General features: G+C 41.0%; 7 protein-coding genes, 2 long non-coding RNA genes, 1 other non-coding gene and 11 pseudogenes across 32 annotated transcripts; 12 read left to right on the top strand and 9 right to left on the bottom strand.

Moving 5' to 3' along the window:
* The window catches only part of LOC149744355 (ferritin heavy chain pseudogene), a 1,035-nt pseudogene extending 289 nt beyond the window's left edge, over positions 1-746 (bottom strand).
* Positions 747-24,596: 23,850 nt separating this feature from the next.
* PRRG1 (proline rich and Gla domain 1) lies at positions 24,597-254,078 on the top strand. 15 transcript variants are annotated; one of them, XM_089905006.1, is made up of 7 exons: positions 113,758-113,878; positions 182,289-182,339; positions 188,609-188,696; positions 190,314-190,393; positions 190,954-191,046; positions 200,432-200,592; positions 243,365-254,078. In XM_089905006.1, exons 5-7 carry the CDS (start codon positions 191,043-191,045, stop codon positions 243,848-243,850), a joined length of 651 nt encoding a protein of 216 aa, XP_089761132.1. In that variant the 5' UTR covers positions 113,758-113,878; positions 182,289-182,339; positions 188,609-188,696; positions 190,314-190,393; positions 190,954-191,042; the 3' UTR covers positions 243,851-254,078. The 15 variants fall into 15 exon arrangements, with proteins under 15 accessions (XP_089761121.1, XP_089761119.1, XP_089761120.1 ...); XM_089904994.1 differs by lacking the exons at positions 113,758-113,878; positions 188,609-188,696; positions 190,314-190,393; positions 190,954-191,046 and adding exons at positions 24,655-26,558; positions 95,384-95,555 and having other exon boundaries at positions 243,365-243,727; positions 244,342-254,078; XM_089905003.1 differs by lacking the exon at positions 113,758-113,878 and adding an exon at positions 95,537-95,555 and having other exon boundaries at positions 188,609-190,393.
* LOC149744354 (protein FAM47E pseudogene) lies at positions 38,181-40,742 on the bottom strand (annotated as a pseudogene).
* On the top strand, positions 59,936-64,686 carry LOC149744353 (MOB kinase activator 1A pseudogene; annotated as a pseudogene).
* On the top strand, positions 200,507-221,484 carry LOC149744352 (ferritin heavy chain-like). Its single transcript, XM_089905016.1, has 2 exons — positions 200,507-200,592; positions 220,453-221,484. Exons 1-2 carry the CDS (start codon positions 200,582-200,584, stop codon positions 221,078-221,080), a joined length of 639 nt encoding a protein of 212 aa, XP_089761142.1. The 5' UTR covers positions 200,507-200,581; the 3' UTR covers positions 221,081-221,484.
* A 73,067-nt stretch (positions 254,079-327,145) lies between the features above and the next one.
* LOC111170910 (protein FAM47E pseudogene) lies at positions 327,146-329,289 on the top strand (annotated as a pseudogene).
* An 11,152-nt stretch (positions 329,290-340,441) lies between these two features.
* Positions 340,442-758,597, bottom strand: LOC149744345 (interleukin-1 receptor accessory protein-like 1). Of its 7 annotated transcripts, none has more exons than XM_089905012.1 (8): positions 758,136-758,597; positions 723,493-723,624; positions 706,889-706,950; positions 616,960-617,146; positions 614,261-614,414; positions 434,204-434,265; positions 402,094-402,154; positions 340,442-341,487 (listed from the first exon to the last, which is right to left on the bottom strand). In XM_089905012.1, exons 2-7 carry the CDS (start codon positions 723,589-723,591, stop codon positions 402,134-402,136), a joined length of 585 nt encoding a protein of 194 aa, XP_089761138.1. In that variant the 5' UTR covers positions 723,592-723,624; positions 758,136-758,597; the 3' UTR covers positions 340,442-341,487; positions 402,094-402,133. The 7 variants fall into 7 exon arrangements, with proteins under 7 accessions (XP_089761138.1, XP_089761139.1, XP_089761140.1 ...); XM_089905013.1 differs by lacking the exon at positions 340,442-341,487 and adding an exon at positions 366,930-379,159; XM_089905014.1 differs by lacking the exons at positions 340,442-341,487; positions 402,094-402,154 and adding an exon at positions 674,279-674,339 and having other exon boundaries at positions 433,137-434,265.
* On the top strand, positions 367,220-368,254 carry LOC149744351 (ferritin heavy chain pseudogene; annotated as a pseudogene).
* LOC111171344 (17S U2 SnRNP complex component HTATSF1 pseudogene) lies at positions 382,154-392,887 on the bottom strand (annotated as a pseudogene).
* On the top strand, positions 427,164-428,414 carry LOC149744350 (ferritin heavy chain pseudogene; annotated as a pseudogene).
* Positions 485,748-497,046, top strand: LOC149744349 (lanC-like protein 3; annotated as a pseudogene). The gene is made up of 2 exons (XR_016391439.1): positions 485,748-486,903; positions 496,926-497,046. The product of XR_016391439.1 is annotated as a lanC-like protein 3 (transcript).
* On the top strand, positions 498,436-502,750 carry LOC149744348 (ferritin heavy chain pseudogene; annotated as a pseudogene).
* On the bottom strand, positions 650,780-662,233 carry LOC149744347 (17S U2 SnRNP complex component HTATSF1 pseudogene; annotated as a pseudogene).
* On the top strand, positions 699,764-701,098 carry LOC149744346 (ferritin heavy chain pseudogene; annotated as a pseudogene).
* LANCL3 (LanC like family member 3) lies at positions 758,447-857,767 on the top strand. Its single transcript, XM_022565602.3, has 5 exons — positions 758,447-759,622; positions 835,898-836,021; positions 836,939-837,136; positions 844,946-845,153; positions 851,956-857,767. The coding sequence occupies exons 1-5, from the start codon at positions 759,050-759,052 to the stop codon at positions 852,113-852,115; spliced, it is 1,263 nt and encodes a 420-aa protein (XP_022421310.2). The 5' UTR covers positions 758,447-759,049; the 3' UTR covers positions 852,116-857,767.
* On the bottom strand, positions 773,324-773,396 carry TRNAA-UGC (transfer RNA alanine (anticodon UGC)). The gene has a single exon. It is a non-coding gene; the product is annotated as a tRNA-Ala (tRNA).
* Positions 857,768-863,792: 6,025 nt separating the features above from the next.
* On the top strand, positions 863,793-919,073 carry XK (X-linked Kx blood group antigen, Kell and VPS13A binding protein). Its single transcript, XM_022565603.3, has 3 exons — positions 863,793-864,521; positions 871,499-871,761; positions 915,021-919,073. The coding sequence occupies exons 1-3, from the start codon at positions 864,277-864,279 to the stop codon at positions 915,845-915,847; spliced, it is 1,335 nt and encodes a 444-aa protein (XP_022421311.1). The 5' UTR covers positions 863,793-864,276; the 3' UTR covers positions 915,848-919,073.
* A 35,036-nt stretch (positions 919,074-954,109) lies between these two features.
* On the bottom strand, positions 954,110-959,705 carry LOC111170451 (uncharacterized). The gene is made up of 2 exons (XR_002643457.3): positions 958,170-959,705; positions 954,110-954,589 (listed from the first exon to the last, which is right to left on the bottom strand). It is a non-coding gene; the product is annotated as an uncharacterized LOC111170451 (long non-coding RNA).
* CYBB (cytochrome b-245 beta chain) lies at positions 956,008-991,769 on the top strand. Of its 2 annotated transcripts, XM_022565595.3 has the most exons (13): positions 956,008-956,136; positions 958,331-958,426; positions 960,032-960,142; positions 969,347-969,431; positions 970,109-970,254; positions 972,815-973,005; positions 976,570-976,699; positions 978,819-978,911; positions 981,554-981,807; positions 982,666-982,828; positions 984,478-984,624; positions 986,913-987,037; positions 988,978-991,769. In XM_022565595.3, exons 1-13 carry the CDS (start codon positions 956,092-956,094, stop codon positions 989,102-989,104), a joined length of 1,713 nt encoding a protein of 570 aa, XP_022421303.1. In that variant the 5' UTR covers positions 956,008-956,091; the 3' UTR covers positions 989,105-991,769. The 2 variants fall into 2 exon arrangements, with proteins under 2 accessions (XP_022421303.1, XP_022421304.1); XM_022565596.2 differs by lacking the exon at positions 958,331-958,426 and having other exon boundaries at positions 956,045-956,136.
* LOC149744344 (uncharacterized) lies at positions 961,030-963,435 on the bottom strand. Its single transcript, XR_016391440.1, has 2 exons — positions 962,861-963,435; positions 961,030-961,092 (listed from the first exon to the last, which is right to left on the bottom strand). It is a non-coding gene; the product is annotated as an uncharacterized LOC149744344 (long non-coding RNA).
* A 22,889-nt stretch (positions 991,770-1,014,658) lies between the features above and the next one.
* Positions 1,014,659-1,025,342, bottom strand: DYNLT3 (dynein light chain Tctex-type 3). Its single transcript, XM_089905017.1, has 6 exons — positions 1,025,229-1,025,342; positions 1,022,739-1,022,780; positions 1,017,554-1,017,677; positions 1,016,818-1,016,895; positions 1,016,402-1,016,524; positions 1,014,659-1,014,948 (listed from the first exon to the last, which is right to left on the bottom strand). Exons 1-5 carry the CDS (start codon positions 1,025,256-1,025,258, stop codon positions 1,016,448-1,016,450), a joined length of 351 nt encoding a protein of 116 aa, XP_089761143.1. The 5' UTR covers positions 1,025,259-1,025,342; the 3' UTR covers positions 1,014,659-1,014,948; positions 1,016,402-1,016,447.
* Between the last annotated feature and the right edge of the window lie 128,091 nt (positions 1,025,343-1,153,433).

The raw sequence follows: 1,153,433 nt of genomic DNA, 5'->3' as shown, positions 1-1,153,433 counted from the left end.
TCGCTGTCGCTCAGGGTGAGCTTGTCAAAGAGGGATCCTGCCAGGTCGACGTCCGGGGCCCCCATCATGCTCAGGGTGGTGACATGACCCTCCAGCTCGCTGATGAACGCCACCTGCTGGCTGGAGTAGTGAGTTGCCAGGAAGCGGTGGAGGTGGGGGTCGCTCTTGTCGATGGCCAGCTGGTGCAGGCGGTTCAGGCTGTCGTTCACGAACTTCTCCAGGAACAAGGTGCACTTCATGGCCTTGAGGCTGCTCTTCCACTTGACACTGACTGGCCTCCTGATGTCTTGGAAGTGGATGCGGCTCCCGCGCTGGTTCTGCAGGCGCATCAGGCCCTGGGCCCAGTCGCTGTGCGCGAGGGAGCGTCGCGCGAAGATCCAGCTGAAGTGCTTCAAGGCCACGTCGTCGCGGTAGAGGTAAATGGCCGCGTTCAGGCACACGAAGGAGGCGTGGAGCTCCAGGGTGAAATGGCTGTTGATGGCGGCCCCGCAGTCGGGGTGGTAACTCTGGCGCACCTGCGAGGGCGGCGCGGGCAGCGTGGCGGACGGCAAGGGCATCGTGGCGGGCGTGAAGGCCAAGGTGAAGGTGAAGCCACGGGGCCTGCGGTAGCTGCTTCGGAGCGAAGAGGTAGGCCGCTCTGGGGTGGGCCGGAAGTGGCGTTCGTTGTGGGACTCAGGCGGTGGGCTCGCGGTCCTGTTACCGGAAGAGGTCGCGTGGCGTTGGCGGGGCAGGAACGCTGCACCCACGTTCCATCACAGCCTGGGTGAGGCAGGGTGACTTTGACCTGCGCCCCTGGTATCTATTACGTTTTTAACTCTGCAAAAATATTTCTGTTTCCAAGGGCTTTCTCTTGTTCTCCAATTGCGCCCTCTTATAGCACCCTGTTCTCATTTTATAAACCCACTGTCTTCCTTAAAATTCTGAGAATATGAATTTGTAAGTTTTGGTAATGTTCTCTTCCGTTTCCTGTATTATAGTTGTTTTTTTCTCCAGAAATAGTTCTGTTTGTTCATCATGATCTTCTCTTTCACTTTCCTGCAACATCTGGCAAACATTTGTCCATTCGTATTTGGGAGTAAAGGAGTCATGTGATCAGCCAAGGTAACTGGCATGGATCTGATCTGCAGTTGGGATGCCCATTTCATTAACAGTCTTCTCCTCTGAATGGAGGAGCTCAGTGTGTCAGTTAGGGAGTCTTTTCTATTTGGGGTACATGGTGTGGAAGCTTGTAGGTAAGATAGGAACCATCCCAAGTGCCCAAAGTTTGGCATTTTCTGACATTAGAAGACTTCCGTGTATCTCTTCTGTAATAGATTGTGTCGTTCTCTTTTGTTTCTTCCTCTTCTGCTGAGCGGGTCTGCGGTTACCTCAAACCTGCTCTCATACGGGTTCCCTTCCTGAGCCTTTGAATGACACAAGGAGAGTATCACCCCATCGCCTGCACCACCACTGTGCAGTGGATCTTGGTAAGAAGAAAAAATAAAAATGTACCGTCTTAGGCCAGCAAGACTTGGGATATTTGTGACAGCAGTTAGCCTACCCTGACTAGTTACCCAAAGGAAGTTCTGGCTGACTACGGGTTATAAGCCATTGTAAGCTTATAGCATTTCCTCTTGGTGGAAATGCAGATGCAAAAGTTAAAATGTCTAGATAGAGCTGAATCATCATGCTCTTCTTTCTTTTGCTAAATTCATCAATAATATGTATCAGGCCTGCTCCCTTTTTCCCTCATGGAGAGTGGAATGAAAAATCCCTCAAAGACCCATGAAGCTCAAGGAGTAAGTTTTTCCGTTTCCCTCAGTGCTGGGGAACAAACCCAGGCTGGTCCTCAGGTGGCCGGCCTTAAGCCGACAACAGGAGGCGTAAGGGGTGGGACTGGGACTGGCTGACCCCTGAACCAGTCAGCTGTGGTGAGGGAGATGTGGGTCACGTAGGAACGGGGGGCGCCCCCGGAATCACATAACCGGAGGATGCGTTTGTGTGGGGCAGCTCCCCCGAAGAGGAGGATACTGGTGCAGTCTGGCAGCGGAGCTGAGGAGATGGTCCAGGGATTGTACCAGTTAGCCTTCCCGATTGGAGTGTGAGGGCTGTAGGCTGGAGGGGGTCCCAGACCTGTGTGTGTCCTCTCCACCACAGAGCACGCCGGGCGCTGAGCACCTCATTCCCTGAGCAGTTCTTCGCCTTTGGAAAAGAGTAGGGAGAGAGAAAGGAGCAACAACAGTGGGCTCAGAAAGGCCTGGAACAACCAGTTTGAGCCATCTGTGGGGGTGGAAAATGGTTTCAGCTCCCAAACGCAGCCTCGGGAGGCCCTGGGGCAGAGTTGCCTGGCAACGCTGTCTATGAAGGCCAGGGTTCGGGAGCCTGGCCGCAGTGAGCACCGCCTAACCAAGGGGACCAGGGCGCCATTCCCAGTGAAAGATTTGATGAGTCCTCACCAGACCCGGTGATTCCCTGCCTTCTCACTAATCCTCGCGATTCTGTGAGGGAGGATTGTTTTTATTATCTCCCACACGAGGAAACTGAAGTCTGCGATATAAACTTCTTGAGCAAGATGATGTGGAACCTGGAGTAAAGTCAGATCTGACTCTCAGCTACACCCCTGGTGACCTCAGTCAATAAAATGGGGTATACACAGGACACTGTCATGTGGTTTCTTGAGGCCTCTCCCAGGTTTCCATAATGAGAGAACAAAGAGGTGCAGACAAACAGCTGTTCTGCTTCTCTAGCAGCTCAGTTACCCGCCTGCCCCCCTTCTCGGCACAGGCCTAACCTTCAGCAAGGCAGGCTTCCCGTACGCAGCCATACAGGACAGTCTCTTCTAGCTCAGTTTCTAATAGGAAAGAAGTTTAAGTAAATTTTTGAAAATTTGTGAAGGACCACAGGTTGAGATGGAACAAAACTTTTCCTCAGCAGGCCGCCAAGTCCCTGACCAGGGCCGGGACGAGGGCGTTGAAGTTGGGCATCACTCCTGTCATGTGCCTCCTGGCCAGCCCCTCCAGCTGGGTTGTTCTTGATTTACATTCTGCTGGTCTAATTGATAGGTGACATTTCCTCTGGAGTTTGTGATCTCTCATCCTCTTTCAATGGGGGTAATCAATATTTCATCCTAGGGTTAGAACAGAGACTTGGCCTGCCTTTCCACGTAGACTAAAATCAGTTTTCTAGAGAATTATTTAGCACCTCCCTCCCAAACTCCTGTCCCTTGGTCGATTCTCCAAATAACCATTGACACGTGTGTATGCTTCTTCCCAACCAGACTGTACTTGGTGAGGTCTTGTGAAGATCACCACCCGTCTCCCTCTCTCCACAGTTTGATGCACGTAACTCCACCCAAATTTGCTTACTGGTTCTGTGTACCTGTTTGGTGTAACTAAACCACACTTCTCAAATGTGGACGGTAAATCTTCACACCTGAGTTTTTAATCGGGGGGGGAGGGGTGGGGCTGACATGTCCGAAAACCACCCGTGTTCTGCACTTAGTGGCCAGCAATGGACTCAGACCCATTTCTTGGAGAAACGAGCGCAAAGAGCGATGGGGATCATCCCTGGTCCTCCGTGCTTTCCTGACGGTTACTTTATGATTGAGCGCGTGTTGTTCAAAAATCCAGTACCTCAGTTGTAGTTCTTCATGCAGAGGGAGTTCAAATGATTCGTCTGTCACGTGTGGCCAGAGACTGTGACTCTCTTGTGGAGAGTTGTAGTCTAGGTGTGGTCCTGTGATTACTGACTGCGTATCAAAGGATCTATTTGACCCAAGGAGGGGTGAGGAAGAACCCCTCCAGGAGGAAGGTAAACAACAGAAGTCTTGGGGGTGGGCTCAGCCTCTCAGTAGTGATGCTATCATCCAGAAATGCCTGGGGCACTCACCTGGGCCATACTGCTTGAGGCAGCCCTCACAGACATTTCCCCTTTGGGAGCCAGTATTGTGATTGGACCCGCCCTTCCCCACCCCCACCCCCCACCCCCCGCCACCTTGCGGTTCTTATTATGATTGCAAGACACACTTCAGTAACAGCCATCAGAGAACTTTGAAGAAAAAACATGGTTTATTACTCACAGGTCCTGGAGGATACATGGCATGCGTGGAGCCACACGGCGAGGTCATGGGTAGAAAGAGAGTACGTGTGCAGGCCTGGGCTTCTTTTATTGGGGTCTAGCACGGGATGCCTAGGGTTTCACAGGTTCAGTCTTTATTGGTGAATTTAAAACATGAGCGGGAATTAAAATGCCAGAAGGGAAAAACAGGTGGTCAGGTGGTCAGTTCCTTCTGTCGAAGAGAGATCTCCAAAACAAAGGAAGCTTCTGGGGCGGGGCCGCCTGACTCTTCCTCTAGTCCTGTAGCCGGCAGTGTGTTTATTCAAGATAGCTGTCTTTGATGTGGGTGCCTAGGCAATCCGAAGCTTAAGGTCAGGCACTTGCATTACAATAAAAAAAATTAAAAAAATACTAACTCAGCTGCCTACAGTAGAATCCCCCCCCCCCCGTGATGCTGAAGCATCTGAGTTAGTGGTGAGGACGTTAACAACCTTCAGTCGTTTGTAGGCGGGGAGCCTCCTGGTTGGAGCGCACATTGTGGCCTGCTTCCGTGGGGAAATATGATACAGTGCTGTCCTGCTGTCGGCGGGGGACAAACTCACAGTCTGGCGAGCCTCTTGGTATAGGGTAGGGTCAGCCAGCAAGGACCTAGCAAGTTCTGCAAAATCATATCATAGTAGGTCATCCCCCGATGCCATCGGGGCAATGTGTTTACTCCAGTGTTTCTGGGAAGTCTTAGTCTCCATGGCAGCGTTCCGCAATATAAACTGGGAAGTCGGGCCATCTGGGTGAGCAGCTAGGTCTCCAGCTGGTGCCACGGCCCTGGGGTGTCATCTCTGGTATAGGACGCATAGGCATCTCCAGTGGTGAAGTCTTGGGCTGGGGCGGTATTGTGTGGAATGGTATCCTCTCCAGCAGTGAGTCTGTCTCACTCAGGGGTGAGGTCCTCTGGAGTGGTGGCCACCCAGGGGCGGGTGCATCCTCCCATGTGGCTGTGCATTTGGGGTATTGATCATGGGCTGGGCATAGGCTAGCCTGATATAACTTAGAGGCTTCCCCGAGGACCGAGCTGCACGTCTGGTGCCTGCTGCTAGTGGAACAAACGGTTAAGAGCTCTCTGGGGTCATCAAGGGCACCTTTAGCAACAGAGTGGGCTGCTGTCCTTTCCTTCCCGGAGGAGCTCATCCAAGCACATAAAGATTCTGGGCACATTTATATCCCAGGCTACGGGAGATCTTATGGGTGCTACTTAGGCATTCCTGGGCTCAACCCGTGAGGGCAAGCAGTGGACAAATCCTGGGAGCACAGTCCCTGTACCCAGGTGGGTATTATGTACGGGCAGTCATAGGGCCAGTTAGCTTGTAGCACTGTTTGATGTTGAAATTGGGCAAGTGTCATTTAGACATTGCTTCCAGCGGGCCCCTTGCCTATAAAGGGATGCGATCCCCTTGCCGCTCAGACTCAGTGGCACACTAGCCTGAGCCCTTCCAACAGGGCTCGCCGGCATTCCCTGCTTTTCCACCCTGTGGTGCTACTGTGGGCCGCAGCAGTGTTTTTACAGCATTCTATCTGGGTGAGGGTTAGGCCCAAGGGTTCTACCAGTAACCCTATCACCCAGGCGGTACAAAGCAAGAAGAATAGCCATCAGCAGATGGAGCGCTGACGTTTGATTGAGCTCGGGTCAGGTTCCTTCTGGATGAGCTATCTGTGTATTGCTTAAGGGCTGAGCGCGGTTGCTTGGTGGGGGAAAGTACTGGGTCGCCTTTTCTGGCGTGGGGTCAGGCCACGACTTGTAGCTTGCTCGGCATGTTCTCATCCCCAAATGTGGCCTGCGTCCACCAAGCAGAGTTCTTTCCCTCTTTCAGGCACCCAAAGTGCGCCACTGGTTGGTCCCGGGGCGATGACTTCTACTTCCTCTAAATTAGCCGGGGCGTTCAGTTTCATCAGCCAGCTCTTGTAGCCACTGTATTTGGTGAGAGCGGCCGGTGTGGAGGTGGCTGCTTTTGGAGAGTCGTCACCGTTGGCAGGATTTCCAAAGAGATGATCTCGCACTGACTTGGTGGGCTTGTGGCCTGTGGGGCATTCAATGGTGAGGGGACCATATTGGACTCTCTGCCCTCGATCAGGCTATATCAGAGGGAAGCAGATGGTCAGATGATGGAAAAGAAAATCATAGCAGCATAGGGAAGTGGAGTCAAAACGTAAAGGGCGTCGTGCTAGAGTGTGAAGAAAGCTTGAGAACTGCCAGAAATGACCCGAAGTGGCATTTTGGAGGGTGTGTGATAATTGTGTAATAATTGGTATGAGGGGTATAAAGGCTCAGGGGGTGAGAATTAAGCAAGATGAGGGCCTGCGGCAAGAGTTCCATCCATTTCGAGAACCACTTGCTTGCAAATAATTTAAGTAGTGTCTCTTTAAGGAGGTCACTAAGATGCTTGAGGAGGCCAGCCACCTGGGGGCGGGATCCTAGATGGAAGTTTGGAAGAATGTTGGGTGGGAGAGCCCACTGTTGAATCTCCTGAGAGGTACAGTGGGTGCCCTGGTCAGAGTCAGCAGTGTTTGGCGATCTGAAGGGAGCAGCATTGAAGGTAGTAAGGAAAGAGATTACCTGTTTTGAGGAGGAATTGTGGGTGGAGTTCACCAAGAGAAGCCTCGTGTTAAGTGTCAGTGATGGTGATGGGTTATCTGGAAGCCCCAGCAGAGCGGGAGTATGGTCGGTCTCCCCGGGGGAGTGGGTCCCCGTTGTTCGGTTTGGGTGCAGAGAACGCGCTCATCTGTCACCACTTTGGCTGCCGCTGAGGAGGGGGGCGTCCCCTCGCATGAGCACGAGTTGTTAAGGCACGAATTCCCCGATGACCTGAGGTTGTGCGGGTCCATTTCGCAAGCTGGGGAGAAGGGTCGGTACCCTGAGGCATCTACAGGGCAGAGAGTGGAGGGCTGAGTGAGGGGGTCTGACCGCAGTATTCCTAAAAATGGCCTCGGGTGTGGAGCGGTTAGCGTGAGCGGAAACGTGAGAATTGATGATAGGGATGGGGGATTCTCCTAGTTCCTTGCGTATCTTGGAGCCCCAGATGGCCTTGCCTTGTATGAGAAAATTGTCCCTTAGCCATTGGCCAGACCCAACTGCAAGGCTATTAGCAACAGCCGGGGAGGCTGTGAAAGGCCCCTTTTTGTGGCCTCCTTAAGGGCTGGGTGAACAGCTGCAGGTTCTGCCAGTTGGGCTGAGCCAGGAGTGTCCTCCTCCACTAGAAAGGTGCCCGAGGCCGGGTGGATGACGCAGCCCTCCAGCGAGCTGCATGGCATGCAGCGACGGCACTGCCCTTGGTGAAGAGCACTGACTCCCTGTCCATTTCAGACAGGTGGTCCCAAGGGGCTCCCCAAGTAGCCACAGGAGGAGAAAGCGGGGTGGGGTGGGGATGGGGGCTGTCACTTCTCGAGGCTCTCCGGCAAGGGGCTGAGCATGGGGGAAACCACATCCTCCTGTCATCTGGAAAGGCCTTTGACATCAGGTTTAGCCCTCCCCTGAAGGTACCATTTCCCTGTTACCAAGGAGGCATCGGTGGCCGTGCTGAGCTTTTCTCTTAAGAGGCATCTCTCACCCAGGGCACTTGAGGAACTTGTGTTCAGAGTGATACCGGGGGTGGGGTGGGGGGCTGGCTAGGGGCTCAGTTCCTGAAAGAGCCCGAGAGGCTGCCGAAAGCTGGTGCCCAGGGGGAGTCTGCGGGCCTGCCGCTGGGGTAGGTGCTTAGTCCACAGCCCCATAGGAAGCCAGGTAGACTCCTGCTTGGTCCCGAGACTCCAGGAGGCCACTTGACGTGGAATGTGGAGCCAGTGGGGACTAAAGGTAAGACTTGCTGGACTGCGTGCTGCGCACCTTGCAAAGCACACTTGTCGGGCTTTGCCCCAGTGGAAGGTGGGTGACTTGTGTGTGATTGCGTGTACGATAGGGCGGGATGAGGGATGTGTTGCCTCCAGAACAGGAAAAGGCCTGATATGTGTTGTGCTTGTCTGAGTGTAGTGGGTGGTTGAATGGTGAGTAATTGATGTTTGGCCATTGGGGAAATTTCTCAGCCCTTAGAGGACTAGATGATGCCCAGAAACAAGACAGATGAGGCCGGGCCTTGGCTCTTGAGGTCCAGGTGGTGTGCGAAGGGATGCGAATCTGCTCGTACTGCTTTCTCAGAGGCACCCCTGAGCGTAATGTCATCAGCGTAATGCCAAAAGCGGCACCTTTCCAACTGTAAGGTGCTTAAGTCCTGGTGGCAGAGGTTATGTATGGCTGCAGGGCCGTGTAACTATCCCACTGGGGAGCTCGTAAATGTATAATCTGCCCCCTTCAAAAGTGAAGGCAAACGGAGCCTGGGATTCCTCCAAGGTGGGAACAGAATAGAAGATGTTAGTAGGTCAGTGAACACAGAGGACGCTCCTTGGGCCGACTGGACATCCTCAGTCAGTTCTATATTATTAGGAATTGGAGCCTCACTGGGGAACCTGAGCCACTGAGGTTTTGATGGCCAACGGTCAGGTGCCTTTGGTTGGTGGCTGGCTTAAGTACTGGCCAAATGGGGCCACTGAACGGGGAGATGGTGGCTTCATGACTGCAGTCTCAAGCATATCTTTAATGACGTAGGCGTAGGCCTTCAGCAGCCTGTTTAAGTCCCTACTGGGGAAGGTTTACCGTCTTGACCGGGGGAGGAAGAGTCCCTGGCGTCCATTTGGAGAGTCCCACCAGCAAGGCCAAGAACTTGGGCTTATTCCATGTGGCACGGTGTTGTGTCAGTGCCTCCATGCCTATAATAGGAAAGAACGAGCTGGGGGGCCACCACCAGAGGAAGCCATTTGAGGTGACGGGTCCCAATAGTGATATCCGAATAGCTTTGTGAAGCTTTGATTGTTTTACCAGCAGTGCCCTGTAGGTAGAAGGGCTTCCCTTTTGGGGATACAGAGGGATTTCCTAGAATGACAGTGACTTGGGTCCCCATGTCTAGTAGGGCCAAAAAGGACTGTGCATTCTTATTGTCCTAATGGACGACCAGAGTGGTACAGGGGTAATTGTCCCCAGGTGGTGGGACAAGCCCCTGGGAGCGGCTGATTTCCTAGGGTAGGAGCTTAAGCGGCTGCCAGTCCTGGAGGTTAGGGAAGGGGGCAGAGGGGGTAGCGGGGACGGGCTTGGGGCTAGAAGATGGACGGCAGAAGAGGGCCGTAGCTGGGAGAATGTGAGTTTCGGGGCCTGGAGTTTAGAGAGTGGCTGTCCAGAGGTTAAGTAGCCAGGAACCCCAGGTTTTCCTAACTCCCAGTAGAGGTTTTGCCTGTGTATTCCCATAAGGGACAAAATTAAATCAGAGGTTTATTAGGAAGGGAGTGGGGAACCCTTCCCATGGAGGGAAATTTGTTCGAGGGAGACCTTCCTGGAGCGGTGGTGACGGAGGGCCTTGAGTGTGACGTATTGGGGCATCTGGGCAGCAATCTCCTCTGTGTCTAGCAGCTATGTCAGTGCCCTCCAGTTGCCTGATGGATGGTTTCAGGAGTCCCCCCGAAATGTAGTAGCGCTTCCCTGTAATTAGGGGGGTGCCTTGTAGAAAAGAATTCTCTGGACTTAGGGTCAGATGGGGCCTATTCAGGGTTGGAAATTCAGGGAGTCATTTGGGTCACTGTAGTGATGGAAATGACAAAGCCATTGGATCATGCCAATTTTGCACAGCAGGAGGCACGGAGGACCCTCACGTACGTTAATGGTCAATTAAGGCCTTTTAAATTAGTGGTCTGACTGTCTCATTAGACCGTATGGCCTTGATCACGGCTGCTCTGGGGAGATCACTGAATTATTATGGCAGCAGTGACATTTTGGCGTGGATACCGCAGGCAACACACGACAGAGGCAATATGCAAAAGCATGTAGCAGCATGGGAGACCTCCAGCAAGCGGTGTTCCGTTGCCAGGTGGTGTGACCCACCTGGGTTTGTCAGCTAGTAAGCCAGTCGCAGCTAACGGGTATTCCTCTTGATTAACTGCACAGGCAATCATGCAGTCCTGCCAACAAGGCCAATTGTTTTGTGCTGGTCTCAACCTATCAGTAGTGATCTATTGGCTAGAAATGCCTAGGGGCACTCACCTGGGCCTGAGGTGAGCCCTGACAGACATTTCCCCTTTCAGAGCCAGTGTTGTGATTGGACCCGCCCTTGTGGTTCTTAAGATGGCAACAACCATCAGGGAACTCTGAAAGAAAAAGAAAGAAAACCAAGGATTATTACTCACAAATCCTGAAGGATACATGGTACACCTGGGGCCACTCAGCGAGGTTGCGGCAGAAAGGTAGTGGGCCTGGGGTTCTGTCTTTATTGGAGTCTAGGATGGGGTGCCTAGGGTTTCACAGGTTCACTCTTTGTTGGCGAATTTAAAACATAAGGGTGGGAATTAAAACTCGGGAAGGGAAAAACAAGTGGTCAAATGGTGAGTTATCTAAGTGGACCAGAGATCTCCGAAACAAAGGAAACTGCTGGGGCCGGGCCGCCTGGCTCTTCCTCTAGTCCTGTAGCCGGCAGTGTGTTTATTCAAGATAGCTGTCTTTGAAGTGGGTGCCTAGGCAATCCGAAGCTTAAGGTCAGGCACTCGCATCACAGACACAAAACAAAACAAAACCCAACTGTCCGGTGCTTACACTATATTTACATAAAGATGCCCTAATCTTATTGTACATCCTCTAGGGCAGGGATTGGTTTCAGAAATGGCTGAGGGAACAAGAGTGTCCTTCAAATGCGTAAGTCTGCCATAGGGTTTTTCTTCCAGTTTTACTGAGATATAATTGACATGTAGCAGTGATAAGGTTAAGATGTACAGCAGAATGGTTTGACTTACATAGATCATGGAGTGATTGCCAGTATGAGTTAGCATCAATCATCACATACAGATACAAGGGAAAAACATGTTTCTCCTCGTGATGAGAACACTTAGGATTTACTCTTAACAACTTGCATGTATACTATAGAGCAGTGTTAATTATATTCATCATACTGTATATTACATCCCCAGTACTTATTTATCTTAAAGTGGAAGTTTTCACTTTGTGACCGTCTTCATCCAATTTCCTCTCCCCACATGCCCCACCTCTGGTAACCAGAAATCGAATCTCTTTCTCTGTGAGTTATTTTGTTTTGATTCCATTTACAGGTAAGATGATACAGTATTTGTCCTTCTCTGACTGATTTCACTTAGCACAATGCCCTCAAGGTCTATTCATGTTGTCACAAATGGCAGGATTTCCTCCTTCTTTATGGCTGAATAATAGTCCGTTGTATATACGTATCCCATGTCTTTGTCCATCTACAGATGAAAGGATAACATTTAGGTTGTTTCCATGTCTTGACTATTGCAAATAATGCTGCTCTGAACATGGGGCGTGGGGTAGGCACAGGTATCTCTTCAACATAGTGTTTTCACTTCCTTCTGATGTATTCCCAGAAGTGGAATTGCTGGATCACATGGTTGTTAATTTTTTTGAGGAATCTCCATACTGTTTTCCATAGTGGCCGTACCAATTCGTAATTTCACCATCAGTGGATAAGGGTTCCCTTTTCTCCGCATGCATGGTGGCATTCGTTATCTCTTGTCTTTTTGATGCTAGCCATTCTAACAGGTGTGAGGTGGTATCGCATGTGGTTTTGATTTGCATTGCCCTAGTGCTGTTGAACATCTCTTCACGTACCTGTTGGTCATTCATGTATCTTCTTTGGAAAAATGTCTATTCCAGTCCCTTGCCCGTTTTTTAGTTGGATTGTTTGTTTGCTATTGAGTTGTATGGGTTCTTTACATATTTTGGATATTAACCCCATATCAGATATTTGGTTTGCAAGTATTTTTTTATCATTCCATAGGTTGTCTTTTCATTTTGTTGGTCGTTTCTGTTGCTAAGCAGCTTTTTAGTTTGATGTAATCCCACTTATTTTTTAAATTTTGTTTGCTTGCGCTTTAGGTGTCATGTACAAAAAATCCATTGCCAGTACCCATGTTAAGGAGCTTTTTACCTATGTTTACTTCCAGTAGTTTTATGGTTTCTGGGTTTACATTAAAATCTTTAATCTTTTTCCAGTTAACTTTTGTGAGTGGTGTAAGATAGGGGTCTAATTTCATTCTTTTCCATGTGAAGATGCACTTTTCCCAGCCACAGTTATTGACGAGACCGTCTTTTCTCCACTGAGTATTGTTGCCTCCCTTGTCAAATATGACTTGACCATGTATATTTGGGTTTATTTCTGGGTTCTTGATTCTGTTTCAGTGGTTGAGGTGTCTCTTTTTATGCCAGCACCGTACTATTTTGAAGACAGTAGCTTTACAACATAGCTTGAACTCAGGAAGTGTGACGCCTCCTGGTTTGTTCTTTTTCAGGATTGCTTTGACTATTCAGGGTCCTTTTTGGGTCCATCTAAATTTTAGGATTGTTGCTTCTATTTCTGTAAAAAATGCCATTGGACTCTTGGTATGGATTGCATTAAATCTATGGATGGCTTTGGGTAGTATGGAAATTTTAACAATATTAATTCTTCCAGTCTATGAACGAGGAGTCTCTTTCCCTTTATTTATGTCATCTTTGATTTTGTTCATCACTGTCTCATAGTTTTCAGTGTAGAGACCTTTTGCCTGCTTGGCTGTATTTCTTCCTAAGTATTTTATTGTTTTTGATGCTATTGTAAGTGGGATCATTTTCTTTGCTTCATTTTCAGATAATTCTTTGTTAGTGTATAGAAACACTACTGATTTTTGCATGTTAAATTTGAATCCTACAACTTTATGGAATTTATTGATTATATGGTAAGTTTTTTGGTGGAGTCTTTAGGAATTTTCTTAGATATAAAATCATGTCTTCTGCAAATAGAGACAATTTTACTTTTTCCTTTAAAATTCTGATGCATTTTATTTGTTTTCCTTGCCTGATTGCTCTGGCTAAACCATCCAGTACTATGTTGAATAGAAGTGGTGAGAGTGGACACTCTTGTCTTATTTCTAATTTTAGAGGAAAGCTTTCAACCTTTCCACCCTTATTATTATATTAGCTGTTGGCTTGTCAACATTATGACCATGTTATGTATTGTTACTAAGTTGAGGTAAATTCTTTCAATACCTAATGTGTTAAGAGTTTTTTTTTAATCATGAACAGATGTTGAGTTTCATCAAATGCTTTTTCTGCATCTATTGAGTGGATCATATGATTTTTATTTTTCATTCTATTAATGTGAGGTATCACACTGATTAATGTGGGTGTGTTGAAACATCCCTACATCTCAAGGTAAATCCCACTTGATCATGGTGAGTGGTCTTTTTAATGTGCTGCTGAGTTGAGTTTGATAGTATTTTATTGAGAATTTTGAATCTATATTTATCAGGTATATTGGCCTGTAATTTTCTTTATTGGTGGTGTCCTTTTCTGGCTTTGGTACTAGGGTAATATTGGCCTCGTCAAATGAGTTTCAGAGTGTTTCCTTCTCTTTGGCTTTCTTGGAAGAGTTTGGGAAATATTGGTGTTAATTTTTTATTTTTATTTCTTTCTTAGTTTTAAAAATTTTATTGGAGTATAGTTGATTTACAATGTTGTGTTTCAGGTGTACAGCAAAGTGATTCAGTTATACATGTACAGACAGGTATTCTTTTTCAAATTCTTTTCCCATTTAGTTTATTGCAGAATATTGAGTGGAGTTCCCTGTGCTATACAGTAGGTCCTTGCTGCTTGTGTTTTTAAAATATACTAGTGTGCATGTATGTGACCGCCAAACTCCAAGTTTATCCGTGAGCCCCACCTTTCCCCTTTGGTAACAACAAGCTTGTGCTCTAGGTCTGTGAGTCTGTTTCTGCTTTATGCATAAGTTCATTTGTATCGTTTTTTTTAGATTCCGCATGTAAGCGATATCATCTGATATTTGTCTTTCTCTGTCTGACTTACTTCACTTGTGAAGTAAGTATGAAGTATGACAATCCCCAGGGTCACCCATGTTGCTGCAAGTGGCATTATTCATTCTTTTTAATGGCTGAGTAGTATTCCATCATAGATATATGTACCACATCTTCCTTATCCAGTCATCTGCTGATGTACATTTAGGTTGTTTCCTTGTCTTGGCTGTTGTAAATACTGCCCCAGTGAACATTGGGGTGCATGTATCCTTTTGAAGCATGACTAACTTTACTGTTGTGTTTGGGTTCCTTATTCTTTTTTGTGTTTGTACCTTTCGCAGATTTTCAGTTTTTGGTTACCATGAGGTTTTGACATAGCAGTCTATATACAAATAAGGTTGTTTTAAGTTGCCGGTCTTTGAATTTCAAATGCATTTCCAATATCCTGCATTTGTACTCTCCTGTTCTCACGATTGCTGGTTTTGATATCACGTTTGTGTGTGGATGGTTTCGTACCTTTACTTTATGTTTGCCTTTACCGGTGAGCTTTCCCATTCGTAATTTTCTTGATTCTAGTTGTGGCCTTTTCTTCTCCTCCTAGAGAAGTTCCTTTACGATTTCTTGCAAAGCTGGTTTTGTGGTGCTGAATTCTCTTAGCATTTGCTTGTCTGTAAAGCTTTTGATTTCTCTGTCGAGTATGAACGAGAGCCTTGCTGGGTAGAGTATTCTTGGCTGTAGGTTTCCCCCTTGTATCACTTTAAATGTATTGTGCCACTCCTTTCTGGCCTGCAGGGTTTCTGCTGAAAAATCAGCAGATAACTTTATGGGGATTCCCTTGTATGTTAGTTGTTGCTCTTCTCTTGTTGCTTTTAATATTTTTTCTTTGTATTTACTTTTTGTCAGTTTGATGAACATGCGTCTCAGCATGCTCCTCCTTGTGCTTATCTTGCACGGGACTCCCTGTGCTTCCTGGGCTTGAGTGAGTGTTTCCTTTCTCGTGTTAGGGAAGTTTTGGGCTATATTCTCTTCAGATATATTCTCAGCCCCTTTGTCTCTCTATCCTCCTTCTGGGACCCCTGTAATGGAAACGTTGGTGCGTTTAGTGTTGTCCCAGAGGTCTCTGAGAGTGTCCTCATTTCTCTTCACTCTGTTTTCTTTATTCTGTTCCATGGCAGTGATTTCCACCATTCTGTCTTCAAGCTCACTTATTCGTTCTTCTGCCTCAATTATTCTGCTACTGATTTCTTCTGATGTGGTTTCGTTTTTAGTTATTGTGCTCTTCATCTCTGTTGGTTTGTTCTTTAAATCTTCTAGTTCTTTGTTAAACATCTCTCGTATCTTCTCGATCTGTGCCTCCATTCTTTTTCCGAGACCTTGCATCGTCTTTGCTGTCATTACTCTAAATTCTTTTTCAGGTAGGTCGCCTATCTCCACTTCATTTAGTTGCTATTGTGGGTTTTTATCTTGTTCCTTCATCTTCCACATATTTCTCTGCTGTCTCATTTTGTCCGACTTTCTGTATTCGTGGTCTCCTTTCTGCTGGCTGCAGGATCATGGCTCCTCTTGCATCTGGTGTCTGCCCCCTGGTGTGTCAGGTTGGTCCTGAAGCTTGTGCAGGCTTCCCGGTTGGGGGGGACTGGTGCCTCCCCATTGGTAGGTGGAGCTTGTCCCTCTGGTGGGCAGGGCCGTGTCAAGGGGTGTGTTTTGAGGTGGCTGTGAGCTCAGGACAACTTTAGGCAGCCTGTCTGCTGATGGGCAGGGTTGTGTTCCTGTGCTGCTGGTTGTTTGGCCTGAGGCGTTCCAGCACTGGAGCCTGTAGGCTGTTGGGTGGGGCCAGGTCTTGATGCCAAAATGGTGATCTGTGTGAGAGTTCACACCAATCAATATCCTGTGGGTCCTTTGCCACCTGTGCCCTTGTCCCCCCACCAAGTGAGCCACAGCTGACCCCCACCTCCCTAGGTGATCCTCCAAGACTCATAGGTATGTCCAGCCCAGGCTCTTATGGAGTTACTGCCTTGTGCTGGGTCCTAGTGCATATGAAACCTTGTGTGCACCCTTCTGGAGTGGCATCTCTGTTTCCCCCAGTCCTGCACTCAAGCTCAGCTGGCCTTCGAAGGCAAACGCTGTGGGAGTTCCTCCTCCCGATGCCAGGCCCTCAGGCTGGGGAGCCTGAGGTGGGGCTCAGGACTCTCACTCTTGTGGGAGAACATCTGTGATATAATTATTTTCCCGTCTGTGGGTCACCCACACCTGGTGGGTATGGGATTTGATTATGTCACGCAAGTGCCCCTCCTACTGTCTTGTTGTGGCTTCTTCTTTGTCTTTGAATGTAAGGTATCTTTGTTGATCGGTTCCAGTCCTTTTTGTCAATGGTTGTTCAGCAGTCAGCTGTGGTCGTGGTGTTTGCATGAGAGGAGGTGAGCTCAAGTCCTTCTGCTCTGCCGTCTTTTCCAGAATCGACGGGCTGCTTTCAGTTTGCATGCTTGCTGCCTCTTTCCTCCGTGCGTACTGGCAGTTATCCCCTTGATATGGGGTGTGCAGGTGCAGCAGCCCTTGCGTGCTCCCAGGATGGCGGGGGCAGGGCTTGGCACCTGCTCACAGGTCTCCTAGGGTCGGCTGCAGTCCATGCACTCCCGGGACATCAGGCGTAGGGCTTGGCGCCTGCCTGTGGGTCTTCTAGGGGCAGCCGCTCTCTGCGCTGTCCCAGGACAGCAGGAGCAGCGCTTGGCACCTGCCTGTGGGTCTTGTAGTGGTATCCTGTGCCCACTTCTGGAGCCCACAATGGCGTTGGTGACTCGCACCTGCCCCGGGAGCTCCTGTAGTTGGTGTCTCGTTGCCTGGGAGTGCTCACAGGGAAAGAAGCTCTTATAGTGGTCCCACCCCTCTTCTCGTGTGCCCCCCAATAATGGGACCTTGCCTCTCTGGCAGGCCCTGGCTTCTTCGGAGTACACCCTGAGTTGCCACAGTCCAGCCTCTTCAGGCTGTCTCCGCACAGCCAACCCCAGTCCTGTCTCTGGGCCTGACCTCTGCAGCCTGAGCTTCGGCACCCAGCCCCCACGTGCAACAAGTGAGGCAGGGAGACTGCACTGAGCTTCTGGCCTAATCTTTTTAAGTGTTATTCACGAATGTAAGTGCAAGCGTTTTGAGTTAATCACTTGCGTGATTTCTTATTTGAATAGTGCCCTAATGTGATTCTTTCCTTAAACTGTTCTTTTGTGGTATCATCGGTTATATTTACTGTCACGGAGCTCTATTTGAAGTTAGCTCTCCTCAGTGACTTCAACACCCATACTAATGGCACTTCTGGTAGCCTCTTCACTGGGTTCCTGGACCTTATTAACTCCAGTGATCTCCACTTTTCTTTTTCTGTTTCTGGTCACGTTCACACTTGTGTGACAGCAGAGCACCACCTCCAAAGTCTCAGTGAATCTTGCCACCTCTCCAGCTTTCACTCGTTTTGAACTTGGTCTTCGCTCCCTTTGTTGTCTCTCATCTCTTAATCTTTCAGCACAGCCCTAGAATCACAGCCCCTTTCACCTGATTTACCAATTCCTTCCTCTGGGCTAAGTGCAGACTTCTGTTTTTTCTGTCAGAAAACAAAAGGCTTGGATGCAGTCTTAGAGAAAGCTCTTAACCACGTGGATGTATTCATCCTCTCCAACCTCATTTGTCCTTTCACTGCCACTCAGCCAGCATGTTTTTAACCCCTCAGTTATGTTGTATGGAATGAGCCACAGTGGTAGGAAATACCATTGATCTCAAATTATCTTTCATTCATTCATTCAACAAATATTTATTGAATATTTATTATCCCTACAACTTTACTCCACAGATTTTTAAAATAATAATACTCTTGAATGGTTATATTCGTACTAAGGGGTGATAATGGATGGTGTTTCTCAGATATTTTATACCTCAGCATTACTTCCTAGGTAAGTAGGTAACAGTAAAATCTGTGTTGTAGCTAAGAGAAACCTAAAACTTAAAAACTAACTTTTCTAAGGGAAAATCAACAAAGAAGCATGGACTGGGACCTCAAATTTCCACAAAGGAGGTATGCATATGTATAAACAAAAGCCTTTCATCCAGTGTTTCTTAAACGAAGAATGTAAACTAAGTAGAAACACAGAGTGAGAAACCTTCAGAGCAGATAGATTGTATTTTTTTTAATGTGATTATAGGACCATAAAATGAAATGTTTGTGGTCAGTATTTGTATGAGTCAGGGATCTGCAGAGAAACAGAACCAATAGGATTGATTGGCTCATGCAATTATGGAGGCTGACAAGACCCAAGATCTGCAGTCAACAAGCTGGAGACGCAGGAGAGCCTGAGTAGAAAGAGAAGCCAGAGGAGCTGATGTGTCAGTTTAAGTCTGAAGGCAAGAAAAAAACTGATGTCCCAGATCGAAGGCAGTCAGATAGGAGGCGTTCCCTATGACTCAAAGGAGGGTCAGCCTTTTTGTTCTTTTGAGGCCTTCAGCTTATCCACACTAAGGAGGGCAATCTGCTTTGCTCAGTCTACCAATTCAAGTTTGGTTTTTTTTTTTTTCCCCTTGCGGTACGAGGGCCTCTCGCTGTTGTGGGCTCTCCCGTTGCAGAGCACAGACTCCGGATGCGTGGGCTCAGCGGCCATGGCTCACGGGCCCCGCCGCTCCGCGGCATGTGGGATCCTCCCGGACCGGGGCACGAACCCCTGTCCCCTGCATCGGCAGGCGGACTCTCAACCACTGTGCCACCAGGGAAGCCCTCAAGTTTTTTTAAGGCAAGATTCTTTTTCGAGTTTTCTTGAGTTATAATTATCATATCACTTTGTATTAGTCCAAGGTGTATAATTTGATATATGTATATATTACAAAATGATTGCCACAATAAATTTAGTTAACATTAATTACCTCACATAGTTATAAAATTTTTTCTCTTGTGATGAGAATTTTTAAGATCTGCTCTCTTAGCAACTTTCAACTATGCGATACAGTATTGTTAACTATATAGTCACCATTGCTGTACATTACATTCCCGGAACTTATAATTGGACATTTTTACCTTTTGACCACCTTCACCCATTTCTCCCACTGCCCATACCCACCTCTGGCAACCTCCAATCTCTTCTCTGTATCTGTGATTTTTTTTGGGGATACCATTTATACGTGATAGCGTACAGTATGTGTCTCCCTCTATCTTATTTCCCTAAGCATATCGGCCTCAAGGTGCATCCATGCTGTTGCAGTTGCAGGATTTCCTTCTTTTTTATGACTGAATAATATTCTGTCATATATATGTACAGCATTTTCTTTATCCATTCATCCAACGATGGACATTTGGGTTGTTTCCATATCTTGGCTGTTGTAAATAATCTGCAGTGAACATGAAGGTTCAGATATCTTTTCGAGAGAGTGATTTCATTTCCTTTGGATATATACACAGGAGTGGAATGCTATATTCCAATCTGTTATTTCTGTTTATGTCAGTAGTAGTTCATATTGTACTTCATAGTTCCCAGTAGTATTTCTATGAGTATATGGTAGTTTTATTTGTAATTTTTTGAGGAACCTCCATACTGTTTTTCATAGCAGCTGAACCAAATTACATTCCAACCAACAGTGCACAAGGGTTCCCTTTTCTCCACATCCTCACCATTACTTGTTATTTCTTGTCTTCTTGGTGATAGACATTCTAACAGGTGTGAGGTGATGTCTCCTTGTGGTTTTGATTTGCATTTCCCTGATAATTAGTGATGTTGAACATCTTTACATGTATCTGTTGGCCATTTGGATGGCTTCTTTGAAAAAATGCCTGTTCACTTCCTCTACCCATTTTCAAATCAGATTGCTGTTTGGGTATTTGCTGTTGAGTTGTATGATTTCTTTATGTATTTTAGGTATTAACTCCTTATCTGATAAATTATTTGCAAATATTTTATCCCATTCTGTAGGTTGCCTTTTCATTTTGTTGATGGTTTCCTTTGCTGTGTAGAAGCTTTTCAGTTTGATGTAGTTCCACTTGTTTATTTTATATTTTGTTGACTCTGCTGTTGGTGTCAAATCTGAAAAATCATCACCGAGAGTGATGTCAGAGAGCTTACCTCCTATGTTTTCTTCTACTAATTTTATGGTTTCAGGTCTTATGTTTGAGTTTTTAATCCAGTTTGATTTTTGTGTATGTGTGTAAGATAAGGATCCAGTTTCATTCTTTTGCATGTGGCTGTCGAGGTTTCCCTATACCATTTATTGATGTGACTATCCTTTCCCTTTTTTATATTTTTGCCTCTTTTGTCATAAATGAGTTGACCATATATGTGTGGCATTTTTCCTGGTCTTTGTATTTTCTGTTCCATTGATCTATTTGTCTGTTTTTATGCCAGTATCATATTGTGTTGATTACTGTAGCTTTGTAATATAGTTTGAAATCAGGAAGTGTGGTGTCTCCAGCTTTGTTCTTCTTTGTCAGGATGTCTTTGGCTAGTTGGGTTCTTTTGTGGTTCCATACAAATTTTAGGATTGTTTTTCTCTATCTGGGAAAGATGCCATTGGAATTTTGATAGGGATTTCATTGAATCTGTAGAGTGTTTTGGATATTATGAATATTTTAATAATATTAACTTTTCCAGTTCATGGGCACAGACTATCTGTCCATTTGTTTGTGTCTTCGGCAGTTTCTTTTATCAGTGTTTTATAGTTCTCAATGTACAGAACATTCACCTCCTTGGCTAAATTTATTCCTATGTAGTTATTATTTTTGTTGCAATTATAAATGGGATTGTTTTCTTAATTTCTCTTTCTGATCGTTTGTTGTTAGTATATAGATATGCAACTGATTTTTGTATATTCATTTTGTACCCTGCAACTTTAAATTTGTTTATTTATTCCAACCGTTTTAGGGTGGAATCTGATTTGGTTGCCTTTTATCTGTTTTTTTTTCTTTTTTTGACTGATTGCTCTGGCTAGGACTCCCAGTACTTTGTTGAATGAAAGTGGTGAAAGTGCTCATCCTTGTCCAAATCACATGTTAATCTCATCGCAAAACACCTTTACGGATACATGCAGAATAATGTTTGACCAAATATCAGGACACTCCATGGCCCAGTCAAATTGAGACGTGAAATTAACCATCACGGTATTATTCATATTAAATGCAGAGTCAGCAAATGAAAACTCTAGTGTCATAATCTGTGAAAAGTCTTTGTTTTGACTTTCAATTCCTTTCATTATTTAAAAACGTAAAATAACTAATAGTTCCACACCTGATATTAGTAAGTTCTTACTCGGTGTCGGTGATTACCTCTTATTCGTTCATTCAGTATATTTCTGTTGAGTACCCTTTTATGCTAGGTATTTTTTATAGGTACTATCACAAGACCTTATTCTATAAACTCTTCATATTTGCATTGTTTTGGAGATAAGTGCTCTTCAGTCTTTCATGTTAATCCCTTGTTTAAAAATTAATAATGCAGGTGGCTCAATGATGCATTCATAAGAAAGTGGACCATACAGCAGCAGCTGGTGGCTTATCATCCTCTCCAAATATATATAGCAGATGTGCATGCATATATATAAACAAATCATTTAATGAGGGGTAGTTCAAGTGACATATCAATCTAAAATGAATATTGTCTGTCCCTGTGCTGTTCACTCTACATTATCTTATCATTACAGTTACTTTCTGAGTTAATTTTTATTGTTATTACCCGTATATTTCAGATAAATTGTGAATTACAGAGTATGTCACATGCTCGAGCACACATCGTATAAATAGCAGAGAGTGGCACTCTGACCTGGATTCCTTTCTAGGTAGTTTGGAAAGTGTGGCTGGACCATGAGGGTTAGAACAAAGACTGTTTAACTTGTTTGAGCCTAGATTTCACATAGTAGGGGCTCAAAAACATGAATTAGAGACTGAGTAGCCTTTGAAAGTTTTAGTTTCATTATTTGTCCAAATTAAAGCAGTGAGTTGGAGTGGATGTTGATATATGTACTTAAACTATGTTTCCTTTAGAAGAAAGAAAATCAGTCACCCAATCGTGACAAATTGTTAGAATTTTACTTTAATATGCACAAACAAAAAACTAGGTACAAAGCTCTGTAGGTTTAAAGTATGCTTTTATAACTGTAAAGCTAACAATTTGTAAATGTATGTGTATATATATCTCATGTCTCTCATATAAATATATGAGTATATATATATCATATACATGAGATATACACATATAGGTGTATATATATGTATATATGTGTATAGACGTATACTTGGAAATATATCCGTGTGTATATATCTCTTGGAAGAGAGACTGAACGCCAAGACAAAACCTCGCATTCCTTTACAGGACGTGCAATGCAGATCTGTTGTGGAGTAACTGCTGGATTTGGGAAGGAAGGTGAGGCCAAAGGCAGCCCATTAAAAAGGGAAGAGGCTGTTGGAACTGGGAATTGAGGTGAAGAGAACTACTGACAGGATTTTAAGGGATAACACTCTTGCCTTTGAGTGTCTGTGTGGTAGAGTCCGTGGCCTGGAGTATAAGGGGAAAGCTGTACTAGAGCAGCTTCTGCTGGCAGGAATATTATTTTCTTATACGTGCAGCTATGGAAACATTGCTGAACATTCCTCAGATCTTAACTGTCAAGGACAAGACAACAGTAGTAATAACTGGAAATGTCAGTTCCATGTCCACAGTAATCTATTTACAATTGCTTCCCTATTTCACGAGTTGTCTATCAATTATCCATGCTTTTCTTCCCCCCAAATCATCACATTTTGACTTAATCATGTGTATTCCTCAGTTATGCTGTAGAAAACAGCAATTTTCCCTATGTGGCCCTTCCCCCTTAATTCTCTCTTAATTTTCCACATCAACAATCCCTAAGGTTTGAAAAAAGACAATAGCGTATAAATGAATTAAGGTGCAGAATTCCTCCAATTATGAAGATCAATCCCTGGGTTATTACTGATTGATAAATATATTGATCACATCAGTGTAAGTATTTTAATCCGTTTGTCTACAGAGGCTGCAGCTACAAGATGAAAAAACATAATCAGTTTATTCAGTTGTTACAAATGTAGGAGGGGGAAATGGAAATAGGATTAAGAAGATTTTATGTAGAACCAAGAGTCCACTTCCTGTCTTTCCAGAGACACTGTTCTATAAACCATGGTATTGATTTTCCTAGCCAGGCTATTAAGCACGTTTGGTTAGATTACATTTTGAATTAAAGCAGTGCATTATAGTAAATGTCTTTATGGGACACTTCTTGCAAAAGAGTGCTGTTGGGTCAAATGAACAAGAGAAAACAGGTAATAATATAATATTAGAACTCTTTTTACAAAATAACATCTCAATTCCCGTTTTGTGGTAGATTCAATAACATGTTAGAAAACCGCAGTACGTGTAGGCGTGTATGGAACGCATACATTTGTATGTGCATATTAGCCTTTGATTGGTAATATTAATGTTGCTAAAATTTGGACCTTCACGTGGATCGTGGTATGGATATATATTAGCTAGGTAATGTAGACGCTAATGGGAACATGCCTCGTAGCTGCTTGTATGTGTGTGCATTCTGTGAAGTTGTAATTTTTAAAAAACTATAAATGTTGTACTAGATGCCGTGGATCAAGTCAGCACTAGTGGAAAGCTAAGGTTACTGATGATTCTGCATTTTTCATATCTGTAATAGGAAGTGATTCAGGAAGTTTTTGGCTAGCTACTGAAAAGTAAGCTAAGATATTTAAATGTCATCTCTCAGTAAGTTCTATGTAATGAGCACTTCAATCTTGGGAATTTAGATTATTCATGATCCATATTCTCAGTATACTGCTGCATTGCTTAAGGTACATAGGTGCAGAAATGAGTGCAATATGCATTCTTTACTCCCTTCTTAGGAGGAGGTGAAAGGTGTGGGGTTTTGTGCCAGATGGTCGTCCGTTTGGAAGCCTGACTCCATGCCTTCCAAGCTATGTGAACTTGCCTATAGTGATCTACTCATCAGAAAAATGGTACTAACGATATGAGATGTTATGAAGTTTAACTGAGACGATGCATTTATGATGATGCTAATATGACACAGCTCATTGATTGCAGTGAATCCACAGTAGCTATTATTTTAGGAACTAGACTGACCCTGAGAAAGTAGTCTACTCACTCTATAAAAGCTCACCTTGGGGCTTCCCTGGTGGCTCAGTGCTTGAGAATCTGCCTGCTAATGCAGGGGACACGGGTTCGAGCCCTGGTCTGGGAGGATCCCACAGGCCGCGGAGCAACTAGTCCCGTGAGCCACAACTAGTGTGCCTGCGCGTCTGGAGCCCGTGCTCCGCAACAAGAGAGGCCGCGATAGTGAGAGGCCCGCGCGCCGCGATGAAGAGTGGCCCCCGCTTGGCACAGTTAGAGAAAGCCCTCGCACAGAAATGAAGACCCAACACAGCAAAAATAAATAAATTAATTAATAAACTTCTACCCCCAACATAAAAAAAAAAAGCTCGCCGTAATTTTTATATTTTAGACTCTTCTGTTAAAATCCTGGAAGGCTAATATAATGCTTTTCTCCTTCCCTCTTATTCGGTTCTTTTTCTTTCTTAGCTAGTCACTGAAATCTGCTTTATGTTATTTCTGGTGGAAAGGTTAGCAGGTAATGCAGTTCCAAAATATGAATAGCTTTTGGAATTAATAAATCCAAAATAAAGATGAGTGTGAGAAAGAGGAATTAATGTTCAAAAAGTAGCTTATGAAAAATATAAATTTATATAGCCTTTAGACATTTGTAATATTATAGCCCTGAGCTGCTGTTTAATTTCAAGTGTATCTGTCTTTTCATTGTAAGGAAATTGCCAACTTCCTAAGGTCAGGGACATTAGATCATGTCTATTTATTTCTATTGCAGAGCTTTCTCTACTTGGGGCGTAATAATAATAATGGTGCAAAGAGTAGTAGATCTTAATTTTAATGCTTTTATTTTAAATTATTTTAGTGTAGTAGTAAAGTAGTAGATATTATTTAAAATTACTCCAAGAGTATAGACCTTTAGTCTATTGAATCCAGATCCATTAAATACGGGTACTGGTATTCTGTACTGTATGATGAAAAATATGATAGCTCACAAAGCTGAATATGTTTTTATTTAAGGCTATGAAGGAAAGAATGCAAATATGCAATGTATAGTAGATTTGAGGGTTTTTTTAAATTTTATAGTCTTTTTTTTGGCCACACCACACGGCACGTGTGGGATCTCATTTCCCTGACCAGTGATAGAACCCGCATCCCCTGCAGTGGAAGCGCAGAGTCTTAACCACTGGACCACCAGGGAAGTCCGTTGAGTGTTTTTTAGAAGTTAGTTACTTTCCCTACATGCTAGAAAGAAGGTCTGATTGGGGAAGATGGGTGTGAAATCAGCAAGATGGTGGAATCAGAGGTTCCCGGCTTTAGTGTTCCTCAAGGAAATACAAACTAGCAACTCTCCACAGACAAGAAGGCCTCTGTGGGAAAAAAAAAAAAAAATCCCAGGAGCCAGAAGTGAGGCCGAAGCACCTCCCTGTGGACCACAAGGCAGCTTCACTTTGACCACGTAGCCTTTCCTGCAGGCCAGCACGCAGCCGCACCAAGAGGCTTCTCCAGTAGAGAAAAGAGACCCCAGCGTGAGCATCCGGGTTCCACAACATTCTGGGAAGCTTCCCAAGAGGTCCACATCCATCCGTCTCGAGGAACACTGGGAGAAAAGGGAGAGCTCAACCACCTGGTATCAGCTTGAAATAAAGGAGGCGGGGCAGTGCTTCCGGCTTCCAGCATGGAGATTGTGATGGACTGTGTATCTGACGGCAGTGGTACCCAATCAGAGAGCACAGCCAGCAGTTCCTTCCACCTGTGGTGTGGAGCCAGTAATCTCATCTGGCCAAGGAGCACATGGGCAGCTCTAGCCAGATCGGGTCCCCAGCCAGCAGTCTGGCCCAGCCATGGAACTTGTCCTCTATCCTGCTTAGGCAGGGTTGTCAGCCAGCAGCCCCATCCAACTGCAGAGCGCAGCCTCTAGGCTTGCCCAGCCAGGAACCCAAACAGTGACTCTGCAAAATCTTGGAACCCCGTGCACAGACTCGCCTGGCTTAGGAGCCCAGCATACAGCCCCCTGGATGGCTGAGCAGATTTCCCATTATGTAAGCTAGTGAACTGTAAGAGTAGCTATTTCATTATCTTTCAGTTCTTCCATGTGCTATCAATTTCTTCCTCACAATGCAAAGATTTGTTGGGTATGCTATAAATATCACAGATGGTGCTATAAATATTTTCCTTACTTAAAGGCCTGGTTTTTATCATACGTACTAAAGATTCTTTAGTTGCTATAATGATAGATTGGAAAGAGAACAACATCCTTATCCTCTGCTTAAATGGGAAGAGGTCAGGAGAGCATGACATGGGTATCGCTGGCCATGATATCCAATTCTAGTGGGTTTGTGATTTTTGCATCCTTCCAGAGTTGAATCTAATTTATCCCTGCTCCTGCCACACAACTGACAAAGCTGTGGTGGCTGTAACAGGCGAGATGGAAGAGCAGGGTACAACTGGTTCCAGAAAATGAAAGTCCATCTTTATGTTTCCTTTCCTAGAGGCCCTGGTGCTGGGAATGATCTTCCTGTACTTTCAGTGGTTGGGGTCCAAGGTTTCAAGGTGAGTATTTCATTGTCCATGATACTGCTGAGTGTCAGTGTGGAAATAATACACACAACTAGAAGACTTTGACCTCACACTTGACCTTAGATAATTCAGTTACCTGGAGTTTTCTCAGTTATAAAATGGAGATAATAAGTCTTTGGGGTTTCTCTGTGTTATAAACCTCAAAACAAACAAAAAGCCCCCCAAAGATTGTGAATGTGTTACTAGCTACACTAACACAGTTATACATCAGGCTCTCCCTAATTTCTTCTCCTTCGAAAAACTATGGATTTTGAAGTCTCCCTGGTGTTAAGAAGTCTAAATTCTGTTTGCGTCTGTTTATACCTGTATGACAACTAATACCAATGTGGGTAATTGCTGCAGTGAAGGAACCCATATAATTTCTCCAAGGAAAATTTTATTTTCACCGATAAGCGATAGGAGGCCTTATTAGTGACTCTTATTTTGCAAGTGCACATTTTCATCTGAAGCAAAAGCTAGGATTGAGTGAGGTTTAGTTGAAGGCTATCACCCTGGATAAACACCATCAAAAAGTGTTTTTTTTTTTTTTTCTTGGCTTCTTTCCTGGGTACCTTTTTAGGACCCTTCTTCCTTACTCCCGCCTCTTTCCCAAATGTATGCTGAGTATCTGTTCTGTGATGTTGGTGGTATTAGGCACTTATATAAAGTAACCCTTCAATTTTCAGCAAAGTCTGAGTTTGCTAATATAGCCTCCATTGTATAGATGAGGAGACATGCTTCTTGAAGTACAAGGTCATATAACCAAAATATGGAAAAGAAGATATTCTAGTATGTGTCTTCTGACTATAAATGTGTTGCTATATCTATGACTTGTGCATATTCTTGAATACACTTTTAAAATTGAGGAAATTGTAGATAATTGATTCTACTTTTGACTAAATGGGAGACTTAAATGTCCTTTCTTACCTGTCTTGCACATCACAGCTCTTCTAATGAACTACTGCCTGTGGAGTCATTTCACACTACAGTTTGATTTACCTGATTTATTTATTTCAGAGATAAACTCATTCATTCATGCAGTTGAGTATTTGAGGGCCTGTTATTTAAGAGGGGGTGATTTGTGTTAGAATCCAGTGGGGTAAAGTAGATAATGAGCACATTGACTGGGACATATAGTATTAACCTTACATACAAAGGAAATGACACGTAGCCCTTGTTTTGGATGTGACTGCAGTGGAAACTCTGAGAAAGGCATGTATTATAATACGAGAAACTCTGATAAATTGTATTTGATCAGTAAAAAGAAGGAAAACGAATGAGATCTTTTGAAGAGGAAGAGACCACTTCTGGTAGGGATTGTTTCACATTATGGGAAAAGAAGATGAGGGTAGAACGGGTTTTCATTGTTAAAATGTGAGGGAAAAATTGTAGACTCTTAATCAATCCTATCATTTAGAAAAGCGTCTCCTCTATTAATTCATTCAGCAAATAGTTATTGAGCATCTACTTTGTGCTCTGCATTTTCTATGTAGTGAGAACTTAGAGGCTAATTTAAAATGTCTCCGTTTTCACAGAGGGTTAAGCCTAGCGAAGAGAGGAAGTACAGTCATAAACATAGATATACATACCACATCTCGTAGAGATACATTTAAAGATAAAGCAGGGGAAGGTGGTAGAGAGTGATAGACGGTGATAATTGGGGTGTGGTAGTGTGAGAAGGACTCTCCAGAGAAGCGACATTTGAGCGATACCTGAATAAAGCGAACCGTATGAACATCTAGAAAAAGAACATTGCAGACAGAAGGAAGAGCAAATTCAAAAAGCTCTGAAATGGGGTATTTCTCATTCTCCATGGAGACTTTAGATTTTCTTCCAAGTGTAATGGAGCCTTCTGAGCATTGTAATTGGGGAGGAATGGGACCTGATGTTGATGTTTAAAAGATGACTCTGGTTTACTGTGTGGAAACTATTGTACAGTGTGAAAAGAATTGCAGTCGGAAAGCAAGGTAAGAGGCCCTTGCTATTGTGTGGCAAGATATGGTGGCTCAGAGAAGAGCAGTAAGGGTAGAGATGGTGAGAAGTGCTCCCTTTGGGAATATATCGTGAAGTTATATCCAACTTCAGCATGGAATTAGAGAAGTCAAGGCTAGCCTGAGCAATTGGCCGAGCGGTGATGCCATTTACCAAAATGGGGAATATGGCAAGAAGGGCAAATTTAGAAGTAGGAATTTATGTGTTCTTGTGATAACGCCCTTTCTTTCTTTCTTTCATTGAAGTATAGTTGATTTACAATGCTGTGTTAGTTTCAGGTGTACAGCAAAGTGACTCAGTTATACATACATATATTCTTTTTCAGATTCTTTTCCATTATAGGTTACTACAAGATCTTGAATATAGTTGCCTGTGCTATACCGTAGGTCCTTGTTGTTTATCTATTTTTTACTTTTAGTAGCGTATATCTGTTCATCCCTAACTCCTAATTAATCCCTACCCCCACCTATCCCCTTTGGTAGCCATAAATTTGCTTTCTATGCCTGTCAATCTACTTCGTTTTGTAAATAAGTTAATTTGTGTCATATTTTTGATTTCACATGTAAGTGGTAAAGAAGATGTGGAATGAATATACACACACACACACACGCATACACACACACACACACACACAACGGAATATTACTCTGCCATAAAAAACAATGAAATAATGCCATTTGCAGCAACATGGATGGAACTAGAGATTATGATACTAAGTGAAGTCAGTCAAACAGAAAGACAGATGTCATATGATATTGCTTATATGTGGAAGATAATGCTTTATTTTAAATTCCTATTATACATGCTAGTAGAGGTGTCATATGGGAAACTGATTATACAGATCTGGAGTTCACCACTGAAGAGAAAAATCGGGGGGTCACACCTACAGGGGTGGGATAGGGAGGGTGGGAGGGAGACGCAAGAGGGAGGGATATGGGAATATATGTATACATATAGCTGATTCACTTTTTTTTTTTACATCTTTATTGGGGTATAATTGCTTTACAATGGTGTGTTAGTTTCTGCTTTATAACAAAGTGAATCACTTATACATATACATATGTTCCCATATCTCCTTCCTCTTGCGTCTCCCTTCCTCCCACCCTCCCTATCCCACCCCTCTAGGTGGTCACAAAGCACCGAGCTGATCTCCCTGTGCTATGCAGCTGCTTCCCATTACCTATCTGTTTTACATTTAGTAGTGTATATATTTCCATGCCACTCTGTCACTTTGTCACAGCTTGCCCTTCCCCCTCCCCATATCCTCAAGTCCATCTTCTAGTAGGTCTTTGTCTGTATTCCCGTCTTACCCCTAGGTTCTTCATATAGGATTTTTTTCTTAGATTCCATCTGTATGTGTTAGCATACGGTATTTGTCTTTCTCTTTCTGACTGACTTCACTCTGTATGACCGACTCTAGGTCCATCCACCTCACTACAAATAACTCAATTTCGTTTTTTCTTATGGCTGAGTAATATTCCATTGTATATATAAGCCACATCTTTTTTATTATTATTCTTAATTAGTTTTAATAAATCTGAATGCTTTTTTGTTTTAATATCTTTATTGGAGTATAATTGCTTTATAATGGTGTGTTGGTTTCTCCTTTATAACAATGTGAATCAGTTATACATATACATATGTTCCCATATCTCTTCCCTCTTGCGTCTCCCTCCCTGCCACCCTCCCTATCCCACCCCTCCAGGCGGTCACAAAGAACCGAGCTGATCTCCCTGTGCTATGCGGCTGCGTCCCACTAGCTATCTACCTTAGGTTTTGTAGTGTATATATGTCCATGCCTCTCTCTCACTTTGTCACAGCTTACCCTTCATGCTCCCCATATCTTCAAGTCCATTCTCTAGTAGGTCTGTGTCTTTATTCCTGTCTTACCCCGAGGATCTTCATGACATTTTTTTCTTAAATTCCATATATATGTGTTAGCATATGGTATTTGTCTTTCTCTTTCTGACTTACTTCATTCAGTATGACACACTCTAGGTCTATCCACCTCAATTTCGTTTCTTTTTATGGCTGAGTAATATTCCATTGTATATATGTGCCACATCTTCTTTATCCATTCATCCGATGATGGACACTTAGGTTGTTTCCATCTCCTGGCTATTGTAAATAGAGCTGCAGTGAATATTTTGGTACATGACTCTTTTTGAATTATGGTTTTTCAGGGTATATGCCCAGGAGTGGGATTGCTGGGTCATATGGTAGTTCTATTTGTAGTTTTTTAAGGAATGTCCATACTGTTCTCCATAGTGGCTGTACCAATTTACATTCCCACCAACAGTGCCAGAGGGTTCCGTTTTCTCCACACCCTCTCCAGCATTTATTGTTTCTAGTTTTTTTGATGATGGCCATTCTGACCGGTGTGAGATGATATCTCATTGTAAGTTTGATTTGCATTTCTCTAATAATTAATGATGTTGAGCATCCTTTCATGTGTTTGTCGGCCATCTGTATGTCTTCTTTGGAGAAATGTCTCTTTAGGTCTTCTGCCCATTTTTGGATTGGGTTGTTTGTTTTTTTGATATTGAGCTGCATGAGCTGCTTATAAATGTTGGAGATTAATCCTTTGTTAGTTGCTTCATTTGCAAATATTTGCTCCCATTCTGAGGGTTGTCTTTTGGTCTTGTTTATGGTTGCCTTTGCTGTGCAAAAGCTTTGAAGTTTCATTAGGTCCCATTTGTTTGTTTTTCTTTTTATTTCCATTTCTCTAGGAGGTGGGTCCAAAAGGATCTTGCTGTGATTTATGTCATAGAGTGTTCTGCCTCTGTTTTCCTCTAAGAGTTTGACAGTTTCTGGCCTTACATTTAGGTCTTTAATCCATTTTGAACTTATTTTTGTGTATGGTGTCAGGGAGTGTTCTAATCTCATACTTTTACATATACCTGGCGAGTTTTCCCGGCGCCACTTATTAAAGAGGCTGTCCTTGCTCCGCTGTACATTCCTGCCTCCTTTATCAAAGATAAGGTGACCATATGTGCGTGGCTTTATATCTGGGCTTTCTGTCCTGTTCCATTGATCTATATTTCTGTTTTTGTGCCAGTACCATACTGTCTTGATTACTGTAGCTTTGTAGTATAATCTGAGGACAGGGAGCCTGATTCCCCCAGCTCCGTTTTTCGTTCTCAAGATTGCTTTGGCTATTTGGGGTCTTTTGTGTTTCCATACAAATTGTTAAATTTTTTGTTCTAGTTCTGTGAAAAATGCCAGTGGTAGTTTGATAGGGATTGCATTGAATCTGTAGATTGCTTTGAGTAGTAGAGTCATTTTCACAATTTTGATTCTTCCAATCCAAGAATGTGGTATATCTCTCCATCTATTTGTATCATCTTTAATTTCTTTTTTTAGTGTCTTATAATTTTCTGCATACAGGTCTTTTGTCTCCTTATGTAGGTTTATTCCTAGATATTTTATTCTTTTTGTTGCAGTGGTAAATGAGAGTGTTTTCTTGATTTCACTTTCAGATTTTTCATCATTAGTGTATAGGAATGCCAGAGATTTCTGTGCATTAATTTTGTGTCCTGCTACTTTACCAGATTCGTTGATTAGCTCTAGTAGTTTTCTGGTAGCATCTTTAGGATTCTCTATGTATAGTATCACGTCATCTGCAAACAGTGACAGCTTTACTTCTTTTCCGATTTGGATTCCTTTTATTTCCTTTTCTTCTCTGATTGCTGTGGCTAAAACTTCGAAAACTATGTTGAATAAGAGTGGTGAGAGTGGGCAGCCTTGTCTTGTTCCTGATCTTAGTAGAAGTGCTTTCAGTTTTTCAGTATTGAGGATGATGTTGGCTGTGGGTTTGTCATATATGGCCTTTATTATGTTGAGGAAAGGTCCCTCTATGCCTAGTTTCTGCAGGGTTTTTATCATAAATGGGTGTTGAATTTTGTCGAAAGCTTTCGCTGCATCTATTGAGGTGATCATATGGTTTTTCTCCTTCGGTTTGTTAATATGGTGTATTATGTTGATTGATTTGCATATATAGAAGAATCCTTGTATTCCTGGAATAAACCCCACTTGATCATGGTGTATGTTCCTTTTAATGTGCTGTTGGATTCTGTTTGCTAGTATTTTGTTGAGGATTTTTGCATGTATGTTCATCAGTGATATTGGCCTGTAGTTTTCTTTCTTTGTGACATCCTTGTCTGGTTTTGGTGTCAGGGTGACGGTGGCCTCGTGGAAGGAGTTTGGGAGTGTTCCTCCCTCTGCTATATTTGGAAGAGTTTGAGAAGGATAGGTGTTAGCTCTTCTCTAAATGTTTGATAGAATTCACCTGTGAAGCCATCTGGTCCTGGGCTTTTGTTTCCTGGAAGATTTTTAATCACAGTTTCAATTTTAGTGCTTGTGATTGTGATTGGTTTGTTCATATTTTCTATTTTTTCCTGATTCAGTCTTGACAGGTTGTGCATTTCTAAGAATTTGTCGATTTCTTCCACGTTATCCAGTATATTGGCATAGAGTTGCTTGTAGTAATCTCTCACGATCTTTTGTATTTCTGCAGTGTCAGTTGTTACTTCTCCTTTTTCATTTCTCATTCTATTGATTTGAGTCTTCTCCCTTTTTTTCTTGATGAGTCTGGCTAATGGCTTATCAGTTCTGTTGATCTTCTCAAAGAACCAGCTTTTAGTTTTATTGATCTTTGCTATCGTTTCCTTCATTTCTTTTTCATTTATTTCTGATCTGATCTTTATGATTTCTTTCCTTCTGCTAACTTTGGGGCTTTTTTGTTCTTTTTTCTCTAATTGCTTTAGGTGCAAGGTTAGGTTGTTTATTTGAGATGTTTCCTGTTTCTTAAGGTAGGATTGCATTGCTATAAACTTCTCTCTTAGAACTGCTTTTGCTGCAACCCACAGGTTTTGGGTCGTCGTGTCTCCATTGTCATTTGTTTCTAGATATTTTTTGATTTCTTCAGTGATCACTTCGTTACTAAGTAGTGTATTGTTTAGCCTCCATGTGTTTGTAGATTTTTACAGATACTTTCCTGTAATAGATATCTAGTCTCATAGCGTTGTGGTCGGAAAAGATACTTGATACAATTTCAGTTTTCTTAAACTTACCAAGGCTTGATTTGTGACCCAAGATATGATCTATCCTGGAGAATGTTCCATGAGCACTTGCGAAAAATATGTATTCTGTTGTTTTTGGATGGAATGTCCTATTACTATCAATTAAGTCCATGTTGTTTAATGTATCATTTAAAGCTTGTGTTTCCTTATTTATTTTCATTCTGGATGATCTGTCCATTGGTGAAAGTGGGGTGTTAAAGTCCCCTACTATGAATGTGTTACTATCGATTTCCCCTTTTATGGCTGTTAGTATTTGCCTTATGTATTGAGGTGCTTCTATGTTGGGGGCATAAATATTTACAATTGTTATATCTTCTTCTTGGATCGATCCCTTGATCATTATGTAGTGTCCTTCTTTGTCTCTTCTAATAGTCTTTATTTTGAAGTCTATTTTGTCTGATATGAGAATTGCTACTCCAGCTTTCTTTTGGTTTCCATTTGCATGGAATATCTTTTTCCATCCCCTTACTTTCAGTCTGTATGTGTCTCTAGGTCTGAAGTGGGGCTCTTGTAGACAGCATATATATGGGTCTTGTTTTTGTATCCATTCAGCCAGTCTGTGTCTTTTGGTGGGAGCATTTAATCCATTTACATTTAAGGTAATTCTCGATATGTATGTTCCTATTCCTATTTTCTTAATTGTTTTGGGTTTGTTATTGTAGGTCTTTTCCTTGTCTTGTGTTTCTTGCCTAGAGAAGTTCCTTTCACATTTGTTGTAAAGCTAGTTTGGTGGTGGTGAAATCTCTCAGCTTTTGCTTGTCTGTATAGGTTTTAATTTCTCCATCAAATCTGAATGTGATCCTTGCTGGGTAGAGTAATCTTGGTTGCAGGTTTTTCTCCTTCATCACTTTAAATAGGTCCTACCAGTAACTTCTGCTTACAGCGTTTCTGCTGAAAGATCCACTGTTAACCTTATGGGGATTCCCTTGTGTGTTATTTGTTGTTTTTCCCTTGCTGCTTTTAATATGTTTTCTTTGTATTTTATTTTTCACAGTTTGATTAATATGTGTCTTGGCGTGTTTCCCCTTGGATTTATCCTGTATGGGACTCTCTGTGCTTCCTGGACTTAACTAATTCCGTTCCCATATTAGAGAATTTTTCAACTATAATGTCTTCATATATTTTCTCAGTCCCTTTCGTTTTGTCTTCTTCTGGAACCCCTATAATTCGAATGTTGGTGCGTTTAATATTGTCCCAGAGGTCTCTGAGACTGTCCTCAATTCTTTTCATTCTTTTTTCTTTATTCTGCTCTGCAGTAGTTATTTCCACTATTTTATCTTCCAGGTCACTTATCCTTTCTTCTGCCTCAGTTTTTCTGCTATTGATCCCTTCTAGAGTATTTTTAAGTTCATTTATTGTGTTGTTCATCGTTGCTTGTTTCATCTTTACTTCTTCTAGGTCCTTGTTAAATGTTTCTTGTATTTTCTCTATTTCCAAGATTTTGGATCATCTTCACTATCATTATTCTGAATTCTTTTTCAGGTAGACTGCCTGTTTCCTCTTCATTTGTTAGGTCTGGTGGGTTTTTATCTTGCTCCTTCATCTGCTGTGTGTTTTTCTGTCTTCTCATTTTGCTTATCTTACTGTATTTGGGGTCTCCTTTTTGCAGCCTGCAGGTTCGTAGTTCCCGCTGTTTTGGTGTCTGTCCCCAGTGGCTAAAGTTGATTCAGTGGGTTGTGTAGGCTTCCTGGTGGAGGGGAGTAGTGCCTGTGTTCTGGTGGATGAGGCTGGATCTTTCTGGTGGGCAGGTCCACATCTGGTGGTGTGTTTTGGGGTGTCTGTGGACTTTTTATGATTTTAGGCAGCCTCTCTGCTAATGGGTGGGGTTGTGTTCCTGTCTTGCTAGTTGTTTGGCCTAGGGTGTCCAGCACTGTAGCTTGCTGGTCGTTGAGTGACGGAGGGTGTTGGTGTTGAGATGGAGATCTGTGGCAGATTTTTGCCATTTGATATTATGTGGAGCTGGGAGGTCTCTTGTGGACCAGTGTCGTGAAGTTGGCTCTCCCAGCTCAGAGGCACAGCACTGACACCTGGCTGCAACACCAAGAGCCTTTCATCCACACGGCTCAGAATAAAAGGGAGAAAAACAAGAAAGAAAGAAAGAGAGAGAGAGGGAGGGAGGGAGGGAGGGAGGAAGGAAGAAAGAATGAAAGGAAGGAGCAAGAAAGAAAGAAAGAGGATAAAGTAAAATAAAGTAAGGTAAAATAAAGTTATTAAAATTAAAAATAATTATTAAGAAAATAATTTTTTAAAAAGAAAAAAAACAAAACGGACGGATAGATCCCTAGGACAAATGGTGAAAGCAAAGCTATGCACACAGAATCTCCCACAGAAGCATACACATGCACACTCACAAAAATAGGAGAAGGGGAAAAAATAATAAATCTTGCTCTCAAAGTCCACCTCCTCAATTTGGGATGATTCGTTGTCTATTCAGGTATTCCACAGATGCAGGGTATATCGAGTTGATTGTGGAGATTTAATCCGCTGCTCCTGAGCCTGCTGGGAGAGATTTCCCTTTCTCTTCTTTGTCCGCACAGCTCGCGGGGTTCAGCTTCGGATTTGGCCCTGCCTCTGCGTGTAGGTTGCCGGAACAGGACGGGGTTAAAGGAGCCGCTGATTCGAGGGCTCTGGCTCACTCAGGCCGGGGGCAGGGAGGGGTACGGAGTGCGGGGCGAGCCTGCCACGGCAGAGGCCGGCGTGACGTTGCACCAGCCTGAGGCGCGCCGTGCGTTCTCCCGGGTAAGTTGTCCCTGGATCCCAGGACCCTGGCAGTGGCGGGCTGCACAGGCTCCCCGGAAGGGAGGTGTGGAGAGTGACCTGTGCTCGCACACAGGCTTCTTGGTGGTGGCAGCAGCAGCCTTAGCGTCTCATGCCCGTCTCTGGGGTCCGCGCTGTTAGCCGCGGCTTGCGCCCGTCTCTGGAGCTCCTTTAAGCAGCGCTCTTAATCCCCTCTCCTAGCGCACCAGGAAACAAAGAGGCAAGAAAAAGTCTCTTGCCTCTTCGGCAGCTCCAGACTTCTCCCGGACTCCCTCCCTGCTAGCCGTGGTGCACTAACCCCTTCAGGCTGTGTTCACAAATATTTAATTTGGCAAAGTGTTGGGATCCAGTGCACAAAGGAAAGGCTTTGCCTCAGTAGAAGAAAGAGTTCATCCTTTATCTCCGAGGGGATAGAGGATATGGGTACAGATGTCACTGGCCTGGTAGATGTGGTGATGGGAGGAAAAGACGGTTCTCTTCTAAATTTTTTTATTTTATCCGTGAAGTACAAAGCAATGCTTTGAGAAGGAGAAATGGAAACAGGGTGTTGGACAATTGATGACAGATATAAGATGATCATTGGAAAATGGGAAAATATATTGATGAGGGAAATGGGGCAGAACTTTCAGCTAGTGTTGAAGGCTCATTTAGGATTCGTGCCATATGTAAGCAGTCAGTGTGGTATGTGTTTTTCTCTAGCCGTATCTAACTGTTTGGATGCAAGTACAGATTAAGATTTAACCAGGACTGGGGTTTTCTCAGAAGAATATAAGAGCGGGAGAGAGAGGCAAAGGAGTTAATTAAAAGTAGACTCAAAGAAGGGATAGGAGAGGACGGTGGAGTCTAAGCTGGGAAAGTAAGGAACTGAAAGCAAGGCGCGATTAATGCTGAAAGAGTGGTAAGGGTCACTGGATTGGAAACGTGTTGGAATTGAAGGATTGGAGGTTTGGGAATATGAAAAGGGGTGATCAACTAGGTAAAAAGCAGGGATCGGAAGGTGGAATAATTGAAATTGAGATTTGAAGTTGGTGTAATTATTGCCCAGAACAAAGTCTAGAGTCTGACTGTAGGGATTGGTGTCTCTAGTGAGATGAGGGCCAGACGAATGGAGCTAGTGCCAGGATTTGAATGGATAGTCTTTGTGAATATTTAAATCAAGAACGTGGATGAGAGTAGTCACAGGGAGCAAGTCAGGAATTCAGACACTAAGTAACCTCAGAGAAAGTGGGGAAGTGAGTGAAAAGGGAGTAGTTGATTGCAGTGCGGATGTTGGTGAATACTACAACCTGATGGCTGTGTTCCCTTCTCACGAGGGTGAAGTATATACACATACTTCCATTTACAGATAAATTCCTTCATTACTGGAAACAGAAGTGTGCTGCAAATCTGTGCTACAAATCTTTCTAGCTACAAATTTCCTGTCCCAGACAATTTTACCTGTTCTTTTGGAAATGTAAAGAAGTTGCTTGATTTCTTATTTTACATGTATGAGTGCGTTTTAAATCGCTATTCATGAAACGCAAAGATTAATCTTACTTGAATAGATATGTGTGGGGATTTGATGGTGCTGTGTAGTTTTGCTCGCGCAGACCTATTCTGCACACTAGATTTGCCGAGAACTTGAAGCTCCCTGCTATTCTGCACCTGTGTTATATGATACGGAAAGACTCTTTCACAGTGAATTTTTATGAATATGGTAAAAATTTTAAGTATGTTCAGTTGGGAAGCATGACGAAAGAGCATAACTAAAGTTTCACCTATAATTTTGGTAAATAGTTTTCAGTCTGTTTTGGGGGGCTTGATGCAATGCTAATAAGGGGGATAACCATTTCATTATTAAATGGGGCTAAATATTATTTGGGCTACCGATTTCAAGTTTTGCTTAAGAAAGTAAATGTCATAATTAATTCATTATAATTTTAATACAAGTAGAACTCTCTGACTCCTTTTTCTCAGCACAGTTATTTTGAAATTTATCCCATTTTGTAGCTGACCTAACTAGATCATACTTTTAAAAAGTAATTCTTTTTTTAATGGTCTTATTTTTACAAATAATTGATACAACAATGTAGTATTCACATTATAAAATGTGAGAAGAGTATATGTGAATATGGATTTCATAATTGATAAAATTTATATAATATCGATGAACCCAAGCAGAAGGTCACTGAGAAGTATTTATAAGCATTAGGTGTTAAATGAACAGATGTAGAATCAAAGTTGTACATACATGGTGGGATGGACACTCACCATGAATTCTGATTGGTATTAAAATGAGAGAGGGAAATAGCCAAGTAAGTAGTAAATAGAAAACGGTCTAAACATCTTCCCGTGCATCATCTCCATTTTGGCTGGTTTTTATTACTTTGTGTATAGGAGTCTTAACAGAATCATATTTCCATCCCTTTCTGAGGACCAGCCTCTCAAGGATGTCTGGTATCCTGTAGCCCTTGCTTAGAAGGAAACCTTTAAATGCTCTTTGTTCCATAAAGATCTTCAAGAGTGTCGTGTTCAGGAAGCTCCTTTCTAAAACTCCCATCTTCAAGTAAGACGTTGGGGTCAATTGAAGGTTCGTCATTTACTAGCTTTTTCCACAACTTGGGCTTCAGGTACAATGCACCATACCTCATCTCCACCGAGTTGGGTTTTTAAGGATTCTGTGGTTTCTGGGGCTTCCTCTCCCAGTTTCCTTCCTCTCTGGGTAATTTTATCTTCTCCATTTTCTCTATCCCGATGCTGTACTTTACCTTTGAAGGGACCTGGGTTACTTTCCTCATGTAGACTGTATCCTGGGCTGGTGGCCACTCACAGCCAACCTCACACAGTTTCGTGATGAGCTCTTCATCAATGCCCAAGTTTCCAAAAGCAGCAGCCCATCTGAAGGATTTACGAGTTGCTTTCGGTACTTCTCTGTGAACAGGAGGATCAGTGAGTGAATCCTTTCTGCTTGACTTCTTGTCTTCGTGATGCAAACTGGCTGGATGTGACACAGGAGCCTTCTTTGGAGGTTCCAGGTAGACCTTGGCAGGACGTTTTTTACGAAGCTTTGTGGGGGACTTCGTTCTTTTCCTGGGGCCCTGACAATAAGCCCATGTGTCCTCCAGCTTCCCGTCAGGATCGAGCACTTCCAGCACCTTCAATAAGAGGTCTGCAGGTAGATTTTCCTGCAGATTCGGGTAGAGAGCCAAGGGATGCTTGGTTAGCTGGGCTTCGATGTTCTCCACGAATGCCTTCTGTGCTAGCTGGGCTGGCGAGAGCGTGGAAAACAGGTTTGCTTCCTCGGGCAGCTTTTTCTGACCCTTTTTGGGGGCATGCTGGGGAACTCTGTGAACAATCCAGGGGAGGAAGCCGTCCTTAGGGCTGCGAGTGATCAGATCTTCACAAGGTGGGCAACCCTTCCGGAAGTCGTCCAGCAGCTCTTTCACAAATATCCACCGCCGGCTGTCCAGGGAGGTGGGGAACTTCGGGAGCACGTTCTTGTGCTTTGCGAAACACTTGGAGAGTAACTTGTCTTTGTACCAGGGCTTGCAGGTCATGTCCAGGGGCATCGGTCCCAGTGGCCCCGGTCCTAGCAGCCACTTCTTGTCCGCCATGGTTCCCCTGGCCTCTGGGGGGGACCACCGCTTCAATAGTTTGCTGTTCCGGCCTCTCCGGTTGCTAGGAGACTGTGTAGCCAGGTGCAGCCAGGTTCTTCCCGGAGGCGGGTCAACGCAGGCGCCCTGTGAAGCCTGCATTTCTCCCAGGATGGGCGGTGGGTGAAAGCACATTCCTTTCTGTTGTAGTTACTGTTCTGTTTTATGGACATAGTGCCATTTATTTATCCATTCACCTTTTGATGGACATTTGGGTTGTTTACAGTTTGAGGCTATTAAGAATAGAGCTGCCACAAATATTTGTGTTCCTGGTTTTATATGTCCATGTACATACTTTCATTTCTCTTGGGTGAACTTTAGCGATGAGTGGCATGGTGGGAGCAGATGATGTTTTATGTTTTAGGCCACCACCAAACTTTCCCAGAGTGGTTGTACTAATTAATATTCCTTCTAGTTGTATATGAGAATGGCGCTCTGTCCGCATACTCCCTAACACTCGGTAAGGTTAGTCATTTTCGTTGTGGCTGCTCTAATAGGTGTGTAGTGGCATCTCATTGTGGTTTTAATTTGCATTTCCTTAAGGACTACTGGTGTTGAACATCTGTTCCTGTGCTTATTTGCCATTCATATCTCTCCTTTGGTGAAGAATCTGTTCAAACTTTTGCACTTCTTAAAATTGTTCTGCTTGACATCTCTTGTTTTGAGGATTCTTTGTGTATTCTGGATGCAATATGATTTGTAAATCTTTTTCTCCATCTGTGGTTTGTCTTTCCATTGTCTTAACACTGTCTTTCTAAGGGCAGTTTTTACACTTGATGAAGCCCAGTGTATCAGTTTGTTCTTTTATGGACTGTCTTTTTGTGTTGTATATAAGAAAACTGCCTATTCATAGGTCATGAAGACTTTTTTCATTCTGCTAAAATTTGTATGATCTTAGCTTTTACATTGAGATCTGTCATCTATTTCAATTTAACTTTTTAGGTGATGAATGATATGGATCAAAGTTATTATTTTTAGTCTTATTTTTTGCCTGTGGATATCCAGTAGTTCCAGAATTTTATGGGAAAGAGGAGCTTTTCTCCACTGAATTACTTTTGTAGCTTTGTGAGTGTAAGTTGTCCCTATTTTTGTGGGTCCATTTCTAGACATGCGTTTCAGTTTCATTGAATCTTCTGTCTTTACACCAGTTCTGCTCTGTGTTGATTATATTTTACAGTAAGTTTAAAATTAGGCTGTATTCGTCCTCCAACTTCTTTATTCTTTTACAAACTTGTCTTGACTCTTGTAGGTCTTTTGAATTTCTATAGGAATTTTAGAATCAATGTCTTAAAAAAAACCTGTGGGGATTTTGATTAGGATTTTATGGCATCTACAAATAAATGTTGAGATACTTGACAGCTTAACAATATTGAGTTTCCTGACCCATGACAGAGGTACATCTCTTCACTTATGTACGTATTCTTTCATTTATCTGAGCAATATTTTTTAGTTGTCAGTGTATAGGTCTTTCACATCTTTTTTCTGTTCAGCCTCTCTGAACTTCTATTTCATCTCTTTTTGCCTTTAATTTCTACTATGGAAAGATATAAAGTTTGTTCTTGCTGAACTATCAAGAAAGCTCTTATTACTTAAATAATTAAATGGAAAGAGCATGACAGTGAAAATCTATATTATTTCCAGACTTGCAAAAGAAACCACAACCAAGATGATGTGTTGTGTAAAGTACGTACAACTTTAATAAAAGAAACAAAACAGCCACTATAACTTATAATTGGAAGCGTACTAGAATACTGACAAACCAAAAGTTTTATGAGTTTTAGGAGTTAAAGAATTACGTCATTGAAACTCAGCTTTAAACTGTCAGGAGAGGCGCAAATTATTTCCTGTAATAATGCACTAATATTTGGTATAGGGAAAGATATCAAAGGATAAACTATCATTCCTGATTTCACGAAGGAGAAACATTTCACAGTGGTACCTTGGTATCCACCCGGGATTAGTTCCAGGACTCCCCTCGGATACCAGAATCCACAGATGTCCAAGTCCCTTATATAAAATGGTGCAGTATTTACGTATAACCAATGTACATTCCTGTATACTTTAAATCATCTCTAGATTACTTATAATACCTCCTGCAAAGTAAATGCTATGTAAATACTTGCCAGCGCGCCGCAAATTCATGTTTTGCCTTTGGGGATTTTTTGGAATTTTCTTTTTCCAAATATTTTCCATCTGCAGTTGGTTGAGTCCATGGATGCAGAACCCAAAGACATGGAGGGCCGACCGTACTACACCATTTTATATAAAGGACTTGAGCATCCACGGATTTTGGTATCTGCGGGGGTCCTGGAACCAATCTCCTTCAGCTACTGGAGGACAGACGGCCGTATTCTTCTGGACTCTATTCTTTCTAGCTCGTCTCCTCTGCTGCACACTGATGTAGATTCTTCCTTTTTAAAATAACAGCTTTATTGAGATATAATTGACATATTAACAATTCACTCATTCAAAGTGTACAGTTTAATGGATTTAGTGTGTTAACAGGATTGTGCAACCATCAAAACAATCAGTTTTGACACATAGTCATGAACCTCAAAGGAACACCATACCCATTAGCAGTCACCTCGTCCATCCGCCAGCCACCTCAGCCCTTGATAGCCACTAATCTACCTTCTGTCTCTTTAGATTTACCTATTCTGGACATTTTATATGAATGGAATGATAGAAAATGTGGTCATTTTTGACTGGCTTCTTTCCTTTAGCATACTGTTCTCAAGTTTCATCCATGGTGAAGCATGTATATGTACTTCATTTCTTTTTATTGCCAAATACTAATCAATTATGTAGATATACCATATGTAACTTATCCATTCGTCTGTTGATGAGCATTTGGGTTTTTCCACTTTTTTGTTGTTATGAATAATGTTGCTATGAATCTTCATGTACAGAGTTTTTCTCTATTCAGTCTTTTGAAATTTATTAATCTTTTTCCCCCCGCTTTAGTGAGGTATAATTGACAATTTAAAATTTCATATTTTTAAGGTATACAACTTGATAATCTGATAAACATATACCTAGTGAAACAATCACCACAGTCAAGCTAATTAACATATTCATCACCTCAGATAGTTACCATCTTCTGCTGTGGGCATTGAGAACAGTTAAGATCTACCCTCTCAGAAAATTTCAAACATACAGTATTGTTAACTATATTCACTGTGGTATACATTAGATCTCCAGAATTTATTCATCTTAACTGACTGAAAATTAGTACCCCTTGACCAACAACCTTCCCATCTCCCCCTCCCCACAGCCTCTGACAACCTACTCTCCTACTACTATTCTCTGCTTCTAGGAGTTTGACTCTTTTAGATTCAACATATAAGTGAAATCATGCAGTATTTGTTTTTCTGCATCTGGATTATTTCACTTAGCATGATGCCCTCCAGATTCATCCATGTTGTTAAAGGCAGGATTTTCTTCTCTTTCAAGGCTGAGTAATATTCGTGTGTGTGTGTGTGTGTGTGTGTGTGTACCTCATATTTTCTTCATCTGTTCATCTCCGAACACATATTTAATTTGTTTCCATATCTTGGCTATTGTGAATAGTGCTGCAGTGAACGTTGGAGTGAGTATATCTCAATATACTGATTTCATTTCCTTTGGATGTATACCCCAAAATGAGATTGCTGGATCATCAGGTAGTTCCATTTTTAATATTTTGAGGAATCTCCATACTGTTTTAAAGAATGGCTATCCCATGTTCTTGGATTGGAAGAATCAACCTTGTGAAAATGACTCTACTATCCAAAGCAATCTACAGATTCAATGCCAATCCCTATCAAACTCCCAATGGCATTTTTTCAGAGAACTAAAACAAAAAATTTCACAACTTGTAGAGAAACACAAAAGATCCCGAATAGCCAAAGCAATCTTGAGAAAGAAAAACAGAGCTGGAGGAATCAGGCTCCCAGACTTCAGACTATTCTACAAAGCTAGAGTAATCAGGACAGTATGGTACTGACACAAAAACAGAAATATAGATCAATGGAACAGGATAGAAAGGCCAGAGGTAAACCCACGCACATATGGTCACCTTATTTTTGGTAAAGGAGGCAGGAATGTACAGTGGAGAAAGGACAGCCTCTTCAATAAGTGGTGCTGGGAAAACTGGACAGGTACATGTAAAAGAATGAAATTAGAACGCTCCCTAACACTATACACAAAAATAAACTCAAAATGGATTAAAGGCCTAAATGTAAGGCCAGACACTATTAAACTCTTAGAGGAAAACATAGGCAGAACACTCTATGACATAAATCACAGCAAGATCCTTTTTGATCCACCTCCTAGAGAAATGGAAAGAAAAAACAAAAATAAACAAATGGGACCTCACGAGACTTAAAAGCTTTGGCACAGCAAAGGAGACCATAAACAAGGCGAAAAGACGACCCTCAGAATGGGAGCAAATATTTGCAAATGAAGCAACTGACCAAGGATTAATCTCCAAAATTTATAAGCAGCGCATGCAGCTCCATATCAAATAAACAAACAACCCAGTCCAAAAATGGGCAGATGTCCTAAGTAGACATTTCTCCAAAGAAGATACACAGATTGCCAAGAAACATATGAAAGAATGCTCAACATCACTAATCATTAGAGAAATGCAAATCAAAACTACAATGAGGTATCACCTCACACCGGTCAGAATGGCCATCATCAAAAAATCTACAAACAGTAAATGCTGGAGTGGGGGTGGAGCAAAGGGAACCCTCTTGCACTGTTGGTGGGAATGTAAATTGATTCAGCCACTATGGAGAACAGTATGGAGGTTCCTTAAAAAACTACAAACAGAACTACCATATGACCCAGCAATCCCACTACTGGGCATATACCCTGAGAAAACCATAATTCAAAAAGAGTCATGTACCACAATATTCACTGCAGCTCTATTTACAATAGCCAGGACATGGAAGCAACCTAAGTGTCCATCGACAGATGAATGGATAAAGAAGATGTGGCACATATATACAATGGAATATTACTCAGCCATAAAAAGAAACGAAATTGAGTTATTTGTAGTGAGGTGGATGGACCCAGTGTCTGTCATACAGAGTGAGGTAAGTCAGAAAGAGAAAAACAAATACCATATTGCTAACACATATATATGGGATCTAAAAAAACCAAAAAAGTCCTGAAGAACCTAGGGTCAGGACAGGAATAAAGACGCAGATGTAGAGAATGGACCTGAGGACACGGGGAGGGGGAAGGGTAAGCTGGGGCGAAGTGAGAGAGTGGCATGGACTTATATATACTACCAAATGTAAAATAGATAGCTAGTGGGAAGCAGCCGCATAGCACAGGGAGATCAGCTCGGTGCTTTGTGACCACCTAGAGGGGTGGGATAGGGAGGGTGGGAGGGAGGGAGATGCAAGAGGGAAGAGATATGGGGATATGTGTATATGTATAGCTGATTTACTTGGTTATAAAGCAGAAACTAACACACCATTGTAAAGCAATTATACTCCAATAAAGATGTTAAAAAAAAAAAAAAAAAAGAATGGCTATCCCAATTTACATTCTCACCAGCAATGCACAAGGGTTCCATTTTCTCTACATCCTCAACAACACGTTATCTTTTGTCTTTTTGATAATAGCTATTCTGAAAGGTGTGAGATGATATCTCATTGTGGTTTGATTTGCATTTCTCTGATGATTAGTGAGGTCAAGCACCCTTTCCTACGTTTTGGCCGTTTGTATCTCTTGTTTGTAGAAATTTAGGTCTTTTGCCCATTTTTAAATTGAGGGCTGTTTTTTTATGGCTATTGAGTTGTATGACTTACTTATAAATATTGGCTATTAAGCCTTATGAGATACACGGTTTGAAAATATTTCCCCCCATTCTGCAGATCGCCTTTTCACTGTGTTGATTGTTCCTTTTGCTTTGCAGAAGCTTTTGCTTTTGATACAATTTCACTTGTCCACTTTTGCTTTTGTTGCCTGTGCTTTTGCTGACCTGTCCACAAAATAATTGCCCAGATCAACGTCAAGAAGCTTTTTCCCCATGTTTTCTTCTGGTAGTTTTACAGTTTCAGGTTTAATGTTTAAATCTTAATCCATCTTGAGTTGTTTTTTTTTAAATATGGGGTGAGATAATTTCATTCTTCTGCATGTAGATATCCAGTTTTCCCAGCACCATTTATTGAAGAGAGTATCTTTTCCCCGTTGGGTGTTCTTAGCAGCCTTGTCAAAGATCAGTTGACTGTAGATGTATGGATTTATTTCTGGGCTCTCTGTTCTGTTCCTTTGGTCTCTATGTCTGTTTTTAATGCCAATATCATGCTATTTTGATTACTGTAGCCTTGCAATATATTTTGAAATCAGGAAGTGTGATTCTTATTTCTCAGGATTGCTTTGGCTATTTGGGGTCTTAAATTTGTTAAGATTTGTTTTGCGACCTGACGTGATCTATCCTGGAGAAGGTTCTGTATACACTCGGGAAGAATGTGTGTTCTTCTACTCTTGGATGCTAACTACTGTATATGTCTGTTATGTCAGTTTGGTCTATAGTGTTCTCAAATCAGCTGTTTCCTTCTTGATTTTCTGTCTGGATGTTCTATCTACTATCGTAAGTAGAAGTCTCCTACTGTTATTGTCCTGCTGTCAGTTTCTGCCTTTAGATCTGTCAGTATTTTTTCCAACTTAATTGATGTATGATTGACAAATAAAAATTGTGTATATTTAAGACATACAACATGAAGATCTATCAATATCTGCTTTATGTATTTAGCTGTGTATATATTTATAAATGTTATATCACCCTGTTGAATTGACCCTTTTATCATTATGCAATGACCTTCTTTGTCTCCAAAGACAGTTTTAGACTCAGAGTCTGTTTTGTCTGATGTAAGTGTAGTTACCCTTGCCAGGCTGGAGAGGCTGAGCCAAGCTGGCCAGGGCTAATATGAGAGCATCCCTTTGGGGGCCCACCCTGTAACCCCACCTTTTAAAACTGCGGTGCTGCTCCACCAGGGTCAAGGACAGGAACTTGGCACTCTCCATGCTCCTACTGCACTCCACCTGGCACCAGCGTCACATGCAAAAAAAAAAAAAAAAAAAAGCCAGTGCCTAGAATTGACTCTCCTTTTCTCTCCTGTAGCAACCTAAACATATGTCCAGTAAATACATATCCATGTCAACCAACTCTTGTGGGAATAATAAGTTGACATGAGCAAAAGCTAATACATGAGTTTCATGCTAAGGAGGCTTGAGAGGCTAATAGGCTTTTCTGGGATTTTTTTGTTTGTTTTTATTATTTTACTAATATGTTGACCTGCACCTGTGAATCCATATGGCTCACGTATGCCACAGAATCTAACAGGAGGAAGGACGTGCAATGCAAAAAAATAAACAATGGAGGAGGAAAAAACGAGGCTGTCAGAGGAGATATGAGTGTGGATTTATCGCAGTATTTTTGGGTGGCTATCAGTGGATCAGCTCAGAATTCAGTTCGAGATTTGGTATCTGGGCATTGTCCTGTGTAGGCCCTCCTTACTTAGCTATCAGAGCTTGTAGCACTCCAAACAAGCTCACGATCGAAAAGATTTCAAAAAACAGCTTGTATATATTGATAAGAAATGCTTTTCTTGCTCCCTTTTTTAAAAGCATGTACATTTAAAGAATAATAGACAATCTAGAGCTGTTTCCTTAACCCCTGGGGTCCTTTTCTCAGGTGTAAAATGAAGTGGTTGAAGCAGATTATCTGACTTTGTGGGCCAAGATAGTTTCTTTTCTTTTCATTTGGGTTTTTTTTTTTAATTGAAGTATAGTTGCTGTACAATATTACGTATGTTATAGTTGTACAATATAGTGAGTCGCAATTTTTAATGGACGAAGATAATTTAAATCAGGAAGATTTTTTCATAAATATCTGAAAAATCTGGGTGTGAGGAGAATATTAAAGTATCACCTTAATGATCTCTAACCAGAAACAAAGAGCTTTACCCTTTCTTTCAGAACAAAATGAAGTTCTTCTACCTTGGAGATAAGCAGACTTTTTAGGAGCTTGGATCAATGCATTTAGAAAATAATTTACTCCTCTGTATTAAAGAGTTCCTGGTTTCCAGGCAGGGGTGCAGCTGCCTCCCAAGATATAAGCCTTTTGCCCCATTGTCACCCAAGATTAGCGCTCTAAGGAAAGAGTTGTTTACTCTCCTTTTAAACAGTCACCTTATTGTTTCTTTCTTTCTTTCTTTCTTTTTTCTGATCCAAACAGTAATTGAATGAGGCACTCATTTATCTGCAGTTTAATTGTCCTTACCATCTTGCCTCCAAGAGTTTTAAATGTTCAAATGGGTTACTGAAATAGCACTTTCTGTTAGGGATAAAGGTTACATTGACTGCCCCCTCCCTCTCAGAACATATTAACTCTATGTATTAAGGACTGGCTGGATTGGAGTTTTTTTTCCTCGTCAACACCAAGAATGGCATGGATCAGTGAACACCTCGATAGGCTTGATAGCAAGAGTATTATACAGCCCTTAATATATATTTTAATATTTATCAACTATTACTTGTCAGTGTTGTGTCCCAGTATCTCTGTGATTCTTTCACTTACCCATGTAAATGGACCAAGCAAATTCAATGGAGAATTTGAACAAAAAGCACTTTTTATTGAAATATAATTGATGTGCAATATTATTTAAGTTACAGGTGTACAATATAGTGATTCACAATTTTTAACGGTTATATTCCATCTATAGTTATTATAGAATATTGGCTATATTCCCTCTGTACAATATATCCCTGTAGCTTCTTTTATACATAATAGTTTGTACCTCCTACTCCCCTATCCCTAGGGGAGTTACTCCTCCCCCCCTTCCCTGTCCCCACTGGTAAACACTAGTGTCACTAGTGTGTTCTCTATATCTGTGAGTCTGCTTCTGTTTTGTGATGTTCAGTGATTTGTTGTACTTTTTTAGACTCTACATATAAGTACTATCATACAGTATGTGTCTTTGTCTGACATTTCACTTAGCACACCCTCTGAGTCCATCCGTGTTGCCCCAGATGGCAAACTTTCATTCTTTTTTATGGCTGAGTAACATTCCATTGTATGAGTGTATGTATGTATGTGTACACACACACACACACACACACACACACACACACACACACACTACATCTTCTTTATCCGTTCATCTGTTGATGGACACTTAGGTTGCTTCCATATCTTGGCAATTGTAAATAGATCTGCTATGAACATTGGGATGTATGTATCTTTTCGAATTAGTGGTTTGGGTTTTTTTTTTTTTTTTTTTTTTACCATATGTCCCAGCAATTCCCAGTGGAATTGCTGGGTCATATGGTAGTTCTATTTTCAGTTTCCTGAGAAACCTCCATACTGTTTTCCACAGTAGTTCACCAATTTACATTCCCTCGCACAGTGTACAAGAGTTCCCTTTTCTCCACGTCCTTGACAGCATTTGTTATTTGTGTTCTTTTTGATGACAGCCATTCTGACAGGCGTGAGGTGGTATCTCACTGTGGTTTTGATTTTCATGTCCCTGATGAGTAGTGCTGTTGAGCATCTTTTCCTATTGGCCATCTGCATTTCCTCTTTGGAAAAATGCCTATTCAGGTCTTCTGCCAGGTTTTTTTGTTTGTTTGTTTGTTTTGGTTTTGTTTTTCAATTTTTTGCCTGTGCGGCATGTGGGATCTTAGTTCCCCAACCAGGGGTCGAACCCGCGTCCCCTGCATTGGAAGCGTAGAGTCTTAACCACTGGACCGCCAGGGAAGTCCCTTCTGTCTGTTTTTTAGTTGGTTTTTTTAAAATGTTGAGTTGTATGAGCTATCTATATATTTTAGATATTAACCCCTTATCAGTCATATGATTTGCAAATATTTTCTCATTCAGTAGGTTGTCTTTTTGTTTTGTCGATGGTTTCCTTTGCTATGCAAAAGCTTTTAATTAGGTCCCTGTTTTTTTTTTTTTTTTTTAGTTTTACTTCCTTAGGTTTAGGAGACAGATAAAAAAATATTGCTATGGGGCTTCCCTGGTGGCGCAGTGGTTGAGAGTCCGCCTGCTGATGCAGGGGACACGGGTTCGTGCCCCGGTCCGGGAGGATACCGCATGCCGCGGAGCAGCTAGGCCCGTGAGCCATGGCCGCTGAGCCTGCGCGTCCGGAGCCTGTGCTCCGCAATGGGAGAGGCCACAACAGTACGGCCCGCGTACCGCAAAAATAAATAAATAAATAAATAAATATTGCTGTGATTTATGTCAGAGAGTGTGAGCAAGAAGGACTTTGAATTATCACCAGTAGAATGGTAGACTACATTTTAACATTATGAAATTGTCTTTAAAAGCAAGAAAATAAGATCTAATTAATTGTCAAACACTAATAAATGTTTCTGTTTTTTTTTTTTTAAATAATTTATTTATTTTTGGCTGTGTTGGGTCTTCGTTGCTGTGCGCAGGCTTTCTCTAGTTGCGGCGAGCGGGGGCTACTCTTTGTTGCAGTGCACAGGCTTCTCATTGCAGTGGCTTCTCTTGTTGTGGAGCACGGGCTCTAGGCATGTGGGCTTCAGTAGTTGTGGCTCACGGGCTCTAGAGCACAGGCTCAGTAGTTGTGGCACGTGGACTTGGTTGCTCTGCGGCATGTGGGATCTTCCCGGACCAGGGATGGAACCCATGTCCCCTGCATTGGCAGGCGGATTGTTAACCACTGCACCACCAGTGGAGTCCCAATGTTTCTGTTTTTAAATACACTCCTGGGTTCCTGGTCCCCGCTGACCCCCTAGCCTGGCATTGCTGCCCAGATCTTGATTTCCTTAGAGAGTGAGTAAAGATGGGGGCTAGAAGGAATCCTAACAGATCCTGAGGAAGAAAACCAGTGAATGTTCTTTCTGGTTTTGCCACTGGTATGCAGAGTGCATGCATTTTATACACATAGAAAAGTGCCTGGAGTCTTCACTTAGAGTCATTCTATGTCTGATTGCTTTCTAAAGGAATCTGTGTAGCTACATTCACAGATTCACTTTTTTGTTACCTGAAAGGAGAAGATGAACGCAATAGTGTAATTAAGAGCTCACATGTTAGGTGTGAAAAGAAAAAGTGCTGATGGTGATATTTGATTTGTTGCATGTGTTAGAGAATGTTTGATTTTATTTCTGAGAATAGAGTTAAAATAATAAGGTTGGTCATTTCATTTCATAATTATGTGATTTTTACATGGGATTGGACATCTACATTAAGAATCTCAACACATTTTTTTTTTTTTTTTTTTTTGCGGTACGCGGGCCTCTCACTGTTGTGGCCTCTCCTGTTGCGGAGCACAGGCTCCGGACGCGCAGGCTCAGCGGCCATGGCTCACGGGCCCAGCCGCTCCGTGGCGTGTGGGATCTTCCCGGACCGGGGCTCGAACCCGTGTCCCCTGCATCGGCAGGCAGACTCTCCGCCCCTGCGCCACCAGGGAAGCCCTCAAAGCATTTTTTACAATATATTTTCTTGGCCGCTGCGCCGCGCAGCACGTGCAGTCTTGGCTCCCCGACCAGGGATCAAACCTACGCCCCTTGCATTGGAAGCACGGAGTCTTAACCACTGGACCACCAGGGAAGTCCCTCAAAACATTTTAAAAAGTAGGTTCATTGGCTCATTCATATTGGGGAACGAATTAGGGACAACCAGTTGTCAACCATCACCTGCAAAAAATGTTCACATAAAAATAGCAAAAATTGGGAATTCCCTGGCGCCCCAGTGGTTAGGACTCAGTGCTTTCATTGCCGAGGGCGTGAGTTCAGTCCTTGGTTGGGGAACTAAGATTCCACAAGGCACACAGCAAGGCCGGGGGAAAAACAAAAAAAAAAAAGCAGAAATTGTAGAAGAGGGAAAAGACTAAAGAAAATACAGAGTGACTGCGGAGGGGACAAAGATGTAAAAAACTGGGGTATTGTGTGATGTTGGGACCATGCAAATCACTGGACTTCTTTATTACATTTATTTTATCACAGGTCCCTTGGTTAAGAAAATCTTTGCACATGGTCACTTCTATCTCAGTGTGTCTTCTTCAGACACTGACCACCAGGCAACTCTTTAAAGGAGCAGTTGCACAAATTAGTTGCATTCAAGGACTTTCATTTCTTCAGTTTGGCCCAAGGCTCTTGATCTCAGCAACAAAGTATATCTGAGACTGGTGCACTCAAGGAGTGTGTCATCTCAAGACAAAAACGCAGAGCGCCATTCATCCATTGCTTTCTGTGCCACTGCCCACCTTCTACGTCTTAATACCTTTGATCTATGGCCAGGGCTCCTTATCTGGTTGACTTCCCTTTAGTCTCTTTCTCACCCCTCCAATAAATCCTCCATACTGACTCTGATTGTGCATCTTTCCAGAACCAAGACCCAGCATGGCGTTCTTCCTTCATTGGATTTCTGCAGCTAGAAAAAACCCCAGCTTCTCAGCTGGCCGTTTAAAACCTTCCACAGCCTTCTCCTGACCTGCCTTTTCTACTTTGTCTTCTTTACTCCCTGCGTTCTATACAACTCCATGCTGTTGTAGCTACTGTTTCTGAATGCATCCTGCCCTCATCCACTTTCTGGGTCAAGCTCAAGCTTGCTTCTCAGCCTTGCTGCTAACCCCATCCCTTTACTGCCATTCTGACAATGGAGTCCTATCCGTCCTCCGTGACCTTGTTCAAATAATTCCCTAGAGAACCCTCCTAGATGTCTGCAGTTGGAAGCAACCTACCTTTTGCCTATATTCCCAGAACACTTTGCACCTTTTTCAGAAAACTCTTCAGCAGCTGGCCTTTTTAGTCAATTACTAGCACTGACTCCCTTTCGCTAGTTGATGAGTGCCTTTGGGGCAAAGCCTGTGTTGTAGTCATCATTGTGTCCCTGATAGTACCTAGCACAGTATGAATATTTGATGGGGATTCAGGAAACATTTGGTGACAACCTAAGGTAAGATTACAGCAAGACTATCACACAAGTAATATCCAGGAGGTAATACTGAACATCCTGTTAGTTTTAATGGTAACTTTATCTCTGGCCCTATTTGTAAGACTGTTAGGCAGTAAAGAACTTGCTAGATAAAACATTTCTATCCCCTTTACTGAAGATTGTCATTCTATCCATTTATGCTAAATCTTTATTAGGGGGGTCAAAGTCAAATAGCAGAAACAGTTGAGATTGGCATTTTAAGTAGAATTTGGTGTTACCCAGGTGTAACGAAAATTTCTAGTATATGATTATTGAAAGTCAGTTCTCCTACCATTGTGTAATATATTTTTTAGCGCATTGGTCAAGTGTTCTTCCCTGTTTGTTTTTAGAACCCTCTCCCTCCCGTACCATGGCAAACAGACCAGAGAGAGTTAGTAAAGAGTACTGATAAGTATCACTTATATATCTTTTTATCATGTTCTGAGCACTTTACTGTATTTTAGGTTATTTAAACCTTCTAAAATCTCTTCAAGGAAGGACTTGTTTCCTTTCTGTGAATGATGAGCATTAGGCTCAAAGAGCTTAAAATTTCTTGTCTCAGATCTAACAGTCAGCAAATGGCAGAACCAGGTTCCAATCCAGATTTTCTGACTCAGAATAGCCTACTCGACCTTGGACGAGAGAAAGAAGAAGAGTTGGTCTATAGAAATATCATTTGCAGTCCATCCCCAGACCCAGCCAATATTCCCAGAATGTATCTAACCTCGAAAAAATCCGTGTAATGACTAGATTTCCCTGTATAACCAAGCTTATCTGTTTGTGTTTCAGCAATACCTGTATTACACTGGAAACTATCTGTGACCATTTTCCAAGATTAGTGTGGTTTGTTCTCTGAAAGAAAAACTTATACCAGAGCTTATTAGAGCTCCAAAATGGGGAAGATGGAGCTAATGCAAGTCTTGTTGTAAATTATCTAATTATCTTGACCTTCAAGAAAAGTTCAGAAGGAGCTTCCTTCATTCTCTCTTTCTATTATTTTACAATTTCACCGTTTTCTCAGTACCAGAGAAATGTTTCTAAGGAGCTCCACTCCCGAGAACAGCCTGTCCGGGTCCTTTTGCTCCATCTTCTCCTGTATTCAGAGCCATCCCTATCTTTGCCTTCATGATCCTCAAATTCAGTATTTCTTAGCGAGCCTTTAATTTGCTCTCTTTTTGTTCTCCTCACGGGACCAGCAGGTCATTAGATGCCCTCTCTGTGTGTCTGCCAACCTAGCTGTACTTCCCAAGTCAAAATCGGGCTGTGTGGTTTGACAAATACAAGCATGCTCTTCGAGATAAGGGAAATGGACATTAAAATTGAGATTGTCCCAAACCCTTTGGATGTATGGCACCATACCCATCTATGTATATTTTGTGTTCCTTTATTCTGTAGCTGTAACTTACCTTCACATGAGAGCAGAGGAGAGGGACTTGGATACCCCCGTTCCTGACTAGATACGCGATTTAATTCTGTTACTTCTTCTTATTCACAACACCTCTCCACAGATTCCCTTGGAAAATAGAGACTGGCTAATTTAGAAGTGTTTCACGGATATGTCATCACCCTCTTTAGAGTGATCTTACTCCAAATTCTTGCACATAGCATTCAATAAGTATTGTTGAATGAACGAATGAACGAATTGAAATGAAACTGAGTTTATTTTAACCGTAGCACACAGGTACTCTTTGTGCTTAATATTCTTCTGTTGTCCATTCTCTGATTCTTGGCATGTGCCGCAAAGGTGAGGCAAAAGCTAACCCAGACTCTGAAGTTTCCTGATAGTGTCTCTGATAAGGTTGGGCTACTTAGTGACATTAGTGAGGTGTAAAAATCTCAAATGTTTCTGATGTGCATATCTCTCCCTCATCACCACAGGTGATTCAGCCCCAGTTTTATTTGATCGAGACCCCTTGGATGTTGGGGATTTCCCCACTATGCATCTTTATCACTGCAGACTTACACCAAGACTCAAGGTGCTTTTGTTTTATGACTTAAATCTGTAATATCCAGATCCTGACATATTTTTCTCTGCACTAAGTGAACTCAGACTTGCCCTGAAACTCAAGATGTGACCCTAGAAATGTAAAAGGAGCCTTTATGAGAGGCAAAAACACATCTTCATTCTGCTGCCTGCACATCAAATTCATTAGCTTGTTCCCGAGTCTAAAAGGAGGCTAAATGCTGAAGGTAGATGATTCACTGTGAAGTGTAGAGTTAATTAAAGTCGTTGGCAGATGTTATATGACAACAGGGGACTCTATGGAGTCTTAGTACCTCCTCAGTACCTTTCATATGTCTTGTGGTTGGGTGACCAGACATGATGCAGCCTAAACTTGAGTTGTCTCTTGCTCCTTTTCATTTCTTCCAGTGGTCATGCAAGATTGTTAATGTTGTTTTCAAAGAAATTCTAGATCGGTTACTTATACCACTGAATTAAACTAGCTGGAGATCATGATCCTTTTGCTTTCCCTTGTCAGTGATGTTACGACCGGGCCCGAGGCTCACAGTTTTCAGTGTTCGCCGTCTCAGGACGTCTTTAGCCCACGTTCCTTCCTTAGGTCTTTGTGTGAGTCTCACGTGATGGTGAGGAGATGGCCAAGATGAAGGGAAGCCGAAGGGGGTCGGGAGTGGGCATTCTGAGCTCAGCAAGGAGCATAAACAAAGGTATCAGGGAGGAACAGCACGGGATGCTTGGGAAACCGCAAACAGTTGCGCGACCTCTGTAATTAGTCCAGAAATGGGAGGAGATGAAGCCGGACAGGTCGGCAAAGCCAGGTGGGGAACGACAAGGCCAGGTGGGGAGGGGCAAGGACGCAGTGCGGTGCTGTGTGGGGGCGTCCTCACCTGGTACAGGAGCCCCCCAGGGGTGAGCCAGGAGCAATGCTGTTAGACTTACACTTACAAGAAAATAAATAATTAATTTAAAAAACAGGGAATTCCCTGGCTGTCCAGTGGTTAGGACTCCGTGCTCCCACTGCAGGGGGCCTGGGTTCTATTCCTGGTCGTGGAGCTAAGATCCCGCAAGCCGCGCAGTGCAGCAAAAAAATTACACTTACACTTACATGCGTGACTCGGGCAGTTGTGTGTGGGGGGGGGTACTTTGAAGAGCACAGGCCTGGAAGAAGGAAGTCAGATGGGGAGGGAGCATGGAAGCCCAGGAAAGAGATGATAAGGGCCCACAGGAGGGTAATAGAAATGGGGAGGATGGGCTGAATCTGAGGGATATTCTAGGGGTGGGGAGGGGCGGGGCTGTTTGGCTGGCTGGTTGGGCGGATCTGGGGAGGGAAGGAATGAACCCCAGTTCTGGCGGGTGCAGGGCGAGACCACGGTTGTTGGCAGCTGGGACTGACAGCTCAGGAAGAGCAGCAGCAGGGTCGTCCTTCAGTTCAGCAGGATTTACAGAGGGCCTTCCTCAAGGTCAAGTAGCTGGAAGATGGTGAATGGGGTGCAGGAGACGTTGAGTTTGAGGTTCTGGTGGCATACCCACGGACAAATGTCTGACGGTGGGAAATGGAACTTTGAAGCTGGAAGGAGGGGTGTGGGCCAGAGATAACAGATCTGTGAGTCCCCAGCTCATAACTGGTAGTCGAAACTGAGAGTCAATTTATCTACCCAGGGAGCACGTGGCAGAAGGGGAACAATGGGCTTGGTAAAACTCTAGAAGATGTACACATTAAAATGTTTATAGAAGCCCCTTTATTGTTTAATAGGTAATCCATGCACATTATATGAAATCCAACGGGTCCGAAAGGCACGTAGAGAAAAGTGAGTCTTTCTCCAACCTCATCCCCTGGCTGTAGTGCTCCCAGCGCTGGGGGCTGCCACCTCTACTGGTTTCTTGTGTACCGTTTGAAAGATATTCTCTACATATGCACATATTTGCAAATATGTTTGTGGTTGTTGGGGTTATTTCACACAGTGCCGTCTAGTGTTCAGTCTGGTCGAGCTGCGGTCCTGGGGACCCACCCATGTGCAGATGTCTAACAGTCAGTGAGAAATAGACCTTTGAGGCTTGCAGGAGAGGTGTCAGCCAGAGATAACAGATTTATAAGGCATCAGCTCACAGGTGGTAGTTGAAACCCTGAGAGTGGATTATCTAGTCACGGAGTGCTTATTTCCTCCTAGAAATGCAACAGAGAGGGGAAGAGAGGAGGGAGCAATAGAAAGAAAAAGGGGGAGAGAAAGGGTGTGAACCTGAGGAGAAGTGAAGAAGGGGAGGGACGTTATTGCTTTTAAGAAAATAAATTATGAGAGGAAAAAAAGAGAACAGTTCAAGTTGTGTTTTGTTCCAGATAGCTAACGGGGTGGGGGAAATAAAGCATTATGATAAAACGGACAGCATAGGGCTTTTGGAAGAGGTGGAGGGACAGGCACCACAGAGACACACTTTCTCTGCTTGTTTAATTTCCTTAAGACTTACATTCTGGGAAGTCTCGCGAAGCCTTCAAAACTAGAGGCCTCTCAGTAGTATGCATTGAAAATACATGGGACGTTTTCCTTTTAAAAGCATTCTAGCAACACCCTCCTCCTTTTGAATGAACCGGCCTCATGATGTCAGAAGCGGCGCACTCCAGCTCGGAGGTTCTGGGCAGTGGCTTGCTGGCCTCTAGTGGCCAGGAAGGAGCCTCGCCGCTCCCGGCTCCGCCTGGCTTCACTGTGATTTCAGCGAGGAGAGGGGGATGTGGACAGGGGTTTATGCTAAGGGTCTTAGTTACTAACCACGTGGAGGGCTTCTTGGGAATACTGGAGACGATCGGCTTCCTCATGCAAACCCCCATTTACCTGGATAACAAACTTGCTTTGGCCCAGAACAGATTATGGAGGCAGCAGTTAGGCCCAGACTCGAATTCCTTGTTTCTAAGATGTAGAAAATATTCTAAAGATAATGCTTTCCAGTTTCTCTGGTGGAAGGTGCAAAAGTAGATGGCAGGTAAGGTAGGTTTGGAGCAGACTCGTGAGCATGTGAGGAAGCAGATCAAATGGAAATAACGAAAACCAAACAAGTGTGTAAACTCTAAAGGAGGATGTACATAGACAGCATTATTTTGAGGAAAACTCAGTGATCATGTGGCCTCCCTAATAGTTTCTTGAGCAACCTTTGCAACTTCTCCAAGCTTCAGCTTGCCCATCTGGGAATAACGGTACGTCCCACGTGTATGCGTTGCCAAGATTACACGAGTCAGAACGTGAAGGGCTTACTTTACCTTTCACTGTGCAGCAGTGACACTTATTAAAGTTTTAATAAATTTAGCTATTATCATTATTTTACTGTTTTAGTATTATTATTCTCTAGGAGATACAGTCCCATCTTCAGTTTTAGGACAGACCGGGAGAATCTTGCCCTAAATTGAAATTCTGCTTGACAGTTTATACAGGTCTTCAAGTACATGTTGATCCCACTTAATTAAGGCAGCGCCTAAAATTCCTCATAAACTTCTCCTCAAATAGATGGAATGCTCCTTCTTCTAAGGGGAAAGATGTACTTGAATGGCCTCTTTTTTTTTTTTTTTTTTTTTTTTTTTTTGCGGTACGCGGGCGTCGCACTGTTGTGGCCTCTCCCGTTGCGGAGCACAGGCTCCGGACGCGCAGGCTCAGCGGCCATGGCTCACGGGCCCAGCCGCTCCGCGGCATGTGGGATCTTCCCAGACCGGGGCACGAACCTGTATCCCCTGCATCGGCAGGCGGACTCTCAACCACTGCGCCACCAGGGAAGCCCTGAATGGCCTCTTGATATGAAGATACTACAGAAGGTATCTAAGTGGACTTTGAGGGGGTTGACAAAATGGACTTCAAAGCCCTTGCAGGCCTAAAATTTTAAATCGCATGACTCTCTGACCTGCTTATTGCCTGCAAATTCATGAGCAGAGGTAGACAGCACAGGAGACCAAGAGACACATCTCCGCACAAGCCCGTGGTTGACCCCGCCCTCCACTCTGGAGGGAAACTCCATTCTTTCCTCCTCAGAGACGGGCAGTCCGGTCCCTCCCAGTCACACAGGGATGCTCCTGCAATGGCACAGAGGATGCCCGTGACGGCAGCCCCCCTCCCAGCGCCACGCGCCAAGCATGCTTTCCAAGTGGAGGAAAGATGGGCATCAGGCTGAAGTAAATCAAAATAGTAAGACTTTGCAGGATGACTGGACAAACGAAGAGACCTAAGTGAATAACAGAGTAGAAACTGGCAGGGATGATTTAGAGGTCAGTCTGATCTTTGCATGATATAACCATTATAACTTCTAGTGTCTTGGCAGAAAACAATACCAATAATGTCACACAATTTGTCAGTTCTGTCTGATGGCAAGAGCGGTAATAGAACGCTGTGATTAGTGTGCAGAGGGAGAAACTATACATGCTTGTATTGTGACATAGAACCCCCATATACTTCGTTCTTCTTTATGGAAGGGTAGACTAACAAGTTGGTGAGCTGCCTGTAGTAAACAATAATAATGGACTGTGAATTCCTAAGGAGAATCCATGACTATAAATCAGCAAACATTTCAATGTAGAAGATATCAGAGGCTGGAATTACAGGGCAGAATCATAATAATATCAAAAGAGCTCATATTATTGAGCATTTACTGAACACCGGATGCCGTGCCACGTGCTTTCCATGCATTTTCTCAATTGCTCCTCGAGACTTATGGCACATTTTCGTATTTTACAGCTGTGGATATGGGGGTTCTTTAGAGAATTTCTTTCTTTCCCTTCATCTAATTTAGCACAGTTCATAACTATATATTTATTTGTTTGGGTACTTGATTGGCGTCCAACATTATAATGGCAATGTAAGTGAAGCCTTTTCTTGTGCCATGTAGCTGGGTCCATTTTCCTGGCTGGGGAGGTGGGGGAAGCAGCCCAGGTGTGCACCAAGTTTGACCCCTGCTCGGAGCAGCGCTAGCCTGGGTTTTGCTGTCCGCAGACTGAGGACTGTCTACCCCTCCCGGTTCCCAAGTGCTGCCTCTGAATACTAACTGCACTGCAGTCTAATGGCCTCTCCCTCCCCCACCTCTACCCTCACCCTCAAGAAGAAAAGAAGAGCTTCCTCTTCAGCAGCCATTCTTCTCATACGTTCAAGTCCAAGAAGAGCACCCCCGAAGGAGCTCATCAGTACGAACACTTAAAACCTGCAGAAGCACCGTAGGAAGTGGGAACGTGAAGGGAGCTGTCATGTTGTCCTCAGGAAGAGGACCTGAGTGAGTGGATGACAGTTAACACTGTGGATTTCTTCAACCAGATCAGAACTCTGCACTGAAACAAGCTGTCTAGTCACGGCTGCAGGTCCAAGATCGGAATGTCATTAGGAAGATGGTGCTAATTTTGACACCAGGCACATGTTCTGCTCCGAAATATATGGACCCTTTGATGATTTGAGTTCAGGATGAACTTGACTGTGCAACTCTTTCTCCTTCTAAGATTGGCGTCACAGTTCCCCCAAGTCTTATATCGGTGGTAAAGACTATTCTAAAGCATCTGTTCAAAGTTTACTGCCCATCTTTCTTACCGGCACCGTGATTCTGTGATGCAGCTGCCAGAAAAGGCCCACCATAACGTGTCCTTTAAGTACTTTATTTTATTGGTTCAAGAGTTCAATTTGATTGATAGATGAGAGTTGGCACCACTTCAGCAATTCATTGAGAAGCTTGCATTGAAAGACAGATTTCTTTCACACAGTTACCCTCTTGCTTCATGTACTGCTAGAGTTACCTTATTGTTAATCTGTCCTAGACTTGTGTCAGAGGTTGAATTGCATCCCCCCTCCCCCCGCAAAATCATATGTTGCAGTCCTAACCCCCCCAGTACCTCAGAATGTGACCTTATTTGAAAATAGGGTACTTGCAGATGTAATTGAGTTAAGATGAGGTCATTAGGACGGGTCCTACTCCAGTATGACTCGTGTCACGTAAAGGGGAAATTTGGACATGTAGACGTGCACAAAGGGAGAATATCCTGTGGACGTGAAGACAGAGAACAGGGTGATGTGTCTACAAGTCCAGGAGGGAAGCCATAACAGATCCTTCCCTCACAGCTCTCAGAAGGAACCAACCCGGCCCATACCTCGATTTTGAACTTCCAGCCTCCAGAATTGTGAGACGATGCCTTTCTGTTTTTCTAAGCCATCTGGTTTGTGGTACTTTGTGTCCTGGCAGCCCTAGCTAATACAACTGGTGATACAAAGTTTGAGAAAACAAAGACACCCGTTGTCTGTGTTTACTGATAAAAGGATTCCCAAGGTAGGTTGGCTTCAAAGCAAGAACTGAAGAGCATAGCTGACTTTGACGTACTCTGAGACCTGTTATTTCACGAACTCACACTTGGTTGTAATACTTGGTGACTAACCTGTACTTTATTAGTTTACCCATTGTTCCTTTGCTGAACAAGTTGATTGACTCTGTTTCAGGTGACAACATAATGGGTAGTGAGCATTTCGGCCAGTAATTTATTAGTTTCCAAAAGTTTCCAAATCAAATTTCCTAACAATGCAGTCACACAATCAGATAGGTTTTTACTGCACTTCAATTTAGACATTAAAAAGAGACGTGTTTAGGTTTTCTTAACATTTAGAACATTTGTATTATTTTGTATTTTGTTTTCAAGTTTGTGTGGCAGTGCTTTTATAGATAAGAATCTACCTATTTATCTCTATCTCTCTATGTATCTATCTTAAAAAAAATCCGTGCTTGCCATTTTAATAATCATCATATGTCATGTATGGTGTAGGAGCAACCAAAATGTTTTCCTAAAATTCCTTTTTTATTTTATAATCTTTATTTGAGATTTGTATCAATATAAACCTACCTAAATTGTCAGGAGGGCATATATGTATCTATCAGAAATGCTATCTTTTACGTCTTCTAAGGATCATCGTATAGATTTTTATTTTGAAATGCCTCATTCAAATTGATTTTAACGTATGAAGAGTTTGGTTAAGAAAAAAAATCTTGCAAAAAATTGTCACAAACATAGCTTGTCAAACGAAAGCTTGTCATAGTGTCAAAGCTACTGTTTTCATTCATGTTGTAGTGTGGGAGTCCACAAGCTTTTTATCCCAATAAAGGTAAGTTAAGGAAAACCACAGTAAAAGTCATGAAGGTGTGCCAAACTCATAGCACAGCTAAAGTGCTTATCTATAGAAGAAGAGTAAGTAAAATACCTTCCTTCAAGTTGGTAATATACAAAGGCTGAATTGAGCCCTCATAGGAGGGTTCTTCTTTTTAACTGTTTTTGTATCCAGAGCCAACTTACTTTATTTCAGTTGAGATGAAAAGGATCTTCCCCTTTCACAAGAAAACACCTACTTTTCATTTGGGTCCTAGGACTTGGTAAACTCCAGCTAACTGTTTAGAACATATTGAGACACAACAAGTGTACTGGAAGATGTGCCAGACAGAAGCTTTAAATTCCCCTACGTCCTCTATTTCAGAGCTGTGATTTTTGTATTCAATCGCGGACCTCCTTGATGGCTTTGGTGAAGATTAGATTTGATAGTACTTTTTTGCGGTACGCGGGCCTCTCCCTGTTGTGGGCTCTCCCGTTGTGGAGCACAGGCTCCAGACGTGCAGGCTCAGCGGCCATGGCTCAGGGGCCCAGCCGCTCCGCGTCATGTGGGATCTTCCCGGACCGGGGCACGAACCCGTGTCCCCTGCATCGGCAGGCAGACTCTCAACCACTGAGCCACCAGGGAAGCCCTGATAGTACTTTTTGTTATTTATTTTTATTATCCCACTAGACTCTAAAGAAAATGGTTGTTTAGAAAACTCCGTTTTTAATAACTCAGTTTTAATAAATTCTCAAATACATAGGGACTTTAAAGGAAGAACTTTTCATCTAACTTATATCATTATTTGTGGCGGTAAAGAGTGGGTTATCAATTGTTAGAAAAGAGAAAAGCCCTACCTGAAACATTCCACGATGAATGCTGAAGCTAATCCAAGGTTCCCTGTCAGCCATTCTGCAGGGTTCCATTGATCACTTAGGAGCAAGAAAGCGAGTGTCTGGATACTGTTTCGAAAGTTACTGCCTTTCGGGACTTCCGTGGTGGTCCAGCGGTTAAGACTCCGCCCTTCCAATGCAGGGGGCGTGGGTTCGCTCCCCGGTTGGGGAACTAGGGTCCTGTATGCTGCGTGGCGTGGCCGAACAATAAAAAATAATTTAAAAAAAGAATGTTACTGCCTCTCAACTTTAAATAAACCTCGTCAATTACCTTTATTTTTCCAGAAGAAATTAACTTCTAGTTTTCAACTAGCGTTGCATTTTCATCTTCATTTCTACTATTTCCGGTATTCTCCAGCACAAGGGTCCTCACTTTTCTCCACGTATCTTCAGAATAGAAATCCTGTCTGTCCTCATGACTAAGCTTCGAACCACACGTCGTCATATCCCAAAGACAGATTCATTCCTGGTTAGACACAAATCAAAAGTTTGTTAGTGATTTGACACTTATAATGTCCTTTATTATTTTGAATAAGTACATTATCACCAGGTACACCAAAAAACTGATATTGACATTACTTGTTTGCATTCAAGGCCAGGGAACCAAGAGTAGGATGAAAACTGGAAGTGGAGAGAACGGGAGAGGATGACATCTTCCTGACTTGGCTAAGGAGCCAAACTTGGAGGAGTCGCAAGAAATCTGTCTGTCTTTGACTGCTGTCTCACTTTCCATGTATCTCCCAGTGCCCTAAGCCAGAGTTTCTTGCTCCCCAACTCACACTCCCCTGCCCCCCTCCCAATCAGAAGTCCTCTATTCTCAGTATCTGTGATCTTTGCTCCTTGTACCTAATCACACTCATGGGGTGGACAGTGCTTGCTACATTGTGCAGTTCATCTGTGGTGCTTTAATCTTCAGGCCTTTAGAAGAAAAGCAAAAACTTGTGGATAATGATGCCATCACGGATCTTTGTTTGAACATGGGCAATTCCTTGTGCCACAGTGTTTGTTTTGGCAGCCAAATGTATCTGATTCTTCTTCAGACTGTGAGTAAATCTGGAGATTTTACAGGGCTGCTAGCTCACGAAGTGTTTCATGTTAGACTTGTGGAGTCCTCGCTCACGTAACTTCCTAGTTACCCTAGACAAGCAAATCTGCGCTCACCGTGACTTTCATGACAACAAAGGGAAGGTTTTTCTAGTATGGCAGAGGCCCCAGGGACAATTCTACTGGTGATTTTAAGTTTTCCAAACACTGCTGAGTTTTCCCTATTATTCTCTTGGCCTTCTCTCTGAGTGGTGAGGTTACACTAGAAGTGGAGCTTCTTAATCATAACGTCACTACCTCATTAGCAGAAAGAAATCAGGCCCAAAGAGCATAAGTCCTAGAAAGTTGTTTGCAAGCGGCCTCAGTAGTGGTGCTGCTGTCCTTGCCTGTCAGTGTAGAAGCCCAGCCGGAGAAGGCCTGGCCGGGACAGTAAATTAAACAAGGAGGCCCCTGGGCTGAGGTGGCTCGAAGGCCACTGTGGAAGTGAACTGAAGTCTAAGCCTGCATATGCCTCAAGGCTACTAAATTGAAACCTAAGGGCAACCAACCAATCACAACAGGCCAGCTAGGCTTTAAGCTGTAACCCATCGAAGCATTTCCTTTCTTTGCTTCCACACTTCTCTGTATAATCTTTCAGCAGAGCACCCCTAACAACTTCCGGTTTGGCACTGTGCCATTGGAATCAGTGTTTGCTCGGATAAGCTCTTAAAATTTTTAATATACCTCAGTTTATCATTTGACAACACCAGACGTGGAACACCTTCAGACAGGGACATTTATTTCCTCCCGAACATGCAGTTCAGTGAGCAGATTTGATTTCTGCTATGGTAGAATTCTGGCAAACAGGGAAAATGATCATCTTCTGTTTTCAGTCTTTCTATGTTTTGCATTATATTTTTGATGTACCAGGGCGTAAAAGGCTTCCGACAGTAATAGGGACATTCCATGAGGTGGCAGTAATTTTACTGAAGCAAGTGCATTGAAATTCACTTGAGGTTTTTCTCATTATCAAATTCTATGCCAAATGAATATTCCATAAATCCAAATGGATTACCAGTGGGATATACACTTGTTGTAGAACAACATTACATATTTGGTCTACATCAGAAATAGTAAGCCTTGTTTGCCATTGAAAATGTCTTTATATGTTCTTTTTTAAACTTTTAAAACCATTTTTAATTGAGGTGTAGTTAATTTACAATGTTGTGTTAGTTTCAAGTGTACAGTAAAGTGATTCAGTTATTCATATATGTGTATATATATATATATATATATACACACACACATACATATTCTTGTTCAGATTCTTTTCCCTTATAGGTTATTACAAGATATTGAGTATAGTTCCCTGTGCTGTACAGTCGGTCCTTGTTCGTTATCTATTTGATACATAGTAGTATATGTATTTTAATCCCAGCCTCCTAATTTATCCCGCCCTCCCCACTCCCCATCCCCTTTGGTAACCATAAGTTTGTTTTCCATATCTGTGAGTTTATTTCTGTTTTGTAAATAAGTTCATTTGTATCATTTTTGTAGATTCCACGTGTAAGTGATATCATATGATAGTTGTCTTTCTTTGTCTGACTTCCTTAGTATGATCATCTCTAGGTCCATCCATGTTGCTGCAAATGGCATGATTTCATTCTGTTTTGTGGCTGAGTAGTGTTCCATTGTGTGTGTGTATGTATATATATACATACACACATACCACATCTTCTTTATCCATTCCTCTGTTGATGAACATGTAGTTTGCTTCTGTGTCTTGGCTATTGTAAATAGTGCTGCTCCGAACATTGGGGTGCATGTGTCTTTTCAAATTAGAGTTTTGTCTGGATATATGCCCAGGAGTGGAATTGCTGGATCATATGGCAACTCTATTTTCAGTTTTTTTGAGGAACCTCCATACTGTTTTCCATAGTGGCTGCACCACTTTACATTCCCACCCACAGTGCAACAGGGTTCCCTTTTCTCCACACCCTCTCCAGCATTTATTGTTTGTAGATTTTTAAATGATGGCCATTCTAACTGGTGTGAGGGGATACCTCATTGTGGTTTTGATTGGCATTTCTCTAATAATTAGCGATGTTGAGCATCTTTTCATGTGCCTGTTGGCCATCTGTATGTCTTCTTTGGAGAAATGTCTGTTTAGGTCTGTTCTTCCTGAGAGGCGCGTCTTAACTATCTAGGGCCCATTTTTCCAAAGCACAATGCTGTTGCATACTTAATAGACTCCAGCGTAGTGTAAACATAACTTTCGTATGCATGAGGAAACCAAAACATGTGTGTGACTGACTTTATTGCAATATTGGCTTTATTGCAGAGGTCTGGAACTGAACCTGCAACATCTTCGAGGTACGCCTGTGTTTGTAAAAAAGACTGCAGTAATATCCTCCCACTGTCCATACCCATGAGCACTTCCCTCCCACACTGGCTCTGTGCTTGCCCGCGTGACTTACTTTGGTTAATGGGGCAATAGCAAATGTGACATGAACGGAGACTTGAAAAGTGCTTGCCCTCTTTTGCTGCTCTTGGGAACCCTGTAATCACCACCATGCAACAGGCCCAGACTAGCCTGCTGGATGATGAGGGACACACGGCCAAGTCATCCCCTGCCTCACCTGACATAGAGCCAACAATCAGACACGTGAAGGAGGCCATCTGGAACTAACCAGAGAAAGAACATTTAAGATAAGATCTGAAGCCTACTAGGAGTTAGCCAGCAAGTCTCTCTGTGCCAACCAGTGCCCAATATCAAGCCAGGAACTGCCTCTCAAAGAAGGTGGGCTGGTGCCAGACACGTAACAAGACCCTCCTCAGGAGGATAATAGTTATGTATAATGCCTGCACTGAAAGATCCTGGTAGATAACCTTTGATCAGGTGGTCACCTGGCACAGTCATGTGTGTAATACTCATGTGATAAACTGTATTCAGCATTTGAAGCTGTAGTAAAATGATAGCCCAAAATTAACTTAAATTTGAGATACTTTATTCTTTAATAAAAACACAGGATCATGCTATAAAGAATTTAAATATGCGTGAATCTGAACAATTTCTTTTATCACAGTGAGCATGCAAGTGCCTACAAGATGAGCACTCTTAAAATTAGGGCCAGATGATAGCTTCAGTTAGCTGCTTCCAAGTTTCTTTTAACTCTTAATGTCTTGGAATAGAATCTCGAGTGAAGAAGTCCTATATTTGGCAATATCTTAACACACTTATTTGTATCTCAAGAGACCTAGTTACTACTACAGATGTGAATAATTCTAAACAGCAGTACATGATTTACTTAGCTTCTGTACTTGTAAACTGGGAAAGGGGAGAAAAACAAAAAATGTGGAATCATTTTAACATCATTAATTGTTGACTCTTAGTAAAAGTTACATATGGCCAGAAATATACATGGGATACAAGAACAGTAAGAAAAAGTCCTGCATCTTATTCCACTTAATCATCACACATGTAACGAATACTTGTAACTTTTATTGATATTTCATAAAACCAACTCTTTCACTCCCTTTTAAGCCCTCAACTTCATTTTCTTTTTTTAAGGAAACTTTATTTATTTATTTATTTATATATAAACATCTTTATTGGTGTATAATTGCTTTACGATGGTGTGTTAGTTTCTGCTATATAACAAAGTGAATCAGCTCTACGTATACATATATCCCCATATCCCCTCCCTCTTAAGCCTCCCTCCCACCTCCCCCATCCCACCCTTCTAGGTGGACACAAAGCACCGAGCTGATCTCCCTGTGCTATGTGGCTGCTTCCCATTAGCTGTCTATTTTACATTTGGTAGTGTATATATGGAACTTTACTTTTATTTATTTATTTATTTATTTTTGGCTGCATTGGGTCTTCGTTGCTGCACGCAGGCTTTCTCTAGTTGCGGCGAGCAGGGGCTACTCTTCGTTGCGGTGCGCGGGCTTCACATTGCGGTCGGTGGCTTCTCTTGTTGCGGAGCATGGGCTCTAGGCGCGCGGGCTGCAGTAGTTGTGGCTTGCGGGTTCTAGAGCGCAGGCTCAGTAGTTGTGGCACACGGGCTTAGTTGCTCCACGGCATGTGGGATCTTCCCAGACCAGGGCTCGAACCTGTGTCCCCTGCATTGGCAGGCAGATTCTTAACCACTGCGCCACCAGGGAAGCCATCAACTTTATTTTCAATCCCTGCTGTTAGCTTCATGCTTGGGACTTGCCAGATTAAAAATTTTATAACCATAATCTTTCCAGAAGGAATTGTGATTAATTTTGGTAGATTGTATAGTGGATTACCACCATCTTTATTTCCTCTCCCCTACCGTTTAATTCAGTTAGGCCGTAAAGCTTGTGAAGGATATGTTTGCTCTTTCTTTTTTGGCCTCTTCAGCACTTACCACAGTGTTTGGTAGGAGCTTAATAAATGATTGTTGAATACTCAGATGAAGTGCCTAATCCGTCCCTTCTTCTCCCTGACTTCCTCTTAGTCCTCAGTAAATTTTGGCGAATATGACTAAGACATGCTCAGAATCTGCGAGGGGGTTTAAATAGGGATGCTTTAATGTCTCTGCACTTTGTCTCCATATTTTACTGCCTGTAATTCCATGACTAGTGATACTCCCCTAGGGATCTGGACCGTATGCTTTCTTCTTTCTGTTTCTCATGCTCTCTCTGTGAATCCCCATCCATCCTACGCATCAGGGCCAGGGCTGAATAACGTGTGTATCTTTACCTGGGTCAGTTTTGCAAATGTAAGGAATTTGTTGCTTCAGTGATTTGGACAAATCAGTTCAGGTGGTTTCATGCACACATTCAAAACTGTGCCCATGTAATCATTGGAAAGAGTTAGCAAGGAAGGAGGCAAGCCTGGGAGAGATGGAATGCACTTACATTTTTCATTTCCCTCTGCATAAATACGTGTCATAAATACATTTTCTGAAATTTCTCTCGAGACTTCCTCTTTCGCTGGATTGTTTAGAAGTGTGGTGTTTAATTTCCAAAAGATTGGAGATTTTCCTTTCTGTTAATGATTTCCAGTTTAATTCCATTACGATCAGAGATTTTAATTCTTTAAAATGTGTTCATGTTTTATTTATGACCCAGGATGTGGCCTATCTTAGTGAATATTCCCTGTGTGCTTGAGAGGAATGGGTATTCTGTTGTTGTTGGGTAGAATGTTCTGTAGATGTCAGGTGGATCCCATTTGTTGATGTTGTTCGGTTCTTTTATACACTTGCTGATTCTTTATCTGGTAGTTCCATCAGTTACTGAAAGAGAGGTGTTGAAATTGTCAGCTCTAATGTGGATTTGCCTATTTCTTTTTCAGTCATGTCAGTTTTGGTTTTGTGTATTTTGCAGCTCTGTTGTTTGGGGTATACATGTATGTGGGATTGCTACATGCTCCTGGTAGACTCATCTTTTTATCATTATATAGTGTCCCACTTTATCCGTGGTGATGTTTTTTCCCCTGAAGTCTACTTTATCTGATATTAGTAGGTCACCTCTGCTTTCTTTTGAATGGTGTTTGTATGATATATCATTTTGCATCCTTTTATTTTTAACCTACCTATATCATTATATTTGAAGTGAATTTCTTGTAGACAGCATGTATTTGGGTTTGGGGAAATTTTAATTATTGTTTATTCTGCTCTTCCTTCCTGTTCATAGTCTCTCAATCTCCTGTTTTCCCATTGTACTTTATTTGTATTTACGGTATAGCAGTTTATCACATTTTGTCTTATGTACATATTCGAATGTGATTGTAGAAGCAGTTTCTTATGTATTTGAATGCGATTATAGAAGCACTTTCTTATACCTTTGATCCCCCATATGGAAGACAGGCAAATTTTGGTGGCTTGAGTTCAATATAGTACTATTTTTAAATTCGCTGTGCTCTATTACCTGGTTTTCTTTCATTGAAGTGCAGTTGACTTACAATGTTGTGTTAGTTTCTGGTGTCCAGCAAAGTGATTCAGTTATACATATATATACACATTCTCTTTCATACTCATTTCCATTATGGTTTATCACAGGATACTGAATATAGTTCCGTGTGCTATACATCAGGACCTTGTTGTTTATCTCTCTTACCTGTTAATGGTAAACTTAAAGTGTAAAATCCATGAAAGAAATGAGATTTTACATTTTGAAAAATCTCATCCTTTGTTTACTTTAGGAAGGCATATTGATGTTTGGTTGCTACACATAAAAATGCTTATGTAAAAGATTTAAAACTTTATTTTTAATTCCATCAAAGGGAAATATTATATCAGAGAGTCATAGTCTCAAATTCTGAAATCTGGGAAATTTAAATTTAAGAAAATACAAACTAGAGTGTATTTGACATGAGAACTTCTTGGGTGAATTAACGTAAGATTGTTAGAGGATGAAGAACTGTGGTGAAGGAGGGGAGTAGGTGGGAAGAAGCAAGTGAAAACTCCTTTCATTGCCAATTCATACCCATTCTCTGCAACAAATCAAATATTCTTACTCCCTAATTTAATGTCAATGCTAACATTGCCCCTCATATATATATATATATATATATATATATATATATATATTTTTTTTTTAATTTTGTTTGGAGTATAGTTGATTTACAAGGCTCTGTTAGTTTCAGGTGTACAGCCCTCATATGTTAATAATAGCAAAATATAGGGATTTCTGTTGGCTCATAAAATAATAGCCTCATTGATGAGAACTAATAATTTTCGCAGAAGTGTTTTAGTAACATGTAGACTATGGTAACATCAGGGAACATTTTGCTTTTCCTTCAAGGGTTGCAAACTCCACCGCCCACCTGGGTCAGGGAGGTCATTTAAATGTGTGAAATGGGTCAAGGGTTTACCAAGGAATGTTGAGGACTGTGGTAAAGTAGCAAGCGCACGCCCCATATAAAGGCATTCCATTTAAAACATTTTAAAAATTTTATGAAGGACGTACAAAACACGTCTCCTGGCCAAGCCACCTTTGTGCGACCTCCAGTTAAATTACTTAGCCATTTCAATGGAGAAGAAAACTAGTCTGTCTTTATCGCGTTCAGGGTGCCTTTACCTCACATGTAACTTTCTCGTTTCGGAGTCATGTGGAATCTCTGAAAATGGAATCATCATATGGGGACATTTTACAGTATGTAGTGACTCTAAGACATGATGCTATGCCTCAGGAATTTCTGACCCCTGGAATCTTAAAATCAATAGGCAGATTAAAAAAATCAGGGTTCCAAGAAGGTCTAAATAAATAGTCATTTTTACTTTAAAACTTATTTTGTATATGAACATGTATAATCTTTCTTTAAAATTAAGAATGGGACTTCCCTGGCGGTCCAGCGGTTAAGACTCCATGCTCCCCCTGCAGGGGGTGCACGTTTGATCCCTGATCGGAGAACTAAGATCCCACATGCTGCGTGATGCGGTCAAAAAACAAAAAACTTAGGCTAAGACAGCAAATAATTAAAACACTTAGCAAAAAAAAAGAATAACAATTATTTTTAAAAATTAAATTAAGAATGGCATCAATAATTTAATATATATTTTGCTCTAGATCAGGGGTCAGCAAAATTTTTCTGTAAAGGTTCAGATAGTAAATATTTTAGGCTTGCAGGCCACATGATCTCTGTCGCGAGTAGTCAATTCTCTCATTTGGCTAGTACAAATGTAGCCACAGACAATGTATGTGTGTGACTGTGTTCCAATAAAAGTTACTTATGGACTTGGTGATATTTTCAAAGAAAAGAATTGGGGTACTAGTTTTTTAAAAACAAATGGGTAAAACCATTAATAGTTACCCAAACCTTTAATGCTCAGCCAAAATTAAGTTGATATGAATCTTGTTTCTACACTCTGAAGTGAGCTCAATTTACTATCAAAATCCCACAGGATATTTTCCAGTTGTTTTGGAAAGAAGGCAATATCATGTCTCAGAGCCAGCCCAGTGGCGTACAATGACCAGGCAGTGGGAGTGTCTGCCCACATGGGAAGGCTTATGACTTGCACTGTTTTGCTGTGCCTAGTGATAATAAAATGCAGACAGATTTTAGTCAGGTTTATTTTTTATTATTCTTGAAATTGTCTGTAGTCAGTGAACCCTATTGTTGGCTGTACTCATTGCGTACACCAAGGGGCAGACCGCTTCCACTGGCCCATCCTTGGAATGCCGCATGGGGCCAGCCTACATGATGTTTGCCCACATGGTATCATTGGAGGGCTGTAGGAAAGCCTCAGACAAGTCTACCATAAAACAGCTGAAATTCTGCCATTGATAACAGAAATAATAATGATAGAAGTGGAGAATTAGCATTCATTGACTGTCTACCATGTGCCAGAAAATATGTGTTAAATGCTTTATTTATATTTGAAAGATGAGCGAGTGGACTTTCTGAGAGGTGAAATAACTTATCCAAGGCCACAGGAGGGGGCCAGATTCGGGGGGATTCGGGACTGGGTGCAGGGAGTGAGTAGGGTTGAGAAGGCGATGTGAGAAACCTCAGGAAAGAGGATGCGTAAAGTCATGAGAAGAAACGGTTCTGAAGAACCTAGGGGCAGGACAGGAATAAAGACGCAGATGTAGAGAATGGACTTGAGGACACGGGGAGGGGGAAGGGTAAGCTGGGACGAAGTGAGAGAGTGGCACGGGCATATGTACACTACCAAAAGTAAAATAGATAGCTAGTGGGAAGCAGCCACATAGCACGGGGAGATCAGCTCGGTGCTTTGTGACCACCTAGAGGGGTGGGGTAGGGAGGGTGGGAGGGAGAGGCAAGAGGGAGGAGATATGGGGATATATGTATATGTATCGCTGATTCACTTTGTTATACAGCAGAAACTAACACACCATTGTAAAGCAATTATACTCCCATAAAGATGTTAAAAAAAGAGAGAAATGTATGTGAACAAACAGCTCACGAGATGGGAACTTGAAGTGGCTATTAAAAATTTAGGGAAAAAAGAAAAGAAAAAAAGCCGTGAGAAGAGAGAGTTGCATGAGGAAAATATGAAAGGGTAGGGTTGAAATGAACGAGTGTGTCACAAGTTTCCCATGGCTGCCTTTGTTCCCCAGTGTGTCCTTTCTCCTCATCTTGAGCAGTGTATTTACAGCTAACAATATGCAGAATGCTTCCAGATTGCTGCTATCACAGGAGCCAGGGTTTTTCTGTGTCCGCTGAGCCTGCAGAATGCTCACTTGTTCAGTTTGTCAGCTATGCTGCAAACAAAGACTATGAACCATGTGACCAATCGTCATATAGAATTGCTCGAAAAGAAAACTTACTCCATACACATTTATAAAGAAGCTCAGATAATCATTCAAGCCTTCTTCCTAGCACTTTGACATAATATTAAAAAACAACAACACTGAAGCAACATTCACAAGCATCAGCATATTGTAGAAGAATTAATTACCATAGTTTGATTGTTATATAAGATCACCTTTTCTAACCCCTAAAAACTACTTAACACCTTTTGAAAAGTGAGGTGATTGCATAAGATGTAAAGGTAGTTTTGGTCTCATAGAAAGATTTCAGCACTTAACAGGCTCAGGGCCTTCCTCGTTCAAAAGAGGTGTGTCTTATTTTGGCAACCCAGATCTTTTTCCTACGACTCTGTAAACATTTTAAGTATGGCCATAGCTGTCATGTAGTAAAAGACCTCAACTAAGATGAATACTAAAAGCACCTCTAGTGAGGAAAAGAAAAGAATAGAAAAAATAAGATGAAAGCATGTCTACAATTGGTAAGAAGGGAAGGGAGAGACAGGGAAGTTATCGTCGTATTCACTGAAATGGAAAGTAAATGTAAAATGGATAGAAAGTTTTAACGTTAGGAGACTAAAAGTGGTCCTGCAACTTCAGTGTGCATCTCTGTCACCTGGAGGGATTGTTAAAACACAGATCACAGGTCCTCACCGTGAAAGTCTCTGATTCAGAAGGTCTGAGGTGAGGCCCGATAATCTGCATTTTTAGCAAGTTTCCAGGTAATGGTGGTGATGCAGGTGTGGGGACCACCCTTTAAGAACTATTGGACCAGAGCAATGCTGCTGACTCTTTTCAAACTAACTACTCCTGATAGCAGAGGAGAGCAGGCCACCATGGGCTGCATGTGTGAATCCTGTATCTACCATTCACCAATTGTATGACCTTGGCCTAGGTACTTGACTGCTCTGTGAATTTTGCATTCTACTCTGTGACATATCCCTGTTTTTTTTCATATAAGAATGACACCCCCCTAAATCTTTTGAGTAAAATGTTAAGTTCTAGGGTAAGGCACTGATCTGCAAACCCCACAGCACGCTGGAGTCACCAAGGAGACTCGAAAAAATACTGATGGCTGGTACCCATCCCCAGAGACTCTAACGTATTAAGTATAAGGTTAGCTTGGGAAGAGGCATTTTAAGAAAGTGGTTGGTGTAGTTATAACAGTACATGGTATATAGATCAGTGAAAATATATAAGCCGAGGCTGCATGCATCTACATGGAGAAATAAACCCTCAACAAAGCAATAGGAAATAATCACATGATAACACAATAATACTTCTGTAAGGATCAAACACATTTAAAACAACTCCACATACATAGATGGTAAAAGAGTGAGAATGTGGACAGGAAACATAACGTACACCCCCAAGGTAATATTTACCTCTCGTTAGGAAGGGGCTTGGAGGATGCCATTGAAGCGGCATACAAAAGAAACTTCTGGTGCAAAAATATTTAATTACTTTTAAAAAAAGAACGGGAGCAAGTGTGACAAAATGTTAACATCTAATACATCTAGGTGGGAGTTAGATGAGTAATTTTTATATCATTGTATACATTTCTGTTGTGTATTTGCAAGTCATAGAAAGGGAAGCTACATCTTCTATGCTCAGGGAGTGTGTCAGTTGTGGACCCTGCTGTGTGGTACTGGAAAAGACAAAGGGGAATCTGTTGCACTGAGAATTCTCAGAAATACTTGACATGGGGCCCTGTTATTCAAGGAGAGTCTTGTAGGATGAGAGCTGTCAGAACACATTTGGGAAGCACTGCTTTATTGAATGGTAGACACCATCATCCAACGTTCGGTGTCATTATATGTCACCCCCGATGAGTGAAGACACAGACTTAAGCTTGTAAAGGATGGACTGTCATAGTCATGCTTGAGCTCCCACCCCTGCTTGATAGTAGGAATCAGGCAATTTAGATCTGCAAGTAGTTCAGAGTCGGGAGGTAGGTCACGGGTCCTCAGTGTTGCACCCACGTTCAGAGATTCACTAGGATTCTTGGAAAAGGATTCTTGGGAATCAGCATATAGTTGCAGTCGGGGCTGAGATTTATCACAGCCATGTCGTAAGGATACAGAGCCAGATCCTACGGGGACAAACACAGGCGGAGTCTGGAGGAATCCATGTGTACGCCCCCCATGAGGGGCCACACACAACATCCTCTTCCCCCAGAAATTAAAATGCAGCATCATGTGTGCAGTGCTTTTGCCCAGGGAAGCCCTTTGAGACTCAGTTTAGGGTTGTTTTTTGTTTTTTACTGGAGGCTGGTCACATAGGCACCCTCTGCCTATCATGTAGCAGAAGTCCAGACTTCCAGAAGGAAAGTAGGTGTCAGAATAAAAGACGATGTTTGTATTCGGTCCAGGCACAGTAAAAAATCGTATCAATTAGGGAGTATTAAGTACCCCCCCCCCCCGAAATCGAAGATCCCGGACACCAGCCAAGGGCCAAGTTTGCAAACAGGCCTTTCTGAGGGTAGCAGTCTCAGGACTGCTATGTTCTTGTGTCTGCAGAGGACAGTTGGCGGAAATCTCAGATACTGCCATCGCTAGTATTAAGGAACCCTACAGGATAGAATGATGGGGTGAAACCAACAAGGTGAAGCCTATTAAGGGAAAACAAGAGCTTTGCCTTAATGTCCAAAAGATCAATTCTGAGTACTGGCTGGAGGAGACCCAGCTTGACAGCAATTAACGTGAAAAACCCCCAGGGGGTTTGCTGCTCAATATCAATTAACAGTGTTAACTGAGCCATTGGAAAAACTAATTGAAACTTATTCTAAATTAATGGGCGTGTCATGTCCAGATCAATGGATGTAGAACTCCCGTGGTATTCTGAAACGACCAAACATCATTTGGAAAATGTATGCACTTCTAAGGCTTTTATTCTAATACATGGATGAATAAATAAAAGATGTGCAGTAGGTAGTGTGGGCTGCTAGAGTGACACATGTATGAGCAGCTTTATCTTTTTTTTTTTTTTTTTTTTTTGCGGTACGCGGGCCTCTCACTGCTGTGGCCTCTCCCGTTGCGGAGCACAGGCTCCGAACGTGCAGGCTTAGCGGCCATGGCTCCGCGGCATGTGGGATCTTCCCAGACCGGCGCACGAACCCGTGTCCCCTGCATCGGCAGGCGGACTCTCAACCACTGCGCCACCAGGGAAGCCCAGCCTTATCATTTTTGAAATGAGGTTTTGAACATTTTGAAATGAGTCTGGGAGATTCTCTTTTGCTCCATTTGGCAGAACTGAGACCATGGAGGCAGCTTTAGGAGACGGATACGGAGACAATATAAAAAAGGAATGAGAACAGCCCAGCTATGGAATTAGCTGACTTGGGCAAGAATGTCTTCCCCAATAATGGAAATGTACACACAGCTGGATGAACATGTGTCTGTAGACTGGAGGAGACATTGAAACTGAAGATCTGTAGAGTCTCTTTCTACTCTACAATGCTTGACCCTGTGGTCCTATTAATTTAGACGTTTCCACTGTGCCCGTGGCTCAGAGGCTGCTGAATGGACGGTCAAAGGAAGAACAGGAGTCATGACCTTTGTCCGGTGTCTCAGTCTCGTTTTGAGTGTTGCTGCAGGAACCCCGGGGATGCTCCCAAGCCCTGGGGGGGCTCATTTCATAACATTGCCTCATACAGGCAGGCCCTAAAAGTTTTGGAGGCAAAACTTTTCACTGGCAAGATTCATGCTTGAAATTCTACCTCGAGAATTAATCTTCTAAGGATTCTGTGACAGACATCAAGACACTACCTCAGTGAAGGACTCTGTTAAATTTGAGATGCAATTTCAGTATACACCAGGAAGTTCCTTAGTCCCAACTGACCAGAGCTCCTCACGTTATACCATTAAACATTCATTTTTCTGCATCTTACTAATATGTCAGCTTTCACAAGTCACCCACTAAAAATAAATACCCCTGGGTGAAGTAGTGCTTTAGCTAATCTCATGTAAATCAGGGTTCTCTAAATGTTTCATATTATGTAAAAAATATTGATTTCTATCAGGAAAAATTCAGTTGTATCAGTAAAAAAAAAAAAAAAAATTGTGTCCCCACCATGCCTATATCTATTTTATTTCCTCATATACTTGCCTCCCTGGACTCAGTCTCATTCAAACTTACTTCCTTGAAACAACCAGAACCCTAGTCACAGCCAGCTCTCTGCCTGCCCTGCAGCTGTACCCTGCTAGTGCCTTTGGCTGGAGTAAAACTCACCGCCATGCAGACGGGTCTCTCTTGAAATTCATAGTGCAAACCTCACGTGGGCCCTTAGTGCAGCTGGGCCATCAGACTGTTCTTCCCCAATCTTGTCACTCTCCCGAAAGTATATCTCAGACTTGAGTGTGCTGTCAATCACCCGGGGGTCTTGATAAATACACTTTCTGATCTTGCCATTGAGTATGAGAGCCTGTGTTTCTAAACAGGCCTCCAGGTAAGGTACAACACTGGTGACCCTCGAGTAGCAAAGTCCTAGATGACTATTTCATACTTTATTATCTCTCTTCAAGCTTCTAACACTTGCTCCCCGACCCCTACAACCAGCTAGTGACCTGCTTCTTACCGTACCGAGAAAGTGGTAGGAATCAGAGGAGGGCATCACAGACTCCGTCACCTCACCTACTGACCTGCCAGGACCTGGACCCCCACGCATTCTGCCTTCCCGTCTGTTAACAGACATCTCAGACATACGTTGCTCAAGAGTGAACTTCTCATGTTGTCCCTACTATCTCTTCTACCAAGTTCCATGCGCCCATCTCTGCTGGGCGCATCTCTGTCATTTCTCCAGTTGCTGAAATCAAAAGCCTTGAAGTAATCCTTTCTCATGTTTCTTTCCTTCATACCCTATATCCAATCCTGTTTGCTTTACCTTCAAAACACATCCATAGTCTGACCACTTCTCACTACCTGTACTGTTGCCACCCCGTCCAAGATACCTGGATCACCATAATCATCTGGTAAATGGCCTCCCTGCTTCTAACCTTGGCCCATTAGGGTCTATTTAAAACTAAGCAGCGAGAGTGATCTTATTAAACTTAGCATATGTTATTGAATCTAAGATGCCATCAATTGTAGGAAGCAGCCTTATTTTATGTATAAGTAAGTAAAGTAAGGGACATTGCCTTGAAGTAAACTATGACGCTTTGCCTTAATAATAATCTTGTGCAAAACATCACTTAGTCTCACCAGAATCTGCCTGCTTTGAAGATACTTCACAATTCCAGGATACTTGACACTTTTTACTGCATGCAGATTCATTCATTGCTTGATGGAATGGTAGGCAATCCTTTCGGATGTATATCATGAACAAAAGAAAACCCAAGTCCATCTACTCATTGATACATTTTTAAAGCACTTACTTGGTAATTGCTTTGCAAGAAGTTATGGACTTTCAGTCATTCCTCCAACGATGAACATTCATTTCACTAGTATCCAATTTTTACGCTGCTGCTGTGTTTCCCTGACTTTCTGTTGCACCTTAACTTTTTGTTCCAGTACCAAATCATCATATAATCTTTTGGAAGGCACTTGAAAAAGCAATTAGACTCAACATGCGTAGTACGGATAATGCACAGAACTCGCCTAAAGGGAGGAAAATGAGAACTTTCCTGAACAAGTTCCTCTGTGCAGGCAATGACAACTATGCCTGAACTGCCACTTGCCAGACAGGTATTCTAATACAATTTCTACAAGGATAATCCCGATAACCCCAGTGATAAAACGTGCGGAAAAAGTGATAAAATTCAGTACGTCAGATCACGTCCCTCCTATACTCGAAACTATCAAAGGCTGTCCATTGCATTTACCAGAATCCGTACCGTCCCCTACAGAGTGTTATGCGTGAGCTCCCTGGCCCCCGCCACAAGCACCTGGGTCTTTGCCCTAGAGGGGGTTTGTCATTAGAGTAACCAGGTGGGTGTTTGGAATCTAGCCACGAGGATACTGAGTTGAGGATATATTTAGTTTGGACTTCTGCGCTGTATTTCAGTGCTTCACAGTCCTACCTAGAGGTAAGCTACTGCTAGCTTTCCCACGTACGAAATGGCTTCCAGAAATTCTCCTCATGTCCGCTGTGCTGACTCACCTGTGTTAAGACATGAGGATGCAAGGCCAAAGGCTGTTTGGTAACATAACCATGTGCTCTGGCTCCTGGCACCGGGAAGAAGGGACGGACTGGCAGAGAAACAATTATCGAAATGCATGGTGCCAGAAGCTAGACCATGGGAAACTCTTCTAAGCACTAGCATATAAAATTGTAGGCAGAGTGGTTTACTCACATCAATGCTTGTCGAAACAGAAGTTCTCTCCTATCAGGAACATACATGAAACTGCAGCCGTAAACGCCACCCCATACTTCAGGATTCTCAATGTGTGTGGTGTTTGTCGGATGTTAGGGGTGGTAATATACTGCAGTTTCCTTTGTCATTCTACATAAATCTTTGATTTTGTGCCTAATTTTGTATTTGTGCCTTTGAATTCTTTTTTTTGCTAACACCCTTATTGGTGTATGATTGCTTTACAATGGTGTCTTAGTTTCTCCTTTATAACAAAGTGAATCAGCTCTACATATACATATATCCCCATATCTCCTCCCTCTTGCGTCTCCCTTCCTCCCACCCTCCCTATCCCACCCCTCTAGGTGGTCACAAAGCACCGAGCTGATCTCCCCGTGCTATGCGGCAGCTTCCCACTAGCTATCTATTTTACGATTGGTAGTGTATACATGCCCATGCCACTCTCTCACTTTGTCCCAGCTTACCCTTCCCCCTCCCCAAGTCCTCAAGTCCATTCTCACCATCTGTGTCTTTATTCCTCTCCTGCCCCTAGGTTCTTCAGAACCATTTTGGTTTTTTTTTTTAGATTCCATATATATGTGTTAGCATACGGTATTTGTTGTTCTCTTTCTGACTTACTTCACTCTGTATGACAGACTCTAGGTCCACCCACCTCACTACAAAGAATTCGATTTTGTTTCTCTTTATGACTGAGTAATATTCCATTGTATGTATGTGCCACATCGTCTTTATCCATTCGTCTGTCGATGGACACTTAGGTTGCTTCCATGTCCTGGCTATTGTAGATAGAGCTGCAGTGAACATTGTGGTACATGACTCTTTTTGAATTATGGTTTTCTCAGGGTATATGCCCAGTAGTGGGATTGCTGGGTCATATGGTCGTTCTGTTTTTAGTTTTTTAAGGAACCTCCATACTGTTCTCCATAGTGGCTGTATCAATGTACATTCCCACCAAGAGTACAAGAGGGTTCCCTTTTCTCCACATGCTCTCCAGCATTTATTATTTGTAGACTTTTTGATGATGGCCATTCTGACTGGTTTGAGGTGATACCTCATTGTGGTTTTGATTTGCATTTCTCTAATGATTAGTGATCTTGAGCGTCCTGTGTTTGTCGGCCATCTGTATGTCTTCTTTGGAGAAATGTCTATTTAGGTCTTCTGCCCATTTTTGGACTGGGTTGTTTGTTTTTTTGATATTGAGCTTCATGAGTTGCTTGCATATTTTGGAGATTAATCCTTTGTCAGTTGCTTCGTTTGCAAATATTTTCTCCCATTCGGAGGGTTGTCTTTTTGTCTTGTTTATAGTTCCCTTTACTATGCAAAAGCTTTTAAGTCTCATTAGGTACCCTTTGTTTATTTGTGTTTTTATTTCCATTTCTCTAGGAGGCAGGTCAGAAAGGATCCTGCTGTGATTTATGTCATAGAGTGTCCTGCCTACATTTTCCTCTAAGAGTTTGATAGTGTCTGGCCTTACATTTAGGTCTTTAATCCATTTAGAGTTTATTGTCGTGTATGGTGTTAGGGAGTGTTCTCATTTCATTCTTTTACATGCAGCTGTCTAGTTTTCCCAGCACCACCTATTGAAGAGGCTGTCTTTTCTCCACTGTATATTCTTGCCTCCTTTATCAAAGATAAGGTGACCATATGTGTATGGGTTTATCTCTGGGCTTTCTATCCTGTTCCATTGATCTGTATTTCTGTTTTTGTGCCAGTACCATACCGTCTTGATTACTGTAGCTCTGTAGTATAGTCTGAAGTCAGGGAGCCTGATGCCTCCAGCTCCGTTTTTCTTTTTCAAGATGCTTTGCCTATTCGGGGTCTTATGTGTTTCCATACAAATTGTGGAATTTTTTGTTCTAGTTCTGTGAAAAATGCCATTAATAGTTTGATAGGGATTGCATTGAATCTGTAGATTGCTTTGGGTAGTAGAGTCATTTTCACAGTGTTGATTCTTCCAATCCAAGAACATAGTGTATCTCTCCATCTGCTTGTATCATCTTTAATTTCTTTCATCAGAGTCTTATAGTTTTCTGCCTACATGCCTATTGTCTACTTAGGTAGGTTTATTCCTATGTATTTTATTCTTTTCATTGCAGTGGTAAATGGGAGTGTTTCCTTAATTTCTCTTTCAGATTTTTCAGCATTTGTGAATAGGAATGCAGGAGACTTCTGTGCATTAATTTTATATCCTGCTACTTTACCAAATTCATGGTTTAGCTTTAGTAGCTTTCTGGTAGCATCTTTAGGTTTCTCTGTATAGTATCATGTCATCTGCAAACAGTGACAGCTTTGCTTCTTGTTTTCCGATTTGGATTCCTTTTATTTCTTTTTCTTCTCTGATTGGTGTGGCTAAAAATTCCAAAACTATGTTGAATAATAGTGGTGAGAGTGGGAAACCTTGTCTTGTTCCTGATCTTAGTGGAAATGCTTTCAGTTTTTCACCATTGAGGACGATGTTGGCTGTGGGTTTGTCATATATGGCCTTTATTATGTTGAGGAAAGTTCCTTCTATGCCTACTTTCTGCAGGGTTTTTATCATAAATGGGTGTTGAATTTTTTCGAAAGCTTTCTCTGCATCTATTGAGATGATCATATGGTTTTTCTCCTTCAGTTTGTTAATATGGTGTATCACGTTGATTGATTTGCATATATTGAAGTATCCTTGCATTCCTGGGATAAACCCCACTTGATCATGGTGTATGATCCTTTTAATGTGCTGTTGGATTCTGTTTGCTAGTATTTTGTTGAGGATCTTTGCATCTGTGTTCATCAGTGATATTGGCCTGTAGTTTCCTTTCTTTGTGACATCTTTGTCTGGTTTTGGTATCAGAGTGATGGTGGCCTCATAGAATGAGTTTGGGTGTGTTCCTCCCTCTGAATATTTTGGAAGAGTTTGAGAAGGATAGGTGTTAGCTCTTCTCTAAATGTTTGATAGAATTCGCCTGTGAAGCCATCCGGTCCTGGGCTTCTGTTTGTTGGAAGATTTTTAATCACAGTTTCAATTTGAGTGCTTGTGATTGGTTTGTTTATATTTTCTGTTTCTTCTTGGTTCCGTCTCAGAAGGTTGTGCATTTCTAAGAATTTGTCCATTTCTTCCAGGTTGTCCATTTTATTGGCATAGAGTTGCTTGTAGTAATCTCTCATGATCCTTTGTATTTCTCCAGTGTCGGTTGTTACTTCTCCTTTTTCATTTCTAATTCCATTGATTTGAGTCTTCTCCCTTTTTCTGTTGTTGAGTCTTGTTAATGGTTTGTCAATTTTGTGTATCTTCTCAAAGAAGCAGCTTTTAGTTTTACTGATCTTTGCTATCGTTTCCTTCATTTCTTTTTCATTGATTTCTGATCTGATCTTTATGATTTCTTTCCTTCTGCTAACTTTGGGTTTCTTTTGTTCTTCTTTCTCTAATTGCTTTAGGTACAAGGTTAGGTTGTTTATTTGAGATGTTTCCTGTTTCTTAAGGTAGGATTTTATTGCTATATACTTCCCTCTTAGAACTGCTTTTGCTGCATCGCATAGGTTTTGGGTCGTCGTGTCTCCATTGTCATTTGTTTCTAGGTATTTTTTGATTTCCTCTTTGGTTTCTTCATGATCTCTTGGTCATTCAGTAGCGTATTTTTTAGCCTCCATGTGTTTGTATTTTTCCTGGAGTTGATATCTAGTCTCGTAGCGTTGTTGTCAGAAAAGATAGTTGATGTGAACAACCAAACCAAAAAAGAAATCCACCAATGATAACAAGCGCTAAAAACTATACTAAGAAAAAAAAAAAAGGACAGACAGAACCCTAGGACAAATGGTAAAAGCAAAGCTATACAGACAAAATCACACAAAGAAGCATACACTTACATACTCACAAAAAGAGAAAAAGGAAAAAAATATATATATAAAAGGAAGAGAGCAACAAAAGCAATAAACAAATGTACCAATGATAATAAGCTCTACATACTAAATACAGTAAACATAAAACCAGAAACAAATTAGATGCAGAAAGCAAACCTGAAGTCTGCAGTTGCTCCCAACGCCTACTGCCTCAGTCTGGGGATGACTCGTCTATTCAGGTATTCCACATATGCAGGGTACATCAAGTTGATTGTGGAGATTTAATCCGCTACTTCTGAGGCTGCTGGGAGAGATTTCCCTTTCTCGTCTTTGTTTGCACAGCTCCTGGGGTTCAGCTTTGTATTAGCCCCACCTCTCCGTGTAGGTCACCTGTGGGCATCTTTTGGGAAGTCTGAGGTCTTCTGCCCACATTCAGTAGGTGTTCTGTAGGAGCTGGTCCACACACAGATGTATTTTTGATGTATTTGTGGGGAGGAAGGTGATCTCCATGTCTTACTCCTCCACCATCTTGAAGGTCCCTTCCAATTCTTTCTTTTAATTGTGCAAGATTCAGGCCCCATGAAACCTAGATCTGTCCATGCTGTGACATCTATACCATTAGCCTTGGGCCCCTGTCCCCACACACTTGCCCTGAGCTTCTGCCGTGCTGGCCTTCTCACCATTCCTCAGACAATTCTGTCGTTCCCTGGTCTCTGCACTGGTCCCCCTGCCTGGAGCCTTCTTCCTCCAAACATCCACATTGCTTGCTTCTTCCCCTTTCAGAAGTTTTTCTCAAAATTGACATTTACACGGAAACTATATTCAATATCCTGAGATAAACTGTAATGGAAAAGAGTAGTTTAAAAATGTCTATGTATAACTGAATCACTTTGCTGTACAGCAGAAACTAACAAAACATTGTAAGTCAACTATACTTCAGTGAAGAAGAAAGAAAAAGTAAAATTCACCTTCTCCGTAAGGCGCTCCCTGTCCTCTCCTCTCCTTTGAATATGAAGTCCATATCTGTACACACTCCTGAAATTTCTTATTCCGCTTTCGTTGTCTCCTTTCTGTAGCATCTTTCACACTCTAAAGTAGATAGATTGATAATGATTGATCAAGCAATAGATAGATGATAGACACTATCAACCAACAATCAGGTTATTATGCTTCAAGCTAATTGCCTGCCCCTCCACAAGAATGTACTCAATAAATATTTGTTAAATGAATGGAACACTCCTTACATCAAAACCTGTGAATCATTTACTTAGGTCTCTCTCACACACACACACACACACACACACACACACACACACAAAACGGTCTTCTAAACCAAATGGATAACAACTTCTAGGACCTTAAGTGAAATGAAAATCAAGATGGAGTCACTATTGCTAAGAGAGCTCTCTAAAATGGAGCTGGGAGGCCATTAAGGAAGTGTGACTTATGCATGTCTCAGCCTGGATGGAATCTGATCTTTGGACCTGATGAAGCCCCCCAGAACACCGGCCAGAAACTCAAGATACTTATCTGACCGTGACCCTAAAGTAACTCGTGACAGTCTATCTATTATCGGACCCCTACCCTAAAACAACTTGTGTTCCTTAAGGACAGATATTTTCTGACTCAAGTCAGAGTCAGTCACCGTTCTCTCTCTCCAGGCAACTTTTAACCAACCATCATGTGGCTTTTTGTCTCTATAAGCCCCTGACTCTTTCTCTTCCCCAGAGCATTCTTTAGGGGTTACCCGAATGTGGGGGTCTCCCAAATTGCAATTCTTAGGATCCCAGATAAACACTTTTCTTATCTGCAGCCTCCTGCATTATTATTATTTTTTTGGTTGACACCCTTTACTGTGCCTTGTAGAAATTTAGAATCAACATGATACTCTGTGCCCCAAAATGTGAAAGTGTGGATAAAATGTGACTCTTTGATTGAAAAGGCCCAGGGAAATATTGTAGGGTTGAGTTGTAGTTGGTGGATGCATAGTCTTCTTTTTGGATTGTGTGAGGATTTTTCTTTTAAGACCATTTTTTTAGAGCAGTTTTAGGTTCGCAGAAAAATTGAGGAAGGTACAGACTTTTCCCATATACCCCCTGCCCAGAGGTTGCAGGTTCTTACTACAGAAAAAGGACAGGATGATTTTTATAGTTGAATGACTGCAGGACAAAAGACAAAAGCTGCCTTTGAAATAAAGCTTCTCAGACGCATGGCTCTCGGTTCAGGAAACCAGAGAATTCTATGGTGGTCATTATTTAGAACAGTGAGGAAAATGAGTACAGCAGAAAATGTGGAATGCTGTGAGCATTGGATACAAGCCAAACGTTTGAAATGATTGTTTATTAACTTCTTTTCTGCCTGAATTTGTTTAGCTTTTTTTTTTTTCTTCTTTTCTCGCCCGAGAAGTGAGGATCATTTTTCCACACCTGCATGATAGGGTAGCATCCAGGGCTCCATTTCCATCACAGTGCAGGAGGGGATGGCGGCAGGATCCTGACAGATCTTAATTTCGCTTCTGTCTCAGAACTTCACGTTTCAGGAAAAATCTTCCTCCTTGTCAACAGCAAATTAAGTTAGAGTTAATAGCTATGTTTCTTGTGTTTCCCCTGGCTGTGGGCGGCTTCGAGCAGCTTCTGTCACCGTGTGAGAGGCTGAATGAGAGGTCACGCTTCTCCTTCTCGCTGAAACAAAAGAAAGATTCAGTCATAATGTTTTCTGCTTGGCTTAGCACATACCCTGGGATGCTTACATATTTTGCATTGCGATTCTAGGGAAATGTTAATTTCAAGAGCAGGTATCCCCCATGAGGATCAGTTATCAGGGTGGTTAACCATGTTTGTTCTTCATTTATATTTTACAAACGTATTTGTAGCTTTGGTTCATGTCTGATACTGAGCCTTGCCAGTTGTCAGAGAGCTGTAGCTTTCTGTTCACAGCATGATGAACTGGCAGGAGGGGGCCTCCAATGGGAGCTGATGGCTTGTGGGGGCCGAGGGAGGGGCCACACGTGCCAGGGCCTATGAGGGCTTATGAGGTTTGTTACTTTGTATAAGACACTAGTCTTACTGCCTTCGTCCTGGCGCCCACACAGCAGGCCGAGGGACCCTGTTGAAACCGGAATCAGATCATGTCACTCCACGGCTTCGCACGTTCCCCTGGGTTCTCATTTCACTCAGAGGAAAGACAGAGTCTTCACAATGGCTCCCAAAGCCCTCCTCGATCGGACCCATGCCCGCCTCTTACCTCTCCAGCCTCTTCTATTATTCTCCACCCCCCTCGCTCCATCCACTTGGACCACACTGGTCTTCTTGCTGGGCCTAGGACACACCAAGCCCATACCCTCCTCTGGTCCCTTGCATTTGCTGTCTCTTCTGCCTGGAATTCTCTTCCCCCAGATTTCCTCAAGGCACCCTCCCTCATCTTCCACAAATCTCTGCTTAGAAGTCATCTTCTCACGGAGGCTTACCCTGACTGCTACATTTTAATTAGCACCCTCCAGACACCGCACTCACACATATATACCTAACTTTTCTCATCTCTGCTTTCATTGTCCCATAGCCCTCTGTCATCATTTAACATTCTAGATTATCTTTCTTGATGGTTGTATCATCTGTCTTTCCTACTGTGTACAACGTAAGCTCCAAGAAGGCATTGATTTTTACCTTGATATGATATTCACTGCTCTAGTCCAAGCCCCTGGAATAGCACTTGGAATATAGCCAGGTTGAGCATCCATTAATGGTTTGCCAGGACCGTTCCAGTTATGCCTGAGGTCCTGGTGTGATTATTAACGGCACTCCCTTCGCTGTGCAAAGTGTTAATGATTAGATTTATGGTCACTGTACACAGAGGAGAGGCTCAGTAACTATATCTTTATTTATTTGTTTTTTTCATTTCAGTTTATGGACAATGTATCTGCTAGGGTTTTTTGGTTATTTTGGGGGTTTTTTTGTTTTTTTGGGGGGGGGATACGCGGGCCTCTCACTGTTGTGGCCTCTCCCATTGCGGAGCACAGGCTCCGGACGTGCAGGCTCATCGGCCATGGCTCACGGGCCTAGCCACTCCGCGGCATGTGGGATCTTCCCGGACCAGGGCTGGAACCCGTGTCTCCTGCACTGGTGGGCGGATTCTTAACCACTGCGCCACCAGGGAAGCCCTCAATAAAGACTTTTAAAATGGTCCACATCAAAAAAAAAAAAAAAAAAAAAAAAAAGAAAGAAAAACAGGATCCTTAATGCTTTACTCTCTTGAATGAACTCTGTGAAGCCTTTACGTATATTCAAAATCATCCTTTTCTTAATGAAGACTGTGGCTCCCCTTCTATTTGCCTTGTTAATCTGTGACTTTCCCTTGTTTCAAAATATATTCTTGAATATCTTTTTTAATATATCTTTCACCTTGATTTCTCTTATTCCCTGTATTAGTTTTCTGTTGCTGACCTAGCAGCTGCCCACAAGCTTTTAGCAGCTCAAAACAACACAAATTTATCATCTCACGTTTCTGCAGGTCAAAAATATGGGTTGGATCAGCGGGTTTTTCTACTCTGGGTCCCACAAAGCTGAAATCAAGGCATTGGCTGGCCTGGGCACTTACGTGGAGGCTCTGAGAGCTATTCCCCTGCTAGGCACATTCAGGTTTTTAGCGGGATTCAGTTCCATGCTGCTTTAGGACTGACGCCCCCATTTCCTTGCCGGCTGTTGTCTGGGAGTCGTTTACAGCTCCTGGAAGCTGCCCACATTCCTTGGTTTGTGGTCCCTTTTTACCTTCAAAGCCAGCAAGAGGTGGTCGACTTCCTCTCCCAATTGGAATCTCCCTGACCTGTTCCTCCCTAGCATCTCTCCTCCATTCTCCTCTGCTGCTGCATCTCTCTGACTCACTTTTCAGCCTTCCTCTTTTGTTTCTCTGGATTCATTTGTTTCTAAAGGGCCCACATAGATAACCCAGAATATTCTCCCTATTATAAGGTTAACTGATTAATCGCTGTTCATCAGTTATTGATGAACTGGTAATTGTAATAAACTGTAAGAAACAGATTAATTACATCTGCAAAGCCCCTTCACAGCAGCACCTAGCTTAGTACTGGGTTGAATAAGCAGGAAAGGGGACTCTTGGGGGAGTCACCTTTAAGAATTCTGCCTGTCACACTCCTCCTGCTTTTGAAAATGTATATTTGAATCTCGCTTCAAAATGTTTACTGTCAGGCACTTGAGGTGTTTTTACTTGTGAGTATGAGGGTCTCCCTGCCCTGCAGCTCCCCAAATGATGCCTGCGAAGGTGGTAAAATGGGTGGGCAGAATCTTGGGCTGGACTTAAAAAGTAGACTCATTTGGTGAGAACTGATTTGTGAGAGTCCTCCGGCTTCTGGCTGGTACTCAGTAGCTTCATTCCTTCCTACCAGCAGAGTGTTCAGTAAATACCAAAATTCGATGTCAACAGTATGTCTCCAAGTCTCTGATTTCCCAGGCAGGGGAAACGGGTAGGAGGATGTGCACAGGGCTTAGAAAACTCCAGCACGGGAGCATAATTATCAAAACGGTGCACCCGGGGGCTTCCCTGGTGGCGCAGTGGTTGGGAGTCCGCCTGCCGATGCAGGGGACGCGGGTTCGTGCCCCGGTCCGGGAAGATCCCACATGCCGCGGAGCGGCTGGGCCCGTGAGCCCTGGCCGCTGAGCCTGCGCGTCCGGAGCCTGTGCTCCGCAACGGGAGAGGCCCGCGTACAGCAAAATAAATAAAAAAATAAAATAAAAAGAAAAACGGTGCACCCGGGAAGTGGAGGTGGGAGGATCCCACGGAACTGAGGCCCACCAGATAGATGTGAATTGTGACAAGGGACATGTGGGTGATGATTCTGAAACTGCCGCAGTAACTCCTCTCTGGAGCTAGGATAGGTCAAAGGCGGTGGTTCTCCAAGTGTGAGTCCTAGACCAATCAGCGTCACCTGGGAACTTGTTAGAAGCGTCAGTTCTTGGGCCCCATTCCCGACCTATTGACTCAGAAACGCTAGGGCTAGGGCCCAGGTGTCCGTGTTTTAACATGCCCTCCAGGTGATTCTGATGCAGGCTGGAAGGAGTCCAACAGTGATTTCAAAGGGATTCCAAGAGGTTCCCCTTTCTGAAGATTAGGCTGCTCTCAAGATAATGGAGAGAAAGGAAAGGGGTTTGCTCCCTGGTTGGGGTCCCCTTCTGTTTAGCCATCACACTGCACAAGAAACGGAAAGAGACACATTATCTGCAGGAGGTAAGGGTGTAAGGTTAAAATATCACGGACACTCTCAGTTACCTTTCATGCATAACACCGTGTTAGTGATTTTCTGAGAAGACGTGAGCACAGAATTATTTCCTCTAGAAATTTATACGCAAGACGCAGTTCCTTAACATCATATTTGAACATTTCCTCTAGAACGGGAGTTTTTGTTGCCCGGAACCTCTGGGAACATTTTCCAACTTCAGTAATCTAGGGCTATACTTAGTGCCCAGGGGAAAGAATATTTAAAATTTGAAAAACATTCCCCAAGAGATTCTGATCAAGTTCAGCGTTTCTCTGGTCCTGGTGAAAGCCACGGAGGAAAGAGTGATCACGTCACGGTTCCAACCTGAGCTGAAGGTATTCCTAAGTCGTTCAACTGAAGCCCTTCAGGTCTGTCAGCTTTTCACTCACGACCCAGGGTGTGGAGGGCCCTGTTACCAATTTGGCTGCTAGATGGCTGGTGCTGAAGAAAAGTAAGGGTCTAAACAGCAACAGTGAGCCCTGGCTCTCTACAGTGAGCTTCTCCTTTGATTGAACTTGGATGTGGGGCTGGCAAGTTGCCCAGACCATCAGAGAGTGAAAGAATTTATTGTGAGTAAGTGCTGGAGGCGGAGGGAGTGGAAAAGGTCAAGGACACGGTTGAACTCAGACATCAGCTTGGCTTCATAAAGAGAGGCGTGGGCCGTGTTAAAGGAATTGAGGCTTTTGTCCTCTTTTTCTTTCTTTGCTAAATGCTGATTGACTCCCTTTTCACTGAGACGGTATGCTTTGGCTTTTGTTTTCCTCTGTTTTGTTTTTTGGTTGGCCTGGAAGCTCCATGACCAAAAGAAATGGCTTTTCTTGATGTTTTGTCTTCAAGTTTTGACATACCCAAGTAGCAACTCCTGAAACTTGTTCCTTGAGAGCTGCCTGCCCCCCAGCTCTGCCATTTCCAAACTCTGTAAGCTTGGGCAAGTCACTTAGCGCCTCAGCGTCTCATCTGCAACATACAGATATAATAGTTCTTACCTCACTGGGTGACTTTAAGGGCTGAATGGTTCATAAGTGGCAAGTGCTTACAACCACGCCTCACATAGAACAGGCGCACAGCAAGTATGAAAATTCTTATTGCTGTTGTGGTGGCTGTTTGCCCTGCCCTGGGTCTCTTACTTCTCACACTTCCCGTCCTTCACCCAGTATGTACCACGTGCCTGGTGGCCATAACTAGGGGAGAAGACAGACGCCATGGATTGGGGGTGAAATAGTTCCCCATAGGCCACATCCCATCTGCATTCATAGTACCTCCTTGTCTTCTCTGACTGACCGAGAGTTCCTGAATGAAATGGTAGGAGAGTGAAAGAATAGCAAAGAATTACTTTAATGACCTGAAAATGTGGCCTTTTAGCATCTAGAAATGTAAACAGTAGAAACTAGCACAAACAAATTTTAAATCATTCCAACATAACGTACAGACCGTGTCAGTCAGAATAGGCAACGTCTTGTGCAGGGAAGCCCAGCATTGTAAGAATGTATGATAACAAGGGCTTATTCCTTGCTCACATAACCAGTCTGTCCTGGTGAAGCTGGGTCCCTCCTCCATAGCTCTCTTCTCTGGCCGACTTGGGCTGGAAGGGCAGCCAGCATCTGGAGGGTTGCCATGTTGTAACCGTGGCACATGAAGAAGGTCACGAGGGACTTCCCTGGGGGTCCAGTGGATAAGACTCCGGGCTCCCAATGCAGGGGGCCCGGGTTTGATCCCACACGCTGCAACTAAGAGCCCGCACGCATGCTGCAACTAAAGATCCCTCACGCATGCTGCAACTAAAGATCCCGCCCGCCACAAGGAGGATCCCATGTGCCGCACTGCACTAAGGCCCGGTGCAGCCAAATAAATAAATAGATAAAAGAAATATTAAAAAGAAAAAAAGAAAAGTAAAGCTTAAAATAGGATAAACAAGAAAAAGAAAACAGTCACGAGGCAAATCATGTACTCGCTCTTAAAGCTGCAGCCCAGAAATCAGCCACTTCTCCTCACATTCCTTTGGCTAAAGCAAGTCAGCTGTCTATGCTTAACTTCCACAGGGTACTTTTTTTTTTCTTGTGGTACGCGGGCCTCTCCCGTTGCAGAGCACAGGCTCTGGACGCGCAGGCTCAGCGGCCATGGCTCACGGGCCCAGCCGCTCCGCGGCATGTGGGATCTTCCCGGACCGGGGCACGAACCCGTGTCCCCTGCATCGGCAGGCAGACTCTCAACCACTGCGCCACCAGGGAAGCCCCACAGGGTACATTTAATCTTTGAAGCAATATCCTAAAAACTATAAACATTGTAAACTATTGCTTCAAAAGAAATAATGAAAAATATTTCATATTTAACAGTATAAGGACACAAATGAACCTGAAGTGAATCATCTCAACCCCAGGTGCAAATTATACCAAGTCAGTTTTTTCAGTCTTAACTCCCTTTATTTTTGGCCGCACTGTGTGGCACGCGGGATCTCAGTTCTTCGACCAGGGATCAAACCCGTGCCCCTGCATCGGGAGCATGGAGCCTTAACCACTGGACCACCAGGGAAGTCCTTCATGTAATATTTACATGATTAGTATACTTTTTCAAAACCATCACCATAAGCAGAATGATACAATTTTCAAACACTTCAATTGTCTAAGAAAGAACTGCATAAAAAGATCAGTCTCATTCCCATTTTAGAACAATAGAGAGATAAGTGGAATTTCTCTCCCTGACTTATTTGTATTATCCTACATTTGTAGATATATAATTCCTAAAGTATATTTTTCTGTAATGTCTTTTGTTCCTGGTGTTCAGTGTATGCATATATGTATTCCAATTGCTTTAATTCAAAGAAACTACTTAAAATTTAACTAAGGAAATATATTTTTGAGAAAGTCTATCAAGTTTACTAGGTTGTAAACATGGACTACGGTCTTTTTCCTTTTAAGTTAACCTTGGTAATTCCAGCTGTATAATTCAGTGTTTGCATTTAAAGCCAACTCTGAATTATCCACAGCCATGAAATGAGAATAATAATAAACAGTATCTTAAGTTACTGTTTTATATACTTATTTAATCCCTTCAATGCTCAGAAGGAGGTGCTATTATCCCCCCCCGCCCCCATTTTACAATTTTAGCGATTGAGGAGAGGCTAAGAGACTTAACCAGGGTGACACAGTAAGTGGCAGAGAGAGCATGCAAATCCTAGTCTCCCTGGGCACCAGAGTCGGTGCTCTTAATACCACGCTATGCTCAGGCGCTGACCAAGCCCCCCCAAAGTGAAATAAGACCATTTTGATTATCCAACTGAACTTATCCACATGGAATCCCTGAATATATAAAACAAAAACAGGATTACTTAGGGCCAGATAAAAATACATCCCAGTGAGTTAAGAGTAGGTATAATTTACCCAAAAGCATAATGATCACCTACCCACACAGGTAGAATGGGTCCAATACAATGATATCTATGTTTAAAGTATATAAGTAGGGAGTAGCAGGCTTTTGTAGGCTAAACGGATGAAAAAACAGTTGTGCTTATAGATAAGCAGCCGAATTCTTAATATTAAAGGAAAAACAACTATTTAAAAAATTGGGTTAAACTGGTAGGTATGTCAAAGGCTTCTTTAGTAAAAGTAGAGATGAACAGCAAGGAATGTGCATTAACTCCAACTCACCTATTAACACGTGAACCTCCAGGCCTGCCAAGAGACTTAGAGTGGCCAGACGTGTCATAATAGGCTTTTAGTTTTCAGCAGGATCAGAGAGAAATCACATTTTAACTCCGATTAATTCCAACATCCTGTTAATTGAATACCTTGACAAGCTGGTTAATGAGACCGTGGACGGAAGAATGTAAGAGCACTTGTTTTTTATTGTGGCTTTTCAGTTTACATTTCCTTCATAAAGAAAAGCTGATAAATTACACTGGAACATCTATATTTGTAACCAGAAAATAAATTGCTATTACAGTAACTTTGCTGTGGTAGGCAGGCTACAGTATAAAGGGCATTTATTTTTAGGTAGATTGCTGGTGTTCAAAAATGTTCTATTTGCAAGGCTAGCTTGGTTAGCTACTATGCAGAAAAGAGTTAAGATAACATGCCTGAGACTGCTTTCGGAAGAATGGTCTGTTAGTAAGGTTGGACCTTGCCTGGCATCTGGGAACTTGGGTTTTGGGAGGGTTCCCACCAGTCCCAGAACTGATAAGGGTGACTCACTGTGTCTAAGTGGTTTGTGCAGTGTAGTGCCTGCTGAACTCTGCTTTCCTTCTGGGGGGAGTTTTGATGTATGGTTGACAGAGGGGACCTACGTGGCCAGCCCCCAATGAAAAGCCCAAATGCTAAGTCTCTAATGGGCGTCCCAGGGCAGTAACATCACACACGTGTTGCTGCATTTTTGTTGCTGGGGGAAGAGTGCGCTCTGAGTGACCCCTCATGGGAGGAATGAAACCAAGTAGGACCGTGTGGGCCCTCCCTGGTGGAAAAGCGCCTCTGTGTCCCCCGTTTCTTGTCTGTAGAAAAAGGCTTTAGTCTCCTAGACCCTTCGTGAGTTCCAAAGAGCAGACTCAAACATTTGCTCATTGGGGATGTGAGGGAATGCAGAAACAAAGGAGGAGCAATCAAGCAAGAAAAGTAATGACAGCTTAAACAGTAGTTCAGCAATAAAACAGAGTCTTAGTTCCTCCTCAAGAGATCCACATAATAATCTGACGTACATCTTTGAGTTGTTCTGCACAAACTAAGACTCCCCACCCAGGTGAAGGAGGGTGACTACACGCTGACCACAAGCAAGTAGACCTGAGACTGATTGGAACCAGAAGTTTGATTAAGATTACTGAAACATCACCCTGTTACCTCGCCACCAACCAATCAGAAGAAAGTCTTGCATCCTGCAGCCCTCCCCCCAAATGTTGCCTTCAAAAACCCTCCCCTGAAGCCACCAAGGAGTTCTGGTCTTTTGAGCATGAGCTGCCCATTCTCCTTGCTTGGCGTCCCGCAAATAAATGCTGTACTTTCCTTTACCACACCTGGTGTCAGTAGACTGGCTTTGCTGCTCGGTGGGCACACGGACCCAAATTTGGTTTAGTAACTGGAAGAGACTAAAAGAAAGCCTGCATGTGGATTCCTCTAGATTCTGCTTGTGTCTTTTTCCCTCGTGATCTGGCTGTATATCCATACTGTATCGCCGTAATACATCTTAGCCATGTGTGCCACTATATGCTGAGTCCCGTGAGTCCTTCTAGTGAATCTGAAGGTGGGGATGGTCTTGGAAACCCTTCAGCACAGCTATTTTCTACAGGCATTTTATAACCACAGGCTTTAGTTTGAAAAGCAGTGCTAAGTACATGTGTTTCATCAGAAAGATGATGTCTTGCCCCTGTTCTGACCAGATAAATAAAACTCCAAATATATTTGCAATCTTTGATTTCAATACATCAGCCCGCAACAAACATTTTACACAGTAGGAAGCTCTGGAAGAGAATCAGGAAGGCAGTGAATGCACACAGCAGAAACAATAGTTCACTTTTGAAGAAAAGTAAGCAGAAATGTCATTGTTCCTTTAGCCTTGGGGCACAATTATTCTTTGTTCTGAGAATTGTAAAAAGAATAAAATCCAAGAAGCCATATGAAGATCTCCTGTGGACTTTTAAAAATATCAGCCAGGGGAGAAAGTGGGCAGAGATAGAGGGATCGTGTTATCAACAAATGTTGTCTTTTTTGCTTGTTTGTTATTTTGTAATGCTTTTCTCTTCTTTTAAAAATTTTTTGCGCTTTGTGAATGTTGTCTTTTAAAATTACAATAACATTACCTTCACTACAATATCAGTATGTGTTTTATCTACTCTCCTTTTTAGGTACTGGGGGGCTGTGAAATATTTGTGAACAAAGGAAGAAAAAGCATTCACACTGTATGTTTTGAAATGGAATTGAAAACAAAAGAAGAGAACAAAGCAGAGCATTCACTGAGATCATCACATGAAAAGAGAAGATGCCTGACAGGATTAAAATGCCAGTGCCTGGCATCAGGTAAAATTAAAATGTCAATTTCATAATAAATATGTCATGAAGAGATCCTGTAACACAGTATGAAATGTTAGAAAACGACAGTGTGGTGCAATGTACATCTTCTAAGCATCACTGTAGTTTTTTTCCTCATCCTTTAAAGCAATGTGGTTTTTCAGAATGCATAAAATACAATGTTAGGACAGCGTTTAACACGTTTCATATAGTTTCACAGGGTATTTCCAGAATATGAGTAATAATTTAAGGAAGATATTTCATCTGTTGAGAGTATGGTTTGAAACTCTCTTCCTTTCCTCTACGATTCCTGTAACATTTATGCATCTTTAGCATCGGCCTCCCGTGTTTTTCCGCTTGCCACCCACTGACTACTTTGTAATTAAGTTTATTTTTTTCTCCACAAACTGAAGATTTCTTAATGGAAGAAATGGTGAAAGACTGGCCTTAAGGGGCAACGGGTTTTGCCAGAAAGTTGCAAAAGGATAAGGTTAGAAAGAAGAAAGATAGTGAGAGTAATGAATAGTTTGAGGACTAGAGATGGCACGGAGTTACTCGAATTGCAATGTGAAGCCTATTGAAATGATCTGTCGTTAAAATAGAAGTGATGTGACAAATAGCTATGTCTATCAAAGAACTTTAATATTGTCTCAAAAAGGATTATTTTCCAATACTCTCAGTTCAGTTAGAATATATAAATCATTTGTAACAAAGATATTTTTATTTCTGTTACATTCCTCATAATAAAGGTGAGTAGATTTGGCTTCACAAAATTATTTCTAAGACCGTAAACTCCTTTAAGGAAGGGAAGTGAATCCATTATTCCTTACTTATATTTTTCTCCCCACACCCTCAGGCTCTTCTCAATGCTTAGTTCATAAAAGGAATTTGGAGAAAAGTGGAGGGGGTGATGGGGGCAGGTTGCTCCTTTTGTTGATAGGTCGACTTGAAGAAAAATGCACAATATAAGAGTTGTGAGTTTGGTGTTTGTTTTTAACTTTTTATTTTATACTGGGGTATAGTTGATTAACAATGTTGTATTGGTTTCAGGTGTACAACAGAGCGATTCAGTTATACATATTACATGTACCTGTTCTTTTTCAAATTTTTTTTCCCAATTAGGTTGTTACAAAATATTGAGCAGAGTTCCCTGTGCTACACAGCAGGTCCTTGTTGGGTATCCATTTTAACTATAGCAGTGTGTACATGTCAAGACCTTACTGGGGACTATTGCCCAGGAGACAGCCTCTCAGTAGTTCCGAGGGAACTGCCCTGAAGAGGAAGAGGAAGAGGAAGAAGCCTAGTTTATATATGATTTTTGGCTAGGGAATCTATGCAGTCAAGCATGCATCTTGGTAGAAGATTACTGCTATTCGCAAAGAACAGGTATCTCAGGTTAATGATTTTAGTGCTTTTCTATGTATGGGTCTAACTATCTAAGGGGCTTGTTTTTTCCAAAGCACAGAGTGCCTCATCCTGTTTTTCATCCTGAATTTTTCTCAGGGTACACTGTCAGTCAGTAACGACTTAGAGCTGGGTGCTGAGCAATGCTCTTTGCTCTTCTTTGTTTACAGCTATGTTATAAAAAATTAATTTTACTTTGTAATTCATAATTGAGAGGTGGACTGCAGCTCTATCTGATTTCAGTTCTAGAATTTCCACTGGGTTCTATTTATAGTTCATACTTCTTTGCTGAGAGTCCCTGTCTGTATATTCATTGTGAGGGTATTTTTATTTACTTCCCCTGAGCATAATTAAAATAGCTCCTTTAATATCCTTTAATAATTTGGACAACTGAGTCATCTTAGGGTTGATCTCTGTTGATTAACTTTTCTCCTAAAAATTGGGCCACGTTCTCCCGTTTTGTTGTATAATTTTGGATTTTTCCCCGGATGTTGTGAATGTTATATCATGGAGACTCTGGATTCTGCTCTAGTCTCCTGAAGAGTTGATTTCGATATTTTGCTTGTTTGTTTGTTTTTAAATCGGGTATGTCATTTGGTTGGTTTCAGACTTCATGGTCTGAATCTCCGGAGGTGGCAACATCTCAGATTTCAGCTCTCTTAGATTTAGCTGTGTTAATTTGAGCCTACCCTAGCACCTGTGCAGTTCAGGGGTCAGCCGCAGAATTGAGCAAAATTTGTAGAGAGAAATCGATGCACCCCCCTCTCTTGTCTCCTTTCCATTGTCACCCCCTTGCTCTCCAGTGGCTGTGGTTGCCCTGGATTCTATCCTCTATTTCTTCAGGCCAGAAATTCTGCAGATTTTCTGAGTTTTAGCCACTCCAGGTAGAGATATCTTTGTTTCTTCCTCAGTCTAACGGATGGAAAACTGGTACTGTGCTCTGTTCCTTCTTCCGAGTTTCAAATTCCCTCCAAGATCTACTGTTTTTGTTTATTCTCCTATGCCTCCCAGTCACTGTTTGTTTTATATTATTTTTGGTATTTTTTCCCCAGCATCTTAAATTGTTTCCTGTGGCAGGGTTGGATCTAGTAGAGCTACTCAGCTGTACTGATAGCAAAGCTGATAGCTCTATGTGATTTCAAATATGACAACTATAAAATGAACTTTGTGACTGTAAAAGTTCCTATGGTGTTTTCGCTAGTGGGATATTATAATAAAAATAATCGGCCTAGCTATTAAAAGTGAGCCTACCAAATATAACTTTTCTATAAGCTATTTAAATATTTTAAAAATAGAATTTTCAAAAGATAGTAAAATAAAAAGTAACCAGAACTATAATTACTTGGAAATTCATATTCTAAATTAAGGATATTTGAAGGAAGAATAAGTGGCATTACAGAAGACATAAGGTGAGAAGTAAACACAAAGGCTGTGACCTTGATTCTAAGTCATTATAGATAAAGACATTGGACTTCAGTATAGGTTTTCTCCCTCAAAGTCTGATGTGGGTTGGCAGGGGCTCTCGTCCATTTAGTGACTCAGGGATCCAGCTTCCCACCATCTTGTGATGTTGCCATGTAAACACGTGGCTTGCATGACCTCTGCTATAGGGAGAGAAAGAGCCAGAGAGTTGCTTGCACACAGGCTTTTTATAGCCGGACTTGGAAACGGCGTGCCATTTTTGTCTACATTCCATTGGCAAGAACTCAGTGAAATGCTCCCAATCCATCTGCAAGGGAGGTTGGGAATGTTGTCTTTCTGTGTGTCCAAGAAGAGGAAATGGTACGGTGAACACATGGCACCGTATGTGCAACGCTCTCCTTTTAATCGAGGCTACAAGAGGGAAAAAAAAAAAGATACGGTTTTTAAGTCCACATTTCTCTTCTTAATGGGAAAGAAAGTTGCTACTTCTTGCATATTACAAGAATACTGATAGGATCAAGATTACCTCAGAAAAGTATTTATGCAGTTGATCCAAAAGGAGCAGTGAGGCCCACTTACAGTAAAGAGTGACATCTTTAGTTATAGACAGACTGGTATTTGCGTACGAGGGCGGTGTTCTATAAGATGTTCTTTCTGCTCCCTTTTCTCAGTAGTTTTAGCAGCCTGCTCTTATATTATAAGGGCAATACGGAGTCTGTAGTTCTTGTACAATAAAAGATATAGGATATGTAGCTTTTATATACAAGAAGGTAATCTGCAGCCTATATGGAGGGTAGGAGCACTGAGAGCTTGCCACTGAGGGTTGGTGCAGCTGGGCTACCTTCATGCTGATTGTCCTTCAACCCCAGGGAGGCTGGTGGGCTGGGCTTTGAACTTTCTCTCCTGGGGCTCTCTGCCCTGACATGTGGGAGTGGCCTACGTGTAATCCATTCAGGAATCCCAAAGCTTGAAAAGTTCTCCATTGATTACTGATTCTCCCTTCAAAAGTATTCCCTACGTCAGATTTGGGACTTACTGTGCATGGTTTGTTTTATTGTTACAGTTGGGTTTTAATTTTTTTTTAACTTAGAATATCTTAGCTGATCTTTCATAGTTTCTCTGGTGGGGTTCTTTGTATTATTGTAACGAACTTTAACCTCTTTCCTGTTTTACTAAGTAAATGTTTAACACAGTTTTTTTTTAGCTCCTTTCATCCCTATATACAGAGAGGGAGAGAAGTGGAGCGAGAAACCAAAAGATAAAGGAATAGATGGCAATTTCTGTACACGATACAGGATTTTTGTGCAGAAATGATCAAAAACTATTTTCTGAAAGAGCCAGTATCTCTGTCACAATCATTTTATGAAGAAATTATTTTATTATTTTAATACCGTACATAATACTTTCTGGAATTTATAATATATTTCTAGAATTATAATACGTTAATATATTCTTGTATATTAATATATTATATATCATATTTTCTAGAATTTATACAATATAAAGTATACAAAAAATGCCCCAAAAAATCAAAAAGAAAAAATTTGCTCACAGTCCCATCATTCATTCACTGTTTACAATTTAGAAAATGTGTGCACTGAAAACTTGATGATATTTGTAAGGAGATAGAGGGCAAATCCGTTACAAAATCATGAACAGCTGGTTAGCTGAGGAGGCAGTCTGTAGAAATGGAGAGAATGGAAGATTTGAGACAGTGATATTAGAAGAGCATGAAGCAACTAAATGAATGAAGAGGCGTCAGAGAGGAAAAATTTTTCCTCTACCCTTCTGAGTTCTTCTTGCCGGTCTAAGAATTAATCTGACATGAGACAGATTGACAGCAGAAAATCAAACAAAAATTTAGTAGCATGTAGACATGGGAGAGACCCAGGAAAACTGAGTAACTTGCCAGAATGTCTGAAGCCCTCACCTTAAATACCATCTTCAGCTAAAGACAAAAGAGGATGTTGGGGGCAGTGGTTTGGAACTTCAACGGGGAGGAAGGCAATTCACACAGAGATGGAAAAGCAAATGTTCGCTAAACAAATGTTTGCTGGGCCTTGCAGAGATGATGCAGAAACAGAGTGGACCCTGATCTCTAGGCCCTGCTGAGTTTCCCCAATACATCTAGCCTGTGTTCTTTAGATACCTCTAGTGATAGCTCTATTCTGGGAACAGGACTTCTGTCTAAATTCTTTTAGGTAGTGAGGTGGAAGGTCAGAGATTCTTCCTGAGTCTTTTGGGTCTTGATGGTTTTCAGCTTGAAATAATCCGCATGTCAAAGAGATACATTTTGGTGTGGCGAATTTTGTTCCCCTATAGAGTAAAAGTGTTATAAAGGTATAGTGTTAGGGCTTCCCTGGTGGCGCAGTGGTTGAGAGTCCGCCTGCCGATGCAGGGGATACGGGTTTGTGCCCCGGTCCAGGAAGATCCCACATGCCGCGGAGCGGCTGAGCCCATGAGCCATGGCCGCTGAGCCTGTGTGTCCGGAGCCTGTGCTCAGCAACGGGAGAGGCCGCAGAAGTGAGAGTCCCGCGTACTGCAAAAAAACAAAAAAACAAACAAAAAAAACAACTTTCTTAACCTCAGATGTGCAATGAGGATGATAATAAGTGCTACCTCAAAAAGGTATGGGGAGGACTAAAAGTACATGACACATTGTAAATGTTCACATGTTATTATTAATACTGTTACTGCTACTATGTATATGGTTTATTCAAGAATGACTACGGGGACCATCTATTGATGGAGCCATACTCAAAGAAGACCCCCGGGCTTTAAGTCAAAAGACTGATAAATAAATATACATATAGCTTTATGTTAAAATGAAGTTTTCAATTCTCCACTTTAGCCAGCTTTGCCAATTACCAAACCAATTCCAATCCTAATTGCTTTTTTTTTTTTTTGGTACGTGGGCCTCTCACTGTTGCGGCCTCTCCCGTTGAGGAGCACAGGCTCCGGACGCGCAGGCTCAGCAGCCATGGCTCACGGGCCCAACCACTCCGCGGCCTGTGGGATCCTCCCGGACCGGGGCACGAACCCGTGTCCCCTGCATCGGCACGCGTACTCTCAACCACTGCGCCACCAGGGAAGCCCCCTAATTGCTTTTGATGAGGGAATTCTCCTACAAGTTGGTTTATTTTTCTGCAGATTATTAGCTTACAAACACAAAAATAAGATCCAAATCCTATGAAAATACAAAGCTCCCATGACAGATAAGTATCACTTCACTCAACCCTTCCTTCCATAGTTTTTTAAAGATTAAGAGTTTAAAAGAGTAAAGCCATGTGCCTGTGGCCCATGGCATCCTGTACCAGTCCGGCTCCACCCTTCTGTCCCTATGCAACATTCATCTTATAAAACAAGGGCCAAGGTCTTTTCAAGCTGAGGTTGCCTTCTGTAGCTGGTGCAGGATTCCCGTTGCACCTTGCTTTCAAACATTTCAATGTTGCATCTCTCTTGTTATCTTACCTTAAAAAATCATATTGAAGTAAATGGTGTCAGTAGTATCCTGAGACCTAGCCTATTGTATTGGCCTAGGTCACCCAGAGGCGTCTACCCAGGAGAAATGAGGGAAATTAATCACTACCTCCCGACAAAATAAACAGAATTTCCTTTTTCTTGTCCAGGATCATAATAATAACTACTTCTGGTTAGGCTATAAAGGGCTCAAGTGAAGAGGGCGATGGAATCCCAGGTTGCTTCTGATAGAATCATCTCAATGTTTTAGTAATTAGCAATTGGGCTTTTCTCAAATGTCTTAAATGGAAAATTTGTAATTATTTGGAGAAAAAGTTCCGTATTTTGGGGGTCAGATGGGGAAAAGATACCCCAACGTCTACAGCTATTGATCCTAAGGGAAGACAAATCAGAAGGAAACAAATATCATCCAGTAGTATTTATTAAGGTAGGGCTCTGTTGGGCTTCTTCCCAAAGGTAAAAAGAGACTCGGCCCCTCTTCTCCCAGTGATAATAGATTTAAGAAAATCAGCTCAGATTGTGATGAAACAAAAGACGTATTAGAGCTGAAGACAAAATGGCCAACAAACACTCAGACCAAACAGAGAGCAAATACAAAATCACTGAACGTTGTATCGATTTTTCTGTCTGAAAGCTGGATGTATGTTTGACTATAGGATTTCAGAATTCGATCGAACGTCTTAGATTAAGAATCATAACTCTTAGCCTTAAAAGGGATACTCATGATTTAGAGGCAAGAGCAGCAAATGAGGTTTCAGAAGACCTGAATTCTAGTCCCAGCTCCATTCTGTATTTAGGTGAAGACACTTAACCTCTCTGAGCTGAGTGAATTAAGATCAGACATTTATTGGATTCTAATCTAGTCCTTGACCCTTAGCAGCCACGACCTTGGGCCCAGTGCTTAACCTTCCCTAGCCTTGGATTGGCTATTTGCAAAACAGGGATAATCATAGAAATAAACTGTAGTAGGTAGAAGTGATGATTCCATGGAATAAACATATGTAAAGAGCATAGCACTGTGGCCAGCATACAAGTACTCAACAAATAGTAGCTGGAATTTACTTATTCACTTGTTTGGGAGGTGGTTAGAGAGACTGGCAGGAAGGAATGAGTGTCAGAATCGGTGGGGTAAGCTCACTGAAAGGGAGCTATTTTTTAAAAATTATTTACAGTTTTTCAGCCTCTAAAGAAATGCTGGTACCCTAAGGCATCGTCCTGGGTGACCACACCCTAGTCAAACCTCTCATAACAGATCTTGCTCTTTTGCATGAAGATCCAGGGTCTGTGAATGCCTTCTGTGTAGTACTCATTCTTTTTAACCAGAAACTAGACAGTTAGCCTGGGGAATAAAAGAGCATGCAGAAGTACAATTTATATTTATAGTAATTATTTTAGCTTTTATTCCAGTATTGACAATGCCATATTAATAGTATCCTTTTCCAACAATTGAGAACTGTTTAGCCACCAAAAAGATGATCCAAATTTAATGCACTTAGGGCTTAGAGAGTGCCTGTTTGGGACCTCCAGGAAGTCAACTCTGAGACAACCAGGATAAAAAGAGGTTTGGGGGAAGGATGGAGAAGTAACATCTCTGAAAGGTAAATGGCGAGGGAAGGCTTGGGCAGAGAAAACCTTGATCCTGAGATGCTGATTTGACACTTCTGAAAGGAAAGCGAGGAGCTTCAGACCAAAATGCAGATGTGATCAAGTTTCAGCCAACCCGAGAGGGAGCTCCAGACCAAAGATTGCTCCTTACAGGAGTCCCACATTGGGCAGGAAGGGCCAGGTACCAGTGACCCACCATGCTCATTCACATGGTGGGGACTGCCCATCAAGCATGCATCGCCTCTGCCCCCACCTCCAAAGTTGAGGCGCATCCTGAAGGTGATATAGCTGGAGGCTGCCCGCTAAGCCTCCTGTGTGTAGCTGAGCAACAATTTTCTTTCTTGAAGGAAGATCTGAGAGGCATACCTGAATGGCTGCCAAAGAGGGTTCCCATAATATACACACCCTCAGTATATTTTATTAGAATACAAATTTTTCCTGTTTTTATACCTTACATCATTTAATGTTTTGTGATTTAAATCTTTATATTTTTTCTTGAATTTTTTTTACCAAATTCTTGAGTAGTTAAATTGAAATAGCAAATTACAAATTATAGTAAAGGACTTTAAAATATATATTTAAAAGTTGATTTATTTTATTTTTAGAGGCAACTAAGTAAATATTCATTCCTGTGTTCCCAAGTGTACCGATAAAGTTGGCATTTAAAATGCTGAGGTACCTAACCATAAAATTTCATTTATATTTTGTATTGAATTAAAATTCGTACTTTTGAAGTCACATTTTTGATATTGCAAGCACATGTTAGATGCAAAAACAGCATTCTCTTTTAGTTTTCAGGTTCTTTGAGGATAGGCATTGTATCCGTATTGCCAAGTATTTTCCAAGAGGTTCTGTAGCCCAATTATAATGAACAGAGAATCACCTCATTTCTTGAATGTGATGAAGGATTATTTAAAATAGACCTTTAACATTAGTGAGATATATAAAACATTCATTGAAAATGAAATATGTTTTTTACGTAACCTTACCTTTTAGTGAATTCAGGAGGATGATAGACTATGCTTTTGGATTACTCTGTGATACAATGAAAGTTGTAAACAAAATGAGCCATGGACATTAGAAATGGAAAGCCATACTCTCTCCATCATGACAGTAAACCAGAGGATATTCTTTCGTATATAGTTTTACAGACATGTATGGACAGACAGATTGAATTCTGTTGATATACGTTGGAATTTCCAATGTGCTTTAAGACCTTTTTAAAAATGTAAATATTGGCTCCCTGGATTATCTAAAGATTTAAATAAGTTAACCTGCACATACATGGCAGTCATAGTTATTATGTAACTAACTTTTGTATTCTGCAGCCAAAAGAAATTCCTGTATTCTGATGAGACTCAGTAAATATGGATAGAAAAAAATGTTTATTTATTTAACATCTCCTAATTATATCACATTTTGCTGAGTGTTTTTCCATACACATTCTTTCTTTTCTTTTCTTTTTGGTTCGGTTTTGTTTTTGGTTTTGTATGTTTTAAATTAATTTTTAGTGGAGTATAGTTGATTTACAGTGTTGTGTTGGTTTCTGCTGTACAGCAAAGTGAATCAGTTATACATATACATGTATTCACTCTTTTTCTAGATTTTATTCCCCTATAGGTCATTACAGAGTATTGAGTAGAGTTCCCTGTGCTATACAATAGGTTCTTATTAGTTTTCTATTTTATACATAGTAGTGTATATATGTCAATCCCAGTCTCCCAGTTGATCCACGCCCCCCTTCCCCCGTGGTAACCATAAGTTTGTTTTCTACATCTGTGACTATTTCTGTTTTGTAAATAGGTACGTTTGTACCGTGTTTTTAGATTCCACATGTAAGCAATATCATATGATATTTGTCTTTCTCTGTCTGACTTACTTCACTTAGTATGATAATCTCCAGGTCCATCCATGTTGCTGCAAATGGCATTATTTCATTCTTTTTAATGGCTGAGTAATATTCCATTGTATATATGTACCACATCTTCTTTATCCATTCATCTGTCGATGGACATTTAGGTTGCTTCCATGTCTTAGCTATTGTAAACAGCACTGAAATGAAAATTGGTGTCATGTATCCTTTCAAACTATGTTTTTCTATGGATATATGGCCAGGAGTGGGATTACTGGATCATATAGTAGCTCTATTTTTAGTTTGTTTTTTGTTTAACACCTTTATTGGAGTATAATTGCTTTACAATGGTGTGTTAGTTTCTGCTTTATAACAAAGTGAATCAGCTATACATATACATATATCCCCATATCTGTTCCCTCTTGAATCTCCCTCCCTCCCACCCTCCCTATCCCACCCCTCTAGGTGGTCACAAAGCACAGACCTGATCCCCCTGTGTTATGTGGCTGCTTCCCACTAGCTATCGGTTTTGCATTTGGTAGAGTATATATGTCCATGCCACTCTGTCACTTTGTCCCAGCTTACCCTTCCCCCTCCCCATGTCCTCAAGTCCATTCTCTAGTAGGTCTGCATCTTTATTCCCATCTTGTGCCTAGGTTCCTCATGACCATTTTTTTTTTTAGATTCCATATATATATGTTAGCATACAGTATTTGTTTTCCTCTTTCTGATTTACTTCACTCAGTATGACAGACTCTAGGTCCATCTACCTCACTACAAATAACTCGATTTCATTTCTTTTTATGGCTGAGTAATATTCCATTGTATATATGTGCCACATCTTCTTTATCCACTCATTTGTTGATGGACACTTAGGTTGCTTCCATGTCCTGGCTATTGTAAATAGTGCTGTAATGAACATTGTGGTACATGGCTCTTTTTGAATTATGGTTTTCTCAGGGTATATGCCCAGTAGTGGGACTGCTGGGTCATATTGTAGTTCTATTTTTAGTTTTTTAAGGAACCTCCATGCTGTTCTCCATAGTGGCTGTATCAATTTACATTCCCACCAGCAGTGCAAGAGGGTTCCCTTTTCTCCACACCCTCTCCAGCATTTATTGTTTGTAGATTTTTTGATGATGGCCATTCTGACCTGTGTGAGGTGATACCTCATTTTAGTTTTGATTTGCATTTCTCTAATGATTAGTGATGTTGAGCATCTTTTCATGTGTTTGTTGGCCATCTGTATGTCTTCTTTGGAGAAATGTCTATTTAGGTCTTCTGCCCATTTTTGGATTGGGTTGTTTTTTGGGTTTTTTTGTTTTTTTTTTTGTGCAGTACGCGGGCCTCTCACTGTTGTGGCCTCTCCCGTTGCGGAGCATAGGCTCTGGACACACAGGCTCAGCGGCCATGGTTCACGGGCCCAGCCGCTCCGCGGCATGTGGGATCTTCCCAGACCAGGGCACGAACCCGTGTCCCCTGCATCGGCAGGCGGACTCTCAACCACTGTGCCATCAGGGAAGCCCTGTTTTTTTGATAATGAGCTGCATGAGCTGTTTGTATATTTTGGAGATTAATCTCTTGTTGGTCACTTAATTTGCAAATATTTTCTCCCATTCTGTGGGTTGTCTTTTCATTTTGTTCCTACATAGTCTTTTATGTAAGGCTTTCTTCACTCAGCACTTTTTTTTCAGATTCATCCACATTGTTACTTGTTTCAGTAGTTCATTTCTTTTTCTTTTTTTTTTTTTTTTAGTGAGTTATACCTCCTTGTGTGAAGATCGCAGTTTGTTTATTCATTGTCTTACTTATGGGCAACTCTGTTTCCAATTTCAGACTACTGTAAATAAAGCTGTTAAGAACCTTTTCATACTAGTCTTTTTTGTACACATTTGTTATCATTTCTCTTGAGTAAATACTGATGAGGGGAATTGTTTGGTTATAGAGTAGGCATATGTCTAATTTTAGAAGAAGCTGCCAGATCTTTGTCCAAAGTAGTTGTATGTTGTTTCACTCCCACCGACAATGTTCCGATTGCTCCATATGTTCACTAACATTTGGTGGTGTTGATCTTTTCAATTTTAGCCAAACTGGTGGGTATGTTTTGTGAGCTAATTGTGGTTTTATTTTGCATTTCCCTGATGATTGATGATGTTGGGCGCATTGTCATGTGCTCATGGACCATTTGTATCTCTTCCTTTGTGAGATCTCTACTCAACTTTTTTGTTCATTTTTAAATTGCTTTTTTCTTTTTATTATTGAGTTTCAGAAATTCTGTTTGTATATTGATGGCAGTATTTTGTGAGATATATGTTATGCAGAGTTTTCTCCCAGTGTGAAGGTTTTTCATTAATTTTCTAAATGATATCATTTGGTGAACAAAAGTTTTAAATTTTCATGAAGTCTAATTCATCATTATTTTCGTTTATGGTTATTGCTTTCTTTGTTCTGTCTTAGAAATCTTTGCCTACCTCCAAGTCACAAAAATATTCTATGTTTCCACATAAATGATTTATTTTATTTTACTTTATTTTTTAATATTACTTAACTAATTTATTTTTGGCTGCATTGGGTCTTCGTTGCTGCACGCAGGCTTTCTCTAGTTGGGGCAAGCGGGGGCTACTCTTCATTGTGGTGTGGCGGGCTTCTTATTGTAGTGGCTTCTCTTGTTGCGGAGCACGGGCTCTAGGTGCGTGGGCTTCAGTAGTAGTGGCTGCAGGCTCAGTAGTTGTTGCTCGCAGGCTCTAGAGCGAAGGCTCAGTAGTTGTGGCGCACGGGTTTAGTTGCTCCACGGCATGTGGGATCTTCCCGGACCAGGGCTCGAACCCGTGTCCCCTGCACTGGCAGGTGGATTCTTAACCACTGTGCCACCAGGGAAGTCCCCCACATAAAAGATTTATAGTTTTACTTTGTACATTTAGGTCTATGTTCTATCTCAAATTAAGTTTTTATTGTGTGAGGTAGGAATCAAGTTTCAATATCTTTGCATATGGGTACCCCGTTATTCCAGCATTATTCATGGAAAAGGCTCTCCTGTCCCTAACAGATTGCCTTGGCTACTTCGTCAGAAATCAAATGAGCATATAAGTGGGACACTTCTGGGCTCTCTATTTAATCTGTTGATATTTCTATTGGTCTGTATGCCAGGCTGTCTATGATGTTATAGTAGGTCTTAAAAGTCAGTTATTGTAAGTCCTCTAAGTTTGCTTTTCTTTTTCAAAATTGCTTTGGATAATTTGCATTCTTCCTTTACATTCCTATATGGCTTTATTTTCCTATATTCCTTTTGTAATCAGTGTGATTATTTTTTAGGTCTGCTGGGATTATGATTGGGAATGTGATGAGTCTAAAATCAAAACTGGGAGAAATATATCTTAACATTGAGTTTTCCAGTACATGAACATGGTGTATCTTTCCATTTAGTTAGGTCTTTCTGAATTTCTATCAGCAGTTTTTTGTAGTTAATAATAAAGAGGTCTTGCATATCCTTTGTGAAATTTATTCTTAACCACTTTATAGTTTCTGATGTTATCATAAATTAAACTGTTTCCAGTTTTATTTTCTAATTGTGTGCTAGCATATAAAACATGATTGACTTTTTCTATTATTTTATTTCCAAATATATGGATTTTGTCTAAATATCTATTGTACTTATTTCTTTTTTAATGTTTTGATAATTTTATTTTTTATTATTTTTAATTAATTTATTTGGCTATGCCAGGTCTTAGTTGCGGTTAGTTGCCTTGTGCGGGATCTTCGTTGTGGCATGCGGGATCTGTTAGTTGCGGCATGCAGGGTCTTTAGTTGCGGCATGTGAACTCTTAGTTGCAGCATGTGGGATCTAGTTCCCTGACCAGGGATTGAACCCGTGCCCCCTGCATTGGGCATGCCAGTCTTAGTCACTGGACCACCAGGGAAGTCCCTGTTGTACTTATTTCTAATTTAATCTCATTGTAGTCAGAGTGCATACTCTGTTTCATTTCAGTCCTCTTAAGTTTATTGACCTTAGTTTTATGGCCCATCATATGGTCTTCCATGCTACCTGTATGTTTACCAAGATTGTTTGAGATGATACAAAAGAAATACAAAAATTAAACTGCTTTCTTGCAGTTTCCCAACCACATGGGAGTTAGAAATGTAAATACATGGAACAATACAACAAAGTCAGGAAAAACTAAATTATATCATCAGTAGGGTTTAACCACATAAGTGATGAAAAGTCCTAAAGGAAAGGATTTACCATAGTAGGGGCACAACAGGGTATGCACCCCTCCACTTATTCTGGACTTGAGTGTTTAAGCCAATTCTTGAAGCAAGTGCTGGGTGCAAACTATTAGATTGGAAATTGGAGAACTAATGAGTGAAATGATTAAAGGATGAAAAAAGGATCTGGCAAGTCATGAGCAGAAGACAGCATGGAATCTTATTTCCTTGTGTTCCTTCTTTATTTCCCACAAGAATTTTTTCTAACCTTGTATGTGTCAGGCTTTGTAATTAATGCCAGAGCTACATTGTTCCCCTGCCTCAGAGGTCTGGGTGAAGTGAAAGATTCAGGCATAAAGAAGAGGGGGTTGCTGGTACTAGGAGAGCAAGGGGAATAGCAATAACTACTTTACTTTGCATGTGACTTTCCCATTTCTAATGTGTGATGGGGTGCGTAGGGGCTTCATTAACAAGGAAAGAAATTGCAGGACAAAAGCAGGATTTGGAAGAAAAACTGAGTTTCATTTCTTATCAATTGAGGAGGAAAGATCCATTAGTCAATTTTAACTACAGAACTGAAGATTAGGAGAAGGGGAGGCCAGAGATTTGATTTGCAAGTCATTTACTTGCCAGCAGTCAAGCAGAGAACTAGAACTACATCCACCTGGTGTGTCTTGTGGAGACTGGACTAGTGAATGAGAAAAAGGCTGAGATAACTTGTGAGTCCCCTTCTGGGCCTTTGAGTAACTATTAATAGGAAGGAGGGTAACCAGGAGGTGGGGTACTAGTGAAGTAGACAGCTCTGGAATACCAACTCTGACAGTTTGGTTCTGAAATTTCCTTCATTTCTTAAACAAGAGGCATCTCATAAATAAGCAATTGGGGGAAAATTAAGCTCACATCATGTATTAATGAGAACATTTGGGGGTTTATGCAAGAGAAACCAATTTGAGCTAGCTTCAGCAAAATAAGATTATCTTATGAGAATGCAGGGGTGCATCATAGCAGCCAAGGGTAAGAATGCCACTGTAACCAGGAGGTGGACAGCCACTGAGAATCCAGGCTTGGCTCCACTCTGTTTACCTCCTTTCCCTTTGTGTCTCTTCCCTTTCTTAACTTGTTTTTTATCTTTCTCCTGATGCCATAGGTCCTAAATTTATATTATAGCTCCAGACACCCAGTGTTACTAATTTCCCCTTTCTAATCCCCAGGCAAGTTCTAAATCCCATTCTAAATCCCCAGGCAAGTTCTCTGATTGGGCCAGCATGGGTGAGAGGGTCCATCCTGATCCAATCAAGTGTGTGTGTGTGTGTGTGTGTGTGTGTGTGTGTGTGTGTGTGTGTGTGTGTGTGTGTGTGTGTGTGTGTGTGTGTGTGTGTGTGTGTGTGTGTGTGTGTGTGTGTGTGTGTGTGTATTTGGAGCGTGGGAAAACCTATGAACGTGTGGAAGTATTTCCAGGCCAACTAAATCATTAGACCTGGGGGTGGTATCCAGACATCAGTATCTGTTAGAAGTGTCCCAGTTTGGGAACCAATGCCTTAGGCTCTATTATTTTTATGAAAATAAAGACTATGGTAGGGTTAATAATGCCCCCACCATGTCCATGTGCTAGTAGCGAGAACCTGTGGAAATATTATGTTAAATGGCAAAGGGGCATTAAAGTTTCAGATGGAATTGAGGTTGCTAAAAAACTGACCTTAAAATAAGGAGATTGTTTTGGATTATCTGGGTGGGACTGATATAATCACAAAAGTCCTTAAATGTGGAAGAGGTAAGCAGAATTGTCAGTGTGAGAGAGGAATGTCATTGCTGGCTTTACAGCAATGGAAAGGAAAGGGCCATTATCCAGGGTGTGTGGATGGTGTCTGGAAAGTGGAAAAGTCAAGAAAAATCATTCTCCCTTAGAACCTCCATAAAGGAACTCAACCCATCTGGCACCTTGATTTTAGCCCAGTGTGACGCTTTTCAGACTTCTGACCTCTAGAGCTGTAATACATTTGTGTTGTTTTAAGCCATGAAGTTTGTGGTGATTTTTTTAACAGCAGCCATGGAAAACCAATACAGAGACATTATTGAGAAGACTGGTTAGTACTTGAATAAAAGAGAGAGAGATCAAAGATAATTCCAAGGCTGTATTCGTTAAATACAGTTGTTCCATGGTGAATATTGAACTTTTTTTTTTTTTTTGGTCTCTCTAGCGCTTCTGTTCTGAAGATAGCATCTCCTTCTACCTTCTGTTTTCATTTAGAAATTTTCTCTTCATTTTTTTCCTCCAACTCTGAGTTTCTACTGGGGGGTACCATTCTTATGTCCCACCTGCACTTTCTCTCCAAGAATGGTTATATGACTCAGCCTCACCCAGTCATGCTCTTTATCTGGTGTTCTAAAAATGGAAACTTCGGGAAGAGAGGTACTTTCTGTCTGCTGACAGCTTGGTAGATGTGAGCCCACAATTTGTCCGAAGCCATGGTTCCAAGTGTACAGAACATGACTTGGAGGTTCTGAAGAGTGAACCCTTCCAAGAGAGGCAGGGTTGAGAGCCTAATCTGGAATTTGAAGCATTCAGTTACTGGTTCCATTTATTCTTAAGGCCAATCATAGACTTCCCTTTCGCAACTTGGGTTACACAATAACTTTCTTTTTGCCTAAGCTACTTCATTTTAGTTTTCATCACTTCAATCAAAATATTCAGACAAAAAAAATATTCAGACAAATTCAGACATAAAATAAGAAAATAAATCCATAATCAAATGAAAGTGAACAAACATATATCTGCATCTATTAAAGATGCAAAAAGTATCTTTATTAACACAGTGTTATTGTTTTTTTCTTTTAGCACCTTCTGTATGCAAAACATTTTACCAGTGAAGTAACTAGGACAAGGTCCTACTTCCAGGCACTTACAGATTTATTCAGCCTACAGAGTCTGTCTACATTTACCAGTATACATACCCTCTTGCAGTCTGTTCTTACTGCAGTCCCCCTATGCTTATTTGACAAAAGCAAAACAGAAATGAGTTCAGAAAGTCTGGTTTGTAAAATACACAAACGGAAGAATCACAAAGGTTAATGGGAAGAATTTCAGGATATTCAGATCTCTAAGGGCAATGACCAGTCTCTCCCCAAAAATGTTCCTTTCCCATTTCGGTCAGAATACTTGCTGGGAAGGACTATTGGTGTGGCCCTGTGGCAATTCTATTATCCTTAATAAGCCAAATGTTTCTTAGTTCCATCATAACTAAAGTAAAAAGAAGAAAGGAAAAGTAATTTGGAATAAATCACTTCAGGCCCACAGGCCAATTCACTTTGGATTCACTCAGGTGTGTTTGTTTTAATAGCTGATCTGAAGGCATGTGAGATACCACAGCTTACCAGATTTTAAACAGAAAAGTACAGAACTTAAAACTAAGCACGCATGCAGCATGGAATAATAATCAAGTTAGGCTTCTTAAAATGCTAACTGCCAGAAAACCTGAAACCAATAGAGCAAAATTCACAGGACAACACAGGCTGAATATTCTGTTTCTCAGAGGGGCTTTTAAGAAGGCTCAAATTCTGAGGTAGCTCCCTAAAAAGCAGGGTCAGTAATGGGTCTTATTTGACAACATGTGTTCTTCTCCCCAAGATATTCGGGTAGGTTTGTTCAAGACTTTTTTTTTTTTTTTTTTTTTTTAAGAAAAAGCAGATGTTGTCAGCAAAAGGCCAGAACAGCAGAAGAGTTTGTTCTCAGGGAAAGGGCTGAACTGTAACAGTGGGCAACGGTTGGAAAGTCACCAACCACGTTCTGGGCTCACACAGCAGAGACATGTTAACTAGGGTGCCCTGCACAGGCGGTTTGTGGGTGAGAAATTTCCATGCCGCTTACCATGGGCTGAGGACACCGCGCAATGAGGAGAGAGGCCAGTGGGCGGAATAGTGTGTGGGGAGGTAGGCATGTAAAAGGGTGAAAGGCTCGCGAGGATCTAGGGTGGGTCCAGGGAGAGGCGTGCTGACGCAGGGGGGCTGGCTAGCTTGGCCCCGCGCCATGCTGGGCTTTCTGGAGTGTGAATGTGCGTGGGGTGCACCCAGGGGCCTCGACGACTTCTCTTGCCAGTGATATTTATAACAGATCTCAAGAGTGGAAAGCTCTAACGCGGTGCCCTGAGCGCTAAGTCTTCCGAACCTAGGCGGCGGAGGCCCCGCCCCTCTGTTTCCCACCCTGCCTGGCCCCTCCCCTCCCCTTCCTAACTCCGCCCGGGCCCCGCCCCCGCCGCTTCCCACCGCCCTTCCCGTCGGCTCCTGGCTCCTCCTGGGCTCGGCGGCAGTGGGAAGGCGCAAGCGCGGTTGGCGGCCGGCAGGAACGCGGAGTAGTGGCGCGGGACGCGCGGTGAGTGCGGTGGCGGCGCGGGGCTCGCAGCCGGGGAACGTGGTTCGGGCGGGCGTCCGGGGAGGGTTCGGAACGTATGCGGGTGGCGGCCCGGGGAGACGTCGGCCCCATAAGGAGAAACCTGCCAGACGTGCGGCAGCGGGGCTGGTCTCGCTGCCGGACAGTGTCCGGCCCCGGCCGCGTGGGGAGCTGAGTGCGTGGTGGCGGGAGCGGGAGAGGGTATGTGTGAGGAGAAATTGAAGGAAAGAGCTCCAGAGGCTGGAAGTCCGGACTCAGGCTTGGCAGAACCGGGAACCTCGCCAAGAGCGCTGGAGGGTGTCCCAGCTTCAAGTTCAGTACCCTCGCTTGGTGCCCCTGAGCGGCGGGCGTCCCGGGCCTGTCCCTTCCCCCGCGCTGCCGTCTCGGAGTGCAGAGTTGCCAGGAACATTCCGCGTCGCGGGGGGAGAGGATTTGGAGGAGGTGGGCTGTCGCCGCAAGCTTGTGCCAAGGAGGGAGTGGCATTCGTGTGACTTTCTTCACCCCGCCCCCGGGAATGTGTCCGTCTTCTGGTACATTGTGCTCATGGACGTTTTAACAAAGGCTATGACTGTTTTCTAGGCAGTGGCTGGTGACAGCGGGGGCGGGTCGGTGGAGGGGGGGCGCACGAGGTCGCTGTGCGGCCCTGGGGGAATGGGGAGCGGGGGGGCAGGCTTGGGGGGAGTGGAAGGAAGGGAACAACCCTCCTGGCTCAGCTTTTTCCTCCTTCCTGGTCCGCTGATTTTGATCAGTGGTAGAAACAACCTCGAGAAGGATGTGAGTGGAAATGAGTGTGTGTGTTCAGACTGGCTGCAGCCATTGGTTTTGTAATTGTGCTGTTGATGTATTTTCTAAGTGTCCCTTAAGGAGAAAGGCGAAATTAATGGAATTTAAGAGGAAATACTTGAACGGAAGGTTGAAGAGGTGGAGTGCCAAAACTTAGAACTAAATTAATGCTTTGAGATAGTTATACTATAAATTAAGCCAAACTTTGAAGGATGTGGAGATGTGAAAGTTAGAGTAAGTGGAAGTTGGTTAGGGTGTGGTTGATTGTTTGGTATTGGGGATATAAAACACCAGGGCAGGGGCTTCCCTGGTGGCGCAGTGGTTGAGAGTCCGCCTGCCGATGCAGGGGACCGGGTTCGTGCCCCGGTCCGGGAAGATTCCACATGCCGCGGAGCGGCTGGGCCCGTGAGCCATGGCCGCTGAGCCTGCGCGTCCGGAGCCTGTGCTCCGCAACGGGAGAGGCCGCAACAGTGAGAGGCCCGCGTACCGCAAAAACAAAAAAAACGACCAGGGCAAATATTGTAATTTTAGATAAGATTCTGAGGCTTTCATTTTCAAGCTTAGGATCTTTATGGAAAGTAGTATGTGTTCCCAAGCATAGATGTTGATATTTTTACTCATTTGTTTAACTTAATACAATAAAACAAACTGAACTTCTTCCTCCTCCACCCCTTTCCCTCGATTGTGAATCCTGTTTTATAAACATTTACTTTCAGATCTGAAGTGTGTTTAAAGGCTCAGTACCCCCTCCAACCCCCAAATCATGAAGTGAGCACGATTTCTTCTTGTGTTATTGTCATTTTATTCTTTCTTTTACTGTTATTTTAAGTTAAATGCCACTAACATTACCAGATTTGGGGAGGGAGGTGCTAGGGATACTTCCCTTTTCCAGTGGCTAATGAACTCCTATTCATCCCTTCAGACTCAGCCCAATTCACCACTTGGAAAAAGTGCCAGATCCATCAGAATGAATTAGTCACCCCCCTTTTCTGCTAAACTGATACTACTGGCCTTATTTCTCTCTTGCTACTGGAACGTCAGTCTTCTGTGTTATCCCAGTACCTAGGGCTGCTGGGTAGGTACTAAGTGCCTAATGAATACACTTAGATGTTAATAAGTGCTGTTGGAAAGATAGTAATTTGTATCACATAAAGTTCATGGGGTAATGGAAGAAATTCAAAATGCTGAAATTATTTAGTATTTGAACAACATTATTTGGAATATGGATAAGAAACAAGTATGGAAATATGTTCCCATGTATTAGTCTGTGGATTATCCTTCTAAAAGAGGTGAAAAAGCTTTGCGGATATCGACAAAATAGACATCAGAAAAAGGCCAATTCTTTTAAAAGGTCAACTTCTGACACTGAAACAAGTGAAAAGTCAACATGAAAGGAAGATTAATCATTTGTAGAAAGACACAAATAGGTTGCTGCTGGAATTTAGGAAATTTGTAAGCGGATTAAGCTGGCCAGATGGTATGTTATGAAAGCTAATGTAACTAAAGAAGCTGTAACCTATTAGACCAATTAGAGAGACTAGTCAATTGCATTATACTCCTCCTAAAAGGTGATTTGAGTATTTGGCTAATGAGTCTCTTCACTTTAGAGTGCCCTCAATAGGCTTGTCCTATTTTCTGCCAGCCAGTTCTCTTCAGTGCACCAGCACCACTGGCCTTCTAGTCACCTCCGGCTCATAACAGGGATTATCTTCCTCTTGCCCCTCAACACTCAAGCTCATCACCCCTACACCTAGCTTTCGTCTGCTAGATGGATTTACCCATCGCAGAGAATACCGTGAGCAAATGTTTACTCAGCTTATAAGTGAAGAAAATTGATACTTTAGTTTTAAAAATGAGTCAGGATTGACTACTTGGTTACTCCAGGCTTCTGTGCCTGCAAAGCAGAAAACCTATTCTGGCTCTTAGTAAACTTGTAAGGTTTCTCCCCTCAATTTATCCCCTCTCCACCTGTATGTAAAAGCCCTTTTTCTTCATGTCACTTTTAAAATATATATATAATATTAACCACTGTTCCCCTCAAAACACTGCAAGTTAGTGTCTGGTTTTTGTCAGTAAAACTTGGGAATCAGAGAGAATGAATGAGTAGCCGCCATAAAACATATTCTAAAAAAGTTCTACATCCTCTGTGGTCTGTAGATTCACTGAAAAAACAAAAAAAAAACCCAACTACTGTGATTAAGGCTTCCTACTTAAAACTTTCCTCACCTGGACTTCCTCCCTTTTTTCTGGTTTTTCCTCTCATTCTTTGACCAGTCAACCTCAGTCACTTCCACTGAGTCTTCTTCTTAGGATTCTGTCCAAGACTCCTTCTTTCCCACTCTTTGCAGGAGACAATAATATGGTGGTCAAGGGCGTGAAATTTGGAGGCAAGATGTTAAAAATCTTTCTCTAAGTGTCAGTTTCCTCATCTGTAAACATGATAATTATAACAGCTGATAAGTGAGATCAAGTGTATTAACAGCTTACCATAATATCTAGCACATACTAATTGCCCTAATAATGGTAGCTATCGTTATTCCTAATTGCCATTTCTTATGACAAGTACTATAATTTCACTAGCAGTTAACTTCAAAATATGGATATATTGACATCTACTGTGTTGGAGCTTCAGTCCTGTGATTGTAGATTCCTCCCATATTTCTAAAACAGGTGGCTTAGCACAGTGGTTCCCAAACATCAGCATGCATAATAATCACAAGAATGTGTAGATTTCTGGGCCCCATCCCTGGAGTTTCTGATGTCTGGGATGGGGCCTGAGGAGTTTTCATTTCTTACAAGTTTCCAAATGATAGTGATGCTGCTGACCCTTGGATCACATTGAGAGACACTGATCTAGATGGATTAAGACAAATTGGCAGGGAGGAAGGGAGACCAAAAATATAAAAGACCAAAAAGTTATCGAAGAGAGGAGCATACTTAAAAGCGGGTGGTATCAAATATCTTGTAAAGTTTGGAAAGGATAAAACTAAGAGAACACAGTTGGATTTGGTGACCAGGAGCCTTTTTGTTTGTTTTTCATGTGTGTCAGATACAGAGGGTTGATTTAATTATACTCCTCAGTTGGTGGAATATTATTATTATGACCAGAAAAAACATATGGCAGGTATTTGAGGTAATGGTTCTTAATCTGGGGTGTGCATTAGACTCTGTTAGGGAGTTGTTTTCACCAGCATACTTATGTTTAGTGCCCTTCCCCCCAATGCAAACTCATCAAGTCAGAATTTCAGTGTGTGGAACCTGGGCATGAAAAAATTCCAGGAGATTTTCATGTACGCCCTGGTTAAGAACCACTTCTTTGAACAATGATGGTCAGGAAGTAGAAGCAGTGAAAATAAACCAAGTTTTTGGTAAATTGTTGATGAAGTGAGAAGGGAAGAAAAAAACTGGAGTTTGAGAATTTTAAGGGATCAAGAAAACAGGAATGTGTAAAAAGAGGTAAAAAGCCTGCTGGAGTGTTTGAAGGTGTAATGCTAAGGGGATATAATTGATGAAATAGAGAACTGGAGCCAGAGGGCAGGAGGGAATAGAATCGGGCACCAAGAGAATAGAGGGGAAAAGAATGAGTGAAGAAACATAAATCTAAAAGTAGAGAGGGGAGAAGTTGAAGGAACACTCCTTAAGGGAGGTTGTTTGCACACTACTGTTCAGTGGAACTTAAATAGTCCATGAACTCTATGGATTTTTCAAGGTTAGTAATGCTGGTAAATAAACTAGTCAGTTCAGCTACTCCAGCTGCCTCTAATGGTTACACAGTTGTGTTTTTTCACAACTTTTCTCATTTAGAAGAATTTTTTGAAATTAAGTCTAGACTTGCTGTGCTGTAATGCTGTTGCCCCAGCCCTTGCCATAAGATGACATATCGTAAGTATTTATATGATTATTTTTCAACAAATGTTTGTGTGCCTCTCAGTTGCCAGGCATTGTTCTAAGAACTAAGGATACAGCAGTGAATAAAATATTTGTATTTTATTGGAAATTTCTGTCCTCAAGGAGCTCACATCCTATTTGAGGGAGGAAGATAACAAAATAAATAAATAAAATACAAGTGTGCATGTGTGTGCTCTCTCTCTCTCTCTGTGTGTGTGTATATATATATACATATATACATACACCTATATGTATATATGTGTATGTATGTAAAGTTATAAAGTGTTGCATTCTTTGGAGAAATACAAAGTAGGGAAAGTGAATAGTGGAGCATCTATAGGTATTCACCAGTAGTTGAATAGAGTCTATTGGAGGGTGGTGATCAGGGAAGACTTCGCTGTCAGCAAAGACTTGTAAGAGATGAGAAAACCATTTATTTGGAGGAAGAGCTTTCTGGGCACAGAGAACAGCAAGTATAGAGGTCCTGAGGTGGTACCTTTTTGAGACCTTTTTGCTAGGAATCACAAAACAGTCCTTGTGGTTAGAGTAGCATGAATGAGTGGGGATGAATAATAAGAAACAGGATCAGATAAGTAAGAAGGTGTGTTGGAGGGTGGGAAGAGCATGTAGGGCTATTCAGCTCCTTGTGAGAGGACATTGTAAGGTTATTGAGTGAGAAGGAAAGCCATGAAGCGTTTGAAGAGTGAAATGATGTGATCTGATTTATTTTTTGCAAGGATCAATCTGAGTGCTTTGTGGAGAATAGATTATAAGGGGAGCAAGAACAGAAGAGACCAATTTGAGGAGAGGTTGTGGTGGCTCGGACCAAGACAGTATAATGCTGGAGGTATGATAAGTGATCAGATTTCCTGCTCACTTATTGGAAGTGGAATTGGAAGGGGAATGTGACGAAGCATGAGAGTCAGGGATGACGCCGAGGATTTTGATCTGAACAACTAGAAGGATGGAGTAGCTATTTAGTGAGATATGGAAGATTGTTGGAGAAGAAAATTTGAGAGAAGGAAGACCAAGGATTCAGTACTAGGCATGCTGAGTCTGAGATGACTGTTTGATATCCAGGTGGAATTCAGGAGAGTGGCATGGGTGGACAGGAAGCTCTGGGAATGGAACAAATCATTACAAGGAAAGAGAAAGGGTTACTCCTTTGCTTTAAAAACATTAATGAACTGGTTTTTAGAGCATTTTAGGTTCACAGCAAAATTGAGCAGAAAATACAGAGTTCCCATATACCCACAAACACACACGAACTCTTCCACTATGAACATCCTGCAACATAGTGGTACCTTTGTTATAAGCAGTGAACCTGCACTGACACATCATTATCACCTAAAGTCCATAGTTTACATTAGAGTTCACTCTTGGTGTTGTACATTGTGTGGGTTTGGATAAATGTTTAATGACATGCATCTACCATTGTAACATCATACAGAATAGTTTTGCTGCCCTAAAAATCCTCTGTGCTCTGCCTATTGATCCCTGGTAACCCTGGTCTTCTTACTGTTTCCATAGATTTACCTTTTCTAGAATGTCATATTGTTGGAGTTCCACAGTACGTGAACTTTTTACATTGGCTTCTTTCATGTAGCAATATGCGTTACTTTCCTCCATGTCTTTTCATGGCTTGATAGCTCATTTCTTTTCAGTGCTGAATAATATTCAGTTGTCTGGATATATCACAATTTATCCATTAATTTACCAAAGGACATCTTGGTTGCTTCCCAGTTTTGGCAACTGTGAATAAAGCTGCTGTAAACATCTATGTGTAGGCTTTTTTGTGGACACAATTGCTGGATAATATGATAAGAGTATGTTTAACTTTGTAAGAAACTGCCAGTTTGTATTCCAAAGTGGCTGTACCATTTTACATCTCCACCTACAATGGATGAGAATTCCTGTTGCTCCACATTTTCACTAGCATTTGTTTTTTTCAGTGTTTTGGATTTTGGTCGTTCAAATAGGTGTGTAGTAATATCTCATTGCTTTAATTTGGAATTCACCAATGATATAAGATATTAAACATTGTTTCATATGCTTACTTGGCATCTGTATATTTTCTTTTTCAGGTGTCTGTTCAGATCTTTTGCCCATTTTATTTATTTATTTATTTTTTGAACATCTTTATAGGAGTATAATTGCTTTACAATGGTGTGTTAGTTTCTGCTTTATAACAAAGTGAATCAGTTATACATATGTTCCCATATCTCTTCACTCTGGTGTCTCCCTCCCTCCCACTCTCCCTATCCCACCCCTCTAGGTGGTCACAAAGCACCGAGCTGATCTCCCTGTGCTATGAGGCTGCTTCCCACTAGCTATCTATTTTACGTTTGATAGTGTATATATGTCCATGCCACTCTCTCACTCCGTCACAGCTTACCCTTCCCCCTCCCCATATCCTCAAGTCCATTCTCTAGTAGGTCTGTGTCTTTATTCCTCTCTTACCCCTAGGTTCTAAATGACATTTTTTTCCTTAAATTCCATATAGATGTGTTAGCATATGGTATTTGTATTTCTCTTTCTGACTTGCTTCACTCTGTATGACAGACTCTAGGTCCATCCACCTGACTACAAATAGCTCAATTTCGTTTCTTTTTATGGCTGAGTAATATTCCATTGTATGTATGTGCCACATCTTCTTTATCCATTCATCCGATGATGGGCACTTAGGTTGTTTCCATCTCTGGGCTATTGTAAATAGAGCTGCAATGAACATTTTGGTACATGACTCTTATTGAGTTATGGTTTTCTCAGGGTATATGCCCACTAGCGGGATTGCTGGGTCATATGGTAGTTCTATTTGTAGTTTTTTAAGGAACCTCCATACTGTTCTCCATAGTGGCTGTACCAGTTCACATTCCAACCAGCAGTGCAAGAGTGTTCCCTTTTCTCCACAACCTCTCCAGCATTTATTGTTTGTAGATTTTTTGATGATGGCCATTCTGACCGGTGTGAGATGATATCTCATTGCAATTTGATTTGCATTTCTCTAATGATTAATGATGTTCTGCATTCTTTCATGTGTTTGTTGGCAGTCTGTATATCTTCTTTGGAGAAATGTCTATTTAGGTCTTCTGCCCATTTTTGGATTGGGTTGTTTGTTCTTTTGATATTGAGCGGCATGAGCTGCTTATAAATTTTGGAGATTAATCCTTTGTCAGTTGCTTCATTTGCAAATATTTTCTCCCATTCTGAGGGTGGTCTTTTCGTCTTGTTTATGGTTTCCTTTGCTGTGCAAAAGATTTTAAGTTTCATTACGTCCCATTTGTTTATTTTGTTTTTACTTCATTTCTCTAGGAGGTGTGTCAAAAATGATCTTGCTGTGCTTTATTTCATAGAGTGTTCTGCCTATGTTTTCCTCTAAGAGTTTGATAGTTTCTGGCCTTACATTTAGGTCTTTAATCCATTTTGAGCTTATTTTTGTGTATGGTGTTACGGCGTGATCTAATCTCATACTTTTACATATACCTCTCCAGTATTCCCAGCACCACTTATTGAAGAGGCTGTCCTTTCTCCACTGTACATTTCTGCCTCCTTTATAAAAGATAAGGTGACCGTATGTGCCTGGGTTTATCTCTGGGCTTTCTATCCTGTTCCATTGATCTTTCTGTTTTTGTGCCAGTACCATACTGTCTTGATTACTGTAGCTTTGTAGTATAGTCTGAAGTCAGGGAGCCTGATTCCTCCAGCTCCGTTTTTTTGTTCTCAAGATTGCTTTGGCTATTCGGGGTCTTTTGTGTTTCCATACAAATTGTGAAATTTTTTGTTCTAGTTCTGTGAAAAATGCCATTGGTAGCTTGATAGGGATTGCATTGAATCTTTAGATTGCTTTGGGTAGTAGAGTCATTTTCACAATGTTGATTCTTCCAATCCAAGAACATGGTATATTTCTCCATCTATTTGTATCATCTTTAATTTCCTTCATCAGTGTCTTATAATTTTCTGCATACAGGTCTTTTGTCTCCTTAGGTTTATTCCTAGATATTTTATTCTTTTTGTTGCAGTGGTAAGTGGGAGTGTTTTCTTGATTTCCCTTTCATATTTTTCATCATTAGTGTATAGGAATGCCAGAGATTTCTGTGCATTAATTTTGTATCCTGCTACTTTACCAAATTCATTGATTAGATCTAGTAGTTTTCTGGTAGCATTTTTAGGAGTCTCTATGTATAGTATCATGTCATCTGCAAACAGTGACAGCTTTACTTCTTCTTTTCTGATTTGGATTCCTTTTATTTCCTTTTCTTCTCTGATTGCTGTGGCTAAAACTTCCAAAACTATGTTGAATTAGAGTGGTGAGAGTGGGCAACCTTGTCTTGTTCCTGATCTTAGTGGAAATGCTTTCAGTTTTTCATCATTGAGGACGATGTTGGCTGTGGGTTTGTCATGTATGGCCTTTATTATGTTGAGGAAAGTTCCCTCTATGCCTACTTTCTGCAGGGTTTTTATCATAAATGGGTGTTGAATTTTGTCGAAAGCTTTCTCTGCATTTATTGAGATGATCATATGGTTTTTCTCCTTCAATTTGTTAATATGGTGTATCACATTGATTGATTTGCGTATATTGAAGAATCCTCGCATTCCTGGAATAAACCCCACTTGATCATGGTGTATGATCCTTTTAATGTGCTGTTGGATTCTGTTTGCTAGTATTTTGTTGAGGATTTTTGCATCTTGTTCATCAGTGATATTGGCCTGTAGTTTTCTTTCTTTGTGACATCCTTGTCTGGTTTTGGTATCATCATGACGGTGGCCTCGTAGAATGAGTTTGAGAGTGTTCCTCCCTCTGCTAGATTTTGGAAGAGTTTGAGAAGGATACGTGTTAGCTCTTCTCTAAATGTTTGATAGAATTCGCCTGTGAAGCCATCTGGCCCTAGGCTTTAGTTTGTTGGAAGTTTTTTAATCACAGTTGCAATTTCAGTGCTTCTGATTGGTCTATTTATATTTTCTATTTCTTCCCGATTCGGTCTTGGCTGGTTGTGCATTTCTAAGAATTTATCCATTTCTTCCAGGTTGTCCATTTTATTGGCATAGAGTTGCTTGTAGTAATCTCTCATGATCCTTTGTATTTCTGCAGTGTCAGTTGTTACTTCTCCTTTTTCATTTCTAACTCTATTGACTTGAGTCTTCTCCCTTTTTTTCTTGATGAGTCTGGCTAATGGTTTATCAATTTTGTTTATCTTCTCAAAGAACCAGCTTTTAGTTTTATTGATCTTTGCTATCATTTCCTTCATTTCTTTTTCATTTATTTCTGATCTGATCTTTATGATTTCTTTCCTTCTGCTAACTTTGGGGTTTTTTTGTTCTTCTTTCTCTAATTGCTTTAGGTGCAAGGTTAGGTTGTTTATTTGAGGTGTTTCCTGTTTCTTAAGGTAGGATTGTATTGCTATAAACTTCCCTCTTAGAACTGCTTTTGCTGCATCGCATAGGTTTTGGGTCGTCGTGTCTCCATTGTCGTTTGTTTCTAGGTATGTTTTGATTTCCTCTTTGATTTCTTCAGTGATCACTTCGTTATTAAGTAGTGTATTGTTTAGCCTCCATGTATTTTGTATTTTTTACAGTTCTTTTCCTGTAATTAGTATCTAGTCTCATAGCGTTGTGGTCGGAAAAGATACTTGATACAATTTCAGTTTTCTTAAATTTACCAAGGCTTGACTTGTGACCCAAGATATGATCTATCCTGGAGAATGTTCCATGAGCACTTGAGAAAAATGTGTATTCTGTTGTTTTTGGATGGAATGTCCTATAAGTATCAGTTAAGTCCATCTTGTTTAATGTATCATTTAAAGCTTGTGTTTCCTTATTTATTTTCATTCTGGATGATCTGTCCATTGGTGAAAGTGAGGTGTTAAAGTCCCCTACTATGAATGTGGTACTATCGATTTCCCCTTTTATGGCTGTTAGTATTTGCCTTATGTATTGAGGTGCTCCTATGTTGGGTGCATAAATATTTACAATTGTTATATCTTCTTCTTGGATCGATCCCTTCATCATTATGTAGTGTCCTTCTTTGTCTCTTCTAATAGTTTTTATTTTCAAGTATTTTGTCTGATATGAGAATTGCTACTCCAGCTTTCTTTTGGTTTCCATTTGCATGGAATATCTTTTTCCATCCCCTCACTTTCAGTCTGTATGTGTCTCTAGGCCTGAAGTGGGTCTCTTGTAGACAGCATATATATGGGTCTTGGTTTTGTATCCATTCAGCCAATCTGTGTCTTTTGATAGGAGCATTTAGTCCGTTTACATTTAAAGTAATTATGGATATGTATGTTCCTATTCCCATTTTCTTAGTTGTTTTGGGTTCGTTATTGTAGGTCTTTTCCTTCTCTTGTGTATCCTGCCTAGAGAACTTCCTTTAGCATTTGTTGTACAGCTGGTTTGGTGGTGCTGAACTCTCTCAGCTTTTGCTTGTCTGCAAAGGTTTTAATTTCTGCATCAAATCTGAATGAGATCCTTGCTGGGTAGAGTAATCTTGGTTGCAGGTTTTTCTCCTTCATCACTTTAAATATGTCCTGCCAGTGCCTTCTGGCTTGCAGAGTTTCTGCTGAAAGATCAGCTGTTAACCTTATGGGGATTCCCTTGTGTGTTATTTGTTGTTTTTCCCTTGCTGCTTTTAATATGTTTTCTTTGTATTTAATTTTTGACAGTTTGATTAATATGTGTCTTGGCGTATTTCTCCGTGAATTTATCCTGTATGGGACTCTCTGTGCTTCCTGGACTTGATTAACTATTTCCTTTCCCATATTAGGGAAGTTTTCAACTATAATCTCTTCAAATATTTTCTCAGTCCCTCTCTTTTTCTCTTCTTCTGGAACCCCTGTAATTCGAATGTTGGTGCATTTAATGTTGTCCCAGAGGTCTCTGAGATTGTCCTCAGTTCTTTTCATTCTTTTTTCTTTATTCTGCTCTGCAGTAGTTATTTCCAGTGTTTTATCTTCCAGGTCACTTATCCCGTTCTTCTGCCTCAGTTATTCTGCTATTGATCCCTTCTAGAATATTTTTAATTTCATTTATTGTGTTGTTCATCGTTGCTTGTTTCATCTTTAGATCTTCTAGGTCCTTGTTAAATGTTTCTTCCATTTTGTCTGTTCTATTTCCAAGATTTTGGATTATCTTTACTATCATTATTCTGCATTCTTTTTCAGGTAGACTGCCTATTTCCTCTTCATTTATTAGGTCTGGTGGGTTTTTACCTTGCTCCTTCATCTGCTGTGTGTTTTTCTGTCTTCTCATTTTGCTTATCTTACTGTGTTTGGGGTCTCCTTTTTGTAGGCTGCAGGTTCGTAGTTCCCATTGTTTTTGGTGTCTGTCACCAGTGGCTAAAGTCGGTTCAGTGGGTTGTGTAGGCTTCCTGGTGGAGGAGACTAGTGCCTGTGTCCTGGTGGATGAGGCTGGATCTTGTCTTTCTGGTGGGCAGGTCCACGTCTGGTGGTGTGTTTTGGGGTGTCTGTGGCCTTATTATGATTTTAGGCAGCCTCTCTGGTAATAGGTGGGTTTGTGTTCCTGTGTTGCTAGTTGTTTGGCATAGGGTGTCCAGCACTGTAGCTTGCTGGTCGTTGAGTGAAGGTGGTTGCTGGGGTTGAGATGGAGATCTCTGAGAGATTTTTGCCGTTTGATATTATGTGGAGCTGGGAGGTCTCTTGTGGAACAGTGTCCTGAAATTGGCTCTCCCACCTCAGAGGCACAGCACTGACTCCTGGCTGCGGCACCAAGAACCTTTCATCCACATGGCTCAGAATAAAAGAGAGAAGAAGTAGAAAGAAAGAAAGAAAGGAAAGAAGGAAGGAAGGAAGGACGGAAGGATGGAAGAAAGGAGGAAGAAGATAGAAAGGGAGGGAGGAAGGGAGGGGATAGGGAGGGAGGAAGGAAGGAAGGAGGGAAGGAAAGAAAGAAAGAAAGAAGATAAAATAAAGTAAAAGAAAAAAATAAAGTTATTAAAATGAAAAGTAATTATTAAGAAAAAAAAATTTTTTATGAAAAAAAATGGACAAATAGAACCCTAGGACAAATGCTGGAAGCAAAGCTATACAGACAGAATCTCACACAGAAGCATACACCTACACACTGACAAAAAGAGGAAAAGGGGAAAAAATAATACATCTTGCTCTCAAAGTCCACCTCCTCAATTTGGGATGATTCGTTGTCTATTCATGTATTCCACAGATGCAGGGTACATCAAGTTGATTGTGGAGATTTAATCCGCTACTTCTGAGGCTGCTGGGAGAGATTTCCCTTTCCCTTCTTTGTTCTCACAGCTCCTGGGGCTCAGCTTTGGATTTGGCCCCGCTTCTGCGTGTAGGTCGCCTGTAGGTCCTGTTCTTCTTTCAGACAGGACGGAGTTAAAGGAACAGCTGCTTCGGGGTTTCTGGCTCACTCAGGCTGGGCGGAGGGAGGGGTACGGAGGGCGGGGCGAGCCTACAGCGGCAGAGGACAGCGTGACGTTGCACCAGCCTGAGGCGCGCTGTCCATTCTCCCGGGGAATTTGTCCCTGGATCCCGGAACCCTGGCAGTGGCGAGCTGCACAGCCTCCCCGGAAGGGGGGTGTGGATAGTGACCTGTGCTCTCACAGAGGCTTCTTGGCGGCGGCAGCAGCAGCCTTAGCGTCTCATGCCTGTCTCTGGGGTCCGCGCTTTTAGCCATGGCTCGCGCCCATCTCTGGAGCTCCTTTAAGCAGCACTCTTAATCCCCTCTCCTAGCGCACCAGGAAACAAAGAGGTAAGAAAAGGTTTCTTGCCTCTTCGTCAGCTCCACACTTCTCTCGGACTCCCTCCCTGCTAGCTGTGGTGCACTAACGCCTTCAGGCTGTGTTCACGCCACCAACCCCAGTCTTCTTGCTGCTATCGATCCGAAGCCCGAGCCTCAGCTCCCAGCCCACCCCCCGTCCCGGAGGGTGAGCAGACAAGCCTCTTGGGCTGGTGAGTGCCCGTCGGCGCCGATCCTCTGTGCAGGAATCTCTCCGCCCTTTGCCCTCCGCACACCTGTTGCTGTGCTCTCCTCCGTGGCTCTGGCTCCGAAGCTTCCCTCTCCGCCACCCGCAGTCTCCGCCCGCGAAGGGGCTTCCTAGTGTATGGAAACCTTTCCTCCTCCACAGCTCCGTCCCACTGGTGCAGGTCCCGTCCCTATCCTTTTGTCTCTGTTTTTTCTTTTGCCCTACCCAGGTACGTGGGGACTTTCTTGCCGTTTGGGAGGTCTGAGGTCTTCTGCCAGCGTTCAGTAGGTGTTCTGTAGGAGTTGTTCCACGTGTAGATGTATTTCTGGTGTATCTGTGGGGAGGAAGGTGATCTCCGCATCTTACTCTTCCGCCATCTTGCCCTCGTCCTCCAGGAAACACAAGCTTTAAATGATACATTAAACAAGATGGACTTAATTGATATTTTTAGGACATTCCATCCAAGAACAGAATACACATTTTTCTCAAGTGCTCATGGGACATTCTCCAGGATAGGTTATATCTTGGGTCATAAATTAAGCCTTGATAAATTTGAGAAAATTGAAATTGTATCAAGTATCTTTTCCGACCACAACGCTATGAGACTAGATATCAATTACACGAACAGATCTGTAAAAAATACAAACACATGGAGGCTAAGCAATACACTACTTAATAATGAAGCGATCACTGAAGAAATCAATGAGGAAATCAAAAAATACCTAGAAACAAATGACAATGGACACATGACGACCCAAAACCTATGGGATGCAGCAAAAGCAGTTTTAAGAGGGAAGTTTATAGCAATACGATCCTACCTTAAGAAGCAGGAAATATCTCAAATAAACAACCTTATCTTGCACCTAAAGCAATTAGAGAAAGAAGAACAAAAAACCCCCAAAGTTAGCAGAAGGAAAGAAATCATGAAAATCAGATCAGAAATAAATGAAAAAGAAATGAAGGAAACGATAGCAAAGATCAATAAAACTAAAAGCTGGGTCTTTGAGAAGATAAACAAAATTGATAAACCATTAGCCAGACTCATCAAGAAAAAAAGGGAGAAGACTCAAGTCAATAGAGTTAGAAATGAAAAAGGAGAAGTTGCAACTGACACTGCAGACATACAAAAGATTATGAGAGATTACTACAAGCAACTCTATGCCAATAAAATGGACAACCTGGAAGAAATGGATAAATTCTTAGAAATGCACAACCTGCCAAGACCGAATCAGGAAGAAATAGAAAATATGAACAGAGCATTCAGAAGCACTGAAATTGCAACTGTGATTAAAAAACTTCCAACAAACTAAAGCCTAGGGCCTGATGGCTTCACAGGCGAATTCTGTCAAACATTTAGAGAAGAGCTAACACGTATCCTTCTCAAACTCTTCCAAAATCTAGCAGAGGGAGGAACACTCCCAAACTCATTCTACAAGGCCACCATCACCCTGATACTAAAACCAGACAAGGATGTCACAAAGAAAGAAAACTACAGGCCAATATCACTGATGAACATAGATGCAAAAATCCTCAACAAAATACTAGCAAACAGAATCCCGCAGCGCATTAAAAAGATCATACACCATGATCAAGTGGGGTTTATTCCAGGAATGCAAGGATTCTTCAGTATATGCAAATCAATCAACGTGATACACCATATTAACAAATTGAAGGAGAAAAACCATATGATCATCTCAGTGGATGCAGAGAAAGCTTTTGACAAAATTCAACACCCATTTATGATAAAAACCCTGCAGAAAGTAGGCATAGAGGGAACTTTCCTCAACATAATAAAGGCCATATATGACAAACCCTCAGCCAACATCATTCTCAGTGGTGAAATACTGAAAGCATTTCCACTAAGATCAGGAAGAAGACAAGGTTGCCCACTCTTCACCACTATTATTCAGCATAGTTTTGGGAGTTTTAGCCACAGCAATCAGGGAAGAAAAAGAAATAAAAGGAATCCAAATCGGAAAACAGGAAGTAAAGTTGTCACTGCCCATTTTTTAAATCAGTTTGTTAATTTTCATATTGAGTTTTAAGAGTTTTTTGGTATTTTTTTGATAACACTCCTTTTTCAGATATCTATTTTCCAAGTATTTCCTCTCAGACTGTGGCTTGTCTTCTCATCCTTTTAACATTGTCTTTCACAGAGCAGAAGTTTTTAATTTTAATGAAATCCAGCTTATCAGTTTATTTCTTCCACACATCATGCCTTTAGTGTTGCATCTCAAAGTCATTGCCATGTCCAAGGCCAATTAGGTTTTCTCCTATGTTATCTTCCAGGGGTTTTGTTTTGTATTTTACATTTGGTCTTTGATCATTTTGAGTTAAATTTTGTGAAGGGTGTAAAGTCTGCATCTAGATTCTTTTTTTTTCTTTGTAGGTGGATGTTCAGTTGTTATAGCACCATTTGGTGAAAAGACTATGTTTGCCCCGTTGTGTTGTCTTTGCTCCTTTGTTAACAGTTGACTATATTTATTTGGGTCTTTTTTCTGGGCTCCTTGTTTTTTTCATTGATCTATTTGTGTGCTTTCTCAATACCACAGTCTCTTGATTACTGTACCTTTATTGTAATTCTGTAAATGGGGTCGAGTCAGTCTTTTGACTTCGTTCTGCTTCAGTATTGAGTTGACTCTTTTAGGTCTTTTGCTTCTCCATATAAATTTTGGAATAAGTTTGTTGATATCCACAAAATAACTTGCTAGATTTTCACTGAGATTATGTTGAATCTGTTGATCAACTTGGGAAAAACTGACATTTTGACACTATTGAGTCTTTCTATCCATGAACATGGCATAATTCTCCATTTATTTAGTTCTTTGATATCTTTTGTCACAGTTATGAGGAATTTTCCTCATACAGATTTTGTACAAATTTTTTAGATTTATACATAAGTAATTCATTTTGATGGGGGGAGTGCTAATGTAAATGGTAATATATTTTTAATTTCAAATTCCACTTATTTATTGCTGGTATATAGGAAATTGATTAACTTTTGCATATTAATGTTGTATCTTGCAACATTTCTATCATTGCTTATTAGTTCCACGAGTTTTATTGTTGTTGTTGTTGTTGATTCTTTTGGATTTTCTACATTGATAATAATGCCATCTGTGAACATTTGATTTCTTACTTACCAGTCTGTATAACTTGGAAAGGAGTGGTGAAAGGGCACATTATTTCTTTGTTCCTTATCTTAGTTGGAAAGCTTTGAGTGTCTCCTTATTAAGTATGATGTTAGCTGTATGTTGTTTGTAGATATCCTTAACACATTGAGGAAGTTCCCCTCTATTCTTAATTTTCTGAGAGTTCTTAATCATGAATAGGTGTTGGATTTTGTCAAGTCCTTTTTCTGCATCTACTGATAAGATCATGTTATTTTTCTTCTTTAGCCCATTGATGTGATGGATTACATTAATTGATCTTCAGATGTTGAATCAGCCTTGCATACATGGGATAAATCTCTCTTGGTTATGGTGTGTAATCTTTTTTATACATTGTTGCATTTGATTTGCTAATCTTGAGGATTTTTGCATGTATGTTCATGAGAGGTACTAGTCTGTAGTTTTCTTTCCCTGTAATGTCTTTGGTTTTGGTATTAGGTTAATTCTGGCCTCATGAGTTAGGAAGTATTCCCTTGGTTTGGTTTCTGTCTTCTGGAAGAGATTGTAGAAAATTGGTATAATTTCTCCTTAGGGGTTTGATAGAATTCTCAAGTCAGCCCATCTGGGCCTGTTGCTTTCTGTTTTGGAAGGTTATTAATTTTTGATTTAATTTCTTTAATATATATAGGCCTATTCATGCTGTCTATTCTTGTGTGTAAGTTTTGGCAGATTGACTCTTTCAGGGAATTGGTTTGTTTAATCTAGGTTATAAAATTTGTGGGCGTGGATTTGTTCATAATAATCTTTTATTAACCTTTTAATGTCTCCATGCAATCTGTTGTGATGTCTTTTATTTCATTTCTAATATTGTAATTCGTCTTTTTTTTCTTAGCTTGGCTAGAAGTTTACCAATTTTAAAGATCTTTTCAAAGAATCAGGTTTAGGTTTTACTTTCTCTGTTGATTTCTTGTTTTCAATTTCACTGATATCTGCTCTAATTTTTATTATTTCTCTTCTTTTGCTTACTTTGAATTTAATTTGCTCTTTTCTGGCTTCCTAAGGTGGAACCTTAGATTGTTAATTTTAGATCTTTCTTCTTTTTTAATATATGCATTCAATGCTATAAATTTCCCTCTAAGCACTGCTTTCACTGCATTCCATAGTGTCTGGTAAGTTGCATTTTCTTTTTCATTTAGTTCAAAATATTTTAAAATTTATTTTGAGAGTTCTTCATTGACCCGTGTGTTGTTTAGAAGTGAGTTGTTTAATCAGCATATATTTTGGGATTTTGCAGTTATCTTACTGTTAACTGATTTCTAGTGTAATTCCATTGTGGTCTGGGAGCAGACACTGTATGATTTCTATTCTTTTAAATTTGTTAAGGTTGTGTTTTATGTTCCAGAATGTGGTTTGTTTTGGTGCATATTCCATCAAGCTAGAGAAAATTGTGAACTCTGCTGTTGTTGGATGAAGTAGTCTTTAGATATCTATTATATCCAGTTGATTGATGGTGCTGTAGGGATTGACTGTGTACTTACTGAATTTGTGCCTGCTGGATCTGTCCATTTCTGTTAGAGGAGTGTTAAAGTCTGCAACTATAATAGGGGATTCATCTACTTTTCCTTGCAGTTCTGTCAGGTTTTTTTTGCGGTACGCGGGCCTCTCACCGCTGTGGCCTCTCCCGTCGCGGAGCACAGGCTCCGGACGCGCAGGCCCAGCGGCCATGGCTCACGGGCCCAGCCGCTCCGCGGCATGCGGGATCCTCCCAGACCGGGGCACGAACCCGTGTCCCCTGCATCGGCAGGCGGACTGTCAACCACTGCGCCACCAGGGAAGCCCAGTTCTGTCAGGTTTTGCCAGATATATTTTAACACTTTGTTATGTGCATGCACATTGAGGATTGTCATGTCTTCTTGGAGGATCGACCCCTTTATCATTATGTCATGGTATTATCCTATTATTGCTGAAAACTTTCCTTGCCCTGAAGTAGTTCTGTCTGAAATTGATACAGCTGCTTCTGCTTTCTTTTGATTAATTACTAGCATGGGGTATCTTTCTCTATGCCTTTACTTTTCATCTATATATGTCTTTATATTTAAAATGGGTTTCTGAATAATGCCATTTGCAGCAACGTGGATGGACCTAGAGATTGTCATACTGAGTGAAGTAAGTCAGAGAAAGAAACATCCTGTGATATCGCATATATGTGGAATCTAAAAAGAAATAATACACATGACCTTATTTACAAAACAGAAACAGACTCACAGACTTAGAGAAACAACGTATGGTTCCCCGGGGGGAAGAGTTGGGGGAAGGGTTAGTTAGAGAGTTTGGGATTGACAGGTACACACTGCTGTCTTTAAAATAGATAACCAACAAGGACCTTCTGTATAGCACAGGGAACTCTGCTTAGTGTTGCAGCCTGGATGGGAGGGGAGTTTGGGGGAGAATGGATACATGCATATGTATGGCTGAGTCGCTTTGCTGTGCACCTCAAACTGTCACAACATTGTTAATCAGCTGTACTCTAGTATAAAGTAAAAAGTTAAAAAAAATAATAAAATGAGCTTCTTGTAGACCAGCAGTCCCCAACCTTTTTGGTATCAGGGACCGCTTTCGTGGAAGGCAATTTTTCCACGGACAGGGGTGGGAGGAGGATGACGGTTCAGGTGGTAATGCGAGTGACGGGGAGCGAAAGATGCAGCTTCGCTCACTTGCCCACCACTCACCTCCTGCTGTGTGACCTGGTTCCTAACAGGCCACAGACCTGTTCTGGTCTGCAGCCTGGGAGTTGGGGACTCCTGTTGTAGACAACATATATTTGGGTTTTGTGTTTTTCATCCTCTCTGACAATCTGTCTTTTCATTGGTATATTTAGATCATTGACATTTTAAAGGGATTATTGTTATAGTTGGATTAATAACTACCATATTTGTCACTGTTTTCTATTTGTTGCCCTTGTTCTTTGTTCCTGTTTTTGTCTTTCATACTTTTTCTGGCTTTTTGTGGTTTTAATTGAGCACTTTATATGATTCCATTTTCTATCATTTGTTAGCGTATCAGTTACGCCTTTTTGAAAAAACTTTTAGTGGTTTCCCTAGCATTGGCTAAATATACATTTCTAACTAATCCAATTCCTCTTTCAAATAATACTGTATCACTTCGTGGGTAATACAAGTACCGTATAATAACAAAATATTCCAAATTCCTCCCTCCTATTCCTTGTATCATTGTTATCATTCATTTCACTTATACAAAAGCATATTACATATATAAGCATTCATAATTGAATACATTGTTGCTATTATTTTCAACAAATTGTTATCTTTTAGATCGTTTAAGAAAAATAAAAGTTTTTATATTACCTTTAGTTATTCATTTTTTGATGGTCTTCCTTTCTTTATGTAGATCCTTGTTTCTGACCTATATTATTTCCCTTCTCTCTGAAGAACTTCTTTTAACATATCTTGTCAGGCAGATCTACTGGCTAAAAGTTTCCTCAGTTTTTGTTTGTCTGAGAAAGTCTTTATTTCTCCTTCCCTTTTGAAGGATAATTTCTCAGGGTACAGAATTCTGAATTTGTGGGTTTTTTTAATCTCAACACTGTAAATACTTCTCTTCACTCCCTTCTTCCTTGCTTCGTTTCTGAAGGAAGGTCAGATGTACAGTTAAGCCTTGCACAATGTGGGGGTTAATCCAAGTGAGTATAACTTACAGCCATCCCTCTGCATCTGCGTCCTCTGCATCTGCAAAATCAACCAACCATGGGCCGTGTAGTACTTCAGTATTTACTATTGAAAAGTATCTGCATATAAGTGAGCCCGGGCAGTTCAAACCCAGGTTATTCAAGGATCAACTTACCTTTGTTCCTCTATAGGTAAGTTTTTTTTTGTCCCCCTTTGGCTTCTTTCCAGATTTTTTTGCCTTTGATTTTCTGCAATTTGAATATAACATGCCTAGACATAGCTTTTTGTTTGTTTCTTTGTTTTTGTATTTTTTAAACTTTTTGTTTTTGGTTTAATTAATTAATTAGTTTATTTTTTGGCTGTGTTGGGTCTTCGTTGCTGCACATGGGCTTTCTCTAGTTGCAGCAAGTAGGGGCTACTCTTCGTTGTTGTGCGCGGGCTTCTCATTGCGGTGGCTCCTCTTGTTGCGGAGCATGGGCTGTAGGCACGTGGCCTCAGCAGTTGTGGCTCGCAGGCTCTAGAGCACAGGCTCAGTAGCTGTGGCGCACGGGCTTAGTTGCTCCACGACATGTGGGATCTTCCTGGACCAGGGCTTGAACCCATGTACCTTGCATTGGCAGGCGGATTCTTAACCACTGTGCCACCAGGGAAGCCCTGTTTCTTTGTTTTGTTTTGTTTTGTTTTTAAGCATTTATCCTGCTTGTTCTCTGAGCTTCCTGGATCTGTGGTTTGGTGTCGGACACTTATTGGGGAAATTCTCACTCACTATTGCTTCAGATACTGCTTCTGTTCTTTTCTCTGTTTCCTCTTTCTGGTATTCTCATTACACATATATTACATCTTTTGTAGTTGTCTCAGAGTTCTTGGATATTCTTTTCAGTTTTGGTAAGTTTTTATTGTCATATTTTCAAGCTTAGAGATTCTTTACTCACCTGTGTCCATTCTACTAATGAGCCCATCAAAGGCATTCTTTATTTCAGTTACAGCGTTTTTGATTGGTAGCATTTCTTTTTGATACTTTCTTAGAATGTCCATCTCTCTGCTTACATTATCCATCTTTTCTTGCATGTTGTTTACTTTTTCCATTAAAGCCTATAGCATGTTATTCTTAGTATTTTAAAATTCCTGGTCTGATAATTCCAGCATTCCTGCCATATCTGACTCTGGTTTTGTTTTGATTTTTCTCCCTTTTCACGGGGTTTAGAAGACAACCTCTTGGTATTGCAATACCTTTCCTACAATGGCAAAGTGATTGGGTTATCCTGAAAACCTTGAAATAATATTGTCAGTGCAAGTTGACTTTTAGAGTCTCTTAAAGAAATGGCTTTATACAACGTTTGTCAAACTTTTATTTAGCATTTATTGAACACCTTTGCTGTGAAAGGGGTATGTTTTACCCTTTGGAAAGCAGAAACATAAATATTTCTCAAGAATGTTATTGAGCATAATGAAGTGAGAGTCGAATAAAGTTCCACAAGGCAGAGATAATTAGAGCTCTTAAAGATGCTCAGTGGTTGCTTTGCTTTCTCTAATATTGCATGGAAACAGCTGGTATGCTTCTTTTCAAGCTCATTTACATACTTATGATGAAGTTTTGATAGCATTCATTATCTTCTTGAAAGTCTTGGCAGTTAAATGGGCCAGAATTTAAATAACAATTTGAGCTTCTTAGGTACTTTTTTTCAGTGCCTCAGAATTTAAAATCTAGGATTTCTTTAGGAAAATGTATTCTCTTTTATATTCCTGCCTTGGAATAAGTTCCTTGCATTCTGTTTTTTCCCTTCTTTGTGTCTTAGAAGATATGTGTTATTTCCTGGAATCCTAGGTAACCAAACTCCTCCTTTTTGAGTGACAAAACCTTGTTACTCAAAGCACTGTATGTTCTGTGTATGTGCTCCAGTCTGGCTCTAGAGAGCCTGTTCTTTGTGGTTTGGTTTCTAATGTTATGCGTTACCATTTTGTAAAAAAAAAAAAAAATCCATATGACTAACTTGCCACAGTAATCCTCTCTGACACGTTTGCTTCAGGGAGAAAGCTGGCAAAGTTAGAAACACATGCCTAGTTTAAAATTTGCTGTCACTGCAGAAAAAAAGTTAATGGAATATAGTCCTAGTTTTTTCCTCTGTGTTAGTATTACTCATGGGACCAGAATAATGATTTTGGCAAGAGTATATTTACTTTCCTGTGTAATTTTATCATACTTCAGTATCTCACTCATATTTTCCCTAGGATTTGTCAAGAAAATATTATTATATAGAGGAGTAAAAATAAAATTCTTTCTTTAGGCTCATAAGCAGTTAGTCTGAAAATACAGATGTTTTATTTTGCATTAATATGAACTATACAAAATTTAGTGTTCCTTGTATTTTAAAGTTCCTTTAACTTAAAATGCAAATGGTAGATATTAATATTTATTATTAGCATCTTTTTATATTTCATTTTCTCAACTCTGAATGTTCACCTAGTTTACAAAATTGACCTTTGCAAAGTTTTCAATAGTCCATCCCCACTCTGTTGTCCTTGTTCAGGGTTCATTACTTCTTTCCTAACACTATAAGCATATCCTTTTTACTGGTCTCCTCAGTCATTTCTTACCAGTGCTTAATGCAGATGTGCCCATCCACAGATACTGAAAGCCTCCAGCCTACAGGTACCACCCTTCACAGTGCTTCTAGAAAGCCCCACCAACGCCTAAAGTCTGACCTCTTTACTTTCTTAAAAGGTTGTATAGGGCTTCCCTGGTGGCGCAGTGGTTGAGAGTCCGCCTGCCAATGCAGGGGACGCGGGTTCGTGCCCCGGTCCGGGAAGATCCCACATGCCGCGGAGCAGCTGGGCCCGTGAGCCATGGCCGCTGAGCCTGCGCGTCCGGAGCCTGTGCTCCGCAGCTGGCTTCTGCTTTTTCTGTCTGATTCCTCATTTGCATTTCAGTTCTTAACTAATGAACTGGTGCTAGTTCTCTGCCAGAATCTCAGCCTCATTAGCCAGGGATCAGAGCATCACTGTTGTCTTTGACTACTTGGTCTCTGCCTGGTTAGTGTTGGGAATCAGGATTCTGAACACCCCGCGACTCCTTGCCACTAGAGTGGGTGGCCTCTAGTGTACTTCATCGGGGCTGATAAGAGGAAGAAGATAATCAGGGCCTTCAGAAGACCAGGAAGGGCAGTGGAGTAAATCCTGCTTAGAATGGGATTTTGTTTTTTCCTCTGGGACCCAAGCACACTCTTAGCAACCCTGTCCTTCATGGGAGTATAGTGAGTTCATTATTCAGAAGGTTGCCCACATTATTTTTTCTTCTCATCTCTCACGCAACTCCTGACCGCACAGATTATCTTCCTTAATAGTGATAATAACAGCAATGACAACCCCTCTGTGTTGTACCAGACATTTTACTTTTATTATTTTTGTTGCCTTGCAGGGGATATGACATTTACCCCCACTGTATACTGAGGACACTGCAGTTCAGAGAGGTTAAGAGCTCAAGGTCACTTTGGGGTATGTGGTAGAGCTGGAATTCCAGTCCAGCTCTCTGACACTAAAGCTTGGAGCTTTTTTCAGGAGGGCCCAGTGCATGAAGCATGCTTTTGGGCTGCCTCTTTCCATTTTCAGCTTTATACAGTAAAACTCTTGTGTTCAGGAAGAGAAAATATATATTGAACACTTACTATGCATGCATTTCAAGCATCAAGCATTATGGTCTAGCAAGCATTAGGTGCTTAATGATTGTTGAATGAATTGATGAATGAATGAATGAGAGGATACTATGTAAATTTGTTAGAAAGGGCAATCTCTTTGTGCTTAACACAGTGGCAGGCATGCGGTAGGTGCTCAAAAATATTTGAATTAATGAGATTATTCAGATATTGTTGAATTAATGAGATTATCCAGTGCACCCTTCTATTAAAACATGATGATGAATATAAGTATTTGAGTGATAGATCTAGTCTTCTGGTGAAGAAAAGATGGGTTTTAATGGATGTTTTTTCCTTTGTATCCCTCAAAGAGTAGTTGATATCCTATGATGAGCTCCACTTCCAGTAGAAGGCTTCATTTACCTACTTCATCTTACTCGACCTCTCACTTATTCACTCCTTAAAACTCCTTCCTTGACTTTGGCCCTTGCCCTTGGATAATGCCATTAATTCTCATAACCAGCTACATTCTGCACACTGACAATTCCCACAGCTATATCAGAATTTTTTAGGCAGAATTTTTCCTTGACGATCCAGGGTCATGTAAATGACTGTCTACCTTAAACTAAAATGTCATAGAACTTTCCCACCCTGCCCACTACCCCGTGTATATATCTGCTGCTTCTCCTTTGTGTCTCGTATTGTTAAAGGGGAGGAAACTCTGTATTCAGGACAGAGACCTCTGGGTAAGAAGCAGCCTCAGTATAATCACGAATGTGACCACATGGGGTTCCCTTAGCCACTGCTTTGGAGAAATCAGTGTTGACCTAGATTTAAGACCCCCTAACTTAAGGGGCTAACAGTGGTCTACATCACCCCCTCCAAACAAGTTTTGTCTTTTGGTGCTTTTCTGTGCCACTGACCTTCTATTCCTCCTTGCTGATGCAAGCAGGGATGACAGGAGAGTGAGGCCTCTTTCTCATTACATTCCTTTCTCAAGCATGATGTGTGAGAGAATGTACTTTGATTATCACATCCACAGAACTCTCTCAAGGTTTGTGTAGATTTTTCCCCCATTGTCTGTTTCTTTCCTGGCTGGATAATAGACCATAAGTTGTTTTGTGAGTTATTTTTCCTGTTACTTGCAGTCCTCGCAGCAGGCTTGCCCAGTGACACAGTGCAGTTAACTCTTACCTATTTCTCTGGGCCTATTCATGGTTTCCCTTTCTTGTGCTAGAGTCACTGGACTTCAGCTGATAGTGTTATGTTTTTTCCTGTTACATTACTACAATGGCATGTGGTTTTGCTTCTCTTTTTTCCTTCATCACATTTGTGTGGGACCCATTTGTCTAAAACTGTATATGAAATGTCTTCAAACAGCCTTAATCAAGTCAGTCGCTGTCTGTGTATAATGTTGGCAAAGAAATCTTAAGCATTTCCTTCCTACATTTAGTCATATTAAAGAGAAATTTATAAGGAGCATTTTATTCTTTTTATTACAAAATGTTTACTATAAGATGACCAAAAGTTAATGCAAATCTAGCCTCCACTTTGGCATAGGTAAATCTTAGTTGCTATGTGACCATTTGCTGTCTGTCTGTCCATATCTGTATTTGAAGAAACGTAATTCAAACTCATTTTGTTGAAGTGAGAGAGTGGTAGTGTATATATGGACATATATACACTACCAAATGTAAGATAGATAGCTAGTGGGAAGCAGCCACATAGCACAGGGAGATCAGCTCGGTGCTTTGTGACCACCTAGAGGGGTGGGATAGGGAGGGTGGGAGGGAGGGAGACGCAAGAGGGAGGAGATATGGGGATATATGTATATGTATAATTGATTCACTTTGTTATAAAGCAGAAACTAACACACCATTGTAAAGCAATTATGCTCCAATAAAAATGTTAAAAAAAGGTAAATGTAGTGTTAGATTGGTGAAAGGTGAAAGTTGTTTGATGTTATTATCATTTTTATAGTATATGTTATTTCACTGTAAGATGAAAATTTGTCAGTAAGCGGTTGGGACACAAACATAATTAAATACCTTTGTTCTCTACATTTCTTAAAAAAATGAGAATATTAAATAATTTGTTAGTTGTTTCATGCAGTGTGTGATCACTGATCACAATCAGTATTTTTAAGCTACCTGTAATGATTAAGTTCACTGTTTATTTTAAGGGTATATAACCGTAGTGTTCATTTTCTAAACTTAGTAGAGAGAGAGCTCTCTTAGCAAAACTGTGCATCAGTGTTTGTTTTGATTTTGGTTCACCGCTTAGCATCTTGTCTGGTCTTTAATCAACATAAAGCTTGTCTAATTCATTGGCTCAAAAAAAAAAAAAAACCAAACTCATTTTGTTGTAGGTTCCCCAGCTAGCCAGGGCTAAGGCAGACTGTCTCAGAGAGCTCTGAGATGGGTTTGTTTATAGCCTAAGGTTCTCACACTGTCTGGGGTAGATATTGCTGATTATAGTGCGCTGGTTGTTTTAGAACCACAGCCTTTGATCTGACCTTATTCTTTTTGACCAGAAGTAGCAGCATTAATTCCACACCACAGAGTATTACAAGACCCTGAGAGTATCCTTCTGTAGGACCAAGAGTGAGTGGTTAAGGAAGTCATATAGCTGGTACACAGCTTCCTTCATTGTGCACTACACATATCTCCCACAAATAGGCCCCCTGCTTCAAGGGTGTTTGTGTTTGGAGTGGTTAATTCCATTAGCCTGTATGGGTAGGTGACAGAAGATATTCTGTTAAAAACTTCACACTTACTGTCCTCCTCCATGACTTTCTTTCAGTTAATTCAGGGCCCAGCTGAAATGCTCAGTATCACTTCTTAGTGAGTGCTTCAGAATTCTTGGCATTGAATATCACTGTAGTAAAAGCACATAAAATCAACATATTGTGGAAAAGCTTCTCTGTGCAGCACCCTGCCCACCTTGCACGTCTTCATTCAGGCCACGTGGGCAATGCTTCACCACAGTCTGACTCAAGTCTTGGCGAAATGCCCTGTGGTTCCTCCCGGAGCAAGGGGAGATAAGCGGCTTGGTGAGGAGCTGTCACTAGGTGGTTTCTCCTAACGTACCTTGTGGGAAACTGTCATAAGTCCATTTCTCATCCATCTCCTCGTTCAGCTGAGTGCAGGGGTCTCCACCTTGTACCTTGTACCCTTGAGGTGTCTCTGTAAGTCTGTAAAACTGCTTGGATTTAGTTTAGAGGTGGCTCCTTGACAGCAGCATGACACATCGCTTGAACACATCTGGCCCTTCCTGTTTGATGTCAGCATGTGGGATTAAGGGCTTGGTACACTGACACCGTGCTGTTTTTGCTTTTGCTGTGTGTTTGAGTAATAAATTGTCTGAATCCATTTGAGCACATTGTCTCCTTACCAGACTAACCTGTGGAAGTGTGGCAAGCCAACCTAATAGCTGTACTAGTAATACTTGTGGCCCTGTGAGCCATTGAGTTGCTGCTTTGGGAATGTTTGACTGTGTGACACAGTGGGGCAGTGGGGCTCTCACTGGCCAAACACTCGGCTCCTATATGTACCATGGGTTACCCTTTGAGCCTTTGAACTCGTCTCTGGGCAGAGTGAGGCCCCTATTGGAATTACCCTTTTCTCACATTGCCAGGCCAACAAAAATACTAAAATCTGCTCATCAGAAAGTCTTTTTATACAACTGGAAGGACCACACAAATTCTAAAGCTGACCCCTAACACCTGCCTCCCGCCTCCCTCCCTCCCCCCGCCCCCAGCCTCTACATCTCTCTAAGTGTGGTAGGAAGCAGAGAATAATCACAGTGTTTGGGCCTACTCAGAATGGTGTACTTTATTTTTTAATTTTTTAATTTTTTTGGCTGCGTCGGGTCTTAGTTGCGGCATGTGGGATCTTCGTTGCAGCACGCAGGATCTTTTCATTGCAGCGAGCAGGCTCTTCATTGCGGCATGCAGGCTTCTCTCTAGTTGTGGCATGCAGGTTCTCTCTCTCTAGTTGTGGCATGCGGGTTCCAGGGCGCGTGGGCTCTGTAGTTTGAGGCACGCGGGCTCTAGTTGAGGTGCGCGAGCTCAGTAGTTGTGGCGGGTGGCCTTAGTTGCCCCGTGGCATGTGAGACCTTAGTTCCCCGATGAGGGATTGAACCCGCGTCCCCTGCATTGGAAGGTGGATTCTCTACCACTGGACTACCAGGGTTAGGGTTAGGGTGTACTTTAAATGGTACATTCCTACTCAGGAGGTGGTTCCCTCTTGCTCATAGATTTTGTGATATTTTGGTTTCCAAAGAAACCAAATGTTTCACCCTACAAGCACCTACAAACATTTCTATTCTGGCATTAGCTCTGGGAAAAATGGAAGACAACACGGAGGGTAATTTCTACTTATATATTTTTGAAAATTTTTCTATATAGTACTTATTGATTTTGCATTATTATCTTTTTTAATATAGACATTTAAGGCTATAACTTTCCTTCTAAGCACAACTTTAACTGCATTCCACAGATTTTATGTTGTATTTTCATTACCATTTAGTTCAAAATATTGTCTAATTTCTCTTGTAATTGATTTTTTGTGTGTTTCCCTTTGTTGAAAGCTTTTCATCCAAATGCAGTCACATACATTGCACTACATACTACTATAATTTTTATTCTAGTACAGTAATACTCCTTCAACTTATCAGATCCCTTTCATAAGAGAAGTTAGCATATATGTAATTTATGTTTTGATCCAGTGATTATTTAGAGTTTTATTGTTTACTTTCCAAATATGTAGTGTTTTCCTGGTTTACATATTGGTATTTGTGAGGACAATGTTAACACAGGGGGTCTGGTTGCTGACTCCTTCATGTCTCTAAGGGAACCTGGAACCATGATTGACTCTTGGTTAACCCCTGGGAATGTGGCCCTCCGCATGTTGTTATGTTAATGGTTGATTTAGTTTTGAACACCAGGAGCAATAGACCGTGCTGTACCTGTTTGTCAGAACTGCTTTGTACAAACATCCAGATTCATGAAGTGTACCTAGTTTCATTGTTGGGGTCCTGAGTTTCAATTACCATGGCGGTCAAGTAGCAGGATATGCCTGTATGACCAGCCTTTCTTACAAGCCATGAAAGCTGAGACTCAGTTGCTCTTTCTGCTCTTCCCTCGTCAGAGGTATTTTGCATATATCCCTATAGTTTGCTTCTAGAGAGAGTATGTATAAAAAGGTCTGTGACCTCTCTGGATTCTACCCAATGCATATCTTTTGCCTCCTGCTTTTACTCTGTACCCTAGACTGTGGTAAATCTTAGCCATGAGTATAACCTACTGTTGACTCTTCCGTGGTGAATCACAAACTTGAGGGTGGTCCTGTGTGCCCTAAAATGGTATTCTAATTTGATTCTTTTGTGGTCAGAGAACATACTCCATATGATTTCAGGTTTGGTTTTTTTAAGAAAAAAATTATTGAGGCTTGTTTTATAACCTAGAATATGATCTCTCCTGGTAACTATCCCATGTAAATCTGAAAAGAATGTGTATTCTGCCATTTTGGGGTATATCATTCTATAAATATATATTAGGTCAAAGTGGCTAATAATGTTGTGCATGTCTTCTATGGCTTTGCTGATTGTTCTTTTTTTTTCTAGTTCAATCCATTGATGAGACAGGAGTGTTAAAGTCATCAGCTATGATTGGAGAATTGTCTGTTTCTCCCTTTAATTCTGTCAATTCTTGTTTCATATATTTTGAAACTCTGTTATGGGATGCATACACATTTGGGTTGGTCCCTTCCTGTTGAATTGACTCTTTTATCATTATTGACTCTATTATCATTCTCCTTTATTTCTGGTAATACATTTGGTTTTGAAATTTGTCTTGTGATGTTAATGGCCATTCCAGCCTTTTGCTTATTACTCTTTGCAAGGTATGTTTTTCATCTGCTCATTTTTAACCTGTCTGTGTATTTATATTTAAAATGAGTGTCTTGTAAACAGTGTAGACTTGTGTAGTTTGTTTTATTTTTGCCTTCTGACAATTTCTGCTTCTTAATTGGAGTGTTTAGTTCAGTGATCTTTAATGTAATTATTGACATGATTGGGCTTAGGCCTAATATTTTTTATTTTCTACACATCTCTGTTTTTCCTTCCTCTCTTCATCCTGCGTTGTTTGTAGAGGATTTGAATATGTTTTCAGAATTCTCTTTTATTTTGTCTTTTGATATTTTAGCTATTCTTTTTCGTACTATTTTTATAGTGGCTGCCCTAGGGATTATAATATACAAAAATAACTTTTCACAGTCCACTTAATTAGTTAATAATGTACTACTTAGTACATTAGTTAATACTGTACTACTTCAAGTAAAACATCGAAAACTCACAAACTTATAGGTCCATACCTCTGTCCTTTTTGTTATAGTTGTTACATGTAAACACACACACACACACACACACACACTCCACAAGACACTTACCATTTTAGTTTTAGACAGTTATTTAATTTATAAAGAAATTCAGAGGAAAAAAGCAAAATATAGTCCTCTGTATCTATTCCTCCATTTATCACTTCTGATGCTCTTTATTCATTTTTGAGTGTCCCAATTCCATCTAGTATCATTTGCCTTACATCTAAATAACTTCTAGCATTTCTTACAGTGCAAGTCTGCTGCCAGCAAATGCACTTCTTATAGTGATCTGCCAGTGACAAATGCTTTTAGTTTTCTTTTATCTGAAAGTATCTTTATTTTGTTTTCACTCTTCAGGGATATGTTTGCTGGATACAGAATTCTGGGTTAACATTTCTTCCCCCCCCCCAAGACTTTAAAGATGTTCCAGTCTTTCTGTTTTCCATGGTTTCTGATGAAGTTAAGCATTAATCAGATCATTGTTCTCTTGTTGGTGATATGTCATTTTTCTCTGGCTGCTTTCAATGTTTGCTCTTTATCTTTGCCTTACAATGGTTTATTATGTACCGTGGCTGGGCTTCTCTGTGTTTATCCTGCTTTGATTCATGTATTTTGTATCTGCGAATTTCTTTCATCAATTTTGGGAAATTTTTATCCATTATTTCTACAAATATTTTTTCTCTCTCCTCTTCATCTGGTATTCTATTTACATTTATTTATGACTGTATAATATCATTTAACAGTTCTCTTAGCTTCTGTTCATTTTGTTTAATTTTTTCTCTCTATTCTTCACCTTCTGTAATTTCTATTGATTTGTCTTTAAGTTCACTTACTCATTCCTCTGTCATATCCATTTGGATGTTAGTCAATCTAGTGATTTTTTTCAGAAATTATATTTTTTTGTTCTAAAATTTCTTTTTTATTCTTTCTGTTTCTCTGCTGAGACTTCCAATTTCTCTGCTGAAGTTTTCATCAATTGATCATTCCAACATCTCTGCCATAATTGAGTCTAGTTCTCATGCTTTCTTTGTCTCATCTAACTAGATTGTTTTGTTTTATTATGCTTTGAAATTTTTTGTTGAAAACTGGACATCATGTACTGAGTAATAGGAACTGAGGTAAATAGGCCTTTAGTGTGAAGTTTGATGTTTATCTGGCTAGAAGTTAGACTGTGTGTAGTATGTACTGTAGCTGTAGGTGACAGAGGATAAACCTTCCGCTGGTGTCTTTGATTTTCACTCCCCTATTGTCTTTAGGTTCTCCTAGGGACTTGTTCTTAAATAAGGTCTGGGATGAGCTATTCGTTCAGTTTTATTCCCCTGTCATTATACAAGAGTTCTACTGATGTAGTGGGAAGGTGTGGGGAGAGAGGAAGTGTTTTATAATCCTAAGACTGGGTCTCAGTCTTTTAGTGAGCCCGTACCCCTGGGCTGTGACCTTCACGACTGCTTCTCAGCATTTGTTTTTCACCCTTAGGTGAAATAGGAGGGCTAGATAGGGGCTGGAATTGGGTGATTTCCTTCCCCCATGTGGAAGGCTAAAGGGGGTTAGAACCAACTAGGTATTTGGGTATTTTGAGCCAATTTGAGTATTTCACTTCCCCAAGGTTGATTAGGCTCTGTTAAATAGTTTCTCTTGAGGGCAGACCTTGTTAAGAGGTAGAGAATGTTCTGGGCATATTACAAAGTGGCTACTTTCCCCCTCCCACTTCTGGAAGCCTGAGGGAATTTTTCTCTGATCTTCACTGTGAGAACTTGGCAGGGCTCCTGGTGGTAAAACTCACAAAAGTATGAGGGTCCCCCTAAGATCAAGCCCCCCTGAAGTTTTTAACTCTCAAACTTGTCCACACTGAGCTTCTAGCAATCAACTACAGTTTAGGTTTTCTACTCTGGTACTGGTTGTGGAGTTTTCTGTTCCTGGGCCTCTGCTTTGGTAAGTTGGATTTTCTGTATGCACCTGTCTGTCTCTATAGTTTTGGGGGCAGTGTTTTGCCCTGTGACCTCAGTGCCCTGCTGGGTCTAGAAAGAGTTGTTGACTTTCAGTTTGTTCACCTTTTTTCTTGTTGTGAGAATGGGAGTGATAAATTCCAAAGTCCTTCTATACCAAGGTCAGAAGTCAGGTTTTTATGAATTGAAAACATGTCTTCTTGTATTTCATTGAGGATAGCCACTTTAACATCCTTGTCTGTTAGTTCTGGTTCATCTTGGAGTTGGACTAGAATGATTTTCTTTTCTCCTGATAATGTGTTATATTTTGTGTGTGTGTGTGTGTGTGCGTGTGCGATATTTTCTTGATTCTTTGTATGCTGGCTACTTTGGGATTATATCTTGGATGTTATGAATGTTAAATTGAGGAGATTCTGGACTATGTTATTTTTATCCAATAAGTACTGTTTCTTTATCTTAGCAGCCAGTTTTCTTGGCTGAGCTTGAACAGCTAACTCCTGTGTAGTAGCTCTTGTCTTTGTTCAGATCTGCTGTTTTTGGATGGGCTGTTAATAGTCTAGCCTGTGCAAGTGTTGTTCAGGGTTTAGTCAGAGATGTGGGTAATCAGGGATTAGGGATCTACTCTTTGGGTCTTTCTCTTCAATGCTCATGATTTCCTGGATTCTTTTTATCTGGTTTTTCAGGTCTGAATGACTGGGTTTTTCACACATGCTTATACTTCTGCTGTGAGCACTTGGGCTTCACCTAAATCCAGACTAAAAGGCACATCATCTCCTCTCCTTCAACTGAGTGCACAATCTGCCAGTGTCTGTCTGCTTCTCTTCACTCATCAGCACCTTCTGGGTGGCAGTTATAGTCTTAGTTCAAAATTTGTTCTTTTGCTTTGCATTTATTCCATAACCACCATAGTTAGGATTCAATTACAGATGTAATTGAATACAGAGCTTGGGGGTTCCCTCTCTGGCTGTCTTCCTTCTGGGATTCTCTCACTTCTTCAGCATTTTCCCAACTCACCTTTTCTGATTCCCTACGCCAGGATTATGTCGGGTTTTTTCTATGTGTGCCGTGTGTCCTCCACTAGCTGCTGTTCATCACAAATGCTGCACTTAGCCCCAGGCTAAAAGCCATGGTGACTAAAACTTATTGATATAGTTCCCTGTCTCTATTCCTCCCAGCAGTTGTGAGTTCCCTGTGAGAGTCTGTATGCTTTTGCTCACTGTCCAGTGCCTTAAGTTCATTTCTCTTTCTATGGTACCTAGGTTTTGTGGTTGTTTTTTGTGTGTATATGTGCGGGGGACGGAGAGAGTCCTATAGGTTCTGAGGACTATAGGTTCTGAGTTTATCATATCCAGAAATGGAAAGTTTTGAGGAATATTTCCATGAGGGCAAAAAACCAATTTACTTTACTGAATAACCTCTTAGAGTCCAAGACCATGTGCTCCTTTAGTGAATGTTGGTAAGACAGAATCCTGTGATGTCCTAGCCTCTTGTTTTCCATACAAAAGGGAGTAGGGGGCAGAGACATTTTAGAGATAAGCAGAATCCTTTAAGGGCTATGAGCAACCTATATGATCCCACCTCACTAAGTTGTATTGAAAATAGCATAACTTTTCACCAAGCCTGGAGATTTTTAAAAAACCTATTTAGAGCTGTTTTAAGTCAAATGCTAGATTCTACTCTGCTTAGTACAATGCTTGTAGTAGGTAGTCAGTAAATGTTATTTCACCATAATAAATTACTCACCATTAATAAATTAACTAAGAGTGAGCATTTTGATTATCTCAGAAATAAGAAAATTAAAGAAATATATTTGTATATTTTTTCTTCTTGTACTCATGTAGATATGCAGCTGATATATTTCAAGCCATTTTAAATAAGATTACTTTGTCCGTGATATACTTTGTTATATAGTGCTATATAAATGCGTTTGGGAGGAAGTCCCTGTAATGGTTATTTCTTCTAACTCATTTGCTGAAGGACTGTAAGGAATAGTGAGCTAGATAATTAAATAAAGTTCGTTTTGTAGTTTCTACCTTATATGACAACCAGAGTAAATGAGATTATTAACTTGAACACCTTAAGAATGCATACAGTAATTAGGAGGCTTATAGAAATCATCAAGGAATTTACAATGATAGAAGAGCAAAGAATTAAGGTTTCTCTAATGATGGGGTTAAAGTGTTCTGCATATATGTCTGCACACATACAAAGTGTAAAATTCATCAAAATACAACTCACAATACTTTTGGCTCATTACCCTCTTGTAAATTCACATGTAAGAGATTATGTGGGGTCTTGATAGCATTATGGTAAATCACAGGCTGTACTGTAGGTGCTACTCACTATTGAATGGGAATGAGATCAAAGCAGCCATGTTGGCCTGTCACTAAAATGAGAGATTTGGCATTGACTTGTCAGTGTGGTTACTGTAAAAGAGATGCAGTATGGAGCTATTTCCTAAGATTAATCAAAGTGTTCAGCATCATAACTCAGAAACTCATTCAGTTCTCTGCCCTAAGTCTCCATTTACTTAGTGCTGTAGGCAGATTGGTGGACCCTGAGAAGGCTTAGGACTTTGAAGGGGCTGTGGTAGCTATCTTGCTGTTGGCTCTAGTGACCTGTAGCTATGGATCCCCCTGTATGCACCCCTTTTCTGGGGTTGAAATCCAGTGCCCCAAAGCTGCTTTGAGGCCTGAATTGCATGAGTGAGCACTCAAAATGTGAAAACAATTATAGACCAGAATAACAAGGTAAGGCCAAAGAATGTTTTTATGGATATTCATGCATGTTGCCAGCAGGATTCAGTTTTTTTCCAGATGATTCTGAAAGATTCGCTTATAATTTAATGAATTTATATTTGATTCTTCTGAGCATCCAGTTACCTTCCTATTGGTTCTGTACCAGACCACATCATTTTATGTCCCTTTGTCCTACCCATCTCTGAGGTAGATGAATGCTTCAGTTCAACAGGTGGTAAGGGGCTGTATTTTCACGGGACTTTCCTTGTGTTTCACAGTGTCTGTGTGATAAGAAGGACAGGAAGAAAACCTGTTTTAGAATAAACTGCATGAGGTGTTAGAATCCTATAATGCTTATTATGAAGTTTGGTGAAACGCTTTTCCAAAGAGAATTTTCTCCTCAAATTAGTAGCTATCAATAAATTGGTATGTGGGAGGAACCTTCCTTAAGATTGGTGTTCCTTGGTAGCTAAAGCAAGACGTTGCAGACATTTCAGAAGCAGTTTCCAAGGAAGTGAATAGATGGTGAGGTAATTTTCTTTAGTACTTGTATCCTGATTGTCTCCAGAGGCTTTGAAGCTGTGAGTTACAAAATAGACTGATTTGATCTCCTGGGGATATTTGCCAGCTTCCTAATTGCACCGAGATTTTTAATGAAAACAAGTCACAACACGATGTCTTTCCCTTTGTTCTAGGAGGGAGGCGATTCCTCGGTGATAAGGAACAAAGTGTAGGTTTTAGTTTGGAAGACTTGGAAAACCAGACTTCTTATAGGCCAAACACAGCGGTATATCTGTGATAGTTATGCAGCCACCAAGTTGTGACTACTTGTTTTGTTGAGATAGCCTTGACAAAAGTCAATTAGACTAAGCAACATGAAGGCAGGTTTTATGTTGTTTTGGTAATCAGACTCCTGGCACGACGCTTGGCTGTGGTAGATCCTGTTACATTTTTATTAGAAGAATGGGAAGTCTGTTGTGTCGCAATGTCCTAGGTTGCTTGACGTGTAGACTTTCCCTCCTGCCCCTGGCAAACAAGTCATTTTTCAGGACTCTCAAGTGTTGCCTGGTCTGTGAAGACTTCATATCTTTTCTGGTTACCACTAACCTGACCATTCTTCCCTTAATGTATACTTTACTTCTTTTATAGCATCTATGACATTTTAATTTCATTTTTGATGTGTATCTGCCTGTTTATACCACAGTGGGGAGCTCAATTACAGTTTGTTTGTTTACCCTTGGTATATTAGTAGGAATGAGTTTGGCTGCAATTAGCAGAAATGCAATTAATAGAGGCTTATATAAGAGTGTAGTTATCTCACAAAATTAGTTTGGAGGTAGGCAGTTCAGGGTGGATGTCTTCAAGGACACATACCTTTCAGTTTTTCCAACCCATTAAGTTTAGCATGTGGTTCTCATTCGCATTATTGTACAATGGCTATACTCCACACCTCACATCCGTATTCCATGCAGGAAGAAAGAGGGCAAATGGCAGAAGGGTTTGCAGAGGTATGTCCTCTTGAAAACAAGACTCTCCCCTTACATCACATTGGCTAGAACTGGGTCACATGTACACCCTTAGTTACAAGGGAGTCTGAGAGCTTTTCCAGCCCTCCTCCTACAGAAAGGCTGGGGGGCAAAGGCATTGTGGATGGCATTTGTGTAGGTAGTCTACAATTTCCTGTTGATGATTGGGGTCTCCCTCAAAAATGTCCTGGCACATGTCCAACAATGTCACATATTGAGCATATTTTAGTAGTACGCTTACCATCTTAAATCTCAAGAACAAAATCTGTTTCTTTGCTATTTCTTCAGATTCTTTGCATCTATTTTAAAAGTGTGGTCTGGCTCTTGGTTTCAAATTAAACTTACTTTGGCCATTTTCAAGATGAAGGTTATGGTCAGAGATGGAAATAAGCAGTAGTACAAGAGACTGTGGTTCTAGGAACTTGGCCCCAGCAGTATGGAAACCATTTCCCTGTAAGTGATGGACTCCATAAATAGTCTCTCTGCTTCCTAGGGTTCTGTGATTTCTAGATGTCCTTCAATTCCTTTTTCCTTTTATGAATTGCATTTGACAGAGGGAGGGGATGCAGCACTCGATGGGTCCCCTTATTTGTAGTGTCAGTATATTTAATTTCTGTATGAACACATAGTTTCTGGGTGTCCTCTTTAAACTGGTTGGAATGAAGCTGAGGGCATCTGGGAACCCTTAGGACCCTCTACTCCTTGCTGCTGCTGCCCCCACTCCTATTCTCTACTGCCTTCTTAGGGCACTCCTTCCTGTGATTCGTGACTTTATTTGCATTCCTTATTGTGTTCTCTAGATAGTTGTGAATTGTAATGTCTCTTTCTTTATCCAAGTATATGTTTTTTTTCAGCCATAAATTCCCTTGTCCTTACTTACGGCAGCGACAGGGAAACACTACAGTCATATCTATTAGACAAATCCCTTTCCTCAGAGACCAAGCTTTCCTCCACAGTCCTTCCCTTTAGTTGTTCTAGGAAAGGCAGGAGGTTTTCTGAAGCAGTTTTTAAGTTGCTTCTAGGAAATTTATATCCATTTTGGTAGTGGACAATTTTTTTTCCTTCGAAGGCCACATACATAAGGAGGAAGAGATCAAATAAGGGCCACACATGTAAAGATCCTACTTAGAAGGTAGTTCTTTTGGGTAGAAGTTTTATTTTTGAGAGAAAATGTTCTTCATCCATGCTTTTGCAATTAAAAACAGAGCATAAATGCCCCAAAAGAGCAGAGAGCACAAAATTTTAACCAAAAGCTATAGGTTTATAAAAGAAGAAATACAGCTAGCTCATATATACATTATATATAATCTGTTCAACCTGATTGTGATCAAGGAATTGTAAACTAAAGCAATGAGATACCATTTTTCATCTATTGAATTCACAAATTTGAAAAACAAAATGCTCATACTCATTGTTGACAAGTGTGAGAAATAGTCTTTAAAAGTTTTTTTTTTTTAAATTATAAAAGGTTAGGCACACTGAAAAGTAGAGAAGCCAGTATGATGAAAACTTCTATGTCTACTATTTTATTTATTTCGAATCTTTTTTTAAAGGCCTAATCCTCCCTAATCTGGTTCCCTTTCTTCCTCCCTCCTTCCTTCACTGTCAACCTCCCTAAAGCCAACCTGAGACAGCCACTTTCTGTAAACAAGCATTCTCGTATACTGGTGGTAATAATGAAATTGCTTCAAACTTTCTGGAGGGCAAGTTAGCAATATGTATCAATCAACCTAGGAATCTCAGAAAACAATAAGATGTGCATAAAAATATAGGTGGGTACATATCAACATTATTTATAATAAAGAAACAGAACCATCCTAAATGAACACCAGTAAAGCACTGGTTACATAAATGATAAATATTCATACAGTGGATTATGAAGTAGTGATGAAAATTTATGTGTGTTCCAAGTTGTCTGCCCTATGTATATATCATTGAGTAGAAAATATTTCCCATACATGTCATGCAAGAATTGGTAGTCAGTGCAATGGTAAAACATAAAATTTGGTTTTGTGTTATGAACAGTTAAAGTAGAAAAAGAAAGGTAAAGGGGAAAATGGAAAATTAAAAGATTGGTTGAGTTTATAATGAAAGAAAGTGAAGTCGGCAGCTGGTTTGTTTAGGCTGTTCAGGGGTCTTGGTGTCTTAGCCATCAGTTATTGAGTGTTTTTTCTCTGTGTCACCTGGGTGCAGAAAGGCCAAGTGATGGCTTCATCCGTCAAGCAGCTTGTGATCTGGGGGAGATAATACACAGAAAATTGGTGAACAAACAAGAGAGAGTAATATTTGACAAGTGAGTACTGCAGATTTGAATGCTATAGAAATTCGGAAGACAGAGAGATTATGTCCTGCTGGGCTGATAGAGATGCATTTCTAAGGAGGCAGGAAATTATACTGTCATTAATAATGACTTTTGGATTCAAATATGCCAAAAGGAAGGGACATCATATTTAAATGAAGGGGAACGGTATGAACAAAGGCTTGGAAGTGGGCAAGTATATAGTATTTGTAGACAGCTGGCTTGACTTGATTTGTAGGATTCTTGTTGGAGTGGAAAAACAACAGGGACCAGTACTCAGCCTAGAATGTCACCCTTGTCTTCAGACCTCTGATGCAGCTTTGCATGTAGTTGTGTTTGTTGCTTTTAATTGCAAGTCACAAAAATGTCCGTTTTAGTATTAGAAAATCCACTGTAGGACATATGGCATTAAGCTGAGAGCTGAAATTTTTCCATTCTTGGTTCACTACTATAGTGGGGACAGCATTAGAGTGAGAAGCAGATCTAGGATGTGCTACAGGGTCTACCAAGCAGCAACTCTGCAGAGTTTGGTTACAACCAAACCAAGCCTTGGTTTCCTCATCTGTAAGACAAATATGATATTATTCGCCTTACTGAATTCATAGGGTTTCTAATGTGCAGATCAAGTAAAATGATATAAAGATTCTTCTTGATGCAGTGTTGGAAGGGCAAAAAAAATCTTCAGACAGAACCCTCTCTGTACCCTCTGCTCCCTCAACCTCAACTCTGATGAAAAGGTATGTAACTAAGGGAAATAAAGGATTTATAGAGAAATTTGAAGCCACCTGAAAATTGAGTACTGACATGACAATAGTCCAGAAAAATGTTCCCCCACCCAATACCAGAATACTTAGTGCGTTGTCCCCAGACAGTTGGACTCCAGTATAGATTTGGGGGTTGCTTTTTAGCCATGATTATATTGTAACAAACATCCTCTTTTGTTTTGGCCAGTTGGTCCCGGGGCTGTACTGATTTGGTAAACTCACTTGACAGGCATTCACAATGTATTTCCGAGGTGTAGTAATTCTGAGGGACCCAAGGCTACCCCCAGATGAACTATAGTCCCTCATCCTTAATTATTTAGTATAGAATGGTATTCTGAATTCTCTTGGCTCTTGGGTTTGCTTATTGGCATTTTTTCCAGGGCTGCCACTCTTTTTTGGCTAAGGGCCAGCAGAGTGAGACAGATCATTTAGGATTTGTTTATAGAGTGGCCATCAGGATATTTGTCAGAATCAGCCAGGTGCAGTGAGTTTCCTTTGGCATGGGCATTCCTCTGGGCCTGGTGTGTTTTTGATTGTATCTAGGAAGTTTTAGGAAGCCATTTGAGTGGGTCCATTTCTAAATATATTATACAAATGTAGAGTACACTGCTTCTGTGCTATCTTGCCGTTGTCCTACTTATAACAAAGAAGCTATTGAAATTGTGTTGTAAAGTGCCTTATAGTAGGGACTTCCCTGGCGCTCCAGCAGTTGAGACTCTGTGCTTCTGTTGCAAGGGGGCACCAGTTCAATCCCTGGTCGGGAAACTAAGATACCACATGCCATGTGATGCAGCCAAAAAGTTAAAAACAAAACAAAACAAAACCTTATAGTATTTACCATATGGATGCTGAAGATATTGTTCATTACAATATGACACTAGGGATAATTTTTCTCTCTAATCTCAAAATCGTAAGTGATAAGCGTTCTAGGCAATTGGTTTGTTTTTATCATAGGGATGCCATGGCTTATGTAACTAATAGTGTTTTTCTCTTGGCATTAGCTACTAAGAGGTTTATCTCTTTCTTTAACAAAGATACAGAACCTTTCAGCAAGTTTTTTGTATACAAATCTTAGTTCTCTCTCTTGAGGCTATATTATCCTGAAACTTTTCTATTCTTGATTTTTACCTTTGTCACATTTTCCTCAAATGCTTTTTGTTTTTTAATTTTATTTTATCTTCTTTTATTATCTGATTTTATATAGATCATCTTTAATTCTTTCCAGAACTAGGTAGGGTATGAGTAAATAAAATTAATTTGATACTGAAATGTTAAGTTTAATGTGTTGAAATGGTGTCTGTTATTTATTATGACTTGGTGGTGATATAGGATGCCAACGTAGGTGATCTACTGAAGTATATAACAATTGAACTTTTAGATAAGATAGCATGAGAGGTAAAGCAACAAATGATCATATGCCTACAATAACCCCTGCAGTGAATACCTCAAGGTATGCACAAGTTATATCTGCCCTTTCCTGTCAAGCTTCTCAAGTCTCAGTTCATTTCACCAGGAAGCCTTATATAGAAGAGGAAACCCAGTTCCAGATATTTCTCACAACTCACTAAGTAACAAGAACAAAGGAGTAGCACAGTGCACATTCCTTGATCAAGATCAATTCTCCCGGGCTTCGCTGGTGGCTCAGTGGTTGAGAGTCCACCTGCCGATGCAGGGGACACGGGGTCGTGCCCCGGTCTGGGAAGATTCCACATGCCGCAGAGCGGCTGGGCCCGTGAGCCATGGCCGCTGAGCCTGCGCATCTGGAGCCTGTGCTCCGCAACGGGAGAGGCCACAACAGTGAGAGGCCCGCGTACCTCAAAAAAAAAAAAAAAAAAAAGATCAATTCTCCCATACCCACCCTATATGATCCAACTCTTTCATTGCCATATCATCTCTGTTTTAGCATGGGAAAACTCCAATTTTTGTAGTCTATTTCAGCTAGGTATTAAGAAGCAAGGTACACATGTGTGAAGAGTTGATAACTCCCTCTGATTTTTCTAGTAATATATGCTGGTTTGCCACAAAGGATAAGATAGCTCTATCTCTAGATATCTAAATCCAGTTTCTCCCATTTATCTGTCCCAAGGCAGTAATGAGAAATGAGGATAACAGTTTATATTTTAAAATATACACTGCTACATTATTTATGACAGCAAAAAATAGAATCAGTTCTTAATGGCTGCATAAATTTTTATTGTATGAATGTAACAAAGTTTCTTTTTTTTTTGTCTTTTTTTTTAACATCTTTATTGGAGTATAATTGCTTTACAATGGTGTGTTAGTTTCTGCATTATAACAAAGTGAATCAGTTATACATATACATATATTCCCATATCTCTTCCCTCTTGTGTCTCCCTCCCTCCCACCCTCCCTATCCCACCCCTCTAGGTGGTCACAAAGCACCGAGCTGATCTCCCTGTGCTATGCGGCTGCTTCCCACTAGCTATCTATTTTATGTTTGGTAGTGTATATATGTCCATGCTACTCTCTCACTTTGTCACAGCTTACCCTTCCCCCTCCCTGTATCCTCAAGTCCATTCTCTAGTAGGTTTGTGTCTTTATTCCCGTCTTACCCCTAGGTTCTTCATGACCTTTTTTTTTTTCTTAGATTCCATATATATGTGTAAGCATACGGTATTTGTTTTTCTCTTTCTGACTTACTTCACTCTGTATGACAGACTCTAGGTCCATCCACCTCACTACAAATAACTCAATTTTGTTTCTTTTTATGACTGAGTAATATTCCATTGTATATATGTGCCACATCTTCTTTATCCATTCATCTGTTGATGGACACTTAGGTTGCTTCCATGTCCTGGCTATTGTAAATAGAGCTGCAATGAACACTGTGGTACATGATACTTTTTGAATTGTGGTTTTCTCAGGGTATATGCCCAGTAGTGGGATTGCTGGGTCGTATGGTAGTTCTATTTGTAGTTTTTAAAGGAACCTCCATACTGCTCTCCATAGTGGCTGTACCAATTTACATTCCCACCAACAGTGCAAGAGGGTTCCCTTTTCTCCACACCCTCTCCAGCATTTACTGTTTCTAGATTTTTTGATGATGGCCATTCTGACTGGTGTGAGATGATATCTCATTGTAGTTTTGAGTTGCATTTCTCTAATGATTAATGATGTTGAGCATTCTTGCATGTGTTTGTTGGCAATCTGGATATCTTCTTTGGAGAAATGTCTGTTTAGGTCTTCTGCCCATTTTTAGATTGGGTTTTTTGTTTTTTTGTTATTGAGCTGCATGAGCTGCTTGTAAATTTTGGAGATTAATCCTTTGTCAGTTGCTTCATTTGCAAATATTTTCTCCCATTCTGAGGGTTGTCTTTTGGTCTGGTTTATGGTTTCCTTTGCTGTGCAGAAGCTTTTAAGTTTCATTAGGTCCCATTTGTTTATTTTTGTTTTTATTTCCATTTCTCTAGGAGGTGGGTCCAAAAGGATCTTGCTGTGATTTATGTCATAGAGTGTTCTGCCTATATTTTCCTGTAAGGGTTTGATAGTTTCTGGCCTTACATTTAGGTTTTTAATCCATTTTGAACTTATTTTTGTGTATGATGTTAGGGAGTGTTCTAATCTCATACTTTTACATGTACCTGTCCAGTTTTCCCAGCACCACTTATTGAAGAGGCTGTCTTTTCTCCACTGTATATTCTTGCCTCCTTTATCAAAGATAAGGTGACCATATGTGCTGGGTTTATCTCTGGGACAAAGTTTATTTCTCAATAGTAGAACATTTAGGGAATGATTAAATTATGGTACATGAATATAATGTAGCCATCAAGGATCATGTTTATGAAATAATTAATTTCATAGGAAGATTATTATGATGTATGAATGAAAAAAGTTGGACACAAAATGGAGTATCATATGAGCTCAATTTGTTAAAATACAATATTTTATTTATTCAATAAATTTTTTATTCAATAAATTTTGCATGTCTAGTGTGTGTCAAGTAGAGTGATGAGTGTGAGGATATAGAATCAAACAAGATATGCATGATCCCTGCCAGCATTAAACAAAATAGGGCATGATTATGAAATTAAATCTCCCTTTGGGAATTGGTGATTTGTAGTCAAGTGTGATTAAGCTCATTTTCTAGTTTGTGGATTCTCCAGGACCTTGGTTTCATTTCTCTTCTGCTTTTTGTCTGGGAATTCATAGCTCTCCAGTTCAATTAGATTGAGTGGTAGAATTTAAAAATAATAGCAACAGACAATTCAAGCCTAACATTCCGCATCATCTTGAGATTTTTATTTTTTTTAACCTATGTGGTCAGTGCTGCCCAGTGGCATCAGTATAATAGCTTCTCCTAGAAATCTATCCTTGTGAGTTTGTGTGGGCTACTTCTGCAGGAGAAGATACTAGTTTGCAAAGGAAAAAAACATTTTTTTAGTTTTACCTGACACGAGCCTTTATAGAATGTGATTCTTATTATTGGGTCACATTATGAACTTAATTTTGTTTTTGAGACAAATTTCCTTTAAAAAATTTGAATGATGCTTATAGGAAATGGACCTTTACTCAGAAATAGTTTTTATTGAAGAAGGTATAAATCTTACTTATTTAGGAAAGTCATCCTGCAAAATAAACCTTCTTTAGAATTGAGGTTAATGTTTTAATTTAATGTTTAATGGTCTGTGTCAAACCATTAAATTTTGGTTCTCCCAGTAGCTTTACTGTAATATCCTTGAACATATTCACTACGGTGATACGCTTTGTTAAATAGTGATGCAACTTATTACATGTCATAGAAAGAGCTCTTCCTTCTAAAGCCTTAGAGGTATATCAGATTTGTTCGATATACTATTTGTTATGATATTTCAATGCCATTTTTGTCATGTGCATACACAGTAGGATAGTGGGAATGTTAAAAATGTGAGAACGGATTTTTTTTCTGGTTGAATTGTAAATGTTGAGCTCTTGAAGTTATTTAGTATATCTGACCTCATTTATTTAAAAAAATTGTAAACCTGAATTACTTATATGATCACATTTAAAGCACCAGTATTGTTGCATTTAGGGCTAAGATTTTGTGCTGTGGTTTGCGTAAGGTAATACAACCAAAGCCACATTGTTTGTTCTTCTACTTTTTCACTCACACGTGGTGTCCATTATGCATTGATCTTGTCCAGCAGTATTAACTTTCTTTAACTGACTGTTCTATCTGAAGAGTCGTATTAAAATTTAATCAGTAAACTAAAAATAAGCAGCTAATGCCATAGTGCATTCTGGTAACTCATAAAAGAGAAAAAGAAAGTGAAACCTAATGTGGGCCTGTGAGGTTAAAGGAAGGTGAGTATGTATTTATTGGCTATTCAAAGATGTATGTAAATTACCATTTTTTCTCTCTGAGAAGTGTAATGTAATGGGACCACACTTGTAGGTGATACACTTTTCCACTTGCAGATATTTACTGTTTTCCCTACTAGCACTGAACTGCTCTGAATTATATAGCACTATATAATAGGGGTAAAGCCCATCTGTACCCCTTGTTTTCCTCAGAAAAGCTTTCCTGGACAGTGACTATGGCTAACATGGTTCTTGAGTTCCTGTGTGTGCTGCACTTCCCATCCGCCAAAACGAAGCAAATCCTACCCACATGCATCATCTTCATAGTAGCCTCTCCCTTTTTGTCTCATTTCCACGTTGAAGGTTCTTTCTGACTTACTGCTTTCCTTGTTTCTCTTTTCAAAACATTTCTAGATTTAGAAGAGGTACCTAACCATATTCCTGCTGTTAGTTCTAACTTTCCTTTTATTTTTGATGGCTCTCTTCTGCTCAAAGGTACTTGTTTTCACAATACCACAGGGAACCTATTAGTTTAGAAAATTATGGCATTTTGCTCATCTTAAAAGTAATATTTGCTTAAATGGGCAAAAGATTTGAATCAGGCACTTCACATAAGATGTCCAAATGGCCAATTAATGTTCAAAAAGGTGTTCAGCTTCATCACTCATCAGGAAAATATGATATGATACCATTAACACCCACCAGAGTAGGAAAGATGAAAAAGACAATACCAAGAGTCTGTGAAAATGTGGAGTAACTGGAACTCTGCTCTAGTGCTGCTGATAGTGTGTATTGGTCCAACCACACTGGAAGAGTGTTGATCGGGTAATGAGTGGAGCTGAATATAGGCATGCCTATGAACCCATTAATTCCATTTTTAGGCATAGACGCAGAAACAGTTACATACATTCATAAAAAAACAGGTACAAGAATGTTCATAGCACTATTTGTAGTAGACCTAAACTTGAGAAAACCCAAATGTCCATCAGTAGTAAAATGAATACATTAACGGGGATATATACCTAACATGGAATTGGTAGTGAGAATGAATGAACCATAACTACATGGAATAATATGGATGAAGCTTATAAACATTATGTTGAGCAGAAGAAGCTAGATCCAGAAGAGTATACACTGTGATTCTACTTATATGAAGTTCAAAAACACTCAGACTTCGTCTATGATGTAAGAAATCAGGCTGGTGGCTACCCTTGCTGTGAGGTAGTGACTAGACAGGAGGGGGGGTTGGGGGGCTTCTGGGGTGCCAGTATTCTGTTTGGTGTTCTGGTCTGGGCACTGGTTACATGGGTTGTGCTCACTTTATGAAAATTCAACAAGGAATATACTTACAATTTGTACACTTTTATGTATGTATGCTTTATTTTAATAATATTTTATATAAACGAATAATAAGTACTGTATTATTTATCTACTGCTACATAACAAATTACCCCAAAACTTAGCAGTTTAAAATAATAATTATATCCCACAGTTTCTGAGAGTTAATGATCCAGCAGTAGCTAAGCTGGGTGGTTTTAGCTCAGGGTCTTTCACAAGGTTGCTAACAACATGTCAGCTGGGGCCTGCAGTCATGTGACACCTCGAATGGGGCTGGAGGATCTGCTTCAAGGTGGCTCAGTCACCTACCTGTTGACAGAGGCCTCACTGAAAGCTCCTTATATTACCACAGACTAGAAAAAAGGAAAACCCCACAGATAACATTTATTTGCTCATTTATTTATTTATATCCCTATATGTGTGTATAATGTTTTTACACGTTTAAATGTATTTAATGAATTATAATGAATACTGTCATAATTTTTTTCTCCACTCAATACATTGTGGGCATCCATTTTTTTATGACTGGCTCATCTGTAGGTCTATTTCATCATTTTTGCATATAGTTTTACTGAGGTATAATCGACATACAGTTGACATACATGCACATAATTAAAGTGTACAACTGGATAATTTTTTGTGCATGTATACACCCATGAAATTGTCATCACAATCAAGATAATGAGTAACTTCTCACCCCAAAAAGTTTCCTCCTGTCTCTTTATCATAATCCCTCCTCTCATTCTTTTTAATGGCTGAAAAGTTTTATTTACATATGTAAAGCATCTTTAAAATCCACACTTAGGTATGCTCACAGGTAGCTCAATCTGATTTTTTGTTTAAATTGTAGAACTCTCACCCCATTTGGTGGAAGAAATCCCCCTCTCCCAGTCAAGAGCATGTTAGCCAGATTGCCTCGGTTAGAATTTGAGCTCTGCCACTTTGCACACTGTATGACCTTTGACAAATTGCTTAATTATTCTGCATCAGATTCCTTATCTGTACCTCTCGTGCTAATGCTAGTACTATACCTAACTCATAAGATAACAAAGATTAAAGGAATTAGTATACATAATGATCTGATGACAAAGCACTATGTTATTGTCTTCTGTTGTTATTGTTCTCGTGGGTTGCTATGCTAAAAGCCTGGGTTCTCAGTTTCTCTTGATGATATTAAAACTGTGAGTTGATAGTGTCTTACCTTCAAATATATTACTGGCACCTACTCCTTCCTTTCACTCCTATTTCTTCTGTATCACCTCCCTCTGAGCTCCTTACTAAAGATGAGGAAATGTATGTATTTAATGCGAGGCTCTTTTGGTATTTAGGTGATGTCTTAGGGACATTTAATTTGCTGAGAGATACCCAAAATAGGATGCTTTCAAAATCCCAAGACCTTATGAGTCAAGATGTCAGAATGCCACTTGCATTTCTACCTTAAATGTTGTTAGTGGTCACTTTGATAGTAGTGGTTATACATGTACAATAATTATTCCTTGAATATATACTAAGTATATATCCTGTGAAAGATCCAAAGAATTAAGATATTTTTTGTCCTTGGGACGCTTACTATCAACTTGAAGAAATAAGATTATGTTTTGAAGTAGTGAGTGTGGAAAGACTGGGATCAGGTATTAGAGATACAGCAAAGGAAGAGTGAAGAGGTCTTACTGATTGTTTATGTTAGATTGAGCCGAGGATACTGCCACTGCTGTAAATCATGTAACAGGGGTGTGTTTTACTACTTCCCCTAAACTGGAAACAACCCAAATTTCCATCAGTGATAGAATGAATAAATAAATAGGAATGTATAACTAATAGGGAGTGGGTAGTGAGGATGAATGTACTACAACCACATGCAACAGTATAGATGTTCACAAACATGAAGTTGAGTGGAAGAAGCTAACTCCCAAAGTATACACTATGATTCCATTTAAATGAAGATCAAAAAACACGCAAAACTCATTTATGGTGTAAGAAATCAGGTTAGCAGTTACAGGTGCCTACCCCTCCACCCCCACTTTCCTCATCTTGCTAATTCAGAGTACTGGGCTTGCCCTGATCACCGTAACCACCATTACCACCATCGCCTCCAAGGAGTGATCGGGGCTCTGTTCTTCAGGATTTATGGTCCAGGGGAGTTGCAGAGTGGGCTATCTACATGGCACATTGGATGGGGACTGAATAAAGCCTCAGGCATAGGTAGGCATCCTTCTAGCAGGGAGGTCGTCAGCAAGGGGATGAGCACCATCCGAGAGAAGCCCTCACCGTGCACCACCAGGAAAGATTCTGTCCATATGCTTGCACTTGTGGTCTTTTGATGCTAAAACCACTCCTAAGGGACTCTTGGGCATTCAAGTAATGCCCCTCACTAAGATCGCCCAGTGTTACTCACCTGTTTGGTCCCTGCAGATCTGGCCCTTCTGTCCTATGGCCCACTGACTTCTCCCTTTTACCTAAGGGAGCCTTTCTAGCCTGGGATGGGGGAATGAATGGATGGGATTGAAGGGGGAACCTATGCTCTCGTTGCATTCTTCAGTCATATTGTCTCTGCTGTACCTTGGAAGACAAAGTTAGGAATTTTTTTTTTCTCTTTTTCTGACCCAAGCTTATCTTTCATTTGAAGCAGTGAGCAAAGAATGGCTTAGCTACTTGTGGAGGCAGTAGTAGGTAAGGGTGAAAGAAAAGGAAAAAAAAATGAACTCTTGGGAGAAATAAAACTTTAAATACCTTAAAATGTCAATCCCGGGCTTCCCTGGTGGCGCAGTGGTTGAGAGTCCGCCTGCCGATGCAGGGGACGCGGGTTTGTGCCCCGGTCCAGGAAGATCCCACATCCCGCGGTGTGGCTGGGCCCGTGAGCCATGGCCGCTGGGCCTGCGCGTCCGGAGCCTGTGCTCTGCAACGGGAGAGGCCACGGCAGTAAGAGGCCCGCGTACCGCAAAAAAAAAAAAAAAAAAAAAGTCAGTCCCACAACACTTGGGTTGAATGAGATAATGATGATATCAATAATATAGTTATGGAATTTAGAGGGGAAGCTACTTTATATATGTGGTGGAGAAAATACTTGGTTTTAGATCTGTGATGTTTCAGGTGGTGGCACGATATCCAGGTGTAGATTTCTCTGAGGCATTTGGAATTATGGAAGTTAGGGGAAAGGTCAAGGCTGGATATATGGCTTTGTATTTTATTGGGGTGGAAGTGATAATTGAAACATTACTGTGGATGAAATAAATGGTTTCTGTTAGGAAATACCGATGACTTCATCAAGTGATTTATAGGGCATCTAGATTACTTGATGTAAGTTGTGATGACTTCTTTTTATTCACTGAGGTACTTCTATAGCATTAGCATGATTTATTTAGATAGCTACACCATTGTCTTTAATATTTTATTCTGTACTTGAAATATAAGTCCCACTATCATATAAAATTAATATCTCTAACTTAAAAGTTATTAGAGAATTTTCTAACTGTTGTTATTGATAGTGCTAGATCTTTATATTTCAATAATATTTATCCTGGGCCTACTTGTATTTCTTTTGACTTGTTGATTTATGGAAATTCAGTAAGCCATTTCACAGTATAATCCTGGGGTTGGCAAATAATGGCTTGCTTCCTGTTTTGTGTGGCCCGTGAACTGAGAATCGTTTTTACATTTTTAAACGGTTGAAAAATTTTAAAAGGAAATTTCATGACACGTGAAAAATGATATAGAGTTCTAATTTCAGTATCCATAAATAAAGTTTTATTAGAACACAGCCACACATAAATGCATTTCTGTGCTTGCTTTTGTGCTACAACAAAATCGAATCGTTGTAGCAGAGACCAATTGGCCTGCAAAGCTCGAAATACTTACTCTCTGGCCCTTTACGGAAAAAGTTTGCTGACCCCTGGTATACACCACCAGCAGTTGTGTCATTGATAAACTACTAAAAGACAAGTATTCAAAAAGAAGTGCTTGTTTACACAGATAGTCATTTTAATTCCATCTTCCTTTCCTGCTTTATTTGTTTATCCTTTGTATGCACCACTATTTATCACGATTTAGTATGCTATATGTTTTGCTTGTTTCAATAAACAAGCACAGGTTTCCATCTAGGTTGTAACTTTCATGAGGGCAGGGATTTTTGTCTTTTTTATTTACTGCTGTCTCTCCAGTACCTAGGCATGTGGTAGACACACAATATTTATTTGAGTAGTCACATAGGGTATATTTGCTGAATTGAAGAAATGATTGTGCTGAATTGGCTACGTATTACTCTACCCAAATCTGAGGATAACTGGAGAACAGGCCGAAACAAAGCCTTTATGTCAGTTATTATATTTATACATTGAGGTCGACGGGCTAGTGAAGTGAGTGGCGTGGAGTAAGTACCCAAAGGTTAGAGTAGTTGAAGAATTAAGCAAGCTCTTTAGGAATAGGTTGTTTTATGAATGCAGGGGTATTGTTTATCAGTGTTCCACTACATTTAGAATCCAAACTATTTTTCAACCAGTAAATCCTTGTATGATTTGATGTTTATCTCTTTCTCCAACCTCTTCTCTCTTGCTTGCCATGCTGAAGCCATACTGAGCTTCTTTAAATTCCGTTAATAACATGAATTCCTTTATGTATAGGTTTTTTTTGTAATATTTATTTATTTTATTATTTATTTATTTGGTTGTGCTGGGTCTTAGTTGCAGCAGGTGGGCTCCTTAGTTGTGGCTCGAGGGCTCCTTAGTTGTGGCATGTGAACTCTTATCCACTGCACCACCAATGAAGTCCCGATGTATGGGGTTTTTTTTGTTTGTTTTGTTTTTTAACTATTATGGCCCCCTATAGATTCTAAGCTCTATTAAGGCAGGGATCAAGTCTGTCTTATTCACCATCAAGTCTGCAGTGCTTACCAAATTTCTGACGTTTAGTAAGCAGTAAGTAAATATTTGTTGAATGACTACATACATGATTTAAAGAGCGCTAGACTTGGTGTCAGAACCCCTAGGTTAAAACCCTGTGGAATGTGTTCTGAATCTTAATCTGGATGCCAGTTAGACAGGTGTGTTTGTGAAGTCATTGAGCTGTACATTTCCGAGCAGTTTTGATGCAGATGTGTTGATGAGTTAAAAACAATTCTGGGATGCCCCTGCTTACTGATGATGTGAACATGAGTGAGTCAATTTCTTTGAAATTTAGTTTTATCAGTTATCAAGATATATTGTTGTACCTATCTCATAAGGTTGTTGTGAGCACTGATAAGATGATGTATGTGAAATGGTCTTAACTGTTGTAGATATTCATCATATACCAGTTGAATCTTCATTATTTGAAGGATGTGGAAGTGGAGAAGGTACAGAGAGGAAGCTCTGAGAAACCTAGTAGAATAAACCCATCTCTCACAGAAGGGCCCTTAGGCAGCTGAAGAGAGCTGGGGCTTTAAGAGACACCATTAGGAGACAATGGACTTCATCTGTCTCTGGAGTATGCCACAGGGCCCTTAGGCCCTCTTACTCTTAAAAATTGGAAGGACTTTGGGGCTTGGGGAAGAGCAGGAGACTAGGACTGGCACAGCCTTTAGTAAGGTGGCCAGAAATTAATGCAAGTGCATATCTGTGTCCTCCACAGTGGAGGACAATGGAGTGATTGACCTACCTAATCAACCATGAGAGAGCCATGTGGCTAAAAAATAAAACCATCATTGAAGTGCTTCTCTACAAATTAAAATGTACCCTGCAGTGTTTCAGAACTAATAAAGAGCTAGATATAATTGAATCTCAGAGGATTACTGGAAGAAGAATCACTACTGGGATTAGGAGTTTCCAGGCTGTGATTGTCACTGAAAGGCTGGGAGGAGAGAGGCAAGCGTGTAAGGACATCAAAAACGGCGAAGGAGGCTCTTAAAGAACTGAGGGCGCACATTTCAAACTTAAATAGGACATGCAACTGAAGCTAAAACTTTAAAATCAAATTTTATTTTTAAAAATTCAGGTCATAAAATATATATTATTCTACCCTCTGTCTTAAGTAGTAATATTTACACTTAATGTAGTGAACCAGATTGACCACCAGAACTACATTGAACCAAGACATTTTGGGAAAAGGAAGTCTTTGTTATGATCCTCACAGGTCCTGCTCACTGTTTATTTATTGTTATCAAGAACTGTTCTAGCTGTTCTCATTTAATCTTCCCTCAAAGTCTGTGAAATCAGGGCTACCAATAATAACTCCATTATGGATGGAGAAACTGAGACTTAGAGAGTTAAATAACTTGCACAAGGCCACATAGCTAGTGATTGGCAAGGCAGGCCTCAAACCCTGGTACATGTGGTGGCAAAGCCCACACTCTGACCTTGTGGGGGATCTCGTGTCGGGATGTACGTAACCTGCCATTATTTAAGAGGCCACAGTTCTGGAAATTTGCTCAGTACCAGCATGCCTTCCGTATATAAGAAATTCACACCACAGAGAAGAAATCCTAAAAACTGTAGACTGATGAATGTTACTTGAATGTACTGGAAGACAGTAGCATCCGTAACATTGTTACTGGATTGTAAGCTCCAAAAAAGCAGAGAATTTGTCTCTCTTTTGTTTACCATGTTTCTCTGAAGCGGGGTTTCTCAACTTTGACACTGTTGACATTTTGGACCAGGTAATTCTTTGTTGTAGGGGACTGTTCTGTGAATTGTAGGATGTTTACCAGTATTCCTGGCCTCAACCCACTAGAGGTTAGTAGCACCCCTCCTCAGTTGTGACAAGCAAAAATATCTCTAGACATTGCTAAACGTCTTTTGGGGAGAAAATTGCCTCCAGTTGAGAACAAATGCCCTTTTAAAGAATAGAACAGTGCCTGGCAAGTAAAAGACCCCCAGTATTTTTTTAATTGACTGAAGACAGGAGTGAATGGTGTTCCACAAAGTATACTGCTTGTGATATGCAAGATAACTAGAGGGAACCTTGAAAAAGTTCTAGAACTTTAATAGTTATGCATTTTTATATGCATTAGAAAAAGATTAACGTTTTGAACCCATGATTTCACATAGTATTTTACAGGACAAGGCTAAAGTGGATACTGAAGTTTAAAAAAATGGCTTAATTGAAGGAAACATTAAGTGTAGACAATAAATGCGTTTAGCAAATATCATAAAATTGATTAAGGTGGTATGTAAATGACTGGAGTCATTTACTGGACTGGAGTTTGATGCATTGCTCTATACTAAGGGCAAACAGTGTGTCCTGAATATACCAGGTATGAGAGCCTCCTCTAAGTCTGGCCCCTAGAGCCCTCATTGGGAATGATCTGGTGTCCTGTACAACCTAGGCACAGATGTTGAAGACAAATTGCTTACCCTCTGAAAACTGGACAGTCTGATGGATACTGTAAGGTACGCACATCTGTATGACATAGCACCTAAGTTCCATATTGTATGAGAGTTCAAAGGAAACAAAGATTACTTCCTGTTCATGTGATGAGGAAAGGCCACACTACTGATAGTGAAGGATGAATGGAATCTTAGTAGGTATGTACATTGCAGAGAAAAAATACAGAGGAGTAGAGCTGGAACAGTTTAAAGCATACTTAAGGGATGAGTAGAGGCCACTTGGCTGCAATGTAGGGTGACTACTGATGATGAAGGTGGAACCTGCTTGTCGAGAATGTTTAATGCCAGGCTGGGTAAGTCCATGGAACAGTGATTTTCATTTAGATTTCCTAATGTCTGGCTAAAAGCTGCTTTGTTGTTGTTTTTAAGTGTGTTGCCATTACTTTAGAAGTGATATTTAGTTTGGGATGAGGATCTGACTAAGAGTCAAGATTGATGAATACTGCTGCTTAGAGAGGTATACAGACTTAGATACACACACACACAGAGCAGCCGAAAGAAGAGAATAAAGCAAGAGGGAATCAGAGTAGAAAGAAAAAGCTAAACCCTGGCAACAGGAGAAGAAGCAGGGTAGTAACCTGGGACTGGGGGAATACAGGGTTTTGGGGGCAATATTGGCAGTAGGCCTTAAACTCCATACCTCTGTAAGGAAACTGTCTTCTTTAAAACAAGATTTGGATCTTTGCAAGTTTACTACTGGAACACTAGGTGAGTCAGCCGACGGGTAATATTGATCTTTACCTCCTTGGTTTTGTCTTCGCCTGGAAGAGAGCTGCCTCTGAAGCCTATTCTCTCCACCATGTTGACCTCTGGAGAGGCAAGTCCTCTTGAAAATCCTGGCCTATGCCTGACAACCCTTTCCTTTGTGCTTCCCCTAACACAACTGAGAATGGCTTGATTCTTTTCAAAAAGACTATTAAATATTAAAGAATAAACAAGAAATAAAATACAAGAAGGCTTACCAGTCAAATCTCCTTTCCCTGCTGCCACCACAGACAACTTCTTAAAATCCAAATTTAGCCATGTGACTCCCTGGCTTAGCTCTTTCATAGCATCTTGTTTGTGTAGGGATTGCATTTTAGTGTATTGACTTTCTTGTGGTTTTTCTTGGAGTCAAAAAGGTTTTATAATTCTCTTTACATAATGCTTATTTTACTTATCTGATTTGGAGGGGTGACAGTGAAAATTGAGATGATACTGGGAAGGGTGAAGGACTTTCCTGTGAATATGTATGAGAGTTCCAGCTCTTTCCTAAAGCCTTCCCAGAATAGTTTCATCCGAAGGGTCAGGGCTCACTAAACTCTTGCTTTCTGACGAGGTGTTTCTAGGCTACCTCAAGGAGAAATCCCAGTGAGTGGGACTACAGCCCTCCACTTCAATTCAACCTGAAAACTTTGGCCCTAACCCATTTTATATATTAGTGTTCTGCATAAGATTTTTTGAGAGTGAGTCTGCTGCTTTAAATAAAAGGTGAGGTGATGAGAAATCATTACATGATTTCTCAAGTTCCTTTTGGCTCCAAAATTCTCTGAGAATCAAGCCCCCTTGACTTCTTTCTTGATTCACCTTATGTTAATTTTGTTCCATACAATTAATGCCTTGTTAGAAAGTAATGCAATTTCAGAGCTGCGAGAGTTTTTAGCAGTTATCTTGTCCAGTTTCCCAAACTGAGCTCCCAAGAATAGAACTCCTAAGAAATACTGATTGCTCACAAAAAGGATTGTATAGCCAAATACATTGAGAGACTATACTTTTGTCACATTGCTTATTAGCATTTTTAAGGCTCTGAAAAGTTTTATAATAAAGAAACCTTAAGACAGCATGTCTTACATTTATTTGATCAGAGCCCTATTTCTGGATAATGCACCTTTTAACATCCTGTGGACATCAATTTGGGAAACACTCATCTAGTTCTGCTCCCTCCTTTTGCAAAGAACTTGAGATAGAAAATTTTCCAGTGTTACACAACTAGTTCTCAGGTTTCAGTCGCATATTTATTCCCTGATTGTCTCTATTTCATATATGCTTTATTTCTTTCTTTCCCAGCTTTATTTGAGATATAATTGATATATAATATTGTATAAGTTTAAGGTGTACAATGTGATGATTTGATACATAGATATATTGTGAAATGATTGCCACAATAATGTTACTTAACATATCCATCACCACAATAAGGTTAGTTAGCAGATCCATCACCTCACATAGTTATAATTTTTTGTGTGGTGTGTTGAGAACTTTTAAGGTCTACTTGCTTAGCATCTTTCAAATATACAGTAAGTATTGATAACTATAATCGTCATGCTCTATATTACATCCCCAGAACTTACTCATCTTAAAATTGGAAGTTTGTACCTTTTGACCATCTTCACCCATTCTCACCACCACTCCCTGCCCCCACTCCTGGCAACCACCAGGCTACTCTCTATTTTTATGAGTTTGGTTCTCTTCGGATTCCACATATAAGTGAGATTATACAGTATTTGTCTTTCAGTATCTGACTTATTTCACTTAGCCTAATGTGTTAAGATTCATCCATCTTGTCACAAGTAGCAGAATTTCCTGTTTTATGGCTGAATAATATTCGTGTGTGTGTGTGTTTATCCATTCATCTGTTGGTAGGCATTTAGGTGTTTCCATGTCTTGACTATTGTAAATGATGCTGCAGTGAATATAGTGGTACAGAAATCTCTTCCAGATAGTGATTTCATTTCCTTCAGCTATATACCCCAAAGAGGAATTGCTGGATCACATGGTATTTCTGTTTTTTTTATTTTCTTGAGGAACTTCCATACTCCTTTCCACAGTGGCTGTACTAGGTTACATTCCCACCAACAGTGTCCAAGGGTTCCCCTTTTTCCATGTTCTCACTAGCATTTATTATCTCTTGTCATTGATAATAGACATAGTAACAGGTGTGAGGTGTGATGTATCATTGTGGTTTTGATTTGCATTTCTCTCATGATTAGTGACGTTGAGCACCTTTTCATATACCTGTTGGCCATTTATATGTTCTCTTTCGAAAAATGTCTACTTAGATTCATTGCCCATTTTAAAATTTGGTTGTTTTTCGGCTTTTGAGTTGTGTAAGATCATTGCATATTTTGGATATTAATCCTTTATTGAATATGTGGTTTGCAAATAAAATCTCCCATTCCTTTGGTTACCTCTTCATTTTGTTGATCATTTCTTTTGCTATGCAGAAGCTTTTTACTTTGGTGTAGTCTCATTTATTTGTGTTTTTTCTTGCCTGTGTTGTTTCCCTTTCTTTTCTTCTAGGACTTTTATGAGTTCAAGTCTTACATTTAAGTCTTTAATTCATTTCAAGTTAATTTTTGTCGATGGCGTAAGGTAGGTGGTCCACTTTCATTTTTTTGCATGTGAATATCTAGTTTTCCCAGAATCATTTATTGAAGAGACTGTCTTTTCCCCATTGAGTGTTCTTGCCTCCCTTGTCAAATATTAGTTGACCTTATATGCTTGGGTTTATTTCTGGATTCTGGATTCTTTTCTTTTGGTCTTTCTGGTTTTTTTTTTTTTCCTATGCTAGTACTTCTAGGTTGTTTAATTTGTTGGTGTATAATTGTTCATAGTAGTCTCATGATCCTTTGTATTTTTGTGGTATTAGTTGTAATGTCTCCTCTTTCATTTCTGACCTTATTTATTTGGGTCCTTTTTTTTTTCCTTGGTCTAGCTAAAAATTTGTAAATTTCGTTCATCTTTTCAGTGAACCAACTTTTAGTTTCGGTAATCTTTTCTATTGTTTTCCTATTCTTTATTTCATTCATTTCTGCTCTGATATTTAGTATTTCCTTCCTCTAATTTTGGGCTTAGTTTGTTCTTCTTTTACTAATTCCTTGAGGGGTAAAGTTCGGTTGTTCTTTTGAGATCCTTCTTTTCTCTTAAAAGTTTACTGCTATAAACTTCCTCTTAGAACTCATTCCTCTCAAAAGCAGTGAGATGCTTTGTTGCATCACATTGGTTTTATTGTGTTGTGTTTCTATTTTTGTTTTCGTTTTTCTTGGTTTTTTTTGGTTTCATTTATTTTTAGTACCTTTTTTAACATATTTATTGGAGTATAATTGCTTTAAAATGGTATGTGAGTTTCTGCTTTATAACAAAGTGAATCAGCTATACATATACATATATCCCCATATCTCTTCCCTCTTGTGTCTCCCTCCCTCCTACCCTCCTTATCCCACTGCTCTAGGTGGTGACAAAGCACCTAGCTGATCTCCTTGCGCTATGCGGCTGCTTCCCACTAGCTATCGGTTTTACATTTGATAGTGTATATGTGTACCTGCCACTCTCTCACTTTGTCCCAGCTTACCCTTCCCCCTCCCCGTGTCCTCAAGTTCATTATCTAGTAGGTGTGCATCTTTATTCCCTTTATCCCTTTATTCCCTTTATCCTCCCTAGGTTCTTCATGACCATATTTTTTTTCTTTTTTAGATTCCATATATATATGTAAGCATACAGTATTTGTTTTCCTCTTTCTGACTTACTTCACTCTGTATGACACACTCTAGGTCCATCCACCTCACTACAAATAACTCAATTTTGATTCTTTATATGGCTGAGTAATATTCCATTGTATATATGTGCAACATCTTCTTTATCCATTCATCTGTCAGTGGTCACTTAGGTTGCTTCCATGTCCTGGCTATTGTAAATAGAGCTGCAATGAGCCCTGCAGTACTTGACTCTTTTTGAATTATGGTTTTCTCAGGGTATATGCCCAGTAGTGGGATTGCTGGGTCATATGGTAGCTCTGTTTTTAGTTTTCTAAGGAACCTCCATACTGTTCTCCATAGTGGCTGTATCAATGTACATGCCCACCAGCAGTGCAAGAGGGTTCCCTTTTCTCCACACCCTCTACAGCATTTACTGTTTGTAGATTTTTTGATCATGGCCATTCTGACTGGTGTGAGATGGTACCTCATTGCAGTTTTGATTTGTGTTTCTCTAATGATTAATGATGTTGAGCATTCTTTCATGTGTCTGTTGGCAATCTGTATATCTTCTTTGGAGAAATGTCTTTTTAGGTCTTCTGCCCATTTTGGGATTGGGTTGTCTGCATTTTTGGTATTGAACTGCATGAGCTGCTTGTAAATTTTGGAAATTAATCCTTTGTCAGTTGCTTCATTTGCAAATATTTTCTCCCATTCTGAGGGTTGTCTTTTGGTCTTGTTTATGGTTTCCTTGGCTGTGCAGAAGCTTTTAAGTTTCATTAGGTCCCATTTGTTTATTTTTGTTTTTATTTCCATTTCTCTAGGAGGTGGGTCAAAAAGGATCTTGCTGTGATGTACGTCGTAGAGTGTTCTGCCTATGTTTTCCTCTAAGGGTTTTATAGTGTCTGGCCTTACATTTAGGTCTTTAATCCATTTTGAGTTTATTTTTGTATGTGGTGTTAGGGAGTGTTCTAATTTCATTCTTTTACATGTAGCTGTCCAGTATTCGAAGCACCACTTATCGAAGAGGCTGTCTTTTCTCCATTGTATATTCTTGCCTCCTTTATCAAAATAAGGTGACCATATGTGCGTGGGTTTCTCTCTGGGCTTTCTATCCTGTTCCATTGATCTAGATTTCTGTTTTTGTGCCAGTACCATACTGTCTAGATTACTGTAGCTTTGTAGTATAGTCTGAAGTCCGGAAGCCTGATTCCTCCATCTCCATTTTTCTTTCTCAAGATTGCTTTGGGTATTCGGGGTCTTTTGTGTTTCCATACAAATTGTGAAATTTTTTGTTCTAGTTCTGTGAAAAATGCCAGTGGTAGTTTGATAGGGATTGCATTGAATCTGTAGTTTGCTTTGCGTAGTGTAGTCATTTTCACAGTGTTAATTCTTCCAATCCAAGAACATGGTATATCTCTCCATCTGCTTGTATCATCTTTATTTTCTTTCATCAGTGTCTTATAGTTTTCTTCATAAAGGTGTTTTGTGTCCTTAGGTAGGTTTATTCCTTGGTCTTTTATTCTTTTTGTTGCAGTGGTAAATGGGAGTGTTTCCTTAATTCCTCTTTCAGATTTTTCATCATTAGTGTATAGGAATGCAGGAGAGTTCTGTGCCTTAATTTTGTATCCTGCTACTTTACCAAATTCATTGATTAGCTCTAGTAGTTTTCTGGTAGCATCTTTAGGATTCTCTTTGTACAGCATCATGTCATCTGCAAACAGTGACAGTTTTACCTCTTCTTTTCCAATTCGGATTCCTTTTATTTCCTTTTCTTCTCTGATTGCTGTGGCTAAAACTTCCAAAACTGTGTTGAGCAAGAGTGGTGAGAGTGGGCAACCTTGTCTTGTTCCTGATCTTAGTGGAAATGCTTTCAGGTTTTCACCATGGAGGACAATGTTGGCTGTGGGTTTGTCATATATGCCCTTTATTATGTTGAGGTAAGTTCCCTCTATGCCTACTTTCAGGAGGGTTTTTATCATAAATGGGTGTTGAATTTTGTCAAAAGCTTTTTCTGCATCTATTGAGATGATCGTATGGTTTTTATTCTTCAGTTTGTTAATATGGTGTATCACATTGATTGATTTGCGTATATTGAAGAATCCTTGCATTCCTGGGCTAAACCCCACTTGATCATGGTGTATGGTCCTTTTAATGTGCTGTTGGATTCTGTTTGCTAGTATTTTGTTGAGGATTTTTGCATGTATGTTCATCAGTGATATTGGCCTGTAGTTTCCTTTCTTTGTGACATCTTTGTCTGGTTTTAGTATCAGGGTGATGGTGGCCTCATAGAATGAGTTTGGGAGTGTTCCTCCCTCTGCTATATTTTGGAATAGTTTGAGAAGGATAGGAGTTAGCCCTTCTATAAATGTTTGATAGAATTCACCTGTGAAGCCATCTTGTCCTGGGCTTTTGTTTTTTGGAAGGTTTTAAATCACAGTTTCAATGTCAGTGCTTGTGATTGGTCTGTTTGTGTTTTCTGTTTCTTCCTGGTTCAATCTCAGAAGGTTGCCTTTTTCTAAGAATTTATCCATTTCTTGCAGGTTGTCCATTTTATTGGCATACAGTTGTGGGTAGTAATCTCTCATGATCCGTTGTATTTTTGCAATGTCAGTTGTTACTTCTTTTTCATTTCTGATTCTCTTGATTTGAGTCTTCTCCCTTTTTTTCTTGATGAGTCTGGCTAATGGTTTATCAATTTTGTTTATCTTCTCAAAGAACCAGCTTTTAGTTTTATTGATCTCTGCTGTTGTTTCCTTCATTTCTTTTTCATTGATTTCTGATCTGATCTTTATGATTTCTTTTCTTCTGCTAACTTTGTGGTTTTTTTGTTCTTCTTTCTCTAGTTGCTTTAGGTGTAAGGTTAGGTTGTTTATTTGAGATGTTTCTTGTTTCTTGAGGGAGGATTGTATTACTATAAACTTCCCTCTTAGAACTGCTTTTGCTGCATCCCATAGGTTTTGGGTTGTCGTGTTTTCATTGTCATTTGTTTCTAGGTATTTTTTTGATTTCCTCTTTGATTCCTTCAGTAATTTTTTGGTTATTATGTAGTCTATTGTTTAGCCTCCATGCGTTTGTATTTTTTACAGATTTTTTTCCTGTACCTGATATTTAGTCACATAGCATTGTTGTCAGATAAGATACTTGATACAATTTCAGTTTTCTTTAATTTATCAAGGCTTGATTTGTGACCCAAGATATGATCTATCCTGGAGAATGTTCCATGAGCACTTGAGAAGAAAGTGTATTCTGTAGTTTTTGGATGGAATGTCCTATAAATAACAAGTCCATCTTGTTTAATGTATCATTTAAAGCTTGTGTTTCCTTATTTATTTTCCTTTGGATGATCTGTCCATTGGTGAAAGTGGGGTCTTAAAGTCCCCTACTATGATTGTGTTACTGTCGATTTCCCCTTTTATGGCTGTTAGCATTTGCCTTATGTATTGAGGTGCTCCTATGTTGGGTGCATAAATATTTACAATTGTTATATCATCTTCTTGGATCGATCCCTTGATCATTATGTAGTGTCCTTCTTTGTCTCTTGTAATAGTCTTTATTTTAAAGTCTATTTTTTCTGATATGAGAATTGCTACTCCAGCTTTCTTTTGATTTCCGTTTGCATGGAATATCTTTTTCCATCCCCTTACTTTCAGTCTGTATGTGTCTCTTGGTCTGAAGTGGGTATCTTGTAGACAGCATATATATGGGTATTGTTTTTCTATCCATTCAGCCAATCTGTGTCTTTTGGTGGGAGCATTTAGTCCGTTTACATTTAAGGTAATTATGGATATGTATGTTCCTATTCCCATTTTCTTAGTTGTTTTGGGTTCGTTATTGTAGGTCTTTTCCTTCTCTTGTGTATCCTGCCTAGAGAAATTCCTTTAGCATTTGTTGTAAAGCTGGTTTGGTGGTGCTGAACTCTCTCAGGTTTTGCTTGTCTGTAAAGGTTTTAATTTCTGCATCAAATCTGAATGAGATCCTTGCTGGGTAGAGTAATCTTGGTTGTAGTTTTTTCCCTTTGATCGCTTTACATATGCCCTGCCACTCCCTTCTGGCTTGCAGAGTTTCTGGTGAAAGATAAGCTGTTAATCTTATGCGGCTTCCCTTGTATGTCATTTGTTGTTTTTCCCTTGCTGGTTTTAATATTTTTTCTTTGTATTTAATTTTCGGTAGTTTGATTAATTTGTGTCTTGTCATGTTTCTCCTTGGGTTTATCCTGTTTGGGACTCTCTGTGCTTCCTGGACTTGATTAACTATTTCCTTTCCCATATTAGGGAAGTTTTCAACTATAATCTCTTCACATATTTTCTCAGTCCCTCTCTTTTTCTCTTTTTCTCCTGGGACTCCTATAATTCGAATGTTGGTGCGTTTAATGTTGTCCCAGAGGTCTCTGAGACTGTCCTCAATTCTTTTCATTCTTTTTCTTTATTCTGCTGTGCAGTAATTATTTTCACTATTTTATCTTCCAGGTCACTTATCCATTCTTCTGCCTCTGTTATCCTGCTATTGATTCCTTCTAGAGAAAGTTTAATTTCATTTATTGTGTTGTTCATCATTGTTTGTTTGCTCTTTAGTTCTTCTGGGTCCTTCTTAAACGTTTCTTGTGTTTTCTCCATTCTATTTCCAAGATATTGGATCATATTTACTATCATTACTCTGAATTCTTTTTCAGGTAGACTGCCTATTTCCTCTTCATTTGTTAGGTCTGGTGGGTTTTTACCTTGCTCCTTCATCTGCTGTGTGTTTTTCTGTCTTCTCATTTTGCTTAACTTACTGTGTTTGGGGTCTCCTTTTTGCAGGCTGAAGGTTCGTAGTTCCCGTTGTTTTTGGTGTCTGCTCCCAGTGGGTAAGGTTGGTTTAGTAGGTTGTGTAGGCTTCCTGGTGGAGGGGACTAGTGCCTGTGTTCTGGTGGATGGGGCTGGATCTTGTCTTTCTGGTGGACAGGTGTTTTGGGGTGTCTGTGACCTTAATATGATTTTAGGTATCCTTTCTGGTAATGGGTGGGGTTGTGTTCCTGTCTTGCCAGTTGTTTGGCATAGGGTGTCCAGCACTGGAGCTTGCTGGTCATGAGTGAAGGTGGGTGTTGGTGTTGAGATGGAGATCTCTGGGAGATTATCGCCGTTTGATATTACGTGGAGCTGGGAGGTCTCTGGTGGACCAATGTACTGAACTCGGCTCTGCCACCTCAGAGGCATAGGCCTGACACCCAGCCAGAGCACCGAGAGCCTGTCTTCCACACAGCTCAGAATAAAAGGGAGAAAAAAAGAAAGAAAGAAAGAAGAGAGCAACCAAACCAAAAAACACATCCACCAATAATAACAAGTGCTAAGAACTATACTAAAAAAAATTTTTTTTAAAAAAGGGACAGACAGAACCCTAGGACATATAGTAAGAGCAAAGCTATACAGAGAAAATCACACACAAAAGCATACACATACACACTCACAGAAGGAGAAAAAGGAAATATATATATATATATATATAGTTGCTCCCAAAGTCCACCGTCTCTATTTGGGATGATTCGTTGTCTATTCAGGCATTCCACAGATGCAGGGTACATCAAGTTGATTGTGGAGATTTAATATGCTGCTCCTGAGGCTGCTGGGAGAGATTTCCCTTTCTCTTCTTTGTTCGCACAGCTCCTGGGGGTCAGCTGTGGATTTGGCCCCGCCTCTGCGTGTAGGTCGCCTGAGGGCGTCTGTTCTTCACTCAGACACGAAGGGGTTAAAGGAGCAGGTGATTCGGGGGCTCTGGCTCACTCAGGCCGGGGGGAGGGAGGGGTACGGAGTGCGGGGCGAGCCTGCGGCTGCAGAGGCCACCACTGACGTCGCATAAGCCTGAGACGCGCCGTGCATTCTCCCGGGGAAGTTGTCCCTGGATCCCGGGACCCTGGCAGTGGGGGGCTGAACAGGCTCCCTGGAGGGGAGATGTGGAGAGTGAGCTGTGCTTGCACATAGGGTTCTTCGTGGCTGCAGCAGCAGCCTTAGCGTTTCATGCCCGTCTCTGGAGTCTGCGCTGATAGCTGCGGCTCGCGCCCGTCTCTGGAGCTCTGTTAAGCGGTGCTCTGAATCCCTTCTCCTTACGCAGCGTGAAACATATAGGCAAGTAAAACTCTTGCTTCTTTGCAGCTCCAGACATTTTCCCAGACTCCCTCCCAGCTAGCTGTGGTGCACTAGCCTCCTTCAGGCTGTGTTCATGCAGCCAACCCCAGTCCTCTCCCTGGGCCCCGACCTACAAAGCTGGAGCCTCAGCTCCCAGCCCCCGCCCACCCCGGCGGGTGAGCAGACAAGCCTCTCAGGCTGGTGAGTGCTGGTCGGCACCGATCCTCTGTGCGGGAACCTCTCCTCTTTGCCCTCCGCACCCCTGTTGCTGCGCTCTCCTCCGTGGCTCCGAAGCTCCTCCCCACCCTCCCCACCACCCCCGTCTCTGCCCACGAAGGGGCTTCGTAGTGTGTGGAAACCTTTCCTCCCTCACAGCTCCCTCCCACTGGTGCAGGTCGCATCCCTATTGTTCTGTCTCTGTTTATTTTTTTTTCTTTTGCCCTACCCAGGTACGTGGGGAGTTTCTTGCCTTTTGGGAGGTCTGAGGTCTTCTGCCAGCGTTCAGTAGGTGTTCTGTAGGAGTTGTTCCACATGTAGATGTATTTCTTATGTATCTGTGAGGAGGAAGGTGATCTCTACTTCTTACTCTTTCGCCATCTTGGAGCTCTTCTCCATTTTTGTATGTCTCAAAATTTGTTTTATTTACCCTTTGATTTCTTCTTTGGTCCATTGGTTGGTCAGGAGTGTGTTGTTTAATTTCCATGTATTTGAAAAATTTCTGGCTTTCTAACAGTTATTGATTTCTGCCTTCATAACATAGTGTTTGTAAAAGATGCTTGATAAAATTTCTGTCTTCTTGAATTTGTTGAGACTTATTTTGTGGCCTACCATGTCATCAATCCTAGAAAAATTTTCTCTGTACTTGAGAAGAATGTGTATTCTGTTGCTGTTGGATGGAATGTTCTATATATGTCTGTTTGATCCATTTAGTCTATAGTGTTATTTAAATCCACTGTTTCCTGATTGATTCTCTGTCTGGATGATCTGTCCGTTGCTGAGAATGGGATATTAAAGTAAACTGGTGTTATTATATTGCTATTTCTCATTTTATTTGTGTTAGTATTTGCTTTATATATTTAGGTGCTCCAGTGTGGGGTGCTAAAACATTTACAATTGTTATATCTTCTTGATTAATTCACCCCATTTTCATTATATAATGACCTTCTTTGTCTCTCATGACTATATTTAGCTTAAAGTCTACCTTGTCTGATATTTGTATAGCTATCCCTGCTTTCTTTCAGTTACCACTTGCTTGAAATATCTATCACTTCATCCTATATGTGTCCTTTAAACTAAAGTTGAATCTCTTGTAGACAGCATGCCATTGGGATCTTGTTTTTTATCCATTCAGCCATTCTGTCTTTTGATTGGAGAATTTAATCCATTTATGTTTAAAGTAATTTTTGATAGGTATTGCCATTTTGTTCTATTGAATTCTTCAGCCATTGTATTCTTCAGCTCTAAGATTTCTTTTTTTTTTGATAGTTTCCATTTCTTTCTTGAACTTTTTGTTTTGTTTGTGTACTGTTTTCCTAATTTTCTTTAGATGTCTATGTGCTCTTGTAGTTCACTGAAGTTCTTTAAGAGTATTATTCTGAATTCTTTCTCAGACAGCTTATAGACCTCCGTTACATTAGGGTCAGTTATTGGAGCTTTATTAGTTTCTTTGGGTGGTGTCATGTTATGTTTACCTCTTTTCTTCGTGATCCTTGATTCCTTGCATTGTTTAAACAGTTTCCTCCAGACTTTACATGTTCACTTCTGTAGGGAAAGACCTTCACCAGTCATGACTGCTTGAGACTACTGGAGAGGTCAGCTGGTAGCCTTCACAGTCAGCAGGGCTTGCTGTTGGGGTCTCTAGTTAGATGAGGCCATTGCTTGTGCTCTGAAGTTGGGGGGATGCCACTGGCTGGGCTCCACAGTTGGGTAGGCCTTTTGGCTGGGCTCCATGTTCAAGCAGGACCACTGGGTGACCATCTCCCTGTTTGGGTGGGGCTACTGGTTTTGCTCAGCAGTCAGATGGGGCCACTAGCTGGCTTCTGCAATCACCTCCAGTTGGGTAAAGTCCCAGGCTGTGTTCACTGCTAGCGTGGTGCCACTGGTTGGATTCCCTGATTGAGCAGGGCTGTGGGTTGGGTTTAGCAATCACCCCTTGTTGTGTGGAGTCTCAGACTGTGCTCCACAACCAAGTGGTACCGCTGGCTGGATTTTATGTTTAAGTAGGGCCCCAGGCAGGACGTATTGGTTCGACGTGGCCTCAGGCTGTGCTCTGCGATTAGGTGGGGCCGCAGACTGTGCCCTGAAGTTGAGCAGGGCTGCATTCTGGTGTTCCTGACCAGTAGACTGTGCTCTGCTGCTAGGCTGAGCTTCCTTGTTGGGTGGGACCACAGGCTATGCTTCTTGGTTGGGCAGGATTACTGGCTGGGCTTCCTGCCTGGGCAAGGCCGCAGACTGTGTTCAGCAATTGGGCAGGGCCGTAGACTGGGCTCCTCTGCTTATCAGGGTTGTAAGGCTGGGATCCATGGCTGAGTGGGATTGTAGGGTGGGCTCTCCCTCTCTAGCAGTCCCATAGGCTGGGTTCCCTTGTCACCCAGGGTCACTGTTCCAGCTCTCTGGTTTTGCAGGGCCAGTGGCTATTCTCACCAGTTGGGCAGGGCTGCTGGTTTGGCTGCCTGACCAAGTGGGGCTATACGATGGGCTTGTGGCTGCTCTAGTTCCCTGGCCAGGCTTCCTGGAAGGAGAGACTGGAGGCTATGCTCAGCACTTGGGCGAGGCTGAGTATTTGCTTGCCTTCATGGGCTGGATGGTAGAACAGGCTCCATTTCCAGTCTGGCCCATTGATTGTGGGTCCAAATCAGGTAGAACTACCAACTGAGCTCCCTAGCCAGAAGGGGCCACTGGCTCAGCTCTGCAGATGGCCAGAGTTGCTGGCTGGGATCTTTGCTCAGGCACTGATATGGAATGCCGTTTTCCAGAGCCTGAGCACTTTTTGCTGTAAGCTCTGCCCCCCTTCTCCACCTCTCTCTGATCCCCAGTAGTCAAGCCCAGCAGATTCCTCTGATGATCTCCATGAGGCAAGACCCGAGTGGGCCTCCTGGAAGTGTCCCATATGCTGGTTGTCCACCTCGGGCTCTCTTTTCCCATTATGGAATCCATATTCCCACTTCTCCCCACAGGGAGGAGGGTGATGTGGTCAGGGTATATCCAGTCCTCTCACCCTTCTAATGTGCTCCTTCTCAGTCTCTGTTGTCCAGCAGGGTGCTTCAGCCTTACCCTCAGGTTCTAACATCTTCACAGTGGAGTCTTTTCTATGCATAGTTGCTAGGTGGTCTTCTTGTGAGGGAGACTGAAGTTGGGAATGATCTATGTGACCATCTTGATGACATCACTCTCCTCTTCATGATTGACTTCAAGTAGATTATATATTCCTTAACGTATTGATAAATTATGTCTTATAATTTTGCCTCTCTTGGTGCTTTAGCTCCATACTGGGAATGTGGCAGGTGAACAATAGATGTGTGGTAGTTCTGTGATTAAACCCTGTGAGAAAATAAAGCATTATAGTATAAATTGCTGCTCCTCCATGCACACCTGCATTTGCAATATGTATTTTTTTCCTCTAGAGTTTCTGTTGTCAGTAGCTCATAGTTATTGATTCATACTGTTTATTGGTAGTAACTCTGTGGGCTGCTTTGCTGCAGGGATAATTTGATTAGAGGTACTGCTGTTTGACACCATTCAGGAAAATGTTACACTATAAATGGTATTGGATTTGTCAGAGAGTGACATTGAAGAGAAACCAGGGATAGGCAAACTAATAACATGCTAGCCTTGTTATTAAAATTGGGCCTTTTGGCATTTTTGTCCACCATTTTTTATTGATATCACTGCCTTCCTAAGAGATAAACCATGTGACCAATTTGATGACTTTTATTTGGCAAGGGCAGAAACTAATGCTAGATAAACAAGGTCATAGTAAGCTGATGTAGAGCCCGTGCTTCCAGAATACTGTGTTTCTGTCCTCTGAGGTTAGATATCTGTTTTATTTAGGTAAGGGGGCAAGATTGGAATGCACTGGAATGAAATGCTCATGTTGACAACATAAGTTTTAATGGAACTTGAATCTGACTGTGTGTGTGTGTGCTGTGTTTTTTTACAGGGAATCATCATCAAAGGACCTACCAGAGACCACAAGAAAACATGGGGAGAAGTAAGTTTCTCTTTACTTTTAAATAACTTAGATTCTCTCCACATTAATCCACTATATCCAGGAAATTAGATTTGCAACTCAAAGCTTGTATTTTTCTTTTTTTGTGGACACCTAAATCATATTTCTGGTTAGTGTTAGAAAGGTTTCGTTTGAAGCAGGGCTGTGCAGAAAAAGACCAACAGATCACATGTTGCTCACTGGAAAGGGTCTTTTGTTTCCCCTGCTCTTTTCTGGACATCTTCCAGTACAGGGAGAGAAGGCTCAAACTTGATATTATATAAACCTGCCCTAATCCCAGCTTCTTTACAACTCTTAGCAAAGTAACCCATATGCTGCTAATGGTTTCTGAGCCTTGCTGATAATAACCAAAACAAAAATATGATTGTACTATGCAACCAATGATAATAGTAAAAAAATTCATCTGTGGGGTTGACTTATAAATGGCTTTGGTTGCCCCTAAAATGTTTAAGCCTGGCATTAAGAAGCATTAGATGAATTCTTTTTATTTTTCCTTTCTCATAAGGCTGTTATATGGGCAGTGAACAATAGACAAATTTAAGGTCATTTCTTTCTTAAGTTGTTAATAACCAGCCACTGCAGTGACTTCATAAATAATTCTAATCAGTGTAGACCATAAAAATCTGATGCTATAAAGGACCTCAGAGGAAGACTTGGTATTGGGGAAGTATAATGAGAAGAGTACTGGACATAGGTCAAAGACCTGAATTCAAGTTCTACCTCTACTGTCTTGATCAAATCCTACTGTTCCCCTAAACTTGTTTGTTCATCTCTGAGGTGGGATTAAAAACATTCTGCACTATTAGCCTCAGGAGATTGTGGTTGTCATAATGTGATAATATATATGAAAGCGTGTTGAGAACTCTGAAGTATAATGGAAGAGTGCAGTGATGTACTCGTTGCTGTCCTTACTGTATATCTTCATTGGTTATGTCTTTCAGTAGTTAAAATGAAGTTATTTGATCAGATGCCTCTGTAGGCAGCAGGGCTGGGACCAGGGTTGTGCAAGTGACAGAGAGTGCTTCCTTATGTTTATGCTCTAGGCATCTTTCTCGCCCCATGTCAGTATGGGCCCTGGTAGGCAGCCCCAAGGATTATAGATAGAAAATATCTTCCTGAACCTTGATGAGCCAGCTTTTGTGTGTTTTCTCCAGTGCTTTCCTGGGTACTCTGGTTCTTTCCCAACCTTCACAAAAGATACCAATCTCTGATAGTTTAGAAATTTTTTAAAAATGACTAAATAAAAAAAACTGGTCAAAGTTCTGGGACTAATCCATACCACGTCCTAACTCCAAGTCAGCTGTCAACAGAACCTTCCAGAGTGACTCCTCATGGTTTGATCCTCACTTTCTCCAAGCTTCAAGTGAATTTGGAGAATGTTGTGATGATTGGATTTCATCATGGCCATATGGTGAAGAAAGCTGCACTGAGACAGGGCAACATATTACTTCTTGTTTTCATTCTTCCTTTTCAGAATGGTCATCAGGTTATTAGCAGGGAGATCATTCGGTGCTTGCTTTAAAAGGCGCCCCACCAAGTATTTGTTTAAATGGTCAGGTAATTACTAGAGTTCTTGCTAAAGGACAGGGTATGGTACTGTAATCTGCAAAGATGGGCATGTTTCCAACCTGGAGATGAGATAAGGGAAGTGCTTCAAAAGAAATACTGCTTTTACAAACACATGGAAGTGTGTAATAGCAGCATTTTGACTGTGTTAAGCACTTTAAAAACATCCTTAAAATCCTGAATCTCAAAGAATCTATCCTTTACACTCTAAGCTTTACTTAGTTTGTCTGATTATACTTGTTAATTGCTGAAAAAAAGGATGCTTAGTGAAAAAAAAGGTGCTTCTGTGGGCTCTTTTTTTTCCTTTTCTGGCAGTGTACAATGGAGTTTTTAGTAGATTTGGCAAAGATTCTCACAAACATAGCTCAATGTGTCATACATACAAAGGGACAGCAGAGGAAAATATCACAAAGACATGGCACTAGCCTCATTAATTAAGGAGCCATGAAAACAAAGAACACAGCTGGGAAACCATACAGTATAGATGAAAAATTAAAATGAAATTGAGGTGAATTTCTTTTAGTATTCTTTGATACTGGATGAAGAAATTATTTATAAATATGTTAGAGGAATCATTCTTTTATTTGTGTGATATGAAAAAATTCATAAACAAATTCTTACAAATTGTGTCCTTGGTATGTGGCATTGAAATCCCATTTACTATATAGGGATTTAGTATTTAGCTAGAATTTAGTATTTAGGACTTTTATGAATATATAATTATTTTGATATTAACAAGTATCTGTAGAGCATTTCATAACTCGTACATATTTCTCCTTCATTATCTTATTTGAGTTGTAAGAGAACCCTATAATGTAAATAGGGATTATTATCTTCATTTTATGTATTATAAAACTGAGGGTCATGAGAGAAAGTCTTATCTAAAGTCCACAGTTTATAAATGAAGAGTCAGAAGACAAACCTAGGTTTCCTTATGTCATATCCAGTTTTTATTTTCTTCCAACGAATTGTATTCTGAACACCCTAGTCATCAGCAGTGTATAAAGTTGATTAAAAACTTAGGAGCTATCTGATGCTGTGAAAGGTATGGAAGAAAATATTTTCTTAGAACTACGATGATATTCATGTTTCTCACAGCATGGGGGAGTGGGCAGATAGGAAAAGAGAAATGCCTCAGTGTTCATCAACATTTATGGTAACAGCTAAAACACGTGTGTCAGATAGTAGAGTGCCTCAAATATCAAAATCCTCTGAGCAGGGCTTCCCTGGTGGCGCAGTGGTTGAGAGTCCGCCTGCCGATGCAGGGGACACGGGTTCGTTCCCCAGTCCAGGAAGATCCCACATGCCGTGGGGCGGCTGGGCCCGTGAGCCATGGCTGCTGAGCCGGTGCTCTGCAACGGGAGAGGCCACAACAGTGAGAGCCCTGCGTACTGCAAAAAAAAAAAAAAATCCTCTGAGCAGTGGTGGTCCGTGGCTGCAGTAATTCAAAGGCAGCAGCAGTAATTGGCAGTCACCAAGCTAGGTGACAAGATAATTCAACTCAGAAGCTTGCTGTACACAGCCCACAGTGGGAGGTGCCCAAAGTAAGGGGCCTAAGACACCACTTCTGTGGTGAAAGTCAACCTTCTTGATTGATAGGTTTTTATATTTGTGGTTCTTCATAACACAAAGAATAAAATACAGCATGGAATACCAGAATAGCATGTAGACGACAAGGGGAGATGCTGTTACAAAAAAACAATAGCATGTATAAATAAAACTATGTGTAAGATTTTAGTAGAGAATTAGCATTTTCACAAAGAAGAGAATGTAAGGATTTTGCAAATATGTATATATAGGCTTACCAAATATTATGTACTAATACTAGAGAGTATATATCAATAATCATCTTCAGATGGAAAGTAAAACTTTATCCTACCTTTTCATCCCCGCCCCTACCCCTACCCTCCCCGCCCTGAATAACTGGTACATTCACGATAAAAATGACAAAAGTCTCAGTATTCCACAAAGCAATTTCTTGGGAGATGTCTTGCTAAAAAATTTGGGGGTTGTTGTTTTTGTTACAATGTTTGAGTAGAATTTGACTTTGAATCACACCTATTTTCCATCTGATTTTTTTCTGTCAGAACACACTTCCTGCATATTTTAAGTGCTATAGCAGCAATTTATGGTATTTATTACTCTAATAGGCAGTTATGATGGCTAATTTCACTGTCTTTACCTTAATAACAAAGCTTCTGGAAGAAATTCATCATGTTTCCTCAATAATAGCAAACCACAAGATGTTCCTACTCGTCTTTTACAAAATAGGAATAATATTTAGCCATGAATCTTCAAACTGATTAATTTTGCTTTGTTGTGTAGAAAACAATATCTGGAATAGCTGAATGATAGCAGGCAGACAGGTCTTATTTGTGAAGAATAATTAACATAAAAATATAAAGATACCTTAGCATTTTTTCTGTTTCTCCTCTTTCAGTATTTAATCTTTGGAGATAGCTTTTACCTAGCCTAGTATGTAACCCTAGGTCTATAAATTCTTAATCTGCAAAGTCAGTTTCCATCTTCATTTTCCATGCTTAATGGTAACATGCCCTTGATGTCCTAGTATACATGAACATATTGTTGTGCTGTAGAGAAACAGAGACAGTGCTACCAGTTACACTCTTTTTATTATTATTAAAACATAGCAGCATCATTCCTTTGGGTCACTGGATGTACTTGGCTCCTTTAGTTCAAAGAACCCAAACATGTCCCCTCCACTTACTAAGACTTAATGGAAGGAAAGATGGTTTATAGCTACCACAGTAAATTTCTAAGCTCTTTGAGTCACTGCTGAACTACTGTTCAGTTGAGGCCAATCCTAAACTTTCATTCTGAGCATACAGCTCCATGTTTTCAAACAGGGAATGAGTGAGTGTTCAAACTGACAAGCCTTGTAAAGTGACTGTCTCGTAATGTAGTGCCTAATTTTATTTGACAGCTCCCAGGTTTACAGTTCAAGTGAAGGCACACATTTAAAGACAATTATTTCATTTTCTGGCCTATATTAAATCTGAGAGTCTCTCTATTATGGTAGCATATTCATGCCTCTGCAGTTCAGATGATGTCACCAATTTATTGTAAACCCTTGTCTAGCTTCATAATTTTATAACAGTAAAACAAATCTGCTTGGGGTTGACAACAGCCATTATTTTTTCCTGGCAAGTTTTTCCCATCAGAAAAAAAATGAGCTTACTATTTAAGGGTCAGGCTGCTTTTTTTTTTTTTTTTTAAACTCATTATAGTGCTTGATGCTTTTTGTCTTTGATGGAATCCTCTTTGCCTTTTACCTATTCAAGAAGAAAATAACTTTGGTACGTAAGTTTAGAATGGTTTCTCAACCTTAGCACTATTGACATTTTTTTTTTAAAATTGAGGCAAAACACGTAATATAGGCAAAACAATTCACATAACATAGAATTGACCATTTTAAAGTGTGCAGTTTAGTGGCATTTGTACAGTCACAGTGTTGTACAACTATCTTGTACCAAAACATTTCCATCACCTCCAAGGGAGACCCTCTACCCATTAAACAGTCTCTGTTTCTCCCTTCCCAGGCCCTGGCAACCTGTGATCTGATTTCTAGCTCTATGGATTTACCTATCCTGGATATTTCATTTAAATGGAATAATACAATATGTGCCCTTTTGTTGTGTCTGGCTCTTTTCATGTAGCATAATGGTTTTTAGGTTTATCCACATTGTATTAGTACCTTATTCCTTTTTATGGCTGAATAATATCCCATTGTGTGAATATACTACAATGTGATTAGTCATTCATCAGTTGGTGGACATTTGTGTTGTTTCCACCCTTTGGCTATTCGAAATAGTGCTACCGTGAACGTACAAGTTTTTGTTTGAGTATCTGTTCTCAGTTCTTTGGGGCATACATGTAGGAGTGACTGTTGACATTTGGGGCCAGGTCAGTCTTTGTTGTGGGGCCTCTCCCCACTACATGCCAGTGGCACCTACCCCCCAAGTTGTGAGAATCAAAAATGTATCCAGACACTGCCAAATGTTCCCTGGGGTGCGATGTCTCCCAAGACTGAAAACCACTGATTTAGAATAAAGGGAAGGAAATCTTTAGAGATAAGCCATAATTAACATATTATGATTTTCATAGAAGTAATTCAGGTCTAAAGGAGAGCACTAGAGTTGGCCCTCTGTGTCTTCAGGTATCCACAGGTTCCACATACATGGATTCAACCAACCATGGATCAAAAATATCGGAAAAAAGTAAAAATTCCAGAAAGGTCAAAAAAGTGAAACTTGAATTTGCTGCATGCCAGCAACTATTTACATAGAATTTACATTGTGTTTCCAACTATTTATGTATCACTTACATTGTATTAGTTATTATAAGTAATGTAGAGATGATTTATAGTATATGAGAGGATGTGCATAGGTTATATGCAAATACTATGCCATTTCACATAAGGGACTTGAGAATCTGCAGAATTTGGTATCCATAGGGGGTTCTGGAATGAATCCCCCATGGCTACCGAGGGACAAATGCATATGGTTGTCAACAGAAATAATCAATAAACTGATCTATGATAGGAACAGAAAGAAGTTTTATTTGAGCCAAACTAAGAACTGAAGCCCAGTAGACAGCAGCTCAGGTAACTCTGAGGAACTAGTCTGAAGAAGCATGGTTTTCAGCACAGTTTTATATCTTTTCAGAACAAAGAACATCAAAGAAGTCAGGGATCCATTCCTTCAAGATTTCAAAACAACAGCCACAACAAATCAGCATATACACAAGGATTCAGTATGGCCTTGGCACCTGGGAAGGGAGTCTTATCACTGAAGGCATACCAGCATTGGCGACCCAGGAAGGGAGGCATTTCACCTTTATTTTTAACATGGACATTTTTTACTTCTGGCCAGTGCACCCTTTTCTTTAAGGATTAAGGCAGCTGTACAATGCATGTTTGATAGGCCACAAACAGGCAGTTTTAGTTAGCATAAAGTTCGAGTTAAATCATATATAAGCCAGAATGACTTTCCCATACCGCAGTATGTGAAATTTTCTTCCATTATGGTTCTAGAAACCAAGGTGCAGTCCTGGTCCTGTAATCAAGCAGCTGTGTCCTTGGATAAGTCACTTAACCTCTGGATTTCAGTGTAAAATGAAGGGATTGAGATGGATCAGTGGTTTCCAGTGTTGCTCAGTGAAGCGCCAGGTTTTCTAAAGGGGCCCCTGAGGAGCCACTATGAGAGAAGGGGAGGAAAAGAGAGCTCCTGGTATGTAGTACCTCCCCTTCAGACAGAGCAAGCGAAGGTTTGAATTCTATCATTTCTAGAGCAGATTCACATATAAATAACATTGATTTCACCAGCGAAAAGTCATTTCTGAAATCCATGTGCTAATTAACAAAGGCACTAATTTGTCAATGAGACGCCATTTCTGAAGTCCACCATGCTCTGCTGTTTGTGCACAGAAGAGAAAGATAGCTGAATACTATCTTTGAACGCTGTCTGAACAACCACCTCTGAAATGTGGCTTTTTGATTAAATGTAGTATGTGTTCTATTAGAACAATTATTCACTCCTAACATCTAGACTACAGCTAACTATCACATAGATAATACCATACTGTCTATGTTGACAGATTGTGAAGCATTGATTATAACATAGAGCTATGTATTTAAAACTATATTTCACATTTGCTGAGTCTCTCTACATGCCTTTCCCCCCATTTAAATGGTGATTGTTATAGTTGTTTCCATTTTCTTCCATATGGGACAGAACTGTAATCAGTGTAAATCAGATCCATAAGCTAAAAACAAAGTTTTATGGTCGTGACAACTATAAACTCTAAGACTAATGATATTCTTGTTGATAATAGTTGAGGCACTAGTGATAGGAGAAATACCTATCTTTGGAATTCCCGTGTTTTCATGATTCCACCTGATCGTGTGCTTAATTTTGTGCAAATTAGACCATTTTCTAATTCCATATTTGTTTGTTTCCTGTGGGTAAGGCACAGCCCCTAGTCTATAAATATCATGTGTTAGAGTACCATACCGTACATTTAAACCAGTTATTGCAATTGCTATTAACTTGATTGCTGTCATCCTTATTTCATGAAGAATTCTTTTTGATAAGGCGTTATGAATTGTAAAACTCCTTCAAAGAAAATTTGGCCTTTTACCTTCCTTTATGGGAGAATCTATTAGATCTTTTCTCTGTATCTCATTATTCCTTGCAAAGCGTAAAATTGTTAGACAAGAGACATCTGAATATTTGATGTAAAATTTGGCTTTTAAGAAAACCATATTGAGTTAGCAAGACCCAGTCGGCAGGGGGGAACCATATTTGTTTTGTTTTAAAAAAATATTGGCTTTATAGACGTACGTTACCTGTTTTGTCTTCTCTCTTATAGAAATCCATTTCTGGCATTTTCTCCACAGTTATTCCAGGAAACCTGCCTGTTATCATCTGGCGTTTCACTGCATACCTCCGGTAGCACAAAGATATCTTTTTTTAAGTTTTAGTTAGTGATCATAACCACTACATTGTCCTTAAGAAGCAGGTTCAGGATATTAAAGATATTAATTACTTCTTCTCTCAAACCCTGAGACTCCCCACTCTAACTAGCTCAGTCCTGTAACTTCACATTATTTTTCAAATATCTCAGTCCTTGAGTGGGTTTCAGCTTCCTAATTCCTGTGAATACATAAACTACATGCCATTCTAACTAAGCTGTAAGTTTGTGACAACCTGTTTGGGCACATGAGCACCACTGTACAACAAATTCTGAATTATAAACCTACCTGCTATGAAAAAATTAACCTTTAATTTCCACAAATAGGTTACAGTGGTGAAATACAATTGGGAAATAATCTGATTTTTCCACCTCCCTAACTAAGATAAAGATAATCCAAATAGGATCTTTTTATTTTGCATAATATTGGTTTTTAGGAGGTGAAATGTCACTTTAGAATTCTAGTGAGACTTTGTTTTTCTAGGGAAAGTTATATCCATCAGTCTGATAAGAAATGCCTATTTAATACCCATTTCAGCAGGAAAAAAACCTTGAAGGCATCGTATGCACGCACAACTGAGTAAATGATGGTATCAAAATGGCTTAGAAGCAAGAAAACAAAGAATTATGAGTATGACACTTCATAAGATTTTCTTTTATAGTATATAAATCTGAGCACAGGATTTAGTGTGCTTCTTGTTGATTTTTGCTTCTTGTTTGTTTGTTTTTTTTGGTTGGTTTGTGGGATGGTGGTTGCTTGGCTGAAAAATAGTGTGTTCATATCCCCAAAGAATTTGGATGTGATACACTACTCCCACTTAACAAAAATCTTTCCAAGTATAGAACTTCACAGTTACAACTCAAAGGACCTAAGAAATCATATATATACAACACCTTAGGTTCACAAATTAGGAGACAGGCCCAGATAAATTAAGCAACAAATGCAGAATCATGCAGCCAGGTTAGTGCCAGAGCTGGACAGGAATCTGCATACCTGACTACAAATTCGGGACCTTTTCACCCTACCATACTCTTCTCTTTGCCTGCAGTTTCATTTGTTTCAATAAAGGGTTAGTGAAAGTGGTGAACGGATATTGGCTTTCTCAGACTTCAACAAGATAGCCTCAAAAGGCAGTTTTCATATGACTAACAGAAGGCTCAAATAAGTGGATAGCTTAGCATCTTATGCAGTCTTTTATGAGAAATTCACAACTAAACAAGATATTAGAGATTTATTCAGAAAAGAAACAGCTTCCTGGTTAGCATGTGGACTCATTATGTAGTTTCAGTCTGTGGCACACCAACATTTACACAACACTGTCTAGGAATGAACTTTCCACTTGAAAAAATACATTTTGCAGACTGCTCATGCTCACCTTTTTTAATTGTTAAGAAAAAACTTTTTAAAAACTATTTTTATGGAACTAGTTCTAAAATAGATCATATACCTTACTACCTTCTTAAACAACATCGTGAACATCATGTGGTCCTTTCTTGGTGACTCAGGTTCACCATCATAAACATAATCATTGATGCCTACAGCTTTGGGAGCTGTTAGTGTGAGCAGGGTTAGGACCTACTCTAAATAACCCTCAAAGGGCCTTCTGTCTGTCTTTCCTCTTGTCTTCAGATTCATCAGCTTTCACTTCTTGTTGCTGTCAGTGTGTTGGTCTAGTTCAGCCCACCCCTAGTCCCTTCTACTTCTCAGCTTTAATGTGCAATGAGGCTTTCAAGTCTTATAGCCAGGCTCGTGGATGAGGGTTGAGTAAATTGATCCTTGATTAGTCTAAGGGAGCTGAGGCTCCCCTGTAGGTAAAACATAAGATAAGTTATAATGCATGACCTTGGTCATCTTTTGTTTCTAAGTTTTATGAGACTGGATTTATTTGAGTGACTTCTGCATAAATCATGTCTTACTGTCCTTAATATCCACAGTGATTATGTCAAATATTGAATAGCTACCTGAACTATCAAATAACCCAAGTATCAATGGAAAATGATTTAGTATATTTTGTTATAGCTACTCATTCATGATTAACTGAACATATATATCTGTCATGTGTATGATTCTCATTTCTTAATCTGTCCTTCTTAAGAGCTTCTTTGTGATCTATTATTAAAATTCTCATGATGATAGACTATCAGCATACATTTAATCAAAGTTGAAGTTAATAAAAGTAAACATATAAGGTATGGTAAAGGATACTTGCTTATGAGTTTCTTACAAAATCAAGTCCTTCTAAATAAGGACCAGAGATAGTCCTTAATTTACATTCTGAAGAACTTCTGAAATTTTTAAATCTCATGATATCCTCAAAATATTTATGGCTCATCAAAGTAGGCACTATTCAACATTAGCTAATTGAAAGGACCTATGAGACTCTCATAAGGCTTTAATAATGGCTAAAGATATGGTGCAGCAGGAGAAAGATGGCTCCTAAGGCCATTTTTAGTCACACAGGGCAGGCTTTTTCTTCTAATTGTGAACAGTCGAGATACATGCAAGATAACCTTGGACTCAGGGAAGCCAAGGCACATGTTTACTGAGAATCTTTGATACCCAATGGTCATACAGATGAAATTAGGCTGCATACCATCAGTGCAAGCCATCAATCTGTACATTTTCAATCAACAGTGTAGGCAAGCTAGTACAGAGTGCCCCCAAGGGCTTTAAACAGCACTTTATAAAGCTAGTACATTTCATCCCAATCTTGACCAAGGGGACCAAACTTCTAGGCATCTCTGGAGTTAAACATACAGACTGACTGAAAGCTAACCCTATCCTTTATAATTTATTCTTTATTTTCTAAGTGTATTTTTTTTATCATCTTGGTAAATCTCTTGTTTTTCCTTTAATGGAGTAACTGCCACCATGACAGCTGTCATGGTGACAACAAATCACACTCTTGTTTATTGAGCTCCATTTTTTGCCAAGCTCTGAGCAAAGCACTTTATGTCCATTACCTCATTTATAACTATGATGTCGGTGCTGTTATTCCAATTTTATGGATGAGGAAGGGAAGTGTAGGGTTCTTGCTTTCCTCACATAGCTGTTTGCTTTAACAACGTTTTCTTACTGTCTAAATGCATAACTGATGTGTACCATTTAACAAGCTTGGAATACCAATGAGATCACATTTGTTACTCAGATTAAATAGCCACAGCCCCTGGAAATATGAGAATGTCTGTCTTCCTTCCCTGACCAACCCTATTCCCATGGGAAATTGAAGAACTCTAGGGTTGCACCTTAGGTCTAGAGGAGTACGCCCTGGGAGGAGCAATCAAGATGGCAGAGTAGTAGGACATGAAGCTCACCCTCTCCCACAAACAGAGGAGTATGCCCTGCCTCCTGCACTGAAGAAAGATAATGGAATGCTAGGTGCATTTGTAGGAAGTCCCCATTCTCTCTTGCTCTTCATGTTCTTGCTGTTGTTGCCGGCGTATAGTCTTACATTAAAACCAGGGCACTCAAACCAGGCTTTCTGGTACCCAGGACAATTCCAAGGACAGTAGAGGAGTCACTTTGTGAACTGTGGCATAGGTTGCCTTTGCTTGGCTGGTAGTAATTACCAGCAGCGCCAGGAAAAGAGTAGGGCACCTTTCCACCCAGCATTTCACTCACCTGTGCTTGCTCCATAACACAGGAGGCCCGATTGCCCGGTGTTCCGGCTACCTAGTGACCCTGTTGTTTCATTTTCATCTCCCTGGCCTCTTTCCCAGGCAAGCTCACAGAACCAGAGTGGCTAATTGAGGGAGACCTTAGGATAACCTACAATTGAGGGGTGTGACTGGATGCGGGGGGACTGTACTGTATTCTTTTCCTGCTAGCTCTTATCAGGGCCACAGTAAACCCATGTGACAGGTTTCAGTAACTGTAAACTTTCAAAAGGGATTTCAGTTCCCTTCCTCAGAGAAGGAACTTCCCAGCCCATTCAAGCATGGTGTGTCAGATGTATTTGGGAGAGCAGTGGCAGGACTCCATCAGCCTCTAGAACCCCTAGGTCAGAGGTTCCCAAACTTTCTGAGTTTAAGGTGCCCTTAGTTACTGCAGAGACTTTTTCACAGCAGCCGTAGGCCAAAAGAAATGCCTAATAGTTCCATTTATTAAGTAATTAGGTCCAAACAACTTAATAGGTATTTATATCCTGACAGCTTGGTAGCCATTTGAAAAAATAATACAGACATACCTCCTTTTTTTTTGCGGTATGCGGGCCTCTCACTGTTGTGGCCTGTCCCGTCGCAGAGCACAGGCTCCAGATGCACAGGCTCAGCGGCCATGGCTCACGGGCCCAGCCGCTCTGCGGCATGTGGAATCTTCCCGGACCGGGGCACGAACCTGCGTCCCCTGCATCGGCAGGCAGACTTTCAACCACTGCGTCACCAGGGAAGCCCGAGGCATACCTCCTTTTATTGCACTTTGCAAATATTGTGTTTTTTTACAAATTGAAGGTTTGTGACAACCCTGTGTTGTCAGGTAATAGTTAGCATTTTTAGCAATAAAGTATTTTCTAATTAAGGTATGCACATTGCTTTTTAAAGGCATAATGCTATTGCATACTTAGTAGTCTATAGTATAGTGTAAACGTAGCTTTTATAAATGCACTAGGAAACCAAAAACACTCATGTGACTTGCTTTGTTTCGATATTTCTATCTTAAATAGCCATGCAGTTACTTACTAATTGGATGTGTGTACCTGTTGGGCACCGCACTTCTCAAACCTCACTTCTTGTCAAACACAGCTCTTTTTTTTAAAAATCGTAGCCGAAAATCCAGTTTCACAAAGGAAAGGAATGTAGAACTATCTAATAATGAAACTGTGAATTACCTTAAGCTCATAGTTTGTGTGGTGTCCAACAGATGTTAAGTATCAATGCATTTCTCCAGAAATGTAAAATATCCTGCACATTCTTCATGAATTCACTGCAGCACCCTGGAGAGCCAAGGTGCTAGTTCCTTGCCAAGCCAAAAAGCATCTGGCTGTGCCCTCTTCCCACAACAGTAGTTGTCCAGCTACTCTCCCTCTACATAAGTATTACGGCAAATCAATGGTTCTTTCAGAACAACAAAAAACGTGCTCCAAGCGGAGCCCAAACAGAAGTACTGTACAAATTTCAAAAGGTAGTTTCTCTTGCAAAAGGATATTCAAGTGCTGTCTCCCTAGAAACTTTGCAGTGAATGTATTGATTTCATAATCATATATTAAGTTTGCGATGCTGCCTCATAATTAGAGGCATGGTCCATGGCTTCCCAGCTTCTAGTCATTCAGATATCAAGTTTCTCCCATTCTGCCTTTTCCTTTATTCCACGCTTATTGAATCATGTACTGTACCAAGGTCTTTACTAGGTATTATGAAAGACAGATGTTGGATCAAAATATTAATAATACATGGGCCCTGCCCTCAAGTCTTGAGGGGGAACCAGATAGGCATACCAAAAATTTTAATAAAATTACAATATAGTTTAGTTAATTGCTATAATTGAAGTATACGTAAATACTGAGAGTCTATAGCAGCTCTGTCTAACGAAGTGGGGAGTACAATCTGGGGAAGGTTTTTAGAGGATTTTACATCTGAATGGAATAGGAGTTTGCTAGGCAGAGGAAATATTAGGTACAGAATTATGGAGGCATAAAAGAACCTATATGAAGGATGGTAAGATTTGGTTTGACTGAGGAATAAGGTACATGATGGGTGTAGTGGCCAAAGAGATCACCCATATTTCACATCTGTCCCTTTCTTTCCCTTCCTATTGCCACCATTCTAATGCATGATCTCATTATTTCTTAACCTGGTCTGTTGTAAGTAGCCTTTTTCCTGCCTTTATTCCTCCATTTTCTCTTCATCCTACCCCCAAATCTGTTGTACTTATACATTTTTCTAGGTTATTCTCCACGAAGTATCGGTTTAAACTCTTGAATGCTGTCGAATAGTTTAAATATCTTAGCCTAACATTAAATGCCTCCATGACATGGCTATCAGGCCCCTTTCCAGTTTCATCTCCCTCTCTTCCTCTTTTGAATCGTGTACTCTGGCCCTACTGACCAGCTCATATTCCTCATTTATGGCCATAGGTTTATTCAGTTTCAGGCCCTCACTCACTGTTTTGTCTTCCTAGGATGTCTTTCCTCACCATCTTTGCATGCCCCAATCCTGCCAATTTTTAAAAGGCCAGCGCAAATATACTTTTTACTTGCCCTTCTCCAGGTCCCTCTCCCATCCCGAAACACACCTACCCAGTAGAAGTACGCCTGCCTGCTGACCTCAAAGAGCATCTACCTTGTTCATCTTGTGTTAGAGCTGTTTTTGTATCTCTTTTATCTTCATTATCTCTTGCACTGAAGAACCCTGAGGTCAAAGGCAGTCTCCTACTCATCTTTGTGACTTGTCATGATCTCATTGTACATAGTCTGTGTTCAGTAAATATGTCCTAAAGAAGGAATTTTGTTCACTTAAAAGAAAAATGTAAACATTTGCAACTTTAAATAATGACTATTTCAATGAATCCAGACCCAAGATTAGAGAACTGATTAGATAAGTGGAGTAGAGATTTTCCATGTGGGCTGTTAATTTTCAGGCCTTACCATCTGCTGTTTTTCAGCAAATGTATGGACATGATTTTGCCTAGATAAAGATTTTTGGCATTAAAATGTCAGTTTTAGTATGCTGCAATGCATTAAAAATATATAACATGACTACATATTTCGGTTTAAGGCAGTAATTTAGAGAGTTACTTGAGAACCTATCTTATTTCATTTATCTTTATTCTTTTGAAGAGAAAGCATGGGCGAGAGCTATTTATTTTGAAATTATGAAAAAGTAGTTACGTTTTTTGAATTAATATACTTATTTTGTGGTCGTTTATGTGTTTACCAGACTTAGAGTTTAAATATAGTAAGGGTGTTTCCTAACTGAATCTAAAGAAAACAGCTTAGGTTTTTCTTTATGTCCTTTAATGAGAAAATAACATGTTTGATTAATACCTTAGTGTTGTGTTCTCAAAGTAAATTTACAGTCTGTATACTTGCCACATCATGTAATCTCTGATGAAGGCATACACATGATTCTGGACAGCTGTGGGGTAACTCACACCTTTTTTTTTTTTTTTTTTTTTTGCGGTACACGGGCCTCTCACTGTTGTGGCCTCTCCCATTGCGGAGCACAGGCTCTGGACGCGCAGGCTCAGCGGCCATGGCTCACGGGCCCAGCCACTCCGCGACATGTGGGATCTTCCCGGACCGGGGCACGAACCCGCGTCCCCTGCATCGGCAGGCGGACTCTCAACCACTGCGCCACCAGGGAAGCCCAACTCACACATTTTGATGAGAAGGAGGTAGAGGGAAGTAATCAACTTTAGTTTCAAACATTAAGTCCAAACACAAGCCCTAGCATTGTGGAAACTGCCCAGTGTTTTAGGAAGAAATAGTCTGATCTTATCCTATAGGTCCAAGCTGCCACCTTTCTCTTTATTTTGTTTCCACATAGAAAGAATCCCAATTCTGGTATCACCCATGAGATTTCCAAATTACCTTGATGAGGAACAGCAAATACTCTGCCACAACTTCCTATTCCCTAATATATGGCAGACGGAACTAATCTGTAACAGTATCTTTCCTACTGGTCAGACTCTTACTCTAGGTGGTATCTTCTAAGTGAGCACATTTGGCAGGTGAGATAAAATCTGCTTGCCAGCTTATTCCATCTAGAGTTCTCTGTATTATATCATGTTGCCTCCCAGTACAAGAAAATACACAGAAGGTGTTTGTGGAATGCTCTTGGTAATTTGATTAGGCTGGAATAAGAAGGGCTGTGTCTTGCTATATTACCTTATAGTTGCTTAACCTTCTGAATTAGCCTGCTTTCTGGTTTCAAGAGTTAGCTGCTTTCCTTCACCCCTTTATGGAGATAGTGTATATAACATTTTCTCTTAGGAGAATTTAGGTTTCTTTTTTCCTCTTAAAAGCTTAAAATACATTATTACTGATTGGCTTATTTTCAAGAAAACTGTCCCAAAAGCCAAAGATGCGTTAGACTTTATTGACATATCTGTTGTGTTTAGAAACAAGGAAGCCAATAGCCCTGATCAGTGTTTTACTTGTCAGACCACACTGAGTGTAGAATACAATATTTCATGAAGTAAAGACGGTACGGAGACTCCTATCTATTTTATATGACCAACAGATGAAGGAACTAGACATGTTTATCCTAGAAAAGAGAAGCCTCAAGAGAAATCAGTTACTGTCTTCATGAATTAGTTGGCCTATTATATGGAAGAGAATTGTTTGTCATGGCATAAATAAAACCAATGGCTAGGAAGTTGTTAATTCAGTGAAATGTTCCTTGAAAAGGGGCTCCATAGTCAAATATGCCTGTGTCATGTTCGTTTTCCGGAGATTTAAAATATATATTAAATGCATATTAAGGGTCCTGAAAAGTCATGCAGTAAAAGATCTTTTTTAAATTTGTTAATCCCAGCATTCCATAAACACCTTCCTCAGAACTAGTTTTCTAAGGAGCTCCCATTTGAATAGTGGTTTCAAACTGTGGGAGTGGGACCAGCAGCACCAGTGTTACCTGGGATCTTACTAGAAATGCAGCTTCTTGGCCCTACCCGAGACCTATGAAATCAGAGGCTCTGGGAGGTCGGCCCAGCAATCTGTGTGATAAGTCCAGCATGGGATTCTGATGCTGCTAAACTGTGAAAAGCACTGATAGAAAATTCTACTATTACTCTCCCACTCAATAGCATCCTTTTATTTTTTTATTTTTTAAGATTTCTTCTAATGATATTTTATGACTGTGTGATTAATTTTTATTGATGGTTACCCTTCTGAAGTACAGAAGGAAGGAAACACTTATGGAAGGCCTACTGTAGTTTTCAGTGTAGCCATCTAATTGGTATCAATTTGGATACTTTAAAGAATCCTAAGTAATGAATCCATATCTTCTATGAAGTGAAATACACATTTCTAAAACGAGGTAAACCTTAAATTCATTGCTATTGTGGCCATTTTTAAAAGAGCATTTACCGGTTTTCATTTTACTTCAAAATGTTTTTTGCAAAATGTAGACTTTTTTTTTTTTTAACTACATCTTGAAGGATCTGTAATGCGCCTTCTCTCATGTCAGAGGTCTTTAAGATTAGGGAATTTTGTAATTTCTTTGCATTAGCAAAGATTAAATTCTGGTAGCATTCTATTTATCTCTCCAAATAAGCAGGACAGTTTTAGAAAAATGTAATTGAAGTATAGTTTAAAATGAATCTGTATGTAAAAAAAATTAATTCCCCATGAGTATGCATATAACCATTGCCTTATTTTACTGGGTATCATAAATGTGCATTTTGAATGTTTCTATGAAATGCCCCTGTAAGTCATGCAGAACAATTTTCTTTTTCTGAAGGACATTGAAGTGGGGTTAAATATATTAAAGTGTCAAAATATATTTAAGTGCATTTAGAACAAAATTATTACTAATATCCCTTGGAATGAATTATGGCCAGATTTGTCTTAATTTCTTGATATTATTTTGTCAACTCTTCCTTTCATACAAGTAAGTGTTCTCTGGGTTTCTATTAGGTCAATTGGAATTTTATTTTTTTTTTAGTTAGGGGGACAAAGACTGATAGTCCACAGACTGGATTTTGATCTCATTGCTGCTGTCCAACAGCAGAACGCCTGGGGGCATCCTCTTACAGTAATGAGCACAAGTACTGGTATCATTATTGCTATATTTAAACACCCATGGTTGGCAGAAATGTGCTAAAGTCTGGATATAACATCGTTAATCATGTCGTTGTCCCTGCCCAGGGCAACTGCTACTGAAAGGACACACTCACATGACGAGGAAGACAGCAGATTGGTGGTTGAGAGCTGAATGTCACTTTGCTGACCTAGAGAAAGAGGTTTAGGGTGTTGGCTATGTTTTCTAAAGAGTATCCAGCAGATTTCATCTTGTTTACTAACTTTCCATATTTTTTTAAATTACAGTTTTATACTTATTATTATATCTCTTTTTAGTTTTCCTCACAGGAGAAAAAGCCAATTCAGTATTAAAACGCTACCCAAGAGCTAATGGACTTTTTGAAGAGATAAGGCAGGGCAATATTGAACGTGAATGCAAAGAAGAAGTCTGCACATTTGAAGAAGCAAGAGAAGCTTTTGAAAATAATGAAAAAACTGTAAGTATATCGGCAATCTTTTTTAAATGTTCACAGATTTGCCTACCTTTGTGATGTGTATTTGAAACCTGTATTCCCAAATTGTGTGCATTGCTATCATTTAAAAACTACCCTCCCAAAGAACTAACTCTGAACGGGGCCTCTAACTAAGCCACCCGACTCTGCGGGTCGGAGGTCTAGTTTCACTTCCCTGTGTGCTGGTCTGTCTTTGAGGGCTCCATTGCCATAGGACCCTGCTGAGTTGAGATCGATCATCTGAGCAAGGGGGAAGCATGATTTACACAAGGCTTTGTTCGGGAAAGTTATAGATACCATTATGACCATACCGTGCTTCATGTGGGAGAAAGTGCAGAGGAAGCTGACGGATAGTGATGCTGTTTTAAAATGTTTTACTCCTTAGGTAGGTTTATTCCTAGGTATTTTATTCTTTCTGTTGCAATGGTAAATGGGAGTGTTTCCTTAATTTCTCTTTCAGATTGTTCATCATTAGTGTATAGGAATGCAAGAGATTTCTGTGCATTAATTTTGTATCCTGCTACTTTACCACATTCATTGATTAGCTCTAGTAGTTTTCTGGTAGCCTCTTTAGGATTCTCTATGTATAGTATCATGTCATCTGCAAACAGTGACACCTTTACTACTTCTTTTCCGACTTGGATTTCTTTTATTTCTTTTTCTTCTCTGATTGCTGTGGCTAAAACTTACAAAACTATGTTGAATAAAAGACCTGTATGCAGAAAACTATAAGACACTAATGAAAGAAATTAAAAATGATACAAACAGATGGAGAGACATACCATGTTCTTGGATTGGAAAAATCAACATTGTGAAATTGACTCTACTACCCAAAGCAATCTACAGATTCAGTGCAATCCCTATCAAACTACCAATGGCATTTTTCACAGAACTAGAACAAAAAAACTCACAATTTGTATGGAAACACAAAAGACCCCGAACAGCCAAAGCAATCTTGAGAAAGAAAAATGGAGATGGAGGAATCAGGCTCCTGGACTTCACACTATACTACGAAGCTACAGTAATCAGGACAGTATGGTACTGGCACAAAAACAGAAAGATACATCAACGGAACAGGATAGAAAGCCCAGAGATAAACCCACGCACCTATGGTCAACTAATCTATGATGAAGGAGGCAAGGATATACAATGGAGAAAAGACAGTCTCTTCAACAAGTGGTGCTGGGAAAACTGGACAGCTACAGGTAGAAGAATGAAACTGGAACACTCCCTAACTCGATACACGAAAATAAACTCTAAATGGATTAAAGACCTAAATGTAAGGCCAGACACCATAAAACTCTTAGAGGAAAACATAGGCAGAACACTCTATGACATAAATCACAGCAAGATCCTTTTTGACTCACCTCCTAGAGAAATGGAAATAAAAACAAAAATAAATAAATGGGACCTAATGAAACTTAAAAGCTTTTGCACAGCAAAGGAAACCATAAACGACGAAAAGACAGCCCTCAGAATGGGAGAAAATATTTGCAAACAAAGCAACTGACAGAGGATTAATGTCCAAAATTTACAAGCAGCTCATGCAGCTCAGTATCAAAAAAACAAACAGCCCAATCCAAAAATGGGCAGAAGACCTAAAAAGACATTTCTCCAAAGAAGATATACAGATTGCCAACAAACACATGAAAGGATTCTCAGCATTACTAATCATTAGAGAAATGCAAATCAAAACTACAATGAGGTATCACCTCACACCAGTCAGAATGGCCATCATCAAAAAATCTGGAAACAATAAACGCTGGAGAGGGTGTGTAGAAAAGGGAACCCTCTTGCACTGCTGGTGGGAATGTAAATTGATACAGCCACTATGGAGAACAGTATGGAGGTTCCTTAAAAACTAAAAATAGAACTACCCTACGACCCAGCCATCCCACTACTGGGCATATACCCTGAGAAAACCATAACTCAAAAAGAGTCATGTACCACGATGTTCATTGCAGCTCTATTTACAATAGCCAGGACATGGAAGCAACCTAAGTGTCCATCGACAGGTGAATGGATAAAGAAGATGTGGCACATATATACAATGGAATATTACTCAGCCATAAAAAGAAACAAAATTGAGTTATTTGTAGTGAGTTGGATGGACCTAGAGTCTGTCGTACAGAGTGAAGTAAGTCAGAAAGAGAAAAACAAATACCGTATGCTAACACATATATATGGAATCTAAAAACAAATGGTTCTGAAGAACCTAGGAGCAGGACAGGAATAAAGACGGAGATGCAGAGAATGGACTTAAGGACTCAGGGAGGGGAAAGGGTAAGCTGGGACAAAGTGAGAGAGTGGCACTGACATATATACACTACCAAATGTAAAATAGCTAGCTAGTGGGAAGCAGCCACATAGCACAGGGGGATCAGCTCAGTGCTTTGTGACCACCTAGAGGGGTGGGAGGGAGGCACAAGAGGGAGGAGATATGGGGATAGATATGTGTATACCTATAGCTGATTCACTTTGTTATAAAGCAGAAACTAACACACCATTGTAAAGCAAGTATACTCCAATAAAGATGTTATAAAAAATAATAAAACATTTTAGTTCTACAAAAGAAGAGACATATCAGAACTCCCCTACCCACTCTGACAAGATACCTCTTCATCTCTCCTTACTCTAGACCAATTGCTGTGCAAGGAGAACAGGGATGAGAAAGCACAAGGCAGTGGTATACTTTCTCTGGAACTGCTTTATGGTAGGAAATGACATTACCAGTGGTTGCCATTATATAAAGATCCATTCCTGTACGCTAACCATGAAAATAACACTACATGCGAAACAAGTGATGTCAGATGTGATAAAGGGACATCAAATAATCTCAGGAGCAGTGGATGCAGAAGTTTTAAAGAAAGAGGATTTGTTCTCTTGTTAGGTAGAGAAGGATCCAGGGCGTAAGAGGAAGGAGTTCAAGGAGAGATTATCAGAGAGGCAGCATTGCTAGATTCCAGGGTGCACAGCAAAGGTAAAATCAGTTTATAAAGTGATAAGTTGTGAGCATCATGGCTTTTAAATCTTAAGTCCCACAGTTAAAAACAGGGGAAAGAATATATCACCCATGATGCCATTATGCAATCACAAAGCACTGTTGGCTTTTTAATTTCTTTCCAGCTTTTTCTTCTGTATCTGCTTACTTCTTGCAGGGTTTTTTTTACACATTTTTTCTTCTTCTTAATATATGTTCATTGTAGAGAAATTGAAAATGTAGTGAAACATAAAATGAATAAAATCACTTGAATTCTTAGCACCATCAGTTTTATACTTTTGGTATTTATCATTCTAGCCTATTTTTAGTATAAATTTTTAATAAGAACAATAGGATTATAGTATAAATGGTGCTTTGTAGCATGCAGATTTTAATTAAAAACTAGCTCATGTACTTAAATGGAACTTAGTTTTTGATATTGTGATTTTCCAAAAAAAAAATTTTAGATATTCTACTGTGGTTTTCATAAAGCTAATGGCTTTTCATCCTGCTTTATCATTCTCCTTTAAAGGAATGGTAAGAACTTTAGTGGGAAGATACTTTGAGACTGTGTAAATATTCTGTTCTCCACCAAACTTCTACCTACTAGTTTTTGTGGGGTTTTTTTAGTGTGTAATCTTTTTATTGCATATAGAATTTTGAGCCTGAATTTCCCTTCTGAATCCAGAACATTATTGAAAACAAGCATATTTAAATGTCATTAGGCTTTTCTCCAGGTACTAGTATTTTTACAGTCATCAAACAGCATTCTTAGTACTACATGAAGTATATAATACTTTGAGATTGAACTATGGAATATGTCAGGACTTAAATAAACTTTGTAAATATACACTGGCTGTGGATCGTGCACATTAGTCAGACATGATTTCTGCCCACCTTACATGGCATTTTGCTCTCACATACATTTCCCCTCTCAGCTAAGTTTAAGTTCAGATTATCATAGCAATATGTATAACGGGTTTATTAAAAGTCCTAAGATTTGTGAGATACAAGTAGAAATCAACTTTATTTTTCCTTTTCAGTAGAATTTCTCCTTCCACTCGTTCCTAGAGTTGATCTTGAGTGCAATCAGTCCACAGCTTTTTTATGTGTTGTTTCCCTTATTTTGTATTTTCAAATGAGTTCCAACCTTACCCTCTAGTTTTAATGTCTGCTGTTGATAGTTCTTGACTGAATCAATTAAATTCTAGTTTAATATAACGCTAAATGGTGGATTTCTGACTCAATCATTCTGTGTACGTTTGTTAGTTGGCATTCCACTATGGGCAGGAACTTTCCCTTTATCTATCTTTCATAGATCATTTTATTCAGTGAGTTATAATTCATTGCTGTCAGTGTTTTTTGTTTTTTGTTTTTTTTTCCGGTACGCGGGCCTCTCACTGTTGTGGCCTCTCCCGTTGCGGAGCACAGGCTCCGGACGCGCAGGCTCAGCGGCCATGGCTCACGGGCCCAGCCGCTCCGCGGCATGTGGGATCTTCCCGGACCGGGGCACGAACCCGTGTCCCCTGCATCGGCAGGCAGACTGTCAACCACTGCGCCACCAGGAAAGCCCAACTGTCAGTGTTTTGATCAAAATGTCTCAAATTTGGTTAATGGAAGTTTCTTCAAACTGGCTTCTCTGTCTCTTTGACATGTCCCTATCAGTTTTTCTAGCACTTTTTAACTTTTTGGCCCAACAAGGTGTCCAGGATAATCTTGTACTTTCTCTGCCCCAATCTTGGAATTGGCTGTTTCTCTGAGGAGCCTTTCTTACTTATAGTTAGGAATAATATTTAGAAACCAAGATCTGGGAGCTAGAGTGTTCTCATTGCTATCAGAGTATCATTGCTTCTGGGCCTTCCAGCAACAGAGCTAGGAAAATAATTACACACATGTATGCACATAAATGTGTGTATGTGCATGTGTGTGGTGTATGGACTTGCATATTCATCCTGCTGATCTCCGATTCCAATACCCCTCAGGGTTCTTCTTTGTTTTCCCCATTCTGTATTTGTAGGTGCGATGTAGATATTCTTTGTAGATATTCTTCCCTGACTTTCAGTAACATCAATATATTAACTCATTTGCCCAGTTCTACAACACACATACAGTGGTTTCAGAATTTTAATACCCATATCGTAATAGGGAGGGAGAAAACATTTATATTCATCCATCCATCTATCCATTCTGGAAGTCACTCCATATGTATTCACAGAGATTATCCTATTTTTAAAAATCTGTATAGTACTTCCTAGTAAGGATGTGTCACAGTTTATTCAACCAGTCTACTGTATTTAGGCATTAAGTAGTTTCCAGTATTTTTGCAATTACAGATAATGCAATTACAGATAATATCTGTATTTTGCAAATACAGATAATAGTAAATAATTTTGCATTATTGGAAGTATATCTTCAGGGTAAATTCTTAGAAGTGGATTGCTCATCAAGGATTGATGCATATGTACTTTTGTTAGATATTGCCAGAGTACCCTCTGTAAAGCTTGTACTATTTTACATTCCCACCAGATATTTGAGAGTGCCTATTTCCTCACAGTCTGACCAGCAGAGTGTATTTTAAAAGCGTTGACATTCTTTTCAATCTTTTGGGTGTGACGTGGTATCTTGGTGTTGTTTCAATTTACATTGCTCTTATGAGTGAAGTTGTGTATTTTGCCATGTGTTTATGGGCCATTTTTATATCTGTCTTGTGAATTGCCTTTTGCCCATTTTTGTATCAGATTTATGGTCTTTTTTTCCCTGAATTTTTAATAAGTATATTAGAGATACTATAGCTTTTATTGGTGATATATTTCAAATATTTGCTTACAGTTGTCATTTATATTTTGACTTTGCTTATGGATTTTTTATCATGCAGTTTTTTTTTTTCATTTTCATTGTAGCCATAAATTAAATATTTTATTAAATCCAGATTTTTAATCATAGTAGAAAACCATCCTCTTATGCCCTGGTTATAGAGGAATTCACCCAATCTCTTCTAACATATTTGAGTTTTTACATTTAGATCTCTGATTCAATTACAGTTTATTCTTGGGTGTGGTGTGAGTTATGGATCTGATTTTTTTCACATAGCTATCCAGTTGTCCAAACACAATTTATTATGAAATCCTTCTTTGCCCCAGTGATTTAATTACCCTTTATCATATACCTAATTTCAGTATGTGCCTAGTCAATTTCAGGATTTTATATTCTAGTCCATTGGTCCATCCTTCTGCTCAAATGCCAGTGCCACACTGTTTTATTTATAGAAGATTTTTAGTATACTTAGTATAAATTAGAACTAGTTCTCCTTATAAGCTCTTCTTTTTCAGTGTTTTGTGAGCTATTCTTACATGCCTATTTTTCCATATAAATTTTAGTATTAATTTTTCTAGCACAGAAAAAACCCATTTGTCAGTATTTTTATTGGGATTTCTTTCAGTTTGTAAATTGATTTAGGGAGAACTAACATCTTTAAGATATTAAATCACCCTCTACAAGAAGAGATTTCTATTTGTTGAAATCAGTATTTCTCTCTTTCAGGAATGTTTTATTGTTTTCATCATATAAGTTTTGCACAGTTCTTAGGTTGGTTCCTAACTATTTCTTTGTTGCTACTGTACATGGGTTCTTTTCCATGATATATTCTAATTGGTTATTATTTGTGAATGTGTAAGCTATTGATTTTTTTAAAACTTATTGAGTTATAATTGACATACAATTAACCACACATATATAAAGTATACAACTTGGTAAGTTTTAACATATGCATACACCTATGAAACCATTACCACAGTCAAGATAGTGAACAGATTCATCATTCCCAAAAGGTCCTTCTTGCCCCATTGTAATTCCTCCTTCCCACCTCTCCCCATGATCAAGAGCACCCCAAGGCAATGATTCATCTGACTTCTGTCACTGTAGATTAGTTTATATTTTCTAGAGTTTTCTGTAAGTGAAATCATACATTATACACTGTTTTGTCTGACTTCTTTTACTCTGCATGATTATGTTCAGATGTCCATAGTGCACATATCAATAGTTATTCATTTTTATTGCTGAGTAGTATATCATTATATGTATATGGACATTTGGGTTGTTTCCTGTGTGGGGTTATTACAAATGAAGCTGCTATTAACACTCATGTACTAGGTTATTGATTTTTTAAAATTAATAAACCATATATTTATTTTGACTTGAGTTCTGAGAAATCCTGTGGTCCAAGTTATACTTACAAGGATGCATTAGATTTTTTAAAACTTTTGAGATAATTATAGGTTCTCAGAAAACTGCAAAGATAATACAGAGAGGTTCCATGTAGCCTCTACCCAGTTTCCCTCAGTCATTACATCTTACATAATTGTAGTACAGTATCAAAACCAGGAAACTGACATTGGTACAATCCGTGTGTATAGTTCTGTGCCATTTTATCACTTGTGTAGACTCCTGTAACCACCACTACAGTTAAGATGCAGAATTCTTTCATTTGTACAAAATCTCCCTTAATAGTCGCACCCCCCCCACACCACCACCATCCCTAACCTGTGGTAATCACTAATCTGTTCCCCACCTCTGTAATTCTGTCATTGCAAGAATGTTATATAAATGGAATCATATATATGGAACCTTTTAATATTGCCTGTTTACACTCAACATAATGCTCTTGAGTTCACCCAAGTTGTGTGTATATCAATAGTTCATTCTTTTTTATTGCTGAGTAGTATCCCATGGTATGGATGTATCACAGTTTGTTGAACCATTCACTCGTTGAGGGACATCTGGGTTGTTTCCAGTTTGGGGCTATTTTAAATAAAGCTGCTGTGAATATTTGTGTACAGGTTTTTGTGTGAACATAAGTTTTTATTTCTCTGGGGTATAATTGTTGTATGCTAAGTATATGTATAGTTCTTTAGGATACTGACAGACTAAGTTGTCATTGTATAAATTACTGTTTTAAATTCCCACCAGCAGTGTTTGAGTGATCCAGTTTCTCTTCATACTTGCCAGCACTTGGTGCTGTTACTGTGTTTCCTTTTGTAGTCATTCTGATAGACGTGTAGTGATACCACATTGTGGTTTTAATTTCCATTTCCTTAATGGCCAGTAATGTCGAACATCTTTTCATATGCTTATTTTCCATTTATATATCCTCTTCTGTGAAATCTCCTTTCCTTTTTTTTTTTTTTTTCTTTTTGCGTTACGCGGGCCTCTCACTGTTGAGGCCTCTCCCATTGCGGAGCACAGGCTCCGGACGCGCAGGCTCACGGGCCCAGCCGCTCCGCAGCACGTGGGATCTTCCCGGACCGGGGCACGAACCCGTGTCCCCTGTATCGGCAGGCGGACTCTCAACCACTGCGCCACCAGGGAAGTCCCCTTTCCTGTCTTTTGGTTATTTTCTAATTGGATTGTTTGTTTTCTTGTATTTTTGAGTTTTGAGAGTTTTCTGTATATTCTAGATACAAATCCATTGTCAGGTATGTGTTTTGTAGGCTATTGATTTTTATGTGTTAATCGTATACCTTACTACCTTACCGACCTCTTTTATTGCTTTCAAGGTGAAGGATGATGTTTTTATTGCTTCCCTCTCTGGCCCTTATGCGTGTCAGTGCTTCTCTGTATCCTTTCCTGCCCTCAGAGACAGGATGCTGCATTTCAGCAATCTTCGAAACAAATAGAAGAAGAAACTCTTTCAGCAATTGCTCAAGCAATTCTCCGCCCTCTCCAGCATCACCTCTTCCTCTCTATAGAATCATTCTCATTAGCCTACACACCTCTTAGGAAAAAAAACTCTCTTCACCCTACATCTCCCTTCAGCAATCAGCTCATTTCTTGAAACTCTGCTCTGTCTGTACTCACTCCCCTGGTGAGCTTTCCTAGTTTGTGGCTTGAAATGCTAATAACTCCCAAATTTATATCCTGGAGGGTTACCTTGAACTGCAGACCTGGGTGACTAACTGCCTACTCAACATCTCCTCTTGGAATTGGATACATTTCTACGTAGACAAATTTGTGTCCCTTCCCTCCAAATCTGCTTGTGCCACAGCCTTTCTGATCTCAGTATGCAGTAGTAACGCATCCATCCATCTCTTTGCTAAGCCCCAAACCTTGTTGCCATCCCTGACTCTTCTCCCTTTTTCATATCCCCACTCCATCTGCCAACAGTGTTGGTTCTTACATGAAAGTATATTCAGAATAGAGCCACCTCTCAGCCTCTCTACTTGTTACCACTTTACATCCAAGCCACCATCACTCTGTCATTCGTATGATTTCTTGGCCCCCTCCTCATAGGTCATTCTCAAAAGAGCAGGCCAGAATGATCCTTTAAAGTGTCTTCTCTGTAACGGCTTCCTGTCTTCCTCAGTACACATCCAAGTGCTCAGAATCACCCACAGGCACTAAACGATCAGTCCTCATCCCTCTCCCCTCCACACCTCCACTATGGCTGCAGGTACTTCTTTATCTCATCTCCTATGACACATCACCCCTTAATCACTTTTCTGTGGATTCCTTGTGGCTCCTTACACACACATAGCACGTGTCCTGTCTCAGGGCTTTGGCACTTGCTCTTTCCTATTCCACATGGATGTTTCTGAGCTCCCTCATCACTCCCCGTCAAGTTCACTTTCTCAGTGAGGAAGTATCCTACTTTAAATTGCAACCTCTTGCCCCTTCTGGGAATTATTTTTCTTCTCAGCACTTACCACCATTTGACATCTATATGTTGTATTTGTTTATCGGTGCTCTCCCCCCAGAACTGTTAGCTCTGTGACAGCAGTGTTTCTCTTCTGTTTTGTTCATAGCTGTGGTCTTTAGCATCTGAGACAGTGCTGGCACATAATGGGAATTAAATAAATATTTGATGAAGGAATGAACGAATGGATTGGCATATTATGAAGTATATTTAATTCATAGGAAGTAGTGATCTGAAACTTGTTCACAAGTTAGCTGATAGATGTGGACTTAATTTAAAACGTATTTTTTATTATGTTGGTGTTAGGTTCCTTTCCTTCTTTCTGGTTTACGGCCTGTCATCTGAGTTTGCTTATGCCATTGAAACCATACCATTTACAAAAAGGTGTAATCAGGGGATTTTGGTCTAGTAAGTGTAATAGAAATGGGATTCTGATCATCTATTTCAGAATATTGTTTGTTATTTGTTAAGAAGGATCTGCTCTGTGTTAAGAAGCATTTGAATAACATAGTATCATCTTTGAAGTTCACTTGATTAATCCAGGCAGTGAAGAAAATTATTGACTTTTGGCATTTGCTTTCTAGTCTTAGAGTACATACTAACTATCTTTTTGTTTACTAAAATTTATCACTCAGGACAGTTTTACTCATACTTAATTTTCATCATCCCCACATTTGAACTGTGTGAAGTTAGAAGTATGCTTTCAGTAAAAATTCTTTTTTGGTAATTTCTTACCTAATTTGGAACATAAGTCTAATTATAAGATACAATAGAAGAAAATGTGTTATACCTCATGGTCCTCCTCTTCACCAATGTAGAAATTTGGTCAGATTTATTCGGATGTTATCTGCTGAGTGCCTACTGTATAACAGACACAGGACATACAACAGTGAATAAGCTGACCCTCCCTCCTGACATTTGAGATCTGGGAGAAACAGCCTGTATACTCACATAAGCAGTACTTAACAGAATGCCCTGCACAAATCCTCTGCTTGGAAGATCACATGGACCTGATTTGGTGTCTCAGCTCTGCCACCTACTGACTCTATTGCTTTGTGCAAACATTTCACCTTTCTAGGCCTCAATTTCTGTACCTTTAAAAAAGGAGAAATTACACCCTCAGCATTAGGTTTGGAGCTGTGCGCTTAGCTTAGTGCCTGGCACAGAGAACGCCTTTGATAAATATATTTTATTCTAATTTTTAGGTGCTGAATTATAATCACTTTATTTCAGAATCATTATTCGATCTCTACCATTGTTTTCTCTCTTTTCCTCTCTACAGGTCCCCCAGGGTACTTTGCATTTTGGAAGTTTTAATCTTGAACTAACATGAACAAAATAGTAGTAATTCTTTAAAACAACCATTTCAGAACTTTTCTTGACAAATTATTTCTAGTTTATTTGTGCTTGACTTTCCAAAATGGCTGTCCTCAAACTTGAGAGTGCATTAAGAATCGGCTTGGTTGCTTCTCGAAACTGCACAGTCCTCCTCAATGCCCAGATCTGGGTCTCTTATACTATACCACAGCAAAATAAATCAGGACTCTTTGGGGGAAATGGCTGATTCGAGGGCTGGAGCAGGGAGAATACAAGATGAGCTGAAGTGTACTGTAGTAACAGAAAGTAAGGAAGTACTCAAAGAGCAAATGAGAGCATGTCCAAGAGGCACAGGAGCCAATCTGAAGGAGTTCTCAGAGGCCAAAGGCAGAACAATTTGAATAACAAAATAAGTGATGTAGTATTGGATTATAACCTAAAGCATATAATAAATGCTTGAGTCCATAATGATATAAATAAATGAATAAATAGGTGAGAAGAGACAAATCTACAGTACACAAGAATTCCAAACTGTGTATGTAAATACCCCCCTCTCCAGGAGGCAGAGCTTAATTCTCTGCCTCTCTTGAGGGTTGCTTGGTCTTAATGATCTGCTTCCAAAGATTAGAGTATGGAAAGTGGAGGGAAATACCTTACTTCTCCACTTACTTTGCCAGTGGAGAAAGCTGGCAAACCACTACCTTGACAGGGTGATCAAAGTTAGCATAACCAGCGATAAGTCATGTATAGCATGTTATGAGAAGGGACTTCACCTCTGTGATATTTTCCCCCCAAAGCAATAACCCCAATGGAATTATGAGAAAATTACCAAAGACATCCAAATTGAGATATATTCTACAAAATACCTGACCCCTCATAACTGTCAAGGTCATGAAAAAGAAAAAAAGACTGAGAAACTGTCATAGAACAGATGAGACTAAAGATATATGACGATTAAGTGCAATGTGGATTGGATTCTGGAACAAAAAGGTCATTAGTGGGAAAACCAGTGAAATCCAAATCCATTGTTAATAGTAATGGACCAATATTAGTTAATTAATTATAACAAATGTGCCATCCTAATGTAAGATGCTAACATGAGGGGATACTGGGTGAGGGGTACAGAGGGATGCTCTGTACTATCTTTGCGATTTTGCTGTAAATCTAAAATTATTCCAAAATTAGAAAAAAATTTATTTTAAGAATGCATAGTCCAGGGTCCACAGGTCTCCATAGGGCCAGGGAATCTGCTTTAATGAGCAGTCCTGGGGATTCTAATGTAGGTGATCAGCAGATTACATTTTGTTAGATTGTAAAGCAAATGGTTTAACTAAAACTGCTTAGTTGGAATACTCAAAAAGCTTTGCAGCGGGTAGTATTTGTGGGGGTGCGGACGATTGTCCTGTCTGGGGCTGTCCCATGCCCTGTGCACTCCATGCTCCACTCCTCCCCCAAGCTGTGTCTGCAATTTAGAAACTGGGTCCAAGGATTTTAGTCTAAGTCCAGCTATTCCTTTTTGGATAATACCTCTCATTCCAAAGTGTTGCCTTAAATTTGTCTTGTGTGGGAATTATTAAAAGAGAAATTGAAGAAACAGATATGCAGTGCTCCTTCATACTAGGATATGCTACAAAAGCTACATAGGGCATCTCTGAATTCAGAGCCCATGGCAGGACGTACGTAGCATGTAGACACTTTTGGGTGAAGATGGTGATTAACAAGAAGTGCTCAGTGTCTGAGGTATTTAACAGTTGGTCACTAGTTCCCTGGAGATTACTCGTCACACCTGCAGGCAGAAACTTGGATTCTTTGACATTGTTAGGGGAACTCCTATTTCACTTAGCTTCTCATGATCCACTGATGGCCCTTGAGCTACTGATTCAGAGCTTTGCCCTTTGAGAGCTGAGGGAATTTAGGAAGGTAGAGTCGAGCCTGGGCATAGACATATAGGGGCCAAACAGGGGGCATCAGTGTGGCTGTCTCCCAGTCATACTCTATGCATTTCCATCCAAATCTTTCCACACCTTCCCTGGACCCATCCCAGACCCTCTTGGAGGAGCCAAATATGAAGTTCCCTTTCAGCCACAAGGGGTCTTTCCTGGGGCTCCCATGGGCTTTGTCACTGTTTCTTTTCTTTTTTTTTTTTTTTTTTGTGCGGTACGCGGGCCTCTCACTGTTGTGGCCTCTCCCGTTGCGGAGCACAGGCTCCGGACGCGCAGGCTCAGCGGCCATGGCTCACGGGCCCAGCTGCTCCGCGGCATGTGGGATCTTCCCAGACCGGGGCACGAGCCCACGTCCCCTGCATCGGCAGGCGGACTCTCAACCACTGCGCCACCAGGGAAGCCCTGTCACTGTTTCCTTTGGGATCTCTTGAGAGTAAGTTAAACAGGACCAAAGTCTGTTATTTTGTGGAATTGGTATTCTGAGCTACCAGAAAGATCGGGAAGGTCTGACAGCATGTTGTCCATTATATGATCATTTAAGGTAAGTTTTTATTGATTATATTGTCGATGTTGTTTTTAAATTTGTGGTGAATTTTATTCTCTGGCAGTTGGGCCCTTTTGTAGATTATAAATCCTATGTAGTTTCAGTTATTCTTTTCAGGTTATGGTAGTAACTTAATTTGGAGGGTTTCAGCCTGCATATTAACAAAGCAGTGGACTTGCTCCAGTGTGGGTCTCTCCTGCCCATGCCAGCAGTCTGTTAACCTTGACCTGAAGTTACCTCAGCACGTTTCTTGTCTTAATGCCAGTTAATCTTTTTTCAGACCTCCCCTCAGAGACTGGGTACTGGTGGGGCTGAGGGGTCCATTGTTTTGTCATTTGTAGAATCATCTGCATCATAGATTTAATATAACTCTGCGTATCTTAGGCAGCGATGTCCAGTTAGTGACGCCCTGTTTAACCTCCAAATATGCTGCTATTTACCCCCCGATTACCCTCGAGACACATGTGGAATTTCAGAGCTCATCAATACTCATTAGAATTAGTTTGCCCAGAAGGAGTTCTCCTAATAGAGCTGGTAGAAATTCAAGGGTTCCATGGGAATATCACACCAGAGTTTAAGGTCACATAAGTGATGAATCAGGTGTCTGAAAAGACCCTGCCTTGCATGACCACTCTAGTTTGATAGTGTAGACTCTTATTCGTTGAAGACAGGCAAATCTCTTACCTTTCTAGGCACTTTGGGACATAAAAATTCCTATCCATTCTCTTCCACTTGAAAGTTGAGTGTTGGATTCGCTTTAGGTGCTCACCTTTTCCTCCTCTGCTCCTTCAGCTTCTGCTAGACCTTGACCTGAAGATCGTGGAGGAAGGAAACGGTCATGATCTACTCTTTAACCCTTGCCCCTTCCCATTTCTCTCTCCTCTGGTATTTTGAGGACCTGGGAGAAGGAAGCGGAAAGGGGACAGATGTCTCTAACTTAACTGGTATTGCTGTCACCCCCTCTTGGCTGTTGCTGATTCTTTGGTGGGCCTAATTATACGTTGGGTGGGAGATGCACAGTGTTCTTCAAGGGCTCCTAGAAGAAGCCTCCCCACAACACAGTTCCAAGAATAGGACTCATGACTCTGCACTGGCCTCTCTTGCACCCTTCCCCAGCTGGCTCCTATCCTGGTATGCACACCTCACTTCCTCGTTGTTGAGGCCGTCTGCCTGGCAAACAGCCCTCTGGGGCAGAGTAGCAGCAACATAGCTCAAGTTTTGCACAGTATCCACCTAACTTATGGGAAGTACTTACACCCTCATTTTAATCCTTGGAAGTAGTCTGCTCTATTGCTGACCCTGTTTCCCACCTTGCTTTTCCTCATATCCACCCTGTGGGCACAGGGGGCAGGAGTGGGGCACATCGGCCATTCCACTGCTTAAGCAGATGTCCACTTGGGGAATGGTTGTTAGTGTTCTCCTCTTGCAAGTACCCTACATGTGGCTTTCTTAGAGCTCCCCTTAGTAGTTCAGGGTCTTAGGGTCTAAACAACTTTGAATTTATGAAAGTGTGACCAACCAACCTAGCATGTGCAGTGGTGATCCTAGTGGCCTCGTCAGCCACCATGCCACTGCTTTGGAGTGCCTGATTGCTTGCTAGGCAGTACTGTCACTGTTAGAAACGGCTCATGCTATCCAATAGTGGCGTTCAGTCAGTGGAATTGATGAGAATGAAACTTTCACATTCAAGCTGGGATTTGAGTAGAACCCTAAATCAGCAACTTTGCTTGGTAAATGTTTAACGCACCTATTATTTCATCTGAAAGATGGTGTCACATGCCTCCCATGGCATGCTAGGAGGAGGTTAGCTATGAATTCAGAGAACAGGGGTTTACCTGTTACCCAAGGAATTATATTCCTTAGCCTAATACATTAAACCTCTCTCTCCAAAGAAGTAAAAGAAAGAAGAAAAAAGTCAGAAACCACCCATTCTAGGATGAGGCTGAAGTGTTGTAAAATGATACAATATCCAACGGAAAATGCCAGTTTTTTTTAAATTAATGTTTTCCATATTTATGCATAATACTGTGGACCATTAGGGCCACAAATAAATTACCAAAAAGTTTAAACAATTATGAATAATTTAAAAAAGTAGCTACTTTGATAAATATACTAAGGCAAGTGGATGACAAAACCCAATATGTTTTACCATATTTCATCAATTCTCTAATCACTTATTCACATTTTAACTTCTGTGAAATTGAGGTGCTGCAGCTTACAATCAATGACATGTGTTTGAAAGCATGTTTTTTTCTTTTTTAATACAGAAAAAAAGTGTGCTTTTCAATCCATGGTATATTTGATAAAATACAGCAGCCAATCACCACCCCTGCGCACTCCTCAGAGATTCCCATCTGGATGGGGCCACTACTGTAAATCAATTTCTGTTACAGTGGGTGGCTGCTGATTTAATATTGGGGGTGGTAACTGGTCCTTTCCCCCAGCGTTAGGGCACAGTTCCTCTAGTGTTAGGGTGCAGCTCCCCCAAGGCAAGACTTCTGACCATGGTTCTCATGGTTGGAATATCAGCAACTGTAAAAATAAGATTCAGTTTAGTGGGATAGGGAGGGTGGGAGGGAGACACAAGAGGGAGACGACATGGGGGGATATATGTATACGTATAGCTGATTCACTTTGTTATACAGCAGAAACTAACACACCATTGTAAAGCAATTATACTCCAATAAAGATGTAATAAATAAATAAAGTGACTATTGATTAAAAAAAAGATTCAGTTTAGCCACTTGCAAGGTACAGTAAAATCCGTGGCAAAGGAAATTAGAACTTTGCAATAGCCCTATATTGTCAGCCATAGGTCTTAAGTACCATCAAGCTGAAACAGGGCATCTCTTCCCCTAGTGCACAGACAGCCACCTGCAGAGCAAAGAGGGCTCCGCCTTTTCTTGAATTGTATGCTTCTTGAATTGTATGCTTCAGAGGGTTGCACTGTCATAACTTAACATAGCATTACTATCTGAATGTTAAAATATTACCCCATTCCCAAAGCTAATATTTGATACCAATCACTGCTCATCATGAATAGACTAAAGCCTGATTTTTCTTTCCGTTCTATTATTGAAGAAAGGACTCATGGAATAGGCTCCAGTCATTGTTATAACTGATAGGGTCCAGGAAAACCAAATAGGTCACGCTCTTCATTTCACAAAGAAGGAAATAACAGCCTCAGAGAAGTTGTCAGTTTGCTCATTTCCCCACAGCAAGATATTGATTGGTCCAGCCCCAAGTAGGACCCAGGTCTCCCCGCCCTGCCCTCCCCTCCCTCTGCGTTGAACACAGTTCCCTCCTAATTTAATGGGTGATGGTTATGCTGGGGTTTCACAGTGGAGCAATTTACCTCTAGGCTTCTTATGCCAGTTCTTATTAGGCCATTAGTAAAGGCACATCACAATATGCTTATTCAAGCCCAGATATGATCGAAATGGAAAAGCTGGTGGCTGGTTCATACTCTTAGCTGTATTTTTATTTTTACTGTTTTAAAATGCATTAGAACAGGCAAAGCAGGTGACATTCTTTGCATCTGTAGACCAGTATTGTGAGTGCCAAAAAGACCAATGATGCGCCCGATTTCTGACTGGAGTTGGAACTCGTGGCTTTTGATTCCTAGTCAAGTACTCCGGAGCATCATACCATGTAGCTGACATAGTTGGAGCACAAGGCAGGAAGAAAAGAAAAAGAAAACCTAATAGAACTTGCAATATAATAGGGACAACTGGGAAAGAATATAGAGGTTGGCTGAAATTTCCTGTTACTATCTGAGAAGTGGCAACCTGAACTCTTGGACAGTTTTGAACTTGTTTGGTTTAATGGTGAGATCATTTTCAAGGGAGCTGTCTTTAAGCTAGATAAACTGATGAGGTTTCATTATAATTCTAGAGTAATGTCTGAAGAGGTAGAAGAGATGATAAAGAATTCTATTTAAAGTTAGTGAAACTTTTCAATTCTATAGAGATTCATTTTTATTACTTTGAAAGACGGATTACATTATAAAGATCCAGGTACATACTAATGACTAAAATGAGATAAAGTAGTAAGAACAACAATTCCCCACAAATCTAGGATTTATATTAGTTTTTCATTAAAACTGTTCCATTTTGCTGTTTTGTATTTTAAAATATTAAAATCCAGAAACTAACACAACACTGTAAATCAACTATACTTCAAAAAACAAAAAGAAAAAGTATCCAGGGTAAACTTTAGACGAAACTGAGATAAATAATTATTTACTAAGAATTGTAATGTCTCTTCAACTTACTATAAAGAGGTACTTTGTTCCAGTATATGCCATTCTCTTTGCCTTTTCCACTCCACCGCCTGTTGTATTACTCATTTCCATTATACTAGAAATCCTGTGCTCATTGCAGTTTGGTCTGAATTGTCCTACCACCAACATTCTTGGTGAGAAAAGAAAGTAATTGCTTGAATTAATGTATTCTAAGTTGCAATCTGTGTGGCAGATAGTTGATCTAAGAACCATTTTACCCCCTTCTTCCTTGCTAAGAGAACCCCAGTTTGGGGGAGTAATAACATACCCAGGTGCTAGAGGTGAATCATAGTCTAATCATGATTCTGGTCTAGTCTAGTCATTGCCATGACTAATCACAGCAATACTGTTCCCTTTCCATAATCTGTAGTAATGTTTTCTCCCTCATTCTTGATATTGGTAATTTGCCTTCTCTCTTTTTTCCTGATCAGTCAGTCTAGAAATTTCTTTAATCCTAAAGAGTCTGTGTTTGGTTGTATTTACTTTCTCTATTTTTTGTTTATTTTCTATTTCACTGAATTTTCCTTTCTTGATTGTTCCTGACTTATGCTTTATTTGGGTGTTTATTGCTCTTCTTTTTCTTGTTCCTTAAGGGCGATGGTTAGATTTTTGATTTTACATGTTTTTTTCTTTTTTAATTTAATCGTGTGTGATTTGAATCCTTTGAAATATACTGAGACTTGGTTATGGCCCAGAATATGATTTATCTTGGTAAATATTCTATGTGTACTTGAGAAGAATGTGCTTCTAAAGAATATATTTAAAAGTTTCTTCTCTTCTGTTTCATGTGTATTATTTCTTCCTCTTTTCCTTTTCTCCTCCTGATTTATAAGAAGTAATACCATACTGGTTGCCTGCAGAAAGGAGACCAGTGTGGCTTTGAACCATGTGACTATATTACCTATTCAGAAAATTTACAGTTTTAGAAATTTTAAAAAAATGATAATTGAATCATGGTAGTGGTTAAACACACCAAAAACATCTACGCACACGCATGCACCCACACGCACACACCCCACATACCCTAAAGGGTATCATTAGCACACCAGAAATATGAGGAATTCTTGGAAGATAGGAAATGGCAGATACAGTCAAATTAGTTAATTCAGAGAATTTGAAACATCTGCGGTAGAAAACTGAGGCCATTCAGACACACTTCAGGAACAGTCACCAAAACTGAAGCATTGTACAGAGTCCTAGGTCAGCAGTGAGATGAAAGACCTAATCTATGAACGGTACATGTTTCATCCTGCCCTGAGCCTCCCCCACCCCTGCTTCCATTGGGCATAAGCACCTGTGCCATTTGACCACCTTTAATCTCCCAAAACTGCACTCCAAAGACAGTGAATGAGCTTAAGATACCTGTAGACCTGCACAGAAGGGAAACATCAGGACACAGTTACCTCGAAGGGAAAAACATTTGTCTTCTGATGTGAGAAATTACATCTTTCTTTTGGCAACAGTGAGGGTCTCTAGCCTACCTGAAAGCTCCATGCCATGTTCCCGCAAAGGAGGCCACTGAATAATTGACACGCTCTGCCCTCCCATTCCAAGGAGGAGACTATAAGTGAAATGGATGTCCGAACTCTAGAGCTTATCCGTGCTAATTACCGAGGCTAATCAAATGAGTCCTTTCTTCCTAAGTTTAAATGAACAAAAAGGCTTGCCAGACATTGAGGAAAGTAAAAGAGAAGATCATGATGAACAAACACAACTATTTCTGCAGAAAAAGCAAATATAATACAGGAAACAGAATAAATCCAAATTCATATTCTCAGAATTTTAAGGAAGATAGTGGGTTTATAAAATGAGAGCAGGGTGCTATAAGAAGGAGCAATTAGAGAACAAGAGAAAGCCCTTGGAAGATAGAAATATTATTGCAAAATTTAAAGATTAATAGATGCCAGGTGCTCGGCGCAGTCGGCCTGCCTCACCCAGGCCTGGATGAAACCTGGAACACAGCTTTCGTGCCCCGCCCTCCGTGCACATCGACCCTCCCAATCCCCCTCCCCCCCCCCCCGTAACGGAACCGGAACCTCCTTTCCCCCCTCCCAAACCTGGGTAATGGGCCGCTCTTTCCGTCCATCCCAGAGCGGCCGCCCTCTTCGACCACATGGGAGCGCTCCGAGGCAGCTACCGCAGGCCCCGCGGCTTCACCTTCACGCTCGCCACACTGCCCGCGCCGCCCTCGCAGGTGCGCCAGAACTACCACCCCGACTGCGAGGCCGCTGTCAACAGCCATTTCACCCTGGAGCTCCACGCCTCCTTCGTGTGCCTGGCCGCAGCCTTTTACCTCGACCGCGACGACGTGGCCTTGAAGCACTTCACCCGGTTCTTCCTGCACCGCTCCCACGAGCACAGCGGGCGGGCCCAGGGCCTGATGGGCCTGCAGAACCAGCGCGGGGGCCGCCTCCACTTCCAAGACATCAGGAAGCCAGACAGTGACGAGTGGAAGAGTGGCCTCAAGGCCATGAAGTGCGCCTTGTTCCTGGAGAAGCTCCTGAACCAGAGCCTGCTCCACCTGCACCAGCTGGCCACCGACATGAGCGACCCCCACCTGCGCCACTTCCTGGCAACTCACTACCTCCGCCAGCAGGTGGCGTTCATCAGCGAGCTGGAGGGTCATGTCACCACCCTGAGCATGATGGGGGCCCCGGACGTCGACCTGGCAGGGTCCCTCTTTGACAAGCTCACCCTGGGCGACAGCGACAAGAACTGAGCGTGGACTGGACTTCCCCAGAGCCACGGGGTGACCAGAGTGCTGGTCACCATGCCTGCCATGCACACAGCAATAGTGCCCTTGCAGAAGAAATTCGATTTTTTTTTTTTTTTTGCAACAAGTGCAGGACTCTCTTTTCCTGGACTTTATCACTTAAGTTTTTTTCTTCCAGTTTTTCCGTTTCTTCCAATAAAGTTATTGGTTCATAAATAAATAAAGGTCTCTGGTTGATTCATGTGGGCAAATCTCATTTTTTAAGCTTTAAAACAGGTATCCAGGAGTCTCTGAACACAGCCATGCCCCAACCATATGCAGCTCAGGATCTCCACTGGGAGGGAGAAGGTGTTCCATGGGGCCCTGGAACACACAAAATCAGTCTTGCCCTTATAAATAATGTGGGTATATGGGGGTAGACTGGGGTGGGGTGGGGTGAGGTAGGGGTCCTTGGTGAATGTGGGTGCATGTGCATAGTAAAAGTATAGAACCATAGCCTGAAAATCATGATTGCAGTTGCCTCTGGGGAAGAAGTGAAGGGAATAGGATTGCGCAGGGATTAAAATAAAGGGAGTCTTCAGTTTCACCTGAAATGTTCATGTTCATTAAATTATGCAAATACTATTGGTTAAGTATGAGTAGCAAGATGGGGGGTGGAGGGGTTTGGAAGTCTGAATGGTGGAGTATCTCTTTGACAAGTTCACTCTAGGCAACAGTGATAATGGAAAAATGAGTGTTAGGCTGTCTTGCTCAGAAACAACGGGGGTGACTTCCCATGGTCACCAATGCCTGGCATGCATGTTATAATAACAAAACATCCACTTATATATATGTTTTCTTTCCTTTGTATCGTATGTGTATATGCATGCATGTGTGTGTGTGTGTGTGTGTGTGTGTGTATGTGTGTATTTTAATTCCAACCAGCAGCAGAGTTCATTTTGAATCTCTAGACTACATTCTGAATGTTTGCTTAGGAAGACGCCCTTTGTTGAAAAGCAGTTCGGCGATCACATTACTGGAAATGATATAGCTGCTTCCTAGACCTTTCCTGAGCCTGGCTGTATTTCTGCCCTTGGGTTTCATATATCCAACTTTGATTTAGTTTTTGTTATTTGCTACCAAGAGAACCAAAGCTAATATGTCTTATTATCAACACGCTTTTACCAGCCTCCACTGTATTTACAGTAGAGTAAATAGCTCTTCTAGGGTAATAAATGACATTTTTCTCTTTATCCCTACTACGGAGCCCACTGAAAGGGAAAAGGATCAAGGGTAGAAGGGATCAAATAAGAACAATTGCCCGGTTGATTCGTGTGTGCAACTCTCTTGCCTTTAAAGTTTTAAAACAAGTATCCAGGAGTCTCTCCAGCTACCCATGCCCGGTCCACATGTACCTCAGGATCTCCACAGAGGGAGGGAGAAGGTGTTCCATGGGACCCTGGAAAACACAAAATCCGTCTTCCCCTAATAAAGAGTGTGGGGGTGGCCGGGGCCCTGGTGAATGTGGATGTCTCTACATAGTTGAAGTATAAAAACATGCCCTGAAAATCATGATTGGGGTTGATCAGGGGAAAGAGTGAAGGGAATGAGACTGGGCAGGGGTTGAAATAAAGGGGGTCTTCACTTTAATGGTTAATTCTGGATTAGCAAGATGGGGGGCCCTGGAAGCCAACACGGCAGAGTCCCTCTTTGAAAAGCTCACCCTGCGCTACAGTGTTAAGGGAAACTGAGCCTTAGCCTGTCTTCCCCATAGATGTGAGGGTGACTTCCTCTGGTTCCCTATGCAGGACATGCAGTTGTCCTTAGAAAACCTCTACTTTCCCCTTATAAACAGTGTGGTTATGTGGGGTGAGGTGAGAGAGGCGGTTTGGGGCTCTGGTGTCTGTGGGTGCATGTGTATGGTAAAAATGTGGATAAAAACATGTTCTGTAATGCATCATAGCGGTTGCCTCCCAGGAAGAAGTGAAAAACGGGATTGGGCAGGGGTTAAATAAATGGAGTCTTCAACTTTATCTGAAGTATTTTAGCTTATTAAATTATGCAAGTGTTAATGTTTATTACTTCTCAGTAATTCTAGTTCATTCTAGTTAACAACATCAGGATTTCCTTCTTTCCCATGGCTAATACTCCATTGTGTATGTGTGTGTGTGTATATATATATATTATATGTATATTATATATATATATATTTTATATATATATATAATATATATATATATATTCTCCCGGACCAGGGCACGAACCCGTGTCCCCTGCATTGGCAGGCGGACTCTCAACCACTGTGCCACCAGGGAAGCCCGGTTCAGTTTATTCTTAAATATTTTATTGCTTTTGATTTTATTGTGAATAAGATTGTTTTCTTTATTTTTCAGATGTCTTGTTAGTGTATAGAAAATACAACTGTTTACGTTAATTTTGTATCCTGCAACTTTCCTGAATTCCTTGATTAGTTATAACAGGTTTTTGGTGGGGTCTTTAGGACTTTCTATATATAAAATCATATCATCTGCAAAGACATTCTGACTTCTTCCTTTCCAATATGGTTTCCGTATACTTCTCTTTCTTGCCTGATTGCTATGGCTGGGACTTCCAGTACTATGTTGAATAGGAGTGGTGAAAGTGGGATTCTTGTCTTGTTCCTGATCTTAGAGGAAAAGCTTTCAACTTTTCATCATTGTGGATGATGTTAGCTGTGGACTTGCTCTATATGGCTTGTATTATGTTGAGGTGTCTTCTCTCTATACCCAATTTAAGAATTTTTATCATGAAAGAATGTATTTTATTAAATTATTTTTCTTCATCAAGGTGATCATATGATTTTTATCTTCCATTCTATTAATGTAGTGGATCAGTTTTTGATTTGCATATGTTAAACTATCCTTCCATCCCAGTGATAAATCCCACTTGATCATAGAACGTGACCTTTTTAATGTGCTGCTCAGTTCAGTTTGCAAAGGTTATGTTGAGGATATTTGCATCTATACTGAACAGGGATATTGACCTGTAGTTTTTTTTCTTGTAGTGTCCTTACCTGGCTTTGGTATTAGGGTAATGCTAGCCTTGTAAGACGATTTTTGGAATGTTCCCTCCTCTCCAATTTTTTGGAAGTGTTTGAGAAGGATTGGTGTTAATTCTTCTTTAAATGTTTGGTAGAATTCACCAGGGAAACCATCTGGTCCTGGCTTTTCTTTGGGAGAGCTTTTTCATTAGCGATTCAATTACCCTACTCATTATTGTTCTGTTCAGATTTTCTGTTTCTTCCTGATAAAAGTCTTGGTAGTTGCATGTTTCTCAGAATTTATCCATTTCTTCTAGGTTCCAATTTGTTGGTGTATAGTTGTTTATAGGATCTCTTATGATCCTTTGTATTTCTGTGGTATCAGTTGTAATGTCTCCTCTTTCATTTCTGATTTTGAGTCTTTTTTTTTCTTAGTATAGCCAAAGGTGGTCAATTTCATTATTTTTTTTCTTGATGTATGCATTTGTCACTATGCATTTCCCTCTTAGAACTGTTGTTTGTGCATCCCATTTGTTTTCATATGCTGTGTTTCCACTTTTGTTTGCCTCAAGATAATATTCTATTTCCCTTTTGAATTGTTCTGTGACCCTTTGGTCGTTCAGGAGTATGTTTTTTTAATTTCCACATATTGGTGATTTTTCCAGCTTTCCTTCCATTGCTGACTTCTAGTTTCATACCATTGTGCTCAGGAAAGCTACTTGGTATGATTTCAGTCTTCTTAAATTTGCTAAGACTTTTTCTGAGACTTACCATGCGATCTATACTGGAGAATGTTTCTCCTGTGCTTGAGAAGAATGTGTGTGTTCTCCTGCTGTTGGATGGGATGATCTGTATATATCTATTTGACCCCTTTGACCTAAAGTACAGTAAAGTCCAACCTTTCCTCATTGATTTTCTGTCTGGATGATCTGTGTTGAGAGTGGAGTATTAAAGGCCCCAACTATTATTGTATTGCTATTTATTTCTCCTTTTACATCTCTTAGTATTTGCTTTATATTACTTAGGCATTCTGTGTTGGGTGCCTAAATATTTACACTTGTTATATCTTCTTGATGAATTGACTCCTTTATCATAATGACTTTGTGTCTTTTGCCATATTTAGCTTTAAGTCTATTTTGTGTGATAGATGCATAGCTACTTCTGCTTTCTTTTGGTTATATTTGCTAGAAATACCTTTTTCCACCCCTACACTCTCTATATATGTCCTTAAAGCTAAAGTAATTCTCTTGTAGGCAACTTATCACTGGATCTTGTTTTTTTATCCATTCAGCCATCCTATGTCTTTTGATTAGAGAATTTAATCCTTTTATGTTTAAAATAATTATTTATAGGTAAGGACTTACTATTGCCATTTTGTTCATTGTTTTCTGACTGTTTTGTACATCCTTTGTTCCTTTTTTTGCCTCTCTTGCTGTCTTGATTTGATGACTTTTTGTAGTGGTATGCTTTGATTCCTTTTATTATAATCTTTTTTTTGTATCTAACACAGGTTTTTCCCTTGCATCTTTGGGGTTGGTTACTGATGATTATTGTGATCCTTTGGTCATGTCATGTTTCCTTGATGTTTTTCATGTTCCTTGAAGTTTTGCATTGCTGTCTTTTCATTTGAAGCAGCAGTCACCTCCTACAGTCTTTACTAATTGCCTTCAGGAGAGAAATACCTGCTCTGAGCCCTGGTAGTGATTCTGAGGCTTTCTCAGACCTTCTATTGATATAGCTGCTCCATACTTCTTCCTCCCTCTTGTGGCAGAAGTCTTAACCTTTTTCTTTTTTTCTTTTTTTTTCTTTTTTCTTTGCGGTACGCGGGCCTCTCACTGTTGTGGCCTCTCCCGTTGTGGAGCACAGGCTCCGGATGCACAGGCTCAGCGGCCATGGCTCACGGGCCCAGCCGCTCCGCGGCATGTGGGATCTTCCCGGACCGGGGAACGAACCCATGTCCCCTGCCTCGGCAGGCAGACTGTCAACCACTGCGCCACCAGGGAAGCCCCTTAAGGTTTTTCTTATGCCTTCTCTTGTTCTTGCGCTGCACCAGTACAGGTGATGACAGTCTCACTTTTGTTTTCCAAAAAGTGGCACTAAATCTCAAGTTTGTGGTGTTTCCCTAGCCTGCAGATTTGGGCGATTTTCTGCACATGCTCACTAGCCATTTTCCAAAGCTCACCCTGCCACCACCACTGGGAGCACACACAGGGAGCTGACCAAAGTGTGGGTGTGTGTGTGTATAGAGGAGGCATGCTGAGTACTGAGGGTACCCACAGGTCAATTGGGGTCATCCATGAGCAAGGCCCAACCAGTGTTTGTGGGCAGGCTTCTTGATGGAGTCCAAGACACAATTATTAGGATCCATGTCCCTTTAATGCCCTCTAAGAGGCCTATCTGCCGCTCTCTCAGCTTCTTCTTGACCCCCAGTCATGAAGCTCACAATTCAGTATTCCTCTCCAATGTGTCTGAAATTTGTATTATTTTTTCCAATGGTGTGTTGGAACTTTTCCTCTGGAAACCTGGACTTCCACAAAGGTTCTCACATCTGTGGGTGATTGTCTAAGACAGTGTTTTCCAGGGGCTCCTGGACTGTGGCCAAGAGAAGCTGGAACTGGTTCACAGGCTACCCCAGGAGCCATAACCTGGGACCAAGTCAATATGCCCTTTACCCAGTGTGTGGGTGGTTGAGACTCCTTCTGGGACATTTAGCATGTGGAGCTGCATCATCCCACAGCTCCCACAAAGGCACTGTTGTCCATGAATGGATGCCAAATTGTTGTTGAGGGGGCACGAAAACAATAAATCTCTTATTTCACCATGATGCTGACATTACTCTTGCTAATATTTCTACTTATGATTTTTCATCTGTGTTCATACTTTAACATGTAGATTTTTAAAAAATATGTGTGAGTAACATCCCTGTCCTGCTTTGGTGTTAGGATCATTCTGCCCTTGTAAAACAAATTGGGAAGTTTTCTCCATTTTTATATGCTCTGGAAGAGTTTTCGTATCATAGGTGTTTTGTTCTTAGGAGGTTTAGTAGAATTCCCATTAACATTATCTGGATTTGCTTTCTTTTTGTTAAGATAGATACGTTTATTTCTGTGAAAAAAATGGCTTTGGGATTTTGATAGGGATTGCATTGAATCTGTGGATTGCTTTGGGTAGTATGGATATTTTAACAATATTAAGTCTTCTAATCCATGAAATGGTATGTCTTTTCATTTATTTGTTTCTTTTTAAATTTCTTTCAGCAGTGTTCTGTGTCACATTGATTGATTTTCATACATTCAACTATCCTTGTATCCCAGGGATAAATCCCACTTGGTCATGATATATGATCCCTTTAATGTGCTGTTGAATTTTGTTTGCCTAGCATTTTGTTGAGGTTTTTTGCATCTATATTCATCAGAGATATCGGCCTGTAGTTTCCTTTTCTTGTAATTTCCTTTTCTGACTTTGGAGGTAGTGTAATACTGGCCACATAAAATGAGTTTAGAAGTGTTTCCTCCTCTTCAGTTTCTTGGAAGAGTTTGAGAAGGATTAGTATTATTTTTTCTTAAATTCACATGGGGGCTTCCCTGGTGGTGCAGTGGTTGGGAACCCACCTGCCAGTGCAGGGGACACAGGTTCAGGTCCTGGCCCGGGAGGATCTCACATGCTGCGGAGCAACTAAGCCCATGCACCACAGCTACTGAGCCCTGGAGCCCGCGAGCCACAGCTACTGAGCCCACGTGCCACAACTACTGAAGCCCACACGCCTAGAGCCTGTGCTCCGCAACAGGAGAAGCCACCGCAATGAGAAGCCTGTGCACCGCAAAGAGGAGTGGCCCCTGCTCGCCGCAACTAGAGAAAGCCCACGCACAGCAACGAAGACCCAACACAGCCATAAATAAGTAAATAAATGTATTAAAAAAAAATTCACATGGAACCACAAAGGACCCCAATGAATGCATAAGGAAGAAGCAGTGAAGAAAATACAAATAGGAAAGAAAGAAATCCTCTCATATGCTGCAACATGTATGAACCTTGAGGACACTATGATAAGTGAAATAAGCCAATCACAGAAGGACACATACTGCATTATTCCACTAATAGAAGATATACAAAGTAATCAGGCTCATAAAAAGAGGGTTGGATGGAGATTTCCAGGCGCTCGGGGGCAGGGAAAACTGGGAATTTGCTGTTCAATGTGTATAGACTTTCAGTTATGCACAATAAAAAAGTTCTAGATATCGTGCTACACAATATTGGGATTATAGTTAAAGATACTGTATTGTACACTTAAATTTTAATTAAGAGGGTAGATATTGTGTTACATGTTTTCTACCACAATAATAAATTACTTGTAATAGATGCCTTGTAAATATATCTGTTGAATAAATGAAAAGTAAAAATAGGTAATCTTATTTATTATACTTAGTAATCTATCAAGATTCTTCCTTAGATTTCAAGATATTAATTGCCATTACATACCATTTTGGCCATCCTAACATATTTTAATATGTAATTCTCTTACTGCTTTTAGTTTCTAAATAGCTTAGAATATCAAATTTTATTTTCCCTTTAACTCAAGAAATTTAGAAAGATGTTTATAAAATTTAAAACAGATGTTGGGATTACCACTTTTTGCTAATTTCTAATTGTATATGATATTGAGTGAGAATATAATTGCCCTAATTTCATTCATTTCTTTTTGTTCATTGTTCATTTAACAAGTATTTATTGCATGCCTACTGTGTATCACGCACTATACTCATCAATGAGGATATAGCATGGTCAGACAAAGGCCCTTGTCTTAAAGGAACTTAAAGCCTAAAAATAAGTAAATAAATATGATTAATTTCAATTGGGATTAAAACCATAGATAAGTATTTAGTTTACTGTGATAGAGAATAGCTATTGCTGGAGGAGACATTATTATTATTTTGAATAAGGTGATCAGGGATACTTCTGTGGGTTGATGTTATATTGAAGGCCAAAGGATAAGTGAGAGTCAGCATATAATAGCCAAGGGAAGGCATTTTAGGTGTTAGGGCATCAGAAAGGAGGAGGTGTATGTCACTGAACCATAATGAATTGAGGTAGAGTTGTACAAGGTAAGGTGGAGATGTAGGGTCTTGTAAGCGGTATTAGAGTAGTCCAAATTATATTCCAAGTGCAACAGCAAGGCTGTACAGGGGTTTAAGCAGGCAAATGATTCTGGCTGTTCTGAAGGATGTTGGGTTTGGGGAAGAGTTGAAGCAGCAAGAGGACCAGGTAAGAGGTATTGCAGAGGTCCGGGTGAAAGACCATGGTAGTTGGAACGACAGGGGTGGCTAAGGAAATGAGATATAGACAGATTCACATGGATTTTGGATAAGCTGATAGGATTTGTTCATGGATTTGAAAGTGAGAAATAAGAAATGGAGAAAATCTAGATTCAGAGATTTGGGCTTGAGCACCTGGGTTGATGGTAGTGCTGTTTATTAATCTGGGGACTTTTGCTGGGGATACATTGGAGGTGGAAGGGTGGGGGAGGTATGTCATCTAAACAAAATCTGAGATGCATATTTTAGACATCCAAGTGGAATTGTCATGCAGGTAGCCAGAAAAATGAATCTGGAGCTCAGGAGGAGGTCTTGTTTTGAAATATACATATGGGAGGCATCAGCTACAGATGATGTTGAGGTCAAGGTACTGGAGAAGCTTACCAGAAAGAGAGTGGAGAGAGAGTATGGCGCAACCTGCCACACACCCAGGGCAGCTAACATTAGAGAGCTGCTGGCCCCACCTGGACCATTACCTCATTCCAGACTGTGACCACCTGTGTCCACACCCAGTGGCCCCAAATCAGCCTGGCTTCTGGTTTCTCCTTTCAGGATGTGAAAAAGAGTTAGCTCTTTACGTTGTCTTCAGGGCTATGGATAGAAAGAAATTGTTTCCTAGTTAAAAGAAGATTCCCCAAGGAAATGATCTCCTTTTTCCATATGTCTTTTGTTTTCTGTTCCCTTTCAAAACCTCAGTCTCTCACTCAGTCCACTGTGTTTGACCAGATGAAATCTGTACCCATGTAAAGTCTAAGGTTGTCCATGTCTGGGGAAAAAATTCTCAAAATATTTTGTTTCTTCTGAGCCGCCTGTGTGTTACAAAGATGAAAGTTGAAAGTTACAGATTTTTGTATGCAGTATTCAAGGTTACAGGAATAGTGTGTGTCTTTTTAAAGCTAGCAGATTGCTTTGAACATCTAATAAAACGTGAATAAGTTTATCTACATAGTAATTACCATCCACAATTCATCACTGCATTTTAACACTTTTTTAAAAAATGAAAATTATGGCCCTGTGAGTTCAGTTTCCAGAAAATGCTATTGGCATTTACCTCTTCTTAGTCAAAGTTGGTCAAAGTTTTTACTTTCTTTCTTTCTCTGCTTGCTTGAAGGACCCCTCCTCTCTCTGACCTCGACTCAGATCCTACCTAGTAACTGTACTCCTCTAGATATGAGGAAGCACGGTGTAAGCAGCTGTGTTTATAACTGTAAATTGACTGAGGATCCTTATTTTCCTGACCTGGAGAGGCAGTTTGCTGTACTGATTTCTTAAGCTCAGATTACCTGGCTTCAAATCCCAGTTTATCCACTTACTTATCTTGGGTGAACTTGGCCAAGTTATTTAACTTCTCTGTGCCTCAGTTTCCTCACACCTAAAATAGAGAGACTAAAAGTGTCAATCCCATTGGGTTTTTGCAATTAAATGAGCTATATGTAAATCATTTTGAACAGTGTCTGGTATATAGTAGGTACATTATGTGTTAGTCATCGTTTATCATCACCATCCTCATTGTCCACCCACTTCTAAGTTTTTTTGTGCTGTTTATGCTTTGGGGAGAAGATTTCATGTCTGTACTTTGCCACTGGTGGGTCTCTTGCATTTTGACCAACATTCGTTACCCTGCATATTTAGAAGGAAAAACTCTTTGTAGCTGCTTAGTTGTCAGGTGTTGCCAGGATTCAGGAGGGTAGATCGTTATTTTCACTAACCCAAACTCAGGCCCAAGACTACAAGCGAATTTTGCTATGACAGTTCTCCCTGGTAATCCTCCCCATTCTGTCTCAATGAGCTTCCCTTTTAAATCACCCCGTAGAACACTTTTTGCTTATTCTTCCCAATTCCAGGTTGCCCAAGTCTGTGTTTTCCATCCTGAACTACCTCTCAGTTCTCAGAGATGGAAAAGAGCAAAAGGATGAAGTGCTAATCGTTAATCGTAATCCCCCTGTCATCTGGAGGTTGGGATCTGGAAAGGAGAGGAATGGGTGGGCACAAATGGGGGGCTGAGGAGTAGGCAAACAGGATCACATTAGAGCTACTAACAAAATAATAACTAAAATTGATAAATAACCACACACTTCGCCATGGGGGTTCTCAAGCTTTGTTGCACGTTAGAATTACCTCCAGGGTACATCCCAGACCAATTATACCAGTCTCTGGGGGCTGGACCTAGGCATCCCAGGCAGTCAAACCAGCATGAGCACCTTGCTACTTAAAGTGTGGTCTGTAGAGCAGCAGCAGCAACCTCACCTGAGAGCCTGTTAGAAACTCAGTAGTCTTAAGCACTACCCCAGACTTACTGAATCAGAATCTACATTTTTTTAAATTTTTGGCTGCGTTGGGTCTTCGTTTCTGCGCGCGGGCTTTCTCTAGTTGCGGCGAGCGAGGGCTACCCTTCGTTGCGGTGAGCGGGCTTCTCATCGCGGTGGCTTCTCTTGTTGCAGAGCAAGGGCTCTAGGGCGCACGGGCTTCAGCAGTTGTGGCTCGTGGGCTCTAGAGCGCAGGCTCAATAGTTGTGGTGCACGGGCTTAGTTGCTCCGTGGCGTGTGGGATCATTTCTTTTCAGTCTTTATTCTTTTCTGCAGCGGTGAATTCCACCATTCTGTCTTCCAGGTCACTTATCCGTTCTTCTGCCTCAGTTATTTTGCTATTGATTCTTTCTAGTGTAGTTTTCATTTCACTTATTGTATTGTTCATCTCTGTTTGTCTGTTCTTTGATTCTTGTAGGTCTTTGTTAAACATTTCTTGCATCTTCTCGATCTTTGCCTCCATTCTTTTTCCAAGGTCCTGGATCATCTTCACTATCATTATTCTGAATTCTTTTTCTGGAAGGTTGCCTATCTCCACTTCATTCAGTTGTTTTTCTGGGGTTTTCTCTTGTTTCTTCATCTGGTACATAGTCCTCTGCCTTTTCATCTTGTCTGTCTTTCTGTGAATGTGGTTTTTGTTCCACAGGCTGCAGGATTGTAGTTCTTCTTGCTTCTGCTGTGTATGTGCCCTCTGGTGGGTGAGGCTATCTAAGAGGCTTGTGTACGTTTCCTGATGGGAGGGACTGGTGGTGGGTAGAGCTGAGTGTTGCTCTGGTGGGCAGAGCTCAGTAAAACTTTAATCTGCTTGTCTGCTGATGGGTGGGGCTGGGTTCCCTCCCTGTTGGTTGTTTGGCCTGAGGCGAGCCACAGCCACCCTGCCTCTGCAGGAGACCCTCCAACACTAGCAGGTAGGTCAGGTTCAGTCTCCTATGGGGTCACTGCTCCTTCCCCTGGGTCCCGATGTGCACACTACTTTGTGTGTGCCCTTCAAGAGTGGAGTCTCTGCTTCCTCCAGTGCTGTTGAAGTCCTGCAATCAAATCCCACTAGGCTTCAAAGTCTGATTCTCTAGGAATTCCTCTTCCTGTTGCCGGACCCTCAGGTTGTGAAGCCTGACGTGGGGCTCAGAACCTTCACTCCAGTGGGTGGACTTCTGTGGCATAAGTGTTCTCCAGTCTGTGAGTCACCCACTCAGCAGTTACGGGATTTGATTTTACTGTGATTGTGCCCTTCCTACCATCTCATTGTGGCTTCTCCTTTGTCTTTGGTTGTGGGGGTACCCTTTCTGGTGGGCTCCGGTGTCCTCCTGTTGATGATTGTCCAGCAGCTAGCCATGACTCTGGCGTTCTCACAAGGGGGAGTGAGAGCACGTCCTTCTACTCCGCCATCTTGGTTCGTCTTTTCTGTTTGTACAATTTTTGATGGTCATTCTGACCAGTGTGAGGTGATGTTATAGAGATTTTTTTAAACAAATTAATTTTGGCAATATAACCCAGAGGTAGATAAAAGGTCACATATACATAACATGCATCCATAGACATACATTGACCCACAGAGACTTATAGCTTCCATTCCAAATTTTAGCCATGAATAAGATACAACAATACAAAACTCACTTGTGTATAAATAATGATTGAATCCAAATTGTGTCTGGCAGATGGAACAAGTTAGGATTACCTGCTCCAGTGGCTAAAGCTTTTTACTAATATTTTCGGAGAAGACTTTAAAGATTTGTATTTGTCCTTGACAAGTAATATTATGGAGGCTATGGAGTAGATTTTGTGCAACAGAGCTTTGAAGGCAGTTGCATTATTAAAAGCATCCCCCCCCACCCTCTTTTTCTTCAGTCTTAGGTGATTATGAGCAGTGTTTTAGTTACCATGTCTTTGAAATATAATCTCCCCAGGAGCTAAGATTTACATCTTCAAGGGACAGAGAAAGATTGTAAGTTTTCTCCTAGGAGTTTTAGTGCCCTTTGGATCGTTTCAGGAATCCCAATAAAAGGTAGTGGCACACACACCCCAGTAATTAGGGGAATACACCCTGTAAAAAGAATTCTCTGGACTCAGGGTCCAGGGGGGCCCATTCAGGGTTGGAAATGAAGAAGGGGTCATTTGGGTCACTGTGGTCATGGAAACCATCAACCCATTGGACTGTGCCAATTTTGTGCAGCAGGAGATGGTTCTTGTCTTAATGTTTTCCATTCACTGTGATGCTTAGCAGTGATCACTGTGGTGGAAGGCTGGGGATGGTGCTAGGCAATAAATATCCAAGTAAGGAGAGGGACGGCTCTGGTACAGGTATCGGTGGCTCTAGGAACCTTTGCCTTCTCTTCTCCCTCCTCCTCCTCAATAGAGGCCCCAATAATCTCGTCAGCTTTTCTTTTGGTGGCAGGAATGTCTCATGAGGCATGTTTCTCCATTCTGCCTCATTCAGGGGAAAGCTGAGGGGCTCAGGATCTGTGGTATCATACAGGAGAGGGGCAGGTTATAGATTTTAGGATCTTCAGAGATACCAACCAGTTAACACGTTTTGGCAGCCATGAGTAGCAATTCAGAGTTTGTTCCCCCCCAAAAAACACGAAAACCTGCAATGGCCAGTTAGCTTCCCCTTCTTCTTCCTCCTGCACAAAATCTTTAGGAAAGGTTTGGATTTAGTTAAGGTATAGTTTCTGATCTGTTTCTGTTGCACTTCTTGATTTTTTCCTATTGCCTCAATTGTAAGTATTATTATTGGAAAATTTTGAATGACATCACTGTGAGCCCTTTTTGTGGGCAGCTGCTTTCCTTTTCAGGGTGTGCCTCCACTAGCATGATATGCACAAGGTCTTTGGAAAAAGCCTCTGAGCCTCTGGAGCATAATACCACAGTCTTGGCGTGTTGGTGTGCTGGCACTGAGTAATGCCCTGGAAGCTTCCATGGGGTTTTACATTTATCAAGGAGCTGGTACACCTCCTTAGAGTTGTTAGGAGGTGCTGGCACCAGGTGCTCAGGACAGGACATTTATAAATATTTGTCCATTAATTGTTTAGCAACATCGTGGCCAGGATGATTATCTCATCAGGTCTGGGAGGCGAAGAGCAATAGGTAGTGAGTGAAGCAGTGACACAGAGACTGTAGGCCTCTGTTGTATTTTCCCTTTTGTGGTGCCATCAGTTTCCTGTCAGGAGGCTATTTCACTGTTCTGGGTTAAGGCTCACAGTCCAAGCGTGACCCACCAACTCAATTTTCAGAAGTCTCCTATCTTCCTTACCTATAGGAATCCTTTCGTCCTGCCTTTAACCGAGAGCCTCTCCTTGGTCAGTGACAATAGCCTGGTGATCCAGTCCACCTTCCTAAGTTCTCCTTGGCCTTGAGGTGTGGAGCACCCTCACACACATTCATAGTCAATTAAAGCCCCTACAATTAGTGGTCTAATCACCTTATTAGACCACATGCCCTTGATCACACTGCTCTGGGTATACTGTTGAGTTATTATAGCAGCCATGATATGCAAGCAACATGCAACAGAGGCAGTATGTGAAAGCACATGGCAGCTCAACAGACCTCAGGTAAGCAGTGCCCTTTCTCAGATGGGGTTACCCACCTGAGTTGGTTAGATCATGGTGTGTGATCCTTTTCATATATTGTTGAAATCAGTCTGCTCGTATTTTGTTGAGGATTTTTGCATCTGTGTTCATCAGGGATATTGGCCTGTAACTTTCTTGTAGCATCCTCGTCTGGTTTTGGAGTCAGGGTTATGCTCACCTTGTAAAATGAGTTTGAAAGCGTTCCCTCTCCTTTTTTTGGAAGCCTTTGAGAAGGATTGGTACTAACTCTTCTTTGAATGTGTTGTATACTTCACCAGTGAAACTGTCTGGTCCTTGTCTTTTGCTGGCAGGTTTTTTGTTTAATAATCTCTAATTTAATTACTGGTAATTGGTCTGTTCAGATTTTCTGTTTCTTTATGATCCTGTCTTGGTGTTTGTACATTTCTAGGAATTTATCCATTTCTTCTAGGTTGTCAAATTTGTTGGCAGGTAATTGTTCATAGTAGTCTTGTGTTTCTTTGGTATCAGTTGTTATGCGTCCTGTTTCATTTCTGATTTTATTTTAGTCCTCCCTTTTTCTTGGTGAGTCCAAAGGCTTGTCAACTTTGTTTAGCTTTTCAAAGAACCAGCTCTCAGTTTCACTGATTTTTCTATTGTCTTTTTAGTCCCTAGTTAGTTCATATTTAGTTCATATATTTCCACTCTGATCTTTGTTATTTCCTTCCTTCTACTAACTTTGGCCTTCGCTTTTCCTTCTTTTTCGAGTTCACTAAGGTATAAAATTAGGTTTCTTACAATTTTTGTTTCTTGATGTAGGAATTTATTGCAATGAACTTCCCTTTAGAACTGCTTTTGCTGCATCCCGTATGTTTTGGTATGTTTTATTACCATTTCATTTGTCCCAGGAATTTTTTTTCTCTGTGATTTCTTCGTTGACCCATGGGTTGTTCACATGTTGTTTAATTTCTGAATTTTCCAGTTTTCTTCTTGTAACGGACTTCTAGTTTCATCCCACTGTGGTTGGAAAAGATGCTTGATAGCAGCTTTCAATCTTCTTAATATATTAAGGTTTGTTTTGTGTCCTAACATATGAACTATTCTGGAAGAAATTAACAAGAATGTGTATTCTATTGCTTTTGGATGGAATGATCTGTATCTCTCTCTCAAGTCCATCTGTTCAAATGTATCACTCATTTAAGGCTGATGTTTCCTTATTGATGTTCTGTCTGGTTGACCTATCCATTGATGAAAGTGAGGTATAAAAGTCCCCTACTATCATTGTACTGCTATTTCTCCCTTTAGGGCTGTTGATAATCTTTGCTTTATATATTGAGGTGCTCCTATGTTGGGTGCATAAATATTTACAAATGGTACATACTCCTGTTGGACTGACCCCTTTATGTAATGCCCTTCTTTCTCTCTTATTACAGTCTTTGTTTTAAAGTCTATTTTGTCTGGTGTAAGTATAGCTACTCCAGCTTTCTTTTGGTTCCTGTTTGCATGGAGTATCTTTTTCCATCCCTTCACTTTCAGTCTCTGTGTCCTTACATGCAAGGTGAGTCTCTTGAAGGCAGCATATAGATAGGTCGTCTTTTTTTTTAATGCCTTTTGATTACAGACTTTATTAGTTCATTTACATTTAAAGTAATGAATTATAGACATTTAAAGTAATGAATTATAGGTATATACTTACTGCTGTTTTGTTAATTCTTTTCTTACCATTTTATAGTTCTCATTTCTTCTGTTCTTTTCCTTTGTGATTTGATGATTTTTAGTAGTATGCTTAGATTTCTTTTGCTTTATCTTGTGTGTCTACTATAGGGTTTTTGCTTTGTGTCTACCATGAGGCTTACATATAGCAACTTACAACAACTTAACAGTCTATATATTTTAACTTTGAACACATTCTGAAGTTCTACATTCTTACTCCTCCCCCTGCCACGTTATGTTTTTCATATCACATTTTACATCTCTTTATCTTGTATATCCCTTACATACCGTTGACCCTTGAATAACATGGGTTTGAACTGCCCAGGTCCACTTACACATGGATTTGTTTTCACTAAATATGTACTACAGTACTACAAAATATGTACTATAGTACTACACAATGTACAGTTGGTTGACTCCACGGATGTGGAACTGGTATATGCGAATTTTCAAGTGGGTGGAGGGTCAGCACACTTAACCCGTGTTGTTCAAGGGTCAACTATGTCTGTAGTTAGTTATTTTTACTACTTTTGTCCTTTAACATTCATACTCGTTTTAATCCACCATTTTACTATATATTTACCAGTGAGATTTATCCTTTCATATGTTTTCTTGTTACTAGTACCCCTTTTTGTTCAGCTTAAAATTCCTGTAACATGAACTCCTTTACCTTCTCTTTCTGTCTCCAACTAACTAGCAATACTTAGATGGGGAGAGTATTCTTGGTTGGAAGTTTTTCTTTTCAGCACTTTGACTATATCATGCCACTCCCTCTGGCCTGCAGCATTTTGCCTAAAAAACCTACTGATGGTCTTACAGGGGTTCCCTTGTATGTTACAAATTGGTTTTCTCTTGCTGCTCTTAGAAGTAAGTAAGTCTCTCCTTAACTTTTAATTATAATGTGTCTTGGTGTGCGTCTCTTTGGGTTCATCTTGTTAGTTTGGAACTCCCTAGGCTTCCCAATCTGGATGTCTGTTTCCTTCCCCAGGTTAGGGAAGTTTAAGCCATTATTTCTTCAAAATATCTTTCTGTCCCTTTCTCTCTCTGCCTCCTGGCACCTCCCTAAAATGTGAATATTAAGTCAGCTTGATGTTGTCCCCACAGTCCCGTAAGCTATCATCTTCATTCTTTTTTTCTTTTTGCTGCTCTGACTGGGTGAGTTCGACTGCCCTGTCTTCGAGTTCACTGACCTTTTTTGCTTCATCTAGTCTGCTGTTGAACCCCACTAGTGTATTCTTCAGTAGTTATTGTATCCTTCCTTTTGAAGTGATCACTGAGTTTATCCATTCCTTTCCAACATCTTTATGACATTATTTATTTTGAACTCTTTATCAGATAACTAAGTCACTTACCTCAGTTTCATTAAGGATTTTTTTCTGAGGTTTTTATCTTGTTTCATGTGCAACATATTCCTCTGTTTCTTCACTTTCCTTGACTCTTTGTATTGGTTTCTATATAGTAGATGAAACAACCACCTCTCTGTCTTGAAGGAGTAGCCTCATGTAGGAGATGAACCTTATCATTCAACCCTGCTCTATAGCTCTTGGCTGTCTCTCAACCAGCAATCATGAGAAGAGGAGAGTACAAATGCAGGATATTGGAAATGCATCAGAAATTAAAGACCAGTAACTTCTAAAACAATCTTGTTGTTTATATATAGACTGCTATATCAAAACCTCATGGGAACCACAAACCAAAAATGTACGATAGATAGATACACACACACACAAAAAGAAAAAGGAATCCTAACACAACACTGAAGATAGATAGATAGTCATCAAATCACAAGAGGAGAGACCAAAAGAGGAAGGGAAGAAAAAAGACCTTCACCACAAAATCCAAAACAAAATGGCGATAAGAAACATACATATTGATAATTACCTTAAATGCAAAGGACTAAATGCTCCAACCAAAAGACACAGACTAGCTGAATGGATCCAAAAACAAGACCCGTATATATGCTGTCTACAAGAGCCCCACCTCAGACCTATGAGACACATACAGACTGAAAGTGAGGGGATGGAAAAAGGTATTCCATGCAAATGGAAATCAATCAATCAAAAGAAAGCTGGAGTAGCAATACTGATATCAGACAAAATAGACTTTAAAGTAAAGAATGTTAAAGAGACAAGGAAGGACACTACATATGATCAAGGGATTGATCCAAGAAGACGATATAACAATTGTAACTATTTATGCACCCAACAGAGGAGCACCTCAATATATAAGGCAAATACTAACAGCCATAAAAGGGGAAATCGACAGTAACACAATAGTAGTGGGGGACTTTAACACCCCACTTTCATCAATAGACATACACAGGCCTTAAATGACACACTAGACCACATGGACTTAACTGAAATTTATAGAGCATTCCATCCAAAAGCAGCAGAATACACATTCTTGTCAAGTGCACATGGAACATTCTCCAGAACAGATCACATGCTGGGCCACAAAGCAAACCTTGGTTTACAATTAAGAAAATTGAAATCATATCAAGCATTTTTCCAACCACAATGCTATGAGATGAGAAATCAACTACAAGGAAAAATGTGTAAAAAAACACAAGCACATGGAGGCTACAAAATATGCTACTAAATAACCAATGTATCACTGAAGAAATCAATACCTAGAGACTAATGAAAATGAAAGCATGACAATCCAAAACCTATGGGACGTAGCAAGAGCAGTTCTAAGAGGGAAGTTTATAGCAATACAGTCTTACCTCAGGAAACAGGAAACATCTCAAATAAACAACCTAACCTTACACCTAAAGCAATTAGAGAAAGAAGAAACAAAACCCAAAGTTAGTAGAAGGAAAGAAATCATAAAGATCAGAGTAGAAATAAATGAAATAGAGATGAAGACAACAAGAAAAGATCAAGGAAACTAAAACTGGTTCTTTGAGAAGATAAACAAAACTGATAAACCTTTAGCCAGATTCATCAAGAAAAAAAGGGAGAGGGCTCAAATCAATAAAATTAGAAATTTAGAAATGAAAAAGGAGAAGTTACAGCACATGCCACAGAAATACAAAGGATCATGAAAGATTACTACAAGCAACTCTATGCCAATAAGATGGACAGATTCTTAGAAAGGCACAATCTCCCATGACTGAACCAGGAAGAGGTAGAAAATACGAACAGACCAATCATAAGTACTGAAATTGAAACTGTGATTTAAAAACTCCCCAAGAAACAAAAGCCCAGGACCACATGGCTTCACAGTCAAATTCTATCAAACATTTAGAGAAGAGTTAACACCTACCCTTCTCCAACTCTTCCAAAATAATTGCAGAGGAAGGAACACTCCCAAACTCATTCTATGAGGCCACCGTCACCCTCATAGCAAAACCAGACAAAGATCCTACAGAAAAAGAAAATTACAGGCCAGTGTCACTGATGAACATAGATGCAAAAATCCTCAACAAAATACTGGCAAACAGAATCCAACAGCACATTAAAAGGATCATACACCACGATCAAGTGGGATTTATTCCAGGGATGCAAGCGTTTTTCCATATCTGAAATGACTGTCAGACCTGTCTGGTCCCTTCCGATTACATTTATTATCTGTATCATTTAGCCTTATCTAAAACTACTGAATCCCTTTAATCTTTTTCATTAAAATTTTTTCTTCATTAAACAAATGTTCATTCCCTCTAAAGCACTGTTTTACCAAGTCTTTTTTTTATATTTTTATTAGTTATAATATCACATTGTAATATAGTGTATCATTATTATATTTAGTTATAAATTATTATTTTCCATGCAAGTTAAATTTGATCCTTACATGTAATCTGAAAGATCCAGACCAGGGTTAAGAAAAGTAAAAGCCATCATGGAAAGAAGGAACAAAACAAAACAGGAGCATCAGTAACAACAAAACCTGTTACCTCACATTGGAGATCAATAATACCTTCTTCATAAAGCAGGCTGCTTGCCACTCACCTGGTCGGCAAGTCTTAATCCATATGAATACCTTCTGCAGTAAAGATTAAGGATTTTTACCAAGTCTTGAAATCACTTATTTGCTTTTTCTGAATATCTTCTGGCTGTTTTCAGTGAGACAGAGAAGAATCTAAAGAGCTCAGAAACACATAAACTGGGTTTACTTGTTTGAAGGACAGTTATAGTATTTTACTTGATTTCATGTGACTATTTCTCCAATTCTCTTGCCTCAAAGACAAAGTAAGGCTAGTTTCCCAAGAAATAAATCTGTCAGTACCTTTTATTCAGATCAGTGTTACTTGCTTTCAACTCCACATTTAACATGATGAGAAGATTGAATTTTCTAGGAAAGTGTCCAGGTTTAAAATACCTTATACATCAGGGCAGGTTGCTTTTTGGTTTGCTCTGACGCCAGGCCTGTGGCATTCTAAATCCCAGCCTCAACATTTGTGTGTTAAATGACCTTGGTTTTATTATTCGGTAACATCTCTGAGCCTCCATTTCCTCATCTGCAAGTAGGGATGATAATTATACCTTCATTATTGGGTGTGGCTTAAGATAGGTAAAGTAAAAATCGGTGTTGTAATTCCATTTTTGCCTAAGCTTTATTTTTAACCCTGGAAAATACAAGTGTGACTTTGTTTTAAAGTTATTTTTCTCCCAAAGAAAAAAATCACTAGTCTGTAGATTTATTTCTGAGCATGCCGAAGAAACCTCAGAAATTGAATCACACAAGCCAAGCATGAAAAAAAAAATCATTTTCATATGCATCATTGATGCTTGATTATCGCAAAGTGACTGGACAAGATTAAAAAGCCACATTTTATTGTGTTTATCTAAGATTAACATTAGATAATTATCTGAAATCACATACTTATTGTAAGATTAAATGCGGGGCGGGGGAAGGAGATGGTGATCTGAGAGATTAGGAAGAGAGGAGGGATCCTCATCTATATAGGTAAAGAAAATCGACTACAAATCAGATACTTGGTAGGTCTCTGTAAGTACATTATTAAGAAGTTTATTGTGGTTTAGTACAGTTTGATTCCAGATTTCTAAAGAATGTGTATGTGTGTAAGGATTCGAATGTGAGTTGGAAGTAAGAGTAGATGTAAACCAAAAATGTTAACAGTGATTCTATCTTTGCAGTGTAATTAATTGCACATGATTGGTTTTCTTTTTTAGATGTTTCTGCATTAGTAAATTTTTATGTAATATATATTTTCTGTAGTAAAGTTGGCAATCCTAAAAGTAACAGTTATACAAAAAGATAATAGTGCACAGTTTTATTGTTTAAACAAACTTCATGTATCTGTGTTTCATGAGTTTTCAACTGGTGATTATCAAGTGATTGTTTCACTAATAAAAATATAATTTCCAGTTTGGGGTATTGTCCTAAAATAAAGCTGTATCATTTGGGATTATACTGTCTCTACTCTTGGCTTGTTTTAATAGTGCACCTTGTGTATTTTCATCTGTACATAGCCTTTAGTAAATACCACATTTCTTATAACATTGAAATTTTATCTTAGAATCACAGAATGTTGGAATAATTATGTACCTTATAGGAGATTGAGTTCAGGGGTGGAACATTGATGACTGTGGGTCATTTGTTATACCCAGAGAATTTTAAAAGCCTTTATGACTAATAAAATATAGTACTATAAAACAAGCAGCTTTATAGTGCCCACCGTCTTACTTTCTGCCAGATATTTAAATAATATCAGTGACCTGTAGTGCCTGCAAATATTGTTTAAAAAAAAAAAAAGCTACTATTGGCTAAGTTTAAGCCTTGAAAACAAAGTCAGTAGTACTGGGGGTGGTGTCTGTACCAAGGTTTGGGATATAGATTAATCAGGCAATTTGAAGCAGAGGCTTGATTATGATATACAAGAATTCATTATAATCACTACTACTCATTGAATGTTTATATGCTAGGGACTTACTTACTTAGATGCACTAGAGCTGTGTACTTTGGGGCTGGGGAGGAATATCTGGTAGAAGAGGATCCCAAACAGAACCATTAAGAAAACAAGGCATTCATCTGTGAAGCATTTGAACACTAAGAGCCTACAACAGCCAGAAATAGCACAATGACGATGGGATGCCTGAACGAGAACCTCGTAATGGGACATGGAAAATGGTATTTAACTTATATTTTAAAGGGAAGATTATGTTCTATATTTGGAAAGAGGAAATCCCTTATGCTTTTTTTCCCCTTCTAATATGTCATAACTGAAAATACAAATAACACCAAGGCTTGAAGACTTTTGGTTCTGACTGGCTATTGTAGGGGAGGATCCGGAGTGAGCACCATGATTTGTAACTTCTTGTCAGGGAAAATATAGGCTGTAGGTCATCTGAACCAGCGAGTCTGGTTTTGGGTTTTGTCTTCATCATGTTAACAGAACCCAGATATGTGTTCATTGGCTATCTCCTATCTTTTGATTACACTGATTTTCAATTCACTTCGTCTTGTATTTTCAGAAGGAGTTTTGGAACACTTACACAAAAGCACAACAAGGAGAGAGTAACAGAGGAAGTGACTGGTTTCAGTTTTACCTTACCTTTCCATTAATCTTTGGCCTCTTCATTATCCTCCTTGTCATTTTCCTAATCTGGAGATGCTTCCTAAGAAACAAAACTCGCAGACAGACGGTGACTGAAGGCCATATTCCTTTCCCTCAGCACCTCAATATTATCACTCCGCCTCCTCCACCAGATGAAGTCTTTGATAGCAGCGGATTGTCGCCAGGCTTTCTGGAATATGTAGTTGGGCGCTCAGATTCCGTCTCCACTCGTCTGTCCAACTGCGATCCCCCACCGACCTATGAGGAAGCCACTGGTCAGGTGAACCTGCGGAGGAGTGAAACAGAACCTCATTTAGATCCACCCCCAGAGTATGAGGACATCATCAACTCCAACTCAGCCAGTGCCATTGCTATGGTGCCTGTGGTCACCACCATCAAGTGAAACTGCACACTTCTTTTTATTATAATCATTTTTAAAATACTAATGAAAGAACTTTCTAGCACTTTACCACTACATAAATGTGCATTTGACTTATTGGATTCTGACAGCATACCACTTCACATCCTCTGATTTGATTTTCATTAGTTTTGTTTCCTACTATAAATTCATTATCCATGCTCATTTTTGCTAATGGAAATATGTTAAGAGGGAAAAATACTAGTGGAGGTCTTCATGTGAGGAGATGTACATGTGTGTAGGCATATGTTTATGTATATATGTACATGCACATATGTGTGTGTGTACATCAGCCCAGTGTATGGGCAACTGTCTTAAAAAGTCATTAACATCTATCTAAATCACCTGTAAAGTTAGAACATTACTCACCAAAACCGGGGTGGGGGAGAAGGCACCAACAACTTGTGTAACAGGTAGCAACATGCTGTTGAATTTTGAAAATAAGATGAACTTAGCATGTTTTCTGATTCTTACAGGCTTTTGTTAACCACCTTCAACTACCTTAAAAGGAAAAAAAAATGCATGTAGTCAATCTTGACTTTAGGAGCAGCTCAGAAGGCGACAGAGAAGGAAGGCACAATAAACAATACCTTGCTTATTTCAGTGGACAGCAAGAAAATCATGGGTCCTTAGTGGCATTTGGTTGGTTTCGTAGGAGGGATTTTTGTTGCTGTTATTGACTGCCTCCCCCACAAAAATTAAACAGTATTTGCTCAGTATCTTTGCATGTCTCATGCTATTTGTATTAACATCTTGATGGGGTGGATATCCTGGCAAAAGAATAATTTCTCAAGTAGATACACGTATTAATGACAGGGAACAGATGCAGATTTCTCCTTTGCCCATTGGCGACAGTATTTGTTTCTCGTTGTTTCATTGCCCTTTACTCTACTCCTTCTCCTACCACCACAGAATCTTCAAGCACCTAAGAATTTAGTTACAATTCCTGAAATTATTTTCTTAATGTTTTTATATAGGGTGAAGCCTTTGTCTCAAGATGATTAGGAGGCAATTTTCCATTAAATTAAGAACTGTGATTTTTATATTGTTCTCCAGTTGGTGGAGGAAGATTGCAAAGCCTGTGCTGTGCCAGGTGCACAATAAATCTAGTTATACCTGCACACAGACCTCATTGTTGCTATTTCATTTTGTATTTTCATCAGATTTTTTTTTAACTGCAGGATTTTTACTTTTCCCTTGGAGCAGGGGGAACAGGCTGCGAATGAACTGCCAACATAAACTGGCTCAGAAAGGAAAAAATAAAAGTTATACATGCACTGATGAAAAATTCATTATATCGGTCAGGGAAATGTCTGTGCCACTCCCATGACTGCGTAGTGTTGGATAAAATGGTTGAGCAGGCAGAAGGAATGCAGGTTTTGGAAGTGTCATACCGTGCTGCCTCCATCTCCAACCCAGCCAGACTCCCCCAAACCCAAGGAAGGAGGACCCTGAACTAAGGAGTCAGATGACCTGAATTTGAATTCCGCTCTGCCATACACTTGCCAGTCTACCTTGGCAAAGACCCACATCTGACCCTCAAATTCCTCCCCTTCTGAAACAGCAATAGTATCCTTTGCCCTGCCTTTCTCCTGGGGCTTAAAAAGTATCGAATGAGATGGTGTGCATGAAAGTCATTTGTAAGACGTGAAGAGCTCTCTAGGTGAAAGGTCATAGCATCGTTCTCATTGCTCCTATGAAGGGAGAATTTTCTCCCCGTTTCCCTAAAATGTATCTGAGTTTTCACATAGTGAGGAAGTAGAGTAGGCGGCTCCATAAATGACTAACGTGTTCCTAATCTAAGTGTGTGGGCTCTTAGTTAAACACCTGTCATTCTCTGGTCTCTACCGATGCTGGGCCTACCGAATGACGACTGCCAGCTCAGCACAAACAGGATTAAGCAAATGTTGGAAAGGGAACTAAGATGTCTGTGTTTAGATAATAGGTTTTATAGCTTTCATGGACTAAAAATGAATAAATCTTGAACCTGGTCTCAGCAGAAATGACAATATTATTTTGAATTTGGTCATGAGTACATGGTGATCTGTGGCTTCTATTTAAAGCTGAGAGTGGGAGTGTTGGAGCCAGTGATTTGTGTGCATGTGTGTAGGTATGTATTTTGGTTTATTTTTAAAGCAAAAGTAAGGCTCCTTTTGTGTGGACTTTTTTGTCATTAATAACAGGCCTTAGATTAAACCAGCAGTTTTCCAAGTGTGGCCAGTGAACCCCTGGGTGTCCTTGAGAACCTTTGAGGGGATCTGTGGGATCAAAAGTATTCTCATAATAATAACCAAGACATTAGCTGTCTTTCCACTCTCTCTCAAAAAGTAGTTAAAAATGTAAAAGCCATCTTTCCATGAATTTTTTTTTTTGTTTTAGAAAATATAACTATTTTCTTTAAAGTGTTATTTATGTTAGCATGTAATGGACTTCTTACTTTTTAAATGAATACTTAAAACTTTTTTCAGTTTTACTTTCTTAGATGGCAAATACTGGTAGATATAAACTCCATAAACAAAAGCTCTTTGGTGTCCAGATCCCCAACGAATGTTGAGTATAAAAGGGTCTGGAGACCAGAAGTTTGAGAATTACAGGATTAGACAAAGAAGCAGGATGTTCTATTACTAAGTATGTATTCTTGCAATTTTATTTTACATTCTAAACTCCTGGTATTGGACTTAATGCTGCCTCTTAGAGATACCCGAATTTCAGTATAAGAATGAATGTTGATCCTTGAAGGAAAAGCCAAATGATTAAACTGATCAATGACTACAGCTTTTTAGACTGTTGGTCACAGACCACACTACTCCACAGTGATAACTGGCAACAGCCACAGGTCTCCTGGCAGCATTCAGGTGATAATGACAGAAGAAGTAAATTGTTAAGATAAACAAAATACTTTCTTCAAGAAACAGTCTCTTCCGTTACTTTGTTTTGTTTGATATTGGTTTGGGTTTGACATTTTTAGAAACCCTTTTGCTACCCCATCTGGTTTTATAAACTGCGTTTCTTAACATTTGTTATAATTAAAGGGGCTTATCTGGAATAACATATTTTTTATGCTTTGGCCTTTCTTACCTGATTATTACATTCACCTTTGATTATTTTTAATAAAGGTTTATTTTTACAGATATATTTAGTACCTTCCTTAAGTAGTAACTAAATTGAATCAACCAATGTGCATTTAAATGAAAGAATGGGCTTCTGGGCCTTCCAGTGGACCCGTTTCCAGGCCTCCACATGCACTGCTTGTGTCTGGAATCCTAGAACTGGCACTTTTCTGCCTCCCTGCTTTGAATGTTACAATGAACTGTATCTGTTTAAAGTAAATTAAATGATTTCTTGTTTTCCTATTGACCAGTACAAATACAGATGCTGTGTTTGATTCACTGTTACTGATGACTTCAAGATTGATGATCTGATAGGATAACTGTGGAGGTAGCTTTAACTTGGTTCTGTGTAAATAGCATGTATTTTATAATATTACACATTTTTAAACACTTGGTTTACATTAAATTATGGTATTTAACTATTTTTATGTTATTCTAGGTAAGTTTTTTCTTATGTTTCTGTGTTTTTGGTATGCTAAATAAAGCTATTTTTAAACCCAAGCAATTTCTTCTGCCATGTGTTGACTATATTATGGTTAGGTGACAAACAAGCTCTTATTAGTTGTGATCTTTTTAACATGGTAAACTCATTACATTTTTTCTTATGAATTTAGGGAATATTGGTCAGTAAAGAAATCAAAAATTACCTGGTGAAAACTTCAGGCTGTTCTCAGCATAAGAAAGAACCATCTGTACTAGTTGTAAATGATGCTGGAATGATACAGAATGGGAACACTTGCTCCAAAGGGATACACTGAGTTCCCCGCTATACTGTGGTTTGTCAATTATTCGGACTAGTGTTGTCTGCAGATACAAAGGAGCTGGGTTTTTCCTCCTTAGCAGAATAGCTTGCATCTGACAGGAGAAAATGAGAAAGGAAAGCAAAGGATAGAAACATATGTGACCACAGGGCATCTCCCTAAGTGCAGTTACCTCAAAGACTAAAAGCTGATGTGCCATGTCATTAACCAAGCAAATGTAAATATGACTTGAGCTTTATGGTATAAAAAAATTTAAACTGTTTACTTATATCCAAGGAAGAATTTTAAGTATAAATTATAAGTCTAAATATACATTTTATAAGCATAAGTTTTCAGAGAATTGTCCAGAATGTCATAGAAGGTACTTTTAAAAACATATAGCAATTTCTAAAAATTACATAACTTACATCTTAACACATCCATGAAACCCAACACCTGGATCAAGACATTTCCAGGACCTGAGAAGGCTCCCTCTTACCCCGCCCCCTCCTTAAAGAGAACACTATTCTCACTTTGATCATAAAAGATCAGTTTTTAAAATTTCATACTTCGCTGTGGCCATATGGCCTTGACCCTTTTCCTTTTTTTTTTTTTTTTGCAGTACTTGGGCCTCTCACTGTTGTGGCCTCTCCCGTTATGGAGCACAGGCTCCGGACGCGCAGGCTCAGTGGCCATGGCTCACGGGCCCAGCCGCTCCACGGCATGTGGGACCTTCCCAGACCAGGGCACGAACCCGTGTCCCCTGCGTCGGCAGGCGGACTTTCAACCACTGCGCCACCAGGGAAGCCCAACCCCTTTTCCTTTTTTAAAGAATTTCCAAAAACGTCAAGCAAGAAATTCCAGACCTGCTCTTCCATCTCTTGGCCCTCCTTGAAATCACCTACTCATTCTAAGCCTTTTCTACACACCTGAAGCTCTTTGAGGGCCAAAATTATGTTTAATGCTTTTAACTCCCTTCCACAAATACACCAAATACCTAAAAGTGAGGACTCTTCTAATACTATAAATTGACCAAATGATCAGTACCTTTCTGGCTGGTCCCCTTAATGCTTGTCTTCGTCCTAAAATTCTTATCACATGCCATTTCCTTAAACTTTGTATGATAACATTTTGTTCTCAGGAATTTTATTTACTTTATCCACTACTTTTTTTTCCTTCAGATCAAAACCTGCTATAATCTGGCCCCACAGCCTTATCCAACCTTATTTCCTTCCATAGCTCAGGTGATAGGTATTTACAAAAGTACCTACCTTGTGTTAGACACTAATGGGATTAGAAGGCAATGGTGTCTATAGCCCTTCTCCCTGGGGATTAGACTGGGATAACTTCCTAATCTTCTAATTTAGTGCAACCCTAATTCTACCCCATCTCACAGAGATTCTTTTTGCCCAAAGTTCTGTGGTATTTATAATCAGTCATCTTTATCATGTAGTCCTTCATAGCAGGCTATGTTGTGATTTTTATAAGTTTTTAACAATGGAAACTAAGTTTGAAATTTTTTTTCATAGAGCCCTAATATATTAAACAGATGAGACTATTGTGGTTGACTACAGAAGTGGGAAGCTTGGAACCTCACCATCTGTGACCTTCCTTGTCAATCCGCCTTACTTCAAGTCAGTCCAAGTTCCCTCTGCAAACATTCGAATTTGATGAACATAACTGGAAAACCACTATAACATCTCCTTGGAAAACCACTATAACATCTCCTATTGACGTCCAATTTCTTAGTCCCTCATTTTTCCACACACGCAAAAAAGCAATCTACAGAATCTCCTCCACTAACACACAGCTTAGGGTCCAAAATGTTCTTTCTGGTCCAACTGTTCCTAGCATACTGCACTGGACACCAACAAACACTATCAAAATTTTGTCAGAGGAGAGCACCATGTAATGTTAATAGTCCTGATTCTTTGGTTACATCATTTCCATCCTCACCATACTTTTTGCTACATTTTCAATACTCAGTCCGTTTGCATTTGTGGAAATGATAGTTTGATTGTATCCACAAACCACATTTTAAAATAAGCATGTAATGTCAGTAATGTCAGTGAAAATAGTATAGACAGGGTACTCCAAAAGCCTGTTCTTCCACAAAAGCAGCAAATAAACTGCCAAAAACTGTCAGAATCAACTTCATTAGAACTCTGGAAATAAAGTTGATAGCAACCAATCAAGAAAAAAACTTTCACTTACCCTGCCCTTATCCCCTGCTTCCCTTCTCAGTGGCATCTTGGAAGACAACAGCTCACATTCCAGGTATAGGTTCCTAGTACCAGAAGGAGAAAAATGAACCTTATTCTCAAAGAATTGAGGTTGGTTGTTTAGCCCTTTATTTTGGCTTCCTGAAGTACCAGCTCAAAGGGCTGATGTTTATTTCACCTCACTTAGAACTTGCCCAAGGTGGAGGCAGCTACCAGGGTGGGGTGGGGACATTCAAAACTACTTAAAACGTAAAAGCATTAGCTGCTACCTGCTGGACAAGGAGTAACAGTTGGGATAAACAATAGACAAAATGAAAAACTTGGGAGGAAAGGCTAGGGAATGAAGAGAATAAGGACTTTGAAAAACTCCCACATAGTCTTAGGAATCTATTAATAGAAGGCCAAGCACATATCCAAAGCTAGGTACATGCTCTAAAAAATCTGAGAGGCTGGGGCTTCCCTGGTGGCTCAGTGGTTAAGAATCCGCCTGCCAATGCAGGGGACACGGGTTCTAGTGGTCCGGGAAGATCCCACATGCTGCGGAGCAACTAAGCCCATGTGCCACAACTACTGAGCCTGTGCTCTACAGCCTGCGAGCCACAACTACTGAGCCTGTGCTCTAGAGCCTGTGAGCCACAAGTACTGAGCCCACGTGCCACAACTACTGAAGCCCGCACGCCTGGAGCCTGTGCTCCGCAACAAGAGAAGCCACCTCAATGAGAAGCCCGCGCACTGCAACAAAGACCCAACCACAGCCAAAAATAAATAAATAAATAAATTTTAAGAAAATTGAGAGGCTTTAAACTCTCACCTTTGTCTGACCTTCAGGTTCTCCATAAGCAAGAAGTGAAGTTTATGATAGAGTTGTATATTATTTGGCTGACAGTTGAAGGTTTCCTCCAACACAAAGAGCCCATCTGCCAAAACTAGGACACTTTTTTGGGGGGAGGGGCATTTAGGGAACTCTGTCAAGTCACTACCTGATCACTACAATAACAGAAACGAGACTTCTATCACATGACAAAGAGTACAGACTTCAGCCACATACGACTTCAACCACATATGACAAAGAATACAGACTTTACAAAATGAGTTTAAAATGTTACTAAAACAACAAACAACAACTAAAACAAGTAGCAAAATCAAACCCTGAGGAGGGGGAAGAATCTGATTTCCAGAGTTGCTATCCTTTAATATTAATTCATAGCTCCACCTTATTGCTTAGTCAGTATAGTACCCAGTCCCCACCATCTAGGAAGCCTGACGAGAAAACTCAGGCAACTGTGGAGCCCATCCTACAACCTCATGTGGGCAGGGTACAAAGCCAACAGTTCTATCCAACAGTTCTCAGCCAGCAACACACACACTCCCAACCTTGGAGCTCATGTAGTGGCCTCACCCCAAAATAGACCCAGCAAGCCCCAGTGGCCCAAGGATGTTACCAGCAGACATGTACAGGAACCCAACAGCTGACTGGTGAAGAACTGTCTCTGACAAAGCAAACCTGTTAAGTCTGGAAGAGGAAACCACTTACTCAAATGTGCAGATACCAATGTAAGGAATCAAAGATCATAAAAAAACCAAGTAAATATGAAACCAAAGGAAACTAAGAAAACTCCAATTACTAACTGTAAAGAAATATAAATTACGAACTGTCAGACAAAGAATTCAGAATAATCCTTTTAAAGAAGTTTAGTGAACTACAAGAAGACACAGAAAACTCAATGAAATCAGTAAAACAATACATGAACAAAAACAAAACTTCAAAGAAATAAAAACCATCAAAAACAAAAAATAAAAAATCCTAGAGCTAAAAAATATAATGAATAAACTGAAGAATTCAGTAGGGAGCTTCAAAAGCAGACTCAACCATACCAAAGAAGGAATCAGTGGCTGAGAAGACAGGAGTATTGAAATTATCCAGTCAGAGGAGAAAAAAGAAGAAAAAGAGTAAAGAAAGTTGATGGGACACATGGGACACAATGAAAAGAAACACTATCCACATTATAGGATTCCAGAAGGGGAAGAAAAAGACAAAGGGCCAGAAAGTATATTTCAAGCAATAATGGCTGAAAAAATTCCCAAACCAGGGGAGAGAAATGGACATCCAGATCCATGAGTCTTTAAAGGATCCCAAATAGGTTGACCTCAAAGACACCTACTCCAAAACACATTATAATTAAGTTGTCAAATGTCAAACACAAAGGCGGAATTTTGAAAGCACAAAAAGAAGAGAAGTTATGTACAAGGGAACCCCCATAACACAGTCAATGGATTTCTCAACAGAAACGTTTCAGGTCAGGAGAGAATAGCATGATATATTCAAAATATTGTAAGGAAAAATAAAAACCTGTTAACCAAGATTCCTATACCCAGCAAATCTGTCCTTCAGAAATGAAGGAGAGATAAAGACTTTCTCAAACAAACAAAAGCTGAGGGAGTTCCTCGCCACTAGACGTGCCTTACAAGAAATGCTAAAGGGAGTTCTTTGAGTGAAAGTAAAAGGACAATAGTAAACATCATAAAAATGTAAGAAGGTAGAGTAAAACTCACTGATCATGGTAAATATATAGTCAAAGTTAGATTCTTTACTATGATAATAGTGGTGCATAATTCACTTACAGCTCTAGTTTAAAAGTTAAAAACCAAATGTAAAAGTTACCAGAACTATAATAATCTGTTATTAGTTATACAATATAATAATATGTAAACTGTAATATCAGTGACCAAAACTGTGAGGGGAAGGAGAAGTAAAAATGTAAAGCTTAGAAATTCAGGTGAAGTTAAGTTGTTATCAGTGTAACACAGGGTGTTATAATTTTAAGCTATTTCATGTGAGCCTCATGGTGAGCACAAGGAGAAAAACCTTTAGAGTTACACAAAAGAACATGATAAAGAATTCAAAGCATACAGATACCAAAAGACATCAAAACACACACACACACAAAGACAGCAGGAACAATGGATCTACATAACAGCCAGAAAACAATTTTAAAAATGACAATAGCAAGTCTTTACCTATCAATAATTACTTTAAATATAAATGGATTAAATTCTCCAATCACAAGACATAAAATAAATGAATGGATTAAAAAAAAAGATCCAGAGAGGAGCTTAAAGATGGCGGAAGAGTAAGACACAGAGGTCACCTTCCTCCCAACAAATACATCAGAAATACATCTACATGTGGAACAATTCCTACAGAACACCTACTGAACGCTGGCAGAAGACCTCAGACCTCCCAAAAGGCAAGAAACTCCCCACGTACCCGGGTAAAGCAAAAGAAAAAAGAATAAATAGAGACAAAAGGATAGGGATGGGACATGCACCACTGGGAGGGAGCTGTGAAGGAGGAAAGGTTTCCACACACTAGGAGCCCCTTCGCGGGCAGAGACTGCGGGTGGCGGAGGGGGGAAACTTCAGAGCCACGGAGGAGAGCACAGCAACAGAGGTGCAGAGGGCAAAGCGGAGACATTCCCGCACAGAGGATCGGTGCCGACCAGCACTCACCAGCCCAAGAGGCTTGTCTGCTCACCCCCCGGGACGGGCAGGGGCTGGGAGCTGAGGCTCAGGCTTCGGTCAGATGCCAGGGAGAGGACTGGGGTTGGCGGCGTGAACACAGCCTAAAGGGGTTAGTGCACCATAGCTAGCTGGGAGGCAGTCCGGGAAAAAGTATGGAGCTGCCAAAGAGACAAGAGACTTTTTCTTGCCTCGTTCTTTCCTGGTACACGAGGAGAGGGGATTAAGAGCGCCGCTTAAAGGAGCTCCAGAGACGGGCACGAGCTGCGGCTATCAGCACGGACCCCAGAGACGGGCATGAGATGCTAAGGCTGCTGCTGCTGCCACCAAGAAGCCTGTGTGCGAGCACAGCTCACTCTCGACACCTCCCCTCCCAAGAGCCTGTGCAACCTGCCACTGCCAGGGTCCCGTGATCCACGGACAATTTCCCTGGGAGAACGCACGGCACGCCTCAGGCTGGTGCAACGTCGCGTTGACCTCTGCCGCTGCAGGCTCACCCCAAATCCGTACCCCTCCCTCCCCCAACCCTGAGTGAGCCAGAGCCCCCGAATCAGCTGCTCCTTTAACCCCGTCCTGTCTGAGCAAAGAACAGACGCCCTCAGGCGACCTACACGCAGAGGCGGGGCCAAATCCACAGCTGAACACCGGAAGCTGTGTGAACCAAGAAGAGAAAGGGAAATTTCTCCCAGCAGCTTCAGGAGCAGTGGATTACAGCTCCACAATCAACTTCATGTATGCTGCATCTGTGGAATACCTGAATAGACAACGAATCATCCCAAATTGAGGAGGTGGACTTTGGGAGCAACGATATATATATATTTTTCCCCTTTTTTTCTCTTTGTGAGTGTGTATGTGTATGCTTCTCTGTGTGGTTTTGTCTGTATAGCTTTGCTTTTATCATTTGTCCTAGGGTCCTGTCTGTCCATTTTTGGTTTTATTACTTGAAAAAAACTTTTTTCTTAATAATTATTTTTTATTTTAATAACTTTGTTTTACTTTACTTTATTTGATTTGATCTTCTTCTTTCTTTTTTTTTCTCCCTTTATTCTGAACCGTGTGGAGGACAGGCTCTTGGTGCTCCAGCCAGGCGTTAGGGCTGTGCCTCTGAGGTGGGAGAGCCAAGTTCAGGACACTGGCCGAGAAAAGACCTCCCAGCTCCACGTAATATCAAACGGTGAAAATCTCCCAGAGATCTCCATCTCAACGCCAAGACCCAGGTCCACTCAATGACCAGCAAGCTACAGGGCAGGACACCCTATGCCAAACAACTAGCAAGACAGGAACACAACCCCATCCATTAGCACAGAGGCTGCCTAAAATCATAACAGCCACAGACACCCCAAAACACACCACCAGAAGTGGACCTCCCCATCAGAAAGACAAGATCCAGCCTCATCCACCAGAACACAGGCACTAGCCCCCTCCACCAGGAAGCCTACACAACACACTGAACCAACCTGAGCCACTGGGGAAAGACACCAAAAACAACGGAAACTACGAACCTGCAGCCTACGAAAAGGAGACCCCAAACATGGTAAGTTAAGCAAAATGAGAAGACAGAGAAACACACAGCAGATGAAGGAGCAAGGCAAAAACCCAACAGACCCAACAAATGAAGAGGAAATAGGCAGTCTACCTGAAAAAGAATTCAGAATAATGATAGTAAAGATGATCCAAAATCTTGAAAATAGAATGGACAAAATACAACAAACGTTTAACAAGGAACTAGAAGAACCAAAGAGCAAACAAACACAGATGAACAACACAATAAATGAAATAAAAAATTCTCTAGAAGGGATCAATAGCAGAATAACTGAGGTAGAAGAACGGATAAGTGACCTGGAAGATAAAATAGTGGAAATAACTACTGCAGAGCAGAAGAAAGAAAAAACAATGAAAAGAATTGAGGACAGTCTCAGAGACCTCTGGGACAACATTAAACGCACCAACATTCGAATTATAGGGGTCCCAGAAGAAGGAGAGATAAAGAAAGGGACTGAGAAAATATTTGAAGAGATTATAGTTGAAAACTTCCCTAATATGGGAAAGGAAATAGTTAATCAAGTCCAGGAAGCACAGAGAGTACCGTACAGGATAAATCCAAGGAGAAATACGCCAAGACACATATTAATCAAACTACCAAAAATTAAATACAAAGAACCAATATTAAATGCACTAAGGGAAAAACAACAAGTAACACAAAACGGAATCCCCATAAGGTTAACAGCTGATCTTTCAGAAGAAACTCTGCAAGCTAGAAGGGAGTGTCAGGACATATTTAAAGTGATGAAAGAGAAAAACCTACAACCAAGATTACTCTACCCACCAAGGATCTCATTCATATTTGATGGAGAAATTAAAACCTTTATAGACAAGCAAAACCTGAGAGAGTTCAGCACCACCAAACAAGCTTCACCTCAAAGGCTAAAGGAACTTCTCTAGGCAAGAAACACAAGACAAGGAAAAGACCTACAATAACAAACCCAAAACAATTAAGAAAATGGGAATAGGAACATACATATTGATAATTACCTTAAATGTAAATGGATTAAATGCTCCAACCAAAAGACACAGACTGGCTGAATGGATACAAAAATAAGACCCGTATATATGCTGTCCACAAGAGACCCACTTCAGACCTAGAGACACATACAGACTGAAAGTGAGGGGATGTAAAAAGCTATTCCATGCAAATGGAAATCAAAGAAAGCTGGAGTAGCAATTCTCATATCAGACAAAATAGACTTTAAAATAAAGACTATTACAAGAGACAAAGAAGGACACTACATAATGATCAAGGGATCTATCCAAAAAGAAGATATAACAATTGTAAATATTTATGCACCCAACAGAGGAGCACCTCAATATATAAAGCAAATACTAACAGCCATAAAAGGGAAAATCGACAGTAACACAATCATAGTAGGGGACTTCAACACCCCACTTTCACCAATGGACAGATCATCCAAAATGAAAATAAATACGGAAACACAAGTTTTAAATGATACATTAAACAAGATGGACTTAATTGATATTTATAGGCCATTCCATGCAAAAATAACAGAATACACTTTCTTCTCAAATGTTCATGGAACATTCTCCAGGATAGATTATATCTTGGGTCACAAATCAAGCCTTGGTAAAATTAAGAAAATTGAAATCATATCAAGTATCTTGTCCGACCACAACACTATGAGACTAGATATCAATTACAGGAAAAATCTGTAAGAAATACAAACACATGGGGGCTAAACAACACACTACTTAATAACCAAGAGATCATTGAAGAAATTAAAGAGGAAATCAAAAAATACCTAGAAACAGGGCTTCCCTGGTGGCGCAGTGGTTGAGAGTCCGCCTGCCGCTGCAGGGGACACGGGTTTGTGCCCTGGTCAGGGAGGATCCACATGCCGCGGGGTGGCTGGGCCTGTGAGCCATGGCTGCTGAGCCTGCGTGTCCATAGCCTGTGCTCCACAACAGGAGAGGCAACAGTGAGAGGCCCGCGTACCGCAAAAAACAACAACCAAAAACAAAAACCGAGAAACAAATGACAATAAAAACACAATGACCCAAAACCTATGGGATGCAGCAAAAGCATTTCTAAGAGGGAAGTTTATACCTATACAAGCCTACCTTAAGAAGCAAGAAGCATCTAAAATGAACAACCTAACCTTACACCTAAATCAATTTGAGAAAGAACAAAAAAAGCCCCAAAGTTAGCAGAAGGAAAGAAATCATAAAGATCAGATCAGAAATAAATGAAAAAGAAATGAAGGAACGATAGCAAAGATCAATTAAACTAAAGGCTGGTTCTTTGAGAAGATAAACAAAATTGGTAAACCATTAGCCAGACTTATGAAGAAAAAAAGGGAGAAGACTTAAATCAATAGAATTAGAAATGAAAAAGGAGAAGTAACAACTGACACTGCAGAAATACAAAAGATCATGAGAGATTACTACAAGTAACTCTATGCCAATAAAATGGACAACCTGAAAGAAGTGAACAAATTCTTAGACATGCACAACCTTCCGAGACTGAACCACGTAGAAAGCGAAAATATGAACAGACCAATCACAAGCACTGACATTGAACTGTGATTAAAAATCTTACAACAAACAAAAGCCCAGGACCAGAAGGCTTCACAGGCGAGTTCTATCAAACATTTAGAGAAGAGCTAACACCTACCTTTCTCAAACTCTTCCAAAATATAGCAGAGGGAGGAACACTCCCAAACTCATTCGACAAGGCCAACATCACCCTGACACCAAAACCAGAAAAAGATGTCACAAAGAAAGAAAACTACACGCCAATATCACTGATGAACACAGATGCAAAGATCCTCAACAAAATACTAGCAAGCAGAATCCAACAGCACATTAAAAGGATCATACACCATGATCAAGTGGGATTTATCCCAGGAATGCAAGGATACTTCAATATACGCAAATCAATCAACGTGATACACCATATTAAAAAACTGAAGAAAAACCATATGATCATCTCAATAGATGCAGAGAAAGCTTTTGACAAAATTTAACACCCATTTACGATAAAAACCCTCCAGAAGGTAGGCACAGAGGGAACTTCCCTCAACATAATAAAGGCCATATATGACAAACCCACAGCCAACATCATCCTCAATGGTGAAAAAGTGAAACCATTTCCACTAAGATCAGGAACAAGACAAGGTTGCCCACTCTCACCACTCTTATTCAACATAGTTTTCGAAGTTTCAGCCACAGGAATCAGAGAAGAAAAAGAAATAAAAAGAATCCAAATTGGAAAAGAAGTAAAGCTGTCACTGTTTGCAGATGACATGATACTATGCATAGAGAAGCCTAAAGATGCCACCAGAAAACTACTAGAGCTAATCAATGAATTTGGTAAAGTTGCAGGATACAAAATTAATGCACAGAAATCTCTAGCACTCCTATACACTAATGATGAAAAATCTGAAAGAGAAATCAAGAAAACACTCCCATTTACCACTGCAAAAAAAAGAGTAAAATATGTAGGAATAAACCTACCTAAGGAGACAAAAGATCTGTATGCAGAAAATTATAAGACAGTGATGAAGGAAATTAAAGATGATACAAATAGATGGAGAGATATACCATGTTCTTCGATTGGAGGAATCAACATTGTGAAAATGACTCTATTACCCAAAGCAATCTACAGATTCAATGCAATCCCTATCAAACTACCACTGGCATTTTTCAGAGAACTAGAAAAAATTTTTTCACAATTTGTATGGAAACACAAAGGACCCCGAATTGGCAAAGCAATCTTGAGAAAGAAAAACGGAACTGGAGGAATCAGGCTCCCTGACTTCAGACTATACTACAAAGCTACAGTAATCAAGGCAGTATGATACTGGCACAAAAACAGAAATACAGATCAATGGAACAGGATAGAAAGCCCAGAGATAAACCCATACACATATGGTCACCTTGCCTTTGAAAAAGGAGGCAAGAATATACAGTGGAGGAAAGACAGCCTCTTCAATAAGTGGTGCTGGGAAAACTGGACAGCTACATGTAAAAGAATGAAATTAGAACACTGCCTAACACCATACACAAAAATAAACTCAGAATAGATTAAAGACCTAAATGTAAGGCCAGACACGATCAAACTGTTAGAAGAAAACATAGGCAGAACACTCTATGACATACATCACAGCAAGATCCTTTTTGACCCACCACCTAGAGAAATGGAAAGAAAAACAAAAATAAACAAATGGGACCTAATGAAACTTAAAAGCTTTTGCACCGCAAAGGAAACCATAAACAAGACCAAAAGACAATCCTCAGAATGGGAGAAAATATTTGCAAATGAAGCAACTGACAAAGGATTAAACTCCAAAATTTACAAGCAGCTCATGCAGCTCAATATTCAGAAGAACAAACAACACAATCCAAAAATGGGCAGAAGACCTAAATAGACATTTCTCCAAAGAAGATATACAGTATGCCAGCAAACACATGAAAGAATGCTCAACGTCATTAATCATTAGAGAAATGCAAATCAAAATTACAATGAGATATTATCTCACACCAGTCAGAATGGCCATCATCAGAAAATCTACAAACAATAAATGTTGGAGAGGGTGTGTAGAAAAGGGAACCCTCTTGCACTGTTGGTGGGAATGTAAACTGATACAGCCACTATAGAGAACAGTATGGAGGTTCCTTAAAAAACTAAAAATAGAACTACCATATGAGCCAGCAATCCCACTACTGGGCATATACCCTTAGAAAACCATAATTTAAAAAAGTCATATACCAAAATGTTCATTGCAGCTCTATTTACAATAGCTAGGACATGGAAGCAACCTAAGTGTCCACTGACATATGAATTGATAAAGAAGATGTGGCACATATATACAATGGAATATTACTCGGCCATAAAAAGGAACAAAACTGAGTTATTTGTAGTGAGGTGGATGGACCTAGAGACTGTCATACAGAGTAAAATAAGTCAGAAAGATAAAAACAAATACCATATGATAACACATATATATGGAATTAAGAAAATGGTCAGAAGAATGTAGGGGCAAGACGGGAATAAAGATGCAGACCTACTAAAGAAGGGACTTGAGGATACGGCAAGGGGGAAGGGTAAGCTGGGACAAAGTGAGAGAGGGGCATGGACATATACACACTACCAAACATGAAATAGGTAGCTAGTGGGAAGCAGCCGCATAGCACAGGGAGATCAGCTCAGTGCTTTGTGACCACCTAGAGGGGTGGGATAGGGAGGGTGGGAGGAAGGGAGATGCAAGAGGGAAGAGATATAGGCACATATGTATATGTATAACTGATTCACTTTTTTATAAAGTAGAAACTGACACACCATTGTAAAGCAATTATACTCTAAAAAGATGTTAAAATTAAAAAAAATACGTAGAACGATAAAAAGCAAAACAAGATCCAGTCATATGCTGCTTACAAGAGACTCACTTTAGCATTACAAACATACTAAGAGTTAAGGGATAGAAGAAGATATTTCAGCAAATGGTATCCAGAAAAAGCAGGAATACCTAATTGACTTTACACTAAAAATGGTAAAAAGAGACAAAGAACATATAACAATTTTCAATATTTATACATCCAACATTGGTGTACCCAAGTATATAAAGCAAGAACTAACAGAGTTTAAAGAAGAAATAAAAAACAATACAATAATTGCGACTTTAATTACCCACTCTCAACAATGGATAGATCATCCAAACAGAGAATCAATAAGGAACCAGTGGATGAGAACAACATACAGCAAATGAACCTAACAGATAAAAACAGAACATTCTATCTGACAACAGCAGAATACACAGTCTTCTCAAGCATGCATGGAACATTTTCTAGGACACACCATATGTTTAGCCAGTCTTAGAAAATTCAAGAAGATTGAAATCATACCAAATATCTTCTCTGACCACAACTGTATGAAACTAGAAATTAATAACAGGAGGAAAACTGGAAAATTCACAAATACATGGCAGTTTAAAAACACTTTCCTGAACATCCAATGTATCAAAGAAATTGCAGAGGAAATAAAAAGTAACTTGAGGCAAATGAAAATGGAAACACGGCATATCAAAATTTGTGGGATATAGCAAAAGCAGTTGTAAGAGGATGTTCATAGCAATAAACACCTACATTAAGAAACTAGAAAAAAAAAGAAACTAGAAAAATTTCAAATAAACAACCTAGCTCTATGCCTTAAGGAACTAGAAAAAGAAGAAAGCTACGCCCAAAGTTTGCAGACAATGGAAAATTATATTAGAGCAGAAATAAATGAAACTGAGAACAGGAAAACAATACAAACAATTAAGCAAACTAAGAGTAGTTTTTTTGAAAGTATAAACAAAATTGGCATACCTTTAGCTAAACAAGGAAAAAACAGAGAAGATCCAAATCAACAAAATTATAAATGAAAATGGAGACATTACAACAGATACCACAGAAATACAAAGAATCATAAGAAGCTACTGTAACTATATGCCAACAAACAGGACAACCTCGAAGAAATGGAAAAATTCTTGGAAAAATAAAATCAACCATGACTGAATCAGGAAGAAAATAGAAACTGAACAATCCAATTACTAGTAAGGAGACTGGATCAGTAATCAAAAATCTCCCAAAGAAGAAAAGCCCAGGACGAGATGGCATCACAGTTGAATTTTACCAGACATTTAAAACATTAATGCTGAAGGGGATCAAGATGGTGGAGGAGTAGGATATGGAACTCACCTTCTCCTACAAAAACATTAAAAATACATCTACAAGTAGAACGATTCACACAGAACATCTACTGAACGCCGATAGAAGACCTCAGACTTCTGAAAGGGCAAGAAAACCTCCATGTAACTGGGTAGGACAAAGGAAAAAGAAAAATAAAGGAATTGGGACAGGCCCTGTGCCCCAGGGAGGGACCTGTGAAGGAAGAAAGGTTCCTGCACTCTGGAAAGTCTCCTCACCAGCAGGGAGATCAGCCTAGACAGAGGGGGAGCTTCAGAGCCTAGGAGGAGAGTACAGCAACTGGTTTGCAGAAGGCAAAACAGAGAGTAACCTGCACAGAAGGTCGGCACTGCCACCCTGTACTCCTCATATATACATATCTACAATGGAATATTACTCAGCCATTAAAAAGAATGAAATGCCCTTTGCAGCAACATGGATGGACCTGGAGATTATCATACTAAGTGAAGTAAGTCAGACAGAGAAAGACAAATATCATATGATATTGCTTACATGTGGAATCTAAAAACACAGTACAAACGTACCTATTTACAAAACAGGAATAGTCACAGATGTAGAAAACAAACTTATGGTTACCACGGGGGAAGGGGGGCGTGGATCAACTGGGAGACTGGGATTGACATATATACACTACTATATATAAAATAGAAAACTAATAAGAACCTATTGTATAGCACAGGGAACTCTACTCAATACTCTGTAATGACCTATAGGGGAATAAAATCTAGAAAAAGAGTGAATACATGTATATGTATAACTGATTCACTTTGCTGTACAGCAGAAACCAACACAACACTGTAAATCAACTATACTCCAATAAAAATTAATTTAAAACATACAAAACCAAAAACAAAACCGAACCAAAAAGAAAAGAAAAGAAAAGAAAGAATGTGTATGATACCATTTACATGAATTTCTAGAGCAGGCAAAACTCATCTATGGTGGAAAAAAAAAACAATGGTATTTCCCTGTGGGGTGTTGGGAGATTCACTGGGAAGTGGTACGCAGGCATGAGAAAATTTATGGGATGATATTAACATACTGTATTCTGGGTGCACAGATCTGTGCATCTGTGGAACCTCACCAAATGGCACACTCAAGACATTTGCATTATATTGTATCGAAATTTTACCTCAAAAGAAAAAAATATAACCAAATATTAAACTCTAATGAATTCTAATGTACTTTAGGGGGAATATACTGATATGTACGATCTACTTTCAAATGTGTTGAAAATCATTTGGACTGATGCAAGGATGAAGTAATGGATAGATGGACAGATAAAAGCAAGTAAGGTTAAATGTTATTTGTAGAATCTCTTTGGTGAGTGTTCACTGTACAATCCTTCCTACTTGTCTGTATCATTGAAAATTTTTATAGTAAAATACTGGAAAAACACTCAGCAAAATGTGATATAATTAGGAGATGTTAAATAAATAAACATTTTTTTCTATCCATATTTACTGAGTCTCATCAGAATACAGGAATTTCTTTTGGCTGCAGAATACAAAAGTTAGTTACATAATAACTATGACTGCCATGTATGTGCAGGTTAACTTATTTAAATCTTTAGATAATCCAGGGAGCCAATATTTACATTTTTAAAAAGGTCTTAAAGCACATTGGAAATTCCAACGTATATCAACAGAATTCAATCTGTCTGTCCATACATGTCTGTAAAACTATATACGAAAGAATATCCTCTGGTTTACTGTCATGATGGAGAGAGTATGGCTTTCCATTTCTAATGTCCATGGCTCATTTTGTTTACAACTTTCATTGTATCACAGAGTAATCCAAAAGCATAGTCTATCATCCTCCTGAATTCACTAAAAGGTAAGGTTACGTAAAAAACATATTTCATTTTCAATGAATGTTTTATATATCTCACTAATGTTAAAGGTCTATTTTAAATAATCCTTCATCACATTCAAGAAATGAGGTGATTCTCTGTTCATTATAATTGGGCTACAGAACCTCTTGGAAAATACTTGGCAATACGGATACAATGCCTATCCTCAAAGAACCTGAAAACTAAAAGAGAATGCTGTTTTTGCATCTAACATGTGCTTGCAATATCAAAAATGTGACTTCAAAAGTATGAATTTTAATTCAATACAAAATATAAATGAAATTTTATGGTTAGGTACCTCAGCATTTTAAATGCCAACTTTATCGGTACACTTGGGAACACAGGAATGAATATTTACTTAGTTGCCTCTAAAAATAAAATAAATCAACTTTTAAATATATATTTTAAAGTCCTTTACTATAATTTGTAATTTGCTATTTCAATTTAACTACTCAAGAATTTGGTAAAAAAAATTCAAGAAAAAATATAAAGATTTAAATCACAAAACATTAAATGATGTAAGGTATAAAAACAGGAAAAATTTGTATTCTAATAAAATATACTGAGGGTGTGTATATTATGGGAACCCTCTTTGGCAGCCATTCAGGTATGCCTCTCAGATCTTCCTTCAAGAAAGAAAATTGTTGCTCAGCTACACACAGGAGGCTTAGCGGGCAGCCTCCAGCTATATCACCTTCAGGATGCGCCTCAACTTTGGAGGTGGGGGCAGAGGCGATGCATGCTTGATGGGCAGTCCCCACCATGTGAATGAGCATGGTGGGTCACTGGTACCTGGCCCTTCCTGCCCAATGTGGGACTCCTGTAAGGAGCAATCTTTGGTCTGGAGCTCCCTCTCGGGTTGGCTGAAACTTGATCACATCTGCATTTTGGTCTGAAGCTCCTCGCTTTCCTTTCAGAAGTGTCAAATCAGCATCTCAGGATCAAGGTTTTCTCTGCCCAAGCCTTCCCTCGCCATTTACCTTTCAGAGATGTTACTTCTCCATCCTTCCCCCAAACCTCTTTTTATCCTGGTTGTCTCAGAGTTGACTTCCTGGAGGTCCCAAACAGGCACTCTCTAAGCCCTAAGTGCATTAAATTTGGATCATCTTTTTGGTGGCTAAACAGTTCTCAATTGTTGGAAAAGGATACTATTAATATGGCATTGTCAATACTGGAATAAAAGCTAAAATAATTACTATAAATATAAATTGTACTTCTGCATGCTCTTTTATTCCCCAGGCTAACTGTCTAGTTTCTGGTTAAAAAGAATGAGTACTACACAGAAGGCATTCACAGACCCTGGATCTTCATGCAAAAGAGCAAGATCTGTTATGAGAGGTTTGACTAGGGTGTGGTCACCCAGGACGATGCCTTAGGGTACCAGCATTTCTTTAGAGGCTGAAAAACTGTAAATAATTTTTAAAAAATAGCTCCCTTTCAGTGAGCTTACCCCACCGATTCTGACACTCATTCCTTCCTGCCAGTCTCTCTAACCACCTCCCAAACAAGTGAATAAGTAAATTCCAGCTACTATTTGTTGAGTACTTGTATGCTGGCCACAGTGCTATGCTCTTTACATATGTTTATTCCATGGAATCATCACTTCTACCTACTACAGTTTATTTCTATGATTATCCCTGTTTTGCAAATAGCCAATCCAAGGCTAGGGAAGGTTAAGCACTGGGCCCAAGGTCGTGGCTGCTAAGGGTCAAGGACTAGATTAGAATCCAATAAATGTCTGATCTTAATTCACTCAGCTCAGAGAGGTTAAGTGTCTTCACCTAAATACAGAATGGAGCTGGGACTAGAATTCAGGTCTTCTGAAACCTCATTTGCTGCTCTTGCCTCTAAATCATGAGTATCCCTTTTAAGGCTAAGAGTTATGATTCTTAATCTAAGACGTTCGATCGAATTCTGAAATCCTATAGTCAAACATACATCCAGCTTTCAGACAGAAAAATCGATACAACGTTCAGTGATTTTGTATTTGCTCTCTGTTTGGTCTGAGTGTTTGTTGGCCATTTTGTCTTCAGCTCTAATACGTCTTTTGTTTCATCACAATCTGAGCTGATTTTCTTAAATCTATTATCACTGGGAGAAGAGGGGCCGAGTCTCTTTTTACCTTTGGGAAGAAGCCCAACAGAGCCCTACCTTAATAAATACTACTGGATGATATTTGTTTCCTTCTGATTTGTCTTCCCTTAGGATCAATAGCTGTAGACGTTGGGGTATCTTTTCCCCATCTGACCCCCAAAATAGGGAACTTTTTCTCCAAATAATTACAAATTTTCCATTTAAGACATTTGAGAAAAGCCCAATTGCTAATTACTAAAACATTGAGATGATTCTATCAGAAGCAACCTGGGATTCCATCGCCCTCTTCACTTGAGCCCTTTATAGCCTAACCAGAAGTAGTTATTATTATGATCCTGGACAAGAAAAAGGAAATTCTGTTTATTTTGTCGGGAGGTAGTGATTAATTTCCCTCATTTCTCCTGGGTAGACGCCTCTGGGTGACCTAGGCCAATACAATAGGCTAGGTCTCAGGATACTACTGACACCATTTACTTCAATATGATTTTTTAAGGTAAGATAACAAGAGAGATGCAACATTGAAATGTTTGAAAGCAAGGTGCAACGGGAATCCTGCACCAGCTACAGAAGGCAACCTCAGCTTGAAAAGACCTTGGCCCTTGTTTTATAAGATGAATGTTGCATAGGGACAGAAGGGTGGAGCCGGACTGGTACAGGATGCCATGGGCCACAGGCACATGGCTTTACTCTTTTAAACTCTTAATCTTTAAAAAACTATGGAAGGAAGGGTTGAGTGAAGTGATACTTATCTGTCATGGGAGCTTTGTATTTTCATAGGATTTGGATCTTATTTTTGTGTTTGTAAGCTAATAATCTGCAGAAAAATAAACCAACTTGTAGGAGAATTCCCTCATCAAAAGCAATTAGGGGGCTTCCCTGGTGGCGCAGTGGTTGAGAGTACGCGTGCCGATGCAGGGGACACGGGTTCGTGCCCCGGTCCGGGAGGATCCCACAGGCCGCGGAGTGGTTGGGCCCGTGAGCCATGGCTGCTGAGCCTGCGCGTCCGGAGCCTGTGCTCCTCAACGGGAGAGGCCGCAACAGTGAGAGGCCCACGTACCAAAAAAAAAAAAAAAGCAATTAGGATTGGAATTGGTTTGGTAATTGGCAAAGCTGGCTAAAGTGGAGAATTGAAAACTTCATTTTAACATAAAGCTATATGTATATTTATTTATCAGTCTTTTGACTTAAAGCCCGGGGGTCTTCTTTGAGTATGGCTCCATCAATAGATGGTCCCCGTAGTCATTCTTGAATAAACCATATACATAGTAGCAGTAACAGTATTAATAATAACATGTGAACATTTACAATGTGTCATGTACTTTTAGTCCTCCCCATACCTTTTTGAGGTAGCACTTATTATCATCCTCATTGCACATCTGAGGTTAAGAAAGTTGTTTTTTTTTTTTGTTTTTTTGTTTTTTTGCAGTACGCGGGACTCTCACTTCTGCGGCCTCTCCCGTTGCTGAGCACAGGCTCCGGACACACAGGCTCAGCGGCCATGGCTCATGGGCTCAGCCGCTCCGCGGCATGTGGGATCTTCCTGGACCGGGGCACAAACCCGTATCCCCTGCATCGGCAGGCGGACTCTCAACCACTGCGCCACCAGGGAAGCCCTAACACTATACCTTTATAACACTTTTACTCTATAGGGGAACAAAATTCGCCACACCAAAATGTATCTCTTTGACATGCGGATTATTTCAAGCTGAAAACCATCAAGACCCAAAAGACTCAGGAAGAATCTCTGACCTTCCACCTCACTACCTAAAAGAATTTAGACAGAAGTCCTGTTCCCAGAATAGAGCTATCACTAGAGGTATCTAAAGAACACAGGCTAGATGTATTGGGGAAACTCAGCAGGGCCTAGAGATCAGGGTCCACTCTGTTTCTGCATCATCTCTGCAAGGCCCAGCAAACATTTGTTTAGCGAACATTTGCTTTTCCATCTCTGTGTGAATTGCCTTCCTCCCCGTTGAAGTTCCAAACCACTGCCCCCAACATCCTCTTTTGTCTTTAGCTGAAGATGGTATTTAAGGTGAGGGCTTCAGACATTCTGGCAAGTTACTCAGTTTTCCTGGGTCTCTCCCATGTCTACATGCTACTAAATTTTTGTTTGATTTTCTGCTGTCAATCTGTCTCATGTCAGATTAATTCTTAGACCGGCAAGAAGAACTCAGAAGGGTAGAGGAAAAATTTTTCCTCTCTGACGCCTCTTCATTCATTTAGTTGCTTCATGCTCTTCTAATATCACTGTCTCAAATCTTCCATTCTCTCCATTTCTACAGACTGCCTCCTCAGCTAACCAGCTGTTCATGATTTTGTAACGGATTTGCCCTCTATCTCCTTACAAATATCATCAAGTTTTCAGTGCACACATTTTCTAAATTGTAAACAGTGAATGAATGATGGGACTGTGAGCAAATTTTTTCTTTTTGATTTTTTGGGGCATTTTTTGTATACTTTATATTGTATAAATTCTAGAAAATATGATATATAATATATTAATATACAAGAATATATTAACGTATTATAATTCTAGAAATATATTATAAATTCCAGAAAGTATTATGTACGGTATTAAAATAATAAAATAATTTCTTCATAAAATGATTGTGACAGAGATACTGGCTCTTTCAGAAAATAGTTTTTGATCATTTCTGCACAAAAATCCTGTATCGTGTACAGAAATTGCCATCTATTCCTTTATCTTTTGGTTTCTCGCTCCACTTCTCTCCCTCTCTGTATATAGGGATGAAAGGAGCTAAAAAAAAACTGTGTTAAACATTTACTTAGTAAAACAGGAAAGAGGTTAAAGTTCGTTACAATAATACAAAGAACCCCACCAGAGAAACTATGAAAGATCAGCTAAGATATTCTAAGTTAAAAAAAAATTAAAACCCAACTGTAACAATAAAACAAACCATGCACAGTAAGTCCCAAATCTGACGTAGGGAATACTTTTGAAGGGAGAATCAGTAATCAATGGAGAACTTTTCAAGCTTTGGGATTCCTGAATGGATTACACGTAGGCCACTCCCACATGTCAGGGCAGAGAGCCCCAGGAGAGAAAGTTCAAAGCCCAGCCCACCAGCCTCCCTGGGGTTGAAGGACAATCAGCATGAAGGTAGCCCAGCTGCACCAACCCTCAGTGGCAAGCTCTCAGTGCTCCTACCCTCCATATAGGCTGCAGATTACCTTCTTGTATATAAAAGCTACATATCCTATATCTTTTATTGTACAAGAACTACAGACTCCGTATTGCCCTTATAATATAAGAGCAGGCTGCTAAAACTACTGAGAAAAGGGAGCAGAAAGAACATCTTATAGAACACCGCCCTCGTACGCAAATACCAGTCTGTCTATAACTAAAGATGTCACTCTTTACTGTAAGTGGGCCTCACTGCTCCTTTTGGATCAACTGCATAAATACTTTTCTGAGGTAATCTTGATCCTATCAGTATTCTTGTAATATGCAAGAAGTAGCAACTTTCTTTCCCATTAAGAAGAGAAATGTGGACTTAAAAACCGTATCTTTTTTTTTTTCCCTCTTGTAGCCTCGATTAAAAGGAGAGCGTTGCACATACGGTGCCATGTGTTCACCGTACCATTTCCTCTTCTTGGACACACAGAAAGACAACATTCCCAACCTCCCTTGCAGATGGATTGGGAGCATTTCACTGAGTTCTTGCCAATGGAATGTAGACAAAAATGGCACGCCGTTTCCAAGTCCGGCTATAAAAAGCCTGTGTGCAAGCAACTCTCTGGCTCTTTCTCTCCCTATAGCAGAGGTCATGCAAGCCACGTGTTTACATGGCAACATCACAAGATGGTGGGAAGCTGGATCCCTGAGTCACTAAATGGACGAGAGCCCCTGCCAACCCACATCAGACTTTGAGGGAGAAAACCTATACTGAAGTCCAATGTCTTTATCTATAATGACTTAGAATCAAGGTCACAGCCTTTGTGTTTACTTCTCACCTTATGTCTTCTGTAATGCCACTTATTCTTCCTTCAAATATCCTTAATTTAGAATATGAATTTCCAAGTAATTATAGTTCTGGTTACTTTTTATTTTACTATCTTTTGAAAATTCTATTTTTAAAATATTTAAATAGCTTATAGAAAAGTTATATTTGGTAGGCTCACTTTTAATAGCTAGGCCGATTATTTTTATTATAATATCCCACTAGCGAAAACACCATAGGAACTTTTACAGTCACAAAGTTCATTTTATAGTTGTCATATTTGAAATCACATAGAGCTATCAGCTTTGCTATCAGTACAGCTGAGTAGCTCTACTAGATCCAACCCTGCCACAGGAAACAATTTAAGATGCTGGGGAAAAAATACCAAAAATAATATAAAACAAACAGTGACTGGGAGGCATAGGAGAATAAACAAAAACAGTAGATCTTGGAGGGAATTTGAAACTCGGAAGAAGGAACAGAGCACAGTACCAGTTTTCCATCCGTTAGACTGAGGAAGAAACAAAGATATCTCTACCTGGAGTGGCTAAAACTCAGAAAATCTGCAGAATTTCTGGCCTGAAGAAATAGAGGATAGAATCCAGGGCAACCACAGCCACTGGAGAGCAAGGGGGTGACAATGGAAAGGAGACAAGAGAGGGGGGTGCATCGATTTCTCTCTACAAATTTTGCTCAATTCTGCGGCTGACCCCTGAACTGCACAGGTGCTAGGGTAGGCTCAAATTAACACAGCTAAATCTAAGAGAGCTGAAATCTGAGATGTTGCCACCTCCGGAGATTCAGACCATGAAGTCTGAAACCAACCAAATGACATACCCGATTTAAAAACAAACAAACAAGCAAAATATCGAAATCAACTCTTCAGGAGACTAGAGCAGAATCCAGAGTCTCCATGATATAACATTCACAACATCCGGGGAAAAATCCAAAATTATACAACAAAACGGGAGAACGTGGCCCAATTTTTAGGAGAAAAGTTAATCAACAGAGATCAACCCTAAGATGACTCAGTTGTCCAAATTATTAAAGGATATTAAAGGAGCTATTTTAATTATGCTCAGGGGAAGTAAATAAAAATACCCTCACAATGAATATACAGACAGGGACTCTCAGCAAAGAAGTATGAACTATAAATAGAACCCAGTGGAAATTCTAGAACTGAAATCAGATAGAGCTGCAGTCCACCTCTCAATTATGAATTACAAAGTAAAATTAATTTTTTATAACATAGCTGTAAACAAAGAAGAGCAAAGAGCATTGCTCAGCACCCAGCTCTAAGTCGTTACTGACTGACAGTGTACCCTGAGAAAAATTCAGGATGAAAAACAGGATGAGGCACTCTGTGCTTTGGAAAAAACAAGCCCCTTAGATAGTTAGACCCATACATAGAAAAGCACTAAAATCATTAACCTGAGATACCTGTTCTTTGCGAATAGCAGTAATCTTCTACCAAGATGCATGCTTGACTGCATAGATTCCCTAGCCAAAAATCATATATAAACTAGGCTTCTTCCTCTTCCTCTTCCTCTTCCTCTTCAGGGCAGTTCCCTCGGAACTACTGAGAGGCTGTCTCCTGGGCAATAGTCCCCAGTAAGGTCTTGACATGTACACACTGCTATAGTTAAAATGGATACCCAACAAGGACCTGCTGTGTAGCACAGGGAACTCTGCTCAATATTTTGTAACAACCTAATTGGGAAAAAAAATTTGAAAAAGAACAGGTACATGTAATATGTATAACTGAATCGCTCTGTTGTACACCTGAAACCAATACAACATTGTTAATCAACTATACCCCAGTATAAAATAAAAAGTTAAAAACAAACACCAAACTCACAACTCTTATATTGTGCATTTTTCTTCAAGTCGACCTATCAACAAAAGGAGCAACCTGCCCCCATCACCCCCTCCACTTTTCTCCAAATTCCTTTTATGAACTAAGCATTGAGAAGAGCCTGAGGGTGTGGGGAGAAAAATATAAGTAAGGAATAATGGATTCACTTCCCTTCCTTAAAGGAGTTTACGGTCTTAGAAATAATTTTGTGAAGCCAAATCTACTCACCTTTATTATGAGGAATGTAACAGAAATAAAAATATCTTTGTTACAAATGATTTATATATTCTAACTGAACTGACAGTATTGGAAAATAATCCTTTTTGAGACAATATTAAAGTTCTTTGATAGACATAGCTATTTGTCACATCACTTCTATTTTAACGACAGATCATTTCAATAGGCTTCACATTGCAATTCGAGTAACTCCGTGCCATCTCTAGTCCTCAAACTATTCATTACTCTCACTATCTTTCTTCTTTCTAACCTTATCCTTTTGCAACTTTCTGGCAAAACCCGTTGCCCCTTAAGGCCAGTCTTTCACCATTTCTTCCATTAAGAAATCTTCAGTTTGTGGAGAAAAAAATAAACTTAATTACAAAGTAGTCAGTGGGTGGCAAGCGGAAAAACACGGGAGGCCGATGCTAAAGATGCATAAATGTTACAGGAATCGTAGAGGAAAGGAAGAGAGTTTCAAACCATACTCTCAACAGATGAAATATCTTCCTTAAATTATTACTCATATTCTGGAAATACCCTGTGAAACTATATGAAACGTGTTAAACGCTGTCCTAACATTGTATTTTATGCATTCTGAAAAACCACATTGCTTTAAAGGATGAGGAAAAAAACTACAGTGATGCTTAGAAGATGTACATTGCACCACACTGTCGTTTTCTAACATTTCATACTGTGTTACAGGATCTCTTCATGACATATTTATTATGAAATTGACATTTTAATTTTACCTGATGCCAGGCACTGGCATTTTAATCCTGTCAGGCATCTTCTCTTTTCATGTGATGATCTCAGTGAATGCTCTGCTTTGTTCTCTTCTTTTGTTTTCAATTCCATTTCAAAACATACAGTGTGAATGCTTTTTCTTCCTTTGTTCACAAATATTTCACAGCCCCCCAGTACCTAAAAAGGAGAGTAGATAAAACACATACTGATATTGTAGTGAAGGTAATGTTATTGTAATTTTAAAAGACAACATTCACAAAGCGCAAAAAATTTTTAAAAGAAGAGAAAAGCATTACAAAATAACAAACAAGCAAAAAAGACAACATTTGTTGATAACACGATCCCTCTATCTCTGCCCACTTTCTCCCCTGGCTGATATTTTTAAAAGTCCACAGGAGATCTTCATATGGCTTCTTGGATTTTATTCTTTTTACAATTCTCAGAACAAAGAATAATTGTGCCCCAAGGCTAAAGGAACAATGACATTTCTGCTTACTTTTCTTCAAAAGTGAACTATTGTTTCTGCTGTGTGCATTCACTGCCTTCCTGATTCTCTTCCAGAGCTTCTTACTGTGTAAAATGTTTGTTGCGGGCTGATGTATTGAAATCAAAGATTGCAAATATATTTGGAGTTTTATTTATCTGGTCAGAACAGGGGCAAGACATCATCTTTCTGATGAAACACATGTACTTAGCACTGCTTTTCAAACTAAAGCCTGTGGTTATAAAATGCCTGTAGAAAATAGCTGTGCTGAAGGGTTTCCAAGACCATCCCCGCCTTCAGATTCACTAGAAGGACTCACGGGACTCAGCATATAGTGGCACACATGGCTAAGATGTATTACGGCGATACAGTATGGATATACAGCCAGATCACGAGGGAAAAAGACACAAGCAGAATCTAGAGGAATCCACATGCAGGCTTTCTTTTAGTCTCTTCCAGTTACTAAACCAAATTTGGGTCCGTGTGCCCACCGAGCAGCAAAGCCAGTCTACTGACACCAGGTGTGGTAAAGGAAAGTACAGCATTTATTTGCGGGACGCCAAGCAAGGAGAATGGGCAGCTCATGCTCAAAAGACCAGAACTCCTTGGTGGCTTCAGGGGAGGGTTTTTGAAGGCAACATTTGGGGGGAGGGCTGCAGGATGCAAGACTTTCTTCTGATTGGTTGGTGGCGAGGTAACAGGGTGATGTTTCAGTAATCTTAATCAAACTTCTGGTTCCAATCAGTCTCAGGTCTACTTGCTTGTGGTCAGCGTGTAGTCACCCTCCTTCACCTGGGTGGGGAGTCTTAGTTTGTGCAGAACAACTCAAAGATGTACGTCAGATTATTATGTGGATCTCTTGAGGAGGAACTAAGACTCTGTTTTATTGCTGAACTACTGTTTAAGCTGTCATTACTTTTCTTGCTTGATTGCTCCTCCTTTGTTTCTGCATTCCCTCACATCCCCAATGAGCAAATGTTTGAGTCTGCTCTTTGGAACTCACGAAGGGTCTAGGAGACTAAAGCCTTTTTCTACAGACAAGAAACGGGGGACACAGAGGCGCTTTTCCACCAGGGAGGGCCCACACGGTCCTACTTGGTTTCATTCCTCCCATGAGGGGTCACTCAGAGCGCACTCTTCCCCCAGCAACAAAAATGCAGCAACACGTGTGTGATGTTACTGCCCTGGGACGCCCATTAGAGACTTAGCATTTGGGCTTTTCATTGGGGGCTGGCCACGTAGGTCCCCTCTGTCAACCATACATCAAAACTCCCCCCAGAAGGAAAGCAGAGTTCAGCAGGCACTACACTGCACAAACCACTTAGACACAGTGAGTCACCCTTATCAGTTCTGGGACTGGTGGGAACCCTCCCAAAACCCAAGTTCCCAGATGCCAGGCAAGGTCCAACCTTACTAACAGACCATTCTTCCGAAAGCAGTCTCAGGCATGTTATCTTAACTCTTTTCTGCATAGTAGCTAACCAAGCTAGCCTTGCAAATAGAACATTTTTGAACACCAGCAATCTACCTAAAAATAAATGCCCTTTATACTGTAGCCTGCCTACCACAGCAAAGTTACTGTAATAGCAATTTATTTTCTGGTTACAAATATAGATGTTCCAGTGTAATTTATCAGCTTTTCTTTATGAAGGAAATGTAAACTGAAAAGCCACAATAAAAAACAAGTGCTCTTACATTCTTCCGTCCACGGTCTCATTAACCAGCTTGTCAAGGTATTCAATTAACAGGATGTTGGAATTAATCGGAGTTAAAATGTGATTTCTCTCTGATCCTGCTGAAAACTAAAAGCCTATTATGACACGTCTGGCCACTCTAAGTCTCTTGGCAGGCCTGGAGGTTCACGTGTTAATAGGTGAGTTGGAGTTAATGCACATTCCTTGCTGTTCATCTCTACTTTTACTAAAGAAGCCTTTGACATACCTACCAGTTTAACCCAATTTTTTAAATAGTTGTTTTTCCTTTAATATTAAGAATTCGGCTGCTTATCTATAAGCACAACTGTTTTTTCATCCGTTTAGCCTACAAAAGCCTGCTACTCCCTACTTATATACTTTAAACATAGATATCATTGTATTGGACCCATTCTACCTGTGTGGGTAGGTGATCATTATGCTTTTGGGTAAATTATACCTACTCTTAACTCACTGGGATGTATTTTTATCTGGCCCTAAGTAATCCTGTTTTTGTTTTATATATTCAGGGATTCCATGTGGATAAGTTCAGTTGGATAATCAAAATGGTCTTATTTCACTTTGGGGGGGCTTGGTCAGCGCCTGAGCATAGCGTGGTATTAAGAGCACCGACTCTGGTGCCCAGGGAGACTAGGATTTGCATGCTCTCTCTGCCACTTACTGTGTCACCCTGGTTAAGTCTCTTAGCCTCTCCTCAATCTCTAAAATTGTAAAATGGGGGCGGGGGGGGATAATAGCACCTCCTTCTGAGCATTGAAGGGATTAAATAAGTATATAAAACAGTAACTTAAGATACTGTTTATTATTATTCTCATTTCATGGCTGTGGATAATTCAGAGTTGGCTTTAAATGCAAACACTGAATTATACAGCTGGAATTACCAAGGTTAACTTAAAAGGAAAAAGACCGTAGTCCATGTTTACAACCTAGTAAACTTGATAGACTTTCTCAAAAATATATTTCCTTAGTTAAATTTTAAGTAGTTTCTTTGAATTAAAGCAATTGGAATACATATATGCATACACTGAACACCAGGAACAAAAGACATTACAGAAAAATATACTTTAGGAATTATATATCTACAAATGTAGGATAATACAAATAAGTCAGGGAGAGAAATTCCACTTATCTCTCTATTGTTCTAAAATGGGAATGAGACTGATCTTTTTATGCAGTTCTTTCTTAGACAATTGAAGTGTTTGAAAATTGTATCATTCTGCTTATGGTGATGGTTTTGAAAAAGTATACTAATCATGTAAATATTACATGAAGGACTTCCCTGGTGGTCCAGTGGTTAAGGCTCCATGCTCCCGATGCAGGGGCACGGGTTTGATCCCTGGTCGAAGAACTGAGATCCCGCGTGCCACACAGTGCGGCCAAAAATAAAGGGAGTTAAGACTGAAAAAACTGACTTGGTATAATTTGCACCTGGGGTTGAGATGATTCACTTCAGGTTCATTTGTGTCCTTATACTGTTAAATATGAAATATTTTTCATTATTTCTTTTGAAGCAATAGTTTACAATGTTTATAGTTTTTAGGATATTGCTTCAAAGATTAAATGTACCCTGTGGGGCTTCCCTGGTGGCGCAGTGGTTGAGAGTCTGCCTGCCGATGCAGGGGACACGGGTTCGTGCCCCGGTCCGGGAAGATCCCACATGCCGCGGAGCGGCTGGGCCCGTGAGCCATGGCCGCTGAGCCTGCGCGTCCAGAGCCTGTGCTCTGCAACGGGAGAGGCCCGCGTACCACAAGAAAAAAAAAAAAAAAAAAAAAAGTACCCTGTGGAAGTTAAGCATAGACAGCTGACTTGCTTTAGCCAAAGGAATGTGAGGAGAAGTGGCTGATTTCTGGGCTGCAGCTTTAAGAGCGAGTACATGATTTGCCTCGTGACTGTTTTCTTTTTCTTGTTTATCCTATTTTAAGCTTTACTTTTCTTTTTTTCTTTTTAATATTTCTTTTATCTATTTATTTATTTGGCTGCACCGGGCCTTAGTGCAGTGCGGCACATGGGATCCTCCTTGTGGCGGGCGGGATCTTTAGTTGCAGCATGCGTGAGGGATCTTTAGTTGCAGCATGCGTGCGGGCTCTTAGTTGCAGCGTGTGGGATCAAACCCGGGCCCCCTGCATTGGGAGCCCGGAGTCTTATCCACTGGACCCCCAGGGAAGTCCCTCGTGACCTTCTTCATGTGCCACGGTTACAACATGGCAACCCTCCAGATGCCGGCTGCCCTTCCAGCCCAAGTCGGCCAGAGAAGAGAGCTATGGAGGAGGGACCCAGCTTCACCAGGACAGACTGGTTATGTGAGCAAGGAATAAGCCCTTGTTATCATACATTCTTACAATGCTGGGCTTCCCTGCACAAGACGTTGCCTATTCTGACTGACACGGTCTGTACGTTATGTTGGAATGATTTAAAATTTGTTTGTGCTAGTTTCTACTGTTTACATTTCTAGATGCTAAAAGGCCACATTTTCAGGTCATTAAAGTAATTCTTTGCTATTCTTTCACTCTCCTACCATTTCATTCAGGAACTCTCGGTCAGTCAGAGAAGACAAGGAGGTACTATGAATGCAGATGGGATGTGGCCTATGGGGAACTATTTCACCCCCAATCCATGGCGTCTGTCTTCTCCCCTAGTTATGGCCACCAGGCACGTGGTACATACTGGGTGAAGGACGGGAAGTGTGAGAAGTAAGAGACCCAGGGCAGGGCAAACAGCCACCACAACAGCAATAAGAATTTTCATACTTGCTGTGCGCCTGTTCTATGTGAGGCGTGGTTGTAAGCACTTGCCACTTATGAACCATTCAGCCCTTAAAGTCACCCAGTGAGGTAAGAACTATTATATCTGTATGTTGCAGATGAGACGCTGAGGCGCTAAGTGACTTGCCCAAGCTTACAGAGTTTGGAAATGGCAGAGCTGGGGGGCAGGCAGCTCTCAAGGAACAAGTTTCAGGAGTTGCTACTTGGGTATGTCAAAACTTGAAGACAAAACATCAAGAAAAGCCATTTCTTTTGGTCATGGAGCTTCCAGGCCAACCAAAAAACAAAACAGAGGAAAACAAAAGCCAAAGCATACCGTCTCAGTGAAAAGGGAGTCAATCAGCATTTAGCAAAGAAAGAAAAAGAGGACAAAAGCCTCAATTCCTTTAACACGGCCCACGCCTCTCTTTATGAAGCCAAGCTGATGTCTGAGTTCAACCGTGTCCTTGACCTTTTCCACTCCCTCCGCCTCCAGCACTTACTCACAATAAATTCTTTCACTCTCTGATGGTCTGGGCAACTTGCCAGCCCCACATCCAAGTTCAATCAAAGGAGAAGCTCACTGTAGAGAGCCAGGGCTCACTGTTGCTGTTTAGACCCTTACTTTTCTTCAGCACCAGCCATCTAGCAGCCAAATTGGTAACAGGGCCCTCCACACCCTGGGTCGTGAGTGAAAAGCTGACAGACCTGAAGGGCTTCAGTTGAACGACTTAGGAATACCTTCAGCTCAGGTTGGAACCGTGACGTGATCACTCTTTCCTCCGTGGCTTTCACCAGGACCAGAGAAACGCTGAACTTGATCAGAATCTCTTGGGGAATGTTTTTCAAATTTTAAATATTCTTTCCCCTGGGCACTAAGTATAGCCCTAGATTACTGAAGTTGGAAAATGTTCCCAGAGGTTCCGGGCAACAAAAACTCCCGTTCTAGAGGAAATGTTCAAATATGATGTTAAGGAACTGCGTCTTGCGTATAAATTTCTAGAGGAAATAATTCTGTGCTCACGTCTTCTCAGAAAATCACTAACACGGTGTTATGCATGAAAGGTAACTGAGAGTGTCCGTGATATTTTAACCTTACACCCTTACCTCCTGCAGATAATGTGTCTCTTTCCGTTTCTTGTGCAGTGTGATGGCTAAACAGAAGGGGACCCCAACCAGGGAGCAAACCCCTTTCCTTTCTCTCCATTATCTTGAGAGCAGCCTAATCTTCAGAAAGGGGAACCTCTTGGAATCCCTTTGAAATCACTGTTGGACTCCTTCCAGCCTGCATCAGAATCACCTGGAGGGCATGTTAAAACACGGACACCTGGGCCCTAGCCCTAGCGTTTCTGAGTCAATAGGTCGGGAATGGGGCCCAAGAACTGACGCTTCTAACAAGTTCCCAGGTGACGCTGATTGGTCTAGGACTCACACTTGGAGAACCACCGCCTTTGACCTATCCTAGCTCCAGAGAGGAGTTACTGCGGCAGTTTCAGAATCATCACCCACATGTCCCTTGTCACAATTCACATCTATCTGGTGGGCCTCAGTTCCGTGGGATCCTCCCACCTCCACTTCCCGGGTGCACCGTTTTTCTTTTTATTTTATTTTTTTATTTATTTTGCTGTACGCGGGCCTCTCCCGTTGCGGAGCACAGGCTCCGGACGCGCAGGCTCAGCGGCCAGGGCTCACGGGCCCAGCCGCTCCGCGGCATGTGGGATCTTCCCGGACCGGGGCACGAACCCGCGTCCCCTGCATCGGCAGGCGGACTCCCAACCACTGCGCCACCAGGGAAGCCCCCGGGTGCACCGTTTTGATAATTATGCTCCCGTGCTGGAGTTTTCTAAGCCCTGTGCACATCCTCCTACCCGTTTCCCCTGCCTGGGAAATCAGAGACTTGGAGACATACTGTTGACATCGAATTTTGGTATTTACTGAACACTCTGCTGGTAGGAAGGAATGAAGCTACTGAGTACCAGCCAGAAGCCGGAGGACTCTCACAAATCAGTTCTCACCAAATGAGTCTACTTTTTAAGTCCAGCCCAAGATTCTGCCCACCCATTTTACCACCTTCGCAGGCATCATTTGGGGAGCTGCAGGGCAGGGAGACCCTCATACTCACAAGTAAAAACACCTCAAGTGCCTGACAGTAAACATTTTGAAGCGAGATTCAAATATACATTTTCAAAAGCAGGAGGAGTGTGACAGGCAGAATTCTTAAAGGTGACTCCCCCAAGAGTCCCCTTTCCTGCTTATTCAACCCAGTACTAAGCTAGGTGCTGCTGTGAAGGGGCTTTGCAGATGTAATTAATCTGTTTCTTACAGTTTATTACAATTACCAGTTCATCAATAACTGATGAACAGCGATTAATCAGTTAACCTTATAATAGGGAGAATATTCTGGGTTATCTATGTGGGCCCTTTAGAAACAAATGAATCCAGAGAAACAAAAGAGGAAGGCTGAAAAGTGAGTCAGAGAGATGCAGCAGCAGAGGAGAATGGAGGAGAGATGCTAGGGAGGAACAGGTCAGGGAGATTCCAATTGGGAGAGGAAGTCGACCACCTCTTGCTGGCTTTGAAGGTAAAAAGGGACCACAAACCAAGGAATGTGGGCAGCTTCCAGGAGCTGTAAACGACTCCCAGACAACAGCCGGCAAGGAAATGGGGGCGTCAGTCCTAAAGCAGCATGGAACTGAATCCCGCTAAAAACCTGAATGTGCCTAGCAGGGGAATAGCTCTCAGAGCCTCCACGTAAGTGCCCAGGCCAGCCAATGCCTTGATTTCAGCTTTGTGGGACCCAGAGTAGAAAAACCCGCTGATCCAACCCATATTTTTGACCTGCAGAAACGTGAGATGATAAATTTGTGTTGTTTTGAGCTGCTAAAAGCTTGTGGGCAGCTGCTAGGTCAGCAACAGAAAACTAATACAGGGAATAAGAGAAATCAAGGTGAAAGATATATTAAAAAAGATATTCAAGAATATATTTTGAAACAAGGGAAAGTCACAGATTAACAAGGCAAATAGAAGGGGAGCCACAGTCTTCATTAAGAAAAGGATGATTTTGAATATACGTAAAGGCTTCACAGAGTTCATTCAAGAGAGTAAAGCATTAAGGATCCTGTTTTTCTTTCTTTTTTTTTTTTTTGATGTGGACCATTTTAAAAGTCTTTATTGAGGGCTTCCCTGGTGGCGCAGTGGTTAAGAATCCGCCCACCAGTGCAGGAGACACGGGTTCCAGCCCTGGTCCGGGAAGATCCCACATGCCGCGGAGTGGCTAGGCCCGTGAGCCATGGCCGATGAGCCTGCACGTCCGGAGCCTGTGCTCCGCAATGGGAGAGGCCACAACAGTGAGAGGCCCGCGTATCCCCCCCCCAAAAAAACAAAAAAACCCCCAAAATAACCAAAAAACCCTAGCAGATACATTGTCCATAAACTGAAATGAAAAAAACAAATAAATAAAGATATAGTTACTGAGCCTCTCCTCTGTGTACAGTGACCATAAATCTAATCATTAACACTTTGCACAGCGAAGGGAGTGCCGTTAATAATCACACCAGGACCTCAGGCATAACTGGAACGGTCCTGGCAAACCATTAATGGATGCTCAACCTGGCTATATTCCAAGTGCTATTCCAGGGGCTTGGACTAGAGCAGTGAATATCATATCAAGGTAAAAATCAATGCCTTCTTGGAGCTTACGTTGTACACAGTAGGAAAGACAGATGATACAACCATCAAGAAAGATAATCTAGAATGTTAAATGATGACAGAGGGCTATGGGACAATGAAAGCAGAGATGAGAAAAGTTAGGTATATATGTGTGAGTGCGGTGTCTGGAGGGTGCTAATTAAAATGTAGCAGTCAGGGTAAGCCTCCGTGAGAAGATGACTTCTAAGCAGAGATTTGTGGAAGATGAGGGAGGGTGCCTTGAGGAAATCTGGGGGAAGAGAATTCCAGGCAGAAGAGACAGCAAATGCAAGGGACCAGAGGAGGGTATGGGCTTGGTGTGTCCTAGGCCCAGCAAGAAGACCAGTGTGGTCCAAGTGGATGGAGCGAGGGGGGTGGAGAATAATAGAAGAGGCTGGAGAGGTAAGAGGCGGGCATGGGTCCGATCGAGGAGGGCTTTGGGAGCCATTGTGAAGACTCTGTCTTTCCTCTGAGTGAAATGAGAACCCAGGGGAACGTGCGAAGCCGTGGAGTGACATGATCTGATTCCGGTTTCAACAGGGTCCCTCGGCCTGCTGTGTGGGCGCCAGGACGAAGGCAGTAAGACTAGTGTCTTATACAAAGTAACAAACCTCATAAGCCCTCATAGGCCCTGGCACGTGTGGCCCCTCCCTCGGCCCCCACAAGCCATCAGCTCCCATTGGAGGCCCCCTCCTGCCAGTTCATCATGCTGTGAACAGAAAGCTACAGCTCTCTGACAACTGGCAAGGCTCAGTATCAGACATGAACCAAAGCTACAAATACGTTTGTAAAATATAAATGAAGAACAAACATGGTTAACCACCCTGATAACTGATCCTCATGGGGGATACCTGCTCTTGAAATTAACATTTCCCTAGAATCGCAATGCAAAATATGTAAGCATCCCAGGGTATGTGCTAAGCCAAGCAGAAAACATTATGACTGAATCTTTCTTTTGTTTCAGCGAGAAGGAGAAGCGTGACCTCTCATTCAGCCTCTCACACGGTGACAGAAGCTGCTCGAAGCCGCCCACAGCCAGGGGAAACACAAGAAACATAGCTATTAACTCTAACTTAATTTGCTGTTGACAAGGAGGAAGATTTTTCCTGAAACGTGAAGTTCTGAGACAGAAGCGAAATTAAGATCTGTCAGGATCCTGCCGCCATCCCCTCCTGCACTGTGATGGAAATGGAGCCCTGGATGCTACCCTATCATGCAGGTGTGGAAAAATGATCCTCACTTCTCGGGCGAGAAAAGAAGAAAAAAAAAAAAGCTAAACAAATTCAGGCAGAAAAGAAGTTAATAAACAATCATTTCAAACGTTTGGCTTGTATCCAATGCTCACAGCATTCCACATTTTCTGCTGTACTCATTTTCCTCACTGTTCTAAATAATGACCACCATAGAATTCTCTGGTTTCCTGAACCGAGAGCCATGCGTCTGAGAAGCTTTATTTCAAAGGCAGCTTTTGTCTTTTGTCCTGCAGTCATTCAACTATAAAAATCATCCTGTCCTTTTTCTGTAGTAAGAACCTGCAACCTCTGGGCAGGGGGTATATGGGAAAAGTCTGTACCTTCCTCAATTTTTCTGCGAACCTAAAACTGCTCTAAAAAAATGGTCTTAAAAGAAAAATCCTCACACAATCCAAAAAGAAGACTATGCATCCACCAACTACAACTCAACCCTACAATATTTCCCTGGGCCTTTTCAATCAAAGAGTCACATTTTATCCACACTTTCACATTTTGGGGCACAGAGTATCATGTTGATTCTAAATTTCTACAAGGCACAGTAAAGGGTGTCAACCAAAAAAATAATAATAATGCAGGAGGCTGCAGATAAGAAAAGTGTTTATCTGGGATCCTAAGAATTGCAATTTGGGAGACCCCCACATTCGGGTAACCCCTAAAGAATGCTCTGGGGAAGAGAAAGAGTCAGGGGCTTATAGAGACAAAAAGCCACATGATGGTTGGTTAAAAGTTGCCTGGAGAGAGAGAACGGTGACTGACTCTGACTTGAGTCAGAAAATATCTGTCCTTAAGGAACACAAGTTGTTTTAGGGTAGGGGTCCGATAATAGATAGACTGTCACGAGTTACTTTAGGGTCACGGTCAGATAAGTATCTTGAGTTTCTGGCCGGTGTTCTGGGGGGCTTCATCAGGTCCAAAGATCAGATTCCATCCAGGCTGAGACATGCATAAGTCACACTTCCTTAATGGCCTCCCAGCTCCATTTTAGAGAGCTCTCTTAGCAATAGTGACTCCATCTTGATTTTCATTTCACTTAAGGTCCTAGAAGTTGTTATCCATTTGGTTTAGAAGACCGTTTTGTGTGTGTGTGTGTGTGTGTGTGTGTGTGTGTGTGTGAGAGAGACCTAAGTAAATGATTCACAGGTTTTGATGTAAGGAGTGTTCCATTCATTTAACAAATATTTATTGAGTACATTCTTGTGGAGGGGCAGGCAATTAGCTTGAAGCATAATAACCTGATTGTTGGTTGATAGTGTCTATCATCTATCTATTGCTTGATCAATCATTATCAATCTATCTACTTTAGAGTGTGAAAGATGCTACAGAAAGGAGACAACGAAAGCGGAATAAGAAATTTCAGGAGTGTGTACAGATATGGACTTCATATTCAAAGGAGAGGAGAGGACAGGGAGCGCCTTACGGAGAAGGTGAATTTTACTTTTTCTTTCTTCTTCACTGAAGTATAGTTGACTTACAATGTTTTGTTAGTTTCTGCTGTACAGCAAAGTGATTCAGTTATACATAGACATTTTTAAACTACTCTTTTCCATTACAGTTTATCTCAGGATATTGAATATAGTTTCCGTGTAAATGTCAATTTTGAGAAAAACTTCTGAAAGGGGAAGAAGCAAGCAATGTGGATGTTTGGAGGAAGAAGGCTCCAGGCAGGGGGACCAGTGCAGAGACCAGGGAACGACAGAATTGTCTGAGGAATGGTGAGAAGGCCAGCACGGCAGAAGCTCAGGGCAAGTGTGTGGGGACAGGGGCCCAAGGCTAATGGTATAGATGTCACAGCATGGACAGATCTAGGTTTCATGGGGCCTGAATCTTGCACAATTAAAAGAAAGAATTGGAAGGGACCTTCAAGATGGTGGAGGAGTAAGACATGGAGATCACCTTCCTCCCCACAAATACATCAAAAATACATCTGTGTGTGGACCAGCTCCTACAGAACACCTACTGAATGTGGGCAGAAGACCTCAGACTTCCCAAAAGATGCCCACAGGTGACCTACACGGAGAGGTGGGGCTAATACAAAGCTGAACCCCAGGAGCTGTGCAAACAAAGACGAGAAAGGGAAATCTCTCCCAGCAGCCTCAGAAGTAGCGGATTAAATCTCCACAATCAACTTGATGTACCCTGCATATGTGGAATACCTGAATAGACGAGTCATCCCCAGACTGAGGCAGTAGGCGTTGGGAGCAACTGCAGACTTCAGGTTTGCTTTCTGCATCTAATTTGTTTCTGGTTTTATGTTTACTGTATTTAGTATGTAGAGCTTATTATCATTGGTACATTTGTTTATTGCTTTTGTTGCTCTCTTCCTTTTATATATATATTTTTTTCCTTTTTCTCTTTTTGTGAGTATGTAAGTGTATGCTTCTTTGTGTGATTTTGTCTGTATAGCTTTGCTTTTACCATTTGTCCTAGGGTTCTGTCTGTCCTTTTTTTTTTTTCTTAGTATAGTTTTTAGCGCTTGTTATCATTGGTGGATTTCTTTTTTGGTTTGGTTGTTCACATCAACTATCTTTTCTGACAACAACGCTACGAGACTAGATATCAACTCCAGGAAAAATACAAACACATGGAGGCTAAAAAATACGCTACTGAATGACCAAGAGATCATGAAGAAACCAAAGAGGAAATCAAACAATACCTAGAAACAAATGACAATGGAGACACGACGACCCAAAACCTATGCGATGCAGCAAAAGCAGTTCTAAGAGGGAAGTATATAGCAATAAAATCCTACCTTAAGAAACAGGAAACATCTCAAATAAACAACCTAACCTTGTACCTAAAGCAATTAGAGAAAGAAGAACAAAAGAAACCCAAAGTTAGCAGAAGGAAAGAAATCATAAAGATCAGATCAGAAATCAATGAAAAAGAAATGAAGGAAACGATAGCAAAGATCAGTAAAACTAAAAGCTGCTTCTTTGAGAAGATACACAAAATTGACAAACCATTAACAAGACTCAACAACAGAAAAAGGGAGAAGACTCAAATCAATGGAATTAGAAATGAAAAAGGAGAAGTAACAACCGACACTGGAGAAATACAAAGGATCATGAGAGATTACTACAAGCAACTCTATGCCAATAAAATGGACAACCTGGAAGAAATGGACAAATTCTTAGAAATGCACAACCTTCTGAGACGGAACCAAGAAGAAACAGAAAATATAAACAAACCAATCACAAGCACTCAAATTGAAACTGTGATTAAAAATCTTCCAACAAACAGAAGCCCAGGACCGGATGGCTTCACAGGCGAATTCTATCAAACATTTAGAGAAGAGCTAACACCTATCCTTCTCAAACTCTTCCAAAATATTCAGAGGGAGGAACACACCCAAACTCATTCTATGAGGCCACCATCACTCTGATACCAAAACCAGACAAAGATGTCACAAAGAAAGGAAACTACAGGCCAATATCACTGATGAACACAGATGCAAAGATCCTCAACAAAATACTAGCAAACAGAATCCAACAGCACATTAAAAGGATCATACACCATGATCAAGTGGGGTTTATCCCAGGAATGCAAGGATACTTCAATATATGCAAATCAATCAACGTGATACACCATATTAACAAACTGAAGGAGAAAAACCATATGATCATCTCAATAGATGCAGAGAAAGCTTTCGAAAAAATTCAACACCCATTTATGATAAAAACCCTGCAGAAAGTAGGCATAGAAGGAACTTTCCTCAACATAATAAAGGCCATATATGACAAACCCACAGCCAACATCGTCCTCAATGGTGAAAAACTGAAAGCATTTCCACTAAGATCAGGAACAAGACAAGGTTTCCCACTCTCACCACTATTATTCAACATAGTTTTGGAATTTTTAGCCACACCAATCAGAGAAGAAAAAGAAATAAAAGGAATCCAAATCGGAAAACAAGAAGCAAAGCTGTCACTGTTTGCAGATGACATGATACTATACAGAGAAACCTAAAGATGCTACCAGAAAGCTACTAAAGCTAAACCATGAATTTGGTAAAGTAGCAGGATATAAAATTAATGCACAGAAGTCTCCTGCATTCCTATTCACAAATGCTGAAAAATCTGAAAGAGAAATTAAGGAAACACTCCCATTTACCACTGCAATGAAAAGAATAAAATACATAGGAATAAACCTACCTAAGTAGACAATAGGCATGTAGGCAGAAAACTATAAGACTCTGATGAAAGAAATTAAAGATGATACAAGCAGATGGAGAGATACACTATGTTCTTGGATTGGAAGAATCAACACTGTGAAAATGACTCTACTACCCAAAGCAATCTACAGATTCAATGCAATCCCTATCAAACTATTAATGGCATTTTTCACAGAACTAGAACAAAAAATTCCACAATTTGTATGGAAACACATAAGACCCCGAATAGGCAAAGCATCTTGAAAAAGAAAAACGGAGCTGGAGGCATCAGGCTCCCTGACTTCAGACTATACTACAGAGCTACAGTAATCAAGACGGTATGGTACTGGCACAAAAACAGAAATACAGATCAATGGAACAGGATAGAAAGCCCAGAGATAAACCCATACACATATGGTCACCTTATCTTTGATAAAGGAGGCAAGAATATACAGTGGAGAAAAGACAGCCTCTTCAATAGGTGGTGCTGGGAAAACTAGACAGCTGCATGTAAAAGAATGAAATGAGAACACTCCCTAACACCATACACGACAATAAACTCTAAATGGATTAAAGACCTAAATGTAAGGCCAGACACTATCAAACTCTTAGAGGAAAATGTAGGCAGGACACTCTATGACATAAATCACAGCAGGATCCTTTCTGACCTGCCTCCTAGAGAAATGGAAATAAAAACACAAATAAACAAAGGGTACCTAATGAGACTTAAAAGCTTTTGCATAGTAAAGGGAACTATAAACAAGACAAAAAGACAACCCTCCGAATGGGAGAAAATATTTGCAAACGAAGCAACTGACAAAGGATTAATCTCCAAAATATGCAAGCAACTCATGAAGCTCAATATCAAAAAAACAAACAACCCAGTCCAAAAATGGGCAGAAGACCTAAATAGACATTTCTCCAAAGAAGACATACAGATGGCCGACAAACACAGGACGCTCAAGATCACTAATCATTAGAGAAATGCAAATCAAAACCACAATGAGGTATCACCTCAAACCAGTCAGAATGGCCATCATCAAAAAGTCTACAAATAATAAATGCTGGAGAGCATGTGGAGAAAAGGGAACCCTCTTGTACTCTTGGTGGGAATGTACATTGATACAGCCACTATGGAGAACAGTATGGAGGTTCCTTAAAAAACTAAAAACAGAACGACCATATGACCCAGCAATCCCACTACTGGGCATATACCCTGAGAAAACCATAATTCAAAAAGAGTCATGTACCACAATGTTCACTGCAGCTCTATCTACAATAGCCAGGACATGGAAGCAACCTAAGTGTCCATCGACAGACGAATGGATAAAGACGATGTGGCACATACATACAATGGAATATTACTCAGTCATAAAGAGAAACAAAATCGAATTCTTTGTAGTGAGGTGGGTGGACCTAGAGTCTGTCATACAGAGTGAAGTAAGTCAGAAAGAGAACAACAAATACCGTATGCTAACACATATATATGGAATCTAAAAAAAAAAACCAAAATGGTTCTGAAGAACCTAGGGGCAGGAGAGGAATAAAGACACAGATGGTGAGAATGGACTTGAGGACTTGGGGAGGGGGAAGGGTAAGCTGGGACAAAGTGAGAGAGTGGCATGGGCATGTATACACTACCAATCGTAAAATAGATAGCTAGTGGGAAGCTGCCGCATAGCACGGGGAGATCAGCTCGGTGCTTTGTGACCACCTAGAGGGGTGGGATAGGGAGGGTGGGAGGAAGGGAGACGCAAGAGGGAGGAGATATGGGGATATATGTATATGTAGAGCTGATTCACTTTGTTATAAAGGAGAAACTAAGACACCATTGTAAAGCAATCATACACCAATAAGGGTGTTAGCAAAAAAAAGAATTCAAAGGCACAAATACAAAATTAGGCACAAAATCAAAGATTTATGTAGAATGACAAAGGAAACTGCAGTATATTACCACCCCTAACATCCGACAAACACCACACACATTGAGAATCCTGAAGTATGGGGTGGCGTTTACGGCTGCAGTTTCATGTATGTTCCTGATAGGAGAGAACTTCTGTTTCGACAAGCATTGATGTGAGTAAACCACTCTGCCTACAATTTTATATGCTAGTGCTTAGAAGAGTTTCCCATGGTCTAGCTTCTGGCACCATGCATTTCGATAATTGTTTCTCTGCCAGTCCGTCCCTTCTTCCCGGTGCCAGGAGCCAGAGCACATGGTTATGTTACCAAACAGCCTTTGGCCTTGCATCCTCATGTCTTAACACAGGTGAGTCAGCACAGCGGACATGAGGAGAATTTCTGGAAGCCATTTCGTACGTGGGAAAGCTAGCAGTAGCTTACCTCTAGGTAGGACTGTGAAGCACTGAAATACAGCGCAGAAGTCCAAACTAAATATATCCTCAACTCAGTATCCTCGTGGCTAGATTCCAAACACCCACCTGGTTACTCTAATGACAAACCCCCTCTAGGGCAAAGACCCAGGTGCTTGTGGCGGGGGCCAGGGAGCTCACGCATAACACTCTGTAGGGGACGGTACGGATTCTGGTAAATGCAATGGACAGCCTTTGATAGTTTCGAGTATAGGAGGGACGTGATCTGACGTACTGAATTTTATCACTTTTTCCGCACGTTTTATCACTGGGGTTATCGGGATTATCCTTGTAGAAATTGTATTAGAATACCTGTCTGGCAAGTGGCAGTTCAGGCATAGTTGTCATTGCCTGCACAGAGGAACTTGTTCAGGAAAGTTCTCATTTTCCTCCCTTTAGGCGAGTTCTGTGCATTATCCGTACTACGCATGTTGAGTCTAATTGCTTTTTCAAGTGCCTTCCAAAAGATTATATGATGATTTGGTACTGGAACAAAAAGTTAAGGTGCAACAGAAAGTCAGGGAAACACAGCAGCAGCGTAAAAATTGGATACTAGTGAAATGAATGTTCATCGTTGGAGGAATGACTGAAAGTCCATAACTTCTTGCAAAGCAATTACCAAGTAAGTGCTTTAAAAATGTATCAATGAGTAGATGGACTTGGGTTTTCTTTTGTTCATGATATACATCCGAAAGGATTGCCTACCATTCCATCAAGCAATGAATGAATCTGCATGCAGTAAAAAGTGTCAAGTATCCTGGAATTGTGAAGTATCTTCAAAGCAGGCAGATTCTGGTGAGACTAAGTGATGTTTTGCACAAGATTATTATTAAGGCAAAGCGTCATAGTTTACTTCAAGGCAATGTCCCTTACTTTACTTACTTATACATAAAATAAGGCTGCTTCCTACAATTGATGGCATCTTAGATTCAATAACATATGCTAAGTTTAATAAGATCACTCTCACTGCTTAGTTTTAAATAGACCCTAATGGGCCAAGGTTAGAAGCAGGGAGGCCATTTACCAGATGATTATGGTGATCCAGGTATCTTGGACGGGGTGGCAACAGTACAGGTAGTGAGAAGTGGTCAGACTATGGATGTGTTTTGAAGGTAAAGCAAACAGGATTGGATATAGGGTATGAAGGAAAGAAACATGAGAAAGGATTACTTCAAGGCTTTTGATTTCAGCAACTGGAGAAATGACAGAGATGCGCCCAGCAGAGATGGGCGCATGGAACTTGGTAGAAGAGATAGTAGGGACAACATGAGAAGTTCACTCTTGAGCAACGTATGTCTGAGATGTCTGTTAACAGACGGGAAGGCAGAATGCGTGGGGGTCCAGGTCCTGGCAGGTCAGTAGGTGAGGTGACGGAGTCTGTGATGCCCTCCTCTGATTCCTACCACTTTCTCGGTACGGTAAGAAGCAGGTCACTAGCTGGTTGTAGGGGTCGGGGAGCAAGTGTTAGAAGCTTGAAGAGAGATAATAAAGTATGAAATAGTCATCTAGGACTTTGCTACTCGAGGGTCACCAGTGTTGTACCTTACCTGGAGGCCTGTTTAGAAACACAGGCTCTCATACTCAATGGCAAGATCAGAAAGTGTATTTATCAAGACCCCCGGGTGATTGACAGCACACTCAAGTCTGAGATATACTTTCGGGAGAGTGACAAGATTGGGGAAGAACAGTCTGATGGCCCAGCTGCACTAAGGGCCCACGTGAGGTTTGCACTATGAATTTCAAGAGAGACCCGTCTGCATGGCGGTGAGTTTTACTCCAGCCAAAGGCACTAGCAGGGTACAGCTGCAGGGCAGGCAGAGAGCTGGCTGTGACTAGGGTTCTGGTTGTTTCAAGGAAGTAAGTTTGAATGAGACTGAGTCCAGGGAGGCAAGTATATGAGGAAATAAAATAGATATAGGCATGGTGGGGACACAATTTTTTTTTTTTTTTTTACTGATACAACTGAATTTTTCCTGATAGAAATCAATATTTTTTACATAATATGAAACATTTAGAGAACCCTGATTTACATGAGATTAGCTAAAGCACTACTTCACCCAGGGGTATTTATTTTTAGTGGGTGACTTGTGAAAGTTGACATATTAGTAAGATGCAGAAAAATGAATGTTTAATGGTATAACGTGAGGAGCTCTGGTCAGTTGGGACTAAGGAACTTCCTGGTGTATACTGAAATTGCATCTCAAATTTAACAGAGTCCTTCACTGAGGTAGTGTCTTGATGTCTGTCACAGAATCCTTAGAAGATTAATTCTCGAGGTAGAATTTCAAGCATGAATCTTGCCAGTGAAAAGTTTTGCCTCCAAAACTTTTAGGGCCTGCCTGTATGAGGCAATGTTATGAAATGAGCCCCCCCAGGGCTTGGGAGCATCCCCGGGGTTCCTGCAGCAACACTCAAAACGAGACTGAGACACCGGACAAAGGTCATGACTCCTGTTCTTCCTTTGACCGTCCATTCAGCAGCCTCTGAGCCACGGGCACAGTGGAAACGTCTAAATTAATAGGACCACAGGGTCAAGCATTGTAGAGTAGAAAGAGACTCTACAGATCTTCAGTTTCAATGTCTCCTCCAGTCTACAGACACATGTTCATCCAGCTGTGTGTACATTTCCATTATTGGGGAAGACATTCTTGCCCAAGTCAGCTAATTCCATAGCTGGGCTGTTCTCATTCCTTTTTTATATTGTCTCCGTATCCGTCTCCTAAAGCTGCCTCCATGGTCTCAGTTCTGCCAAATGGAGCAAAAGAGAATCTCCCAGACTCATTTCAAAATGTTCAAAACCTCATTTCAAAAATGATAAGGCTGGGCTTCCCTGGTGGCGCAGTGGTTGAGAGTCCGCCTGCCGATGCAGGGGACACGGGTTCGTGCGCCGGTCTGGGAAGATCCCACATGCCGCGGAGCCATGGCCGCTAAGCCTGCACGTTCGGAGCCTGTGCTCCGCAACGGGAGAGGCCACAGCAGTGAGAGGCCCGCGTACCGCAAAAAAAAAAAAAAAAAAAAAAAGATAAAGCTGCTCATACATGTGTCACTCTAGCAGCCCACACTACCTACTGCACAGCTTTTATTTATTCATCCATGTATTAGAATAAAAGCCTTAGAAGTGCATACATTTTCCAAATGATGTTTGGTCGTTTCAGAATACCACGGGAGTTCTACATCCATTGATCTGGACATGACACGCCCATTAATTTAGAATAAGTTTCAATTAGTTTTTCCAATGGCTCAGTTAACACTGTTAATTGATATTGAGCAGCAAACCCCCTGGGGGTTTTTCACGTTAATTGCTGTCAAGCTGGGTCTCCTCCAGCCAGTACTCAGAATTGATCTTTTGGACATTAAGGCAAAGCTCTTGTTTTCCCTTAATAGGCTTCACCTTGTTGGTTTCACCCCATCATTCTATCCTGTAGGGTTCCTTAATACTAGCGATGGCAGTATCTGAGATTTCCGCCAACTGTCCTCTGCAGACACAAGAACATAGCAGTCCTGAGACTGCTACCCTCAGAAAGGCCTGTTTGCAAACTTGGCCCTTGGCTGGTGTCCGGGATCTTCGATTTCGGGGGGGGGGGTACTTAATACTCCCTAATTGATACGATTTTTTACTGTGCCTGGACCGAATACAAACATCGTCTTTTATTCTGACACCTACTTTCCTTCTGGAAGTCTGGACTTCTGCTACATGATAGGCAGAGGGTGCCTATGTGACCAGCCTCCAGTAAAAAACAAAAAACAACCCTAAACTGAGTCTCAAAGGGCTTCCCTGGGCAAAAGCACTGCACACATGATGCTGCATTTTAATTTCTGGGGGAAGAGGATGTTGTGTGTGGCCCCTCATGGGGGGCGTACACATGGATTCCTCCAGACTCCGCCTGTGTTTGTCCCCGTAGGATCTGGCTCTGTATCCTTACGACATGGCTGTGATAAATCTCAGCCCCGACTGCAACTATATGCTGATTCCCAAGAATCCTTTTCCAAGAATCCTAGTGAATCTCTGAACGTGGGTGCAACACTGAGGACCCGTGACCTACCTCCCGACTCTGAACTACTTGCAGATCTAAATTGCCTGATTCCTACTATCAAGCAGGGGTGGGAGCTCAAGCATGACTATGACAGTCCATCCTTTACAAGCTTAAGTCTGTGTCTTCACTCATCGGGGGTGACATATAATGACACCGAACGTTGGATGATGGTGTCTACCATTCAATAAAGCAGTGCTTCCCAAATGTGTTCTGACAGCTCTCATCCTACAAGACTCTCCTTGAATAACAGGGCCCCATGTCAAGTATTTCTGAGAATTCTCAGTGCAACAGATTCCCCTTTGTCTTTTCCAGTACCACACAGCAGGGTCCACAACTGACACACTCCCTGAGCATAGAAGATGTAGCTTCCCTTTCTATGACTTGCAAATACACAACAGAAATGTATACAATGATATAAAAATTACTCATCTAACTCCCACCTAGATGTATTAGATGTTAACATTTTGTCACACTTGCTCCCGTTCTTTTTTTAAAAGTAATTAAATATTTTTGCACCAGAAGTTTCTTTTGTATGCCGCTTCAATGGCATCCTCCAAGCCCCTTCCTAACGAGAGGTAAATATTACCTTGGGGGTGTACGTTATGTTTCCTGTCCACATTCTCACTCTTTTACCATCTATGTATGTGGAGTTGTTTTAAATGTGTTTGATCCTTACAGAAGTATTATTGTGTTATCATGTGATTATTTCCTATTGCTTTGTTGAGGGTTTATTTCTCCATGTAGATGCATGCAGCCTCGGCTTATATATTTTCACTGATCTATATACCATGTACTGTTATAACTACACCAACCACTTTCTTAAAATGCCTCTTCCCAAGCTAACCTTATACTTAATACGTTAGAGTCTCTGGGGATGGGTACCAGCCATCAGTATTTTTTCGAGTCTCCTTGGTGACTCCAGCGTGCTGTGGGGTTTGCAGATCAGTGCCTTACCCTAGAACTTAACATTTTACTCAAAAGATTTAGGGGGGTGTCATTCTTATATGAAAAAAAACAGGGATATGTCACAGAGTAGAATGCAAAATTCACAGAGCAGTCAAGTACCTAGGCCAAGGTCATACAATTGGTGAATGGTAGATACAGGATTCACACATGCAGCCCATGGTGGCCTGCTCTCCTCTGCTATCAGGAGTAGTTAGTTTGAAAAGAGTCAGCAGCATTGCTCTGGTCCAATAGTTCTTAAAGGGTGGTCCCCACACCTGCATCACCACCATTACCTGGAAACTTGCTAAAAATGCAGATTATCGGGCCTCACCTCAGACCTTCTGAATCAGAGACTTTCACGGTGAGGACCTGTGATCTGTGTTTTAACAATCCCTCCAGGTGACAGAGATGCACACTGAAGTTGCAGGACCACTTTTAGTCTCCTAACGTTAAAACTTTCTATCCATTTTACATTTACTTTCCATTTCAGTGAATACGACGATAACTTCCCTGTCTCTCCCTTCCCTTCTTACCAATTGTAGACATGCTTTCATCTTATTTTTTCTATTCTTTTCTTTTCCTCACTAGAGGTGCTTTTAGTATTCATCTTAGTTGAGGTCTTTTACTACATGACAGCTATGGCCATACTTAAAATGTTTACAGAGTCGTAGGAAAAAGATCTGGGTTGCCAAAATAAGACACACCTCTTTTGAACGAGGAAGGCCCTGAGCCTGTTAAGTGCTGAAATCTTTCTATGAGACCAAAACTACCTTTACATCTTATGCAATCACCTCACTTTTCAAAAGGTGTTAAGTAGTTTTTAGGGGTTAGAAAAGGTGATCTTATATAACAATCAAACTATGGTAATTAATTCTTCTACAATATGCTGATGCTTGTGAATGTTGCTTCAGTGTTGTTGTTTTTTAATATTATGTCAAAGTGCTAGGAAGAAGGCTTGAATGATTATCTGAGCTTCTTTATAAATGTGTATGGAGTAAGTTTTCTTTTCGAGCAATTCTATATGACGATTGGTCACATGGTTCATAGTCTTTGTTTGCAGCATAGCTGACAAACTGAACAAGTGAGCATTCTGCAGGCTCAGCGGACACAGAAAAACCCTGGCTCCTGTGATAGCAGCAATCTGGAAGCATTCTGCATATTGTTAGCTGTAAATACACTGCTCAAGATGAGGAGAAAGGACACACTGGGGAACAAAGGCAGCCATGGGAAACTTGTGACACACTCGTTCATTTCAACCCTACCCTTTCATATTTTCCTCATGCAACTCTCTCTTCTCACGGCTTTTTTTCTTTTCTTTTTTCCCTAAATTTTTAATAGCCACTTCAAGTTCCCATCTCGTGAGCTGTTTGTTCACATACATTTCTCTCTTTTTTTAACATCTTTATGGGAGTATAATTGCTTTACAATGGTGTGTTAGTTTCTGCTGTATAACAAAGTGAATCAGCGATACATATACATATATCCCCATATCTCCTCCCTCTTGCCTCTCCCTCCCACCCTCCCTACCCCACCCCTCTAGGTGGTCACAAAGCACCGAGCTGATCTCCCCGTGCTATGTGGCTGCTTCCCACTAGCTATCTATTTTACTTTTGGTAGTGTACATATGCCCGTGCCACTCTCTCACTTCGTCCCAGCTTACCCTTCCCCCTCCCCGTGTCCTCAAGTCCATTCTCTACATCTGCGTCTTTATTCCTGTCCTGCCCCTAGGTTCTTCAGAACCGTTTCTTCTCATGACTTTACGCATCCTCTTTCCTGAGGTTTCTCACATCGCCTTCTCAACCCTACTCACTCCCTGCACCCAGTCCCGAATCCCCCCGAATCTGGCCCCCTCCTGTGGCCTTGGATAAGTTATTTCACCTCTCAGAAAGTCCACTCGCTCATCTTTCAAATATAAATAAAGCATTTAACACATATTTTCTGGCACATGGTAGACAGTCAATGAATGCTAATTCTCCACTTCTATCATTATTATTTCTGTTATCAATGGCAGAATTTCAGCTGTTTTATGGTAGACTTGTCTGAGGCTTTCCTACAGCCCTCCAATGATACCATGTGGGCAAACATCATGTAGGCTGGCCCCATGCGGCATTCCAAGGATGGGCCAGTGGAAGCGGTCTGCCCCTTGGTGTACGCAATGAGTACAGCCAACAATAGGGTTCACTGACTACAGACAATTTCAAGAATAATAAAAAATAAACCTGACTAAAATCTGTCTGCATTTTATTATCACTAGGCACAGCAAAACAGTGCAAGTCATAAGCCTTCCCATGTGGGCAGACACTCCCACTGCCTGGTCATTGTACGCCACTGGGCTGGCTCTGAGACATGATATTGCCTTCTTTCCAAAACAACTGGAAAATATCCTGTGGGATTTTGATAGTAAATTGAGCTCACTTCAGAGTGTAGAAACAAGATTCATATCAACTTAATTTTGGCTGAGCATTAAAGGTTTGGGTAACTATTAATGGTTTTACCCATTTGTTTTTAAAAAACTAGTACCCCAATTCTTTTCTTTGAAAATATCACCAAGTCCATAAGTAACTTTTATTGGAACACAGTCACACACATATATTGTCTGTGGCTACATTTGTACTAGCCAAATGAGAGAATTGACTACTCGCGACAGAGATCATGTGGCCTGCAAGCCTAAAATATTTACTATCTGAACCTTTACAGAAAAATTTTGCTGACCCCTGATCTAGAGCAAAATATATATTAAATTATTGATGCCATTCTTAATTTAATTTTTAAAAATAATTGTTATTCTTTTTTTTTGCTAAGTGTTTTAATTATTTGCTGTCTTAGCCTAAGTTTTTTGTTTTTTGACCGCATCACGCAGCATGTGGGATCTTAGTTCTCCGATCAGGGATCAAACGTGCACCCCCTGCAGGGGGAGCATGGAGTCTTAACCGCTGGACCGCCAGGGAAGTCCCATTCTTAATTTTAAAGAAAGATTATACATGTTCATATACAAAATAAGTTTTAAAGTAAAAATGACTATTTATTTAGACCTTCTTGGAACCCTGATTTTTTTAATCTGCCTATTGATTTTAAGATTCCAGGGGTCAGAAATTCCTGAGGCATAGCATCATGTCTTAGAGTCACTACATACTGTAAAATGTCCCCATATGATGATTCCATTTTCAGAGATTCCACATGACTCCGAAACGAGAAAGTTACATGTGAGGTAAAGGCACCCTGAACGCGATAAAGACAGACTAGTTTTCTTCTCCATTGAAATGGCTAAGTAATTTAACTGGAGGTCGCACAAAGGTGGCTTGGCCAGGAGACGTGTTTTGTACGTCCTTCATAAAATTTTTAAAATGTTTTAAATGGAATGCCTTTATATGGGGCGTGCGCTTGCTACTTTACCACAGTCCTCAACATTCCTTGGTAAACCCTTGACCCATTTCACACATTTAAATGACCTCCCTGACCCAGGTGGGCGGTGGAGTTTGCAACCCTTGAAGGAAAAGCAAAATGTTCCCTGATGTTACCATAGTCTACATGTTACTAAAACACTTCTGCGAAAATTATTAGTTCTCATCAATGAGGCTATTATTTTATGAGCCAACAGAAATCCCTATATTTTGCTATTATTAACATATGAGGGCTGTACACCTGAAACTAACAGAGCCTTGTAAATCAACTATACTCCAAACAAAATTAAAAAAAAAAAAATATATATATATATATATATATATATATATATATGAGGGGCAATGTTAGCATTGACATTAAATTAGGGAGTAAGAATATTTGATTTGTTGCAGAGAATGGGTATGAATTGGCAATGAAAGGAGTTTTCACTTGCTTCTTCCCACCTACTCCCCTCCTTCACCACAGTTCTTCATCCTCTAACAATCTTACGTTAATTCACCCAAGAAGTTCTCATGTCAAATACACTCTAGTTTGTATTTTCTTAAATTTAAATTTCCCAGATTTCAGAATTTGAGACTATGACTCTCTGATATAATATTTCCCTTTGATGGAATTAAAAATAAAGTTTTAAATCTTTTACATAAGCATTTTTATGTGTAGCAACCAAACATCAATATGCCTTCCTAAAGTAAACAAAGGATGAGATTTTTCAAAATGTAAAATCTCATTTCTTTCATGGATTTTACACTTTAAGTTTACCATTAACAGGTAAGAGAGATAAACAACAAGGTCCTGATGTATAGCACACGGAACTATATTCAGTATCCTGTGATAAACCATAATGGAAATGAGTATGAAAGAGAATGTGTATATATATGTATAACTGAATCACTTTGCTGGACACCAGAAACTAACACAACATTGTAAGTCAACTGCACTTCAATGAAAGAAAACCAGGTAATAGAGCACAGCGAATTTAAAAATAGTACTATATTGAACTCAAGCCACCAAAATTTGCCTGTCTTCCATATGGGGGATCAAAGGTATAAGAAAGTGCTTCTATAATCGCATTCAAATACATAAGAAACTGCTTCTACAATCACATTCGAATATGTACATAAGACAAAATGTGATAAACTGCTATACCGTAAATACAAATAAAGTACAATGGGAAAACAGGAGATTGAGAGACTATGAACAGGAAGGAAGAGCAGAATAAACAATAATTAAAATTTCCCCAAACCCAAATACATGCTGTCTACAAGAAATTCACTTCAAATATAATGATATAGGTAGGTTAAAAATAAAAGGATGCAAAATGATATATCATACAAACACCATTCAAAAGAAAGCAGAGGTGACCTACTAATATCAGATAAAGTAGACTTCAGGGGAAAAAACATCACCACGGATAAAGTGGGACACTATATAATGATAAAAAGATGAGTCTACCAGGAGCATGTAGCAATCCCACATACATGTATACCCCAAACAACAGAGCTGCAAAATACACAAAACCAAAACTGACATGACTGAAAAAGAAATAGGCAAATCCACATTAGAGCTGACAATTTCAACACCTCTCTTTCAGTAACTGATGGAACTACCAGATAAAGAATCAGCAAGTGTATAAAAGAACCGAACAACATCAACAAATGGGATCCACCTGACATCTACAGAACATTCTACCCAACAACAACAGAATACCCATTCCTCTCAAGCACACAGGGAATATTCACTAAGATAGGCCACATCCTGGGTCATAAATAAAACATGAACACATTTTAAAGAATTAAAATCTCTGATCGTAATGGAATTAAACTGGAAATCATTAACAGAAAGGAAAATCTCCAATCTTTTGGAAATTAAACACCACACTTCTAAACAATCCAGCGAAAGAGGAAGTCTCGAGAGAAATTTCAGAAAATGTATTTATGACACGTATTTATGCAGAGGGAAATGAAAAATGTAAGTGCATTCCATCTCTCCCAGGCTTGCCTCCTTCCTTGCTAACTCTTTCCAATGATTACATGGGCACAGTTTTGAATGTGTGCATGAAACCACCTGAACTGATTTGTCCAAATCACTGAAGCAACAAATTCCTTACATTTGCAAAACTGACCCAGGTAAAGATACACACGTTATTCAGCCCTGGCCCTGATGCGTAGGATGGATGGGGATTCACAGAGAGAGCATGAGAAACAGAAAGAAGAAAGCATACGGTCCAGATCCCTAGGGGAGTATCACTAGTCATGGAATTACAGGCAGTAAAATATGGAGACAAAGTGCAGAGACATTAAAGCATCCCTATTTAAACCCCCTCGCAGATTCTGAGCATGTCTTAGTCATATTCGCCAAAATTTACTGAGGACTAAGAGGAAGTCAGGGAGAAGAAGGGACGGATTAGGCACTTCATCTGAGTATTCAACAATCATTTATTAAGCTCCTACCAAACACTGTGGTAAGTGCTGAAGAGGCCAAAAAAGAAAGAGCAAACATATCCTTCACAAGCTTTACGGCCTAACTGAATTAAACGGTAGGGGAGAGGAAATAAAGATGGTGGTAATCCACTATACAATCTACCAAAATTAATCACAATTCCTTCTGGAAAGATTATGGTTATAAAATTTTTAATCTGGCAAGTCCCAAGCATGAAGCTAACAGCAGGGATTGAAAATAAAGTTGATGGCTTCCCTGGTGGTGCAGTGGTTAAGAATCTGCCTGCCAATGCAGGGGACACAGGTTCGAGCCCTGGTCTGGGAAGATCCCACATGCCGTGGAGCAACTAAGCCCGTGTGCCACAACTACTGAGCCTGCGCTCTAGAACCCGCAAGCCACAACTACTGCAGCCCGCGCGCCTAGAGCCCATGCTCCGCAACAAGAGAAGCCACCGACCGCAATGTGAAGCCCGCGCACCGCAACGAAGAGTAGCCCCTGCTCGCCGCAACTAGAGAAAGCCTGCGTGCAGCAACGAAGACCCAATGCAGCCAAAAATAAATAAATAAATAAATAAAAGTAAAGTTCCATATATACACTACCAAATGTAAAATAGACAGCTAATGGGAAGCAGCCACATAGCACAGGGAGATCAGCTCGGTGCTTTGTGTCCACCTAGAAGGGTGGGATGGGGGAGGTGGGAGGGAGGCTTAAGAGGGAGGGGATATGGGGATATATGTATACGTAGAGCTGATTCACTTTGTTATATAGCAGAAACTAACACACCATCGTAAAGCAATTATACACCAATAAAGATGTTTATATATAAATAAATAAATAAATAAAGTTTCCTTAAAAAAAGAAAATGAAGTTGAGGGCTTAAAAGGGAGTGAAAGAGTTGGTTTTATGAAATATCAATAAAAGTTACAAGTATTCGTTACATGTGTGATGATTAAGTGGAATAAGATGCAGGACTTTTTCTTACTGTTCTTGTATCCCATGTATATTTCTGGCCATATGTAACTTTTACTAAGAGTCAACAATTAATGATGTTAAAATGATTCCACATTTTTTGTTTTTCTCCCCTTTCCCAGTTTACAAGTACAGAAGCTAAGTAAATCATGTACTGCTGTTTAGAATTATTCACATCTGTAGTAGTAACTAGGTCTCTTGAGATACAAATAAGTGTGTTAAGATATTGCCAAATATAGGACTTCTTCACTCGAGATTCTATTCCAAGACATTAAGAGTTAAAAGAAACTTGGAAGCAGCTAACTGAAGCTATCATCTGGCCCTAATTTTAAGAGTGCTCATCTTGTAGGCACTTGCATGCTCACTGTGATAAAAGAAATTGTTCAGATTCACGCATATTTAAATTCTTTATAGCATGATCCTGTGTTTTTATTAAAGAATAAAGTATCTCAAATTTAAGTTAATTTTGGGCTATCATTTTACTACAGCTTCAAATGCTGAATACAGTTTATCACATGAGTATTACACACATGACTGTGCCAGGTGACCACCTGATCAAAGGTTATCTACCAGGATCTTTCAGTGCAGGCATTATACATAACTATTATCCTCCTGAGGAGGGTCTTGTTACGTGTCTGGCACCAGCCCACCTTCTTTGAGAGGCAGTTCCTGGCTTGATATTGGGCACTGGTTGGCACAGAGAGACTTGCTGGCTAACTCCTAGTAGGCTTCAGATCTTATCTTAAATGTTCTTTCTCTGGTTAGTTCCAGATGGCCTCCTTCACGTGTCTGATTGTTGGCTCTATGTCAGGTGAGGCAGGGGATGACTTGGCCGTGTGTCCCTCATCATCCAGCAGGCTAGTCTGGGCCTGTTGCATGGTGGTGATTACAGGGTTCCCAAGAGCAGCAAAAGAGGGCAAGCACTTTTCAAGTCTCCGTTCATGTCACATTTGCTATTGCCCCATTAACCAAAGTAAGTCACGCGGGCAAGCACAGAGCCAGTGTGGGAGGGAAGTGCTCATGGGTATGGACAGTGGGAGGATATTACTGCAGTCTTTTTTACAAACACAGGCGTACCTCGAAGATGTTGCAGGTTCAGTTCCAGACCTCTGCAATAAAGCCAATATTGCAATAAAGTCAGTCACACACATGTTTTGGTTTCCTCATGCATACGAAAGTTATGTTTACACTACGCTGGAGTCTATTAAGTATGCAACAGCATTGTGCTTTGGAAAAATGGGCCCTAGATAGTTAAGACGCGCCTCTCAGGAAGAACAGACCTAAACAGACATTTCTCCAAAGAAGACATACAGATGGCCAACAGGCACATGAAAAGATGCTCAACATCGCTAATTATTAGAGAAATGCCAATCAAAACCACAATGAGGTATCCCCTCACACCAGTTAGAATGGCCATCATTTAAAAATCTACAAACAATAAATGCTGGAGAGGGTGTGGAGAAAAGGGAACCCTGTTGCACTGTGGGTGGGAATGTAAAGTGGTGCAGCCACTATGGAAAACAGTATGGAGGTTCCTCAAAAAAACTGAAAATAGAGTTGCCATATGATCCAGCAATTCCACTCCTGGGCATATATCCAGACAAAACTCTAATTTGAAAAGACACATGCACCCCAATGTTCGGAGCAGCACTATTTACAATAGCCAAGACACAGAAGCAAACTACATGTTCATCAACAGAGGAATGGATAAAGAAGATGTGGTATGTGTGTATGTATATATATACATACACACACACAATGGAACACTACTCAGCCACAAAACAGAATGAAATCATGCCATTTGCAGCAACATGGATGGACCTAGAGATGATCATACTAAGGAAGTCAGACAAAGAAAGACAACTATCATATGATATCACTTACACGTGGAATCTACAAAAATGATACAAATGAACTTATTTACAAAACAGAAATAAACTCACAGATATGGAAAACAAACTTATGGTTACCAAAGGGGATGGGGAGTGGGGAGGGCGGGATAAATTAGGAGGTTGGGATTAAAATACATATACTACTATGTATCAAATAGATAACGAACAAGGACCGACTGTACAGCACAGGGAACTATACTCAATATCTTGTAATAACCTATAAGGGAAAAGAATCTGAACAAGAATATGTATGTGTGTGTATATATATATATATATATATACACATATATGAATAACTGAATCACTTTACTGTACACTTGAAACTAACACAACATTGTAAATTAACTACACCTCAATTAAAAATGGTTTTAAAAGTTTAAAAAAGAACATATAAAGACATTTTCAATGGCAAACAAGGCTTACTATTTCTGATGTAGACCAAATATGTAATGTTGTTCTACAACAAGTGTATATCCCACTGGTAATCCATTTGGATTTATGGAATATTCATTTGGCATAGAATTTGATAATGAGAAAAACCTCAAGTGAATTTCAATGCACTTGCTTCAGTAAAATTACTGCCACCTCATGGAATGTCCCTATTACTGTCGGAAGCCTTTTACGCCCTGGTACATCAAAAATATAATGCAAAACATAGAAAGACTGAAAACAGAAGATGATCATTTTCCCTGTTTGCCAGAATTCTACCATAGCAGAAATCAAATCTGCTCACTGAACTGCATGTTCGGGAGGAAATAAATGTCCCTGTCTGAAGGTGTTCCGCGTCTGGTGTTGTCAAATGATAAACTGAGGTATATTAAAAATTTTAAGAGCTTATCCGAGCAAACACTGATTCCAATGGCACAGTGCCAAACCGGAAGTTGTTAGGGGTGCTCTGCTGAAAGATTATACAGAGAAGTGTGGAAGCAAAGAAAGGAAATGCTTCGATGGGTTACAGCTTAAAGCCTAGCTGGCCTGTTGTGATTGGTTGGTTGCCCTTAGGTTTCAATTTAGTAGCCTTGAGGCATATGCAGGCTTAGACTTCAGTTCACTTCCACAGTGGCCTTCGAGCCACCTCAGCCCAGGGGCCTCCTTGTTTAATTTACTGTCCCGGCCAGGCCTTCTCCGGCTGGGCTTCTACACTGACAGGCAAGGACAGCAGCACCACTACTGAGGCCGCTTGCAAACAACTTTCTAGGACTTATGCTCTTTGGGCCTGATTTCTTTCTGCTAATGAGGTAGTGACGTTATGATTAAGAAGCTCCACTTCTAGTGTAACCTCACCACTCAGAGAGAAGGCCAAGAGAATAATAGGGAAAACTCAGCAGTGTTTGGAAAACTTAAAATCACCAGTAGAATTGTCCCTGGGGCCTCTGCCATACTAGAAAAACCTTCCCTTTGTTGTCATGAAAGTCACGGTGAGCGCAGATTTGCTTGTCTAGGGTAACTAGGAAGTTACGTGAGCGAGGACTCCACAAGTCTAACATGAAACACTTCGTGAGCTAGCAGCCCTGTAAAATCTCCAGATTTACTCACAGTCTGAAGAAGAATCAGATACATTTGGCTGCCAAAACAAACACTGTGGCACAAGGAATTGCCCATGTTCAAACAAAGATCCGTGATGGCATCATTATCCACAAGTTTTTGCTTTTCTTCTAAAGGCCTGAAGATTAAAGCACCACAGATGAACTGCACAATGTAGCAAGCACTGTCCACCCCATGAGTGTGATTAGGTACAAGGAGCAAAGATCACAGATACTGAGAATAGAGGACTTCTGATTGGGAGGGGGGCAGGGGAGTGTGAGTTGGGGAGCAAGAAACTCTGGCTTAGGGCACTGGGAGATACATGGAAAGTGAGACAGCAGTCAAAGACAGACAGATTTCTTGCGACTCCTCCAAGTTTGGCTCCTTAGCCAAGTCAGGAAGATGTCATCCTCTCCCGTTCTCTCCACTTCCAGTTTTCATCCTACTCTTGGTTCCCTGGCCTTGAATGCAAACAAGTAATGTCAATATCAGTTTTTTGGTGTACCTGGTGATAATGTACTTATTCAAAATAATAAAGGACATTATAAGTGTCAAATCACTAACAAACTTTTGATTTGTGTCTAACCAGGAATGAATCTGTCTTTGGGATATGACGACGTGTGGTTCGAAGCTTAGTCATGAGGACAGACAGGATTTCTATTCTGAAGATACGTGGAGAAAAGTGAGGACCCTTGTGCTGGAGAATACCGGAAATAGTAGAAATGAAGATGAAAATGCAACGCTAGTTGAAAACTAGAAGTTAATTTCTTCTGGAAAAATAAAGGTAATTGACGAGGTTTATTTAAAGTTGAGAGGCAGTAACATTCTTTTTTTAAATTATTTTTTATTGTTCGGCCACGCCACGCAGCATACAGGACCCTAGTTCCCCAACCGGGGAGCGAACCCACGCCCCCTGCATTGGAAGGGCGGAGTCTTAACCGCTGGACCACCACGGAAGTCCCGAAAGGCAGTAACTTTCGAAACAGTATCCAGACACTCGCTTTCTTGCTCCTAAGTGATCAATGGAACCCTGCAGAATGGCTGACAGGGAACCTTGGATTAGCTTCAGCATTCATCGTGGAATGTTTCAGGTAGGGCTTTTCTCTTTTCTAACAATTGATAACCCACTCTTTACCGCCACAAATAATGATATAAGTTAGATGAAAAGTTCTTCCTTTAAAGTCCCTATGTATTTGAGAATTTATTAAAACTGAGTTATTAAAAACGGAGTTTTCTAAACAACCATTTTCTTTAGAGTCTAGTGGGATAATAAAAATAAATAACAAAAAGTACTATCAGGGCTTCCCTGGTGGCTCAGTGGTTGAGAGTCTGCCTGCCGATGCAGGGGACACGGGTTCGTGCCCCGGTCCGGGAAGATCCCACATGACGCGGAGCGGCTGGGCCCCTGAGCCATGGCCGCTGAGCCTGCACGTCTGGAGCCTGTGCTCCACAACGGGAGAGCCCACAACAGGGAGAGGCCCGCGTACCGCAAAAAAGTACTATCAAATCTAATCTTCACCAAAGCCATCAAGGAGGTCCGCGATTGAATACAAAAATCACAGCTCTGAAATAGAGGACGTAGGGGAATTTAAAGCTTCTGTCTGGCACATCTTCCAGTACACTTGTTGTGTCTCAATATGTTCTAAACAGTTAGCTGGAGTTTACCAAGTCCTAGGACCCAAATGAAAAGTAGGTGTTTTCTTGTGAAAGGGGAAGATCCTTTTCATCTCAACTGAAATAAAGTAAGTTGGCTCTGGATACAAAAACAGTTAAAAAGAAGAACCCTCCTATGAGGGCTCAATTCAGCCTTTGTATATTACCAACTTGAAGGAAGGTATTTTACTTACTCTTCTTCTATAGATAAGCACTTTAGCTGTGCTATGAGTTTGGCACACCTTCATGACTTTTACTGTGGTTTTCCTTAACTTACCTTTATTGGGATAAAAAGCTTGTGGACTCCCACACTACAACATGAATGAAAACAGTAGCTTTGACACTATGACAAGCTTTCGTTTGACAAGCTATGTTTGTGACAATTTTTTGCAAGATTTTTTTTCTTAACCAAACTCTTCATACGTTAAAATCAATTTGAATGAGGCATTTCAAAATAAAAATCTATACGATGATCCTTAGAAGACGTAAAAGATAGCATTTCTGATAGATACATATATGCCCTCCTGACAATTTAGGTAGGTTTATATTGATACAAATCTCAAATAAAGATTATAAAATAAAAAAGGAATTTTAGGAAAACATTTTGGTTGCTCCTACACCATACATGACATATGATGATTATTAAAATGGCAAGCACGGATTTTTTTTAAGATAGATACATAGAGAGATAGAGATAAATAGGTAGATTCTTATCTATAAAAGCACTGCCACACAAACTTGAAAACAAAATACAAAATAATACAAATGTTCTAAATGTTAAGAAAACCTAAACACGTCTCTTTTTAATGTCTAAATTGAAGTGCAGTAAAAACCTATCTGATTGTGTGACTGCATTGTTAGGAAATTTGATTTGGAAACTTTTGGAAACTAATAAATTACTGGCCGAAATGCTCACTACCCATTATGTTGTCACCTGAAACAGAGTCAATCAACTTGTTCAGCAAAGGAACAATGGGTAAACTAATAAAGTACAGGTTAGTCACCAAGTATTACAACCAAGTGTGAGTTCGTGAAATAACAGGTCTCAGAGTACGTCAAAGTCAGCTATGCTCTTCAGTTCTTGCTTTGAAGCCAACCTACCTTGGGAATCCTTTTATCAGTAAACACAGACAACGGGTGTCTTTGTTTTCTCAAACTTTGTATCACCAGTTGTATTAGCTAGGGCTGCCAGGACACAAAGTACCACAAACCAGATGGCTTAGAAAAACAGAAAGGCATCGTCTCACAATTCTGGAGGCTGGAAGTTCAAAATCGAGGTATGGGCCGGGTTGGTTCCTTCTGAGAGCTGTGAGGGAAGGATCTGTTATGGCTTCCCTCCTGGACTTGTAGACACATCACCCTGTTCTCTGTCTTCACGTCCACAGGATATTCTCCCTTTGTGCACGTCTACATGTCCAAATTTCCCCTTTACGTGACACGAGTCATACTGGAGTAGGACCCGTCCTAATGACCTCATCTTAACTCAATTACATCTGCAAGTACCCTATTTTCAAATAAGGTCACATTCTGAGGTACTGGGGGGGTTAGGACTGCAACATATGATTTTGCGGGGGGAGGGGGGATGCAATTCAACCTCTGACACAAGTCTAGGACAGATTAACAATAAGGTAACTCTAGCAGTACATGAAGCAAGAGGGTAACTGTGTGAAAGAAATCTGTCTTTCAATGCAAGCTTCTCAATGAATTGCTGAAGTGGTGCCAACTCTCATCTATCAATCAAATTGAACTCTTGAACCAATAAAATAAAGTACTTAAAGGACACGTTATGGTGGGCCTTTTCTGGCAGCTGCATCACAGAATCACGGTGCCGGTAAGAAAGATGGGCAGTAAACTTTGAACAGATGCTTTAGAATAGTCTTTACCACCGATATAAGACTTGGGGGAACTGTGACGCCAATCTTAGAAGGAGAAAGAGTTGCACAGTCAAGTTCATCCTGAACTCAAATCATCAAAGGGTCCATATATTTCGGAGCAGAACATGTGCCTGGTGTCAAAATTAGCACCATCTTCCTAATGACATTCCGATCTTGGACCTGCAGCCGTGACTAGACAGCTTGTTTCAGTGCAGAGTTCTGATCTGGTTGAAGAAATCCACAGTGTTAACTGTCATCCACTCACTCAGGTCCTCTTCCTGAGGACAACATGACAGCTCCCTTCACGTTCCCACTTCCTACGGTGCTTCTGCAGGTTTTAAGTGTTCGTACTGATGAGCTCCTTCGGGGGTGCTCTTCTTGGACTTGAACGTATGAGAAGAATGGCTGCTGAAGAGGAAGCTCTTCTTTTCTTCTTGAGGGTGAGGGTAGAGGTGGGGGAGGGAGAGGCCATTAGACTGCAGTGCAGTTAGTATTCAGAGGCAGCACTTGGGAACCGGGAGGGGTAGACAGTCCTCAGTCTGCGGACAGCAAAACCCAGGCTAGCGCTGCTCCGAGCAGGGGTCAAACTTGGTGCACACCTGGGCTGCTTCCCCCACCTCCCCAGCCAGGAAAATGGACCCAGCTACATGGCACAAGAAAAGGCTTCACTTACATTGCCATTATAATGTTGGACGCCAATCAAGTACCCAAACAAATAAATATATAGTTATGAACTGTGCTAAATTAGATGAAGGGAAAGAAAGAAATTCTCTAAAGAACCCCCATATCCACAGCTGTAAAATACGAAAATGTGCCATAAGTCTCGAGGAGCAATTGAGAAAATGCATGGAAAGCACGTGGCACGGCATCCGGTGTTCAGTAAATGCTCAATAATATGAGCTCTTTTGATATTATTATGATTCTGCCCTGTAATTCCAGCCTCTGATATCTTCTACATTGAAATGTTTGCTGATTTATAGTCATGGATTCTCCTTAGGAATTCACAGTCCATTATTATTGTTTACTACAGGCAGCTCACCAACTTGTTAGTCTACCCTTCCATAAAGAAGAACGAAGTATATGGGGGTTCTATGTCACAATACAAGCATGTATAGTTTCTCCCTCTGCACACTAATCACAGCGTTCTATTACCGCTCTTGCCATCAGACAGAACTGACAAATTGTGTGACATTATTGGTATTGTTTTCTGCCAAGACACTAGAAGTTATAATGGTTATATCATGCAAAGATCAGACTGACCTCTAAATCATCCCTGCCAGTTTCTACTCTGTTATTCACTTAGGTCTCTTCGTTTGTCCAGTCATCCTGCAAAGTCTTACTATTTTGATTTACTTCAGCCTGATGCCCATCTTTCCTCCACTTGGAAAGCATGCTTGGCGCGTGGCGCTGGGAGGGGGGCTGCCGTCACGGGCATCCTCTGTGCCATTGCAGGAGCATCCCTGTGTGACTGGGAGGGACCGGACTGCCCGTCTCTGAGGAGGAAAGAATGGAGTTTCCCTCCAGAGTGGAGGGCGGGGTCAACCACGGGCTTGTGCGGAGATGTGTCTCTTGGTCTCCTGTGCTGTCTACCTCTGCTCATGAATTTGCAGGCAATAAGCAGGTCAGAGAGTCATGCGATTTAAAATTTTAGGCCTGCAAGGGCTTTGAAGTCCATTTTGTCAACCCCCTCAAAGTCCACTTAGATACCTTCTGTAGTATCTTCATATCAAGAGGCCATTCAGGGCTTCCCTGGTGGCGCAGTGGTTGAGAGTCCGCCTGCCGATGCAGGGGATACAGGTTCGTGCCCCGGTCTGGGAAGATCCCACATGCCGCGGAGCGGCTGGGCCCGTGAGCCATGGCCGCTGAGCCTGCGCGTCCGGAGCCTGTGCTCCGCAACGGGAGAGGCCACAACAGTGCGACGCCCGCGTACCGCAAAAAAAAAAAAAAAAAAAAAAAAAAAGAGGCCATTCAAGTACATCTTTCCCCTTAGAAGAAGGAGCATTCCATCTATTTGAGGAGAAGTTTATGAGGAATTTTAGGCGCTGCCTTAATTAAGTGGGATCAACATGTACTTGAAGACCTGTATAAACTGTCAAGCAGAATTTCAATTTAGGGCAAGATTCTCCCGGTCTGTCCTAAAACTGAAGATGGGACTGTATCTCCTAGAGAATAATAATACTAAAACAGTAAAATAATGATAATAGCTAAATTTATTAAAACTTTAATAAGTGTCACTGCTGCACAGTGAAAGGTAAAGTAAGCCCTTCACGTTCTGACTCGTGTAATCTTGGCAACGCATACACGTGGGACGTACCGTTATTCCCAGATGGGCAAGCTGAAGCTTGGAGAAGTTGCAAAGGTTGCTCAAGAAACTATTAGGGAGGCCACATGATCACTGAGTTTTCCTCAAAATAATGCTGTCTATGTACATCCTCCTTTAGAGTTTACACACTTGTTTGGTTTTCGTTATTTCCATTTGATCTTCTTCCTCACATGCTCACGAGTCTGCTCCAAACCTACCTTACCTGCCATCTACTTTTGCACCTTCCACCAGAGAAACTGGAAAGCATTATCTTTAGAATATTTTCTACATCTTAGAAACAAGGAATTCGAGTCTGGGCCTAACTGCTGCCTCCATAATCTGTTCTGGGCCAAAGCAAGTTTGTTATCCAGGTAAATGGGGGTTTGCATGAGGAAGCCGATCGTCTCCAGTATTCCCAAGAAGCCCTCCACGTGGTTAGTAACTAAGACCCTTAGCATAAACCCCTGTCCACATCCCCCTCTCCTCGCTGAAATCACAGTGAAGCCAGGCGGAGCCGGGAGCGGCGAGGCTCCTTCCTGGCCACTAGAGGCCAGCAAGCCACTGCCCAGAACCTCCGAGCTGGAGTGCGCCGCTTCTGACATCATGAGGCCGGTTCATTCAAAAGGAGGAGGGTGTTGCTAGAATGCTTTTAAAAGGAAAACGTCCCATGTATTTTCAATGCATACTACTGAGAGGCCTCTAGTTTTGAAGGCTTCGCGAGACTTCCCAGAATGTAAGTCTTAAGGAAATTAAACAAGCAGAGAAAGTGTGTCTCTGTGGTGCCTGTCCCTCCACCTCTTCCAAAAGCCCTATGCTGTCCGTTTTATCATAATGCTTTATTTCCCCCACCCCGTTAGCTATCTGGAACAAAACACAACTTGAACTGTTCTCTTTTTTTCCTCTCATAATTTATTTTCTTAAAAGCAATAACGTCCCTCCCCTTCTTCACTTCTCCTCAGGTTCACACCCTTTCTCTCCCCCTTTTTCTTTCTATTGCTCCCTCCTCTCTTCCCCTCTCTGTTGCATTTCTAGGAGGAAATAAGCACTCCGTGACTAGATAATCCACTCTCAGGGTTTCAACTACCACCTGTGAGCTGATGCCTTATAAATCTGTTATCTCTGGCTGACACCTCTCCTGCAAGCCTCAAAGGTCTATTTCTCACTGACTGTTAGACATCTGCACATGGGTGGGTCCCCAGGACCGCAGCTCGACCAGACTGAACACTAGACGGCACTGTGTGAAATAACCCCAACAACCACAAACATATTTGCAAATATGTGCATATGTAGAGAATATCTTTCAAACGGTACACAAGAAACCAGTAGAGGTGGCAGCCCCCAGCGCTGGGAGCACTACAGCCAGGGGATGAGGTTGGAGAAAGACTCACTTTTCTCTACGTGCCTTTCGGACCCGTTGGATTTCATATAATGTGCATGGATTACCTATTAAACAATAAAGGGGCTTCTATAAACATTTTAATGTGTACATCTTCTAGAGTTTTACCAAGCCCATTGTTCCCCTTCTGCCACGTGCTCCCTGGGTAGATAAATTGACTCTCAGTTTCGACTACCAGTTATGAGCTGGGGACTCACAGATCTGTTATCTCTGGCCCACACCCCTCCTTCCAGCTTCAAAGTTCCATTTCCCACCGTCAGACATTTGTCCGTGGGTATGCCACCAGAACCTCAAACTCAACGTCTCCTGCACCCCATTCACCATCTTCCAGCTACTTGACCTTGAGGAAGGCCCTCTGTAAATCCTGCTGAACTGAAGGACGACCCTGCTGCTGCTCTTCCTGAGCTGTCAGTCCCAGCTGCCAACAACCGTGGTCTCGCCCTGCACCCGCCAGAACTGGGGTTCATTCCTTCCCTCCCCAGATCCGCCCAACCAGCCAGCCAAACAGCCCCGCCCCTCCCCACCCCTAGAATATCCCTCAGATTCAGCCCATCCTCCCCATTTCTATTACCCTCCTGTGGGCCCTTATCATCTCTTTCCTGGGCTTCCATGCTCCCTCCCCATCTGACTTCCTTCTTCCAGGCCTGTGCTCTTCAAAGTACCCCCCCCCCACACACAACTGCCCGAGTCACGCATGTAAGTGTAAGTGTAATTTTTTTGCTGCACTGCGCGGCTTGCGGGATCTTAGCTCCACGACCAGGAATAGAACCCAGGCCCCCTGCAGTGGGAGCACGGAGTCCTAACCACTGGACAGCCAGGGAATTCCCTGTTTTTTAAATTAATTATTTATTTTCTTGTAAGTGTAAGTCTAACAGCATTGCTCCTGGCTCACCCCTGGGGGGCTCCTGTACCAGGTGAGGACGCCCCCAAACAGCACCGCACTGCGTCCTTGCCCCTCCCCACCTGGCCTTGTCGTTCCCCACCTGGCTTTGCCGACCTGTCCGGCTTCATCTCCTCCCATTTCTGGACTAATTACAGAGGTCGCGCAACTGTTTGCGGTTTCCCAAGCATCCCGTGCTGTTCCTCCCTGATACCTTTGTTTATGCTCCTTGCTGAGCTCAGAATGCCCACTCCCGACCCCCTTCGGCTTCCCTTCATCTTGGCCATCTCCTCACCATCACGTGAGACTCACACAAAGACCTAAGGAAGGAACGTGGGCTAAAGACGTCCTGAGACGGCGAACACTGAAAACTGTGAGCCTCGGGCCCGGTCGTAACATCACTGACAAGGGAAAGCAAAAGGATCATGATCTCCAGCTAGTTTAATTCAGTGGTATAAGTAACCGATCTAGAATTTCTTTGAAAACAACATTAACAATCTTGCATGACCACTGGAAGAAATGAAAAGGAGCAAGAGACAACTCAAGTTTAGGCTGCATCATGTCTGGTCACCCAACCACAAGACATATGAAAGGTACTGAGGAGGTACTAAGACTCCATAGAGTCCCCTGTTGTCATATAACATCTGCCAACGACTTTAATTAACTCTACACTTCACAGTGAATCATCTACCTTCAGCATTTAGCCTCCTTTTAGACTCGGGAACAAGCTAATGAATTTGATGTGCAGGCAGCAGAATGAAGATGTGTTTTTGCCTCTCATAAAGGCTCCTTTTACATTTCTAGGGTCACATCTTGAGTTTCAGGGCAAGTCTGAGTTCACTTAGTGCAGAGAAAAATATGTCAGGATCTGGATATTACAGATTTAAGTCATAAAACAAAAGCACCTTGAGTCTTGGTGTAAGTCTGCAGTGATAAAGATGCATAGTGGGGAAATCCCCAACATCCAAGGGGTCTCGATCAAATAAAACTGGGGCTGAATCACCTGTGGTGATGAGGGAGAGATATGCACATCAGAAACATTTGAGATTTTTACACCTCACTAATGTCACTAAGTAGCCCAACCTTATCAGAGACACTATCAGGAAACTTCAGAGTCTGGGTTAGCTTTTGCCTCACCTTTGCGGCACATGCCAAGAATCAGAGAATGGACAACAGAAGAATATTAAGCACAAAGAGTACCTGTGTGCTACGGTTAAAATAAACTCAGTTTCATTTCAATTCGTTCATTCAACAATACTTATTGAATGCTATGTGCAAGAATTTGGAGTAAGATCACTCTAAAGAGGGTGATGACATATCCGTGAAACACTTCTAAATTAGCCAGTCTCTATTTTCCAAGGGAATCTGTGGAGAGGTGTTGTGAATAAGAAGAAGTAACAGAATTAAATCGCGTATCTAGTCAGGAACGGGGGTATCCAAGTCCCTCTCCTCTGCTCTCATGTGAAGGTAAGTTACAGCTACAGAATAAAGGAACACAAAATATACATAGATAGGTATGGTGCCATACATCCAAAGGGTTTGGGACAATCTCAATTTTAATGTCCATTTCCCTTATCTCGAAGAGCATGCTTGTATTTGTCAAACCACACAGCCCGATTTTGACTTGGGAAGTACAGCTAGGTTGGCAGACACACAGAGAGGGCATCTAATGACCTGCTGGTCCCGTGAGGAGAACAAAAAGAGAGCAAATTAAAGGCTCGCTAAGAAATACTGAATTTGAGGATCATGAAGGCAAAGATAGGGATGGCTCTGAATACAGGAGAAGATGGAGCAAAAGGACCCGGACAGGCTGTTCTCGGGAGTGGAGCTCCTTAGAAACATTTCTCTGGTACTGAGAAAACGGTGAAATTGTAAAATAATAGAAAGAGAGAATGAAGGAAGCTCCTTCTGAACTTTTCTTGAAGGTCAAGATAATTAGATAATTTACAACAAGACTTGCATTAGCTCCATCTTCCCCATTTTGGAGCTCTAATAAGCTCTGGTATAAGTTTTTCTTTCAGAGAACAAACCACACTAATCTTGGAAAATGGTCACAGATAGTTTCCAGTGTAATACAGGTATTGCTGAAACACAAACAGATAAGCTTGGTTATACAGGGAAATCTAGTCATTACACGGATTTTTTCGAGGTTAGATACATTCTGGGAATATTGGCTGGGTCTGGGGATGGACTGCAAATGATATTTCTATAGACCAACTCTTCTTCTTTCTCTCGTCCAAGGTCGAGTAGGCTATTCTGAGTCAGAAAATCTGGATTGGAACCTGGTTCTGCCATTTGCTGACTGTTAGATCTGAGACAAGAAATTTTAAGCTCTTTGAGCCTAATGCTCATCATTCACAGAAAGGAAACAAGTCCTTCCTTGAAGAGATTTTAGAAGGTTTAAATAACCTAAAATACAGTAAAGTGCTCAGAACATGATAAAAAGATATATAAGTGATACTTATCAGTACTCTTTACTAACTCTCTCTGGTCTGTTTGCCATGGTACGGGAGGGAGAGGGTTCTAAAAACAAACAGGGAAGAACACTTGACCAATGCGCTAAAAAATATATTACACAATGGTAGGAGAACTGACTTTCAATAATCATATACTAGAAATTTTCGTTACACCTGGGTAACACCAAATTCGACTTAAAATGCCAATCTCAACTGTTTCTGCTATTTGACTTTGACCCCCCTAATAAAGATTTAGCATAAATGGATAGAATGACAATCTTCAGTAAAGGGGATAGAAATGTTTTATCTAGCAAGTTCTTTACTGCCTAACAGTCTTACAAATAGGGCCAGAGATAAAGTTACCATTAAAACTAACAGGATGTTCAGTATTACCTCCTGGATATTACTTGTGTGATAGTCTTGCTGTAATCTTACCTTAGGTTGTCACCAAATGTTTCCTGAATCCCCATCAAATATTCATACTGTGCTAGGTACTATCAGGGACACAATGATGACTACAACACAGGCTTTGCCCCAAAGGCACTCATCAACTAGCGAAAGGGAGTCAGTGCTAGTAATTGACTAAAAAGGCCAGCTGCTGAAGAGTTTTCTGAAAAAGGTGCAAAGTGTTCTGGGAATATAGGCAAAAGGTAGGTTGCTTCCAACTGCAGACATCTAGGAGGGTTCTCTAGGGAATTATTTGAACAAGGTCACGGAGGACGGATAGGACTCCATTGTCAGAATGGCAGTAAAGGGATGGGGTTAGCAGCAAGGCTGAGAAGCAAGCTTGAGCTTGACCCAGAAAGTGGATGAGGGCAGGATGCATTCAGAAACAGTAGCTACAACAGCATGGAGTTGTATAGAACGCAGGGAGTAAAGAAGACAAAGTAGAAAAGGCAGGTCAGGAGAAGGCTGTGGAAGGTTTTAAACGGCCAGCTGAGAAGCTGGGGTTTTTTCTAGCTGCAGAAATCCAATGAAGGAAGAACGCCATGCTGGGTCTTGGTTCTGGAAAGATGCACAATCAGAGTCAGTATGGAGGATTTATTGGAGGGGTGAGAAAGAGACTAAAGGGAAGTCAACCAGATAAGGAGCCCTGGCCATAGATCAAAGGTATTAAGACGTAGAAGGTGGGCAGTGGCACAGAAAGCAATGGATGAATGGCGCTCTGCGTTTTTGTCTTGAGATGACACACTCCTTGAGTGCACCAGTCTCAGATATACTTTGTTGCTGAGATCAAGAGCCTTGGGCCAAACTGAAGAAATGAAAGTCCTTGAATGCAACTAATTTGTGCAACTGCTCCTTTAAAGAGTTGCCTGGTGGTCAGTGTCTGAAGAAGACACACTGAGATAGAAGTGACCATGTGCAAAGATTTTCTTAACCAAGGGACCTGTGATAAAATAAATGTAATAAAGAAGTCCAGTGATTTGCATGGTCCCAACATCACACAATACCCCAGTTTTTTACATCTTTGTCCCCTCCGCAGTCACTCTGTATTTTCTTTAGTCTTTTCCCTCTTCTACAATTTCTGCTTTTTTTTTTTTGTTTTTCCCCCGGCCTTGCTGTGTGCCTTGTGGGATCTTAGTTCCCCAACCAAGGACTGAACTCACGCCCTCGGCAATGAAAGCACTGAGTCCTAACCACTGGGGCGCCAGGGAATTCCCAATTTTTGCTATTTTTATGTGAACATTTTTTGCAGGTGATGGTTGACAACTGGTTGTCCCTAATTCGTTCCCCAATATGAATGAGCCAATGAACCTACTTTTTAAAATGTTTTGAGGGACTTCCCTGGTGGTCCAGTGGTTAAGACTCCGTGCTTCCAATGCAAGGGGCGTAGGTTTGATCCCTGGTCGGGGAGCCAAGACTGCACGTGCTGCGCGGCGCAGCGGCCAAGAAAATATATTGTAAAAAATGCTTTGAGGGCTTCCCTGGTGGCGCAGGGGCGGAGAGTCTGCCTGCCGATGCAGGGGACACGGGTTCGAGCCCCGGTCCGGGAAGATCCCACACGCCACGGAGCGGCTGGGCCCGTGAGCCATGGCCGCTGAGCCTGCGCGTCCGGAGCCTGTGCTCCGCAACAGGAGAGGCCACAACAGTGAGAGGCCCGCGTACCGCAAAAAAAAAAAAAAAAAAAATGTGTTGAGATTCTTAATGTAGATGTCCAATCCCATGTAAAAATCACATAATTATGAAATGAAATGACCAACCTTATTATTTTAACTCTATTCTCAGAAATAAAATCAAACATTCTCTAACACATGCAACAAATCAAATATCACCATCAGCACTTTTTCTTTTCACACCTAACATGTGAGCTCTTAATTACACTATTGCGTTCATCTTCTCCTTTCAGGTAACAAAAAAGTGAATCTGTGAATGTAGCTACACAGATTCCTTTAGAAAGCAATCAGACATAGAATGACTCTAAGTGAAGACTCCAGGCACTTTTCTATGTGTATAAAATGCATGCACTCTGCATACCAGTGGCAAAACCAGAAAGAACATTCACTGGTTTTCTTCCTCAGGATCTGTTAGGATTCCTTCTAGCCCCCATCTTTACTCACTCTCTAAGGAAATCAAGATCTGGGCAGCAATGCCAGGCTAGGGGGTCAGCGGGGACCAGGAACCCAGGAGTGTATTTAAAAACAGAAACATTGGGACTCCACTGGTGGTGCAATGGTTAACAATCCGCCTGCCAATGCAGGGGACATGGGTTCCATCCCTGGTCCGGGAAGATCCCACATGCCGCAGAGCAACCAAGTCCACGTGCCACAACTACTGAGCCTGTGCTCTAGAGCCCGTGAGCCACAACTACTGAAGCCCACATGCCTAGAGCCCGTGCTCCACAACAAGAGAAGCCACTGCAATGAGAAGCCTGTGCACTGCAACAAAGAGTAGCCCCCGCTCGCCGCAACTAGAGAAAGCCTGCGCACAGCAACGAAGACCCAACACAGCCAAAAATAAATAAATTATTTAAAAAAAAAAAAACAGAAACATTTATTAGTGTTTGACAATTAATTAGATCTTATTTTCTTGCTTTTAAAGACAATTTCATAATGTTAAAATGTAGTCTACCATTCTACTGGTGATAATTCAAAGTCCTTCTTGCTCACACTCTCTGACATAAATCACAGCAATATTTATTTATTTATTTATTTATTTTTGCGGTACGCGGGCCGTACTGTTGTGGCCTCTCCCATTGCGGAGCACAGGCTCCGGACGCGCAGGCTCAGCGGCCATGGCTCACGGGCCTAGCTGCTCCGCGGCATGCGGTATCCTCCCGGACCGGGGCACGAACCCGTGTCCCCTGCATCAGCAGGCGGACTCTCAACCACTGCGCCACCAGGGAAGCCCCATAGCAATATTTTTTTATCTGTCTCCTAAACCTAAGGAAGTAAAACTAAAAAAAAAAAAAAAAAACAGGGACCTAATTAAAAGCTTTTGCATAGCAAAGGAAACCATCGACAAAACAAAAAGACAACCTACTGAATGAGAAAATATTTGCAAATCATATGACTGATAAGGGGTTAATATCTAAAATATATAGATAGCTCATACAACTCAACATTTTAAAAAAACCAACTAAAAAACAGACAGAAGGGACTTCCCTGGCGGTCCAGTGGTTAAGACTCTACGCTTCCAATGCAGGGGACGCGGGTTCGACCCCTGGTTGGGGAACTAAGATCCCACATGCCGCACAGGCAAAAAATTGAAAAACAAAACCAAAACAAACAAACAAACAAAAAAACCTGGCAGAAGACCTGAATAGGCATTTTTCCAAAGAGGAAATGCAGATGGCCAATAGGAAAAGATGCTCAACAGCACTACTCATCAGGGACATGAAAATCAAAACCACAGTGAGATACCACCTCACGCCTGTCAGAATGGCTGTCATCAAAAAGAACACAAATAACAAATGCTGTCAAGGACGTGGAGAAAAGGGAACTCTTGTACACTGTGCGAGGGAATGTAAATTGGTGAACTACTGTGGAAAACAGTATGGAGGTTTCTCAGGAAACTGAAAATAGAACTACCATATGACCCAGCAATTCCACTGGGAATTGCTGGGACATATGGTAAAAAAAAAAAAAAAAAAAAAACCCAAACCACTAATTCGAAAAGATACATACATCCCAATGTTCATAGCAGATCTATTTACAATTGCCAAGATATGGAAGCAACCTAAGTGTCCATCAACAGATGAACGGATAAAGAAGATGTAGTGTGTGTGTGTGTGTGTGTGTGTGTGTGTGTGTGTGTACACATACATACATACACTCATACAATGGAATGTTACTCAGCCATAAAAAAGAATGAAAGTTTGCCATCTGGGGCAACACGGATGGACTCAGAGGGTGTGCTAAGTGAAATGTCAGACAAAGACACATACTGTATGATAGTACTTATATGTAGAGTCTAAAAAAGTACAACAAATCACTGAACATCACAAAACAGAAGCAGACTCACAGATATAGAGAACACACTAGTGACACTAGTGTTTACCAGTGGGGACAGGGAAGGGGGGGAGGAGTAACTCCCCTAGGGATAGGGGAGTAGGAGGTACAAACTATTATGTATAAAAGAAGCTACAGGGATATATTGTACAGAGGGAATATAGCCAATATTCTATAATAACTATAGATGGAATATAACCGTTAAAAATTGTGAATCACTATATTGTACACCTGTAACTTAAATAATATTGCACATCAATTATATTTCAATAAAAAGTGCTTTTTGTTCAAATTCTCCATTGAATTTGCTTGGTCCATTTACATGGGTAAGTGAAAGAATCACAGAGATACTGGGACACAACACTGACAAGTAATAGTTGATAAATATTAAAATATATATTAAGGGCTGTATAATACTCTTGCTATCAAGCCTATCGAGGTGTTCACTGATCCATGCCATTCTTGGTGTTGACGAGGAAAAAAAACTCCAATCCAGCCAGTCCTTAATACATAGAGTTAATATGTTCTGAGAGGGAGGGGGCAGTCAATGTAACCTTTATCCCTAACAGAAAGTGCTATTTCAGTAACCCATTTGAACATTTAAAACTCTTGGAGGCAAGATGGTAAGGACAATTAAACTGCAGATAAATGAGTGCCTCATTCAATTACTGTTTGGATCAGAAAAAAGAAAGAAAGAAAGAAAGAAACAATAAGGTGACTGTTTAAAAGGAGAGTAAACAACTCTTTCCTTAGAGCGCTAATCTTGGGTGACAATGGGGCAAAAGGCTTATATCTTGGGAGGCAGCTGCACCCCTGCCTGGAAACCAGGAACTCTTTAATACAGAGGAGTAAATTATTTTCTAAATGCATTGATCCAAGCTCCTAAAAAGTCTGCTTATCTCCAAGGTAGAAGAACTTCATTTTGTTCTGAAAGAAAGGGTAAAGCTCTTTGTTTCTGGTTAGAGATCATTAAGGTGATACTTTAATATTCTCCTCACACCCAGATTTTTCAGATATTTATGAAAAAATCTTCCTGATTTAAATTATCTTCGTCCATTAAAAATTGCGACTCACTATATTGTACAACTATAACATACGTAATATTGTACAGCAACTATACTTCAATTAAAAAAAAAAAACCCAAATGAAAAGAAAAGAAACTATCTTGGCCCACAAAGTCAGATAATCTGCTTCAACCACTTCATTTTACACCTGAGAAAAGGACCCCAGGGGTTAAGGAAACAGCTCTAGATTGTCTATTATTCTTTAAATGTACATGCTTTTAAAAAAGGGAGCAAGAAAAGCATTTCTTATCAATATATACAAGCTGTTTTTTGAAATCTTTTCGATCGTGAGCTTGTTTGGAGTGCTACAAGCTCTGATAGCTAAGTAAGGAGGGCCTACACAGGACAATGCCCAGATACCAAATCTCGAACTGAATTCTGAGCTGATCCACTGATAGCCACCCAAAAATACTGCGATAAATCCACACTCATATCTCCTCTGACAGCCTCGTTTTTTCCTCCTCCATTGTTTATTTTTTTGCATTGCACGTCCTTCCTCCTGTTAGATTCTGTGGCATACGTGAGCCATATGGATTCACAGGTGCAGGTCAACATATTAGTAAAATAATAAAAACAAACAAAAAAATCCCAGAAAAGCCTATTAGCCTCTCAAGCCTCCTTAGCATGAAACTCATGTATTAGCTTTTGCTCATGTCAACTTATTATTCCCACAAGAGTTGGTTGACATGGATATGTATTTACTGGACATATGTTTAGGTTGCTACAGGAGAGAAAAGGAGAGTCAATTCTAGGCACTGGCTTTTTTTTTTTTTTTTTTTTTTGCATGTGACGCTGGTGCCAGGTGGAGTGCAGTAGGAGCATGGAGAGTGCCAAGTTCCTGTCCTTGACCCTGGTGGAGCAGCACCGCAGTTTTAAAAGGTGGGGTTACAGGGTGGGCCCCCAAAGGGATGCTCTCATATTAGCCCTGGCCAGCTTGGCTCAGCCTCTCCAGCCTGGCAAGGGTAACTACACTTACATCAGACAAAACAGACTCTGAGTCTAAAACTGTCTTTGGAGACAAAGAAGGTCATTGCATAATGATAAAAGGGTCAATTCAACAGGGTGATATAACATTTATAAATATATACACAGCTAAATACATAAAGCAGATATTGATAGATCTTCATGTTGTATGTCTTAAATATACACAATTTTTATTTGTCAATCATACATCAATTAAGTTGGAAAAAATACTGACAGATCTAAAGGCAGAAACTGACAGCAGGACAATAACAGTAGGAGACTTCTACTTACGATAGTAGATAGAACATCCAGACAGAAAATCAAGAAGGAAACAGCTGATTTGAGAACACTATAGACCAAACTGACATAACAGACATATACAGTAGTTAGCATCCAAGAGTAGAAGAACACACATTCTTCCCGAGTGTATACAGAACCTTCTCCAGGATAGATCACGTCAGGTCGCAAAACAAATCTTAACAAATTTAAGACCCCAAATAGCCAAAGCAATCCTGAGAAATAAGAATCACACTTCCTGATTTCAAAATATATTGCAAGGCTACAGTAATCAAAATAGCATGATATTGGCATTAAAAACAGACATAGAGACCAAAGGAACAGAACAGAGAGCCCAGAAATAAATCCATACATCTACAGTCAACTGATCTTTGACAAGGCTGCTAAGAACACCCAACGGGGAAAAGATACTCTCTTCAATAAATGGTGCTGGGAAAACTGGATATCTACATGCAGAAGAATGAAATTATCTCACCCCATATTTAAAAAAAAACAACTCAAGATGGATTAAGATTTAAACATTAAACCTGAAACTGTAAAACTACCAGAAGAAAACATGGGGAAAAAGCTTCTTGACGTTGATCTGGGCAATTATTTTGTGGACAGGTCAGCAAAAGCACAGGCAACAAAAGCAAAAGTGGACAAGTGAAATTGTATCAAAAGCAAAAGCTTCTGCAAAGCAAAAGGAACAATCAACACAGTGAAAAGGCGATCTGCAGAATGGGGGGAAATATTTTCAAACCGTGTATCTCATAAGGCTTAATAGCCAATATTTATAAGTAAGTCATACAACTCAATAGCCATAAAAAAACAGCCCTCAATTTAAAAATGGGCAAAAGACCTAAATTTCTACAAACAAGAGATACAAACGGCCAAAACGTAGGAAAGGGTGCTTGACCTCACTAATCATCAGAGAAATGCAAATCAAACCACAATGAGATATCATCTCACACCTTTCAGAATAGCTATTATCAAAAAGACAAAAGATAACGTGTTGTTGAGGATGTAGAGAAAATGGAACCCTTGTGCATTGCTGGTGAGAATGTAAATTGGGATAGCCATTCTTTTTTTTTTTTTTTTTTAACATCTTTATTGGAGTATAATTGCTTTACAATGGTGTGTTAGTTTCTGCTTTATAACCAAGTAAATCAGCTATACATATACACATATCCCCATATCTCTTCCCTCTTGCATCTCCCTCCCTCCCACCCTCCCTATCCCACCCCTCTAGGTGGTCACAAAGCACCGAGCTGATCTCCCTGTGCTATGCGGCTGCTTCCCACTAGCTATCTATTTTACATTTGGTAGTATATATAAGTCCATGCCACTCTCTCACTTCGCCCCAGCTTACCCTTCCCCCTCCCCGTGTCCTCAGGTCCATTCTCTACATCTGCGTCTTTATTCCTGTCCTGACCCTAGGTTCTTCAGGACTTTTTTGGTTTTTTTAGATCCCATATATATGTGTTAGCAATATGGTATTTGTTTTTCTCTTTCTGACTTACCTCACTCTGTATGACAGACACTGGGTCCATCCACCTCACTACAAATAACTCAATTTCGTTTCTTTTTATGGCTGAGTAATATTCCATTGTATATATGTGCCACATCTTCTTTATCCATTCATCTGTCGATGGACACTTAGGTTGCTTCCATGTCCTGGCTATTGTAAATAGAGCTGCAGTGAATATTGTGGTACATGACTCTTTTTGAATTATGGTTTTCTCAGGGTATATGCCCAGTAGTGGGATTGCTGGGTCATATGGTAGTTCTGTTTGTAGTTTTTTAAGGAACCTCCATACTGTTCTCCATAGTGGCTGAATCAATTTACATTCCCACCAACAGTGCAAGAGGGTTCCCTTTGCTCCACCCCCACTCCAGCATTTACTGTTTGTAGATTTTTTGATGATGGCCATTCTGACCGGTGTGAGGTGATACCTCATTGTAGTTTTGATTTGCATTTCTCTAATGATTAGTGATGTTGAGCATTCTTTCATATGTTTCTTGGCAATCTGTGTATCTTCTTTGGAGAAATGTCTACTTAGGACATCTGCCCATTTTTGGACTGGGTTGTTTGTTTATTTGATATGGAGCTGCATGCGCTGCTTATAAATTTTGGAGATTAATCCTTGGTCAGTTGCTTCATTTGCAAATATTTGCTCCCATTCTGAGGGTCGTCTTTTCGCCTTGTTTATGGTCTCCTTTGCTGTGCCAAAGCTTTTAAGTCTCGTGAGGTCCCATTTGTTTATTTTTGTTTTTTCTTTCCATTTCTCTAGGAGGTGGATCAAAAAGGATCTTGCTGTGATTTATGTCATAGAGTGTTCTGCCTATGTTTTCCTCTAAGAGTTTAATAGTGTCTGGCCTTACATTTAGGCCTTTAATCCATTTTGAGTTTATTTTTGTGTATAGTGTTAGGGAGCGTTCTAATTTCATTCTTTTACATGTACCTGTCCAGTTTTCCCAGCACCACTTATTGAAGAGGCTGTCCTTTCTCCACTGTACATTCCTGCCTCCTTTACCAAAAATAAGGTGACCATATGTGCGTGGGTTTACCTCTGGCCTTTCTATCCTGTTCCATTGATCTATATTTCTGTTTTTGTGTCAGTACCATACTGTCCTGATTACTCTAGCTTTGTAGAATAGTCTGAAGTCTGGGAGCCTGATTCCTCCAGCTCTGTTTTTCTTTCTCAAGATTGCTTTGGCTATTCGGGATCTTTTGTGTTTCTCTACAAGTTGTGAAATTTTTTGTTTTAGTTCTCTGAAAAAATGCCATTGGGAGTTTGATAGGGATTGGCATTGAATCTGTAGATTGCTTTGGATAGTAGAGTCATTTTCACAAGGTTGATTCTTCCAATCCAAGAACATGGGATAGCCATTCTTTAAAACAGTATGGAGATTCCTCAAAATATTAAAAATGGAACTACCTGATGATCCAGCAATCTCATTTTGGGGTATACATCCAAAGGAAATGAAATCAGTATATTGAGATATACTCACTCCAACGTTCACTGCAGCATTATTCACAATAGCCAAGATATGGAAACAAATTAAATATGTGTTCGGAGATGAACAGATGAAGAAAATATGAGGTACACACACACACACACACACACACACGAATATTACTCAGCCTTGAAAGAGAAGAAAATCCTGCCTTTAACAACATGGATGAATCTGGAGGGCATCATGCTAAGTGAAATAATCCAGATGCAGAAAAACAAATACTGCATGATTTCACTTATATGTTGAATCTAAAAGAGTCAAACTCCTAGAAGCAGAGAATAGTAGTAGGAGAGTAGGTTGTCAGAGGCTGTGGGGAGGGGGAGATGGGAAGGTTGTTGGTCAAGGGGTACTAATTTTCAGTCAGTTAAGATGAATAAATTCTGGAGATCTAATGTATACCACAGTGAATATAGTTAACAATACTGTATGTTTGAAATTTTCTGAGAGGGTAGATCTTAACTGTTCTCAATGCCCACAGCAGAAGATGGTAACTATCTGAGGTGATGAATATGTTAATTAGCTTGACTGTGGTGATTGTTTCACTAGGTATATGTTTATCAGATTATCAAGTTGTATACCTTAAAAATATGAAATTTTAAATTGTCAATTATACCTCACTAAAGCGGGGGAAAAAAGATTAATAAATTTCAAAAGACTGAATAGAGAAAAACTCTGTACATGAAGATTCATAGCAACATTATTCATAACAACAAAAAAGTGGAAAAACCCAAATGCTCATCAACAGACGAATGGATAAGTTACATATGGTATATCTACATAATTGATTAGTATTTGGCAATAAAAAGAAATGAAGTACATATACATGCTTCACCATGGATGAAACTTGAGAACAGTATGCTAAAGGAAAGAAGCCAGTCAAAAATGACCACATTTTCTATCATTCCATTCATATAAAATGTCCAGAATAGGTAAATCTAAAGAGACAGAAGGTAGATTAGTGGCTATCAAGGGCTGAGGTGGCTGGCGGATGGACGAGGTGACTGCTAATGGGTATGGTGTTCCTTTGAGGTTCATGACTATGTGTCAAAACTGATTGTTTTGATGGTTGCACAATCCTGTTAACACACTAAATCCATTAAACTGTACACTTTGAATGAGTGAATTGTTAATATGTCAATTATATCTCAATAAAGCTGTTATTTTAAAAAGGAAGAATCTACATCAGTGTGCAGCAGAGGAGACGAGCTAGAAAGAATAGAGTCCAGAAGAATACGGCCGTCTGTCCTCCAGTAGCTGAAGGAGATTGGTTCCAGGACCCCCGCAGATACCAAAATCCGTGGATGCTCAAGTCCTTTATATAAAATGGTGTAGTACGGTCGGCCCTCCATGTCTTTGGGTTCTGCATCCATGGACTCAACCAACTGCAGATGGAAAATATTTGGAAAAAGAAAATTCCAAAAAATCCCCAAAGGCAAAACATGAATTTGCGGCGCGCTGGCAAGTATTTACATAGCATTTACTTTGCAGGAGGTATTATAAGTAATCTAGAGATGATTTAAAGTATACAGGAATGTACATTGGTTATACGTAAATACTGCACCATTTTATATAAGGGACTTGGACATCTGTGGATTCTGGTATCCGAGGGGAGTCCTGGAACTAATCCCGGGTGGATACCAAGGTACCACTGTGAAATGTTTCTCCTTCGTGAAATCAGGAATGATAGTTTATCCTTTGATATCTTTCCCTATACCAAATATTAGTGCATTATTACAGGAAATAATTTGCGCCTCTCCTGACAGTTTAAAGCTGAGTTTCAATGACGTAATTCTTTAACTCCTAAAACTCATAAAACTTTTGGTTTGTCAGTATTCTAGTACGCTTCCAATTATAAGTTATAGTGGCTGTTTTGTTTCTTTTATTAAAGTTGTACGTACTTTACACAACACATCATCTTGGTTGTGGTTTCTTTTGCAAGTCTGGAAATAATATAGATTTTCACTGTCATGCTCTTTCCATTTAATTATTTAAGTAATAAGAGCTTTCTTGATAGTTCAGCAAGAACAAACTTTATATCTTTCCATAGTAGAAATTAAAGGCAAAAAGAGATGAAATAGAAGTTCAGAGAGGCTGAACAGAAAAAAGATGTGAAAGACCTATACACTGACAACTAAAAAATATTGCTCAGATAAATGAAAGAATACGTACATAAGTGAAGAGATGTACCTCTGTCATGGGTCAGGAAACTCAATATTGTTAAGCTGTCAAGTATCTCAACATTTATTTGTAGATGCCATAAAATCCTAATCAAAATCCCCACAGGTTTTTTTTAAGACATTGATTCTAAAATTCCTATAGAAATTCAAAAGACCTACAAGAGTCAAGACAAGTTTGTAAAAGAATAAAGAAGTTGGAGGACGAATACAGCCTAATTTTAAACTTACTGTAAAATATAATCAACACAGAGCAGAACTGGTGTAAAGACAGAAGATTCAATGAAACTGAAACGCGTGTCTAGAAATGGACCCACAAAAATAGGGACAACTTACACTCACAAAGCTACAAAAGTAATTCAGTGGAGAAAAGCTCCTCTTTCCCATAAAATTCTGGAACTACTGGATATCCACAGGCAAAAAATAAGACTAAAAATAATAACTTTGATCCATATCATTCATCACCTAAAAAGTTAAATTGAAATAGATGACAGATCTCAATGTAAAAGCTAAGATCATACAAATTTTAGCAGAATGAAAAAAGTCTTCATGACCTATGAATAGGCAGTTTTCTTATATACAACACAAAAAGACAGTCCATAAAAGAACAAACTGATACACTGGGCTTCATCAAGTGTAAAAACTGCCCTTAGAAAGACAGTGTTAAGACAATGGAAAGACAAACCACAGATGGAGAAAAAGATTTACAAATCATATTGCATCCAGAATACACAAAGAATCCTCAAAACAAGAGATGTCAAGCAGAACAATTTTAAGAAGTGCAAAAGTTTGAACAGATTCTTCACCAAAGGAGAGATATGAATGGCAAATAAGCACAGGAACAGATGTTCAACACCAGTAGTCCTTAAGGAAATGCAAATTAAAACCACAATGAGATGCCACTACACACCTATTAGAGCAGCCACAACGAAAATGACTAACCTTACCGAGTGTTAGGGAGTATGCGGACAGAGCGCCATTCTCATATACAACTAGAAGGAATATTAATTAGTACAACCACTCTGGGAAAGTTTGGTGGTGGCCTAAAACATAAAACATCATCTGCTCCCACCATGCCACTCATCGCTAAAGTTCACCCAAGAGAAATGAAAGTATGTACATGGACATATAAAACCAGGAACACAAATATTTGTGGCAGCTCTATTCTTAATAGCCTCAAACTGTAAACAACCCAAATGTCCATCAAAAGGTGAATGGATAAATAAATGGCACTATGTCCATAAAACAGAACAGTAACTACAACAGAAAGGAATGTGCTTTCACCCACCGCCCATCCTGGGAGAAATGCAGGCTTCACAGGGCGCCTGCGTTGACCCGCCTCCGGGAAGAACCTGGCTGCACCTGGCTACACAGTCTCCTAGCAACCGGAGAGGCCGGAACAGCAAACTATTGAAGCGGTGGTCCCCCCCAGAGGCCAGGGGAACCATGGCGGACAAGAAGTGGCTGCTAGGACCGGGGCCACTGGGACCGATGCCCCTGGACATGACCTGCAAGCCCTGGTACAAAGACAAGTTACTCTCCAAGTGTTTCGCAAAGCACAAGAACGTGCTCCCGAAGTTCCCCACCTCCCTGGACAGCCGGCGGTGGATATTTGTGAAAGAGCTGCTGGACGACTTCCGGAAGGGTTGCCCACCTTGTGAAGATCTGATCACTCGCAGCCCTAAGGACGGCTTCCTCCCCTGGATTGTTCACAGAGTTCCCCAGCATGCCCCCAAAAAGGGTCAGAAAAAGCTGCCCGAGGAAGCAAACCTGTTTTCCACGCTCTCGCCAGCCCAGCTAGCACAGAAGGCATTCGTGGAGAACATCGAAGCCCAGCTAACCAAGCATCCCTTGGCTCTCTACCCGAATCTGCAGGAAAATCTACCTGCAGACCTCTTATTGAAGGTGCTGGAAGTGCTCGATCCTGACGGGAAGCTGGAGGACACATGGGCTTATTGTCAGGGCCCCAGGAAAAGAACGAAGTCCCCCACAAAGCTTCGTAAAAAACGTCCTGCCAAGGTCTACCTGGAACCTCCAAAGAAGGCTCCTGTGTCACATCCAGCCAGTTTGCATCACGAAGACAAGAAGTCAAGCAGAAAGGATTCACTCACTGATCCTCCTGTTCACAGAGAAGTACCGAAAGCAACTCGTAAATCCTTCAGATGGGCTGCTGCTTTTGGAAACTTGGGCATTGATGAAGAGCTCATCACGAAACTGTGTGAGGTTGGCTGTGAGTGGCCACCAGCCCAGGATACAGTCTACATGAGGAAAGTAACCCAGGTCCCTTCAAAGGTAAAGTACAGCATCGGGATAGAGAAAATGGAGAAGATAAAATTACCCAGAGAGGAAGGAAACTGGGAGAGGAAGCCCCAGAAACCACAGAATCCTTAAAAACCCAACTCGGTGGAGATGAGGTATGGTGCATTGTACCTGAAGCCCAAGTTGTGGAAAAAGCTAGTAAATGACGAACCTTCAATTGACCCCAACGTCTTACTTGAAGATGGGAGTTTTAGAAAGGAGCTTCCTGAACACGACACTCTTGAAGATCTTTATGGAACAAAGAGCATTTAAAGGTTTCCTTCTAAGCAAGGGCTACAGGATACCAGACATCCTTGAGAGGCTGGTCCTCAGAAAGGGATGGAAATATGATTCTGTTAAGACTCCTATACACAAAGTAATAAAAACCAGCCAAAATGGAGATGATGCACGGGAAGATGTTTAGACCGTTTTCTATTTACTACTTACTTGGCTATTTCCCTCTCTCATTTTAATACCAATCAGAATTCATGGTGAGTGTCCATCCCACCATGTATGTACAACTTTGATTCTACATCTGTTCATTTAACGCCTAATGCTTATAAATACTTCTCAGTGACCTTCTGCTTGGGTTCATCGATATTATATAAATTTTATCAATTATGAAATCCATATTCACATATACTCTTCTCACATTTTATAATGTGAATACTACATTGTTGTATCAATTATTTGTAAAAATAAGACCATTAAAAAAAGAATTACTTTTTAAAAGTATGATCTAGTTAGGTCAGCTACAAAATGGGATAAATTTCAAAATAACTGTGCTGAGAAAAAGGAGTCAGAGAGTTCTACTTGTATTAAAATTATAATGAATTAATTATGACATTTACTTTCTTAAGCAAAACTTGAAATCGGTAGCCCAAATAATATTTAGCCCCATTTAATAATGAAATGGTTATCCCCCTTATTAGCATTGCATCAAGCCCCCCAAAACAGATTGAAAACTATTTACCAAAATTATAGGTGAAACTTTAGTTATGCTCTTTCGTCATGCTTCCCAACTGAACATACTTAAAATTTTTACCATATTCATAAAAATTCACTGTGAAAGAGTCTTTCCGTATCATATAACACAGGTGCAGAATAGCAGGGAGCTTCAAGTTCTCGGCAAATCTAGTGTGCAGAATAGGTCTGCGCGAGCAAAACTACACAGCACCATCAAATCCCCACACATATCTATTCAAGTAAGATTAATCTTTGCGTTTCATGAATAGCGATTTAAAACGCACTCATACATGTAAAATAAGAAATCAAGCAACTTCTTTACATTTCCAAAAGAACAGGTAAAATTGTCTGGGACAGGAAATTTGTAGCTAGAAAGATTTGTAGCACAGATTTGCAGCACACTTCTGTTTCCAGTAATGAAGGAATTTATCTGTAAATGGAAGTATGTGTATATACTTCACCCTCGTGAGAAGGGAACACAGCCATCAGGTTGTAGTATTCACCAACATCCGCACTGCAATCAACTACTCCCTTTTCACTCACTTCCCCACTTTCTCTGAGGTTACTTAATGTCTGAATTCCTGACTTGCTCCCTGTGACTACTCTCATCCACGTTCTTGATTTAAATAGTCACAAAGACTATCCATTCAAATCCTGGCACTAGCTCCATTCGTCTGGCCCTCATCTCACTAGAGACACCAATCCCTACAGTCAGACTCTAGACTTTGTTCTGGGCAATAATTACACCAACTTCAAATCTCAATTTCAATTATTCCACCTTCCGATCCCTGCTTTTTACCTAGTTGATCACCCCTTTTCATATTCCCAAACCTCCAATCCTTCAATTCCAACACGTTTCCAATCCAGTGACCCTTACCACTCTTTCAGCATTAATCGCGCCTTGCTTTCAGTTCCTTACTTTCCCAGCTTAGACTCCACCGTCCTCTCCTATCCCTTCTTTGAGTCTACTTTTAATTAACTCCTTTGCCTCTCTCTCCCGCTCTTATATTCTTCTGAGAAAACCCCAGTCCTGGTTAAATCTTAATCTGTACTTGCATCCAAACAGTTAGATACGGCTAGAGAAAAACACATACCACACTGACTGCTTACATATGGCACGAATCCTAAATGAGCCTTCAACACTAGCTGAAAGTTCTGCCCCATTTCCCTCATCAATATATTTTCCCATTTTCCAATGATCATCTTATATCTGTCATCAATTGTCCAACACCCTGTTTCCATTTCTCCTTCTCAAAGCATTGCTTTGTACTTCACGGATAAAATAAAAAAATTTAGAAGAGAACCGTCTTTTCCTCCCATCACCACATCTACCAGGCCAGTGACATCTGTACCCATATCCTCTATCCCCTCGGAGATAAAGGATGAACTCTTTCTTCTACTGAGGCAAAGCCTTTCCTTTGTGCACTGGATCCCAACACTTTGCCAAATTAAATATTTGTGAACACAGCCTGAAGGGGTTAGTGCACCACGGCTAGCAGGGAGGGAGTCCGGGAGAAGTCTGGAGCTGCCGAAGAGGCAAGAGACTTTTTCTTGCCTCTTTGTTTCCTGGTGCGCTAGGAGAGGGGATTAAGAGCGCTGCTTAAAGGAGCTCCAGAGACGGGCGCAAGCCGCGGCTAACAGCGCGGACCCCAGAGACGGGCATGAGACGCTAAGGCTGCTGCTGCCACCACCAAGAAGCCTGTGTGCGAGCACAGGTCACTCTCCACACCTCCCTTCCGGGGAGCCTGTGCAGCCCGCCACTGCCAGGGTCCTGGGATCCAGGGACAACTTACCCGGGAGAACGCACGGCGCGCCTCAGGCTGGTGCAACGTCACGCCGGCCTCTGCCGTGGCAGGCTCGCCCCGCACTCCGTACCCCTCCCTGCCCCCGGCCTGAGTGAGCCAGAGCCCTCGAATCAGCGGCTCCTTTAACCCCGTCCTGTTCCGGCAACCTACACGCAGAGGCAGGGCCAAATCCGAAGCTGAACCCCGCGAGCTGTGCGGACAAAGAAGAGAAAGGGAAATCTCTCCCAGCAGGCTCAGGAGCAGCGGATTAAATCTCCACAATCAACTCGATATACCCTGCATCTGTGGAATACCTGAATAGACAACGAATCATCCCAAATTGAGGAGGTGGACTTTGAGAGCAAGATTTATTATTTTTTCCCCTTCTCCTATTTTTGTGAGTGTGCATGTGTATGCTTCTGTGGGAGATTCTGTGTGCATAGCTTTGCTTTCACCATTTGTCCTAGGGATCTATCCGTCCGTTTTGTTTTTTTTCTTTTTAAAAAATTATTTTCTTAATAATTATTTTTAATTTTAATAACTTTATTTTACCTTACTTTATTTTACTTTATCCTCTTTCTTTCTTTCTTGCTCCTTCCTTTCATTCTTTCTTCCTTCCTCCCTCCCTCCCTCCCTCCCTCTCTCTCTCTTTCTTTCTTTCTTGTTTTTCTCCCTTTTATTCTGAGCCGTGTGGATGAAAGGCTCTTGGTGTTGCAGCCAGGTGTCAGTGCTGTGCCTCTGAGCTGGGAGAGCCAACTTCACGACACTGGTCCACAAGAGACCTCCCAGCTCCACATAATATCAAATGGCAAAAATCTGCCACAGATCTCCATCTCAACACCAACACCCTCCGTCACTCAACGACCAGCAAGCTACAGTGCTGGACACCCTAGGCCAAACAACTAGCAAGACAGGAACACAACCCCACCCATTAGCAGAGAGGCTGCCTAAAATCATAAAAAGTCCACAGACACCCCAAAACACACCACCAGATGTGGACCTGCCCACCAGAAAGATCCAGCCTCATCCACCAGAACACAGGCACTACTCCCCTCCACCAGGAAGCCTACACAACCCACTGAATCAACTTTAGCCACTGGGGACAGACACCAAAACAGCGGGAACTACGAACCTGCAGGCTGCAAAAAGGAGACCCCAAATACAGTAAGATAAGCAAAATGAGAAGACAGAAAAACACACAGCAGATGAAGGAGCAAGATAAAAACCCACCAGACCTAACAAATGAAGAGGAAACAGGCAGTCTACCTGAAAAAGAATTCAGAATAATGATAGTGAAGATGATCCAAAATCTTGGAAATAGAGAAAATACAAGAAACATTTAACAAGGACCTAGAAGTAAAGATGAAACAAGCAACGATGAACAACACAATAAATGAACTTAAAAATACTCTAGAAGGGATCAATAGCAGAAAAACTGAGGCAGAAGAAAGGATAAGTGACCTGGAAGATAAAATAGTGGAAATAACTACTGCAGAGCAGAATAAAGAAAAAAGAATGAAAAGAATTGAGGACAGTCTCAGAGACCTCTGGGACAATATTAAACGCACCAACATTCGAATTATAGGGGTTCCAGAAGAAGACAAAACGAAAGGGACTGAGAAAATATATGAAGACATTATAGTTGAAAAATTCTCTAATATGGGAACGGAATTAGTTAAGTCCAGGAAGCACAGAGAGTCCCATACAGGATAAATCCAAGGGGAAACACGCCAAGACACATATTAATCAAACTGTGAAAAATAAAATACAAAGAAAACATATTAAAAGCAGCAAGGGAAAAACAACAAATAACACACAAGGGAATCCCCATAAGGTTAACAGTGGATCTTTCAGCAGAAACGCTGTAAGCAGAAGTTACTGGTAGGACCTATTTAAAGTGATGAAGGAGAAAAACCTGCAACCAAGATTACTCTACCCAGCAAGGATCACATTCAGATTTGATGGAGAAATTAAAACCTATACAGACAAGCAAAAGCTGAGAGATTTCACCACCACCAAACTAGCTTTACAACAAATGTGAAAGGAACTTCTCTAGGCAAGAAACACAAGACAAGGAAAAGACCTACAATAACAAACCCAAAACAATTAAGAAAATAGGAATAGGAACATACATATCGAGAATTACCTTAAATGTAAATGGATTAAATGCTCCCACCAAAAGACACAGACTGGCTGAATGGATACAAAAACAAGACCCATATATATGCTGTCTACAAGAGCCCCACTTCAGACCTAGAGACACATACAGACTGAAAGTAAGGGGATGGAAAAAGATATTCCATGCAAATGGAAACCAAAAGAAAGCTGGAGTAGCAATTCTCATATCAGACAAAATAGACTTCAAAATAAAGACTATTAGAAGAGACAAAGAAGGACACTACATAATGATCAAGGGATCGATCCAAGAAGAAGATATAACAATTGTAAATATTTATGCCCCCAACATAGAAGCACCTCAATACATAAGGCAAATACTAACAGCCATAAAAGGGGAAATCGATAGTAACACATTCATAGTAGGGGACTTTAACACCCCACTTTCACCAATGGACAGATCATCCAGAATGAAAATAAATAAGGAAACACAAGCTTTAAATGATACATTAAACAACATGGACTTAATTGATAGTAATAGGACATTCCATCCAAAAACAACAGAATACATATTTTTCGCAAGTGCTCATGGAACATTCTCCAGGATAGATCATATCTTGGGTCACAAATCAAGCCTTGGTAAGTTTAAGAAAACTGAAATTGTATCAAGTATCTTTTCCGACCACAACGCTATGAGACTAGATATCTATTACAGGAAAGTATCTGTAAAAATCTACAAACACATGGAGGCTAAACAATACACTACTTAGTAACGAAGTGATCACTGAAGAAATCAAAAAATATCTAGAAACAAATGACAATGGAGACACGACGACCCAAAACCTGTGGGTTGCAGCAAAAGCAGTTCTAAGAGAGAAGTTTATAGCAATGCAATCCTACCTTAAGAAACAGGAAACATCTCAAATAAACAACCTAACCTTGCACCTAAAGCAATTAGAGAAAAAAGAACAAAAAAGCCCCAAAGTTAGCAGAAGGAAAGAAATCATAAAGATCAGATCAGAAATAAATGAAAAAGAAATGAAGGAAACGATAGCAAAGATCAATAAAACTAAAAGCTGGTTCTTTGAGAAGATCAACAGAACTGATAAGCCATTAGCCAGACTCATCAAGAAAAAAAGGGAGAAGACTCAAATCAATAGAATGAGAAATGAAAAAGGAGAAGTAACAACTGACACTGCAGAAATACAAAAGATCGTGAGAGATTACTACAAGCAACTCTATGCCAATATACTGGATAACGTGGAAGAAATCGACAAATTCTTAGAAATGCACAACCTGTCAAGACTGAATCAGGAAAAAATAGAAAATATGAACAAACCAATCACAATCACAAGCACTAAAATTGAAACTGTGATTAAAAATCTTCCAGGAAACAAAAGCCCAGGACCAGATGGCTTCACAGGTGAATTCTATCAAACATTTAGAGAAGAGCTAACACCTATCCTTCTCAAACTCTTCCAAATATAGCAGAGGGAGGAACACTCCCAAACTCCTTCCACGAGGCCACCGTCACCCTGACACCAAAACCAGACAAGGATGTCACAAAGAAAGAAAACTACAGGCCAATATCACTGATGAACATACATGCAAAAATCCTCAACAAAATACTAGCAAACAGAATCCAACAGCACATTAAAAGGAACATACACCATGATCAAGTGGGGTTTATTCCAGGAATACAAGGATTCTTCTATATATGCAAATCAATCAACATAATACACCATATTAACAAACTGAAGGAGAAAAACCATATGATCACCTCAATAGATGCAGCGAAAGCTTTCGACAAAATTCAACACCCATTTATGATAAAAACCCTGCAGAAACTAGGCATAGAGGGACCTTTCCTCAACATAATAAAGGCCATATATGACAAACCCACAGCCAACATCATCCTCAATACTGAAAAACTGAAAGCACTTGTACTAAGATCAGGAACAAGACAAGGCTGCCCACTCTCACCACTCTTATTCAACATAGTTTTCGAAGTTTTAGCCACAGCAATCAGAGAAGAAAAGGAAATAAAAGGAATCCAAATCGGAAAAGAAGTAAAGCTGTCACTGTTTGCAGATGACGTGATACTATACATAGAGAATCCTAAAGATGCTACCAGAAAACTACTAGAGCTAATCAACGAATCTGGTAAAGTAGCAGGACACAAAATTAATGCACAGAAATCTCTGGCATTCCTATACACTAATGATGAAAAATCTGAAAGTGAAATCAAGAAAACACTCTCATTTACCACTGCAACAAAAAGAATAAAATATCTAGGAATAAACCTACATAAGGAGACAAAAGACCTGTATGCAGAAAATTATAAGACACTAAAAAAAGAAATTAAAGATGATACAAATAGATGGAGAGATATACCACATTCTTGGATTGGAAGAATCAAAATTGTGAAAATGACTCTACTACTCAAAGCAATCTACAGATTCAATGCAATCCCTATCAAACTACCACTGGCATTTTTCACAGAACTAGAACAAAAAATTTAACAATTTGTATGGAAACACAAAAGACCCCAAATAGCCAAAGCAATCTTGAGAACGAAAAACGGAGCTGGGGGAATCAGGCTCCCTGTCCTCAGATTATACTACAAAGCTACAGTAATCAAGACAGTATGGTACTGGCACAAAAACAGAAATATAGATCAATGGAACAGGACAGAAAGCCCAGATATAAAGCCACGCACATATGGTCACCTTATCTTTGATAAAGGAGGCAGGAATGTACAGCGGAGCAAGGACAGCCTCTTTAATAAGTGGCGCCGGGAAAACTCGCCAGGTATATGTAAAAGTATGAGATTAGAACACTCCCTGACACCATACACAAAAATAAGTTCAAAATGGATTAAAGACCTAAATGTAAGGCCAGAAACTGTCAAACTCTTAGAGGAAAACAGAGGCAGAACACTCTATGACATAAATCACAGCAAGATCCTTTTGGACCCACCTCCTAGAGAAATGGAAATAAAAAGAAAAACAAACAAATGGGACCTAATGAAACTTCAAAGCTTTTGCACAGCAAAGGCAACCATAAACAAGACCAAAAGACAACCCTCAGAATGGGAGCAAATATTTGCAAATGAAGCAACTAACAAAGGATTAATCTCCAACATTTATAAGCAGCTCATGCAGCTCAATATCAAAAAAACAAACAACCCAATCCAAAAATGGGCAGAAGACCTAAAGAGACATTTCTCCAAAGAAGACATACAGATGGCCGACAAACACATGAAAGGATGCTCAACATCATTAATTATTAGAGAAATGCAAATCAAACTTACAATGAGATATCATCTCACACCGGTCAGAATGGCCATCATCAAAAAAACTAGAAACAATAAATGCTGGAGAGGGTGTGGAGAAAACGGAACCCTCTGGCACTGTTGGTGGGAATGTAAATTGGTACAGCCACTATGGAGAACAGTATGGACATTCCTTAAAAAACTACAAATAGAACTACCATATGACCCAGCAATCCCACTCCTGGGCATATACCCTGAAAAACCATAATTCAAAAAGAGTCATGTACCAAAATATTCACTGCAGCTCTATTTACAATAGCCAGGAGATGGAAACAACCTAAGTGTCCATCATCGGATGAATGGATAAAGAAGATGTGGCACATATATACAATGGAATATTACTCAGCCATAAAAAGAAACGAAATTGAGGTGGATAGACCTAGAGTGTGTCATACTGAATGAAGTAAGTCAGAAAGAGAAAGACAAATACCATATGCTAACACATATATATGGAATTTAAGAAAAAAATGTCATGAAGATCCTCGGGGTAAGACAGGAATAAAGACACAGACCTACTAGAGAATGGACTTGAAGATATGGGGAGCATGAAGGGTAAGCTGTGACAAAGTGAGAGAGAGGCATGGACATATATACACTACAAAACCTAAGGTAGATAGCTAGTGGGACGCAGCCGCATAGCACAGGGAGATCAGCTCGGTTCTTTGTGACCGCCTGGAGGGGTGGGATAGGGAGGGTGGCAGGGAGGGAGACGCAAGAGGGAAGAGATATGGGAACATATGTATATGTATAACTGATTCACATTGTTATAAAGGAGAAACCAACACACCATTATAAAGCAATTATACTCCAATAAAGATATTAAAACAAAAAAGCATTCAGATTTATTAAAACTAATTAAGAATAATAATAAAAAAGATGTGGCTTATATATACAATGGAATATTACTCAGCCATAAGAAAAAACGAAATTGAGTTATTTGTAGTGAGGTGGATGGACCTAGAGTCGGTCATACAGAGTGAAGTCAGTCAGAAAGAGAAAGACAAATACCGTATGCTAACACATACAGATGGAATCTAAGAAAAAAATCCTATATGAAGAACCTAGGGGTAAGACGGGAATACAGACAAAGACCTACTAGAAGATGGACTTGAGGATATGGGGAGGGGGAAGGGCAAGCTGTGACAAAGTGACAGAGTGGCATGGAAATATATACACTACTAAATGTAAAACAGATAGGTAATGGGAAGCAGCTGCATAGCACAGGGAGATCAGCTCGGTGCTTTGTGACCACCTAGAGGGGTGGGATAGGGAGGGTGGGAGGAAGGGAGACGCAAGAGGAAGGAGATATGGGAACATATGTATATGTATAAGTGATTCACTTTGTTATAAAGCAGAAACTAACACACCATTGTAAAGCAATTATACCCCAATAAAGATGTAAAAAAAAAAAGTGAATCAGCTATATGTATACATATATTCCCATATCCCTCCCTCTTGCGTCTCCCTCCCACCCTCCCTATCCCACCCCTGTAGGTGTGACCCCCCGATTTTTCTCTTCAGTGGTGAACTCCAGATCTGTATAATCAGTTTCCCATATGACACCTCTACTAGCATGTATAATAGGAATTTAAAATAAAGCATTATCTTCCACATATAAGCAATATCATATGACATCTGTCTTTCTGTTTGACTGACTTCACTTAGTATCATAATCTCTAGTTCCATCCATGTTGCTGCAAATGGCATTATTTCATTGTTTTTTATGGCAGAGTAATATTCCGTTGTGTGTGTGTGTGTGTGTGTATGCGTGTGTGTGTGTGTGTATATTCATTCCACATCTTCTTTACCACTTACATGTGAAATCAAAAATATGACACAAATTAACTTATTTACAAAACGAAGTAGATTGACAGGCATAGAAAGCAAATTTATGGCTACCAAAGGGGATAGGTGGGGGTAGGGATTAATTAGGAGTTAGGGATGAACAGATATACGCTACTAAAAGTAAAAAATAGATAAACAACAAGGACCTACGGTATAGCACAGGCAACTATATTCAAGATCTTGTAGTAACCTATAATGGAAAAGAATCTGAAAAAGAATATATGTATGTATAACTGAGTCACTTTGCTGTACACCTGAAACTAACACAGCATTGTAAATCAACTATACTTCAATGAAAGAAAGAAAGAAAGGGCGTTATCACAAGAACACATAAATTCCTACTTCTAAATTTGCCCTTCTTGCCATATTCCCCATTTTGGTAAATGGCATCACCGCTCGGCCAATTGCTCAGGCTAGCCTTGACTTCTCTAATTCCATGCTGAAGTTGGATATAACTTCACGATATATTCCCAAAGGGAGCACTTCTCACCATCTCTACCCTTACTGCTCTTCTCTGAGCCACCATATCTTGCCACACAATAGCAAGGGCCTCTTACCTTGCTTTCCGACTGCAATTCTTTTCACACTGTACAATAGTTTCCACACAGTAAACCAGAGTCATCTTTTAAACATCAACATCAGGTCCCATTCCTCCCCAATTACAATGCTCAGAAGGCTCCATTACACTTGGAAGAAAATCTAAAGTCTCCATGGAGAATGAGAAATACCCCATTTCAGAGCTTTTTGAATTTGCTCTTCCTTCTGTCTGCAATGTTCTTTTTCTAGATGTTCATACGGTTCGCTTTATTCAGGTATCGCTCAAATGTCGCTTCTCTGGAGAGTCCTTCTCACACTACCACACCCCAATTATCACCGTCTATCACTCTCTACCACCTTCCCCTGCTTTATCTTTAAATGTATCTCTACGAGATGTGGTATGTATATCTATGTTTATGACTGTACTTCCTCTCTTCGCTAGGCTTAACCCTCTGTGAAAACGGAGACATTTTAAATTAGCCTCTAAGTTCTCACTACATAGAAAATGCAGAGCACAAAGTAGATGCTCAATAACTATTTGCTGAATGAATTAATAGAGGAGACGCTTTTCTAAATGATAGGATTGATTAAGAGTCTACAATTTTTCCCTCACATTTTAACAATGAAAACCCGTTCTACCCTCATCTTCTTTTCCCATAATGTGAAACAATCCCTACCAGAAGTGGTCTCTTCCTCTTCAAAAGATCTCATTCGTTTTCCTTCTTTTTACTGATCAAATACAATTTATCAGAGTTTCTTGTATTATAATACATGCCTTTCTCAGAGTTTCCACTGCAGTCACATCCAAAACAAGGGCTACGTGTCATTTCCTTTGTATGTAAGGTTAATACTATATGTCCCAGTCAATGTGCTCATTATCTACTTTACCCCACTGGATTCTAACACAAATCACCCCCTCTTAAATAACAGGCCCTCAAATACTCAACTGCATGAATGAATGAGTTTATCTCTGAAATAAATAAATCAGGTAAATCAAACTGTAGTGTGAAATGACTCCACGGGCAGTAGTTCATTAGAAGAGCTGTGATGTGCAAGACAGGTAAGAAAGGACATTTAAGTCTCCCATTTAGTCAAAAGTAGAATCAATTATCTACAATTTCCTCAATTTTAAAAGTGTATTCAAGAATATGCACAAGTCATAGATATAGCAACACATTTATAGTCAGAAGACACATACTAGAATATCTTCTTTTCCATATTTTGGTTATATGACCTTGTACTTCAAGAAGCATGTCTCCTCATCTATACAATGGAGGCTATATTAGCAAACTCAGACTTTGCTGAAAATTGAAGGGTTACTTTATATAAGTGCCTAATACCACCAACATCACAGAACAGATACTCAGCATACATTTGGGAAAGAGGCGGGAGTAAGGAAGAAGGGTCCTAAAAAGGTACCCAGGAAAGAAGCCAAGAAAAAAAAAAAAAACACTTTTTGATGGTGTTTATCCAGGGTGATAGCCTTCAACTAAACCTCACTCAATCCTAGCTTTTGCTTCAGATGAAAATGTGCACTTGCAAAATAAGAGTCACTAATAAGGCCTCCTATCGCTTATCGGTGAAAATAAAATTTTCCTTGGAGAAATTATATGGGTTCCTTCACTGCAGCAATTACCCACATTGGTATTAGTTGTCATACAGGTATAAACAGACGCAAACAGAATTTAGACTTCTTAACACCAGGGAGACTTCAAAATCCATAGTTTTTCGAAGGAGAAGAAATTAGGGAGAGCCTGATGTATAACTGTGTTAGTGTAGCTAGTAACACATTCACAATCTTTGGGGGGCTTTTTGTTTGTTTTGAGGTTTATAACACAGAGAAACCCCAAAGACTTATTATCTCCATTTTATAACTGAGAAAACTCCAGGTAACTGAATTATCTAAGGTCAAGTGTGAGGTCAAAGTCTTCTAGTTGTGTGTATTATTTCCACACTGACACTCAGCAGTATCATGGACAATGAAATACTCACCTTGAAACCTTGGACCCCAACCACTGAAAGTACAGGAAGATCATTCCCAGCACCAGGGCCTCTAGGAAAGGAAACATAAAGATGGACTTTCATTTTCTGGAACCAGTTGTACCCTGCTCTTCCATCTCGCCTGTTACAGCCACCACAGCTTTGTCAGTTGTGTGGCAGGAGCAGGGATAAATTAGATTCAACTCTGGAAGGATGCAAAAATCACAAACCCACTAGAATTGGATATCATGGCCAGCGATACCCATGTCATGCTCTCCTGACCTCTTCCCATTTAAGCAGAGGATAAGGATGTTGTTCTCTTTCCAATCTATCATTATAGCAACTAAAGAATCTTTAGTACGTATGATAAAAACCAGGCCTTTAAGTAAGGAAAATATTTATAGCACCATTTGTGATATTTATAGCATACCCAACAAATCTTTGCATTGTGAGGAAGAAATTGATAGCACATGGAAGAACTGAAAGATAATGAAATAGCTACTCTTACAGTTCACTAGCTTACATAATGGGAAATCTGCTCAGCCATCCAGGGGGCTGTATGCTGGGCTCCTAAGCCAGGCGAGTCTGTGCACGGGGTTCCAAGATTTTGCAGAGTCACTGTTTGGGTTCCTGGCTGGGCAAGCCTAGAGGCTGCGCTCTGCAGTTGGATGGGGCTGCTGGCTGACAACCCTGCCTAAGCAGGATAGAGGACAAGTTCCATGGCTGGGCCAGACTGCTGGCTGGGGACCCGATCTGGCTAGAGCTGCCCATGTGCTCCTTGGCCAGATGAGATTACTGGCTCCACACCACAGGTGGAAGGAACTGCTGGCTGTGCTCTCTGATTGGGTACCACTGCCGTCAGATACACAGTCCATCACAATCTCCATGCTGGAAGCCGGAAGCACTGCCCCGCCTCCTTTATTTCAAGCTGATACCAGGTGGTTGAGCTCTCCCTTTTCTCCCAGTGTTCCTCGAGACGGATGGATGTGGACCTCTTGGGAAGCTTCCCAGAATGTTGTGGAACCCGGATGCTCACGCTGGGGTCTCTTTTCTCTACTGGAGAAGCCTCTTGGTGCGGCTGCGTGCTGGCCTGCAGGAAAGGCTACGTGGTCAAAGTGAAGCTGCCTTGTGGTCCACAGGGAGGTGCTTCGGCCTCACTTCTGGCTCCTGGGTTTTTTTTTTTTTTTTTCCCACAGAGGCCTTCTTGTCTGTGGAGAGTTGCTAGTTTGTATTTCCTTGAGGAACACTAAAGCCGGGAACCTCTGATTCCACCATCTTGCTGATTTCACACCCATCTTCCCCAATCAGACCTTCTTTCTAGCATGTAGGGAAAGTAACTAACTTCTAAAAAACACTCAACGGACTTCCCTGGTGGTCCAGTGGTTAAGACTCTGCGCTTCCACTGCAGGGGATGCGGGTTCTATCACTGGTCAGGGAAATGAGATCCCACACGTGCCGTGTGGTGTGGCCAAAAAAAAGACTATAAAATTTAAAAAAACCCTCAAATCTACTATACATTGCATATTTGCATTCTTTCCTTCATAGCCTTAAATAAAAACATATTCAGCTTTGTGAGCTATCATATTTTTCATCATACAGTACAGAATACCAGTACCCGTATTTAATGGATCTGGATTCAATAGACTAAAGGTCTATACTCTTGGAGTAATTTTAAATAATATCTACTACTTTACTACTACACTAAAATAATTTAAAATAAAAGCATTAAAATTAAGATCTACTACTCTTTGCACCATTATTATTATTACGCCCCAAGTAGAGAAAGCTCTGCAATAGAAATAAATAGACATGATCTAATGTCCCTGACCTTAGGAAGTTGGCAATTTCCTTACAATGAAAAGACAGATACACTTGAAATTAAACAGCAGCTCAGGGCTATAATATTACAAATGTCTAAAGGCTATATAAATTTATATTTTTCATAAGCTACTTTTTGAAGATTAATTCCTCTTTCTCACACTCATCTTTATTTTGGATTTATTAATTCCAAAAGCTATTCATATTTTGGAACTGCATTACCTGCTAACCTTTCCACCAGAAATAACATAAAGCAGATTTCAGTGACTAGCTAAGAAAGAAAAAGAACCGAATAAGAGGGAAGGAGAAAAGCATTATATTAGCCTTCCAGGATTTTAACAGAAGAGTCTAAAATATAAAAATTACGGCGAGCTTTTTTTTTTTATGTTGGGGGTAGAAGTTTATTAATTAATTTATTTATTTTTGCTGTGTTGGGTCTTCATTTCTGTGCGAGGGCTTTCTCTAACTGTGCCAAGCGGGGGCCACTCTTCATCGCGGCGCGCGGGCCTCTCACTATCGCGGCCTCTCTTGTTGCGGAGCACGGGCTCCAGACGCGCAGGCACACTAGTTGTGGCTCACGGGACTAGTTGCTCCGCGGCCTGTGGGATCCTCCCAGACCAGGGCTCGAACCCGTGTCCCCTGCATTAGCAGGCAGATTCTCAAGCACTGAGCCACCAGGGAAGCCCCAAGGTGAGCTTTTATAGAGTGAGTAGACTACTTTCTCAGGGTCAGTCTAGTTCCTAAAATAATAGCTACTGTGGATTCACTGCAATCAATGAGCTGTGTCATATTAGCATCATCATAAATGCATCGTCTCAGTTAAACTTCATAACATCTCATATCGTTAGTACCATTTTTCTGATGAGTAGATCACTATAGGCAAGTTCACATAGCTTGGAAGGCATGGAGTCAGGCTTCCAAACGGACGACCATCTGGCACAAAACCCCACACCTTTCACCTCCTCCTAAGAAGGGAGTAAAGAATGCATATTGCACTCATTTCTGCACCTATGTACCTTAAGCAATGCAGCAGTATACTGAGAATATGGATCATGAATAATCTAAATTCCCAAGATTGAAGTGCTCATTACATAGAACTTACTGAGAGATGACATTTAAATATCTTAGCTTACTTTTCAGTAGCTAGCCAAAAACTTCCTGAATCACTTCCTATTACAGATATGAAAAATGCAGAATCATCAGTAACCTTAGCTTTCCACTAGTGCTGACTTGATCCACGGCATCTAGTACAACATTTATAGTTTTTTAAAAATTACAACTTCACAGAATGCACACACATACAAGCAGCTACGAGGCATGTTCCCATTAGCGTCTACATTACCTAGCTAATATATATCCATACCACGATCCACGTGAAGGTCCAAATTTTAGCAACATTAATATTACCAATCAAAGGCTAATATGCACATACAAATGTATGCGTTCCATACACGCCTACACGTACTGCGGTTTTCTAACATGTTATTGAATCTACCACAAAACGGGAATTGAGATGTTATTTTGTAAAAAGAGTTCTAATATTATATTATTACCTGTTTTCTCTTGTTCATTTGACCCAACAGCACTCTTTTGCAAGAAGTGTCCCATAAAGACATTTACTATAATGCACTGCTTTAATTCAAAATGTAATCTAACCAAACGTGCTTAATAGCCTGGCTAGGAAAATCAATACCATGGTTTATAGAACAGTGTCTCTGGAAAGACAGGAAGTGGACTCTTGGTTCTACATAAAATCTTCTTAATCCTATTTCCATTTCCCCCTCCTACATTTGTAACAACTGAATAAACTGATTATGTTTTTTCATCTTGTAGCTGCAGCCTCTGTAGACAAACGGATTAAAATACTTACACTGATGTGATCAATATATTTATCAATCAATAATAACCCAGGGATTGATCTTCATAATTGGAGGAATTCTGCACCTTAATTCATTTATACGCTATTGTCTTTTTTCAAACCTTAGGGATTGTTGATGTGGAAAATTAAGAGAGAATTAAGGGGGAAGGGCCACATAGGGAAAATTGCTGTTTTCTACAGCATAACTGAGGAATACACATGATTAAGTCAAAATGTGATGATTTGGGGGGAAGAAAAGCATGGATAATTGATAGACAACTCGTGAAATAGGGAAGCAATTGTAAATAGATTACTGTGGACATGGAACTGACATTTCCAGTTATTACTACTGTTGTCTTGTCCTTGACAGTTAAGATCTGAGGAATGTTCAGCAATGTTTCCATAGCTGCACGTATAAGAAAATAATATTCCTGCCAGCAGAAGCTGCTCTAGTACAGCTTTCCCCTTATACTCCAGGCCACGGACTCTACCACACAGACACTCAAAGGCAAGAGTGTTATCCCTTAAAATCCTGTCAGTAGTTCTCTTCACCTCAATTCCCAGTTCCAACAGCCGCTTCCCTTTTTAATGGGCTGCCTTTGGCCTCACCTTCCTTCCCAAATCCAGCAGTTACTCCACAACAGATCTGCATTGCACGTCCTGTAAAGGAATGCGAGGTTTTGTCTTGGCGTTCAGTCTCTCTTCCAAGAGATATATACACACGGATATATTTCCAAGTATACGTCTATACACATATATACATATATATACACCTATATGTGTATATCTCATGTATATGATATATATATACTCATATATTTATATGAGAGACATGAGATATATATACACATACATTTACAAATTGTTAGCTTTACAGTTATAAAAGCATACTTTAAACCTACAGAGCTTTGTACCTAGTTTTTTGTTTGTGCATATTAAAGTAAAATTCTAACAATTTGTCACGATTGGGTGACTGATTTTCTTTCTTCTAAAGGAAACATAGTTTAAGTACATATATCAACATCCACTCCCACTCACTGCTTTAATTTGGACAAATAATGAAACTAAAACTTTCAAAGGCTACTCAGTCTCTAATTCATGTTTTTGAGCCCCTACTATGTGAAATCTAGGCTCAAACAAGTTAAACAGTCTTTGTTCTAACCCTCATGGTCCAGCCACACTTTCCAAACTACCTAGAAAGGAATCCAGGTCAGAGTGCCACTCTCTGCTATTTATACGATGTGTGCTCGAGCATGTGACATACTCTGTAATTCACAATTTATCTGAAATATATGGGTAATGACAATAAAAATTAACTCAGAAAGTAACTGTAATGATAAGATAATGTAGAGTGAACAGCACAGGGACAGACAATATTCATTTTAGATTGATATGTCACTTGAACTACCCCTCATTAAATGATTTGTTTATATATATGCATGCACATCTGCTATATATATTTGGAGAGGATGATAAGCCACCAGCTGCTGCTGTATGGTCCACTTTCTTATGAATGCATCATTGAGCCACCTGCATTATTAATTTTTAAACAAGGGATTAACATGAAAGACTGAAGAGCACTTATCTCCAAAACAATGCAAATATGAAGAGTTTATAGAATAAGGTCTTGTGATAGTACCTATAAAAAATACCTAGCATAAAAGGGTACTCAACAGAAATATACTGAATGAACGAATAAGAGGTAATCACCGACACCGAGTAAGAACTTACTAATATCAGGTGTGGAACTATTAGTTATTTTACGTTTTTAAATAATGAAAGGAATTGAAAGTCAAAACAAAGACTTTTCACAGATTATGACACTAGAGTTTTCATTTGCTGACTCTGCATTTAATATGAATAATACCGTGATGGTTAATTTCACGTCTCAATTTGACTGGGCCATGGAGTGTCCTGATATTTGGTCAAACATTATTCTGCATGTATCCGTAAAGGTGTTTTGCGATGAGATTAACATGTGATTTGGACAAGGATGAGCACTTTCACCACTTTCATTCAACAAAGTACTGGGAGTCCTAGCCAGAGCAATCAGTCAAAAAAAGAAAAAAAAACAGATAAAAGGCAACCAAATCAGATTCCACCCTAAAACGGTTGGAATAAATAAACAAATTTAAAGTTGCAGGGTACAAAATGAATATACAAAAATCAGTTGCATATCTATATACTAACAACAAACGATCAGAAAGAGAAATTAAGAAAACAATCCCATTTATAACTGCAACAAAAATAATAACTACATAGGAATAAATTTAGCCAAGGAGGTGAATGTTCTGTACATTGAGAACTATAAAACACTGATAAAAGAAACTGCCGAAGACACAAACAAATGGACAGATAGTCTGCGCCCATGAACTGGAAAAGTTAATATTATTAAAATATTCATAATATCCAAAACACTCTACAGATTCAATGAAATCCCTATCAAAATTCCAATGGCATCTTTCCCAGATAGAGAAAAACAATCCTAAAATTTGTATGGAACCACAAAAGAACCCAACTAGCCAAAGACATCCTGACAAAGAAGAACAAAGCTGGAGACACCACACTTCCTGATTTCAAACTATATTACAAAGCTACAGTAATCAACACAATATGATACTGGCATAAAAACAGACAAATAGATCAATGGAACAGAAAATACAAAGACCAGGAAAAATGCCACACATATATGGTCAACTCATTTATGACAAAAGAGGCAAAAATATAAAAAAGGGAAAGGATAGTCACATCAATAAATGGTATAGGGAAACCTCGACAGCCACATGCAAAAGAATGAAACTGGATCCTTATCTTACACACATACACAAAAATCAAACTGGATTAAAAACTCAAACATAAGACCTGAAACCATAAAATTAGTAGAAGAAAACATAGGAGGTAAGCTCTCTGACATCACTCTCGGTGATGATTTTTCAGATTTGACACCAACAGCAGAGTCAACAAAATATAAAATAAACAAGTGGAACTACATCAAACTGAAAAGCTTCTACACAGCAAAGGAAACCATCAACAAAATGAAAAGGCAACCTACAGAATGGGATAAAATATTTGCAAATAATTTATCAGATAAGGAGTTAATACCTAAAATACATAAAGAAATCATACAACTCAACAGCAAATACCCAAACAGCAATCTGATTTGAAAATGGGTAGAGGAAGTGAACAGGCATTTTTTCAAAGAAGCCATCCAAATGGCCAACAGATACATGTAAAGATGTTCAACATCACTAATTATCAGGGAAATGCAAATCAAAACCACAAGGAGACATCACCTCACACCTGTTAGAATGTCTATCACCAAGAAGACAAGAAATAACAAGTAATGGTGAGGATGTGGAGAAAAGGGAACCCTTGTGCACTGTTGGTTGGAATGTAATTTGGTTCAGCTGCTATGAAAAACAGTACGGAGGTTCCTCAAAAAATTACAAATAAAACTACCATATACTCATAGAAATACTACTGGGAACTACGAAGTACAATATGAACTACTACTGACATAAACAGAAATAACAGATTGGAATATAGCATTCCACTCCTGTGTATATATCCAAAGGAAATGAAATCACTCTCTCGAAAAGATATCTGAACCTTCATGTTCACTGCAGATTATTTACAACAGCCAAGATATGGAAACAACCCAAATGTCCATCGTTGGATGAATGGATAAAGAAAATGCTGTACATATATATGACAGAATATTATTCAGTCATAAAAAAGAAGGAAATCCTGCAACTGCAACAGCATGGATGCACCTTGAGGCCGATATGCTTAGGGAAATAAGATAGAGGGAGACACATACTGTACGCTATCACGTATAAATGGTATCCCAAAAAAAAATCACAGATACAGAGAAGAGATTGGAGGTTGCCAGAGGTGGGTATGGGCAGTGGGAGAAATGGGTGAAGGTGGTCAAAAGGTAAAAATGTCCAATTATAAGTTCCGGGAATGTAATGTACAGCAATGGTGACTATATAGTTAACAATACTGTATCGCATAGTTGAAAGTTGCTAAGAGAGCAGATCTTAAAAATTCTCATCACAAGAGAAAAAATTTTATAACTATGTGAGGTAATTAATGTTAACTAAATTTATTGTGGCAATCATTTTGTAATATATACATATATCAAATTATACACCTTGGACTAATACAAAGTGATATGATAATTATAACTCAAGAAAACTCGAAAAAGAATCTTGCCTTAAAAAAACTTGAGGGCTTCCCTGGTGGCACAGTGGTTGAGAGTCCGCCTGCCGATGCAGGGGACAGGGGTTCGTGCCCCGGTCCGGGAGGATCCCACATGCCGCGGAGCGGCGGGGCCCGTGAGCCATGGCCGCTGAGCCCACGCATCCGGAGTCTGTGCTCTGCAACGGGAGAGCCCACAACAGCGAGAGGCCCTCGTACCGCAAGGGGAAAAAAAAAAAAACCAAACTTGAATTGGTAGACTGAGCAAAGCAGATTGCCCTCCTTAGTGTGGATAAGCTGAAGGCCTCAAAAGAACAAAAAGGCTGACCCTCCTTTGAGTCATAGGGAACGCCTCCTATCTGACTGCCTTCGATCTGGGACATCAGTTTCTTTCTTGCCTTCAGACTTAAACTGACACATCAGCTCCTCTGGCTTCTCTTTCTACTCAGGCTCTCCTGCGTCTCCAGCTTGTTGACTGCAGATCTTGGGTCTTGTCAGCCTCCATAATTGCATGAGCCAATCAATCCTATTGGTTCTGTTTCTCTGCAGATCCCTGACTCATACAAATACTGACCACAAACATTTCATTTTATGGTCCTATAATCACATTTAAAAAAATACAATCTATCTGCTCTGAAGGTTTCTCACTCTGTGTTTCTACTTAGTTTACATTCTTCGTTTAAGAAACACTGGATGAAAGGCTTTTGTTTATACATATGCATACCTCCTTTGTGGAAATTTGAGGTCCCAGTCCATGCTTCTTTGTTGATTTTCCCTTAGAAAAGTTAGTTTTTAAGTTTTAGGTTTCTCTTAGCTACAACACAGATTTTACTGTTACCTACTTACCTAGGAAGTAATGCTGAGGTATAAAATATCTGAGAAACACCATCCATTATCACCCCTTAGTACGAATATAACCATTCAAGAGTATTATTATTTTAAAAATCTGTGGAGTAAAGTTGTAGGGATAATAAATATTCAATAAATATTTGTTGAATGAATGAATGAAAGATAATTTGAGATCAATGGTATTTCCTACCACTGTGGCTCATTCCATACAACATAACTGAGGGGTTAAAAACATGCTGGCTGAGTGGCAGTGAAAGGACAAATGAGGTTGGAGAGGATGAATACATCCACGTGGTTAAGAGCTTTCTCTAAGACTGCATCCAAGCCTTTTGAAAAAACAGAAGTCTGCACTTAGCCCAGAGGAAGGAATTGGTAAATCAGGTGAAAGGGGCTGTGATTCTAGGGCTGTCCTGAAAGATTAAGAGATGAGAGACAACAAAGGGAGCGAAGGCCAAGTTCAAAGCTGGAGAGGTGGCAAGATTCACTGAGACTTTGGAGGTGGTGCTCTGCTGTCACACAAGTGTGAACGTGACCAGAAACAGAAAAAGAAAAGTGGAGATCACTGGAGTTAATAAGGTCCAGGAACCCAGTGAAGAGGCTACCAGAAGTGCCATTAGTGTCGGTGTTGAAGTCACTGAGGAGAGCTAACTTCAAACAGAGCTCCATGACAGTAAATATAACCAATGGTACCACAAAAGAACAGTTTAAGGAAAGAATCACATTAGGGCACTATTCAAATAAGAAATCATGCAAGTGATTAACTCAAAACGCTTGCACTTACATTCGTGAATAACATTTAAAAAGATTAGGCCAGAAGCTCAGTGCAGTCTCCCTGCCTCACTTGTTGAAGGTGGGGGCTGGGTGCTGAAGCTCAGGCTTCGGAGGTCAGGCCCAGAGACAGGACTGGGGTTGGCTGTGCGGAGACAACCTGAAGAGGCTGGACTGTGGCAACTCAGGGTGTACTCCGAAGAAGCCAGGGCCTGCCAGAGAGGCAAGGTCCCATTATTGGGGGGCACACGAGAAGAGGGGTGGGACCACTATAAGAGCTTCTTTCCCTGTGAGCACTCCCAGGCAACGAGACACCAACTACAGGAGCTCCCGGGGCAGGTGCGAGTCACCAACGCCACTGTGGGCTCCAGAAGTGGGCACAGGATACCACTACAAGACCCACAGGCAGGTGCCAAGCGCTGCTCCTGCTGTCCTGGGACAGCGCAGAGAGCGGCTGCCCCTAGAAGACCCACAGGCAGGCGCCAAGCCCTACGCCTGATGTCCCGGGAGTGCATGGACTGCAGCCGACCCTAGGAGACCTGTGAGCAGGTGCCAAGCCCTGCCCCCGCCATCCTGGGAGCACGCAAGGGCTGCTGCACCTGCACACCCCATATCAAGGGGATAGCTGCCAGTACGCACGGAGGAAAGAGGCAGCAAGCATGCAAACTGAAAGCAGCCCCTCGATTCTGGAAAAGACGGCAGAGCAGAAGGACTTGAGCTCACCTCCTCTCATGCAAACACCACGACCACAGCTGACTGCTGAACAACCATTGACAAAAAGGACTGGAACCGATCAACAAAGATACCTTACATTCAAAGACAAAGAAGAAGCCACAACAAGACAGTAGGAGGGGCACTTGCGTGACATAATCAAATCCCATACCCACCAGGTGTGGGTGACCCACAGGTGGGAAAATAATTATATCACAGATGTTCTCCCACAAGAGTGAGAGTCCTGAGCCCCACCTCAGGCTCCCCAGCCTGAGGGCCTGGCATCGGGAGGAGGAACTCCCACAGCGTTTGCCTTCGAAGGCCAGCTGAGCTTGAGTGCAGGACTGGGGGAAACAGAGATGCCACTCCAGAAGGGTGCACACAAGGTTTCATATGCACTAGGACCCAGCACAAGGCAGTAACTCCATAAGAGCCTGGGCTGGACATACCTATGAGTCTTGGAGGATCACCTAGGGAGGTGGGGGTCAGCTGTGGCTCACTTGGTGGGGGGACAAGGGCACAGGTGGCAAAGGACCCACAGGATATTGATTGGTGTGAACTCTCACACAGATCACCATTTTGGCATCAAGACCTGGCCCCACCCAACAGCCTACAGGCTCCAGTGCTGGAACGCCTCAGGCCAAACAACCAGCAGCACAGGAACACAACCCTGCCCATCAGCAGACAGGCTGCCTAAAGTTGTCCTGAGCTCACAGCCACCTCAAAACACACCCCTTGACACGGCCCTGCCCACCAGAGGGACAAGCTCCACCTACCAATGGGGAGGCACCAGTCCCCCCCAACCGGGAAGCCTGCACAAGCTTCAGGACCAACCTGACACACCAGGGGGCAGACACCAGATGCAAGAGGAGCCATGATCCTGCAGCCAGCAGAAAGGAGACCACGAATACAGAAAGTCGGACAAAATGAGACAGCAGAGAAATATGTGGAAGATGAAGGAACAAGATAAAAACCCACAATAGCAACTAAATGAAGTGGAGATAGGCGACCTACCTGAAAAAGAATTTAGAGTAATGACAGCAAAGACGATGCAAGGTCTCGGAAAAAGAATGGAGGCACAGATCGAGAAGATACGAGAGATGTTTAACAAAGAACTAGAAGATTTAAAGAACAAACCAACAGAGATGAAGAGCACAATAACTAAAAAGGAAACCACATCAGAAGAAATCAGTAGCAGAATAATTGAGGCAGAAGAACGAATAAGTGAGCTTGAAGACAGAATGGTGGAAATCACTGCCATGGAACAGAAAAAAGAAAACAGAGTGAAGAGAAATGAGGACACTCTCAGAGACCTCTGGGACAACACTAAACGCACCAACGTTTCCATTACAGGGGTCCCAGAAGGAGGATAGAGAGACAAAGGGGCTGAGAATATATCTGAAGAGAATATAGCCCAAAACTTCCCTAACACGAGAAAGGAAACACTCACTCAAGCCCAGGAAGCACAGGGAGTCCCGTGCAAGATAAGCACAAGGAGGAGCATGCTGAGACACATGTTCATCAAACTGACAAAAAGTAAATACAAAGAAAAAATATTAAAAGCAACAAGAGAAGAGCAACAACTAACATACAAGGGAATCCCCATAAAGTTATCTGCTGATTTTTCAGCAGAAACCCTGCAGGCCAGAAAGGAGTGGCACAATACATTTAAAGTGATACAAGGGGGAAACCTACAGCCAAGAATACTCTACCCAGCAAGGCTCTCGTTCATACTCGACAGAGAAATCAAAAGCTTTACAGACAAGCAAATGCTAAGAGAATTCAGCACCACAAAACCAGCTTTGCAAGAAATCGTAAAGGAACTTCTCTAGGAGGAGAAGAAAAGGCCACAACTAGAATCAAGAAAATTACGAATGGGAAAGCTCACCGGTAAAGGCAAACATAAAGTAAAGGTACGAAACCATCCACACACAAACGTGATATCAAAACCAGCAATCGTGAGAACAGGAGAGTACAAATGCAGGATATTGGAAATGCATTTGAAATTCAAAGACCGGCAACTTAAAACAACCTTATTTGTATATAGACTGCTATGTCAAAACCTCATGGTAACCAAAAACTGAAAATCTGCGAAAGGTACAAACACAAAAAAGAATAAGGAACCCAAACACAACAGTAAAGTTAGTCATGCTTCAAAAGGATACATGCACCCCAATGTTCACTGGGGCAGTATTTACAACAGCCAAGACAAGGAAACAACCTAAATGTACATCAGCAGATGACTGGATAAGGAAGATGTGGTACATATATCTATGATGGAATACTACTCAGCCATTAAAAAGAATGAATAATGCCACTTGCAGCAACATGGGTGACCCTGGGGATTGTCATACTTCATACTTACTTCACAAGTGAAGTAAGTCAGACAGAGAAAGACAAATATCAGATGATATCGCTTACATGCGGAATCTAAAAAAAACGATACAAATGAACTTATGCATAAAGCAGAAACAGACTCACAGACCTAGAGCACAAGCTTGTTGTTACCAAAGGGGAAAGGTGGGGCTCACGGATAAACTTGGAGTTTGGCGGTCACATACATGCACACTAGTATATTTTAAAAACACAAGCAGCAAGGACCTACTGTATAGCACAGGGAACTCCACTCAATATTCTGCAATAAACTAAATGGGAAAAGAATTTGAAAAAGAATACCTGTCTGTACATGTATAACTGAATCACTTTGCTGTACACCTGAAACACAACATTGTAAATCAACTATACTCCAATAAAATTTTTAAAACTAAAAAAGAAATAAAAATAAAAAATTAACACCAATATTTCCCAAACTCTTCCAAGAAAGCCAAAGAGAAGGAAACACTCTGAAACTCATTTGACGAGGCCAATATTACCCTAGTACCAAAGCCAGAAAAGGACACCACCAATAAAGAAAATTACAGGCCAATATACCTGATAAATATAGATTCAAAATTCTCAATAAAATACTATCAAACTCAACTCAGCAGCACATTAAAAAGACCACTCACCATGATCAAGTGGGATTTACCTTGAGATGTAGGGATGTTTCAACACACCCACATTAATCAGTGTGATACCTCACATTAATAGAATGAAAAATAAAAATCATATGATCCACTCAATAGATGCAGAAAAAGCATTTGATGAAACTCAACATCTGTTCATGATTAAAAAAAAACTCTTAACACATTAGGTATTGAAAGAATTTACCTCAACTTAGTAACAATACATAACATGGTCATAATGTTGACAAGCCAACAGCTAATATAATAATAAGGGTGGAAAGGTTGAAAGCTTTCCTCTAAAATTAGAAATAAGACAAGAGTGTCCACTCTCACCACTTCTATTCAACATAGTACTGGATGGTTTAGCCAGAGCAATCAGGCAAGGAAAACAAATAAAATGCATCAGAATTTTAAAGGAAAAAGTAAAATTGTCTCTATTTGCAGAAGACATGATTTTATATCTAAGAAAATTCCTAAAGACTCCACCAAAAAACTTACCATATAATCAATAAATTCCATAAAGTTGTAGGATTCAAATTTAACATGCAAAAATCAGTAGTGTTTCTATACACTAACAAAGAATTATCTGAAAATGAAGCAAAGAAAATGATCCCACTTACAATAGCATCAAAAACAATAAAATACTTAGGAAGAAATACAGCCAAGCAGGCAAAAGGTCTCTACACTGAAAACTATGAGACAGTGATGAACAAAATCAAAGATGACATAAATAAAGGGAAAGAGACTCCTCGTTCATAGACTGGAAGAATTAATATTGTTAAAATTTCCATACTACCCAAAGCCATCCATAGATTTAATGCAATCCATACCAAGAGTCCAATGGCATTTTTTACAGAAATAGAAGCAACAATCCTAAAATTTAGATGGACCCAAAAAGGACCCTGAATAGTCAAAGCAATCCTGAAAAAGAACAAACCAGGAGGCGTCACACTTCCTGAGTTCAAGCTATGTTGTAAAGCTACTGTCTTCAAAATAGTACGGTGCTGGCATAAAAAGAGACACCTCAACCACTGAAACAGAATCAAGAACCCAGAAATAAACCCAAATATACATGGTCAAGTCATATTTGACAAGGGAGGCAACAATACTCAGTGGAGAAAAGACGGTCTCGTCAATAACTGTGGCTGGGAAAAGTGCATCTTCACATGGAAAAGAATGAAATTAGACCCCTATCTTACACCACTCACAAAAGTTAACTGGAAAAAGATTAAAGATTTTAATGTAAACCCAGAAACCATAAAACTACTGGAAGTAAACATAGGTAAAAAGCTCCTTAACATGGGTACTGGCAATGGATTTTTTGTACATGACACCTAAAGCGCAAGCAAACAAAATTTAAAAAATAAGTGGGATTACATCAAACTAAAAAGCTGCTTAGCAACAGAAACGACCAACAAAATGAAAAGACAACCTATGGAATGATAAAAAAATACTTGCAAACCAAATATCTGATATGGGGTTAATATCCAAAATATGTAAAGAACCCATACAACTCAATAGCAAACAAACAATCCAACTAAAAAACGGGCAAGGGACTGGAATAGACATTTTTCCAAAGAAGATACATGAATGACCAACAGGTACGTGAAGAGATGTTCAACAGCACTAGGGCAATGCAAATCAAAACCACATGCGATACCACCTCACACCTGTTAGAATGGCTAGCATCAAAAAGACAAGAGATAACGAATGCCACCATGCATGCGGAGAAAAGGGAACCCTTATCCACTGATGGTGAAATTACGAATTGGTACGGCCACTATGGAAAACAGTATGGAGATTCCTCAAAAAAATTAACAACCATGTGATCCAGCAATTCCACTTCTGGGAATACATCAGAAGGAAGTGAAAACACTATGTTGAAGAGATACCTGTGCCTACCCCACGCCCCATGTTCAGAGCAGCATTATTTGCAATAGTCAAGACATGGAAACAACCTAAATGTTATCCTTTCATCTGTAGATGGACAAAGACATGGGATACGTATATACAACGGACTATTATTCAGCCATAAAGAAGGAGGAAATCCTGCCATTTGTGACAACATGAATAGACCTTGAGGGCATTGTGCTAAGTGAAATCAGTCAGAGAAGGACAAATACTGTATCATCTTACCTGTAAATGGAATCAAAACAAAATAACTCACAGAGAAAGAGATTCGATTTCTGGTTACCAGAGGTGGGGCATGTGGGGAGAGGAAATTGGATGAAGACGGTCACAAAGTGAAAACTTCCACTTTAAGATAAATAAGTACTGGGGATGTAATATACAGTATGATGAATATAATTAACACTGCTCTATAGTATACATGCAAGTTGTTAAGAGTAAATCCTAAGTGTTCTCATCACGAGGAGAAACATGTTTTTCCCTTGTATCTGTATGTGATGATTGATGCTAACTCATACTGGCAATCACTCCATGATCTATGTAAGTCAAACCATTCTGCTGTACATCTTAACCTTATCACTGCTACATGTCAATTATATCTCAGTAAAACTGGAAGAAAAACCCTATGGCAGACTTACGCATTTGAAGGACACTCTTGTTCCCTCAGCCATTTCTGAAACCAATCCCTGCCCTAGAGGATGTACAATAAGATTAGGGCATCTTTATGTAAATATAGTGTAAGCACCGGACAGTTGGGTTTTGTTTTGTTTTGTGTCTGTGATGCGAGTGCCTGACCTTAAGCTTCGGATTGCCTAGGCACCCACTTCAAAGACAGCTATCTTGAATAAACACACTGCCGGCTACAGGACTAGAGGAAGAGCCAGGCGGCCCGGCCCCAGCAGTTTCCTTTGTTTCGGAGATCTCTGGTCCACTTAGATAACTCACCATTTGACCACTTGTTTTTCCCTTCCCGAGTTTTAATTCCCACCCTTATGTTTTAAATTCGCCAACAAAGAGTGAACCTGTGAAACCCTAGGCACCCCATCCTAGACTCCAATAAAGACAGAACCCCAGGCCCACTACCTTTCTGCCGCAACCTCGCTGAGTGGCCCCAGGTGTACCATGTATCCTTCAGGATTTGTGAGTAATAATCCTTGGTTTTCTTTCTTTTTCTTTCAGAGTTCCCTGATGGTTGTTGCCATCTTAAGAACCACAAGGGCGGGTCCAATCACAACACTGGCTCTGAAAGGGGAAATGTCTGTCAGGGCTCACCTCAGGCCCAGGTGAGTGCCCCTAGGCATTTCTAGCCAATAGATCACTACTGATAGGTTGAGACCAGCACAAAACAATTGGCCTTGTTGGCAGGACTGCATGATTGCCTGTGCAGTTAATCAAGAGGAATACCCGTTAGCTGCGACTGGCTTACTAGCTGACAAACCCAGGTGGGTAACACCACCTGGCAACGGAACACCGCTTGCTAGAGGTCTCCCATGCTGCTACATGCTTTTGCATATTGCCTCTGTCGTGTGTTGCCTGCGGTATCCACGCCAAAATGTCACTGCTGCCATAATAATTCAGTGATCTCCCCAGAGCAGCCGTGATCAAGGCCATACGGTCTAATGAGACAGTCAGACCACTAATTTAAAAGGCCTTAATTGACCATTAACGTACGTGAGGGTCCTCCGTGCCTCCTGCTGTGCAAAATCGGCATGATCCAATGGCTTTGTCATTTCCATCACTACAGTGACCCAAATGACTCCCTGAATTTCCAACCCTGAATAGGCCCCAACTGACCCTAAGTCCAGAGAATTCTTTTCTACAAGCCACCCCCCTAATTACAGGGAAGCGCTACTACATTTCGGGGGGACTCCTGAAACCATCCATCAGGCAACTGGAGGGCACTGACATGGCTGCTAGACACAGACGAGATTGCTGCCCAGATGCCCCAATACGTCACACTCAAGGCCCTCCGTCACCACCGCTCCAGGAAGGTCTCCCTTGAACAAATTTCCCTCCATGGGAAGGGTTCCCCACTCCCTTCCTAATAAACCTCTGATTTAATTTTGTCCCTTATGGGAATACACAGGCAAAACCTCTACTGGGAGTTAGGAAAACCTGGGGTTCCTGGCTACTTAACCTCTGGACAGCCACTCTCTAAACTCCAGGCCCCGAAACTCACATTCTCCCAGCTACGGCCCTCTTATGCTGACCATCTTCTAGCCCCAAGCCCGTCCCCGCTACCCCCTCTGCCCCCTTCCCTAACCTCCAGGACTGGCAGCCACTTAAGCTCCTACCCTAGGAAATCAGCCGCTCCCAGGGGATGTCCCACCACCTGGGGACAATTACCCCTGTACCACTGTGGTCGTCCATTAGGACAATAAAAATGCACAGTCCTTTTTGGCCCTACTAGACATGGGGACCCAAGTCACTGTCATTCTAGGAAATCCCTCTGTATCCCCAAAAGGGAAGCCCTTCTACCTACAGGGCACTGCTGGTAAAACAATCAAAGCTTCACAAAGCTATTCGGATATCACTATTGGGACCCTTCACCTCAAATGGCTTCCTCTGGTGGTGGCCCCCCAGCTCGTTCTTTCCTATTATAGGCATGGAGGCACTGACACAACACCGTGCCACATGGAATAAGCCCAAGTTCTTGGCCTTGCTGGTGGGACTCTCCAAATGGACGCCAGGGACTCTTCCTCCCCCGGTCAAGACGGTAAACCTTCCCCAGTAGGGACTTAAACAGGCCGTTGAAGGCCTACGCCTACGTCATTAAAGATGTGCTTGAGACTGCAGTCATGAAGCCACCATCTCCCCGTTCAGTGGCCCCATTTGGCCAGTACTTAAGCCAGCCACCAACCAAAGGCACCTGACCGTTGGCCATCAAAACCTCAGTGGCTCAGGTTCCCCAGTGAGGCTCCAATTCCTAATAATATAGAACTGACTGAGGATGTCCAGTCGGCCCAAGGAGCGTCCTCTGTGTTCACTGACCTACTAACATCTTCTATTCTGTTCCCACCTTGGAGGAATCCCAGGCTCCGTTTGCCTTCACTTTTGAAGGGGGCAGATTATACATTTACGAGCTCCCCAGTGGGATAGTTACACAGCCCTGCAGCCATACATAACCTCTGCCACCAGGACTTAAGCACCTTACAGTTGGAAAGGTGCCGCTTTTGGCATTACGCTGATGACATTACGCTCAGGGGTGCCTCTGAGAAAGCAGTACGAGCAGATTCGCATCCCTTCGCACACCACCTGGACCTCAAGAGCCAAGGCCCGGCCTCATCTGTCTTGTTTCTGGGCATCATCTAGTCCTCTAAGGGCTGAGAAATTTCCCCAATGGCCAAACATCAATTACTCACCATTCAACCACCCACTACACTCAGACAAGCACAACACATATCAGGCCTTTTCCTGTTCTGGAGGCAACACATCCCTCATCCCGCCCTATCGTACACGCAATCACACACAAGTCACCCACCTTCCACTGGGGCAAAGCCCGACAAGTGTGCTTTGCAAGGTGCCCAGCACGCAGTCCAGCAAGTCTTACCTTTAGTCCCCACTGGCTCCACATTCCACGTCAAGTGGCCTCCTGGAGTCTCGGGACCAAGCAGGAGTCTACCTGGCTTCCTATGGGGCTGTGGACTAAGCACCTACCCCAGCGGCAGGCCCGCAGACTCCCCCTGGGCACCAGCTTTCGGCAGCCTCTCGGGCTCTTTCAGGAACTGAGCCCCTAGCCAGCCCCCCACCCCACCCCCGGTATCACTCTGAACACAAGTTCCTCAAGTGCCCTGGGTGAGAGATGCCTCTTAAGAGAAAAGCTCAGCACGGCCACCGATGCCTCCTTGGTAACAGGGAAATGGTACCTTCAGGGGAGGGCTAAACCTGATGTCAAAGGCCTTTCCAGATGACAGGAGGATGTGGTTTCCCCCATGCTCAGCCCCTTGCCGGAGAGCCTCGAGAAGTGACAGCCCCCATCCCCACCCCACCCCGCTTTCTCCTCCTGTGGCTACTTGGGGAGCCCCTTGGGACCACCTGTCTGAAATGGACAGGGAGTCAGTGCTCTTCACCAAGGGCAGTGCCGTCGCTGCATGCCATGCAGCTCGCTGGAGGGCTGCGTCATCCACCCGGCCTCGGGCACCTTTCTAGTCGAGGAGGACACTCCTGGCTCAGCCCAACTGGCAGAACCTGCAGCTGTTCACCCAGCCCTTAAGGAGGCCACAAAAAGGGGCCTTTCACAGCCTCCCCGGCTGTTGCTAATAGCCTTGCAGTTGGGTCTGGCCAATGGTTAAGGGACAATTTTCTCATACAAGGCAAGGCCATCTGGGGCTCCAAGATACGCAAGGAACTAGGAGAATCCCCCATCCCTATCATCAATTCTCACGTTTCCGCTCACGCTAACCGCTCCACACCCGAGGCCATTTTTAGGAATACTGCGGTCAGACCCCCTCACTCAGCCCTCCACTCTCTGCCCTGTAGATGCCTCAGGGTACCGACCCTTCTCCCCAGCTTGCGAAATGGACCCGCACAACCTCAGGTCATCGGGGAATTCGTGCCTTAACAACTCGTGCTCATGCGAGGGGACGCCCCCCTCCTCAGCGGCAGCCAAAGTGGTGACAGATGAGCGCGTTCTCTGCACCCAAACCGAACAACGGGGACCCACTCCCCCGGGGAGACCGACCATACTCCCGCTCTGCTGGGGCTTCCAGATAACCCATCACCATCACTGATACTTAACACGAGGCTTCTCTTGGTGAACTCCACCCACAATTCCTCCTCAAAACAGGTAATCTCTTTCCTTACTACCTTCAATGCTGCTCCCTTCAGATCGCCAAACACTGCTGACTCTGACCAGGGCACCCACTGTACCTCTCAGGAGATTCAACAGTGGGCTCTCCCACCCAACATTCTTCCAAACTTCCATCTAGGATCCCGCCCCCAGGTGGCTGGCCTCCTCAAGCATCTTAGTGACCTCCTTAAAGAGACACTACTTAAATTATTTGCAAGCAAGTGGTTCTCGAAATGGATGGAACTCTTGCCGCAGGCCCTCATCTTGCTTAATTCTCACCCCCTGAGCCTTTATACCCCTCATACCAATTATTACACAATTATCACACACCCTCCAAAATGCCACTTCGGGTCATTTCTGGCAGTTCTCAAGCTTTCTTCACACTCTAGCACGACGCCCTTTACGTTTTGACTCCACTTCCCTATGCTGCTATGATTTTCTTTTCCATCATCTGACCATCTGCTTCCCTCTGATATAGGCTGATCGAGGGCAGAGAGTCCAATATGGTCCCCTCACCATTGAATGCCCCACAGGCCACAAGCCCACCAAGTCAGTGCGAGATCATCTCTTTGGAAATCCTGCCAACGGTGACGACTCTCCAAAAGCAGCCACCTCCACACCGGCCGCTCTCACCAAATACAGTGGCTACAAGAGCTGGCTGATGAAACTGAACGCCCCGGCTAATTTAGAGGAAGTAGAAGTCATCGCCCCGGGACCAACCAGTGGCGCACTTTGGGTGCCTGAAAGAGGGAAAGAACTCTGCTTGGTGGACGCAGGCCACATTTGGGGATGAGAACATGCCGAGCAAGCTACAAGTCGTGGCCTGACCCCACGCCAGAAAAGGCGACCCAGTACTTTCCCCCACCAAGCAACCGCGCTCAGCCATTAAGCAATACACAGATAGCTCATCCAGAAGGAACCTGACCCGAGCTCATTCGAACGTCAGCGCTCCATCTGCTGATGGCTATTCTTATTGCTTTGTACCGCCTGGGTGATAGGGTTACTGGTAGAACCCTTGGGCCTAACCCTCACCCAGATAGAATGCTGTAAAAACACTGCTGCGGCCCACAGTAGCACCACAGGGTGGAAAAGCAGGGAATGCCGGCGAGCCCTGTTGGAAGGGCTCAGGCTAGTGTGCCACTGAGTCTGAGCGGCAAGGGGATCGCATCCCTTTATAGGCAAGGGGCCCGCTGGAAGCAATGTCTAAATGACACTTGCCCAATTTCAACATCAAACAGTGCTACAAGCTAACTGGCCCTATGACTGCCCGTACATAATACCCACCTGGGTACAGGGACTGTGCTCCCAGGATTTGTCCACTGATTGCCCTCACGGGTTGAGCCCAGGAATGCCTAAGTAGCACCCATAAGATCTCCCGTAGCCTGGGATATAAATGTGCCCAGAATCTTTATGTGCTTGGATGAGCTCCTCCGGGAAGGAAAGGACAGCAGCCCACTCTGTTGCTAAAGGTGCCCTTGATGACCCCAGAGAGCTCTTAACCATTTGTTCCACTAGCAGCAGGCACCAGACGTGCAGCTCGGTCCTCGGGGAAGCCTCTAAGTTATATCAGGCTAGCCTATGCCCAGCCCATGATCAATACCCCAAATGCACAGCCACATGGGAGGATGCACCCGCCCCTGGGTGGCCACCACTCCAGAGGACCTCACCCCTGAGTGAGACAGACTCACTGCTGGAGAGGATACCATTCCACACAATACCGCCCCAGCCCAAGACTTCACCACTGGAGATGCCTATGCGTCCTATACCAGAGATGACACCCCAGGGCCGTGGCACCAGCTGGAGACCTAGCTGCTCACCCAGATGGCCCGACTTCCCAGTTTATATTGCGGAACGCTGCCATGGAGACTAAGACTTCCCAGAAACACTGGAGTAAACACATTGCCCCGATGGCATCGGGGGATGACCTACTATGATATGATTTTGCAGAACTTGCTAGGTCCTTGCTGGCTGACCCTACCCTATACCAAGAGGCTCGCCAGACTGTGAGTTTGTCCCCCGCCGACAGCAGGACAGCACTGTATCATATTTCCCCACGGAAGTAGGCCACAATGTGCGCTCCAACCAGGAGGCTCCCCGCCTACAAACGACTGAAGGTTGTTAACGTCCTCACCACTAACTCAGATGCTTCAGCATCACGGGGGGGGGGGGGGATTCTACTGTAGGCAGCTGAGTTAGTATTTTTTTAATTTTTTTTATTGTAATGCAAGTGCCTGACCTTAAGCTTCGGATTGCCTAGGCACCCACATCAAAGACAGCTATCTTGAATAAACACACTGCCGGCTACAGGACTAGAGGAAGAGTCAGGCGGCCCCGCCCCAGAAGCTTCCTTTGTTTTGGAGATCTCTCTTCGACAGAAGGAACTGACCACCTGACCACCTGTTTTTCCCTTCTGGCATTTTAATTCCCGCTCATGTTTTAAATTCACCAATAAAGACTGAACCTGTGAAACCCTAGGCATCCCGTGCTAGACCCCAATAAAAGAAGCCCAGGCCTGCACACGTACTCTCTTTCTACCCATGACCTCGCCGTGTGGCTCCACGCATGCCATGTATCCTCCAGGACCTGTGAGTAATAAACCATGTTTTTTCTTCAAAGTTCTCTGATGGCTGTTACTGAAGTGTGTCTTGCAATCATAATAAGAACCGCAAGGTGGCGGGGGGTGGGGGGTGGGGGTGGGGAAGGGCGGGTCCAATCACAATACTGGCTCCCAAAGGGGAAATGTCTGTGAGGGCTGCCTCAAGCAGTATGGCCCAGGTGAGTGCCCCAGGCATTTCTGGATGATAGCATCACTACTGAGAGGCTGAGCCCACCCCCAAGACTTCTGTTGTTTACCTTCCTCCTGGAGGGGTTCTTCCTCACCCCTCCTTGGGTCAAATAGATCCTTTGATACGCAGTCAGTAATCACAGGACCACACCTAGACTACAACTCTCCACAAGAGAGTCACAGTCTCTGGCCACACGTGACAGACGAATCATTTGAACTCCTTCTGCATGAAGAACTACAACTGAGGTACTGGATTTTTGAACAACACGTGCTCAATCATAAAGTAACCGTCAGGAAAGCACGGAGGACCAGGGATGATCCCCATCGCTCTTTGCGCTCGTTTCTCCAAGAAATGGGTCTGAGTCCATTGCTGGCCACTAAGTGCAGAACACGGGTGGTTTTCGGACATGTCAGCCCCACCCCTCCCCCCCCGATTAAAAACTCAGGTGTGAAGATTTACCGTCCACATTTGAGAAGTGTGGTTTAGTTACACCAAACAGGTACACAGAACCAGTAAGCAAATTTGGGTGGAGTTACGTGCATCAAACTGTGGAGAGAGGGAGACGGGTGGTGATCTTCACAAGACCTCACCAAGTACAGTCTGGTTGGGAAGAAGCATACACACGTGTCAATGGTTATTTGGAGAATCGACCAAGGGACAGGAGTTTGGGAGGGAGGTGCTAAATAATTCTCTAGAAAACTGATTTTAGTCTACGTGGAAAGGCAGGCCAAGTCTCTGTTCTAACCCTAGGATGAAATATTGATTACCCCCATTGAAAGAGGATGAGAGATCACAAACTCCAGAGGAAATGTCACCTATCAATTAGACCAGCAGAATGTAAATCGAGAACAACCCAGCTGGAGGGGCTGGCCAGGAGGCACATGACAGGAGTGATGCCCAACTTCAACGCCCTCGTCCCGGCCCTGGTCAGGGACTTGGCGGCCTGCTGAGGAAAAGTTTTGTTCCATCTCAACCTGTGGTCCTTCACAAATTTTCAAAAATTTACTTAAACTTCTTTCCTATTAGAAACTGAGCTAGAAGAGACTGTCCTGTATGGCTGCGTACGGGAAGCCTGCCTTGCTGAAGGTTAGGCCTGTGCCGAGAAGGGGGGCAGGCGGGTAACTGAGCTGCTAGAGAAGCAGAACAGCTGTTTGTCTGCACCTCTTTGTTCTCTCATTATGGAAACCTGGGAGAGGCCTCAAGAAACCACATGACAGTGTCCTGTGTATACCCCATTTTATTGACTGAGGTCACCAGGGGTGTAGCTGAGAGTCAGATCTGACTTTACTCCAGGTTCCACATCATCTTGCTCAAGAAGTTTATATCGCAGACTTCAGTTTCCTCGTGTGGGAGATAATAAAAACAATCCTCCCTCACAGAATCGCGAGGATTAGTGAGAAGGCAGGGAATCACCGGGTCTGGTGAGGACTCATCAAATCTTTCACTGGGAATGGCGCCCTGGTCCCCTTGGTTAGGCGGTGCTCACTGCGGCCAGGCTCCCGAACCCTGGCCTTCATAGACAGCGTTGCCAGGCAACTCTGCCCCAGGGCCTCCCGAGGCTGCGTTTGGGAGCTGAAACCATTTTCCACCCCCACAGATGGCTCAAACTGGTTGTTCCAGGCCTTTCTGAGCCCACTGTTGTTGCTCCTTTCTCTCTCCCTACTCTTTTCCAAAGGCGAAGAACTGCTCAGGGAATGAGGTGCTCAGCGCCCGGCGTGCTCTGTGGTGGAGAGGACACACACAGGTCTGGGACCCCCTCCAGCCTACAGCCCTCACACTCCAATCGGGAAGGCTAACTGGTACAATCCCTGGACCATCTCCTCAGCTCCGCTGCCAGACTGCACCAGTATCCTCCTCTTCGGGGGAGCTGCCCCACACAAACGCATCCTCCGGTTATGTGATTCCGGGGGCGCCCGCCGTTCCTACGTGACCCACATCTCCCTCACCACAGCTGACTGGTTCAGGGGTCAGCCAGTCCCAGTCCCACCCCTTACGCCTCCTGTTGTCGGCTTAAGGCCGGCCACCTGAGGACCAGCCTGGGTTTGTTCCCCAGCACTGAGGGAAACGGAAAAACTTACTCCTTGAGCTTCATGGGTCTTTGAGGGATTTTTCATTCCACTCTCCATGAGGGAAAAAGGGAGCAGGCCTGATACATATTATTGATGAATTTAGCAAAAGAAAGAAGAGCATGATGATTCAGCTCTATCTAGACATTTTAACTTTTGCATCTGCATTTCCACCAAGAGGAAATGCTATAAGCTTACAATGGCTTATAACCCGTAGTCAGCCAGAACTTCCTTTGGGTAACTAGTCAGGGTAGGCTAACTGCTGTCACAAATATCCCAAGTCTTGCTGGCCTAAGACGGTACATTTTTATTTTTTCTTCTTACCAAGATCCACTGCACAGTGGTGGTGCAGGCGATGGGGTGATACTCTCCTTGTGTCATTCAAAGGCTCAGGAAGGGAACCCGTATGAGAGCAGGTTTGAGGTAACCGCAGACCCGCTCAGCAGAAGAGGAAGAAACAAAAGAGAACGACACAATCTATTACAGAAGAGATACACGGAAGTCTTCTAATGTCAGAAAATGCCAAACTTTGGGCACTTGGGATGGTTCCTATCTTACCTACAAGCTTCCACACCATGTACCCCAAATAGAAAAGACTCCCTAACTGACACACTGAGCTCCTCCATTCAGAGGAGAAGACTGTTAATGAAATGGGCATCCCAACTGCAGATCAGATCCATGCCAGTTACCTTGGCTGATCACATGACTCCTTTACTCCCAAATACGAATGGACAAATGTTTGCCAGATGTTGCAGGAAAGTGAAAGAGAACATCATGATGAACAAACAGAACTATTTCTGGAGAAAAAAACAACTATAATACAGGAAACGGAAGAGAACATTACCAAAACTTACAAATTCATATTCTCAGAATTTTAAGGAAGACAGTGGGTTTATAAAATGAGAACAGGGTGCTATAAGAGGGCGCAATTGGAGAACAAGAGAAAGCCCTTGGAAACAGAAATATTTTTGCAGAGTTAAAAACGTAATAGATACCAGGGGCGCAGATCAAAGTCACCCTGCCTCACCCAGGCTGTGATGGAACGTGGGTGCAGCGTTCCTGCCCCGCCAACGCCACGCGACCTCTTCCGGTAACAGGACCGCGAGCCCACCGCCTGAGTCCCACAACGAACGCCACTTCCGGCCCACCCCAGAGCGGCCTACCTCTTCGCTCCGAAGCAGCTACCGCAGGCCCCGTGGCTTCACCTTCACCTTGGCCTTCACGCCCGCCACGATGCCCTTGCCGTCCGCCACGCTGCCCGCGCCGCCCTCGCAGGTGCGCCAGAGTTACCACCCCGACTGCGGGGCCGCCATCAACAGCCATTTCACCCTGGAGCTCCACGCCTCCTTCGTGTGCCTGAACGCGGCCATTTACCTCTACCGCGACGACGTGGCCTTGAAGCACTTCAGCTGGATCTTCGCGCGACGCTCCCTCGCGCACAGCGACTGGGCCCAGGGCCTGATGCGCCTGCAGAACCAGCGCGGGAGCCGCATCCACTTCCAAGACATCAGGAGGCCAGTCAGTGTCAAGTGGAAGAGCAGCCTCAAGGCCATGAAGTGCACCTTGTTCCTGGAGAAGTTCGTGAACGACAGCCTGAACCGCCTGCACCAGCTGGCCATCGACAAGAGCGACCCCCACCTCCACCGCTTCCTGGCAACTCACTACTCCAGCCAGCAGGTGGCGTTCATCAGCGAGCTGGAGGGTCATGTCACCACCCTGAGCATGATGGGGGCCCCGGACGTCGACCTGGCAGGATCCCTCTTTGACAAGCTCACCCTGAGCGACAGCGACAAGAACTGAGCGTGGACTGGACTTCCCCAGAGCCACGGGGTGACCAGAGCGCTGGTCACCGTGCCTGCCATGCAGACGGCAATAGTGCCCTGGCAGAAGAAGTTCACTTAAGTTTTTTTCTTCCAGTTTTGCCACTTCTTCCAATAAAGTTATTTGGTTCCTAAAGAAATAAAGGTCTCTCCTTGGTTCCTGTGTGCAAATCGCTCACTTTTTAAAACAGGTATCCAGGAGGCTCTCCACCCACCCATGCCCCACCCACATGCCGCTCAGGATCTCCACAGAGGGAGGGAGAAGGCATTCCATGGGGCCCTGGAAAGTGCAAAATCCATCTTCCCCTTATAAACAATGTGGGTATATGGCGGGTGGTGAGGTGAGGCGCTGCTGAATGCGGGTGCCTGCGAATAGCAAGAGTATAAAAACACGGTGTAAAAATCACAGTAGTGTGGCTTCTGGAGGAAGAATGAAGGGAATGGGGTGGGACAGGGATTAAAATAAAGAGTCCTTAAAATTTTACCTGAAGGCTTTGAGTTTACTAAAATATGTAAATGTTAGTGTCTGTTGATTCTGGGAAGCAAGATGGAGACCCCAGAAGCCAGCTTGGCAGGGGCCCTCTTTGACAAGCTCACCCTGAGCAACAGTGATAATGGCCTGCAGGCTGGCCTGCACACAAACACAGGGGTGACTCCCTAGTCACCATGCTGGACATGCATATTGCCCTTACAACACATGCAAATGTAGGATTTTTACTGTAATCTTTCTTCCATTAAGGTAACATGGTACCCCAAACCCCAAATTACTCAACAGAAGGACTGAAAAATATAAGGTCCAGGCTGAAGGTCAATTTGTGATATTGAATATCAAGTAGAATAAAGCTCTCTGAATGTTAAGCCAAGTTACTCTGACTCTGGCTGCTTTGAAGAATGTAGAGGATGAGGAGAGCTGAAGCTGAAAGGCCAGTTAAGAGATCATTGTAGCAGGCCCAGAGAGACAATGGTGGCTTGAACTGCGTGTTGGTAGAGGAAATGAAGAGATGCAGACAAATTGCAGATGAACTGGATGAGTCTACAGGATCTGCTTTATGGACCAGAGGTGAGGAATGGGAAAGGACAAAAATAATCTAGGCTCAAGTTTGGATCTGAACACCCTGGCTGATGGTCGTGCTATTTATTAAGCTGGGGGTATTTGCAGGGGGACTCGAGGAGCTGGGAAGGCATGTCATGTATAATCTGAGGTGCCTATTAGATACCCAAGTGGAACTGTCATGCAGGTGGCCAGAAAAATGAATCTGGAGCTCAGGGGGGGATGTCAGGTTTGGAAAAATACATATGGGACATATTAGCCTATATATACATAGATGGGTTGAGGTCATGGAGTAGATAAGCTCACCAGAAAGGAAGTAGAGAGATGATGGCACAGGCGGCCCCAAACCCAGAGCAGCCAACACTCAGAGGATGGGATGAGACACTGGAACACCTAGAGAGCTGCTGGTCCCGCTTGGACCATTGCCTCATTCCAGACTGTGGCCACCTGTGTCTGCTCAGAGTTTATCTCAAAATCAGCCTGTTCTTAATCTCAGTGTGGTCTCTGGTTTCTCCTTTCTAGATGTGGAGAGGCGTTAGCCTATTACCTTGTCTTCTTGATGATAGGTAGAAAGACAATTATTTCCCAGTAAAAGGATTTCCCAAGGAAACGACAGACCTGCTTTTCTATGTTTGGTTTTTGGGTTTTTTTTTCCATTCCCCTTTTAAAACTCTTCCCCTCTCTCAGTCCATTCTCTATTTGAGCAGATGAAATCTGTTCCCATGTAAACCCTAAGGTTGTCTAGGTCTGAGAAAAAATACTCAAGACGTATCATTTCTTCTGTGTCGTGTATAGTTTACAAGGGTCACAGTTAGAAATTTTCAGACTTCGTACCCTATATTCAAAGACACATGAGTAGCTTGAGTCGTTTTAGAGTTAACTAGATTGCTTTTAAGATTTACTGAAATATGAACCAGTGTAGCTAAGGAGTAATTTGCTTCTACATTTCCCTCTAACTGTGCTTCAATACTTTCTTAAAAATGAGGATTATGGTCCTTTGAGTTTAGTTTCCAGAAAATGGTGTTGAATGGTATTTCCCCCTTTACTCTTTTTAGTCAAACTTGTTTTTTTCACTCTTTCTCTGTCTGCTTTGAGGTCCCTGCTCTCTCTCTGATACAGTCTCAATACATACATACATACATATATATATATATATATACACACACGTATACATATATATATATATATATATATATATATAAACTGTTCTCCTCTAGATATGAGGAAGCACAGGCTGAGCAGCTGTTTATGAGTGTTTACAACTATAAATTGACTGAAGATCCTTCTTACTCTCCTGTTTTGAAGAAGTTCGGTGTCTTGGATCCTTCACCACAGGGTGACTCGATTCAAATCCCAGTTTAGCCACTTACTAAATTGGGGGAACTTGGGCATGTTATTTCACTTCTCTGCGCCTCAGTTTCCTCATATGTAAAACAGGGATAATAAAAGTGTCCACCCCATTGGAGAAAATATTTGCAAATGATGAGACTGACAAGGGCTCAATATTCAAAATATACAAACAGCTCATACAAGTCAGTAACAAAAACAACAAACAACCCTATCAAAAAATGGGCAGAAGACATTTCTCCAAAGAAGACATACAGATGGCCAAGAAGAACATAAAAAGATGCTCAACATCACTAATTCTTAGAGAAATGCAAATCAAAAGTACAAGGAGGTCTCACCTCCCACCAGTTAGAATGGGCATCATCAGGCAATCTACAAAGAACAAAGGCTGGAGAGGGTGTGGAGAAAAGGGAACACTCCTACACTGTTGGTGGGAATGTAAATTGATGCAGCCACTGTGGAGAACAGTCTGGAGGCTTCTTAAGAAACGAAAAATAGAGCTACAGCATGGTCCAGCAATCCCACTCCTGGGCATATATCTGTACAAAACTATAGTTCGTAAAGATACATGCACCCCAGTGTTCATAGCAGCACTATTTACAACAGCCAAGACATGGAAGCAAACCTAAGTGGCCATCGACAGATGAGTGGATCAAGAAGATGTGGTGTATATATGTATACAATGGACTATTACTCAGCCGTAAAAAAGAAAGAAATAATGCCAAGTGCAGCAACACGGATGGACCTAGAGATTATCATACTAAGTGAAGTTAAGTCAGACAGAGAAAGACAAATGTCATATGATATCACTTATATGTGGAACCTAAAATCAGATATTAGCTACCTTTAAATAATATATTTGGAAACATCATAATGATTAATAAAAGGCAACTGGAGTTGAACAGACATGTTTAATGTTTTAGTGTCTGGAAACCAAAGGACTCACTCAAACGTTATGGTGAAAATGCTTTACATTTATCCTCAAAATATCTTTTGTCTGGGAGGAATACATATCTGTTGGTTTTTAAATTCATATGACAAGTGCGTTTCTAAAACAGTATGTAGCCAAGGCTATAAAAGGCTAACACATTGTATAGAAATGTCAAATAACACTGAACACAGCAGACAGATTCCTATACAGGCAGACAGGCAAAGCGATACTCTTGAAGAAAACCATTTAAAATTGCTCTCTTTTGTCTGCATATCTAACTGCACGTCAATGTCAAGTTTCCATGAGACAGACACCTGTGAGCTTCAATTTCACATAGGCAGAATAGCAAAAGAATATCAGAAAATGTGGATGGATAAATATATAAGTATATTTATAAACATATCTTTAAAATATAGGAACTGTCAACGTGGAATATTTTAATTAGGCAGCACATGAAGAAAGGTAACTGCAATAGATTTTTTTATTGAGGTATCATTAGCATAACATTATATTAGTTTCAGATGTACAAGATAATAACTCGATATTTGTATATACTGCAAGGTGATCACCGCAGTTAAGCCCAGTTAACATCTGTCACCACACATATTTACAGTTTTTTCTTCTGATGAGAACATTCCACATCCCTGCAATGGATTCTGATGCAAAGTTGGTAAAAACAAAACAAAACAAAAGTTTTGGACTCCCAGCTAAGAGAAGCAAAGCAAATTATAAAGGAAAAATCCTAATTAAGGGCTATGAATGAGACCAAGAACTGGAATAAATGCATAATATTTCAGAATCAATGATAATGACAGCCAGAGTTCATTTCATTTAAAAACCTACTGCCAAGGTATAGTAAGAGGCAGCATAATTTTGAAACTAGGAGCAGATTCCGGAATTGGATCACCTATGTGTGAATCTCTGCCCAGTTAGCTGTGTGAGCTTGGGCAAGTTACTTAACCTCTCTGTGCCTCAGTTTCTTTATCTGTAAAATGTGGATCACAGCAATATTCTACCTCACAGAGGTATTATGAGGATTAAATAATTTAATGTGCACAGAGGACTTAGTATACAATCTGACACATAATTACTACTTGATAATTGTTAGTTAGCTAGTTTTAAAATACCGTGTTTACTAAGAATCTTTAATTTTAGCTATTTAAATAGGAATTTCCATCTTTGGAAAAAAAATGTCTTCAATAACCTACTCTTGCAGTAAAAGGCTATTAGTCAAACCACATGACATAATGAAAGTCACTCCCACCTATAGCTTTCATTAATTGCAGACAAAATACCTAGGAAAAATACTTTAAAATTTTAATAATTATCTTCAAAATAATATATCTTCAAACTAATATATCTTCAAAATATAACTCTATAACTTTTCTAGGATAGTCACTGCAAAGAGCTATGGAAATAAATAAATACATAAATAAATAAACGAATGAATGAATGAATGAGCAGGCCTAAAGAAGCTCCATCTCTGCATCAGCTTTGGTGGTTTATGGAATGGAATGTGGACAAAAAAGAAAGGCGATCTGAATATTGTTGTTGTAGGCACAAACTTTGCAATCATTATGAGCAACCGCCATGTATTAAATACTTATGAAAGGCCCTAGAGATACAAAAATGTATTAGACACTGGCCCTGTCCTCAAGAGCAAAGCAGTCTCGATGTGGAAACAAAACACAGACATACACACATAATAGCTTCCATGAGCAGTGCAGAGCTAGTGGAACTTAAGCTACTACAAGAGTGTTGTCATGAACAGCAATGGAACTGGCTTTCATTCATCTCCATGTAACATTTGAACAGAATATAAGGGAATACGTACATCTATTTTTCCTCATTTCCTCTTTATTATACATCTATAAGGTAGTCTTAGCCCTATTTGATAGAAGGAATTCAGATTCAGAGACATGAAGTAATTGATCATGGACACTTAAACAAAAATGCAAGAGCTGAAATACGAAATCTGATCCACACTATAACATTATGGATGTCGTACATGTTAACAACAAGAATGAAACTGATGGCTGAATTGTCCTGGGCAAAGTTATCTGTAGGATGCATGATAGATGCATTAAAAACCTATACAATTCTCTTAGGGTCGTAAGACTATAGCATCGCTGATTTATTTCCCAGTGAAAACAACTGCACACATGCACACATTGAGTAAAAAGCACTGCTGCCATCCCCTAGTAAGACAGTAACGGGAATGACGTGACACTAAAATGACTTACAGATTCATTCCACATATGATATACTTCCTCTACACTGACCTTCCGTTTTTTGAAGACGGGAGGTTGTAATCATTGAGTTTTACGTACCTGCAGGTCCAATGTGCAGTGTTTATGCATTAGCTGAATACAACATGCATCTGAATGTGAGCTATTCAGCCTTTGCCTGTTCTCTGTTCCCTTACTAACCTATCCTTTCACACTCAGTTGTATGTGTTCACTGCCAGGAATCGGATTAACCGTTGAACAGCTCCAAGTACAGAGGGTCTTCCCTACCATTCTGGCATCAGGAGACAGTAGTAGTTTACCTCAAGTAGTGAAAAGGACACATGGAACTGGAATAAAGAAGACATGAGTTCGAATCTCAGCTACACTCTGAACTAGCTGTATAAACATAGACAGGTTACTCAAATTCTCTGAGCTTCAGTTTTCACATCCGTAAATCAGGAATAATGATATTTGCCTCCCTGAACTTTGAAAAGAATGCTGTATATTGAATACCTCTCTATGCACCAAGTACTCTAAAAGAGATGATTTACTTTCTCATCTTCTTTAAGGTTAGATAATGTGACAGCAATCATTTTCATCACATGAAGTTGTATTTCAAGAGCATGACTTCACCAAAAATATATAGATTAAACTGCCATGTTATGTTGCTGTTTTACTGAATGGCACATTGAACATAAGAAGCAAATCACATCTTATAAACGGACAAAAGTTCAAATTATTTCTTGGATAACAAAAAGCTTCACCACCAAATACACAAATATTTGTTCTTAAGATCACTGTCATGTTTTTGTTCAGTTCTGAATATCCAGTTTGTCTGCAAGAAATTTACAAGTTGTCCTATTAATTGTTTTCAGAAGGGACATAATGCAATTGGTGATCAGAATACATAAGAATTGAAGATAAATTAATTGGGAAACTTGGGATCATTGTTAAAATGAACTTGTGTGGTAATGTCTTTCTGACTTTTAAGCAGGAAACGTTTGTCACTGATACTTTTTACTTATGGGCTAGTATTTGCTCTGGAAACAAAGTACTTGCCGATAGAAAGAAACTAATTAATGACACAGAATTGTGTATGAAAATATCAGATTTAACAGACATGTGCCAGTTATCATGTTCGGGTTTTTTTGCAACATATGATATCTTATTTCTCATTTATCCTCACAAAAGTGAATGAAGCAAAAATTATTCCTATTTTACAAAAGAAGAGACTGAATTCAGAGAAGCTAAGCTATTTGCTCATAGACACTTAGTGAGTTTCTGGTAGTGCCAGAGTTTAACCCCAGAGATTCAAACGTCAAGCACAGCATCCTTTACATTCTATGACTACTGCTATGAAAATCAGGAATGCTGTACTGGGTCAGATCACTGATTTATTCAGCTCTCAGTGCCGGTGCTGGGAGTTACAGTATAACATGGAGGCCAGGGTAAAAAGCTGGTACTCCAGGACAGAGATCAGTCCCGGGATCAAAAGTCAGAAGGCACACCTGATTGAGCATTTGAGAAAAGTTAGTGAATTAAACCAGGCAAGCACACACGTCTGAAAACACACAGGACAAAGCATGACCGGCCAGACCAAGCAAAGATATGGGAACTAGAAAGGCCTAAATCCTAGAGGCTAAGGCAAATATGCAGGAATCTGGAAATTCACAGAAACCAAAGGGCCAGGCTCAGTATTTAGGAGAACAGACAGATGGTACCAATAACAAGGCAGGTTCAAAACCAATGCAGCCCATTTCCTGGCCAGGTAGCTTCTTACACACTTTAACCAGGACGACATATAGTTGTTGAAAGAGCCTCTCTCTCTAATACTGATCTCAGAGAACAGTTTGAAAGTTTTAAAGCGTATTCTATCTTTCATATCTAATACCAATCAAACTCTTTTTTTAAATCTAAAAAACATAGGGTGAAGAAAAACAATCAAACATTTAGACTTCTATTGGATGCACAAAGACCACTTGAGGAAAGAATTAAAAAGCACACATTTATAGGAAATTCTGAAGCATTTTTGAAAAATCACAAAGCTTGCATTTATGCTCAGAGATGATTAGGCAAAAGGCATTTCAGGATGCTGGGAAAAATCAGCCCTTAACAGAAGGTACTTGTCTCTAAAGGAATAATAGCTAAAACGCCTTCAGCTCATTGTATTGAGAGCACAGACAATGACATCATAGAAAGAGCATAAATCACAAAGCACTTACTGCTTAATGTCATCATATGGAAGCACATGTTGCTGAGGTACATATAATGGATGGGAACACTTTCTCCTTAATTACATGTGTTACAGGGACAACACGCACTATGAGACATGCTGATCCGTGAATCTCAATGGAGCTCAATCTGCCCATTTCTCAGAGCCACGTCTTTGAAGTATACTTGATAAAATAAAAGTACCTTGTCTTTTGTCCATGTCATAATCAGAGATGCCTCGTACCCTCCCCTGATATAAAAAATATGGCTACGTTAGGTGGGGCAACCTAGCCAAATGCATTTATATCTCAAAATTCACATTTCTTGGGTCTTTGTTTAGAATAGCACACCCTAAATGCCAACTCCTTACGCAGGCTTTCCTTCCACTAAGGCTTGGGCTCTGAGCATACTCAAACTGCCTTTTCCATGTCCAAGTCAGCATGGCTCTTGAGCATACTCACACTGCCTTTTCCGTGTCCAAGTCAGCATGGCTCTTGAGCTGACAACAAAAACAACAAGCATGACAGCTACTAATTACTGAGCAGTTACTATATGTCAAGCATTGTGCTATGTGCTTTATCTCATAGAAATAAAGGCAGTGTTCTTGCTGCTGTCAAAGGCCAACCCCTCCATTTATGCTCTGGATTCTATCTCCTCCTGTTTTCTCTTCTTTGATCTCTCCTTCTCTAACAGATCACCTCTGCTGACAAATGAACATGTGCTAGAATTTTCGATATTTTAAGAAAGAGATCCTACCTTGATGACACATCCAGCTATCATCCTCATTAGTCTATGCTTCTTCATAAACAAACTTCTCAAAAGGGTCAAATTCAATGGATATTTCTGCCCTCATTTTATACAGCTGACAATGCCCTCCTTCTTGAAACCTACTTAAAAGGTAGGTTTCCTTCTTTTATTTTTGCCATACCTCTTCATCTCCTTTACTGGTTCTTCATTATCCATACCCCCAGAGACTGATCCTGGACCCCCTCATTCCTTCTCTTTCTAAATTCTCTCTCTTGGTTATGTCATCCAGTGTCATAATCTTAAAAATACAGTATATTGACTACTCTCAAAAGTATATCCCTGGTCCATAATTGTGTGAACCCCAGACTTGTAGAAAAACTGCTTAATTTGAAACTTTTATATTGATATTCCACAGGCACCTCCATTTACATCAAAAACTAAACTTTGCCATTCCCCAAACGTATGCCCAACTCTACTCCTCTCCCGGTTTTCTCCATCTCAATAAATGGTACCACTACAGAACCAGTTGCTGAAGCTAGAGACCAAGGTATCATCCTTTATCTCAATCTCTACCTCTATCATCTTTACTTATTTATTAGTCGTAGTGTTAACAACACTTGTATCAATAATAAGAGGAGATAGCCCTTCTTGAACACCTAGTATGTGCCAGGCACTGTGCTAAGTGTTATAGCTGTATTAATTCATTTAATCCTCACACCAAGCTTTTGAGGTACGTACTATCATTATTCCCACTTTATAAATGAGAAGACTGGAGCCACGAGATGAAATAAGTTGCCTGAAGCCACACATCTGTTAAATTATAAAGCTTGGATTTGAATCCGAGGCATCAGGCTCCAGAATCCATCCTTTTAGCCACTACACTAGGCTGCCCTATTTCAGTTTGATGTACAATGTGCCTCTGTATTTATTAGATGTTTTGGATGGGCAGCTGCCCACTTGCTTAGGGAAAGCAGCCTTCAATGACAATCTCCCTGTCATTCAGTTAACCTTCGAAGATATACATTACTACATATGTAGAAAGTTAAGCTCAAAAAGGTAAAGTAACTTGTTTAACAACATAAAGCTAGTAAGTGTTGGAGTTAGAACTTAATCCAACTCTTCATGAGTCCAGAGACCAAAAATTTAACCACCAGGCTATACTCAACCTTGTTGAGTTTGCCACACGGACAGATGTAAACAGCCATCCTTAATTTCCTCATCACCACACCTCAGACTATCATATCACAGCCAAGCTCTTATGGTACAAAGACAACTTTGCCTTAGGATCATAAAGTCATTAGCAGCTATGCTCAGTTTTAAAGCCATATTTCTTTGTTAGCCATTCTGAGAGACATGAGGCCATCCTGGGAAAGAAGGACTAGTAGAGAATAAGATGAACAATGAAAACACTCTTTGTCTACAGGGCTGGCTGTGAGGCTTCCTTCATGTACAAAGATGAGAGTATTGACCCACTATCAGTAGGGCGGAAACTCAGGAATTCTTTCTCTAATAGCAGACATGGAAAGCTAGTATACATCTAGTCACTTTTTTTGGGGTTCCTCTGAACAACTTCTGTAAAATAACCTCCAGGGTAAAGAGCACTGACTGGAGTAATGAACTAGAGTTACACGACAGTCCATGGGAAAATCAAATCCATAGCTCTGGCCAAAGTATGTTAGAGAAAAGTCATACAAGTTATATCATATCCTCAAAAAAAGCTATTTTTTTCCAAGCAGGTCACATGTCAAAGCACAGAAGGAGTAAAAACATAGAGGAGCTCTAGGAGATTGGCTACAGGGAACCATTAAAATTTTATCTATAAACATGAAATCTAACTAGCATGGGATTAAATTTGAAGGGGTTTCCCAAAACAGAAATTCTTCCCCCAAAATGTATATATGCTGGACTTGACTCTATTTATTCTATTAATTGCTCAGTTAAAAACTTATGTGATGTCAGTAGAAGGACAAAATGAAAAGCATAGGAACCAAAAACAATAGGAAAAAATAGGAAAGGAGGAGGGAGGGAAGGAGGGAGGGAGGGAGGGAAGGAGGGAGGGAGGGAGGGAGGGAGGGAAGGAGGGAGGGAGGGAGGGAGGTGGCCCAGAATGAAACAGAAGGAGATGAAGCAGAGGACAGAGGAGATATTAAACAATTAGCTTTGGCATTAGAAAGCTAAATGTAAAAACATTTACAGAATTGCTTACACGGACTTTATCTTATACTACATCTTAAGTCACAGAACTCTAATGCAAACACACTGCATGCGCAAAGCAAGATGTATTCATATGCACTATGAATCATAATGAAATTATTTTAAATAGCATGACTAGGCTCTTAACCTATCTGTTTCTGATAATATTTACATAACAGTTTTTACATCTTTAGAAGGGCATTGGCTCTCATTCAGTGTTTCCTGTCCCATGTCTCCTATGTCATCTACAGACTTAGCACCCAAGTTTGTCCACATATGGTTACTCGGTTCTTTGTAGGTGGAAGGGCACCACAAGCCGAGGAATGCAGACAGCCTCAAGAAGCTGGAAAAAGCTAAGACATAGATTTTCTCCTAGTGCCTCCAGAAAGGAATGCAGACCTATACACACCTTGCTTTATCCCAGTGAGACTCATTTTGGACTTCTGGCTTCAAGAACTGTAAGATAATAAATGGGTGTTTTTTTAGCCACCACGTTTGTTGTAATTTGTTACAACAGCCATAGGAAACAAATACATTTCCTTTCCCATTTCTTTGATTTCTAAGCCCTTTCTCTTTCTCCATTACTAATCTCATGCAATTTTTTCAGTGGGAATATCAGCACCTCAATCTCTTATCTTGGTTTACCAAGCACAGGCTGCCAAAACCAAGGAATGTCTTCATCTTCACACACAGCTCCTCTCTCAGCTCTTGCCATTTAGTTACAACAATCCAAAGACCTGATGGATTAATTTGTAGCCTCAAATGACATCTGTCCCCTTCCTTTATACCATATTCCAACTTTCTCATGTTATTGTCCTCCTACATTATTGTCCTCTCTTCCTCCTGGGCTGCTTCAGAGGGTAAAAGAACAAAAAAAGGGATACAAGCACTCATGTTGGTTACGTGGCTTTCACTTGCCCTGATGTAGAGACAAAGCAAAGGCATACTTGTATAATGGAAACTGCCACACAAAGGGACAGAATTTGACATGAAGGGATGGATGTTTCATCTAAATCTATGCCTCCTTACTGGTTTACAAAGAGAAAGACAAATGAGGGAGGGTGACGATGGAAGAATTATTATCAAAAATTCTATTACCCTCTAACAAATCAAAGAAAGGCAGGTAGGAATCCAAAGTTGTTCCTCTATGTACAATAATATGACAGGTCTCATTAATTCAATCAAGTGCCATTGAGTGGCTAAACTGTATGCCTGCCACTTTGCTCAGTTCTAAGGGTGACAGAAATTAAGTAGGGTCATAGGCCCTTCCCTGTGGGAGTTTACAGACCTATCCTGTTAGGGTAACAAAATCATCATCTATTAAAGAATTAGAAACTATCCCAATACAATATATTATCAAGAACTAAATCTTATGATTCTTATTCAGTGAAGTATACACTACAGAAAAAGGTGAGATCAATGAAGGCCAGAGTATGTGGAGAAAGCTTCTTAAATTGGTGTCCAGATGAGAAAGCCACTTTTTTGCCACTGACTTAATTTCTTCAGCATAAGCGCTCTTTGTGAATGAGGATGAAGATGAAGATATCTGTAAAGGTTCATTCCTAGGTCAGGGTAGCCCATATGAGTCACTCTGCTTTCCCTGCTACTGAGAGCAGAGTCTTTACTCCTGGTACTCATTCTCAGAGAGACAGCTAGGATAATCGAATAAAAGAGATGGAAAAAAATGGAAAGAGGCAGTAGGTGAAAAAAAAAACAGAGTCTAAATAAAGCAAAGCTAGAAAGAGAGAGAAAGAAAAAAGTGGCATCCATCAGTCTTCAAAATGACAATTATAGGCTCCTCGTCAAAGCTCATAGCACTGAGGATAAGAGAGTCGTGAGAACTAAGCCTAACATCTCCCCAAATGCTGCTTCAGTGGCACAAAGACACAGCTCTAGTTTTTCTCCCGCTCTTGCTCTTGCCCACCAGGAGCTTAAGGACACCCTTGGAAGATGTATTCCAGATTGCTGACAGCAGAACTCACTGACATTGGGCCCTGTTCTCCAAACCGTCAATACTATACCCAAGATAATAATAATGAAAAGAAGCTAAATCTGACTCTATCGTGACAGGACTGACAAAGTGACCACATTGTAAGTGGCAGCCTGTAATTCACAAAAGTCTGGGAGGTATACAACTCTGGCCCAAAGAACATGGCATACAGTAGACACTCGATATATGCTTGTCGAATGAATGCTCAAACGAGTGACTGTACAGTACAACATAAGCTCGAGAATATGGAGGCTTTCTAGTATAATACCGCTAGTAATATGAACTTGCTTTCAGTGAACGTTCATGGGACTCAGGACACTGTGTCCCACAAAGGATATTCTTAGGCTTCCAGTTCTTGCCTATCTCTTCAGTCTCCACTGATACCATCCTCCCACTTGCTCACCAGGCTCCACTGACCTTCTTTCAAATCCCCAGATGTCTGCTGCTTTCTGCCATCTCAGGGCAGTTGCATATGCTTTTTTCTCTGTCCAGAATACAACCTCTTCTCCTCACCCCACCATCACTGATTAGCTCTTACTCATCCTTGAGGTCCCTGGATTTTTCAATCTCCTGTTTGAACCAGTATATACTTTATAATATTCATGTAATTAAGAAAAACAGTTGATGTCAGGAAAGGTCTGTAATAGCATGTCCTTAGTGTCATTGTCATAGTTGGAAGAATAAGCTGATCAGACTATGAGTCTTGCCCATTGTAATTAATTCTTAAATTTTGTGCCTAGTGTAGCCTAGTGACAAAGAAAGATACAACAAAGGTAAATTAAACAGAGTTGAGAACGACTCATTCTCTTTGATTTTTATTCTACAGTCCAAGAATCAGTCCCATTCCCCCCTGCACATTCCCTCCTGCAGCACATTTCCCACCACCACGCTATCAATCCCGACTCTATATTCTGACCCCATTCAAAATTCAGAAAATGAACCTGCTGAAGTAATGGAAAAGTAACTGAAACCCCAGAAGAATGGGGCAATGAGTGTCATTTTGTTTCTATGCTCCAGTCTCTTCCAAGGCAAATTAACCTGTGGGCCACCTACTATCAGAACCTATCCCAAGTACCCTCCCCGTCAACGTGCCTTCACAAAACAGAGTTTACCAGCTATAGCAGCATAAATGCTGATGCTTTTGTTAAGGCAGGAAAAAAACCCACTATCTTATTTGCTTTCATTCTTCACTAAGACTCCACTAGAAATTCATTCCTTGGCAATACTCTCATTGTGGTTGTAGTGGGAAAGACAGCATGGCCTCCACGAACATCATGATGCACAGTGGTTTCTCTCTCTTTGCTGTGCGACAGGAAAGATCTATAGGTCAGCTGTTGTTTTTTGGTCCAAACCCAAGCATGATAATGAGATGCTAATGTAGCATAAGTAAATCCCTATTTTATGTCATTAATAGAAATATAGACACTGACATATTGTAAACAGTAAAAGTATAAGGGCCCGGTATGCAGACCACTAAGAAGGTCTCCTGGGAGTCTAGGAGCACAGGCTGAAAATTACTGAATTTAGCATATTTTGTCATTCTATGTTCCTTCTTCAGAGGGTGCGATTTGAGGAGTGGTACAGTTGCCTCTTGAAATGAAGTTCAAAGCCCTTAGTTGCATTTCAAGTTTCTCAGTTGCCATTTGCATGGCCCTTCCTGCCATCATAATAAACTGTATTTTTTTCCTTCTCAAACTCATTAACCTATGTGAGATAAGAGACATTTCTTATCAGTGCAATTGCAGAAGTGACAGAAAAGGGGGCCAGAAAGGCACAAAGATTCTATCTGGGCACATGGCTCGGGTTCCTGCCGCAAACGGCTTTCAGTCTCTCAGTTATCAGATCCTTCACTGCCTGTCTGCTCCTCCTTCAAGACTGTAACCAGAGAGAAGAGACCTTCTCTGAACTACTAGACAAGGTCATCATTCTTCCATTACCCCACCCCCACCATGGGACCCAGATACTGCTTTCTCCTGAGTTACTACTGATGATTCACTAGGACCCCATATTGCACACTAACAGACTTAGATGAAGGTCTATTATCCTTTATTTCCAAAACTATGCTTCACCCATGCTCTCTATCACCCATGCTCTCTATCCATTACTCTTGGCCACCTCCCAAACTTTGTTCCCTCAGTAAGCTGGTTCCTTTTTACTGGCTCTTCTGCCAATGCTTTTCAAACATGTGTCGCCCCTTGCCCTTGTCCCCCAAAACAAGAAGTGGGAAAAAAACACATTTGGTTTGATTCTGCTGCCATTTTAGAAATCAATTATTTTTCTCCTTCCATTCAATACCAAACTTGTGAAAATTTTTATCTCAACACCTCCATTTTCTCAGCAGCCCTTTGCTCCTTAATCTCCTATCTTCTGTGTTCCATGATCATCAAAACACGGCAATTATTCTCTCAAAGGTCACACATGACCTGCTCTTATCACTGTCTTTATTGTTGAACTCTGTAGTTTTCCCTGAGGGTGACCATCCCCACTTCTTGACTCGTCTCTTCCTTGTGTTTTGTTTGTTTTGCTACCTGTCTATTTCTGGTTTTCTTCTTCCTTTTCTAACCAGTTATTAAATGTCTCCCCACTGATTCTTTATCTCATCCATGCAGGTGGGTATTAACTAAAGTTCTGCCTTCAGTCCTCTGTTCTTTCTGCCTCTAGCATTTTCTTGCTGAGGGGTGGGAAAGTTTGATATAAAGCCAGAGTGGCAAATTCAAGTGCTTATAAGGGCCAGACAGGTAACGTAGATAACTGAAGGAAAAGATGGATGGGTGTAAGATACAAATAGGGAGTATAGGATGCTGGGGGTAAACTATAGCATTAGCTTCTATTTCTAAGGGATAGATGCTCTACAGGCCCAGCCAATGTGTGCCGGGTTGGCCAAATGTGTCAACCCTGCCAATTTTTCATCAGAAATCTGAAGTCTGGATCTTTCTGCTAATTCTCAAAATTTCCAAATGTTAGTCGCTGATTCATTTTTTTTAATGATGTAGATTGTAGCAGTTAGTATTGTCTAGGTTATACTGTATTTACACATGACCCCAGATTCTTAGCTTACAGCAAAAGGTTGTTCCTTCCCCACCTTATAATCCCATCACAGGATAGTTGTATATCTGCTGCACATCACGTTTAGTCTAGGACTCGGGCTGACACAGCTACTTCTAAATTCTACTTCTATCTGGAATATTGATAAACAAACTCGTAGCAGAAGAAAAAGAAAACCTGGTGAATCATGCACTGAAACTATGTACTTAACTCATGCTTTATAGTTCCTCTCCGGAGTACTGCACATCACCTCTGCGCACATTTCCTTTGCCAAAACAAGTCACGTGGCCAAGGCTGACTTCAATGGCAAGGAGGAGTTTAATCCTCTCCTAGAGAGAGGCGGCAAATATCTGTGATCAATAATACAATCTACTCTACTGGCCAAACACAACTATCAGTGGTCCATTACCAGTTTGCAACCTCTAAAGTTCGGTAAAGAGCAAGGAACAGAGACTCAGGAAATATGATTTGTCATTGCCACTCAGGACACTGGGCAAGTTACTTCACCAACTGGTCTCATCTGTAAAAGGAGGGACTCCGAATAGATGCTATTTAAAGTCTCCTTACAGACCTACTATACTGAATGTGCGAACAGCTCTGTACAGATAGAAAACTATTGAGCCTGAACCTGCAAAACTGCTTTCATCCAAGTCCCAGTACCACATTTTCTAAAAATAGCTGCACATTTTTACTTACATATCCAACCACCAGCATCCAGCAAGTCTTTTTTTTAAATGAGAAAGCACCAATGCAGTTTATTTTAATTCTTCTAATTTATGAGAATAACTTCTTAATGCTACATCAGAAGTCAATTCATCAATACTGAATTTGGAAAGCACAATCAAGAAAGACCCAAATTTTTATTGGGACTACACAACTTAGCATATACTAGATACCATGATTCTAGAACAAAATCAAAAGCAAAAATCTGAAATATGCATGACAAAAGTTCTTAAACTCCAGGGGATCCATGAAACACCCCAAACTGTATACAAAAGATTGTGTAGTGCATGCGTAGATTTTTCTGGGTAAAGGTCCTGTAACTTTAATCAGCTTCTAGAGGGGCCCAAACAGTACACGGGAGAATTCTGATTTCCTCTGTATTTTCAATAATGGAAGCTGTGGCCCTTGGGAAGTTTACTTTTGCACGTTTAAGACTCAATTTTCATGGCAAGAGGGTAGAAAAGAAAAATAAAAGTAACTTGCGAGGACTGGGCAGGGAAAAACTCCAAAGTGTTCTTTACTTCATAAGTTTTAGTAACATGTTCTGGCTTAGAGAGGGGAAATGGGGACATCAGTGGTAACATCACAAGCTGAAGCAAGGAGACTCCTACAGGGATTTTTCAGGTCCTCAGAGAAACCAAACTTTAGTATGAATAAAGCAATAGCAAGAATGAACAATGCAATTTAACTCAGGTCTAATTTTCTCTTTCTGCATATTAACAACTTATTTTTGATTTCTGAATATCAAAAACTTCAATCAGAATACTTTAAAAAATATTATTCTGCATGCACTTAACAAATATGACAAAAGACAAGAATCCAGTTGTCTTGTTCACATATATTTAAAATCGGCCAGGACAGATAATCACGAACACTTCACTGCATTGATCTGAGGGCACCCTACCTCTATGCACACGTTCATGTAACACTACTAGTAATTACCCTGGAGCGCAGGTAAAATGGAGATGGAGGAATCACCCTACAAAGCAAGTTTAAGGGATTAAACATCATCATCACTACGGAGGACAAAGCTGCTGCCTGTGGACAGGGGCCCTTCCTCCTTAACATTCCCTGAATCACCCACAGTCCCTCTCTCATCGGAATCTTCTTCCTTCTCATCTGACTCTTCGTTAAACCCCTTCTCAGAGCCTTCTTCATCAAACATTTTCCCAGAGCTGTCACCTTCGAATTCTGATTTTTCAGAGTTATTTTCTTCTACCTCTTTTTCAAGAATGTTTGCATTAAGTTCCTTCGCAGAACTCTCTTCCTCAAAATCTTTCTCAAGGCCGTTCTCATCAGGATCTGTTTTGAGTCTCTTCTTTTTGGGCTCTCCTTCTGTGCCATTCTCTTTCGACTCTTTTTTAGGACTACCCTCTTCATGCTCTTTCTCGGGGCTGCGTTCTCTGGACTCTCTGTCGGGGAAGTCTTCTTCACGCGCTCTTTTGGGACAGCCTTCCTCAAACACTCGTTCGAGGCAGCTCTCTTCAGATTCCTTTTGGGGACAGCCTTCTTCAGCCTCTTTTTCAGGGCCACTTTCTTTAGCATCTTTTTCAGAAGCATCTTCTTCAAGTTCTCCCCCATCTTCTGTTTTTTCAAACTTCTTTTCATCTGTAGGTTCTTCAAATTCCATTTCAGTTGCGGCTTCTTGAACATTCGTTTGAGATGTGCAAGGGTGAAACATATTTCTGGTGACGACAGCTTGCTCGTGGCGCATTTGGGATGGGCCAGCTGTTCTCTCAGGTCTCCAATCCAAGTGCTTTTGCCACACAGACAGCTTTTCCTTGTAGTCTTTGCACTTCTTTTTCTTCTTTGAGGTGTCATATTCCCCTTTCAGTGGAAACTTTGCCACCTCCACATGTAATCTGTAGCCTCTAATTTCATCATCATCCAAAAATGTTAATGCAAGTTCCACAGACTCTGTATTCAAATAACAGCAAAGTCCATCTCCTTTAAGATTTCCTTGATTATCTTTGTAAAGCTTGACCTTAAATTCCTCTGTTTGAGGATCTGTCATAATAATGCCAAACGTGGACATGAGCTGTATAAATTCATCCACTGTAATATCTGGAGGCAGACCAGAAACATACACATTTGTGTCTCTGCTTTCATCAGGATGAAACCATCCTGATTCACCCTTTCTCTTTTCTCCCCTCTTTTTGGTATCACTGGGTTCGGGGGATTTTCTTTGCGGAGGTTCCTCTGCAGTCCCAGCACTAACATCTTGGACATTCGCAGTAGAACTAGACGCACCATCATTAGAAAAGCCATAACTGGCCTGATATGTATCAATAAAATCTTCAGTAATCTCGGGGAACCAAGCCTTCTTGTCCAGGTCCCACTCGTATGGGGGGTCAGTTGGCTGCTGCTGGAAAGAATCGTTTTCTTCACCGGGATCTTTCTCGGTGTCGCCGTCCTCAGTGCCTCCGTACAATTCTTGCATTCGCAACTGCTCAGCAAACTCGTCGCTCTCATCCAAGTTGTTGCCGCTCATGTTGCCGACTTAGCCCAGGTGCAGCGTCCGGGAGAGTGAAGAGGCCGAAGTGACGCTGGCTCGCCCCGCTGGGTCTTGACACCGCCGCTCGATCCACAACGCGGCGGGAGCGGGCACAGGTGTTCTGTCCTCCCCGCCGGCAGATTCTAATATGACTGCGGGTCCCGCTGCAACGTCTGGAAACCGCTTGACAACGGAGGCCCGCTCACGCTGACGCAGTCGCCATTGTTGACGGCAGCCGCCATTGTCGACGCAGTCGCCACTGTTGACGCGTCGTGACATCGCCATCCAGCAAGTCTTAATCCAAGCTGCTCTTCACTCCAACGTTGATTTGCTTATTTGTAAACGGTTCCACTAACAATCCAACTAATATGTTTGGAATCATCCTCATCTCTTTTATTTCTTTTATTTCTCTAGTCCCCCATCTCCAGCTAGTCATGAAGCTCTAGAAATACTGTCCTCCTGATATTTCTTCCATCCATCCCTTCCTTTTCAGTCTGATTGCTATCAATAGTATCCATGCTTCTTATCTATTCATATCTGAATAGCTGACCTGGCTTACTATCTTGGCTCTTGCCACTCCTATTTCTGAAGTGTCAGTGCTGTCATACAATCATCTCCTTACCCCATCCACGTAACTCCCACAACCTCAACCCTATTCAAAACCTTCAGTAACTCCTTGCTGCCTTCAGGTCAAAACTCCTTCACCTGACATTCAGGTTGCCTTCAGTAACTGACTATATAACTTTAAGCCATTTAATAAACAGATGCTCAACATCACTAATTATTAGAGAAATGCAAATCAAAACTACAGTGAGGTATCACCTCACACCAGTCAGAATGGCCACCATCAAAAAGTCTACAAATAACAAACGCTGGGGAGGATGTGGAGAAAAAGGAACCCTTTTCACTGGTTTCATCCCCACTATTGGTGGGAATGAAAATTGGTGCAGCCACTGTGGAAAACAGTATGGATGTTCCTCAAGAAACTAAAAATAGAACTACCATATGATCCAGCAATTCCACTCCTGGATATATATCCAGAAAAAAAACGAAAACACTAATTTGAAAAGATACATGCACCACAATGTTCATAGCAGCACTATTTATAATAAAAGAAGCAACCCAAGTGCCCATCAACAGACTACTGGAGTAAGATGTAGTATATATACAATGGAATATTAGTCATAAAAAGAATGAAATACTGTCATTTGCAGCAACATAGATGGACCTAGAGAATATTATGCTTAGTGAAATAAGTCAGAGAAAGGCAAATACTGTATAACACCACTTAAATATGGAATCTAAAAAGTAATGCAAGTGGAAATATATGCAAGGCAGAAACAGACTCACAGATACAGAAAACAACTAGTGGTTGGTTACCAAAGGCGAGAGGGAATGCGGGAGGGGCAAGATAGGGGTACAGAATTAACAGATACAAACTACTATATATAAAATAGACAAGCAACAAAGATATACTGCATAGCACAAGGAATTATATCCATTTACTTGTAATGACCTATCATGGAGTATAATCTACAAAATACAGAATCACTATGCTATACAACTGAACCTAAGATAATGTAAATCACCTATACTTCAATAAAAATTTTAAGCTGTTTAATTTCCCTGAGCCTAAATGTCCCCACTTGTGAAATGGACTTAATAATACTAGACAAGGTCATCATTCTTCCATTACCCCACCCCCACCACGGGACCCAGATAATGCTTTCTCCTGAGTTACTACTGATGATTCACTAGGACCCCATATTGCACACTAACAGACTTAGATGAAGGTCTATTATCCTTTATTTCCAAAACTAGCTGCTTCACCCATGCTCTCTATCCATTACTCTTAGCCACCTCCCAAACTTTGTTCCCTCAATAACCTGGTTCCTTTTCACTGGCTCTTCTGCCAATGCTTTTCAAACATGTATCGGCCCTTGCCCTTGTCCCCCAAAACAAGAAGTGAGAAAAAAACACATTTGGTTTGATTCCGCTGCCATTTTAGAAATCAATTATTTTTCTCCTTCCATTCAATGCCAAACTTGTGAAAATTTTTATCTCAACACCTCCATTTCCTCAGCAGCCCTCTGCTCCTTAATCTCCTATCTTCTGTCTTCCATGATCATCAAAACATGGCAATTATTCTCTCAAAGGTCACATATGACCGGTTCTTATCACTGTCTTTATTGTTGAACTCTGTAGTTTTCCCTGAGGTTGACCATCCCCCCTTCTTGACTCGTCTCTTCCTTGTGTTTTGTTTGTTTTGCTAACTGTCCAATTCTGGTTTTCTTCTTCCTTTTCTAACCAGTTATTAAATCTCTCCCCACTGATTCTTTATCTCATCCATGCAAGTGGGTATTAACTAAAGTTCTGTCTTCAGTCCTCTGTTCTTTCTGCCTCTAGCATTTTCTTGTTGTGGGGTGGGAAAATCTGATATAAAGCCAGAGTGGCAAATTCAAGTGCTTACAAGGGCCAGACAGGTAATGGAGATAACTGAAGAAAAAGATGGATGGGTGTAAGATACAAATAGGGAGTATAGGATGCTGGGGGTAAACTATAGCATTAGCTTCTATTTCTAAGGGATAGATGCTCTACAGCCCCAGCCAATGTGTGCCGGGTTGGCCAAATGTGTCACCCCTGCCAATTTTTCATCAGAAATCTGAAGTCTGGATCTTTCTGCTAATTCTCAAAATTTCCAAATGTTAGTCGCTGATTCATTTTTTTTAATGATGTAGATTGTAGCAGTTAGGATTGTCTAGGTTATACTGTATTTACACATGACCCCAGATTCTTAGCTTACAGCAAAAGGTTGTTCCTTCCCCACATTATAATCCCATCACAGGATAGTTGTATATCTGCTGCACATCACGTTTAGTCTAGGACTCGGGCTGACACAGCTACTTCTAAATTCTACTTCTATCTAGAAGATGTTTAGACAGTTTTCTATTTACTACTTACTTGGCTATTTCTCTCTTTCATTTTAATACCAATCAGAATTCATGGTGAGTGTCCATCCCACCATGTATGTACAACTTTGATTCTACATCTGTTCATTTAACACCTAATGCTTATAAATATTTCTCAGTGACCTTCTGCTTGGGTTCATCGATATTATATAAATTTTATCAATTATGAAATCAATATTCACATATACTCTTCTCACATTTTATAATGTGAATACTACATTGTTGTATCAATTATTTGTAAAAATAAGGCCATTAAAAAAAGAATTACTTTTTAAAAGTATGATCTAGTTAGGTCAGCTACAAAATGGGATAAATTTCAAAATAACAGTGCTGAGAAAAAGGAGTCAGAGGGTTCTACTTGTATTAAAATTATAATGAATTAATTATGACATTTACTTTCTTAAGCAAAACTTGAAATCGGTAGCCAAAATAATGTTTAGCCCCATTTAATAATGAAATGGTTATCCCCCTTATTAGCATCGCATCAAGCCCCCAAAACAGATTGAAAACTATTTACCAAAATTATAGGTGAAACTTTAGTTATGCTCTTTTGTCATGCTTCCCAACTGAACATACTTAAAATTTTTACCATATTCATAAAAATTCACTGTGAAAGAGTCTTTCCATATCATATAACACAGGTGCAGAATAGCAGGGAGCTTCAAGTTCTCGGCAAATCTAGTGTGCAGAATAGGTCTGCGTGAGCAAAACTACACAGCACCATCAAATCCCCACACATATCTATTCAAGTAAGATTAATCTTTGCGTTTCATGAATAGCGATTTAAAACGCACTCATACATGTAAAATAAGAAATCAAGCAACTTCTTTACATTTCCAAAAGAACAGGTAAAATTGTCTGGGACAGGAAATTTGTAGCTAGAAAGATTTGCAGCACAGATTTGCAGCACACTTCTGTGTCCAGTAATGAAGGAATTTATCTGTAAATGGAAGTATGTGTATATACTTCACCCTCGTGAGAAGGGAACACAGCCATCAGGTTGTAGTATTCACCAACATCGTCACTGCAATCAACTACTCCCTTTTCACTCACTTCCCCACTTTCACTGAGGTTACTTAGTGTCTGAATTCCTGACTTGCTCCCTGTGACTACTCTCATCCACGTTCTTGATTTAAATAGTCACAAAGACTATCCATTCAAATCCTGGCACTAGCTCCATTCGTCTGGCCCTCATCTCACTAGAGACACCAATCCCTACAGTCAGACTCTAGACTTTGTTCTGGGCAATAATTACACCAACTTCAAATCTCAATTTCAATTATTCCACCTTCCGATCCCTGCTTTTTACCTAGTTGATCACCCCTTTTCATATTCCCAAACCTCCAATCCTTCAACTCCAACACGTTTCCAATCCAGTGACCCTTACCACTCTTTCAGCATTAATCGTGCCTTGCTTTCAGTTCCTTACTTTCGCAGCTTAGACTCCACCGTCCTCTCCTATCCCTTCTTTGAGTCTACTTTTAACTTCTTTGCCTCTCTCTCCCGCTCTTATAATCTTCTGAGAAAACCCCAGTCGTGGTTAAATCTTAATCTCTGCCATTCTTGTACTAGCACCCAAACAGTTAAATATGGCTAGAGAAAAACACATACCACACTGACTGGTTACATATGGCATGAATCCTAAATGAGCCTTCAACATTAGCTGAAAGTTCTGCCCCATTTCCCTCATCAATATATTTTCCCATTTTCCAATGATCATCTTATTTCTGTCATCAATTGTCCAACACCCTATTTCCATTTCTCCTTCTCAAAGCATTGCTTTGTACTTCACAGATAAAATAAAAACATTTAGAAGAGAACCGTCTTTTCCTCCCATCACCACATCTACCAGGCCAGTGACATCTGTACCCATATTCTCTATCCCCTCGGAGACAAAGGATGAACTCTTTCTCCTACCGAGGCAAAGCCTTTCCTTTGTGCACTGGATCCCAACACTTTGCCAAATTAAATATTTGTGAACACAGTCTGAAGGGGTTAGTGCACCACGGCTAGCAGGGAGGAGTCCAGGAGAAGTCTGGAGCTGCCGAAGACGCAAGAGACTTTACCTTGCCTCTTTGTTTCCTGGTGCACTAGGAGAGGGGATTAAGAGCGCTGCTTAAAGGAGCTCCAGAGACGGGCGCAAGACGCGGCTGACAGCGCGGACACCACAGACGGGCATGAGACGCTAAGGCTGCTGCTGCCGCCACCAAGAAGCCTGTGTGCGAGCACAGGTCACTATCCACACCCCCCTTCCGGGGAGCCTATGCAGCCCGCCACTGCCAGGATCCCGGGATCCAGGGACAACTTACCCGGGAGAACGCACGGTGTGCCTCAGGCTGGTGCAATGTCACGCCGGCCTCTGCTGCCGCAGGCTCGCCCCACATCCGTGCGCCTCCCTGCCCCCCCCCCCCGAGTGAGCCAGAGCCCCTGAATCAGCGGCTCCTTTAACCCCGTCCTGCCTGAGTGAAGAACAGACGCCCTCAGGCAACCTACACGCAGAGGCGGGGCCAAATCCAAAGCTGAACCCCTGGAGCTGTGTGAACAACGAAGAGAAAGGGAAATCTCTCCCAGCAGCCTCAGAAGCAGAGGATTAAATCTCCACAATCAGCTTGCTGTACCCTGCATCTGTGGAATACATGAATAGACAACGAATCATCCCAAATTGAGGAGGTGGACTTTGAGAGCAAGATTTATTATTTTTTCCCCTTCTCCACTTTTTCTGAGTGTGTATGTGTATGCTTCTGTGTGAGATTTTGTCTGCATAGCTTTGCTTTCACCATTTGTCCTAGGGTGACAGTCTGTTTTGTTTTTTTTCTCTTATAAAGAATTTTTTTTCTTAATAATTATTTTTTATTTTAATAACTTTATTTTATTTTATCCTCTTTCTTTCCTTCTTTCTTCCTCCTTCCTTTCTTCCTTCCTTTCTTCCTCCCTCCCTCCCTCCCGCTCTCTCTCTCTCTTTCTTTCTTTCTTCTTTTTCTCCCTTTTATTCTGAGCCGTGTAGATGAAAGGCTCTTGGTGTTGCAGCCAGGTGTCAGTGCTGTGCCTCTGAGGTGGGAGAGCCAACTTCAGAACGCTGGTCCACAAGAGACCTCCCAGCTCCACATAATAACAAACGGCGAAAATCACCCAGAGATCTCCATCTCAACACCAGTACCCACCTTCATTCAATGACCAGCAAGCTACAGTGCTGGACACCCCATGCCAAACAACTATCAAGAAAGGAACATAACCCCACCCATTAGCAGAGAGGCTGCCTAAAATCATAATAGGGCCACAGACACCCCAAAACACACTACCAGACGTGGACCTGCCCACCAGAAAGATCCAGTTTCATCCACCAGAACACAGGCACTAGTCCCCTCCACCAGGAAGCCTACACAACCCACTGAATCAACTTTAGCCACTGGGGACAGACACCAAAAACAGCGGGAACTACGAACCTGCAGGCTGCAAAAAGGAGACCCCAAATACAATAAGATAAGCAAAATGAGAAGACAGCAAAGCACACAGCAGATGAAGGAGCAAGATAAAAACCCACCAGACCTAACAAATGAAGAGGAAACAGGCAGTCTACCTGAAAAAGAATTCAGAATAATGATAGTAAAGATGATCCAAAATCTTGGAAATAGAGAAAATACAAGAAACATTTAACAGGGACCTAGAAGAAGTAAAGATGAAACAAGCAACGATGAACAACACAATAAATGAACTTAAAAATACTCTAGAAGGGATCAATAGCAGAATAACTGAGGCAGAGAACGGATAAGTGACCTGGAAGATAAAATACTGGAAATAACTACTACAGAGCAGAATAAAGAAAAAAGAATGAAGAGAACTGAGGACAGTCTCAGAGACCTCTGGGACAACATTAAATGCACCAACATTCGAATTATAGGGGTTCCAGAAGAAGAGAAATGAAAGGGACTGAGAAAATATTTGAAGAGTTTATACTTGAAAACTTCTCTAATATGGGAATGGAAATAGTTAAGTCCAGGAAGCACAGAAAGTCCCATACAGGATAAATCCAAGGACAAACACGCCAAGACACATATTAATCAAACTGTCAAAAATTAAATACAAAGAAAACATATTAAAAGCAGCAAGGGAAAAACAACAAATAACACACAAGGGAATCCCCATAAGGTTAACAGCTAATCTTTCAGCAAAAACTCTGCAAGCCAGAAGGGACTGGCAGGACATATTTAAAGTGATGAAGGAGAAAAACCTACAACCAAGATTACTCTACCCAGCAAGGATCTCATTCAGATTTGATGGAGAAATTAAAACATTTACAGACAAGCAAAAGCTGAGAGAGTTCAGCACCACCAAACCAGCTTTACAACAAATGCTAAAGGAACTTCTCTAGGCAAGAAACACAAGACAAGGAAAAGACCTACAATAACAAACCCAAAATAATTGAGAAAATGGGAATAGGAACATACATATCGAGAATTACCTTAAATATAAATGGATTAAATGCTCCCACCAAAAGACACAGACTGGCTGAATGGGTACAAAAACAAGACCCATATATATGCTGTCTACAAGAGCCCCACTTCAGACCTAGAGACACATACAGACTGAAAGTAAGGGGATGGAAAAAGATATTCCATGCAAATGGAAACCAAAAGAAAGCTGGAGTAGCAATTCTCATATCAGACCAAATAGACTTTAAAATAAAGACTATTAGAAGAGACAAAGAAGGACACTACATAATGATCAAGGGATCGATCCAAGAAGAAGATATAACAATTGTAAATATTTATGCCCCCAACATAGAAGCACCTCAATACATAAGGCAAATACTAACAGCCATAAAAGGGGAAATCGATAGTAACACATTCATAGTAGGGGACTTTAACACCCCACTTTCACCAATGGACAGATCATCCAGAATGAAAATAAATAAGGAAACACAAGCTTTAAATGATACATTAAACAACATGGACTTAATTGATAGTAATAGGACACTCCATCCAAAAACAACAGAATACATATTTTTCACAAGTGCTCATGGAACATTCTCCAGGATAGATCATATCTTGGGTCACAAATCAAGCCTTGGTAAGTTTAAGAAAATTGAAATTGTATCAAGTATCTTTTCCGACCACAACGCTATGAGACTAGATATCTATTACAGGAAAGTATCTGTAAAAATCTACAAACACATGGAGGCTAAACAATACACTACTTAATAACAAAGTGATCACTGAAGAAATCAAAGAGGAAATCAAAAAATACCTAGAAACAAATGACAATGGAGACATGACGACCCAAAACCTATGGGATGCAGCAAAAGCAGTTCTAATAGAGAAGTTTATAGCAATGCAATCCTACCTTAAGAAACAGGAAACATCTTGAATAAACAACCTAACCTTGCACCTAAAGCAATTAGAGAAAGAAGAACAAAAAACCCCCAAAGTTAGCATAGGAAAGAAATCATAAAGATAAGATGAGAAATAAATGAAAAAGAAGTGAAGGAAACGACAGCAAAGATCAATAAAACTAAAACCTGGTTCTTTGAGAAGATCAACAAAATTGATAAACCATTACCCAGACTCATCAAGGAAAAAAGGGAGAAGACTCAAATCAATAGAATGAGAAATGAAAAAGGAGAAGTAACAACCGACACTGCAGAAATACAAAAGATCGTGAGAGATTACTACAAGCAACTCTATGCCAATATACTGAACAACCTGGAAGAAATGGACAAATTCTTAGAAATGCACAACTTGCCAAGACTGAATCAGGAAGAAATAGAAAATATGAACAAACCAATCACAATCACAAGCACTGAAATTGAAACTGTGATTAAAAATCTTCCAGGAAACAAAAGCCCAGGACCAGATGGCTTCAAAGGTGAATTCTATCAAACATTTAGAGAAGAGCTAACACCTATCCTTCCCAAACTCTTCCAAATATAGCAGAGGGAGGAACACTCCCAAACTCCTTCCACGAGGCCACCGTCACCCTGACACCAAAACCAGACAAGGATGTCACAAAGAAAGAAAACTACAGGCCAATATCACTGATGAACATAGATGCAAAAATCCTCAAGAAAATACTAGCAAACAGAATCCAACAACACGTTAAAAAGATCATACACCATGATCAAGTGGGGTTTATTCAAGGAATGCAAGGATTCTTCAATATATGCAAATCAATCAACATGATACACCATATTAACAAACTGAAGGAGAAAAACCATATGATCACCTCAATAGATGCAGCGAAAGCTTTCGACAAAATTCAACACCCATTTATGATAAAAACCCTGCAGAAAGTAGGCATAGAGGGACCTTTCCTCTACATAATAAAGGCCATATATGACAAACCCACAACCAACATCATCCTCAATGGTGAAAAACTGAAACCATTTCCACTAAGATCAGGAACAAGACAAGGTTGCCCACTCTCACCACTCTTATTCAACATAGTTTTGGAAGTTTTAGCCACAGCAATCAGAGAAGAAAAGGAAATAAAAGGAATCCAAATCGGAAAAGAAGAAGTAAAGCTGTCACTGTTTGCAGATGACATGATAATATACACAGAGAATCCGAAAGATGCTACCAGAAAACTACTAGAACTAATCAATGAATTTGGTAAAGTAGCAGGATACAAAATTAATGCACAGAAATCTCTGGCATTCCTATACAAAAATGATGAAAAATCTGAAAGTGAAATCAAGAAAACACTCCCATTTACCACTGCAACAAAAAGAATAAAATATCTAGGAATAAACCTACCTAAGGAGACAAAAGACCTGTATGTAGGAAATTATAAGACACTAATGAAAGAAATTAAAGATGATACAAATACATGGAGAGATATACCACGTTCTTGGATTGGAAAAATCAACATTGTGAAAATGACTCTACTACTCAAAGCAATTGACAGATTCAATGCAATCCCTATCAAACTACCACTGGCATTTTTCACAGAACTAGAACAAAAAATTTCACAATTTGTATGGAAACACAGAAGACCCAAAATAGCCAAAGCAATCTTGAGAACGAAAAACGGAGCTGGAGGAAACAGGCTCGCTGACTTCAGAGTATACTACGAAGCTACAGTAATCAAGACAGTATGGTACTGCCACAAAAACAGAAATATACATCAATGGAACAGGATAGAAAGCCCAGAGATAAACCCACACACATATGGTCACCTTATCTTTGATAAAGGTGACAGGAATGTACAGTGGAGAAAGGACAGCCTCTTCAATAAGTGGTGCTGGGAAAACTCAACAGGTACATGTAAAAGTACGAGATTAGAACACTCCCTGACACCATACACAAAAATAAGTTCAAAAGGGATTAAAACCCTAAATGTAAGGCCAGAAGCTATCAAACTCTTAGACGAAAACAGAGGCAGAACACTCTATGACATAAATCACAGCAAGATCCGTTTGGACCCACCTCCTAGCAAAATGGAAATAAAAACAAAAATAAACAAATGGGACCTAAAGAAACTTCAAAGCTTTTGCTCAGCAAAGGAAACCATAAATAAGACCAAAACACAAACCTCAGAATGGGAGAAAATATTTGCAAATGAAGCAACTGACAAAGGATTAATCTCCAAAAGTTATAAGAAGCTCATGCAGCTCAATATCAAAACAACAAACAACCCAATCCAAAAATGGGCGGAAGACCTAAACAGACGTTTCTTCAAAGAAGATATACAGATTGCCAACAAACACATGAAAGAATGCTCAACATCATTAATTATTAGAGAAATGCAAATCAAAACTACAATGAGATATCATCTCACACCGGTCAGAATGGCCATCATCAAAAAATCTAGAAACAGTAAATGCTGGAGAGGGTGTGGAGAAAAGGGAACGCTCTTGCACTGCTGGTGGGAATGTGAATTGGTACAGCCACTATGGAGGACAGTATGGAGCTTCCTTAAAAAACTACAAATAGAACTACCATACGACCCAGCAATCCCACTACTGGGCATATACCCTGAGAAAACCATAATTCAAAAAGAGTCATGTACCAAAATGTTCACTGCAGCTCTATTTACAATAGCCAGGAGATGGAAACAACCTAAGTGTCCATCATCGGATGAATGGATAAAGAAGATGAGGGACATATATACAATGGAATATTACTCAGCCATAAAAAGAAATGAAATTGAGCTATTTGTAATGAGGTGTTAGGCCTAGAGTTTGTCATACAGAGTGAAGTAAGTCAGAAAGAGAAAGACAAATACCGTATGCTAACACATATATATAGAATATAAGAAAAAAAATGTCATGAAGAACCTTGGGGTAAGACAGTAATAAAGACACAGACCTACTAGAGAATGGACTTGAGGATATGGGGAGCGGGAAGGGTAAGCTGTGACAAAGCGAGAGAGAGGCATGGACGTATATACACTACAAAACGTGGTAGATAGCTAGTGGGAAGCAGCCGCATAGCACAGGGAGATCAGCTCGGTTCTTTGTGACCACCTGGAGGGGTGGGATAGGGAGGGTGGCAGGGAGGGAGACTCAAGAGGGAAGAGATATGGGAATATATGTATATGTATAACTGATTCACTTTGTTATACAGCAGAAACTAACACACCATTGTAAAGCAATTATACTCCAATAAAGATGTAAAAAAGAAGAAAGAAGCATTCAGATTTATTAAAACTAATTAAGAATACAAAAAAAGAAGATGTGGCACATATATACAATGGAATATTACTCAGCCATAAAAAGAAACGAAATCGAGTTATTTGTAGTGAGGTGGATGGACCTAGAGTCTGTCATACAGAGTGAAGTAAGTCAGAAAGAGAAAAACAAATACCATATGCTAAAGCATATACATGGAATCTAAAACAACAGTACTGATGAACGTAGTGGCAGGGCAGGAATAAAGATGGAGACGTAGAGAATGGACTTGAGGACACAGCAGAGGAAGGGGAAGCTGGGATGAAGTGAGAGAATAGCATGGACATATATACACTACGAAATGTAAAATAGATAGCTAGTGGGAAGCTGCTGCATAGCACAGGGAGATCAGCTCGGTGCTTTGTGACCACCTAGAGGGGTGGGATAGGGAGGGTGGGAGGGAGGGAGATGCAAGAGGGAGTGGATATGGGAACGTATGTATATGTATAACTGATTCACTTTGTTATAAAGCAGAAACTAACACACCATTGTAAAGCAATTATACCCCAATAAAGATGTAAAAAAAAAAAAAGTGAATCAGCTATATGTATACATATATTCCCATATCCCGCCCCCTTGCATCTCCCTCCCACCCTCCCTATCCCACCCCTGTAGGTGTGACCCCCCAATTTTTATCTTCAGTGGTGAACTCCAGATCTGTATAATCAGTTTCCCATATGACACCTCTACTAGCATGTATAATAGGAATTTAAAATAAAGCATTATCTTCCACATATAAGCAATATCATATGACATCTGTCTTTCTGTTTGACTGACTTCACTTAGTATCATAATCTGTAGTTCCATCCATGTTGCTGCTAATGGCATTATTTCATTGTTTTTTATGGCAGAGTAATATTCCGTTGTGTGTCTGTGTGTGTGTATGCGTGTGTGTGTGTGTGTATATTCATTCCACATCTTCTTTACCACTTACATGTGAAATCTAAAATATGACACAAATTAACTTATTTACAAAACGAAGTAGATTGACAGGCATAGAAAGCAAATTTATGGCTACCAAAGGGGATAGGTGGGGGTAGGGATTAATTAGGAGTTAGGGATGAACAGATATACACTACTAAAAGTAAAAAATAGATAAACAACAAGGACCTACGGTATAGCACAGGCAACTATATTCACGATCTTGCAGTAACCTATAATGGAAAAGAATCTGAAAAAGAATATATGTATGTATAACTGAGTCACTTTGCTGTACACCTGAAACTAACACAACATTGTAAATCAACTATACTTCAATGAAAGAAAGAAAGAAAGGGCGTTATCACAAGAACACATAAATTCCTACTTCTAAATTTGCTCTTCTTGCCATATTCCCCATTTTGGTAAATGGCATCACCGCTCGGCCAATTGCTCAGGCTAGCCTTGACTTCTCTAATTCCATGCTGAAGTTGGATATAACTTCACGATATATTCCCAAAGGGAGCGCTTCTCACCATCTCTACCCTTACTGCTCTTCTCTGAGCTACCATATCTTGCCACACAATAGCAAGGGCCTCTTACCTTGCTTTCCGACTGCAATTCTTTTCACACTGTACAATAGTTTCCACACAGTAAACCAGAGTCATCTTTTAAACATCAACATCAGGTCCCATTCCTCCCCAATTACAATGCTCAGAAGGCTCCATTACACTTGGAAAAAAATCTGAAGTCTCCATTGAGAATGAGAAATACCCCATTTCAGAGCTTTTTGAATTTGCTCTTCCTTCTGTCTGCAATGTTCTTTTCCTAGATGTTCATACAGTTCGCTTTATTCAGGTATCGCTCAAATGTCGCTTCTCTGGAGAGTCCTTCTCACACTACCACACCCCAATTATCACCGTCTATCACTCTCTACCACCTTCCCCTGCTTTATCTTTAAATGTATCTCTACGAGATGTGGTATGTATATCTATGTTTATGTCTGTACCTCCTCTCTTCGCTAGGCTTAACCATCTCTGAAAACGAAGACATTTTAAATTAGCCTCTAAGTTCTCACTACATAGAAAATGCAGAGCACAAAGTAGATGCTCAATAACTATTTGCTGAATGAATTAATAGAGGAGACGCTTTTCTAAATGATAGGATTGATTAAGAGTCTACAATTTTTCCCTCACATTTTAACAATGAAAACCCGTTCTACCCTCATCTTCTTTTCCCATAATGTGAAACAATCCCTACCAGAAGTGGTCTCTTCCTCTTCAAAAGATCTCATTCGTTTTCCTTCTTTTTACTGATCAAATACAATTTATCAGAGTTTCTTGTATTATAATACATGCCTTTCTCAGAGTTTCCACTGCAGTCACATCCAAAACAAGGGCTACGTGTCATTTCCTTTGTATGTAAGGTTAATACTATATGTCCCAGTCAATGTGCTCATTATCTACTTTACCCCATTGGATTCTAACACAAATCACCCCCTCTTAAATAACAGGCCCTCAAATACTCAACTGCATGAATGAATGAGTTTATCTTTGAAATAAATCAATCAGGTAAATCAAACTGTAGTGTGAAATGACTCCACGGGCAGTAGTTCATTAGAAGAGCTGTGATGTGCAAGACAGGTAAGAAACGACATTTAAGTCTCCCATTTAACCCAACGCAGAATCAATTATCTACAGTTTCCTCAATTCTAAAAGTGCAGTAAAGAATATGTACAAGTCATAGAAATAGCAACCCATTTATAGTCAGAAGACACACACTAGAATATCTTCTTTTCCATATTTTGGTTATGTGACCTTGTACTTCAAGAAGCATGTCTCCTCATCTATACAATGGAGGCTATATTAGCAAACTCAGACCTTGCTGAAAATTGAAGGGTTACTTTATATAAGTGCCTAATACCACCAACATCACAGAACAGATACTCAGCATACATTTGGGAAAGAGGAGGGAGTAAGGAAGAAGGGTCCTAAAAAGGTACCCAGGAAAGAAGCCAAGAAGAAAAAAAAAACACTTTTTGATGGTGTTTATCCAGGGTGATAGCCTTCAACTAAACCTCACTCAATCCTAGCTTTTGCTTCAGATGAAAATGTGCACTTGCAAAATAAGAGTCACTAATAAGGCCTCCTATCGCTTATCGGTGAAAATAAAATTTTCCTTGGAGAAATTATATGGGTTCCTTCACTGCAGCAATTACCCACATTGGTATTAGTTGTCATACAGGTATAAACAGACACAAACACAATTTAGACTTCTTAACACCAGGGAGACTTCAAAATCCATACTTTTTCGAAGGAGAAGAAATTAGGGAGAGCCTGATGTATAACTGTGTTAGTGTAGCTACTTAGTTTTCAAAATGCCCATTCACAATCTTTGGGGGGCTTTTTGTTTGTTTTGAGGTTTATAACACAGAGAAACCCCAAAGACTTATTATCTCCATTTTATAACTGAGAAAACTCCAGGTAACTGAATTATCTAAGGTCAAGTGTGAGGTCAAAGTCTTCTAGTTGTGTGTATTATTTCCACACTGACACTCAGCAGTATCATGGACAATGAAATACTCACCTTGAAACCTTGGACCCCAACCACTGAAAGTACAGGAAGATCATTCCCAGCACCAGGGCCTCTAGGAAAGGAAACATAAAGATGGACTTTCATTTTCTGGAACCAGTTGTACCCTGCTCTTCCATCTCGCCTGTTACAGCCACCACAGCTTTGTCAGTTGTGTGGCAGGAGCAGGGATAAATTAGATTCAACTCTGGAAGGATGCAAAAATCACAAACCCACTAGAATTGGATATCATGGCCAGCGATACCCATGTCATGCTCTCCTGACCTCCTCCCATTTAAGCAGAGGATAAGGATGTTGTTCTCTTTCCAATCTATCATTATAGCAACTAAAGAATCTTTAGTACGTATGATAAAAACCAGGCCTTTAAGTAAGGAAAATATTTATAGCACCATTTGTGATATTTATAGCATACCCAACAAATCTTTGCATTGTGAGGAAGAAATTGATAGTACATGGAAGAACTGAAAGATAATGAAATAGCTACTCTTATAGTTCACTAGCTTACATAATGGGAAATCTGCTCAGCCATCCAGGGGGCTGTATGCTGGGCTCCTAAGCCAGGCGAGTCTGTGCACGGGGTTCCAAGATTTTGCAGAGTCACTGTTTGGGTTCCTGGCTGGGCAAGCCTAGAGGCTGCGCTCTGCAGTTGGATGGGGCTGCTGGCTGACAACCCTGCCTAAGCAGGATAGAGGACAAGTTCCATGGCTGGGCCAGACTGCTGGCTGGGGACCCGATCTCGCTAGAGCTGCCCCTGTGCTCCCTGGCCAGATGAGATTACTGGCTCCACACCACAGGTGGAAGGAACTGCTGGCTGTGCTCTCTGATTGGGTACCACTGCCGTCAGATACACAGTCCATCACAATCTCCATGCTGGAAGCCGGAAGCACTGCCCCGCCTCCTTTATTTCAAGCTGATACCAGGTGGTTGAGCTCTCCCTTTTCTCCCAGTGTTCCTCGAGAAGGATGGATGTAGACCTCATGGGAAGCTTCCCAGGATGGAACCCGGATGCTCACGCTGGGGTCTCTTTTCTCTACTGGAGAAGCCTCTTGGTGCGGCTGCGTGCTGGCCTGCAGGAAGGGCTACGTGGTCAAAGTGAAGCTGCCTTGTGGTCCACAAGGGGGTGCTTCGGCCTCACTTCTGGCTCCTGGGATTTTTTTTTTTTTTTCCCCACAGAGGCCTTCTTGTCTGTGTAGAGTTGCTAGTTTGTATTTCCTTGAGGAACACTAAAGCCGGGAACCTCTGATTCCACCATCTTGCTGATTTCACACCCATCTTCCCCAATCAGACCTTCTTTCTAGCATGTAGGGAAAGTAACTAACTTCTAAAAATCACTCAACGGACTTCCCTGGTGGTCCAGTGGTTAAGACTCTACGCTTCCACTGCAGGGGATGCGGGTTCTATCACTGGTCAGGGAAATGAGATCCCACACGTGCCGTGTGGTGTGGCCAAAAAAAAAAAAAAAACACACAATAAAATTTAAGAAACCCCTCAAATCTACTATACATTGCATATTTGCATTCTTTCCTTCATATCCTTAAATAAAAATGTATTCAGCTTTGTGAGCTATCATATTTTTCATCATACAGTACAGAATACCAGTACCAGTATTTAATGGATCTGGATTCAATAGACTAAAGGTCTATACTCTTGGAGTAATTTTAAATAATATCTATTACTTTACTACTACACTAAAATAATTTAAAATAAAAGCATTAAAATTAAGATCTACTACTCTTTGCACCATTATTATTATTACGCCCCAAGTAGAGAAAGCTCTGCAATAGAAATAAATAGACATGATCTAATGTCCCTGACCTTAGGAAGTTTACAATTTCCTTAGAATGAAAAGACAGATACACTTGAAATTTAACAGCAGCTCAGGGCTATAATATTACAAATGTCTAAAGGCTATATAAATTTATATTTTTCATAAGCTACTTTTTGAACATTAATTCCTCTTTCTCACACTCATCTTTGGGATTTATTAGTTCCAAAAGCTATTCATATTTTGGAACTGCATTACCTGCTAACCTTTCCACCAGAAATAACATAAAGCAGATTTCAGTGACTAGCTAAGAAAGAAAAAGAACCGAATAAGAGGGAAGGAGAAAAGCATTATATTAGCCTTCCGGGATTTTAACAGAAGAGTCTAAAATTTAACAATTACGGTGAGCTTTTTTTTTTATGTTGGGGGTAGGAGTTTATTAATTAATTTATTTATTTTTGCTGTGTTGGGTCTTCATTTCTGTGCGAGGGCTTTCTCTAACTGTGGCAAGCGGGGGCCACTCTTCATCGCGCTGCACGGGCCTCTCACTATCGCGGCCTCTCTTGTTGCGGACCACAGGCTCCAGACGCACAGGCACACTAGTTGTGGCTCGCGGGACTAGTTGCTCCGCGGCCTGTGGGATCCTCCCAGACCAGGGCTCGAACCCGTGTCCCCTGCATTAGCAGGCAGATTCTCAAGCACTGAGCCACCAGGGAAGCCCCAAGGTGAGCTTTTATAGAGTGAGTAGACTACTTTCTCAGGGTCAGTCTAGTTCCTAAAATAATAGCTACTGTGGATTCACTGCAATCAATGAGCTGTGTCATATTAGCATCATCATAAATGCATCGTCTCAGTTAAACTTCATAACATCTCATATCGTTAGTACCATTTTTCTGATGAGTAGATCACTATAGGCAAGTTCACATAGCTTGGAAGGCATGGAGTCAGGCTTCCAAACGGACGACCATCTGGCACAAAACCCCACACCTTTCACCTCCTCCTAAGAAGGGAGTAAAGAATGCACATTGCACTCATTTCTGCACCTATGTACCTTAAGCAATGCAGCAGTATACTGAGAATATGGATCATGAATAATCTAAATTCCCAAGATTGAAGTGCTCATTACATAGAACTTACTGAGAGATGACATTTAAATATCTTAGCTTACTTTTCAGTAGCTAGCCAAAAACTTCCTGAATCACTTCCTATTACAGATATGAAAAATGCAGAATCATCAGTAACCTTAGCTTTCCACTAGTGCTGACTTGATCCATGGCATCTAGTACAACATTTATAGTTTTTTAAAAATTACAACTTCACAGAATGCACACACATACAAGCAGCTATGAGGCATGTTCCCATTAACGTCTACATTACCTAGCTAATATATATCCATACCAGGATCCACGTGAAGGTCCAAATTTTAGCAACATTAATATTACCAATCAAAGGCTAATAACCCAGGGATTGATCTTCATAATTGGAGGAATTCTGCACCTTAATTCATTTATATGCTATTGTCTTTTTTCAAACCTTAGGGATTGTTGATGTGGAAAATTAAGAGAGAATTAAGGGGGAAGGGCCACATAGGGAAAATTGCTGTTTTCTACAGCATAACTGAGGAATACACATGATTAAGTCAAAACGTGATGATTTGGGGGGAAGAAAAGCATGGATAATTGATAGACAACTCGTGAAATGGGGAAGCAATTGTAAATAGATTACTGTGGACATGGAACTGACATTTCCAGTTATTAATACTGTTGTCTTGTCCTTGACAGTTAAGATCTGAGGAATGTTCAGCAATGTTTCCATAGCTGCACGTATAAGAAAATAATATTCCTGCCAGCAGAAGCTGCTCTAGTACAGCTTTCCCCTTATACTCCAGGCCACGGACTCTACCACACAGACACTCAAAGGCAAGAGTGTTATCCCTTAAAGTCCTGTCAGTAGTTCTCTTCACCTCAATTCCCAGTTCCAACAGCCTCTTCCCTTTTTAATGGGCTGCCTTTGGCCTCATCTTCCTTCCCAAATACAGCAGTTACTCCACAACAGATCTGCATTGCACGTCCTGTAAAGGAATGTGAGGTTGTGTTTTGGCGTTCAGTCTCTCTTCCAAGAGATATATACACACGGATATTATTTCCATGTATACGTGTATACACATATATACATATATATACACATATATGTGTATATCTCATGTATATGGTATATATATACTCATATATATATGAGATATGAGATATATATACACATACATTTACAAATTGTTAGCTTTACAGTTATAAAAGCATACTTTAAACCTACAGAGCTTTATACCTAGTTTTATGCTTCTGCATATTAAAGTAAAATTCTAAGAACAATCTGTCACGACTGGGTGACTGATTTTCTTTCTTCTAAAGGAAACATAGTTTAAGTACATATATCAACATCCACTCCCACTCACTGTTTTAATTTGGACAAATAATGAAACTAAAACTTTCAAAGGCTACTCAGTCTCTAATTCATGTTTTTGAGCCCCTACTATGTGAAATCTAGGCTCAAACAAGTTAAACAGTCTTTGTTCTAATCCTCATGGTCCAGCCACACTTTCCAAACTACCTAGAGAGGAATCTAGTTCAGAGTGCCACTCTCTGCTATTTATACGATGTGTGCTCGAGCATGTGACATACTCTGTAATTCACAATTTATCTGAAATATACGGGTAATAACAATAAAAATTAACTGAGAAAGTAACTGTAATGATAAGATAATGTAGAGTGAACAGCACAGGGACAGATAATATTCATTTTAGATTGATATGTCACTTGAACTACCCCTCATTAAATGATTTGTTTATATATATGCATGCACATCTACTATATATATTTGGAGAGGATGATAAGCCACCAGCTGCTGCTGTATGGTCCACTTTCTTATGAATGCATCATTGAGCCACCTGCATTATTAATTTTTAAACAAGGGATTAACATGAAAGACTGAAGAGCACTTATCTCCAAAACAATGCAAATATGAAGAGTTTATAGAACAAGGTTTTGTGATAGTACCTATAAAAAATACCTGGCATAAAAAGGTACTCAATAGAAATATACTGAATAAATGAATAAGAGGTAATCACTGACACCGAGTAAGAACTTACTAATATCAGTTGTGGAACTCTTAGTTATTTTACGTTTTTAAATGATGAAAGGAATTGAAAGTCAAAACAAAGACTTTTCACAGATTATGACACTAGAGTTTTTATTTGCTGACTCTGCATTTAATATGAATAATACCGTGATGGTTAATTTCACGTCTCAATTTGACTGGGCCATGGAGTGTCCTGATATTTGTTCAAACATTATTCTGCGTGTATCCGTAAAGGTGTTTTGGGATGAGATTAACATTTGATTTGGACAAGGATGACCACTTTCACCACTTTCATTCAACAAAGTACTGGGAGTCCTAGCCAGAGCAATCAGTCAAAAAAAAGATAAAAGGCAACCAAAGCAGATTCCACCCTAAAACGGTTAGAACAAATAAACAAATTTAAAGTTGCAGGGTACAAAATGAATATACAAAAATCAGTTGCATATCTATACACTAACAACAAACGATCAGAAAGAGAAATTAAGAAAACAATCCCATTTATAACTGCAACAAAAATAATAACTACATAGGAATAAATTTAGCCAAGGAGGTGAATGTTCTGTACATTGAAAACTATAAAACACTGATAAAAGAAATTGCAGAAGACACAAACAAATGGACAGATAGTCTGCGCCCATGAACTGGAAAAGTTAATATTATTAAAATATTCATAATATCCAAAACACTCTACAGATTCAATGAAATCCCTATCAAAATTCCAATGGCATCTTTCCCAGATAGAGAAAAACAATCCTAAAATTTGTATGGAACCACAAAAGAACCCAACTAGCCAAAGACATCTTGACAAAGAAGAACAAAGCTGGAGATACCACACTTCCTGATTTCAAACTATATTACAAAGCTACAGTAATCAACACAATATGATACTGGCATAAAAACAGACAAATAGATCAATGGAACAAAAATACAAAGACCAGGAAAAATGCCACACATATATGGTCAATTCATTTATGACAAAAGAGGCAAAACTATACAATAGGGAAAGGGTAGTCACAACAATAAATGGTATTGGGAAACCTGGACAGCCACAGGCAAAAGAATGAACCTGGATCCTTATCTTACACACATACACAAAAATCAACTCCAGCTGGATTAAAAACTTGAACATAAGACCTAAAATCATAAAATTAGTAGAAGAAAACATAGGAGGTGTGCTCCCTAACATCACTCTTGGTGATGATTTTTCAGATTTGACACCAACAGCAGAGTCAACAAAATATAAAATAAACAAGTGGAACTACATCAAACTACAAACCTTCTACACAGCAAAGGAAACCTTAAACAAAATGAAAAGGCAACCTACAGAATGGGATAAAATATTTGCAAATAATTTATCAGATAAGGAGTTAATACCTAAAATACATAAAGAAATCATACAACTCAATAGCAAAAACCCAAACAGCAATCTGATTTGAAAATGGGTAGAGGAAGTGAATAGACATTTTTTCAAAGAAGCCATCCAAATGGCCAACAGATACATGTAAAGATGTTCAACATCACTAATTATCAGGGAAATGCAAATCAAAACCACAAGGAGACATCACCTCACACCTGTTAAAATGTCTATCACCAAGAAGACAAGAAATAACAAGTAATGGTGAGGATGTGGAGAAAAGGGAACCTTTGTGCACTGTTGGTTGGAATGTAATTTGGTTCAGCCACTATGAAAAACAGTATGGAGGTTCCTCAAAAAATTACAAATAAAACTACCATATATTCATAGAAATACTACTGGGAACTACTAAGTACAATATGAACTACTACTGACATAAACAGAAATAACAGATTGGAATATAGCATTCCACTCTTGTGTATATATCCAAAGGAAATGAAATCACTCTCTCGAAAAGATATCTGAACCTTCATGTTCACTGCAGATCATTTACAACAGCCAAGACATGGAAACGACCCAAATGTCCATCGTTGGATGAATGGATAAAGAAAATGCTGTACATACATATGACAGAATATTATTCAGTCATAAAAAAGAAGGAAATCCTGCAACTGCAACAGCATGGATGCACCTTGAGGCTGATATGCGTAGGGAAATAAGTTAGAGGGAGACACATACTGTACACTATCACGTATAAATGGTATCCAAAAAAAAAAAAATCACACATACAGAGAAGAGATTGGTGGTTTCCAGTGGTGGGGATGGGCAGTGGGGGAAATGGATGAAGGTGGTCAAAAGGTTAAAATGTCCAATTATAAGTTCCAGGAATGTAATGTACAGCAATGGTGACTATATAGTTAACAATACTGTATCGCATAGTTGAAAGTTGCTAAGAGAGCAGATCTTAAAAATTCTCATCACAAGAGAAAAAATTTTATAACTATGTGAGGTAATTAATGTTAACTAAATTTATTGTGGCAATCATTTCGTAATATATACATATATCAAATTATACACCTTGGACTAATACAATGTGATATGCTAATTATAACTCAATAAAACTTGAAAAAGAATCTTGCTTTAAAAAATCTTGAGGGCTTCCCTGGTGGCGCAGTGGTTGAGAGTCCGCCTGCCGATGCAGGGGACAGGGGTTCGTGCCCCGGTCCGGGAGGATCCCACATGCCGCGGAGAGGCTGGGCCCGTGAGCCATGGCCGCTGAGCCTGCGCATCCGGAGCCTGTGCTCCGCAACCGAAGAGGCCACAACAGTGAGAGGCCCGCGTACCACAAGGGGGAAAAAAAAAACAAAAAACCTTGAACTGGTAGACTGAGCAAAGCAGATTGCCCTCCTTAGTGTGGATAAGCTGAAGGCCTCAAAAGAACAAAAAGGCTGACCCTCCTTTGAGTCATAGGGAACGCCTCCTGTCTGACTGCCTTCGATCTGGGACATCAGTTTTTTCTTGCCTTCAGACTTAAACTGACACATCAGCTCCTCTGGCTTCTCTTTCTACTCAGGCTCTCCTGCGTCTCCAGCTTGTTGACTGCAGATCTTGGGTCTTGTCAGCCTCCATAATTGCATGAGCCAATCAATCCTATTGGTTCTGTTTCTCTGCAGATCCCTGACTCATACAAATACTGACCACAAACATTTCATTTTATGGTCCTATAATCACATTAAAAAAATACAATCTATCTGCTCTGAAGGTTTCTCACTCTGTGTTTCTACTTAGTTTACATTCTTCGTTTAAGAAACACTGGATGAAAGGCTTTTGTTTATACATATGCATACCTCCTTTGTGGAAATTTGAGGTCCCAGTCCATGCTTCTTTGTTGATTTTCCCTTAGAAAAGTTAGTTTTTAAGTTTTAGGTTTCTCTTAGCTACAACATATATTGTACTGTCACCTACTTACCTAGGAAGTAATGCTGAGGTATAAAATATCTGAGAAACACCATCCATTATCACCCCTTAGTACGAATATAACCATTCAAGAGTATTATTATTTTAAAAATCTGTGGAGTAAAGTTGTAGGGATAATAAATATTCAATAAATATTTGTTGAATGAATGAATGAAAGATAATTTGAGATCAATGGTATTTCCTACCACTGTGGCTCATTCCATACAACATAACTGAGGGGTTAAAAACATGCTGGCTGAGTGGCAGTGAAAGGCCAAATGAGGTTGGAGAGGATGAATACATCCACGTGGTTAAGAGCTTTCTCTAAGACTGCATCCAAGCCTTTTGAAAAAACAGAAGTCTGCACTTAGCCCAGAGGAAGGAATTGGTAAATCAGGTGAAAGGGGCTGTGATTCTAGGGCTGTCCTGAAAGATTAAGAGATGAGAGACAACAAAGGGAGCGAAGACCAAGTTCAAAACGAGTGAAAGCTGGAGAGGTGGCAAGATTCACTGAGACTTTGGAGGTGGTGCTCTGCTGTCACACAAGTGTGAACGTGACCAGAAACAGAAAAAGAAAAGTGGAGATCACTGGAGTTAATAAGGTCCAGGAACCCAGTGAAGAGGCTACCAGAAGTGCCATTAGTATGGGTGTTGAAGTCACTGAGGAGAGCTAACTTCAAATAGAGCTCCGTGACAGTAAATATAACCGATGATACCACAAAAGAACAGTTTAAGGAAAGAATCACATTAGGGCACTATTCAAATAAGAAATCACGCAAGTGATTAACTCAAAACGCTTGCACTTACATTCGTGAATAACATTTAAAAAGATTAGGCCAGAAGCTCAGTGCAGTCTCCCTGCCTCACTTGTTGCACGTGGGGGCTGGGTGCTGAAGCTCAGGCTGCAGAGGTCAGGCCCAGAGACAGGACTGGGGTTGGCTGTGCGGAGACAGCCTGAAGAGGCTGGACTGTGGCAACTCAGGGTGTACTCCGAAGAAGCCAGGGCCTGCCAGAGAGGCAAGGTCCCATTATTGGGGGGCACACGAGAAGAGGGGTGGGACCACTATAACAGCTTCTTTCCCTGTGAGCACTCCCAGGCAACGAGACACCAACTACAGGAGCTCCCGGGGCAGGTGCGAGTCACCAACGCCATTGTGGGCTCCAGAAGTGGGCACAGGATACCACTACAAGACCCACAGGCAGGTGCCAAGCGCTGCTCCTGCTGTCCTGGGACAGCGCAGAGAGCGGCTGCCCCTAGAAGACCCACAGGCAGGCGCCAAGCCCTACGCCTGATGTCCCGGGAGTGCATGGACTGCAGCCGACCCTAGGAGACCTGTGAGCAGGTGCCAAGCCCTGCCCCCGCCATCCTGGGAGCACGCAAGGGCTGCTGCACCTGCACACCCCATATCAAGGGGATAGCTGCCAGTACGCACGGAGGAAAGAGGCAGCAAGCATGCAAACTGAAAGCAGCCCCTCGATTCTGGAAAAGACGGCAGAGCAGAAGGACTTGAGCTCACCTCCTCTCATGCAAACACCACGACCACAGCTGACTGCTGAACAACCATTGACAAAAAGGACTGGAACCGATCAACAAAGATACCTTACATTCAAAGACAAAGAAGAAGCCACAACAAGACAGTAGGAGGGGCACTTGCGTGACATAATCAAATCCCATACCCACCAGGTGTGGGTGACCCACAGGTGGGAAAATAATTATATCACAGATGTTCTCCCACAAGAGTGAGAGTCCTGAGCCCCACCTCAGGCTCCCCAGCCTGAGGGCCTGGCATCGGGAGGAGGAACTCCCACAGCGTTTGCCTTCGAAGGCCAGCTGAGCTTGAGTGCAGGACTGGGGGAAACAGAGATGCCACTCCAGAAGGGTGCACACAAGGTTTCATATGCACTAGGACCCAGCACAAGGCAGTAACTCCATAAGAGCCTGGGCTGGACATACCTATGAGTCTTGGAGGATCACCTAGGGAGGTGGGGGTCAGCTGTGGCTCACTTGGTGGGGGGACAAGGGCACAGGTGGCAAAGGACCCACAGGATATTGATTGGTGTGAACTCTCACACAGATCACCATTTTGGCATCAAGACCTGGCCCCACCCAACAGCCTACAGGCTCCAGTGCTGGAACGCCTCAGGCCAAACAACCAGCAGCACAGGAACACAACCCTGCCCATCAGCAGACAGGCTGCCTAAAGTTGTCCTGAGCTCACAGCCACCTCAAAACACACCCCTTGACACGGCCCTGCCCACCAGAGGGACAAGCTCCACCTACCAATGGGGAGGCACCAGTCCCCCCCAACCGGGAAGCCTGCACAAGCTTCAGGACCAACCTGACACACCAGGGGGCAGACACCAGATGCAAGAGGAGCCATGATCCTGCAGCCAGCAGAAAGGAGACCACGAATACAGAAAGTCGGACAAAATGAGACAGCAGAGAAATATGTGGAAGATGAAGGAACAAGATTAAAAACCCACAATAACAACTAAATGAAGTGGAGATAGGCGACCTACCTGAAAAAGAATTTAGAGTAATGACAGCAAAGACGATGCAAGATCTCGGAAAAACAATGGAGGCACAGATCGAGAAGATACAAGCGATGTTTAACAAAGAACTAGAAGATTTAAAGAACAAACCAACAGAGATGAAGAGCACAATAACTAAAAAGGAAACCACATCAGAAGAAATCAGTAGCAGAATAATTGAGGCAGAAGAACGAATAAGTGAGCTTGAAGACAGAATGGTGGAAATCACTGCCATGGAACAGAATAAAGAAAACAGAATGAAGAGAAATGAGGACACTCTCAGAGACCTCTGGGACAACACTAAACGCACCAACGTTTCCATTACAGGGGTCCCAGAAGGAGGATAGAGAGACAAAGGGGCTGAGAATATATCTGAAGAGAATATAGCCCAAAACTTCCCTAACACGAGAAAGGAAACACTCACTCAAGCCCAGGAAGCACAGGGAGTCCCGTGCAAGATAAGCACAAGGAGGAGCATGCTGAGACACATGTTCATCAAACTGACAAAAAGTAAATACAAAGAAAAAATATTAAAAGCAACAAGAGAAGAGCAACAACTAACATACAAGGGAATCCCCATAAAGTTATCTGCTGATTTTTCAGCAGAAACCCTGCAGGCCAGAAAGGAGTGGCACAATACATTTAAAGTGATACAAGGGGGAAACCTACAGCCAAGAATACTCTACCCAGCAAGGCTCTCGTTCATACTCGACAGAGAAATCAAAAGCTTTACAGACAAGCAAATGCTAAGAGAATTCAGCACCACAAAACCAGCTTTGCAAGAAATCGTAAAGGAACTTCTCTAGGAGGAGAAGAAAAGGCCACAACTAGAATCAAGAAAATTACGAATGGGAAAGCTCACCGGTAAAGGCAAACATAAAGTAAAGGTACGAAACCATCCACACACAAACGTGATATCAAAACCAGCAATCGTGAGAACAGGAGAGTACAAATGCAGGATATTGGAAATGCATTTGAAATTCAAAGACCGGCAACTTAAAACAACCTTATTTGTATATAGACTGCTATGTCAAAACCTCATGGTAACCAAAAACTGAAAATCTGCGAAAGATACAAACACAAAAAAGGATAAGGAACCCAAACACAACAGTAAAGTTAGTCATGCTTCAAAAGGATACATGCACCCCAATGTTCACTGGGGCAGTATTTACAACAGCCAAGACAAGGAAACAACCTAAATGTACGTCAGCAGATGACTGGATAAGGAAGATGTGGTACGTATATCTATGATGGAATACTACTCAGCCATTAAAAAGAATGAATAATGCCGCTTGCAGCAACATGGGTGACCCTGGGGATTATCATACTTCATACTTACTTCACAAGTGAAGTAAGTCAGACAGAGAAAGACAAATATCAGATGATATCGCTTACATGCGGAATCTAAAAAAAACGATACAAATGAACTTATGCATAAAGCAGAAACAGACTCACAGACCTAGAGCACAAGCTTGTTGTTACCAAAGGGGAAAGGTGGGGCTCACGGATAAACTTGGAGTTTGGCGGTCACATACATGCACACTAGTATATTTTAAAAACACAAGCAGCAAGGACCTACTGTATAGCACAGGGAACTCCACTCAATATTCTGCAATAAACTAAATGGGAAAAGAATTTGAAAAAGAATACCTGTCTGTACATGTATAACTGAATCACTTTGCTGTACACCTGAAACACAACATTGTAAATCAACTATACTCCAATAAAATTTTTAAAACTAAAAAAGAAATAAAAATAAAAAATTAACACCAATATTTCCCAAACTCTTCCAAGAAAGCCAAAGAGAAGGGAACACTCTGAAACTCTTTTGACGAGGCCAATATTACCCTAGTACCAAAGCCAGAAAAGGACACCACCAATAAAGAAAATTACAGGCCAATATACCTGATAAATATAGATTCAAAATTCTCAATAAAATACTATCAAACTCAACTCAGCAGCACATTAAAAAGACCACTCACCATGATCAAGTGGGATTTATCTTGAGATGTAGGGATGTTTCAACACACCCACATTAATCAGTGTGATACCTCACATTAATAGAATGAAAAATAAAAATCATATGATCCACTCAATAGATGCAGAAAAAGCATTTGATGAAACTCAACATCTGTTCATGATTAAAAAAAAACTCTTAACACATTAGGTATTGAAAGAATTTACCTCAACTTAACATGGTCATAATGTTGACAAGCCAACAGCTAATATAATAATAAGGGTGGAAAGGTTGAAAGCTTTCCTCTAAAATTAGAAATAAGACAAGAGTGTCCACTCTCACCACTTCTATTCAACATAGTACTGGATGGTTTAGCCAGAGCAATCAGGCAAGGAAAACAAATAAAATGCATCAGAATTTTAAAGGAAAAAGTAAAATTGTCTCTATTTGCAGAAGACATGATTTTATATCTAAGAAAATTCCTAAAGACTCCACCAAAAAACTTACCATATAATCAATAAATTCCATAAAGTTGTAGGATTCAAATTTAACATGCAAAAATCAGTAGTGTTTCTATACACTAACAAAGAATTATCTGAAAATGAAGCAAAGAAAATGATCCCACTTACAATAGCATCAAAAACAATAAAATACTTAGGAAGAAATACAGCCAAGCAGGCAAAAGGTCTCTACACTGAAAACTATGAGACAGTGATGAACAAAATCAAAGATGACATAAATAAAGGGAAAGAGACTCCTCGTTCATAGACTGGAAGAATTAATATTGTTAAAATTTCCATACTACCCAAAGCCATCCATAGATTTAATGCAATCCATACCAAGAGTCCAATGGCATTTTTTACAGAAATAGAAGCAACAATCCTAAAATTTAGAGGGACCCAAAAAGGACCCTGAATAGTCAAAGCAATCCTGAAAAAGAACAAACCAGGAGGCGTCACACTTCCTGAGTTCAAGCTATGTTGTAAAGCTACTGTCTTCAAAATAGTACGGTGCTGGCATAAAAAGAGACACCTCAACCACTGAAACAGAATCAAGAACCCAGAAATAAACCCAAATATATATGGTCAAGTCATATTTGACAAGGGAGGCAACAATACTCAGTGGAGAAAAGACGGTCTCGTCAATAACTGTGGCTGGGAAAAGTGCATCTTCACATGGAAAAGAATGAAATTAGACCCCTATCTTACACCACTCACAAAAGTTAACTGGAAAAAGATTAAAGATTTTAATGTAAACCCAGAAACCATAAAACTACTGGAAGTAAACATAGGTAAAAAGCTCCTTAACATGGGTACTGGCAATGGATTTTTTGTACATGACACCTAAAGCGCAAGCAAACAAAATTTAAAAAATAAGTGGGATTACATCAAACTAAAAAGCTGCTTAGCAACAGAAACGACCAACAAAATGAAAAGACAACCTATGGAATGATAAAAAAATACTTGCAAACCAAATATCTGATATGGGGTTAATATCCAAAATATGTAAAGAACCCATACAACTCAATAGCAAACAAACAATCCAACTAAAAAACGGGCAAGGGACTGGAATAGACATTTTTCCAAAGAAGATACATGAATGACCAACAGGTACGTGAAGAGATGTTCAACAGCACTAGGGCAATGCAAATCAAAACCACATGCGATACCACCTCACACCTGTTAGAATGGCTAGCATCAAAAAGACAAGAGATAACGAATGCCACCATGCATGCGGAGAAAAGGGAACCCTTATCCACTGATGGTGAAATTACGAATTGGTACGGCCACTATGGAAAACAGTATGGAGATTCCTCAAAAAAATTAACAACCATGTGATCCAGCAATTCCACTTCTGGGAATACATCAGAAGGAAGTGAAAACACTATGTTGAAGAGATACCTGTGCCTACCCCACGCCCCATGTTCAGAGCAGCATTATTTGCAATAGTCAAGACATGGAAACAACCTAAATGTTATCCTTTCATCTGTAGATGGACAAAGACATGGGATACGTATATACAACGGACTATTATTCAGCCATAAAGAAGGAGGAAATCCTGCCATTTGTGACAACATGAATAGACCTTGAGGGCATTGTGCTAAGTGAAATCAGTCAGAGAAGGACAAATACTGTATCATCTTACCTGTAAATGGAATCAAAACAAAATAACTCACAGAGAAAGAGATTCGATTTCTGGTTACCAGAGGTGGGGCATGTGGGGAGAGGAAATTGGATGAAGACGGTCACAAAGTGAAAACTTCCACTTTAAGATAAATAAGTACTGGGGATGTAATATACAGTATGATGAATATAATTAACACTGCTCTATAGTATACATGCAAGTTGTTAAGAGTAAATCCTAAGTGTTCTCATCACGAGGAGAAACATGTTTTTCCCTTGTATCTGTATGTGATGATTGATGCTAACTCATACTGGCAATCACTCCATGATCTATGTAAGTCAAACCATTCTGCTGTACATCTTAACCTTATCACTGCTACATGTCAATTATATCTCAGTAAAACTGGAAGAAAAACCCTATGGCAGACTTACGCATTTGAAGGACACTCTTGTTCCCTCAGCCATTTCTGAAACCAATCCCTGCCCTAGAGGATGTACAATAAGATTAGGGCATCTTTATGTAAATATAGTGTAAGCACCGGACAGTTGGGTTTTGTTTTGTTTTGTGTCTGTGATGCGAGTGCCTGACCTTAAGCTTCGGATTGCCTAGGCACCCACTTCAAAGACAGCTATCTTGAATAAACACACTGCCGGCTACAGGACTAGAGGAAGAGCCAGGCGGCCCGGCCCCAGCAGTTTCCTTTGTTTCGGAGATCTCTGGTCCACTTAGATAACTCACCATTTGACCACTTGTTTTTCCCTTCCCGAGTTTTAATTCCCACCCTTATGTTTTAAATTCGCCAACAAAGAGTGAACCTGTGAAACCCTAGGCACCCCATCCTAGACTCCAATAAAGACAGAACCCCAGGCCCACTACCTTTCTGCCGCAACCTCGCTGAGTGGCCCCAGGTGTACCATGTATCCTTCAGGATTTGTGAGTAATAATCCTTGGTTTTCTTTCTTTTTCTTTCAGAGTTCCCTGATGGTTGTTGCCATCTTAAGAACCACAAGGGCGGGTCCAATCACAACACTGGCTCTGAAAGGGGAAATGTCTGTCAGGGCTCACCTCAGGCCCAGGTGAGTGCCCCTAGGCATTTCTAGCCAATAGATCACTACTGATAGGTTGAGACCAGCACAAAACAATTGGCCTTGTTGGCAGGACTGCATGATTGCCTGTGCAGTTAATCAAGAGGAATACCCGTTAGCTGCGACTGGCTTACTAGCTGACCAGCCCAGATGGGGAACACCACCTGGGAACGGAACACCGCTTGCTGGAGGTCTGCCATGCTGCTACGTGCTTTTGCATATTGCCTCTGTCGTGTGTTGCCTGCGGTATCCACGCCAAAATGTCACTGCTGCCATAATAATTCAGTGATCTCCCCACAACAGCCGTGATCAAGGCCATACGGTCTAATGAGACAGTCAGACCACTAATTTAAAAGGCCTTAATTGACCATTAACGTACGTGAGGGTCCTCCGTGCCTCCTGCTGTGCAAAATTGGCATGATCCAATGGCTTTGTCATTTCCATCACTACAGTGACCCAAATGACTCCCTGAATTTCCAACCCTGAATAGGCCCCAACTGACCCTAAGTCCAGAGAATTCTTTTCTACAAGCCACCCCCCTAATTACAGGGAAGCGCTACTACATTTCGGGGGGACTCCTGAAACCATCCATCAGGCAACTGGAGGGCACTGACATGGCTGCTAGACACAGACGAGATTGCTGCCCAGATGCCCCAATACGTCACACTCAAGGCCCTCCGTCACCACCGCTCCAGGAAGGTCTCCCTCGAACAAATTTCCCTCCATGGGAAGGGTTCCCCACTCCCTTCCTAATAAACCTCTGATTTAATTTTGTCCCTTATGGGAATACACAGGCAAAACCTCTACTGGGAGTTAGGAAAACCTGGGGTTCCTGGCTACTTAACCTCTGGACAGCCACTCTCTAAACTCCAGGCCCCGAAACTCACATTCTCCCAGCTACGGCCCTCTTCTGCCGTCCATCTTCTAGCCCCAAGCCCGTCCCCGCTACCCCCTCTGCCCCCTTCCCTAACCTCCAGGACTGGCAGCCACTTAAGCTCCTACCCTAGGAAATCAGCCGCTCCCAGGGGCTTGTCCCACCACCTGGGGACAATTACCCCTGTACCACTCTGGTCGTCCATTAGGACAATAAAAATGCACAGTCCTTTTTGGCCCTACTAGACATGGGGACCCAAGTCACTGTCATTCTAGGAAATCCCTCTGTATCCCCAAAAGGGAAGCCCTTCTACCTACAGGGCACTGCTGGTAAAACAATCAAAGCTTCACAAAGCTATTCGGATATCACTATTGGGACCCGTCACCTCAAATGGCTTCCTCTGGTGGTGGTCCCCCAGCTCGTTCTTTCCTATTATAGGCATGGAGGCACTGACACAACACCGTGCCACATGGAATAAGCCCAAGTTCTTGGCCTTGCTGGTGGGACTCTCCAAATGGACGCCAGGGACTCTTCCTCCCCCGGTCAAGACGGTAAACCTTCCCCAGTAGGGACTTAAACAGGCTGCTGAAGGCCTACGCCTACGTCATTAAAGATATGCTTGAGACTGCAGTCATGAAGCCACCATCTCCCCGTTCAGTGGCCCCATTTGGCCAGTACTTAAGCCAGCCACCAACCAAAGGCACCTGACCGTTGGCCATCAAAACCTCAGTGGCTCAGGTTCCCCAGTGAGGCTCCAATTCCTAATAATATAGAACTGACTGAGGATGTCCAGTCGGCCCAAGGAGCGTCCTCTGTGTTCACTGACCTACTAACATCTTCTATTCTGTTCCCACCTTGGAGGAATCCCAGGCTCCGTTTGCCTTCACTTTTGAAGGGGGCAGATTATACATTTACGAGCTCCCCAGTGGGATAGTTACACGGCCCTGCAGCCATACATAACCTCTGCCACCAGGACTTAAGCACCTTACAGTTGGAAAGGTGCCGCTTTTGGCATTACGCTGATGACATTACGCTCAGGGGTGCCTCTGAGAAAGCAGTACGAGCAGATTCGCATCCCTTCGCACACCACCTGGACCTCAAGAGCCAAGGCCCGGCCTCATCTGTCTTGTTTCTGGGCATCATCTAGTCCTCTAAGGGCTGAGAAATTTCCCCAACGGCCAAACATCAATTACTCACCATTCAACCACCCACTACACTCAGACAAGCACAACACATATCAGGCCTTTTCCTGTTCTGGAGGCAACACATCCCTCATCCCGCCCTATCGTACACGCAATCACACACAAGTCACCCACCTTCCACTGGGGCAAAGCCCGACAAGTGTGCTTTGCAAGGTGCCCAGCACGCAGTCCAGCAAGTCTTACCTTTAGTCCCCACTGGCTCCACATTCCACGTCAAGTGGCCTCCTGGAGTCTCGGGACCAAGCAGGAGTCTACCTGGCTTCCTATGGGGCTGTGGACTAAGCACCTACCCCAGCGGCAGGCCCGCAGACTCCCCCTGGGCACCAGCTTTCGGCAGCCTCTCGGGCTCTTTCAGGAACTGAGCCCCTAGCCAGCCCCCCACCCCACCCCCGGTATCACTCTGAACACAAGTTCCTCAAGTGCCCTGGGTGAGAGATGCCTCTTAAGAGAAAAGCTCAGCACGGCCACCGATGCCTCCTTGGTAACAGGGAAATGGTACCTTCAGGGGAGGGCTAAACCTGATGTCAAAGGCCTTTCCAGATGACAGGAGGATGTGGTTTCCCCCATGCTCAGCCCCTTGCCGGAGAGCCTCGAGAAGTGACAGCCCCCATCCCCACCCCACCCCGCTTTCTCCTCCTGTGGCTACTTGGGGAGCCCCTTGGGACCACCTGTCTGAAATGGACAGGGAGTCAGTGCTCTTCACCAAGGGCAGTGCCGTCGCTGCATGCCATGCAGCTCGCTGGAGGGCTGCGTCATCCACCCGGCCTCGGGCACCTTTCTAGTCGAGGAGGACACTCCTGGCTCAGCCCAACTGGCAGAACCTGTAGCTGTTCACCCAGCCCTTAAGGAGGCCACAAAAAGGGGCCTTTCACAGCCTCCCGGGCTGTTGCTAATAGCCTTGCAGTTGGGTCTGGCCAATGGCTAAGGGACAATTTTCTCATACAAGGCAAGGCCATCTGGGGCTCCAAGATACGCAAGGAACTAGGAGAATCCCCCATCCCTATCATCAATTCTCACGTTTCTGCTCACGCTAACCGCTCCACACCCGAGGCCATTTTTAGGAATACTGCGGTCAGACCCCCTCACTCAGCCCTCCACTCTCTGCCCTGTAGATGCCTCAGGGTACCGACCCTTCTCCCCAGCTTGCGAAATGGACCCGCACAACCTCAGGTCATCGGGGAATTCGTGCCTTAACAACTCGTGCTCATGCGAGGGGACGCCCCCCTCCTCAGCGGCAGCCAAAGTGGTGACAGATGAGCGCGTTCTCTGCACCCAAACCGAACAACGGGGACCCACTCCCCCGGGGAGACCGACCATACTCCCGCTCTGCTGGGGCTTCCAGATAACCCATCACCATCACTGATACTTAACACGAGGCTTCTCTTGGTGAACTCCACCCACAATTCCTCCTCAAAACAGGTAATCTCTTTCCTTACTACCTTCAATGCTGCTCCCTTCAGATCGCCAAACACTGCTGACTCTGACCAGGGCACCCACTGTACCTCTCAGGAGATTCAACAGTGGGCTCTCCCACCCAACATTCTTCCAAACTTCCATCTAGGATCCCGCCCCCGGGTGGCTGGCCTCATCAAGCATCTTAATGACCTCCTTAAAGAGACACTACTTAAATTATTTGCAAGCAAGTGGTTCTCGAAATGGATGGAACTCTTGCCGCAGGCCCTCATCTTGCTTAATTCTCACCCCCTGAGCCTTTATACCCCTCATACCAATTATTACACAATTATCACACACCCTCCAAAATGCCACTTCGGGTCATTTCTGGCAGTTCTCAAGCTTTCTTCACACTCTAGCACGACGCCCTTTTAAGTTTTGACCTCTGACTCCACTTCCCTATGCTGCTATGATTTTCTTTTCCATCTTCTGACCATCTGCTTCCCTCTGATATAGCCTGATCGAGGGCAGAGAGTCCAATATGGTCCCCTCACCATTGAATGCCCCACAGGCCACAAGCCCACCAAGTCAGTGCGAGATCATCTCTTTGGAAATCCTGCCAACGGTGACGACTCTCCAAAAGCAGCCACCTCCACACCGGCCGCTCTCACCAAATACAGTGGCTACAAGAGCTGGCTGATGAAACTGAACGCCCCGGCTAATTTAGAGGAAGTAGAAGTCATCGCCCCGGGACCAACCAGTGGCGCACTTTGGGTGCCTGAAAGAGGGAAAGAACTCTGCTTGGTGGACGCAGGCCACATTTGGGGATGAGAACATGCCGAGCAAGCTACAAGTCGTGGCCTGACCCCACGCCAGAAAAGGCGACCCAGTACTTTCCCCCACCAAGCAACCGCGCTCAGCCATTAAGCAATACACAGATAGCTCATCCAGAAGGAACCTGACCCGAGCTCATTCGAACGTCAGCGCTCCATCTGCTGATGGCTATTCTTCTTGCTTTGTACCGCCTGGGTGATAGGGTTACTGGTAGAACCCTTGGGCCTAACCCTCACCCAGATAGAATGCTGTAAAAACACTGCTGCGGCCCACAGTAGCACCACAGGGTGGAAAAGCAGGGAATGCCGGCGAGCCCTGTTGGAAGGGCTCAGGCTAGTGTGCCACTGAGTCTGAGCGGCAAGGGGATCGCATCCCTTTATAGGCAAGGGGCCCGCTGGAAGCAATGTCTAAATGACACTTGCCCAATTTCAACATCAAACAGTGCTACAAGCTAACTGGCCCTATGACTGCCCGTACATAATACCCACCTGGGTACAGGGACTGTGCTCCCAGGATTTGTCCACTGATTGCCCTCACGGGTTGAGCCCAGGAATGCCTAAGTAGCACCCATAAGATCTCCCGTAGCCTGGGATATAAATGTGCCCAGAATCTTTATGTGCTTGGATGAGCTCCTCCGGGAAGGAAAGGACAGCAGCCCACTCTGTTGCTAAAGGTGCCCTTGATGACCCCAGAGAGCTCTTAACCATTTGTTCCACTAGCAGCAGGCACCAGACGTGCAGCTCGGTCCTCGGGGAAGCCTCTAAGTTATATCAGGCTAGCCTATGCCCAGCCCATGATCAATACCCCAAATGCACAGCCACATGGGAGGATGCACCCGCCCCTGGGTGGCCACCACTCCAGAGGACCTCACCCCTGAGTGAGACAGACTCACTGCTGGAGAGGATACCATTCCACACAATGCCGCCCCAGCCCAAGACTTCACCACTGGAGATGCCTATGCGTCCTATACCAGAGATGACACCCCAGGGCCGTGGCACCAGCTGGAGACCTAGCTGCTCACCCAGATGGCCCGACTTCCCAGTTTATATTGCGGAACGCTGCCATGGAGACTAAGACTTCCCAGAAACAGTGGAGTAAACACATTGCCCCGATGGCATCGGGGGATGACCTACTATGATATGATTTTGCAGAACTTGCTAGGTCCTTGCTGGCTGACCCTACCCTATACCAAGAGGCTCGCCAGACTGTGAGTTTGTCCCCCGCCGACAGCAGGACAGCACTGTATCATATTTCCCCACGGAAGCAGGCCACAATGTGCGCTCCAACCAGACGGCTCCCCGCCTACAAACGACTGAAGGTTGTTAACGTCCTCACCACTAACTCAGATGCTTCAGCATCACAGGGGGGATTCTACTGTAGGCAGCTGAGTATTTTTTTTAATTTTTTTTATTGTAATGCAAGTGCCTGACCTTAAGCTTCGGATTGCCTAGGCACCCACATCAAAGACAGCTATCTTGAATAAACACACTGCCGGCTACAGGACTAGAGGAAGAGTCAGGCGGCTCTGCCCCAGAAGCTTCCTTTGTTTCGGAGATCTCTGGTCGACTTAGGGAACTGACCATCTGACCACCTGTTTTTCCCTTCTGGCATTTTAATTCCCGCTCATGTTTTAAATTCACCAATAAAGACTGAACCTGTGAAACCCTAGGCATCCCGTGCTAGACCCCAATAAAAGAAGCCCAGGCCTGCACACGTACTCTCTTTCTACCCATGACCTCGCCGTGTGGCTCCACGCATGCCATGTATCCTCCAGGACCTGTGAGTAATAAACCATGTTTTTTCTTCAAAGTTCTCTGATGGCTCTTACTGAAGTGTGTCTTGCAATCATAATAAGAACCGCAAGGTGGCAGGGGGTGGGTGGTGGGGGGTGGGGGTGGGGAAGGGCGGGTCCAATCACAATACTGGCTCCCAAAGGGGAAATGTCTGTCAGGGCTGCCTCAAGCAGTATGGCCCAGGTGAGTGCCCCAGGCATTTCTGGACGATAGCATCACTACTGAGAGGCTGAGCCCACCCCCAAGACTTCTGTTGTTTACCTTCCTCCTGGAGGGGTTCTTCCTCACCCCTCCTTGGGTCAAATAGATCCTTTGATACGCAGTCAGTAATCACAGGACCACACCTAGACTACAACTCTCCACAAGAGAGTCACAGTCTCTGGCCACACGTGACAGACGAATCATTTGAACTCCTTCTGCATGAAGAACTACAACTGAGGTACTGGATTTTTGAACAACACGCGCTCAATCATAAAGTAACCTTCAGGAAAGCACGGAGGACCAGGGATGATCCCCATCGCTCTTTGCGCTCGTTTCTCCAAGAAATGGGTCTGAGTCCATTGCTGGCCACTAAGTGCAGAACATGGGTGGTTTTCGAACATATCAGCCCCACCCCTCCCCCCAGATTAAAAACTCAGGTGTGAAGATTTACCGTCCACATTTGAGAAGTGTGGTTTAGTTACGCCAAACAGGTACACAGAACCAGTAAGCAATTTGGGGGTTTTACGTGCATCAAACTGTGGAGAGAGGGAGACGGGTGGTGATCTTCACAAGACCTCACCAAGTACAGTCTGGTTGGGAAGAAGCATACACACGTGTCAATGGTTATTTGGAGAATCGACCAAGGGACAGGAGTTTGGGAGGGAGGTGCTAAATAATTCTCTACAAAACTGAATTTAGTCTACGTGGACAGGCAAGTCAAGTCTCTGTTCTAACCCTAGGATGAAATATTGATTACCCCCATTGAAAGAGGATGAGAGATCACAAACTTCAGAGGAAATGTCACCTATCAATTAGACCAGCAGAATGTAAATCAAGAACAACCCAGCTGGAGGCATTGGCCAGGAGGCACATGACAGGAGTGATGCCCAACTTCAACGCCCTCGTCCCGGCCCTGGTCAGGGGCTTGGCGGCCTGCTGAGGAAAAGTTGTGTTCCATCTCAAACTGTGGTCCTTCACAAATTTTCAGAAATTTACTTAAACTTCTTTCCTAGTAGAAGCTGAGCAAGAAGAGACTGTCCTGTATGGCGGCGTACGGGAAACCTGCCTTGCTGAAGGTTAGGCCTGTGCCGAGAAGGGGGGCAGGCGGGTAACTGAGCTGCTACAGAAGCAGAACAGCTGTTTGTCTGCACCTCTTTGTTCTCTCATTATGGAAACCTGGGAGAGGCCTCAAGAAACCACATGACAGTGTGCTGTGTATACCCCATTTTATACTCTCAGCTACACCCCTGGTGACCTCAGTCAAATCTGACTTTACTCCAGGTTCCACATCATCTTGCTCAAGAAGTTTATATCGCAGACTTCAGTTTCCTCGTGTGGGAGACGATAAAAACAATCCTCCCTCACAGAATCGCGAGGATTAGTGAGAAGGCAGGGAATCACCGGGTCTGGTGAGGACTCATCAAATCTTTCACTGGGAATGGCGCCCTGGTCCCCTTGGTTAGCCAGTGCTCACTGTGGCCAGGCTCCCAAAACCTGGCCTTCGTGGGAAGCGCTGCCAGGCAACCCTGCCCCAGGGCCTCCCGAGGCTGCGTTTGGGAGCTGAAGCCATTTTCCACCCCCACAGATGTCTCAAACTGGTTGTTCCAGGCCTTTCTGAGCCCACTGTTGTTGCTCCTTTCTCTCTCTCTACTCTTTTCCAAAGGCGAAGAACTGCTCAGGGAATGAGGTGCTCAGCGCCCGGCGTGCTCTGTGGTGGAGAGGACACACACAGGTCTGGGACTCCCTCCAGCCTACAGCCCTCACACTCCAATCGGGAAGGCTAACTGGTACAATTCGTGGACCATCTCCCTAGCTCCGCTGCCAGCTCTGGACCAGTATCCTCCTCTTCGGGGGAGCTGCCCCACACAAACGCATCCCCCGGTTATGTGGTTCCGGGGGCGCCCCCCGTTCCTACGTGACCCACATCTCCCTCACCACAGCTGACTGGTTCAGGGGTCAGCCAGTCCCAGTCCCACCCCTTACGCCTCCTGTTGTCGGCTTAAGGCCGGCCACCTGAGGACCAGCCTGGGTTTGTTCCCCAGCACTGAGGGAAACGGAAAAACTTACTCCTTGTGCTTCATGGGTCTTTGAGGGATTTTTCATTCCACTCTCCATGAGGGAAAAAGGGAGCAGGACTGATACATATTATTGATGAATTTAGCAAAAGAAAGAAGAGCATGATGATTCGGCTCTATCTAGACTTTTTAACTTTTGCATCTGCATTTCCACCAAGAGGAAATGCTATAAGCTTACAATGGCTTATAACCCGTAGTCAGCCAGAACTTCCTTTGGGTAACTAGTCAGGGTAGGCTAACTGCTGTCACAAATATCCCAAGTCTTGCTGGCCTAAGACAGTGCATTTTTATGTTTTGTTCTTACCAAGATCCAGTGCACAGTGGTGGTGCAGGCGATGGGGTGATACTCTCCTTGTGTCATTCAAAGGCTCAGGAAGGGAACCCATATGAGAGCAGGTTTGAGATAACCGCAGACCCGCTCAGCAGAAGAGGAAGAAACAAAAGAGAACGACACAATCTATTACAGAAGAGATACACGAAAGTCTTCTAATGTCAGAAAATGCCAAGCTTTGGGCACTTGGGATGGTCCCTATCTTACCTACAAGCTTCCACACCATGTACCCCAAATAGAAAAGACTCCCTAACTGACACACTGAGCCCCTCCATTCAGAGGAGAAGGCTGTTAGTGAAATGGCCCTCCCAACTGTAGATCAGATCCATGCCAGTTACCTTGGCTGATCACATGACTCCTTTACTCCCAAATACGAATGGACAAATGTTTGCCAGATATTGCAGGAAAGTGAAAGAGAACATCATGATGAACAAACAGAACTATTTCTGGAGAAGAAAACAACTATAATACAGGAAACGGAAGAGAACATTACCAAAACTTACAAATTCATATTCTCAGAATTTTAAGGAAGACAATGGGTTTATAAAATGAGAACAGGGTGCTATAAGAGGGCGCAACTGGAGAACAAGAGAAAGCCCTTGGAAACTTTTTGCAAAGTTAAAAACATAATAGATACCAGGGGCGCAGGTCAAAGTCACCCTGCCTCACCCAGGCTGTGATGGAACGTGGGTGCAGCGTTCCTGCCCCGCCAACGCCACGCGACCTCTCCCGGTAACAGGACCGCGAGCCCACCGCCTGAGTCCCACAACGAACGCCATTTCCGGCCCACCCCAGAGCGGCCTACCTCTTCGCTCCGAGGCAGCTACCGCAGGCCCCGCGGCTTCACCTTCACCTTGGCCTTCACGCCCGCCACGATGCCCTTGCCGTCCGCCACGCTGCCCGCGCCGCCCTCGCAGGTGCGCCAGAGCTACCACCCCGACTGCGAGGCCGCCATCAACAGCCATTTCAACCTGGAGTTCCACGCCTCCTTAGTGTGCCTGACCGCGGCCGTTTACCTCAACCGCTACGACGTGGCCTTGAAGCACTTCAGCTGGTTCTTCGTGCGCCGCTCCCTCGAGCACAGCGGTTGGGCCCGGGGCCTGATGCGCCTGCACAACCAGCGCGGGAGCCGCATCCACTTCCAAGACATCAGGAGACCAGTCAGTGTCGAGTGGAAGAGCGGCCTCAAGGCCATGAAGTGCACCTTGTTCCTGGAGAAGTTCCTGAACCGCAGCCTGCGCCGCCTGCACCAGCTGGCCATCGACAAGAGCGACCCCCACCTCCACCGCTTCCTGGCAACTCACTACCTCAGCCAGCAGGTGGCGTTCATCAGCGAGCTGGAGGGTCATGTCACCACCCTGAGCATGATGGGGGCCCCGGACGTCGACCTGGCAGGGTCCCTCTTTGACAAGCTCACGCTGGGCGACAGCGACAAGAACTGAGCGTGGACTGGACTTCCCCAGAGCCACGGGGTGACCAGAGCGCTGGTCACCATGCCTGCCATGCAGACGGCAATGGTGCCCTGGCAGGAGAAGTTCACTTAAGTTTTTTTCTTCCAGTTTTGCCACTTCTTCCAATAAAGTTATTTGGTTCCTAAAGAAATAAAGGTCTCTCCTTGGTTCCTGTGTGCAAATCGCTCACTTTTTAAAACAGGTATCCAGGAGGCTCTCCACCCACCCATGCCCCACCCACATGCCGCTCAGGATCTCCACAGAGGGAGGGAGAAGGCATTCCATGGGGCCCTGGAAAGTGCAAAATCCATCTTCCCCTTATAAACAATGTGGGTATATGGGGGGTGGTGAGGTGAGGCACTGCTGAATGCGGGTGCCTGCGAATAGCAGGAGTATAAAAACACGGTGTAAAAATCACAGTAGTGTGGCTTCTGGAGGACGAATGAAGGGAATGGGGTGGGACAGGGATTAAAATAAAGGGTCCTTAAAACTTTACCCGAAAGCTTTGAGTTTACTAAAATATGTAAATGTTAGTGTCTGTTGATTCTGGGAAGCAAGATGGAGACCCCAGAAGACAGCTTGGCAGGGGCCCTCTTTGACAAGCTCACCCTGAGCAACAGTGATAATGGTAACTGAGCCTCAGGCTGGCCTGCACACAAACACAGGGGTGACTCCCTAGTCACCATGCTGGACATGCATATTGCCCTTACAACACATGCAAATGTAGGTTTTTTTTACTGTACTCTTTCTTCCATTAAGGTAACATGGTACCCCAAACCCGAAATTACTCAACAGAAGGACTGAAAAATATAAGGTCCAGGCTGAAGGTCAATTTGTGATATTGAATATCATGTAGAATAAAGCTCTCTGAATGTTAAGCCAAGTTACTCTGACTCTGGCTGCTTTGAAGAATGTAGAGGATGAGGAGAGCTGAAGCTGAAAGGCCACTTAAGAGATCATTGTAGCAGGCCCAGAGAGACAATGGTGGCTTGAACTGCGTGTTGGTAGAGGAAATGAAGAGATGCAGACAAATTGCAGATGAACTGGATGAGTCTACAGGATCTGCTTTATGGACCAGAGGTGAGGAATGGGAAAGGACAAAAATAATCTAGGCTCAAGTTTGGATCTGAACACCCTGGCTGATGGTCGTGCTATTTATTAAGCTGGGGGTATTTGCAGGGGGACTCGAGGAGCTGGGAAGGCATGTCATGTATAATCTGAGGTGCCTATTAGATACCCAAGTGGAACTGTCATGCAAGTAGCCAGAAAAATGAATCTGGAGCTCAGGGGGGAATGTCAGGTTTGGAAAAATACATATGGGACATATTAGCCTATATGTACATAGATGGGTTGAGGTCATGGAGTAGATAAGCTCACCAGAAAGGAAGTAGAGAGATGATGGCACAGGCGGCCCCAAACCCAGAGCAGCCAACACTCAGAGGATGGGATGAGACACTGGAACACCTAGAGAGCTGCTGGTCCCGCTTGGACCATTGCCTCATTCCAGACTGTGGCCACCTGTGTCTGCTCAGAGTTTATCTCAAAATCAGCCTGTTCTTAATCTCAGTGTGGTCTCTGGTTTCTCCTTTCTAGATGTGCAGAGGCGTTAGCCTATTACCTTGTCTTCTTCACTATAGGTAGAAAGAATTATTTCCCAGTAAAAGGATTTCCCAAGGAAACGACAGACCTGCTTTTCTATGTTTGGTTTTTGGTTTTTTTTCCGTTCCCCTTTTACAACTCTTCCCCTCTCTCAGTCCATTCTCTATTTGAGCAGATGAAATCTGTTCCCATGTAAACCCTAAGGTTGTCTAGGTCTGAGAAAAAATACTCAAAACATATCATTTCTTCTGTGTCGTGTATAGTTTACAAGGGTCAGAGTTAGAAATTTTCAGACTTCGTACCCTATATTCAAAGACACATGAGTAGCTTGAGTCATTTTAGAGTTAACTAGATTGCTTTTAAGATTTACTGAAATATGAACAAGCGTAGCTAAGGAGTAATTTGTTTCTACATTTCCCTATAACTGTGCTTCAATACTTTCTTAAAAATGAGGATTATGGTCCTTTGAGTTTAGTTTCCAGAAAATGGTGTTGAATGGTATTTCCCCCTTTACTCTTTTTAGTCAAACTTGTTTTTTTCACTCTTTCTCTGTCTGCTTTGAGGTCCCTGCTCTCTCTGATACAGTCTCAATACATACATATATATATATATATATATATATGTATACATATATATATATAAGCTTTTCTCCTCTAGATATGAGGAAGCACAGGCTGAGCAGCTGTTTATGAGTGTTTACAACTATAAATTGACTGAAGATCCTTCTTACTCTCCTGTTTTGGAGAAGCAGTTCGGTGTCTTGGATCTTTCACCACAGGGTGACTCGATTCAAATCCCAGTTTAGCCACTTACTAAACTGGGGGAACTTGGGCATGTTATTTCACTTCTCTGCACCTCAGTTTCCTCATATGTAAAACAGGGATAATAAAAGTGTCAACCCCATTGGAGAAAATATTTGCAAATGATGTGACTGACAAGGGCTCAATATTCAAAATATACAAACAGCTCATACAAGTCAGTAACAAAAACAACAAACAACCCTATCAAAAAATGGGCAGAAGACATTTCTCCAAAGAAGACATACAGATGGCCAAGAAGCACATGAAAAGATGCTCAACATCACTAATTCTTAGAGAAATGCAAATCAAAAGTACAAGGAGGTCTCATCTCCCACCAGTTAGAATGGGCATCATCAGGCAATCTACAAAGAACAAAGGCTGGAGAGGGTGTGGAGAAAAGGGAACACTCCTACACTGTTGGTGGGAATGTAAATTGATGCAGCCACTGTGGAGAACAGTCTGGAGGTTTCTTAAAGAACGAAAAATAGAGCTAAAGCATGATCCAGCAATCCCACTCCTGGGCATATATCTGTACAAAACTATAATTCATAAAGATACATGCACCTCAGTGTTCATAGCAGCACTATTTACAACAGCCAAGACATGGAAGCAACCTAAGTGGCCATCGACAGATGAGTGGATAAAGAAGATGTGGTGTGTATATATATATATATATATACAACGGACTATTACTCAGCCGTAAAAAAGAATGAAATAATGCCAAGTGCAGCAACACGGATGGACCTAGAGATTATCATACTAAGTGGAGTTAAGTCAGACAGAGAAAGACAAATGTCATATGATATCACTTATATGTGGAACCTAAAGTATGATACAAATGAACTTATTTACAAAACAAAAACAGACTCACAGACATAGAAAACAAACTTATGGTTACCAAAGGTGAAGGGGGGAGGCAGTATAAATTAGGAGTTTGGGATTAGCAGATACAAGCTACTCTATACAAAACAGATAAACAACAACGTCCTCCTGTATAGCACAGGGAACTATATTCCATATCTTGTAATAAACAATAAGAAAAACGAATATATATGTATAACTGAATCACTCTGCTGTACACCAGAAACATATTGTAAATCAACTAAAATTTTTAAAAAGCATCCACCCCATTGGGTTGCTGAGATTAAAGGAGTTAATATTTTCTAAATACTTACAACAGTGCCTGGCACATATACTACATATATTTGTAAGCCATCATTTATCATCATTACTATCATTATCATTCACTTACTTCTAAGTTCATTTGTGGTGTTTATGATTTGCTGATGAAAGGATTTCACATTTATATTTTGCCACTAGGGGGCTCTCTTGCATCTCGACCAACTGTGTCACTCTGCATATCAAGAAGGAGAAATCCTTCCTAGCTGCTTGGCTGCCAGTTGCCGCCAGGCTTCAGGGAGGGTAGATTGCTGTTTTCAGTGCCCCAAACTCAGGCCCAAGCCTGGAGGTGAGTTTTGCTGTGACAACCCTCTGTGGTAATTCCCCATTTGTCTCAATCAGCCTCCCCTTTAAGTCGGCCCCTAGAACAATTGTTTTGCTTATTCTTCCCCGACCCAGCTTGCCTGAGCCTCCCTCCTCTTTCCATCCTGAACTACAGTCCACTCCTCAGAGGTGGGAAAGACTGAAAGGATGAAAAGCTAATCCTGATCCCACCCATCTTCTGGATGTTTGGACCTGAAAAGGAGAGGAATGGGTGGATCGGAAGGGGAGAATGGGCAACAGGGCTACTGATAACATAATAACGAAAATTTATGTCACCACGCACTTGATTTAGCACAGAGGTTCTCAAGCTTTGCTGCACCTTAGAGCCACCTGGGAGTTTTTAGAGCTCTCAATGGCCAGGCCACCTCCAGGACCAATTACATCAGTCTCGGGGCAGGACCAAGACATCCCAGGTATTGAAAGCCAGTGCAAGCACCCTGCTACTCAAAATGTGGTCCCTGGACCGGCAGGTCAGTGTCATCTGACAGCTTGTTAGAAATGCACAATCCCAAGCTCTACCGCAGACCTACCGAATCAGAATCTGCATTTTAACAAGACCCCAGGGGATGAATAATATGCACATTGAATTTTGCGCAGCATTCTTCAGCATCCTATTTGTTAAACGTGGCTGCACCTTGGAATCGCCTGGGACGCTGGAAAATAACACTGATGCCTCGATTTAACCAGCTCACTCAGCCATACCCTCATGTAAGTACCGGACCAAGCACAACAAAAACATACCAAGCACAATAAAAACCCGAACAACAATGATTGAACCAACAATTATCGATCACACACACATATTTACATACCAGCTTTTGCGCAGTGTGCTGTTTTGTCACAAACTGGTGTTTTTAGAGTACGGCTGGGCAAACTACAGTCTGCAAGCCAAATCTGGCCCCCAAGGGTTTTCATAAACAAAGTTTTACTGGAACACTGCCGCACCCAATCAATTACCCATTGTCTGTGGCTACATACGCACCAGCACTACAACTGCAGAGTCAGCCATTGCAACAAAGACCGTGTGGCCTGCAAAGCCTAACACGTTACAGGAAATCTTTGCCAAGCCACGTTTTACAGTAATTTGCCGCAAGCCCTGAAGTCATCTCAAGCCATCAAATATTTTAAACTTTTCACCTGTCTTTATGCAGCTCTTTGTCTTTTCCCGTTTCCTTCCATTTTTTGGTCACTTTCAATGAATATTCTAGAATGGCTTGGATGTTTATAATATTTTATACACATCCCTAACCCTCACACTCCCCAGAATTGTAGTTGTCACCTTCCAGACTGACATCTTTGCGAATTTCAGCAAGTCAACCTGTCAACTTTCTTTGTGTCTTCAGTTTCCTGGGCTCCACATGTGGCTTTGTTAATTAAGGGCCAGCAGTCATCTCTCTTCCGGGAGCATCAGAGTGGGACTAGCCATTTTGATTCTCCATAATCACATATTCATCACAGAAGCTGTTTAAAGTGTACTCATTTTTAAGTTACTGCAATCTATTCCAATCATTTTTCTTACTGTGAGGCATTGAAGTTTCATTAATATGCAAAGCGACTGCCTTGCCTGAGGAGGAATAGACTCCTTCCCTTTAATCTGTATTTTAACGTTTATTTTTTGGTAACATTATTTTTGGTTTACGACATGTTATATCTGATATTAACTATGCCACATGCAACGAGGAGATTTCTTCTCTCTTTTTTTTTTTTCTGTGCGCTAATTCCCTGGGCATGATTTTTTTTTCTCCCCAAAGATTAATTCTTCTATAAAGTTGATGGAGAAGTAAAAGTTCCACCTTAAAATATGTTTTAGAACCGTAATTCAAGAAATAAACCTAAAAGAAAACATTCTAGGAGGGAGCATTCATGCAGCTTTTGAAATTTTTAGCCAAATGGCCCAATTAAAATAGCCAAGAATTTTTAGCCAAATTCTTTCAACAAATTATCCTGGATTCTTTGAAGTTTTCTGCGCTATGCTTGGCACTAGGAATATAATATGACTAGGGCACAGTTCCTGCTCACAAGCGTGGTGGAAAAGATGCACACACAGAGAGATACCACCAATCTATCTGAGTAAGAGCTAAAAGAGGAGGCTTACAAGGTGCCGTGTGAGTGCAGGAGAGGAAAGGGTAGAGTCTAGATCTTACCTGGGTCGTAGGCAACATCCGCTGTGGAGGTAACACTGAGTCTTCAAAGAGGAACTGGAGTTCTACAAGTGGAGAAGAGTGGAAAGGGTATTTTAGCTATGTTCATTTACTGCGGAGGAGCCAACAGAGTGGGAAAGGTTACAAATTCAGGAGTGGACTGGGATACAGTTAATGAGAGAAGACCCAGAGGAGACAGGGGAGAGGCAGTGGATTTACGTGACACAGGAGGAGGGAGAGATTTTTCCCCTTTAAGGAACTCTACCAAAACTCCTCTCTCAAAAGTAATCACTGGCTTACTAATTCACATCACAAAAGTCTCTTTTCAGCACTTGCTCCGCTTGATCATTCCGCAGTTCTTAATAGTGTCCTTCTTTTCTTACCTTCCTTGTCCTTTCGTGGTTTACCTAAGGTTTATCTATAGAGAACTATATAAAGCTAACCATCCTCCTGCATTCTGCTGTTGGCCTCTTCAACCCTTGTTCAATATATATTTCCCCTCCAATTCAGCCACATCCATGGGCCAATCTTATTCTCTCTTTCTCTCTCTCTCTGCCCCCACTCCCAGACGCTTCCCTTGACTATGACACTTGCACAGCCATCTGTGAAACATCTCCTTCTGGATGTTGCCAGAAAACTCAGATTCCCCAAGTCCCCAGATGAACTCACTGCCCCTTCACTAAACTCCCCCTAGATTTGACACACCTTCTGGGAGTGTCACAAGTAAAACATTTCAGAGTCGACCCTAGACTTTTGGTCTTACTCAGTCTGAACATCTCTTTCCTCTCCATTAGCTCTTCTCTTACCTGACACCCCCATCTTTTTCAGGCTCTAATCATCTATGATCTAACAATTTCCATAATCTCTGTACTTGTCAGGGTTCTTGGTGGCAAACCACAAAATGGGACCCTGGCTAATCAAAACAGAAAAGGCATTTTGAGAAGGATGTCTGGTAGCCGATGGGGAAGGCCCTAGAACTTTGCTCAGAAAATGGGAAGCATCATATGGAGCAGAGCCTTGGGTTTTTTTTTCTTTTTTTTAACATCTTTATTGGACTATAATTGCTTTACATTGTTGTGTTAATTGCAGCCGCATAACAAAGTGAACCAGCTATACTTATACATATATCCCCATATCCCCTCCCTCTTTTTTTCTTTTTTAACATCTTTATTGGAGTATAATTGCTTTACAGTGGTGTGTTAGTTTCTCCTTTATAACAAAGTGAATCGGTTATACGTATACATATATCCCCATATCTCCTCCCTCTTGCGTCTCCCTCACTCCCACCCTCCCTATCTCACCCCTCTAGGTGGACACAAAGCACCAAGGTGATCTCCCTGTGCTATGTGGCTGCATCCCACTAGCTACCTATTTTACATTTGGTAGAGTGTATATGTCCATGCCACTCTCTCACTTCGTCCCAGCTTGCCCTTCCCGCTCCCCGTGTCCTCAAGTCCATTCTCTACATCTGCGTCTTTATTGCTGTCCTGCCCCTAGGTTCTTCACAACCATTTTTCTTCTTAAGATTCCATATATAGGTGTTAGCATACAGTATTTGTTTTTCTCTTTCTGACTTATTTCACTCTGTATGACAGACTCTAGGTCCAACCACCTCACTACAAATAACTCAATTTCGTTTCTTTTTATGGCTGAGTAATATTCCATTGTATACATGGGCCCCATCTTCTTTATCCATTCATCTGTTGATGGACACTTAGGTTGCTTCCATGTCCTGGCTATCGTAAATAGAGCTGCAGTGAACATTGTGGTATATGACTCTTTTTGAATTATGGTTTTCTCAGGGTATATGCCCAGGAGTGGGATTGCTGGTCATATGGTAGTTCTATTTTTAGATTTTTAAGGAACCTCCATACTGTTCTCCATAGTGGCTGTACCAATTTACATTCCCACCAACAGAGTAGGAGGGTTCCCTTTCCTCCACCCCCTCTCCAGCATTTATTATCGTTGATTTTTGATGATGGCCATTCTGACCCATGTGAGGTGATACCTCGTTGTAGTTTTGATTTGCATTTCTCTAATGATTAGTGATGTTGAGCATCCTTTCATGTGTTTGTTGCCAATCTGGATATCTTCCTTGGAGAAATGTCTAGTTAGGTCTTCTGCCCATATTTGGATTGGGTTGTTTTTTTGATATTGAGCTGCATGAGCTGCTTGTATACTTTACAAGAGATTAACCCATTGTCAGTTGCTTCGTTTGCAAATATTTTCTCCCATTATGAGGGTTGTCTTTTCGTCTTGTTTATGGTTGCCTTTGCTGTGCAAAAGCTTTTAAGTTTCATTAGGTCCCATTTGTTTAGTTTTGTTTTTATTTCCATTTCTCTAGGAGGTGGGTCAAAAAGGATCTTGCTGTGATTTATGTCACAGAGGGTTCTGCCTATGTTTTCCTCTAGGAGTTTTAGAGTGTCTGGCCTTACATTTAGGTCTTTAATCCATTTGGACTTTATTTTTGTGTATGGTGTTAGGGAGTGTTCTGATTTCATTCTTTTACATGTAGCTGTCCAGTTTTCCCAGCACCACTTATTGAAGAGGCTGTCTTTCCTCCATTTTATATTCTTGCCTCCTTTGTCACAGATTAGTTGACCATAGGTGCGTGGGTTTATCTCTGGGCTTTCTATCCTGTTCCATTGATCTATATTTCTGTTTCTGTGCCAGTACCATATTGTCTTGATTACTGTAGCTTTGTAGTATAGTCTGAAGTCAGGGAGTCTGATTCCTCCAGCTCCGTTTTTTTCCCTGAAGACTGCTTTGGCTCTTCGGGGTCTTTTGTGTCTCCATACAGATTTTAAGATTATTTGGTCTAGTTCTGTAAAAAAATGCCACTGGTAATTTGATAGGGATTGCACTGAATCTGTAGATTGCTTTGGGTAATATAGTCATTTTCACAATATTGATTCTTCCGATCCAAGAACATGGTATATCTCTCCATCTGTTTGTGTCATCTTTGATTTCTTTCATCAGTGTCTTATAGTTTTCTGAGTACAGGTCTATTACGTCCTCTAGGTAGGTTCATTCCTAGGTTTATTCTTTTTGTTGCAATGCTAAATGGGAGTGTTTCCAGTCTTGACGTTTTTCACCAAACAGGAAGGGTGCTCAGATGTTGAGCTGTCCAAAGTGATAAACATATCATCTAGTTTTTTCTAACCCTCCTTTTGTAGATGCTATTGGTGCTCTGCCCAGATCAATTTGACCAGCAAGGACAGCCAAACCCCCAGCTGCTTGTGCGTGCTGCAGCTGACAGCTTACGTCTGTGATGTTCTCAGGAGTGCCCTTGGCTAACTGGGACGGCCAATGATAGAGGCAAAAGAGCCTGAACACTTTGCCCTGTCTCTGCAGTGAGATTTGTGCTCCAGAATCTGTCTTGTGTCAAGCCAAGGTTAGATTTTGCCTAAGATCACATCCTTGCTTGATTCCTTCTCCTGCCCTATTCGGCTTCCCTTACTTGTGTACAGTTTTCCCCTGAGTATACTCCTTCAATAAACCCCTGTCTCGGGCTCTGTTTCCAGAAAACTCAACCTAAAATCCACCCTTAAACACAGGCAATACAACTCCTACTTCATTTCTTCCAATCACACTTACCACTCTGTATGACAATTTTTTTATACACATGCACATTATACACATTCCTTAATAGGCTATAGAATCCTTGACGGCAGGGAGTATGTGGGGTCTTTTCCCCTCTCCTTAAGCACTAGTATACATGTAATAGGAGCTTTCCAAAAAATGGTAAGCTGAACCTAACTGAAAATAAAGGCCAGATCACAGTGGTTTAAAAAATGCATAGAAGTGAGAGAGTCGAGACAATAAATGTAGTGCTAGGCTATTCTTTCCAATGTCGTTTCTGAATGTCTTTCTAAATGTCGTTATTGGCGTACCTATTTTATCCCCCTACTAGATTGTGGATGATAGAGCAAAAACAAGTTTTTAGTAATTAGTCTCTGGCCAAAAGGATTTCATAACAAGACATAAAGTTTATGCAATCTGGTTAATTTCCCAAAGGGGTCAGATTTATTCTTTCTTTTCTAGTTTCATTATTACCTACTCAGGAAGGGCTCAGGTTTAAAATTTTGTGACTTAGCAATTTGTTCCATTCGAATGTCTGAACGTAAGCCTGGATGGCCAGGACGAAGGATTTCACCCACTGTGTTCGCATATTTCCAACCTATATTCCTTATCGCTCACCCGTTATGCACAATTACTTCATATTTGGCATATGATTCCAGTTTTATTACCATGTTGGCTCAAGGGTAGGAGTCTGTGTGTGATGGATATGAGACAAAGTTTACTGAGCCTTTATTATATATAGAATACTGTTTGATCAGTTGTTGGCAGTTAGACGGTTGACAAGAAAGAATAGAAAGTGTCTCTATGCAGAAGGAGCTCAAGCTAGCTAGAATCAGGGCATCCACAGCATAGGATCACATACACAGGACCTCCATTAACCAGTTTCAAATTGGTTAATAACTAATGCTGAGCCTCTAAGATCCAAGAGGGTATATAGCACAATGGGATGATAAGCAAGCACCATGTCAATGAAGAAAGAACGTTTTTGGAGAGAAATTTTCAAGTGTTCGGATGAACCACATTTTAAAAGACACTTTCTATATTTGCAAATGAAGCAACTGACAAAAGATTAATCTCCAAAATACACAAGCAGCCCAATATCAAAAACACAAACAACCCAATCCAAAAATGGGTGGAAAACCTAAATAGACATTTCTCCAAAGAAGGCATAGAGATTGTCAGCAAACACATGAAAAGATGCTCAACATCACTAATCATTAGAGAAATGCAAATCAAAACCACAATGAGGTATCACCTCACACCCGTCAGAATGGCCATCATCAAAAAATCTACGAAACAATAAATGCTGGAGAGGGTGTGGAGAAACGGGAACCCTCCTGCACTGTTGGTGGGAATGAAAATTGATACAGCCACTATGGAGAATAGTATGGAGGTTACTTAAAAAACTAAAAATAGAACTACCGTATGACCCAGCAATGCCACTACTGGGCATATACCCTGAGAAAACCATAATTCAAAAAGAGACATGGACCACAATGTTCACTGCAGCACTATTTACAATGGCCAGGACATGGAAGCAACCTAAATGTCCATCGACAGATGAATGGATAAAGAAGATATGGCACATGTATACAATGGAATATTACTCAGCCATAAAAAGAAACGAAATTGAGTCAATTTGTAGTGAGGTGGACGGATCTAGAGTCTGTCATACAGAGTGAAGTAAGTCAGAAAGAGAAAAACAAATACCATATGCTAAAGCATATATATGGAATCTAAAACAACGGTACTGATGAACGTAGTGGCAGGGCAGGAATAAAGATGCAGACGTAGAGAATGGACTTGAGGACACAGCAGAGGAAGGGGAAGCTGGGACGAAGTGAGAGGATAGCATGGACATATATACACTACCAAATGTAAAATGGATGGCTAGTGGGAAGGTGCTGTATAGCACAGGGAGATCAGCTCGGTGCTTTGTGACGACCTAGAGGGGTGGGATAGGGAGGGTGGGAGGGGGGCTCAAGAAGGAGGGGATATGGGGATATATGTATACATACAGCTGATTCACTCTGTTGTACAGCAGAAACTAACACAACATTGTAAAGCAATTATACTCCAATAAAGATGTGAAAACATACATAACATAAAAATGGATTTATCTATGTCCAAAAAAAAAAGTAAAATCAAATCAAAGACACTTTCTCAATATTCCTTTCTAGCCCATGCCCTCCTGCTCATTTTTACTCTAGAATTCTCAAGACATGATTCTGGACATGCTATAACCAAACACTGGGACAAACTGAGAGGGTGGTAATCAGTCTGGATTTCAGGCTGAGCTGCTGCCATTTGGTGAGAAGCCACCGGTCCAAGTTCTGACCCTCGTCTTCACAAATACATGGCTTGCTTTTTCTCAGTGAACCCAAATGTGAACAGTTCTACATGAGGGATCAGCAGGCTTTTTCTCTAAGGCGTAAATATTTTAGAATTTACAGACCTATGGTCTTAGTCACAGCTAGTCAACTCTGCTACTGTAGTGTGAAAGCCACAAAGAATATGTAAATGAATGGGTGTCGCTGCAGTCCCAATAAAACTTTATTTATAAAACCAGCTGGCTGGTCAGATTTGACACACAGGTTGTAGTTTGCCAATCCCTGTTCTAGAAGATTGACTTACACCAACAGTATTTCCAAGAGTCACTAATCAGCCAGATAAGACTCACATATGACCAGGACAGATGACCTCCCGAGAACGTCCTACCAGGAGTTAGCCATTAATGTAACTCTACTACAAATCAAAAGGCTGCTTAGTAAGCAGTGGGTCAGGCAAATTTTCTTGGTTTTTGTTCTTCCAGAAGTGACGCTGAGAAAATGGTTTAAATGCCAAGTATTTACTTGGCAGATGATCCCTGGAAACACCAGTAACAAGTAGAAAAGTAAAGCAGGGAAGGGAAGGAAGCCAGTAAAATTTGCATAGATGACAAGGATCACTAAGGGCAACTTCCTGATAGAACATGCCTCAGATTTATTCCACTCCTGAGGCAAGGGAGTGGGGATATTTATCCAGTAACTCCATCGGCCATTGGTTGAGGGTTGCTTCTGGGAGGGCAGAGGGCAGACAGGGCTCCAGTGTCCAGACAGAGGATTCGGGCCAAGAGTGGCAGGTGCTGGCAGCTGGAAGTTGGGCAGCATGGATGGACATGGGAAATGTCAAGGCGATATGAGTGGGGCATCAACAGCATCTGGTCCTCCTTTTTTCTCCCAAGTGATATTCATGATAAGGTGATATGAATTAATGAGTCAATTTTCTACTACAGGAATTTTTCGGAATAAGTGGAACTGGTCCTGTAGAAACCAACCAACCTTCCTCTCCATGGTGTTGGATGGGTACTAATACATATTTTAAACAGCTAACCTCTTTTCTGAAGTACGCCTCATGAGGCAACCATACTTCATGTAATCCTAACGTGGAACATGTTAGAATTGTCATGACGATAGCTTACTTTTGTTGGCTTATATTTTGTTTAATGGTTTCCTTTTTGAGAATTAAGGAAACATGGAGCGTCATACAACTCAACAACAACAAAACAAACAACCCAATCCAAAAATGGGCAGAAGACCTAAGTAGACATTTCTCCAAAGAAGACATACAGATGACCAACAGCCTCATGAAAAGATGCTCAACATCACTAATTATTAGAGAAATGCAAATCAAAACTACAATGAGGTACCACCTCACACCAGTCAGAATGGCCATCATTAAAAAGTCTACAAATAACAAATGCAGAAGAGGGTGTAGAGTAAAGGGCACCCTCCTACACTGTTGGTGGGAATGTAAGTTGGTGCAGCCACTATGGAGAACAGTGTGGAGGTTCCTCAGAAAACCAAAAATAGAATTACCACATGATCCAGCAATCCCACTCTTGGGCATATATAATCAAAACTATAATGAAAAAAGATACATGCACCCCTATGTTCATAGCAACACTATTCACAATAGCCAAGACATGGAAACAACCTAAATGTCCATCGGCAGACGAATGGATAAAGAAGAGGTGGAACATATATACAATAGAATACTACTCAGCCATAATAAAGAATGAAATAATGCCATTTGCAGCATCATGGATGCAACTAGAGATTATCATAGTAAGTGAAGTAAGTCAGGAAGAGAAAGACAAATACCATATGATATCACTTATATGTGGAATCTAAAGTAGGACACAAAGGAACCTATCTATGAAACAGAAACAGAATCACGGATGTAGAAAACAGACTGGTGGTTGCCAAGGGGGAGGAGGTGGGGAGGGGATGGAGTGGGAGGCTGGGGTTAGCAGATGTAAGCTTTTATATATAGGATGGATAAACAACGAGGTCCTACTGCATAGCACAGAGGACTATATTCAATATCCTACAATAAACCATAATGGAAAAGAATGTAAAGAAAAAGAATATATGTGTGTGTGTGTGTGTGTGTGTGTGTGTGTGTGTATATATATATATATATATAATGTATAGCTGAATCACTTGGCTATACTGCAGAAACTAACACAACACTGTAAATCAACTATACTGCAATTTTAAAATATATATATATGTATATATATGAAATAAAACGGAAACATGGGGCTTGCTAACCAGAGGTGAGGTCAATACTTGTCCCGTTCTTATTTGGCCTCTGTCTGTGGCAGTTCAGTACACTACGTGCTCTGTGCTTCCATGTTTATTGTAAGAGGAGACCAAAGGCTGGCCTATGGAAGAGGAGAAAGTGGACTAGCGGCGGAAGAAGAAAAGTGGGCAATGAGGCCAGGGGATGAAGACCGGAGAGAATCAGAAGCAGCGGGGTTTGGACAGAAGTAGGGCGAGCAATAATCACTGCAGCCTAGGGGAAAAGGAAGAGACAGAAACAGACCTTTTCTGACTCCTCCAATTGATTTGTTATTAGTAATAACAATAATGGCGGTGATGGGAGGATTGGACGGTATTCATTTTATATATCCAGGATCTGTGCTTTTAGCTTCTCTCCGTTGCTCTTCACCAGAGACTGCATCGTCTTTCCTTTGCTTTGGCTGTTTGGCCTTGTAGTTCCGCCCAGAGGGACTGCTTCTGATCACCTGTAACCTACTCCAGGGGGGACCCAGGAGAAATTCCATGGTAACGGCTGAATGCAACGATAGGAAGGATCACGGCTATCTTCTTTGTCAAGTCACGTGAACCCTTGGGGGTTGACTAACCAGGCAGAGTTACTCTGGAGCAACTATGGAAAACGAAGAGTGTGTCTCTACTCTCTGGGTCCACACCCCGGGTTTTGGAACACAAGCCCATTAGAGAAGGAACTCCACAATTCTGGCATATTCAGGGCAAAAGAATGTTTAAGCTGTTCCGCTGACTTTGTGAACCACTGCCACCCTCCTTGGAAGCCAACCAACAGCAGTATAAGCTGAGCAGTTGAGAGCACAGGTTTGGGCATCACGCAGACCTAAGGTAGACTGTGTCTCAGCTACTCAGTTCTGTTGCGTGGTCTATTCCTCCAGGCATACATGTCAATACCTCATTGAGGATCCTGTGAAGAATCCACTCTCACAAGGGCATCTGAGGGCAATGTAGACTTTCTTAAGATTCCACAGTGGAGATCAAGAAGGAATTTATATCATGCTACCCAAAGTAATCAACTTTAATATCTCTGACATTTATCTTCTCCCAAATCCCTTCTTAGCCTTCTTTGATACAATGATTTTCTCTCTGTCCTTCCTCCATACAATGCCCAGCGTCATTGGCTCCATTCTTGTCATCCTCACCCCTACTTATTTTCTCTTCCACCTTGCTACGCAGAGTCGCCTCCAGATCTCTAGCTCAGCAACATAAAAAGTTCTCCAGTTAACAGGACCTTTTGAGAAGGCAAGTGGGATGACACGGTATTGGTTGCAAGAAGCAGAGGGAATTATTTCTTATGTCTCACGTTTGTGTAAAGGACCTTTCCTTAACTGGTATTTCTTTCTGTGTTTCCACTTCATCCCTTGAGAAAGAAACACATGGGAGCAACACAGCTAGCTTCTCTCTGCTCCCTTGGCCATTCCTCTTCAGGGATGAAAGAGTAACTTTTCTAATCAGAGACAGTAGGAAAAGGAACACAGTAGGTCTGTGTGGCAGCCCTGGAGGGGTGCCACTCAGATCCCCCTTCAAGAAAGAACTTGACAGTGACTTGCAACGAGTGAAGTTAGTTGACAGCCTCCAGATTTTGAAAGCCATGTTCTTCTTGGGCAGCCCCAACCAATGACTGAACGTAGCAGGAGTGCCAAGGCCTGGCATTTCAGCCCAAGGTGATACCCCTTTAATAGACAGTGCTTGCTGTGGAGCTCCCCAATGGGTTGGCAGACGTTCTGTCAAATGTGAATTGAGATCCCAGGCTCTCCTGCCCAACTGTGCTTCCTCCTTCTTTTATCTTTCAAAACTTTACCTCTCAATAAAATGTTTGCACTCCTGTGTCTCAGACTCGGCCTCTCAGAAGACCCAACTAACACAGTGTGGCTCTGTAGCTTTACCCCTTCTCCTCTGTCCGTCTGTCTCTCTCTCACTCTCTCTCCTCTGCCACCCCAAAGATTCACGCTCTCTCACAAACTCCCTGTGGTAAGTTCCCCAGGAATGATTTCCGCCTGTAAATGGGAGGCTGCATTCTCAGACATGCTGTCAGGAAGGGAGGCTCTGGGGGACTCATTATGGCCATATGTTCCGTTTCATTGTACAATTCAATCTTAGAGTGACAAAGCTGATATTTTTCTCGCTTATCTATTTGATTCTTGTGTCTTATGTCTCAACTGGTTTTTGGCTCAAGAGGGAAACAAAGAGCGGATTTATTTATTCCCTCGACTCCAGCATGAATAGAAAAAACAATTCTTACGTGTAATTTGGAATACTTGAATGATTTCCTGGAGGCCATATAGGGCATTTCTTCTACTCTTTTGTAATGAATTCATTAAAAAAAAAACCTCATCAAAGGCATGGTCTTAAAAGGTGATGAATATTTAGCAGGGTGACAGACGGAACTGGGTACATCCCCAATTTCCTCACTCTCTTGGAGGGACGATTCTGCAGCATGATCCTCAGTCTCTCAGAGGGTCCCTCGGAGAACTGAGCTCCATAGCAACAACTCACTTATTAACTCCTCTTTTATTGAACGTCCTCCCTTTCCACCGCTCTTCCCTCTCTCTGCCTCCTGTTTTCACTCCAAAAGTATACTACTTGCCTCCAACACTTTTCTTAGCATATTCTTTGGGTAGAACTCAAACTAAGACACCACCCCGATCCTACCAGACTTTCTTCGGGAAATTAGAAGAATGAGCAAGTTGATGAGAAAACAGGAAGAAGCAGACCTGGGGAGTGCAGCCAAATCACAGAAATTGTGGAGCTTCCATGTGAAGGGCCAGGAACTCCTATAGTGACTGTTTCCAGAAAGGCCTTGACGACAGAACCCCTCTCTAGTTCCAGCTCCACTGAGCCTCCAGCTCCCATGAGGCTCAGTCCCATGTCCGTGAGTTCGCCTGCTGCTAATTTAAGTATGTTTCTGTTCCTTGCAGGTTAAATAGCTTTGACTCAACCGCAAGGCCACATAAATTCAAGCTTGCTCCAAATATGTCTCTTCAGATCAGGTTATTCTCATGTGCAGTGCAGAAACTGAGGTTGCTAGCAGGTCCCTCATAAATGACAGTCCTTTTTAACCATCACATTCTAAAATGTCGGAGAAGCTCCAGTCTCAACAGCAACTCATTATTAAATCATTCTGAAGTTGGGAAGGTAGGCCTGGAAACATTTCTGCAGAGAGCTGCTTGGTTATTTTGTTTTGATTACTGTTAGTTTCTTTTCTTTTCTTTTTTTTTTCGCGGTACACGGGCCTCTCACTGTTGCGGCCTCTCCCGTTGCGGAGCACAGGCTCCGGACGCGCAGGCTCAGTGGCCATGGCTCACGGGCCAAACCGCTCCGTGGCATGTGGGATCCTCCCGGACCGGGGCACGAACCCGCGTCCCTTGCATCGGCACGCGGACTCCCGACCACTGCACCACCAGGGAAGCCCTACTGGTACTTTCTGATCAGCCCCTCAAGAAGGGAGAGTATCCGATTTGAAGGTCCACAGTCCCACATAACATCACCTTTCTTAGACAGCCCAGTGATCACTGATCAAGAATGACTATCTCTTGATAAAATATTCAAGTCAAAACCTCTTAAACGTTATTCCAGCTTAGTAAGAGGAAGGGCAGGGCATAGGAGTGGCTAGCAGGTAGGGCCTACATCACAGAGAGGATGCTCCTCTGAGGAAAAGAATCACAACCGTGTTTGTGAAGATCCCTTTTCTTCAGCAGAGGAGAGCGTGAACGAATTGAGTGGGGAAAGAAGGTCCCTGCAACCACAGGCACAGCTTTGGGAAATACATTCCTTTTGGTCGTTATCATTGCCCATTTCATAAATAAGCCCAGGGAGATAAAGTCAGCCTTGTTAACCAAACATCTCTACAACCAATCAATAAAGGGCTCAGGTGATGCAGACCATATGGTTTCACCCAGCTCGTGTAGTTTTGGATTTTGACATAATGCTTTGTGAGTTCCCTTCCGCTAAAGAGATATCTATGTAGTGTGGCTTCCTAGGAAAGAGACTCAGCAGGCCCCATCAAGGGTTGCCACGTTAGTGCTGCAGACTGTAGGGTTTGGCAGAAGGAGGCCTGGAGAAACTATACAAGTTGAGATCTTTGGTGAGGTCCCTCGGCTGCAGGGCTAAATCACACCGGCCAGCACTACAAGGAACCATACTTAACCCCAGCTCTTGCCAAGTTTTTATCTAGTCCAGGTCACAGAGGGATTTTAGGTACCTCCTGCTGTGCAAACTTTCTTGATCCTCATGCTGTGCTGAAAATATCCTGCTAAGAAAACTGGAAGACCCCACTTAACCAAGCACCAAAGATGTTATTACCAGCAGCAGATAAACCAACATCGTGTGCCTCCTGATGTGACGCTCGAAGGACACAAAGCTACTTATGTAGCGTTTCTGCCAGAAGAGTACATAAACCAAATCTAATCACGCGGAAACGTCAGACAAACCCAAACTGAGAGACTCCTCCACAACAGCCTGTCTATATTCTCTAAGCATATCTGTGTCGTGAAAGACAGAGGCCAAGAGCCAGTCCATATTAAAGGAGATTAGAGAGACAGGACAGTTAAATGCAATATACATAAACCTGGATTAGATCTAGGGGGAAAAAAGAGAATTGCCAGGAGGGCACCGTCGGGACAATTGGTAAAAATTGAACGTGGACTCTATGTAAAAAATAGCATTGTATCAAAGTTAGACTTCCTGAATTTGATACTTGTACTATGGTTTTGCAAGAGAACTGCTTGTTCTTAGGTGATATTAGCTACACCCAAGTGCCTCTTCAACTTGAAATAATTAAGTACGTGTACACACACATGTACAATGTGGCAAAATGTTAACAACTGACATATCTAGATAAAAGGTAAAGTTAGGGAGCTATGTGTATGATACATGCGATTCTTCTGTAAGTTTTAAGTTATTTCTCAATACAAAATTTTAAAGGCCAACTTTATGAATATTCTTTTATTTAAAATAAATAACATAGAGAAAGGTTTTTTAAATACCTTGATGCCACAGTAAAGTGGAAAGAGAATGGGCCTGAGAAGCCGGAGAATTCATTACTCTGAGCTCCACCCACAAATAACCGAGCATTTTGGTAGAAAGTCACTAAATCGTTCTGAGACTCAGTTTTCTATAGAATGAAAGAGCTGGTCTAGATATTCTCTAGGATGAGTTCTTGCCCTCACACTTTGCAGGACTCCTCTTTCCACATCTTCCCTCTAACAACACCACGTCAGGAACTCTTTTTCCAGTGTATTTATTCTTTATTGATTCCTTTAAGTATAGCAGCCTTCTTCCTGAAAGCAAAGCCACAAACCGGCAACAATGACCGGTTTCAGTATAAATGGTCTGCAAATGCAATTTAATGCATATTTAAATAGAAGTGCACTCACAGGCAGCATAATTAATTCAGAGGCATTCTTCCCCAGGATTTTGGTATAGGTTCATTTCATCCATAGACTCAAGAGAACATAACTGAGGTATATAGAGCGTCAGCACATCTGACACGTTTTAATAGGGAAGATACAGTTGGTATCCTAAGTAAATAAAGAAATGACAAAAAAATGAATAGTCTCATCAACAGATTATGACATTATCTGCTGGCAATATTAGTCTTACTCCTACTGATGCAATATAAGCCTGACAGCCAGCTATAAGAGTAACGAATCTGAGCAAAAACTGATTGCGAAATGTTCTTGGCTTAAACCTGGAGTAACCATCCTGCTGACCTAAGAGAAATCCATGCAGTAAATCGCTTCAGGAGGCATAAGGATCCAGAAAACTCTGCCTGTAAAGGGTAAAGCATCATTTTCATTTTGAGACCTACTTTTAGGTACTAAATTCAATTTTAGATGGCCTCAGCTTTTTTTTCCTGTCTCTAAAAGACCCAACTCACAAATTTCTCATGCTTTCAGTTTCGGAAAGCTGGCAATGGTAGTCTTTTCTCAGATGAATTTCAAGGCTTGTTCAGCTTGGTTAGTTAATTACAGTCCATTATGAAAAATACTAGGGCCCCTTACTTCCACTTTTTGCAGAAGAGAGCAACGTGTGAATGTTTAGCCTGGTCATTTAGTATTCAGCAACTAACGCTTGCTTGGCCGTGACATTGGTAGAGGTTAACCGCAAAGCACTGAGCAGGCAGGACAGAGTAACATGTCAGGAATGGGACAACTGCATAGTGTTACAGCAGTGTTTTTTCCCTCAACACAAATGCACTGAGCCACTGCCTCACCCCCAATGCTGTCATCTTGGAAAAATGACCTGACTTGTCTGTCCCCAAAATGTTCTATCTGTAACATGGGGATATGATTTTATTTCTTGAAGATCAAGGACTGCACTGTCTCCTTAGGAGAACAAAGAGGTCGTACTTCAGAAGGAACTCTGAAGCTGGTAATCTAGGACCTTCCTTTGCTCCTTCCCAAAGCTCCACTGAAACAACAGGAAATGGAATTTTTTAAAGATGGAAACCTGAAAGGATAAGTACAATAGAAGATAAGACAACAGTTCCCGAACAAAATTTGGAAACTGGAAAGCAGTAAATGATTTAGAAAACCTGGGAAATCTGAATCCTAAACTGGCAGCAGGGAAAGCTGAGAACCGATCTGATATACCCAGCCAGCACCTTGAAAAGCTTCAGACTGGGGGTGAGGGTGGGCCTAAAAGCAGGAGGATCTGGTGAAATTCTTTCTAGGAAGACTTTAGATTCCAGATCCCCTACTTCACTAGGTGCAGCATTTCATCGCGCCGTCTATACTCTGGCAGTGACTGGGGTTGGTCTTTGGAGAGGATAGGAGACTTCTGGCCTGGAGAACACCAGCTACAGGTGAACTCAGGAGTACCGTATGAAACATAGGGGATTAAGTCAAAAAGTATACACTGAATTTGATACGCTACTTCTCTTAGCCTTCTTCTTCCACTCAGACGCTGTAGCAATGGCAGCCAGACTTGTGCCTCCCAGGCAGGTTACTGGGTAATACTTCTTTGTGGATGTAGACATCAGGTGTCCCCCAAGGGAATATGCCAGTCATGTCACCACGATACCATGTCACCCACGTTCAACAAGACCCACCTACTCCCGTAGAGCTTCCAGTCAGCTTTTAAGTACTTCATTCTCAAGTATGAACTGAAGAGAGCAACCTTCTAAGGAGAGCCTCTAACCTGAAAGACTGAAGCCAAACAGAACAAAATGAATCCTACAAACAGAAAAAGGAGTGTGGTGGGGGAACTGAAATTGCAGGGAGAAGAAAACTTTAAAGAAGGGAATTCCGTTAATATCCCTAAAGAGAAAAGAGAATACTGCATCCATGAAATAAGAAGAGGGTGCTAGTAAAGGAACATTCAGAGAACAACAACAACAACAAAAAACAGGTATTATAGAGACGAAAATCATGATAGAGAAATAAAATGTTTGGCGTATAAAGTTGAAGGAATCTTCCATAAAGGAAAGCAAGAAGACAAAGAGATAGTATGGAAAAGATAAGAAAATTAAAGGACCAATCCAGATGGTCCAACAGCCAATTAATAAGAATCACAGAAAAACAGAACAAAGAAAATGGAGAGAAAGAAATTATTAAAGAACTAGTAATAAAATGCCCCACAACTGAAGGACCAAAGGTTTTAAAGGGCCTATTAAGCACTCAGCAAAATTTATAAAAATAGACCTACACCAAGACATATCATCACGAATTTTCAGAAGCCTAGGGAAAAAAGAGACGACACTACTTGCTTCCACAGAGAGGAATAAACTGTTTCTATTCAAAAGGCCAAAGATTAGAATGACTTCAGTCCTCTCAACAACAGCACAGTCGCTAAGAAAGCAATGGGGAAATGTCTTCAAGATTCTGAAGGAAAATGACTCTCAAGCTAGAATTCTATGTAATTACCAATGAAGTTTCAGAGGGCAATGAAAATATTTTTGAACAAGTCAAGTCCCCCCAGATTTGCTTCTTTAAAGCCCCTTCCCAGGAACCTACTAGAGATGAGCTTCATCAAAATGACGGACTAAATAAAGGAAAAGGGAGGTAAGGAAGCCAGGCGCCTGTGGATGCAACTAAAGAAGCCACAGAAATTCACAGGCTGAAGGGTGAGGAGAGATCACAGCATGGCAGCTGTGCCCAGGAGTAGAGACCCAGCAGTCCAGGTTGGAGGTGGTCAGAAGACTTTAGCTTTACTCTTCGGGATGTTGAAATGGAGAGAATACCTGATGTATCAAAATTGTTAAGAGGAGATTTAGACAACTAATGGAGAGTTGGGGGGTCGAATTGGTACTACGAAGGTAGAAAATTAAACAAGCAAATAAACATTGGTGATTATCAACTCCAGGTAAAAGAAAAAGTTGTGCAAAAATAGAAGAATAACCATAGTATTGTACGGGGCTCAGCTGTGAATAGAATTTACATAGTCAATGAAAATACGATACTGAACTCACCATAATTATGCTATAACTAGATGAAGATCTCAGATGATGAGTGCATGGGGGTGGGGGGGCACGGGGCTGGAAGGGCGAAAGGGAACTCATCCTCGTCATTAGCGATGGGAAGTCAATAGATACGGCTGAAGACTGAAAACAAGAAAGGGGGAAGCAAGTTATTTAAAGATATCAAACTAATAAGATAAAATAATTGAAAACTGTTGCCACTGGAAGGGGAAATGTGGAAGTGATTTGACTTTTTATACTCTGTGCAAACAGAGCTTTGCTATAAATAAAAACTCAATTATAAGAAAGACGATATCAATAAGAAAAGCAACAATAATTAAAGCACATCAAATACGTTTAAAATTATGTAAGGAAAACAATTTTTTTTTTTTTACTTTTATATATGTTGGAAATTTTCTATAGTAAAAGAAAGCTGGTAAGTTTTGAAAGCCGGAAAATAGCCTTTCCTATACACACTGTACGGCAAAGTAACCAAACAGTTGATGAAAGACGTTTTCTGTTTCAGAAGTATCCCAGCAGGAAATGAAGAAATGATAGAGTTAGAATATGACCATTTTGTGACTCTAGTGAAATAATGGATCTGGAATGTGGTCATCTGTGTCTTCTAATTACACAAAAAGCAAGAAAATATTATGAGCCTCATGATGGAAGTACACAACTCACATATGATGTATTGCCAAAAATTCAAATTAAGCAAAACAAACCTTTAGAGAAATTTGAACACTGACTGATGATATGAAAGAACTGTTATTTAATCATGTCAATGATATTGAGATTATTTTTCCTAAGTGTTCTTATGTTTTAGTAGAGGGGTTCTCAAACTTGAACGTACATCAGCAGGATTAATTAAAAAACAGGAGGTGAATTAAAAAACACATGGCTGAGGCCCCATCCCCAGAGTTTTTGATTCGGTGGATCTTTGGGAGAGCCTCAGAATTTGCATTTATGACTAGTGCCCAGATGATGCTGAAGCTGCTGATATGGGGACCACAGACTGAGAACCACCATTTCACAGATACATGGTAGAGTATTTACAGATGTAATTATATAATGTTTGAGATTTGTTTCAAATAATCTGGGAAGGAGAGAAAGGAGTAGGTAGGGGGTAGTGCACTGTACATGTTAACCATGAGTTGGCAATTGTGGATACTGGAAGATTAAAACATGAAGGTTCATTATACTTTTCTGTTCAGTTTCATTTATGTTAGAAATTTTTTAGAGTAAAAGTGTTTTTTTTTTTAAAGGAAGGAAGAAAGGTAAGAAGACAACCAAAATGAAATAGACTAAATAAGGCAAAACGTTTACAAGGATTTCCTTCAGGTGCTTTCAGAGTTTTTAAAGAATGACCATGTACTACATTTAGTATTCAGAAAAATTATTAAAATGTATTCACACCTAAAAAATGTTATTGACCTGATATATTATTAGAATGAATAAAAGAGAGTTCAGCAAGGTTTCTGGATGTATAGGCAATACACAAAAATCAACTGCATTCTTACCCACCAGCAATAAAGAGTTAGAAAAGGTAATTTCCAAGAAGGACTATCAATATTACAATTAAAACTATAAAGTTCCTTGGGAGGGATAAATCTACCAGAAGTTGAGTAAAACTTCTATGCCAAAAATTTAAAAACTATTCAAAGATGATAAAGGTCTAAGTAAATGTAGAGATAAATCATATCAATGGATAAGAACACTCAATATTTTAAAGATATCCAGTCCAATATTAATCAATAAATTCTATGCAATTCCAATGAGAATTTCAACCACATTTTCTTGGGACTTTAGAAGCTGATTTTAAAATTAACATGGAAGAACAAAGGACCAAGAATAGCCAGGCTTATTTTGAAAAGAGCTAGAGAGAAGGCCTTGCTTTGTCAGATATCAAGGCTTATTAGAAAGCTATAGTATCTAATACACAGTGGCATTGGTTCAGAAATAGATAGACAAATGAAACCGAGCAGAAAGAGTTCAGAAACAGACCTGTGTGTATATAGAGACCCTATATATGATAGAAGTAGTATTGCAATTCAGTAAGGAAAGGATAAATGGCTTAATAAATGGTATGGGGCAATAGGTTAACAACAGATAAAAAATGGAATCCATACCCCATGGCATACACCAAAAACAATTTTGGTAGATTGTGGTATTTAAATGTAAAAAGTAAAACTTTAAAATTTTTAGAAGGAAACTAGAAGATAATAATTTTTTATGATTTGAGGGAAGGGGTTCTTAAACAGACATTAAAAGTATCAACCATCATGGAAAAGACTGATAAGTTGGAAAACTTTAACTATATTAAAATTAAAAATGCCTATGCATTGAAAGATACCACAAAACAATGACCAGACAAGACACAGATTGTGAGAAGATTTTTATAATTACATATAACTGACAGGATTAGTTATCAGAAGATATAAAAAGCTACTATAAATAAATATAAGAAAGACAACTCAATCAAAAGTGGGCAAAAGATGTGAACAAGCAAGTCACAGACTAGGAAAACTCACTGATCAATGAATAGAGTAATGATGCAATAATGTGGGAGATCATGAGATACCATTTTATACCCATCATACTGACAAAAATTAAGAAGTCTGATAATACCATGGGTTGATGAGGATGTAAACCACTGCAACCTCTGTTATTGCTTATAAAGATTATAAGTTGCCTCAACCATTTTGTTTAAAATTAGGCATTATCTACTAAAATATATGACTTGCATATCTTATGACCCAGCAATTCCAATCCTATGTATAGTCCCTAAAGAAACTCTCACACATAGAAATGATTAGACATTTACAGCATTATTTTAGCAGGAAAAAGAGTGAAACATCTCTAATATTCATCACTGTAAAATGGATAACTATATTATGGTATAGCATGGTCATACAATCAAATATCAATAGCATACAGCAATGAAAATCAATGGACTAGAACTACATGTATCAATAGAGATAGACTCAAAAACCTATGTTGATCAAAAAAGGAAGGTACAGGGCTTCCCTGGTGGCGCAGTGGTTGAGGGTCCGCCTGCCGATGCAGGGGACACGGGTTTGTGCCCCGGTCCGGGAGGGTCCGACATGCCGCGGAGCGGCTGGGCCCGGGAGCCATGGCCGCTGGGCTCCGCAACCGGAGAGGCCACAACAGTGAGAGGCCCACGTACCGCAAAAAAAAAAAAAAAAGTAAGGTACAGAGGGTATGTACAAAATGATACCATCTGTGTACAGTTTATCAACATGTATATATACATATATAAATTATATATAGGGCATAAAGTATACAAAGATATGAATAAAAATAAAAAATAGCAAATTTAGGATTGTGGTAACCTCTAGAGTGGGAGGATACATAGTGTCCAATAAGGATATAGTTTTAATATCATCCAACTAAAAATAATAGTAACAGAATGATTATAATCCCATTTTCAAAATCTCACCACTGATTACTTTATGAACATGAAGTATTCAGGGAATTTTAATTAAGTGATAAAGTCACCAAGTTCTAGCCTGAGTAAAATTGTAAAAAGCCATCACTAGCGCCCTATGAAACTAAACAATGAGAAGTACTGTTCAATCATTGCTACAATAAGAAAGATGACGATTCCTCCTTCAGACAACTCAGAGCAAAGCTGATTGCACCTTCTCTGCCAAGGCTATTTCCATCCGTTGGCTTGACCTATTTTAGGTATCTGTCCAGTCTTGAGCAATTTCTGCGTATCTCTTTGGCAGCAATCCCAACATCCAAATTAGCAACTAGATGTGTGAATAACCAAGCAAGATAAGAAATTGCTGTGTGCTAAGCCCCATGTGTCCAAAGGGAAAGTAAAATCCAACCCATTAACAATAACAAAAAGTATTCCTGTATCATAACTTAGTTGTGCTGCCGTTTAGAGAGTTATATAATTTTCACATTGAGACTTCACTGTAGGTCTTTGCTTTTAGAAATGAGAGTGTGATAAAATAAATAAAATAGAAATGAGAGAGTATGGCAGTCTAGTAAAACATTTAACTTAGCTATTTAAGTTCTGCTGTGATATATACTATGACGAACCACTCTGCCAAATGAGGGGAAAGGATATTATGTCCCATACCGACTTACAAAAAGCAAGTAAACACTAGAGAAACAATAGTCTATGAATGTAGCCATGAAAATTATACTTTAAGGTACTTTTAATAGAAAATACAGCACTTTCACGCTTTAAAAAAATCAAGACACCTGTGTAAATGCATAAAATTTATGAAAGGAATATATGAAAATGTTATAGTTCCCTAGGTGTTGGGTTATGGGTTATATTTTTCAAATTTCCTGCCATGAGCACATACTGCTTTTCTAAATGGAAAAAATATTTTTACTGAGAATTCAGTATTATAATGTATGTAAGTATTTAAAGGACATACTTTCAATCCTAATTGCTGAGTTATTAATAGAAAGCCTGAATGATTGACTATTGCAATATGAAACTCCATTTGCATGTCCTGGTAATTTTGGTTCTAATATGTTAAGGGTTCTATTCCCATCAGAAGCAATGGTTCTTCCATTTTCCAAAATCATCTCTTAACAAATGTTTTTCCCCTCTGAATGGTACTTTCTCTACATGCCAGAAGTTCCCCTTAGTCATTTGCCTGTGCATTTATAACTAACTGTGGTGGCTCTCAATTTGTGCTGCTTATTGGAACCACCTTGGGAATTCTAAAACAATTCTAATGCTCAGGCCACGCCCCAGACACATTAAATCAGAATTGATGTGGGTGGAATCCAGGCAGTAGTAGTTTGAAGAGCTTCCCAAGTAATTCCAATGTACAGCCACTGCTGAGAATTAGTGAACTGGCCTTATTACTCAAAGTATGGTCCATGGACCAGAAGCACTGTCATTACCTAAGAACTTTTTTTTTTTTTAAATAAATTTATTTATTTATTTTTGGCTGCCTTGGGTCTTCGCTGCAGTGTGCGGGCTTTCTCTAGTTGCATCGAGCAGGGGCTACTCTTTGTTGTGGTGCGCGGGCTTCTCACTGCGGTGGCTTCTCTTGTTGAGGAGCACGGGCTTCAGTAGTTGTGGCTAGTGGGCTCTAGACCACAGGCTTAGTTGATCTGTGGCATGTGGGATCTTCCCGGACCAGGGCTCGAACCCGTGTCCCCTGCATTGGCGGGCGGATTCTTAACCACTGCGCCACCAGGGAAGCCCTAAGAACTTATTAGAATTACAGAATATTTGACCCCAACCCAAACCTACTAAATCAGAATCTGCATTTTAAGAAGAGCCTTAGATTATTTACATGCGTGTTAAAGGTTGAAAGAGGTGTTCTAGAGTCCTCAAACTAGTGACTGAGATTAATAAGAGCAAGGTCATGAGTGTAACCCATGTTCTACTCAGTAGTCTGGCTGTGTTTGAGATAGGTAATCCCTGGCATTTATGTTTCATATTTTCTGATTTTAGGGTCAGGTGAGTGGATAGTCTTTTGTGTCCATGGGTAGATGCATGATTGTAATGACTTCCCAAAGGAAAGGATTTTCGGTGCCTTGTTAGGAGAGCCTTATTAAGCCAGTGAAACCCAGCAGGACCATGTGGGGCCCTCCTGGGTCCTAATCCTTTCTGTGTCCCCCATTTCTCGTTTATAGGAAAAAGGCTTCAGCCTCCTAGGCCTTCTCTGAGTTCCAAAGGGCAGGTTCAAACAGTTGCTAATCAGGGAAGTAAAGGAATGCAGAAACAAAGGAGGAGCCATCAAGAAAACAATAGTGCAGCGATTAAAGCAGGATCCTGGCTCCTGCTCAAGGAATATATCAATACATAATATCTTTGAGTTCTGCTGGAACTAAGCCTCCCACCTAGGAGGAGGATGGCAACTTCAAGGTGGGCGCAAGATTCCTGGAGCACCGCCCTGTTACCTCACTATCAGAAGAAAGTCACACGCCCTGCAGCCCTCACCCCAAATTTTGCCTATAAAAATGTCTACGTCCAGACAATCAGGGAGTTCAGAGGTTTTTCAGCATGAGCCACCCCTTTCCTTGCGTGGCCCTGCCTTAAACCTTTCTGTGCTCCAAACTCCAGTGTATCGGTTTGTTTGGCCTCACTGTGCGTGGGGCACATGGACTTGGCGTTCAGTGACAACAGGAAATCAATGATTTAATTACTCTGACAACATTTATGAACCTCATCACACAAGACGTTTCACAATCAGATTCTACCTCCTCAGTTACATTCCTGCTAGACCCCAAACTCTTTCACCATGTTGATTGACATTGCTAGGCACAGAGGGAGCCCTCAATAAACGTTAGCTACATATTATTGTTATTTTTGCCTTCACATGGCCAACATCCCTGACTAGAATGTCCACTTCCCTCCTTCCTCTCCTGGTATATGCAAACTTAGCATACAAATACCAACACAGACATCCTGTGTAGCATCCCCCTAACACCTCTAGTAAAGAGACGCTCCTGTGTGTGTGGCCTTCTGCGATTATGATTCATCTGCAGTGAGGCTGTAGCTCCTCTTACCCTGTGTGCTCCTTCAGGGGCGGGACCAGATGTCCTTGAACTCCTAGGGTTCCTAGGCCTGTTGTAACCAAGCAGGACCCCATGCAGGCCTTCCTGGGACAGGCCTTCCCCCATATCCTCTGTTTTAGCTCCTCTCTGAAGTACCGAGATAATAGTATTTGATGCACATTTCCTCAGTTGTTTTGCAGATGAAAAAAAAAAAAAAAAACCCTTCTCTCCAACAAATGGAAGATGTTAACTACTGGACAACCATGAGCACATAGCCCCAGGCCTCCTGGAGCCTAAGGACTGATAACGTTAACCACTGTGACATCACCCTGCTGCCTCACCATCAGCCAATCAGAGAACTGTGCACAAGCTGATCACATACCCTGCGACCCTCCCCTCCCTCACCTGGCTTTTAAAAGTGCTCTGCAGAAACCCTTAGGGGATTTTGGGGGCTTTCAGGGCAGGAGCCCCACCGGCTCCTTGCATGGCCCTGCAGTAAACCCTTCTCTGCTCCAAACTCCAATGTTTCAGTTTGTATGGCTTCACTGTGCGCCGGGCACACGGACTTGTGTTAACAGGCCCTCCACAAATACGTACATAATGAATCAATAATTAAAAGATAGAACCATCTTCCCTCACAGAGATTTGCCAAGTGCATGGCAGAGGTTCTATGCAGGCAGAATAGAAAAGCACTAGAAAGCATCTGGTTTTGAAAATGATAGGGTTATGAGATGTGTTTTTATGAGGTATTTATTGCTTAAAGGAACAATTTCACATATTGCATTCTTTAAGTCTTGAACAATCAATAGTCCCTTATTTCATGTACAGGGCTTCAAAGGAAGCCTGCAAGTTTTCCAAGGAAAATCTTATGAGAATTGGATTTTTATCTGCTCCTTGTCCATTGATTCATTCACTCATTCATTCAACAGTAAGTCATTTTAAATATCTACTCTAAAGCATTATATGTTTTGATTGTCTACAGAAGGGCATAACAATATGAACGTATCACCCCTTAGCAGGATTAAGTATAGTATCATCATATCATAATGTCTTACAATAGGAGATGATGTATATTTCACAGCTAGGCAAAACATCCCACACTTCCTGTATTAAGGCACAATGATCCCTTTTTATGGATTTCTGTGTGGCCCTGACTCAACTTTGGTGTGCTTTCAACAGCCAGGCCAATACCTGCAGCTCTTCTTCTGGAAGGAGACTCCCCTCAGGCTACTGGAACTGCTTTGCAAGGATTGTGGATGTGGAAGTATGAAAACAATCAAGTTGGCATGATTCTGAAGTGTAACTTACACTCCAGAGTTCCTTCATGAAAACAGGTTGAAGCTACCCTCTATGAAATTTGGCCTAAAATGGAACCCTTACTTGGCTTTCTCTCTTTTCCCTTTATACTTCTCCCACTCCCCTTATTGGAGCCTTCCCCCAGCTCCCCTACTTCATCCCCCACTCTGCCATGGGAACAGGTCCTTAATAAATCACTTGCACGCAAATCCTCTTCTCACGGTCTGCTTCTGAGAATCATGACCTAAGGCAGTTTTTTTACGCTGTATTCCTATATAAAAACACACACACAGAGCTTAATACACTCAGCACTCTTTAGCCTATATTTTATTCTGCCTTTATCAATTAGTCATTTACATTATTTATATATCTGTACTTCTCTCTGAGTCCTTGAGAGTGTGAAATGCTTTATTCCCTGTGTCCCTTTATCTCTTCCCTCCCTACCCCGACAATACATCACAGACCACCCATACAGAATACGTGCTCAATAATGCTGTTTGTGTTTTTTCAAACCAGACGGGATACACATACATTTTATAGACATGTACGTTAAGAATAGCCCAAAAAAACTTAAACCATATGTTATTAAAGGATTCTTTTTCTAGCCAGGCAGAACATATATTTTGAAAAGTCTTATGACTTAAAAATAACCAAGTGAATTTTCCTTTAAAATGAATTCATCATCAAAAGGGATTTAAAGTCAGAAATGGTGAAAATAATTTCACCACTACAGAATCTGTCTTTTGGACCGTTTTATGATTAATTCCTGCTAAGATTACTCAAATATAATCTGACACACATTTTTCAAAAAGCCATAATTAGAAACGAAAGAGGGGATAAAAGGTTTCCTCTAGTCTCTTTTGCCATCCAATCCAGTCCTACCCAATGCCTTTTCCCTAACACCCTTCAGCTAAGCCCATTTGGGACACTCACATGCAAAATCCTCTCAGCAGGCAAATGAGCTCAGCAACCTGGCTGCCCTGCAAAACACCCCTTCTTGTCATCTCCCAGAAATGACAGTCCCCAGGACAAGGGAAGCGGCCCTTCCTAAGTCTGTTTGCTTTAACTCAGTTACCTATAATGCCTTGGAATGGTCCTTTCATCAAGCAGTTGTACATTAAATTTCAGAAGTCGTCTTATTAGAGAGAAAATCGATCTCCACCTTCAACCAATTTCCATGCAAATTAGGCTTGGCTAAATAACATGTAGCCTGGAAAAAAAAGCTGTTGCAGAAATTCCAAAAACCTGAAGTATTTTTCATCACTTTGGCACGTGTAATAAAGAAAAGTCATTTTTCCAAGGGCTTCCCCATGGCTGAGTTGCTGCCTCATGCCAGCTCTTTACAAAAGTCCACAATTGTTTCAACGTGGCTGTTGTTATTTTAATTCTGTAGTTCTTCATTCATTGTCATGGTTGGCCCTTATTGCCAAAGTACCAGAAAGTGTTGCTGGAGGAGAACATATTTCCTAGCATTAGGGCATGTGCATAGAGGTATGAAATTCTAAGCCAAGGCCAAAAATGATTGTGCCTCTGTGCAGACAAAAGTGTTTCTCAATTTCTTTCAAGGATATCCCATGCTCTTGGAATGGAAGAATTAATATTGTTAAAATGGCCATACTACCCAAAGCAATCTACAGATTTAATGTGATCCCTATCAAATTACCCATGACCTTTTTCACAGAACTAGAACAAATAATCCTAAAATTCATATGGAACCAGAAAAGACCAAGAATTGCCAAAGCAATCCTGAGGAAACAGAACAAAGCAGGGGGCATAATCCTTTCAGACTTCACACAATACTACAAAGCTACAGTAATCAAAGCAGTGTGGCACTGGCACAAAAACAGACATATGGATCAATGGAACAGAATAGAGAGCCCAGAAGTAAACCCACACACCTATGGTCAATTAATCTTCAACAAAGGAGGCAAGAATATAAAACAGGAAAAAGACAGTCTCTTCAGCAAGTGGCGTTGGGAAAGTTGGACAGCTGTCTATAAATCAGTGAAGTTAGAACACACTCACACCATGCACAAAAATAAACTCAAAATGACTTCAAGACTTAAATATAAGACAAGACACCATAAAACTCCTAGAAGAGAACATAGGCAAAACATTCTCTGACATAAATCGTACCAATGTTTTCCTAGGTCAGTCTCCCAAGGCAACGGAAATAAAAACAAAAATAAACGAATGGGACCTAATAAAATCTACAAGCTTTTGCACAGCAAAGGAAACCATAAAAGATACGAAAAGACAACCTGTGGAATGGAAGAAAATATTGGCAAATGATGCGACCGACAAGGGCTTAACTTCCAAAATATACAAACAGCTCATAAAACTCAACAACAACAAAAAAACAAACAACCCAATTGAAAAATGGGCAGCAGACCTAAACAGACATTTCTCTAAAGAAGACATACAGATGGCCACTAGGCACATGAAAAGATGCTCAACATTGCCAATTATTAGAGAAATGCAAATCAAAACTACAATGAGCTACCACCTTACACCGATCGGAATGGCCATTATTAAAAAGTCTACAAATAACAAATGCTGGAGAGGGTGCGGAGAAAAGCCAACCCTCCTACACTCTTCGTGGAAATGTAAGTTAGTGCAGCCACTGCAGAAAACAGTATGGAGGTTCCTCAGAAAACTAAAACTAGAGCTACCATATGATCCAGCAATCCCACTCCTGGGCATATATCTAGATAAAATTATAATTCAAAAAGATACATGCACCCCTACGTTCATAGCAGCACTATTCACAATAGGCAAGACATGGAACAACCTAAATGTCCATCGACAGACGAATGGGTAAAGAAGAGGTGGTACATATATACAATGGAATGCTACACAGCCATAAAAAAGAATGAAATAATGCCATTTGCAGTAATATGGATGCAACCAGAGATTATCATACTAAGTGAAGTCAGTCAGGCAGAGAAAGACAAATACCATACAGTATCACTTATATGTGGAATCTAAAAAAAATGATACAAATCAACTTATTTACAAAACATAAACAAAGTCACAGACGTAGAGAACCGACTTGTGGTTACCAAGGGGGAGAGTGGTGGGGAAAGGATGGACTTGGAGTTTGGAGTTAGTAGGTGCAAACTATTACATATAGAGTGGATAAACAACAAGGTCCTACTGTATAGCCCAGGGAACTATATTCAATATCCTGGGATAAACCATAATGGAAAAGAATATTAAAAAAGATTGTGTGTATTTGGCTATCTGAGTCACTTTGCTGTGCATCAGAAATTAACACAACACTGTAAATCAACTATACTTCAATAAAAAATAAATTTTAAAAAAAGAACCACCTGAATCAGAATCAGTTGGTAAGGCATATTGAAAACGCAAATTTCCAGGATCCACCTTTTGAATCCTAACTTCTAGAGATAGGGCCCTCCCTTTTATCAAGCTCCACCTGACCAACACTGATTGGCCCAGGAGTGAGCCCATCACTCAGAGCCAATCAGAGCTCTTCCTCAGAATGTTAAATTTGGGGCCCCTGGACTAGGAGTTCCATGAGGAGCAGAAGCTGTTTTGTTCTCTGATGTATACCTAGCATTTCAAATAGTGTTGGTTACATAGTAGGAGCTTATTAAGAGTCTCAGTTTCCCTTTGATGGTGAACATTGTGAGCTGTGAGGTTGCCATATTCCCCTAAGTTTGGAAGAAGTATAGAGACAGAATGAGATTGTCCTAGAAATACTCAAGTCCGTAATTCCAGTTGTCCCTGAAGTCTAACTGTCTCCCTGTCCTTCCCTTGGCTTTGGGAGCCAATAAACTGCCTGAATTTATTGTCCAAAATTGCTTGATTTGGGTTTCTGCCACTTGCAACCAAAAGTATTCTAATAAGTACAACCAGGATCTTAGAGTCTATTAATTTTATTTTAATTATTTTTATCATCGGTGGAGTTGGGTCTTTGTTGCTGTGCGCGGGCTTTCTCTAGTTGTGGCCAGCAGGGCCTACTCTTCGTTGCGGTGCGCGGGCTTCTCCTTGCAGTGGCTTCTCTTGTTGCAGAGCACAGGCTCTAGGCGTGCGGGCTTCGGTAGTTGTGGCGCATGGGCTCAGTACTTGTGGCTCATATATATATATATATATATATATATATATATATATATATATATATACACACACACACATAAATACATATTATTTGGTCATACATATGACCAAAGCGTGGACAATCAGATTGTTTCTGGAATGTAACCCAAATCAGGCCAAGGAGAGCCAAAACCTTGAGAGAAGCACTTCTTTTTTTGGCTGAGCCACACGGCTTGTGGGATCTTAGTTCCCTGACCAGGGATCGAACCTGGGCCCCCCGCAGTGGAAGCATGGAGTCCTAACCACTGGACTGCCAGGGAAGTCCCCAGGAAGCACTTTTATTAGGGCGTTAATTTGTAGCACTGAAGCCTGTCTCCACCGTCTGATGGCGGCTATTTTGTCAGTATAAGAAAAGAGTCTGCTTAAGAAGGGATCCAACATGGGGAGTGGAGAGGGTGAGAGAGGGGGAGGGAGGGGGAGAAGGGGCAGAGAGAGAGGAGCTATCTTAACATCATTATTTTAGTACTTGGTTCCAGCCATGCCAGGATATTTTGGTTCTGAGCCTTTGGGCAAATCCCAGGTAGAAAGGTTGAGCTGAGTTCTGCCTAATTCAGAGGCATCTAAAGAATCCAGTGTAGTTGCACAGTGCATTTGCTGAGCAACAAATATTTTAGAAAGACAAAGACACGATGGAGCAACTAACCAAACACGAATACGGAGGAGTTGCATGAAGGTGTAAGGAAGGCATCAGGAAGACACAGAGAGAGTTTAGGTCATTAAGTAAGTGTGCAAAAATAAGATACAATCCTTTTTTAAAAACTCTTTTCTCAGCAAGAAGATACAGGAAACTATAGGAGTATGTGTTGGGTCATAACAGATGATAGAAGGAAAGTTAAAACTATTCCACTTCTGTTTCTATTGTTTTTCCATTGAGGACAATTATTCTCAAATTGAAAATGTCAGAACAACAAAGATCAGGAGAAAATGGAAACCAGGAACACTTACAGAGACTGGAGGTTATTTCAGTCGAAAACAACTTTGGCTGATTGGAACAGAAAAGTGATTTATTAACAGGAAATTGGGTAGCTCACAGAAACTCTGGAAGGGGTGGAAAGCTTGGCTCAGAGACTAAAGGCAGGGACACTCACCTAGATGACCCCACAGAACAGCCTACTGAGGACTCAGCTGTCACAATCTCTGGGCAGTGGATACTACAGTTTGTGCCACAGCTACCACAGTATCGGACATTACATGCTGCCACTAGGATCCTGTCTCTGCTGCCCTGAGAACTCTATCTTGACACAACCATACTTTCCACCCAAGATGAATCTCCACAGCTATGGATTTTGTGCATGGCTGACTTCAATCCAAAGTCTGAATGGACTGACAAATGTATCTGAGTAACAGAATGTAGTTATGTACTTACATCCTAGCTGCAAGGGATGCTGGGAAAAATCTGAGTGTGGTATTTTTTTATTCTATAAGAGGAGGTAGATTCTGCCTCTCACTAAAGCTCACAAAATGTGAATTCCTCAAGCTTTTCATATATAGCTGTTAATGTGTTGAGGTAAATTTCTTCTATACTTACCTCGTTCAGAGTTTTTATCACGAAAGGGTGTTGTATTCTGTAAAATGCTTTTTCGGCATATATTGAGGTAACCATGAGATTTGTATCCTTAAGTCTGTTAATGCTGTATCACATTTACGGATTTGGGTATGTTGAACCATCCTTACATCCCAGGGATAAATACCACCTGATCAGAGCGTTTGATCCTTTTAATGTGCTGTTGAATTCAGTTTGCTAGTATTTTCTTGAGAATTTTTGAATCTATGTCCATCACAGATATTGACCTGTAGTTTTCTTGAACTGTCTTTTTCTGCTTTTGTTAGCAGGGTAATGCTGGTTTCATAAAAAGAGTTTGGAAGTCTCCCCTCCTCTTCAATTTTCTGGAGGCGTTTGAGAAGGATTGGCATTATTTGTTCTTTAAATTGTTTGGCAGAATTCACTCATGAAGCCATCTGATCCTGGGCTTTTCTTTATTAGGAAGTTTTTGATTACTCATTTAATCTTCTTACCAGTTGTAGGTTTATTCAGATTTTTTATTTCTTCATAATTCAGTTTTTTGTAAGTTATATGTTTCTAGGAATTTATCCATTCCCTCCAGGTTATCCAATTTCTTGGTGTATACTTGTTCTCAGTAGTCTCATAACCCATTTTATTTCCGTGGCATTGGTTCTAAGGTCTTCTCTTGAATTTCTGATTTGGAGTCCTCTGTGTTTCTTAGTTTAGCTAAAGGTTTGTCAATTTTGTTGTTCTTTTCAAAAGACCAAACCTTATTTTGTTTTTTTCTATTCTCTGTTTGATTTATTTTTGCTCCAACCTTTATAATTTCCTTCCTTCTGGTATTTTTGGGCTTAGTTTCATAACTAAGCAGGACTCCATGGGGCATTCCTGGGAAAGAACCCCCCATGTCCTCTGCCTGCCTCTTGTTTGTAGAAAAACTTTACCCCCTAGGCCTTCCCCAAATTCCAACAGATAAATTTAATCAGTGGAGTAAGAAAGTACAGAAACAAAGGAAAACAAACAAGACAAAATAATAATTTAGCCATTAAACTAAGTCAAGGACCTTTAGTTCCTCCTCAAGGGCTATAGATAATATTCTGAGCCAAATCCTTTGAGCTGTTTTGTTTTTTGTTTTTGGGTTTTTTTTTTTTTTGAGGGTACGCGAGCCTCTCACTGTTGTGGCCTCTCCCGTTGCAGAGCACAGACTCCGGACGGGCAGGCTCAGCGGCCATGGCTCACGTGCCCAGCTGCTCCGCGGTATGTGGGATCTTCCTGGACCGGGGCACGAACTCGTGTCCCCTGCATCGGCAGGCGGACTCTCAACCACTGCACCACCAGGGAAGCCCTGAGCTGTTCTGAATATACTGAAACCCCCACCAGGTGGAAGAAGTTAACTATGTGCTGACCACAAGCACATAGACTTTAGACCAGTTGGAACCAGAAGGTTGATGATGTTGACTCCTGATTACCTCACCAACAACCAATCAGAAGAATGTCCACAAACTGATTATACACCCTGAAACTCTCCCCCTTCCCCTTTTTTTAAAAAAATTATTTATTTTCGGCTGCATTGGGTCTTCCTTGCTGCACGTGGGCTTTCTCTAGTTGCTGCGAGCAGGGGCTACTCTTTGTTGCGGTGTACGGGCTACTCATTGCAGTGGCTTCTCTTGTTGCAGAGCATGGGCTCTAGGTGCGTGGGCTTCAGTAGTTGTGGCACGTGGGTTCAGTAGTTGTGGCTGGCTGGCTCTACAGCACAGGCTCAGTAGTTGTGGCACACAGGCTTAGTTGCTCCATGGCATGTGGGATCTTCCCCGACCAGGGTTCGAACCCATGTCCCCTAAATTGGCAAGTGGGTTCTTAACCACTGCGCCACCAGGGAAGCTCCTCCACCGTCTTTTAAAACCTTTCCCTGAAGGACTTCAGGGAGTTCAGGCCTTTAAGCATTAGTCACCTTTACTCCTTGCTTGGTACCCCATAGTAAATGTTGCACTTTCCTTCACCACAACCTGGTGTTAGTAAATTGACTTTACTGCATGTAGGCAAACTGACATTTGTTATTTGTAGACCTTTTGGATGATAGCCATTCTGACAGGTATGAGGTGATACCTCATTGTAGTTTTGATTTGCATTTCTCTAATAATTAGTGATGTTGGGCATCTTTTCAAGTGCCTCTTAGCTGTCTGTATGTCTATTTTGGAAAAATGTTTTTTCTCGTCTTCTGCCCATTTTTTGATTGGGTTGTTTGCTTTTTGATATTGATTTGTATGAGCTATTTATATATTTTGGAAATTAACTCCTTGTCAGTTATATCATTTGCAAATATTTTCTCCCATTCTGTGGGTTGTCTTTTCATTCTCTCAATAGTTTACCGTACAAAAGCTTTGAAGTTTAATTAGGTCCCGTTTATTTTTGCTTTTATTTCTTTTGCCTTAGGAGACAGATCCGAAAAAAAATATTGCTGTGATTTATGTCAAAGAGTGTTCTGCCTATCTTCTCTTCTAGGAGTTTTACAGTTTCAAGCCTTACATTTAGAACTTTAATCTGTTTTGAGTTTATTTTTGTATATGATGTGAGAAAATATTCTAATCTCATTATTTTACAGGTAGCTGTCGTTTTCCCAGCACCACTTGTTGAAAAGACTGTCTTTTCTACATTGTATACTCCTGCCTCCTTTGTCATAGATTAATTGACCATAATGTGCATTTCTGGGCTCTCAATTCTGTTCCATTGATCTATGTGTCTGTTTTTGTGCTAGTACCATAATGTCTTAATTACTGTAGCTTTGTAGTATAGTCTGAAGTCTGGGAGGGACAAATCTAGCTTTGTGCTTTTCTTTCAAGACCGCTTTGGAAATTTGGGGATTTTTGTGGTTCCATATAAATTTGGATTATTTGTTCCAGTTCTGTGAAAAATGTCATCGGTATTTTGATAGGAATTGGATTAAATTCCTATCAAAATAGATTAGATTGCTTTAGGTGGTAATGCCAGTTGAATAATATTAATTCCTCCAATTCAAGAGCTAGAGGCATCTTTCCATTTCTTTTTATCATCTTTAATTTCCTTCAGTAATTTTTTTTTTTTTTTTTTTTTTTGCGATATGCGGGCCTCTCACTGTTATGGCCTCTCCCGTTGTGGAACACAGGCTCCGGACGCACAGGATCAGTGGCCATGGTTCAAGGGCCCAGCCGCTCCGTGGCATGTGGGATCTTCCCAGACCGGGGCACGAACCCGTGTCCTCTGCATCGGCAGGCAGACTCTCAACCACTGTGCCACCAGGGAAGCCCCTCCTTCAGTAATGTTTTATAGTTTTCAGAGTATAGGTCTTTCACCACTTTGGTTAAGTTTATTCCTAGGGTTTTTTTTTTTTGTATTTTTGGGGGGGAGCAATGCCACATGGCTTGAAGGATCTTAGTTCCCCAACCACGGATTGAACCCAGGCCCCCTACAGTACAAGTGCGAGTCCTATCCACTGAACTGCCAGGAAATTCCTCCTAGGTATTTTTCCCCCCTGGGTATTTTAGTTTTACTTTTTGATGTGATTTTAAGCAGAATTTTTTTTTTAACTTTCTAATAGTTCATTGTTAGTGTACAGAAAAATAACATATTTCTGCATATTAATCTTGTATCCTGCAACTTTGCTGAATTCATTTATTAATTCTAATAGTTTTTGTGTAAAGACTTTAGGGTTTTCTATGTAATGTATCATGTCATTTGCAAATAGTGACAGTTCTACCTCTTCCTTTCCAATTTGGATGCCTTTCATTTGTTTTTCTTGTCTGACTATACAGGGAAGTATAACCATCATTTCTTTAAATTAGCTTTCTGCCTCCTTCTCTCTCCTCCTTCTGGGACTCTCATAATGCATATATTGGTCCTCTTTTTGATGTCCCATAATTTCCTTGGGCTTTTGTCACTATTTTTCCATCTTTTGTCTTTTTGTTCCTTTGAGTGGATAATCTCAAATGGCCTTTTCTTCAACTTTGCTGATTCTTTCTTATGCTTGTTCATGTCTGGTTCCTCTAAGGAATTTTTTAATTCAGTTATTGCATTCTCCAGCACCAACATTTGTTTTTTTCTTTTTTATATTTTCTCTTTGTTGAAATTCTCATTTTGTTCATACGTACTTTTCTTGAGCATTTTTATGATAGTTATCTTGAATTCTTTGCGAGGTAATTTATATACCCCTGTTTCTTTAAGGTTGATTTCTGGAGATTTATTTGTTCCTATGACTGGGCCATTTTCCCTTGTTTGTGTGTTTTGCACTTTTGTGTTGGTATCTGCACAATTGAAAAAACAGCCAACTCTCCCAGGCTTTATGGACCGACATCATACAGGTAAAAACTTTCACCAATCAGCCCAGTTAGAGATTATGGGGGCCTCTCAAACCTTTTCTGTGGATGTTTCTTCTCTAAACTTGGACATGTAAACCGCTAATTAGAGGGATTTGCTGGTTTCTTTTTTCAGTAGTTTGTAATCTCTTGCTCCCTCTGTTGTCTGTCTGCTGTACTGCGGGCTCTCTGAAGCAGCAGCATGCTGGCCAGCTCTTTTTTTGTTCTCAGCGGGCCTCCAAGCAGTACAGAATGCCAGTTCCTGTTTATGCTCTGAGACAGGTGAGACAGAAGCTAGTCCTTGCATAGCCCCCTGAAAAGCCAGAATGTTGGATGCACACTCCACTCCTTTCCCCCTGAGGGAGAGGCCACCAAGCTGTATCAGCTTTTCTCTACCGTGGTTCCCCTGGAGCTCTAGCATGCCATCCAGCTCAGCAACTCCAGGCATCTAGAGTGTGCTAGTTCACATAAGTGTTCCAAGACAGGTGAAACAGGAACCAGTACTTTGGGCAGCCCCCTAAAATCAGAAGATCGAAAGTAAGGTCTAGTCTTCTTTTTCACTCCCCAGGGAAAAGCCAGGATCTAGAAGTTTGATCCAAGATTGCATAGCACCATAGCAGGCAAAGAGACTACAGCAAGAGATTGTCACAACTTTTCCTATGGACTTCAGTGTGACCGGTTGCATGCCTGAATCAGTATTTCCTTGGGAGGAAGGAAGCTCTGGGGCTTCTATTCTGCCATATTGCTGACATTACTCTCTATACCTTTGACTTTTTTTTTTCAACAGGAGAGAGGAATAAACTTCTACTGTACTTAGAATTTTCTCAAATATATTTTTTCTTTATAAGCATCTAAATATAATTTGAATGGATGCAGATAGATGCCTGCTTTGGACGGTAGGTAATACTAGATGAAGTCTTAAAACTTTACAAATCTAGGATGATCCAAATCTAAGATTCAAATTATTTTTCTTCTCCCAAATATTTTATGAAAAAGAGGAAATTTTAAGAAATGATGAAAATGAGAACAAACAAAACCTAAAGTCAACAGAAGGAATGAAATAGTAAAGATCAGAGAGGAAATAAATTTTAAAAAGAGATTAAAAAACAATACAAAAAGTTAATAAAACCAAGATCTGGTTCTTTGAAAAAATAAATAAGATTGACAAGCCTCTGGCCAGGCTCAGCAAGAAGAAAAGAGAGAGAACCCAAATAAACAAAATAAGAAATGAAAAAGGATACATAACAACTGATACTACAGAAATACAAAAACCCATAAGGGAATACTATGAACAATTATAAGCCAACAAATTTGACAACCTAGAAGAATTGGACAAGTTTCTAGAAAATACAGCCCACCAAAACTGAATCAAAAAGAAACAGAAAGTTTGAACAGACCAATCGCTAGAACTGAAATAGAATTTGTAATTTAAAAACTCCCTACAAAAAAAAGTCCAGGACCAGATGGCTTCACAGGTGAATTCTACTAAACATAACTTATACCGATCCTTCTCAAACTCTTCCAAACAACTGAAGAGGAGGGAACACTCCCAAGGACATTCTATGAAGCCACCATCACCCTGATACCAAAACCAGACAGACACCACCAAAGAAGAAAATGACAGGCCAATATATTTGATGAATATAGATGAGAAAATTCTCAACAAAATATTAGCAAACTGGATCCAACAACCCATAAGAAAGATCACACACCAAGACCAATGGGATTCATCCCAAGTTCACAAGGATGGTTCAACATACACAAATCGATCAATGTGATACACCACATAAACAAAAGAAAGGACAAAACCCACATGATCATCTCGATAGATGCAGAAAACCCATTTGAAAAAATTCAATATCCATTCCTGATAAACTCTTACCAAAGTGGGTATAGAGGGAACATATATCAAAATAGTAAAAGCTATTTATGACAAATCCACAGCCAATATAATACTCAATGGTGAAAAGTTGAAAGCCTTCCCGCTAAAATCTGGAACAAGACAAGGATTCCCACTCTCACAACTTCTCCTCAACATACAATTGGAAGTCCTAGCCACAGCAATCAGACAAGGAAAAGAAATAAAAGGTAACCAAATTGCAAGGGAAGAGGTAAAACTGTCATTATATGCAGATGATAAGATACTATACATAGAAAACCCTAAAGACTCCACACAAAAACTACTAGAACTGATAAATTCTGCATGGCAGCAGGATACAAGGTTTACAGAAATTGGCTGCATTTCTTTACACCAACAATGAAATATCAGAAAGGGAATGTAAAAAAACAATACCTTTTAAAATCGCAACCCCAAAAATAAAATACTTAAGAATAAATCTCACCAAGGAGGTGAAAGACTTATATGCTGAGAACTATAAGATATTAATAAAGGAAACTGAAGATGATTCAAAGAAATGGAAAGATACCCCATGCTCTTGGATTGGAAAAATTAATATTGTTAAAATGGCCATACTACCCAAAGCAATCTACAGATTTAATGTGATCCCTATCGAATTACCCATGACCTTCTTCACAGAACTAGAACAAATAATCCTGAAATTTATATGGAACCAGAAAAGACCCAGAATTGCCAAAGCAATCCTGAAGAAAAAGAACAAAGGAGGAGGCATAACCATCCCAGACTTCAGACAATACTACAAAGCTACAGTAATCAAAGGAGCATGATATTGGCACAAAAACAGACATATGGATCAATGGAACAGAATAGAGAGCCCACAAATAAACCCACGCACCCATGGTCTATTAATCTTCAACAAAGGAGACAAGAATATACAATGGGTAAAAGACAGTCTCTTCAGCAAGTGGTCTTGGGAAAATTGGACAGCTGCATGTAAATCAATGAAGTTAGAACATGCCCTCTTACCATAGAGAAAAATAAACTCAAAATGGCTTAAAGACTTAAACTAAGACATGGCACCATAAAACTCCTAGAAGAGAACATAGGCAAGACATTCTCTGACATAAATCATACAAATATTTTCGTAGGTCAGTCTCCCAAGGCAATAGAAATAAAAACAAAAATAAACAGATTAGACCTAATCAAACTTACAAGCTTTTGCACAGCAAAGCAAACCATAAAAAATACGAAAAGACTACCTATGAAATGGGAGAAAATATTTGCAAACGATGCGACCGACAATGGCTTAACTTCCAAAATACACAAACAGCTCACACAACTCAACAACAACAAAACAAACAACCCAATCGAAAAATGGGCAGAATACCTAAATAGACATTTCTCCAAAGAAGACATAGAGATGGCCAATAGGCACATGAAAAGATGCTCAACATCACTAATTATTAGAGAAATGCAAATCAAAACTACAATGAGGTACCACCTCACACCAGTCAGAATGGCCATCATTAAAAAATCTACAAACAACAAATGCTAGAGAGGGTGTGGAGAAAAGGGAACCCTCCTACACTGTTGGTGGGAATGTAAATTGGTACAGCCACTCCGGAGAACAGTATGGAGGTTCCTCAGAAAACTAAAAAATAGAATTACTGTATGTTCCAACAATCCCATTCTTGGACATACATCCAAAGAAAACTATAATTCAAAAAGATACATGCACCCCTATGTTCATAGCAGCACTATTCACAATAGCCAATGCATGAAAACAACCTAAATGTCCATCAACAGATGAATGGATAAAGAAGAGGTGGTACATTTATACAGTGGAATACTACTCAGCCATGAAAAAGAAGGAAATCATGCCATTTGCAGCACCATGATGCAACTAGAGATTATCATACTAAGTGAAGTAAGTCTGGAAGAGAAAGACAAATACCACATGATATCACTAATATATGTAATCTAAAATATGACACAGATGAACCTATCTATGAAACAGAAACAGGGACATACAGAATAGACTGGTGGTTGCCAAGGGCAAGGGGGGCGAGAGAGGGTTGGATTGGGAGTTTGGGATTAGCAGATGCAAACTGGTATATATAGAATTGATAAACAACAAGGTCCTACTGTATAGCCCAGGGAACTATACTCAATATCCTGTGATAAACCATGAGGGAAAAGAATATGAAAAAGAATGCATATATATGTATGACTGAATCACTTTGCTGTACAGCAGTAATTAACACAACATTGTAATTCAACTATACTTCAATAAAAATTTTTAAAAAGAAATGATGTAAAAAAGTGTAGTTCCCAGGGAAGCAATTCCTCCTCTTTGATTTTTTTGTTGTTGTTACCCATAGGAAAATAATGGCTTTCATGCTGTTTTGGTTAATTAGGAAGAACAGGACAGACATCCAGATGTTAATCCCTCCTACTCCACATCTTTCTTTGGTCTGAAAACTAAGTCTGCTTCAGAAACCCAAGTCAGCTTGTATTAAAAAAATGGTCTGATTTTATTTATATTTAACCACTTGGTAAATGAAATAAAGCCATTAGAAGAGATAATAGACCTCAGATTTAAAAATAAATGTTGAGATGAGATAAATATCTCTGCTTTTCCATGACATTTATCTGGCAGCAGGAACCTACCTATTAGACTGTCATGATATTCTATTCCACTGACTTATTGCCAGGCTCCCTTTTACAGAAGGCCAATCTTTCAGATGCTTTTACACTCCTCATTTATATATACTTACCTATTTATCTCTTTTGCATTTGCTAGTACTCGATATCTGAATTCCAATTTTGTACATCTCATGCGAAACTTAAAGTCCAAATGTACGGTGTTCTTGACAGAAAAAAGGCTAAATGTCCCCATCTGAATAAACACCAATTTTACTGAGTAGTGGTGGCCTGAAGGTTCAGTTACGTGGAGGTTCTAATTGTGAATTTCAAGTGACCATGTAGGAGCCACTCTCACCCGCACATTCAATAGAAAGAGAATATTGACGGCTCTCTAGAACATTTAATTGAAAGAGAAAATATAATTAAAGACTGAAAATACTGATTTCTTTTCTTAACTAAGTTTGTCTTGTACAACTTCCAGCCAATAATAAAACCAAATTTCTCTATCAATCTTTCCAGAAGCAGCTCAAATAACCCAAAAATCCAAAGATATCTTGCAGGTTTTCTTTTAAAAGTTGTGAGACAGTGATAAAGTAAGGAGAAATGGTGGAAATCTTCCATTGTATTTAAAAGATTGAAAACTACTGAGCCAAAAATCCCCCTCATGTAGTGCCCGCCTACCCCTCTTTGCAGACATGCTCACCAGCATGGCTTTATGTCACATGTTTTTACTTTCCTGCCCACTCGTACCACTGTAGAACCAGAAAACCTCGAAAAAGATTTTTATTGTCTTATGCATTAGCAACAAAATTTGTCAACTTGAATCTTTATTACCGGCGATCACATCAAAGCTGAAAAACACGGCATAATCTCTCTTTTCACCTGAGAAGTTGAATTTGTCACACTAAAGAAAAACACATGCTTTAACCTTGTAAATGGAACATGTTTGATTTAGGAATCATTGAGAAAGAATAAGCAAAACAATCCCCGACCCCTGCCCCATGACTCTCTTCTAAGGAGAACCAATTTAGAACAAGACAAACATACAAGAGGTTAGGTGGTAAGCAGGCAGTGGGAATTCACTTTTTGAAGCAACTACATGCAGAATAATGATGACTCTGGAGAAATGCTAACATGTATTCAGTGTTAGACAACAAGTTATACCCTTTATAAGCTTTATCCTAACCATTTTGCGAGGCAGATTCTATTAGCACTACCAATTTCTAGATGAGAAAACTGAGGTTTAGGAAGGTTAAATAACTTTCCCAAGGTCACACAGTTAGATTTGGCAGAGCAGGAATTTGACATCAGGTCTCAATGCAACACCTCCACTAATTCATTTCTCAAGAGCTGTTCTCAAAAAGCTCTTATTCTCAATCATCTCCTCCAACATGGCTTCTACAACTGTTCCAAACATTTTCCCTTGCTCCTCTCCCTACCTCCCCAGCTTCTCTAAACAAATCACGGCACACTACTTTGAATGATCCAAAACCTGAATCAGTCCAGACCTCTTTCTTTTGCAAATGACAGTCACCCACTTCAGCAAAAGAAAAAAATGTACTGCGCCTTATAACTGAATAGTCCTTCAGATAAGGCCAGGTACAGGCATGCCAACAATGTCATCAGGTCACACTTTTTGTCCATTACTCAGTTCTGCTTCCCACTGTGCGGCTTTATCCTCGGCTTGGTAGGATGGCCACCAGAAGCAGCAAGTTTAATCCTTTTATTTTAGCAATCCCAGCTTTCCCAATGTTTCTAGCGGAGAAAGCTCAGAATTACTTCTCCTAGAGCAGGCCTGGGATATATGCTTCCCCTTGGGGACATGGAAATCGTTTAGCTCCACTCAAATCACACGTTATGGTAATGGGGGATGGTTGTCTTCCAAAGGAAACGCAAGATATTATTGATAGAATGTAATGGAAGCTGGGTTGGCAAGCACAACAGACCTCGTTCTGACATCTAGCTGCACGCCTTTTCCCATATTGTCACTATATTAGCCCATTTCCAAAGCTTACCTCCATCAGCCTCCTTTAGTCAGTCTTACTGAATTTTGAGTGCATCTTCAGGACTTAAGTGCTGACATTTTATATCTATATATGTCCCATAATAAGACTATAAAGTCATACTCAACAGCTTCAAAACTGTATTCGCCATTGTCCTTCCCCTCCTGCCCCATACCTATTCTACTACCTGTACCCTTTGGCTTGGTGTAGAGCACCTCCATTGGCCCAATTGTCCAGAGCAGAAAACAGCCATAATCTTTGACTCTTATCCTACATTACTCCCACATCTAGTTGGTCATCAAACCCTGTAAATCCTATCTGCATAATATCTCTTAACTCCCTCTAAGTCCCTCCATATTTCCTGCTACAGACCTAGCTCAGATTTCCTCATTTCTTGACTCTTCTACTTACCATCCCAATACATCTTACTCCTTTCAAATATATTGTCCAATTTTCCAGAAAAATAATCTTTCTAAATCACAGATATGATCCCATGACTCTCCTCTTTACAACCATTCAGTGACTCCCTGTTGTATGACTGCCAGGGATCTCAGTTTCCTTATTGTTAAAGGAAAGGATTCAATTAGTGATCTCTTGGATCCTTCCAGCTCCATAATTCTTTTAACCTTTGCCAACCTAAAGCAGTTATTTGTCTTTGGCCATCTGGCAATGGCTTTTTCTGCCTTTTGGATTATGGGCTAAGACTCAGGTTCTTTCTGGGTATCACTCCTTACTGTACCTCATAGGAACGCTGGGTCAAGCTATCTTGAGAAGTCATCTCACATTGAGAACAGCTGGAAAAGTGTAAGCATGGGCACTGCAGAGTCAAAATCAGTATAAATTATTTGAGACGTATCTGATTCTTTAACTACCACCACTTACATTCATGAAAATGTCTACAGATTGACTGTATCAGAGAATAAACTATGTTATATTTCTGATATTGGAACTTCGTCCAACAATGAGAACGATATAGATGCAGAAGTAGAAATATTGGTTTATCATAAGATGAAGGGCAGAAATGTTAATGCATTATTCATTACTACGTTATTATTTGACATCTGTTGAACTATACCACCATAGAGATCTTTAATCACTCCTTTCCTCCTAATATCCTGAATATTGGAGAAATCCTTGGAAATGACTACATGTAGGAAACTGTTATAACTTTCAAGTTAAAAGAATTTACTCTAACCAAATGAACACCTCCATCTCCGCTTGCCGATTTAAGGTAACAACACAGGTTCATCAATTTAAAATAGAGGCATACAGGGACTTCCCTGGCGGTCCAGTGGTTAAGATTTTGCCTTCCAATGCAGGGGGTGTGGGTTTGATCCCTGGTCGGGGAGCAAGGATCCCACATGCCTCGTGGCCAGAAAACCAAAACATAAAATAAAAGCAATATTGTAACAAATTCAATAAAGACTTAAAAAAATAATAGAGGCATAAATTTGCTGTACACCTGAAACCAACAAAACACTGTATATCAACTATACTCTAACATAAAATAGAAATTAAAAATAAAATAGAGGCATACCTGTTTTAGCACTGCCCCATACAGCAATGATTTACTATAGTACATTCAAATCTTATGTACATACACACACATTATAGTACCCATAGAAAAATAGTAAGTATATTTTTCTCACGTCCAGTACAGTCGGGTGTGCATTATTACTTGCTCTTGGCCAATGTGACTCATCAAACTGGGCTGCCCCTCCTTCAGATGGAGCAATGAGTGCCAGTCCACGTACTTATTGCACCTGGTTTCTGATTCTGCCATTACAGTGTGTGATTATGTTTGTCTTATAATGGCTAAAAACAGCTTCAAATTGATAATACTGGAGCTACAGAAAAAGAGACAAGAATCAAATCCTATGTTAAAAATGCATGTTTTTATGGCCGCCTGTGCAGAGGAGCACAATCAGGAAACTGGTCAAGAAAGCAGACAACAAAGCTCAGCCATCAGTCAGGGATCGGTGGAAGTTTGTGATATTATCAAGGGTACCACAGACATCAATAAATATCTACTGAGCAAATATTCTGTGCCAGGCATTAATCTAGATGCTGGGGATAAAGCAGGGAACAAGAGAGATGAAAATTCCTGCCCTCATGGGGATGACATTCTAGTGCCGGGAGACAGAAAAGAAAAAACATAAATCAGTAAAAACGTTTGGACACTAAGTAAATACCTTTTAGACACTAATGGTTCAGGGAAGGGCTGTAATTTAAAATAAGAAGTCCGGGGACTTCCCTGGTGGCGCAGAGGATAGGAATCTGCCTGCCAATGCAGGGGACACGGGTTTGATCCCTGGTCCGCGAATATCCCACATGTCACAGAGCGACTAAGCCCATGTGCCACAACTACTGAGCCTGCACTCTACAGCCCGTGAGCCACAACTACTGAAGCCCACGCGCCTAGAGCCCGTGCTCCGTGACAAGAGAAGCCACTGAAAGGAGAAGCCCATGCACCGCAACAAAGATTAGCTCCCCCTCACCACAACTAGAGAAAGCCTGTGCACAGCAATGAAGACCCAATGCAGCCAAAAATAAATAAAAGTTTTAAAAAATGTTAATTATCCATTCTGTGTAACAAAATTTTTTAAATAAATAAAATAAAATAGGAAGTCGGGGAATACTTCATTGAGAGAGATTTGAAGGGGCAAGCCATAAGTATACCTTTTGAAGAGTATATCAGGAAGAGAAAACTGCAAAGGAAACTCTCTAAGTTAAGGCTATGACTAATACGTTTGAGGAACATCAAGGCAGCCAGTGTGGCTAGAACTGAAAGAGCAAGGGGAAGAGGAAAAAGAGGAGAAGTTGGGGAAGTGATGAGGCCATCCTATGGACTCTGAATTTAGGCCATCCTATGGACTCTGAATTTCACTTTGAGGGACATGTGAAACATTGATATCATCAGTTAGAAGATGATATGGCTTATATCATTCTGGCTGCTACTTTGAAAAGAGCCTATAGAGGATGAAAGAGCAGAAGCAGGAGAAATCTCCAATTAGGTTGCTGAGCTAAAAAATCAGAGATGTGGCACCCGGTTTGGGCTGGGGAGGCAGCCCCAAGGCCCCAGCTGGGCTGTCCCAGGCGGCAGCTGTCGGTGTGCCATGGGAGAACTGAGAAGGGTAAGGTGGCTGCACCACGCTCCTTGGCTCTTAAAGACGCCAGAAGACGCAGATGTGAACAAACCACTTGACCGGAGGGTGGAGACAAGATGCGGAGTGAGCTCATCCCCCATCATGAAAACACCAAAATCACTACTAACTGCGGAACAAGCATTGATAATAAAAAAATGCTGAAACCTATCAAAACAGATATCCTACATCCAAAGACAAAGAATGAGACAGTAGGAGGGGTGCAACCGTGATAAAATCAAATCTCATACCTGCTGGGTGGGCAATTCACAAACTGGAAAATAATTATATTGCAGAGGGTCTCCCACAGGAGTGAAAGTTCTGAGCCCCACGTCAGGCTCCCCAGGCTGGGGGTCTGGCATTGGGAGGAGGAGGCCACAGAGCATCTGGCTTTGAAGATAAGTGGGGTTTGATCACAGGAATTCCACAGGACTGGGGGAAACAGAAACTCCACTCTTGGAGGGCACATACAAGGTCTCGCATGCACCAGGACACAGGGGAAAAAACAGCTGCCTCCTAAGAGCCTGGGCCAGACCTACCTGTTGGTATTGAAAGGTCTCCTGCAGAGGCGGGGGGTGGCTGTGGCTCACTGCAGGGGCAAGTAAACTGGCAGCAGGACTCCTGGCGAGTACTCCTGAGAGTGAGCCCTCTTAGAGGCCGCCATTTTCTCCCCGAGACCTGGCCCTACCAGACAGCCTGCAGGCTCCAGTGCTGGGACACCTCAGGCCAAACAACCAACAGGATGGGAACACAGCTCCACCCATCAGCGGACAGGCTGTTTAAATCTTCTGAACAAACAGCTGCCCGATAAACACATCCCCTGACATGGCCCTGCCCAGCAGAGGGACAAGACACAGTTCCACCCACCAGGGGGCAGGAACAGGTCCCTCCCACCAGGAAGCCTGCACAAGTCTCTTAGACCAGCCTCACCCACCAGGCGGCAGACAGCAAAAGCAAGATGATTACAATCACAGGAAGTTAGACAAGATGGCAGAAGAATACGTACTAGATGAAGGAACAAGATAAAACCCCAGAAGAACAGCTAAGTGAAGTGGAGAGAGGCAATCTACCTCAAAAATAATTCAGGGGCTTCCCTGGCGGCGCAGTGGTTGAGAGTCCGCCTGCCGATGCAGGGGACATGGGTTTGTGCCCCGGTCCGGGAAGATCCCACGTGCCGCGGAGCGGCTGGGCCCATGAGCCATGGCTGCAGGGCCTGCGCGTCCGGAGCCTGTGCTCTGCAGCGGGAGAGGCCGCAACAGTGGGAGGCCCGCGTACCGCAAACAAAACAAAACAAAACAAAAAAAGAACTCAGAGTAATGATAATAAAGATGATCCAAGATCTCGGAAAAAGAATGGAGACACAGACCGAGAAGATACAAGAAATGCTTAAGAAAGAGCTAGAAGATCTAAAGAACAAACAGAGATGAACAATACAATAACTGAAATGAAAAATACACTAGAGGGAATCAATAGCAGAAAAAATGACACAGAAGAACGGATAAGTGAGCTGGAAGACAGAATGGTGGAAATCACTGCCACAGAACAGAAGAAAGAAAAAAGAATGAAAAGAAATGAGGACAGTCACAGAGAACTCTGGGACAAAATTAAACACACCAACGTTTGCATTATATGGGTCCCAGAAGGAGAAGAGAGAGAGAAAGGACCTGAGAAAATATTTGAAGAGACAATAGCTGAAAAATGCCCTAACCTGGGAAAGGAAACAGTCACTCAAGTCCAGGAAGCCCAGAGAGTCCCATACATGATAACGCCAAGCAGGAACATGCTGAGACACATATTAATCAAACTGACAAAAAGTAAATACAAAGAAAAAATATTAAAAGCAACAAGGGGAAAGCAACAATTAACATACAAGGGAATCGCCATAAAGTTATCAGCTGATTTTTCAGCAGAAATTCTGCAGGCCAGTAGGGAGTGGTATAATATATTTAAAGTGATGAAAGGGAAGAACCTACAAGAATACTCTGCCCAGCAACACTCTCATTCAGATATGATGGAGAAATCAAAAGCTTTACGGACAAGCAAAAGCTAACAGAATTCAGCACCACCAGACCAGCTTGCCAACAAATGCTAAAGGAACTTCTCTAGATGGAAAAGAAAAGACCACAACTAGAAACAAGAAAATTATGAATTGAAAAGCTCATCAATAAAGGCAAACATAAAGTAAAGGTAGGAAATCATCCACACACAAATATGATATCAAAACCAGGAATCGTGAGGAGAGTACAAATGCAGGATACTGGAAATGCATTTGAAATGAAAAGACCAGCAACTTAAAACAATCTTGTTTATATATAGATTACTATGTCAAAACCTCATGGTAACCACAAACCAAAAATCTACAATAGATACACACACAAAAAAGAAAAAGGAATCCAAACACAACAGTAAAGTTAGTCGTCAAATCACAAGAGAACAAAAGATGAAGGGAAGAAAACAAGACCTTGAAAAACAAATCCAAAACAATTAACAAAATGGCGGGAATTCCCTGGTAGTCCAGTGGTTAGGACTCTGCACTTTCACTGCTGAGGGCATAGGTTCGATCCCTGGGCCTTTGCACAGCAAAACAAACCATAAACAAAACGAAAAGACAGCCCACAAAATAGGAGAAAATATTTGCACACGATGTGACCAACAAGGGATTCATCTCCAAAATATACAAACAGCTCAGGCAGCTCAATATCAAAAAAATAAACAACCCAATCAAAAAATGGGCAGAAGACCTAAATAGACATTTCTCCAAAGAAGACACAGAGATGGCCAAAAAGCACATGAAAAGATGCTCAACATCACTAATTATCAGAGAAATGCAAATCAAAACTACAGTGAGCTATCACCTCACACCAGTCAGAATGTCCATCAACAAAATGTCTACAAACAACAAATGCTAGAGAGGGTGTGGAGAAAATAGGACCCTCCTACACTGTTGGTGGGAATGTAAACTGGTGCAGTCACCATGGAGAACAGTACAGAGGTTCCTTAAAAAACTAAAAACAGAACTACAATACGATAAAGCAATCCCACTCTTGGGCATATATCCAGAGAAAACCATGGTTCGAAAGGATACATGCACCCCCAATGTTCACTGCAGTGCTGTTTACAACAGCCAAGACATGGAAGCAACCTAAATGTCCATCGCCAGATGAATGGAAAAAGCAGATGTGGTACATATATACCATGGAATATTACTCAGCCATAAAAATGAATGAAATAATGCCATTTGCAGCAACATGGTTTGACCTGGTGATTATCATACTAAGTGAAGTAAGTCAGCCAAATATCATATGATATCCCTTATAAGCGGAATCTAAAAAAATGATACAAATGGACTTATTTATAAAATAGAAACAGACTCACAGACCTAAAACAGAAACTTACAGTTACCAAAGGGGAAAGGTGGGGGGAGGGATAAATTGGCAGTTTGAGATTGACATATACACACTACTATATTTAAAATAAATAACCAACAAAGATCTACTGTATAGCACAGTGAATTCTGCTTGATATTCTGTAATAACCTAAATGGGAAAAGAATTTGAAAACGAATATATATATATATATATATATATATATATATGCGTAACTGAGTCACATTGCTGTAAACCTGAAACTAATACAATATTGTAAATCAATTATACTCTAATATAAAGTAAAAATTTTTTTAAAATCAGAGATGCATCTCCAAAGAGAATGTGCTACAAGGACTGGACATAGCACTGATTCAGCTATCTAAACCATTTTCACAATGCACGCTTTGAGCCAAACTTTGGAAAACTTTCTGAAAGTAATTTTAAGGTGGTTTATCCCATAAAATGTACTAAACCTTACATGTTGAGGTTTGACAGTTATACAACGACTTTTTTTTTCATATTCACCCTTAGATAGCAATGATTTTCATAAGAGAAGCCCTTTAATTTTAACATGTTTTTCCTGGATAGTTCTGCATAATTTTTACATGATTTCCTTGATGAACCCACTAAAACTATTTTCCACCCATAGTTTTGCATAATCCGTATACTAAGGAAATACTGAGGAAGAGCCAGGAACTGGGCAATTCAGCAGGATCACAGAACCCACGTGCTGGGAGCTGCCTGTCAGCAAATGCTGCTAGAGATTCTGTAAATATCAGGAAAAATCTTGCAGGTAAGGGCAAAATAAATGGCTTTGGCAAGTTTTGTATAGGCTGCATATTTCTTGTGGGGTCAGTGCCACTTCTAAAGAGTCCAAGTAGACTATTTTGGAACACAACTTTCTGTGTGCCTGCATCCTTGCTGTCTCCCTGCTTAGATTCCTCCATAAAAAGCCTCTTGAGTGCACTGCTGATTACAGGGATTTCATGGCATTGGATGATGGGAAGCTAGCAGGATGTTCTAGTTACCATTGCTGAAAAACAAATTATCTTAAAACTTAGTAGCTCAAAACAACTATTTTATTTTGTTCATAATATTGTGGGTCAGGAATCCTGGAAGGGTTTGGGATGGGGTTCTCATGGAGCTGTAGTCATCTGAAGGCTCAACTGGGCTGTATATCCAAGGTGGCTCACTCACATAACTGTCAGTTGATTCTTTCAGCTGGGCTGTGGATCCAAGCACCTACAAATGGCCTCTTCATGTTGTCTGCGCTTCCTCACAAAATGGCAGCCTCTCTTAGATTCTTACAAGGTGGCTCAGTGCTCCAAATATGAGTGTTGCAGCATGTAACCCGGAAGCTGTATCATTTTTTATGACCTAGCCTTGCATGACATGCAGTGTCATTTTGATCACATTCCATTGGTTACAAGTAAGTCATAAGCCCACTCAGATTCTGGAGTCATAAGCCCACTCAGATTCCCACTCAGATTCTCAGCCCACTCAGGGGGCACATACCTTACCTCCTGATGAGAGGAGTGTCAAGGTCACATTGTAGAGGACCATGTGGCAGAGCAGATATTGTTGGGGCCGTAGTTGGAAAATATAATCTCCCACACAAGGTTAGTTATTAAAAATAGAATGTGTGAAGTCACTGAATACAAGGTAGAGTATAGGGGTCACCAGACATAAGTAAGGAGGCAGAAACTGCAGAATGTTTACATCCTCACATTCAAAAGAGCAAAAGGGTCCAAGAAAACAGTGGGAGTTTAATCAAGTCAGGCTAAAGTTTCAATAAAGGCTTCACTGCATGCTACACCCCAGGTGACCTTGCTAAGAGTTCTCTTATGGCAATTCATTCATCATTTCACAGACTTTTAGTGAGTGCCTACTACATGTGCCAGGGACTATTCCAGGCTCTTGGTACAGATCAGTAAATTAACGTAGCAAAAAGCCCTACCTTCACGGAGAGTATATTCCAGTGGAGTCATGATATTAAAATCAACAACACTGCTTGCAAATTACGTAAATGACAATTAGAGGCGAGGCTTCACGTGGTCTAACTAACTTTGCCCTGAAGAATGTTCTGCGCCAAGAATTTGCCAGGTAACTGTGCAATAAAGTGGCAAGGTCTTTGGGAAAGAAGTTTACAGGTAAAAGGGTTAATTTCTCCTGTGAGTTTAAGAGGGCTTCTAGATACCACTAATTTCTTGCTTCTCCCACACCAGGTGGTTTCTCATCCATCTTGTGACCTTTGTTCTACCTGTGGGCATCACTGCAGAAAAGAAACCCCTAGGAACCCTAATACTTCACCCCACCCTGTATACACACCCTTTGTCATGTAGCTTTGGAGTTACATAAAGACACCTTGTATTTCCTGAGGTAATTTGCCAATAGAATAAGGCAGACAAGAGTGTGTCAGCTCTGAGACCAGACCTAAAGAAGTCTTGCATGTTTCCTCTTGTGCTCTGGCCCCTCTGCCATTGCCATGCAGTCATGCCGGAGCTGAACTGCTGCAGGATGAGACATGTGGAGCACAGCCCAGTCAACCCAGTCTCCCCAAGCAACAGCCAGCCCACCCCCAGAGCGCAGCCAAGATCCCAGACGCGTGAGCAATAAACTTATTATGATGCGCTACAAGATGTCGTGATTGCTTGTTATGCAGCATTTTTTGGCGGGAGGTGGGAGGGGCACACAACTGGAAAAAAGCAGAGTCCTTCTCTCGGACACCTGCTTCCATTTTATTCTGAAGGCAATCAGCCCAAGTCCCTCTCATTGCTGCTGCTGCTACCTTGGTGCTGGGCTGTGTGGAAGGATAATCAGAGCCAGAATGAACAGAGTTGCCTCTAGATTCATGACGAGGGTGAGGTGGGGAGGAATAAAGTAGAATAAGGCTCCATTTCTGCTTATGCAGGTTTGCAGTTGATGACTCCTTGCCCAAAGGGGCAAAAATCACTCCTAATGCCTACTACGACTGAGGGATGAGCAAGAAGCCCCAAGGAGAAACAGAACATTCCAGGTGCTCCTTTGATGCCATTAGCCCATCACACTCCCTGCCTAAAAGTGGACTTAGCTTTTTATTATTATAATTAAAAATGAACCTGTTTCGGCACGTTACAGGAGAACGGAGGCCATGCCATCCGCTCTATGGATGTGTCAGTCCTGGCGGTCACCTTGGCAAACTGAACTTCTCCAGAATACATCAAGCAAGGACAGAGGGGCAGCCTATTTAATCTCTGCTTCCAAATCATTGCGACAATTAACACTTTTGAGGAAAACAATTACCTCCAAGCAAAACTGGCCTTTCAAGTAAGAGGAGTTGCTGCTCTCCCAACAAAGTGTCAGAAACTTTTCCATGAGTCACTCATTCTTTTGTGTCTTGCACCGTCCCTATCAAAATGCAAATACCCCTGCGAAAGGTGAGCTCTTTGGCCTTCACTAGTCAACACTTTGGGAAAGGAAGAATTATTTCAAAACAGCTGAGCAAAAGAAAGGCAATTCATTTGTTTAATTGTTCATTTTCTGTCTTTCCCACTGGACTGTAAGCTCCAAGAGGTCTAGGACCATGTCTATTTTGTTTATCCATCTATTTTCAGGGTCCAGGACCCATACGAGACACTCAATACGCCTGTGGCGGGTGGCGGGGGGCGGAAGAGCAGATGGGAAGAAACATGGGAAGGAAGGAAAGGAGGGAAGGAAGTAACTAAGGACACACAGAAAAGGGTCAAAACGCCTAATTAAAATTCTCAGCACCGTTTACCCTTATATTCACCAGTTAATGGCCTCAAGACATTTATGGGGCGCTCACTACGCATGAAGGGGGCTCGGGGGCGGTCTCTAGAGTAGGAGAAAGACCCCCATCCCTTACCTTATCCTGGTGTGGTTCTTTGAACTTTTACTCCTGGATAGTCCAAGAAGAACAACACGACAGCCAAGGCTGAGAAAAAATTACCCTATGGGGCATTTCACCGTTTTACTGCACGAAACGTGCGTGATGCATTCAAATCCCTCAGCCTTTGGGATGAAACAGACTGAGAAAGCCAAGTTGACCAAGACGAAAAACAAGTTTCAGGAGGGCGCTCAGTTTTTTCCCAGTAGCCTCTACTAGTTGCGTGGCTTCTCAACCTTTACTGTGCATGAGAATCACCTGGGGATCTTGCTAAACATGCTGATTTTGATTCACTAAGTCTGAGGTGAAGTCTGAGCTGCTGCATTTTTAACATGCTCCCAGGTGATGCTGATCTGCTGACTCGAGGAGGGCCACCCTGGAGTACACGAGGGATTCGAGGTCTTCACCTCCGCCGCCAGGTGTGCGTATGCCCAGCCTCAGCGTTCCGGATCGGTGTCCCGCGCGTTCCTGGCCTTCCGCCGAGAGGGGAGGAGCCGGGGGCGGAGCGAGAGGAGTGGCGCGGCCCCCGCGTGGGTCCTGCCGAAGATCACCTCGGCCCCTAGGAGAGGCGGCCGAGCTGCGGCGGCGCAGGAGGGGGCGGGTTCGGCAAGGGCGCGGCCTCTGTGAGGGGAGCGCGAGACGCGCATCCCCCGCGCTCGCCGGGGCCACTCGGGAGCCTCGCGGCCATCCGGTGCCCCACTTGGCAATCCGCTCCGCGCTCCTTCCTCGCGCCCGCCTCCTCTTGTCACCTCCCGTCTCAGCCTTCTCGCTCCATTCCGGCCGCATCCACCGCCATCCGAGTGCCTCAAAGAGCGAGAGGTGGTGCGCGGGACCGCAGGGCGCGCCCTCCGGCAGACCCCAGCCCGGCCTTGGGGGTCACGGGCGGCAGCATGGACACCAAGCGCTGCTTCGCCAACCGCTTCGATGACTACCAGGGCAGCCTGCTGGCGGGCCAGTGCGAGGAGGCGGTGGCGCCCTTGGTCACCGCCACCATCGAGCGCATCCTCCAGGAGCTGCCCCCGCTGGGGGGCGGCGCTGAGGGCCGGGGGGCGGCGGCCGCGGCCAGCAGTTGCCAGGGAGGGCTGTACGGCGGCGTGGCCGGGGTGGCCTACATGCTCTACCACGTCTCTCAGAGCCCGCTCTTCGCCGGGGCCCGGGAGCGCTACCTGCGCTCGGCCAAGCGCCTCATCGACGCGTGCGCCCGCGCCGGGGAGTGGGGCGAGCCGGACGCCGACACCCGCGCCGCCTTCCTGCTCGGGGGCGCGGGCGTGTACGCCGTGGCCACGCTTGTGTACCACGCCCTGGGCCGGTCCGACTACGTGCAGCCGCTGGGCAAGTTCCGGTCTCTGTGCGCCGGTTTCCTTCCTCGAGTGCGGCTCCGACGAGCTGTTCGTGGGCCGCGCGGGCTACCTGTGCGCCGCGCTCGTGCTCAAGCAGAAACTCGCCCAGGAGGTAAGAGGCAGCCCCGGCCGCGAGGCGGCGCTCGCCGCCTGCCCGGCCCTGCCCCGCCTCGCTGCCCCGGACTCGCGGCTCCGGGAACAGCGTCCCTGGCTGTTCTCCAACTCTTTGTCTGACATTGTCGTTTCTTGAGTCTCTTCGGGTTTATCTCCTGTTTTTTTCCCTCTCCCTCTTCTCCCCCCACCCACGCTCAGTCTCTCGGTTGGGATTCTGAGCCTTCGCGCTTTGCTCGTGTTTTACGGCGGACGTGGCACCTCCCCAAAAGCCTCTTTGCCCAGTAGTTTTCTGGAGGCCCTTTCAAGTGAGATATTTTTTAATCCCAAATGAAAGAGATTTCCTTTCCTTTGACCCTCCTGTCAAAAGCTGAAGCACCCTCGAATGTTAGAGTACTAGAAAATAATAGAAGTTTGGGGGGATGATTATGCTATTATTGTTTCCATCATTAAGGTGAAGGTAGTGGCTTCTGCGACCCCCAGGTCTTTAACACAGAATAACTGCCCAGCTATAGGTCTGATGTGCTTCCTGTGTTGCTTTCTATTCAGTTCATTTTATGGCTCTCATAAAATGCATATCTGATGGGGTGTCCTCTTTTAAATAAATGTAGACAGAATTTTACCCCATTGTAATCGAATGTGTTTTTGTTTTTTTCATTTTCAAATGCGTCTTTAGGATTGTCAAGACGACAGCATACTTGACAGGGCAGGTTTTCTTAATGAATAGCTTTCCAGTGGCTTCTTGAAGTGAATTGGATTTCACAACTGCATATGGGGTGTTTGTTTTTTTTTCCGGATTCACTTTGAATACAGCCTGTGGATATTAGAAGAGAATGTGCCAGTTCCTATAGAGTAGGAAAAAAGAAATCCTCCAAAGGATCATAGTAACTAGAACTGATCATAACCCACTGGAGCCAAATATTGTTCTAGGGAGGAAGTGACACATTTAACTTGGCTCTGTTTGGGCGAGAGCGGCGTTTGAAGAACAATTAAAGGCATACAGTGTTTTTAAAGTGTAATTAACTTAGATAACTTCTACAGAGGCAGGCTTGATTTTTGTTTTAATTTATAGCAGGTTAATTCAAGTGAGAAAAAAGATTACTAAAGACTGCACTGTGCTAGCAGGGAAGCAAAGGGCTGTGTGACAAAGTTGTCTTGAAATAGTTCACTCTGCTTCTGAGTCACTGTTATCTGCTGGTGGTTTCCCAAGGGCCCTTCCAGTTGTATAAAACCTTTGAGAAGGCCACAGGGCGATTTACATCTCATTTGCATTATATTTGCATCTGCTTCTCAGACCTTGCTGTCTGGCGGCAGGCAATTTTCAAATTGTGCGGGTTTTTCTTCCCCCCCCCAGTTGTTTTCCTTAAACTTGCTGCTTTCCCTTTCTTTGCTTTTCTCTGGAATGGAATGGCAGAGTGGGAGACCCATCAGGCTACGCAGGTGGCAACAGATCAGAAGGACTCCTTGCCCCAAGACTGGTGGCCCAGGGCCAGTCTGCAGTGCTGATCCACAAAGACATTTATTAAGACCTCTCTTTTGCCCTGCTGCCAAACCAGATCTCTCTTTTTATACTAATCAAGTTGAGGTGCTCTGTCCCCTGCTCCCAGGACATAGAACAAGCTCTGAGAGTAAAACAAAAAGCAAAACAAAACCCATCTCTCAGCCTGAGCAAATCAGCTAGTCTCAGTGCCAGCCTCAGCTGTGGTAACCCAAAAAGTTCAGGCTTGAAAGGCGCAGGGCAGAGGCTAAGCACGCCAGGCTGGAAGCCCTTTGAGGGGAAAATACACGTTTTCTGCACCATCCCCACCCCCACGTCCTAGCCTGCATATGGCTTTGCCCTCCGTAGATGATCCATAAGCCTTGATTAAATTGAATTGTGAACTTCTGTCATTTCTCTATAATGTGTCATTCTGTCCTGGGTTTCTTTTCCTCCAATGTCATTTATATTGACTTTCCTCTGGCTCGGTTACCACCCTAGTCTAGCTCCGCCCTACCCTACTAGGCACATCTTTGCCACCTCATAAGTAGCTGAATGAATGAATCACCCTATACTGGGATTAGTGCAATATATGTACTCTGAGCTGGCTTCTCTCACTCAAGCCGTTCCATGTATCTCTGAGACCCTAGGTTTCTTTAAAACACTTTTCATTATGTCACTACCCTGCTCAACATCCTGCAGTGGCTCCCTATTACCTTTTCTCTAGTGGCTGCTCATCTCACTCGCCGTTAGAGCTAAGATCCTTAAAATCGCTGACAAAGCCCCATGTGACCTGGCCCCTGCTTACCTGTTCTACTTTTTGCTCACTCGGCTTCAAGCAGACCAGCCTTCTTGCTGTTTCAGGTATTTATTGTCTCAGAGTGTTTGTACTCTCTGTTCCCTCTGCTTGGAATACTCTTCCCCTAGCTATTTTTATGGTTAGCTCCCTGACCTTGTCCAAGTTAGCTCCTCAATGAGGCCTTCCCTCTCCACCCTATTTGAAACTGCCACCTGTCCCCTGACTTATGCCCCTTTCTTACTGCATTTTACTTATTTTGTTTATGTCTTTTTTTAAAATAACAGAACATTCTTTATTTTTAAAATGTATTTATTTTTGGCTGTGTTGGGTCTTCGTTGTGGTGCGCGGGCTTCTCACTGCGGTGGCTTCTCTTGTTGCAGAGCACAGGCTCTAGGCGCCCAGGCTGCAGTAGTTGTGGCACGTGGACTCAGTAGTTGTGGCTCGCAGACTCTAGAGTGCAGGCTCAGTAGTTGTGGCGCACGGGCTTAATTGCTCTGTGGCATGTAGGATCTTCTAGGACCAGGGCTCGAATCCGTGTCCCCTGCATTGGCAGGTGGATTTTTAAGCACTGCACCACCAGGGAAGTCCCTGTTTATGTCTTCTTAATTAGAATGTAAGTTCCATAAGAGTAGAGAGTTTTTGTTTGATTTCTGTACTTAAGCATGAAGACAGTGCCTGGTATGTATTTGGGTACTCAACTTGCCTTGTTTTGGTGGTGCAAATATTATCTACTCTGTGGCTTGCTTCATCACTCAGTTTTGATGGCATCCCATTTATCAATATCTTCCTTTATGGTGGTGCTTTTGGTGTTAATGTTTAAAAAAATCCTTTCCTATTTCAATAAAAACTTTAAAAAAATCCTTTCCTACTGCCAAGATATCAGTAAATATTGGTTGAATGCGTGAATAAATGAATACTAGTTTCGTACAAACTTGACCTCAAATCAAACTTAACCACTAGACCAGTGTTTGTTAAACTTTAACATTATAGGCCTCACCTGCAGATCTTGTTAATAAAATACAGATTCTGATTCAGCAGGGCTGGGATTGGGCCTGAGATGCCACATTTCTGACAAGTTCCCGGGTGATGCTGATGCTGCTGGTCCAGGGACCACACTTTGACCAGCAAGGCAATACAGTGCTGCGTAGATTTCGGCATTATACCAGCCACGTCTATTAAGACACCGTTTTGTGAAGCTTGATATATTTATTTATAAGGTTTTAGTTTAGAATACTGATCACTATATCCTACCATGCTTTCATTATAAGGATCCACAAGAGGAATTTCTGTCAGGGCTTCGAAACAGGAAGAGTTGAGCTCCTCCTGGAAATAGATTGAATTTTTTAAATCTCCAGGATAAACTGTGTAACTGTGTTTCTCACTTTATGTTGGCTACTAGGAAGCATATGGCAGAATTGTGGTCCAGGTAGCTTATGTACAATACCTTATCACGTGTATTTTTGCATACTAGACTTTGCCCTGGGTTTATCTAATTTTTTTTCGTCTTTCATTTACGGTTTTCTGAATTTTCTTCCTTACATTTGATTTTATTATTTTTGTTTATAAGATTCATACATTAAAGAAAGTGTGTGTATGTAGAGAGAGAGGAAGACAGACAGAACGAACCACTCTATCCAGGTAATATATTTGTGGTTAATTTGGCCCTCCTGGAAATACTCAAGGGAAATAGCTTAGAGGGTTTGTTGGGCAGATAGCCTTGAGCAACGGAGCGGTAAAGTCTTAAGAAATCACAGCATAAATACTTGCATTGGGTCTATTCTGCTTTCCAGATTGGTGGAAATGTTGCAGGGAAAAGGAAGTTAGAAAGTATGGTGGAGGGATTACGGGGGGAGGCCTAGGGACCACAGGTAAAATAATAACTTTTGCCCCCTGGTGACCTTGGACAAATAATTTAACATTTTGGAGCCTTAATTTCCTCACTTGTAAACTGGATTAATAATAGCTTCCTCCTTCGCTTAGACTGTCATTCATTCATTCAGTGAATGTCAGGTTTCCACGTGTGCCAGGCACCTTGCTAGATGCCAGGATTGAGCAGTGAACAAAAATCAATATATAGTTATATTGTCAGAAGGGCTTGGAAGGAGGTAAACAGGAAATAAGTGCAGGTGGGGCGGGAGAGGGGATGGGTGCCGCCTGGCATACATTAGCGGGGAAGCATTCTCTGCGGAGGTGATGTCCTAGCTCATCACTGAAGCATGAGAATGAAGTGGCTGCCTTAAGGGCAGGCATTCCAGGCCTAGGGGACAGCAAGGACAAAGCCTCCGAGGTGGGAAACTGCTTAGAGATTTCGAAGAAAAGGAAGGTGGCCTGCCCAGCTGGAGCAGAGTGCGCAAGGGCTAGAGGGCTGGAGACCAGGTAGGAGCTGTGAGCAGGGGAAAAGCAGATCCTGCAGGGCTGGGGCAGTCCAAGTTAGGAGTTCGCACTTGTTTCAGGTTGAAACAGGAATGTCTTCATCTTATTCACCTTTCAAAAAAAGATTTCCCTGGTTTTCTGTGTAGATAATGGGTTGACCAGTATTAAGAAGGGTCACAAGGGGGGCTGATTAGAGGGGGTCTAAACCCCTTTTGTGCCAAGGACTCCTTTGTAAATCTTGTGAAACCTACAGTACCTCTTTTTCAAGGACATTTTTAGATGCATAAAATACACAGGATTACAAAGGAAGCTAATTATATTAACATTCGGTTACCAAAACGTTTATAAAATGTGTGATGCAGTAGCATACGTGCTGCTTGATTAACACATTCAATAAGGTTTTGCAGCGGGGCCTAAGGATTATTGTACATTTGTATCATGAGGGTCAATGATATTTCAAGATATCTTCAACAACTGCAGCGTGACATGAATATATCTGTGATTTCTATAGGTGGCAAAGTCACAAGTACTCCTGGGTGGTTCGTGGTCTGCATTCATAATGAAAGGAAGTGCCAAGTTGTTTAAATAAGATTGGAGAAAATATATATGTGATTTTCTTTTCCCAAAAGGGACTGTTCTGGAAGTTGCTGCAATGACTCACCCTAGATAAAGTGCCTAGTGTAGTGCTTGACACAAAGTACCTGCTTAATGAGATCAATGTTATTTCCCTTTGCACTACTAACAAAAAATCAAAAGTGATTCTGAACATCACATAGAAAATTATACCCAATACAAAGAATCTATCTTACTGCCAAGATTAAGGGAAAACACCTTTTGCCAGATTGTTAGTTGTGTCCTTAGCTCATTGCTAAGGCAGGTGGTTGGCAGCTGTCTAAGCGGGGATGCCTTTAGCTGCAAATAATGGAATGTCCAGTGGAAAATGATCTAAATCAGGTAACCCGGGCCACACAGCAGGGGGTGAGCGGCGGGCAGATAACAGAGCAAAGCTTCATCTGCTGCTCTCCATCGCTCACATTACCACCTGAACCATTCCCCCTCCCCCCCCCACCCCCATCCAAGGAGAAATCGCATTCCACGAAACTGGTCCCTGGCGCTTCAAAATAATATATCTTCAATATATAACTCTATAACTTTTCTAGGATAGTCACTGCAAAGAGCTATGGAAATAAATAAATACATAAATAAATAAACGGATGAATGAATGAATGAGCAGGCCTAAAGAAGCTCCATCTCTGCATCAGCTTTGGTGGTTTATGGAATGGAATGTGGACAAAAAAGAAAGGCGATCTGAATATTGTTGTTGTAGGCACAAACTTTGCAATCATTATGAGCAACCGCCATGTATTAAATACTTATGAAAGGCCCTAGAGATACAAAAATGTTATTAGACACTGGCCCTGTCCTCAAGAGCAAAGCAGTCTCGATGTGGAAACAAAACACAGACATACACACATAATAGCTTCCATGAGCAGTGCAGAGCTAGTGGAACTTAAGCTACTACAAGAGTGTTGTCATGAACAGCAATGGAACTGGCTTTCATTCATCTCCATGTAACATTTGAACAGAATATAAGGGAATACGTACATCTATTTTTCCTCATTTCCTCTTTATTATACATCTATAAGGTAGTCTTAGCCCTATTTGATAGAAGGAATTCAGATTCAGAGACATGAAGTAATTGATCATGGACACTTAAACAAAAATGGAAGAGCTGAAATACGAAATCTGATCCACACTATAACATTATGGATGTCGTACATGTTAACAACAAGAATGAAACTGATGGCTGAATTGTCCTGGGCAAAGTTATCTGTAGGATGCATGATAGATGCATTAAAAACCTATACAATTCTCTTAGGGTCGTAAGACTATAGCATCGCTGATTTATTTCCCAGCGAAAACAATTGCACACATGCACACACTGAGTAAAAAGCACTGCTGCCATCCCCTAGTAAGACAGTAACGGGAATGACGTGACACTAAAATGACTTACAGATTCATTCCACATATGATATACTTCCTCTACACTGACCTTCCCTTCTTTGAAGACGGGAGGTTGTAATCATTGAGTTTTACGTACCTGCAGGTCCAATGTGCAGTGTTTATGCATTAGCTGAATACAACATGCCTCTGAATGTGAGCTATTCAGCCTTTGCCTGTTCTCTGTTCCCTTACTAACCTATCCTTTCACACTCAGTTGTATGTGTTCACCGCCAGGAATCGGATTAACCGTTGAACAGCTCCAAGTACAGGGGGTCTTCCCTACCATTCTGGCATCATGAGACAGTAGCAGTTTACCTCAAGTAGTGAAAAGGACACATGGAACTGGAATAAAGAAGACATGAGTTCGAATCTCAGCTACACTCTGAACTAGCTGTATAAACATAGACAGGTTACTCAACTTCTCTGAGCTTCAGTTTTCACATCCGTAAATCAGGAATAATGATATTTGCCTCCTGAACATTGAACAGAATGCTCTATATTGTATACCTCTCTATGCACCTAGTACTCGAAAAGAGCTGATTTACTTTCCCATCTTCTTTATGGTTAGATAATGTGGCAGCAATCATTTTAATCACATGAAGTTGCATTTCAAGAGCATGACTTCACCAAAAATATACAGATTAAACTGCCATGTTATGTTGCTGTTTTAATGAATGGCACATTGAACGTAAGAAGCAAATCACATCTTATAAATGGACAAAAGTTCAAATTATTTCTTGGATAACAAAAAGCTTCACCACCGAATACACAAATATTTGTTCTTATGATCACTGTCATGTTTTTGTTCAGTTCTGAATAGTCCGTTTCTCTGCAAGAAATCTACAAGTTGTCCTCTTAATTGTTTTCAGAAGGGACATAATGCAATTGGTGATCAGAATACATAAGAATTGAAGATAAATTAATTGGGAAACTTGGGATCATTGTTAAAATGAACTTGTGTGGTAATGTCTTTCTGACTTTTAAGCAGGAAACTTTTGTCACTGATACTTTTTACTTATGGGCTAGTATTTGCTCTGAAAACAAAGTACTTGCCTATAAAAAGAAACTAATTAATGACACAGAATTGTGTATGAAAATATCAGATTTAACAGACACGTGCTAGTTATCATGTTCGGGTTTTTTTTCAACATGTGATATCTTATTTCTCATTTTATCCTCACAAAAGTGAATGAAGCAAAAATTATTCCTATTTTACAAAAGAAGAGACTGAATTCAGAGAAGCTAAGCTATTTGCTCATAGACATTTAGTGAGTTTCTGGCAGTGCCAGAGTTTAACCCCAGAGATTCAAACGTCAAGCATAGCATCCTTTACATACTACGACTACTGCTATGAAAATCAGAAATGCTGTACTGGGTCAGATCACTGATTTATTCAGCTCTCAGTGCCGGTGCTGGGAGTTACAGTATAACATGGAGGCCAGGGTAAAAAGCTGGTACTCCAGGACAGAGATCAGTCCCGGGATCAAAAGTCAGAAGGCACACCTGATTGAGCATTTGAGAAAAGTTAGTGAATTAAACCAGGCAAGCACACACATGTCTGAAAACACACAGGACAAAGCATGACAGGCCAGACCAAGCAAAGATATGGGAACTAGAAAGGCCTAAATCCTAGAGGCTAAGGCAAATATGCAGGAATCTGGAAATTCACAGAAACCAAAGGGCCAGGCTCACTATTTAGGAGAACAGACAGATGGTACCAATAACAAGGCAGGTTCAAAACCAATGCAGCCCATTTCCTGGCCAGGTAGCTTCTTACACACTTTAACCAGGACGACATATAGTTGTTGAAAGAGCCTCTCTCTCTAATACTGATCTCAGAGAACAGTTTGAAAGTTTTAAAGCGTATTCTATCTTTCATATCTAATACCAATCAAACTCTTTTTTTAAATCTAAAAAACATAGGGTGAAGAAAAACAATCAAACATCTAGACTTCTATTGGATGCACAAAGACCACTTGAGGAAAGAATTAAAAAGCGCACATTTATAGGAAATTCTGAAGCATTTTTGAAAAATCACAAAGCTTGCATTTATGCTCAGAGATGATTAGGCAAAAGGCATTTCAGGATGCTGGGAAAAATCGGCCCTTAACAGAAGGTACTTGTCTCTAAAGGAATAATAGCTAAAACGCCTTCAGCTCATTGTATTGAGAGCACAGACAATGACATCATAGAAACAGCATAAATCACAAAGCACTTACTGCTTAATGTCATCATACGGAAGCACATTTTGCTGAGGTACATATAATGGATGGGAACACTTTCCCCTTAATTACATGTGTTACAGGGACAACACGCACTATGAGAGATGCTGATCCGTGAATCTCAATGGAGCTCAATCTGCCCATTTCTCAGAGCCACGTCTTTGAAGTATACTTGATAAAATAAAAGTACCTTGTCTTTTGTCCATGTCATAATCAGAGATGCCTCGTACCCTCCCCTGATATGAAAAATATGGCTACGTTAGGTGGGGCAACCTAGCCAAATGCATTTATATCTCACAATTCACATTTCTTGGGTCTTTGTTTAGAATAGCACACCCTAAATGCCAACTCCTTACCCAGGCTTTCCTTCCACTAAGGCTTGGGCTCTGAGCATACTCACACTGCCTTTTCCGTGTCCAAGTCAGCATGGCTCTTGAGCATACTCACACTGCCTTTTCTGTGTCCAAGTCAGCATGGCTCTTGAGCTGACAACAAAAACAACAAGCATAACAGCTACTAATTACTGAGCAGTTACTATATGTCAAGCATCGTGCTATGCGCTTTATCTCACAGAAATAAAGGCAGTGTTCTTGCTGCTGTCAAAGGCCAACCCCTCCATTTATGCTCTGGATTCTATCTCCTCCTGTTTTCTCTTCCTTGATCTCTCCTTCTCTAACAGATCACCTCTGCTGACATATGAACATGTGCTACAATTTTCGATATTTTAAAAAAGAGACCCTTCCTTGATGACACATCCAGCTATCATCCTCATTAGTCTATGCTTCTTCATAACCAAACTTCTCAAAAGGGTCAAATTCAATGGATATTTCTGCCCTCATTTTATGCAGTTGACAATGCCCTCCTTCTTGAAACCTCCTTAAAAGGTAGGTTTCCTTCTTTTATTTTTGCCATACCTCTTCATCTCCTTTACTGGTTCTTCATTATCCATACCCCCAGAGACTGATCCTGGACACCCTCATTCCTTCTCTTTCTAAATTCTCTCTCTTGGTTATGTCATCCAGTGTCATAATCTTAAAAATACAGTATATTGACTACTCTCAAAAGTATATCCCTGGTCCATAATTGTGTGAACCCCAGACTTGTAGAAAAACTGCCTAATTTGAAACTTTTATATTCCTATTCCACAGGCACCTCGCATTTACATCAAAAACTAAACTTTGCCATTCCCCAAACGTATGCCCAAGTCTACTCCTCTCGCGGTTTTCTCCATCTCAATAAATGGTACCACTACAGAACCAGTTGCTGAAGCTAGAGACCAAGGTATCATCCTTTATCTCAATCTCTACCTCTATCATCTTTACTTATTTATTTATTAGTAGTAGTGTTAACAACACTTGTATCAATAATAAGAGGAGATAGCCCTTCTTGAACACCTAGTATGTGCCAGGCACTGTGCTAAGTGTTATAGCTGTATTAATTCATTTAATCCTCACACCAAGCTTTTGAGGTACGTACTATCATTATTCCCACTTTATAAATGAGAAGACTGGAGCCACGAGATGAAATAAGTTGCCTGAAGCCACACATCTGTTATATGATAAAGCTTGGATTTGAATCCGAGGCATCAGGCTCCAGAATCCATCCTTTTAGCCACTACACTAGGCTGCCCTATTTCAGTTTGATGTACAATGTGCCTCTGTACTTATTAGATGTTTTGGATGGGCAGCTGCCCACTTGCTTAGGGAAAACAGCCGTCAATGACAATCTCCCTGTGATTCAGTTAACCTTCGAAGATATACATTACTACGTATGTAGAAAGTTAAGCTCAAAAAGGTAAAGTTTATATTGCGGAACGCTGCCATGGAGGCTAAGACTTCCCAGAAACAGTGGAGTAAACGCATTGCCCCGATGGCATCGGGGGATGACCTACTATGATATGATTTTGCAGAACTTGCTAGGTCCTTGCTGGCTGACCCTACCCTATACCAAGAGGCTCGCCAGACTGTGAGTTTGTCCCCCGCCGACAGCAGGACAGCACTGTATCATATTTCCCCACGGAAGCAGGCCACAATGTGCGCTCCAACCAGACGGCTCCCCGCCTACAAACGACTGAAGGTTGTTAACGTCCTCACCACTAACTCAGATGCTTCAGCATCACAGGGGGGATTCTACTGTAGGCAGCTGAGTTAGTATTCTTTTTAATTTTTTTTATTGTAATGCAAGTGCCTGACCTTAAGCTTCGGATTGCCTAGGCACCCACATCAAAGACAGCTATCTTGAATAAACACACTGCCGGCTACAGGACTAGAGGAAGAGTCAGGCGGACCTGCCCCAGAAGCTTCCTTTGTTTCGGAGATCTCTGGTCCACTTAGATAACTCACCATCTGACCACCTGTTTTTCCCTTCTGGCATTTTAATTCCCGCTTATGTTTTAAATTCACCAACAAAGACTGAACTGTGAAACCCTAGGCATCCCGTGCTAGACCCCAATAAAAGAAGCCCAGGCCTGCACACGTACTCTCTTTCTACCCATGACCTCGCTGTGTGGCTCCACGCATGCCATGTATCCTCCAGGACCTGTGAGTAATAAACCATGTTTTTTCTTCAAAGTTCTCTGATGGCTGTTACTGAAGTGTGTCTTGCAATCATAGTAAGAACCGCAAGGTGGCGGGGGGTGGGGGGTGGGGGTGGGGAAGGGCGGGTCCAATCACAATACCGGCTCCCAAAGGGGAAATGTCTGTGAGGGCTGCCTCAAGCAGAATGGCCCAGGTGAGTGCCCCACGCATTTCTGGACGATAGCATCACTACTGAGAGGCTGAGCCCACCCCCAAGACTTCTGTTGTTTACCTTCCTCCTGGAGGGGTTCTTCCTCACCTCTCCTTGGGTCAAATAGATCCTTTGATACGCAGTCAGTAATCACAGGACCACACCTAGACTACAACTCTCCACAAGAGAGTCACAGTCTCTGGCCACACGTGACAGACGAATCATTTGAACTCCCTCTGCATGAAGAACTACAACTGAGGTACTGGATTTTTGAACAACACGTGCTCAATCATAAAGTAACCGTCAGGAAAGCACTGAGGACCAGGGATGATCCGCATCGCTCTTTGCGCTCCTTTCTCCAAGAAATGGGTCTGAGTCCATTGCTGGCCACTAAGTGCAGAACACGGGTGGTTTTCGGACATGTCAGCCCCATCCCTCCCCCCAGATTAAAAACTCAGGTGTGAAGATTTACCGTCCACATTTGAGAAGTGTGGTTTAGTTACGCCAAACAGGTACACAGAACCAGTAAGCAATTTGGGGGGATTTACGTGCATCAAACTGTGGAGAGAGGGAGACGGGTGGTGATCTTCACAAGACCTCACCAAGTACAGTCTGGTTGGGAAGAAGCATACACACGTGTCAATGGTTATTTGGAGAATCGACCAAGGGACAGGAGTTTGGGAGGGAGGTGCTAAATAATTCTCTAGAAAACTGATTTTAGTCTACGTGGAAAGGCAGGCCAAGTCTCTGTTCTAACCCTAGGATGAAATATTGATTACCCCCATTGAAAGAGGATGAGAGATCACAAACTCCAGAGGAAATGTCACCTATCAATTAGACCAGCAGAATGTAAATCAAGAACAACCCAGCTGGAGGGGCTGGCCAGGAGGCACATGACAGGAGTGATGCCCAACTTCAACGCCCTCGTCCCGGCCCTGGTCAGGGGCTTGGCGGCCTGCTGAGGAAAAGTTGTGTTCCATCTCAAACTGTGGTCCTTCACAAATTTTCAAAAATTTACTTAAACTTCTTTCCTAGTAGAAGCTGAGCAAGAAGAGACTGTCCTGTATGGCTGCGTACGGGAAACCTGCCTTGCTGAAGGTTAGGCCTGTGCCGAGAAGGGGGGCAGGCGGGTAACTGAGCTGCTACAGAAGCAGAACAGCTGTTTGTCTGCACCTCTTTGTTCTCTCATTATGGAAACCTGGGAGAGGCCTCAAGAAACCACATGACAGTGTGCTGTGTATACCCCATTTTATACTCTCAGCTACACCCCTGGTGACCTCAGTCAAATCTGACTTTACTCCAGGTTCCACATCATCTTGCTCAAGAAGTTTATATCGCAGACTTCAGTTTCCTCGTGTGGGAGACGATAAAAACAATCCTCCCTCACAGAATCGCGAGGATTAGTGAGAAGGCAGGGAATCACCGGGTCTGGTGAGGACTCATCAAATCTTTCACTGGGAATGGCGCCCTGGTCCCCTTGGTTAGGCGGTGCTCACTGCGGCCAGGCTCCCGAACCCTGGCCTTCGTGGAGAGCGCTGCCAGGCAACCCTGCCCCAGGGCCTCCCGAGGCTGCGTCTGGGAGCTGAAACCATTTTCCACCCCCACAGATGTCTCAAACTGGTTGTTCCAGGCCTTTCTGAGCCCACTGTTGTTGCTCCTTTCTCTCTCCCTACTCTTTTCCAAAGGCGAAGAACTGCTCAGGGAATGAGGTGCTCAGCGCCCGGCGTGCTCTGTGGTGGAGAGGACACACACAGGTCTGGGACTCCCTCCAGCCTACAGCCCTCACACTCCAATCGGGAAGGCTAACTGGTACAATTCCTGGACCATCTCCCTAGCTCTGCTGCCAGCTCTGGACCAGTATCCTCCTCTTCGGGGGAGCTGCCCCACACAAACGCATCCCCCGGTTATGTGGTTCCGGGGGCGCCCCCCGTTCCTACGTGACCCACATCTCCCTCACCACAGCTGACTGGTTCAGGGGTCAGCCAGTCCCAGTCCCACCCCTTACGCCTCCTGTTGTCGGCTTAAGGCCGGCCACCTGAGGACCAGCCTGGGTTTGTTCCCCAGCACTGAGGGAAACGGAAAAACTTACTCCTTGTGCTTCATGGGCCTTTGAGGGATTTTTCATTCCACTCTCCATGAGGGAAAAAGGGAGCAGGACTGATACATATTATTGATGAATTTAGCAAAAGAAAGAAGAGCATGATGATTCGGCTCTATCTAGACTTTTTAACTTTTGCATCTGCATTTCCACCAAGAGGAAATGCTATAAGCTTACAATGGCTTATAACCCGTAGTCAGCCAGAACTTCCTTTGGGCAACTAGTCAGGGTAGGCTAACTGCTGTCACAAATATCCCAAGTCTTGCTGGCCTAAGACAGTGCATTTTTATGTTTTGTTCTTACCAAGATCCAGTGCACAGTGGTGGTGCAGGCGATGGGGTGATACTCTCCTTGTGTCATTCAAAGGCTCAGGAAGGGAACCCATATGAGAGCAGGTTTGAGATAACCGCAGACCCGCTCAGCAGAAGAGGAAGAAACAAAAGAGAACGACACAATCTATTACAGAAGAGATACACGAAAGTCTTCTAATGTCAGAAAATGCCAAGCTTTGGGCACTTGGGATGGTCCCTATCTTACCTACAAGCTTCCACACCATGTACCCCAAATAGAAAAGACTCCCTAACTGATACACTGAGCCCCTCCATTCAGAGGAGAAGGCTGTTAGTGAAATGGCCCTCCCAACTGTAGATCAGATCCATGCCAGTTACCTTGGCTGATCACATGGCTCCTTTACTCCCAAATACGAATGGACAAATGTTTGCCAGATGTTGGAGGAAAGTGAAAGAGAAGATCATGATGAACAAACAGAACTATTTCTGGAGAAAAAGACAACTATAATACAGGAAACGGAAGAGAACATTACCAAAACTTACAAATTCATATTCTCAGAATTTTAAGGAAGACAGTGGGTTTATAAAATGAGAACAGGGTGCTATAAGAGGGCGCAATTGGAGAACAAGAGAAAGCCCTTGGAAACTTTTTGCAAAGTGAAAAACGTAATAGATACCAGGTGCACAGGTCAAAGTCACCCTGCCTCACCCAGGCTGTGATGGAACGTGGGTGCAGCGTTCCTGCCCCGCCAACGCCACGCGACCTCTCCCGGTAACAGGACCGCGAGCCCACCGCCTGAGTCCCACAACGAACGCCATTTCCGGCCCACCCCAGAGCGGCCTACCTCTTCGCTCCGAGGCAGCTACCGCAGGCCCCGCGGCTTCACCTTCACCTTGGCCTTCACGCCCGCCACGATGCCCTTGCCTTCCGCCACGCTGCCCGCGCCGCCCTCGCAGGATCGCCAGAGCTACCACCCCGACTGCGAGGCCGCCATCAACAACCATTTCACCCTGGAGTTCCACGCCTCCTTAGTGTGCCTGAACGCGGCCATTTACCTCGACCGCGACAACGTGACCTTGAAACACTTCAGCTGGTTCTTCGTGCGCCGCTCCCTCGAGCACAGCGGTTGGGCCCGGGGCCTGATGCGCCTGCAGAACCAGCGCGGGAGCCGCATCCACTTCCAAGACATCAGGAGACCAGTCAGTGTCGAGTGGAAGAGCAGCCTCAAGGCCATGAAGTGCACCTTGTTCCTGGAGAAGTTCCTGAACCGCAGCCTGCGCCGCCTGCACCAGCTGGCCATCGACAAGAGCGACCCCCACCTCCACCGCTTCCTGGCAACTCACTACCTCAGCCAGCAGGTGGCGTTCATCAGCGAGCTGGAGGGTCATGTCACCACCCTGAGCATGATGGGGGCCCTGGACGTCGACCTGGCAGGGTCCCTCTTTGACAAGCTCACCCTGGGCGACAGCGACAAGAACTGAGCGTGGACTGGACTTCCCCAGAGCCACGGGGTGACCAGAGCGCTGGTCACCGTGCCTGCCATGCAGACGGCAATAGTGCCCTGGCAGAAGAAGTTCACTTAAGTTTTTTTCTTCCAGTTTTGCCACTTCTTCCAATAAAGTTATTTGGTTCCTAAAGAAATAAAGGTCTCTCCTTGGTTCCTGTGTGCAAATCGCTCACTTTTTAAAACAGGTATCCAGGAGGCTCTCCACCCACCCATGCCCCACCCACATGCCGCTCAGGATCTCCACAGAGGGAGGGAGAAGGCATTCCATGGGGCCCTGCAAAGTGCAAAATCCATCTTCCCCTTATAAACAATGTGGGTATATGGGGGGTGGTGAGGTGAGGCGCTGCTGAATGCGGGTGCCTGCGAATAGCAGGAGTATAAAAACACGGTGTAAAAATCACAGTAGTGTGGCTTCTGGAGGAAGAATGAAGGGAATGGGGTGGGACAGGGATTAAAATAAAGGGTCCTTAAAACTTTACCTGAAAGCTTTGAGTTTACTAATATATGTAAATGTTAGTGTCTGTTGATTCTGGGAAGCAAGATGGAGACCCCAGAAGCCAGCTTGGCAGGGGCCCTCTTTGACAAGCTCACCCTGAGCAACAGTGATAATGGTAACTGAGCCTCAGGCTGGCCTGCACACAAACACAGGGGTGACTCCCTAGTCACCATGCTGGACATGCATATTGCCCTTACAACACATGAAAATGTAGGGTTTTTTTTACTGTACTCTTTCTTCCATTAAGGTAACATGGTACCCCAAACCCCAAATTACCTCAAAAGAAGGACTGAAAAATATAAGGTCCAGGCTGAAGGTCAATTTGTGATACTGAACATCAAGTAGAATAAAGCTCTCTGAATGTTAAGCCAAGTTACTCTGACTCTGGCTGCTTTGAAGAATGTAGAGGATGAGGAGAGCTGAAGCTGAAAGGCCACTTAAGAGATCATTGTAGCAGGCCCAGAGAGACAATGGTGGCTTGAACTGCGTGTTGGTAGAGGAAATGAAGAGATGCAGACAAATTGCAGATGAACTGGATGAGTCTACAGGATCTGCTTTATGGACCAGAGGTGAGGAATGGGAAAGGACAAAAATACTCTAGGTTCAAGTTTGGATCTGAACACCCTGGCTGATGGTCGTGCTATTTATTAAGCTGGGGGTATTTGCAGGGGGACTCGAGGAGCTGGGAAGGCATGTCATGTATAATCTGAGGTGCCTATTAGATACCCAAGTGGAACTGTCATGCAGGTGGCCAGAAAAATGAATCTGGAGCTCAGGGGGGGATGTCAGGTTTGGAAAAATACATATGGGACATATTAGCCTATATATACATAGATGGGTTGAGGTCATGGAGTAGATAAGCTCACCAGAAAGGAAGTAGAGAGATGATGGCACAGGCGGCCCCAAACCCAGAGCAGCCAACACTCAGAGGATGGGATGAGACACTGGAACACCTAGAGAGCTGCTGGTCCCACTTGGACCATTGCCTCATTCCAGACTGTGTCCACCTGTGTCTGCTCAGAGTTTATCTCAAAATCAGCCTGTTCTTAATCTCAGTGTGGTCTCTGGTTTCTCCTTTCTAGATGTGGAGAGGCGTTAGCCTATTACCTTGTCTTCTTGACTGTAGGTAGAAAGACAATTATTTCCCAGTAAAAGGATTTCCCAAGGAAATGACAGACCTGCTTTTCTATGTTTGGTTTTTGTTTTGTTTTTCCGTTCCCCTTTTACAACTCTTCCCCTCTCTCAGTCCATTCTCTATTTGAGCAGATGAAATCTGTTCCCATGTAAACCCTAAGGTTGTCTAGGTCTGAGAAAAAATACTCAAAACATAACATTTCTTCTGTGTCGTGTATAGTTTACAAAGGTCAGAGTTAGAAATTTTCAGACTTCGTATCCTATATTCAAAGACACATGAGTAGCTTGAGTAATTTTAGAGTTAACTAGAATGCTTTTAACATTTACTGAAATGTGAACAAGTTTAGCTAAGGAGTAATTTGTTTCTACATTTCCCTATAACTGTGCTTCAATACTTTCTTAAAAATGAGGATTATGGTCCTTTGAGTTTAGTTTCCAGGAAATGGTGTTGAATGGTATTTCCCCCTTTACTCTATTTAGTCAAACTTTTTTTCACTCTTTCTCTGTCTGCTTGAGGTCCCTGCTCTCTCTGATACAGTCTCAATACATACATATATATATATATATATATATATGTATACATATATATATATAAGCTTTTCTCCCCTAGATATGAGGAAGCACAGGCTGAGCAGCTGTTTATGAGTGTTTACAACTATAAATTGACTGAAGATCCTTCTTACTCTCCTGTTTTGGAGAAGCAGTTCAGTGTCTTGGATCCTTCACCACAGCGTGACTGGATTCAAATCCCAGTTTAGCCACTTGCTAAATTGGGGGAATTTGGGCATGTTATTTCACTTCTCTGCGCCTCAGTTTCCTCATATGTAAAACAGGGATAATAAAAGTGTCAACCCCATTGGAGAAAATATTTGCAAATGATGAGACTGACAAGGGCTTAATATTCAAAATATACGAACAGCTCATACAAGTCAGTAACAAAAACAACAAACAACCCTATCAAAAAATGGGCAGAAGACATTTCTCCAAAGAAGACATACAGATGGCCAAGAAGCACATGAAAAGATGCTCAACATCACTAATTCTTAGAGAAATGCAAATCAAAAGTACAAGGAGGTCTCACCTCCCACCAGTTAGAATGGGCATCATCAGGCAATCTACAAAGAACAAAGGCTGGAGAGGGTGTGGAGAAAAGGGAACACTCCTACACTGTTGGTGGGAATGTAAATTGATGCAGCCACTGTGGAGAACAGTCTGGAGGTTTCTTAAAGAACGAAAAATAGAGCTAAAGCAGGATCCAGCAATCCCACTCCTGGGCATATATCTGTACAAAACTATAATTCACAAAGATACATGCACCTCAGTGTTCATAGCAGCACTATTTACAACAGCCAAGACATGGAAGCAACCTAAGTGGCCATCGACAGATGAGTGGATCAAGAAGATGTGGTGTGTATATATATATATATATATATACAACGGACTATTACTCAGCCGTAAAAAAGAATGAAATAATGCCAAGTGCAGCAACACGGATGGACCTAGAGATTATCATGCTAAGTGAAGTTAAGTCAGACAGAGAAAGACAAATGTCATATGATATCACTTATATGTGGAACCTAAAATCAGATATTAGCTACCTTTAAATAATAATTTTGAAAACATCATAATGATTAATAAAAGGCAACTGGAGTTGAACAGACATGTTTAATGTTTTAGTATCTGGAAACCAAAGGACTCACTCAAACGTTATGATGAAAATGCTTTACATTTATCCTCAAAATATCTTTTGTCTGGGAGGAATACATATCTGTTGGTTTTTAAATTCATATGACAAGTGCGTTTCTAAAACAGTATGTAGCCAAGGCTATAAAAGGCTAACACATTGTATAGAAATGTCAAATAACACTGAACACAGCAGACAGATTCCTATACAGGCAGACAGGCAAAGAGATACTCTTGAAGAAAACCATTTAAAATTGCTCTCTTTTGACTGCATATCTAACTGCACGTCAATGTCAAGTTTCCATGAGACAGACATCTGTGAGCTTCAATTTCACATAGGCAGAATAGCAAGAAAATATCAGAAAATGTGGATGGATAAATATATAAGTATATTTATAAACATATCTTTAAAATATAGGAACTGTCAACGTGGAATATTTTAATTAGGCAGCACATGAAGAAAGGTAACTGCAATAAACTTTTTATTGAGGTATCATTAGCATAACATTATATTAGTTTCAGGTGTACAAGATAATAACTAGATATTTGTATATACTGCAAGGTGATCACCGCAGTTAAGCCCAGTTAACATCTGTCACCACACATATTCACAGTTTTTTCTTCTGATGAGAACATTCCACATCCCTGCAATGGATTCTGATGCAAAGTTGGTAAAAACAAAACAAAACAAAAGTTTTGGACTCCCAGCTAAGAGAAGCAAAGCAAATTATAAAGGAAAAATCCTAATTAAGGGCTATGAATGAGACCAAGAACTGGAATAAATGCATAATATTTCAGCATCAATGATAATGACAGCCAGAGTTCATTTCATTTAAAAACCTAGTACCAAGGTGCAGTAAGAGGCAGCATAATTTTGAAACTAGGAGCAGATTCTGGAATTGGATCACCTATGTGTGAATCTCTGCCCACGTTAGCTGTGTGAGCTTGGGCAAGTTACTTAACCTCTCTGTGCCTTAGTTTCTTTATCTGTAAAATGTGGATCACAGCAATATTCTACCTCACAGAGGTATTATGAGGATTAAATAATTTAGTGTGCACAGAGGACTTAGTATACAATCTGACACATAATTACTACTTCATAATTGTTAGTTAGCTAGTTTTAAAATACCGTGTTTACTAAGAATCTTTAATTTTAGCTACTTAAATAGGAATTTCCATCTTTGGAAAAAAATGTCTTCAATAAACTACTCTTGCAGTAAAAGGCTATTAGTCAAACCACATGACATAATGAAAGTCACTCCCACCTATAGCTTTCATTAATTGCAGACAAAATACCTAGGAAAAATAGTTTAAAATTTTAATAATTATCTTCAAAATAATATATCTTCAAAATATAACTCTATAACTTTTCTAGGATAGTCACTGCAAAGAGCTATGGAAGTAAATAAATACATAAATAAATAAACGAATGAATGAATGAATGAGCAGGCCTAAAGAAGCTCCATCTCTGCATCAGCTTTGGTGGTTTATGGAATGGAATGTGGACAAAAAAGAAAGGCGATCTGAATATTGTTGTTGTAGGCACAAACTTTGCAATCATTATGAGCAACCGCCATGTATTAAATACTTATGAAAGGCCCTAGAGATACAAAAATGTTATTAGACACTGGCCCTGTCCTCAAGAGCAAAGCAGTCTCAATGTGGAAACAAAACACACACATACACACATAATAGCTTCCATGAGCAGGGCAGAGCTAGTGGAACTTAAGCTACTACAAGAGTGTTGTCATGAACAGCAATGGAACTGGCTTTCATTCATCTCCCTGTAACATTTGAACAGAATATAAGGGAATACGTACATCTATTTTTCCTCATTTCCTCTTTATTATACATCTATAAGGTAGTCTTAGCCCTATTTGATAGAAGGAATTCAGATTCAGAGACATGAAGTAATTGATCATGGACACTTAAAAAAAATGGAAGAGCTGAAATACGAAATCTGATCCACACTATAACATTATGGATGTCGTACATGTTAACAGCAAGAATGAAACTGATGGCTGAATTGTCCTGGGCAAAGTTATCTGTAGGATGCATGATAGATGCATTAAAAACCTACACAATTCTCTTAGGGTCGTAAGACTATAGCATCGCTGATTTATTTCCCAGCGAAAACAATTGCACACATGCACACACTGAGTAAAAAACACTGCTGCCATCCCCTAGTAAGACAGTAACGGGAATGACGTGACACTAAAATGACTTACAGATTCATTCCACATATGATATACTTCCTCTACACTGACCTTCCCTTTTTTGAAGACGGGAGGTTGTAATCATTGAGTTTTACGTACCTGCAGGTCCAATGTGCAGTGTTTATGCATTAGCTGAATACAACATGCCTCTGAATGTGAGCTATTCAGCCTTTGCCTGTTCTCTGTTCCCTTACTAACCTATCCTTTCACACTCAGTTGTATGTGTTCACCGCCAGGAATCGGATTAACCGTTGAACAGCTCCAAGTACAGGGGGTCTTCCCTACCATTCTGGCATCATGAGACAGTAGCAGTTTACCTCAAGTAGTGAAAAGGACACATGGAACTGGAATAAAGAAGACATGAGTTCGAATCTCAGCTACACTCTGAACTAGCTGTATAAATATAGACAGGTTACTCAACTTCTCTGAGCTTCAGTTTTCACATCCGTAAATCAGGAATAATGATATTTGCCTCCTGAACATTGAACAGAATGCTCTATATTGTATACCTCTCTATGCACCTAGTACTCGAAAAGAGCTGATTTACTTTCCCATCTTCTTTATGGTTAGATAATGTGGCAGCAATCATTTTAATCACATGAAGTTGCATTTCAAGAGCATGACTTCACCAAAAATATACAGATTAAACTGCCATGTTATGTTGCTGTTTTAATGAATGGCACATTGAACGTAAGAAGCAAATCACATCTTATAAATGGACAAAAGTTCAAATTATTTCTTGGATAACAAAAAGCTTCACCACCGAATACACAAATATTTGTTCTTATGATCACTGTCATGTTTTTGTTCAGTTCTGAATAGTCCGTTTCTCTGCAAGAAATCTACAAGTTGTCCTCTTAATTGTTTTCAGAAGGGACATAATGCAATTGGTGATCAGAATACATAAGAATTGAAGATAAATTAATTGGGAAACTTAGGATCATTGTTAAAATGAACTTGTGTGGTAATGTCTTTCTGACTTTTAAGCAGGAAACTTTTGTCACTGATACTTTTTACTTATGGGCTAGTATTTGCTCTGAAAACAAAGTACTTGCCTATAAAAAGAAACTAATTAATGACACAGAATTGTGTATGAAAATATCAGATTTAACAGACACGTGCTAGTTATCATGTTCGGGTTTTTTTTCAACATGTGATATCTTATTTCTCATTTTATCCTCACAAAAGTGAATGAAGCAAAAATTATTCCTATTTTACGAAAGAAGAGACTGAATTCAGAGAAGCTAAGCTATTTGCTCATAGACATTTAGTGAGTTTCTGGCAGTGCCAGAGGTTAACCCCAGAGATTCAAACGTTAAGCATAGCATCCTTTACATACTACGACTACTGCTATGAAAATCAGAAATGCTGTACTGGGTCAGATCAGTGATTTATTCAGCTCTCAGTGCCGGTGCTGGGAGTTACAGTATAATATGGAGGCCAGGGTAAAAAGCTGGTACTCCAGGACAGAGATCAGTCCCGGGATCAAAAGTCAAAAGGCACACCTGACTGAGCATTTGAGAAAAGTTAGTGAATTAAACCAGGCAAGCACACACATGTCTGAAAACACACAGGACAAAGCATGACAGGCCAGACCAAGCAAAGATATGGGAACTAGAAAGGCCTAAATCCTAGAGGCTAAGGCAAATATGCAGGAATCTGGAAATTCACAGAAACCAAAGGGCCAGGCTCACTATTTAGGAGAACAGACAGATGGTACCAATAACAAGGCAGGTTCAAAACCAGTGCAGCCCATTTCCTGGCCAGGTAGCTTCTTACACACTTTAACCAGGACGACATATAGTTGTTGAAAGAGCCTCTCTCTCTAATACTGATCTCAGAGAACAGTTTGAAAGTTTTAAAGCGTATTCTATCTTTCATATCTAATACCAATCAAACTCTTTTTTTAAATCTAAAAAACATAGGGTGAAGAAAAACAATCAAACATTTAGACTTCTATTGGATGCACAAAGACCACTTGAGGAAAGAATTAAAAAGCACATATTTATAGGAAGTTCTGAAGCATTTTTGAAAAATCACAAAGCTTGCATTTATGCTCAGAGATGATTAGGCAAAAGGCATTTCAGGATGCTGGGAAAAATCAGCCCTTAACAGAAGGTACTTGTCTCTAAAGGAATAATAGCTAAAACGCCTTCAGCTCATTGTATTGAGAGCACAGACAATGACATCATAGAAAGAGCATAAATCACAAAGCACTTACTGCTTAATGTCATCATATGGAAGCACATTTTGCTGAGGTACATAAAATGGATGGGAACACTTTCTCCTTAATTACATGTGTTACAGGGACAACACGCACTATGAGAGATGCTGATCCGTGAATCTCAATGGAGCTCAATCTGCCCATTTCTCAGAGCCACGTCTTTGAAGTATACTTGATAAAATAAAAGTACCTTGTCTTTTGTCCATGTCATAATCAGAGATGCCTCGTACCCTCCCCTGATATGAAAAATATGGCTACGTTAGGTGGGGCAACCTAGCCAAATGCATTTATATCTCACAATTCACATTTCTTGGGTCTTTGTTTAGAATAGCACACCCTAAATGCCAACTCCTTACCCAGGCTTTCCTTCCACTAAGGCTTGGGCTCTGAGCATACTCACACTGCCTTTTCCGTGTCCAAGTCAGCATGGCTCTTGAGCATACTCACACTGCCTTTTCCGTGTCCAAGTCAGCATGGCTCTTGAGCTGACAACAAAAACAACAAGCATAACAGCTACTAATTACTGAGCAGTTACTATATGTCAAGCATCGTGCTATGCGCTTTATCTCACAGAAATAAAGGCAGTGTTCTTGCTGCTGTCAAAGGCCAACCCCTCCATTTATGCTCTGGATTCTATCTCCTCCTGTTTTCTCTTCCTTGATCTCTCCTTCTCTAACAGATCACCTCTGCTGACATATGAACATGTGCTAGAATTTTCGATATTTTAAAAAAGAGACCCTTCCTTGATGACACATCCAGCTATCATCCTCATTAGTCTATGCTTCTTCATAACCAAACTTCTCAAAAGGGTCAAATTCAATGGATATTTCTGCCCTCATTTTATGCAGTTGACAATGCCCTCCTTCTTGAAACCTCCTTAAAAGGTAGGTTTCCTTCTTTTATTTTTGCCATACCTCTTCATCTCCTTTACTGGTTCTTCATTATCCATACCCCCAGAGACTGATCCTGGACACCCTCATTCCTTCTCTTTCTAAATTCTCTCTCTTGGTTATGTCATCCAGTGTCATAATCTTAAAAATACAGTATATTGACTACTCTCAAAAGTATATCCCTGGTCCATAATTGTGTGAACCCCAGACTTGTAGAAAAACTGCCTAATTTGAAACTTTTATATTCATATTCCACAGGCACCTCACATTTACATCAAAAACTAAACTTTGCCATTCCCCAAACGTATGCCCAAGTCTACTCCTCTCGCGGTTTTCTCCATCTCAATAAATGGTACCACTACAGAACCAGTTGCTGAAGCTAGAGACCAAGGTATCATCCTTTATCTCAATCTCTACATCTATCATCTTTACTTATTTATTTATTAGTCGTAGTGTTAACAACACTTGTATCAATAATAAGAGGAGATAGCCCTTCTTGAACACCTAGTATGTGCCAGGCACTGTGCTAAGTGTCATAGCTGTATTAATTCATTTAATCCTCACACCAAGCTTTTGAGGTACGTACTATCATTATTCCCACTTTATAAATGAGAAGACTGGAGCCACGAGATGAAATAAGTTGCCTGAAGCCACACATCTGTTAAATGATAACGCTTGGATTTGAATCCGAGGCATCAGGCTCCAGAATCCATCCTTTTAGCCACTACACTAGGCTGCCCTATTTCAGTTTGATGTACAATGTGCCTCTGTATTTATTAGATGTTTTGGATGGGCAGCTGCCCACTTGCTTAGGGAAAACAGCCGTCAATGACAATCTCCCTGTGATCCAGTTAACCTTCGAAGATATACATTACTACATATGTAGAAAGTTAAGCTCAAAAAGGTAAAGTAACTTGTTTAACAACATAAAGCTAGTAAGTGTTGGAGTTAGAACTTAATCCAACTCTTCATGAGTCCAGAGACCAAAAATTTAACCACCAGGCTATACTCAACCTTGTTGAGTTTGCCACACAGACAGATTTAAACAGCCATCCTTAATTTCCTCATCACCACACCTCAGACTATCAAATCACAGCCAAGCTCTTGTACAAAGACAACTTTGCCTTAGGATCATAAAGTCATTAGCAGCTATGCTCAGTTTTAAAGCCATATTTCTTTGTTAGCCATTCTGAGAGACATGAGGCCATCCTGGGAAAGAAGGACTAGTAGAGAATAAGATGAACAATGAAAACACTCTTTGTCTACAGGGCTGGCTGTGAGGCTTCCTGCATGTACAAAGATGAGAGTATTGACCCACCATCAGTAGGGTGGAAACTCAGGAATTCTTTCTCTAATAGCAGACATGGAAAGCTAGTATACATCTAGTCACTTTTTTGGGGGATCCTCTGAACAACTTCTGTAAAATAACCTCCAGGGTAAAGAGCACTGACTGGAGTAATGAACTAGAGTTACACGACAGTCCATGGGAAAATCAAATCCATAGCTCTGGCCAAAGTATGTTAGAGAAAAGTCATACAAGTTATATAATATCCTCAAAAAAAACTACTTTTTTCCAAGCAGGTCACATGTCAAAGCACAGAAAGAGTAAAAACATAGAGGGGCTCTAGGAGATTGGCTACAGGGAACCATTAAAATTTTATCTATAAACATGAAATCTAACTAGCATGGGATTAAATTTGAAGGGGTTTCCCAAAACAGAAATTCTTCCCCCAAAATGTATATATGCTGGACTTGACTCTATTTATTCTATTAATTGCTCAGTTAAAAACTTATGTGATGTCAGTAGAAGGACAAAATGAAAAGCATAGGAACCAAAAACAATAGGAAAAAATAGGAAAGGAGGAGGGAGGGAAGGAGGGAGGGAGGGAGGGAAGTGGCCCAGAATGAAACAGAAGGAGATGAAGCAGAGGACAGAGGAGATATTAAACAATTAGCTTTGGCATTAGAAAGCTAAATGTAAAAACATTTACAGAATTGCTTACATGGACTTTATCTTATACTACATCTTAAGTCACAGAACTCTAATGCAAACACACTGCATGCGCAAAGCAAGATGTATTCATATGCACTATAAATCATAATGAAATTATTTTAAATAGCATGACAAGGCTCTTAAGCTGTTTCTGATAATATTTATGTAACAGTTTTTACATCTTTAGAAGGGCATTGGCTCTCATTCAGTGTTTCCTGGCCCATGTCTCCTATGTCATCTACAGACTTAGCACCCAAGTTTGTCCACATATGGTTACTTGGTTCTTTGTAGGTGGAAGGGCACCACAAGCCGAGGAATGCAGACAGCCTCAAGAAGCTGGAAAAAGCTAAGACATAGATTTTCTCCTAGTGCCTCCAGAAAGGAATGCAGACCTATACACACCTTGCTTTATCCCAGTGAGACTCATTTTGGACTTCTGGCTTCAAGAACTGTAAGATAATAAATGGGTGTTTTTTTAAGCCACCACGTTTGTTGTAATTTGTTACAACAGCCATAGGAAACAAATACATTTCCTTTCCCATTTCTTTGATTTCTAAGCCCTTTCTCTTTCTCCATTACTAATCTCATGCAATTTTTTCAGTGGGAATATCAGCACCTCAATCTCTTATCTTGGTTTACCAAGCACAGGCTGCCAAAACCAAGGAATGTCTTCATCTTCACACACAGCTCCTCTCTCAGCTCTTGCCATTTAGTTACAACAATCCAAAGACCTGATGGATTAATTTGTAGCCTCAAATGACATCTGTCCCCTTCCTTTATACCATATTCCAACTTTCTCATGTTATTGTCCTCCTACATTATTGTCCTCTCTTCCTCCTGGGCTGCTTCAGAGGGTAAAAGAACAAAAAAAGGGATACAAGCACTCATGTTGGTTACGTGGCTTTCACTTGCCCTGATGTAGAGACAAAGCAAAGGCATACTTGTATAATGGAAACTGCCACACAAAGGGACAGAATTTGACATGAAGGAATGGATGTTTCATCTAAATCTATGTCTCCTTACTGGTTTACAAAGAGAAAGACAAATGAGGGAGGGTGACGATGGAAGAATTATTATCAAAAATTCTATTACCCTCTAACAAATCAAAGAAAGGCAGGTAGGAATCCAAAGTTGTTCCTCTATGTACAATAATATGACAGGTCTCATTAATTCAATCCAGTGCCATTGAGTGGCTAAACTGTATGCCTGCCACTTTGCTCAGTTCTAAGGGTGATAGAAATTAAGTAGGGTCATAGGCCCTTCCCTGTGGGAGTTTACAGACCTATCCTGTTAGGGTAACAAAATCATCATCTATTAAAGAATTAGACACTATCCCAATACAATATAAGCAGCGCCGCTGGTGTAGTGGTATCATGCAAGATTCCCCAATACATTATCAAGAACTAAATCTTACGATTCTTATTCAGTGAAGTATACACTACAGAAAAAGGTGAGATCAATGAAGGCCAGAGTGTGTGGAGAAAGCTTCTTAAATTGGTGTCCAGATGAGAAAGCCACTTTTTTGCCACTGGCTTAATTTCTTCAGCATAAGTGCTCTTTGTGAATGAGGATGAAGATGAAGATATCTGTAAAGGTTCATTCCTAGGTCAGGCCTAGCCCATATGAGTCACTCTGCTTTCCCTGCTACTGAGAGCAGAGTTTTTACTCCTGGTACTCATTCTCAGAGAGACAGCTAGGATAATCGAATAAAAGAGATGGAAAAAAATGGAAAGAGGCAGTAGGTGAAAAAAAAACAGAGTCTAAATAAAGCAAAGCTAGAAAGAGAGAGAAAGAAAAAAGTGGCATCCATCAGTCTTCAAAATGACAATTATAGGCTCCTCGTCAAAGCTCATAGCACTGAGGACAGAGAGTCGTGAGAACTAAGCCTAACATCTCCCCAAATGCTGCTTCAGTGGCACAAAGACACAGCTCTAGTTTTTCTCCCGCTCTTGCTCTTGCCCACCAGGAGCTTAAGGACACCCTTGGAAGATGTATTCCAGATTGCTGACAGCAGAACTCACTGACATTGGGCCCTGTTCTCCAAACCGTCAATACTATACCCAAGATAATAATAACGAAAAGAAGCTAAATCTGACTCTATCGTGACAGGACTGACAAAGTGACCACATTGTAAGTGGCAGCCTGTAATTCACAAAAGTCTGGGAGGTATACAACTCTGGCCCAAAGAACATGGCATACAGTAGACACTCAATATATGCTTGTCGAATGAATGCTCAAACGAGTGACTGTACAGTAAAAAATAAGCTCGAGAATATGGAGGCTTTCTAGTATAGTACCGCTAGTAATATGAACTTGCTTTCAGTGAACGTTCATGGGACTCAGGACACTGTGTCCCACAAAGGATATTCTTAGGCTTCCAGTTCTTGCCTATCTCTTCAGTCTCCACTGATACCATCCTCCCACTTGCTCACCAGGCTCCACTGACCTTCTTTCAAATCCCCAGATGTCTGCTGCTTTCTGCCATCTCAGGGCAGTTGCATATGCTTTTTTCTCTGTCCAGAATACAACCTCTTCTCCTCACCCCACCATCACTGATTAGCTCTTACTCATCCTTGAGGTCCCTGGATTTTTCAATCTCCTGTTTGAACCAGTATATACTTTATAATATTCATGTAATTAAGAAAAACAGTTGATGTCAGGAAAGGTCTGTAATAGCATGTCCTTAGTGTCATTGTCATAGTTGGAAGAATAAGCTGATCAGACTATGAGTCTTGCCCATTGTAATTAATTCTTAAATTTTGTGCCTAGTGTAGCCTAGTGACAAAGAAAGATACAACAAAGGTAAATTAAACAGAGTTGAGAACGACTCATTCTCTTTGATTTTTATTCTACAGTCCAAGAATCAGTCCCATTCCCCCCTGCACATTCCCTCCTGCAGCACATTTCCCACCACCACACTATCAATCCCCACTCTATATTCTGACCCCATTCAAAATTCAGAAAATGAACCTGCTGAAGTAATGGAAAAGTAACTGAAACCCCAGAAGAATGGGGCAATGAGTGTCATTTTGTTTCTATGCTCCAGTCTCTTCCAAGGCAAATTAACCTGTGGGCCACCTACTATCAGAACCTATCCCAAGTACCCTCCCCGTCAACGTGCCTTCACAAAACAGAGTTTACCAGCTATAGCAGCATAAATGCTGATGCTTTTGTTAAGGCAGGAAAAAAACCCACTATCTTATTTGCTTTCATTCTCCACTAAGACTCCACTAGAAATTCATTCCTTGGCAATACTCTCATTGTGGTTGTAGTGGGAAAGACAGCATGGCCTCCACGAACATCATGATGCACAGTGGTTTCTCTCTCTTTGCTGTGTGACAGGAAAGATCTATAGGTCAGCTGTTGTTTTTTGGTCCAAACCCAAGCATGATAATGAGATGCTAATGTAGCATAAGTAAATCCCTATTTTATGTCATTAATAGAAATATAGACACTGACATATTGTAAACAGTGATAGTATAAGGGCCCGGTATGCAGACCACTAAGAAGGTCTCCTGGGAGTCTAGGAGCACAGGCTGAAAATTACTGAATTTAGCATATTTTGTCATTCTATGTTCCTTCTTCAGAGGGTGCGATTTGAGGCGTGGTACAGTTGCCTCTTGAAATGAAGTTCAAAGCCCTTAGTTGCATCTCAAGTTTCTCAGTTGCCATTTGCATGGCCCTTCCTGCCATCATAATAAACTGTATTTTTTTCCTTCTCAAACTCATTAACCTATGTGAGATAAGAGACATTTCTTATCAGTGCAATTGCAGAACTGACAGAAAAGGGGGCCAGAAAGGCACAAAGATTCTATCTGGGCACATGGCTCGGGTTCCTGCCGCAAACGGCTTTCAGTCTCTCAGTTATCAGATCCTTCACTGCCTGTCTGCTCCTCCTTCAAGACTGTAACCAGAGAGAAGAGACCTTCTCTGAACTACTAGACAAGGTCATCATTCTTCCATTACCCCACCCCCACCATGGGACCCAGATACTGCTTTCTCCTGAGTTACTACTGATGATTCATTAGGACCCCGTATTGCACACTAACAGACTTAGATGAAGGTCTATTATCCTTTATTTCCAAAACTATGCTTCACCCATGCTCTCTATCACCCATGCTCTCTATCCATTACTCTTAGCCACCTCCCAAACTTTGTTCCCTCAGTAACCTGGTTCCTTTTTACTGGCTCTTCTGCCAATGCTTTTCAAACATGTGTCGCCCCTTGCCCTTGTCCCCCAAAACAAGAAGTGGGAAAAAAACACATTTGGTTTGATTCTGCTGCCATTTTAGAAATCAATTATTTTTCTCCTTCCATTCAATACCAAACTTGTGAAAATTTTTATCTCAACACCTCCATTTTCTCAGCAGCCCTTTGCTCCTTAATCTCCTATCTTCTGTGTTCCATGATCATCAAAACACGGCAATTATTCTCTCAAAGGTCACACATGACCTGCTCTTATCACTGTCTTTATTGTTGAACTCTGTAGTTTTCCCTGAGGTTGACCATCCCCACTTCTTGACTCGTCTCTTCCTTGTGTTTTGTTTGTTTTGCTAACTGTCCAATTCTGGTTTTCTTCTTCCTTTTCTAACCAGTTATTAAATGTCTCCCCACTGATTCTTTATCTCATCCATGCAGGTGGGTATTAACTAAAGTTCTGCCTTCAGTCCTCTGTTCTTTCTGCCTCTAGCATTTTCTTGCTGAGGGGTGGGAAAGTTTGATATAAAGCCAGAGTGGCAAATTCAAGTGCTTATAAGGGCCAGACAGGTAACGTAGATAACTGAAGGAAAAGATGGATGGGTGTAAGATACAAATAGGGAGTATAGGATGCTGGGGGTAAACTATAGCATTAGCTTCTATTTCTAAGGGATAGATGCTCTACAGCCCCAGCCAATGTGTGCCGGGTTGGCCAAATGTGTCACCCCTGCCAATTTTTCATCAGAAATCTGAAGTCTGGATCTTTCTGCTAATTCTCAAAATTTCCAAATGTTAGTCGCTGATTCATTTTTTTTAATGATGTAGATTGTAGCAGTTAGGATTGACTAGGTTATACTGTATTTACACATGACCCCAGATTCTTAGCTTACAGCAAAAGGTTGTTCCTTCCCCACATTATAATCCCATCACAGGATAGTTGTATATCTGCTGCACATCACGTTTAGTCTAGGACTCGGGCTGACACAGCTACTTCTATATTCTACTTCTATCTGGAATATTGATAAACAAACTCGTAGCAGAAGAAAAAGAAAACCTGGTGAATCATGCACTGAAACTATGTACTTAACTCATGCTTTACAGTTCCTCTCCGGAATACTGCACATCACCTCTGCGCACATTTCCTTTGCCAAAACAAGTCACGTGGCCAAGGCTGACTTCAATGGCAAGGAGGAGTTTAATCCTCTCCTAGAGAGAGGCGGCAAATATCTGTGATCAATAATACAATCTACTCTACTGGCCAAACACAACTATCAGTGGTCCATTACCAGTTTGCAACCTCTAAAGTTCGGTAAAGAGCAAGGAACAGAGACTCAGGAAATATGATTTGTCATTGCCACTCAGGACACTGGGCAAGTTACTTCACCAATTGGTCTCATCTGTAAAAGGAGGGACTCCGAATAGATGCTATTTAAAGTCTCCTTACAGACCTACTATACTGAATGTGCGAACAGCTCTGTACAGATAGAAAACTATTGAGCCTGAACCTGCAAAACTGCTTTCATCCAAGTCCCAGTACCACATTTTCTAAAAATAGCTGCACATTTTCACTTACATATCCAACCACCAGCAACCAGCAAGTCTTTTTTTTTTAATGAGAAAGCACCAATGCAGTTTATTTTAATTCTTCTAATTTATGAGAATAACTTCTTAATGCTACATCAGAAGTCAATTCATCAATACTGAATTTGGAAAGCACAATCAAGAAAGATCCAAATTTTTATTGGGACTACACAAATTAGCATATACTAGATACCATGATTCTAGAACAAAATACGTAGAGACAAATGACACCAAAACACGATGACCCAAAAACTATGGGATGCAGCAAAAGCAGTTCTAAGAGGGAAGTTTACAGCAGTACAAAGCTAACTTAAGAAACAAGAAACATCTCAAATAAAGAACCTAACCTTACACCTAAAGCAATTAGAGAAGGAAGAACAAAAAAACCCCAAAGTTAGCACAAGGAAAGAAATCATAAAGATCAGATCAGAAATAAATGAGAAAGAAATGAAGGAAATGATAGCAAAGATAAATAAACCTAAAAGCTGGTTTTTTAAGAAGATAAACAAAATTGATAAACCACTAGCCAGACTTATAAAAAAAAAAGGGAGAAGTTTCAAATCAATAGAATTAGAAGTGAAAAAGGAGAAGTTACAACACCACAGAATTACAAAGCATCCTGAGAGACTACTACAAGCAACTCTATCAATAAAATGGACAACCTGGAAGAAATGGACAAATTCTTAGAAAAGCACAACCTTCCGAGACTGAACCAGGAAGAAATAGAAAATATGAACAGACCAATCACAAGTACTGAAATTGAAACTGTGATTAAAAATCTTCCAACAAACAAAAGCCGAGGACCAGATGGCTCCACAGGCGAATTCTATCAAACATTTAGAGAAGAACTAACACCGATTCTTCTGAAACTCTTCCAAAATATGGCAGAGGAAGGAACACTCCCAAAGTCATTCTACGAGGCCATCATCACCCTTATACCAAAACCAGAAAAACATGTCACAAAGAAAGAAAACTACAGGCCAATATCACTGATGAACATAGATGCAAAAATCCTCAACAAGATACTAGCAAACAGAATCCAACAGCACAGTAAAAGGATCATACACTATGGTGAAGTGGGATTTAACCCAGGAATGCAAGGATTCTTCAATATATGCAAATCAATCAATGGGATACACCATAATAACAAATTGAAGGAGAAAAACCAGATGATCATCTCAATAGATGCAGAGAAAGCTTTTGACAAAATTCAACACCCATTTATGGTAAAAACCCTTCAGAAAGTAGGCATAGAGGGAATTTTCCTCAACATAATAAAGGCCATATATTACAAGCCCACAGTCAACATCATACTCAATGGTGAAAAACTGAAACCATTTCCACTAAGATCAGGTACAAGAGAAGGTTGCCCACTCTCACCACTATGATTCAACATAGTCTTGGAAGGTTTAGCCACAGCATTCAGAGAAGAAAAAGAAATAAAGGGAATCGAAATTGGAAAAATAGTAAAGCTGTCACTGTTAGCAGATGACATGATACTATACATAGAGGATCCTAAAGATGCTACCAGAAAACTACTAGAGCTCATCGATGAATTAGGTAAAGTAGAAGGACACAAAATTAATGCACAGAAATCTCTTGCACTCCTGTACACTAATGATGAAAAAACTGAAAGTGAAATTAAGAAAACACTCCCATTTACCATTGCAACAAAAAGAATAAAATATCGAGGAATAAGCCTACCTAAGGAGACAAAAGACCTGTATGGAGAAAATTATAAGACACTGATGAAAGAAATTAAAGGTGATACAAATAGATGGAGAGATATACCATGTTCTTGGATTGGAAGAATCAACAGTGTGAAAATGACTATACTACCCAAAGCAATCTACAGATTCAGTGCAACCTCTATCAAAATACCACTGGCATTTTTCACAGAACTGGAACAAAGAATTTCACAATTTGTATGGAAACACCAAAGACCTCGAAAGCCAAAGCAATCTTGAGAAAGAAAAACAGAGCTGGAGGAATCAGGCTCCCTGACTTCAGACTATACTACAAAGCTACACTAATCAAGACAGTATGGTACTGGCACAGAAACAGAAATATAGATCAGTGCAACATGATAGAAAGCCCAGAGATAAACCCACGCACATATGGTCACCTTATCTTTGATAAAGGAGGCAAGAATATACAATGGAGAAAAGACAGCCTCTTGAATAAGTGGTGATGGGAAAATTGGACAGCTACATGTAAAAGAATGAAATTAGAACACTCCCTAACAACATACACAAAAATAAACTCAAAATGGATTAAAGACCTAAGTGTAAGGCCAGACACCATCAAACTCTTAGAGGAAAACATAGGCAGAACACTCTATGACATACATCACAGCCAGATCCTTTTTGACCCACATCCTAGAGAAATGGATATAAAAACAAAAATAAACATATGGGACCTAATGAAACTTCAAAGCTTTTGCACAGCAAAGGAAACCATAAACAAGACGAAAAGACAACCCTCAGAATGGGAGAAAATACTTGCAAATGAAGCAACTGACAAAGGATTAATCTCCAAAATTCACAAGCAGCTCATGCAGCTCAACATCAAAAAAAACAAACAACCCAATCCAAAAATGGGCAGAAGATCTAAACAGACATTTCTCCAAAGAAGATATACAGATTACCAACAAACAGATGAAAGGATACTCAACATCATTAATCATTAGAGAAATGCAAATCAAAACTACAATGAGATATCATCTCACACCAGTCAGAATGGCCATCATCAAAAAATCTACAAACAATTAATGCTGGAGAGGGTGTAGAGAAAAGGGAACACTCTTGCACTGTTGGTGGGAATGTAAATTGATACAGCCATATGGAGAGCCACTATACAGCATGGAGTTTCCTTAAAAAACTAAAACTAGAACTACCATCCAACACAGCAATCCCACTCCTGGGCATATACCCTGAGAAAACCATAATTCAAATAGAGTCATGTACCAAAATGTTCATTGCAGCTCTATTTATAATAGCCCGGACATGGAAGCAACCGAAGTGTCCATCGACAGACGAATGGATAAAGAAGATGTGGCACATATATACAATGGAATATTACTCAGCCATAAAAAGGAACGGAACAGGTATTTGTAGTGAGGTGGATGGACCTAGAGACTGTCATACAGAGTGAAGTAAGTCAGAAAGAGAAAAACAAATCCCAAATGCTAACACATATATATGGAATCTAGAAAAAAAATGGTCACGAAGAACCTAGGGGCAAGATGGGAATAAAGAGGCAGACCTACTAGAGAATGGACTTGAGGGTATGGGGAGGGGGAAGGGTAAGCTGTGACAAAGCGAGAGAGAGGCATGGACATACATACACTACCAAACATAAGGTAGATAGCTAGTGGGAAGCAGCTGCATAGCACAGGGAGATCAGCTCGGTGCTTTCTGACCACCTAGAGGGGTGGGATAGAGAGGGTTGGAGGGAGGGAGATGCAAGAGGGAGGAGATATGGGGACATATGTATATGTATAACTGATTCACTTTGTTATAAAGCAGAAACTAACACACCATTGTAAAGCAATTATACTCCAATAAAGATGTTAAAAAATATTTTTAACATATATAACATGCCCAGTATTGTGCTAGGTATTGGAGAATAAAAACCTATTCTTGCTATGAAGAAGTTTAGAGTCTAGTATCAAGGAAAAGGAGAGTAAGGAAAAAATGATAATGGTTACATCGAGGCAGGTCTTAATATAAGAACTTTCTACCTTTCAAAACTGTCCAAAGGTTGTACCTCATTGGAACGTAATGAGTTCCCCTTTGCCAGAAGTTTGCAAGCATAATCTCCATGGACATAGATCATTTGACTTGAGTATGAAAGAAGGGATTCAAGAATCAGTACCTGTTATCTTCAAGTTCCTTTCAGATTTTTTCTGATCCATGGAATCCTTTATTCAAATAAAATATTACATAGTGTCTCAGCGGATAAAACAAACAAATTGCAATACTGGAAATCCTCTTCTATCACTGGATCCAAAGAGTTCCCAGGAGTTAGGAAGAAGAAATTACAGATAACTACACCGAGACTTCTAACTGAGTGGATGTTGGTGCCATTCACAGAGTCAAGGAATACAAAAAATATTGGCCTTATAGTCTTCTCTTTTCTAGCTCTAGAGTTATTGTTAAGCCCCTTTCAGATTTAATCTCCTATCTGAATTTAGTGATAGGAGAGATCAGACTAGAAGAAATTTCGTAAGGTTTGGAATTGGAGGTGGACAGGATTCCGATATTTGATGAAGAAAAGGGAGACTATTAAGCCAACAGTGTAAACAGAGGTATGGCTCTAGGAATGTGTAGGACAATTATGATGAGAATTGAATAGCCCAGTATGACTAGAAGATGTCTGTGTTGGAAAGTAATAGGATATAAGCATTGTATGGTAATTTGGGAACTAGAAAGAATAGAAGTTTCTTGCAGTCTATGGGCAACATCTCATGCTGAGCAAAGAGTTAGTGTAAAGAAAGGGAACGTTTGTAGGGAAGGACGTTGTCTTGCTTTTCTATATAAGGTTGACTTCTCAAAGAAGGTAACCAAAGCAGGGGTGCTATTCCAAGACATGTTTGGTCTAATTGGGAATTTTTCTGATATTTGAGTAAAAGTAAAATGGTAAAATTATGAAACAAAGCATGCACAAATGATTTAAACTTTAGAGCAAGTTACAATAATGTGTCATTGGAAAACGTGAAACTTTAGAAAAAAAGCCACATTTCACAGGGTTTTTTGTTGATTGTACCTCTGATTTTGTTCTCTTTTTCTCTGTCCTTATCCCAGCACACTGTGAGAAACCAGTGTTCTCCATTTAGCCTCTCCTATTTTTCAAAGTAGGTACATATTTCACAGTTAGAGTAAATTAGAGTACTATGTCTGAATATACACAGAAGAATAAAATGTATCACAAATCCAATCAGTAATAATAAAATAATAAACACTTCCTTACCTGCTATTGCCTAATCTATGTGCTAAAGGTGTCAGAATGACTGTTTTACAAATTTCTGCCACTCATCTATTAATCCAATATGCAGAAATCCAATAGATTAAATGGAATACTTTACAGACTCACATTTGTAGTTCACTTACTACCTAATTCTAATAATGACAGAAATCATATTCTGTTTTCTTCAGTTTGAACTGACAGTAATTACTATGAATGATCCCATTGTCTTTTATAGTTTACTCTTGACATTTTATTTCAGTTTTACGAAATGATGATTGACTGTCAAATCATTTCCAAGATTACTTTAATTCATAATGAACAGATCATTTTTCCCTGGCTTCCAAAAGGAAAATTAACCTGATTTAATGAAAATGCTGGCCCATCTCCATGATATTAAAAAATCCATTCGAATGTCCTAAATATTCTTTTTATCATTTTTACATTAATAGCTGTATAGTGGTGGTGGTAGTGGGCGTGGGTGGGTTTGGGCGTGTGTGCCCACGTACGTGTGCGGTAATCATTTCTTTACCAGGTAAATGGTCAATTGCCAATTTTTCTGTTAGGCATCTGGATTTTACAGTATGGGCTCTGGGGTTAGATAAGCTTGGGTTCAAATCATGTTCCATCACTTACTACTTGTAGCAATTTAACTTTCTCAAAGTCAGGTTTCTGAATCTGGGACATCACAACAATAAAAGTACTCGCCTGTGAAGGTTAGTTTTATGTGACAGTGTATTGATAGCTACACTATAGACCTCAGTTAGTCAACGAAGCACTAATTGAGGTGCTCCTGGGGAGGAATTTTGTAGATGTGATTAAAGTCTATATTTAACTTTAAAGAAGGGAGATTATTCTGGACAATCTGAGTGGGCATGATTCAATCAGGTACAAGGCCTTGAAGAGCAGAGCTAAGGCTTGTCTGAAGAAGAAAGTGCCTCTGTGCACTGCAGCTTCAGCTCATGTCTAAGAGTTCCAGCCCGCCCTTCTTGACTGCCTGCCCTACAGCTTTTAGACTTGTCGAGCCAGGCCCCAAAATTGCACACGCCAATTCCTTGTAATAAATCTCTTAATATATATTTCCCAGTGGTTCTGTTTCACTGGTTAAGCTCTTACCATAGTATTTTTAGGATGATGATAAACCTAGTGACTGGCATAAAGTAGTACAGCAAGTACTTAATGTTAACAAAAATGTTATAGAATTTAAAGAAGTGCAGGTTACTCTCTCAATTCATAGATACCAACTGTTAGCTTTCCTATATTAAAAAAGAGAATGGGATTAATGGAACAAATATAATTTACCAAAAGATATGAGTGTACCTAGAAACACTAACATAAAAATCTCCAGTCCTCCACCAATTCTACTCCTGTTTTTGTTTTTCCTTTTGGAAAGACTTATTCCATGCCATATTGGCTGATTTTAAGGGATTTACGAGAGTGGACTCACTTCTGATGTCTTGACCCTTCAAGTTTATGAGGCATCAGTATTCTTGGAGGACTTTTAAATCATACTGGAATTTGAAAAAATTCAACATAGATGATACGATGCATTTAGAATTAATTTTGTTTCCTTTTTTCTTTTCACTATCAGGAGGGTCAGAGCCAAATATGGAAATCAACTTAGCTTTAGCAAGCTCACTATATATAGCTGATAGATATAAAACAATCACCTTTTAGAAACTATCTTACAAAAATATTTTCATTTCATAACCATTGAAATTAAGCTAGCCTTTTCAATAGACACCCTTCTTTTGAGAGACAGCAAGCCCATACCATGGCGTAGGTTACAATGATTCTAACCTTGTAGTTCACATAAGATTCAAATCCCCAAATTGTAAAAAGCATTCACAATCCTGGGGCCTAGTGTTGGATACTTGGATTCCGTGCATTTGAGTTGGGATCAGGAATCCACTTATTTACATGTGTCTTATGTACATTCTTAGTTAACAACTAAAAGTACTTAATTTCTACAGGACAGAGCAATAAACCCAGATAACTAATTTTTAAAAGCTAAAAAAATAGTTAAAAAATAAACAGTGGAGGAAGGGGATTGGTTGCAGAATAAAGATTTATGTCATCAAATTGTTATCTGTGGGAAAACGATACTTATACAGTTCCTGAATCTTATAGCATTTCTAAGGAAGCAAGTTGTAGACTCTCCAGGTATAATTTGTAGGGTTTACACTGATCTTGTACAGATTAATATCCAAATGGCTCCTGGCCAGAGAAGCTAAGCCTTAAAACAAATCAATGAAATTCCCAAATAATATAATTCTCAACAAACTTTTCTATAAAAATGTAAAGAGTGTAAGTGTTATCAGTATTGGAACAGCCATGGCTAAAGCCTACTTTCATGTCAAATATCATATCTAAAAACTCAGGTTCCATATGTGAGTGATATCATGCTATAAATGAACTTATTTACAAAATAGAAACAGACTCACAGATTTCAAAAACAAACTTATAATTACCAAAGGGGAAACGTGGGAGGGAGGGATAAATGAGGAGGTTGAGACTAACATAAACACACTACTATATATAAAATAGATAACCAGCAAGGATTGTATAGCACAGGGAACTCTGCTCAATACTCTGTAGTAAAATAAATGGGAAAAGATTTTGAAAAAGAATAGATACGTGTATATGTATAACTGAATCACTTTGTTGTGCGTCTGAAATTAACACAACGTTGTAAATTAACTATATGCTAATAAAATTTAAAAAATTAAAGGTAGAATTATTTTTTAAAACAAAAAAGTTTAGAAATTACATTAGCAATTCATTGGAACCTGTGTCTTGATAAAGACCAGGTCTCAAAAGGAAGACAGATGAAGACTAAGTAGAAAAGTAAAAGATTCTATATTTGAGGAAAGATATTATTCAACATACAGAAAACTCTCAAAAATGGTGCACAGAGAATTATGTTAATGTGGCAGGTAAGGTAGAGGCATTAGGGACTCCAAGAGTGAGAATCACATAATTATGAAAGAGTATGACAAAATACCTATTGTTAATAAGCGTGAGAATCACATAACTATGAAAGAGTATGACAAAATACCTATTGTTAATAAGAAATGTTAAGGAAACATCCAGTCTAAATGGTCTTTTAATGCATACATAAAATCCTACATTAAACAGTGATCAAAGTACAGGAAATTCTACATTTAACGGACAAATCAATTGTAAACACTCAGAAGCCTGCAAGGTTTTTCCAAAACATATGAAGAAACTTGATAATGAAACTATGGAACTTACTATCAAGGTACAGAGTTTAGCTTTAAATATGGGGAGCTCATCAAAATGACTCACATTATCAGAATTATGTGGTCTCTCATGCCCTATGAGTCTAGCACTGCATACCTAGAATACTGAAGGGTCTGCTCTTTAAAAGTATAAATATCTCTCAAACCTTATTACAACCAAATTTCATTTTTAAATGGAGCATTATTTGTATTTCCAATCACCAGGGATTACGAGCATTTTTTATGGCCAGTCTGTTTCACCCATCAAATTGTAAGCTTTTGTAGGACGAGGAATTTGTACTAGAGCTTCCTCCTTTCAATGGTCAATGCAGAAAATTTCATTTGGCATTTTTCTCAAAATTTTCATGAATGAATGATTAAAAGTGGAGATATTTCTACTAAAATGAATGGGAGGGAGTTCATCACATTAAACTATGTGATTTAATTTTATCAAATTATGGAGATTTTAATGAGAAAAATATACTTTTTAGTTCAGCAAATTTTAATATTCTACATGTAGGAAGCTACCTTATATACAGGTAAAAGGTAAATTTAGAAACTTTCAGTTGACTCTTATTTACATTAACAATAAATATATCAAACTTGTCATCCATGATGTATATACAGTGTATTAAAAAAGCTTCTATATAAGTTAAGTATAATAAAAGTTAGGCACGGTCATGGCTAGAGTAGAGTCAACTGCAAAGCTTGCCAGATGTTCAACAACTGGAGATCTTCAGATCTACCTAGTTAGGGACTGCAGGAAAAAATCTGAACTTATCATGTGGAAGAGACCTGGAATCTAGGGCTCTAAACCAGAACTAAGAACTCAAGCCTGTAAACAAGGCATAAGTAGGAGAAATAGGGAATAGTGACCCCTTTGCCATACCGCATCTCTAAGGCACTACAATCCCTATTCAGAGGTTAAGTAAAAGAGATCTGGGCATGAATGGTGGAGAAAGCAACTTTGGCTGGGACTGGAGCCCTGGTCTGGAAAGGTGATTCAATGTAAAGTCCCGTTAGCCTAGATATGGGATTAGGAGATAGAGGCACAAGACTGACAAATCCTACTGTCTTCTGTGTCCTTATTTCTACTGTCTTTGCCCCAAACTATTCCATGACCTGAACCTATATACCTTCTGAAATAACAACAACAACAGCAATAAATGTTTTAAGTATACCTGAGCATTCTCCTCTTATTTTACCTAAATATATATGTAACACCACTTAATATTCATTTTCTATAAATGATGGTACACCTTACTTATATTTTCAAATTGAATTCAGAGATGTCAAGATCAAGTCACAAAGAATAATCGCTGAAACAGAACAGAAAGAGAAATAACAAGGCACTTCCAATTGATGTCATTGTCAGATAGATAGATTTAACATATGGGAACTGGAAATTGAAAGACTTAAATGACTATAGTTTGCAGTAAGAATAGTGTTTATATGTGGCAGTGTACCATAGCCCCAGAAGACCTGAATTTTTCTTTTAGAAACCTGAAATGTACTTTTATATTGGTCTTTGAGCTCTTTTGAATTTTCACAGGTTAGAAAACATTTCATTAGTGAACTGAGATACAGGAACGCGAGCAGTAAGACACAAGCAAAATTAAGTGGGAATTGAGGCTGAATGAAGCATAGTCCAAATACAGTATAAAATAAGCATTTAAACGAAAGTTAATCAACAAAATGAAGATTGTTTTCCTAAGAATGAAAGTAGTAAAGCTAAGTTAAAATTTCTGCATTTAGTAGCTTTACAGTCATATGTCTATCTTAAGCCCATCTAAAGGGATTTCAGTGAAAAGACACAATACAAGCAGTTACTCTCCTTAAGGCACTAGTTAGACTAGATACTGAGAGGAACAAATTTAGGAACCTCACTAAGTTTACCTTACACAGAAAAAGTCACACATAACAGCATTAGAAAAAACAGGTAAATATACATGCTTAATTTTAACAGTACATCAACCAACCTGGCACTGTCTTTTTTCACAAAAGGCAACTATATGAGAAGGAATGAGTAAACCTAATAACACACATTTCAAAATGGATTGTCTAAAATACAAGGGAATGTCCAGCATTTAACTGTGTTTTTGGAAATTGATTTTTTTAACCTATAAGTTCACATACATATTCTAAGTTTATTCACCAAGCACTGACAGATATTTTTCCTCTGGGTGAATTATCAGAATATTTAAAAAATAAGCCACATACTTTGCATCCTGATTTATTTAACCAAACGCACAAAGCAATTAAGGGAGGGTAATAAAATATTGCAAAATAAGGTAGAGATATTCCTTAAAGGTATAGCTATAAGGGTGTTATTTATTAAAGAATGCCAGAATAAATCAATCATACTTACATTTAAATTATCTATCCAAGCAACATATGAATATTAAACATGCATTAATTAATATTCATAACCACCGACTATTAAATAAATCAAATGATATAAATTTGTAAAGGCTCCCTTATTCAGACCAGTGGTATCTACAACATTAGTTAACAGGAGTTGCCTAGAGATTTGGGCTCCTTTCTCACCAGATAAAACCAATCCTCCCATAATTCTCGGGCTGAAAAAGCTGAGCTCTTGCCCCTGAACTGATACAAATTGAACTGGACTCTCAGTCTTTCTCTACTAATCAACAAAATTAGCAATTTCCTCAATGTTGCACTGCAGTACTGCAAAAAGAAAAAAAAAACTATCATCCATTCTTATTTTAAAACAATGAGAAAAGAACAAGAGGAAGGTGGGGCTGAAAATGAAGTCTGACCGTGTTCAAACTTTTTACAGCATTAATAAGTAATGATCGTGTATGGTGACAGAATACCAATAAAGAGACATCAATTTTAAAAGAAAAAAATAAGGAGAAAAAGTAAGTAATGATCGCAATGCTTGATTTCATTAAGCCTAATGTCATATTTTATGAAGTACAGCATGTCATCCATAATAAGCAGTCAGCTGCATTAGATACAATGAATAGTAAGAGACTGTGTATAGAAGGCAGAACAACGACTCCTCCAAAGATATCCAAAGACATCCACGCACTCATCCCAGGAAGCTGTGAATATGTTACCTCACATGGCAAAAGGGACTTTGTAGATGTGATTAAGGTTTATTGACTTTAAGAAGGGGAGGTTAGCCTGGGTAATCCAGGTGGGCCCAATCTAATCACATGAGCCCCTAAATGTGGAGACTCTTTCCTGGCAGGAGTCAGAGAGAAATGTGATGATAGAAGGGTCAAGTGATGTGATGTGAGAAGAATGCGATTGACCGTTGCTGGCTTTGAAGATGGAGGAAAAAGCCAAAAGCCAAGGAAATCTGGGCAGCCTCTTGAAGTTGGAAAAGGTAAGGAAACATTCTCCCCTAGAGTGACCAGAGAGAAATGAAACCCTACCCACATCTTGATCTGAGCACATTGAGACCTATGTCAGAATTCTGATCCACAGAACTGTAAGATAATAAATTTGTCGTCTTTAAGCCACTAAGTTTGTGGTGATTTGTTATGGCAGTAATAAAGATAATTACACCTCACAAAAGACTAGGAGAAGGTGAATCATTTAGAAAATAAATTGGAAAAGACACATGTAAATATTAATTGTGACTAAGACTTCATCTACTGTTAAATGATAACCAAGAAGCTATGTGATCATCTTATCTAACATTCTTGTCTCCTCGTAGAATTTATATTAAGGTCAGAATGAGAACTAGGATAAGAAACTATGAACCAGACTCAGTGTAACTGCACATTTGTCACTCCTAACATTTGCCAAAGCAGACATGTCAGGTTGGATAAAAGAAACAAACCAGAAAGACTATTATAGGGGTTTGGGATGTGACATTAAATACTGTAAGGTTTTAGAGTGACACTTTTAGCAAATAGTAAAGTTATTAGCCAACTAAACTTATTAAGATAATGGTTATGACTACAACTGAAGGAGATATGAGACAGGATACAGAATTTTCTAGAGTGCTCCCATTTGGCCATCATTAGTAGGAAATAAGATTTTTTCATTGCAACTGAAACGCTTGAGTGCTTTTGCTTAGAGAAGGAATAATAAGTGATTGCGATCTAAACTTATTCGTCATTCAACATCTTAAAAAAGGGAATGTGCTATTATTCTAGCAATAGAAACAATGCAATTAAATACTGCTAGATGACATGCAATTGTCTTATAATGAGACATTAAGAAACTAAATACAGACATTACCTGTGTAATTGTAGGCAAATGAGCACTGTATGTATATAATATTTACTTGTTCTACACAATTAGCCTCTTTTGTTGAATTATTTGCATTCATCAATGAAGCATCATTTGAAGCTAATCAAATGCAAGGGCTTTCCTATTTTTCTAAAAAAATTACGGTGACATATACTGAAGTAGAAGTTTGTTATTGAATAGTGAGCTTTTAACATAGCTGCTGTAGAAATAAATCAGCTACTCCATGTTTCACTTAAGTGAGGAATAACTTTTATCAAAATAGCTTTATCACAACTAATTCACCTTTGGCAGCGAGCAGTGTTCTATTTATAGCTTCTGATAGCACATTTGAATAGCAGACAATTTTGATATGCTTCCATTCAATATGGGATGAGATAGAATACTCGGTCATTTCAAATCGCTAAGGGCACCCAGATAAGCAGATATGGATACCCGAAATTAGAATCTAATTAGAACACTGAGGTGAACATTCAAAAGTGTATTTGAAAGCATCATGTTTTTAATGTAATGGTTCTGAGTTCTTTAATTTCTTCATTAGAAGATGCTTGCTGCCCAAAAGGAATTTACAACCTAATGATGGAGACATAATTACCACATATTTATTTATAAACAATGACAATAACGATAAGGACATTAAAATGACTGTAAGTGGTGAGAAACACATTTATAAACAACTATAGCTGTGAAATATGCATAAATACACATAAACATGTGTAGATATGTGTTATACATACCTCTGCATGTGTGTATGTAAATATTTATTATTTTTAGGAAGGATGCAAGGTTAAAAAAATTCCCTTAACTAAGGAAATTTTGGTATGCTGTAGAGTAATAAAAGAAAAATGTTTGAAGAGAAAAGGTAAAGGACAAATGTAAAACCCATAGCTAGTGGGAAGCAGCTACATAGCACAGGGAGATCAGCTCGGTGCTTTGTGACCACCTAGAGGGGTGGGGGGGAGGGAGACGCAAGAGGGAAGAGATATGGGGACATATGTATATGTATAACTGATTCACTTTGTTATAAAGCAGAAGCTAACACACCATTGTAACGCAATTATACTCGAATAAAGATGTTTTTTAAAAAAGAAAGGTAAAGGAGAACAGTGTCTTACCTACATTGGATTTTGAAATACAAAATCAAACTAGTTACATTATTCATAGTATATATTGAGCTACTTCCATTTTTTTCAAAGTATTCTTTTTCAGACTTGTTTTTAAAATATTTAACTTTTATTATAATATATCCACCATGTATTCATTCACTTTTTCAACAATTTTAAATTGAGTTTTAATTAACATAAAATATTATATTAGTTTCAAGTATATAAGAAAGTGCTTCAATATTTTTACACAATATGAAATGATCACCACAATAAGAACAGTTACCATTCATCACCATACAAAGTTGTTACAATATTATGGTCTATAGTCCATAAGTGTACATCATATCCCCAGGACTTATTTATCTGATAGCTGGAAGTCTGTACCTCTTAATCCCCTTTACTTACTTCATCTGTCTCCCCACCCCCTTCCCCTATGGCAACCACCAGTTTGTTTTCTGTATCTATGGGTCTGTTCCTATTTTGTTTGGTTTGTTCATTTCTTTTGCTTTCTAGATTCCTAATATAAGTGAAATCATATAGTATTTGTTTTTCTCTGTCTGGCTAACTTCACTTAGCATAGTACCCTCCAGGTCCATGTTGCTGCAAGTGGAAAGATTTCATTCTTTTTATGGCCACGTAACATTCCACTGTATATGTATGTATGTGTATGTGTGTGTGTGTAAGTACGTATGCATATATGTGTGTGTGAGTGTGTGTGTGTGTGTGTGTGTATCACATTGTCTTTATCGATCCCTATATGGGTAGACACTTAGGTTGCTTCCATATCTTGGCTATTGTAAATAATGCTGCAATGGACATAGTGCTACGTATATCTTTTCGAATTGGTGTTTTTGTTTTCTTTGGATAAATACCCACTAATGGAATTGCTGGATCACATGGTAATTCTATTTTAATTTTTTTGAGGAGCCTCCACACTGTCCTCCATAGCGGCTGCACCAATTTGCATTCCAACGAACAGTGCACGAGGGTTCCCTTGCCGCCACATCCTTGCCAACATTTGTTTCTTGTCCACAATTTTTACTGAGGCCCTACACAACATGCCTGGAACTTTTAAAAATATTTGGAATATGTCAATTAACAAATAATAGAAGTCTCCTACCCTCTTGAAGTTGGGATAGCCAAAGAAAGAGTTAAGGGTGAATCCACCACACAATATCAGAGATTAATAAGTGCTATGCTGAGAATTAAATGAGGTGATCTTTGAAATTCTTTAACTTTAGGGGTCACAGAAGATCTTGAATGACAGTGACATTGAAGAGGATAGCATTATCTAGCCAAATGCTCTACTCTTTTCTGTATAGACCTTTAAAGAAGCAAACTTTCATATGAGAAAACCAAAGGCTTAGTGAAATAATCTCTTCTGTTGCATACTCTTAAGCCTGTTCTAATAAGTATCTGTATAACCACTATCTCATGTGCTATTTTAACTATGAAATTATAGTAGCAGACATCAGAACCACAAATTTATCAGAGTATTTTTAAATAATAGATGATAAAGCCCCTTATAAATACAACTATAATGACATGATTAGGTGAATTATAAATTAAAATAAAACTGTACATTTTTGTAAGTTACTCTTTAAAGAAAATAAAATGAATGTAGCATTTGTACACTGGGTTAATATAAAATAAACACCAAATTTGTAATTTTGTAAAATCACTAAAAGATGGGTTAATGGAAAAATAATAAATTTTTAAAATTTTTGTTAAGTTTAGACCTATCAGAATCCTTTTTACATTGGTTAACATGTTAGTTATCCAAGCAAACACTACAGGTAGTCAGAACTTCATTTCTCCTTGGATTCCATTGTTTCTATGTGTACCTATATCAGTAAGGCCTATGCTCTGATGTATGGAGTTGGGCTGTGTGACTCAGTAACGTCTTTCTCTGTTGAACTGTGCAATACAGATGCAGGCCTAGATAAGGACTTGGATTCTATCTATACATCCTTGTGAATAACCCAGGAAGCTCTTGGGAATACTACAGGTGAAAGAAAAACTATACAGTTTCCAAAAGAGAAGCTAGAGAACAATGGTAATGTGGTATAAGAGAAAGAAGATACTAATAGATGAGAGGGCTTAGACAACATTCAGTATCAAGTGTGTAAGCCATGCTCTGTACAAGGTGTCTAGCCAAAGGGTTATGGGGGTGGAAAGCCAGCTATATCCCACACAGTGAAATTCATCTACCCAGAAGAAGGAGTTCTTTTCTCTAATTTGTACTAGGATATCCTTTGCTCTTCTTTTTTTCCCCAGTTTTACTGAGATATAATTGACATATAACATTGTGTAAGCTTAAGGCGTACAACGTGTTGATTTCATGCACTTATATACTGCAAAATGATGACCACAATAAGGTTATTTAACACCTCCATCACCTCACATAATTGATATTGTATGTGTGGTGAGAACATTTAAGACCTACTCGCTTAGCAACTTTCAAGTATATAATATAGTATTGTTAACTACAATCACCATACTGTACATTAGATTCCCAGAATATATTCATTTTATAACTAGACGTTTGTACCCCTTGACCAACATCTCCCAATTTCCTCCACTCTCCAACCCCTGGAAAGCACCATTCTACTCTCTGTTTCTACAAATTATGCTTTTTTAGATTCCACATAAAAGTGATATCAGATAATATTTGTCTTTCTCTGTCTGACTTATTTTACTTTGCATAATGCCCTCAAGATCCATCCATGTTGTTGCAAATGGAAGAATTTCCTTCTTTCTCATGGGTGAATAATAATTCTACACACACACACACACACACACACACACACACACACACACACCCCACATCTTATTTATCCACAAATCCGTAGATGAAATTTTAGGTTGTTTCCATATCTTGGCTACTATGAATAGTGCTGCAATGAACATGGGAGTGCAGTTATCTCTTTGATTTATGACTAATTGTTTCAAAATATTTTCAAATGTCACTTTCGATTTCTTCTTTGACCCAATGGTTGTTCAGGAGTGTGCTGTTTAATATCTGCATATCTGTGCATTTTCCAGCTTCCCTTCTGTTAATTATTTCCAGTTTCACAACAACATGGTTGGAAAAGATACCTGGTATGATTTTAGTCTTCTTAAATTTGCTAAGACTTGTCTTATGACCTATGATGTGATCTATCCTGGAGAATGTTCCCTGTGTACTTGAGAAAAAAGTGTATTCTGCTGCTGTTTGATGGATGTTCTATATTTGTTGGTTAGGTCCATTTCATTTAAAGTACAGTTCTAAGCCCAATAAATCCTATTGACTTTCTGTCTGGATGATCTATCCATTGTTGAAAGTGGGGTACTGAAGTTCCCCCAATATTATTGCATGCTAGTCTATTTCTCCCTTCAGATTTGTAAATATTTGCTTGATATATTTAGGTACTCTAATTTTTGGTGCATATATATTTCTGATAGCTGTATCTTCTGGATGAATTGAGCCCTTTATCATTATTATCTTTTTCCATCCTTTCACCTTGAGCCTATGTATGTCCTTAAAGCAGAAGTTAATCTCTTGAAGGCAGCATATATTTGGGCTTTGTTTTGTCCGTCTAGACACTCTATGCCTTTTTATTAGATAATTTAATTCAATTACATTTAGAGTAATCATTGATAGGCAAGGACTTACTAATACCATCCTTTTAGATGTTTTCTGTCTGTTTTGTAGTTCCTTTGTTCCTTTCTTGCTCCCTTACTGCACTCCTTTGTGAATTGGTGATTTTCTGTAGAAGTATGCTTTGATTCCCTTCTCTTAATCTTCTGTGAATCTATGGCAGTTTTGTGGTTACAATGAGGCTTACATAAAATACCTTATGGATATAGCAGTATATTTTATGTTGCCAAGAACTTACCTTCAATTGCATATAAAAACGACCTTTTTACTCTCCTCCCCCTTTCATGATTTTGATGTCTCAATTTACCTCTTTTTATATTGTGTATTCATTAACATACTATGGTAGCTATAGTTATTTTTAATACTGTTGTCCTTTAACCTTTCTACTAGAGTGAAGTGGTTAATACACAACCATATCACAGTGTTAGAGTATTCTAAGTTTCATTATATCCTTATGTTTATCAGTGTTACATATTTTCACATTTTCATTTTACTAATTAGCATCATTTCATTTCAGCATTTCTTGTAAGGCAAGTGTGGTGGTGGTGAACTCTCTTACCTTTCTTCTTGTCTGGGAAAGTCTTTATCTCTCCTTAATTTGTGAAGGATAACTTTGCTGCATAGAGTATTCTTGGTTGGCAGTTTTCTTTTTTTCTTCGGCACTTTGAATATATCATCCCAACCTTTCCTGGCCTGTAATGTTTCTAATAAGAAATCCACTGATTGCCTCATGCAGGTTCCCATGTAACTTACAAGCTCTTTTCTCTTGCTACTTTTAAGATTCTCTCTTTGTCTTTGATTTTTGACATTTTTATTATAGTGTGTGTTGGAGAGGACATCTTTAACTTGAAACTGTTTGGTGACCTATGAGCTTCATGAACTTAGATATACAAATCTCTCCAGATTTGGGAAGTTCTCAGCCATTACTCCTTTATGTAAGTTTTGTGGCCCCCTTCTCCCTCTCTTCTCCTCCTGGAACTCCAATAATTTATAAATTGTTGCTTTTGATCATATTCTATAGATCGTGTAGGCTTCTGTCATTCATTTTCATTCTTTTTCCTAGTTCTCCTCTGACTGGATAATTTCAAAGTTCCTGTCTTTAACTCATAGATTCTTTCTTCTGCTTGATCCATTCTGCTGTTGACGCTCATTATTGCATTTTAAATTTCATTCACTGTATCCATCAGCATTTCTGTTTGGTTCTTTTAAAATTATTTTTATGTCTTTGTTAAACTTCTCATTTTGTTCATGTATTGTTTTCCTAATTTTGTTAAATTTTCTTTCTGTGTTTTATCGTAGCTCACTGAGTTTCCTTAAAATCCTACTTTGAATTCTTTATCAGGTAAATCCCAGATCTCCAAATCTTTGGGATCAGGTACTAGAAGATTATTGTGATCCTTTGGTAGTGTCATGTTTCTTTGATTTTTCATGTTTTTTGAAGTTTTGCATTGCTATCTTCCCATCATCCCTGCTAGTGATTCTGAGGCTCTCTCAGACCTTCTATGGATACATATGCTCCATGCTTCTTGCTCCCTCTCGCGACAGAATTCTTCATCTTATATGCCTTCTCTTGATCCTGTAACACACCAGGCCAAGTCTTCTTTTTGTTTTCCCAAAGATGGTGCTAAAGCTCAAATCTGTGGTCCCTCGCTGGCTCACAGGTTTGGGCCAGCTTTCTACTCATGTTCATTAACTGTCTGTTACAGCTTGTTCTTGCTGCTTTTCATCTTGCTGCACACACAGAACAGACCACAGGGTGGGGTGTGGGTGTGGGTGAGGCATACAGAGTTACCGGGGTGCCCATGATCCAGCTGGGGGGATTTGTGGGCAAGGTATCTCTGGTGGTTCATAAGCAATCTTCCTGATGTAATCTGCAACACAGTTAGTAGGATCCTCATCCCTTTAACATCCTCCAAGAATCTTATCTGTTGCTTTCCCAGCCTCTTCCTGCCCCCTCCCCCCAGTCAAGCAGCTCTTGATTCAGTACTCTGGATGGCACAGGAGAGAAATGGGCCTCTTTGACAGAGAGGTTATTGTTTTCCCTTTTTGTATTTTTAGATGAAGAAACAGAATCAGAGAGACACTGTATCATGCTGGAAGGTTACAGTGGCAGTTGGCAAGAGTATTCACTGACCCAAGAACCATAGGGAATAAATTGCAAGGGCTAATTTTAAAATGGTTTTAGGGTAAGAAAGCAGATTTACTGATATGGTTATTTGTTCACCTTTTTGTTGTGTATCTGTCTTTCTTTATAGAAAGCAAGATCCAGGAGGAAGGAGATGTGTCTTTTTATCCTCAGTTAGAACAGTGCCTATTACAATATAGGTGCTCAATAGATATTTTTAATGAATGTTTCATGCAGTACTCACTGTTAAAACCCACAACAATATTAAATGCTTATATTATGTGTCATAAGAACAAATACCAGTTATTTCTATTTTAATATCCATTTGTTATAGCTTCACAGTAGTAGTATGACTAGGGAAGCTTATTTCCCTCCCATAATTTTAACTTCTTTCTGTGTGCTATTGAACATACCACTATAACTCCAAAGAAACAAATCTGCCTGGAAAATAGCATCTCAGAATTTATGGCTTCAACCGTAATGTGGTAGCACATGGAAGTCAATGACATGATATTTTTCACACTGGCTACCTACACACCATTCTGTCTAGGATAGACTGTGAAATTAATCCATGTGGAAGAGCATACATACTTCCCTAAGCTCACTGAAGCCTTTGCCCATCATAATTCAGCTCAGTAACTCTCCACTGAATTCAAGAGGCTTTCTATCATTTTTGGAATGAAATTTCAGACTCTAAACATATGAGCTTCTAAAATATGTCAGTGGAGAACAAGAGGATTTCAATTACACTGGTTAAAATAGCTCTGAAAATGTCACTATATTTAGGAATACAGTGTTTTATCCCACTGGCATCTTTTAAATTATTCCATTTTCTTCTCCGATATATCAAAGGAAACAAGATATAATGAAGGATGTTCACTGGAGATGAATAAGGGGAACTGCCCATTTTAAGTTTGGCATCAGATAAAAGCTAGTATCCTGAGGATACTAAGCATGTCTTTCTAATGTAAACACAAATACCTAATAGTATTTGCTTAAGACATGGAGGCTCCTACACTTTAAGACACAGCCATCATTTTAGTTTTATCAGAATTGATGATTTTAAATGAGTATTTAAAGTGGATTACAAGAATGGGCATGTGTCAGTAATTACTGTATCTGGGTGACGGGTACATGAGGGTTCATTATACAAGTTGACCTCTTTGTCTAAAGACTCGCATAATGAGGTAAAATGTATTATAAGCAAAAGTGGAATGATATAAATGTCTGAAAATAGGGAACTAAATTATACCCATATGATAAAATTCTATGCAGCTTTTAAAAACTGATGCCACAAATATGTATTTATCAATGAGTAATGCTTATTCTATATTCTTGAGTAAAGGAAGCATGTTTCAAAATGCTGTATACTCTATGATTTGTTTTTTCTTTTCAAATATAATTATTGTACTTTCAAACACTAATTTTGTACATACTACATACCAGGCACATTCTAAGTTCTTTAGAAAGTTCAAGTCTAAGTGATGAAATATCCTCATAACAACCTTGTGACTGGTAAATACCAGTATCATACCTATATGTATAATAGGGCACAGAAAGGTTAAGAAATTCGGCCAAGGTCACAAAGCCAGTAAGGGGTGGTAGAGGAGAGGATGCTGGGGCTTGAACAGTTTGGTTTCAGAGCCTTGGTCTTCAATTATTATGTGATATTGCCTCTGCTAATCACATAAGTATAATCAGACATAGTTACCTATATTGAAAAAAATGCCTTAAAGTTTATAATCTTCATTTACAGTGGTAAGTAATGAGTGCAAGGAACATGGGTGGTAATTTAAAACTAATTTTTGTTTATCTTTATTTCTAGTTTTTCCATATTGATCACATATTATTTTCATAATGGGGAAAAACTGTTTTTTAAAGTTTTAAAAATATAAATGTTAGACAAGTTCCTGTTTAAATTTTTCAGAAGAAGAAGTCTATACATGTAAACATATCTACCCCTTCCTCCTCCTCCTCTTAGTAATCCCTGTGTCCCAGAAGCTCAAGGCTTTCTTGAGTCAATCTGCCTGACAATATTAGAGGACATGATACAATAATCCACAAGTATGTTTTGATTCAATTATCTATTCTCATGTGAAAACTCAATCCAAGGTTTACTGACTTAAAGCATCTCATTTTATTTTGCCCACCATTTTGTGGGTTTGGAATTCAGGAAGCGCTCAGTTGGGTGGTTCATCTCTGATGTGCGGTATCAGCTGGAGCAGCTGGCGGGAAGGATTCCCTCTAAGGTGGCCTCCTCTTCACATACATGTCTGTTGCCTAGGTGCTCCTTGGTCCCTCTCTCTCCCCCCACGGTGTCTCATCTTCCAGGAACTCACCATGTAGGTGGGGCTTCTCACATTAGGGCAGTTGCTCTTCTTAAATGATGGTTGACTTCCAGGAAGCAGGAAGCAGGAGCTAGCCAGTCAATTAATTGCTTTGCCCAGAAAGCACTGCTTACTTTCCCACATGAATAGTGGGATGGGGATGGAATGGCCCCTCTGGATAACCATTACATCTCCCCAAAGGCCCCCAAATCTCTCCCAATCTTCCTCCTGCAAGCTGGCTGCGCAGAGTTTATAGGGCCTAGGGCAGACTCTCCAGAATGACACCTCTATTTCAGCTAAGGAGGCAACTGCTGTTGGCTCTCTGAGCTTAGAATGTCTTTAGTGCTTTGGTTTTCAAATGTGTGTCTCTGCCAAAATCCTTGGAACACCCTCTCAGTTACCAGGGATGCATGGCTTGCTAGTGCCTTGGACTATTACAGTAAACCCCCTACATACAAATGAGTTCTGTTCCACGAGCACATTCGTAAGTCCAATTTGTTCGTAAGTCCACCAAAGTTAGCCTAGGTACCCAACTAACACAATCAGCTATATAGTACTGTACTGTAATAGGTTTATAATACTTTTCACACAAATTATACATAAAAAATAAACAAACACACAAAATAAAGAAAACATTTTAAATCTCACAGCACAGCACCTTGAAAAGTACAGTACTATAGTACGACAGCTGGCATACAGGGGCTGGCATCGAGTGAACAGGCAAGAAGAGTTACTGACTGGAGGAGGGAGAGGAGGTGGGAGACGGTAGAGCTGAAGGATCGTCAGCAATAAGAGACAGAGGGCAAGCTGCAATTTCACTCACCCCTGACATGATGGAACGCATGTTCGCATCTTTGAAAGTTCACAACTTGAAGGTTCGTATGTAGGGGACTTAGTGTATTATGTTACTGCTTTTTTTTTTTAATGACTGAAGGTTTGTTGGCCTACATGAATGATTTTTGAAAGAAGTGTAGTGACTAAGTTTATCATGCTGATGCAATTAATGCAAAAGCTTTGGCGTATGCATCCCATTTGTCAAAAGATCTTATATACTAAACTTCAAAGGTTGTCGTTAATTAACAAATGACTATCATTTTAACTAGTTGCTAAAGATGTATTTACTTTAGCCAAATGAAGCAGAGAATGTAAAAAAAAAGTTACATTATTGGCTGATTCCTGAATATTTTGTTATGTTCACCAAATATCTAAAAATTCAACATCAGCAAAATTTGAAAGTAGATCGTGTATAAAATAGAGTCACTAAGTATAATTTGTTTTGAGGACAGATGCTATTAAAATTTGCTTTTGCAATAAAGAAAATATAACTAAGAAAGCTACTGGAACAAGTAAAAAAATTTAAGATAAAAATGGTATTTTCGTTCAGTCATAAAATGATAGTATGGAAGTATATTTAATAGCAAACTCTTATGTTAATAACATTAGCTATTATGTACTGTTAAAAAAATCAAGTAGTAAAATACTAAAATTCCATTAGAGGAAAGAAGGAAAGACGGAAGACAATATACATCAAACTGTTAACTAGTATGGCAGCAAAATGATGAGACTGCAACTTATTTTTTAAAATTTACTTCTTTGTGTTTACTATTATACACATAAAATATGGGTTACCTTTATTAAAACATTCCATCTTCCTCCCCCAAAATAAGTAGTTCTTCAAAGGCTGAAATTTTAATTATGCATATTATTATGGTAGAAATTATGTCCATCAAAGGCAAAAGTGCCAACACAAATATTAAGTTCAGTGCTGTAATAAGCTGAATTTTTTCCTTCTTTTCAAACAATTTTATTCCTTTTCATGAGAACAGGCATAGAAGAATATTAAAAGAAGAGGAGTAGGGCTTCCCTGGTGGCGCAGTGGTTGGGAGTCCACCTGCCGATGCAGGGGACGTGGCTTCGTGCCCCGGTCCGGGAGGATCCCACGTGCCGCGGAGCAGCTGGGCCCGTGAGCCATGGCCGCTGAGCCTGCGCGTCCGCAACGGGAGAGGCCACAGCGGTGAGAGGCCCACATACAGCAAAAAAAAAAAAAAAAAAAAAAAGAAGAGGAGTAGACCAGGCTAGACTGACACATTCTTTTGGTCACAAATGATATTACAGATCCACATATTTTATTTGTAATAAACATATTATATATTGTAATATACAATATTTATGTGTATATATATGTATCCATACATTGGTATGCATGTATACATATAATCAGTAAACTGTCAGTTCAGCAAACTAATTTATTACTCCCCAAAAAGTAAAGATTGGGACCCACAGTACTCAATGGAGTTTCAAGGTCAGAAAGAAATGGGACAGAATGAAGCAACTGAATTTGGGCAAGGAGAGGTAACTGAACATTTGTTAGTGATTAAGGAAGAGTGGGAGGGCAAAGAGAGATTGTTTTCTGTGAAGTGGCTGGCTTGAAGCTAAACTAAATGGAGGTAAGACGTGAGTCAGATAGAACCTATAGAACAGATAATAAAACTAGTTTAAGAACTGAAAGAGAAATGGGGCTGTCATTAGTGTAGAGAGTAGAGATGAACGGACAATGGTGGGCACCTACGAGTGCCTGAAACTAGACGTGAGGAAAATAACATGGTAAAAGTGAAAATAGGGGAAGAGGGTAAAATATGAGCCTATGGGGGGGAAATTATTCTATACACATTATTTTTTCAGCTTACTTTTTTAACCAAAAAAAAAAAAAAACCCATCATAGGAATCTTTTTGCTAACAGTACAGAGACCTGCCCCATTCTTTTAAACACTGATATATAATATTCTGTAGAATAAATGACCATTTATTTTTTTTAACATTTTATCGGAGTATAATTGCTTTACAATGGTGTGTTAGTTTCTGCTTTATAACAAAGTGAATCAGCTATACCTATACATATATCCCCATATCTCTTCCCTCTTGCGTCTCCCTCCCACCCTCCCTACCCCACCCCTCTAGGTGGTCACAAAGCACCGAGCTGATCTCCCTGTGCTATGTAGCTGCTTCCCACTAGCTATCTATTTTACGTTTGGTAGTGTAGATATGTCCATGCCACTCTCTCACTTCGTCCCAGCTTACCCTTCCCCCTCCCCATGTCCTCAAGTCCATTCTCTACGTCTGCGTCTTTATTCCTGTCCTGCCCCTAGGTTCTTCAGAACCATTTTTTTTTTTAGATTCCATATATATGGGTTAGCATACGGTATTTGTTTTTCTCTTTCTGACTTACTTCACTCTGTAGGACAGTCTCTAGGTCCATCCACCTCACTACAAATAACTCAGTTTCGTTTCTTCTTATGGCTGAGTAATATTCCATTGTATATATGTGCCACATCTTCTGTATCCGTTCATCTGTGTTTATTCTTTAAACGTAATCTAGATTGTTGACAATTTTACACACTGAATACAATGCTGGAATGGCTAACATTCATCTTCCGCCCTCTGTGTATTTCATTTTCTTTGGAATTTAGAAGTGGAAAAATTGGATCAAAGGTTATATGCATTTTAAATTGTCATAGGCCATATAATCCTTTGAGAAGGTTGTGAAATTTTACTCTCTTAAACATTTTTCAACACTTGTGATGAATGAATGAACTCTTCATCTGTGATAAATGTGAAGAATACTCATACCCTTTTGTTCATTTAAAAGATACTCTACATTAAGGGCTGATGCTGAGAATACATTCAGTGAGGGAAAAAATATCTCCTGTCCTTAGATCTTATAGTCCTTGAGGGGTGGAGAGGAAGCAGAGAATAAGCAAATTCACAATTTAAATATATAAAATGACTGGGAGAATGAAGCAAATAATGCAGGGAAGGGCAGATAGAGAGTGAAGGGTACAGGCAGAAGATGCTGTCTTAGGCCTAGAGAATCACTAAAGAAGTGTTAGCTATTACCATTTTTGCTGTTTTCAGTCTAGTCAGATCTGCAGTGTCTACATATACCAAGGGCTAGTTAAGTGCCATCTGACATAGGAAATCTTGGAAGATGGTGCTTGTTTATGAGGGTGTAGAAATGAGGGGCAGAGGGCTTCTCTGGTGGCGCAGTGGTTGAGAGTCCGCCTGCTCATGCAGGGGACACGGGTTCGTGCCCGGGTCCGGGAAGATCCCACATGCCGCCGAGCGGCTGGGCCCGTGAGCCTTGGCCGCTGAGCCTGTGCGTCCGGAGCCTGTGCTCCGCAACGGGAGAGGCCACAGCGGTGAGAGGCCCGCGTACCGCAAAAAAAAAAACAAAAAGAAATGAGGGGCATAAATGTACACATAACATGCAGCTCATTACACAGACTGCATTAGCTTTCTCTGTTCTGGCCCTCTGAACCATACAACCTGACTTATGCCCACTGTCGGAAGAGATGAGAATCATAGCAGTAACAGTTATAATAGCAAAAATATCTTAAGCACTTCTACACCAGACACTAGGCCAAGTGTGCTTCAAGCATTGCTTCACCTAATCTTCACAAAACATCTTAGGAGATCAGTCCTTTTTCTCCATTTTATAAATGAATCATCTATTCAGTGAAAGTACAGCAGATCTATATCATGTAGAGTCCATACTGTGTATTAGTTAAAAGCATAGGTAAAAAGTTAAATGAGTCAGTATATTTAAAGTGCCTAGAACATTGTGTGGCACATAGGTGCTATATAAATGAAAGCTATTACTGTAATAATTAGTTTGTTTTTTCAACAAGTGTTTCTGAGTGCCTGCTATGTTCAGGTACAGTGTTAATTTCAGAGATGTGGTTTAATACAGTCCTTGACCTCTTGGAACTTACAATGGACTGTAAAAATCAGTCAATATTAAGACATCAAATGCTTTGAATAAAATGATCGTTCTGGGCTTGTTGTTTGTTACTGATGTGGTAAGACACTTTTAATTTATTAGTTCATTAATCTAATGAGTATTGATATGTATGGTACCAGATACTCTGCTAGGTCCTGCAGAGAACAGATGAACAAGACTTACCTACAATAAACTCATGTAAACACATGACAATAATGTAACATGGTAAGTATGTTCATAGCAGCACTCATTTATGATAGAAATACAGAGAGAAAAATGCATAGGATTACCTTAGCAAAGATGGGGTGATGCTATTCACAAGATATCCTTAGCTATTACCACTAACTATTGAAACTTTGGATCCATATGTTGCTTTTGCCTTTGGTGTGAGCTAACTTTTCCTTCTATGTGATTTCCCACAACATGGTCCTCTTGTATGCTGTTATGCTCAACAGCCAAAAACTCATAGAATCACAGAACTTGTGGGTGCCTTGAGAAATCTTGTTTAGTCTCTGACCTTCAGTCAGATAGATAGCTAATCCATCCAGATCAGGTGATGACCTTAGTGTCTGGTTTTATGTTCTACTCTATCTTGGCTGCTACTTTATGTAAGACAAAGATGCCCTTATGAGTCCTAAAGGGCTTCAATTTTTGAGTAGAGAAACTCTAAAAAAATCATTCTTTAAATCCATCTTTTAATGCTCTTTCATTCTAATGAAACTAAAATATAGTCATGCTGTTTCCAAAAGAAAAATCTATGATCTGTAGGTGTCCATCATCAGATGTCTACTGAAGGAAAAACTTAAAAGAAACTATTTATGTAAAACAAAACTTCAGAATGTATGATAAATTATTACAGGCCACATGCAACTAGTGGCAGGAAAACGACACATCCGTAGCAGAAATAAACATTCTGTCTTTATCATCATGTTAATTGAAAGACCAAATGAAGAATATATCTGTATGTTGTAAGAACTTGTATAAAACTTGCTCTAAAACACACATTTTGAAATAATGTCAACATTTTAATAAAAAATACATTAGGTGATATTTTATGATTTAAAGAGTTCCAGTTCAGAAAGAACATTAATGATATTAAATTCATCGGTGCTTTCCTATCATATTTCAGCAGGAGGATTATAGTAAAAGAAACAATTTTTTTCCACGCCTTATCTACAGGCTCACAGGGAGAAGGCTATGGCAAACCTGATTGCATTCACACTGAAGTGCAGAGGTGAAATTTTCATTAAAACAGTTATTTATATCTTTATATGTTAATTTACACATAGATGCTAAAGAGTAGGAGTACCTCAAGTTATAAAATATATATCAACTGTATTGGAGTACTAATTAACATCCTGCATACTTACCTCAGGTAGGCATATATTCAAAAGATTTGTCTTGATGACAAATCAACACCCAAATTAAATGTAAAGGGTAATGTTTATTCCAGACCTGCAGTACAGTATAGACAGCCACTGGTACAATAAACATAAACAGCTAAATATTTAGCTGAGCACCTACCCTGTGCCAAGTCCTGAGGATGCAAAGGTGACCAAAAGAGACCTCTTTCTCGTGAGGCACAGAGAAGGGTAAAACATGTCATTCTAGCTGGAGAGACACTTGTTTACAAATATCATTACTCCTACGCCTACTAATCCTCTCCTCTTTCTACCACTAGGTAACACTTATCTGGTGCTTACCACATGATAGTTACAAGTATTAACTCGTTTAATCCTCACAATAACGCTACAAGGTAAATACTATTAGTTCATCCATAGCTGGAGTAGTATAGGAGATGGAATTGCAACTTTGGTATTCTGGCTTCAGTTACAAATTTCACATTCAATTGCATTTTGGGAGGCTGAATTGTATACATCTCGGAGAAAGTCAAAATGTATACACAAATATACACATATTAGCAATTAACCATGTGTTTAAGATTCTGGGGGATAGAAACAATGGGCTTGATTCTGTTATCACCTTTAACATAATAATCAGATATTATGAATAACTAACAAAGAAGAACCTTTCAATCAACTTCTCTGTGTTGGGAATAGATCATTTGATGAAAAATGTGTCCTTTCTCAAATCTTCCCTCAAGCAAAAGATGTAGTCAAGTGAAAGGATTTCAAGGTGTATGCAATGTTATTAGAGGGAATGAGCTGTTAAAGAAGCAGGAAAAAAGTAACTGTGTGTAATAAATAGTAAGGACCTTGATTTGTCAAAGTAACAATACTTTAGTAATATTTGGATTTAAGAAATACTGATTCAGTTCCCACTGTATGCTTAAAAGGACATACAGTACAAAGGGTAAGACAAACTATTCAGGGTGAAATAGGCATTACTGGAAAAAAATGACACGAAACTAATGTACAATTAAAAATCAACATAGATGCTTTAGGGATTGCATTCTTTGATAGATTCATAATCCAAGTGACCCAGCCTAGGCGATGAGAGAATTCTTCATTGAGTAAGTGATCTTGACTTGAAATCTGAATGATGAACAGGAATAAGCCAGGCAAAATGGCTTGGGGATGGGGAAGATGGAATGAGGAATGTTTCAGATCAAGGAAACATCTTCCAGAAAGTGTTCTAGAAAGGTGGGAATATTGTGGCCCATTTAAATGAGGCTATTATATGGGTGACAAGGAGAGAGGCTGAGAAAGCATGAAGTATTTTTGTGGCTAGTGAGGTAGATGGGGGACTGACCAGATGTTATGGGTTGATTTGCACCCCTCCAGTCTCAAATTCATACACTGAAGTCCTAACCTCCAGTACCTCTGAATGTGTCCTTATTTGTAAATAAGATCATTGCAGATGTGATTAGTTAAGATGAGATTATACTGGAGTAGGATGAGCCCCTAATCCAATGTGACTAGTGTCCTTATCCAAAGGGAAAATTTCGACACAGAGATATGCATAGAAGGAAGATGATGTGAAGAAATATAGCAAGAAATTAGCCCTCTGTGAGCTAAGGAGAGAGGCCTGTTAACAGATCCTTCCCTTGCAGCCCTCAGAAGGAACCAATCTATTAACACCTTGATCTCAGACCTGTGGCTTCCAGAAATGTGAGCAAATAAGTTTCTGTTGCTTAAGTCACCTAGTTTGTGGTATTTTGCATCCCTAGGAAATTAATACACCAGGCCGGCTGTAGATGGTCTTTATACTTAAACAGTGGGAAGTCGGGTGTGTGTGTGTGTGTGTGTGTGTGTGTGTGTCTGTTCATGCACATGCGTGAATTCATCTCTTAGAGAGTTTTTAATATGGTCATATCTGGGTTTTTTTTGTTTGTTTTTTTTTTGTGGTACGCGGGCCTCTCACTGTTGTGGCCTCTCCCGTTGCGGAGCACAGGCTCCGGACACGCAGGCTCAGCGGCCATGGCTCACAGGCCCAGCTGCTCCGCGGCATGTGGGATCCTCCCGGACTGGGGCACAAACCCGTGTCCCCTGCATCGGCAGGCGGACTCTCAACCACTGCGCCACCAGGGGAGCCCTCATATCTGTATTTTATTTTATTGTTTTTAGGTCTTTACTGAATTTGTTACAATATTGCTTCTGTTTTAAGTTTTGTTTTTTTGGCCAAGAGGCATGTGGGATCTTAGCTCCCCGACCAGAGATCAAACCCGCATCCCCTGCGCTGCAAGGCAAAGTCTTAACCACTGGACTGCCAGGGAAGTCCCTGGTCATATCTGTATTTTAAAAAGATGATTTTAGCCAAAGTGTGGTAAGCAGTTTGGAGGACACCAATGAATCTAAGTGAGTCATGACAGGAGTTTGTTTCAAGGTGGTAGGATTGGAGGCAAGTTGAGGAATTTGAGAACAACTTAGGAAAGCAAGTATTAGAAAAGAGAGATGAGGCAGAGGGAAAACAGTGAACATTTAAAGTTCTTGTTTTGTGTCAGGCATGATTTTAAAATCTTTACTGTATTTAAACTCATAATCATCTCGACAACTCTGAGGATTATTCATCTTATTAATGAGACAATAGGCACAGGAAGGTTGTGACTTCTCCAAGTTCACAGAGGGAATATGTGTAGACCTTGAATCTAAGCCCAGACAGCCAGTCTCCAGAGCTGTTAACTACTTCACCATGATCCTTCAGGAAGATTCTTTATTTTATGCCTCGCTAAGCTGGGTGAGTAACGAGAGTCATTCTATTCAGAAAATTAAAACAAAAAAAAACAAAAAACAAAAAAGATGATTCTTGCGCAGGGAAGATAACGAGTCTAGCCTTGACTAGATAAAGGTACCTTTAAAATAGTCAAGTACACCAGTGAACATATAGAAATGTAATGCAGAAATCTAACTTATAAGCATAAATTTGTACTCAAAAGTTCATAGATGATTGTTGAAGGCATAGGTGGGGATCACATTGCCTAGGAAGAGACTTTTGAATGAGAAGAGAAGGTGGCCATGGACTGAGTCTTGAGCAAATCCTGCTTTAATGGCCAAGGAGAGAAGGTGAGTTTGCAAAGAAGACAGAGAAGAAACAACCATGCTGATAGTAGGAAAACCGTAAGAGTGTGATGTCACACGTCTCAAAGGAAGAAGGGACATGGTCTACAGTGTCGACTGCAGCTGTAAGACGGGACAAGCTATACTAAAAAATGGTTTAGATTAGCTGGCATATCCTTCACTAGTGACACCAGAGAGAGCGTTTTCAGGTGAGGGCTTGAAGCAAAAATCAAATGAAGCATGGTGAGGAATGAACATGAAATTAAGAGATGAAGACAGTGCATATAAACAACTCTATCAAGATGGTTGGTTATGCAGCATTATTCATAATAGCCCCCAAATGGAAACAATGTAAATTTCCATCAATTGATAAATGTATAAATGAAATGATATCTATCTATGCAATGTAATAGTATTCAGCCATAAAAAGGAATGAAGTACTGATATGTGCTACAACAGGGATGAACCATGAAAGCTTTATGCTAAGTGAAAGAAGTCAGACATTAAGAGGCACATATTATATAATCCCACTTTTATGAAATGTTCAGAATAGGCAAATCCACAGAAACAGAAAGATTAGTGGTTGCCAGGGGCTGGGTGGGAATGACTGCTATTGGGTACAAGATTTCTTTTGGGGGTGACAAAATATTCTGGAATTAGGGGTGATATTTGTACAACTTTGTAAATATACTAAAAATCACTGAATTGTATACTTTAAAATGATAGCTCTAATGGTATGTGAATTATATCTCAATTTTTAAATTTTTATAAGAAGAATGATGTTTGGCCATAAAGGAGAGGAGGGACATTAGGTGGTGGTTGGACAGGTATTGAGGTATCACCTGTCAGTTAAATAATTGTTGGAAAAATAGGTTATATGAATCAGAACTATTTTTCCCATTTTTCTTTTTTTATTACATCACTATATGATTTACCACCAAGAAGGGCTCTGGTAATGCAGGAATAAATAGCCTTTACTGGGTCACTGATGTAGAACTCAAAGCAGCATATGGACTCTGACTAAGACCTTGGAGACTTAATGTGCAACAACAAGAGGTGTTCTGTTTCAGATGACTAAACTATCAATGCGAAAGAGTCCTATACGGGCATGTCTTCCCAAATAGTGGGACCACAGGACAAACGTGTAATTGGGAAGATTGCACCTCATCAAACTAGTATGTTCTTAGGCGCGTCAGTGAAACTCGGATGGTACCACAGATGGAGAGGTAAATTAATTCCAATCCAGCAACAAGGGCAACAAATTTGCCCCCAAAGAGCGCAAGAGCAACCATTTTCTTGCAGTGAAAATTAACTTTATATTCTTCATTCTGTGGTCTCCATATCATTAACTATATTAACATTATAGAATAAATTTACCCACATGTTTTCACTAGATTTTTAAAAATCACAAAATTGAAGAGAGCTGTGAGATGGCATACACCTTCCTATTCATATCAAATAAACTAGCCCTCTTCAATAAGGCAAGGATACCAGGATGGGGTTCTCGTAAGGTCTCAAGAGAGTAGAGACCAGAAGATATTTGGCCCCATAACGACTCCTTGTACTTCAACTATATTACGTCAGGATTAGCACTGTGTTTTCCAAGTGGGATTTGGAAATTGTCATTCACTCAGACATATATCGGTACTTCAGAGGCAGTTCTGTTTAGGGTGGAGATGCTAGGAAAGGGTCTACCTCGGGAATAGAAAGGGAGCAATAAAATTTTAAAACATTTCTATGGGAGCTGTATGAGGCTTCATATTTTTTCCTTATAACAGCAAATGAAATGTTGTACAAAATGTATTCAGCCCCTAGCTACAATATACAGGCACAGAGGGTGTTCTGGATTTCCTTAATGTGGATGGTGCACTGACCTGTAAAATTCAACTTCATCAGTGCTCACTGGTTCTCTTAGTTTACCCAGCAAAATCAAACTAATGATGCAGCACATTATACGGCTTATTAAAAAAACAGATTTGCCATTTTGCTAAACTGCTAAGGTGTAGCATCACACTGTTAAGCAGCATATGAATATGAAATGCTTTAGATCTACTAATAAACCAAGATCCTCCCACCAATGACATCATTGGATTCAGGCAGAGAGGGAGAAAAAGTCTGGCACAAAACAAGAGAGAAAAAGAGAAGCCCTTTTCTCCCACCACAAGGGCATGGCTGAGATGTGCACAATGTTGATGACAGATGCTGCTATCTTTTCAGCCAGACTTTCTCTTATTTTTTCACTTCCTCCGCCCACGTTTCTTGGGGAGATGCCAGTGCTGCATGGCTTATAAAGACACTGCTATCTAGAGGTACCCAGTAGCCAAGAGAAGTGATTTTGTAAAACATGTTTCGGAACACCTGATGAGAGCTTAAGAAAGTCCATTTAAGCTGAGCAGTTCATGTTAGGAAAAAAAATTTTTAACATCCTTATTGCAGTGTAATTGCTCTACAATGTTGTGTTAGTCTCTGGTGTATAACAAATTGAATCAGCTATACCTACACATATATCCCCATATCCCCTCCCTCTTCCATCTCCCTCCCACCCTCCCTAAACCACCCCTCTAGGTGGTCGAAAAGAACCGAGCTGAACTCCCTGTGCTATGCAGCTGCTTCCCACTAGCTATCTATTTTACATTTCGTACTGTATATATGTCCATGCCACTCTCTCACTTCGTCCCAGGTTACCCTTCCCCATCCCTGTGTCCTCAAGTCCATTCTCTATGTCTGCGTCTTTATTCCTGTACTGCCCCTAGGTTCTTCAGAAACATTTTTTTTTTTAGATTCCATATACATGTGTTAGCATACAGTATTTCTTTTTCTCTTTCTGATTTACTTCACTCTGTAGGACAGACTCTAGGTCCATCCATCTCAGTACAAATAACTCAATTTTGTTTCTTTTTATGGCCGAGTAATATTCCATTGTATATATGTGCCACATCTTCTTTATCCATTCATCTGTCGACGGACACTTAGGTTGCTTCCACGTTCTGGCTATTGTAAATAGAGCTGCAATGAACATTGTGGTACATGACTCTTTTTGAATTATGGTTTTCTCAGGGTATATGCCCAGGAGTGGGATTGCTGGGTCATATGGTAGTTCTATTTTTAGTTTCTTAAGGAACCTCCATACTGTTCTCCATAGTGGCTGTATCAATTTATATTCCCACCAACCGTGCAACAGGGTTCCCTTTTCTACACACCCTCTCCAGCATTTATTGTTTGTAGATTTCTTGATGATGGCCATTCTCACCGGTGTGAGATATCTCATTCTAGTTTTTTTTTGTTGTTTTTTTTTTTTTTTTGCGGTACGCGGGCCTCTCACCGCTGTGGCCTCTCCCGCCACGGAGCACAGGCTCCGGACGTGCAGGCCCAGCGGCCATGGCTCACGGGCCCAGCCGCTCCGCAGCATGTGGGATCCTCCCGGACCGGGGCACGAACCCGCGTCCCCTGCATCGGCAGGCGGACTCCCAACCACTGCGCCACCAGGGAAGCCCTCATTGTAGTTTTGATTTGCATTTCTCTAATGATTAATGATGCTGAGCATTCTTTCATGTGTCTGTTGGCCATCTGTATGTCTTCTTTGGAGAAATGTCTATTTAGGTCTTCTGCCCATTTTTGGATTGGGTTGTTTGTTTTTTTGATATTGAGCTGCATGAGCTGCTTGTATATTTTGGAGATTAATCCTTTGTCAGTTGCTTCATTTGCAAATATTTTCTCCCATTCTGAGGGCTGTCTTTTCGTCTTCTTGATGGTTTCCTTTGCTGTGCAAAAGCTTTCAAGTTTCATTAGGTCCCACTTGTTTATTTTTGTTTTTATTTCCCTTTCTCTAGGAGGTGGGTCAAAAAGGATCTGGCTGTGATGTATGTCATAGAGTGTTCTGCCTATGGTTTCCTCTAAGGGTTTCATAGTGTCTGGCCTTACATTTAGGTCTATAATCCATTTTGAGTTTATTTTTGTGCATGGTGTTACGGAGTGTTCTAATTTCATTCTTTTACATGTAGCTGTCCAGTTTTCCCAGCACCACTTATTGAAGAGGCTGTCTTTTCTCCATTGAATATTCTTGCCTCCTTTATCAAAGGTAAGGTGACCATAGGTGCGTGGGTTTATCTCTGGGCTTTCTATCCTGTTTCATTGATCTATATTTCTGTTTTTGTGCCAGTACCATACTGTCTTGATTACTGTAGCTTTGTAGTATAGTCTGAAGTCAGGGAGCCTGATTCCTCCAGCTCTGTTTTTCGTTCTCAAGATTGCTTTGGCTATTCGGGGTCTTTTTTGTTTCCATACACATTGTGAAATTTTTTGTTCTAATTCTGTGAAAAATGCCATTGGTAGTTTGATAGGGATTGCACTGAATCTGTAGATTGCTTTGGGTAGTATAGTCATTTTCACAATGTTGATTCTTCCAATCTGAGAACATGGTACATCTCTCCATGTGTCTGTATCATCTTTAATTTCTTTCATCAGTGTCTTATAGTTTTCTGCATACAGGTCTTTTGTCTCCCTAGGTAGGTTTATTCCTAGGTATTTTATTCATTTTGTTGCAATGGTAAATGGGAGTATTTCCTTAATTTCTCTTTCAGATTGTTCATCATTAGTGTATAAGAATGCAAGAGATTTCTGTGCATTAATTTTGTATCCTGCTACTTTACCAAATTCATTGATTAGCTCTAGTAGTTTTCTGGTAGCATCTTTAGTATCCTCTATTATAATATCATGTCATCTGCAAACAGTGCATGTTAGGAAAATCATATAAGAGAAAAAGTTATCTGAGATATTGGAACTTGACTAAATTATTTCTGAACTTGAGGGGAGCCACAAATGTGCCCATCTTAATCAGGTATTTTGGCTATGAAATAGCCTATTATTAATCTTGATTTTAAAAGTCACCCTGTGATTAATTGACTTTAGCTCAATAGACACCATATAGTGGTTTCATAATGTCTGCAAAGCAGAGAAGAGAAAATGAATGAAAGGTCACTGTGATGAGCCAAGACAGCAGAGTAAAGAGGTGGCCCTCATGCTTATGAGAAATGTTTTCCCTAAAACATACTGTAATCAGTGTTATACCTTTGTTGGTGGAATAAAGAATGAATTAATATTGGAGAATTACAGAAGTATCTCACCCACCCAAAAACATTAATGTAGATACTCGGCTAAGTGATCAGCTTGCATTTTTCCTTAAACTTTTGTATATTCCTTTTTCCTGCTTTGAAGGAAAAGTCATCAACATTTTCCCTTAGTTGCAAAACAGCGTCCTGAAAAATTACTTCTCTCATAAACACAAAATTCCATCTTTACAATAGTTATTCAGTATAAGAATTTGAAAATTTAGCAAAATAAGAGTAACATTAAAATTAATGGATAAGTCAAACTAGAGACAGCAGGATGGACAGTCTCATTGACGAAATTTCAAACATTCTTCATAAAGCACTGTGCTCAAAATTATTCTTTGCATATGAAAAGCTAAGGAGTTAAGACATTAGAGTACCAGTCCAAGCACTTCAAGTATTTTATTGCACAGGCAGATTTCACCTCTTGCAAATTTAGCATTTAGCTTCTTCATGTGAACAATGAGAGGAATGAACTAGTTAAACTCTAAGGTACCTTCCAGGTAATATATAGCTGCTTGGGACATTTTCTTCCTAGAGCATCCTTATGAAAACAAAAATCCTTGAGAGAGCTGATAACTAACTTCATCCTCAGGAAAGGATTTAGTAAGAACTAGTTCACAGCCAGCTGAGTAGGCACATCGGGAATGAGGTATAAACAAGGGCAACCCTGGGAATTTTGAAAAGTGAGGAAGTAGAAGACAAGTCAAAATGGACTACTTAAAAATTTTCCTAGGGTTAGGCCTTCCTTTGAATCAAGTAGTTTTCCTTTATAAAATATCTGTATCTGACAACAAACTCAACACATATTTTTGGTTAAAGTGCCATAATTTAGGAAAAAACCAGTCAGTCTAAGAAGACTGCCTGTAATTTCTCCATCCAAATACGACAATAATGTTAACAACAACATTAATAATCATAAGTATTTCTGACTGTGCCACGGGTTGGGCTTTTAAAAAGAAAGCTCACTTAATTGTCATGACAACCCTATGAGATATGTTGACTTATTATTGCTCCCATTTTATAAGTGAGGAGACTACTTTTTAAACACCTTTATGCAGAATGTATTTTCACTTAATGTATCATAAAAAATTTATGTTACAAAAGTGTTCAATGCTTATTTCCAGTTTCTCCCTCTTATAAACAGTGTAAGAATTCCCTCTTATATACTTGTAGAGAAATAATGCACTAACGTATATCCCTTTGGGTAAATTCATGCAGTCAACCATTTTTCTTCCCATTGGCTGAGATCCTGCCAAACAGAGAATGATCATTTGCATGGTGGCAAAGCAATGGACTTTTCTAGGCATAGGTCACTTCCAGTAAGGCAAGTCTTGCCAATGGAAGACCCCCACATGTGGGATTCATTCTTTCATTCTAGTGTTTATTAATTCATTTGAAATATTTCCTGCACACTTTGATGTGGCCAGGTAGTGTGAAACCATAGCTGACCTCACAGAGTTTCCCTCACCAGTGGGGAAAGAGAAACTAGAAATTCAACAAGTAAATATTTTAACAGCAATGTTTAAGTTAGGATCTTGGCCAATGCAGGAAGGGCAGGCAGATATCAAATCTCGAAGGATATTTTATTCAGGTGAAATTTGAACTTTCCCCTGAAGTAAATGAAAAGCTCTCAGGAATCTTCATATAAATTAATTAATGAATTTGGACATAACTAAATAAATGTGCTTTTAAATGTTTAGCTTTAGATCCAGTCCTCCTTACATTCACGTATTTCTTATTCTTCTTCATTTTTAATTTAGTTTTGTATTTGGAGACCATGTAAAGTGATGCAAATCCCACTACCAATGTCCTCAAAACATCTGGATTGAAATTCTTCTCTGTTTCTTACTAGCTCACTTATTAACCGTATCCTCGAGGGCAGAGGTTCTCAAGCTGGAATGTGCAACAAAATCACCTGGAGGGCTTGTTAAACACAAATTGCTGGGCGTACCCCAGAGCTTCTGAGTCAGTAAGTCTGAAGTGAGACCTGAGAATCTGCATCTCTAACAAGTTCTCAGGTGATGCTGAGGCAGCTAGTCTAGAGACCACACTCGGAGTAATACTGCTCTAGGACAAGGCAATCTGAGTTTATTCTCCTTATTTATAGAGTGGACGTCATAATAACTTCCCTGCCTACTTTGAAGCCTTGTTGAGAAGAACAAATGATAAAGTGAGCATGGGAAATGCAAGCCCTTGCCAAATGTGAGATGATATTGGCCAGCAACTACTGTGTAACTCTGAGGGAAATGCTGTCATTATAAATGGGACAGAGAATCTCTGAGTTTCACAATGGCTTCTAAGGCTATGAAGTTCTGCCAAGTACCTTAACTTCAGCACTAGTCCTTTTCTCTCTTCTATAATTAAATAAAAATATTTGAGAAGTTGTCTAAGTACTAGCAACTGAAACTCACAAGGTTTTTTTGGTTCATTTGTCTGTTTTTAGGTTCAGACATAAGGTTCATTCTCACCATTTCACCTTATCCATTTTCTGCTGCCAACAGACTTAACACTTATGGCAGAGGAGGTTTTAGTTCTTTCCTCTTCTTCTCCTACATCTGTCCATTGATTTTGTTCAATAAATAATAGGCTACAGATGAAGACAACTAGAAATAGTATTAGGGGAGAAAATGGTTACTCAGTGGCAGTTAAGGGACAATGAGAGTATTTTAACTCTGTCCTTGAGAATGAATTGAACTCCAATGGGATCAGACTTCACCTAATGAATTGTTTGGGTCTGGTTCTGTTTCTTGCCTAAAATCTGTGTCTAGGGTTGTCAGATAAAATACAGGTGCCCAGCTAAATTCGGATTCTAGATTTTTTAAAAAGGATATTATTTTGTTATAAGTATGTCCCAAATATTGCATTAGATATACTTATACTAAAAAAAGTATTCATCATTTATCTTTAAATCTAAATTTATCCAGACATAATGTCTAGGTATTTTTCTTTGAAAAATCTGGCAATCTAAGCTGTGCTCTATTACTAATGATATGGTAACTGGGGCTGAGAAACACGTGTATAGAGACATGTGTACAGATGAAAAACATTCTCTACAAGCCCAGGATGAGCATATTGGTACAAGTTAAATCATAATCATGTAGGGAGCATTTTTTTAAAAACATCTTTATTGGAGTAAAATTGCTTTACAATGGTGTGTTAGTTTCTGCTTTATAACAAAGTGAATCAGCTATACATATACATATATCCCCATATCTCCCCCCTCTTGCAAAATACCAGCAAAGAGAATCCAACAGCACATTAAAAGGATCATACACCATGATCAAGTGGGGTTTATCCCAGGAATGCAAGGATTCCTCAATATATGCAAATCAATCAACGTGATACACCATAGTAACAAACTGAAGGAGAAAAACCAGATGATCATCTCAATAGATGCAGAGAAAGCTTTTGACAAAATTCAACACCCAGTTATGATAAAAATCCTCCAGAAAGTAGGCATAGAGGGAACTTTCCTCAACATAATAAAGTCCATATATGACAAACCCACAGCCAACATCGTTCTCAATGGTGAAAAACTGAAACCATTTCCTCTAAGATCAGGAACAAGACAAGGATGTCCACTCTCGCCACTATTATTCAACATAGCTTTGGAAGTTTTAGCCACAGCAATCAGAGAAGAAAAAGAAATAAAAGGAATCCAAATCGGAAAAATAGTAAAGCTGTCACTGTTTGCAGATGACATGATACTATACATAGAGGGTCCTAAAGATGCTACCAGAAAACTACTAGAGCTCATCAATGAATTTGGTAAAGTAGCAGGATACAAAATTAATGCACAGAAATCTCTGGCATTCCTATACACTAATGATGAACAATCTGAAAGAGAAATTATGGAAACACTCCCATTTACCACTGCAACAAAATGAGTAAAATATCTAGGAATAAACCTACCTAGGGAGACAAAAGACCTGTATGCAGAAAACTATAAGACACTGATGAAAGAAATTAAAGATGATACAAACACATGGAGAGATATACCATGTTCTTGGATTGGAAGAATCAACATTGTGAAAATGACTATACTACCCAAAGCAATCTACAGATTCAGTGCAATCCCTATCAAACTACCAATGGCATTTTTCACAGAATTAGAACAAAAAATTTCACAATTTGTATGGAAACCCAAAAGACACCGAATAGCCAAAACAATCTTGAGAAAGAAAAATGGAGTGGAGGAATCAGGCTCCCAGACTTTAGATTATACTACAAAGGGAGCATTTTTAAAAGTACCAAAAAGCAGGCCCAACCCCAGAACAATTAAACCAGAATATTTGGAAATGCAACCAAGTCACTGATAGTTTTAGAAGCTCCACAGATGATTCTAGCAAGCAGTCAAGAATGAGACCTATCGGGCTTCCCTGGTGGCGCAGCGGTTGGGAGTCTGCCTGCCGATGCAGGGGACGCGGGTTCGTGCCCCGCTCCGGGAGGATCCCACGTGCCGCGGAGTGGCTGGGCCCGTGGGCCATGGCCACTGGGCCTGCGCGTCCGGAGCCTGTGCTCCGCAGTGGGAGAGGCCACAGCGGTGAGAGCCCCGCGTACCCCAAAAATAAAAAAGAATGAGCGCTATTAAATTAAAAGAAGAAACTTGTATCAGTGGTTCTTAGTTGTGGCTGCCCACAATAGGCTGGCAACTATTAAAAATCCCAAAGTCCAGGCTGTACCCAGGCCCATTAAATCAGATTCCCTGGAGACAGAGCCAAGACATCAACTGGTTGTTAAAATCCCCAGGTGATTCCAATGTACAGTCAAGGATGGAACCTTTATATTTAGTCAGTCAACCTGGCATATTCTCATGAGACACAGTGAAGTGTCTAAAAGTGTTAGAAGACCATAATAAGCAGTTACAAATTATTGCATACAGTGCAATATAAACTTCTGATTTCCTAAATTTCAAAAATATATTTAAAAATATATTCCTGGTTACTTTTACATTCTAAGTAGATTTTTCTTCCCTTTTGTCAACAACGGAATAATGTAAAGAAAGTTGAAAATATATAAAATTTAGTAGTATTCCTTGCCACTCTTATGCAGCAATCCCTGAGACATTACCAGTAAAATAACGCTTAGTGCTAAAACATTTCTTTGTCTTATCTTCCCAGTAACACCCCGGTGCACAACTCAAGGGGGCACCATTTACATAGAATATCATGTGAATGGTATATGCCAGAATTTTGATACTTGGTGACCCTGTGTGATTTTGGCATTTTAAGTTTCATGGTAGATGGTTGAACATGTGTCTGTAATAGAAATTCAATCATTATTTGAATATGAGGCATGAAGAATTGAATATCCAAAACAAGTATATAAAAAATATGGCGGACTTCCCTGATGGTGCAGTGGTTAAGTCTCTGCGCTCCCAATGCAGGGGGCCTGGGTTCGATCCCTGGTCAGGGAATTAGATCCCACGTGCATGCCACGCCTAGGAGTTCGCATGCCACAACTAAGAAGCCCGCATGACGCAACTAAGGAGCCCACCTGCCACAACTAAGACCCGGTGCAACCAAATACATAAATAAATAAATATTTTTAAAAATATATCAAAATTAGAGAGTAAAAGCAGTTTACCATTACATATATATTAAATTATCAAAATTTTGTGGGACAAGGATTTGGGAAGAAATTGGCTGGGCAGTTCTCACTCAGCACCTCTCATGGGACTGCAGTCAAATACCAGATGGGGCTACAGTTATTCGAAGGCTAGACTGGGCTGGGTATCCAATATGACTCACTCACAGGACTGGCAGTTGATGCTGGCTGCTGGCGGCTGGGGCTGTCAAATCGAATGCCTACCTGTGGCCTCCCCGGCATGGTGGGCTCAGGGTAGTTTTATACATGGTAGCTGGTTTCCCCCAGAGTACACATCCCAAGAGAACCAATGGCCTTTTCTAAACTAGCCTTAGAAGTTATATAGCACTCTGGCCTTATTATATTGATTAGAGCAACCACAAGCCTGCTCAGACTTCACATGAGTCAAACACTTTTGGAGCCATGACTATATTCATTTAAGCCTCTCATTAAATTCAGTTAAAATTTCATCCAGAATGGGTAGTTAAGTTATTCTCAAGTAAATTCATTTTTAAAGCTCCAAGTAAGCTGAGAAACAGAGGACAAAAAGGAAAAAAAGAAAATAAACCAAAATTCCTGACCTATTTGAAACCTAAAGATACTGAAGGATCTCTAGGCATCTAGGTAGCCATAGGCTGTCCCTAATTGGGTTTGCTTCTGCAAGCACTTTCACGTGTACTCAAATGAGTAAAGCACAAAGTGAGAAGTTAGAAAGTTAAAATATATCACTTTTAAAGGCATTTCTTTTTTTAATTTAATTTATTTTTTATACAGCAGGTTCTTATTAGTTATCTATTTTATACATATTAGTGTATATATGTCAATCCCAATCTCCCAATTCATCACACCACTACACCCTACCACCAGCCCCCCTCCCCGCCGCTTTTCTTTTTTGGAATTCACCAATATTTCACAAGAAAGTTCACTTCTTTTCCCTAAATCTACCTCAACCAATATTGTATGCATTATGGAGGCTAGCTGCTTATCACTCTTTGTACTGATAATGTGTTTCTTTTCATAAAGCCTGTGGCATTCCTTTAGTATTTCTTGTGTGAATCTCTCTATGCATTTGTTAAAAATAAAGTAGAAAATAAATTTTAATTATTTGAATTGCCTCTAAAACGTCTATTTTTCTAATCACAGGCCAATGTGGTAGTTAAAATTTTTAACATTACCAAGATGAAGCATATCTATTTCCAAAACACCATCTTAATCCACATGGCTGAATATTTTATTTTATGCAGGTCGTCTACAGTGAAGTGAAATGCCAAACTTAATATTAAATGTCAAGCTCCAACACAACCTTCTCTTTATACTCAAGGGGAAGACCTCTGATTTACCCCAGGACTGTTAGATCAATTGTGTCCCAAATACCAACAGACACATATACACATGGCTGTAGAGAAACTATTCATTTTCTCTGTTCTGGGGAATCTCCTGTGAGATGATTCAAGCCCATCTATCACATCGCTAAGGAAGAGTTTTGAGGCTGAACTAACTAGGAGGATAGAAACTGAAGGGAAGTCAGTCAATACCCATTGTGGCTGGTCTTCACCACCTGGGTGTGCTTCAGCTGGCCTGGAACTGTCAACCCAAACTGCAATTACTGACCTTGCTAGAGGCTGTGGCTCCCTGGAGGCAGCGGGGAGAGAGGGAATGATGGATGCTCATGGTGTTTTCTACAAACAGGAGGAATAATTATGAAGTATTCATGCTGTCACAACTACAGTGCTGGGTCTCAGGAGGATCATAAGATTAAAATCGTTAGATTTTGGAATGAAAATAGGTTCAGTGAGAGTTCACTTCAAGTTCTCATTAAAATTTTTATAAGAGAGAAGGAAAAGCACATGCCTTTATCACAGAGCAATTATAACTTATAAGCTTGGTGACAAGCAGTATGAAAGAACCTCCCAAGCAATATTTTATTTCACGGAGCTGTTTTTCCCTTCAAAACTATGAATATAGTTTCACTATAAAAAGTTTCATTTTGTTGGTCGTAAACAGTATCATACAATTTTGCAATATGCATGCCTACAAAAAAGATGCTTTACTTATATGCACTAATTCTCTTATAATATACCTATGTGCACTATTTTATACCTGAGACATTCTAAAACTCTTTGTGATGAAATTTTATCAATGATTTTATTTTTATACAAAAATTACCTTTTTAAACTAAAATATATCCTCCTATAACGATATTCTATAGTTTTTGGACAGCATTTCTGAGGTGTGATTTACATACAATAAAATTCACCATTTTAAGTGTTCAGTTCAATGAGTTTTAGTAAATTTATACATTTGCACAGCTATCACCACAACCCAATTTTAGAACCCTTCCGTCACTCCAGAAAGTTTCCTCATACCCATTTGTAGCCAATCTTTGCTCCTTACCCTGGGCCCAAGGCACCCATTGATCTGGTCTCTGTCATTCTAGTTTTGTCTTTTCTGAAAATTTCATATAAACAGAATTATATAATATACAGTCTTTTGTGACTGGATTCTTTCACTCAGCATAATCTCCTCGGAGATTCATCTATGTTATGATATGTATCAGCAGTTTATTTGTTTTTATAGAGCATCATTCTATTGTATACCTATACTGTATTTTATTTATCCACTCACTAGTTAATGAAAGTACAAAGAGTCTCCAGTTTGTGGCTGGCTGCTCTGAATAATTTTAGTCTGAACAATTAAGTGCAAGTGTTTGTATGGACATGTTTCCATTTATCTTGAGTGGATATCTAAGTGTGGAGCTGATGCGTTTTATAATAAATGTACATTTCAAAGTGGCTATACTGATTTACATTTGCACCAGCAACGTGTGAGGGCATTAGCTCCTCTACTTATATGCTAATATTTAGTACTGTCATTCTTTTGGATTTTAGCCGTTCTAGTGGGTGTGATGTGATATTTCAATATGATTTTAATTTGCATTTCCCTAATGGCTAATGATGTTGAATATCTTTTCATGTGCTTATTGGTCATTTGTAAATCTTCACTGGCGAAGTGTCTATTTGAATATTCTACCTGTTTTCATATTGGGTTTTCTTATTATTGAGCTGCATACATTTTCTAGGTTCTAGATAAAAGTCTTTTATCTGATATATAATTTGCACATACTTTTTCCAAGTCTGTGGCTTAGTTTTTCATTGCCTTAATGATATCTTCTGAAGAACAAAAGAGTTTATGTGGATGAAATTTAATTTATTACTATTTTATTATACTGTTCAATCCTTCTGGTATCAAAAGAAGCCTTGGCTTGCCCCAAGGTCACAGAGATTATCTCCTATGTTTTCTTCTAGACATTTCATAGTTTCATCTCTTATCTCTAGTATTTTTTATAAAGATTTATTTATTTGTCACAGACAAGGCTGATATTTCTAGCTGGTAGGTAAGCAGTTATTTATGTCTGGCAACTGGTTGATGGGTCAGTGACTAGGCAGTATCACCTGTAAACTACTTTAAATATAATTTCTAATTGTATGTAATAGTATTTAACAGACAAGTCACACACTTGATTTAGTATACATATATGCAGGAATACATCAAATATCTATAATTCTTACTCCACACTTATAAAAAGAGCTAAAGGATGGCATATCTCAGGATTCAGGTCTGTGGTATGGGTGGTTGTTTAGAGGAGAAAAGAGCAAGCAGAAATGGGACATGGCATTTACTTGATACAGTGGAACACAATAGCTGCAGGGAGAATTTGCCCAACCACAGGCTTGATGGTTATGAATCAATATGATGCTGCCCCCAAAGTATGAATTTCTCTAGTGAGAGTTGGGGCAAAAAGCTACAAGGCCTGAGATGCAGTAGGATCCAGGTAGGGAGTTACAAACTAATGTCAGGGGAGCTGACTCTACTACTTGCAAGTTCACAGAGGCAACTATTACAAGATAGCAAGGTCTGGAAGCATTGGGCATCAGGAATCTAGGCAAGGTTTTTGTCTCCAGGAGATGACTTAGCCAGAAGACAGGGTTCAAGGAAGACAGATGTTTTATTGAACAATTTTCTAGAAACAGGAACCAAGCAGACAGTTAAAGGGACTGTTGCATATGGTGGGACTAAAGCTTGGGAATAACTTAAGTTCCTGGTTGTTAATCATTAAAATGTTACAATTCACTTTAACAGCCCTTATTTCCAAATCGTCTTGCCCCAATAAGCAGGGCCCTCATTATCTCCCTTGTAAGCTATTATGATAGTCTTCTAATCTGTCCCATTGTTCACAGTCCTTCACTTCTCTAAGGTATTCCGCACACCATTCCTAGATTGACTATCTTCAGGTGTGGTTTCTATAAAATCTCCCAGCAATATAAAATATTTAACAGTTTGCCACTGCTCATCAAATTAGGCTCAAATTCCTCATCCTAGCACTGAATACTGTCAAAAACGAGCAAATCTATATTTGTACATCTAGAGTTACCATGATAGAACGCTTGGTGTTCATAACAATTCTACTTCTTAAACTCTGCATATTATTCCTTCCAGCAGAAATCACAATCTCAGCTCACCAAAATCCTCCCAGCCTTCAAGCTTGTCCCAAATGCTACCTCTTCAACGAAACACTTCCCCATCTCCTAAAGTTGAAACTATATTTTTCCTCCTTTCAACTTTTATGTTGTCTAGATCAGTGGTGGACAAACTATGGCCCACAGGCCAAATCAGTCTCATTGTGTCTTACTGGAACGCGGCCATGCTCATTCATTTACCTGTTATCTGCAGCTACATTCATGCTGCAATGGCTTGAAGTTGAGCAGTTGTGACAGAGACCGCAAGGCTCAGAAAGCCAAAAACATTTACTATCTGGCCTTTTACATTAAAAGTTTTCTGACCCCAGATCTAGATGATGCTGATCAGGGAAATACAAATTTTTATAACTAATTGTCCTAGTTAAAGAAAATATTTAAAATACAGATTTTTGTAACATAATATCACCATGATGTAATCACCAACTATTGTTCACTTCAATGTTATTTGAGGTGGTCCAAGGATCCATGAGAACACTGTGTGTGTGTGTGTGTGTGTATGTGTGATTTGACTACCCAAGTAGTACAATCCTTTTTGCACATATTCTTGTATCAATCTGGCAGTGATCCATACTTCAGGATGTTGAATTAATTATTCAAATGTGGTACCTAACTTACTGCCATAAAGTATTTATGGTGTATGACTGAACTTTTCAGAACAGAGGCAAATAAAAGCTGGTATAAATTGCATAATAAAATTTTATTTTAATGGAATAGTTTGGGCTCAAGATTCTTCTGTAAAATAGTTTTTTTAATGCAATTTCAAGTGTTATTAGAAAATATTTTACTATATATAAATAATGATCAAAATATACATGTATGTAAATGTTCTTCCATTCCCCTTAGTTAATCAAAACGAGTCAATACAAGGTCAATAAAAAAAAGTGGGTGGTGTTAAAGCTTTGGAAAGCTTGGAGACTTCTGTAAGAGATAGGCCCCTTTCTAATCCCTGCTGGCCATGACTTTGGTTGTTGTTGCTATTGTATCCTCTGCATCTCGTATAGTTCACAGCATTTAGTTGTGGTTCAATACATAATCTTTTAAATAAATGAATGATTCATTTCTCCATTTTTCTATTCTATGACTTGGGAAAATCCTGGTGTAACACTTCCAAGCAAACAACTTTCCTTTAACCGAAGTCTTAGCTCATATTCAATCACATGCCACCCAACTGAGTGGCACCAATACAAGTTTTCTAGCAGTTAGCCATGACTACTAGCACATCAGTCTCCCTGCACCCCTGCCCCAGCAAACTTGCCCTGACTTCGGCAATGATTATCAGCCAATACCATTTACTTCTTTCATTTCTTAAGCTGAGATCTCTGAAAAGCAAGATGTTGTGCCACTTCCAAAAAGTGCAACAAAATATCTGAACGAATGATGTTGTAAGGTGCTTTAACTCCAGGGATACAAGAAAACATTTTCTTTTTTCCTTTGGCGGGTAAATGTGGGATTTTATACATAGGAAATTTTGTTTCCACAATTTAAAAAAACTGGTCAGGCAGGAAAGAAATACTTTGGTTGTTTGTTTTCTATTAATTTCATCAAATCAGGGAAATTTTCAGCGATACACTGCCTTTAAAGGGATAAATACATTTCATTGCATGTCTGATCTAAAATTTTGCAAAGGCTCATTATCACCCAGTGAGTGGTATCAGTGTTTTGTTCTAGACACACATTCATCAGTGATGTGAATAGAGAAGGAAAGAGTGAAGTGATGACTCAGGATTTTCTTTAACATTTTTTTTCTCTCATAATTTTCACTTTTTCAATTAAATTAAAAGGAGAAATGAAGTTACTTTTAAATAGGAAATTAAATGAAGAACCCCATGGTAATGCAATAGAAATGTGTTTTTTTCTTAATTAAAAAGACAAAGGCCATGCAATATGAAAATGTAAGGGCCTCAATTATGAACTCACATTATATATTTGTGATAAAACTTTGGATAACTACTTAATTAAATTTATATTTTGTTATAATTTATATTAACCCTTATCCAGATTTCTGGGGTAGGGGCAATTTTAAATATGCTGCCCTAAATACCACAGGACTTTTACATTTATTTTGATGCTCAAGAGTAAAGCCTTTCAAGGTAAAAGTTCCTCTGCTTCAACACTTTCATATAATTAAAAATTAACACTGCTTCTTTTCCCTTTGAAAAAATCATTGAAGTGTATATTATAATTTGAGTTTAAAAAAAAGTTCTCTTTCAATACTTCAGGTAGCACTCAAAGCTTAAGAAACACTTTTAGTCATTCTAGAGATAACTTTTGGGATTCTGTTTGGGTTAAAACAAGAACCAAGAAAATTTATTGAAAAGGAAAAGTCTATAAAAGATTTTATTAAAAAATATGTCACAGAAAAGAGATATGTAAAAAATGTCATTAGTTGTGGTCATATATCTCTGGCCAATGTCATCTATAGTTGGATTCTATGGCTTTTCATTGAACAGAAGTAAATTTTCTGAGCCTTCACCGTGCTTCAGATGTCAGGATCTCCCTCTCTCCTGCCTTCCACCTCCACACCAAAAAGATGGAACTACCAATTTGCTGCTTTTGCCTGCAGATATTCATCTACTATGCATGTCAAGTTATTCTTGCTTTAAAGTGGAAACATGAAAGATTTTTGAGTGGGAGAGAAGGGAGCCTTATATATACTCACTTACTTGGTGATGGCATCTTTCAATGATTTTCTAGCCATGTTTATCATAATCTTTCATTCCTGATGGTTTTGTTGATTACCGAACAATTTTACTACTTGATTTTTCTATTTTCTCCTACACTTCAGATTTTTTTTCTATTGATTCCTAGTTACTTTCCTGGTTTCTTGCCCATTTTTGCCCTTCTGCTAGTATGAATGTATACTTAGATTGATGCTTGTCTGTTTAGTTTAAACTTCTCCTATCTTGCTCTGACATGTGGTACACACATTGCCCTAATTCAAAAATGCTCACCCATCCCCAACTACTAATCCACTTGTTGGCCAATTTTGATATTCAGTAAGGGACAGACTAAGTCTCATGCCTGTCCAATAGTCTGTTCATCATACCACCAGCTCCAACTCTAATCCTGCTACTTTCCAACTTGGGTAGACGTACTACAACGTGAAGGCTTTTCAGGGAGTATACAAACAGAGATATATTTAAGGGAATCCATTTCCAGATCTTCAGCTTTTGGATATATCTAAAATTGATCTGATAATATGCCTGTGATGAGCCTTGCCTCTTTCCTAATCATTTTTCTCTGAATTTAAAAAAGAAAGTTTCCAGAAGGGAGCCAAGAACACTCAGTAGAGAAAAGATAATCTTTTCAATAAATTGTGTTGGGAAAACTGGATATTCTCATGCCAAAGAATGAAACTGGACCCCTATCTTACACACCACTTACAAAAATTAACTCAAAACAGGTATTGCTCCAAGGAGTAAAACCCTCCAGGACACCAAACAAAGGAATTATTAGAGAATGCATTGGTCCTTTGAAAGAGTCCACTGAGAGCATTTCTTAAAGAAATATTAAAAGGGATAGACCCGTCTTTTATCTGAGAAACAAACTATGGGAAAATCTCTGTCTCTGGCTCAGACTATCTTACTTTAGGACATTTTCCATAAATCAAATGCGTATTTCAACAAGAATGTATTTATAGCACATATATCATACAAAGGAGCATTATGTTCTTTGGAACTCTTTAAATATACGATGAAATGTTTTATATTTAAAATGTGAGAGAGATTACATAGTTTCTCCAAATTCCTTCAGAGTTCTTTGAGGAAAACAACTTGAAGACCACTAGAACTTCTCAACCATAATTGCACAAAAGAATCACTTGAAGTTGCTTTAAAAAAAAAAAATACAGATATTCAGGTACCACTGGGGAATCTCTGAAGCTAGGATCTGGGCCTGATGATAACATTTTCTAAAAGCTCCCCCGGGTGATTATCCCTTACAGACAAGGTTGAGAGCCATTGCATTGTGATCTACTACTAAGGATGATCTTATAATCATTTTTTTGAATGTTATTTTATTTATTTTTTTATACAGCAGGTCCTTATTAGTCATCAATTTTATACACATCAATGTACACATGTCAATCCCCATCGTCCAATTCATCACACCACCACCACCACCACCACCACCACCACCACCACCACCACCACCACCACCACCACCACCACCACCACCACCACCACCACCACCACCACCACCACCACCACCCCGCGGCTGTCCGCCCTTGGTGTCCATACGTTTGTTCTCTACTTCTGTGTCTCAATTTTTGTCCTGCAAACTGGTTCATCTGGACCATTTTTCTACGTTCCACATATATGTGTTAATATACGATAGTTGTTTCTCTCTTTCTGACTTACTTCACTCTGTAGGACAGTCTCTAGATGCATCCACGTCTCTACAAATGACCCAATTTCGTTCTTTTTTATGGCTGAGTAATATTCCATTATATATATGTACCACTTCTTCTTTATCCATTCGTCTGTCGATGGGCATTTAGGTTGCTTCCATGACCTGGCTATTATAAATAGTGCTGCAATGAACATTGGGGTGCATGGGTCTTTTTGAATTATGGTTTGCTCTGGGTATATGCCCAGTAGTGGGATTGCTGGGTCATATGGTGACTCTATTTTTAGTTTTTAAGGAACCTCCATACTGTTCTCCATACTGGCTGTATCAATATACATTCACACCAACAGTGCAAGAGGGTTCCCTTTTCTCCACACCCTCTCCAGCATTTGCTGTTTGTACATTTTCTGATGATGCCCATTCTAACTGGTGTGAGGTGATACCTCATTGTAGTTTTGATTTGCATTTCTCTAATAATTAGTGATGTTGAGCAGCTTTTCATGTGCCTCTTGGCCATCTGTATGTCTTCTTTGGAGAAACGTCTATTTAGGTCTTCTGCCCATTTTTGGATTGGGTTTTTTTTTTTAATATTGAGCTGTTTATATATTTTGGAGATTAATCCTTTGTCCGTCAATTCGTTTGCAAATATTTTCTCCCATTCTGATGGTTGTCTTTTCGTCTTGTTTATGGTTTCCTTTGCTGTGCAAAGGTTGTGAAGTTTCATTACATCCCATTTGTTTATTTTTGTTTTTATTTCCATTACTCTAGGAGGTGGATCAAAAAAGATCTTGCTGTGATTTATGTCAAAGAGTGTTCTTCCTATGTTTTCCTCTAAGAGTTTTATAGTGTCCGGTCTTACATTTAGGTCTCTAATGCATTTTGAGTTTATTTTTGTATATGGTGTTAGGGAGTGTTCTAATTTCATTCTTTTACATGTTGCTGTCCAGTTTTCCCAGCACCACTTATTTAAGAGACTGTCTTTTCTCCATTGTATATCCTTGCCTCCTTTGTCATAGATTAGTTGACCATGGGTGCGTGGCTTTATCTCTGGGCTTTCTATCTTGTTCCATTGATCTATGTTTCTGTTTTTGTGCCAGTACCATATTGTGTTGATTACTGTAGCTTTGTAGTATAGCCTGAAGTCAGGGAGTCTGGGTCCTCCAGCTCCGTTTTTTTCCCTCAACACTGCTTTGGCTATTCGGGGTCTTTTGTGTCTCCATACAAATTTTAAGATTTTTGTTCTACTTCTGTAAAAAATGCCATTGGTAATTGGATAGGTATTGCATTCAATCTGTAGATTGCTTTGGGTAGTATAGTCATTTTCACAATGTTGATTCTTCCGATCCAAGAACATGGTATATCTCTCCCTCTGTTGGTATCCTTTTTAATTTCTTTCATCAGTGTCTTATAGCTTTCTGTATACAGGTCTTTTGTCTCCCTAGGTAGGTTTATTCCTAGGTATTTTATTCTTTTTGTTGCAATGGTAAATGGGAGTGTTTCCATAATTTCTCTTTCAGATTCTTCATCATTAGTGTATAGGAATGCCAGAGATTTCTGTGCATTAATTTTGTATCCTGCAACTTTACCAAATTCATTGATTAGCTCTAGTAGTTTTCTGGTGGCATCTTTAGGATTCTCTATGTATAGTATCATGTCATCTGCAAACAATGACAGTTTTACTTCTTCTTTTCCAATTTGGGTTCCTTTGATTTCTTTTTCTTCTCTGATTGCCATGGCTAGGACTTCCAAAACTATGTTGAATAACAGTGGTGAGAGTCGACATCCTTGTCTTGTTCCTGATCTTAGAGGAAATGCTTTCAGTTTTTCTCCATTGAGAATGATGTTTGCTGTGGGTTTGTCGTATATGGCCTTTATTATGTTGAGGTAGGTTCCCTCTATGCCCACTTTCTGGAGAGTTTTTATCATAAATGGGTGTTGAATTTTGTCAAAAGCTTTTTCTGCATTTATTGAGATGATCATATAGTTTTTATTCTTCAGTCTGTTAATATGCTGTATCATATTGATTTATTTGCGTATATTGAAGAATCTTTGCATCCCTGGGATAAATCCCACTTGATCATGGTGTATGATCCTTTTAATGTGTTGTTGGAATCTCTTTGCTAGTATTTTGTTGAGGATTTTTGCATCTATATTCATTAGTGATATTAGTCTGTAATTTTCTTTTTTTGTGGTATCTTTGTCTGGTTTTGGTATCAGGGTGATGGTGCCCTCATAGAATGAGTTTGGGAGGGTTCCTTCCTCTGCAATTTTTTGGAAGAGTTTGAGAAGGATGGGTGTTAGCCCTTCTCTAAATGTTTGACAGAATTCACCTGTGAAGCCATCTGGTCCTGGACTTTTGTTTGTTGGAAAATTTTTAAGCACAGTTTCAATTTCATTACTTGTGATTGGTCTGTTCATATTTTCTATTTCTTCCTGGCTCAGTCTTGGAAGGTTATACCTTTCTAAGACTTTGTCCATTTCTTCCACGTTGTCCATTTTATTGGCATAGAGTTGCCTGTAGTAGTCTCTTAGGATGCTTTGTATTTCTGCAGTGTCTGCTGTAACTTCTTTTTCAGTTCTAATTTTATTGATTTGAGTCCTCTCCCTCTTTTTCTTGATGAACCTGGCTAATGGTTTATCAATTTTGTTTATCTTCTCAAAGAACCAGCTTTTAGTTTTATTGATCTTTGCTATTGTTGTCTTTGTTTCTATTTCATTTACTTCTGCTCTGATCTTTATGATTTATTTCCTTCTGCTGACTTTGGGTTTTGTTTGTTCTTCTTTCTCTAGGTCCTTTAGGTGTAAGGTTAGACTGTTTACTTGAGATTTTTCTCGTTTCTTGAGGTAGGCTTGTATAGCTATAAACTTCCCTCTTAGAACTGCTTTTGCTGCATCCCATAGGTTTTGATCGTCGTGTTTTCATTGTCATTTGTCTCTAGGTATTTTTTGATTTCCTCTTTGATTTCTTCAGTGATCTCTTGGTTATTTAGTACCGTATTGTTTAGCCTCCCTGTGTTTGTGTTTTTTACGTTTTTTTTTCCCTGTAAATGATGTCTAATCTCATAGCGTTGTGAACAGAAAAGATACTTGATATGATTTCAATTTTCTTAAATTTACTGTGGCTTGATTTGTGACCTAAGATGTGATCTATCCTGGAGAACGTTCTGTGCGCACTTGTGAAGGAAGTGTAATGCGCTGGTTTTGGATGGAATGTCCTATAAATATCAATTAAATCTCTCTGGTCTATTGTGTCATTTAAAGCTTCTCTTTCCTTATTTATTTTCATTTTGGATGATCTGCCCATTGGTGTCAGTGAGGTGTTAAAGTTCACCACTATTATTGTGTTACTGTCGATTTCCTCTTTTATACCTGTTAGCAGTTGCCTTATGTACTGAGGTGCTCCTATGTTCGGTGCATATATAATTGTTATACCTTCTTCTTGGATTGAGCCCTTGATCATTATGTAGTGTCCTTCCTTGTCTCTTGTAACATTCTTTATTTTAAAGTCTATTTTATCTGATATGAGTATTGCTACTCCAGCTTTCTTTTGACTTTTATTTGCATGGAATATCTTTTTTTCCATCCCCTCACTTTCAGTGTGTACGTGTCCCTACGTCTGAAGTGGGTCTCTCATAGATGGCATATAGTTGGGTCTTGTTTTTGTATCCATTCAGCAAGCCTGTGTCTTTTGGTTGGAGCATTTAATCCATTCACGTTTAAGGTAATTATCCATATGTATGTTCCTGTGACCATTTTCTTAATTGTTTTGGGTTTGTTTTTGTAGGTCCTTTTCTTCTCTTGTGTTTCCCACTTAGATAAGTTCCTTTAGCATTTGTTGTAGAGCCGGTTTGGTGGTGCTGAATTCTCTTAGCTTTTGCTTGTCTGTAAAGCTTTTGATTTCTCCATAGAACCTCAATGAGATCCTTGCCGGGTAGAGTGATCTTGGTTGTAGGTTCTTTCCTTTCATCACTTTAAGTATATCATGCCACTCCCTTCTGGCTTGTAGAGTTTCTGCTGAGAAATCAGCTGTTAACCTTATGGGAGTTCCCTGGTATGTTATTTGTCGTTTTTCCCTTGCTGCTTTCAGTAATTTTTTTTCTTTAATTTTTGCTTGTTTGATTACTATGTGTCTCAGCGTGTTTCTCCTTTGGTTTATCCTGTATGGGACTCTGCGCTTCCTGGACTTGGGTGGCTATTTCCTTTCCCATGTTAGGTAAGTTTTCGACTATAATCTCTTCAAATGTTTTCTCTGGTCCTTTCTCTCTCTCTTCTCCTTCTGGGACCCCTATAATGCGAACGTTTTTGCGTCTAATGTTGTCCCAGAGGTCTCTTAGGCTGTCTTCATTTCTTTTCATTCTTTTTTCTTTATTCTGTTCCACAGCAGTGAATTCCACCATTCTGTCTTTCAGGTCACTTATCCGTTCTTCTGCCTGAGTTATTCTGCTATTGATTCCTTCTAGTGTAGTTTTCATTTCAGTTATTGTATTGTTCCTCTCTGTTTGTCTGTTCTTTAATTCTTCTAGGTCTTTGTTAAACATTTCTTGCGTCTTCTCAATCTTTGCCTCCATTCTTTTTCCGAGGTCCTGGATCATCTTCACTACCATTATTCTGAATTCTTTTTCTGGAAGGTTGCCTATCTCCACTTCATTTAGTTGTTTTTCTGGGGTTTTATCTTGTTCCTTCATCTGGTACATAGCCCTCTGCCTTTCCATCTTGTCTTTGTTTCTGTGAATGTGGTTTTTTTCCCACAGGCTGCAGGATTGTAGTTCTTCTTGCTTCAGCTGTCTGCCCTCTGGTGGATGAGGCTATCTAAGAGGCTTGTGCAAGTTCCCTAATGGGAGGGACTGGTGGTGCATAGAGCTCGATTTTACAATCATTTTGAAGTCATCAATCCTAATATATCTCCCTGTGTAATTCTGTGGCTGTAGTAATTGATAAGGATTGTTCTCTTGGTAACTACTGATGTTGAAACTAGACTATAACACACGATAACCTAAAAATCCAATTATTTATGTGTCTTGGATTTTTTTTTTCCTAGTTAATACCTGCTTGGCATATAATCATAAGGTCATATATACCTGCAAACAAAAGTACATTTTACTTGACATATAGGCATTGTGAACTAAAAGTATCTTTTATTTCCTGCCTTTAAAGTAATAGTCATAAAGACAGTATTAAGCCAGGGTAAATCATTCTTCCAGCATTTATATCGCATCCAGCTTCTCATTATGTGGGGAAAATAATCTGTATAAACTCTCAAAGAGACACACTCCACTGCTTGACAAGGGTAAAATTCACAGACCCATTGTGGAAAGTGGCACAGTAGTTCTTTATTCGTAATTGCTCCTTCCACTTAATAGGCACTCGTTCGACTACCTAAAACAGGTTTGTCCTACGTTTCTGCTGGCAATGTAAAGCTTAATTGTTACTTCCAAAAATATTTATGGAGCGTCCACCCTGGGCCTGACATTGCTGTAGGTGCTTAAGATACAGTTGAGAATGAAACAGACAAGAATCCCTTACTGAGCTTGGAGAAGGTGGTCCCTACCCTAAAGCATCTTAAAACCAAATGTTAAGAAAGCTAGACTATCCATGAGGGAAGAGTATGTCATGTTTTTTATTGCTAACGAAAATTTGTGGAATTGATTGATAAGTCAGAAAAATCTTCCCTGGCCCCACCTAATAGTCTTCTAAATAATTCAATAAAAGATAGGTACACTCCCTGGCATTAGCTTCAAGGGGACTGCCATCCCAGAGAGACATTTTCTCACTGTCCTGTTGCAATATATTTCCCACACATGTAATGAGTGACTTCACTGGAGTGGGCACATTTTCTATCCCAACATTTTACTGCCTAAACCTGAGTGAGAATCAGCTCTGGAAAATTAATCTAAAACCCAAAGAGAAGTAATTGGAGAAGAGAGACAACTTCTTAAGTGAAGCAAATTACACACATATCCTACAGTTTAATATTAAAAATAGTAAATTTAATGCTGCTTTATTTATAATGATAGCTTTACTCTTTTGGAGATGGAGATTTTTGACACTTGATGAGATCAATTTGTTACCTTGGTTTCAAAACTCCCAGGTTATTTTTAATTACTTGATATTTCTTACTTTGTCATCTTGACTTTGATTAACTGCATAACTTTTTCCATGACACGTGTTTCTCTTCTTCTTTTATGAAATATTAATCCATATCCTGGTATGCATAATAAGCCTTAGAACAATTCTGCATTGAAACTTGTATTCCTTCCTTATTAATATAAATTACAGAACTAATGGAAAATATAATATTTATTAAGTTTATTTTCTGCTCTAATTTTAAATTAATTTTCTTTTCTGTTTAATCAACAAATAACCTTTTGTTCTGAGTAATGAGCAGCAAAATTAGTACTGATATTAATGTGGGACCACTATTTTCACAAATACATTTTTAACAGCAATGTTACTGCCTCGGTCTGTCTGTCTGTCTCTCTCTCTAGACAGAGAGAGAGACAGACAGACAGAGGAAGGCAGAGATAGAGAGAGAACCAGTTCAAATTCCTAAGTAAGAACAAATGATCCCTTAGAGATTAATTCATAAAAGAATTCAATTCTACATCCCAGATCACAATAAAATTATGATTAAAATATTTTTTAAAATCTACTATAGTTCTTTTTTCCTATCAGGCATAAGGTAAACATAAACATTTCCCATCTTATATATAAACTAATTTTCCCTATCTTTTTGCACTTGCCTCCTTTGAACTTGATTGTTTCTCACCAATTATTAATGTCATTGTGATCCCTTAAGATAAATACCAACCCACCACCATGTAATTTGCTATCATACACAAATACTGGCACCCTATGGAAAGTGGTAAATAAATATTTTTGAATTATTTTCCAAGTTGATTTGACATAGTTCAGGAGCTATTTTATGAGAATTGCTCCCAGATTTCTATTTAAGGCACCGACAAGCATGAATATATTTAAGGTGGTTTTGAACATGAAGATGCCACTTCATTTTAATGACTTTCACTTGAATTAAACATTAATATAAATTAAATGCTTCAGAAGAAATATAAAATATAGAAATGTACAATTAAAAATTTTTTTTGAATGATTTGATATGCATTAACTATTTGAGGCATAAAGTTACACATATATCCATTTCTACTGCTTGCTAGTTGAAGCTATATCTCTTTATAATATTTAGTATATGAAAAATATTAGATCATGGGTCAGCAAACTGGCCTGTGGGAAAAATCTAGCTCCTTTCTTATTTTTATAAATAAACTTTTATTGGAACACAGTCATGCTCATTTTATTACGTATTGTCTGTGGCTGCTTTCATGCCTCAACAGCAGAGATGAGTAGTTGTGACAGAGACCACCTGGCTTGCAAAGCCTACAATATTTACTCTCTAGCCTTTTGCAGAAAAAGTTTGCCCACCCCTCTATTAGATAGTTGAAAATGTATGTGTATGCATATGTATGTGTTTCTCTTCCTGGTGTCTTTAAAACCCATCACATCCTCTCAACACACTGAAGCCATCTCAGCACTTATTAGATGGTAAAGTATTGAATTTTTTTCCTCTAACACTAGCTAAATATTCCTAATTGATAACATATTTTCCCATTATGCTAAAATGGACTTAGATTTGTCAGCTTAAGCCCTCATTAGAAAGCCAAAGATTTGGAAATTTTCCTTTCTACCTTGACACTTTCTAACCAGTTTGCATTTCCCAAGTCATTAAGCTCATGATAGTAAAATTGCTGATACTGTCAAGGAAGTAGAAATTGAAAGCTAAAAAGCATACCAGCTGTCAAGAGAATTCCCTTAATATAGATTTCTTCCCCTGACTCTTTTCTCCTTTCATTTCTTTCCTCTTTTTTCCTTTGAGTCAATTAAATATGTTCTTATTTTCAATAGGAAGAACACTGGTACATAATTAAAGTGTCTTATAAAATAAGATTACTTTATTCCACCTTATATTCTGTACGTGTGTGTACGTGTAGGTGTGTGCATATGTACACATAAGTTAGTCTTGTTTAAAACAAGCTTTGGGGTCAACAATGCAAAATGTTTCTTCACTATTAAGGGGAGATTCCCGGAAAAAAAGGGATACATTACTACTAGCACTTCACCCACAGAGCCCAATTTAGATTTAGCAAGATGTTTTTCACTGTCCAGATATACTGTTAGAAAAGCTGGGGGAATTTACAAAATGACTACCTGGTGGGCATGTTTAAAAGAATCTGATTAAAATTACTATTTTAGCTACACCTTTAGAACAATACATCCATATCTCATAGTGAAAATGGTAAATCACTGCAGTATCTCTTATACTTTATGTTCTCTCCCTCTCTCTTACTCATTCTCTCACACATACAGACAACACTCAAACACTCATACTTGCACATTACTGCTACCCCAATCATTAAACTGCCAAGACTCTACTTTGACCCAGAGGATGGGTTAGGGGCACCATTCTTAGGAATACATCTGGGTTCAAATCCTGGCTATTTCACAACCCCACCCTACCCCCAACCACACAGCCATTGATCTTGGGCAAGTTATTTACCAGTCTCTGTCTTAGTTTCCTCATCTACAAAATGGGACGAAGAGTACTTCTCGTTGGATTGTTATAACTGTTAAATAAGATAATACCTGTTGTTATGGACTGAACGTTTGTGTCCCCCCTCCCAAAATTCATATGATGAAGTCTTAACCCCTAATGTGATGGTATTTGGAGGTGGGGCCTTTGGGAGATCATTAGGTTTAGATGAAGTTATGAGGACAGGGCCTTCATGATGAGATTAGGGCCCTTATTAAAAGAGAAAGAGACACCAGAGCTCTCCCTCTCTGACATGTGAGGACACACTGAGAAGGTGGCTACTTGTAAGCCAGGAAGTGCCCTCGCCAGGAACCAAATTTTCTACACTCAATCTCCATAATATGGACATAGAATTTCAAAGTATTATTTTTCTTAGAAAAGGGCCTAAAACAATTCAATATTTGAGAATAATTTTGCCTTAAGATTATTTATAGATTTTAGCAGGGAGAATGAGACACATTTAAATAACATTGAATTTCATGGCATTAACAGTTTAATAGTCCAGACTTTCTCACTTTTCTCCAACTCTAATTTCAACCCTCTCACAATCTATTTCAGAGGAATCTTTCTAAATTAAGTGTTTAGGCAAAATCTCAGTGGTTCCCCATAACCAACAGGATAAACTTTCAACCTTCCCCATGACCTGGTTTTACTCCAACTCTCTCCACTCAACCTCCAGAATTAACTTCTACTAACCTTGGCTTCAACCAAGCTGGCCCACTACTGAACTTCAAATGCATTACTTATACCTCAGCAACCTTGCTCGTGAAGGTTTCTCTGTCCAGACCACTTTGATGTCCTTTCCATATATAAACTCAATGTTCATGGAAGTCCTGCCAATACAATGAAGTCTTCCATGACTATTCAAATATGTGCTAGGTATTCCCTTTCATTAATGAGTGGATTTCTTATTTATACCACCAACCTTTGCTCTTAGTCATCATTCATTAATTCTGCAATGGGTATTGAGTGACTCCTGTATGCCAGAGTCCCAATTTCTTTCAATGATATATAATATATACTATGTTTTCTATCATTGGGGAGTTTAGATATGAGAAAGTCAACAATTGTACTGCAGGGTAATACCTCCTAAAACAGAGTTGTGTCGTTGGAGCTCAAAGGAAGAGCTTTGTTGAATGAAACTATTCTAAGTATGGACATTTTAAGTGACATAATGTTATAAGAGCTCTTGCTCTTAATTGCTATAATAAAGTCCATGAGATGAGATACCTGGCTTTCACTGAATTCTGCAGTAAAACAAGTAATGCTAAAGCAAAGTTCTGGGACCCACAGCTACTGTCCAGTCTTTAATATCAATGCTTCAAGTACCAAATTATTCTAGATGGATAATTACCAAAATATCTTATTGTGAAAAGTACTAGGACAATTATAATAAATATAAAAATGTGAAATTCATGGATAAACACTAAAAGTCATATACTTTTGAAGAAATAAATTATTTTGATTACTTTTGGAAGGCAGTTAATGAAACATTTTTTTACATGAGTTTCACTTAATTGTCTCAATATGAAACTGTGAAAGGCAGCTTCACAATGAAAACTAATCAAGTGGAAATTCTGTTTTTATAGGCAAGAAGAAGCATCTCTTTGGGGGAGTGGGAGTGTTTCCACATGCACTACATAATCAAACCATATGAACATAAATGAGGACTAGGCCATGCAAGTTTGATGTAATAGCAAATATGGACAAGTACAGATGGATCATGGTTTTCAAGATTAAAGACTTTTTAAATGCTTAGTTCATTTTGCTAACTTAAACTGAGAGTCCACAATAAGAACAATAAAAGATGAATATTTATTCCAAATAACATCATGTAGAATCTAGTTGTTTTAAAATTATATATAGGACTACAGCTAACACCACTGCATGATATATAGAAAAGTTAAGAGTAAATTCTGAGTTCTCATCACCAGGAGAATTTTTTTGTCCTTTTTTGTTTCTTCTTTTTTTTTCTTTTTATTGTATCTATATGAGAAGATAGATGTTAGCTGAACCTATTGTGACAATCATTTCACAATATATGTGATTCAAATAATCATGCTATATGCCTTAAGCTTATACACTGATGCATATTATCTTTCAATAAAACAGAAAAACCCTCAAAACTTTTGTCACGTGCTGGTGCATGTTTAGCAACGGTGTCACATTGTGTGGGGGTGATTTGTACCATCTGTCAGGTCCTGTGAGTTGGTACAAGTTGGCTCCAGCCTAACACTGGTTTTAATGTTCTGAGACCATTCCAAATGAAACTTAGTATTCTGTCTTGTGAGAATGGCTATACTCTGAAAATATATCTAGGTTATACTTAACTAGGTTTCTCCTAGGGTGTACTACGTGTATGACTACTTGTATGTTGCTAAATGATGATTAATATGTTTACTGCTATGAATTGTCAGGTATATTAACCCTAAAGAAGCATTCCTTCCAAGAATCATCTTACAGAAAGAAAACAGCTACCTGAAATTAAGGTATGTGTTGTCGCTTAGTCATCAGACTATACTGGCTATATATGGATTAATCAAGACTTAGGAAATATAAGAAATAAAACTGGCTCTTATTTTTAGATGATTAATTAATATAGCATATATTAGTCCTTTTTTCCCCTAAAAATGGTTTCATTAGCTTTTAAGCAGAATAATCTAAGCACTGGCTCATACACCTCAATTTAGGAGTCAGAATACATAACATGACTTATTAAAAACAGATTACTAAAAATGCCCATCAAAGTTTTGTATTTGTTTGCTTTTTTTTTTTTTTTTTGCGGTACGCAGGCCTCTCACTGTTGTGGCCTCTCCCGTTGCGGAGCACAGGCTCCGGACGCGCAGGCTTACGGGGCCCAGCCGCTCCGCGGCATGTGGGACCTTCCCGGACCGGGGCACGAACCCGTGTTCCCTGCATCGGCAGTCGGACTCTCAACCACTGCGCCACCAGGGAAGCCCTGTTTGCTTATTTTTTTTTAAATCACAGATGTAATAAAATGAAGTTCACACTCATCAGGGAGGATTTTAACATTTCTCAATTCTTCAATGTTTAGCCACATTGCTTTTTTGTTTTTCAAGATATGCCATTGTTTTGAGGGGTCATAAATTTCAAAGAGAGTTTTATAATTTAAAAGATATACAAGGCAAAAGATCTTGAGACTCATTTGGTACTGTATAATAAATTTTAGATAACTGTACTGCTTTCAACTATTGTTTCAAAATAAAAGCAGTATTCACTCAAGTGATAGTTATTTCCAGTTCAATTTTCTCTCAGTGAAAACAATTTTCTATTAGTGTATTGAAATTATTAAAAATATATTTAAGTGGTTTTTAAATTGATTTTGGAATTAATATATGATACTTGAAAAACAGCAACTTCATTACAAGAATTATATCTTGGTAAAGGATCATTTTCCCTTTTTAAATCAAAGGCTCATTGTTTTTAACTTTTAAACAAGTTAAAACTTGTTTTTAAATTCAGAAATCTAAACTTTTAGGCCACATGTTTTCAGGACCCATATGTATGAACTAGGACAGAGAATAACGAAATAACTAAAATATCTGACTCACATGAACTTAAATAGCTATTTTTAACACTTGAAACTACTGCAATAATTGTGTACAGACCAGAATCTAAATATAGCCAGATAATGGGTCAGGTAGAGGTCAATAATAATCTACTTAATTGGAGATTTTCTTGGATAACAGCTACCTCTAAGGAATACCAACACATTTCTCGATGCAATTCCATTTTTAAAAGCAAAGGCATTTCTGTATAATATATAAAACTTCTAACTCAGAAGCAGCAAAGGCCTGACTCTTTTGGTGAAAAGGGAGCTAATGGCTAGGCCAGCGGGCTTCCAAAAGAGATAATGGTGTCCTACTGGTAAGTAAAACTTAATGCTGTTCCAGAAAGTCAGCAATTGATTTTCTGCTCTTTAGTGGGATTCTCTTCTCTTCCCAAGAGTGAACCTAAGCAGTGTGGAGAATGGAGTGTTCACTTTTTTAAAGTCTATTAAATCTTTCAGAACCATTGTGCATCTTTCAGTGCACAGAAAGAAGTATGGCATTCTGTTGACCTCATAGTAAACTGTTTCATGAATATGTCCAATTCTAATACTGGGTTGGCCAAAAAGTTTGTTCAGGTTTTTCCATAAGATGTTACGGAAAATCCCAAATGAGTTTTTGGCCAACCCAATATTTATATCTGAGGAATATTCCAGAAAAGAGAGGTTCACATGACTAGGTACAAATGAATTGTCTATTTTTACACAGCATAACTTTATTGGGAATTTACTGCTTCTATTTACCCACAAAGAAGCACAATATGGGCAGTACCAGTGCAATCTTCTAGCAAAACCAATAAATGTACTTCATCTTTGACCCCTGAGGGCCACTATGAAGAAAGGAAAGCTGGAATACATTCCCTTTTTTCCAGTACTGATCCCAATTAGTGTTCATTGTGATAGTGTTTTCATCTTTTGTTTTTTTTTTCTCCCAGTGTGGGTTCTTTCACATCAGGAAGTGCATCACATCTTTAATTTACCTATGCTACAGAACAGCCATCAGGGAAAATGATTTTCAGTCATTGCTATCTGGTCTCAACTAGATTACAATCAAAGGATTGACTGTACATACACTATGTACTTTTCATTTATATATTTTCTTCAAACTGTTTCATGACTCTCTTTTTGAGATCATCATAATTATTAATAAAATGAACTACATCAATATAAATGAAGTGCAGCACCCTGCTGAACTCATTGTATGAACCTGGAACTGCTCATTCACAAACCTGACTGGGGAAACATTTGTTCACATCCCCTTTTGTCCTTAATAGTTATGTTCTATAGCAAAACACGTCAATTTCCTAGATTAGTGTGATAGATAAAAAAGTCATAAATTCTTCTATTTCTGCATGATATCCTTTTTCAGTGTGATGCTGCAACTTCCAAAATGAGGTAAAACCTACTTTTCCATCCCTTGAATCTGGGTTTGGCAATGGAACTTGCTTTGGTCAATGAGATATCAGCAAAAGTGACACAAGGATAGACATGAAAAGTACTTTTGTATTAGGGCTTTCACTCTCTTGCTGCTTCTGGGACAAGTTGGATTCAACAAATTCCTCTTTTGGATTTGAACAAAGAGTCATAAAGGGGAGTTTCCAGTCTATGGTGAATAACAGAGCTGAAAAATGATCCACTTTGACTAGAGTGGCCATTATGGGGCCTTTTGTAAGAAGAGAAAAAGGTCTGAACGAGAGAGAAGAACACAACAGATAAATTAAAACACGGAAAAATACTACTGAGTACTGAATAAGACAACTTGTGAACACTGAGTGAGAGAGAGAGCGCTTCAGTTCCTAGTAAGTTTCTAGGCCCCAGTTCCACTTTGAATGAGACACATTACATTCTGGTTCCTGCGCAGAGACTTCTAAAAGATTCTTAGCCTTTAGCTTGCAAAGAACAAAAACCCATGAACGTTTGACCATATAAGGGTAAAGGTTGCTCTTTGCAATCCAAATAGTTAACTATTGGTGACTATAACTATAAGGTGAATATTAATTATATAAGTAAAAGATAACATGCAAAAAATTTTTGAAAATGGTTATCAAATGAAAATATTATTTTAGATCTTTTACTATTTTACTTATCAATATTAAGATCAATCACTAGTGCAATATTTCTTTGTTTTAAATTAAGTAGAAACAAAACTTTGGATAAACACAGTCAATATACTAATATTTGAACATTACACTTTACAAAGCAAGACTAATCTGTTGAATCAACGTCAATTTCATGATTTCAATAATTGGGCTATAATTACATAAGTTGTTAAAATTTCAGGAAGGTGGGGCTTCCCTGGTGGCGCAGTGGTTGAGAGTCCACCTGCTGGTGCAGGGGACACGGGTTCGCGCCCCGGTCTGGGAAGATCCCACATGCCGCAGAGCGGCTGGGCCCGTGAGCCATGGCCGCTGAGCCTGCGCGTTGTAGCCTGTGCTCCGCAACGGGAGAGGCCACAACAGTGAGAGGCCCACGTATCGCAAAAAAAAAAAAAAAAAAAAAATTTGACGAAGCGGGGCAAAGGATACACAGGAACTCTAAGTGCTGTTTTGAGAAAATTTTTCTAAGTTAAAATTATTTCAAAATAAAGATGTTGAAAATATATAAAATACTGGACTAAGGACATTTATTTATCTTACTTTTTTTTCCCCAATGAAATCCCACTAACATGACGAAAAATGGATGAAGGAAAGCTCACGCTAAAATGACGGGTGCCATCAGCTAACCAGAAGATGTGAGAATTTTGTGGATAAAATTCAGCAGATGGGAAACAAGACGAAAAGACAACCCTCAGAATGGGAGAAAATATATGCAAACCAATCAACAGACAAAGGATTAATCTCCAAAATATATCAATAGCTCATGCAGCTCAATATGAAAAAAACAAACAACCCAATCCAAAAATGTGCAGAAGACCTAAATAGACATTTCTCCAAAGAAGACATACAGATGGCCAAGAAGCTCATGAAAAGCTGCTCAACATCACTAATTATTACAGAAATGAAAATCAAAACTACAATGAGCTATCACCTCACACCAGTTAGAATGGGCATCATCAGAAAATGTATAAACAACAAATACTGGAGAGGGTGTGGAGAAAAGGGAACCCTCTTGCACTGTTGGTGAGAATGTAAATTGATACAGCCAGTATGGAGAACAGTATGGAGGTTCCTTAAAAACTAAAAATAGAATTACCATATGACCCAGCAATCCCACTACCGGGCATATACCCAGAGAAAACCATAATTCAAAAAGATGCATGTACCCCAATGTTCACTGCAGCACTATTTACAATAGCCAGGTCATGGAAGCAACCTAAATGCCCATCGACAGACCAATGGATAAAGAAGTGGTACATATATACAATGGAATATTACTCAGCCGTAAAAAGGAATGAAATTGGGTCATTTGTAGAGACGTGGATGGATCTAGAGACTGTCATACAGGGTGAAGTAAGTCATAAAGAGAAAAACAAATATATTAACACATACATGTGGAACCTAGAAAAATGGTACAGATGAACTGGTTTGCAGGGCAGAAATAGAGACACAGATGTAGAGCACAAATGTAAGGACACCAAGGGGGGAAACTGGCAGTGGGGGGTGGTGGTGATGGGACAAATTGGGAGATTGGGATTGATATATATATATATATATATATATATATACACTAATATATATAAAATGGATAACTAATAAGAACCTGCTGTATAAAAAAATAAATAAAATAAAATTCAAAAAACAAAATTAGCAGGCGGGATCATTTGTCTGAGGAACCGGAGTTGAGAAAATTTCTACCCCAAATAGGAGAAGGTGGATTCTGCTATACACGGAAGAGCTATTCCTCCCAACAGATCTCTGGAGACCCTCCAAAACTAGCACCAATGAGTTCAGACACAAGTCATGAAGCAGTAATCATGCCAATTTATTAATCAGGATTCCCCAAACATTTCCACATACCGGCATACACAGACAACGATTACATTCATGTGGAATGGTAAAATGATACAATGAGAAGTGTGCTTTAGGCAGATTTATCTGAAGGAAGTTTCTACAACATATTTAGAGTAGAAATATCTGCAGACAAGAAGAGTGTTTTACACAGTAATACAATAATTTAGGCCAAGATTGCAGGCAGATTTCATACTGTACCAATGATACTGTCCTGATTTTGACTTTCTGATACATGAATTTTGAAGCCATGTCTGGGAACATCAGGAGAGAATGTCAAGGTCAAATGAAATGTCTGCCAAGGAGCATGTGTCATGTGCTTACCATTTTTGACCTAGCCATTGGGCAGTAAAAATTTGAAGCAGGTGAGATCAGTGAAACTATGAAGCAGATAAGAATTAAGGCTACTCACATAATTAACAATAGAAACTTAACAGTGAAAACCAGAGTCACATCTGGAAAAACATGTCAATTTGTCTTTCCCAGTAACAAAGGAGATTTGGAGTTAAAGGACAGACAAGAATCTAAGATAGTGGAGATTTTGACATAGGTGGCAGAATTAACTAACTGGTAAATCAAGAGATAGTGCATTGATTTTTGTTGTTTAATTTGAAGGAAGGGGAAAGCAGAAAAAGGATGGGAAATAAGGGAGAGGATATGCTGAGGCAACATGGAGATATGTCCCAGTGAACACTTCCAGTAGGTAGCTGGAGGTATGGAATGGGTTCTTTGGAAGAGAGGCTAGTGAAGTATATTCAGCGTCATTGTTAAAGTTGTAAAAGTAGATAATGAAAGAGAAAAGGAAAGAAGAGACAAATCAACAATGAAGGAAGATGAGAAAAGAGGAGCCATGACAGAGACATCACTAGAGAAGAATATATCAACCATAGCAACTGGAGACACTCACATCCAGTCCTGACCTATTTTTTATTGCTATATTACAAGAACTAGAAAGTCATTATGGAAAGGAAAATTAGAAGAAAAATAATAACTTTAAAGTTTATTTACCGCCAATATTTCAACTATGTCCCTTTCCCTCCAACTGACACAATTCAAATAGCAATAACCATGTTCTAAATTGTTTCCTTCATTCTTTTTAGCGAAATTTGCTACTTTTTGACAAATATTAGAAAGGTTATAATTGAATTCTAATTCAGCTGCTTTTATTTTGTTCTAGTGATTGTGTTTCAAATGTCATTCACATGAATACCAATGAACACAAATACTTTTTTAATATGGCTCTTTATTTTGTTTGATATTGTTCTAAGAAAGCTGATAATGAGGTGGCACCTGTCTTCTGGGTTATTGGTTTTAATTCAAATCAATCTGATAAGAAGAGACAGAAAGTCACCACTGGTTCCCTCTGTGCTCAGTAGTCTGTGTTAATGTGTTAATGTGTTGGTGGTCCCAGATCAATTCTTGGGGAACAAGTGTCCATATTGTTAAAACTACTACCTCGACTGTAACCAATTACTATCCTGAATAGACTCTGAGGAACCATTTCCTTTATTCTCTGCAGGTAAGGAAAGTTCTCTGTCACCCGGTGAGTATATGAAATACCAAGTGCTATATGCCTGTTCTGGATTTAAATTAAGAATTCTCTCCCCAGGGTTTTCTTTGTTGTATTTTTAATGACTACTGTGTCTCTTCAAATAAAATTCAAATAGTGGCCTGAAAAATCCTGGGCAATTATCATCTTATAGGATTCGGTGACGACTATCTGAGAGGTACCAAACAGTCTATAAATTTCAGATTTATAGAAAAATTTTGAAGATTTGCAAAAATAAATGGTAAGTGCAAATGTTTACACACGCACACACACACACACACTCACAGACATGTCAACTGAACTCTATTTTAAGTCTTTGTATTTAGCTTAGCTGTGCAAGCTTACAATGGATTCCCCCCAGATTCTCCCAACCAAATGCTTACCTATAGTTTAAGACCAAAAGACTCAGAGAAAATAGGCTGGATTGGGAGGGGATATGGGGATATATGTATACATAGAGCTGATTCACTTTGTTATACAGCAGAAACTAACACAACATTGTAAAGCAATTATACTCCAATAAAGACGTTTAAAAAAATACATTGTCATTGATGTAGTATGAAGTATATTCTAAGGCACTTTCTCATTAGATTACTAAAGGTATTTCTTCATATTCTCCAAAACATAATGTACAGAATTTAATTGTATGTTAAAGGAAATATCCCTTACGGTTTTTAAGTCAAATAAAGATTCCCCACTTTTTCATGTGGAGCGTTAACTTTCATTTTCCTGATCCCTGTAGAAAGTAGAACAGATTCAGAAAGCAAGTCAGAGGTGAACTGGATCACTTCTTCCAATTCTTCACATCCTCAATGTAACAGAATTACATCCATGCCTCAAAATCCATGTGATTTTGAGGTGCCTCTGACTGAAAGAGGAAGAGTATATATTTTCAACACATTAGCTTTTGACATTGCTATGACTTCCTTTGGACAATGGAACGATGGATAGTGGAACTGACACTGTGAATATTACAAGCTGAGCGTTAAAGAGGTATTCCATGTTTCTGCCAGCTCCCCTGGAGCTTCCACCCTTTGCCATGAGAAGAACATGTTCCAGATAACTACTGCTCCTTCAGCATGGATCCAAAAATTAACATGTATGGAAGAGACTTGAATCTAACCCAAAACCTGGATTTCAGCATAGCTCAGTGGAGCTCTGGCATGAACAGACAAGATCAGTCAAAATACAGCCAAACTGTACACCCCTGACAAGGAAATAAATAATTAGTATTGCAAACTCTGAGCTTTTGGGTTGTTTGTTATGCAGCATTATCGTTGTAGCCTGCCTAGTCAAATCCTGTGGCAGAGTAACTTTGTTAGCTGCTTGCCTTTCCCCTAGAAATTTTAGCAGATGACAGGAAAGGTTGATGAGGTAACAGAAATGAGGATAATGATACAGAAGGTTTATGCAATTCAACAAACTCTTACTGAGCACCAATTATATACCGGGTTACATTCTTCAGGAACTAGAGATCCAAATCTTCTGACTGGATAGAACACAATCAATCAACAGTATCTAATAATAATTTATAAGACAATCCACCCAAAGGGATCAGAAAAGCCATTTTTTAAGTTCCCATGGAACACATAACAAGACTGACCACATCTTAGACCATAAAAACTAATGTGAACAAATTTTATATCATGGAAATCATACAAAGTGTGTTCTCTGACCACAGTGGAACTAAAGTAGAAATTAATAACAGAAATATAGGAGGAAAATACCTAAACATGTGGAAACTATACAACACACTACTAAATAATCCATGGGTCTAAGAAGTCTTGATAAATATAAAAATTGCATGGACCTAAAAAAAAAAAATGAAAACACAACATGACAAAATTCATGGAATTTGGCCCAACTAGTGCTAAGATGAAATTTGATAGCACTAAATGCACGTGTTAGAAAAGAGGATAAATTGCAAACCAATAATCAAAGCTTCCACCTCAAGAATATAGAAAAGAGGATCAAAGTGAACCCAAAGCAAGCTGAATGAAGGAAAAAATAAAAGCCAAGGGCAGAAATCAATAAAAATGAAACAATGAGCTTGTTCTGTGAAAAGCTCCTGAAAATTGTCAAACTGCTAGCAGACTGACAATGAAAAAAAGAGAACACACAAATTATTAATATCAAAAATGAAATAATCACTATCACTACAGACCTTGTGAACATCAAAAGGATAATAAGGGAATACTATGAAGAATTCTATACATATTAATTTGGCAACTTAGATGAAATGGACCAATTTCTCAAAAAACACAAACTTACACAATAACTCAAATTGAAATTGATAATTTGAATAGCCCTATAACTATTAAGGAAAAGAAATTTATAATTAAAACACTCTCAAAAAAGAAATCTCCATGTCTGGATGATTTCACTGGAGAATTCTACCAAATATTTAAAGAACCATTAGCACCAATTCAACACAACCTCTTCCAAGAAACAGAAGACAGAATGCTTTCCATTCCTTTTATGAAGCTACTATTAACATGACACCAACTATTCCTTATGAACAAATACACAAAAATCTTTAACAAATTATAAGTTAATATATTCAGCAATATACAAAAATAATTATTTACTATAACAAAATGGAGTTCATTCTCATGACTGGTTCAATAGTACAAACAACTATAATGCAAGATTATCAAGAACTGATAGCAAGAATCTCCAACAAATTATAAAACAAACTCATTTCATTAAAATAGTCAAACATAAAGACAATTTTAAATACATTATGATAAAATATTATAATATCGAGGGTCTCATTTGGGACCTGTACAGAGTAATCCATAGATTTCCCTTTGTTAACACTCTTTAATTCTTGATTTTGCCCTCAGTCACTCCAGGAAATTTTAATTTCACTTTCAAGCAGCATGTCTTCATCTATCAGAACTCAGATAATGCAGCCATCCCTAGAAGATGGCTTCCTGCTCAACTAACTAAGGAGGAGGGGAGCTTCCTGCTCCCTCAATCACCTCCTGGGTCTTGTCTCACACACAAGTGAAGAAGAAAACAAGGAATGGGAATTATTGTAAGATACCTGTATTGATTTACATTTTTTTCCTTCAGAATCCTCAAAACTTTGTCAATTACTAGTTTAGCAATAACGGCTTCCTAGGTACTTGAAAATGCATGCAAAAATCATTGTACCTAGTAAAATAAAAACTTTTGCAAATGTCCCAGTAGGAGAATTCCTAAGAAGAGGCTCATTTTGCCATTAAAAGTAAATGTTTTTCAATAAGATTTTTGAAAAGAGATTAAAATCATTAAAATAAAATCTAAATCAAGGAGATGGCTTTGGTTTATCAATAAGGAAAATCTAAAACCTACAAACTGTTAGTGTGATTTTTCTTCTCCCTCCCCACCTATATTGGTTTTTTTTAACGTCTTTATTGGAGTATAATTGCTTTACATTGTTGTTAGTTTCTGCTGTATAACAAAGTGAATCACTACAGGTATACATATATCCCCATATCCCCTCCCTCTTGCGTCTCCCTCCCACCCTCCCAATCCCACCCCTCAAGGTGGTCACAAAGCACCCAGCTGATCTCCCTGTGCTATGAGGCTGCTTCCCACTAGCTATCTATTTTACATATGCTAGTGTATATATGTCAATGCTACTCTCTGACTTCGTCGCAGCTTACCCTTCCCCGTCCCCGTGTCCTCAAGTCCATCCTGTACGTCTGCTTCTTTATGCCTGTCCTGCCCCTAGGTTCATCAGAAACTTTTTTTTTTTTTAGATTCCATATATATCTGTTAGCATACGGTATTTGTTTTTCTCTTTCTGACTTACTTCACTCTGTATGACAGACTCTAGGTCCATCCACCTCAATACAAATAACTCAATTTCATTCCTTTTTATGGCTGAGTAATATTCTATTCTGTATGTGTGCCACATCTTCTTTATCCATTCATCTGTCGATGGACACTGAGGTTGCTACCATGTCCTGGCTATGGTAAATAGAGCTGCAATGAACACTGTGGTACATGACTCTTTTTAAATTATGGTTTTCTCAGGGTGTATGCCCAGGAGTGGGATTGCTGGGTCGTATGGTAGTTCTGTTTACTTTTTTTAAGAGAGCTCCATACTGTTCTCCATAGTGGCTGTACCAATTCACATTCCCACCAACAGTGCAAGAGGGTTCCCTTTTCTCCACACCCTCTCCAGCATTTATTGTTTGCAGAATTTTTGATGATGGCCATTCTCTATACCCCAAATGGAAAACATCAACAAAACTATTTCATTATATTGGTACTCAGCTTTTTTGCTTTAATCTAATTTTAGCAATGTCATAACCGATCAGTGAATAGTAAATAGCTTAGGACCTTTTTGCTGCCCCCATAACATATTGTTTTAATATTATGTGATATTTTTCACATCCCTGCTACTTCACTCCCTTCCTTCATGTTTGGTGTTGACAACTTTAACAACTTCATTATTTTGAAAGGGTTGTATCATTAACTAGCTCAATAATACCATAGCAACAATATCTAATTAGATACATTCTGCCTTCCAGTTTTATTTTTAATCAGGTATTCATAAAAGTTGATGCATAGAAGAAACATGACATGTTCATGACATCTAGAAGCCATAATTTCCCTTAAAAGTTTAAAATGTATTTTTACTTTTAAAAAAGACGACATATGTTTCAGTGTCTTTCTTTCATCCTTTGATAGAGCAAACCTCAATTTTAAAAAAAGCTCAGCATGTGCTTTGTGATCATAAATGAAGTACTGAAAACCAAAAATTCTAAACAAAGATTAGAAATTACAAGACTTAGAGAAAAGACTTAGAGAATTAGGCATGGGAGAGAAATAGCATTTATATTTGTGTTTAGAGTATGTTTCAAGGTTTAGTGAATAAAGCAAATGTGTTCTTCAAAAGGCAGCAGTATGTAAACAGAGGATAGTTATCTAATGGAACATCAGCGATAAGTGCTCATTAAAAGTTCCAAAGTTTCTTTTGTTGACACCAGAACAAAGCAGTGACTACAGACAATACTTTTATATTTAAAATACCTCTTAAATGTTAATTTGCACTTGTAAAAATTTCCCTGGTAAACACACTGCACTGCATCATTTGAAACAAAGTCTGTAATATTCATAATAAATCTTGGATGCTGATTCCAGGAGGTCCTGGCTGATATATTGGAGTGAAACTCAATGCTAAACCCAACAGATGATTAAGAAATATATTGGAAGATCTTCTAGTTAAGGCATAGAGTAAGCTACTACTCTACATCTTACGTAGAATTCATAACATGGCTTTAATTTGCATATTCATGTTGAACTGTCCATTTACAATTCATTTTAAGGATTTTTTAAGTCCTCCAGACGGAACAACAGATGCTAACATAATGACTAAAAGCTTTGGTCAAGCATTTTAAGAAGTGAAAGCATTAAATCCTCTTATGATGTAAAAGTCATATGTTTTTGTTTGTTTGTTTGTTTTGTTTTTGCGGTACGCGGGCCTCTCACTGTTGTGGCCTCTCCTGTTGCGGAGCACAGGCTCCGGACGCGCAGGCTCAGCGGCCATGGCTCACGGGCCCAGCGGCTCCGCGGCATGTGGGATCTTCCGGGACCGGGGCACGAACCCGTGTCCCCTGCATCGGCAGGCGGACTCTCAACCACTGCGCCACCAGGGAAGCCCCAAAAGTCATATGTTTTGACATGAATTAAACCAACTCCATTCCCATGCAGTTTGCTCAAAGGTAGTTTTAAAACTTCTTCTAAATATGTATTACACAATATCCACATTGATTGCAAATTAAGAGTTACCTTTTGATCTCATCATCAAGAAAGAGCCTTCAACACTACAGGAAAGACCAGTGAAAACCCTAGAACATACTTAGTGGACCTTTTCACAGTACAAAAATAAGAAAAGCGCTTTCAAATAGTCAAAACCTTTTGAAAATAACATCCGTCATTTAAAAATTTTATTATGAAATTATTAAACTGTCATATCAAAACCTAATGTTTTGATTTTCTTAATTGCTTCCTGATTTTTAAACTATAAAGTATCTTTGAAAAATATGAGTAATAAAAATGAACATGATGCAAAATCACTAGACTCTCAGTGGCCTTCTGCCAGCTTGTCTATGCCTAAACCTATCTGAGGTGGGGATCTATCGTATTTTAGAAACCTGCAAGGAGGACAGCACCAGCAATCTCTCCCAGTATTGAGCAATGAGTTTTTCAGGAACCAATGTCAAATGTTAACCTCATAGAGCTATAAATTTAATCTCCTTACTTGAGATGAAGATGAAGATGAAATCTAGAGAAAGTAAACATACTGCCATGTACACAGTAGACAATTGTTTAAAAAATATCTAAATCGTGATGAAACCTATTACTTATATTTTTAATGCTGTAAATGCAAGTTGCTGTATTATTCTGAATTCTCCCCATTCTTAACATCTTATTATATCACATCATAGGTTTTTAAAAATCCAAATAATAGTAGTAAGTAACAGTCTCAGTCTATTTAACCTTTTCTTTTTTCTCCATCTGTAATCATTAGCTTTTTCCCCACAGTTCTTCACAAGTTCTTACTGTCCTTCTTAATTTAATGTCTAGGAAAGAAGAAATATAAACCTGGGACTCCATTAAGAATAATACACAAAGTTAGGGGCTTCCCTGGTGGCACACTGGCGAAGAATCTGCCTGCCAATGCAGGGGACACGGGTTCGAGCCCTGGTCTGGGAGGATCCCACGTGCTGAAGAGCAACTAAGCCCATGCGCCACAACTACTGAGCCTGTGCTCTAGAGCCCACGAGCCACAACTACTGAAGCCCACATGCCTAGAGCCCGTGCTCCACAACGAGAAGCCACTGCAATGAGAAGCCTGCGCACCACAACGAAGAGTAGTCCCCGCTCGCCGCAACCAGAGAAAGCCCACGTGCAGCAACGAAGACCCAAAGCAGCCAAAACTAAAATAAATTTATTAAAAAAAAAAAAAAGAATACACAAAGTGAGTATGATAGGAAATTGGCTTGTGGTTTTCATTTTTTCCTTAGTCCTGAATACATTAAGCTGACAGAGTTCAGTTTGTTAACAAAAAATCCCGTAGTGAAGCAGCAGCATGATCATACTGCTTTTGCAATGATTCAACTGCAGAGTTATTATTCATTTTGAAAAATAAGATAATAGGAATTTTTTCAAACTAATAGTGGAATGATGTAATATCGTTAAGTCCAGTAGTAACCTACTGCTTAAACAAATCAACTTGGCTTTATTTATACCAAGTAATAAATTTCTTGCCACTAAGTAGCAACAATAAAATTAAGAATATAGGAGCCATGTATAAAATAGGTTTGAAAATTCTCTAAGAGAAAAAACATATATATGCACATATGTGTGTATGAAGATATAGGTTATCACACTAAAATGTCTAATTAATTTACTTAACCACTTATCTTGCCCAATATGTTTTAAAAGTTTTAGTGTTGACATTATATATCAAGTTCAGTCTTCATATTTTAAAGAGTTTGCATGAAGTGAGGTACTAAATGCAATTTAGCATTGAGGTTATAGTCATCTTTACTCATGGTGCTCAAAGACTTAATTACCATAAAATATGTTGGAATATTTCATCAAGATTCTAGATCCTATTATGTTACATTTTACGCCTAACAGTTTTACTTTTAGGTATGCAGTCATCTATCCTCACCAAGGATGCATGATCCTACAGTTCATTTTCAATCTCAGATTTAATGAGATGGAGATGATGGAGAATGTTGGGGAACAGAGGTTTCCTTAAGCTTGTCCTACTAACGTTTCCATACCAGAGCTTCCATATTGAAATAGGTCCAATGTTGAGTTCTCAGTTAATTTTGCTGACATCAAAACTAAAAGCAGTTAATATTAAGTGCCAACATAATGACTAGAGTTTCATAAGTTTTATGGAAATATCAGTGCCTGTCAAACAGGAGAGCCAACATGAAGTAGGGAAAGGATGCTCTTTTTACAAAAATCTTTGATTTGCTAAGTTTAAAATATACTCCAAAGCAACCAAGATGTCCTTCAGTAGGTGAACGGATAAATAAACTGTGTTACACCCAGACAATGGAATATTATTCAGCACTAAAAAGAAATGAGCTTATCAACCATGAAAAGACATGGAGGAAACTTAAATGCATTTTACTAAGTGAAAGAAGCCAGTCTGAAAAGGCTACATACTGTACGGTTCCAACTATATGACATTCCAGAACAGACAAAACTATAAAGACAATAAAAAGACCAGTGGTTGCCAAGGGTTGGGTGGAAGGAGGAACAGATGAAGCACAGAGTATTTTTAGGGCAGTGAAAATACTCTCTATGATATAATAATGATAGATAACTGTCATTATACCTTTGTCCAAACCCACAGAATGTGCAACACCAAGAGTGAACCCTAAAGTCAGCTATAAAAAATAATAATAAAATAAAATATAATATGCTCCAAACTGTTAAGGATAGTCATTTATGTTAAAATGGACTTCTTTTGTGGTAAACTATGCATGACATAAAATTTATTATTTTAATCATTTTAAGTATACAATTTAGTGACATTTGGTACATTCATAATGTTGTGCAACCACCACTGCTATCCATTTCCATAACTTCTTCATCATCCCAAGCTGAACCTCCATACCCTTAAACAATAACTCCCCGTTCCTCCCTCTCCCAGACATTGTAACCACTATTCTACTTTCTGTCTCTATAAATTTACTTATTTTAGGTACCTCATATAAGTGGAAACATACTCAAATGGGTTTTTGAAAGATGACCTATGAAGGAACCAGTTTTGTAAAAAAGAAGTGATGCTAAAAAGTTATATACATACATATATATATATATACACACACACACACATATATAATGTTTGCATATAAATATATATACATGTATATATAATCAGGTCAAATGCAGAAATGCAAGAAATGCGTACATTCATTATTTATACCACTTCTAGACATTGGACTTCACTTGTTAATAGACTGCATAGAAATAAGACATTTTGAGATGTCTTCACACATATAAAAAATTACTTAGTGAACAATGAATATTAATCAATGATTTGTATTGATGATAATCAGTGTCCTTTGAAAGACCTGGTTAAGATTATAAATATTAACACTCCATTAATTAATAACAAAGAAAGGTAAAGATTCACATATCAGACCAAACCATGACAGAGGACACTTCCATTTGTACGTTTCTCTAAAGCATGCTTTCACATGCACAAGCTAATTTACTCCTCACCATAGTACTGCGAGTGGGTATTTACAGTCTCAACATTAAGACAACACCTAATGAAGTCAGGGGATGTGGGCAAGGTCTTCTAGCCCAGGCATGACAGAACCACCAATCGAACTATACCCAAGGTTCTGGGTCCTGTGTCTTTCCCTTACACTCTTCAAGACTGAGATCATAGTCACTTTCTAGAGCAGCACTGTCTGAATAGAAATATAATGCAAGTCACATATAAAATTTAAAAATTTTCTAGTAGCTACATTTAAAAAATTGAAAAGAAACAGGTAAAATTAATTTAGCAATATATTTTATTTTACCAAATATCACTTCAATATAAAATATTACAAATGAGATACTTTGCATTATTTTGCTATACAAAGTCTTTGAAACCTGGTCTATATTTTACACTTGAAGCACATTTCAATCCAGTCTAGTCACATTTCAAGTGCTCACTAGGCACATGTTGCTAATGTCTCTTGTATTGGACAGCACAGTTCCAGACGTTTGCCCGTTTCTCTAATTAGCTTAACTAATCATTCTATCAAAGAGTATTTATTAGGCAGCTCTTCCATTCTCACAATTGAGTTTGTTGGAATGAGCGTAAGAGAGTCGGAAGCAGTAGAGTACAAATAAAAGAATGGAACTTCACTAGAAATGATGATGATGATTCATACTGAAAATTATAAATTCATGTCCACAATGTACTTTGAGCTTCCTCCTTTGTAAAATGTAGATAATAATGCCCATAAATCATTTTGCACAGTGCCTCCACATAGCTAGCAGTCAAAGGAAAAGTAACTGTTCTCTAACAAGGAGGTAGGTATGAGTTCAGTTAGTGGTCTGCAAGCCTAGAAGCAACACAGCTCTAACACCTGGGCAAGGTTGACTGGTGACAGGAATAATGAACCATTCTAAGAGGCAAGCAGTCCACGGGATTGCACTGGTAGGACTATCATAATGAACACATTCTAAGCACTGAGAAATCCAAAGCTATCAAAAGCAACAAGAAATTCAAGGCTAGGTCTTGCTGATGAACTGTATCAGGCAACACAGTAACACCAAAATCAAGGCCAGAAAATTCAATCGAATCAAAAGGCACACAGGTCTGGGGTAAGGAGTACTGCTGACCAAGCACTCTTCTTAAGATGTACGCTCTCACACAGCACCAAAAATGGCAGCATTCGTTTAGGTTTTTAAAATATCACTCATCATCTTAAGCAGAGCTAATTTATAGCCTGTATCTATGGACTCTAGTACCTGACATTCTTAGGGGTGTAATATAGGGATCTTTTTTTAACACTTGTCTTGTCCCAGGCCCACTTGAGGTCCTGGATGGAGGTCAGTCAATTCCCCTTCTCAAGCAGTCGATTAATGTACCTCAACCACTTCCCTTATTTGGCTCTCACCCTGGAAGGCAGGCACCGAGCACTAGGGACAGCTCCTATGTCCCTGAGTCCGTGAAATTATTCAAATTAGCCAATCGGCAGGGACCCCTCAAAATCCAGCTAAACCCACTCCACTTGTCATACATCAGCTACTCCCTACAGCTGGAGCTTGCTGTTACCCCATCCGTGGGTACAACCCCCTGTGTGCCCCTGCCTGGCAGCCTTCTTTCACTTGGATCTGTAAGTAACAGAGTTCTGCCTTTCCTTTTATCTCAACTCAGTGTGTTGTGTCTCGCCACCAAAAGAATGTTTAAATCTTATAAAACAAGGGTCCTAGTCTACTTTGTATTTTGTCCTCAGGCACTTTTTTGTGGCCAGTCATATTCTTTTTCTTCCTGAAACCCTCAGTGGGGTTTCATCCATGGGAATATTATGCAGTGTGTGTTGAGGTTCTACTCCTCTAGACGTTTTGCTTTACACTGCTCTTGGATACTACCAGCCTGGTACCATTTTTATGTAAATTTTTTGACTTAAGGGCTTTCAGGCCAGACAAGTGGTGTAAATTCAAATGCCCAAACACACAGGCTATGGATTAATAGCCTTGTTTTACATAAATGAAGGGCTAATGCCAGGACAGGCAAACTGCCTTGTCTTCTTGTGTCAGCGGTCATATTTGTTTTCCTTTTCCTTTTCATGGCAGCCCATTTAGAATCCTTGGTTTATATGGGAACTTCAGTTCCAACTGCCTACCCTTTGAGGGTCCACGTCCTAGTCTCATCTCGCCATGTAACTAATAAAACCAAAGCACTTTATTGCTGATAATTACAATCCCAACACTCATCTGCTCCCGACCCACCCCCCACCCCGACCCCATGGTGGCCTCGGAGTCAGGTTCTTCCCATTGCAGAGCACAGGCTCCAGACGCGCAGGCTCAGCGGCCATGGCTCACGGGCCTAGCCGCTCCGCAGCATGTGGGATCTTCCCGGACCAGGGCACAAACCCGTGTCCCCTGCATGGGCAGGCGGACCCTCAACCACTGCGCCACCAGGGAAGCCCTCAGGTTCTTTTAACTGCTCTAGTTAAAAGTTCCTTCTTTCCTTTTGACCCCTGAGATGGTGTGTGTGTGTGTGTGTGTGTGTGTGGATGTGTGTGATATTTTTTAAAAAAATTTTATTGGGGTATAGTTGATTTAAAATGTTGTGTTAGTTTCAGGTGTACAGCAAAATGAATCTGTTATACATATACATATATCCACTCTTTTTTCTTTTTAGATTCTTTTCCCATATAGGCCCCTGAGATTTTTTTTAAAACTCTCTTGCAAGCTCATCTAATCATTTAAAAGGCCTATCTATTCTATTTTATCCAACATTTCTAGGTGTTTCAAAGCAGCGAAGGGGGGTTCCTATTCAACCACATTTTCAGAAATGGATATGTTACTTTTTAAGTTCAAAGCATCATACGAAGTGGATAATGAAAAAATGAATATTTTTAAGTTCAATTTACAAAATCTAGAAGGAAATCAGGTACCTTTTAGCAAGTACTTGAAAAGTTTTGTAAAGGGTGAGTAAATTGAGGTTATGTGGATTGGATGAGTCATTATAAATAAGAACTTAGAACAGATCCTGGCACAGAACAAATAGTACTAACTACTTTCATTACTAATACTTATTATTATTGCTTATATTGATGGAAATCATCTAAATGAATAATGCCTTGTTGCCACTATGGCTAGAAAGGGCACATCCCAACCTTGCTATTGCTATAGTCTAATATGTATACATTTTTGCTTAAGATAAAAACATCGTACTTTTAATTCAAAGTTATCACATCTTGACATTAATGACATTAATCAAACACTGCTTGATTAATACATTTTGGATAACTCACTCAATATACTGAAAGATTAAACAATAATTTAAGGTAATTTGTGTCAGGAGAGTTATCATTAGAAATTACTCATAAGAGAGATCTTTTGCTCTAGGTACCGAACTCCAAATAAAGATTAGACAGCCAAAATGATTAAACTCAGTTTCACTATATTGATCAGCTTTAATCTCTTTGATTTCAAGAGTTTCATTTAATATAAATGATCTTTCAGTTGCAAAATATGATAGACCTTTATTTATAAAATAGCTAAGACTGTAATATGCTCCATTTTATCAAAAATAATATACGTGATGGTTGTTCTTGGCATTAATTCTTGCACACTACTAAACACACAAGGTAAAGTCTAAAAAGATATGCGCCTATTATCAATTTCATCAAATCTTTTTAAGCTACAGTCAGCAAAGCACACTAGAGTCTATGAAATATTTTAACAAAAACAGTTTTTTAAAGGGGGAGATAAAAGATACCAGTTTTTAAAGAAATGGAAAAAACATTAAAAGTAATCACGCCACCCCCAGGCTAGACCACAGATACACCATCTAATTATATCAGTGGCAGAAGAATTAAAGGTCTCATAGTAAAATGGGTTTCAGTTGAACTTAAAATATAAATCTTTCATAGTGATCAGCAGAGCTAATATGAAAAGTATGATGCCCTGCTATTAATTATCTAGTGTAGTAAATCATAAACTGAAGTTCAGGAAATTAAGTTTTATTCCTAAATTTGTCACAATGATGTTTTGTAACCTCGATAAAGCCACTTAACCTTTCTTTGCCTCAGCTTCCTCATCCATAAAAACAGGAGGAAGATGTACCTTTTGAGAGCATAAATTCAGCCTATTGCTGATTGGAAAGTAGTTTAAGTATATTGCTACATTAACTCTGTTAAAAATGTTAGACCAAGTATAAAAAATGCTACACTCTTGTAGCAATAACCTCACTCTTTTTGTTTTTTTCAAGTCAGTTTTCCTTTCCTCACTTCATCCGTATTCTTGCTGACTCTTACATTGTGTTGGAAAAATTTTTTCCTGATATAACATTTTCACAATCCATTTTCTTACCATTACTTTACTCATGATCTAGCCCTAGAAATTAAATGGCTTTCAACTTGTCTGACTCATTCAAAATTTTATGATGGAAATATGGTTGTTATTTTGTTTTGAATCTTTCTTTTTAAAATTAAAGAAAAATGTTTTCATCAGAAGGAAAAATAAGTATTAACAGATAAAAGTGAATAATATATAATTTAATACCTCTGGAAAAATTTATATAGTGTGCATTTTTTTCTTAGACCTAAACAAATCCAAAAGCATGTACCATAAACTAATAATGTCTGTATTTTTTGTCTAAATAGGTCACATTGTATGAAGAGCCACGGTCATCTAATTCATTTTGGAGTTACTTGGTCTCTTATGGACCACCTCTTGACATGCTTTCCCTATTGCTGCACTCCCACAAATAATCTGGCAGAGGGTTAGGGCTAAAGATACAGCTTGGGTGTGAGTTAGAGTTTAGTATAAGGAACCCTAAGGATATGGCAATGTATAGCAATACAAACTTGATATATATATCAATAGATAAAGTACAGAAAATTGTCATATGACCCACAACATAATTTTATGAATATCAAACCACATTTTATAATCTCCAAGAAATCACAATGTTTAGAAGCAGTGAACATCTGTTGTTTATATTCCCTAGAATATTTTTCACTTTCTCTTGGCACCTCAAACTTCCTTTGGATTACTACTCCCCTCCTTCTCTCAGTCCATTTGGTTCGGGTAGGCCCATGACCCAAAGCAGCCTAAACAATATCTACTAAATTTGAAAATACACATACTGTGAATAAACAAATCCGCTCCTAGGTAAAATCCTCCATAAATTCCTACTTATATGTACAATGAAAAACGTGTGTTTGTGTGTGTGTGCTTGCAAGGTGGTTAATGGCAATATTACGTACATTAGCAAAAAAATCAAAACAATCCCAATTGTCTGTAAACAAACTGTGAGATATTCACAGAATAGAATACTATAGTATAAAAGTAATAAATAAACTGCAGCTAAATGGAATAACATAATGAATTTTTAAAACAAACTGGAGTTGAAAAAACCAGACACAACAGAATACAGCGTGTGGGTCCAAATTTATACGTTTCAAAAACAGGCAAAATGTTAGCTATATTGCTTAGGTATTCACTATCCACTAGTGTAACTTTTAAAAAAGAGACAAGAAAACAACATAAAAGTCATGAGGGCATTAACACAATCAATAGCAGGGAAGAAGGAGTTTATATTCAGAAGGGTATGTGGAGAACTTCTGTGATGCCTGTAATGTTCTTATTTATTTATTTACTTATTTACTTATTTGCTTCTCATTGCGGTGGCTTCTCTTGTTGCGGAGCATGGGCTCTAGGCATGCGAGCTTCAGTAGTTGTGGTGCGTGGGCTCAGTAGTTGTGGCACACGGGCTTAATTGCTCTGCAGCATATGGGAACTTCCTGGACCAGGGATCGAACCCGTATCGCCTGCACTGGCAGGCGGATTCTTAACCACTGTGCCATGAGGGAAGTCCTGCCTGTAATGTTCTGTTTCTTCACCTAGGTGGGTTCATTTGATAATACACTAAGTAGCTGCATATTTATATTTTATGTACTTTATTATATTTGACTATTAAATGAAAAGAAGCAAGTGAAGAAATATGGGCTGGGTTATGGATTTCTTAGTAGCATAAAAAAACTGTACCTAAAGAGAGGTACATTAATGGAAAAAAAAAAAAGAAAAGAGGAGGATAATAGAATGCTACACAGCTTTATTTAGGACTTTTTTGCATAGAACACTTTAAACAATGATTTCAATCAAAACAGCAATATCTTCTGGGTCAAAATTTATTGACACTTGTCCAGAAAGAGAAGCTAATATAGTAGAATACACACTCAAGAATTGAAAAGAATTTGATAAACTGGAAGACGTTAAAAATGAGCATGAAGCAATCTTAATAGGAAAACTCAGTCCTATGTTTATACCTAAAAGTTCAACCGTAGGTAGGCACTTGAGTTAACAATTGATATATGGGAGATGAAGTTATTTGACTTAAAGTTCACTACAAAGCAACAATACAATGTAGGAAATAAAAGGGTTGATGTAATACTCAGTAGTGTTAGCAAAAGTGGAGTATGGGATATGGGATCTGGATTGAGGGAGTTATTCCTCCACTATTTTTTATACTTTTGGGGTGACAAGGTATCATTCTGCTCAATTGTAAACACAATTTAAGAGCAACTGATTTAAAGAGGAATATGTCCATGATACCGAATTAATTCATTCAAGAATATACATCTGTTTAGCGACTACTAGGGGTCAGACATGCTAGATTCTCACTGGGTTTGAGAACCCCAAGACAGAAATGACATTGCTGCTTTTGGTTTCAGCTTCCCCAAGTAAGTAGCTTAGAAGTCATCACTCCCATTTCTACAACAAGAAGAAGCGGAGAAAACTGAAAACCAAAAGCTTTTCTTAGACCTCTAAGAGAACCGATGCTTCAAGGCAAGCCACCACTCCAAAATTTGGAAACACAGGTGAATCCAGAGTCACAGCTGAGATTTGCTTATCTGAAGAAGACATTGGAGCCAGAAACTCTGTCAGCAACCATCATAACCAAACCCAGATATGACACAGATATTGACATTATTGGACAGGGAATTTAAAATAATTATATTTAATATCTTAAGTGCCCTAATGGAAAGAAAGATAACATGCAAAAACAGACGGATAATTTAAGCACAGAAATGGAAATTCTTAGCAGGAATCAAAAGGAAAAGCTAGGAATTAAAACACTGTAGCAGAAATGAAGGCTGTCTGTGATGGGCTCATCAGTGTACTGGACACAGCCAAGGAAAGACTTAGTTAAAAAAGGTCAATAGAAAATAGGTCAATAGGTCAATAGATATTTCATAAACCAAAATGCAGAAAGAAAAAAAGAATGAAAAAAAATGTAACAGAACATCCAAGCACTATGGGATAACTTCCACAGGCAGGAGAAGGAAGAAAAGGAATAAGAAAGAAAAACTGAACCAAACAAGAAATATTTGAAATAATAATGGCCATGGAATTTCTAAAATTAATGACAGACACCAAATAAGAAACCCATGAAGCCCAGAAAACACCAAGCAGGATAAATAACAAAAATCACTACATCTAGATATATTCAAACTTCAGGAAAGAAAGCACAGACAAATAGAAAATCTTGAAAAATCACAGGAAAAATGCTATATCTATAGAGGAACAAGGCTAAGAATCAGAGTGAACCTCTTTTCAAAAAACGTTCAAGAATGAAGAGAGAGGAGTGGAACATTTAAAGTGGTGAAAAATAAAGGCATTCTAGAACAAACAAAAACAGGGAATTTATCACCACCAGACTTTTACTGCAAGAAATGTTAACATAAGTGATTCAGGCAGAAGGAAAATATATATGTCAGAAATGTGAATCAACATAAAGAAGATAAGTGTCAGAGAAGGAGTAAATGAGGGTAAAATAAAATATTTTATTTACCTTATTAAAAATTGATCTAAAAGATAACTATTTGTCTAAAGGAATAATAAGAATTTATTGGATGACTCTGTGCTCCCACTGCAGGGGGCACAGGTTCGATCCCTGGTCAGGTAACTAAGATCCCGCAAACCACTGTGGCACGGCCAAAAATAAATAAATAAATTTTTTAAAGTAAAAAAATAAATAAAAAGAATTTATTGGACGTTATAACATACAGATAAGTGAAATGAATGACAGCAATGTTATAAGGGATGAGAGGGAAGAACTGAGAATACTTTGTAATAAGGTACCTGCGCTACACACAAAGTAGCATAGTGTTTTACGAAGGTGGGCTGAGATTGGTGTTTAAAAAAAGTATTGAAATATCCACAGCAACCACTAAAAATTTTTTTTAAAAGAAGTAAAACTGATAATAAGAAAGGAGAGACAAAGTAGAACCATATAAATTGTTCAATTAAAACCAGAGAAAGCAGAAGAGAAAGGAAAAACAAAGAATAAGTTCAATGAACTGAAAACACTGACAAACTTATTAATCCAACAATTTCAATAATCATTTTATTTTTTTTTTAACTTTTTGTTTTTGGCCACTGACAAATACGTTCGTCCAACAATTTCAAAAATCACTTTATTTTTTTTAACTTTTTTTTTTTTTGGCCACGTCATGTGGCTTGTGGGATTCCCTGACCAGGGATTGAACCTAGGCCCCCAGCAGCAGCAGCGTGGAGTCCTAACCACTGGACTGCCAGGGAATTCCCTCAATAATCACTTTAAATGTAAGTGGTCTAACTACATCAGTTAAAACATAGAGAAAGTCAAAGTGGATGAAAAAAATTAAGATCGAACCATGTTGTCTGCAAGGAACCCACTTTAAAAATAAAGAACCAGATAGGTTAAAAGTGAAGGGATGAAGAAAGATATACCACGCTAACACTAATCAAAAGAAAGCTAGGTATATTAATTTCAGACAACGCTGACTTCAGAACAAGGAAAATATGAATAAAGAGGGATATTACCTAATGACAAAGAGATCAATTCTCCAAGAAGACATAATAACCCTAAACACATGCACACCTAACAACAGAGCATCAAAATTGTGAGGCAAAAACTTCGAGAATTGAAAGGATAAACAGAAACATCCACTACTATTTTTGGAAATTTTAACACTCTACTTTCAGTAATTGAAATATCAAGCAAGCAGAAAATCAGTAAGGATACAGTTGATTTGAAAAACACTGTAAGTAAACTTGATTTAATTGACATTTATAGAATTCACCATCTGACAACAGCAAAATATACATTCCTCTCAAGCTCTCATGGGACATTCACCATGAAAGATCACATTCTGGGTCATAAAATACACTTTAACAATATTTTAAAAATAGAAATCACACGAAGTGTGTGCTCAGATCACTGAAAATAAACTAGAAGTCAATAGGAGAAAAATAGCTGGGAAAATCACCACATGCCTAGAAATTAACACATTTCTAAATAACACATGGGTCAAAGAATACTTCACAAGAGAAATTTAAAAATATTTTGAACTATATGAAAATGTAACTTATAAAACTTGTGGGATGCAGCAAAAGTAGTGTTTAGAAGAAATTTATAGAATTAAGTCTACGTTTTAGGGAAAAAGAAAACTCTAAAATAAAACCCTAAACCTCTGCTCTGTGAAAATCATTGTTAAGGAAAATCAAAAGAAAAGTTATAGTCACATGATGAGCTTCAGATTAGACACGGCCCTAAAGTTGTCTTGTGCTGACCTTAAATTCTTATTTCAGAAGAGAATCTTGGTTTAGGTAATTCATTTTTTAAAAGATCATGTACAAAAACACTACGTTTTAAAAATAACTCACAGAATGGCCTTAGTTTTTTATGTCCGCTGGCATGTTTGTGAGTTGTGTTCTCTGTAGTATACATCCCAGAATAAAGTGGAGTGAATTCAATAGTTAAAAAAAAAAAAGAAAAGAAAAAAAGAAAAGTTACAGGATGGGAGAAAATATTCGCAAAACATACATCTGATGAGAGGGTTGTATGAAAAGGATACAAAGAATTCTTAAAACTGAGCAATGGAAAAACAAACATCCCATTTAAAAAGGAGGCTATATATCTGAACAGACACAGATCAAAGAAGATATACAAAATGCAAATAGCATATAAAAAGATGGTCAAAATAATTTATAATTAGGGAATTGGCAATTGAAAAACAGTGAGATACCACTACAAAACTATTGGAATGTTAAAATTCAAACAACAGAATTGGTGGAAGGATAGAGATCACTAAAATTCTTCATTCATTGTTGATGGAAATGCAAAATGGTACAGCTACTTTAGAAGACAGTTTGGCAGCTTCTCACAAAGCTAAATATGATCTTACCATATACTCTAAAAATTATATTCCTAGGTATTTTTTCAACTAATTTGAAAACTTATATCAACAGAAAGACCTGCACAATAATGTATATAATAGCTTTATTCATAATCTCCAAAAACTGGAAGCACCCAAGATGCACCATTCAAAAGATGAATGGACAAACTATGGTACAGCCACACAGCAGAATATCATTCAGTAATAAAAGGAAATGAGGAGCTATCATGAATGAACCTTAAAGACACTATGCTAAATGAAATAAACCATACACGAAAAGATAAATATTGTATAATTCCACTTATTTGAGATACCTAGAATGGTCTAATTTATTGATACAGAAATAGAGGGGTGGTTGCCAGGGATTGGTGGGAGAAGGGAATGGGGAGATACGGTTTAATGGGTACAGAGTTTCGGTTTGGAAAGATGAAAAAGTTCTAGAGGTAGATGGTGGTGAGGTAGATGGTGGTTATTGCACACAATGTGAATGCAGTTAATGCCAGTGAAATGTATACCTAAAAATGGCAAAAATGGTAAAGTTTTTTAGTTATATTTTACAACAAAAACACAAAAAGCTTCTTTGAGCCCAACATCTAGAAATCTTTTTAACCAGCTGACTTCAGGACTCAGAAACTGGGCTTATATTCTGCTCCAATCATTAACCTTTGTTTTTCTTGTGTTTCTATAGAAACGTCTCTTAATAAATCCCTGATGGCTTGCACCATATAGGTTTAACTTTGGGAGCTCAACTGAAAAACTGCCTCCAGATATAAAACAACTCCTTAACTGAACTAACCTATTCTCAGGACTAAGAATGGTTCATTGTGATATGAAGCCATCTACCAACTCAGATTCTAGACTATAAAACTTATTGGGGAAGTTTCAAAGGTGGGAATAAAGGGTAGCAGAATGTGCCACCCAAAAATATGCCTCTTTGATATAAAGATAATTTTGAGCTGGTTATTTTGAGAAACTGCAGACACAGGAGAAGCTCTGAAAATAAACTAAGAGTTACCCTTTTGTAAGGGGAATTTACACTTATAAAAAAATCTTCATTTATGTAAGGGTGTCTCCCTCTCTGTACCAAGAAGAGAAAAATGACTAAATCTCCAGAAACTCTTACCAATGGAGAAGGCATTTAGATTTAGATTTAGACTTACCCTTGTTTACTGTGCTTTTCCTGGTAACTCCCCATAACTGGCCTTTCTCCCCCTCCCCCAACCAAAAAACCTTTCTTTTGTCTTTAGCTGAAGATGATATTTAAGGGAGTGGCTTTGGCCATCTTGGTGAGGTACTAAGTTTCCCTGGGTATCTTCCAGGTACATGTGACATATACATGTTAATAAACTTCTGTTTGTTTTTCTCTTGTTAATCTGTCTTTTATTACAGGGGGTCTTAGCCAAGAACTGTGAAGGGTAGACAGAAAATTATTTTTCCTCCCCTATAAACCTTAATATATGCAAAATTTTGAAGACATTATTTAGGAGGATGGAAGATCTCCGGAGGGAATGCAGAATGTGATAAAACCACCTAACTATCAATATATTACAACCTCACTGAAGGGGATGGGAGGAAAAGGTGCTGACCTAAGTAACTTTGGAAATGGGTGGAGTCTGTAAGACTAAAGTCAAAAGAAACTGTATATAAGCAATATACTCTAGTCTATAAAGTTGTTTCTCATAGGGGTACAGGTCAACAACTTTGATCCCATTGCACACCTATTTGGAAATAAACAATTAAGGGGGCTTCCCTGGTGGCACAATGGTTGAGAATCTGCCTGCTAATGCAGGGGACACGGGTTCGAGCCCTGGTCTAGGAGGATCCCACATGCCGTGGAGCAACTAGGCCCGTGAGCCACAACTACTGAACCTGCACGTCTGGAGCCTGTGCTCCGCAACAAGAGAGGCCGCGATAGTGAGAGGCCCGCGCACCGCGATGAAGAGTGGCCCCCGCTTGCCACAACTAGAGAAAGCCCTCACACAGAAACAAAGACCCAACACAGCAAAAACAAATACATAAATTAACAAAAAAAAAACAATTAAGGAAATAGATGGCAGATGGTGGTAACCAGGTTTCTCACTATTGGACAGAAGGTTACACATAAGCCAAAGGAAGAGGCCAGAATGATCCCTATGGTAATGGATTAGAGTTAGAGACATAAGTATGAACTCATGTTTAGTTCAATATAGATACGAATGGTTACATACAGAAATATTTCTAGATATGTGTATATACCTGGGTTAGTATACTCATATTTCCTTGCTCTGTCAACTGACAGGTCTTAGAAGCAACTATACTTGATTAGCAATGAGTACTCCCAATGCCCAGATCTTAGTTTCTAGCACCATTCTCCAACAAAAGGAAAAAGGACTCTTCGGAAGAAATAGATGACTGCAGGGCTAGGGCAGGAAATACATAAGATGATCCTGGAGCACCTTGTAGGGTCTGAAAATAAATAAATACTCAAACACACACACACACACACACACACACACACACACAAACTAAAAACGCTCCAAAGGGCCAAAATTGGAACAATCTGAACAACAAAATAAATAAGGTGATGGTGGATACAAACCAAAGTATAAAAGAAATATTCATGAGTCCATACTGATATAGACAATGATTGAATAAGTAGATAAATGTAGGAAAATAGATATATGTCCCATGTAGAAGAATTCCAAATAATTTAAGCATATACTCTGATTTCAAAGAGGTAGGGGCATGACTCCTCACTCCTTAAGTGTGGACTACAGATAATGACTTCCTTCCAAAGAGTAGAGTAGGGAAAGCTGTAAAAAAGAGTAAGTTTACAGTGGCAAAATCTGACCAAGAAGTGACTAATACTACCAAGTGATGAATGTCAACATCAACAGTGACGCCATGTTGGTAGTACGATATGTTGTGATTTTTACCTCTATGGTCTTCCAGGAATATGTAACTCAAGTCTAATCATAAGAAAAACATCAAACAAATCAGTTGAAGGACATTCTACAAAATAAGCACTTGTTAAAATTGTCAAGATTATCAAAAACAAGGGAAGTCAGTAACAGTAACAACTAAAAGGAGCCTAAGGAAACAAAACAATTCAGTGTTATGTGCTATCCTAAATGGGATCCTGGAACAGAAAAAGGACATTAGGTAAAAATTAAGGAAATCTGAATAAAATATGGTCTTTAGTTAATAATAATATAGCAACATTAGTTAATTGTAGCAAGTGTACCATACTAATGTTAGATGTTAATAATAGGGGAAACTGAGTGTGGGGAATACGGGATCTCTCCCTATTATCCTTTTTATTTTTTCTGTAAATGTAAAACTATTCTAAACTAAAATGTTTATAAAAAAAGAGACATTGCCCTTGACTCTGAAAAATTCATGTTCTTGTGAAAAACCAGGAGTGGCAACAAATAGTTATAATGCAGTGTGGTAGAGGTAAACAGTTTAGCTGTGCCTCGAAGAAAGAGTAAGAGTCAGCTCTGTGACAACGTGGAAGAAAAAAGATTCCACAGGGAGCACACCAGGAGTAAGGATTAAGAGGGAGGATATTTGGAGAAAAACAGTAAAGCAGTGTGTCTGAGGCGTAGAGAAGAGGGTAGAGGCTACAAACGATGCTGAAACATCTTATGTTTATTTTTTTTTAATGTTTAAAGCATACCAAAAGTGTCAAGCACATTTATTGTTTCTTTCACTGTGGCTTCCCTGGTGGCGCAGTTGTTAAGAATCTGCCTGTCAATGCAGGGGACATGGGTTTGAGCCCTGGTCCAGGAAGATCCCACGTGCCGCAGAGCAACTAAGCCCGTGCGCCACAACTACTGAGCCTGTGCTCTAGAGCCTGCGAGCCACAACTACTGAACATGCGTGCCACAACTACAGAAGCCCACGTGCCTCGAGCCCGTGCTCCGCAACAAGAGAAGCCACCACAATGAGAAGCCCACGCACGACAAGGAAGAGTAGCCCCCGCTTGCCACAACTAGAGAAAGCCCGCACACAGCAATGAAGACCCAATGCAGACAAAGAGGTATCACCTCATGCTGGTCAGAATGGCCATTTTCAAAAAATCTAGAAACAATAAATACTGGAAAGGGTGTGGTGAAAACGGAACCCTCCTGCACTGTTGGTGGGAATGTAAATTGACACAACCACTATGGAAAACAGTATGGGGATTCCTTAAAAAACTAAAAATAGAACTACCATATGACCCAGCAATCCCACTACTGGGCATACACTCTGAGGAAACCATAATTCAAGAAGAGACATGGACCCCAATGTTCACTGCAGCACTATTTACAATAGCCAGGACATGGAAACAACCTAAGTGTCCATCAACAGATGAATGGATAAAGAAGATGTGGCACATAGATACAGTGGAATATTACTCAGCCATAAAAAGAAATGAAATTGAGTTATTTGTAGTGAGGTGGATGGACATAGAGTCTGACATACAGAGTGAAGTAAGTCAGAAAGAGAAAAACAAATACCGTATGCTAACACATATATATGGAATCTAAAAAAAAAATGGTACCTATATAACCTAGTTGCAGGACAGGAATAAAGATGTAGACATAGAGAATGGACTTGAGGACACGAGGTGGGAAGGGGAAGCTGGGGCAAAGTGAGAGTAGCATGGACATATATACACTACCGAATGTAAAATAGTTGGCTGGTGGGAAGCAGCAGCATAGCACAGGGTAATCAGCTCAGTGCTTTGTGACCACCTAGAGAGGTAGGATAGGGAGAATGGGAGGGAGGCTCAAGAGGGAGGGGATATGGGGACATATGTATGCATATGGCTGATTCACTTTGTTGTACAACAGAAACTAACACAGTATTGTGAAGCAATTATACTCCAATAAAGATCTATTTTAAAAAATGTTTAAAGTATACCAAAAGTGTCAAGCAGGTTTATTGTTTCTTTCACTGTGATCTGTTTTCCTGAACCACTACTTCAGTTAGTAGACACATACACTTTTTTTTTTTTTTTTTTTTTGCGGTATGTGGGCCTCTCACTGTTGTGGCCTCTCCCGTTGCAGAGCACAGGCTCCGGACACGCAGGCTCAGTGGCCATGGCTCACGGACCCAGCCACTCCGCGGCATGTGGGATCTTCCCGGACTGGGGCACGAACCCACGTCCCCTGCATCGGCAGGCGGACTCTCAACCACTGCGCCACCAGGGAAGCCCGACACATACACTTTTAATAAACCAAAGATCTCCCATAAAAGCTTACAATATGGCCTGTACGATGCCACTTTGTTTATCCAGAAATTTTCTTTTCTCTTCATGTATTGGACTCTCTTTTGTTTTATTTTAAAGAAACATTCTAACACACTTCAAAATATATATTATCAGCTAAGGCAGATCCACTAAAACTAAATGATATCATGCTTTGCATAAGATTTACATTAAGTATAACATGACCATGATATGCAGAAAAACAAGATACAAAGCAGGGATCAACTATTGCTCAGAGAAAATGCCCACCTTCGTTGCTTTACTGAGAGTTTAACTTGGGTTCTAAGAATTGCTCTTTGGCCATAGCCAAAGTAAATGAGCTATAGTGTAACACTATTTAAAGCAATGTTATGCATAAATATATCTTGTCAACAGACTTCTTGTTAAAACCTAAAATGCATTTTAATACATATTATTTTTAACTATGGGATATGCAGCTCTACGATTCAACCAAAATTTCATATATAATCAAATTTTGCTTTATACTTTATTTCCCCAAATCAATGTCACAGGTAGAGCTATTTAAATTAGAGGTATTCATAATATTCAGCTGAATGTAAACTTTCATTAACTTCCTTTTGGATATCAAGAAATAATTATTCTTCCTTTTTGCATAAAGAAAAGGAGATATTTTTTGGAGAAAATGAATGTACAAAAATATAATAGCCCTGGGTAGCATTTACGAGAAAACAATTCTATTACTGATTGTACAAAATAGCCTCACTTACATGATTTTACCATTTGGGACCCAGTTTCCAGTCTCTAGGAGACTGTTTTCCAATCACCTCTTACTAGACAGTGTTTTAGTAACCTAGCGTTTCTAGAAAGGGGAAAGATGTGTTTACCAAGAATTAGCTCTACACTCCAAAGAATAAAGACTAGAAGCTCATTCTAGTTTCTTTACAGAATAGATATTTTTTCATTATTTTCAGTATGTTTTAATTCCTTTGTCTCAGTACCTACTCCTTGAAAAGCTACTTCAGTATAGATTAAGAGCAAAAAAGAAATAATAAAATATTCAACGTTTATTGTAAAGAAAACCCAAGTACAGATAGTTATGTTTTTCACTGTTCCATTAAACAGGGAGGTAAAGTGATAAAAGTGTTAATTTTCTCTACGAAGACCTATTATACACAACAAAGCTGAAAACAAAACTAGTGCAAATCATACATGTGTACATCATAGGTACGTAATACATGATTAAATGTGTGTTTACTATTCAAGTGTACCATGTATTGCTATTGTCAGTTATTTACTGGGTCTAATATCTATCAAAGGCATTACCAAAGAGCATCTTACTTATTTAACTAAATTTCCTTTCAAGCTGAATAATTACTATCCATCAAATGAATTTCATGAAATCAGATTTTGTTTTTAAGTCAAACTATATCATATCATAATTTCAAGATTTCAAGGTGATTATTGTAAGATGAAGGTGACTACCACAAAACAATTTTCATATACGGGAAAACTATTTTAAGTGAATCAATGAACAAATGGAAATCTCTTTAAAGTATCTGATATCCTTTTCTTACTTTTATATATATGTTTCATAAAAATGATTGTACAGGGACTTCCCTGGTGGTCCAGAGGTTAAGACTCCACACTTCCACTGCAGGGGATGCGGGTTCGATCCCTGGTCAGGGAATTAAGATCCCGCTTGCCATGCAGTAGGACAAAAATTAAAAAAAAAAAAAAAAAGAAAGAAAAAAAGATTGTACAAAGAATGTCACCAAGAAGAATCTCTCTTAATAAGATGAGAATAATGTCTTCAACTGCCTAAAGCATTGGTCTTGATTTCCCCCCTTTTTTGTGTTGGAACCACTTTGAGAGAAGTATTCAATAACATAAAACAGGGAATGAATACAATATTTAACATGACATCATTTAACATGACAAAACGATGCATATTTGGATATAATTCTATGTTTTGCAAGTTGATTTCATATGTATTAGCTTGCCTCATTCAATTCTTGCAAAAATGCTATGAAATAAACAAGGCAAACTTTACCATCACCATTTTATACATGAGGAAAGTGATATTTTGAAGGTTGTGGTGATTAAAATAAAGTCATGTGACTAGTGAGCTGTAGATTCGTGATTTCAGACAGTGTTCTGAACCTTGTTCTCATGCCCTTCTACCTTAGCAACCAGGTATGGGAATGAGTCCATGCAATGCATCTCACATAATTATTCAATTATTGTATCTGAAATTTTGTTATATTCAAGTTCATGAGAACACGTATATCAGGTTCATAGAGTGATAAATGAAAAGAAAAGTAATTTTTCTAATTTGGAGCAAGACAGGAAGACAGAGGTAGATTTCATATATTCCATTTCAACATTCTAGGAAGTGTTCCCAAAAATTATACCGCTACAAAATATAAGCATAATTTTCTGAAACTGTAAACTCATTATTTCAAGCACTTTCAAAAGCTAACATTTCTATAATCCCCTAAGCCTATTTTCTTTAACCTTTCATATGCATTTCAGGGCAACATGATTTGAAAGCAAGGAGGAATAAATTTCACCTATAGGAATCCACTTACATTTGGTTAAGCACTTCCTTCATTGCAAAGATTTGAAAAAAATCAATATGCAGCACAAAAAATGAAACTTAAAATGTTAGTTTCATTACTTGCAAATGAAATATTGAAGACTGTACTTACCTGTAACAGTTAGTTCAGTAGTTCTTCTCACAACAAAGCCTCCATATTTTAATTCACACGTATAATTTCCAATGCCGGCTTCTCTGACTTCTCTTATAAGCAGGGTATCTCTTTTGAATACAATACTTGGCCTCCATGTTTTTCTCCTACATTCCTACGTGAAGAAGACAAAATGTTTATAGTACATATAGTAACTTAAAGTATTTAAAATAACTAAACTAAAAGCTTCTAAAGTTAGATTTTAAAAGAGCTAGAGTTGTGAATTAATGCTACAGATTTTCAAAACTTCTCCACATCTCTGGGAAATCAGGTACCTCAATTTGAAAAAAGCACTTTTAGCAAGAGTCACTTTATTAACGTCTAACTTCAGTGTCTCTAAATCATATATGTATTGATTTATTATATATAAGAAAATGACATTTATTAAGATTACTTCTGACATCACTTTTAGAAGCAAACAGTCTGCATTTGATGATTATGAAATTAACTACTTTGATACTGATAATATAAAATATAAAATGAATTTTTTAGTGGAAAGCAGAAAAACTAACTCTATAGAGAAAAATGCTTTAGTTCAGTATTTTAAATCTTTTAAGGCTGCATTTAGAAATAATTCAATCTTTTCATAGCATATATATTCTACAGTCCATGGAAGAAATGGCCATTATTTATATGCAAGGTCTTTATAGTCTCACAGTCTACCAAATTACGGTCTCTGCTTTAAGCTTTGGATTATAATGATGTTGGCTCAGGAGATTTCTGTTTTTGCCAAACAGAAGTCCATTTTCTCTAGCCATATTCGAAATCAGTGGAATGAGGATAAAATAACTTTAAACCTTTTAACACTAGTCAGAGGTAATATTATTTTGTTAAAAATTTATTGCCAGATCAAATTTATGCAGACCATTATTTTGATTATGTGTCTCAATGCCTGTGTATAATTGGAGGACAATTATCTGGTTATTTCAGTCCAAAATATACACTTAATATTCTCATATTAGTTGCATAAACTGTCATAGTTGCATAAATTATACACTAAATGTATGCAATACATATTCCCTTGACTATGGAAAAATAATCTGAATTGTTACAAAACTTTTAAATTCCACATATACTGCATCTCCACCCATCACTTCACTAATTATGGTCTTTATAGCGTAAGGTCACAATGACTGGGGAGATGGTGGAAGCATGACTAAAGGACCAATATAAGGCCAGCCATTTAAAAAACTGAGTGTGTGACTCTGTGTGTGTATGTGTGTGTGTGTGTGTGTGTGTGTGTGTGGCCTCTAATGTTTCAGCAAATTTTGAGATACTATTTGCAAAAAGTGAGAAAAAGTGCATGACTCTTAAGATCAACTTATTGGCAAACAACAAGGAAATTGCATATTTAGAAGCTGAATGTACACATATGAGTACTAGAAAAATATCTGTACTTGAAGATCTTGTGTCAAACTCCCCTAATACCTCTCCCCTTTGAGGAAATCATCAGGGCTTGCTTAGAATCCTCCTGTGGAAAGCAGGCAAACCACAGAAAATCAGGGTGAGAAATATATAATTTAAAAACTTTAAAAGTAAATAAAGCTCACATGCACAGGAACAGAAATAGTGGGGCTAATATTTAAGGGCTATTTAATACTGTCTAATACAGAAATCCAAGGGAAAAGTAGAAAAATATTTCAACAGTTCCCTTGATGTTCTGAATACTCCACTCCTTACTGTCAAGAATCAAAAGAAAGTCATTCAAAGAAGGGCATTACTAATTTTGGAAAAATCCTTTAAAGATTGTTAAAGATGTACTTCCTGTTTCATTTCTAACAAGTTTTGAATTCGTTATCAGTCCTGAGGGCTCATATTCTGTATACTGACATTTGTGAATCTAGTTACTAAAAGATCCAGCTTCCTAAATTCCTATTTCCAGTTAGTTGGACAAAGCAAAAGTTTACACTAGGTATCGTTAAATCATGGAAAACATATTCCAGACAAATGTTCATAACATCTATATTGTATTTTCTTGGGTATGTTCAATAACAAAAGCATCTTTTAGATATAAATAAGTTGAAGAACATGTTCAAATCTTGAAATTCAGTCAAAGTCAATGATGTGACAGGAAGAACAGCGTCTGGTTATTCTGCTTAAGCCTAAAGTTGCTTCTGGTTTTTGAAAAGAAGTTAATCTAACACTACTTTTATAATCGTATACATTTTCATCAGATTTTTAAAAACATGTATGCTTTTATACAAAAGGGATTAGGATATGCACAAAGATACTTCCATTAAACAGAATATTTCAATAAAACTAGTGTACCATTTTATCACAGAAGCAAGTCAATCCTTTTTCTCCTTGTTTGGGGACATTTTGGACTGCTTATATGAAGAGTTTGAAATGAATGCTTAATGCATTTTAGTTCCTGAAATTATCAACACAGATTATAATAGACTTGATAGGATTATCAGCATAAACTAGATATAAACATTAACATAGTAGCTTATTACAATGTACTAAAAATACAAACATTGACTTGGATTATCAAAGCCCCTGGTTTAAAAACTTATAATGACCAGCACAACTTGCTGTAGTGTCTTAGGAAGGCAGAACTGAACTATATAACACCCATTTAAATGCTTTTATCCAACTTGCCCTAGAATAAGGTACACATTAATCTATTTATAAGTGATAAAATCATTCATAGTCCATACCTTATACCATAGGATTTCAGGTTCTCTGGATGGTAGTAAAAAATCTTCTATGTCACGGCACGAAATTTCCTTGCTTTTGCTAAGTTCAGCTTTATCAAAGTACTTCATCTTGGAATTGTAGCACAGTCCAGTGTCATTTTCACCCACTGTCAGTGAGATGGATGCTTTCATACAGTAAGCGGAGTTTCTGTAATGAAGCAGAATAAATATGGTGGCCTGGTGTGAACAAAAAGCAACTGTTGTCAAGGCAGTGCATTTACTTCACTCAAAAAGGGAGAGAGGAAGAGAGGGATAAAAACTCTACTGATAATTAATGTATGGTATCATGGCTTATTCCACAGGGCTCTATCTTGTCAGCCAGCTAAACAATGCTTGGTTCTGTTAAACCATTTGTATATTTTTCATATGCTAGAAAAAAATTTTATATTATATAAAAGTTTGGTTTGAAAAACTGTTTAATAGACATTTTTATTGAGATTTTATCTAGGAAAATAAAATAAAGGAAGATTTAGGTCAAGAAACAAGTCAAGCCTGGTCATAATTATGCTAAAATTGGTAAATTCATACTCAGCCGTAAAAAAGAATGAAATAATGCCATTTGCAGCGACACGGATGGACCTAGAGATTGTCATACTGAGTGAAGTGAGTCAGACAGAGAAAGACAAATATATGATATCACATATGCAGAATCTAAAAAAAAAAATGGCACAAATGAACTTATTTACAAAACAGAAATAGAGAAAGTCTGGTCGCAGTCAGCTGTGTCTGCGCTGGACCTGAGGTGGGATCTAATACAAAAGAAGCCATCTATGGATTATTGGAGAGGGCTGTGCCTCACCAAAAGATAAAGAAACAGAAGGCTGGAGAGTCTCCACTGCTAATTTAATGACCCAAGAAAGCAGAATTTTGAGCTGGAAGTTTTCCTAATAGGAACCATCCTTGGGGAGACCTTTAAGATGGCGAAGGAGTAAGACGCAGAGATCACCTTCCTCCCCACAAATACATCAGAAATACATCTACATGTAGAACAACTCCTAAAGAACACCTACTGAACGCTGGAAGCAGACCTCAGACCTCCCAAAAGGCAAGAAACTCCCCACGTACCTGGGTAGGGCAAAAGAAAAAAGAGACAAAAGAATAGGGATGGGACCTGCACCAGTGGGAGGGAGCCGTGAAGAAGGAAACGTTTCCACACACTAAAAGCCCTTTCGCGGGCAGACACTGTGGGTGGTGGAGGGGGGAAGCTTCGGAGCCGTGGAGGAGAGCGCAGCCACAGGGGTGCGGAGGGCAAAGCAGAGAGATTCCCGCACAGAGGATCAGTGCCGACCAGCACTCACCAGCCCGAGGGGGTTTGTCTGCTCACCCGCGGGAGCGGGCGGGGGCTGGGAGCTGAGGCTGTTTTAATTTGGACAAATAATGAAACTAAAACTTTCAAAGGCTACTCAGTCTCTAATTCATGTTTTTGAGCCCCTACTATGTGAAATCTTGGCTCAAACAAGTTAAACAGTCTTTGTTCTAACCCTCATGGACCAGCCACACTTTCCAAACTACCTAGAAAGGAATCCAGGTCAGAGTGCCACTCTCTGCTATTTATACGATGTGTGCTCGAGCATGTGACATACTCTGTAATTCACAATTTATCTGAAATATACGGGTAATAACAATAAAAATTAACTCAGAAAGTAACTGTAATAATAAGATAATGTAGAGTGAACAGCACAGGGACAGATAATATTCATTTTAGATTGATATGTCACTTGAACTACCCCTCATTAAATGATTTGTTTATATATATGCATGCACATCTACTATATATATTTGGAGAGGATGATAAGCCACCAACTGCTGCTGTATGGTCCACTTTCTTATGAATGCATCATTGAGCCACCTGCATTATTAATTTTTAAACAAGGGATTAACATGAAAGACTGAAGAGCACTTATCTCCAAAACAATGCAAATATGAAGAGTTTATAGAACAAGGTTTTGTGATAGTACCTATAAAAAATACCTGGCATAAAAAGGTACTCAATAGAAATATACTGAATAAATGAATAAGAGGTAATCACTGACACCGAGTAAGAACTTACTAATATCAGTTGTGGAACTCTTAGTTCTTTTACGTTTTTAAATGATGAAAGGAACTGAAAGTCAAAACAGAGACTTTTCACAGATTATGACACTAGAGTTGTTATTTGCTGACTCTGCATTTAATATGAATAATACTGTGATGGTTAATTTCACGTGTCAATTTGACTGGGCCATGGAGTGTCCTGATATTTGGTCAAACATTATTCTGTGTGTATCCGTAAAGGTGTTTTGGGATGGAATTAACATTTGATTTGGACAAGGATGACCACTTTCACCACCTTCATTGAACAAAGTATTGGGAGTCCTAGCCAGAGCAATCAGTCAAAAAAAAAAAAAAAAAAGATAAAAGGCAACCAAATCAGATTCCACCCTAAAACGGTAAGAACAAATAAACAAATTTAAAGTTGCAGGGTACAAAATGAATATACAAAAATCAGTTGCATATCTATACACTAACAACAAACGATCAGAAAGAGAAATTAAGGAAACAATCCCATTTATAACTGCAACAAAAATAATAACGACATAGGAATAAATTTAGCCAAGGAGGTGAATGTTCTGTACCTTGAAAACTATAAAACACTGATGAAAGAAATTGCAGAAGACACAAACAAATGGACAGATAGTCTGTGCCCATGGATTGGAAAAGTTAATATTATTAAAATGTTCATAATATCCAAAACACTCTACAGATTCAATGAAATCCCTATCAAAATTCCAATGGCATCTTTCCCAGATAGAGAAAAACAATCCTACAATTTGTATGGAACCACAAAAGAACCCAACTAGCCAAAGAAATCTTGAGAAAGTAGAACAAAGCTGGAGATACTGCACTTCCTGATTTCAAACTATATTACAAAGCTACAGTAATCAACACAATATGGTACTGGTATAAAAACAGACAAATAGATCAATGGAACAGAAAATAGAAAGACCAGGAAAAATCCCACACATGTATGGTCAATTCATTTATGACAAAAGAGGCAAAAATATACAGTAGGGAAAGGATAGTCACATCAATAAATGGTATTGGGGAACCTGGACAGCCACAGGCAAAAGAATGAAACTGGATCCTTATCTTACACACAAACACAAAAATCAACTCAAACTGGATTAAAAACTCGAACATAAAACCTGAAACCATAAAATTAGTAGAAGAAAACATAGGAGGTAAGCTCCCTAACATCACTCTTGGTGATGATTTTTCAGATTTGACACCAACAGCAGAGTCAACAAAATATAAACAAGTGGAACTACATCAAACTAAAAAGCTTCTACACAGCAAAGGATACCATCAACAAAATGAAAAGGCAACCTACAAATGGGAAAAAATATTTGCAAATCATATATCAGATAAGGAGTTAATACCTAAAATGCATAAAGAAATCATACAACTCAATAGCAAATACCCAAACACCAATCTGATTTTAAAATGGGTAGAGGAAGTGAACAGACATTTTTTCTAAGAAGCCATCCAAACGGCCAACAGATACATGTAAAGATGTTCAACATCACTAATTATCAGGGAAATGCAAATCAAAACCACAAGGAGACATCACCTCACACCTGTTAGAATGTCTATCACCAAGAAGACAAGAAATAACAAGTAATGGTGAGGATGTGGAGAAAAGGGAACCCTTGTGCACTGTTGGTTGGAATGTAATTTGGTTCAGCCGCTATGAAAAACAGTATGGAGGTTCCTCAAAAAATTACAAATAAAACTACCATATATTCATAGAAATACTACTGGGAACTACGAAGTACAATATGAACTACTACTGACATAAACAGAAATAACAGATTGGAATATAGCATTCCACTCCTATGTATATATCCAAAGGAAGTGAAATCACTCTCTCGAAAAGATATCTGAACCTTCATGTTCACTGCAGATTATTTACAACAGCCAAGACATGGAAACGACCCAAATGTCCATCGTTGGATGAATGGATAAAGAAAATGCTGTACATATATACGATAGAATATTATTCAGTCATAAAAAAGAAAGAAATCCTGCAACAGCATGGATGCACCTTGAGGCCGATATGCTTAGGGAAATAAGATAGAGGGAGACACATACTGTACGCTATCACGTATAAATGGTATCCAAAAAAAAAAATCACATATACAGAGAAGAGATTGGTGGTTGCCAGAGGTGGGGATGGGCAGTGGGGGAAATGGGTGAAGGTGGTCAAAAGGTTAAAATGTCCAATTATAAGTTCCAGGAATGTAATGTACAGCAATGGTGACTAAATAGTTAATAATACTGTATCGCATTGTTGAAAGTTGCTAAGAGAGCAGATCTTAAAAATTCTCATCACAAGAGAAAAAATTTTATAACTATGTGAGGTAATTAATGTTAACTAAATTTATTCTGGCAATCATTTTGTAATATATACATATATCAAATTATACACCTGGGACTAATACAATGTGATATGATAATTATAACTCAATAAAACTTGAAAAAGAATCTTGCCTTAAATAAACTTCAGGGCTTCCCTGGTGGCACAGTGGTTGAGAGTCCGCCTGCCGATGCAGGGGACATGGGTTCGTGCCCCGGAGCGGCTGTGCCCGTGAGCCATGGCCGCTGAGCCTGCACGTCCGGAGCCTGTGCTCCGCAACGGGAGAGGCCACAACATTGAGAGGCCTTCGTACCGCAAGGGGGAAAAAAAAAAACAACTTGAATTCGTACACTGAGTAAAGCAGATTGCCCTCCTTAGTGTGGATAAGCTGAAGACCTAAAAAGAACAAAAAGGCTGATCCTCCTTTGAGCAAAAGGGAACGCCTCCTGTCTGACTGCCTTCGATCTGGGACATCAGTTATTTTCTTGCCTTCAGACTTAAACTGACACTTCAGCTCCTCTTGGTTCTCTTCCTACTCAGGCTCTCCTGCGTCTCCAGCTTGTTGACTGCAGATCTTGGGTCTTGTCAGCCTCCATAATTGCGTGAGCCAATTCTTATAATCAGTCAATCAATCCTATTGGTTCTGTTTCTCTGCAGAACCCTGACTAATACAAACACTGACCACAAACATTTCATTTTATGGTCCTATAATCACATTAAAAAAATATACAATCTATCTGCTCTGAAGGTTTCTCACTCTGTGTTTCTACTTAGTTTACATTCTTCGTTTAAGAAACACTGGATGAAAAGGTTTTTGTTTATACATATGCATATTTCCTTTGTGGAAATTTGAGGTCCCAGTCCATGCTTCTTTGTTGATTTTCCCTTAGAAAAGTTAGTTTTTAAGTTTTAGGTTTCTCTTAGCTATAACATATATTGTACTGTTACCTACTTACCTAGGAAGTAATGCTGAGGTATAAAATATCTGAGAAACACCATCCATTATCACCCCTTAGTACGAATATAACCATTCAAGAGTATTATTATTTTAAAAATCTGTGGAGTAAAGTTGTAGGGATAATAAATATTCAATAAATATTTGTTGAATGAATGAATGAAAGATAATTTGAGGTCAATGGTATTTCCTACCACTGTGGCTCATTCCATACAACATAACTGGGGGGTTAAAAACATGCTGGCTGAGTGGCAGTGAAAGGCCAAATGAGGTTGGAGAGGATGAATACATCCACGTGGTTAAGAGCTTTCTCTAAGACTGCATCCAAGCCTTTTGTTTTCTGACAGAAAAAACAGAAGTCTGCACTTAGCCCAGAGGAAGGAATTGGTAAATCAGGTGAAAGGGGCTGTGATTCTAGGGCTGTGCTGAAAGATTAAGAGATGAGAGACAACAAAGGGAGCGAAGACCAAGTTCAAAACGAGTGAAAGCTGGAGAGGTGGCAAGATTCACTGAGACTTTGGAGGTGGTGCTCTGCTGTCACACAAGTGTGAACGTGACCAGAAACAGAAAAAGAAAAGTGGAGATCACTGGAGTTAATAAGGTCCAGGAACCCAGTGAAGAGGCTACCAGAAGTGCCATTAGTATGGGTGTTGAAGTCACTGAGGAGAGCTAACTTCAAATAGAGCTCCGTGACAGTAAATATAACCGATGATACCACAAAAGAACAGTTTAAGGAAAGAATCACATTAGGGCACTATTCAAATAAGAAATCACGCAAGTGATTAACTCAAAACGCTTGCACTTACATTCGTGAATAACACTTAAAAAGATTAGGCCAGAAGCTCAGTGCAGTCTCCCTGCCTCACTTGTTGCACGTGGGGGCTGGGTGCCGAAGCTCAGGCTGCAGCGGTCAGGCCCAGAGACAGGACTGGGGTTGGCTGTGCGGAGACAGCCTGAAGAGGCTGGACTGTGGCAACTCAGGGTGTACTCCGAAGAAGCCAGGGCCTGCCAGAGAGGCAAGGTCCCATTATTGGGGGGCACACGAGAAGAGGGGTGGGACCACTATAAGAGCTTCTTTCCCTGTGAGCACTCCCAGGCAACGAGACACCAACTACAGGAGCTCCCGGGGCAGGTGCGAGTCACCAACGCCATTGTGGGCTCCAGAAGTGGGCACAGGATACCACTACAAGACCCACAGGCAGGTGCCAAGCGCTGCTCCTGCTGTCCTGGGACAGCGCAGAGAGCGGCTGCCCCTAGAAGACCCACAGGCAGGCGCCAAGCCCTACGCCTGATGTCCCGGGAGTGCATGGACTGCAGCCGACCCTAGGAGACCTGTGAGCAGGTGCCAAGCCCTGCCCCCGCCATCCTGGGAGCACGCAAGGGCTGCTGCACCTGCACACCCCATATCAAGGGGATAACTGCCAGTACGCACGGAGGAAAGAGGCAGCAAGCATGCAAACTGAAAGCAGCCCGTCGATTCTGGAAAAGACGGCAGAGCAGAAGGACTTGAGCTCACCTCCTCTCATGCAAACACCACGACCACAGCTAACTGCTGAACAACCATTGACAAAAAGGACTGGAACCAAGCAACAAAGATACCTTACATTCAAAGACAAAGAAGAAGCCACAACAAGACAGTAGGAGGGGCACTTGCGTGACATAATCAAATCCCATACCCACCAGGTGTGGGTGACCCACAGACGGGAAAATAATTATATCACAGATGTTCTCCCACAAGAGTGAGAGTCCTGAGCCCCACCTCAGGCTCCCCAGCCTGAGGGCCTGGCATCGGGAGGAGGAACTCCCACAGCGTTTGCCTTCGAAGGCCAGCTGAGCTTGAGTGCAGGACTGGGGGAAACAGAGATGCCACTCCAGAAGGGTGCACACAAGGTTTCATATGCACTAGGACCCAGCACAAGGCAGTAACTCCATAAGAGCCTGGGCTGGACATACCTTTGAGTCTTGGAGGATCACCTAGGGAGGTGGGGGTCAGCTGTGGCTCACTTGGTGGGGGGACAAGGGCACAGGTGGCAAAGGACCCACAGGATATTGATTGGTGTGAACTCTCACACAGATCACCATTTTGGCATCAAGACCTGGCCCCACCCAACAGCCTACAGGCTCCAGTGCTGGAACGCCTCAGGCCAAACAACCAGCAGCACAGGAACACAACCCTGCCCATCAGCAGACAGGCTGCCTAAAGTTGTCCTGAGCTCACAGCCACCTCAAAACACACCCCTTGACACGGCCCTGCCCACCAGAGGGACAAGCTCCACCTACCAATGGGGAGGCACCAGTCCCCCCCAACCGGGAAGCCTGCACAAGCTTCAGGACCAACCTGACACACCAGGGGGCAGACACCAGATGCAAGAGGAGCCATGATCCTGCAGCCAGCAGAAAGGAGACCACGAATACAGAAAGTCGGACAAAATGAGACAGCAGAGAAATATGTGGAAGATGAAGGAACAAGATAAAAACCCACAATAACAACTAAATGAAGTGGAGATAGGCGACCTACCTGTAAAAGAATTTAGAGTAATGACAGCAAAGACGATGCAAGGTCTCGGAAAAACAATGGAGGCACAGATCGAGAAGATACAAGAGATGTTTAACAAAGAACTAGAAGATTTAAAGAACAAACCAACAGAGATGAAGAGCACAATAACTAAAAAGGAAACCACATCAGAAGAAATCAGTAGCAGAATAATTGAGGCAGAAGAACGAATAAGTGAGCTTGAAGACAGAATGGTGGAAATCACTGCCATGGAACAGGATAAAGAAAACAGAATGAAGAGAAATGAGGACACTCTCAGAGACCTCTGGGACAACACTAAACGCACCAACGTTTCCATTACAGGGGTCCCAGAAGGAGGATAGAGAGACAAAGGGGCTGAGAATATATCTGAAGAGAATATAGCCCAAAACTTCCCTAACACGAGAAAGGAAACACTCACTCAAGCCCAGGAAGCACAGGGAGTCCCATGCAAGATAAGCACAAGGAGGAGCATGCTGAGACACATGTTCATCAAACTGACAAAAAGTAAATACAAAGAAAAAATATTAAAAGCAACAAGAGAAGAGCAACAACTAACATACAAGGGAATCCCCATAAAGTTATCTGCTGATTTTTCAGCAGAAACCCTGCAGGCCAGAAAGGAGTGGCACAATACATTTAAAGTGATACAAGGGGGAAACCTACAGCCAAGAATACTCTACCCAGCAAGGCTCTCGTTCATACTCGACAGAGAAATCAAAAGCTTTACAGACAAGCAAATGCTAAGAGAATTCAGCACCACAAAACCAGCTTTGCAAGAAATCGTAAAGGAACTTCTCTAGGAGGAGAAGAAAAGGCCACAACTAGAATCAAGAGAATTACGAATGGGAAAGCTCACCGGTAAAGGCAAACATAAAGTAAAGGTACGAAACCATCCACACACAAACGTGATATCAAAACCAGCAATCGTGAGAACAGGAGAGTACAAATGCAGGATATTGGAAATGCATTTGAAATTCAAAGACCGGCAACTTAAAACAACCTTATTTGTATATAGACTGCTATGTCAAAACCTCATGGTAACCAAAAACTGAAAATCTGCGAAAGGTACAAACACAAAAAAGAATAAGGAACCCAAACACAACAGTAAAGTTAGTCATGCTTCAAAAGGATACATGCACCCCAATGTTCACTGGGGCAGTATTTACAACAGCCAAGACAAGGAAACAACCTAAATGTACGTCAGCAGATGACTGGATAAGGAAGATGTGGTACATATATCTATGATGGAATACTACTCAGCCATTAAAAAGAATGAATAATGCCACTTGCAGCAACATGGGTGACCCTGGGGATTATCATACTTCATACTTACTTCACAAGTGAAGTAAGTCAGACAGAGAAAGACAAATATCAGATGATATCGCTTACATGCGGAATCTAAAAAAAACGATACAAATGAACTTATGCATAAAGCAGAAACAGACTCACAGACCTAGAGCACAAGCTTGTTGTTACCAAAGGGGAAAGGTGGGGCTCACGGATAAACTTGGAGTTTGGCGGTCACATACATGCACACTAGTATATTTTAAAAACACAAGCAGCAAGGACCTACTGTATAGCACAGGGAACTCCACTCAATATTCTGCAATAAACTAAATGGGAAAAGAATTTGAAAAAGAATACCTGTCTGTACATGTATAACTGAATCACTTTGCTGTACACCTGAAACACAACATTGTAAATCAACTATACTCCAATAAAATTTTTAAAACTAAAAAAGAAATAAAAATAAAAAATTAACACCAATATTTCCCAAACTCTTCCAAGAAAGCCAAAGAGAAGGAAACACTCTGAAACTCATTTGACGAGGCCAATATTACCCTAGTACCAAAGCCAGAAAAGGACACCACCAATAAAGAAAATTACAGGCCAATATACCTGATAAATATAGATTCAAAATTCTCAATAAAATACTATCAAACTCAACTCAGCAGCACATTAAAAAGACCACTCACCATGATCAAGTGGGATTTACCTTGAGATGTAGGGATGTTTCAACACACCCACATTAATCAGTGTGATACCTCACATTAATAGAATGAAAAATAAAAATCATATGATCCACTCAATAGATGCAGAAAAAGCATTTGATGAAACTCAACATCTGTTCATGATTAAAAAAAAACTCTTAACACATTAGGTATTGAAAGAATTTACCTCAACTTAGTAACAATACATAACATGGTCATAATGTTGACAAGCCAACAGCTAATATAATAATAAGGGTGGAAAGGTTGAAAGCTTTCCTCTAAAATTAGAAATAAGACAAGAGTGTCCACTCTCACCACTTCTATTCAACATAGTACTGGATGGTTTAGCCAGAGCAATCAGGCAAGGAAAACAAATAAAATGCATCAGAATTTTAAAGGAAAAAGTAAAATTGTCTCTATTTGCAGAAGACATGATTTTATATCTAAGAAAATTCCTAAAGACTCCACCAAAAAACTTACCATATAATCAATAAATTCCATAAAGTTGTAGGATTCAAATTTAACATGCAAAAATCAGTAGTGTTTCTATACACTAACAAAGAATTATCTGAAAATGAAGCAAAGAAAATGATCCCACTTACAATAGCATCAAAAACAATAAAATACTTAGGAAGAAATACAGCCAAGCAGGCAAAAGGTCTCTACACTGAAAACTATGAGACAGTGATGAACAAAATCAAAGATGACATAAATAAAGGGAAAGAGACTCCTCGTTCATAGACTGGAAGAATTAATATTGTTAAAATTTCCATACTACCCAAAGCCATCCATAGATTTAATGCAATCCATACCAAGAGTCCAATGGCATTTTTTACAGAAATAGAAGCAACAATCCTAAAATTTAGATGGACCCAAAAAGGACCCTGAATAGTCAAAGCAATCCTGAAAAAGAACAAACCAGGAGGCGTCACACTTCCTGAGTTCAAGCTATGTTGTAAAGCTACTGTCTTCAAAATAGTACGGTGCTGGCATAAAAAGAGACACCTCAACCACTGAAACAGAATCAAGAACCCAGAAATAAACCCAAATATATATGGTCAAGTCATATTTGACAAGGGAGGCAACAATACTCAGTGGAGAAAAGACGGTCTCGTCAATAACTGTGGCTGGGAAAAGTGCATCTTCACATGGAAAAGAATGAAATTAGACCCCTATCTTACACCACTCACAAAAGTTAACTGGAAAAAGATTAAAGATTTTAATGTAAACCCAGAAACCATAAAACTACTGGAAGTAAACATAGGTAAAAAGCTCCTTAACATGGGTACTGGCAATGGATTTTTTGTACATGACACCTAAAGCGCAAGCAAACAAAATTTAAAAAATAAGTGGGATTACATCAAACTAAAAAGCTGCTTAGCAACAGAAACGACCAACAAAATGAAAAGACAACCTATGGAATGATAAAAAAATACTTGCAAACCAAATATCTGATATGGGGTTAATATCCAAAATATGTAAAGAACCCATACAACTCAATAGCAAACAAACAATCCAACTAAAAAACGGGCAAGGGACTGGAATAGACATTTTTCCAAAGAAGATACATGAATGACCAACAGGTACGTGAAGAGATGTTCAACAGCACTAGGGCAATGCAAATCAAAACCACATGCGATACCACCTCACACCTGTTAGAATGGCTAGCATCAAAAAGACAAGAGATAACGAATGCCACCATGCATGCGGAGAAAAGGGAACCCTTATCCACTGATGGTGAAATTACGAATTGGTACGGCCACTATGGAAAACAGTATGGAGATTCCTCAAAAAAATTAACAACCATGTGATCCAGCAATTCCACTTCTGGGAATACATCAGAAGGAAGTGAAAACACTATATTGAAGAGATACCTGTGCCTACCCCACGCCCCATGTTCAGAGCAGCATTATTTGCAATAGTCAAGACATGGAAACAACCTAAATGTTATCCTTTCATCTGTAGATGGACAAAGACATGGGATACGTATATACAACGGACTATTATTCAGCCATAAAGAAGGAGGAAATCCTGCCATTTGTGACAACATGAATAGACCTTGAGGGCATTGTGCTAAGTGAAATCAGTCAGAGAAGGACAAATACTGTATCATCTTACCTGTAAATGGAATCAAAACAAAATAACTCACAGAGAAAGAGATTCGATTTCTGGTTACCAGAGGTGGGGCATGTGGGGAGAGGAAATTGGATGAAGACGGTCACAAAGTGAAAACTTCCACTTTAAGATAAATAAGTACTGGGGATGTAATATACAGTATGATGAATATAATTAACACTGCTCTATAGTATACATGCAAGTTGTTAAGAGTAAATCCTAAGTGTTCTCATCACGAGGAGAAACATGTTTTTCCCTTGTATCTGTATGTGATGATTGATGCTAACTCATACTGGCAATCACTCCATGATCTATGTAAGTCAAACCATTCTGCTGTACATCTTAACCTTATCACTGCTACATGTCAATTATATCTCAGTAAAACTGGAAGAAAAACCCTATGGCAGACTTACGCATTTGAAGGACACTCTTGTTCCCTCAGCCATTTCTGAAACCAATCCCTGCCCTAGAGGATGTACAATAAGATTAGGGCATCTTTATGTAAATATAGTGTAAGCACCGGACAGTTGGGTTTTGTTTTGTTTTGTGTCTGTGATGCGAGTGCCTGACCTTAAGCTTCGGATTGCCTAGGCACCCACTTCAAAGACAGCTATCTTGAATAAACACACTGCCGGCTACAGGACTAGAGGAAGAGCCAGGCGGCCCGGCCCCAGCAGTTTCCTTTGTTTCGGAGATCTCTGGTCCACTTAGATAACTCACCATTTGACCACTTGTTTTTCCCTTCCCGAGTTTTAATTCCCACCCTTATGTTTTAAATTCGCCAACAAAGAGTGAACCTGTGAAACCCTAGGCACCCCATCCTAGACTCCAATAAAGACAGAACCCCAGGCCCACTACCTTTCTGCCGCAACCTCGCTGAGTGGCCCCAGGTGTACCATGTATCCTTCAGGATTTGTGAGTAATAATCCTTGGTTTTCTTTCTTTTTCTTTCAGAGTTCCCTGATGGTTGTTGCCATCTTAAGAACCACAAGGGCGGGTCCAATCACAACACTGGCTCTGAAAGGGGAAATGTCTGTCAGGGCTCACCTCAGGCCCAGGTGAGTGCCCCTAGGCATTTCTAGCCAATAGATCACTACTGATAGGTTGAGACCAGCACAAAACAATTGGCCTTGTTGGCAGGACTGCATGATTGCCTGTGCAGTTAATCAAGAGGAATACCCGTTAGCTGCGACTGGCTTACTAGCTGACCAGCCCAGATGGGGAACACCACCTGGGAACGGAACACCGCTTGCTGGAGGTCTGCCATGCTGCTACGTGCTTTTGCATATTGCCTCTGTCGTGTGTTGCCTGCGGTATCCACGCCAAAATGTCACTGCTGCCATAATAATTCAGTGATCTCCCCAGAGCAGCCGTGATCAAGGCCATACGGTCTAATGAGACAGTCAGACCACTAATTTAAAAGGCCTTAATTGACCATTAACGTACGTGAGGGTCCTCCGTGCCTCCTGCTGTGCAAAATTGGCATGATCCAATGGCTTTGTCATTTCCATCACTACAGTGACCCAAATGACTCCCTGAATTTCCAACCCTGAATAGGCCCCAACTGACCCTAAGTCCAGAGAATTCTTTTCTACAAGCCACCCCCCTAATTACAGGGAAGCGCTACTACATTTCGGGGGGACTCCTGAAACCATCCATCAGGCAACTGGAGGGCACTGACATGGCTGCTAGACACAGACGAGATTGCTGCCCAGATGCCCCAATACGTCACACTCAAGGCCCTCCGTCACCACCGCTCCAGGAAGGTCTCCCTCGAACAAATTTCCCTCCATGGGAAGGGTTCCCCACTCCCTTCCTAATAAACCTCTGATTTAATTTTGTCCCTTATGGGAATACACAGGCAAAACCTCTACTGGGAGTTAGGAAAACCTGGGGTTCCTGGCTACTTAACCTCTGGACAGCCACTCTCTAAACTCCAGGCCCCGAAACTCACATTCTCCCAGCTACGGCCCTCTTCTGCCGTCCATCTTCTAGCCCCAAGCCCGTCCCCGCTACCCCCTCTGCCCCCTTCCCTAACCTCCAGGACTGGCAGCCACTTAAGCTCCTACCCTAGGAAATCAGCCGCTCCCAGGGGCTTGTCCCACCACCTGGGGACAATTACCCCTGTACCACTCTGGTCGTCCATTAGGACAATAAAAATGCACAGTCCTTTTTGGCCCTACTAGACATGGGGACCCAAGTCACTGTCATTCTAGGAAATCCCTCTGTATCCCCAAAAGGGAAGCCCTTCTACCTACAGGGCACTGCTGGTAAAACAATCAAAGCTTCACAAAGCTATTCGGATATCACTATTGGGACCCGTCACCTCAAATGGCTTCCTCTGGTGGTGGTCCCCCAGCTCGTTCTTTCCTATTATAGGCATGGAGGCACTGACACAACACCGTGCCACATGGAATAAGCCCAAGTTCTTGGCCTTGCTGGTGGGACTCTCCAAATGGACGCCAGGGACTCTTCCTCCCCCGGTCAAGACGGTAAACCTTCCCCAGTAGGGACTTAAACAGGCTGCTGAAGGCCTACGCCTACGTCATTAAAGATATGCTTGAGACTGCAGTCATGAAGCCACCATCTCCCCGTTCAGTGGCCCCATTTGGCCAGTACTTAAGCCAGCCACCAACCAAAGGCACCTGACCGTTGGCCATCAAAACCTCAGTGGCTCAGGTTCCCCAGTGAGGCTCCAATTCCTAATAATATAGAACTGACTGAGGATGTCCAGTCGGCCCAAGGAGCGTCCTCTGTGTTCACTGACCTACTAACATCTTCTATTCTGTTCCCACCTTGGAGGAATCCCAGGCTCCGTTTGCCTTCACTTTTGAAGGGGGCAGATTATACATTTACGAGCTCCCCAGTGGGATAGTTACACGGCCCTGCAGCCATACATAACCTCTGCCACCAGGACTTAAGCACCTTACAGTTGGAAAGGTGCCGCTTTTGGCATTACGCTGATGACATTACGCTCAGGGGTGCCTCTGAGAAAGCAGTACGAGCAGATTCGCATCCCTTCGCACACCACCTGGACCTCAAGAGCCAAGGCCCGGCCTCATCTGTCTTGTTTCTGGGCATCATCTAGTCCTCTAAGGGCTGAGAAATTTCCCCAACGGCCAAACATCAATTACTCACCATTCAACCACCCACTACACTCAGACAAGCACAACACATATCAGGCCTTTTCCTGTTCTGGAGGCAACACATCCCTCATCCCGCCCTATCGTACACGCAATCACACACAAGTCACCCACCTTCCACTGGGGCAAAGCCCGACAAGTGTGCTTTGCAAGGTGCCCAGCACGCAGTCCAGCAAGTCTTACCTTTAGTCCCCACTGGCTCCACATTCCACGTCAAGTGGCCTCCTGGAGTCTCGGGACCAAGCAGGAGTCTACCTGGCTTCCTATGGGGCTGTGGACTAAGCACCTACCCCAGCGGCAGGCCCGCAGACTCCCCCTGGGCACCAGCTTTCGGCAGCCTCTCGGGCTCTTTCAGGAACTGAGCCCCTAGCCAGCCCCCCACCCCACCCCCGGTATCACTCTGAACACAAGTTCCTCAAGTGCCCTGGGTGAGAGATGCCTCTTAAGAGAAAAGCTCAGCACGGCCACCGATGCCTCCTTGGTAACAGGGAAATGGTACCTTCAGGGGAGGGCTAAACCTGATGTCAAAGGCCTTTCCAGATGACAGGAGGATGTGGTTTCCCCCATGCTCAGCCCCTTGCCGGAGAGCCTCGAGAAGTGACAGCCCCCATCCCCACCCCACCCCGCTTTCTCCTCCTGTGGCTACTTGGGGAGCCCCTTGGGACCACCTGTCTGAAATGGACAGGGAGTCAGTGCTCTTCACCAAGGGCAGTGCCGTCGCTGCATGCCATGCAGCTCGCTGGAGGGCTGCGTCATCCACCCGGCCTCGGGCACCTTTCTAGTCGAGGAGGACACTCCTGGCTCAGCCCAACTGGCAGAACCTGTAGCTGTTCACCCAGCCCTTAAGGAGGCCACAAAAAGGGGCCTTTCACAGCCTCCCGGGCTGTTGCTAATAGCCTTGCAGTTGGGTCTGGCCAATGGCTAAGGGACAATTTTCTCATACAAGGCAAGGCCATCTGGGGCTCCAAGATACGCAAGGAACTAGGAGAATCCCCCATCCCTATCATCAATTCTCACGTTTCTGCTCACGCTAACCGCTCCACACCCGAGGCCATTTTTAGGAATACTGCGGTCAGACCCCCTCACTCAGCCCTCCACTCTCTGCCCTGTAGATGCCTCAGGGTACCGACCCTTCTCCCCAGCTTGCGAAATGGACCCGCACAACCTCAGGTCATCGGGGAATTCGTGCCTTAACAACTCGTGCTCATGCGAGGGGACGCCCCCCTCCTCAGCGGCAGCCAAAGTGGTGACAGATGAGCGCGTTCTCTGCACCCAAACCGAACAACGGGGACCCACTCCCCCGGGGAGACCGACCATACTCCCGCTCTGCTGGGGCTTCCAGATAACCCATCACCATCACTGATACTTAACACGAGGCTTCTCTTGGTGAACTCCACCCACAATTCCTCCTCAAAACAGGTAATCTCTTTCCTTACTACCTTCAATGCTGCTCCCTTCAGATCGCCAAACACTGCTGACTCTGACCAGGGCACCCACTGTACCTCTCAGGAGATTCAACAGTGGGCTCTCCCACCCAACATTCTTCCAAACTTCCATCTAGGATCCCGCCCCCGGGTGGCTGGCCTCATCAAGCATCTTAATGACCTCCTTAAAGAGACACTACTTAAATTATTTGCAAGCAAGTGGTTCTCGAAATGGATGGAACTCTTGCCGCAGGCCCTCATCTTGCTTAATTCTCACCCCCTGAGCCTTTATACCCCTCATACCAATTATTACACAATTATCACACACCCTCCAAAATGCCACTTCGGGTCATTTCTGGCAGTTCTCAAGCTTTCTTCACACTCTAGCACGACGCCCTTTTAAGTTTTGACCTCTGACTCCACTTCCCTATGCTGCTATGATTTTCTTTTCCATCTTCTGACCATCTGCTTCCCTCTGATATAGCCTGATCGAGGGCAGAGAGTCCAATATGGTCCCCTCACCATTGAATGCCCCACAGGCCACAAGCCCACCAAGTCAGTGCGAGATCATCTCTTTGGAAATCCTGCCAACGGTGACGACTCTCCAAAAGCAGCCACCTCCACACCGGCCGCTCTCACCAAATACAGTGGCTACAAGAGCTGGCTGATGAAACTGAACGCCCCGGCTAATTTAGAGGAAGTAGAAGTCATCGCCCCGGGACCAACCAGTGGCGCACTTTGGGTGCCTGAAAGAGGGAAAGAACTCTGCTTGGTGGACGCAGGCCACATTTGGGGATGAGAACATGCCGAGCAAGCTACAAGTCGTGGCCTGACCCCACGCCAGAAAAGGCGACCCAGTACTTTCCCCCACCAAGCAACCGCGCTCAGCCCTTAAGCAATACACAGATAGCTCATCCGGAAGGAACCTGACCCGAGCTCAATCAAACGTCAGCGCTCCATCTGCTGATGGCTATTCTTCTTGCTTTGTACCGCCTGGGTGATAGGGTTACTGGTAGAACCCTTGGGCCTAACCCTCACCCAGATAGAATGCTGTAAAAACACTGCTGCAGCCCACAGTAGCACCACAGGGTGGAAAAGCAGGGAATGCCGGCGAGCCCTGTTGGAAGGGCTCAGGCTAGTGTGCCACTGAGTCTGAGCGGCAAGGGGATCGCATCCCTTTATAGGCAAGGGGCCCGCTGGAAGCAATGTCTAAATGACACTTGCCCAATTTCAACATCAAACAGTGCTACAAGCTAACTGGCCCTATGACTGCCCGTACATAATACCCACCTGGGTACAGGGACTGTGCTCCCAGGATTTGTCCACTGATTGCCCTCACGGGTTGAGCCCAGGAATGCCTAAGTAGCACCCATAAGATCTCCCGTAGCCTGGGATATAAATGTGCCCAGAATCTTTATGTGCTTGGATGAGCTCCTCCGGGAAGGAAAGGACAGCAGCCCACTCTGTTGCTAAAGGTGCCCTTGATGACCCCAGAGAGCTCTTAACCATTTGTTCCACTAGCAGCAGGCACCAGACGTGCAGCTCGGTCCTCGGGGAAGCCTCTAAGTTATATCAGGCTAGCCTATGCCCAGCCCATGATCAATACCCCAAATGCACAGCCACATGGGAGGATGCACCCGCCCCTGGGTGGCCACCACTCCAGAGGACCTCACCCCTGAGTGAGACAGACTCACTGCTGGAGAGGATACCATTCCACACAATGCCGCCCCAGCCCAAGACTTCACCACTGGAGATGCCTATGCGTCCTATACCAGAGATGACACCCCAGGGCCGTGGCACCAGCTGGAGACCTAGCTGCTCACCCAGATGGCCCGACTTCCCAGTTTATATTGCGGAACGCTGCCATGGAGACTAAGACTTCCCAGAAACAGTGGAGTAAACACATTGCCCCGATGGCATCGGGGGATGACCTACTATGATATGATTTTGCAGAACTTGCTAGGTCCTTGCTGGCTGACCCTACCCTATACCAAGAGGCTCGCCAGACTGTGAGTTTGTCCCCCGCCGACAGCAGGACAGTACTGTATCATATTTCCCCACGGAAGCAGGCCACAATGTGCGCTCCAACCAGACGGCTCCCCGCCTACAAACGACTGAAGGTTGTTAACGTCCTCACCACTAACTCAGATGCTTCAGCATCACAGGGGGGATTCTACTGTAGGCAGCTGAGTTAGTATTTTTTAAATTTTTTTTATTGTAATGCAAGTGCCTGACCTTAAGCTTCGGATTGCCTAGGCACCCACATCAAAGACAGCTATCTTGAATAAACACACTGCCGGCTACAGGACTAGAGGAAGAGTCAGGCGGCTCTGCCCCAGAAGCTTCCTTTGTTTCGGAGATCTCTGGTCGACTTAGGGGACTGACCATCTGACCACCTGTTTTTCCCTTCTGGCATTTTAATTCCCGCTCATGTTTTAAATTCACCAATAAAGACTGAACCTGTGAAACCCTAGGCATCCCGTGCTAGACCCCAATAAAAGAAGCCCAGGCCTGCACACGTACTCTCTTTCTACCCATGACCTCGCTGTGTGGCTCCACGCATGCCATGTATCCTCCAGGACCTGTGAGTAATAAACCATGTTTTTTCTTCAAAGTTCTCTGATGGCTCTTACTGAAGTGTGTCTTGCAATCATAATAAGAACCGCAAGGTGGCGGGGGGTGGGGGGTGGGGGTGGGGAAGGGCGGGTCCAATCACAATACTGGCTCCCAAAGGGGAAATGTCTGTGAGGGCTGCCTCAGGCAGTATGGCCCAGGTGAGTGCCCCAGGCATTTCTGGACGATAGCATCACTACTGAGAGGCTGAGCCCACCCCCAAGACTTCTGTTGTTTACCTTCCTCCTGGAGGGGTTCTTCCTCACCCCTCCTTGGGTCAAATAGATCCTTTGATACGCAGTCAGTAATCACAGGACCACACCTAGACTACAACTCTCCACAAGAGAGTCACAGTCTCTGGCCACACGTGACAGACGAATCATTTGAACTCCTTCTGCATGAAGAACTACAACTGAGGTACTGGATTTTTGAACAACACGCGCTCAATCATAAAGTAACCGTCAGGAAAGCACGGAGGACCAGGGATGATCCCCATCGCTCTTTGCGCTCGTTTCTCCAAGAAATGGGTCTGAGTCCATTGCTGGCCACTAAGTGCAGAACACGGGTGGTTTTCGGACATGTCAGCCCCACCCCTCCCCCCAGATTAAAAACTCAGGTGTGAAGATTTACCGTCCACATTTGAGAAGTGTGGTTTAGTTACGCCAAACAGGTACACAGAACCAGTAAGCAATTTGGGGGTTTTACGTGCATCAAACTGTGGAGAGAGGGAGACGGGTGGTGATCTTCACAAGACCTCACCAAGTACAGTCTGGTTGGGAAGAAGCATACACACGTGTCAATGGTTATTTGGAGAATCGACCAAGGGACAGGAGTTTGGGAGAGAGGTGCTAAATAATTCTCTACAAAACTGAATTTAGTCTACATGGAAAGGCAGGCCAAGTCTCTGTTCTAACCCTAGGATGAAATATTGATTACCCCCATTGAAAGAGGATGAGAGATCACAAACTCCAGAGGAAATGTCACCTATCAATTAGACCAGCAGAATGTAAATCAAGAACAACGCAGCTGGAGGCGTTGGCCAGGAGGCACATGACAGGAGTGAAGCCCAACTTCAACGCCCTCGTCCCGGCCCTGGTCAGGGACTTGGCGGCCTGCTGAGGAAAAGTTGTGTTCCATCTCAAACTGTGGTCCTTTACAAATTTTAAAAAATTTACTTAAACTTCTTTCCTATTAGAAGCTGAGCAAGAAGAGACTGTCCTGTATGGCTGCGTACGGGAAACCTGCCTTGCTGAAGGTTAGGCCTGTGCCGAGAAGGGGGGCAGGCGGGTAACTGAGCTGCTAGAGAAGCAGAACAGCTGTTTGTCTGCACCTCTTTGTTCTCTCATTATGGAAACCTGGGAGAGGCCTCAAGAAACCACATGACAGTGTCCTGTGTATACCCCATTTTATTGACTGAGGTCACCAGGGGTGTAGCTGAGAGTCAGATCTGACTTTACTCCAGGTTCCACATCATCTTGCTCAAGAAGTTTATATCGCAGACTTCAGTTTCCTCGTGTGGGAGATAATAAAAACAATCCTCCCTCACAGAATCGCGAGGATTAGTGAGAAGGCAGGGAATCACCGGGTCTGGTGAGGACTCATCAAATCTTTCACTGGGAATGGCGCCCTGGTCCCCTTGGTTAGGCGGTGCTCACTGCGGCCAGGCTCCCGAACCCTGGCCTTCATAGACAGCGTTGCCAGGCAACTCTGCCCCAGGGCCTCCCGAGGCTGCGTTTGGGAGCTGAAACCATTTTCCACCCCCACAGATGGCTCAAACTGGTTGTTCCAGGCCTTTCTGAGCCCACTGTTGTTGCTCCTTTCTCTCTCTCTACTCTTTTCCAAAGGCGAAGAACTGCTCAGGGAATGAGGTGCTCAGCGCCCGGCGTGCTGTGGGGTGGAGAGGACACACACAGGTCTGGGACTCCCTCCAGCCTACAGCCCTCACACTCCAATCGGGAAGGCTAACTGGTACAATCCCTGGACCATCTCCTCAGCTCCGCTGCCAGACTGCACCAGTATCCTCCTCTTCGGGGGAGCTGCCCCACACAAACGCATCCTCCGGTTATGTGATTCCGGGGGCGCCCCCCGTTCCTACGTGACCCACATCTCCCTCACCACAGCTGACTGGTTCAGGGGTCAGCCAGTCCCAGTCCCACCCCTTACGCCTCCTGTTGTCGGCTTAAGGCCGGCCACCTGAGGACCAGCCTGGGTTTGTTCCCCAGCACTGAGGGAAACGGAAAAACTTACTCCTTGAGCTTCATGGGTCTTTGAGGGATTTTTCATTCCACTCTCCATGAGGGAAAAAGGGAGCAGGCCTGATACATATTATTGATGAATTTAGCAAAAGAAAGAAGAGCATGATGATTCAGCTCTATCTAGACATTTTAACTTTTGCATCTGCATTTCCACCAAGAGGAAATGCTATAAGCTTACAATGGCTTATAACCCGTAGTCAGCCAGAACTTCCTTTCGGTAACTAGTCAGGGTAGGCTAACTGCTGTCACAAATATCCCAAGTCTTGCTGGCCTAAGACGGTACATTTTTATTTTTTCTTCTTACCAAGATCCACTGCACAGTGGTGGTGCAGGCGATGGGGTGATACTCTCCTCGTGTCATTCAAAGGCTCAGGAAGGGAACCCATATGAGAGCAGGTTTGAGGTAACCGCAGACCCGCTCAGCAGAAGAGGAAGAAACAAAAGAGAACGACACAATCTATTACAGAAGAGATACACGGAAGTCTTCTAATGTCAGAAAATGCCAAGCTTTGGGCACTTGGGATGGTTCCTATCTTACCTACAAGCTTCCACACCATGTACCCCAAATAGAAAAGACTCCCTAACTGACACACTGAGCCCCTCCATTCAGAGGAGAAGACTGTTAATGAAATGGGCATCCCAACTGCAGATCAGATCCATGCCAGTTACCTTGGCTGATCACATGACTCCTTTACTCCCAAATACGAATGGACAAATGTTTGCCAGATGTTGCAGGAAAGTGAAAGAGAAGATCATGATGAACAAACAGAACTATTTCTGGAGAAAAAAACAACTATAATACAGGAAACGGAAGAGAACATTACCAAAACTTACAAATTCATATTCTCAGAATTTTAAGGAAGACAGTGGGTTTATAAAATGAGAACAGGGTGCTATAAGAGGGCGCAATTGGAGAACAAGAGAAAGCCCTTGGAAACAGAAATATTTTTGCAGAGTTAAAAACGTAATAGATACCAGGGGCGCAGGTCAAAGTCACCCTGCCTCACCCAGGCTGTGATGGAACGTGGGTGCAGCGTTCCTGCCCCGCCAACGCCACGCGACCTCTTCCGGTAACAGGACCGCGAGCCCACCGCCTGAGTCCCATAACGAACGCCATTTCCGGTCCACCCCAGAGCGGCCTACCTCTTCGCTCCGAAGCAGCTACCGCAGGCCCCGTGGCTTCACCTTCACCTTGGCCTTCACGCCCGCCACGATGCCCTTGCCGTCCGCCACGCTGCCCGCGCCGCCCTCGCAGGTGCGCCAGAGCTACCACCCCGACTGCGGGGCCGCCATCAACAGCCATTTCACCCTGGAGCTCCACGCCTCCTTCGTGTGCCTGAACGCGGCCATTTACCTCTACCGCGACGACGTGGCCTTGAAGCACTTCAGCTGGATCTTCGCGCGACGCTCCCTCGCGCACAGCGACTGGGCCCAGGGCCTGATGCGCCTGCAGAACCAGCGCGGGAGCCGCATCCACTTCCAAGACATCAGGAGACCAGTCAGTGTCAAGTGGAAGAGCAGCCTCAAGGCCATGAAGTGCACCTTGTTCCTGGAGAAGTTCCTGAACGACAGCCTGAACCGCCTGCACCAGCTGGCCATCGACAAGAGCGACCCCCACCTCCACCGCTTCCTGGCAACTCATTACTCCAGCCAGCAGGTGGCGTTCATCAGCGAGCTGGAGGGTCATGTCACCACCCTGAGCATGATGGGGGCCCCGGACGTCGACCTGGCAGGATCCCTCTTTGACAAGCTCACCCTGGGCGACAGCGACAAGAACTGAGCGTGGACTGGACTTCCCCAGGGCCACGGGGTGACCAGAGCGCTGGTCACCGTGCCTGCCATGCAGACGGCAATAGTGCCCTGGCAGAAGAAGTTCACTTAAGTTTTTTTCTTCCAGTTTTGCCACTTCTTCCAATAAAGTTATTTGGTTCCTAAAGAAATAAAGGTCTCTCCTTGGTTCCTGTGTGCAAATCGCTCACTTTTTAAAACAGGTATCCAGGAGGCTCTCCACCCACCCATGCCCCACCCACATGCCGCTCAGGATCTCCACAAAGGGAGGGAGAAGGCATTCCATGGGGCCCTGCAAAGTGCAAAATCCATCTTCCCCTTATAAACAATGTGGGTATATGGCGGGTGGTGAGGTGAGGCGCTGCTGAATGCGGGTGCCTGCGAATAGCAAGAGTATAAAAACACGGTGTAAAAATCACAGTAGTGTGGCTTCTGGAGGAAGAATGAAGGGAATGGGGTGGGACAGGGATTAAAATAAAGAGTCCTTAAAATTTTACCTGAAGGCTTTGAGTTTACTAAAATATGTAAATGTTAGTGTCTGTTGATTCTGGGAAGCAAGATGGAGACCCCAGAAGCCAGCTTGGCAGGGGCCCTCTTTGACAAGCTCACCCTGAGCAACAGTGATAATGGTAACTGAGCCTCAGGCTGGCCTGCACACAAACACAGGGGTGACTCCCTAGTCACCATGCTGGACATGCATATTGCCCTTACAACACATGCAAATGTAGGTTTTTTTACTGTACTCTTTCTACCATTAGGGTAACATGGTACCCCAAACCCCAAATTACTCAACAGAAGGACTGAAAAATATAAGGTCCAGGCTGAAGGTCAATTTGTGATATTGAATATCAAGTAGAATAAAGCTCTCTGAATGTTTAGCCAAGTTACTCTGACTCTGGCTGCTTTGAAGAATGTAGAGGATGAGGAGAATTGAAGCTGAAAGGCCACTTAAGAGATCATTGTAGCAGGCCCAGAGAGACAATGGTGGCTTGAACTGCGTGTTGGTAGAGGAAATGAAGAGATGCAGACAAATTGCAGATGAACTGGATGAGTCTACAGGATCTGCTTTATGGACCAGAGGTGAGGAATGGGAAAGGACAAAAATAATCTAGGCTCAAGTTTGGATCTGAACACCCTGGCTGATGGTCGTGCTATTTATTAAGCTGGGGGTATTTGCAGGGGGACTCGAGGAGCTGGGAAGGCATGTCATGTAAAATCTGAGGTGCCAATTAGATACCCAAGTGGAACTGTCATGCAGGTAGCCAGAAAAATGAATCTGGAGCTCAGGGGGGGATGTCAGGTTTGGAAAAATACATATGGGACATATTAGCCTATATATACATAGATGGGTTGAGGTCATGGAGTAGATAAGCTCACCAGAAAGGAAGTAGAGAGATGATGGCACAGGCGGCCCCCAACCCACAGCAGCCAACACTCAGAGGATGGGATGAGACACTGGAACACCTAGAGAGCTGCTGGTCCAGCTTGGACCACTGCCTCATTCCAGACTGTGTCCACCTGTGTCTGCTCAGAGTTTATCTCAAAATCAGCCTGTTCTTAATCTCAGCGTGGTCTCTGGTTTCTCCTTTCTAGATGTGGAGAGGCGTTAGCCTATTACCTTGTCTTCTTGATGATAGGTAGAAAGACAATTATTTCCCAGTAAAAGGATTTCCCAAGGAAACGACAGACTTGCTTTTCTATGTTTACTTTTTGTTTTTCTTTTCTGTTCCCCTTTTACAACTCTTCCCCTCTCTCAGTCCATTCTCTATTTGTGCAGATGAAATCTGTTCCCATGTAAACCCTAAGGGTGTCTAGGTCTGAGAAAAAATACTCAAAACATATAATTTCTTCTGTGTCGTGTATAGTTTACAAGGGTCACAGTTAGAAATTTTCAGACTTCGTATCCTATATTCAAAGACACATGAGTAGCTTGAGTCATTTTAGAGTTAACTAGACTGCTTTTAACATTTACTGAAATATGAACAAGTGTAGCTAAGGAGTAATTTCTTTCTACATTTCCCTATAACTGTGCTTCAATACTTTCTTAAAAATGAGGATTATGGTCCTTTGAGTTTAGTTTCCAGAAAATGGTATTTCCCCCTTTACTCTTTTTAGTCAAACTTGTTTTTTTTTACTCTTTCTCTGTCTGCTTTGAGGTCCCTGCTCTCTCTCTGATAGTCTCAATACGTACCTACATATATATATATACATATATATGTGTATATATATATGTGTATATATATATATATATATATATATATATATATATATAAACTGTTCTCCTCTAGATGTGAGGAAGCACAGGCTGAGCAGCTGTTTATGAGTGTTTACAACTATAAATTGACTGAAGATCCTTCTTACTCTCCTGTTTTGAAGAAGTTTGGTGTCTTGGATCCTTCACCACAGGGTAACTCGATTCAAATCCCAGTTTAGCCACTTACTAAATTGGGGGAACTTGGGCATGTTATTTCACTTCTCTGCACCTCAGTTTCCTCATATGTAAAACAGGGATAATAAAAGTGTCAACCCCATTGGAGAAAATATTTGTAAATGATGAGACTGACAAGGGCTCAATATTCAAAATATACAAACAGCTCATACAAGTCAGTAACAAAAACAGCAAACAACCCTATCAAAAAATGGGCAGAAGACATTTCTCCAAAGAAGACATACAGATGGCCAAGAAGAACATAAAAAGATGCTCAACATCACTAATTCTTAGAGAAATGCAAATCAAAAGTACAAGGAGGTCTCATCTCCCACCAGTTAGAATGGGCATCATCAAACAACCTACAAAGAACAAAGGCTGGAGAGGGTGTGGAGAAAAGGGAACACTCCTACACTGTTGGTGGGAATGTAAATTGATGCAGCCACTGTGGAGAACAGTCTGGAGGTTTCTTAAAGAACGAAAAATAGAGCTAAAGCATGATCCAGCAATCCCACTCCTGGGCATATATCTGTAGAAAACTATAGTTCGTAAAGATACATGCACCCCAGTGTTCATAGCAGCACTATTTACAACAGACATGGAAGCAAACCTAAGTGGCCATCGACAGATGAGTGGATCAAGAAGATGTGGTGTATATATGTATACAATGGACTATTACTCAGCCGTAAAAAAGAAAGAAATAATGCCAAGTGCAGCAACACGGATGGACCTAGAGATTATCATAGTAAGTGAAGTTAAGTCAGGCAGAGAAAGACAAATGTCATATGATATCACTTATATGTGGAACCTAAAATCAGATATTAGCTACCTTTAAATAATATATTTGAAAACATCATAATGATTAATAAAAGGCAACTGGAGTTGAACAGACATGTTTAATGTTTTAGTGTCTGGAAACCAAAGGACTCACTCAAACGTTATGATGAAAATGCTTTACATTTATCCTCAAAATATCTTTTGTCTGGGAGGAATACATATCTGTTGGTTTTTAAATTCATATGACAAGTGCGTTTCTAAAACAGTATGTAGCCAAGGCTATAAAAGGCTAACACATTGTATAGAAATGTCAAATAACACTGAACACAGCAGACAGATTTCTATACAGGCAGACAGGCAAAGAGATACTCTTGAAGAAAAGAATTTAAAATTGCTCTCTTTTGACTGCATATCTAACTGCACGTCAATGTCAAGTTTCCATGAGACAGACACCTGTGAGCTTCAATTTCACATAGGCAGAATAGCAAAAGAATATCAGAAAATGTGGATGGATAAATATATAAGTATATTTATAAACATATCTTTAAAATATAGGAACTGTCAACGTGGAATATTTTAATTAGGCAGCACATGAAGAAAGGTAACTGCAATAGATTTTTTTATTGAGGTATCATTAGCATAACATTATATTAGTTTCAGGTGTACAAGATAATAACTCGATATTTGTATATACTGCAAGGTGATCACCGCAGTTAAGCCCAGTTAACATCTGTCACCACACATATTCACAGTTTTTTCTTCTGATGAGAACATTCCACATCCCTGCAATGGATTCTGATGCAAAGTTGGTAAAAACAAAACAAAACAAAAGTTTTGGACTCCCAGCTAAGAGAAGCAAAGCAAATTATAAAGGAAAAATCCTAATTAAGGTCTATGAATGAGACCAAGAACTGGAATAAATGCATAATATTTCAGAATCAATGATAATGACAGCCAGAGTTCATTTCATTTAAAAACCTAGTGCCAAGGTATAGTAAGAGGCAGCATAATTTTGAAACTAGGAGCAGATTCCGGAATTGGATCACCTATGTGTGAATCTCTGCCCAGTTAGCTGTGTGAGCTTGGGCAAGTTACTTAACCTCTCTGTGCCTTAGTTTCTTTATCTGTAAAATGTGGATCACAGCAATATTCTACCTCACAGAGGTATTATGAGGATTAAATAATTTAACGTGCACAGAGGACTTAGTATACAAACTGACACATAATTACTACTTGATAATTGTTAGTTAGCTAGTTTTAAAATACCGTGTTTACTAAGAATCTTTAATTTTAGCTATTTAAATAGGAATTTCCATCTTTGGAAAAAAAATGTCTTCAATAACCTACTCTTGCAGTAAAAGGCTATTAGTCAAACCACATGACATAATGAAAGTCACTCCCACCTATAGCTTTCATTAATTGCAGACAAAATACCTAGGAAAAATAGTTTAAAATTTTAATAATTATCTTCAAAATAATATATCTTCAAAATATAACTATATAACTTTTCTAGGATAGTCACTGCAAAGAGCTATGGAAATAAATAAATACATAAATAAATAAACGAATGAATGAATGAATGAGCAGGCCTAAAGAAGCTCCATCTCTGCATCAGCTTTGGTGGTTTATGGAATGGAATGTGGACAAAAAAGAAAGGCGATCTGAATATTGTTGTTGTAGGCACAAACTTTGCAATCATTACGAGCAACCGCCATGTATTAAATACTTATGAAAGGCCCTAGAGATACAAAAATGTTATTAGACACTGGCCCTGTCCTCAAGAGCAAAGCAGTCTCGATGTGGAAACAAAACACACACATACACACATAATAGCTTCCATGAGCAGTGCAGAGCTAGTGGAACTTAAGCTACTACAAGAGTGTTGTCATGAACAGCAATGGAACTGGCTTTCATTCATCTCCATGTAACATTTGAACAGAATATAAGGGAATACGTACATCTATTTTTCCTCATTTCCTCTTTATTATACATCTATAAGGTAGTCTTAGCCCTATTTGATAGAAGGAATTCAGATTCAGAGACATGAAGTAATTGATCATGGACACTTAAACAAAAATGCAAGAGCTGAAATACGAAATCTGATCCACACTATAACATTATGGATGTCGTATATGTTAACAACAAGAATGAAACTGATGGCTGAATTGTCCTGGGCAAAGTTATCTGTAGGATGCATGATAGATGCATTAAAAACCTATACAATTCTCTTAGGGTCGTAAGACTACAGCATCGCTGATTTATTTCCCAGTGAAAACAACTGCACACATGCACACATTGAGTAAAAAACACTGCTGCCATCCCCTAGTAAGACAGTAACGGGAATGACGTGACACTAAAATGACTTACAGATTCATTCCACATATGATATACTTCCTCTACACTGACCTTCCGTTTTTTGAAGACGGGAGGTTGTAATCATTGAGTTTTACGTACCTGCAGGTCCAATGTGCAGTGTTTATGAATTAGCTGAATACAACATGCCTCTGAATGTGAGCTATTCAGCCTTTGCCTGTTCTCTGTTCCCTTACTAACCTATCCTTTCACACTCAGTTGTATGTGTTCACCGCCAGGAATCGGATTAACCGTTGAACAGCTCCAAGTACAGGGGGTCTTCCCTACCATTCTGGCATCGGGAGACAGTAGTAGTTTACCTCAAGTAGTGAAAAGGACACATGGAACTGGAATAAAGAAGACATGAGTTCGAATCTCAGCTACACTCTGAACTAGCTGTATAAACATAGACAGGTTACTCAACTTCTCTGAGCTTCAGTTTTCACATCCGTAAATCAGGAATAATGATATTTGCCTCCCTGAACTTTGAAAAGAATGCTGTATATTGAATACCTCTCTATGCACCAAGTACTCTAAAAGAGATGATTTACTTTCTCATCTTCTTTATGGTTAGATAATGTGACAGCAATCATTTTAATCACATGAAGTTGTATTTCAAGAGCATGACTTCACCAAAAATATATAGATTAAACTGCCATGTTATGTTGCTGTTTTACTGAATGGCACATTGAACATAAGAAGCAAATCACATCTTATAAACGGACAAAAGTTCAAATTATTTCTTGGATAACAAAAAGCTTCACCACCAAATACACAAATATTTGTTCTTATGATCACTGTCATGTTTTTGTTCAGTTCTGAATATCCAGTTTCTCTGCAAGAAATTTACAAGTTGTCCTATTAATTGTTTTCAGAAGGGACATAATGCAATTGGTGATCAGAATACATAAGAATTGAAGATAAATTAATTGGGAAACTTGGGATCATTGTTAAAATGAACTTGTGTGGTAATGTCTTTCTGACTTTTAAGCAGGAAACGTTTGTCACTGATACTTTTTACTTATGGGCTAGTATTTGCTCTGGAAACAAAGTACTTGCTTATAAAAAGAAACTAATTAATGACACAGAATTGTGTATGAAAATATCAGATTTAACAGACATGTGCTAGTTATCATGTTCGGGTTTTTTTGCAACATATGATATCTTATTTCTCATTTATCCTCACAAAAGTGAATGAAGCAAAAATTATTCCTACTTTACAAAAGAAGAGACTGAATTCAGAGAAGCTAAGCTATTTGCTCATAGACACTTAGTGAGTTTCTGGTAGTGCCAGAGTTTAACCCCAGAGATTCAAACGTCAAGCACAGCATCCTTTACATTCTATGACTACTGCTATGAAAATCAGAAATGCTGTACTGGGTCAGATCACTGATTTATTCAGCTCTCAGTGCCGGTGCTGGGAGTTACAGTATAACATGGAGGCCAGGGTAAAAAGCTGGTACTCCAGGACAGAGATCAGTCCCGGGATCAAAAGTCAGAAGGCACACCTGATTGAGCATTTGAGAAAAGTTAGTGAATTAAACCAGGCAAGCACACACATGTCTGAAAACACACAGGACAAAGCATGACAGGCCAGACCAAGCAAAGATATGGGAACTAGAAAGGCCTAAATCCTAGAGGCTAAGGCAAATATGCAGGAATCTGGAAATTCACAGAAACCAAAGGGCCAGGCTCAGTATTTAGGAGAACAGACAGATGGTACCAATAACAAGGCAGGTTCAAAACCAATGCAGCCCATTTCCTGGCCAGGTAGCTTCTTACACACTTTAACCAGGACGACATATTGTTGTTGAAAGAGCCTCTCTCTCTAATACTGATCTCAGAGAACAGTTTGAAAGTTTTAAAGCGTATTCTATCTTTCATATCTAATACCAATCAAACTCTTTTTTTAAATCTAAAAAACATAGGGTGAAGAAAAACAATCAAACATCTAGACTTCTATTGGATGCACAAAGACCACTTGAGGAAAGAATTAAAAAGCGCACATTTATAGGAAATTCTGAAGCATTTTTGAAAAATCACAAAGCTTGCATTTATGCTCAGAGATGATTAGGCAAAAGGCATTTCAGGATGCTGGGAAAAATCGGCCCTTAACAGAAGGTACTTGTCTCTAAAGGAATAATAGCTAAAACACCTTCAGCTCATTGTATTGAGAGCACAGACAATGACATCATAGAAACAGCATAAATCACAAAGCACTTACTGCTTAATGTCATCATACGGAAGCACATTTTGCTGAGGTACATATAATGGATGGGAACACTTTCTCCTTAATTACATGTGTTACAGGGACAACACGCACTATGAGAGATGCTGATCCGTGAATCTCAATGGAGCTCAATCTGCCCATTTCTCAGAGCCACGTCTTTGAAGTATACTTGATAAAATAAAACTACCTTGTCTTTTGTCCATGTCATAATCAGAGATGCCTCGTACCCTCCCCTGATATAAAAAATATGGCTACGTTAGGTGGGGCAACCTAGCCAAATGCATTTATATCTCACAATTCACATTTCTTGGGTCTTTGTTTAGAATAGCACACCCTAAATGCCAACTCCTTACGCAGGCTTTCCTTCCACTAAGGCTTGGGCTCTGAGCATACTCAAACTGCCTTTTTCATGTCCAAGTCAGCATGGCTCTTGAGCTTACAACAAAAACAACAAGCATAACAGCTACTAATTACTGAGCAGTTACTATATGTCAAGCATTGTGCTATGTGCTTTATCTCATAGAAATAAAGGCAGTGTTCTTGCTGCTGTCAAAGGCCAACCCCTCCATTTATGCTCTGGATTCTATCTCCTCCTGTTTTCTCTTCTTTGATCTCTCCTTCTCTAACAGATCACCTCTGCTGACATATGAACATGTGCTAGAATTTTCGATATTTTAAAAAAGAGATCCTTCCTTGATGACACATCCAGCTATCATCCTTATTAGTCTATGCTTCTTCATAAACTTCTCAAAAGGGTCAAATTCAATGGATATTTCTGCCCTCATTTTATACAGCTGACAATGCCCTCCTTCTTGAAACCTACTTAAAAGGTAGGTTTCCTTCTTTTATTTTTGCCATACCTCTTCATCTCCTTTACTGGTTCTTCATTATCCATACCCCCAGAGACTGATCCTGGACACCCTCATTCCTTCTCTTTCTAAATTCTCTCTCTTGGTTATGTCATCCAGTGTCATAATCTTAAAAATACAGTATATTGACTACTCTCAAAAGTATATCCCTGGTCCATAATTGTGTGAACCCCAGACTTGTAGAAAAACTGCTTAATTTGAAACTTTTATATTGATATTCCACAGGCACCTCCATTTACATCAAAAACTAAACTTTGCCATTCCCCAAACTTATGCCCAAGTCTACTCCTCTCGCGGTTTTCTCCATCTCAATAAATGGTACCACTACAGAACCAGTTGCTGAAGCTAGAGACCAAGGTATCATCCTTTATCTCAATCTCTACCTCTATCATCTTTACTTATTTATTAGTCGTAGTGTTAACAACACTTGTATCAATAATAAGAGGAGATAGCCCTTCTTGAACACCTAGTATGTGCCAGGCACTGTGCTAAGTGTCATAGCTGTATTAATTCATTTAATCCTCACACCAAGCTTTTGAGGTACGTACTATCATTATTCCCACTTTATAAATGAGAAGACTGGAGCCACGAGATGAAATAAGTTGCCTGAAGCCACACATCTGTTAAATGATAAAGCTTGGATTTGAATCCGAGGCATCAGGCTCCAGAATCCATGCTTTTAGCCACTACACTAGGCTGCCCTATTTCAGTTTGATGTACAATGTGCCTCTGTATTTATTAGATGTTTTGGATGGGCAGCTGCCCACTTGCTTAGGGAAAGCAGCCTTCAATGACAATCTCCCTGTCATTCAGTTAACCTTCGAAGATATACATTACTACATATGTAGAAAGTTAAGCTCAAAAAGGTAAAGTAACTTGTTTAACAACATAAAGCTAGTAAGTGTTGGAGTGAGAACTTAATGCAACTCTTCATGAGTCCAGAGACCAAAAATTTAACCACCAGGCTATACTCAACCTTGTTGAGTTTGCCACACAGACAGATTTAAACAGCCATCCTTAATTTCCTCATCACCACACCTCAGACTATCAAATCACAGCCAAGCTCTTGTACAAAGACAACTTTGCCTTAGGATCATAAAGTCATTAGCAGCTATGCTCAGTTTTAAAGCCATATTTCTTTGTTAGCCATTCTGAGAGACATGAGGCCATCCTGGGAAAGAAGGACTAGTAGAGAATAAGATGAACAATGAAAACACTCTTTGTCTACAGGGCTGGCTGTGAGGCTTCCTGCATGTACAAAGATGAGAGTATTGACCCACTATCAGTAGGGCGGAAACTCAGGAATTCTTTCTCTAATAGCAGACATGGAAAGCTAGTATACATCTAGTCACTTTTTGGGGCGTTCCTCTGAACAACTTCTGTAAAATAACCTCCAGGGTAAAGAGCACTGACTGGAGTAATGAACTAGAGTTACACGACAGTCCATGGGAAAATCAAATCCATAGCTCTGGCCAAAGTATGTTAGAGAAAAGTCATACAAGTTATATCATATCCTCAAAAAAAGCTATTTTTTTCCAAGCAGGTCACATGTCAAAGCACAGAAAGAGTAAAAACATAGAGGAGCTCTAGGAGATTGGCTACAGGGAACCATTAAAATTTTATCTATAAACATGAAATCTAACTAGCATGGGATTAAATTTGAAGGGGTTTCCCAAAACAGAAATTCTTCCCCCAAAATGTATATATGCTGGACTTGACTCTATTTATTCTATTAATTGCTCAGTTAAAAACTTATGTGATGTCAGTAGAAGGACAAAATGAAAAGCATAGGAACCAAAAACAATAGGAAAAAATAGGAAAGGAGGAGGGAGGGAAGGAGGGAGGGAGGGAGGGAAGGAGGGAGGGAGGGAGGGAAGGAGGGAGGGAGGGAGGGAAGGAGGGAGGGAGGGAGGGAAGTGGCCCAGAATGAAACAGAAGGAGATGAAGCAGAGGACAGAGGAGATATTAAACAATTAGCTTTGGCATTAGAAAGCTAAATGTAAAAACATTTACAGAATTGCTTACACGGACTTTATCTTATACTACATCTTAAGTCACAGAACTCTAATGCAAACACACTGCATGCGCAAAGCAAGATGTATTCATATGCACTATAAATCATAATAAAATTATTTTAAATAGCATGACTAGGCTCTTAACCTATCTGTTTCTGATAATATTTACATAACAGTTTTTACATCTTTAGAAGGGCATTGGCCCTCATTCAGTGTTTCCTGTCCCATGTCTCCTATGTCATCTACAGACTTAGCACCCAAGTTTGTCCACATATGGTTACTTGGTTCTTTGTAGGTGGAAGGGCACCACAAGCCGAGGAATGCAGACAGCCTCAAGAAGCTGGAAAAAGCTAAGACATAGATTTTCTCCTAGTGCCTCCAGAAAGGAATGCAGACCTATACACACCTTGCTTTATCCCAGTGAGACTCATTTTGGACTTCTGGCTTCAAGAACTGTAAGATAATAAATGGGTGTTTTTTTAGCCACCACGTTTGTTGTAATTTGTTACAACAGCCATAGGAAACAAATACATTTCCTTTCCCATTTCTTTGATTTCTAAGCCCTTTCTCTTTCTCCATTACTAATCTCATGCAATTTTTTCAGTGGGAATATCAGCACCTCAATCTCTTATCTTGGTTTACCAAGCACAGGCTGCCAAAACCAAGGAATGTCTTCATCTTCACACACAGCTCCTCTCTCAGCTCTTGCCATTTAGTTACAACAATCCAAAGACCTGATGGATTAATTTGTAGCCTCAAATGACATCTGTCCCCTTCATTTATACCATATTCCAACTTTCTCATGTTATTGTCCTCCTACATTATTGTCCTCTCTTCCTCCTAGGCTGCTTCAGAGGGTAAAAGAACAAAAAAAGGGATACAAGCACTCATGTTGGTTACGTGGCTTTCACTTGCCCTGATGTAGAGACAAAGCAAAGGCATACTTGTATAATGGAAACTGCCACACAAAGGGACAGAATTTGACATGAAGAAATGGATGTTTCATCTAAATCTATGCCTCCTTACTGGTTTACAAAGAGAAAGACAAATGAGGGAGGGTGACGATGGAAGAATTATTATCAAAAATTCTATTACCCTCTAACAAATCAAAGAAAGGCAGGTAGGAATCCAAAGTTGTTCCTCTATGTACAATAATATGACAGGTCTCATTAATTCAATCCAGTGCCATTGAGCGGCTAAACTGTATGCCTGCCACTTTGCTCAGTTCTAAGGGTGACAGAAATTAAGTAGGGTCATAGGCCCTTCCCTGTGGGAGTTTACAGACCTATCCTGTTAGGGTAACAAAATCATCATCTATTAAAGAATTAGAAACTATCCCAATACAATATATTATCAAGAACTAAATCTTATGATTCTTATTCAGTGAAGTATACACTACAGAAAAAGGTGAGATCAATGAAGGCCAGAGTATGTGGAGAAAGCTTCTTAAATTGGTGTCCAGATGAGAAAGCCACTTTTTTGCCACTGACTTAATTTCTTCAGCATAAGCGCTCTTTGTGAATGAGGATGAAGATGAAGATATCTGTAAAGGTTCATTCCTAGGTCAGGGTAGCCCATATGAGTCACTCTGCTTTCCCTGCTACTGAGAGCAGAGTCTTTACTCCTGGTACTCATTCTCAGAGAGACAGCTAGGATAATGGAATAAAAGAGATGGAAAAAAATGGAAAGAGGCAGTAGGTGAAAAAAAAAACAGAGTCTAAATAAAGCAAAGCTAGAAAGAGAGAGAAAGAAAAAAGTGGCATCCATCAGTCTTCAAAATGACAATTATAGGCTCCTCGTCAAAGCTCATAGCACTGAGGATAAGAGAGTCGTGAGAACTAAGCCTAACATCTCCCCAAATGCTGCTTCAGTGGCACAAAGACACAGCTCTAGTTTTTCTCCCGCTCTTGCTCTTGCCCACCAGGAGCTTAAGGACACCCTTGGAAGATGTATTCCAGATTGCTGACAGCAGAACTCACTGACATTGGGCCCTGTTCTCCAAACCGTCAATACTATACCCAAGATAATAATAATGAAAAGAAGCTAAATCTGACTCTATCGTGACAGGACTGACAAAGTGACCACATTGTAAGTGGCAGCCTGTAATTCACAAAAGTCTGGGAGGTATACAACTCTGGCCCAAAGAACATGGCATACAGTAGACACTCGATATATGCTTGTCGAATGAATGCTCAAACGAGTGACTGTACAGTACAACATAAGCTCGAGAATATGGAGGCTTTCTAGTATAATACCGCTAGTAATATGAACTTGCTTTCAGTGAACGTTCATGGGACTCAGGACACTGTGTCCCACAAAGGATATTCTTAGGCTTCCAGTTCTTGCCTATCTCTTCAGTCTCCACTGATACCATCCTCCCACTTGCTCACCAGGCTCCACTGACCTTCTTTCAAATCCCCAGATGTCTGCTGCTTTCTGCCATCTCAGGGCAGTTGCATATGCTTTTTTCTCTGTCCAGAATACAACCTCTTCTCCTCACCCCACCATCACTGATTAGCTCTTACTCATCCTTGAGGTCCCTGGATTTTTCAATCTCCTGTTTGAACCAGTATATACTTTATAATATTCATGTAATTAAGAAAAACAGTTGATGTCAGGAAAGGTCTGTAATAGCATGTCCTTAGTGTCATTGTCATAGTTGGAAGAATAAGCTGATCAGACTATGAGTCTTGCCCATTGTAATTAATTCTTAAATTTTGTGCCTAGTGTAGCCTAGTGACAAAGAAAGATACAACAAAGGTAAATTAAACAGAGTTGAGAACGACTCATTCTCTTTGATTTTTATTCTACAGTCCAAGAATCAGTCCCATTCCTCCCTGCACATTCCCTCCTGCAGCACATTTCCCACCACCACGCTATCAATCCCCACTCTATATTCTGACCCCATTCAAAATTCAGAAAATGAACCTGCTGAAGTAATGGAAAAGTAACTGAAACCCCAGAAGAATGGGGCAATGAGTGTCATTTTGTTTCTATGCTCCAGTCTCTTCCAAGGCAAATTAACCTGTGGGCCACCTACTATCAGAACCTATCCCAAGTACCCTCCCCGTCAACGTGCCTTCACAAAACAGAGTTTACCAGCTATAGCAGCATAAATGCTGATGCTTTTGTTAAGGCAGGAAAAAAACCCACTATCTTATTTGCTTTCATTCTTCACTAAGACTCCACTAGAAATTCATTCCTTGGCAATACTCTCATTGTGGTTGTAGTGGGAAAGACAGCATGGCCTCCACGAACATCATGATGCACAGTGGTTTCTCTCTCTTTGCTGTGCGACAGGAAAGATCTATAGGTCAGCTGTTGTTTTTTGGTCCAAACCCAAGCATGATAATGAGATGCTAATGTAGCATAAGTAAATCCCTATTTTATGTCATTAATAGAAATATAGACACTGACATATTGTAAACAGTGATAGTATAAGGGCCCGGTATGCAGACCACTAAGAAGGTCTCCTGGGAGTCTAGGAGCACAGGCTGAAAATTACTGAATTTAGCATATTTTGTCATTCTATGTTCCTTCTTCAGAGGGTGCGATTTGAGGAGTGGTACAGTTGCCTCTTGAAATGAAGTTCAAAGCCCTTAGTTGCATCTCAAGTTTCTCAGTTGCCATTTGCATGGCCCTTCCTGCCATCATAATAAACTGTATTTTTTTCCTTCTCAAACTCATTAACCTATGTGAGATAAGAGACATTTCTTATTAGTGCAATTGCAGAACTGACAGAAAAGGGGGCCAGAAAGGCACAAAGATTCTATCTGGGCACATGGCTCGGGTTCCTGCCGCAAACGGCTTCCAGTCTGTCAGTTATCAGATCCTTCACTGCCTGTCTGCTCCTCCTTCAAGACTGTAACCAGAGAGAACAGACCTTCTCTGAACTACTAGACAAGGTCATCATTCTTCCATTACCCCACCCCCACCATGGGACCCAGATACTGCTTTCTCCTGAGTTACTACTGATGATTCACTAGGACCCCATATTGCACACTAACAGACTTAGATGAAGGTCTATTATCCTTTATTTCCAAAACTATGCTTCACCCATGCTCTCTATCACCCATGCTCTCTATCCATTACTCTTGGCCACCTCCCAAACTTTGTTCCCTCAGTAAGCTGGTTCCTTTTTACTGGCTCTTCTGCCAATGCTTTTCAAACATGTGTCGCCCCTTGCCCTTGTCCCCCAAAACAAGAAGTGGGAAAAAAACACATTTGGTTTGATTCTGCTGCCATTTTAGAAATCAATTATTTTTCTCCTTCCATTCAATACCAAACTTGTGAAAATTTTTATCTCAACACCTCCATTTTCTCAGCAGCCCTTTGCTCCTTAATCTCCTATCTTCTGTGTTCCATGATCATCAAAACACGGCAATTATTCTCTCAAAGGTCACACATGACCTGCTCTTATCACTGTCTTTATTGTTGAACTCTGTAGTTTTCCCTGAGGGTGACCATCCCCACTTCTTGACTCGTCTCTTCCTTGTGTTTTGTTTGTTTTGCTACCTGTCTATTTCTGGTTTTCTTCTTCCTTTTCTAACCAGTTATTAAATGTCTCCCCACTGATTCTTTATCTCATCCATGCAGGTGGGTATTAACTAAAGTTCTGCCTTCAGTCCTCTGTTCTTTCTGCCTCTAGCATTTTCTTGCTGAGGGGTGGGAAAGTTTGATATAAAGCCAGAGTGGCAAATTCAAGTGCTTATAAGGGCCAGACAGGTAACGTAGATAACTGAAGGAAAAGATGGATGGGTGTAAGATACAAATAGGGAGTATAGGATGCTGGGGGTAAACTATAGCATTAGCTTCTATTTCTAAGGGATAGATGCTCTACAGGCCCAGCCAATGTGTGCCGGGTTGGCCAAATGTGTCAACCCTGCCAATTTTTCATCAGAAATCTGAAGTCTGGATCTTTCTGCTAATTCTCAAAATTTCCAAATGTTAGTCGCTGATTCATTTTTTTTAATGATGTAGATTGTAGCAGTTAGGATTGACTAGGTTATACTGTATTTACACATGACCCCAGATTCTTAGCTTACAGCAAAAGGTTGTTCCTTCCCCACATTATAATCCCATCACAGGATAGTTGTATATCTGCTGCACATCACGTTTAGTCTAGGACTCGGGCTGACACAGCTACTTCTATATTCTACTTGTATCTGGAATACTGATAAACAAACTCGTAGCAGAAGATAAAGAAAACCTGGTGAATCATGCACTGAAACTATGTACTTAACTCATGCTTTATAGTTCCTCTCCGGAATACTGCACATCACCTCTGCGCACATTTCCTTTGCCAAAACAAGTCACGTGGCCAAGGCTGACTTCAATGGCAAGGAGGAGTTTAATCCTCTCCTAGAGAGAGGCGGCAAATATCTGTGATCAATAATACAATCTACTCTACTGGCCAAACACAACTATCAGTGGTCCATTACCAGTTTGCAACCTCTAAAGTTCGGTAAAGAGCAAGGAACAGAGACTCAGGAAATATGATTTCTCATTGCCACTCAGGACACTGGGCAAGTTACTTCACCAATTGGTCTCATCTGTAAAAGGAGGGACTCCGAATAGATGCTATTTAAAGTCTCCTTACAGACCTACTATACTGAATGTGCGAACAGCTCTGTACAGATAGAAAACTATTGAGCCTGAACCTGCAAAACTGCTTTCATCCAAGTCCCAGTACCACATTTTCTAAAAATAGCTGCACATTTTTACTTACATATCCAACCAGCAGCATCCAGCAAGTCTTTTTTTTAAATGAGAAAGCACCAATGCAGTTTATTTTAATTCTTCTAATTTATGAGAATAACTTCTTAATGCTACATCAGAAGTCAATTCATCAATACTGAATTTGGAAAGCACAATCAAGAAAGACCCAAATTTTTATTGGGACTACACAACTTAGCATATACTAGATACCATGATTCTAGAACAAAATCAAAAGCAAAAATCTGAAATATGCATGACAAAAGTTCTTAAACTCCAGGGGATCCATGAAACACCCCAAACTGTATACAAAAGATTGTGTAGTGCATGCGTAGATTTTTCTGGGTAAAGGTCCTGTAACTTTAATCAGCTTCTAGAGGGGCCCAAACAGTACACGGGAGAATTCTGATTTCCTCTGTATTTTCAATAATGGAAGCCGTGGCCCTTGGGAAGTTTACTTTTGCACGTTTAAGACTCAATTTTCATGGCAAGAGGGTAGAAAAGAAAAATAAAAGTAACTTGCGAGGACTGGGCAGGGAAAAACTCCAAAGTGTTCTTTACTTCATAAGTTTTAGTAACATGTTCTGGCTTAGAGAGGGGAAATGGGGACATCAGTGGTAACATCACAAGCTGAAGCAAGGAGACTCCTACAGGGATTTTTCAGGTCCTCAGAGAAACCAAACTTTAGTATGAATAAAGCAATAGCAAGAATGAACAATGCAATTTAACTCAGGTCTAATTTTCTCTTTCTGCATATTAACAACTTATTTTTGATTTCTGAATATCAAAAACTTCAATCAGAATACTTTAAAAATATTATTCTGCATGCACTTAACAAATATGACAAAAGACAAGAATCCAGTTGTCTTGTTCACATATATTTAAAATCGGCCAGGACAGATAATCACGAACACTTCACTGCATTGATCTGAGGGCACCCTACCTCTATGCACACGTTCATGTAACACTACTAGTAATTACCCTGGAGCGCAGGTAAAATGGAGATGGAGGAATCACCCTACAAAGCAAGTTTAAGGGATTAAACGTCATCATCACTACGGAGGACAAAGCTGCTGCCTGTGGACAGGGGCCCTTCCTCCTTAACATTCCCTGAATCACCCACAGTCCCTCTCTCATCGGAATCTTCTTCCTTCTCATCTGACTCTTCGTTAAACCCCTTCTCAGAGCCTTCTTCATCAAACATTTTCCCAGAGCTGTCACCTTCGAATTCTGATTTTTCAGTTATTTTCTTCTACCTCTTTTTCAAGAATGTTTGCATTAAGTTCCTTCGCAGAACTCTCTTCCTCAAAATCTTTCTCAAGGCCGTTCTCATCAGGATCTGTTTTGAGTCTCTTCTTTTTGGGCTCTCCTTCTGCGCCATTCTCTTTCGACTCTTTTTTAGGACTACCCTCTTCATGCTCTTTCTCGGGGCTGCGTTCTCTGGACTCTCTGTCGGGGAAGTCTTCTTCACGCGCTCTTTTGGGACAGCCTTCCTCAAACACTCGTTCGAGGCAGCTCTCTTCAGATTCCTTTTGGGGACAGCCTTCTTCAGCCTCTTTTTCAGGGCCACTTTCTTTAGCATCTTTTTCAGAAGCATCTTCTTCAAGTTCTCCCCCATCTTCTGTTTTTTCAAACTTCTTTTCATCTGTAGGTTCTTCAAATTCCATTTCAGTTGCGGCTTCTTGAACATTCGTTTGAGATGTGCAAGGGTGAAACATATTTCTGGTGACGACAGCTTGCTCGTGGCGCATTTGGGATGGGCCAGCTGTTCTCTCAGGTCTCCAATCCAAGTGCTTTTGCCACACAGACAGCTTTTCCTTGTAGTCTTTGCACTTCTGTTTCTTCTTTGAGGTGTCATATTCCCCTTTCAGTGGAAACTTTGCCACCTCCACATGTAATCTGTAGCCTCTAATTTCATCATCATCCAAAAATGTTAATGCAAGTTCCACAGACTCTGTATTCAAATAACAGCAAAGTCCATCTCCTTTAAGATTTCCTTGATTATCTTTGTAAAGCTTGACCTTAAATTCCTCTGTTTGAGGATCTGTCATAATAATGCCAAACGTGGACATGAGCTGTATAAATTCATCCACTGTAATATCTGGAGGCAGACCAGAAACATACACATTTGTGTCTCTGCTTTCATCAGGATGAAACCATCCTGATTCACCCTTTCTCTTTTCTCCCCTCTTTTTGGTATCACTGGGTTCGGGGGATTTTCTTTGCGGAGGTTCCTCTGCAGTCCCAGCACTAACATCTTGGACATTCGCAGTAGAACTAGACGCACCATCATTAGAAAAGCCATAACTGGCCTGATATGTATCAATAAAATCTTCAGTAATCTCGGGGAACCAAGCCTTCTTGTCCAGGTCCCACTCGTATGGGGGGTCAGTTGGCTGCTGCTGGAAAGAATCGTTTTCTTCACCGGGATCTTTCTCGGTGTCGCCGTCCTCAGTGCCTCCGTACAATTGCATTCGCAACTGCTCAGTAAACTCGTCGCTCTCATCCAAGTTGTTGCCGCTCATGTTGCCGACTTAGCCCAGGTGCAGCGTCCGGGAGAGTGAAGAGGCCGAAGTGACGCTGGCTCGCCCCGCTGGGTCTTGACACCGCCGCTCGATCCACAACGCGGCGGGAGCGGGCACAGGTGTTCTGTCCTCCCCGCCGGCAGATTCTAATATGACTGCGGGTCCCGCTGCAACGTCTGGAAACCGCTTGACAACGGAGGCCCGCTCACGCTGACGCAGTCGCCATTGTTGACGGCAGCCGCCATTGTCGACGCAGTCGCCACTGTTGACGCGTCGTGACATCGCCATCCAGCAAGTCTTAATCCAAGCTGCTCTTCACTCCAACGTTGATTTGCTTATTTGTAAACGGTTCCACTAACAATCCAACTAATATGTTTGGAATCATCCTCATCTCTTTTATTTCTTTTATTTCTCTAGTCCCCCATCTCCAGCTAGTCATGAAGCTCTAGAAATACTGTCCTCCTGATATTTCTTCCATCCATCCCTTCCTTTTCAGTCTGATTGCTATCAATAGTATCCATGCTTCTTATCTATTCATATCTGAATAGCTGACCTGGCTTACTATCTTGGCTCTTGCCACTCCTATTTCTGAAGTGTCAGTGCTGTCATACAATCATCTCCTTACCCCATCCACGTAACTCCCACAACCTCAACCCTATTCAAAACCTTCAGTAACTCCTTGCTGCCTTCAGGTCAAAACTCCTTCACCTGACATTCAGGTTGCCTTCAGTAACTGACTATATAACTTTAAGCCATTTAATAAACAGATGCTCAACATCACTAATTATTAGAGAAATGCAAATCAAAACTACAGTGAGGTATCACCTCACACCAGTCAGAATGGCCACCATCAAAAAGTCTACAAATAACAAACGCTGGGGAGGATGTGGAGAAAAAGGAACCCTTTTCACTGGTTTCATCCCCACTATTGGTGGGAATGAAAATTGGTGCAGCCACTGTGGAAAACAGTATGGATGTTCCTCAAGAAACTAAAAATAGAACTACCATATGATCCAGCAATTCCACTCCTGGATATATATCCAGAAAAAAAACGAAAACACTGATTTGAAAAGATACATGCACCACAATGTTCATAGCAGCACTATTTATAATAAAAGAAGCAACCCAAGTGCTCATCAACAGACTACTGGAGTAAGATGTAGTATATATACAATGGAATATTAGTCATAAAAAGAATGAAATACTGTCATTTGCAGCAACATAGATGGACCTAGAGAATATTATGCTTAGTGAAATAAGTCAGAGAAAGGCAAATACTGTATAACACCACTTAAATATGGAATCTAAAAAGTAATGCAAGTGGAAATATATGCAAGGCAGAAACAGACTCACAGATACAGAAAACAACTAGTGGTTGGTTACCAAAGGCGAGAGGGAATGCGGGAGGGGCAAGATAGGGGTACAGAATTAACAGATACAAACTACTATATATAAAATAGACAAGCAACAAAGATATACTGCATAGCACAAGGAATTATATCCATTATCTTGTAATGACCTATCATGGAGTATAATCTACAAAATACAGAATCACTATGCTATACAACTGAACCTAAGATAATGTAAATCACCTATACTTCAATAAAAAAGTTAAGCTGTTTAATTTCCCTGAGCCTAAATGTCCCCACTTGTGAAATGGACTTAATAATACTAGACAAGGTCATCATTCTTCCATTACCCCACCCCCACCATGGGACCCAGATACTGCTTTCTCCTGAGTTACTACTGATGATTCATTAGGGCCCCGTATTGCACACTAACAGACTTAGATGAAGGTCTATTATCCTTTATTTCCAAAACTAGCTGCTTCACCCATGCTCTCTATCCATTACTCTTAGCCACCTCCCAAACTTTGTTCCCTCAATAACCTGGTTCCTTTTTACTGGCTCTTCTGCCAATGCTTTTCAAACATGTGTCGCCCCTTGCCCTTGTCCCCCAAAACAAGAAGTGAGAAAAAAACACATTTGGTTTCATTCCGCTGCCATTTTAGAAATCAATTATTTTTCTCCTTCCATTCAATACCAAACTTGTGAAAATTTTTATCTCAACACCTCCATTTCCTCAGCAGCCCTCTGCTCCTTAATCTCCTATCTTCTGTCTTCCATGATCATCAAAACATGGCAATTATTCTCTCAAAGGTCACATATGACCGGTTCTTATCACTGTCTTTATTGTTGAACTCTGTAGTTTTCCCTGAGGTTGACCATCCCCCCTTCTTGACTCGTCTCTTCCTTGTGTTTTGTTTGTTTTGCTAACTGTCCAATTCTGGTTTTCTTCTTCCTTTTCTAACCAGTTATTAAATCTCTCCCCACTGATTCTTTATCTCATCCATGCAAGTGGGTATTAACTAAAGTTCTGTCTTCAGTCCTCTGTTCTTTGTGCCTCTAGCATTTTCTTGTTGTGGGGTGGGAAAATCTGATATAAAGCCAGAGTGGCAAATTCAAGTGCTTACAAGGGCCAGACAGGTAATGGAGATAACTGAAGAAAAAGATGGATGGGTGTAAGATACAAATAGGGAGTATAGGATGCTGGGGGTAAACTATAGCATTAGCTTCTATTTCTAAGCAATAGATGCTATACAGCCCCAGCCAATGTGTGCCGGGTTGGCCAAATGTGTCAACCCTGCCAATTTTTCATCAGAAATCTGAAGTCTGGATCTTTCTGCTAATTCTCAAAATTTCCAAATGTTAGTCACTGATTCATTTTTTTTAATGATGTAGATTGTAGCAGTTAGGATTGTCTAGGTTATACTGTATTTATACATGACCCCAGATTCTTAGCTTACAGCAAAAGGTTGTTCCTTCCCCACATTATAATCCCATCACAGGATAGTTGTATATCTGCTGCACATCACGTTTAGTCTAGGACTCGGGCTGACACAGCTACTTCTAAATTCTACTTCTATCTAGAAGATGTTTAGACAGTTTTCTATTTACTACTTACTTGGCTATTTCTCTCTTTCATTTTAATACCAATCAGAATTCATGGTGAGTGTCCATCCCACCATGTATGTACAACTTTGATTCTACATCTGTTCATTTAACACCTAATGCTTATAAATATTTCTCAGTGACCTTCTGCTTGGGTTCATCAATATTATATAAATTTTATCAATTATGAAATCAATATTCACATATACTCTTCTCACATTTTATAATGTGAATACTACATTGTTGTATCAATTATTTGTAAAAATTAGACCATTAAAAAAAGAATTACTTTTTAAAAGTATGATCTAGTTAGGTCAGCTACAAAATGGGATAAATTTCAAAATAACAGTGCTGAGAAAAAGGAGTCAGAGAGTTCTACTTGTATTAAAATTATAATGAATTAATTATGACATTTACTTTCTTAAGCAAAACTTGAAATCGGTAGCCAAAATAATGTTTAGCCCCACTTAGTAATGAAATGGTTATCCCCCTTATTAGCATCGCATCAAGCCCCCAAAACAGATTGAAAACTATTTACCAAAATTATAGGTGAAACTTTAGTTATGCTCTTTTGTCATGCTTCCCAACTGAACATACTTAAAATTTTTACCATATTCATAAAAATTCACCGTGAAAGAGTCTTTCCATATCATATAACACAGGTGCAGAATAGCAGGGAGCTTCAAGTTCTTGGCAAATCTAGTGTGCAGAATAGGTCTGCGCGAGCAAAACTACACAGCACCATCAAATCCCCACACATATCTATTCAAGTAAGATTAATCTTTGCGTTTCATGAATAGCGATTTAAAACGCACTCATACATGTAAAATAAGAAATCAAGCAACTTCTTTACATTTCCAAAAGAACAGGTAAAATTGTCTGGGACAGGAAATTTGTAGCTAGCAAGATTTGCAGCACAGATTTGCAGCACACTTCTGTTTCCAGTAATGAAGGAATTTATCTGTAAATGGAAGTATGTGTATATACTTCACCCTCGTGAGAAGGGAACACAGCCATCAGGTTGTAGTATTCACCAACATCCGCACTGCAATCAACTACTCCCTTTTCACTCACTTCCCCACTTTCTCTGAGGTTACTTAGTGTCTGAATTCCTGACTTGCTCCCTGTGACTACTCTCATCCACGTTCTTGATTTAAATATTCACAAAGACTATCCATTCAAATCCTGGCACTAGCTCCATTCGTCTGGCCCTCATCTCACTAGAGACACCAATCCCTACAGTCAGACTCTAGACTTTGTTCTGGGCAATAATTACACCAACTTCAAATCTCAATTTCAATTATTCCACCTTCCGATCCCTGCTTTTTACCTAGTTGATCACCCCTTTTCATATTCCCAAACCTCCAATCCTTCAACTCCAACACGTTTCCAATCCAGTGACCCTTACCACTCTTGCAGCATTAATCGTGCCTTGCTTTCAGTTTCTTACTTTCCCAGCTTAGACTCCACCGTCCTCTCCTATCCCTTCTTTGAGTCTACTTTTATTTAACTCCTTTGCCTCTCTCTCCCGCTCTTATAATCTTCTGAGAAAACCCCAGTCCTGGTTAAATCTTAATCTCTGCCATTCTTGTACTTGCATCCAAACAGTTAAATATGGCTAGAGAAAAACACATATCACACTGACTGCTTACACATGGCATGAATCTTAAATGAGCCTTCAACATTAGCTGAAAGTTCTGCCCCATTTCCCTCATCAATATATTTTCCCATTTTCCAATGATCATCTTATTTCTGTCATCAATTGTCCAATACCCTGTTTCCATTTCTCCTTCTCAAAGCATTGCTTTGTACTTCACGGATAAAATAAAAAAATTTAGAAGAGAACCGTCTTTTCCTCCCATCACCACATCTACCAGGCCAGTGACATCTATACCCATATTCTCTATCCCCTCGCAGACAAAGGATGAACTCTTTCTTCTACCGAGGCAAAGCCTTTCCTTTGTGCACTGGATCCCAACACTTTGCCAAATTAAATATTTGTGAACACAGCCTGAAGGGGTTAGTGCACCACGGCTAGCAGGGAGGAGTCCAGGAGAAGTCTGGACTTGCGAAAGAGGCAAGAGACTTTTTCTTCCCTCTTTGTTTCCTGGTGCACTAGGAGAGGGGATTAAGAGCACTGCTTAAAGGAGCTCCAGAGACGGGCGCAAGCCGCGGCTAACAGCGCGGACACCACAGACGGGCATGAGACGCTAAGGCTGCTGCTGCCGCCACCAAGAAGCCTGTGTGCGAGCACAGGTCACTATCCACACCCCCCTTCCGGGGAGCCTGTGCAGCCCGCCACTGCCAGGGTCCTGGGATCCAGGGACAACTTACCCGGGAGAACGCACGGCGCGCCTCAGGCTGGTGCAACGTCACGCCGGCCTCTGCCGCGGCAGGCTCGCCCCGCACTCCGTACCCCTCCCTCCTCCCGGCCTGAGTGAGCCAGAGCCCCCGAATCAGCGGCTCCTTTAACCCCGTCCTGCCTGAGCGAAGAACAGACGCCCTCCGGCGACCTACACGCAGAGGCGGGGCCAGATACGAAGCTGAACCCCAAGAGCTGTGCGAACAAGAGAAAGGGAAATCTCTCCCAGCAGGCTCAGGAGCAGCGGATTAAATCTCCACAATCAACTTGATGTACCCTGCATCTGTGGAATACCTGAATGGACAACGAATCATCCCAAATTGAGGAGGTGGACTTTGAGAACAAGATTTATTATTTTTTCCCCTTCTCCTCTGTTTGTGAGTGTGTTTGTGTATGCTTCTGTGTGAGATTTTGTCTGCATAGCTTTGCTTTCACCATTTGACCTAGTGTTCCTTCCGTCCGTTTTGTTTTTTTCTCTTTTTTAAAATTTTTCTTAATAATTCTTTTTTATTTTAATAACTTTATTTTATCTTACTTCATTTTATTTTATCCTCTTTCTTTCCTTCTTTCTTCCTCCTTATTTTCTTCCTTCCTTTCTTCCTCCCTCTCTCTCTCTCTCTTTTTCTTTTTCTCCCTTTTATTCTCAGCCGTGTGGATGAAAGGCTCTTGGTGTTGCAGCCAGATGTCAGTGCTGTGCCTCTGAGGTGGGAGAGCCAACTTCAGGACACTGGTCCACAAGAGACCTCCCAGCTCCACATAATATCAAACGGCGAAAAACTCCTAGAGATCTCCATCTCAACACCAGCACCCACCTTCACTGAACAACCAGCAAGCTACAGTGCTGGACACCCCATGCCAAACAACTAGCAAGACAGGAACATAACCCCACCCATTAGCAGAGAGGCTGCCTAAAATCATAATAGGGCCACAGACACCCCAAAACACACCACCAGACGTGGACCTGCCCACCAAAAAGATCCAGCCTCATCCACCAGAACAAAGGCACTAGTCCCCTCCACCAGGAAGCCTACACAACCCACTGAACCAACTTTAGCCACTGGGGACAGACACCAAAAACAACGGGAACTATGAACCTGCAGCCTGCAAAAAGGAGACCACAAACAGAGTAAGATAAGCAAAATGAGAAGACAGCAAAACACACAGTAGATGAAGGAGCAAGATAAAAACCCACCAGACCTAACAAATGAAGAGGAAATAAGCAGTCTACCTGAAAAAGAATTCAGAATAATGAGAGTAAAGATGATCCAAAATCTTGGAAATAGAGAAAATACAAGAAACATTTAACAGGGACCTAGAAGAAGTAAAGATGAAACAAGCAACGATGAACAACACAATAAATGAACTTAAAAATACTCTAGAAGGGATCAAAAGCAGAATAACTGAGGCAGAAGAACGGATAAGTGACCTGGAAGATAAAATACTGGAAATAACTACTGCAGAGAGGAATAAAGAGAAAAGAATGAAAAGAACTGAGGACAGTCTCAGAGACCTCTGGGACAATATTAAATGCACCAACTATCGAATTATAGGGGTTCCAGAGAAGAAGAGAAAAAGAAAGGGACTGAGAAATATTTGAAGAGTTTATAGTTGAAAACTTCCCTAATATGGGAAAGGAAATACTTAAGTCCAGGAAGCACAGAAAGTCCCATACAGGATAAATCCAAGGACAAACATGCCAAGACACATATTAATCAAACTGTCAAAAATTAAATACAAAGAAAATATATTAAAAGCAGCAAGGGTAAAACAACAAATAACACACAAGGGAATCCCCATAAGGTTAACAGCTGACCTTTCAGTAGAAACTCTGCAAGCCAGAAGGGAGTGGCAGGACACATTTAAAGTGATGAAGGAGAAAAACCTACAACCAAGATTACTCTACCCAGCAAGGATCTCATTCAGATTTGATGGAGAAATTAAAACCCTTACAGACAAGCAAAAGCTGAGAGAGTTCAGCACCACCAAACCAGCTTTACCTCAAATGCTAAAGGAACTTCTCTAGGCAAGAAACACAAGACAAGGAAAAGACCTACAATAACAAACCCAAAACAATTAAGAAAATGGGAATAGGAACATACATGTCGAGAATTACCTTAAATGTAAATGGATTAAATGCTCCCACCAAAAGACACAGACTGGCTGAATGGATACAAAAACAAGACCCATATATATGCTGTCTACAAGAGCCCCACTTCAGACCTAGAGACACATACAGACTGAAAGTAAGGGGATGGAAAAAGATATTCCATGCAAATGGAAACCAAAAGAAAGCTGGAGTAGCAATTCTCATATCAGACAAAATAGACTTCAAAATAAAGACTATTAGAAGAGACAAAGAAGGACACTACATAATGATCAAGGGATCGATCCAAGAAGAAGATATAACAATTGTAAATATTTATGCCCCCAACATAGAAGCACCTCAATACATAAGGCAAATACTAACAGCCATAAAAGGGGAAATCGATAGTAACACATTCATAGTAGGGGACTTTAACACCCCACTTTCACCAATGGACAGATCATCCAAAATGAAAATAAATAAGGAAACACAAGCTTTAAATGATACATTAAACATGATGGACTTAATTGATACTAATAGGACATTCCATCCAAAAACAACAGAATACATATTTTTCTCAAGTGCTCATGGAACATTCTCCAGGATAGATCATATCTTGGGTCACAAATCAAGGCTTGGCAAATTTAAGAAAACTGAAATTGTATCAAGTATCTTTTCCGACCACAACGCTATGAGACTAGATATCTATTACAGGAAAGTATATGTAAAAAACTACAAACACATGGAGGCTAAACAATACACTACTTAATAACGAAGTGATCACTGAAGAAATCAAAGAGGACATCAAAGACTACCTAGAAACAAATGACAATGGAGACACGACGACCCAAAACCTGTGGGATGCAGCAGAAGCAGTTCTAAGGGAGAAGTTTATAGCAATGCAATCCTAGCTTAAGAAACAGGAAACATCTTGAATAAACAACCTAACCTTGCACCTAAAGCAATTAGACAAAGAAGAAGAAAAAAACCCCAAAGTTAGCAGAAGGAAAGAAATCATAAAGATCAGATCAGAAATAAATGAAAAAGAAATGAAGGCAACGATAGCAAAGATCAATAAAACTAAAAGCTGGTTCTTTGAGAAGACCAACAAAATTGATAAACCATTAGCCAGACTCATCAAGAAAAAAAGGGAGAAGACTCAAATCAACAGAATTAGATATGAAAAACGAGAAGTAACAACTGACACTGCAGAAATACAAAAAATCATGAGAGATTACTACAAGCAACTCTATGCCAATATACTGGATAACGTGGAAGAAATCGACAAATTCTTAGAAATGCACAACCTGCCAAGACTGAATCAAGAAGAAATAGAAAATATGAACAAACCAGTCACAATCCCAAGCACTGAAATTGAAACTGTGATTAAAAATCTTCCAGGAAACAAAAGCCCAGGACCAGATGGCTTCACAGGTGAATTCTATCAAACATTTAGAGAAGAGCTAACACCTATCCTTCTCAAACTCTTCCAAATATAGCAGAGGGAGGAACACTCCCAAACTCCTTCCATGAGGCCACCGTCACCCTGACACCAAAACCAGACAAGGATGTCACAAAGAAAGAAAACTACAGGCCAATATCACTGATGAACATACATGCAAAAATCCTCAACAAAATACTAGCAAACAGAATCCAACAGCACATTAAAAGGATCATACACCATGATCAAGTGGGGTTTATTCCAGGAACGCAAAGATTCTTCTATATATGCAAATCAATCAACATAATACACCATATTAACAAACTGAAGGAGAAAAACCATATGATCACCTCAACAGATGCAGAGAAAGCTTTCGACAAAATTCAACACCCATTTATGATAAAAAAAAAAAACCCTGCCGAAACTAGGCATAGAGGGAACTTTCCTCAACATAATAAAGGCCATGTATAACAAACCCACAGCCAACATCATCCTAAATACTGAAAAACTGAAAGCATTTCCACTAAGATCAGGAACAAGACAAGGTTGCCCACTCTCACCACTCTTATTCAACATAGTTTTCGAAGTTTTAGCCAGAGCAATCAGAGAAGAAAAGGAAATAAAAGGAATCCAAATCGGAAAAGAAGAAGTAAAGCTGTCACTGTTAGCAGATGACATGATACTATACATAGAGAATCTTAAAGATGCTACCAGAAAACTACTAGAGCTAATCAATGAATTTGGTAAAGTAGCAGGATACAAAATTAATGCACAGAAATCTCTGGCATTCCTATACACCAATGATGAAAAATCTGAAAGCGAAATCAAGAAACCACTCCCATTTACCACTGCAACAAAAAGAATAAAATATCTAGGAATAAACTTACCTAAGCAGACAAAAGACCTGTATGCAGAAAATTATAAGACACTAAAGAAAGAAATTAAAGATGATACAAACAGATGGAGAGATATACCACATTCTTGGATTGTAAGAATGAACATTGTGAAAATGACTCTACTACCGAAAGCAATCTACAGATTCAATGCAATCCCTATCAAACTACCACTGGCATTTTTCACAGAACTAGAACAAAAAATTTAACAATTTGTATGGAAACATAAAAGACCCCAAATACCCAAAGCAATCTTCAGAACGAAAAACGGACCTGGAGGAATCAGGCTCCCTGACTTCAGAGTATACTACGAAGCTACAGTAATCAAGACAGTATGGTACTGGCACAAAAACAGAAATATAGATCAATGGAACAGGATAGAAAGCCCAGAGATAAACCCACGCACCTATGGTCACCTAACCTTTGATAAAGGAGGCAAGAATATTCAATGGAGAAAAGACAGCCTCTTCAATAAGTGGTGCTGGGAAAACTGGACAGCTACATGTAAAAGAATGAAATTAGAACACTCCGTAACACCATACATAAAAATAAATTCAAGATGGATTAAAGACCAAAATGTAAGGCCAGAAACTATCAAACTCTTAGAGGAAAAGATAGGCAGAACACTCTATGACATAAATCACAGCAAGATCCTTTTGGACCCACCTCCTTGAGAAATGGAAATAAAAACAAAAACAAACAAATGGGACCTAATGAAACTTCAAAGCTTTTGCACAGCAAAGGAAACCATAAAGAAGACCAAAAGACAACCCTCAGAATGGGAGAAAATATTTGCAAATGAAGCAACTGACAAAGGATTAATCTTCAAAATTTATAAGCAGCTCATGCAGCTCAATATCAAAACAACAAACAACCCAATCCAAAAATGGGCAGAAGACCTAAAGAGACATTTCTCCAAAGAAGATACCCAGATTGCCGACTAACACATGAAAGGATGCTCAACATCATTAATTATTAGAGAAATGCAAATCAGAATTACAATGAGATATCATCTCACACCGGTCAGAATGGCCATCATCAAAAAATCTACAAACAATAAATGCTGGAGAGGGTGTGGAGAAAAGGGAACACTCTTGCACTGCTGGTGGGAATGTGAATTGGTACAGCCACTATGGAGAACAGTCGTGAGCTTCCTTAAAAAACTACAAATAGAACTACCATATGACCCAGCAATCCCACTCCTGGGCATATACCCTGAGAAAACCATAATTCAAAAAGAGTCATGTACCAAAATGTTCACTGCAGCTCTATTTACAATAGCCAGGAGATGGAAACAATCTAAGTGTCCATCATCGGATGAATGGATAAAAAACATGAGGCACATATACACAGTGGTATATTACTCACCCATAAAAAGAAACGAAATTGAGCTATTTGTAATGAGGTGGATGGACCTAGAGTTTGTCATACACAGTGAAGTAAGTCAGAAAGAGAAAGACAAATACCGTTTGCTAACACATATATATGGAATTTAAGAAAAAAAATGTCATGAAGATCCTTGGGGTAAGACAGGAATAAAGACACAGACCTACTAAAGAATGGACTTGAGGATATGGGGAGCGGGAAGGGTAAGCTGCGACAAAGCGAGAGAGAGGCATGGACATATATACACTACAAAACGTAAGGTAGATAGCTAGTGGGACGCAGCCGCATAGCACAGGGAGACCAGCTCGGTTCTTTGTGACTGCCTGGAGGGGTGGGATAGGGAGGGTGGCAGGGAGGGAGACGCAAGAGGGAAGAGATATGGGAACATATGTATATGTATAAGTGATTCACTTTGTTATAAAGCAGAAACTAACACACCATTGTAAAGCAATTATACTCTAATAAAGATGTAAAAAAAAAAGTAGGAAGCATTCAGATTTATTAAAACTAATTAAGAATAAAAAAAAAAGAAGATGTGGAACATATATACAATGGAATATTACTCAGCCATAAAAAGAAACGAAATTGAGTTATTTGTAGTGAGGTGGATGGACCTAGAGTCTGTCATACAGAGTGAAGTAAGTCAGAAAGAGAAAGACAAATACCGTATGCTAACACATATATATGGAATCTAAGAAAAAAAACTTACATGAAGAACCTAGGGGTAAGACGGGAATAAAGACACAGACCTACTAGAGGATGAACTTGAGGATATGGGGAGGGGGGAGGGCGAGCTGTGACAAAGTGACAGAGTGGCATGGACATATATACACTACTAAATGTAAAGCAGATAGGTAATGGGAAGCAGCTGCATAGCACAGGGAGATCAGCTCGGTGCTTTGTGACCACCTAGAGGGGTGGGATAGGGAGGGTGGGAGGGAGGGAGACGCAAGAGGAAGGAGATATGGGAACATATGTATATGTATAAGTGATTCACTTTGTTATAAAGCAGAAACTAACACACCATTGTAAAGTAATTATACTCCAATAAAGATGTAAAAAAAAAAAAGTGAATCACCTATATGTATACATATATTCCCATATCCCCTCCCTCTTGCGTCTCCCTCCCACCCTCCCTATCCCACCCCTGTAGGTGTGACCCCACCAATTTTTATCTTCAGTGGTGAACTCCAGATCTGTATAATCAGTTTCCCATATGACACCTCTACTAGCATGTATAATAGGAATTTAAAATAAAGCATTATCTTCCACATATAAGCAATATCATATGACATCTGTCTTTCTGTTTGACTGACTTCTCTTAGTATCATAATCTCTAGTTCCATCCATGTTGCTGCAAATGGCATTATTTCATTCTTTTTTATGGCAGAGTAATATTCCATTGTGTGTGTGTGTGTGTGTGTGCTTGTGTGTGTATTTATTCCACATCTTCTTTACTGCTTACATGTGAAATCAAAAATATGACACAAATTAACTTATTTACAAAACGAAGTAGATTGACAGGCATAGAAAGCAAATTTATGGCTATCAAAGGGGATAGGTGGGGGTAAGGATTAATTAGGAGTTAGCGATGAACAGATATACACTACTAAAAATAAAAAATAGATAAACAACAAGGACCTACGGTGTACCACAGGCAACTATATTCAATATCTTGTAGTAACCTATAATGGAAAAGAATCTGAAAAAGAATATATGTATGTATATCTGAGCCACTTTGCTGTACACCTGAAACTAACACAACATTGTAAATCAACTATACTTCAATGAAAGAAAGAAAGAAAGGGTGTTATCACAAGAACACATAAATTCCTACTTCTAAATTTGCTCTTCTTGCCATATTCCCCATTTTGGTAAATGGCATCACTGCTCGGCCAATTGCTCAGGCTAGCCTTGACTTCTCTAACTCCATGCTGAAGTTGGATATAACTTCACGATATATTCCCAAAGGGAGCGCTTCTCACCATCTCTACCCTTACTGCCCTTCTCTGAGCCACCATATCTTGCCACACAATAGCAAGGGCCTCTTACCTTGCTTTCCGACTGCAATTCTTTTCACACTGTACAATATTTTCCACACAGTCAACCAGAGTCATCTTTTAAACATCAACATCAGGTCCCATTCCTCCCCAATTACAATGCTCAGAAGGCTCCATTACACTTGGAAGAAAATCTAAAGTCTCCATTGAGAATGAGAAATACCCCATTTCAGAGCTTTTTGAATTTGCTCTTCCTTCTGTCTGCAATGTTCTTTTCCTAGATGTTCATGCGGTTCGCTTTATTCAGGTATCGCTCAAATGTCGCTTCTCTGGAGAGTCCTTCTCAGATTACCACACCCCAATTATCACCGTCTATCACTCTCTACCACCTTCCCCTGCTTTATCTTTAAATGTATCTCTACGAGATGTGGTATGTATATCTATGTTTATGTCTGTATTTCCTCTCTTCTCTAGGCTTAACCATCTCTGAAAACGAAGACATTTTAAATTAGCCTCTAAGTTCTCACTACATAGAAAACGCAGAGCACAAAGTAGATGCTCAATAACTATTTGCTGAATGAATTAATAGAGGAGACGCTTTTCTAAATGATAGGATTGATTAAGAGTCTACAATTTTTCCCTCACATTTTAACAATGAAAACCCGTTCTACCCTCATCTTCTTTTCCCATAATGTGAAACAATCCCTACCAGAAGTGGTCTCTTCCTCTTCAAAAGATCTCATTCGTTTTCCTTCTTTTTACTGATCAAATACAATTTATCAGAGTTTCTCGTATTATAATACATGCCTTTCTCAGAGTTTCCACTGCAGTCACATCCAAAACAAGGGCTATGTGTCATTTCCTTTGTATGTAAGGTTAATACTATATGTCCCAGTCAATGTGCCCATTATCTACTTTACCCCATTGGATTCTAACACAAATCACCCCCTCTTAAATAACAGGCCCTCAAATACTCAACTGCATGAATGAATTAATTTATCTCTGAAATAAATAAATCAGGTAAATCAAACTGTAGTGTGAAATGACTCCACGGGCAGTAGTTCATTAGAAGAGCTGTGATGTGCAAGACAGGTAAGAAAGGACATTTAAGTCTCCCTTTTAATCCAAAGTAGAATCAATTATCTACAATTTCCTCCATTTTAAAAGTGCATTCAAGAATATGTACAAGTCATAGAAATAGCAACACATTTATAGTCAGAAGACACACACTAGAATATCTTCTTTTCCATATTTTGGTTATGTGACCTTGTACTTCAAGAAGCATGTCTCCTCATCTATATAATGGAGGCTATATTAGCAAACTCAGACTTTGCTGAAAATTAAAGGATTACTTTATATAAGTGTCTAATACCACCAACATCACAGAACAGATACTCAGCATACATTTGGGAAAGAGGAGGGAGTAAGGAAGAAGGGTCCTAAAAAGGTACCCAGGAAAGAAGCCAAGAAACAAAAAAAAAAACACTTTTTGATGGTGTTTATCCAGGGTGATAGCCTTCAACTAAACCTCACTCAATCCTAGCTTTTGCTTCAGATGAAAATGTGCACTTGCAAAATAAGAGTCACTAATAAGGCCTCCTATCGCTTATCGGTGAAAATAAAATTTTCCTTGGAGAAATTATATGGGTTCCTTCACTGCAGCAATTACCCACATTGGTATTAGTTGCCATACAGGTACAAACAGACACAAACAGAATTTAGACTTCTTAACACCAGGGAGACTTCAAAATCCATAGTTTTTCGAAGGAGAAGAAATTAGGGAGAGCCTGATGTATAACTGTGTTAGTGTAGCTACTTAGTTTTCAAAATGCCCATTCACAATCTTTGGGGGGCTTTTTGTTTGTTTTGAGGTTTATAACACAGAGAAACCCCAAAGACTTATTATCTCCATTTTATAACTGAGAAAACTCCAGGTAACTGAATTATCTAAGGTCAAGTGTGAGGTCAAAGTCTTCTAGTTGTGTGTATTATTTCCACACTGACACTCAGCAGTATCATGGACAATGAAATACTCACCTTGAAACCTTGGACCCCAACCACTGAAAGTACAGGAAGATCATTCCCAGCACCAGGGCCTCTAGGAAAGGAAACATAAAGATGGACTTTCATTTTCTGGAACCAGTTGTACCCTGCTCTTCCATCTCGCCTGTTACAGCCACCACAGCTTTGTCAGTTGTGTGGCAGGAGCAGGGATAAATTAGATTCAACTCTGGAAGGATGCAAAAATCACAAACCCACTAGAATTGGATATCATGGCCAGCGATACCCATGTCATGCTCTCCTGACCTCTTCCCATTTAAGCAGAGGATAAGGATGTTGTTCTCTTTCCAATCTATCATTATAGCAACTAAAGAATCTTTAGTACGTATGATAAAAACCAGGCCTTTAAGTAAGGAAAATATTTATAGCACCATTTGTGATATTTATAGCATACCCAACAAATCTTTGCATTGTGAGGAAGAAACTGATAGCACATGGAAGAACTGAAAGATAATGAAATAGCTACTCTTATAGTTCACTAGCTTACATAATGGGAAATCTGCTCAGCCATCCAGGGGGCTGTATGCTGGGCTCCTAAGCCAGGTGAGTCTGTGCACGGGGTTCCAAGATTTTGCAGAGTCACTGTTTGGGTTCCTGGCTGGGCAAGCCTAGAGGCTGCGCTCTGCAGTTGGATGGGGCTGCTGGCTGACAGCCCTGCCTAAGCAGGATAGAGGACAAGTTCCATGGCTGGGCCAGACTGCTGGCTGGGGACCCGATCTCGCTAGAGCTGCCCACGTGCTCCCTGGCCAGATGAGATTACTGGCTGCACACCACAGGTGGAAGGAACTGCTGGCTGTGCTCTCTGATTGGGTACCACTGCCGTCAGGTACACAGTCCATCACGATCTCCATGCTGGAAGCCGGAAGCCCTGCCCCTGCCCCCTTTATTTCAAGCTGATACCAGGTGGTTGAGCTCTCCCTTTTCTCCCAGTGTTCCTCGAGACGGATGGATGTGGACCTCATGGGAAGCTTCCCAGGATGGAACCCGGATGCTCACGCTGGGGTCTCTTTTCTCTACTGGAGAAACCTCTTGGTGCGGCTGCGTGCTGGCCTGCAGGAAAGGCTACGTGGTCAAAGTGAAGCTGTCTTGTGGTCCACAGGGGGGTGCTTCCGCCTCACTTCTGGCTCCTGGGATTTTTTTTTTTCCCCACAGAGGCCTTCTTGTCTGTGGAGAGTTGCTAGTTTGTATTTCCCTGAGGAACACTAAAGCTGGAAACCTCTGATTCCACCATCTTGCTGATTTCACACCCCTCTTCCCCAATCAGACCTTCTTTCTAGCATGTGGGGAAAGTAACTAACTTCTAAAAAACACTCAACGGACTTCCCTGGTGGTCCAGTGGTTAAGACTCTGCAGTTCCACTGCAGGGGGTAAGGGTTCTATCACTGGTCAGGGAACTGAGATCCCACACGTGCCGTGTGGTGTGGCCAAAAAAAGACAATAAAACTAAAAAAACACCTCAAATCTACTATGCATTGCATATTTGCATTCTTTCCTTCATAGCCTTAAATAAAAACATATTCAGCTTTGTGAAGTATCATATTTTTCATCATACAGTACAGAATACCAGTACCAGTATTTAATGGATCTGGATTCAATAGACTAAAGGTCTATACTCTTGAAGTAATTTTAAATAATATCTATTACTTTACTACTACACTAAAATAGTTTAAAATAAAAGCATTAAAATTAAGATGTACCACTCTTTGCACCATTATTATTATTACGCCCCAAGTAGAGAAAGCTCTGCAATAGAAATAAATAGACATGATCTAATGTCCCTGACCTTAGGAAGTTTACAATTTCCTTAGAATGAAAAGACAGATACACTTGAAATTGAACAGCAGCTCACGGCTATAATATTACAAATGTCTAAAGGCTATATAAATTTATATTTTTCATAAGCTACTTTTTGAAGATTAATTCCTCTTTCTCACACTCATCTTTGGGATTTATTAATTCCAAAAGCTATTCATATTTTGGAACTGCATTACCTGCTAACCTTTCCACCAGAAATAACATAAAGCAGATTTCAGTGACTAGCTAAGAAAGAAAAAGAACCAAATAAGAGGGAAAGAGAAAAGCATTATATTAGCCTTCCAGGATTTTAACAGAAGAGTCTAAAATTTAACAACTAAGGCAAGCTTTTTTTTAATGTTGGGGGTAGGAGTTTATTAATTAATTAATTTATTTTTGCTGTGTTGGGTCTTCATTTCTGTGCGAGGGCTTTCTCTAACTGTGCCAAGCGGGGGCCACTCTTCATCGCGCTGCACGGGCCTCTCACTATCGCGGCCTCTCTTGTTGCGGAGCACGGGCTCCAGACGCGCAGGCACACTAGTTGTGGCTCACGGGACTAGTTGCTCCGCGGCCTGTGGGATCCTCCCAGACCAGGGCTCGAACCCGTGTCCCCTGCATTAGCAGGCAGATTCTCAAGCACTGAGCCACCAGGGAAGCCCCAAGGTGAGCTTTTATAGAGTGAGTAGACTACTTTCTCAGGGTCAGTCTAGTTCCTAAAATAATAGCTACTGTGGATTCACTGCAATCAATGAGCTGTGTCATATTAGCATCATCATAAATGCATCGTCTCAGTTAAACTTCATAACATCTCATATCGTTAGTACCATTTTTCTGATGAGTAGATCACTATAGGCAAGTTCACATAGCTTGAAAGGCATGGAGTCAGGCTTCCAAACGGACGACCATCTGGCACAAAACCCCACACCTTTCACCTCCTCCTAAGAAGGGAGTAAAGAATGCATATTGCACTCATTTCTGCACCTATGTACCTTAAGCAATGCAGCAGTATACTGAGAATATGGATCATGAATAATCTAAATTCCCAAGATTGAAGTGCTCATTACATAGAACTTACTGAGAGATGACATTTAAATATCTTAGCTTACTTTTCAGTAGCTAGCCAAAAACTTCCTGAATCACTTCCTATTACAGATATGAAAAATGCAGAATCATCAGTAACCTTAGCTTTCCACTAGTGCTGACTTGATCCACGGCATCTAGTACAACATTTATAGTTTTTTAAAAATTACAACTTCACAGAATGCACACACATACAAGCAGCTACGAGGCATGTTCCCATTAACGTCTACATTACCTAGCTAATATAAATCCATACCACGATCCACATGAAGGTCCAAATTTTAGCAACATTAACATTAGCAATCAAAGGCTAATATGCACATACAAATGTATGCGTTCCATACACGCATATACATACTGCGGTTTTCTAACATGTTATTGAACCTACCACAAAACGGGAATTGAGATGTTATTTTGTAAAAAGAGTTCTAATATTATATTATTACTTGTTTTCTCTTGTTCATTTGACCCAACAGCACTCTTTTGCAAGAAGTGTCCCATAAAGACATTTACTATAATGCACTGCTTTAATTCAAAATGTAATCTAACGAAACATGCTTAATAGCCTGGCTAGGAAAATCAATACCATGGTTTATAGAACAGTGTCTTTGGAAAGACAGGAAGTGGACTCTTGGTTCTACATAAAATCTTCTTAATCCTATTTCCATTTCCCCCTCCTACATTTGTAACAACTGAATAAACTGATTATGTTTTTTCATCTTGTAGCTGCAGCCTCTGTAGACAAACGGATTAAAATACTTACATTGATGTGATCAATATATTTATCAATCAATAATGACCCAGGAATTGATCTTCATAACTGGAGGAATTCTGCACCTTAATTCATTTATATGCTATTGTCTTTTTTCAAACCTTAGGGATTGTTGATGTGGAAAATTAAGAGAGAATCAAGGGGGAAGGGCCACATAGGGAAAATTGCTGTTTTCTACAGCATAACTGAGGAATACACATGATTAAGTCAAAACGTGATGATTTGGGGGGAAGAAAAGCATGGATAATTGATAGACAACTCGTGAAATGGGGAAACAATTGTAAATAGATTACTGTGGACATGGAACTGACATTTCCAGTTATTACTACTGTTGTCTTGTCCTTGACAGTTAAGATCTGAGGATGTTCAGCAATGTTTCCATAGCTGCACGTATAAGAAAATAATATTCCTGCCAGCAGAAGCTGCTCTAGTACAGCTTTCCCCTTATACTCCAGGCCACGGACTCTACCACACAGACACTCAAAGGCAAGAGTGTTATCCCTTAAAATCCTGTCAGTAGTTCTCTTCACCTCAATTCCCAGTTCCAACAGCCTCTTCCCTTTCTAATGGGCTGCCTTTGGCCTCACCTTCCTTCCCAAAGCCAGCAGTTACTCCACAACAGATCTGCATTGCACGTCCTGTAAAGGAATGCGAGGTTTTGTCTTGGCGTTCAGTCTCTCTTCCAAGAGATATATATACACACGGATATTATTTCCATGTATACGTGTATACACATATATACATATATATACACATATATGTGTCTATCTCATGTATATGGTATATATATACTCATATATATATAAGATATAAGATATATATATACATTTACAAATTGTTAGCTTTACACTTATAAGAGCATACTTTAAACCTACAGAGCTTTATACCTAGTTTTATGCTTCTGCATATTAAAGTAAAATTCTAAGAACAATCTGTCACGATTGGGTGACTGATTTTTTTCCTTCTAAAGGAAACATAGTTTAAATACATATATCAACATCCACTCCCACTCACTGTTTTAAATTGGACAAATAATGAAACTAAAACTTTCAAAGGCTACTCAGTCTCTAATTCATGTTTTTGAGCCCCTACTATGTGAAATCTAGGCTCAAACAAGTTAAACAGTCTTTGTTCTAACCCTCATGGTCCAGCCACACTTTCCAAACTACCTAGAAAGGAATCCAGGTCAGAGTGCCACTCTCTGCTATTTATACGATGTGTGCTCAAGCATGTGACATACTCTGTAATTCACAATTTATCTGAAATATACGGGTAATAACAATAAAAATTAACTCAGAAAGTAACTGTAATGATAAGATAATGTAGAGTGAACAGCACAGGGACATATAATATTCATTTTAGATTGATATGTCACTTGAACTACCCCTCATTAAATGATTTGTTTATATATATGCATGCACATCTACTATATATATTTGGAGAGGATGATAAGCCACCAACTGCTGCTGTATGGTCCACTTTCTTATGAATGCATCATTGAGCCACCTGCATTATTAATTTTTAAACAAGGGATTAACATGAAAGACTGAAGAGCACTTATCTCCAAAACAATGCAAATATGAAGAGTTTATAGAACAAGGTTTTGTGATAGTACCTATAAAAAATACCTGGCATAAAAAGGTACTCAATAGAAATATACTGAATGAATGAATAAGAGGTAATCACTGACACCGAGTAAGAACTTACTAATATCAGTTGTGGAACTCTTAGTTATTTTACGTTTTTAAATAATGAAAGGAACTGAAAGTCAAAACAAAGACTTTTCACAGATTATGACACTAGAGTTTTTATTTGCTGACTCTGCATTTAATATGAATAATACCGTGATGGTTAATTTCACGTCTCAATTTGATTGGGCCATGGAGTGTCCTGATATTTGGTCAAACATTATTCTGCGTGTATCCGTAAAGGTGTTGTGGGATGAGATTAACATTTGATTTGGACAAGGATGACCACTTTCACCACTTTCATTCAACAAAGTACTGGGAGTCCTAGCCAGAGCAATCAGTCAAAAAAAAAAAAAAAAAGATAAAAGGCAACCAAATCAGATTCCACCCTAAAACGGTTAGAACAAATAAATTTAAAGTTGCAGGGTTCAAAATGAACATACAAAAATCAGTTGCATATCTATACACTAACAACAAACGATCAGAAAGAGAAATTAAGAAAACAATCCCATTTATAACTGCAACAAAAATAATAACTACATAGGAATAAATTTAGCCAAGGAGGTGAATGTTCTGTACATTGAAAACTATAAAACACTGATAAAAGAAATTGCAGAAGACACAAACAAATGGACAGATAGTCTGCGCCCATGAACTGGAAAAGTTAATATTATTAAAATATTCATAATATCCAAAACACTCTACAGATTCAATGAAATCCCTATCAAAATTCCAATGGCATCTTTCCCAGATAGAGAAAAACAATCCTAAAATTTGTATGGAACCACAAAAGAACCCAACTAGCCAAAGAAATCTTGACAAAGAAGAACAAAGCTGGAGATACCACACTTCCTGATTTCAAACTATATTACAAAGCTACAGTAATCAACACAATATGATACTGGCATAAAAACAGACAAATAGATCAACGGAACAGAAAATACAAAGACCAGGAAAAATCCCACACATATATGGTCAATTCATTTATGACAAAAGAGGCAAAACTATACAATAGGGAAAGGATAGTCACAGCAATAAATGGTATTGGGAAACCTGGACAGCCACAGGCAAAATAATGAACCTGGATCCTTATCTTACACACATACACAAAAATCAACTCCAGCTGGATTAAAAACTTGAACATAAGACCTAAAATCATAAAATTAGTAGAAGAAAACATAGGAGGTATGCTCCCTAACATCACTCTCGGTGATGATTTTTCACATTTGACACCAACAGCAGAGTCAACAAAATATAAAATAAGCAAGTGGAACTACATCAAACTAAAAAGCTTCTACACAGCAAAGGAAACCATCAACAAAATGAAAAGGCAACCTACAGAATGGGATAAAATATTTGCAAATAATTTATCAGATAAGGAGTTAATACCTAAAATACATAAAGAAATCATACAACTCAACAGCAAATACCCAAACACCAATCTGATTTGAAAATGGGTAGAGGAAGTGAACAGGCATTTTTTCAAAGAAGCCATCCAAATGGCCAACAGATACATGTAAAGATGTTCAACATCACTAATTATCAGGGAAATGCAAATCAAAACCACAAGGAGACATCACCTCACACCTGTTAAAATGTCTATCACCGAAAAGACAAGAAATAACAAGTAATGGTGAGGATGTGGAGAAAAGGGAACCTTTGTGCACTGTTGGTTGGAATGTAATTTGGTTCAGCCACTATGAAAAACAGTATGGAGGTTCCTCAAAAAATTACAAATAAAACTACCATAAATTCATAGAAATACTACTGGGAACTACTAAGTACAATATAAACTACTACTGACATAAACAGAAATAACAGATTGGAATATAGCATTCCACTCCTATGTATATATCCAAAGGAAATGAAATCACTCTCTCGAAAAGATATCTGAACCTTCATGTTCACTGCAGATTATTTACAACAGCCAAGACATGTAAACGACCCAAATGTCCATCGTTGGATGAATGGATAAAGAAAATGCTGTACATATATATGACAGAATATTATTCAGTCATAAAAAAGAAGGAAATCCTGCAACTGCAACAGCATGGATGCACCTTGAGGCCGATATGCTTAGGGAAATAAGATAGAGGGAGACACATACTGTACACTATCACGTATAAATGGTATCCAAAAAAAAAAAATCACAGATACAGAGAAGAGATTGGAGGTTGCCAGAGGTGGGTATGGGCAGTGGGAGAAATGGGTGAAGGTGGTCAAAAGGTAAAAATGTCCAATTATAAGTTCCGGGAATGTAATGTACAGCAATGGTGACTATATAGTTAACAATACTGTATCGCATAGTTGAAAGTTGCTAAGAGAGCAGATCTTAAAAATTCTCATCACAAGAGAAAAAACTTTATAACTATCTGAGGTAATTAATGTTAACTAAATTTATTGTGGCAATCACTCTGTAATACATACATATATCAAATTATACACCTTGGACTAATACAATGTGATATGCTAATTATAACTCAATAAAACTTGAAAAAGAATCTTGCTTTAAAAATCTTGAGGGCTTCCCTGGTGGCGCAGTGGTTGAGAGTCCGCCTGCCGATGCAGGGGACAGGGGTTCGTGCCCCGGTCCGGGAGGATCCCACATGCCGCGGAGAGGCTGGGCCCGTGAGCCATGGCCGCTGAGCCTGCGCATCCGGAGCCTGTGCTCCGCAACCGAAGAGGCCACAACAGTGAGAGGCCCGCGTACCACAAGGGGGAAAAAAAAACCAAAAAACCTTGAACTGGTAGACTGAGCAAAGCAGATTGCCCTCCTTAGTGTGGATAAGCTGAAGGCCTCAAAAGAACAAAAAGGCTGACCCTCCTTTGAGTCATAGGGAACGCCTCCTGTCTGACTGCCTTCGATCTGGGACATCAGTTTTTTTCTTGCCTTCAGACGTAAACTGACACATCAGCTCCTCTTGGTTCTCTTTCTACTCAGGCTCTCCTGCGTCTCCAGCTTGTTGACTGCAGATCTTGGGTCTTGTCAGCCTCCATAATTGCGTGAGCCAATTCTTAAAATCAATCAATCAATCCTATTGGTTCTGTTTCTCTGCAGATCCCTGACTCATACAAACACTGACCACAAACATTTCATTTTATGGTCCTATAATCACATTAAAAAAATATACAATCTATCTGCTCTGAAGGTTTCTCACTCTGTGTTTCTACTTAGTTTACATTCTTCGTTTAAGAAACACTGGATGAAAGGCTTTTGTTTATACATATGCATATTTCCTTTGTGGAAATTTGAGGTCCCAGTCCATGCTTCTTTGTTGATTTTCCCTTAGAAAAGTTAGTTTTTAAGTTTTAGGTTTCTCTTAGCTATAACATATATTGTACTGTTACCTACTTACCTAGGAAGTAATGCTGAGGTATAAAATATCTGAGAAACACCATCCATTATCACCCCTTAGTACGAATATAACCATTCAAGAGTATTATTATTTTAAAAATCTGTGGAGTAAAGTTGTAGGGATAATAAATATTCAATAAATATTTGTTGAATGAATGAATGAAAGATAATTTGAGATCAATGGTATTTCCTACCACTGTGGCTCATTCCATACAACATAACTGGGGGGTTAAAAACATGCTGGCTGAGTGGCAGTGAAAGGCCAAATGAGGTTGGAGAGGATGAATACATCCACGTGGTTAAGAGCTTTCTCTAAGACTGCATCCAAGCCTTTTGAAAAAACAGAAGTCTGCACTTAGCCCAGAGGAAGGAATTGGTAAATCAGGTGAAAGGGGCTGTGATTCTAGGGCTGTGCTGAAAGATTAAGAGATGAGAGACAACAAAGGGAGCGAAGACCAAGTTCAAAACGAGTGAAAGCTGGAGAGGTGGCAAGATTCACTGAGACTTTGGAGGTGGTGCTCTGCTGTCACACAAGTGTGAACGTGACCAGAAACAGAAAAAGAAAAGTGGAGATCACTGGAGTTAATAAGGTCCAGGAACCCAGTGAAGAGGCTACCAGAAGTGCCATTAGTATGGGTGTTGAAGTCACTGAGGAGAGCTAACTTCAAATAGAGCTCCGTGACAGTAAATATAACCGATGATACCACAAAAGAACAGTTTAAGGAAAGAATCACATTAGGGCACTATTCAAATAAGAAATCACGCAAGTGATTAACTCAAAACGCTTGCACTTACATTCGTGAATAACACTTAAAAAGATTAGGCCAGAAGCTCAGTGCAGTCTCCCTGCCTCACTTGTTGCACGTGGGGGCTGGGTGCCGAAGCTCAGGCTGCAGCGGTCAGGCCCAGAGACAGGACTGGGGTTGGCTGTGCGGAGACAGCCTGAAGAGGCTGGACTGTGGCAACTCAGGGTGTACTCCGAAGAAGCCAGGGCCTGCCAGAGAGGCAAGGTCCCATTATTGGGGGGCACACGAGAAGAGGGGTGGGACCACTATAAGAGCTTCTTTCCCTGTGAGCACTCCCAGGCAACGAGACACCAACTACAGGAGCTCCCGGGGCAGGTGCGAGTCACCAACGCCATTGTGGGCTCCAGAAGTGGGCACAGGATACCACTACAAGACCCACAGGCAGGTGCCAAGCGCTGCTCCTGCTGTCCTGGGACAGCGCAGAGAGCGGCTGCCCCTAGAAGACCCACAGGCAGGCGCCAAGCCCTACGCCTGATGTCCCGGGAGTGCATGGACTGCAGCCGACCCTAGGAGACCTGTGAGCAGGTGCCAAGCCCTGCCCCCGCCATCCTGGGAGCACGCAAGGGCTGCTGCACCTGCACACCCCATATCAAGGGGATAACTGCCAGTACGCACGGAGGAAAGAGGCAGCAAGCATGCAAACTGAAAGCAGCCCGTCGATTCTGGAAAAGACGGCAGAGCAGAAGGACTTGAGCTCACCTCCTCTCATGCAAACACCACGACCACAGCTAACTGCTGAACAACCATTGACAAAAAGGACTGGAACCAAGCAACAAAGATACCTTACATTCAAAGACAAAGAAGAAGCCACAACAAGACAGTAGGAGGGGCACTTGCGTGACATAATCAAATCCCATACCCACCAGGTGTGGGTGACCCACAGGTGGGAAAATAATTATATCACAGATGTTCTCCCACAAGAGTGAGAGTCCTGAGCCCCACCTCAGGCTCCCCAGCCTGAGGGCCTGGCATCGGGAGGAGGAACTCCCACAGCGTTTGCCTTCGAAGGCCAGCTGAGCTTGAGTGCAGGACTGGGGGAAACAGAGATGCCACTCCAGAAGGGTGCACACAAGGTTTCATATGCACTAGGACCCAGCACAAGGCAGTAACTCCATAAGAGCCTGGGCTGGACATACCTATGAGTCTTGGAGGATCACCTAGGGAGGTGGGGGTCAGCTGTGGCTCACTTGGTGGGGGGACAAGGGCACAGGTGGCAAAGGACCCACAGGATATTGATTGGTGTGAACTCTCACACAGATCACCATTTTGGCATCAAGACCTGGCCCCACCCAACAGCCTACAGGCTCCAGTGCTGGAACGCCTCAGGCCAAACAACCAGCAGCACAGGAACACAACCCTGCCCATCAGCAGACAGGCTGCCTAAAGTTGTCCTGAGCTCACAGCCACCTCAAAACACACCCCTTGACACGGCCCTGCCCACCAGAGGGACAAGCTCCACCTACCAATGGGGAGGCACCAGTCCCCCCCAACCGGGAAGCCTGCACAAGCTTCAGGACCAACCTGACACACCAGGGGGCAGACACCAGATGCAAGAGGAGCCATGATCCTGCAGCCAGCAGAAAGGAGACCACGAATACAGAAAGTCGGACAAAATGAGACAGCAGAGAAATATGTGGAAGATGAAGGAACAAGATAAAAACCCACAATAACAACTAAATGAAGTGGAGATAGGCGACCTACCTGTAAAAGAATTTAGAGTAATGACAGCAAAGACGATGCAAGGTCTCGGAAAAACAATGGAGGCACAGATCGAGAAGATACAAGAGATGTTTAACAAAGAACTAGAAGATTTAAAGAACAAACCAACAGAGATGAAGAGCACAATAACTAAAAAGGAAACCACATCAGAAGAAATCAGTAGCAGAATAATTGAGGCAGAAGAACGAATAAGTGAGCTTGAAGACAGAATGGTGGAAATCACTGCCATGGAACAGGATAAAGAAAACAGAATGAAGAGAAATGAGGACACTCTCAGAGACCTCTGGGACAACACTAAACGCACCAACGTTTCCATTACAGGGGTCCCAGAAGGAGGATAGAGAGACAAAGGGGCTGAGAATATATCTGAAGAGAATATAGCCCAAAACTTCCCTAACACGAGAAAGGAAACACTCACTCAAGCCCAGGAAGCACAGGGAGTCCCATGCAAGATAAGCACAAGGAGGAGCATGCTGAGACACATGTTCATCAAACTGACAAAAAGTAAATACAAAGAAAAAATATTAAAAGCAACAAGAGAAGAGCAACAACTAACATACAAGGGAATCCCCATAAAGTTATCTGCTGATTTTTCAGCAGAAACCCTGCAGGCCAGAAAGGAGTGGCACAATACATTTAAAGTGATACAAGGGGGAAACCTACAGCCAAGAATACTCTACCCAGCAAGGCTCTCGTTCATACTCGACAGAGAAATCAAAAGCTTTACAGACAAGCAAATGCTAAGAGAATTCAGCACCACAAAACCAGCTTTGCAAGAAATCGTAAAGGAACTTCTCTAGGAGGAGAAGAAAAGGCCACAACTAGAATCAAGAGAATTACGAATGGGAAAGCTCACCGGTAAAGGCAAACATAAAGTAAAGGTACGAAACCATCCACACACAAACGTGATATCAAAACCAGCAATCGTGAGAACAGGAGAGTACAAATGCAGGATATTGGAAATGCATTTGAAATTCAAAGACCGGCAACTTAAAACAACCTTATTTGTATATAGACTGCTATGTCAAAACCTCATGGTAACCAAAAACTGAAAATCTGCGAAAGGTACAAACACAAAAAAGAATAAGGAACCCAAACACAACAGTAAAGTTAGTCATGCTTCAAAAGGATACATGCACCCCAATGTTCACTGGGGCAGTATTTACAACAGCCAAGACAAGGAAACAACCTAAATGTACGTCAGCAGATGACTGGATAAGGAAGATGTGGTACGTATATCTATGATGGAATACTACTCAGCCATTAAAAAGAATGAATAATGCCGCTTGCAGCAACATGGGTGACCCTGGGGATTATCATACTTCATACTTACTTCACAAGTGAAGTAAGTCAGACAGAGAAAGACAAATATCAGATGATATCGCTTACATGCGGAATCTAAAAAAAACGATACAAATGAACTTATGCATAAAGCAGAAACAGACTCACAGACCTAGAGCACAAGCTTGTTGTTACCAAAGGGGAAAGGTGGGGCTCACGGATAAACTTGGAGTTTGGCGGTCACATACATGCACACTAGTATATTTTAAAAACACAAGCAGCAAGGACCTACTGTATAGCACAGGGAACTCCACTCAATATTCTGCAATAAACTAAATGGGAAAAGAATTTGAAAAAGAATACCTGTCTGTACATGTATAACTGAATCACTTTGCTGTACACCTGAAACACAACATTGTAAATCAACTATACTCCAATAAAATTTTTAAAACTAAAAAAGAAATAAAAATAAAAAATTAACACCAATATTTCCCAAACTCTTCCAAGAAAGCCAAAGAGAAGGGAACACTCTGAAACTCATTTGACGAGGCCAATATTACCCTAGTACCAAAGCCAGAAAAGGACACCACCAATAAAGAAAATTACAGGCCAATATACCTGATAAATATAGATTCAAAATTCTCAATAAAATACTATCAAACTCAACTCAGCAGCACATTAAAAAGACCACTCACCATGATCAAGTGGGATTTACCTTGAGATGTAGGGATGTTTCAACACACCCACATTAATCAGTGTGATACCTCACATTAATAGAATGAAAAATAAAAATCATATGATCCACTCAATAGATGCAGAAAAAGCATTTGATGAAACTCAACATCTGTTCATGATTAAAAAAAAACTCTTAACACATTAGGTATTGAAAGAATTTACCTCAACTTAGTAACAATACATAACATGGTCATAATGTTGACAAGCCAACAGCTAATATAATAATAAGGGTGGAAAGGTTGAAAGCTTTCCTCTAAAATTAGAAATAAGACAAGAGTGTCCACTCTCACCACTTCTATTCAACATAGTACTGGATGGTTTAGCCAGAGCAATCAGGCAAGGAAAACAAATAAAATGCATCAGAATTTTAAAGGAAAAAGTAAAATTGTCTCTATTTGCAGAAGACATGATTTTATATCTAAGAAAATTCCTAAAGACTCCACCAAAAAACTTACCATATAATCAATAAATTCCATAAAGTTGTAGGATTCAAATTTAACATGCAAAAATCAGTAGTGTTTCTATACACTAACAAAGAATTATCTGAAAATGAAGCAAAGAAAATGATCCCACTTACAATAGCATCAAAAACAATAAAATACTTAGGAAGAAATACAGCCAAGCAGGCAAAAGGTCTCTACACTGAAAACTATGAGACAGTGATGAACAAAATCAAAGATGACATAAATAAAGGGAAAGAGACTCCTCGTTCATAGACTGGAAGAATTAATATTGTTAAAATTTCCATACTACCCAAAGCCATCCATAGATTTAATGCAATCCATACCAAGAGTCCAATGGCATTTTTTACAGAAATAGAAGCAACAATCCTAAAATTTAGATGGACCCAAAAAGGACCCTGAATAGTCAAAGCAATCCTGAAAAAGAACAAACCAGGAGGCGTCACACTTCCTGAGTTCAAGCTATGTTGTAAAGCTACTGTCTTCAAAATAGTACGGTGCTGGCATAAAAAGAGACACCTCAACCACTGAAACAGAATCAAGAACCCAGAAATAAACCCAAATATATATGGTCAAGTCATATTTGACAAGGGAGGCAACAATACTCAGTGGAGAAAAGACGGTCTCGTCAATAACTGTGGCTGGGAAAAGTGCATCTTCACATGGAAAAGAATGAAATTAGACCCCTATCTTACACCACTCACAAAAGTTAACTGGAAAAAGATTAAAGATTTTAATGTAAACCCAGAAACCATAAAACTACTGGAAGTAAACATAGGTAAAAAGCTCCTTAACATGGGTACTGGCAATGGATTTTTTGTACATGACACCTAAAGCGCAAGCAAACAAAATTTAAAAAATAAGTGGGATTACATCAAACTAAAAAGCTGCTTAGCAACAGAAACGACCAACAAAATGAAAAGACAACCTATGGAATGGGAAAAAATACTTGCAAACCAAATATCTGATATGGGGTTAATATCCAAAATATGTAAAGAACCCATACAACTCAATAGCAAACAAACAATCCAACTAAAAAACGGGCAAGGGACTGGAATAGACATTTTTCCAAAGAAGATACATGAATGACCAACAGGTACGTGAAGAGATGTTCAACAGCACTAGGGCAATGCAAATCAAAACCACATGCGATACCACCTCACACCTGTTAGAATGGCTAGCATCAAAAAGACAAGAGATAACGAATGCCACCATGCATGCGGAGAAAAGGGAACCCTTATCCACTGATGGTGAAATTACGAATTGGTACGGCCACTATGGAAAACAGTATGGAGATTCCTCAAAAAAATTAACAACCATGTGATCCAGCAATTCCACTTCTGGGAATACATCAGAAGGAAGTGAAAACACTATGTTGAAGAGATACCTGTGCCTACCCCACGCCCCATGTTCAGAGCAGCATTATTTGCAATAGTCAAGACATGGAAACAACCTAAATGTTATCCTTTCATCTGTAGATGGACAAAGACATGGGATACGTATATACAACGGACTATTATTCAGCCATAAAGAAGGAGGAAATCCTGCCATTTGTGACAACATGAATAGACCTTGAGGGCATTGTGCTAAGTGAAATCAGTCAGAGAAGGACAAATACTGTATCATCTTACCTGTAAATGGAATCAAAACAAAATAACTCACAGAGAAAGAGATTCGATTTCTGGTTACCAGAGGTGGGGCATGTGGGGAGAGGAAATTGGATGAAGACGGTCACAAAGTGAAAACTTCCACTTTAAGATAAATAAGTACTGGGGATGTAATATACAGTATGATGAATATAATTAACACTGCTCTATAGTATACATGCAAGTTGTTAAGAGTAAATCCTAAGTGTTCTCATCACGAGGAGAAACATGTTTTTCCCTTGTATCTGTATGTGATGATTGATGCTAACTCATACTGGCAATCACTCCATGATCTATGTAAGTCAAACCATTCTGCTGTACATCTTAACCTTATCACTGCTACATGTCAATTATATCTCAGTAAAACTGGAAGAAAAACCCTATGGCAGACTTACGCATTTGAAGGACACTCTTGTTCCCTCAGCCATTTCTGAAACCAATCCCTGCCCTAGAGGATGTACAATAAGATTAGGGCATCTTTATGTAAATATAGTGTAAGCACCGGACAGTTGGGTTTTGTTTTGTTTTGTGTCTGTGATGCGAGTGCCTGACCTTAAGCTTCGGATTGCCTAGGCACCCACTTCAAAGACAGCTATCTTGAATAAACACACTGCCGGCTACAGGACTAGAGGAAGAGCCAGGCGGCCCGGCCCCAGCAGTTTCCTTTGTTTCGGAGATCTCTGGTCCACTTAGATAACTCACCATTTGACCACTTGTTTTTCCCTTCCCGAGTTTTAATTCCCACCCTTATGTTTTAAATTCGCCAACAAAGAGTGAACCTGTGAAACCCTAGGCACCCCATCCTAGACTCCAATAAAGACAGAACCCCAGGCCCACTACCTTTCTGCCGCAACCTCGCTGAGTGGCCCCAGGTGTACCATGTATCCTTCAGGATTTGTGAGTAATAATCCTTGGTTTTCTTTCTTTTTCTTTCAGAGTTCCCTGATGGTTGTTGCCATCTTAAGAACCACAAGGGCGGGTCCAATCACAACACTGGCTCTGAAAGGGGAAATGTCTGTCAGGGCTCACCTCAGGCCCAGGTGAGTGCCCCTAGGCATTTCTAGCCAATAGATCACTACTGATAGGTTGAGACCAGCACAAAACAATTGGCCTTGTTGGCAGGACTGCATGATTGCCTGTGCAGTTAATCAAGAGGAATACCCGTTAGCTGCGACTGGCTTACTAGCTGACAAACCCAGGTGGGTCACACCACCTGGCAACGGAACACCGCTTGCTAGAGGTCTGCCATGCTGCTACATGCTTTTGCATATTGCCTCTGTCGTGTGTTGCCTGCGGTATCCACGCCAAAATGTCACTGCTGCCATAATAATTCAGTGATCTCCCCAGAGCAGCCGTGATCAAGGCCATACGGTCTAATGAGACAGTCAGACCACTAATTTAAAAGGCCTTAATTGACCATTAACGTACGTGAGGGTCCTCCGTGCCTCCTGCTGTGCAAAATTGGCATGATCCAATGGCTTTGTCATTTCCATCACTACAGTGACCCAAATGACTCCCTGAATTTCCAACCCTGAATAGGCCCCAACTGACCCTAAGTCCAGAGAATTCTTTTCTACAAGCCACCCCCCTAATTACAGGGAAGCGCTACTACATTTCGGGGGGACTCCTGAAACCATCCATCAGGCAACTGGAGGGCACTGACATGGCTGCTAGACACAGACGAGATTGCTGCCCAGATGCCCCAATACGTCACACTCAAGGCCCTCCGTCACCACCGCTCCAGGAAGGTCTCCCTCGAACAAATTTCCCTCCATGGGAAGGGTTCCCCACTCCCTTCCTAATAAACCTCTGATTTAATTTTGTCCCTTATGGGAATACACAGGCAAAACCTCTACTGGGAGTTAGGAAAACCTGGGGTTCCTGGCTACTTAACCTCTGGACAGCCACTCTCTAAACTCCAGGCCCCGAAACTCACATTCTCCCAGCTACGGCCCTCTTCTGCCGTCCATCTTCTAGCCCCAAGCCCGTCCCCGCTACCCCCTCTGCCCCCTTCCCTAACCTCCAGGACTGGCAGCCACTTAAGCTCCTACCCTAGGAAATCAGCCGCTCCCAGGGGCTTGTCCCACCACCTGGGGACAATTACCCCTGTACCACTCTGGTCGTCCATTAGGACAATAAAAATGCACAGTCCTTTTTGGCCCTACTAGACATGGGGACCCAAGTCACTGTCATTCTAGGAAATCCCTCTGTATCCCCAAAAGGGAAGCCCTTCTACCTACAGGGCACTGCTGGTAAAACAATCAAAGCTTCACAAAGCTATTCGGATATCACTATTGGGACCCGTCACCTCAAATGGCTTCCTCTGGTGGTGGTCCCCCAGCTCGTTCTTTCCTATTATAGGCATGGAGGCACTGACACAACACCGTGCCACATGGAATAAGCCCAAGTTCTTGGCCTTGCTGGTGGGACTCTCCAAATGGACGCCAGGGACTCTTCCTCCCCCGGTCAAGACGGTAAACCTTCCCCAGTAGGGACTTAAACAGGCTGCTGAAGGCCTACGCCTACGTCATTAAAGATATGCTTGAGACTGCAGTCATGAAGCCACCATCTCCCCGTTCAGTGGCCCCATTTGGCCAGTACTTAAGCCAGCCACCAACCAAAGGCACCTGACCGTTGGCCATCAAAACCTCAGTGGCTCAGGTTCCCCAGTGAGGCTCCAATTCCTAATAATATAGAACTGACTGAGGATGTCCAGTCGGCCCAAGGAGCGTCCTCTGTGTTCACTGACCTACTAACATCTTCTATTCTGTTCCCACCTTGGAGGAATCCCAGGCTCCGTTTGCCTTCACTTTTGAAGGGGGCAGATTATACATTTACGAGCTCCCCAGTGGGATAGTTACACGGCCCTGCAGCCATACATAACCTCTGCCACCAGGACTTAAGCACCTTACAGTTGGAAAGGTGCCGCTTTTGGCATTACGCTGATGACATTACGCTCAGGGGTGCCTCTGAGAAAGCAGTACGAGCAGATTCGCATCCCTTCGCACACCACCTGGACCTCAAGAGCCAAGGCCCGGCCTCATCTGTCTTGTTTCTGGGCATCATCTAGTCCTCTAAGGGCTGAGAAATTTCCCCAACGGCCAAACATCAATTACTCACCATTCAACCACCCACTACACTCAGACAAGCACAACACATATCAGGCCTTTTCCTGTTCTGGAGGCAACACATCCCTCATCCCGCCCTATCGTACACGCAATCACACACAAGTCACCCACCTTCCACTGGGGCAAAGCCCGACAAGTGTGCTTTGCAAGGTGCCCAGCACGCAGTCCAGCAAGTCTTACCTTTAGTCCCCACTGGCTCCACATTCCACGTCAAGTGGCCTCCTGGAGTCTCGGGACCAAGCAGGAGTCTACCTGGCTTCCTATGGGGCTGTGGACTAAGCACCTACCCCAGCGGCAGGCCCGCAGACTCCCCCTGGGCACCAGCTTTCGGCAGCCTCTCGGGCTCTTTCAGGAACTGAGCCCCTAGCCAGCCCCCCACCCCACCCCCGGTATCACTCTGAACACAAGTTCCTCAAGTGCCCTGGGTGAGAGATGCCTCTTAAGAGAAAAGCTCAGCACGGCCACCGATGCCTCCTTGGTAACAGGGAAATGGTACCTTCAGGGGAGGGCTAAACCTGATGTCAAAGGCCTTTCCAGATGACAGGAGGATGTGGTTTCCCCCATGCTCAGCCCCTTGCCGGAGAGCCTCGAGAAGTGACAGCCCCCATCCCCACCCCACCCCGCTTTCTCCTCCTGTGGCTACTTGGGGAGCCCCTTGGGACCACCTGTCTGAAATGGACAGGGAGTCAGTGCTCTTCACCAAGGGCAGTGCCGTCGCTGCATGCCATGCAGCTCGCTGGAGGGCTGCGTCATCCACCCGGCCTCGGGCACCTTTCTAGTCGAGGAGGACACTCCTGGCTCAGCCCAACTGGCAGAACCTGTAGCTGTTCACCCAGCCCTTAAGGAGGCCACAAAAAGGGGCCTTTCACAGCCTCCCGGGCTGTTGCTAATAGCCTTGCAGTTGGGTCTGGCCAATGGCTAAGGGACAATTTTCTCATACAAGGCAAGGCCATCTGGGGCTCCAAGATACGCAAGGAACTAGGAGAATCCCCCATCCCTATCATCAATTCTCACGTTTCTGCTCACGCTAACCGCTCCACACCCGAGGCCATTTTTAGGAATACTGCGGTCAGACCCCCTCACTCAGCCCTCCACTCTCTGCCCTGTAGATGCCTCAGGGTACCGACCCTTCTCCCCAGCTTGCGAAATGGACCCGCACAACCTCAGGTCATCGGGGAATTCGTGCCTTAACAACTCGTGCTCATGCGAGGGGACGCCCCCCTCCTCAGCGGCAGCCAAAGTGGTGACAGATGAGCGCGTTCTCTGCACCCAAACCGAACAACGGGGACCCACTCCCCCGGGGAGACCGACCATACTCCCGCTCTGCTGGGGCTTCCAGATAACCCATCACCATCACTGATACTTAACACGAGGCTTCTCTTGGTGAACTCCACCCACAATTCCTCCTCAAAACAGGTAATCTCTTTCCTTACTACCTTCAATGCTGCTCCCTTCAGATCGCCAAACACTGCTGACTCTGACCAGGGCACCCACTGTACCTCTCAGGAGATTCAACAGTGGGCTCTCCCACCCAACATTCTTCCAAACTTCCATCTAGGATCCCGCCCCCGGGTGGCTGGCCTCATCAAGCATCTTAATGACCTCCTTAAAGAGACACTACTTAAATTATTTGCAAGCAAGTGGTTCTCGAAATGGATGGAACTCTTGCCGCAGGCCCTCATCTTGCTTAATTCTCACCCCCTGAGCCTTTATACCCCTCATACCAATTATTACACAATTATCACACACCCTCCAAAATGCCACTTCGGGTCATTTCTGGCAGTTCTCAAGCTTTCTTCACACTCTAGCACGACGCCCTTTTAAGTTTTGACCTCTGACTCCACTTCCCTATGCTGCTATGATTTTCTTTTCCATCTTCTGACCATCTGCTTCCCTCTGATATAGCCTGATCGAGGGCAGAGAGTCCAATATGGTCCCCTCACCATTGAATGCCCCACAGGCCACAAGCCCACCAAGTCAGTGCGAGATCATCTCTTTGGAAATCCTGCCAACGGTGACGACTCTCCAAAAGCAGCCACCTCCACACCGGCCGCTCTCACCAAATACAGTGGCTACAAGAGCTGGCTGATGAAACTGAACGCCCCGGCTAATTTAGAGGAAGTAGAAGTCATCGCCCCGGGACCAACCAGTGGCGCACTTTGGGTGCCTGAAAGAGGGAAAGAACTCTGCTTGGTGGACGCAGGCCACATTTGGGGATGAGAACATGCCGAGCAAGCTACAAGTCGTGGCCTGACCCCACGCCAGAAAAGGCGACCCAGTACTTTCCCCCACCAAGCAACCGCGCTCAGCCCTTAAGCAATACACAGATAGCTCATCCAGAAGGAACCTGACCCGAGCTCAATCAAACGTCAGCGCTCCATCTGCTGATGGCTATTCTTATTGCTTTGTACCGCCTGGGTGATAGGGTTACTGGTAGAACCCTTGGGCCTAACCCTCACCCAGATAGAATGCTGTAAAAACACTGCTGCAGCCCACAGTAGCACCACAGGGTGGAAAAGCAGGGAATGCCGGCGAGCCCTGTTGGAAGGGCTCAGGCTAGTGTGCCACTGAGTCTGAGCGGCAAGGGGATCGCATCCCTTTATAGGCAAGGGGCCCGCTGGAAGCAATGTCTAAATGACACTTGCCCAATTTCAACATCAAACAGTGCTACAAGCTAACTGGCCCTATGACTGCCCGTACATAATACCCACCTGGGTACAGGGACTGTGCTCCCAGGATTTGTCCACTGATTGCCCTCACGGGTTGAGCCCAGGAATGCCTAAGTAGCACCCATAAGATCTCCCGTAGCCTGGGATATAAATGTGCCCAGAATCTTTATGTGCTTGGATGAGCTCCTCCGGGAAGGAAAGGACAGCAGCCCACTCTGTTGCTAAAGGTGCCCTTGATGACCCCAGAGAGCTCTTAACCATTTGTTCCACTAGCAGCAGGCACCAGACGTGCAGCTCGGTCCTCGGGGAAGCCTCTAAGTTATATCAGGCTAGCCTATGCCCAGCCCATGATCAATACCCCAAATGCACAGCCACATGGGAGGATGCACCCGCCCCTGGGTGGCCACCACTCCAGAGGACCTCACCCCTGAGTGAGACAGACTCACTGCTGGAGAGGATACCATTCCACACAATGCCGCCCCAGCCCAAGACTTCACCACTGGAGATGCCTATGCGTCCTATACCAGAGATGACACCCCAGGGCCGTGGCACCAGCTGGAGACCTAGCTGCTCACCCAGATGGCCCGACTTCCCAGTTTATATTGCGGAACGCTGCCATGGAGACTAAGACTTCCCAGAAACAGTGGAGTAAACACATTGCCCCGATGGCATCGGGGGATGACCTACTATGATATGATTTTGCAGAACTTGCTAGGTCCTTGCTGGCTGACCCTACCCTATACCAAGAGGCTCGCCAGACTGTGAGTTTGTCCCCCGCCGACAGCAGGACAGTACTGTATCATATTTCCCCACGGAAGCAGGCCACAATGTGCGCTCCAACCAGACGGCTCCCCGCCTACAAACGACTGAAGGTTGTTAACGTCCTCACCACTAACTCAGATGCTTCAGCATCACAGGGGGGATTCTACTGTAGGCAGCTGAGTTAGTATTTTTTTTAATTTTTTTTATTGTAATGCAAGTGCCTGACCTTAAGCTTCGGATTGCCTAGGCACCCACATCAAAGACAGCTATCTTGAATAAACACACTGCCGGCTACAGGACTAGAGGAAGAGTCAGGCGGCTCTGCCCCAGAAGCTTCCTTTGTTTCGGAGATCTCTGGTCGACTTAGGGGACTGACCATCTGACCACCTGTTTTTCCCTTCTGGCATTTTAATTCCCGCTCATGTTTTAAATTCACCAATAAAGACTGAACCTGTGAAACCCTAGGCATCCCGTGCTAGACCCCAATAAAAGAAGCCCAGGCCTGCACACGTACTCTCTTTCTACCCATGACCTCGCTGTGTGGCTCCACGCATGCCATGTATCCTCCAGGACCTGTGAGTAATAAACCATGTTTTTTCTTCAAAGTTCTCTGATGGCTCTTACTGAAGTGTGTCTTGCAATCATAATAAGAACCGCAAGGTGGCGGGGGGGGGTGGGGGGTGGGGGTGGGGAAGGGCGGGTCCAATCACAATACTGGCTCCCAAAGGGGAAATGTCTGTGAGGGCTGCCTCAGGCAGTATGGCCCAGGTGAGTGCCCCAGGCATTTCTGGACGATAGCATCACTACTGAGAGGCTGAGCCCACCCCCAAGACTTCTGTTGTTTACCTTCCTCCTGGAGGGGTTCTTCCTCACCCCTCCTTGGGTCAAATAGATCCTTTGATACGCAGTCAGTAATCACAGGACCACACCTAGACTACAACTCTCCACAAGAGAGTCACAGTCTCTGGCCACACGTGACAGACGAATCATTTGAACTCCTTCTGCATGAAGAACTACAACTGAGGTACTGGATTTTTGAACAACACGCGCTCAATCATAAAGTAACCGTCAGGAAAGCACGGAGGACCAGGGATGATCCCCATCGCTCTTTGCGCTCGTTTCTCCAAGAAATGGGTCTGAGTCCATTGCTGGCCACTAAGTGCAGAACACGGGTGGTTTTCGGACATGTCAGCCCCACCCCTCCCCCCAGATTAAAAACTCAGGTGTGAAGATTTACCGTCCACATTTGAGAAGTGTGGTTTAGTTACGCCAAACAGGTACACAGAACCAGTAAGCAATTTGGGGGTTTTACGTGCATCAAACTGTGGAGAGAGGGAGACGGGTGGTGATCTTCACAAGACCTCACCAAGTACAGTCTGGTTGGGAAGAAGCATACACACGTGTCAATGGTTATTTGGAGAATCGACCAAGGGACAGGCGTTTGGGAGAGAGGTGCTAAATAATTCTCTACAAAACTGAATTTAGTCTACGTGGACAGGCAAGTCAAGTCTCTGTTCTAACCCTAGGATGAAATATTGATTACCCCCATTGAAAGAGGATGAGAGATCACAAACTTCAGAGGAAATGTCACCTATCAATTAGACCAGCAGAATGTAAATCAAGAACAACCCAGCTGGAGGCATTGGCCAGGAGGCACATGACAGGAGTGATGCCCAACTTCAACGCCCTCGTCCCGGCCCTGGTCAGGGGCTTGGCGGCCTGCTGAGGAAAAGTTGTGTTCCATCTCAAACTGTGGTCCTTCACAAATTTTCAGAAATTTACTTAAACTTCTTTCCTAGTAGAAGCTGAGCAAGAAGAGACTGTCCTGTATGGCGGCGTACGGGAAACCTGCCTTGCTGAAGGTTAGGCCTGTGCCGAGAAGGGGGGCAGGCGGGTAACTGAGCTGCTACAGAAGCAGAACAGCTGTTTGTCTGCACCTCTTTGTTCTCTCATTATGGAAACCTGGGAGAGGCCTCAAGAAACCACATGACAGTGTGCTGTGTATACCCCATTTTATACTCTCAGCTACACCCCTGGTGACCTCAGTCAAATCTGACTTTACTCCAGGTTCCACATCATCTTGCTCAAGAAGTTTATATCGCAGACTTCAGTTTCCTCGTGTGGGAGACGATAAAAACAATCCTCCCTCACAGAATCGCGAGGATTAGTGAGAAGGCAGGGAATCACCGGGTCTGGTGAGGACTCATCAAATCTTTCACTGGGAATGGCGCCCTGGTCCCCTTGGTTAGCCAGTGCTCACTGTGGCCAGGCTCCCAAAACCTGGCCTTCGTGGGAAGCGCTGCCAGGCAACCCTGCCCCAGGGCCTCCCGAGGCTGCGTTTGGGAGCTGAAGCCATTTTCCACCCCCACAGATGTCTCAAACTGGTTGTTCCAGGCCTTTCTGAGCCCACTGTTGTTGCTCCTTTCTCTCTCTCTACTCTTTTCCAAAGGCGAAGAACTGCTCAGGGAATGAGGTGCTCAGCGCCCGGCGTGCTCTGTGGTGGAGAGGACACACACAGGTCTGGGACCCCCTCCAGCCTACAGCCCTCACACTCCAATCGGGAAGGCTAACTGGTACAATTCGTGGACCATCTCCCTAGCTCCGCTGCCAGCTCTGGACCAGTATCCTCCTCTTCGGGGGAGCTGCCCCACACAAACGCATCCTCCGGTTATGTGGTTCCGGGGGCGCCCCCCGTTCCTACGTGACCCACATCTCCCTCACCACAGCTGACTGGTTCAGGGGTCAGCCAGTCCCAGTCCCACCCCTTACGCCTCCTGTTGTCGGCTTAAGGCCGGCCACCTGAGGACCAGCCTGGGTTTGTTCCCCAGCACTGAGGGAAACGGAAAAACTTACTCCTTGTGCTTCATGGGTCTTTGAGGGATTTTTCATTCCACTCTCCATGAGGGAAAAAGGGAGCAGGACTGATACATATTATTGATGAATTTAGCAAAAGAAAGAAGAGCATGATGATTCGGCTCTATCTAGACTTTTTAACTTTTGCATCTGCATTTCCACCAAGAGGAAATGCTATAAGCTTACAATGGCTTATAACCCGTAGTCAGCCAGAACTTCCTTTGGGTAACTAGTCAGGGTAGGCTAACTGCTGTCACAAATATCCCAAGTCTTGCTGGCCTAAGACAGTGCATTTTTATGTTTTGTTCTTACCAAGATCCAGTGCACAGTGGTGGTGCAGGCGATGGGGTGATACTCTCCTTGTGTCATTCAAAGGCTCAGGAAGGGAACCCATATGAGAGCAGGTTTGAGATAACCGCAGACCCGCTCAGCAGAAGAGGAAGAAACAAAAGAGAACGACACAATCTATTACAGAAGAGATACACGAAAGTCTTCTAATGTCAGAAAATGCCAAGCTTTGGGCACTTGGGATGGTCCCTATCTTACCTACAAGCTTCCACACCATGTACCCCAAATAGAAAAGACTCCCTAACTGACACACTGAGCCCCTCCATTCAGAGGAGAAGGCTGTTAGTGAAATGGCCCTCCCAACTGTAGATCAGATCCATGCCAGTTACCTTGGCTGATCACATGACTCCTTTACTCCCAAATACGAATGGACAAATGTTTGCCAGATATTGCAGGAAAGTGAAAGAGAACATCATGATGAACAAACAGAACTATTTCTGGAGAAAAAAACAACTATAATACAGGAAACGGAAGAGAACATTACCAAAACTTACAAATTCATATTCTCAGAATTTTAAGGAAGACAATGGGTTTATAAAATGAGAACAGGGTGCTATAAGAGGGCGCAACTGGAGAACAAGAGAAAGCCCTTGGAAACTTTTTGCAAAGTGAAAAACATAATAGATACCAGGGGCGCAGGTCAAAGTCACCCTGCCTCACCCAGGCTGTGATGGAACGTGGGTGCAGCGTTCCTGCCCCGCCAACGCCACGCGACCTCTCCCGGTAACAGGACCGCGAGCCCACCGCCTGAGTCCCATAACGAACGCCATTTCCGGCCCACCCCAGAGCGGCCTACCTCTTCGCTCCGAGGCAGCTACCGCAGGCCCCGCGGCTTCACCTTCACCTTGGCCTTCACGCCCGCCACGATGCCCTTGCCGTCCGCCACGCTGCCCGCGCCGCCCTCGCAGGTGCGCCAGAGCTACCACCCCGACTGCGAGGCCGCCATCAACAGCCATTTCAACCTGGAGTTCCACGCCTCCTTAGTGTGCCTGACCGCGGCCGTTTACCTCAACCGCTACGACGTGGCCTTGAAGCACTTCAGCTGGTTCTTCGTGCGCCGCTCCCTCGAGCACAGCGGTTGGGCCCGGGGCCTGATGCGCCTGCACAACCAGCGCGGGAGCCGCATCCACTTCCAAGACATCAGGAGACCAGTCAGTGTCGAGTGGAAGAGCGGCCTCAAGGCCATGAAGTGCACCTTGTTCCTGGAGAAGTTCCTGAACCGCAGCCTGCGCCGCCTGCACCAGCTGGCCATCGACAAGAGCGACCCCCACCTCCACCGCTTCCTGGCAACTCACTACCTCAGCCAGCAGGTGGCGTTCATCAGCGAGCTGGAGGGTCATGTCACCACCCTGAGCATGATGGGGGCCCCGGACGTCGACCTGGCAGGGTCCCTCTTTGACAAGCTCACGCTGGGCGACAGCGACAAGAACTGAGCGTGGACTGGACTTCCCCAGAGCCACGGGGTGACCAGAGCGCTGGTCACCATGCCTGCCATGCAGACGGCAATGGTGCCCTGGCAGGAGAAGTTCACTTAAGTTTTTTTCTTCCAGTTTTGCCACTTCTTCCAATAAAGTTATTTGGTTCCTAAAGAAATAAAGGTCTCTCCTTGGTTCCTGTGTGCAAATCGCTCACTTTTTAAAACAGGTATCCAGGAGGCTCTCCACCCACCCATGCCCCACCCACATGCCGCTCAGGATCTCCACAGAGGGAGGGAGAAGGCATTCCATGGGGCCCTGGAAAGTGCAAAATCCATCTTCCCCTTATAAACAATGTGGGTATATGGGGGGTGGTGAGGTGAGGCACTGCTGAATGCGGGTGCCTGCGAATAGCAGGAGTATAAAAACACGGTGTAAAAATCACAGTAGTGTGGCTTCTGGAGGAAGAATGAAGGGAATGGGGTGGGACAGGGATTAAAATAAAGGGTCCTTAAAACTTTACCCGAAAGCTTTGAGTTTACTAAAATATGTAAATGTTAGTGTCTGTTGATTCTGGGAAGCAAGATGGAGACCCCAGAAGCCAGCTTGGCAGGGGCCCTCTTTGACAAGCTCACCCTGAGCAACAGTGATAATGGTAACTGAGCCTCAGGCTGGCCTGCACACAAACACAGGGGTGACTCCCTAGTCACCATGCTGGACATGCATATTGCCCTTACAACACATGCAAATGTAGGTTTTTTTTACTGTACTCTTTCTTCCATTAAGGTAACATGGTACCCCAAACCCGAAATTACTCAACAGAAGGACTGAAAAATATAAGGTCCAGGCTGAAGGTCAATTTGTGATATTGAATATCATGTAGAATAAAGCTCTCTGAATGTTAAGCCAAGTTACTCTGACTCTGGCTGCTTTGAAGAATGTAGAGGATGAGGAGAGCTGAAGCTGAAAGGCCACTTAAGAGATCATTGTAGCAGGCCCAGAGAGACAATGGTGGCTTGAACTGCGTGTTGGTAGAGGAAATGAAGAGATGCAGACAAATTGCAGATGAACTGGATGAGTCTACAGGATCTGCTTTATGGACCAGAGGTGAGGAATGGGAAAGGACAAAAATAATCTAGGCTCAAGTTTGGATCTGAACACCCTGGCTGATGGTCGTGCTATTTATTAAGCTGGGGGTATTTGCAGGGGGACTCGAGGAGCTGGGAAGGCATGTCATGTATAATCTGAGGTGCCTATTAGATACCCAAGTGGAACTGTCATGCAAGTAGCCAGAAAAATGAATCTGGAGCTCAGGGGGGAATGTCAGGTTTGGAAAAATACATATGGGACATATTAGCCTATATGTACATAGATGGGTTGAGGTCATGGAGTAGATAAGCTCACCAGAAAGGAAGTAGAGAGATGATGGCACAGGCGGCCCCAAACCCAGAGCAGCCAACACTCAGAGGATGGGATGAGACACTGGAACACCTAGAGAGCTGCTGGTCCCGCTTGGACCATTGCCTCATTCCAGACTGTGGCCACCTGTGTCTGCTCAGAGTTTATCTCAAAATCAGCCTGTTCTTAATCTCAGTGTGGTCTCTGGTTTCTCCTTTCTAGATGTGCAGAGGCGTTAGCCTATTACCTTGTCTTCTTCACTATAGGTAGAAAGAATTATTTCCCAGTAAAAGGATTTCCCAAGGAAACGACAGACCTGCTTTTCTATGTTTGGTTTTTGGTTTTTTTTCCGTTCCCCTTTTACAACTCTTCCCCTCTCTCAGTCCATTCTCTATTTGAGCAGATGAAATCTGTTCCCATGTAAACCCTAAGGTTGTCTAGGTCTGAGAAAAAATACTCAAAACATATCATTTCTTCTGTGTCGTGTATAGTTTACAAGGGTCAGAGTTAGAAATTTTCAGACTTCGTACCCTATATTCAAAGACACATGAGTAGCTTGAGTCATTTTAGAGTTAACTAGATTGCTTTTAAGATTTACTGAAATATGAACAAGCGTAGCTAAGGAGTAATTTGTTTCTACATTTCCCTATAACTGTGCTTCAATACTTTCTTAAAAATGAGGATTATGGTCCTTTGAGTTTAGTTTCCAGAAAATGGTGTTGAATGGTATTTCCCCCTTTACTCTTTTTAGTCAAACTTGTTTTTTTCACTCTTTCTCTGTCTGCTTTGAGGTCCCTGCTCTCTCTGATACAGTCTCAATACATACATACATATATATATATATATATATATGTATACATATATATATATAAGCTTTTCTCCTCTAGATATGAGGAAGCACAGGCTGAGCAGCTGTTTATGAGTGTTTACAACTATAAATTGACTGAAGATCCTTCTTACTCTCCTGTTTTGGAGAAGCAGTTCGGTGTCTTGGATCTTTCACCACAGGGTGACTCGATTCAAATCCCAGTTTAGCCACTTACTAAACTGGGGGAACTTGGGCATGTTATTTCACTTCTCTGCACCTCAGTTTCCTCATATGTAAAACAGGGATAATAAAAGTGTCAACCCCATTGGAGAAAATATTTGCAAATGATGTGACTGACAAGGGCTCAATATTCAAAATATACAAACAGCTCATACAAGTCAGTAACAAAAACAACAAACAACCCTATCAAAAAATGGGCAGAAGACATTTCTCCAAAGAAGACATACAGATGGCCAAGAAGCACATGAAAAGATGCTCAACATCACTAATTCTTAGAGAAATGCAAATCAAAAGTACAAGGAGGTCTCATCTCCCACCAGTTAGAATGGGCATCATCAGGCAATCTACAAAGAACAAAGGCTGGAGAGGGTGTGGAGAAAAGGGAACACTCCTACACTGTTGGTGGGAATGTAAATTGATGCAGCCACTGTGGAGAACAGTCTGGAGGTTTCTTAAAGAACGAAAAATAGAGCTAAAGCATGATCCAGCAATCCCACTCCTGGGCATATATCTGTACAAAACTATAATTCATAAAGATACATGCACCTCAGTGTTCATAGCAGCACTATTTACAACAGCCAAGACATGGAAGCAACCTAAGTGGCCATCGACAGATGAGTGGATAAAGAAGATGTGGTGTGTATATATATATATATATATACAACGGACTATTACTCAGCCGTAAAAAAGAATGAAATAATGCCAAGTGCAGCAACACGGATGGACCTAGAGATTATCATACTAAGTGGAGTTAAGTCAGACAGAGAAAGACAAATGTCATATGATATCACTTATATGTGGAACCTAAAGTATGATACAAATGAACTTATTTACAAAACAAAAACAGACTCACAGACATAGAAAACAAACTTATGGTTACCAAAGGTGAAGGGGGGAGGCAGTATAAATTAGGAGTTTGGGATTAGCAGATACAAGCTACTCTATACAAAACAGATAAACAACAACGTCCTCCTGTATAGCACAGGGAACTATATTCCATATCTTGTAATAAACAATAAGAAAAACGAATATATATGTATAACTGAATCACTCTGCTGTACACCAGAAACATATTGTAAATCAACTAAAATTTTTAAAAAGCATCCACCCCATTGGGTTGCTGAGATTAAAGGAGTTAATATTTTCTAAATACTTACAACAGTGCCTGGCACATATACTACATATATTTGTAAGCCATCATTTATCATCATTACTATCATTATCATTCACTTACTTCTAAGTTCATTTGTGGTGTTTATGATTTGCTGATGAAAGGATTTCACATTTATATTTTGCCACTAGGGGGCTCTCTTGCATCTCGACCAACTGTGTCACTCTGCATATCAAGAAGGAGAAATCCTTCCTAGCTGCTTGGCTGCCAGTTGCCGCCAGGCTTCAGGGAGGGTAGATTGCTGTTTTCAGTGCCCCAAACTCAGGCCCAAGCCTGGAGGTGAGTTTTGCTGTGACAACCCTCTGTGGTAATTCCCCATTTGTCTCAATCAGCCTCCCCTTTAAGTCGGCCCCTAGAACAATTGTTTTGCTTATTCTTCCCCGACCCAGCTTGCCTGAGCCTCCCTCCTCTTTCCATCCTGAACTACAGTCCACTCCTCAGAGGTGGGAAAGACTGAAAGGATGAAAAGCTAATCCTGATCCCACCCATCTTCTGGATGTTTGGACCTGAAAAGGAGAGGAATGGGTGGATCGGAAGGGGAGAATGGGCAACAGGGCTACTGATAACATAATAACGAAAATTTATGTCACCACGCACTTGATTTAGCACAGAGGTTCTCAAGCTTTGCTGCACCTTAGAGCCACCTGGGAGTTTTTAGAGCTCTCAATGGCCAGGCCACCTCCAGGACCAATTACATCAGTCTCGGGGCAGGACCAAGACATCCCAGGTATTGAAAGCCAGTGCAAGCACCCTGCTACTCAAAATGTGGTCCCTGGACCGGCAGGTCAGTGTCATCTGACAGCTTGTTAGAAATGCACAATCCCAAGCTCTACCGCAGACCTACCGAATCAGAATCTGCATTTTAACAAGACCCCAGGGGATGAATAATATGCACATTGAATTTTGCGCAGCATTCTTCAGCATCCTATTTGTTAAACGTGGCTGCACCTTGGAATCGCCTGGGACGCTGGAAAATAACACTGATGCCTCGATTTAACCAGCTCACTCAGCCATACCCTCATGTAAGTACCGGACCAAGCACAACAAAAACATACCAAGCACAATAAAAACCCGAACAACAATGATTGAACCAACAATTATCGATCACACACACATATTTACATACCAGCTTTTGCGCAGTGTGCTGTTTTGTCACAAACTGGTGTTTTTAGAGTACGGCTGGGCAAACTACAGTCTGCAAGCCAAATCTGGCCCCCAAGGGTTTTCATAAACAAAGTTTTACTGGAACACTGCCGCACCCAATCAATTACCCATTGTCTGTGGCTACATACGCACCAGCACTACAACTGCAGAGTCAGCCATTGCAACAAAGACCGTGTGGCCTGCAAAGCCTAACACGTTACAGGAAATCTTTGCCAAGCCATGTTTTACAGTAATTTGCCGCAAGCCCTGAAGTCATCTCAAGCCATCAAATATTTTAAACTTTTCACCTGTCTTTATGCAGCTCTTTGTCTTTTCCCGTTTCCTTCCATTTTTTGGTCACTTTCAATGAATATTCTAGAATGGCTTGGATGTTTATAATATTTTATACACATCCCTAACCCTCACACTCCCCAGAATTGTAGTTGTCACCTTCCAGACTGACATCTTTGCGAATTTCAGCAAGTCAACCTGTCAACTTTCTTTGTGTCTTCAGTTTCCTGGGCTCCACATGTGGCTTTGTTAATTAAGGGCCAGCAGTCATCTCTCTTCCGGGAGCATCAGAGTGGGACTAGCCATTTTGATTCTCCATAATCACATATTCATCACAGAAGCTGTTTAAAGTGTACTCATTTTTAAGTTACTGCAATCTATTCCAATCATTTTTCTTACTGTGAGGCATTGAAGTTTCATTAATATGCAAAGCGACTGCCTTGCCTGAGGAGGAATAGACTCCTTCCCTTTAATCTGTATTTTAACGTTTATTTTTTGGTAACATTATTTTTGGTTTACGACATGTTATATCTGATATTAACTATGCCACATGCAACGAGGAGATTTCTTCTCTCTTTTTTTTTTTCTGTGCGCTAATTCCCTGGGCATGATTTTTTTTTCTCCCCAAAGATTAATTCTTCTATAAAGTTGATGGAGAAGTAAAAGTTCCACCTTAAAATATGTTTTAGAACCGTAATTCAAGAAATAAACCTAAAAGAAAACATTCTAGGAGGGAGCATTCATGCAGCTTTTGAAATTTTTAGCCAAATGGCCCAATTAAAATAGCCAAGAATTTTTAGCCAAATTCTTTCAACAAATTATCCTGGATTCTTTGAAGTTTTCTGCGCTATGCTTGGCACTAGGAATATAATATGACTAGGGCACAGTTCCTGCTCACAAGCGTGGTGGAAAAGATGCACACACAGAGAGATACCACCAATCTATCTGAGTAAGAGCTAAAAGAGGAGGCTTACAAGGTGCCGTGTGAGTGCAGGAGAGGAAAGGGTAGAGTCTAGATCTTACCTGGGTCGTAGGCAACATCCGCTGTGGAGGTAACACTGAGTCTTCAAAGAGGAACTGGAGTTCTACAAGTGGAGAAGAGTGGAAAGGGTATTTTAGCTATGTTCATTTACTGCGGAGGAGCCAACAGAGTGGGAAAGGTTACAAATTCAGGAGTGGACTGGGATACAGTTAATGAGAGAAGACCCAGAGGAGACAGGGGAGAGGCAGTGGATTTACGTGACACAGGAGGAGGGAGAGATTTTTCCCCTTTAAGGAACTCTACCAAAACTCCTCTCTCAAAAGTAATCACTGGCTTACTAATTCACATCACAAAAGTCTCTTTTCAGCACTTGCTCCGCTTGATCATTCCGCAGTTCTTAATAGTGTCCTTCTTTTCTTACCTTCCTTGTCCTTTCGTGGTTTACCTAAGGTTTATCTATAGAGAACTATATAAAGCTAACCATCCTCCTGCATTCTGCTGTTGGCCTCTTCAACCCTTGTTCAATATATATTTCCCCTCCAATTCAGCCACATCCATGGGCCAATCTTATTCTCTCTTTCTCTCTCTCTCTGCCCCCACTCCCAGACGCTTCCCTTGACTATGACACTTGCACAGCCATCTGTGAAACATCTCCTTCTGGATGTTGCCAGAAAACTCAGATTCCCCAAGTCCCCAGATGAACTCACTGCCCCTTCACTAAACTCCCCCTAGATTTGACACACCTTCTGGGAGTGTCACAAGTAAAACATTTCAGAGTCGACCCTAGACTTTTGGTCTTACTCAGTCTGAACATCTCTTTCCTCTCCATTAGCTCTTCTCTTACCTGACACCCCCATCTTTTTCAGGCTCTAATCATCTATGATCTAACAATTTCCATAATCTCTGTACTTGTCAGGGTTCTTGGTGGCAAACCACAAAATGGGACCCTGGCTAATCAAAACAGAAAAGGCATTTTGAGAAGGATGTCTGGTAGCCGATGGGGAAGGCCCTAGAACTTTGCTCAGAAAATGGGAAGCATCATATGGAGCAGAGCCTTGGGTTTTTTTTTCTTTTTTTTAACATCTTTATTGGACTATAATTGCTTTACATTGTTGTGTTAATTGCAGCCGCATAACAAAGTGAACCAGCTATACTTATACATATATCCCCATATCCCCTCCCTCTTTTTTTCTTTTTTAACATCTTTATTGGAGTATAATTGCTTTACAGTGGTGTGTTAGTTTCTCCTTTATAACAAAGTGAATCGGTTATACGTATACATATATCCCCATATCTCCTCCCTCTTGCGTCTCCCTCACTCCCACCCTCCCTATCTCACCCCTCTAGGTGGACACAAAGCACCAAGGTGATCTCCCTGTGCTATGTGGCTGCATCCCACTAGCTACCTATTTTACATTTGGTAGAGTGTATATGTCCATGCCACTCTCTCACTTCGTCCCAGCTTGCCCTTCCCGCTCCCCGTGTCCTCAAGTCCATTCTCTACATCTGCGTCTTTATTGCTGTCCTGCCCCTAGGTTCTTCACAACCATTTTTCTTCTTAAGATTCCATATATAGGTGTTAGCATACAGTATTTGTTTTTCTCTTTCTGACTTATTTCACTCTGTATGACAGACTCTAGGTCCAACCACCTCACTACAAATAACTCAATTTCGTTTCTTTTTATGGCTGAGTAATATTCCATTGTATACATGGGCCCCATCTTCTTTATCCATTCATCTGTTGATGGACACTTAGGTTGCTTCCATGTCCTGGCTATCGTAAATAGAGCTGCAGTGAACATTGTGGTATATGACTCTTTTTGAATTATGGTTTTCTCAGGGTATATGCCCAGGAGTGGGATTGCTGGTCATATGGTAGTTCTATTTTTAGATTTTTAAGGAACCTCCATACTGTTCTCCATAGTGGCTGTACCAATTTACATTCCCACCAACAGAGTAGGAGGGTTCCCTTTCCTCCACCCCCTCTCCAGCATTTATTATCGTTGATTTTTGATGATGGCCATTCTGACCCATGTGAGGTGATACCTCGTTGTAGTTCTGATTTGCATTTCTCTAATGATTAGTGATGTTGAGCATCCTTTCATGTGTTTGTTGCCAATCTGGATATCTTCCTTGGAGAAATGTCTAGTTAGGTCTTCTGCCCATATTTGGATTGGGTTGTTTTTTTGATATTGAGCTGCATGAGCTGCTTGTATACTTTACAAGAGATTAACCCATTGTCAGTTGCTTCGTTTGCAAATATTTTCTCCCATTATGAGGGTTGTCTTTTCGTCTTGTTTATGGTTGCCTTTGCTGTGCAAAAGCTTTTAAGTTTCATTAGGTCCCATTTGTTTAGTTTTGTTTTTATTTCCATTTCTCTAGGAGGTGGGTCAAAAAGGATCTTGCTGTGATTTATGTCACAGAGGGTTCTGCCTATGTTTTCCTCTAGGAGTTTTAGAGTGTCTGGCCTTACATTTAGGTCTTTAATCCATTTGGACTTTATTTTTGTGTATGGTGTTAGGGAGTGTTCTGATTTCATTCTTTTACACGTAGCTGTCCAGTTTTCCCAGCACCACTTATTGAAGAGGCTGTCTTTCCTCCATTTTATATTCTTGCCTCCTTTGTCACAGATTAGTTGACCATAGGTGCGTGGGTTTATCTCTGGGCTTTCTATCCTGTTCCATTGATCTATATTTCTGTTTCTGTGCCAGTACCATATTGTCTTGATTACTGTAGCTTTGTAGTATAGTCTGAAGTCAGGGAGTCTGATTCCTCCAGCTCCGTTTTTTTCCCTGAAGACTGCTTTGGCTCTTCGGGGTCTTTTGTGTCTCCATACAGATTTTAAGATTATTTGGTCTAGTTCTGTAAAAAAATGCCACTGGTAATTTGATAGGGATTGCACTGAATCTGTAGATTGCTTTGGGTAATATAGTCATTTTCACAATATTGATTCTTCCGATCCAAGAACATGGTATATCTCTCCATCTGTTTGTGTCATCTTTGATTTCTTTCATCAGTGTCTTATAGTTTTCTGAGTACAGGTCTATTACGTCCTCTAGGTAGGTTCATTCCTAGGTTTATTCTTTTTGTTGCAATGCTAAATGGGAGTGTTTCCAGTCTTGACGTTTTTCACCAAACAGGAAGGGTGCTCAGATGTTGAGCTGTCCAAAGTGATAAACATATCATCTAGTTTTTTCTAACCCTCCTTTTGTAGATGCTATTGGTGCTCTGCCCAGATCAATTTGACCAGCAAGGACAGCCAAACCCCCAGCTGCTTGTGCGTGCTGCAGCTGACAGCTTACGTCTGTGATGTTCTCAGGAGTGCCCTTGGCTAACTGGGACGGCCAATGATAGAGGCAAAAGAGCCTGAACACTTTGCCCTGTCTCTGCAGTGAGATTTGTGCTCCAGAATCTGTCTTGTGTCAAGCCAAGGTTAGATTTTGCCTAAGATCACATCCTTGCTTGATTCCTTCTCCTGCCCTATTCGGCTTCCCTTACTTGTGTACAGTTTTCCCCTGAGTATACTCCTTCAATAAACCCCTGTCTCGGGCTCTGTTTCCAGAAAACTCAACCTAAAATCCACCCTTAAACACAGGCAATACAACTCCTACTTCATTTCTTCCAATCACACTTACCACTCTGTATGACAATTTTTTTATACACATGCACATTATACACATTCCTTAATAGGCTATAGAATCCTTGACGGCAGGGAGTATGTGGGGTCTTTTCCCCTCTCCTTAAGCACTAGTATACATGTAATAGGAGCTTTCCAAAAAATGGTAAGCTGAACCTAACTGAAAATAAAGGCCAGATCACAGTGGTTTAAAAAATGCATAGAAGTGAGAGAGTCGAGACAATAAATGTAGTGCTAGGCTATTCTTTCCAATGTCGTTTCTGAATGTCTTTCTAAATGTCGTTATTGGCGTACCTATTTTATCCCCCTACTAGATTGTGGATGATAGAGCAAAAACAAGTTTTTAGTAATTAGTCTCTGGCCAAAAGGATTTCATAACAAGACATAAAGTTTATGCAATCTGGTTAATTTCCCAAAGGGGTCAGATTTATTCTTTCTTTTCTAGTTTCATTATTACCTACTCAGGAAGGGCTCAGGTTTAAAATTTTGTGACTTAGCAATTTGTTCCATTCGAATGTCTGAACGTAAGCCTGGATGGCCAGGACGAAGGATTTCACCCACTGTGTTCGCATATTTCCAACCTATATTCCTTATCGCTCACCCGTTATGCACAATTACTTCATATTTGGCATATGATTCCAGTTTTATTACCATGTTGGCTCAAGGGTAGGAGTCTGTGTGTGATGGATATGAGACAAAGTTTACTGAGCCTTTATTATATATAGAATACTGTTTGATCAGTTGTTGGCAGTTAGACGGTTGACAAGAAAGAATAGAAAGTGTCTCTATGCAGAAGGAGCTCAAGCTAGCTAGAATCAGGGCATCCACAGCATAGGATCACATACACAGGACCTCCATTAACCAGTTTCAAATTGGTTAATAACTAATGCTGAGCCTCTAAGATCCAAGAGGGTATATAGCACAATGGGATGATAAGCAAGCACCATGTCAATGAAGAAAGAACGTTTTTGGAGAGAAATTTTCAAGTGTTCGGATGAACCACATTTTAAAAGACACTTTCTATATTTGCAAATGAAGCAACTGACAAAAGATTAATCTCCAAAATACACAAGCAGCCCAATATCAAAAACACAAACAACCCAATCCAAAAATGGGTGGAAAACCTAAATAGACATTTCTCCAAAGAAGGCATAGAGATTGTCAGCAAACACATGAAAAGATGCTCAACATCACTAATCATTAGAGAAATGCAAATCAAAACCACAATGAGGTATCACCTCACACCCGTCAGAATGGCCATCATCAAAAAATCTACGAAACAATAAATGCTGGAGAGGGTGTGGAGAAACGGGAACCCTCCTGCACTGTTGGTGGGAATGAAAATTGATACAGCCACTATGGAGAATAGTATGGAGGTTACTTAAAAAACTAAAAATAGAACTACCGTATGACCCAGCAATGCCACTACTGGGCATATACCCTGAGAAAACCATAATTCAAAAAGAGACATGGACCACAATGTTCACTGCAGCACTATTTACAATGGCCAGGACATGGAAGCAACCTAAATGTCCATCGACAGATGAATGGATAAAGAAGATATGGCACATGTATACAATGGAATATTACTCAGCCATAAAAAGAAACGAAATTGAGTCAATTTGTAGTGAGGTGGACGGATCTAGAGTCTGTCATACAGAGTGAAGTAAGTCAGAAAGAGAAAAACAAATACCATATGCTAAAGCATATATATGGAATCTAAAACAACGGTACTGATGAACGTAGTGGCAGGGCAGGAATAAAGATGCAGACGTAGAGAATGGACTTGAGGACACAGCAGAGGAAGGGGAAGCTGGGACGAAGTGAGAGGATAGCATGGACATATATACACTACCAAATGTAAAATGGATGGCTAGTGGGAAGGTGCTGTATAGCACAGGGAGATCAGCTCGGTGCTTTGTGACGACCTAGAGGGGTGGGATAGGGAGGGTGGGAGGGGGGCTCAAGAAGGAGGGGATATGGGGATATATGTATACATACAGCTGATTCACTCTGTTGTACAGCAGAAACTAACACAACATTGTAAAGCAATTATACTCCAATAAAGATGTGAAAACATACATAACATAAAAATGGATTTATCTATGTCCAAAAAAAAAAGTAAAATCAAATCAAAGACACTTTCTCAATATTCCTTTCTAGCCCATGCCCTCCTGCTCATTTTTACTCTAGAATTCTCAAGACATGATTCTGGACATGCTATAACCAAACACTGGGACAAACTGAGAGGGTGGTGATCAGTCTGGATTTCAGGCTGAGCTGCTGCCATTTGGTGAGAAGCCACCGGTCCAAGTTCTGACCCTCGTCTTCACAAATACATGGCTTGCTTTTTCTCAGTGAACCCAAATGTGAACAGTTCTACATGAGGGATCAGCAGGCTTTTTCTCTAAGGCGTAAATATTTTAGAATTTACAGACCTATGGTCTTAGTCACAGCTAGTCAACTCTGCTACTGTAGTGTGAAAGCCACAAAGAATATGTAAATGAATGGGTGTCGCTGCAGTCCCAATAAAACTTTATTTATAAAACCAGCTGGCTGGTCAGATTTGACACACAGGTTGTAGTTTGCCAATCCCTGTTCTAGAAGATTGACTTACACCAACAGTATTTCCAAGAGTCACTAATCAGCCAGATAAGACTCACATATGACCAGGACAGATGACCTCCCGAGAACGTCCTACCAGGAGTTAGCCATTAATGTAACTCTACTACAAATCAAAAGGCTGCTTAGTAAGCAGTGGGTCAGGCAAATTTTCTTGGTTTTTGTTCTTCCAGAAGTGACGCTGAGAAAATGGTTTAAATGCCAAGTATTTACTTGGCAGATGATCCCTGGAAACACCAGTAACAAGTAGAAAAGTAAAGCAGGGAAGGGAAGGAAGCCAGTAAAATTTGCATAGATGACAAGGATCACTAAGGGCAACTTCCTGATAGAACATGCCTCAGATTTATTCCACTCCTGAGGCAAGGGAGTGGGGATATTTATCCAGTAACTCCATCGGCCATTGGTTGAGGGTTGCTTCTGGGAGGGCAGAGGGCAGACAGGGCTCCAGTGTCCAGACAGAGGATTCGGGCCAAGAGTGGCAGGTGCTGGCAGCTGGAAGTTGGGCAGCATGGATGGACATGGGAAATGTCAAGGCGATATGAGTGGGGCATCAACAGCATCTGGTCCTCCTTTTTTCTCCCAAGTGATATTCATGATAAGGTGATATGAATTAATGAGTCAATTTTCTACTACAGGAATTTTTCGGAATAAGTGGAACTGGTCCTGTAGAAACCAACCAACCTTCCTCTCCATGGTGTTGGATGGGTACTAATACATATTTTAAACAGCTAACCTCTTTTCTGAAGTACGCCTCATGAGGCAACCATACTTCATGTAATCCTAACGTGGAACATGTTAGAATTGTCATGACGATAGCTTACTTTTGTTGGCTTATATTTTGTTTAATGGTTTCCTTTTTGAGAATTAAGGAAACATGGAGCGTCATACAACTCAACAACAACAAAACAAACAACCCAATCCAAAAATGGGCAGAAGACCTAAGTAGACATTTCTCCAAAGAAGACATACAGATGACCAACAGCCTCATGAAAAGATGCTCAACATCACTAATTATTAGAGAAATGCAAATCAAAACTACAATGAGGTACCACCTCACACCAGTCAGAATGGCCATCATTAAAAAGTCTACAAATAACAAATGCAGAAGAGGGTGTAGAGTAAAGGGCACCCTCCTACACTGTTGGTGGGAATGTAAGTTGGTGCAGCCACTATGGAGAACAGTGTGGAGGTTCCTCAGAAAACCAAAAATAGAATTACCACATGATCCAGCAATCCCACTCTTGGGCATATATAATCAAAACTATAATGAAAAAAGATACATGCACCCCTATGTTCATAGCAACACTATTCACAATAGCCAAGACATGGAAACAACCTAAATGTCCATCGGCAGACGAATGGATAAAGAAGAGGTGGAACATATATACAATAGAATACTACTCAGCCATAATAAAGAATGAAATAATGCCATTTGCAGCATCATGGATGCAACTAGAGATTATCATAGTAAGTGAAGTAAGTCAGGAAGAGAAAGACAAATACCATATGATATCACTTATGTGTGGAATCTAAAGTAGGACACAAAGGAACCTATCTATGAAACAGAAACAGAATCACGGATGTAGAAAACAGACTGGTGGTTGCCAAGGGGGAGGAGGTGGGGAGGGGATGGAGTGGGAGGCTGGGGTTAGCAGATGTAAGCTTTTATATATAGGATGGATAAACAACGAGGTCCTACTGCATAGCACAGAGGACTATATTCAATATCCTACAATAAACCATAATGGAAAAGAATGTAAAGAAAAAGAATATATGTGTGTGTGTGTGTGTGTGTGTGTGTGTGTATATATATATATATATATATATATAATGTATAGCTGAATCACTTGGCTATACTGCAGAAACTAACACAACACTGTAAATCAACTATACTGCAATTTTAAAATATATATATATGTATATATATGAAATAAAACGGAAACATGGGGCTTGCTAACCAGAGGTGAGGTCAATACTTGTCCCGTTCTTATTTGGCCTCTGTCTGTGGCAGTTCAGTACACTACGTGCTCTGTGCTTCCATGTTTATTGTAAGAGGAGACCAAAGGCTGGCCTATGGAAGAGGAGAAAGTGGACTAGCGGCGGAAGAAGAAAAGTGGGCAATGAGGCCAGGGGATGAAGACCGGAGAGAATCAGAAGCAGCGGGGTTTGGACAGAAGTAGGGCGAGCAATAATCACTGCAGCCTAGGGGAAAAGGAAGAGACAGAAACAGACCTTTTCTGACTCCTCCAATTGATTTGTTATTAGTAATAACAATAATGGCGGTGATGGGAGGATTGGACGGTATTCATTTTATATATCCAGGATCTGTGCTTTTAGCTTCTCTCCGTTGCTCTTCACCAGAGACTGCATCGTCTTTCCTTTGCTTTGGCTGTTTGGCCTTGTAGTTCCGCCCAGAGGGACTGCTTCTGATCACCTGTAACCTACTCCAGGGGGGACCCAGGAGAAACTCCATGGTAACGGCTGAATGCAACGATAGGAAGGATCACGGCTATCTTCTTTGTCAAGTCACGTGAACCCTTGGGGGTTGACTAACCAGGCAGAGTTACTCTGGAGCAACTATGGAAAACGAAGAGTGTGTCTCTACTCTCTGGGTCCACACCCCGGGTTTTGGAACACAAGCCCATTAGAGAAGGAACTCCACAATTCTGGCATATTCAGGGCAAAAGAATGTTTAAGCTGTTCCGCTGACTTTGTGAACCACTGCCACCCTCCTTGGAAGCCAACCAACAGCAGTATAAGCTGAGCAGTTGAGAGCACAGGTTTGGGCATCACGCAGACCTAAGGTAGACTGTGTCTCAGCTACTCAGTTCTGTTGCGTGGTCTATTCCTCCAGGCATACATGTCAATACCTCATTGAGGATCCTGTGAAGAATCCACTCTCACAAGGGCATCTGAGGGCAATGTAGACTTTCTTAAGATTCCACAGTGGAGATCAAGAAGGAATTTATATCATGCTACCCAAAGTAATCAACTTTAATATCTCTGACATTTATCTTCTCCCAAATCCCTTCTTAGCCTTCTTTGATACAATGATTTTCTCTCTGTCCTTCCTCCATACAATGCCCAGCGTCATTGGCTCCATTCTTGTCATCCTCACCCCTACTTATTTTCTCTTCCACCTTGCTACGCAGAGTCGCCTCCAGATCTCTAGCTCAGCAACATAAAAAGTTCTCCAGTTAACAGGACCTTTTGAGAAGGCAAGTGGGATGACACGGTATTGGTTGCAAGAAGCAGAGGGAATTATTTCTTATGTCTCACGTTTGTGTAAAGGACCTTTCCTTAACTGGTATTTCTTTCTGTGTTTCCACTTCATCCCTTGAGAAAGAAACACATGGGAGCAACACAGCTAGCTTCTCTCTGCTCCCTTGGCCATTCCTCTTCAGGGATGAAAGAGTAACTTTTCTAATCAGAGACAGTAGGAAAAGGAACACAGTAGGTCTGTGTGGCAGCCCTGGAGGGGTGCCACTCAGATCCCCCTTCAAGAAAGAACTTGACAGTGACTTGCAACGAGTGAAGTTAGTTGACAGCCTCCAGATTTTGAAAGCCATGTTCTTCTTGGGCAGCCCCAACCAATGACTGAACGTAGCAGGAGTGCCAAGGCCTGGCATTTCAGCCCAAGGTGATACCCCTTTAATAGACAGTGCTTGCTGTGGAGCTCCCCAATGGGTTGGCAGACGTTCTGTCAAATGTGAATTGAGATCCCAGGCTCTCCTGCCCAACTGTGCTTCCTCCTTCTTTTATCTTTCAAAACTTTACCTCTCAATAAAATGTTTGCACTCCTGTGTCTCAGACTCGGCCTCTCAGAAGACCCAACTAACACAGTGTGGCTCTGTAGCTTTACCCCTTCTCCTCTGTCCGTCTGTCTCTCTCTCACTCTCTCTCCTCTGCCACCCCAAAGATTCACGCTCTCTCACAAACTCCCTGTGGTAAGTTCCCCAGGAATGATTTCCGCCTGTAAATGGGAGGCTGCATTCTCAGACATGCTGTCAGGAAGGGAGGCTCTGGGGGACTCATTATGGCCATATGTTCCGTTTCATTGTACAATTCAATCTTAGAGTGACAAAGCTGATATTTTTCTCGCTTATCTATTTGATTCTTGTGTCTTATGTCTCAACTGGTTTTTGGCTCAAGAGGGAAACAAAGAGCGGATTTATTTATTCCCTCGACTCCAGCATGAATAGAAAAAACAATTCTTACGTGTAATTTGGAATACTTGAATGATTTCCTGGAGGCCATATAGGGCATTTCTTCTACTCTTTTGTAATGAATTCATTAAAAAAAAAACCTCATCAAAGGCATGGTCTTAAAAGGTGATGAATATTTAGCAGGGTGACAGACGGAACTGGGTACATCCCCAATTTCCTCACTCTCTTGGAGGGACGATTCTGCAGCATGATCCTCAGTCTCTCAGAGGGTCCCTCGGAGAACTGAGCTCCATAGCAACAACTCACTTATTAACTCCTCTTTTATTGAACGTCCTCCCTTTCCACCGCTCTTCCCTCTCTCTGCCTCCTGTTTTCACTCCAAAAGTATACTACTTGCCTCCAACACTTTTCTTAGCATATTCTTTGGGTAGAACTCAAACTAAGACACCACCCCGATCCTACCAGACTTTCTTCGGGAAATTAGAAGAATGAGCAAGTTGATGAGAAAACAGGAAGAAGCAGACCTGGGGAGTGCAGCCAAATCACAGAAATTGTGGAGCTTCCATGTGAAGGGCCAGGAACTCCTATAGTGACTGTTTCCAGAAAGGCCTTGACGACAGAACCCCTCTCTAGTTCCAGCTCCACTGAGCCTCCAGCTCCCATGAGGCTCAGTCCCATGTCCGTGAGTTCGCCTGCTGCTAATTTAAGTATGTTTCTGTTCCTTGCAGGTTAAATAGCTTTGACTCAACCGCAAGGCCACATAAATTCAAGCTTGCTCCAAATATGTCTCTTCAGATCAGGTTATTCTCATGTGCAGTGCAGAAACTGAGGTTGCTAGCAGGTCCCTCATAAATGACAGTCCTTTTTAACCATCACATTCTAAAATGTCGGAGAAGCTCCAGTCTCAACAGCAACTCATTATTAAATCATTCTGAAGTTGGGAAGGTAGGCCTGGAAACATTTCTGCAGAGAGCTGCTTGGTTATTTTGTTTTGATTACTGTTAGTTTCTTTTCTTTTCTTTTTTTTTTCGCGGTACACGGGCCTCTCACTGTTGCGGCCTCTCCCGTTGCGGAGCACAGGCTCCGGACGCGCAGGCTCAGTGGCCATGGCTCACGGGCCAAACCGCTCCGTGGCATGTGGGATCCTCCCGGACCGGGGCACGAACCCGCGTCCCTTGCATTGGCACGCGGACTCCCGACCACTGCACCACCAGGGAAGCCCTACTGGTACTTTCTGATCAGCCCCTCAAGAAGGGAGAGTATCCGATTTGAAGGTCCACAGTCCCACATAACATCACCTTTCTTAGACAGCCCAGTGATCACTGATCAAGAATGACTATCTCTTGATAAAATATTCAAGTCAAAACCTCTTAAACGTTATTCCAGCTTAGTAAGAGGAAGGGCAGGGCATAGGAGTGGCTAGCAGGTAGGGCCTACATCACAGAGAGGATGCTCCTCTGAGGAAAAGAATCACAACCGTGTTTGTGAAGATCCCTTTTCTTCAGCAGAGGAGAGCGTGAACGAATTGAGTGGGGAAAGAAGGTCCCTGCAACCACAGGCACAGCTTTGGGAAATACATTCCTTTTGGTCGTTATCATTGCCCATTTCATAAATAAGCCCAGGGAGATAAAGTCAGCCTTGTTAACCAAACATCTCTACAACCAATCAATAAAGGGCTCAGGTGATGCAGACCATATGGTTTCACCCAGCTCGTGTAGTTTTGGATTTTGACATAATGCTTTGTGAGTTCCCTTCCGCTAAAGAGATATCTATGTAGTGTGGCTTCCTAGGAAAGAGACTCAGCAGGCCCCATCAAGGGTTGCCACGTTAGTGCTGCAGACTGTAGGGTTTGGCAGAAGGAGGCCTGGAGAAACTATACAAGTTGAGATCTTTGGTGAGGTCCCTCGGCTGCAGGGCTAAATCACACCGGCCAGCACTACAAGGAACCATACTTAACCCCAGCTCTTGCCAAGTTTTTATCTAGTCCAGGTCACAGAGGGATTTTAGGTACCTCCTGCTGTGCAAACTTTCTTGATCCTCATGCTGTGCTGAAAATATCCTGCTAAGAAAACTGGAAGACCCCACTTAACCAAGCACCAAAGATGTTATTACCAGCAGCAGATAAACCAACATCGTGTGCCTCCTGATGTGACGCTCGAAGGACACAAAGCTACTTATGTAGCGTTTCTGCCAGAAGAGTACATAAACCAAATCTAATCACGCGGAAACGTCAGACAAACCCAAACTGAGAGACTCCTCCACAACAGCCTGTCTATATTCTCTAAGCATATCTGTGTCGTGAAAGACAGAGGCCAAGAGCCAGTCCATATTAAAGGAGATTAGAGAGACAGGACAGTTAAATGCAATATACATAAACCTGGATTAGATCTAGGGGGAAAAAAGAGAATTGCCAGGAGGGCACCGTCGGGACAATTGGTAAAAATTGAACGTGGACTCTATGTAAAAAATAGCATTGTATCAAAGTTAGACTTCCTGAATTTGATACTTGTACTATGGTTTTGCAAGAGAACTGCTTGTTCTTAGGTGATATTAGCTACACCCAAGTGCCTCTTCAACTTGAAATAATTAAGTACGTGTACACACACATGTACAATGTGGCAAAATGTTAACAACTGACATATCTAGATAAAAGGTAAAGTTAGGGAGCTATGTGTATGATACATGCGATTCTTCTGTAAGTTTTAAGTTATTTCTCAATACAAAATTTTAAAGGCCAACTTTATGAATATTCTTTTATTTAAAATAAATAACATAGAGAAAGGTTTTTTAAATACCTTGATGCCACAGTAAAGTGGAAAGAGAATGGGCCTGAGAAGCCGGAGAATTCATTACTCTGAGCTCCACCCACAAATAACCGAGCATTTTGGTAGAAAGTCACTAAATCGTTCTGAGACTCAGTTTTCTATAGAATGAAAGAGCTGGTCTAGATATTCTCTAGGATGAGTTCTTGCCCTCACACTTTGCAGGACTCCTCTTTCCACATCTTCCCTCTAACAACACCACGTCAGGAACTCTTTTTCCAGTGTATTTATTCTTTATTGATTCCTTTAAGTATAGCAGCCTTCTTCCTGAAAGCAAAGCCACAAACCGGCAACAATGACCGGTTTCAGTATAAATGGTCTGCAAATGCAATTTAATGCATATTTAAATAGAAGTGCACTCACAGGCAGCATAATTAATTCAGAGGCATTCTTCCCCAGGATTTTGGTATAGGTTCATTTCATCCATAGACTCAAGAGAACATAACTGAGGTATATAGAGCGTCAGCACATCTGACACGTTTTAATAGGGAAGATACAGTTGGTATCCTAAGTAAATAAAGAAATGACAAAAAAATGAATAGTCTCATCAACAGATTATGACATTATCTGCTGGCAATATTAGTCTTACTCCTACTGATGCAATATAAGCCTGACAGCCAGCTATAAGAGTAACGAATCTGAGCAAAAACTGATTGCGAAATGTTCTTGGCTTAAACCTGGAGTAACCATCCTGCTGACCTAAGAGAAATCCATGCAGTAAATCGCTTCAGGAGGCATAAGGATCCAGAAAACTCTGCCTGTAAAGGGTAAAGCATCATTTTCATTTTGAGACCTACTTTTAGGTACTAAATTCAATTTTAGATGGCCTCAGCTTTTTTTTCCTGTCTCTAAAAGACCCAACTCACAAATTTCTCATGCTTTCAGTTTCGGAAAGCTGGCAATGGTAGTCTTTTCTCAGATGAATTTCAAGGCTTGTTCAGCTTGGTTAGTTAATTACAGTCCATTATGAAAAATACTAGGGCCCCTTACTTCCACTTTTTGCAGAAGAGAGCAACGTGTGAATGTTTAGCCTGGTCATTTAGTATTCAGCAACTAACGCTTGCTTGGCCGTGACATTGGTAGAGGTTAACCGCAAAGCACTGAGCAGGCAGGACAGAGTAACATGTCAGGAATGGGACAACTGCATAGTGTTACAGCAGTGTTTTTTCCCTCAACACAAATGCACTGAGCCACTGCCTCACCCCCAATGCTGTCATCTTGGAAAAATGACCTGACTTGTCTGTCCCCAAAATGTTCTATCTGTAACATGGGGATATGATTTTATTTCTTGAAGATCAAGGACTGCACTGTCTCCTTAGGAGAACAAAGAGGTCGTACTTCAGAAGGAACTCTGAAGCTGGTAATCTAGGACCTTCCTTTGCTCCTTCCCAAAGCTCCACTGAAACAACAGGAAATGGAATTTTTTAAAGATGGAAACCTGAAAGGATAAGTACAATAGAAGATAAGACAACAGTTCCCGAACAAAATTTGGAAACTGGAAAGCAGTAAATGATTTAGAAAACCTGGGAAATCTGAATCCTAAACTGGCAGCAGGGAAAGCTGAGAACCGATCTGATATACCCAGCCAGCACCTTGAAAAGCTTCAGACTGGGGGTGAGGGTGGGCCTAAAAGCAGGAGGATCTGGTGAAATTCTTTCTAGGAAGACTTTAGATTCCAGATCCCCTACTTCACTAGGTGCAGCATTTCATCGCGCCGTCTATACTCTGGCAGTGACTGGGGTTGGTCTTTGGAGAGGATAGGAGACTTCTGGCCTGGAGAACACCAGCTACAGGTGAACTCAGGAGTACCGTATGAAACATAGGGGATTAAGTCAAAAAGTATACACTGAATTTGATACGCTACTTCTCTTAGCCTTCTTCTTCCACTCAGACGCTGTAGCAATGGCAGCCAGACTTGTGCCTCCCAGGCAGGTTACTGGGTAATACTTCTTTGTGGATGTAGACATCAGGTGTCCCCCAAGGGAATATGCCAGTCATGTCACCACGATACCATGTCACCCACGTTCAACAAGACCCACCTACTCCCGTAGAGCTTCCAGTCAGCTTTTAAGTACTTCATTCTCAAGTATGAACTGAAGAGAGCAACCTTCTAAGGAGAGCCTCTAACCTGAAAGACTGAAGCCAAACAGAACAAAATGAATCCTACAAACAGAAAAAGGAGTGTGGTGGGGGAACTGAAATTGCAGGGAGAAGAAAACTTTAAAGAAGGGAATTCCGTTAATATCCCTAAAGAGAAAAGAGAATACTGCATCCATGAAATAAGAAGAGGGTGCTAGTAAAGGAACATTCAGAGAACAACAACAACAACAAAAAACAGGTATTATAGAGACGAAAATCATGATAGAGAAATAAAATGTTTGGCGTATAAAGTTGAAGGAATCTTCCATAAAGGAAAGCAAGAAGACAAAGAGATAGTATGGAAAAGATAAGAAAATTAAAGGACCAATCCAGATGGTCCAACAGCCAATTAATAAGAATCACAGAAAAACAGAACAAAGAAAATGGAGAGAAAGAAATTATTAAAGAACTAGTAATAAAATGCCCCACAACTGAAGGACCAAAGGTTTTAAAGGGCCTATTAAGCACTCAGCAAAATTTATAAAAATAGACCTACACCAAGACATATCATCACGAATTTTCAGAAGCCTAGGGAAAAAAGAGACGACACTACTTGCTTCCACAGAGAGGAATAAACTGTTTCTATTCAAAAGGCCAAAGATTAGAATGACTTCAGTCCTCTCAACAACAGCACAGTCGCTAAGAAAGCAATGGGGAAATGTCTTCAAGATTCTGAAGGAAAATGACTCTCAAGCTAGAATTCTATGTAATTACCAATGAAGTTTCAGAGGGCAATGAAAATATTTTTGAACAAGTCAAGTCCCCCCAGATTTGCTTCTTTAAAGCCCCTTCCCAGGAACCTACTAGAGATGAGCTTCATCAAAATGACGGACTAAATAAAGGAAAAGGGAGGTAAGGAAGCCAGGCGCCTGTGGATGCAACTAAAGAAGCCACAGAAATTCACAGGCTGAAGGGTGAGGAGAGATCACAGCATGGCAGCTGTGCCCAGGAGTAGAGACCCAGCAGTCCAGGTTGGAGGTGGTCAGAAGACTTTAGCTTTACTCTTCGGGATGTTGAAATGGAGAGAATACCTGATGTATCAAAATTGTTAAGAGGAGATTTAGACAACTAATGGAGAGTTGGGGGGTCGAATTGGTACTACGAAGGTAGAAAATTAAACAAGCAAATAAACATTGGTGATTATCAACTCCAGGTAAAAGAAAAAGTTGTGCAAAAATAGAAGAATAACCATAGTATTGTACGGGGCTCAGCTGTGAATAGAATTTACATAGTCAATGAAAATACGATACTGAACTCACCATAATTATGCTATAACTAGATGAAGATCTCAGATGATGAGTGCATGGGGGTGGGGGGGCACGGGGCTGGAAGGGCGAAAGGGAACTCATCCTCGTCATTAGCGATGGGAAGTCAATAGATACGGCTGAAGACTGAAAACAAGAAAGGGGGAAGCAAGTTATTTAAAGATATCAAACTAATAAGATAAAATAATTGAAAACTGTTGCCACTGGAAGGGGAAATGTGGAAGTGATTTGACTTTTTATACTCTGTGCAAACAGAGCTTTGCTATAAATAAAAACTCAATTATAAGAAAGACGATATCAATAAGAAAAGCAACAATAATTAAAGCACATCAAATATGTTTAAAATTATGTAAGGAAAACAATTTTTTTTTTTTACTTTTATATATGTTGGAAATTTTCTATAGTAAAAGAAAGCTGGTAAGTTTTGAAAGCCGGAAAATAGCCTTTCCTATACACACTGTACGGCAAAGTAACCAAACAGTTGATGAAAGACGTTTTCTGTTTCAGAAGTATCCCAGCAGGAAATGAAGAAATGATAGAGTTAGAATATGACCATTTTGTGACTCTAGTGAAATAATGGATCTGGAATGTGGTCATCTGTGTCTTCTAATTACACAAAAAGCAAGAAAATATTATGAGCCTCATGATGGAAGTACACAACTCACATATGATGTATTGCCAAAAATTCAAATTAAGCAAAACAAACCTTTAGAGAAATTTGAACACTGACTGATGATATGAAAGAACTGTTATTTAATCATGTCAATGATATTGAGATTATTTTTCCTAAGTGTTCTTATGTTTTAGTAGAGGGGTTCTCAAACTTGAACGTACATCAGCAGGATTAATTAAAAAACAGGAGGTGAATTAAAAAACACATGGCTGAGGCCCCATCCCCAGAGTTTTTGATTCGGTGGATCTTTGGGAGAGCCTCAGAATTTGCATTTATGACTAGTGCCCAGATGATGCTGAAGCTGCTGATATGGGGACCACAGACTGAGAACCACCGTTTCACAGATACATGGTAGAGTATTTACAGATGTAATTATATAATGTTTGAGATTTGTTTCAAATAATCTGGGAAGGAGAGAAAGGAGTAGGTAGGGGGTAGTGCACTGTACATGTTAACCATGAGTTGGCAATTGTGGATACTGGAAGATTAAAACATGAAGGTTCATTATACTTTTCTGTTCAGTTTCATTTATGTTAGAAATTTTTTAGAGTAAAAGTGTTTTTTTTTTTAAAGGAAGGAAGAAAGGTAAGAAGACAACCAAAATGAAATAAACTAAATAAGGCAAAACGTTTACAAGGATTTCCTTCAGGTGCTTTCAGAGTTTTTAAAGAATGACCATGTACTACATTTAGTATTCAGAAAAATTATTAAAATGTATTCACACCTAAAAAATGTTATTGACCTGATATATTATTAGAATGAATAAAAGAGAGTTCAGCAAGGTTTCTGGATGTATAGGCAATACACAAAAATCAACTGCATTCTTACCCACCAGCAATAAAGAGTTAGAAAAGGTAATTTCCAAGAAGGACTATCAATATTACAATTAAAACTATAAAGTTCCTTGGGAGGGATAAATCTACCAGAAGTTGAGTAAAACTTCTATGCCAAAAATTTAAAAACTATTCAAAGATGATAAAGGTCTAAGTAAATGTAGAGATAAATCATATCAATGGATAAGAACACTCAATATTTTAAAGATATCCAGTCCAATATTAATCAATAAATTCTATGCAATTCCAATGAGAATTTCAACCACATTTTCTTGGGACTTTAGAAGCTGATTTTAAAATTAACATGGAAGAACAAAGGACCAAGAATAGCCAGGCTTATTTTGAAAAGAGCTAGAGAGAAGGCCTTGCTTTGTCAGATATCAAGGCTTATTAGAAAGCTATAGTATCTAATACACAGTGGCATTGGTTCAGAAATAGATAGACAAATGAAACCGAGCAGAAAGAGTTCAGAAACAGACCTGTGTGTATATAGAGACCCTATATATGATAGAAGTAGTATTGCAATTCAGTAAGGAAAGGATAAATGGCTTAATAAATGGTATGGGGCAATAGGTTAACAACAGATAAAAAATGGAATCCATACCCCATGGCATACACCAAAAACAATTTTGGTAGATTGTGGTATTTAAATGTAAAAAGTAAAACTTTAAAATTTTTAGAAGGAAACTAGAAGATAATAATTTTTTATGATTTGAGGGAAGGGGTTCTTAAACAGACATTAAAAGTATCAACCATCATGGAAAAGACTGATAAGTTGGAAAACTTTAACTATATTAAAATTAAAAATGCCTATGCATTGAAAGATACCACAAAACAATGACCAGACAAGACACAGATTGTGAGAAGATTTTTATAATTACATATAACTGACAGGATTAGTTATCAGAAGATATAAAAAGCTACTATAAATAAATATAAGAAAGACAACTCAATCAAAAGTGGGCAAAAGATGTGAACAAGCAAGTCACAGACTAGGAAAACTCACTGATCAATGAATAGAGTAATGATGCAATAATGTGGGAGATCATGAGATACCATTTTATACCCATCATACTGACAAAAATTAAGAAGTCTGATAATACCATGGGTTGATGAGGATGTAAACCACTGCAACCTCTGTTATTGCTTATAAAGATTATAAGTTGCCTCAACCATTTTGTTTAAAATTAGGCATTATCTACTAAAATATATGACTTGCATATCTTATGACCCAGCAATTCCAATCCTATGTATAGTCCCTAAAGAAACTCTCACACATAGAAATGATTAGACATTTACAGCATTATTTTAGCAGGAAAAAGAGTGAAACATCTCTAATATTCATCACTGTAAAATGGATAACTATATTATGGTATAGCATGGTCATACAATCAAATATCAATAGCATACAGCAATGAAAATCAATGGACTAGAACTACATGTATCAATAGAGATAGACTCAAAAACCTATGTTGATCAAAAAAGGAAGGTACAGGGCTTCCCTGGTGGCGCAGTGGTTGAGGGTCCGCCTGCCGATGCAGGGGACACGGGTTTGTGCCCCGGTCCGGGAGGGTCCGACATGCCGCGGAGCGGCTGGGCCCGGGAGCCATGGCCGCTGGGCTCCGCAACCGGAGAGGCCACAACAGTGAGAGGCCCACGTACCGCAAAAAAAAAAAAAAAAGTAAGGTACAGAGGGTATGTACAAAATGATACCATCTGTGTACAGTTTATCAACATGTATATATACATATATAAATTATATATAGGGCATAAAGTATACAAAGATATGAATAAAAATAAAAAATAGCAAATTTAGGATTGTGGTAACCTCTAGAGTGGGAGGATACATAGTGTCCAATAAGGATATAGTTTTAATATCATCCAACTAAAAATAATAGTAACAGAATGATTATAATCCCATTTTCAAAATCTCACCACTGATTACTTTATGAACATGAAGTATTCAGGGAATTTTAATTAAGTGATAAAGTCACCAAGTTCTAGCCTGAGTAAAATTGTAAAAAGCCATCACTAGCGCCCTATGAAACTAAACAATGAGAAGTACTGTTCAATCATTGCTACAATAAGAAAGATGACGATTCCTCCTTCAGACAACTCAGAGCAAAGCTGATTGCACCTTCTCTGCCAAGGCTATTTCCATCCGTTGGCTTGACCTATTTTAGGTATCTGTCCAGTCTTGAGCAATTTCTGCGTATCTCTTTGGCAGCAATCCCAACATCCAAATTAGCAACTAGATGTGTGAATAACCAAGCAAGATAAGAAATTGCTGTGTGCTAAGCCCCATGTGTCCAAAGGGAAAGTAAAATCCAACCCATTAACAATAACAAAAAGTATTCCTGTATCATAACTTAGTTGTGCTGCCGTTTAGAGAGTTATATAATTTTCACATTGAGACTTCACTGTAGGTCTTTGCTTTTAGAAATGAGAGTGTGATAAAATAAATAAAATAGAAATGAGAGAGTATGGCAGTCTAGTAAAACATTTAACTTAGCTATTTAAGTTCTGCTGTGATATATACTATGACGAACCACTCTGCCAAATGAGGGGAAAGGATATTATGTCCCATACCGACTTACAAAAAGCAAGTAAACACTAGAGAAACAATAGTCTATGAATGTAGCCATGAAAATTATACTTTAAGGTACTTTTAATAGAAAATACAGCACTTTCACGCTTTAAAAAAATCAAGACACCTGTGTAAATGCATAAAATTTATGAAAGGAATATATGAAAATGTTATAGTTCCCTAGGTGTTGGGTTATGGGTTATATTTTTCAAATTTCCTGCCATGAGCACATACTGCTTTTCTAAATGGAAAAAATATTTTTACTGAGAATTCAGTATTATAATGTATGTAAGTATTTAAAGGACATACTTTCAATCCTAATTGCTGAGTTATTAATAGAAAGCCTGAATGATTGACTATTGCAATATGAAACTCCATTTGCATGTCCTGGTAATTTTGGTTCTAATATGTTAAGGGTTCTATTCCCATCAGAAGCAATGGTTCTTCCATTTTCCAAAATCATCTCTTAACAAATGTTTTTCCCCTCTGAATGGTACTTTCTCTACATGCCAGAAGTTCCCCTTAGTCATTTGCCTGTGCATTTATAACTAACTGTGGTGGCTCTCAATTTGTGCTGCTTATTGGAACCACCTTGGGAATTCTAAAACAATTCTAATGCTCAGGCCACGCCCCAGACACATTAAATCAGAATTGATGTGGGTGGAATCCAGGCAGTAGTAGTTTGAAGAGCTTCCCAAGTAATTCCAATGTACAGCCACTGCTGAGAATTAGTGAACTGGCCTTATTACTCAAAGTATGGTCCATGGACCAGAAGCACTGTCATTACCTAAGAACTTTTTTTTTTTTTAAATAAATTTATTTATTTATTTTTGGCTGCCTTGGGTCTTCGCTGCAGTGTGCGGGCTTTCTCTAGTTGCATCGAGCAGGGGCTACTCTTTGTTGTGGTGCGCGGGCTTCTCACTGCGGTGGCTTCTCTTGTTGAGGAGCACGGGCTTCAGTAGTTGTGGCTAGTGGGCTCTAGACCACAGGCTTAGTTGATCTGTGGCATGTGGGATCTTCCCGGACCAGGGCTCGAACCCGTGTCCCCTGCATTGGCGGGCGGATTCTTAACCACTGCGCCACCAGGGAAGCCCTAAGAACTTATTAGAATTACAGAATATTTGACCCCAACCCAAACCTACTAAATCAGAATCTGCATTTTAAGAAGAGCCTTAGATTATTTACATGCGTGTTAAAGGTTGAAAGAGGTGTTCTAGAGTCCTCAAACTAGTGACTGAGATTAATAAGAGCAAGGTCATGAGTGTAACCCATGTTCTACTCAGTAGTCTGGCTGTGTTTGAGATAGGTAATCCCTGGCATTTATGTTTCATATTTTCTGATTTTAGGGTCAGGTGAGTGGATAGTCTTTTGTGTCCATGGGTAGATGCATGATTGTAATGACTTCCCAAAGGAAAGGATTTTCGGTGCCTTGTTAGGAGAGCCTTATTAAGCCAGTGAAACCCAGCAGGACCATGTGGGGCCCTCCTGGGTCCTAATCCTTTCTGTGTCCCCCATTTCTCGTTTATAGGAAAAAGGCTTCAGCCTCCTAGGCCTTCTCTGAGTTCCAAAGGGCAGGTTCAAACAGTTGCTAATCAGGGAAGTAAAGGAATGCAGAAACAAAGGAGGAGCCATCAAGAAAACAATAGTGCAGCGATTAAAGCAGGATCCTGGCTCCTGCTCAAGGAATATATCAATACATAATATCTTTGAGTTCTGCTGGAACTAAGCCTCCCACCTAGGAGGAGGATGGCAACTTCAAGGTGGGCGCAAGATTCCTGGAGCACCGCCCTGTTACCTCACTATCAGAAGAAAGTCACACGCCCTGCAGCCCTCACCCCAAATTTTGCCTATAAAAATGTCTACGTCCAGACAATCAGGGAGTTCAGAGGTTTTTCAGCATGAGCCACCCCTTTCCTTGCGTGGCCCTGCCTTAAACCTTTCTGTGCTCCAAACTCCAGTGTATCGGTTTGTTTGGCCTCACTGTGCGTGGGGCACATGGACTTGGCGTTCAGTGACAACAGGAAATCAATGATTTAATTACTCTGACAACATTTATGAACCTCATCACACAAGACGTTTCACAATCAGATTCTACCTCCTCAGTTACATTCCTGCTAGACCCCAAACTCTTTCACCATGTTGATTGACATTGCTAGGCACAGAGGGAGCCCTCAATAAACGTTAGCTACATATTATTGTTATTTTTGCCTTCACATGGCCAACATCCCTGACTAGAATGTCCACTTCCCTCCTTCCTCTCCTGGTATATGCAAACTTAGCATACAAATACCAACACAGACATCCTGTGTAGCATCCCCCTAACACCTCTAGTAAAGAGACGCTCCTGTGTGTGTGGCCTTCTGCGATTATGATTCATCTGCAGTGAGGCTGTAGCTCCTCTTACCCTGTGTGCTCCTTCAGGGGCGGGACCAGATGTCCTTGAACTCCTAGGGTTCCTAGGCCTGTTGTAACCAAGCAGGACCCCATGCAGGCCTTCCTGGGACAGGCCTTCCCCCATATCCTCTGTTTTAGCTCCTCTCTGAAGTACCGAGATAATAGTATTTGATGCACATTTCCTCAGTTGTTTTGCAGATGAAAAAAAAAAAAAAAAACCCTTCTCTCCAACAAATGGAAGATGTTAACTACTGGACAACCATGAGCACATAGCCCCAGGCCTCCTGGAGCCTAAGGACTGATAACGTTAACCACTGTGACATCACCCTGCTGCCTCACCATCAGCCAATCAGAGAACTGTGCACAAGCTGATCACATACCCTGCGACCCTCCCCTCCCTCACCTGGCTTTTAAAAGTGCTCTGCAGAAACCCTTAGGGGATTTTGGGGGCTTTCAGGGCAGGAGCCCCACCGGCTCCTTGCATGGCCCTGCAGTAAACCCTTCTCTGCTCCAAACTCCAATGTTTCAGTTTGTATGGCTTCACTGTGCGCCGGGCACACGGACTTGTGTTAACAGGCCCTCCACAAATACGTACATAATGAATCAATAATTAAAAGATAGAACCATCTTCCCTCACAGAGATTTGCCAAGTGCATGGCAGAGGTTCTATGCAGGCAGAATAGAAAAGCACTAGAAAGCATCTGGTTTTGAAAATGATAGGGTTATGAGATGTGTTTTTATGAGGTATTTATTGCTTAAAGGAACAATTTCACATATTGCATTCTTTAAGTCTTGAACAATCAATAGTCCCTTATTTCATGTACAGGGCTTCAAAGGAAGCCTGCAAGTTTTCCAAGGAAAATCTTATGAGAATTGGATTTTTATCTGCTCCTTGTCCATTGATTCATTCACTCATTCATTCAACAGTAAGTCATTTTAAATATCTACTCTAAAGCATTATATGTTTTGATTGTCTACAGAAGGGCATAACAATATGAACGTATCACCCCTTAGCAGGATTAAGTATAGTATCATCATATCATAATGTCTTACAATAGGAGATGATGTATATTTCACAGCTAGGCAAAACATCCCACACTTCCTGTATTAAGGCACAATGATCCCTTTTTATGGATTTCTGTGTGGCCCTGACTCAACTTTGGTGTGCTTTCAACAGCCAGGCCAATACCTGCAGCTCTTCTTCTGGAAGGAGACTCCCCTCAGGCTACTGGAACTGCTTTGCAAGGATTGTGGATGTGGAAGTATGAAAACAATCAAGTTGGCATGATTCTGAAGTGTAACTTACACTCCAGAGTTCCTTCATGAAAACAGGTTGAAGCTACCCTCTATGAAATTTGGCCTAAAATGGAACCCTTACTTGGCTTTCTCTCTTTTCCCTTTATACTTCTCCCACTCCCCTTATTGGAGCCTTCCCCCAGCTCCCCTACTTCATCCCCCACTCTGCCATGGGAACAGGTCCTTAATAAATCACTTGCACGCAAATCCTCTTCTCACGGTCTGCTTCTGAGAATCATGACCTAAGGCAGTTTTTTTACGCTGTATTCCTATATAAAAACACACACACAGAGCTTAATACACTCAGCACTCTTTAGCCTATATTTTATTCTGCCTTTATCAATTAGTCATTTACATTATTTATATATCTGTACTTCTCTCTGAGTCCTTGAGAGTGTGAAATGCTTTATTCCCTGTGTCCCTTTATCTCTTCCCTCCCTACCCCGACAATACATCACAGACCACCCATACAGAATACGTGCTCAATAATGCTGTTTGTGTTTTTTCAAACCAGACGGGATACACATACATTTTATAGACATGTACGTTAAGAATAGCCCAAAAAAACTTAAACCATATGTTATTAAAGGATTCTTTTTCTAGCCAGGCAGAACATATATTTTGAAAAGTCTTATGACTTAAAAATAACCAAGTGAATTTTCCTTTAAAATGAATTCATCATCAAAAGGGATTTAAAGTCAGAAATGGTGAAAATAATTTCACCACTACAGAATCTGTCTTTTGGACCGTTTTATGATTAATTCCTGCTAAGATTACTCAAATATAATCTGACACACATTTTTCAAAAAGCCATAATTAGAAACGAAAGAGGGGATAAAAGGTTTCCTCTAGTCTCTTTTGCCATCCAATCCAGTCCTACCCAATGCCTTTTCCCTAACACCCTTCAGCTAAGCCCATTTGGGACACTCACATGCAAAATCCTCTCAGCAGGCAAATGAGCTCAGCAACCTGGCTGCCCTGCAAAACACCCCTTCTTGTCATCTCCCAGAAATGACAGTCCCCAGGACAAGGGAAGCGGCCCTTCCTAAGTCTGTTTGCTTTAACTCAGTTACCTATAATGCCTTGGAATGGTCCTTCCATCAAGCAGTTGTACATTAAATTTCAGAAGTCGTCTTATTAGAGAGAAAATCGATCTCCACCTTCAACCAATTTCCATGCAAATTAGGCTTGGCTAAATAACATGTAGCCTGGAAAAAAAAGCTGTTGCAGAAATTCCAAAAACCTGAAGTATTTTTCATCACTTTGGCACGTGTAATAAAGAAAAGTCATTTTTCCAAGGGCTTCCCCATGGCTGAGTTGCTGCCTCATGCCAGCTCTTTACAAAAGTCCACAATTGTTTCAACGTGGCTGTTGTTATTTTAATTCTGTAGTTCTTCATTCATTGTCATGGTTGGCCCTTATTGCCAAAGTACCAGAAAGTGTTGCTGGAGGAGAACATATTTCCTAGCATTAGGGCATGTGCATAGAGGTATGAAATTCTAAGCCAAGGCCAAAAATGATTGTGCCTCTGTGCAGACAAAAGTGTTTCTCAATTTCTTTCAAGGATATCCCATGCTCTTGGAATGGAAGAATTAATATTGTTAAAATGGCCATACTACCCAAAGCAATCTACAGATTTAATGTGATCCCTATCAAATTACCCATGACCTTTTTCACAGAACTAGAACAAATAATCCTAAAATTCATATGGAACCAGAAAAGACCAAGAATTGCCAAAGCAATCCTGAGGAAACAGAACAAAGCAGGGGGCATAATCCTTTCAGACTTCACACAATACTACAAAGCTACAGTAATCAAAGCAGTGTGGCACTGGCACAAAAACAGACATATGGATCAATGGAACAGAATAGAGAGCCCAGAAGTAAACCCACACACCTATGGTCAATTAATCTTCAACAAAGGAGGCAAGAATATAAAACAGGAAAAAGACAGTCTCTTCAGCAAGTGGCGTTGGGAAAGTTGGACAGCTGTCTATAAATCAGTGAAGTTAGAACACACTCACACCATGCACAAAAATAAACTCAAAATGACTTCAAGACTTAAATATAAGACAAGACACCATAAAACTCCTAGAAGAGAACATAGGCAAAACATTCTCTGACATAAATCGTACCAATGTTTTCCTAGGTCAGTCTCCCAAGGCAACGGAAATAAAAACAAAAATAAACGAATGGGACCTAATAAAATCTACAAGCTTTTGCACAGCAAAGGAAACCATAAAAGATACGAAAAGACAACCTGTGGAATGGAAGAAAATATTGGCAAATGATGCGACCGACAAGGGCTTAACTTCCAAAATATACAAACAGCTCATAAAACTCAACAACAACAAAAAAACAAACAACCCAATTGAAAAATGGGCAGCAGACCTAAACAGACATTTCTCTAAAGAAGACATACAGATGGCCACTAGGCACATGAAAAGATGCTCAACATTGCCAATTATTAGAGAAATGCAAATCAAAACTACAATGAGCTACCACCTTACACCGATCGGAATGGCCATTATTAAAAAGTCTACAAATAACAAATGCTGGAGAGGGTGCGGAGAAAAGCCAACCCTCCTACACTCTTCGTGGAAATGTAAGTTAGTGCAGCCACTGCAGAAAACAGTATGGAGGTTCCTCAGAAAACTAAAACTAGAGCTACCATATGATCCAGCAATCCCACTCCTGGGCATATATCTAGATAAAATTATAATTCAAAAAGATACATGCACCCCTACGTTCATAGCAGCACTATTCACAATAGGCAAGACATGGAACAACCTAAATGTCCATCGACAGACGAATGGGTAAAGAAGAGGTGGTACATATATACAATGGAATGCTACACAGCCATAAAAAAGAATGAAATAATGCCATTTGCAGTAATATGGATGCAACCAGAGATTATCATACTAAGTGAAGTCAGTCAGGCAGAGAAAGACAAATACCATACAGTATCACTTATATGTGGAATCTAAAAAAAATGATACAAATCAACTTATTTACAAAACATAAACAAAGTCACAGACATAGAGAACCGACTTGTGGTTACCAAGGGGGAGAGTGGTGGGGAAAGGATGGACTTGGAGTTTGGAGTTAGTAGGTGCAAACTATTACATATAGAGTGGATAAACAACAAGGTCCTACTGTATAGCCCAGGGAACTATATTCAATATCCTGGGATAAACCATAATGGAAAAGAATATTAAAAAAGATTGTGTGTATTTGGCTATCTGAGTCACTTTGCTGTGCATCAGAAATTAACACAACACTGTAAATCAACTATACTTCAATAAAAAATAAATTTTAAAAAAAGAACCACCTGAATCAGAATCAGTTGGTAAGGCATATTGAAAACGCAAATTTCCAGGATCCACCTTTTGAATCCTAACTTCTAGAGATAGGGCCCTCCCTTTTATCAAGCTCCACCTGACCAACACTGATTGGCCCAGGAGTGAGCCCATCACTCAGAGCCAATCAGAGCTCTTCCTCAGAATGTTAAATTTGGGGCCCCTGGACTAGGAGTTCCATGAGGAGCAGAAGCTGTTTTGTTCTCTGATGTATACCTAGCATTTCAAATAGTGTTGGTTACATAGTAGGAGCTTATTAAGAGTCTCAGTTTCCCTTTGATGGTGAACATTGTGAGCTGTGAGGTTGCCATATTCCCCTAAGTTTGGAAGAAGTATAGAGACAGAATGAGATTGTCCTAGAAATACTCAAGTCCGTAATTCCAGTTGTCCCTGAAGTCTAACTGTCTCCCTGTCCTTCCCTTGGCTTTGGGAGCCAATAAACTGCCTGAATTTATTGTCCAAAATTGCTTGATTTGGGTTTCTGCCACTTGCAACCAAAAGTATTCTAATAAGTACAACCAGGATCTTAGAGTCTATTAATTTTATTTTAATTATTTTTATCATCGGTGGAGTTGGGTCTTTGTTGCTGTGCGCGGGCTTTCTCTAGTTGTGGCCAGCAGGGCCTACTCTTCGTTGCGGTGCGCGGGCTTCTCCTTGCAGTGGCTTCTCTTGTTGCAGAGCACAGGCTCTAGGCGTGCGGGCTTCGGTAGTTGTGGCGCATGGGCTCAGTACTTGTGGCTCATATATATATATATATATATATATATATATATATATATATATATATACACACACACACATAAATACATATTATTTGGTCATACATATGACCAAAGCGTGGACAATCAGATTGTTTCTGGAATGTAACCCAAATCAGGCCAAGGAGAGCCAAAACCTTGAGAGAAGCACTTCTTTTTTTGGCTGAGCCACACGGCTTGTGGGATCTTAGTTCCCTGACCAGGGATCGAACCTGGGCCCCCCGCAGTGGAAGCATGGAGTCCTAACCACTGGACTGCCAGGGAAGTCCCCAGGAAGCACTTTTATTAGGGCGTTAATTTGTAGCACTGAAGCCTGTCTCCACCGTCTGATGGCGGCTATTTTGTCAGTATAAGAAAAGAGTCTGCTTAAGAAGGGATCCAACATGGGGAGTGGAGAGGGTGAGAGAGGGGGAGGGAGGGGGAGAAGGGGCAGAGAGAGAGGAGCTATCTTAACATCATTATTTTAGTACTTGGTTCCAGCCATGCCAGGATATTTTGGTTCTGAGCCTTTGGGCAAATCCCAGGTAGAAAGGTTGAGCTGAGTTCTGCCTAATTCAGAGGCATCTAAAGAATCCAGTGTAGTTGCACAGTGCATTTGCTGAGCAACAAATATTTTAGAAAGACAAAGACACGATGGAGCAACTAACCAAACACGAATACGGAGGAGTTGCATGAAGGTGTAAGGAAGGCATCAGGAAGACACAGAGAGAGTTTAGGTCATTAAGTAAGTGTGCAAAAATAAGATACAATCCTTTTTTAAAAACTCTTTTCTCAGCAAGAAGATACAGGAAACTATAGGAGTATGTGTTGGGTCATAACAGATGATAGAAGGAAAGTTAAAACTATTCCACTTCTGTTTCTATTGTTTTTCCATTGAGGACAATTATTCTCAAATTGAAAATGTCAGAACAACAAAGATCAGGAGAAAATGGAAACCAGGAACACTTACAGAGACTGGAGGTTATTTCAGTCGAAAACAACTTTGGCTGATTGGAACAGAAAAGTGATTTATTAACAGGAAATTGGGTAGCTCACAGAAACTCTGGAAGGGGTGGAAAGCTTGGCTCAGAGACTAAAGGCAGGGACACTCACCTAGATGACCCCACAGAACAGCCTACTGAGGACTCAGCTGTCACAATCTCTGGGCAGTGGATACTACAGTTTGTGCCACAGCTACCACAGTATCGGACATTACATGCTGCCACTAGGATCCTGTCTCTGCTGCCCTGAGAACTCTATCTTGACACAACCATACTTTCCACCCAAGATGAATCTCCACAGCTATGGATTTTGTGCATGGCTGACTTCAATCCAAAGTCTGAATGGACTGACAAATGTATCTGAGTAACAGAATGTAGTTATGTACTTACATCCTAGCTGCAAGGGATGCTGGGAAAAATCTGAGTGTGGTATTTTTTTATTCTATAAGAGGAGGTAGATTCTGCCTCTCACTAAAGCTCACAAAATGTGAATTCCTCAAGCTTTTCATATATAGCTGTTAATGTGTTGAGGTAAATTTCTTCTATACTTACCTCGTTCAGAGTTTTTATCACGAAAGGGTGTTGTATTCTGTAAAATGCTTTTTCGGCATATATTGAGGTAACCATGAGATTTGTATCCTTAAGTCTGTTAATGCTGTATCACATTTACGGATTTGGGTATGTTGAACCATCCTTACATCCCAGGGATAAATACCACCTGATCAGAGCGTTTGATCCTTTTAATGTGCTGTTGAATTCAGTTTGCTAGTATTTTCTTGAGAATTTTTGAATCTATGTCCATCACAGATATTGACCTGTAGTTTTCTTGAACTGTCTTTTTCTGCTTTTGTTAGCAGGGTAATGCTGGTTTCATAAAAAGAGTTTGGAAGTCTCCCCTCCTCTTCAATTTTCTGGAGGCGTTTGAGAAGGATTGGCATTATTTGTTCTTTAAATTGTTTGGCAGAATTCACTCATGAAGCCATCTGATCCTGGGCTTTTCTTTATTAGGAAGTTTTTGATTACTCATTTAATCTTCTTACCAGTTGTAGGTTTATTCAGATTTTTTATTTCTTCATAATTCAGTTTTTTGTAAGTTATATGTTTCTAGGAATTTATCCATTCCCTCCAGGTTATCCAATTTCTTGGTGTATACTTGTTCTCAGTAGTCTCATAACCCATTTTATTTCCGTGGCATTGGTTCTAAGGTCTTCTCTTGAATTTCTGATTTGGAGTCCTCTGTGTTTCTTAGTTTAGCTAAAGGTTTGTCAATTTTGTTGTTCTTTTCAAAAGACCAAACCTTATTTTGTTTTTTTCTATTCTCTGTTTGATTTATTTTTGCTCCAACCTTTATAATTTCCTTCCTTCTGGTATTTTTGGGCTTAGTTTCATAACTAAGCAGGACTCCATGGGGCATTCCTGGGAAAGAACCCCCCATGTCCTCTGCCTGCCTCTTGTTTGTAGAAAAACTTTACCCCCTAGGCCTTCCCCAAATTCCAACAGATAAATTTAATCAGTGGAGTAAGAAAGTACAGAAACAAAGGAAAACAAACAAGACAAAATAATAATTTAGCCATTAAACTAAGTCAAGGACCTTTAGTTCCTCCTCAAGGGCTATAGATAATATTCTGAGCCAAATCCTTTGAGCTGTTTTGTTTTTTGTTTTTGGGTTTTTTTTTTTTTTGAGGGTACGCGAGCCTCTCACTGTTGTGGCCTCTCCCGTTGCAGAGCACAGACTCCGGACGGGCAGGCTCAGCGGCCATGGCTCACGTGCCCAGCTGCTCCGCGGTATGTGGGATCTTCCTGGACCGGGGCACGAACTCGTGTCCCCTGCATCGGCAGGCGGACTCTCAACCACTGCACCACCAGGGAAGCCCTGAGCTGTTCTGAATATACTGAAACCCCCACCAGGTGGAAGAAGTTAACTATGTGCTGACCACAAGCACATAGACTTTAGACCAGTTGGAACCAGAAGGTTGATGATGTTGACTCCTGATTACCTCACCAACAACCAATCAGAAGAATGTCCACAAACTGATTATACACCCTGAAACTCTCCCCCTTCCCCTTTTTTTAAAAAAATTATTTATTTTCGGCTGCATTGGGTCTTCCTTGCTGCACGTGGGCTTTCTCTAGTTGCTGCGAGCAGGGGCTACTCTTTGTTGCGGTGTACGGGCTACTCATTGCAGTGGCTTCTCTTGTTGCAGAGCATGGGCTCTAGGTGCGTGGGCTTCAGTAGTTGTGGCACGTGGGTTCAGTAGTTGTGGCTGGCTGGCTCTACAGCACAGGCTCAGTAGTTGTGGCACACAGGCTTAGTTGCTCCATGGCATGTGGGATCTTCCCCGACCAGGGTTCGAACCCATGTCCCCTAAATTGGCAAGTGGGTTCTTAACCACTGCGCCACCAGGGAAGCTCCTCCACCGTCTTTTAAAACCTTTCCCTGAAGGACTTCAGGGAGTTCAGGCCTTTAAGCATTAGTCACCTTTACTCCTTGCTTGGTACCCCATAGTAAATGTTGCACTTTCCTTCACCACAACCTGGTGTTAGTAAATTGACTTTACTGCATGTAGGCAAACTGACATTTGTTATTTGTAGACCTTTTGGATGATAGCCATTCTGACAGGTATGAGGTGATACCTCATTGTAGTTTTGATTTGCATTTCTCTAATAATTAGTGATGTTGGGCATCTTTTCAAGTGCCTCTTAGCTGTCTGTATGTCTATTTTGGAAAAATGTTTTTTCTCGTCTTCTGCCCATTTTTTGATTGGGTTGTTTGCTTTTTGATATTGATTTGTATGAGCTATTTATATATTTTGGAAATTAACTCCTTGTCAGTTATATCATTTGCAAATATTTTCTCCCATTCTGTGGGTTGTCTTTTCATTCTCTCAATAGTTTACCGTACAAAAGCTTTGAAGTTTAATTAGGTCCCGTTTATTTTTGCTTTTATTTCTTTTGCCTTAGGAGACAGATCCGAAAAAAAATATTGCTGTGATTTATGTCAAAGAGTGTTCTGCCTATCTTCTCTTCTAGGAGTTTTACAGTTTCAAGCCTTACATTTAGAACTTTAATCTGTTTTGAGTTTATTTTTGTATATGATGTGAGAAAATATTCTAATCTCATTATTTTACAGGTAGCTGTCGTTTTCCCAGCACCACTTGTTGAAAAGACTGTCTTTTCTACATTGTATACTCCTGCCTCCTTTGTCATAGATTAATTGACCATAATGTGCATTTCTGGGCTCTCAATTCTGTTCCATTGATCTATGTGTCTGTTTTTGTGCTAGTACCATAATGTCTTAATTACTGTAGCTTTGTAGTATAGTCTGAAGTCTGGGAGGGACAAATCTAGCTTTGTGCTTTTCTTTCAAGACCGCTTTGGAAATTTGGGGATTTTTGTGGTTCCATATAAATTTGGATTATTTGTTCCAGTTCTGTGAAAAATGTCATCGGTATTTTGATAGGAATTGGATTAAATTCCTATCAAAATAGATTAGATTGCTTTAGGTGGTAATGCCAGTTGAATAATATTAATTCCTCCAATTCAAGAGCTAGAGGCATCTTTCCATTTCTTTTTATCATCTTTAATTTCCTTCAGTAATTTTTTTTTTTTTTTTTTTTTGCGATATGCGGGCCTCTCACTGTTATGGCCTCTCCCGTTGTGGAACACAGGCTCCGGACGCACAGGATCAGTGGCCATGGTTCAAGGGCCCAGCCGCTCCGTGGCATGTGGGATCTTCCCAGACCGGGGCACGAACCCGTGTCCTCTGCATCGGCAGGCAGACTCTCAACCACTGTGCCACCAGGGAAGCCCCTCCTTCAGTAATGTTTTATAGTTTTCAGAGTATAGGTCTTTCACCACTTTGGTTAAGTTTATTCCTAGGGTTTTTTTTTTTTTGTATTTTTGGGGGGGAGCAATGCCACATGGCTTGAAGGATCTTAGTTCCCCAACCACGGATTGAACCCAGGCCCCCTACAGTACAAGTGCGAGTCCTATCCACTGAACTGCCAGGAAATTCCTCCTAGGTATTTTTCCCCCCTGGGTATTTTAGTTTTACTTTTTGATGTGATTTTAAGCAGAATTTTTTTTTTTAACTTTCTAATAGTTCATTGTTAGTGTACAGAAAAATAACATATTTCTGCATATTAATCTTGTATCCTGCAACTTTGCTGAATTCATTTATTAATTCTAATAGTTTTTGTGTAAAGACTTTAGGGTTTTCTATGTAATGTATCATGTCATTTGCAAATAGTGACAGTTCTACCTCTTCCTTTCCAATTTGGATGCCTTTCATTTGTTTTTCTTGTCTGACTATACAGGGAAGTATAACCATCATTTCTTTAAATTAGCTTTCTGCCTCCTTCTCTCTCCTCCTTCTGGGACTCTCATAATGCATATATTGGTCCTCTTTTTGATGTCCCATAATTTCCTTGGGCTTTTGTCACTATTTTTCCATCTTTTGTCTTTTTGTTCCTTTGAGTGGATAATCTCAAATGGCCTTTTCTTCAACTTTGCTGATTCTTTCTTATGCTTGTTCATGTCTGGTTCCTCTAAGGAATTTTTTAATTCAGTTATTGCATTCTCCAGCACCAACATTTGTTTTTTTCTTTTTTATATTTTCTCTTTGTTGAAATTCTCATTTTGTTCATACGTACTTTTCTTGAGCATTTTTATGATAGTTATCTTGAATTCTTTGCGAGGTAATTTATATACCCCTGTTTCTTTAAGGTTGATTTCTGGAGATTTATTTGTTCCTATGACTGGGCCATTTTCCCTTGTTTGTGTGTTTTGCACTTTTGTGTTGGTATCTGCACAATTGAAAAAACAGCCAACTCTCCCAGGCTTTATGGACCGACATCATACAGGTAAAAACTTTCACCAATCAGCCCAGTTAGAGATTATGGGGGCCTCTCAAACCTTTTCTGTGGATGTTTCTTCTCTAAACTTGGACATGTAAACCGCTAATTAGAGGGATTTGCTGGTTTCTTTTTTCAGTAGTTTGTAATCTCTTGCTCCCTCTGTTGTCTGTCTGCTGTACTGCGGGCTCTCTGAAGCAGCAGCATGCTGGCCAGCTCTTTTTTTGTTCTCAGCGGGCCTCCAAGCAGTACAGAATGCCAGTTCCTGTTTATGCTCTGAGACAGGTGAGACAGAAGCTAGTCCTTGCATAGCCCCCTGAAAAGCCAGAATGTTGGATGCACACTCCACTCCTTTCCCCCTGAGGGAGAGGCCACCAAGCTGTATCAGCTTTTCTCTACCGTGGTTCCCCTGGAGCTCTAGCATGCCATCCAGCTCAGCAACTCCAGGCATCTAGAGTGTGCTAGTTCACATAAGTGTTCCAAGACAGGTGAAACAGGAACCAGTACTTTGGGCAGCCCCCTAAAATCAGAAGATCGAAAGTAAGGTCTAGTCTTCTTTTTCACTCCCCAGGGAAAAGCCAGGATCTAGAAGTTTGATCCAAGATTGCATAGCACCATAGCAGGCAAAGAGACTACAGCAAGAGATTGTCACAACTTTTCCTATGGACTTCAGTGTGACCGGTTGCATGCCTGAATCAGTATTTCCTTGGGAGGAAGGAAGCTCTGGGGCTTCTATTCTGCCATATTGCTGACATTACTCTCTATACCTTTGACTTTTTTTTTTCAACAGGAGAGAGGAATAAACTTCTACTGTACTTAGAATTTTCTCAAATATATTTTTTCTTTATAAGCATCTAAATATAATTTGAATGGATGCAGATAGATGCCTGCTTTGGACGGTAGGTAATACTAGATGAAGTCTTAAAACTTTACAAATCTAGGATGATCCAAATCTAAGATTCAAATTATTTTTCTTCTCCCAAATATTTTATGAAAAAGAGGAAATTTTAAGAAATGATGAAAATGAGAACAAACAAAACCTAAAGTCAACAGAAGGAATGAAATAGTAAAGATCAGAGAGGAAATAAATTTTAAAAAGAGATTAAAAAACAATACAAAAAGTTAATAAAACCAAGATCTGGTTCTTTGAAAAAATAAATAAGATTGACAAGCCTCTGGCCAGGCTCAGCAAGAAGAAAAGAGAGAGAACCCAAATAAACAAAATAAGAAATGAAAAAGGATACATAACAACTGATACTACAGAAATACAAAAACCCATAAGGGAATACTATGAACAATTATAAGCCAACAAATTTGACAACCTAGAAGAATTGGACAAGTTTCTAGAAAATACAGCCCACCAAAACTGAATCAAAAAGAAACAGAAAGTTTGAACAGACCAATCGCTAGAACTGAAATAGAATTTGTAATTTAAAAACTCCCTACAAAAAAAAGTCCAGGACCAGATGGCTTCACAGGTGAATTCTACTAAACATAACTTATACCGATCCTTCTCAAACTCTTCCAAACAACTGAAGAGGAGGGAACACTCCCAAGGACATTCTATGAAGCCACCATCACCCTGATACCAAAACCAGACAGACACCACCAAAGAAGAAAATGACAGGCCAATATATTTGATGAATATAGATGAGAAAATTCTCAACAAAATATTAGCAAACTGGATCCAACAACCCATAAGAAAGATCACACACCAAGACCAATGGGATTCATCCCAAGTTCACAAGGATGGTTCAACATACACAAATCGATCAATGTGATACACCACATAAACAAAAGAAAGGACAAAACCCACATGATCATCTCGATAGATGCAGAAAACCCATTTGAAAAAATTCAATATCCATTCCTGATAAACTCTTACCAAAGTGGGTATAGAGGGAACATATATCAAAATAGTAAAAGCTATTTATGACAAATCCACAGCCAATATAATACTCAATGGTGAAAAGTTGAAAGCCTTCCCGCTAAAATCTGGAACAAGACAAGGATTCCCACTCTCACAACTTCTCCTCAACATACAATTGGAAGTCCTAGCCACAGCAATCAGACAAGGAAAAGAAATAAAAGGTAACCAAATTGCAAGGGAAGAGGTAAAACTGTCATTATATGCAGATGATAAGATACTATACATAGAAAACCCTAAAGACTCCACACAAAAACTACTAGAACTGATAAATTCTGCATGGCAGCAGGATACAAGGTTTACAGAAATTGGCTGCATTTCTTTACACCAACAATGAAATATCAGAAAGGGAATGTAAAAAAACAATACCTTTTAAAATCGCAACCCCAAAAATAAAATACTTAAGAATAAATCTCACCAAGGAGGTGAAAGACTTATATGCTGAGAACTATAAGATATTAATAAAGGAAACTGAAGATGATTCAAAGAAATGGAAAGATACCCCATGCTCTTGGATTGGAAAAATTAATATTGTTAAAATGGCCATACTACCCAAAGCAATCTACAGATTTAATGTGATCCCTATCGAATTACCCATGACCTTCTTCACAGAACTAGAACAAATAATCCTGAAATTTATATGGAACCAGAAAAGACCCAGAATTGCCAAAGCAATCCTGAAGAAAAAGAACAAAGGAGGAGGCATAACCATCCCAGACTTCAGACAATACTACAAAGCTACAGTAATCAAAGGAGCATGATATTGGCACAAAAACAGACATATGGATCAATGGAACAGAATAGAGAGCCCACAAATAAACCCACGCACCCATGGTCTATTAATCTTCAACAAAGGAGACAAGAATATACAATGGGTAAAAGACAGTCTCTTCAGCAAGTGGTCTTGGGAAAATTGGACAGCTGCATGTAAATCAATGAAGTTAGAACATGCCCTCTTACCATAGAGAAAAATAAACTCAAAATGGCTTAAAGACTTAAACTAAGACATGGCACCATAAAACTCCTAGAAGAGAACATAGGCAAGACATTCTCTGACATAAATCATACAAATATTTTCGTAGGTCAGTCTCCCAAGGCAATAGAAATAAAAACAAAAATAAACAGATTAGACCTAATCAAACTTACAAGCTTTTGCACAGCAAAGCAAACCATAAAAAATACGAAAAGACTACCTATGAAATGGGAGAAAATATTTGCAAACGATGCGACCGACAATGGCTTAACTTCCAAAATACACAAACAGCTCACACAACTCAACAACAACAAAACAAACAACCCAATCGAAAAATGGGCAGAATACCTAAATAGACATTTCTCCAAAGAAGACATAGAGATGGCCAATAGGCACATGAAAAGATGCTCAACATCACTAATTATTAGAGAAATGCAAATCAAAACTACAATGAGGTACCACCTCACACCAGTCAGAATGGCCATCATTAAAAAATCTACAAACAACAAATGCTAGAGAGGGTGTGGAGAAAAGGGAACCCTCCTACACTGTTGGTGGGAATGTAAATTGGTACAGCCACTCCGGAGAACAGTATGGAGGTTCCTCAGAAAACTAAAAAATAGAATTACTGTATGTTCCAACAATCCCATTCTTGGACATACATCCAAAGAAAACTATAATTCAAAAAGATACATGCACCCCTATGTTCATAGCAGCACTATTCACAATAGCCAATGCATGAAAACAACCTAAATGTCCATCAACAGATGAATGGATAAAGAAGAGGTGGTACATTTATACAGTGGAATACTACTCAGCCATGAAAAAGAAGGAAATCATGCCATTTGCAGCACCATGATGCAACTAGAGATTATCATACTAAGTGAAGTAAGTCTGGAAGAGAAAGACAAATACCACATGATATCACTAATATATGTAATCTAAAATATGACACAGATGAACCTATCTATGAAACAGAAACAGGGACATACAGAATAGACTGGTGGTTGCCAAGGGCAAGGGGGGCGAGAGAGGGTTGGATTGGGAGTTTGGGATTAGCAGATGCAAACTGGTATATATAGAATTGATAAACAACAAGGTCCTACTGTATAGCCCAGGGAACTATACTCAATATCCTGTGATAAACCATGAGGGAAAAGAATATGAAAAAGAATGCATATATATGTATGACTGAATCACTTTGCTGTACAGCAGTAATTAACACAACATTGTAATTCAACTATACTTCAATAAAAATTTTTAAAAAGAAATGATGTAAAAAAGTGTAGTTCCCAGGGAAGCAATTCCTCCTCTTTGATTTTTTTGTTGTTGTTACCCATAGGAAAATAATGGCTTTCATGCTGTTTTGGTTAATTAGGAAGAACAGGACAGACATCCAGATGTTAATCCCTCCTACTCCACATCTTTCTTTGGTCTGAAAACTAAGTCTGCTTCAGAAACCCAAGTCAGCTTGTATTAAAAAAATGGTCTGATTTTATTTATATTTAACCACTTGGTAAATGAAATAAAGCCATTAGAAGAGATAATAGACCTCAGATTTAAAAATAAATGTTGAGATGAGATAAATATCTCTGCTTTTCCATGACATTTATCTGGCAGCAGGAACCTACCTATTAGACTGTCATGATATTCTATTCCACTGACTTATTGCCAGGCTCCCTTTTACAGAAGGCCAATCTTTCAGATGCTTTTACACTCCTCATTTATATATACTTACCTATTTATCTCTTTTGCATTTGCTAGTACTCGATATCTGAATTCCAATTTTGTACATCTCATGCGAAACTTAAAGTCCAAATGTACGGTGTTCTTGACAGAAAAAAGGCTAAATGTCCCCATCTGAATAAACACCAATTTTACTGAGTAGTGGTGGCCTGAAGGTTCAGTTACGTGGAGGTTCTAATTGTGAATTTCAAGTGACCATGTAGGAGCCACTCTCACCCGCACATTCAATAGAAAGAGAATATTGACGGCTCTCTAGAACATTTAATTGAAAGAGAAAATATAATTAAAGACTGAAAATACTGATTTCTTTTCTTAACTAAGTTTGTCTTGTACAACTTCCAGCCAATAATAAAACCAAATTTCTCTATCAATCTTTCCAGAAGCAGCTCAAATAACCCAAAAATCCAAAGATATCTTGCAGGTTTTCTTTTAAAAGTTGTGAGACAGTGATAAAGTAAGGAGAAATGGTGGAAATCTTCCATTGTATTTAAAAGATTGAAAACTACTGAGCCAAAAATCCCCCTCATGTAGTGCCCGCCTACCCCTCTTTGCAGACATGCTCACCAGCATGGCTTTATGTCACATGTTTTTACTTTCCTGCCCACTCGTACCACTGTAGAACCAGAAAACCTCGAAAAAGATTTTTATTGTCTTATGCATTAGCAACAAAATTTGTCAACTTGAATCTTTATTACCGGCGATCACATCAAAGCTGAAAAACACGGCATAATCTCTCTTTTCACCTGAGAAGTTGAATTTGTCACACTAAAGAAAAACACATGCTTTAACCTTGTAAATGGAACATGTTTGATTTAGGAATCATTGAGAAAGAATAAGCAAAACAATCCCCGACCCCTGCCCCATGACTCTCTTCTAAGGAGAACCAATTTAGAACAAGACAAACATACAAGAGGTTAGGTGGTAAGCAGGCAGTGGGAATTCACTTTTTGAAGCAACTACATGCAGAATAATGATGACTCTGGAGAAATGCTAACATGTATTCAGTGTTAGACAACAAGTTATACCCTTTATAAGCTTTATCCTAACCATTTTGCGAGGCAGATTCTATTAGCACTACCAATTTCTAGATGAGAAAACTGAGGTTTAGGAAGGTTAAATAACTTTCCCAAGGTCACACAGTTAGATTTGGCAGAGCAGGAATTTGACATCAGGTCTCAATGCAACACCTCCACTAATTCATTTCTCAAGAGCTGTTCTCAAAAAGCTCTTATTCTCAATCATCTCCTCCAACATGGCTTCTACAACTGTTCCAAACATTTTCCCTTGCTCCTCTCCCTACCTCCCCAGCTTCTCTAAACAAATCACGGCACACTACTTTGAATGATCCAAAACCTGAATCAGTCCAGACCTCTTTCTTTTGCAAATGACAGTCACCCACTTCAGCAAAAGAAAAAAATGTACTGCGCCTTATAACTGAATAGTCCTTCAGATAAGGCCAGGTACAGGCATGCCAACAATGTCATCAGGTCACACTTTTTGTCCATTACTCAGTTCTGCTTCCCACTGTGCGGCTTTATCCTCGGCTTGGTAGGATGGCCACCAGAAGCAGCAAGTTTAATCCTTTTATTTTAGCAATCCCAGCTTTCCCAATGTTTCTAGCGGAGAAAGCTCAGAATTACTTCTCCTAGAGCAGGCCTGGGATATATGCTTCCCCTTGGGGACATGGAAATCGTTTAGCTCCACTCAAATCACACGTTATGGTAATGGGGGATGGTTGTCTTCCAAAGGAAACGCAAGATATTATTGATAGAATGTAATGGAAGCTGGGTTGGCAAGCACAACAGACCTCGTTCTGACATCTAGCTGCACGCCTTTTCCCATATTGTCACTATATTAGCCCATTTCCAAAGCTTACCTCCATCAGCCTCCTTTAGTCAGTCTTACTGAATTTTGAGTGCATCTTCAGGACTTAAGTGCTGACATTTTATATCTATATATGTCCCATAATAAGACTATAAAGTCATACTCAACAGCTTCAAAACTGTATTCGCCATTGTCCTTCCCCTCCTGCCCCATACCTATTCTACTACCTGTACCCTTTGGCTTGGTGTAGAGCACCTCCATTGGCCCAATTGTCCAGAGCAGAAAACAGCCATAATCTTTGACTCTTATCCTACATTACTCCCACATCTAGTTGGTCATCAAACCCTGTAAATCCTATCTGCATAATATCTCTTAACTCCCTCTAAGTCCCTCCATATTTCCTGCTACAGACCTAGCTCAGATTTCCTCATTTCTTGACTCTTCTACTTACCATCCCAATACATCTTACTCCTTTCAAATATATTGTCCAATTTTCCAGAAAAATAATCTTTCTAAATCACAGATATGATCCCATGACTCTCCTCTTTACAACCATTCAGTGACTCCCTGTTGTATGACTGCCAGGGATCTCAGTTTCCTTATTGTTAAAGGAAAGGATTCAATTAGTGATCTCTTGGATCCTTCCAGCTCCATAATTCTTTTAACCTTTGCCAACCTAAAGCAGTTATTTGTCTTTGGCCATCTGGCAATGGCTTTTTCTGCCTTTTGGATTATGGGCTAAGACTCAGGTTCTTTCTGGGTATCACTCCTTACTGTACCTCATAGGAACGCTGGGTCAAGCTATCTTGAGAAGTCATCTCACATTGAGAACAGCTGGAAAAGTGTAAGCATGGGCACTGCAGAGTCAAAATCAGTATAAATTATTTGAGACGTATCTGATTCTTTAACTACCACCACTTACATTCATGAAAATGTCTACAGATTGACTGTATCAGAGAATAAACTATGTTATATTTCTGATATTGGAACTTCGTCCAACAATGAGAACGATATAGATGCAGAAGTAGAAATATTGGTTTATCATAAGATGAAGGGCAGAAATGTTAATGCATTATTCATTACTACGTTATTATTTGACATCTGTTGAACTATACCACCATAGAGATCTTTAATCACTCCTTTCCTCCTAATATCCTGAATATTGGAGAAATCCTTGGAAATGACTACATGTAGGAAACTGTTATAACTTTCAAGTTAAAAGAATTTACTCTAACCAAATGAACACCTCCATCTCCGCTTGCCGATTTAAGGTAACAACACAGATTCATCAATTTAAAATAGAGGCATACAGGGACTTCCCTGGCGGTCCAGTGGTTAAGATTTTGCCTTCCAATGCAGGGGGTGTGGGTTTGATCCCTGGTCGGGGAGCAAGGATCCCACATGCCTCGTGGCCAGAAAACCAAAACATAAAATAAAAGCAATATTGTAACAAATTCAATAAAGACTTAAAAAAATAATAGAGGCATAAATTTGCTGTACACCTGAAACCAACAAAACACTGTATATCAACTATACTCTAACATAAAATAGAAATTAAAAATAAAATAGAGGCATACCTGTTTTAGCACTGCCCCATACAGCAATGATTTACTATAGTACATTCAAATCTTATGTACATACACACACATTATAGTACCCATAGAAAAATAGTAAGTATATTTTTCTCACGTCCAGTACAGTCGGGTGTGCATTATTACTTGCTCTTGGCCAATGTGACTCATCAAACTGGGCTGCCCCTCCTTCAGATGGAGCAATGAGTGCCAGTCCACGTACTTATTGCACCTGGTTTCTGATTCTGCCATTACAGTGTGTGATTATGTTTGTCTTATAATGGCTAAAAACAGCTTCAAATTGATAATACTGGAGCTACAGAAAAAGAGACAAGAATCAAATCCTATGTTAAAAATGCATGTTTTTATGGCCGCCTGTGCAGAGGAGCACAATCAGGAAACTGGTCAAGAAAGCAGACAACAAAGCTCAGCCATCAGTCAGGGATCGGTGGAAGTTTGTGATATTATCAAGGGTACCACAGACATCAATAAATATCTACTGAGCAAATATTCTGTGCCAGGCATTAATCTAGATGCTGGGGATAAAGCAGGGAACAAGAGAGATGAAAATTCCTGCCCTCATGGGGATGACATTCTAGTGCCGGGAGACAGAAAAGAAAAAACATAAATCAGTAAAAACGTTTGGACACTAAGTAAATACCTTTTAGACACTAATGGTTCAGGGAAGGGCTGTAATTTAAAATAAGAAGTCCGGGGACTTCCCTGGTGGCGCAGAGGATAGGAATCTGCCTGCCAATGCAGGGGACACGGGTTTGATCCCTGGTCCGCGAATATCCCACATGTCACAGAGCGACTAAGCCCATGTGCCACAACTACTGAGCCTGCACTCTACAGCCCGTGAGCCACAACTACTGAAGCCCACGCGCCTAGAGCCCGTGCTCCGTGACAAGAGAAGCCACTGAAAGGAGAAGCCCATGCACCGCAACAAAGATTAGCTCCCCCTCACCACAACTAGAGAAAGCCTGTGCACAGCAATGAAGACCCAATGCAGCCAAAAATAAATAAAAGTTTTAAAAAATGTTAATTATCCATTCTGTGTAACAAAATTTTTTAAATAAATAAAATAAAATAGGAAGTCGGGGAATACTTCATTGAGAGAGATTTGAAGGGGCAAGCCATAAGTATACCTTTTGAAGAGTATATCAGGAAGAGAAAACTGCAAAGGAAACTCTCTAAGTTAAGGCTATGACTAATACGTTTGAGGAACATCAAGGCAGCCAGTGTGGCTAGAACTGAAAGAGCAAGGGGAAGAGGAAAAAGAGGAGAAGTTGGGGAAGTGATGAGGCCATCCTATGGACTCTGAATTTAGGCCATCCTATGGACTCTGAATTTCACTTTGAGGGACATGTGAAACATTGATATCATCAGTTAGAAGATGATATGGCTTATATCATTCTGGCTGCTACTTTGAAAAGAGCCTATAGAGGATGAAAGAGCAGAAGCAGGAGAAATCTCCAATTAGGTTGCTGAGCTAAAAAATCAGAGATGTGGCACCCGGTTTGGGCTGGGGAGGCAGCCCCAAGGCCCCAGCTGGGCTGTCCCAGGCGGCAGCTGTCGGTGTGCCATGGGAGAACTGAGAAGGGTAAGGTGGCTGCACCACGCTCCTTGGCTCTTAGACGCCAGAAGACACAGATGTGAACAAACCACTTGACCGGAGGGTGGAGACAAGATGCGGAGTGAGCTCATCCCCCATCATGAAAACACCAAAATCACTACTAACTGCGGAACAAGCATTGATAATAAAAAAATGCTGAAACCTATCAAAACAGATATCCTACATCCAAAGACAAAGAATGAGACAGTAGGAGGGGTGCAACCGTGATAAAATCAAATCTCATACCTGCTGGGTGGGCAATTCACAAACTGGAAAATAATTATATTGCAGAGGGTCTCCCACAGGAGTGAAAGTTCTGAGCCCCACGTCAGGCTCCCCAGGCTGGGGGTCTGGCATTGGGAGGAGGAGGCCACAGAGCATCTGGCTTTGAAGATAAGTGGGGTTTGATCACAGGAATTCCACAGGACTGGGGGAAACAGAAACTCCACTCTTGGAGGGCACATACAAGGTCTCGCATGCACCAGGACACAGGGGAAAAAACAGCTGCCTCCTAAGAGCCTGGGCCAGACCTACCTGTTGGTATTGAAAGGTCTCCTGCAGAGGCGGGGGGTGGCTGTGGCTCACTGCAGGGGCAAGTAAACTGGCAGCAGGACTCCTGGCGAGTACTCCTGAGAGTGAGCCCTCTTAGAGGCCGCCATTTTCTCCCCGAGACCTGGCCCTACCAGACAGCCTGCAGGCTCCAGTGCTGGGACACCTCAGGCCAAACAACCAACAGGATGGGAACACAGCTCCACCCATCAGCGGACAGGCTGTTTAAATCTTCTGAACAAACAGCTGCCCGATAAACACATCCCCTGACATGGCCCTGCCCAGCAGAGGGACAAGACACAGTTCCACCCACCAGGGGGCAGGAACAGGTCCCTCCCACCAGGAAGCCTGCACAAGTCTCTTAGACCAGCCTCACCCACCAGGCGGCAGACAGCAAAAGCAAGATGATTACAATCACAGGAAGTTAGACAAGATGGCAGAAGAATACGTACTAGATGAAGGAACAAGATAAAACCCCAGAAGAACAGCTAAGTGAAGTGGAGAGAGGCAATCTACCTCAAAAATAATTCAGGGGCTTCCCTGGTGGCGCAGTGGTTGAGAGTCCGCCTGCCGATGCAGGGGACATGGGTTTGTGCCCCGGTCCGGGAAGATCCCACGTGCCGCGGAGCGGCTGGGCCCATGAGCCATGGCTGCAGGGCCTGCGCGTCCAGAGCCTGTGCTCTGCAGCGGGAGAGGCCGCAACAGTGGGAGGCCCGCGTACCGCAAACAAAACAAAACAAAACAAAAAAAGAACTCAGAGTAATGATAATAAAGATGATCCAAGATCTCGGAAAAAGAATGGAGACACAGACCGAGAAGATACAAGAAATGCTTAAGAAAGAGCTAGAAGATCTAAAGAACAAACAGAGATGAACAATACAATAACTGAAATGAAAAATACACTAGAGGGAATCAATAGCAGAAAAAATGACACAGAAGAACGGATAAGTGAGCTGGAAGACAGAATGGTGGAAATCACTGCCACAGAACAGAAGAAAGAAAAAAGAATGAAAAGAAATGAGGACAGTCACAGAGAACTCTGGGACAAAATTAAACACACCAACGTTTGCATTATATGGGTCCCAGAAGGAGAAGAGAGAGAGAAAGGACCTGAGAAAATATTTGAAGAGACAATAGCTGAAAAATGCCCTAACCTGGGAAAGGAAACAGTCACTCAAGTCCAGGAAGCCCAGAGAGTCCCATACATGATAACGCCAAGCAGGAACATGCTGAGACACATATTAATCAAACTGACAAAAAGTAAATACAAAGAAAAAATATTAAAAGCAACAAGGGGAAAGCAACAATTAACATACAAGGGAATCGCCATAAAGTTATCAGCTGATTTTTCAGCAGAAATTCTGCAGGCCAGTAGGGAGTGGTATAATATATTTAAAGTGATGAAAGGGAAGAACCTACAAGAATACTCTGCCCAGCAACACTCTCATTCAGATATGATGGAGAAATCAAAAGCTTTACGGACAAGCAAAAGCTAACAGAATTCAGCACCACCAGACCAGCTTGCCAACAAATGCTAAAGGAACTTCTCTAGATGGAAAAGAAAAGACCACAACTAGAAACAAGAAAATTATGAATTGAAAAGCTCATCAATAAAGGCAAACATAAAGTAAAGGTAGGAAATCATCCACACACAAATATGATATCAAAACCAGGAATCGTGAGGAGAGTACAAATGCAGGATACTGGAAATGCATTTGAAATGAAAAGACCAGCAACTTAAAACAATCTTGTTTATATATAGATTACTATGTCAAAACCTCATGGTAACCACAAACCAAAAATCTACAATAGATACACACACAAAAAAGAAAAAGGAATCCAAACACAACAGTAAAGTTAGTCGTCAAATCACAAGAGAACAAAAGATGAAGGGAAGAAAACAAGACCTTGAAAAACAAATCCAAAACAATTAACAAAATGGCGGGAATTCCCTGGTAGTCCAGTGGTTAGGACTCTGCACTTTCACTGCTGAGGGCATAGGTTCGATCCCTGGGCCTTTGCACAGCAAAACAAACCATAAACAAAACGAAAAGACAGCCCACAAAATAGGAGAAAATATTTGCACACGATGTGACCAACAAGGGATTCATCTCCAAAATATACAAACAGCTCAGGCAGCTCAATATCAAAAAAATAAACAACCCAATCAAAAAATGGGCAGAAGACCTAAATAGACATTTCTCCAAAGAAGACACAGAGATGGCCAAAAAGCACATGAAAAGATGCTCAACATCACTAATTATCAGAGAAATGCAAATCAAAACTACAGTGAGCTATCACCTCACACCAGTCAGAATGTCCATCAACAAAATGTCTACAAACAATAAATGCTAGAGAGGGTGTGGAGAAAATAGGACCCTCCTACACTGTTGGTGGGAATGTAAACTGGTGCAGTCACCATGGAGAACAGTACAGAGGTTCCTTAAAAAACTAAAAACAGAACTACAATACGATAAAGCAATCCCACTCTTGGGCATATATCCAGAGAAAACCATGGTTCGAAAGGATACATGCACCCCCAATGTTCACTGCAGTGCTGTTTACAACAGCCAAGACATGGAAGCAACCTAAATGTCCATCGCCAGATGAATGGAAAAAGCAGATGTGGTACATATATACCATGGAATATTACTCAGCCATAAAAATGAATGAAATAATGCCATTTGCAGCAACATGGTTTGACCTGGTGATTATCATACTAAGTGAAGTAAGTCAGCCAAATATCATATGATATCCCTTATAAGCGGAATCTAAAAAAATGATACAAATGGACTTATTTATAAAATAGAAACAGACTCACAGACCTAAAACAGAAACTTACAGTTACCAAAGGGGAAAGGTGGGGGGAGGGATAAATTGGCAGTTTGAGATTGACATATACACACTACTATATTTAAAATAAATAACCAACAAAGATCTACTGTATAGCACAGTGAATTCTGCTTGATATTCTGTAATAACCTAAATGGGAAAAGAATTTGAAAACGAATATATATATATATATATATATATATATATATATATGCGTAACTGAGTCACATTGCTGTAAACCTGAAACTAATACAATATTGTAAATCAATTATACTCTAATATAAAGTAAAAATTTTTTTAAAATCAGAGATGCATCTCCAAAGAGAATGTGCTACAAGGACTGGACATAGCACTGATTCAGCTATCTAAACCATTTTCACAATGCACGCTTTGAGCCAAACTTTGGAAAACTTTCTGAAAGTAATTTTAAGGTGGTTTATCCCATAAAATGTACTAAACCTTACATGTTGAGGTTTGACAGTTATACAACGACTTTTTTTTTCATATTCACCCTTAGATAGCAATGATTTTCATAAGAGAAGCCCTTTAATTTTAACATGTTTTTCCTGGATAGTTCTGTATAATTTTTACATGATTTCCTTGATGAACCCACTAAAACTATTTTCCACCCATAGTTTTGCATAATCCGTATACTAAGGAAATACTGAGGAAGAGCCAGGAACTGGGCAATTCAGCAGGATCACAGAACCCACGTGCTGGGAGCTGCCTGTCAGCAAATGCTGCTAGAGATTCTGTAAATATCAGGAAAAATCTTGCAGGTAAGGGCAAAATAAATGGCTTTGGCAAGTTTTGTATAGGCTGCATATTTCTTGTGGGGTCAGTGCCACTTCTAAAGAGTCCAAGTAGACTATTTTGGAACACAACTTTCTGTGTGCCTGCATCCTTGCTGTCTCCCTGCTTAGATTCCTCCATAAAAAGCCTCTTGAGTGCACTGCTGATTACAGGGATTTCATGGCATTGGATGATGGGAAGCTAGCAGGATGTTCTAGTTACCATTGCTGAAAAACAAATTATCTTAAAACTTAGTAGCTCAAAACAACTATTTTATTTTGTTCATAATATTGTGGGTCAGGAATCCTGGAAGGGTTTGGGATGGGGTTCTCATGGAGCTGTAGTCATCTGAAGGCTCAACTGGGCTGTATATCCAAGGTGGCTCACTCACATAACTGTCAGTTGATTCTTTCAGCTGGGCTGTGGATCCAAGCACCTACAAATGGCCTCTTCATGTTGTCTGCGCTTCCTCACAAAATGGCAGCCTCTCTTAGATTCTTACAAGGTGGCTCAGTGCTCCAAATATGAGTGTTGCAGCATGTAACCCGGAAGCTGTATCATTTTTTATGACCTAGCCTTGCATGACATGCAGTGTCATTTTGATCACATTCCATTGGTTACAAGTAAGTCATAAGCCCACTCAGATTCTGGAGTCATAAGCCCACTCAGATTCCCACTCAGATTCTCAGCCCACTCAGGGGGCACATACCTTACCTCCTGATGAGAGGAGTGTCAAGGTCACATTGTAGAGGACCATGTGGCAGAGCAGATATTGTTGGGGCCGTAGTTGGAAAATATAATCTCCCACACAAGGTTAGTTATTAAAAATAGAATGTGTGAAGTCACTGAATACAAGGTAGAGTATAGAGGTCACCAGACATCGTGGAGAAACAAAGTAAGGAGGCAGAAACTGCAGAATGTTTACATCCTCACATTCAAAAGAGCAAAAGGGTCCAAGAAAACAGTGGGAGTTTAATCAAGTCAGGCTAAAGTTTCAATAAAGGCTTCACTGCATGCTACACCCCAGGTGACCTTGCTAAGAGTTCTCTTATGGCAATTCATTCATCATTTCACAGACTTTTAGTGAGTGCCTACTACATGTGCCAGGGACTATTCCAGGCTCTTGGTACAGATCAGTAAATTAACGTAGCAAAAAGCCCTACCTTCACGGAGAGTATATTCCAGTGGAGTCATGATATTAAAATCAACAACACTGCTTGCAAATTACGTAAATGACAATTAGAGGCGAGGCTTCACGTGGTCTAACTAGCTAACTTTGCCCTGAAGAATGTTCTGCGCCGAGAATTTGCCAGGTAACTGTGCAACAAAGTGGCAAGGTCTTTGGGAAAGAAGTTTACAGGTAAAAGGGTTAATTTCTCCTGTGAGTTTAAGAGGGCTTCTAGATACCACTAATTTCTTGCTTCTCCCACACCAGGCTGTTTCTCATCCATCTTGTGACCTTTGTTCTACCTGTGGGCATCACTGCAGAAAAGAAACCCCTAGGAACCCTAATACTTCACCCCACCCTGTATACACACCCTTTGTCATGTAGCTTTGGAGTTACATAAAGACACCTTGTATTTCCTGAGGTAATTTGCCAATAGAATAAGGCAGACAAGAGTGTGTCAGCTCTGAGACCAGACCTAAAGAAGTCTTGCATGTTTCCTCTTGTGCTCTGGCCCCTCTGCCATTGCCATGCAGTCATGCCGGAGCTGAACTGCTGCAGGATGAGACATGTGGAGCACAGCCCAGTCAACCCAGTCTCCCCAAGCAACAGCCAGCCCACCCCCAGAGCGCAGCCAAGATCCCAGACGCGTGAGCAATAAACTTATTATGATGCGCTACAAGATGTCGTGATTGCTTGTTATGCAGCATTTTTTGGCGGGAGGTGGGAGGGGCACACAACTGGAAAAAAGCAGAGTCCTTCTCTTGGACACCTGCTTCCATTTTATTCTGAAGGCAATCAGCCCAAGTCCCTCTCATTGCTGCTGCTGCTACCTTGGTGCTGGGCTGTGTGGAAGGATAATCAGAGCCAGAATGAACAGAGTTGCCTCTAGATTCATGACGAGGGTGAGGTGGGGAGGAATAAAGTAGAATAAGGCTTCATTTCTGCTTATGCAGGTTTGCAGTTGATGACTCCTTGCCCAAAGGGGCAAAAATCACTCCTAATGCCTACTACGACTGAGGGATGAGCAAGAAGCCCCAAGGAGAAACAGAACATTCCAGATGCTCCTTTGATACCATTAGCCCATCACACTCCCTGCCTAAAAGTGGACTTAGCTTTTTATTATTATAATTAAAAATGAACCTGTTTCAGCACGTTACAGGAGAACGGAGGCCATGCCATCCGCTCTATGGATGTGTCAGTCCTGGCGGTCACCTTGGCAAACTGAACTTCTCCAGAATACATCAAGCAAGGACAGAGGGGCAGCCTATTTAATCTCTGCTTCCAAATCATTGCGACAATTAACACTTTTGAGGAAAACAATTACCTCCAAGCAAAACTGGCCTTTCAAGTAAGTGGAGTTGCTGATCTCCCAACAAAGTGTCAGAAACTTTTCCATGAGTCACTCATTCTTTTCTGTCTTGCACCGTCCCTATCAAAATGCAAATACCCCTGCGAAAGGTGAGCTCTTTGGCCTTCACTAGTCAACACTTAGGGAAAGGAAGAATTACTTCAAAAAAGCTGAGCAAAAGAAAGGCAATTCATGTGTTTAATTGTTCATTTTCTGTCTTTCCCACTGGACTGTAAGCTCCAAGAGGTCTAGGACCATGTCTATGTTGTTTATCCATCTATTTTCAGGGTCCAGGACCCATACGAGACACTCAATACGCCTGTGGCGGGTGGGGGGGGGGCGGAGGAGCAGATGGGAAGAAACATGGGAAGGAAGGAAAGGAGGGAAGGAAGTAACTAAGGACACACAGAAAAGGGTCAAAACGCCTAATTAAAATTCTCAGCACCGTTTACCCTTATATTCACCAGTTAATGGCCTCAAGACATTTATGGGGCGCTCACTACGCATGAATGGGGCTCGGGGGCGGTCTCTAGAGTAGGAGAAAGACCCCCATCCCTTACCTTATCCTGGTGTGGTTCTTTGAACTTTTACTCCTGGATAGTCCAAGAAGAACAACACGACAGCCAAGGCTGAGAAAAAATTACCCTATGGGGCATTTCACCGTTTTACTGCACGAAACGTGCGTGATGCATTCAAATCCCTCAGCCTTTGGGATAAAACACTCAGACTGAGAAAGCAAGTTGACCAAGACGAAAAACAAGTTTCAGGAGGGCGCTCAGTTTTTTCCCAGTAGCCTCTACTAGTTGCGTGGCTTCTCAACCTTTACTGTGCATGAGAATCACCTGGGGATCTTGCTAAACATGCTGATTTTGATTCACTAAGTCTGAGGTGAAGTCTGAGCTGCTGCATTTTTAACATGCTCCCAGGTGATGCTGATCTGCTGACACGAGGAGGGCCACCCTGGAGTACACGAGGGATTCGAGGTCTTCACCTCCGCCGCCAGGTGTGCGTATGCCCAGCCTCAGCGTTCCGGATCGGTGTCCCGCGCGTTCCTGGCCTTCCGCCGAGAGGGGAGGAGCCGGGGGCGGAGCGAGAGGAGTGGCGCGGCCCCCGCGTGGGTCCTGCCGAAGATCACCTCGGCCCCTAGGAGAGGCGGCCGAGCTGCGGCGGCGCAGGAGGGGGCGGGTTCGGCAAGGGCGCGGCCTCTGTGAGGGGAGCGCGAGACGCGCATCCCCCGCGCTCGCCGGGGCCACTCGGGAGCCTCGCGGCCATCCGGTGCCCCACTTGGCAATCCGCTCCGCGCTCCTTCCTCGCGCCCGCCTCCTCTTGTCACCTCCCGTCTCAGCCTTCTCGCTCCATTCCGGCCGCATCCACCGCCATCCGAGTGCCTCAAAGAGCGAGAGGTGGTGCGCGGGACCGCAGGGCGCGCCCTCCGGCAGACCCCAGCCCGGCCTTGGGGGTCACGGGCGGCAGCATGGACACCAAGCGCTGCTTCGCCAACCGCTTCGATGACTACCAGGGCAGCCTGCTGGCGGGCCAGTGCGAGGAGGCGGTGGCGCCCTTGGTCACCGCCACCATCGAGCGCATCCTCCAGGAGCTGCCCCCGCTGGGGGGCGGCGCTGAGGGCCGGGGGGCGGCGGCCGCGGCCAGCAGTTGCCAGGGAGGGCTGTACGGCGGCGTGGCCGGGGTGGCCTACATGCTCTACCACGTCTCTCAGAGCCCGCTCTTCGCCGGGGCCCGGGAGCGCTACCTGCGCTCGGCCAAGCGCCTCATCGACGCGTGCGCCCGCGCCGAGGAGTGGGGCGAGCCGGACGCCGACACCCGCGCCGCCTTCCTGCTCGGGGGCGCGGGCGTGTACGCCGTGGCCACGCTTGTGTACCACGCCCTGGGCCGGTCCGACTACGTGCAGCCGCTGGGCAAGTTCCGGTCTCTGTGCGCCGTCTGCGCGCCGGTTTCCTTCCTCGAGTGCGGCTCCGACGAGCTGTTCGTGGGCCGCGCGGGCTACCTGTGCGCCGCGCTCGTGCTCAAGCAGAAACTCGCCCAGGAGGTAAGAGGCAGCCCCGGCCGCGAGGCGGCGCTCGCCGCCTGCCCGGCCCTGCCCCGCCTCGCTGCCCCGGACTCGCGGCTCCGGGAACAGCGTCCCTGGCTGTTCTCCACCTCTCTTTGTTACTCTTTGTCTGACATTGTCGTTTCTTGAGTCCCTTCGGGTTTATCTCCTGGCTTTTCCCCTCTCCCTCTTCTCCCCCCACCCACGCTCAGTCTCTCGGTTGGGATTCTGAGCCTTCGCGCTTTGCTCGTGTTTTACGGCGGACGTGGCACCTCCCCAAAAGCCTCTTTGCCCAGTAGTTTTCTGGAGGCCCTTTCAAGTGAGATATTTTTTAATCCCAAATGAAAGAGATTTCCTTTCCTTTGACCCTCCTGTCAAAAGCTGAAGCACCCTCGAATGTTAGAGTACTAGAAAATAATAGAAGTTTGGGGGGCTGATTATGCTATTTTTGTTTCCATCATTAAGGTGAAGGTAGTGGCTTCTGCGACCCCCAGGTCTGTAACCCAGAATAACTGCCCAGCTATAGGTCTGATGTGCTTCCTGTGTTGCTTTCTATTCAGTTCATTTTATGGCTCTCATAAAATGCATATCTGATGGGGTGTCCTCTTTTAAATAAATGTAGACAGAATTTTACCCCATTGTAATCGAATGTGTTTTTGATTTTTTCATTTTCAAATGCGTCTTTAGGATTGTCAAGACGACAGCATACTTGACAGGGCAGGTTTTCTTAATGAATAGCTTTCCAGTGGCTCCTTGAAGTGAATTGGATTTCACAACTGCATATGGGGTGTTTGTTTGGTTTTTTTTCCGGATTCACTTTGAATACAGCCTGTGGATATTAGAAGAGAATGTGCCAGTTCCTATAGAGTAGGAAAAAAAAAAATCCTCCAAAGGATCATAGTAACTAGAACTGAAAGAGAGGTACTTTCATTCATAACCCACTGGAGCCAAATATTGTTCTAGGGAGGAAGTGACACATTTAACTTGGCTCTGTTTGGGCGAGAGCGGCGTTTGAAGAACAATTAAAGGCACACAGTGTTTTTAAAGTGTAATTGACTTACATAACTTCTACAGAGGCAGGCTTGATTTTTGTTTTAATTTATAGCAGGTTAATTCAAGTGAGAAAAAAGATTACTAAAGACTGCACTGTGCTAGCAGGGAAGCAAAGGGCTGTGTGACAAAGTTGTCTTGAAATAGTTCACTCTGCTTCTGAGTCACTGTTATCTGCTGGCGGTTTCCCAAGGGCCCTTCCAGTTGTATAAAACCTTTGAGAAGGCCACAGGGCGATTTACATCTCATTTGCATTATATTTGCATCTGCTTCTCAGACCTTGCTGTCTGGCGGCAGGCAATTTTCAAATTGTGCGGGTTTTTCTTCCCCCCCCAGTTGTTTTCCTTAAACTTGCTGCTTTCCCTTTCTTTGCTTTTCTCTGGAATGGAATGGCAGAGTGGGAGACCCATCAGGCTACGCAGGTGGCAACAGATCAGAAGGACTCCTTGCCCCAAGACTGGTGGCCCAGGGCCAGTCTGCAGTGCTGATCCACAAAGACATTTATTAAGACCTCTCTTTTGCCCTGCTGCCAAACCAGATCTCTCTTTTTATACTAATCAAGTTGAGGTGCTCTGTCCCCTGCTCCCAGGACATAGAACAAGCTCTGAGAGTAAAACAAAAAGCAAAACAAAACCCATCTCTCAGCCTGAGCAAATCAGCTAGTCTCAGTGCCAGCCTCAGCTGTGGTAACCCAAAAAGTTCAGGCTTGAAAGGCGCAGGGCAGAGGCTAAGCACGCCAGGCTGGAAGCCCTTTGAGGGGAAAATACACGTTTTCTGCACCATCCCCACCCCCATGTCCTAGCCTGCATATGGCTTTGCCCTCCGTAGATGATCCATAAGCCTTGATTAAATTGAATTGTGAACTTTTGTCATTTCTCTATAATGTGTCATTCTGTCCTGGGTTTCTTTTCCTCCAATGTCATTTATATTGACTTTCCTCTGGCTCGGTTACCACCCTAGTCTAGCTCCGCCCTACCCTACTAGGCACATCTTTGCCACCTCATAAGTAGCTGAATGAATGAATCACCCTATACTGGGATTAGTGCAATATATGTACTCTGAGCTGGCTTCTCTCACTCAAGCCGTTCCATGTATCTCTGAGACCCTAGGTTTCTTTAAAACACTTTTCATTATGTCACTACCCTGCTCAACATCCTGCAGTGGCTCCCTATTACCTTTTCTCTAGTGGCTGCTCATCTCACTCGCCGTTAGAGCTAAGATCCTTAAAATCGCTGACAAAGCCCCATGTGACCTGGCCCCTGCTTACCTGTTCTACTTTTTGCTCACTCGGCTTCAAGCAGACCAGCCTTCTTGCTGTTTCAGGTATTTATTGTCTCAGAGTGTTTGTACTCTCTGTTCCCTCTGCTTGGAATACTCTTCCCCTAGCTATTTTTATGGTTAGCTCCCTGACCTTGTCCAAGTTAGCTCCTCAATGAGGCCTTCCCTCTCCACCCTATTTGAAACTGCCACCTGTCCCCTGACTTATGCCCCTTTCTTACTGCATTTTACTTATTTTGTTTATGTCTTTTTTTTAAAATAACAGAACATACTTTATTTTTAAAATGTATTTATTTTTGACTGTGTTGGGTCTTCGTTGTGGTGCGCGGGCTTCTCACTGCGGTGGCTTCTCTTGTTGCAGAGCACAGGCTCTAGGCGCCCAGGCTGCAGTAGTTGTGGCACGTGGACTCAGTAGTTGTGGCTCACAGACTCTAGAGTGCAGGCTCAGTAGTTGTGGCGCACGGGCTTAATTGCTCTGTGGCATGTAGGATCTTCTAGGACCAGGGCTCGAATCCGTGTCCCCTGCATTGGCAGGTGGATTTTTAAGCACTGCACCACCAGGGAAGTCCCTGTTTATGTCTTCTTAATTAGAATGTAAGTTCCATAAGAGTAGAGAGTTTTTGTTTGATTTCTGTACTTAAGCATGAAGACAGTGCCTGGTATGTATTTGGGTACTCAACTTGCCTTGTTTTGGTGGTGCAAATATTATCTACTCTGTGGCTTGCTTCATCACTCAGTTTTGATGGCATCCCATTTATCAATATCTTCCTTTATGGTGGTGCTTTTGGTGTTAATGTTTAAAAAAATCCTTTCCTATTTCAATAAAAACTTTAAAAAAATCCTTTCCTACTGCCAAGATATCAGTAAATATTGGTTGAATGCGTGAATAAATGAATACTAGTTTCGTACAAACTTGACCTCAAATCAAACTTAACCACTAGACCAGTGTTTGTTAAACTTTAACATTATAGGCCTCACCTGCAGATCTTGTTAATAAAATACAGATTCTGATTCAGCAGGGCTGGGATTGGGCCTGAGATGCCACATTTCTGACAAGTTCCCGGGTGATGCTGATGCTGCTGGTCCAGGGACCACACTTTGACCAGCAAGGCAATACAGTGCTGCGTAGATTTCGGCATTATACCAGCCACGTCTATTAAGACACCGTTTTGTGAAGCTTGATATATTTATTTATAAGGTTTTAGTTTAGAATACTGATCACTATATCCTACCATGCTTTCATTATAAGGATCCACAAGAGGAATTTCTGTCAGGGCTTCGAAACAGGAAGAGTTGAGCTCCTCCTGGAAATGGATTGAATTTTTTAAATCTCCAGGATAAATTGTGTAACTGTGTTTCTCACTTTATGTTGGCTACTAGGAAGCATATGGCAGAATTGTGGTCCAGGTAGCTTATGTACAATACCTTATCATGTGTATTTTTGCATACTAGACTTTGCCCTGGGTTTATCTAATTTTTTTCGTCTTTCATTTACGGTTTTCTGAATTATCTTCCTTACATTTGATTTTATTATTTTTGTTTATAAGATTCATACATTAAAGAAAGTGTGTATATCTAGAGAGAGAGACAGACAGACAGACAGAACGAACCACTCTATCCAGGTAATATATTTGTGGTTAATTTGGCCCTCCTGGAAATACTCAAGGGATATAGCTTAGAGGGTTTGTTGGGCAGATAGCCTTGAGCAACGGAGCGGTAAAGTCTTAAGAAATCACAGCATAAATACTTGCATTGGGTCTATTCTGCTTTCCAGATTGGTGGAAATGTTGCAGGGAAAAGGAAGTTAGAAAGTATGGTGGAGGGATTACGGGGGGAGGCCTAGGGACCACAGGTAAAATAATAACTTTTGCCCCCGGGTGACCTTGGACAAATAATTTAACATCTTGGAGCCTTAATTTCCTCACTTGTAAAATGGGTTAATAATAGCTTCCTCCTTCGCTTAGTCTGTCATTCATTCATTCAGTGAATGTCAGGTTTCCACGTGTGCCAGGCACCTTGCTAGATGCCAGGATTGAGCAGTGAACAAAAATCAATATATAGTTATGTTGTCAGAAGGGCTTGGAAGGAGGTAAACAGGAAATAAGTGCAGGTGGGGCGGGATAGGGGAGGGGTGCCGCCTGGCATACACTAGCGGGGAAGCATTCTCTGCGGAGGTGATGTCCTAGCTCATCACTGAAGCATGAGAATGAAGTGGCTGCCTTAAGGGCAGGCATTCCAGGCCTTGCTGTTCCTAGGGGACAGCAAGGACAAAGCCCCCGAGGTGGGAAACTGCTTAGAGATTTCGAAGAAAAGGAAGGTGGCCTGCCCAGCTGGAGCAGAGTGCGCAAGGGCTAGAGGGCTAGAGACCAGGTAGGAGCTGTGAGCAGGGGAAAAGCAGATCCTGCAGGGCCGGGGCAGTCCAAGTTAGGAGTTCGCACTTGTTTCAGGTTGAAACAGGAATGTCTTCATCTTATTCACCTTTCAAAAAAAGATTTCCCTGGTTTTCTGTGTAGATAATAGGTTGACCAGTATTAAGAAGGGTCACAAGGGGGGCTGATTAGAGGGGGTCTAAACCCCTTTTGTGCCAAGGACTCCTTTGTAAATCTTGTGAAACCTACAGTACCTCTTTTTCAAGGACATTTTTAGATGCATAAAATACACAGGATTACAAAGGAAGCTAATTATATTAACATTCGGTTACCAAAACGTTTATAAAATGTGTGATGCAGTAGCATACGTGCTGCTTGATTAACACATTCAATAAGGTTTTGCAGCGGGGCCTAAGGATTATTGTACATTTGTATCATGAGGGTCAGTGATATTTCAAGATATCTTCAACAACTGCAGCGTGACATTAATATATCTGTGATTTCTATAGGTGGCAAAGTCACAAGTACTCCTGGGTGGTTCGTGGTCTGCATTCATAATGAAAGGAAGTGCCAAGTTGTTTAAATAAGATTGGAGAAAATATAGATGTGATTTTCTTTTCCCAAAGGGGACTGTTCTGGAAGTTGCTGCAATGACTCACCCTAGATAAAGTGCCTAGTGTAGTGCTTGACACAAAGTACCTGCTTAATGAGATCAATGTTATTTCCCTTTGCACGTACTAACAAAAAATCAAAAGTGATTGTGAACATCACATAGAAAATTATACCCAATACAAGGAATCTATCTTACTGCCATGATTAAAGGAAAACACCTTTTGCCAGGTTGTTAGTTGTGTCCTTAGCTCATTGCTAAGGCAGGTGGTTGGCAGCTGTCTAAGCGGGGATGCCTTTAGCTGCAAATAATGGAATGTCCAGTAGAAAATGATCTAAATCAGGTAACCAGGCCACACAGCGGGGGGTGAGCGGCGGGCAGACGAGAGAGCGAAGCTTCATCTGCTGCTCTCCATCGCTCACATTACCACCTGAACCATTCCCCCTCCCCCCTGTCCATGGAGAAATCGTCTTCCACGAAACTGGTCCCTGGCGCCAAAAAGCTTGGGGACTGCTGATCTAAATAATGGGAACAGTATTACCTCACTTGACAAGGAGTGTAGAGCTAGGTCATTACAGGATTGGTTCAGCAACTCAGGAAAATCATCAGAACCCAAGCCCTTTCCGACCTTTTTCTGTGCTATTCTGGGTGTGTGAGCTGTATCACTCTTCAAAATTGCAAGATGGCTGCTGCCATTCCAAGCATTGTTTTCCCATACAACTGGGTCTGAGGTTTTTTTTCTTTGAATTTTTTTTCCTATCGTATGGAACATTCTATCCTTGAAGAATTTCCCTTCTGCCTCATTGCCCAGCACTTGGTCAACAACCCAGCACTGGCCACTTCTGGTTTCTGGGGATGCCGAAAAGGCTAATATCCTTCATTTCTAACCTCTGACCTCTAGTGGATGCAGGTTCTGACAAGAAGAAAGGGGAGGGCAATGGCTGTTGGGCCGTTACCAAAGTGTCTGCCCCTTGGCTCCCTTTCCAAGGTCTGTCTCATGACCTCCCACTTGGCTATTGTCAATAATGCTGCAATGAACATGGAGATGCAGATATCTCCTCCAGATCCTATTTTCATTTCATTTGGATAAATGCCCAGAAGTGGGAATTCTGGATCATATGGTAGTTCTAGTTTTACTTTTTTGAGGAACGTCCATACTGTTGTCCGTAGTTGTCGTAGCAACTTACATTCCTGCCAACAGTGTACAACAGTTCTCTTTCTGCATCCTCACCAGTACTTGTTATCTCTTGCCTTTTTGCTGATAGTCATTCTGACAGGTGTGAGGAGATACCTCACCTTGGTTTTGATTTGCATTTCCCTGATAGTGATACTGAACACATTTTCATCCAACTGCTGGCTGTTTGTATGTCTTCTTTGGAGAGATGTCTGTGCAGTTCCTCTGCCCATTTTTTTAATTGAGTTGTTTGTTTTGCTATTGAGTTGTATGAGTTCTTTATATATTTTGAATATTAGCCTCTTATGGTTCAAAAATATTTGCTCCTATTCCATAGGTTGCATTTCCTTTTTGTTAGTAGTTTCTTTTTGCTGTGCAGAAGCTTTTTAGTTTGATGTAGTTCCACTTATTTTTGATTTTGTTGCTTGTGCTCTTGGTGCCATATCCAGAAAGTCACGGCCAAGACCAGTGTCAAGGAGCTTTTCCCCTATGTTTTTTCCCAGGAGTTTTACATTTTCAGGTCTTATGTTTAAGCCTTTAATCCATTTCAAGCTAATTTTTGTAAGTGGTGTAAGATAGGGGTCCAGTTTCATTTTTCTGCATGTGGTTATCCAGTTTTCTCAATGCCATTTATTATTGAGACTATCATTTCCCCGTTGAGTATTCTTGGCTCCCATATCAAGTATTAGTTGACCATATATGTGAGGGTTTATTTATGGGCTCTCGATTCTGTTCCATTGGTCTGTGTGTCTGTTTTTATGTCAGTATGATACCATTTTGATTACTATAGCATTGTAATATAGTTTGAAATCAGGAAGTATGATGCCTCTAGCCCTGTTCTTTTTTCTCAAGATTGCTTTGGCTATTCCGGGTCTTTTGTGGTTCTGTATGAATTTTAGGACTGTGTTTCTCTTTCTGTGAAAATGCCATTGGGATTTTGATAGCAATTGGATTGAATCTATAGATAGCTTTGGGTAGTATGGACATCTTAATATCATTCCTGATCCACAAACACAGGATCTCTTTCCATTTATTTATCTTTAATTTCTTTCATCCAAGTCTTAACAGTTTTCAGTGTATAGATCTTTCACCTCCTTGGTTAAATTTATTCAGAAGTATTTTATTTTGATGTTATTATTATAATGGGATTTCTTTGTTTTTCAGATAGTTTTTTTAGTGTACAGAAGCACAACTGATTTTTGTATGTTGATGCCGTAACCTGCAACTTTACTGGATTCATTTATTCTAGCAGTTTTTTGGTAGACTCTTTAGGACTTTCTGTATATATGATTATGATTATATCATCTGCAAACAGACAATTTTACTTCTTCCTTTCTGATTTGGATACCTTTTATTTCTTTTTATTGCCTAATTGCTCTGGCTAAAACTTCAGTACTATGTTGAATAAAAGTGAGAGTGGGCAGCCTTGTGTTGTTCCTGATCTTAGAGTAAAAGCTTTCAACCTTTCACCATTGAGTATGATGTTAGCTGTGGGCTTGTCGTATATGGTATTTATTATGTTGAGCTATATCCTGTCTATACCCAATTTGTTCACTTTTTATCATTAAAAGATGTTGAATTTTGTCAGATTCTTTCTTTATCTGCATCTATTGAGATGATCATTATTTTTATCTTTCATTATATTAATGTGATGTATCACGTTTTTAGAGGAAAACATTTTTTTATTTACTCATTCAATTACTTATTGAACAGACTATGTGCCATGCAGTGTCCTTTGTACTATGTATTCATTTTTATTTTCTTTTTTTCAGCTGTACTGAGGTATAATTGACAAACAGAATTGTAAGATGTTTAAAGTGTACATCATGGTGACTTGATATATGTAAACATTGTAAAAGGATGCTCACCATATAGTTAATTAACACATCCATCCCCTCACATATTTGCATTTGTTGAACCATCCTTGCATCCCAAGGATCAATCCTACTTGATCCTTGGGTATGATCCTATTAATGTGCTCCTGAATTCAGTTTGCTAGTATTTTGTTGAGAATTTTTACATCTCTATTCATCAGGAATATTGGCCTGTAGTATTCTTTTCTTGTAGTGTTTCTATCTGGCTTTAGTATGAGAGTAATGCTGGGCTCATAAAATGAAGCCGGACATGTTCCCTCCTTCTTTTGGAAGAGTTTGAGAAGGACTGACATTAATTTTTCTTTCAATGTTTGGTAGTATTCACTAGTGAAACCATCTTGTCCTGGACTTTTCTTTGTTGAGAGGTTTTTGATTACTGATTCAATATCCTTAGTCATTATTGGTCTGTTAAGACTTCTATTTCTTCATGATTCAGTCTTGGTAAGTTGTATGTTTCTAGGAATTTATCCATTTCTTCTAGGTTGTCCAATTTGTTGGCATATAATTGTTTATAGTAGTCTCTTATATTTTGTATTTCTGTGATATCAGTTTTAGTGTCTCCTCTTTAATTTCTGATTTTGGGTCTTCTCTCTCTTTTTGTCTTAGTCTAGCTAAAAGTTTGTCAATTTTGTTTGTCTTTTCAAAGAACCAATTCTTAATTTCATTGATTCTTTTCTCGTATTACTCCTCTTCTCCATTTCATTTATTTTGGCTCTAATGTTTGTTTATAATTTCCTTCCTTCTGCTAACTTTGGGCTTAGTTTTTTTTTTCTTTTTCTGGTTCCTAGAGGTGTAAATGTTAGGTTGTTTGAGAGTTTTTTTCCTGAGTTTTTCTTAAAAATTATTACTGTCATACTCACAAGGTAAACACAAACAATAAGAGGATACAGAAAGATATACAGGCATACCTCAAAGATATTGTGGGTTCAGTTCCAAACCACTGCAATGAAGCGAATGTCTCAATAAAGCAAGTCACATGAAGTTTTTGATTTCCCAGTGCAGATAAGTTATGTTTACTCTTATATTGTAGTCTGTTCAGTGTGCAATAGCATTATGTCTAAAAAAAAGTGTACACACCCTAGTTAAAAAATACTTTATTGCTAAAAAATGCTAACCATCTCAGCCTAACAGTAGCGAATCATGATAGTAACATCAGAGATCACAGACCATCATAACAAATATAATAATAATGAAAAAGTTTGAAATAGGGGGAGAATTACCAAAATGTGACTCAGAGGCACAAAGTGAACAAATGGTGTTGGAAAAATGGCTCTGATAAATTTGCTTGACACAGTGCTGCCACAAACCTTCAATTTGTAAAGGAAGAAAAAAAAGGCACTGTCTGTGAAGCACAATGACGTGCATAAAACAAGGTATGCATGTTTTAAAAAATGTCTTCTTTGAACATTTTTAAAGAAATATTCTGGATATATAAAATACCTATATTTTTATCCATTTATGTGATATTCTGTATGTGTGTGTGTGTGTGTGTATGTGAGTGTGTGTGTGTATTGGGTTGGCCAGAAAGTTCGTTTGGGTTTTTCCGTAAGATCTGATGGAAAAACCAAACGAACTTTCTGGCCAACCCAATATATACATACACACACTACAGCTTGTTCTTTTATGTGCCTTGTGCATCTTTGCACATTACTGTGTAGAGAGATCTCATTCTTTATACTGGTTTGATTTAATAGCTGTACCATAATTTAACTATTATTGATGGACATTAAGTTGATTCAAACTTTTTTCCTTTTTCGCTATCAAAATTAATGCTGTAAAGTATACACACTACTATATATAATGTGCATATATACGTATACAACATTTACATATACATACATACATATGTCTGTATATGTATCTTTGCCTTCTGTTGCAAGTATATATGTAGGATAAATTTTTAAAGCCCAATTGCTGAGTCAAAGTTTATAGATATTTTTCTCTTGATGGAGATTATCAAACTGTTCTCCAAAAAGGTTACATCAGTTTCCATTCTCTCCTTGAGCGTTTGGGGGTGCCTGTTTTCCCACATTATTTTCTTTCTTTCTTTTTTTTACATTTTATAATCTAAACTTTTTTTTTGAATATTATTTATTTTTTATGCAGCAGGTTCTTATTATCTATTTTATACATATTAGTGTATACATGTCAATCCCAATCGCCCAATTCATCCCACCCCCACCTTTTTATGGCTGAGTAGTACTCCATTTTATATATGTGCCACATCTTTTTTGTCCATTTGTCTGTCAATGGGCATTTAGGTTGCTTCCATGTCCTGGCTATTGGAAACAGTGCTGCAGTGAACATTTGGGTGCGTGTGTCTTTTTTTTTTTTTTTTTTTTTTTTGCGGTACGCGGGCCTCTCACTGTTGTGGCCTCTCCCGTTGCGGAGCACAGGCTCCGGATGCGCAGGCTCAGTGGCCATGGCTCACGGGCCTAGCCACTCCGCGGCATGTGGGATCTTCCCAGACCGGGGCACGAACCCGTGTCCACTGCATCAGCAGATGGACTCTCAACCACTGCACCACCAGGGAAGCCCGCATGTGTCTTTTTGAATTATGGTTTTCTCTGGGTATATGCCCAGTAGTGGGATTGCTGGATCATATGGTAATTCTATTTTTAGATTTTTAAGGAACCATCATACTGTTCTCCATAGTGGCTGTATCAATGTACATTCCCACCAACAGTGCAAGAGGGTTCCCTTTTCTCCACACCCTCTGCAGCATTTGTTGTTTGTAGATTTTCTGATGATGCCCATTCTAACTGGTGTGAAGAGATACCTCATTGTAGTTTTGATTTGCATTTCTCTAATAATTAGTGATGTTGAGCAGCTTTTCATCTGCCTGTTGGCCATCTGTATGTCTTCTTTGGAGAAATGTATATTTAGGTCTTCTACCCATTTTTTGATTGGGTTGTTTGTTTTTTTAATATTGAGCTGCATGAGCTGTTTATATGTTTTGGAGATTAATCCTTTGTCCGTTGATTTGTTTGCAAATATTTTCTCCCATTCTGAGGGTTGTCTTTTCATCTTGTTTGTTGTTTCCTTTGCTGTGCAAAAGCTTTTAAGCTTCATTAGGTCCCATTTGTTTATTTTTGTTTTTATTTCCATTACTCTAGGAGGTGGATCAAAAAAGATCTTGCTGTGATTTATGTCAAAGAGTGTTCTTCCTATGTTTTCGTCTAAGAGTTTTATAGTGTCCGGTCTTACATTTAGGTCTTTAATCCATTTTGAGTTTATTTTTGTGTCTGGTGTTAGGGAGTGTTCTAATTTCATTCTTTTACATGTAGCTGTCCAGTTTTCCCAGCACCACTTATTGAAGAGACTGTCTTTTCTCCACTGTATATCCTTGCCTCCTTTGTCATAGATTAGTTGACCATAGGTGTGTGGGCTTATCTCTGGGCTTTCTATCCTGTTCCATTGATCTATATTTCTGTTTTGGGGCCAGTACCATATTGTCTTGATGACTAGCTTTGTAGTATAGTCTGAAGTCAGGGAGTCTGATTCCTCCAGCCCCGTTTTTTTCCCTGAAGACTGCTTTGGCTATTTGGGGTCTTTTGTGTCTCCATACAAATTTTAAGATTTTTTGTTCTAGGTCTGTAAAAAATGCCGTTGGTAATTTGCTAGGGATTGCGTTGAATCTGTAGATTGCTTTGGGTGGTATAGTCATTTTCACAGTATTGATTCTTCCAGTCCAAGAACGCGGTATATCTCTCCGTTTGTGTCATCTTTGATTTCTTTCATCAGTGTCTTATAGTTTTCTGAATACGGCTCTTTCACCTCCTCAGGTAGGTTTACTCCTAGGTATTTTATTCTTTTTGTTGCAATCCCACGTTAGCTTCAGTACTAGGTTTCATGAGACTTTTTAGTATATGACAAACTGATGGGTAAAAAATGAGGATGGAAATTTCTCAGATAGGAAATGTGTCCTCTTTTCGTTCCATTCAGCACTCACTGAACAAAATGCATATGCAAGATTTCACGCAGTCTGAATTTGAGTGGTCCCTGGTTTGTAAGCAGCTGTGTGTTGTTCATTGCATAAGTAAACCCTGCAGTTTGGCTTGAAATGACAGCAGGTTGGGGAAGCTGGATTTTTGTAAGCTGAATCCAGTTCCTAATTGCTTGATCATAGACCTATCAGGAAATGGGGCACTTCTGTGGGCTGCATCTTAGATCCTTTGTTACTCTTGATCCAGAACCCTGTGATGGCTGAAAGGACATAGAGCTAGCACTGCTTGATCCCTTGTTGTGCACACTGTTGTAAGCACTTTACAGATATTATGTCATTTAATACTTATGACCTAGGCACCAGTACTATCTCCATCCTCCCCAGTGAGGGAACCGAGGCACAGAGAGGCTGTGGAACTTGTTCCAGGTTACACAGCTAGTCAGCGGCAGAGGGGGGTTCCATCCCCACAGGCTGGTCACCAAATCTGTGCTTTCAGTGCGTGCTCTTCACACTTTAACGTGCACGCAGATCTCCTGGGGATCCTGGTAAAAATCAGGTTTTGATTCAGCAGGTCTGGGGTGAGGTCCAAGATACTGCATCTCTAGCAAGCTCCCAAGTGACGCTGCTGCTGCTGGTTCATTGAGAAGATTTGAGTAAAAAGCTTGAAGTCACTATTTTTTTTTTTCAATTTTATGGGATTGCCTGTCAACAGATTTGACTGATCCCCCCCCCCCAGCCTCCGCCGAACTTCATGATTTTCATCCTTTGGCCTTTGTACTGAAAATGATTTCTTCCACAAATGCCAGAATATCAGCTTTCCAATTCGTGGGTGACGCTGAAGGAAAGAATCCCTGCCTGGCACATCTTCTTGCAGGTTTAAGGACTCTGAGTGACTACATGGATTTCTTTTTTTCTGATAAATGTAATTTTGCACTATATACACAAGTATTTTGTTGTTATTGTTGTTTGTTTTTTACATTTCTTTAAAGGCCCAAATAGACCATGCTCCAGCAGTTTTAAATCCTTTCATAATAAGAGACACTATCATTCCCAGATCAGATCGAAAACATGATGCTCATAGAACTACTCCCATTTTAGAATCATTCAGTTAAATTTACCTGTGTGACATAAATTAAATTGAAGATGCGTAGACTTTTTTCCTTTTTTTTCTTCTGATACAGTAATTTAACTCAGAATAATGTGGATTTCCTTGGAGATAACTTGTTTACCCCTTTTAATTAATCTACTAATATACATTCCACTAAAACCTAAACTTATCATTTGTATTGTAATTACTTGGAGAGAGCATGGTTCATAATTTTCTTATTACTGAAGAAGTAAATTGGGGAAATGTGCATAGTAAAAATTATTTTTTTGCTGCACCTCGTGGCACGCGGAACTTCCCCAACCAGGGATCGAACCTGTGCCCCCTGCATTGCAAGTGCAGAGCCTTAACCACTGGACCACCAGGGAAGTCCCAAAATTATTTTAAATGTACTGAATTATTTTTTTTGCCAATAACCTGACCTCCCAGTGTTCCATAAGAAGGTGGTTTTAATGGAATTTCACTATATTTATTGACTTCTGAATGTGAAAATGATAGATTGTATTAATTTTTTATTAACTTGGCTAATTTCCTCTTTGCTGGCTAATGAGAGATGTTTGTCACTCGACTGGCTCCTACACAACACACAGTGGATTTCCTCCATGTGTGGAGGGGGTCCTTTAATATCCCCATGTGGTGATGGTCTCTTGGTAAACTTGCCATGATGTGTCCAAATAAGCATTTCTCTTCGTGATTCACTTTTACTGATTACTCTCTGACCTACATTCACTAATTAAGTACAATGCCTTGGATGTTGGATGTTTGGTTTGTCTCAAAAACATGTTTTTCTCATGCGTTATTTATATATATCTAAGTACCTCTTATCTTTTCCTAGTTACTTTCTTTATGGATCTAGCTACTAAGGAAACCTACCAAGTTAACAGACTCATTATTCTTGGGGTGCTAGCCACTTGGACAAATGGAATTTTCAAGAAGTCATTTGATCCATTCGTTCTTTTTTTGGTTTTTTTTTGGTTTTTTTGCGGTACGCGGGCCTCTCACCGTTGCGGAGCACAGGCTCCGGACGCGCAGGCTCAGCGGCCACGGCTCACGCGCCTAGCCGCTCCGCGGCATGTGGAATCTTCCCGGACCGGGTCATGAACCTGTGTCCCCTGCATCGGCAGGCGGACTCTCAACCACTGCGCCACCAGGGAAGCCCCTGATCCATTCTTAATTTTTAGCATAATTTTTAGCAAGCTGAACAAAGAAGTGTTTTGTGTAAGGTCACATTTCCTTTTCTGAATAGCTTTACGCATTCAACAACCCAGACAAATGAATGCCTTTGACACTGTGAAGTGTGAGCATTGCTACCTGGGCCATAAAGAAGCTGTTTCCCACATGAGAGGCAGTCTTACAGACTTCATGGGTGAGAACATCATCTGAATGAGAGGTGGCAAAACAAATATTGGTCATAGTATTATGTGAAGTTAGCTGTTACTGTACCCATCTACTGGCTCCATTGCTTTGCATAGGATGGATTCCCCCTGCTCAGTGGTGTATTGAAGTCTGGTGTCCATGACAACCGAAGCATCACCAATCTCAAAGCAAATACTATGGGGACCAGCTGAATCTCCACTCCTACAGTGAGTTTAGGAGGGAGCCACGTTCCTAACAAACTCTCCAGCTATCTAAGGCTGAAGAGAACCAGTGCTCAACCAGAAAGGAGGTATTGTTCTCATGCACATTTCAGTAACATAATTTTGCTATTTAAAATGTTTCCTCTTTCCTTGTAAAACAAAGAGAATTGCCCGTGTATCCGTTGCAGCTGTTGAAATAGGTTAGCGTCTCAATGAAGGTATTAAAAGGTGATGGTTAAGAATAGGACTTTTGGGACTTCCCTGGTGGTCCAGTGGGTAAGACTCTGCACTCCCAATGCAGGAGGCCTGGGTTCCATCCCTGGTCCGGGAACTAGATCCTGCACACATGCCGCAAATAAGAAGTCCACAGGCGGCAGCTAAGAAGCCCAGGGCCGCATACCGCAACTAAAGATCTGTGTGCTGCAACTGAGACCCAGTGCAGCCGAAATTAAATAAATAAATTAGTATTTTTTTTAAAAAAAGAGATTACTTAAAAAGAACAGGGCTTTCAGTCATATAGCCTTGGGATTGAATCGTGGCTCCATCACAGTAGCTGGTTGACCTCAGCCATGTTACTTAGCATCTTTGAGGCTTGATTTCCTCAACTGCAAAATGTAACACAAGCTATTAAATGCACCCACTTCAGAGGTGTGGTATGAAGATCCACTGAGAATGTGCATGTAACATGCTTAGCAGAGGGTCTGCTAGGCACAGAGTAAAGACTCTGTATAAGTCAGTCCTTGTTTTATTAGTATTTTGAGTATTATTGTCATTAATGTAAGTGAGACCCTGTGTTAACTAAATAATACAAGTATGCTTTTTGGACATTCAGCCCGTCTAATATTCCCTGTGGTGTTAGTCAGAGCTGCTATGCCCCTGATCACATAAGCAAGGCTTTGAGATCTTCAAACAGAGGCCATAAAGGGCTGGAGGGAAATATCCTCTGCTCTGCCACACAGGAGATTAAGCTGAACAGCTCACAGAGATGGTGTCAAAGTAAATTGAGTGGCTGGTCACCACCCCCGAAGCCCGAAGCCATGCAAGTTACCCTTTGCACTTTGCTTCCTCCAGGAGGGTGTTCTTTTCTCTTTTTAAAATTTCAGGCTCCTTGAAGACTTAATCTAGGAATTGGCTTTCCTGTGTCTGATTTGTACTCCTCAGAGTAAATCACCTAATTGGCTTTATCGGCAGTAAATTGCTATGCAGGTGATGTTGGAATGTTTGTTTTTTGCTCTTTTCCCCCAGAACCTGAGTGGTAAATTCAAGGACCTCTTTCCTGTTCTTAAGTTCTCTTCTTTGCTTCTAAAGATCATTTGCTTGCATGGCGCTAATTCAGAATTTCAGACAAATTTCAGTAGTTGTTCTCTGGCGAAATGACAACTTCAAATGAGTTTTCCTCAGCAAATGTTCCCGATCATGTACAGTCGGTAGCTTGTTTCAGAAAAGGATTAATACAATTAAGGATTCTTCCAAGTGTTTCTTCAGCTTCTGGGCCCAGAAATTATGTTTTTCTTGCATTAATGCACTTTTCTATTCGCATTTCAAGGCTATGTCATATGGACTCACTGTCAATTTTACAAATTTAAATCTATGTTTTACTCTTTAGCTGCTATTCATATTCATTTATGACATGATGATCTTGATATGTATAAACTATACTACTCTGTTAGTAGAGGCATCATTGTGTTCTTATCCCTAATCATTGAGGTGTCATGTATAATCATTAGTTCTGCTTACAATCTTCAATACCATACCAAGTGGTTCTAGGTCTGTGGCCTTCATCTCCATGGGGGTCTATTATACCTTCCTCTGATCTGTGGCCTTAGGTCAGTGTTTCGCACACTTGAGGGTGTATTAGAATCCCTTGGAGGGCTTGTTCCATCCCCAGAGTTTCTGATTCAGTAGGTCTGGAGTCGGGCCTGAGACTGTGCTGTTAACAAGTTCCACTGATGCTGCTGCTCGCCTGGAGACTACTTTTTTAGAACCACTGCCTTAGACCATACCCTTAACCTTGGCCGAGCGTGTCTGACATGTGGGAACTGGGTGAAGGCATGCGGTGGTAGTACCACAAACTTATCACCACCACCAGAAAAGAACTCAAAAGACAGGACTCAGATTTTCCTGGTGGTGCAGTGGTTAAGAATCCGCCTGCCAATGCAGGGGACACGGGTTCGAGCCCTGGTCCGGGAAGATCCCACACGCCGCTAAGCAACTAAGCCCGTGCACCACAGCTACTGAGCCTGCGCTCTAGAGCCCGCGAGCCACAACTACTGAGCCCGCGCACCACAATTAGTGAGGCTGTGCTCTAGAGCCTGTGAGCCACAACTACTGAGCCCGTTCACCACAATTAGTGAAGCCCGTACGCCTAGAGCCCGTGCTCCGCAGCAAGAGAAGCCACTGCAATGAGAAGGCCATGCACCACAACGAAGAGTAGCCCCCAGTCGCCTCAATGAAGACCCAACGCAGCAAAAAATAAAATGTAAATAAATAAATATATATATATATATATATATAAAAAGATAGGACTCACTATATTACAGGCACTGTGGTTAACATATTATATCCATTTCAGGGGAGAAAACTGGGACTTAGGTTCAGTAACTTGCCTGTCATCACACAGCTGGTCAAGCAGTTAAAGCCACATTTTTCAGACTACAGAGCTTCCTTTAGAGCTTTAAGTCAGGTTAGATTTCTGCATGTTTTTCTAGTAATGTATACACTGCCAAGAGGAGAGTGAGTTGTACCCCAAGCCATATGGAAGGATAGTTTTAACTTGGCTCTCTGAACCTCAGGGTGTTTCTGAAGTTCAACTTAAGATTGAATAAAAATGGCAGTACAGGAGAGGGCTCTACATTGGTCCCAAAGTTCCAGAAGCCTGTAAGACTCAACTTCAACTTTGACATTTACAAGTTTGATAGAGTGGTTAGACTCCGGGATCCTTTCCCAAACTCGAGCAGCTAGATGATGGTCTTAGGCCAGGTTCTCCAAAACCTGACTCAGATATGGGCACGCTCCATTAAGGAAGAGTTCTCAGGAGAAACCAGTATGGGAGTGGGGGAAACAGTGAAGGGTCAGAAGCCAAAACAAAGGTGTGATTTTAGGCTAAGCCCCAGCTTTCTGTCTCATTCTGTAGGGGAGCTCCGGAGTGTAAATCACATCTCAGAGTTTGTCCTGACCAGAGGTATCGCTCTCCCACCAGTAATTCACTACAGCTGCGTGTGTGTGGGGGTGATCCTCCGGGTACTTCAAGGCTTCTGGAACCGTGGGGCAAATGTGAAGCCACATGAGTTGCTGGATTTAAGGGGCCCACCAGCACGTTGGATGGAAAAAGAATAAAAAGAGATTCTAAAGGCTTCTAAGAAGAAAAACAAAACTGCTTCCCTAAAAGGATTTGCACTGGACTTTGAATAGCAACTTAAGAAGCTACAGGACAATGGAGCAAGGCCCCCAAAGTTCACTAAGAAAATTCTCAACTAGAATTCTATAGCAGCCAAAATTATCAAACGTGAGAGTAGAAAAAAATCTTTGCAAGTTCTCAAAAAAACAGAACATTTTTTTTCTTTCAAAAGAAAGAAAGGCAGAGGTAATCTAGCTTCACAGAATGTGTTAAAAAAACTTAGGGGCCAGACGTTCCAAATGAACCAGCCACCATGTGGAACACTGCAAGAGCTGGTAAAACATTTTTAAGGGGGGTCCATTGTGATGGGAGAATGAACCAAGAAATAGGAAAATATGAGATCTCAAAACCTGGAGCTCCAATGCAGGTGGGATCAGAAAACTTCGAGAGTGATGGTAAGGGACAGCCTGAGATGACAGCTCGATATCAGGCCTTGAAGGCAGCTGGTAAGTACTGAAGCAGAGCTACAGCCTGGATGATGCTAAGAGAAAAAACAAAAAATAGAATAGGCAGCTTACCTGATATGTTTGGCTGTACCTAGGGGAGTTTTGCAAATTTGTTGGAAAGTTTGGGCATGAATTTGGTGTAGACAAAATAGAAAACCGAACAATATTATAAGAAAAGGAAATTGGGCTTCCCGGTGGCACAGTGGTTAAGAATCTGCCTGCCAACGCAGGGGACACGGGTTTAAGCCCTGGTCCAGGAAGATCCCACATGCCACGGAGCAACTAAGCCTGTGTGCCACAACTACTGAGCCTGTGCTCTAGAGCCTGTGAGCCACAACTACTGAGCCTACGTGCCACAACTACTGAAGCCCGCGTGCCTAGAGCAAGAAGAGAAGCCACCGCAATGAGAAGCCCACGCACCGCAACAAAGAGTAGCCCCCGCTCGCCGCAACTAGAGAAAGCCTGTGCAGCAACGAAGACCCAATGCAGCCAAAAATAAATAAAAATAAAATAATTTTTTTTAAAAAAGGAAATTATTAACTTGTGCGGGGGGCACAGGGAGAAAGGAAATGGTAATCACTGCACATGGCTTTGTTTAATGGATATTGATTTAACCTCATATTGTTTGGGAAAAAAAGTGATATAACTGTTTTGGGTATTTGGGAAAGGAAATGTATGTGTGGAGAGATTATAAGAGAGCTAAGTCTTCATCTTCCATGTTAGGAGATTAATAGATAACACCTTTGATGGAAAAGTCAAGAAATAGCTGTACAAGCATCTCATCTAGAAATATGAAGATAAGTAGCTAGAAAAAAATGCCCAAAACAATGTTTTCAGTTTTTGCTTTGGAGGAGTCAGAATGTGGATGGGGAGGGGTGGGGCAGGAGCCTGCTATTATTTTAAAGAACTCTTCACTTTTTAAGTTATGCACATGTATTTCTTTGAGAAATATAAATGCCAAGAAAATAAGAACTATTTTTCTTAATCTCACCTGTGCTTTTTAGCTGTGATTTCTCCATATTCTCTTCTTCACATATATCTTATTCCTGCTCTATGATTGTTCTCAGAGAACATCTATGGAATGTTCCTAATAATAGAATTGATGTCATATATAGATAAATTTTGTCAACATATTTCCCCATCAAAAATATAACTGGATATATGCGTTTTATTCTTATAAATAATACTAAATTAGGATTTAGTGATGACGTTGTATTAGTTTGAATGGTCGAATAGCTCTGTGTCAATTAAAATCTTCATATGGTTTAATTTAAATAGTTGTGCCTTCCTTAATAAAGTATTGAGTAAAATCATGAGGATCAGAGCTATATTTATTAAGCTGCTACCCAAGAAGAAGGAGAGAGCCCAGTTAAGATAATTAAAAGTGAAAAGATAGATGGTTAGAAAACAATGAAGACTGGTGGAACCACTTACGTAAAGCAGAATAAGAATAATTTTTTTTTTCGAGGCAATAGCTCTAAGCCGCTCCAAGATTCTAAAATGCTTCCAAGTCATTGCAGCCAGTGGTAACTAATTATTATATAGAACATTAAGTCAGCTAAGTACTTTTTACGTAAGCTGTCCCATTTAATTCTCACAATATCTCTTCGAGTTACATATTATTACTACTACCATCTTCTGAACAGAAAATAGAAAGCATTGCAGAGAGGTTGAGTAACTTTCCCGAGGACGCAGGGTCGAGGCGTAGGATAATAACGTTTATTGCCCAAGCAGGATACTTTTGGTAGGAGCCAGCCAGTTGAGAATGTAAGACAAGAGAGAGAAACCAAGACTTACCTATGGGACTTACGGTCGCCAATTGATAAGAGGTTATATGTAGTCTAGAACTCAAGTTCTTCTGCAAACTCATGCTCTTTCTGCTACCTTGGGCTGGTGGTACCCTTAGTGTTAAACAAAGTTCCCCATTCCCTAAATACACCGATAAATGTTGACTGATAAATGGCAAATTGTTTCTGTTGAGAGAACCCTCGAGGGAGTAGGTGGAGCTTCTGAATCAGTTCTGGGGCTTCAGGACCAAATTAGTTGCTCACTCTCACCCCAGATTCCACATAGTAGCTTGAAAACTCAAAGAGAGGAGGTGTCTGGAAGGCATTCAGTTACAGGTGACAAGTTCCCAAATAGAACATGGTAAAAAAAAAACTGGGGGTGTGATATTGGAGCCAAGCATGGATGATTAAGTGTGGGGATTGAAAGTGGATGGCAAACTGTGAGAGAAAGGATGCTCAGCAGGAAGTGCCTAACACCACCTGAGTTTCTTTTGTTATTTTCCCTTTTTAAAAAAATTATTTATTTTGGCTGCGTTGGGTCTTCGTCACTGGGTCTTTGTTGCTGCGTGTGGCCTTTCTTTAGTTGTGGTGAGCAGGGGCTCCTCTTCATTGCAGTGCGCGGGCTTCTCATTGCGGTGGGTTCTCTTGTTGCAGAACTCGGGCTCTAGGCGCACGGGCTTCAGTAGTTGTGGCGCGCAGGCTCAGTAGTTGTGGTGCACAGGCTCAGTCGTTGTGGTGCACAGGCTTACTTGCTCCGCAGCATGTAGGATCTTTTGTTATTTTTCTCACAAGCCTTTTTTCTCAGTCGATCCCTTTCCCCGGCACCTCTGGCTGCCCGTTTTGGATGTACTGTTCAATGCACATATCGTGTTTGTTTCCATCCTACATGTTTCCTAGGGAGCCTTGCCTGCAGCATGACTGGGGCAGCTCTAAGCTCTTCATCTCCACTCTGTTTTTGCTCCTACTGAGCTGAATAATAGGCAGACTCCCGGCAAACAGAAGATTCTTAATACATATTCACGGAAGGAAGGAAGGAATGAAGATGAACTGTTTTTAATTTCATGAAACTAAATAATCCCCTGTATCTGAGGCTCAAGAAGAGACAACCCACATTTTAAAAGGAGCTCGTATTGAAATGTGTTTTAGCTTTTTTGGGTTTGACAGAGCCACGTAGGATGAAATACCTGATGGACAGGATAGTTGATTGGTCGTGAATATTGTCATATTTTCGTTTGCAGTCAGCCTTGTGATAGCCAAGAGATGGTAAAATTCTACCACTTTTACATTACAAAATGAGAAGAGTGCCCAGCTTGTGACAGGTCAAAATGATCCACTTATGCATTGCTGTGCTGACACACAGAACTCTCCGATTGTTAACATTTAATAGACTTTTTAGGAAACTCTTAAGTCTGGACTTGTACAGTACGTAACATCTAAAAAGGCTTTTGTTTTTAAAATAATCTGTTACTTTTATATTCATGCGGGTGATAAAAACTTGCGTGTATTTCTCAACCTTTATCTCTCTCTTTAAAACTTGCATTCACTCTTGATAAATTAACCACTGACAGATGTAGACACATAATCAAATCAGCTGTTAGAATTTCTTTTTTGTTTGTTTGGAAGGACTTATGCTTTTCCAGCAAAGGAGAACTGAATGTAGAAAACTATCCCTTTAATTGCATATCGAAATACCGTTCCTCAAACAACTGTTAAAGTAAATATTTATGAATAAGAATACATAGGGGAGTAGAAGAATCAAAGCCAGTTTTCAGTAAGTATACTTTTACTACAGCTAAGAAATGAATAGCTCATCACATCCGTCGCATAGTGAATAAACAAATACCTGAAGAGATAACTAAATCAGAAATTAGAAGGAAAAATGTACCCTCAGCATTTTTCTACAGCATACTGTGACTTAATATTTCTCTTCATCTTAGACAGCATGAGCTTTTAATTAGCAAGGCAGTACCCCGTGTGGCACAGCTATTTCTGATTTATACTGTTGAATATTGACCAACACATAACTAACTCCCCATCAGTATTTTTAGCAGTCAGAGAAGAGTCCCCAATTCTTCTTGGTGCAGGTGACTTCTTAGAGATTCTAACTAAAACTCTGTAAAATGGCTTTTGACATTTAGCTTTCAAGCTTGAGGCATTCTTTTTTCTTTAGGAAAGCCGTGTTCCTGGCCAAATGTGAATCAAAGACAATACTTTTGATTTCTGTTACTGCCTAGTGTTTTGTTTTTTCTAGAGATTTCAGGCCAAAGGTGCTACCTTCTGCGTAGTCTCTTCTCCTGATGTTCTGGCAGTTAAGGTGCTATGATGCTTTCAATGTGTTCGCAATGCCCTCTGAATTTTGATTGCCAGGGATTTCCTTGTTTTGGGCTATCTGCAGTTTCACCATAGTGTGTCTAGAGTAGATTTCATGTTAATAACCCTCCTTGTTATAGGTTGTGCTTCTTATATTTATCGATTTGTGTCTTTAATCAGTTCTGGAAATTTCTCAGCCATTGGCCCTTCAAATATCACCTCTTCATTTTTTCACAATTTTACTGAGATATAACAATCCACACATTCAAAGTATACAATTCAATGGTTTTAATGTATCCATACGGTTGTCCACAATTTATTTTATTTATTTTTTTTTAACATCTTTATTGGAATATAATTGCTTTACAGTGGTGTGTTAGTTTCTGCTGTATAACAAAGTGAATCAGCTATACGTATAACACAGTCGATTTTAGAAGATTTTCATCACCCCAGAAGGAAACCCTGATGCCGTTAGCAGTCACTCCTCTATTCCACCCAACCCCTCCTCCTAGTCCCACTGCTCTAGGCAACCACTAATCTACTTCTTTGTCTTTATGGATTTGCCTGTTTTGGACATTTCATAGAAATGGAACAATAGCCTATGTGGTCTTGTGATCGGCTGCTTTCACTTAGCAAAATGTTTTCAAAGTCCATCCATGTTAGAGCATGTATCAGTACTTCATTCCTTTTTATTACCAAATATATTTAATTGTATGGATATATCACATTTTATTCATCCTGTTCTGTGTTGATGGACATTTGAGTAATTAAAAGTTATTGGCTGCTATGAAAAATGCTTCTGTGAACATTCTTGTGTAGGTTTTTGCTGTGGACATCTGTTTGCAATGTTTTCACTTCTCTTGGGTGTATACCTAGGAATGGAATTGCTGGGTCATATGGTAATTTTATGTTTAATATTTTGAGAAACTGTCAGACTGTTTTCCAAAACAGCTGTGCCATTTTCCATCAACACCAGCAACATACAAGCGTTCTAGTTTCTCCACACCCTCACCAACACTTACTATTATCAGACTTTTTGATTATAGCCATAAGCGGGTGTAAAGTGGTATATAATTGTCCTTTGATATGTATTTTCTTGATGACTAATGATGTTGAACATCTTTTCATGTACTTATTGGCACATCTTTGGAGAAATGTCTTTTTAGATCCTTTGCCCTTAATTAAGTTATTTGTTTTTTATTATTGAGTTGTAAAATTTCTTTAAATATTCTGGATACAGATCCCTTATCAGAAATATGATTTACAAATATGTTGTACCATTGTGTGGGTTATCTTTTAACTGTATTGATGGTTTCCTTTGAAGCACACACAAAATTTTAATTTTTATAAAGCCTTATTTATCTACTTTTTCTTTTGCCAGATGTGCTTTTGGCATCACTTCTAAGAAGAGTGACTAAATCAAGTTAGTGATCTTCGCCATTTTTTTTTTTATATTAGTGCTTCTCTACCTTGGCTGCACATTAGAATCCCCTGAAGAGCTTTAAAAATTCTGAAGCCCAGGCCATGCTCTAGAACAATTAAATCAGAATGTCCTGGGTGGGACCTAGGCATCAATAGTTTTATAGCTCCACAAGTGCAACCAAGGTAGAGAACCCCTGCTCTACATCCTTCTGAGATCCAGATGCATGTATATTCCATCTTTGTATCACTTCATATTGCTTATCCTCTGTTTTATGTTCTCCATTTACTTATTTCTTTGTGCTGCATTCTAGGTAACTTCATTAGATCTATCTTCCAGTTTACCAGTTCTCCCTTGAGCCATGTTTCACCTGCCGTTAAACCCATCTGTTGAGTTTTACATCTATCAACTTTATTTTTCTTTTCTGTAAGTTCCAGCTGAGCTTTTCTCATGGTTTCATATTGCTTGTTAAGTTTTGTGATTTGACCTTTTTGGGGGAACATTGAATGCATTTTTGGGGGGTACTTCATATCTGGTAATGTAAATGTTGGAAGTCCTTGATGGTGTCATTTTCTTGTTTGTGGTTTCTGCATACTGTCACTTATGGGGGCTTGTTTCCTTGATCTTCTACCATGCACATATATTTGGTTGGTTTTAATATGTGGTGTCTAAATTGAGGATGCTTCTTTGCAGAGATCTGTGTTCGCTGCTTCTGGGATTCAGGAATACTGCCAGCCTGGAACCATTTTAGCCTTTTTCCTTGGTGTCCCCAGCTTGATGCAGGAGAATGCAACATTTGCCCTCAGGGCGACCTTGTCTGGCTGATCACATGTGGTTCTGCTCAAGCTTTTTGTTTCATTTTGCTTTTTTAGGGGGACTTGGGGCTTCCCCTTGCTGTACTTGAGCCTAACTATATACTGGTAAATAAGTCTCATAAAGGATATGCGGTATTTAATCAATTACAAGATTCTGCCAAATTAAGATGCATTTTTTATGTACCAGTAAGAAAAAAAAACGGTCCATTAAACTGACGTAATACTTCTTATCACTAGCATTTTACACTTATTGAAAGAGCTCGTTTAGAGTTATTTAGACAGTGATTTTTTATCATATATCACTCTTGTGTATACCTAGGAGAAAAATATAAGCAAAATAAATTGGTTCATGATATTCACAACACTTTCTTCATTCATACTCCAACAGACTTTAATTACTTTCTGCTTAGAGTCGCTAGCATCTGTGATTTTTCTGCAAAATATCATCCTCTGAGCTGTGAAAAGCACTGGTGATGCAGCATTTCTTTAAAAAGTGTTCCACTTTGTCTCTGGCATTTTTCCAAGTGCTTGACACCCATTTTGGAGGTTTTGATGCACCGTGCACAGACCAGGAGAGCTAAGTCCTACTGCCTTTGGGGAGATAGTGATTTTGAGATACATTTTAATTGCAGAGATATTAAAATTTTTAAAAATGGTGCATCTTCGAATCAATAAAATTATGCAGTTCCTCTGTTATAGGGAAAGACCTTTCTGAGTATCCAGATGAGTGCTACTGAAAGTGTGGCTTGCAGGCCAGTGCCATTCTGCAAATTTGTTCCTGGTGTAAAAGGATATAAGTACAGAAATGGAGAGTTAGGCATTTAGGAACTTTTTTAGTAATTATACCAAGTAATTGTTTTGTCAGTTGGATCTAGTAAAAAAAATTGGGACTCATATTTCATATGTCTTTTCCATTTAATTTTCTGGCAATATATCAGTATGTTATTTTACAGAAACATCAGCCCATGATGTATTAGAAATAAACAAAATTGGTCTTTTCACCAAGGATAGTTAGTAGATAGCCTTGATCTTAATGGGTCTCAAAGTTTAACTTCCGGCAGAATCACCTGGAGGGCTCATGAAACAGGTTTTAGGTGGGTCTGAGATAGAGTGTGAGAATTTGCATTTCTAACAGGTCCCCAGATGCTGCTGATGCTGCTGTCCTAGGGACCACAGTTCCAGAGCCACTGCCCTAGACTCCTGTATTGCTGGAAGCAGAAATCTTATTGCCAAGGATTTCCGGCTTGGTTTGTAGGACAAGAAATCCTGATGCTCTCTTGGAAAGTTCCTTCTTCCAGTGATCACTTTTTTTTTTTAATGAATTTAGAATAACTGCTCTAAACTTCAGTTTGTTTCATCTCCATTCCTTGGTACACCGTTCAGAACACCACTGACTTTCAGGGCTGTCACAATCAATGTAGGCTGCAAGGTATATGCGATCGTATTTGGTTAGATGTTCACACTCTCCTTAGAAGAGCAAAATGTGCATTTTATTTTTTCAGTGAATTGATGCCATGGTTGGGTGTAAATAAGCTCCCAGTTCTTTTGATAATGCCATGGACAATCCACTGACAGCGTTCTAGGGTCTGGTCAAATAGCACCAATGCCCAAGATAACCCTTTCCAGTGTAAACCAGACCGCACACCAGACTTCTGAGCTATTTGTGTTGCCTTGTTGAGGTGACAGGAGGAAGCATCTTCATGAAAAATTGGTATTGCATATCCACTGCATAGTTCCCAGCAACAATTCTTGTTATCACTGTCATCTTGAAGAATATAAATTAACCTCAGAGACCTTGATAAATGTCCCTTTAGGGGAAAATTAATATCTTTAGGTGAGTCAAATATATTAATCATTGGTGGCATGGGCAGAATAAATTTCCTTCTTGCTGCCATGGCAAGTGCTGTAAATCCTTGCAAGGTCCACAGGCAACATTTATGGCCCTCTGAATATTGGGCAATGCCTGCCATTTGCTGGGGTGGGAGTAATTAACATCTCCTGATTTCAGGTGTTATAACATGTTAGGAACATTTTTAGTGTTCTAAACCAGTGCTTCTCAAACTTTAATGTATCTGAATCACCTGGAGAATCTATTAAAGATCTGGGATGGGGCCTGAGATTCTGCATTTCTTAGAAGCCCCTAGGTGATGCCGGTGTTCCACTGAGTGGTCCTTTGCTGAACACTTTTGAACAGTGTGCTTTCATAGAGTACCCCTTCTTGCAAACTAGCAAGTGGGGTACTGGTATAGCTCTTCACCCAGAAGCTCAGCCTGGTCACCTAAAGGCATTACCTGCTTCTTTATGTTCAATTTAGTAAAAAACATTCTGCTTACTCCGTGGACAGTATTCACATTAGCAACTACTGCTTTTATGTCTGTGTCCTTTAAGAACTTTTTACCTTGGTCATTAGAAAGGTCAACTTTATTTTCATCAGAAAATGTTGGGAGACTTCCTGGTGGTCCAGTGGTTAGGACTCCACGTTTCCACTGCAGGGGGCACAGGTTCGATCCCTAGTCAGGGGACTAAGATCCTGCAAGCAGCACCGCACGGCCAAAAAAAAAATGCTGTTGAGGGAAGAGTTGTCATGAATGTCATATTGAAGGTAATTCCATAGCATTGTAGCAGAAGAGAACCCCAAATCCCAAGGAGAGAGATACAATGCAGACTCTGTGCTGTGCCATTTAATGATGTCCTCAGAAGGGCACAGCTTTCCTTTGTAAACTTCAGCTTGTGATCAGTGGTGCATGAGACCGAGTATTACTTTAATAAAATGGTTTCATTGCTTGCTTTGGTCTTGGGTGAAACAGGAGTGATGAGAGATATTATTAGAGCTTGTGTGCGGCCATTGCTTACTGCGAGGCACTCATATGTTTCTATTCCCAAGGAGCAAATTACCATAACCTAACAGGGATTATTTCAAACAACGAAATCTACTCAGATCTGAGGGTGGAAGCTGGATTCCTTTCCTGGCCAGATGTATCACTTACCAGTGCTTTTAGCTGTAGGTGACAGAAAACCTGACTACGGTGGCTTAAACAGATTAGGCTTATTATTCTAACATGTAAAGAGGTCTGGCATTAGATGGCTGCTGGTATTTGTAAAATGAGTTGGTGCTGTCAGGGTCTTTCCCAGGTCATAGTTGCAGAATCTGTGGGGAAGCTCCAGACACCATGATTTATATTCAAGGCAGGAAGCAGAGGGAAGGCTGTACTAAGTATGTCTGAACTGACCAGGGAAGCAAAAGCTGTCCGAGACATCACCAAATTTCTCCTTGTATCTGTTGAGCAGGGCGGTTGCATGGCCACACAAGGGAGACTGGGAAAGCTTTCATTTATCTGGGCCACCTTGAAAACTGCTGGGTTTCTGTTAGGAAGAAAGAAGGAATAAATGGATATTGGGTAAGCAACTAACTATACGCCACACCTAAAGTAACTAGAAGTAAAATGTCCCTGCCTCTGTCATTCAACTGTTCTTAGCAGAATCCAGTATTCACTACTAGGAGAGAGAGCCAGTGTCTGCTGGGGGTAGGGGCTGGGTTTGGTAGAGTGAAGAAGCAAAGGTCAAACAGCCTTTCAACATCCAAAGTCCGTTTCCTCCGAGTGAGATAAATATACATATTGGGTTGTTTTTTTTTTTTTGCGGTACGCGGGCCTCTCACTGTTGCGGAGCACAGGCTCCGGACGCGCAGGCTCAGCCGCTCCGCGGCATGTGGGATCTTCCCAGACCGGGGCACGAACCCATATCCCCTGCATCGGCAGGCAGACTCTCAACCACTGCGCCACCAGGGAAGCCCACATATTGGGTTTTGAAGGCGCAAATTACACCTAAAATCAAAAGGAAAGGTAATAGACATCACACTGTACACACAGAGTAGTTTGGAAATTCAACAACAGAATTTCCAAAGTCATAAATATGGTGGTACCCGTTATCCTGCAATTTTATTAGACAGTTCAGGTATTAAACAGCTTCTGTTGTCAGCTTAATGAATCCCTAAAGATTTTGAAAAAAAAACCTTGTACTATTAATTATAATTAGACTGCCTCTTGGGACACTTCAAGATTCAGTTCTTGATAAGGAGAAGTCGATAAGGTCTTTTGATAAAGAATGAAGCAGCATGGAACACGAACATCTTGGGGGGTATTATATTCCTTTTAGAAACGTCCTTTGGACATTGATTCTTAAATAATGACTAGCTTTCCAAGGATGTTACTGTATATTTTCTGTTGATTTTTTGATGACCTTTTGCATCAATTAGAGTTAATTAGACCTGCATTAGATTAGGGTTTTGCCCACTGTGGAGCTGGGTAACTGCTTTTTTAATTCTTCTTCATTTAACCTTATTAAAATAATTTAGTTGCTAGGAGTTCACTCTTATTTTGAAGATGAAGGAAAATACGGTTTGGTGGGGGAGAGGGTGGTGTATTTCTCCTTCTTGATTAAAAACAGTGTGTGTAGATGGCCAAGATCAGGCCTTTCAGCTTGGCTTTGTAACATTTTGAAGGTGATTGCCTTGTTTAATCCTCTCTCTCTGTGCTTTCTGGCTCTGAAGTAGCTCATACATTTTTATCTGTAGCCTGGTCACTGGGTGAGAGGGAATGATGATTTGTGTGGTGCAGGTTTTAGAATTTGGAGGAGAAAGGTGCAATAAAAGCCAACTTTTCATTTTGTTTCATTCATCTAAAGGCCATAGAAGTGTTTCACAGATTCCCATAGAAAGTCTGGCAGAAGATGGAGATTGGGAAGAGAGATGGGTGCGCTTCTTTTGCTCTGTCTTGAATCAGGAGATGAGTTCTTACACAGACTTCCCATTCCTGCTTTCCAAAGAGAATGCGGAATAGCTTGTGTCAGGGTCTAAAGGCCCGTTGGGGTCCTGGTGGGATTGTGTGGCAGAGATAAGACAAAGTAGAGTTTTAGGGTTTTCCGTGTGTACCTCCAAGTGGATGGCCTGAACTCACACACCCTGGGAGAGGTGAACGTTGGAGTGCTGTGCTCTGATTTCACATCGGTGCCTCCGCCCTTATTGACAGACCCGTAAGCATGACTCCCTCTTTTGTGTTTGCCTAGAACCTGGAACCTGCTCCTATCATAGCACTTGACACTTTGTGTCCAGAGCTCTGCCAGGGCAGAGGGCTCTTTGAGGGTAGACCCAAGGCCTCAGACTCCAAAGGGCAAGGAGTGTGTCGGTCTTGCTTCTCACCGTGCATGGTACCAAGTAAACGGACGCAGGATTGAAGCAGCCCGCTGTGATGCTTCGATTTGAGTTCATCTCTCATCTTATGATCCCCATTTTCAAGGGAACGTTATGGCTGCTTTCACTGTACTTCTTCGGCTCGTGTTGAGAGAGTTCTTGGTGTGACTTCAAAAGGCACTCAAAATATATTGACCTTTTCTTTTCAGAGCACAATGATTAAAAGGGGATACCTGGTGCAGCAGTCAAACCAAAAAAAAAAAAAAGTGGGGAGTTGAGGAGAATGAAAAAAGCATGGACGTTGATGGGCATGGATACATTCAGGTTTTCAATTAACTTGACATGTCGCTGCCCAAGAAGCATACAGTGAAGTGGGCAGCTCTGTTATTCTTGGGAGATGAGAATATTCTCTGAGCTCTACAAAATGAGGCTGTGATATTGAAACGCTGCCAGTCTTCCTGCTGGGCAGCTTGCCTGCATTTCACCCAGGCCTTGAGTTCTTTCTCAGCTGCTCTGGCGTCTGTGCCCTTCCTGCTGTTCCCTGCTTTGCCAAAGGCCAGCCTCCCTGAGCTGGGAGAGAATCTGCCCTTTGTTGTACTTGAATAGGGACTGTTTCCAACATTTCAATTGCTCTTCTCCTGGGGAGCCAGAGGGAGAGGGAGAGGGAGAAGCCGTGTGACAATTGTTTGACTCTCAAGCCAAAATGTAAGGGTTTTCCCAAAGCGAAGCATCCCATCTTTAAAGTGAGTGGCCACCCTCCAAGCCCTTCCAGCTTTGAAATGGTTGTCAGACCTGCCTTTGTCCTGAGAGAGCCCGTGAGAGATTCTGCAGTGATTTCAACTTTGAAGCCCCTGTCAGGAGGCATCTGGAGAGCTTTTGCAGAGACATTCAGGCTTGGGCATGTGTCTCAGTTATCTGTTGCTGCCAAAGAACCTTAAAACTTCCTGGCTTCTGTTTTGGTTATGATTTAGTGCTTCCGAGTCCATCTAGTGGTTTGGCTGGTCTGGGTCAGGCTTGGCTGATCGTGGCTGGGCTTGCCACGTGTCTGCACTGAGCAGAAAGGTCAGCTGGAACTGGCTTGTCTGGGGTGACTGAACTCCAAGAGTGAGGATGGAAGTATGCAAGGCCTCTGGAGGCTTTGGTTCGGAACTGCTGCATCACCACTTCCGTGCCTGTTGACTGAAGCAAAGTCACGTGGGCAGTCAGTGTCAAAGGGTAGCCAGCTGGACTCCACCTCTTGATGAGAGGAAGTACAAAGTAAAACTGCAAGGGCCTGGATGCAGAGGGGGAGAGACTTTGGCCAGCCTTGCAGTCTGTCAGTGTGTGATGTCAGAGGCAGCATGAAGTCGTGTGTTGGGTGTGGATGTGTGTTCTCAGGGTTCTAGGCTTTGGGGAGGTGTGGGGAGGCAGGTGTGCTGGAGAGGGGGCGGGGCAGGTGCTGAGGAGCTTTCCACATCCCCTTGCCTTCAGCATCTCTCATTAGGGCTGCCGTACACAGTCCCCAACAGCTTCCTTCACCTCACGGGTATCATAGACCCTTTATCCTCCTGCCCTTCCCAGAAGGCCAATGCTAGGTATTAAATGTATATAACTACAGAGTGAGGCCAGAACAGTGTGGTGGTGTTCAGTAATGTGCTTTTGCCGTTTGCTGTTCACACGAAGAGCCGAAAATGGATAGTGATTGTTTATCCCAATTATTAAGCAATTACAGTTGACCCTTGAACAGCGTGGGGGTTGGGGGCAGTGAGCTTCTGCACAGCTGAAACTCAGCATTATAACTTTACAGTCAGCTCTCCATATCCATAGTTCCACCTCCATGGGGTCAGCCAACCTCGGATCATGTAGTACTGTGGTACGTATTTATTGGGAAAAAATCTGCGTATAAGTGGACCTGTGCAGTTCAAACACATGTTGTTCAAGGGTCAACCCAATATGGTTGCTTTTGCCATAGTTCTTGCCTTAAGATTGAAATACAATGACTCAACACCTGAGATATTTTTCCCCCAGACCAACCCAAATATACAGCCTACTTACCAGCTATGAAGGTCCATGGTGTACATATTTTTGTGTAGTTACCCCACCCTTGGCTTCATCTTAGTTATCCTGCTTATTTTTATTTCTTGTTATCTTCATGGTGGCCTACAAGGTCCTATATGTTGGGCATCCTCCCTTCCTGGCCTCACCTCTCTGACCTCATCTCCTGCCTATCTCCCCCTGGCTCTCACTGCTGCAGACACACCAGCCTCCTTATACTGTTCCTTAAACACACAGATACCCTCCCACGTTAGGGCCTTTGCATGAGTTGTGCCCTCTGCCTAGAAAACTCTTCCCTCACACATCACTTTGGCTAGTGTCCTCACCTCTTTCAGGTCTTTGATCAGACGGCACCTTTTCTACGAAACGTGCCCTGACCCTCCTGTTTAATACAGAATACTGTACCCCTCCCTACAACCTCCCAAACCTCCTTCCCCGCTCTACATTCTCTTCTCTCCTTAATGCTCATCACCTTTTAGTATACTAGATACTCATTTATCATATTAATTGCATGTTTTCTGAACCTCTTCCTCCTGTGTTTTGGGGGCCCCCAGGACCACCCCAGGATTGATGATGCACTCAGAGAACTCAAAGGACTCAGCACACAGTCATAACCATGGTTATGATTTACTACAGCGACAGGACACAAAGCAAAATCAGCGAAGGGAAGAGGTGCCAGGAGTGAAATCTGGGGGAAAACCAGGCACTGGCTTCCAAGGGTCCTCTCCCTGCAGAGTCAAAAAGGACACGCTTCATTCCCCTGGCAGCTAGTTGTGACAACACATGGGAGATGTGGTTTGCCAGGGAAGCCCATTAGAGACTCAGCACCCCGGGTCTTTACTAGGGGCTGGTCATGTAGGCGCCCTGTGCCCAGCATGTATCAAAATTCTAGACGCCCAGAAGGAAAGCAGGTGTTCAGAATAAACTATATTGTTTGCACAAACAGTTGAGGCACACCTTTACTAGTCCTGGGCGTGGTTGTCTAGAAATCCAAGTTCTCAAATGCCAGCCAAGGCCAGCCTTGCAAACAGGCCTCTCTAAGAATGGCAGTCTCGGGCCTGCTGCGATAACTTTTTTCTCCATACCACGCAGGAATCTAAGCTCCTTGAGGACAGAGATCTTTGTTTTGTGCCATCATGCGCCCCCCTAGAGCAGCGTCTGACACATAGTAAGTGCTCCAAGTGCTTAACAAATATTTATTGAATGAAGAGGGGGAACACAGGCCCTTGGGGTGGACCATTCCCTGTGGCAGAAATACCTCACAAAGGAGGAATAGTCTCCTGATTTACCCCTACGGGGCTTTACCTGAAGCAGCAGGCCCATATACGTACGACTCCCATCCAGACAGCCCCTGTCCAGGGGACCTGAAACAAGCCCGGCCTCCACACCCTCACAAGTCCATTTGTCCAGGAGCAATGTGTTCAGAGTAGTTGCTTGGTGAGGATCCAGGTCTTTTGATCCTGGTTTTCCTCTTCCCATGTTTGTTTTTTGCCATCCCACAGTGCCGAGGGTTGGAATGAAAACTGGCCTAGTTGTGGACCATTTGACTTGACCTGCATCTGGTTGTGACATTTATGCAAGCAATGTCTTAGTTTCTTCTTCTAGTGTTGATTTTTAAAGGCAAAAGGGCCATGTGAAAGGACTTTTCCCTCACACGATACACATTTCCTCCTTCTCTGTTTCCAGATTCTGAACCATTTTTCACTGTGACTCTGTAAGCTCTGTAGTTTTACCTATGATCAGTGACTCTTCAGGGTAAAAACCTCAGTTTTTCATTCTCCGTTCCCTCAGTAATTGAAAGATTAAGCTAATTTCAAAACTACTTGTGTCAGGAATTCATCCCATCTGGAAAGTCTGTTTCATAAAAGGCTTGCTTGTCTCATTCTGAAGTTTGACAAATTGATGGAATGAATCATTTGTTGAAATTCAGCAAAGAGCGCCCAGCCCCATATTCTATGTCTCAGCTTAAGATTGGTCTCAGCTCAAAAATACTAAATTGCATTTATCAGCAGGAAAAAAAAATGAAAGGTTTTTAAAATGCATATCATAGTACCATCTGAGAATATAAATCTCATGTAACATTTGTCATCAAAATTAAGGTTTAATATTATTGCAAGAATGTGTTGACCCATCATTCCTACCAATAGAATAGGCTAGGTTGGCATATTAATAACAATTCTAACTAATGCTGAGTCACTTTTGTATAGGGAAAATATTCTTCTGAATGGAAGGAATTATGAATCTACTCTTAAAATATGGGCAAATAAAAAATGGACAAATAAAAAATAATTGCCCATCAAGATTGCCGGACTGATCAGATGAATTAATATTTCTGGCTGAGAAATGGTAAATTCTGAGGGAGAAAACTGTCAGGGAGCATTCACCAGCGACTTTAACAAATGACTTGGTCTTGACAGAAACATTTTAAGTACAGCTTCTAGATGTTTAAAGTATTTAGTCATCTTGACAAGATTGGGTTAGCCTTTCCTGAAACTTAAAAAAAAACAAAACAAAACTGACATGTTAGAATAAAGGGAATCATATGGCAGGATATTACAGTACTCGGCCAGTGCTCTTGAGGACAGTGACTTTGTTACTTTCTGGAGCTGGTAAGGACCTAAAAAAATTTCTGATCCATGTCCTTCTTTTTTTTTCTTTCTTTTTTTTTTTTTTTGGCGGTACGCGGGCCTCTCACTGTTGTGGCCTCTCCCGTTGCGGAGCCCAGTCTCTGGACGCGCAGGCTCAGCAGCCATGGCTCACGGGCCCAGCCGCTCTGTGGCATGTGGGATCCTCCCGGACCGGGGCACGAACCCGTGTCCCCTGCATCGGCAGGCGGACTCTCAGCCACTGCGCCACCAGGGAAGCCCCATGTCCTTCATTTTATAGGTGAGAAAACTGAGGTCCAGAGAGGTGCAGTGACTTGATGAGAACCACACAGTAAACTAAAGCAGAGCACAGAACAGAACTCAGGTTCTTTCACTTTCAGATTGCTGTGCCATTCTGATCCAATGATATGGTCTAAGGCAGGGGTCCCCAACCCCCGGGCCGCAGACCGATACCAGTCCGCAGCCTGTTAGGAACGGGGCCGCACAGTAGGAGGGGAGCGGCGGGCGAGTGAGCAAAGCTGCATCTGCCGCTCCCCATCGCTCACATTACCGCCTGAACCACCGCCACCACACCCCTGCCCCCATCCGAGGAAAAACTGTCTTCCATGAAACTGGTCCCTGGTGCCTAAAAGGTTGGGGACTGCTGGTCTAAGGCAGGGGTTCTCAAAATCTAGGGGCATCAGAATCACCTGGAGAGCTTGTTAATACACAGCTTCCTGGGTCCTACTTCAGAGTTTGTTTCCATAGGTCTGGGATAGGGACAGGGAATTTGCATTTCTCTCAAGTTCCCAGGTGATGCTCTTGGTCCTGGTCCAGTGACCACACTTGGAGAACCCCTGGGCTAAGGGTTGGAAGGGATAGTGAGGAAACTAAGAATAAATGTGGAATTTTCTGCAGGGGAAGAGGGAATGACTGACCGATTGATTTTAGCTACTCCTGAGTATCTTCATAATCAGAGAATAGAAGGTCTGTTAGTAATTTTACGTTTCCTATTGTACTTATTGTTAAATAAGGTTTCTACTATTAGCCCAAGTGGTAAATTTCTTTCCTGACTCAGAATTATGACCCATTGTGGGCCTGGATAATGGGTAAAGGGGACCATAGCAAGTCAGTGCCAAGGAAAAGAAAATCCCTAAGAGGTATTTTAAAATATGGAATAATGGTTGATTGTAGACACCTCTTCAGAATCAAAATCATTACCAGGAAATCATCGAGTTGCCTTTACTCATCTTGAGCGTCCCCATTAACATAGGAAAAAAGAGAGCCAGAAATGGTGACTGCAGACAAAAAAATTGGTTAATTGAGTTGACAAAGAGAGTTGAACTTAAAGCAGGAATTTTATCGCTCCAAATTTTGTTTTTCTGGGCCAATTAACAGAAATGTGCTTTACGTTTCCGTTGGTGCTACAGAATGTGAACACTGTCTGATAGTAAGATGATGTCTAAAAACCAAGTTCTCATGGTAGATTCTAAGCACATCTTTTCATTAACATAAAGTTTATCTTTATTTCTTCTTTTTATCTTTTTGTCGGTATTCATTAGCTAGTTAGATTGAAATGGATGCTTTATAATACATTGAGACAAAATCAAAATTGTTGGTCGCAACCTTTCCTCCTGCCTCTTTTCAGAAATCTCCTACCTGCTAAAAAGAAACCCCTATTTGCCTGCTCAGAATCTCTCTAAATTGTCCCCTTCACCTTCCTAGAGTAGGAAGAAACTATTCCTTGCTGGCCTAGAGACTAAATCAAAGTTTTGGGAGAAGGAGAGAGAAGACAGAGTGGAGAAAAAGAACCCAAAAGGATTCTGGGGCTCAACAGATCATTTGTGTGTAAAAGGTTCCAAAGCAACTGTGAGGGACAAAGGAATTAGTGATTGGGGAAGGGGTTGAGAAAGTGTTATGTGGGTTATGAAGGGATCTCTGTTACTATGTTTTGAAAGACAAAGAAAAGAGCTAAGAGCTGCTTTTTCGACGGTCTGTAGCTACTAAAAGAGACACTGATCCAAGATTAGACCACATGCGTCCTTGGATTTATTAAGTTTACTGAAAGTACCTACGATTCAGTCTTTGCTCTAATAAAATTTGTTTGCAAGAGGGAGTCAAGGGAATCCATGGAAAATTAGGTTTCCAAGGAAACCAGCCTGGATGGGATAAGAGGAACATTATGCCTATCTATCAATTAACAAATATTTACAGTCACATGAGGGCTCTTGCTGTTGGTGAGAAGGGAAACATTCCACACTGCTCCAGCGGAAGTGGTGAAAGATATAGGGGCATGGAGGTACAGGGGAGAACTTGAGACTACAGGCCTCAAAAAGGGAAAAATATACTGTGGTTTCAGAAAAAAAAAAAAAAGGTTCTAGTAAAAACTCTGAGTCACCTTTCCATTCTGGGGAAACTGAGTGTATCAGTTACCTATTGCTGCGTGACAAACTGCCTCAAAACTCAGTAGTTCAAAATAAAAATCTTTTACTTTGCTCAAAAATGTGCAATTTGGATAGGGTTCAGCAGAGAGGGCTTGTTTTTTCTTCTGCTTTTGTCTGCTGGGAGGGCTCAACTTGAGGCTAGAGTAACTGTTTTCAAGATGGCTCACTCACATGGGTGGCAAGTTGGTGCTGGTTCTCTACTGAGAGCTCATCTGGACTCGGAGCCTTGGTTTCTCTCCCCATTGGCCTTTCCATGGACTGCTTGGGCTTCCTTACAGTATGGTGGCTGGATTAAGTGAGCATCCTAAGAGAATATGACAAAAGTGCATGGCATTTCATGACCTAGCCTCGGGTGTCATATACTGTCACTTCTGAAGTACTCTGGTCAAAACAAGTCACGGTGTCCTTTGAGGCTCAAGGGGAAGGGGAATGGAAAGGCCCTGGAAAAGCACGTGGATGGACATTTTTGGGTGATCTGCCACACGGGGAAACCTAAGGCATGATCTAGGCTTTGAATTGGTGTTTACAAAAGTCAAACACATGTCTCAGTGCTTCTCACCTTGCTTCTTTTCCTCCTTTTATCCCTGTAGACAGAATGCTTAGCCCTTACTAAAAGTCCAGTCCTAGAAGCAGCAACCCTAATCTTCTCCCATCTTTTTTTAAGAGGACAGTTTGGGCCATTTTTAAATATTTCAGGTCACAGAGCTGGAAAGGAGAGAGTCAAAAAGAATTACACAAGAGAAGCGGAAGTTGCAAGTGTTAATCAGCAGCCTTTCCAACGGGCAGCGGCCCTCCCTAACACACTAAGAGATTCGCCGATTCTGGAACTTCACCTGTAGCGGGCACTATGTTAATTGTGTATACTCCTTGTCTTAGTTTGGGTTTCACTAAAGTGCACCCTGGGACAAGGATTTGGGAGCAAGTAGTTTACTCGGGAGATGATCTCAGGAAGCACAGTGAGGGAGTAGAAAGTTGAGGGAGTAGAAAGTAAGGGAGGGAAGGGAGGAAAGCCAACGAAGTGTATGATACTGAGCCGCTTCCCCCGTGGGCTTCTGGGACACAGTCCCATGGGGACTTTTGATAGATGGTGTAGAACACACCCCAGAGCTATCCCTTAGGAGGAATGAGGAGAGTGGAGTGTTTATCCACCAGTTCCTGTCCCTCGTTTGTTGGGGGCATTAACCCTGACACTTCTAGCCTGCCCCGTGCCCAGACCAAACACACTCACGAAGCCAAAGGAGGGCTTCAGGCAGACAGTACCCATCGTGATATTGTCTCCCGCATGAGACTGTGCTTCAGCCCAAGACAGAAAAGTAAACTGCTAAATGCCGACTAGCTTTCTCTCCCCCTCTTCCCACGCAGCACCCCTAGCCCTTGTGCATCTCCTCTGCTCCACGGCTCCGGTGGTTTCCTTTTTTTTTTTTTTTTAATTTTTTGTCCCCCATCCCAAACCATGGTTAGAAGGATGCCTTTGCTTACCTATCTCACCATGGTTTGTGTCATATTCCATCCTTCTCATGGAGGCAGGCCTAGTCATCCTCTCATTTTAAAAAAAATTTTTATCGAGGTATAGTTAATTTCCAATGTTGTGTTAGTTTCAGGTGTACAGCAAAGTGAATCAGCTATACATATCCACATATCCACTCTTTTTTAGATTCCTTTCCCATATAGGCCACTACAGAGTATTGAGTAGAGTTCCCTGTGATATACAGTAGGTTCTTGTTAGTTATCTATTTTATATACAGTAGTGTATATGTGTCAGTCCCAGTCTGCCAATTTATCCCACCCTCCCCCCTTCCCCCCCCTCCCCCCCCCGTAACCATAAGTTTGTTTTCTACATCTGAGTCATCCTCTCATTTAAAACAAAGAGGACAGGGCCTGTCGCCCGTTCTGATGTGGGAAATGGAAGGGTTCCTTGAATGGCCAGGGTCAAGGTCTTAGTAATTATAGCTAGAGGATGAAGGAGTTGAAGAAGACTGATACAGGCCTGTGTTCTTAAAGTGACACTCCTCCAGCACCAATATACCTGGCCTGCTTGGTGTGAATACGTGTCGGGTGGCAATAGACTGGGGTACTTCCAAGCTTTGGGTCCAGTTGCCCGAGTTTGAATCCCAGAGTTCCTCACTAGTTGTATGACCCTGGGCAAGTTACCTGAGCTTTCTGTGCCTCATTTTCCTCCTCTATAAAGGGTGTCATATGATTGTTTTGTGGATTAGATGGGAGAGAACATGAAATGCATATAGAATGATGCCTGGCAATTACTTAGTGCTCAGTGGTGCTTGTTGTTGTTTTCATTATCATTCTTGTCCATATCCCAGACCTAGTGAATCATAATCACCAAAGATAGAGCCTGGAAACCTTCATTTCAAACCAGCCCCTCATGTGTGATTCATATACATCTGAAGTTTGAACACCACTTCTCCAGGCTGAGAGACGGAGAGAGCTATCAGGTGATGTCAAGGCAAGATTGATTAGACCAGGAGCATCTCATTTCCAGCAACTTCAGGAAATGAGGAGTTTCCTGTAAGTCAGTTTCCCAGATGTCTGGAGCTTTTCTCTTGTTTTAAACACCCAGTCATAAAAGTTAAAACTTGATGTATTATTCATCCTTAAGTCTAAATTCTAGTACACGCTTGCACAGAGAATTCTGGAAATAGTAGTGTTGTTAGCAGTACTTTGGGAGGAGACAGTCATGCAGATGGTAAATATTTATAGACGGCCTTGCTGTGTCCCCTTAGTGTGGTAGGTGCTGAGGATACAGTGACAAACAGGACCAAAACCCTGGCTTCAAGATGCTCACCGTCTAGTGAAGGAAAGGCCAGGAAATGGTGCTGATGCAGCAAGAGGGCTGATAGGACAGAAGGCGGTTTTGAGCTTTGTCACAGCGATGTCCTAAAGGCTGTGGAAGTGGGAGCAGGGGGTATGTGGCCCTCATGCTGGGCCCTCTGAGTGCTTGGTCCTGCCAGCTGATGCTCCTGCATCCTTCCCCAGCTGTCAGTTGACACTCCTTGCTTCTGTCAATTTGCCTGCCTTCAAATGACATTCCTGTCCTCATCTAACGCACTGCTTCTAATCTGCTGTGGGCTGGAAACTGGATACCCTGAACTGGCTGGAACGTTGCCCTCTCAGAAAGGCCTTCTCTGACCTTGCCGTCTAAAATAGTGTGCCCCCCTCCCCCCATCACGGTCGGCAGCCCCTTACACTGATTGACTTTCCTTCGTGGCATTTGTCACCTCCTGATGACACGTTACATGTATGCATTTGTGTTCGATGGTCTGCCTTCTTCACTAGGATGTAAGTGCCAAAAGGGCAGCTTGGTCCACCTCTGCATCCAGCACCTGGAACCTGACCTGGCTCAGAATAGGGTTTTTTTGTTTTTGTTTTTGTTTTTTTGCGGTACGCGGGCCTCTCACTGTTGTGGCCTCTCCCGTTGCGGAGCACAGGTTCCGGACGCACAGGCTCAGCAGCCATGGCTCACGGGCCCAGCCGCTCTGTGGCATGTGGGATCCTCCCGGACCGGGGCACGAACCCGTGTCCCCTGCATCGGCAGGCGGACTCTCAATCACTGCACCACCAGGGAAGCCCAGAATAGGTTTTTAATAAATATTGAGTGAGTAATAATAATAGCAGATAAATTTCTTTTTTTTTTTCTCTTTTTTTGTCAGGGTATAACTTGCACTCAGTAAAATGCACCCATCTTACGTGTTCGACTCAACGAACAGGTGTACGTGCATGCACACATTGTAACCCCACCCAGAGCAGGATACAGCGCCTTTCTGGCACCCACCCAGCAGTTCCCTGAGACCCCTCCCAATCAACACCTCCTCCAGAAGGTACCCACTCTTCTGACTTCCACCACCATTGATTAGTTTTGCTCATTCTTGAATTTCATGTAAATGTAACCATGTAGTCTGTGTTCTTATGTGTCAGCCTTCTCAACACTATGCCTGTGAGATTCATCCATGCTGTTGAGTGTAGCGGCACCTCATGCTTTATTTCATTACTTGCAATGTTCTGAGTGAATTTATTGCAATATATTTAACCCATTCTGCTCACATGTGGATTGTTTCCAGGTCTGGCTGCTAAGGAAAATAAGTTTTGAGAATGGTCCTGCAAAGCTCTGTGAGTTAGAGGGCATGAATGTCATGGCAACTTTTTTGGATGGTTTACTCTTACCCCATTTTCTCAGTCCTCCATTTCTGGAACTCTACCCCTCCTCCTATTTTGTCAGGGTTCTGATTATGCTTGGACCTGTGATGTCTGCCCGGAACTCAGTCAAATTTACAAAACCCCTACTTGGCCTGGTAGAGCAAAGCCACATTCCTGGTGGTTCATTCCCAAGACATAGAAGCAAAACGCTATTAGCTATCCCTCCTGGTGGCCTTCCCTTCTCTTCCTCTTTTGTCCTTGATTCTTGTTCACTTTCTGCTAATTCCCTCCACTAACTGGGGGCACCTTTGGGCCTCATGTGTGTTATAACAGGGGTTCTCAACCACAGCTGCACATTACAATCACTTGGGGAACCTTGAACACAACCATGCCTGAGCCCCACTCCAAAGCAATTAAATCAGTGTCTCTGGAGGGGTGGTGCCTGGGTATCAGTGTTTTAGATACGCTTCCCAGATGATTCTAATAGCCAGCCAAGTTTGAGAACCATTAGAGGACACATCTTATCATAGGAAATGGTGCAGATGTGTAGAATCAGCTCAGCCCCTTTCCCCCCATCAGACAGAATCAACTTGTTTCTATAGGACTTACTAGATAGGGCTCGTTTGCATGTTGTCAGCTTTATAAATTGCAGGGAGCAGTTTATATTAGAACTGCTTAAAAATGAGGAAGTCAAGGAATGTGGCTTTTTCTTCCACCATATTAGTCACTCCATAGTGTCTAGAGCAGTATTAATTCAAGTTTGGTTCATGTATTACAATTGAGATCCATCATTTAAACTCCAGGCTGTGGCAGAGACGCCTTGAGTACCATTGGATGGGTACTTCTGAAAGACTGTTATTTGTTTGTTTGTTTGTTTTTTAATTTATTTTATTGACGTATAGTTGATTTACAATGTTGTGTTGATTTCTGCTGTGTGGCAGAGTGATTCACTTATACATAGATACTCATTCTTTTTCATATTCTTTCCCATTATGGTTTATCACAGGGTATTGAATATAGTTCCCTGTGCTATACAGTAGGACCTTGCTGTTTGTCCATCCTACATATACCAGTTTGCATCTGCTAATCCCAAACTCCCAGTCCATCCCTCCCCCACCCCCCTCCGCCTCAGCAACCACCAGTCTATTCTCTATGTCTGTGAGTCTGTTTCGGACTTGTAGATAGGTTCATTTGTGTTGTATTTTAGGTTCCACATATAAGTGATATCATATGTTATTTGTCTGAAAGACTGTTATTTGTGATTATTTTTAAGTGGGCACCACATGTAAACAGAATTAGTACCACCAGGTCAGAAGTGTCTTGAGGTCAGGGTCTATTTTTTAATCCTGACAATACCCAACAGTATTTTGTCCACTGCAGCTAACATTTGTTATTTACTGCACTCGGCGTTTAAAACTGAATTAATCCTCAACTGTAACAACAGCCTTACTGAACACTTATGCTCTGTCCCCCCTTTTTTTTGTTTTGTTTTTTTTTGCGGTACGTGGGCCTCTCACCCCTGTGGCCTCTCCCGTTGCGGAGCACAGGCTCCGGACGCGCAGGCCCAGCGTCCATGGCCCACGGGCCCAGGTGCTCCGCGGCATGTGGGATCTTCCCGGACTGGGGCACGAACCTGCGTCCCCTGCATCGGCAGGCGGACTCTCAACCACTGCGCCACCAGGGAAGCCCCACACTGTCCCCTTTTCTAAGCTCTTTGTATGCATTCATTCATCTACTCTACTCAACAGCCCTATGAGTTGAGTTTTTATTATTATCTCCATCTTATGCGTTAAGAAACTGAGGCACAGATTGGTTCAGTTCCGTACCAAGGGCTCACAGCTGGTAACTGGTAGAGCCAGGATTCAAGAAATTTGGGCTCAGAGGCTGTTTCCTTATCATCTACCCAGTGCTTCTCAAATTTTAACGCATGTAGAAATCACCTGGGGATCTTGTTAAAAATGCAGATTCTGGCTCACTAGATCTGGGGTAGGACCCAAGATTTTGCATTTCTAACAAGCTTTCAGGTGGTGTCGATGCTATCGGTTCATAGTCCACGTTTTGAGTAGCAAGGACATGCCCTGTGAGATCGTTTCTATTTCTGTCCCCACTGTCAGGTGAGTACTCTGAGGCTCAGAGAGGAGAGTGGTTTCGCCAGCCTCTCGCAGAAAATATACGTGAAGCTATAATTAGAATTCATGCAATGGGGTCTCAAAGGTGGTGTTTTAACCAATATGCTTGGATCCTTGGTATACAGCTATTGAGTGAGTAAGTAAAGGTATAACTTGCGCTCAGTAAAATGCACCCATAAGTAAGCATTGGGTGCTGGGTCTAACAGATCACCGCTGTGTAGCCAGAGGTTGGAATATAATGAATAGAACCCAGGTAATCACGTATCTTCCGTCGGTACTTGTTACACCTTGGAACTGAATCCACGATCAGCTTTTATCTTGACCACATTTTCTTCTCATGGCCTAAGCAGGTCCTTGCACCTTTGCTCTTGATAGAACATAAAGAAAACAGCTCAGCAAGTGTTCGTTGGGGTTACCTTTCCGTGTGTCTGTTGCTTTGGAAAAAGTGGCACAGATCTGGCATCCTGCTGACATGAATATTTCTTACTAAACTGAACAGCAGTGTCAGTAGATGTAGAAGCAATATTCATTTGGAAATAATGCCACTATTTAAGGTTTTGTCATCAGCAAAGAGATTGTTTTCCACTTTTTGGAGGAAAGAAAATATTTCCACGAATAGCCTTGACCCCTGCCTGCAATTGCACAGGAGGCCCAGTTCAATTGTGCGGTGGATGAGATTCAAGCTCTCACCAGCCACTCTGTCCTGATAACAAGAGATTTACTCCCTGAGGGGCCTCCTGAGAACAAGGCCATCGGAACAAAATAAAAATGAAATTTCATGTTCCTTGCAACAATTCAACAGTTATAGGTTCCGGGAAGAGCTCTCTGTGCACTCCCACCACCCTGGACAATGTTTTCCAGCTAGATAATGCATCCAGTCAGCCCTGCGTATCCATGGGCTCCATGTCTGCTGATAAGGAGGGCTGACTGTAGGTAAGGGACTGGAGCATCCTCGGATTTTGGTAGCTGTGGGAGGTCCTGGAATCAGTTCCCTGTAACTAGCGAGGGATGACTGTATATGTGACAAAGATGCTTTGCCTGGAAGAAAATTTTATTTACTTATTAGGTTATTTTAAGAGGCACTTCTTGGCTCAGAACTGGAGGGAACAAAATGTGTAATAGAAAATATGTGACTTATAAAAAATATGTGATTTCATGCAACAGAAATCAGGGTGAAATCCTAGCATCTCTACATTATAATGGGGTCCAGTGATAAGAAAAGGACTCTTGGCTGTATTTTATTGACTAGAATTCTGAAGCTGTTATTCTCTCTGCAGAAATGTCAGTTGAGGTACTGGTTGTCTCATATTAGTCACTGCTGGGAATGAGAAATTAGACCTGAAGATTAGCGGCTGTATTCACTTCACTCACTCACTCATTCATTCATTCATTCATTTCATTCAGTTACGCAATACAAGTTGTTGAGTGCCACTGTGTTAGGTACTCTGAAGGTCCCAAGGAACATAAAACATGGTGCCTGCCCTCAAGGCGTTCACAGAATTACTGAGGATACTGTACAAAAAGGAAGGAGGTTAACAGCAAGAGCTAGTATGTGACAAGGATAATACAAAAGGTACGCAGTGTCACAGAGCAGTGTTTCCTCAAAGAACGGCCCTGGACTGTGCAGCAGCAGCATCTGGGAGCTTGTCTGAGATACAGTTCTTGGGCCCCACCCCAGGCCCACTGAATCAGAACCTCTGTGGTTGGGACCCAGGGATCTGTATTTTAAGCAAGATCCTAAGGTCATTTGTAGGCACATTAAAGTTTTAGAAGCACTGTTTTAGAAGATCACTTGTAACAGAGGAAGAACACACTAAGGTCTTCTCCTCAAGGGTCTGCAATTTAAAGGAAAAAATGCAATTTGAATATGAATGATCGAATGTGATAAGAAGGAACATTAACAGATGTTACATGACTGTGGGAACAAAGAAGGACGGGAGGTAGCGAAATTTTGCTTGAAGGCAGGTGGGGAAATCTGTTTCCTGGAGAGGGCCTTGGAGGATAAGAAATGTATTGGCTAGGCAGGCCCTGGGCTGTCAGTAACAAAAGCTGATTGAGAGTGAGTTAAGGAAGAGGGGTGGTTCTTTCTTACAGAAGAAGTAGCCTGGAGGTAGGTGGCCTCCAGCGCTGATTCAGGTACCGAAGGATGTCTGCCCTCTTTTTTTTTCCCCTTAGGGTCACAAGATGACTGTGGCAAGCTAGGAATCCCATCTTCACCCCACTGTATTCAAATGCAAGACGCAGAGGGCCATAGGGCCTAAGGATTCTCCTTCTGCTTTCTTATCAAGGAGGCAGCTGTTTCCTAGAGGCCTCCTAGCAAACTCTCCCCTCGCCCCATTGACTAGGACTGGGGCATATGACCACAAGGGGCTGGTCTACCCTCCATGGCTTCTAGGAATCCTAGCCCAATACTTATGTCGAATTGGGCTTGTTTCAAGCAAGGAATAAGTATTTGTAAGTGGCGAGCTTTGGAGTAATCCACCAACACTGTATGGCACAGGACTTCAGTGGGTGAAATCAGGAGTAAGGGCGTTCCCAGGAGAGGGAGAGGCATTAACAAAAGCACGGAGAGTGGAGGGTGTGTGAAGAATAGTTACCAGATGAGTTTGACTGAAGTGTAGGGGTCTACAAAGGAATTTCCAGACATTTATTTTTATTCTGTGGAAGCCCAATTCACAGAGGAGAGGAGAGCATAGCTGCTTTGATCAGAAGCAGGATGGGAGTCCTGGAGCTGGCCTGCTCAGCCTCTGGCCTACCCCAGCTGAAAGAGGGCTGCTGCTGCTTCCCCCCCTCAGTTTTACTGAGATATAATTGACATACAGCACTGTTTGAGGTATCCAGCATAATGATTAGATTTACATATATTGTGAAATGAATACCACCATAGGTTTAGTTAACATCCATCACCTTGTATAGTTACAAAAAAAAAAAATTTGTTTCCTTGTGATGAGAACTTTTGGGATTCTCCTCTCTTAGAAACTTTCAAATATACCATACAGCGGTGTTAACTATAGTCACCGTGTGTTGTACCGAAAGGGCCTCTTAAAGGCCAGACTGAAAAACGATGCCCCAGGCCCTGCTCCTTTGACGCTGCCACCCCCGAGGTTCCATGGGGCCCTCTCCTTGCAGGAGACCATGAGGTACAATTAGCAAGGTCCCTTATCTGGCCTCAAACTGGAACTTCACAGCTATGTATGGGAAATATAATGATCCAGCCTGGGTCCACGTGCTTGTTTTTTTGGGTTGTTTTTTTTTTTTTGCGGTACGCGGGCTTCTCACTGTTGTGGCCTCTCCCGTTGCGGAGCACAGGCTCCGGACGCGCAGGCTCAGCGGCCATGGCTCACGGGCTCAGCTGCTCCGTGGCACGTGGGATCCTCCCGGACCGGGGCACGAACCCGTGTCCCCTGCATCGGCAGGCGGACTCTCAACCACTGCGCCACCAGGGAAGCCCACACGTGCTTCTTTTTATGGTGGTGGGCTTTGAAAATGCCACATGGGGCCCCGCACCTCTCAATCCTCTTCCTGACCCTGAATCACCAAAACAGGAATTGAGGAGAGCCTCGTGAGGAGACAGCCAGAGGAAGGGGAGCTGTGTTCCTTGTGGGAAGTGGCTTGCCTCCTCGCCTCCTGCCCTCACCAGCCTGTATTAGTTTCCCAGGGCTGATATAACAAAATGCCACAAACTTGGTGGCTTAAACCACAGAAATGTATTGGCTTACCATTCTGGAGCTCAGAAGTCCAAGACCAAGGTGTGGGCAGGACTGGGTCCTTCTGAGGACTGAGAAGGAGAGTCTGTTCCAGGCTTCTCCCCTAGCTCCTGGTGGTTTTCTGGCGGTCTTTGGCGCTCCCTGGCTTGTGGATCTCTGCCCTCATCTTCACGTGGTGTATTCCCTCTATGCCTTCACGTTGTCTTCCCTGTGTGTGGGTCCATCTGTATGTGAATTTCCACTTTTTAAAAACATTTTATTGGAGTTGACTTGATTTAGAATGTTGTGTTAGTTTCAGGTGTACAGCAACGTGATTCAGTTATACATATACGTATACTCATTCAGATTCTTTTCCCATATAGGTTGTTACAGAGCACTGAGTAGAGTTCCCTGTGCTATACAGTAGGTCCTTGTTGGGTATCTATTTTATATATAGTAGTGTGTATATTTTAATCCCAACCTCCTAATTTATCCCTCCCACACACACATTTCCCCTTGGTAACCATAAGTTTGTTTTTGAAATCTGTGAGTCTGTTTCTGTTTTGTAAATCACTTCATTTATATCATTTTTTTAAATTAGATTCCACATACGAGTGATATCATATATTGGTCTTTCTCTGTCTGACTTACTTTGCTTAGTATGAAAACCTCTAGGTCCATCCATGTCGCTGCAGTTGGCATTATTTCATTCTTTTTATGGCTGAGTAGTATTCCACTGTGTATATGTGCCACATCTTCTTTATCCATTCCTCTGTTGATGGACATTTACGTTGCTTCCATGTCTTGGCTGTTGTGAATAGTGCTTCAGTGACGAGTTTCCACTTTTTATAAGGACACAGTCACATGGGATTAAGGCCCACCATAATGACCTCAACTTAACCATCAATTTCTAAATAAGGTCCCACCCACGGGTATTGGAGGTTAGGACTTCAAAATCTCTTTTTTGGAGCAATATAATTTAGTCCATAACACATCCCATATTCCAAACCCCCACTTGCCTTTCTCTGGATCCTTCCCCTCCCACTCTTGTTCCCAGTGGTCACAGTCTAGCCACTTAATTCTTACACCAGTGGAATTTAGTGGGGGAAGGTGGGTGATTTCAAGGAATATTTCAACCTGACTCTTCTGTTTGAAGGGATGATTGTGTAGAATAGTGTATTAAAAGAAACTCTGGGACTAAATTATATACCTATATTCAATCTTGTGCATGGGATCCTAAGTTTGAAGAAAAAAGAATGGAATCAAAAGACTGAATAGGGCTTCCCTGGTGGCACCGTGGTTGAGAGTCCGCCTGCTGATGCAGGGGACGCGGGTTCGTGCCCCGGTCCGGGAAGATCCCACATGCCACGGAGCGGCTGGGCCCGTGAGCCATGGCCGCTGAGCCTGCGCGTCCAGAGCCTGTGCTCTGCAACGGGAGAGGCCACAGCAGTGAGAGGCCTGCGTACCGCAAAAAAAAAAAAGACTGAATAATAATTATTATAATTTTACCACAATTATCATTTGTATAGCGCTTTCACACATTCTCATTCGGAAACACGTTCCTTTTTTTGCCAGTGGTCAAGATCCCTTGTTCCCATCCCCTTTTACCTCATAATAAGTTCTCCTTGAGGATGTTTTCTGACAGGATTGTCTGCAGAAAACCCTTTACTTAGAGATGTAACCGGATCTTCCTAAATTTAGCAGAGTTCATGCCACACTGAGCTGAAACCCAAGTAAGGGAAGATGGAGAGAGAGAGTAAATGAGACACTGAAGAAATGTGAAATAGAATTTATAGAAAAAAAACCTTTTTTTTAGTAAGGGCACTGACAAAGGTGGGGTCAAAATTTGGTTGAGCCAAGTTATTTTTAGGTTATATGGTCCTAATTTGGCGACATGCTTTATTTTTTAAGCTTGGAAACTTGCTAATTAAATACTAGTTACTAGTGACAAAAATCCCCCCTTGATCAAGGAAGCAAAAAGGGGAAGTTACGACACTAGCTTTGGTCTCTCCACTTTCTTGCGTTTGACCAGTTGTCAGATGTTACGATCATTTCCTCTTACTCAGTGGAAATTTCCTCTTACCCCATTTTCTCTGCAAATGAAAAACAGCTGCACAGAACCTCCATTCAGCCCTCCCTGTACTCAGAGATTCTTATTCGTGTCATCACGTCTTCTCTCTCCTTTATCCCAGTCCATCAACAAGCTCCATTCATTTCTCCTCATCAGAGCACTTGACGTGTGACACCAAACCATTGCTTACACTGTCATGCCTACCTAGAATGCTTTTCCCTCTGAATTTTCTGCCAAAATCTCTCCTTTCTTCATTGAATACTTAGCCGAGGAGAGAGTTCTGGAGCACACCTAGGAAGCCATAAAATGGGGAAGCCCCCAGAAAGGCAGGTAAACACATCCTGAGGTGACGCAGCTTGGCTTCCTCATCTCTCCCTGTAGCGCTCCTAATCGGTCATGCCTCAAGTGCTCATTGTTATTGACCAGTTGGGGTTTTCCGGATCTCTACTTTCCTAAAACCCAGCTAACTTCTAGGATGAAATGCAGTGTGTGGGAGTCTCCAGAGAAAGAAGGCCCGAGGCGAAAGAGCAGGTGACTCTTGAGGTCTCAGACACGGGAAGACAACTACAGCCAACAGGGCACACTTGGAGGTTTGGGTACCACTTGGCTGCTGAAGGATGAAAGCTCTCCTAAGGAAGAAAAGGGGGCAGATATTCAGACCTGTGATAGAGTCAGTGAATTTCATCTACCCAGTTCCCATCAGGTCCAGGGAAACAGGGACCAGCTCCAGAGTCTGTGTGGTCTTACAGAAGCTGGGGCAAGTTGCAGAGAAGTTCCAAGGACTTAAGTCCAGTGTAGCCTGGATTTGGGTACCAGTGGAACACAAACTCTTGCCTGCCCATGCAGTTCTTAATTGCTGGTGGCCCCACGTCCAGAACCAGAGATCCCAGCATGCCTATGGCCATTTTGCATCCAAGTGCCGCAGGGCACTTGAAAATGGGGCCAACACTGTAGAACTAACCATGAGACTATGGCCAGGACTGAGAAATTCAGCTATATTCTTCAACACCTTCAGAGCCTTGATAGCAACTGTTGAAAACTGATAAATGAGATCTTGTCTCCAGTACAATCATTTGGATCCTTGGCTGTCCTTTAATGTTGAACCCCACATGCCCGACTTAAAGGAGTGTCCTTGCCAGAGACGCTTGAGATGCCCTTGCCATCACACGAGTTCTTCTAGAGCACTCCTGGAATGACCTAAAAGGGCCGGTGAAGTGGAACCGACCCTTAGCTTACAACTTCTCAATGCTGATCCCCACAGATCACATCCTAGTTTCTGTCACATCAGTAGCTCGCCTGTCTCATTTAAATCCAAATGAAGAAAATCTTAATACAATCTTTCATCGTTTCCAGATTGGACCAGGCCGGCTTTGGGTATCTCAGTAACAAGTACCTTTGTCCTTTTCAGTCCATTATTTTGCTCCTGAGGCAGTGTCTACAGCTCTGATACAGTATTTGTGTAGCCCTGCCCCTTTTGTCCAATTACACATGCTTTGAGGTCATGCACTGTGTCTTTTATTAATTTTTCAGACTCTACGCAGAGCTCGACACAGTAGTTGCCGGACACAGACATACTATTGCTTAACATGTAAATTCAAGGTGTTTGGTTGATTCTGAAGAAGATCAGTTATGTAGTCTTTCTCTAGCTGTAGGCATTAAGTTCCAGAAAACCCAGAGGCTAAAGGAAATCCTGGTTGAAGGTCATCTTTACGACAGAGGTAAGGGTGGGTGGATCAGTGGCAACCCATTATCAGATATTTTCACATTCACTGAAACAAAACATTAAAACCGGCATTCTAAATAGGATATTAATAACATTTTATCACCTTCAGTTAATATTTGGTGATTTTTTTTTAATTTTCCTCACCTCGTGTGAGAATTATGTCTTCTCTCCAATTGCAAGAAAATGATTTACTTTCTTGCAGAAAATATTCGTGTGTGAAAAGCCAGTTTTGGCCTGTGTCTGGTCCTGTGTCCAGCATTTCAGTCCTTCTGATTTTAGGACTTGAACTTGTTGACCTTGAACTTCAAGTGGTCCACCTTAGTGAGCCACCGTATTCCAGGGGTGTGGAGGCCCGTGGAAGCTTGAGATGGAAAAAGCTCTGTTGGGGTGGATCTAGCTCAGCTCCTGCCCCAAGCCCCTTAACTGGTGGGATCCCTTCGCCCCCCACCCCCACAAGCCCAAGCCAGAGCCCCTGCCATCAGCTCCTCTCACATGCGTCTCTCTCCGGTGCCCCTAAGGAGAGTTTCCAGTTCTGAGGTCAAGGCTGATCTCATCTTCCTTTGTCTTTCCCAAGACATCATTTCCAGAGCCCCTGCTGCTTCACCATCTGTTTTACCTCCTAATTCTCAGCTCCCTCTTTATTCTAAGAGCCACCCCCCTCCCAGGATGGACCTCCCACATGGCATCTCACCAGTTCTTAGGGTGGTGAAAAGGCGTTAGATTGTATGTATGTGAGAGGGGAACTCAAGTTGGGGAGAAATTTGGGTACTCATCATGGAGAGCTTCCAAAGTTTCCATGTCCATACTGTAACTCAGGGGTCCCTAACCCCCGGGCCATGGACCGGTACTGGTCCGCAGCCTGTTAGGAACCGGGCCACCCAGCAGGAGGTGAGTAGCAGGCGAGCAAGTGAAGCTCCATCTATATTTACAGCTGCTTCCTGTCGCTCGCATTACCACCTGAGCTCCGCCTCCTGTCAGCCTTATGGTGAGTTGTATAATTATTTCATTATATATTACGATGTGACAATAATAGAAATAAAGTGCACAATGAATGTAATTTGCTTGAATCATCCCAAAACCATTCCACCCCCGCACCCCGGTCTGTGGAAAAATTGTCTTCCACGAAACCGGTCTCTGGTGCCAAAAAGGCTGGGGACTGCGGCTTTAACTCATTTTACAAGCCATAGTTTATAGACCTTGTCCTTGGATCCCTTCCTTTCTCTGGAAGGGGTTCCCCATTGCCTCCCTGCTGTTCCCCAGAGTCGTGATATAATTGGAGATTGTGCAAAAAGGGGAACTTTTGGTCAAATATTTTCTTCGCAAACTCTAACCCACTCTTGGAGACACATACTACACTGAGAAATTCTGCGTTGGGGGAAAAAAACCTCACTTTTTTTTAGCTTAACACTTCTCAAATATTTAACCCCAAAGACCAGGACCGTGCCTTCCCCCTCCACCATAGATCATCTATTATCATCGAGTAGGACAGAATTTTGCAAACACTAGGGTAATACATGAGTTGCACACTTCTGCATGGTTTCCAAGCCTGCTGCAAAGTGGACTGAGCTTCTCTACTCAGCCCAAATGTTCTCTGTCTCTCCTTCAGAATGTGATATACTATGCCACCGGGGGCCATTTTCTGCATTTGCTGGCGCTCCACCTCTAGGCCTTTGCTCGTGCCTTTTTACCCACCTGGATCCTTTTACCCTTAGGCACAGCTTATGTTCCATATCACGTGTGAAGCCTTCTCCAGCCCTCCAACTGCCAATACGCTTTGTCTCCAGTCCTGCACCAAGCGAAGGCCTAATTCTCTCCCAGCAATGAAACTGTACATTCCCATTAGGCATGACCGTATCACATCCAACTGCACCGTTTCTCCTTCGCTTCTTTTGAGGATGTAAAAAACGCACTAACCACCTCTTCGTTGACTGATGGATAACAAGGTACCATACAAGTGGCACCTTTTGATCTGCAGTTTTGGGGGCATGGAGTGTGGTTTCCTTAACCAGGTACAGTTCAGTTCTTCCCGAGAATGCGGCTACCCTGTATTTACCCCCATGGAAGCCTAGCATACTTATTTCTACTTTAAGGAGAGAATGAATGTTATGGGGTTTTTTCCCCCTGATTTAACAACAGTGACGGCTTAGAAATTTCATAATGGCTCAGTGCCTAAGAAGCACTTCAGTTCTCCCTGGACCAGTCATACCACAGTGGTAACTTGAGGGTCTTGTTCCTTCCACCTCTCTGCAGTAGAAGTTGAGCCATGACGATAATGCAGACATTGTCTTTCATGTGTCCTCAGAGTTATGTAAATGACCCTACCTTCCTTACTGACTGAAAAACTGTCATCAGTTTGCTTTTCAGGTCATTCTCTGTCTACTGAATGAAATTCAATAGTCCTTGGGAATTCAGACTTCTGCAGTCTAATCACTAGATCATTGTTTAAAAAAAAAAAGCTTATCCTTTTAAATGCATCAGTTTTTCTAGAGTAATAGAAAGGCAGTTAGGTTTTGTTTTGTTTTTCCTGTATACCTTTAGGGACTGTTCAGTTTTTACTTTTATTAACTAGATTTTCATTTTTAAAAGTATTGCATGTACTTGGTAAACACACACATCCAAGTGTACAAAGGGTACACATTGGGCCCTCCGTATCCTCAGGTTTCTCGTCCACTGATTTGCAGATCAGTTGATTGTATCCGGGGATGGGAAACCCAGGGATACGGAGGAGGGCCGACTGTATTTTTTGTACTACACCATTTTATATAAGGATCTTGAGCATCTGAGGATTTTGGTATCTGCCGGGTCCTGGAACCAGTCCCCTGCAGATACGAGGGACGACTACATAAAATGAAAAGTAAGTCCTCCTCTCACCTCAGATTCTCAGTCTCCAGTTATCCCCATGAGGGAACAGTTTTACCTGTTCCTTGTAAATCTTCCCAGGAATATTTTAACATCTCTACCACACATGCACGTGTGAGTGGAACATGCTACAAACACTGTTATACACTCTACTTTTTTTTTAATCCAACCAGGTAAGTTGGAGAACTTTCCATATCAGCACACATAGATCTACTTTATACCTTTCATTACTGAATAATATTTCATTGAGTGGGTGGTACCACAATTCATTTAACTAGTACCCTGGTAACAGGCATTTTGGTTGTTTGTAGTCTCTTGCCATTGTATATAACACTGCAGTGCATTATACATATATCTTCGTACACCTGGAAACGAATATTTGTTGAAATTGCTAAGACAATTTTTGATCAGTGTTGTGAAGTTCCTTCCCAAGTGGCCGCACCTATTTACTTTCCCCCTTAATAGTGTATGAGTGTTTCCCAACAAGTTGCCTGTGCTACAAATTTTACTTACCCGTTTCTGCCCCTCTGCTAGGTTAAACATGGTATCTAATTTTAATTTGCATTTCTCTGATTATATGCAAAGATGATCTTTGCATAAGTTTTATTACGTTTTTTGCATATCATTATATGCAGATTCTTTGTTCATGTCCTTTTCCTTTTTCCTTTGAATTGTTACTCTTTCTCTGACTGGTTTGTGAAATTTTAAGTGTTAATATCGTCTGTCATGTATTTTGCCAACATATGTAAAATCATTCCTAATGTGTGTTCTTCTGCAACTTTTCTGATTACTTTTTAAATGTTGTCTTAATATTTTATCCATCTGGAAATTATTTTATTATACTAAATGATTGTAAGTTCCATGGGAATAGAGGCCAAGTTTTAAATTAGCCGTTGTATACCTAATATCTCACACATTATTTTAGTGCCAGTTGTGGCCAAGATACAATGGGTAGCACATTTCTGGCATTTTCTTTGCTCGTTTTACCAACTTTCTCTCAAAAGATTCTCTGACCTGAAGTTTGGGAGGGATAAGCCATACCATACCACACTTTACCGAAATAGCAGCAGTTGGGCAACAGCGGTGGAGGTGATGGTGATGGTTAAGGAGTCGACCTCCACCCTGACCTCCATCACTTCCTCCTCATGATGGGCCTTGGATAGCACCCAGAAGTGTATCACCCCACATTCAGCACTTTCCTGGCACTCCCACGTGAGATTTGGTCACCTTCAACTGTCTCTGAGTGGAAGAAAACTCACAGTACTGTATACCAGTCAAACTGAGGGCAGTGGGGAGAGGGGGATGTCCTAGAAGATTCTTTGGAATGTGCTTTGACTAAGGTAGCTACATGCACTGCCGTGTGCAGACTCCCCTGGGTGGTTACACATCCCCTGGGTGGAGCTCACCTCTAGCATTAGTTTGGAGTCTGGAATTGATAGCAAGGTGGGGCTGAATGAACTTCAAAACATTGTTACCATTTAAAAATTTCTTACAAACACCCCTAAATCACAGTGGCTTACAATGACAAACATTTATTTTTCCTCACTCCTGGGGCAGCTCCGTGTGGGTTCAAGTTGGCTCCATGTGTGTCCTCATTCTCCTTGGGCTATCAGTTACCTGGAGGATGTTCTTCTCATGGCAAGTGCAAAAGGACGGGCCAAGTCACATTACCATATTGAGCTCACCAAGGTCAAGTTGAAGGGATTTCCAAGTAGCTTCTGCCTACCTCTGATAGAACACAATATAGGGAACTGGTGAAGATAATGGACATTGGAGCCTGACAACACTGGGACGGCAGACACTGTTGAATGCCTGCTCAAAAACTATCTCCTCTTCCTTCCATGCTGGTGGACACTAGTTCCCACGGTACGGGCTTATAACGCCAGATACTTTTCTAGCCTCTCTTGCAGCTGTAGGTAGCCGTGTTACACAGTTTTGGCCAATGAGACATCAGGAGAACCCTGCTGGGTGCCCCTGGGAAATTATTTTCCTATTTGAGTAATCCACTTGATTTCTCAACTCCTCGACATTATCTGCAAGTTGGGGCTAGATATATTTCACAGTGTTGTTGTATTCGTCGGATTCGCTTTGTAACAAACAATCCCACATCTCAGTAACTTACAATGACTAACATATATTGATTTTTCTTGCTAATGGTCTACAGGTTATCTGGAGGGGGTGGGGTGGCTCTGCTTCAGGCCATGAGTAGGATTTAGCCCCACTTCACGTGTTTCAGAACAAGACAAACTATGCAAGCATGTTTAAAGCTTCTACTTATGTCACTAACATTCCTCTGACCAAAGCAGTTCACATGGCCAAGACCATCAATAAATAAGGCAGCAAAATATGCTCTGCCCACAATGGGAAGTACTGCAGTTATGTGACAAAGGTGTGGGTGTGTAATCCTGTAAGAGTAGAATGAAGATTTAGAATAAGAATCCAACCTCTCGTACTTGCTAGACGTGTGAGCATAAACAAATCACTAGCTTCTTAGAACCTTCGTTTCCTCATCTTCCAGATGGCACAGGGCTCTTTGCTCTGGATTGGTATGAAGATTAAACATAGACCATGTACCGTAGGTGGCCCTCCCCTGCCCCCACAACCAAATTCTGATTGTTCCTTAATGAGTTCCTCCCCAAGTCAGGTGTGGCATGTGATTTAATGTTGGCTTCCCCTGAGGTTGATGAGTGGATTGAGAAGTCAACATCAAGGCTCCCTGCGGAAGGAGGCAATCCGTTTATTCACTGAATACCTGAAACCATCATTTCAAGGTCATTGTCATGCTTTCATGCTTCAATAAACCGTAACTTTTTTTTTCTTTTTTTGGCACATGACACTTAATTCAGTCTGACAAGAGCATACAAACACTGGTATTTTAGGATTGATCTTTGGCTGTTTCATAGGCTCCCTCTGCTGGAGTAAAACATCAGGTTTTGTCCTCAAGACTTGAACATCCTTTCCCTTTAATTGAAAGCAAATGTAATCAAAAATTTGCTGCATGGCTAGACTGACTTTTCACACAGTGTTTCTGCTGCCACGTCCTAAATTTACCTGCCACAGAGCTGTAATACCAACCGGCACTCTTGCCTTTTCAAAACAGAGCCTTACAAAAGAGACTGACTTTAAAGAATTTGCCAGAATTGTGAATTGTTAATAATAAGCAGGTTCTTGTTCCCTGTGAGTAATGCCCTTGCTACTTCAATTTCTAACCTTCTCAGTTTTAGAACATCTGGGAGTGTTATGGGAAGGCTGTGACAAGCCTATTTAGAGGTGCTTGCTAAAAGGAAATTAGCCTGAGTCACCAGGTTTGTTATGTTATGGAGGTAGACTATAATTTTGTGTTGAAAAAGTGAGGATTGCTGCAAAGCCAGCACTGGCCCCTGCCAGGGGCGGGAGCCACCCTTTCTCAGGACACACGTTTCCAGGGCCATCAAAAGGAGGTTTCATGTGATTTTTTTTTATAAAGCCACTGCTTAACGCTTATGGAGTTCCACTTTATTTCTGGCTTGGCAGGGTGCCAAATATGTCGTCTTCTCCTTTTTCACCTCTCTATCTTTGGGGAGTCACGTTTTGGATTTAAATGACTTAGTAGGGTATTCAGTGAATTCTGAATCAGTAGACTCAAAGAAGCTTCTGTGTGATGGTATTTAGAGCAGAGGGGAATCTCACAGTAATGCTGACTCCAAGGTATGTGTGGTAGTGTTGGCACCTCCATTTCTGCCACAGCCAAAAACAGCCTTCTCCGACAGTTCTGGAACTCCAAGTGTGGTCTGAACCAGCGCCACCGGCATCACCTGTGGACTTGTTAGAAATGCAGAGAATTCAGGCCTCACTCCAGACCTACTGAATCTGACTCTACACGTTCACAAGACCCGCAGGGAATCCAGATGCATGTTTAAATGTGAGAAGCGTTGGCCTGGAGTAAGGGGAATCACACAGTAATGCCAAGCCTGAGGTACGTGAGAGTGCAGGCACCTCAGAAGCTGCCATGGGCAGGAACACCTTACTCCTGCCCTCATCTGAGGTCTGTGACTAACACCCATGGGCCCAAGGCCAGCTCCACCCATCAGCTTTATAATGCCAGGCAATGAGCCCATAATCCCTGCCCTGCAATCAGTGTTTACGTTCCTTGTTGACCGGCGCTTGCCAATTTTGACCTCGTGGACGCTGACTTCCTGGACCTATACCTGTCTGCTCTCCACCGACTTAGCTGACTCAGATGACTCCCGGAGTCTGTTTAACAGCTGGTCTTCTTTGGCCCAGATGCCTACGTTCTGGTCCTGTCCAGCTGGGATGTAGCCAGGCCTAAGTGGTGACACACCTTACTGTTGAGACAGTATTAAAAGAGCTTGTGTGTGTTCAGCACACACACAAGCTCTTTTAATACTGTGTGTATAACTTTTAATACTGTGTGTACAACTTAAAAAGTCTCAGATGGTGGAAATTCAAGTTGAAGTAGCTTAATTCTAAAAGGGTGGAGGTGGGCACCAGTATGGATCAAATATCATGACATCACTTCTGGGAGCTTTCTGCCCCCAATACATAAGTTGAATCTGATCATGAGGAACACTGTACACATCCAGATGGAGGGCATCCTATAAAATAAATTGCCCGTACTCTTCCAAAATGTCAAAGTCAAGAAAGACAAAGGCAGGCTGAGGGTCTATTCTAGATTAATGAAGTCTAAAGGGCATGACAACTAAATGCAATTTGTGATTCTGGATCGGATCCTGTAACAGAAAACACACACACACACACACACATATATATGTGTGTGTGTGTGTGTGTGTGTATATATATATATATATATATATATCTTTCAGGGGCATTAGTGGGATTATTGGAAATTTTTAAATATGGACTAGAGATTACATAATAATATTTGTATCAATGTTGAATTTCCTGGTTTTTGATAAATACACTGTAGTTAGGTAAGAGGATGTCCTTGTTTGTAAGAAATATACACTGAAGTATTTGGGAGTAAAGGGGCATCCTGTCTGCAACTTACTCTAAAATTCCCCCTTCGAAAATAAGCAGTGATAAAGCAAATGTGACAAAATGTTAACGAAAGATGACTATGGGTAAATGGTATATGGAAAATTTTGCATCATTCTTATAATCCTTTGGAATTCTGTACTGAACATTTACAAAAATAAAATTAAAAGGGGGTTTTATTAACAGAATCCTGGGGAACTTCACAGAATTAAATCAGACTCAGGGCAGCATGGGGACCTTGGGAACTTGAAGTGAAGCCACCAGAGCAAACTCTGACCTTGGTAAATTTCTTTAACGAAATGATAGAAACCTGGAAATTTAGAGCAAGAAAGGGCTCTTAAGGTCCTTTCATGTCTCCATTTCGTGGATGAAAAAACTGAGATCCAGACAGCAAAAGTGATTTGCCCAGGGAATCACAGGTGATTACTTCAGTTTCCAACTGTAGAGGTTTAGAATTCCTCTTCATATTGGTTTATAAATGGATCCCCAAAGTTTATTCTTTTCCTTAAACTTTGAAGTTAGGATATGAGTCGATGTAAGAACAAGATTAACATATATAAGTATGCAGTAACATGAATGTAGGTGTTATGAACAAATATCTAAACAAGATTCCCCCCCATGATTCTCCCCCAATTTTGTCATTACATGTGTATATGATAAATACAATATTTAAACATAAAAAGCAATGTCGTTGTCTTTGAACACAATTCTATTTGTATGTGAAAATCAGCTAGAATATTTGAATTTCTCCACTCACCATGTGGGTAGGTACATTCTGTCCTTTCCCATGCCCCTTTTCTCACCTCATAGAATACATTGTCTGTCGGTGGAAAGGTAACGCTAATCGACACTTGATTCTTGGAAATGTCCCTAGTGCTTTGGAGAGACTGTGATTGCCGACCATTTAGAAAGCGTAATATCAGGCATGTAGGGACTCGTAGAAGTCATCTAGTCCCACCCATTCCTTTGAAAGGTGAGCCTGCCTGCGGTTGGCTACTCACTGTCACCTCAACTCCTACACCTGTTTCACACTAAGGAACAGATTTAAAATGGAATAGGATCTATTTGCATTTACCGAAATAATTATCTTTGAGATCACTTCTGAAATAGTATAATTAGAGAAAGCAGAGCTCCTTTAATCATGCTTCCTATAATCCTGTATTGTCTTTTGGTGTCGAAAAGGCATTTGTGTAGCGCTTGGACCGTTAGACTGGGAGCTGATAAACCTGCCTTGACAGCTTTTGAGAGAGAATGCAAATCCTAGCCAAAGGATCCTAGGTGGTGGAGTGCAAAATCGAGTGGCTTAGCGTGTGGTGAGAAGCAGTGAATTTTTTTAAAAGAAGGAATTAAGTGTGCTTTCCATCACCTGTGTTCAGACGTGATCATGAATGGCTAACATAAATTTTTCAGAGAATGTGGATTCCTATAGTTCATTCTGGTGCCAGACACTGCTGCCTGCCAGATATTCATTTTCCACGTTGTCTTTACTAACAAAAGCCTAATCTTGTTTGGCATAGCAATGTTCTCGGATAATTATTTGGTTTTCCAACTTCTCCGTCAGGGTGGCTGTGTCAAACAGTACTAGCTAATGACATGTCAATATAAGTCTGCTCGGGAGTTTGGGGAAACCTTTTGCTTTCCTGAGAAAATGGACATGACTGGTGCTGGCTTCCGCATTTCTTCCTGCCTTGAATATAAACATGACGCCTGGAGTTACAGCAGCCATTTTGTGCCTATGGGCCAATATGAGGGAAGGAAGAGAGAATTGTGACATCCTGGCTGTGACATCACAAACCAGTAAACATTATCAGCAGTCAGCCACTTCTAGACTTTCTTTCATGTGAGAAAATAACCTTTTATTTGATTAAGCCACTGGAAGTCGGATTTTCTAATAGTTTAAGAGTGTAGTAGACCCTTTTAGGGAAGTCTGCCTAGCTCAGAATAATCCCAGTTCTTTGTGAAACACCATCCTCCTCCCTCTCTGGGTGGATTTTTGCACCCATATTGATGCAGTTGGGGTGAATGCACCTGACCGAGGCTGAGCCAATCAGATTCTCTCTCAGGGATTTGAAATTAGGTTTCAGTGGTTCTAGTTGATCCTGAAGTGTGAGTAAACCTGAGGGACACTATAAGACTTGCAAGCTGGTGTGTATCATGGTGTGCTGGAGGTCGCCTTCAGCCATAGAGAAGGAGAGAAGATGGGTCTGTAGAAGGTGAAAGAGAGAGGCTCAGACAGCAGTGTCACCAAAAGAGAGAACACTGCCTGGGATATGGCAGCTTTCTGGCTTCCAGTGTGACTCCCTTCTCAGGCCTGGCTGCCCTCAGATCCCTAGCTTCCTTCCAGAGGACTGGGCAGCCCTGTGTGATTGGCAGGGCTGTGCCCTGCACAAGGGCACCTGGCCAAAAGGGCGAGGGAAGTGAAATCCAGCCTCAGTGTCCTGGTCACTAAGCCTTGGCCTGGGGCTGCATCAGCCCAGAGGTAATGTGCCACTTTATGTAATTCATCTGCCTGGAAGGGAGACCACCTTTTTTTTTTTTTTTTAATTTCACACAAGATTTAGGAAGGCCCTTCTTCAGGATACCTAGCAAAGTTGGTATCTTCTGACCAAAGGACCTTGACATTCAGACAAAATGTGTTAATGAACAGCTAAACCATTTGTTCTATCATTTGATAGATAAGCTGTTCAATACCTTGATTTATTTTGCTTTTTAAAATTGAAGTATAGTTTACATATAGCAAAATGTATGAATCTTAAGTGCATAGTTCAATGATGTCACTGTGACTCATATATTTATTACCCAGATTAAGAAAAAGAACATTTCCATCATCCCAGAAAGTCCCTTTATCCCAGTTAGTACCACTTGCCTCACACACACACACAAAAGATACCGGAGGAGGGACTTCCCTGGTGGTGCAGAGGTTAAGAATCTGCCTGCCAGTGCAGGGGATTCGGGTTCGAGCCCTGGTCCGGGAAGGTCCCACATGCCGCGGAGCAACTAAGCCCGTGCGCCACAAGTACTGAGCCTGCACTCTAGAGCCTGCGAGCCACAACTACTGAGTCTGTTTGCCTAGAGCCCATGCTCCGCAACAAGAGAAGCCACCGCAGTGAGAAGCCCGCGCACCACAATGAAGAGTAGCCCCCGCTCGCCGCAACTAGAGAAGACCCGCGCGCAGCAACAAAGACCCAACACAACCAAAAATAATTAATTCTTTTTTTTTCTTTGCTGTACGTGGACCTCTCACTGTTGTGGCCTCTCCCGTTGAGGAGCGCAGGCTCAGCGGCCATGGCTCACAGGCCTAGCCGCTCTGCGGCATGTGGGATCTTCCCGGGCCGGGGCACGAACCCCTGTCCCCTGCATCGGCAGGTGGACTCTCAACCACTGCACCACCAGGGAAGCCCTAAGTAATTAATTTTTTAAAAAAAGATACTGGCGGGCTTCCCTGGTAGCAAAGTGGTTGAGAGTCCGCCTGCTGATTTAGAGGACGCAGGTTCGTGCCCCGGTCCGGGAGGATCCCACATGCCGCGAAGCGGCTAGGCCCGTGAGCCATGGCCGCTGAGCCTGCGCATCCGGAGCCTGTGCTCCGCAACGGGAGAGGCCACAACAGTGAGAAGCCGTATACCGCAAAAAAAAAAAAAAAAAAAAAAAAAGATACTGGAGTTCACCACTCTTCTGATCTTTATCACCATAGTTTGATTTTGCCTATTCTTGAACTTCATATAAATGGAATCATAGAGCAAGTACTCTTTTGTGCCTGGCTCCTTTAGTTCTGCACGTTCATGAGATCCACTCCCTGTTGTATGTATCAGCAATTTGTTCTCTTTATCGTTGAGTAGTATTCCATTGTGTGAATATTCCAAATTTATTCATTCTCCTGTCAATGGACATTTAGGATGTTTCCAGGTCTCATGAATAAAGCTGCTGTGGACATTCTTATACTAGTGGACCTAGGTACTTCTTTCCTTTGGATGCTGATGTACTGTAGTAGAAGTCCAAATTGTACATCTTTCACAGTAAATCTATTTATCTCACATGCATTTATCACGTGGATCAGTTTTGTCTGGAGTTGTTCCGTCATCGTGTAGTTGGGAGACCTTATTTTGTAAGTGCCTCTTCATAACTAATTATATATTTAATGTATCTCCCCCCTTTACATATTAAACATGGGGCTCCTCTCTCAGTATCACGGAGATATACGTGCTTTTGAAAAATTGGTAAATGGTCAGTAGTATTTTGTGTTACAACTAATGAAGCATATTTATAGAGATGGTTCCTGGCATCAAGCTTATAATTAAGAGTCTAGTCCGTGACCAGGAATAGCAGCAGCACAGCTTACATGAACCACATAAGATTAAGCTGAGTTCCTTGTTCCAACCACCCGTGCTATTTGCAATACTAAATCATGCTGGATTTGCAATGTAAAGCAATGTCTGTGTCCCAGCATCCTGAGTGGAGCTTTTGTTAAAAAAAGAAGAGTGTTCAGTCCTACCTCCTATAAAATCTTGGTATAGACTGGGAGCTCTGTTTTTAAACCTTTCCATGTAATTATCTGCTATAGCAACTGGCCAGCTGGACATTTCTGTCCTATGTACATCCTTACACTTTTGGTGATTACCCTCAGTTGAACATCGGAGCCTGTGAATGGATTTCATCTCCTGTTAAATTTTTCCCAGGCAACCTGAGATGTGGCACACAATTTACTTAACATTGCTTTCTTTATGAAGACAGCCCCATTAAAATAATAACAAATTATGGAAAGTGGCCGCATAGGACGTATTGGGGGCAATAAAATATGGAGCACAATATGCATTTATTCAGACTGGAATGTCACCTCCACAATGGCAGAGGTTTTTCTCTCTTTTGTTGACAGACGTTCTCTGAGTGAGCCATAGTAGTGCTTGATCAACATTTACAGGATAAAGCTTATATAAGACAAAGACCTTAGTTACTAACTCACAAGGTTGTAAATCCTGCTTTGCTTAGTACTGGTTATATAACCCGGTGATTCACCCCAGCCTTTGTAAGGACCAGGAAGAAGCCTCCCTAGCTGTGTTGATTCCATAGCAACCACGTGGAAGTTGTGGATACTGAAATCTAAGGAAGCGGCTTTGGGGAGTTCGGTGTCCTTAACAGAGCAAAGGTGTCGATTTACTTCACTCTTCTCTCCTCTCTCCTCTTCAGCCACAGAGCCAGCTCCTCCTGAGACCCTCTCTTCTTCTCCTTCCCCTAGGCCTAAAATGAAAATTGAAAGCAGCCACAGAGACTCTTGTTCATCCTGGCTGCCTGGTCCCTAATGGGGTGGGGTGGGGGGAGGGTGGGGGGTGGCCACTCCCTTCAGTGTACCTGCATGCCCAGGTCACCTCAAATCTCCTTTTTGGATATGTTGTTTATATAGAACGCGATTCTTTCGGAATCTTATAACCTAGCTCTCCTAAAGACCCCTGGCTACAACTGTTTCCGAAAAGAAACCAGAAAACAAAAAACCAGAATCATTTTCCCTTCGAAGTACCTGAAAGCACGGTGTCACCATAACGAAACTACTTTGGACAGGATCACACGGAGGATTCCCTCCAATGCCTCAATGAATACAAGAGGAAGAAGGAAAGTTCGATACATACTTATAAACCATCATGAACCAGAAAGGTCTCGGGAAGTTACTTGGTCACCTACCTCATTTTACCAATGAAGACCGAAGGCAGAGAGGTTACATCACTTGTTCAGGGCCATATAATGACAAAGCCAGAAATTCCAAATTTCCCAGCCACGGTCACCCAGTCCACCCCCCGCAATAGGTTTAGGTTTTATTTTGCAGAGAAGGTACTATTCAGGGCCTTAGCTTCATTTAGCCCCAAGGAACACTTTTTTTTTAAATTGGAGTATAGTTGGCGTTACACGGCTGTGTCAGTTTCTGCAGTGCAGCAAAGTGAATCAGCCATACGTATACATATATCCCCTCTTTTATGGATTTCCTTCCCATCTAGGTCACCACAGAGCATTGAGTAGAGTTCCCTGTGCTATACAGTAGGTTCTCATTAGTTATCTATTTTATACATAGTAGTGTATATATGTCAATCCCAATCTCCCATTTCATCCCACGCCCCCGCCAGGAACACATTTATTAAAATGTATTTTAAGGTATTGGGGGAAAAAAGAAGACAAAAAGATGTAAGCCATTTTAAAGAATCTCCACCACTTGTGACCTTCAGGGCACCCATCAATCCCACAGGCCCATGGAAAAGAAACCCTCCTAGCTTATTTTGTCGAAAATATCTAGGTGAAAGAGTTATTGAGCTTTAAAATGTCGCAAATGGCTCAGATATTGTTCTTCTAGGACCATTTTCGTGACTAGCTCTCTCAAGTGACAGGGCAGGTAGTACATAATACTGTCACTTAAGTTGAGGTGACAGCGGTTCCTGGTAAGGAAGAAGATTGCTTCACAGCACTTGTTGCTGAGGCTCCCGCAAGTCTCCTCTCTGTCTCCCCAAATCGACTTTGTGGATTGGAGGATCTACTGTCCTGGGGGCAGATTGGAGAGTGTCCCTTGTCCCTGACCTGGAGCAAGATAAGTGGAAGGAGTAGGAAGGTCACCCAGGGCAATGGCAGCAAGGTGACAGTGTGTTTGCCAGGCTTTGTCTCCGGGCCCTAGGATAGCACTTAACAAGAAAAATCAATCACAACCTTGTGAGTACAGCCAGCACTGAAAACTGCATTTGAATTTGTCCACTCAGGCAGTCAGCCTCACTTTAAAGAGCTCCGGAACTAGAGGTTTCCATGGAAACAGCGAAATATGTGGGCAAAAATTGCTTTACAGGGAAATGAATGCTAGCAGTGCTGTTAGGTTGGCACTTTACAGCTGCCCAGCTGATGTGAGTTTGTAAGTAATCCAATGAACAGTGACTTTAAAAAAGGAAGTACTTTTTCTCTCATAACAAGGGTCTGCAGATAGGTGCTCCTAGTTGTGGTACAGATGCCCAACGATGTCCACAACCCCCAGGATCTTTTTCCTCTATCATTCTGTGAATGTTGGTGTTTCATCCACAAGCTTATTGCCTCAGGATGTAAAGTGGATGCTACAGCTCCAGGCCTCACATAAACATTCAGGGCACCAAAAAGAGGAAGGGCAGGTAACAGCCAAGTCTGTCCATTTTATTTCCATTTATCATGAAATCAAAAGCTTTCCAAGAATTTCCCACCTCAGCACGTTTCTCCATTGATCAAAGTGAGGTCACATAGCCAACTCGAGCTTCAAGGAAGGCTGAGAACTGAGTATCTGGCAAGGGACAATAGGATTGACATGACTGGCTGAAGCTCATATTCACTATCACCTGGAGTTAAACACAATTGTCAGCCTAATAAAATTGAGATCCAGTTAGCAAGGTAAGGGGAGAACTTTCCAAGTAAGAAAGGCATTTACTCGATACCTGACTGTCCACAACTACTCATCTCTATATTCCTGTAGTCTCTAGCCCAGTGTCATGCACGCAGCAAGCACTTGAAAAATGTCCGTTGAACCATGGTTTGAGACTAGTGCAATGACATAACCGTGGCTTAGAGGAGGGTCTGACGTGAAATGGTCAATTACGCATCAGGCCTTAATAACGTAGTCATTCACTTTGGAGGCATTGGGAGACAAAGACTCCAGTTAGTCAACTAACCAATGCCAAGAGGCTAAAACAACTTCTAGTTTCCTAAGCTTTCTACTAGGAAGAAAGCACATGAGAGAATATGCATCTTTTTTTTTAGTAAGAAGTTACGACTTTTTTTTTTTTTTTGGCGGTACGCGGGCCTCTCACTGTCGCGGCCTCTGCCGTTGCGGAGCACAGGCTCCGGACGCGCAGGCTCAGCGGCCATGGCTCACGGGCCCAGCCGCTCCGCGGCATGTGGGATCTTCCCGGACCAGGGCACGAACCCGTGTCTTCTGCATTGGCAGGCGGACTCTCAACCACTGTGCCACCAGGGAAGCCCTGGCAGAAGTTATGACTTTTTTATTGAAGTATATAGTTGATTTACAATGTGTTAATTTCTGCTGTACAGCAAAGTGACTCAGTTATACATATATATATTCTTTTTTATATTCTTTTCCATTATGGTTTATCACAGCATATTGAATATAGTTCCCTGTGCTATACAGTATGTCCTTGTTGTTTGTCTATTTTATATATAGTAATATATATCTGTTAATCCCAAATTCCCAATTTATCCCTCCCTGCTTTTCCCTTTGGTAACCATAAGTTTGTTTTCTATGTCAGTGAGTCTACTTCTGTTTTGTAAATAAGTTCATTTATATAATTTTTTGGATTCCACATATAAGTGATATCATATGATATTTGTCTTTCTCTGTGTGACTTCACTTAGTATGATCATCTCTAGGTCCACCCATGTTGCTGCAAATGGCATTATTTCAGTCTTTTTTTATGGCTAGGTAATATTCCGTTGTATATATGTACCACATCTTCTTTATCCATTCATCTGTACCTGGACATTTAGGTTATTTCCATATCTTGGCTATTGTGGATAGTGCTGCTATGGACATAGGAGTGCATGTATCTTTTTGTATTATAGTTTTGTCTGGATATATGCCCAGGGGTGGGATTGCTGGATCACATGGGAGAATATGCATCTTCATAAAATAAGATGCCTAGAATAGAGGTCAAGTTAAACATGCACTATAATCTCATTGCAAAGGGCTTTTTGCCTAGCCTGTAGAAAATGAAACCACTGAAACATACCATCCCATCCGCATCCCAGAATTAATGCCCAAATAAGTATTTATAGATTTGTAAAATGGTTGTCATAAAGTGTTGAATCACAAAATGACAAAATACTATTGCTGAAAGACACATTAAAGACCACCTCAGCTTAACTCCTTGTTTTTTCAGGTGAGGAAACTGAGGACCAGAGAGGTTACATGATTGGTCTAAAGTAACGAAGTTAGTGACAGAGACTTGTCTAGAAACCAGGTAAACTTGAGAAGTAGTTTTGAAAGAGCAAAGCAATGTGGTTTGGAGATAGTGGGACAGTGAAACGCCCAAAGTGTGGTGATGAGGAAAGAAAAGTAAATACACAGACATGAAGAGCCATACGTTACTAATCTATGACTTACAAGTTACGGTGACTTAGGAATGCAAGCTGACACAAGCTGGTCCTTGGATGGAAGATGGGGTGCGGGAGGTGAGCAACAACAGCAGGCTTATTTTTTGAGGGAGATTCCGAGCACAGACCTGCGAGGCCTGTGGTGCTGAATGGTGGGGTTGAGTCACTGCTGGACTTGCAACGTCTAGCTTAACCCCAGCTTACTGCATCACGCACGTGCCTCATGGCAGGAATTGTGCTAAGTGTCTTATATGGAATCCTCATAACAATCCAGTGAGACAGGGAGGTCTTATTATCGATACTTTTTACAAATGAGTAAACTGAGGCTTAGAAAGTATAAGTAACTTGCCTAAATCCACACTGCTAGGAAGTGGTGAAGCGAAGTTTCTCAGTGATTCTCAAACTTGACCGCACTCTGGAATCACCTGGAGAGTTTTCATAAATACTGATGCCTATGTCCCACACCCTGAGAGGCTGATGTCATCGATTTGGGGTGTGGTCAGAGACTAAATTCGTGTTGTTTCTAGCCACCAAGTTTAAGCAGCAATAGAAAGCCAATATAAAAGTTAACAAGAAAGTAAAGTACTTCTTTTTTTTAATTGAAGTATAGTTGTTTTACAATGTTGTGTTAATTTCTGCTGTACAGCAAAGTGACTCAGTTACACACATGTATACATTCTTTGTCATATTCTTTTCCGTTATGGTTTATCACAGGATATTGAATACAGTTCCCTGTGCTACACAGTAGGACCTTGTTGTTTATCCATCCTATACATACTAGTTTGCATCTGCTAATTCCAAATGGGAACTGCTTTTTTAGTAATAGTCTCACCATCACCTGAGGAGGTAGGTGGGGCAAGTCATTGTGATCCCCCTTCTGTAGATAAGGAAACTCAGGCTCTGAGACATTTCGTGTCTTGCAAGAAATAGAACAGGAAATCATCTAGTGACCCTTGGTGCAGACTGGGTTACCAGGTACTTGTAATAAATCTTTCAAGCCAGCAGTCAGTCAGCAAGAATGGGGTAAAACCTGTTTTTCTTTTCTAGTTTCCATTGCTTTCTTGGCTTGGGTTTCTTGACATGAGAAGGGAAAAGAAACAACTTTGAAATGGTATCTGGGACCAAGTGTTTATAAGTGAAATTCTCTGTTGAATCCCTCTAAAAGATTGGAAGATAATCATTAAGTAGAGCAACCCCCTTCTGATTCCTCATCGCCCAGCATAATGATGGTCAGGGAGCATCAGGAAAACCAGATGGAAGGGACTTGCTTATTCTGCACCAGCACATGCGCCCCATTTGGAGACTAATTAAGAAAATAAACTTGGCCACATTGGCTAAGAGAGCTCCCCACTGGGTTTTGCAGATTTAGACACACTTTTCCTACGCATGGCCTATTGGAAGAGAATTTCCCATTGTTGCCACTTCTCTTTTCTGGGTAATCTGATCATTGAAATTATGGTGTGCGGTGTTCTTGCCTGGTGTTCCCTCTTGCTTCCTTGAGTGTCTTTGGGAACTTCCTACAGTTCCTTCCAAGTTCTCACCCTTCCCAAGATAAATCCTCTGCCGCAACCAGCCTCTGTGCGCCCATAATCCCATCGCTTGCTACTTCAGGTGTGGTCCTGGGACCAGCAGCAGCCTCGCCTGGGAGCTCGTTAGAACTGTATTCTCCTGGCCCCGTCCCTGACCTACTGAATCAGAATCTGCATTTTTAACAAGAGCACCAGGTGATTTGTGTGCACATTGCAGTGTGAGAAGCATTGCCCTAATACACAAGGTTTTCCCCATCAGCCCGCAGCTTAAAATACCCTCTCTCCTTCCCACCCCCCCGCCACTTGCATTTATCCACTTCCTCGTTGTCCTTCAGAGCTTAAGCTCATGTCCCTCTCCCTCTGTGAAGCCCTTAATATTCGCTCCCTCCACCTTACCCCTATAGATCATAACTTTGAGAATTTAAACAAATGCGAAATACTTCATTATTTAAATGATTCACCTCTTAAGTCTATTTGTTAAGATGATATCATCTCTCAAAGTGCCTGGCACAGGCCTGGCACATAATATGAATTGTCTGATTCATCAAGATCTGTTTCCTATTTGAAAGCCTTCCCTTAGCCCTACTTTATCTCTTTAAGCTTCTTCTGCATCAAAGCAGCTCCCCTGAGTTTTTGTCTTCTCAACACCTGAAGTACATCTCCACCCACTCCAGAGATTTCCTGAAGGCCTGGCCCTTACCTGTAACCTAGTGGCTTCCAACTGAATCTAAGCCCCAAACAGGCCTCAAAAGTAAAACTCTAACCATATGTTTATATTGACTTTGTACCCAAAAAGTTTCCCTAACTTTTAAATTTGGGTAGTGAATTTTTTTAGAAAAATTTACTTTAGGGTATGGGATGTTTTTCTGCTCCACCATGGTACCCACAGGAAACTCAGGATTGTCTCTGGCTCTCTTGTGGACATGCCGTGCAGCGGTATCTCTGTTACTGGCCCCAGACCCTGAGGCAAGAGCCACATCTTTGAGGCTGCCATCTCCCCAATTCCAGGTGGGAGTGGGGGACACACATGCTAACTACCTATAGATCCCCAAACCTTTTGGGGGGATTATAGGATCTCTCCCTAATGCTTAGCACAAGGGAGTGGGGCTAGGAGAGCAGGAACTCCACACTGACTTTCAGTTTCCTGGTTTCGCCTCTTTCCACCTTGAACAGATTTAGCTCCATCCTGACTCTACATATCCTTCAAGTCTGTTGTTTGTATTATCAACTTCAAGTACTAAAATACCCAGTTTCTACAACTCAACAGCCTTTCTTCCTCAGAGCTACTATCTCCATGGGTCTCAACAAAAGAATGAATATATGTATATGTATAACTGAATCACTTTGCTGTACACCTGAAAGTAACACAACACTGTAAATCAACTAGACTCCAATAAGATTTTTTTTTAAAGTTAACCTAAAAAAAAAGTCATTTCGATGTTCATTGGTCACCAAATGGCTTTTTTCTCTCTCAGGCAGAAGCTTGTGCTACCACCAGAAAGGCAGGGCAAAGGAGTGGATGAAATAAATTGCTGGAGGAAATCACCTAAGTTAATGTCAGATTCTTGCTCTGTTACATATGTGTTTGGCATGATATTGGAGTGAGCTTCTGCATTCCATCTGGATGGGCAGTCACATACTTTGGGCATTTTGGACTGCTGCTTGCTAATGCTGGCGGTGGTTGATATCAAGCTAGCAAAGACTGCCACTTCAGAGGGCCTGCGGGCGGGACACTTAACCCTGGAAAGGGGTCTGTGGTGAGGCAGGCTTTCTGTGGCTTGGCCCATTTCATTCATTTCCTTAACAAAGGTCCTCTCTCCTCAGCAGGGAGTTGGTTGCATCAGAGCACAACCTTTAGGCGGGGCCAGGAAACACAGAATGGGCTTTATTACTCTCTCGTCTCTTCATATTCAGAGCCCAGCCCAATGGGACTATTTCACAGCAAACACCTCTGTTCAAGGATCAGCGAAGGCAATCGATTAGACTAATGAAAATATTTACACCAAACCACCAGAGACTTGCTTTGTATTTTTGAGATATCTTAATTTATTTCAATTCAGTGTAAAAACAAATTTTTATTTAAAGAACCAAATCCAAATACCATATGATATCACTTATATGTGGAATCTAGTGAGGTGGATGGACCTAGAGTCTGTCATACAGAGTGAAGTAAGTCAGAAAGAGAAAAACAAATACCGTATTGCTAACACATGTATATGGAATCTAAAAAAAAAAAAATGGTTCTGATGAACCTAGGGGCAGGACAGGAATAAAGATACAGACGTAGATAATCAACAAGGTCCTACTGTACAGCACAGGGAACTGTATTCAATATCCTGGGATAAACCATAGTGGAAAAGAATATGAAAAAAATGAACGTATATATGTGTATAACTGAGTCACTTTGCTATACAGCTGAAATTAACACAACATTGTCAATCAACTATACTTTAATTAAAAAAAAATTTTTAAAAAAAGAACCAAATCCATCCAAGACATCAACACATGCATAGCCTTATGTGCTACAGATACAGGAGAGGGAATTTGGGTTTGTCCTGATAAAGGCCTAATGCGCAGGGAGCCGCTCTCTGCCACCCCCAGTTACTTTGTTCCCCAGTGGAAGTGCCATTTCCTCATTCCCAAGGCCTCAGAGTGTTTCAGCAGCACGGAGGCCGTCTTCTTGGAAGTGTGTGCGCTCGTGTGTTCCTCTGTGCTGGGAGTGCGGCCCGGAGGGATGTCTGAGAGGGCAGACAAATGAGAGAACACGAAGCAGCCCCTGCCCCGTGTCTCATCTCCTTTCTTCCTAACGTACTGTGTGTTGGGCGGGGACCAGTACCCTCTTCTTCAGTGCTCCCCTCTGCACACTTTCATGTACACTGTTTTTCCCCTTTTTATTTGCTGATCAATAAAACCAAGGGTAGGTCTTGTCTGTTCCCAGCGATAAAGAACTGCACGCATAACTAGTCTTTATCCGGCCCGACAAGCGCCGTTTCTCTTTGTTTTTCACAGTGTTTCTGCAAGATAAGAGGAAACCACCCAGACATGATGCATGACCGGGGAAGTTTTGAAATATTTTATAAACTCATTCTCTATTCTGAGCTGTGGATCAGGGATGGAAAGAAAGAGGGCACCACATAGAACCAAAGTTGATTTTCCTTTTCTGGGTTAAAAACAAGCAGGTGGGGCGGGGAGAGAAAGGAGACATGAATAAATGTTCAGCTGAGGAAAGAATAATCCAGTTTTCAATTATCAGCACAGAAGTCAAATAGGGAGAATTCTAGTCATTCAAATGAGTACGTACCCTGAAAATCCAGTGGCCTTTTCCTATCACAAAAACTGCCTCTGTCACATGGATTCAAGACCAATAGTGGCATACAGGACCTCAGTTAAGGGGAAGAGCCAGATATATTCCCAGGAAATTATGGGATGGGACCAGGATAGACTCCTCTTAAGTTCATGCCCTTTGAGGTTCTTGGCAGGTTTCTGAGAGTAAGCCAGGATGGGGGGGTCGATATGGGGCTGATGATGCAAGATATTACATAGAGTAAGACTAAATGTGAGGTCAGCTGGTGCTGATACAGGCACAGAGAGAGTAAGATGTTGTCAGTGGCAAATGAAATTTTGGTAACAATTCGAACGGATGCAGAGGAGGAAATCATTTAGGAGAAATGTGCCGTCCATCTAAGGAAAGACCGAGGCTGAACCCTGAAATGACAGTGGGAAGACATGGGAAGATAGGGTCTTTAGGATTTCTAGGCAGAAAGGAGAAGTAAACCCAAGAGGCAAAGATAGGTACCTAATAAAAGGGAAACTTAAGTTGGAACCCATGATGTAATTGTTTCTGAGCAACCAGATGGAAAATGAGGAGATGAAGTCTTAGTGAAGCTGATGTGTTAAATATTCTGCATTACTGTTTCTTTCCACCCCTGCCTGGGTTCATGAACTTTTTAATTAAAAAAAAATTTTTAATTGAAGTATAGTTGATTTACAGTATTTCAAGTGTACAGCAAAGTGGTTCAGTTACATATATATATATGTATACACATATATATTTACATATTTTCCTTTTCAGATTCTTTTCCCTTATAGGTTATTACAAGATATTGAATATAGTTCCCTGTGCTATACAGTAGGTCTTTGTTGTTTATCTATCTTATATATAGTAATGTATATCTGTCAATGCCAAATTCCCAATTTAATCCCTCCCCCGCTTTCCCCTTTGGTAACCACAAGTTTTTTTCCATATCAGTGAGTCTATTTCTCTTTTGTAAATAAGCTCATTTATATCATTTTTTTGGATTCCACATATAAGTCATATCATATGATATTTGTCTTTCTCTATCTGACTTACTTCACTTAGTGTGATAATCTCTAGGTCCATCCATGTTGCTGCAAATGGCATTATTTCATTCTTTTTTATGGGTGACTAATATTCCATTGTGTATATGTGCCACATCTTCTTTATTCATTCATCTGTCAATGGACACTTAGGTTGCTTCCATGTCCTGGCTATTGTAAATAGAGCTGCAGTGAACATTGTGGTCATGTCTCTTTTTTTTTTTTTTTTTGCCGTGTGCGGGCCTCTCACTGCTGCGGCCTCTCCCGCTGCGGAGCACAGGCCCCGGACGCGCTGGCCCAGCGGCCACGGCCCACGGGCCCAGCCGCCCCGCGGCATGTGGGATCCTCCCGGACCGGGGCACGAACCCGCATCCCCCGCATCAGCAGGCGGACTCCCAACCACTGCGCCACCAGGGAAGCCCCATGTCTCTTTTTGAATTATGGTTTTCTCAGGGTATATACCCAGTAGTGGGATTGCTGGGTCGTATGGTAGTTCTATTTTTAGTTTTTTAAGGAGCCTCCATACTGTTCTCCATAGTGGCTGTATCAATTTACATTCCCACCAACAGTGCAAGAGGGTTCCCTTTTCTCCACACCCTCTCCAGCATTTATTATTCGTAGACTTTTTGATGATGGCCATTCTGACCAGTGTGAGGTGGGCTCATGAACTTTAATCACTGTATTGTAGACTTTTGTCTATGTCTATCTCCAGTGCTGGATAGTAAGTTCCTTGTAGGAAAAAAAAATGTGTCCTAGGCTTTCTAGAGTTTCCCCCACAATACCTACTAGAGGGCCTCACTGGAATAGTAGCTCAGTAATGTTAACTGGCAGAATTAATTAATGAACAACTTCCTCTTCTTTATGTGATTATTTTTCCAAATTAAATGCTGGATTTGAAGGGGCCACAACCTGGATTATATTTTGCCCTTCTAATGTTGCATCAATCAGAGGAGCAAGTTATGACTTAAGAAATCATTAGTTATTTCAAAAGGAATGGGTGAGTCTAATGGCAGATATCAGGTAGGAAAATTTGATGCGTGAGTCTTCGGAGAAAGGCCAAAATCCAGTAGATTGTTCCTTGATCCCAGATTCATCCAGTCAGGCCAAGGATGAACTTTAGGTGATTTCTTCTTTCTTTGGTTACTCTGGCTAGTACTTTTCCTGTGTAGGTCTGCCTTTTTGGAAGGTTGCCTTCATGAGAGTAAAGGTCTTGTCATGTTGTTCACTGTTGTGTCTCCAGCGTCTAGAACAGTCTTTCCTGCTTATAGTAAGGGCTTAAGAAATAACTGTGGAAGGAAGGGGAAGAGGGAGGGAGGGGGTGAATAAAGAAAAGAGGAGAGGGGGGCTCTGCTTTTCATGGCAGTCCACCTGGCACTTACTCGCTCATCAGTTACCAAAGACCCCCTCGGGCTCAGAGTCAGGAACCAAGGATACCAAAATGATGAGACATCATTTTTTGATCAGTCTTTGCATCTAATCAGATCAGTCTTTGCATCTGATCATCCAGTAGAGAGAGACAGAACGCAACAGGTGACAAGTGCTGTGCCAAAGGGAGCATCCAGTGCGCCCCGAGGCAGACTGGCAGACAGAGAACATTGCAAACATGAGCAGAACCCTAATAAATGCAATGATGCTATGTAGGCTTGAGAACATTTTAACCTGTATAGCCCTAAAACTTACGGTACCTAGATTGAATAAAATATGGGAGACGGCCTTTTAGCCATTCTCTATTCGGCATCATTTTGATAGTAAAAGTTCCTTTGCCTTGGTCCTTATTGGACTTAGGTTTCCTTCATGGACTGCAAAAGGCTCCAGCGGGTCTGTCATGCAGCAGCTTGTCATAGAATTGTGGCTTTATGAGCACAGTCGAAATGACACAAACTGAAGGCCCATTGTCTGAGCCAGACCCGCGCCATACATCAGAAGTAACAGCTTTGCCAAGCATGGTCGCTTAGGACCAGTCTTTGTTCTTTCCTGAGCAACTTCTTGTTCCTGTGACAAGGATTAATGATATAACAGCTGTTAGGTGGCCTCTGCCATTTATAAAAGCCTATAGCAGTAAAGGTGTGTGTTTCCCATCAGAACTGCAAATTTTCTGAAGAGGGGAGATAAACTTGACAACGAAGAGAGAATCAGTGGTTTCAAAAAAAAAGGTATGGTGGGCTGAGCTTATTTACAAATAGGAAAAGGACTGGGGGGGGGGGATATGCTGATGGACTTTTTAAGCAAGAAAATCCAGTGTCTGAGGAATAATGATGATCCTGACTTGACTTCTGCCTCTTTTCCTTACTCAGGTGCTGACCCCAGCACAGATCAAATCAATTTGCCAAGCGATCCTGGACTCCGGGAAGCAATATGCCATGAAAAAGAGGAAACCATTCCCACTGATGTATTCTTACTATGGAACCGAATACTTGGGTGAGTGAGGGTGTTGGCAAAGGCCTGGAGGAGAAAGGCAGTCTCTAACAGCAGCACTGGCTAAAGACTGGACGATTTTGTTTTTGACGTAGGTCATCACTATTGCTTTCACTGGGAACCCTTTGAAAGGCCATTTAAAAACAAATATTGACGGATACTACAAAGCACAATTTCATATTTGTTTTCAGCGTCTACCTGTCAGAAGTGGAGCTATTTGGGTGGGAGGCAGACGCAAGAGGGAGGGGATATGGGGATATATGTATACATATAGCTGATTCGCTTTGTTATACAGCAGAAACTGACATGACATTGTAAAGCTCCAGTAAAGATGTTAAAACAAAAAAGAAAAAAAAGGAAAAAAAGGAAATGGAGCTATTTTAACAATGACTTTCACTAAAGACTCAAATCCTTTATTCTTGATTGTGAATTCACTGGCCTAATTTTGCTGAAAATTAACAGCTTATATGCTCACTGCCAATAGTACCTCTGCACAGGGAAGCAGGATTCAGCCGCTGACAGTTTCAAGTTTTTAATATTAGTGGATTAATAACAGACTACTGAATCACAATGACTACTTTTGAGATATGAGGCTTGTAAAGTGAAAGTTAGTTACTACCCCTTTGAATCCTTCAGTGGTTCCCCATCACTCCTTGCAAGCATGACTTGCAAGCCCCTTTGCAGATCGCCTGCCTCCCTCTCCAAACTCAAGCTTTATCTCTCCCTTCCCTGGTTCACATTTATAAAGCCTCCAGCAGGCAAAGTGTTCTCATACCTTTGTAACCTTTGTGCCTGTTCCTTTTGCCTAGAATGCCTGGCTTTCCCCAACCCCTTCATCAATCTGTAATACTTACGCCCAGACTTCAAACTGGTTCTCCTCCCAATTATGTGAATTAATGATGCTTTGCTTGTCTGTATAGGAGCAGCTCATGGCCTGTCGTCTATCCTCCAGATGCTTCTTTCTTACCATGAGCACCTTAAGCCCTCAGATCAGGAGCTGGTGTGGCAGAGCGTGGACTTCCTTATGGAGCAGGAACAAAACTGCAACTGGCCACCTGAGCTCGGCGAGGCCATCGAGAGGGAGAACGAGCTGGTGCACTGGTGCCACGGCGCCCCAGGTCTCACTCATGTTATTATCTGGTAGCATTCCCTTTCATTGGGCTTAGCCAAAGACGGGTGCCTTTTCTGAGAAGTGAGGGTATTTCTCATCTTATGCCATTACCGTGGGAGATGAAAAGGTCAAGATGAAACTTTTCAAAGCCAAGAAAGTCTCCATCAGTAAAGGATGTCCAGAAATGATCCTGTGTTTAAAAAAATATATGATCTTTATCTACAATATTTGCATACAAATTAAACTAGTGCTGTCCAACAAAATATAATACGAGCCACATATGAAATTAACTTTCTAGTAGCCCTGTTTAAAACATAGAAAGAACAGGTGAAATGAATTTTAATAATAGATCTACCCCAATATACGCCAAATATTATTTCAACATGCAACAAATTTAAAAATCGAGTGACTTCATATTTTTTAAATATCCAGTCTTTGAAATCCCGTGTCTCTGTTATACTTACATCCCATCCTGATACAGACTAGCCACGTTGCAAGCGCTCAGTAACTTCATGGGACAGTGCAGATCTGGAACCTGGCAGTTCAAAACATGGTCCCCGGACTAGTGGCACAGGAGTTTGTTAGATATCCAGAATCTCAGGCCCCACCCCAGCCCCACTGAATCCGAATCTGCACTTCAACAAGATCCCTAGGTGATTTGTATGCACATTAAGGTTGAAGATGGACTATTCTGTAATTCTTCTCCAAATGACGGTTTCCATTATCACCTAATGAAAAGTCTAGAGAAATGAGAAGCCATTTGCAGTGAACTCTCTGGAATCGAGCCTGGAAACTTATCAGACCCCATCTTTTCCTTTTTTTTTCAATCCCATTACACTGCTAATTAGGCCTTAGAGAAGGGGCAATTCGAAAAAGACAGTGCATTTTGGTCGATTGGCCAGAGAGACTTAAAATACCAAAATAACACACACATTTTTTTTAATAAATTTATTTAATTTATTTATTTTTGGCTGTGTTGAGTCTTCATTGCTGTGCATGGACTTTCTCTAGTTCCGGTGAGCGGGGACCACTCCTCGCTGCAATGCACAGGCCTCTCTCTGCGGTGGCCTCCCTCGTAGCGGAGCACGGGCTCCAGGCGCGCGGGCCTCAGCAGCTGTGGCACACAGGCTCAGTTGCTCCGCAGCATGTGGGATGCTCCCAGACCAGGCCTCGAACCCGTGTCCCCTGCATTGGCAGGCGGATTCCCAACCACTGCGCCACCAGGGAAGCCCAACACACACATTTTTGATTAGGAGTGTTATTTAATTTTCAAGGCTATGCTTCAGTGCCATGAGTACAGCTTTAAAATATATTTGATTTCTCTTTCATTTGTTACCTGATTTTTATTACTTCCTTTCCCCTCCTTACCTAATTAATGTTCTTTAATCCAACTGGAATTTCATTTTTTCTTCGGTACAGTTTGAGGTGACGAATAATAGAAGTGTTAGCCCATTGGCCATATTTTCTCTGCCTTCCATTTTTACTTAAGGAAGGACTTCAAAGGCTCCCGTGTGTGCTTGTACCAGCGCCAGGGCATTGTGCATTATGTCCAGGCTAATTCCCACCAGTGATCATTTGAGCCCACCTTTTTCTTGCTTTGAACTTTCTGAAGAAAAACAGCAGTTATTTACCATTCTGGAAATGATATCTCTTCATGTTACGCTCAACACTCCCATTTCCTATTCCCTTTCATCATTTTCAGTGAAGGCCTTTGGGTATCCTCCAAGCACCCCAGGATCCTTGAATTTTGGAGATGTTCCAAATTAAATACAGCCTATTTTGAAAGGATTCAATGTATAGTAAAAGCCCTGTGAAGAGTGGGAAGATAATTTACTAAAATGAGTGGCTGGGTCACTTAATTGATGTGGGGTTCTTGAAGGGCGGTTATTCCTTTCCTCTCTGTACATCACATCCCATCTGTCTTTGTAAATCATGGACCATAACAGTACAGCATAGTATTCATCACCTTGGGGACTTTATTTATCCTCATTTATCATTCATGTTCAGTATCTTGGTTAGATTAAACGCAGATTGCAGGGCAAAATCATTCAATCCTCATATTCACTGGACTGCCAAAAATAAATGAATTCACAAATGAATAAAGAACCAAATGGAGCCCATTATGTCTGCCAACCCGCACTTCCATCTCAAGTGTATTGGTCTTCCTTTTAAGAGATGTGCTAAAAATAGCATCAGGAGTGATTATAAATCTGATAAGTGCAGGTTAAAGACCATGAAGATGCCTCTGAAGTTGGCAACAGTAAGCTCTCCAAAAATTCTAAAACAAGAGATGACCTAGAAAAATAATTCTCACTTATGTGAGAAGATTTTTTGAGAGTAGATTTATGAACAGTGCAGATGGTTTGGGGCGGCAGACTGATTCTGTGATTAAAAACCTGCCAGAAATAATCCACAGTGTGGAACTTCATCAATGATACCTTATCTTCATCAATGATACTATAATTGTTTCCTATTGACTTTCCTTCAACCCACCTCTACAGGTGACAGCCTTAGTTATCATTTATGCACTGTGAATATACTTCTGGACTCTTAAGTTAATAACTCCGGGCTCTAATTATAGTTCAGACACTAACCAGCTAAGTAACCTTGAGAAAACCACTTTGTTTCTTTTGTGCCTTTGTTCATCTGTGGAAGGAGTGCACTGAGGTGGAGCAGTGAAACTCAGTCTTTTTTTCACCACAGACCCCTTTAATCCTGTGGACCCTTACCGTTCGTGAGGGATATGGCCCAAAAGATTTGCAGACACCCACATTTATAAATACCCAGCGCGGCGTAGAGTTTTTCTCACTAAATACAATGAAGTATAGCAGGCAGATTCACCTGACCCCTTCCTAGCCTTAAAGATTCTGTAATACAGGACAAAAGTCATTTACAAAATCATTAAAACAAATGCTGTGGCTAAAAGAAACTCTAGATCGCATTATGTTACATCATCTGTGGTCACACTGACAGCGCATTTCCTTTACTCTGGGCGAAACACAGGTGTAGCTATATTTTTTTAAATCATTTCATGAGGGCTCCTGGGTAGGTGACTTTGAATAGAGAACAGTAAGTACTTGTACAGTGCAGGTGTCTTTGGTCACTCAGCTTTATAGTGCACACCGTACAATGCGTGCTTCAGTGAAATTCCGGATCCCAGAACGGACCTGTGCGCTAATTCTGTAGGATGTTGAAACGAAACGTGCCAAGTCTGGCTATCACGAGGCTCTGCTGGGTCACATGTTTCCAAGATTTAGCCTCTCAAACCATACTTCTTAAGTAATAATTCATTTTCCCATTTGTATTTGACAAAGACACATATCATTGCTACCTCCGGGTTTCATGGCAATGCACAATAACCAGTGTTCCCAGGATGAAATGACACCGTTCCCAGCAAATGCAAAGAAATCCAACGTCCTTTCCTTTTAGGTTAAGCCACCTTATTGTGGATTTCATTAGGTTAGGTAAGGAGACAATAGGTGTAGAAGTTTTTCAAGGTCCTGTCCATGTACCATTCCATGATCCAGGCTGCAGGAAGAGGCCCTTTGTCTCTGTCCAGAGCCATAGGATCAATACCCATTAAGCTGCCTGGGGCTAATGGCCTGGTTTAGCAATTAGACCATCTCAACCCATCTTCCTTCCACATCTTTCGTCTCCGCTTCAGCATCAGCCTGCGCTGGGGTGAGAAATGGGACATTATAGGGTCAGCAGACATTTGTGGAGTCCTTGCCATGTGTCAAACACCATGCCACAGATTGGGGAGCAAAAATGAACAAGACAGAGTACCTGCCCTTGGGTAGCTGGCACAATACTAGGGGCGGCAGCCATGAAAACAAGTAATTTCAACAGACTTACAGATGTAGAAAACAAACTAGTGGGTACCAGTGGGGAGAAGGAAGGGAGGAGGGGCAAGATGGGGGTAGGAGATTAAGAAGTACACACTACTATGTATAAAATAGATAAGCAACAAGGATATATTGTATAGCACAGGGAATTATAGTCATCTTGTAATAACTTTTAATGGAGTTTAGTCTGTAAAAATACTGGATCACTATCTGGCACACCTGAAATGAATATAATATTACACATCAACTATACTTCAATTTAAAAATTATTTATATTAAAAAACAGGTAATTTTAATATGATACTGTGTGAGTGCTAAGGCTTGTATAAGGAGTGATGGGAGCTCAAAGGAGGGATTTCTGGTCCTCTTCCAGGTTCCGGGAAGGCTTCCTGGAGGAGGTGATGCCTGAGATAAGTTAGACTAAGAAAGGTGGGAAGTTTGTTCCAAGAAAAGTCAGTCAGAGGCATGGAACCACATGGTGAAGGAAGGGGAACTGTGGGGTGGTTTGGTTTCAGTGAAGTAAACGCTTCATGGAGGGCATGGGGGAGAAGTGGCAGGAGGGCAGATTAGGAGCTGGGTGGCAAAGGGCTCTCTGTGTCTCACCTGGAGAGTAGCTTCACCTGGATTCTGGGTGGTGGTGGGGAAGCTAAGAAGCACAGATGACACCACAGAGTTGCTCTGTCTTGAGGCAGCCAATCATTGGCCAAAACCTTCTGGGGGAGGTGCATAGCATAGCCACCCCTTTGGCTGAGGCCGTATCTCCCAAGAAGAGGGCAGCAGTGAGCTTTGTCAGCAGTCAACTCACAGCAGCTGAGGGATGGGGCACCTGCCAGTAAAGTAAAGGGATCCGATAGAGCACCAAGGGCTCCGGTTCACCTGGCCTGTTCCTCCTCCTCCTTTGGTACCCAGGTTAGATGGTGTCATTTCACCAGTGGGCCTTTCCTACCTCCAAGTGTCGGTTAGGAGCCTTCCTCTGTGCTTCCTCAACGCCTCTGTCCCCTCACGTAGCCTAATGAGTGCCCCAGTTAGGTTGTAAAGACTAATGAAGGCAGGGGCTTTTATTTATTTTTTAAACCATCTGCTTCTCTTTGTTTTTATAAATTTATTCATTTATTTAATTTTTGGCTGCGTTGGGTCTTCGTTGCTGCACGCGGGCTTTCTCTAGTTGTGGTGAGCGGGGGCTCCTCTTCGCTGCGGTGCGCGGGCTTCTTATTGCAGTGGCTTCTCTTGCTGTGGAGCACAGGCTCTAGGTGCACGGGCTTCAGTAGTTGTGGCTCATGGGCTCTAGAGTGTAGGCTTAGTAGTTGTGGCGCACGGGCTTAGTTGCTCCGCGGCATGTGGGATCTTTCCAGACCAGGGCTCAAACCCCTGTCCCCTGCATTGGCAGGAGGATTCTTAACCACTGCGCCACCAGGGAAGCCCTGGCAGGGGCTTTTAAAAACCTTAGTACCTACTACTGTCCTGGTATATAGTAGGTGCTCAATTAATATCTAAACAGCCATCCATCCTGTGAGCTGTCTCTTTCATTAGCCTCTTTGCCATCTTTCTGCTGACACAATCAGCTCATAGCTATCCTATTGCCCTTCTTTCAGTCTTGGTTGACCCCACAGTGGGGCATTTTGTCTATAATACTAATCACATCATTAAAAATATAAACCATCCAATTCACAACAAAACAGTCCCACTGGTTCCCTACTTCCCACGAATACGGTCCAAGCTGCCCATGTGGACTTGTAAAATCATCCAATATGTGAGCCCAATCTACCCTTCCAGCCCATGGTCCTGTTGCTTAGAACACTGCCCCACTGGTCTTCATGTGACTTGTTTATTGTGGCTTAGAAACTTTGCACTTGCTGATTTGATGCCTGGAATGCTCTCTCTCCATCTCCTCAGGCCTGCAGTTTCCTATGCATCCTACACAGTCCTGAAGAAAGCCCTACTTCCATCAAAGCTTCCCCTGACTGTCTCCCTCAGGGAGCTTCCACTTTTCTGATCCCTCTAGTATTATTTTCAGGGCCATTCATTTTATGTCCCCACAGCATCATGAACTACATGTCTTATTATGTATCAGTCAAAAGTACATAATTTTCTCTCCCTTTCTAGACAGTGCCTTCCTGAAGGGCAGGAATCGTGTTTAGCATTTATTTTATATCACCCAGTGCCAGAACTGGTGACATAATTTGGGGGACCCAGTACAAAATAAACATGCAGACCCCTTTTTAAAAAATGATTAAGAATTTCAAGATGGCAACAACAGAGCATTCAATCCAGGGTGGGGCCCTCCTGGAGGCCCTTTGTGAGGCTGTACAGGTCACAAGCCCATGAAGCTGGCCCTGCCTAGGGCTGTGCATACAGCAGATCATCAATGAGCACTTTCAAATGAATGGATACAGTGAATGAATGAATGTGTAATTAACTAAGTTCAATTCTTTTAAAAATCATTCTTTGTGGGAATGACACTTTCTTCCTAAAACAGAAGGAGGACAGTGCTATAGGTGACCATTGTCAGTGGTTGACTGGAAAGCACTGGCTGAGGAGAGCCCGTTGTTATGTGTTCGTCACAGGGAGTGTTAAAGGATACATTTTTTTTTTTTTTTCTGTACGCGGGCCTCTCACTGTTGTGGCCTCTCCCGTTGCGGAGCACAGGCTCCGGACGCGCAGGCTCAGCGCCCGTGGCTCACGGGCCCAGCTGCTCCGCGGCATGTGGGATCTTCCCGGACCGGGGCACGAACCCATGTCCCCTGCATCGGCAGGCGGACTCTCAACCACTGCGCCACCACGGAAGCCCAGGATACATTTTTAAAAGAGAATAAAATCATGACTCTCATACAAACATAAACATATGTCAACAATTTTAACTCATAAATTAATGAGGGAACCACATAGGTATTACAACTGGTTCAAAGGAAAATCCGAAGAGTGGACATAATTTCTAGGCTATTAGGAACGCTGACATGAATTTACTTAATAGATGCAGAAAGTAGCTGCTTCCACGAAGACTGAGGGAAGTCAATGCAGCATCTGCCGTACAGAATGTGAGTTTCTAGAGATAGGTATTATTTACATTACTGTCAGTTTTCTACAAGGTAATTTCTGTCTTTACACAGTTGTAAAATAGGCTAGTCAAAGACAAAGGCAGAGGTAACCTTGATGGATGAGCTAGTCAAAATATCTACTAAATTCCAGTCTTTCCCACTTTCTATACGAGAAGGGTAGGCGAGGCAGGAGAGAGAGTGATCTTGTGTTACTAATCTTCTCTCTGAATATGAGCACCTGGAATGTGGAGGAAATTGTTTCTATTAATAGCTGTCACTTCTCTTGTTTCCATTCCTGCCTGTGTAATTGAGATTGCCTTGGCTGAGGAGTTTTGAAAGAAAGAGTCTTTCCTTGGAACAATCAAGTGGGGAGGGCCTCACTTCACAGCTGAAGCCAGAGTCTTGGCCAGGTCACTTGGGATCATTGTTGTTTTTGGAAGGACTCCCAGTTTGGCTCTTAAGAAAAGGTGTGTAGTTATAAGTACTTTAACATTAGGAATTCTGAACATCCGTGGGGGGATGGGCAAACTGTGTAAACATTTAGCCATTCCAAATAGCCACATATGCATAATGCTTACCACGGTATGTGTCATCAAATATTAACCCATTTGTAAATTATGGATTTTGTCAATCTAGATACTTGTTGCTCTTTCTCTCAGGGCCAGTATCACCATACAATTCAAACAACTTAAACTAAATCTCACTGGTAAAATAAGACTCCCTTGGAGAAGATCCTATAGCCTTACTACTCAAAATGTGGTCCCTGGAAGGGCTGTCATTAGAAATGCAGTGTCTCTGGGCCCACTTTAGACCTACTAGATTAGAGTGGGTATTTTACCAATACATTGGTGATTTGTGAGCCTCTGAGTTTGAGAAGTTCCTCTCTATAGTATTAAGCCCTGAAAATCACCTCTAATGTCTTTGATGTTTTCACAGGAATTGCCTATCTGTTTGCAAAAGCTTATCTGGTTTCCAAGAAACCACAGTACCTGGACACGTGTATCCGGTGTGGGGAACTCACGTGGCAGAAGGGCCTGCTAAAGAAGGGGCCAGGGATTTGCCACGGGGTAGCTGGCAGTGCCTATGTCTTTCTGCTGCTATACCGGCTCACGGGAAACTCTAAATACATCTACCGAGCCCAAAGGTCAGCCTTTCTTTGCATGTTTTTTTTTTTTTCTCCAAATGTTAATACAATTAATGTTCTGAACAGGTAATAGAGTCACATAGTTTTAAAGTGTAAAAAGAAATACTTCCACTGTGCACTATAGCAAGTTAGTTCACTTCCCAGGAGACAGTCAGTTACCAGTCTCTTAGTTATCTTCTCAGGGATATACATATCTGTATATATACACAAGCAGATAGGCATATATGTAATATTTTGTCCCTCTTTTTTGTTACAAATGGTAGCACTTTGCTATCTTAACGATCACCCTAAATCAGTAAATAAAGGACTTTTCATTTTTATTGCTGCATAGTATTACATCTTCTGAATGAGCCATAGTTTACTTAACCAGTCCCATATGGAGGGCAATTTGGATTCTTTCCAATATTTTGCATTACCTATGATGCTATGATGAAAAACCTTGTACATATATCATTTTGTTCACGTATGGGTACATCTGTAAGTAAATCCCTAGAAGTGGAATTACTGGGCCAAAGGATATGTATTTTTGGGATTTTTTTTTATTGTGGTGAGAGAACACTTAATATGAGATCTATTCTCTTAGCATATTTTAAAATGTACAGTAATATCTTGTTAGCTATAGGCACAAGGTTGGACAGCAGATCTCTCGAACTTATTCACCTTCAGTAACAAACTTTATACCCATTGAGCAAAAACTTCCCATTTCCCCTCCCCCACCCCAGCCTTTGGCAGCCCTCATTGTATTCTCTGCTTCTATGAGCTTGACTGACTTGTACATTCCTCATGTAAGTGTTATCATGGAGTATTTGTCTTTTTGCGACTGGCTTATTTCACTTAGCATAATGGCCTCATTTATCATTTAGAACAGCGCCTGGCACATAGTAACTGCAATGTAAGTGTTCACTGTTATTATCACTAACAATTTGAGTTATATCATTCTAGACATTTCTCTATGCATGAATGTATGTTCCTATATATATATATATATGTGTGTATGTATTATACGTACATATTAATAAGATCCAACAATTATGTATGTGTAACAGTACTATACATAATGTTTGCAGTTTATAATTTTAAATAAACAATTTGTAAGGGACATCCTTTATTTCAGTTTGTATAGATCTATCTCATTGTTTTAATGACTATATAGTTATTTATTATAGTTGTACCATGATTAATTTAACCAATCTTTAAGTAATGGACACTTGGTATATGTGCAATCTTTACTAATACAAACAAAATTGTCCCAAATATCCAATACATACCTTTCTGTGCACTATGAGAAAAATTTTAAATTGAAGTCGTTAAATCCAGAGGTATTTTAAACTGTCTTTGTCTTTTGCCCATTTTTTTCCTATTGTGATGCTTATTTTGAGGACTGTAACTCTTTGTCAATATATGCTTTAAATATTTTTCTACTTTGCCATTTTTCTTTCAACTTATTTCATGGTCTTTTGCCAGACAAAAATTTTAAGTATTTTTCTTGATAAAGTTGTCAAACTTTAAAGATTTCTGGACTTTGTCTTATAGTTAAAAAGACCTTTCCCTGGGCTTCCCTGGTGGCACAGTGGTTGAGAGTCTGTCTGCCGATGCGGGGGACGCGGGTTCGTGCCCCGGTCTGGGAGGATCCCGCGTGCCGCGGAGCGGCTGGGCCCGTGAGCCATGGCCGCTGAGCCTGCGTGTCTGGAGCTTGTGCTGCGCAACGGGAGAGGCCGCAGCGGTGAGAGGCCCGCGTACCGCAAAAAAAAAAAAAAAAAAAAAAAAAGACCTTTCCCACTCTAAGATTATAAAAATATGAATTTACGTTGGATTTTATTTTCATTTTTAAAATAAACTTGTACCGCTTCACCCATTTCTCCCACCAATTTAGAAGTTACTTTAACTTTTAAATCATTGATTAGTTTAGAGCTTACTTTTTAAAATAGTGTCAGATGGATATCTATCTTTGTGCTTTTTAATGAAAAAACAAAACTTTCCCATAACATCTGTTGGCCAATAACCCCAATCATCTAAAATTCCAGTTTTATCATAAACTGAATTTATATAAATGTGTGGGTTTGCTTCTGGACTTTCTATATTTCATTATTCATTTATTTCTAGTTTTCTTAGCTGTTCTCTCTCATTTATTCTTCCAGTTGTATTTTAGAGTCAATTTTTCAAAAATTAAAAAATCCTAAGGACATTTGATTGGAATTTCAATGAATTTATATGTTACTTAGTGAGAATTCACATTTTTAGAATATTGAGTTTTTCCATCCAAGAGCATGGTATGTTTTCCCTTTATTTAAGTTTGTAAAAATGTCATTTGGTAAAGTTTTGATCTTATGAAGAAGGACTTGTATGTTTCTTGTTAATTTTATTACTATGTATTTTATGTTTCCAGGATTGTGAGTGGAATTTTTTCCTCCCTTATGTTTTCAGGTCATTTATTACTGGCATTTACGAAGACTTAAAAAAACGTACATATTATTGCAGTTTAGCAATCTAAGACACCCTTCTCTCATATAAATCTGCATTTATCTTACAAACATCTTAGTTTTGATAAATATCAAAATGATATATCTGGCCACCTTACTGAACTCCATTAATCTTTCTATTAGATTCCATTGGGTTTTCTAAGTAGGCACACATATTATCTGCAAATAATTATAATTTTGTTACTTCCATTCTCAACTATACACTCTTTTTTTTTTCATTTCCTATCGCATGGGTCAGAATCTCCATAACAATGTTCAGTAAAAATAAGGATAATAAACATCCTTGCCTTTATGCTTATTTCATTAAGAGTGAGTCTGTGTTTCACCGTGATCTTTTTTTTTTTTTTTTTTCTTTTTTTTGCGGTACGCGGGCCTCTCACTGCTGTGGCCTCTCCCGTTGCGGAGCACAGGCTCCGGACACGCAGGCTCTGGACGCGCAGGCTCAGCGGCCATGGCTCACAGGCCCAGCCGCTCTGAGGCATGTGGGATCTTCCCAGACCGGGTCACGAACCTGTGTCCCCTGCATCGGCAGGCGGACTCTCAACCACTGCGCCACCAGGGAAGCCCTCACCGTGATCTTTTAAATTTGCTTCTTATAATGTGTATCATGTCGGATTATGACACTCCTCTGTTCAGGATAATCTGATGGCTTCCCACATGAATCAGAGTAAAAGCCAAAGTCTGTTCTCTGAACAAAAAGCCCTCCAGGATCTTGCCTCCCATTACGTCTCTGATATCATGCCCTACTTGTCTTGCTCCTGGTTCTTTGCACCACAGTGGCTTCCTTGTTACTCTGTTAAGATGCCAGGTACAATGTACCTCAAGGCCTTTGAAGTTTTTGTCTCCTTCACCTGTGATGTTCACTTTCTACGTATATGTCCCAGTTCTCTCACTTCATTCAGACCATCACACAAAAGTCATTTTGTCAGAGAGGTCTTCCCAAGGCAATTTTTCTAATATTCGATCTTTAAAAAAAACCATAAACTACCCTTTATGATATTTGCATGTATGCACAGAAGGAAAAATACTAACATATGTGAGTCCCCCATTTGTAGCTCCACTGTTTTAGAAGTCTGTTATTATATTTTGATTAATGGCTCCCTAGTCTGTTTAGGTTGCAACCTGACCCTTTATTTCCCAAATATAGGGAAAAAAAGTCATTTGGGATCTTACTTAGGCTAATGTGATATCACCTTTGGAATAAATTTCACCAGGGTTGTCATTCTCTAGAAAGCCTATTAAAAAGAATCAGAAAACCCCTCTATTTTTCTGGGACACTGGTCCTAGTTTACAGAGTCTTAATTATAAGTCTGGGATTACAGGGCCCTTCAGACAACTTAAATTTCTCACTTACAGGTAAAGACTGAAAATGTGCAGGTAATATCTGAATATTGTTTGGGCATTGCATTTAATTGTTTAGTGTACTGAAATTTCCACTTCATCATAACTCAAAGTTAAATATGGTGTGGTCCAAACTGGGGAGACATCCTTTGGCCGTTCCTAAAACAGTAAAGTCAAACAGTATGTACCTTCCTGGAATAAACATTACTTGGTCATCGCCTACTGCTCTTTTAACACAGAGTTGGAATTTATCGTTCCAGAAAAATATTTGACCACCTTTTCAGTTTCCTCTATGATTATTTAATTATTCAGGTTTTGTACCTCTTTTTGAATTATTTTTGGTAGTGAATAAACGACTATAAAAGCATCTAGTTCATATGTATTTTCGAATGTTTGACATAAAGTTCTAACAGTATAGTTCCATGATATTTAAAATTTCCCATGTCTGTGATTACATGCCATTTCACATTCCTAATGGTTTTCCTTTTTGGCCAGACACACCAGCATTTTGTCTATGTTGCTTACCCTTTCAAGGAACTGGCTTTTGGTTTTTATTAATTATTTTTGTTTTTCTCTTTTGTTTCCTAATTCATTGTTTTCTGCCTTTATTTTTGATTTTCCAGTGTTCCTTCCCTTTATTTTGTTATTTTCTACAGTTTTTAAAAAGTGCTTAATTAGAATACCTTCCATCTTTATAACATGAACAACAACAACAACTCAGATCAATGAATTTTCCTCTGAGTTCAGTTTTGGTCATAGTCAATAGGTTTTGATATGTAATGTTATCAGTGTCTGTAATTCTTTTTAGTTCCATAATTACCATTCTGACTTCTATTTTGACAGAGTTTTTTAGAAAAATGAATTTGTTTGTTTGAATTTTGCACCATTGGGTAGTTTTTGGAAACAATCATTTTCACTTTAGTATGATAACATGCTGTGTAGGTCAGAATACAATGAAACTGCTACTCTCACACATTGCTGGTACTCTTGTAAATTGCTATATATCATTTAGAAGTTATTTTGAAAAGCACAAAAAATGTTTATCATATTTTAAATAAAAAAATATAGGATACTAAATATTATACAGACTATGATTTCAATAATGCAGTAAATAAATCTAACCCTAGGGGAGAAAAAGGTCAGAGGAGGGAGCAAAATTAACTGTGGATTTCTCTTAAAATGTGGTGGGACGGTTCTCTCTCTTTTACAAATATTCTGCTATACTATGTTTTTGTGAAAAACTTCTGTTTACCATGTATCGAATGCTTGCTCTCTGCTCAGAGCCCTAATATATGGCATCTTTGATCTTTACAGATAATCTTATGCAATTCTGCAACTTCACCGTTTTAAAGTCAGATTAAGAAACTTGCCAAAGGTCATCTAACTTGAAATTATCAGAGTTGCATATTGCAACCCCAAAGCCCTTCCTCTTCCTGCTACACCAGGGCTTCGCAATCTAGGATTCGTGAATTTACTTGAGAAAAGTATTACATTTCAAGCTGAAATGTAGCATTTCTTTCAATTCTGAATTCGCAGTAGCTGTGACTCTGTCACCAGTAGATGTCGTAGATATTCTCATGTTATTAGTCTTGTGGCAGATATTGTGAAATATATTTTACTCCCATCACTACTTAGAAATGTCAGCAGTTATTAGACACACTACTAGATCTTGTTATTTAGTGTGTTAATAAAGAATCCATATATCACTGTATCACAAATTCGGTTGAAAAATTTTTGCTAACCATGCTTTAATATAATTAATTTCCTTGGGAGTCCTGTGTATTTTTCTTTACATATTTGAAGACTTTTTTTTTTTTTCTGAGAAGGAGTCCAGGCTGCCAAATGATCCATAGCACTAAAACAGTTAAGACTCCTTGAAACCATACCACAGAGTTTCAGTGTGTAATTACAAATTTTGAATGAACTCTTAAGATGCATCATTATTCTACTGTTTAAAATTTTGACTTCCATTAAAAATTGTTACATATTCAGGAAAACAGTTGAGAGAAAAATTGTCCCAGACAGAATTGCAGTATGTTTCCTGTTGATTTATTTTAAGCTACCATCAATTCAAAGAGCCCTAAAAAGATCAAACAAGTAATTACTCTTCATAGGACCCCCTATGTAGTAGCAGTAATCTAAATTTATGGCAGAATCAGCTGTCAGGTCTTTTCAACCTGTGAGCTCTAGCCTCTGAATTGGTGATTATGTTTGTTGTTGATGGGAATGGGTAGAGCAAGTCTGTAAAGAGGTGACAGCACTTTAAAACCTGTAAGCTACTAAAAATGTTACTCATTATAAATTATTTGAATAGGCTTTGTGGCAAATACAGGTCAAAGAAAAAAAGATCTCTCATAGAGAATTTGGAGGTCAGTGATTTATTTTTAAGGCAGGTGTCCTAAAAATAATCTATCTTGTAGCTGAGTTTGCTGTTTGATGTCATGATTATAAAATGTTGCTTGCCTTTTCCCATTCATCTTATTCTTTTGTTTGCCCAAAGCACAGATTGTATAAAATCTTGCCCATTTATTTTCAGTCTCTGCTCTCTGTCACATATAAATGAAACCTAGCTCAGAAATAATATGCCTGCAGAAACACAGCATATTTACTTTTTTTAAAGGCAGAGACCTATATCAGCTTGCTTCTATTCAAGATAAATAAAAGTATGGCTATTTATCTGTCTTTTTTACTTTTAATTATCGGATGACAGAAGGAATGAAATCCTCAGAAACTGCTTTGCTTTGCAAATGCTGAAAATAGTGGAATTTGCTTGCCAACATGATCTGTTGTGAAACATACACAATGGCATAATGGCTTCTCCGTTTTTTAACAGGGAAGAAGGCTTCCTTAAGATATTATACACGTCTGGAAAGAGAATGATGCTAAAACTTGAACTTAGTGGAGAGGAGGAAGAAGCAACCCAGGGCCCATAATGTGGAAACACTCATGTGAAAACTGTTCATATTTTCTCCTTCTCTTAGGTTTGCTGAATTTTTATTTACCGAGGAATTCAAGGCTGGTTCCCGGGTTCTTGAAAGTATATACAGCTTGTATGAAGGCTTCTCCGGGACGGTGTGCTTTCTGATCGATCTGCTGCAGCCCAACCAGGCTGAGTTCCCTCTCTTCAGCGTCTTTGTTTAGAAGGCTCCGTGTCCCACCGTGGCCCTGCAGAAGGTTCCTGAGATTTCCTGAGCTTACTACCTGAGGCAGTTTCCACATAAGCCACATTCAATGGTATCACAACCATGAGCCTTAACATTGCTGTCGGAAGGGAGGGAGCATGCAGGTGAAGGCAACATGATACCTGATTGAAGGGAGAACAGCGTGACAACCTGCAAACATAAAGACACCACAACTCTTCTAAAACCCCTAGAGATGGAATAGTTCAGGGTATAGATGTGAGACCAGAGATCAGAGGAAAAAGGGAAAGAGAAATCATCTGTCTTTCACTTGTGGGATAGAAAACAAAATTGAAATGTGGACTATGGCAATGAAATGCCAAAAATACCTTTGCAATTGGAGAGAGAATTTGACCATTTGTGGGTGCCCTCCACCCCTAAATTCAGAAATAGAGACGATCAGAAAACTAAAGTAATTGCCCAGCTAAAACTGCTAGGAGGGACGTGTCAGGTTGCCGAAGGACAAAAAGGGAAATTCTTGGTTGTCCTTTGCCTTTACTTATTGAAATTCATATTTTTAATGAATGGATAAATTTGCATTTGAATCTCTATTTTTTATCATTACCCTGGGCACTTTAAAGAGATCATATCATAACTTAGTTTAAACCCCCAAATTCCAAGTTCCCTTGGGTCTTAGAGCGTCTCTCTTCCTGGGTTCCTTTTTCTTTCCGAAAGCTCAATTAGAATAGCAAAATTCACAGGCTAGCAAATACCGTAGCAAGTGTTATACTGTCAAGTGTTTTTCTCAATTTGAAGCATAAGCTGTGTACTGTCTATTGTGAGTAATTTTTTAAATGCTTATGTAATCCCTATGAAGCTATTAGCTGAACTGTAAAATATACTCATGGAAAAAATCACTCATCTCAAAGATCAGGGTAACCACTATGAAGGTGGGTCATTTCCGCCTTGGATGGAATACTGTGTCCCCTGGGACAGGCACACAGTGGCCTAGAAAGGGACCAGTGATTATGAAAAGAACACTGCTCAATTTTATACTGTAAGATTAAGAGATGCGTGAACTCCCTGGCTGATCACCTTACCCTCCAAGACACAGGCTCCACTAGAATTTTTCTACAATACCCAGTGAGCCAAGTTGTCATATTAAATTCAGCCCTGCCATAAACACATAGAAGCTGTAAAACTACTTCAAGTAAACAGTGTTTCCAGAACGTTGTGGGAGCATCTGTCACTTCAATACTCAGAACATGAGTTTATCCATTTTCTAGAATTTGGCCAGTGTCAATTACATATATCAGAGTGAGGAGGAAATTGCATACTGTACAAGATTTAACAATTATTTAAATAGTCATTAATTATTTGGATATACGTGATAGATGTAGAATATGTATCATTAAGTGCTTAGGTTTACATCAGGATGTATATATATCTAGATATGTATCTAGACAGATAGACAGATAGATACCTAAGCGCTTATTCAGTTCAGTAGTTCCTAACTTCTTGATTCATAGATGAACTTTGGGAGGAGTTGGGGAATATTTTGTTGCCTAAAAATGTGTGTGTGTGTGTGTGAGTGTGCGCGTGCGCGCGCGCGCTCTTTTTTTTGGGAAGAGGATCTCTAGCATTCACAAGATTCTCAAATAACCTGGGGCTGAAGAAAGGTAAGAACTGTCTGGATATTTTCTGACTTTCTTTATGTTTGCACTCATCAGAACAAACTAGGACAAAGTGGTTTTGAAAAGCATGTATGTTTGTAGCTCATTGTTTCATTTTCACATCCTCAGATATAAGTATATAAAATTGGCCTCAATTGTTCATCTTTGAACATACTCAGATTGGGGCAATACCACATAAATAGCAGCTTTCAGGTGACTCCCAAAGTTGGGTTCTACAAGTTCTTTCATGAATGGTCAAGGACCTCTCAGAAAGCCTTAAGACAAAATGCCTTCTACAAAGTAGTCTCCTTTTGAAATGATAGTGGTAGCTGCTTTCCACCATCTGGATTTAAATTCATTTCATCTGACCCCTATAGGCTGACGGTAATAAGCATTCAATATGCAGGGCTTTATAGAACGCATGCGTTTTTCATCGTCCAGCAACCCTTCAAGGTGATTTATGTAATTGATCCAAAGTCTCACAGTTAGGAAGGGGCAGAATGAGGATTCAGACCCAGGGTTTCACTTCCCACGTGTATGTATTTGGTATTCTAAACTAGAACCTGGGGATACAGCAGTGAACAAAATACCCTAGGAAGTTAGCTTCTGTTTCTGTTTGCTGATCCTTCCACCATTCATCCTTAAGACCTAAGCACTAAGAAGTGATAATCTAGCTCAACATACCAGTTTCATCTCTAGGAACTTCAGAAAAACTGGATTCATTTCTGCTCACCTGCCCTTCTAAGGTCCAGTATGGTAACTATGATGTTGTTGTGCTAATCGTTGTGGAAAGGCAACCGTTTTGTCAAATCCAAGAAAAGGCCATGTTTGTGTCTTTATGAATTGACACCTCAGTAAATTAGAAACAAGGGTAAGCTTGTTTAGCACTTAAACATGTTGATCGTTTTTATTTTCCTGAGAGTAGAATTACAAGTTTGGGTAGGTCTTCTAATATCTTGTTTTCCCAAGAAGTGGGAAAAAGACCCTTTAGTGTTGCTGTAGAAAAGTGTGGCATGTCACTTCTTGCTTAATTAACCAACCTGTTCCCTTCAATGTAATATCCTTTTTTGAATAGCGCTGAAGTGTGTTGCCTCTTGAAGGCTATGAGGGTATTTTCACCACCACTAGTATAACTTTAATGTTATTTACTATATGTGATATGAACAATTATAAACCTGAAGGTAACAGTGGAAATTTGAGGATAGATTGAAAGAATCTCTCAACAATGGGGGAGACTGCCTTATACTTGGAGAACAGGAAGTTTTGGAAAATATTACAACTCCGTGTATTTTGTTTCATTAACAAAATTATGTATCTTCTCTTTCATGTACACCCCCCCCATGTATCTTTATTTTGCCTAATCCCATTTCAGTCATCAGATTTTACTTTTTTATTCCATTTGTAACCTGGTAACTGAGAACAGAGGTTTGAGAGCATATATTCCCCTGTGCTTCTTTAGGTAATTGACTACACTATTAAGATAATTGTATTCACTTTCTGATAACTCTGAGAAACAGAGTCATTTTCTTGGCCTGTGCTAAATTGGAACTTTTCCATGGCAATTTGTATCTTTAACTTTCTTTGACACACTTAAGGTTTTAATCAAGACAGTGTTCAAATTGTTTCCATTTCTGTAGAGAGCAAATCTCAATAATTTCAATGCAACAAATGTAAGTTTGTGATTTATAGCCATGTTCAGGGAACACATGATTAAAAGAAAAAATATTAGTAATGCAAAGAGCCCTGTTTTGGAAATCTCAAATCCTTGCTCGGTGACCTCCATGGGCAGCTATAATCACCATCATCATCACCATCACCCTCTCCACCTCACAGGGTAGTCAGTGATAAAATGGATATAAGAGAGTTTTATAATAGGCAGGTCCTTTATATGTTTAAAAGGAAGGCTATATTTTAAGTACCTATTACGTGCATACAAAACCATGCTCAATTATGACTTCAAGTAGGCATTTCAGCCAAATGGAATCTCCCTGTCTGGATGCAGAGCTTGGAGTCTGGATCACTTGATGGGTAAAAACAAAGTATGTTCTTTATATTCTAGAACCAATCCTGACTATAGCATTTGTGCCTCAGAAAGTTCTGATTCACTGGGGCTGAGTAAAAAGGAATAGGCTGGTTCGCTGAGGAGCTCCTTTTAATGGAAATACTTATTTTGCTCACTGGAAACAAAGGATTACAGTGCCAGTAACTTGAGAAAAGGAGCTGCAGGCTAGGTCTGCAGAGAAAACATGAACTGGGAAATAAAGTAATTTGGGGTTGAGTTTGGTCTGCACTTTAATTCAGGCCTCAGAACTGCATGACGTGGAGCAATAGAAATATACTCTCCACAGCATATAAGGCCTTCCTTTGGGGACGTGGAAGGAAACACTGTCCCAAATCGACAGAAAAATGACGAAGCCTCATATTCACCAAGGCCAGGTGATTTTGGTATAAACTTGGCAAGGAAAGCAAATGAGAAGGCAGGCAAGGGGGTGGGTGGAGGAAAGCTTGCCTCAGCCCAGCATCTCAGCGTGAGTTGTGGAGGCACGTTTAATGCTGCTAAAAACCAGTCATCTTCTATACTACAAAGCTACAGTAATCAAGACAGTATGGTACTGGCACAAAAACAGAAATATAGATCAATGGAACAGGATAGAAAGCCCAGAGATAAACCCACGCACATATGGTCACCTTATCTTTGATAAAGGAGGCAAGAATATACAGTGGAGAAAAGACAGCCTCTTCAATAAGTGGTGCTGGGAAAACTGAACAGGTACATGTAAAAGTATGAGATTAGAACACTCCCTAACACCGTACACAAAAATAAACTCAAAATGGATTAAAGACCTAAATGTAAGGCCAGACACTCTAAAACTCTTAGAGGAAAACATAGGCAGGACACTTTATGACATAAATCACAGCAAGATCCTTTTTGACCCACCTCCTAGAGAAATGGAAATAAAAACAAAAATAAACAAATGGGACCTAATGAAACTTCAAAGCTTTTGCACAGAAAAAGAAAACCATAAACAAGAGCAAAAGACAACCCTCAGAATGGGAGAAAATATTTGCAAATGAAGCAACTGACAAAGGATTAATCTCCAAAATTTACAAGCAGCTCATGCAGCTCAATAACAAAAAAACAAACAACCCGATCCAAAAATGGCAGAAGACCTAAACAGACATTTCTCCAAAGAAGATATACAGACTGCCAACAAACACGTGAAAGAATGCTCAACATCATTAATCATTAGAGAAATGCAAATCAAAACTACAATGAGATATCATCTCACACCGGTCAGAATGGCCATCATCAAAAAATCTAGAAACAATAAATGCTGGAGAAGGTGTGGAGAAAAGGAACCCTCTTGCACTGTTGGTGGGAATGTAAAGATACAACCACTGTGGAGAACAGTATGGAGTTCCTTAAAAAACTACAAATAGAACTACCATAGGACCCAGCAATCCCACTACTGGGCATATACCCTGAGAAAACCATAATTCAAAAAGAGTCATGTACCACAGTGTTCATTGCAGCTCTATTTACAATAGCCAGGACGTGGAAGCAACCTAAGTGTCCATCAACAGATGAACGGATAAAGATGTGGCACATATATACAATGGAATATTAGCCATAAAAAGAAATGAAATTGAGTTATTTGTAGTGAGGTGGTTGGACCTAGAGTCTGTCATACAGAGTGAAGTAAGTTAGAAAGAGAAAAATACCGTATGCTAACACATATATATATATGGAATCTAAGAAAAAAAAAAGAAAAGAAAAGGTCATGAAGAACCTAGGGGTAAAATGGGAATAAAGACACAGACCTACTAGAGAATGGACTTGAGGATATGGGGAGGGGGAAGGGTAAGCTGGGACGAAGTGAGAGAGTGGCATGGACATATATACACTACCAAACGTAAAATAGATAGCTAGTGGGAAGCAGCCGCATAGCACAGGGAGATCAGCTTGGTGCTTTGTGACCACCTAGAGGGGTGGGACAGGGAGGGTGGGAGGGAGGGAGACACAAGAGGGAAGAGATATGGGAACATATGTATGTGTATAACTGATTCACTTTGTTGTACAGCAGAAACTAACACGCCATTGTAAAGCAATTATACTCCAATAAAGATGTTAAAAAAAAAGTCATCTTAGTCATGGGTTTTATTGCTTCCTGGGACCACTAATCCCAAACCACCCCTGATTCAGCAACTTCTTGTCCTTCTCCTCTTAAATAGTAGGTTCTGATTTTTTTTTTCTGTGTCTGGTTAATCATGTGACCTCCTGTCACCTGGGAGGGCAGGCTTTCTCCTTATCTCTTCCATCCATGTCAGTTGGTAGCTAAGAGCTCCAGGCTCAGGAAGGCTGGACTCCCCTCTGGGTGGAAGGGCCGATCTCAAGGTCAGCAGCAGAAGGAGTTGGACCCATTCTGCAGTCAGATCACAGGTCCAAGACAGGCTAGCCGGGGTACAGCTGTTCAGGAGAGGAGAACAGCGGCTGTGTTTATCCTGCTTCTCCTCCATAAAGAAACCTGGTCATTTTATTTGTACTGCTGTGGGGAAAATAAAAAAAAAATTCATGCTACATTAAATATCTGGGCCTCCTGCATTATCATAAATCTCATACTGAGGGAGGGTGCCCTCTCTCTCCTTGTTTCTTTAATTGCAAGTGGTAATGAATTGAGGCCTGATGGATGATGCCTGTGGGGTGGAAAATATATTTGTTTTTATTTTCTCAAAGTACTGAAGCTTGTCTTTTCCACGTGGACTTCTCCACAAATGGCAAAGTCCCTTATCTGCAGAATTTCCTGCACCTCTTTTGTGTTTGTGTACCCATTACCCCCCTGAACTGAATTTGAAAAAATAATTTAAAATGAAAACCAAATCATCCATATTTTTATTCTTTGCCAGGGGTGGGGGTTGGTGAATAGCATGATTAAAAGAGCAGATGACCCTTTCTTTCCTTGCCTTTCTCCTCCACACACAATATCCAGGAAGGAGAGGGAGAGAGGGAAAAAGATACACAAGCCTTGACTGCCAAAGACCGTGAAAACACAGTTTGCAAGGACTTCCTGTTTGTTTCCTGTTTGGGTTTTTTTTTTTTTTTTTTTTTGCCCCTATAGGAAATAGTTTGTGTGTGTGTCTGTGTGAGTGTGAAAGAGAGAGAGAGGGAGGGAGAGAGACTGACTGAGAGTCAGAATCACATATGAAATAAAACCCCATATTTAGCTCGGAGATGTATCTGAACGAACAGATATATGCAAACGTAAACATGAATGAGGGGCTCTTCATTGTGTGTTAACTGCTCTCTAAAAAATTACCACGTATTTAATGAGGGCTCTAGTTATACTTCGAGTTGTCTATCTTAAGCATTCACTTTCATTAAAACTTCTGCTGCCAGGTTAAAGCCATTAGTAGCCATCTTTTAGAAGAGAACAGATGTGAGTTTCACAAATAGAGCCACAAATGTGAGCCACATATGTAGTTTTAAAATTTTCTAGCAGCCACATTAAAAGTGCAAAAAAAGTGAAATTAACTTTAATGATGTGACTCTTGGTTTAACTCAGTCTATCCAAAATATTATCATTTCAACATGTAATCAATATAAAGTTATTAATGAGATATTTGACAGTTGTGGGTACTGACTCTTCAAAATCTGGTGTATATTTTACACTTACTACACACCTCCAATCGGACTAGCCATACTTCAAGTGCTTAAGAGCCACATGTGGGTTGGCTGTTGCGTTGGACAGCAGGGCTAGCATCCGTCTGCCGTTTCACAGTATTGAGAAGGTCCTCCTACAGCGTATGTGTATTTTCGTTGTTACAAGAGAAAAAGGAAACCAAACGCTACATGTTACTTGAGTACTGCGGTGTTTCCCCAAGTGTAGGACACTAGGATCAAGAGCTGCCCTGTGGAAAAATAGATTCGGTGATGAAATAAGTTAGGAAGGTTCTATTCTAGTACCCCCTTTTGGAGATTTACGTGGTGTGCTAACATAGCACAGACTCTGAGAAAACTCTCTTGGGTGAAGGAGCCTATTGGAAGTTGGCTTCTGTGTCTGTAAGGTTCCACCTCCTGAGTGTGACTGTTACCCAGCTACCACTATAACAACATGGTTAGTCTGGCATGGTACATTTATCGTATGCTTATAATATTTTTTTTCCTCCCGAGGTGTTCTAACACCCCTTGCCTCCCCCGCGCTTACCCCGCCAGGCCCATGAAAGATACCAGAACAATGGTTCTGTCCCTGAGTATTTATCCCTATTTATCTTGCCCTCACAAAAATCTGAGGTCATTCTTTACTACACTTTTGGGGACAAGAATTCTGGAAATTGCCACAAGTGTCTCTGCGTAAGGAAAACTGTGTCTTCCCTTCCTCCAGCCTTTTCAGAGCCTATCTCTACTTATTCTTTGTATTCAGAATCACCCGAGAGACAAGATATGTCTTCTTGATCTAGAACCACCTACTAAATTGAAACCGGCAGATGGCTGTAATGTCTTGTATGTGGACACAGATTTTCAGAAAGTACCCAAATACACACCTTCCTCTCATTCTTTCAGAAATGATGAGCACTCTACAAAGATGAGGGGAGAAACATCTGAATGTGTATCTGTGTAACACGGAATACAGTTTCATAAGTAGAGTAATACCGTTCCTGCTAATGCTTTTTAAAAAAATATTTTGTGTGTGGTGTTAATTTACATGCTTTAGTGTGTACTGTTATTGTAAAGTGTGTAAAGTAGTTGTGATAGCAATCAGTTTGAAGAAGATATACACTATACTTGACAACTGTCAATCTTTAGCAAATGATCTTTTTGCCTTTGTTTTAGTGGGACCTCTGACGCTGCCCCCGTAAGTTTTGTTTTACGATCTGTACTTAAGTGGCAATTACCAGTTAAATAACTTCTATCGCTGAATTTGGTCCAAGTTGACTGTAGTAATGCTTATATGTGGATGTATTTAAATAAGATTGATTTAAATGATCTGTTTTGTCTCTGTTTTTTAGCACTTTAGTATTTCAATATTAGAGATGTCTTCTGAAGACTCTAGTAGCAGTAGAATCCCTTCGCTCTTGAAAACGCAAATTATACCATGAGTTTCATATAGGCTTTCCAGAAGTAGGAGTGGAACATTCTAAGTGCAAAAGTTTGGCTTTAGAATCTGTCTGATTAGGAGGGGCAGCCCATTCCCTAGAAAGGTAACAGCCTTCCCAACTTTGAACATCTCGGGGAGCTCTACTTTGAAAAGAAGTCTGAATTTTAATCTCATGGATTTAATGGCGCTAAATTAACACAAATTTTTAAAATGGATTTTGTAGAATCCAACTATTAGGGGAAATCATTTAGCAAAGCCATATACTGGGGAATAGCCAAACACCACGTGCTAGTTTTGGAATGTGCATTTCCCAAGTGAATAGAATTTACTTCACCAAAAAGATTTTTTTGCACAATTCACAATACTTACAGAAATATGATTGTATCACTGGAGAAAAAAAAAAGCTCACCTCTCTAATGATACATTTCACATTCACTAGTAAACTAGTGTAATTCCTTAATTATTTGGGGGGGATGCAAAAAAATAATCTGTCCATAGAATATAACTGCTTATTCCTAACTGTATTTAGAAATGAATATATACTATTATTTAAAGTACTATTGAATTTTGAAGAACTGCTCAATAAATTCGTATTATTAATAAAATTGTACTCTTTACACTTGCCTCAGCACAAATGCAGTTAAAAACATAAATTTATTTTAAAATACACCAAATAATACAGATTAGTTATCATGACTTTAAAATTCTAATTTCCAATAGCATTAAATCCCACACCAGTTATGTGTTGTATATAACTAAAATGTTGAAAGTCTTGCACACAAAATGAGAGGCTTCTTCAAAAATGCCTTTTTTGCCAAAAACAGGTTCTACGACCTATTGCTAATTATTATATTTCTTTAGGGGTACTCTGAAGCGCTTTCAAAGACGTATCTGTAGCAGTTAGATCTAAATTTAGAGCAGAACATTCTGTCAGATACTTGGCCATATCACAAAATGTTGTAGTACTGTACTTTATAATAAAACCAAATTCTCAAGTATTCTGATATATTACATATTATTATACCCAAAAACCACTTTCTAGCTGTCTATTATTGTGTATATAATATTTTAAGAAAATAATGGGTATTTCAGTCCAAGCAAGAAAGTATAATGCAATACGTGACATTCAGTTGATCTTTAGTCAAAATCCATTTAGGTACTTGACAGGGAAACTAGCAATCATAAGCTTGAATGTATACATTATTCTCAAGAACAAAATGGCAAACGATAATACATAAAGACATAGTCACTGGGGCAAGTTAGCTGGTGTGCAGATTGAAAAGGATCAACTTGCCAATGCTCATCAGATTTTTTGTTAGTGATTGTTCCTGGAAGGGCAAGTGCTACAGTCAGTTGATGTTGCCTCCCCTTAGGTGGGGGACTTGCTCACAGTGCATGGTATAGTGAAATCTCTTTGGAAGCAGGGTTGAGTCAGAAGCTTAGAGATGCACCTCACTGTCTTTAAAACTGCTGTTACAATGTTCTGAACACTGTGATCTTTCCAAATGTGTTTTCTATATTTGTTTTGTACTGTAGAAAGTAATACGCCATAAACTGGACTCTGTAGTGTTTCAAGCAACGTTATTTATTGGCTTATTGCCCCCCACATATTTATGTAGTTTACTTAATAATATAAAACCTGTGATAATCCTTTGCCTTAAAAATAAAATCTAATGCTAAATATTGAGTGTGTTCTAATAATTTTAAGCTACAAATTAATTTTTCCTTTAACACTTAAGACAGTGTCAAATAAAATATTACACGAATACTCTGTGGAGTGTTGCTGCCTATTCTGTTCTTGTGACAGTGTGTGTATCTTGATCCAGGACATGATGACCTGCTAGGTTCTATAAATAGATATTAGTAATCCTTTTAGAGAATGGGCCTGGCACTTAGCTGTGAGCTGAATACCTCCCCTTAACTCTTATAAATAGATTTTCCCATGCCACAGAAGAATGAAGAAAAACAGCCCTTCATGTGCTCTCTCTCTACAATTTTTGTCTTGATTCCTACTGAATCTTCACATTTTATTTGTGTTGCCATCATATTCCTAAATAGAAAAATGCAAGAGATGCCTGAAGATGGATGAAATCACCTAATTTCAGCAGGGAAAGGTATCTTGCAATTATTCAAGTCTAGTTTCTTATGGAACAGTTAGAACCCGAGTTGTAGAGAGGTTTAGTGACTGCTCAAGCTCTGAGCGACAACGGTGGGCTGACCCCATCCTGATGTCCAGAAGATTGTCACAGTTCCAAAAAGTGAAAAGGAACTGTGTTAGTCTTGGGGCTGGCACACAGCAGCAAGTAGAGGGAGATACGGCGTGGGCTAGAAAACCGTTTCCTTATTAGGTCCTGGTCTTCGCCTGGCTGATTTAATCAGTTACAGAGGAATATATATATATATATATATATTTTTTTTTTACTTATTTATTTATTTTTATTTTTGGCTGTGTTGGGTCTTCGTTTCTGTGCGAGGGCTTTCTCTAGTTGCGGCGAGCGGGGGCCACTCTTCATCGCGGTGCGCGGGCCGCTCACTATCGTGGCCTCTCTTGTTGCAGAGCACAGGCTCCAGACGCGCAGGCTCAGTAGTTGTGGCTCACGGGCTTAGTTGCTCTGCAGCATGTGGGATCTTCCCAGACCAGGGCTCGAACCCGTGTCCCCTGCATTGGCAGGCAGATTCTCAACCACTGCGCCACCAGGGAAGCCCCGAGGAATATATTTTGAAGGCAGTTTTTCCGGGAAAGAGAGCGTTAGCTGTTAGGGATTATCACTGATGCTCTTTCACCTTGGAAGCAATGCTTCAGACTTGGCCCAGTGAAAAGGTACATCCTGGGTGCTTGTACTTTGAAAAGCATCTGTGTGGTCTGCTTATTTTTAAGTGACCGGAAACGCTGGTTCTTTGCGGAATTAGGTGTTATTTAGGTCCAGAAAATAGAGACTGGGCTGGAAAGGCATCCTGACCCCGATTCCGGGCCCCATGGGCTGCGGGTTTTCGAAGGGATGTGACGGTTTCCCACGCGAGCGCCGACCAAAGGGCTCTAGGACCCAGCGGCTGCGTGCGGGGCCGGCGGGGCCCGCCGCCTCCTGTGGGGCTCGGCGCGGGCTATAGCTGGGCGCAGGTTCGTGGCCTGCCCACGGTTCGTCAACGCAGAGACGCGGCGGGCACTGAGGCGCGCGGGCGGCGCACGGTGCGCGTGGGCGTGTCCCGACCCGGCCGCGCGCCCCGCCCCAGCCCCGCGGGTTTGCTCGACCCCAGGCCCAGCTCCAGGGCCCGGGTCTCGCGCCCTTGGCGGGCAACGCAAAGCGCGGGAGCAGTTGGGGCCGGGCATGCCGGGAGCCCCCGGGGCAGCCGCCGCCGTCACCGCTACCGCCACCGCCACCGCGTCTGTCGCCGGTGCGCGCCGCTGACGCGCGGAGATGAAATTCCCGGGCTCGGTGCTGGCGTCCGTGTTCCTGTTCGTGGCCGAGACGACGGCGGCGCTGTACCTGAGCAGCACCTACCGCTCGGGCGGGGACGGCATGTGGCAGGCGCTGACGCTGCTCTTCTCACTGCTGCCCTGCGCCCTTGTGCAGCTCACGCTCCTCTTCGTGCACCGCGACTTCAGCCGTGACCGGCCGCTCGTGCTGCTGCTGCACCTGCTACAGCTCGGGCCACTCTTCAGGTGCGTGCGGGACCCCCGGCGGCGGGGTCGGGCCTCCCGGGGGAGGGGACAGGTGGCCGGAGTCGCGGACCGGGCCCACGCCGGCCCCTCGGCTCCTGAGCTCCACCGTTGCTGTCACAGGAATGCGACAGGAACCTGGGGGAGTGGGAATCGAGCCGGCGCGTACCGCCTTCCTGTTAGGGGCGAGCGTAGGAAATTGCTGATAGTCAACTGAATTTGACGAACAGAAAGGTCAGTTTTATACACTTCGACCTCATAAAAGACATGCTTTCCCTGAGATCAGGTGAGATCTGGCAGGATGAGTTTGTGTCGTGACGGGCCCTTAGGAAGTGGGTTCTAAATGGCCGTTAGAGTAGAAGTGTATACAGCTGATTGAATTTAAATTGATCAAACACGTGGAGTGTGCCAGGCACTGTTCTGCACTTTTTACAAATATTAACTTACGTAATTCTCATACATGACATACATGACTCTAGAAATCCACGCATCTTTCTTTTCTCTCAGATGTGTAACATACGGGGTTGTAGAAATGTCTTCGGGCCCCTGCCTAACTTCTAAACGCAGTCAATGAAGTTGGAACACAAGTGCCATGAAGACCCCAACACTTGCTGGGCGTTGAGAAAAACTGTTAGTGACATTTCTGGAAATTAAACTGTATTAACACAAAGCAAGTAGAAAAAGAAATCCTTGGTAATGAAGTAGAGTTTGGCTTATCTAAGGACCATGAAGAGAGTTTTAAATGTGTTGTTTTGATATCTTTCATCTCTGTAGGAAAAGCAAAACAAAGGGTTTCTATCTGGATTAGAAACAGATTTATAATACTGAACTTTAGATGTAGGTGGTAGAAGAATTGAAGAGGTGGAAAGGCCAGAGACGCAAGAGTAGTAATTTCTGGATGATGGAGTTATGGGTGATTTTCATTTTCTCCTGAAAAATATAGAAAAGTGCATCATTTACTCTTTTATTATACTTTTCTACATGTTTCAGTTTTTACAGTAAAAATATTTTAACTTTATTAAAGAAAGAAAGTTTGGTGCTTTGGAGAGAGAACTTCTCAACTATAAATAAAGTTTCAATACCATAAAGAGACCTATTTCTAGAAAATTCTGAATGGGTCAATGTCTTTTTGGGGGAAAAGCAAAATAAAACATAAAAAACAAAGGAATAAACAACGCTTCCGTTAACAAGGGCGCTTTCATTCTAATGCAGCTGATTTCTTTCTAGAAGATATTGGACCCACGCTGAGATACGCAAACTGTGGTTCCAAGCCTCTTAGCTTCCAGATGAAAAGAAAAGCAACTTGATGTTGTGTATTAGTGTGACTTAATATCTTATTGCAAGTTCTTCCTGCTGACTGTTTGCTTCTATTCTAACTCTAAGACATCAGCTTCACATAAAGATCAAAATTATTTCCCCCAAACAAAGGAGAGTCTCTCTCTCTTCCCTTCTTATCGATTGAACTTAGTAATATTTTAAAACTGTTTTGGGATAATTTAGCTCTGTTTAATTTGGGGTGGGTACTAACTAACCAAACTCATGTTCTTTTTAGGTGAGATGATGTTTTTGAGTTCACTCAGTTCAGCTGCATTACATTACACTGTAATAATTATGGGCTAAAGACCGCAAACTAGGCCCCGCTCCTTCTTTAGGGAGGCATTGGGAGAGCACCATATTTCATTTATATCAGTCTTATATTTAAAACTGTAGTTGCAGTTTGAAGGGTTGTTTCCTCATTAAACCTAGGTTGGAACAATACAAACATTGAATAATGTCTTGAGTTTATTTTTTTCTATTTTAAGGACAATCTTACTGTGAATGATAATAGATATTCTGGAAAACCAGAGTGGGGAAAAGCACCTCTTAACAACAGCAAAATTTGTTTATCATTCTTTTACAGTTATGTTAACTTTTTAAATTAACTGGGAGAAGGAGTAAATATAAATGAGTTACAGGTTCTAGGAATTTTCCCCCATTCTTCTTCACTGGTATAATGAGGAAAAATGGTACATAAAAATCTGGCTTTATAAAGTAAAAGCTAAGAAGTTCTAGTAATTTTTTTATTCAAGTATAGTTGATATACAATATTATATAAGTTACAGGTGGACAATATATAGTGATTCACAATTTTAAAGGTTATACTCCAATTATAGTTATTATAAAATATAGGCTATATTGCCCATGTTGTACAATATATCCTTATAGCTTATTTTATACCTAATAGTTTGTACCCCTTAATCTCCTACCCCTATATTGGCCCTCCCCCTTCCCTCTCCCCACTGGCAACCACTAGTTTGTTCTCTATATCTGTGAGTCTAGTATTTTTTATAGAACATTGCAAGATGATTCACCGTTGTACTTCTCTCTTTAGTAAACTTTCAAAAGACTTTAAAATAATAATGGCCTAAATTTGAAGAGTTTTCTTGTTGTTTGCAAAGTGCTTTTACATACAGTATTTAATTCCATCCACTGTAAAACCTTGTGAGCTAACTGTCATTATCTTTTTTTTACAGTTGAGAATTGAGGCTCAGTGAGATTATGCAAGTGGCTTTTCTTTCTTTTTAACCAGTTTGGTTCTTGTGTAGCTTCTCAGAGCATGTGTGTCATAGGAAGATAACGTGGCGTATAGGAAATCATAATCAGTATTTCTTTTGAAAACGTGTTTTTATTAACTACCTTAGAGGGTCTCTGGTACCACAGATTATTTGTGCTGACACCAACATGCATGGTTTCAGCTAAGGAATAAACTCTTTCCACTATGGCGCTTGAAAATGGGATAAAGTGGAAAAAAAAATAGATCAACCTGCTGATTACCTACGTTAGGAATCAGCAAACTATGCCCCACAGGTGAAATCCCCCTATGGCCTGTTTTTGTAAATAAAGTTTTATTGGCACACAGCCATGCTCGTTCGTTTCTGTGTAGTCTGTGGCTGCCTTTGCACTACAGTGGCAGAGTTGAGTAGTTGCGATAGAGACCGGGGCCTGCAAAGCCTAAAATATTTACTCTTTGTAAATACAGAAAATGTTCGCCAAACCTTGGTCTACACAATACTGAAAAACTACCTTGAACGATTTTGATGAAAATACTTAATTTATGGCTACATTTAGACAACTTCTCAAGTAAAACAAAACAAAACAAAACTCATTTGGAGTAATTGTATGAGTCTTGCAGAATTCCAAGAAGAATAGTAGAGTGTGTTTCTTATCAGCTTTCTTAACCAGTAGTGGCAAATAGCAGAAGTCTTAGGGCCTTTCACAAATTTATTAAACACCTACTACATGTGAAACTCTGTGCTAAGATTTTTATTAGTTGGGAAGAACAGTGGATTGCAAGGGGGTACACCTGGGTTTCAGGGCCACCTCTGTGATTAGCTCCTTCTGGGACCTTCTTTCATTTCCATTGGTAGACTGCAAATGCTTTCCATTAAACACAGCCCCTCCTCAGCATCCAGAGAATTGCTTTTTCCTCTGAACCTTCATTTTATTCATTCAGCTCTTAACATGTGCTGGTGTTTCACTTGTTTGTTTGTTTTAGTCTTTAAAAATTCTGAGCTTGGGCTTCCCTGGTGGTACAGTGGTTGAGCGTACGCCTGCCGATGCAGGGGACACGGGTTCGTGCCCCAGTCCGGGAAGATCCCACATGCCGCGGAGCGGCTGGGCCCGTGAGCCATGGCCCCTGAGCCTGCGCGTCCGTAGCCTGTGCTCCGCAACGGGAGAGGCCACAACAGTGAGAGGCCCGCGTACCGCAAAAAAAAAAAAGTTCTGAGCTTGATTTTATTATTCAAGTAAAATATATTTGTTGTTGAAACAACAGAAGGGCAGAAAACAGATAAGCACAACTAAAAAAATTTTAAAGTTCTAATCCAGCTAACTAAAGAAAACAATTCTTAATGTTTTGTTGTATATCCTTACTAATGTTTTTACAGTGGTAAGCTGGTAAACCGTAAACTGTCTGGGGGTGGCAGGGCGGGGGTGGAAGCCCTGATTTGCAGTATTTGCTGATTTCTGTGATTTAAGTATGTCCATTATGGCCTATTTCAAGTTATGAAGTTGTTTAAGAACTGGCTCACAAAATTCCTAACTATTGGGCTTCCCTGGTGGGATAGTGGTTAAGAATCTGCCTGCCAGTGCAGGGGACGTGGGTTCAATCCCTGGTCTGGGAAGATCCCACATGCTGCAGAGCAACTAAGCCAATGTGCCACAACTACTGAGCCTGTGCTCTAGAGCCTGCGAGCCACAACTACTGAGCTTGTGTGCTCTAGGGCCTGCGTACCACAACTACTGAGCCTATATGCTGCAACTACTAAAGCCCGTGTGCCTAGAGCCCATGCTCTGCAACAAGAGAAGCCACCACAATGATAAGCCCGTGCACCGCAACGAAGAGTAGCCCCTGCTCGCTGCAACTAGAGAAAGCCCGTGTGCAGCAACACAGACCCAATGCAGCCAAAAAAAAAAAAAAATTCCGAACTACTTAATTGTCTCATGAGTCAGTATGAGCCAGCTCAGGCACTTCACTATTTATGTATAGGTGTGTATGTGTGTGTGATTTGTGTGTATGTATATATATGTAATTTTCTTTTTATTAAAAATGGAATTTTCTATATATATTCCATTGTAATTTACTCCTTTTGCTTACCAAATATAGGAAACATTTTTATATACCAGTATATGTATGTGTATACTATCAATTTTAAGGACTGGATAATATTTCATTGAATACATATATTAGGATTTATTTAATCATTGTTTTATTTGAGGACCTTTAGAGTATTTCCAGAATTTTGCTATTACAAATAATGGTATGATTCACATTTTTGCAGTAGGCTTTCTTTCTAAGTGAGGAAATACATGAGAAATATCTTATAAACTGAAAGTGCTATATGAATATTAGTTGTATTAATTATTTATTATCCTTATTATGTATAGGTCCCATATTCTTGCTTAGATTGTTAGCACCTCTGAATGAGGCGGGTATCCAGCTATCTTTGCATTCCCCACAGCACTTAGCAGAGTGCATCTGCATTCATCACATATTTGAGAATAAAGAAGATGGTCAGTTTATTCTGTCTTCTAGTCCTTGTTGTGGTCAGCGGTCCAACAGTGTAAAGTTGCTAGGCCTCAAGCAGTCCTCAGTCATAGATTTGAGTTTTTCCTCAGAACAAATTCAGTTGGATCAGCTGGACTTGAACTCAAAACCTTGAACTTCATTGTTTTCAGCTGAACAAGCTGGTCCACACTGTTTTACATGTTTTCATGTAATAAAGTGTCCATGACTCCAGTGGACAAAATGTAGCAGACAATTGCCTGTCGCTCTCCCTCCCCTTCCCCCCATACTACTACGTACCTCTTTTTCTCTCAGGAACAAACGAACAAGGATAATAATCACAAAATATATCCACTTTGTATTTACTAAAGAAGTTCCTGCATTTCGTTTCTTACATCAGGTTTTATTCTTTCGAATTATGCATGTATTCTTGTTGCCCTGGTTGCCTCGAGGTGAGAGTACAAAGTTAACAATACTCAATAAAATAAACGGAGCCATAAAATCTTCTGGCAGCATTATAAGGTTGTTATAAAAATGCACGTTTGGGGAAAAAAATGTCCTTTAACAATTTTTAAACCTAAGGCCATGAACGTTTTTCTTATTCCTAGGAAAAAAATACTTTTCCCCAACATTTTGTTATGAAAATTTACAAACATACAGAAGACAACTTGAAAGAATTGTACGGTGAACACCCAAGTACTTGTCACCTAGATTCTACAGTTAATGTTTTATTTCACACATCTGTCCATTCCTATATCAATCCCTCAATCCATTTGTGAGTGTGTGTGTATAAATCATATACGTCAGTACTCTTCCTCTCTTTGATACCCATATCATTACCTAAAGAGGGAAATCCAATTTTAAAAGCCAGGTACTCTATCAGTCTAGAAAGGTGACTGCTTAAGGCTCCATCCCTAGGGCAGGCTTGAAACTCCATAGATAAGACAGAGCTGGCAGGCTTCCAGGCATGTCCCGTAAAAGCTTAAGAGAGCAGAGATGGTAATGTGGTCTTCCAGGGGAATTCTAGATGGGAAACTACTGGGGGATCTTCCAACCATAGCTGCTGGTTTTTTTTAATATATATACATTTATTTATTTTATTTTATTTATTTTTGGCCGCGTTGGGTCTTCGTTGCTGCCCGCGGGCTTTTCTCTAGTTGCAGAGAGCGGTGGCATCTCTTGTTGTGGAGCATGGGCTCTAGGTGCACGGGCTCAGCAGTTGTGGCTCAAGGGCTCTAGAGCGCAGGCTCAGTAGTTGTGGCGCACAGGTTTAGTTGCTCCGTGGCATGTAGGATCTTCCCGGGCCAGGGTGTGAACCCGTGTCCCCTGCATTGGCAGGCGGATTCTTAACCACTGCGCCACCAGGGAAGTCCCGTAGCTGCTGTTTTAACTGAGGTAATTTGGGACATCTATTGGATGTGAAAAAAATATATGTGCATATATATATATATACACAAATATATGTGTGTGTGTATATACATGCATACACACATACCCATATACTGTATTATCTCCATAGTAGTGCAGCAAAGTAGGTTTTATCTCTGCTTTGTAATTGAGGGAAAGGGCTTGGGTTAAATGACCTGCTCAGGGCTGCACAGCTAATATGTGTCAGGAAGGGAAATGGAATGTTTTTCTGTGGCTCTGGAGCCTGAACCACTTCCCATTCCATTCTCTACTTGGTTTCCTTGCCTCAGTGGCCTTCGGTGTCACCTCTGAATTTGGTTCACACTCAGGCCAGTTGGCCTGGTGGAGGGCCTCAAGAGGACTGCATGCTCAGAACTGGTCCTTAGAGAGGATGATTTTAGAGGAGCGGCTACAGTTCAGAGTAACCAAGCCAAGGCTTTGAGAATCAGGCTAAGTGAAAGCAGGGTAACTGAGAAAAGACAGAATCCTGTCTGCCTCTGATTATCATGACTTGCTGGTTTGTTTCCAGGTGTTTTGAAGTCTTCTGCATCTATTGTCAGTCAAACCACATCGAAGAGCCTTATGTCAGCATCACCAAGAAGCGACAGATGCCAAAAAATGGCCTCTCAGAGGAAATTGAGAAGGAAGTGGGCCAGGCAGAGGGCAAGCTATTCACCCACCGATCTGCGTTCAGCCGGGCATCAGTGATCCAGGCTTTCCTGGGCTCAGCCCCTCAGCTGACCCTGCAGCTGTATATAACCGCCCTGCAGCAGGATGTCACTATCGGAAGATGTATGTATATTTTTTTATTTCTATTTGCATTTGGGAATCAAAGTGGAGAGCAAAACATAAGGTTTATCTTGTTTTTGGCGAAGTTCGTTTATATGTGCATCCAATCCTAAGTCTGTGTTCCAGTTACTAAGCTCAAAACATAGTGAATTAAAATAATAACGACGTTTATTTTGCTTATGAATCTGCCCTTTAGGCAGGGCTCACCTATGCTCCACTGTGTATTAGCCGGGGTGGCTCAAAGATGTAGAGTTAGAATCCATTGAGGACTCATTCACCCGCATTTCTTATGGTCGATGCTGGCTGTTGCTCGGGGCTTCAGATCTTCCCCACTTCATCTCTCCATGTAGGTTAGTTTGGGCTTCCTCACAGCATGGTGGCTGCTTTCAAGGGCAAGTATCCTAAGAGTGAGAGAGGGCCAGGTGGTAGAGTATCCCTTTTGTGATCCAGCTTTGGAAGTCATGCAGCATCACTTCTGTATTTTCTTTGTTGAAGCAGTCAGGAATCCTGTAGAGGTTCAAGGGAAAGGGAGGAAAGGAAACTCTGACTTTTGTTGGGGAATGGCAGAGTTCTAGAAGTTCACTGCTGTGACATTTTGGAAAATACAACTTGCCGTAGGCTGAAAATACAGCCGCCAGAGGCTGGGCCTCTTTGGTTTTTGCCTCTGTCATTCAGTGATAGTTGTAAACCAGCTGATACACAGTTGGCTGTAACAGCTTTTTTGTGGTGAATGAGGGAATCAAGAGCACTGTCCTGTTTTCTTGAAGTTCTAATAGGTATCTCAGCTTTAAAATGAACACAGTTCTCTAACCTTTGGGCTATTCTCGCATCATCAAATTGAGGGCAGGTTTTGATTAAGCCAAATTTTAAAGAAAAAACCTGTACATGCATTGGACACATGTGAAAAACCTTCATATGAAAAGAGGAAAGAATCCTTCACAAATATTAATATTATTAGTAAATGAAAACCAGATATTCTGATAAGTTTTGCTATATAGATAAACAAAAGTGAGTTAAAAGCCTTAGGCTGAAAAAATACATATTTAAGACAGCACTGAAACTGGAATCTTTTAAAATAAATCACTCATTAATCTCACTTCCCTCAGTATTATCCTCTTTCTGCCTATAATCTAGGCTGGATGGTAAAATGACTTTAATTTATGGCTGGGTCACAGGATATTTGCATGTTACAACTGTATCCCTTATCCAGGTTACCTCAGAGTGACTATGATTCTTAAGATATATCAGGACTTTAGGTTGAGATCTTGGACCTTGGTGGATTAACATTTATGTGAAAATGCCTCCCACAGCCCCAGGTAGACAGTAGGTGCTCAATAAATGTAGCAGCATCCTTGTTCTCTAAGGACTTATAACTAGAATGGGCATTGACCAAGGTGAGTCCTCTGCATGCCACTATACCCTTTTCCCAGTTCATTATTTTTCTATGTGGCAGGAACACAGCAGGAGACCAGATGTGGTGATAACCTATTTGATTTTTACAAGTAGATTCAATTTTCTTCTCAAGTTATTGAAAATGAAGATTGTCTTTTAGTTCAGAAGTTGGCAAACAGCAGCCCGTGGATGTAATCAGGCATTGCTTGTTTTTGTAAATAAAATTTTATTGGAATGCAGCCACACCCTTTCATTCACCTGTTCTCTATGTCTGCTTTGTTTGCTTGTTTGTTTTTTTAGCAGAGTTGAGTCCTTGAGTAGTTGCAACAGAGAAAGTATGGTCCACAAAGCATAAAGTATTTACTGTCTGGCTCTCTACAGAAAGTTTGCCAACCCTAGTTACAGTTTTCCAGACAGAATTCTATTCAGGAAAATGAGATGTCTATCTCATAAAATATGAGATATCTCATAAAATGTCAGTGTCACAAAGAATATCTGTGACATGCCCCCCAAGAACTTGGAATAAGTCCTCTGAGAATTAAATGATCAATCAAATATATAGAGAGAAAGGAAGTGGGCATGGTCCTCTTAAAAATATAGATGACTGCCAGTTGTATAGGTTTTGACTAACCCTAATCACTGCCTTAACATATCTGAGGAAGGGATCCCTCACCCGGAAGGGGAAAGGCAGTTGTAACTGGAGGACAGGCTGGGGTGTGTCACAGAGGCAAACATTGGCAATATCTGTCATATGATTAGGAATGCATTTGGTGCAAGGAATAAACACTTGACTACAAGGTTAAACAACCCATTATTTTGCTTATCTAAGATGAAGTTGGAGTTAGGCCGTTGCTGGCATTATATCAGCTGCTCACAATGGTAAAGTTGATGTTCCTGAAGTTCCATTGGTCTTTCTTTTGGGTTGCTACTGCATAGAATCCATCATAGCTGCATTCAAGGTAGAAAGAGGGGATGAAGGCAGAAGGGCGAGTGTCTTTCTTCCTTTATTAGTAAGTAAAAGCTTTCCTAGAAACCTCCCTAATAGACTTTATTTAGGTCTCATTGACCAGGACTGGTCACATGGTCACCTCGGTGCAAGAAATGCTAGGAAAGCTGGGCATAGAAATGATTGCCACCAGTGGCTTACAGCAGCATTCCTTCAACTTTGCTGACGTTGATTAGAGTCACAGGAGGTGGAGGGGGGGGCCTGTTAAAACTCTACAGATAACCTGGACGTTGTGATTTGCTGGGTATGGAATGGGAGCCTACAATATGTCTCTTGATTTTTTCTCTTTTGTTTTTTAAATAAATGCTCCAGGTAATTTTTATCTTCAGCAAAGTTTGGGAACACTGGACTAGACTAGTCATAACCTGCCCAGGGTTGGGCCCCTTGCCACCCACAAGGAAATTATGTTTTCTTAAACTATAAGAGGAGGAATGGATATTGAGTGGGCAGCTAACAGTATCTGCCACACCTTGTGTCCAGACCGATAGAAATGTCCATTCTTGACAGGAGAGGGACATGAAGTCCATCAGAACCTGACCCCATTCAACTTTCAAAGTCTATATAACCCCTTCTCTCTGATTCTATGCTCACTGAGCAAACATTGATGAATTTGGCCTTGGCAGAGCTTAAAGGGGAGGTGGAGCTGGCCACGTGGCCCACTGGAGAGGTTTTTGTTAATTGCAGTATAATGCATATAACATAAAATTCACCATTTTAAGAGTACAATTCAGTAGATTTCAGGATATTCACAGTGTTGTGTAACCATCACCACTACCTAATTTTAGAATATTTTCGTTACATAGAAAAGAAATCCCATACTCGTTAGCAGTCACTCCTCATTTCCCCTCCCCAGACCCTGGCTATCACTAACCTACTTTCTGTCTCTATGGATTTGCCTATTGTACATATTTCATATAAATGGAATCATACACTGTTGGAGAGTTTTTTTCCCATAGTCAGTGAATAATGGACACTGTCTATGAGCCTCAGTCTTTGCGTGAGACTAGTCAGCTCTCAGGGGCTTGATCAAGTCTCTGGACCTTGGAGGATAGGTTGGTCTGAGGCCCAGGTGAGTGCACCAAGGTTACTGTGTTCTGTGAAGGCCCCTGCATCCTGCCATTTGGCCTGCCTGGATCTCAAAGTGCCCTTGTCTCTTCCAGTCAAGGTGGTCTTGTTGGTAGTAATGATGACTGTTTCTCAGATCCTTGCTTTGTGCTAGGCACTGTGATTGGCATGATTGTGTTTCATGTTCACAGCATCCCTGTGAGGTAGATCTGATTACCTCCATCTTACTAAAGTTGGAAATTGTACTCATTGTCTACCAGAGGAGGCAGGATTTGGGGTTAGATTTATGTGAATTCATTCATGAAGTCAATGAATATGTATTGAAAACGTCCTGTGTTCCTGACCTTGTGCTGGGCTATGAGGGTAAAGTGGTGAATAAGGTGGACCGGCACATATCCTTTTGGAACATGATAGAGAAACATGAAACAGATAGTCATATACTTATTTTATTTCAGGTAAATCCTGCAAAGTGAAAGTCCTGTGTAAGGGTCTATTGGGGGAATCTAACCAAGTCTGGGAGATGAGGGAAAATTTTCCAGAGGAACTTAAGTTGAAACCAAAATCTGGTAGATGAGGAGAAGTCAAATGAAGGAAAAGCGAGAAAGGGCATCCCAGCGTTTCACACTTTATCCCAGAGGCAAGAGGAAGCCATTGATGATTTTTAAACAACACAGTATCGTGATCAGACTTAGTTTTAGAAGCTGATTACTCTGGAAAATGGATCGGAAGGGGGCGAGGGGAGAAACAAGGAGGCCAGGAAGTGGGCTGCTACAATGGTCAAGTTGAGAATGATAATGGCTTGGGCTGGAACAGGAGAAATGGGTTATTGGAGCCATATTAATGATGTAGAAGTGGAACAAGGTGATGATTGAATGGGATGGTGAGGCAGAGAGAGATGTCAAAAATGGTTCCCAGGTTCCTGACATATATTATTTCGTTACATCCTGCGTCATTACAAAACAAGGACTTGAGACAGGGCTTTTTAGCTAGTGCTGTGATACTCTCTGTGAAAGATACCCTTCTGTCCTCTCTTGTGGACACTGGTAAATAGTAATATTATATAAACCTACCATCTGCAATTCAAGCAGTTCTTGTGATTACTAAATATTACTGGACTTATTTTTGAATGTATCCCATTGTAAACACAATTATAAATCTCATTCTCAGATGAAACACCTAACCTATGATCATTTATTTGAGAGAGGAACAGAGTTAGCAGTGGCTGAATACATGTTTTAAGATGTATAAGTATATAAATTCTGTCCCAAGTGATGGACTCGAAAGCACACACAGTTCTTATAAACACTCTTATGTGCTAAGTTTAAAAAAAATTGTCATGTCAAGTGATGTATACTAATTGCTCTCCTAGCAGTGTCAACATCTGGCATTTTCTCCTGTGCATCATATGCTGAAGGGCCACCCTCTGCTGCCTCTTGGCCTGTCATAAAGGACTGATCAGAGGCTGCGCAGCCGGCTTGAACTGTGGCATCAGTGGACCTGGGTTCACCATCCCAGTTCCCCACTTTCTGGCTACATGATCTTGGACATTCATCTATTTTCTGTGGGCAGCAGCTTCCTCACCTGTAAAACGGGGATAATCAGCGTTCCTCCATCTTGGGATTTTCCCAAAGACGAAGTCACCGTGTGCCTGTAAACCGTGGCTTAACACAGAGCCTGGCACAGGGCACGCCCTTAACAGATGGCTGCCTGTGTCTCCCTCCCCGTGTACCAGATGCTCAGACAGGTTTCCCCAAGGTGCCGCCAGGCCTGGTTCTCCCGTGACTGCTGGATGCTTGGGCCTCTGGCTGTGAAAACCCCGGCCTGCCAAAGCTCGAAGCTCGTGGGGAGACGAGAGTGAGAGTGCCTTCCGTGCAGGGGGGAAGCCAGGGCTGCATCCGGGAACCAGACAGCCCTCGCTCTGTCTGCTCCCCTCTGCCCGGTGACTCACCGTCTCTGCTTCCTTGTACCACCTAATAAAGCTTGGAGCTGACTGAGCCTTTGCCAACTTCACAGCATTATCTAGAGTAACAGTGTCGGGTGTGCTTGGAGCTCAGTGGAGTAGGTGCTTGTTTAATCCAAGACACTTTTCTTGACACCTGGTGCTCATTCAGCCAAATATTTCCAGAAGCCTCATTGCCAAGATGTCCACCGCACAAATTTGTGGCTCGTTAGAGGAGCCGTGAAGGCCTCCTGGCTTCCACCAAACCCCCCTCTTGCTCTTCTGCTCACGTGAGTGGCCAGCAGGCCTCTCCCCAGCGACTGCAGGTGGAGAGTCACCTTCAGCTGGTCACATCATGGCACCAACAGTGCCATCCCGTCCCTGAAGTGGAGCCTCTTGGTGTCTAGGGCATGGTTCCTCATCTTCCAGTGACCTTCAGCCAACAGGGAGTTGCCTCCAGGGTGGGTGGTGACAGGGAATCAATCATGATACTTAAATCCTGCCATGTTGATTAAATAGCATTTGATTAGGAAAAGCTGTTTACTTTGGCTTATGGCCGTGGCTTGTTTTAGCACAAAGCATAGTCTCCTGGATGCCTGACCAGAAGTCACAGAACTAGAAAAAAAATTTCACAATTTGTATGGAAACACAAAAGACCCCGAATAGCCAAAGCAATCTTGAGAACGAAAAACGGAGCTGGAGGAATCAGGCTCCCTGACTTCAGACTATACTACAAAGCTACAGTAATCAAGACAGTATGGTACTGGCACAAAAACAGAAAGATAGATCAATGGAACAGGATAGAAAGCCCAGAGATAAACCCACACACATATGGTCAACTTATCTTTGATAAAGGAGGCAGGAATGTACAGTGGAGGAAGGACAGCCTCTTCAATAAGTGGTGCTGGGAAAACTGGACAGGTACGTGTAAAAGTATGAGATTAGATCACTCCCTAACACCATACACAAAAATAAGCTCAAAATGGATTAAAGACCTAAATGTAAGGCCAGACACTATCAAACTCTTAGAGGAAAACATAGGCACAACGCTCTATGACATAAATCACAGCAAGATCCTTTTTGACCCACCTCCTAGAGAAATGGAAATAAAAACAAAAATAAACAGATGGGACCGAATGAAACTTAAAAGCTTTTGCACAGCAAAGGAAACCATAAACAAGACCAAAAGACAACCCTCAGAATGGGAGAAAATATTTGCAAATGAAGCAACTGACAAAGGATTAATCTCCAAAATTTATAAGCAGCTCATGCAGCTCAATAACAAAAAAACAAACAACCCAATCCAAAAATGGCAGAAGACCTAAATAGACATTTCTCCAAAGAAGATATCCAGATTGCCAACAAACACATGAAAGAATGCTCAACATCATTAATCATTAGAGAAATGCAAATCAAAACTACAATGAGATGTCATCTCACACCAGTCAGAATGGCCATCATCAAAAAATCTAGAAACAGTAAATGCTGGAGAGGGTGTGGAGAAAAGGGAACACTCTTGCACTGCTGGTGGGAATGTGAATTGGTACAGCCACTATGGAGAACAGTATGGAGGTTCCTTAAACAACTACAAATAGAACTACCATATGACCCAGCAATCCCACTACTGGACATATACCCTGAGAAAACCATAATTCAAAAAGAGTCATGTACCAAAATGTTCATTGCAGCTCTATTTACAATAGCCCAGAGATGGAAACAACCTAAGTGTCCATCATCGGATGAATGGATAAAGAAGATGTGGCACATATATACAATGGAATATTACTCAGCCATAAAAAGACATGAAATTGAGATATTTGTAATGAGATGGATAGACCTAGAATCTGTCATACAGAGTGAAGTCAGAAAGAGAAAGACAAATACCGTATGTTAACACATATATATGGAATTTAAGAAAAAAAAAATGTCATGAGGAACCTAGGGGTAAGACAGGAATAAAGACACAGACCTACTAGAGAATGGACTTGAGGATATGGGGAGGGAGAAGGGTGAGCTGTGACAAAGCGAGAGAGAGGCATGGACATATATACACTACCAAACGTAAGGTAGATAGCTAGTAGGAAGCAGCCGCATAGCACAGGGAGATCAGCTCAGTGCTTTGTGACCGCCTGGAGGGGTGGGATAGGGAGGGTGGGAGGGAGGGAGATGCACGAGGGAAGAGATATGGGAACATATGTATATGTATAACTGATTCACTTTGCTATAAGCAGAAACTAACACACCATTGCAAAGCAATTATACTCCAATAAAGATGTAAAAAAAAAAAAAGTCACACCAGAGGAATTCATTAAGGGCCAGAGAAGTCATAGTAGGTGGGTAAACCACATCAGATTAGCAGGTCTGTGTGCTCGGGGGTCCCCTTACAGTCCATGCCGTAGTCAGCAGTAGTGGTCCCCGGGACACCTGCAGGGAGCCAGGCTTCCTGAGCTCTTTTACACTCTGTGTTTGATGTCCGAGTTTGGAGGTTGAGCTTTACTGACCTCGTGTTGGCAAACCTTTTGCAGAGTCACCTGGACATGGGAGAATCAGGCAGAGCTATACCACCATCCCTTTAAGAATCGTGCTTCAGCTGTGCCTGTGGCTTTAACAGGAGACATGGGCCCCCACCCCCCACCCCGGCCAGCATGTCATCAGTCTAACTGCGCCCCCTGCCAAATCCCCTCCTACACGGAACCGGGAATCGTCCACGCAGGGGAGGAAGGCAGGCAGAGGGTGAGAACCACTGCCCCTGGGAAAGCATGAGGCACCCAAGTTCAGGCTTTTTGTACGTTTTGAACAGGTGGGAAGGGGGATGGTGAAGAAGGATTTATTCTAATGTGAGCCCTACAGAGAGAACACCAGTGACGACCAGTGCCCTGTTGGGAGTGGGAAAACTAAAACCGGCGTGAGTAGGGACAGAGGCTGGGCAGGGTGTGGCTGCCAAACGAGGTCTGTGATCAAAAGCAGTGTCAGGGCCGGCCAGGGTCAGACACCAGACACAGGTCGGCACATGCGAAAACATCACGTGTGGGACGACGTGAGCCCCCGAGTCGAGCCTGGAAAGATCTTGGAGAGTAACGTCGGTTTGCTGTTGGCATGAACGCGAGGCCTGGGACCTAGGCTGGCCTCCCACTGAAGACAACCTCTGAGAAGAGAGGTGTTTTGAAGGCCCAGGCTCCCCTGGTCCCCGAGTCTGACAGGTCCTGCAGTCATGTGGCTCTGACTCTTTAGAACAGGACTTTGGGGCCCCAAATTAGAATTTTAAAATGAGGGACCTTCTAGTAACCTCTAATACATCCTTTCCTAAAGCATAAATTGCACAGTGGCAGCTTACAGACCTAATCTGGATGGCATTTGTTAGTCCTACACAGATGTCTTGAAAGAAAATTCATAAGCTGCTGACATTTAAAATCACAGACTTTTTCCCTGAATATCTGGATTTCTGGCTTCTCTCGTGAAATCAAAATGTCTGGGTGTCCCTGTGGTTGCAGTGAACTGGAGATACGAGATGCTATCCCATTAAGGTCCGGCCTCTGGTCTGCCACTTGTCTCTTTTGTTTGTTTTTGTTTGTTTTTTGGCGGTAAGCGGGCCTCTCACTGTTGTGGCCTCTCCCGTCGCGGAGCACAGGCTCCAGACACGCAGGCTCAGCTCCAGCCGCGCAGGCTCAGCGGCCATGGCCCACGGGCCCAGCCGCTCCGCGGCATGCGGGATCCCCCCAGACCGGGGCACGAACCCGTGTCCCCTGCATCGGCAGGCGGACCCTCAACCACTGCGCCACCATGGAAGCCCCACTTGTCTCTTTTGGATTTCATGTCTCACCCACTTCACTCACTTCTAGTAACTGTCTGGCCACTACAGAGACTTGAACTTGTTACTCACACCACAGATTAATTCTCAGTTCACAGTATTCAGAAGGATCAATTTTCTCATTTGATGATGTATTATAGTACAGGGCTTCTCAAACTGCCTTTAGTGTAGGGCCAGTATTATCTGTTCTTCTTGTTCTAATTCCTTATGAACTGATAGGAGGTCCTATTATGCATGACTGTTACACAGCTCACATTTGGCTCATCACTGGAGTACCACACCTCCAGGACCGGTGTAGACCCTATTCACTGGATGAGCCCACTCACTTAAATATTGGGGTGAAGCCAGATTCCTGTGTTCCTAAATGCTGACTCTCAATTTCCATTTCTGGAGCTGGCCAGTAACAAACAGTTCCTTGACCAGTAGCAGTCCGCAATCCATAGTTCAAACAGATTGAGATAATGAATTTATTTTATTTTATTCTTTTAGGGGTATGGTTTTAAATCTAAGGAACTTCATTTTGTATCGTTTAGTATTTCTCTACAGTTCTTTGTGAACACGGAAGATTGGTTTCTCTGATATTTAGGGTTGTAGAATCACGGTGGGGAAAATCTGTCTAAACTTCTGTTAAAGCAAAATCTACTAAAGGAAACCAGTTTGCAGCAGGGAGACAGGTTAGATACTGCGGCTGTGAGATACTTGGGTTCTGAGATGTAGGATGAGAAGAATTCACCAACTGGACTGTGGAAGAGAGAGTCTTCATGGCTCAAAAGTGCAAAATAGTGAAAGAAGATGGGGGGAAACTGTGTTCTGGTCACCCGTAAGTGTAGTTTACTTGGGGCACGTCAGCTTCCATGGCTATAAGATGAGGAGGTTGGACTAAATTATCTCAAAGATCTGCTTGAGGTGTACAGTTACCAGTCTGTGGTCTTTTCCTAAGGAAAGTTCTCTACTGAAAGTGGGGCACAGAGGACAGGGATTGGTTTTAGGGTCTCCATTTTACAGCTGAGGCCACTTTGGCCCAGATATGCCGATCAGCTCTCCCAAGGTCACGTGGCAAGTGGGTCCACGGTAGGGACGAGAGCCCAGCCCTGCTGCCTGTTGTTGAGCCTCTTCTGCTGTATCCTGAGAAATGGGTGGTCTCGATATATAAAGGGTTTAATGGTCTCCCCTGGGGAAAAGAAGCCAAACTCTTCAATGTAGAGGTGTTGATTTCTTAAAATAGTTATGAATTGGTTTCTGGGAGAATGTATATTGTTTAAATGTAGCTCATTTAAGGTCCCATAATTCAGCTTCTTTATTTTTAGGGAAATTTAGGAATATTCAATTTATATAAGAATTTATCTAGATATGCCAGTCAGAACAGAGCCCCATTAATTTAAGAGATTTTATAATCTATTATATTAATATAATTCAGAGATAGGAATATATTACACACTCACACAATCAGACGTGAGGGCATTTCTGAGTTACAGACATATGGACATACACGCAGAGAAAAATTGAGATTATAGTTTCAATTCCACCATTTCAGCCATGGGTCAAGTATAAACATAGAAAAACTAACTGGCCCAGATATCAAAAAGCTGTTGTCCTCTAGAGGGTATGATTTGAATGAGCAAATAGACGAAGACTAGAAAACCAGATTCTCTGTTGTCTCTTACTCAGTGGAAACCAAACCTCTGTGGACCCATTTATCGAGGTCTCCAGATGGTCATATCCTAAAGCCAAATTCTCCACCATTTCTGCCAACAATGGGAATAACTTATCATCTGTAAATGAGCAAAAACAAAATAGAACCACAAAATTAGTATAGAGGAAAATTTTTAAATTAGAAAAAAAATCATGTGAGTCCTACTGGTGCATTGGAATCACCTAGAAGAAACAAGACAAGACACTTCTGGACTTTAAACCAAGAATGGGGCTTCCCTGGTGGCACAGTGGTTAAGAATCTGCCTGCCAAAGTAGGGGATACGGATGCAAGCCCTGTTTAATGGTCTCCCCTGGGGAAAAGAAGCCAAACTCTTCAGTGTAGAGGTGTCTTGGGTTTCTAGGAAAACATTCTCAACAATTCACTCTCAAGAACTTCCACTTGTGTTTTATTTGGAGGCCAGACAGATTAGGATCAAAGGGCTGATTTTATAGTACAGGTCTTCAGACTTTGTATACCTAGGCCTTGTTCCATTGGACAGTGTGAGAGCCGTGTGATGAATCCATTTCCTTCTCAATTAAGGTGTTCTTGAAATTCTGACTGTCCACTGACATGGTCTCAAAGGGGATTATGTGATGACGTCAGAAGCCTGTGCTCAACAGCCTTTTCTTGAAGTACCAGAGTTACTGTCCTTTTCCACAGAGTTCTGAGACCATCCTGCTTTGTTGAAGACAAGATTTCTGTCCTTTAGCTGATTGTAGGGCGTTCAGGGTAGCCTCAGAGTTAGTAAAAATGTATCTGGAGATGGCAGAGACTTTAAATGTCTAGGGGTCACTTATGACTTGTGATAATTTTCACAGGTGAAAAGTCTGGTAGGAATGCATAATGAAAATGGTACAGTTGAAGAGGAAAATTTTTGTAACATGCAAAATAGGATAATAAAGCCAATCCAAAAAAAAAGAGGTATGGGGAAAATATCTATAAATGTAATGATTAAGCCTGTCTTCAATGAAGTCTAGAGTAGATTTTAAACATCTTTATGTTAATAAAACTCCATAGAAGGGTTTGATGTGCCTCCTCACTTTAAAAGCACTGGTCTAGGGCTTCCCTGGTGGCACAGTGGTTGAGAGTCCGCCTGCCGATGCAGGGGACATGGGTTCGTGCCCCAGTCCGGGAAGATCCCACATGCCGTGGAGCGGCTGGGCCCGTGAGCCATGGCCGCTGAGCCTGCACGTCCGGAGCCTGTGCTCCGCAACGGGAGAGGCCACAACAGTGAGAGGCCCGCGTACCGAAAAAAAAAATATATATATATATATATAAAATAAATAAAAGCACTGGTCTAGAAATTGCTAGTAAAATATAAGAAGAAAGATGTGCCCGAATATTTTTTTAATTTACTTAAATATGACCAAAAACACTAATTTTGTTACCTAACACCGTCAGGGAAGGCACCAGCAGGACTCTGATAATTAGAAACATATAATGGACAGTAAGGGTGCTGACAAATATCCAAGAACTTCACTTACAACATAAAACTTCTGAAATATTGATATTAATAATATTTCCCTATTCACATTTAATCTAGGGAAGGCTAATACCTCTTTTGATTTGACTTTTTTTTCATGCAACTAATCAATACTAACATAGGAAATAAAGCGAATTATTTCTAACACCTCTCTTTTTATAAGGTGAAAGAACAAATCTTTTTTACTTTCTAGGGGCCTCTGGGAAATCTCAGACAGTTTTAAGTCCAAAAGATGTTTTGAAGTTTCATTTCACTTTTCATTTTGGATTCAGTGTTGGAAGGCAAAATTGAAAAATTTCCAGGAGGTTTGAGAATTAAGATAAGATCGTGGGTATCTGAGTACATGAATGATTATAGCTTGGTTATTTATTAAATAAAGTGACAATATAGCATTTAATTAAATACAAAAAAATCATTAGCACAATGGTAAATGCAGAACTTCTGTTGTTTCTTTTACTTTAAAGAGAATAATCAAGGGCATGATAAAGTCATAGCAAAGCGTTATTGTGGTGAGATATCGATTCTCTGCTATTTGGATAGATTACCTAGAAGGTGAGGTGGGCGGTTGGATAATGACCCCAGAGACATTTAGTTTCTAATCCCTAGAACCTGTGAACTTTATATGGCCCAAAGGACTATCCAGATAAAGAGATTGACGTGAAGAGTATTGTAGATTAGCCAGGTGGGCCCTTAATGTAATGACAGGTGTCCTTAGGGAGGCAGGAGGTGATTTGATTACAGAATGAGATGATAATGTGAGGACTGGAGCAAGTTGCTACACTGCTGGCTTTGAAGATGGAGGAAGGAGCCACTAGCCAAGGAATGCAAGGTATACAGCTCTAGAAGCTGGAAAGTCAAGGAAATGGATTCTTCTCTAGGGCCTCTGGAGGGAGCATGGCCTTATTGACACCTTGATTTTAACCCAGAGAAACTGATTTGAGACTTCTGGCCTCCAAAGCTGTAAAAGAATAAATGTGTGTTGTTTTAAGCCATCAAGTTTGTGGTAATTTGTTACAGCAGCCATAGGAAACTAATACAGGTGCAGAGTAACCTCTTATTAGGAGCAGACCAATACTCCAAAAAAACTTTCTCATTTTCACAGAGAGCAAATAAATTCTAGGTTTGCTTCAATGTAATATTTCATTTTAAAGGACCCACAATCTCTTTTTGACAATCTTACAAGTAAACCCATCAACACTGAGGCAGATTTGGCAAACTTTTAACACAGATAGGTGTTACTTTTCAGATTCTCTTTCCACAGACTTACAGCTCTCTGTATTCATTCAGGTTTTTTTCTTCACCATTCTTCCTCTTTTCCATTCTGGAACAAGTCATTTTACTTCAGGACAGAAACATTCCCTTTTTTGCCCCTAATTTTAAAAGTGTCTCATTATCTTCAGACTCCTAGTATAGACTCATTCTTGTAGAGTCTCATTTACATAAATTAATTATAACTTTTAAGCACTCACTTGTATTTCATGGAGCAAACTAGGGGGTTGATCGCTGTAAATTTCTGTCATTTTAGTAGAACTCATGAATACATTCAACCCAGCTTTATTCAGCCACGCAATTCCTTTCTATAGTTTCACATCGTGGCAGAAATGAACATATTCATTTACAAACCCAAAGATATAGCCTCTTTGTAGAATATATAAATAAGAAGCAAAAGTATATAAACTCAAATTATGCTTAGTAATCAATGTTTTAGTATCCTTCCTTAGACATTTTCTAGGCATCCATTGAATTTCTATAAATTATCTCATAATATCAGTCCAGAGACTTCAGCTATCTAAAGATTTTGGAAATGCTCTTCAAGGGGACATACTACAAAATCTCATTACTGTGGAAAATACTGGTTTGTCAGAACAATGACTCGATTTGCTTAAACATAAATTGACTTTTTTTCATAATCTTAGACCTTCAGTAGGAGTAATTCTAGCTCATTTGATCATAAACCTATACAAATTTAAGAAAAATATACCCAAGAGGCTTAAAAATGTATGCTTGTATTATACTTAACACTGATGAATCAGAGAGGACCTAGTTGTCATTAAACCCAAAATATTATACTAGTCATCATTGTCAAAGATTTACGTAAATTATGTAAATTTGAACTATTAAAGTATTCTAAAATCTAGCACATTTAAAATACTAGTAGTTCAATTTTTTTTTAATTTATTATTAGTCATCCATTTTATACACATCAGTGTATACATGTCAATCCCAATCTCCCAATGCATCCCACCACCGCCACCACCACCACCACCACCCCACTGCCACTTTCTACCCTTGGTGTCCATACGTTTGTTCTCTGCGTCTGTGTCTATTTCTGCCCTGCAAACCGGTTCATCTGTACCATTTTTCTAGGTTCCACATATATGAGTTAATATACGATACTTGTTTTTCTCTTTCTGACTTACTTCACTCTGTATGACAGTCTCTAGATGCATCCACGTTCAATGTTTGTATTTTAGGAAATTTTAGTTATATTCAATTTATATAAGCAATTGTTTATTTAGATATGCCAATCAGAACAGAGGTCCTTTAAATTAAGAGACTTTATAATCTAATGTATTAATACTATCCAAAGGTAGGAAAATGTTACATACTCACACAAAGATGAAGAAATTTCTGAATTACAGACACAGAGACATACAGCCACAGAGAAATAACTTCAGTTCTACAATTTCAGTCACAGATCAAGAGTAAACACAAACAGAAAATCTCCCCAGTCCAGATTTCAAAGAGCTGTTTTCTTCCCAAAGGGCATGAAATTTTAAATTGATATGAACTAACAAATGGACTGACAAATAAATCTGACAAACCAGATTCTCTGTTGCCTCACACCTAACAGGGACCTGAATCGTATGGACCTGAATCTCTCTAAACCATGAACCCATTTAGAGAGGGCTCCAGACGGTCAGACCCTGAAACCAAATCCCCATCCATTTCTGCCAACGATGTGGAATAACTTAATGGCCATAAATGAAAGAAAACAAAACCGAAACATGACATTAGTAGAGAGGCAATTTAAAGTTAGAGGAACACAGAGTCAACACAGTTCTGTCCGCGCTCTGACTTCACCCAGGAGAGCCAAGAAAAGACACGTCTGGGCTTTAACTGCATACAAGGCACACTTCTCCGTGAACAGTGTTTACCTGGCTCTGACAGGTGAATCTATTGGGTATCTCATTGTGAGCTCCACAGCGGTTAAAAGATATTTTTCAAAAAGGATGAAATCTTGTCGCTCATATAGATATGGACACATTAAAGATTTTATTACTCATGAGGGAATGGACAGATGCTAAAACCAGTTCAAAAGGGAACAAAGGAATGTTGAGCAGGAATATTGAAAAAAGTGTGTAATTGGAAACAAGACTGGTTTTATTACATTGTGAGAGGGGAGACAATTGAACCTCTACTGGATAATGCATTTTGCATGTGTATCTGTGACCTGACAGCCTGGATCTCGGAGCTGGCAAGCAACAAGGCCCATGACCACCACAGGAGGTACATTGCCCCCAACATGTGGAGAGGGCAGTGCCCAACCCTGAGCTCCACCTCTTCTTTAGGGATGAGACCATCTGTCTAATTTCCAATTCAGGAAGTATTGCTGATGCAATTTCTGGGTTCCAGAGCCTGTCGGGGCCCTTCAGAGCCTCATCCACTGTCAGACCCGCTCACTGTTGAGGGACCCCCATGCTGCTGCTGTCAGCAGATGTTATTAAAGAATTTGGATCCATGGGTGTGCTTCTGACTCCTCTCAGTTTCTGTCAATTTGAGTTGGAAATGTCTGTGGGACATCTGAGAGGAGATAGCCCATGGAGTTTGAGGATTTAGAATGGACGTATAGCCTGGAGAGCTGAATTTGGGGCTTATAGTAGGCTCTTGGATACTGTGAGTCACTTGTCCTTGGCCCTTTTGATTTTAGTGCAGTTGTGGTGAAAAGTTCTGTGTGCATTGCTAGCATCCCACATCAAGCCTGTGTCCCAACACACCCTGAGGTGCTTCTCTTCTTTTCTGCCTCAGGGTTTTCTCCTATGCCAGGGAACACAGCTCAGGTACACTTGAGAAGTGTGGGCAAGGTAATGCCTGCAGGGCCACCTCCGACTAAGGGAGATAGTCTATGGATAAAACCTCAGCCTCTGTCCTTAAGAAGGATAATTTGGGGTCCAGTATATATGGTCCTTTGTGGATCCCCAGTGGGAATGAGGCCCGTTTGCCACAGTGGTAACCAGCTTTAATAGTGTATGTAGTCTTTATGAGCCTGGCTTCCTTCCCTCCTTCACTCTGTTTCCTAGGCTCCCCTCCCAGATGAACTGCCTGCATCCAAATGCTTGTCTCAGGCTCTGCCATTAGTGTAGTCATCTGAGTGGAGGTGGTCATTTGAGTCACAGCAGGCCCGGCACGTGCAGCTGTGGAAAAGGCAGCTAAGTTCCTCCAGGGTACATGTTGTGATGGAGGCTGCAAAAGAATAGAGGGGCAAGAATAGAGAGGTTTGCGTAACAGATTGAATGAAGTTGGGCACCAAGGATTCTTAGCTGGATGAGGGAAAATAGAGGGTTTGTTTGATTTGAGGGCTTGATAAGGATATAAAAAAGTTATGGTAGTTCTTAGACAAGTGAGTTGAATGTGTAGAAGTTGGTAGTTGGCATAGGGTGTTTCAATTAGTGCTTTCAGAGGTGCTTCTTGCATCTTGGATTTCTAGAAAAGCACTCTTAAAAACTCATGCCTACTATTTCATTTCTCCTGTATTTGAGGGAAGGCTGAATAGGCTAGCAGTCAGAAGTCTAAATCTATAATACAGTTCTTTTAACTTTGGTAACATGACACAATTGCCTTCTTTTACTCAGTTTACTGCCCCGAGATATACCTTGGCCAGACACATTGTTTAGCTTCAGAAGAAAACTTATTTAATGTGTTGCCTGTTTCCAGAACCAATTGCAGTTTATGAACTAATCTAAAAATAATAGCTTTAGGGCTTCCCTGGTGGCACAGTGGTTAAGAATCTGCCTGCCAATTCAGGGGACACGGGTTCTAGCCCTGGTCTGGGAAGATCCCACATGCCGCGGAGTAGTTAAGCCCATGCACCACAACTACTAAGCCTGTGCTCTAGAGGCCACGAGCCACACTGCTGAGCCCTCAAGCCACAACTACTGAGCCCACAAGCCACAACTACTGAAGTCCACACGCCTAGAGCCCGTGCTCTGCAACAAGAGAAGCCACCACGATGAGAAGCCCACACACCGCAACGAAGAGTAGCCCCCGCTCGCTGCAACTAGAGAAAGCCCACGTGCAGCAATGAAGACCCAACGCAGCCAAAAATAAATAAATTTTTTTAATTAAAAAAGATAATAGCTTTAATTCATACATTCTCAGAGGCCCATTGAGAGAGAAGTTGAAGGATAGTTGTGTGTGTGTGTGTACACGTGCACAAGCATGTGTGTTGCTCTACATGTTATAAGCTTATAAACTTCTGCCACAACATCGTCTCAGTTTTTTGCATGTGTGTACACATATGCAGAAACGTACACAAAATATAAAACTTCAAAAATAGTCGGAAACGAAATGTCAATTAGTTGTTGTCTTAGGATACAGAGGTTATGGGTTATTTTTTTCTGCTTTCCATTTATCTGTGTTTTTCATGTTTCCACAATGAATGTTTGTTAGTTTTTGTTGGGGGCAGGGAGGATGGTCAGGCATGAGCTACTGGGGCTAGCCGAGGGTCTCTGTCTTACTGATTTCTGCATGCTTAGTTTGACACATAGAGGTTCTCAATGTATGGTCAGTGAATGGTGAAAAATAACAAGCAGGGCAATTAATCTCATTTTTATAGATGAAAAAACAGGGTATCATTTAAGATATCACAGTTGCAAGTGATAGAAGACCCAACTAAAAGGGACTTAAAAAAATTATTGCCTTGTATAATAAATTCAGAGGCAGAGTGAACCCATGATTGGCTCATTTATCAGCACAGCAGTATCATCAAGGACCTAGGCATTTTCTATCTTTGTGTCTTTCTCCCCTCATGATTGCAAGAAGACTGTGTATCTTTTATATATTGCTGCGTAACAAACCACCAGAAACCTTGGTGCCTTAAATTAAAAATAGTCATTTCTTTTGCCCACAGATTTGTAATTTGGACAAGTCTTATCAGGGTCAGCTTACCTCTGCTCCATGTGGCATCAGCTGGAGCATCTTGACTGGGGGCTGGAGAATCTGTTGATACTTCCAAGATGGCTTACTCACATGGCTGACAGTTTGGTACTGTGTTTCCTCCTGGTTGCTTAGCTGGTTCTTTTCTATGTGGGCCTCTCCTTAGTTTCCTCATAGCATGGCAGCTAGGTCTTAAGAGTAAGTGTCCCAAGAGAGATGAAGTGGAAGTTTTGTTTCTTAATAACGTTGGCCCAGAAACTGGCCATCGTTTTTGCCATATTCTATTATTCAAGCAGTCAAAAGAGCTCAGATTCAAGAAGAGGAGACATAACTCTACTTCTTGATGGGAGGAATAGTAAAGAATTTGGGGAGCCATGTTTTAAAATACCTACAGGTCTTTATAGGCCTAGACATCATATGCAGGTATGACCAAGTCAGGAAGAAGAGGGAGGTTTCTTCCTGTATACTTCTTCTTAGTGGGGATGAATACCTTTTCCTTCAGCATAATTCTACTCAGGTTCCATTGGCCAGACATGGGTCACATGTGCATGCTAAACTGATCCCCAGACACAGGGATAGAAAGTAGAATGCAGAGGCCTGTAAGGTATAGATAGGGCCCAGAATGGATAGATCGACTTCATCCAATTAACCCAGTGAATACACCATGCAAATATCATTTTTTCTATTTGTGACACACACAAAAAATAGGAGACTGGTCTTACACAAATCTTGATTTACTCCAGGGGCTGAACCTGGTATCATCTTTTTTTGAACACATGGGAGGGTTAACATGTAATCACAATTAGAGTTCTGCCTTCAAGGAAGAGTGGAAAAAGGATACCAATTAAGTGGAAGGCCCATAGTGTCTGCAATACCAAGGTTCAAGAAGTTTAAGGGCCCAACTTAAAGCTGAGACCCAAACCCAGGTTTTTGGATGCTTGACCCACAGCTAGTTCTTTTAGCCAACACTGCTTTGCACAGGGTTGTAGAATGTTAAGAGGTAGAAGGGATCTAAGAGGTCATCATGTCTGACTTTGCACTCTCTGTAGAAATCCCTTCCTTAGTGTCCCTCAAAGTTGGTCCACCGGCCTCTCTCTTCTTGATTATGTTCAATAGTAGAGCTCTCAGTACTCAAAATGCACTGTTCCATTGACAAAACACTCTTGTTAGAATGTTCTTCCTTGTATAGTAAGTTAAATGAGACTTTTCCACCAAAAAATGATATCAGTCCTAGGTGCTGGATACACCACATTCAGAAAAAAATGCCACTAAGAATTGGCCAGATTCCTTTTTTCAGGATTTTCCAAGAGTGACAAACCAGCCCTACCAGGGTCAACCCCCTGCATCCCCACTCTCAGATTCTATAAGGAAATACCTGGGGGAAGGAGTGAGAGAATAGGGGTTTCTGTAATATGCTATTTATGGTAGAGGCCACTCCCTGCCCTCCTAGAAGCCACCTAAAGTGAGATTCCAAGATGGAAGATGCTCACCACATGGGAAGCCAAGCACTTGACTCCCCGCCTTCTAAGCTGGGAGCCCTCAGGTCCAGCCCACTGCTGGTTCCCTCAGAAATAGCTTGTTGTGGGTACCCTGGAGTTTAGGAGCATTCATGATCATAGAGACTGAGGCCTGCTTCTCATTTGTAGGTTTCTGAAGGAGGGAGACTTGAGTGACTAGCCTGGGTGAGGAGAGACTATGGTGCCATGTGCCTGGAAAGGGGACAAGAAGTCTCCACTGTATCAGCTAGCTATTGTGAGTAACAAACTACCCAAGACTTAGTGGTTTAAACAATAAGCATTTATTGTTGCTCAATAGTCTACAGGTCAACTGGGCAGTTCTGGTCTGGGTCCGGCTAGGCTGATCTTGACTGAACTTACCTATGAGTTCACACTCAGCCTGTGGATCAGTTGGGAATAACTGGTCTAGGATGGCTGCACTTGGAATGGCTCTCTTCCAAGTGATTACTTCCTGTGCAGGCTGGCCTGGTGGTGGCAGGGCTCTGAGAGAGTCAAAGCGTGCAATGCAAAGCCTCTTGTGGTCTAGGCTCAGAACTGGGACACTGTCACTTCTTCCACATTCTATTTCCACAAAGCACAGTTGAGAGGAGATTGGGGGAGAAAATTAAATCCCTTTCGTGATAGTACCCCACCAAGGTGACACTACTAAGTAGAGCATTTTCACTTATATTATATGGAAATTAGCCTCCTTTAGTCTTCAGCCTGTTGGTTAGACCTGATTTTTCCCTGCTAAAGCACCACTAACACAACTACTTCCCCTTACCACATGGCAGATCTCCATATATTCACAACTGTCCTGTCTTCTTTTTCTTTTCCGATCTCCAGACCCTCCAGTCATTTCTCTAATGGCATGCTTGGTAGCCACCAAGGTCGCTGTACTTGAGATACAATCTGACTTGTCACTTTTTTCTTAACACGTGGCATTCATAATTGCATGTGACATTGCAGACTTATTTTGATGAGCTTATAGCAGTGGGACTATGTTTTATTTTATTTTATTTTTGCTTTAATCTGAACTCTGTGATTTTATTTATGTGCCCAAATGTAGCTTTTGGAAGAAGTGAATCACACAGTTGGTTTATATTGATCGATGGTCCTATAAATTCTCCCAGTTCTTTTTTCATACTGAGAGCAGCTAAATCAAGATTTACCCATCCTGTACCTGCTCAGTATAGTTTTACGTATATAAAGGTAGGACTTGATATTTTTTCTTGTTATATTTCCTTTTCTTGGATTCAAGCCCAGGATATCAGCCTGTTCAGATAATTTTGAATCATGATTCTCTTGTCTTCCTAGTTTTATGCCAACTATAAGTTTATGTCTTCACGCAGTAGTTAACAAGAAAGTGAGACTAGGACAGCCCCAAAACCACAGCCCTGCGGACGCCTTGACAATTGCCCTTTAGCCTTAAAGGACGTAGTGAAGCGTATGAGAGCAGATTGCACATCCAGTTGCAAATCCATCTCCACTGCACTCATATTAGCGTATGCATTTTCTCTGACTCATTCACAAGGACATCATGAGAGGGCTTTTTTTGGTTTATTGGGCTTTTTCTGGAGGCCTTGCTGAAAACCACACACAATATCTATAATATCTCCTCACTTATTAACTGCAGAGGTTTTCTTTGTACATTAATGAAATGTTAAAGCATGTAGACAGGAATAAAGAATAATATAACAAACACCCATATACCTACTTGCTTGCTTTATCGAATATTCACATGACATGTTTGCTTCAGAATTATCTTTTTTTTTCTTTAAGAAACAAAACATTACTAGTACAGCTGGGCCACCCCGTGACCCTTCCTTTTCATGATTTCAGAGTTTATCATTCTCATGCATGATTTATAACTTAACTACGTATGCACTGTCTCTATGAGTAATATATATTGGTTTCGTAGGTCTTAAACTTGCTCATACTGCAGCTATCGTTATGTAATTTGCATTTTTTGCTCAACATAATCTTTTAAGAACTATACATGCTGACGAACGTAGTGCTAGTTCATTCTTTTTGTGGCTAAGTATTCTATTGCAGGCAACAATTTTCTAAAGGGGATTGATAAAAAATATTTTCGATTTTGCAGGCCGTCTATGGTCTGTGTCACAGTCTTCTTTGTTTTTGGTTTTACAACCCTTTAACAATGTGTAAAACACTGTTAGCTCTTGGGCTGTACAAAAATAGGACTTAGTTTGCCAACCCCTGTTCTACCGTGTGACTCTAACACTAGTTCTCCATCCTCCCTTTGATTTATGTGGCTTTTTGCGTCTCAGGTCCTCCTTTTATAAAGCAGGATGACTGTCTTGCCTGCCTCCTCAGGAGGGAGGAGGATAAGACAGATGATGGATATGAAAGTGCTTGGAAATGTTTGTTTTTAAAGGCTGTTTTATTCCTTCCCTCTCTTTTCACTTCCCTTTTCTTCCTTTTTCCTTCCTCCTCCTTCCTTTTTGCTGTCCTACGTAGGCTCTCAATTGAATTTCCATGAAGAAATGTGGGAGCTCATTGAGAAATCTAGGTGGCGGAGACGCATGGGAAGACACTATCAGGCCATGGGGGATTGGGGAGGCCTGAGCCCAAAGTGTATAATGTTACGTTCTTGCTGGCAGTTTCTCTGCAGCTCTGGGGCATCCGTGGCTGGGAAATTCAGGACGCACTCTCATTCTAGGCAGCCTATTAGTGGAACACAGCTGTTACTTTGTTTAAATGTGCTGGACTAAGGTCTGGGCAGATGGCCTGTTCTGCCACCGAATAGCTGTGTGACCAGTCTCACCTCACAGACCTTTTGCCTCTTCATCTATCACAACTGCATCTGTCAACACAGGTTTCACAGGATTGTTGTGAAAATTAAACATGATGAGCTAAAAATGTTGGTATGTGGTGCAGACCCATGGTGAAATGCTCATTAGAGGTTGATTTACTATATTACTTATGGAGGTTAATTACTATAATTTATTGTTTACTTACAGAGGGTCGGTCCCCTTTGAGGGTCCCTGCACTAGACAGCAAGTCCACAAGGAGTATGTGCCTACTTTTCTTTTTTTTTGTATAGCACTGGTAACTTTAATGGATTTTAATGAGACTTGTAACCTTACAAAAGGTGAGTAAGGTGAGCTTGGATTAGGTGTTTCAGCACCTTCTCTGGTCTTGATGCAAAGCAGTGATGAATTAATTTTTCTTTGTAGGAAAGTTTTGCTAATAATTTAATTTCTTTAATGGCTAGACGGCTGTTCAGATTTTTAACCTCATCTTGTGTCACTTTCGGTAAGTTTTATTTTTCTACCAATTTCTCCATTTCACCTAAGTTACTGAATTTATTGACAACTGTTGTTTAGTAATATTCCCTTATATAATTTAGTGTCTAGGACTGTAATGCTATTCCCTCATTTGCGGAATTCATAATTCATTTTGTGTCTTTTGTTTCTTGATTAGTCCATCTAGGAGTTTATCAATTTTGTTGATCTTTTCAAAGAATCAACTTTCGTATGTCTACTTTTAAAACTATCCCAAAATGGGAACTTTAATTTGAGAAAAATATGCATAACTAATAGCATCCCTCATACAATACTACAAACACCTTTTTTAATGCCTTAAACACATGGTTAATAGTACCTAGCCTGGTGTCAGGCATGTGGACATACTAAAGGCTTTTTTAAAAAGTTGATTCGAGTTCACATTTTCATTTCTCAGATGTGACTTACTCAATCCTTCCACATCCTCTGCAGTTAAAGATCGCCTTACCCTTGGTTGGCTAAGGGCTGGAGATTTGCCCATGGACAAGGGGAACACATGGAAAGGGTCAGACTGGCTCTCACAGCTATATTATGATATGGGTAGTAGTCATTGGTGTTGCTGGCCTTTCATTATTAAGGCTGATTCTGCAGTTTTTTCGCATTTAAGAGCCTGAGAAAGAAGATTTAGATAGCCAACCTTTATATTTCCAGAGATAAGTAGTTTTTAATGCTTGCTTCAGGTCAGAAGCTATTTCTGGTATTTCTAATTGTGCCTCAAGAGACCAAAAAGTAGTTTGGGCTCAGTGGATAGAATGAAATTGAATTTTCTCTAGGGAAGATAATGTTAAACATAAGTTGAAAGCATCTTATAACAAGGTTATTACAATGGCATATGTTCACTATGTTGAGGAAAAAGTAAGACAATAAAATTCATGACTTTAGACCTTCTGAGAATTGGCTACTTAAGGACATGCAGTTGTTATCATTTGCTTCTGTAAACATTTTCTGAGTTGTTCTTTTGTATGTGGACCAGGATCCAAATGACAAGGTTAATTAAAGGAAGTGTGTGTGTGTGTGTGTGTGTGTGTAAAGTGATGAATACCTAGAAAGAATCTGGAAAACTTGCTTATTAGTCTTTGATTTTAAAGTTTTCTTATTCATTTTTAAGCCTTTTAGAAGTACGTTGGGATTATTCTAGTGAATGCTTAGTAAAAAGGATGATAATACGTTGAGCAGAGAGTTGGTTATCCAATTTCTTCTCTTTCAAAGTAAGTGACTGGCAGAACAAAAGTGTCAAATGTGCCATGAAATTCAGTTAAACAGTCCAAAGGGAATGGAGATTTCTGGGCATTTGATTTTCTGGTAAACATAGGCCATCCAGAAATACATTTCTTTTGTGTGTTTTTCAGCCTTATATTTGTTATCTTTATACCTTTCTTTGGAGAAGAGCCCATAAATATTAGAAACATTCTTCAGTGATTGAGGTGCACCATTTGGAACATGTTTGTAGCATATAGTTTGGTAAATGAGGAAGCTATGTAACACTGGCTTGAATACAATGTTTTTTAAAATTTAATAATAACTCCTTGTTATCAATTAACTTATTCAACAATATCTATTGAAGACCCACTGTGTGCCAGGCACTGTACTTGGTACCAGGCATCAGTGAATACAACAAAATTTCTGTTTGTATTGAGCTTGTATTCTGTTAGGGATATGAATATTTCTCTTTTACCTAAAAGTAGAGCATTGGTTAATTGGAAATTTGGTTAAATATGGGCAAATTGAAGTTTGTGGTTATTTTAAATTTTAGTTTCTAGATGTGGCACATATATACAATGGAATATTACTCAGCCATAAAAAGAAACGAAATTGAGTTATTTGTAGTGAGGTGGATGGACCTAGAGTCTGTCATACAGAGTGAAGTAAGTCAGAAAGAGAAAAACAAATACCCTATGGTAACACATATATATGGAATCTAAGAGGAAAAAAAAAAGGTCATGAAGAACCTAGGGGCAAGACGGGAATAAAGACACAGACCTAGTAGAGAGTGGACTTGAGGATATGGGGAGGGGGAAGGGTAAGCTGTGACAAAGTGAGAGAGTGGCATGGACATATATACACTACCAAACGTAAGGTAGATAGCTAGTGGGAAGCAGCCGCATAGCACAGGGAGATCAGCTCGGTTCTTTGTGACCACCTAGAGGGGTGGGATAGGGAGGGTGGGAGGGAGGGAGACGCAAGAGGGAAGAGATATGGGAACATATGTATATGTAGAGCTGATTCATTTTGTTATAACACACCATTGTAAAGCAATTATACTCCAGTAAAGATGTTTTAAAAAAGAAATAAAATAAAATAAATTTCAGTTTCGAAAAATTTTACTTGCATGTGTCCAAAATCATCAAACTGTACACATTAAATATGTACAGTTATTTGTATGTAAATTATAGCTCAATAAAGCAGTAAAATAATTTACTGTAGTTTGTTTTCTTCTTCCCCTAAGGTTGATTTAGGTGTATTGTGTTGACTGCTCCAGTATGAAAGTTTCTCAGACTTCTGCTCCTTGTTAGATGTCTGTGATTTGGATCCCACACTGCTCTCATCTACCTATACCCAGATGAATTTATTTGACTATTACAAATCCACGAAAGATGTGATATATATATATATATATATATATATAGTTGAATATTAACTGTTTATTTAATTTTTTCTATACCAAAGAGCATTTTCAGCTATACTCAGTATAGTATACATAACTGCTCTAGCAGTCTAAGCAATGGTCTATATGATTGTGTAATGGTGGATGTCAGTGTGTAAGACAATATGAAGCGTGCAAGACTTGTGGGTGAGTTCATATCCATGGCTCCGAAACTGAACTCACCCCAAATGCACTGGGGGAAAATGCTTCTGTATACCACCAACACTTTTCATTCAGGCTTGGCTTTTGCCTGGTTATAGGCTCCGATTTTCTTTTCTGGAATCTGTGGCCACAAGCCAGTGGAAGTTACTTAATGCTATTCAGTGGGGAGACACACACTCCTCCCCACCCTGCATGTAAGTGCATTGTCAAGGCTGTGCTTGGGTTCACTGGAGCCTAGCAGTGCTGCTTATGTAGCTTCTCACGTTTACTTCTAGAGCGTATGTTTGAAGAATCTAGCATAGGACCTTCTGATTCCTCACTCATGTATGTAAAGTAAGTAGGTCCTGGTGGTGCAGCTTAGAATAGGGCGTGTTGAACAGGTACAGTCATACACAGGAGAACTGAGGTCTTCTTTGCAAGTTCCAAGCCATTTATTTATCCATTTTTAAAATTATTTATTTCCTACATTTTTTTTAAGTTTTCATGTTGCTTATAGCTATGAACACATATAAAACAAGACTATTAAATAAGAACAGAATAAAGCATTTGAAAAGAGGGAAGGGAAGGTAGATTTGGGGAAAAAATTATACTAGAAAAGATTAGTGGAGGTAAGGATGTGTGTGCAAATGTTTGTGAGTGTCTATGGTTCAAGTGTTGGCGAAGGCAGAAAATACAAGAGATTATTTCAGTTGTGGAGGCTCAAGTGGCTGTGCCTGATTATCTACAAAGTTCACTGTACATGAGTGACTGTGTTTTGAGAAGGTTTGCTCTGCCTTGCCAGAGGTAAGAATCCGCAGCAGAATGCAGAACTGTCGCCTTGGGGTTCTGAGTGGTCCTGCTAACTATTTTGCTGTTAGAAAACCTGATAGAGGGTCCCGCACATGGGTCAGGTACTAACTTCCTTTGTTTGGCTATGGAGGACAAGGGTGTTCCTTTCTCTAGCTCAACTCAGTGATGCCTCTTCTCTCTGCCTGAGGCAGGATGATAAGAACATTGGGAGGGCAGATAGGGGAGCCTGCCCCTCTTCTTTCTGATCATCGGTTGTGCCTTGGGAGGTGATTCCCAGAAACCAGCTTAATGCAGTGAGGCTTACCAACTCCTAGGTACCTAGACAGCATGATTTCAAGAAGTTTTTATATATAGACTACTCATATAATAGAAAATAGATACAAAATTTGGGCTCAGGTGGAGTAAAGAAGAATTGGGCAACTCCCCAAAATACTCTAGGCAGGGGGTAGGGGGAAATCCTCCAGACTCCTTGAGGCCCTGGACAGTTTCAAGGGTAGCAGACTCCTGCTCCTTGCCTCCCATTGATAAAAGAGGTAAAAAGTAGAGCTAAGACCCCTGCTAGGGGACAGGAATAAAGACGCAGACGTAGAGAATGGACTTCAGGACACGGGGAGGGGGAAGGGTAAGCTGGGACGAAGTGAGAGAGTGGCATGGACTTATATCTACTACCAGATGTAAAACAGATAGCTAGTGGGAAGTAGCCGCATAGCACAGGGAGATCAGCTCGGTGCTTTGTGACCACCTAGAGGGGTGGGATAGGGAGGGTGGGAGGGAGACGCAAGAGGGAGGAGATATGGGGATATATGTATATGTATAGCTGATTCACTTTGTTATAAAGCAGAAACTAACGCACCACTGTAAAGCAGTTATACTCCAATAAAGACGTTTTAAAAAAAAAGACCACTGCTAGGGAAATAGGCCTCATTATATTTAATATTTATTTAGCCAGAATTGCCTATTGGTTAAGACCAAGACTCTAGAGCAAGACTGCTTAGGTATGAATTCCAACTCTGCTAGCTGAGTGATTTCTGGGAAATTATTTAGCATCTTTGTGTTTCTATTTTCTCATCTGCATAATGAGGATAATAACAGTATCTACTTTATAGAATTGTTAGGATTAAGTGATTAGTACCTGTAACGTGCTTACAATAGTCCCTGGCATGAGAAGACTACAGTAATTTTTTTGAGCATAAGAGAGATGAGCCAGAAGAGATTTTATCATCCAGTTTCCTTAGGTAAGAAATTGAAATATGTCTGGGAGAAAAATAACAAAAATCGTTCGGGCTCTTTAGGGATTGTAAACAGTAATAATCACATCACATGTACTGTGATTGACATGCCATAATAATTTGTTCTGACAATTCTGAATACTAAACAAGATATAACTATGTGTTGAAAGGAAAGTCCTCAATTTCTGACTAAACATCTGGTAAACTGGCAGATGTTCAAGAGACATTTTGGTAACAGTAAGGTCTTAGTTGCTAGAAGTTTAAGATGTGTTTTACAGTATTAGGATGTCATCCTGGTTACATCTGTAGAACCAGTTTTGCTATAGTGATTCAAGTAGGTGTTTATAGTATGTTTTGTCTTCTCCATGGCATTTTGCCAGGGTAGTGAAGGAAACTATTCCTGAAATAACTTCATTACAATAATGAAAGTATAGTCTTTTGCCTTTAAAAAAATTCAATTTAATACGAATTTATTGAGTTGCCTAGTAAGTATAGTAGTAATGCACCTATACGTTTTTAGAATTTTTTAAAAATTATTTATTTTTGGCTGCGTTGGGTCTTCGTTGCTGTGCATGGGCTTTCTGTTGTTGTGGTGAGCGGGGGCTACCCTTCGTTGCCGTGCGCGGGCTTCTCACTGTGGTGGCTTCTCTTGTTGCAGAGCACGGGCTGTAGGCGCACAGGCTCAGTAGTTGTGGCTCGCAGGCTCTAGAGTGCAGGATCAGTAGTTGTGGCGCATGGGCTTAGTTGCTCCGTGGCACGTGGGATCTTCCCGGACCAGGGCTCGAACCCGTGCCCCTGCATTGGCAGGCGGATTCTTAACCACTGCGCCACCAGGGAAGCCCCTAAATGTTGTTAAGTAAAGATTTTTATTGGGGTATACAATGTATATAGAAAATTTTACTCATCATGTGGGTGAAATTTGATGAATTGTCACGAAGTAAACACACCCATGTAGCCCTCTATGCAGGTCAAGAAACAGAAGAGCACCTGCACTCCTAGAAGCCTCCCTTTGCCTCTTCTCAGTCACTTTCCCAACCCTTCTTCCCAAAAGGTAACCACTAAGCAGAAAGCTGACTTCTACCCAGAAATAAACCCACGCGCCTATGGTCAATTAATCTACGACAAAGGAGGCATGAACGTACAATGGAGAAAAGACAGTCTCCTCAATAAGTGCTGCTGGGAAAACTGGACAGCTACATGCAAAACAATGAAATTAGAACATTCTCTAACACCATACACAAAAATAAAGTCAAAATGGATTAAAAACCTAAATGTAAAACCGGATACTGTAAAACTCTTAGAGGAAAACATAGGCAGGACACTCTTTGACATAAATTGCAGCAGTATCTTTTTGGACCCAACTCCTAGAGTAATCAAAATAAAAACAAAAATAAACAAATGGGACCTAATGAAACTTAAAAGCTTTTGCACAGCAAAGGAAACCGTAAACAAAACAAAAAGGCAACCCCAAAAATGGGAGAAAATATTTGTAAACGATGCGACCGGCAGGGGATGAACCTCCAAAATAAACAGAGCTCATGCAGTTCAATATCAAAAACAAACAACCCAATCAAAAGATGGGCAGAAGATCTAAATAGACATTTCTCCAGAAAAAGACATACAGATGGCCAAAAAGCACATGAAAAGAGGCTCAACATCGCTAATTATTAGAGAAATGCAAATTAAAACTACAATGAAGTATCACCTCATACTGGTCAGAATGGCCATCATCAAAGTCTACAGACAGGGACTTCCCTGGCAGTCCAGTGGTTAAGACTCTGTGCTTCCACTGCAGGGGGTGCGAGTTCAATCCCCAGTTGGGGAACTAAGATCCCACATGCCATGCGGCGCAGCCAAAAAAAAAAAAGTCTACAAGCAGTAAATGCTGGAGAGGGTGTGGAGAAAAGGGAATCCTCCTACACAGTTGGTGGGAATGTAAATTGGTACAGCCACTATGGAGAACAGTATGGAGGTTCCTTACAAAACTGAAAATAGAGCTGCCATATGATCCAGCGATCCCAATCCTGGGCATACATCCAGAGAAAACTATAATTTGAAAAGATACATGTGCCCCAAGTGTTCATCACATCACTGTTTACAGTAGCCAAGACATGGAGACAACCTAAATCTCCGTCGACAGATGAATGGATAAAGAATACGTGGTACATGTATACAATGGAATATTAGCCGTAAAAAGAATGAAATAATGCCATTTGCAGCAACATGGATGGACCTAGAGATCATCATACTAAGTGAAGGAAGCCAGACAGAGAAAGACAAATACCATATGATATCACTTATACGTGGAACCTTTAAAAATTATACAGATGAGCTTATTTACAAAACAGAAACAGACTCACAGACTTAGAAAATATATATATGGTTACCAAAGGGGAAAGGTGGGGGGAGGGATAAATTAGGAAGTTGGGGTTAACATATACACGCTACTATGTATAAGATAGATAATCAACAAGGACCTACTGTGTAGCACAGGGAATTCTACTCAGTACTCTGTAATAACCTACATGGCAAAAGAATGTGAAAAAGAATAGATGTATGTACATGTATAACTGATTCACTTTGCTGTACACCTGAAACTAGCTCAACATTGCAAATCAACTATTCTCCAATAAAAATTAAATTTAAAAAAGAAAGCTGACTTCTAACATCACAGATTAATTTTTCCTGGTTTTTAAAAAGTTGATATAAATGGAATCAGAGGTCTAGCTTCTTTCATTGAACATTATATTTGTGAGAGTTATCCATGTTGTGACTTGTAGCAGAACTTTGTTCTTTAGCATTGCTGTGTAATGTAATATTCCATTGTATGAATATACCACAATGAATTGACACATTCTTCTCTTGATTAATATTTAGGTTTTTTCCAGATTGGGATTAAAAATAATGCTGCTGAAAATATCCTCGTACATGCCTTTTAGTATACGTATATATATGCAGTTCTGTTACACCTATACTCGGGTAGAATTGCTGGTCACAGGAAATGCCTATGTTTAGCTTTAGTAGAAACTGCAAAAGTCATTATACCACTTTACACTCCCACAAGCAGTGTATAATAGTTCCAGTTGCCCCACGTCCTTGCCAACACTTGCTGTGACTTTCAGTATTACAGTGGGTGTGTGTAGTAGTGTCTCATTTTAGTTTGAATTTGCATTTCCTGATGGCTAATGAGCTTGACTTCCTTTTCGTGTTTTTAGTGACCATTTTGGTGTGTGTGTGTGTCAAGTGACCATGCAAGTCTTTTGGCTGATTATAAAAATTGAGTTGTATTTATCCTTTTGGTCCCTGTTCAGACCTTCCTGTATCTCCATGCTTCCACCTGGGATCATTTTCATTGGGTCTGAAATGCTACCTTTAGTATTTTCTTTAGAGTAGATCTACTAGTGAAAAATACCCTCATTTTTGTTTTGTCATAAAAAGTCTTTCTTTTACCTTCATCTTTGTGTTTGGAAGACTAGGTTAGTGGTTTCTTTCCTCCCACTTTGAGGTTACCACCCCTTTGTCTTCTGGCTTCCATTATTTCTGTTGAGATGCCAGCTGTTCTTGTTATTGTTGCTCCTTTGAAATTCATCCGATTTTTGGTTGTTCGTTTGTTTCTAACTGCTTTTTAAGGTTTTGACTTTGATGTTCAGCAGTTTTAACATGCTTAGTTGAGGTTTTCTTCGTATTTATTCTACTTGGGCTTTAGTTTGATATTTTAGCAGTTTGGGAAAATTCTTAGACTTTATCACTTTAAGTATTGGTTCCGACCCATTCTTCTTCTTCTCTTCTCTCTCTCTCTCCAACATTTTCACTTTGCCGTAAGTCTCTCATGCTTTTTTGTTTCTCCGTTTTCTTCTGACTTGCCTTCTGCTTAGTACGAATAGTCTTTATAGCAATTTCTATTCTATTAAACCCGTCTGTTGATTTCTTAATGGCCCTTATTGTATTTTTCAGTTCTGGAATTTTCATTTGAGTTCTCATCTGATAACTTCTCTATCTTGTCATAATTTCTTAAACATATTAATTATGAATATTTTTAACATCTTTATTGGAGTATAATTGCTTTACAATGGTGTGTTAGTTTCTGCTTTATAACAAAGTGAATCAGCTATACATACACACACATCCCCATATCTCCTCCCTCTTGTGTCTCCCTCCCACCCTCCCTATCCTACCACTCTAGGTGGTCACAAAGCACCGAGCTGATCTCCCTGTGCTATGCAGCTGCTTCCCACTAGCTAGCTATTTTACGTTTGGTAGTGTGTATATGTCCATGCCACTCTCTCACTTCGTCCCAGCTTACCCTTCCCCCTCCCTGTGTCCTCAAGTCCATTCTCTACGTCTGCATCTTTATTCCTGCCCTGCCACTAGGTTCATCAGTACCGTTTTTTTAGATTCCATATATATGCTTTAGCATACGGTATTTGTTTTTCTCTTTCTGACTTACTTCACTCTGTACAACGGACTCTAGGTCCATCCACCTCACTGCAAATAACTCAATTTCGTTTCTCTTTATGGCTGAGTAATATTCCAGTGGATATATGTGCCACATCTTTATCCGTTCATCTGTCAGTGGACACTTAGGTTGCTTCCATCTCCTGGCTATTGTAAATAGAGCTGCAGTGGACATTGTGGTACATGACTCTTTTTGCATTATGGTTTCCTCAGGGTAATTATGAATATTTTTAAGTCCATGTGAGATAATTACAATATCTCTATTTCCTATGGGTATATTTTAATTCTTGGATTTAGATTTGTTTTTGTTGTTGGCCTGCCATGTTATTTTTAATTAAATGTCAGATGCTTATATTAAAAAAAAAAGAAGGCTTCCCTGGTGGTGCAGTGGTTGAGGGTCCGCCTGCCCGTGCAGGGGACACGGGTTCGTGCCCCGGTCCAGGAAGATCCCATATGCCATGGAGCGGCTGGGCCCGTGAGCCATGGCCCCTGAGCCTGCACGTCCTGAGCCTGTGCTCCGCAACAGGAGAGGCCACAACAGTGAGAGGCCCGCGTGCAGCAAAAAAAAAAAAAAGAGAGAGATACTTTGAGTCTCTGGATGAGTTCTCTTTCTCCAGGAAGATTTTACTTTTGTTTATGGCAGGTAATTGGGTTAGATATAGATTGAATTGATCCAGTCATAACTTGAGTTGGTTGAAATGTGTACTTCAGCCTTTATGAGGGATTATCTATTTCTGGTCACCATTACTCCCAGTGTCTAGTCTTCGGGATTCCCACCAGAAAGCTTTGGCTGTCTCCAAGACCATTATAGGGCCACAATATCAATATTTGCTCCCACACCCACCAGATTTGAGAGACTGCTGAAAGCTGTGTTCATGTTCCATAATACTGTACCCAGTATCATATGGGCATATGTCTCAAGGGGAAGAGCAGCTTCAGAATTTTCTCTTAGGACTTTTCTTCTCTTTAAGATCTTGGCCCGAAAGTACTGACTGCTTTCTTTGGTAGATCTCTGATGCCTTTAAACAGGTGTTTGTCCAGTTGCTCTTGGCAGAAATATTGAACCAAAACAAACTAATCTGCCATTGTCAGCATGGAAATCCTCTTTTTTGCTTTTTAATGCCTTTTTAAGGGAAGTTAAAAAGCACGAGAAATCAGAATTGTACTCTCTTTTTCATTTTATATGCTCATTGACACCTGAGGGTGAAGCTAATATATTGTCCTTAAATAAGTCTATGCAAATCTGGCCTTTGAATTCTGGTAGAGTTTTTGGGATACATATGAGAAAGTGTGAAATCTATTATGAGTTTGTTCTATAGTTAAGAACCAAAGCAACTAAGGAAGATGTACAGATGGCCAATAAGCACATGAAAAGATGCTCTACATCATTAGTCATCATGAAAACGCAAATCAAAATCACAAAGGTGTACCACTTCACACCCACTGGGATGACTAGAATCAAAAAGTTATAATAAAAATTGAAGTTAATGATAATAACAAACATTGGTGAGGGTGTGGAGAAATTGGAACTTTCATACACTGCTAGTGGGAATGTAAAATGGTGCAATCACTTTGGAATACAGTCTGGCAGTTCCTCAAATAATTAAACACAAAGTTACCATATGACCCAGCAACTCTACTCCTATAGACCCAAGAGAAATAAAAATATATTCATAGGAACTTCCCTGGTGGTGCAGTGGTTAAGAATCCACCTGCCAATGCAGGAGACACGGGTTTGAGCCCTGGTCTGGGAAGATCCCACATGCTGCAGAGCAACTAAGCCCATGTGCCACAGCTACTGAGCCTGCACTGTACAGCCCGTGAGCCACAACTACTGAAGCTCACGTGCCTAGAGCCCGTGTTCCGCAACAAGAGAAGCCACTGCAATGAGAAGCCCACGCACCACAACCAAGAGTAGCCCCTGCTCGCCACAGCTAGAGAAAGCCCATGTGCAGCAACGAAGACCCAATGCAGCCAAATTAAAAAAAAAAAAAAATCACACGCAAATGTTTGTAGAAGCACTATTCACAATAGCCAGAAGGTGGAAACAACCCAAATTTTCATCAGCTGATGAATGGATAAGCAAAAGGTAGTATATCCATACAATGGAATATTATTTGACCATGAAATGAAATGAAGGACTGATGCATGCTACAAGATAGATGTGTTGAAAATGTTATGCTAAGTGAAAGAAACCAGTCACAAAAGACCACACATTATATGGTTTCATTCATACAGAAGTCCAGGATAGGGAAATCTATAGAGACAGAAAGTAGTTAGTGGTTGCTTAGGACTGGGTGGGGGAGGGGGGTAGAGGAATAAGAGCTAAAGTGTGCAGGGTTTCTTTTTGAAGTGATGAAAACGTACTAAATGTGACTCTGGTGATGCAATGTACTAAAAGTAGATATCTGCGAATCTGCTTTTAGAGAAACATTGAAAATATTTTCTCCCATTCTGAGGTTTGTTTTTTCATCTTGTTTATGGTTTCCTTTGCTGTGCAAAAGCTTTTAAGTTTCATTAGGTCCCATTTGTTTATTTTTGTTTTTATTTCCATTTCTGTAGGAGGTGGGTCAAAAAGGATCTTGCTGTGATTTATGTCAAAGAGTGTTCTGCCTAGGTTTTCCTCTAAGAGTTTTATAGGGTCTGGCCTTACATTTAGGTCTTTAGTCCATTTTAAGTTTATTTTTGTGTGTGGTGTTAAGGAGTGTTCTAATTTCATACTTTTACATGTAGCTGTCCAGTTTTCCCAGCACCACTTATTGAAGAGACTGTCTTTTCTCCCTTGTATTTTCTTGCCTCCTTAGGGAACTCTACTCAGTTCTCTATGGTGACCTAAACAGGAAGGAAATCCAAAAAAGAGGGGATATATGTATATGTATAGCTGATTCACTTTGCTGTACCGCAGAAACTAGCACAACATTGTAAAGCAACTATACTCCAACTAAAAAAGAAAGAGTTTAGAGACAAACAGTTCTCAATTTGAATCCAAGCATGACCACTTACTAGCTGTATGACATTGGGAAAGCTATTTAACCTCATCTTTCTCATCTGGAAAATGGGTATAAACTAGAACCAACTGATAAGGATTAAATGTGATCATATATGTAAAGTGCGTGGTGTTGGGGACATCATAATTGTTCAGTAATAACTGTGATAATAAAATTATTGTTAACAAAAAAGAAACATTGAATTGTACACTTTAAATTGTGAATTGTATGGTATGCGAATTATGTCTCAATAAAGCTGTTACAATAAAGGACCAAAGCAATATTTATGATAGCAACTGGGGAGAGAAGGTGACAGATGTGGGTACAAGCTCATGGTGATGACAATCTCTCTCATTTTCACTCTCTTCATTAACAGTTTGCTGACGCAGACGTACAGAATGGACTTGAGGACATGGGGAGGGGGAAGGGTAAGCTGGGACGAAGTGAGAGAGTGGCATGGACATATATACACTACCAAGTGTAAAATAGATAGCTGGTGGGAAGCAGCCGCATAGCACAGGGAGATCAGCTCGGTGCTTTGTGACCACCTAGAGGGGTGGGATAGGGAGGGTGGGAAGAAGACGCAAGAGGGAGGGGATATGGGGATATATGTATACGTATAGCTGATTCACTTTGTTATAAAGCAGAAATTAACACAGCACTGTAAAGCAATTATACTCCAATAAAGATGTTAAAAAAAAAAAGTTTGCTGACCAGTTGTCAGGGCCTGGGGTGGAATTAAAGCAGAACCCTGGGTCCTGTAATACATGGTCAAAGGTAACTCAAGTAAGAGTAAGTCATGGAATCCAGCAAGAGCAGTGATCTGGATAACTGACCAGGAAGATAACACTGCTGAGATAATCCAGACTTGTCTTAATCCTGGCTGGGCCCAACATCCTGAAGCAGGACTTACCGTCCTTAATTATTCCTGTGGTCAGAAAGTACTGCACTGTTCCTAAATCTCCCTGCTTTGCAAGCCTCTCATGTACCTAGAAGAGTTTTTTTTTAGAGTGTAAACTTAAATCTCAAAGACCTTTTCTAATTTGGATCCTATTTCTCTGGAAGTGCTGGAAACACGTGCAACTTCTTGACTGAGAAAGGCACATAAAGCAGATGTATTTGCATAGGAAGCCCATAACCCCAGAAGTCACCATCTGGGAAGGGGCTTTGAGAGTTCTCATGGCTCACTTCAGTCGTGTCTGTGAGAGATTTGGAGCTTCAATTACTCATTCAGTGGTTAAAAAAAAAAAAAAAGGGCAGGTCACAGATTGTACAACAGACATACAGATTATTCAACAGACATATCAGTTACCAACTTTGTGCCAGTCACTGTGCTAGGTGCTGTAATAAAAATCTGTATGAAACAGTAGCTACCTCTAGGAGATTGCACTAAACCAAAGGTACTAAGTGAGGAAAGAGACGTATGCATTAAGTGACTGTGAGTTCCCAGTAGAGTGGCAGTTAACTGAGCTTAGAAGAGTCTTGGAAGCATTTAGCACAACTGAATAAATATAGTTGAATAAAGGCCGAGAAAAGGCATCGTTGAGGCGGTAACACTTTAACTGAACCTTGAAGAACAAGTAGGGTTTATCCAGGCAGACGAAGAGGAGAGGAAGGCTGGTGGCAGAGAAACAAATGAGTTAGGACCCTGTGGTAAGAGCCATTATGAGAGTTAACAAGGGACACAGCCAGAAAGGGAGGAAGAAATGAACTTAGAGCAGTACTTCTCAGACTTTAATGGTCATACATTAAAGCCTGAGAAAAATGGAAAATCGTGTTAAAATAGAGATTCTGACTCAGAATCTCAGGGTCTAAGCTAGAGCACTTCATTGACCCCCAGTCAGTGTCAGTGCTTCTGATCCATGAGCCACACTGAGTAACGAGAGCTTAGAGATCTATTTGAGTGGGATGGGAGAGGAAAGTGAAAAGTCCTAGTTAACATGTAAATTTCTGGATAGAATGATCTGGACTGATGGTGTTGTGAGCTGCTAGAGGGAATGTAAGAGGAGATTTTCAAGGAAATATAAGTTTTGTTTTGTGCTTTGTTTTGTTTTGAGGCACCTATAAAGATACCTTGGAAGAGAAATCTGGTAGGAAGGAGAAAAATAAAACCATGGTTCCTGAGTAGAAGAGAAAGATGTGCCTATGAATGAAATTGAGAAGGGACTGCAAGAAAAGTGAGAGAATGATTAGGAGAAAATGATACGATCACTTCCACAGAAGAAGTTTCAAGAAAGTGGGAATGAACAATGTCAAATGTTGCAGAGAGATGAGGAAGGAGCAAGACTAGAATCCAGACTGCAAGGAGTTGAGGATTGGAAAACGAGTGTTTTGATTAGTGGTAAGAGGGTTGAGGAAAAGTGTGAAAGAGAGTGTGGCAGTAGACAGAAAGGAGTGTCAGGTAAAGGGAAGGGTCCTCCCTCACCCTTTTTTTTTCTTCCTCTTTCCTTTCTCCTTCCCTTCCCCCTTCCCTCCCTCCCTCCCTCTCTCCCCTCCCTCCTTCCTTCCCTCCCTCCTTTCTTCCTTTTAGCATTATTATTATATCAATAGAAATTTTCCTACATACAAAAAATTGAGAGGCTATTATAATGAATGCTAGGATAAGCCACAGAGAAAGTGCTTGCCTTGTCCTACAAATAGAATTCCCCTCCGAAGAGGAATCCTGAGGAATAAAATGTTCTCCACCACTTAACACAAAGATTAGGGTCTTGAAGTCAAGTCAGGAAATTAGCAAATTCATTCCTAATAACAATTAATTTCTCTGTGAAATAGGAAGAGTTCCTTTGGAAGGAGTTCGTTTGGCTGGAATTGCATGGGAAGAAGCTTTGTAAGTGTGGCAGGGGTTTGGAATATTGCCAAAGCCTTCCTTTTAGCTTTACCCAAAGTGATGTCTTACCTTCTAATAAAAGATAGAAACAGCAAAATGCCCTCCGACCTCGCCCCTCCACTCCACACACTCACATAGGAAATGAGAATATGAAAAGTAGCAGGATACAAAATTAATGCACAGAAATCTCTTGGGTTCCTATACACTAATGATGAAAAATCTGAAAGGGAAATTAAGGAAACACTCGCATTTACCATTGCAACAAAAGGAAAAAAATACCTAGAAATAGGGCTTCCCTGGTGGCGCAGTGGTTGAGAGTCTGCCTGCCGATGCAGGGTACACGGGTTCGTGCCCCGGTCCGGGAAGATCCCACGTGCCGCGGAGCGGCTGGGCCCGTGAGCCATGGCCGCTGAGCCTGCGCGTCCGGAGCCTGTGCTCCACAACGTAAGAGGCCACAACAGTGAGAGGCCCACGTACCGCAAAAAAAAAAAAAAAAAAAACCTAGGGATAAACCTACCTAGGGAGATAAAGACCTGTATGCAGAAAACTATAAGACACTGATGAAAGAAATTAAAGATGATACAAACAGATGGAGAGATATACCATGTTCTTGGACTGAAGGAATCAACATTGTGAAAATGACTGTACTACCCAAAGCAATCTACAGGTCCAGTGCAATCCCTATCAAACTACCAATGGTATTTTTCACAGAACTAGAACAAAAAATTTCACAATTTGTATGGAAACACAAAAGACTCCGAATAGCCAAAGCAATCTTGAGAAAGAAAAACGGAGCTGGAGGAATCAGGCTCTCTGACTTCAGACTGTATTACAAAGCTATAGTAATCAAGACAGTATGGTACTGGCACAAAAACAGAAATATAGATCAATGGAACACGATAGAAAGCCCAGAGATAAACCCACACACATATGGTCAACTTATCTTTGATAAAGGAGGCAAGAATACACAATGGAGAAAAAAGAGCCTCTTCAATAAGTGGCACTGGGAAAACTGGACAGCTACATGTAAAAGAATGAAATTAGAACACTTCCAAACACCATACACAAAAATAAGCTCAAAATGGATTAAAGACCTAAATGTAAGACCAGACACTATAAAACTTGTAGAGGAAAACCTAGTCAGAACACTCTATGACATAAATCACAGCAAGATCCTTTTTGACCCACCTCCTAGAAAAATGGAATAAAAACAAAAATAAATGGGACCTAATGAAACTTAAAAGCTTTTGCACAGCAAAGGAAACTATAAACAAGATGAAAAGACAACCCTCAGAATGGGAGAAAATATTTGCAAACGAAGCAACTGACAGAGGATTAATCTCCAAAATATACAAGCAGCTCATGCAGCTCAATATCAAAAAAACAAACAACCCAATCCAAAAATGGGCAGATGTCCTAAATAGACATTTGTGCAAAGAAGATATACAGACTGCCAACAAACACATGAAAGGATGCTCAACATCTCTAATCATTAGAGAAATGCAAATCAAAACTACAACGAGACATCATCTCACACCAATCAGAATGGCCATCATCAAAAAATCTACAAACAATAAATGCTGGAGAAGGTGTGGAGAAAAGGGAACCCTCTTGCACTGTTGGTGGGAATGTAAATTGATACAGCCACTATGGAGAACAGTATGGAGGTCCCTTAAAAAACTAAATATAGAACTACCATATGACCCAGCAATCCCACTCCTGGGCATATACCCTGAGAAAACCATAATTCAAAAAGAGTCATGTGCCACAATGTTCATTGCAGCACTATTTACAATTGCCAGGACATGGAAACAACCTGAAGTCCAGCGACAGATGAATGGATAAAGATGTGGCACATATATACAATGGAGTATTACTCAGCCATTAAAAGAAACAAAATTAACTTATTTGTAGTGAGTTGGATGGACCTAGAGTCTGTCATACAGAGTGATGTAAGTCAAAAAGAGAAAAACCAATACTGTATGCTAACACATATATATGGAATCTAAAAAAAAAAAAGGTTCTGATGAATCTAGGGACAGGACAGGAATAAAGACGCAGACATAGAGAATGGACTTGAGGAGGTGGGGAGGGGGAAGGGTAAGCTGTGACAAAGTGAGCAAGTGGCATGGACATATATACACTACCAAATGTAAACTAGATAGCTAGTGGGAAGCAGCCGCATAGCACAGGGAGATCAGCTTGGTGCTTTGTGACCACCTAGAGGGGTGGGACAGGGAGGGTGGGAGGGAGATGCAAGAGAGAGGAGATATGGGGATGTGTGTATATGTATAGCTGATTCACTTCGTTATAAAGCAGAAAGTAACACACCATTTTAAGGCAATTATACCCCAATAAAGATGTTTAGAAAAAAAGATTATTAGGGGCTGTTAGACTTCTATGACATGCCACTTAAAAGGTCAGGACCACCAACGGATCCCGTGTTGTTTTGACTGTGGGAAGAGAAGGTTGGGAAATGATGTCAGGAACGTTTCTCCATTTAAGTCTCAATAAGTAGATATTTGCATAAATATCATCCTAGCCATTCATTAGATAACAGCTTAACTCTAGAGGTAGAAATATACATTCCAAGCATTTTGTTCAAGCTTCTTGTCTCCCAAGTATATCTCTCTTCCTGGCCCCTTTCTAGGGGAGCAGGGAACACCCAACATTGGGAATGATAATTGAAGTTAGTGATTTCACAGTCATCTCTTTGCATTCTCAGAAGGCCTTAGCAGTTAATTCCTACTAAGCAGCAATTGGGTAATAATTGGCTAACTCTCCTGATGGAGGAAAAAAACATAATTTGGAAATAATTGACCTAACGAGAAAAATGGATAGATGGTTAAAAAATGGTTTGGGTCATTGCATTGTTAAAAGTAATGAGTAACTTGGAGATGAAGTACCGTAAATATAACAGTGTAAATACTGCATGTGTATGAATACATAATTTATATGATAATTTACACTTAGCTCATATTCTACATTTGAAGTTATTTTTCTTGTAGTAGAGAACACTGAAGGACTAAAAGAAAAGGATCCAATACTAGATTCTTAAGGTCTGTAGAAATGTGTAACCATACATATAAAAGTATATCACCTGGGGTAAACCATAATGGAAAAGAATATAAAAAAGAATGTATATGTGTAACTGAGTCACTTTGCTGTACAGCAGAAATTAACAGAACATTGTAAATCAACTGTATTTCAATAAAAACAAACAGTGTATCAGCAATATGTACTGCTTTATAATGCTCCATTGAACTAGCCTCTCAGAAAAAATAATTCAGTCCAATTACTTCCCAGCTACTCCTGTGATAGTATTGCTATCTTTTAAATTTGATTAGTACATGGCAGTCTTTCCAGAGAATGAGATCGATGATTTAAATCAGTGCCAAAAGACTATGAGAGGAGTTGATGCTTTGAGTAAAACTGAGCTTCTCCCAGGCAACTAACTACCCAAGCTTCCGAGTTTTTATGCCCATCAAATGTAGATGTCTTCCATTGATTCAGAACTTAAATAAGAAAATGAACCCTTTATTCCCATGCATTTTAAATTATAAGTAAAAACAATTTTGTTATATGTACATTGGAGGTAGGCATGGAAGGTATTATCTCAATTTTATGGGCAAGAAAACAGAACCCAGCCAGACTCTCGGTTCCTCCCTGCTCCAATATTTGGAGGTCGTGGCAGCCTGCAGTAAGTGATTGTATTTCAGATTCGACCACACAGTCTGTGCTCGTGGGTTGGCAGTACATTTTTTAGATAATAGAACGCACAGCCAGCAGTGTCATGCTCTGAAACATAGTACCATGCTCCATTCAAATGAGCCACATCTTGTCCCCTAACACTGCTGCTCGGTATAAACCGGGTAAACCCATTAGCCATCAGCCATTTTACGAAATAAACAGCTAGAGTTGAGACCTCTTGAAACATTAAGGCCTTTTAGACCAAGACAGATTGACTCAGTAGCAGTGAGGTTCTCATTTCTTCAGCACGGTATGGAATTTAAGAATATAACTGAAGAGCAAAGAAAAGTGAGCAATCTATAGTCAGTATATAAATTTAAAAGGTCCTGCAGATAGAGAGGAACTCATGAACAATTTATTATTGAGTGCTTTCTGTTTCAGTTTCTACACTGGTATATGTTGAGGGTATCAAGAAGAAATATCAGACATGGTCACTCGTGACTCCTCAGGAGCTTGTAAGCTGATTGAGGAAACAAAACGCACCATGTAAAGGACTCCACATATTCAGACAGAGCAGATGGGGTCTGAAAGGTGTTTTAGTCTCAGTTGACCCTGAAGCAGACCCTGAGACAAGCATTTGAGTGCATGTCTGTCTGGAGGAAGGTATAAGAAGTGTGGGAGAAGGGAAGTGAGACAGGGAAGGGAAGGCGGCCAATAAAGGTAACAACGTTACTAGACAACGGTCACCGTGGGTGACTAGAAAGTAATCTTATGAGGAAACACCGGTAAACAGTATAGAACACACACCTCCGAGTTATTCTACCCAAACGGTAGGGGAACTGGGCTCCTTATATTCCAGCTCTTCTCAGGGCTAGGATTGGGGTGTTGAAGGGCTCTCCCAGGGGTATTAATTCCTGGGCACTTCAGCCTGCCCAGCACCTGGGCACAGCAGGCTTCTGCAACCCTGGGAAAAGCCCTCAGGTGCAGTGAGCAGACGCTGATAGCTGGAAGCCAGCCCGTGCACATGAAACAGAGGGGTCCAAGGAATATGGGTAGAGGACTGCCAGCGGCCACCACAGTAGGATTCTTGGTGTAGGTGAGACTTGAGAGCGCTCTTTCTCTTCTCTCCTCAGGTCTCTTCATGGTCCTCTCCCTATTGTCCATCGTGTATGGAGCCTTGCGCTGTAACATCCTCGCCATCAAGATCAAATACGATGAATATGATGTCAAAGTGAAGCCCCTGGCCTATGTCTGTATCTTCCTCTGGAGGAGCTTTGAGATTGCCACTCGAGTCATTGTCCTGGTCCTCTTTACCTCTGTTCTGAAGACCTGGGTGGTGATAGACATACTCCTCAACTTCCTCAGCTTCCTCTTCTACCCCTGGATCCTCTTCTGGTGCAGTGGCTCCCCCTTCCCTGAGAACATCGAGAAGGCCCTCAGTCGGGTGGGCACCACCATCGTGCTGTGCTTCCTCACCTTACTCTACGCCGGGATCAACATGTTCTGCTGGTCAGCGGTACAGCTGAAAATCAACAACCCCGACCTCATCAGCAAGTCCCAGAACTGGTACCAGCTGCTGGTGTACTACATGTTGAGATTCATCGAGAACGCCTTCCTCCTCCTCATGTGGTATCTTTACAAGACTGACATCTACATGTATGTGTGCGCACCCCTGCTGATCCTGCAGTTGCTCATCGGGTACTGCACGGCCATTCTATTCATGATCGTGTTCTATCAATTCTTCCACCCTTGCAAAAAGCTCTTTTCCTCTAGTGTTTCTGAAAGCTTTCAGGAGTGGCTAAAGTGTGCTTGCTGTGACTGCAGGCGGCGGAAATCCTCCGAGTCTGCAGAAAAGACGGATCTAAGGTCATCCGCAGACAGAGAGGAAACCCCTTGTAGCAGTAAAATAAGTTCTATGCCCAGCCAGATCTTAAATGCCGATGAGCTCTTTTCTGCTTAATGGGACCTGAGTCTCTTGAGGCACAGATGTATTGTTTGCTGGGTTGATCCCTGTTCTTCATACAAGTGATGGGCCCTGCGCAGTTAACAAAGCAGGAAGTTATCTCTCAACTCCTTGTGAGTCTCTCCCCTTCGGAGAGCTCTTGGGTGGGCATGTTGGAACCATGGAGAGAAGCCAGGGAAACCCCTGAGTGTTGCAGGGGCAGCCTAAGGCACCACCATTCACAGCTGACCATGTTCTCCCAGACGTTACTGGCCTTTTCATTGACAAAGTACCCATGATATCTGAGTTGGGCTGGTTAGATCCATCAGGTAGAATGAGGGCAGGGGCTTACTTGTTTTCTAGTTTTCTGGACTGCTGGTCTAGGTAGCCTAATGTTTTATTATCCCTGAACGTAGTTTTCACCCAAGAGTTATCTGATGACCACAGATGGTTACTGGGGTTTTGCCATCAGCCACAACAGTCCTGTCAGAGTTTTCAGAGAGGGCTGTTCAAGTTTGGTTTTTGAATAGACAGATGTTCCATTTTCATCTCATTAGGGCTCTTTGTACACAACCAACTGTAGCAGCCTTGGAGACTTTATTCTCAAGGATCCATGGATTCAAAATTGAATTCTAAATTTGGTTATGGAAGCCCTAGAATTTTAGAAAAGTTGTGTTCCTTCAATATGTTGAAGAAATTCTGGATCAAGAAGGTTGTTAAAATATCAAAGTGATTGTAGGCTTTTATAAGCAGAGTTCTTACCTTCTTGTGATGGTTTAAGATGAATCTGTTAGAAGGTAGGCTTAACCTCATCAAGGTTCAGTCCTGTCTTACAGTTCTGGGAAATTTCTAGTAGAATTTGCTAGGATTTGCCTTCTTAGGAAAGAAGAAAATAAAACCCATAGTCTTTACTCCACCTCTTCCTTGCCTGTCAGGAAAGTTTTAGACAAGAGTTACCTTGGTTAACCTAAGTTCTTCTAGAAAACACAGAAATTTCTCACCTAGCATATGTATATAGGCCATTTTAATTTTCATTATTTGAAGGAAAAGGGTTCCCCACCTTCAGTTAGATGTTGACTTCAGAAACTTAAATTTTGCAAACAGCTAACATGACCAGAAGATTTTTATCTTTAACTGAATGCATTTTGATTTGGTATGATTATGAGTCAATTTGAATAAGAACTTCAATTTTATCCTCCTACACTCTCCTATCTTCAGTATAATTTCTCCTTTGACCTGGAACCATATTTCTTTCATAAAAGGATTTGTAGAATATCCTCAGTTGTCTTGGAAAAATGCCTAGATCTAGTACCATTATTTCTACCATAAAAACCTTGATAATGAAACACCTGGGAGCAGGTGACGTCACTGACGAGGCTGGACATTGCAGGTCGATCAGGGTTGACAGTCTTAGGACTCATAATGGCTGAACTTTCTGACCCATCGAGTTTCTAACAGCTAGTTTGTCAGGGGACAGGTTAAAATGGTGAGTTTGAGTAGGAGTTGTGGCCAGAATTAGCCAGGGATGGAGAGACTGGTACTTCCCCAGCCTTTGTTTGGAAGCCTGTCTCAAGAACCACTACAAAATCTGGGCCTTCAAATACATTTAAAATCATTTTAAGGTAGAATGTAGGTAAGCATATTGAGTGACCCCAAACCAAACTGACAGTGATGGTCTGTCACACTCCTAAAGCCCAATTATAAGCCACATTTAAAAGGATAAAGAGGTTTGGTAACTAAATTGGACATTTTGTCATCTTTAACTCTTGATATGCAGATACCCCTGCTTTGGGGCCATATATGCCTAGTCACTTTGGGGAAGAGAAGCCACTGCTTTTTTTCTTCATGGCCACAATTTAAGTCATAGTGAACTGAGAAATCTTGTTTTTAAATTATTTGTATTATACCTCTGAAATGGCAAAATTATAGCTCAGACTGCACAACTAGGTTGCCCTAAAGACAAACAAACCAGCAAATTTCCTCCTATCTTGAGAGTTAAAACGTCTTTTTCAGTAATAATTCCAATTTTTAAAACTCTCCGTGCTTTGTCTAATTAATTACATACCGTAACTTGTTGCAACAGATACTCCAACTGATTCATTATCATTTGGCTGGATGGAGGTGAAGTATTTCCTCGAAATATATTGAAATAAGGTCATCAAATATGTTTAGACTTTCTTCATTACTGGAGACAGTGCAGTGTAGAGGTTGACATCTCCCTGTCCAGCCCTGCAAGTTAGTTAATTGTTCTATGCCTCAGTTTCCTCACCCACAAAATTTGCATGATATACTTGCCCGGACTACCTCACAAGGTTGTCAGAAGAACAAATTAAATAATAGGTGTGAAAATGCTTTGAAAATATTTTTGAAGTGCCATGCATGTTTAAAGGAGTTGTTTTTATAGTTATTCAAATCCATAACAGGTTATTGTTTGTTTGTTGTTTTTTTTTTACCGTTAGAGAAGAAACAAGTAGCATCATTCACATGAGTGTCTTAAGTGAATATGTCGGCCTTCGGCCTTACGGAAGGGCAAGTGTAAATGGCCTTTACTCTTGGAGAGAACTCAACAGTTGCCCTTTCTCTTACCATCAGTTGCTTATAAAAATTAGCACCCAGGGCTTCCCTGGTGGCACAGTGGTTGAGAGTCCGCCTGCCGATGCAGGGGACACGGGTTCGTGCCCCGGCCCGGGACGATCCCACATGCCGCGGAGCGGCTGGGTCCGTGAGCCGTGGCCTCTGAGCCTGCGCGTCCGGAGCCTGTGCTCCACAACGGGAGAGACCACAACAGTGAGAGGCCCACGTCTCGAAAAAAAAAAAAAAAAATGAGCACCCAAACATATGGTACTTGGAGGAAAAAGACCCACTGAAATCTGAGAAATTGCTTTTGATAACAAATGAGCTTATCATTTTTGTATGTCATCTTTCATAAAGGATATAGCAGCCTCTTTTGTTAATTTTTCTTTACAATTTGAATGCCTGATCCCGCTAGACTTTAATTGAATGTGGGTATAATTTTTTCTGCCTTGTAAATGGGAAAAATAAACTTTAAAATTGAGTGTCAAATACAGCATTTTCTTGGAAACCTCCTTAGAACATTAGTGCTATGGGTTATGACTGTATGTGTCAGTACTCCTCAGCCAGTACATTGCGGATGTGAGTTTTGCAGGCTGCTTCTCTGCAGCCATTCACTCTAATAAATATTGTTTATGTTTCTTCATATAATAAATTAATTTTTCAATTTCTCCTTGCTTTTCATTCCTTATACAGTCCTTTCATGGCTTTTTGACTTCAGGGACTATTTTAGAAACAAATTTGAAAATGGTTTTGTTGTGATTAATTATGATTTTGTAACCTCACCTGAAAATTTTGTTTTATAAGCATTTACTCCATTTGTTAAAGCTGCACTGCTCAATACTAAAATTCTGCTCCAACATAAGTGGTATACTGATCCAGAAATATAAAATATCAAATGAGCGACTTGATATTAACATAAATGAATAGTCAAATTGTAAATGGCGATCTGTGGTTGAAAAAATATCAGGTTTTTTCTGCATGTCCAAAGGCCTTATTTTTTCTATTGAGGTATAATTGACATATAACATTATATTAGTTTCAGATGTACAACATAATGATTCAATATTTGTATACACTGCAAAATGATAACTGCAGTAATTCTATTTACCATTCCATCACCATGCTGTTTATTACATCCTATGACTTATTTATTTTATAACTGGAAGTCTGTGCCTCTTGATCCCCTCCACCAGTTTCGCCCACCCCCCTAACTCCCCTCCCCTCTGGCAGCCGCCAGTCTGTTCTCTGTATCTATGAGGGGTTTTTTTTGTTTAAGAAAGACAAATACCATATTATTTCACTTCCATGTGGAATCTAAAAAACAATCAGTTATTTAAGGGGTTATTTCGGAGCATGAGATAGACAAGGATTGTTGCAATAATTTCCTTTCCTCTGAAGGTGACCTTGCAATTTGGAAAGACTTGGCTATAGGAGAAATGTTTTGAAAGAGAACTCTTGGTATTAAATCAACCCCTTGAGAAAACTGAAGGTCAACAAGTGTAGTGTTTAAGTAGGTCAATGTAAAATTACTTCACTTGGTGTTTGTAAATGTTTTATTTTGAAATAATTTCAAGCTAATAGAAGAGCCTTAGGAATAGTGGGAAGAATTCATTTATCCTTCAGTCAGTTTCACCTATTAATATTTTGTCATGTTTGCTTTATAATTCTTACTTTCCTTCTTTTGACCCTTTATTCCTAAATACTTCAGCGTGTATTCTCTTTTGCTCTGAACAAAGGCATTCTCTTACACAGCCACAGAATGATGATCTAATTCTGGAAATTCAACATGGATACAATACTAGTATCTAATCTAGAGTTCATATTCCATTTAACAATTGTACCAATTACTTCATTTGTTTTCACAAAGCTTCCCTAACAATGTGAATCTACTCAGCCCTCTTTTATGGGTTCTCTTTATTTAAAGGTATGGGTAAATTTTAACTTCCCTATGAATGCTCTGAAAACTATAGCAGACTTTGAAAATCTGTTTGGAGAAAACATGCATGTTATCAGTACTAATAGCTTAAAAGCATAAATTTGGGATGTTTACTGGCAAACTGTGGGTAATTCTTTTTCATGAATCTCCATTTTAACCACCAAGTGTTGACTGCTTAATATATGGACCTGTAGCTCACACCCTGCCCCTGCCCCACTGTGATAGTTCATTTTACAGTGTTCAGGCCCAAGTTTGTAAAGATTTGGAAGGGGGTGAGGGAAGTACAGTATATATTATTCCTCCATGACCATATTTCTCCGAGTGCCCCCTTCCAGGAGACTGTATTCTCTATGAACATCTTTGCAGCTGGGAAAGGGCTCAGAAATACCAACTCTACACTATATGAGTGATGTTTTGAGCCTCTTCTCTTTTTCAAAAAAGGCACTTCGTATCAGAAGAGATTTCTACAGAGCTGAGAATTCAGAAACATCCCTGATCCCTTCTTTCCCAGCGCACAAGATACCCTATCAGACTAGGTCCCTAACCTGCTAAGAAGGTGTGTCTGCTGCAGAAGCCTGCCTAAGGGGATGCCTCACGCCTCCCTGTCACCCTCTCTGTGTGGTTGTTTCTCTGGAAATTATCAGGCCAAGGACGTATAAAACAGTGCAGGTTTAAGCCGGGTTTGGTACCCAGAGCATCTCTGAGGAGTATACAGCAGGATGCAGCAGCAGCATCTCTTGGCAGCAGGTTATCAGAAAACTTCTCACCCAGACTCCCCTGTGTGAGGTTTCAGCATTTGCCTCCTGCCAAGGAGAGATTCATCCAGAGAGATTTTGAGATTCTGCCTGTGCTTTTGCTCCCTCCCTGCGTCCCATCCTGAATTAATTCTCTCTCTCCGAATGATGAGTTCCTGATTGAAGCCTGATTAGCCTGTTTCCTAGAGCCCTGGGAATATCATCCTCCGTAGATATCTGTATTATGCATACTGGTTTAATTTCTTATCAGTCGGCTTCCTATTTTAATTACCTAAATTCGACAGTTAATGAGTCAGGTTCTCAGGAGCGATAGCACTCAAGAAACAAAACAGGATTTAGAAATTCTCTTTTGGAGTGGTGCTTCAGGATCATCCCCACCACCACCCCAGTACAGAGGAGACTGTTTCCCTGGTGTCGCCGTCTCCTGACAAGGTGACCTTCTTGAGTGGAGTGGCAGAATTTTTTAGAACAACGATGCCCAGCTGTAGAGCTGCAGACCTCCAAGAACTGCAGAGGCATTGTGCTTCTCTCCACTAACTAGGGATGTTTGACACTATCCAGAGATGTCTGGCACACATTTGTACAATTGTCTTTCACACCCATGGGTATGCTGTTGTGAGTGATAGAACAGGACTGATTAAAAGTGTCACTGTATTTAAAGTAACTTCGTCATCACCCCTCCAGTCCCTACCATGAACAGGTGTTAAAAATTCAACCACCATCATGTGGGAAGTCACCTTAAAAGACGTCCTTTGTAATTGAAAATGTTGGGAATTATTTTCTTTTAATTTTTATTGGCATATAGTTGATTTATAATGCTGTGTTAGTTTCAGGTGTACAGCAAAGTGAATCTCTTATACATATGCGTATATCCACTCTTTTTGAGATTCCTTTTCCATATAGGCCATTACAGAGTATTGAGTAGAGTTCCCTGTGCTATACAGTAGGTCCTTATTAGTTATCTATTTTATATATAGTAGTGTGTATGTGTCAATCTCAATCTCCGAATTTATCCCTTCCTGTTCGGGATTATTACCCTAGAAAGTTTTTTCACTGACAGAATATTTTCTCAAGTGTACTTACAGTCTACTCTTTTCCTTTTATTTTTAAATGTATTTTTAAATTTTATTTTATTTTTATACAGCAGATTTTTAAACATCTTTATTGGAGTATAATTGCTTTACAATGGTGTGTTAGTTTCTGGTTTATAACAAAGTGAATCAGTTATACATATACATATGTTCCCATATCTCTTCCCTCTTGTGTCTCCCTCCCTCCCACCCTCCCTATCCCACCCCTCTAGGTGGTCACAAAGCACCGAACTGATCTCTCTGTGCTATGCGGCTGCTTCCCACTAGCTACCTATTTTACATTTGGTAGTGTATATATGTCCATGCCACTCTCTCACTTCGTCCCAGCTTACCCTTCCCCCTCCCGTGTCCTCAAGTCCATTCTCTAGTAGGTCTGCATCTTTATTCCCGTCTTGTCCCTAGGTTCTCCATGACTTTTTTTTTTTTTAGATTCCATATATAAGTGTTAGCATACGGTATTTGTTTTTCTCTTTCTGATTTACTTCACTCTGTATGACAGACTCTAGGTCCATCCACCTCACTACAAATAACTCCATTTCGTTCCTTTTTATGGCTGAGTAATATTCCATTGTATATATGTGCCACATCTTCTTTATCCATTCATCTGTTGATGGACACTTAGGTTGCTTCCATGTCCTGGCTATTGTAAATAGAGCTGCAGTGAACATTGTGGTACATGACTCTTTTTGAATTATGGTTTTCTCAGGGTATATGCCCAGGAGTGGGATTGCTGGGTTATATGGTAGTTCTATTTGTAGTTTTTTAAGGAATGTCCATACTGTTCTCCATAGTGGCTGTACCAATTTACATTCCCACCAACAGTGCCAGAGGGTTCCCTTTTCTCCACACCCTCTCCAGCATTTATTGTTTGTAGACTTTTTGATGATGGCCATTCTGACTGGTGTGGGATGATGTCTCATTGTAGTTTTGATTTGCATTTCTCTAATGATTAATGATGTTGAGGATTCTTTCATGTGTTTGTTGGCAATCTGCATATCTTCTTTGGATAAGTGTCTATTTAGGCCTTCTGCCCATTTGGGGATTGGGTTGTTTGTTTTTTTGTTATTGAGCTGCATGAGTTGCTTGTAAATTTTGGAGATTAATCCTTTGTCAGTTTCTTCATTTGCAAATTTTTTCTCCCATTCTGAGGGTTGTCTTTTCGTCTTGTTTATGGTTTCCTTTGCTGTGCAAAAGCTTTTAAGTTTCATTAGGTTCCATTTGTTTATTTTTGTTTTTATTTCCATTTCTCTAGGAGGTGGGTCCAAAAGGATCTTGCTGTGATTTATGTCATAGAGTGTTCTGCCTATGTTTTCCTCTAAGAGTTTTAGAGTGTCTGGCCTTACATTTAGGTCTTTAATCCATTTTGAGTTTATTTTTCTGTATGTGTTAGGGAGTGTTCTAATTTCATTCTTTTACATGTAGCTGTCCAGTTTTCCCAGCACCACTTATTGAAGAGGCTGTCTTTTCTCCACTGTATATTCTTGCCTCCTTTATCAAAGATAAGGTGACCATAAGTGCGTGGGTATATCTCTGGGCTTTCTATCCTGTTCCATTGATCTATGTTTCTGTTTTTGTGCTAAATATATTTTTATTTTTTTAATTTTAAAATTTTATTTATTTTTGGCTTCTCCAGTGTGCTGTGGAGACTTCTCACTGTGGTGGCTTCTCTTGTTGTGGAGCATGGGCTCTAGGCATGTGGGCTTCAGTAGTTGTGGCTCGTGGGCTCAGTAGTTGTGGCTCACGGGCCCTAGAGCGCAGGTTCAGTAGTTGTGGCACACGGACTTAGTCGCTCCACAGCATGTGGGATCTTCCCGGACCAGGGTTGGAACCTGTGTCCCCTGCATTGGCAGGCAGATTCTTAACCACTGCGCCACCAGGGAAGCCCTGTTCTTTTCCTTTTGAAATGAGGTTTGTTCACACACAAATCGTTTGGCACCTCTCATTTCCAGCTTGAGTCAAGAGATGAGAAAATCTTTTTACTTTAAAAATGTAATGTGAATTGGTGAGTATTCTACCTTCAGAAAGTCCATTATGTCATTAAGGTGAAATGCTTTTACAATTTCCAAGCACTAAAAAATGTATATTAATATCATGATAGGGCTTCCCTGGTGGCGCAGTGGTTGAGAATCCACCTGCCGATGCAGGGGCCACGGGTTCGTGCCCCGGTCCGGGAAGATCCCACACGCCGCAGAGCGGCTGGGCCCGTGAGCCATGGCCGCTGAGCCTGCGCGTCCAGAGCCTGTGCTCCGCAACGGGAGAGGCCACAACATGAGAGGCCGGCGTACCGCAAAAAAAAAAAACTGTCAAAATAATGAAATGATTTCTAGACATTCTTCAGTTCACCTCCCGATTCACCTCCTTGGCCTTATCAGAAATTCTATCAAGGTGCTTTCAGCTACAATTTGTAGAACACCTGCTTAGAAGTGGCTTAAACAATAGGATTTTGTTATCTGACCTAGCAAGTTTTGTTGCTTCATCTTCACATTTGTCTCTTTATGATTGCAAGATGACAGTCTGGGCTCCAGGCATCACATTTACACAACTGAATCCAAAATAAGAAAAAAGGATTTCCCTTTGGGTATCTCTGTACTTTCAGGAGGAAAATCTCTTCCTAGAAGCCACCAGCCCCCTCCAGCAGAATTCCCCAAATTTCTTATTGACTGGAGTTGTCACATCCTTACCTCTAAAGCTGTCTCTGGCAAGGAGAATGACATTGTCATGGTTTCCTTTGACTACACAGCATTCACCCCTTGGGGCTGGCAAAGGGGCCACCATCCTTTAGCTTATGGGAGGAAGAACACCCACAAAAATAGGGTTCTGCAGACAAAAATGAGTGGGGAAACAGCCATTTGCTGGGCAACCTGACATTTCACTGTCATTTTTAAAAAATAAAGGTTCAGTTAAGATGATGATTTGGGTAAGAATATGAAAGCTCCCTAACCCTCTTTCCAAAAAAAAAAAATCCTGTTCTTATCTTCTTTTGCATTATATGTCCCTGGTTAAACACTCAGTTATTTACAATAGCCAGGACATGGAAGCAACCTAAGTGTCCATCGACAGATGAATGGATAAAGAAGATGTGGCACATATATACAATGGAATATTACTCAGCCATTAAAAAGAACGAAATTGAGTTATTTGTAGTGAGGTGGATGGACCTAGAGTCTGTCATACAGAGTGAAGTAAGTCAGAAAGAAAAACAAATACTGTATGCTAACACATATATATGGAATCTAAAAAAAAAAAAAGGTTCTGAAGAACCTAGGGGCAGGACACGAATAAAGACACAGACGTAGAGAATGGACTTGAGGACACGGGGAGGGGGAAGGGTAAGCTGAGACGAAGTGAGAGTGGCATGGACTTATATACACTACCAAATGTAAAATAGATAGCTAGTGGGAAGCAGCCGCATAGCACAGGGAGATCAGCTCGGTGCTTTGTGACCACTTAGAGGGGTGGGATAGGGAGGGTGGGAGGGAGACGCAAAAGAGAGGAGATATGGGGATATATGTATATGTACAGCTGATTCACTTTGTTATAAAGCAGAAACTACCACACCATTGTAAAGCAATTATACTCCAATAAAGATGTTTAAAAATTATTTTAAATAATAAAGAAATGAAGCTCTCAGGAAGAAGTCATGTATTGAATAAATAGGGGCAGTCACATCCAATTATCTTGTGAGAATGCCCACTAGTTGGATTGTCTTTGTGTCACCGGAGTGAAATTGTGGGTCTGTGGTCATCTAAGAGAAGCAGGGAAGAGAATTCTCAGCTCTGGAGAATCAGGAGTCCTAGAGGTTAGAGGGGGAAACCAGATATTCATTCATTAGTTCAACAGATATTTGAAGAGCACCCCTGTGTGCCAGGTGCTGGACTAGGCACTGAGAGTAGACTGGTGAGTAAGATACTAGCCCTCGTTTCCAGAACTCACAGTCTCTGAAGAGTCAGACACCCAACCTGGTGATCTCAATACACTGAGATAAGAGCTCTGATGGGACTATAACCCAGGAGGTCCGAGGGACAGAGATAAGGAGCCCAGATCTGGTCTTGGAGGTCCAGAGAAATTCACAGAGAAAGTGACATAAAATCTCAGACTAGTGATGAATTTACCCTGAAGTTTATAAAGCTTAAGCCTCAGGCCCGCAGTGAATGCTGGAAGTAGTAGCACTTTCTAGGCAGCAAGGAGAAATCAGGATGCAATTAGAAAGCACATTTACTAAGCATTTCTGCCACATTGTCCAAAGAGATCACAGAGGGAAGGGATTGGAATCTCTAAGTCGCCAGTAATTTGTTGTGATTTTCATTCTGAATATTCTTTCATTTTGTACCTAATTTTGAATTCATGTTTTTTAATCTTTTTTTTCAAAGCCTCTCCCCAGACCAAACTAAAAGTTTAAGGCCCCATAAAGCTTTGATCTGCCTCTGCTTGAGATCTGAAACGTGAGTAGGTGTTTGCCTGGTGAAGGCAGTGGAAAGAATATTCCTGGTAAAGGGGACACCATGTGCAAAAGCCCAGAATTAGTAAAAAGGACATTTATAATCAGGGAACAGCTCGTAGGTCAGTGTTGCTGGAACATGGGAGAGAGGGGAGGTTGGATCAGGGGCCACATCATGAGAGGGAGAACAAAATGATAGTGTTGACACAAGCTAGGTACTCTGCTAAGCGTCGTATCCATGTGACCACTTTGATTCCTCTCAACGATCCTATGTGGCTGTTACTGCAATGATTTCCATTTTACAGAAAAGGAAGCCGAGACTAGTGAGATAAAGGAACTTTCCTGTGGTTGCACAGTAAGTAGTATGGTTAGGATTCAAGCTCAACAGTGTCTGGTGTCAACGCTCAAGCATTTAATCGCTAGGCTCTCCTGACTCCTAAACTTTACCCAAACTGCAGTTGTGGTTAAGTCTGGCAGATGCTGGAGACCGAGGGAAGAAGCAAGCCTGGTGGCATTTCCCGGGGTACCCTGGAATGAAGGGGCAGAGTACGTATAAGGCAGCCCTTACTCAGTAGGGAAGAGTTGTTTCTGCTGGGGCCTCAGCAGCGGGGCTGAGGCAGGGTATCCCCCATAGCTCCCAGCACTGGAGCCCTGCTCCGAAGAGCGATAACGGGGCCACTGGGCTGAAACCATGAGGGTCCCAGAGGAAAGAACTCTGGGTTGAAGTCCTGTTCTGCTACAACAGCATTTCTGCTCAGGGCCACTGTCCTCTTTTCCCAGAAAAACTGATAGAACTTCTCAAGGCCAACTAGGGAGGCACAGCACAGGTGAGCCTAAAACCTGGTTTATCAAGTCATTTTTTTGTTCTTTGGAACCAAAGAAGTTAACACTGCTTAAGTAGATAAATGAGAAAAAAATATTTTCTTCAAACTGATGTTTAGGAGGGAGACTATTAAGTGCTTACATTGTAGAGGAAGAGTTTGGTTAAGGGGTCATAGTGACATTTGACGGTGTCAGGCCAGGGCCCAAGAAAGACTTCAGTCCTGACCCAGACCATTCATCTCTTTCTTCAAAGTCCCCAAGGACAGTGTTTCCTGAGAGAAAGAAGCAAGAGCTTTTATTATCTCCCCCAAGCCTGATGTAGCTGGTCTGACACATCTAGAAGAATCCTTCTCTCCACAGCAGACTGTTAGACCTACCCCATGGATTTTGTGTTACTGCCAATACTCAACTCTTGGAACTACAGGACAAATGGGAGGGAAATCACCACCTGTGCCAGAGGGTACATCTTTCACCTGTAAAGGGCTTAATTAAGTGGATGAATCCTGGCCCTGCAATCTGACCAGTCAGCTCTGGGCATCTTAAAGTAGAGAGAGGGTCCCAAGAGTTGTGAAAGGAGGCAGAGTGGTATTCTTCAGCCACCAGGGTCGTAACCTCTCTCCTAGTACCGTGAGTTACAGGAAAAGAAAAAAGATCCCAATTCCCCTGCCTGAATGTTGACCTCACTTTTTCTGGTCTTAGAACTTCTTGGACTTGCTTTACATTCACCTCCCAGACTGAATTCATTCTCTACTTTCTCTGAAGAGATGATTCTGAAGGAAAGAGATAAGTAAGGTTTCTATTAGGTCCCAAAGAACTCCTCAGCCCTGACAGGGCTACCTGGGATTACAGGAGGAAACAAATATTACATTCTCAGGGCCGTGATATCATCGAGGTATTTCCACAGGGAAATAAATTTTATGCTAAAATGTCATGTCCTTGGATAGCATTCTGATTCAGCATCTAATACTCATGAATGCCACGATTTCTAAACCAGTATGGCAGCCATTACCCACGTGTGATTCCTGAGCACTTGAAATGTTCCTAGTCTGAGTTGAAATGTGTTGTAAATGTAAAACACACGTCAGATTTCCAAGACTTAGTACCAAAAACATAGAACTTTTTTATTAATAATGTTTATGTTTGACATGTTACAATGATAATATTTTGGATATATTGGGCTAAATATGGGATTTATTAAAATTAGGTTCACCCCATCTAGTTACTTCTTTAATGTGGCTATTAGGAAATTTAAAATGTCAAATGCGGTTGGCATTTGTGGTTTGTGTCCTGTTGGACGGTGCTGCTCTAGACGTTTGGAAAGCTGGATGCCTTGAAGACTTGCCTTTCTGTGAAGAATGCTAAGTGCATCACAGAAATGTCAGGTCAGCCAGGTCTCATTCTTGGATATCATCTTCCTCCCCTCATGCCAGGAAAATTGTATTTGCAGTAAGAACAGGTAGTCCTCACTCTATTATTTCTGTGTTCAAACAGAGCGTCCTGAACAATGGGGCCCATGTTTTCCTGTATAGTGGTTCTCGGCCTAGGCTGCCCATTAGAATCACCTGGGGGCTTTAGAAAATTCTGAAGCCAGGCTACACCCCAGACTACTTAAGAGGTAAAGTGTGGGAGTGTGACCCGGGCATCAGGGTTTTTCTAAAGTTCCGCCAGACGATTACGCTGCAGCTGGGCTCTCTAGCATTCCAGAAATCTTGCTGTATAAGAAAGGCAGGTGTCTGGGGCTCTACAGCAGATGAATATTTCATCAGATATATGTGTCGAAAGGTAACAGAATCACTGATTTCCTCACACTTAGCCAAGTAGAATGGAGCTTCTTTATATTCTAGAATGGACTACCCATCCCCATTTGGTGCACACACACCGAAAAACCCCAAACAAAACAAAACTTTGCTAAGCCGGTTGTCTCCATCTGGGCTAAATTGAATAGTCTCTTTGGAATAACTGGACAGCTTAGACTTAAAATGCTCTGTCTTTCATTTTTTTTAATTTTTTAAACTTTATTTTATTGAAGTATAGTTGTTTTACAATGTTGTGTTCATGTCTGATGTAGGGCAAAGTGATTCAGTTATACATATACATATATACTCTTTTTCATATTCTTCTCCATTATGGTTTCTTACAGGATATTGAACACAGTTCCCTGTGCTATACAGTGGGACCTTGTTGTTTATTTTATATATAGTGGTTTGTATCTGCTAGTCCCAAACTCCTAATTTATCCCTCCTCCACCCCCCTTCCACCTTGGGAACCACAAGTCTGTTCTCTATGTCTGTGAGTCTGTTTCTGTTTCGTAGATAAGTTCATTTGTGTCACATTTTAGGTTCCACATATAAGTGATATCATATGATATTTGTCTTTGTCTGACTTAACTTCACCTAGTATGATAATGTCTAGTTGCATCCATGATGCTGCAAATGGCATTATTTCCTTCTTTTTCATGGATGAGTAGTATTCCATTGTATATATGTACCACATCTTTTTTTTTAATTTTAATTTTATTTTTTTAATACAGCAGGTTATTATTAGTTATCTGTTTTATACAATTAGTGTATATATGTCAATCCCAATCTCCCAATTCATCCCACCACCACCGCTCCCACCCACTTTCCCCCCTTGGTGTCCGTACGTTTGCTTTCTACATCTGTGTCTCTATTTCTGCCTTGCAAACCAGTTAATCTGTACCATTTTTCTAGATTCCACATATATTAGTTAACATATGATATTTGTTTTTCTCTTTCTGACTTATGACAGTCTCTAGGTCCATCCGTGTCTCTACAAATGACCCAACTTTGTTCCTTTTTATGGCTGAGTAATAGTCCATTGTATATATGTACCACATCTTCTTTATCCATTCCTCTGTTGATGGACATTTAGGATGCTTCCATGTCTTGACTATTATAAACAGTGCTGGTATGAACATTGGAGTACGTGTATCTTTTCAAATTAGAGTTTTCTCCAGATGTATGCCCAGGAGTGGGATTGCAGGATCATATATGGTGGTTCTATTTTTAGGTTTTAAAGGAACCTCCATACCGTTCTCCATAGTGGCTGTATCAATTTACATTCCCACCAACAGTGTAGAAGGGTTCCTTTTCTCCACACCCTCTCCAGCCTTTATTGTTTGTAGACTTTTTAATGATGGCCATTCTGACTGGTGTGAGGTGCTACCTCATTGTGGTTTTGATTTGCATTTCTCTAATAATTAGCGATGTTGAGCATCTTTTCTTGTGCCTATTGGCCATCTGTATGTCTTCTTTGGAGAAATGTCTATTTAGGTCTTCTGCCCATATATAAAACGCTCTGTCTTTCAGGATGCCTTCCCTGCCCTCCTCCTTTACTAAGATGGTGGTACTCCTGTGTGTGGGAGAGACACTGTGTGCAACCGACCTCATGGCAGAGGGGCACCTGAACCTTCTGGCCTGAGGCTGGTCCTGGGGCCAGGTCAGGCCAGTGTTAGCTCACACCTGGGCCCTACACTTTCTGCTGGGCTCTGCTGCCCACGTGTGAAGCTGGTGAGACCCGTCCTCTGCTGCCTTCCTTGGCCTTCGTCTGCTCACCGTGAGCTACAGACCCCAGAGCCAGCACCATTCCCTCCTCCAGGGCCTGCGACCTGGCTGCTCCACAGAGGGTACATTGAAGGCTTTCGGCCTCAGCCTCACATCCCACCTCCCCGGCAAGGCAGGGCTTCTGGATCCCTAAGGCCACACCAGAGGGCAAGTCCCTGCCCTCTGTCTGACCTCGCCTCCTCCTTGGTAACTCGTGATTAGGTCGGGCCTTGGACAAGTATCCCTCAGAGAGTCGCCAATGCGGAGAAGCACAAGCAAGCCCCTAATCTCTCAACTGATTCCATATGTCCCTTCACAGGCTGAGGATGAGGGGTGCGCCCTCTTCCCACAGCTCCCCCTGCGGGCCCGTCACCCACTTCCTCTCGCTCACGGCCCACTTTTCTCTGGAACAGCAAGCCTGTTCTAGGTGACCCAGGCTGAAATAGTGTCCTTTCTGCTCTTCCAGAGGCCTCAGCCCTCTAGGATTTGCTTTTGATGTGCTCAGTGAGAACCAAAGAACTTGGAGAATGGTTCTCACAATGAAGCTTGCTTTCAACATCATGGCTACAACTCAAAAAACTCTTCTTTTTGCCAACCTCCAATGGCAACACTACCTTCCTCTCTTAGGTGCTAGCCTCAATCACACCCCTCCATTCCTCCGTCGCAGGCCAATGCTGCCTCAGCGTGACTAGGGACAGGGTCAGCCACATAGAAGTGCAAAAAAAGCCCACTAATGTGCATTTTAAGGTATGGTTATTACTCTTACTATAATTATATAGGAGCAGTTTATTGAGGACCAGGTCCTGTTCTGTGTGCTTTACATGAATTAAGTCATCTTAATCCTAATCACCACCTGATAAGCAAACAGGCACAGAGAGGTTAAGTAACTTGCCCAAAGTCACACAGCTGTCAAGATCAACTAGGGATTTGAATGTAGACTGGCTCCAGAGTCTATGTCCTTAACTTCTTCTCTCCCTTCATGAGGCCCCTTACCCTCTGCACGCTCCCCACTTCTCTTCTTGAGAGACACAGAGATGAAGAGCTCCCAGAAAACATGCTTTGGACATGAGAGGCCCAGGATATCTCATTACCAAAATGCTTTTTGGAAGGAGCTGGAATACAATATTTAAAAAGTAAATATATGTGCAGGAAGACGATTCAGTTGGGTTTATTATCCATCATTAAAACTCTCCCTCCCAACAGTATATAATCTGTCTCTGTGGAGTCCAAGTCCTTGCTTCAGGCGCTGTTGAATTCCAGAGACCTCCATTAACCTAGTTTGCCTTATTATAAAATGTTTCCACCCTCCTTCCTTAGCCTCGCTCATGACTGCCTCCTAATTCCTTCTGTTCATCAACTATACTAGGCCCTGCACAATTGACAACATGTCCTGATGAGATTATATATTGTTTCCTGATTGTGTCCTACATGTGTATTTTATTTCCCCAACTTGGGGGCACAGTAGGGAGCACAGAGAAGGGGCTCAGTACATATTTGTATGTTGATTCACTTAGGAAATAATAAATTATCTCTACTTGCTTACCCTTCAAATCTTTGGAACTTAAATTCAATCTCTGGCTTCCTTTGTATTTCAAATATATGCACTGTGCTCTGTGCTAAACTGTCTGGGTTGAGATTTTAGTACTGCCAGTTCCTTGCTGAGTGGCTTTGGGCTAGATGCATTCACCCTCCATGCCTCATTTTCCACAAATGGAAAATGGGGATATAACTGCACTATCTCATAAGGTTGGCGTGAGGAGTAAATGAGATAATACGCATTGAACAATTAGACTAGCTCCTGGCACGTCGTAAACGTTCAATAAATGTCAGCTATAAAAAAATGGATGTATGTTCCTCATTTACCTTACAGTCTCACTTATGCTGCCCTCTAGTTGTAGCACACATTTACATGCAAGTGACAAAACACAATATTTTAAAGAATTTAAATTTCCTATCCATTCACCCATTTCCTCACGCTTTTATTTTTTTATTTATTTTATTTTAGCGGTGTGTGGGTTTTGCACTGTTGCGGTCTCCTCCGTTGCAGAGCACAGGCTCAGCCGCTCCGCAATATATGGGATGTTTGTGGACCGGGTCACGAACCCGTGTCCCTTATATCGGCAAGCAGACTCTCAACCACTGCGCCACCAAGGAAGCCCGGACTTTTACCAAATTGTGTGATTTTCAAAGGAACCCCCTCGACGGTCACATTGTCCTGGCCACCAGGTGGCAGTGTTGTTCAGTCAGGTACAGATTATTGGCAGTTGCCTTACGCTGGGACCTGGCTTGAGTTTAGGACACTGTTTCAGAAGTTACACATGTTCTAATTTTCTCCCTCCTGTTTACTTTCCTTGTCCTGTGGCTGGCTGTTTCTTTCCTCCTTCTTCTTTTCCTCTCTACTGTTTGACCCACCTCCATTATACATTTGACGGCCTCCTCAAATATGCACCTTGCAGACTGTGGCCTGGCAGAAATATAGTTGAGGCTTCCATACCACCCAGCAAGGTTTTGACCAGAAATAATGTTTTTTTAAAGAGCCACCTTGAACATCCTGGAAGATTAAAGGTTTAATCACTAAATAGTAAATCACTAAAGGGGCAAGAAAGACAAGTGCCCCCCTGGTCTCCCCACTCCAGTCTCTCCCCTCCTCTGCACTCCAAGCCCACGTCCGGGCCACGGTGACCAATCCTGACGTTCGGTGGCCACCCTGACACTCTCCATGGCTTCAGAGTCCTTCCCAGCACCGTTCTCCTTGAAGAGCAAGCCAAACCCATGTTTGCCGTCTCAGGTAGATCAAGCTTCTGGGTTCGAGTGTAGTGTGTGTGCAGTTCCCAGGCCCTACACCTGCGTTTAGCTGCTTCCCAGAGCCACTGCCTAGGCCTCTGCACCATTTCCCCCACCCCATATGACGACAACAGCAAGGTGTTAATAACATGGACCTCCCATGTTCAAAGCATGTTTTCTGGGAGCTCTTCATCTTTGTGTCTCTCAAGAAGAGAAGTGGGGAGCGTGCAGAGGGTAAGGGGCCTTATGAAGGGAGAGAAGAGGTTAAGGACATAGACTCTGGAGCCGGTCTACATTCAAATCCCTAGTTGATCTTGACAGCTGTGTGACTTTGGGCAAGTTACTTAACCTCTCTGTGCCTGTTTGCTTATCAGGTGGTGATTAGGATTAAGATGACTTAATTCATGTAAAGCACACAGAACAGGACCTGGTCCTCAATAAACTGCTCCTATATAATTATAGTAAGAGTAATAACCATACCTTAAAATGCACATTAGTGGGCTTTTTTTCCCATGTGGCTGACCCTGTCCCTACTCACGCTGAGGCAGCGTTGGCCTGCGACGGGGGAATGGAGGGGTGGGTTAATAACAGCAGCCACCTCCAGTGAGCCTGTTCCGTGTGCTCAGTGGTTCACAGGCATCATCGCATTTCATCTTCAGAACACGGCTGAGCTGTAGCGGTTACACTGGTGGATGCCATGGCTGAGGTTAAACAATTGGTCAAAGTCACGCGGCCCCGAAGTGGAAGAGCTGGGGTTGAGTCCAGGCCACTGACTTGAAAACCCTCGCTCTTACCCCCACCCCCACTCACTGGAGGTCCCCCAGGACATCACATGTTCTTGCTTCAGCAGCTGAAAGTGGAACAAGACCACCACCCTCACACCTACCCCACACCCACAATTCCCAGATTGCCTTCCCCTCATCACCCACAGCTCACAACTCTGCAGAAACATCAGCCCTGGCAACTTGACCTGCTCTCTGGAAAGGCTGTGGTCCTTCACTCAGGGATCCCGGCTCCAGATGTGAGGCCCAGATGGGCAGGGCAGCCCCATGGCAGTGGTAGTTGGCCACATGGTGAGGGAGCTGACTCTCACCGTCTGCAGTGCTGAAGGAGGCCCGTGAACTTGGGAAGGAGGGGGACACAAAGGGAGGCCTACGACGAGGCCTGTCCTCTGATTCAGAGCTAAGGTTTGGCTTCTTGGGGTCACCAGGAATTCCTCCACACCCTATGGAGGGGCCAGCTCCTGAATGGAGGAATTCTCCTCCGACATAAGGGAAGGGGCCAGCGCCTCCATAACCTGGGTGGGATGCGTTGACAAACCATTTCTGGGCCATGAGGCTTCCTACAAAGCCAGGCCGAGATTCTTTCTGAGAGCGCTGGTGACAGAGTCCACATTCCTGCTGCTGTAGTTGGGTGCTGCGTTCCCATCCCCGTGCTGGTGAAGAGAGGAAGGAGCAGGTTGCCGTGACAGTTTTGGTTCACTGCATGGGTGATTTTGTTGGCCTGAAAAATGGGTAGTCATGGAAACCATGGAAGGCCTGCTCTGGAAGGGCCCTACTAGCCTCGTGTTGCCGTCCGTGTCTTATGTAACGCAGCTTCCAGAATTCTTCCACCTGTAGGTATGAACCATTAATGCATCCCAAAATCAATTTTGGGTCACAACCAGATTTTTTTTTAAAAAAAGAAGTAGACTAGAATTGAATACAAGGGAAAATATCAGAGTGCCTTGCATATGTCAAGTCAGTTATTCTCTGGGGGCATTTTTGTTTCAGTTCTATACGTTTATGAGTGTAGTGACTCGCCGTATAAAATAGACTCTTGTTGTAGCTGAGGTCCCAAATGCTTGTAAACTGCTGCTAATCTGAGTCTCATCTTGACAGAAGGGAAAAGCTTGCTTCTTTTTTTTGGAGGAGAAAAACATTTCTAGTAGTCCAAAACTGGACACAACCCAAATGGTCATCAAAGGTAGAAGGGCTAAATAAAGTGTGGCATAATTATGCAATGGGAATATTATGTATACGGGAAAGAAAGTGAATGAACTATAGCTATAAACAATAACATGGATGAAACATATTGACATCATGTTGAACATAAAAAGCAAGATGAGAAAGAGTACATAATTTATGATTCAGCTTACGTAAAATTTTTAAACGGCAAAACTAAACTCTGTGGTTTACAGATACATCCATAGGTGGTAAAATTATTAAAAAGTGATCATTACATCATGTCAGGCAAATGGTTACCCTAGAAGCGAAGGGACACCAGGTGGGGGAAACCAGAGGACTGACCATGTTGTTTCTTAGCCCTGCTGGTGCTTACATGGGAATGCACTTTAACATTGTTAGTTAAATTATATGTTTATGTTATATGCATTTCTAGGTATTCATCTTTCATGGTTTAAAAAAAGATTGTAAAAGTACAGTGATCAAATTTTTACCTTTCAATCTACATTTGTATTAGTTGCTAGTTTTATGACTTTCCGGAAAACATCTCGTCAGTGAAACATTCACAGAAGTAATTATAAATTAAATTATGTCAGAGCCTACTAGTTCTAGACCAGCACTGGACAATAGAAATTTCAGTGATAGTGAAAGTGTTGTACATCTGTGCTGTCCAGTACGGAAGCTACTAGCCACATGTGGCTATTGAACACTTGAGATACAGCTAGTGTAGCTGAGATATTAAATTTCAAATTTTATTTAAATTTAATTATTTAAATCTAAAACGCCACATGTGGCTAGTAGCTACCATATTGGACAATACTGGTCTAGACCCACTTGCTTGGTATAATCAAATGTAATAATGCTTTGTTTTCAGATCAACCTAAATTTGAATCCTACCTCTGTTACTACCACCATAAGAATTCAGGTGGAATACTTGGTTTTTCTAATCCTCACCACACGCATCTGTAGAATGGGGATGAGAAGAGATACTTCTTAATCTTGATATGAAGACTGTATTAAATTAATGAATACAGACCACCTATCACAGACCCTGCCAGTGGTTGATGTCAAGAAATGTTGGTTTCCTTCCCATACCTATGTGGCCATCCTGAAATTGTGTGACCTCCAAATAAGGACTGGATGAGAGAATTCAGATAATTTAGTGCAATTTACACTGCATCTTTATCATCAATTCCAAGGATCTATCTTCAGGGCAGCAACACCATCGCTGCAGCTCTTTAGCAGAGCTTCTTCCACAGCTCAAACTCCAAAGAAACATTTATGTCCATGTTTCCAAGAAGAAACACATATCCAAATACCAGCTCAGCCCTTAGATATAGAAAAAGATCACCTACCCACATCAAGGTTTTTTTTGGTTTTATCCTGATTTGTTTCTTTGATTCAACAAGTTTATACTTTTATCCTTAGGGAGCAGGATGCATTATTTATTTCTCCCCTCAGTGAGTAATTCTTTCTCTTTTTTTTTTTTTTTGCAGTGCTGTGCGGCTTGCAGGGTGTTAGTTCCCCAACGGGGGCTTGAACCCGGGCCCCTCGGCAGTGAAATCACAGTGTCCTTACCACTGGACTGCCAGGGAATTCCCAGTAATTCTTTTATTGAAGTATAGTTTTTTTGGTTTTCTGTGGTTTTTTTTTTCCTTTTTTGGCCACACAGTGCAGCTTGCAGGATCCTAGTTCCCCAACCAGGGATCAGCCCAGGCCCTCGGCAGTGAGAGTGCAGAGTCCTAACCATTGGACCACCAGGGAATTCCCAGAAGTATAGTTGATTTACAATGTTGTGTTAGTTTCTGGTGTACAACAAAGTGATTCAGTTGTGTGTATATATGTGTATTCCTTTTCAAGTTATTTTCCATTATGGTTTATTACAGGATATTGAATATAGTTCCCTGTGCTATAGAGTAGGACCTTGCTCCTTATCTATTTTATACATAGTAGTTTGTACCTGCTGATCCCAAGCTCCTAATTTATCCCTCCCCTACCTCCTTTCCCCTTTGGTAACTATAAGATTGTTTTCTAGGTCTGTGAGTCTGTTTCTGTTTTGTAGATATGTTCATTTGTATCATATTTTAGGTTCCACATATAAGTGATATCATATGGTATTTGTCTTTCTCTTTCTGACTTACTTCACCTAGTATGATAAAGTATAGGTCCATCCATGTGGCTGCAAATGGCATTATTTCATTCTTTTTATGGCTGAGTAATATTTCACTGTGCATATGTATATACAATACCACATCTTCTTTATCCATTCATTTGTCAATGGGCATTTACGTTGCTTCCATGTCCTGGTTATTGTACATAGTGCTGCAATGAACATTGTGGTACCTGTCTCTTTTTGAATTATGGTTTTCTCTGGGTATATGCCCAGGAGCGGGATTGCTGGATCATATGGTAGTTCTATTTTCAGTATTCTGAGGAGCCTCCATACTGTTTTCCATAGTGGCTATATCAATTTACATTCCCACCAACAGTGTAGGAGGGTTCCCTTTTCTCCACACCTTCTCCAGCATTTGTTATTTGTAGACTTTTTCATGATAGCCATTCTGACCTGTGTGAGGTGATACCTCATTGCAGTTTTGATTTGCATCTCAGTGAGTAGTTCTTCAGCGATTTTCCCTTTTGGTATATTATTATATAATATTATCCTATCTTATTAAAACTTAACTTATATTCTCTCAACATTTTTTACTTCTGTGCTTCTAATGTGTCTTACTCTATGACCAGAAACCTTGACAAATCTGCACTGTTTTAAGAATGGAATTCTCATTTACAACTGATATGGGCTGAATTATGTCCCCCTCCCCTCCAAATTCATGTGTTGAAGTCCTATCCCCCAGAACCTCAGAATTTGACTGTTTTGGGATATGGGGTCTTTAAAGAGGCAATTAAGTTAAAATGAGGCCCTGACGGTGGACTGTAATCCAATATGGTTGATTTCTTTATAAGAAGAGATTAGGACACAGACAAGACACAGAGAAAAGACCATGTGAAGGCAGAGGAAAAGACAGCCATCTACAAACCAAGGAGAAAGGCTTCAGAATGAAACCAGCCCTGCTAAAACTTTGATCTTGGACTTATAGCCTCTAGAACTGTGAGACAATAAATTCCTGTTTTTTAAATCACCCAGTCTGTAGTACTTCATGATGGCAGCCCGAGCAAATTTATGCAACTTTCCTCCCATGAGGCTTCTCACTTTATATATACCTGGCCAGATATTATTTGTAGTTTTCTTTTTTTTTAATGTTTTAATATTTAAAAAATTTTATTGAAGTATAGTTGATTTACAATGTGGTATTAATTTCTGCTGTACAGGAAAAATTATACATATATATATTCTTTTTCATATTCTTTTCCATTATGGATTATCACAGGATATTGAATATAGTTCCCTGTGCTATACAGTAGGACCTTGCTGTTTATCCATTCTGTATATAATAGTTTGCATCTACTAACCCCAAGCCCCCACTCCATCCCTCCCTCACCCCTCCTCCCCCTTGGCAACCACAAGTCTGTTCTCTATGTCTGTGAGTCTGTTTCTGTTTCGTAGATAACTTCATTTGTGTCATAATTTAGATTCCACATGTAAGTGTTATCATATGTTATGTCTTTCTCTTTCTGACTTACTTCACTGAGTATGATAATCTCTAGGTCCATCCATGTTACTGCAAATGGCATGATTTCCTTCTTTTTTATGGCTGAGTAGTATTCCACTGTATATATGTACCACATCTTCTTTATCTGTTCATCTGTTGATGGACATTTAGGTTGCTTCCATGTCTTGGCTATTGTGAATAGTGCTGCTATGAACATAGGAGTGCATGTATCTTTTTGAATTATAGTTTTCTTTGGATATATGTCCAAGAATGGGATTGTTGGAACATACCGGCCAGATATTTTTTATCAGCTACCCCAACTAAATTGCTGCAGTTTACATTAAAATCTTCTCATGGTTTAAGGTGATTGCACACTTCTGTGTGAGCCAAGAATGTGAGGCAAGTCTTTGAAAGGGTAGCACAATTGATCTAAGATTACACCATAGATATGCTATCTCCAAAACAACGGAAGTCAGGATTCCCCTTCACTCTTGAGCAGTCCAACCGCACCTAGAACATTTTCCTCTTGTTTGGACCACATTTTAAAAGGGAGGTAGGGCTTCCCTGGTGGAACAGTGGTTAAGAACCTGCCTGCCAATGCAGGGGACACAGGTTCAAGCCCTGGTCCAGGAAGATCCCACATGCTGTGGAGCAACTAAGCCCGTGCACCACAACTACTGAGCCTGCGCTCTAGGGCCCGTGAGCCACAACTACTGAGCCCATGTGACACACCTACTGAAGCCCGTGCACCTAGAGCCTGTGCTCAACAACAAGAGAAGCCACCGCAATGAGAAGCCCACGCACCGTAACGAAGAGTAGCCCCCACTCTCCGCAACTAGAGAAAGCCCGTGCGCAGCAACGAAGACCCAGTGCAACCAAAAATAAATAATAAATAATTTAAAATTTAAAATTTAAAACATTAAAAGGGAGGCAGAACTCATGCATCATGCAGCCACCGTGTGTCAAGCACTGTGCTATGTGCATTGTGTACCCTTCATCTTCCCACCAACCCAATGAGATAGGAATGAATACCTCTCTTCCATTATACAGATAAGGAAACTGAGACTAAGAGAGGTTAAGTAGATTGCCCAAGGTCATATAGCTGGTAAGTGGAAGGTCAGGATTTAAACAATTTCTATGTAATTTTATTAAACCCCTTTGCAACGAGAGGAGGGCCTTCCTTCTGGGTACCTTCAGGGGCTCCAGAACCTTGCCTCACTCTTCCTTTGCCTTCTCATTCAGAAGTCTTCCCCCTCCACTTCAGCCACCCACCACCAAGGCCACACTCTAGACCGCGTCATCTCTCGGAAGTGCATCACGTTTAAAATCTCCATCGCAGATGTGCCCCCTCGGAACACCACCTCCTCTCTGTCCCTCATTCATTCACACCCAAGACGACTGCCCTGTTCATCAAGACCTTTGGTTTCTTCTCGACCCTTTGGCTCTGCTTTCCTCTTGTGTTCCCTTCTTGGTGCTACGCCCGTCGTAGACTCCACCATCCGTCACTTCCGCCGTTCTCCTGCATGTGTCCTGCATCCCCTCGCACACTGCCCTCTGCCAGCAAAACCCAAGCCGATCACCTGCACTGCCTTCTTCCTCTGCACCTGCACACGAGTTGGTAAGGAGAGCGGGGACAGTGACCCACAGCTTCAGACCACTATCGGCTTATGATCACGGACTCAACTGGGTTCTCAGGTCTCTGGAAGCCATTTGGGCTTCTGTAGTCAAGCCCCACTTAGGAACAGCAGACACAAAACCTGAAAAGTTTCTTCATTGTCCTGAAACACCCACCTACCACTTCATTTTCAACAAAAGACCTTTTCTGCTCTTTCACAAACAAAATGAAAACCACAGAGAGGAAGTCCCTCAGCTTCCTGCCACCGCCCTGCAGACGCTCCTGCATCTGCGCTCTCCGTCCCTCCTTTTACAAGACAAGGGCTGCTCCCATTTCCCTGCTGCCGTGGGCCCAGGTGCCTGGCTCACGCCCGTGTTTAGCTTCTCTCTTTGTCCTGGCTCCTTCTTCACAACACTCACAAGCTCTTATTCAAAAACGAATCGAAACCAGCTCCACGTGGTGTCCACATGTCTTCTCGATTCCAGCCAGGCTCTCTCTTCGCCATCACAGGCAGCATTTTGAGGTGACGCCACCCCTCACCCCAACCCGTTAACATCTAGCTCCCATCCTTGCTGTCCACAGAGACCTCTCACTGAGGTCACTCATAGTAGCTTCCTCATTGCCGAATCCAGGTCACTTATTAGTCTGCATCACACTTACAGCAGATGACTGGTGCCTGGGACTCCAGTGGCTGCCGAGGCCCATCGTTGCAGGCGTGACCTCTCTTCTCCGCCTGCCTTTCCTCTTCTCCATTTCAGTCTCCTCACCTTCTGCTCTCCTTCGAACCGAGGTCTCCAAGAAGCATCTGTCGAGGGGCTTCCTCCTTTCTTACCGCAGCCCTCTCCCGTGACCTTTTGTAACTTTCTACTTTAACTTCTACTGCTGACGCCTACACCTCTGTCTCCAGCCAGACCACGGTCATGACCTCCAACTGCACATCCGACTAGCCAGCCAGCACGTCTCCTCGGAGACCTCGTCTCCCCTTCCCCACCCACTGAAACTCAGGCCCGTGCAAAGCTGAATTCCTTACCTCTTCGCACAATGGTTGTTCCTCCGGCACTTTTCTTCAGGGGGTGGCGTCACCATTAAGCGGCTGCCCAAGCCAGAAACCTGGGGTCAACCTTCCTGTCCCTCAGTCTCATGCAACTAACTCCTCAGGCAACAAATGCCGGCCGTGCGAATTCTGAATCCTTCCATTTCTCTCCCTTGCTGTCCTTTCTAGTCTAGTCTAGTCTAATTCACATCACTACCATCTCTTACAGCGGTGGAATAGTGTACATTTGCTGTACTGTTGGAGAATATTCAATTCCGCTGTAAAAGACAAGAAAACAAATGGGAGGCATGGAACTCTTCAGATGGGTTAGACATAGATAAGTGTCTTAGTGTGCTCAGGCTGCCATAACAAAATACCATAGACTGGGTGGCTTAAACAACAGAAATTTATTTTCTCACTGTTCTGCAGACTGGAAGTGCCAGGACGGTCAAGTTCCTGTAAGGCCTCTCTTTCTGGTTTGTAGATGGCTGTGTTTCTGTTGTGTCCTCACCTGACTTTTCCTCAGTGTATGTGCATGGAGAAAGAGAGAGATATCTCTCTCTCTTCCTCTTCTTATGACACCAGTCCTATCAGATTAGACACCCCACCTTTATGATCTCATTTAACCTTAATTTTCTCCTAAAAGCCCTATCTCCAAATACACTCACATTGGAAGTTACAGCTTCAACCTATGAATTTTGGTGGGGGACACAATTCAGTTCATAGCAGTAAGTGAGTTATTAACCTAGAAGACATGTGAGATAAATAAAGCAAGTAAGGCATATTTGTGTACCTATAGATAGAAAAGGATGGAAGGACCAAGGAAACACTAATACTCTCTCTATATATGATAAATAGACGTGAGGTCCATGAGGCAGACTATTTTTATGTCAATATTATGCAACACTACAAACTTATGGAGTCTTAATTCAGCCACGCCTTGGTGACACCCATCGTGGCCCCATGTGTCCTCTTCCTAAGAAATACAAGTAAACCCTTAGCTCTTCAGCAGACTTATTGACAGGCTACAGCTGTGGCCAGCTGTGCTAGTCTCTGCATCTCTCAGAGGAAGTATGTGCCGTCGGTCCCAGGCCCCTTCTGTCTGTAGACCCCTGGCTCAAACCCCAGCTCTGGTGCTTGTAACCACGCCATCGGCAGGGAAGGCTGATGCAGCAGAAACAGAGAGAGGGCGGATGTTCGTCCACTGCGTGTTCCTGGATTCAGGAAGTGTAGTACTTCTGCTTGTTGGCACCCTGTATTCAGTGTCCCCATCTCTTTCCCCTTGCCATTTGCTGTGCGTTCTAAGGTTTATTGATTAAGTGAGTCAAACTTTTTCATGTGGTCAGGAGGTCTTTCTTTTCTGTGACCTCTTATATAGCTTGCCTGGTAGTGTACTTGGAGGCCACCATTGCATCACGATGGACAGAATCCTACATGACAGGTAGAACGCATGAATGGCCTCAATCCTTCAGCCCTCCCTATATGCACACCCTTTGTTATGTGACTTTACAGCTCCTCCCATCGAAGGGTGAAATGTATTTGCTCCCCTTTGAAATTGAGCTCAGCCAGGTGGTGTGCTTTGCCCCGTGGGATGTTAGCAGGCATGACGCTAGCAGAGGCTTGAAAGAGAGCCTGTCTGTTTGGGCTTGCTCTCCCGCACCCCTTCCGTCCATAGGAGAAGGATGTGCCCAGGTTTGCCCACCGTTCCCAGGAGGAGGATAAAAAACCCAGTCTAGATCAGCTGACTCCTAACTTGCCCAGCGTAGATAAGTCATCTATCAACTGATCCACATACTCACTGAAATAATATTGGATGTTATTTTAAGCCACTGGGTTTGGGGTATTTTCTTACACAGTGGTAGCCAATTTATATATTCCCCTAGACAAATTCTGTAGCCTCCTAACTTTTATTCCTGCCTACAGTGCTCGCTTCCAGCCCGTTTCCTACTGAAGTCATAGTACTCTTGTAACACACAGATCTGCTCATTTATCCTCCTTCTTCAACCATTCAATGAATCTTTTTTTTTTTTTTGGCTGTGCTGCGGGGCCTGCCGGAACCTTAGTTCCCTGACCAGGGATTGAACCCAGGACCTTGGCAGTGAGAGGGCGGAGTCCTAACCCCTGGGCCGCCAGGGAATACCCCACCTCTTTTTTTTCTTTTCTTTATCTTTAGGATAAATTTCAAAGTCCTGCATGATCTGGCCCCTGCTTGTCTATCTAGCCAGCCTCATTTCTTGGCATGACCTTCCTTTCTCTCTCTCTAAACTTTAAATACACTGAACTCTTTGCAGATCCCTGACCTTGCCTCCAGGCCTTGGAACAAGTTGTTTTCTCCACAGGGGGCATGTGTTAGTTTCCTAGGACTGCCTTAACAAAGTAGTACCACACACTTGAGTGGCTTAAAACCACAAAAATGTATTGTCTCACAGTTCTGGAGGCCAAAATTCCTAAGTCAAGTTATCAGAAGGACCCATGCTTCCTCTGAAACCGGGAGGGAAGACTCCTTCCTTGCCTCTTTCTAGCTTTTGGTAGTTGCCAGCCATTCTTGGCATCCCGTGGCTGGCAGCTGCTGAACTTCAGTCTCTGCCTCCATCACCACGTGATTTTCTTCCCTCGTTTCTTCACATCCTTTTCTTATAAGGACACCTGTTGTATTGGATTTAGGGCCCATTCTACCCCAGTATGACCGTATCGTTTTATTCCCCCAGGTTTATTGGAATAAAATTGACAAATAACATTATGTAAGTTTAAAGTGTACAACATAATGGTTTGATACACGTACATATTGCAAAATGATTACCACAATAAGCATCCACGTAGGACAGGGAGATCAGCTCGGTGCTTTGTGACCGCCTAGAGGGGTGGGATAGGGAGGGTGGGAGGGAGGGAGACGCAAGAGGGAAGAGATATGGGGATATACGTATATGTATAGCTGATTCACTTTGTTATAAAGCAGAAGCTAACACACCATTGTAAAGCAGTTATACTCCAATAAAGATGTTAAAAAAAAAGAAATAAAAAAAGACTACTTATCACCTCCATCACCATACATAATTACCATTTCTTTTTTTTTTTAGCATCTTTATTGGAGTATAATTGCTTTACAGTGGTGTGTTAGTTTCTGTTTATAACAAAGTGAATCAGCTGTACATATACGTATATCCCCATATCTCTTCCCTCTTGCGTCTCCCTCCCTCCCACCCTCCCTATACCCCCCCTGTAGGCGATCACGAAGCACCGAGCTGATCTCCCTGTGCTATGCGGCTGCTTCCCACTAGCTAGCTATTTTACATCTGGTAGTGTATATATGTCAATGCTACTCTCTTACTTCATCCCAGCTTACCCTTCCCCCTTCCCGTATCCTCAAGTCTATTCTGTAGTAGGTCTGCATTTTTATTCCCGTCTTGCCCTTAGTTTTTTCATGACCATTTTTTTTTTTTTTAGATTCCGTATATATGTGTAAGCATACGGTATTTATTTTTCTCCTTCTGACTTACTTCACTCTGTATGACAGTCTCTAGGTCCGTCCACCTCACTACAAACCATTTCTTTTCTGTGGTGAGAACATTCAAGATCTACTCTGTTAGCAACTTTCAAGTATATGATACAGTATTGCTAACTATAGTTACCATGCTATACATTAGATCCTCAGAACTGATTCATCTTATAAGTGGAAGTTTATACCCCTTGACCACCAACTCATATATATAGCTCACATTTTCTTTTTTTTTAAATAAATTTATTTATTTTATTTATTTATTTTCAGCTGCGCGCGGGCTTTCTCTAGTTGCAGTGAGTGAGGGCTACTCTTCATTCCAATGCGCGGGCTTCTCATTGCGGTGGCTTCTCTTGTTGCAGAGCACGGGGTCTAGGTGCATGGGCTTCAGTAGTTGTGGCACGTGGGCTCAGTAGTTGTGGCACGTGGGCTTAGTTACTCCAGGCATGTGGGATCTTCCTGGACCAGGGCTCGAACCCGTGTCCCCTGCACTGACAGGCGGATTCTTAACCACTGCGCCACCAGGGAAGCCTGCTCACATTTTCTTTATACATTCATCTGAGCCATACTTTCTTGTTTCTTTATGTGCCTTGTAATATTTTGTTGAAAACTGCACATTCTGAATCTTATCATGTAGTAACTTAGATTCTTTGCTCCACCTCTGGGATTTGTTGTTGCTTGCCTTGGGTCGTAGTTGTTTGTTTAGTGACTTTTCTAAACTACTTTTGTAAAGACTGTCTTCTTTGCAATGAGTGGTATATGAGGTCTCTGTTCCTTTAGCTCGGTGGTCAGCTAGTCATTTGACAGAGATTTCCTTAAATGCCTTGATTGAAATTTTAAAAAAAGAAAGAAAGAAAAATATACTTTCCAGGTCCTTGAAGATTGGCTCCCTGTTGGCGCAATCCTTCACGCCTTAGTCATACCATTTACAACTCTGCCTTAACCTTCACTTCCTACTTACTCCGAGCATAAAGATGAGCTAGATGTGGAAGTTTATGGTTTTCTCAGGTCTCTTTTGAGCATGCATCCTGCTCTGGACATGTGTGTGGCCTTCTAGTTTCCCCAGTCTACAAGGCAGCTTGTCAAAACCCTTATTGCCCAAAGAATCTCATACCTAGCTTTTCCTGCCAGGCTGTCAGTGTTTCTGTCATTTGCCCCAATTGTTATATTTTGCCCCAAGTGGTACTGGCTTTCCTTTCAATGCTTTTGAGGGAGGATCTTTGCACGGCCCCTTCTCCACCCTGAGAGAGCTCTGACTTAGGGGAAACAAAATCAAGCACGCTGTGCCTGTCCTTCAGGGAACCCCCAGACTGATCAAAACAGACAAACGCAGCTCCTTAGGATTAAGGTCTGCTCTAGTTCCTCTGCAGCCAGGTGCCCACAATGGGAATTCAGGCTGCCGTCTTCGAAGTCAACTGCCACCCTGCAGAGAGGGATGGGACCAAGGTACGTTAAAGGGCCACAAAGTTCTCCTACTGTGTTCTCATGGCCTTTGTCTTAGTTAAGCACTCACTTGTTGCTGTAAACATTTCATTATCGTCCAGCGTTCTCATGAGGCTTCTGACAGTCTTTCCCCCAGTTTTTCAATGATTCTGGGCGTGGACAACCTCCTGGATTTCCTTACTCTGCCTGTATTTATCTGCTTAGGCTGCCGCAACAATATACCACAGACTGGGTGACTTCAATAACTGAAAAATGTTTTTCACAATTCTGGAGGCCAGAAGTCTAAGATCAGGGTGCCATCAGGGTTGGTTTCTGGTGAAGCCTCTCTTCCTGCTTTCTCACTGTATGCTCACATGGTCTCTTCTCTGTGCACACAGAGAAAAAGAGACAGCCCTCTGGTGTCTCTTCCTCTTCTTATAAGGACACCAGTCCGATCAGATTAGGGTCCCACCCTTGTGACCTCATGTAACCTTAATTACCCCCTAAAGGCCCTGTGTCCAAACACAGTCACATTGAGGGTTAGGGATTCAACAGATGAATTTTATTCTATTTTATTTTATTATCATTATTTTTTATACACTACCAAATGTAAAATACTAGCTAGTGGGAGGCAGCCGCATAGCACAGGGAGATTAGCTCGGTGCTTTGTGACCACCTAGAGGGGTGGGATAGGGAGGGTGGGAGGGAGGCTCAAGAGGGAGGGGATATGGGGATATATGTATACGTATAGCTGATTCACTTTGTTATAAAGCAGAAACTAACACACCATTGTAAAGCCATTATATTCCAATAAAGATGTAAAAAAAAAACACAGATGAATTTTAGAGTGACACAATTCAGTCTATAACGTCACAACTTTCACTGACATCATCCCTGACTTTATTTTTATTATTACTTTTTCAACAAAAGAAAAAGCTTTCCCGTAATGCTTTATCTTCCATCCTCCTGGAAGATTTTTTTAAAAGGCTACTTGCAAGGAAGTTTGGGAACTTTGGGAGACCTAGTATTTGTTGTTTTCATCCTCTATATTGGGAGGCAGTAGACGAGAAGGGAGTTAAGAAAATCTTTAGAGTAATGAAAAACAGTGCCTGCTGTGCTGGTATTTAACAGGCTAAACCACCCCGGGGAAATGTGAAGTGGATAGAGCTAGAGAGTACCTCACTTTGACTCTGGGCTTGCATGGCTCATGGTGCCTCTTTGATTTCAGCTATTTCATTAATGACAGCAATTTTATACAGTTACCTAAGACCCAAGCATTGTTCATCATTGCACCATATTGCTAGATATTTTATGAGAGTTTTAGCATCTATAGTCACACATTGTTATATTTCCACGGACACTATCAGTTTTTATGTGCATGTTTTATTTTTAAGCCCAGTCAGTACATTTAAAACTGAATCACACTGACAGGACTGATATTCATCCAATTATATGTGTATAGATATAGACGTTTAAATTTCCAAGGCAACTGAATAAATTTTAAGTGTCATCCGTAGTCATCAAATCTTTTTTTAAAATCATGGTTTCATTTCCAGCAAAATGTTTGCCTTTGTTCAAAATCATTAATCCACTGAGTCCAGGGAAGTTTAATAAGGGAAATGGATGTGGTTTCTGAATTATAGAACAGTCTGGGCTGTGTCTGACTATCTTCACTTGTTTGAACTGACAGCAATATTCACATTTTTAGCCTGTAGTTTCAAGTTCAGGGTGTGCAGATGTCTTCTCACATCAGTGAGAAAATAAAACCTTATGATTCATTTGAACTCTTGCTGGTTGAGTTTCTTAGACTTTTTAAATCCCCGAGATCTCAGTCTCAAGAAAGGAGTTCAGTAAATCTCACAAGTGACCCCAAATTAATAATCTCACTGCATTAAAATAGAATAAGTATTCATTACCTATCTTATTATTGTCCCTAAACTAGCAAAGTTTGAAAGTACCCACAGAGGAAAATTCTCATTCTTGATCCACCTCATCTGCAATGGACAACTTTGCCTAACAAAATCATTATTCTCCTGATGCTTTTTTTGCAGTAGAAGGTAGGCACACCAACTCTTCCTTTGGACTAGAGTAAACCACTGAAATATATTTTTTAACCATTTACTGTATGCAACCCATATGTGGCAATTGAACTCTGCTTTCCTATATATGATGAAGTTCCCCAGAGTTCTGCAGTCTGCTTCCCTTTAATATCCAAATCACTACAATTCAAACACCAGAGAACACCTAGAAGTCCAATGTCTCTTCCCAGATATTTCCAGGGATTCTCAGACTGTTGGTATCCTCCTGATGTCTCCTGCTGTTCCTCTGGGTCACCTCTGATCAGCTCATCATTTTTCTCTCCTTGCTGCCTCAGGCCCTTCTAGTCTATTTCACCCTCCCGCCAGCTTCCGCCTTATCCCTCAAGATGACCATTAATTCAAGGCTGATGCTGTGTTGTGCTGGTCAGTTAGCTTTAGTGAAGACATAGAAACAACATAAAGGCACTACAATGTAGGAAAGGGAAAACCAACAATCATTAGCGTGTGGCCCTGTTCTCTCAGATCATCACCACAAACAGGAAAGTCCCTGATTGTCCATGTCCTCTCTTGGGCCAGACATTCTGTCCTATTCTGGGGCCACATCTATCCTCCATGACGCTCTCTTTCACAGTCTCCAGTGCAAGCCTCACATCAGGTAACACTGTAAGTTTCTCCACCCGAGGACATCATCCTTTCGTTTTATTGTGCTGAGTAGCTTAGCTTTTCTCTGACTCCACCTCTAACCCCTAGACCAGGCAGTGCCTTTGAATCACCAAAAAGCCCATCAAAGTGCCTTCCCCAACAAAAGAGCAGTATCCCCCCAAAACTAATGCTCCCCAGCTGCCAGGGCAATCTGTACACTGAAGACAGCTTCTAATATGTCAGATTTTTTAACTGCCTTATTTTAAAATAATTTCAAGCGTGCAGAAGAGTTATCAGGAGAGGACGAAGAAATCCAGTGTGCTCCTGACCCAGATTTATCAACTCTTACCATTTGTCAGATTTCCATGATCATTCTCCCTCCATATTATTTTTTTGAACCATTTGAAAATAAATTGCCTACGCTTACTCTTAAATATTTCTGTGTGTATTTCCTAAGAGCAAGGTCATCACCAGCAATGTGACAAACTGACATCATGTACCTCCTGATGTGATGCCCTGAGAAGGACACACACCACTTCTAGCATATTCCTGTCCAAAAGGCATAACCGAGTCTAGTCATGAATACAATACACACCTCAAATGAGGGACATTCTATAAAATGACCAGTCTATATTCTTCAAGCATGCCACAATCAGGAAAAAGAAAAAAAGATAAGGGCTGAGGAACTGGTCCAGATTAAAGGAGACCAGAGATACACGAGAACTGGATTCCATGCATGATCTTAGACTGGATTCTAGAGCACGAAAACAACAACAACCACAAAAAATCACAAAAAGGGCATTATTAAGATAGTCGGTAAACTCCGACTATGAACTGTAGATTAGACAATAATATTGTATTTGTGTTATAGCTCCTAATTTTGATAATTGTACTGTGGCTATATATGTGACTACACGTGTTTACATGAAACACCTTCAATTTCTCCTTAGCAAGCAGTCAGACACTATTGGTTTTCTTAGGCTAGATATCATTTGCTGAAACAATCAAGGGAGCTAGACCTCAGGGTCGTGTGAAAGGAATATGCCTTTTCTCTTGGAGAGAATCCTATTACAATGCCGGCATTCCTACAAGAACCGACACTTGACTCTTTCACGTGGGCAACACTTAAGTGACTGGTTAACACCTTCACCAGGATGAGCCCTGGCTAACTGCCCAAAGTGGGGCTATGAGAGCTCAGATACATCCTGGGGCAAGGAAAAGTGATAGTGGAGACATAGAGACAGTGCTTTCATGCTTCAGGTCAAGGTGAAATATGCAGAATCTGGTTGTAGGGACCTAACACTTGTGGCTCAACAAACTTCAGGCTTCTTGGGCCGAGCTGGTTCTGCACACCAATGGTTACTGCAGGAAGCTGTCAGCAACACATAGGCTGTCAGAAGGAGGCTGAAAATCAGGGCTATTCTGATCAGTCCTGTGGGGAAGAGCTATAATATGTGTCGCCAACCGACAGCAGGATAGCAGAGTTCAATCCAGGGGTCTTGGGACAGCAGCTTATGCTCATAAAATGACTTTATTATTGACAATGAAGCCCTAGCTTTACAAAATGATTCTGGTGGCTCAAATAAGCAGTGATACATCAGACTGCCCAGATTCAAATCTCAGCTCTGGTGTCAGGCAGCCATGTGATTCTGGGCAAGCTACTTTCTCTCCTCGCAGCTCTTCTCTCTGGTCTGTAAAGTGTATGAGTTTTCTATGGCTGCTGTAACAAATTACCACAAATGACCAGCTTAAAACAGCACAAACTTACTTTTTTACAGTTCTGGAGGTCAGAGGTCTGGAATCACTTTCACCAGGCTGAAATCAAGGTGTCAGGAGATCTACATTCCTTCTGGAGGCTCCAGAAGAGAATCCACTTCCTTGCCTCTTACAGATTCTAGAGCTGCACTTCTCGCACTCCTTGGCTCATGGCTTTTCCTCCTTCATCTTCAAAGTCAGCAGCATAGCATCTTCTTTCTTGTCTGAATTCTGCTTCATCCCTCACATCCTCTCTCAATGCTTCTGAACCTCCTGCCTCCTTCTAATAAGGACCCCTGTGATTACACTGGCTGCCCCGGAATCATTCATGATAATCTCCCCATCTCAAAATCTTTAACTTAATCATGTCTGCAAAGTCCTTCTAACCATGTAAAGTAACATATTCATAGGCTCTGGGAATCAGTACCTAGACATCTCTGGGTGGGGGGGGGGGATATTCATCCTACTTCAAATGCATATGATAATTTTGCACACCTTATAGTGTGGTCATGAAAAGTAAATGAGATAAAGCACATAAGGCACTGGGCATGTGTAAAATGCTTTACAAATGTTGGCTGTTGTTAAGACCAAGATAAGTCTGTAAAAATAGATTTTTTTTCAAGAGAAAATAATTTACACAGGAAGCATACTGGAAAGTTTTAAATTCAAATCAATGATTAGTAGGAGAAAATATGTAAGCTTTCCTCATTTTCTTCCTTATTCTCATGGATAAATGTATGCAAATCACATTTAACCTAAAGAGCTAAATTTTAAATCCTCACCACCAGACATTTTCACTTTCTAATAAATACAATACCAGGTAAAACCATGTTCTTAATGCCTTTAATCACCTACATCAGAAAATTGTCCCTTCCTCCCTGACCGTCTCTTCTTTCACTTTGTTATTTTCTCCTTCAAACAGGAAATAGAACGTCTGGATCCCATTCCAGCTGCCTTATTCAACTTCCACTAACCTTTGAGACCATGGCTATGGAATTAAAGTGGGTTTCATTATACCATGCTTTAGTAGGAACCCTTCTAGATATAAGTGGTAGAAAGCCAACTCAAAGTTTTTTTACAGCAGGAAATGGTAGTGGTGCCTACAGGATTGCAGAGGCCTTTCTTGTGACCACATGATAATTCAACTTCTCCTTCTGCCCGCTCCTGTTTTCTTATCTTTCCTTCCTTTCCACGGGTGTATACCTCCAAGGACACTCTCAGCTCGAACTCCTGAACACTAATCTCCACCTCAGAGTATACTTCCAGGGAACCCAGTCTGTAAGAATAACTGAGATGTCCAAGTATCTCAGGTAGATCAGACCCAAGAATGCAAACCTTGTCATCGTATTTGTCTCAAAACCTCTCAATCCTTCCCCAGCTACTGATCTGATTTTGTGTTGGTGTGATTCTTATGCAGCTTCTTAGCGCAAGGTAATAGAGATGGTCTATGGCAGCAGCAGGCATGCATCACTCACAAAGAAAGAAAAGCTTCACCCACTCTCTTCCATAGTCCCTAACAACTCCCTCCTCATGCAAATAATTCTCATTGGCCTCGTTTGGGTCAAATGCCCACCACTGGGACGATCACCGTATCTAGGGAGATGAAGTCCTCTCATTTGTCATCCTTAAGCAAGGAAACTGGGGCCACATAACTCATGGATGCACAGAGAGTGGAATCATGGCAGTTCTGAAAAGAATAGCATGCACAGTAGAGATAAAAGGAACACAAATCCATTTTTCATCATCACCAGGAACAAAATTCATCAGGCATCTTGGTGTGGCAACACACCTCCCTTTCTTCAGCATTCCATACATCCTTCTTGGAAGAAATTAAGAGTCTACTTCTTTACTTTGACAAATCAAGAAGGAATTATTGTCAGGATGCAAAATCAGGGGGTTTCCTAGAGACTTGGGACTGCTTCTCTCTTTTTTCCCTCTGCAAGAGGCATCTAGGGTTTCAATCACAAGCCTGATGGTGTTGGTCATTACTGCCTGCTAGAAGGGGTGAATACTTCCTTACATTCATCACAGTCTAACTTGACATTAACAGTTTCGGAGGCAGTGGAAGCCAAAGTGACTGGGAGAAGATAGACGGTTAGCTAATGCACAGAGGTTCAATTTTCTTCATTCTTGGTGTCCAGTCCATACCAGTCAACCAGTACCTGTTGGTCCTTTATCAAACCCTCTGCTTGTCTTTTCAAGAGCAGAGGACATTGAAATTCACTGGAACAGTGTTCTCAAAAGGGAAGTTACTTTCCATAAAAGAAAGATTTTACTCTTCATTGCAACTGAGCTCTCTTCCTCCAGCTGTGAAACTGATTGAAGTTCTTAAGGCTCGTAAGACAGCTCTACTCACAGCCCTGTGATTACTTTTATAAAGGAGAAAAAAAAGCCATAGGAGGGAATGGTTGATCACCCACAAAAATATTCTTTCTTTTTTGAATTTTCTTCTCAAACTGCGGAAGGAGGGGAAAGAAGTTGGGAAATATTCGAGGAACATTATTTCCTAGTATATGAGTATCCAGGGTCCCTTCTCCATTGCTTCCCCAGCAGAGCACGGGCCTTAGGAGGTACATGAAAAAATGTGGGAGAGACTTGAAGATTAAGATAGAATAAGGGAAGATCAACCCTTTCCCAGTAGGCTGGGAAAGAGAAAAGAGAGGAGGGGTAGGGAGGGGAAGACTTTGGTAAGTTTCAAAGAGCCTGATGGAGCCACAGTCATCACTGTGAAAGAATGTGAGAGTAACAGACAGAGGGAGAGCAGATTTTAAGGTGTTTTATTCCTCATTAGGCATATATGCCTCCCTTCTTTAATTCCACCAGAAAATGAGTACAGGTCTGAATTCCTTTCTGTATCAGGCAAAGTCCAGTCAGGAAAACAGAAACCACCCTATTTCAGCAGAGGGAATTTCACCCCAGGGATTTGCTACATGGATGATGGGAAAGAGGCGAATCCCAACCTGGGCGCAGAGGCAACATCAAGATTAACAACTACAGGGAGTGGTGACCGCCCTCCGGGTTGGACGAAACCTGGCAGGAGGTGGTGTAAGTCAAGCCCAGAAGCCAGGGCCTGTGGCAGGAACTGGAACTACAGTGGTGACGGCCAGCAGGAGCTCAGGCCACAGTGGGGAAGGCTGGCCGGTGGGAGCCGGAGCTTCCGGTGGAAAGGCAGCCACTTCCAAAATGCCACTTGAAGCAGAAAGCGGGGGGTGTCCCTCATCCTCCATCCTCTGTTCCTCATCTGAAACAGAACAGAGCGAGTAAAGGCTGAGGAATAAATCCCAGAGCAGAGAGGCAAATAACTGGCATATAACTTGATGGTCTAACTGTGTGTCTTTGAATTCATCTCTGTGTGTAACTGAACCAGGGAACCGACTGTCTTTTATGTGGGTTACCTATGATTCAAGAGCCACGCAGAAAGTCACAGTGGAGTACCTTTCCTTAAATATTAAAAAGTGAAAAACAATATTATTATACTCACGGTCATAATTCTGCAGGTTGTCTCAAGTGCTTCATAGACAATAACCCAAAGAGTTCAGGCCTCTCCTCTTTTTTCTTCTCTTGTTCCCTTTCGCTCCTCCAGTTTCTTCTTTTACCTCTCTATTCACTCTAGCTGTTGTACAACCACCCTGATGCAATCAGGGGTTACCATCCTACCCTTCTGTCTCTTTCATGTCCTGAAGACTGGATGGGAGTCAGAGAAAAAAAAATGCTAAATCTGCCTTTGGCATCTACCATACCTGACATACCTTTGTTCTGACCCTGTTTAGCTACCTTGCCTAGAAGAATGTCACGTCTGCCTGGGAATACTACAGTCATTCAAACGTTTTGGTCTATTTGTTATGTTTTCTTTTCCCATGGTTGTATTAGGAGTGATCTGGGATGTGGTTGCCACTGTCAGGCTTTTTTTTCTGGTATCGTGGCTAAAAGTATAGCCAAATTGCTTGGGTTTTAAATCCCAACTGCATGGTTTCCTAACTGCATGACCTTGGCCAAGTAACTTAACGGCTCAGGGTCTCAGTTTCCTCATCTGTAAATGTAATCCTAATAATAGAAACTACTTTATAGTGTTGAATTATTAGTACCGAATTAATTTATTTATATAGTGAATTTATGTATGTGTGTGTATGGGTGTCTTTGTGTGTAGACACACACATAAGATATGTATCAACTCATATATACATATGTGTGTGTATATATGTACATACACATGTATTTACATGCACACATACATATCTTAGAAAATTGGCACAAAGTAAGCATTCTATAAATATCAGCGATCACACCTGTTATAATTTTTCTCAACAAGACTCTGCAAATGCTGCTCCAGTCTATCAAAAGATACCACATCTATTTAATGTTTTTTACCTAGCCCAAAGTCATGGCTAGTTGGGTGACTTTTTAAAAATTGACACTTGATAACTGATCAGTCCAAAGATTAATTCACAGTGTAAAACACCATGAATTGTACTGTTATTTGCCTCTCAGTTGTAGAAATTAGTTTCATTTCCCACTATGTTTAGTTGTGATTGGATCATGGTAGACTTTTTTTCTGTCATTTTTTTGTGGTTAAAGATTTAAATTTGTTATGGAGACAAGCTTTTCAGTTGACCAATGGTTAGCTAATTTCTGATAATAGAAAAGGAAACAGATTGCCCCAAGGCTGCTGTTTTCATTTCCTCATGGGAGGAAGAAGCATAGCAGAGAAGAAAGGCACACTCGAGGCACTGAACCTCTGCCACCATGGGGAACTTGTTTGTGAATGAGGGCCTCTCCATCTTCGTCATTGTAAGTACCAATGAGAATGAAATTACAAATTCTCTGACTTGTTTGGGTTCTCTTGGAAATGAAAATAGAGCAAAGCTTTTTTGTTTGTTTTGTTTGAGAAATTGTGTTGAAACTGATTTATTATGTGAACATGCATCCATCTGTAAGCAGAGTGAGTCCATTCTTCCAAACTTATTAATGGAAAGAATGTATCTGGGGTCTCACTTCACCTAGTTTATTTCTGGAGTTTTTAGGAGTAATAAATTAGCCAGCATTTCACAGTGGGAGTAGGAGACATTTCATTCCTTGTTTACTCAGCGGCAAATTTCTCTATTTTTAATGTATTTATACCACCTAAAAATGGGCAATTGAAATTTTATACAGTTTTCCAAATAACAAATGCAAGACTGGCTCATGTATGGGAAATTGGCCTTTATTTCAGTAATGACACCAAAAATAATTGAAGTTCTCAATTTTCTTTTTTAAAAAAGTATCTTCTTTTCTCTGAGGTAAACTTTAGTTATTTGTGAGGTTTTTAAAAAATTTAAGGGGAGGGAACTGAAAAAAAAACTATCTAGACACATATTTATAGCGTATATATGGTATATATTATATTTAGCTGTATATAAATCAATATAGTCTGTCTTGAGAAACAATTTTTGTAAGTAAAGATATGGCTAATTTTCAAACAGACATGATGATTTCTTTAGTTTTTAACATAACATAGATCAACTATTTTTTTAAGATGGTCTCAGCAAAGCAATCACAGACAACTGGGAAGATAGAAATGTGATTTATAAGTAGCTTTTCCAAATAGCCAATTAAAGTATTACCCAGATGTTAAAAAGAACACTTATGTATGAATTTTTTGAAAGAATTTATCATGAAGTAAATATGACTCTTTGAGCTGTAGAGGTAGAGAGAAGTGAGTGGCACAGATAAAATAAAAATCACAAATATTTTCTCATTTTAAAAAAATTAAGCCAAATCAACACTCTAATGCAATACAGAATTGTTCTGAGGACTCCAAGCTGTTAAGTTGATTTCTTATCCCCATTTGAAGAACAGATTACTCCTTTAAAAAATAAGTTCAAATATAAACACTTTTAGCTCTTACCACAGTTTTCCCAGGGAAGTGACCTCTATCTAAATTACACACTCATATACTTGAAAGTGAATCCACAGCTTGGAAGACAAGAGTAAAAATGACAAGGTTAGGAAATGGAGAAGTGGTTTTAGTACCTTCTTCTTTATAAAGAGAGACTATTCTCAAGCATCGAAGGACATCAAATAGCCTCAAAGCACAGTTAAGAACAGATTGCTACTGTGGAGCTGAAGGTGGAGGACTGGGTAGAGTCATCATTTGATGCAGTCAGTGCTTGGGATGAAATGAGCAGTCACAATCTAGAAGGATCTCCCTTTAAAAAAAAAAAATCCCATGCCTCTCATTCCCTCATCGATGCTGAATATTCCCTCTTTCAAAAGTGAAGCAGGGCTTCCCTGGTGGCGCAGTGGTTGAGAGTCCGCCTGCTGATGCAGGGGACACGGGTTCGTGCCCCGGTCCGGGAGGATCCCACATGCCGCGGAGCGGCTGGGCCCGTGAGCCATGGCCGCTGAGCCTGTGCGTCCGGAGCCTGTGCGTCCGGAGCCTGTGCTCCGCAACGGGAGAGGCCACGACAGTGAGAAGCCCGCGTATCGCAAAAAAAAATAATAATAATAAAAAAATTAAAAAAAATAAAAAGTGAAGCAAAACTTATGAAGTAGAATTAAAGCCTTGTCATTTTAGCTGATGAGAACTCCACTAGCTGGGGCGGGATGCTGTGTGGCGGAGAGAGGTAATCACACCTGTGAGAATCAAACACAAAGTCCTGCTGGTGCAGGGGACAGTATAGGAACAGATTCCTTTCCCTTCTCTTTGTAAGAAGAGTCACCTGCTGTCATCTATCAATCTAAAAGGAGGAGAAAGAAAGGAGGGGAGATAGATAATAACTCCGCATACGGCCCAAGTAGTATAACAATCACAGGGGACAACACAGGGAGGAAAGGTTACTTACAGAGAAGTGTAGTGATACTCTTGCAGGAAGGAGCTGGCTTTGTAACCACCTTAATCAAAGGCTGTACTTGGGGAAGTCCTGACCCTGGTCTGACTCTAAACTGCTGTGAAATCTACCTGTTGAAACATGACAACTTCACGCAACCACTTCTGTTTGTGCAGCTGGTATGGCTGGGGATGAACGTCTTCCTCTTTGTCTGGTACTACCGGGTTTATGATATTCCAGATAAGTTCTTCTACACTCGAAAACTTCTTGGGGTAAGTATAAGTTCCATCTCCCTCAGTATTGACTGGCTCCCATGTCTAATCAGAGATTCTTGTTCCTATTCCTTTTAACGTTTTAAAGAAGTATTCTGACCAACCCAAAGAGCACCATCGGCCTCACTCCCTCCATTGCAACCCCCTGGGCAAGAGTCTTTAGGCCTTCCAGTGTGGGACAGACAGAAGTGTGGCAGAGGGTCCCGGCGGCATCCTTCCCCTCCCAAGAACTACTGTGCTACTGTTTAGCTTGAAGGAGAAATCTAATACTGACTCCGGAATGGATGGCCAGGTTGGAAAGATCGATCCAGGGGTGACACAGGTGGCACAAGTGGGACTTCCTATATTCTCTAAATCATCCGATTCCTATTAACTTTTGTGCATGAAAAACCCTGCTCCTAATGACATGTTATGAAATACTCTTCAGGAAATAAGCCTCTCCCTACATATGGAGGCTTTGAGGAACTTGCCCAAAGATCACGTTCTTTGACTCGACTGGCAGAGCAAAGGCCCCTGACTTTTCTTGGGTCCGATAACATTCTCAGTTTCCTTGAACTGACAGGGCTCTTCTTCTTCATAAATGAAAATAAGAAAATAAGTACAATTACGGCTGCCCCCAGAGGATATCATTTGTTACATCATACTGAAACCATTACTTAATACTAATTATAATATGTATTATACATCATATGCATAGATAATTATAACATATAATTCCACTACACTATTATAATTGTTGTTAACTTATTCAGGTTGATGCTGAAAAGGATGATTTCCCTTTGCATTTTCCTCCTCCAAAATATGCAACTTCTTTAGGCATTACAAATATACCATACAAACTTAGTTACTGTTGAGGTTAGTCTATGTGCTAAGAAAATCTTCTTTACAAAGACCTAATTTCTATACTGAACTCTAGTTAATGATATGCATGCTTAAATATTTAGGAGGAAGTAAACCGATATCTGCAACTTACTTGGAAATACATCAAAAATAAGATGCATTGATGGATGGATAGAGGGATGGGTAGATGGATGGAGAGGTGAATAGACATGTGCTAAAGCAACCATTGTAAAATGTAAAAGGTAGAATCTTGGAGATGAATCAACAGGTATTCATTGTGAAATTATTTCAAATTCTCTTTATGTTTGAAAATATTCATAATATTTATTTTAATCTGGCCCTTGCTCCCCACCCCAACATTTTATTCATTTATGATGAAGAAGAGCCCTGGCTCTAAAGGACCTTCCTTCCCAGATAACTTGATATCTCTTTTTTTTTTTTTTTTTCGGTACGCGGGCCTCTCACTGTTGTGGTCTCTCCTGTTGCGGAGCACAGGCTCCGGATGCGCAGGCTCAGCGGCCATGGCTCACGGGCCCAGCCGCTCCGCGGCATGTGGGATCCTCCCGGACCGGGGCACGAACCCGTGTCCCCTGCATCGGCAGGCAGACTCTCAACCACTGCGCCACCAGGGAAGCCCCTATAACTTGATATCTCTTGAGTGTGGGCCTCATGCTGGGAAGCCTGGGGGAGTGGGTGTAGGCAAGTGGGGCGGGCGGTGTCCTGGGCGCACAAGAGTCACCCTGCTTCTTATCCTGCCTTTTCCAGTCAGCGCTGGCACTGGCCAGGGCCCCTGCAGCCTGCCTGAATTTCAACTGCATGCTGATTCTGCTGCCAGTCTGTCGAAATCTACTGTCTTTCCTCAGGGGATCCAGTGCGGTAAGAACCAACATTACAAAGTTTGAGTTCCTCAGAATTTCGAAGGCCATCAAGCTCAATGCACCCCCCTTTTTTTTAAACATCTTTATTGGAGTATAATTGCTTTGCAATGGTGTGTTAGTTTCTGCTTTATAACAAAGTGAATCAGTTATACATATACATATGTTCCCATATCTCTTCCCTCTTGTGTCTCCCTCCCTCCCACCCTCCCTATCCCACCCCTCTAGGTGGTCACAAAGCACCGAGCTGATCTCCCTGTGCTATGCGGCTGCTTCCCACTAGCTATCTACCTTACGTTTGGTAGTGTATATATGTCCATGCCACTCTCTCACTTTGTCCCAGCTTACCCTTCCCCCTCCCCATGTCCTCAAGTCCATTCTCTAGTAGGTCTGTGTCTTTATTCCTGTCTTACCCCTAGGTTCTTCAGAGCCATTTTTTCCCCTTAGATTCCATATATATGTGTTAGCATACGGTATTTGTCTTTCTCTTTCTGACTTACTTCACTCTGTATGACAGACTCTAGGTCCACCCACCTCACTACAGATAACTCAATTTCGTTTCTTTTTATGGCTGAGTAATATTCCATTGTATATATGTGCCACATCTTCTTTATCCATTCATCTGTTGATGGACACGTAGGCTGCTTCCATGTCCTGGCTATTGTAAATAGAGCTGCAATGAACGTTGTGGTACATGACTCTTTTTGAATTATGGCTTTCTCAGGGTATATGCCCAGTAGTGGGATTGCTGGGTCATATGGTAGTTCTATTTGTAGTTTTTTGAGGAAGCTCCATACTGTTCTCCATAGTGGCTGTATCAATAGGAAAAGCAAACCAAGAGTTTGTGAGGATTCCAACCTCTGTACAATATTCACAAGCCAAGCAATGCTTGATTCTCTAGTTTATTTTTATATCATTTGTTGGTGGAGCTCCCTGGGATAGCCATTTAACCTGGAACAGACATTAAAAACAAACAAACAAAAAGTAAACAACAACCAATCAACATATACCTCAACAATAGCAATAAAGTACATATGCATGTACACACACAGACATACATCATATGACATATATGTATATGTATATAAACAGAGATTTATGAGACTGACGTGAAATTTGGGAATTAATCTCACAGTGCCATGTTTCTCAAAATTTTTAAGTCAGAGAAAATCTCTTTTGTGGATAATATCCAAAGAAGATGGGATCAATGAGCTATGAGTCACTATGTAATGAATGTGACAGGTGTTATGTCCATGGAATTGAGGAGTTCAGAGCTTTCTAAATGCCCGGGCTCTTTCACCCTCACTTCAACAATCCAGAGAGCCCCTAATATACTATGCTAGAAGAAAAAAATGATTATGTAGGAAGAGCTTTTGTAATCTATAAAATGGTATACGAATTTCTTATTGATATTGTTATACAAAGATGAGAAAAGAGGAACTTGGAATCTGCACATGTACTCAAATTAATACGATACAAAGCAAAATATGATGGGTCCCACAAAATGTTACAAATAAGGAGCTACAGGGAATCCATCAAAGGAGGGGGAAATTATATCAGGTGGCGCAGGGGATGGAAAAAGGCTTCTTAGAGAAGGTGGCATCAGATATGGGCATATAAGGATAAAATAAGCCTGTACGAGATATAAGGGAGAGAGAAAGACATTCTACATGGAGAAAACGGTATGGGCAAAAGCACAGGGAATGGTGAGGAAATCATATCCTTGAAAGTCCTGTGTGATCATGACTTGTGGCTTCTCTTTAGATGTGTTTGCCATTCCTGACCACACCATAGAGGGCAGCTCTTCCAAAGTTAGGGACTGATACCCTGGTGGGACCCATTCCACTGCCCATTAGTGACTAGTAGCCTCTTTTTTTCCTTTTAATAAGATGTTCTTTTTATATTAACTAGCTTTTAAAAAAATTACCTATTAAGTAGAGGTCATTTATAGTGGAGAGAAGCAAGCAATATACTTTGATGGGAGTGTAGGGATTTTAAAGGGCAGGTGTCTGAGGTCAGGCTGGAGCTTTGCTGGTAAACTAGGACCTTAAGTGTATAGCTGAGATGTTAATACTTAATTGGTAATCGAAGACTAAGTGGGTGAAGGAACGTGATCTAAACTGCCAATAACAAAACTTGCCTTGAGCTCTGCCTCATTTTCTCTAGTCTTACTAAATTCACATTGATCCTAAGGAGATTCTTTTTCTTTGAGAACTATACAATACTTGATTTACTAATATAGGGTTAGCAGGCTACAACTAACAGTAGACATTGATTACAAGGATTTCCAAAATCATCTTTTTAACCTAAGAAACCACAGAGGTAGAATTCCATTTGATTGAAAAGTTTTCTTTTTTTTAAATTGAAGTATAGTTGATTTACAATGTTGTGTTAATTTATGCTGTACACCAAATTGACTCAGTTATTCATATATATACATTCTTTTTATATTCTTTTCCATTACAATTTATCACAGGACACTGAATATAGTTTCCTGTGCTATACAGTAGGACCTTGTTGTTCATCCGTTCTATATGTAATAGTTTGCATCTACTAACCCCAAACTCCCCCACACCGCTCCCCCTTGGCAACCACAGGTCTGTTCTCTCTGTTCTCTCTGTGAGTCTGTTTGTGCTTCGTAGATAGGTTCAGCTGTGTCATATTTCAGATTCCACATATAAGTTATATCCTATGGTATTTGTCTTTATTTCTGACTTACTTCACTTAGTATGATCGTCTCTAGGTCCATCCATGTTGCTGGAAATGGCATGATTTCATTCTTTTTATGGCTGAGTAGTATTCCATCGTATATATGTACCACATCTTCTTTATCCATTCATCTGTTGATGGACATTTAGGTCGTTTCCATGTCTTGGCTCTTGTGAATAGTGCTGCTATGAACATTGGGGTGCATGTATCTTTTTGAATTAGAGTTTTGTCCGGATATATGCCCAGGAGTGGGATTGCTGGATCATAGGGTAATTGCAAAGTTTTATTGATGAGCCACCTGTAAAGTACAACATCTGGCATATTGCAGGTGCCCAATGAACATTTGCTAAATGAAGTTCGGGGACTGTAGCTTTTTTATTCTCCTCCCACCCCCTGTTCAAATACTTTCTATTTAGAGGAAGTAAACCCTGAGAAACAGGCAGTGTTTTCGCCAGGACAGCCTGTTAAGAAATCCTTGTTACCCCACAGGCCCAAATTGCGATGCCGTTGCGTGGCCATGCCCCATGAGTGGCACATGTTGTAATGGCCACTTTTAGGCTTCCTGTGGCCTAAAAGGAGGGAAGATCCTCATGAGGGTCTCTAAAGACAGGGGTGAAATGAGGCAGCTCTTCAAATTGCAGAGACACTCAACTCTCTAACCAGAGAGACCTGTATGTCAAAGAAAATATTTGTAAAAATTAGCAGCAAGTAAGATTCTTTTACAGATGGGGTGTGTCCCTCCTCCAGATTTCCCAATCTGAAATGTTAACTGGGCAAAGAACCTTCTATTCTGATTGCGAGTAAAATGAGTACACATGCTGTGACTAATGTTGGAAATTATAACACCTGCCACTTACTGAGTCTTCCTAGACCTCACCTCGTGAAATCTGCATGTCAGGCTAGTGAGGTGGGGATGAAATTCATTGAGAGTGTTGGGATTCCAACCCAGGTGCTTGTGCCTCCAGAGCCTGTTCACTTTCCCGCATGCCACCTAAACTCAAAACTCTCTTGTGGCTGGGCCTGTGAGCCATGGCCGCTGAGCCTGTGCATCCAGAGCCTGTGCTCCACAACGGGAGAGGCCACAACAGTGAGAGGCCCGCGTACCGCAAAAACGAAAAACAAAAAAAACTCTCTTGTGGTGGTCCTATGGTCTTAGAAAGGCCATCATGTATATATGAATATTTGGGCAGGCTGAATAACCTAGGCTAGAAGTGACAGGGGTGTTGTAACTTCAAGGATTTATTAGTAGGCCTTTATGCAAACCTAACAGTCACAGAACTGGAGAAAGAAAGAAAACCACAGGGTTGGCCCACCCCAGGAAAACTAGGGGTAAAGACTCTGAGCGTGCTCTGTCGAGGGAAATGGGGAATGGTGGGACTCAGCATACAGAAGTCCCCAAAGAAGCCTTAATAACCTCAACTTGGATGGAAGTTCTAGTCTGAAGATCAGAAAGAAACAGGAAGGGAAGAGAGTGAGCTCTTTTCTCTAACCTTATATAGCCTGGGAGTCAGAGGCCCTCGATATAGCTCTATATCTGACCATGTGGTCCAGGGCAAGGCTCTTGGACTTCCTGTCTCATAGTTGTTGTTTTTCTTTTTGTTGTTGTTTTTAGCTAAAAAGTAGGTAAGATAATGCAAGTGTAAGAATGAATATGAATGATATTCTAAAAGTGTGTTAATGGACTAAGCCTGTCAACTAATGAGTTGTCAGTTAACAAATATTTGTTGAGTGCCAACTATATGCTAAGCACAGTGGACGTAGAGTGCGTAGAGAGTAAGACATGGATGAGCCATGAGCTCAGGGAGCTTAGAGTTTTATGGAAGAGATAGAAGATAAACATGTAATTTCTAAATTATAGGCAGTGCTGTACAAATGCAGTGGTGTTCTTCATATTTATCACATATTCTACTGCCACCAGGTTTCAACATTACTGTCAGTTTCTTTGCCTGAGTTCTGTAGATTCAAGGCTGGCTTTTGCAATTTCTCGCAAACTGCATATAAATATCTAATTCAGATTCATTCATGGCACCTGTGGCGAGACCAGGTGTACATAAAGTAGAACTTTAAAGTTTCCATAACACTCATGTTACAGAAGCTAATGTTCTGCCCCACTAAATATGCACTTCTTTGTTCCATTTCTCAATGTTTTGAATTTTTTTGCTCTCACAGTTTGAATCGAGCATAGCAAGCTGCCGAGATAACTCAATAATCTCCCTTGCACTTGAATGTTAGCTTATTGAGATTGGGCAAGGCTCTAGTTGAGAGCAACAGAGGAACTTCCCTTTAGAAGTCAATGGCAAAAAGAAGAGCAGTTGTTCGGTGAGGAAGCTGTTGTGCATGATGGCAGCTTGGGTAATTAGTAGGTGGCTGGCGGTAATTCACAAGTGACTCAAAAGCATAAAAATGGTTTCTGCGTGGTAGGGAGGGAGAAAAAAGCCCTGGGCAGTCACAGGCAGCAGAGCCCTCCCTTTCTACCCCACCAACCAGCCATCTTGCCCCCTTGTCAGGAAATGATGAGGAAATTATATCTGGAAGCCCCGTATAATCATGGCTTACGGCTTCTCTTTGGATGTGTTTGCCATTCCTGACCACACTATAGAGGGTGGCTTGGAAAAATGAGGGATTGGTGCCCTGGTAGGACCTTAGTTCTACTAACTCATTAGTGACTAAGAGTCTCCGTTTTTTCTTCTAATAAAATGTATGTATTTCATACTAAATAGCATTTTTTTGAACCACCTATTAAGATCAGACTATTACGGAATGGACCTTGTGTTTCCCAAGCACATCTCTCCATTTTTCTGGCACTCAGTTAACTTTTCTCTAACAGTTTGTTGCTCAAGCTGATAAGAGACATTGAAATCTATTGTTTCGTATTTTTGACGATCCATGTTGATGATGATAAGGGTAGAACTATGGAGACAGTGTAGAGACCATGAGAAAACTACATTCCTTTTCTTCAAAGTCAGCATGCAGGAGCAAGTATCTTTTCCCCCAAAAGTTTCAAAACAATTTGTCTGGAAGTAGAAAAGAAAATCGTTTGGCATGTATAGATATGTGGGTAAATACATCTCTATAGGTTTAGAATAATTGCCTTGGGTTCTAGGACAGTGAAAATGTCATTTAACCAAATAGTTATGTAAGGATTGTTAAAAATACATGATATATTGCTCTGCACACAGGATGCTTACCCTCTAGCTGGGGAGCCGTGCCATACTAGCTGAAAAGTTAAATAATGATACCAAAAAAAGCGCGAGTGTTTATTAAATACCTCTCAATGAATCTATGAAACAGACCTACGAGGGAATAATTATGATAAATATATAGGTGAGAAAGCTGGAAACTGAGCATATTGTTCAATGTCACACAGCTAGGTGGTAGGGCTGGGGTCCAGCACAGATATATCTGATGGCAAATTGCTTTCTGACCCTACTAATTCCCATTCTCTCATTCTTGGGACTCCAATTGCGTCTATCACTCCAATGAGGACTGTATTAAATGATCTATTTCTGTGTAACAAATTTCCACAAACTTAGAGGCTTAAAACAACTCCCGTTTACTAGTTCACAGCTGCGCAGAAGTCCAGCATCCTGTTACTCAGGGTGTCACAAAGCTGACATCAAGGCGTCAACTGGGCTGAATACTCATATGCAAACTCTGGGTAAAATCTTCCAAGCTCATTCTTGTTGGCAAAATTCAGTCCCTGGCAGCTGCAGGACTAAGGTCCCTGTCTCTTGCTGACAGTTACTCTGGGGCTGCTCTCAGATCCGAGGTGTATTCCTTGCCATGTGGCCCCTTCCATCTTCAAGCCAGCAGCAGCCTATCAAATACTTCTTGCACCTAAGATTTCTGACTTTTAGACTCAGATTTAAAGGGCTCGTGTGATTGGGTCAGGCCCACCCAGGTAATCTGTCTCTTAAGGTCAATTTGGGATTTTAATTACCTCTGCAAAATCCCTTTTTCCATATGATGTAACAAAATCACAGGAGTGTCATCCTATCATAGTTATAGGTCAGGTCTCACCCACACTCAAGGGGAGGAGATTATATAAGGTCATTGGGGAACATCTTACAATTCTGCCTACCAGAAGGACTCTACGAAGCTGTGGAGGAACCTAGCAATCAGGAAACAGGAAAAATATATTTCCTTAAAACTGTAAAAACTACAAAGGAGTAAAACAATGTACGGCGCTTGAAGTAAACGCAAAAGACAATGAGGCTATAAAAGAAAACAGGACAGTCAATTCTTCACCAACAGAAGTGTAAAAGAAGTGATTTCAACCAGGAAACCCTTATTTTGAGAGCCTGAGTCACCGGTGAACAATTTGTTGTAGCTGCTGCTGGTAGGGTTCCACCCGTATTCCCTCTGCACTGTCAGTTCCAGTACATGGGGCAGCTGTCTTCTGCCAGCTCAGGTCATTCTCTGCCTGAGGATTTTCTTTCAGCCCTCTCCTGGGACAAGCCGGAAATGCCAGGGAGTTGATGCCCTGGGAAGAGCCCTCAGCCAATGATGGATAGGAGTTGGTAGAGACTACCCAAGTTTCCTAACCCCTCAGGTAACAAACCTCTGGGGGCGTATCCTACACAGTCTCCCAGAGTTCCCTGATCGGAGAGCCCGCTGATAAGATACGGTAGTGGTAGTTGATGTGCTAATACACCCTTTATTGGTTTCCTTCCCTTCCCAAACTTACTCCCTCTAACCTCACTTTCCAGATAGAGTACTTTCACTTAACTTCTTGTCTTGGTTTTTAGACATGTAGAATAATAGTGACTGTATCTTTACATTTGGTTTCATGGAAAAGGGAATGAACCTTGAAGACAAATCGTCTTGGATCCCAGCCAATGTGAGAGTTAGCTTTAGTTTTGTTATCTGTAAAATAAGGACAGTAATACTTATCTGGTTACATTAAATGAGGCAATGATTGTGGGTAAACTGCCTGGCTCACAGAAGTCACTCAATAAAGCCTAAATGTTTTTTCCTTTCTCTGAAGTCTTCAGTGTCTTCCTTACTGGTATTTCTGCAGTTCCAGGAACCTGCTTTCATGATCCAAACAGCCTGCCCTCCCTAGATGTAGCTAACTCAGAGGTAGTGGAGTAAGCACAATTTTCTGTGCAATTCTATTTTTTCTATAAAACCAGAACATTTTATTAAAAATAAATAAGCCAAATATTTAACACCTGTATATTGAAATTGAATATGTTTGGAACCAGGTATTTAAAATACCTGAGCTTTTTGTTTTGTTTTGGGGGTTTTTTGCACTTCACTCTGTTCTCCTTAAAAGTTTTCTGAATCTCTATGGCAGTACATCTAGCCTTGGAAACAAAGCATCCAGAGCGAGCACTTGACCACTTTTCAGAGAACAAAGCTCTGTCTGATTCAACCAGAAACCAGGTTTTGTTTTGTTTTTTTTCTCTACTTTGGGCATTGACATAAATCCAGATTCAAACCCACATCTTCTAACATATGTCGGTAGGACAATTACACTAACCAGTTGACCAAAATGCCATTTTAATGCCAAGGTAATCATAAAAGGTATGAAATATCAGAATGTTGATATCTCTGGCATCAGAGAGCCTGGGTTTAGACCTCAGCTCTGTCACTTATTAACTATGCAACCTAAGGGAAGGTAACTTCTCTATGCCTTTGTTTCCTCATCTGTCATGTGGTGATAATAATGGTACCTCCCACATAGGATTAATGTAAGAATGAAATGAGTCGATGCATGTAAAACACTTAAAGCAGCTCCTAGGGACTTCCCTGGCGGTCCAGTGGTTAAGACTCTGTGCTTCCACTGCAGGGGGTGCAGGTCCGATCCCTGGTCAGGGAACTAAGATCCTGCATGCTGCACAGTGCGGTCAAAAATTTTAAAAACAATTAAAAAAAACACTTAAAGCAGCTCCTTGCACAAGTTCTTTGTAAGTACTATTATAATTTTTGCTCTGATTATTTTGTTAATGATCTCCCTTGTTATGTTGTCTCTATCAACATATGCAGGTGGACACTTTTTTTCTCCTCTCATAGTGTCTATGTCCTGGAAGGGTGCTATTCTAAAACTATTCACTTGTTCTAGAACTGTTCACTTGTCTGTATCCCCATGGACCTTCAGGTCTTTGAGGGCAGCCCTGTCCTTTTAAAATTTCTATATCCCCTCGTTATTAGATAAATTAACCTGAACTAGAAACTATGTAGTTAGATGTTTTCTGTCCAAATTCATATTTTGTACAATTAAGCAATGGATTCCATGAGAGGCTTTTTATGTTAATAGTACGAGAACCTAAAACATTGGTTAAGCCAGCCATGCCACTTATTGGCTGTTTGACCTTGGGAAGATGACTACAGCTATCTGAGCCTCAGTGTTCTCATCTGTCAAATGGGTAGAATGATGTAGTTTTTAGGGTGGTCATAAGAATTAAATGAGATGATATGTGTCTAATGCCTGGCACAGAGAAAACTTTCTTGTTAACAATTACGATTTCATTCTTTTCCCTTTAATCCAAAGTGCTGCTCAACAAGAATTCGAAGACAACTGGACAGGAACCTCACCTTTCATAAAATGGTGGCATGGATGATTGCACTTCACACTGGTATGTTCATTAAGATATTTGAGATTGCAAAGAAAACTTGGAACCAGAGTGTTCCCTCTAAGATATTTTTAAAATAAGGGATCAGCCTTTGCAGGTAGATTAGGTGGTGATTGGATGTGTACTTTTTGAATGAGTTCTATGAAAAAATATTCGCCCCTCTTTCTGCCATCCCAACACTAGGATTTATTCCTTCAGGTCTTAAAACTTTTTCCCCTTAGGCTCTTCTGATAAAATCCCAGTGTATTCACCCTTTTACACACTTTTTAACATCAAAATTGTTTGTTAGTCCACATATGAGAGCTTTTATTCATTCATCTTTTAAATACTTGGTTGAACATGTAGATTCATGGATTTCTTGCAATAATCCTACAAGGGCCATAGCCCATAAGTTGAGAATTTCTTAAGATAGCCTTTATTAGCTAAACACTTTCTTTTTATTATTGTTTATATATATATATATATATATATACATATGTATATACGATAGTATTCATGTGTTTATGTATATTTTGTGTTATTATTATAATTATTAAGGTGGTGGTGGTGGTGTAAGAAGGGATCCTTATCAAATCTCCACTAACTTATCATAGAGTCAGGGGCTGCAGCCAGAAACCCAGCTACAAATAAAATTGTACACACACTTCACCCTCTTTGTTTCTCTTCTGTGCCCTCTTCAGCGATTCACACCATTGCACACCTATTTAATGTGGAGTGGTGTGTCAATGCCCGAGTCAACAATTCTGACCCTTATTCAATAGCACTCTCTGACATTGGAGATAAGCCTGGTGAAACTTACCTCAATTTTGCTCGACAAAGAATTAAGGTAAGCCTCTTATTTCCTGATTCAGATGTTCTGTAGACATTAAAACTGAGGATTAGATTTCAGTGAGTGAAGAATTCTACTTGGTCAGAACAATGACAAAAGTTGACTATCAGAGGGACAGTTCTGTAGGTTCTAAGAATGTGGCCACAGAGAAAATGTCTCCCACACTCCTGATCCCATATGTAGAGGGTCACTAGATGTTCTCCAGTTTCTTAAAGTCACCTATCAGAATGTGTATACGTGGAGCCTGGAGTAACACAGGCTTATCCATGGCAACGCCCAACAGTCAAAGAAAGCCAGGAACATAGTCTAGTCAAACAAAGTTGGGTTTATTACTTACTGCAGCAAAGAGACCTCACACTATGAGGAAGTCGGGGGCATCTCAGGAGGGTGTTGAGAAAGGCTTGCTGTGGGACTTGTTTTAGATGATTCAGGAGGGGTTTCAGGAAGCAAGCATTTCCTCTGGATCAGGTATGGTCAGGAATTGGGGACAGTTCCAGCGTTGGGTATCTTAATAATTTTTTTTCTAGGAGGCAGAAGAATGGGGTTAAATCTGTAATAGGTCAAGAGGCAGCAGTCACCCATGCTTTTGTCTTGGCTCAGATAAGATTTCAGAGTGGTCTCGTTTTTGTGTCAGTCCATCACAGTGACAGAATGACCTTCTCTGATGTTGGTGTTCTATGAAATCGTTTATGTGAAATAGGGAACCCTCTGGCTGAGGTGTTAATACCAGGTCAGCCACCAGCTGACATCTGTCAGCAGTGCATTTCCTCTTTCTTGCCTACAACATCTGAGAGGTGGCCTATGTCTGCTAATTGCTCCAGGGGCAGCCATTTGGGGAATCCTCAGGCAAGGACTTTTTCCCTTCCAGCAGTTGCTGAGGCTTTCTACACTCAGAGGGAGAAGCTCTAAGTTATCTTCATGTGCCGAATTCCAAACATGTTTCCTTGTCTGTTTAGAATAGATTACAAGAAGAGTTCCATGATTTTGTAGAAATAATTATCCTCAGGCTGATATAAAAAAATGTGCCTGGTCTATTTAGGGACAGAATTAAAGCACATCAAATAAAATAGAAATTCTTTTTCTATAATGTCTTGGATAATTTTTCTTTTACTTGTTCATTGTACAATGATACGTAAGGGTGGCCGTGTTAACATATCGAGTGAGCTGACACTGCAGTGCTGTGCCCAGATCTCTTCAGATCACTTTTACTATGTCTGTGCTCCCCTACCCTTCTGTGTGCTTTCACTTTCAATTTCCTCTATTTGCTTTTGTTCCTCAAAGGACTGCCCTGGGGCTACTGGAGTCCCTTTGCCCAAAGTCCCTTTGCCCATATCTGAAAGGGCCTGGATAGCTATCTCGTTGAGCAGCTCTTAACCAATAACTGATGGGTGCAGGCCATGAAAACCCAGCTTCCTTGCCTTGAGTCAGGATAAACTCTAAGGTGTAATTTACCCTCCACAGTTCCCCTGCAGCATCAGGCTGAAGATTTGGCCCGAGATCGTCCTCTTACCTGACTTGTTCCTCTTTCCTATCCTATTAACCATCCCCTTACCAGCTTCTTCTGGAGCACATTCTTTCTAAATCCTCATCTCAGGATCTGCTTTGGAGGAATGCAGCCTAAGATGTTAGGCATGCACAGAATACATTTACAAACTAAGCACTATGACACTTTTCAAATCAAAGGGAGAAAGAGCTTCAGAGCCTTTTAGGACATATAGTTGATACTTTCTTTGATACTCCCTTAGAACTCTTTCTGTGTGTCAGTTGATATTTCCTATGATACCTCAACCATGTAAGACTTTTTTTTTTTAACATCTGTATTGGAGTATAATTGCTTTACAATGGTGTGTTAGTTTCTGCTTTATAACAAAGTGAATCAGTTATACATATACATATGTTCCCATATCTCTTCCCTCTTGTGTCTCCCTCCCACCCTCCCTCTCCCACCCGTCCAGGCGGTCACAAAGCACCGAGCTGATCTCCCTGTGCTATGCGGCTGCTTCCCACTAGCTATCTACCTTACGTTTGGTAGTGTATATATGTCCATGCCTCTCTCTCGCTTTGTCACAGCTTACCCTTCCCTCTCCCCATATCCTCAAGTCCATTCTCTAGTAGGTTTGTGTCTTTATTCCTGTCTTACCCCTAGGTTCTTATGACATTATTTTTTTTCTTAAATTCCATATATATGTGTTAGCATACGGTATTTGTCTTTCTCTTTCTGACTTACTTCACTCTGTATGACAGACTCTAGGTCTATCCACCTCATTACAAATAGCTCAATTTCGTTTCTTTTTATGACTGAGTAATATTCCATTGTATATACGGAGATGGAAACAACCTAAGTGTCCATCATCGGATGAATGGGTAAAGAAGATGTAAGACTTTTTTAAATTTGGAAATATCTATTCCAATTCTACACCACTCTGTTGGGGGGATGGTTAGGATAATCTAAAGGGGGGATGAAAATGCCTATTGCCTTATTCACTGGACACTTTATAAATAGGTAGCCCTGCTTTTGAGAGCCTACAAATAATGTGTGTGTGTGTGTGTTTTACAGAATCCCGAAGGAGGCCTGTACGTGGCTGTGACTCGGCTGGCAGGCATCACTGGAGTTGTCATCACGCTCTGCCTCATATTAATTATCACCTCCTCCACCAAAACCATCAGGAGGTCTTACTTTGAAGTATTTTGGTACACACACCATCTCTTTGTGATCTTCTTCATTGGTCTCGCCATCCATGGAGCTGAGTGAGTATTTAAACTCCAAGAGCAAGTATTTTATGTCCCTCAGTTTCCGGATGTGATGCTCTGTTAGAGGCACAGTGACCTCCCTGTCTTTGTGTGACCTTAGCCTGTCTGCTGAGGGAATATGAGGGGAAAACAGAAGTCACTTTGATAGAAACCACTCAGCACCACTTTAGTTTCTGGTACCCGACTCATAACGATTCATAGTGCGGTTATTTATAGCAAGCTGGAAAAATACACCAAAGTTTTGAATATCTTTGCAAGCATATAGAAAGCACGCTGAGAGTGCTGGCAGGGTCTCGGATGTCTCCAATGATGTTTCCTGTGGCTTAATCCCTAGAAAATTAGACAAGCTCCCAAACCAGAGAGGTTAATGATTAATCAGGTGAAAGGGTTTGCTGTCGTTCAATGAGTTTTTTTGTTTGTTTAATTTTATTTATTTTTGGCTATGTTGGGTCTTCGTTGCTGCACGTGGGCTTTCTCTAGTTGTGGCGAGCGGGAGCGACTCTTCCTTGCAGTGTGCCGGCTTCTCATTGCAGTCGGTGGCTTCTCTCGTTGCGGAGCACGGGCTGTAGGGCTCAGGGCTTCAGTAGTTGTGGCTCGCGGGCTCTAGAGCGCAAGCTCAGTAGTTGTGGTACACGGACTTAGTTGCTCCACGGCATGTGGGATCTTCCCGGACCAGGGCTCGAACCCGTGTCCCCTGCATTGGCAGGCAGATTCTTATCCGCTGAGCCTCCAGGGAAGTCCCCGTTCAATGAGTTTTGATTCAAGCCAATCATTCACTGATCGCCTACTGTGTATGAGGACCTATCTCAGGCACTGTGGGGAATACTAGAAGGAGAAATACATGGTTTTGCCTTCAAGCATCCTAACATAATAAAGGGAAAAGCTAGCTTCTACTGAGCATTTGTTGCAGACATGAAATGTTTCTTTTAATCTCCAAAAGGTAGAGATGCCCTTACTATCCCCATTTCCAGGGGAAATTGTAGACAAGGAAACAGACCAAAAAAGGTAAAGTGTGTAGCCAAGCCACTACCAGTTTATCCGTGGCATAGCTGGGGTTGGAGACCGGATGGGCTAAGGCAGGCCATGATGAATGCTCTCATAGAGACACACGGTGCCTGGATGTGTGGCTGGGAGAGTTTGCCTTATTGGGACCCTTCTTTCATACCAGGCTTTCTTTTTCTACTCTTTCACACTAGCTGATTCTCCCACCTGCACGCAAAAAGCAGACCTGGGAAGTTCCCCGGTGGGTATGGGGCTCCAGATAACTAAGGGTGGAGGAAGTAGGTGTCAAGGCTCAATGACTCTGGTCTGAGTCAAGTCAGCCTAGAAGTGGCTGAGACCTAAAAAGGGGAAGGGTGGAGAGAAGCAGCCTGTGGCAACCCCTCATGTGCATTCTTTTTTTAAAATTTATTTCATTGAAGTATAGTTGATGTACAATGTTATGTTAGTTTCAGGTGTACAGCAAAGTGACTCAGTTATACATATCCATTCTTTTTCATATTCTTTTCCATTATAGGTTAGTACAGGATACTGAATATTGTTCCCTGTCCTCAAGTGCATTCTTGATCAACTTGCTAACGCTGACGCCTGGTCATCTCTTTCTAAGCACTGAAAAATCTTTGTAGACAAAGACTCTCTTAACTCTCCTAAAAGCATTTGAGTATCTTTAAATGGGACTCGGTCATCATCCAGCTGTTTCAGAAAATCCTAGAGAAAAAAAAAAAAACAAAACTGAATTTCTTCCCCTCTCTAGCTTAGTAATTCCACCACTTTACGTTTGTATAGTTTCATAGATATGTATTTTCCTCTGGAGCCGGCAGAGGAGATATATGTACCCCGTTCTCCATCTGAGGAGAATCTGCTACTTATGCTGGTTGGCTGATTGCTCGGTCTCCTGGCTAGGTAGCAGCTGAGCTGGGATTAAAAGCCAGGTTTTCTGACTTCCGGTCCTGGCATTGAGAAGAGAAGGAGAAAATCCGATTTTTTTTCTATCACTTACTCCCCAAGTGACCTTGAACATTAAGAGCTTTAATAGTTATCATTTGTTGGACGCTGACTTTGTGTCTGGCGTTTTATATGCATCATGCCAGTTGATTACTAAAACGAACTTTTAATGAGGTACTTATACCTATCTTATAGCTGAAGAAACTGAGGCTCAAAAGAAGTTAAATAACTTGCCTAAGGCCACCAAATTAGCAAGGGGTGGACGCGGGATGTGAAACCAAGGCTGTCTGGCTTGGGTCCAGAATTGCTTTCACCAAATCATTCTGCTTCTGGTTACCTAGTCTCTCTAAGCCTTGGTGTCCTTATACATAAAATGAGAGTACTAATACTTACATTTCAGGCCTGTTATGCGAATTACCTGAAATAATTTGTGTACAGTGCCTTTCCCAGGCTTGGCATGTGATAGATGCTCAATACATGGTAATTCTCTTCCCCAAGACCTAGGGATAGAAAGCGATGGTTAGTGACCTTGAATTAAAACATCCTCTGAATATACCAACTGGCATAATAAATTTTAGGTCCCCCAAACAAACTTTTAGGTCCCCCAAGCAAAGGGCCTTCTGTGTCTCTTCTTATTATGTATTCTGAAGACCTTGTCATTTATGTTCCTTCAGGTCAGGGACATGACTTAACTTTGTGCCTCCCTCCCTCTGTTCCCACTCAACCTGCATTGTCTTATGTTTTAGTAGTTGCTCAATTAATATTTATTGAATTGAAGTGAATGGGCTCCGAGCACTTCAAGGGACACACCATCAGCGTTGATGTCTGTGAGAATGGCATAATCTCTACAAAATTAAGTCATCTTAAGTGGATTTCAACGTTTTGGTTGAATTTAGACTATTTTGAAACAACAAATAAAAGATTTGTACTGAGCCTCAGGGCTACTGTAAATGGTTGTATGGGTTGTCAACTACATAAGGGTGCCTGGCCAAGGGGAAGAAATTAGCCCATGCTCTGCTGGCCAAGCTCTTGCCTCTAGAGCTGTCCTCAAAGAGGGGGCATCTTGTTCTAATTTGCACAATGGTACTGTATGGGCCAGCGGTTGCTCTGTTGGATTTGCAGTTTTTCTCTTTTTATTTGTTTGTTTATAAATGAGAATAATACTTGAAACAGAAGCACTAATGTTGCCTTTCAGAAAACATGTACTGATGATCCAAAACTTACCCTCTATAATGTTATATATAAATATCCTTTGTGCCATTGTACGTATTTTTTTCTTTTTCTTTTTCTTTTTTTTTGGGCTACATTGCACGGCATGGGGGATGTGGGATCTCAGTTCCCCGACCAGGGATCGAACCCACAACCCCTGCAGTGGAAGCATGGAATCTTAACCACTGGATCGCCAGGGAAGTCCCCATATTTTTTTTTTTCTATTACTAAAGATCATGAATTTTCTTTCCCTTCCTCTAATCTATTTGGAGGGGGCAAGAAGTATTACTTTTAAGTGAAAAGTATAGGAACCATATGAGAATACTAATAAAAATATGTCAGAATCTCAGAAAACTAAGAATTTAATCTCTTGTTTCTTAATGTTCTGGACTTACATTTCCTCCTCAGGCGAATTGTACGTGGGCAGACCGCAGAGAGTTTGTTGAAACACAAGCCAAGAGAATGTTATCAAAACATCTCACAATGGGGAAAAATAAAGGACTGCCCAATCCCAGAGTTCTCTGGGAACCCTCCTATGGTATGTACAATTCATTGTAGCTATTATAGTTTCATTACCAACAATCTTCAAACTGTGTCTAAGAAAGAGATACAAATGTCATAGAGTTGTCCGTTACGAATGTCACGGAACTGCTAGGATGTTATAAGTATCCAGTGTTTTTCTGCTATGCTTATTGTCTAGAATTAGTTCTTGAAAAGTAAGCTTTACATTAGTCTGTTATGAACATCCTGATATAAAACTTGGAAAAGTATTGTTTTTTAAAGTGCTTTTGGGTTCAAGAAGTTCTACCTCTTCTCTTCTGGTTGTGATGGCCACAATAATACCAGTTAATGATTTTCAGAGGGATTCCATCCTGAGCCGAGTTGGAAAGCTCAGATTATGATTTATAAGGAGGCAGGAGCCTCTTCAGATTCCAGGAAGTAAGTCTTTCTATACAGCTTTCAGAGCTGGGAAGGAAATTTGTGAGGTGGCACATAGAGCTGCCATTAGGTATCAGGAGGTCCCGTCTATGAGGCATAAAGGAGGCTGCAGAGCCAGGGTCATGCCATTGGCACTTCATGGTAGAGCAGGAGTGTGGCAAGGATGACCAAGGGAAAAGATGCTGAAATATTTACCTTTTGTTGGGAGCTCTGAAGAACTCCGTTTTGTTTATTCTCAATATCTCCGTTCCATAGAGTGAGCAGTGGACGCTGTGATCTTCATACCCTTTCCCCCATTGGCAAGCAGTATACTGTATTGGTTATTATGCTAGCCATTGGTACAAAACTAAGCAAAAATCAACCTTTGTACAGGGCTTCTGAACAGGAGGATTATTTTGTCCTTAAGCACAGTATAATATAAAGGCAAATTTCCCATCCCATTTTCTCCTTCCTTTTTTCTGACTCTCATAATATAGGAGTACTCTTCCTCTAGAAACAGCATGCTGTCTGCGGACTCAACATCTTTCAGCATCCTTGCTCATTAATGAAAGCAAGCAGACACATCAGTGAACTACCCCCACTACATGCAGACATCAATAGAAAGGATTAAAAGGGAACTCTATTGCAGGTCCTCTTATGAGCCGGGGAAGGCACATTTCCTTGAAGACAGCTAAGTCAGAGCGCTGCTACCTTCACAGGCATCTACCTCAGAGGAGCTCCTGGGTTTCTGGGGAGATTAGAAGTGATGTCCAAGACCTGGCTCCATTCAATGGGGCCCCAGGTGGCAGCCAGGACATAGATGGATGATGCTAGACCGTTTGAAAAATCTGTCCCATGAAAATGAAGGCCAGTAGCAGAGCATTTATGACTTCCGGGCAGATATTCTTCAACTTAGGCTGGAGATAGGGACATTTGGGTGCTCTCAACTTCCAACAATAACTTTCTTAAAATTTTTCATAGAAAGATCATAGGCGAGACTATGGGAAGCACTCTGGGATTTTTTTTCCCTCTTGGAATCCCTTCTGGAATGTTGTATTTTAGATGATATCGACTTCTAAAATTCTTTGCTACTTCAGATATTCATCTAGGAACCTAACTGACTGAATCCCAGGATGGATCTGTTTGGCCTAAATGTTTTTGTATAGCCAGTAATGCCACGGGGTAATTCCAGTGTTCTGAAACACTGCAGATTCTGACAAGAGAGCACCCTAGAGAAAGTGCATTGCATAGCTCCTAGAACTTGCCAGGATATTGGAGGCAGAGCTAAATTCTAGTGTGGAATTTCTCATGTTGCAAAGAATGAAGCTTTGGCTACATGACCAAGAGAAAGTAATTGCAACGTTGCATTAAAAATACGATGTTGTTGAAATGCTATCCTTTAGAGAAATGTTAATTCTGAAACCAACCTTACTCTGCTGTAGGGTTATTGCAACTCCTATTGCGACAATAGGAGGAAATCCCATTCTTGTGGGAAGTTCCTCTTGGGAAAGTTCCATACTGTAGATATAGTTCCCCAATGTGGGCAAGGAGAATGTTCATTTTTACTGGCTCAAAAATTTATTTTAACTTTAGATATTTTAGAAGAAATTTACTAGTCTATCATGGAATATTTAAACAAACCAAAAAAGGTGAACTTCTAAAATGTTTTGTCCCCATGAATCTTTTATCAACTACCGCCCCTTAACACATCCTTTTTTCATTGTTTGCTCTGATTACAGACTTGGAAATGGATAGTGGGTCCCATGTTCCTGTATCTCTGTGAGAGGTTGGTACGGTTTTGGCGATCTCAACAGAAGGTGGTCATCACCAAGGTATTGGCTGGGTTAGGAATTACTAATACTATCTAACTATATCATGGACAAGTCTATCCAAGTCCTCTATATCATTGTCAGATCTCACTTTTACTCAGTTTATTTTGTTTAAACTTAGAGCAGAGAGATGACCTACAGTTTGTTTCAACGTACCTAGCTTGATAATCAAATGATTGGGCCTTTTAATTGGGGAAACTAAAAGTTAACATTTTCTGTTGAAAAGTGAACCCAAATGTTTTGTGTAAATGAATCCCTGTGTGTGTGTGTGTGTGTGTGTGTGTGTGTGTGTGTGTGTATGTAGAGGGGAGGAGCATAGAGAGATGATGTGATTAGTTAAGAGTAAAGAAGCAGGGCTTCCCTGGTGGCGCAGTGGTTGAGGGTCCGCCTGACGATGCAGGGGACGCGGGTTCGTGCCCCGGTCCGGGAGGATCCCACATGCCGCGGAGCGGCTGGGCCCGTGAGCCGTGGCCACTGGGCCTGCGCGTCCAGAGCCTGTGCTCCTCAACGGGAGAGGCCGCAACAGTGAGAGGCCCGCGTACCGCAAAAAAAAAAAAAAAAAAAAGAGTAAAGAAGCAAAAGAGGTGAGTTCAAAAGGTCATGCACTGAGCCTTAAAATATTCAGATGCCAAAAGAACCAGGGAACCAAGGGCAGGTCTCTGTGCTTTGTATACAGTCACAGAGTATCAGAGTTAATGTACTCAAAGTCTCAAATGAGCTAATAACTAAACTGCATTTAGAATTGAATCCGCTAACTTCAAGTATATAGTGGTTTTTCCCCACACGTCTATGCTGCTTCTTATCATTAAATAAATAAATATCCAACTAAATAAATAGAAACGGAATTGCCTTATTATAGTTTCAGGAAACATCAGACAGGACTATTTTTATCAAATAAAATTTAGTTCAGTTCAGAAAGTATTTACCAAAAGCTTACCATGGGTTGCTTTTGCAAAACACAAAAAATCTTCCACTCCACCACCCTAGCTCTTCTTTCTTGGCATCTATGGAAGGTCATAGTAAAGTTAGTCCAGCTGGCATTGGAAACCTTGAAATATAGGAGGCCACAACAGTTCTCCTTTTATGATATTTATATTGTACTATGAGAAAAAGCCCACAGATCAGCAAAAAGAACCACCACAAAATTTCCCTTACTAGACTAGAATGAACTAACCAGACAAGTATTTCCTCTAAGCCTATTTCTAAGGCAAACTTGTTTGCCTTTGAAGAAAATAAGTATTCATTTTCTTCTCATGTAAACACACATAAGAAACAAGGTACTATCCAAAAGTATTCTGGTGACAATGCTGTCCACTAGTGCATTTTATTCCCTTCTATCCCGATGTTCCCTGTGGTAGCAAAATTGCAATATGGTGGAACTCATTCTCACCACACAAAATTGCAACGTGAGCAACATAATTTTCAAACTCATTTTCATCCATTTTTATTTTCTGTTTCAAAATGAAGCTCTACACCTCCTTATTTCAGTGATGAAGGGAAGTTGGTTACAGCCTTGTCATATAACTTATATTTGAATCACAAGTTTTGGAAATGCTTGGCAATTTTTCTTAAAAGGATTTCCTATTGTCCTACTCCTCACGGGTGAAAAGAAAAGCTCGTGTATATCAGTCAACATTAGGAATCTGCTATTTTGTTTCTATTGATTTTTCTTTCCTTTGATGTCCCTTGGTTTGTTTTCAGTTGCACATATAAAGTCCCTCTAGGATCTCAGGAATCATCAAAGAAACATTACTTTGTATATTACAATGAAATCATTTTGTTATTTACCAACTTACCAGTTGATGGACATTTGGAGTGCTTCCAATTTTTTTGCTATTGTAAACAAAGCTGTTATGAACATTCAGGTACATGGAGAAGGAGGATGGCAACAGGTGGGTGGGGCCTGGCTTTGGGAGAGATGGATGGTGTATTCCCCAGGTAGGGAGAAATGTAAAAACAATGCATGGAGTCAGGCAGGTTCAAGGTGGGACTTGGGACAAAGACAGACCAGCACCTTAGGCTTGGTTTGGGCGATGTTGCTATATTATTAGCCAATGGGGTCTCCTTCTGCTTCTGTCCGGCTGCTAAGGCTCTTGATCATCCCTTGGGGAGATAGGAAGGCTGAGCAGGAAACCATCTCTTCTTCCTGTTTCTAGCAACTGCCTTGTCTTCTTAGAGAAAAAAAAAATCACATTAAGCTGGTGTCTTAGGTTGGATTCCCTGGCAAAGATTCTGAGACAGAGAACTGCATGCAGAAGTCTTATCGGGGCATGTTCTCAGGAGGTGAACCTGTAAAAGAAAAGAAAGGCAGGATTGGGGGAAGGAAATTGCTGGCCCGAAGTGGTTGCAACTGCCGCCTCAGCTGATCCTACAGGAAGTGCTGCAGCTGCGATGGCCCCTGGGAGTTGTCCCAAAGTGAGGACAAGGGCCAGGCCTTTGGATCCCTGCCCCAGCTCATTGTTAGCCATGGGCTACAGCCGAGGGCAGTTGCCAGTGAGAGGCAGGTTTGCTGGAAGAACTGCTGTGTTGGCCCTGAAGAAGGGACCTGTGTGGGGCATCTTAGCTCAGCCTTTTATCCATACGGACACTGAAAAGGCAAGTACTGGGGGAAAGGTTCATTTCCAGAGACACATTTTGTTCCATAGGTGGTCACTCACCCTTTCAAAACCATCGAGCTGCAGATGAAGAAAAAAGGATTCAAGATGGAGGTGGGCCAATACATTTTCGTCAAGTGCCCTGTGGTGTCCAGGCTGGAGTGGCACCCTTTCACCCTGACCTCTGCCCCCGAGGAAGACTTCTTTAGCATCCATATCCGCATCGTGGGGGACTGGACGGAGGGACTGTTCAAAGCTTGTGGCTGTGATAAGCAGGAGTTTCAAGATGCCTGGAAACTACCGAAGTGAGTACAAAGCGCCTATTACAAAGGTGCATGAGTTCAGGAAAAATGTCACTCTACTAGCTCCTGAGTCTGACGAAACATACGTATTCTATAGGGAGCTATCTCGGTGTTCCCCGTTTTATACGTGTGCTATGCTTATGCATATATGTATAAATCTTATACGAAATATAAAATGTTTGAATCAAATATTAATCATGGATATTCCCCAGTGCCTATAAATTTGTAAGTGTCAAGGCCAAGGTATATTAACTTGCAATCAAAGCTATACTTAAAATTTCAATGGTGTACGTTATTTGAGGGTAAATGCCAGATGTTACTCACTTGGCCTCTTTCTTCCCACACGCCTAACATGGTGTCAGGCACTTAGTAGATGCTGAAGAAAAGTATGTCAAATAACTCAACGAATAGACCAACATAAAGTAGAGATATTAAATTTCTAAGATATCATGACATGGAAAATTCTCACTTTAATGTACAGTGTAAGCAGGAATTTCAAGTGTGGGCTCACCTGGCAAGAGACACAGACATTTTTGTGTGTGTGTGTGTGTGTGTGTGTGTGTGTGTGCGCGCGCGTGTGCACGCGTGCGTAGTGAGTGAACGGGGTTGGGGACATGAAAAAAACACCCCTGAGACTTACCAAATGTTTTCTGTTAGCTAAAAATTCCTCTTCTTACTTCCAACCCCGATGTTCACACTGAGTTGGTTACTTGAAAGCTATCTCACAGAACAAAGTGTCACATCAATACATTGTCCCAGTTTGAAGTGACATGTTGCACACCTGCAGTGATAATGTGTGCCCCATCCTCCTCTGAAGAGCAAGGTGTCCGTGTAACTATCTCCCCCCATGCTTCCCTCCAGGATAGCTGTTGACGGGCCCTTCGGCACTGCCAGTGAAGATGTGTTCAGTTATGAGGTGGTGATGTTGGTGGGAGCAGGGATTGGGGTCACGCCCTTTGCATCCATTCTCAAGTCGATCTGGTACAAGTATTGCAATAAAGCCCCCAATCTGAGGCTCAAAAAGGTAGGTTCTTTTCTTTTTCAGAGGGCTTGGAGCATTCACCACAGTCTGCCAAGTGAAGCCTCAAAGAGCCTTCAGGGCAGAGGCTGGCAGAGACTGGGGGAAGTGAAGACAAGTTCTAGGTAGTTTCAGAGAGGCAGGCTTTGCACAAAAGGGCTGTTTGATAAGTCAAAGGTGCTTCTGGGAATTCCCTGGCGGTCCAGTGGTTAGGACTCAGCGCTTTCACTGCCAAGGGTGCCGGTTTGATCCCTGGTCCGGGAACTAAGATCCCGCAAGCCATGCGTGGCACAGCCAAAAAAATAAACAAACAAACAAATAAATAAATGTGGTTCTCTATAAGCAAGTCTATTATTGAAAGTACAAATATACTGTATTTGTGTAGCATTACTGGAAAGTCAGAAGAGAGCTGGGAATAGAAAGTGTCCACAACTCCAACCCAATAGTTATACTTTTTGTAAATTCTCTTCCAACATGTTTACATATTTTTAGAAAGTTGTATATATTGAGTATGTACAATTTCATGTCCTGCTCTTTTTAAAACATATAGTACTTTTCAGTGTTGTCACAAGCTTGCTGATAATCATTTTTGATGATTCTTTCATGTTCCATTGAGAGGATAGAATAAGTTTTCTATCATCTTACGTTAGATATTGACATGGATTCCATTTCCAGCCCCCAGCACATTTATCTGCAGGGGGAGGGCAGGAGACATGTCCTTTCGTGACACTCTTACTTTTTTCCTTTCTTATGGCTGTCCTCTCAGAATAAAGTCCTGGGGGATGTTTTGGTTACATGTAAGTTTGGTTTCATTGCCCAATAAAGGACATCTTTAATAAAGCTTGAGTCATTCTAATAGCTGTAGAGATAACCTCTAACAGGCACGTTGAGCTTACCTTGACTTTTCATTCTCCCCCTCCCCTCTTTTCGATGTGGAGGAGGTGTGGGTAGGACTACTTTTTCCCCTACGAACTCAGGGAAGTCTGCCAGTAGCGGGTAGGGAAGTAGCGCGGTGGCAGCCATGGCTCGTCTAGATCCTATTGGTCTTTCTGAGAGGACGGTCAAGGGAAGCCGGGGATCCTAGGAGGGCAAGAGCAGACCCAGGGGGAAAGTTGTGGGCCAATGTTTTCTTCTTAAGCTACGGATTTCCGAGAACAAGCTATTTATTTTCTGCCCTGCCGTGTGAAGGCCAGAGCAGGTTCATGTGAGCTAGTTTGTCAAATATCTAGAGCTTTCTGAAAACCCATGTTTCCAGGCATTCTGAGCAGCAGGGAAAGGTGGGGGTGGGGAGGGTAGAAATCCATATTTCAATGCTGATAGGTCCCTATTTAAATATAACCTGCTTGACTCACAGATACAGAGAAAGAACTAGTGGTTACCAGTGGGGAGAGGGAAGTGGGGAGGGGCAAGACAGGGGTAGGGGATTAAGAGGTGCAAACGACCATGTGTAAAATAAATAAGCTACGAGGACATAATGTACGACCTGGGGAATATAGCCAGTATTTTATAATAACTATAAATGGAGTATAACCTTTCAAATTGTGAATGAGTCTGTTATACACCTGTAACTTATATGCTATTATACATCAACTATCCTTCAAAAAAAGATAAAAGTAAAGAAACATAATCTGCTTCACGGTCTGTCCCCCTCTCAGATCTACTTCTACTGGCTGTGCCGGGACACACATGCCTTTGAGTGGTTTGCCGACCTTCTGCAGCTGCTGGAGACCCAGATGCAGGAGAAGGACAACTCCGGCTTCCTCAGCTACAACATCTACCTCACTGGCTGGGATGAGTCTCAGGTGAGGAAAAGATCCCCAATCTCAGGTCCCTCCCACAGTGCCCAGGGCTTACCGACTTCCCCTTGGTTATTGGAATGTCTTGTGTACTGTTTTTAAGAACAGTCGATGGGTTCGGGTGATCCAGCACATTCACTCTGACTCAGTATCCCCATTTGTTCAGACGGTTGATATTAGATTCAAAGTTGGTATCTGTGGGACGGGTCAAAGCTAGGGAGCCTACAAGGGAATCAAAGCCATGAGTTTGACCTTGTTAGAGCAATGCCTCCACCAGGGGTATCGAACCAGGTGGACAAGATGATCTACGGGGTTATGGGAAGAAAATAGAGAAAAGATCAGCTCTCTCTCGTTCTCTCTCTCTCTCTTTCTCTCTCTCTCTGTGTCTGTATTTATATATACACATGCATATACATATATATGTATACACATGCATATATATGTGTATATATTCCTTTAATTTATGTTTATGCATGTTTTATACTATACATAATACATTTAACAAGGAGTCATAATAACTGGCAATAGTTATTAAGCGTATGCTTGTGCCAAGTATTGTTCTTAGTGTTTACATAGATTGTCTAATTAAACCCTCACCACAACCTTATGAAGTAGCTATTATTCTTTTCCAGATTTTCCAGGTGGGGAAGCCAAGGCCCAGAACAGGTTAGGTCATTTGTCCAAGGGCATCCAAGTAATAAATGCTCCAGAACCTGCACTCTTAGTACTCCCAGTAGTTCATGATTATCATTTGTAAATAAATCAATATATATCTAATGAAGGTGATATATATGTGTATATATATATATGGGTGTGTGTGTATGTGTATATGTATATATGTGTGTGTAGTGTGTGTATATGTGTATATGTATATATGCTTTCTCCCTCCTGAGACATTTAGCAATGGAAATGTGAATTTTTGATTGAGAAGACAATTACAGTTAATTACAATTATTGATAAGATAATCACAATTCACAAGACAGCTCCCCACAACAAAGAATCATCTGGCCCCAAATGTCCAAAGTGATGAGACTGAGAAACTCAGAAACAAGTTAATGATTCCTAGGGGGTAACATCTTTCTAAATAAGCAAACATTAATGACTTGGCCTGGAAGCAGCATGACTGTCCCCCTGAGTGAGGGGGTAAGGCAAGGGTCTCTGCCCACTCCCGGCCACTGCCTCAGATGGCCATCCCCACACAATGGCTCCTCAGCCAAGACAGTTTTCACAGGCACCTGGTCCCTGCGAAAACTGACTTCTTCTCATTTAGGTTTTGGCATATCGCTTATCATAGGTTCTCCAAGTCTTAGGAAAGGCTTGTTGCAAACGTAGGTCCAGGGACACATGACCATGAAAATTGCTGCTCCAGAAAAAGTGCTTTTAAGATGCCACTTCTGCAATTTAAAAATGAAACAACAACAAAATTTGATAAAAATGAAACCCAGGGGAAAAAATGTATAATATATAAATTGCTTTGCAGTTTTGTTTTTTTCAAAAGCCAGACACAGTTTTTTAAGTGGGAAATCTCTTTGCATTGAAAAACAGTTATTTTGCTTTGCAAAACTTTGTCCCTACAGGATTATCAAACCAGGGTAACTACCCTTCTTAACCTCGTCCATCCCCATCATCCATTCCCTGTACAGTGAATTTAAAATCTGATTTGATTGTTAAATAAATGTAATTAACCATTTTTATTTTTAAAAAATACCTGTTGTTCAAACTGAGGCCCCCTAGAATGGTCACAGGAAACAACACATGACTGCACACACACACACACACACACACACACACACACACACACACACACGGAGAATAGCTTTAGGCTTGGTTTGATGTCTCATTACATTACCAAAATATGAATACATTTTAGTCTATGGTTGTCTTAATTCTTAGTGATTCTCCCAAAGGAGCGGGAGTATATTAGGGTGAGAAGAGACTGTCAGACGTACTGCAGAGAGAAAAACAGTGAGATAGAGAATTTAAATCCTACCCACACTTCAAAGTCTGGCGCAAGTGTGGCCACCCTGAAACCTTCCCATATCCTCGCACCCGTGCTCCCTTCTTTGTCCTCATGGAGATGTTTGTGCCTCCTCTGTGGTCTCCCTTTCTAGACTGTAAATTACTTGAGAACTGGTTTCTTCAATGTTGACCTTCTAGCTTCCAGCGCGGTGCCTTGCCCCAAATACATACAGTTAGAACGGTAATTAGAGCTTGGTTTGTGAGATATGTAAGTATATCTGTGTGTGTTTATACAGCATGCCTGTTTTGTCTGAATTCATGTCCTTTCCTGCAGGCCAATCACTTTGCTGTGCACCATGACGAGGAGAAAGATGTGATCACAGGCCTGAAACAAAAGACCTTGTATGGACGGCCCAACTGGGATAATGAGTTCAAGACCATTGGGAGTCAACACCCCAAGTAAGGAATTCCCCCGCCAGGGTGTTCTTTTTTTTTTTTTTTTTTTTTACCATCTTTATTGGAGTATAATTGCTTTACAACGGTGTGTTAGTTTCTGCTTTATAACAAAGCGAGTCAGTTATACATATACATATGTTCCCATATCTCTTCCCTCTTGCCAAGGTGTTCTTGAGGCTCATGGTCTACATAAAGCAACAGCTTCCAAACATGGCTAGATTTATGTATTGCAGAAACTAAAATACCTAGGTTACCGTATTCACACCCATAAAAGGTTCTAGATATCTCTGACTTTAAGAGGAAGTCTTTAAATCACACCAAACAAAGATTCCCAGGCCCCACCTCAGACTTTCTGAACCCTGTTCCCCCCACATAGGCCCATAACTCAGTTCTTTTCTTTCACCTCCTAAATTTCAGTCGTGTATCTACTTCTATTAATTCTCTATGATTTATATTTATTACTAAGGAGACACTGTCCCCACTTTCATTTAGAGTTTTTGGGTCCAAGATCATAAGTTGACAGATATTCCAGGTCCTTCCTGCCCTCATGAAGCTTTGGTCATCATGAAACTAAATGTTCTATAATATAAAAGACAGCTCCCCACAACAAAGAATTCCCTGACCTAAAATGTGAGTAGTGCTGAGGTTGAGAAACTGTTTTAGGTCAGTTTTCATTGTGCTACTATTCCTTGGTATTTCTAAGTTTTTTCTGCCTACTGTACTGACTGTTCTTGAAACTCTTTATCAGTCCTTTACACTTTAGAGTGAACGAGGCTTGGTTGGTTTCTCGAATAGATTGATTGGTAAAGGAAAGTAGCTTAAGAAAGAGACAGGATGCAAAGGAAGCACTACAGTTCTTGCTTGTCTCGCAAGCTTATCCTCTTACGTTCTCTAGATTTTCAGATTCTCCCTTTTCTTCTTTAAAGTCGCAAACATTTCTCAGAACATCTCCAGGCAACCTTTATTTGCCTTAGTTTACTAAGACTTCTAATGAAGCTCAAGAGAAGTGCTACTTACCTGTCTCTTGGCTTCAGGCTCCATTTCCACTCTTCCATGCTCTCCTGTGTATCGTGGCGGGCTAGAAGTCTGAAAACTGCATTTCTAAAATCTAGAACACATGAAAAACTCAAGAAATCACCATAAATACACTCTTTACGCCATTGCTTCTTACACGTTGATGAACGTATAAATCACTTGGGGAAGCTTTTTGAAACGCTGATTTAGTACATGTGGGGTAGGGCCAAAGAATCTACATTCTTGGTTTTGAATAGATTTTTGAGTTTTACTGAAATCTTACGTGAACAAGAAATTGGAAATACAATCACATCAAAGAACAAATTGTCACGGCTTTGACATTTAAGCCAAACCAATTTTGTAGGGCAGATTTCAAAAAGGTGTGAAGTTATAACAATTTAAAAACACAGTTGACCTACTTTAAGAATCTGTGTTCTTAAAAAGCTGACACCGAGGCTACTGGTCCGGAACCAGAGCTAGAGGAGCAAGGCTTTAAAGTCTAAAATGTTGAGGGATGAAGTCACACGAAGCTGTTGGCAGAGGTGGTGTTCCTGAAGCGGGTTTGTCCTTGATTTTAAGATGCTGGAGTGTTTGGGGACATAGAGCCCTGAAGGGCAGTAGCCCACAGGCTCACAAATTCACCCTCATTTTCCCTGTAGTAGAAGTTTCCGCAAACCCTGCTTGCATGTCAGTTTTTCAGAGAAGTCAGCTGCCTTTTGAAGTAGCCAGCTGCCCGCCCCTCCCAGCCCCGCAAACAGGGCCGAGCCACTCTCCCTCATGGTAACCTGAACTCTGTTATTTGCGGAAGGACAAAGGAGCAGAGGGGACTCTGCTCTGAGGCCTGAAATCAATAGGAAATCCCCCCATGTGCTTTGTAATTGAGCCCATCCCAAAGCCTGAAACTGTCTTTTTTCTTTCTTTCCCAAAAGTACCAGAATAGGAGTTTTCCTCTGTGGACCGGAAGCCTTGGCTGAAACCCTCAATAAACAGTGCATCTCCAACTCCGACTCTGGCCCCAGGGGAGTGCATTTCATTTTCAATAAGGAAAATTTCTAACTGGTCTCTTCCATGAGGAAATAAATGTGGGTTGTACCGCCAAATGCCCCAATAATGCCAGTTGATAATATAAGTTCCCTCCTTTCAAGAAAAAGAGAGAAAGAGAAACTATAATGTGATGATTTGCCCTGAAAGGAATGTCAAAGATTGTTTAACAGTCATAAATTTGCATTTGTATGGGGCTTTATGGTTTTCAGAGCAATTATACACACATTTTTTCATTTTGTTTCCTCACAGTAATTCCAGAGAAAGGTAGGGCAAGGATTCTCAGACTCAGGTCTCAGGATTAAAAAATGGGGGCTCAAAATGGTGAAGTAGCTTCCCTAAGATTAAAGCTGAGACTGGCTCTAGACCATCTGACTCTAGGTTTGGTGATCTTTCAGCAATACCAGGCTGCCTGGAAATAGGTTTGTATACTGCCCAAAAGAAGAAGCAAACCAGGGAGTAACTTTTCATATTCCCTTTTGTGTCATCTTTGTTATCATTATTGTCCTATCAAAGGAAATTTTCCAAATAAGAGATAACATATGTTGAGAGTGATTCATCGCTTAATGGTGACAGCACACTCCAGTTTACCAATGCAGCAGCCTAACTGGGTCAGAGATTCCTCCTACAAAAGAATATTAGACCGACTGGAATTAATGTATGCCCCAGCAGAGAGTGGATACTCAATGAAAGTTTGCTGAATGAATGAATGAATGAAAGGACCTTTAAAACCATACAATGCCAGGGTAGAACTAATTGAAAGCTTTAAACAGGATTATCTGAGGAAATCACTTCTGAGACTCTTGTTGACCAAAGGAACCTGATTCTCTTGAAGGTAAAGAACAGGCTAAGGTTAGTAACCAGTAGGTTGTCCTGTCCAAACATTTTTATTTGAAACATGCAGGAAAGGGAGATAGAGGCAGAGAATTGAACTCCTGTCCTAACTCTGGCCGGCTCCTTATGCTATGAAAGAAATGCAAACTGATTTATTGCCGGAAACAGTCTCCTCCAGCCAGCGCTTGTGAATCTGAAATTAAGAATTGTGACAAATATGTATCTGATACGCCCATCTGCTTTAAATAGCATCCACAGTTTGTTTTACTTAAATACACATGCGAAAGAGATCTTACTGGTGTAACTAACGATTTATTGTTCTATCGTCATGATCATGATGAAATTTACATCCCAGAAACTAAAATCCCTAGCTTACTGTGTAGGTATTGGATTCATACCCAGTAGAATGTTCTGGATATCCGTGAGTTTGAGAGTCTCTAAATCATTGTTAATGTGGCCAGAAAGGTTTTTTTCTCCCCTCAGGACTGCTCCTACTTCTGGGAACTAAAAACAGCTTTATGTGTTATATCCTCTGGGGCCACAGATATTTAGAAGTATTCAACTTTGATAATGAGAAAGAAAGAGAAGGGAGCAGGGGGGAAGGGCAGAAGATGGGGTTAGGAGAAAAGGGGAGGGAAGGGGGAAGAGAATAGAAGGAGAGTGGGAGAAAGCGAAAAAAGGCAAAAGGGAATAGTAGGTGAAGGGGGTCACTTTCTACCCCAGATTTCTTAAAGTCTTATACGTATTGAATGTAATTGCAGGAGCTACACACATATTCATTTTATTTTGATAACATATGGTATTGAATCTGAAATTCTGGCCATGAATTTGATGCTGAGTGGGCATATTCAGGGGACTGGGCTGAACTAGTAAGAACTCAGTTGTTCCTTTGGGTTCCCAGGATGCCCCGGGCACTGAGGGTCGGTCCTGACAAGTCAGGCTTGCTTTGAGAATGTCACCTCCCCACAATGTCCCAAGACTGTTTCTGCAAAGAGAAACTTAGGTCCAGCCTGTTCACACTGCACCCCAGGTATCAGTTCATTCATTCAACAAACTTTTATTGTGTTATTACTATGACTCAGGCTCTGTGTTGATAGCTTCAGTTCTTTACACCAAAGTGTGAGCCAGAGGGGGAACCAGAGTTAATAAGGAGTCTGAGAATCTGGGCCCTCGCTCACCTGTGTGGCGTAAGTAAAACCAACCCCATTTTGTTGCTCTGAAAATGTTTCTCCAGGGTTTTCTTTTTTTTTTTTTTTTCCCTGGTACGCGGGCCTCTCACTGTTGTGGCCTCTCCCGTTGCGGAGCACAGGCTCCGGACGCGCAGGCTCAGCGGCCATGGCTCACGGGCCTAGCCGCTCCGCAGCATGTGGGATCTTCCCAGACCAGGGCACAAACCCGTGTCCCCTGCATCGGCAGGTGGACTCTCAACCACTGCGCCGCCAGGGAAGCCCCAGGGTTTTCTATTTTTGACACCAACAGAGCTACCAAAATAGAGAGATCTTCCCTGTGTTATCCTGGTTATGAGATGAAAAATGAGCGTAAAAGCTCTTGTCATTATGAGAGCTTCCTTCTCCATTCTTCTCCCCAGCCATCGGCTGCCTGCACAGCTTTTTTAGCATTTAGTATTTAGTAACAGGTAGTGAGAAAACGATTAAGCATTGTTTTTAATCTCAAGGCTATGAAGGCTTTTCTTATTTCTTTTGCTTTTGCAACACTGCATTTATGAAATTTGAATACTTGTAGATGTTGTGTGTGAATAGTTTACGGGGGGTGGGGGGACCCTGGGAGATAATTCTTGGGAAGAACTATCAAAACTGTGCTCAATTATTAAAATGAATGAGCTCTCTCTGTGTCTGTGTTATTGATCTTCATATTCAAGGGTGGATTCAGGTGGCAAAGATTTTGTGGGGCAAAAGCTGGAGAGATCAGCAGCGCGTCTGCAGCAGCTGTGCTGGCCATTGGCTTCATCAGTGGGAAAATCTGAGTTTCTGCGCAGAGCGGGTCTTTGTGAATCACGCTCTCTCCCACTACGTGTCTGCTAATAATAGCCTGTGCTTTCCTTCCTAGCTCGTAGCCGGCTGTATTGACATTTCAGCTTTGTTGGTGGGGTGGGGTGAAACTGAAGCAGAACCTTCGTGAGGGGTCCCAGGAAGCTGAGGACGCTGTCACTCACCCCACTCTTAAGGAAGGGGTGAGTTCTGGTGAGGGGAACGCTTTCTAACTGGGAGCTTCCTTCTTAGCCCTGAACAATGCCAGCTGCAGGGGCTGGGGTGGAGGGGTGATGGGGGCAGAAAGAATTCGTTTTTCTTTTCTTTGTGTGCGATTGTTCTCAGGTTTTTTGTTCCACGGTGTTGCTTAAAGTTCCTAAGTGGACTCTAGCGGTCTCCCAGAGCTGTTTTTGTTCAGGGAGAGTGTCCAGTCATTAATCTTTGTAGGGAGATCAGGAAGCTGGGTTCTCCTACGTCACTATCCCGTAACCTAATTTTCACTTACGAATGGACCTATTAAGAAATGGAGTGATTTTGCTTGGAGAAAAGAAGCCTTCAGAGCGGCTCAATAATATTTATGTAATCTACATTTTTATATTTATTTTGTGCATAAAGGATTTCTATCTGACAGAAAAGGCCAGTTATCGTCAATATTGTGTGTGTGTGTGTGTGTGTGTTATGAAGTAAAATTGCATGAGGAAGAAGCTAAGTTATAAAAGGACAATTTCTCAACTCTAAATGTTGTTGGGTATATACCATTCTGTGGACAAAAGGAAGTACTAAGAAACATTGGACATGAATAGTGGCCGCTATGAATTTATTTTCTCGATCTTACTCTGAGAACTGTACCTGTCTGATTTCTGGAAACAGCCCAGAGTATTATATTCTGAAACTTCATCCTTTGGAGAAGACTACTCCAAATACAGTAAATCTGACTTATGTTTAAAAAATTAGGCTCAAAAGACCTTCATAAGTTTCAGAATTACATTAGAATATTAAGTAATCAACAAGTTCACCATTATGTTAGGTCACTTGATTACTAAACATGGCTTCCTCTTTCCAGTCATGCAGTTCCCAATTAAGTAACAAGAAAATCACCAGCCCTCCCACTCACATAGAAGCTAAACATCACTCTTTCAGATCAGATGGGGGACGGTGGGGAATTCAGGGCAGAAGGAAGCAATCACCTTTGTCTTTCCTGAGATTTTAGAGCAAATTTCAGATATCCTTGCATTGGTTGATAAGAAAAAAGAATCATGCTATCTAAGCATTTCCTGGGGTTAGTTAACGCACCTGTAGTGGCTGAAAATCACCAGAGCACACGATTCACATGGTAGTTATTCCATATGTAGCTAATGAAGTTCAGCAAACCTATCTGATGATCCTGTTTTCCAGTTGGGAGCTCTGCAGCACCTATCCATGGCTAAAATATTAAACTCAGGCAACTCTGCTGTCAACTTCCTGGTGCATTTATTACTCGGTGTTTCATTCTTCTAGGGCCAATGTGCCTGTGACTTTACTGAGATCAAAGGCCACATCCAACTCACAATGAAAGTAGACTGTAAAACTCCTTTTAGGAATATGACTTTTTGCACTTTTTTCCTTTGTAGAAAACATTCAGCAAATTTTACTTTCCACTTGGTAGGTAGAAAAATGCATTTTGAGAAATCTTCTTCCTCTTTAAGATATTGTATATCGAGAGTGGAGGTGGAAATAGGGAAAAAATGAAACATCACTAGATGATACGGAGTGAAACAAAATAGGGAATATTAAAATAAAATGGAGTGATTCTTTTTCCTTGCTTTAAAAAAAGTAAATAACATTTCAGTTGATTGCAGTGTGCCCCCAATTTTCCACTTCTCTCTGTATCCACGTCCTCTGATATGTGGCTTCACAGTTTCTTCTGTCAAGAGGAGTGTATTTGCTCACCCCTTGAATCTGGGCTATTCCTGTGACTTGCACTGACCAATAGAATGCAGTGAAATTGATGTGTGTGTTCCAGAGTCTAGACCTCAAGAAACCTGGCATGCTTCTCTTCTCTCTTTTTCTCCTCTACCTTTTCCATGATAGTATGCCCAGGCTAGCTTGCTCAAAGGTGAAATGTGTAGAATGGAGCAGATTCGGCCTAGTAGTGCCAAATCTGGAGGGGTCCAGGATGAGAGTTGAAGGTGATTATATTCATGCTCACATTGCATGGGAAAGTTTTCTGGGGGTTACCATAAAGAACATGTTGGCTTCACTATGAGTAAAAACGCTATATCCCTTGAATTGTCATGACTTATGTGGAGTTTTACTTGCTTTGAAAATCCCTGGGATCATGGATCCCAAATTGTTGCCACGTAGAAAATACAGGTAATTTATTTTAGACAGTTCTACCCAAATGACTAGCATGTTGTTCTGTCTATGTAGAAATAAGCTATCGGGCAATCTTACTGTCTGAAACAGAGCTAAAAACTGGGGATGAGGGCAGGAGGAAGTGTCTGAGCTGCCAAAATAGAACTAAAATCCACAAACAGTACATTAAACTCTGAAACCAAATCTGCCAAAACCAATCTGAAATTCAGTCAGAGCTTTTTCACACTTGCCACAACAAGCTTCGTGATCTTGGTCCCAGGGTTAAAAGAAGAGCGAAGAATTATTAGAGGTATACACACAATGGTACCAAGTGACATCTGAGAACCTAAAGAAAGGACAAAGAAAGAAATGCTACAAGCAGACTCAAAAACTCAGAAGCGGGCTTCCCTGGTGGCGCAGTGGTTGAGAGTCCGCCTGCCGATGCAGGGCTAGACGGCTTAAGTTTTGCATTATTAGTATGTCTAATAATAAGTTAGTATGTCTAATTTCCAGTACAGGAATGTCCACATTTCTTGGAGAAAGGGAAGGAGAACTTGTATAGGTTTTCCTTAAAGAAATAAACTTTGTTTACAATTAATTTAAAGATAAAAATCAAGAATTAGGTTGCTTTAAAAGTGGGGAGGGAAAAACAAAGTTACATGATATTTAAGGCATTGAAAAAGAAAAGCAGTTTTATTCTTATAAAAACAATTCCTTAAATCTTCTGCTGAAAGTGAAAAATACAGAATATACTAAAAAAATTTTTTCTTTTAAGTTTCACTTTCTTACTGGTATTTAAAAACAAAATTAGTTATTTTCAGAAATGAGGAAGTTTTGACCTGCTGGATAAAGTTCTGCTGAAGGTGGTATTGATTGCTTTCAGATGGCAGAGAACTTATAAGCTCTTCTCTAGGTGAAGATTATACTGGGAAAATGAATCCAAAGCATACCCAGCATTTAGAAAAAACATAGCCTTGTTAAATAGTCATGAAACCCACAAGTCACATGGAAGAGACAGATTGAACTACACAATAAAAATTCAGACACTTACAGTTCAAGATGGTGAACTGACCCTAAGCAATTCTCCTTCTCTTTCTCCCAAGACTCATAAAGCACATTTAAAAATAATAATAGTGGGCTTCCCTGGTGGCGCAGTGGTTGAGTGTCCGCCTGCCGATGCAGGGGATGCGGGTTCGTGCCCCAGTCCGGGAAGATCCCACATGCCGCGGAGCGGCTGGGCCCGTGAGCCATGGCCGCTGAGCCTGCGCGTCCGGAGCCTGTGCTCTGCAATGGGAGAGGCCACAACAGTGAGAGGCCCGTGTACCGCAAAAAATATATATATATATATATAATAATAATAATAATAATAATAATAATAGTATAACCCGTGCAAAAAGAATAGAAGAGGACCATCAAGGGATAAAAGATTTCAACGTATTCCTAGAAGCTGGATAATTGGTAGAGGAGTGGTGATTCATGAACTGGGATGGAGGAAACCAAAACCAGAATTATGTGAGGAGGAGACTAAAGCTTAGGAAGATGCCTACCTATCCTGAAGAATGCCAGAGGGTTTAGGGACATGGAGATACCAGAGATAAAGAAGGAGAATAGAGACAACTGTGACTGACAAGAGTAGAATCCCTCATCCAACCAATGAAAGTTCCAGAAAGAGTACAGAGATAGCAGGTGGGAGAAAAGCATCAAAGAGATAAGATAATTTATCTGAGCTAAATGACAGAAGTCATCATGCTGATAGATTCCACTGAGTAACCAGTATATTGGAAACACATCCCCACATCTAGACACAATTTTACAACATTTCAGAATATCAGGTTAAAGCAAGATGGCAGTAGCCTACAGAGAAGAAAAATTAAAGCCAAATCAAACAAATCAAAACACAGTTAACCCATAATGCAGAAAGACTCAAACTGTTTCTACCAACACTGGCAACTAGAAGACCTTGAACTAAGGCCCTCAAAGTTTTGCTGGAAGTTATATTCAACCTTGACTTCTATGCTATCTCAGAGTAGGGCCTCTCAAAAGCAGAGTTTAAAGCAAAGATTAAAGTGGTGATACTTTGCTTGCTAGGTATAAGCCCAGGGTGGTGAGGGTGAGGAACAGGGGAAGTGAGGCAAGGAAGTATGAAGCACCAGATGTTAAGCATCACTGCACTGACCACCGATTCACATTGATCCCCAAACTCCTTACGTGTGTATGCTCAGTGCTTGAGTCTTCTCTCGAAGGCCTTCGAAAGGCACTGCACCTCCACGTGGTCCAAGAAAGAAAGGGGTGGGAATTTATCTTGCCAGTGTATTCCTCTTGTCTGTTTTCCACTGGTCAAGATCCATTCCATGGGACTATAACCTCCTATGACATTGCAATATAAGATATATATATATATTCCAGACTACTGGCCAGATCTCCTAAAACCTTTGTAATTTCCTAAGCAATATAGGTGCTAGGAACATCTTTTGTTCTAATATTTGGTCTTTGACCCCAGTTGCTGATACAGAACTCCTAAATCTCTTGGAATTTCCTGAGTGATGGGAGCATCTTTGGTTCGAATGTGGCGACTGTTGGTGGACAGAATTCTAGAGAGTTTTAGTATAGGGGCTGGTCACCTGAAAGACCAAGCCATAATTAGAAGCAGGGAAATTTCAGCTCCACTTCCCTATCCTCCAGAAAGGGGAGAGGGGCTGGTGATTGAGTTAATAACTGATCCTGCCTGTGTGATGGAGCCTCCATAAGAGTCTCTGAACTGCAGAGTTCGGAGAGCCTCCAGGTTGCTGAACACATAGAGGTGCTGAGAGGGTGGCACATCCCAAGAGGGTGTGGAATCTCTGCGGCTCCTCCCCCATACCTCAAGCTATGCATCTCTTCCATGTGGCTATTCCTGAATTGTATCCTTTTATAATGAACTGGTAATCTAGGAAGTAAAATGTTTTCCTGAGTTCTGTGAGTTGATCTAACAAATTATCAAAGCAGAGGAGGGGATTGTGGGAACACCAATTTATAGCCCGTGGGTCAGAAGTACAGGTGACAACCTGGGACTTGTGATTGGCATCTGAAATGGGAGCCGTCTTGTGGGACTGAGCCTTTAACTTGTGTAATCTGTTGATAACTCCAGGTAGATGGTGTCAGAACTGAATTGAGTTGTAGGACACCCGGCTGGTGTTGGAATATTGGTCACACTTTTGGGTTGCATCGTCCAGCCTCAGTGACGTGTCAGGAACTAGGAAGACATCATACTCTGCGTCGGGACATTTCATTGAAGTCTGTGTGGGGAGGAAAGGAGCCAGCCCACACAGATGGGGCTCTGACCAAGAGGGAAAGAAAGGAGGCATTTGAGAGAATTGGAGAGAAAGAAGCACATAGTTTATATCCCATAACCCAGCCAAACACTCCATGGTGAGGCAGAATAAAGACATTTTCTGACTTCCATTTTCCTTTTTTTGAATTATTTATTTATTTTGGCCATGCCTCGTGGCTTGCGGGATCTTGGTTCTCCCACCAGAGATTGACCCGTACCCTCAGCAGTGAAAGCACCGAGTCCTAACCACTGGACCGCCAGCAGTTAGCCAGGGAATTCCCTCGAATTATTTATTGACGTATAATATATGTAAAGCAAGTTGTGTAATGAGCACTAATCTTGACTGTACAACTCGAGAATTTTTTACATATGTAGGCACCGTGTAACACCATGAAGATCGCGATATAGAACATCTCCAGAACCCGATTTCCCTCATGCCCCTTGACAGTCAATCCCCTACCCCTCAGAGGTAACCACTGTTCTGACTTCTAATATCATATACTTGTTGTTTTTTGCAAGCTCTGAATTTCATACACGTGGAATCCTGTAGTATATGCAGTTTTGTGTCTTTTGCTCAAAAATCTTCCTGCGATTCATCCATGCTGTGTGCAGGAGAAGTTTGTTCTTTTTTCTGGTGGTGCAATCTTCCATTGTGTGATGCCACTGAAATTCATTTATCCATTCTTCCATTAATAAACGTGTCGTTTGTTTCCAAGTTTGGGTTATCATGAGTAAAGCTGCTCTAAACATTCTTATATACCTTCTGGTAGACATGCATATATGTAGGAGTCAGATTCCTTGATCATAGAATAGTGTTTTTTTATTTTTTTTATTCCTGGCTGTGCTGTGCAGCATGCGGGATCTTATTTCCCCAATCAGGGATCAAACCCATGCCCCCTGCAGTGGCAGTGCAGAGCCTTAACCACTGGACCGCCAGAGAAGTCCCTGAGTAGTGTATGTTTAGCTTTAATAGACACTTTCAAACTTTTCCAAAGTGGTTGTCCCAATTTATAACTTACTAGCACACTATGAAGGTATAATAATTAAGAAAGTGTGGTATAAGGGCAAGGATATAAAATAAGCTATATATATTTTTTCAAGTTTATATGTATATTCAACTTAATATATATTAATAAATCAAGTTAATATATTAACTTGATGTAAACCAAATGTACGATTGCAATTAAGTCAAGGGAAAGGATGGTCTTTTCTATAAATGGTGCTGGAACAATTCTACATCCATATGGAATCATATAAACCTTGACCTCTACCAAAATTAGAGATTAGCATAGACCTAAGTGACCTAAATGGAAAAGGTAACGAACAAAACTTCTAGAATAAGACATAGGAGACTATATTTATGATCTTGGGGGTAGGCAAAGATTTCATAAACAGTATACGATGAGCACTAACCATAAAAGAAAAAAGTTAAAAATCCGACTTTATAAAATTAGGAACTTCGGTTCATCAAAAAATATCATTAAGGAAGTAAAAAGACAAGTCACAGATGGGGAGAAGATAATTACAATACATATATCCATAAAGGACTCATATTCCAAATATATAAAGAACTTGTACAGATCTGTAACAGAGACAAAAAAATTCAAAATGAATAAAACACTTGGACAGTCACTTCTCAACAAAATATATCTAAATAGCCAATAAACATGAAAATTTCTCAATATTATCAGGCATCAGGAAAACTCAAATTAAGATCACAAGGCAATCCTACCTCGTATCGACCAATACAGCTAAAATTAAAACTTTTGGTGTTAGTGGGTACATGGAGCGATTGGAACTCTAAGACATTTTCAGATTTTTAGGTACACTAAAAGTAACCTCCCGTAACTCTTTCCTGAGAAGTCACTTGAGGCTGTATTTTTGAAAAATGAGGAAGTAATCTAAAACAAATGAGGAAATAGGATCTAGAAAGCAATTGTTCTAACCCAGGAGAGCAGAGAAAAAATGTCCCAGGATTATGGCTGTGGTGTATTTCAGGCTGAGCAGCTGTTTCAGACAGAAGCAGGAGAAGAGTGCTCCAAAACGATCTCCAGGAAATAAAGGAAGTTGATGGAATAAGTAAAGTGTTAGAGAGTTGGGTTTCTTGAGCATATGGGAAAAGCATTTGATGGGAGTTAAAAAAAAAAAAAAAGGAATCCATTCAGACGTCGCTCTAGGAATATTCTCTCTGTAGTGGTATAGACATGACATTAGATCCATAGAGAAGGAAAAATAATACTAGCACAACTCAGCTCGAAGATAATAATACTAATAAAAAATAATGATCTATATTATGGCAACGCTGTGTGGAGCAGGTCTGTCGGCACCATTTTTCCAACAGCATTATTTTTAATTAAGGTATGTACATTGTTTTCTTAGACATAATGCTATTGCACACTTAATAGACTACAGTATAGTATAAATGTAACTTTTATATGCACTGGGAAACCAAAAAATGTGTGTGACTCGCTTTATTGAGATATTCGCTTTATTGTGGTTGTCTGGTACTGTAATATCTCTGACGTCTGCCTGTAGACAAATCACAGGAGAATTAGGTATATGTAAAAAGTTCTGAAAAGATGCACACCAAAATAATGATATGATAATCTGAGGAAGTAAGAGAGATTTGGGGTTAGGTGAAAGGGAATTCTCACTTTTACTCCATGTTGCGTTGTGTTGTGTTATGTTATGATATGTTATGTTATGTTACTTTTTGGATATTTTGATCAGATTTCACATGATCAGATTCATGCATAGATATTGCTTACAAAACTTTAGCCTATTCTAAATTTCAGTGGGAAATGCAATCCCCGTCAGTCCATCTTATGTCTTTCCTCTTTTGAAAAACTTTCAAGGCTTCCTACTACTTCAGAATAGAGCCCCGACTTTTTAATGTGACTTAAAAGGGACTGTGTTTACTTCTTTGGCTTCACTGTTGCAGAGCATGGGCTCTAGGCACACGGGCTTCAGTAGTTGTGGCACGTGGGCCCAGTAGTTGTGGCTCGCGGGCTCTAGAGTGCAGGCTCAGTAGTTGGAGTGCATGGGCTTAGTGGCTCCGCAGCATGTGGGATCTTCCCAGACCAGGGCTCGAACCCGTGTGCCCTTCATTGGCAGGTGGATTTTTAGCCACTGTGCCACCAGGGAAGGCCTATTTTAGGTTTTGTCACAGTATGCCCTACTTCTGATCTCAGTTTCTATGTCAGTAAGTCAGGATTAGGCTCTGCTGCAGTAACAAACAACTTCCAAATCTTACCAACTTAAAGCAATAGAAGCTTACTTCTTGCTATACTACATGACCATTGCATGTTGGCTGGGGGCGAGGGGAGACTGTTCAACATTTTCCTCCTATATGGACCCAGGCTGGGGCAGGCTCCATCTTCTTGCTTCTGCTATGTGCTAAAGATGCTATATGCTTCACCTCATTGAACCCTCACAACTATTATTCCTGCTTTTCAGAGGAGGAAATTGAGGCATAGAGATATTAAGCAATTTTCCCAGTGTCATACCTCTAGGAAACAAAGCAGTTAGGACTTGAATCTGGGTGGTGTGTCTCCCACCAAGCTTAACTACTACCCTGGATCTTCATAGAATAATGACGAAGGATCAAGGTAAATGAATGAAGATACTGGCGTTCACTGGGATGGAGGGTAGGAGTTTACCTCAGAAGATGATCTTGGAAAATCACTTCTATGGTATTCTTGCTAAAATTGCTAAAAATGCATAGCCTGAATTCAGTCAAGATCAGACAAACCCAAATTCAGGGACATTCTTAAAAAATACCTGGGCAGGTACTCTTCAAATATGTCAAGGTCATGGAAGACAAAGACGTTGAAAATCTGTTCCATATTAAGGGAGACAAAACAACCACATGCAACATGTGGACCTGGACTGGATTCTGGACCAGAAAAAGAACATTAGTCAGGCAATTGATGAACTTAAGGACTGTGGATCAGATAACAGTATTTTGCTAATGTTAACTCTCTTATTTTTATCATTTCTCTGTGGCATGAAAAATGATAACATTTGGGTAAACTAGGGGATGGGTATTCAGGAATTCTTTGTGGTATTTTTCTCACTTTTTTTGTTTTTTGCAAGTCGAAAGTTATTTCAAAATTAAAAGTTGAAAAATGGAAAAAAAAAGATGATCTTGGAAGAGAATCCTACTTTCAAACCCAGAAGTTTAATTAGTGACAACATATAAGAGCGAAATTAGGTTATGATGTTAAGTAAACAGTTAACCATTGAGTAAGAATAACGTGCACCTATTTTAGTAATTCCATTTACTTTGACAAAATGCTTAAGGCATAATCCTTGAATATAGTGCAGTATGGTTTCCAGATCTAGGGCCACCGTGGGTCCTGGAGTACCTGTGATTATCTGGGGCGATTGGATGTGAGAGGTGAATGGCTGTGGAAGGGGTTGGTGTTGCTTGAAGCCCTAGGTGCTCTATGGATGGTCAACTCGAAGCAGCATTCTAGGTGGAAAAGAACCACCCTGAATGGAGAAAACTGGGTTCCTCTTACAGACTTCCTCCAGGGCGTGCTGGACAGGAGCTCTGAGTGATGTGTCCCTTTGTCTCCTGCTGCGGGATGAGAGTTCAGCTGTCTACCATCTAGTGGGGCTCCAAGAAACAGGAAACTGAGAACAGAACACAGAGGACAGTCATGTTTTGCGGTCGTGTATGAAAATTGTCTCTAACACTTGGGAAAGGAGGACTAGCGAGTGTTGGACATGACAGAAAAGTCCACTGGTATCAGTGAGATTGTGGGGTGGGCAGCAACTGTCACCACAGCTGCAACCACAAGGGATGCCATCCACCTCCTTCATGCATGACAACTGATCACACCCTCCCTCCTTGCGAAACTTTCTTCCCTGGACTTTTCGGGACCCCACCCTCTTCTCATTTTCTTCTGACTACACTGCCTGTCCCCCAGGCCTTCCCACTCCAGTGTGTGGAGACTCCATTTCCTTACCCAGAACCTCAGCCTGCCCTTGACTCTTCTCTTACACACCACAGGCAGTTCATTATCAAGTCCTCTCGACCGTATCTTGAAAGCATGTCCAGAATCGGACCTCCTTTGCTTCTCATCACCTCCACCATAACTACCTTAGTCTGAGCCACTGTCATCTGTCACCTGCACTACCGCAGTGGCCCTGCTAACGGGGCTCTTTGCTTCTGTCCCCACCGGCCTACTGTCCACTGGCAACACAGCAGCCATGGGGATCACATCCCTTCTCGGCTCAGAAACGTCAGCGCAACGTCATCTCACGCAGAAATGGTCCCATGTGATCAAGTCCCCTGGTACCTATTTGGTCTTATTTCCAATTAAGTCCCTCCTTTTCTCACTCAGCTCCAACCACACTGGCCACTTTCTGTCCCTTAAACATACCAAGATTGGTTTCACCTCAAGATCTTTATGCTTATGGTTCCATCTGCCTGGAAGGCGCCTTCTCTCAGGAATCTGTGTGATCCACTCCCTCACCTCCTTCCCTTCTCAGATGAAATGTCACCTTTATGAGAGAGGTCTGCTCTGACCACCCCATCTGAAACAGCAGCCCTGCCACTGTCCCCTCCCTGAATCATCCCCCGGCCAGTGTAACTTCTTACTTATTATGACTTCTCTATGGCACTTTTTACCCCCTGAACATACCTGTTTATTGTCTGCCTCTCCAATAGAATGTAAGCTCCACGACAGGAGAGTTTTGTTCATTCGTTTCCCCAGAGCCTGGAATGGTGTCTGGCACATAATCAACCCTGAGTAAATATTTACTGCATGAATTACTGACTTCATGCTGTGCGTGGGAAGTGACTAGGGAAGGAAAGTAGGTCTTGGGAGTGTGGCAAGAGGAGGCCCAGAAGGGCTACTGAGGAATACAAATGAGACACCCAGCCCAGAGACCGCAAATGAAACAGAAGGATTTGGAATTCTGGTGATTTCTCTGAGGAAGAGTTGCTACAAACCAGTAACTACTCTGTTTCTCCTACTTATACTCAGAGGCCTGGGAAATGTAGGTTCCAGTGTGATAGGTTTAAACTCTGACATATTTTAGCCATTTGAACAAATGGATATGTTTTATGGGAAAAGCTGGAGATCTCTGACTGTCCATCTTGGGTAAGTGATCAAAGCCACCAGAGAGCCATGGTTTGGAATCTCAGGGAGAGGACAGATTTTGAAGCTTAGACTTTAGGACACAATCAGTGGCGTCCTTCTGTCCCCTGGTGGCAGCACAGCTAACCTGCACAGGAAGACAAATGCCTGGAAGAAGAGAAGGCAAAACAAAAATGTCAGGGTTCTCTCTCTCAAAGCCTGTAGTCACCAGAAGTGTGTGTGCACATGTGTGTTTGCCTGGGATAAAGATCTCGCAGTGTTTTTCCTTCCTGAAACCTGACCGTGCTTCCTTACTCACATGACTTCAGCATCCCAGGGGACTGGTTTTAATGGAAGACATTACCCCGACAGCTAAGTTTTGATGTAAAACACACCCCTTAATCCAGGCCGTAGACAACCTCCTCTCATAACCGTCTGCCACATGTGCTTGTAGAAAGGATTTCTGTATGACTTCATGATGAGCCCTTCTCACTCCACTCCCTTCTATCAAGAGTCTACGAGTCCGGGGCTTCCCTGGTGGCGCAGTGGTTGAGAGTCCGCCTGCCGGTGCAGGGGACGCGGGTTCGTGCCCCGGTCCGGGAAGATCCCACGTGCTGCGGAGCGGCTGGGCCCGTGAGCCATGGCCGCTGAGCCTGCGCGTCCGGAGCCTGTGCTCCGCAACGGGAGAGGCCACAACAGTGAGAGGCCCGCGTACCGGAAAAAAAAAAAATTAACAAAAAGAGTCTATGAGTCTGGCCATCCCTAACCTTCCCACTTCAGACTTTCACTTGCTGGAGGCATCTCCATCCCCCTTGGATTCTTCACTGTTTGCATCTTACTTCTGTCTAGCAACACGTTTTACTCTTGCTTTTGTGTGACTGGAGATCTTATGTTTAAAATGTGTCCTGAACATAGTGGACTCCCAAAGCTAATGGTTCCCTTAACTTTAACATGCATACAGATCCCCAGAGGAGAATGTCAAAAATGGAGAATTCCAGTTCTCCCCTACCTCACCCTCTACCTCTGATTCACCACATCAAGCACGCAAGGAGCCTGGGCATTTTCCTTTTAGCTGGCGCTTCCGGTCTTCCCACTGTAGGTGGTTGGTCTATGGACAACACTTGGGGAATACTGGCCAAAATGGTAATAGAACAGACAGGGTTCTAAGGCCCCTCCTCTGACACTGCCCTGAACCATGAAAGCCAAAGAGTCAAAAATTTGTAAATATCATACATAGAATTGATATGGGTTTTCTCATAAGATTTGTCCTGTGATCCGACTTGGAGAAGAATATCGTCCAGTGTTGCAAAGGCTTCTGGCCTCAGCTGCTGCTCATTCTCCGTCTGTCTTTCCTGTTTCTGGATCACGGCCAGCTTTAGCCAGGCTTGTTGCTTGAACCTGCTCCTTTGCTTGGTGCCAGTCTAAAGCACTGGATTTTCTATTTGTCCCATTTTAGTTCTGTAGAGCCCCATAACATATTATGAGGGAAAAAGTACCAGAGAAGCTTCTGGACAGATGCAAATGGTTGATGCCATGTCAAATATCTGTTAGATGAGAAGACTCTTGGTTTGGATTTTTTTTTTAGTCCATGATACTAAAGTTTAAAAGGCCCTAACCTGGGTCTTCCCTGGTGGCGCAGTGGTTAAGAATCTGCCTGCCAATGCAGGGGACATGGGTTCGAGCCCTGGTCCGGGAAGATCCCACATGCCGCGGAGCATCTAAGCCCGTGCGCCACAACTACTGAGCCTGTGCTCTAGAGCCCATGAGCCACAACCACTGAGCCCACGTGCCACAGCTACTGAAGCCCGTGCGCCTAGAGCCCGTGCTCTGCAACAAGAGAGGTCACCGCCATGAGAAGCCCGCGCACCAAAACGAAGAGTAGCCCCCGCTCGCCGCAACTGGAGAAAGCCCGCGCCCAGCAACGAAGACCCAACGCAGCCAAAAATAAATAAATAAAATGTATTACCTGTTAAAATATATTAAAAATAAAATAAAAGGCCTTAACCTGCCCTCTTCATTGTAGAGATGAATAAAGTACAGCTGAAGAAAGGTGAAATGATTACTTCAAGATCACATAGCCAACCGGAGATAGAGCCAGATCTAAAATGGAGGCCTTCTTACTCCCAGTCAAATGCCATTGTTGGCAGCAAAGAGGCAAAGCTACGGACATTAACGAAGCTGATCCCAGTGAATGGTGCTCCGTGTGATTTTAGATACTTCAACAAACCTTGTTCAGCTCAACCGATAAGAAACCAAACCCTATGGCATCCTTAGTTTTTCTCTCTGCTTGGCTCCCTAGACCTACCAGTCATGAGTTCCAGATAATTCAAACTCCACTATATTTCTTACATTTACACATTTCCCTCCTACTTCCACAGCAATTGCTGTGGTTCAGGACAGTCATGCAGAAGAAACCCTACTGCAAGTTCTATGCAGCACACACGCATGCACACATGTGCACACACACACACAAATACACATAATCACATATAAAGACTTGGGCGGGTAAGATATCCTAGGAATGAGAAGAGCAGGCCCAGTGTGTATGATTTTTGTGCTTTGCTGTGATTCCCGATGAATTCCATTAGAATGGATCATTTTAAGGGCTGGCACAGGGTCTCTTTAGCCATGTGTATACATGTATATTTGCATATGGGAGGGGAAATTCCCTCCCATGTACAAATATATTTGCTTGCTGTTTTCAAGAGTCTAAATTACTTTCTCTCTTCTTAAGACAAATTACAGAAGAAATACAATCTATTAAGACTTAAAAGGTACACATCTTATAACCCAATGATTCCAATAATTCCACTTCTAAAGTGTTCTAGGGAAACATTCACACGTGGACACAAGAAGCTTTGAGCAAAGGTATTCATATCAGCATTGCTTGTAAGAGTGGAACATTGGTGGAATGTCCACCAATAGGAAATGGAATAAACTGTGGCCCATCCATACCATGTGATACAATATAGCAGCTAAACTCAACAAGGTGGCTCTGTATATGTTGACATGAACAAAAATCCCAAAGGCATACTGTTGCCTAAAATGAGCAAGCTGCAGAATAACATGTTATATACGGTTTTCCAATAATACATGCGTATATGTATATAAATGTGGAAAAATCCCTAGACTCATATACATCAAAATGATAGCAGTTATTACCTCCTATTACCCTTGGGAGTGGATGGCAAGATGGGAGATCAAAAGGGGATAAGATAGGGAGCAAGGGGCTTGTTAAGCTTTTGTTATATGGAAAAGCTTTGCATAAAAAATGCATTCATGTATTGTGTAAATTACATTTTTAAAAGTAATGTATAATTGTTTAACTGTTTCTAACCATATAATACATAAAGTGAAATGTGATACTTCCCCTTTTCTTCTCCGTAATTTCTCTCTTCCCCTATTGGTGGACATTTTAGTTGTTTTCTTCTGTTTGTTTAATTTGCTTTTACAAATAGTATTGCAAGGAAAATGTTTGTTTTTATCCATTCATGTTATTATTTCTGTTGTATAGATGTTAAGAACTGTGTTCATGGGATATAACACTTAAAAAACTGATAGATGTTGCCAAAGTGCCCTCCCAAAAGAGCATACTGATTCACAGAGCAGTAGTTCTGTGGTAACTCTCTAGTTAGTATTATCAAGGGTGCAAGAATAATAGCTGCTCCCAGACGTACTGCCTTGGCCTTAAGGCCAGACAACAGCTGACTTAATTTTCTTCCCCTTGCCTGTTGACCATGTGTAGAACAATCACAGTGCCCGACCACATCAGGCGAACGGTGGAGGAGACTGGGATAGGGTGGGAGGGGAAGGTAGAGGCTGGTAGACCATGAAATTGAGGCAGACTAATGACCCATGGGCCACATTAACCCACGGACATGTTTTCTTTGGCCTGTACAAGGTTAGGCTACACAGTGTTTAAAAAAAAAAATCGGAATCAGTGACAAGTGTTAAGGGAGCAGTGCTTCATCCCCACTCATGTTGGGATTTCATATGAACGGGATTTCACATGGTTCTCCATGTGGAGAATCATCAATTCACAGAGCATTCCTGATCTTTCTTTACTCTCTCACTCATTCCCGCCTTGGGAAGTGGAGTGGCTTCTCCTTACCTTCCTCTTTATTGATTCATCAGAGAGTATGTTTCTGCTTATGACTGGGTGGTAACTCTAATCCTGGGGGTCAATATTAAAAACACCAGTTTCCCTCAGTCCCATTCTCCAACGGAAGGGTGATTTTTTTTTAATTAAGATTTTTTTTTATTGAAGTATAGTTGATTTACAACGTTGTATTAGTTTCTGGTGTACAGCAAAGCGATTCAGTTATACATATCTGTATATTTTATATATATATTCTTTTTCATATTCTTTTCCATTATGGTTTATTACAGGATATTGACTAGAGTTCCCTGTGCTATACAGTAGGTCTTTGTTCTTTATCTATTTTCTATATAGTAGTGTGTATCTGCTAATCCCAAACTCCTAATTTATCCCTCCCCTACCCTCTTTCTCCTTTGGTAACTATAAGTTTGTTTTCTATGTCTGTAAGTCTGTTTCTGTTTTGTAAATACATTTGTATCATATTTTAGATTCCACATATAAGCGATATCATATGGTATTTGTCTTTCTCAGAAAGGTGATACTTTAAAAAAATTTTTTTTTATTGGGGTATAGTTGTTTTACAATGTTGTGTTAGTTTCTACTGTACAGCAAAGTGGAGTTCCCTGTGCTATACAGCAGGTTCTTATTAGTTATCTATTTTATACATATTAGTGTATACATGCCAGTCCGAATCTCCCAATTCATCCCACCACCCTCCCCCCACTTTCCCCCCTTGGTGTCCATATGTTTGTTCTCTACATCTGTGTCTCTATTCCTGCCTTGCAAACCGGTTAATCTGTACCATTTTTCTAGATTCCACATATATGCGTTAATATACGATATTTGTTTTTCTCAGAAAGCCGATACTTCGATTTTAACCTGTCTTTCTCCTTGCCTCTTAATTTGTTCAGAACTCAGGAAGGGAAGAGGTGTACTATTTATGAGACCCCCTAGGTCCAAACACCAATGCTGAAAAGAACTGAGGCTTTGAAATTGAGACTTCACATCATGTAAATATGTTACATGGCGAAAGGACTTTGCAGGTGTGATTAAAGATCTTGGGGTGGGAGATCATCCTGGGTGGGCCCAATGTAATCACAAGGGTCCTAATAAAGGGAAGGATAGAGGCAGGAGGCTCAGAGTCAAAGGAGGAGGTGACAGAAGCAGAGGTCAAAGAGGAGAGATTTAAAATTGCTACGTTTCTGGCTTTGAAGATGGAACCACTAACCAAGAAATGTAGGTAACCTCTAGAAGCTAGAAAAGGGAAGATAATGAATGCTCACCTAGAGCCTCCAGAAGGAATGCAGCCCTGCTTAAACTTTGACATTAGTCCAATAAGACTGTTGTGGACTTTTGACCTCTAACACTTACTGTAAGAGACTAAATTAATGTTGTTTCAGGCCACCAAGTTTAAGCAGCAATAGAAAACTAATACAAAAGTTAACAAGAAAGTCAAGTATTTCTTTTTTTTTAATTGAAGTGTAGTTGATTTACAATGTTGTGTTAATTTCTGCTGGACAGCAAAGTGACTCAGTTATGCATTTATACACAGTCTCTATTCTTTTCCATTACGGTTTATCCCAGGATACTGAATATAGTTCCCGGTGCTATACAGTATGATCTTGTTGTTTATCCACTCTGTATGTAATAGTTTGCATCTATTAACCCCAAACTCCCACTCTATCCCTTCCCCACTGACCCTCCCCCTTGGCAACCACAAGTCTGTCCACTATGTCTGTGAGTCCATTTCTGTTTCGTAGATAGGCTCATTTGTGCCATATTTTATATTCCACATATGAGTGATATCATATGGTATTTGTCTTTCTCCTTCTGACTTGAAAGTAAAGTATTTCTTATATCCATATCTATCCCAGACAGGAAAACAGAAACTAGATCAAGATGACTATCTATTTCAGTAATTACGTGAGAGGATTTCTTTGTGGGAGTGTAGTGGGCATTGTTGATTACTTACCAGCAACCAATAGTCACCTCACCTTTCATACCATGTGACCCAGCAATTACATTCCTAGGCATATACCCGAGAGAGATGAAAACATATGTCCACATAGAAACTTGTTCACAAATGTTCATAGCAGCACTTTTCAGAAGAGTGAAAAATGAGAAATAATCCAAATGTCTACTGACTGATAAACAGATAAATAACTATAAAAAGTACCCTGATTTTTACTGAAATATTTAGCCCTTTTCCATATCTGTGATATACTTTAGGGAACACTAACACTTCTTTGGTCTAAGTGTAATTCTCTCCTTGCTACAATGAATCATTCAGAAGCTCAAATTTAAGAGAGTCAAGGCATAGAATTTTCCAGATTAAGAGATCAACTCATTACAGAAGAGCTTGGCTTTTCTGGCAACTCACTTTTTCTCTTTTATTATGTCTGTATCCAGTGGTATATCATGGGCAATGGTGGGAGTGGTCTTCCCTGGGTGCAAGCAATAAGAGGGCACATTGTAGAGAATTTATAGACAATAAAACCGACCAAAAGTTGATCTGCTTTTTTATGTTCTTTTATATGAAATTGTCTTTAGTCCATCTTCATTTTTTTAAAATTTATTTATTTTTATTTTATTTATTTTTGGCTGCATTGGGTCTTCATTGCTGCGTGTGGGCTTTCTCTAGTTGCAGTGAGCGGGAGCTACTCTTCGTTGCGGTGCACAGGCTTCTCATTGCAGTGGCTTCTCTTTGTTGCGGAGCATGGGCGCTAGGTGCGTGGGCTTCAGTAGTTGCAGCACGTGGGCTCAGCAGTTGTGGCCTGCGGCCTCAGTAGTTGTGGCTTGCGGGCTCTAGAGCGCAGGCTCAGTAGTTGTGGCACACGGGCTTAGCTGCTCGGCGGCATGTGGGATCTTCCTGGATCAGGGCTCAAACCCATGTCCCCTGCATTGGCAGACAGATTCTTAACCACTACGCCACCAGGGAAGCCCCCATCCTCATTTTTTAATTGAAAGTTTTATTGATATCATTATAAATTCACATACAGTCATAAAAAATAGTAGAGATAAATCTCCTGTATCCTTTTCCCAATTTCCCCCAATGGAAACATTTTCCAAACCTCTACTACAATATCACAACTAGGATATTGACATTGATAAATCCACGCACCTTATTCAGATTTCCCCAATTTTACTTGTACTCGTTTGTGTGTATTTAGTTCTACCCAATTTTATAATGTGTAAGTTTGTGTATCTACCACCAAAGCCAAGATACTGAACAGTTCCAATACCGCAAGGGTTCATGTTGGCTTTTTATAACCACCCCCCTCCCTCCTGCCCCCTTCCCTCCTTCCCCCTCCACTATCTCCAACCTCATTTTTTACGCTTTTGTTTTAAACACGTCATATAAATGGAATCATACAGTATTCTTTTAGGATTGGCTTTTTCACTCAGCATAATTCTCTGGGGATGCATACAACTTCTTGTGTGTGTGTGTCTTCTGAGTAATAGTCCACGTATGTACCACAGTTTGTTAAACCATTCACCCATTGATGGTCAAAGTGGTTTCCAGTTTTTTGCTGTTACTAATAACACTGCTATGAACGTTTGTGTACAGGTTTTTGTTCTGTTTTTCATCACCCTATGCTGGTGATTCTAAGCCATCTACCAGACCATTCCCATCAACCAGCTCCCCGCCTAACACACCACTCTCTCTGCCACATTTGCTGCTGACACCATTCTCAACACTGCTGCTGGCGTCGCTGGTACTGGAAGTTCGGTCTGTCTTCCCTGGATTGGAGGGTGGTAGCGAGAGGAGAGGGCAGCTGTGATGACAGTTCTGCTAATAAGAAAACCTGGATGAGTCCTTGACGAGACTTCTGCTTTTCTTTTTATCTCCCCCCGTTTTCTCCTATTGAATAATGCTCTCCTTATTCTCTGATCCAAAATTCAGAGAGAACTATCAATACTTTGCTTGGCTTAATGTATCCCAGCCACCTTATGGATTAAAAATCAATCTATGGATAAACCATCATTGGGTCAGGTGCTCATGCCTAGTGCAATATGTAGCCATTCCTGGGTAAAGAACATCTACTTCCCCAAACTGTGGGGCAGGGTCATTTCATCTGTGGGCTGTGCAGTTTCGTGTGTGTGTGTGTGTGTGTGTGTGTGTGTGTGTGTGAGTGATTTCTAAGAGGGGGCATTGAATGGGCGACTGCCATGTCCAGTATGCATGGATGATTCTCTGGGTAGAATAGAGTCCATCCTAGCCACAAGAAAAGCAAAAATCAGTAAATAACAAAACATTAACCTTTTTATAATAACGTCCCTTTAACTAAGGTTGTAAAATGAACTCCAAGATAATAAGATATAAAATTATCTGTAAACTTGTGAAAAGTTAGGTGATATACATCAAAAAAGGAATACTTTAGTTTTGGAGAAGTTGATTTGTAGCCCTTCTTTCTTTTAATAAGGAGAGTATAGGTTTGGTTTACTGGTAAGGTCTCTGAGTCCAAGATAATGAAAACATAACGTATAAAAGTGCTTTGTGTTCCATTGTTTATAACTGAGAACAACAAAAAGAAAAAAGTTCTCAAATTATTAAGGTATAATTTTTTAAGTGGCTAGGAAACACCTCTTACTCTAATACAGGGGTTGTTAAACTATGACCAGCCTGCCACCTGTTTTTGTAAATAAAGTTTTATTGGAACACAGTCGTGTCCATTCATTTACATACTGTCCTGGGCTGTTTTCAAACTACAACAGCATACTTGAGTAGTTGCAAAGGCCTATAATATCTCAGATATTTACTTTTTGGCCCTTTACAGAACAAGTTTGCTTTAATTTAATTATTCAGAGACCCCTACTCTAATCCTCATCATTTTGGGCGGTATTCTATATGAGCATTAACCGTGAAAGCCTATGTTAGCTCACACAGCTTAATCCAAATTCCTAGCCTACAAAATTACAGGTTAAGAAAAGGTTGGTACATGATACAATCTTAATTTTCACTAGGGATGAAAATAACAGAACTTTCATTAAGTAATAATACTGCCTCATGTAAAACTCTGCCTTGAGAAACCCAGACTGAAATATCTCAAGTTAGAAGTGGGCATACATAAAAATATCTAAAAAGACACAGCATTCAGTAAAATAAAAAGGTTTATTTTGGCATGAAGAAAGTTGAATATACATTACTGGATAAGCGCAGGCATCAAATTCCCTGACCTGGTTAGGCAGAACTGCAAAGAAACTTCCCCGTATAGGCTTCACCGTTAAAGCATCCCAGAGTGGGGATAGTTGCCCACATTTTGTGTCCTATAGGGAAGATACATACCATCCCGGTGGTACTGTGAGTGTCTGTACAAAGTTCCCGCTTCATCTCTGAGATCCTTAGAAACCATTTTGGGAAGAGATACTCTTTATGAAGCAGTTAGGGGCCATCTCTAATTAGGCCTGGATTGTCAATATATCCTACATATCCAAGGATGACATGGGGTGACACTGACTGGGACCACAGTGAGAAATACGGGATTTGCAATTAGACAAGGTGGGCTAGAATCTCCTGGACCACTGAGGTTAATGTATATTGATGGTGGCTATCTAAATCTTGTAAAGGCTGAATGCTTAAGATCCTTTTATAGGGAATTTAGTAAATATGCAAAGGTCAGTTTGACTGAATTATTAGACATTGAAACTATAAGCCTCTTTAGCCACAAGTATAGCTCCACCTTCTAGATTATAAAACAAGTTCCCCTTGGGTAGACTGTAGCACATGGAGTGAAATTTTCAATTCATCTCTCAAACTTCGCTTTGGTGTCTGCTATAAAAAGCACCTAGTTCCAGGCTTCCCTGGTGGCGCAGTGGTTGAGAGTCCGCCTGCCGATGCAGGGGACGCGGGTTCATGCCCCGGTCTGGGAAGATCCCACATGCCGCGGAGCGGCTGGGCCCGTGAGCCATGGCCGCTGAGCCTGTGAGTCCGGAGCCTGTGCTCCACAACGGGAGAGGCCGCAACAGTGAGAGGCCTGCATACCGCAAAAAAATAATAATAGTAAAAAAATAAAAGACCTAGTTCCTTTGCTACAAAAAAAATCACAGATTTTTCTCCCGCTTTTAAAAAACTGTTATCAAGGATAGACAAGGTTTTTTACTCAAGCTTTAAAAATATAATCTGCAGCATCGTAAGATTACCTTAAAAATGTGATGATGACTGTAGGTGGTGAAAATGCTTTCAGTGACTCATAATTAGATAACACCCAACGTGGAAAGAAGAGCAAAAAAGTACTTTTTACCACAGGAAATGTAATGAGATGTTGCCATCATTTAGGGCTGTATACAGGTACTTTGCAAACATAAAATTATAGCTTTAGAAAAATCCGAGTTAGTACTTACATCTGAATACCCTAATTTTACATACTTAAAGTCCTTAATTAAAAACAAAAAAAACAGCAACAACTCGATTGCAAGTTGACAAATAGGACAAAATTCCTTGCCAAAATATAGTTATTAAAGCTAATAAATAGTTATAGAATATATTTTATACTGCCTTTTTTTTTTTTGGCGGTACGCGGGCCTCTCACTGTTGTGGCCTCTCCCGTTGCGGAGCACAGGATCCGGACGCGCAGGCTTAGCGGCCATGGCTCACGGGCCCAGCCGCTCCGTGGCATGTGGGATCTTCCCGGACCGGGGCACGAACCTACTCTCAACCACTGCGCCACCAGGGAAGCCCATATACTGCTTTTTAAAATAACTTTTTGTTAAAAATAATAAAAGGCATGAAATAGGAGCTGTTATTTATGTTGTAATGGTCAACACTGGGTTCGGGTTGCTATTTTAATGGCATTTATTCTGTACAATGTATCTATGTGGTCTGACATTCATTTCTCTTCCTCATTCCTGTTATTTAGAATTTCTTAAAGACAATGCCATTTCTTTAACTATTCAGTGAACATCCAGAAGCAAACGTACAGTGCAGGAAGATAATCTTTATTACATTTTAACTAGAAACAGAACAGATAGCAAGTTCACGAGGTATTTTTGATTATTATTCTTTTAAAATCAGGCTTCAATAACAATAATCAAAAGCAAGCCTTAACTGCACAGATGTATTTTGGTCACTATTATAATCTTCAAGGCACAAAAGCCAGCAGCGTAAACTAATATAAAGGTAATGACTGATAAATTTTGACGTGCCCAAAATGTAGATCACTGCATTAAACTCCATCCTTGTATTTTCTTCATCTTCTTCTTACACACTGAACAATTATTGTTACTCAGCAAAATATCAAACATGCACATAGTATTCCTAGAAGAATACTATCTTAATATTGTCAACACTAAGCTTTTCTTTCCCCCCAGAATTCAATGAATCATGGTTCCACTCCCTATATATATTAGTGTTAGTGGTAATATGCAAAATTGATTTTGTTTTCAAGGTTAAATAGCAAATTGACTTCGCATTTGGTGGCCAGCTGTGTACTCTAATTTTTCATCTTTTATTTTCTTAATAAATTTAACTATATTTCATAAGCCCTGAGATATTCAGTAACCTGCTAATGATTGTATACGTTTTACACTTTACCCCACTCAATTTGAACCTCACATAATAAGTATTTAAAGTTATTTACAGATGATTGTAACTAAAGCAATGACAAAATTTACTACTTGTATATTATACTGCTAATAAGGCCTTTAACTAAGAGTTGCATATTTTATGCATTTTTTTGCTTGTTAGGAGCAATTCTTAAAATTACATCTATAATTCTGTCAGCAATAAGTGCTTTTCATTTGCTTACTTCTACCTGGATAACCAGATTCACTTTTTTCCTCTCTTGTAAAACAACTCTTTTTTTTTTTCTTCCCAAACATAAATGTCAGTTGTCCAACTGAATAGGTACCAAAAGAAACTCAGAATTTGAACAGCATATTGATAACTATAATTAGCAGAGAAATAGCTCATAACAGACATTCAGTAAATGTTTGTAACACATGGAATGAATGAAGTGTAAGGCAGCTGTTAGAGTCATATACTTTTCATCATACACTGTAACTAATTTTGTTTACCTAGGAAATTCAGGTTACCTGATTTAATTCACCTTCAAATGTAAATAAGAATTTGAAATTTAAAAAGCTGATTTAAGGGAATTCTCTGGCGGTCCAGTGGTTAGGACTCTGCACTTTCACTGCCAAGGGCACGAGTTTAATCCCTGGTCAGGGAACTAAGAACCCACAAGCTGCGTGGCACGGCCAAAAAAAAAAAAGAATGGAATTACTTTCCACTAAATCATATGTACAACTAAGAAGGAGAAATAAAAAACTAAGAAGTGTTAACTAATTATTATCATTTTCTCCACATTTACCCTTGCAGTATTTTTGTTCATATATTTATCCCTGTTAACTTTTCTAGCTGAAAGAGAATTTAATTATCTGAATGGTTTTCCCCATCTTCTTAGGCACATATTATTAGTGAAAAGCCGGTGTAAATGTAAGATTGTATTTCCATGTCATGCCATATTTCTGGATTTGTTTTTTGCTAATGTTGAGGTTTTCCTATTTAAATGATGCTGTATGGAATATGAGATAATCTGCCAACTGCCTATGAGATTGCTTGCTTGCACTATTCAGTTTTTGTTGATAGTTTTGAAGCATATTGCACACTTGTCATCTAGCACACGAATAAGTAACTGTTACTCTTTTTAGAAAGGATACAGTGACAAATTCTTGTTAATGGTTTTGGCCGAACGTTTTTAGCCTGTTACAGGACAATAGCAATGGCAAAGACATTGACAATACAGTTCATGGTTCGGTTTTCCCATCTTACAGTACAGGTTCCTGAAAACACACAACAAAAGGACTTTGAAATACCAGAAAAACATCAGAATTACCAGGAAAAAAAATATATATATATACATTTTTCATAGGTTTTAACATCACATTTCCTGCAATCTGTTAAATCTTCATATTTCCTATTTGTCTGATGGCATACTTGTCACTAGGTACAAAGCAATTCTGTTGATAAAGTCTTGTGGGAATTTAATTAGAGATAAATAAGGATTCGATAACAAGTACACTATTTGACTTTGCTAGAAGTTGGATTTTGTTTGAATCAGCTTAAAGTCTCTTACCATCAGACGTGGTGTCCCAAAAACATGAGCTGGCTGTGTGAAAGCCATATGCACTCCTCTGGACCACCGCACAGGTCACTAAAAATAAAGTTGCACAGTAAGAACACTTACAAACGAAGGAAAACGTATCTAAGTGTTTGAGTTCAGAGCTCTAAAAGCTATAAAAATAGCAGAAAACAAAGCATTCAGCGAATGGACTGAAAAAAAATAAGTCTCTTATCTTGATTATTTACCAGCACGATTCTGACCCCGCTGGATCCAGTCTGTTTGCTGCCCAGTGCCATAACCAATGGTGATGGCACTGCAGGAAAAATCTGGGCGAAATTATGTGCCTTGTCCCATGGGCATAATTCAGACACAAAAACAAAGAAAATATTCCACTTCACAAGTATTGTGTGGCACTTCACAGTCCTACACGTAAGGAGGCATGGCACTAATGAAAGGAAGACAGTAGGGCTGAGGGAATTTCACTGAAGATAACCGATGCAAATGTAAAAGATGATGCTACCAAGACAAGTAGATGGTTGGCAGGAGCTCACACTGCTTTTGAGTTGTGAAAGATCTCCATCTTTTAGGTATTATCACAGATTATTTTTGTGATGAATAAGTCAGAAGTCCTTCACCCCCTATTAGTATCCTACTTGAGTGTCTATCGTTCATTTACATTCTGTAAATTCAGAGAAAAACCACAGGAACAAAGGTGAGTAAACTAGTGAAGAAGGACACCGATACTTACCAATATACTTATAAGCTTTTCCCAACTTAACCAGATGTGCTAAGGATTGTTCCACTATGCTTGCGGTCCATTGGTTGATGTTGTTATGATTATAATCTTCACCTCCCAAGACCCCATCTATACACTAAAAGGGCAGAGGACAATTAAACAAAGTTTACACATATCACAACAAAAAATTTATTCAAAACATAAAATACACTTATAACCTAATAAAACATCTTACAAGATATGCATCTGTTAAGTATTTATTATGCATCACCTCTAACTGTTGTAGAATTTTCAAAGCATTTCCGCATGCGTCATCTCACTCTATGAGATATTACAGGCCATATAAAGATAAATGTGACATGGCCTCTACTGTAAAGAACTTAACGGTCTAGCAGAGAAGCTAATAAAAGAACTCTGTAATACAAGGAAGACTAATCAAGGGTGGTAAGTCATGTCACAAAAGGATTATGGGGGGTGGAGATTTTAAAAGGGTGATATCAATTGGTTAAAGAATGGCTTTGAAACAGCTGGGATTTGAACTAGGTTTCAGATGCTAGAAACAAAGGATGAGACCAACTTAAAAATATATTTCTCATGTACAATAATTATATCCTATTTCATATTATGTAACTGCTTAGCTATCAAACAACAAGCACACCTGCCACTAACATCAACAAACGCTAGTTTTTAGGCACTCTAGAAAGAGAAAGTTAATTTTCCACGGTGTTTACGTGCATCCACTTCTGATACTTGATTAAGAGTACCAGTTTAGTATCACAGTCTTAGGTTTTAAGGTCACCTCAGCCACCCCTGTGTGACCTTCTACAAGTGACTTAATCTCTTGAAACCCCTTATTTTCCTAATCTTTAAAGTAGGGATAACAGCCTCATCAAGTTGTTGTGAGGATGGGGTGAGATAAGGAAAGCCGTGCGCTCAAACACAGTGACTGCCACAGAGTAAACACATAAGTAATGACAGATATTATTACATCATTATAATTATTGCTGCTGTTATCTTATTTTTTCCAGTTTTATTGAGATATAATTGACATACAACATTGTGTCAGTTTAAGGTGTACAATGTGATGATTTGACACGTTATATTGTGAAATGATTGCCACAATAAGGTTAGTTAACACATTCACTCCCTCACATACTTACCTTTTGTGTGTGTGTGTGTGTGTGTGTGTGTGTGTGTGTATTGAGAACATTTAAAATCTACTTTCAGCAACCTTCAAGTATACAATACAGTACTGTTAACTATAATTATCATGGTGTATATTAGATCCTCAGAACTTATTCATCTTATAACTAGAAGTTTGTACCCTTTGACCGACATTTTCCCCACCCCATGGCAACCACCATTCTACTCTGTTTCTATGAGTTTGGATTTTTTTAGATTCCACATATTGGTCCGATCATACAGTATTTGTCTTTCTCTGACTTATTTTGCTGCTATTATTTTTTTATTCAAGTGATAGAGCCTGGAGAATAAAGCACTCATTCAATTCATTTATAGAATCCAGCTTAGTAAGACAGACACACACATGCACGTGTGCAGCTTTCATTTACTACAACTGGACTATAGTAGAGGCACTAATTAATATGGAATCTTAAGCTGAATAGTATAAACTCTTCACTAATCATAAAATGCAAAAAGAGAAATTAAATTTTGAGTGGTTGAAGAAAGTAACAACGTGCCTCAAATTACTCTTCTAGAATGTAACATGAAGAGTTAGGAGGGTCAGTGGCCCAAGGATCACGGGGACAAAGATTTAATCCTGACTTTACCATACCCAAGCTGACGGCCTTTGGGAAACCTCTTCCTCTCCCTAGACTGCTGTACCTTAATGGGAAACTACCAGCCCTTGTTTACTTTCAGGTTATCTAATAGGACTGCTTCAAGTTCTGCTCCAAACAACAGAAATATCAGGGGCCTGTGGATGCCACTGTAAGCCCTGCTAATTACTATTAATTAACATTTAGCCTTCTTCATTACCACTTAACCAGGAGGCCCACTAGATAATGAGGTCCTTAACCTGCTCTGTATTCCCAGGGCCAAACTCAGAACTCGGGCACGGAGCAGGCACTCAATACATGTTTGTTGTTGAAGTAATACTGGCTTTGATATACTCTCTGGGCATCCTGAATCAAATATACTTTAGATTCAGCTCCAAGTTAATTCCATTTGTAACTCACTTTTTATATGAAAATTTGTGGGCAAATTCTATTACTGACAATAAATAAAACATGCATATCACCAGTAAGTGAGTGGCTCTAAGACTTCAGCAGGAAAAATATATTAGCATAGGGGCTCAGAGGAAGGACTCTAAGAAAATAAGGAGATCAGCAAAAGATAAGAAAAACAGAAATGCCTGCTGAAACTGTATAATCATCGGGGAAGTGCTGAAATGTTTTCAAATAGCTCTCTCTCTCTCTCTCCCCACCCCCCCCCCCGCCCCTCACCTTTCAAATACCTCAATGGCAAAGACAGTTGGCTCATGGGAAGAGAGGGGGAGGGAAGAGGATACACAGGTACCTGAAAGCCAGCTGTGGCAAACCTGAGATGTCTTTCGAGTCTCATATTTTATATGAAAATTTCAAATGAAGCTTGCTTTTGACTCCATAATGTATCAGTTTGTTTTCATTTGAAAATGGTGTTAAATTATTTATATTACTTAACTCCCTCTTGCAAGTATGGAAGTAAAATTGATGCTCTAAAATGCACCCAGTGGGGACTTCCCTGATGGTCCAGCGGTTGAGAATCCATCTTGCAATGCAGGCGACACAGGTTCGATCCCTGGTCGGGGAACTAAGATCCCACATGCCGCGGGGCGACTAAGCCCGCGCGCCACAATGAAAGATCCCACATGCTGCAACTAAGACCCGACACAGCCTAAATAAATAAATAAATTTTTTTAAATAAAAAAAATGTACCCAGTGGCTTCTAGGACCTCCTAGCCACTACTCAATATGGGTATCTCATTTTAAGAAGCATGGTTCTTTTAACTGAACAAACCATCAAAGTAACCCATGCACGTGGGTTTAAAAATCCAACAGAACAGAAGAGCTTACAATGAAAAATAAGAATCCCCTCCCCACCCTTTCCCATCCCCAGCCCCCTTCCACAGAAGAAACACTTTTAGGGTACAACTGTTTTTTTCTCTCTTAAGGGTCACTCACATATCTAAATAATGTTTATATCACTATTTCTTGATTTATGAATTCTAGACAACATCCCTAGAGCTCCTGCTATGACAGATGAAAATTTAGTTCCCTAGGACCACCTGCCACCTCCTGCCCCCCCCCCCACATCCCTCAATATAATGAATTTGCTATTTTTACTTCAATATATTTACACTATTAGGAGCATGTTTCTTTTCTACTCTGGATGTTTCCTTCCACGCAGAGGATTTTTTCCTTATCATCCCTGGCCTCTCGTCCCACCTGTTATTATTCCTCCCCATGGAGGTGGAGTGAGCTACTGGTTGGTACCTTTCTCATCTGGGAGGGCCAATCTCCCAAATGCCTTGGACTTGACTATTTGGTTTCTCCTTCCCTCTTCACCCAGACCGACGAAAGGCACCAGCCTGGTTGAGTGTTTCTCTCTGCTGACTCTAACTTTCCCTTGGATGCCTCTTCCAAGGTCTGAACTGAACAGGTAGGGAGTTAGCAAAACAAGCTCCAATCTCCAACTCAGTTTTTATCAATAATAAAGGTGATATTTGGTTCTCTTTCTACTAACTCTTTGGTCTTTTCATATGGTTCGTAATGTGGGTAAAGAAGAAGGTACTATTTAAAAGATTCCTCCAATACCCCAGCATCCTTTGCTTCATGTTCTATCCACCAAGGACAGTCTCTCTTGACTTTCCACTTTGAGGCTGTTATCACTCCTGCCCTCCCATGACCTCCATCCCTTCTTCCCCCCCCCCCCACTGCCCTCATTTGTGCTTTTGCATTGTCAAGGTATCGAAAACATTTGCATTTTGTTATAATAATGATATATTCCTGACTACAAAGTTCTAATACATGATTTTGAACTATTAAAATATGGCGGGATTTTCAGGTGCCTATCCAGCTCTCTCAGACCTCAGGTTGATCCTAGTTTTACGAGGCCAGCCCTGGGTGAGTTCCGGGTGAGCTCATGCCCTAAGCATTCAGGCAGGTAAGGCATCGTCTCAGGACTGAGACGGTGCTCAGTGCCCAGAGGGCAAGCCAATCCAGCCAAGCCTAAAGGTAGTTGGGGCCTGTTGCTAGGACACGGGCCGCAACAGCCATGCCCACAATACAAGCCTACCTTCCGGGCCAGCTTATTTTTTTCTAGGATTTGGCACAGTTAAAGATGACTCAAGACTATTAAAAGTGTTCATAAATACCTTATCCACAGTTCGTCTGTATGTGATACCACTAGAATAATTAAAGTTCCTCTGCCAACATTGAGTCCCAAAGAGAACTTCTTGTCTATTTGCCTAACACGAGGACCACATATCATATTTCAAATATTTTTCTGAAGAATTTGATTTACCGTCATATCAGTGTCTAAAAGATATTAAGTGATTGCTTTTCCAATCTTTGTGTGTGTGTGTGCACGGCCGTGCCATGAGGCATGCAGGATCTTTGTTCCCCGACCAGGGATCGAACCTGTGCCCCCTGCATTGGGAGTGCAGAGTCTTAACAACTGGAAGTCCCTATTTTTCCAGTTATATTGGGCTAAAAAAAAAGCATACAATAACCAAAGCAGATATTTCTAGGGTCTTTTATTTACTTGATATATATATATATATATATATATACACACACACACACACATATATATGTATGTATATACTATAATTATATGTTTATTATACTATACATATAATTTACCTATATACTTTTAGGGCATTAACATTTAAAATAATATTTGGCCCCATTGGAATAAAAGTTCTTTTATTCAAAAGACAGAGAATCAGTTTAGAAAACAGCAAGCCAGTTTTCTAGATCAATATTTAATTATCCCTTTCAGGGTAAGCCCCAAGATGCCTGACAGCATCCAACACAACAAACATAGAAGCACCCCTATAAAGAATTAGTGAATAAACGTGAAAAATCTTGCTTTAATACTAAGGTTTCTAACTTTGTGCTGAAAGTCAAAACACAGCTTTTTAAAATTTAAACCAATGCACCAATCTTCAAGATGAACAAGATATGTAACTCACCTCTTTAACGATATTGTGGGCTTCATCAGCATTGAAGCCGACCTAAAGATGGAAAGCAAAAGATAAAGTTGTTTTCAATACAGACTTCCTTTTCCTGGTAGCTATGATGCTACACAGAATAACCTAGGCTGGCCTAGACAGGTTTTAGTGACAGGAGACCACAGTGAAAAGGGGCATTAAGTCTACTGAGGCTACTAATCCCACCTTGATCATCTTTAAAATCGCAAAATGCTTTCCCCACCTACCTCCATGGAGATTTTGATTGATTAGTTCTGAAGCAGAGCCTGGGCAACTATGTTTTTTTAAAATAGTGCTTTACTCATATAACACTACTATATATAAAACAGATAATCAACAAGGACCTACTGTATAGCACAGGGAATTCTACTCAATACTCTGTAATAATCTATATGGGACAAGAATCTGAAAAAGAATAGATATGTGTATATGTATAACTGAATCACTTTGCTGTACACCTGAAACTAACACAACACTGTAAATCAACTATACTCCAATATAAAATAAAAAAAATTTTAAATAGATATGGACAGCACAAGAAAAAAAAAAGTGCTTTACTGGTGATTCTGAGGAACACCAGAGATTGAGGAACATTGGATTGTAAAGCTCAGGAAATAGGAGGTGGGTATAAGGATGTGTTATCAGTACACAGGAAATAGTTGCAGCTAAGTGAGAATGAAGGGGAGTGAGAAAAGAATGCTGAATAGATAAGTTTCAAGTTTGTTTTTAACTTATGCTTGGCAAAAATGTGGCTTTTCTGAGTTAAAGGTTATGAAAATACTTGATCATTCCAAATTAATGTCACTTTATAACATATAAATAATATGTTAGACCTATAATCTATATAGACCTATAATATAACAGGTCTGGCAACTTAGTCTTTCCTGTGGAGTGGCTTGATACAATCTTGAGTTAAAAGCAACCATGAATGACAAGGAAATGTCCTAGAGTCAAGAACTAGGCTACGTGATAAGATTGCAATCTAAACCAAAGCACTTCAGGTAGTACATGATTTGTTTCCATAGAGACGTTTTTAGGTGCTGTATGACATCAGCATGTTTGTAAATCCCACTATACAACAAAACAGTTCAAAAACCAAGTAAATTCTGAAAATAAGTACCATCTTGAGTACAGATTTAAAATATTTTCAACTCATTTAATTACACCAGGTAATTCCCCAACAACAAAGGAATAAAAATACCCTAAATAATCAGAAATATCATGAAAACAGGTGGCACAACTGCCCCTATTAAAATGGTCATTTTACCTTCAAATAAGGTCCTTATCTATTTTCAAAAGTGGTCTACAAATTAAATGGGATGTCCATTCCACTTCAATTTGGAAGGTCACCCGATAATCAGGTTGTACTGGGTGGCCATGGTAACACATGTAATTTTCTTTTTAAATATAGGTATTTAGGGGGTACTGCAGTACAGAACCTCTTAGGAGTCAGCAGACTAGTGCTTCTTGAGGGTGAAATTGCTTGTGCTTCAATTTCTAAAATGAGAACACTTTACCACTAACCTTGAGGTGTGTATGCCACCTGCAGCATAGAAGTAAATGTGGTCTTAGCTTCTGCAGAAGCCCACATCCTAGAGATGAATGGTTCAGAAGCCCCTTTCAGGGGTCTAATGATACACCATTTTATGCTGCACCTCCACCACGTGCCTGCCTACTTTTATTTCACCGCACCATTCACCTGTGGCTACCACTGGACAGAAGATGTCTTTGTTTATACTGCCCTGTCACGGGTTATCCTGGGATCCAACAGGCCTCATCCTCATCGTGGTCAAAGTGAAGCCAGAGTTGTAGTTGTGTAGTCAGAGGTCTGGGTTCAAATGGAGCATCTGTCATTCCTGGCAGTTCTAACTTTGGGCAAGTCACTTAGCCGCCATGAAAGTCAGAGTCCCCCATCAGTAACAGGAAGATGACAGATGACATCACGGGATTCTGGTGAGGTTTCGGGAAGCCTGAGTCAGTAAGCAAGGGCTCCTTAATCCATAAGGCGCCTCCTTCCAAACCACCCAGACGAGAGGGCCCGGGAGCGGGACCTGCTCTGCCACCAGGGTCTCGCTTGGCGGGGATGCGGCACCTGCTTTGGGGACACCAAGGGGCGGAGGAAGCAGCCAGGAAGACCGGTTCCCGAGGCCCGCCCTGCAGACTGGCGGCTCCCTCCACCCCATCCCTACCCCACGCACCCCGAGTCAGGCCTTCCACCCCTCGGCCCCGACCCCACTGCCAGCCCCCTGTGCTCCCAGCAGCCCCTGCCACCCCGACTCTCAGCCCACCCTCAGGCCCTCGGGGTGGGGAGCCGAGGATGGGCGGGGCGGATCCCGGGCCCCGAGGAGAGGACCCGGGCTCGGAGGACGCCGCACCCCAACTCTCGGGGCCGCCGGGTGCCGGGAGACCACCCGGCCAAGACTAAGCGCCAAGGCGGACGGGGGTCGCTCGCGGGCGGTGAAGGGGCGGTACCTCGTCGCAGGGGCGATGGTACTCCTCCATGGTGGCGCCAGCTCTCCTAGGGGGCTGAGGGATGGGCAGGTCTAGCTACGCGGCCGCGTACTGGCCCCGGGGAGGCCCCGCCCCCCGGCTATGGCCCGGGGCGTTCCCCACGCAGGCCCCGCCTTTGCGTCACAGCGTTACCACCTTCCTGCCCTCCCCACCCCCGCTCCGACTCCCATCCCACCCTCCCGCAGGATTCCTGCGACTGGAAGTGACTCTCTGTTACCTCCAACCTTTCTGGAAACCAGGGTTGGGTGTTAAAAAGCTGGGATTTGTGCCGGTGTGGGTCAGATGGGGTGCCCTAGTGTCAGTCCGTCTAAACTCTGCAGTATTTATGAGTGCCCATTGTTATGGTTATTTGCACGTATTCGTGCATCATCATCCAGCAAATAAGTGTAGTGAATGCAATGGTGAACAAGCTGCTTTGATTTGTCTTCTTACTAGCTATGTCACTTGGAAAAATTAACCTCCCACAGCCTCAGTTTTCTCGTATGAAAACAAAATTACACCTATTTCATGGCTGGTTGTGAGGATCAAATGAGATGCTGTATGTACTCCAACTCCTGAAGCAGATGCTCTTACACCCCTCCTCCTCCATGACTATGTAAAAGAAACCAAAAAACAAAAGAACTTTAATTTGTAGGAGAGAAGGTACAAATATACTAAATCAAATTATAAATATTAGCAGAACAATGGTTACCTTTATTTAAAAATTACGAAGTTTCAGATAATCCTAAGGATTTTCCCATTTAAACCCGTGAGAACCCAGCAGGTTTGGTTCTGTTACCATCATCCCATCTTTCAAGATGAAACTGAGGTACAGAGAGTTTATTTGCCAAAGGTCATATATCCAGTAAGCAGTAGAAGAAGGATTTAAACTTAAGGAGGCTGATAGCAGCTAGCAGCACCCAAGTTCTTAATCACTGTATTAGTTTCCTATTGCTGTAACAAATTATCATAAATTTAGTGGCTTAAGGTAGCACAAATTTATTGTTTTACAGTACTAGAGGTCAGAAATCTAAAGTGAGTCTGCAGGAGTACGTTCCCTTTGGAGGCTCGAGAAGAGAATCCATTTCCTTGCCTTTTCCAACTTCTAGAAGCGGCCTACCTTTCAACGGCACAAGTGTCAAACAATTTGGGGACCATGCTTTAAAACCACCATAGCTGGGCTTCCCTGGTGGCGCAGTGGTTGAGAGTCCGCCTGCCGATGCAGGGGACACGGGTTCGTGCCCCGATCCGGGAAGATCCCACATGCCGCGGAGCGGCTAGGCCCGTGAGCCATGGCTGCTGAGCCTGCGTGTCCGGAGCCCGTGCTCCGCAACGGGAGAGGCCACAACAGCGAGAGGCCCCCGTAACGCAAAAAAAAAAAAAAACAACCCACCATAGCTTTAGTAGTTAGTATCCTGGTTGCAAGTAATAGAAGATTCAAGTACGATGAGCTGAAATACTAAGGACATTTGTTTTCTGGCATAGCCAGAAATACAGAGGGAGAGATGCTCCACGTTGGTTCAGTTGCTCAACAACTTTTTGGCGTCTCTGTGCTTTCCGTCTTTCCATTCTACTATCCTCAGCATATCAGCAATATTTAGTCATGGCCACACGTGGCTGCAGCAGTTCTGGTATCACAAGGAATGAAGGTATCACATCCAATGAAGAAAATGGACATTGACTTGGGTTGATCAATTTATTTTAGGAAGGCAAATCTTTACTTGAAATCCTGTGGAGTCTTCTCCTGAGGTCCCTCCCATTTACCAACATTCAGTCATGTGATTCCTCCCTTGGCAAAACCTATGGGAAAACACATGTTTGGTATTTTCACCTTCAATGGTGAAAAGTGAGTGCTACTGGAAAGGAAAAAGGGATGTGACATAATTGTTGGTAGGAAAGTCCTTACCAACTATTTTCATGCTGTGGTCCATATATAAAAGATAGTAATATTTGCATGATACATTGGAGTGAACTAGAGGGGCTTTGGGGTATTTTTATGTTGTTTGATTAAAAAATATTTTTAAATTAAAATTAAATTAAATTTAAAAAAATTTAAGTTATATAATTGTAAGGAAAACATAAAATTAAAAAGGTGTTAAAAATTTAATTTGTAAAAACTTCCAAATGAAATCTTTCAAATCTTTTAATGAGACCCTCAATCTTGCTTTCATGAATATTATTTTATATCTGGATTTATGCTTAAAATAGCTATATGCAATTTCTGTTTGAGAGATTTTAATAACTATTTTTCCTCCAAATCTTAATAGATTCTATTGTTGAGAAGTGTTCTTCATAGAAGTAACTGGTAAAACATTTAGACCCATTTTATAAACCATTCAAATTATATTTAAGGGCTTCTGTAATGGTGGTCTAAGTAATTAGAACTAACCCTTTCACTGCCAGTTAGGAAAGTTGTGCAAAATATAATAAGCATTTGCTCAAAGGAATTGGAGTTTTAATAATATGGGGAAGAATTATGCATCTAAGACCTGGAGAAGCATGCAACCTAGAAGCACGAGCAGAGCATTTGGGACAAATATTTTCCCCCTGTGGGAGTAGAAGATGCAAAGCCTTTTGCTTATGAGCCAAGAGGTAATATAATCAGGTTCCATGCCCTGCCAAGGAGGAGATCTTTGGGAGCAATCATATTTTGGGTTAAGAATCCAAGGATTACACCCTAGGAAAAGGTGTCAAACAGTAAAACTTGATCTTGCAGGCACTGAAGCTCAGTTTTAAATCACTTCAATTCCTGAAATTGAATTAAGGTGATCTGGCATTGCTAATGCCTCTAGCCAACTTCCCAGAAGCAAATGTAAATTCTTTCTGGAGGAAGAAAACATCATCCTAGGCCTCAAATTAGATACATAATTGTTCACGTATATCATCGGACGCACAATAAAATATAACTAGGCACATACAGAGACAAAACAGCATTATCCTAAATCAACAGACAATGGGAACAACTCAACAAGGGATCTAGATGGTAGAATTATCAGAATAGTCTTTAAAATGTGTGTCTTAATGTATGTGAGATAATATTAAGAATTTCCTCAAAGAACTGGAAAGTATGAAAAATGTCCAAATGGAATTTCTAGAAGTGCAAAACACAGTAACCAAGATTGAAAATTTAAAGGATCGGTTCTATAGTAGTTTAGACAAAGCTGAAGATTTAATTAGTGAAATTTTTAAAACAGGTCACAAGAAAATACTTGGAATGGGGCATAAATGAATATAAAATATGTAAGAAATCATAGAGGCAAAAGGAACACCATGAGAATGTTTAACGCATATAATTGGAGTTCCAAAAGGAGATGAGAGGGAATGGACAGAAGCAATATTTGATGAAATAATAGCTGAAAATCTCCCAAAAATGATGGAAGAACTTATTAATCAGATCTTCTAGAGGAAGCAGAGGAACACTCAAAATATAATAATTCAGTAAGGATTTATTTACACTGATGTGTGTTGGGGAGGTGGGTACAGGGGAATCCATAATGAATAGTTCAGGAACCTGATAACAGTCTACCACGTTTGGCCTCAACATTCATCCTCTTGACCAGCTACAGAAGCAGAGACTATCACAACTATTTCATGTTACTTGAGCCTCTTCCAACTCCACCATCTTATATGTAGGACACAAATTATGGCTAATGTTTTTGGTTTCAGGTGGTTGCATGACCAACTTGTTCTCACATTAGAATGATACCGTAGTTGATGGGTCACCTCTATGTGTTAAGCAGCACATTTTTAAAAATATTTATTTATTTTTGGCTGCGTTGGGTCTTCATTGCTGCGCACAGGATTTCTCTTGTAGCGGGGGCTACTCTTTGCTGAGGTGCGCAGGCTTCTCATTGTGGTGGCTTCTCTTGTTGCAGAGCACGGGCTCTAGAGCGCAGGCTCAGTAGTTCTGGTGCACGGGCTTAGTTGCTCCGTGGTATGTGGGATCTTCCCGGACCAGGGCTCGAACCCGTGTCTCCTGCATTAGCAGGCTGATTCTGTGCCACCAGGGAAGCCCAAGCAGCACATTTTAAACTGCACATCTATTGCATTTATATGGACCTAGTGATTACCACTGTAATGTCACCAATGTCATGGATCAATGTGATGTTGTACAATTATGGGAAATGAGGGACTCCGGCAAACCTGCCCTGGAGGCCTTCTAATTTTTTAGTGCATGTTTTAAATTTTATATTCATAACTCTTAATTTCTGTTTTCCCTATATGTGCTTTCCAAAGTTACAATAAGATTCCAGGTGACTCTCCAATCTTTATTAGTACTTTTGTACTATGCTACAACTTGACCCCCAATGCCTTGCCCTCCACATGCATTTCACCCTCTGGTGATAATGTGAGTAATCATGATGTCACCTCATGCCATGAATTACTCATGCCTCATGATTCTCAGCAGGAAGATTATCCATGAACTTCCTCAGAATATGAACATTTAAGGATTTATTTCATGAGGATCTAATTCCTGATACCCTGTATTAGTCAGGGTTCTCCAGAGAAACAGAACCAATAGGATGTGTGTATATAGAGAAAGGAATTTATCTTAAGAAATTGGCTTACACAATTGTGGAGGCTTGGTAAGCCCAGAATCTGATGGGGAAGGCCAGCAACCTGAAGATTCAGGAAAGAGATGCATTTCAAGTCCAAAGGCAGCCTTCTGTAGAACCAGGAGAGCCTATGTTGCAGATGAAATCAGAATGCAGTCTGCTAGAGAATTCTCTTTTACTTGGGGGAGGTCAGCCTTTTGTTTTAGTCAGTCCTTCAACTGATTAGATGAGGCCCACCCACATTATGGGGGGCAATCTGCTTTACTCAAAGTTCACTGAGTTAAATGTACATCCCATTCAAAAATACCCTCACAGAAACATTCAAAATAATGTTTGACTAAATATCTGGGCACCATGGCTCAGAAAACTTGACACCTAAGATTAACCATCACAGACTACTTTTGGTACTAGTTACTGTATCAGTCAGGTTGCCAAGATGAAGAAGATGGCACACTCCAAATGGCATAAATTGAGGTGGACTCATTTACAAAGGGACAAATTACAAAGGTGTGGGCAGGTGAATGACTATTGATATTACAAGAACCTGGGGCTAGCAATGCTGGAGCTGTCACCACTTCCAGGCCCGAAAGTTTAAGGGGAAAGAGAGGCTTAAACAATCATGTAGAGAAGGCCACTTTGAGAGGAGCAGTAATCTTTTGTCAAGGGATACAGCAAACCCAGGGTGCCTCCTGAAAAGGGAGCCAGAGGAATAATTACCCTGATCCCTTCACCCTCCCGCTGATCTCCTGCTAATGCTCCTCATTGGCTGCACTCAACTTGAAACCAGAGGGCATGGGAGCTATTGTAATCCATATAGGTCAGCTTCTCAAGGCAGAGGGGTCAAAGCACGGACGTAGAGACGCAGAGAATATCTAGCACAGACCTCAAGCCACAGGTCTAAGATTCCCCAAGCAGAATGAATAAAATAAAACCTGTATTTTGGCACATCACGGTATAATGACTGAAAAGCAAAGGAAGCTGAAAAATTATGAAGTAGCATCCCCTCCCAACAAAGAAGACAAATTACCTACAAAAGTCAAACAAGAAGACTGACATCTAACTGCTCACAGAAACAATAGAAAACCAAAGGCAATGCATTTGCCTTCAATGATAATGCATTTTGACACCTTCAAAATACTGAAGAAAATTCTGTGAACTTAGAATGTGTACCCAGCACAAATAACCTTCAAAAATGAAGATGAAGTAATAAAAAATTAGGCAAATAACTGAGAAAATTAGTCACCAGCAGAAGTACACTTCCAAAAACACAAAAATCTATTATTTTGGGGCTTCCCTGGTGGCACAGTGGTTAAGAATCCGCCTGCCAATGCAGGGGACATGGGTTCGAGCCCTGGTCCGGGAAGATCCCACATGCCAAGGAGCAACTAAGCCCATGCACCACAACTATTGAGCCTGCACTCTAGAGCCTGCGAGCCACAACTACTGAGCCTGCGTGCCACAACTACTGAAGCCCGCGTGCCTAGAGCCCGTGCTCCGCAACAAGAGAAGCCACCGCAATGAGAAGCATGCGCACTGCAACGAAGAGTAGCCCCTGCTCGCTGCAACTAGAGAAAGCCCGCGTGCAGCAACAAAGACGCAATGCAGCCAAAAATAAATAAATAAAGTTCCCTTTAAAAAATTTAAAAATAATAAATAAAACGTGATGCTTCTTAAAAAAAAATCTATTATTTTGGCAAAAGACAAATAATCCTGGATAGAAATCTGGGCAAAATAGAAAGAAATGAAGAGTAAAGGAGTAAATTTGGGGATAATTTAATGATTATCAACTCTATAAAACAATAATGATAATGTCTTATGAAGTTTAGCAGATAGGTCAAATTAAAATACAGGATAACAATATCAGTTGAGAGGAAAAACAAAATTGAGTTAAAGTGTTCAAAGACCCCTTCATTGTCAGTGAAGTGGGTAAAAGTATCAAGTTGTATTTTGACAAGTCAAGGATGCATTTTGTATATGATAAGCAATAAAGGAAAAGTTAAAAAGAAATGTATAGCTACTAAGCTAATAGACTGGGGAAATGGAATAATAAAAATACTCACCTCAAAACAAGGCAAGAGGGCTTCCCTAGTGGCACAGTGGTTGAGAGTCCGCCTGCCGATGCAGGGGACATGGGTTCGTGCCCCGGTCCGGGAGGATCCCACATGCCGCGGAGCGGCTGGGCCCGTGAGCCATGGCCGCTGAGCCTGCGCGTCCGGAGCCTGTGCTCTACAACGGGAGAGGCCACAGCAGTGAAAGGCCCACGTACTGCAAAAAAAACAAAAAAAAACAAAAAACAAAAAACAAGGCAAGAAAGGAGAGGAAAACATAACAAAGTAGAGGTGGGACAAATAGGTACCAAGTAATAAGATAATATATTTTAACCTCAATATATCATAATTATGATAAATATAACTAGATCATATGTTTCATCTAAAAGACCAGAGGCAAAACAAAATATAACCCATCTATATGCTGTGTAAAAGTGACACATAAAAAATATCAGGGATGCATAAAAGTTGAAAGTAAAATGATGGAAAAGATATACCATGAAACATTATCATATATATATTAATAATATCATATATATACACATATACTATATATTAATAATATATTTGCGGCATATATAAATTAATATCAGATAAAGGAGGCTCTAAGGCAAAAAGCATTTCTTGAGGAAAAGACACATTTCACAATGATAAAAGAGTCAATTCACTAGGTAGATATAACCGTCCTACATTTGTATGCACTTAACAAATTGCCTTAAAACACAAGTAAAAATTAATAGAATTAAAAGATGAAATAGATAAATTCATAATCGTATGGGTGATTTTAATACCGCTCCCTCAATAGGTGACACAACAAGTTGCCAAAAATATACATCAGAAAGAATATAGGAGATTTCAACAACATGATGAATACATTTTATCTAATTGACATGTAGAACGCAATGCAACAACCACAGAATATTTATTCTTTTGAAACACAAACAGAACTTTATAAGAACTAGATTATCTTGCATGGGGAATTTAATCAACATTATTTTTATGAACAATGATTGCAATATGGTGAGATATTATGCCGTTTTGTAGCTTTTGGTCCTTCGATTTCAAATCGGAGAAACACATACTCCCATAAGAACCCTTTTCTAGGATTAGAAAATATTAATTTTACTTCAGAGCTATTCATCTTTGAGAACCAGAGTTCATTTTTCAAGCCACTAGTTACCACTTTGGGAATGAAAAACTCTGTATACTGGATAAGACACTTAAAATCATAGTTATTAATGTTCTCACTAGTAGAGCATCATATGTTATGTAAATAGATGGAACTCTCCAATTTGTAATACTAACCCTGCTTCCCTATAGGTTCTGTTTTGGATATCTGCTTCTATAATCCTTTTGTTTCCAGTATGTAAGCCACTATAAGTGAACACTTTCACATCATAGTATTTTAAAGCCTTTGTGATATCTGGTCCCAATACGACAGAATAAGTTTTCTTCCATAGCATAAGCCATTATCATAAAAGAAAATTGCAAGGTAATACAATTTTTCTCATTACCAGAACTCATTATCAAGAGTAGAACACTAATTTTTTAAAATTTTTATCAGAGTATAGTTGATTTCCAATGTTGTGTTAGTTTCTGCTGTACAGCAAAGTGAATCAGTTATACATATACATGTGTCCACTCCTTTTTAGATTCTTTTCCCATATAGGTCATTACAGAGTACTGAGTAGAGTTCCCTGTGCTATACGGTAGGTCCTTATTAGGTATCTATTTTATATATAGTAGTGTGTATATGTCAGTCCCGATCTTCCAATTTATCCCTCCCCCCCTTACCCCCTGGTAACCATAAGCTTGTTTTCTACATCTGGAGAACATTTTTTTTTTTTTTTTTTTTTTGCGGTACGTGGGCCTTTCACTGTTGTGGCCTCTCCCGTTGCGGAGCACAGGCTCCGGACGCACAGGCTCAGCGGCCATGGCTCATGGGCCCAGCCGCTCTGCGGCATGTGGGATCCTCCCGGACCGGGGCACAAACCCGTGTCCCCTGTATCGGCAGGCGGACTCCCAACCACTGCGCCACCAGGGAAGCCCTGGAGAACATTAATTTTTAAATTGGCTTACTTAGGATGAACATGGATCAACAATGGGGCAGGGAATAGAAGATACAAATGGCCCAGGAAGTTACTATGCTGACGTACACTTTTTTCCATTCCAAAAACGCTGATTAATGATGCAGATGTATGAGGAGAAATGCCCTACCTATGAGGATTGCTATGCTATGAAATTGATCTTCGGAGGGTTGAAAAGAACAGGATTTGAACCCAGGCTGCAAATCAGGATCACAGGACGAGGTTTTTAAAAGTCTCTATGCTGGACACCACCCCCCAAGATTCTCATTTAATTGTTCTGAAGAAGGGCCTGGCATCAGTAGTTTTTCAAAACCTTCATCTAGATGATTATAACATGCAGTCACGGCTGAGAACCCTTGGTACAAAATCAATTTTAACCCCACCGCCATGTCATTAAAACAAGGTAAGTTCACTTTTGCCGGTAAGGCTTAAATACAGTTCTGCTGGAAGTTCGGACAATAACATTAATTCTTGGGATTTTTTGTGACCTATGGTTTGGTGATTCATTCATTCATCAAACGTTTGCTTAGCACCCACTATGTGCTAGGCATTGTGTTAGAGCAGTGGTTCTCAATCAGGGGTGATTTTTGCCCCCTCTTGGACCCCAGGGATATTTGGAAGCATCTGGAGACAGTTTTGATTGTTATAACTAGGGTGGATGGCACTGCATATAATGAGTACAGGTCAGGGTTGCTGCTCAACACTCTACAATGCACAGGACAACCCACCCCCACGAAAAAAATTATTTTGCACAAAATATCAATAGTGCTCAAGTTGAGAAATCCTGTGTTAGATGTGGGTGAATGGGAGAAAGTCCCTGTCTCTCTGGAGTTTATGATCTAGTGGAAGCAGCAGGCCAATATGCAAATACTGTACATATTTGTGCATATATATGTGTGTGTGTATGTGACGTCACATAGTTTGTTATAACTGTTACAAAAATGATTTAAGCAAAGTAAGGAAATAAAGCGTGATTGGGGAGAGTCTCTTTTACACGAGGTGATGAGGGAAGGCTCCTCTGAGAAAATGATGTTTAAGCAATCATTTGCATGTCAAGAAGTTAGATGAGAACTTGGGAGTTAGGCTCGAAGTTAGATTAGAAATTGGAAGTTAGTGTTTTCTCAGAGTGAGAGAAATAATTAATTAGGAAAATATGGTAAGACTTAAGGCAGCTCCATTGGGCTTTGTGGTCGTTATTTCCAAGTGAAAACAATTATTGAAGTTACGGGCTCTAGCCACGTTCAGCTCTTGGAAGCACGTACAGAAGAGTAGAGTTAACGGGGGTGGGGTGGGGTGGATTTTTCCAGGTGATTCTAATTGAGGAGGAGTGGCACAGGGGATCCGAAGGCATTTTCAGAGAAGAGACTGTGCAGATAGCTCATGGATTCTAAGCTGGGTAAGTAATGATGGACAGAGGAAAAGTGATAGGGTCTTTGCTTTCAAGGTCCAAATGGGGTCAGAGAATTACTGTGGTGAGGGTTCTAGAAGAAGTGAGATGGGAAGAAAGAGAGTAAGGGTCAGAAATTCAGATGATTGAAAATAAAACCTTTTGAGGCCAAGATCTAAAGAGCAAGGAGGAGCCTCTCCTACTTGGTGCCTCCTTTATAGCCCACTGTGGGCAGCGAAGCCAGGGGACAGGGGGATTCCTAGGAGTACAGAAACTTTGTATATATGGGGTGTTCTGAGCGCATTGGCTGTGGGGAGTGGCGCGAGCCGGGCGGGGGGAGTAAGCAGGCACCAGGGAAGAAAAAGAAGGACTTTTCCATACAGGTTGATCCTCTCCTCCAAACTCATAAATTCCATATGAGATGTCGGTCTCTTTTTCCTGTCCTTGTCTCTGTGTGATTTTTTTTTTTTTTTTTTTTTTTTTTTTTTGCGGTACGCGGGCCTCTCCCTGTTGTGGCCTCTCCCATTGCGGAGCACAGGCTCCGGACGCGCAGGCTCAGCGGCCATGGCTCACGGGCCCAGCCGCTCCGCGTCATGTGGGGTCTTCCCGGACCGGGTCACGAAACCGCGTCCGCTGCGTCAGCAGGCGGACTCCCAACCACTGCGCCACCAGGGAAGCCCTCTGTGTGAATTTTTATTATGATTTAGTACTTGTTCATGTAGCTAAAGGTGAAATGACATTTATGTCTCTGGTATGCTCTGCTTGTCCTCACAATTTCATGACAACAATAAGAATGTTGGGGGCTAAGGTTTGGAGGATTCATTTATTTGTATGTTTTGCTCCCTCCTGCTCCTGCCATTTCTAGCGAAGGTAGTAACTTTTGAACATTTTCTTAACTAAAAATTCTGTGTATGTCATGGGCAATCCATGCCCCATCTCATCCACAAAGTGCAAAGTTGAAACAAATCTAAAGACTCAGAATATTTCCTTCCATTACAGAGAAAAATAATCTGTTTCTTATTTATTGTCTGTCTTTTAGTGAGAAGAAAGGCTGACCTTTTCATTCAGGGTCTCTAATCTGACCCTGTTGTCTATTATAGCGCTTTATTGCACTGATGGGAACTATAAACGGGTTAAAAAATAAATGTGCTTCATGAATCTGCTCTGTACTGATTTAGGGAAAGTACAGGTGCAAAGAGACCAATTAAGTCTCACCCAGCCCTTCATTTCTGTGATTCTTCTGAACCATGTCTCATGAAGTACATTTCTTGATGATTTTGAAGGCTTGGAGTAAAGTGTTTGCAAGCATAAAATGCCTTCATTAAGTTTAGTCATTTTGCTCATCAAAATGCTGCAGGAAATCATTCATTGTCCAAGCTTACGTGCTAATGACCCTCTTCATAGGCAAAGCGCATTATAAATATTTATTCGCAGGCCAGATGAGAACTTTTAAAGTGGTTAATTTTAAAACAAGTTTTGTACAGGGAGAAAATAACACTGAATATGAACAAAATGAGCATTTGTGTCATGGTTTCCACATAATAAAACATTAGCTAAGCACGAGTACTAATCACACATATATATTCAACACATCATACAGCCTGGTTTTCAAATGCATAATCAAATATAATCATATATAGTTTGACCTCAGTCGACCTTAAGGGATTGTGGATAGATTTTTGTTTTGTTTTTTTATTTTTTATTTTTTTAACATCTTTATTGGGGTAAAATTGTTTACAATGGTGTGTTAGTTTCTGCTGTATAACAAAATGAATCAGCTATACATATACATATATCCCCATATCTCCTCCCTGTTGCATCTCCTTCCCATCCTCCCTATCCCACAGGACACGGGGAGGGGGAAGGGTAAGCTGGGACGAAGTGAGAGAGTGGCATGGACATATATACACTGCCAGATGTAAAATAGATAGCTAGTGGGAAGCAGCCGCATAGCACAGGGAGATCAGCTAGAATTTTTTAAAAATTTTATTGAAGTATAGTTGATTTACAGTGTTGTGTTAATTTCTGCTGTACAAAGTACAGTTATACATATATATATCCTTTTTCATATTCTTTTCCGTTATGGTTTATTACAGGATATTGAATTACAGTTCCCTGTGCTATACAGTAGGACCTTGTTGTTTATCCATTCTATATATAATAGTTTGCATCTGCTAATCCCAACCTCCCAATCCATCCCTCCCCCACCCCCTCTCCCCTTTGGCAACCACAAGTCTGTTCTCTGCCTGTGAGTCTGTTTGTGTTTTGTAGATATGTTCATTTCTGTCATGTTTTAGATTCCACATATAAGTGATATCATATGGTGTTTGTCTTGTTCTGACTTCGCTTTAATGTATGATAATGTCTAGGTCCGCTCATGTTGCTGTGGGTAGATTTCTCATAACGATCATCATTATATTCCATTCTCCTTAGGTAAAGACATGGATGACACAGATGTTGAACAGTGCACTGCAGCAGCATGATTTAACACATTTCTCATTCCTTCATTCCAAGGCATAAAAATTAGGAATCAGCACCAATTAAAATGTTCAGGGTTCAGCTGTCTCCTTCCAGACAAAGACAAGTGCATAGAGTACAATAAAAGCTGTTTATAAAGGGTTTTCTGCCCACGTAGTCTTAACTCTGTTTCGCCCCTAGTTAACGTTTGATAGAATGTAGGATTCAGAGCCTGGAGAATGCCGGCCTTTATGGCGAGGACATCAGGCCAGCGTGGCAGGAATTCGTTCAGATGTGAAGGAGGCCCTCACTGGGGGATTTTTACTAGAGGTGTCTCTCTTGGAGTCACTTTGGAATTTGGCTTTGGCTGTTTCTTTTAGAAGTTATCACAAAGTGAAGAAAGCTATGGTTTCGATTCCTTGTTGACTAACAATTTAACACAGTTGAACGCTTCAAATGATCCAACTCATCTGCCTTTTCTCTACCTAAATCCAGGCTGGTGGGAAAGCCCTTCAGTGAACAGAGTGGGGCCTCTATAACTCTGTGGTTTCCATCCACAGTGGGGTTTTTGGAAAAGCAGGGGAAACCTCTGTATTATTCTCTGGTCGGCTCAGCTCTGGCTCTCCAATCGTGGCCATTACAAACATTCTCCCCACTCTCCGACCCTCTGACTCCAGAACATTCCTGTCAGAATTATCAGAAGATTGCTTCCCACTTCACCAAGAAACTGAATCCATCACATGAGACCTCCTTTAACTTCTTGCCACCTAACGTAAGAACACACTTGCAAGCCAAGCTATTCCTTGCTTCTCTTATAATAGAAGTGACTATCTCTCTACCAGTTCTTTGACGTTTATTCTTTCTGTCTTACTCACAGACTATGGTAAGACACTTTTTAAAATTCCCCCTTTGTTTATAATCCCCCTCCTTCTAGGGTTTATTTTAACTGCAAAACTGCGTGCATCTTTCATGCAGGTATAAACCCTGTGAGGGTGTGGACAAAGAAAGTCTCCTGCCACATCAGTAAATAAGGGGTGTTGTGGCCACCACGCCATCAGCTGCCGCTCCCACACCTGACTGCGCACCCTGAGGGGATCCAGGATGGAGAAAAACAGGATACTGGCCCTAGATATCAAAGGAGTAATTTCATTAAGCCTCAGACTCTTGCATCTTCCCATACATATAAAAGCAGTAAATTCATTAACTTGAGAAGTATGATCTTTCTTTAATTAGCAGTCATCTTTTGATGCTCAACTACCTGGTTTGTTTTTGTTCTTGTTTTGCAAAAACTTCTATACATCCCGGCTCCTCCCTTACCTCTTTGGAATAGTCCCTCAATTATCTGAGAGGCTGTATCCCAGGCTTAAGTCCTCAGAAATGCCCCCAATAAAATGTAATTCATAACTTTTAGGTTGTGCATTTTTTTTTCAATTGACAGTTTTGACGGACAATGAAGGGACTCAGGGCAGGCTTCTCTCCTTTGCCTGAACACTACGTGGAACCTGAGCCTTGGTACAAGGAGAGGCCTTTTGTGCATGTCCTCCTCCTTGGAGAGTCCAGACGAATTTGGGTGAGTCTTTCCTGGCTTTCAAATCTCCTGATTATTGGTTGATGATCCTGAGTTTTATTTGGCAGTGTCTAACAGGTGCCTGGCTCCCCAGGTGAAAGGTAGTAAGGAGTGCCCCCCAGATGAAAGATACTGGAAGAGCCCAGTTGAAAGACCCTGGGAGTTGCTTAGTTGAGAAACACTGAGCCCTCTGGACTGGCTGATTGGGTAAGAGGCTGTTCTAACATCTTTCCTAAATGAGGGGCATCAGAAGGCCAGCCTCCAACTAACATCCCAGCCAGGTTTATGTACTTACATAACGTACACTTAAAAGTTCTTAATTGAGGGCTTCCCTGGTGGCGCAGTGGTTGAGAGTCCGCCTGCCGATGCAGGGGACACGGGTTCGTGCCCCGGTCCGGGAAGATCCCACATGCCGCGGAGCAGCTGGGGCCCGTGAGCCATGGCCGCTGAGCCTGCATGTCTGGAGCCTGTGCTCCACAGCGGGAGAGGCTACAACAGTGAGAGGCCCGCGTACCGCAAAAGAAAAAAAAAAAGTTCTTAAATGGGAATTAAAGGAAATCTCGCCTTGAAAATGGCTACTATGGGGCTCTTTTATTGCATATGCAGTTAAGTTAGAGAAAGCCAGCTTGATTAAACATCTTTTCAGAATTCTGACCTTAAAGAAACAAAAGCCCTTCTAGGGGGAACTTGCATTTCTCTCCCTGTGTCTTTGAGATGTAAATATTCTACTTGATCTTCTTAGGTGGTTTTCGTGTGTGTGTGTGTGTGTGTGTGTGTGTGTGTGTGTGTGTGGTCTGAGAGCTTGGTCTCTGCCAACCAAAAGGTACACATATGGTGTACATTTGGCAGCCAGTCAAATAGACTGAGATTCTCAGCACACTTGTCTGATTGTGCCAACTCTCAAGGGCTTTTGCCATCTTAACCTTCATTGTGTCAACCTGTACTTAGACTATTTTCGGGAGAATACTTTCTAGATCTTGTATAGGTGGCATCCTCACACTCTCTTGTGGGGCCGCCTCTTACATCTTATTGGTTTGAGTCACTATTTTATTTATTTATTTATTTGGTTGTGCTGGGTCTTAGTTGTGGCAGGCAGGCTGCTTAGTTGCAGCACATGGGCTCCTTAGTTGTGGCATGCAAACCCTTTGTTGCGGCATGCATGTATCAAACCTGGGCCCCCTGCACTGGGAGCACAGAGCCTTAACCACTGAGCCACCAGGGAAGTCCCTGAGTCACTATTAAGAAATATCTCGTTAATGGCCAGACAATGGATCCTTTAAACTGGAGAAACTTCTAAATTGTAAATTTTTTAAAACTCTCATATAAACAGCTGTTTTATTGATACCAATGAAAAAACAAATTAGAAGTTGGAAAAAATATATGTAATGGTTAACCTAAGAACGCTCTTAATTTCAAACAACTTAAAAAAAACTGGTTTGGGAAGGCTTATTTGTGGTCTCTGCTCTCCCACAACGAGTCTACAGATAGTAATAAAAACATTAGGATAATTCATGTTAATTAGGTTGATTAACAGAGAAATAAGAAAAAACTGAAGGAAATTCTAGAGACTTCTTCCCAACAAGGTAGAAATTTTAAAGGGACTCATCCCAAGAGGATAAAGAAATCTTTAGATGGTTATTTAAAAATGGGATAAGTAAAACAGGCATTAATGGGATTAAAACAAAAGGTTTTGATACAACATTGCCTAAGGTTGGATGGGCCGAAGGGACCCCTTATTGGTTCCCAACATTAAAGGGCCCCAAACAAGTCTGCTCTATTTACCTCAGTTTAAATATATATATATATTTAAAAGACTGCAAGAAAATTACACTGAGATACCTGACCAGCAATTGCTTGGGGCAACAGTTAGGCCAATTAATTAAGTTTTTAAAAAATTAACAAAAGGCCTGAGTCCTGTGGCTCAACCCTCATTCGGGATTCCAAGTATTAAATGGTCAGGAGAAAAAGAAAGGTTTCTGGACTTCTTGTAAGAACAAGGGTTCCTGATGGGGTCCCAATAGAAACAAAACTTAAACGTATGAAAGTTGATAGAATTGAGATGAAAGCTTATATAAACTGGTATATTTAAATAGGCTTTATATAAGATGGTTACATCTCTTTTGCCTAATTATATTGTGGGGTAGATATGTTTCACTGGGGAATGCTTCCAGTGCTTGATATTACAAGACAGGGCATATAAATCTGCCCCTCAGGAAATATTAATTAAACATAGTAGTTGTTTCTGGATGGAAAAATAAGGGCAAACTAATATGAATACAGAAAGTTGTGGAAAGTTTTTAGTAAGGGAGTCCTGAAAAAAAAGGAGTTTTGTGCATGGTCAGCTGGGATTAGATTAAATTTAATTAGGTAAATGGATTTTGTTATTAAAAGTAGGCTGGTGTAGGACTAGATTTGGTTCCTCTCTCTTATGAGAGCAAAGTTTTCTTGGAATACTGCTTTTGATAGCAGGTTGTGTGAGTTTCTTTGCTTTTAAGTGATCTATATTTGCTTTTGAAATCTTTTGTCATTTTGGTTAAGTAAATGAGTATTGTTTTACCGTGACCTATGATCCTATTTGACCAAGTGCTTTGAAACCTTTTTGATATTTTTGACAAACTTCCCAAATTCTAACTGAAGTTCTTTTCATACTTGAAGAAACCCTGAGGCATCTCAGAGAGGAATGTTAAACTAATTAGGCTTATTTGGTATGTTAAATTACTTTAGAAGCATTGTCAAGTAATCGGAGATAAACCTTCTTAGGTTATATTGTATGGGGAAATGTCATGAATATAGATATTCCTGAAGTTATATGGAATTCCTGAAAGTCTGATATGTCCTGGTGTAATGTTATCAGTCATAATTCTAGTTATTATCTTAAAGTGTTGTATGTCACAGAACTATCCAAGTTTCTTGTCAATGGCATTGTAATCAGATCTTTGACCATGCTATTTTATTTATTTTTTAATTAATTAATTTATTTTTTGACCATGCTATTTTAAATCTTTCACCATTTATAGATAATCATTGTTTTACTCTGATGCTTTTATAAAATGAAAATCTTCAAGAAGATTAAAAAAAGAGACTTTGACAAATATAAGTTTCTGTTAACTTTTAGATCATACCACTGTACTGGGTAATAACAAAACTCTAATGGAAAACCTGATGACTTCATCCAGATCAACAGAAATTAATTACATGGGACTGAATGTTCTGATAAATATTTATAAACCTTTATGACTATTTCTCTGAAAAATACTGGCTTTTAATCTTTGTTTTCCAGAAAAACTTTTCTCTTATGCTAACTATGACCCACAACAAGTTGATAAAGCATAGTTTTTGTAAACAAAGGTGAAACATTTATCTTTTTGTGTCTGCCTGCTCCCTCCAGAATTTGGCTTCTCCAGCTGGCTCCCCTGTGGTCTTGATAGCTTATTGTGACTAGATAACAACTACTTATACTAATCATTGTTCTACTTTGTTCTCTCTTTTTATTTTCAAATTATTTATGCCTGGTGCCTCTCTCTGCCGCACTATGACTTTATTAACATTACTAGCTGTATTACTTATATCCTGTCTATTTTATAAGAATGTTGTCTCTTGCATTACCAAATGTGTAACCGGGCCTCCAACAAAATTAGTGATGGTTAAACATGTTGAGGCAATCTATCTATCTATCTACATATACACACAGACACACATGCACACACACACACATAGAATAATCGTAATAGTGCAACTCTAGATATGGGAAGAAGCAACAAGAAAAAACATTTCCTGGATCATAATAGACCAGTAAGAAAGGCAAATCCAGATAATTTTAGATTATCAATAGGGCCTGATCCAAAAATTAGCACATTGTGTGGCTTATCAACAGAATCTTTGCCTGATCTAGGAAGGAGCCTTCCTAGTGCCATGGGACAAAATTGGTCATGAAATGCCTCTCAAATGTTGGTCAAATGTATGACCAAGGGGAGGCACTGTGGACAAAGAATGTTGCCTGCCATATCAATAAACAAAGGATGTTGAAGCCATCAAGCCTTCAGCCATTGCAATCAACTCCCAGTGGTGTACCCTGAGGGGATTCAGGATGGAGAAAAACAGGGTACTGGCCCTGGGATAGTTAAGGTGCATATCAAAGGAATAATTTCATTAAGCCCACACTCTTGCATCTTCCCATACATAGAAAAGCACTAAATTCATTAACTTGAGATGTCTGTTTTTTCTTTAGTTAGCAGTAATTTTTTGGTCTTTGACTACCTGTTTTGTGAGACAGAGAGGGAAAGAGAGAAACTTGCAATAAATTTTGAAAATCGGATATGGTGAGAAATGGGAGGAGGCTAAGGGATACTGCAGGTTAAAAAATCTGGGGTGAAGCACTTCAGGCAATGACAGATGGTTGTTGAAGAGCCATGAGGGTAAAGGTTCTTGGCATTGAGAAGGTAAAACAAAACGAAACATCCGACTAGGAAGAATCTTCCACATGGATATTGACATTTCTCAGGATGACGGAAGGGTCTGGGGTTTGAGCAAAGTAAAAAGTCAGTATTGCCAACAAAACAATATCCTTTTCTGTATATTACATCAGTAATGAAAACAAGTCCTGTTGAACATGTTTAAACCTGAAAGAAATTAGGATGACTCCAAAGAAAATCAGACAGTAGGTCCAAAAGAAAGTTAATATTTATTGACTGTTCAATTAGCTGTTGCTAAAAGTAATACCTGAAAACAATAGCCATCTATAATTTTTCAGAAGTCTGTTGATTGGGTGATCTGGGTTTTGCTGATTTGGGCTGGGCTCAGCTTATTTCAGCCTGGATCATTCGTACATCTCTGTTTAGATGGCAAGTCAGCTGGTGGCTTGCTGGTCTAGGATCGTCTCAGCTGGGATGACTACACTCTGCTCATCGTGGCCTCTCATCTTCCATCAGGCTAGCCTGGACTTATTCTCGCACAAAGGCAAGAGTCCAAGAGAGAAAGCAGAAGTGTGCAAGGTTTCTTGCCACCCAGGCTCGGAATTGGAACCATATCATTTCTTCTGCATTGTGTTGGCCAAAGTAAGGCACAGTTTGGCCCACATTCAAAAGGTGGGGGAAAGGACTCCACCTCTTGGTGGGAGGAGCTGAAATATAATGCAAAGGGTATAGATATGGGAGGGGAAGAATTGGAGCCATTTTTGTTAGCAATCTACCACATTGTTTTTTTTTTTTTGAGTCATTTACTGAAATTCAAGACCATGGTATGGTAAATCATGATATCTACTTCATGAAAACAAGCATAAATGCTTATAGCTTGACTAAGTGGTTTCTCTTAGATTACTTACATGAGATGATTTGAACTGTCAGTAGTTGGTAGTCATAAATACGAATGGATATAAGCCACCTAGTAGCTGGAATGGTTCTTTTACTCCAGGTTGTATTGCTAACCCTAGTAGCTACTATGCGTCTTGAGGTCTTTTGTCCTTTCTTCAATAATAACTTTATCCTCATCTCGCCAGCCACGTAATGACATACGGACTCACCATTGAATTGCTTGGCTATCATGTGCTTGATTTATTCAGCAACTTGTTATACTGGTGAAGCTCAGGCAGACAGTAATAACTTTCTACTATTTTCATAGGAGAAAAGGAAGAGAACTTCTCGTAAATCCAGTGATCCTTCACACATCCGAAACAAACAACCGCTAGCCTAGTATGCTGAAAGCTGTGACCACAGATTTTCCCGACTGTGTTTGCCCCCATCCCGATCACACACAGATCCACCTGTGTCAGCATGGCTCATTCTCTTCCCTTTCCCCCTCTCCAAGTTCTCTCTATGTGAATACAGGTTTGGAAAAGAATGAAAGCAGAACACTCAGCCTGCTTTCTCTGGATGAGTGAGTTTCTCTAATAGTGACACTCCCGAGTGCCACAAAGAAGCTGTTGTCAGGTTGTGGGACCTGAGGCCACAACTCCCTTACCAGTTGTTCTTTGATGCATCACTTCAGGAGCCATGAAACAGACGAGATTTAAGGGCAAGAATAGCTCTTCCCTCAGTTCAATGAAACAATCTGTCCCTTGAAAGTCACTTTATTTCCAATGGTACTTTCCATGCCAGTGTGTTAAAAATGTCACTGAATCAAGCTTTTTATTAACTTGTCAGTGTCTCCAAAGTGTTCCTTAGAATCTCCGTGGGGGGATTTTTCTTGTCTTTTAAACCTACACATTGCCACATAGGCTTTCCTCCCTAATTAGCACTGACAGGTTCTCTTTAGTGCAAATATCCCCACTCTCAGAGCACAAGAGAGCAGGTGGGTGGAAATAGAGCTCGATCATTTGCTAGACACAGAAAGAGAAACCAAGAGTGCTAACGGCATATGGCTGTGATGGGAATATTGAACGAATGAGTCCATGGCAGTGAAGCTGTACAAGTCAACAGTGGACTGAGATATTAACACAGGCTGCTTATTCTGAGAAAACTGGAACATCTTGGATCCTCTGGAGACTGAGATTTTTCCTACTATTGGAGTGAAGAATCATTTTGGCCACATCGAAGTTTCAAATAAAAAAAACTAATTTGCAATTTCCATATAACACTTAAACATACTATTAAAAGTGAAGACAGGGCTTCCCTGGTGGCGCAGTGGTTGAGAGTCCGCCTGCCGATGCAGGGGATATGGGTTCGTGCCCCGGTCCGGGAAGATCCCACATGCCGCAGAGCGGCTGGGCCCGTGAGCCATGGCCGCTGGGCCTGCGCGTCCGGAGCCTGTGCTCCGCAACGGGAGAGGCCACAATGGTGAGAGGCCCGCGTACGGCAAAAAAAAAAAAAAAAAAAAAAGTGAAGATAGTGTACTGTGGACTGCTGGTTTCAGCTTCAACATGTAAAGAGCTTGGAAGTTGTCACTCTCATCCTTATGACAAGAAAAAGCTGAACTGAAAAAGCAGTGATTTTTCTTGGACCCATCAGAGAACGGAGGTTTCAGGGCAAACCACCACCTGGAAAGAGAGGAACATTCAAGGAGTCACAGCTGAGACCTGTTTACCTGGAGAAGTGATTAGAGCCATAAACTGGTAGGAACACTTTCATAGTGATTTTGAGGAATTGCTGGAGGCTGAGTATGAGCTAGGTTGAGAGGGAAAAACTCTTGGGGGATGCAGTCTTGTTGGGTCGGGGGTGGCAATACTTTCTTGGGAATTACCTCTAAAATCCCCTCCAGGTTCTCATGGCAAAAAAGAGCTGGAAAAGATCCCCTGGTAGTTCTGACAGTGAGAAAGGAAGAGTAACCATTGTGAACTGTGCCCAGAGTATTCTCCATGACACGCCTACTCTCCAGGGAGAAATGACTTTACCAGAGACTTATCCCACTTTGAAGAAGGGCACTTTCCCCTACTCTACTCCCCTCTAACCTTCCTTTCTCACCAAAAAAGGGAAAAATAAGGCTAAGAAATGCTTGTAAAAGTCACAGCCCAGGGGCACAAGCCCATCAAAAGAGGAGCAAAATGCAATGAAGACCCTCTCGGAGGAGGAGTACTTAGGTTAGCCCAAAGTCAACAGGGGAGGCACAAACCAAGACACTAGAGGAATGTGAAGCCTCTGGCACCTGTAGCTACAGCAAATATTAAACATAGCACAGGGACTTCCCTGGCGGTCCAATGGTTAAGACTCCACCCTTCCACTGCAGGGGGCACGGGTTCTGTCCCTGGTCAGGGAACTAAGATCCCGCATGCCACGCGGCATGGCCAGAAACAAACAAACAAAATAACATAGCCCAACTCCTAGCCAGATTAACATGAAACCTCACACTAAAGGTCTACTTCTCCAGTTTCTATTATCTGATATATCATGTCTGGCTTTCAATAGAAAACTCCAGCTATGTTAAAAGGCAATAAAAGTCACAGTCTGAAGACACAAAACAAATGTCAGAACCACACTTATCTGAATTATCAGACGGTAGATTTAAAATAACTATGATTAATATGTTAAGGCCTCTAAATGGACAAAATAGACAACATACAAGAGCAGACGGGTAATTTAAGTAGAGGGGTGGAAGTTTTAAGAGAGAAAAAGCTAGAAATGAAAAACACTGTAACGGAAATGAGAAATTCCTTTGATGGGCTCATTAGTGGACTGGACACGGCTGAGGAAGGAATCAGTAAGCTAGAAGATGGATCAATAAAAACTTCTCAGGCTGAATTTCAGAGATAGCATACTGTTTGAAAACCTTCAGCAACATATAAAATAATAATTTTCACCATAATTATATCCGCCAACAATTAAAACATATTTTGAGAAGCAATATGAGACTACATGACTTTCAAGAGAAAAACTGTATTGGTTTACATGTCTCAATAGGTTGGTAACTTATAAGCAGCTAATTTTGAAAGAGGAGGAGGGTTTCTAGCAAAGGCATTATAATTAGTGTCTTATTTGAGACAACTGGAATTATTAAGAAAGCAGTCTGTGTATACCGGTTTGGCTGTTTTAGCAGAGACTAAACAACAATGGCTTTGACAAGAAGGAAGTTTTATTTCTTTTCCATATGTAAGTCCAAGCTGACAGAACAAAAGAATAAAGAAGCTCTGGTCAGCAAAGTTACCAAAAGGTTATCATTCCTTTCTTCTTGTTGCTTTGCCAGCCCCTAGGATATTTTCCTCATCCCTGGAGCCTAAGGAAGCTCATCATCATCACAAAAAAAAAAAAAAGAAAGAAAGAAAGAAAAAGAAAATGAAGTAGAGGCCAGGCATCTTCCTTTTAGGGATGTGACCCAAGAGTTGCACGCCAGAACATGGTAGCCACACCTAGCTGCAGGGCATCTGGGAAATGTAGTCTTTAGCTGGGTGGCTAGCTCCCCAGCTTAAAAGTGGAGGTTTCTAGTACTAAAAAGAAGAAGAAAGAATGAATATCGGGGACATTTAGCACTCAAAGCCACAGTCCACTCTCTGGTCACCAAAAATCCATGAATACCAATTTCCCCTATGGAAACAATCCAAAGGGCCATGCAGTTACTTTACCTGACTCAGAACCCAGCGTCTCTTGGTGATGCACAGTTCTGACTTTCACATTCGGATGTGACTTCTCATGGTGTGGCGACCTATGAACTTAAAGACAAGTCATCAGCCTTCTTATCATCTAATACACCGTGATGAGGAGGGATAGGATAACCATACTTAAAGCTCTTCTTTTGGAAAAGGGAAGAATGGGAAGCACATGATACTTACTGTCCACGGCAGTTATCAGATTCTGCTGTACAGCAATTGTGAAAAGTTCTTTCCTGGCAGTGGAGTGCCACTGGGTTCTACTCTGGAAGTAACTCCCTTGTTACTGGAATGCCACATTTGGAACGTATTGGGCAGTGTACCCTTCCTGGGGGTTGCGTAGTTTTTTATAGCCTAATTCCTACTGGTACAGATTTGAGGGACTAGGGGTTGTCTTAGGGTTTAAATAGGTTTTGGCATTATAATTCCACCAAAAAATTAGAAAACTACTAGTTTATTTGATTTCAATCAATTCCATGTAAAAATAAACAGGGACAAGTAGTTTTAAGTTTGCCAACACTTTATTTACTAACCTCTGTGCTCAACTCTTGTCCTCTTCCTTAATTACGTTTCTTCTTCCTCAGTACAATGCTGGCTATCTTGAAGGCACCTAAAACAATGAGCAGAGAAGGTAAAACATGTTAATCTGAATTTTCCTGCTGGCCTGACTCCTATGGCCTGGCCAAGAACAATCATGTGAGATGCTCTGGAGAAAGGCTGGGAGCCACAGTCTTCTTTGTGGTGTTGGGAGTGTGGAAGCAGTTGGTTTTTCCAAACGTGCAAAACCTTAAATTGTCAGATTCTCAATCAATTTAGATTGTCGGCTACAGGCTGAAAGCATCCGTTCATATAACTGTATTCCATTCCATCTTTGTTTGCAAACTGGTTAATTCTTGCCTGTGTTTAGTTCTTGACTGTAGTACTTTGCTAAAAGAAGCCAAGGTATGCCAACCAAATGACTTTTGTAACCACTTCCCCATGAGTTACAAGTTCAGTAGGCAAATGACCTTCCTTTCAAATGCACTGACAATAGGTTTACCAGATGTTTGCTCTGACATAGTAAGGGTCACCATCTATCCAGCCCACATGATCTGTTTCCTCACTGCCTGCTGCCCAAAATGTGCAAATAGCACGTATTTCAGATTCTGTTACGTCAGCCCTGTTCCTGGTAGCAAACTCCATGTTAGTTTGTTTGGCTGCTTTAGCAGAGATCAGACAAAAACGATTTTTTAAAAAGATACACAGTTTATTTTTCTCTCACAGAAAAGTCTGACATGGAAGGTAGACTGAGGAATAGGGAAACTGCTTTTAAAGGTCATCCAGGGACTTCCCTGGTGGTGCAGTGGTTAAGAATCCGCCTGCCAATGCAGGGAACATGGATTCGAGCCCTGGTCCGGGAAGATCTCACATGCCGCAGAGCAACTAAGCCCTTGCACCACAACTACTGAAGCCCGCACGCCTACAGCCCGTGCTCCGCAACAAGAGAAGCCACTGCAGTGAGAAGCCCACGCACCGCAATGAAGAGTAGCCCCTGCTTGACACAACTAGACAAAGCCCACATGCAGCAACGAAGACCCAACACAGCCAAAAATAAATAAATTAATTAAAAAATAAAATTTAAATAAATAAAAGTCATCCAGGGACCCAGCTTTCTTCTCTCTTTTTGCTATACCAATCCTCAAGGATGTTGTCTTCACCTCTTTGGTTAAAATTGGCTCACCACTACTTTATCTGTGTTCTGGACTACAAAAACTGGAAAAGGGGAAGTGGAATGCAAGAAGCTTCCTTTTAAGAATGTGCCAGAGATTTCACACATTACAGTTAACCCTTGAACAGCACAGTTTGAACTGCATAGGTCCACTTACTCGTGGATTTTTTTCAGTAGTAAATACTATAGTACTATACGATCTGCTGTTGGTTGAGTCTTTGAATGTGGAACCACAGATACGGAGGGCCAACTATAAGTAATACTTGAATTTTCAACTGCGCAGAGGGTCAGCGTCCCTAACCCCCGTGTTGTACAAGGGTCAGCTGTACTTCCACTTAATGGTGTACCAGAGCTGCCTCGCACCAGCTTGCACAAGCTCACAAGAGGCAATTGTTAAATTTTCAAGAATTTTGTTAGCCAGTTGTTAAATATAGCCATTGTAAAAAATTAAATATATAAATTTACCATTAAACAAATTGTATTGCAAGAGTACATACTCAAAGCTTGTCTTTTCTCAGTTACTTTACTACACTTTACAATTCTCTATGTAATTGATGTTATTTGCATCTATGAATCCATATAGTGAGAATACAATATAATGCTATTGCAAATCATTTCCAAAGTGCGTTCAGTGACATTGTAGCTTTCAATCAGATATGGTGGGAGTATTTACAACATAGAAATCAGCAAATGCTACAAATCTGGGCTTCTCCTCCCTTACACCCAAGAGCTGGTGATTAAATATTTACCAATACATAATTGCTTCCACTATATCTCTTTGGCCAGAATTTACTCATATGGCCACACCTAGTTACAAGGGAGGCTAGGACATGCAGTTTCTAGCTGGGTGGCCATATGCCCACCTATAATTTAGGGATTCTGTTACAAGGAGGAAATGGAGAATGCATATTGGAAGACCATGAGCTCTCTCGTGTTTTGATGTAGAAGAGGAAACTCTGGTCAGGTTTCCAGAACTGAGATGCACTCCATCAGTAGTTCTTTGTAGAGATGGTAATAAACTCAAAATGGAGATTTTAGTGCTTGTGTAGTTCACCATCACAGGATTAGTGGAGAGGGGAGCAATTTCGGTTTATGATAGTAGACTGAGCACATAAGACAAGCCTCCCTTGTCCTGTGTCCTGTTCCCAGAAAATGCAAAAAATATATTAAAGTATAAATAAATGTATAAATGTGCCAGAAAACAAGAAAGTGAACCCTTTGTACCTCCAGAAACTATGAGGAATCACTGAGATGAAGAAAGATGATGTAGGATTTAAGAATGTACCTAAAACCCAAAATATGCCTAAGTGATGGGGGCACTTTGAAAACTGGAAACCACTCACAGAGAACGACTTTCAGGGAAATCCAAGTTAAGACATTGAGTATACTCTGGAATAAAAGAAAGTCTGTACTTTTGATTTGCTAAGGAATTGGGATATATGGAGGTACCTAGCCCCTGCCTCTTCCTTTCTCAATGTGTTCTTATAAAGGGCAGATCTTGTTTTAAAGTTTGAAGTCGGGGGGTATTTTATTTCAGCTAATATACCAAGCTCTACAATTTAGTGCCCAATAGAGACCCCTAAGGCCGGAAAACATATGATGAGCGACTGAATGCAGTGCTTATCTTGGGTATTTGCTTGCAGAGTAAACATTCATGCAAGCTGTTTGCTCTTTCTATATTAAAGTATAATGAGGATATTTGGACTACATAATATGGTCAGAGACTTGTCTTATGCATACATGAATTATATTAAATGAGCATTCTATCCAAACATTTTATCCTTAAAATCATGTTAGAACCAAGTACAAAAAAAAAAACAGAAGTAAAAATATTCCCAGGATGATGGATGTTAAACTTCTTTCTTCCTCCTCACAAAAAGTAAAAAATTGTAGGTGTCTGTTTTTAGCAGCATTTTCCACAGGAGATCAGAAAAGCCATTACAGGGTTATGGATGAATTCTTGGTGTTTGATGATAAGTTCCATGACTAACGCGTCTATGGATTTAACAGAGCTGGAAGAGGCTGTACAGGTAAACAATACTTTAGGATATTGGGCATTTGGATTCTGGAAGGAAGAAATATAAAATTACAAAATTATATTCAAATGATTTATCTATTTTCTTAAGGAGTAAATAATTGTTTTTATTAAAAAATTTTTTTTACAGTAGGTCCTTATTGCTTATCTATTTTATATATAGTAGTGTGTACATGTCAATCCCAAACTCCCGATCTAACCCTCCCCCCAACCTTTCCCCCCGCCGCAACCATAAGTTCATTCTCTAAGACTGTGAATCTGTTTCTGTCTTGTAAATAAGTTCATTTGTATCATTGTATTTCTCATTTTTTGATCATTGGACACATACTTGTAATAATATTAATTGAGCACCTACTATATATAAAGTGCCACTAAGTCGTAAAATAAACACAACGGTGCCCTCAAGGAGCTTGCAATCTAGAGCGAAATATAAGAGAGACATTTCAGGTCAATTTTTTTGTAAAAATATTGACAGCAAGTACTTATGGACTGTCCCACATTTAGAACAGTTGCTGTCTTTCTCAACAAGTTGGGAGATTTGGAATACTAGGCAAGAGAGCTAGAATTCCACAATTTCTTCAGTATTCAAAGGGCACAGCCTGAATGTCCTAGTTTAGAGGGAGAGAGAAATCCTTTGTAATAAGCCTGCTTTTCCCTAATTGGGCTCAATTAGCATAGGAGGGAGAGAAGACAGGACTGAACAGACAATTTTCCACAAAAACTTTGCAGTGTTGCCTTTAGCTCTGACGGGAAGCAATTTTAGTAATGTATGCGTATTTCCAGTCTTTTCCCTACTTTCTCCTTTTGAGAATCCTGGGTTGTTGGAGCACTGATGCTAGAGTATGAAGTGGAGAGAAGAATTGGAAAAAGTGAAAACACTAAGTTAATTTACGCATGAAAGGGTATAGAGCTACTCCCAGAAGATGAGAATAGTCTGGAAAGGCTGGTGATCTGTGAGAGAAAGGCACCTGGGAGATTTATGTGAGGAGAGAGCATGAGGAAATCAACCACAAAGGAACTAGCAGACTCATGCCTTCAAAAAGGACTTTGGGGAAGTCTTGCTCCCTGGTGAAGCTTAGTTCTTCTTTACTGCTTCGTGAAGAGACATCAGGAAATGCCTTCGCGGCTTTACAAGGCTTTTTAGAATCAGACGTGTGGGGTTTCTGCGCGTGTTTTGTTTGTTTGCTTGTGTTGGATGTCACTCCACTACAATATGGGCCTTAAGCAAGGGGTGAGAATAGCCACGTTAACTGAGAATAAACGGGAAAAATTCTGCCACCCACAAGGGTGCACTCTGAGGGGACTCAGGATGGGAAAGAACTGGATACTGGCCCTAGGTAGCTAAGGTGCCTATCAAAGGAATGATTTCAAGGAGCCCAGTCTCTTGCATCTTCCCATACAAAGAAAAGGGCTAACTTCATTCACTTGAGATGACTGGTTTTCTTTCATTAACACCATTCTTTTGATGTTCCTACTACTTGGATTTCGTTGCAAATCATATACATCCTGGCTCCACCCTTACCAAGTCTTCAGAACAGTCCCTCAGAGCTGCCTGAGAGGCTGTCTCCCGGGCTTAAGTCCTCAATATGTCCACTGAATAAAACATAATTCTCAACTTTTAGGTTGTGCATTTTTTTTTCAGTCGACACTGTAATAGTGTTCTCTAACTTATTAGTTGGTACAAACCCGCTCTTCCTTCCAACAGGTAGTTGCATCTTTATATAGAGGACTTCTAAAGATTAAGTATGCTTTGACACCTAATGGAATGGTTGGATTTCAGCACAGAAACATATACTGCTGGGGAGGTGGAAGGGGAAGCTCTTTTTCAAGTATATCACAGAGGTCTTTCTTGAGGACAAAGCTAAACATATTACTCCAACGTTTAATCTTTCCATTTCAGATTTAATTATGCTTTAAAGAATAGTACCAATTTTCTACTTGAACAATAACTCTCCCCCATCTCACTTCTCCAGTCCTATTTTCATCCTTATGTGATAAATGGACAAACTTTCTCAATTTGACTTTTCAGAGCATTACTCTCTAAGTATATAGAAAATTGAGGGAATTCCCTGGTGGTCCAGTAGTTAGAACTCTGCACTCTCACAGCCGAGGGCCTGGGTTCCATTGCTGGTCAGGGAACTAAAATCCCACAAGCCGCGCAGTGTGGCCAAAAAAAAAAAAAAAAAAAAGAAAGAAAGAAAATTGACATTGGGTTGTTCAAATCATGCCTTTACAGCCTTATACTAAAGTATTTACTGGGACTTCCCTGGTGGCCCAGTGGGCAAGACTGCGCACTCCCAATGCAGGGGGCTCATGTTTGATCCCTGGTCAGGGAACTAGAGCCCACATGCATGCCTCAGCTAAGAGTTTGCATGCCGCAACTAAGAAGCCCGCCTGCCATAACTGAGCCCACATGCCACAACTAAAGATTCCACATGCCACAACTAAGTCCTGGTGCAGCCAAAATAAATACATAAAATTTTCAAAAAGTATTTACTATAATTGAAATAGAAGTTTCAAATCTAGATGAAAATGTTACTGAATGCAAGTGCATGTGCCCAACACATACTGAGGCCAAACAAACTGAAACGTTGAAGTTTGGAGCAGAGAAAGTTTATTGCAGGGCCATGCAAGGAGAATGGGTGGCTCGTGCTCAAAAAAATCCAAACTCCCCGATGGTTTTTGGGAAAAGTTTTATAGGCAAAATTTTGGATGAGGCTGCAGGGTGTGTGACTTTCTTCTGATTAGTTGGTGCTGGGATAACAGGGCGGTACTCCAGGACTCTTGTGCTCAGCCTGAAGTTACCATCCTCCACCTGGCTGGGGGCCATAGTTCCTGCAGAAGAACTTAAAGGTATTAGGTATTGATGTATCCCTTCAGCAGGAGCCAGGATCCTGCACTGTCGTTTCTTGATTGTTCCTCCTTTGTTCCTGTATTCCCTCACTTCCCTGATTAGCAACTGTTTGAATCTGCTCTTTGGAACTCAGGGATGTCTAGGAGGCTGAAGCCTTTATCCTGAAAATAAGAAAGGGGGACAGGGAAAGGCTTTTGTGCCCAGGAGGGCCCCACAAAGTCCTGCTCCATTACATAAACACATAGCATAAATGATTTAACTTTTTTTTCTCTCAGATTTAACAGTTCATACTGGACATTACAAGATCCAGGATTTTTATACTAGAAATGGAATTAAAATATAATACCTCACCTTGGGCATTCTAAGGTAAATTAATGTTGTAATGGATGGGAAAGAGAATGGGAAATTACTAAGAAAGAAGACCAGAAAGCTGCTTTCATGTGCAGCTTTCATGTGCAGAAGATAAAATGTAAGGTAGTGGGAATTACAAGTAGTTTATTTTTTATTTATAGTTTTCTAGCTTTTAAAAGTGAGTGTATAATTTAAAAAATCATGAGAAAACTAATTTCATTAAAAATTAAATATGAATAAGAGATCTACTTTTATAATCTTCAGAGAGTTAACTGAATCTGCTAGGATTACTGGATTTAAGAAGCAGTTTTAGTAATTGTTTGGGCCAATTGTTTCATTTTGGGGATGAGGTTATTGAGGTCAGAGAGGTTCAGCGCCTTGCCCCAGCTCACACAGCGAATGAGTTGGCAAATCTGGATATGGAATTTGGATTTCCTGGTGTCTCATCCAGTATTTATTCCACTGTGCCCCCAATCAATTCTACATGTCCATCTTCACAGGCTATTAAAGACAGAAGATGTGGCAGGCTCTCTGTTAGTTTTATTTTTTTTAATGTTGTCAAATATAGCTGTATTTTGTAATGCAAACTATACTGCACAATGATAAACACTTCTCTACTGTAAATGTCAAGATAGAAGATATTGGGCTGGCCAAAAAGTTTGTTTGGGTGTTGCTATGCCATCTTATGGAAAAACCCGAATGAACTTTTTGGACCCAATAGAAAGTCAATGTGTGGGGCAGCTGTATTGCTAGCCTAGGTGGTGGAAGAGGGCAGCTCTGCCATGTGCCCTGGGAGTGTTATCAAGAAGTTCAGCATAGAGACTGTTCCTCTGACTCTTCCAAAGCTTATTCTGTGAGCTTTTCATATTCATTTACAATTCTCTTTCTGCTTAATTAGATTCTGAAGTTTGAATCCCAGAACCTATCAAATAAGCTTGCCTACAGCATCACAGCCAGTAACAGGAAGATCTAGAGCTTGAAGCCAGGTCTGACCCTCTTGGTTGACAGTCTTCAATTCTAAGTTCTTGGAAAGAAAAGGGAGAGGTTTACCCTGACCTTATTCCAGAGTGAATTTCTTTAGTTTTCAGAAGCAGTTATGTTGCAGGAAGGGGGACCCCTTCCAGGGCCCAAGAGTGGGCTCTTGTCTAACACTCGGAAATGAATTGTCTGAGGAGACACACGTGCTGACAAAGCAAGAGACTTTATTGGGAAGGGGCGCCTGGGCGGAGAGCAGGAGGGTAAAGGAACCCAGGAGGACTGCTCTGCCACGTGGCTCACAGTCTCAGTTTTATGGCAATGGGGTTAGTTTCCGGGTTGTCTCTGGCCAATCATTCTGACTCGGGGTCCTTCCTGGTGGTGCATGCATCGCTCATCCAAGATGGATTCCAGCGAGAAGCATACTGGGAGGTTGGTAGGACTTATGGACTGGCATTTCCTCTCTCCTTTTGACCTTTCCCGAATTCTTCCGGTTGGTGGTAGCTTGTTAGTTCCGTATTCCTTACCAGGACCTCCTGTTGTAAGATAACTCACGCAAGTGGTTACTGCTTTCCTGACCAGGGTGGGAAGTTTCGGTCAGTGGTTCCCCTAGCAATCATACCATAAGTAGAGAAGCTTTGGGAGACGAAAATCTCTAATCAGACACTTTATTGAAAGGATTGTTGGTTCCACTGAAAAAGCTGGAGTTATGAGCAGAATGGGAGAGGATATCTGCTGATTCCTTTGTCAGTGTGGCATCAAGGGAAACCTAAATGGCCTAGATGTTAAAGGAAAGACATTAGGCTGCAGAGGATACTGAATTAACCACAGCAGCCAAGAGTAGTAAGCAGACAGGTAGTGGGAGTGTTTTTGCAGAGTTAGTAACAGGAACTGTAAGTGACCTGGAGAATACTCCTGTTACCGAATGTAATTTTGTGTGCCCGACGCATAGTGAGGCCAAAGAAACCAAAATGTCAGAGTCTGGATCAGAGAAAGGTTTATTGCCGCGCCAGGCAAGGAGAACGGGTGGCTTGTGCTCCAAAAAACCCCGAATTCTGATGGTTTTCGGGGAGAAGTTTTTATAGGCAAAATTTGAGGTGAGGGTTGCAGGGTGTGTGACTTTCTTCTGACTGGTTGGTAATGAGGTAACAGGGCGGTGCTCCAGGAATCTTGTGCTCAGCCTGAAGTTACCATCCTCCACCTGGGTGGGAGCCTTAGTTCCTGCAGAAGAACTCAAAGATATTGTTATGTATATTCCTTCAGGAGAACCAGGATCCTGCTTTAATCACTGCACTATAGTTTCTTGATTGCTCCTCCTTTGTTTCTGCATTCCCTCACTTCCCGGATTAATAACTGTTTGAATCTGCCCTTTGGAACTCAGGGAAGGTCTAGGAGGCTGAATGAAACCTATTTCCTATAAACAAGAAATGGGGGAAAGGACTTGTACTGGGAGGGGCCCCATAGAGTCCTGCTCCGTTTCACTCACCGTGAAGTGGTGGAAGACTGTCAGGCCCCGTGGGACTTCCAGTTGCATCATTTGGCTTGTTGCATATTATGTAGTGGAATTATTCTTCTTTACCATAAAAATCCCTTGTGTTGTGTGGCCAGAGCTCTCTACTGAGCAGTCCAATGTAGACAACTATCTAGGTTTTTTTTCTTGGAGGTTCATACTAAGAAAGAAAAGTTAAATTGTCTCTTCTACTACAGATATTGTTAATCTTAGAGATAGTTTTAGATGACACATAGGTTTTAATGTTTTCATAATAAGGTTATATGAAGCCAAACAACTCCTGGATATGGGATAGGCTCCTGTTTGGGGGATGATCATACAAAGACTCTTTATTAGAAACATTTGAAAGCAAAGTACAATTTGCCTAATAATAGCCCACCCAGTAGAAAAGAATTTCTTTAACTTCTCTTGAATGCTTTAATCTCTACTCTGACAAAATGAACGCCTGTTGGCAATTTAACAGTTCCTTGGTTTTTAGCTGAAACAAAGTCAAATAAGTGGAGTGCTGTTAATGCCTGAGGTAAATGTGCAGTCTTGCCAGACTGGATTTAACTTGTTTTCCAAAACATATCACTTTAAATATATGTGATAAAAATATATCACAATTATACTTCATTTAGATTTTTTCTGCATTATTTTATCTTTATTGTGTTATACTGATGCCTGATATCCCCAAACCTATGTGTATATTGGCCTTGCCACTGTGAGAGAGAATTAAAAGCGAATCATGTGTGAATGAAAAATGTTGCCTGCCATATCAACAAACAAAGGGTGCTGAGACCATCAAGCCATTAGGCACTACCACTGCCCTGACGGTGAGCCCTGAGGGAACTTAGGATGGGAAAGAACCGGATACTGGCCCTAGATAGTTAAGGTGCATACCAAAGGAATGATTTCAATGAACCCAGACTCTTGCATCTTCCCATACAAAGAAAAGGGCTAAATTCATTAAGTTGAGATGTCAGGTTTTCTTTCATTGACACTAATCTTTTGATGTTCTAAGTACCTGGCTTTTGTTGCAAAAACTCCTACACATCCTGGTTCCTACCCGTCCTCTTCCCGAGCAGTCCCTCAGAGCTGCCTGAGAGGCAGCCTCCCGGGCTTGAAGTCCTCAGAAAGTCCGCCAAATGAAACAGAATTCTCAACTTTCAGGTTGTATAGTTTTTTCAGTTAACAATGCGTTCTCTTAAGTTTCATATTTTTATTTTCCTCTGTGTAAGAATCATCCCCAAACACTCCAATTAAAGATGGTCAAAGGATCTAAATAGACATTTCTCCAAAGAAGATATACAAATGACCAATGAGCACATGGAAAGATGCTCAACATCACTAATCATTAGGGAAATGTAAATCAAAACCACAATGAGATACTACTTCATACCCACTAGGATGGCTATAATTAAAAAAAAAAAGATAATAGTAAATATTGATGAGGATATGGAGAAATTAGAACCCTCATAGGTTAATGTAGAGTTAAGCACATGACCCAGCAATTCCACTTCTAGGTAGACACCCAAGAAAAATGAAAATATATGTCCACACAAAAACTTACATATAAATGTTCATAGGAGAATTATTCATAATAGCCAAAAAGTAGAAACAACCAAAAACGTCTATAAACTGATAAATAGAATGTGATATGTCCATACAATGGAATATTACTAAGTAAAATGAATGAAGTACTGACACATGCTACAACATGCATGAACCTTGAGGACATTATGCTAAATGAAGGAAGCTGGTCATAAAAGAACACACATTGTGTGCTTCCATTTATGAAACACCCATAACAGACCATTCTGTAGAGACAGAAAGTAGATTATTGGTTGCCTAGGGCTGAAGAATTGGGAGAAAATGGGGAGTGATTGCTGATGGATATGGGGTTTGTTTTTGGAGTGATGAAAATATTCTAAACTTGATTGTGGTGATAGTTGTACAACTCTGTGAATATACTAAATACTATTGAATTGTATTCTTTAAATGGGTGAATTTTGGGAATTCCCTGGCGGTCCAGTGGTTAGGACTCTGTGCTTTCACTTCTGAGGGCCTGGGTTCAATCCCTGGTAGGGGAACTAGAATCCCACAAGCCATGTGGCATGGCCAAAAAAAAAATTTTAATGGGTGCATTTCATGGTATGTAAATATATCTGATATATACATATATCTGACATATATGTATATGGAAATCCAAAGGGCTTGTCATGAGTACATATGTTTTAAGGCAAATATCACAGATTTACATATAAAAAAGAATGACATGGTTCTCTTTCTCCTTCATGGGCCTCTTGGCAATAATACGCAACAGTCTTTTAGCATCGCCTTACTTTTTCTGGGCATCTGATAGATGTAGGGAAAAGGAAATCTTGGACGAAAGATTGCTTAGGGAGAAAAGTATACATGCTAAACTTGTCCCAAATTGTTCATCTCTTTGGAGAAATAAGATGTGAGTGAAATAGATGAAGCAATTTATGCTGTGGTTTAATTCATCATCTATACTAGAGCTCCTTAATCAGCATTGCAGTGAGGCAGGAGCCGTGGGGAAACAATAACATGAAAGACAGAGAAAGTACTGTCGAACTGGTTGACGGTGCATGAATAGATGGACGTCAACTATTCATCTGAGAGCTAAATGTAATACAAGCCATAGATGTACCAGGGATGAAGGGGGAGTTTAAGCAGAGCAGTAAAGAATAGGTTGCCCTCTGGGTAGATAAATAACAGCAAAAGGTATAATTTTATTCAGTGCATTTAAAGCACATGACATTGGAGCTGGTCCGTGTTAAAGCAATTTCTCAGACAAAGTGATTGCCAGTATGTGTCAAAGGTTTTATTCAAACTTGCAACAAGTGAATGTGAAGACTCTTTCTGGAATTGGAGTTTTTATATATATTTTTGAAGTATAATGTACATGCAGTTAAATATGTTAATCTTGAGTGTACAGCTTGATGAATTTTTACCCTTGTGTAACCACAATCCAGATCATGGTACGGAACATTCCCACCACTCCAGAAAGCTCCTTCATGTCTGTTCCCAGTCAATACTACTTTGACTCACCCAGGTAACCATTGATGAGTTTTGCATATTCTTGAACTTTGTAATAAATGAAATCATACCACATGTCTTCTTTTTTGCCTGGCCTTCTTTTGCTCTACAGAAGATGCCTGTGAGCATCAACAGTGCTTTCACGTGCAGCACTAGTCCATTCCTTTTTATTGCTGTGTAGTATTCCACTGTATGAATATACCAAAATTTATTTGTCTCTTTACCTATTGTTGGACATTAGAGTTGTTTCTAGCATTTGGCTATTAGAAATAATGCAGTTGTAACCCTTCTTGTACAAGTCTTTTGGTGGAATGTGCACTAATTTCTCTTCAGTACATACTCTGGAGTGGAATTGCTGGTTCATAGGGTTTGCATAAGCATAGCTTTTGGATGAACTGCCAAAATTTTCCAAAGTGGAGGTACATATTTATACTCCTTCCAGCAACATCTGAGAGTACCAGTGGAAGTGTTTTTTTTTTAATAGAGTAAGAGTGTGGTTAGATGCTGATGTTAAACTAAGTAATAGAAAGAAGATCTGGTTCTAGGATACACACAAGAAAGATATTTGGTTCTGTGGTTAATGCATTGGGAGCATAAATTTAACTTCCCAGGCAGGGCTCTAAATCTAATCAACATTTATCAGAAAAGTGCTCAAACATTTTTATCAGAAATGTAAATACTTCCTAGGAGAGATTGTTAATAGCATCCTCAAAAAGTTCTTCTCCAGTCCACCTTTGCTAATATTTGAGAAAACTTTTGTTCTCACAGACCTAGGTTCAATGCCAGATATGCCATTTAGTAGTTTTATGACCTTTGGTAAATTAAACTCTTTGTGCCTTTGTTTTCTTAGCTATGAGATGGGGACAATAATATCTATCTCACAGGCTTAGTCTAGAGTTTTGGGGTTTTTTTAAAGATTTATTTATTATTTATTTATTTATTTAATTTTTTTTTTTTTTTTTTTGCTGTGTCGGATCTTAGTTGCAGCATGCGGGATCTTTGTTGAGGCATGCGGGATCTTTTCGTTGCAGCATGTGGGCTCTTTGTTGTGGTGTGTGGGCTTCTCTCTAGTTGTGGCATGAGGGTTTTCTCTTCTCTAGTTGTGGCACATAGGCTCCAGAGCCTGCGGGCTCTGTAGTTTACGGCATGTGGGCTTTAGTTGAGGTGCGCAAGCTCAGTAGTTGTGGCACATGGGTTTACTTGCCCTGCGGCATGTGGGATCTTAGTTCCCCAACCAGAGATCGAACCCGTGTCCCCTGCATTGTAAGGCAGATTCTTTACCACTGGACCACCAGGGAAGTCCCTAGTCTAGGGTTTTAATGCCTGGCATAGAGCAAGTGTTCAGTTGATTCTAGCTCCCTTCCTTTCTTCCTTCCTTTCTTCTTCTTTGAGAGGTTAAGTGAGTTGATATGATGACAGCATTGTGCCCATATAATAATCTTAACAAACACACAAGTATAGGGTGACATTGGGGAAAGTGGGAGAGTATGGCTGGAGATGAGAAAAGAATAAAAAATGTAGGAGGGGGCTTCCCTGGTGGCGCAGTGGTTGAGAGTCCCCCTGCCGATGCAGGGGGCACAGGTTCGTGCCCCGGTCCGGGAGGATCCCACATGCCGCAGAGCGGCTGGGCCCGTGAGCCATGGCCGCTGAGCCTGCGCGTCCGGAGCCTGTGCTCCGCAACGGGAGAGGCCACAACAGTGAGAGGCCCACAAACCGAAAGAAAAAAAAAAATGTAGGAGAGTAAGACATCACGTCCCCATTAAAAATATAAAGTTCTCCATAATAATGATGACGATGGGGGTGGGGAAGTGGTGAGCAGAATAGAACATCTGATATTCTGAAAATTAAGCCTCATTGTCTATATCAACATTAACCACACACATACACACACTAGAAAAGAGACTGATTCAGCCTTAATGATACGCTATAAGTAGATTTGCATTGAACTGAAAAATACGTCCATGTGGAAGTATATCAAAATTAAAATCTCATCTGCATATATAATATGAGTTAGAGCAAATGTTCACTGCATGATAATCCTCCCCCCAGGAGAGGCCATTAGGTTGATTTGCATTCATTTAAATGTTCATGTGGGATGTTGATTTTGTCTGTGTAATTACTAGAGCAGTTAATACATGTGCTATTAAAACACTTAGAAGACTGTTCAGAATTTGTAACACACAAATGTGGCAATGGATGCGCCCAACTCAAAGGAAAGCTTCTCACATAAATAGACTCCATTTCTTCAGTGTGGGCAAAGAAACTGAAACTAACTACTCCACACAAATCTCTCCCCACCCAGTGTTACTTTTGTGGCAGGGATTCACGAATGAATGGAGACTCATTTTTACAGTAAGCAAAATAATAAGTAAACGACATGATATGTTAGAAGATGTGGTAGATTGCAAGTATGGCCACGGATTTTTCCCACCCGTTTGTACACCCTTTTATCGTGTTGTTTTGCAATATGACTTTGCAGCTCTTCTTACCAAGCATTGGAGTCTGTCTCTCAACCCCTTAAATCTAGGCTGGTCATGTGACTGACTCTGGCCAATAGGACCTTAGCAAATAAGACACAAACACAAGCAACGTTTGAAAAGTGCTAGCTCACTGGGGCTTACTCCCTTACTGCTCTTGGAACCCTCAAACCACTATGTGAATTCCAAGGAAGACTGCTGGAAGATGAGAAAGCTACATGGAAGAGAACAGAGGTCCCTCAGCTTGCCAACCACTAGAAATGTGAATGAGGCCATTCTGCATTGTGGAGCCATCAGCTGGCCTGCCAGCTGACCACAGACGCATGAGCAAACCCAGGAGAGGTCAGCTGAGTCAGTCCAGGCCAGAAGAACTGCACAGCCAACCCACAGTCTACAACCTAGATAAAATGGCGGTTGTTTTAAGCTGCTAAGTTTGCAGTATTTTGTTATGCAGAAGTAGCTAACTGGTACTGCAGGTTTTAAATACTTGAGAGAGAAAGAGAGCAGAGAAAGAGGGATTAGAAGTGTGTATGTGATACAACCACTATAGAGGTTCCTTAAAAAACTAAAAATACAACTACCTTATGACCCAGCAATCCCACCACTGGGCATATACCCTGAGAAAACCATAATTCAAAAAGACACATGCACCCCAATGTTCACTGCAGCACTATTACAATAGCCAGGACATGAAGGCAACGTAAGTGTCCATCAATAGATGAATGGATAAAGAAGATGTGGCACATATATATATGATGGAATATTACTCAGCCATAAAAAGGAACGAAATTGGGTCATTTGTAGAGACGTGGATGGACCTAGAGACTGTCATACAGTAAGAGACTGTCATACAGAAGTAAGTTAGAAAGAGAAAAACAAATATCGTATGCGAGGGAGACGCAAGAGGGAGGAGATATGGGAACATATGTATACGTATAACTGATTCACTTTGTTATAAAGCAGAAACTCACACACCATTGTAAAGCAATTATACTCCAATAAAGATGTTAATTTAAAAAAAAAGTGTGTATGTGGATATCTGAGGGGATATGTTGCCATTTTAAATAACTTTGTCGGGAATTCCCTGGCAGTCGGATGGTTAGGACTCCGTGCTTTCACTGCTGAGGGCCCATTTCGACCCCTGGTTGGGGAACTAAGATCCCACAAACCGCGTGGCGTGGCCTAAAAAATTTTTTTTAACTTGAAAAATAAAATAAGTAACTTTGTCAGGGAAGGCTTTGCTGAGCAGATAACATTCGACTAAACATATGAAGGAGATACGGAAGTGACTCATGGGGTTATTTAAGAGAATAACATGCATTGCAAAGGAAATAGCAAGTAGAAAGTTCCTGAGGCACTACGTGTCTGGGTGTTTTGAAGAAAAGCAAGGTCAGAGTGTCTGGAGCACTGTAGGAGATGAGGGCAAAGAGGTAACAGGAGGCCAACTATTCCCGGAGTTCCCTATTGACATCTGGGAAGAGCCTTCCAATATATAGGACATGACACCCCTGTGGCTTGCCATGTCTGATAGGAGACTGCGCTAATGAATCAATCTAGAGGAAGAGAACTGACACAAGCTGGGCCAACCAGGTTCTTCCTCCTGGAAATTTGAAACTTGGGACACAGGAACCCAAGATTGGGAGGTGTTAAGAGCTGAAGTCACCTTATTTGCTGAACCCAGGAGACCCAGGATCCACACCCAGATCTTGTGTTGAATTTCTAGAGCTGGCTTGCTTGTCCATGTCAAGGTTTAGGGGCTGAACTTGTTTGTGAGGCTGTGGAACAGCCCTGGATCATTACAGTGAATTTGCTCTGACTCTCAATCTTTTCTCTTAAATAAGACAAAGTTAATTTCTGTTGCTTGCAAATGAAAGAACCTTAACTAATGCAACCATCTTGTGATTTCTCTCTTGTTGTTTAATATATGCCTTTTCTTCTGAAATGGATTGTTAGATTCTTAGAGACAAGAATAATTTCTTCAATTTGTTTCATATCCTTCATCTATCTATCCAGCTGTGCTTATAGGACACGGTAATAACAGCTAAGTATTCATTCAGTGTCTGTAATGTGGTAAGCACTGTGCTAAGTGCTTATGTAGATTATCTCATTTAAACTTCACAATAATTCTATGAATAACTACTCTGATTATCTCCATTTTTACAGATGAGGGAACAGAGGCCAGAGAGGCGACATGGCTAATAAAGGGTGGAGTGTGGACTCAAACCCAGACAATCTCACCCCAAAACCTACATTCTTTCAGGACCCGGCACTGAGAAGGTACTTAAAGATACCTGTGTATTTTTTTCATTGAAGAGTGCTAAGTACCCACAAAATCACTTTCTGGGGTGATCACCTGGCCTTCACCATCCAGACAGGGTTTTGCCAGCCTCCCTCCACTGTGGGCAGAGAGGTTTCATTCTAGGAACTTACTATCCGTGACAAGTTAGGGGGTGTGATGTACAGACAGCTGAAAAGCATTCCTGCTCAGAAAGTGTTCCTTACCCCATCAGGGCCAGACATGACAAAAATGGGTCACATTTTGGGTTAATATTCTTGTTAAGATGCAAATAATTTATGCAAATGTGAGTAAGTATAACATGACATGAATTCATTAACATACATCAGTACATATTAATTTACCAGGGGAAAAAAAAAGCTCGGTGAGGGCAAGGTTTGCGGCTACTCTGCTCAGTTTTGCATTACCTCGCACAATGCCTGACTCACGGTATGTAGTCAATAAAAAAATTGCCAAATGCATTGGATGAATGAATGAAGAGTTAGGCATCAGAGAATAAGGGTCCAACTAGGAGAGTTTAAATACATAGGGTTTAAATCTACTGCTAATGGATGCATAGGAATCTTATTGTGTGGATTTTATGATTCTTCTGATTTGTAGGCGTTTCTATGTTGTAAATATGCACAGGGTGAACTTAGATGAGACCGCTCCCCTGTGTTTTGGAGGTAGGTCTCCCCGGAAGGGGGAGATGATAGTTTGAATAATAACCCAGACAAGACTGACAGAGAGAAATGCAGTGGGAGAGCCATGTTGGGTGGCAAAGCAGGAATATGTCCTTTGACTCTAGTTTGAGGACAGAATAGACACCTACTGTGTCAGCCGTAGGGAGCTCGAATGTGGATGAGAAACCTGTGTGGAGAAGTTGCCTGGTACCATGGGGAAGAGCATTGTGGTGGAATACACTGATGGCTCTAGTTCCTTGTCCCTTCCTATATAGATGGCCATTGCCATCTAACTTTGCAGTGCCTTCCTGGGTTGGGTGCACTTCTCTGTCCCTTGACTTTGAGTGCAGCCAAAGGATTTTATTTGGCCAAGAGAATGAGGAGGCAATGATGCTGCACAAGTTCTGAGCCTGGCAAGAGACTCTGCAAGTTTTCTCTTCTGTCTTGCCCTTGTACTATTACCATAAGAAGAGTATGCAGGCACCAGCCTTGTAGTCCCGTGTGATAACAGACTCAATGCAGCAGAGTCACCTCCAACCAAGTTCAGCCTAAATTAGCTGACTCTCATCTAACCCGCAGACACATGAGAGTAAACGATTCTGGTTTTAAGCCACTGACTTTTTTTTTTTAACATCTTTATTGGAGTATAATTGCTTTACAATGGTGTGTTAGTTTCTGCTTTATAACAAAGTAAATCAGTTATACTTATACATATGTCCCCATATCTCTTCCCTCTTGCGTCTCCTTCCCTCCCAGCCTCCCTATCCCACCCCTCTAGGTGGTCACATGGCTAGGGCTAACTGATACAAGCACCAGACTTATAGAAGAATAGACCTTAGTCTGAATTCTGGCTGTTTCACTGACTGGCTATGTGCCCATGGACAAAGCATTTAAACATTCTGAGCCTCAGTGTTATCATCAGTAAAATGGGCACGATAATACCTACCTTATCTTTTAAGGCTGCTAAGAGGAATATCAAAGACACATGTGAAGATCTTCAAAAATAAATACTAGATTAATGCTTTTTTCTTTATTACTGGAGATCACTGATTCTTTCTACAATACTTTTTATTTTTTTCTCTCTTGGTACGTTATAGGATTCTCACTTAAAATTTCACATTGTCACAACTGTTCTACCCCATGCCAAAGTTCTTTTTTTTTTTTCATTTTAAGTCATGTATTTATTTATTTATCTTTTGTTTTAAAATCTCTTTTACTTTTTTAAAATTGAACTGTAGTTGGTTTACAATACCGTGTTAGTTTCAGGTGTACAGCACATGCCAAAATTTTAATGAGCGAACAGTGAGCCTCTGGGAGCCACAGTGGTAGTGGGAACAGCTAGAAGATTGAAAGACCCTCAAGAGGAATAATGGAACTCAAGTGGGAAAATTCAATACCTCCCCACTTGATGATGGTGCTCTAGCATTTGGTGTCGTAAGAAATCATTTCCTGATACTTAGGGGAAAGAACCATCTTTTTTTTTTTTTTTCGCAGTACGCGGGCCTCTCACCATTGTGGCCTCTCCCGTTGCGGAGCACAGGCTCCGGATGCGCAGGCTCAGCGGCCACGGCTCGCGGGACCAGCAGCTCCGTGGCATGTGGGATTCTCCCGGACCGGGTCACGAACCCGCGTCCCCTGCATCGGCAGGCGGACTCCCAACCACTGCGCCACCAGGGAAGCCCCTCGGGGAGCTTTTGAAGAGAAACCTAAAGTTGTTGAGAGAGCGAGCCCTGATGATATTTGGGGGAAGAGAGTTCTAGGCAGAGGGAACAGTCAGTGCACCAGCCTCACATGTGGAAGGAAGAGCAGGGCGGCCAGTATGAACAGAGTGGAGGAAACCAGGGAGACAGTGGAAGAGGACAGGTTTAGAAAGATGGCAGGACTTAGATCATGTAGGGACTTAGTGACCATTGCAAGAATTGGGTTTTTACTCTGAGGGATACAGAGAGGCAATGGGGAATTCTGAACAGATAAATGACATGTTTGGAATTGTAATTTTGTTTAAATTAATTAATTAATTTTTGGCTGCATTGGGTCTTCATTGCGGTGCACGGGCTTCTCGTTGCTGTGCCTTCTCTTGTTGCGGAGCATGGGCTCTAGGCACGTGGGCTTCAGTAGTTGTGGCATGCAGGCTCAGTAGTTGTGGCTCACGGGCTCTACAGCGCAGGCTCAGTAGTTGTGGCGCACGCGCTTCGTTGCTCTGTGGCGTGTGGGATCTTCCTGGACCAGCGCTCGAACCTGTGCCCCCAGCATTGTCAGGCGGATTCCCAACTACTGCACCACCAGGGAAGCCCTGGAGTTGTAATTTTTTGATAAATCAAGGATTGAATTATTAATAAATTGTAGAGAAGAATTTTAATTTTTTAATAACTCAAGGATTGAATTATTAATAAATTGTAGAGAATAGACAAATTTCATGTTCAGAAAAACTGCAAATAATTTATGCAGACGCCTCACATTCAAGGAGATGGAATATAACTTCCCACTCCTTGCAAGTGTGGATTGTGGGACTTCCCTGACAGTCCAGTGGTTAAAACTCCATGCTTCCACTGCAGGGGGTGCGGGTTCGATCCCTGGTCAGGGAACTAAGATCCTGCATGCTGCACAGCAAGGCCAAAAATAAGCGTGGGTTGTGCTTTTCTTCCAAAGAATACAGTATGAAAAGGGAAAACACAGTAACTTTAAAGTAGAGAAAACTGCCAAACACTTCCTCAGCCAGGTGACCAAGGTCAACATCAACAACGATAGGTCATATTGATAGTATATACCCTTGCATATACTATCAATACCCTTGTATATACTATCAAGCATATATACTATCAACATGGCATTGTATTTTTAAAGGATCATTCCAGCCACTGTGGGAGAATAGACTAGAGGGGGCAAAGGGCAGAAGCAAGGAGACCAGTTGGGCTGTTTGTAACAACACAGCAGAGATGATGGGGGCTGGACTAGGATGGTGGCAGTGCAGGTTGTAAGAAGTGGCTGGATTCTAGATGTGTCTTGAAGGTAGAATAAGCAGGGTTTGCTAATGTATTGGATTCGGAGTGTGAGAACGAGAAGTGAAAGATGATCCAGCAATCCCACTCCTGGGCATATATCCAGAGAAGACCATGATTCAAAACAATACATGCACCCCAATGTTCATTGCAACACTATTTACAATAGCCAAGACATGGAAGCAACCTAAATGTCCATCAACAGATGAATGGATAAAGAAGATGTGGTATATACACACATAATGGAATATTACACAACCATAAAAAAGAATGAAATAATGCCATTTGCAGCAACATGGATGGACCTAGAGATTGTCACACTGAGTGAAGTAAGTCAGACAGAGAAAGACAAATGTCATATGACATCACTTATTTGTGGGATCTAATAAAAGATGATACAAATGAACTTACTTACAAAACAGAAGCAGACTCACAGATCTCAAAATCAAACTTATGATTACCAAAGGGGAAAGGGGAGGGGAAGGGATAAATTAGGAGAATGGGATTAACATATACACACTACTATATGTAAAATAGATAACTAATAAGGACCTACTGTATAGCACAGGGAACTCTACTCAATATTCTGTAACAACCTATATGGGAAAAGAATCTGAAAAACTAAATGCTGGAGAGGGTGTGGAGAAAAGGGAACCCTCTTGCACTGTTGGTTAGAATGTAAATTGATACAGCCACTATGGAGGACAGTATGGAGGTTCCTTAAAAAACTAAAAATAGAACTACCATATGACCCAGCAATCCCACTACTGGGCATATACCCTGAGAAAACCATAATTCAAAAAGAGTCATGTACCAAAATGTTCATTGCAGCTCTATTTACAATAGCCAGGACATGGAAGCAATCTAAGTGTCCATCAACAGATGAATGGATAAAGAAGATGTGGCACATATATACAATGGAATATTACTCAGCCATAAAAAGAAAGGAAATTGAGTTATTTATAGTGAGGTGGATGGACCTAGAGTCTTTCATACAGAGTGAAGTCAGAAAGAGAAAAACAAATACCGTACGCTAACACATATATATGAAATCTAAAAAAAAAAAATGGTTCTGAAGAACCTAGGGTCAGGACAGGAATAAAGATGCAGACGTAGAGAATGGACTTGAGGACACAGGGAGGGGGAAGGGTAAGCTGGGACGAAGTAAGAGAGTGGCATGGATATATATACACTACCAAATGTAAAACAGATAGCTAGTGGGAAGCAGCCACATAGCACAGGGAGATCAGCTCGGCGCTTTGTGACCACCTAGAGGGGTGGGATAGGGAGGGTGGGAGGGAGACGCAAGAGGGAGGAGATATGGGGATGATCTATGTATATGTATAGCTGATGCACTTCGTTATAAAGCAGAAACTAACACACCACTGTAAAGCAATTATAATCCAATAAAGATGTTAAAAAAATAAAAGACCTACTGTTCTTTAAAATTAAAAAGAAAGAATCTGAAAAAGAATGGAGATATATATATATATCACTGATTCACTTTGCTGTACACCTGAAACTAACACAGCATTGTAAATCAACTAGACTCCAATAAAATTTAGAAAAATAAAAAAAAACAATTTTCTTTGATTGCAGAGGGAAAATAATGATCTAAGGACTTTTATCTTGGGCATCAATATGGATGGAGTTGCCATTCGACAATATGAGGAAGACCTCAACGGGAGAAGATCTGGTTGGAAATATCAAGAGTTGGATTTTGTACAACGTAAGTTCCAGATTCCTATTCGTCATCCAAGTGAGGATGTTAAGCAGGTTGCTGGATAAGTGTCTGGAATTCAGAGGAAATGTCTGGACCAGAGATAGAAATATGGGAGTCATTAGCAAATAATTGGAATTTTAAAACACAAGCCTGGATTAGATCACAGGTGCTTGATAAATATTTGATAGGTAATAAATAAATATACACTATCTCTTCTGGTAGAACACATTTTCTATAAGAATTGTTTATATGCAATTGCAAATAGGGAAACAATGTCTGTATAATGCGGAAATTGTGTTGGAGTATAATTATAGCCTTCAGCATGAAAGGAAAAAGGACTTAACTTGGCTGCTGCACAGTCAGAAGCCTTCTTAGCTTTAAGAAAATGAAAAGTGAAAGTCTGCACCAAGGGCTACCTCCCTAAGGAAGCCTTGCATGGTTCTTGCTCCAGGTAGATTGCACTTCCTCCTGTGCTTACCCTAATGGTAGCCTCATGTCTTCGAGCTCCACTTCCGTGTGCGCTGTCTCAGCTCTATCAAGTCAGAATTTCCTCTCTTTTGGTTTCTTGCACTTTTAATATCCCCTGAGGCAGCCTCTGGCCATACCAAGCTGTGTGTCTGAGATATTCATTTCTTTATTTTATTAATGCTCTGCTAATAAAGTTGCATAAGTTTTGAGTGATCTGCCCCTAACTCTATTTTTTTTTCTAGAAGCCTTGTTAATTAGTGTGTTATTTTGCAAAATGAGAGATTTTTCAGGGCAATGATTGTATACATGTAGAGGACATGTTATTTTTGTCCCCATCTTTCCTAGCATCTTTTTCTTTAGGAACTGTACGTTCCTCGTCAGGTAAGGCTATCAACCTATCCATCACGTTCCCCTCCAAAACACACTGACAGGAATGGGCACATGACCCAGGGTAGCCAATCAGAATACACTACCTACCTGGCCCACGGTGATTGGTTCAGGAATTGACACATGACCCAAGCAGAGCCAATCCCTGGAGCTTTGCTGGAGCTATTAGGAAGGAGAACTCTTTCGTCTCTGGAGCTGTCTTGGACATTATCTGCCTAAAGAAGATGCCATCACAAGAGAAAGGAGGCACAAATTAAGCATTCAAAGTAAATTATTCAACTTCTGTGTATTTCTCCCATGATTATTTTCTTGGAAAACTCCTAGTCTTTCTTCAAGGCTCAGTTCAATTATCTTCTGGTGAAATGTTTCATGGCCACCGCACCTCCTCCATGGAGGGCTGTGAGCTCCCTTCTCATGCCCACACCACTTTGTACACATCCCTCTTATAGTATTGCTGCGGGGGTTTATTGTCTGCTCTCCCTTCCCCCACCCTTTGGTGTATAGTGTATGGCATTCTTGACATTAGTTACTTTGTCTTATTCATCTCTGTAAGCCCAGGACCTAACACAATGTCTAGTACATGGTAGGTGCATAGTAGCTGTGAGTTGAATTGAATGGATGACGTTATGATTCTAGTAATGCTTATGGTTGATCATCTTGCATGAAAAGAGACATTGTCTTAGATACACACACACACACAGACACACGCACACATTCTAGGGGAATATAGGATTTATGATAGGTAAGAATTTTGATCCAGGTACCTAATAGCTTAAAACAAAAAAGCAATTCATTGAGATGAACCTTGAAAATAAGATAGCAAGGGAGAATGCAGAGTAGGGGACACTTTGGAAGAAGAGAAAAAATAAAGTTGGAAAAGAAACAGCACCTTATAAACTTAGAGAATAGAGATGGAGAAGCTGAGGGATGATATTATTCAGGAAAGTAGGTATAGATAAGGAAGAAAAGTAAAAGGAAATAGTTGGGAAAAGATGAAAAGTATAGAGGTGTTGGTGGAAGGTACGGGTGGGAAGGTCTTGAATGTTAGACCTTTGAGCTTTCAGTAAAAATTTGTTTTCCACTGAGTGTCAGGCTGTGTGCTGGGTTATTGGAACATTGAAATGAATGTCATAGTCTCTGCCCATTGTGGGGGAGATGTAGGTTTATAATGGTGGTTAAAAAAAAAAAGCAGTGGGAGGATGAGAAGGGGTGTGTGTTGGGGGAGATTACCCACTTTTCTGAATGGGCAGCAACATTCCATTCTTGACCAGAGTCGTAGGAAGTATGGCAGCTGAAATGCTGTCCTTAAGTTGGGAAAATGTGCCACTCTCTCCCCATTCTTGTCTCTTTCTCTCTCAATTCTATAATCCCTCACACTTGCCAATACTAATGGGATTCTTATTCTACATGCTCTTCCTCCCAGTTTTGATATGATGGAGGCAGGACTGTGGTCTCATCGCCCCCCTCCGCCCAGCAGAGCAAGATTACCTCTACCAGAAAAATGCCAGGCCCCAAGGCAGAATTTCCAATCCATATTTGCCGGAAATATTACTTCTATAAGTCCTGGCACTATATGGCACCTTGACTGTCCCAACAAAGCTTGGGTAGTGCCTAAGCTGCTCTTCCCACCCCAAGTCAGAATAGGAGGGTGCCCCCTTGCACCAGGGTCCCATCATCCCCCCTGCACTCTTCCAGGACCCTGGAGGATCTGAGAGGGTAGAGGTTCATAGCCACGTCTGCAAGGCAGGGGACTCCAAACATATGGGGGTCATTTGTGCATTGGCTGTGGTGGGCAGTAGGGGGTCCCCAGTCATAGACACCAACTGTGAGAGGGTCTCGGCATTGCTATATCCAGCCGGCAGGTGGAAAGTGTGTGGGATGGGCAGCCCTGGGGGCAAGATAAGGGCCCGTGGAGAGGGGAGGCCTAAAGGAAAGGATACACCTGGGATCTTGAGGCGCCAGCTGTGCTCGTTTCTGGGCTGGGTGGGTTCTGGCGCCACCACAGTGGGGACACCGAGGGTGGCACGGTAGGGGGCCCGTGCTGGGCTGGTGGTGCGTCCCCGGAGCCGGCCGGCATCGCCTGGGGGAGGGCCTTGGCAATGCCGTGTCCAGATGGCACACGGACGGTGTGTTGAGCTCAGATGGGCAGCCCAGGGGCAGCGGGTCCCGGGGTGGCGGCGGAGAGGGGAGACCCACGACGGAGGCGCTCGTCCTGCAGCGGTCGTCTCGAGGGGTGGGCTGTGCCTGGCGCGGCTCCCGCTGGGTGGGCTCTGGCGCTGCCGCCTAGGGGCGTCGGGCAGAGGGCGCTGTGCTTAAGGGCGGCTGGAGACGCCTCCCAGCGCTCCGACCAGGTACCTGCCGGGGGCGGGCGGCGCAAGGGGCGCGCGCGGCGCAAGAGGCGGGCGCCGAGCGCGTGAGTCACTCGGCTCACCCGGGTTCGGAGCGGGACTTCGCCTCCCGCCTGGGGTCTGCTTTCATCTCCAGCTTCAGCGACTCACCCCTGAATCCCGGCCCCCTACTGAGGCTGGACGAGCCGCCTTTCCGTCTAGGTGACGGTCAGGTAAGTTTCTCGTCTTTGGATGCTTGGGTGACTCGGGGGGAGGGAGGGGTCTCCCAGTCTGTGTCTCGGTCTGCCTTTGCTTCCACCCTCTGGTTCTCTCCGTTGGAGACTGAAAGTTCGATTTTTAAAACGCAACAGAGAAGATCAAATCCATGCCCAGACCCCAAACAAGCCAAACTCTGGGGCCGTATTCTTAATTTCCCGGGTATCTTCAAATGTCCGGATGCGGCGTTTATGGGGCTAGGAATGTTCTATTTGTTTCTTGTGTCTCCCTCCTCCCCCACTTTCTTCCTGGGTGATTCTCCGAGGTGGCGTTTGGGGGGCGGAGGTGGCAAGAGAGCTGGAATCCCTTGCCAGGGCGGTTTCCTCATTCTCGGCGAGGTGGCAGATGTTTTACCGTAGCCTGAGTTGGGATCTTGGAACAAGCCTCCCCAGCCCAGGACGTGCCAGAGCAGTAAGGTAACCGCAGTTGCTGCATATCAATCTCGGCACCATTGACCGAATCACAGTGTTCCGGAGGCACAATTAATGTGAATGCCACGATCATGTTGAAACAATTCACTGAAGGACTCTCTTGAATATTTTATTTTGAATGTATTGTATTCCAGGAAAATTTTAGGAGGTTACCGCCGGTCTTATTTTCTGAGATGCTTCAAAACCTATTATTTCCTTTGCAAGAAGATCAATGAGCACTCTTTCTTTATAAGGATTTATAAGAATGCAAAGCTACATGTTAGTTTTCCTTTTCCTCTGCCAGTGCGTGTGGCTGGGGGTGGCGGGGGCGTGGGAGGGGGAATGCTTCCATTAATTGCCTTTAGAAAAATCACAGCGGGGAGGGTGCTTTCCCCTTTCTCTACCATTAAGCGCAAGTGTTTCTGTGACTATTAAATAGGTACCAATTGTTGCTGTCCTTTATTGCTTAAAAGTAGCAGAGGAAAAACCTAGAACGCGTGCATTTGTGGCTCATGTTGACGGCTGATTGCTTTATCATCTGTTTGGTTGGATGCAGTGTTAACAGGTGGTCTTAATTAACGGCACAATTCTTCTAGATGAGCAACCCTGCTGATACGGGAGGAAAGTAATATGCCCCCTCGCCCCCCACCAGACCAAGTCTTTCTCTAGCTTTGGGGCAGAGAGAAAGACGGTGGGAGCAGCATTCCTGGCAGTTGATTGGGTGGCCCCTCCTAAATTGCTCTTTCCTGAATCATCATTTGGTTTATAATCTGTGATTATAGAAATGAACCTTCACCCCCCTCCCCCCTTGGAAGAAAATCAATAAAACCTGAGACGTTTAGTCAGCTCACAGGGGTAACTTTTTAAGAGTTAAGTGGAAGCTGCGATGATCCTTTTTTCCCAAAGCTCTTCCCAGGGAGCCCCGCAAACTGAGTTAGGTTTCCCACTTTTCAGATAATGTGACTCTTCTCCTCCGTACCTTGTGACTCTTGGTTTGCACACCAGTTTTGCTCAAGATAATAAAATTTCTTGGAAGCCAGGGTAATATCTGTGTATCCTTGGAGCCTATTAAATTGGTGTGGGTGGGGGTCTGAATGAATGAATACATGAATCTGGAAGTTTAGATAGGGTTTACCATTCCTTGACCACCACCTGGGCGTGCTTTTTCTTCACTCCTAGAAGATAATCCTTCGAATTCAATGATTCTCAGAGTGTGGATCCTCAGACTGCACTGTGTTGTAAATAAATAAGAGTTTGACATATATGGAAAACATTTACGTATTAACTGTGACTTTTTTTTTTGCTGCAAGTAACAGAAAAGTCAACTGAAAGTGGCTTTAACAAATTAGAGAAGGCTGATAGCAGGTGATCACTGGAGTTGGCTCAGTGGTCCAACAGTGTCAGGGTTCTGGGTCAATGCCTTACCCTCATGGTTTCAAGATGGCTCTGACAGCTCCAGACATTTACATCCTTATCCCGTGTTCAAAGGCAGAAAATGGAGTAGAAAGGGGTAGAATAATTTCCCTCATGCAACTTGCTCTTATCAGAGAAGAAATAGCTTTCCCCAAAATTCCCCAACAGAATTTCCCTTGTATTTCATTGGCCAAAGCTGGGCCACATGACAGTCCTTAGTGGCAAGGGAGGCCAGGAAAGTGAGTATCTGGCTTTTTAGCTTGTATAGTGGGAAGGAGGTTGGGGAGAGGGGCTTTATAGATGGCTTTTGAGAGTTAACCGGCAACTCTGCTGGACTCTCATGAAAGAAAATGGTTCTGTTTTAATCAATGATTATATTACCGATTGGTCCAACTAAAGCATTAAATATTAATCAATGTAGCAAAAGCACATTCAGAACAGGATTATTTTGCCCCCTGGGTATGGTATTTTAAGGGTGCTAAATGACTTTTGTAGATTGTGTTAACTTTTAGAGACTGCAGGTAGAAAAATATATTTCTATATAGAGAAAAAAATGTATATATATACAGCTTGTATGGTTTGCATTATATTAAGTGTGGGTCAGATCCTCCAGCTCCTGAAACAGAGTAAACATTCAGCAAATAGTTGTGCTGTGAGTAGACTACTGAGTTTGGGAGCTTCACAACTTCGCAGGGACAAGCGGAAAGGGGTTTACCAATAAAAAAAAAAAAACAATTAGTGGTTTTGCACCAACGCCCTGAAATTCTGGTTTACACAAACTCAGTCTTTAATTTGGATCCTAGAAGTCTGGAGAGCAACTTAACAGGAGGGGCAAGACGAACGTAAGAAGTAGTAGATACTGACAGTTTAGGGCGACCGATTTTCTTTGGGAGCCTGCTCTACTCCTTACTGTGGAAGATGTACTGCAGAAAATGGTTAAGATGATGCTTAGCGCACACGAAAAAGTTTAAGTTGATGCAGGAAAAGAAGAGAGCATATATCATTGCCAGCTTGGATTCTTGACTCTTTCCCAGTAGGAGTCCTGATATATTTACAGAAGGACCAGGTTTGAGGACGTACTGATGGGAGCTCAGCTAAGCAAGTAGCAAGAGATTGAGATTTAACAATTGCAGAATCCTATGCCTTGGATTTCTCACCAGTCAAAGGAATGAAGTAGACTATCGGTGGTTCTCAAACTGGTGCACTTTAAAAATCACCCGGGGAGCTTTTTAAAATCCATATTTATGCGCTGATCCCTAGACTTTTCTTTTTTTAATTGAGTTTTAAATTTATTTATTTTTGGCTGCGTTAGGTCTTCGTCGCTGCGTGTGGGCTTTCTGTTGCGAGAGTAAAACAGCAGACTGTCTGTAAATGTGAGGCTAAATGGTTTAGGGACATCCAAAACTTATGCTAGTGACCTGGGTATAATTTCAAGAATGTGATTGTATTTTACAAAGTAGAAACCTATCCCCAAAAGAGCTATATATTTCTTTGGTGTGCTGGTCACTCTACCTATAGTATCTCATTTAACCATTGTAACCTCTAATATATCAGATATGTGTTTGTGTCAGTTATCTACTGCCATAATAATGCTGCATAACAAGCAACCCCAGAATCTCAGTAGTGTATGACAGTAAGTGTGTATTATAAGCTCATGTGTCTAGGTCAGCTGGGGGTGAGCTAGACTGTTTTGCTGACCTTGGCTGGGATTGTTCACATGTCTTGGGGTTACCTGGATATTGGCTGATCTAGGCTAACTCTTTTTTTTTCAGTTTATATATATATATATATATATATATATGTACGTTTTTCTACATTCTCTTCCATTATAGGTTATTATAAGATATTGAGTATAGTTCTCTGTGCTATACAGTAGGTCCTTGTTGGTTATCTATTTTATATATAGTATGTATATATTTTAATCCCAAACTCCTAAGTCATCCCTCCCTACCCCTTCCCCTTTGGTAACCATAAATTTGTGTTCTGTGAGTCTATTTCTGTTTTGTAAGTATGTTCATTTGTATCATTTTTTATTAGATTCCACATATAAGTGATATCATATATATTTGTCTTTCTCTGTCTGGCTTACTTCACTTAATACGATATCTCTAGGTCCATCCATGTTGCTGCAGATGGCATTAGTTCATTCTTTTTTATGACTGAGTAATATTCCTAGACTAACCTTGAATGGAGCAACTGGTGTGCCTGTACTCAGTTTCACATGCTTCTCATCCTCCAGCAGGCTACCCTGAGTCGTGTCCTCAGGGCAACAGCAGAAGTGCAAGGAAGAGCAAATGGAAATACGCAGGGCTCTTGAGGCCTAGACTCATGACTGGCATATTATCACTTCCGCCTTATCCTGTTAGTCAAAGCAAGCCCCATGGTTAGGCCCAGAGTCAGAGTGGGAGGGCCCTACAAAGTTATATGACAAAAGAGATGGATGAAGAGGGGGTAAAGAACAGGGGCTATTTTTTGCAGTCTATCACAGAGGAAAAAAAGTTCAGAGACATTAAATAACTTGTTCAGATCACATTACTTACAAGAGGGGAAGCCAAGACTCAAAAGCAACTTTGATGCCAAAGTTTAACACTGTTTCCTTTATTTATTTAATAAATGTATTTATTTATTTACGTTTGGCTGCATTGCAGTCTTCGTTGCTGTGCACAGGCTTTCTCTGGTCTTGGCGAGCGGGGGCTACTCTTCTTTGCAGTGCGCGGGCTTCTCATTGTGGAGCACGGGCTCAAGGCGCTCAGGCTTCAGTAGTTGTGGCTCCCGGGCTCTAGAGCGCGGGCTCTAGAGCGCAGGCTCAGTAGTTGTGGTGCACGGGCTAAGGTGCTCCGCAGCATGTGGGATCTTCCCGGACCAGGGCTCGTACCTGTGTCCCCTGCATTGGCAGGCGGACTCTTAACCACTGCGCCACCAGGGAAGTCCCTAACACTGTTTCCTTTATAACACATTTCTCTCCTACTTTTTATTGTACCCTATTTACAGAAAAACTGCTTCAAGAGAAAGTATATGTTCAGCCTACAAGATAAAAAAATTATCTTTGTACTTTGTCACATGTGAGATTTTATGCACACGTGTATATATACATTATATTTTTCTATTTGCTGAATTTATAGCATTTTGTTTTTAATTTTTATAAATGTTCTCTATTATCTCTATATGAAGCAACTAAAATATTTCCATTTAAACGAAAAAATGGACTCAACTTGTAATCCAGTAGATCTTAAAGATAAAAGAAGGTTTCATGCTGCCCCCATTGCTCTGGGGCTGTTATCAGAAGAATGGGTCTTGTTAAACCATTTCCTTTTCTTATGACTTTTTCAAAGTTATACCACGTGTGTAGGGCCTCTATTCAGAATGAATTTGCTGATGCCATAAGTGTTTTGAGTTTACCCTCAGCGTTTTCACACATTTTCCTGGGGAATTTTGCCAACAGTTGGTAAAACCTCCCAGCACTGTTACCTGTGGTATTTTCAGCTTGATCATCTGACCCGCCAGGTTAGATGAGCTCAGTTGTGGAGATGGATGCAATAGACTGTCTGAGCCTAATGCCGTTAAATAGTTGAATTGTATAACTAATTCTGTTTCTCCTGATTTCATGCTCGGCAATCAACCTTATGATTCTCCGTGTCCATTGCCTTCAGGGAGCGAACAGCCTGGTCAGGCTGTCTGGTCTGCGTGAAAGTTCTATTTCTCATTGTAAATTACTAAGCTGCCACTCTGCCTTTAAACACTTATGAGCGTTATAGAGGTGAGTCGGCATCCAGCACCTTCAAGCCTGATAAATGCGGAGACACTGATAAGATCAGGTATCCGAGCTTGTACTGCTCAGTGCCAGGCCTGATGATGACTTGCCAAAGCGAATTAATACCAGCTAGTGTTTATTAATCGTTTTCTGCATACCAGCAACTGTGCAGTTTTATTTATATGATCTCATTTGGTCCTCATAACAACTTTGTGAGGTAATACTTTTATTTCCACTTTACAAATGGGAAGACTGAAGTATAGATTAAAAACTTGCCCCACATTACAGGGGTACTTTGGCAGAGACCTCTAATCACCTCTCAGTATCCTTTCTCGCCTTCTCCCTTAGGGACAGGATGCAGTTTTATTCCTGGTGGCAGTGCATCCAGTGAGCAGTCTCTGTGACCCAGCATCTCTTGCACCAAGGTGTGATCCTATGACTGAGTTGTGCCAGTGAGGTAGAATTGTTATGTTGTGTGGGGACTTCTAGGAAGCCTGCCTAAAGAGAGTTGGCTTGGCTGGGAGGAGGGCCCTTTTCATACTTCCTGTTTCCTCCAGCTGCTAGCCTGGAATGCAGGCATGATGGCTAGAGCCAGCTTGGACCCTAGAGTGATGTCTTGGATGTATGTCAGCAGTGAAGTTGTCAGAATAGAAAAGTAGAAGGAATCTGGGCTCGTGATGGCACCATGCAGCTGCTGTGCCAGCTCCATTCCAGAGATCTTTGCATGCTTCCTGAAAATATTAGTGTTCTCTTAGCAGAGAAGAAAGGTAGTGATGGCTATTGGGTAGGCAGTGGACAGCGTTTACGCACTATGTGCCAAATGCCTAATATTTGAACTGTGATAAACACACGTGTTTGCGTTCCATCTCTGCCACTTACTAGCTGTGTGTATTGGGCACATCTTGTGCCTCACTGTGCATCCTTTCAGCCTACCTTTTAGTCAAGCCATTGATCCAGTAACCAGTTTCATGTGGGTGTAACCAGACAGGACCTTGCCTGAGCCTCACAGTGAATATTTCACTTTCTACGCCAAGCCTTCTTTGATGTTTCAACACAGAGGCCTGTTGGAACCGCCTGGCACCCACATGGGTATTACGGAATGTGAGGGTGTCAAAGGCCCATGAGTCATTCCTTGACTAATGTGGGTTGGGAGCCAGGGATAAACGCTCCTTTCTCCCATCCTTGGCTAGATAATTTGGAGCTGCATTTTTGTATTGTTGGCTTCTAAGAGGTTCTCAGAGGAGGGTCTAAGCAAGATGAAGGCCCCAGTTGCCTACAGTTTGTGGCCAACTCAAAAATATGCCCCTGTATTGATTTTCTCTCTTTCTGGTTCCATTTCCCAAATTCCCTAATTCTATTTTCTGAAATCAATTCCCAAAATAAATTACTTGCCTGCAAACCCTTGTCTCAGGCTCTGCATTTCAGGGAGAACTCAGGTTAAGACACTGTATAACCTTGAATTAAGCTGTACTGATAAAACTTTGGCACTTGCTGACACTTTTCTGCCCCTTACATGATGAAGCAGCGTACTATCTTTAGTGTGCAAAGACAACAGTACATTATGAAAACTGATAGTATCGTGTACTGGTGTGCACACGGATCAATAGGAATTGACGTACCTTGTTGATGGGAGTGCACATTTGGTAAAATCATTTTGGAAAATAAAACTTGGCACTGTCTTGTGAAGTCGAGCACACATATACTCTTTGACCCAGCAATTTTATTTCTAGGTATAACCCCTAGAGAAATTCTTCTGCATGTGAACCAGGAAATCTCCTGAGGCATGTCCTTAGCAACATGGCTTATAATACAGAAATACTGGAATACCTTAATTGTTCACTGATGGGAAAATAGATAAATTAAAAAGTTTGATATTTCACAATAGAATAAAAATGAATTAACCACTGTTATATGCAAGGACATAGCTGACTCTTAGAAACAAAATACTGAATGAAAAACTAAGTTACCAAAAACTTCATGCAGTTGGGCATAATTTTTATAAAGCTCAAAAACAAACAATAATAAACAATACCTTGGGAGGAATCATACATATATGATAAACTATAAAGCAAAGTAAATCCCAAATTCAGGCTAGTGCTTTCCTCTGATGGGGAGACAGGGATGGGAGAGGTAGGAACATAGAGTAGATGCACTGGCATTCATAATGTTCTAGGTCTTGCATTGGGTGATGGGTTCATTAAGGTCATTTATCATTATTCCTTATACTTTATTTATAAGTGATATAGATTATTTTGTATATATCAGATAATAATTTTTAAAAAATACAACTACCACCTACAAAGATGCTGTGCTAACAGAGCATGGCCTTGGTGAAAGCCTGCTCTAGCCCTCACTCTGAGCTGATGGCTCTCAAAGTCAGTGTTCTTCATCATGTGATGTGTTTCTTCCCTTTGTGTTTCCAAGTGTATTATAATCAGTTAGAATGGCAGGGCGCAAGATTCAGTTTCCTTATGGCCCTTAAGGGTTACATCCTTTAGTATCTTTAGAAAAGAACAGTTTGTTGTGTCCTCTGCTCCATCATCCACTTGCCTGTGGTTTCTGTATGTCCTGAGGCTCCTCTCTGCTCCGCTGTACACCATCCAACTGTCGTTTTACTGCTGCTCTCAGCATTGCACTCATGGGCTGCAGTCCCACTTGTTTCTATGGAGAGAGAGGAGAGAGAGGGAGGGGGTGTGTGTGTGTGTGTATTGGGAGGCAGTATCATGGTAAGGAGTGATGAGGCTATTAACGTGACATTTCTCTCTAGTTTCAAACCTGCTTTCTTTGACAGCACTGCATACAAAGCTGTAAGGTTGTACCAGATTTTAAACTCTAGGCCAGGGTTTATAACCTTTACAGCATTTTTGTGCCATGGACCCTTTGATGAAGGCGATGGACTCTTTACCAGAAGAGTGGTTTAAATACGTAAAATCAAGCGGATTGGATTACAAAGGCAACAAATTATATTGAAATACAATTATCAGAATATTAAAAAAAATTGTGATGTACTTCTTTATTAACTTACTACACAACAGGAGCTAGCGGTGGGCCTAATGACCACCCAAATTTTAAAGTGGTAATGAACATAAAGGATGTTTCACTATATATGCAATAACTAATGCGACATGCAAAATATCTGTGATTTCTATTGGTGACAAAGTCACAGATGCTCATACTATTGTGGTCTGTTGCCTGTATCCATATTTGAAGGAAATACTAAATTTCAGGTAGAGATTAGTGAATATTAAGGATGCAATTTTTTTCCATCCAAATTCATGGACCCTCTAAAGTCTATCCATACACCCTTGGGGGACCGTGGATCCCAGGTTGAGAAACTTGCTGTAAGCGAAACAAAGGAAATTACAACAGATGAAGGAAATGATTTAAAGGGAATACCCAATATTATCTAAATCGTAGTCCACAAGGAGAGCACTTAACTCCAACCCTTCTTGGGGGGCAGGAGAGGCACAATGCATAGCAATTGCCTTTGGGATCTCACAGACCTTCTCTTTGAGAGGAACTTCCTCTTCATTGTCCCTGCGGACAGGCCTCCATACTTCCCTTAGAAAGTCCTGCTGCTTCTCGGAGGAGTTAGCCTTACCTTTTTTTTTTTTTTTTTTTTTGCGGTACGCGGGCCTCTCACTGTTGTGGCCTCTCCCGTTGCAGAGCACAGGCTCCGGACGCGCAGGCTCAGCGGCCATGGCTAACGGGCCCAGCCGCTCCGCGGCATGTGGGATCTTACCGGACTGGGGCACGAACCCGTGTCCCCAGCATCAGCAGGTGGACTCTCAACCACTGCGCCACCAGGGAAGCCCAGCCTTACCTTTTGATTCATCCGTCTCCCTTCTCCACTCTATTTTCCCCACTCAGGGTTGTCCACCTTCAAATAACTCTCTAGTGATGGCCCGACAGCAATGTACGCTGGGCTTTGGCTCCCTGAGTCTCTTCTCCTTCAAGGCCTCTCCACCGTGGTGAGCTGTAGTGAGCAGAGCACGTGTGGGTGCCCCTCCTAACTCCCCAGTAAAACCACTTATTCTCAGAGGTAGCTCAGTCTTTTTTAAAAAAACAATTTTTATTGAAATATAGTTGATTTACAGTGTTGTGTTAGTTTCAGGTCTACAGTAAAGTGATTCAGTTATACACACACACACATATGTATATATATATATATATATATACACACACACGTAAATATGTATATTCTTTTTTAACATTCTCTTCGATTATAGGTTATTACAAGATACTGAGTAGAGTTCCCTGTGCTGTATAGTAGGTCTTTGTTGGTTACCTATTTTATATATAGTAGTGTGTATATATTAATCTCAACCTCCCAATTTATCCATCTCCCCCGCCTTTCCCCTTTGGTAACCGTAAGTTTGTTTTCTATGTCTGTGAGTCCATTTCTGTTTTGTAAATAAGTTCATTTGTATCTTTTTTTTTAGTTTCCACATATAAGCACAACTGTCATCATGTGAGACTTGTCTTTCTCTGTCTGGCTTCCTTCACTCAGTGTGACGATCTCTAGGTCCATCCATGTTGCTGCAAATGGCATGATTTCATTCCTTTTTTAATGGCTGACTAATAGTCCATTGTATATATGAACCACATCTTCTTTATCCATTCATCTGTTGATGGACACTTAGGTTGCTTCCATGTCTTGGCGATTGTAAATAGTGCTGCTATGAACATTGGGGTGCATGTATCTTTTTGAATTCTGGTTTTCTCTGGATATATGCCCAGGAGTGGGATTGCTGGATCATATGGTAGCTCTATTTTTTAGTTTTGTAAGGAGCCTCCATACTGTTTTCCATAGTGGCTATACCAATTTACATTCCCACCAACAGTGTAGGAGGGTTTCTTTTTCCTTCACACCCTCTTCAGCATTTATTATATGTGGACTTTTTGATGATGGCCATTCTAACTGGTGTGAGGTAATACCTTGTTGTAGCTTTGATTTGCATTTCTCCGGTAATTAGCAATATTGAGCATCTTTTCATGTGCCCATTGGCCATCTGTATGTCTTCTTTGGAGAAATGTCTATTTAGATCTTCTGCCCATTTTTTGACTGGGTTATTTGTTTAGCTCAGTCTTAAAACAGAAGGAAACAGAAGCATTTCCCTGACTGCCCCATAAATCAAAAAGCTGTTCAAATGTATAGTGAAGCTTGCACTCTGCAATTATTATGCTGATCAAGGAGAGTTCCTTATTCATCCCACAGCTTCTTTCAAATGGGCTCATTACTGAGCCATAGACCTTTTTTTTTAAAAAACGTCTTTATTGGAGTATAATTGCTTTACAATGGTGTGTTAGCTTCTGCTTTATAACAAAGTGAATCAGCTATACATATACATATATCCCCATATCTCTTCCCTCTTGCATCTCCCTCCCTCCCACCTTCCCTATCCCACCCCTCTAGGTGGTCACAAAGCACAGAGCTGATCTCCCTGTGCCATGCGGCTGCTTCCCACTAGCTATCAGTTTTACATTTGGTAGTGTATATATGTCCATGCCTCTCTCTCACTTTGTCCCAGCTTACCCTTCCCCCTCCCCATAGACCTTTTAATGTCTGTTCTCTGAGCTTCACTAACACCTGGCTTCAGTGTGAAATTTATGTTTGGCGGATTCTGATTGGGTACTTAGATAATGTCATTGGTATTCTCCACAGTACCTAATTGACTGATTCGCTGATTGATTGATTATTTTAACGATTTTTCCAGAATCAGTAATGATTTTTTTACCATTTTTCAGTTGAAGTATATAATTTACAATGTCGTGTTAGTTTCAGGTGTACAGCAAAGTGATTCAGTTTTATATATATATATATATACATATACACACACACACATATATATTTGCGTGTATATATGTATATACATATATACATATATATGTTGTTTCTCTGTTTTATATATAGTAGTGTGTATATGTAGTAATGATTTTTAAATTTTATTTAAAAAATTTTATTGGAGTACAGTTGATGTAGTAATGATTTTTAATATATATTATTTTGGGGGACAGTTTTGATTTACAGAAAAATGGTAAAGCTAGTATAGAGTTTCCGTACACCTATACCCAATTTCTCCTATTATTACTATGTTACATCTAGTATGGTATATTTGTTACAGTTAATGAACCAGTATTGTACATTATCATTAAAGTCCATAATTTATACGGTTTCCTTAATTTTTGCATAATATCCTTTCCCTGTTCCAGGATCCCACGTTCCATTTAGTCATCATGTCTCCTTAGCCTCCTCTTGACTGTGACTGTTTCTCAGACTTCTCCTTATTTATGATGATCTTAACAGTTTTGAGGAGTCCTGCTCAGGTGTTTCATAGAATGTTCCTCAATTGGAATTGGTCTGATGTTTTTCTCATGAGTAGACTGGGGTTTTGTGTTGGGGATGAAGGCTGTAGAGGTGAAGTGCTATTCTCATCACATCATATCAAGAGTACATACTGTCAACATGACTTCCCACGGTTGATATTGACCTTGATCACCTGGCTAAGGAGTGTTTGTCGGGTTTCTCCACCATAAAGCTACCCTTCCCCCACTTTACCATACTGTTGTCTTTGGAAGGAAGCCACTATGTGCAGGCGGCGCTTAAGTTGTGGGGAATTATGTTCCAGCTCCTTGAGGGTGGGGTCTCTATATAAATTATTTAGAATTCTTCTGCATGGGAAAGTTGTCTCTTCTCTCCCACTTACTTGTTTATTCAGTCATTTATTTATATCAGTATGGACTCATGGTAATGAATTTTTAATCACATGATCCCAATCTTATTTATGGCCAGTAGCATGAATTTCTGTACCAAACTATGGCTAGGCCTATAGTTTTTAAGCACAAAAAAAAGAGTAAAACAATGGTTATACATAGATTTTGTTTCACTCTTTGTGTCTTTCCTTTTATTGGTCAAATTTTTGGTTTAAAATCTAACCAAAAGAACAGTTCAGTAATGTGGTTAAAAAAATTCAAACATCAAAGAGCACACAGAGAAAATTAGGACTACTTTCCACCCCATATCCATGTATCCTTCTCAGATGCATCTCCTATTAACAGTTACTGGTATTTTTCCAGAGATTTTCAATACATGTATTAGCATATTTCTATTATTTAGCTTCTTTAGACTCTAAAGCAAAGGGTCAGGAGAGGGAGAGCAGAGTAATGAAAGAGAAATAAGAAAGGCAAGGGTAGGAGCAGATCAAAGGTGATTAGGTCAATCATAGAATTCTTAACTCAGTGACTCTACTTGCTTGTAAAACAATTCATTCTTCCAAGGTTTTTTCTGGTGGAGTTTTGCCACATTTGTGCATTTTAGCCCCTGATTATCAAGTAGTGTAGCTGTATCAGTCAAGTTTCTTAGCTGAAAACAACCAAGTCCTCTCTACCTAGTTTAAGCAGAAGAATTTATTTGAAGGTATTAGGTGGTATGGTGTTTCTGGCCCCAGTTCTCTCCACCTCTACCCAGGCCTTTTGGACATGTGACCTTGTAGTTTTTTCTCACTCAAGGAGACTATTTCTCTGTGCCTTGAGTCTGAGGTTGACCACGTGACTTGCTTTGACCAATGAAATGTTAGTAGATATGATGCATGCTGAGGCTTGAAAAAGCATTTGCACATTTATACTTTTGTTTTTGTTCCTCTGTCATCTTCAAGAGAACATGCCAAGCTTTGCCTACTGGAGGATGAGACACACGGGATGCAGAGCTAGGTCATTCTGGTTGTCCCAGTTAAAGGTATCCTAGATGGGCTCTCAGCCAGTTGACGCCCAGACATGTGGGTGAGCTGAAGCGCAGCTGACCACAAGATATATGAGCGAGCCCAGTCTGGCCCATCTGAACCCTACGGATTCATGAGCTAAATAAATGCTTATTTTTGTATGTCACTGAAATTTTGGCCTTGTTATGCAGCATTATTGTTGCAATGAACAACTGATACAGTAGTTTACAGAATCCTGAGGAGGTCCAGAGAACCTGGTTTGGATGTTATTTGACTAGGAGAACTGCCAACTACACCCAGGATGTTTCTAGCAGAAACTTCACTCCTGCTGCCTTGTAGTATTCAGCACCTGAATAGAATAGAAAGAACCTTTACCAGTGTTGTTTAGAGGAACCAAATGCCTCCAACCATTGCTTTCAAGAATCACTGCTATCCCTCACAAAGTTTACTTCCTCATTCCAGTCCTCCTGTGGATTCATCTGACCGGTAGAATCTAAATCACACATGGAACCTTAGCTGCAAGGGAGTCTGGAAAACGTGTTTTTTTAAAAGTTTTCTAGCCTGTGCTGTGCAAGAAGACCTGCTAGAAGGGGTTTGGAATAAGTGTGAATGAATCACTCTCCAGTATCTGCCACAGAGGCATAGAGAAAAGAACTCAACATCCTGATCCCCTGATTGTCTGCCATCACCTCATAGGGACAGTCAAGGTTCAATGCTCCCAGGACTTGAAATTATGAGGGGAGGAGCCCTGGACCCTTTAATTGCTCTACGCCAGACTTGCTATAGCAGTCTTAGGTCTAAGAAAGCAGTTTGGTTCTGATACTGTTGACTGAAGGTACTCCCTGCCTTTTCCTCCCTTGGCATCTGGCAGGGTGAGTAGCATGTGAATAACTCCAGGTAAAACAATATTTTAATTACATTGGATACTGTAAACAAGGAGTTTGACCCCATTTCACTTTCCCTGTAATAAGTGGAAAGTCGAAAGGAAAGGCATATAGAAAAGCATATTCATGCTCTCATGTAGAGAAGATGTTAAGGAATAAATGTATCCCTGTCTCTGTCCATACCCTATATTCATATGCCAATTCCTTTGACCTAAGTATCCTAAATACCCAAAGGGTGACAGTGGTGGGCTGATGGATTTGAAGCTCACCCTTGCCCTCCAACTTCACTTCCACCACAAGCTAAAATGGCCCTCTCAAGTGTCTGGTCTGGGTCACGTGGCATTAACTGATTGATAGAAGACATTTCCATTAAATGAGAAGGCTTTGGGTGTAGGTGTATTTATTTGTTAAGTGCCAGTTGTGAGACTGGCCCACATGAAACCTTTATTTGTTCTTTTTTTTTTTTTTCTCTGAAGACCTTATTCCAACTAAATATTTGCTGAAACATTTTGCGGTTTAATTTAATAGGCAAAACCATGCTATTGCTAACAGTACAAACACCGAAAAATACTGCATTTGTGCAGTATTTTAAGGGGGGAATTTTAGTACACCTGGGTGAAAAATGAAGTATTTAGCTGTATAGCCAATATGTGGATCCTTGACTAGTTACCAATGAAAGTAGGAATTGGAATATATGTATAGGAATATATATGTGTGTGTGTGTGTGTGTGTGTGTGTGTATGTGTATATATATGCTTGAGAAGAGCATATAGTCTATAAACATTCCCAACTATGGCAACACGACCAGGACATTTACTTGGAGGATCAAAAGATATTGTGATATTGGCAAGATGCTACTTGGTCCATATAACTTTGTATATTCAGTCATTTGGTTTAATATCCCTTGTGAATTGATGGAGAGCCTAAATATGGAATAATAATCCACTCAGCTACCTGGGAGTTTGTGGTAGGCACTCATTATTATTGTTATTTTTTGAGGTAAATTTCCTTGTATGTTACAAGGAAACATATTTGTGACAAGGTCTGAAACTTCTATTCACAAAGGTGCCAGACTTGGATCAAGACTTAGGCCAGGGGCTTCCCCGGTGGCGCAGTGGTTGAGAGTCCGCCTGCCGATGCAGGGGACACGGGTTCGTGCCCCGGTCCTGGAAGATCCCACATGCCACGGAGCGGCTGGGCCCGTGAGCCATGGCCACTGAGCCTGTGCATCTGGAGCCTGTGCTCCGCAACAGGAGAGGCCACAACAGTGAGAGGCCCGCATACCGCAAAACAAACAAAGAAACAAAAAGACTTGGGCCAGGAATGATATCACTTATATATGGAATCTAAAATATGACACAAATGAACTTATCTATGAAACATAAACAGATTCACAGACAGAGAACAGATTTGTGGTTGCCAAGGGGGAAGGGGGGGTGGAGGAGGGATGGAATGGGAGTTTGGGGTTAGCAGATGCAAACTATTATATACAGAGTGGATAAAAACAAGGTCCTACTGTATAGCACAGGGAACTATACTCAGTATCCTGTGATAAACCATGAGGGAAAAGAATATGAAAAAGAATGGAGATATATATATATATATACAACTGAGTCACTTTGCTGTACAGCAGAAATGAACACAACATTGTAAATCAACTATACTTCAATAAAATAAATTAAAAAAAAAAAGACTTAGGCCAGGGAAAAGCTACTTCTACAGATTGGCCCCTACCTACCCCACTCACAGGATCTCCCACTAGCCTCCCTATGGAATCTTCTCCCCCAGCCAACTGGTATAATCGGTCACTGGTGATACATTTCTACCTTTGCCTGTACCTTTTTTTTTTTTTTTTTTTGCGGTACGCGGGACTCTCACTGCTGTGGCCCCTCCCACTGCGGAGCACAGGCTCCTGACGCGCAGGCTCAGCGGCCATGGCTCACGGGCCCAGCCGCTCCGCGGCATGTGGGATCTTCCCGGACCGAGGCACGAACCCGTGCCCCCTGCATCAGCAGGCGGACCCCCAACCACTGTGCCACCAGGGAAGCCCTGCCTGTACCTTTTGACCTGCCTAGAGGACCTCCCTGGCCCTCTCTGTGCATCTGTGGTCTACTATACAAGTCCTGGCCTAGCCTAGACCAAGGTAAGGCTTAGGGATAAATCCAGAATTCTCCTGGTTTGCTCAGCCCTTGCCCACTACTCCCTCCTCTGAACTTCTAACATCAATACTTTTGGCATCTAAGCTAGGCCCTCTGTGCCTCCAGGATGTCTGGAGGCATATATATATACACATATGTGTGTGTGTGTGTGTGTGTGTGTGTGTATATATATATATATATATATATATGCTTTAGAAGAGCATATAGTCTATAAACATTCCCAGCTACGGCAACACGACCAGGACATTTACTTGGAGGATCAAAAGATATTGTGATATTGGCAAGATGCTACTTGGTCCATATAACTTTGTATATTCAGTCATTATGCTTTATATGTATGGGCCAAAGCAGTGTGGCCTTTGGCCTGTGGGCTTGGCTGATTATCTCATTTCATCCTCACACCAGCCCTAGGAGGTTGGTGCCATTATGATTCCTATTTGGAGGTAAGGAAACTGAAGCAGGGAGAAATGAAGTAACCTTATGTCACAAGCTATGAAATGGAGGGGCCAAGATTCACACTAGGACATTCCGACTCCCAAGTCAGTGCTGTCAACCTCAACACTGCACTGCCTTTCCTGATGCCCGCTTGGTGACCGTCACATGATCCTGTAAACCTCAGCGTTTCCCTAGTTAGAAAGTTTAAGTAACAAATGGAAGGGATTGCTAATCCAGGAACAACTTTTGTTTTTCTCACTGTGCTACCGAGATGCTCAGAACATCCTCTTGGTGGAAGAATTAAGTGGGAGGAGTATAAGTATGATACTCCCCTAAGGCCACAAAATATAGGAGCTCAGAAACATCCATGTCATTAAGATCAGATCTGGTCTATAAGTACAGGCAGAGCCAGGATGTGAGTCCACACTGAGTAAAGCACAGAGGTTGGAATTTTGCTATTGCCCTTTATTGGTTAGAACCTGAGTGTGGTACTTTACCTCTCTTACCTGGCACTTGGTAAATACTAAAGTTTTAGCTGTTATTTCTATGCCACAATATTTCCTTAGCCCTTTATCTTTCCTTATGACAGAGCACAGTGTAACTAGCTTTTATGTCGATTGGAAAGCTGCCTGCTTCCACCTCATGGAATTAAATAAACATGTTAGTAAATATGAGAAGGAACAGTGATGATGAAAAAATGGATCCCCAAGAGTCTAGATGGTCAGGGTTACTTTGTTTCTTTTGTTAATATAATGAGTAGTTGGAAGGAAAAGGAGTGAGTCATGCTGACAGTGAACTACCAATTTAGGATTTGTTTTAATTTATTGTTTTATGGCTGTTGCTTGTTTCCTGTTGATATCATTTCTTATTCATCGGGGGAACAACAATCCTTTTTTGGTTTTGTGAGTTTCATAGCTGAGACATTCACTTCAAAACACACCTCATCAATCATCTCAAACACGAAAAATCAAATTTCCAAAGTTTTCCAAAATGATGTTGGGTGGAAAGCCTCTAGGTTAGAGCCTCTAGGTTAAAGGATTTAACAGTTGACGGTCCATTTTAAAGGGGAGAGTCTGAAGTAATAACGTAAGTAAATATTAGCCTAGGGAAAGTATGGATGTCTTTTTTTTTGAGTGTGGATATACTTTATGGAGTGTTTAAATACAAAATCTTTTTCCACTTTGTACTGTGCCTTACCTGGGACTGCTGAATCCATTTTCCACCTGTACACATTTATTCTTACATCATGTACGTTTTGGCAACAGCCTTTATTACCCAAAGGCCCCTCTTCTATGATGTAATCCAAATGTGTCTAAATTCTTCAGTCCTCAGAGGTTGGCGGAGGCATGGCATTGCCTCTCCCTTTAAGAAGCCAGGAACATGGTTATTTGCCATGCCGGGAGTCAGTTTTCTCCTCCGGTATGCTCCAGGAGCCCTGAGTGTCATTACATGTATCACAAGTTTGTCCTGGTTGTGTCTTGTCCCCTCACTTAGCTGATCACACGTATCAGCTTTTCTCCCAGTCACCTCTGCTGCCTAGTGACTGAGTCTCCATGCTGCTGCCTATCTCTCACCCCTCCCATCCCCACACTGTGGACAAGGGCCTCTTTCTGAAAACCCTGCTCCCAGAAAACTGTCTTGTTTAAGGCTTGGAGATAACCTCAGGGGAGTACAATGCAGAAAGGAAATTTTCAACTGGGTATCAGCCATATTATGCTTTTAGTCCACTGGCCCTGCCCCTTCATTCTTCTTACCTCCCGTCCTGCATCTGTGCTGCAGAGGCCCACCTGTGCCCCTTCCGTAAGAGTCATCCTTTTCATATCCTCAATCCTTTCTTCTCCTCCATGCCAGAAGCAAAAGCCCTTTACGATCATTATGAGCTTTGCCAAATGGATCCTGGGGATCATAAAAACACCGTTGTCCATCATCCTACAGAATCCATTGTCCCTCACATGGAAGCATCAGCTCCTGGGTTTCTCCCACTTGTCCAGTTGTATGTGTGTCATACTCTCTCACCTGCTTGGCTACAAACACTCCCCAAAGTAGTGTCTTCAAGAAGGAAAGAAACACTTTCGGGGTTCTACTCTGAAGAGTAGCATTTTCTTTGTCCCCTTGTCCAGTGGTTTACAAAGGGTGAATATGACTATGATGGAATCTGGAAGAAAGGTAAACTATAAAAACAAACCACTGTGCACCTTCTCAAGGACACCTGAGACCTAACTCCATGGGTCTAATTCCCCTAAATTTCACAGAACTCATGTGCGTCGCAGTAGGTGGAGTTCCACGTGTTCCAAAACAAAACAAAATCAAATCCACCAGCAGCACCAATCAAGACTTTGATTCAGAGAACACTTAAACCCACTTAGTCAATACTGTGAATTTCAGGTGCAGATGCTATTTTTAAAGTGCTTCTGGTTTAGCTCTTTGTTAATCACCCGATGGAAGCAAGTGACATTCTTAGTTACTATATGGATTTTTTTTCTAGTTTGGTGTTTGAAAAACATTACTGTCTGAGGAAAGACTTAATTCTAAGCTTTTCAGGTTGTTTCATTCAGTCCTTTTTTTTTTTTTTTCCCTCCTGTGCAGCTTGCGGGATCTCAGTTCCTTGACCAGGGATTGAACCTGGGCTATGGCAATGAAAGCCCAGAATCTTAACCACTAGGCCACCAGGGAACTCCCCTCAGTCCACTTTTTAGACATGTGTTTAATAGGTTCCTGCTAAGGGTCAGATATTACCAGACACCAGAGGTGATTCAGACCCAGATCCCAGTCTCAAAAAGCTTACATCACCTCCTGGGGAGAATCAACATACATATTGTATATGTAAATAAATACAAGGTAGAAGGTCATGAGTGCCCTAAGAGAGGTGTGGATAAAAAGTCCATTTACAGCACTTAATATTCCAGATCAGTATGATTCTTCTGATTGGCACTTTCTAGTAGCTACCTAGGGCATCCCACTTTATTTGCATGGCTTCGGATCTCAACAGACTTCGGGTCAAATCCCGCCTCTGACACATAACAACTGTATGACCTTGGAGTGTTCCTTTATATTCAGTGAAGTTCAGTGTCCCCGTTTATACAGCGAGGTCAGTAATCTCTCAGAGGGTGATGTGAGGATTACATGAGATGACACGTACAGTATATAAAGTACTTGGTCCATGGTAGGTACCTAGCAGGTGTCTTCTTTCCCGTTGCTCCATAAACAGACCAAGTAGATGTAAGTGCCCTAATGTATGAATATGTATTGGATAGGCCAAAGAAGTGGGAAGTCAGAGCTTCCATTCTGAGGATATAAAAACTTTATGACATATTTAAAATTTACTTTATCACGAGGTCTTCCCTGACTGCCCTAAATAAAATACCAACATAGTACCCCTAACTTCTTTTCCACTTTATTTTCTCCCTAGCACATATCATCTGAAATATTATATATTTACTTGTTTATTTACTGGCTGTCCACCCCCTTCCCCTTAGAGAATGTATGTTCCACAAGAGCAGGGGTTTTGCCATTCAGTTCACTGCTGTATCCCTGGGGCCTAGAACAGTGATTAGCATATAGCCAGCACTTAATTAATATTTATTAGATGAATGAATGTAGGGATTAAAACAAATTTTAAAGTAAATTTGGTTCTTTTCATTGGCTTCTGTGATAACGTCGAAAACTTTTTGGCAAGTGAGTTGGCATCATGGGTACGTTGGATACTGAGGTTTTGCGTCTCCATCATGTCTGGCAGTAATGGTCATCTCTTAGCTATTTACAGTTTTTTCCTGCGTGCTATCTGCCTGTCTCCAGAAACCCCCTCTACCCTTGAACCTTATCAGTCTCTCTCAACTCTGGTGATTTATTTCCTGCCAGGGGTATCCCTGACTTCATGTTTGTAACTTCTGCATCTTTATTTTCTCTCTCTCGGGCTCAGTGGCTTCTGTGTGATGGTGGTCTGTCACATTTCCACCAGTAGGTGCCAGTATCTGATATGACTTGCAGAGACAGATTTACCACTTATGGAGGATTCTTTTTCTGGAAACTGTTGTCTTTTGAGGAGAATTCAGAAAGCACAAAACCTTCTCTCTGCTTGTAGGAAGCCTGGGTTGAATCTTATTGACCTATAAAAGATGACGTAATTGGAAGTATTCTATTCCTTTTTTTCTCCATTGTTCTTTTGAAGTAGATAATAGAGTTTTTATTGACTATATTTACATGGTTTCAGAAGAAATTAAATCAATTTCCTGCTTATTGTGCCAACATAATCGCCAAAAACTATTTTGGAAAAGGCATACAAAAGTAAAAATAATATAAAAGTGAGTGTAGTATTTTAAAGTTTTTTGTAAGATAAAAGGTTTGGTTTCTTAGATGACTTAAGTGGAAAATATGCACTTTCAAGATGAATATTTCAGTAATACAAAAGTTAAAGCTGTATTATATGCCAAGATTTAGAATATTAATGTATCCCTAAGAATCTTATCCTTGTTTCTACCAGATATAGGAAGAGTCTCAAATAGAGGTTTCATGTGTTCCCTTTTAAAGTTTTGAAAATAAAAATTCAGTGGGTAAATATTTAGAGAGTAATAACAATGACTAGATTTAATGTAATGATTTAAATTCTGGTTGGACTAAATGTCCATCAACAGAAGAATGGATAAAGAAGATGTGATACATATATACAATGGAATATTACTCAGCCATAAAAAGGAACGAAATTGTGTTATTTGTAGTGAGGTGGATGGACCTAGAGACTGTCATATAGAGGGAAGTAAGTCAGAAAGAGAAAAAAACAAATATCGTATAATATTGCTTATATGTGGAATCTAGAAAAATGATACAGATGAACTCACTTGCAAAGCAGAAATAGAGACACAGACGTAGAGAACGGATGTATGTATACCGGGGGAGAAGGTGGGGGGGGATGAATTGGGAGATTAGGATTGACATATATACACTAAGTATAAAGTAGGTAACTAATGAGAACCTACTGTACAGCACAGGGAACTCAATGCTCTGTGGTGATCTAAATGGGAAGGAAATCCAAAAAGAGGGGATAGATGTATATGTATAGTGGATTCACTTTGCTGTACCACAGAAACTAACACAACATTGTAAAGCAACTATACTCCAATAAAAATTAATTAAAAAAAATTCTGGTGGGAAACTTATTCCATATTAGAAGTCTCTTCATATAATATTTATCAAATAAAATTTAAGATTGTCTTTTTTTAAATTGAAGTATAGTTGAGTTACAATGTGTTAATTACTGCCGTACAGCAAAGTGACTCAGTTATACATATATAGTCTTTTTTTATATAGTCTTTTCCATTATGGTTTACCATAGGACATTGAATATAGTTCTCTGTGCTATACAGTAGGACCTTGTTGTTTATCCATTCTTTATGTAATAGTTTGCATCTACTAATCCCAAACTCCCAATACATCCCTCCCCTGCCCTCCTCCCCCTTGGCAACCACAATTCTGTACTGTACGTCTGAGTCTGTTTCTGTTTTGTAGATAGGTTCATTTGTGTCATAGTTTAGATTCCACATATTAAGTGATATCATATGGTATTTGTCTTTCTCTTTCTGACTTATTTCACTTAGTATGATAATCTCTAGTTGAATCCATGTTGCTGCAAATGGCATTATTTTGTTCTTTTTTATGGCTGAGTAGTATTCCATTGTATATATGTACCACACCTTCTTTATTCATTCATCTGTTGATGGACATTTAGGTTGTTTCCACGTCTGGGCTATTGTAAATAGTGTGGAGGTGTTATATTTCTGAACAGAAGTCTCTGACACCATTTATCCTCACATAAGTAAATGCAAATTCTTTATGGAATCTTTCTGATGGATATGTCTACACACTGTAAAGCTTTAAAAGGTGTATTTAAATCAACCTCAAAAGCAATTATGCCATTTCATTTCCCAAATGTTCAAGGAACTCTTCCATGCATTTGGACTACTTACCAAAAAATTCACAATCACGGTTCCCAGTGTCCACTGAAAAAAGTGCACAACCTGAAAGTTGAGAATTTTGTTTTACTGGGGGCATTACTGAGGACTTAAGCCTAGAATACAGCCTCTCAGATAACTGAGGGAGTATTCCCAAGAGGTAAGGGAGGAGCCAGGATGTATAGGAGTTTTTGCAACAGAGAAAAAAACCAGGTAAACATCGAAAGATTACTGCTAATTAAAGAAAACCAGACATCTCAAGTTAATGAATTTAGCGCTTTTCTATGTATGGGAAGATACAAGAGTCTGGGCTTATTGAAATTATTGCTTTGATATGCACCTTAACTATCTAGGACCAGTATCTGGTTTTTCTCCATCCTGAGTACCCTCAGGGTGCACCACTGGGGGGTAACTGCAGTGGCTGAGGGCTTGATGGCTGCACATCTTTTGTTGACTGAAATGGTAGGCAATGTTCTTCTTTGTCTACACCAGTTTGCATCTTAGTTTTAGAGAGATTTGTTCAAGGCTCTCTGGTTTGGGGGAATAGTTTAATGTTAGGTGACCTCAACCAAATCAGGATACTTAAAAGAAGGGTAGGGGTTGCTGTTAATAATTATGCCAGCATGATAGATAGGCATATACTGAGACCATTCCAGGCAAACTGAGAGGTATAGTTGCCCTAGAGGAGTGGGGCATGTGAGAGCAAACTTTTCCATTGACAGTAGCATTTGCCTGGGAGAGATCAAAACTAAATGTTGTTTCACTACAAGTGGTCCTACGCATTCTGTTCAAAGAATATGAACTTCGAATGACCTAGAATATTAGACCATTACTTGACCTGACTGAAATCTCTTTATTGACCAATGAAAAATGGGACCAGTTTTAACCAGTTGTATCTAGACCTAAAGACTTATTCTGTCCTATCCCTAGTGCTGCTTTTGGATTTGATCCTTAATTAACATACACCGCCAAGAAACCTAGCTCTTAAAAACTACTGATTTTAACCCCCTTGTGAAATATTCAGTGAATTCCTTTACTAGCATGTGTTCCTTGACTGGCCAAGGATATTTTTAAACTCTGGAACAGAAACCCAGCAGGACCCTGTGGAGTCCTCCTAGGCACAAAAGCCTTTCTGTATCCCCCATTTCTTCTTTGTAGGAAATAGGCTTCATTCAGCCTCCTAGACCTTCCCTGAGTTCCAAAGGGCAGATTCAAACAGTTTCGAATCAGGGAAGTGAGGGAATGCAGAAACAAAGGAAGATCAATCAAGATACAATAGTGCATCCTGGGGCAGGGTTCTGGTTCTCCTGAAGGAATATACATAACAGTATCTTCCAGTTCTTGTGCAGAACTAAGGCTCCCACCCAGGTGGAGGATGGTAACTTCAGGCTGAGCACAAGATTCCTGGAGCACCGCCCTGTTACCTCACCACCAACCAATCAGAAGAAAGTCACATGCCCTGCAACCCTCACCCCAAATTTTGCCTATAAAAACTTCTCCCCAGAAACCCTTGGGGAGTTCAGGGGTTTTGAGCATGGACCACTTGTTCTCCTTGCTTGGCACTGCAGTAAACCTTTCTTCGCTCCAAACTCCGACGTTTCAGTTTGTTTGGCCTCACTGTGTGTAGGGCACGCGAACTTCCATTTGGTTAACAGAACTCTTCATTTTAATATCTGACACTCCTATGAGGAGAGTTAAATCCTTAAATTCTCCCTTACCCTTGAATTCTTTGATGAGTCTCAGAAATAAACTAGTTTGTGAGATGGACTATTATAACTCAGTTCCAACATTTCTAACTGTTCAACTTTATTCCCTCACCTTAGAAACTCCCAAGGGATGGCAAGCAGAGGAAAATGCATGCCAATGTGAAAGGCAGTGGAACTGTTACTGGAAGGGGGACCCTTTCCAGGGCCTGAGAGTGGGCTCTTGTCTAATACTCGGAAATGAATTGTCCGAGGAGACACACGTGCTGACAAAGCAGAAGAATTTATTGGGGAGGGGCGCTCAAGGGGAGAGCAGGAAGGTAAGGGAACCCAGGAGAACTGCTCTGCCATGTGGCTCGCAGTCTCAGGTTTTATGGTGATGGGGTTAGTTTCCGGTTGTCTCTGGCCAATCATCTTGCTTGTGCCCAAATTTGGTCTGACTTAGGGTCCTTCCTGGTGGCGTGCGCATCTGTCAGTCAAGATGAATTCCAGCATAAGGGTTTCTGGGAGGTTGGCGAGACATATTATGGGCTGGTGTCTCCTCCCTCCTTTTGGCCCCTCCCGAATTCTTCTGGTTGGTGGCAGCTTGGTGTTTCTTATCGGGACCTCCTGTTGTGAGATAACTCGTGCAAGCAGTTATTATTGAGCCTGGCCAGGGCAGGCGGTTTCAGTCAATGGTTCCCTGACAGAACTGTTCCCTTGCTGCAACTCTTCCTAGGATAACTGATCCACCTGTCTTACTGATCCTTATGAGAGACCAAAGCAGGTAAACAAAGACAGCGGAGATTGATACCTGTTTGGATGTGAATGGGGGAGATGATTGTGTGCAGTTTTACAAAACTGGCAGAATTAATTCAGCAGTACTCCTTATGTGTTATCTTGTGCTTCCCCTGGATTCCACCTCCCATCGTTGGTTGTGTCATCCTAACTTTTACTGGAAGTGAAAAAAAAAAAGGTCTGAAAGTATGGCTAATCCTTTAAACAACTTTAGAATACTTTCAAAAATAGTTTCAGAGAAGACACAATGGAAATGCTGAGGTCTGGCTCAAACCTTAACTTAGAGCTAGTGATTTTTTTGTGTGTGTGGTTAGCCATCTTATTTCTTATTTGGAAGGTAGAATTTAAGTGATAAGTTACCATGATACAGTATCGTCATCCTGCCTAACAATCAAATGGTGCTTTAGGATACATGAAGCCAGAGCAAGATTGCTGCTTTAAAAGCTCCCTGCAGTTTGTGCTTGTAACTTCCACGGCGAGGACAGAATTTATCATTGGGACACCTGAGCTTTTGTGTATGGGGGAAAAAAATACCACTTTAATGCATCTCTTGGTTATTCAGAGGCAAGGCCCAGATCCTATTATGCATAAAAATGTAAAATGCTGTCTTCTTTGGAGCACAGCTGTGTCTCTGAAGGATTATTATGTTGTTAATAGACTTTTCTCCTCCTTTTGCTTCCTTTAAAGGGAGTGAGTTATGGGCCCAGGAATTTGTGGGAGAAAGCAGGAGAGGGAAGTCTCTAATCTGAGGAGAAAGGGGCTTTCGTCCTCAACAGCAGGGGCATGCTGAGTGGATAAACAGGAAGTGAGGTCAGTATGAGACCCCTAGGAATGGGTGTGACCTGTGGGCTCTAGAAAAAAGAAGTCTCGGGGCTTCCCTGGTGGCGCAGTGGTTAAGAATCTGCCTGCCAATGCAGGGGACAAAGCTTCGACCCCTGGTCCAGGAAGATCCCACATGCCGCAGAGCAACTAAGCCCGTGTGCCACAACTACTGAGCCTGCGTTCTAGAGCCCGCGAGCCATAACTACTGAGCCCGTGTGCCACAACTACTGAAGCCTGCACACCTAGAGCGTGCGCTCCACAACAAGAGAAGCCACTGCAATGAGAAGCCCGCACAGCGCAACAAAGAGTAGCCCTGGCTCACCGCAACTAGAGAAAGCCCACACGCAGCAACGTAGACCCAACGCAGCCAAAAATAAAATAATAAAAAAAAAAAGTCTCAGAACAGGGTTTTGTTTTTTTTTTTTAATTTTGTTTATTTATTTATTTATGTCTGTGTTCGGTCTTGCTGTGCGTGGGCTTTCACTAGTTGCGGCGAGTAGGGGCTTCTCTTTGTCGTGGTGCACAGGCTTCTTATTGCGGTGGCTTCTCTTGTTGCAGAGCACAGGCTCTAGGTGCGCGGGCTTCAGTAGTTGTGGCACACTGGGTCAGTAGTTGTGGCTCGCGGGCTCTAGAGCGCAGACTCAGTAGTTGTGGTGCTCGGGCTTAGTTGTTCTGCGGCATGTGGGATCTTCCTGGACCAGGGCTCAAGCCCGTGTCCCCTGCATTGGCAGGTGGATTCTTAACCACTGCGCCACCAGGGGAGTCCCCTCAGAACAGGTTTTAAAGCTTTCAGATTTGTGTAGCAATTCGCCTTTGACCACATGAAGAAGAAGTTGGTGTGCACCATCCAGAAGCTATCTTTGACGGGAGAGGGGACATATTTATTGTTTTCTTTTTTCCTTCATGGTGGCTGGATATGGAACAGTCATCTTTTACAATGAAGTGACCAATAGTACAGCAACAAGATAGAAGGAGTCTGGGCCCCTGATACCATGAAACTGTTGTACCAGCCTAACTGCCTTTGTCTAGACTTTTACATTAAGGGTAAAGACATTTCTACTTTTTTAGCTGCTTCTGTATGTGAACGTAATCCTGATAAATATAGGAACGTACTCTGAATTCACTTGAAATGAAAATATTTTGTCTTAATTGGTAAGTATATTTCCAAACAGGGAATATATAGGAAAAAAGTAAGGATTGTATCAGTTATCTGTCAGTACTATAATGCTGTGTAACAACCACAACATATCAATACCACAGCACCACTTTCTTCCATGTGTCCCTCATCCTCCAACAAGTTAGCCCAGGCATAGTCTCATGATGATGGTACACACACAAGAGAACAAGTACTTTTCCAAGCCTCTACTTGTCTCATGGTTTTTAACACTCCATTGTCCAAAGCAAGGCATGTGCCTGGACTCAGAATCAAGGGGAAGGAAAAGATATTCTGTCTCTTGCTGTGAGAAGCTGCACAGTCACTTGACAAAAGGCATGGATACAGAAATGAGTAAAGAATTGGGACCAGTAATGCAATCAGTCTAACCTTAGTATTAATGTTTAGTACCAATAATTTCTCTATATTTGGTATTTAATGTATTTGTGATATTGAGGAGAATTGGGCATGTTAGGGAGTGTGACAGACTTAGATTGTGATTCCAATTTCAAATGTATAATTTTGTCATTGATTCTAATCTTTTGATTCATAGTCAAAAGGTGTAAGATTACTTAAGTAAGCAATATTGAAGGTCTAGAGAACTTGAGGCTCACTGTATTTTTAAATTGAATTTTTAGATTTTTCTAGGATTTGATACTTATGAAAATACTTCATTTAGTGCTATTCTTAGATGTTAGCTCTCTTGAAAGGCTTTTCCTGACCAGGCTATTAAAAAATGATGACAATATCTTCTTACCTTGTCGTCTTTAGTGCACTTATCACTATCTGGCATTATATTATATATTTTAAAATTACTAGTTTTACCCCTAAAGTATACTTTCCATAAAGGTAATAATTTTGTGTTGCTTCCTGCTGTATCCAGAACACCTTAAAAGTGCTTGGCATATAGAATGTGTTCAAAACATTTGCTGACTGACTGAATGAATGAAGCTTTTAGTTTTCGGTCATGCATTTGAAATACTTAAAAAGGAATTTGAATATAATACATTAATACATTTAAATCTTGTAAGTGAATTAACTGATTGTAAACAGGACTGATCGTTTAAGGAGTTCAGTCTGCTCAATTTGAATTGACTAAATATTAACCAAAGATTTACTAGTCAGTGACTTAAAATTTACTACATTTATAAATAGGATAATAGGATTTTCAAATTGATCTCGAACATGTAAAGGAAGGCTAGGTTGCTCAATGTGACTTTAGTAATTTGAATATTAATGTAAAAAATTTAAGATAACAGTAACTGGTCTTTTCTGAACATAAAATCTTCCCTGGGACATAAAGGGCCTCGCATTGTCTCCACAGAGTCTTTATAATGCACATGTGGGGAAGCATGAAACAGTAAACATATGATTCCCAGAGAAGGAAAGAGTAAGGAGACACTGGTATTGCTGTAATTGGGGGGAATGATGATGGTGTAACGCAGGAAGTATAGAGGTTGAGGAAAAATGGAGGAGGTAGGGGGCTCTATTTTAAAGAGATGATAGATAAACCTTTCCATGTCTTCAAAACTGAAATTGACTGTCTCTCGGAAAATCTGAAGATCGGGAAGACATTAGAATTATGGAGGAAAAAGAAGAGAATATCTAGGAAAAAACATGGTGACGTTCCTGCTATAAATCCACTGAAAAGTGGAGCATATAAGTAATTGTCAAAGGCTTCATAATGAAGGCACCCACTGGGAGTGCTGGAATAGCAGCAGTGACAGTCACAGAGTCTGTGGTTTCCATCACAGCAGAATTGCCTGTCTCTGGATTTAGTTATCCACCACTTTGGTTATACTGCCACATATCAAAGTACCTCAAAAGCTACTGGCTTAAAACAACCATTTTATTTTATTTTAACTTTTTATTTTTATACTGGAGTATAGTTGATTAACAATGTTGTGTTCGCTTCAGGGGTACAGCAAAGTGATTCAGTTATGCATACACATGTATCTATAGCAACTGTTTTATTTTGCTTATTGTTTTGTGGGACAGGAATTTGGGAAGGGCTCAGCAGGGTAATTGTCTCTGGTTCAGGTGGTATGAGCTGGAATAGCTGGGATTGGAAGACTGGCTTCCAGGAAGGAATTTTTTTACTCACATGTCCAGTATCTTAGTGGTTTTTGGCCTCTCACTTTCCATATGTTGTATGATTCTTCAAGGCCCCTTCATATAACTTGAGATTCTCACAGCACGGTGGTCTCAGGGTAGTTGCTCTTCTTACAGGGTGGCCGACTTCTAAGTGGCAGGAACCGGAGCTTTCCGGCCTACAAGTGGAACTGGAATAGCATTCTTTCCACTGATTCTATTGGTCAAAGCAGTCACAGGGCCTGCCCAGATTCAAAGGGGTGGAGATACAGACTCCACCTTTTAGTGGGGCAGTGTCAATATCACATTGTAGAAGAGCCTGTGGAAAAGATGTCAGTGAAAATGGCAGAGAAAGGACCTCTGAAAATCTCCTCCAGAAAAGCAATGAGAACACTGGCAAAAATCGTCAGAATCAACTTTTTCAGGACTCCGGCAGTTAACTAAAGGCTTGCAACAATCCAGGGAGGGATTGTTTATTCAAGAACATTGTTTATTCAAGAACAATGCCTGAATCTCGGTGAGAACAGTGAGCTTTGTGGTATTTTAATTTTCCATATTCCTACTCCCTTCTCTTCAGCTCCCTAGTAGCCTTGAAAACCGATAGATGATAATCAGAGTGAAAAGCAGTATTCTGGCAGCCACCAGAAGGGGTAGAACAGAGTTGGAGCACTTACAAAGTAACATTCCCAGCGAATTATCATTATTTGCCCTGTGCGGTAGTTGCCTAGAAGACTCCACTCTCCAGGCTGTCTTTATTTGACCTGATTTGACTTGGAGCTTGCTCAGTGTGCAAAGCTTTTTCTTCAGAGCATTTGCTTAAAAAAAAAATCAGAGACAGTTGTTGAACTTTGTAGCTACCTGACATGGTAGACAACAACTTGGGGAAACAATAGGCTAACCAAATAACTTAAGTGGAAAAACTGGGGCATGAGATGTCCATAGGGGACTTTTCTAAAATTCTGAATATGTCAGAATTTTTCAGGCCATACACATATATAGGGCTGTGTACACGCTTAGGAAAAACCTGAGAAAACTCTATGCTCTTATGTCTGACTAATCTTAAGTCATGTGCAAACAGGAGATAAAGGCTAAGGTAAAGTTGTAAACTGCCTGGCTGAGTATTGAAGGCATGCCTGACATGTGCACAGAGCCCCTCAACAAAGATTAGGAGACATATTGGTTGTAGGCATTTAAGGAAATTTCTGTCCAATCATTAGCTGAACACTGAGCTAACAAAGCAGAGACTTTAGTGGAAACATATGACAAAGAATTCAGACTTCACAGAGTTAAGTTCACAGAAGTCACCAACAACAAATTTTAAGGAAGGGGAGAAATTAATTTCTGGGGTTGTGACATTATATTATTTAAAATTTCCAGTTTTTCAACAAAGTTATGAGGCATGCAAAGAAAGAAGAAAGTATGGCCCATCCACAGGGGAGAAATATGTAGTAATTAGAAACTATCTCTGAGGGAGCCCACACGTTGGAGTTATTAGACAAACACTTGTAATAAGATATTTTAAATATATTCAAGGAACTAAAGGAAACCATATCTGAAGAACTAAGGGAAAGTATGAGAACAATGTCTCACCAAAAAGAAAAAGCATCAATAAAGAGAGAAATTGTTAGAGAGAGCCAAATAGAAATTCTCAAGTTGAAAAAGACAATAACAAATGAAAAATTCAGTAGAGGAGCTGAACAGTAGATTTGAGCAGGCAGAAGAAAGAATCAGTGGATTTGAAAATAGGTCAATTGAGATTATTTAGTCTGAGGAGCAAAAACAAACAAAAAACAGTAGAAAAATAAACAGAGCCTAAGAGACCTGTGGGACCCCACCAAGCATACCAACATAATCATAATGGGAAACCTGAGAGGATTTGTCAGTACCAGACCTACCCAACAAGATGCATTAAAGGGAGTCCTTCATACTGAAATGAAAGGACACTAGTAAGTTTCCCAAATCCACACGAAAAAATAAAGAGCACCAGTAGGACTTCTCTGGTGGTCCACTGGCTAAGACTCGTACTCCCAATGCCGGGGGCCTGGGTTCGATTCCTGGTCAGGGAACTAGATCCCACATGCTGCAACTAAGAGTTTGCATGCCGCAACTGAAGATTCCCGCATGCCGCAACTAAAGATCCTGTGTGCCACAACTAAGACCCGGCACAGCCGGAAGATAAAAGCACCCGTAAATATATATATAGGTAAATATGTAAAAGACAATGTAAATGTATTTTTTGTTTGTAACTCTCTTTTACCATATCTGATTTGAAAGACAGTTGCATAAAGCAATAATTGTAATTCTGTGTTGACGGGCAGACAACTTATAAAGCTGTAATTTGTATGACCATAACAGGACAAAGGGTGAAGAATGGAATGGAGAAAAATTGGAACAGTTATTTATTTACTTATAAAATATTGTTTATTTTTGGCTGCATTGGGTCTTCATTGCAGTGCGCGGGCTGTCTCTAGTTGTGGCGAGCGGGGGCTACTCTTTGTTGCAGTGTGCGGGCTTCTCATTGCAGTGGCTTCTCTTGTTGCAGCGTGTGGGTTCAGCAGTTGTGGCTCGTGGGCTCTAGAACACAGCCTCAGCAGTTGTGGTGCATGGGCTTCGCTGCTCCATGGCACGTGGCATCTTCCCAGACCAGGGATTGAACCCGTGTCCCCTGCATTGGCAGATGGATTCTTAACCACTGTGCCACCAGGGAAGTCCCTGGAGCAGTTTTTGTATACTATTGTAATTAAGTTGGTATTAATTTGAACTAGATTGTTTTAAGTTAAGATGATAATTGTCATTGCAAGGGCAACCACTAAGAAAATAACTCAGCAATATAGTAAAATAAATGACAAGGGAGTGAAATGGTACACTAAAAAATATCTTTTAACACAAAAAAGGCAGTGGTGGAGGAATAGAAGAACAAAAAGACATAAGACATATGGAAAATAAATAGTGAAATGGCAGGAATAAATCTTACCTTATCAGTAAACACATTAAAAGTAAATGGATTAAACATTCCAATTATAATACAGAAATTGGCAGAATGGATAAAAAAATGATCCAACTGTATGCCGGCTACAAGGGACATACTTTAAAGTCACAAACAGGTTGAAGGTTAAAGGATGGCGAAACCATGCAAACAGTAACCAAAAGAGAGCTGGATCAACTATTCTAATATCAGACAACATAGCCTTTAAGACAAAATTGTAGCAACAGACAAACACATTTTACAGTGATAAGTCTCAATCCACCAAGAAGATATCACAATTATAAACACATACATGCACCTAACAACAGAGCCCCAAGATACATGAAGCAAAAACTGACAGAAGAGCATATGTGACAGAGGTATCATTGTGGCTATCTTTAGAAAAGATAATCTGCCACATCCACATACATTAAAAACGGGGAAAATTACACAACTTTTAGAATTCACATTATCTTGTTCCAATAACTCTCATTTAGAGATATGTTGTAAAAATTAATGGACTGATTACCCCTCAAATCTCAAGATTGTTTATTGAGCCCAAATTAGCATCTAAAGGCTGAGGCAATGGAGAGTGTATACAGTTCATATGACTTTAAAAAGAAAGCACCCTTATGTCTAGGTTGGTCATCTCTTTTGTATCAGTCTGCCTTCCCCTGGAGGTCTGGATACCGTGTATTGATAGCTAGGTATTGTGAGGGCTGTGGATGATTGAGTATCCTCCAAATTATGGGGGGCCCATTTTTATGGTCTTCCAGGAAGCTGAGGCTTCCTTCATTGGACATTTGGAATGCTGTTCCTTACCCAACAGTGGAAATAGTCTGTGTTGTACTAGTGAACTGTCCCCAGAAGGGGACAGTATGTGTCAGTGTGTACATTGATAGATGTGATAGGCAGGTAGGTAGAAGTGGCCCCCAAGATTCCAGGTCTCAGTCTCTAGGACCTGTAAATATATTTGGATGTCACTCCTGTTGTTGTGTTATAAGACACAGTTGATCTTAAAAAGGTAGGTTATCAGATTGGGCCTAATCTAGTCACATGAGCTATTAAAAGCAGAAAACTTTCTTCAGCTGGTGGTAGAATAGGAGGGCAGAAGGGAGGTCAGAACATGAGAAAGATTTTTTAAAAAAATTATTGAAATACAGTTGATTTACAACGTTGTGTTTAATTTCTGCTGTACAGCATAGTGACTCAGTTAGACATATGTATAACTTCTTCATATTCTTTTCCATTATGGTTTATCATGGAGTATTGAATATAGTTCCCTGTGCTATACAGTAGGACCTTGTTGTTTATCCATCCTATATATAATAGCTTGCATCTGCTAATCCCAAACTCCCAGTCCTTCCTCTCCCATCTCCTTGGCAACCACAAGTCTGTTCTCTGTATCTGTGAGTCTGTTTTTATTTCATAGATAGGTTCATTTGTGTCATATTTTAGATTCCATGTATAAGTGATACCATATAATATTTGTCTGTCTGACTTACTTCACTTAGTATGATAATCTCTAGGTCCATCCATGTTGCTGCAAATGGCATTATTTCATTCTTTTTTATGGCTGAGTAATATTTCATTGTATATATGTACCACATCTTCTTTATCCATTTATCTGTCGATGGACAGGTTGTTTCCATGTCTTGGCTATTGTGAATAGTGCTGCTATGAACATTGGGATGCATGTATCTCTTTGAATTATAGTTTTCTCTGGATATATGCCCAGGAGTGGGATTGCTGGCTCATATGGCAACTCTATTTTTAGTTTTTTTTTTTTTTTTTGCGGTACGTGGGCCTCTCACTGCTGTGGCCTCTCCCGTTGTGGAGCACAGGCTCCGGACGCGCAGGCTCAGCGGCCGTGACTTACGGGCCCAGCCGCTCTGCGGCATGTGGGATCTTCCTGGACCAGGGCATGAACCCGTGTCCTCTGCATCGGCAGGTGGACTCTCAACCACTGCGCCACCAGGGAAGCCCTATTTTTAGTTTTTTGGGGAAGAACATGAGAGATTTAACACACTGTTCCTAGCCTTGAAGGTGGAGGGGACCACTTGATAAGAAATGCAGGTGGCCTCCAGGAGCTGAGGGAGATCCTCAGCTGACAGCCAGAAAGGAAATGGGAACCTGAGTCCTACAACTTCAGGGGAATGAATTTTGCCAACAAAGTAAATGAATTTTAGTTTGAAGTAAATTCTCCCCAGAGCCTCTAGATAAGAGCGCAGCCTAGCCCACAGCATGATCTCAGTCTTATGAAACCCAGAGCAGAGAACCCGTATGAGTCCACCCAGACCTCTGACTTACAGAGCTGTGAGGTAATAAATGGTGGTTGTTATAGGCTCAGTTTATGGTAATTTGTTAAACAGCCATAGAAAATGAATACAGTGGATTGAGTACCAGTGTACTCCTGTTATTTCTCGTCATCCTCCCATGATCACGTGAATGAGGTACATACTGGATGTTGGCTATAAAGCACTAGGAAGGTATCTGTGTGATGGGCATCACAAATTCAGGGATTTCCCTGACACAAATGGAAAATCTGTGGATGTAATGATTTTCACATATGTGATATGGGTTTGCTTTATTATTGTTTCAAAACATTGTCTTCCATTAAGGAAGGGAATTGGGTTATAATCCTGCCTGGGTTTTTCTACACAATATTTCTGACAAATGATTGGGTGAGTATGTGAGAAGGGCCTACCTAATCCGTGTGTACAATTTCCACTTCGTTTTTAAAGCAGCAAGTGATGGTAAGGTATCTTTTACTGAGCCTGTAGAATTTAAAGGACTTGTTTAGGGAGACTTTTTTGTGCATATTTTTGGAGACTTCTTTGGAAAGTGAGTAGAGAAACTTATTTAGGGATATCCTTTATTGTGAAATTTTCCCTCATTGAAAATGTCCCTGTACCAAGCACAGGTGATAAACATCTCATTGTTGGTCATTCTGCAGCCACACCAAAGTCGAAAATATTTCTGTTCTCAGGTGCTGGCTCTCACCAGTAGTAACAGCCTCATCTTGCATCTTGGCATGAATCAACCCATGGCTGGCTTTAAAGGCCGGCTTTCAGCAAACCCTTCTTTGCCTTGAATTTTTCATTCTTTTATATTTCACCATTGTCCATAGGGTCAAAATGCCTTAAAGCTCTGGTTTGAATAGAAAAGGAATTTGAAGATCCGTGGAGCTGAACTGGATCCTTAACCCACAAAATAAGAATTTTCCATCTGTGTCCATTCATTCTCAGTGTCTTTCTTTCCCCCTCCCTCTCTCCCTTTACCTCCTGGTTTTTTAAATTAATCAATTACTTAATTAATGGCTGTGTTGGGTCTTCATTGCTGCACGCGGGCTTCCTCTAGTTGTGGCGAGCGGGGGCTACTCTTCATTGTAGTGCATGGGCTTCTCATTGCGGTGGCTTCTCTTGTTGCGGAGCACGGGCTCTAGGCACGCAGGCTCAGTAGTCGTGGCTCACGGGCTCAGTTGCTCCGCGACATGTGGCACCTTCCCAGACCAGGGCTTGAACCCGTGTCCCCTGCACTGGCAGATGGATTCCCAACCACTGTACCACCAGGGAAGTCCCATGTGTATGTATTTTTAAGGAATAATTACTTGCTCAGAGTATTCTCGGAAGAGCTCTTTTATGTAGGAGGACTTTCAAATATCATTTGGTAAAACATATTTGAATTACAGTTGACCCTTGGACAGTGTGGGGTTGAGCTTCCTTGCTCCATTTAACACGCAGATGTTTTTAACAGTAAATTCTGTAGTACTGCAGAGTCATGGTTGGTTGAATCAGCGGGTGCAGAGGAACCATGGTTACAGAGGGCAGGCGAGCTATGTGCAGATTAACCCGCATGTTACTCAAGGGTCAACTGTAGTGCATTTCAGGAACACTCAGCCTGTAAAGCAGAGGAGATCTTCATTTACTTTTACCTTTCTGAAGTTTTCGTATATGCATTCAGTCCTCAGAAGCTGTACTTGGAATTCTGTTTATAACCAGGAGATATGTAATGCTTTCCTAATTCAGACCATTGTGTTGCTTTTTTGGTGGTTCTAATAATTATTGAAATTACCTTTAATGTGTGATGTGTGTTCAGTGGGTTGTCATTTAGAATAGCTTACTCAATAATAGTTGTATTTCAAAAGTTAGTCATTTAAATGTACTAAATATTGGCTTTTGACCAAACAAAATAAGTTCTTTTTCTGAGAGCTTTTTAGGCTATGAAAGTATAAAGACGTTTGGAAACATACCTTGGATATGTGTGTTCATTGTCAGGTGAATTGAAGTTGTTGAATTGTTTAATTAGTGGTACATATGACGGATATTATCCATCCAACGTGCACTACTACTTTTACTTTTATAGCAGTTACCAAAATTGACTCTGAGGTAAAGAGCCTGAGTAGAACAATAACAATGGAAAAAACTGAATAGGTACAGATTGATCAGATCTTAGAGGATGAAAGAATTTCATAGCATAAAAACAAGTCATGGATCCATAAATGAAAAGAAAAATGGTTGTGATGAATTAAAAATTTAAAAGTTTGGAACATCACTATACACCAAAGAAAAGTGGCATCTAAGTAAGAGGCCCAGTTCTCTTCTTAAGAAATACCTGTTTAGATGTGAAAGTAAATACAAACTCCCAACCTTAGAACTTTTGGAAATAAAGAGAAATGGAGAGATTTTGAAGTTATTTAGGAGGTAGGATTTAGAGGATGTCAGGGCTCTCTAGAGAAACAGAACCAATATATATGAAGGGAAGTGGCAACAGGAATAGAGAGGGGTTTTGGATTCAAGACACATTTAAAACATAGATTTGCAAGACCTAAGGACTGTTAGAATGTGCAGGTGCAAGTGGGGCAGAAGAATTAAGGATGACTTCAGGTTTCTGCTTTGGTGAATTCAGTGCTACCAGCTAAGATGGAGGGGGCAGTTGTGTCAGTCAGCTAGTGTTTAATAACAAACCGCTCCAAAACCCAGTGGCTTAAAACAATTATTTATTCCCCCGCATCCTTCTGCACTTGATTGGGATTTACTGTTCTAAGCTGGGCTTCTCTGGACTTGGCTCCAAGTCGCAGATTGGGTCCAGTTTTTGTTTACCCAGCTTTCATCCTTCTAGGACCTATGGGCTAGTCAAGGCATGTTTTTTTTTTTTTTTTTTTGCGGTAAGCGGGCCTCTCACTGTTGTGGCCTCTCCCGTTGCGGAGCACAGGCTCCGGACGCGCAGGCTCAGCGGCCATGGCTCACGGGCCCAGCCGCTCCGCGGCATGTGGGATCTTCCCGGACCGGGGCACGAACCCGTGTCCCCTGCATTGGCAGGCGGACTCTCAAGCACTGCGCCACCAGGGAAGCCCGGCGTGTTCTTTTAATGGCAAGGGCAGAAATGCAAGAGCCCAAGTTCAGCCACGCAAGTACATGTCAAACCCCTGCTTGAGTTATATCTTGAAACATTCAGTTGGTTAAAGTAAGCCATATGGATAAGTCCAAAGTCAAGGGACAGGGAAGTATATGGTAGGAGGAGCTTCAGAGTCATGGCAAAGGACATGGATACAGAGAGGGGTGAAGAATTCAGACTGATAATTTAATACCCTGATGGGTATGTGCTTGATATATTTGAGGAGGACAAGAGTGGAGGTTAGGAGACTATTGCTGTACTTCAGAGGCGACAGGAGTCCAGGGCAGTGGCAGTAGGAAAGGAGAGGGGATGGTGGATTTGAGAAGGGTTCAAAGAGTGGATATTGTTGTAACATCAAGGCCAGATTCAGGGGGAAGAGTCAAGGATGACACTAGCCTTCTAGTTTGCCTGACTGGGGCATCGGAGGAATGATGATGGGTTCAGTTTAGGAAACATCGAGTTTGAGGTTGGATGATCAGGTACTTTATCATCCAAACCAGGACACTTTTGAGGATGTGAAAGAGTACTATTAATAATTATGCCATAAGGGTCCCGTCCTGAGACTGACCTCAGGAAGACTGGTTGATAGTCACCCTATAGTGAATAATCAAGGTAAAGTTATTTAGCATCAAGTTGATACTTAAGTGCGAAACACAAGGAAGAGGTCTGATCTGGTGATAGAGACTTGGGAGTCATCAGCGCCTAGTTCAAGGTTTAAGAGCATGAGCCTGGTTGAAATCATCCAAAGGAGCATATGTAGAGTGAAATGAGTAGAATGAGAAGAGGGTACAAGGTTGTAGTAGATAATGGTTGAGAGACTTGAGAAGAGAACAAATAAGAATTTGGCTTCAGCCAAAGAGGATAATTTAATGGATCAAATAATCATATCAGGACAGTCAGGGTGAGAGCTGGCTTTGGATGTGATTGAAACCACCAACTTGAACACTGTCATTCTTTTTTTCCCCAGACTCTCTATATATTTGGCTTTTTTCAGGCTGGGTGAGCCTGTGAAGCTAGAGCTGTGGTCTCAGGCAGCTCTAGGCTCATATATTCTTTTAGCTCCAAAACCAGAAAGAAAAGAGCTTTTCCTTGATAGCTCCAAATGCAAAATAATCGTGGAGGAAGAATCTGATTGGCCAGGTATAAGTCACATGCCCATGTTTGTACCAATCACTGTGGCCAGGCGCCATGATTGGCAGCTCCACCAGAACCACAAAAAAGAGGAGTCTTGTTATCAGAAGAATGAGGGAAGAGAAGGAAGATGCCCTGGGAGGAAGGAAACAACTGATGTCTTCCAAGATAGAGATTGGAGAGTAGAGTCACAAAGGTCATGGGACCAAGAAGTCTTAAGAAAGAGGAATTAAATACAACTTCAAATGCAGTCAACAGTCACTACAGTCAATTATTACACCTGCAGTAATATAAAGACTGACTTAGTCCTATTGTATGTGACAATTGGGATTCATTAGGGCAGTTGCAGGAGAGCAGTGCGATAAAAGTCAGGTTACAGCAATTTGAGAAGTGACTGGGAGGTGGGTTGGACACAGAAATTGAGGACAAGCATTTCAATAAATTTAGTAAATGTGAAGAAGATACAAACTGTGCAGTAGATTGACCAACAGTGTACATATTTTAGACTTGTTTACAGGGTAAGGTTTAGGAATAAGTGAAATTGGAGATTTAAGATAAAGAAGAGCATGTTTGCTGGAACAAGGTCATGGAGCGGGGAGGAGGGGAGGAGGGATGAGGGGATAAGGTCGAGGAAGAAGAGGTGAAGGTACTGGATTTGAAAAGGAGGAAGGTTGGAAGCAACCTAAATGTCTATCAACAGATGAATGGATAAAGGAGATGGGAGATACACACACACACACACTCTCTCTCTCTCTCTCTCTCTCTCTCTCTCTCTCTCTCTCTCTCTGGAATATTATTCAGCCATAAAAAAGAATGAAGCAATGCCATTTGCAGCAACATGAATGGACCTAGAGGTGATCGTACTAAGTGAAGTGACTCAGACAGAGAAAGACAAATAGCATATGATATCACTTATATGTGGAATCTAAAAAAGATGATACATATGAACTTATTTACAGAATAGAAATAGACTCACAGACATAGAAAGCAAACTTACAGTTACCAAAGGGGAAAGGGGAGGAGGGATAAATTGGGAATTTGGGATTAACAGATACATACTACTATATACAAAATAAACAACAAGGACCTACTGTATAGCACAGGGAACTATATTCAATATCTTGTAATAACCTATAATGGAAAATAATCTGAAAAAGAATATATATATTTATAAAACTGAATCACTTTGCTGTATACCTGAAACATTGTAAATCAACTATACTTCAATTTAAAAAAATGTAACGAATAAACCTTTATTTAGTGATACTAAAAGTCTTAGAGGTCATTGCAGCAAAGTCTTATCAATAGCTAGAAATATTTTGTAGCATAGTGTAAAGAACACAGAATCTGTTTATCACAAATGCAGTATGAGATCCGGGGCAAATGAGTTTTCCTCTCTCTGTGAAATTGGGGCTACAGTTTCTTCTTTTATACCTTACAGTGTGGTTATAAAAAAAAATCAAAGAGGGAATGTAACAAAAACCTTTAAAAATAATAAATGAGATTATAATTTGTTGAGTAATAGGTTTTTATTGATATCACATTTATATTTTTGGCACCATAGCATGGATTATTTAGAAACTGTTGATTACACATTGGTCTCTTTCCAGTGAACTTGGAGGAATAGTATAAATTGGTTATATACTATATGAAAATTTGTTTAAAAATATCTAAATGCTTCATACTTTTAATTTATGTAACAGATTTTAAGACTGCAAAGACAAGGATTCAAACCATTTACTGTATTTGCAAAATTAGTGAGGTGAATAACTGGAATTATCTGTCAGCACCATCTGTATTTCTTGATCCTGGAAACGTAACTAGACTGACATCTGTTAACTTGTTTCTGTGCTTATCGTTAGGATTAAGAGATGACAGCCTTGAATTTTTTAAGTCCCGGGGAATTGCTCATGTCTTCTTAGTTGGAACTCACCTTTATCCAGTGATTTCCTGACCAATAGGTGTAAGGAAGGTCTCAGATTTTAAGTAAGTGAATTTATGGTTACCTTCCCTCAAAGGAGTCTGTGAATGGCTTAATACCTGTTTGCTACCTGGGGACTTGAGTTCAAGGTCAGGCTTTGGTAAGGACCCATTCACTCTTCTACACTGAATCCCAAGTTTGCAACCTGAACATTTGTATTTTTTGGAGTTTCCTGGGTATCACCGTAGTGTGATTATGAGAGGAACAGGAGGCAAATGCAGAATTTAGTCATTTATTGGTAGCCTGTTTCCTATGGGGAATCATGTTAGAAATGAACACACACACATTTTACCTATTCTCCTAAACCAGCTCTGCTGATTGAACTATGTGGGAGAGAGAGAAAAATAGGAGTGTGTGGCATAATCTTGCAATTCCAAGTCAGGCTTTTTATTTAACATAAAATCTCATTTTGAGGCCCAGGAGAGAAAATTATATGACTGTAGCTAGAGAGCTTAGAGTTGCTGGGTTTTGCTTATGCTTAGTATAATATAATTGGGGGCACTTTCCTGAAAACCTGTGCTTAAATCAAGTCATATTAAATGAAATAGAGAAGTTTATTGTTTTTTTAAATTAATTAACTGATTTTTTGGCTGCGATGGGTCCTCGTTGCTGCGTGCGAGCTTTCTCTAGTTGTGGCGAGGGGGGCTACTCTTCGTTGCGGTGCGCGGGCTTCTCATTGTGGTGGCTTCTCTTGTTGCGGAGCATGAGCTCTAGGTGTGTGGGCTTCAGTAGTTGTGGCACGCGGGCATAGTTGCTCCGCGGCATGTGGGATCTTCCTGGACCAAGGCTCGAACCCATGTCCCCTGCATTGGCAGGTGGATTCTTAACCACTGCACCACCAGGGAAGCCCGGGAAGTTTATTGTTAAAGTAAACTGAGTGTGAAGCTTTTTATAAAGTATATATATAATCACTTAATTTGCATGCCCAAATGTTTTTTTTTTTAAATAAATTTATTTATTTATTTTTAGCTGTGTTGGGTCTTTTTTGCTGCATGCAGGCTTTCTCTAGTTGTGGCGAGTGAGGGCTACTCTTTGTTGCGGTGCGCGGGCTTCTCATTGCGGTGGATTCTCTTGTTGCGGAGCACGGGCTCTAGGCACACGGGCTTCAGTAGTTGTGGCATGAAGTGTCAGTAGTTGTGGCTTGCGGACTCTAGCGTGCAGGCTCAGTAGTTGTGGCGCACGGGCTTAGTTGCTCCGCGGCATGTGAGATCTTCCCGGACCAGGGCTCGAACCTGTGTCCCCTGCATTTGGCAGGCGGATTCTTAACCACTGCGCCACCAGGGAAGTCCCGCCCAAATGTTCATATATCAGGTTTTCTTAAATGAAGATTTTTTTTTTCATTTAGATAAGTAATTTTAACTTAAGGTACCTCTATTATCATTTTTATTATTATATTTGAATTAAGAGGAATTTCTTTTATCTAAAGAATGGTCCATTTTGTAAGTTACAGTGAAATTGTGCTCATAAATTCCTTGTTTTTGAACTATAGATGCTCATTTTAGGACTATGTTGAAGGCAATTTACACTGAGTTTATTCACAACCGGCTTTATGGCAATGTTGAATGTCCGCTTCTTTTTAAAGAATTGCAACATCTTAAAGGTTCAGTGCACTAAAACTTGCATTTTTTAAAGAAAATCAGCCAATTTAATTGTCCTGATACAACTTGTAAGTGATAATTTTTTAAAAAAAATCAGCTTTATTGAAGTTTAATCTACATGCAATAAAATTCACCAATTTAAATTGTATAAGTTGAAAGTTTTGACCAATGTATCTTTCATATTTTGCCTTTTCTAGAATTTCATATACATGGAATCATATTGTTATGTAATCTTTTGTGTCTGGCTTCTTTCACTTTGTATGATGCTTTTGAGTTTTATCCATACTGTTACTTGTATAGTAGCTTTGTTCTCTTTTATTGCTGAGTAATGTTCTGTTGTATAGATATATTACAATTTGTTTATCCGTTTACCAGTTGATGGACATTTGGATTGTCTCCAGGTTGGGGCTACTGTGAATAAAGCTATTAGGATCATTTGGATACAGGTATTTCTGTGGACATATATCGATAATTTTCATTTCTCTTAGAAAATAGCTGTTAGTGGGATTCTGTGTGTTTATGGTAACAGTAAGGTTTAACATTAAGAGAAACAGCCAAATTGTTTTCCAAAGTGGCTCTACCATTTTTCGTTCTCAGCAGCAATGTATGAGAATTCAGTTGCTAGCATATGGTATAGTCAGTCTTTTGAATTTTAGCCATTCCTGTAGGTGAGTAGCTGCATCACATTATGGTTTTAATTTGCTTTTCCATAATAGATAATGGTGTTAAGCATGTCGTCATGTGCTCATTGGGCATACATATAGCTTTGGTGAAGCATTTGTTCAAACCTTTTGCCCATTTAAAGAAGTCGTTTGTTTGTTTTCTTATTATTGAGTTTTAAGATTTTTTAAAAAACTTGTTCTGGGTAAGAATCCTTTATCAGGTATATATTTTGCAAGTATTTTCTTCCAGTATGGCTTGGCTTTTCATTTTCTTAAGAGTATCTTCCATAGACTAGAAATTTTTAGTTGTGATGAAGTGCATTTTATCAGTATTTTTTTCTCTTGTGGTTCATGCTCTTCGTACCCTAAGAACTCTGTCTAACCCAGGGTCACAAAGATTTTCTCCTATGTGTTCTTCTACAAGTATAATTTTAGCATTTATATTTAGGTCTATTACTCCAAGTTAGTTTTTGTATATGGTATAATGTAAAGTTTGAGATTAAATTTTTTCCAAATGGCTGTCTAATTATTCCAGCAACATTTTTTTGGAGACTACCCGTTCCCCATTGAATTACCTTGGCACATTTGAGTGTGCCAAATCAGTTGAGTGTGCATCTGTGTGTGTGCGTGTTGGAGGGTCTGTTTCCGGACTCTCTAGGTCCCTGGTATACAGCTCAGTTTCTGAGCTGTGAAAAATTTGTTAGTAACCCATTTTCACCACCGCCACCATATTGCTTACACTGTTCTCTGTGCTAAGTCTGTATCATATATATTTCTGTCATTGAATATATGATGTACTATAATTGTTTGTCCATAGTAATTGTAATAATGATAATATAATAATGTATGTGTCTTTCCTAGTAATCTATGAGCTTCTTGAGGGCAAGGATTGTGTCCTATTATATGTTCTATGTGCTAATACTAGGTACATAATAGGCATCCAATACATATCTATTGAATTTCAATAAGTAGAATATAGAAATTAGGTTAAAATATTAAATCTTTAACCTATATGATTGTAATTAGTGTTATTTTTATAAAAGCTAAGCTAATTTTCTTACCTTGTTGGTTGTCTAGTACTGATACATAACACCAATGTCAACTTTTTTCCTGATAGCATGGATAGTTTAATTTTGACTAGTTGGTTAAGGTTTTCTTCTTGGAATCTGTTCTTTGATCTGATAATAAAAACAGATTATAACTATTAGGATATGCCAGTCACTGTACTAAATGCTAATGTGTATTATCTCATTTAATGTTCATAACAACCCTATGAGGCAGATACTATCATTATCCTTATTTTAGATCACGGAACAGAGCTAGGAAGGAAAGTAACTATTCCAAGATCACACAGATGATCAATGGCAGAGAGAATGAGGGTAGCCCTTAATTTAAACCCTATACTATAGTCATTGCCTGGCTTCATCCAGGACGGTTAAGTTGTTAATTAACTTTAACCTGAATTAAGTGTTGTCAGTCATCAGGGTTTGAAATATGGCACCATATCCTTGATAAAAAGAGGTGCTGAATTTATCATCATTGAGTGTACAGACAGTTATTAGGCAATGTTGATTGTTTCATTTCGTATTTCTCAACAAGTAATATTAAGTGTCTTTTACATCTTGCTCAAGATACTATAGAAAGTGTTATGATGTGACATTTAGCCTGACATCTCCCCTTTACAAAGACATTCCTTTGGGCATGAAAGCTATTTGTCCTTCTGAGCCTTGTTTGAAATATAAATGCCACAGGGACAAACTCCTAGTCAGCTAATACCTCATTTAATTACTTACTCTAGACTTTAGTAACATACTGGAAGCAGGATATGCATCTGGGAAGAGTGGAAAACCTTGGGAAGGATGGGTCTTACAAGCAAAGAAAGCCTAAAACTTTTCATAGTTTACATCTCAGTATTCCCTGACTCTAATGGGGGCCCAAATCCTACCCCTTCACAACTTCAATTTTTCTGATACGTATGAGTTTCAAACCAGTTTTCTCTAATCTCAGGAATGGTGCTCCCTTACCCCATCCCAAGACTGAAGAATTGTTATGTGTAGCTTCCCTTCTCAATATGCCACTGATTATCTTTGAGAATTTCTCGACACATTCCTTCTTTTCCACAACAGTCTCTGAAATCTGGCTTTGTGGTGATGCATTCATTCCAATAGTTATGACAGTAATACGAGGCATATTGTAAGCTAACTTTAAATAGCATTTATCATCCACTGTTCGCCTCACTTTACATTGATTTTCATTAATCCTCACAATGAGTGTATGAAGCAAGTTTTATTATCACCCTGATTTTATACATGAGAAATGTGAGGTCACATGGTCCGTAAGTGGTAGAGACAGGGCATGGATCTAGCTTTGTTTGATGGAGGAACGAGCACTCTTTTTTTTAAAATTTTATTTTATTGAAGTTTAGTTGATCTACAACGTTGTGCTAATTTCTGCTGTACAGCAAATTGGTTCCATTATTCATATACATATATATATATATATATATATATATATACAGTAGGACCTTGTTGTTTATCCTTTCTATATATACTAGTTTGCATCTGCTAATTCCCAGACTCCCAATTCATCCCTCCCTCACCTTCCCTCCCACTTCACAACCACAGGTCTGTTCTCTATGTCTGTGAGTCTGTTTCTGTTTTGCAGACGAGTTCATTTGTGTCATATTTTAGATTGCACATATAAGTGATACCATGTGATATTTGTCATTCTCTTTCTGACTTACTTTACTTACTATGATAATCTCTAAGTCCATCCATGTTGCTGCAAATTTCACTCTTTTTTATGGCCGAGTAATTTTCCATTGTGTGTATGTACCACATCTTCTGTATTCAGTCATATGTCGAGGGACACTTAGGTTGGAGGAACGAGTACTCTTAATTACTGCGTCATAATTCCACACAGAAATCCCAAAATGTCTCAGAAATGGATCTGAAACCAGTTTTTGAGCCAAACAGGAGATAGTATTATAATCATCACAACTTTTATATCATACATTCCTGCTCATAAAGCCGTATCATATCCACATATGATTCGTATGCTGCCATTGGTTTTTTTCTATGAGGTTAAATTTGCAGCTTACCAGTAATGTTAGAAAGACATTGGGGAATTTAGGAAATGTCTTCTTCAGGAATAAGAAAAGGAATCTGATAAGATGACCTTGGAATGAGTGACAAGATCAATTTCTTTGCAATCACTTTACTGGGTCACCTCCCTATGTTGTTTTGAAATGAGTATACTCAGCTTCTTGACTAAATAATAGGAGAGGGAATTGAGAGGGAATAATTAAATTTACTTCTAACCTGTCTGATTGAGAATGTGTCAGTTCATTTAGAAAGTTGTGTCCAGAACAGACTCTTATATCCCCTGAACATTTGTGTGGTTCCACCTGAAGGTTAAAGGATGAAGTGGATGGTCTGTTTGGGCCTTTCTGAGATTCAAAACAAAAGAAAAGCAAAAAACTACTAAGAACTCGGAAGTCCTGTGTTCTAACCCTGCCCCTTCACTACTACCTGTGTAACTTGGAGCAGGAATATCTCTGAGCCTCATTTTCTTCATCTATTAAAAAGGTGATTAGACAACAACTAAAGGACCTTCTATATCTGAAATTCTTTGAGTTTGGCTCTATTTTTACTGTTTTCTAAATCTTTATTTATAGTAGATGCCTTACATTAATATTACTACTGAAGAATACCATAGAACAGTGATTCTCAAACTTTTTGGTCTTGAACTTTTAAAAATGATAGAGGACCTTAAGAGCTTTTGTTTATCTGGGTTCTATCCGTCAGTATTTCCCAGATTAGAAATTAAAACTGAGACATTTTTAAAACATAAGAATACAAAAGCACATGTTCCATTAGCTGTCAGAGCGATGGCACCTTTGCAGGTGTCATATAACCTCTGGAAAATTCCACTGTACACTCCTGAGAAAATGAGAGTAAAAAGGCAAATAAGTCTTGGTATTAGTATGAGAATAGTTTTGACCTCACTGACTCACTGAAAGGATCTTGGGGATTCCTAGGGTTCTTGGATAACATTTTGAGAACTGATGCCATAGAACTTGTGTATTTAATTTCTTCATGAATGGAAGCAAATTAACATTTAGATAGTCCAGTTCACTATTATTTGCCGCACATTCAGCTCTGGTTCCTTCCTCCATTGTGGGGGACAGGCTTTATAGTGATAACTGAAGGATTAATTTGAAAAAGAGAAACACACATTGTGGGATAAATGTTGTGTACTAAATAACTTGAACACGACTTAGATAAAAACAAATTTAAAATAATAGAGTATGGGGCTTCCCTGGTGGCGCAGTGGTTGAGAATCTGCCTGCCAATGCAGGAAACACGGGTTCGAGCCCTGGTCCGGGAAGATCCCACATGCCACGGAGCACCTGGGCCCGTGAGCCACAACTACTGAGTCTGCGTGTCTGGAGCCTGTGCTCTGCAACAAGAGAGGCCGCGATAGTGAGAGGCCCGCGCACCGCGTTGAAGAGTGGCCCCTGCTCGCCACAGCTAGAGAAAGCCCTCGCACAGAAACGAAGACCCAACACAGCCAAAAATAAATATACATTAAAAAATAATAATAATACAGTATGGTTTCTAGTATTAACTTCCAATCCTACTGTGCTAAAAATGGGTGAAACCGGCAAAGTGTATGTGAAATGTCTCTTTGGTACATCTTAGGATTTTTTTCTCTTTAAGTCTTCTGTATTCTAAGTCATCTACTGATCCTCTGCTGTGAGCCAACCTCCCCCCGCCCCCCTTCCCACCACCAGCTCCCACTGTACTGCTTCTGCATAAAGAATTTTCTCTCAGTGGTAGAGGATTTTCATCGTCTCCGTAATTACTTAGAGTTCAAACTTGAAGTCCATTGTTCTCTCCCACTGTAATGTATTGTTATAGCTACGTTGTTCTTAGTATATTGTTATGTAAATTTGCTAATGTTTAAATTTAATGAAGCTCTTTGCCCTTCAGAATTACCTGAAGTGGATTACTGATGAATGATCTCAGTCTCTTGACTCTAATAGGATGGTAGAGAGGTATGATGGTACATCTTGGCTTTTTGTTGGAAAAGAACAATTTGAGATGGAATGCCACTGAGAAAAAAAGTCTTCTCCAATGCTGAGTCAGTGCTGTTAATTTCTTTGTCATGTTATTATCCCTCCTTAGTATATATTGTTGATGCTTCACCCATAAAACCTCAATACTTATTATTCCTCTACAGGCTGACAGTTTCTTATTGTAAGCATGTGTGACTCTACCTGGGAACTTTTTCTGGCTATAGATATGTGCTTCGGAATAAAAGGGTAGGCAAAAAAAAAAAAAAAGATTCCAGGGACTTAAAGCCTATGGAGGAAGCTCAACCAATGATAGGTGGGAGTTTGTTAATAAATAACTCCAGCTCCCTCACTTTCAGTGGAGATAATTCTGAGCCGTGTTCTATGCATTCTCCTAGATATCTCCAGTGGAACTGAGCCCCAGTTGGTCATAGCTGAAGCCACTTGGTTTATGTATCTTGCATTGATTTCTCTTCTCTTCTCTGACTCACTACTGGTATTCCCTGGGATCACCTCCCATTTGTACTCAAATTCTTGTCTCAGAGTCTCCTTTGAGGGCATCCTGAACTTAGACTACTTAAAACCCGCTTAGGGACTATCCACACCAACACTTCTTGTTCCAGTAGCGCTAAGGCTCATTTTTAATCCAGGGCTGGTCACTGTCCCACAGTAGCGGCCAGAGATTACAGTCAGCAGTGTCCTGGTAAATGTTTAACAACCAGTCCCCGCCACCAAACGTCCCTCACTTATAGCTTTTGTTGATCACTGTGGTATTCGTACTCCCACCATGGCTGATTTCATGCTACCAATATGTCACTGAATGCGAGACTGAGAAGCGGTATACACATTTGACTCTCATGAGCCCATAGAAACTAGCTGTAGCGCTCCAGTGCTCACTGGGGTAAACTGTCAACAAAATGGGGCGCTGCAGAGATGAGTGTTTGAATGCCAGAGTGTTAATATCATCTAATCATATTTCCTCATGGTATAGATGAGGACCCTGAGGTCCAGGTGAGGAAGGGATCTGTCCATTATCTAACGCAGTTGGTTAGGGAGACCAAAAATCAGGTCTTTGTGGTTCTTGTCTATTGATGCAGATGACAAAGAGCAGAGTTTGGGTCATAAGGGGCGACAAAAAGGATCTGGTTTTCCAAGTTCAGTGATAATGGTGAAACGTGTTGAGGGTGTAGGATCAACAAGGAGATAGGATTAGGTCAGGAAAAATGTGGCTAGTGCATTCATAGGTGATTTTTCTACTCTCCAGCCTTCCACAAATATTTATTGATTGCCTCCAATATGCCTGGAATGATGTTAGGAACTAGGGATTCAACATTGTACAAGACAGACAGTTCCTGTCCTCCTCCAGCTGACATACTAGTGAGAATAAAGATGCCAAACTACTAACTGCAAGTAGAATAAGTATTAAGAGAAGTACAGGGTGCTATGTATTAACAGAGACCTAACCTAATCTGGAACTTCAGAGGAGAATTCTAGGGAGAGCAAACAGACCTGAGGCTTATTAGAAAGACTGATTTGCAAAGCCAGATTAAGGGCGGGAAAACAGTGCTGGAAGTGTAATAAAATAGAGAAAATTAAAAGAACTCTCAGAGAGCTTACTGTTTATGATTGTAAGGAATATTTAATTTGCTATTTGATGTAGGATAGGTTTGGGGAGTGAGAGATGGGGAGTCATTAAACAGATTTAACCAGGGAAGTAGCATGCTTTAGTTTATGTTTTTAAGAAGACCCACCATGATTATGGAATAGAAAAGGAACCAAGCTTGGCTAAACCAGGAGAGTTACTCTGGTATCATTAGGGTCCCATAAATATTTGGTGGGTGATCACTCCAATAATTCCATAACACTCTGTTGGTTTAGCTTAGCAGTTTGATAGGTAGATATAATATAAATATTATCTATGATATTTAACTTTTATTTTTACTTGCCAATGTAATTTCTAATCTTTATACTACCCTAGTAAGTATCTGGCTATAAAACCAGTACCTTAAAATGTAATAATAACAGTACAAATGCCAGGCACTAAGTACTTTACAAATATTAATTCATTTAATATGTATGATAACCCTATGATGTATGATCTGTACTTTTCTTTATTTGAACGAACTAAAGCCCAGAGAAGAAATTTGTGCAAGGTTGCCTAGATAATAAGTGGTAGGGCTAGAATTCAAACCCAAGCCTTCTCACTGCAGTTTCTGAGTATTCTCCGCTGTGCCATAATCACATTTTGTAGTTTATCATCCATGTAGGTAACTAGTTGTAACAATTTCAACAATTATATTCTCTTAGTGAAATAAATTCTCTTCAGACATGTGATTTGCCAGTTTGACTATATCTGTTTTATAACTTTGTTACTTGGTTGGAATCATTGAACTTATTTAGATAATCAGAGTCCAAAAGTCATAGACCCTTTTTCCTCTCTTATTACTTAACAAACACATGTGTGGTACTTATTATGTAGAAGAACTATCATAAATGTTTCACAAATGCTAACTCATTACAACCCAAAGCTGCATGTACTGTCATTTCCATTTTAGAGGTGAAGTAACTGAGGCACCAGGAACTTAAATAATAAGGCTAAGGTCACACATTTAATAACAATTGGGAACCAAACCTAGGCAATAGGGCTTAAAGGCCATGCTTTTAATCTCTAGACTGCCTGCTTTCTTACCCAGAACAGTTCAGGTTAGTCCCAAAACAATTATAATTTGTTAAATGATGAGAATGGGTGTTTCACCTTTTTAGACTAAATGTTTTCAATTCTTCTAATCTTTCCTGATAGTACAGTTTGGCACTTATGTGCACTGGTTATTTTCAGTTTGAGATAGGAAAGACAAGGTTGATGAAGTGAAAGCAATACATTATTCTGAACTTTTCGTATAAAGTACTTGAAGGTTAATTCTATAGCCTATAATTGTTTAAACCTCTCACAGACCCCAGGATGGAAGAGCCATGATTGGTGCTCCATAATTTGTTTCTTGATGAATTGATATGTCTTTGATTTTTATATTAGAACTGATGTACTGAAGGCTTGCCTCATTTTAGGTCCTACCACATGAACAGCAACAACAAAACCCCCTATTTTGCATTATTAGATATATCTAAATATGAATTACAATAGGACCTCCATAAAAATTCTTCTCGTGTCACGTATGAATGCTAGAGAATAGTTAGCATCCTTTAAAAAGGTTGTATTTAGCTTTTGTAAATGGAGCTATAATGGCTTATGATTAAGGAAAATCACTTATCAATGTCATCTGTCAAATTAGATCTTTGTCGTTACCATTTCTCAAACAAGTACTTGAAACAAGTACAGATCTGCACTGTGCAATTCTGTGTCTTGATGGGCTCAGGTAATAAGAGTATCAATTTAGCTTTTTTTTTTTTTTTAAAGAATTGGCTTTCTATTATATATTTTTAAATTGTATTTATTTGTTTTTGGCTGTGTTGGGTCTTCATTGCTGCATGTGGGCTTTCTCTAGTTGGCGGCGAGCTGGGGCTACTCTTTGTTGCGGTGCACGGGCTTCTCAGTGTGGTGGCTTCTCTTGTTGTGGAGCACAGGCTCTAGGTGCGTGGGCTTCAGTAGTTGCAGCACGTGGGCTCAGTAGTTGTGGCTCGCGGGCTCTAGAGCGCAGGCTCGGTAGTTGTGACACACAGGCTTAGTTGCTCCACGGCATGTGGGATCTTCCCGGACCAGGGCTCAAACCCATGTCCCCTGCATCGGCAGGTGGATTCTTAACCACTGCGCCACCAGGGAAGTCCCTCATTTTAGCTTTAAATAACATTTCTAGTTTGGGGAACATTTTCAGATAATCTCTTTTGATCTTTTCTGACTTTCTATACTACTTTCACTTCATTGATATTGTTTCTCCTATCAAATTGAAACTCCAGGTGTTGCCACAATAGCCAGAGCGGACGTGATGTGGGGGTTTTACTGTAAATATGTTGGGTTGAGCTTCAAGTCAGTAAAAGGCAGCCTTTTAAATGATATCATAAAGGATTGAATGACTCACAGTACACTTTTTATTTTTGTAGGTGACTAATGCTTTACAGATGTGTGATTATTTGGTGATCACAATGACAAAGAATGACTTTGCCCTGTTTCCTGGATTTAATCCATCCCTTCCCTCTCCCTACTTCCCTTGATCTTGATAAGATCCACCTTGACTGTATAAGTGTTTTCACTACCCATATTCCTAAAATGGCCTCCTGGCTATTTGTTTTTCCTGGGGCTATTGTTGAACTACCCAATGGAAAACATGAGCTTCTTTTTAAAAAAAATATTTATTTTATTTTTGGCTGTGTCGGGTCTTAGTTGTGGCACGTGCGCTCCTCGTTGCAGCACGTGGGCGTCTCTCTAGTTGTGGCATGTGGGCTCCGGAGCACATGGACTCTGTAGTTGTGGTGCACGGGCTCTCTAGTTGTGGCCCGTGTGCTCAGTTGTTGCGGCACACGGGCTTAGTTGGCCCATGGCATGTGGGATCTTAGTTCCCCAACCAGGGATCAAACCTGCGTCCCCTGCATTGGAAGGTGGATTCTTAACCCCTGGACCACCAGGGAAGTCCCCAACATGAGCTTCTTGAGTTGAAGAAACATCCAGATCTTTTGGGGAGACGCACCCAACCAGGATCTCCTGGGCCATTTAATTATTTAGCAGACACTATTGAGAACCCAGTAAATTCTTGGCATTGGGCTTGGCATTAGGTATTCAAAGATGAATAACTTTGACCCAACCTCAAAGGGCTCTTGGTCTTTTGAAGAATATGAAACCAGACTGAGAGGTAGAGTGAGAAGTACTTGAAATTGATGCCTGGATATTCTATTCATCAGCTGTCTTTCCTGTGTAAATTGAGGAGTAAGAGAATGAATAGTTATTAAATATTTAACATAACTACATGCTTTTTATATATTATCTCATTTAATTTTTCCCCAGTTTGTAAAGAAGGGTATAAATCTGCAAATTTTACAGATAAGGAAACTTAGAATCAGAAAGGTTAAATAATTTGCTTAAAGTTACAGAGTTGGCAGGGCTGAGGTTGAACACAGGTTGAGGCTGAAGCTCAACCTGACATAACGGAGATATCTGTTCCCAGTGTCTGAGCTCATGGATCCCCATCATTCCAGCCTGGCTTTTCACACCGAACAAGAAAATCCTAACAAAAAAAAAAGAAAAAGGTGAGAGAGAAAAAAGCCAAACAAAAAACCAACAAAGTAAATTGGAGTAACAGCTAGGGCTTAAAAAGTATGGAAATTTAGACTGAAGGAACAAATTCTATCTTGTACTGTGGATTAACATATAACATCTTGTGAACAGCTATGTGAGATGTGAAAATGCATAGGCTCTGGAAGTTGGAACTTTAATGACCGTAAGACCCTTTTATGTTAGGATGGTTTACGTCATCTGCCATTTCACGGCTCTAAAGGCCAGTCAACTATTTCAAGCAATTTCAGTGACAGAAGATGCATATAATATTTGAGATAGTCCATTCCATTTTTTTAAACTACGGTCATGGTAATGATGAGCAAACTTCAAATACCTGTGACTTCTACTTATGGGTCCTAATTCTGTCCCTGAAGCAACATAGAATTTTACTAATTGAGCAAATGCTTTTTGGCTGTGTCTCAAATATGAATTGAAGAGAATTCTTGGCCTGCAGGGAAAGAAAATCTGCTGGGTGTCTGAATTTGCAGTATTCTGGTCCCCGGGGTAGTTTCTCCTTATTGTGTTTTGTGAACTTGTTTAGTGTCGGTAGATCCCTGATCCACACTTTTAGTGTGCTGACAGGGATCAAGTTTCTGAGCCTGGGCTGAGGGTGGACTCCTTGAGGTATTGCTTATCAGTGTCATGACTAACACTCTAGCACATATCTCAGTAGCTGAGCCATTGGGACAAGCCATTCTGACCTTGCTACATGGAACATGCACATCTTTATCTTTTTCCATGTGCTGATTCAATTAAGCATAGAATGCCGTGGGAACAATTAGGAGGGCAGCTAGCCCAGATTTGGTGCGAAAAGGTTTTCTAGATCCAGCAGACATTAGAACTAATATCAGAAGACAGAGGAGGGGCTTCCCTGGTGGCGCAGTGGTTGAGAGTCCGCCTGCCGATGCAGGGGACACGGGTTCGTGCCCCGGTCCGGGAAGATCCCACATGCCGCGGAGCGGCTGGGCCCGTGAGCCACGGCCGCTGAGCCTGCGCATCCGGAGCCTGTGCTCCGCAACGGGAGAAGCCGCGGCGGTGAGAGGCCCGCGCACCGCAAAGACAGAGGAAGAGTTAGCAGGCAAAGTTGGATAATCGGGGTGAGGAACAGGGCACGTTCTAAAGAGAAGGAACACTATTTATTATGGCACCGAGATGAGAGAGAACGTGCCATGTTTAAGCAACAAGAAAGGATTCAGTATGACTTCTTTAAAAATTTTTCAACTTTATTGAGATATAATTTATGTACAGTAAAGTGCACCCATTTAAAGTGTACAATTTGATAGGCTTTTAAAAATTTACTTTATTGTGATGAAATTTATGTATAATATCATGCACATATTTTAGTGTATAGTTAGCTGATTTTTTTTTTTACATTGTGGTATGAAATACATCACATAAAATTTACCGTCTTAACCATTTTTAAGTGTACAATTTGGTAATGTTATGTATATTCACATTGTGGTGCACAGTCTCTTTTGAATAAAACCATACTGACTCAACCTCTTTCATAGGATTTCAACAAGAAAAATAATATAGCATTACCCTTTATATTTTCATGATACTTGGATTGAAAATGTATTGGTAATGAGGACATTGATCAAATGGGGTTCAGATTGTAATCATTAAAGCCAATTTATTTTTCTCTATCACTATCCCACTAAATTTAATGGAAATAGTTCTTTTTCTTGTCCAGGATGAAATGTGAGCAGGCTTTACAACTTTTTTTCATCACTTACAGATAACAGAAAATCTTGTGTTCACTATAAGGCCATGGACTCAGAATAATTTAATAAATTGTCTGTGGCCAAGAAATTCATAGGTAGGGCAGGTCGTAATTAAAATGAAATTCCTTTGATTCTGAGTGTGGAAATCTTTCCCACATACTTTCCTAAAAATATATAGCACTAAGGATAAATGTGAAGAAATGAGTAGTAAATGAAAGTGGCCATCACTGGTCTCTGGAGATGGTTCTCCACTGATGGGGAAGGGTTTGAAGAGTTTATTCATTTTCATTGCTACATAAAATTTCACGGTATAAACATACCGCTGTTTAATTATTATTTCTGAAGAATTAACTACTGTGTTGTTTCAGATATTTTGCCACATCGAACAGTGTGGTAGCAAACATATTTATCATAGTTCTTGTGCCTGTGTGCAGGAGTTTCTCTAGATAGTTTATTACAGAGTAAAATTCCTGGATCATAGGGGGTGAAGATCTTCAACATTTTAAGACATTGGCCAATGGCTTTTTAGGAGTTTGTCTCATTACTATCTTTATAAAAACCTTTAAATGTTTATTAATCTGATGGGTATGAAATTAAATTGTACTTCATCGGCATTTTAATTTGCATTCCACTGATTATGAATGACGTACTAGTCAGATTGCGCCTCTATAACAAGTTACCATAGACTGGGTGGCTTAAACAACAGAAATTTATTTCTCATAGTTCTGGAGGCTGGAAGTCTGAGATCAGCTTGCTGATGGCAGCCTTCTCATTGTGTGTCCTCACATGGTGGAGAACGAGAGACTCAGCAAGCTCTTTGGTGTATCTTTTTATTAGGGCACTAACCCCATCATGAGGGCCCTACCCTCATGACCTCGTCTAATTCTAATTACCTCCCAAAGGCCTCATCTCCAAATAGTATCATATTGGGTACTAGGGCTTCAACATGAGGAAATTCCATAAGGTTTGATCCGTGTATACACCCATGAAACCACTGCCACAATGAATTTACAGAATATTTCCAGTTTCCTAGGGCCCCTTGCAGTCAATCCCTCCCTCCACCCCTGGCACCAGCACAACAATTATTTGCTTTCTGTCTCTATGGATTAGTTTGCACTTTCTAGAATTTCATGTAAATGGAATCATACAGCATGTACAATTTTGTGTCTGGCTTCTTTCACTGATTTTGAGATTTATTCATACTGTTGTGTCTATGAGTAATTTGTTCCCTTTTATTGCTGAGTGGTATTCATGTATGGATATTCCCCATTTTGTGTATCCTTCACTTGTTGATGGATATTCACATTGTTTTCAGGTTAGGGCAATTATGAATAAAATCTTGTACGAACATTCATGTACAAGTTTTTTGGGGGTCATATATTTTCATGTTTCTTGGGAAAATGCCTAGGAGTGGAATGGCTGGGCAGTTTGTTAAATGTCTAGCTTTTTAAAAAATTATTATTATTTTTGCTGTACGCGGGCCTCTCACTGTTGTAGCCTCTCCCGTTGCGGAGCACAGGCTCCGGACGCGCAGGCTCAGCGGCCATGGCTTACGGGCCCAGCCGCTTCGCGGCATGTGGGATCTTTCCGGACCGGGGCACAAACCCGTGTCCCCTGCATCGGCAGGCGGACTCTCAACCACTGCGCCACCAGGGAAGCCCCAATGTCTAGCTTTTAACAAAGCTGGCAAAAATTTTTCAAAGTGGTTTTACCATTTTACTTTCCTACCGTTAATGTGTAAGAGTTCCAGTATTTCCACATCCTCTCTAACACGTGATATTGTTGTTGCTGTTGACTTTTTATTTTGGTCATCCTAGTGTTCATGTACTGGTATCTCGTGTTTTAATTTGCATTTCCCTAAAATTCCAGATATATTTTAAAGATGTTGGATATTTTTTCGTGTGCTTACTGGCCAATTATGTTATCTTCTTTTGTGAAGTTCCTGTTAAAGTCTTTTGCCCATTTTTAATTGGGTTGATTTTTGAAGCATAACATAGTTTTGTATATTCTAGATACAAGTTCTTTGTCAGACATATGTATATTGTATTTTCTCCTGTTCCTTGGCTTACCTTTTAATTTTCTTAATGGTGTCTTTTAATTTTGATAAAGTCCAATTTATCCTTTTTTTAATGGTTCATGCTTTTGGTGTCTTACTAATAAATCTTTCTCTAAACCAACATCACAAAAATTTTCTCCTATTTTCTTCTAGAAGTTTTCTAGTTTTAGCTTTCACGTTTCATTCTGTGATCCATTTCTAATTTATGGTACATCATATGTAGCTGTCATATATTACTATTATTATATATTATATATATCACAGTACATTATTATATACATCATACGTAATATGATCTAAACTAATATATGTGTGTATATATCATATATAATATAATCAAAACTAACACACATATTAATATTATAATAAATATATAATACTATAGTTATATGTATTATATTAGTATGTACATATATTAGTTTATATTATATATGATATATATATATGCACACACACTGTATTATGATAAGATGTTAATTAATTAATTATAAGTAAGGGCTGAGGTTCATTTTTCCCATGTGGATATCCAATTGTGCAAGCACCATTTGTTGAAAAGATTATCATTTCTCCATTGAATTTTCTTGGTGACTTTATTGAAAATCAACTGACCATATATTTTGGGTCTATTTCTGGACCTTTAATTCTGTGTGTCTATCATTTCACCAATACTATACTGTCTTTATTACTATAGCTTTATAATAAGACTTAAAGTCAGGTAATGTATGCCCTCCAATTTGTTCTTCTCTTTAAAACTGTTTTGGCTATTCTAGGTCGCTGTGACTTGAGCTGTAGAGGTAATTGCAAAAGATTAGGACTGAGAGTTAGGCTGAGGCCAGATAATGCAGGGTATTATTAGTCAGGCTACAAAGCTTTTGACCCCCAAACAGTGGAGGAGTATTAAAGAATTGCTAGCAGGGGAGTAACATGGTTATGTTTGCGTTCTGGAAGTCATTCTGGGAAACAAGTGGAGCATAGATTGAGGGGATAGGACAAAGGCTGAAAGACTAATACCTAGGCTGTTTTAGTAATCTTGGAAAGAGATGGTAAGGCTCTGCTTTAGGGCATTGAAGCTATAACAGTGGTGTCCAGTAGAGTTCTCTGGTACGATGGTAATGTTCTAGAGCTGCTCTGTCTGATGCGGTAGCCACTGGCTGCATGTTTCTACTAAGTTCTTGAAATGTGTCCATTGAGACAAAGGAATTGAATTTTTAATTTTATTATTTTATTTACTGTAAATCTAAATTTAAATGTCTACATGTGGCTAGTGGCTACTGTATTGGATGGCACAGAGCTCGAGGAAGGAATAGACTTCAGAGATAAGGAGAAAAAAATGGAAAGGGTTTCATCACTGATGGAAGTCAGAACACATGGGACAAGGGTAAGGGGAGAGAAAGAAGAAGATGACATCCAAGTTTCTGCACTGTAGTGAATTAACTAACATCTGTATTACCACTAGAGTATAAACTTAATGGGTGTGGGGACTTCTTTTTTTTGAAGTATAGTTGATTTACAATATCGTGGTAGTTTCAAGTGTACAGCACAGCGATTCAGTTATATCTGTATATATCTATCTATACTTTTTCAGATTCTTTTCCCTTACAGGTTGTTAAAGAATATTGAGTAGAGTTCCCTGTGCTATACAGTAGGACCTTGTTGGTTATTTTATATATAGTAGTGTGTCTATTTTAATCCCAAATTCCTAATTTATCCCTCTCCTCCATTTCCCCTTTGGTAACCATAAGTTTGTTTTCTCTGTGAGTTTGTTTCTGTTCTGTAAATAAGTTCATTTGTGTCATATTTTAGATTCCACATATAAGTGATATCATACGATATTTGTCTTTCTCTGTCTGACTTCACTTAGTATGATAACCTCTAGGTCCATCCACGTTGCTGCAAATTGCAAAATTTTGTTCTTTTTATGGCTGAGTAGTATTTCATTATAATATATATATATATATACATATATACATATAGAGAGAGAGTATTACACTACATATGGAATATAGTGTGTATATATATATATATGCGTGCACGCGCACGTGCCCACACCTTCTTTATCCATTCATCTGTCGATGGACATTTAGGTTGCTTGGAACTGTCTTTCTTAGTGTTTTATCCCTAGCACCTTACATAGTACCTAGCATATAGCAGGCACTAAGTGAATATTTGTCAAAGGATGAAAGGAAGGGAGGGAGGGAAAATAATCTGATAAGGCATTAACCACATTCAATATGATAAGGGACTGACGTGAGAAGAAAATCCAGGAGGAAGTAGTTTATGATAATATCTAATGTGTATTGAGGACTTACCATGGTCAGGCACTGCTATATGTTCCTACGTGCATTGTATCATTTAATCTGTACAACAGTCCTCTGAGTCAGATATTATTCCCATTTTATAGATACAAAAGCTGAAAATTAGAGAAAATTAAGGAACATGAATAAAGTGAGTTTACCAGGTGGCAGAGTTAGAATGTGGTTAGTTTGGGCCAAGTGGTGGGACAAACATTGGTAGCTCCAAGACAGGTCTGGACTCCAGATATATATTTTTTGGAATCATCAGTAGAGGATGTTTACTGAAACATGTGAATGGAAGTGTTTGTTCAAAATGGATGAAAATAGAGATCTGTGGGGAGAGAATCCTTTAAAGGGAACTGAGAAGTACTGAGAAAAGATGTATGTATGTATGTAAGAGGAAACGCAGAGAAGATCATATCCCAAGACTTGAGGGAGAAGAAGTGTTGAGGAAAGGGAGGGAGTGGTCCACTTCTCACAGGCTGGAGATCTCCATATATTTCATGGACTTAGTAACTGGAAGGTTACTGGGTCCATGGCAGAAGCAGTTTTCTGAACTGGTGGAGACAGATTAAAAGGCACCAAGTAGTATATACAAGATGCAGTGATAGGACATGAAAATCTTTTTTCATAAGGATAAAAAGATAAGGTGGTACCTGGAGATGGTACTGTGAGTTGTCCATGTTGTTGTTTTAAGAAGGAAAATATTTGAGCATGCTTATGAAAGAAAAGGCTATTGTGGTGGAGGGGGAGGTTGAAATGTCATAGCTGGAGAGTGAGAACCTTGACAGTAGATTTTGTTATCTACAGTAACGCTGCTTATTGTGGTTGACAGACCCATGCCAGTCCATGAACTCTGAGTTAGTGGCCTGAGACACAATAAATATGGAAATGAAAAATAAACATTTAGAAATTTTAATAGTTTTTTGACACAGTCATTTGATACCTATTGAATATAAATATTTAAAAACTAGTAGCTTGTACGTTGTATATCCTGCTTAGGTCATTTCTGCTTTTGCAGTGATTCACTTTTATTATGTTTTATAAAAGCATAAGACAAAAAATTGGTCCTCAGTGGATTGGATAGTTTTTTAAAAGGTCCTTTGTCACAGTTTGAGAACCACTATTAAAAAAACAAACAGGGCTTCCCTGGTGGCGCAGTGGTTGAGAGTCCGCCTGCCGATGTAGGGGACACGGGTTCGTGCCCCGGTCTGGGAAGATCCCACATACCGCGGAGTGGCTGGGCCCGTGAGCCATGGCCACTGAGCCTGCGCGTCCGGAGCCTGTGCTCCGCAACCGGAGAGGCCACAACAGTGAGAGGCCTGCGTACGGCAAAAAACAAAAAAACAGAACAAAACAAAAACAAACAAACAAAAAACAAAATAGTGAGGGAATGATGAAGCAGGCATGGTAAAATGTTAACATTTTGGAGACCTGGTTGAAAGGTATCTGGGAATTATTTGTACTTAAAAAGAAAATTCTATAAGTCTGAAATTACTTCAAAATAAACTGTGGGTTTTTTTTTTTAAGGCTTTAAGACTAATGAATGTAGATAACGAATCAGGGGATTAATCTTAAGGAAAAGAATCTACACCTCTTCCACCTAAGTTAAAAGGTGGGAGGGAAGTATGAGTGTGGATTAGGTTAAGTTTGTAACTGGAGCTCCAGGGTCATAAGACCACCTGTGCCTGAGACGGGTGGAGTCTGTTCTCTCTCTGTAGAGTAAGTGAGTACTTTTGCTGAAAGGAAGTGCCTTAGCTCTGTACCCTCAGAGGCTGACCCTGAGACAAGGTTTGTGTGCAAGTGTTTATTTGGAAGTTCATTCCAAGAATCACCATTAGTTTTAGTTAAGGAATCAAGATAGGGAAGAGAAGTAAGCCGATAAAATATGTGTTACGGAATAGGTTTCTGCCATGGGCAACTGGGAGTCAGTCCTTCTGGGAAAAGCTAAGAAACAGTGCAGAACATGCATCAGGATTATCCCATCCTAGGGGCAAGAGAACTGAAACATTTTCCCCCCAGCTGCCATCTATCATCTCCTGAGAGCTGCAGTAGGGTGAAGCCGGCACAAACTGGAAATGGTGGGGGCTGAGGGGTTATTTGCAGGAGCTGACAACATCTGCTATGATGGGATAGGAAATGAGGGAAAACAAGGTTTGAAGAGAGGAATGGAAGTTCAAAAATGATACCGGTGGGAATGGGCAAAGGAACCAACTAGGGAACGTGTGATTGATTGCCACGATTGCCATGCACGCTTGAAAACTTGGTGAAGGTTGGAGTCCATGGATTTATCACCGTATCAATCCTCCCATGGCCATAACAGTGGGTCATGTATAGAGGCTGTGAAAGCAGTCAGGTATTTGACTTTTATTATTTTCCTTAGCAACTGCATAAACCTATGAGCACATCTCACTGAGCTTTTGGACTACAAGAGCAGTAGCTCATGTCTTTTCAGATGAAGTACTCTCAAGCTTGGTTTTTTTCTTATGTATTTAGGCTGTTGATTTTGCAAACCTCAGTATAGAAATTTATATCTGTATCATTCCATTGCTTTCAAGGTTTGCAGTCTTTAGATATCAGTAAGTTCCACAAGGTAATGAGGCCATATCTCCTTCAGCGCTGGATCCATGTGCCAACCCAGTACATAGTAGTGGGTATTATGTGAAAATAGGATGATCCCTGCTGTCAAAAGCTCAGAGACTTGCAGGGGGACAGGAACTTGTAGAGAGAGAAGCAGGGAACAGTGGATTGAGTGCTGTGATGGAGGTTTCATAGTAGATGCTCAATTAACATTTTTGAGTGACAATGAAATGTGATCCAATGTGCTAACTATCCCTCTTGTCATGATAAGCTTATCATTTTCTTAGAGGAAGTTAGCAACTATGGACTTAAAGTGGTTTCAAGGAAAGATGGAGATAGTTGCCATCATCATGGTGAGAAGATTTTCTTAACTCTTCCATAAGCAAACTGGCCAAAATGGAAGAAAGCACTGAACCCATTAGTTTCCAAATTTGTTTTTATGGGAGGGGAGAATGAGCCACAAGAGTCAACTTCATTTTGTTAACTAATTATCTCATGATTATTGAGCCATAGCAGTCACATTGCTTCTTCTGTGGCTATTAAATTTAACAGAGAAACATCATTTAGGCCTCAAGGAATGTAACTCAATAGCGATGAAATGTTTATGATCTGGGAATGATAAATAACTCATCTCACCTTGCTACTCCCCCAAAATAAAGGTCTTTAGTGGCTAGATTGTAACTATTTTAGTTTTTTCATTAGTCACGCAACAGTGTCTTAAGTTATTTGCATATAACACTAGAGACAAATATAGAAAAATTCTAGTTCTTGTTGTATCTCAAAGAGCTCGACATATTTTGTTTACCAACATTCTTTCATTCTTAACAAGATTTCCACTTTATTTTGAAAAAAAATCACTGCTTATTCACTCAGTCAATATTTTGGGTTTTTTGTTTTGTTCATTTTAATTTTTTTCACACAGTATTTTTCAGCACTGATGATATTCATAAGCGTGTGCTAGAGACAAAGCATATTAAGTGAAGAAAAGAAGATTTCTGCCATCAAAACGTTCAGAGCCTTGCAGGGGAAGAGAGCCCTGTAAGCAAGCAAGAATAGTGATTGAAGTGCCATCATAGACTGGGAACAGAAGAGAAAATCTCTATTTAGAGAAGTTAGTGGAGACTTGAAGAGGACATCACGTTTTTACTTGGTCTTAGGGGATAGGGAAAACATTTTGTAGACATCCGGGAGAAAGAAGATAGCTTGGGAGTTGGGAAAGGAAGGGGGAGGTGGAAGTAGGAAGGACATTCCAGGCAAAAGGAAAAGCAGATGAAAATCAGAGATCACGGTAGGCCATGGAATAGTCTGGAAATAGATAAGCATAGGTTTGTGTGTGGAGGAGGAGATGGGCAGAAGAGGCTAGAGGGGTGGGCTGGGGAGAGATGGCGGAGAGCCCTATGGGATGTGCTGAGAACTTTGTACTCTGCTTTGCAGGGCAGCAGGGACTGAACAGTAGGGGGACACTTCTGTGGCCACCTTTAAGATGCAAGATGGACTCCTACCCCAAACTTGGTTACAAAGTGCAGATCAGTGATCTCTCCCCCTGTCCCTGTCCCTGTCCCTCTCCCTGTCCCTCTCCCCCTCCCCTCCCCTCCCTCCCTCTCCCTCTCCCCTTCTTCCTCCCCCCCCCACCCCAAGACACACACACACCCCCCAAGAGGGTATGAAAAGATGCATTACTCATGTAATGAGGCTTTCTGGGCAGAACAGGCTGGCTCCCAAGTAGGTCCTAAAATGGATTGAGCGAGTGAGCAGGGAGAGAAGGCTGGCTCGGGGTTTTATGGTGGTTAAGGAGGGAGTGGGGTCAGCATAAAGGTTCCTACGCATGGGGAACTAGCACCCAAGGAAGAAGCACCCAGACTTTCTTATAAGCTTGCCCACTTGTGGGACAGAAGGAGAAGGGAGTGGGGTGAGGCTTAAAAGCTGTTAGATTTGCGGGGGAAGAAAAAACAGGAACAGTAAGAAGATAACTTGGAAAAGGATGAGGCTAGACCAGAGGAACCTGCAGGAGCCGATGACAAATCGCCGGGCAAGAAGAAATGACCTGACTGTGACAGTGAAAATCAGGATGGTTTGAGGAATGTTTCCGAGGAAGAGTTGAGACTGGTACTCAATGAACATGGTAGTGAGTGAGAGAGGCTGCTCCAGGATGACTTTGAGAGCTGGTTGTACAGCTGGGGAAACGATGAAAACAAAAATAGGAGATACGAGAGGAGGGACAGGGGGTGGGAAGGAGACCAGGAGTTGTTTCATGTGTTTTGAAATGTCATGGCCTAGAGCCACCCCATCCTTTGAGAAATGCACCACAGTAGTTGCAGACTCTGCCTTTTTCTAGGTCACCTTGAGTATCGGTGGCCCCATACCATATCCTAAAAATTAAAGTTCCTCTGCGAAGCCCAATTGAACATGATTCCCTTTTCTTTTTCTAAGGAACGTTTGTTGTTTCTTATTACAATAGTAATACATGTTTCATGTAAACAATTATGGAATATAGACAAGTATAAACAGGAAAATATAAGTGCCCCATAGTCCCTCCCTGTGGAAATGGTAACTTACATCATATTAGTGTATTATTTTCTAGAGAGGGACATTGGAGACCAAATACAAGAAAAAGTTTGTCTAAAAATGTGAGAAGAAGCTTCAAAGAGGAAGTAATGTTTTATGTGGGTCTTTGAGGATTATTTTAAGAACATTTGCTGACCATAAAAGTGGGAGAAAGTGAGCTTGAGAGTGGAGGTATAGGAGAATAAGGAAGGATACACATTTTAACTTTTTTTTTTTTTTTTTCTGTACGCGGGCCTCTCACTGTTGTGGCCTCTCCCGCTGCGGAGCACAGGCTCCGGACGTGCAGGCTCAGCGGCCATGGCTCACGGGCCGAGCCGCTCCGCGGCATGTGGGATCTTCCCGGACTGGGGCACGAACCCGTGTCCCCTGCATCGGCAGGCGGACTCTCAACCACTGCGCCACCAGGGAAGCCCTATGACCCAATATTTTAACTTAATATATTATTAAACTTAATATATTATGAGCACAACTTCTGTGTGAAATTTTTGCAGTGAAATCTATATGTAGGAAATATATCGTATAATGTCTCTTGCATTTAGGAAAGACCAAATTGGAGATTTTTGAAGCTACTTCCTGAAACTGGTGTTTTGGGACTGTTCCTGCCATAGCAGTCTGTTACCAGCAACTCAGCCTGTCAGTTTCTGAGCATTGGGCTTGCTGGCTTCTCTTTTGACTTAGGCCCCAGAGGTCAGCAAGTGGGATTGCCTGAATTTGTGTGACTTGCTGTATTTGAAAATTTTGACATGTTGATAGATATTTCAAATTTTCAGTTGTTGTAATTAAAGATCTTTATAGATCAAAAATTAGAATTCCCAAGGACTCAGAAAGTGAACTGCAAGTTTTGGTTTGTTTTTTTTTCCAGTTTCATTGAGTAAATCATTGGCATACATCACAGTGTAAGCTTAAGGCATATAGCATGATGGTTTGATTTACATATATGATAAAATGATTACAATAGGTTTGGCTAATATCCACCATGCAGATTTTGCTCTTTAAAAAATGTGGATATGTTGTGGCAGAGAAGTCAGCTGCTAGACTATGAGGCCCCAGGGATGTGTGCTCTTGTAGGTCAAGAAAAGGGACTCTGTGATGCAAAAATCCTCTAACAGTGCTGTCGGATTCTTTAGTTATCTTTATTAGAAGATTCTATTGATAGTTAGATGTGATCAATTTCCTGTCCAGTGATTTTGACATTTTGTTTGTGTTTTGGCTGAAGTACACTAGGTAGTCGACATTTCTGTCTCTGGAAGTAAAACAAGGAAGTTTTTAGATGTGATACTACCCACTCTTCTTTCTCTCGCTTTCTGTGTCAGACGTGATCAAATGTCTGGAGAAGGAGGATCTCACTTTGCAAGTTCAGCTTTCATGCAGTGCTTTTTAAAAATGCAGCGATGGCTCCTTTTAATTAAAAGCAGATCTTCAATCGTACTGTTTTGCTTGCCACTGTGAATTTTGAGAGTATTTTTTTTCCTGTAATGCAGTAAATAACTGGCCACTTCTTATTGCCTAAAGAATTAAACTTCACTTAAGCCTCTCCATAGGTCAGATTCTTCCAGTAGAGCTCATTTTTGAGAATCACTTTTTTTTTTTTTTTGGCGGTACGTGGGCCTCTCACCGTTGTGGCCTCTCCCATTCCGGAGCACAGGCTCCGGACGCGCAGGCTCAGCGGCCATGGCTCACGGGCCTAGCCGCTTCGCGGCATGTGGGATCTTCCTGGACCGGGGCACGAACCCGTGTCCCCTGCATTCGCAGGTGGACTCCCAACTACTGCGCCACCAGGGAAGCCCAAGAAATCTTTTTTTATTCAAGAAAATCTATTAAAACATGGAGATAGCAGCAAGAGTCTAAGGTATTTGAACTGATACCCACTCCATTCTTCTTCCCTCCCATTCAGTGAAATGGAAACTCCACTCAGGACTGGTACAGCACAGGACAGAGGGCTCTTCCCTCCAGCTCCTAGTCCAAGGGCTATCTTAAGGGGAGGGGCAGGATATCAGCATTTCTCATTCTGCCCCCAGCTATTTGTTACTTAGGCTGTGTTCTGGGCAAGTGTGGCTCAGAGATGGGGACTGGCTTCTTCCTCCCAATCCCCACTCATGGGATGGAGGTTCTACCTTGGATGCAGCATCACTGAGTATACTGGGACCTGACCACCCTTTCATGGTGATGCACACTGAGAGAGGCAAGCCGAGAAGACCTGAGGCTACTTCACCCTCAAGTGTTTAGCTCCTACAATAGGATGTTACTCAGAAAAAAAGTGTTCCATTGTCCCCACCCTCAGTTCCAGAGCCAAGGCTCAGAGAATTGCCCTGGAGGTGAAGCAGGCCATAAAACAGAGAACACTGAATCTCTTACCAAAGGACCTGATTTCATTTGTAACAGAGTGTGGAGAAGTTCAAACCTTAGGGTGCTCTCAAAAACGCTGGAAGTGGGAAGTTGTGATGAAAGGCAGTTGGGAAGAGATTGGTAGATTAATTGGAGATCGAGACAAAACTATGGGCTGGCCAATTTTCTGGAGAGAAGTTGAGAAAGTGACACCTGGGAGGAGCCTTCCTGGGGACAGAACAAACTTTAAACATTGACCTAAGCGGATTAACCTTTCAAAAGAGCCTGGATTTGATTGTACCAGTATATGGTACAATTCATGCCCTCAGGCAATTGTTAAAAACAATAGAGCAATCAACTGGCAATCAGTGGAACTTAACCCTTGGGTATGGTCAGAGAAGGGATAAAGAGAGTTCTCCCCAAACCAGTGTCTTCCCAGGGTGACTGGGGTCATACCCCAGCCTGCACCCCATGAATAACAACATCAAAGGCTTCACAATGTGAAGGGAGGTTATAGACTTCACTAAAATAATCCAGCCAATTACTACAGAATTAAACAGAGAAATAATAAGCACTTGGTGGTGGGACCAGTACCCAGAGTTGCTACAGTATGCTATCTAAAATTTCTAGTTTCCAACAAAAAATTGTGAGGCATGCAAAGAAACCGGAAAGTATGACCCATCCACCAGAACAAAAGCAGACAACAGAAACTTGTGAGAGCAACCAGGTGTGGGATTTAGTAGACAAAGACTTCAACGTTACCATTATAAATATGTTCAAAGGACTAAAGGAAACCATGATCGAAGAAATAAAGGAAGATATGATGATAGTGCTGCATCAAATAGAGAAACCAATAAAGCAATAGAAATCATAAAAAGGAACCAAATGGCAATTCTGGAGTTGAAAATTACAACAACTGAAATGAAAAATTCACTAAAGGACTAACCAGTAGATTTGAGCTGGCGGAAGAAAAAATCAGTGAACTTCATGGTAGGACAATTGAGATTTCCCAGTTTGAGGAGCAGAAAGAAAGAGGATGTAGAAAAATGAAAGGAGGTTATTCAGGCTGAAAGCAAGCAACTCCAGGCAGTAATTCAAATCAATATCCAAAAAAAGTACTGGTAAAGGTAACTGTAATTTTAAAAGACAGTATAGATGCATATTTATTTTCCTTTCTTCTCTTAACTGATTTAAAAATTGTGTAATGTACTGCTGTGCATATAACAGCACAGAGGGGATGGGGAGGAAGCAAAGTTGTATTGAGTTAAGAAAACGACGCCAGGTGGTAACTGGAATCCATCGGAACAAATGGAGAGAACCATAAATGACAGATAAGGAAGTTAATGTAACAAAATCTATAAATACATATTTGTTCTCCTCTCCTTTAAAGTTATAAAGGTGTAAAATTATAAAATAAATAATTACTATGTCAATGTATATTATTGATTTTGTAGCATCTGTAGATTTAATATGTATAACTAATACCACAAAAAGGGGATGATTTGACTTTGCTGATCATGGCTGGGCTCATGTATCTAAGGCCTTCAAAGGGACAACTGGGCTGATTCGGCTCAGCCTCACACGGTCTCTCATCCTCCAACAGGCTAGCTTATGCTTATTGGCATGACAGAAGTAAGTGTTTCAAGTAAGAGTAAAAGAACATAAAGTCTGTTGAGGACCAGGCCCATTACTAGTCCACCATCACTTCCCCATTTTAGGTGGTAAGGCCAGCCCAGATTTAAGAGGTGGGGATATAGGCACCACGTCTTGATTAGAGGAGCTGCTGAGTCACATTTTAAAAAATGTGGACGCAGAGAATGGGACACTTGTGGCCACTTCTGCAAACAGTCTACTACACAGTATTACAACCATTCAGCCTCCACTTCCTTGTTTTTTTAGGACCTTTTTCTGTTTTCACACTAGTTAATTTAAATATACATATGTAAATTGTGTTCCTGTTTATCCAGATTTGAGAAATGGATCTAAGTGCCAGGAAGTCTATTAAAGTCCAGATTTTTTATTGCTTCTGGGTGGATACAAGGTCATCTCAACCTCCCCTCTTTCTTGCAGTCATGTTCAGTTACACTTACTACCTTTTATTTAAAACACCCCAAGTACTTTACCAGTTTAGAGATTTGCCTTTGCCATCTTTCTGGAATGTTCTTTGTCTTACCACTTTGCTGCCTCATTCCCTATTCTTGTGCCAGCTCTTAGTTTTAATGTCCTGTCCTCAGAGAATTATTCCTTGATCACTCCATCTAAGTTACATCCCCTTACTGTACCTTAAAGTAATTTATTTGTAATGTATACTTTTTAATGTAGTGTAGTTCTCAACTGAGAATACTTTTGCCCTCTAAGGGGACATCTGACAATGTCTCTAGATACTTTTTGGCATCACAACTGGAGGGTGCTATTATCATCTAGTGGGTTAGAGGCGAAGGATATTACTAAACATCCTGCTGTACCACGAACAGTCCTCCTACCCAACAGCAAAGAATTATCCAACTGCCAATAGTGCTGAGGTTGATAAACTCTGCTTTAGATCATGCACCACAATTTGGAATCATATATTTCTTTGGGCATTTGTTTAACATTTGCCTTTCCTACTAGACTGGATGCTCCATAAGGATGAGATAACGTCTGTGTTGTTTAACATTGAATATCCAGCATCTAACTCAGTGCTTGATCCCAGGTAGCTGCACAATAAACATTTGTTAAATGGAGGAAGGAAGAGCAGGCAGGAGGCAAAGAGAAAAGAAAATACTTTATAAGGAGGTACACAGCCTATACCAGTTAGAAGCATATTTGCCTGACTTTCAAATGTCAGAACCTGTATTTCTTTGTGTGAGGGTTTTTATTAGGTTGTGAGCCCACCCTGCCCAATTGCATGATGGTCCAGAACGCTGGGGCATTGTCTTCCCCTGTAAAGTGTGTTTTCTAGTGTTCCCGAAAGTTCTTCAATGATCATAAGCTGATTAATAATGAACACTTTGTTCGCTTCCTTCCCTTCCCTGTCTAAATTCCTCACTTCCCTACTAGAGTTTCCTGGGAATACCTCCTGTGATAGGCTGAATAGTGGCCACCAAAGATAACCAGGTCCAAATCCCATGAATCTGCGATGTTCCCTTATATGACAAGAGAGAAGTCACAGATTGAGTCAGCGATATTGAGGTGGAAGATGATTCTGTATTATGTGACAGAGCCCAAGTGTAAACACACATGTCCTTATTAGAGGGAGGCAGAGATAGATTTGATCCAGAAGGAGGAAATTTGACCACTGAAGCAAGATGCTACGTTGCTGGCTGTGAAGTTGAAGGAAGGGGACAAGAAATTCAAGGAATGTATAGCTCTGGGTTCTGGAAAAGGCCAGGAAACAGATTGTCCTCTAGAGCCTCCAGAGGGAGCATGGCCCCGTTGGCAAGTTGTTTTCAGCCCAGTGAAACCATTCTGAACTTCTTACCCCCAGAGTTGTACGAGACTACATATGTGTTGGCTTAAGCTACGAAATTTGTTTTAGCCATGGGAATCTAATACAGATTTTGGTGCCAGGAAGTAGCTTGCAGCTATAACAAACACGTAAAAATGTAGAAGTGGCTTTGGAATTAGATAATGGCTATAGGTTGCAATAATTTTGAGGAGCGTGACAGAAAAATTCTAGATTAGTTGACTGTTAATAAAGATATGAATGTTAAAAGTGCTGCTGGTGAGGGCTCAGAAGGAAGTGAGGAACACAGTAGAGAAAGCCTGTGTTGTCATAGAGAATCCCTAAATCATCATAAACAGACTATTGATAGAAATATGAATGTCACAGGTGTGGCTGGTGAAGATTTATTTTTCTTTTTAAAATTTTAATTTTTTATTGAAGTATAGTTGATTTACAATGTGTTAGTTTCAGGTGTACAGCAAAGTGATTCAGTTCTGTGTGTGTGTGTGTGTGTGTATATATATATATATTCTTTTCCAGATTCTTTTCCCTTATAGGTTATTACAAAATATTGAGTATAGTTCCCTGTGCTATACAGTAGGCCTTTGTTGGTTACCTATTTTATATATAGTAGTGTGTATCTGTTAATTCCAAACTCCTAATTTATCCCTCCCCCTTATTTCCCCTTTGGTAGCCATGTTTGTTTTCTAATGTCTGTGGGTCTATTTCTGTTTTGTATATAAGTTCATTTGTATCATTTTTCTCTAGATTCCACATATAAGCAATATCATATATTTGCCTTTCTCTGTCTGACTTACTTCACTTAATATGATAATCTCTAGTTGCATCCATGTTGCTGCAAATGGCATTAATTTATTCTTTTTTATAGCTGAGTAATATTCCATTATATGTATGTACCACATCTTCTTTATCTATTCATCTGTTGTTGAACATTTAGGTTGCTTCCATGTCTTGGCTGTTGTAGATAGTGCTGCGATGAACATAAGTGTGTATGTATCTTTTCAAATTATGGTTTTCTCCAGATATATTCCCAGGAGTGGGATGGCTGTATCATATGGCAACTCTGTTTTTAGTTTTTTAAGGAATCTCCATACTGTTTTCCATAGTGGTTGTACCAATTTACATTCCCACCAACAGTGTAGAAGGGTTCCTTCTTCTCCACACCCTCTGGTGGTGATGATTTTGAAGGCAGTTTGGAACATGATTTTGGAAACTGGAGGAGAGGGGATTCTTGTTACACAGTGGTATAAATTTTAGGTGAATCGTGTCCTACAATTATGTGGAAAGCAGAGCTTGTAAGCAATGAATTAAAAATTTAGCTGAGCAGATTTCCAAGGAAAGTGTTGAAGGCGTGCCCTTGTTTCTTCTTGCTACCAGTAGTAAAAATACTAGAGGAAAGACATAAATTGAGGGAAGAACTGTTAAGCAAAAAAGAAAGAGGACTTGTACATATGAGAAATTCTCAGCCTATCCAGTTTGCAAAAGTACATTAAAATGAAAGGATTCACTGTCAGGAAAGTGTCCTGTAGAGATAAAATCAAGGATGTAGCTAGACATTCTTTTGCTAGTACCTCCACGGGATCAAAATATCAGAGTATTCAAACAGAGGGCTCCTTGAAGCAAAATAGGCTGTGAATCGTGGATGACCCTAGCCATCTCAGCAGAAGCAAAGAATAGAGATGGAATTTTCCAGGAGGGAATCTCTGAATGAGGCTTTTGTCTAAAGGCATAACTCCCCAAGACACATATGGGAGACTACACGATTTTGAGCACGTTAAGTCAGCATTAAAAATGCCATCTCTAACTGAAAGAAGGGATAAAAGATGGACTGAAATGAGGCTGTGGGACTCCCAAAATTTGACAAGCAGAAAACAGGCTGATAATAGTACTCAGTGGCAAACATGTGCTCCATTCAAAATACAGGCAAGATGCTTCCGAAGGCAGAGCTTAGGGCCTAGGGCGCGGAGCTGTGGTCATGGGTAAAGTCATGGAATCAGAGGGATGAGCTTCAAGCCACAAAGGATTATTCCCAGGCCTTGAAACCTATGGAGGTTTGCCTGCTTGGATATTGAAATTGCTTGAATCGGAGAGTCCATTTTTCTACTTTCTCTTTTGGAATGGAAATGGCTGTAACTGTTATCAGCTGTAAATGAACAAAAACAAAGCAGAAACACAAATTTAGAGGAGAGGAAAATTAAAATGAGAAAAAAAAGAGAAGGAACATCTTTTGGTGCTTTGGCTTCACCAAGGACAGCCAAGAAGAGACACATCTGGGCTTAAACTGAGCACCAAGTACACTGCCCTCTCTTCACAATATTTACCTGGTTCTGATAGATAAATCCATTGAGCACCTCATTGTAACTTCCAAAATGATCAAAAGATATTTTTCAAACTGTATAAAATCAAGACACTCATAGTAAACATGAGATGAACATGAGTTAAAAGATTCTGTTTTACTTAATGAGGGAGTGGGAATCCAAACATTAGATATAGGAATATTGATCAAGAATATTTAAATGAATGTGTACATGAAAGCAAAACTGGTTTCATTACATCATGAGAAGGGGACAGTTTAATCTCTACTATACAGGATATCTTATATGTTTATCAGTAATGTACCACTAACAAAAGGTCGTGAAAGACCTCAAAGACAGTACAAGGCTAGAATCAGATAACGTGGTGTGGTGTCCTAAGGACAGGGAAAAGTTTGTCATTGAAGCATATATTTATTTCTACAATGTTAATGTCAAGTACAGTTCCCTCAATATCAGGGTCCAGCAGGGTGAGCAGGTTCCTGTCATGGGTGTGTCTTGGCTGAGGCCTGATTAGGGCACAGTGGGAACCAGTGACATCCCAAAGTTTAGGATGTCACAAAGGCAGCTCCCTGACCAATGAAGGGACTAGAGCACAGGGATGTAATGTGCCAGGCTGCGTGCAGGTGTCTTGGGAAGCCACCTTATTGAAGAGACTGTCTTTTCTCCATTGTATATTTTTGCCTCTTTGTCAGAGATTAATTGGTAAGTGTGGGTTTATTTCTGGACTCTTTATCCTGTTCCATATGTCTGTTTTTATGCCAGTGCCATACTGTTTTGATGACTGTAGCTTTGTAATATTGTCTGAAGTCAGGGAATCTGATTCCCGCAGTTCCGTTCTTCTTTCTCAAGATTGTTTTGGCTATCTGGGGTCTTTTGTGTTTCCATACAAATTTTGAAATTATATTTTCTAGTTTTGTGAAAAATGCCATTGGTAATTTGATAGAGATTGCATTAAATCCGTACATTGCCTTGGGTAGTATGGTCATTTGAACAGTATTGATTCTTCCAATCCCAGAACATGGTATATCTTTCCACCTGTTTGTGTCATCTTCAATTTCTTTCATCAGCATCTTAAGGTTTTTGAAGTATAGGTCTTTGACCTCCTTACATAGGCTTATTCCTAGGTATTTTATTCTTTTTGATGCGATGGTAAATGGGATTGTTTCCTTAATTTCTCTTTCTGATACTTTGTTGTTAGTATATAGAAATGCAATTGATTTCTTTATATTAAATTTGTCTAAAAGATAATTTTTAGAACAAAATAAAATCATGATGTTCATACGGATGTGAAATGAACACATGTTAAGAGATTTTACTTGAGTCCTGAGAGAACCAGCAGATGTTATAACCATTTAAAAACAATACAAAGAACAGACACAAGAATATTGTTCAGTAATATTGAAATGTGCCCAGAGGTCAGAGCCACAGGCGCTAGGATGGAGACTGTGTCCCAAAGCATTGAACCACAGGCCAAGGGCAGAGCTTCAAGCCATAGAGGAGTATTTTCAGGCCTTGAAACTTCATGGAACTTTCTGGCTGGATTTTGAAATCGCTTGGGGCTGGTGATCCTTTCCTTTTTCTCTCTTTTGCAATCAGAATATGCATAACTATATATATGCCTGTCCCACCGTTGTATTTTGAGAGTAGACCACTTGTTTTCTAGTTTCACAAGTCCACAAATGGAGCACCATTTTGCCTGAGAATCTCACTCATACCTTATCTAGACGGTGAGATTTTAGACTTTGAGTTAGTTCTGAAATAGTTTGAGACTTTTGGGGTCGAAGGGTGGGGTGAATGAATCTTGCATGTGGGATGGACACGAATCTCTAGGGGCCAGAGTGTGGACTTAGACCCCAGAATATGTCTAGGTTCTAATCCATAAACCTGTAAAGTTTACCTTATATGGCAAAAGAGATTTTGCAAATATGATTAAGTGGAGAATTTTGAGATGGGGAGAATATCCTAGATTTTATGGATGGGCCCTTAGTGTAATTGTAAGTGTCCTTATAAGAGGATGGTTGAGGGAGAGATTTGACACAGAAGAAGGCACTGTGACCACCGAAGCAAGATGCTGTACTATTGGCTTTGAAGATAGTAGAATGGGCCACAGGCAAGGAATGCATCTCTAGGAGCTGGAAAAGGCAAAAGCATAAGACTAAATGTATTGAACTACCTGTTAGAACAAACATCAACACTCTTCAGAACCCAGAGTTTCTAAACGTATCATCCACATTGTTCAATACACAATAAGAATATTCAACATGCAGAAAACAGGAAAATATGGCCTGTTAGTAGTCAAGAAAAAGAAGTCAATAGAAAAAAGCCCCAAGATGGCCCATTGTTGGACTTTTTAGACAAAGACTTTAAAACAACTATTCTATAGTCAAAGAACTAAAGAATATAGTAAGTCCCCTACATACGAACCTTCAAGTTGCGAACTTTCAAAAATGCGAACGTGCATTCCATCAACGTCAGGTGTGAGTGAAATTGCAGCTTGCCCTCCGTCTCCTATTGCTGACGATCCTTCAGCTCTAATATCTCCCTCCTCCAGTCACTAACTCTTTTGCCTGTTCACTCGATGCCAGCCCCTGTATGCCAGCTGTTGTACTGTACTACAGTACTATACTTTTCAAGGTACTGTACTGTAGGATTAAAAATGTTTTCTTTATTTTTTGTGTTTTTTTATGTATTATTTGTGTGAAAAGTATTATAAACCTATTACAGTACAGTACTACATAATCCATTGTGTTAGCTGGGTACCTAGGCTAACTTTGTTGGGCTTATGAACAAATTGGACTTAATGAACACGCTCTCGGAATGGAACTCGTTCGTATATAGGGGACTTACTGTATGTTCAATGAATGGAAGAAATATGGTCTTAATGAATGAACAGATAGGGAATTTTAACAGACAAATGGAAAGTGTAAATAACCAAATAGAAATTTAGAACTTACAATCACCAAAATAAAACATACCAGATGGGCTCAACATCAGCTTGTACGTGGCTGAAGAAAGAGTCAGTGAAATTGAAGATGGATTAGTAGGAATTATCTAATCTGAAAAACAGAACAAAACATTTATCCTTGAGACTTTTTAAAGGTATTGTATTGGCTTCTCCTGTATGACTCTTTGAACTTACGGAAGTAATCATTTTATTGGTACTTTAAGCTAGACTCCTGTTTTTTTGTTTGTTGTTGTTGTTGTTGTTTTATTGCGTTACGCAGGCCTCTCACTGCTGTGGCCTCTCCCGTTACAGAGCACAGGCTCCGGATGCGCAGGCTCAGCGGCCATGGCTCACGGGCCCAGCCGCTCCGCGGCATGTGGGATCTTCCCGGACCGGGGCACGAACCCGTGTCCCCTGCATCGGCAGGCGGACTCTCAACCACTGCGCCACCAGGGAAGCCCTGTTTTTTGTTGTTTTTAATTCCCCAGGACCCCAAAGGGCCACTGCAGCTATAAAGAGGCCTGCTATGATAATATAAATGAATACTCATCTTGGGGAAATAATCTTCCAAAATTTTCACTTACTTCAACTTATGATGTAGTGCAAGTACTAAGAAAACTTCACTCATTATCTAATGTTTAGCTGAGCAGCCACATCCTGTTATAATTATCTTCTAAAAGTCATAAGTACACAGTGCCGTGTCATGGTTAGATACATGAACTGTGGTGCTGAAGTGCCTGGATTTAACTTGTGGCTGTACCATTTACTAATTGGGTAACTGTGGGCAAATTTCTTAGTTCCCTCATCTGTATTATGGGGATAATAATCGTTCATACCTAATAAGTTTTGGAAATTGTGAGAAATGATATATGTAAAGCACTCGGAATAGTACCTGGCATGTATGTGTTGGCTGTTACCATTAGATATATATTTTTTCCCAGATCCTTTAATAATAAGTGTTCTGGGGGAATAGAATATTAAAAGAATGAGTCGTCTTTAAAGCATTGATTTAAAAAGTAACTCATATCAAAAATCTTCCTAAATGTGCTTTAGAGGATAAAACAGCTATTACCTTTCCCCTGTTGATGAACAAAGGCATTCCTTTTTGAAAGTAGAGATACCACCTGCTTCTTCGGAATAGCTATCCAGCACAAGTAAACGTTACTGTGTGCTACTGGGTGTGTTCACTGTGTAAATAGTTTGTGGGAACACAAGAGGCTGGTTTTTCAAGTTTCTGCTCCTAGCACTCCAGGAGCATCACGTAGTCCAGCATTCTACAGTTTGTGTGTCTGAAAGAAAAGTGAGCCTGCAAAAATGTTCTAGCCATCAGATTGAGGTAAGAATGTGTCTAGGGGTCTTCAGTGTGACATCTGCTTTTTTGATTTTTGTATTTTTGTGTGTTTGTGGGGTGGGGTTTGCTTGTCAGGAAATGAAAGACTCCTTTCACCATTTGATTAAAAGGAGAAAGAAAGGAATATATACAGAAGGAACGTTTTGGCCATTGGGCCGCTATATAAGTTTGATGGATTGAGGAGCGAAATAGAGGTATCTTCTTGTTATTAGCACTTAATTTAATCTACACATTGAAATATGGCACTAGATCCCACTGAACATAGGAGCAATTACGTATCCTAATGACATAAAGAAATCAAGTTCATAGCAGAAGTGGAGTGTGAAACAGCCGTCATCTTGCTCTGAATTTCTTTCATTTGTTAGAAAAGTCAGGCTTTATTTAGCACTGTTGAATTGTTTTCTGCACTCAGTCCTATTCTCGGTATGTTTAACTATCTAGTGTGGATATATATTTTAGTAGAAGGATTGCTAAAGTTGGAAAGCCCTGGAATAACTTCAACATGAGTATGATGTTTCTAACACAACAGGAAGATGAGATACTGACTGTGAATATGAATATAGTACACTAGAGAGATGAGTCAGGTTTTAAAAGATTTCTCTTTAATATAGATTGTTTTAATTAGCAGTGCTGTCTTCCTCATTTAAGTGAAAAATACATTTTGCATATCAGACCATTTGGAGAACAAAGGAGGTATGTATTTAAAGCATTCAAAGTCATGAGTAGAAAATATTACTTATATATGATAATATATTTAAAATACTGCTTAAATCTTGGCCTCCTTAAACTGTCTTTTAAGCATAGGAATTGAGTGTTTAATTTTTTCACTTTATAATAAACTGTTTATATGTTGTTTAGACAACAGCTTAAACACAAGACTGTTATAATTTAAACCCCATGGCTTAAGTGCATGAAGACATTCAGTTGGACACTAGTGAAATTCTTAAATAGATCCCTACATCCCTGAGTATATAAATACACGTATACATATATATTTACATATGGACAACTTATATCAGGGAAACAGATAAGGGAAAAGGTGAGAAGATGTCTTTTTGTTGTCAAATCATATTTATTCTATGTACTTAGGATTTCTGAAATGCTCTGCCAGCCTTTGGGAATTAGCTGTGTTGTCATTCAACTTATTCAGGTTTGATAAAGTCTTCTAATAGGCTTGGGGAATAAAATAATATGAATAAAATAGTTATTTCTACTTCTTTGTGTCCTGGAGGCACATCTAGTATTTCTGTTGAAATCATTTTCTTATAATCATTTAGTATGTTAAGAAAAGGAAAAGGAAATGCAGCCTTAATTTGTGAAATGAGCAGTTTGTTTTACCTATAAGCTTCATTATGCAATGGCATATGTTATGACTGTCTTGCCAGCATATGTAAACACTTAGCTTTAATGCTTTCTATTTAGAATTTGCTTGTAGCAGCGTTTTTCTACGTCCCATCTGTTGCTCACACATCCCATGTGTATGCTCCCACTCCCGCACACACGTTCACAGGACTTTAACTTCTCTTGAACCTGGGTCCATTCCTGGCGACGTCTTTCTGTGGGTAGCACCATCACTTCCTTTGACCTCTGTTTCTTTACCCTGCTTTCTCCCATCTTCCATCATGCCTAACCCATGGACATCTGATTCTACTCACGATACTGCTAGTAAAGCAGGTAGGTCCCCTTGCTTCCATCACTTGTAGAGTTGGCAACGGTAGTGGCTGCCGTAAGTTCTTGAAGGTCATCTGGAAGTCAGGCAGAGCTTTTAGAGGTACAAAATCTGGTAAATATATAGTGTACCAGGATAGGAAATCCACCTGATCTGGTTTGTCTCTCTTTTCAGCCAAAACACATCTCTAAGAAATGGTTACTAAAATCTGCCCGTACTGTTTTACTACCCACCTTCTCTGTTTTAAAATCACACTTTCCTTAAATTGCCCTATGGCATGACATCTACCTCCATCGCTTTATTGACACTGTACTTCCAAGGGTCATTTGTGGTGCTTTTAGGAAATCTGGTTGCATTCATTCATTCATCTGTTGATTCACCCATTCAGTAACTGTTTATTTAGTGACAACTGTGCATGAGCACA

This window comes from Delphinapterus leucas, chromosome X (assembly GCF_059928025.1).
Source record: "Delphinapterus leucas isolate spDelLeu-1000000601 "Yukka" chromosome X, BTC_Dleu_Yukka2, whole genome shotgun sequence".
NCBI lineage: Eukaryota > Metazoa > Chordata > Mammalia > Artiodactyla > Monodontidae > Delphinapterus > Delphinapterus leucas.
This window is presented reverse-complemented; position numbering and strand designations above follow the sequence as displayed.

Excerpts from the sequence above, each read along its gene's own strand:
- XK (XM_022565603.3), top strand. The coding sequence starts at position 864,277 with ATGAAATTCCCGGGCTCGGTGCTGGCGTCCGTGTTCCTGTTCGTGGCC. Across the intron at positions 864,522-871,498 it reads CAGCTCGGGCCACTCTTCAG|GTGTTTTGAAGTCTTCTGCA; the intron begins GTGCGTGCGGGA and ends GTTTGTTTCCAG. Across the intron at positions 871,762-915,020 it reads GGATGTCACTATCGGAAGAT|GTCTCTTCATGGTCCTCTCC; the intron begins GTATGTATATTT and ends TTCTCTCCTCAG.
- LANCL3 (XM_022565602.3), top strand. The coding sequence starts at position 759,050 with ATGGACACCAAGCGCTGCTTCGCCAACCGCTTCGATGACTACCAGGGC. Across the intron at positions 836,022-836,938 it reads CTATGGAACCGAATACTTGG|GAGCAGCTCATGGCCTGTCG; the intron begins GTGAGTGAGGGT and ends TTGTCTGTATAG. Across the intron at positions 845,154-851,955 it reads TACATCTACCGAGCCCAAAG|GTTTGCTGAATTTTTATTTA; the intron begins GTCAGCCTTTCT and ends TCCTTCTCTTAG.
- PRRG1 (XM_089904993.1), top strand. The coding sequence starts at position 26,466 with ATGAAAGTCCATCTTTATGTTTCCTTTCCTAGAGGCCCTGGTGCTGGG. Across the intron at positions 95,556-182,288 it reads ATGCCAGTGCCTGGCATCAG|GGAATCATCATCAAAGGACC; the intron begins GTAAAATTAAAA and ends GTTTTTTTACAG. Across the intron at positions 182,340-200,431 it reads ACAAGAAAACATGGGGAGAA|TTTTCCTCACAGGAGAAAAA; the intron begins GTAAGTTTCTCT and ends ATCTCTTTTTAG.
- CYBB (XM_022565595.3), top strand. The coding sequence starts at position 956,092 with ATGGGGAACTTGTTTGTGAATGAGGGCCTCTCCATCTTCGTCATT. Across the intron at positions 960,143-969,346 it reads TCCTCAGGGGATCCAGTGCG|TGCTGCTCAACAAGAATTCG; the intron begins GTAAGAACCAAC and ends TTTAATCCAAAG. Across the intron at positions 970,255-972,814 it reads TTGCTCGACAAAGAATTAAG|AATCCCGAAGGAGGCCTGTA; the intron begins GTAAGCCTCTTA and ends TGTGTTTTACAG.
- DYNLT3 (XM_089905017.1), bottom strand. The coding sequence starts at position 1,025,258 with ATGGAGGAGTACCATCGCCCCTGCGACGAG. Across the intron at positions 1,016,896-1,017,553 it reads AAAAGCTTATAAGTATATTG|TGACCTGTGCGGTGGTCCAG; the intron begins GTAAGTATCGGT and ends CTTTATTTTTAG. Across the intron at positions 1,016,525-1,016,817 it reads TTGGGACACCACGTCTGATG|GAACCTGTACTGTAAGATGG; the intron begins GTAAGAGACTTT and ends GTGTGTTTTCAG.
- LOC149744345 (XM_089905009.1), bottom strand. The coding sequence starts at position 723,591 with ATGACGAGGATGAGTTCCCTTTCGCCCTTCCAGCCCCGTGCCCCCCCA. Across the intron at positions 706,951-723,492 it reads CTAGTTATAGCATAATTATG|AACTCCAGTTCCTCTTTGAA; the intron begins GTGAGTTCAGTA and ends CTCCACTTGTAG. Across the intron at positions 617,147-706,888 it reads GGATGTTGCCTACGACCCAG|AAACTCCGCTTACTGTATGA; the intron begins GTAAGATCTAGA and ends GCTTCATTACAG.